This window comes from Passer domesticus, chromosome 1 (assembly GCF_036417665.1).
Source record: "Passer domesticus isolate bPasDom1 chromosome 1, bPasDom1.hap1, whole genome shotgun sequence".
In the NCBI taxonomy this organism is placed as follows: domain Eukaryota; kingdom Metazoa; phylum Chordata; class Aves; order Passeriformes; family Passeridae; genus Passer; species Passer domesticus.
In genome coordinates, this window is record NC_087474.1 from 88,269,072 (window position 1) to 89,362,106 (window position 1,093,035).

Below are 1,093,035 nucleotides of genomic sequence, written 5' to 3' on the forward strand. Positions count from 1 at the left end.
ATTAAGAATCTGCAGCTTTTCATTAACTATTTTTCAGAAGCTTCTTTTTTTTTCCATGGGCATAATTAATTAAGATAATCTAAAGAAAACCTATATCTAAGCTTTGTTTTCCAAGCCAGATGAATGTGACTTGAAATCTGCCTCATCTAAAATATTTGTTAGAAGAAAATAATGCAAATAAAACAAATCTATTAAAAGTTTTCAAATAACTTATGCCTGAGAGTTAGCAATTAATTTTACCACTGAAGTCCTCCTAAATTAACTACTTTAAAAACAAATGAAATAAAATTTATTTGCAAAACCTAAAACCACAGAACTTTTTATTTCCTAACTTCATCATTTACAATAGTTTCAAAGCTTCCTTTAAATAGATGAACAGCCCTTTAGAAATACAACTTTTAACATTTTAATAGATTTAGTCCCTTATAACCACTAAATTAGGTATCCACCCAGATTTGATCTGGAACTAACCTTGCAATTCTCTTATTTTCTATATTATTGATTGTGATTAGGCAGTCATCAGCATGATCTTTCAGAAATTATTTACTAGACTTAGGTTTTCCTGATAAATAAGTTCCTGATAGCTAAGTATTCTGTGTATGTCTTAAGTTTGCCCTCACTGATGTAAAATGCAAGTTACTATGGCAGGCATAGTACTTACCAAGAGTACAACAACACAGCTCTGACAACCAAAATTTTGTGAATCCCCTTTGACTGAGATATGCCTGAGTGAATAGCTGATATTTCTGACTGCTCAAAAAAATACCTAATTAGCCTAGATATGGAAGTGCGATGCAGAAGAGTAATGCAAAATATTTCCCAATTTAGACCAATTTCAAAATATACTTACTTTGGTTTGAAAGGAGAATTATTTAAAAAATGAATGTAATTTTTCAACATTATTAAATTAAGCATATTCAAGTGTTTATTTTCAGATTAGTTAGGATATTATTTATCTGATATTAGAGTAGTTATAGCAGGAAAACAGATTAGAACTGAAAGCTAGGATTTCAAAAGGGTAAGGTTAGGTATATAGGAGATTTTTTAGCAACATTTTTTAATCCATATAATTATTTTCTGATTTTTTAATACTTTTTATATTTGCTATTTCTTATAATTAGTTTTACTGTCTTTTATAACAATGAGATTTTTGTTTTCACTCTGTTCCTCCAGAAAAATAGGCTGGGGCTTAACAAGTGGAGGCATGAGAGGAGGCACAGCCAGGACAGCTGACCACAAATGAGCAAAGGAATATCCAATCCCATCTGACATCATGCTCAGCAACTGAAGTTTGGGAAAGAAAAATAAAGCAGAAGGACGACTGCTGGTATTTGTCTTCTGGTGTTTTTATTCCATCACCATTACAAATGATGCTTTGTTTTATTGCATGTGTATATTTAACTTCACTACTAAACCTTCCTTATTGCAACTCATGATTTTTCTCATTCTTCGTCTTCCAATGAGCAAGTGGCTGCATGGTGCTTGTTGGCTGCCAGAGCTAAACCACAACCATGGTCCAATTGAACTACAGAGAAGAAGAAAAAATAAATACTTCAGGTTTTTACAAATGTGTTTGGCAAAGTCATTTACACAACCGTTCTAGCTATTCTTGATTCCTGTATAGCTGGCTATTTCTCACTAGTTATCAGATAACTTTTTTTTTTTCAATGTTTTAATATTTAGGTGGTATTTAATATTGTTTAATATTTATGGGTGATTATTATGAAATATAGAATTAACAGGACCAAAAATAATATTTAAAGAAATTTTAGAGAAATGTAAATTATAAGAATAAAATTTTGGTGTAAATATTTACAAATGTGTGTGTGTGTCTGCAGCTGTGGGCACAAACCTCAGTAGCTTGGGATGTGGTTAAAAATTACTTGTTCTATTTATTCACTATTTAAATCTTTCAGAAGAAAATTAAACTCAACCTTAAGCGAACTTCCATATTCTCATGAGCTGGTCTTCTTTGGGATTTATTCTAATTGCTTTTTATCAATACATTTTTCTTTCATTTTGTTATTCCTTTTATAATTCACAAAGGATATCCTGCTCATTAATGAGAATTAGTAAGTCGTTATTAAGATCAAATGCTCTTTTTCTTTTTTGCCCTTTTACTCAAGGGCAACTACTGCAGATCATTCTGATATCCTGGATAGGAGTGAAAGTAATTTAGTTCACACCAAGTTATTCCACAGTGCCAGAATTCCAGTGCCATATGGGGCACTCAGTAACAATCCTGTTCAGAATATTACCAGGAACACTCTTTTACTGAAGGATTTCTCTCCTGAAGGTTGAAATGTTTCACTGCTGGAAGCAGCAGTACAGCTGGTCTATGAGATGAGAGAGATAACCCTGCCCTCTGTCCTAAGGTTAATTAAATACAGCCCCGAAGGGCAGAGCTAACTGAAAGTGGGTTTTATTTTGTATGTACAATTTCTGTCAAAACCAACAGGTGTAAACTCTGTTACCAAGGGCAGTACTTGGAATGTAGCTTAGTGCGTTAAATCTACTACTACTTTCAAGGTACAATGAGGATTTCACAGGGATTTTTTATGACCCTAGCTAGACTCTACTTTCATTTGTGCACACTAAAAAAAAGTATTCAGGACTAAAAATAGAAAGAGTTATTGCTTTAGATGTGAATTAAAATGGAAAGAAATTATTTGGATTCACAAATCCAGTCCTTGTTTCTAGATATTGATTTTGTTGATACTAAAAAGTTATAAGATACTGCTCAATACAATCAGTTTTGTCTTAATAGCTTCCCAAGAAATTTAACTGTGGAGCTTCCTTTTTTCAGGGTTTGTTTTTTGGGGAGTTTATGCTTTTAGTCCATCTAGCCATTTTCCCAGCGGTTGTCTGGTGCCCACCCTCCTAAGGGGCTGAACTCACCTGGCTTTCTGCTAACTGTGCGAACATCTGCAATCTGCAGCCATGTCCTCTAGGTTTGTTCCAGTACAACTTAAATGACAGTCCCCCAAGCAGGTTGGTGTAGCAGGCACAGGGCCTGCAAGGCCCTGGAGGTCAGAGGCCTGAGCTAGGAAATACCAAAGTCAGCATGACTAAGGGTTTAGAAGCCCCCCTCTTCCGCCTTCGGACCCTGTTATCTCTCTGTAGATCCATAGGCCACTTTTTCCCCTGACCCTTACTATTGGACAGTTTTCAATCCCCCTATAAGGTATAAAAACCCCTAACTCTGCCCGGTTCGGCAGAGGAGAGCTGTCCCTGGAACCTTCGCGGGGACCCCAATAAAGAACCCTGCGGAACCCATACAGCGCTGCTCCTCTCTCTCTCTGCGTCTGCTGCGGCTATACCCAGGGTGACGGCCCCAGGCATGCTGAAAGAGCTGAAATCACTAAAGAGCTGAGCTGCAAATCACTATAGCTGCCTGGGCTGCCTGAACCCCCGCTGGGCGATCCTGGACCCCTCGTTGAGCTATCCTGGACAACCGGCCTCCCCGCTGGGCTTCTGCCCCGGGGGGCCATAGCTGGCGCCCCGAACAGAGCCGACGCCCGAACAGCGGGGGGCCCCTGGGCCGACATCTGAACCGCCGTGATAGCCTGGCCGCGGAACTGAATGCCGGACCTGGCATTTCAGAGGAGCAGCATTTCTTCGTGAAATTGTCACTGCCTCCGCTCGCCAGAGATCCTGGAAGGAGAAGCTCTTCGTTTTAGAAGGACTCTTCTGGACAGGACGTCAGCCGACCCGCAACAACGACATCTGGGCACGCGAGTGTCCGTGGAGGCTGATGAGCAGACGACCCCCAGCAGAACTTTGACCCACAACAGGCTGAAAAGTGTAAGTTTAACACAGCCTTTCTTGCGCGCAAAAATATTTTTTTCTCGGGTCCTTTTTTTTTTTGGGTTTTTTCTTTTTTTTCTCTTTTTTCTGCTGGCGGGAACTGAAAAATGGGATCAAAGCTTAGTAAACGATCCCAGAACGAGAGAGATTTATATTCCCTAATCCTAGAAATCCTATCTTCTAACAACTTTTCTTTTTCTAAAGGTAACCTTTCAAAAACTAACCTGAAACGTTTTATAAAATGGATTCTCTGCCACTTCCCAGATACTAATACACAGACTATTACCCTAGACTCCTTTTGGGATACAATTGGGACCACGATATATAAGTTTCAAACTAACCAAGACTTTTCTGTAACTCGGTTTTTACCTATGTTCCACGCTATAACTAAAGCTGTAGAAAAAACTAACAAAAAGATTTTAATCTCAGGGCTAACTTCTGTCGAACGAAACGAAAAGTTCTTATCTCACTTAACAGAAGCGCCTATTTCAAATGCTAATGGAGGAGATAACAGCCCCTCCACCCTGGAATCCAGCACTCCGCTGGGTCCTAGGGTCCCGTCATCTGCGCCGCAACCACCCGACCCCAGGGCGCCCACGGCCCCTGCCCACCCCCTCCTCCCCCCCGCCTTCCCCTCGGGAGCCACACCCTGCGCGCCTCCCTGCTCTGCGTTATCTCCGAGAGCATCTGCGCCAGTTCCCGCCGGGACCGACCCAAACCCCACCCCTCCCCCTGCTCCCCCCGACCCTACTGGGGCCACCCCCACCCCCCTTGCCGTCCCTCCTGTCCCTGCCGCGCCCGCCCCCACTCCCTCCCCCGCCCTCGCCCCCCCCGCTACCATCGCGTCTTTCCCTGCCCCCGGCATCATCCCTGCTGCGGCACCGGACCAGCCCGCCTGCGCACCCGTGCCCCCCCCCCACCACCGCGCTTTTGCCTGCCGCCGGAATCGTGCCCGCCGCACCCTCCCTCAGTCCCGCCGCCCCTTCCATCCCGCACCCCCCCTGCCCCCATACCCTCGCTGCGCAACCCCATACCCACGCTCCGCAGCCCCCGGTCGGGACCCCCCAGACTTCCCTCAGTTCTGCCCCCCCTCCCCACGCCCCCCAGTCCTGTGCCTGCTGTATCACGCATTGCACGGCCACCCCGCCATGTGCCACGTGTAGCCACGTCCTGCCATGTGCTGCCTTATACCCTGCCCAGCCACAGGCACCTCTGCCAAATGCAGCTCCAGCCAGCCATAAGAAACATAAGGCAAGGCCTGATAGCTCTCACTTCTCGTCATCTGATGACAGCAGTGACAGCGATTCTGATTTGGAAATAGAATATGTTGATCCTTGGGCAAAAATAAAAATGGAAGCCACACAGGCAGGGGACTGGCAATTAGCTCAGAGAATTACTGCCTTTCCAGTAGAATATAAGAAGGGAAAAAAAGGAGGTGCCACTAATAGAAAGACATGGGAACCTATTACAAATAAAGAACTTGTGCAATTAAGAAATACAGCCACAGAACATGGTAGAAGTTCACATATTTTTAGAAATTTCCTAGAAGCTACGTTCTCAGCACATGTTCTGGTACCCCACGATATTAAAAATATTGCCCAGTGCCTCCTTTCTCCCGCCGAGTACATGCTTTGGGAAAGGCATTGGAAAAAGCAATTAAAAACATTATCAGATAACTATGCTGCAGATGCTGATAAGCCAAATTTTACACTCGAACAGCTGGCTGGTGAAGAGGATTTGCAGAAACCCTCTGACCAAGCTGATACTTTACCTAAGGCAACATTACAAGACGTGGCTATAGCAGCAAAAACCTCTTTATTTCTCACCCCAGATGATTCTACCCCTACCCACCATTTTTCTACTATCAAACAAGGAATAGATGAAAGCTTTATCAAATTTGTGGATAGAATTAAGGATGCTCTGGAAAAACAGATAGAGAGCACAGAGGCAAGAAAAGAACTGTTGTGTAAACTTGCCATGAGTAATGCGAATGAAAAATGTAAAACAATTCTGAGAGCCTTACCCATGGACATAGAACCTACCATAGAGCAAATGCTGGAAAGCTGCACACGCCACCTGTCCACTGAAGATACAGTGGCCCAAGCAGTTACTAAGGGTGTTGCAGAAGGAGTTTCTAGTGCATATGCAGTAATAGCTTCTAAAGATCAGGTCCGCTGCTACCACTGCGGAGATTTTGGACATTTTATAAAGGACTGTCCAGAGAGGTCACCTCCCAGGTACCCTCGCAATTTCCACCAAAGGCCCCAGAATCAGCAGTACTATCAGCCGCGTCCGGGAAACTTCCATCGGAGCGTGGTGGGGCCCCACGCAAGGACATCAAATCAAAGGCCATCCAGACCCAGTCACGCACCATCCCAGGAGATTCCAGACCACATGAGGAGGATCCAACACACGGAGCAATACCAAAGGGAACGCGCCGTCAGCTGGTAACTGCACTGTCCATTGACTTTAAAAATAACAATGTTTATCGTGTTCCCACAGGCAAACGTGGGCCAAAAGGAGGTCCTTCTAACATCCTAATTCTAGGTGATTCTCTCCATACCCCAAAGGAAATATTTGTTGTTCCAGAAGTACAAACAGTGCACCCGGGACAAGAAATCTTTGTCCAGGTGTACTGCACAGACTTACCATATTTTCTTCCAAAGGGTACCTCATTTGCACAGGCCTTTCTACTCCCTAAGAATCACAGGGAACAGCTTCCTCTCAACCCCACAGCAATGTGGATACAAGTTGTGGGACCGAGTAAGCCTGTCATCGAGTGCGGTCTTACCTGCAGAGGAGAGAAGTTCCACCTACCAGGGATGCTGGACACCGGTGCAGACGTGACCATCATCGCCCGCTCTGAATGGCCAGCTCACTGGGAGCTACAACCTGTGGCAGGCATGATCACAGGGATCGGTGGAGCTACAGTTTCCATGCGGAGCAAGAACAACATCCTCGTCGAAGGGCCTGAAGGCAAGTTGGCTACCATCCGCCCATTTGTGGTAAGGGCCCCCATCACCTTGTATGGACGGGACATTTTATGTCAGTGGGGAGCCTCCCTACGTATTCCCAGTCCGGATTTCTAATTGGGGCCACTGAGGAGCGCGCACTGCCAGACACTCCTCGTCTCACCTGGAAATGCCATGACCCGATCTGGATCGAGCAGTGGCCCCTCTCTAAAGTCAAACTGCGCGCACTACATGCCCTTGTGGATGAACAGCTCGCCAAAGGCCACATCGTAGAGACCACCAGCCCTTGGAATTCTCCAGTCTTCGTACTACAAAAGCCTGGAACGGACAGGTGGAGGCTCCTCCACGATCTTCGCAAAATCAACGAGGTCATCGAGGACATGGGTCCCCTCCAGCCTGGCCTGCCCTCACCATCGATGCTGCCTAGAGACTGGACACTTGCTATCATTGACATTAAAGACTGCTTCTTCAGCATCCCGCTGCATCCCCAGGACGCTCCACGGTTTGCCTTCTCCGTCCCCTCTCTTAACAGAGAGGCTCCACTCAAGAGATATCATTGGCGTTTTCTTCCTCAAGGACTTAGATGCAATCCCAGTCTATGCCAGTGGTATGTTGCTCACATCCTGTCTCCTGTTCGGAACCTATTCCCAAATGCGATCATCCATCACTATATGGACGATATCCTGGTCTGTGCACCAGAAAAAACGTACTTGGACAAAGCAGTTAAAAAGACTATTGAAACCATAGAACAGGCAGGATTCGAGATCCGTGAGGACAAAATACAGTACACCAATCCATGGACTTACCTTGGACTCCAGATCCGGGAACGGACCATCGTACCCCAGCAGCTCACCATCCGAGACGACCCAAAAACCCTGAGAGACTTGCACAGTCTGTGCGGATCCATCAACTGGGTACGTCCACTGCTAGGAATTACAACAGAGGACCTCGCTCCACTGTTCAGCCTTCTCCGGGGCAAGGAGAATCTGGACTCTCCATGCACTCTAACACCAGAGGCCCGAGATGCCATCACCAAGGTCCAGGAAGCCCTGTCTTCACGCAAAGCCCATCGCTTTGAGCCCAGCCTGCCTTTCCAGTTCGTCATTCTGGGAAAAGCACCTAGGTTCTATGGACTGATTTTCCAATGGGACACTCAACTTCGAGACCCTTTACTAATCCTGGAGTGGATCTTTACAAATAACCAACCCACAAAAACCATTACCACCTTCCAAGAAATTATGGCACATTTAATAAAAAAGGCTAGAACTCGCCTCCGTTCCCTTGCAGGGTGTGAGTTCACATGCATTTATTTGCCAATGACCACTGGGGATCTGGAACATTTGCTCCAGACCAATGAGAGTCTCCAGTATGCCTTAGATAGCTATACAGGCCAAATTTCAGTGCATATCCCAAAACATAAGCTTTTTAATCGTGATGTGACATTTCATCTGACTCCAAAATTAGTCCAAAGTAGGACACCTCTCAAAGCTCTAACTGCCTTTACAGATGGCTCAGGGTCATCCCACAAGTCGGTAATGACATGGAGGGACCCTAAGACCCAAAATTGGGAATCTGACATAAAAATAGTGGAGGGATCTCCACAGATTGCGGAGTTAGCAGCTGTTGTCAGAGCCTTTGAGAAATTCAAAGACGAACCTTTTAATCTGGTCACAGATTCAGCTTATGTTGCTGGCATAGCTATGAGAGCAGAACATGCTCTTCTCAAAGAGGTTTCCAATCCAAAGTTATACCAATTGATTTCTACATTAACACGCTTAATTTCCCACAGAAAACAACCTTACTATATAATGCATGTGAGGTCACACACTGACCTCCCAGGTTTCATTGCAGAAGGGAACAGGAAAGCAGACACCTTAGCCATGGCAATAGAGACTGCTAATGTCCCTAACATCTTTGCCCAGGCAAAGTTGTCACACTCATTTTTTCATCAAAATGTGCCTGCCCTTATCAGAATGTTCAAGCTTTCAAAAGATCAGGCAAAAGCTATTGTTGCCACATGCCCGAACTGTCAAAACTACCAGATACCATCTATGGGGACGGGAGTCAATCCCCGAGGTTTAAACAGCTGCCAGCTGTGGCAGACAGATGTAACCCACTTTGCACCTTTTGGGAGGTCAAAGTACGTGCATGTATCGGTTGATACATTCTCAGGAGCAGTATTTGCATCAACACATACAGGAGAAACTGCGCAGCACACCATAAAACATTTTCTCCTCGCATTTGCCACCCTGGGAGTACCAAAGGAGATCAAAACAGACAATGGACCTGCCTATACCTCTCGTAAGCTAAAAGAGTTCTTCAGTGAGTGGGGAATACAACACAAGACAGGTATACCTGCAAACCCCACAGGACAATCCATCGTGGAAAGGACACATCAAACTCTCAAAAGAGTCCTCAATCAGCAACAGAGAGGAACAAAAATCACCTCTCCAGTTGAAAGACTTTGCAAGGCTCTCTATGTCATCAACTTCCTGAACTGTACAACATCAGAGCCTGATCCACCAATACTTCGCCACTTTGCAAATACCACCCAAGCAAAGCTCACAGAGAAACCACCTGTGCTGGTGAAGGACCCAGAAACACATAAAGTCTCTGGACCTTTCGAACTCATCACGTGGGGAAGAGGATATGCGTGTGTTCTGCTACCATCTGGTCCAAGATGGTACCCAGGGAAAAACATAAAACCATACCTAGGCACTGCAAATACCACTTCCACAAGCAGTGACAAGAATCCTCCTGAGTCAAACACAAGACCTCCTCAAAACCAGACCAGCTCGGCCTGGAGACGAAGACGTCGCCAAACATCCACAAGTGGAGGAGACGACTGTCCCATCACACAGCAGCAGACAAACCAGAAAGCTGAACAACATTCTGTGGCATCAAGCCCTAGACCAGGCACAGCCTGAAAACAAAACTGTTCTTTGAATTAGATGTTATTACCCTTTTTACCCTAAAAAACCCTATTATCCCTTTTATCTACCCTTACCAAAAGCCTCTAACTTTTACCCACTCCCCCACCCTTAGCACCATAGAAAAAAACAAAAACAAAAAACAGTAAAAAACTAAAAATAAAGGGGGGAGGTGGAAGGAACAGAGGAAAGGAACAAGAAAGGAACCCTAACCCTCCCCTTCTACCATAAAAAATAACAAGTTTTGCTTATATTCCCTATCAGAAGCCCCATTCCTGCCCAAAGATGAAAAATATCTCCGTTGGCGCTGTCCTCACTGCTGCCTGGATGTTCCTCACCGTGCCATGTGCCGTCGGTTGGATCGGCCCACAGCCGAGCCATAATGTCTGGGTAACCTTAGCAAGAACATTAAAACAGGATAACATGTGCTTATCCATGGGGAGCGTTGATAACCCACTTTCCACATGTCTAGTAGGAATTCCTTTTGTAGCCGATGATTGGCCAACCTATAATTCAGAGCTTCTCCGCACCACAGGTAAGAGACCCCACCAGGTAGAAACTTGGGACCAGTGGACAAAAATACTGCCCAATGCTCTTGAGGAACCTCAAGAATTGGATCTATTGGGATCCTCTAAGGCCACATTCTGTGTCAAATTTTACTTTAGACGTCCAAAGAATAATTTGCCTGAAATTGATCTGAACAAAAACACATACCGAAAAGACATATCACCAATTAACAAAGCCTACAACCCTCACGATTGGTGTAATTACACTGCTCGTGTGATCTCTGTGTCCTCTCTCCATCCCAAAATTCTACCCAAGGGAACGTTTCTCATCTGTGGTGACAGAGTATGGGCTGGGATCCCCTCCCGACTCCAGGGAGGTCCCTGTACCCTAGGAAAGCTGTCTACCCTTACTCCAAATATCACCTTGTTGCACAATTGGAAAAAAGAGAGCGAGTTAAAACGCCACAAAAGGTCCTACACAGCATTTGATGAAAATTGCGATCCCAAATTATACGATTGGAACAAACCTAAAAAGATAGCGGTCTCTATATTCCTACCATGGGTAGCTGCAGCTAAGACCCTGGGTGACATAAATCACCTTGGGTGCTGGCTCAGTAAGCAAGCTAACGCTACTTCTGCTGCCCTGAGCGATCTCTTAAAGGAAGAAGAAACCACAAGACACGCCTCACTCCAAAATCGAGCAGCGATTGACTTCCTGCTGCTTGCCCACGGACATGGCTGCGAGGACTTCGAAGGGATGTGCTGCTTCAATCTTTCTTCACGCTCAGAATCCATCCACGCCAACATCCAGAAACTGAAGGGACTTGTGAAGGACTTAAAAGTAGAACAGACCCCAGACTGGGTCAATGATCTCTTCGGTCAATGGGGATTAACGGGATGGGTTGCATCTTTGGTTAAGGGAATGTTGTGGATTTTTCTTGTAATTGTCATCGTGTTACTTATGTTCTCATGCCTTGTCCACTGTTTTAAAAGAACCATAGGGAACGCCTTTTTTCTAAATACAGAAAGTGGAGTTGTAGCAGGCACAGGGCCTGCAAGGCCCTGGAGGTCAGAGGCCTGAGCTAGGAAATACCAAAGTCAGCATGACTAAGGGTTTAGAAGCCCCCCTCTTCCGCCTTCGGACCCTGTTATCTCTCTGTAGATCCATAGGCCACTTTTTCCCCTGACCCTTACTATTGGACAGTTTTCAATCCCCCTATAAGGTATAAAAACCCCTAACTCTGCCCGGTTCGGCAGAGGAGAGCTGTCCCTGGAACCTTCGCGGGGACCCCAATAAAGAACCCTGCGGAACCCATACAGCGCTGCTCCTCTCTCTCTCTGCGTCTGCTGCGGCTATACCCAGGGTGACGGCCCCAGGCATGCTGAAAGAGCTGAAATCACTAAAGAGCTGAGCTGCAAATCACTATAGCTGCCTGGGCTGCCTGAACCCCCGCTGGGCGATCCTGGACCCCTCGTTGAGCTATCCTGGACAACCGGCCTCCCCGCTGGGCTTCTGCCCCGGGGGGCCATAGGTTGGGACTCACTTTTTCTGTACATTGACCATCCCAACAACACTTTAATTAAGAGCACAACTTATTCTGAAGATGTCTTTTATGTACTTTAATTTTCCTCTAGTCAAATGTAAGGAAGGCACCATGCATTTATTTTTCCATCTGACAGCACTTCACTTAGATCAGCTGTTTTTGAATTTTTCTTTTCTGTGGATCATTGAATTCCATCTGCCAGTAAGTTGTCATCACCTCACCTGTTGGTAATTAAAAATGACTGGCTTATATGGCTTAATTTTTAATATGCACAGTGAATTTTCATTAATTAGACTGGCCTTACTGGTGAGGATCTAGGTATGCAGGATTAAAGTGGCCAGATGAGTCAGTAAAAAATTAGAACATGGAAATTTGTATTCAGACTTTTTACATGCCCACACAACTGGATTCTTAAAAAGACCTTCTTATCTCAAAGCTGGAAATATTTTGAAAGAGTGAAATTGTGAGTGTCATGCAAATGGAAGAGGAGTCAAAGTGATTTAGATAAATCATCTGTAGGCTGTAAAAGAGTTTGTTGGTGTTTCTAATTACATCTCCCACCACATCACATTTAGTTAAAACAGCAAAAAAAAAAGATATCAGGGATGTAATACAGATGATATAGTGCTCCCTCAGAAGTTCAGGATTTTTTCAGTCTAGGAGATCTGAAAAAAAAGGCAAAGAGAAGCAGTAAACAATACTGTCACAAGAAAAGAAAATTTTATTTGATAGTAATAAAATATTTTGGATTATGCTGAAAGATACAGAAAGAAAGCAGTATCTCAAACATGAGGATATTAGCTTTTTAAACAATATGGTTGCTTAGTCTTCTGTCTTGTTTCCAAGGGGAATCAAAATGACTAGCAGCCAAAAACTGAATTTTATTGGATGTTTGTTGTCCTTTCATATCACTAATTCCCAAGAGTTTTTTGTTGTTTTATGTAGAAACCTTCAGTTAATTAAATACATTTATGAAACACTGCTTTCCAACAGATGACTGAAAAGTCTGGGCAATCCTATTTAATTCCTGCTGCTCTTCTGCAAACTCTTATCTAATGTCATCAAATGTGCTCCCTTTTTCAGCAAATGCAGTATCCCCCGAGGCTGCCCATTTTCTCCATTGCTAAAAATACTTCCTTCTGTCTCAATATGAGCATCCTATTGGACAGGACAAAGGGTCCTTGTCTCCCACAACAGATTTTTGGTATCCCGAGTTCATGATATGCAAACTGTTATTTTAGGACAGTAAATGTTTTTGAGGGAACTCAAATTATGATGATGCTCCAATCAGGTAACACAGAAATACAAGGTTACAATATCCAAAAGATCTTCTGGACATATTTTAGTGTAATAGGCAATAACAATCAGTAAATCATATGATGAGGATCCCACTTAGTTCCCACTGTTGAATTAGGTTTCCATTTACATCCTTGTCACCTCAAAGAGTTGAGCTGTCTAATAAAAGAGACATTGCCCTACCCTTACCTTGGACTCAGTAAGTTTTTTGTCCTTAGACTTGCAGCTTCTCTTTAATGTTTATATCAAAATATTTGAACTAAGGTTTGGTTTGGTTTCAGAAGTAAGGAAAAATTGATACCTAAATTGACACTTTTGTCAATGTAACTAAATCTTATTTGCTGTTAAACCCTGTCTGCTAGAAATGACAACCATTTCACATTTTAAAAAATGTTTATTTCTTATAAATAATATGTGCGTTATTTCTTGTTTAAAAATGTACAATATTGAATTCTCTGGCTGTAAATTATAAAAGAGAATGCAGGTATTTCTATCATGAGAGGCTACAACAAGTATTGTATTATGTGGTGCAATGTCCAGTGTAAAAGTCAACTTTGAAATTTTGAAGCTGAATGCCTCTTTGACCAACCTAACTATAACCTCTGCTGAAAATAAAAAAAAGAAGAGAAAAAAATTCTTCCCTATCCTTAAAACAAAGTATTTCACTGTACACAGAACCTTAGAAATCATGCTTCTTATGATAAAGGAATTTGAAGGATATACAAAAAGTAAAGCAATTGCTTAGTAAGATTAATCAGTATGTCTTCTGATCTAATAAATAGACAGTGCCAAATTAGAATAGCAGCAAGAAGTTTGAATAAAGCTAGAGGTCGCTTTTCCTAAAATGGGACACTTAAACAGCAGAATTATGTCACCTGGATATTTGAGATACTAAAATCAGCTGGACAGATGATTCAAGGAAGAGAAATATATCAAGCACTAATTATAAAAAAAATTAGCCTTGACTGATCTGTCCTTCCCTTTCTTAAATTCTTATTTCCCTTTCAAATAATTATCTCCATTAATATATATTTATGGTTTGAGGACTAGTGTTTCTGTCTTGGCTGTTTAATTGTCAGTAGGGATGATTTCAAATATATGCCTTCCTGATATCAGAAGGTGCTGTGGAAACTTTATAGTACTTTCCATCATTCACTCAGTGTGCCTATCAGCAATAAAATAACATGTGCTAGCAGGAACTTAGGAATTGTACTAAAGCCATGAGTATAACCTTTAAGATATTCTTTCCCCTCATTAAAAATTACTCTGCAGTAGCCTAGAGTAACATGTGCTTATGCTACTTCAGTCATGTACCAGGATTAGCTACATCATCATTACAACATACCTGGATTATTATGTTCTTCTCTATTAAAGCAAAATCAGACTTCTTTAGTAGAACCATTGATAAAGAAGATACACAGAAAGGTCTTTTGACTTTGTCAGCTGGGAAGAAATGAGAAATCTGCATAATTTTCACTATTTCCAATAAGAAAATGTAGTTCCAGTTCTCAAGTTGTGTTAGTGAGCATCTGTCAGGGTTTGAGAACACCAGTTGTCACAGAGCAATGAGTCATATGGTTCATAAGACAGTGTGTTGATGTGCTGTGAAGAGCATCCTCTTGGGCACAGGAATTAATGTGTCCCATCCTCATTTAGTGCAGCTGTTAATTGCAGTCATGGATGGGAAGCAAGGGCACTGGCAGACAGCTCTGTTTAGATGTTTATGTGACTCTCACTGTGGTTCCTTGGGATAATACAGAAATTGCCAAAAACAGAATAGTCCAGCAATAAAATCATATATAGTACATTGGGATCATATTGGTGTTAAAATTATATAAATTTCATTTGATAAACATTTCCTGATAATGTGAAAAAAGCTGATGACCTTTAGATATGAGTATGAAAGGCATGAGAAAACAGACTATGAAGGAAGTCACAAGAAAAGAAAATGCAGAAACAATCAAACTCTGGGTGACACAGTTGCTTGGTTTCTGTATCAAAGGCTCGCTGGTAATATGGATATCTAACATCCTTCTGAATGCGTAGGAGGTTTACATATGCTAAATCTCTGACCAAGCATATAATTTTGTATAGCTATAGACAACCTTTACTCTGGGTGTTAAACTTGTGTATCAGTACTTTCTGCTGTACTGACATTGAAACATAAGGTTAATTGCAACAGAACCCCACTGTCAGGCCCACACAACCTGGCATCTTCCCAGGGCAGTCACCAAAGCTATCAAATGAGATAAGGCATTCCGTAACAGAAAAGTTTTCTTTTAACACTATAAGATGTGTCTAGATGTGTCACATATATTTATTTATAAAATACACAAAAGTTAATTAATATAGAAAACAACAACTATTTTTTGCTTATTTAGTCTGTAGCAATTCTTCCACATAAGATGTTCAACTTCCTATTTGCATTTGTGCTGTTCTGATCTCTGCATAACACCTTAGCATAGCTAGATTCCAAATATCCACCTAAATTGTATTGGTAGAGGAAGGATTTAGCTAACTGTGGACATTCCACTTCTGATGAAGTTCTGCATGGTATTTGCAGGAAAATAAGAGAATAAAAGAGAGGTCTCTCAAACTCCTTCAACAGGTGCTTGCTCTAGGGAGTCAGTTCCTCATTCTTCCACTTGTGTTATTAACTTCCAATTTCCTGACGGTCATTCTCCAGAGCGTGGCTACAAATTGCCTGCTTTCTAGACATGGATGCACTTATTTTTTTCTTTCCCAGCTTGGCAGAGATGCATAGGCTTTTCTTACGTTATCTGGTGCTGAAATCTCTTATGTGATTCTGGCCACTGTCTGATATCTTGTAATGGGTTCTGTCAAAGTTCTCTAGCTGTCTAACTGAGTCATTAATTGAATATAAGTAAGAAATTAATCAAATTATTCTTCTTGAATATGTGACTCTAATAAACTTGTTCTTTATAATACTGTTATATTTCTGTTGAGGTGTTATAATCTTTAATCTTATTATTTCATACTTCTTTTATTTTAAAAAATGTATTAGCATTTTTAGTTTCACATAACTTCTGAATCTTATTATATATTGAAATTCTCTTTCTCAAAGAGTGTTTTTGCTTCTATATATGTGTCATTTGCTTGAACAATTTCAAGACATTGCAACTAGGTCTGTTGTTCCAGCTACGTGGGAATTCCATTTCCTCCCCCTGCCCCTCTGGGGCAGTAAGAAAAAAATATTTGCCTTTTCATAATCACATTTTCTGGTAATATTAGTAAGTCGTATTGAATCCTTGAAGAAAAATTCAACTAAATGCAAATGTGGAATTTCCTGCAAAAGCTAAAATTTCATTGCAGACAGGCTTGTAGGTGCTCAATGGATTCATCTTCACAATTTCATGTGCAGTGTAAGGTAATATATGTAATCTCCCCATTATTTTATTGTTATGCAATTTATGCCCAGCAGTATATTCTTTAGTCTTGACCTCCACAGTCAGTGGGAAGCTGGCTGGAAATGAGTTGTCCAGTTGCTGTATGCATAAACACCAAACTGAAAAGTGATTGCTGCAGTGACCAAGGCATTTATTTCTTGTAGGTAAATATGATTCTGCAGCACACCACAGTCTTCCAGTACACAGAATACTGCTGGACTTTTGTAGTTGTACAGACTGTCTGTGACAGCACATGGTCTACCTAGTGCGAAGTTAAGGTTATGACCACATTTGATTTTTCCCAGGGCAAAGAGATTAACACAACATAGTGCATAAACATGGCACTGAAAAAGATATTAATAATCTAATTATTACAAGTCATATAAAACATTGCAATTTTAATTGTGTACATTTACTTAGCAGTAGCTAAATCATTAAATACCTTCTTTGTTTCCCACAGAGAAGTTTGAAGCTTAGCAGTGTTCAGAAAAAAGTATGAACCCTTTCAGTATATTATCTGTCCATCTATATCCATAATTTTTGTCTCAAGTAAGTATAGACTGCCTTCACACAGAGTCTTACAGCTCCTGGACAAAATGGATTTATAATATGAGCACCATTAAAAATATTTAGCTATCCCTTTTCACTGTTTGGATGTTTTCCAGAGCTGCTTATGCAGAGCTGCTGTTTCTGTCAGATGAAATATTAAGGCATGTTACCTTGTCTGACAGAAACAGTAAGCATCAAGGATTTCCTGGAAAGAAACATCAATATGCAGCATGTTAAATTTAATATTTCACAACCTTACTAATTACATTATCACCTCAACATCAGCTTCTAACAATAGCTATAACTAAAATGTGTACAGCTGTTTATCTTCTTTAAAGATAATCCATCTGACAGACTGCACAGCTCTTTTATCTCCCCCATTGTCTTAAAGTGACTCAGTACCTATTCCAGATGACTTAATGGCAATAATCCAGCTTAATTCAACAGTGGGAGGTTAGAACCACAGTGACAGGAAAAATGTCTTCCTTAGACATGTAGTATGATGTGAGGAGATATTTGTATTTTTATGTTATGCTCTTGGTTTGTTGGGCTTTTTGGATTTTTGGGAGTTTTTTGTTTCCTTTTTTTTTTGGTTTGTTTGTTTGTTCTTTGATTCTTTCTTTCTTTTTTCTATTTTTCTATTTTTTCATTTTTAAATTAGGTATGACATGCAACCTGACTACAAAGATAAGTAGGGCAGCTGGCAGGAAAAGTGAAATTTATGGCACTGAAAAGATTTCATGTTAAACATAATCTTACCTATCTATTCAGGTCATTTTTTCAAACATTGCAGCTGATATATGCCTTGTTTGTTTCTTGGAAGGGAAAGTAGGGGCAGAGGGCAGAAATACATGCTAAACAAAAAAGAGAAACCATTTTGGAGATGAATATGAAACAGAGAAAATGTGTTATACTTACAAAGGTGCTATGCATATATGTGAGTGTTATATACATGTATGTTCTTCAAGATATATAATTAATTCAGGAAATCACAAAAGGAACAAATGCAACTACATGCAGCAAAGTTTTTCTAGGATACTTGGAAGATAACCAAACATTCATGAAGTAGATATACACAGTGGTTCAAACAAGTGGCAAGAGTGTTCAATAAACAACCTGAATGAAGTAATCAGTGCTGAAAATTCTAGATAAGATACAAAAAAAATTGCCAGTAGGAATAAATACAAAATGATGGATGCTGGGCCCATTGAGGAAAAACAATAACTAATACTAACTTGCCTATAATTTTAAAAATACCTTTTCACAGTTGGATAAGCGGAGACGTAAATTTATAGCAAATACAAAGATTTCTTTAAAAATATCAGTTAAAATATCTAAGAGAAGTCAGAATCCAACTGAAAATTTAGTAGGGCAAAAGCTTATTAAGGTTAAGGGTTACACTGAAACAGACCTTAGTCATTGAAAGCACGGCAGCAGAGAGACTTCTGCACAAGTGGGGCAGAGAGAACTAAACATAAATAAAACTTTGGGGTCTTGCTGGAAGGATATGACAAGACCTACTGAAGTAAGGCTGAGGTAACAGGAAAACCACTGGAGCACAAAACCCTGAAAACCCGAGGAAGTAATAGATAAGTCATAAATAATTTACAGTCAGAAAACACTTCAGTGATCAAAGGGGGAGGAGAGAAGAGAGAATATCTTTGAGTATAGCCAGCTGCAGTTTATTAGCAAACTTTTAAAAAAGTAGTTCAGAAGAATTTAAGAGGGTGAAAACAACAGACTGCTTATTTTCTCTGCTATTATTGAGAATTAAAATGAAGAATATGAATTTAGAGCTTGGATGACAACTGTCAAGTACATACAAACCAGAACTGTAATAAAGCTTCTGAATTCAGTTAGCAGTCAATCATGTTTGGAAAGCTCTTAAACCTTGAAAATCTGCACCAGATGCAGAATAAAAGAAAGCAATTTCTGATGCAATTCTTCACCTTTGACTTTTTCTTAGTACCAACAGAATTGATAACAAACTCTCAATGCCTCTCAATGATCACTTCATATCACAGCTTTTCCTACTTCACCTATAGAAATCTTGTTAAATAACAAGTTGTGACCCAGTAAGTTCTTTGTGTTAAGAAATCATTATTTATTTTGTTCTAATGCTGCACAGTGTGTCATTTGCAAACTCTATGAGACTGTCAACAGAAGTTATAATAAAGGCAAAGGTATGCAGCAGTCATGTTTCCCACCTCTTTCTGAATGAGTATTTATGATGTTGAACAGGTCAATGTCTTTCAGCATAACAATTACTTTAAAGCTCTGCTGCCCCCAGTTTCTTCCATATTTGGTATAATTGCCTAACAACAGCGATTACACATCCTGTAATACATAATATGTATTTTCTTGACAAAATTCATATAGAATTTATTTAAATAGGCATGCCAGATATCACTGTATAACACAAAACAAGGGAAAGATTAGAAATGCAGCAAAATTTCAGGGATACTCTTGAGAGGTAGAGAAGCTGAAATTACCATACTGTGATGCAGAAGTCTACTACCATAGTGACTTTTGTAGCTTTCTCATAAAAAGGCCAGCATTGGAGTTCATCAAATATGGCATAGACTTAAAAGCATTTTGAGCTTGTCCACATTTGTAATACTGCTCTTCATAACAATTATACAGTAAATGCTACAATGCTTAAGCTGCACTAGGATTTCAGGGAGGTTATTAAGATTTATTACTACTGTTGGAATATAAACAATCTGAAACACTATCTTGAAATTGCTGGTTAACCACCCTTTCATAATAATTAAGGGTAGCATAAATATACTAATAGACTATATATAAATATATGTGTATATATATATTTATATATACGCATACTGTTGTCTGCTTACTGTTTAACAAATTAACTAACTAAATGTAGTTGGAAGGATTGACACTAATTCAGTTTTTCAAAACAGCCAAAAACCCCCATTATAATAAAGGTTATCAAGACATTTGGAAAAGAAGCAGGAGCTTCTTTAGTGACAATTTTTTGGTTTTGGATTATGTTCTCTGTTTTGTGTGTGCCTTTTTAGATTCTGTTGCCTTTTTTTTCCTTCCCTGAAACAAAACTGTATGTTTCTGATCTAGAATGAAATAAAAGAGGTTTAACTGATCAGAAGCCCTAACAGTAATTGGACAGAATTACTATTTTTGAGGTATAAGAGGTATAAGCAGAACAGTGAAGGTAAGCCTCTTGAAATATTCTGTAAAAAAAAAAAAAGGAAAAATAATATTGGACTCATTATAATAAAAAATTTCATTGAGGAGAATTGACTTTAGCTGACTTGCATTTTCAGAGGAATACAAAACAAGATTTACATATTTCGGTTTGGCAGAACACCAAGTTGCTTAAAGTATCAAAGCAAATAAATGGAGTATATTAATTTCTATTATTTTATATTACCCTTAAGACTTATTTCTGTATTGTCTGTTATATTCCAATGATTTTAATGAAGACTAAGTCAAGTCTTTCAGTTTTGGTCACTCAAAATTTGGTGTTGTGCCAGGTAGTATAATGGAGGGTAAAAATAAATTCTATGCTCTATTACCAGCCAACACTTTTTTTTTTTTTTTTTTTACCCCATGTATCAGACTACCTTCTGCCTTTTTCTTACTTGGCTATTAGAAAGTGTGAGATGTGAGAATAAGCAGCCTCCCACAGGATAAATTAGGGATATAGGGGTATGTTGAAAAGCCTTTCATTGTTGTAGATTACTGGAACTTGGATGAGATTGTGTTCAAAGTCTGGTCAGCTTCAGCATTTGTTCTGTCTAAGTCTTAAATGCTTGAATTAGCCCTTAGGTTTCCAAAGCCAAATCTACTGAGCCAAACCAACATGGTTGAATGGCATATATTTATATAACCTGTGGCTGAATGATAATAATAAAATTATTGCCTAGCTGTGGTTAGTACAACCTTCATGAAAGCGCATAATGTTAGTTGCAATCACTGTGTAGAATATATTCTGCTTACAAGTTGCACAACGACATTGCAGCCAGCTTCAGTTGGTTAATGGGTCACCTAAATGAAATGACAGGGAAGATTACAGCTGAACTCCCGTTTGACAAATGTCTTAATCATAAAACGTAATAAACATTGTCGCTTCCTCCTGTGCTGCCATTACTTGGAGAGTGGTGGCCTTGTCACATCAAGGTTAAATTGCATAGGTAAGCAGGAAAGAAATTAGTGGTGACTTACAGACACCTACCATAATCATCATTGCCACTTGTGGACTCACAGTTTCTGATTGTAGCAGTGCTTTTTCATAGCATTGAAATTCAGTCTACACTGTACTGCGAATAAACTTATGTCAAATACATCAGTAGTGTCTGATACACAGGGAAATTTTTTGAGGTATTCCCACAGACTTGGTGAAAATATTAATGTTGCATTTCTTAAGTTGCTGTGGAGAAGTTAAAAAGTTGAAGTGTGAAACAAAAAGGGGAAAGAAGAAACTAAAATATTCAACATCAAATCCAATAAAAGACAGCTTTTTGTAAGTTATCTTAAAATTATGGTAAAATTTAACACTTTTAAGGAATCTGGATTTTCAGTTATATAACTTAATGGAATTTGAATTTTCCTCATTGATGAAACTAAATTGCTTGAATTTGCACATATATTTATGTAAATATACTAAAAGATACTGAAGTCCTGTCAGTTTCTAAAATGATATACTGAAAGTAAAAAGTCTTGATGTGAAAATTTGCTAATGTTATCTTTTCATTTTTCACACATAGCCATCAAGGTTTGCTTATGAGAGACGTTGCTGAAGATAACTTCCTACCCCATGGCATGATAAAAACTGGGAAAATGGCATGTGAAACTAATTCTTCTCTAGTGGTCATATATTACAGCTGTTTACTATAGATGCCTCTGGAAAGCGGCAGCTTCAGCTATTGCCTCACACTGTTTTAGTGTCATGACAGAAACAAATACATATTTAACACTTTGAATGCATGATATCAGTGCAACCTTTTGGTTACAGAGATAAGGAAAATGGTAGCATCTTTAAGAACTAAAACAAATGTACTTTTAAATATCTATTATGTACTTTGTCTTGTCAAGAATATAATTAAGATGAAAGACTAAGGTTTATTCTGTTTCTGAAAAAAGCATTAAATGATCCTCAGCAAAACCCAAGAACCTACACAGTTCCATCTAGCATGAACTATATAGTCAAGATGCATTGCATTTTCAGGAGTAGTCGGAGATGTTGTTTATCCTTTCAATAGATAACAACCAGATAACTTCTCATAATTTAGTCTTTTCTAAATAGGCTCACATTTTGAAAAAGAATGAGTTTTTAAGTCTGAAAATACTCCTGAAACTGCCTTTCATTTGGAAAAACAGGGCTTTATTATGAATGGTCTTTAAAGGAAATCAAGTTTTCATGTTAAAAATGAAGATATGATTTTTTTTTTTCCTCTTTCACATCCTTCATTCCTACAAGCTATGTTTTATCCATGTAACTTAAGAAAGACTTCATATTTTTTTTCATGTTTTTTGAGCAAAAAGCTAATTGCATCACCGCCCAATTCCAGTAGATTTGCAGTCAATTTTCAGAAATCTGAAGATCAACTGGGGCAAACCAGAAGAAAAGAGAAGAAATAAACTCAATTATATGGGATATAAGCTTTCACAAAAAGAAGGAAATTGCAGAACATTAGTAGTGACAATAACCATATTTTATTTTGACATAAAAAAAGAACAGGAATTATTTTTAAATTATGATGGTCACACCAGGTGCAACTGTTGCCTTTTTCATTCCTTCTAACTATTGCTGTTCCACTCACAAAGAAATATTAAAGAGGAGATTAATGATGAGACTAGGAAGGTGCTGTTAAAACTTAAATTTTAATATAAGTTTTATACTCTTTGTGTTGGCTTTTTTGTGGGTTTTTTTGTTGTTTTTATTGTTTGTTTGTTTTGTTTGTTTTGATTGGGATATATTTTTGTAATATGGTTTTTATTTCCACCATTTGCATTTTCAAACATAGTAAAGTTCTAGGTCTTAACAAGACAACTTCCTCATAAAGAAAATTGCTCATATAAGATGCAAAAATATTTTATCTTATATGCAACAATTTTGAGAATGATGATCAATCAAATATTAATTAATTGCCTCGTCCTTTTTGTTCCTCATTTAAATGTCAGTGCAGATGTCCTGTGTGAAAAAGCAAAAGTCATCTCAGGAAAGACAAGACAAACTTCTGAAAATATTTCTTTTACTTCTTCAAAGTTTTATTTCTCTGTAAGGGCTTCTCAGTCATTCTGCATGGAAGTTATATATTTCCTAATTGCAGGAGCCTCCATGAAAAAAAGCAGTTGCCAAAGATGGAGAACTACATGGCTTTGGAAACTATGTAGAGTAATTAAGGTTTTGTAAAAATATTTAAGTGTTTCAAACAATGCAGTTCAGAAGCTGGAGAGTTTTCCCAACTTCTGTAGGGAGAGAGAATTTGTTAGTAAGTCTATCACTGATATTTACAGCTGCAAGTTTATTCATTCTGTATGATTCTAAGTGGCTCTTGCAGATAACTCCACTCTCCAGCCAAAGACTGAATAATAGAGAAAAAGGAGAACATGCAAGCCTGATTTTTTTATTCATGTTTTTAGTTCTAAGTAATTAGAAAAACTATTGCAACCAAAATATTCCAAATATAATTGAGAAAACAGGAAATAAATTGTTCTGTGAAAACTGTGATTCTGTGATCATCCTTCCTGAATGGTCTCAGAAACTTCGAAACACCAGAATAAAAAAATTATTTTCTTGATGTTATGTTGTAAGTTTAACTTATGTAGATTCAAGAAACAGATAAAATTATTCTTGAAGGCTAATCCTGATTTCAAGTATTGATTTTCTTACACTTCAACATTGCTGGATGTTGTTGGGTATTTAAGTAAACATTGCCCTGAAAAGTCTCTTAAACTGCTTTTTTCTCCTACTTGAAGTCAGGGATGTTTTTAGCTTTTTTTTACTCAAAATATGTCTCAATTTTTAATACTAAGTGTAATAAAATAAGAAACTGCAGAGGATATTAGTATACTAAATCAGAGATATTTTACCTTTCAATCTAGCAATGCCAACCAAAAAATCCCAACAAACACCTTTTGAAATTCCATCTAAAAACTCAATGCAAGAATAATTAGAAGTTATTTTATTATCTCTTGTTATCTTAGACTTTTAAAAATTAAAGAAAAATCTTCTTTTGTACACACAGAATTTGTACTCTGGAAAGGCTAGTCAAGGAACCTGACCAACCTTGGCATTTTCTGATCTTCCCAACCAAGTTGATAGTATTGCAGCTTGCAGAACAAGACTTTAGATTGATTCCTAAATTCTGGGAACAAGATAGTTTATTATTTCAGTTTTCTGGACTGGTCCGCACAACTACAGTGAAAATCTAATTAATCACTATGTCACTACCAAGTTATGCCTGTTTAGCTTCAGCAGTTCCATTGAGTTACTTTGATAAATCAGGACTCTGAAGAGTGTAAGCTGCTATAAAGGTCCATCTGTTGGACCAATCACATCCTCTGCAAAGCAAGAACCGCTGCTGACTGCAGAAAATTAATTTCAAATGTTTTGGCACTGTACTGGATTGAGTCCTGTTAAGATGTATAGCAAAGAAAATCAAGAACTTACAAGGGTGACTTTCTTTACTACTGCATTATTGTGTAATTGAAAAAACATAACAGAACCTCTGAAGAAATGAAGAAATGAAGAGGTTTGAGCATCCTGTCCTGAGAAATCACTAGCACTGATACTGCTTGAGAGAAAAGCACAGTTAAAAAAAGAAATTAATTCTTTACTGTCCTAGATGATCTTTAAAGCTCTTTCAAGATGGATTCTTCTATGATTCTGTAAGCAGAATAAAATGACTATGCATCAGCTTCTTGTTTTTTGGAAGTGCGTAACAAGATATAGAATAAATCAAAATAAATTAGAAATGTAACAAACATAAAAAGTTATGTTATTATACAGAGTTATATGAGAAACATACATGTGCTAATCTTATGTTTATGTATGAAATAGGGCATAGGAATCTTCAAAGCAAATTCAAGGTATTATGAGAAATATTTGTTTACAGAGTAATCTCTTGAAATAGCCATGAATAGAAATGGGCTCATTTTAGTTTGAAAAATTTTGGTGGCAAGAAAGTCAAACATAATCACCAAAAAGAGTAAAAGTCTTTTAGAGCACTAAATTCCACTAAAACGTTAAAGTCTAATAAGCTATATATAAATATATATATATATATATAAAATATATATAACAGAAGTCATTGTTTCCTTGTGTCCCTATGTGATACCAATCTTTCAGTGAGGCATATAACAATTTTTAACAGGCACAAGTCATTAAACTTCTATATTAATTTGGGATTTTTATAATACTTGCAAGTACACCAAATCTTGCTTTAGTTAAGAATGGTCACAAACCATAAACCAACATAACATCTTATTAGGTATTAATAGGATTTCTGCAATAGCCATTCTGCCATCCTTATTGTGAGGCAAAATAAGCCTACCTTATTAAAATTTCAATTTAATTACAGCACTATTTATATCTTTAAGTAAAATCTACAAAAAATTTGAAATTACCTTAGGAAAAAAAATGCAATAACAACTGTGTGTTTTTCATCTCTTTCTCAGCATTTTCATTTCAATTCCCTCTGATATCTCTCACCAATGTAGTGAAGGAGTGCAGAAAAAAAACATTTCTGCCAGAGGACCCTATTAAAAATCTGGCGCAAAGAACTATGGATATGTTGAATATTACAATATGTAGACCTCATATCAGATCTGCAACAGAAGCACCATGAAAAACCAGCAGCACATACATGGTTCATCTATGACATCAAACACACAGAGAAAACCTAATCTAGTCTTTTTGACTAACAACAGAGTTACAAATTCAACATAAACACAAGTCCTGAAAGCAATAACTTTACAGCAGAAGTTAATAAAATCAGAAATATTTGTCAGGACCTACTGTAATAATCTCCAGTCTTCAAGTTTATTGAGCTTTGTCATAATCTGCACCCTGTATTTTGTGAGAAAGAAGTGTGAGAAAAAAATAAATCAACGAAGAATTTTTGATAGTTAAAGTGGCACATTCCCAATGGTGCCATCAGAAATGCAGCCTTTGTGAAACCAAAGGTCAGGCTGATAGCTGGTAGGAAGAGAATCGCATGGCTGGAAATGCATGACAAGAGTGTCATCAGGGCTGCAAAACAGAAGGCTACAACATTTCCTCCTTTAGCCCTCTATTTACTGTTCAGTGTTCAGATGAAAATATCCTTGGGCTTTGCCTTGCTTTCCAGGGATTTACTGTGATCTTTCATGGACCACAGGAGAATTCTTAGTCTATCATCTTAGTCTATCATAAGGATACTTCCCTGGAAGTATCTGAGGCCAGGTTGGATGAGGCCCTGGGCAGCCTGATCCAGTGGGTGGCATCCCTGCCCATGGCATGGGGGTTGAAACTAGATGATATTTAAGGTCCTTTCCAACCCAAGCTTTTATATTTTATATGATTCCATGATAATTCTTATCATACTGCTAACCACAGCATGAAATATATTCTGTCAACCATCATTTTGCTTCTTTGCTTCAAAGCAGTTTGTACAATTGGAGAAGGAAACTGGAAGTATATGTCTGTGGTTCTGCTGTGTCTGTCAGATTAGATTGCTCTTAAAGTACTCGATACATATAAAAAGAATAGGCTGTCCTGTATATTTGTGATGAAATGTAAAATTTGCAAAGAGGAAATCACATGCAGGTGATTTTTCTACATCTGAAACAACTATATTTATGTGAAGAAGATGAAAAATTAGCAAGCTGCTATACATGACTCACCAACAGAACAAAAGCAAAATAATAAAATAAACCCCCAACAAGCAGGTTAGTCATCTGTGCATTGTCCATCTGGGTTCAGTTATTCTGAATTGTCAGTCATGAAGGGAAAGAATTCCACTTCCTTAGGATACCTGAGCTTCGAGTGATTTTTGTTTAAGTTTGTGAGGATTCAACAGTCAAGAAAATTAGTTAATTGTCCTTCTCCAAAAAATGTTTGCAGTGAATGGAGGAGATTTGAAAGACATTATGTGACTTGTCTTGGGTTCCAGTTTCTCACCTAACATAAATTTACCAAAAGTGCCTCAGTATGTAAGACACCCTCCTTAAAAGTTCATTGGAATGCAAGACTAAGGAGGATGTTTCCAGCAGTCCAAATCTGGAATAAAATGTTGTTCGGAGCCCTCAACTACTACCATCATCTTTCTACTTATTTTATGCACCAGGTTAGTGGCTATTTTGGACAGCTGGTGTCTGCATGAGCCTCTCTCCTACTGCTTCTTCATTCCCAAAATTTCAGGGGATTTCTACCCACCATTATGTGGAATAAGAGAGGTTCTTCAGAATTTCTTATATGATTCTCTTTAAAACAAAAACCTCATAAAAATACTATTCAAGAGCTCTGTTTCAATTTCTGCTATTTTTTGAAGTCTTATCCTCTTACCTGTTTTATTGTGGTTTTATTTTGGATTTTGCACAGTTTTGTTTAAAGCAAAGGCTTACACAATGGTATGGTGGCTGTCCGGCTGCATGTGCTGCAATAAAGGACTGATGAGTCATATCTAGTGATTTTCTCTTTTTAGAGCACAAACAATTAGCCTTCAAACCTCCAAATATATGTGTGCAATTTCCATGGCACTGCCAGTATAAAGTAAAATGGCACTCTCCTATAAACTAAAATGGTTTATTCAGGAAAATACAACAGTTGGTGCATGTGCTGTCCCACATTTGCTAATGTAAATAGAAGTGATTAATAGTCTCAAAACCTAAAACAGAGAAGGAAAAACTTTTATTTTCTCCACTAGAGCAACACTGTTACTATACCATTCTTTTAACTGTGCTGTTAACAGCAAGAATTACAGGTCCTATAGCTGAGTCGGGGTGAAATGCATCAATGTAACAAGAGGGAAAAGTTGAGCTCAGGCTATAACAGGTTTCCTGCTCTTTGCAGGATGCTAGAGACATTTCTCTTCCTTTATTTAAGTAAATAAATTTATAAATAAAAATTTGTACTTTGATTCTGAATGATTTTCAATTATAGCTGTTCCCACTATCTGCTATCAGCTATATCCCAGAAGAAAACTCTATTCACCCTGTTATGTCATCAATTGTTATTACATTTACTGATCCTGTGAATTTATTTGCATTGAAATATTGTATCCCTGTGTAGAAAAGATGACATTTTTGTGAAACACCAATGTTACCTTTTTATTGTTGCTCTGAAATCTCTTTTTGGTTACTCTGAAAATTATATGGTGTTAGTTTTCTGTGGAGCATTTAGTTTGTATTAAACTTCCAGAAAGAACTACAACAACATCTGAACTCAAACAGAGCATTAATTTAAAAATTTTAATTTTTTGAGTAATTTTTTTGGTTATAATTTTCATGCATCACAGCTTTGAATTGTGCAACATGATACTTTTTTATCCTAATTTTGTTTTTTTCATTAGCAGTTGGGGCTAAAAAAAAGAATAAGAAAAGGATTAGCTGAAAAGTGATGGTTAGAAAGAACAATTGAACTCACGAATGTGGAAACACACAAGCAAAAGTGGGATTTTTCTCCCCAGCAAAGTGGTATTGCAGGACTGACTTTGTTTTTTATTTTCTCAAGGCAAGAATCAGATGTATGAGAAGAACAGCAATAGTCTTAGTAAAATATATACTTTATTGACCGAAAATTACTGTAAAATCTGTCTTGCAGTAATTATGTTGCAAAATCAAAGAAAGTAGATTAAATATCAAGAAAAAACAACAATTAATATAACTAGTTCAGTGAAATATAAAAATGATAATATGTTTTACTGATGTCTATTAGGTTTATACTATCTCAGTTTATAAATGCTTGGCTAAGTCACTTTATTTTCAAGAGAATTAGTGGGAAAAAATTGAAATGATTACTTGCAAATTAATGGCATTTTTGCTGGTTTTAGACATATTTTTAGGAAGTCATTATCTACATAGTATATTAAAATTATGAGTATGAGAATTCTTTTAAATAACAGGTTTTTTTATTAAATTAATGTAATCAATGGAATAGCACATCATGAATAGCAATTCAAAATAGAAAATAGCAAATATTCTATAGTGAAAATTTCCATGGTGGAAAATGAACCAGTATTTAAAACTTGTTGTAAAATTCCACTAAAATTGCAAAGGAAAGAATGCCTATCTACAAATAATTTATAAGCAAAGGAAAAGATTTCATTTTGAAATGATCACATCTATGTATATTTGAATAGTTATGCTCATGTATGGTTTATGAATACCTCTGTTCTGTAACAATTCCAAATCTACTATGATAGTGTTAATGCCTCATTGGGACTTCCACTGAAACCAGCTAGCATCTCCTGGGATGAACTCTACATAGATTTTTTTTTTTTCTTTTAGTTGAATGAAATGCATTTGTATGTCTATGGGTAATAAATCTGGTGAAGGATTTAAAGAACAAGTCCTCCTGTGAGGAGCAGCTGAGGGAGCTGGGTTTGTTTAGCCTCGAGAAAAGGAGGTTCAAGGGTGTCCCTATTTCTTTTCACATCTACCTGACAGGAGGCTGTGTCCAGGTGGGGATTGGTCTCTTCTCCTGGGTAACCAGAGATAGGACAAGATGAAACAGCCTCAAGTTGTGCCAGGGCAGTTTTAGATTGGATATTGGGAAAACTGTTTTCACCCAAAGGGTCATTAAGCCCTGGAACAGGCTGCTTGGGGAAGTAGTGGAGTCACCATCCCTGGAGCTATCCAAAGGGCTTGTAGGTGTGTGCTTAGAGATGTGGTTTATTGTTGTGCGTGGCCATGCTGGGATAATGGTTGGACTTGATCTTTAGGTTCTTTTCCAACCTAAAATGATTCTCTCTTTCCCAAATTCTATGATGGTCCTAATGACCTTTTCCAACATATACAATTCTACAATTTTATGTATAATGCCAAAAATGAACGTGAGTTTTTTAAGAATGATGATATAACACATGCCAGCAATGTCCCTGTTTTCTTTTGAAGTTAATAAAAAACTTAATTATCTAGGAATTTGTGAAGGTAAAACAGCCTTCAGATGTCTTGTTTAACATTTTAAAGCAATGTATTGCAAGAATATATAAATATGAAATATTTATTTTTGTGGATTTTTATGCAAAAGATGTTTCCTTTTCTGTAAGGAACAGCGTTACAAAATAGACCTCTTAATCCTGATGTGCAGTATCTATATCCAAAGTGAAAATGTCAGAAACACACTGAAGTCACAAGATAAAAGCTGAAACTTTCAGAAGAAATGGGAGTTACACACACTACTGAGCACAGTAAATCAAGAATATGAAAATTGTCCAGTATAAAAATAAACTCTTTTCCAAAAGCCCTTAATGCAAAAAAGGTATATAATCTATAACAGTTAAATAATTGGATTTCACTACAATACAATTTGAAAAAAATGTTTCAAATTCTTAAGAGTGATGTTATCCATCCACCATAAGTCTTGGAAATGAGGACACAGCTGGATTTCCAAATACCAGCTGAAAAGAAAGAAGAGCAATATGAACAACATAGTGTAAAAGAAAGCTGCCTTCTATTTTCTTTTTTAACTATTCATTTTCTTGAAGGCAGTCAGGAGACTGTCATAGCCAGTAGAGAAGGGAGGAAGTAAGGGTGTAAGGACAGACATACTACATGGAAGCAAGAAGTTTGCCTAGCCCACTATTTTGTGGACACATTTAGAAGCATGAAGATGAAAAAAGAGTATACACATAGAGAAATGCATCTTCAAGGTTTACCAAGCTGAAAAGAGAAAATATTTGTAGATTCCATATGTAAGAAATTACATCTTTGGTATTATTTGTATAAAATTATTGAGTTGTACGGTGCACTCTTGGTTCATCAGTTTATCTAATTGACTGGTAAACTCATAGCATCTTGCAGAAAAGAATTCCTCAGCTTAATTACAGTATGCCATAGGAAGTTCCTCCATCTGACTGCTTTGAACCCCTCACTTTCTAGCTTTAACTGATGTTATCATTACCTGTACTGGAGGATAACGAAACATTTCCTAATTGTTTTTCCTATGCTGCTCACAATTTTGCAAGTCTTCATTCTCTTCCTCTTTTCAGTCTTATTTTTGTCTACTTTAAGATTTAGAAGCAAACAAGCAAATGAACATAACACTTATATAGAGAAGTAGTGCTGATACGGAACATATTCTAGATCTTTGATCATCCTTGGCACCCTTCTCTGAGCCATTTCAGTATTATCTGTGTCCTGACGAGAAAAGACAAGAATGATCTTCAGGACAAAGAAAGACAGGGGTATACAAAATGGCAAAGTAATGAAATTTTCTCTCCTAATAAGGTTCTTGACTCTATGTAACAATAAGCATTCATGATAAACTATTCTGTAGCTCATTATGTTTTCCAAGGAACTTCTTGTGTCTGGTTTTAAATAAGCCTATCACATTGAGGTGCTAATTATAAATTTTTGGTAGAAGTAGAAACTTGTTCAATTTGTCTCTCTACATAGTGACAAATCATGTTTCTCTGATTGAAAATTTGAGTCATATTCACTTCAAATGTAAAATGTCTTGACAAAATTGTAGCTCTGAAAGCTTCCCAGTGTAGCAGTTTATCCTCAGACCACTTTATAGCCATAATTTCAGGTGATGATGATATTTCATACTCTCAAAGCACGGCTGGTGACATCAGGGCAAGTTGCACTTGGAAATAGCTGGTACAAAATGGTTTCAAAAGAGACTAGCTGTACACCAAGGGAATAGTCATGATTTCAGAAATAGCTGAATACACTAAGGTGATTTCTTTGGTAATTACCCATGATCCTCCATTAAAATGTCAGTGCCTTTCCCACAGGTATTCAAATAAGACAAGGTTAGTGTTAATGACTCTACTTTGTCAAAACCAGCAAGTTTGGGAGCTTTGAAACTGGGCTACTTTTGGCACAGTTGCACTAGAACGATACGTAGCCTTTCTCCAAGGGGTGGTGCACAGCCATCTTGCAGTTGTGCAGCAGTACAATGTGAGCAAAATGCTACCTGTGACTACAGACATATTTCGTAAGAAGAGTTAGCTCTGTTCGAACGACACATTGTACTGTATGAGACATAAATGAATGAAGAGGACATCTCATCTAAGTATGTAAAACAGGCATAAGGATCAGAGAAATTAAGGAAAACTTCTCTGCCTGAGAACATAAATGCCTGAGATCTTAGCTGTGCCAGGTTTGATGTGGCTTAAATCAATTCAGTAATGAGCTTTCTTACACACACTTTCACACACAAATAAACCTGTACTGATTATTTTCAGTTGCTAAACACATCCAAGCTCAGAATCCTAGAATCATCAAGGTTGAACGAGACCTTCAAGATCCTTTAGTCCAACCATTCATCCAGCACTACCTTTGCAACCCCTAAGCTACCAAACCACAGCACTCAGCACCAGATCTAGACACCTCTCGAACATCTCCAGGGATGGTGACTCCACCACCTGTCTGGTAGGGAATAGGAAACCTATTCCAGTGCCTGATTACCTTAACAGTAAAAAAAAAATTTAAAAAAAATTGTGTCTAATCTGAATCTCCTTTGTCTGTTTATGGTCATTTCCTCTGGTCCTCTCTCTGCAGGCACAGAAGAAGAGGTTAGACCCCATGTCATTATAACATTCTTTCAGTTGTAGAGAGCGATGAGGTACCCACTGAGCCTCCTCTTCTCAAGACCAAACAAACCCAGCTCCCTCAGCCATTCCCATAAGACAGGTTTTCTAAACCCTTCATAAACCTTGTTGCCCCTGTCTGGACATGCTCCAGCACCACAATGTCCTTTTGAAGCAAAGGGCCCAAAACTGAATGCAGTACTCAAGGTGTGGCCCCATCAGTGCTGAGTACAGTGGGGAAATCATTACCCCAGTCCTCCTGGCCTCACTATTCTTGATACAGACCACAATGTCATGGGCCTTCTTGGCCACCTGGGCACTCACTGGCTCATGTTCAGCCAGCTGCCAGCCAGCACCCCCAGGCTCCTTTTTTCTGAGCACTTTTCTAGCCACTGCTCTCCAATCCTTACTACACTGGATTGCTGCAACCTGCCTGGATGTGTTCCTGTGTCACCTGCTCGAGGTGACCCTACCTTGGCGAGGCGCTTGGACTAAATGATATCCAGAGGTCACTTCAAGTAACAATTCTGTGATTCTTTGACCCTGGCATAGGAGCCAGGGGCCTTGCCTCACTGAACTTCATGCTGTTGTACTTACTCCAGTGATCAAATCTGTTCAGGTCTCTCTGTAGACCCTTTCTACCCGTGATGAGATCAACAGTGCCACCCAACTTGACATCATCTGCAAATTTACTGAGGGTGCTCTCGATCACCACATCCGGATCATCAATAAAGATAGTAAACAGGACCAGCTCCTAAACTGAGCCCTGGGGATCACCACTAGTGACTGGTGACTGCTAACAGGATTTAACTCCATTCACTACAAGTCTCTGGGGTTGCCCATCCAGCCAGTTTTCTATTCACCACAGTCATCCATCCAAGCTGTGAAGTGCCATTTTTTCCAGGAGCCTGCTGTGGGTGATTGCACCAAGTGCTTTACTGAAAGCACTGTTGTCAGGAGAGACAACATCCACATCTTTTCCCTCATCTAGTAGCAGGTCATCTTGACCTTGAAGAAGATGAGGTTTGTTAAGAACAACTTTCCTTTCATAAATTCATGTGGGCAAGATCTCATGTTTGCGTTTGCCTTGTAATGTCACTCAGGTTCATCTCTTCCATAACCTTGCCCTGAACTGAGGTAAGCCTTTTTTTTCCCAAGAAACACAGCATTGCTACTCCTATGTTACTTTTTAAAAAGTTTGTAGTGGTTGTTTTTCTAGTGACAGAAAATAAACTGACATTTCACTTAGCACTTACTAAATCATACATTATTTAATTTTGTATGAGATTTTTTTCTAATTTTTTAGATTACCAGGTTTATTTGTATTTAATCAATTCATATTTAAATCCTTTAAGCCTGCTGCGTCAATTAGGATTAATCTTCTTGCTCTTTCTCATAAAACCACAACCAAAAATGAACTGTTCTTAGGAGAAGGTGATGGAGTGGTTCCATGGACAATAATTTACTACATCCATTATTTATATCTGAGTCACTGTAGGTATCTCAAGGTGCCCTGACCGATGCACTGAGGCCTAGGTCACCAGCTTCAGTTTTGCTTCCTGTGCGTGTTGTTCTTAAACCATAATGAAGTATTTCAATCCCTTACTGTTCATGACATTCTGTGGTACAGACCAGTCTTGTTCTCATTCACATCTCACTAGGCTTGGTTTCTGAATGTACTTTAAGTTGCAAAAGTGATTATTTTCTTCCTACACGGAGAGACTTTCTGTAGGTCCTGAGAGCAGCTGTATCTTCTATACCAATGCATCGTTTATAATCTTATTATGTTGTTGTTTGTAAATAGTAATAGAGGGTGTGGCCCCTCTCATCTAAAATTTAACATTTATTTAGGTTTGTTTTCAACAGAGCTTTATTGCTTTATTGCTGCAAGACAGAAGACATTTTTTAATTTTTGTTTTAGAGCCAAAAAGAGAAGCTTTTTTAAATGAAGCACTTTTCTAGCATCAGCCATCATGCCTCCTCCAGTTCTCCTCTGTCCTTTCTTTTCTGCCCTTCATTCCATGGAAGAGAAGCCCTTTCCCAAAGTTCAATTTCACAGTCCCAGACATGTCACATTCTATTCACAAGGTCAGATATTTCAGAAGAAGACAGAAAAGTCCAAATCTTTGCTAGTGCAGCCGGTGTTGGTCGCCCAACACCAAAGCCAGTTTAAGGAAATCCACATTTCAGATAAGTTTTCAATCTTGAAGCCACACCTAAAGTAATTAATACGAGCCATTAAATGAGCCATCTTGTAAGAGACTCAGAAATTAACTTGAGCAGAAGGAAGGATCGGTATCTAAAGAACAAGTTCTTAAGCAGTGTGACCGTTCAGATTGCTAGGTGACACTAGATGTAAAAATTCAACACTAATAGAAAATATTGACTTAAGAGAAAAATTGAAAAATTTAGCAATCCTTTATGGGCATATTAGAAATTGGTTTTGTTGCTGATGCTTTTTTTAATGGCCTAGAAAGCAATGGATTTTCAATTCTTTTATTTTTAAATCATGATCTTTTTATGGATTATGACCTACTTCAGGTCATAATAAATCAACATGTTTCATCAGACAAAGATTAAGAGAATGTTTTAAAGCATAATATTGACATGGTTAATAACAAAATCTTGATTGTAACAGCCAATGACAGCTCTAAATAAAACTAGAAAAATATATATACTGAATTGATATTTGATATATTAATATATCATATTTGACGTATTAATTTGAAAAACTGCTTCGCAAAGGAATAGTATTACAATTTGGGAAGTCTTTCTTTTTGGAGTTTTCTATCAGTCAGTGCTGGTTCTGCTTCCAATCTTAACAAGTAACATATGTCAAAAAATTTTACCACCATGAGTTTCCAACTTTTAGCACATTTGCACTTTGCTTAAAATTAGCTGTGGTGAAAAGAGGAAGAACAAGACAAGCTGAATGAAAAGGTTGCAATTTTCTTCATCCTACAGCTTAGTTCTTTGCCTTGTGAGTTCGTTGCACTTCATACAGTTTAGACTGCATAAGAGCCTCTAAAGAGAGGCTTGTTTGCAGTTATTTGTCCTCTGCTTTCTTTTTCCGTCTGTTTCCGTCAGCGTGAACTGAAGGCATCAGTCTACAAGACTACAGATAATATTTCAGTTTTTGAATGGAAGTTTAAGTGTATCAATTTAAATTAAAAGTGCCTGTAGAAATCAATTTATTAGCCCAAAAGTGTTGCTGATATCAACCGGTACCCAAAAGCAGATGACAATGCTAATGAAATTCTCTCTCTCCTAATTTTTTATTCCTCTTTTTCATGTAAGTCTTTGATTATCAGTGTGCTTCTTCTAAACATGAGTTTTGCTCACAAAGAAACCAGGGTTCACAGAAGTAAGAAAGTGAAGTGTCCTTCTTGATATTATTGACATGAAGGTTTAACCCCCCCTTAAATTTTGATACAGAGTCAGATTGAAACTTTAAGGATGCCCAACTATATTTCTTTTTTTCTTCTCCTTCAGCCTTCCAATATATAATTTGTCCACCCATGCAAGTTGGATAAGGTAAAAAAAAAAAAATTAATTATTTAATTTCTGTAAGCTTTATGCACCGGAAAATATTGTTTTTGAAATCTCAGTTCTATACTGCAGTGGTTACATTGTAAGTTGACTTTTCTTGCAAATTCAGTGTTCAGTTTTCAGTGTTCTTGTCTCTCAGTGTTTTCCTATTTCAGTGTTTAGATTGTGCTGAAGATTTAAAAAATCCATAAGTATTGTGGTGTCTAGAAAATTGTAACTCTTAAATTCACTAAGCCTTTGAATAGCACCTACCTTTTGAAAGTCAATCAATTTTTGCATCTTTTCCTCTTAAAAATATATTTTAAAAGCTACTTCTATGTTTATCCTGTCTTTCAAATTAATATATTTTTATCTAGTAAATCAAAGATGACACAGAATTCATAGTGAATTAGTGAAAAAAATATTAACAGTGCCCTTTCTAGAGCAATAGTAGCATAAAATAGCAATTAGTATGCAAAATAAAGCCAGCCAAATAATCCTGGTGCATAAACAGTCAATGGGAAAGATTTAACTAAACATTTGCAAAGTCATAGCAGATTGACTTGAAAACTCTCAAATGGAAGGTTTCCAACTATAAATATTTTCTTATAGAATCTGTCATTCTTGACTTTCTAATATATTATCCTTTTTGCATATTTTATTTTATTTGTGGCCTTATTAAGACATAATTATCTCTTACATTCATTATATCATTGTTAAAATTGACTTAATATTTCTGTTTCTTTCTCTTCAGTGTTACAAAGATGATCCAGGAATGTTTGTACAGATAATGAATGACAAACGGTCTTGAATTTCTCTCTGTTGTCACAGGTAAACAGATTTCCACTCTAAATGAAAATAAATATAATAACTAAGATCTAGAAAGTAGAAATTGGTATTGGCCATCAGCTTTAATTTTCAGCACATTCCTGATCCCATCTGGACACTGAATGCCTCAATAAAGCTGACATATTTACTGAGCACATCAGTAAAAATGAAAATAAACTGCAGAGCTAGTGGATAGATACAGCATACCAGACAAGTTAAAATACAGCCAACTAGCTGATAATAAATAGTTCAACTTCATGTAGAAACCAGTCGTAGTGAAGTCATGCTGGAGGATTGATACAGATATCCCTAAGTTATGACAGTCTGTGGAATATGAATATAGAAAAACTGATCACTTCTGTTCCAAGAAAATAAATTGATTTTACTAACACAGAGTTCAACTGTAGAACACTTTACCACAGCTCAGTAGGGTTATGAGAAGTGCACATGGCAGATAGAAGGCCAGTATGGGTGTCTGTGTAAAAGTGATTTAATGAAAAGGAGTCAAGAGAGAGAAAGAATGTTCTAATGGTTATGGGGCAATACACTTTACAGCCTTTCTTGTACCTCCATAAAGTCTTTTGGGCTAGTAAAAAGAGAAGCAAAAATCTTTTCATTATTTAATTACTGATAGTTTTGCCACTGTTTATACTGTGCATGATCAAATAATGCAATTTAGGTAAAACAATATGTTTGCATAGTGTTAGTACCTAAATGACTCCCAGTACATACTTTTTCAATTTCTGTAAATTTTACGTGTTGCACTTATTCATTTCTAAGTGTGTAATCTCTTGTGGCATTGTACCTTTGGTGGCTTGTTGACTGCTGTTAATGGAAAATGATCTGCTACAGAAATGGATATTTCCAGAAATGCTGGATGTTTCATCTCTGTAACACTGCAATACCTTCAATTTCTACAATTTGATGCTTGCTGTAATTTATTATCTCTAGACTCTTTGGGTTACCTAAACATTTTCTCTGTTTTCCTCTTTCATGTACAAGTAACACTTAAGATTTTGCTTATTTAACAACTTGAAGGAATTTATTTTTGATTGTTATTGCTCTAGATACATTGTATTAGATCAAATAACTGTATCAGACAAGTTACTGATATAACTGCTGAGTAATTTCTCTGTTCCAAATGCAAATCTATGGAAAGCTTTTTATAGCTTTCAGTATAATGATTGTATACTGATCAATCATTATACATATACAATCATATGTATAATGATTGATCAGTACTTCATTTAGGTTATGCTTTTAAATTTATAACATCCACAACACAAATTCCTGCAGTCCTAGGGTATTAATGATTCAGAAGATAACGCTTTGAAAAACAGCTGTATGGTTACTGACTTTGATGTGAACAGTCATTATGTAAATTTTTTCCTTTAGCAAACAAAAGTTTAGGAAGTGACATAATTGTGATATATCTGCAGTTGTGGGTCAGTAACTGTACATCGCTTTGTCAGCTTGATGAGATGTATCCAATGTGCTTAAGTATAACCTGGAACAAATTTGTTTCTATTCAACTCATCATTGTCCTTTTCAATATTCTACTCAAAACTATGACGAAAATTTTTGAGGATGAGAAGAAGGAGTAAATAGACAAGTATTTCTGTTGTTGATCCAGGACATATCTTGGCTGTACTGTTTGATATAACTAACCTTTTTGATAGGCTTTGGACAGTCAGTTGACCTTTTTCTCCTAATACCTCCCAGCATTCATGCACTTCAGAAATGATGGCTTTTGCTTGCTTTAGCCATACTTTTTCTTATGAACACAGTGTTCATTATTCTTCGCACTATAATGTCAGATTGAAAGGCAAACATTTGCTCTGCTATTGCCTTCTTCTTTCAATATATCAATGGCTTAAGCTATGAACCCTGTATATACTTAACGCTCCCAAGCACATCAAGGGAAACTGGATATCACTGTCCTTTGTCAAGCTAATACCAGCCAGAAAGTGGTCAACAAGTTACTTCAGGTAAGATCAGTATCAATTGCTCTCTCTTTATTGCTTTGGGGTTACTCAATGAGGCAACTAAGGGAAAAAGTTGGAGTTGACCAGTGCTGTTATAACTTGTGAAACATGAAAAGTGCTGTGGATCATGAGTAAAGCAATAAAAGTTCTAACTAGAAATGGAAATTTGATTCTCGACTTACAGTTAATGAGACCATTACCATGTTCTTCATAGTTCTAAACACTTAGAGGCTGTTGTTATGCAATCTAACAGATTTGTATAATTATGTTCTGTAAATGATGAAAATTAGCATAAATCGCCTGAAATGTGCCATTTGAAATGCAGTGCAGAGTGATGTTGAGGATATTGTCTTTCCACTTTGTAAAGCATTAGTTTATAATGACTTTGTATCCCTTGTGCTAATATTGCATGTATGTAAATGTTAAATGCTGCCAACAACAATTAAAAAGTAGAAAAGTTTGTTTGCTTTATTCCATATTCATCCTGATAATGAGAGATGAATTGTGCTGGGCATCCAGAAACACTGCTGGTGAAACAGGCGAAAACTTAATGAATACAAAGTGTAATTCATATAGTTCCATATCCCTCTGTGTAGGGAATTTAATGGTAGCGTATTTTCCTAAGAAGTGATGCTTGTGATGATGAGGAATTTGTTGCCAACATTTTCCTTTCAGTCTTTGGGATTAATACAAGGGACCATAAGTTTACACACTCTTCTTTATGGCTGACTGCTTCTTGCAAAATTTTCCTTGGAAAATATCTGCAGAAAAAAAAAAAGAAGGCATCACATTTGCTACATGTTCAGATGCATTGTGTCCTTTTAATGAAACTGGGGAAGTATTTTGAATATCAAGTTTAGGCTTGAACAATTTCCCTCAAATATTTATCTTCTGTTAGGCGGTATTAAATGCCAGGTGTTGCTATTACTTTTAACGTCTTGTCCAGTTGAAGTGGAAGGGACCTTCAAAAGGGACAAAACCATGTACTTCTTCTCAACCTAGGTAGTGTATCACGCTGCTCAAGAATGAGTGAGGATTTACACACTCATTCCCCACGCACAGGGTGGGGGAAGTGATCTGGCAATCATGGCTTTTTGCAAGGTGAAGGAGGAGAGAGATTTTTTTTCAGTTACAAAAAATCCACACAGAAAGTAAGCAAAAAGTCAAGAATGCAATTGTAAGAGCAGGGAAATTAGCTAATAGTACCTGTGCCTCCATACTAATTGGAAAAATGTTTCTAATTGCAAGTAAAGATGGTGTCCTTGCTGACAGCTTCCTACTGTGTTCATAGAAGTAGAACTTGTTACATCCTTAATCCATAAACAGGACTGCCTTGAATCTACTTTCTATTTATCGTTTCCTAATGCTTGGCTGCCTCCAAATTTGTAATTGACTCAGAGGTTAATAACTTAACTTGTTGATTAATAACCCAATAATAGTGTTCTGTGAAATAAACTTTATAATTTTATCAGACTCTTCTTTTTGATTCTCTTCTTTTTAGCATTCAGGTGGAGGATTTTTTTGGTTCTATTTTTAGCAGTGATTTTGAACATCATTACTAAACTAAGGAACTTATTTTCCTGGTGGTTCTTATTAAGCCATTCCTTTAAAACTTTAGGAATTGTCGTTTAATGGCAGTGGAAGCTGTAAGAAGTCAGGTTTACAGTTTCTTCTAGTATTTTATAGGATCACATTTTATTTGTGATAATCAAAATGTGTGTTTACATTGAGACCTCAACATTCTGTGAGAGAGGGATACATATCACACACAATAAAGCTCAAAATTAAGGATGTGTTTTTGCAAGTTCTTATCATGCTGTACACTAACATTCATTAAAGAACATGACAGTCTGGTTGTCTCTAAAGGTATTCAGTCTTTTTTGCATGTTTGCATGCACTGCACACCTTCCCAGAGGACATTAATATAAAATATTCCGTTCTCCTCTGTATTTTCCAAACCATTAACAATTTCCCAATTTTTCAAAGGGAGACTAAAAAACTAGAGAGCAAGTATGTTTTCCTATTTTAATGGAAATATTTTTACATTGATTTGTTTTTATTTAGTTTGGATTTTCTTCTCATAGTCACAGATTATCTTAAGAAATATCTGCTCGTCTGGTTGAGCCTTGCTCCCAGTATGCAACTAAGACTTCAGAATGGCTTCAGAGACCAAAGGAGTGACTGACCCAAGTAAACTCCATTTTCTTCAAAAAATATTCAGAGAGAAATCCTTATTGAAAAATAAAACACTAAGGACATATAGTTTTCCTTGTTATCTTCGAAGAATAAGAATAAGCTTAAAAAATACCTCCTTAATACCTCCAAAATGATGCATTTGAAAGTTCAGTTTCCACATTAAGCATTTGGCTTTATTCATTTTGCTGACATACAACCACTCCTCCCCACAAAAAACCCGATATCGAAACCAAACAAAACAACAAAACAACAACATCAACAATAAACCTTAAATCTAATACTTACGGATACTTATAGACAATTGAATGCAAGACTTAATTGTTCTTTGAGTTTCTCTTTTCTTTAAAAATATATATAGGGCATTATAAAATACATAGGGAAAAAATGGTGCTGGTTTCCTTGCTGGTTTGGTTTTGTGTTTGTTTAAGGGAAAAATTTCTCATCATAACGTTTTCTGGTTTTTAAAACATATATATTCCCCAAAAGCAAGAATGATTTCAGATGTTTATCTTGAAGGACTACTCCAGAATATCTGAGATAAAAGTATCTGAGGATCATGAGATAAAATACCAGCATTTCCACTGTCCTAGTGCATGTCCATGTTTATTTACATATGGTAACATTTGTAGCAACTGAGGTAAAAGTCAATTGTACTTGAAAAGAGAGGATAGATCAAAGAAATATCTTCTCAAAGTACTGAAAATATTGATAGAAGACCAAGAATTTTTCCACACAGTCAAGAAACTACCCTGGAGAAACCTGACATGCACTGCTAGCAATGAAAGGTGACACATTGGCACTTTGGGAACTACAACACAGAAAAGACATTAAGCTACCGGAGAGAATTCAAAGGAGGGCCAAGAGGATGGCAAACAGTTTGGAGGGGAAACCTTATGAAAACTGGGTGAGGACACTTGGCCTGTTCAGCCTGGAGGAGACTGAGAGGAGACTTCATAGTGCTCTTCAGCATCCTTGCAAGGGGAAGACAAGGAGCAGGCTCTGATCTCTTCACTTTCATGACCATGGACAGGACTTGAGGAAACAATATGAATCCAAGGCAGGGGAAATTTGGGTTGGATGTCAGATACAGGTTCTTCATCCACTTCAGCAATATATCCAATGAGAGGTACAAAATCTTAGCCCCAGTGACTTCAGTCAGGAACATTACAAGGTGGCCAATGTCACCTTTCCTAGCTGGCCATCTGTCTCATTTACAGAAGGTCTTGACCTCATTTACTTACACTGAAGAAAAAAACTGAAAGCTGTGAAAGAGAACCACATGTCTTTTAAAGAACTGAAATGATGGCATAAACAGAGAAAATGCAGGTAGTTGTAGGGCAGACATATTAGGCAGTTCAATTTCAGGTTTCAAACACTAAGTCAGACTGGGTCTGGTGGCACATCTCCAGCTGAGAATCATCATGAGGATAGGACACTCCCTTTCACAGAATGAGTCCACTTCCCTTCTCTCCACTCACAGCAAGGGATTTGTCACAAAAAGAAAATTATTAACCTTCAGCAATTGCCTCAACATGTTTGGTAAGCAGCTATTGCTTCATTATAGCTACACTGCTCCACAACTGTACAGCCCTATGCAGTCCCCTGATACACAGTCACAAACTTGTCTTTTTGTAATCTGAGTGATTCAGAAATAAGAATCCCTCAGATTACAAATCCCTTTTTTTTTTTTTTTTTTTTTTTTTTTAGAATAATTTGGATGTCAGGGGACCTTAAAGTTCATGTTTATCTCATTCCAACACTCCTGCCATGGACAGGGATACTACCTTCTAGACAAGATTGCTCAAAGCCTTATCCAACCTGGCTTTGATCACCTGTTTTATAATAAGAAATGTCAATAAAAATGTTATTTTATAAGAAATACATGTGTTTTGAAGTGAGATTAAATAAATATATTTGGACAATCAAGTCTATATGCATAGATATTTTTATTATAATTAATATTTCTTGTTTCTATCAGTCTGTGTCCACACTCAGATATAGAATGAGTTTCGTTTGAGCATTTTCCAGAAATTGCATTCAATAAGACAATTTTTCTGTAGTTTTTTCTTCTTATTCCATTAGGTCTTTTTTACTAATGTTTTGAAAGTGAAGTCAAAATAACAGTAACAATGCATAGAGGAAAATTTCATTGAACCATAGATCAAGTTGTTGTCAAAAATATTTATTAATTTATATTCTGTAAACAAAAGAGGTTTTTTAAGTTGAGTATGAAGTAGATTATATTTTTGTACATTTGTTTTCTTTGTTTTATGCTTCTATTGCTTTCATTTCAGAACAAATATAATAAACAAAGACTGTTGCTTAGCAACTTCAAATATTTACTTTTTAAATTCGATGCTCATATTTTGCATTGTAATGTGAGTTCAGTTTATACTGTGTGATGAGCTATTGGAAAATAATTAACTTCTTTCTTGGACTAATTTATCAAAAATTTACTTTATCTATTATTTGTCTAGAGAGAAGGAATTTTTCTAAATCATATTCATCTGCAGAGATTTTGTTAAAAAAGCAATTTATTATTTTACATACTGAAGAATTAATTTTTCAGTAATTACCATTTAAGTAGAATTTATTTTCTTTGGTGTACATAGAACAATCTTAAACCAGTAGACTTCTAGATTTTAAATGTACCCCAAGTATATGGCTTTTATATCTCTAATGAGTACCCAGTGATGCAACCTCTTCATGCTGTACAGTTACACTTTGAAATATTTGTATTTTGTGTGTGAAACAACAGGCTCGACTTTTATCTATTTATCAGTTCAGTGATATAGAAGTAAGAAGCCATTCATCTTTTTCTAGTACAAGGTGCCCCAACAGTGTTTGACTTCTAATAAAATCAGCTTGTTATTAGTGTGGATTATGTGGCCATTGGATTATGGCCATTATGTGGCCATTAATACAAGTAGGGTTATATGGTTATTATTTTTATCATCTATTGTATTTGCAAGTTTGTATTTTCCTCTTCAATACATTATGAAATCATTTATTGTAAAATACTATACATATATTTTTCCCCAGGAATTAGAAGCCATGAATTCATTTAATTGATATTTTTTATGTTGATTAAAACTTGAAATTGACTGATCCTTTTATACATTTTCTAATTGCTCCTGGTAACAGATTTAGGTAGTAAGATTCTAAAATACAAAACAGCAGACAAAAAATTTCCCTGCTCACTAGTGAGTCACATTTACAATTTGGGGGTTTTTTGGGTGTTGTTGTTTTAGGGTTTTTAAAGTGTTTTTCATTCCATGTTTGGAATGAAAGATTTCTGCATTTTAGTGGATTAATTATTGTGTATAGAACTGACATTTTGATCAGAAGACGAAATTTATGGAAGATTGTTGAATTGTGACAAAAAGGGTTTTCAATATAGCAAAGTGAGAATGGATGAAAAAAAACATAGAAATGTTTATTTAGTTGGAGCTCATATTAACTTTGGATGCTGTCATAACACAGTATCAATACTAAAGAAAGGGAAAGGACAGGAGTTCCTTATTACATAATAGTAGGCTTCTGCTGTTTAAATGTTATTTACCCTATTTGGGGCATTTAAAACAAACACAGTATTTCCCAATAGCAAGAAGCTGGCAGAAACGTAACAGGCAAATATTACCATATTTTCTTACACTTTATTAATTTAGGTGATTTAGGTAGACTGCATTGATGGTTTGTTTTTTTCCCTGAACTTTTCTTTGAAGAAAAGCAGATCTCGAGTTAACTCTCTGGTAGAAGGGCAACATTTGCTAGATTATGTTTGCTAAACACCAGCATTTTAATGTGCCATGTGCATCATGACACAGAGCAGTATGGAATATCATATTCACAGGGAGTGAATCAGTGAATATGTTTTCCCAAATAGCTTTTTTCTTTTTTTTTTTGAGCAAAGAGAAAGATAATGGTTAACTTTTTAATATGAATGGGTAATATGTTATTGCTTTAATTACCTTTTGACTTCAAAGTGTAGACAAATTTCTAAATAAATTAAGATATAAGCAAAAATGTTCTTAGTACTTTCTTTAAGCAGAAATTGCAGCTGTCAATTACATTCTCTTTTTAGTCATGTTTACCACTTGAAATTTAGTGACAAATACTGCCTGTATTACAAATTTGTGTAGTCATCCACTTCTGTTAAGGGGAATAAACTCATGCAAGCTGGCATTCTTGATTTAGAAAATGGACTATCAAATTGCAGAGGGATGAGTTGCAATATTCTCCATGCCATGATAAGTTGTTGAACATAAAAAATGTTAAACAGAAGCCCATTTAGGGAAAAAGAAAGCCAGCAACCACCCAAAAAGTTTTTGGTTTTTTTTTTTTTTTAACTTATACAGTTAGTCACAAGCATGAACATGAAAAGATTTCAAATCACAGTGATTTCTGAGTTGGTTAACAGCTACATTTGACAAAATATGAAAAACACAGCAAAATACTATTATCAGTTATTCAGTGATAGTAGCTGGGATCAAAATTTCCAGAGTTTTAAACACACTCTAGAAACATTTTGTAGCTCAGGATATTCTTCCTTGCCAAGTCCTTTAATAACTTTTTCAAAACCAGTTTTTCTGTTTTTTCTTTCATTTTCTTTTTCTTTTTTTTTTTTCTTCTTTTTTTTTGGTGGTGGGGGTTGGTTTGGTTTGTTGGTTGGTTTTGGTTTGGTTTGGTTTTGTTTTCTTCTTTGGTTTCTTTTCTGTTTCTGAAAAGACCGTATAAAATGAACAGATTATCTGCTGTGGTTTTTTCACACCAAACTCTACAGTCTAATATCTGATTGCAATATAAATTTTTATGGCTTGTTATTAACTCTGTAGGTATTTTGCATATTTCAGGAAAAGGCAGGTATCTAAGAAACAAAGGTAGCTTGTGATTCAGGAGAAGATCTCAAAAATTGCCAAAAGCTATAATAAGACTTAATCTTGCAGTTTCTCTTTAGTGATATATATAATAAGCATCATAATTCACCATTTAGCTCAGATTTCATAGCATCAGTCCTTGAAATTCCTGTGGTTCTGCTTCCCACTTTTCATGAGTTTGAACTGGTTGCTGATTGCACACCTGCTTGCACCTTTTTTCACCTTGCTGCATTTTGTTCATGTCAGGTGTTCTCCACAGAGAATTTTTATAGCCCTCCTAGAGAATATGCATTCTTATTCTTTGGCTTAGCTGCATTAATTTATTTTTTTTTTTGCCTTGTACCTGAAAGAAAAAAAACAAACCAGGGAATGCTAAAATACTTTTCTGTATAGGTTATTATTCTCACAGTGAGAGAACATAAAATATTATGCTAATGTTGTTTCTTGAGAAATGCAGAATGAGATAGAAATTTGGTATTACAAACATATGTGGGAAAGAAAGGGAAAGGATAGCTTCTACAGCTTTTGTTGAGGGAGAAGACATGCAAGATGACGATATATTCATACCAAAACTTACTGATTTAGGGACTTCTATAAGTGAACAGTTTTTAAGACCTAAGTTTGTAATATGATTATCTGAAATAAGGCAATCTTATTAGTGTGTTTAACATTGTAGAGAAGATGAATTCTGGTTTTAGAGGTTCTCTGCCTATATCTACCTACAGTATCTCTACTTTTTTCCTGTAAGTGTCTACTTGCATCTCTCTGGTAGAGTCCACATTTTGGGGGTTTCCTTTCTCTCTCCTCTCTTATTCCTTTCAAAATGTTGTTAATAATTTTCCTATGGAGCACTTTACATTCCTTTGAATTCTGAAAAGATAAACATGTAACAATTCTGCTTCAAATTTATATTTGATTTTTTTTCAGTCGGTACTCTAATCTGTGGAACGTTATATGTCAAAACAGATAAGCTGGGTTGAAAATTGAATTTTTTCTTATCCATATATTTATCTTATAACATTTCCTTTTTTCATTTGACCTGCAAAAACATACATTTAATTCTTCTCTTTCATTAATCAGTATTAGTTCATCATTCAGATGAATCAGAAGACTGTTTCTAGAAAGAAAATGTGCATGTCCTATATTTTATGAAAAAATAATCTCTTTTAGTATTGATCCTTTTTATTGCAATTGAAGAGAAAGATGTTTGTTCTGAGTAAAAAGGAAAAATAATGACTAAATCTTTAAGAGAAAATGAAACACCTACTGGGAATTAAATGTAAGTCAGTCAAAAGGCTTCTTCTGTGAAGCTGTTGTATCACCTCCCAAGAGACTGAAATCATCTTATTTGGCTTCCAGGAGGTACCACACAGAATTATTTCTGCCCTAAGAGAAAAATTCCCATTAATTCAAAATGATTTAATGTTGAATTTTTCATACCCTCAATGATAAAAGCTATAACGATTTTCCCTGCAGGCTAGAAAAATATGCAAGTATCATTTCTATGTGGTTTCAAAATGCATGAGTCTGTGTGTGTGTGTTTCTGTATGTGTTTGTATGGTATATGCACAGAAAAAAAGCCACAATAATCTGGAGATTCAGATTTTTAAATCTTTTGTCTTTTAAATTTTTTAAAACTTTTTGTCTGTTATCATCTATAGGTGTTAATTATTGGAAAACCTGAGCTGGTATTTTAAGATAATCTCACCCACACTAACTAAGAAAATCAGAAAAATTTCTACTTAAGAGAATTATGAAAAAATAATTGTTGCTGAATATCATGTTTTTAAGGTACTACAGTGAAAAACAACTGAGAGCCCTGCATGCTCTGCTCCTATGTTATCTAGCAATTATGTGACTTTCACTTTCTCTAAGATATGAAAAGGCCACTTTGATTTCCAACAGAAAGCCATAGAGAGGCATTTTATATTCTACAGACCCTTCCTCTGAATGTCCTTTTTTTGATACTGTGAACAGTATGGATTATGGCTCTAGACACCTGATCTTATCTGTCTTTCTGTACCAACATTCCAGTTAGGACAGATAATGGCTGAGTAATATTTATGACATAAGAACAAAAAAAAAGGCAAAAGATGCATTGTAGGTAATCCATATGCATTACAGTAATAGGACAGAACTTAATTTCTCAGATTAAATTACTCACTATTAGTCGAGCTACTACAAGAAGCGATGTGATTTGTATGTCTGACTTAGCAAGTTTACAAGCTGTTTGGCTAGTTTGGTGTTTACCTCCAATTTGTCACCAGTGAATCTTGCTGTAATTGTCTTTTTTCAGTAGTTGCCAATTTGGTTTCATTAAACTGACAACTGTACACAATTTCTAATAATCAAAGAACAAGTTAATAGTGTTTGCTGCAGACTGCAACTTGACCCATCTATGGTTCAAAATCTAAAAAATCAAGAAGAATAAATGTACTCCTTCTTCTCCTATCACATGAAGAGGGGAGATTTTCTTGACTCTTATTCTGTCAGGAAAGCTGATACCCTTGTGCTCAACCAGTCTGTCAGCATCCTATTATGGGGATTCTTCACTGAGCAGCTCACTGGAATGGAGAGTGGTTTGGCTGACTTGTTCAGGGACACACACCAACAGCATAAAGGAGATCCCTCAGCAGGCCTTCCCACTTTGTGACTCTTAAGTGTGTCTCCCCTTTAATTGAGTGTATAACTTTCCACATCCTCTCTCAGATTTAGTTACTACCTCACATAGTTTCAAGAATACTCTGTATTGTGATTTGCAGGTCTATGCAACATTCCAAAGAAATTAACTGGATTTGTAGTCAGAATTATTTGATTCTTACTGTTGTTGCCTTTTTCCCAGCCTGGAAATGAAACTCAAGATAATTTCAGTGAGGCGGTAATATAAAAGGAAATCTTTATTTGAAGGCCTTCAGAGGCAGTTATGGAAAGATGTCCACAAAAGTCCACCCCTACAGCGATGAGTACACATTTATAGGTTTCAGAAAATTAGTATAATTGGTAAAAAGCACCAGTTAGGAGGATAAGTGGTGATGTAATTCTCCCCCAGGTAAAGTCCCTTCTCTGGAGTTCCCACCTTGATGTTAGCTGTACTTTGTCCATGAAAATGTGTCTCGAAGAGTTGCTCTTGGCCTTGGTTCCCAGAAGAACAAAGACAGCACTGAGGCCTTGCACCCCCTGGGGCTTGGAGCTCTGGAGGTTGTTCTTTCTTTCTGCCTAGGGAAAGGCCATGGAAAATTACTGGGAAAACTAGCCACCAATACAATTGGCTACAGAGCTACAAATATATGTGTGAAGAATGTAGAGAACATATAAAAGAAAAAAAAGCAAAACCTGAACAGCATCATTGTGGCAACATAAGCCATATGGATTTTTTTCCGGCTTACTTGATTGGGTGACAGCAACTTAAATTCTATCTGTGAAAATGTTGTATTTAACTTGCAGAATTACTTTTTATTCCTTCTTTTTAATGTTTGCAATTTAGGAACATTTTTCTTACTAAGTTCATTTAAAGGACAATTCTAGAAAATAAAAAAAAATAATGGAAACAACAAAACTATTGGAAATTTCTCTCTGAAATAACATGAAAGAAAAACATTTCAGACAAAATTTCCCAAGAGTAAAATATACACTGTATATCAAATATTAAGGAAATTATTAAATTTATTCTCCAAAAATCTGCATGCGTATATATGTGCAAGTTTGTATGTTTGTGTAGGCATATATTTACAAAATAGTTGAAAAATATCTGAAGAATAGACAGAGAATACATAGTAATTATTCTTTGTGTATCACTGTAGATCTGTGTGTGATTGATTAATGTGGTTTTGCTGTTTTTCTTTGAGAAGAGCCAATCTGTCCTTAACATGAGATTCAGGAATGATTTCTTACATATGAATACACAACTAATAGGTATGTTATTTGGAATTACAGTCAGATCTCTGATCTAGTCTACAAAGTCTTTACTTTTTTAACCCTTTTGCTTATCACAGCATAAATTCCCTATCTATAAGGATTCGAGAGATTTTTACATCTGAGAAACACAGAATAATTTTTTGTTTCCACTATGGTCCGCAAGTAACTTCCATGCTGCCTGAGAAGACTTTCACTTCCTATCATTTTCTTCTACCTTTTTTCCAAGAAATTTGTTCATTTCTATGTTTCTCACCTTTTAAATTGACTGCAGCTCTAGTGAATGTCTGCTTTTGTTGCTACAGAAAACGGCTACAGAAATGCTGAAGGTTCTAGTGGAAGCCATTTGAAGCTGGCTCTTGTCCAGCCAGGAGAAGAGGACACTGAGAAGAGATCTCATGGTGGTCCACCACTTATTCACATGGGAAAGCAGAAGGGCAGGCTGTAATCTCTTCTTTCTGGTGATCGGTGGCAGGACTGAGAGAATGGCCTGAGTCTGTGTCAGGAGAGGCTTAGTTTAGATATTGTGAAAAGCTTCTTCACCCAGACAGTGGTTGGGAACCAGAAAAACTCCCCAAGGATGTAGTCATGGCACAAAACAGCCGGAGTTCAAGAAGCACTTGGACAATGCTCTCAGGAACACAGTGTCGCTCTTGGGGATGTCCTGTGCAGGGTGATTTCTGTCTCCTAGATGATTTTTGTCTCTTCCAAATAAGGACACTCTGTGATTTTATAAATACTGAATTACAAAAATCAGTCACTGTAATTGAATTGGCCTCAAGCATCAGCATTTAGAATCACATCCATTGTGCTGGTGAGGATCAAATAAAAAATTACCCTGCCTGTTATGAGAACTTCTGTGATCTTTCCCTGGTTTAAATAAGGTAAGTAAAGTTTGCCATTTCTCTTGAATGCCCTAATCTCAAAGCCAATGCTATAAAAGCCCACCCATACTACATCTGATACTTAATTCAGTTAACTTGAAACCCATCTTCTTGAAATATTTCTTAGTGCTCATTTTACCTATTTCAAATGACAAGGTATTACTCCAGGTAGCCCAAGGTATCCAGCTGATATGGCTGACATTCCTTACTAAATTTCTGTCCCAAGTTACAAAAGGTCTTTTAGACTTCAGTCTCCTGTTGTTGCTTCATTTACTCCACGTTAAAAATACCTTTACAGTTTATTTAGCTACAGATTTTGTTTATTGTTGATCTTCATGTGACAAAGATGGTTTCGGTGTGCTTCAAAGGTATCCATACATATGTCATAAATATTCATGCCAACAAATGTGACCAATGTGTGGTTGTGTCTACACATTAGCCAGATTCTTTCTTGACTGCTTTGCCCACTCCTACAACATTGTGGATTTTTAAGATCTTAGAAATTCCTCAGCGTTCCTTAGCAACAGGGTCAAGTCCTCAGGTACAGTGATGATTATAATTCTCAAGGTTTACAACTTGCTTCTTCATCTGCTCTGTACAGGGCAGGGGCATTCTCTGTGCAAACTCTCCTCAGCTAAGTTTATATTAAAAATTTTGGTAGAGTTTTAGTCTGGCATCTTATATCTTTATAGAGTGATTTGGCTAGAAAGTCAGATAATTTAATTTGCTAGCTCAACACTTTTCAGACTAGATTTGATTATTTTTTGATGAAGGAAGCTTTAAAGTTATTAATGAGAATGTGAACTACCATTTTGTTCCTGCCTTCACTTTGCAAGGAAACATATTTTCTAAAGTGAACCAAAAAGTATCCTAAGAAAATATTGGGACAACTCTTTGGGCAGAAAGCCCTATTTTCCCACAGCTGCAGTTAGATAATAGAATAAGATGAACCATATTTGTTTAGAACAACCATGGACTATGAGCAATAAAGCAGAACAATTTGTCTGATCTCTGTCTTCCCTCACCTGCCTCAGAAACTATGATTTCTGATCTGCTGTCATCCCAAAGGTACTTAACTGAAGTACTTTCACAAGGATTGTGTCAAGTCAGTCTAGCCAGCTAGATGAACTGAGTCATTTGTCTTGGGGATTCTTCGCCTTTGACACAAGATGAAAACTAAGTAAATATTCTCACTGGATGAGGTGATGACAGGAGAATTCCTAATTTTTAATATTCTAGATGCCTAACATGTGCCTTAGGTCTGTGTTCTGCTCAGTCAGCCACAAGCACTCAAAGACCAATTCACCTGAATATTTAAATATACAAGAAAAAGTTATTAAAGCCTCTAACCAAAGCAAATCTTCAACACTCACGAAATCCTTCTTCTAAGGATTCTGCACAAACTGGACATACATAGCTATCTAATTTAAAGCACACATTACCCTTGCCTCATGACAGCAAGGTCACATGGTTGTACTCCTGAGAATGTATTTTCTTTTTTCTCACCTGTGATTTTCTGTGCTACTTTCTTCATTACAGTCTTAATAATTTTATTTTTAACACTGTAATAAATCTGTCATATAACATGTATAACAATTTTTATTCAAAGAGAAAAGCATGCACATTCAGTGTTCTCAAGACCCACCAAAAAGGACAGAACCAATATTTTTGTGGCACTTGGTGGACAATAGAAAATTACTAGGACTTTTAATACCCTCAAAATATCATAGAATCATAGAATCATAGAAATATAGAATCATTGAATAGTTTCGTTGGAAGGTACCTTAAACATCCCCTAGTTCCAACCCCCACATTTGTTGGCAGGGACGTTTTCCACTAGATCAAGTTGCTTACAGCCCCATCCAATCTGGTCATTCCTTCCAGGAATGGGATATTCATAGCTTCTCTCATCAGTCGGAGTTTACTTGAATTTACAGAATCAGGATTGGTGAATTTGGAATGGACCAATGAGACTGTGAAATCTTCACCTTTCAACTACTAAACACTAAGTAAGTCAAGAGTCTGATAAAAACTGATCAGCTTATTCATTATATATGTCTAGAAACTTTGTGTATACTTTACTTTTATTGGACAAATTAATTGCAATTTTGATGATGACATGAAAGTTTTATACTCCTTTGGACCCTACTACTTTCATGGTTTTTTACTTTTATGAAAATATATTTTGCAAAATAAACCACATTTATTGTTGCAAGAGAGAATTCATATTGATTCTAGAAAAACTGCTACAAACCCAGTTTATTTTTATATTTTCATTGCAGCAATTTCTTGTCAACCAAAAATTTTAATATTTTCATGTTAACCTAAAGAAAATACATATTTTTAGTGATTTAGTGTTTTAAAGAATTTCAGATTTCAGGATAACTGCTCAAGGAAGAGAAAGCTAAAATCTTCATTGATTGAGGCAGTCTCCAAATAAAGGAACAGAGTCTGTTTCTTAATCAAGTACTGTTTCAGATTTTCAGAGCCTGCAGACTAAACCAATAATCAAATTAAGGGAGCATATTTTGCCTATTTGCATGAGAAAATTTCCAGAGAACTTAAAAAACCCTATTGAAGTGCAGAAATGTGGATCCCAAATATTTTTTTAGGTTCAATCGCTAAACCTTCTCCATCTCTATGGATTGTTTGTATTCATATTGTGAATACATTACACTTGGAGCAGTATTGACCCCACATTTGTCTCAATTGTTCACATTCCAGATTCAGATGTTATGGTATATGTACATTTTATGAATACAAATATTTTTAAATTAAGTTCCTTCATACTTTCATTTCAGCAGTTGTATGGTTAGAGTTTTTATTCATCACGTTCAACCACATTATATTTTCATATAGTAGTGTTTGTGAAATTGAGCTTTACTTTAAAGTATGGATTTATTTAAAGTTACATGGTAACACAATTTGCTTTACAGGTTAAGTATCAGTTACAAGGTACCAAGTCTAATGTCAAATACTCCTATCTCACCACAATCAGATAATAGATTGGGTTGGAAGGAACCTTTTAAGTTCATACAGTTCCAAACATCTTTGGGCAGGAACACCTTTCATTAGACCTGTTTGCTTAGAGTTTCATCCAACCTGGCCTTGAATACTTCCAGAAATGGGGCAGCCTCACCACTGTCTCAGTAAAAAAAAAGGTAAAGAAAGTAGGTTTAGATTAGATATTAGGAAGAGAATCTTTACATGTGCTTCCTCCTTGTCCTGTCACTACTTGCCCTTGCAAAAAGTCATTCTCCATGTTTCCTTTCAGGTACTTGAAAGCCATAATTACATCCCCTGCAAAGGTCACAGACTTTTCCAGACTGAGCAATCACAGTTCTCTGATTTTTCTCAAAGGAGAGGTGCCCCATCTCTCTGATCAACTTGTTGGCTTTCTCTGGAGTGTGGGAATCCATAAAATCAGAGTGTTTTGGGAAAGCTGTGAAAGGCGGGCCTCAGAGACAGCAGAACTAAGATTAGAGCTAAGCAGTAGCCATAAAATAAGTCAGCAGAAAAAATTATGTAAAAAGTAGAAAAGTAAGGACAAATGGAATAATGATCTGTGTATTAACGCTTGTCTAGAATAACTCCCTAAGCTGCAGAAAAGTATATCTAGCAAGATATTAGGAAATTCTAAGCTTAATAATGGAGATCTGTGCATTGTGTTTTAAGGCTTACAAACAGGTATTGTATTTGAAATAAGCAAGCATTGCTTTAACCAAAGGTACGTGTGCTTATAGCAATTGTATGGAACTACTGTCAGTATACTTTTGCTTTGTGTGATTGGTCAAAAAACTTATAAAGTAAGTTATACCATTAAGTTCTTGGTCTGCTGCCTGGGATGTGAGCTGCTGGCATCTTCCATCGTCCTAACCGTGTGTAATGAGACTGACGCTGGAAAATAAAATGGCTCAAGGCATGTTCCTAGCAGTCCTGTCCCATTAGTGATTTGTACATAGCCCCCGAGCAGTGATATGGACTTGCTCCAATGAGTCTTGTCCTTCCTGTGCTGGGACCCCAGAGCTGGAGGAAGCACTGTAGGTGGGGTCTTAGGTGAGCAGAGCAGAGGGGCAGAATCCCCTCCCTCCCTCCCTTGCTGTCCGCATTGCTTTGGAGACAGCCCATGATACATTTGGTTTCTGGGCTGTGAGCGCGCATGGCTGGGTCGTGTCCAACCTCTCATTCTCCAGCACCCCCAAGTCCATCTCAGCAGAGCTGCTCCTATCTGTTCATCCCCTAGCCTGTGCTGACAGCAGGGGTTACCCCAACCCAGGTGTAGCTTTGTCTTGTTAAACCTCATGAGATTCCCATGGGCCCCCTCTAGAAGTGTCTACATCTTGTCCGGCTCCCTCTGGGTATCATCCAATCCTTCAGATGGCTCAACCACACCGCTCAGCTTAAAGTAATTTGCAAATTTGCTGAGGGTGCAGCCACCAGTGGCTTACCCACCTTCTATCTGTCACCAACTCAGGTGGTTTGGTTTTTTTTTTGTTTTTGTTTTTGTTTTTTTTAATAAATTGCAGATTATTTCTGAACAGTGTTTCATTAATACTCTGATCAATGTTGCCCTGTGGACAACTGATATGTGGACTATCACGTCTGTGGAATACCAGGCTTGGGGTTTTTTATATGAATCAGGAAATTTTGCAATAAAAGGAAGGGAACAGAGAAGCTGGGGAATGGAAATAACTATCTTTTTGAGTTTAATGCAGGAATATCTTCATTAAATGGAAGTACCATCAGCCCTAGAGCTAAAACTCCTTAATAATCAAAAGTTCAAATATGATTCTCTTAATAGCAAAATCTCTGAAAAGAGGAACCACAGTTCTGAGCTAAAAAAACTAGAAATCTGTTCATTTGAGTAGTGAAATGAAAGTTTTAATGTGGAGATCAATCCTTGATCATGTAATATAAAATGAATCCTAAAACTATAAGTAGTGCAGACAGCAGGACCAAGAAAGTTTGGGAGAAGATGTAATAGATAACATTCCCGAGTCATGAAACAGAGGAAATCTAGCACCACTGAAACCTCCTTTCTTGGTCTTTGCTAGAAATAAATGTAGTAAGGTCTCTCAATATTTATTTAAATATTTAAATCATTTATTAATAAACATCTAATCTGGAGAAAAACACTTGCAAAAATGTACCTTGTACATTTTTGTATGAAGAACTGGCCTTTAGAAAGTCTCAGATTCTTGTGAAATTCTCATGCCTTGTCGTACTATCACAGGGAATGTCTTTTACAGTAACACACAATGATAATAGAGATTTCTAGAACAGTGCAAATCATTTAACTGTTAAGCAAGTATTTTCTTTGGATGTGTTTAAAGAAGTCCTCATAGATCAGCGTTGCTGAAGAAGCTTCACGGAACTTACTTTTATCTTCAGATTAGGAAAGGAATTTGTGTTTCTGTCTTTTGGGAGAGATCATTAAAGAATCACTGAAATATGCCAGAAAAGGAATGGGAAAACTTTTGCATCCACAGCCATAAATGAAAATGCTGAGGCACAACAGAGACAGCTCTGAGATAGGAAGACGATCTTGTCAAAAATGAAAGAAATTAGAGTCTAAGCACTAAGGAGGAAGTACTGGCAGAAGAAAATATTGTGAGAAATAATGAAAGTTTAAAGAGCTCTTCAGTTTAGCCAGCAGGAAATCTCTTTTCACCAAAAGAGTAATTCAGTACCAAGAGAGGCTATCCAGAGAGGCTGCAGATTCTCTGTCCAGGGTGATTTTTAAGACTCAGTTAAATAAAGCCATAACTGCCTTGATGAAATGTTGGCGTAGTGCTTGCTTAAATTGGAGAATGGACATCATGAACTCCAAAATTTGCTTTAAGCTAATACTTCTGTAACTTTAGGGGAAAAAAAAAAGATAGGTGGATAACTTGAAAAGAGAGCAGGTATTAGAAGATGGAAGATTGTGAATGATAAAATATTATGTTTTGTGAGGATGCATGGCATTGCAAGATTAGTAGGGTACACCAGAGATTTAATATTTGCCTTCTTATTTCTTAAGTGTTCACCTGATGCCATGTACGGCTAAAATTCTTTCATTCTTTTTGCAAGTAGATGAAAGCAGCTTGTAAAATCAATTTAACAAATGGACTAGGAACAATAAAAAATTTCAGGGAAAAATAGTCTAAAGACCATAAAATATTCTTGGATAAGAATAGAAAATGGCAGTACATGCTCCAATTTCTGCATATTCCTGTGTACGCACACTCACTAAGATGCTACAGACAGCTTGGGGAAAGGAAAATGTCACAATGAGATGTCTCAGGAGGGTTTTTCAGAACAAATCAGATTAATATCTGTTAAGTGCATCTCAGCTCATTGTATATTTGGTTGGGATACCCTTTAAGATTAAATAAAAGTCAGATTTTGCATGAACAAAACATGAATTATTTCTAAGCATAATAACTACTATTCAGATATTTAGATTTGTAGTAGTATTTGTTTTGTTTTTTAAGCTGGTTGCTCTGTCTGTGTCTTCAGTATACTGAAGCCTCAAGGGCTAGTGGTTTAAAGAAATTTGCATTTAGGCTTTTGCAAAAAACTTCATGAAACAGATATTAAAAACATAATGATGAAAAGTAACTGACTTCTCCAGTTGCTCAACATGCTCTTGAAATCTGAGCGGACGAGGGTGAACGTGTGTGTTTGACTGAAATTTCATTGCTGTGTGGGTTGTACTTTCTAACTGAGAAAATTGCAATCAAAACAATTGGCAAACTTCATGCTTGGCCTTTTTTGTGCTACAGAATTTTTCTTAAATGCTCTGAAAATGGCACTTGTCAGCGTAATTTTTCACACTTTTCTTCTCATTTTATGCATCTAAATAATGCTAGTCATTAAGCTCGGTTCTTGAGTGGCATACTTGAAATTGTGACTTCCACAAATTAAATGGGGATATTGGATGTGAATTGAATAGAGCGAAAGTATGAGAGCTATTCATTTTAATGAAGAATTTTTAAAGTCCCATGGATGACTTACCTTATTAACATCCTACCCAGGCTTAAACTTTTACTAAAATATGGGTTTTTTTATATTGATGCTAGCAGTAGACAGCATTAAAATGAATAGAAAACACTTTCTCCTCACTGTACCATTCACTTTACAAGTACTTAATTTGTGCTCTACTAATCATTTCTCTAATTATTAAATGACACTGTGCCTTCAAATTATAAACCAGTGTAAAACAATACTATTCACACTCTGCTATTTGGCTCTTCTATTATTGAATCCCCATGGGACAATTAAGTTTCTGCATGTATATGATGAATTATACGATTATAGAGAATTAAGATAAAGAGCTGAACATAAAAAGGTATTTATATATTTGATCATGAATGAAGTGTGCACAAACACCCTTAAAAATATGTATATTTAGCCTAGTTATAGTAAAACTTCAAATTCCCTTTTCTTAATAGCAAAATTCAGTTTGAGACCCTTGTTAAGTGGCATTGGAATCTGACAAAAAGAATCCAAATTTTCAAATACTCATAACTGTATTAAACATGTATATATCACACTCACAACTAGTATTTTAATTTTTCTTCAGTCTATGGAACCTCATTTAAGAAATGAAGAGTTGATTTTCCAATTGAGACATCAGTTTTGATCAAGAACAGGGCTGCTTCAAAATACTTACAGTAGAAAGCATAGAAATCAAATTCTTCTTTTTACATCCTTGTGGAGTGATGTTTGAAATTCAAATTAAACGGATGCATCAGGTTTAACAACCATGACAGTAATACCTGGCCTAAACAAAAAAAAACTCAAACCAAACAAATAAATAAACAAAAAGCAGCTGCAGAGTTTTCTCTAGTTTATTTGTACCACATAAAACAGAAGCAGCTGACTTTTACACAAAGCCATTCTTAGGGTAGACTTCAACATGTATTGGCTTTGGTGCTAAGTCTAGAAAACAAAATGTTACAACTTTTTTAATATTAAGCCACTAACTTATTAAAGTGATTTATAATTTTTAATACCAGGTATTTAGTTCAAATTGAAGCATATGAGAATATTTACTTCAAAGTGAATTATATGGTAAATCAATTGTGTAGGTCTGTAGAATCTGTCTTCCTCTTTAACAAGAACTGGATGCCTTGGTAAACGCTACATAATCTTGAGTATAAATGAATTAATTTTAACCTAAATGAGATACTCAGTCTTCTGACGAATTTTTTTCTCTTAATATACTCTTTATTTAGAAACAATTTAGCTAGCCCATTTTGGGAAAAATATTTTTATTAGCAGAAAGCAAATATTTCTCAAAATTCATGAAGTTCAGAATTCTGTCAGATTAGTGCAACTTTGCAAAAAAATCAGTAATTTTCAACCATGCTTTTCTTCAGCCGTAGAAACAGGGCAAGACACAAAGTAGTCTTGACAAGAAAATGGTCGTAGCTATGTTGTTCACATAGAATTATAAGAACACAAGTAATCAAAACAGGTATTTTCACAATCTTCAAAACTGTAGAATGTAGAAAGAAAGACTACTTCTTGTAGAAGACACATTTCCCGTAAACAAATAAAAAATAAAGGAGTCAAAATGCATCTTATGAAAACATACTTTTAAGAGATTTCTGTAAATTTCAGGTACTAGACCATCATAATCTTAGCAGTTAGGGCATGGTTTTCTCATTTTCTGAAGAAAAATGCTTAGATGTTTTGGGATATCCCTTGTGAGATGTGGAAAGGAGTACATACTGTGTTAAATGGTAAAAATTTTACAGCAGACTATAATTACTCTTTCAAGTAACTATATCTACGCTAAGCATATATTCTCATTGGTTAATCATTGCACTCCAGTATGACAACACATCTGTAATTTTTCAGTTCATTTCTTCCTGTTGCTGATCTACATAGTTTTTACATGGAATTGAGGAACAATCAGACTTTTGTGGAACAGAATTTTAAATTGATATAAAGTTAGTGTCATTTTCCAAAAATATTTGAATTAATTTTCTTACCCAATGGAGAATTTTAAATTATTAAAGATATATTTGCCTCTAGGTAGCTCAGGCCTCCATTCTGATACACTGTGTGAAGTACTACTTGGTGACTATATAGCTAATTAAACTGAGGTGGAAGTTACGTTCCTGATTTTGAACTAATATCCAGTAGTTATAAAAACATCTGCTAGTATGTATTCCTGTGATCGGAGATGTTCCCATGATTGTAAACTACAATTTTATTTCCATAAATGTGAGTTTCCAAAAGCAGATTCAGTTACCTAAACAAAGTGTACAAGATATAATATATACATATATATATATATATATAAAATATGCTCACAATCTGACAAGAGAAATACCTTGACTAGTTGACAAGTGCTCTCTGTAAATAGACCAAGACAACAGCAATATATTAATGAACATAATGACTCGTTAGGGGGATGTGCAGCCCAGTAAGCTTGAGAGCAACCTCGTAGTGATGTGACATGATCAGCAGCAGAACAGTACTTGTCCAAGGATTATGGGGTGAATTGCTATTACTGGGTCAACCCAGAAACCAGTTGCACCCCTGGAGTAGCATGCTTTCATCCCCAGTTTCCTTGTGAAGCTTCCAGCCAATTGCTAGTCATTGATAGTGTATAAAATTGCTGTCTCTGCAGTAGAGCCTTATAAGACATTTTTCTAGTTTAAATGGAGTCAAGATTACCATGCCTGTTGTATTTCTTGCCTCTAAATTCTATAAACAGATCACAACCAGTGTCACCACCACGTGTTATCAGAAAGTCACATCAAAAAAGTATATTCTTCCTATCTGAGACTGGAAATTTCAATCTATTTGGATTCTGTTACCTTCTGGGGCAAACAGTATTTCATATATATTTCAGTATTAATCCTGTACGTTGTGTAACCCAGTTACAGTCTCCCAGTGATTAGATGAATTTTCAGCATTCTATTATATGTCTTCATTTAGTGCTGGACTAGGATCATCCACACTATTCTTTGCACGTCCTTGTTCTGGCCAGGACAGGATTAATATTTGCAGTAACCAGGAGGTGTATGGACACTGCGGACCCTGAATTTATTCTATACCACATCACATCATGTGCAGGCGTTGGGGGAAAAGGGTCCCTGTGGTTGGGTAGCGTGGTGGAGCAGTCAGGTATTCATGATTCCCATGTTGTGAGTGCTTGCATGCGAATCATTCACCTCTTGTACACACATTGTAGCTGTTGCTGTTCATTTCTAATTTCATTCCTGTTTCTAGTAAATTGTTCTTATCTCAACACATGATCTTCACCTTTTGTTCCTCCAATTCTCCTCTCCAGCCAGCTGCAAAAAGGGTCAGGGGAAGTGATTGAGTGGCAAGAGGTTTGGAATATTTCACTTAATTGTGGACTGCCATTCTCAAACCATGTCATCATCCTGTATGAAGGGAACCTAACAATTCCTAATTCCTCTGTTTGAGTGTGCATGCCCTCTTCCATAACTTAACTATTGCTATTTATTTCAAACATGAGAAACCTAGTTCTATTATTGAGTTAAAATCCATTTCTTCTTAGTAGATGCTCTTTAATCCACTGTGGTTGGATGAATCCTATTAGTTTCTGATGAATCCAAGTTCTTACTCCTCGCACTTTCTTCAGATTCTTCAACTTCTTTGGAACTTTTCACTGGCACAGCTGTGTTTACTATCATCTTCTGAATTATCTGAATTTGCTTTCAGATCCTTTCTCTTGCTCCTCTCTGTCAGCAGCATCCATACAAAATGGGATTCTTGGCTTTTCACCAGATCTTTCTAGGATGGGTCCATACTCCCTAGGAGATCAGGCTTTTCTATAACCAACAGACAAATTACTATACAGTATTCTCTGGAAGAAGGAGAAGAGGTTGTCGATTGGATTGAAATAGCATCTTCTGCCACTGAAGTACTGCTTTAGAGCTTGGGTTTCTGATTCCAAAGAGATTTGCTCCATGCAAGAGGTTAAATGGCCATCTTTTTTTTTTTTATTTTATCTCTGATATCAGATTTTTTTTTTTATCTCTGATATATCTTTTATCACTGATATCTGCCCTTTCTTTCAGTTTGGTGTCCTCCTAGAAACCAAGACTGCTGTTTAGACTTTCATTCTGCTGTATGATATGATAGTCTTAAAGATCTCTACGAAGCTCTGCCGCCTTTCTCAGCACAGAGGATTGTTTGCTTTTTAAGAATAATCTGCCCAAGGTTGTTCTTAAATTTAGTGAGTGAAACTCTTCAGCTACTCTGCTCTCAAGAGATAAAATGTCCTCTGATGCTATAAGTGGTCTGTATTATGCACAGATGTATGCTATCTTTTCAGAAAGGTCCTAGCTATAAAATTCCTCCCCACTTTATTTTGCTGCAGTTCTTTCTCCATTTCTTCTTTCAGAGCAGAGAAAACAGAAGCAGATTGAAGTTGATTTTGTGTCTAGATGAGTTTGCATACTCCAGTACCCTGTATCAAGCTGGATATCATTTAGCTGCAGCACCAAATATACAATAATACACTATATTATATATACACACTGATTATTTTCTAATTGAAATTAGAAATTTAATTACATAGATGTAATTAAATTGTGCACTTTCATTTGCAGCACATTCATTTGTACTGATTAATATATATATATATAGGATACATTGGTCAAATGATCTATTGTTTCTTTACATCAAATATGACTTGTAAATAATATTCACAATTAAAGCGGGGTTTTTTACTCTCCAGAAGTCCAGTAGGTTTTGTTTGAATTAAAAAGATTGCTTTTCAATTTTTCATAATTGACACCACTATTAACTTTTTCAGCATTAATTTGCTTTTATGCCAATAATTTAGAACTATGGATTGAAAAAATGCATCTCTTCATTTTTAACTACGATATCTGTTATCTGTTAACTCCTAGTTTGGTAAATATGTATGCATGTATTCCATATAGGAATCCTTAGGTTTTCTCATGGGCCAAATGAAGTCCCCAGAAAGGCAAGAGATTTTTTCCCTTTCTATCTCATCTCTACATACTTTGTTTTCATTTGTTGAAGGCCCTAAATGTTATCTGCCATTATCCAATGTATATATTTAGTTCTAGCTTGTTCACAGCAGTCAGTAGAGGACTCATAATTTTGTAGAATTTCACTCACCCTGGAGAGGAATGATAGGTTGCCTGGCAGCAATTCTCATTCAAGATGATATCAGGCCCATCCAAGCCTCCTTGTCAAGGTCAGTTCTCAATAAATAACAAAGGGTAGAATCAGCCTGCAGAAAAAATACTTTCCTGCACAGGATGCAAATCAAAGCTAAAGTAGTTTTGTGTTAAATCATATAAATGTTAACATAAACATACAATTAAAATGTATTGAAGAGAATTTGCAGAAGGCAAACAACTGAAAAATGATACCTATTATGATGAGTTCACCTCTTAACATAATTTATTAGCTTTGAAGGAAGACTGTTTTGCAACTAGAGAAAACAATTTCAGTCTACAGTAGAAATCCTCCAATAAAATGAACAGATTAAAACACCAATCTGGCTATTGCTTCCCAACAAAATTTATTTGTAGTAAAATAAATGTATTTGTAGATTCTAGACTCTCTTACAATGGTTTCATGAAGGCTTATGGTGTGAAGAAACAAATAGACAGAAAAATCAGGTATCCTGCTCTACTGTGAAATTTCTGGTGAAGGAAGAGATAAAACAAACTTAGAAAAAGTGTATTGTTCTTTTCACATAAAAAGACTCTTAGGAAATAACCACTGAATATATATATTTTTACTAGAAAAATAGCCTCCATTAAAATTTGGCTGTATATATAAATGCAACCATATGCTTGTCTTAGGCTTTATACACCAGCTTTGGAAATAACCTCACTAGATGCTGCTGTTTTTTCTAAATTTCCATCACTGTGTTCACAGAGTTGATTCATCATCCCATCACTGAACCCTAGTTTAGGAGACAACCAAACTGCTGGTTTTCCTGATGGTATCTCTACTATATATTCTAATTAAGTCTGGAATACCCCCCAGAAGTCAAACTGAAACTTTTTCCTGAATGCCATAGAGATTTCTGCATTATAACACTCATGAATCAAACAAAATATCATCTATCAATCTCAATTTACGGGCTGAGAGGTGATGAGCAACAAATGAAATTCCTCTTGACTGTAAGTGATCCTATCAGGCTACTGCTTCTCTTCTAGTACAAAATCAAACAGAATATTTAAAAAAACACAGTATAGGTGAACTCATTTGAGTTTGTGAGGAAAAGAGTAGGAGTACAGACACCACTAGCTGGAGATGACAGAGATTGTTGTAAAATGTAACCACTCCATTTCAATGCAAAGTCCAATAGGCAGCCAATTTTATTTCACTGGCAATATTAATAGAAAAAGCTTTGCTTTCCCGTGGACAAGAATATTTTAGCTGCATGATGTTGTATTGCACTAACTTGTTTATTTAGTTCTTGTTTTGCATTCGGTGATTTCAGATTTGCACTGAGTAGTCTTTATATTGCACTGAATACTTTATGTTCTATCACATGGTTTCTTATCTCCCTCTCCTATTACATGCTCTTACCCTCATCCACCCCAGTACCCCCTGGTGGACTCTCCCCTGGTTTGCCACTCCCCTCGTTCCTCCTCACTGGTATCCCATTGGCTGTGGACCTCTACCACCGGCCCCCACTCCCCAGGAAAAAAAACTCTCCAGACATGAGGGAACAGCTACGGACTTCTGCAGGGCCCTTGCAAAAATCCAAGCAGATGGAGGATCCATCCTTCATTCAAATAGCCAGCTTCTGCCAACTCCGTAACACACACCCTCACAATCTTAACGTTCGTATAGAAACAAGGCACATAAAGACAGATCTTCAAATACCATTACAGACCTCACAATTTCCAGGTGACACATTTGTAGCAGAATGACACCTTCATGTCTAGCCAAATAACTTTCTCCCACACAGAATCAGAGACCAAGTCATCTGCCTAGTCACCACTTAGTACCAAGTAGCATCCACTTAATTTTGCAACTGGTTGCTGCTATCATAATGGGCAACCATCTAGTCACTCAAAGTGTGGACTTCAGCTACTAACTCAATCCCTATGCAAAGGCAACACTTCTCCCTTAGGTACATCAAATTCCCCTATTTTGGGACTGTCGGTGCCCTGCAACAGGAAATGGTACAAGACACATTTCTCAGTACTCCCAACCTCTCTGTAAGAGAATGCAAAGAAAAGAAGCAAAAGTAACATCTACTAACTTAAAATTTGAATTTTCAGCATAAGCCTATAACTCCCTTTACTCTGTCTCAAATTACCATCTTTACCACACATTCTTTGAGGGTCCATGCTTCCATCTACCTAATAACCAATGCAATTACCTACTCATTTTTAGAACCACCCATCCTGTTCTTTTCTGTGTGCTCCAAATAGGGTTTAACACAATGGGCAGAGACCCAATGAGGGCCATTTTCTGTTAAAACACATGCATATCCTCTTGCCCATGTTATTAATTCCACTGGGCCAATCCACTTTCTCGTGATTAAATCTTTTACCCATACCTTAATACCTTTCTGAAACTTTGGTTGTTTTGAATTCAACGATGAAAAATGATAGAATATAGGAGACAATTGCACATCAGGTAAAGGATGTAAAAAGTTTAAGACATAGACGACTTTGTCCAATGAGACGACTTGAGACGACTTGGACTTGAGACGACTCCCTCTGCATTCTCCCTTTTTGTTTTTGTACCTGCCGCATCAACACACCATGGACACGTTCAATAATTGCTTGGCCTGTCGAAGCATGAGGGATACCAGTAGAACCAACATCCCAAGCATGAAAAAACACCTGCAATTTCTTTGAAATATATGCCAGGCCATTATCCATCTTCACATGTGATGGAACGCCTAAGATGGAAAAGGCGTGGCAAAAATGACGAATAACATCCCGAGCTATTTCACTTGCCAATGCCGAGGCAACCATGGCATGAGAAAAGGTGTCAATTGTAACATGGACATACTTTAGATGGCCAAATTCAGGCATTTTTGTAACATCTGTTTGCCATTCTTGCAAAGGGAGTAAGCCTCTAGGATTAGTACCATAATATTGTGAAACGTGAGACATATGACAATGAGGGCATCACAGCATTTATCCACCGCAAATTGTGCAAAAGTCTCCATTTACCCGATTTCTTATTTTAATTCCAAACACAGGTGTATTCCATAGACTAAATGATTTTTCAACATGTCCAGCTTGTAATTGTTCTGTCACTAAGCCTTGCAGGGCAAGAAGCTTTTCAGTAGGCAGGGGCCACTGATCAATCCAGACAGGCTTATCTGTCAGCCATGTCAAGGACACAACCAGACATTTAAGGGCCTGCATCCCAGTGGCCCCCACTAAAAATCCGTTGTAATTTTAACACTCCATTGGGTTAAGCAATCACATCCCCATAAGTTAGGTTGAGCATTAGCAACATAAGGTAGGATGTTAGCTTGTTGGCCTTCTGGATGTGTTACAGTAATCGCAAGAGCAGATAAAGCACCAGCAGTTGACCCACCTAACCCAAGAACACCAAAGGTTGATTGAGCGAGGGGCCATGTTGGAGGCCAAACAAACTGTGAAATTATAGTTACATCTGCTCCTGTGTCAAGTAAACCTGATATTGTTGTAATTTCTGGGTGATATCCCTTAGCAGTGACCAAACATTGTATTGCCGGACGCTCATCTGTCACCTTTTGAGTCCAGAGAACCTGAGGTGGTCCTGTATATCCAAAACTTCCAGCATCATGACTCTGGTCCACTACAGTTGGAACACAACTCATACAAGGAACAAGTTGAGCAATACAAGTCCCTTTTTGAATGACAACAGGAGGTTCACTAACAGACACCATAGCCTGAATTTGTCCCACATAATCAGAATCAATAAGACCTAAATGGACATTAATACCTTGAATAGTGCTACTAGATCTTCCCATCAGAAAAGCACTCAAACATTGGCCTATAGGACCATAGGCATCAAGAGGCACTTTACATATACCTCTTGTCAAAATAGTCACCGTGTCAGCGACTGGTATATCAATCCCTGCCGAGCCTCTTGTGACCCCTGTGTATCGGTCACAAATGGAGAATATTCCAGTGCTGGCAGAACTCGTGATTGTTGTCGGGGTATTTGTGTCTCCACGTGCCCCTTCGCGTTCCTCTTGCAGTTTCCCTGCACTTGTCGAACACCTGAAAAAGATCTTAACTTACAAAATTTAGCAATATGACCAAAATTACCACAACGATAACAAAGCAGTTTACCAGTCCAAATTACCCTAGAGTGTACACATCGTCCAGCAGTTTGAGGGCATTGTGTCTTCCCATGCGCTGATTCTTCACAAGCAGAACATCTGGGCGAGGACTTCATGACTCTTGCCAAGGCAGCCATTTTGTGCTCAACAGAGCCAACCTTTGAGCAAGCAACTACAAGATCAGACAGCGAGGGATATCCTGCAATCTTCATTTGCATTGTCCCAAGCTAGCTGCCTGCATAAAGTTTGCCTCAACTTATCATCTTCTACTTGCTTCTCAAGGGCTGCAGCAACCCTCTCCACAAACTGCAGAAAACGTCCCTTCATCCCTTGCCAGATGGTAATATACCTTGGTTTAGGAGCTGCCATCTCCATTGTTTTAAGTAAGGCAGTCATACCCAGCTGCTGGGCCTGTGCAAGAACCAGCGGGTCCCATCTTGCCTGCAAATCCGGATTAGAGAACATTGCCCAGCAAGGCATCAGCTCTCACAGCATGACATGGATCCTGCTGAGGTAACTGCATATTGTCCAATGCTATTCTTTCAACCATTTGTTTCCAGGTAGCTTGAAACACAGCATACTGCACTTACTGAAACAGAGTCATAGCAAGGTGAACAATATCATAAGGTGCAAATACATCAGCATTTACAACACAAATCACTTGCATCACCTGTGAAGAGTTAACACCATACTGATCTACTTTTGACCGAAGATCCTGCACAACCCTCCATGCAAAAACCTGATGGCTGTCTTGTCGTCCCGAATTAGGAGCAGCTTTGAAAACAGGAAAAGCCACAGGCCCACCAGAAGCAGCAGCAGCCATCTCCATCCTTTTAGGTGGACCTATTTTCTCTAACAAATTCCAGTCTCCCACTTCAGCTGCTTTCAATCTCACATGCTCCCAAAATTGCAAAGGGTGTCGAGGAGTCACAGCCACCTGGCAGGGAAGCAGGGTCCAAAAAACAGCAGGCCTGGATGTGCTACAAGGTCTTAGAGAAACAGATCCCTGTGTCTTTTTAGATGTAGTTATAACCGGCAGTTCATCGTCAGAACTATCACTAGACAAAGAAGGACTTAATGGTAAAGATTGCATTTGTTCAACCAGTTCAGAAGGGAGAGCGGGAGGGGGCAGACGGCTCAGCCGGGGGTGGAGTGGAAGTTGACGACTCGAAGGGAGGCAGGAAGGGGGCGGATGGCTCAAGGGAACGCAGAGAGGAGGCAGAGGACTCGAAGGAGGGCAGAGGAGGGGCGAAAGGCTCAAGGGAAAGCAGGGCGAGAGCAGCCAAACCATGGGAGAGCGGGAGAGGAGCAGCTGACGGAGGGATGGGTAAGGGAGGGGCAGCCGATCCAGGGGAGGGTGGGGGGAGAAAACGGCCCAGAGAGAGAGAAGGGCGGATGACCCAGCCTGTTTTTCACTTCACTTCTGTAACTTCATTTTTATTAATTGCTGTGCAGGCGTAATACACTTTGATTTAGTACTCAGTTCAACTAACTGCTGAGCAGGCAAAGTATACACAGGTTTAACATAGTCTTTTGGAGATAAATACCGAGGAACAGTCTTAGCCTGCCGTTTGATTACCACGAGAGCAAACCCTGGGGGAAACTCCACAGCAACTGCAGCAGATTCTTCCGGGGGAGATACATCGACAGGCTCAGCCTCATCTTCCTCCTGTTCGTCTACTTCAGTTTCTTACTCTAATTCCTGTTCCTCCAATTCCTCCCCTCTGTCTTGTTCTGCTTTCCATTCCTTCAATGCCTCATACAACGGTCTCCAGGTAGTAGCCAAATTAACAACCATCTTATCCCCTTTAGATATCACTTCCCATAGTCTTTTCTTAACCTTTTTCCATGCCCAGACACTGAAGGCAGTGTCGGCATCAGCTTCAAAGTCCTGTGATTTACACCATATCAGTAAACTACGAAGAGCATAATAAGAAGCTTGAACGTTTTTCCTTTTCAGTAAAGTTTTCCACGTGGACAAGACAGTCTTTTCCTCGTTTGATAAATTTCCCATTACTTTCCCAATCACTCACCTCGAATCAGATGTCTGAATTAGGTCCAGATCTTTGCAGTGTCCTTGCTGCCTTCACTCATTTTTAGGGTACTCTTCAACTTTTTCTCTCTCTTTTTTTTTTTTTTTTTTTTTTTTTTTTTTTCTTTTTTTCTTTTTTTACAGTCCAGTTGCAATCACTGCAGGCGGCCAGAAGATGTCGCTATAGAGTGCGACACGGCACAAAGCGCCCAGACCCCATCGGAAGGGTGCATGGGAGAGATTTATTACAGCAACATGTTGCTTTTACAGTTTTTCAAGATATTTACATTTACTTAACAGAAACATACATTGCCCATTGGTAATAAGAAAGAAACAAAGTTCCTAATAGGTAACCAGTGAGCCCCGTCATTTTGTGAGCCAGCTATGCATCCGTACCTTTTAAGTTTCCCTCTTCTATAATGTTGACATAGTGATAGCCTTGATGTGTTCCTTGAGAAAGATACGGGGCTTTCCTTATCTCCAGGAAGCCTTCACTGGCTCACAAGAACAGCACAAAATGTCTTACCCACACAGACTGAAAAAAAAGAAAAAATCTTCACCAAAGTCAAAGCCATGCAAAGGCATGGGATGCCGTGAAGTGCAGTGATGTGGACCAAAGCTTGCCAAAACTGATGCCACTGACATCTTGGAAACACAAAAGAAGGACATTCAGATGCTCTGGAATGGAGACGTGATCAAAGCAAATGCAATTGAAGAAAAAAAAAAAAATTGGGACATTAAAGACTAGAAGAAATTGGACCAGGAATACAGGTGCAGTGCAAAGTACAAAAATATGCCAAAACAAACCTCACAGATGTTGTAAAATCAGGAGAAAAAATCAAGGAGGCAGACAGAACTTTGAGGTGAGAATAGGAGTGAGATGGCATGTATACTGGAAAAAAAAAAATCTTTGCCATAGTCAAAGTCATCCAAAGGCATGGGATGCTGTGGAGTGTAGGGACATGGACCAAAGATTGCCCAAATGATGACCATTGAAACTGCAAGATTTTGTTTCCTTTTGGGAAGGGAAATGAAATCTTGCGACCCAGAAAAGACTTACAAACTCTCTTGAAAGGAGATACGATCAAATTACATGCACCCGAAAAAAACCTCAACAATTTGGAACATTTAGTGACTACAATAAAATAGTTTCAGAGGAAATGAGGTGCAGTGCAAAGGACCAAAAAATGACAAAACTAACCTCAGAGGTGCTGCAAAAGCAGGGGGAAAAAATCAAAGAGGAAAACAACCACTTTGAGGGGAAGATATGAGAGGCATGGCATGCATTGTGGGAAAAAACCCAAAAAACTTCTCCAAAGTCAAAGTGTTCACAAGTCATGGGATGCCGTGAAGTGCAGGGACATGGACCAGAACTTGCCAAAATTGATGCCCATTAAAGTCTTGGAAACAGAAGTGAAGGACTTTTAAGCACGCTGGAATGGAATTACAATCAAAGGAAACGGATTTGAAGAAATAAAAAATATTATTGGGGACTTTAGTGACTACAGAAAAATGAACTGGGATTACATGAAGTGGAGTGCAAAATTCTAAAAGATGCCTTTTGCATTGCACTGAATTTTTTATTTTGTTGTTTTTTTGCTCTGCTTTTTTTGACATTTGCACTGAGTAGTTTTTATATTGTTCTGTATATTTTATGTTCTGTCATGTGGTTTGTTATCAGCCTCTCCCATCACATGGTCATTCTTTCACCCACTCCAGTACACCCTGGTGGTCTCTTCCATGGTTTACCCCACTCCCCTCCCCGCCTCACTGGTATCCTGTTGGTGCGGACTGCTTTTTCCACCCCCCATTTCCCCGGACATAAAAGACTCCCACCATGAAGCAACAGCCTCTTTCCTTCTTTGGAAATAAAGATAGCACATTGGACTGATGTGGAGAAGAACACTTCTTGTCTTTTGCTCTCGTCCATGTAAGATCCTGTGGGCTAGGGTCCACAGCTAGCCAGAGTGGACCCAAACAGCCCGTCCAGACACGACCTTACAGAATAAGAAATTTTTTTTGTTTGTTTTGAGCTATGTCTGTACTTGAACAAGGTGCCAGGAAGGCACAGCTAGTTACCCAAAAATAAATACAGGTAAAGGGGGGTTTAGGGCCTTAGGTGTCGTTAATAATCAAAGATATTCCCACAGAGATGAAGCAATTGGATAAACACCAGCCCAAGAGAAATGAAGGGATAACTTCCAAAAAAAAATTTTCATTAGATTTCATTTCTCTTTTGTGCCATTTCAGATTCAAAAGTGTGAATACATGGCTGACTTGTAGGTAATGTACAAGCTCACTTCTAAATACAGATGAAACTCATTATTTAATATTTTGCCCTTTCAGAAGGAGAAAGACAGCTTGTCATGAAAAATAAAGAGTTGCCATTCTTCCTTTGACAGTGGAGAAAAGCATACAATCTTTATTTTATTATAATTTTAATCAAGCTAGCAGCTGCTTACTGTTGCAATGGAATGAAAGGAAGCTTATATAAAAAATAAACCATTGGTCAAGCCTGGTAGCAAAATTTCTTGGCTTTTTTACTTTTTGTACTATAGCTGTGATTGTGCCATTTTTTAATTCCTTGGCATTTTACCCATTAAAGCTCAAGTGAGTGCATCTGGAGGTGGTGTTTTGTTCTGGGTTTTTTTTTGTTGGTTGGGGTTTTTTTGTTTTGTTTTGTTTGTTTGTTTGTTTGTTTTAGGTTTTTGTGGGGGTTTTTTGGGGGGGAGGTGTTTCTGGGCTTCATTTGTTTGTTAGTTTTGTATTTCTATCAACAGTTGTTACTCAAAGCTACTCAGATCTTATTCCTGATAGAGGTAAGGAGTGCACAACCACAAAGCAGTCAGAACACTGTTTTTTACTAATATCACAAGAAATTTCCAGATTAATTTTAATTAAAACCACATTTTCTTGTGAAGAAAAATTCAAGCCTCATTCCAGGTAGGTTTTTAGTTGGTTTTTCAAATGGTAAGAGACAGCACCTGGTTGTTCACCTGATGGTGCTACACATTTCTGGTACATTGTACTATCTATTGCTAGTTTTTCAAATTTTTCTAAAGAAACACAACTATCTTGGCCTAAATATTACGTGTTTATGCAAGCAACTGAAAAGAAATGTGAATTTCTTTAGGGTCTTTAAAACATGAGAATCTCTTGGCTTGATTCATATCTTGGGGGCTCAGGTTTGGCCATTTAGCCTGAGAGAGTATATCAGACAGATGATTCCATAGCTTAGTCGCTAATGATTATACTCCATGATCTATCATCTCAGGCTACTTTCTGTTCTTTGACATTGATGATATCTGGTTATTACTAGACACTTTGATATACAAAAATTATACAACATCAGTATTCACCTTCTACCAGTAACTTGTCTGCAGTTGACAGAGACTGAGGGTCACCTTTTAAAGTATGCTAAAAATTTGACGTTATTCAGGAAAGGAATCTAGAATGCCTTAACTGAACATTTTTTAATAGATTATGTGTTTAGAGACATCACCCTGCAGGTTAGAAAATACTTTCTAGAACAAGTAAGGCTTCTAGGTTCTAAGAACCTCCAATACCACATGTAAGTTTTTAACCAAGATACATATATAAACAACAGATATTTCATGATCTCTTACAGGAGCAAATAGAATGCAGCACAATAAAATAGTGAAATTTAAGTTCTCCGAATTTGCAATCATCAGAAGACAGGATTTAATATCAATATTATGAAATTCAAATAAAAATATTTCCTTGGTTTATGGCAAAAAACCAAGTTCCATTAATTTGAATTAGAATGCCAGATTACAGAAGACAGTTAACTAGAGAGCAGGGATTTCTGTTCTCTCTCCCAGAGCAGGCTGGATTTTTTTAATGTTTTATTTAAATAAAAGTAAAAGAAGGCCAGAAGCTTACCTTTAGCAGCAGCAGGAGGTTTTGGAATAAGGACAAAAATGTTGGGAATTATGAAAATGATAATAACATGTATATACTTCTAAAGAAAAATAGTTTCTCATCCTCTTAACAAAGCCAGAAGTATCTATTCACAATACACTCACAGACACATAGCCCTTGTTTTTATACCTTGAATCAATCTTTCAGGTAATTGTTCATAAATATGCAATGACCACATCCTATGTTCAAACATACACTATATTTCAAAAAATGAAGGTTTAGTGCTTTTGTTCTAAATGCTTTGCAGTTCTTGAGCCATTTGGTGTGGGAAATGCAGTGGAGATTTCCTGTCTGAGTTTTCTGCTGCTGTAGCTCAATTGCTTTCTGAAAATTAGCTTTTCTATCCTATATAACAAAAAGCTTTTTTTTCCCCTGGAAAGACATTTACTTTAAGATAAACCTTCCTCTGTTGAGGAAGAGTTCTTAAAGTTATCAAGAGTCTATTAATTATTGTTTGTTTTCCAATTTAGTCTTCTCTGAAAGTTTTTTGAAGAGATGGTGCTTTCTTATGTACAGCCATTAATTTTGCATAAAACATGTTTTAATTCTTTCTTTGGAGATGATACTTATTTGGAGAAGGGTATTTTTCCTGGATAATTTTTCAATGAAAGTTGAAATACTGTAGTTTACTATCAACCCTTCTAATACTGTGCTAATATTATAGGAATAGGGAGTTTTTTTTGCCTGAAACTTCTGGTGTATGTAGAGAAAACAGTTTTTCTTTACTTTTTTTTTGCTTGAATCCTTCTATCTTTTCTATATTTGTATCATATGTCTATATCTATATCATATATCTATAACTATATCTATATCATCTCTCTCTGTATCTCTGTCTCTTTCTATATCATCTATATCTATATACATATGCATATTTATTTATTTGTATTTACATATTTACATAGGTACCTATACGTAGTATCTGAAAATATCCATGCTTCTGTTTCTTCCCAATTTTCTCATCGTGATAGTTGAAGTTATAAATCTATCGGTCAGGACTTTAAAGCTTTAAAGTATAATATTTTATATTGTATTTTATATATATATATATATATATATATAAATTATATTTAATATAATACTTTAAAGTATAATGACATGGTGAAATGCTCATTAATGTTGTGGCCTAACCCTGTAGGCAGCTAAGCCCCACACAAGGTCCCAAAATCCAAAACACAACATCATGCAAGGTACTATAAGGAAAATTAATAACATGATATTCAGACATAGTAAAAGCTGGTTTTGGTGTTCTTATAACATAGGAGCAAAGCTGTCAGAGAAGTTAGCTAGACCACCTGTTCCAGAGTACAGAGTGTTGTGAAAACGATGTTGGGACAGGTTCAAATGCACAAAAATTTAATACAGCAGTCTGCAGCTGATGGCAAACAGCCATTCTATTGTGACAGATAGAGCTTTGGGGCATAAAGAAAAAAATATGAACCAAGAGTGAAAGAGGAGGGAAAGAGAGAGGAAAGGGAAAACTGTTCCTAGTCTCCAGTTCTTAAAGAAAGCACAATAATTCCTAGACAAGCACCTTCCCTGTATGTTTTCTCTGATGCATCTGGTTGTTTTTCCCTGTAGTACTTTACCTTTAGCAACTAAACAGTTTCCACCAGGAATTGCTCAGCCTCCCAGCTGGTTGTTCCTGCTGGTGCTGCCTCAGTTGCTGAGGACATCAGGGCAGGTACTGCACACTGCCTGGCTGCTGACCTTTCTGGATGCACATTATTGTCCCCACTAGCACAACCAGGCTTATATTGGGCAGCAAGTAGAACAACGGCAAAGAAGGGTCTTTCTTACTCTAATGGCAGCTGCTTCTCAGAAGTAACTAAAGTAGCAACATCATGGAGCCTGTGGCAGCCCGACCATGGGAATTATAGCAGCAAAACAACAGCATGAGAAAAATGTCGGGAAAACAATTTCACAGCAGATCACGTGAAGAGGTACAAAGCTTAAAGGAGTAGGAAAACTGAAGATCCTTAGTAATATAAAAAGGCTAAGACACCTGAGGAACTGTGGAAAAAAAAAAAAACAGGTTGGTACCACCTGAAGAATGAAATCCGCTTTCTTAGGTGGGAAGAGAGGGTGAGAAAGAAAAGAGAGGTGAGATCTCATGCTGATCTACAGTGTAAATGGTGGACTTTTGTTTTGAGGTTTTTTCCTCTACCTGTTGGAAAATATGGGATTGTTTAGAAGCACTGTATATTTTAAACCCAAAATAATAGAAATATAAATTCCTACCTAGTTTGTACAAAGGCTGAGGTTTGTTTTTTGGAACAAAATATGAAATACTTATTTTGAAATGTGGAGACATTTTTATAGAGGTTTTGACATCAAATTGCATCTGCTTAGAGTGCTTCAGGCAATTATGATTCATTCAGCTAATATTATCTTTCTTCTTGAGGACAGTATCTTCTATAATCTTCCAAGCAGAAAGTAAAACAGTGTGTTATAATAATCTATGTAGTTAAAAAGAGAAAATAAGATACAAACGGTATGAACTGATAACAACTGGAATAAATGCAGTTTATATTTATTGTTTATATTTAATTTTATACCATAAACATTGTGTTTTTGATATGTGATAAATATTTTAATATTATTGTGACACAAGTAATGCATTTTCTCTTGAAAAATCATAGTAGAAATCTTATCCTGTATATGGATAAGATTAATCTTATAAATTATTACGAATCTAATATTTTTGCTTAGAAAACATAATCCAGACTTTACAGTTCCTCAGGCATCAAGAGATTTTCTGGAATGAGGAATTATTAGTTCATTTTGGTTTCTTGATTAATTGAAATGTAACTCTCTTTGGTTGGTACCAATGAGCTCTATTTACTGAGAAGTCATGATATTTGCTTATACTTAGATTGTTAGACTGCAAAATATTTAACCTGATTGGCAGCTCTTCTTCTGCAGATATGTGCATAATATCCTGAGGTCGCTGCCTCTCTGTCATCAAAAATGGAAATTTTATTAATAAGATGCTTACCTCACAAAACTGTTGCTCTTTGAAATACATTGTCAGTATACATGACATAGGGGAATCTTTGATTTTACACTTTAAGCCAAAAACAACACCCAGATACAATCCTGTGTTTTTTTGAGTGGCAGCTGGGAGAGCACTCAGAGGGTTGTTGAAATGTGAGTTGGAACAAACATACAAGCAAAGTTTCTTTAAGGTATGAGGAGTCAAAGTTCCAATAAAAGATTACACTGAGTATTGGTTTTGGAGGCATGTACATTCATACAGAAGGAGGAAGAAGAGTAGGACTCTAGCGAGTTTCAGCAGTCAGTGCCTGAGGATAATGTTGCTATGTTCTTACTGGTTTAACTGGGATTTAACTCCTAGTTCTAGCAGGTAATGCTCTCTTCCACATCCTTTGTAATGATGAAAAAAGTTCTTGCTACCTTGTCTTCTGTGATCCCACATGAAGAAGAAGCAGCCTGGATATAAGCAGGACAGGAACATTCCTTTAACAACCCTTTTAGGAAGTAAACAACACAATTGTCAGCTGCCACAGATAGCAAAGCATGTCGTGGCAGAGATTGCAAACACATTCCAAGACTTGTGCAATCACAGCATAGCTCAAGTTTGGAAGGGATCTCAGGAGGTCATCCTGTCTTAGCTCTTACTAGAAACGGGGTCAGTTATGAGGTGACGCCTAGTTGCTCAGAGATTTACCCAGTCATGTCTTTAAACCTCCTGGAGACTCCACCACTGCTCTGTGCATCCAAGTTTGAGTGTTTGCCTGTCATCAGAGCAATGACAAACAAGTCTCTCACTATTTCAGATATAAAAATAAATTGAAAGCAGTGCAATGAGTTTATGCCAAAACCACTAACATGGTCTACATTTTCTTCTGAGCCATAATGAAATACACTGCATTTTACTAGACTACTTGTAAGAAGTTCTTGCTTTCTTACAGTGAAAAAAAGAAAATAAAACACCCCCAAGCCCTCAAAGAAGCAACCAAAACTCCTGTATAAATTAATTCCCCATATTTACTGAAAGATGCATTCATTCTTCTTATTTTTCAGTTGGAAAAGTTAAGAGCTTTTTCTTGCTTTCTAATTTTTCCAGAAATAGAAAATTACAGAGAACTACAACCACCCCATTCGCATTTCATATCATGTGTTATGCCTTTCAAGCTATATTCTTAGCACCACTCACAAATACTCATCTGAAAATAATTTCTGGCTACCAGAATAATGCAGCTAGGAAAAAAAAAATCACTTTTAAAGATGTGTATTTTAATCATCAATTGTAACATGTTATAGGTAATACTGGCTTGCAGCTCTGTCTAGTTGGTATCAAAAACTTCTCATGGCTAGACCACAAGAAATAGTTCTTTTTACTTCTGTAATTTAAGGAAACCACAAAAGTGAATTTTTAATCTAAAAATTTTTGTCTGTCTCTACTTCCTTTTTCCCAAGAAACCCTGCAACATATGTTACCTCAGGTGATGTATTTAATGCCTAATTCACACTAATAAATTTGCCCTGCAGATTTGGAAAGGTTGTGTAGGCCAAACTACACAATACGATTGGTTATCACCTTAGATGGATACAAGGAGTCAGTGATATACTAGATTTAATATCCTATTATTATTAATTAGGTTTGCTTCACTTGCTTCGTTCTCTTTTGAATCCTTGTCCTATAAACTGTCTTGTCCTTGATAGATGGACAAGGTGTCTAAAGACAAAATATGGTCATTGCCAGATGCATTCCTGCTTTCATCAAGTGAAAGCTATTTAAATGTTTTACAGCTCATTCTTCCCCTCCTCTGCTGTACTACAGGCTGCCATGTTAAATGATAAAGTAAGGACAATACCTGTTTAGGTATGCCATGTTATAGATCAGCTTAGTAACTCCTTTGCCATCAAATAGTGCTTATCTAGGACCATAGAAATAGACATTTTATTTTCATCTGCAAGTCTATGACCTCTCCAGCAATTATCCCAGGCTCAAGATCACCCAGGCAGGAAGAGGAACAGCGTGAGACAATGGCTCAGTGCTGAACAGAAGCCTAAACATTTCCCAAAAAACAACAAGCTTCATCTTTACCAGGCAGGGGGTCAGTATCATCAGCAAAGGATGAATGGTTACTTACTGCAGGATAGCCAGAATTTCAGAAGCATCTAAAGCTTTTCTGTTGCTCCGAAATCTTACCACTGTTTAACAGCTGTCACAAGAAGGCTAATGACCACAGGGAATGTGTCACAGATCCCATCTCTGAGACAGTAATGTATCGTATCTCACATTCTATATATAGATTGAAAGAGATGCAAATTCACTAGTGGATTTTTGCTCTGCTATTATTCACTGATGTCAGGATTAAAAATAGGAAAAAGAGGAGACACGTTTCAATCAGTGGGATTCGAGAGACAAGATGCACAAGGTTAATGAATTTCAGAGATTCAAGACCTAAATAAAATTTTACATGTAAATTAGATAGATTGAATGTTCCATGAAGAAGACAAAATACAAAAAATAGGGTTCACTAAAGTCATTGAAAATCAGAGTATAAATACAATTATATTGTATTAGTGTAAATGATAAAACAAATTTGTGTCATAGTTTTTGATAATGATGTCCATAAAGCTTGTGCAGGTCTAGTCATGGGCAAACACAAATGGTGAATCAAGTGACAATGGGGTTCAAACTGGAAATATTTCAGATTAACTTCAGATTAACTTCTACTACATAGATATAGAAACCAGGAAAATTCACTCTTATAAAAGTTATTTTTCAGTCTGCTATTGTAGTATGTAAATAAGGTTGTAGATGGTACCTTTTTAGAAATAATTTAGAAAAAGATTGAGCTTACTGACAAACAGGAAGCTTTTTTTCTGAGATTGGGTGCGGGTTATTATATATTTAGAGTGTTTCTTAGTATTGCTCTTGGGTTTCTAAAGTGTGTTTGGAACATGGGACACTTCAGTAACATCTTCTATATTTGTGTATATGGGACTGTGCATTCTGGGTTGCCTTTTGCCTGTAGTTGTTCATGCCTTACTGTCAGGGTTTTGGATGGAGTTATTTTTCTTCATAGAACCATAGAATGGCTTTGGTTAAAAGGGACCTTGAAGGGACCTAGTTTCAATCCCTTTGCCATGGGCAGGAACACCTTTCACTAGATCAGGTTGCTCAACGCTCCAACCAACTTTCCCTTGAGCATTTCTAGGGATGGGACATCCACAGCTTCTCTGGGAAACCTGGTCAAGCACCTCACATTCTTCAAGAGTGTTTTAATAATGTTTGTCATTAAATTCTTCCCCTGTTTTATGAAAAGTTTCACAAGACTTAAAAATTTTCACATTTTAGACTCTTGTTGGTCTATAATTGTTTTACTGGTTTCGTTTTCCTTTGAATCAATTATTATGTGTTCATGGTAGCTGTCTGAATTCAAAGTATTTTAAAACTTCTGTCACATTCTATTGTCTTTCCATAATAAAATGGGTAGTTAGCACATGATAGATGTGGAAGAGAAAGGCAAAGGTGAATAACTTCTAGCTCCTTTAACATATTCTTTTCTTTAGGAAAATGTCTTGCTACTGTTATGATTAAATGAGGTCATGTTTGAATAAAGAAATGGTATTTTGCTTGCAGACTGAGGGCATAAGAAAGACATTGAATCTTTAAGCATGGCTCAGTAAAACCTGACCCTAAATTATTATTTTTCACTGATGTGATTGTTTCTTGACCACCATGGAGCAGGCTGTGGTGATGAGATTTAAAGTAGCTTCTTGTTTTCTCATGCCAAAAAATGAAGCTGTCTGTGTACAGATGTGGCACGTTAAGGACTGTGATGATCTTTCCCTTTTAGCAAAGCAGAGTACTCACTGGTTCAAGTTTATAGTCTGGGGATAGTCATAACTGAGTTTGTTACTGAGAAAAAGAAAAGATTACCACGTACAAAGGACTTGATCCAAGTTCTTGATGTACATTTGATGCCTTCCAATTTCCTTAAATAAGCTTTTGATTGCACTCAAAGTTCTCTGGTTGGAATTCTCAAGCCAGTTAAAGGAAAATAATAGGTAATCCAGGTAATTCTGTGTTTGTAAGGAGATGGAAGATGAATTTTGTTAGCTTCCCTTCCCACTTTGTGCATGGACTAAATATTGGAATATTGGAATTTTCAAACACTTGGTCAATACATGATGGAGAACATGCTGGAGTTGAGAATGGAAGGGGGGAAGTAAATGGAGGAATGGGAGGAGAAATCCTGCATGCCAACAGTCATGTTTGTATGATGAATGATGATTAGTCACACGAAGAGCAGTTAATAGAACTACTCCTAAATCATTAAGAGTCATATAAATCTCTCTGTAGGGGAAAGGAGGTGTTGAAATTTAGATCAAAATTTAACTACAACTTCATTACTTTAAAAAAAGGCAAAAAACTTGTTTTGCTGCCTGAATGGAGCTACTAAACCATGGTAGATGTGACTATGTGTATCAACTAATGTAAAATAAACTATGCCAGATAAAAATCAGAAAGGTCTGATTCTCGGGTGTAGGTCAAGCAAATTGGATATATTAAAGATGTTTAATATGGTAGTTTTGAGTTTGAACAGAATTTTATTACTTGCTTAATTCATCTTCATGTTTAGTGTGAAAACAACTGCAAGGAATGAAATATTGCTTAAAATATTCAGGGCAGCAACATATGCCTCAAGAGATAGGAGTTTCACAGTTAGTTTAATTAAGAGAAAAAAAAAGCACAAGCTTCAAGTGTTATTTACAGGTTCTTGACATATTCACTAATGAATCATAGGATGCTGTAAAGGTTATTCTGCCTATTACAAAAGAAGAACACAATAATTGTTTCTTAACCAACTTATTTTCTTTGCACTTTTAGTCTGTTCATAGTAGATCAATGTGCTTGAAATTGGAAACAAAGATTAATTGTTTTCACTGTGTCAGCAAGCTGGTGAGATACCTTCATATGTGAGATAGAATACACTGGGACAATGTACATTGTTGTACATTAAGGAGTTGAGCATACTAGCAGCAGAGTTTTCCCTACTCTGTATTTTCCAGGAGGCTTAATTTGATTTTAGGAACAGCAGAAATGTTTGGCGATATTGTCAGCATACTAGACAACAACGGATTTTCAAACACAGTGCATTCTTTTCTTTTGTGCAATCAATCTTTATTCTTTCTGTATGCACACTTACCAACAGGATTGGTAATTTTTGTTTCTATTTCTTTTTTAATTCTCTCTAATGCAGACACAGACACTATTTCTTGAGAAATTATTTGTTACATTAGAAAATCTCTCAGCTAAAACAAATCAAGAAACAACTCTTCTTTTCCAAATGAGTGGCCTTCTGGTTGATGGAGATGATAGTGCATCCTACCTCAGATATAAGGAGTGCTAGACAATGTGTAGCAGCATCCATATTACTATTATGCTAGATTTTTAATAGCGCTAAGTACAGCATGTCTTACATACTAATGTGTTGCTCATCTTCAGTCTTCTAAAGAATAGGCATCAGCTTACTTCAGCTGTGGCTAACTACAGAAAGACAGATTATGAAATACAGCATTTATAGTTCTTGGGTTTGAATGCTATCTAGATTAGAGAGCCAGTATTGGAGAGTTACTGATTTGTGCCTGTGAGAAAATAACTATGTGCACCAGAAGACAAAAAAACCCCATATTTTCATTGTTTGAAACATCTATGTTATTTCTTCTTTACTAAATGTGACAACTAATTTTATAATAAAAGATAGTTTAAATAATGCTTTTATGATTCATATAAAAATTTTTAAAAGTGAAATCTTGCCTCTTTTCACATTACCAGGATTTGAAGGTTTAGACTTTTTCTGAAAAAAAACTGATTTCCTATACTTGGCATTGAAGGAAGGAATAGGACTCTATTATAGCTAGTCTGAGGAAAGGAAGAACACCTAACATCCCAAACCTTCTTCAAAGGTGACGGTGAGCAGCAAATTAGATACAGCTAGTGGTAAAGCATGGCTGCAAGAAGGCCATAACTTGCCCTGCTGAAGAGCTAGATACATTTCCCTGTCTGCTTTAGTTTCCCTGCATTTTGTGCTCAGATGCCGATTTATCAGTCTCCAGCAAGGGTATAGAAAAAAACCTGGAGGAAATTACATTTCCCCCAACCGCAGGTGGTTTCCCTCTAATGAGATTTTCTGAGGACCTTAAATGGGCCCATTTAATTTCTGCTTATGTTCTAAGAGCTGTTTTGTAGGCGACTGTCTTTAACTCAGACACTATACCAATGCATTTATGTCAGGTTATGCCCTGGAAGATTCAGTTACAAAATGAGTGGATTTTGTTCTCTCTGTCACACAGCCTCTTCCACCAGCTGTAAACTTGTCCACATTAGGAACTTTACCACATCTACAAGTCCCTTTCTTCCTTTCAGTGGAGACAGGGCAGTGAAGAATTATCACAAGCCAGAAAGAGAAACAAGAGGAGAAAAAAAAAAAAAAACAAACAAACCAAACAAAAAAAACCCCAGTCATTTGATGTCTCTGTTATTCAGATCCCACTGTCAGTTGTTTATAAATAATTGCAATCACATCTGAGACACTTGACTTCATCACTAAATTGGGCTTCTAACTGAAATAAAATACAAAACTCAACATTTTTAAGATTTAAAAGCAAAACCTATGGCTATCTAAATTGAAAATGAGGGTGGGGGGTGGGTTAGGTGTTTGAAACAAACAAACAAACCCAAGATTTTTCTCATACATCCTACTCTTTCACACAGACATATTTTTTGACATCTTTGCATAGTCCTGTTGATGGTTTTCACATCCTTCTCTCCTTTTGACAAAGAAACAAATGCACTCTGAAATTCCACAGTAAATTAATAAAAAAAGCAAAAATAAGCCAAATGGAGGATGTAAAACTCCTTTCTTATACAACATATTTTAATATCTATTTATTGGTTTTCTTGGTCATGGAAAAAGTAGGTATGAAACAGCAGTTTGAATACTGCATAGGACTTCCTTAATAGAAACATTTCTCAATAGAAAGCTGTGACTCTTATTGTAGATTTGGAAGTTTCTCCATCCATTCGAATGAAAGAAACAATCCTCCACCAGGATTTAAAGTGAAAACTGAAGTGGAGCAACTATTGTTTTCTGAGCCCCAAAAGAGCAAAGTGAACTAATATACAGTCTGAAATCTGAATACCTTGCCAGATTGGTGAAACATGCTTTGAATTGTTCCAAAATGTTATTACAAGTATTTAAATTGAAGTCCAGGAAAGAAACTTAAATGCCAATAGCAGAGTTCTCAGAATGGTAACAGACACATAGTATACTAAAAGTTTTCTTATTATGTTGATAGTTAAAACAGGCTTTGGAAGTGTAGATCTGATCAGGAGAATCTATTTGAAGCAAAGATAATCTTTATTTATCTGCTCTTTTGTGCTTCTAATATTAGCAGATATTTCCCATAATTGAAAAATAAGAAAGAATTCCTCTATCAAGAGACAACAACAGAAAAATTTGAAGACTTTTGACATTATTATCATAGAAATCGACCAAGAAGCCTTTGCTTTTTAAATCAATTTTTCAGCAACTAATTTGAAGAAGCGACATTGCCATTTCTTCTGAAAGAAGTTTTCTCCATATTTCAGAGTCCAAATAAATACAGAGAAACAATATGGAGAAAAAGCAATAAAGAAGAATAAAGTGTGATTATTCAATATTGTTATAGAGGTTCCCATATAAATAAGCATTCTATTTTTACTCCAAATGCCCAAAATCCCCTAACATGGTACTACTTAACAATGTACTGTACAAAACCCAAGGAAATATAACAGCATCTAGCTGTGAATTTTTTTCATTGAAGAGTCAAATCTACATATCTCACCTGTATGGAAGGGATATCAAATGACCCAGAAGAAAAAGAAATGGAAGTTCAAAGTCTCATGGTTTCCTGTCAAATGACACTTACTATTCTCTGCTGTAGCAGGTAACAGTTTCTCCCCGCCTCAGGGTTAATGCAACCTGTTATTTAGTAAAAGTTGATTTTATTTTGTAAAAGTAGTATGTGGAGGACCCTACATGAAGAAAATACGTCCATGTGGCCAAAGGCTGAAAGATATTTTTTTACCTTAAGGTACAAACAAACCCAGATATCCAGTAGGATGAGAGCTATGGAGGTCACATTCATAAAAAGCATTTTTTCAATTTTTTGTGGCATGGATACCTTTTTCACAGTAGCTATTCACTGTAACATGGATCATCAAGATAATACTCTTTAAAAAGAAATTATACTGCAATATGAGGTACAGACTTAGACAGTTGGTACTGGATAATTTCAAAAGTTTTAGAGAAACAGAGGGGAATACTTTTAAACTGAAATGCTACTGCAGAGAAAACTGTTGTTTCCGGAAATCTTTTATATTTTATTGGAATTTCCTTCGGTGACAACCACACTGCCATGCCCTCATAAGATTTGATTGTATCTGAATCTTTTCTTTTGGAGTCTTAAAATTGTATGACATATTTTAGAGGTTATTGTCATTTCTGCACTTCTGTTCCCTATCAGACACCAGACACACCCAAAAGGTTAGCATGGCCAAGAAATTAGGAGGGAATGTAGCCAGGACATTTGACCCAAATTGACCAAAGGGTTCGTCCATCACTTATGAGATTGTGTTCGGCAATAAAAGCTAAGAGAAAGGAGGGAGGGGTAAGAAATTCCTTATTAAAGTGTTTGTCTTCCAAAACAAATACTAGTCATAGTGATGTTCTACTTTCCAGAAAGTGGCTGGGCATCATGTGCTGGTGGGAAGGAGAGAATTAATCATATCTCCTGATCTGTTGTAGGAGGTGGAGTAGGATAACTACATAGCTAAGTTGTGAATGCAGCTTGCAGCAGAAGGGCCTTGCATTCTGAAGACTTCCAAGATTATCTTGGAAAACATTCAGCATGTCATGAGGCAAAGGTATATGCCAGCTCCATCAATAGATACCATCCAGACATACCAGTCTGAGGCTTCACACAGGCCATCTAGGTTCTCAGAATTTTGAAGACATCATAGTACATTAAAAAAACATGGTGGCATTTATTCTGGACTCCCACTAGGCCGTGAAGAAAAAAAAAAAAATCTATTAGTCTGTGACTTCCAAGTGCATGGAGAATTTGTAGATGCCATACCTAATGATCCATGTTGGATTGCAGTTTTGCAAAGATCTTAGGTCTGAGAGTGCATTTTACAAAAGAGTGTGATACATCCCTTTCCTATTTCAAATATTGTCATTTGTCTTCATGACACAAGAGAGACGCATCACTTTGACTTAGAAAATTGAACTTACATGTAGAACTAATATTCCTATTACACTTGACTGAAGTTCTGCCACTCAGTGACATGGGAATAGAACAAGTACTTGCAGACTGTATGTTTGTCTAACTTCATTCAGAGGCGTGATTCAGTTTCCCTTAGACTGGAAATAAGAACAATTAAAATTACATACATTCTGGTCCTAAATTACTGTAGCTATTTAAAAGTTTGTCATTGTTTAAGTGATTTAGAAGTTAAACCAAGTAATTTCTTTTTTCAGTGTCTTTACCTAGGTAAGGCTTAAATAATTATTTTTGGCAAGCATGTCGTCACAGGATAAAACTCATGCTGTGATTGCAGTGGATGTAAGCATTTATCTTCTGCTGACAGCTTCAGAAAAAAGGAAGTTAAGTGATGCTTTTGTAACAGTAAAGTGACCTTTCTGCTATAAGGATATTGACAGCCACCGTCTCACTTCTGTGCAGTATGTTTTCCACCATGAAAACTACGTTTTTGCTTGTCTATTGTTGGCTTTTATACTTACAGTGCTCTCTCTGCAAATGTTTGTAGATTTTTTTCTGTTTTCCTCAAGATAACATTTAGTATGTACCTGACAAAATGTCAGCAAATAGTAGTACATGTTTTCTTAACAGGACTCTTGCTTTTTTCATGTTGATATCAAATCATAATTTCGCTGAACTGAAAAATAAAAAGCTATTCCTTTTTCAGTTTTAAGAACCATTTTTTTCATGCACATCCCTTTGGGTTCCCCCTGGTTAGAATGCAGAAGAGTAGACCAACTGCAAAGATGTGTGTGTCAAATAAGAAGGCATAAAATTAACTGTTGAATAAAAGAAAATGAAGCTGGATTTGCAACTCAGTTTTCAACAAAACTCTTAAAAATTCAGGCAGCTATATGGGGGAAACACTTATTTAGTGATTTTTAAAATAAAGCTAATGTTAGTGCAAGTGAGACAACTTGGTACTGTTCATTTTAACAGTGACAAAGTGACCAAAAGAGCTAGAGGGTAAGGAGTAGACTTGAATTTGATTTGGCAATCAGTCAGGTAACTACAAAAACCCTATTACATTTTAATTGTTCAAGTACACATTAATAAATTTGGATTTCTGTCTGCTACTCACATTTATGATTGGATCTCTGTCAGGGCACTGGCACTGAGCATAGTTATGGCTTAACTTTCCCTCTTCTTGGTCAATACCACTGATTAAATACATGGATTATCCTGATTTAGAGAAATTGTACGCTATCTGAAATTTACCATTCTTCTTCTCTCAGGGAAAGGAAGAATTTTGACTTAACAGTCTGACTTAAGTCATAAACTAGATCTTAGAGAACTCCTCTTTGACAATGCCACCCTGTGGTAGCCAAGTGGATTCACTGCTCCCCTGAAACATCTCAGCAAATAATTCATAGGTCTTTTCCCTCAGCTTTCACAATAAATGTGGCTAGTCTGCTGTTTCCCAGCATTAGTGCACTATTTGTGTGTTTGACAACTATCTTTCAAGTCACTGCTATTTGGATTATTCCTGTAGATTTTTTGTGATCATGACTTGTGCATAGATATTCCGTGCATGAGAAGAAATGTTATAATGGGGTGATGATTTGCCTCAGTTGTATTATTAGAACACCACTACTTGAATGTTATCATTCTAATTTAATAATGTATACTTATCATGTCACATTAGGTCATTTTAATCCTTTTTATTTCTTCCTATTCTCTTGTGAGTAAAGTTAATATAAGAGCAGAGGTTATCAAAAGCACACACACCTCATTCAAAATACATTGAAATTCAGAGAAGGAACTTGGAGTCAAGGCAAGCTCTTCCACATTCGTACTTTAACTTTTATCTTTAGATACTGTCCATTTGACAGGATTCATGTTAGAATCTAATTTTTAAAAATAGTTTAAGGAAGCATTCCAAAATGCATCTTCAGAAAAATTCTCCTGAAGTTACTCTAACAGCTTCTGGCCTTCCAAGTCAACTACAGATGTGGAAAAATATTTGCCTCTTTAGAACAATATATTATATAAAATGGCTTACATTCTGCAGTTCATGATGAAGAAAACATCTTATGTGCAAAAATGGCACTGATAGTAAAATGTAATGAAAAACAGTTTTTCCTTATTTCTTCATAAAATATCCCTATTTAGGTCTGATATACCATGGGAAAACTGTTGTTTACAACAATCTCCCTTTTATAAGTCCCAGTAATGTGACATTTATTGTCTTAACAATTGGTAATAATTGATCAATCCTTTGCATCAAATGTGTAGGTTTTATTTTTGTACATGTAGACTTCAAAATTTTTTATTTCTTCAATAATTTTATTTCTCTTTATATACTTTCAGTATTTTATGTGTTCTGTTCTTAAAAGGCCATCAGTAATATTTGACAGTAGGGGAAGGTTACTTTTTTTATTAATATGATAGTATTGTGTGCTAAAAATGATGGGCCTAGGGCTCGATGAGGACCCTGTGCCAAGACACTCTCTACCCAAAATCATCATTCTGTTCCTGCAGAAGAACCTCTCAGAACCACTGCAAGACCCCAGATTGTGTGAATCATACATTGCCAGCGGCTGTTACTTAATTTGCCTTAAGAAGGAGCTGTCTTCTGTCAATGAGAGTGCTTGCCAAGGAAAGAAAGGACCAGATATATAGAAAAATTAATTCCTTTACTTTCAGATCCCTAAAGGGATCTCTGCAATTGGAATTTTGACTGAACTCTCTACCTGTGGAGAGTCACTTAGGTGCTTACAGATCATTTTTATGGTGATGTTCAGGTTTTGATCTGTTACTCATTTTTTATTATTTGACTCATCTACACAGACTTTACTGTTATGGAGGCAGGGAGACAAAAAATATAGCTAGATATAAAATCTTTATGGACAGCACAGATCATATAGGGAAAACTTTATTAAATAATATATTCCTTACCTGGAAATATTGATGATCATCCCAAATACTTTGTCTATGAAATATAGGAAAGGAAAATAAAATTGATTAATTTGATCTTGCACTGTCAATTTACACCTTTAAGTACTGCCTGTAGTTAAAAGTGAAGCAGTTTATGCATAATATTATAAAAGATCATGGCACGTGTTTTGATGTTTACATTTGTTACATGCAATTGTTCTAAGAGCTTGTCATTACTTAGGGTAATTTCTCTATTCTTATGGTCTTAAAAAGTGAGAAGAATAAAAAGAGAAGTATATAAGTTGCATTAAAGTGTTATCCAACTTCTTTTTGATTGATATTTTTGAGCTGTCAGTGCCAAAAGCTATGATATAATGTACAACAGGAATGCTAAATTATCCATGTAGAAAACATTAAAAAAAATTGAGTCTAAAGGTGAACTTCAGAGTAGTTACTTATTCTAGAGAGCAGTGTCTATAAAAGGCTTTTTCCCCCGATGCCAGTAATTTTAACAATAAATGTGAAAGGATAACAAACTTGTCTTTAAAAGTGACAATGCAGTGATTGAAATGAGTGATGTTCCTACACATATAAAGCAGCTAGAGCCTTTCCTCTGTTTTTAGTGGTACATAAATCAATCAGTCTTGTAGACCCAAATACAGAAATCTTTTTTCATGACTAGTTGTTTTATACATAAACAGAATCCTGTAAAAATAAAAGACTTTCAACTGACTAATGTTTTAGCACAGCCACAACTGCAGTCTCTGTTCTATTTAGATGATGAAGTCATTCCTTGTTATTAAAAAAATACTCCTTCAAGAATGCAAAAAAGAAGACAATATATTAAACTGCTTTTAAACTACGCTCTTGCGACTCCATAATTTTGGGAGGAGTTCAACGAAACACTTCTAAAAAATTTTCTTACTTGTAGAGCAATCAGATTTGATGATATCCATGCATTCTACAAGATCTCTGTGGATTTTTCTGATGCAGTGGAATAGCTGCTAATAGCAGTCTACATTAATAAATTGAATCTATAAGGAAATTGTCTGGATTTTTCCCTCTCAGCAGTCATCTTTGCAAAATGATATTGTTAAAATGGAAACTGTGCCTTATTGATGAAATTTCTTCTAGTGCATTTTTTAAAAACATTGCATTAGGAGAAAAATCCAGATATTTTTTAGTCCCGGAGCAGAATTAGATTTTATGGTCCATTCACCACCAAAACTATTTCCCTGAAGGTTTTAATTCCAGGAACATTTATTCAGTTTTGATGGGCATGTTGATAAGAAAAAGAGGGAAAGAATTTCACTGATATATCAGTATAGGTAGGCAACCTTTAATTTACAAAATAAATTTTAGAAATGTAACGAGATAACTATGTCCCACCAAGGGCACGTAAGCCATACCACTGAAGCTTATTAGAGAAATACCTGCTGGAACTAAAAGCCTCTATATTCAGAATGATAAAGATATTTTAGAAGAAAACAGGAAATTTCAGGGATAGAATCTGAAAAGCAAACCCTTTTGGGGCAGGAAAAATAAAGGTTAGCTCCAACCAATTTTCAGTAGCAAGCAGTTCTTGAATTTTTCACATATCTTACTTTGGAGTATCATTCTCTTTTTCAGATGCAAATGACAAGGTAACCACCATTTGTACTTTTATACTTGAGACCTATGATACAGAAAGATTCTTCTGCTTATCTTGCATGACCTTTGTAACATTCTGATTGCACTGACATTACAAAGCATTGCTCAGAATCCTGAAGCAAGTATTAAAAAAATGCCTAGTGTTTTCTCCTTAAATTCTATTTTATTTTGGCTTATCAGTTCACCTCACGTTCTTTACATTCCAATGATACTGTCCAGAGGCTTTCCAGAAGTCTCAGTGGTTTAAAGATGTGGGAGTTAATGCTGTACAGGCCTACAGTTTGGCTCTCCATATTTACTATATATTCCCATAGTCCCTGGTGCAAGACTGATTTTTTTCTTCCAGTGCATACAATTTCTTAACTACTAGATCTAGTCATATTATCTCCTTTACTGTTGTTCTAGCTGATAAAATGTAACAGTGATACAAAAATAATGTTTCTGCTTCAGCCAATCTTCTCTTTTTCATTGACTTGTTCACTTAGAGACTTCACATCTTTTCAATGGGGATTAGCTGTAACTGAGAATTTGCTTATATGGTGCTGTAAGACAACAGAAGGTCAAAGACAAGAAAGAGAAAAAATTCACAAGAAAGAAGGGTAGGAAAACTTGCTATAAGGGCTTGTGGCCTGTCTGTGTAAAGATGTTTTCCCTTATACTGAACAGGGCAATTTCTTTCCTTAATTGCTTATTTCATTTTACTTTTGTGTCTTTATCCTGACCCAAACTTTCATCTCTATTTTCCAAAAAGTCCATTACTTAATCTTCTAATTTCTCCATTAATCTTTTGGCTCCAGCAACATCCAGTATTGCCAGGAATTTAAACCTTTTCTTGTGCTGGCTATGATTCTTAGCACTGTGGACGGGTCTAATCTATAGCCTCCTGCAGTCTATATAAAGATGAGAAGTGTAATGATGCTTGAAAAGCAATGTGATCTGGAGACTGAGTTTGTTGAATTTGGATTTTAACACAAAACTTCTCTTTCTCTCATGTAAAGACAAATGAGCAGAGCAGTGATTATGCAAGACAAAGCATCTTCAGCTCAAGAATATATCTGATGTATCTGCTCTTACAACCAGAAGACATGCACATGCTCTTGAGTGGGTGAGAGCATAATCTCAATTTGACTTTATGCTAAAACTGGATTGCATTTTGAAAACATGAAGGGGAAACACAGTAGCATAATTCCTTAAGGAGTAATGGTAGTCTTGTTTCTAAGAATTCTTAAGAAAGGGCTGAGTCTTGTGGGTCTGCAACTCTGCCTTTGTTTCCTTGTGCCTGTCCAGTTGTTACAAAACAGATAAAAGACTGTACAATCTAAGCACTATCTAAGCAAACTGGGTGATCGGATTGTTCCCAATATTTGACACTTGCAGTTGTGCTCACTAAAAAAACCCCAAAAAATCCCCAAACAAACAAACAACCCCATTAAAAAATATATAAAAAAAAATTAAAATAAAAACCAACCAAAGCCAAACTCACCACTGAGTACTGTGCTCTTAAGTGCATACAGAATTTACGTCCAGAAAATCTGCTACCTTTGAAATGTGAATATTAGTACTGGGGCATAATGCTTGGTGCATGTAGCAAGTAACTACCTACTTCTGTACTGGTGAATTCCAGCACCCACAGAAATGGTTTTGGACATGAATTTGGCCTGTGCTAACTACTGTCTTACCAAAAAAATCCCAAGCACATTTTGATAATGAAAATGTTATCACAGGATAAGATCAGAGAATCATTCATGTTGGAAGGTGTCACAGAGGCAGACTATTAATTTTTCACAGTTTAAACCAAGAGCAGGTCTGAAGGAGTTTATTAGTTTACTAACAACTCGTAATTAACCAGCAATCAATAATCTATACATGCACGTTAAATATTGCTAATCCTGCAGTTAAAACTAAAATGTTAATAAATGCATACAAGATTCTAAATATATCTCCATAACTAATCCCAAGTAGTTCTAATCAGAAACACAAATGGTGGCACAAACACACCCCACCCTCTAACAGCACTTGTGCATTACAAGTACCCCCTGCCCTGTCTGGGGCTACAAGTTCCCTTACTTGTACACTCATCCTTCAAGAGTTGTGGGTGCTCTCATCTTGTGGGACTCGTTGATGCTCTCTGCATCTGATGAGATGACACCCATGATCTCACATGCATCCTGCGAGGTGTGGGGGTCTCCTTGCAGTAATCCATGCTGGTACCGTTGATCAGAGAGAAACAGCTTATGGTATCTGACCAGACTGCTTTGCCTGGCCATGGAAGAAGTGTGAAGCCAGTGCAATGACTTCTAGCAGTGTCAAAACAGGATTTTGCTACTGCTGTGTCTACTCCAAGGTCTCTATTCACATCTTCCAACTTGGCAGTCTCCTTTCATGCTTTTTCTTACTCTGACTCCTTCTTAATTTCAAAAAGTCCTTTGTAATTCCTTGTGCAATTCCTTGGTTATTCATTTCAAGACGATTTATGTATTTCTCTTTTACATTTGGGAATTCATAGTTGTCTTTCAATTTAATACAATGTTTTGTGAGCAAACGTTTTCCAGTTTGGCATACTCAGCCCAATATATGCATTAAATAGTTTAGTGTTCTTACCCACAGCAGATGCTGTTATCCAGGCCATTTGCCAAGGGTAGACTGTGAAAATACCCAACAAAAGAGATCTTGTGAAGTAATTTAGTTCAACCTCCTGCTCAAAACAAGTTCAACACATAACTCTGACCAGAGTGCTTAGGGTTTTTGTCCAGTTGGCAGAGCTGGAGAGTGTACAAACTCTTGGGGTAACAGGCTCTAGTTCTTAATTATACTGACCATACTTTTCCCTATATCTGGTTGGAAGAGGGAAGGTAGGAACAGGCTTCTTCTTAAAAAAGAAGAAGGTGTGATAACAGCAAATAATGGCAGAACATGGCAGGCATGTTGCACCAGACGATCGTAGTTCTGAACCTTCTCTGAAACCTGTGGAATAAGTTCTGTGTTAGAATCTGTGTCAGCTAGTTTTCAATCTGATCAAAGCTGATTTGTTTTATGATACAGGAAGTTATAATCTTTAGAAAAGACTTTTCCATGCTGGTGGCATCAGTGACAGAGGCTTAATTTACTATTGCAAATATAATCCACACGCCTTCTCTTTCCTACTTTTACTTGCTTGCAACCACATTGTACTGTAGCTCAAGACATTTCCTCAAACATTCTCCTAAATTGTTTGTCAATGGAGACAGACTAAATTCTGACCTACGTGTATAGCAAACCTTTGGGATTCAGTGGAAAATTACATGGAAATATAAAATTACAAATTTTTTTTGAAATAATTATAATATATGCCAACTATATCTGGGCTGCAGCACAAGAAGTGTGGCCAGCAGGTTGAGCGATGTGGTTCTCCACTTTTACTCCACTTTCATGAGACCCCACCTGGTGTGCTGCATCCATCTTCGGACCACCTAACATAAGATAGAAGTGGGTCTGCTGGAGCAAGTCCAGAGCAGAGCCACCAAGATAATGAGTGTCCTGAAGCACCTTTCCTGTGAAGATGGGCTGAGAGAATTGGGATTGTTTAGCCTGAAGACAAAACTCCAAGGAAGCCTACCAGAGAGCTTGAGATGGACTTTTTAGAAGGGTACAGAGTGACAGGACAAGGGGGAAAAGTTTCAAACTGAAAGACAGTAGGCTGGGATTAGATATTAGGAAGAAATTCTTTACTGTGCAGGTACTGAGGCACTGGAAGAGCTTGCCCAGAGAAGCTGTGGATGCCTCATCCCTGGAAGTATTCAAGGCCAGGCTGAATGGGGCTTTAAACAGCCTGCTCTAGTGGAAGATCTCCCTGCTCATGGCAGGGGACTGGAAGTAGATGATCTTTAAGATCCTTTCCAACCCAAATCACTCTATAATTCTGTGATAGTTCCTTCTGCAGTGTAGATAATATAGCAGCAAGATTATTTCCTAAAAATACTTTGTTTATGTATTATTAGTAACTGAGTTCAGCAAAAAGAAAATACAGCTTTCTTTCAAAGAATGACAGTTCCATAAAGTCTGGTGATCAAACATTCCTGAGGGGAAAGAGGTTTTTTTTTTTCCCTTTGTGTGGAAAAATGAGAAAAAGCGTAAGACATACATCACCCACTCACACCTCCTCTAGGGATATTTGGAGAGGCATTCTAGCAATCAGAGCTGACGAGCAGTGGATTTTTCACTTCACAGAAGCAGCCAAAGTTTTACATTCTATTATGTTTTGATATCAAAACTAGAAGTGTAGCCATATTTTCCATCTGAAAATTTCCAGCAGCTCTAATAACTGCATATGAACTTAGACACCAGCAAGGTAATGGATGTGCAGAAAGGCTCAGTGAAGGAAACATCTCTTACTCAAGAGCTCAGGTTTGGCAGCCAGACTTCTATTTAAAAGGACTACAATCTCATGACTGCTCTCCCATGAGGCATGTCGTGTGACACATTGCACATATGACAGTAAACAGTGCTGACTGAGACCACTTTTCTAGACGACATGACACAGAGGACACAACATAAGATTATGAGAAAAAAAAAAAAAAACTTAAAAAAAACCTACACAGCTAATCAATTTACTGTGAATTTAACAGAGCTGGCCTTACAGCAAAAATGGGGAGCTTCAATACAGGGCCAGAACCAGAGGTAAACAATCTCTGGTTAGCCTTTCTATGTCCCTCAGTGCACCTTTAAAGTATATTTTATGATCATTCCTTGTGGCAGACCAGAGAATCTGGAACGCTGCAATCTGGTTCAGGCTGCATCTAACTATGTGCCTGTAAGACTCTTAATCAACACTGATTAAGCAAGTCTTTCTTGCTTGATTGTCCTTATTTTGTACAGTATCTCCTGCATTAACTGGAATGACCAATATTGTAAAGAGCTGGGTAAAAGAAGAAAGTCTAATTTCTAGTAACCGTCTCTACTACTCAGAAAAGATTTTGCTACTGCTCAGAAGGCTTGACTATATTAAGATGAAATATGCTAGTACATGTGCCTTTGTGTAGAGGGAATAGTCTAGATGCATGTAATGTCTTGTTATTTTATGTTAGTGGAAACTTAGTAAGAATGAGACATTAATAAGGCACAGACATAACTGACACATTATAAGATAGCACCAAGAAATTTTAGTTATTGTAGTCATTTCCAGAGAAGACCTGCTCATGCCTGCAGTCCGCTCTCCAGAACTTTCTGCCATGTGTTAAAATCCATTACCCACTTCAGCTGGAGCCTCTGACCTTTTCTGTCAAGGTCTTCATTATACAAAACAGACAGTTTGATAAATTAGATAATGTAATGTATGGGCTGTTTCGGGGGATAAATGTACTTTCCTTCCTTTGAAGTCTGATAGAAGAAACCAGTGCCTGAAACAGGAAAAAAAAAGAGGTTGCTAAAAAAAGCAATTAATTTTATGCCTTTCTCCACGTGATGTTTATGAGTGTCATTGTGCACATGTTAATCAGAGCAAGTGATGCCTCTCTCAAACCAGTGAGCCTTGTCATCAAAGGTCAAACAGAAACTTGAAGCTGGGAAGGGTCAAGCTAGTGAATGAGAAGGAAAAGCTTGCTGTGACCATAATCCCTTCAATCATGTCAAAACAGATTTGAGCTATTGTTCAGCCTGTGGAACCTCTATTACCTTTAGAAGTCATTCTCTTTGAAAGCATTCAGGAGGCTGTGGATAGGAAACTTGAAATGAGCACAGTTTAAAAGAATTCACCTTTGTCACTTCAAGGAGAGAACAGCCTGTGCCCTACAGATATGAGCATAAAACACAGGCACAGTGAAAGTCCACTGGTTTATGAGTTTTGGTGTTAGAATGATTACAGTCATTTGGTTCTGAATATTTTTTAAATAATTTTTATAATTTAAAGTATTAACAAAGGTATTTGCATTAATCTTGGTCTGAAGGGTAAAATACCTTTAGATATTGATGGAAGCAATACTTGTAAAAGATATAAGCTGTCAGGCATAGCTATAATGCGCAGCTGAAAAGCTCTGCTAAGACAAGAAACTCAGTGGAAAATCTGAGTCCTTTGCAGAGTGAGTAAAGACTATAAATGTATTTTTAAAAAGACAAATGGTTGTAGAGCATCATTATAGTCTGAATAGGGCTCAACATTTATGTGGAAGTAAGAAGGTATGGAATTGGTGAAATAGATACTAAGGCAGATCATGCCTGTGCTCATGACTTCTGGGAAGCTAAATATTAACTTTGTAAATAGAGATAGAGAAGAAGAGTATTGGGCATGGGAATTTAGAGCCCAATCCATCTTCTTTGATCTGAAGGCCAGTAAGACCTAAGCAGGCTTTCCATATTCTTTGAGATCTTTTGCTAAAATCATCAGCACATAGTCAATATAAATTACGAGCAAGAACATGAACATTGAGCAACATATTGAAAGTAAAAACTGATGTTGTGATTTGCTAGAAATCACTAAATCACTAGGTGTATTTGTGATACAATAAAGGCGTATATGTGATTTTTCAAGGAATGCGAAGTAATGGTTTGTTTGAGTTTACAAGAAAATTAGGCACATATGCCAGGTCTCAGACCAGAGCCATAATCCTCAGCTGCCTGATTTAAACAAAATTCTCTGCAGAAGAAGAGTGCATAAGTGGTTTTATTCTTTGGTGGGAAGGATCCTAGGAGACTTGATCTGATAGAAGTTGATAGAGAAACAGAAAAGAACGGGACATATTATTGCTTTTGTTCTTAAGTGTGATGAATTGCCACTATTTTCAGCTTGTTAGTAGAAGAAACAAAAAAGAAGGAAAAAGAGGGAATTTATCAAGAGATTTTGACTGTAACACCGACTGTTTGGCTGGAAATTCTTTTACACACTCTCTCTTTATCCTCCCCATCCCAAGAGACCCTATAACACCTTACAGAAAGAACAAAGCTAAAATCTAATTCCAATGCTAAAATGATCTTAAAAAGAAATTTATTAGATCTGGACAACCACAGAAATTCCTAAACTCTGTAAGAGCTTCAAGTAGGATTACCAGGTTCCAAAGAAAAGATTGTAGAAAATAGTACAAAAGCAACCAGAAAAACCTAAAATAGAAGAAGGATCCACTAGGAAAAAAAGCCGATTTTACATTTTCAGTATACCAGCAGTAAGACAAGGTTCATCTTCCTGATCATTTCACTGCTATTACTACATTATTCCATGCATGCATTACCATTATTGTGATATATTTTTGAAGACAAATCAGGGCACCTGCCAATATGTACAGATCAATTTTGATAGATTTGGACTTAATTGTAGAAGCCTCTTATAAGCCACTGAAGTCTGCAGAGGGTCTTGTTCAACATAGGAACTACTTATGCTGGCTTTTACAAGAGATACTTAAAAACTGCTATTGTCAGAGTAATCTTCAGTGTAGGGAAAATTGACATGTACCTCAACACAAATGCCTGAATTCCTTCTTCTACCATGATCTTGCAAGGCTGATGTTGGGATTGTATTTTGTAAGTCACCACACTGTCACTCGTGTTTCCCACAATGCTATCTTCAGAAACTAATATTGAAAAAAATGGCTTCCTTTGTGTAGGAAACATTTCTTATGAAAAAGATGTGTTTAAATCTGACCTTCCTTGAATCAGTGCAGATGTAACAGAGGGGCTGATAGAATTGGATACACATGGCATAAACCCGCTTTTTAGTAACACATTCCTGATGTGGAGTTACATTTTGATAGCTGGTCTAGCTTATGCAATTAAAGGATGAAGAAGAATAAGAGAGAAACCCCAAATGCTGCATGGAAGAAATAAATAAAATGCCTTAGTTTTAATCATGGAAACTTTCATAGACTACATTTATTACAGAAGTTTTGAAGGAAAGAGAGAGGTAGGGGAGAGAAATTGTAATGTGAAATAAAACCATTTCAATTGTTCCACTTGGTGTGGACATACTGGTAATATCCCTCAGTGTGTTGCAAAATCTAAAGACAGGAAGGATCAAAGCTACCTTTTGAAACTTCAAATTTCAAAGGACACCTTAGCCTTATGACTTCAGATTAAACTAAATAGCTGCCTGCCAGATGTAAAAGAAGTTAACTTCTACTAGTAGTAGTCGCAAGTTTCATGGAATGATGTGAGACTCAACTTGAGAAAACTGACAGTCTTAAATCCTGTCAAGTAAATGCCCAATAAAAACACTTTTCACCACTAAAAACACTTGATACTTGCTGGCACATATATATTCTGAGAATCAGGTAAAGGATTCATTTTCAAATTAGATTAATGCAACTGAGCTGGTCATTATATGGAATGAAACAATAATTCTGAATATTTAACCAGTCTATCACTGTTAGGGAGGTGGAAGTTCAGGCAGGTATAAAAAGAATTTGGCCCTTGTTATGACATGGGTTGAGAACTACCAGAAATTCTAATAGCTGTCAAAGAAGTTGTAATCTTCTAATTGAAGACATTTTTTTATTCTAATGAAAAAAGTAAAATTTCTGCAATCAGTTACCTTAGTGTGGTGAAGAAAGGTAAACAGCAATATCAACTACTTGATTTTTTAAAAGGATCAGCTTTTTAAAGTAAGCAAAGGGGCAACTCAGTGTTTGGTTATGAGAACAGATATTTTTAAGGAAACAAAACCATAGTGATGGACTAAATTTGAAGAGACAACCCAAGTAATGGTAAAAATATTAGGGAAAAAAAAAATCACCTGTTCTTGCACTATGCAGAAAAACCCTGTGTTAAAACAGACATTTGGCTCTCCTCTAAATGGTCCATATATTCACTTGAGAAATACAATGCAGTATTGGAGAAGTAGACCCCTTAGTGTCAAAAAGCCTTCTTTAGAACCACATGAAAATGTTGGTTTTCTACCATAATGCAATGTATAGTGAGCCACAAATTCATAAATATCTACAGAGTGATGCTGTTTATGGTGGAATAAATCTACAGTCCTGTTTTCGTACTCCTTGGTCAAAGACATGTAATGTGTGTTATTTTAGTATTTTCATTAAGGGCACTGAGTTAACACATGGTTATATCACCCTGAGACAGCACTTCTTGACATTTTATCTTCTTCTCTAAAGTCCATTTGCTGTGATAAGAAAGATCATAAGGGAATATTTAACAAATCAACACAGCCCAGACACCAGCTATTTTACTCTATTTTACTGCACATATTTTCTTCTCTACCTCATGATGACAGACTGTCATTCATTAGATTAGGTTTAGAGAACAATGAGAGACTTATTTTTATTTATCTGATAATGATACATTGTTTTGATAGCATTACTTTTATTTTAGAAGGATATTATCTCAGCCTACGAGACTGACAGCATACTTCTAGTTTAATTCATGAGGCCTAAGATTTTTCATGGCCTTGGCCTCTGTCTTCTTGTGAAAGACAACTGTATATCTAATAGGAAAACAATAGTGCAAGTTAATTGTTTCAATAAACTCCCTCAGGAGTAAGAAAGACTTAACATCAGTGTTTTAAGCACATTCATTTTGAGAGTGGAGGGATGGAGAGGAAGTCTCTGAAGCTTCATTGTAACAAAAATCACATGACCTATAGAGACCTTGAGTATGTGCTACCCTGAGCTCTGCTACAAGACTGGAAACCAGAAAAATCAGTTATAAAAAATAAAAATAATCTACAGAGAGAAAATACTCATGTTGCTTTCTGTGATGGCTGAGATTAACTGATGGTTGCAACTTTTTCTTTCACTAAGCATATGTGGTTAGGAAAGCAAAGAAAAATGCCTGAAATTCACATTTGCACATTTCTACCCATCTGCCATGTTGGTAGCCATGTTTTTAACCTGTGTGATAGAAAGATGTTGACATCACGATATAACTTCAGTAAGAAAAACTGGTTGTAAACCCTGAACTACAACTTGCAGGCTCTTTGGGCAATTAAAGCAATCTTAGTCACCTGAAGTTCACAATGGCTGGCTACAACAGCACTACAATATTACAAAAGGAAGGAAATAAAAGCAAGCATCCAAAAGCATTTCTGCACCTGTTTCTTTATGAAAACTGAACAACATCATGGTGCTTTCAAAGCCTGGAGCCAATCTTATAAAAATTCAAGTGAAGTGTGTTGGAGATTCATTGCTGCTACAATTCAGGGGCATTTTTAACTTATTGCTGAAGCTGAAAAATTGGCTTTTCAAGCATGCTGAAGTTACAGAGGCATGCAAGCTGTTGCATACAAGCATAAGTATCTTTTCAATTTTCAGTGGTATCTTCATTATTAAAAAAAAAAAAAGAAGAGGAAATCAAAGTGACTCTTATGCTGTTTGCACAGTATCTGTGATTTCATACTGGATGCTGTTTGGAAATAAGCCAACAAAAGTCTTATTTTTTATCCACAGTTCATTTTTACAGTCAAGTCAAGTTTGTATCCTAGCTTATTTTTTACCATTCACATACCACCTAAACCACAAAACAGTAGGCAAATATTTAACCTTAAGGCTATACCAAGATTATGTGTAAGGCAGGAGGAACCATTTTTCCCCACTTTATGGTAAAGGTTGGAAACAAGTACATGGATATTCTATTTTATATCACTCCAGTTGTGCTATATCAGACGATAAGGAGACAGCTTGATAACAGAGAAGATCCTTGGTTTCCACCTGTCCATTCACTTCTGCCTATCTGAAATCTCATGGAATAACAGAAATGTTAGAAATGGCTGCAATAGATGCAATATAAAGTGCTTTACTGAGTTTCTAAAAGTATGTAGACTCTCAACAGCACTTGGAGCAGATTTTTAATTGTTTCATCAGCATTCTAGTTTTTCTGTCTCATTCAGTGACAAGCCAGTAGCCATATATTTTGTTCTGTGCTAGAGATACCACTGAAATATGTTCACTTATTCCAAACAAGATTGCCTGATCTGGAAGTCAGGAAAATTAAACCAGAGGAGGCAGAGCAGAGAAACAAGGTAGGAAATAAAGCATAGTTAATCTGAAAACTTTTAAAGTATCTCAAAGTGAAGACAGAGGAAATTTGTGATGTTTCTGAGAGAACATAGCAGCCAATTCCCAATTTTCAACATGACTGAAATAGTTTGAACAAGAAACACTGTGAGTCAGTCACTGCCTGGTCTGCTATGCCCAGGTAGTCACTTAGGTAAGCTAAAACAAATTTCAGACAGAACTCAGTTCCTGACTTCTTTTATGTAACTTTTCACTCACTTTAAATAGCACACAGTGTGCGATTTAAACAGCTGCATGATAAATATACAGACTATTCCCAACTAGCAGGGAAATGTGAGGGTCCCTGTAACAGGTCATAGCAACACTAAGCATTAGCATAACGACTTAGAAGTGGATTCTGCTTAGCCACCATGCAAATTTTCTTATGGGGGCAGTAGAGAAGACATAGGACATATGCACTCAAAAAAAACCAAACCAACAAACCAGAGAACTTAGCTTTGTGCCAGGCCTGTCTTCACCTAAAGATCTTCCTGTTAGCCAGACAGTGACATGAAAGACATAATACAGCAGGGTTAGCACAAGTATTCAGAAATCATTTTGCCTGCCCCACACATCAAGCCATAGCATCAGCTAAAATAAGTTAAAAAAAATTCAATGTAATGAAGTTGTATTCAAAATCTTTTTTCATTTTGAACCTTCAGAATTAATATACTTTTGTAAATCTTTTGTGACTCTGAAACTTGCCCAGCATTCAGTTTAGAACTAATCTTCATTAAAAAGTAAAATCATGTCATTGGTCATAATGTGTAAGTTCACATAGTAAATGTTGTTTTACTGATCACAAGAGAATTTGAGCTTGGTGACCCAAAGAGAGAATATAATGTCAGTTTGTTCTCGATCTCCTTTGTGAATAGTTGTCACTCAGTATTATTCATTTATGTTTTTCCAAGTTTGTTCAGGTTAAAGAGCAAAGACAGTATAAAAGGATTCATCCTATACTTGAATCCAGATTGTAATAAAATGTTCCAAATGTTGACTGACACACTAAACACATCGTCTTTTGTCAGATTTTCCCTGAGGAGCTGAGGAGAAGCTGCTCTTGTTTTGACTTTTTTTCTGATGCCTTCACAGGGCCTAGGGTTACGATTGTAATCATAGGGTAAGAGCAAGATAGAGAGAAACAAATGCCTTCCTGTATATGCACACAGAAAATCCCTGCGGAATGCAAGCCACTGTTGCTGTCTATGTCAAGTGTGGAGCATCCTGAGCTACACAACATACTCCTTTCATTGACTACTTTACAACATAGTTCTTTTCTTCACTGTGTATCTCCAAAATTCAATGAATGAGTGTCTTGCTCCTCCAGAGCCAATGCGAGAGCAGGAAGAATAGTACACAAATCAGTTGTTATCATGACAATCTGAAAGTTCTTTACATGTAAAAGTTAGTAAGCAAAGGAGATCCTAGAGTTCATTTTTTTATTCATCCAGTGATGAATAAAAATCCATCAAATTTCACAGAACTATATAGCATCATTCTAAATTGAGACTAAGTATTACCAAAAAGTATACAGATTATAACCTATCTTCGAAAGAAAATTCATATGGCTGTTTCTGTCAGGACTTTATACCTGGCTATAAGATCTGTGAGACTAATGTCATAAATCAATATTCCTGAGTATAATATCTTTCTCATTATAAATATACAGACCAAAGAGTACTTTCATGAGCTATGTAAGAAAAGTCATTCATACTCCTAACAGCAGCAAACACCATGGATACTGTTCAAATCCTTTATGAGGAGATATTTTTCATTTTAGTGATATGGTATATGCTCTGAACCAGGTGGTTTGTAAGGTTTTTTTTGTTTGTTTTTTTGTTTTTTTTTTTTAACTTCATCTCTGTACTTTCCAGCATTTCAAAACTCCAGGCCTGGTCTTGTTCTCTTAAAGGACATGCTCCCATTTCTTTAGTCTTGGGAAATTAATTTTTCCTTTTCAATTCTTAGGTAATTTTGCTTCTTTTTTGTTTACTCATGCCTCAGCCTTCTTAATCTCCTGTTCATGATTTCTTTTTTTTCAGTGTCTCCTGTATAAAAATGTATCATTAATTTTATTTATAATTATTTTATTGACATCTATGATCAATTATTTATATTATTCTAGGTTTCATTTCTATTTTTAATAATTGTTTTATTGTGAGATCATTTTTCTTGTCTCGGACGATCTCTGCCCTGAACAATGATAATGCAAACTCCTTTGACAACTTTCTATTTGTATCCAGAAGTTAGAGAATACAGTTCAAAAATTTTCTCTGAAAATGTATTTTTTAAATTAATATTTCTGTTTTAAACTTTCATTGTTGTGTGGAAAAATAGTGTTTTCCTGGTTTCTTTTTCTTAAAATGCACCTTCACATTTTAGAACTAGCAAGGGCAAGTAAGAAGCCAGGTAAGAAGGGTCTTAATAAAAAATTATACAGAAGCAAAGAATGGGGGTATGAATTTTATATATGTTGTAAGAAAAATTGTTTGTTTTTAAAAACAAATAATGCTTCTGTGATCCTTTATCATTGCTGTAGATGAAACTTTTTTTAACTGTTTCAGAATAATTTACTGAGGTGGAATTTTGGAAAAAATAATTAGCACTGTGAGGTAATTCACAGTTCAGTGATTAAGGTTGCCTCCTCTTGCCCTTTCTGTTTGCATTTGGATTTGGTTTTTCTTTGTGAATGAGCACAAAGGAGTTTTTTCTCTTTTTTTTTTTTTCCTTTGTTTTCTATATTTCTCATTCAGCTGTCTTTCCTCCCAATGGGAGTTAGAAAGAAAAACAATTTTAAAAGTGAAAAGGGAAGGAAAAGCACAAACAAGAAAACTTTTTTTTCAGCTTTTTCTTCTCTACTAATATAAATTCAGCATGTTTGAATATGGAACAAAACTTTGAACATATTGAATAATGACTTTTTGAACCAAGAAGGACATTTTCATAAATAATTGGCTTCCTCATTGAGATACAGAATTGACCTTTATCATGGATATTTCCTGGATTTAAAAAAAAAATTGAATCTTTTAACTGTTCATTTAAAGTTTTATTTATAACAGAAGTCAATATAAGAAAATAAGGTTTTAAGTGGCATTATTTTCTATATTAGTTCAGCTATTTCACAGGCCCAGGAAACAAAGAAAGATATTTTCATGGAAACATAAAATTTAAGCTCTTTATTGTTGTTTCTGATACTGCACACTACATATTGATAGAAATTCACAGTATCTGATCTGTGAAGGACCAAATATACATTGACTACATTGACTGTATTCTAACTTTTCTTGTGCTATGTCACATGCTGAATTACATAATCTAAATATATTCAAATGGTTTCTAAAAATAAGAAGAGATTTCAAGCACCTTATAAATATTTTTATTTTAAAGGTATTAAAGTAGTTATGTAAGTTTTAAAACATTAGGTTTCTTTTTATTTCAGCTCTGTTTGGTTGAGATACTTGGCACTAAGCACTGCAAATACTTACTAGCACCACAAAGATACAACCAGGCTGGGAGGTGTTTGATGATTGCACTTAACATTGATGGACTTAATATTGATACATTAAGTTTCACCTTAAGCAGTCTATTTGGAGGTAATGGGCCAAATAGCACATTGTTGCTCTAGATAAGATTCTGGCATGATGTGAAAAATTAATTTCTTGAAGCCCTTAATAAATCAGTGGTAGATTAGACTACAACCTACCATTTCCTGGTAGTTCATCCCACACCCATCCCATTAACCTGACTGCAATTATACAGGGAATACTTTTTTTTAATGATGTTAACAAAGCTCTGAACATGTGAAAACTTACACTGTAATCTTACAAAATTGTTCAATTTTACTAGCTTTTATGCTTCTATTAACATTTGAATGATGCTACTGAATAATTTTTCCAGTACTTCTGTTGGAGCATCATACTGATGACTATTAAGATAAACCCCTGAGTTCAAAAAACCAAAGTACAAATGTTCAGGAGTCAATAGATGAAATGCACATTTTTGCAGTGATCCAAGTAATCTTATAGTGACTACATAAAGAAAAACAAGTGTCTATTAATAAAATTAATATTAATGAATGTTTTTAAAAGGTAGTAATGTCATATGCCATTTTAAGTTTGCATTGCCAATTCAAGAGTACCTTTGGATAACAATCTGATGTTAAAATAAATTACAGGCTTTACAGAGAGAAAAGTTTTGAAGGACTTTTCAACATCTCTGTTTGCATCTGACCTATACTTACCCTCTTTTCCACCTCTCTTCTATTGCTTTCACTTTTCACTTTTTAGTCTCTAGCAAGAAAGTGAATTATATGCTCAGTTGGCTCAAATCACTATAGTCATTACAGAAATATTCAACACCAGGGAACAAATAGTATTTCATTACAATTAGGATTTGTCAATACTGCAAGCATGAACTGTATAGAATTTGATTAAAGTGCTGCTGTGTCCTGACCTGGTTGTGAAGTGATTCTAATTTGCAGTGTAGACAGTTGGCTATTTGTTATAGTTTTCCCTTTATAACCTTCTCTTCTCCCTTAATGATAATAGGATCTGATTCTTTCCATTTTATTTTCGCGAGAAGGTTGGAGATGAGCACCATGGAGAGCTGCTGGATTTCTGTCACATGACCAAAAAAGTCAGCAAGAACATAGTAAAGCAAATTTCATTTTCAACATTTAATTTTAATCCATAATGTTATACTATATGGCCAGATAAATAGCTTGTTTAATATTAGCTTTATTCTCTTTTTATAAAAGTTTCTTATCCTGTTTGATCTCTGTGCTAGGAAATTCAGTTGCTTCAATTGTTTCTTAGCGATTCCTGTGAGGTGCTTTCCAGATTTGCTTATCTCTATTCTTCCATTTCCATCACCTTATGGTACTTCATTTCTAAATAGCATTTTGCCATATTTATTATAGGAAAAAATAAACAGAAAAACAGACCTGAAGAAAACATGGAAGTGTTTTATGTCCCAGAACACACAAAAGAATATGGCATCTATAAATTAAAAACAAACAAACAAACTACCAAAAAAATAAACAAAAACCCCAACCAACCAATCATAAAACAACAAGAACAACAAACCCTTTAAAATACTCTTAAAAGCAGGGCCAGTTCCTGGCCTGATGGGACTATGGATACCCATAAATGTGGGAAGTAGTTAAAGTAAATCACTGTCTCTGGTTATCTCAGTAATTATGGATACTCAGTTCACAAATCTTGAGCACACTAGCAGTTGCAGCAGTTTACATAACAGCATATGATGTCAAGACCACCTAGAAAATGTGAGAATCATATGAAACATCTTTTTAACACTTTACTTTGTTAGCTTTCACTGTTCAGAATGAAAGTCCTTTCTAAGTGGTGTCCCTCAAGGGTGGGTGGAGGGACCAGTCATCAGTTACAGAGACTGCAGGATTGAGTAAAACCCCAGCAACTTTGCATGCTACGCCAAGCTGAGTGCTGAACCTGATATGCCTGAAGGAAAGATCCATGAAAACCTCATGAAATTCAACAAGTCCACATGCAAGGCCTTGAACCTGGGACAGAATAATCCCAACATTGGTATTGACTGAGGAATGAAGGGATTCTGAGCAGCTCTTTGGCAAATGACTTGAGGGGTGCTGCTGGATGAAAAACTGGACATGAGCCAACAATATGCACTCACAGCCCAGAAAGCCAACTTCATCCTTTACTGCCTAAACAAGAACATGTCCTGCAGGTCAAGGGAGTTGGTTCTGTGCCTCTGCTTCACTATTGTAAGACCCCACCTGGAGTGATACATCCAGCTCTGAACTCCCTGGACCAAGACATAGACCTCTTGGAACAGCTCCAGAGGAGGGCTGCAAAAATGATCAGAAGGCTGGAACATTTTGGCTCCTTGGGAAGAGTGAGAGAGTTGGGAGTTTTTGACCTGAAGAAACGGAGGCTCTTGGGAGACCTTATAGCACCTGTCCATATCTAAAGGAAGCTTATATGATAGAGAAACACTTCTGGCCAAGACTAATAGGACAATAGTTTCAAACAGACAGAAAGGCAGATTTATATCACATTTTAATCTGAAAAAGAGTACTTTTATGTAAGAGAGAAGGAAGAAAGGTGAGGATAGTGAGTCACTGGAAGAGGTTGCCCAGAGAAGTTGTGGACACTGGAAGTATTCAAAATAGGGTTGGAGGAGCTTTAAGCAACCTGGTCTAGTGTAAGCTGTCCCTGCCAATACAAACCATTCTATTATTTTATGAAATAACTGAAAATCCACAAGTAGGAAAATTCCAGACCAATTCTGGGAATAAATGACTAAATACTGAATAAAAACCAAGAGTAAAGCTGTTGAAAATAAAGATAGAAAAATATTGTCAAAAACTCTTAAGCTTTTGGAAAAAATGTGCTGGGTCTTACCTGAAATAAAACTAGAGACACAGTGCAATTCAGTTTAAGCAGAAGTTCATTTACATGTAATCCCATGAAATATTTTAATCTAGACTGCAGAAATCATTAAATCTTTGGGCTCATGCTATGGTTTAGCCTCAGTCTGCCACAAAGCCCTGTAGAGCTGTTTGCTCACTGCCCCTTTGTGGGATGGGGGAAGAGAATCAGAAAAGTAAAAACATGGATTGAATAAAGACACTTAATTGGGGCAAATAAAAGCTCTGCACACAAAATATCAGAACAAGAAATTAATTAATTAATTCATTCATTCATTCATTCATTTGTTCCCATGTGCAGACCATCCTCAGGAAAGCAGGGCTCCATCACTTGTAAAAGTGACTTGGGAAGACAAACACCATCACAATGAATGCCATGCTCCACTTCCTTCTTCTCCGCCCAACCTTCTATACTGAGCATAACATAACATGGATTTTCCCTTTAGTCAGATGAGGTCAGCTATCCCAGCTTTGCCCTTTCCAAGTATTTCTGCACTACAGTACCATTGCTGGTGTGGTGGGGTGAGGAGTAAAAAAAGTCCTTGGCTTTGTTTCAGTGCCACTCAGCACTAACAAATAAATCTCTGAGTCATCAATGTTGTTTTCAGCACAAATACAGAGCATAGTCCATACCAGCTATTGTACCAGCCAAAACAATATGATAAGAATGTACATGCTACATTCTTTGTCCCATCAAGTTCAAGAAGGTGAAAAATATATTATAAAGGAGGTACTTAAAAAGCAAGTACCATTTTCAAATCAAATTGGAAGCCTCAGGTAAATAGATTGTAATTTTTATCCTTGTTTTTGCTACAAGTGTAGACTGAGGTCATAATACAAGCAAAAAATAAATGCAATGCAAGCCTATTAACTTTCATGAGAACTTCTTCAATACATATAAGAGGGACTTTAGGACCCATTTGTGATCTTTAGAAACTCATTTGAATTCTGTGGACGAAATCATGGCCTCATTCATTGAGGTCAAAATATTGTTTCAGAGACCAACTTCATCTGCATTCAGGAGATAAAACTAATTCTACATTGTTAATTTATTAAATTTATGACAGCTGGTGGTAACTGTTCACACAAGGTATAGCATGCAGTTGCAAAAATTAACATTTGTAATTATGTGTCAGAGTCCTGAGTTTTTTCCGGCTTCCCCTCTGGGGTTTGACTGTGCTCAAAACCAGCTCTGATGTGTTGCAGCTGTGGAAATGAGGGTTAGAGTGCTGGGAAAACAGCTTGGACAGAAAAGGTTGTGAGAAACCATTTTAGCATCCCGTTCCTCTTTGTACAAGAAATGTTTTTAGGCAAAGATGCTTAGACTTGTTTTTGCCAGAGCTATATTACAGCTTTGCCTGTGCCTGTGGTCACCTGAGTATCTCACTGTTCTTGACCTGTGGATTTGACTTCTGTGGCTTTCCAGCTTGGTCTTGGAGCTGCCTTCTGGCTGTAAGTTGGCCTGGTGATCTGAACTGTCCACTGAACCAAATCACTGGAGCTGCTCTTCTCCCTTGTGTACCATGGGACTATGTCCTTTATCTTTGGGGGTGCTGCCCCTCCTGCTCTGCTCTCTCTCAACAACTGGTTTTCCCTCTCCCCTGGACTATCTGCTGCTGGGTTCCTGCTGCCCTCCACCTCTGTGTGGAAACATGTCACAGCACATGCCATGGACTCCTCATCCTTGCCTCTGAAAATAAGCACAGATTCATCATGTGCAGTCATAAATGAAGAAAGGAGGAAACAACTTACTAAATAAATAATCAATCTCTGTGTAGTGGGTTTGGTGCTTAAAGTCTATGCCTTAAGTAAAAACCAAACTATGTCAAACCATGGCATCCTAATGCTGATATCTTAGTGTGTTTTGCTTTGAATGCTTTGAAAGATAAAGCTTAAACCAGCCCTTAAATGCAGGGAAACACGAACTTAGTGAAAACTTGTCACTCAACCTTGCTTATTTTTAGAGAGTATTATTAGTTTCATAGCTATAGTGTGCAAAAGGTACATCCACTTAACTTCAATAAACTGTTGTTTTTGAAAAGATACTTTGCTTACCCACAATGCACCAAATAATTTTGTGATTTTAAGAAATCCTTATTTTGTGTAATTTGTTCAGTCAATACAATGGAGAGACAGATTACAAGAGCTAAAGAGAATTTAACACTTTGAAATATATGCCAAATTATCTGTCAAGGTGTTTTCTGTGCATGGAGATGGAAAAATAAGGAATTGCCCAGATGGATCAGAACAGAAAGGAAAAGAGAAACAACTTTGCTAGTACACTTGTTGTGGTGAATTTTCAGAAACTTCTTCATTTGGACTCCATTCATCTGGAATTCTACAACTTTGTGATTCAAGCAAGAGTTGCAGTGTCAGTGCAATATAATATATATCCATGATATTAAGAGGACCAGATCTTGTAACATCCATCCAAGGTTTTCTGCTTCTGTCTTTGAGGACTGAACAGCTGGAAACCTATTTTCCAGAAACACCCAACAGAGATACAATTCTGCAGTGACTGATCTGGGAATAGATGGCCTTTAAGAAGTAATGAAATTCAGGAGTAATATAATATAACATAAAGGTGGAACCCAAACTGTTACCAGAAGAGAGTAAGGTAGGTGAAAATAAATTCACCTGTTCATCATGTAGTCCAGATGAGCAGATGATACTTTTCTTCCTGATAATAGCAAAGTCCTTTGTGTATGAACTGGAATTCAGACATCTTCCTGCTAAATTCACCAGGACAGAAGAAGACTAAGACATCAAAATGTTTCATTACAGATTGATCACCAATTTATAGTTCTGCTTTGTTTCAGCTGTCCAACTGTGCTGCAGCCCAAAGAAAGAATGTTTTGAAGATTCTTCTATTAGGAATACCAGCAAGTAGGTGTCAAAGTGTATTAAGTAACTTATTCCTTTCTCCAGTGATAGAAAACTTGCCAGATCAAATCAGATTATTAAAATTCTGCATCTCTCTTGAAGCAGTGACTACAACAGGAAATACAGCAAACATTCATGCTTGCTAGCTCTTATGTGAACATGCTAGCTGTAGCATAATTTTATCTCAACGACAATCCATTATTCATGTTTCATATTTCCTAGAAAGTTTACAACAGAGTGGAGTTCAACCACTAAAACATAACAGATATTAAGATTTTTTTTATCACAATCCTTACCAGTTAAACTGCATGAAGGTTGTGCATCTCTTAAGGCAGAGTCTTTTGTATTGTCCCTCACTTTGTCACTGACTTGAAGATGCAGCAGCAGCTGCCAACCACAAGCTTCCTGTAGAATATGTCAAAGAATCGATTTAAGAAATTCATTATCTCACTGGAGAGGCACAATATTTTAATGGGATAATTGAAGGGTTCCATGTGTATTCAAAGTACCTTGAGTTTGTATCTCACCTAATAAATGGTCAAAGCACAAGAAACTAAAGGTGTTTTTATTTAACAGAAAAAAATACAGTGTAGTGATAATTTAACCAGAAAGCCTGAGTGAAATTCTTTTTTTTTTATTTGCTTGATTTTGATTATCAATTTGTTGAACAGGTTTTGAAAGAAATCATTGCAGGTGAAAATTTCCAGAATGTTAACATACACTAGATTTCAGCTGAGTTATTTATGCTCTAATGTCACACACACAGCAGATTTAAGGTAGTTTGTACTTAGCTACCATGGCTTTTTCTTCTAACCCCTCCAACCATAATCATTCTAGATACTGAGCCCCTTCTGAAGATCCAGGATTTCCTTGGTCATTTAGACTTTAGATCTCAGATTTTCTGGGAGAACATGACATTTTACAAAGATCAGTTCCGTGTGGATTTTTTATAGATCGTGCACTAACTGGTCCTCTCTCTTAACTAAAATACAGAAGCATGGAACATTTCTTTCTTGTTTTGCAGCTAAATCTCTCAATTCTCAGTTAGATTTTTACTTTGCAACCTGGAAATTATTTTTGTCTCTCTATACCTTAGGTGAACCACTTTCCCAAGTATTACAACAAATCATTTAAAATGGGAGTGTTTATGGAGAGAAACACTTATTAGCAGCCAGAGGAGCTGCAATGACTGATCTTCTTACAGGAAGCAGGAGTTTTGGTTTTGTGCTATTTGCAGCAGGTTGGACTGCAAATGATGAGCTGATGAACAATGTGATTTTTTTAAAAATCTTTTGTTCTTCAATTCCATTTATTCAAGTCATGTTACAATATCAACCCTACATAGCTAGCTGTGCCACCTTCAAGGGTTTCTCTCTGCTGAACTTGTCAGTGAAACTTGTAAATCTTTTTCACTGAAACTGTCATCTCATGGCTTAAACACAAGAGATGCCAGTGTTATTACAAATGAGTGTGAGCTTTTTCTTTTAATTTCAGTGACAAGAGGAGGACTTTTTAAAATCTTAGTGTTTTCTACGTTTTACAGAACTCTAAATGCCATGCCTCATATTCAGCTTAACTGATGATTTCTCTATTGACAATTCATACAGACAGGCTGGGTGAATGATAAGGGATTTTTCTGAGCTGAACAAGTAATGAGAAAATATTCTGGCAAAAAGTTGAGTGCTTCATAATCCATTAGAGAAGATAGAAAAATACTTCTGTCAGTTTCACATGCTGTGCAATACATATCATGCAGGTTTCAAGATTATTATTTCTCATTCAGAAATTTGAAAATCGAGTTACAGAGCACACCCTTCCCACTCCCCAGTTATTGAAAATTTAGTTCCATAAAATTATTTAAATGGCACATCATGTTGTGGAGAAAAATTGTTCCAATTAAGTAATTTTCAGTGTCATGAAGTTATATCTACAGACATTGTTTTTATTAAATAAATTTCCAGAATACACAATACTGTAAGTATCATCCAAACCATTTGAATGTTAAAAGAATATTCTTATTTGAAAATTACTATATGAAAGCTTTAATATAAATAAAAAAATTTTAAGCCATGCAGAGGAATGGATGCATCATGAGAAAAGATAAATTCTTGTTGTTAAGTTTACCAATACATGTGGGAATGAGGTCAAATTTTGTCATTCACCTCATTCCATATATATAGCAATAATCTTCATTCTCATAGGTAATATATAAAGACTTATCAAACCAGGTGTGCCATGCTAATACAAAGGACCAATACTTTTATAAAAGAACTGTGTTGTTATTCATATTAGGTTAAAACAGTGATCCACTATAAGCAAATCATCCACACCATAAATACTCTCACAGGAGGGAATAACTTCTCAAACTGCAAATATTACCAGTGCTCAAGTCATAGCTGACTCCTGTTTCAGGAATTAAATCTTAGCAAGCAAATGGGAGCTTTGTGCAGTAGTGGACAGATCTTCTGTCAGGTTTTGCAGTTTCTAACCTGAAGACGTGAAGTAGATTTTGACGAGGGATCAAAACTAAATATAGTTGTAAAAGATAAGCTTGCATAATAAATTTAACATAAAACACATGTGGACCTTATTTTAATCACTGAACCAAAATGATTTTTCTTTAAAAGCAGAACCACTAAAAACTACCAATAAAGATTTAACCCTACTGTGAATCCCATATATGTATGTATAAAATTGGTAACCAAGTGTGAAAAGAGCTATATGGCCCTTTTCATTTTTCACTTTAAATTTATGGCACAACCTTGTGTCATACATGTTATGCCACTTTAAAATAAGTTCTTTTTACAAGAGTGCATACTCCCTTGTTTGCCCAAAAACTTTTGTTAAAATACCGTGTACATTATTGAAGGGATGTATAGAACACTCTTTGTACTTCAGAAAGAAGTTGTTTTGCTGGAAACAAAATACATTACTTTAAGGGTTGTACAAATACTGTAAAATTTCATACAGTTTAAATCTGTCACAACAAATTTCTATAAAAGTTTGGATTATTTGATGTGCACTGAAATTTTTATTATAAATTGAGTGATGGGTACATGAAAAGGAATATAACACTCTACAGCTCTTTCCAATGACTGACAAAAAATTAAAGTAAAATGAAATACACAAATAGCATACATGGTTAATGGAGAAAATAAATCTTTGAAGATCTGCAGTGCTCTAGTTGTATTTTTAATGTTGCCAATTTTTGTTTAGTTGGTTTTTTATACTAACATTTGTGCTATGAAGAGGTGGTCCATGGAGAATAAGAATACTCTTATTCAAGGTCTCAACTGTAGTCCAGAAATAGTACTTCAAAAATGGGTTTTCCATTAACCTTTGCAAAACACACATACCAAGACTTTTAAGATCTGGAACTTCATGCAAACTATCTTCATGAACACATGGTTCAGTGGAGATGCATTTCATCCGTGGCTATTATTTTCTGCCTTGGTAGGAGTTTGAAATTAGAATTTTTCTCAACTAGAGCAAGTAATTTTCTGTTCTGTCAAGAATCTTCTCTTAAACAGTGTAAGAACCAAGGTCATATTTTTGCCTCTCCTCCTGTTTTTTTCACTACAAGGAAAGTAGGTGTTACATCTCTGCTATTTCCCAAAATACAAGTTAGTAATAGGTGAGTATATTGCTAGCATGAGAAGTAATGCTAGCTGACTCTAAAGGTGGTATATTTTTTATTTTTTTCATGGATTTCTTTGTTTGTACCTTTTTTCTAGAATACCTTGTTAACCTCCAGTCCAGACATTTGTCAGGTAAAGGAACAACAAGGGGATTGTGTGTGTGATTTTCTTGTTTTAGAGGCAGAGAAAATCCAGAATTTCATTAGTTTTCTGTGAGAAAGAGATGTTATTCAGATATGAGCCCAAGCCCCATGTCAAACTAGTACTTAACCTCTGCTGCTAGTCAGATGAGGTGGAGTATCCAGGCAAACAAGGTGAGTTCATGTGGCCTGCGTGCTTGCTACAGAGAGAGAATAATGTACGTAAACATCTTAGGTCAAAATAACGACAGCAGGAAGAAGAAAGAGAATGCATGGTGGGAGTGCTAAGGCTAGACTACATCCAGACTGTCCAATCAAAGATGTCTTAACACATAACACGGACCTCATTTATGCTCACTTATTGCTTCTTACTAGTAGCAAGTATGTGGCTAGAACCAGCCACAGATGTACTGGACCTAAATAAGCAAAATATATTGAAGGGAACAAGGAAAATAAGAGAAGTCAATGTCTAAATAACAGAAATCACAGCACCTCAGCTACAGTTTGTAAAGCAGAATTTTGAAGTAACCAATTCTCTGGAAAGTGAAATTCTGGAGGGCTTTAATATACATAGTTGTAAATGTTTATTCAGGAAGAATTTAAGGGAATAACAAGGCTACTAGAGCTTCCCACAGGATCTAGCTAACTGAATTTAGTCAAATTTAGATAAAATGCTTTTGTTTTGGTGTTTAGGATTGATTTGCTTGGTAGTACTTCCAATGGTGTTGGCCTCTTTGCCTGAGATTCTGTCGAGCTGTAGCTCTTTCATTTGAAAGTAGTGACAGAGACACATTCTCTTGTTACTTGAAGAATTATCAAGAATTGAGTCATAGATGTACATTTTCACCTGTACTTGGCACTGATGAGGCTGCACCTTGAGCGCTGTTCTGGGCCGCTCACTTTAGGAAGGACACATCCAGAGGAGGGCAACAAGGCTGGTGAAGGACTTCGAACACAAGCCGTATGAAGAATGGCTGAGGGAGCTGGGGTTTTTTAGACTGGAGAAAAAGAGATTCAGAGGTAACCTTATTACTCCCTACAACCTCCTGAAAGGTGATTGCAGCCAGGTGGGGTTTAGTCTCTTCTTCCAGGCAACTACTGACAGGAAGAGAAGATGCAGTCTTAAGCTGCACCAGGAATAGTTTAGGCTAGAAATTACCAAAAAGTACTTCACTGAAAGAGTGATTGGGCACTGGAATGGAATGCCCAGTGAGGTGGTGGAGTCACTGTCCCTGGAGGTGTTTAAAAACAAACCTGGATGTGCACTCGGTGCCATGGTTTATGTCATAAGGTGGTGTTAGGTTGACTTGATAATCTCAAAGGTATTTTCCAACCTAGTTAATTCTGTGAGTCTGTGATCCTGATACTATCATTTTATTGTTACAATGTTCTGTCACTTTGAAGATCAGTGGAGGAGTCTGAAAAGAAGGAAGTGACTGTTGATGTGGGAAGATGAACGGAAGAAGCATTAAGGGACCAGACAGTCTGACAGAAGAAACTAGGTGAGGTAGAGGAACATCATTGGAAATATCTCTTCAGTCTTGAAGATTTGGGAAGGGGAAAGATGAGGTGTTAAAATTAAGAAGTACTTTGGGAAGTGTGAAAGGAAAAGGAATAGAAAGGAAAAAATAGAAATGGTTCTAAGACGCCAGGTTGAAGAAGGGTATAGAAGAGGAAAAATGCAATAAATATTGCCAGAAAAAGAAACATGTCTTAGAAGAAGAAGAAGCAAAGAAACATGGCTAGCATCACTGATGTTTTGTGCTTTTTTTTTTCTCAGCTGGGAGTTTCTGTAATACTGGCTCAGACAGGTACAGGGACACTGCTTGCAACCGAGTTTGTTCATAGGGTGTAAAATGTTTAGGGCCTTCAGCAGGGAAAGAAGAGGAGATCCTCCTCACAAGAGCATCAAGTACCTTTGGAGATGACTGGAGGGCTTGTCTGGAACATGCTGAGTTTGTTACAGTTTGGTAAATTGCCTAAACCACACCTGGAAACAAAGGCATGGAGATCAGGATTAGCTGTAAACTCTTCTTTATTTCTGTTCAATCTGACCTAATTTGAACTTTTCCTACTTTAAAAGTTAATTACTCTTCTATAACAAAATCTGATTTTTCTGAGTTTAACCTCTCTAGTCTTCACTGGGAGCTCCCTACAGGGTATCCACATTAAAGTTTTGGTGACTCAGGTTACACTATCTTTTTAAAAGGCACTGCATTTACAGGAAAGGAAGACAATTGTCTGTGGAAAGAGAGGCGATAGGTAGGAATAGAAAAGACAAAATAGAGAATATATTTTTTGCTGAGCTATGATCTCACCTGGATACTCTGCTTTAGATTGTACATTGAATTTAAATAGCATGGATCTTTATGCACAATGACTTTGATTAAAACCTCGGTTGGATTATTCTGGATTTGAAATATTTTAACTTATTCTCACCTATTACTATGCTGAATGGATGGGAACACACTTTTCTTTTAGCGGGACCTATAAAATCTCGTTTAAGAGAAAGCTGTTCACCGTACATTAGAGTTTGATCCCCTGGGCCATCGGTCAGCAGTATGCATTTCTGGCACAGCAGTAGATAGCTATATATCACAGTGCCATCTCAGCTTTTTACCTCTCCTTATTCTCAGGGTTATTGTTGTAACACTTCAGATAATTCTTTATGTGATAGTTTGCTTTTAAAAAATGATGGCTATTAGAACAGAGAAACATTCATCCTAACATGTTTCCTCTGTTCACACTTTTTTTCTGTCCAATGTAGCACAGAGTAAAATAATGTTTTTCTAACTATGGATTTATGAGCAAAATCTTTACAATATTTATTGAAAGCATGAGCATAAATTTCTTTGCGAACTGATGGCATTGTATTTCCTGGAATGTATGTGCATTGCATGTCTTTGATGCTTGGCTTTGCTAGAATCCTCCCAGCCATTTCTTCAAACCTCTTAAATGCAAGCCATTAAGGTACCTTTACATGCACAGACATTTCTGAAAAACTTTCACATAGTTACTGTTGCTAGGTAAATCACTCCCTTGACATTCATGTATTTAGATATGTTTCTTACTTTCTTTGTCTTAGATCTGACACAGTGACATGAATTTGGGCGTGGGGATAAGGAAAGATGTATGCAACCAAAGCAACTGCTGAACTGTGAGAATAAAGGAAATGAAGTTTATATCTTTTAGGTATTTAAAATGTGTTTTAATATATCTGGATGGAACTCATACATTGGATGGATATTTATCAAGCTGAGGGTAAAGAATAGCAGAAAGATATTCTAGCATAGGTCATCTTTGACAGTACACAACTTGGTAAATTAAACTCCCCAGACCGAGCCTTTCTTTAGGATTTTCACTGCTATTGTATTTCTGTCTGTACTTACATGTGTATTTTGCACCTGTGTTACTGCACATCTGTATTTAGATCAGTTTTGGATGATGTAAACAATTCACAAATTACTTGTCCATGTCCTGAACAGCAAAGATTCAGTTTCAAAACTGAGATATGACTGTTGATTGCTGACTTTTAGGATTTGTCAGATGGGTGCATAAGCTAGACTAAAGAACAAAAAAACCCAAAGATTTTTTAAGAAAATCTGTAGATGGTGAACAAGAGAAAGGTAAACTCATCTTCATGAAAGGAATACTAGATTGAGTTGAGCTTTAATATTCTGCAAGTGTTCTAGACATTATCCTCAGAATCTTGGAATTGAACAGTAGCACAGTAGTTCTAATACTTCTAATATCCTTCTGCAAAAGGGCAAAATCTACCTGTTGTCAATGCTCAGTAGACTGTCAACGGTACTGATGATGTTTCTAATGGGTGTTACCATTCACTAGATGCAACATGTGACTCACAGCTTTTATAGAAGTTTCTTAACCAACTATTTTCAAAAAGTACATGACAACCTTAGGATTTGGCTCTTCGTAACACAATTGTTACATAAACAGTAGTAGAAAAATCATTTTCTGGAACTAACAGATAAAATAAATGTAAAGTTCTGAATCAGCTTATCATTTAAGTATAATTTCATGAATGCATAACAAGGCAGTTCATGTGATGTAGATCTTTCATCAAAGCCTTTCTGGTTTTTACCTTTAATCATTTGATTAACTTCTTTGAAAGCCAAAAAATAACTAATTTAGAAGCCACAATACGTGTTGAGATACTTGGGATGTTTGATTTGCAGAGTTGTAAGTGTTACTAGTAAATAATATCTTTTAAGTCACTGAGCCACTAACCAATAATACCCTACAATGGAAGAAAGCTCAGAGGAGATTGGTTAGAAGGCCCAGGAAGCCCAGGGAGCACTGCAGGGTGTGAGTGAGGACAGCTGGTGCACAGAGGCTGTCTGTATCTTGACACAGTGGGGACCAGTGGAAGTTTTAGATAAACAGCTGCTAACAGTTCAGTGCATCAACATGAAGTATAAATGTTTCTCCTCCAAGTTCCTTAAATGACCCTGAAAGTCTCCCTGTGTTAGCCAGACCAGGATGAGGAAAGTAAATACATGGCCCAGCACAACTTAGAGGTGAAAGCTGAACAATTAACAAAGATATTTCAAAGAAAGCAATGAGCATGAGCTGTTTTTAACCCAAGTTCTCCTTCCTAGCAACTGGGGACACCCAGAATTGTGAGTGTGTTGCAGAACCTGATAATTGGGACCTCATTGGTGTTGTGATTGAACCCTGTACTGCAATTGGGTTTTTTTGTGTTAACTTTAATTTGTGTCATATGTTTCAGTATATTTTATATTACTCTGCTAAATGAGAAATTCCATTTGACATCAACTATCTCATGCAAGTAAATGTGATGCTAAACATTACATCTTCCATTCTGAGAATGTCCAAAAGAACTTGGCCAGAAAGGATGAGACTCTGGGACACCAATTTCCTTATAAAGCATTTGACTTCTCTCTTTTAATGTTCCATTCACAAAAAAAAAAAATAATTATTTATATCAGTAAATCATAATTAGTAATATAACTATGCACACACACATATATGTGCTAAATAGAGAAAAATGTGAATTAAAAATGTTAATTTAAAAAGTCCTATACCTTAGTATTTTTCTTCATGATTTCTCAAGATGACTTTTCTAGGGAATGAGAGCGCTACTGTCAGAATTGTTTTTTCTGCTTTTTCAGTGTCTACATTTTTCTTTGCAAGTTTTCCATTTGCAACAAAAAAAAAAAAAGTAAGTTTTCAATATTCAACGTCACCTGAATCATTATTTTTCCTTCTCCAGGTTTAATTTCTCTGCTCAGTTTGGGGGATACCAATTTTTTTTCAAGCTGTACTGATTAAAGACATTATACCTTGTCCAATCTGAATCTTTTAATTCAGAGGATTTATTCCTTGCCAAAAAAAGAACCAAACACAAGTTAATTTAAAATTGGTTTGAAAAGTGTTACTTACTAAGCTACATGGGACATAAAGTATTTATTGATATTTAAAAATAACTAGAAGGGAAGAAGATTATTTACATTAACCCTTCAGCGTTTTCTGAAACACATAGTTTATTACAAACAAGAAAATATTCTTCTGGATAAAAATAGAAAAGCAGAAAAATAAATATCTTCTTATGGTACCATCTAAGGCTTGTACCCAGTCTCTATTTAGTTGCTCTAAATTGATTCTAACCTAATTTTCTTATGTATGTTTCATCTGTGCAATAAGTGTTAGAGTGAACATTGGCATCAAACTCTGTTAAAGTCTCACAAGTTCTTAATAGAATCTGCTTTTTGCCAATACATTTGAAGGTGGTTCTTTAAAGTGGACAAAACCACCTCTTCCTGATCATGATTTAAAGCAATTTAAGAAAAACACGATATTTCTCGGGTCCAGCAACCCTATAAACCAACGAATGTTATAACTTTTTCCAATGAGGAATAAGAAGTTAGTCTTCACCCTAGGCAAAGAAGGATCTTCAAGAGAGTTCTCCAGCATTTAAAAATCCTGTATTATAATTTATACAAGAATGTTGACAATCTTTACAACAGAACTTAGTTCAGAAGACAGGACCCCAGAGTACTTAATTCCTTTGATGAATACTTTCTGGTATGCTTAATGTACAGGCTAGAAATACAGTAGTATTATACAAATTATCCCCTTAGTATTTGTGACTACTTAACTGACTTCATTAGAAGCACAAAGAATTTCTTCATATTGTAATAAGCACAGTTCAGTTTGTACAACAATAATCGGAAAAGGAAATAGAATGGAATAGAAAATAAATTCATGTTTGCAGAGAGGGAGAATTCTATATCATTCAAGATCTTTATGATGAGGTTTTATAGTGGTATCTGTAGGTACAGCTGACTCTGCTTTAGAGTAAGGAAATGAAATGACCTGATTTACACATTTAGACTTACACAACAAGCAGCTCTCACGAACTGTAATACAGATTTTCCAACAGACCAGAAGCAAAATGAAAACCTAAAAGCTGGGTTAATATAAATTACATATGCCAAGAGACAAGAAGTAAGAGCATTTGGCTTTTAAAAACTAGTGTGGTATTGGACACAACACTTCATAATACTTTTTAATTTATGTAGCACCTTTCATCTCAGATAATTTTGCACATTATTTAATTCAGAAAAAAAATATTTCCTTCTGATTGGCCTATAGCAAGGATAGCAAAATAAAGTATATTCAAGTGAAACTCTGAGCATTTTTAAATTATTATTATTTTAGAACCTTCCAACATGTGCTGACCTTGGAAACAAAAATATCTGTTTACGGACATGAAATAAACCAATTCTGCTTGCATATTGATATGTGGATTCAAGGATCATATTTAATTTTTTTTTCTGCTGTAGAAGTCCTCATCATAAGTTGTTTGCAGCAATGGTAGACATTAAAAAAATTGTTTTTTCCTTTACTTTAAACAATGTTATAAACAATATGTTATAAAACCAGAAAACATAAGGAAATAAAGGCATTCATAAATTCTCTCAGAATGAGACACCAGCTGTGTACCTCTGTGGAGAATTTCTACAGCAAAACTGAGTTTTCAGAAGGGTTTTCACTGGGGTTTCCAAATTGGTTGCCCATTTATTTATGATTTTAGAAAGAGCTTGCCACAAAGAAAGGAAGAGAATATCAACAAAACCAAGGTTATTTCTTAGAAAGAAAATTTCTGTAAAGTTTCTGCAGTGCTGAAATGGGAGGAAAAATCAACATCCTAGTAGGGTGCAAGAAATACTGGTAGATTATGCTGTGTAAGTTTGACACATTTGACAATACCAGTCCTTATGATTCTATTTGAACAGGATAATTTTTATTGCAGATAAAAGGGAATTTCTTGAGAACTGAAAAAGAAGATGGCAGCACATAAACCATGAAAATCTTCTCCACAAAATCATTTTGGGAATAAAGAATCAAGTTTGAATATTAAATTCATTTGAATAGAAGGAAGATATTCCATTAGAAGTCTTATTCTCAGGGTGCACACTTTCACTTTAGCACTGTCACTTACCTTGGATGTTAAGTCCAGTTCAGAAAGTTTTACTTTGGGATGTTGTTTTTTTCCTGTAAGGTATTATGCACATGATTATTTTTGTAGTCTGCTCTTGTGAAGGATCTATCTTGCATATTTTCTTCTTCTTTCAGTTTATTTCTCCCAGAAAATTTCTTAATTTTTTTTCAGCCTGTAGGGTTTCAGTCTTGATTGTGTTCTGAGCAATGTGAAATTTGACTACAGAAAGGAATAACAATTCTTACTATGTATAACAGCTCTGTCATTATACATGCAGGAAAATAAAAATATAATATTTGTGGAATGCTTTATTTTCTTAACATCCCCAAATTCCTCAAACTCTTCCTTTCTCTTCAGCTCCACATTTTCTTAGAAGATGCTGAATGTGTATTTGACTGCCTAGTGAAAAGGCTCTATGCTCTTTTGTGGGTTTGGAGTTTTTCAGGGGAAAATTCCATGGGCAATGAACTAAAATCACCTGTTTCTTTCACTGTTTACTTGCCTATTTTTACATTTTCAAAGAACTGTAGTGCTCAATTGATAGGTATCTTCACTTTTGATGGAAAAGCTATTATCTGTTATTCCAGCATTACAGGATCAAAAGGAAATGGTGACTAATCAGTTAGATTTACTCTATTGAAGCTTATGTGTCTTTCTGTGCCTAATTACAGGAATTGTGAGTTTGATTCTCTTCTAAAGACCCATTTTAGTTAAAATAAACCTAACCTAGGATGAATAAAAGAACTCTTGTATACCTCAGTTGATTTTGTCATCTGACTGAGCTAATTAAAGAAAATCTAGCATATTTCCATATTGGTGCCCTTAACCCTCTGACTGAAATGGCAACACAAACAGCAGATAATTTACAATGTATCTGGAAATAAAGACCATAGTCATTTACACTCTCTGGGAAGGTTTGATTTTGGATTAGCAATATGGTTTTATAATCCTGTTTCATTAAAATGATAATAACATTTTATTGCAGTACTTTCTGAGGATATTTCTTCAGTTTTCGCCAGCCTTGTATTTAGTATGTTTGTGATTATGTTTCAGGCTAATTTGTTTTTCTAAAATGTCTCATATTGTGGATTTGTTTCGGTTTTTTTTTATTCTTAATTTTTCCCACCAACATTACATTCATCCCTTAGTCTGCACCTATACTTATCTTTTAATAAGTCCTCTTTAAAGAATGTCATAATAGGTGCCACAGCTAAATTTTCACAGAATATATGCATTTTTTTCTTATAAAGTCAGCTAAGTTCCTTGGAAGATTTTTTTGTACTCTTTTCATTACTCACTAGGATTTGGTTTTTTTTAATTATTCTTTTGTGGCATTTTCTTGATTAAGACAATTTCAAGATCACTTATAAAGCACTTTGAAACCTTGGTAAACTTATCTTCAGTGTCTGTGATGCTCTGAGTTAAAAAATATCAATAAGCAATCACCCCTTGAGTATTTAATAATAGTAATCACAAGAAATGTTACCTTTCCACTAACTGTTTGGGTTTGTATCTTGTTGCCTTGCAATGTATAAAATGCATATTCCAGATGTCTCTTGGGAAAGCTGAGGCATTTCTAAAAGAGTATTCAACATTATTCAAACAGTATTGGACATATCACATGACCTGACCTTCCCTACCCTGAGAAATAAAGAATAGACCATAGTGGAGCCTTTAAAATTTATTAGATATTGCTTTTTTCCATGCCAAGTTCAAGTGAGCTAGATATTCTTCAAGGATATTTGAAAATTACAGAATTGTGAACACATTTCACTACTGTATCACCCCATATTCTAGTCACTACTTTGATCAAAGCTACGTAAGCTTTGAGTGAATAAGGGTTGTAGGGTGAAGCCTGTAGTACTAAAAAAAAAAATTGAAAAGAAAAGAATGAAAATACTTAATGGCACAAACACTTCTTGAAGCTCTGTCATCTTCGGGCTCTTGAGCAAAAAATATTCTCAACCAGCTCTTGGGTTTTTTGTAAGTGTCCATGAACTGGGAAAGGCCAAAGACTGACCTTGATTTGTTTACTTCCAGGTGCAGTATGGCCAAAGTCAGGCCAGAGTCTGTCCTTTAGCAATATGCTAGATTTAGAACAATTTAGGTTGAGAAAGAGCTTTAAGATCATCAAATCCAACCATTAACTCAGCACTGCCAAATCTGCCACTAAACTGTGTCCCCAGATGTCACATCTATACTGTTTTTAAATATCTTCAGGGGTAGTGACTTCACCAGTTCCATGGGTGGTTTACTCCAATGCTTGATGACCTTCAAGTCAAGAAGTTTTTCCTGATATCTAAACTGATATCCTCTGGCACAGTTGGAAGCCTTTTCCTCTTGTTGTGTCACTTGTTACCTAGGAAAATGACCCTCACCTGGCTGTAGCCTCCTTTCAGATATTTGTAGCACAATAAGATCCCTTTCATCCTCTTTTGCTCCAGGTTAAACAACCCCAGCTCCCTCAGCTGGTCCTCATCAGACTTGTGCTTCAGATCCTGTCTCAGTTTTGTTACTCTTTTCAGTTCAGCACCTCATTGTTCTTGTAATAAGGGGCCAAAAATTGAACACAGGTTCAGGCGTGGCCTCACCACCCCTGAGTACAGGGGAAAAATCACTGTTCTGGTCCTGCTGAACACGCTATTGCTGATGGAAGACAGGATGCTGCTGGCCTTCTTGCATGCCTGGGCACACTGCTGCTTAATCAGCTGTCTGTCTAACCTGGGGATAGAGAAGCTGAGCCATTAATAACTGATCTTTCAAAACTATCAGTTAACCAAAGATAGAAACATATGTATGTTTTCTGAAGTCTACAATTTAAGTCAAATCTGGCTAACCATGAATTAAATCAAGGCAAAATTCCTAAAATTATTTTATCTTCCTGACTATTAGTAATTAATTTGAGTATGGAGATTGCAGTCCTGACATGGAGAAGCATACTGGAGCTACTGTATTTTAATTGTTCAAAGATCAGATCAATTCACGACACAAGCTTTGTTTTGAGAGGGAAAGAAAATAGTTTGAAGGCTGGGATAAAATAGGTGTTCCTACTGTATGCATCCTTGTCATAGCTTGGGAAATTCAGCTTCCAGAAAACAGATAAAGTTTTGTCAGTTTTAATAATGTTCATGCTATTGAAGCTATGCCCTCTGAAATGTTTTACTGTGCTGTGGATCAGTTGTACCAAACACAGTAGTTTCTGTCTATCTAAATTAATCCACCTGCCTTAGCATTTAAAGCAGAATAGTATAAGCATGATCATAAAAGTGCAGGCTTGCTCTAGAGGCATTTATTGCTGTCTCATAAATTTTCTCTTAACTGGCTGTACTTTCTGAAATGTATTCTCTGCAATGATCTTGTTACTGCCAAAATATAATTTTAGTTTTAAGTTGATGCATATTTTAAAAATGGCACTATTATGTCTCATAATATTGACAAAACAACTTATTCCTCTGCATTGTTCCATGCCTGCCATGCAAAGCCAGGAGTGGGCACAGATCACTCAGTTCAGTTTGGTTCATTCAATGAAAGACCATTAAATAGGTTCTCTGGGAGGAGCAGGTTCCCCACATCATGCACAAAGGCTGAACTTCTTATCAGGCTTTCTAGGGATACTGGATATCTTTCCTGGCTATATCCTGATCTACATATCCAAAGCAGGTATACGAGCTATTTTTGGGGTAGACAGTTTTTCTAATTATATAATTCATTTGATTGAAGTCAAAGCCTCAGAGGTTTGGCTTTTTATGAAACTTTGTGCTTCAAGAGCTTCCATTAACTTGTTAAATTGTTTTGCTTTCTGTGATTTTCAAGATCTGCTTGTTTAATATTTCAGCAATTGGGAAGAAAACCATCAAAGCCAAAGTATTAACTGTAAATAAACTTAAAAAAAGAAAGCCTGAACTTCTTGTATTGGAAGAAATGCTATTTAAAATTTTAAGATTTCATAAGGATGAAGTAGTCTTCCTAACACTGAAAAATATATAAAATCCTGAATTTAGCATTTCAGGATGTTGTGTTCTCTCATCTTTTTGTGATATTAGAAAACTTTAAAATTAGTGTCACTGTTTCAAATATTCATAGGGTAAAATGTTTTGCAGTTGATTTATTATATGTTTTCAAGTTACATCGGAGGAAATTGTACTGGTGCTTTTAATATTAGGACTGAATTACTGGCTGATGAGAAACCCTTCTTTAATAGAAACCTCAGTGGAGTTCAATAGACAGCTTTTCTTTATTTCATATGGAACTAGCTGTGACAAAGGTCTTTCCATAAAGCGTGATGTAATCTGACTGCAGTACATTTTCCTTCAATCATAACACTTTGCTAATTACTTGTATCTTTCCACAATTTTCTTGCAGAGCTGTATTCCATAAAGTACACATTTGGTGCTATAATTTTTTAGAAACATTTTCCTACTCTCTCCTCAAAATTTTAATATTTTGGCAAGCATGCTTTGACAGTTGTGACAGTTTTGAGAATGGCATCTGTTGAAGAGGTGTACTACTGATTACAAAACAATTACTCCAATTACACCAACAATGTGTAAAATCCATAGATTTAACTAGATAACTGTTTATATTGACTTCTTTTGGCCTAATCAGTACATGTACTTGGAATATTTGCTAGTCTGTCACTCAATCAAATTGTTGAAAAATACAAGAATCTCTTAAAAAAGGTCTATATTTAGGTTAGAAATTGCTAATATGTTTCTTGTTCTTTTCCCTTTTTGTACAGAGATTTCTTGGTTTCCTGTTAGAAGTGTTAAATGAGTCTTAATGTTTCTGTCACAAAGACTACTACAGCCTACCTGACCCAGTCATATTCCCCAGCTACTAGTTACAAAAAAAAAAAAAAAAAAAGACAAACATCAGAGAATTTAAAATTAAAAAATGAAAAAATAACAAGACTGAAACCAAAACCAACAACCATAAAACACCAAACTTATCATTTGACAGGGATTTTTCACTGCTGGGTTTGTTTGATCATCAAAATATCTGAAGTATTATGAAAGGCCTGGAAGATTTTAGTTTTACAAATATCCTTTTTTGGAGTTGAACAATAAATCTTGCTAGGCATAGTAATAAATGAAAACTGTACAAAATAAAAATACTCTTGTAAATTTTAGAAAGCAAACAAATCCTGAGCTGTAATATTATACCTCTTAGTAAGTTAGTTCTATTTATTTTGAATTATTTAGAACTGCTGGGTCTTTGCACAGGAAGCTGACATTGAAAATTATTCTTACTACACTTGTTGCTAAGTGTAGTAAACCTTCTCTGGATAAGTCTGGTGGGCTAATTAATGAAACAGCTTTTGACTCATTTGATAGACACTTAAAAAATTATTGGTATTATGTTACATAACCTATGAACTATTCTCTACTTAATCCTAATCTTTTTACATTTCTTATATTTAAGGAAATCTGAAGGCATTTAATCAATATGGATTTATTTTCAGCTTACTAACTGTCCTTATTCTAGACAATAGAGGTAAAATACTTCTTTATTTAGGAGTTTATTATTTTACATCAATATCCTATAAAAATATGCGTGTATCTTTACCTTGAAAAAATGGCTTTTGTAGAAAGACCTCTGAAATAATCCCATTGAGATCAAGAATATTAGGAAGCCTAAAAGATAAAGAACTACTCAGATATACATGATTTTGGCTTACACTTAAAACCTATCATATTAGTTAACTGTGTGTTTGCCCTTTCTTACTGTTCTCAAACATATAAACATATTTTTTAGCTCAGTACCTCTTGTGAATCAAAACATGAATTCATGCATAGCAACTTTTAATCACATACACTGTACATGAACTTCAAGTTGTGTGCAGTGTGTGCAGAGATCTTAAGCATATTTATTTCTATGTATTCATCACATACAGTTCATCTCACACCTGTGAACTCTTATGACACCAAATTAACCCCTTACTTTGTGTAAAGAAGCAAATTAATTTTCTGGGAAGGCTACTATTGCCCTAATTTTGTCACAATACCATAAATAGGGATTCACACTAAGGCATCATTCCAAAATTCATCAGGCATTCAGGTTTTTGCAATAATGGTTGTTTGAACATGCCTTATCCTGTAATAGTTGACAAAAGTGGAAAATGGTCCAAATAGGTGAAGGTGAGAAAGGCAGTCTGAGGAGGAATAGTATTCTTGGACCTTATTGTATTTGTTGCTGGCTGCTAAAAGAATGTGTTGCAGGGAAGAAAGCATACTAATTTTTAATGATAGTGAAAGCACAGCCAAAACAAGCATAGCAATCAGCATTTACTTTTTCTATCAACCAAAAAAGTGGAAGTGTAAAGTGTACACAAAATCTTGACTGATTTTAAAGTTTGTGAAAATTTGTGAAAAACTGTTCATTAGACTAGATCCATAAATAGAGATAAGCAGCACATTGAAAAAAGAACTACTCAAATTGTCTTCTTCCCTGCCTCTAATTTCCCTAGAAAATCAGGAGCGTGTTTGTATTGTACAGCATGATCTAGATCAAAGATCCTGAGGCAAACACCAAAAGCTTATATTTGGGGCTGCAAGCAGTACAGCTTCATAAGCTGGGACCAAAATGATTTAGTTATTTTCCTTATGGATCTGAACTCCTTTCCATGTGCAACCCTGCACTGTGTAAGTAAATCAGGATGTTTTACGATACTGGACTGCACTGCAGAAACATGAAGCATCATCAGAAAAGTTTCTTTAGAGGTGCTGTGCATTTGTATGACTGGGCACATTCATAACCTGCCTTGATAACACCAAGAAGCTGCCACTTCACCTCTGCCAGGTACTTCACATGCTGAGCCATGCAGCCTCTAATGTCCAGCCCCATGGTATTTCGCTTAAGCGCTCCCTGTGAAGTTATGCAACAGTAACGAAGTCATCACTTCTGTTCTAAGTAGCTTAAGCATCTCTGTCTTAAGAAACACACAGTGTTTTGTGCATAGAAAGAATGATGGACTATCTGCCCAATTTTCTGTTCCTCTGCCTAAGTCTGAATGTGTTCAACCCCATCATGTCATGTCTACATGACAACCCCATGTTGTCATGTAGACAACAAGGCAGTTTTGTTTATATTTCTAATACTCTATAGCCAACTGTTACATTGAAATCTTCATTGCATCTCAGCTTAGACTTTCACATTGATGTCATGTCATTTCATTATTTTTTTAACAGCCTAAGTGAAATTTCCTTATAGTAAGTCTACAACTTTGAGCTGTTTGACCTAATTGAGACACAGAAGTACATTAAGTTGTTTTCATTTGAATTATCTCTTTTTTTGAATTTTCTCCAATTATCTGTTTGAGTCAGTGCCAGTTATCTCAATTTACCACTTCGGCCTGTATCTTTTTTCTCTCCTTCTCCATCCTTCTCCTGCTGCAGGCCTGGAAATGCAGCCCATCTGTTATTTGCTATCATAGCATTGCAATTTTCAATTGAACCTAAACCTGGTTGATTTGTTGGTTGGTTTGTTTCTCCCTGATGCCAGCATTTAACATTTAACATTTGGGGCCATGAAAGAGTTTGAATTCAATCATTGCTACTTGCAGTGTTTAATGTTTGAATATTTCAACTAATCTAACAGGGAAAACACCCAATCTAATTTGCGTGCTTAATTACAGTATAAATAGAATTTTAACAGCCATAACCAGAAACAGCATTCTTATTTTAAGATCATGAGGTAACATCAACTAAAATCCCATGTAATGCTGGACATACTGCCCTCCACAGTCTTAAAGCAGGCCTAAAAGCATTAACTATTGGGCATTTTTCAGACTAGAAATATAATGAATTCCCTAGGCATCAGTTAACATTTAAGGGCTGCATAATTTCTTTGTGTTTCTTAATCGCTGCATAAACACATCATCTTCCCTTGATTTCCAGAGTTTTTACTCTATCCAATTCAATTTTTTGTTCTCTGGGAAATTTAGGGGAGGGTAGTTACCACCTCTAAACCCAACCTAAATAAGATCTCAGTCAGTTCCATCAGCAGGCAAAGATAATAAGATAATTTACCTTAAATTAGATTTTATTACTTCTAGTCTTATATTCTGAAATTACTTCTAAATTATTGTGGCAGGGAACTAACTTAAATAATTGTATAAAAACTATTTATTGAATCAGAAAAAAAGTTGATCATGAAAGCAGGTGTCTGGAGTTCAGCCTGAGATGTCCCCTGCTACCACATATATTTTCTTGCTTGAAGGACAAAACACATTCTTTTATTGTGTCTATTAGGCAAGTTGCAAATCTCTTGGTACAGTATTTCAGGATTTATTTTGTTGTAAATAACTGATAACATGACTTAACAGAGGAGTAAGAAGTTAAATTATTTGCTCACATCCTAAATAATATTACATTTGCCCCAAACAAAAACATTTCGTAAAATTTACTCTTTCCCATATGCATCTATTTTTTTATTGTGAGAAAGTCAGTGCATTAATTTCTTGATAAGAGGCTATACAATGCAACAGTCAATCATATAGTACTGTTTGAGATAAAAATACGTTTTCTGTTGCAATCATCTGATTATCTTACATATTCCAACACATTAAATATGTTGCTTTGAGTGTCAGCTTTAGTAATCTTTTCATTGAGAACTGTAATAGAAAGTTACTAAGGTAACAGAAGCATACAGAGTAATATTTTTCTATTCATCTTCTATATTATGATAAAACAAAAACTTAATTTATAACTGAATAAGATGCTCAAAGTCCAGATGCCTTGTTCTTCAGTTGGCTACCCACCTGTTCTTTGTCAATGTACAAGCTTTATATTGGACATATTATTGTAATCGGGATTGGATTTTGCTGGAGAAATTTATTCATATCCATGAATATGCAAGTATCTTTATGCTTTGTCTTGTCATTATTTGTTTACTTCAGGGTCTTACTTCAGGTCATTTTTCTCAAGCTTTTCAACCAGGGATATTTAAGGGTAGTTAGGTTCTTAATTGCTAGAGATCTGTTAAATACTCATGTAAGATATATTAAATAAAGTCTTTCTGAGTCTGGGATTTTTCAGCATTGACTTCTTCTGCAGAGAAAAGTGAGGAGTCTGGGTCAGATTACTAGATACATTTCTACACAAGACTTCAAGGAAAGATGCTATGTCACCTAAAGACACAGAAATCCCTCCCTTCTATCATGCTCAGGATCACAGGGAAACTTATGAGATTTTCTTTTCTTCCTTTTTAGAAAAGCAGCTGTAAAGTTTGATTTTCTTTTGCTATTTAATGGCTATGCAAGACATGTGATTGTACAAGCACTGTACATTTTTAGGAAAGAAAAGAACATTTTGGTTTTATAGTCTGTCTTTTACACTTGGAAATGGTGAGTTGTCCCTTACTGACTTCTGCCTTTGATTATAACTCATCCCAATGCACAGACAACCTGTTGGAATTGTGCATTAATAATAGAGCATGTAAAAAAGAGATGTCCCAAGGGTTTTCACACATAATAAGCTTTTTTTAAAAATATGCCTGATTTCTAATATAAAACTGAAAAGATATTAATGACCTTGCTCCTAACCTAGCATAAAGTGAGACATTCATTTGCTGCAAATTGGTACAGCTTCTATGACTGTTTGGCACCAAGCGGATTTACACATAAAAAGAGTCTAGTCCAGTGATGGTGAATGTATTTCCTGCACCTTTTTTGCTGTTTGTTCTTGTTTCATCCCTAATCCTGAGTTTGGATGACATGAATAAGGAATTCAGAAATATGTGCACACATGACTTGGAGAAGATTTGTTTACCTCAGCTTTCAGATTCCCTCCTCTCCCATGGGGGAATTATAGCTCCCACTGAATTTTAACTCCCACTAAAGTCTTTGAAAAGAAGGGCAGGATATTTCTCAGAATTTAGCTTGCAAGTTAATGGCAGGGTTGGTTGCTGGCAAAGGAATAATAACATAGCTAATTCTCAGGACATGCATTCTGTATTAGTTTACATACTGTTATCTACCCACACACCAAGAAATTTTCAATAGATTCTTGCTCGCCATATATGCAGGCAGAAGTCTGAAGCCTGAGTATTTTGGTGTAATGGGCAAATACCAAGTATCTCGCTCCATGCAGGGAGGATCTGTGTGCCTGTACTATAAAGGAAGTGTAATTTATTATGGTAACAGGGTTACTCTTCATTTGTACCACAAAATGCCACAAAAAAAAAAAAAAAAAAAGGCTGGTTCATGTTTCTTTAAACATTTCCCTATATTTACAAGGCATTCTACACTGCAGCTGGCTAGCACCAGTGAGCACTTACTGGTAAGGGCAGTGGCCTTGTAAAAAATTGGTGTTGCTGTGAGGATGGCCACAGTCTCATATCATATCAATGCCTGGGAAAGTCATTGAGGAAATTATTTTGGGAGGTATTGAAAATTACCTGAAAAGGAACGCAGTCATTGGTCACAGCCAGCACAGCTGCATGAGAGGAAAGTCCTGCTTATCAAACCTGATTTCCTTTTACAACATGGTAACTCCCCTAGTTGATCAAGGGAAGCCAGTTGATGTAATCTTTTGGGATTTCAGTAAAGCTTTCTATACTGTCTCAGAACAGATCCTTCTGGACACAATGCGCAGCATTCAGTTGCACACACACATCATGCAATGGGTAAGCAACTGGCTCATGGGTCAGGCACAGAGGGTTACAGTGAATGGGGTGACATCAGACTGGGAATCTGCCACTAGTGAGGTTCCACAAGGCCCCATCCTCAGCTCTGAGCTCTTCAACATCTTCATTAATGACTTGGATGGAGGGCTGGGAGGAATGTTAAGCAAGTTCACAGATGGTGCAAATCTGGGAGGAGATGTTGACTCCCTTGAGAGCAGAGAGGCCCAGCAGAGAGACCTAGAAAAATTAGAGGGCTGGGAAGTCAGCAGCCACCTGAAGTTCAGCAACAGATCCTGCACCTGGAATGGGGTGTCCCTGGATGTACAGACAGACTGGGGAACGAGAAGCTGGAAAGCAGTGCCACAGAAAGGGACCTGGGGGTCCTGGTCAACAGAAAGTTGAACATGAGCCAGCAGTGCCGTGGCAGCCAGCGGGCAAAGAGTGTCCTGGGGGGCAGCAGGCACAGCACCAGGGAGGGGATTGTCCTGCTCTGCTCTGCACTGGGGTGACCTCACCTGAAATGCTGGGGGCAGTTTTGAGTTCCACTGATGCCTAGTTCCACTGGGTACCTAGAACAGAGGCTAGACAAAATTAGAGAATAAAGTGGGTATTTATTAAAGGCTTTCAATAGATACACCTTGGGCAGTGCAAAAGCCTCACAGTGGCTACAACCAACATGGATGATGGTCATGAGTTTTTCAGATATATATAAGTTTGGTCTATTTGCATATCAGAGGGTAATTGTCCTATTACAGATTCAGGTATGTCATATACCCTCTGTTTGCTTCCTCTCCCCAATTCACTTTTGTTTGTACTTTTCAGGGCCTGAAGCCGAGGTTGTCCTTGGTTATCAGGCTTATAAGGATTATTTTGTCAAAATGTGACGAGAATTTACTAATACTCTATATGGAGATCAGCGTTATACACTAAGGCAGTACAAGATCAGAAAAATATAAAAGCTAAAACTTAAGGCATCACTGCAGTATAAGAAAGATATTAAGTTTTTAGAGAGCATCCAAAGGATGGCAGCAAAGATGGTGAAGAGCCTTGAGTGAGGGGAAGCCATATGAGGAACAGCTGAGGTCACTTGTTCTGTTCAGCCCAGAGAAGAAGAGACTGAGGAGAGACCTCACTGCAGTTACAGCTTTCTCCTGAGGGGAAGAGGAGGAACAAACACTGATCTCTTCTCTGTGGTTACCAGTGACAGGACCTGAGGGAAGGTGGTTTAGTTTGGATATTAGAAAAGACTTCTTCACCCAGAAACCTTTGGATAATACTCTTGGGCACATGGTGTGATTCTTGGAGCATTCTGTGCAGGCCCAGGACTTGGACTTGGTGATCCTTGTTTATAGAACTCAGCGTGTTCTATAATTCTGTGAAGACCTAGAACCTCCATGGTGGTTGTAGTCTCCAGTTTGAAGACTTTTCTGCTTGGTTAAATTCACTTAATTCTAAATTGCAAAGGGTAACAGTGAAAGAGATTAAATATGGGTTAACTGACCCAACAATGTAGTAGCCATTTTACTGCTTTCAGTCAAAGTATTTACTAAAATGTTTGTTAGAACTAAATTAGGGTGCAGGAGGATACTAAATTAATTTGGATCATTTTGAGTGTTAAACGTTGTCAATGAAATTGAAAATTAATAGGACGTATTGTCATGTCAGCAATTAGAAAGATTAGAAAGTTTTGTTACATGTCTAGAATGTCTGGAAAATTGCATTTATAGGTCATAGGATATCATTTGTCATGCTTAGCGGATGCCAAAATGGATTTCAGTGGGAATACTGATTTTGTGTTTTGACATTTGTTTTGGAAGAGGGAAAGGGAAGAGATCACTTGTTTGATGTTATTTATTTGCAGCCACCCAAACAGACTGATCAAACTTGGCTCTGTTGCAGAGTAACTTTCACTGCTGTCTATGTGTGACAGGACCCAGAGCTGACCTGAGTTTCAGATGGGTATGAGTAGACTTTTATATTTAGACCAAAACCTGTAAAATCAATTTGTATTTTAACATGAAGTAAATCTCCTGAAGGTTTGCAAATAGACTAAACAGAATGAATTGGAACATGAGTAAGGCCAGTTCTTTTCTTTCAAGCTTGCTCTTAGTCAAGAACATCTACATATTTTTCTTTTTGTTTTGGGTTACAGCAAACTCTTTAAAACCTTCTTTAAGTCTCCAGATAATTATAGATTACCTCTATAATTTGGATTTGTTTCTACTGTCTGCTTGTCTCAGCCATCCCTGCTGCCCTCCAGATGCAGTGCTTGATGAACACTCAATCCTGGTCTCCCTTACCCTGCACCTAGGGAAGTATATTTTATCTTTTGTGTGAACCTGCTCATTTGCAGTAGTAGGTACAGTCTCCCAGGATGAGATGCACATTTTCCACATTTTTATCTGTCACTTTGCTCCTGCCTCTCGTTAAATACCCCTAGAATTTTACTGTAATTTAGGAACCTGCATTCTCTCTATAGCAAATTATTTTTGTAGATAACAGACCCCACTGACCAAAAATTAGATTCCTACAAAAAACCTTTGGCTTTCAAAATAAGACATCGCATTGTTTAAGGTTTATTTTCTTGTAAATGTCAGTAAATATTAGTCATAATTTTTGGTTTCCTATGTAAATTGCATGTCTTGACATTCGTTTTTATATAATTATTAGATTAAAAATTCAATAAGATAAAAAATAAGGACCATTTCCTTAAATGAGGTGAGGTGGTAGGGAATAACCTCAGGGTCCTGGCCATGCCCCTTCTGGCCACTGCAAAAATTAACCCGGTCCTTGCTGGAACCAGGACATATACCAGGATAATATAGCCCACAGTGGTACATTATTAGGAAAGCCTAAACACTGACCTCTGGAAGAATAGGTCTGTAGTTTTGCCTATGGCAAAAAATGAAATGGTAGATGAATGGGAATTATAAGGTCTATTCCTAGACCCATATTTCCTGTGTTCGTTAGCTTTGCTTCCTGATATGATATTCCACATATGCGATTTCCAGACAGAAACAGAGAAAACAAAAAGCTTATAATTTCATAAAATAGCACATAAAACAGTGTCATCTTGTTGGATGATCTGTTTATATTTAAATAGCTAATCTGTGTTTGTACGTACTAACTATAACTTTTTGAAGCATGTTGCTATCTTTGGCTAGTTGTGCTTAATTAGTGCTTCCAGTAAAACGCTCCTTCAGGAGTAGGTTACTGTCACCAAACATAACTCACACTATTGGAGGCAGGAAGGTATTTTTATGACCGCTTTGTATTGGATTCTATGGAACATATGGCTCTTAAATAAGACAGGAAAAATCACAGAAGGTGGATTAACATCTACTTGTTTTTCAAAGAAATCAATGTTCATTTGAATTAATTGATGTTTAGGCAGGCAGATGAGGAAATATTAAGTTAAAAATTAGTAGGAAGCCATTTTACCACAATGGTAAAAATTGATTCCGTTTTCTCTGTAATAACTCATCAAACAGGATTTTGAAGCTAAGAGCTGAACACTTGGTACTGATTTTGATCAGGCAAGTTTGAGAACAGTTATTCCTTTCTTATTCTAAATCAGTTTTGGAAAGATTTCATAAGCCTGAAAAGCCATTCTTTGTCTAGTGAAACACATCAATCTTCTATATACTGTTAAGTTTCTTATAGTCTTAACCTATAACAAAAATTAAGGCAGCTTGCACCTGCAGATGTGAATGTGGACACTCCATTAGATAAACTAATGGCCCTATTCACTAAGTACATTTCATTACACTAAAAATCCACTTCCAACAGACTGGGGTTAAATTAGTCATGAGCTGGTATGAGATACAGGGTAGGTTAAAACATAATACATTTTATATAGGAAGCTAGCTCTCCGGTGGTATTTTGTCCCTTTTTAAAGTGCAAACCTTCAGCCACAATGACACAGTTCCCAGCTGTTTGGTGTTATACAGAAACTTAGCTCTTTCATTTTGTAAGATGCACCTAATTCTGTACATAGGGCTTAACCTTGACCTGTGAGTGAATATCCAGTGGGTGTCAGTGTCAAGGTGATTCACCCAGGCAAGAAACATTCTTGCTGATACTGTGGTCCTCCTGCTTCTCCCATTTCCTTCTGCAGAAAGGGAAGAAGAAGAAAAGTCTCACCATCATTTGGAGCTACCCAGAAGTCCAAACCGTCTGGAGTACTTAAAAACAGTGGTACCCTGTCTGAAGTTGGGCTATGGAACTGAAATCATCTCTCAGAGTGCCCTCTGCAGCTCTGTCCTCACACTCTTTCTGTGGCATGATATTATATGTACAGAACCTGCAAAACTTTGTTATGCCATGCCAAAAGCTTTGATGTGGCTATTGTACATCTCTTACCTGACACATCCAATAAGGAAATTAGCAGTTAGGACTGTTTTTAATACATCAATCAAATAAATCTGTGCTTTCAGATTACTGGGCATTGTTATTTATAACTTGTACAGGGGTTGTATCCACAGGTACCTGTCAGAATCTCATTTTCTTGGCCATTGTACAGACCTACCATAGGAGAAAACCCCTCTCAAAATGAGTGAGTACAAAATGTGAAAACACAGCATGGGTTGGCAAAAATGAGGCAGCAGCAAAAGGAAGCAAATTGTTGTGCCATTACTGAAGGCTCCACTTACTCTGCTTACAGTCTGCAGCACACTGTGTCCTTGCTGTGTGCTACTACACAGAGAAATTTGTAAGTACAAATATCACTCCTGTTCTTAATGGACACAAGATTTTGAAACCCTTTTGAAGAGGATTAAACCTTTAGTTTTAGCATAAGCATAACAGGAAAATAAGTTCACTTCTGTGGGGCAGGGAGAATATTTTGCTTCTATTTGGAGTTTTTTGTGATTTGAAATACGAAGAATTCTACATTAGATGCAGATATGGTTATTTAAAGTCTCTAAGGAGATCTAAATTTATCTAAGAAATAATTGCATCCACACCACTAAGGAAACCCTGTCAGAGACACCAGAGGTACTACACCTATGCATATTCTTCAAAAGTAATCAGCCTACTTCTAGAAACGACTTCTAAGATCTCCCTATGACTAAAATAATGCTTTTTTTTTTCCCCCCCTCTGGAATCCCCTTATGGGAAGCAAGTGCAGCTTCAACTTTATAGGTATTAAGTTTTCACTGTATTGGTATCAAGCAGAAGTGTTCTAACCAAGCGTTGCTTGACCAAGGTCAGTCCTGATCACTTCTTGTGATCAGTCTCTTGTGTGGGTAGTGACCATGACTGAATACATTTGTGATCTCAGCTCAGTTACCAGTGAAGTATTTCCTTTTGACATGAAGAAAACCAAACAATAGTATAATCACGTCTCCAGGTAGCTGCCTTACAGAGATGAAGTTCTGAATGAAGTTGTCAGGTGGAACTTTGTCCTTCTGAGTGTTTTGATAACTTAGATCTGTCTTGTTCCCCACAAATCATTTTTACACACAGCCTTATTAAAGCATTTCTGTTGGAAACATAATTAAGTGCCAGCTCCCAATATTTTCTGTCTATAAAAATGTTTCTTAGATAAGAATGGTTTTGCTACTGATTTAAACAGATGAAATATTTTTTCTCTATGCCTTGTAATATGGATAAAACATTGACATATATGCTTGAGCCCTGGCAGAAACTTCAACACAAGATTTACAGTGTCATCCCACAAACATCTGACTGATGTCAAATGGTTGCAGGCATTAGTCTTAAATCATTAAAAAGGCACAGTTGTAATGCAATTACTGCATCATCTTATCTTTGTAAGTGTATTAAATTGTAGTCTACTGAGTAATCTCTGTTCTTTAGGATAATCCACATTACTCCTAAAACTAGCTGTGCCAGATTAATGATCAAACTATGCTTTCCATTCTGAGAAGTCAGAAAATAGATATTTTCTTCTTCCTTTATGTTCATGATGAATTTATTTCTATAAATTCATCATTAAATACCTGTCTCTTTAGAAATCTTTTTATAAAACTTTATGAGCACATTTGAAGATAGGAGCCTCCTCTGGTTACTTACCAGTCTAATCTTATGATTAAAAATCTGTTTTCAAAATTCCTCTAGGATTTGGTACACCATGGGTTTAATGATGCTTAAATTTGTTACAGTTCTTCTGAATTAGGAGAATCGCTGTTTTGACTTAAAATTTAAGACTAATTTGGCTCAAATATTATTAATATGATTAATATGAAATAAACTAAAGAAAACAAACAAACAAATAGGTGGTTGGGTTTTTTCCTAGATAAGATCTCCCAAAGATTTTAGGAGCTTTCTCATTGCTTGTTTGACCCAAATATCCTAACCTCGACATATTTTCATATTAAAAAATTCACATTGGATTGGCTGGTTTATCTCAGCAATCTCAGTTGTCGTTTGGACCACAGAAGACAATTTTATAAACCTTCAAGACATATAGGACATTTGAAAAGCAATTTTAAAAGCTGAACAGCAGGGAACCAATAGTGGGGAATCAAGACATTTTACAACAGAGTTACCTCTTTGCCTTTTGCATTCTAGTTGATAATTAAATATCTCTTAGGTGAAAGAATGAAACCAGTCAGCTTAAGAGTGGTTGGAATTCTTTTATGTACTCAGGGTTTTAGTTTAAAAATATTTTCATGATAGCCAAATAGAATTAACTAACTTTATGGAGACTATTGTTCTTCCTGAAACACTGTGGTGTGACAAACCTCGAAGGAAAACAATATGGTATTCAAGTTGCATTAGTTAAAATCCAGTATTTTTCTGTTTTTCAGTTTTATAAAAAGGACGCTATTTTTAAGGGCCCCCATCAGTAAATCAGGATATTTAAAAAAATAATTTATTAAAAAAAAAAGATAAAAAAATAATACTCACAAGTAGGCCCCACAGAGCTGCTTGCTCACTCCCCACCAACATGATGGGAGAGAGAACTGGAAGAGTAAAAGTGAGAAAACTTGTGGGATGAGATTAAGACAGTTCAATATGGGAAGCAAAAGTCAGCACACAAACAAAGCAGGACAAGGATTTTATTCACCACTTCCCATGGGGAGGCAGTTGCTCAGAACTGATCCTCTATAAAGGCAATTTCCTTGTAGGGATCTTTCAAAATACAAGGATTTTTAGCCACTTACTTTAATAATTGCAGCTTTGTTTTTTATGGAAACACAACATTTTGTAAAAACAAAACAAATAAAATGAAATTTCTTTATACTTGAATGTATTTATTTCAATTTATTTTGCTTTAGAAATCAGAGCACATAAAGACTACAGCAAAATGACAGCGCACTACTGTAACCTGATAAACAAACATTGTTTACATTCATTTCAGTGAAGCTCGGCCCCGTGCAGGCATCGCTGCGAGCACTGTGGAGGTATGGACTGAATGTTCAGGAGCTGCCCTTTTGAAGTTTCCCTAGAGCTGGGATGCATTCCCTCTGACTAAGTGCTAACCATGTGAGCTGTGACATTATTCAGTAGGGCTATTTGTGGCAAGATTAGTATGTGCACAGCACTTTGAGAGAGCTTCTGTGGAGTTCTAGGGTCTACCAGAACAGCAGTAAAAGAGTAACCTCCTCTCTCCTGTAGCATTAATAATTTCTTCTGGATAAGAACCTTGCTACTGTTGACAGACTAATTAAAGTCCATTGTTATGGGTTGTGCTAATGTCTGTTTGGTACTTATGTATTTGTACATAACTAATCATTTGAGGTTTCCTTTTTAAGGTTTCTTAGAAATGTTGCCTATAGCTTACTAACACACGCATAGAGACAGAAACTGCTCTAAAGTAGCAACAAAATCCTTCCTGCTGGCATACAGTAATGGAATAATCAGAACAAAAACCAATGAAATAAATTATTTTGCTCTAGAGCAAACAACTTTTTTTTTTCTCCCTTAAAATAAATACAATAGGTCTCCATGAGCATCTGTTGTGATGATGGTTTTTGAGATGGTTTTGGGATATAATTTGTAGCATATTTTTGTACTTTCATCTTTTGTGTTTCTTCAGTTTGTAAAGAACTTGCCTCTGAAATTAAAGAGGGGACACATCGAGAAGAGTTTGCACATGCCAATTGAATTAAAAAGGCTTTATCACCTCCATAAAAAATGTCTGATACATGAACTAAACTGTATTTAATTCATTCGTTTTGAGAGTGCCTGAAGTGGAAGCACAATATCAGTCTTAAATTAAAGTACTATTAAAAGAAATTAAATTATATTATTTGTGACTATTTATAATACATAAATATTTTCAGGCTTGATTCGTCGTGAAAAGAAAATTTATATCCTAACTATTTTAAAAATAACTGGAACTTTTATTTTTTAAGAGGAGACCAAGTTACTCCATCTCTAATTCCACAGAGTTATTTCTTCTAAAATTATGGAACTTCACCTTTCTATGTAAAGAAGAATGTCATCGTATTAGTATACCATTACATTCTTACATTGTCAGCCTGATGTAAACCCACTCCCTCAGTAATGCTAATCCTGCTTCCCTATAGAAGCCTAATTTAAAAGGTGGACCATTAGTTCTGCATTTTTACACCTTGGGAATAATATGTTCTCTGATTTTTCAGCATGATTAGTACTCTTTTTGTAGCAGTGATTAAAAAAAAATAAAATTAGATCAGATATATCTAAGTAAGTATTAAAAAAAAAAGCAACTTATGAACCTGTTGAAAAAGTTTCTTTACTAAGTGCCACAACTGACATATTTTGAAATTTTTGTATACCCACAACTAAGGAATAAATTCTGTTATTCATATAAGTATCAAGCACTTTTATAAAAAACTCTTGTTCACCTATTTTCTTTTATATTTCTTTTTCTTTTAATAATTTCTGCCATGGCTTAATTGCACTCCTATATTTTGTATTGTGCATTATGGAAGATGTAGAAGCAATCATTACATTGAAAATAATATATGGCTAAATTCAAGTAAATTTCTATGAGACAGTATTCACCTTCATGAACTAATCCTACTTCATTCTCCACAGAATTCTTGCTACTGAAGGTAATTTTTTCTTATTCATTATCCATTTTTTGTTTCATGGACTTATTCTTTTCCTTTCAGCTCTTCTTTTTATTGATAATTGGTCAGTTATTTTGTGCAATTTGTGCAAGATCATGCAGAAATATAACATCAAACAGCAATGTAAAATTCTATCAGTAAATGAAAAAAGCTATCAAGAAGTAATCTGTAACAAAATATCTGGTTCAGGAAACAAACTTGAAAATAAGAATCTACTTAAATTATTACATAAGCTTACTTACATAATTTAGCCTTACAGAACAGCAGAAAAATACCAGTAACCTGGGAAATCTGAGGTTGGATCAGTTCATAAGTTGGGTGTTTTGCATATTCTGAAGGTCAAAGTACTCCCTTTTTTTTAAGAAGGTACAAAACAATTAGAAATCCATGAAAATACTTAGACTTCAATGATGTTAAGTTCCATAAGAACATCGTTCTTTGGATTGCAGCAAGCTGTCATGCCAGCTGACTCTCACAGTCTCATTAGCAGTGTTTTGGTTCCAATTCCCCACAACATTTATTTACTTGTTCTTTATTCACTGAAGATATGTCTTCCCCTGTAAGAGTGTTACTCATACCTCTTTTTTTCTCATCCCAAATGTAAAACAAACATGAAAAGTGTTTGCTCTTTTCTTAACTTCCCTGGAGATCTTGTTTTACAGATTGTCCCATATCACATTACTGAAAAATATCAGAGAAAACTAAAGATGTTCAACACAAATGCAATTTCCATGGTAAAACAGTGCGGTTACAATGAAGTCTGTTTGTTCACTGGAAATTTGTTCGCATGTGCCTCTTGCGCTCTTTTTTCCTGCTTCCTTTACCCTTTGGTTTGTGTCACATTGCAGGTATCTCAATGCATATACTCAAATTTTTTCCTTCCAGAAATTGTTTAGTATCTGTCTGCCCTTGTTGCTTATCCCCCCTTGATTTCGGTGACGTCATGAAACACCATCTGTTGCCATGGCAACGATCAGCGGTGTGTGGCGTGATCTGCGATGATTACAGGTCTGCACTGCTCCACTGTTTTTTCCAGTCAGTTCACAGAGACAGCTTTTGTTTTGCAGTGTATTTCAAGTTGTGTTATTAACATGCTTAACCAATTTTGTGCTTATATAAATGCCTATCACTGTAGAAAATACATTTCCCGAAGGGCTTTCCATGCGCCCTTTTGTGTACGTGCAGCCACACTTCTTCATTTATGCCTTTGAGTGGCATTACCTCACTTGTGTGGAGAAGAGCATATGGAAGGGCTAATTTCTAGTCTGCAATAGCACTTAATTCTTCTTGCTAGACCTAGAGGCAAGCAGGCCCAGAAAGGGGCAAGTTGTGAGTAGTTATTAAATGAGGAGGAGATTGCTGTACAGGGGGCTTTTCTTTAACAATACTGTCACAGAAATCCTCCCCTTTTTTATGTAATTTCTTTTCTTTTTAAAAACAAAGATTGAGATGTGATTTACAACTCAGATCCATGTTCTGAAAAGGGAGAATTTCCTGATGACATATCTGCCTATGGAAGAACTTTGATTCAGCTATTACAGACAGCCATTCTCATATGGCATGCAGTAAACATTTCTTTTTAAGTTTATTTAGTTGCACTTTGCAACTGGAGGAAAGGTGGATGGAAAATCTCATTCTGCTTAATTTTGAGACCTTCAATGTCTCATACTAAGAACGTCCTGGGGTGACTTTATGATGCTTGTATCCCGAGTCATCTGTTCTGTTTATGCTGGATATTAAATTCTGCACCTTTAAGACTGATTCTGAGAGTGAAGGGGAAGAGAAGAAGCACAGAGTTCGTTATCAGAAACTGCACTTGCTCCCCCACATCCTGCTCCTAGACTGTGTTGTCTGTGGAATGGAGAGTAAGAGAGAGCTCTCCTTTGCTTTTAGTTAGTTTTTTTTTTTTTGCTGGCTGAGACAGTGAAGTTCCCTAGACTGTGGTTTTTCTTTTTCTTGGAACTGTTTGAACCTGCTCTCCACTGAAAACCCAGAAGAGCACCAGGAGCTCACGCTTGTGGCCCACCAGGGCCTGGGACACTGCACTCCAGCATGTAGCTGTGAGTTGCTCAGACACAATTTATTAACATGAATAAGCTCAGCTAGCATCTTGCTGCACTTTTGCATTGGGCTACAAAATTCTGGTGTCAAATTGTTCCCAAATGTTTTCCAAGCGCATTAAAAAATGCAAACATATTCTGCTTGAGAAGAATGTACCTAAGTCTCCCTCTTCAAACGTTATAATGATTTTATTGTATGTAACATCTTTAGGGAATTTAAGGGGAAAAATATTATAAATATTCTAACCATTCATTAAGTCCATAGTTGAATCTTCTTTTCCATCCTCAAACCAGAAAAAAATCTTCATGAAAACTGTTGGATAAAACCTGAAGTGGTGAGAAACAAGACAAGTGAAAAGAGTTCTGCTACACCGCGCAGATGAGCCACAGTCCTGTGACTGGGAAACTGTCATGGAAAGGACTGCTTATGACTTTTTGACTTTCAGAATCATAGGACTCTCAAATTTTGTTTAGTTTAACAAATCATGTGGTGCGAAAGAATAGGTGCTTACAGCAAAAGAGTTGGTGTGCTCCTGGAGCATGCTCCTATTTTTGTTGCAAGACAAATATTGCAAAAAGTGAGAGTTTGCTTACTTGAAACCAAAGCAGAGCAAACAGGAATAACGTGATTTACTTCAGAAATGCTTTTCACATCTGAATTGTAGCTTGACCCTGCATTGAAAGCTGCCCAGGGATGTTACAGCACTTGTTGCAGGTACCCTTCTTTAAAGAAAAGTTGGTTTGTTTGTTGTTCTTAATTTTTAAAAAAAGTGGTATGTGCTCATATTCTTTGGATAACACTTGAACGGCCCTGAACTGTTCTTCATCATATATTTTTCTTCCGTATTTAGATTACAGGCTACCTAGGAAACTTCCAATATTTCATGGATTTTCTCTGTTTCCAAAAACAAAGTTTAAATATATTTGAAAAAATGAATTTAAATAATATATTTAATGCTGTATAAACATTTTTAGCATGGTATCTTGAAATACTAACTAAACAAAATGCCTTGCATTTTTTTGTTTGGTCTCAAAATTAAAGCCTTAAGGAAAGAAACCTTCCTTTTTTAAAAAACAACTCAGCCAAAAAATTCCTCTATATGCTGTTTCCCCTTTGAAGAAACAAAAGAAGAGGACGTAAATATGTAATGAAATCTGTAAATTAATTTGGACAAGTTTGCATTCCTGCTTTAAAAATCAGTGACAAAAGGAAGGAATTTTTCTCCCTTTGCTGGAATCAGAAATACTCTTTGATAAGCAGGAACATTTTTTTATACCTTTATATTTTTGAGAAAACATTTTACTTTGAGATCACTGTACATTTTAAATTCTGTAATGGAGGGGCGTATATATACCTATGTGTCTATATCTATATCTATACCTAATCTATCTGTATCTATATCATATATATATAAATGTAATTCCTAAATTAATCACTGACTTTCATTTTCTTCTCCTGTCTTTTGCTCCTTGACTGCAAAGAGATCAACTAATACAAAAATTAGAAATTTGCAAATAATTTTGTAATATAGAAAATACATTAATTTTTCAAGCACAGGTTTTATTCTTCTTTGATAGGGAAGGTGGACTGGTTTGCTTATTTCCACTAATTCCTTATACTTCAGGGCGTGGACAAATGCTATCTGCTCCTGGACTGCAGGCAAAAACTTTCAGTCATTCACTTCTGTCTTCTCTGTCTGTTGCTTTTCTAAAGCTGGAAATTAGGAAGGAAGACTGAAGAACATCCTTATATATTCTATGGTGGTCTGTCCTCTTTCTTCTAAATTTCTATTTCTCCTGAGTCTTGACAGCATATCAATATGAATCGTGTGCTTACATAGAGAAAGAACAACAGCTTTTGTGGATGGGTACTAGTCACGAATTCATTTGGGATTTTGACATAAAATTATAACTAGTCATGTGTCTAAGAATGTTGATGCCTTAATATGACAATTAATTATACAATGGAATTAAATCATAGAACCATCACTGATTATTTTCCTGTCTGGCATTTAATCAAAGAAATGAGACTATACCCAAACCCAGATATGGATGTAAATTAGCCTGGTTCCTTTCACTGAAGACACAGTTTTGGGTTGTGCTTCTCTTTGTAATTTCCAGCACATGTCCTGTGGATGCAAAGCAGTTAGTGTAAATCAATCAGTTATCAGTTAGCTAGCTTTATTAGTTAGATCTTTATTAGTTAGATCTTTATTAGTTAGACCTTTGTTAGTTAGACCTTTGCAGGCCTCACTAGACAAAAAACATTTGCAGCCAATGGTCTGTCAGTCAGCACAATCTGTCAAAGGAGTGAATTATTAGTAAAAGAATGTCCTGTATGGAGTCTCAGTATCTGAAAGACTTTGATGTCTGGTGTTATTTACCATATCCTGTGTGTCTGACCCAGTTTTGAAGAAGAATGTCTTGTGTAACCTAAAGGTATGCAAGTTCTGTCACTGCTCCATGCAGGCAGAGCTGGCCCTGGCAGAGCCTGGATCTGCTGTCCCGGGCTCTCTCCCTCAGGTACAGAAATAAATTGCTTTTTTGATCTAACTGCATGTCAAATTCCATTTATTTCTGCAATAGATCCTTACACTTAGGAACCAAGAGTAGTTAGTTCAAAATACTAATTGTCTGAGCATAGGATGATATTAAGTCAAGCGTAGCTTCTGAGGAGGGGTAACATCTCCTTACTTAGGCCACTGATGTGAGGAGGGGGTAATAGTGCAAAAAGGGTACAGAAATTTGGAAGAAAATAAACCCCCTTGCTTTCCAGATGGGCCTCAGGGATTAAAGGGACTGAATGTGTCTGGATTAATTTCTGATTAGAACCAATTCAACACTGGAAGTCTGGTCACCCATGTTCAACAATAATTTTCACGCATGCAGATTCACAAATAGCACAGTTTACCAATCCAATACCATGAGCCTGGCTGAGTTCTGTAAGAACTCTCACAATCCAAATTCACTATTGAAACAACAGGGCAGAAGTTCAGAATTGCCAGCGACAAATTCACTAATTAGTGACTGTTAATATGTACCACTACAGAAGGTACAGCAACAGAGATTTATTAGTACTGTATACATATATCTACAGAGTCTGTCTGCTGATCTCAAGCAAACATAGGTGCTTCCCCTTTTTCTCTTCCCTTTTTTTTTTCTGGAACTCACATTCTCTTAAGACTATAATTTTTGGCTCTTCCCAAAGGAGTGGAACAATTGTGTTTCTTATAGGTGGGGCTTTGGAAACTGGTCATACATGCAATGCATATTCTCTTTCTTTTCATTTCCATCCTTATGGGTAAGAAAGTTAACAAAGAAATGGGGATCATGACGATCTTGGTTACTTTCAGTCAGACTTTACAGTTGATTCAAAAGATAAAATAAAGGCTTAGTTCTGCCTCCACCTGTTTTGGTGGCAGTAAAGACTGTCTGACCCCAGAGGGTCTTTGAGCTTATCCTTATCTTCTTAATGGACCAGATTTACAGCAAGGCTTGGTATGCACGGTAAAGGGGGACTGAGACTAATGGCTTTTGTCTCTTGCTGAAACAACATCAGGCCATGAGTCCTCTGTTTCATTGCAAACATTTTTCAGTCGTTAGGTCCGGCTTGAGGCAGGCACAGGATGATGGACCCAGTTCATGTTTTTCTCAAACAGCCTCATCAATTCTTCTCTGACTTAAACCTTAGATTTAGAGCTCTGACTGTAGCAAGTCTGACCATTTGCCACAGATAAACACCTGATGATGATCATGAACCTGTAGTGGAACAAGGTTGCTCAAAAGAGCAGAGAAGGCATTCATTAAGCATGTGCTCTTTTTCCTCATTCTCTTTAATATCCTTTCAAGAAATTGATCCTGCACTGGAAAAGGAGCATCTAGGAAATTTTCCATGTGTGATGTGGTGGTGATTAGCTGGAATTCTTAGTGAGGATTAAATTTCTGTACCCTATTATGATCATTCATAAGCAAACAATAATAAATATTTTGCAGTTTAACAGAAATGTTCTAAAATAGGATAAACAAACCAATACATAGCTATTGTTAAAATTGAGGCTGTCTCAGTAATAGTTGTGACAAGACAGTTTTGCTCTTTGTACTCTGCTTAAGAGAAAGTACTCTGTGTTGCCGTGGAGTATTTTATTAGGTAAATATTGCAGTACTCCTAGTCTATTAAATTTAACTACAGACTTCCTGACAGTCTGCTGGCCTATATGATAGCATCATTAAAGCTTCTAAACATTATTGGCATACCAGCTACTTGCTTTTGGGAGGGGAAGATATTATGCTGAAGACTTAAAAGTTTTTTTTCCATGTCAGAACTAGCTGAATCCACAGGAGAGAAACATTTGAAATGTATCATCTGTTCCTCTTATAATGGTGCTTTATTTCTTTCAAATGAGGAAAATGTTTAATGCAAATGGCTGTCTTCATGGAACGTACTATTATAAGGCACACTTGGGATTTCCTCAGACACCTGTATACTCTAACTAGGTGCCTCAAGTGGTATTAACTTTTTGACTAAAGTATTACAATTTTCTCCTGAAGAACAAGGAGTACTGTTTCAACATATTTTTATATTTTACAGGGGTGAGGGGGGAGGGGAGGGCTTTTTGCATTGATTTTTTGTTTCTGTTTTGCATTTTCTTAATTCTAGTTTTCTTGTCCTGTCTAAAACACCTGTCTGCCTTTCCTATAACTCAAATAACTGACTGTGAATAAAAATTTCCCCTACAAAGAAGTAATTAAATAACCTGTATTTTGGCTAAATTGACAGAGGTAAAATAAATAAAAATATTACTCATTTCTACTTTCAGATATTTTATCTTTTTTTCCCTAGGACTTCTTTAATGTACTCCAGAGTTATAGACATAATATATCCTGAAGACACATACCAATTATATCTCATGCAAAATGGCAATTATGATGCATCATAAACAATTTTATTACAATACCAGGATATTCTATCTGTACTTGGATTCAAGGCCCCTTCCAACTTTCTGTTTCTCACGTTCATCAAAGTAATTCCACTGACTCTATGAAAAAATAGATATATACTGCAAGTTACACTAATATCCAGATAGCAAACAGTTCTAGCTCTCCTTGTTTTGAAATCTGTTCAGTAGATTCCTCTCTGCTGTAAAAGTATCAAGAAAAAGAAGGTGTTTTTCTCTTAATTATTATGTCATTCAGGAAGCAACGGTTTGGTTTTTATCAGTAGAATGCACATGCTTGTATAATACTTTATGTGGTTACTCCAACATCAGGTATTAAGCAGCTTTAGATCCTAATGCAAACATAAATTTCAGACGCATGTTAAAAAATAGACTGTTTTCTGTAGCTAAAAAAAGTCAGCCAGCTTTGTGAGGATAAGGCAGAAATATGAAGTAAATTAATTGTCTTAATGTGAAAAGGATATTTTCATACTATTAAAAAAAAGTAATCAATTAAAATTCATATTGACTGAAAATTTTGTTCTGGTATGATTTTACATAGATAATTGGAATTTGGTAATATAAAGCCTTTATTTAAGGAAAAATAATTTTTTAAAAGTTGAAATAAATAGTTCAATAGTAGGATTTGAACAAAAGGTGCATGAAATAAAATACTTGAGTAATCAAATTAATTCATGAAAGCTATGAGCACTCAGATGACATCTATGCTTGGCTCCTCATGCCTTCCTAAGAATATATGATTTAGGTATGAGGGACAGTTAGGAACACTGTGTTCTTGAAATCCATACCATGACTGAAAAATGAAGTTGAAACAAGATAATTGAATTTCTCTGTTATCTCCTTCAGGTCCACACTCCTGAATACAGTACTGAAATTTACTGAAATTTCTCATTAGTGAATATCATTTTGAAACAAACAAAAAAAAAAAGGCAAAACAAGACTGCTCCAGCCTCTGTATTTGGCTTAAGCTCTCCCACTAACAAATAGAAATAAAAGCAGTCCAAGAAATAAAGCAAATTAAGATCAAGAAATGGTCCAATGGAAGAGCTCTCTGATTTTTATACGTGACAATTTTCACTAGCTTCTTTTTTTCAGATGGACTATAAGATTAAAAATACTTTTAAATAAATTAAAGAGTGAGTTTAGCCTAGTTACAATAATTTAGGATAGGGAGAGGAATAATAGATAATTCCACAATTAAGCAAAAGTAAACAGATAAAAATCTGGGCTGTAAAGATGTCCAGGTACTTATATTCTAACATTCTGTAAACTTGGAAACATAAAATTACATTAGTTGTTTTTAAAGTCTTTTAGAAATAAATTTGAAAATTTAAGGGTCAGGGGAAAACAATCTAAAAAAACACACAAGCAAAATGAACCCTCAAAACCCCCTAAACAAAATCTAAACTATTAATGTGTTTAAGATGTACTATGGTTATTTTTTATCCACAAGCTAAACATACTTTGCTGTGTTTGTTTCCCTCATTACAGCCACAAAAATGATCATGAGTGCTGGAGAAACTCTTCTTTGAAGACAGGCTGAGAGAGTTCTGGATTCTTCACTCTGGAGAAGAGAAGGCTACCGCGAGACCTTATTTCAGCCTTTCAATATATTTTCAAAGAGCAGGTCTATAAGAAAGGTGTAGAGAGGCTTCACCACAGCAGGTAGTGACAGGATAAAGGCAGTGGTTTTAAACTGAAAGAGGGCAGATTTAGATGAGACTTCTGAAAGAATTTTTTTTACAATGAGTGATAAAACAGTGGAAGAGGTTGCAGCCATCACCTCTGCAAGTGTTCAAGGTCAGGGCTTTGAGCAACCTGATCTTAGAGAAGGTGACCCTAACTATGACAGGGAAGTTCTTCTAGATGATCTTTAAAAATCCTTTCCAACTCAAACCATTCCACAAGTCTATGATTTTATGACATTAAATTTTTTCCACTGAAGCTTGAGTACAAGAGACAGAGCAATTCCAATAAATGCAAACTTTTTAACCTTCCTTGTAAACACTGGCTGTTATAGATAAAAAATATAGTCCCTAAAATGCACAATGAATGATTACTGGAAGACACCGGATTTATGGTTTTCAACTTTTTGTTTTCTTGGTTGAGGTTTATTAAAGGAACTTCCATTTAGCCTCCTGTACCTTCCATTTTTGCACACACAGATTTCTATAGAATTGTATTATTGTACAGTCCAAGTAAATACAAGTTTTCTGGGTTCTGAGAGAAAAGCAAATTAACAGTCAGTGTCTGGTGTCTGAATTAGCAGCATGTCACTCAGACTAAAAGAAGTAAACTAGAACTAGGTTTTGTTTTGAGTTTATATTGAAAGGATTCAGTGTGGCATAGGGGTATGCAGGTTTTTATCAGAAGAGACTGGGAGCTGTCCTTTAGTCAGAAACACCAATTCCAGCTGGTTCCAAACCAGACCCACCACCAGCCGAAATCTGAGCTCACCCGTAACTCCAGCGTAGCCTCTGTGATAATGTATTTAGGAAAGAGTAAAAAATGCTACAAAGCTGCTGTGACAGAGAGAGGAATAAGGAAAAAGGAAAATGAAGCAGCCTTGCAGACATCAAGGTGAGAGAAGGAAGACAGAGCGAGAGGAAGTGCTCCAGGCAACTGAGCAGACATTTCCTGATAACTTCTGAAGCTGTGGAGGAGAAGGTACTTCCCAGTAGTTCACAGAGAGACCTACTGAAGAACATACCACACTGCATCCAGTGGAGAGACCATGCTGGAGCAGGTGGATATGCCCTGAAAGAAGCTGCAGGCCATGGAGATCCCATGCAGGAGCAAACTACTGGCAGGAACTGCAGTCAATGGAGCAGAGCCCATACAGAGCTTTTCTGGCACACTCTGAGGCATGTGGGGAACCAGCGCTGCAGCCATTCTTGGAGGACTGTACTACATGGAAAGGACTTGATTTTTAATTAGAAATAAATTAATCCAAATAAATTAATTCCCCAAGTCCAACCAATATGTTTTGCTCATGACAGTAATTGTTGAAAGATTTCTCTGTCCTTATCTTAAAACATAATCTTCTTCATTTATTTTCTTTCAAGTTTTCTGCTGAGGAAGGAGGTGAGGCAACAGCTTGGTGAGCATCTGGCAGATAGTGAAGGTTAACTGATCAAAGGTTAATATGGAAGAAGAAAAGGGAACAATTATTTCCTACATAAAATATATGTTAGATTTGTATTTCGCATTTGCTGTGTTCATGTTAGCACTTTTTTTTGAATATATAGTTGTGTTGTAAATGGATAATGTTGCATCTTTACAGTCTTTTACATTACTTTTTTCATATTTCTTTTAGTATTGGTTTGTTTCATTCACAAACCCTTACTCTTTCTATTAGAACTTCATAAATTATTTTCATTAATCACACCTTTATAAGTTTCAATAATGCGATAGGTATGACAGAAGCCCCTTCTTAATCAATGAAAAATTAATCTCTTGATCACTAGATTGGAATACCGCAAATTCTTTGGTAGATTACGTTCTGGGTTTCAGTCTTCCTCATTTTTCTTTCTGTACTCTCCATTCTCACCCAGATATAATGTGTTTCATATTCATTATTATTTCCATCTTGCCTAAGGAGTTGAAACATCAGTTCTACAACAGCTCATTCCCACAACAATCTATTCTCTGATGAAGAATTTTTTCTGTTGCCTCATACCCACCTCCTGGGTTTCATCCCACATCTGCTCTGCAGTCCTGACTTGATACATTCTGCCTCTCCTGGCTTTTTTCACTCTTACAATATTCTCCACACACTTCTGGAGGCACCAGAAGGACTCCCCTCCTCCCAAGACTCTGCGCTGAAGGGAGAGCAGGGGAAGCATCTCCTCACAGTGACAGCGCATTGATAGATCAGGAGAGCTGCTGGACTCATCACAATCCCCTTTCTTCAGTTTACAAGAGCTGCCCTAGGCTAGTAAGCTGAAGTTTATTCTGCTTGCCAAAAAACCTAATCAGATGCCTCCACCTTGAAAGGCAGTAAATGGAATGGAGAGATAACCTGAGAAGTAGCCTTTCTCCTTCCCAGCAGCTATAAAAGATTTATTCAAATTTTCCACAGAAATGCAGATTCTCTTTTCAAAATTTGTTTGCATTAACAGAAGGTAGCTTATATTAGACATAAGTGAAAACTGCACTGTTTTTTAGGTGATAAAGCCTTTTAAGGAATGTTTTATCCTAACAGAGTGGTGTTTAAAGTAAATACCGGTTGCCTATTAAGATACAAAATCACAGCAAGTAAGTACAACTTTGGCTTTAATATTTGGTGCTGGCTGCACCACTCTTATAAATCTGTTTAAATATTCAGTCACATTACATAAGAAGTGATCCCTAGGGCAGACAAGGAAATGTTGTCTGTTAAAGTACTGGACTGTCAGCGTTGTTGTCAATGTTTTTCACTCTTGATTAGTGCCCACCACAACTGAAACGATTGTAGAAGGGTAGAGTTATAGGCCAGTTCTGCTACAGCCATTTCTACTCCTGCTTACATCCAGCCTTTTGCTATCAAAAGCTAGATGTTGCAAATGCATTATCTTAAGGTCAGATCTTGGGGAAATATATTTGAAATTTAATAGCAGTCATGAGGTTGATATACTGAAAAGGGACTTTGGGATGCTTGGAAGCAATAACAAAGGGCAAGTAAATTCTAAAAGCTAACTATTACAATGTGTTCATGGGGAAAAGAAATTTAGTTGGAGGAGCCATTTTTAATAAAAATATTGCTTGCAGGAAAGAGAATTATATGAATTAATGGAAACTCAGTATGAACTTAACCCTTAAACTCAAAGGATGAAAAAAATAAGAACAGTTAGCTTGTCATATTAGAAGAGACAGTTAATATGGCCATTGTGGAGGCATATCCACATCGTGCTAATCATTGGCTGTTTGTCAGAACAAAGACTTGCATATGCTTTTTATAAAGTAGTGTCACGCTCTCTCCAAGGATTTCAAAGTTATTGTGAGAAAATCTGAATTCCTAGAACTTAATGTATTAAAACTAGCAAAGCTGATTGAGGATTTATGGAAAAAAAGCAAACAAGTAATAAAATTTATTTAAAAATTAATAAATATTCCAACCACAAGTACTGACATATCTTTTGAGATTACATATGAGTTATCTGCTGCTTTTCTTGATTTTTTCATCTCTATCTCATGACTTGAAGTGCTAGAAATGTAGTATAAATTGGACAGTTGGATGGTGGCCTAGGACCTTAGATGAATGTCTCTCAAGTATTTTTTAATGTCTCTTGCTGAAAAGGTCAGGGTCCCATCAACTCTGCATGTTACCTTCCTGTATGGAAGGTTGATGATCACCAGAAGATACATCTGATTTCTATGACATCAAATCATCCTAGACCATAGTTTTTCCTCATATTCATGGAAATTCACCATGGGATTTCTAAGGCTGTTCAAATACCTCATGTTCACTTTACATATCCATTTGCGACAAATGGCTGGATATTAAACAGAAAATCCTCTTTAAGTAAAATGAAATAAGGTAAAATATAAGTGTAGATGTAATCGAAAACCTCCACAACAATAATCAAATTTAGAAATCTACATCAAGGAAAAAAAATGAGATAATTAAAGGGAAAAAAAAGTGAGACACCTTGCTATTCAGTTTAAGACAAAATTATGCTTAGGATGTCTGTGTTTTGATTCACAATGATTTTCACAAATGCCTGGCACTGCAGGTTGTGCACCTCAGATAATAGCATTCATTACTGAAGCATACTGATTTTACAAACTGTTTTTGGTTTCTTTTCAAGGTCACCCAGAGGGTCTACTCAAATTTTGTGTTTCACCATCAAAACGTATTCCAACCACCCTTCAGTGGCTTCTCTGCTGACAGAGACCAGAGTTTCATATAATCTTTCACCAACATGCTGTCCAGTTCCTGTAATCCAGCTCCTTGTGGCATCATCTCTGATTTTTCCTTCGTCTTGGTGGTTGAGCTTTATGTGAACTGAACTTCTACACCATTGTCGCTTGCAAAAATTGAGAGTGGATTAAGCAATCCAGGAGTTTCATTCCCTTTCCAAAATTAAATTACTGTAGTTGAGGTTTGTAAGTGAAAATCTTTCCAGGACAGATGGACAGCAGCTGTCATTAACGCTAGGAGTTTGTTTACGTCTGGAGCATAAGGTATCATTTGTGTTGATGGGTAATATTTACCTTGGCATTATAGACTGAAAGTATATTTTGTGTACAATACTCAACTTGAAAGGGCACATTTGGAAACATTGTTTGAGAAGTATGATGAGTATGAAGCAAATATAAACAAAAGAGGAGAGGAAAACATTCAGATTGCTTTATTTTGGACCTCGTATTTGTTTTGGAAAAATGGGACAGTGATGGGAAAAAAATTGTTTTACTTTGCATATCATGTTTTGCAGTTATTGAGGGTCATATATTCACAGTTATTACATTAATTCAAAGAGATTATATAAAAGTCTCTGAAGAAGAACATTAAAAATGGAAGAAAACTGCAGTATGACCTATCACTACAATATTGCAATATAATATTGCAGTGATAAATATTAACTCATTGCTGCAGAATTATTAAGTGTTCTGATTTATTTTGGCTCAAGGGTTTCGCAAATATTTAAACATTTACATCCATGCACATTGGTTTGAACAGCAAATTACAACTATGGCATCTAAGTACTCCTTTATATTGAATTTATAGTTTCACAACATCTGCAATAAAGCTGGGAAGAAAATGAGACTGAGAAAGAGGAATCATATGTGTGGAAGAGTGTGGTAGAGGAAAACGGGTGGGTGATGATGTGGGAGATAAGGAGGCAGGCAGGAAAGGAAAGCTTACATTTGCTGTACAGGGTGAGAAGATACAAGAATCTGGCCTAGGTTCTGTTTAGTAATAAGTCCACATGTGAAAATGTCAGTGTATTTAAGAAACAACATGAAATATATGGAAAAATTGCAACTGAGCTGAACAGACTATTATGTTTCTTGATTTTTCAGTTCTGCCCTTTGCTACCTCAGACACACCCAAAAATCTGAGAAAAGGAATGTGAAGCATTTCTTTCTAGCCTGGTGGCAGTGCCAATAACATGCTGAGAAAGTCAAAGAGGCAAATGAAAACAGGAAGCACAGTATCCATTGAGAACTTAACTTACCTCGCTACAAATTAGAGGAGAGTGAGGCTGAAGCATGAAGATAGGGCTGAAGTTGTAAATGCACATCACAGCTTCTTCATTATGTTAACAAAAAGAGAAATACAAGAGAGCTGTACACAGTTTTTCAAAGGGGATCTACAAGAAAAACAGAAAGTTAGCAGGAGTAGAAAAAAGAAAAATTTGAGAGGCAGCATAGGAATCATATTGGATGATTGTCCTGAAAAGCATGACACCTACCAGTAAAGACTTGAGAAGTGATAAAGAGAAATAGGTAAACAGCAATGTAGAGGAAGCTAAGAAATTGAGAAGGCACTTAAAAAGAATATATATATTTTTTTTTTGTGCACAATAGAAAGCAGCAGCTTTCCAGAGAATCTTAAGAGCTAATAGAATAACTAAAATATAGAAAGAATACCCTAAGTAAATAATGGTTATAACATTGATTTTTTCCCATCTGTGTTAACTATGGAGGAGTTTGAAGTATAGAAACAAGGACCTTTCTTTACAGAGTGTGTGTCAGAGGTTTTGTTTAAAATTGAAGTATTGGCAGAAAAGGTGAATGGATCAAGGAGATGATGTGAGAAATAAGAAATCACCAGGAGCAGGTGGTTTCTGCCTCAGAGCTGTAAAGGAATTCGAGTGTGAAATAGCCAAACTAAAAAATGTGGTGTGTAAAAAACTGAGTCCTTGTTAAAGGACAGGAAAGTGGCTCAAACAATGTCAGTTTTTTAAAAAGGACTCCAGTGGAACAACAGATGGATAAAAACTGGAATTAAGGAACATATAGATGCATATGAGAAGTCACAAAACTAGAAGGGTTCTTTGAAAATATTAACAGGCATTTAGATAAAGGAGGTCTGAATACCATTCTTGTGAATTTGCAGGGTGCTTTCATTTATGTACCTAACCAAAGGTTTTCCAGAAAACTAAACAAAAACACTCTTAAGGGTAAAGGCTAATAAAATCTTAGGAAACAGGACAGGAATAAATTCACAACTACACTTGCAGTGAAAGACAATTCAGTGCAGAAAGTCCATAGGTATCTATGCTGTGTTCCTTGGAGCTCATCATACTCACATGCATTCTGGAAAAGGGAAATGACAAAGTTGCTGATTCTGTTAAGCTATTCAGGATTGTAAAGACGATTTCCAGCTGTAAAACCTGCAAAACGAAATTACTGGGAGCTGAAGTGAAGCTGAAAACCAGTGTAGACAACTGCAAGTCAAAATCCCTGTCTGAACTACCTTCCTTCAAATATCCAAATCCTATCCTTCAGAGGGAATAATGCAGCATGGATTAGAAAATCACTTCCCTGATAATCTACCTTCCATATTCTCAAATTCTGAACCCCATACCTCTGCTATAGCTTTATTGGCTGTAAAATGAATTCACTCAAGGATCAGAGTGCTGAAGGACTTCTATGATGAAGAAAGGCTAAGTGTTGGGTTTGTCCAGGCTGGAGAAGAGAAAGCTCTTAAGAGACTTAGTAAGGCCTTTCAATACTTAACAGGGACCTAAAGAAATAACTATTTACAGGGTCATGTAGTGATGGAACAAGTGGTAATGGCTTTAACTGAAAGATAATAGATACTGTGAGGGTAGAGTGGCACTGGAACAGACAGTCCAGAGAAACTTTGGTTGCCTATTCCTAGAAGCATTCAAGGCCAGTCTAAATGGGGCTTCTGATGTGCCCCTGTCCATGGCACAGGGAGTGAAACTAGGTGATTTTTAAAGTGCCTTCAAGCGTAAACCATTCTATGAGTCTATGATTCTCTGACCTGATCCCTATTCATGTGGTAGAAAACACATAAACCTTAAAGGAGGAACAAGCCCTTAAACCAAATCTTGCCTATGAAAGCATAAGAATTATTTGATCTATTCCTCCCATCCCTCACTCATATCAGCTGCAAATGTGACTCACTTTATTGTGACTGTGCTAGTATCTAACCATTATCATAATAAGTTTTGATGGCAAAAATGCAAATCTCTGGGAGATTTTTCCTGTTTTTTTGTTCTTTAAGTAGAGAGAATGCACTGGCAAATTACTTCAGTTTATTGATTGGACCCAAATTCTGTGAAAAAACTGCAGAATCAAAATTACATTGGAGAGATGGACACAGGAATGACCATCACATATAGATAGTATTACAGTGGAAAAGTTATACATTGACTTTTAAAGCAACATGGAAACTGATGGTGTAAGATATTGATAACAAATGGACTGCTCAGGTGAAAACAAAACAACCTGATAATTTAATTGTAGTTGCCATGCACTTTAAAAAGCATTAGAATGTGAAATAGTCACTTGTTTTCTGACATGATCTTTTGCCTGATTAAGTCTAAAATGAGAGGAGTCCCTTATGTACAAGTGTATAGGTAGAGGGAGTTAAAAATCAAGTCCTTGCTCAGAATCTCTTTCATCTATGTTTTCATTTTGTGCTATTCTTAAGCTCCATGAGCTCCACATTTAAGTGTCTGTTCTAAAATTGGAAGAGTTTCTGTTGGCTGTTGGCAGAAGACAACATAAATAAGAATATCAGTCAAACAGATTATAATGTGTGTGTGCATGAAGATATGTAGGTGTGACTAAAGAAAGTATTTAATACATGCCAAGCACATCTTAGTTTCCACTTCTGACTGAATTTTATGTGTATTAATATATCATTTAGTTTAGGAAAGTTCAGTGGCTGATATAAAACAGTTTTCAAGAGAGAGGACTAAGTATGCATAAACCTTATTTCTTAAATACCAAATTCAGCCAATGGATTACTTGGTTCAATATGCAGTTAAAGACCTTTTGTTGGGCTGTGGAGAGGGTGGTGAAACTGCCCATCATGTTAAGTTGCCCAATTTCTATTACTCGTTTAGAAGCAATTTGATGGAAGATAAAGGTACAAATAAATCTCCTAACGCTCCTATTCCTATGGTATCAGAGCAACCTTAAACTCATTTGGATTATGAGGATCTATTTATTGTGGAGAAAATATTCTAAATATTCTGATCTTTTCTATTTCTCCAAGTTCTTATTTATACAACTCATTAGTTGTAAGACTCGACATGCTATTTCAACAGGTACATCTGCATTGCTGCAGTGTGTGAAGGTTCATAATGGTCTATGCAAATTATGACTGTAATCAAGCCAGGAGGTCAAGTGCCATATACAGTAAGCAAATATGCCCAGCGTGATTCAGTCATATATTGTGATTTAGTCCTGTGTCAACAGGAACTTAAGTTGGAAATTAGTTTTAAAGATGAAATGAAAATTTGTCCTTTTGTTCTAACTATGGCATAGTTGCATCAGTGTTGTGCTTATCTTCACCTGTAGTGCACTAAAGTAATTAACTTCTTGTGTTAGTAACTTCGTAGTTATTCATGTGCATAAATGAGGCAATGGAGTAATTTGCACAGTGGACTAAAATCAGACCAAGTGATTGAACCCCTAGCCACCTCCATAATTATGTACTTCAGCAGTTGCTACAATTTCTCTGACTGCCCTGGAGATCCATCTCATGCAGCTCCTGCTGTACCTAAACCAATGGACACATTTCAGTGCATAAATTAACATCCTAGGTGGAGAATCTGGCCATCCCAGAGACGCACATCCCACCCAGAGATTCACAGTTTCTGATCTGGCTATTGGGACCATACATAGGTCAGAGACTTATAAAGATTCAGAAATAATGCTCTACCAGTACAAATAAATATTCTCTGTGCAGCTAAGTAGTTAGGAGATGTTTTGTACATTGTTAAAGTAAATTATTAACAATAAATAATGCATGTTGAGAAGTCTCACAGAATTGTGGGATAGAGTGGATAGGAGTTCAAGGAATCTCACTGATCCAGCTAAAGCACCATGAATTTTCTCACATGTTTTTCCCACAATAAGTTCATGTCCTGTTTTTTTTTTTTTTCTAGAAACAAAACAATTGCAATAAAAGAATGTCAGTTGTTGTTCCTTTCCTAAACAAAAAAGTTTTTACTTCTTTAATGATAATTACTTGCATTCTGTATTATGAAGTACATTTTAAACGGTAGTGCCACAGCTTCCACAATAACCAAGTCTAGATACCACAAATTTAAAAACGAAGTTTAGTAATAAATTTAAATAAAAATATCATTACTATTATAATTTAATAGTTTCCACATTTTAAAGTATCAGTAACACGTTTCAATCAAGAAGTAACACATGCTTTCTTTTGCAGTTCAACATAATGAAATCTCTTTCAAAGACATTAACCTGAAAGTGTATAATAGATGAGCATTGTACAAGTAAATGTGCAAGACAAAAAAAGCAGTGCACCAACCCATATCACTCCTACTGATAATTGGTCTAGAAATAATCCTGAACAGAACAAATATAGCTTTTCCTTGATTGATTTTTGGTATTTTTGATTAACTCTAAATTGGCTTTTCTTTTATGCCAGTCTAGCACCATGAAGCAGAGGTGTAAACAGGCAATGTAAGATATTCAGAATTGAAATGTTGTTCACTGAAAAGCAAGAATCAAGTTCAGAAGATAAAGCAAGATATTGTTATGATTATTAAACTAGTGCAAACTAAAACTTATCTTGCTGGTAAAGAAACCTGTGATAAAGATTTCACTTTTAGAGAAGAGCTGAAAGTAATAGCATAAGGATCATAAGGATGCTTTCTGCTGTTACTTATCCTTTCAAATCCAATTAATAGAGCCATTAGGAGTCAAGTCAAAACAAGGAAGGAGGTGAGTCTTCATGCAACATTTAGCAACCTTTGCGAAGGCTGCTGTGAAAATAAGAAGATTACATTCATTCTAAACAGTCATTCGCAGGAAGAAAAATCCTATCAGGGCTCTGAGTTCATGGCACTTGAAAGGCTGGAAGGTATTAAGAAGAAACATCTTGTACTCTTGCCCAGTTTTTATTCTTTCTGAATCATTAGCACATAGCTATTCTGCCTTTTAGTTTTCTTTTGCACATTGAAAGAACCTAAATCTCTAATATGTGCTTAAAGCCCTCCCTGAAAATGAGGTTACTAAAAGATATTGGAAGGGTGGGGAGAAGAAGACCGCAAAGTGGGTGGGAGTGGGCAAGAGAATGAACTGAAAGTCAAAGGCTCAGAAGTGGAGAAATGAGGAACCCAGAAGATAACCTGAAAAACAGGGACACCCCCAGCAGCACCTCTACTCCCTGGAAATAGCCTGAGGAGCTGGCTGATGGACATAGCTGGAAGGAAGGTTCTGAGGTGGAGGAATCCTTGATCTGACCCATTCCTGAGTAACTTGCTAAAGTGTCTTATGAGTTTATATTGTTGAGCACTGTCTGTTTTCTGTGTACAACTCAGAACAGTTCCCAGTGGGAGAGCACTTACATTGGCAAAACCGTGTGTGTTGACACATTCGACAGTGGGCCTGCAGGCTGAATGGACTGTGACGAGAAAGGTGATTTTAGTTGTCTGCACCAAAACAGGATCTTTTGTCTTAGAAAAGGGAATAAGGAGCAGAACTCTGAAGCTAAGTAAGGCAGATGTGTAAATGTTTTCCCTGGTTATGCAGGTACCTGTTACAAGTGGTTGATATGCCTAGCCACATATCTTCAGGCCTTTTTTGATTGATTGGGTTTTTTACAGACCAGTAAGTAAAAATTGTTTAGTGACTCAGAGAGGTCAGTTCATTTTAATGTACTTCTATGGAAAATGTGTGAAATAGCCAAGATAGTAAAAAATATGTACCTGGATATTCCACTGGTGTTAATAAACCTCACTTTAATTTACAACATTGATATGGATCCTAGAATATCATTAGGTCACTACAAACTGCCCTTTTTTAAGATGACACTTTTTAATATTGCAACATTCAGACAATAAAAATACTCTTATGGATTTTCTTACTTGTTGAACAGACATGCAGTAATGAAGTTTGTCACAAATCAGATATATTCTATTTGACATTACTTTTCCTGGTGTCTCGTTTTCCTTTTTTTCTTTCTTGATTCATACTAGAAAGCTTAAGAGTTGCAATAGACTGTAATAATGACACACTTAGGATTGAAAGCATTGAAAGCTCAGTTGCTTTACTAGTAGAGTAAGAAAGATTTGTGGTACACGATCTTCAAATTTAATTTATTTTAAGTAGTCATTTTATTATTTTTCTTAATTTCTGTTTATTGTATTGTCAGCCACAAAAACGCCAAACCTACTCACAGCAACACAGGAACATGCTGCTGCTTATATGGAGGTGTAAATGCTAGGATATCTTATTTAATTCTGGAGCAAGGTCCAAGCACCATTCTTCTGTGATTCAAGTGAAATAGGACATCCATTTAGATAAAGCAAATAATTAAGCTTGTTGTTGTCATTGTTGTGATATTGATCGTCGCATTTTTTTGACATTGGAATCAAATGAACATGGTATTGTAGAATTGAAAGATTTTCCAAAGAACTACACTGAAACATATTACTGTGCAATAATTAGGTGTGCAAAATAAAACCTCAACTGACACGTTCTTCAAAAAATCAGAGTTAATAGTAATACCAAAATTTTTGTCTGGAAATTTTCAAAAAATTGATGGAGAAATTATATTTAAACAGTCTTGTAAAACTCTGTTGTTGGCCCAGTTTTTATGCATTTCTAGCAAAAATAATTTTTTTTGGTGGGGTTATTTTGTTTTGTTGGGGTTTTTGGGAGATTTAACACTTGTTTATCGAATATTGGAAATTTTCTGAAAAGTGTTCATGAAAATGTCATAGAGAACATTTTGTCATTGACTCCCTGCAACCTGGTTTTCATTCAGCAATACCTTTGTCTTGTCCTTTTTTCCCATTGTAAGATTACACTACACAATATTTTCCTATGCATAAGCCTTGCTTAAGTATCTCCAAGTATCATCCTATAGTCTGACAGAAAAAGCTATGATAAGGATTTTTTTTTTAGTTTAAAAGTCTAGTTAATAATAGTTTGCATTTGGACTAGGCAATTCAGGAATTATGTGATTCACAATATTTTTTTAAGTAACAACAATATTTAAAAATGCAATACTTCATTCTGTTTCATTTTTATTAGTCTCCATTTTGAAGGGAATTACAGATAAGTTAAAATCAGCCCACTTGAACAAGTTCATAAGTAAGGTTGACAGCTGCAATTATAAATCAGAGACCTGGGCTCTTGATTCTGTACTGCTGGAACCACTGACCATTTGGCTTTTGATCAAGCACCAGATTTATATTGGCTGTCAAGCAGCCCAATGCAGAGAGAGTTTACTGGAAAAATTTAAAATATAATTCAAAAGTAGGGTTAATTTACCCTTAATGTACTAAATCTAAAAACCCTCAATATGTATTCAAACTTTGCACCACAATCAGTGCAGATTTCTTCTTCCTACTATGTATAGGAAGAATGAACATCCCTCTGCTGCAGATTTTAATTCAGCTTTCATGGTGCTAGAGATTTTCCATCATTTAATTGTCCCAAAATAAACATACATAAGAACAAATTTGGATATTACCTGTTGATTTCCATTTTCTCTTTTTTTTTTTTCCATTTTCTGCAGCCCTCCTATTATTCACAGTAAACTGCTGACAGATTTCACTTTAAATATACATTGGACTATACTCCCTGGTCATTGCTTCCCTCTTGTTGTGTTCTCCAGTCACTATATCCCATAAAAAGCATGTTTCCTTTTCTTTCTCCTTGTGGCTAGTTCTCTTGGTTTATTAATTTTAACCATAATGCAAATCTTTCTGGATCCTATTATCTTTTATTTATTGTATAAATCAAGAACAAAAAACTAAGCTGTTCAGGCTCTGTTAGAAGTTCTTGCATTTCTGTCCATTGTTTTATATCATTACACTTCATATTGAAGTGTTAACAAGATTTGTGTTCTTTCATAATGTACGGATACATTGATGCAATGACACAAGTGACAATGAAAATGGTGAGGTGATATTCCCTAATATTTCAATAAAATTTGACTAGTCTGATGCATTTCCTTGATTCAGTACTGTTTTCTGTAGTGTGTTAAAGGAAAAATTATTTGCCCACAAAACTGTGCAGTTACCTACTTTGTGTTGAATTTCTTCCTTCTGTCCTGATTCTTTCAAATTAACTATACCTAAATTTATCATTATGAGCATTTTCATAAGAAGCTTTTTAATTGTAATATCATAATAAAATTATCAGAAATCTGAATATTTCAGAAGGACATATTAACCATTAAAAGTAGTCTTTCATTTTTAAATGACTGATGTGGCAGTTGCTTTCCTCTCTCAATTTGTCTCCAGTCTGGAGAATTTTTTTCCTCTGTCATCATTATTGTTATATAGCCCATTTGTTTGGCATTTTAATAAAACCATAATCCTTGTCCTATTTTAATAGTATTGTTTTCTAGGCATTTCTTCTGCAATTTGCATGTAGTTATGTTTTTCTATCATGATGTAATTTTAATTTGTGTCTTTTTTGTCCATTTTATTAAGATGAGTCATTTCAGTACTGTTTCTTTTCCATGGATTTTAATGGATATGTATGTACTTTAAAATTTTAATATAGTTCAATGTGAATTTTATTATTTTTAATTGATTTAAAAAATATATAGTGTAATAATTTATGTACTTTCAAAGGAAATACCTTCTATTCCTATGATTTCTTATAATAAAATTGATCAACTGAAACCTCTTTTGGCTTTTCAATATATTCTTATCAACCTAAAGTAATTTGCAGTATATTTCTGAGAACTGTACTTTCCACAGAGGCGACGTATCCAACATAATGTCTTGGAACAGACTGAATTGGCTCCATAAAAATTCATTCTATGCTTTCTAAATGTTTTTGTTTAAACCACATTTGAATTTCACATATGGAGGATCATCGTGTTAGATCTATTGGGGAAAATAAAACTGTTAAACTGGAAAGTCTGGTTTTATGATGAAAAGATGGAATCTGAGATATAATGAGGGAAAGATGTCTGCAAAAAATGTACTTTGTTTACTGAGTCAATATAGCAACAGGGTGAGAATGAGTTTATTTCAATGTCATTTTCATTTAATTGTTCTTTTCAGTGGAATCAAATTCCTGAAATAATAGGATGCATCTGTGAAGAAGGCAAATCCAATTCTAAGTTGCTCCAGGGCAAACATTTCCAAGAGAAGTAAGGAAGTTTTTGTGCCATTGTACAAGGTCCCACACCAAACTCATCTGGAAAACTGTTCTAGTCAGCCATATTCAATAAAAGAAACTGAAATGAGAAGATCTACATATAAGAGGACAAGGAACATCAGGAGAATGAGCAGTTCGTACTTGGAGAAGATTCTCGTAGAACAGCTTGTTTGTATGAGCAAAACGAAGATTTACAAGGGGTATGATTACTGTCTTGGAATATGTTGTAAGGGAAGCTCTTAGGAAAGAAGCTGTTAAAGCTAAATATCAATGCTGGCAAAAACATAAGTGGGAATGAACCAGCTATAATTAAACAGAGCACAGCTATCGCAAAATGCCTGACTATCAAAATAAAAAACTTCTGAAAAAACTCTCAGATCAGAAGAACAGGGTCAAAATCTTGGCCAAAATTTTTGCTAAATAGGCTTCAAGATTCACCTATCACACAAAAAACCTAAAATGTCACAATAGTGTTCAGTTTCATTGTTATGTTTTGAGTGATTCTTTTTGAGCTGCTCTGATTTGTAATGGTTCTTTTTTATTTACAATGCCTATATTTTGTGCTGCTTTGATTCTTAAGAAATTTAAGAATACCTTTAACTTGCTTTCAATGGTCAACTTTTTTTTAACTCTCACTTCACTTGTACTTTATAATATACGCTAGTTTGCACTTTTTCCTGAAGGCTTTTGTTCCCTTCTGCCCACATGCTGAACTAAGAGAAAGAACATAAAATTTCAGAAAAGTTGTGGAACTTTCTCAGGTGGACACACCATTTTTGAAAAACAATTCTCTGATCAATTTTAATCTCAAATTCATTACATATGGAAATCCAGAAGATGCATAACCAAATAGCAACCAAAGGTCAGGATTATGAAAAATTAATATATTTCTGATAGTGACAAGTAAACATCATTTTACACTGAAATCATTATATTTTGTACTGAGTGGCTGATGGTTTAATTCTGCATGCTAAAGGACAAACCATGTGCAGCTTGGTATGTACTTGCACAGTTTTCTCTACTGACAATAATTTTCAATTGCATAATCAAGTTGTCAGCAAAATGACACGTGAATGACTAGGAAGGATCCACATATTTAGCAAATAATATTAAGATTTTTGGTTTTTATTAATTTCCAGTGCTCTTTGTTCATCAGCTAATCAAAAATACTTTTGGAAAAGAAACATAGATAAATTCACTCAGATTTGAAGCGAATATAATAATCCACACTGTGATTATCTTCTGAATTGTTTAGAGACTTGGATTAACAAATACACTGAATGTATGTTGTTTAAATTGAGTATCCTAGATCTTTCACATACAGGTCACCAGAACAGGAGGTCAGCCTCCAGGTGTGTCTTTCTTGCTGTTCAGTATGCTGAAAGATACCAAGGAAACAGAGATTCAAGACACCAAACATCCTGTTGATGTACATATCAGATATGAAGACAAAATCTGTCAGATATATTTTCAGCTCTTCCATAGACCTCAGTGCCTGAACTCAGTCAAATGTCATAGGAATGTTTCATCTCTCAAGATCTTACTTCTGTAAAGTAGTTGAGGCAAGTTCTGAAACTTCAACAGAGGGAATACAGAAAACTGACAGAATGCAATACCATAAACATCTTCTGAGAAGTGCAAAGGCACAGGATAGGTAAGAGCCCTTTGAAAGTTCCCCAAGAAAAAGTATACTATATAATACTTCCAAGAAACTGCCTTTTTTACAGTAGCAGTTCTGATTGGACAGAAGACAGAGTAAACATATGCCACACTACAGGAATCTGCTGCTCTGAACTACTTTAACTGCCATTAGATCTTCCAGCACTGCTTAATTTCTTTAAATTTTATTTTAATTAAAAATAATGTCTCTAATGCGTTACTACCTCTGAGCTACTCTGAATTTCTGAACACCAGTAGTGCTACAGTGACACTTGCCACTTGACAGTATTGGCAGTCTCATTGCAGCTGGACCCTTAGGCTTCTGTCAGGTAGTTTATTTTTCACAATAGAATGATTTCTGTCTGCCCTATTTAAATGCTTCCAATTTATGTCTCTAAAGCACCATGCCTTGAAACTAGTTCATTAACTTTATGTGCAGCAGTCACACAGATGTGATAGCAGCACTTGTGATGAATGCTCAAAACATGACTGAAAAAATGCTATTTCTATTAAGACGAATAAGATTATTAAATAGTTGGTGCCTGTCTCTCATATATCATAGCTGAGATTTAAGTTTGCAATCAAAACTTACACATTTCTAAAATTATCAAGCACACTAACTGAAAACGGAATGACATGAAGACATGTAGACATGTATATATGTGTATCTATATATATGCGTATAAAATGTGAGTTTCAAACAGCAGTTCTAAAAATTGTATAATTTAAGTTCCTTAGGAACAGTGCCACTGTCTTTCTGATTTTTTTTTTTTGGCGCTTTTTTTTGTTTTGTTTTTTAGTTTTGCAAGGAGCTACTTCTTGAAAGCAACTGTGAGGGATTCAGGGTTTTTTTGAAGACTTTAAGGACAGATATTAGCTCAGAATAGTCTCTGGAGATACTAATTTATGAAATGCTGACCATGGCTAGTAAAGCAGAGTAGTGCTTAAAGCAGTAATACATTCAAGCATGTTGTATCCAGTCATACCATAAAAATGCGGGTGGAGGTTCATGTACTCTTTGAGAAGAAAAACAAAAAAAGATTTAACATTTAAAAAAAATTTATTTTGTCAGCTATTGATTGGAATATATGTCAGCTATTGTTTGTATTGTTTGGAATATTTTGTCAAATGTGTTTGAATGTTTGTTTACAAAAATGTGAGAATGAAATCAGATTTCCATGGGCAGAGTAGATTTGCAGAGTTCAGGAATAAATTACAGCATACCATAATCACTCCTCTCTTATTCCTCTCTGTTTCAGGTTAAAGTTCTTACAGGCCATTTTTCCTACCTTATTTTTAACTTGATATTTCTACTATCCACATCTTGCCATTCAGTGCTGATACTTTTGCTTCTTTCACCCACATCACCCTACTGCAGATCACACTTCTATCTGTGACACTTCATTTCTTTTTTACAGATTCCCATTTTATCAAGCCAGTTGCTTTCCCAACCTCTTCATCCTGCTAATAACCTTTCTTTTCCTCTCAAAGATATTATCTTCTTAATTCTTCTCTCAAGATTTTTTTTCCTACGCCTCCTGAATTTATGCTTCTGCACAAAAAAGAAATTGATTAGTTAAGGTCAAAGTTTTTTAATCAAAGAACTTCAATGTATATCTAAATGCAAATTTTGAAAGCTATACTTGTGCACTAGACAGATTTAAGAGAGTTATAAATCTGTATGTGTTCCTGTAAAATCCCTCTATTTTTTTAGTTAATCTCTCTTCAACATTCTTAGTAGCAGTAATGCTCCAAAATAAAACTTCACATATATATCATATCTTTATTGGTCGGGGGAGGAGAGACGTTTACCTATTAAGTGGGGTGTAATTTTTAGATGAATCAAAATGATGTATCAGAACAGAAAAGAGAGCACAATTACAGATATGATGTAAAGCCACATCTAAAACGATCATATAAGATCAGACTTCAGGATACTTCAAAATTTGAGCATAGTCTGAGGATAGGTGAAATTAATTTTAAAATTATATTGCAGTAAAGTCACTCCAATTTTAACTTTTTCAAAATCTTCCTTGAATCACCCCCACTCAAAAGATGTTTGCCACAGATCTTAGTGACAACTCACTTCGTTATGCAACATGAAAAATTAATGAAGGGTATGGTGTAATGTTGTGGGTTTGATCCTGATCTTTTCCTAAGAAAGTTGGCTGTTCTCTTACAGATGTATGGGGTGAGTCTAAATGTTACCAGGCAGCTTTCCAGTCCAGCACCTTGTCTACATTACTGCTTCACAGGAACATCTAGAAACTTCACTCAAAATTATTATGCAGTAAACTTTCATGAGAGAGAAAATTATTAATTTTCTACTGCTTTTTAATTCTGTGAAAGACTTAAGGAAAACATTGCTAGAAAATTTTGTGTGGCTTCTTGCAGTGAGTTGTATCACAGATTATTTCTCAACAAAATAGCTGTTCAGCAATGCCAACTGATGTTAAACATCTCTTTTTTAATATCATCTTATGTCTCAGATGACAAAATATTCTTAATGTGTGAGCATTTAGAAATCTGGACTTGTTGAAATAAGAATATTTTTCCTTTAAGCTGCATGAAAATGTCACTTCACTCCTCTCAGCATGCTGGACACCTGTAATGTAAGGTGGAAATTAGATCTGGGCCCTAAAAACGATTATGTATCTACAAGATTCTCAAAAACTGAAATACCTGGCAAGTACCTTGATGACAGGTAGCAGGAAAAAGCAGAGGTCTTTGAAAGAAAATATAATCTGAAAAAGGTAAAACTAAAAAAGGCAGCATAAATTTGAAATGCAAGTGACATACAGTAGATTGTTTTCCTAATAAATAAGAAGGGTCTTTTTTAGGCAGTCTAGAAAATTATAAACTTTTTTTTCTCAATAGTTTTTTAAACAAGATTCCTAAACAATCTTTGTGACTCACTCTCTGGGAAAGAATAACACATACGAAGGTCAATGGCAAAGTTCAACTCACTTTAATAGCTTAAGAATTAAGTTCTTTCAGAGCTGACATTTCTCTGACAGTATACTCTGTCTTGAAATATTTCTATGAAGTAACACTAAAGTAAAATTACAAATTTTTTAGTATATGGAAAAACACAAATCTTAATACACCTTCAAAATCTTAAACATCCTAATCATTCAATGATAGAATATTTTTGCTAACATAATTTCATTATAATTGCTAAACCTGAAAAATATCTGCATTGTCTGTCATTACCTTAAGAATGACATCTCTTTCCACCTAACTTTCCAGCTCTTCAACCTATCTCCAAGAAATTGCACTGTACTGCAGTCTAAGAATGAGTTGCATCATAATCAATTAAAAATAAGCTCCTACTGCAATGGTACACCAAAACTTTATGTGTGCTCTTATTACAATAAAAAATATTCTGGTTTAGCTATTACTGAATTAAAATAGGTTTTTTGCAACTTTCCAGTGTTCACGTCATAGTAATTGTGCTGTGTGAGGATAGCAGTACATCATGGTATTTACTGAAAATTTTGGAAACCCCATATGGTCAATCAGAGAAAAATTATATCAGTCTTTACGTTTTGGGTTTTTTTGTTTGTTTGTTTGTTTTTTTAATTAAAGCCAGAATCTCTAACTTACAATGTGCTAAGAAGCCGTCCAGAATGTTCAAGAATTTTAAAAAAAGGGGGGGTTTTAAAATTCTATTTTCTTTATGATTTTTTTTCCTAGGCAAGTTTTCAGAGATTTTTTCCTCTGGATATTCCCAAGAGAAGCAAACCCCTTTCTATCACTATGAAATTTATTTAACCATAAATCCAGAAACAGACTCCTTTGATTTTTTTTTCTTAACCTTGTAGAAAATGGAAATCTGATACCCCATTTGGTATCTGGCTATTCTTTTCTATGTAGTGATCAAGTCTGGCCATGGCCAAACTGAGCAATGGTTCATACTTTAAAAAATCACAACTGACGTCTCAGCCACACTGTCAAAGACCATGCAAAGATGAAATTTCAATGACATTCATCTGCTTTGTATTTGCACTCCAGCTGATGCAGTTATCATGACAGATGTATTTTTTCAGGTCAGACTTACATTTCAGTTCAGCTCTGAAGTACACAACTGCCCTAATTTAAAAGCATATATAAATTTTTCCTTATAAGCTGAGAAATGTGGAAGGGTGGATAAGAGCTGACAGACTGACATCTGTTTATACTGAAATTAAAGTATTGAAGTTCATCACATTTGAAGTGAAACATAAATCCATTCGTTTCATCAGCCTACATGTTTTTTAACCTATATAGGAAGAATTTAAAGAGTGAGCTGTTACTAAGATCATGAAATATGTTACCATGATCAAATAGAATAAGAGAATACTCTTTGTCATGTCATTTTCTGACTGCAATCTCTGTTTAGCTCTTGTTGGGATGACAAGGTGCTGCTGCTTTTGCTGGTTCTGCAATTAAGAATTGCTATTACCATCTGAGTTGTGTTTCTGGGAACTATGTTTAATTCAAGTCAATTTTCCACTGGCTGGAAAACTTTTACTCCACAGAGTGTCCATCCCTTGGAACAGGCTGCCTAGGGAAGTAGTTGAGTGATCATCCCTGGAGTTATTTAAAAGACATGCAGATGTGGTACTTGGAGACATGGTGTTGTGGGCTTGGAAGTGTGCTGTGTTAATGGTTGGACTCAGCGATCTTGGAGGCTATTTTCCACAAAGATTACTCTATGATTCTGTGATTCTCTAAGGATGAATATGCAGAAGAAATAAATATATACTTCACTTTCTGTAACTGGGTTTGGTGGCATGGATAGGGCCAGCTGTAGCTCAGTACTGCTGAGAGACAATGCACTGCTTGTTGGCACCTGTCACCTGTCCTTAGCCCTAACATCTTGCAGTGTCATGCCTGCACTAAGCCAGATGGAGAAGCCTGCAGGACTTGCCCCACGCCAGTGTACTAAAAAAGGGTTTTATCCTTTAAGAACTTGTGCAAGGTGCTGCTTCAGTTTTCCCTGCAGGAGTTGGTTCCCTGGCTAAGGCCGCACTCTCACATCCACCCACAGCTCACAGCATGAACCATGCCCAGGTCAGCACAGACATCTCAATCAGTGAAATAGCTGAGCTGTCTGGTAAAAAAAAACCCAAACTAATAAACAAGAAACAAATCCCAAACAACAACAAAAAATCCAATCAACAAATAAATCTGCTTTACTTCCAACTTTTCTCTCCTTGCTTGGAAAGCATATTACCCTGCTACTTAGTCTTTTCCCTCCAGGCTTCTGACAGACCACATGCCTTTGTTTTCACACCTAGTGTTTACCTTTTAAAAGCACTCCTCTCAATGTCATGCTGTTTTCTCTATTTTGTCCTTTATCACAGTGTATGTACTCTGCAGAGGCCAGGAGCTTGGAAAAAGTCATGAATTCTTTTCCTAACTAGAACTGTCAAAGCTGTTGCACATACATCTTTTCACATATAATTTTGTAGTTGGGATTCAGCCCTGACTGCCTTCTCAACTCAAAATATTAGCACTGGAATTGATGAACTGCACAAACATATGCCGAGTTTGATGGAATATTCACACATTTTAGATTCCACTTCCTAAAATAAAAGGCTCAGGGACAAGACAACAGTTTTTTCTTATAAAATTATTTAAATAATAATTTTTTTTTTAATCATAAACAAAGGTGCAACCACCAATTTTCCAGACCCTGGCCATATTTCTGATCTTAGTCAAAGTGACTGTAGCACTGTAGCACTGAGGTAAGAACCAATACAGCCTTGTCAGAACTCCAGGATAGTAACCTTTATCACTAGTCATGCAGGAGGAGGTTCTTGATGATTGTGGGCACATTACCACCACAAGTGTGGCAAATGCAGAAGGTTCTGCAAAAGGATCATGGGACAAACACCTTCCACAGATGATGTCAGTCCCAAATTCCTTCTTGCTTCAAGAACAGTTATAGTAGAAAAATCCTACCCTTCTATTCAGTTCCTGCATAGGCTCCTCACAATGGACTTCGTCTTAGTATATGAACTCCACTCTCCTGTAAAAGTTTCTCCTCCTTTCTCCTTTCCAACCCACAGGATGTTACACAAGTACAGATTTTTTTTAGTCTGAAAGGGGATGGCCCTGTTAGCTTTTCTTGGAATATATTTTGGGTGAGACATAAAAGGTGTTTGTACTTCCTGAGCAATAGCTGGAAACAGAAGAGTGCATATAGAATGCAGAAGTGTATCCCTTATCTGCCTTTACCTCAGTTCCTTGCATTGCAAAGCCAAAGCTCACAGTCTGTGTATGAAGAGATTTGGACTCTTGCACTCTTTATCTTGCATTTTTGTGTCCCAGTGAATCATAAAATTGTTTAGGCTGGAAAAAAGTTCAGATCATCAAGTTCAACCATTAACCTAGCACTTCCTAGTCCACCACTAAACATTTGTTTTTAGTATATATATAAGGTGTGTGATGGCTTCCTGTTCAGAAAAATATGACTGTGTGAGAGTCTGATGCTATGTCAAATACTAAAGACAACTAGAGTTGATGTTGTGTTCCCACTACAATGCAGAATCATTTATTGGGAATACACCTATTTGCTGAAGAGCAGCTGTTGTGTTTTGCCAGTGCAGCACTGACAAAGATTTGGTTCTGAAGACCTGTATTTCACCATTCTGAGTAGTTTATATCAGTAATTGTGAAGATTTTCTGTATTTGCTAGGCTTTTATCAGTCTCCAGCTCAGCAGCTAATTTGGGTGCCTCTCCAGAGAACCGCAGAAAAGAGACCTGGGTGAGCTTGGGTTGCCTTGGGCATCTGGACATTGTCTGGTCCCTCTCGTCACTCAGAGGACAGCTTAGACCCAGTGCCCAAAGGCATTGGAGTGCTGTGACCTGCCTAGTTTGCCATTCTCCCGAAATGAAGAGTCCAGCATTCAGACTCACTGATGGGGGAGAGTCTCATCACAAATAGTAGGTCAGAGCTTTTCTGTAATAGTTTTTTCCAAGTTTTCACTGAAATGTTCTGTGCAGGAAGTCTGAATAATTAGTGGGGTTACATCTCTTTAGACAACTACTCACTTATTCCACACATAGGAGAGGAATAAATTCTAAGTACAAGAAAACAAGCCACCAGACAGCACAGCAATGAGAACATAAATTGTAATATTAGCTTTCAATTAATGTTTAAATTTGTTTTAATAGCTATTTTTATGATTACCGATATAAGTGCTGGTTAAAAGCTCAAGTTCTAGTTGTGAATAATTGTACATGAACCAATATAGATGTCTTTTAGGAGAACAAAAAATCAAGCATGCTATTGTATGAGTAACAAAGGGAAAGAAACAGGATTGGAAAACATATAAATCATATACAAGTTGTTAAAAGTGTGTATTTTTCATTGTATAAAGAACTTGAAATTCTGATTTTTAAAATTAATTACAAAAGCATTTTTACAATTAAAACTTTATGAATACTGTATGTATTATGTGTAATATAATTAAAAATTATATATGCATGTGATATATATGTGCAAATGAACAGTATACATCTCATTTATATGCTTTGGATATAACTTACCTGTTTATACAAACACATATTTTCTGTGCTTATGTTTAAATATGAGAGTCCTGTAAATTAGAACTTTTTACTTAAAACATTTTTTAAACAGCCATATGATGAACAAAATTCAAGAAATTATCATGCATTTTTGTTGCTAAACCCTTGAGAGAAATTTATTTCTAGTTAATTGATGTTACCTGTAAAATTGAAATGAAAGTGTCTTCCCAGTCTATCAGATAATCATTATTACAGCAATTTCTAAAGTAATCTCATATCCACAGAGGACTGGAGAAACAGATATTGTCTTGAATACCAAATACATTTATATTTTAAAATTATCATCTAGGTTATTATGCAATATGTTCTCATAATTGTCTTTGTGCCTCAGACTATTTAGGGCATGTAGTTGAATCCATGCAAATTCTCAGTTCACATTAGTCAATTAAAGAAATTATTAATAGAGAAAATCTGAGGAGGTTTTATTTTTTTCCTACAATATAACTATTCAGAATGTGGCAGCAAAAACAGTCAACAACACAATTTTGAGATCGGGACACCTGCAACACAAAAAGAAAAAAATTAGTTAAACTTCACAGTGTAATTTTCTTCTACTTTGTTTCTTACATGGATCCTTCTATTCAGAAGAAAAAGCAAACAAAACCAATAAATATTTAAATTCCAGTAGCTAGAACTCTTACCTTCATAAGATGATCAGGGAAAAGATACAAGGTTTTCAAGAAATGAAGGCAAAGAATTGTTGAACACGGGGTACATATAATGATAAAATATTTAACCAAGTCAGGATTGCAAGACAATGGACGGGGAGAGAGAACATGAGCTACTCAGCAGTTTCACAATATACGCAATTTTACTGAGCCATTAATAATATTTACCTCTTCTATTTCTTCCTCTTCAGCCACATTTTTCATCATTACCATCACTTCTTCATTTTACAGAGACAATATGGATGCAACAGGTGAGAACCAGTAAAACAGAAAGGGTTTTAATGCTAATTGGTCAAAAATTAAATATGCAAATCACCATAACTTCTCTTCTTTCCAGGATAGAGCAGAACATAAGTTACCCGTTTTCCAATTTTGTATGCCATAAGCTGCTCTTTTGCTTCAGTCAATTTATGATTTGTTCCTTGATTATGAACCTTTGAGAATGGCTATGAATTGGTGTGAAACAAATGGATTATCCTGGAAAGAAAGATGCATTCTGCTTTGAATAAGAAAAACTCAGAAAGTTAAAAACCTAAAAAGCTGTGTTGAGCAAGCTCTACAATAATTTGACATTCCAGGATAGGCATCTGGGTACCACGCGTAGAATAAACCCCCTGCACAAATACATCATGCCCAACACTTCCCACTCTCCCTTGCTTGCTGTTTGGCTTTGACACAGATGAGAAAACCTATTACACTCGTGACTGTGCCACTGTGGAGACTTAGTGGTGGGATTTCCCCTCAGCCCCTTGTTTGTCACCATTTTCCACATTGCATTCCCAGACTTATCCAAAAGCTGGGAGTTAGGAAGCTAACTTGTAAGGTTTATTAGACAGCTTTCTCCCTTCCTCCTCTTCTCTCTATTACACCACTCTCTTCCCCATACACACTCCCCCATCTGAGTAGGAATGATCCCTTTATAACGGGATGAACTTCCAGCTCCCATGTGTAAAATCAGTGGCTTGGTTTTTCCTTTGCTAAATGGTCATAAATGTGCAACTCTCTTCCATTTTCTTCAGTTTCTTCACCCATTTTCTACCTTTTAGCTGAGGCTTCTGAGCATCCTGTGGCATCCTTCTCCAGACATTTCTGTTGTTGAGAGCAGGACTGGCTCTTTGCTAACAAGCCAGTGCTTCCCAATGAGCCTGCAAGTGGCTAATGCCCATTGCAGTGCTGTTACCAGCACATTGTGTAAGTGCCATTCAGCTCTGACCTTTCTGGTCACCTTAAACTGGGAACTACAAAGGTAGTTCTGCTAGGAAACTCTTAAATCCCTGCAAAACTTTCAAGCTTTTACTGGAAATGTTCAGTTTCTCGAGCCTGCCCACACAGCAACATTGTGTTCAAAATAAAGCCATTAACAGAACCGCAAACAATTTAAAAGTCAAAGAAGTTACTTTGAATAAGACTCACTCTTATTTTGTGGTACTTCAGGATTTAATCAAAAGTATTTTCTGACTAAGTAAAATCAGCAGAAAATAAACCCATCAGGATTAGCTGCTGTGAAAAAATCTATTAACCTATGTTTAAAAGCATGCTGATTTAGGTCGCAAAGTGGTACACAGGAGTTACAAGTGATTGCTATGGGTAATAAAGAGTGGAAGTTTAGCAGTCATTCTCTATATTTAGAACAAATGTTTTCTGTTTTAAGTTAATTCAGCAGTTGTGGAAGCAGATACTGAAGCTTTAGTGGCATTGAAATGATTGAAACTATGAAATCTACATTTCTTTTATTTTGGAGCTGGAAAGAAAATGTTATGGAACTGAATTATTGCATTTCAAAAAATATTTTATTTGCTTTTGGACATGTCAGTTTAGGGTGCTGTAATTTTTTGCCAGTATTTGTGATTAAATGATCTCAAATGTTAGACATTAACAGCTGAAATATATTTCTCTGAACATGTTACACATGAGCACTCCATGTAAACTTTGGAGCCATAAACCAATGGCTTAGTGTTTGACTTACTTTTTACATGGGTTTTTTTGTTTTTTGTTTTGGTTCGGTTTTTTGGTGGGTTTTTTTGTTTGTTTGGTTTTGTTTGGTTTGGTTTTTTGTTGCTTGTTTGCTTTGTTTATTTTTTGGGGTTTGTTTTTTTGGGGAGGGGTGGGGGGGTTGTTTGGTTCTGGGTTTTAGGTTTTTTTAATGAATCTGTGTCAACAGTTCTGGTCTGTTAAGTCCTATCATTGCTATTTTCATTATGTGCTTTCATGACTATTAGGAACGAGAGAATGTCAAGTCTCTACTTATTTGTAAGCTTTTACTACCCCAATTTTTTTAGTTGCTAAATTAGTTGTGAAATAAACTTACATCATTAATTCTTAGGAGAAACAAAGTAGATTATATTGTTTGTGTTTGGATGGCTTTTCCAGAAGGACATTGAATATCCTGGAAAAAAACATGTCTGTTGTCATTCCAGTGGAAAAAAAATGCTAATAGGAAATAGTTAATCTGTACAGACAAAGACACCTGATGAGATTTTAGAAAAGTATTGCTTTGCTCACCAGTACAAACAGCAGAGCATTTTGACAACAAAGTTTGTCCTGGAGTGACTAAACCAGTGCTATGAGTTGCTTCACTGTAAATCATAGACACTGAGAAATCATTACACACTCTGTGTAGTAATTTATTTAGCATTTACTAATGACCTTGGCTTAAGCAATGTAGACTTCTTTGGATGAAAGTTTAAATTTATTGAGAGCAGATCATCAAAACTAGAGTGATTATCCCAACTGATTGCTGTCATAGATGTCATTCCCCAAATTTACTGTTTATGAGAGTGCCCAATGATGCAGGTTATATTTTATCACCAGCAGTTTCAATTTTTACCTTCAGAACCCCATTTACAGATGTCATATAATATCATTGTTACTTTTTTCCCACTGAAATAGCAATTGCTCCTTCTTCCAAGCAGACTTTGGAGAATTGTGAAGAACTTTTATTCAAAAGAGATTAAATGAAAGGTACTGATATTTCTGAAGTGATTGTGATCCAGGACTCAGAATCCTGTTTACAGGAAGGAAGAGACAATTTTGTCCTGGAGAAGAGAACGTTTAAGAAAGGTGTCACCCAGGCATTATTGCATTGAGGAGATTAATCAGAAAACACTCAGATTTCTTTTGAAGCAGTAAGTTTGTCAAATTATCAAACTTTTCTAAGAAAATTCCAATGTCTTCTGTGTCTTCAAGCAACATTTTCAGTTTATGTTAAAAAAATTGCTCATTTTTCACGGTTTCACAAAATATCCACTCCAGTTTAAGAATCTTTAAGAATAGATATACATTCCCCCTTATTCTCTTAGTACACAGATGAATATATCTGTAAATCTTTTTTCACTAGCGACAATTAATACTGAGTCATTTGCATGATGGGCATATGTTCTTGTGGTCAAAAAAGGGCAGATTGACTAATTTCATCATCATTTCATATGACAGTGCTACAGTACCTGAGGTCATATGACTAACTGTCTGTCCAGAAAGCAGACAACCAAAAAGAATGGATTAACCTCCCTACTGAATTTTAGGAGGTGATTAGCTCAGGTGATTAACTCAAGTGGAAAGGAATTGCACCATTCCTGGAGATTTCAAAGAGAATATTTATTTCATGATGGATTTTTTTTTTAATTTCTCCATCAGTATTTTAAAATGGATACATTTGGATGAAAAATTTAGAAATTTGTTTTTATTTTCATGCTAGTATTCTGCCCCTAGGGTAGGATATACACTGCATTTTTTTTTAACATGATACTAATATGAGGGGGTAATTCAACAATTTGGACTTCGGACTGTGATTCAATAAAGCTCTAAAAATACCCCTGAACATATTTCACTAAATCATATACATATTCAGTTATGCCTGTTAGTCCCAGTCCTCTGTTAGGTGTGAATGAATATCTTTCGATTGGGAAAAATATCTTTAAAACTAAAACTATATTATAGGATTTCTTTTGGAAATAACATTGACTCTGACAGCTAGGTCCTAAATCAGGAATTGTAAAAATAATGTAGATTTAGAACACTAAGCTCTAACCGTTGATGTTGATTCTCTGACACACAGAAAGGCTCTTGAGATGAATAATCTACTGTAAAATATCAAAGTGGAATTTTTGTTTCATTCAATCCTTAAACTACTGGGTTTAAAGACATTGTAACTAATCAGGTGGGGTTTTAATCTACCTAGATGGTTCCATATAGTATTCTTCTGTTATTTTTTGTATATTATAATATATAGTATTTCTTCTGTTATTTTTATCTATTTTTTTTTTTATTTTGTTATATAATAAAATTATAAAGCTTGTCTTTAGAAATTATCTTTTAAATACTTTCTCTTTAAAATTACTGAAATCTCCTTGTTTTGATTAACAGCTCAAACCTATGGATTCTCACCAGGAACCAAATTTTCACAACAGCATTATCCCCTTGTAGCATGATTCACCAAACATGTGCCGTTCAGGTGGAGTCCAAATTATTCTGTCAAGCATTCAATTTTGAAGGTATTCAAATTCTTCCTAGGTGTTCCCTCAGACTTTTTAATTGATTTAGTTATAGAGTAATAGTGCATAAATTATTAATACATTAGTTTTCCCACAGAAATTCAGAAAAAGGGCATACTAGAAAAGATAAAAAGAATATCTGGGTTTAGGATTGGCAAGGATAATGGAAATCTTGCATAAAACACTGATCGAAATTATGTGCAACATAGGTAAATGTCATGATCTAGAATCACCCTGGATGTGAAAGATTTCTTAATCTTTGAAAAGCCTTGTTTTCTTCAAAGTAATTCTGCTTTGCTGTAGGATAAACATTTCATTTTGTGATCAAATGTATCTCTGGGATGAAGGAGAGTAGGGAAAGAAAAAGTGAAATATTTTTTGTGTCCTTCACTGAATGTTACTGCATCGAATCTAGAGATAGAGCACAATGTTATTTGGAATGGCATGATATATTAATAAGCTTTTAAAGTAGCTCAGAATATGCCGTTATTCATATTTTGGGTGATTTTTTTAATTAATGTAGAGCTTTTCTGCTGTATAAAGAGATTCTGCAGTATAAACAGATTCTTCTTGCAACTCCTTGGTTCTACCTGGAAAAGAAATGTAGCAATCTCCTGGGATTTTCTTTGAATTTAAAGAAAGCCATAAGGTTTCCTTTGAAGGGAGATTCCTGGAAACTGGCTGCTATTAGTGAATTTCAGAGTGCAGGGTTTAAACTGACAATCTTGTAAGAAGGGGAGCTGCTAAGTCTCATCCTTTCTCTGCATAGATCATAGTCCAATAGATGAGTAATTGAATGTTTTTACTTTAGATATTTCTTATATTGTAATTGTATTAAGTCTGGCAGGTTTAGTTTTCCAGTGCCATCTCTAAAGCATTTCCTTAATTGCCACACATGTTTAAGTTATGTATTTTAATTCTATTCGCTGTTATTCTAGTTGTACTTTACTTAAGAATCCCTCTAAGACATGAGTAAAAAATGCTGTTATATTTCTCTTGATGGTTATTTGTATCACCATTTTATTCAAACAGTGAAATATTATCTCTACTTTTCTGAGTATGAATAAAGAGCAGATTCTGATAATGTTTAATTGTTTCATAAAAATGCTATACCTTGCATATTTGGAATACTGATGTGTGTAGAACTTCTTACAGTCTTAAAGTGCAGGACAACATCCATACTCTTTTCACTGTCTGTGAAATATCACTGACAGTGAAAATATCAGTGATGTGAGTGATAGTTCACTGTCTTATGAGAGTGCGTCAGAGCAATTAATTCACACTTTTCCAGAAATAATCCAGTGTGCCCTCTACAGAGCAGTAAATATTTACTTTTTTCTTTAGGCCCTATGTTGCACTGCTTAAGCTGGAACGGTTGACTCATGGAGGAACAAAGACGGTGAGGGAAAATAAGGCAATTTTGCAGTCAATATACTCACCAGTTCTTGAAAAAGAGGGTAAATAACAAAGTTATGGAGTTTGAAGTGAATAAAAATCAACCTTGTGTGAGTCCAAACTAAAACTCTCTGGAGAACTGCATCAGGATCTCACAATGCTGAATAAAAATTGCAAATAAAATTTCATATCCACATGAGAAAAATAAAACATGGGAGCATAGACAACACCATACACAGACTATTATGCTTCAGAAGTAGCTGCCACTGCTTAAAATATTGTAATCATTGTAGTTATCACCTCCCTCTTTACAGAATGCTCAAATAATTGCAGAGGAAATAACAGAAAGAATGATATCCCACTAAGTAAATTCGTTGCTGTCACAACTTGTGTACTGCTTACACTTCTAGATTGCCTATTTTCCCCTTTGATCAGGGCTACATACAAGATAACAGGGTCAGAAGTGCTTTCTGCAGAAGACAAGAAACCAAGTGCAGTACTTCTCTTTAAAAAGCTGAAAACAGATGGCTGTAATGAAATCATGAATATAGAGAAAGTGTGTAAGGAATGATTTCTCATTTTCTGCAAAGCTACTGCAGTCATACCAAAAGGATGACTGAGTTATATTCTTCCTCTCTTAAACACTGGTAACATCACGATGTGCTATTTAGACCTTTGATGTGAGAATCAAGATACTTTTCATCGGCTGCAATCTTTAAGGATAAACCTGAAAGTTTAGTAAATCCTCCACTAAGATCCATGGAAAGTTTAGTAAGTCCTCCAGCATGGACTCCATGAGCAGTGCTCATTCAGGGAACATCCACCCACAGAGTGGAGTTCTCCAGGCACTGCAGTGTGGATCATGGGGCTCTCCAGGAGCTGCAGACACCATCTCCTCCAGCAGAGACTCCGTGTGAGCCACAAGGACCTATCTGCTAAGACTCCCACAGCACCTCCTCTGCTCCTACTGCTTTCCCCTCAGGCCTCAAAGGGCCATTTATCACATTTCTTTTCTCAACCCTCACTGTCCCCCACCATTGATAGTACCCCTGAAGCCACTCTCTGCTACTAAAACCTTGACACCTGCACTCAACAAAATTATTTGCTTTTGAAGTACCTGAGGTCAAAACTGTTTAAAAACATACTTTACAGTCTTTGTGTTGGATTATGTTACTGAAAACTTCATATCTCAGGAGTTTCAAATAATGTAAGTCAATATAGTAGTCTAGTAGCTTGCTTTTTGCAAGCCATAAGTACTTCGTGCCTTTTAAAAAATACCATCATAGTATTGTTCTCTCCTCCCTTTGGCTGTACCTTCCCTTCTTTGACTGTGTTTTTTGTTACTTTTCTTTGTAATTGTGTTAGCACAAAACTTTTAGCTTTTTGGCAACATGGAACATTCTTTTCAAATATTCCCTCCCATCAGTATGATGAAGTAAAATCTCATGTTTTATTGAGCAATTATGTCATGGAGTAACAATTGCACTGAGTTAATTCGCTAAAAGATATTCAGATATCATTTGTCAACCTTTTTCCTCAGTATTGATGACATTATATTCTTTGCCTGACACTGTAAAATGTATTAAATCTTTACAATTTTTTTCAATTTTAAAAATGCCAGAGTGCTGGCTTATGCTGAATCCATGATTCTTTTTTTACAGTCTTCCCTTAAGACATAATTTTCATCTATGAAAATGGTACTCAATTTTTTCTGAACTTAATCATAAAAATGTATATTCACACAGAAGACTTCGTTGGCCTTTCTTCTCTTCAATGTTTCCTTAATTCTTTCAGAGCAGATATGTCTGAAGACTGACTAAATACTCAATGACTAGTCACAAGTCAGAAGAAAATCTAAGCCCTATCTCTAATTACAAATGTCGGTGATATGAAGATCACAGTGGCCTATAATTCATAAAAAGTCTCTGGTTATTTCAAAGTTATAAGCCAATTAATACACTCAGATTATTAATGAATAATGTATTAGGAAAAAAGAGAAAACATTGCTGTCTTTGAAGAGCTTGCTTGCTTCAGTCAGAGATATTTTTTAAAGATCACTCATTGTACATCAATAGTCTTTTAGATGAAATACCACCATCAGCTACATGAAGCTCTCCAGTAACAACCATAGCTTGTAAATTACAACTCTGAACAGCCTGATCAAGATCTGTTTGATGGAAAGTCAACATCTTCCTGATGTTGTGCAACACTGAATTAAAGAAGAACCCTTGCTGAAAATATAAATTTGAACTCCAATACTGATGTAAATCGGAGGGGGTTTTTAGTTGTGCCCTTTGTGCTTTCCTTCTCAGAGTCTTAGGTGGCTGTTGGATGATGAGGAGCAGCCCAGTGGGGCTTTTCTTGCATCTTGCCAGTAGTAAGTGAGCCTTTTATTTATCCTATTCCAGGAAAGAGCAACATGCTGTGATTTCTTGTTTTATCATAATGTGCAGCATATCCCCTTTTTTTCTTCAAGCTTCCTTTATTGGCAGTTTTAATTTCAGCACATTTCTTGCTCAAATTAAAGAAATATTTTATATTCACTATATGCTAGAACAGAGACAATTTAGAGGTCCAAAAGAAACATCAGGTAAATAAAGAGAAGATAAACTTAGAAACTTGTATTACCCCTACATGGCAAGAAAGTAACACGCACAGAAGCTATCTAGTAAAGACACAGATTTTCCATCTGAAAAGAACATACCATAAGATAACAGCTTTTATCCATCTCACAGATGCCAACATTTGTTACATAGGAGGGACTGACTTTTTTCTATGCAATCATTCTTGATTTCTCCAACTTTCCCTTGGAGAGATAACAATGAATAGTTGTCTCTTTTTCACTGCTCTGACTTTTGTGTTTCTTCGATAATTTTGGGAAGAAAAAGTTTTGATACTCCTATACCAGGTTCATACCAGGTTCATCCTCAAGTTCTGCGAAAGTTCTACTATTTTCTCTCTCTTTTACAAAAGTTTAACAAAAATGCAGCTATGAACTGTGCAACTTCAAGTACCAATCCTCTCTAGCTTTTAACTAGGATAGAGTTTCTGTATCAGAAAAATCCCCAGTGCTTGAGATTTTTCCTAAGATTTTTTGTTGATTCAGTTAAGTCACAGTTATGTGTTTATTCTTTTAGCATATGAGGTCTCCAACTGGAGCTGGAACATCCGAACTTTTCTGAATCGGCATCTTCTCAAAGGTGAAGATTGAAAACACAGAATAATGCGATCTGGAAGGGACTTCAGGTCATATATGCTTCTACCCACTGCTCATTAAATCATAGAGTAAGACTGAAAACTAAATATTTGTGAGGAAGCCATACAAAGAATGGCTGAGGTCACCTGATTTATCCAGCCTGGAGAAGAGAAGACTGAGGGAAGATGCCATGGCAGTTTACAGCTTTTTTACAAGGGGAGGTGAAGGGGCAAGTACTTATCTTTTCTTTCTAGTCACCAGTGACAGAGCCTGAGCTTGTGCCAGGGGTGGATTAGGTTGGAAATTAGAGGGTGATTGAGCATTGGAACAGTCTCCCCATGGAAGTGGTCACAGCACAAGCCTGACAGAGTTCTAGAAGCATTTGGACAACACCCTCAGGCAGCTGTTGTGATTCTTGGGGTGTCCTGTGCAGGGATAGGAGTTGGAGGCTCAATGATCCTTGTGGGTCCCTTCCTCAGGATATTCTATGATTTTTTAGTTAGACTTCCTGTATTCTGAGGACTGTCTGAGATAAATCCTGTGTTTTGGTTTTTGGTGAGTTCTATACCCATTCCAGGAGAATTCAAAAGTTGAAGTTGAAGTTCTTCAATTTCTTTTCTTCAATACTGTCTAAACTGTTACCATGTTTAGTGACAATCCTTTTAAGTACAGAATCAGCTGTTTATTTCTTGTTATAGAAAACCGTAGGATGTTCAAAAATTGCTCTCTTTTGGGAAATATCTCAGGTTCCTAGGTTTTTGTTTGGTGAAACCCGATGCTTATTCATTAGATGGAAAATGAGAATGTCACTATATGACTCTGTTTACATGCCCACTTTCTTCAATGAAATTTCTGTTCTGCCATGAAAATTCTTCTAACTGATAAATTTTAAAGGTCCTTTGGATAAAGGAAGAACTTGGTTTGAACTACAAAATTCTTTTTAATTCCTACAAATATTATGAACAATGCACTTAGCAAAAAAAGCCTTGGAATTTTATACATTAAAGATAAACGAGATAAGAGTAACACAGAAAATAATTCCTATCTCTACCAGGCACATATCTGCACAAATACTTTCCTAAAGCAGAGTCAAATATTTCAGAGCCTAATGAAAGTCAAAATTAATTTATATGTATACAAAATGTAGTGGAAATTAAATATTTTTTTAAATATTCATTTCATAATCAGGCATACACATTCATAAACAGGTTCTCATTTACTAATATATTGTATAGTCTTCAAATGTGTGATGGAGAGCTGTTCCATCTGGAGAAATTACTCCATCTGGAGTAATTTCCAGAGCTTCTATGACTTTTTTCACAGGCTTGGTCCTTTCAGATAGACTATAAAATAAACCTTCCCTTTTAATTCATCCTAAAGTCCAGCAGGATCACTAGGAGTTTCTGGGGGAAAAAAAAAGAAAATAAAAAAAGCTAAATTTCATCATAGTGCCTAGACTACAAAAGCTAAAAACCTCCTCAAACTCTCATGAGAAAGGGTACATTGTCAAGTTAAATACTGGAAAGCTTCCAGAGGGAGACAGTGGGAACAGTGCAAGAATTTACTTAAAGGAGGGACTGAAAGCATAGAAGATTGAAAGCATAGAAGAGAAGATAATTAAAAATCTCAGATCTAACCTATTTCGATAACTCTTCTATTGTGCTCTCTGTGGATCATCTATATAAAGGCTGAGATAAGCACTTGATGGATCTGTGGGTTTGACAGCAGAATGACAGCAAGAAAAAAAAAGGATTGATGAACTATGGGACTTTTTTTTTTTTATTAAATTGCAGGATGGGTAAAGAGAGATTGTGGAAATGGAGTGTTGAGCTATGAGAATATTAGTGACCAAACAGTGGACTTGCACACCCTTAGGCTCCCTATGATTTTAGTCACACTGAAGCTCCCTGCAAAGCCCATTGTTTTGCAGCAAGGATATATAGCAGCGGAACACTTCTCAGAGCTCAGTGATGCACTGACACAGAATAATGTTCCAAACCAGCAAAACTTTGCACTGCTGCTCTTCTTTTGGGAAGACAAAAGCATTTCCACTTCTAATTCAGTAGAGAGTTTCTCTATTTTAATTCAGTAGTGTTCAGTAATGTTTCTATATTCCACTAAATTTTAACATTTCTAGATGTGTTAAAGAGAAGCAGTGATTTAGACATCAAATTAAAGATTAACCGGTTCTTCCATGATGGTTGTTCTGACTCCATCACGCAACCTATAGTGTCATAAAATAAAGGTTTTATTTTCCTATTAATCAATGTCCAGCAAAATCCTGTGGTGCTCTGGTGGATGGCAGAGTCTAAGCTATTTAAAGGTGTTTTGCTTTTTCAAGGATTTTCAGTGAACCACAGGGAACAGCTGTGTCTCTAATGCCACTCCAGATCTGTAATGTTCTCACTCCCCAAGGACTCTTCGCTTCTGTTCCAGTGATATGGCTAGACCCATGGAAAGTCAGAGATGGAGAAAGGTTGTCCCAAGGACAGCAGGTCCTGGGCAAGGCAAGGCCCAGAGAGATTAAGCATGTGAGGTAGTGGTGATTAGCAGAAAAATATTCCTTTCACGGTGCAATAAAATAAATAGTAAGAAATATTTTGGCTTTAAGTATTTCTCCCCACTCCACCTTGAGCTAATCTGAAGTACCTGCTAGGTTTCCAATGGTACATATAATAGGAATATGTTCCTGTACAACCAAGAGAAAATCCCTTTTTGGAATTCCAAATGGGAATATATTTGAAAGATTAAGTGTATCCTGGGTGATTTCTTTATTTATTTGTTTATTTTTTGAAAAATTTGTGAAAGAGGAATATATAATGTGAATTGTGTGAAATGCGTTCTTATAGGGAGTATTTCAATAAATGCCCAAAAGTGAGGAAATTAACTGAAATTCTAAACAATTTTTTCCCTGACCTTTGCCTTGGAGCCAAAGTTGCTTATAAGACCTTTTGAAGTTGTTAAATGTTGCTGGAAGTTAGGATGAGAAATAGACTAGCTGTTTATACTTCATTTTTTCCTTGTGTTTTAAAGCAACACAGTGGACTGAATCGGTGGATTGGGTGTGCAGCCATGCTTTAATACCAGAGGGTGGCTACCCAGGTGGCTATCCAGGTGGCCTCTATGAGAAGCTGTCAGAAGCTTTCCCCGTGTCCAGAAGCCCATGGGAATGCAGAGATCCACCTGCCCATGAAGGACCCCAAGCCAGAGCAGGTGGATGCCTAAATGGAGGCTGTGACCCCATGGAAGGCCTGTGTTGGAACAGAGTTCTGGCAGGGACCCGAAGACTGATGGAGAGAGGAGCCCACACTGGAGCAGATTTCCTGGCAGGACTTGCGGCCCTGTGTGGCATCCACTCTGAAGCAGATTGTTCTTGAAGGACTGACCCCATGGAAGAGTGACCCATGTTACAATAGTTCATGGAGAGCTGTTGCCCTTGGGATGACTCACACTGGAGAAGTTCATGGAGGGCTGTCTGTCATGGGAGGGACACCATGAGCAGGGAAAGGGCTCCTCTCCCTGAGAAGTGTCAGGAAAAACATTTCATGAACTGATGATAACCCCCATTTCCCATCTCCCTGTGCTACTGCAGCAGAGGAGATAGAGTTTAGGAAGAAGGAGCAATGGGGAAAAGGTGTTTTTAAGATTTATTTTCTTCTCATTATCCTGCTCTGATCTTGTCAGGAATAAATTCAGTTAATATCCTCAGGTTGAGTCTGTTATGCCCATGATGGTATCTGGTTAGTGATCTCTCCTAGTCCTTATCTCAAACCATGAATCTTTTGCTATTTTTTCTTTTCTTTGTCTGTCTGAGAAGGGGAGTGATAGAGGAGTTCTGGTGAGTATCTGGTGTCTAGCCAGTGACAAACCCTTACAATTGATCATTGCTAAACTGCTTACATTTCCAAACATGTTAATTAAGTTTGCCCTTGCAATCACATAATGGAAGTCTCTTTACTGTACTACAATTGCCAGTTTACATACCTTGTTATGTCATTACAGAATTATATATAAATAAAAGTGGTACTCTGGAAATGTAATCTTAGTCCTGCTGCCATATCTTCTGAGATAATTTACTCTATTTCATCTTATGCCACTACTTCTGTTCTTGCTGTGTAAAGAGAAGCCTGGGAATGAGCATCCCATTGCTATCATGGCTGCCAGTCAGATGTTTGCTGGCTTACAGAATATTATCCAGGTGGACAGCTGGTATGCCCTACACAGTTTTAGATCCATGGTTTGGATTGTGGCTGAGACATATCACTGCATGTTGAAATAGAATTTCTACAGAGAGATTAGTTTTGACAATATCATTGCTCTCTGTAAAGTGTGAGAGATGTGGGATCTGTCAGTTTGGCATGTCACTTCCTCACTCTCTGCGGCACCACCTTGCACTTTACATGGCTTTTTTGATTCTAGTACTATGGGGTCTGTAAGATACTGGCAAGGGTAAGAGAGCTGTACACAAACAGACTGGGCACATGTTTCTTGTAGGGGCCATTTATTATTCATTTTCTCCAGAAGCAGTCACAGACTATTTTTGCCAGGTTTCCTCTGAGCTGCTAAGGACAAGTTGTGATAAGTCACTTTGACAAACACTGTCAAGAAGCCAGAGAAGGGAGGTGCAAAAATTTAAGGCACTGTCATTAGAATGGGGTTCCCTGTTCACTTCATTGTGTTCAGATCCAGATTCTGCTGTTGACCTAGAGTGCAGACTGTCTACACTTGCTTCACAATACCTAGTGTATTTGTGAACATTTCTGAACATTGATGTCTTTTCAGATGAAGTTTGGGTAACACTACAGTAGGAGTACAGAGCATATTAGACAAATATTTCCTGGTTAGTGGTTTTTGTCCTTGACCTTCATTCCACCAGCTTTCCTTTCCCTGAAACAATACTAATCTATGTTCCTGCCAAAAGTTATTCAACCGTGTTTCTCCAGGTGTTCCTACTGGGAAATTCTCCAGGCAACATCCCTTCTTCCAGTATAATCAGATCAAAAATTCAGTTTACTCCATTCCCCAGGTTATCCTTCTGTGATCCTAGGACTGGGAGTACATCTTCTTTCTCTTCTGTAGCATCTGTAAGAAGTAACAAAATGCTCTGCAGAAGACTATTGTTTGCTAGCATGAGAGATGTGATTTTATAGCTTTTTTGAAGTCATGGGATCATTAGGTTATAGGGAGTTTTGGAAGAAAATGTTGTAGGAGTCAGGCAGGAAAGGAAGACTGAAGTTTGCAGGTTGTTGTTTCATTATACTCTGGATAAACCAGCTTTTCCTCTCCTACGTGATTTTGGGGGTTGTGACTAGAAATGTGACCAGAAACTTTCTTCTCTAGCATGTGACTCATGCAATACAGATAATAGGTAAAAAGATACTTTAAGTAGCCCAAGTACCTTTGTTCAGTATATTTCCTAATGTGCCAGCTGAAGTTGCAAAATGTTAATCCATATGACTGAGATTGTAAAATCACACAAATGACACAGAGAAATCAAGTATATGAAATAAATATATAAAAAATTAAACAAACTCTGAAGCAGATAATTTTAATAAATGAAGATACATTCCTTGGATATAAAGAGATTTTAAACTAGAAGCCATTAGGATTTCTCAAAAATTTAAAAGAACTATTACAATAAAACTTGAAACTTCACTGGTGGAAAATGAGCCATTTTGTCCTGCAATTTACAGTGAATTTAAGTTTTTTTGTACCATGACATACAGAAATAATATTGGGGGTTTTTATAAAATAATAAAATCAGGAAGCACAATTGGCTAAAAGGATTATCTAAACAAAATTGCATATAGAGATGGAAAGCATTCACTGAGATCTTAATGTAAAAGATTTAGGCACAATGACTGATATTAAATGTCTGTTTCAAAGAATGACTCATGCAGTAGACTGTGGAGACAGTATGGTGAGGCATAGCTTTTCTGCAACTTTTCAATGACACAGGTAATTGACAACATGGTGGAGACACTGATGTGTGGCTGACAGTGAGTTTAAGTTTGACTGGGTGATGTATGATGTCTTCCTGAAATCAAACTCAGCAAATGTCTAATGGTGACACACAAAATGATGACCCCTGAGAGAGTTGCAAGCTGGGCATGTTCTTGGGGCTTATACAACATACAGGAGTGTAAGGGCTGAAATGGTTTAAAAATAAAATAATAAAATAATTTTTTAAAAATGTCTCCATGTTTTTTGTGCTATTTTTATTTAGCTGAACAGAGCCTTTGGTATGCACAGTTGTTACAAGGGACCAGCTACTATATAAAACTCAAGAAGCTGTTTGAAGCTATCACACCCTCTAAGCTGAAGTGTTTCAAAACTGTTCAGAAAAAGGAAATATTGTAGCTGATTTCAAACCTTGTTCTAAAGAGGTCAGAGCAGAGAAAGATACTGAAAGTGCTAGTGCTGGCAGGAGGCTCTGGAAGCACCAACAAGACGATTTGGCAGTACCTGTTTTGACGATATTCAGTCTTCTGCAGGCTTTCTGTCCATATCAATGTGTGAAGAAGTGCCCCTTCAAAGAGTCACAACTCCCCTGAGTCTCCCACATTCCCTGAGCACTCCCATCTGAACCACTTCATATATATAAGGCAAAGATGCAACTTTCTTTCAGATAAGAGAGGAAATGTATTTGAAATCCTGGAAAGCGAGCTGTATCAACCTGGTTCAGACACTATCCCAGCTGTCAAGCCAAAACAATGTAGAATTTCAGAGTTTTGATACTCATCCAAAAACCGTGGTAGCTGGGTTATCAGTAAAACACAGTGGCACAACTACCTATTGTAGTACTCAGCTGATGTAAGGCCCTGAATATTTGTTATGAGACAAACCCAGGATGTTGCCAGTAGCAAATATCTGCTTTGAAGTTTCTGGAAAAGTAGAGACTTAGTCTGACAATGGTTGGCAAGGGGCTGTGTTATCTCACAATGCCTGCAATTAAAGCTAAGAGGATTGCAGTTTTGGTGGCATAGTAGATGTTTTTGTATCAGAAGGATGACAATAGACTTCAGAAAACTCTTCTAACATAAGTGACAGTGGAAATGCTGTGAAATCAAGAATACTTTAACACTTAAGTGGAAATTTTTTAGGTAAATTCATGTAAAATCCATGTTTCCTTCATATCACACAGTAGATGTGTTTAGGACAAAAGTGCTAAGATTTAGTACATAAACCAGTGAAAAAGCAAAATAAAATGTCTTCTGTTGTGTAATTTTTTTTTTAAACTCTGAAGCAAGAAAGATTCATTAAGAGCCACAAATTCTGAATTTTTCACAGACCCAAACTTAGTACTTCTGAATTAATGAGTCTTTGTCAGAAGAGCAGCCATAAGATCTTCTATCAAATGAGGACATTTTCCCAGTAGTTTTGCAGTTCTGAAATGCAACAAAGCCACCCACAACACTGCAGACCATTGTCTGAATACCCCTCAGGTTTCCCTCTACAGCCATTGACGTTGCACTAGATGGCTTTGTGGATTTCCATCATGGGCACATTTTATCAGTGTCGTTTGTTGCAAGAAGTAGGAGTCATTATAAGTGAATAACCAGTTATGCAGGGAAAAACATAACATAATATAGAAATGCCAATATTCAAAATCTATGATTTGTGTGTATTTACCATTTGGGTGAAATTCTTCATCCTGCCTCGATCTTTGCATTTCAAATTTGTTTCAATTAATGGTTATAAGAAGTTTTTCTAGTGGGCAGAAATATTAATCACACTTGCAAAACATGAAAGGCAGTTGGAATGTGACATAAATGAAGATGATTTTAAATTCAATGCACCTTTAAAAACATTAATTGCATAGATTTCCATAACATTAGAGACCTCAGATTGTGGTTGTTTAAGAGCCTGATCATTTGAATTCTGCAAGTGTTGCTGAATAGAATAGTTCATTTTAAGTATAATAATCAGAAGAGTGTCATAAATACATATATGTATCTTTTGAAATAAAAAAATTAAATGTGAGTGTTTCTTCATTGCAACAATGTACTTTCCTCAGTATAGTTGGGCACAACAAAATTTGTGGAGAAAAGTTATACCTTTTATTAGCTCAGCTGATGTTACTGGGAAAGACAGATATATTATGTTATTAGACATACCAGTCTGAAACACCAGACATGCCACTAGTTTTCAGAGAAAGTCATTAGGCAAATTACAGTAGCAAAAATATGAAGACTGGTTGAGGCACTTTCTTTATCAGAGTGTCTATTTAATTAATTTCACCCTTTGAATATGAAATTAATAAATGAACTATGGCATAAAGAAGATGAGTACCATCTTGTCTCATGGCTTTGCATAGTTTATTTTGATACAAAAGGACTGGAAAAAGGCAGTAAGGTCAAAAGCATGGAAAACATTCTAAACTTATGAAGCAGAAATGTGAGCCAAGAATTAACTTGTTGCTTTACATGGGGAATTCAGGACGAGGTGAGTAATCCAACTGAACTGTGCCAAAATAAGTACAGAAGATGGGTGAAGATGATACTTCAATAAAGGCCTGCCAATCTATTTTACATCTTCCCTTCAGATGAAATTTCTTGAATTTCAAAAGAAAAATGAGGAACAAATTCCAACAGTGATGAAATAAAATTTAATATTATTAGTATTCAGATTTTTAACTTTTTTATATTTATTTATGAGATATATAATAAAATAATTTGCTTAGTTTTCTAATTGATTTATTTTTTCATGAAAAAATTTGAGTGCAAAATCCAACAACGAAATAAAAGAACGTTGTCCTTATGTTTAATTCACTAGATTATAAGAAAGTTATTTTCAGATTCTCATAACATGGGATTTTTTTATTGGTAAGTGGATACTTTACGAGTATTATTTGGGTATTCCTGTTATAAGAAATTATAAAAGCAAAACACAATGAATAACTAAGAAAAATATTTCTGTGTTTTGCTGTGTAAAGCATTGCATAAGAATGAGGTTTGTAATTTTTTCTGATTTCCCAGATTTTAAATGCAACAAATTTATATGCCCTACTCCTTTTATAAAAAAAAAGAATTTAAAAAACCCACAAAAAGCCACTCTTACAAAAAAGCAAGATGTCATTTTTAGCTAGCACATAAGAAGTTAACTAAAGTTTTGCAGACAGGAGAGAAACATTTTCTTTCAGTCAAAAAAACTTCCACTGAAAAATAAAGATTCAAGTCAGTCAAACTTGTCACAGGTTCTTTTTGAACAGATTTGGCAGGAAAGTCAATTAATAAAAAGTAAGAACCTGTTCAGAAATTATTTAAAATTTTATCATGAACTGCTTATTATGCCATTCTAATTAGCTAAGTTGTTTAGAAAAGTTACTAGCCTTTCACTGCATTTTAGCATATGATTATGTATTAACTTATGTCTTTATTCAAAGTTATCATAGCTATTCAGAAAAATGTAACAAAAAATGGTGGAAAAACCCCAATCATTTTCAGAATCCTTTCTTAGCAGCAAAATAAATATTTTTTAGAAATTAGTGTGCCCCAATAAAATATTTGTTCTCTTCCTTATTTCCCTTTATTTTTTTTAAATTTGCTTAATTGCACTGTGCTCTATACCAAGTTTACCTGTCTCTGGCAGTCGATTATCATCATTCACCAAAAAGCCTTCTAACAATGGGCTATATTTCTTAAGGCATCTAATTAAAATATTTTGATAGTCACTGAGAAATTAGAATTAATCTCAATACAGTAAGTGTTTCACAAATAGACAGTGAGAAATTTAGAGAAAATATTCTGTCATGGAATTCAAATATGAAATACAAATTTCAGCTTTGACTACAGAACCAGCAATATCTTTTTAGGACATATTGATCATGTATGGCCCTTTGTAATACCTATTAGAAGAACTGAATATTCTTAAAGCTGCCTTTTCCCTTTAGTTGTGTTTTAAGTCACAGCAAGCTGTATTAAGGTCCTCTCAATTGTGTATTTCAGGGATGCTTTTCAACCAAAGTATTTCTTTTCAACATACTGTAATAGCCTTTCTGAAAGCTTAGCTTTGAACACTTGCAACAGAGAATTGGAAAGGCCTCTCTGTCAGGCTTTTGCTCAGGAGATTTTGCATACATTTTAGATGAATTTGCAGTCTGACAGAGCATGCTGTAGCAGCACCTGATCATGTGAAATGCTTTCCTAGTTGTTTAAAAGTACAAGCATCTGCCCTGCCTGCCATAATTGCTCCCTTCCCAAGGTTCCTGCATAGATCCTTAAAGAACAAATTACAAATGGACAATTAAAAAAACAAAAACAAAAACAAAAACAAATTAAATTAACCCACAAAACAAACATAAATGCCACCAGAAAAGTAAACTAAGAAAAGCAATTTCTTTGTCTCAGATAAATTAATTCTTAAGAAGACACAAAGCTTTATCAGACTGCTTCTGTAAGAAGAGGCCCAGTTACTGCATCTCCAGAGGAAATAAATTCACTGACTTAGCTGTAAAATAATATTTTGCTTTGAGAGATCTCATTCTTCTTTGATCCCTAATATGCCCATTCCAAAAAAAAATGAATGTCTATATTCTAAACTACAGATCATGTCAATCTAAAGGTGCTATGAAAATTAGTGTGTGAAATATATCACTCTGACAATCCAGTACATCTTGTTACTATTCACAGGTTGCAGCTTTAGAGGTTGCAGATTTGCACCACACTTTCCATGTGATTAAAAAATATTGTGACATACGGAGAAATTCTAAAATGTTATATAATCGTAAGTATTCTCCAAATGAAAAATGCAGGCTCCAGGTAACTAAGAATGAGAAATCTGTTCAGACTGTTCCTTCATCATATAACCTATATTCTACAAGTTGCAATATGCATGTATGCTATAGGCCTGTAAAGATATTTTAATATTTTTGCTGATGAAAATGCCGTCTTTGCAAGTTATAAATATTAGATTAGATTTTAGCATCAGAGTAAGAGTGTTTATTCAAATATAATGACATCCCTTACTGAAAAGTATATTACAATGCTTGTATCACCGTGTTCTTTAAGAAATCTAATATTAAAATGCCAAAATTCATATTATTACAGGAATTTTTTTTCTTTTAAGTTAGTGACATATTTGTGTTAGTGTTACATGTCATGCATGGAATTTTTGTGCAAGATTGTAGGTGATACGGAAACACTTAATAGAAAGATTAGAGATCTTTCTGTCTTCATTGATGGATGAGTTGTGCTTTACCTTTGGTGGATCATAAATAAGTTTATTTTCTTTACTGTCTGTAAGATTATTATACATGTGCAATGCGGTACATTAATTGCAAATATTTTTACAAAGTCCACAATCAAAAACTCCAGAATCAGAGTCCAGAAATAAAGTATATTTGGCTTTGATCTTGAGTGAAAGCTTAAAACACTTCACTGAGAGAAAACTTGTTCACCTGGATGTCAGTGGGCATTATGCTTTATAAAGATCTAATCTGTAAGAAGGGAAATACTAGATTGCTGTGTGTCAGCACTGATCTTTCCTTTCACTTGGAGAAATTCTGGGTCAGGTGAAACTGTAATTTTGTATACTTACTTGATGCCAGTCCATATTCCAACTTGAAACACGACCTGAATGCAAATTCAACATATGCCACATAAACATTATGATACAGAGCGATGATGACAGAATTAGAGGCACTTGCTAGAAGGAAAATAATAAAATTTTGAGAAACTCTCTTGCTTTGGGATACTCTATTAGTCTCAAATACATTATGCCAGATGATAAACGAATTGATTTCTAGGGGATTGAAGCTACCCTTGTTGTTCATCCCTGAATTTGAAAGATACAGCAGTGGGTAGAGGGAGATATACTGCCAACTAGGTCAAATTATGTATATTATGTATATTATGTATATTGTGTATATTGTGTTATGTATATTGTGTTTTACATGAAATAAATAATATACTAGTGCTTTGGAAGTTAAAAAGAATTAAATATATGTCAAAACTGAAAAGCTAGCAAACAAAACCACTTCACTTGGGGAAAAAAAGGAAGAAAAAACAACAAGGAATACGTGTTACTTGAAGAACTGGTTTTTGACTAGGGAAGGAATGTGAAAAGCTTAGCTGACCTGATGACAAAGACTCAAACCTTTAAATCCATGTTGACATACTGCACAACAGTTGTGTGCACTTGAAGTCAGCACATGTCAGTGCTGAGCTAACAGAAGTCAGTTTACTTTTGTCTCTCCTCACTTCCCTTTCATTCCATTTCAACAGCATGCCTTGCCCCTCTCTTTTGCTGGTGGAGGGAGTGTCTGAGGTGCAACATGTCCCAGGGAATCCCTCTGCTCCTGCTAAAGCTCTGCCATTCCACAGTAAAGAATCTCACTGAGCAGGTCAGACAGGGACACAAAGTTCATGCTCATGAAATCTAAAACCCTACATTATCGTATTTACTTATTAACCTCCTCACGTGGAGAGAGAGCCTTGCTCCCTAGTCCCAAGCATATTTGGTAATTGATCCAGTGAGTGATTTAAGTTAGTGCTTGCCATGGGCCTTCCTGTGAAATTACTTGGGCCTAAGTGAGTTCTTTTCATAAAGTGATTTGCTATAGAAGAAGAACAGTAGTGGTCACTTGGTTTTATCATCACCTGAGCCATCGGAATTTTGTTTCCAATATAAATCCAAACTGTGATGTCTGGGACCTTTGATGTGCATTGAGCCAGACTAAGAACAATGTGAACTGTGCAGGGCTTGGACTTTGATCTGCAACACAATATTTCTAGTAAAAAAACACAAATTGCATTTTCTTCTGTTATTTCATTAACACTTTATCCCAAATATGTTTTTTATTTTAAAATAAATTTCTCTTTTATGTGAAACAAATTTTGTTTATCTCTGTATGTTTGAGATCAATGTATCTCCCTTTGTTATTGATTGCAGAAATAGAAAAGAAATGTAATTTTTAAATGTGCAAAAATTACAAGTTCCCGATTTGACTGCAGCAGAACCTGAGATAAATATATTTGAGTATTTGTAACTGAAAATCTTTTTTGGTAAACAGAATGAATGTTTCTGAACTGTCCATCTGCTTCAACTAAGATTATTTGTACTGCATGTGTTTAACTACAGAAGAAGGTTAATTCTGGTAGTATCCCTGAGTAATGACTTCCTTTTTTTAATTGCAATTAGAGAATGAGGTATTCAATTTAGTCATTTATTCATTAGTAGAGTATAATAGATGAATGAACAACACAAATTAATGTCTTCAGTGTTATGTAAATAATGAAAAGTCTCTTTCCCTGCTGTAGTTAGACTTTTGATGAGTAGACTAAGATAGTTCTCATCACATGAATATTATATTGTGCTGCTTGACAGAAAGGATTAATCACATTTTTTGTGGAAGAAAACATTGTGTTTATTTCAATGAAACTGAAAAAAGTGATAGGAAGATCTAATTTTGTTTCACCTCAGTATTGCCTTTGCAGTGACAAATGTAGTGCAGAAAGCAAAGCTGGCTATTGTGCCAGGTTTGCAAGCACTGCATAAAAAAATTGTTGTCCTGTTCCATCAGTTTTCACTCTGGGCTAAATTGTTCTTGCCAAACACTATATGTTATAGTTGAGTAGGTAAAAAGAGGATGTTAAAGAGGAAAGTTTGAAGTTATTTGTTTGCTTTGTTGTAGAACTGCAGCGATCCTGTGGAGCATAGCAGTCTCACTGAAATGACAGAGTACACAATTAAGCAGATTAGCAGAGAAAGTGTACTGGGTCTGTGTCATAATTTCCCTTTGGGGTTTTCTGAAAGGGATCACAACACGAGGAAAGGCTAAGGCACTTTCTTTACAAAACTCTTCTCACATCTCAAACTTGTGTTTAACCTGTTATAGTAGGATACAGCACAACCCATCTAAAAAGAAATTTGGATCTTTTGCCAAGTCTCACAGATTTTAGTTCTGTTTCTTATCCCTGATAAAACAAGGATAGGTCCCCTGAGCACTGTAGAAGGAACTCTCCACAGTTCATATGACCGCAGAGGTGAACCTGGGTTTCTTTCCATTCTTGGTGTATTCCAAACAGGTCTGAATACCATTTCTGGGCCCTGATACAATACAACCATCCTTTCATTCTACCCACTCCACGACTGCCTTCACACTCAGGCTCTATGGTATGTAACTAGGGAGCATCTGGTTATTGAGAATTTTATGGATGTTTCTCCTTGTTGACTCTTTTCCCCTGAAATAACTGGGGAATGTTCTGTTTGTTTGGAAAAAAGTCAGTGTGTGTTGTCCTTATCCCATCTTTTCTTGCCAACCCAGCGTGGGATATGAGATTTGTAATGCAATATGGCACCTGTTGACTTCAACGTGACCTCATTTGTATGAAGGTTATTTATCTGAAATGCTTATTTCAAGAAACTTTTTCCGGAGACTAAAAGAAATTATATTGTCCAAATCTTGTTTTACAGATGAAGGTTAAGGATATTTTTGATCCAAATTTTCATTTTTAAAGCATTATCCTACTAATCGCTCTGATTTTTCAGTACTTTGGTGTTAACCTTTGCAAGTTGCTGACCCCTGCTAAATGATATATGTTCTACACAATAAAAAATTGCTAATGTATCCTTTCCATGCCATTTCCATAATTTTTCCTGTACAGAGAGAGCTAAAAGCAGAAAAAGAACCCTGAGATAACTCTGTAATGCCTGACTAACTCCCAGATTTCATATTATCAATTTATATTATTTTCTTACAGGACAGTGAAAGCAGTAATAGCATTTATTTCATTCAGATTAATGCTAATTTAGTTTGGATTTGCTATTAATTTCTTCTGGCTCTCCTTGCATAGAGACAGACAAAACAGGAAAAAAAGCAATACCAAAAATGAAGACTGAATTGCTTGTATATGTAGCATGGCTTTTCAGACAACAGGTTCTCTATTTTAGTCTAAATACTGAAAGGGATGAGGACCAGAGGTAGATGAAAGGAGAAGATGAGTGAATAGTCACCTGCAGTCTCGCTCTACAGGCACCAATGTTCAGATTTCCAAGCCAGTTTTTAACTGAATTAAAACAGAATTTAAAACAGTGTCTACAACAACCTCAGGGAAGGTTAATTCTTCTTTCTGGGGAGATTCACATTCACTTTCCCACTTTAACACAGAAAGTGAGTCAGGGTTTGTGGATTGATCCCAGACTGAGTACTTTGTTGACATTCCCTTGGTTTGCTTTTTAAAAAATGTCACTTGGGACTGGTTTTAAAAGGAGCCTTCTCCGAGACATTCATTTTCTCCCAAGGTAAAATTTCTGTTGAGATTAACTGGGTAAAGTCCAAATACATGCTTTTGGGTTATGATAAAATGCACACACATGATCAATAGCTCCACAACAGCTTGTTCTTTGGGCAGCCTGTGTGTCAGGATCAAGGGGTGGGGGGTTGTCATGAGAAAGCTGCACTTGAAAACATAAGTAGTATTTACAGAAAGGACTTGTTTCCTTGTTCTTGCTGAGTAACCATTTATAAAACAGGCTCAAACTTTCATTAAATTTGTAGTTTTTGCTGAGTCCTTGCTTAGGACAGCCTACATTATTCACTTCAATTTAACAACTCAGAACAGGTCAGGAGGAAATACATCTAGACTGAGAAATTACTAACTGCATTTCTTCTTCTCTGGTAGCAAAACATATACTTTGTGAACTAGCAAAGCACAGTTTCTCTGGAGTGACAGTTAAGAGAAATATAACTGAAGTAGATCCAGAGGACACTTGCCAAAAAAATATCACATCCTTCCTGGTTTGTAAATTTTGAGCACCTTAAGTACTTGGCAAAAGGTTTTTAAGCTACAGCAGGCAAAATTCCAGCTGTAAAATCAGAACTTTAAAGAGGTTTGATTAATTTGCCATTCACGCTTGTACTATTATAATTATGTTTTCTCTTGGCTGTTTGATTAAAGAAATAAGTAAACCACTTCTGCATTATTGGCATTAATATCGAACGTGCTGATCCTGGTGGGAACTTAATACTTCCTTCTATAGAGACAATGATACAATCACTTAGCAGATGGGAAATGGCATCTTTTTCTTCAGATGTCACAATGTAAGTAATGACAGGAGAAGCAAAGCTGTTCTGCCATGGCAAGCTCACTGTGAAAAAGAGGCTGAGTCATCTCTGCAGACAGTAAGAATAGATGGTTTTTTCCATAAGAGTTGTCTTGGTCTGAAAGGTTTGTGCCACATATTTTTCAGAGTAGAATGAAAAAAAAAAAAAAAACACCAACCAGCTGACAATAAATAAATCAAGACAAATATGATTTTAACCAATGCAGAGGCCTGTGACACCAATGAACTACAAATGGACTAATGAAGATATAATCAACATTAACTACACTATGAAATATGAACCTATTAAAGGCTATAATTAACAGTAGTATGTATTTATAACACTGTGACAGCATAGACAGACAGAACTTTGCTTAAATATTTGAGTAATGCATTCACCAAATAGTCAAAAAAGCTAGGCCTGGTTGCTTATAGAAAGCATCCTGACAACTAAAGCTGCCAGAGTGAGAACCAAATAAGCATAAGGGACATCCTTCCAAATACTCACAGATGACTGGCAAGATAAAAGTTATGGGATAAAACTGCCTTTCCTCTTGTGATAGGACAGCACTAGCACAAGCACATGGAGCATGAGTAGAACTGGAGAATGGGAGAAAGTAAAGGAAGACAAGCTCATTTAATTTCTGACTTCTCTTTTTGAATAATTTCCAAGCCTGATCAATGGGATCTCTGCAATTAAAATCCACCAAGGGCTCCACCCACTGATAGTAGCTATATGGTATGTGCTCCATGGTATTATGTACTGGCAGCTAATTTAGATTGGGACTCTCAAAAGATGAAGGGTTTTGTGCATATACTGTTGATGATGACTGACCATTAACAAATCTACTACTAATGAAAAACTCTAAAGCTGGTTTGGTTTGTCAGCTACATCATGATGGTTCTCTGGCTGATATATATATATATATGACTAATACTTACATACAGATATGTTCAGTAGGAATAAGGATAAGGTATTGCATCATTTTTCCATATTGAGATAATTTACACATAATATGCAGAACTGGGTGGTAGCATTTGAAATTAACATAACATCATTGACAGAGAAGGACTTCTACATCCTTGCAAGCTAGCAGCCACAATACATTGCTCTTAAATCCTAGGGAAGAATTTAAACTACAATAGCATTCAACTTCTAACCTGGAAAATATATCTGAATTGTATTAATGTTTTTTCTTCTTTAAGAGCATAAAAAAAGACCTAATTGCCTCTGCCTATCCTTTGTACCATGTTGGAAGCAAGCTCTCTTCTCACCAAGAATTCAAAGCAGATGTAACTTAGGAGCATCCTCTATTTTAACTTCATTTTATTCACTAACTACTTAATGCAAATTGCAATAGTGAGTTCCTTCATTACCAGATTATAGATGCAGGCTCTCATGGCCATTATTCTGTTTGATGCCATGAATCTTGAAAACTCCCTGTTCCCCATAGTAGCACAGCTGCTGCTGTGAAGCAGACTGAACATTCTGAGCTTTCCAGAAACAGTGGCATTTGTCTTCAGAAGAGTGAGCTCATACTTGTTCCAACTCAGGTGAGCATTATCCCTTGGACAAATGCTAAAGCCACAATGTTTGGTTTGCTGTGTTTTTTTCCCAGAAATTTAAAGAGTTGTTATATTTAACATTAGTGGGAAATCTTGTGAGTTCACAAAATCTGCTTTGACTCTGTTAGTGGTCCAGGGCTTTGGTTAATCTCTATCTGCTTTCCTGTGTGACTGAGAAAAGAAGAGGATGTGGCAAAAAATTTTAAGCAGGCAGCTTGCAGAATGAAAGACACCAATAGTGCAAAATGTCAATGCGAGAAGAGGCACACCTGTGAAGTGGTGGTATTTGGTATAATATCCAAATTAGAGATTATACCTGGATTTCTTAGCTCAATCACAGATTTTTTTTTAAAATTGCTCGTGTTGTAGACAAAAAGAAATGCATGTCTTTGCCACAGGGTAGGCTAGGATTTACATGTAATTTTATCAATCCTTGACCTTGCACAAACACAAAATCTTAAGTGCCATTTACACTGAAAGAAAGTGGCATCTGAAAATAATCAGTTTGACGTTAATGAGGTAATTTATAGAGGTAGATTCATCTTATAAGATTTTTTTGTAAAAGTATGAAAGCTAGAAAAGTAGAATGATATGAAAACAACTCATTAGTCAGAGCTATCATAAAACTAAACCTCTGTCTTACACAGCTCTTAAATGAAACTGCATTCCCTAACTACTGTTTTCTAACATACCCATAGATTTTATATGTATTTTAGTATAAATATTTAAACAACTTGATGGATACCTCCATCTGTTTGAAGCAAGCTAGATTTTCTGTTTCTATTCCGGCACCAAAGATTGCCACTGAAATGTTTTAAGCTGCATTGCATTTAGGCCTAAAATTTATATAATTTCATTTAGATTTATGTCATGAAATATGTTACAAAAATTTTAGAGGTCAATATATATCTTAAAATTGCTCCGTACAGTACAGAGAATTCCAAATTAGGGTCCAGGTTTACATAATGATGGCACAACTCCCTGATCTGTAATAAACTTGAAACAAGTGTAACACTAGCATCACAGTTGCAGGTTTAGGCATTTAAAACCAAAGCTTCACCTGTGGTGGTTGAAATTCTGGTACCAAATCTTCAGAAGTCAGAGAGCTGTAAATCATATTTTGAGTTTCCATGGAGTTGTGACCACAGACATGTATCACAAGTCTTCAGTTTCAATTCTACATCAAAGTCACAGAATGGCTTGTGTTGGAAGGCATCTTAAAGAGCATCTAGTTCTAAACCTCTGCCATGGGCAGAGGTACCTTTCACTGGACCACATTGCTCAGGGATACATCCAGTCTGGCCTTGATCACTACAAAATGTAGGGCAACCACAGCTTCTCTAGGCAGCTGTTCCCATACCTCATCACCATCAGAGTAAAGAATTTTTTTCCTATTATCTAATCTAAACCTGTTTTCTTTCTGTTTGAATCCATTCCCCAGTCCCACTAATACATGCTTTTGGAAAAAGTTCCTTCTCCATTTTTCTTGTAGCTTACCTTCAGCTACTGGAAGGCCACAATTAGGTTACCCAAAGCCTTCTCTTTTCTGCATGGGACCAATCCAAATTGTCTCAGCCTTTCCTTATAGGAGAGATGCTCATCCCTCAAATCACCCTGCTGGCCCCCTCTGGACTTGCTCCAACAGTTCATGTCCTCTCTGTGCTGGGGCCCCCAGAGCTGGCTGCAGCACTGCAGGTGGGGTCTCAGCAGAGCAGAGGGACAGAATCCCCTCCCTGGCTCTGCTGCCCACGCTGCTTTGGCTGCAACCCAGGACACATTTGGCTTTCTGGGCTGTGAGTGGCCGTGGCTGGGTCATGTCCAACCTCTCCAGCACCCCCAAGTCCTTCTTGGCAGGGCTGCTTGCTTATAATTTAATCTTCCAGCAGAAATTGTCGATACTGATCAGCAGCACATTTCACTTGTTCTTGTTACACCTCATGAGATTCCCATGGGCTACTTCTAGAGCTTGTCCAGGTCCCACTGGATGCCATCCTTTCTTCAGGTGTGTCAACTGCATCACTCAGTTTGGTGTCATCTGCGAGTATGCTGAGTGACTTGATCCTTCTATGCCATTAATGAATATTTTAAATATCACAGGTCTCAGTATAGACTCCTGAGGGACCCCACTTTTCTCTGATAGCTGTCAGGACTCTTGATCACTCTCCTACTAAATAACTCACATGTTATAAAATCTAGAAGATGTAGTAAAATCTCTCACAGAAAACATTGTCTATGAAACAAACAAAACAAAGGATTAAATATCTGATATAATAAAATATTTGGCATCCTTACCATTCATCATTTTAGTGAGAGACTTAAGGACACTCATTACTTCATGATGCTTCCAGAGACTTGTCATGGATGTGGATTTGTATCTTTAAGGTGTGGCTTTCACATGCGTGTACAGACACCAGACTGGGATCCATGATTATAAACACCTACAGTCAATGAAAGCATCAAAATTACTTTCACTATAGAACACTTCACATGCAGAATTTATTTTGAAGCACACTCTTCTCTGATATGATGACCTAGGAATTGTCTGTATAACTATCAGAAGAAACTCAAAACAGCAGAGAAACTGTAGAGAAAACATCTGAAATATTGCTTTATAACCACAAAAACTTGGTTAATCAACATCACAGAAAACAAATTAGTAGAATTGCAAGTCTAGTAAAGCAGAAACAGTTTATTCAGGAAGCATGAACAGGAGAAAAGGAGACCAATATTATACTGTACATCAAGAATGCTTTGAAGTCACTCTCTGAAGCTGAGAATAAGGTGAGAGGCAAATTTGTTGCATTTCTCTAGGTGAAGATAAAAGGAAAAAGAATAAAACAAAAGGTCCTATCAAAAAAAAAGCCACAGATGAAATTTTTGATCAGGCAACAACAGCAACCAAAGGAAGAAAGCAATGTGGGACTGAGTACTTAATTATTTATTGGAAAAGAGTATGTAGGGCACAGTTCTACAAAATGTGTGGAACAGAACTTTGCATAGGGTATGTTAGAGAGGTTCAAATGTTCAGAGAATGATAAAATTCTTTCTGGAGTGCCTCAAAAGTAATAGAGACCATATCACAGTTATTCTTGAAGAAATAGGTTTTCTACATCAGAAAACTTACCCTCCAAAGGAAACTGTATTAATGGAAAAAAGGTATAATTCATAATATTGCTTCAACTTGCCTACTGAATTCATTGAGCTATCAATTTGTAAGCAACTGAATGACAACAGCAAAAAACATGTACTGTTTTTGATCATTGCCATTACTTTTTGGCAATATAAGTGGCATAGAAGATAAGGATGATGTAATACTTGAAATATATTATTACCTTAATAATCTTTCTTGCCCTAGTCACATGACATTTTGAAAATAATGATGGCCAGGTTATATACTATGGGCATGAGCCAAATTACCAAGTCAGTGAGTTCTCTTAGAGTGGAAAATGACGGTTTGCTGATAAGCTGAGGAGATTTCTTAGATGGATGCATGTAGGGTTCTTGCTTGGGCCAAGTTCTAAATGATGTGTTCATTAATGGCTTTAAATAAAGAAATAATCAAGGTTATGTTTGTAAGACATGCACAAAGTGCTAGTCTAAGAGGAATTTCTAGTTCAAAGAACAAAATGATAATTCATAATGTATCTGATAGTCACAAGATCAAAATAAATTAAAGCAACCAGTACTTTGCTAAAAAGGAGGCATCAGACAATCTATCTGAGACAAGAGTCTGATCTCCAGCAGGCACTGAGTTCTGTGGATTTCTGCTGATGGAGAGCCCTGTGAATGCAAACAGCAGGAAGGCTTTCCTGTCAACGAGGGGGACAGCCCTTCAATGACCCTGGTGCCAACCCCAAGTGCAGTGAGGGTGACTTGTTTAGAAAAGTCAAAGAGAGGAATGCTAAATTAAAATCTTCCTTGATTCTTATTAATAAAGTATCAGAGGCTCCCATCTCCACTACAATGGACACTAAGTCCATTGTCTCCTTCTATGTCTTTCTGAGTTGCAAAAGCTCACTCTGTTTTTCCAGGGTTGGATCCAGCAAGAAATCTGTCTTAGATTCTATTAGAGTTTCTTCTCCTCCTCTGAAAAGGCAAGGTTTATTTGTTCTTATTGTTTGAAACTTTGAAGAAGGCAGATCTCAAGGCAAAATGTTATTCAGCTCAGATGTCAAAAAATAATCTTACGCTATCTCAACAGAAGCATCTTGGGCATCTCAGTCCAACTGCTGAATGAAAGCTAGAAACACATGAATGCTATTTCTTAGTTTTTGTCAAGCTTCTATATATTTTCCATAGAAAGGAATTGTTTTATTTTCTTTATACCACACAGGTTGCTCAGGGTTGCAAATTCAGTGCCTCTTGTCTGGAAAAAAACCCTCCCAAGTTTTGCAAAATTAATTGAAGACAGCTCCAACATTAGAATAGAGAGTAAGTTATAAAGCCAATCCACTCACATGGCTATCCTTCAGTTTTTTACTGGAGATAAAATAATCCTTTTTTTTATTTTAAAAAAAGAGGTTACGAATCTAGCATATCCAGACTCCTGGAACAATGGGAAGAACAATAAGAAGGTTTAGTCCTTTTGCAGGCACAATCTATGTTTCTTTTTATGCCTGACCTTTACCACTTTCTTAATGGCATGGGTGAATGAAGTATCCACAGGGCAGTAGGAGGATGGGAAAAGGCCCCAGAAGGCAAAGTTTTCTGAGTATGCAACCAATCTCTTCTTAACCACTGCAAAGTTAGGTCCAAGTTAGTGGTTATAAATATTGTAGTGAGATGATTCTATGCATGCTCCTATTTGGTTTTATTATTTGCTCTTGCTGAAGAAAGAACTCTGTAAGGTTCTTTCATGAGCCATGAGTTGTCTCTGTCTCTCTGAAAAGATGTTGGGGATTTTTCCATTGTGAGGATTTTGGTTGCTAGAGAAAAGGATCAATTTGGCTCAGGAATGGAGCAGTGTAATTGCAAATTTGATTCAGTTCCTCCCTTGGTTTTCGATAACACACCACGACCATTTCCAGAGGTTCTGCCTGTGGTACCATAAAAGGAGCCACAATACCAATCTAGATCTTATAAATCCCAAGCACAATAGCTATCTCCTGGACCAGCTATGGGGAAGATCACCACCACTGATTTCATTAATACCTGGTAGCTGGTATAGCCATCTAATTGACACAGACACTACCTTCAAGAGCTAAAATTGAGTTCAGGTGAGAAGTACAAATTCTGTGTCGGCCATTTCCTTTTCCTTTCTTTCCTCATTTCATTCCAATATTATTCTCACTGGATTTTTATAGATTTGTGAATCTAATTCTGCTAACCAGAAATCTTATTTCTGCACAGAATGCAGTTATACAGTTTATACAGTTGCAAATTGCTCTTTACCCTTTCTGTCTGTGAGGACAGCTTTTCTTGAAGATATTTCTACTGCTAGGAAGCAGGAGATCTTTGTGGTGGTAATCACTCTTGTATTATTTCTTTGATGAATGAGACCTCTGTCACAACTTATCTAAGGTTCTACATAAGGTGAAAAAGTGACTTGGTACTAACATGATTGAAACAATTTATTTTCCTTAGTTTTATATTTATGAGCTCAAGGGTTGTTTTTCCTGCATAGACTCAGTCTTATGTGTCAAAACAACAAATTTCCGCCCTCTTTCTTGAGTGGCTGATAGTGAAAAAGGTTGTACCAAAATTGTACTTGTGAGAAATAGAAAGCAACAAGACACAATCTTAAAAAAAAAACAACAAACTGAAATAAGACACTGAGATTTTTCTCATGCTGTTTGGACTGAGTGAATAGAGTACACCCAATTTCCAATAGTATATTTCTTTAATTTAGTAGTAAAGGTCAATAGGGCAGACCATATCTTGCTAAGGAGGATCAATGTATTTACCTGCCAGGTAAAAAATTTTCTAATTAAGAAGCATGACAAAAAGATTTGTCTGAAATGCAGCAAGAAGAGGCGGTAAGAAATTAATTCCGTAAAGCCCAACCCTCCAAAGATGAGTTAGCTGTCTGATGTAAACATCAGCTGATTGATGAGCTACAGCCAGTTGAATAGAGAGTTCCTGTATTATTTTTTAAATAAAACATTTGCAAGTCTGTAGTCTGCTCTTCCACTGCCAACAAAGAAATACCTGCCTGATTACAGGTATTAGAGGCAAGAATTATCTCCTATTGCAAAGGTCCTGACTGTTCTGAAAAACCTCAGTGGCTGTTTGGATCAATAGTTAGAAATCTCTGCCCAAAGAGAATCTGGATGAGGGGCTTTGTTAAAATATCTAAGACCCAAGTAAATCTGCCTTAATTGATCAAAGTATATTCTGACAAAGCCAATATTATTGCAGGTGCCTTGATGAGTGATATCTCTATTAGCATATTTTCCATAGAAAAGAAAAAGAAAAAGAAAAAGAAAAAGAAAAAGAAAAAGAAAAAGAAAAAGAAAAAGAAAAAGAAAAAGAAAAAGAAAAAGAAAAAGAAAAAGAAAAAGAAAAAGAAAAAGAAAAAGAAAAAGAAAAAGAAAAAAGAAAAAGAAAAAAAGAAAAAACCACTACAGTGTGAATCCATACACAGACAAGCATGCAAAGCAGAAAAGTAACTGGGAAATTTAAACATATTTTATCCACGCACATATTGTTTATTCCTGTCCACATCTTCTTCAAGTTCTTAGGCACTTGGGACATAGCAGGTTGAAATTGGGGAATGTGCATACTGCACTGCCCCATATACTCAAGTATTAGATGAATGAGAAGAGGGAGAAAAAAAACACCTGGACTTTCAAAAAGTATATATATATATATATATAATTGTTACAGCATGGAGAGTTTGTTTCCTCTATTTTTCAATGGTGACAGCTTGCCAAAATATCATGTATAGGTTGGTAAAAATATAGACTGACAGAAAAGAGAATGAAAAAATAGCATAAGCAGCAAAGTAAAATATTTGCTACACTGTCTTGTAAAAACTGAGTCAAAAGGTAAATTCTACTACATTAAAAAAAAAAGAGAGAGAAGAAAAGATTACTGAAAATGATCAGTCAATTTTTCCCTGTTTTTGGTTGTTTGCTTTGTTTAGAGAGAGGGATGGAAATAGATATTTATCAAAGGTGATCAGTTATTAAGAGAAGTTTTCATGGAATCCTAGAATGTTAAGGGCTGCAAGGGACTTTTAGGACCCTCTAGTTCCAACCTCCCTGCTGTGGGCAGGGGCATCTCTCACTAGACCAGGTTGCTCAAGACCTTATCCAACAGATCTTTAAACACTTCCAGGGATGCAGGATCCACGGGCAAGATCCATGGACAACATGCATATAACCTTCAAGGCTAACTATAAACAGGAAAAAAGTTTTCTTGGTGAGTTTATAAGATCCTTTTCACTGCAGATTTTTCTGAGAGGGAAGTAGCCAACCACCTTGCTAGACAGGGTTTCAAGTATTATTTTCCTTCACATAGGACAGACTGAGTAGACTTTCTAAAGGACTTTGAGACAAACGTGTTTGAAATTCTTCTAGATTTTTCTCTTTTTTCTCAGCCTGTGTGAAAATTCCATGAAAATTCCACACCCAGATCATAATAAATGACTTGTTTTAAAGTCAAATCTTAGGACTCTCTTGTACTTCAGAAGCAGTACAATCTTGATTTATAATCCACATTCAGAGATATTTTAGGATTGTTTTCAAGGCAAAAAATTATCCTCAAACAAAACAGTTCTTAATAGTTTTTCAAAGTTGTTCCCTGAATTTATTACTCCCAAAACAACAGTAATATAGATTCTGTCTTTCTTTTAATATGAGGAAACTGGATTCTTTTCATTTCCCTTTATTTAAGGTCATTTCAAAGGTACTCAGCATGTTATTTCCTTTGAATAGATCACAGTGTATCAGGCATCAATTTCAAACAAGTAACCCTTGAGGTGAATTTTTGTTACTGCTGTATCTTTCCAATCTTTCTATTTAAATGGAGAGTCAATAGTAAAGACAGTAATTTCTTTCCTTTTTATTATTCTAGGAGTCTCCTAAAACATCATATCTATCGAAACAATTGCTGAGATTCTATCTAATCTATTGCTGAGATTAAAATATTTCTCTATACAGGATCAGAACTGATGCTAATTTCTAGCAGCCACAAGCCATGTTTAAACCTCAAAAATAGTAAATAATTTAAACCACTAATATATAGGCCATTCCTTGTCATTTTCTAGTGATTTTAAACTTTCAGTTTGTATTTTTTGCACACAGGCAATTTTTGTACACTTTTGTTGCTGAAGTGAAAACTTTAAACTAGAGTTGTGTTTTCCTGAAAGGTCATCACCTTCACCCAGAGGAAGCAACTGCACTGGGCTAAAGATTTGGATATTTCTGTCTCAATATTGCTTCTGATAATGAAACCCTTGTTGTTGAGGACTTCCCCCCCGCCCCACTGTTCCAAACTGCTTTGAAAAAATTAAAGTTTGCACTATTAATGTATTCCATCATAAACTTCAATACTTCAATATGAAAATGCATTGGATAGGATTTTAAAACTGGGATGTGAAAAAAACATTGGAAATTTGAAGAGATAGCAGATTTTTACTTGCTAAAGATATCTTTTTCTCATAATTTGTGCAATATGCAATATGTATGACATGCAGTTGTATTTGTTGTGTTTTGGTTATTATATAAAACTAGCTTCAGAACTTTGGAAACTATTTCAAAGACCTTTTGATGTCAGTGTATTGAGATAAAACTCTGGTAGGGGATGTGCTTCAAGATTCCATTGTCATCAAGCAGATGAAGGTAGCATCTCCAAAATTTTTGAAAATACATTTAGAATTTGGTGGAAGAAAAGAAATAACAGAAAAATCCTCAACTTCCAACTCTTTCTATGGATCATTGCATGAATGTCTGAATGTTAACTTGTCTGGAGTTTGTTTACCTATTTTTCACCTAAAAAGAGAGTTGGAATAAATGGTTGATTTCCCTTTTCAGGTATTCATTACAGACCCCTCTGAAAGGTAACTTCAAATTACTATCAGATAAAAACAGAGTATCAAGCTTCAAATAACTTCAATCTGGCATTTATTTTTGTTGATTTTGTTGTTACGAATTCTTAATGGAATTTAACTTCTGTCCATAAAACAATCAAAAGGGAAATAATTAATTCTTTTTTCTAGAAGTTCAGCAGTGAGCAAACATCAGAAATGCAACAATATTTCTGTGGATTGTGGCAACAGTTGCCATGGAAAAACCATGCCAAGCGGGGGAACAACTGGGGAGCACAATAACTGGGGAATAAAAAGCTCCAGAGTCATTAGAAGCTGTTCCGCAGTTGACTTCATGATATCTTTCGTTGCCATTTTGAAAATTAACCATAAGCAATGGAGAAATATCCTCTGTCTAAATGACAAACTTTCTGTAACCATTACCTCTAAAAAATCATGAAAACATCTCAATACACTCTTATATGATCAGTTATTCTCTCTGCTCACCATCAGCTGTGTTTTGGGATATGGTACCCTACACTCAATGCCCTGCAAAATCCATATTTACCCCACCATGGAGTATGCCAATATCTACTCCACCTAGCAGGAAATTAAGAATATCTAAATAATGTCACCATTGAGCCAGAAATGACACAAATTCACTTAAAGGCTGGTTTGCAGAAGTGCATTTAATATGAAAAATCCTCACATTCTACTTGATTGGCTAACTAACAAAAACATCTTTCTCACAAACAGTCCTTGAGAAGAACAGAAAAAGAGAGTAGGAAAATACCACCTGCAGGTTGTTTATACTAACAAGCTATCATTGTTTTTCTACAAATTCCTAAAAGTCTTACAAGTCTATTGTAAGAAAATGAAGCCCATTTTCTTGCTTTCAGACCAGGCTGTTGCATCCACAAAATAAAACCCGTTTTGAATATATACAATCATAATTTTGAAGACCAGACCTAGTCTGGAAATAAATTTTCATTTTAGTGGCGAAAGAATGGCTTCTTGCTGAGTTATACAAAGCATGAAGTGTCCACTCATATTTTCTGAGTTACAATCAGGTATCTTATCTTCAGTGTTCTTATAACCACTTCCAGATACTTAAGAAAGTGAGTATTTTTTAATAATACACAGAGAAGGGTTGGTTGTTTGGATTGGGGTGGTTTTTTTGTTGTTGTTTGGTTGGTTTTTTATTTTGTTTTGTTTTGGGTGGGTATTTTGTTTTGTTTTGTTTTGTGGTTTTTGTTTGTTTGTTTGTTTGTTTTGTTGTTGTTGTTGATGTTTGGGTTTTTTGTTCCGTTCAGAGAGCTCTTGGGTTTATCAATTGTTGGGGTTCATTATATGTTAAATGAAAGACAAGAAGAAGACAACTTTTAGCCATCAATTGTTAAATGTTGAAGTCAGGCTGCAGTTAGAGGTCTAATCATAATAATTATGGAGTGGCATAGCTTTGAACTCCTCAAGATTTACTGTGATAGGTACAGTTTAATTTGGTAATAAACTTCTACCAAAATGAATTCTATAAAAATAAGAGATGGTGCTTGACAGCCTAAAGTGTTCTTTAGTCTTTTAAATATAACTACATTTTTTAAAACCTTAATATTTTATGTAGATGCATTTGAATTAAATATTAGATTTTTTGATAGACTTAAAATGAGTTTATAACTGGAAACTTGTTCTGTTTGCCTGAGACAAAGGCTGTCAAAACTTCCTTCTGAGCATGCACCTTAAAAATCTGGAAATCATAGCTGCTGAAAATATATATATTTCAGTATAGTTTAGCTACTACATGTTTCACATAATATGTGCAAGTTAGACCCTATTTACAGTTTATGCCTCTCTGAGTTCATTATTTTTGTGGAAATCTATTTGATTTCATAGCAAAGAACAGTTTTCTCACTACTGAAGATGCAATACATCAAGATAATGGCAGGTACAAGCAGAAGCCATCACATTCTCTCAGCACGTAATACATCCATCAGAATGTCATTTTTATCACGTGATTTTACAGTTCTTCATTTCTTCTCTAGAAGATACAAGACACAAACTACCTTCAGCAAGCGCTAATGAAGAAGTCAAGGTGTGGGAGAAGCAAGTCTTGATATGAAATAGTCTTGCTGTTTTCTCTTTGCATTTAAATAATTAAATCAGATTTAATCTTTGGGGTTTTTTCTTCGAGTTGGCTACAGCTTAACTGTAGGGATATTTGGTTTTTGCTGATTTTCTGTCTGCTTTCATTTACTCAGTGAGTTGACTGCTTCTCCATTTCTCATAAAATTTTCTTTCTTTTACTTCCTTGCTTTGTTTTCAAACTCTCTAAAGAATGCATTTCATATTCTCTTATTATTTTTTATTTGCCAGAAAATTTAAGAAATATGAGGCTGCAGATAAAAATCCTTCTACAAGCAGTCAACCTAATGTTGTAATGAAATAGAGCAACTTCAACTGATTTCATTTGGAGTGAAATAATTCATTCTGATACCTTGAAAATCCTCAGTGTCTCACTTTTTTCTTTCTTAAAGTAGAGAGGACATTCTTCAGTTTTCCCAGCTGCTGTAAATGCATTATTACTTTCCATCAAATTTCATTTTTACAAGAGTGCACATTTACCTTTTGCTTGTATTCATACATTAGATTTTTATTGTCCCATATTAAAATTTACAGCTCATAGATTTGCTATTCGTCTCTGCATTATCCTCTTTGAATTAATAGGTGATTATCCTGACTTCCTTTGCTGTCTGTGGTCAAAAAACCAAAAATTATGCATTTGTTATGTTAGGGTATATGATGAAGTTTTAAGGATCAAAATTGATATTTGATTATGCCATATTCATCTATTTCAATAGGATTCTACACATTCATGAATGCCAGAATCCCCCATGCTTCCATATTTTACATACTTTTTTTCCCAGCATAAAACCATTTGACAACTTTACTATTCTCTGGGACAAAATTTCAAAGGAAGAATGTCCTATGCCTTAGAGACATCTGGATGCTTCAAGTTTGCCTTTAACTATATGTTAAGAGGGAAATGGGCTTCATATCCACATCTGAGAAAAAAAGGAAAAAAACAACACCTCCTCTCAGATGTGAAAGACCTTTAAAACACATGCATTTAATACATAAAAATACACCATAAACTCAGAATTTAAATCCAATAAGGCCTGTGTTGTCTGCCAACTGTTAAAACTCCCCAGATAACTGAGCTTCCTTAGCCACTTAAGCTGTGCAGCCACTAGCTCAAAACTTACATAGTTAGAACTGCAGGAACCAGGAACCAGGAACCAGTCCTGGAGTGTGAAGTGTCTCCCTTGATCTTCCAGCACATTCATTTCATAAAGCATCAGCCACAGGAAAGTTGCCACAGAGCAGTGTTTTGCTGTTTAAAATGAGGATGTGGCACATTTGGAGAGAAGAAACATTCTGAATGACATTAGCACTGGTCTGTAATTCTGTGTGAGCCTTTGGAAACAGAAAGCACTGACAAATTAATAAGGTAAACTTTGCATTTATATTTCCCTGACTCAGGCTGTTGTGCAATGTTGAGGTAAATGTTTGTCCCAGAAAAGGCAAAGTAGGTATATCAGAATTTTTCTTTTTTTTTTTTCCTTTTTTTTTTAGCATTTGAAATATATTGTATAGAGACAGAAATTATATAACACAATACAGAATAATCACCAGTGTACAAGCTGTATCTCTCTGTTATTGCAATGACTGACATTTTCTACACCAATTAGGTGTTTTGCAAAGCAAAGTGAAAAGAAAATCAAGTGTGGAGTATATCTTTCCTTATTTTCCTGCTTGAAAAACTGTGAATTCTTTATAACTCAGCTACCAAAGATTCTTAACAGCTGAATGCCACTGCTTACTAAAGCAAACCTGTAAGAATATTGAAACAAAATATATTTTTCAGCTGTGCTATCTGAACTCTTTTACACCATGCAGTAAAACATTAACATTAACCCTTCCAGTAATAAAGCAAGGAGCCTGTTAAGATTATTGCGGACAGAAGCTTTTTGTTACCATAGGAGTGGAGAGCTAATGAGCTAAAATGGCAGGGAGTACCTCTGACATCCTGCCCTGCCAGGTCTCACCTGTGCCTACCACCAAGGGAAGCAGGGCCAAGTCCTACACATGTGGACCAGTCAGCTCTGGTTTGTTGCAGACAGGCTTCAGAGCCAGTTTTCAGTGCACCACGGCAGCATCCTGTGAGCTCTGCCTGGCCTTTGCCTCCCAACAGCCCCCACAGCCCAACAGCACTGAGAATCTCAGGGGATGCAAGGAAATGGGTCTGTTGGGAAATAGGACCTGCAGCCACCCACAGGGCTGGCATTCCGTAATTTAAACAGGAACCCAGGTAAGGTTCTTCAGCAGGTTCTGCCTAGTACCTTCAATTTTAATTCAGAAAAATCACTGGCACAGGTGTACTTGTCAAAGCACTGTCCTTCATGGTGTCCCTTAAAAGAAGATAGATTAGTCTAGATGCAAGAAATAAAGCACTTCATCATAATAAGTGTCCCATAATTCAGTGACTGGGATGAGAAAGAACATATTGTTAAACATTTAAAAATACCAGATGGGAAGTTTAACTTACTCATTCCTGTCTCAGTCTACCTAACTCTCTCACTCTTTTGCCAAATGCACATATTAATATTTCTCCTTAAACCATCTGAGACTGAGAATATGTTACTTTTAAAAAATTAACAGAATTAAGTAGAATGATTTTGATAGATGATTTGTGTGAAAGCTGGGTGCCAGGAAAATTTCTGGGAGTTTCCGTACTTATTCTACAAGTATAAAAGCTGTGAATGTGGTGGATTTAACCTAGCTAACAATCAAACACCCACCCACTAAGTTGCTTGTTCACCTGAAGTGGGATAAGGAAAGAAAACAGGAAGAATAGGCATGAGAAAGGTCACAGGTCAAGATTAAGACTGTAAAACAGCTTATGAAATGCCAATGTGGGAAAAACACTCTCAAATTAATATAACTTGTTGCCAACTAAACTAAATATTATTAACTTGAAAGTGAGAAACAAAAAGACAAACAAACACCTTTCCTGCCCCATTCCCAAGCCTCAACTTTACTCCTTCATCCTCAATTCCTCTAATTCCACCCTTGTTGGTGCCACAGCTTCAGCCCCTTTGGCAAGGATATGGACAGAGTAAATGTAAGGATAGGGACTTAGGGTCAGCACATGATTTTTTTTCTCCTTAAAGTGCTCAGCTGTGACAGTTTCTGAGTCTTTATGCAATGGTCTTTGTAAATCAAGTCTATGTGAGGTTTGTCTGCTCATATATATATATGTATTTCTTCTCTTATATATGTCTGAAAGTTTGATAATTTAAAATTATTAAATGACAACTACTTATTTTGTCTTCCAGAAGCTTAATTCTTCACACCCAGAATCTCAGTGGTCAGTCCTCATAGCTGATCTTACCAAGCCTGTAGTGGTGTGTTAGCTCTGCACGGATATGAGCTGTAGGCCAGACAGTGTGATTTGAGCATTCATACTACTTGTAAGGTTGAAGTTTTGAGTTCAGACAGTTGTCAGCCTGCCAAATTTTTCCTGGCTTGAAGACTGAGTTTTCTTAATCCCTAAGGAAAAGAATTACTTCTCTGCTTAGTTCATAGAGGTCAAGGTATTTTATAAAAAACATACATTTCCTACCCACACAGGATCTGCTCAAAATGCTTATTCCAAAAGGTCATTAGTGAAATACTTAAACAAATACTTAAACAAATGGATATATCCGCCATACACATCAGCTCTTGAATTAAGGATCTTGCTATCCCCTTAGAAAAGTTAGATGCAGTAAATTTATCTCTCTCAGCTACCATATTTAGATCCTCTAAAAACTAAACTCAACAATGAAGTGAGAGGTGCATTTAATTGGCATAAAAAGAGCTTAGAATAAACTGACACAAATTCTGTGCTTATGCCAAAGAAAAGTATGCATGGGTTATGTGCAAATCCTGTTCTGCATCTTGCAGATGAAATTCAAGCTTTTTCTCTGGCTTGATTTTTTATCTAGATGAATGCTCTATGTACTAGGAGTTAGCAAAAGCTTTGGAAATGACACCTCTTGCACCTCACAAATTCAAATGTTTTAAAAGAAGTTTAACAGTTCCTAGCTATCAGCATCTCTTGCTAACTTCCTGTTAGAGCAGTATTTATAATATTTTTTATCTTTGTCTTAATATATTTATTTGCCCATCTTTTTTCTTTTTAGCAGTCTCTTTTTTGATCCTCTTTTTGTTTTCCTGCATCAGTGACCTTTTCTTATCTGGTGCTTTCTCTTCATGGCCTGGCATGCAGCTCTCTTTTGTTCACAACATCTGTATTTTTTTCCTCAAACTTCTACCATCATCGAATTTCTAATTTCCTCTAAATGTTAAAATCAGTTGCTAAACAGCATGTAGGAATCACTTCTGAATGTGTGTATGTGGCATTTTAGGAGGCCCTTCAGGAGGCAAAATGTCACCAGCACAGCCATTTGGTTAGAATGAGGAAAATAGTAATAAATTATTTATGTCTGGTATTTTGTAAGAACAGCTTCCTTTAATAGCGTTGTATTGCATTTGGACCTAACCCAGATAAACCTACTTATAGAATCACTTAGTATAACAAAAAACTAATATAGCATATTATTATTATAGATGGAGAGGCATTTTTTTTGAAATCTATATGTACTACAAGTCCCTAGTGCCCACCAGGTCTACACACTTGAAATGCAAGAACATTCTAAAAAAATCTGAAGGCTCAAAAAGTAACAACCATGGTTACTGTAATAACGCAAAATATTGCGTTATGACTAAATCACAAGTAATGCAAGGAAAATTTTGCGTGTTCTGGACAATTGGTTGGAGAAAAGTAAAAGGAATTGTTCAGGGAAAGCAATTCAGTGATGTTTGGATGAAAAACTAAAATGTGGATTTAGGAGATATTAGATGTTGATGTTTCATTATTCAACTAGGTAGTGCTGAGATCTGATTTGGATCCCATTAAGCCTCAGAACCAAGAACAGGCGTCACCAATGCTATAATATAGTCTATATTACAGCAAAAACAATAGCAGTACCAAAATATACAACATAACATAGTGATTAACGTTTCTTGGATGAGGTCTCTCTTAAGCTTAGGTTCTCTGTAACTGCATAAGTTGGGGCTGCTTGGACATAGAGACCTTAACTAGCTGCAGGATCTTTGCCATGGCAGGAATATCTGACTGCTTTTGTAATCAGAAAAATTCTTTCTAAGTTTGCAGCAAAAGTCAAAAGTGCATAAATCCAAAGCCTTCTCTCAGAAAAAAAAAGAACAAACAAGCAAGCCAACAAACAAATGCACTTGTTTCATTTCTTCAAACGAAGCTCCACATGTTAAAACACAGGCTTTGGGGTGCAGATGCAAAGCTGGGATGCCCTGCAAGGTTCTATGGAGTCTGACAGTCAGAAGGGCTGAGGACTATATATGGTACCCTCATCAAAGGGCAGAAAGGCACAGAGCATTACAATGCAGTATCATAGATATAGGGGAAAAAAAAGTTTTTAATAAATTTCATGATTCTGAGATAGAGTTGTATTTTGCGGTGTAGCTGGGGTCAGCCTTTTGGAAAGAAAATTAAATTGCACAATTTAATTTTCTCTTGCAATATGCTGCAATCATCTCAACAAATCTAAATTCACATTGGTACTTGCACTTTTCCTTTGTGAGAACACTGATAAGTTCAGTTAATGATCACCCAGCTCTCCCCAAGAAAAGCACTGTTTACTCAGGACAGCAGCATTACAATGGAAATGAAAATGAGATGTAAGTGCCTGTCTTGCTTAGGAGTAGTCTATTAATATTCCTAAAGAAATATAAATCTAAATCTCTTCCCTCTGACTGTTCTCTCAGCTCCAGCCCAGTTTTGGCCTAGTACTCAGCTCACAGTAAGACCTGATGTGTGCTGGGAGCAGGATCATTAGGTCAGCAAGAGAGCCACATGTAGGCAGGACAGGATAGATAGGACAGCACAAAGGTCATCTTGCAGCTGTCATCACCTGCTGCTGGCTGTCTCCTCCAGCCATTGTGTCTTCCCTCCTCGCATATTAATTGCCTGAAGTTTCTTCTGTGTCCATTAATTTATGGAAATGACACAGGCCAAATTTCCAAGCCTGAGGTAATAAATGCATCATCTTACCTAAGCGGGTTTTGAAGCAGATCTCATAGCAGCCAGACTGCTGAGGCTTTCATTCTTTCCTGTGTGACACAGAGGACAATTGTGCTGTGAGGGAGGAGGGAGAATGAGCACTCCCACCCTTTCCAAGGTAAGGGGTTTGGTCATTGACGTGTGAGTAAAAGTTAAGGAACTTGTGAGTCATGAATCACTGAAGTGAATTCATGTTAGGCTAGCCTGTACAAGCAAGGTTGAGTGTTTGTTTTCTTTCCTCAAAAAGTAGAGTTTAATTTACAGAGTATATTTTCCTTTAAATTTAAGAGGTTCAAATAGACCATGACACCACTTCAAGTGCTTGTTATACCTGCTACCGTCCCAAATCATTAATTTGCAAACAGTATCTATGTTTTCAGCTGGGACTGCCAATTTTCTAATTTTAAAGTCTGATTTTCTTTTCTGCCTCTCTGGTTAGGTCAATTATTTCAAGTATTCCTTGGTGGGGAAAGAAAATTTGGCCAGTAACATTTTAAAAGGCTTTTCACTTGCATTTTTTCCCTATAACAATTTGGTCGTATAGGCTCCTAACATTTTCTAGACTCTTAGGACCATCCTTTAGTTCACCATCTTCTTTTTGGTCTTACTGCTGACTGAATTCCTGGCTTCTTGTATATCATTTATAGTCCTAACATGGTAGCCTTCTGCTGTTCTGTGGTAGTGCAGGATTTTTCAGATGGGATATTGATCACTCAAAACTAAGAATATTGAAAACCAAGAATTTATTGCTTTCTGTAAGCTGTAACTCTTCAATAATGCTGCATTTAAATAACTCAAGAGTAAATAGGGCTTCTGTATTACAGAATGCCATCCACTCCATCTTAAAATTTCATTTTCATAGCTTTTTCCTAATGTCAACTTTCTAAATTCTTCTATTTATAACTGACATCATCCCTTGAAATTCAACAGAAGAAACCAATGCTTCTTGTAATAGTAATTTCTGAACAAGCATTTCCTTTCTGTTCTCTCTACGGAGATTGGAGTTTTATTTAGGCAATGAGTGTAAATCTCAGCTAAAACTAGAAAATGTAGCTGTCAAATGCTTATTCAATGCTATTTCAGTACTGGAATAACAAATTAAAAATTATAATATCACATATTGCATCTTACTGAGGATGCCTAAGAGATCTAAAAATTGCTGTGGGTTCAGCTGCAAGAATCCCGTAGGTATTGCAGGACAGAAATCCGCAATGCCATATGGCAAACTGAAGTCAGGTCCAAATAGAATAATTGTTTTGTGGCTGAGGAATAAGTTTTCTTTCATTGTATAAAATAGATATTCATCTAATTTTCACTCGATTGTGCTTTCATAATTTAAGACTTTTTTTTTTTTCTGGTACTACTGCTGTGAATAATGTTTCGACAAACAGGATCACATACTTAGTTGGACCTGAACAGATGATTATTCTATTAATTTCTTCTTTCAAACCACACAACTGTATAATTTCATGTTCATTTAACTAGGTAATATCCCTTTTTTTTTTTTAGGTTTTTATCTTTAGAGGAATAATGGAAAGGCCTTTCACATAGTGAGGTATCAAAACCTTGTCAAACCCCCAGATTTTATTAGTTCAGTTTACAGAAGCATTACGTGAACATGAAGGAAGTATACTAGAAAGCTGTCTTAAAATAGCCCTTTTTTTTCTATCCAGGAAATACTAGATACAATTTAATTTTGGGCATTATACTTAACAGAAAATAGTCCCAATTTTATATTTTTAAGTTATTAATAAATTTGGGTTGTCTTGTAGGTTTAGTTTTATCTCAGTTAAGGAAGAAAATATGACAGTGTAATGAAGTTTTGAGTAGGCCATGTGAGACATGAAAACTACCGGTAGTAGCTGGCATGGTAAAAAATTTTACTTTTGTGTTTATTTCAAAAATATTCCTACTTCTTATCTTTAAACAGCATTTTATTACCATCACAGAGCATCTGAAATTTTAGTTCAAGACTACCTTTTAGCAGACAGTTTCTGCCCACTCATCACTCCTATACCTGAGGTGAATGTTATATTTTTCTTTTCAAATGAGGTAGAAATTCCATTGTTCTTTATCAAGAATGTATTTTTTTTTCCTCCATTGAGAAATAACATAAATGAACGTAAAGAATATTTACTTTATCTGAGAAAAATAATCAGCTGATAGAAGTTTGTGACTGTGCTATAGCTCTGCAAAATGTGGTAGATGTAGTGGATAATCTCATTCAGGAAGAATACGTACAACTACTAAGCAAACACCCATGCAAAGACAATTCTTGGTAGACCTTGTAGGATTTATTTTTTTTTAACAAAAGGAAAAGTTTATCCTGTGTTTACAGAACTCAGATAAAAAGACCAAATCACTTGTTCAGCCCCTTCTTCCTAAAAAGTGTCTTTTAAAATAAATATTAACTTTCTTCAGTGAAAGCCAGGAAGTTTAAATAATCCTTGTCAGCAATATAAGGCAAAAGGGCATGGAGCAGCCTCCCACTAAAGATGAGTTGCAGAAAAATTTAACTGCTGACAGGTAGGTTCATTTAAGTGTGAGGAAACCTAGTCTTGCAAGAGTTTTACAACTTGACAGAAAAGTCCTAACATTACAGGGAGGACCATGGAACCTAAGAAAAACATTCAGTGTGGTAGCAGAACAGCTGAGGATAAGATACTTTTCCTCTCAGAAATGACTGCTATAGAATGGCATATGGTCCTGCTTTCCTTAACTGCAGAAATCTCACCAATTAAATTAAGGCAAATGGAAATGAAAGGCAGACGGAAGAACAGAAAACAAAAAATTAACTCCAAAACCTTGAATTCAGTCAAGTTGTAGCCTACTGCAAATGGTTGCTTATCAGGAAAACACTTAGGTGGTGTTATCACCTACACTTACAATAGTATTCTCTGATATAAGACATTTCTTGAACTCTGGTTGAAAAAAAGTCTAGCAGATAACCTTGTGAATGTATGTTTCTTAGCTGGACATTTTACACTTGTTGTTCTTTTTTTTTTTTTTTTTTTTTAAATAATTTAGTGAGAGTGATATTATGTACTTTTTTTTTCCTTCACACCTGGAATTTCAATGATCAGCCCTCATATCTGGTGTTTCCCAAGCCTGCAGTGGATTTTTAGCTCTGCACTGCTATGGGTTGTAGGCCAGACGGTGTGAGCTGAACATTCGTACTGATCCTAAGGTTCAAATTTTGAGTTCAGACCAGTTGTCAGCCAACAAATTTTTAACTTGATCAGAGACTGACATTTCTCAAGTTGCTGAAAAACCCCCAAAGAAAGCACTGATAATTTATCCGAACTAAATTCAACAAATGTAAGTCAACATAGTCAAAAGACTGAACTAAATAAAGTAAACAGTCCAATGAAGTGTTACTGAAAGGGTTACATCATATAGACATAAAGAAATTGAGGAAATTTTGATTATTTAATAGGGATGAGAAAAGTTGTGGAGATGTAACTGCAGCAGTTCGTTGCACTGAGGTTGGATTGTGCAAAAGAGGGACAAAAAATAATCACTGAGCTGCCCAATGAAAAGATAAGCCATAATCATAGGCTGCAGCAAAGAAATTCTAGATAGATTTAAGGAAAATATCTTCACAAACAAATGCAGTGGCCAAGGACTTAGACAGGTGGACTGCAGAAGTTGTGAAATCTTTATCCTCAGAGGTTTTTGAAATGAGATTGTCCTGAGCAAACTAATCATTCTTTGAAGCTAGTCCTACATTACATGCTTGAATGTTCCTTTCCAAATTAATTTTTCGTCTGATTTCCATGAAGTATACTTGAACAGCAATATGGTCAGTTCTGGGTTTTCCAGTATAAAAGAGATAAGGAGTCACTGAGGAGAGATCAGTAAATGGCCACAAAGATAATGAAGGGGCTGCAGCCTCTCTCCTGCATGGAAAGGGGGGGGGAACAGGAACTGTTCAGACTGGAGAAGAGAAGGCTTTGGGTGATGTCATCGTTGTATATAAGTATCTGAAGGAAGATACAAAGAAGTTAGAACCTCTTTCTTTCTAGTGGTACCCAGTGAGAGGACCAGAGGTAATAGACACAAACTGGAACACAACATGTTCTCTCAAAACTTCAGGACACGCTTTTTGACCACTTCAGCTGGACCAGAGAGATCGTGACATCACCATCCTTGGAGACACTAAAAAGATGTCATAGTGCTGGGCAGTGAGGTCTTGGTAGCCCTCCTTGAGCAAGGGAATTGGACCACGTAACTTCCAGAGGTCACTTCCTACCTCAACCCTTCCATGATTCTGCTATACATGTTAAGTTAAAAAACAATTTTGGGGCTATGTTGACAGTACAGATAAATCCTATGAGTTTCTCCTTTTTTCCCCATGGTAACAGCTCTAAATGGCCTAAATGTCAGTGGTATCCAATAGTCAGTGATAAGTTTTGTCCAATTATTAAAACATGGAAGTTTTATTATATAGATATTGCTAATTATTGAAAAATAATTGTCTAAATTACAATGAAAATTGAGTTTACAAGTTTTCATAACAATCATCAGATTTAATAGGATTAATTTTAAAAATGACATTTGTTTTAGTCATAATAAGGCATTAACCAAGATTATGGTTGAAATGTCTTTCTAGGTCCCTGAAAATATTATATAGCCAAACTCCCAAAGTAAATTGAAAAGCTGCTCCTTCCCTCTCTTCATCACAGCTAACTTTTCTCTGGTACTCACAGAAAGTCCAAGAAAAAAAAAAGATCTGAGCTTCAAACTGAGATTCAAATTGAATATACTTGGCAATCAAAATGTATTCCCAGTTTGAACTCTAAAACACAGAGTTCTTTCAAGGTTAGGTAATAACTTTATGAAAGAAAAAATTATGATATCTCCTGGTGCCTGCACCTGTATCAGCAATTCAATTAAATAATTGAACTGTTCTACCTTATTCTGGAAGCAACAATTTCCCTGGAGTAATTAATGTTCAAATGGAAGCAAAACCAAACGCAAACCAAGCAAATCTATGTGACGTTATTAAGACACTCTCAGGTTTATTTCTCTAACAGTGTTTTCTATATAAAGCAGAAGCTCAGGTGAACATCTAGGTCTCCTATCTGACAAGACTCTAAACTGCAGTAGCTGTCTGGCATCTTTGCTATCTGAAAAAATTGAAACTTTTTATAAGTTTTATCTTTGTTTCATGGGTGTTTGTTTTCCTCTTTTAAGAATTCTAGCGAGGTAAACCAGAGGAATAAACAGAGTATTTCTGAGGAATCTATAAGTAATTTACCAAGGTTCATAATCTAAGAAATGAATTATGCAAACAGGTTGGCTGAAAAGGACTTTTTAAGCCCATTAGAAATTTTTAATAGACTTACTTTAGAATTTTAAAATCATGTTCACTTATGTCTAAATTATTTCTTAGAGATCTTTTGCTACAAATGGAATTGAAGGATAAAGTACTTTCACATGCATCATATTTATTACTATAGTGGCATGTTACAGCCCAGACCAGTGCACAGATTTCTGTTCTGTCCACATCGCTGCCAGAAGAAGATGGGAAAGGAATTAACTTTTTTTGGGGGGGTGGTTTTGGTTGGGATTTTCTTGTGACAAATAAAAAAAAATTCTCTGTTTTATTTAAGAAATAGAATAAAGTAGAGAATGGCAGTTCAACAAGGACCTGGGTAAGTACACAAGGAGCATCACCAGCTGAGAACATTAGCACAGAGTAAAACTCTCTATGGTTATTGGGATCAAAAAACAATTTAGATATTCAAATTGCTAAAACGCAACTCCAAAATCTGGAGTTTTTCAAGCCCCTGTTGAATTGTTGCAAACAAATAACAGGGAATTTCTTCATGGATGTCCACCTGAATTCACAACTACCAGGTTTGTTTGAAAGTTCTGAAACCTCTTCTCACAGTTAGGCTTCATATTTTATAAACTTTACTTCATGTGTACTGAAACACCTCAGGAAGACATGGCTGGAAAACTCACCATTCATTCATATAAGTATGAATGTTTAATGAAGCGTAAAAGGGTAAAAAGGTAAAAGATTAACTTCCTGAATCAGAAAACAGTATCAATAATTTCCTTTTCTAAAACATTTGGTTTAACTTTCCATTTGTGATTGGTCTCTGCCCCAATAAATCTTGGATTATCTACACAAATGTCAAATTACCCACAAGATTGCTGGAAAATATCTCCAGAACCTGACAACCAGAATATTATTTACTTAGAGCATTCTTGTAGAAAATTTGATGTGTAGACTTGTATTTTTTTACTTAAGGAAAAGAACCAGCTAATTGATCTGCAGTTGCATGAGTAACATCAGGAGAACTAGAGGGCATTAATAACAGTAGTGTAACACAGACCTGCTTTGCTCTTTGAAATCAAGGTCATGTTGTGAATCTACCTTGATAAGAAGTCCTTGTCTCTGTTCTTCTCAGCTGGGACAACTCTAGATCTTTCAAAATCTCATGCGTCCTCCTCCATCTATATTTACACCAGAAATTGCCAGGGGAAAAGTGAAAGAATGGCATGAAATAACCTTCACCATTTAATTTCTAGCACATTCCTTGACACAGTTTTGGCCTGTGCCAGCTAGCATTGTCTATGTCAATACCCAGTTCACAGCATGGTATGAACCAAGAACTCTTCCCAGTTCACATTTTGTGTACGGCTTCCCAGGAAGCACACCAGTGTGGACTTCCCTATTGATTCCAGAGCCCAAGAACTGTCCCTGCCCTATTTAAAAGCCTTCGTTCTGAGTTCCAGACTTCAAAGTTTGTAACTGACTGTGTTTCTTCCACTCATACATTCCGTATCTCAATTCATGGTGCTGGATATGCCTAGAGTTACCATCTACTAACAGAAGTGAGAAGAAAGGTTCCAGCTGTGTTATTCCCATGTGGTACAAGGCATAATACCAGCCCATCAGAATATGCCTATTTTAGAGTAAGCAGCAGCCTTCCACAGTTTTGACACCCACTACTGCAGTTTTAGCCATGATTCAAATTAAACTTCTCTGTCAGTAAATTTGAACACTGAAGTGCTTCAGGCAGGTAAAATAAAAGTTGAGTTTTCAGGTTTCAAAAATTTTGAAATACTAACTATGACAGTCATAGGAAAGGACCATCTCTGGATATGTACATGAAGATAATCAGGACATGACCCAAGAACATTTCTATTTACAAGAAAAAAAACTTATGCTTACACAGTCAGGCTGCTTCATAACTTGCTGCCAGCTCAGCAGTAAGAATGGAAGCAGATGTAGTCTTTCCCTAATTTTTGTTGTTTTACAATTGTCAAGTAATTCCAACCCCAATTTCTTGGCTAGAGCTAGGATTTTTAACAGCCTAGATGGGACGACTAGTACAAGATGTCCAGCATAACTGTGGGTGTGAGAGTGATAACTCTTTATCTACACATTTTTATTGTTTAGGAAACTATTTACCTTCCTGAGGAAAAGAGCTGAATTTAGCATTCATTCCCTAGTTACTTCCATTTCTCTTTTATTTATTTGTGACTGGGGCATAAAAGCACTGAATGGATTCTTCATTTTATTTTTTATATGAGAACATAAATACACACTACAGTTGTGTCCCATGGATTCACAGTTGACTGAAACACTAAAGTGCTGTCTTTTTTATGTGACACTCAATTTTGTAAGCTAAGCAGCAGTGTAAAGTAGTCTGAAGATCCGCTTGACTTGAAAGATAATTGCAAATACTTATGAGACTCTTAACAATTGTGATTTATTACCAAGTAGTTTATATTCAAAAGCATTAATAATATTCTGAAGTAATGCAAACTGTTGACTGTGACAAAAGGATTCATAAAGACAGTTAGTGTTTCATGAAATGATGAAATGACGGCTTTCACTTCAGTGTATGTAAATTGCTAAAAATATGGTGTGAAACCTTTGCTTTGCTGTCAAAGATTTTCCATCTGAATATATGCTTAGTCTTCCCTACTGCTTGATAAGAGAAATAGAATATTTTGGTTTCTGAGGAAAGCAATAAGGAACTACCATCTCAGTTTGCCCCTTTAAACACCTTTCTTTTGGTCCACTGACGTCAGTACATATGGAAAGAAGCCAGCAGTCATGGTGGAGAATACAGAATGCTAAAGTGTTTGCAGAGGGTATCCAGAGTAGGCAACGTAAGAGTGGTTAGATTGCTCTAAAACTGAGCAGGGTGGAATCTAATTTAGGAATGGCTTGAGATTAATTAGATACAAAATGACTAAGCAGATAAAGGGACTAATTGAGCTGAAAATGGCTGGGGAAATGTGGAGTCCATATGGTTCACATGCACCTCCCTTTCTTTGTACAAGCATTCAGAAAGAGACTGTTAAAAAGTGTGGGAGAAGCCAAAAGTCTTGGGAACACCACAGCCTCATTCCAAGTTTCAGGGAAGACTTCAGCGCTTTGTCTCTGATTGTGTTAAGCCTCTCTCCAGGTGCATGGATCTGAATCTAGTTTCATCCACCTTTCTAATCAATCATGCCAGGAAAGTAGAATAGCATCTGCAAGCGAATTTTTTATAAAAAGATCTGAATTTTTCCTGTATATAGATGCTGAGCAGCTAATTAATTATGAGGAAGATAATGTCTGACACTCTTATGAGCGTATACATTAAATTGAGAGAAGCACATATAATGTGATGGGTAGAAAAGTGGGAAATTCCTTCACACACACCAGTCACTGGTATTAAGACATAATCCGTGTTTACTTTTAGCTTTAACCTCTATTCCCTTCAAATTGTGCAGTAGTTTTCTCCAAGCACAGGTCATGAAATGGTTCTACACCATAACAGGAGCACGCTGGGAGAGTTTCATGAGCATGGTGAGGGAACGGTGGAGGGCACTGCAGGCAGCTCTAGTTCCATGTACTGAGTCCCTCTCTGGGGACAAGTTGGGAGCATATAAGAAGTTGAATGAGTCTGGAAATGCTCTCACCAGTGAGTTGATCAGGAAGGGGACAGGCCTCAGCTCCATTACCTCTGAGCTGGCCCTGAGCTCCAGCAGCCAAGGCCACAGGAGGGAGGATGAATCCAGGGCTCTCACTTTTACTTGATAGATTCTCTTTGTTTGCTAGTCTTTACAAAGAATTTTTGACCTTCTGTCTAGAAATTGTATATGCTAATGAATGTCTTTCATTTCCTTGGAATGTTTTCAAATATTATTTTTATAATCCTTAATGTTGAGCTTGGTTCTGTTATACTAGTAAATCAGAAATAAAAGAAAGTCTGGTATGGTTGATATATTTTTACAATCCTGAGAATATTTAAATCATTAGTGTGTATAAAAGAATGATATTGACAGGCAGAACATGGAGAAAGCTAGAATTCCAATTGTATTGTAACAATCCTCTTTTATCTTTCAGAGGTATTTTTTCCTTTAACAGATTGGGGTTTTTACATAATATTTTTTCTCTTAGCGAGGTGTATTTCTGTCCTCTGCCAAAATAGCCACAAAATCATTAGAATATGAGGAATTAGGTTCTCCTGTCTCAAGATTAGTATTACTGACTGAGTTGAAAGAATTTTAACAATTATGAAGGTCAGTAACAAGGACAGAGATGCAATAAACTGTAATTTGTGGTTATAGTAACAGCAATTTCATTATAAAATTAAGCTCGACTAATTACTGTGACTTTGGTGGTTCTGGTGGATAAAGTTTTTTCTTCTTTAGATTCAGATGATTTTGCTTTTCATCATTCAATTAGGTTTTCACTTTTAAGTGTAATACCACTCAAATGATCTGGTAAACAACAGACAAAAAATTTCAGATACAATGATGAAGGGATCATCTTTTTTCAAGTCAGAATTGGGTTTTTAGGGTTTTCTACTTGGAAACCTGTTAAATAAAACTATAGAAAAAAAAAAAGATGGGAGAATTCTTTCAGTTAGTCTGGAACTATAACTATACAATAATACTAATATTCTTCCTTATCTATGACCTAGATGGTAAGGCAGCCATCAGTGTTAAATAATCTTTTTCATATAAGTAATTAATTATTGAATACTTAAGTATTTGTACATTATACTTCTATCTAAACATTCTCTTAAATTGTTTTGGCTTTGTCAGGAAAAATGGGTTATAAAATTATTTACTGTCTGTTTTATGTAAAAAGATAAAAAGTAGTTTTTTTCTTTGAATCTATTACCCTCTTCTTGGCCTGATAAACTTTCTTTATGGTAAAAACAGGCATCTTTCCTGAAATTCCAGGCAAGATTTTAAACTTAGCTCCTGGTGTCTCTTTTAGCTGCTTCTTCCATTGTTAAAAAACATTTGAAGGGATTTAATCTTAGGTTTGTGGCACGGATTTAATTTCTTATTCACTTTTTTGCACATGGTGCTGCCACGCCCTTTGCAGAGAAGCTGGCTACCTGCTAACAGGTATATGTTGCAAAGAGACTGATTACTTACAAAGAAAGCCTCTGTCACCAGTGTCCTTGAAGACAGCTTAGCAAGAAGAGGAATAGAAGGTGTAAAAGGGGCTACATATGTGTAGCTGTATAATTAAGAAGTCATATAGGAGATTAGAAACTGATTGGAAAAGGCAAGGGATAACACAGAGAAGTACAGTCTGGGTAAAACTTATTGTCTAGCTATTCCCCTCCTCATACATATCCAAGAAACAAAGACCCAGAGAAAATACTATGTCCTCCATGGTCTGTTAACACTTTCCTGTATTACCAATGAAAAGGTAATAACTTTCCTCTAACACCTGGGGAGAATTAAGTTTCAGTGTGTGATAGCAACTATTTTTACGCATGAGTATAGATACACTCACATAGATTCATATATTAGGGTGTGTATTAGTAAAGCATAACACCAGCTATACTACTAGCATGATATTTCTGTATTATTGTGTGGATATACACACATACATGCACACCTGCAAACTAAAATAAATATATTACATATGACATGTCTTTACATATAGGTAAAGAAATAGGCACATTTTTGCCTTTGAAAGGCAAAAATGTGCCTATTTTTTGCTAGCAACAGTTAGTTCGAATTTCCAGGTATCAGAAAGGCTAAGGACATGCCTGTCCAAAAATCTTATCTAATTAAAATTTTGTGCATGATCTACACCAGCAGCTTGTTGTTGAAACAGAAGTGACTAAATATTAATGTAGATGGGGAAGAGAGAAAATAACATCTTTCAAAAATTCCTTTTCTCCAAGTGCTATACCGTCCTTGCAGTACCAATTTAGAGATTTCCATTTGTTTTAACTGATTTTTCAGTGTGAAGATTAAAATTTCTACTGCTCATTATTTGGAATTTAGGAATTATAGACCTATCCAGGATACTATATAAACAAGATACCTGCTATTTAAAGTAAAGTTCAATAATTCTTTCATATATTTAATTTTCAGGGTTGGTATTTAGACTTACTCATCCTTCTGTAGCCAGGTAAATTTTCTAGAACAGTTTTTAGTCAAATGATTCCTGACAAACATTTGAAAATTAATTTGTCTTGAATAAGCAATGGACTTCAGATAAAGGAGTTTCCTCAAGGGAAAGCATTCTACAAGATCCCCTGTTGCACCTTGTACATACAAATGCACATAGAAGTGTAAATATAGACATTTCTGAATTAAAAATTATCCCTCTGTAAAAAAAAAGCTAAAAAGTAGAACTTTCACATTTGTCAAAGTCTCTCATTTCTGCTAGGAAAGTCCTTAACATACTAAGCACTTTTTCGCCAGCCTGCTAGTGACTACCCTGTCTCCTTGAGCTCCTTGAATTGCTTCTCAGAAATCAGGAATAATGGCAAGGATACCCTGCAGAGGAATACAAAGGGATCTGTGCAGGATGGGCTATAGGACTTGAAAAAATGAAAAAAGTGGAATTTCACACTGCTTCTTGTAGTCAGGCAGCTATAGCACATGGAGCTGGTTACAAAAAATAAATGTCAGATTTGGGCATGGAATGGGCAGGGTGTTGGTTGAATTTTGAGAGGAATAAGGGCTGAGTGAAATACAAAGTGCTCAATAACTGTGCACTCATGGAGAAAGTGATAATGGAAAACCTTTCTTCTGAGGAGAAATTTTTTTAGCAAACTAAGGATGTTGTATTGGCTGGAGGGAGGACTTGAGAGAACCAATGAATTGCTAAATGTTCCCCACTCCCCACATGACAGGCTGGAAGACTCAAACACAACCTTGACTGCAAAAATGCTGACAAAATAAGAAGGGTGTCTTTGACACTTAATAATATATAGGTAATCAAACCTGATTTTCACATAAAGTTGTTTCTTTCATTCAGTTTGAAGCTGTCCATGTCTTTAGTTGGATGCGAAGGGATTGTGTAAGTGTGTGGGCAATATTATACATGTATGTGGACCTGAAAGACACAAGAAAGTAATTTGGATGATACATTTGAGGCTTTCAGAAACATGAACATCTTACCTGTTTCCCAACTACTGTGTAATGTATGGCAGAAGTGGGACACTCTTCCTTTTGAGTTTATAAACAATGTGAGTTTTTTAGCTATCTGTAAAACCAGAATTTCTGGAACAGAAACTCTTACATTTTGGAGGAATAACACCCTTGGGAGCCATTAGAATGAAATCTGGAATGTCATAGAATAACCAAACATCATAATGAAGCATGATGCAGGTGCTCCTTTTCAGAAGAAAATACTTTCAGCTGAATTTTCATCACCACTTTCCTACACATCCTGCATGCTCTCTTTGGTCTCTGGTTCGATCCACATTCTCCAGAACAGCTCAGCCTGGGGACCTTGGAGCTGGTGTGATTACAGTGAGGTGGTTAAGCCAATTGAAGCAAATGAAGATTTACACAATTTGTCTTGTTTAAATAAATCTTAATTTCATTAAAGAAGCGGATGACCAGGATTTACGGGGAAAGTTGGGAAGGCAGAGAAGGAAGATGAATAAGAATAGATTTAGTTGTAACTGTCAAGCTTTGAAGACCTCATTTGCAAGTCATCTGCTGGCTCTGTACTTCAGATGCAAAGAAAGGATTTACAAATCTACTCATTTTAATTTAGGATTTATTGGGATGATTTGTAAATTAATCATAGGAATTACATACAGTAAGTAGGATTTATAAGCCTAGGGGAGGATTATAAAATGTGATGTAGGATTAGTAAATCTATTGTATGTATATAAATATATTTCCAGATATCTAAAGCTATAACATACAATAGTTACATCATATTTTTAAATTAATGGTGTGCAAATCAAAACTGAGTAAAATACTTTTTTTTTAACCTAGTAGCAACATATGACACGTTGGTACAAAATCTTAAAAAAGTCTCATAAACACATACAATTTGTAGAACAAAGTCAGTACAGAGTACATATTACCAATGTAAATGTATGTTAAGAAGAAGAAGAAGAAGAGAAGGATATACTGGAAAAGTGACTTTCCCTAACTAGATTTGTTGTAGAAACCTGTCCAGTTGGAGCAAAGTAGCAGTCTAAAACAATCCTTTCAGTGATCATATATACGATGGCAAGGGGAAGTGAAGACACTGGAACTGAATAGAACCAGGGAAGATCGCTTGTATCATGTTGATTAAGTCGATTAGAACACACAAATCCAGTGACAGTGCAGTTATTAGAAATGACAGGGAAGTTACACTACAAGTCTGGGAAAAAAAAAACAAACTTGCAATCCACAATAACTCTGGGATCTCTTCCCTTTATATTCCTTCTCCTTAAGTCCTAGGTCAAGGGAAGACTGGCTTGGTGAGCCACTGGCAGAAGTCTAACAGACTAATTCCATTTTCAGATGGACAAAATAACCTGTAGAGATAGCATGAGTAATTTTTAGTAGTACAGCTTTCCAGAACAAAAACTTCACATAACGACAAAAAATTAAAGCCTTCTGGTAACCTGTAATCATTCAGCTGAAGGCACCACAAAGAAACTGACTTAGAATGCAAGAGAAAAACAACTGTCAGTGTTATCAGAACAATCTGAGGATTTGACTCACACTGTGAGCATGTTTGAAATTTTTCTTGGCTGGCACTCAGATTGCATTTGCCAGCTTGTAGCAAGTTGCTCAGATTTGCTCTGTGTTTGTAAACACCCTGCAGAATTCATTTTTATTCCATAAAAAAATCTATTTTTATTCTGTTTCTAGATAACCACAGTATATGAGAAGAGAAGTCAAAGCAAAACTAACCAAAGATATTCAAAGCAAGAAGGCAAATGAGAAAGAGACCTTCATTATGTAGAAAGTTTATTGGTAGAAAAGTCACAATTCTCTATTACTAAAAGACAGAGATTGCCTGCTTGGGCTCCTACATGCAAGTAAGTATCATCAAATTTTTAGCTCTAAAAATTCTAGTCAAGTGTTCAGCTTCATCCATATTCCATTAATAATTCAACAAAAACATCTCAGGAATAAGGAATAAGTTTCCTTTTTATTAATGGTGACTTTTACACAAGTTCTAATTTTTCTTAATTACTTAATCACTTCTTCTGCAAATGCATTCAATGGTCACAGAGTAAACAGAACAAGAGCTTCTCCTTTAAATCAAAGTTTAATATTCAAGGAAAGTTAGAGCTTGACTTTGAGGTTCCAAAATAAACTTTCAGAGCAGAAGTTAAGGAAAAGATGCTATTCCTTACTAAGGAAAAAAGTTCTGACTCCAGATAATTGAAACTTAAGACTGACAATGCCACTTTATTTCTTCTTGAAAACACAAATGTATGAGGTAAAATGTAAGTGAAGCAAAAAGAATGTAGCAGCAAAAATTGCTTGAAGCTGAAAGCCAAGTCAGGATAGCATTTAAGCATAAACACAGATGAAAATTTAGAGTTGTGACAACTGACAGGTATTTACTTTCTCTCATTTTACCTCATTGAAGTTGTATTTAAGAAATACCATGTTATCTCCTCCCAGTTATCTACAATGTTAAATCCTGCTTCATACTGCCCTTTGGAAAAAAAAATACAAACCAGCCTGTGGCCTAAACATTTTCTTGTAGCACCAAGTACCTCAAATTGTTTCTACCATGTGTATAAGTAGGAACTGCAAAGTACGGAAGGACCATTAGTTAACAACTCACCACTGGTACAAGGCAGCCACCACTGGTAACCTATTTCTCCTAAGTTGCCCTGTTCTCATCTTTTTGTGCTTGCTACTTCATCTTCTACAAAAGTCAACTGAAGAGTGTTTCTTGGTTGTGTCTCCTTTTAATAGGACTGTAGAGCTGTAGAATCATGCAATTGTCTAGATTGGAAGGGAGCCTCATTCAGCTCTCATTCATCTCACTGCTCAAAGTCTCATTAGATCATGTTGCTCAGGGCAGTGTCTAGTCAAGTCTTGAACAATTCCAAGGACAGTTTCTGGACAACCTCTTCTTTCATTTTATCTCACTTTGTGGAAAAAAAAAACCTTGTATCTAGTCAGAACTTTCCATGTTCCAACTTGTTCCTCATTCATCCTCACTTCTCACTCTCTGAGAAGAGTCTTACTTTTTTCTTTGTATACTCACAAGTAACTCTGAACAGCAATAAGCTCTCGCCTTAGCCTTCTCTTCTGCAGACTGAACAATATTTTCTCAGTCTGTCCTAGTTCACCATATGCCCCAAGACCCAGTCTTGGTGGACCCCACTGGATTTACTTTATGATGTCAGTATCTTCCTCATACTGGTGAGCCCAAAACTGGACACAGAACTCCAAATATAGTTTGGTAAGTGCTGAATAAGTTGGAAGGATCACTTCCTTGAAACACCTGGCTACACTCTTACTAATACAGTCCAGGATGCAGCTGGTCTTTTTGCTGCAAGGGTTCACTGCAGACTGATGCTCAACTTGTTAACCAACACAGATAAGTTGAGCATGTCATTTTCTTCAGTCCTCCTTGCTAGTCAGTTCCCACTTTGTTCTGTTGCATAGGATTATCCCACTCTGAATATAAGACTGCATTTTCTTTCACTGAACTTAATGACATTCTATCAGACCATTCCTCCAATCTGCTCAGGTGCCCATGTGCTCTAACATACTGATCACTTTCCACATTTGGCACCATTCACAAATTCATTTGAGAGTGCACCCTGTCCCATTCTTCAGGCTTTAACAGAGACATTAAACAATGCTGGTTGCAGTATTGATTCCTGATGGCCACTAGCTACTGACTTTCAGATGGATTAGGCAATGATCACAACTCTTTGAGACTTGCAGTCCAGCTGATTTTCAACCCACCTTGAGAACCAGGCCACGTTTTACCGATGTGGTGGCAAGAAAGGACAGTACCAGAAGCTTTATTAAATAAAGTCAAAATATAAAGCATTCACTACCATCCTTTAGGGAGTCACACTAGGCATCTTATCATAAAAAACTTGAGATTGTTCAGGCATGGCTTTCCCTTTGTAAATCTCAACTTGCTGTTGCTAGTCACTCTCTTGTTCTTCACATATTTAGGAGTGGTTTCTAAGAAGACTTGGTCCAAAATCTTTCATGAGACTGATGTGAGGCTGATCAGCTTTCTAACTGAATCTCTCTTCTGTCCCATCTTTAAGATGGGTATGACACTTGTTTTTTTCCAGTCATTAAGAACTTTTCCCAGCTCTAATGACCATTAGGAAATGACGGAGAGCACCCCTAAAGTGCCATCAGCCATCTCCATCAGCGCTGGAGGAGGCATTCCATCTGGTTCCAAGGTCTGTTCAATTTTTATCTGGCTTAAGTGATTCCAGACTCTCCCTCTACTGTGAGTAGAGCTTCACTTTTATAGACTCTGCTAGTGGGCTCAGGGACCTGGGATGCCTGAGTAAATATGATAAATATTTCACTAGTAAATATTACCAGTGAAAGCTGAGGCAAAGCAAATGTATTCCACATCCCTAGTCGTTAAGTGCCCTGCTCCACTGAACAGTGGACCCATTTCCTAGCTTTTATTTAAACTGTCAACATATTTACAAAATCCTTTCTTGTTTTCTGTTCCCTCCCTCTCTGTATTCAACACCAGCTAACCTTTAGCTTTCTTAGCTAAATTGCTACACACAAAGGCAATACCTTTATATTCCTTTTGAGCAGACTGTTTCCACCTTCTGTGTATTTCCTTTTTTTATCAGACAGAATTTTCATGGTCATCCACACTGGGCTTCTGCTGTGATTGCTCAACTTTCTATGTGTTGGAATAGACCATTCTTTCCCTTTAAGTAAGCTGTCACTGGAGCCTCCCCAGAGGAGTCTGTACATTTTTCTTGGGCTCTTTAAACTCCAGGCAAGATTCCTGGGGAATCTTGCCAAACAGGTCCATGAAGAAGTGAACATCTGCTCTTTCAAGTCCAAGGCTGAAATTCAGATAGATACATGTCTTGCTCACTTCTCTCAGGATTTTAAAATTCATAGCCTCACAGTCACTTCAGCCAAGGTTGTCCTTAACCTTAATATCTTAATCCAGTTTTTAATTCCTCAGGAAGAAATAACTGGTCCAAGAAAGCATTTGAATTGGTTCACTGATTACTTACATTTAAAAAGTCTTCTGTACATTTTAGAAATCTCCTAGCTCTCTTGTACCTCACTTTAGTGCTCTTCCAGAAAATATATTAGGAGTTTAAATAGCACATGAGCATTGTGACCCATAATTCTGAGGCTTTCTCCACCTACTTTAAAAAGTCTTCTAAAGTTAAGTGAAGCAAGTGAAGCAGGAACCAGAACTCATAAACTTCCAGCTTTCTCCATATCGGGAGCGGATCTCCACTGCTTGTTTGACCATGGCCTCAGATTGTTTCTCCTGTGCTGCTTTGTATGGGTCATGCTGCTGTCTCTGCCGATTTTCAGTGAAGACTCACTCAACCACTTTTTATTTTCCCTGTACACAATCTGCACACCTCTCCTTTCAGCTCCTCCACTGAGTGACTCAGTGCCTCCAGTTAAGCACACGTCAAACTTGGGAGCTCTCTTGGACCAGGCATCCCCAGGGCTCTGCAGCTGAACATGGATATAATTCCCATGGAGCTCTGTTAGGAAAAAGGTCTCCAAAGCATCAATGGCAATTGTACCAGACAATACCAAAGAATGTACCCTCAGCATGCTGAAACCATTATCAAATAGTTTTCAAGCAGCCTCACAGAGTCTTGAGTGGTTTTTTTCTGTGTCCTTCTGTGCCCCTGCCATGCCATGATATCTGCTATGCCTCTGGTGTGCTCAAAAATCTGGAAAAATAGCAATTGTTTCCTCTTCTCTCCTGCTCGGTATTCTGTTTTTCCTTTGCTTCTCAGATAGTTGAACCTGGCAGCAAAAAGAAAACATATGCCAAGACCTTGAGTTAAAGAAGAGGATTTAAACACAGAAGAGAAATTAGAAAGGTGATAAGTTATAATCCATTACTACCACTCAGTAATTCCAGCTAAGATTTTTAACCTTGTACCCAAAAAATATACCATATGCACTGCACTACCCATTACAGATAACATCACTATTTTAGCAGGTTCTATTTTGATGTAAAATACCTTATGAACATTCATAGAACTGACCAATTTACCTAGCCAAGTCATTGCTATGCTCAACTTTACATCTGTCAGCACAGCTCTAAAAAACAGACTAAAGAAACAAGGTTCCAGACCTTAATTACTCACAATTGTATTTGTATTGATTTATTGAATGCCTTGTTCATGAGCTCTCATTGCAAGGATTACACTGTTTGTGATCTTTTTACCTTTTCCTGCCACTTGTAAATCAAACACGCATTTGAAAGTCAAGAAAGCATGTTTACATTACTGCTGTAATTGACAAAGCCCACCTGTTATCCTTCAATGCATAAATTAAACCTATGATAGACCTTGGAAACAAAGCATGAAAGGGAAATGATAGTTATTTCAAGTAACATGGAACATGAAATGGAGGAATGAAAGCCTGAAAGCAAATGACATGAAATACAGCATATGAACATGTGTCAAACTTATGCAGTTTTGTGCTTGCATAAGTTATTTTACTTTTTAAGTAGGTACTTCAAAGATAGTGGAAAGCTTTTTGTGTGTGTATGTTTTGGTTTTTACTTCCTGACAATGACAGTTCTTTTATCTGAACTGTAGGGGAAAACAGTCATGTAGGGCATCAGTAGTAAAATCACAAACCATAACAAAAGTGAAATTAAGAGTTTAGAGGAAAGAGCAAATGACTTAGGACAAGCACAATCATACCCATCTCTATTTAGCACATGGTTGATAAGGTTTCTTAAAAATTCCCAGTGGTAGTCACTCCACCATTCCTTATGTTTAGAGAAATCCCATTTTATCCTGCAATTAAATGTCCAAATTATTTTCCATATTTTCTTCATGGTGAGACTGGGGAACAGTTTATTTCCTTCTTCTCTGTGGCAACAAACATTCAAAAAACATCACAGTGTGCAGAACCAGAAAAGAAACAGACTAGAATTTCATTCTTAGGTCACTTTGTTACCTTCCAAACTGCAACACATAGCAGTTTGTTCAATGGTACTTTTCTCATTCCATTTATTTTTTAAAATTCTTAGGGGAGACATCTTAACTGGTTAGTTAATTTTGTTTGTTTTATATTATCTTTAGTAAAAGTATCTTTTAAGAATAGACTTCTGCTCTTTTGTTGTTGTTGTTGTTGTTTTGTTTTGTACTCCTTGTTTTTACTGACTTTACTAGGTCAGGTTGGGACAGAGTTGATTTCACTCATTCACAGCCTGTGTCATTCTGTGTTTTGGATTTGTAACTAAATCAGTGTTGAAAACACAACAGTGTTTTGCCTATTGCTGAGCAACATTTACACAGCAACAAGGCTTTATCTTTTTCCCATTCTCTCCCCTTCATGAGTGGGATGGGCGTGTGCATAAAACTGGGAGGAAACCTGGCTGGGACAGCTGACCCAAACTTACCAGAGGGGTACTCCATACCACATGACATCACGATCAGCCATAACACCTGGTTGAAATGGACTTCTAATGGGAAGTAATGAAAAAGTTCCTTATTTTGCTTTGCTTCTGTGTGAGTTTTGTTTTACCTATGAAAGTCTTTTTATCTTGATCCTCAAATTTTCTTGGCTTTATTCTTCCAATTCTCTTTCCCATCCCAATGAGTTGGAAATAAGCCAACAACTGACTTGCTCAGCTGCTAGCCAGGGTCAACCCAACATCCTAGCTGTAAATATGAGAAGAGATACTGCCAATCTCAAAAATTTCTATGTTTTTATGCCATAGGAACTTTAGATTCTTAGTAACTTTCAGTGGCATTTTCTTATTTTCCTTTGTTCTTTATTCTTTTCTCTCTACTTCAAGTGATATTATTTGTCACTTAAGGAGCAAAATAAATTACTTAATCTACTTCATCTGGTTTGTTGAGTACTTTCATAGTAGCTTGAAAAACTGGTCAAATGACAAGTACCTGACTGAAGCCGTAGAATTACTCATGAACATATGCATTGTGGAAACACTTCCCCTAAAGCAACCACCCCACTGACTCTTCAGCATGGCCATTCTGGCAGAGTCTAAGAGTTCACCTCCTTGGAAGTAGACTCTCCAAGGTCATTCTCCAGGGTTCTCAATGCTAAAACTTCACTGAGGCTATGCCTTTGCCTTGGGAGGGAGGCATATGGCCATTCAGTGAGCCATCAGCATAAGCCCAGTGTTTTGGTTTCCCAGTTACGCTTTCCTACCACCTTCCTCATGTGCTTTCCTTTACATTCATTCACACTGAGATTCAGCTGACATTCTATTGCCTCTCAATTTGCCTCCTGCAATTTTACAAGCAGCCCTTACTTTTCATGTTCTGAGTAACCTGGTATATTAGCAGATTTTTGTCTTTCACTGCTTAATCTCTTCAGGAGTATCTGAGATTAAACTAACTAATACAGTTCCCTGCAGAACCCAACTGCTAGCCAGCCTCCACTCTGAGGGCTGAATACTTAATCTCATTTCCTGAGGCTTGCCCTGCAAATTTTTGGACACACTAGAACTTTTACTCCTCCTCCTATTTGTTGGGGTTTTTTTAAGGTTTATGAAAAATGTTGCCAATGCCTTTTTTTAAAAGTCCTTTGAATCAATACTCAAGAACTATCTGAATTATAAGCACCTAACATGGAATGTCCTACAGTTAGTACTTACACTGCAGGAAGGGCAAATAGCCCGAGGTTTAAGAGCAGCACCAATAAGTAATTTAGAAATATCAGTAATTAAGAGCATATATTTGGCAGCCTTCTGCTGCACAAACTTTTTCCTTAAGTACTATGATTCACAGTCTAAAACTAGAGACCACAAAGACCAAAAACTACTTGTGTCTCTCCTTGTTTTAGGAGGTTGGTACTTTCTCAGCTCTCAGAAACTGATCTTTTTGAGAATTAGAAGTCACTACCCTCATCCCAAATATTTTTCCATTTCTTTGGTAGCAGCGGCACTATCTTTCAGGAACAGTATGACTGATACGTATCTAATTAAATTCCCATTGGTTCTTCCAAATCTGTTTTCAGACTTTTCCCCTCTGTTCATTGATCTGAAGGATTTGTTTGCCTGAAACCTTTTCTGTTTTTTTCTATCTATGGCAGTGGATGTAACAAAAGAGGTGTGTCGCAATACAACACGAAATGAATGACGCACACATGCTGTGATGTCCAAGGCCAAAAAGAGCACATTTATTTCCCAACCTTGATATTTATAGAATTCCAAAAGTGACCATGGATTGAAGGATGAAATTGCCACCTCTCCAACCACACTGGTCAAACCAACAGTCCATCAATTCTCTCCTCTTCCAGAAAGGAATGCAAAACAATCATTATTTACATGAAAAGTGTATGAGAAACTCCATTACAAAAATGTAAATATCAGAAGGCTTAGAAGAACTTTAGAAGAACAGGGTGACAGAGGTGTTAATGCCACTTGTAAACTTTGTCTTGCCTGTATCCCTAAACTGTCATTGCAGAAGCAATGACATTAAAAAGAGGTTATTGGTGTAAATTCACTCAGTCAGAAGAAAATAGGGCCACCTTGTTTCTCCTTCTTTAACTCAGAGATTACACAAAGGATTATACATCATAAAATTTCCTTCTTAACCTCATCAATTCTGGAGAACACTTTGTGAAGAAATTTGCTGTTTTATCTTTAATTTCCTTTCTTTCTAGGCAGATTTTTAGTCACGAGGTTAGGCTTATGCTTCTGTTTTGCATAATAAAAGAATAATGAGTTAAGAAATATTTTTAAAAATTGTTTGTATGAACCTCTAATTAAAAACTTATTTTCTAACATATTTTAAGAGTAAATATCAATATTTTACCATATATTGCCTTTGATATGTCAGCAGAATAAAAATATAATAACATTAAAATTTGGATAATGACTGATTCATTTTGCAAACATAAAATTCTCTGTGAAACCAGGATAAGGTTTGGATAGCCAGAAACTATAGCAATGATCAGAATTCAGTGTTATCAGAGATTCTAGGTTCTCTTAGTCTTTGGTGATACTAGTAAGAGGGTCACAGTTTTGCCTTGCGTTATGACCATTATTTTCAATATCCTAAGTTTTCACTTTTTTTAAGGAAAAAAAGCAATGTTACTCTAGCCATGCCTTACACTGTATTTATCACATCTTCCACATATTTAAAAGTGAATAAAATTCTCTTTTACTCCTGAACATAACACTAAGGTATGAGGTGGACTCTGAATTAAAAATAAGTTCCTGTAAGGTTTTTAAATGCTTGATTTTCACATTTATTTGTATTTCACTTTTATTGTGCAGTAAGATATTTTCTTTAGAAATTTTTATTTCCTCTATGGAAGTTACTAAATAGAATTCGATTTTCATTTGTATTTTAAAACGTTATTTAAAGAGGTGTAAATAATTTATTTTTTGCCATAAAAGAATTACCAGCTACATAGAATCCAATACTTATCTAGTTTCCCATTAACATGGTATTCATCAGAAATCAGCAGGTGAAATCCATCTCCAGGAGCTGCAGCAGAAGTATTGAATCTAATTACTACATGTAGCACACTGCATGTCAGCTTCTAGACAGCACACTCAGCTAACTCTCGGAGTAAAAGAGGCATGGCATAAAAAAAAAAGGATAGCTCATATATTGGTGCTTAATTCTTTATGTACGCAAGTATTTTTTCATAGGAAGAAGTAGGTGTGAACAGCAGATGCTTTTAAACACACATTTGTTGTACTATTAATTCTATGATGAAGTGCAGTGTGAATCAAGCAGTACTTTGTTTCCGGAGTGCCGAAGATTCACAGATGAAGCAGATTTTCAAAAAGCACAGCAAAGCTTTCAGGCAATTAAATACCATCATCTTTTCCTCATACTTGGTACCACTAAGACCATCATGGCAGATTTTTAAATAACTTAGCATATGATGAACTAGTCTATTCTGAAATATAACCATTTGTTTGGATATGTAAATAAGACCACAACCATCAAAAAGTTCTGCCCCTTCACATATGCAAGTTCTTTCCCTTTGGATTCAGAAATAACCTAGGCCAGACTTTGAATTTTACTCTAGTGAAACAAAATCTAAGTTTGTTCTGAATTAAGGGAATTCAGTTCCAGCACTTGAGAGTTAACATCAGATTTTCTTTCTATTCGCAGAGACAGGACTAATCTTTTCCAGTTTCCCTGTCCTCTGAGCAATCAAGAGACACTAATTTTAGCTGACATTGGATTCCTATTCACTTCTCTCATTCTGGAGAGTGTTAAGACATTACTGACAATGAAGAATTGCTTGTCTGCATAGCATGTTGTGTATTGCAGCAATCACTACATGCAGGAAACTTTGAAGAGTGACAATGATGGCTTGATGTGCACAAAATTATTGATGTCACATGAAGAATATCAGTTTTTATATCAAGTTTTAATTGTCATTCATCTTGTTATCAAATGTTTCATGTTCTTGAACAGAATTAAAAACAGTGTATTTGTCATATTAATCCATATTTCTATTGATACTTGCAAAATTATTTCACAAACATGAAACCATTCAAGCAAGGCTGACAATTTTTAAATGCCACCTATATATTGCTCATGCCTGCACTGAATCTGCAGTAAAAGATTTTATGTTTTGTATTCTGTACTTATACTCTACACAAAGAACCATAAAATCATAACTACGCCTCCATTTAAAATAGGATACAAAAAGGTATGATCAGAAAGCCATAAATGGAATTTAACGTGTTCAATCTTCTTTATGGTTACCATGTGTTTTTCTTAGGTTTCTACTTGTTTGAAGGTTTTATGAGGTAAGAAGCCTTGAAATATTAATATAGTTATAATTACAAACTTTTAATAATCTAACAGGATGTAAGATAAAAGCCACTTGAAGCTCTTTATAGCCTGAGGGACTATGTTGATTCCTTTCTGCACTCATTTCTTAAAGTATTAAAAATGCATTATTGGAAGTGCTCTGATAACTGCTCAGATGTCTATTTATTCAACTCTGCAATTGTTTATGTTAGAATTATAGACTTGGTTTTCTATTCAGACAGTTGTTTAGTTTAGTTGCTTGCTGAGTCTTGAATCTATTTTAGTTCAAATTATATTAGAGCATCACATACAAAAGAATTCTTTGTTCACAGCCTATCCAACAAAATAGAGAAGACTTCAGAGGCATCTATAGCTCCAGGGCCCACTAAATTAGGTCTTGACTAGAAAAATGAAAGGAATAAAAATTGCCATATGTAAGAGGGTGGATTGGATGTGCTGTCTTCCACTAAGAAAAAGGAAACTGCACTCTCTTATAAATTGAGTGTGTTTATTTTACAAACTTTTTCAAAAACTCACATATTCTGAGATAACAGGATCTACTCTAAGATAAAGAAACACTGCATTTTATATTCTTTCTGTGGCCTAGATGACGTTTTTCTATGATAAAAAAGAGAAGGAAGTCAGATAACAAATCTCTATGGAATTTACATTGTCTTGGCAACTACCCATCTTTACACCAGCCAGGAAAGCTGTGGAAGTGCATGGCTCCAGGGAATCTAGTTTTTGCCACACCCTTATTGTTGTACAACATCACAGTCTGAAAGCGGGAAGTATTTGTAGAAGCTGTTTTGAAATAGAATGTTTTTCTTCTCTTCTTTCTCTGCTACTGCCCTTTTTCAAAAGGTTGAAAATCAATTTACAATGTATTCTACTGAAGCAGACACTGAAAGATATCTTGGGAAGGCTAAGACATGAAAACTCTGGTATCATCAAAATATTGGGTTTTTCCCCTTATTCTTTTAATGATAATATTTTGAGATAATATTTTGAAGTAGGTATCCTTTTAAATACCTTTCACAGAGAAGAACCCGTTTGTTTCCTTTCCTGTAGATATCTTATAAGCTATGTTATTTGCCTTCACATTTTTATTTACATAGCTGAAGCATAGAATTAGGTGGAAACTGATAAAATTAGCTTTATGTACATTTAGATAGCTATTTTTGCATTGAAAATTATTGTCCTGTATTAATACGAGCTGTAGAAGGAGGATTATTGTTAATTAGATTGATTAATCCTTAATATTTTAGTGAGAAAGAGTGTTGTTTTAGTCATGTCTAGGTAAGGCCATTTGCAAAATCTTCTACATTGTTTTTGAAAAATCTTATTCTGTATTGCATTTTGCATTTTTTCAGTATTAACTCACATGAATATTATACATATGCTTTTAGTACTAGTTAATAATATTAGGATACAACTTTATTTTTATTTCAGAGCTCATTAAAAGGACATTTTATTTTGATCTTTTTGTCTTTCTTTATAAGATCAGGTCCCTGCATACCATTCGTATATTTTGAAAAAAAATTAACAAAACAGAACAAAACAACATAATAACAATAACCAAAAAAAAAAAAAAAGTGGGAATAATTATGTCTTACTGGAAATAATGAAAAATTAATAGTGTATTTTAAATATGCCAGGTACTATTTTTGATTCATCTGTATTATAACCCTGCATCTTTAAACAAGTATATGTTGCTTAGTTAAAATTTTATATACCTCTTGAATTCATTAATGCAGTAAGCTAAAAGCTCATTCTTTAGTGCTTCATGTGTTACTTTAGACCAGGATTCTAATCTAAGAACCTTTTTCAGAAACTATCAATCAGAATTGTAGGTAGCTTTTCATTATAGCAATGAGATATTGATTTTTTTTTCCTGTAATGACATGGGCCAATGCTTTTTTTTCTTAAGAATTGTAATGTCTCTTTTTTTTTGTTTCAATGTTCAGCTAAAGAAGGATATTCACAACCCAACCTTTTAACCTATCAGTAGTGACAATGACATGAAACAGTGACAAAATATGGAAAGAATAGATTGATAAGATGCTACATAAATCAATCACATTTCAGGGTTGACAATAAGGCGTTTAAGGGTCAACCAAAGAAATGGTCATGCTGCTTAACTTTGCGAGTTACAGGATGATGACCCTGGTCTTGGAGGTGTGGGAGCTGTAGCACAACACCTATATTGCAAGCAGGGGAAATAAAAATGAAAATATGAGGCTATTTAGCCTGGAAAGATTTTAGCACTACTTAAGTAATTGGGGTGTGCATACGTAAATTCAAGAGTGTAACAAATGTCAGATATTAATTTGCTATCACTCATAGCAAAGGACACTCAGTGTCCTTTATTACCAGAACAGGGATTAATGAATGGAAGATACAGCAAATATGATACAACTTTATTTCAGCAATATTTTGATTGCACCATATGGCTTGAAATCCATATAACCAACTAGAAAAATATTTTTTTAGAATGCCTTTATGAACTATTACTAACAAAAATTGCAAATTAATTATCAAACTTTCACAGCAGTATTGAAAACATGCCAAAGCTAAATGTACTAGGAGTTCTAAATACTCAGAAGATCCAAATTGGATGTCATAGTGAAATCCAGAAATTAGATGAGGGTCTGATCTACTGGATAGGGTCAAGAAAAGCAAGTTCTTCATTGGATCCAGTGAACAGTGTCCCTCTCCTTCCAAATGAAAGAATTACCTTAATCTCTGCTACCTCTGGCTTGGCACAACATTTCTTGCAAACATATAAATCTCAGAGGAAAAAAAAGAAAAAATTGAAGTCATTGCAGATCAACAACTTGAACAGCTTCAGAACATTATCTGTGTCTTTTAATCAAGTCCTCTACAAATAAAAAAATTGAAATTAATACAGATTTAATATACTGCTTACTAAAGTTAGTGAATTTTAGAAAGTAAAATAACTTAGCTTTTTACTTTTTTAGCCATGAGCAACCTGCAATTCCTCTTCTGAGATACGCAAAAAATATATATATAAAGACCTCTTAAAAGAACTGCTTTTGTGCAGAAGTTTTGTTTGTACATGTGAATAATGGTTTCTCAGGACTAAGAAAGCAATTTCAAAGTGAGTACAGAATACAAGGAAACAGAAAATGTCTTTTAGCCAACATACAGCATGGAAGCATCACAGATCTTTTTCTGGCAATGTAACATTTTCTGCTTCTGAGAGTCAGACACTTTACAGTGGTGTGTGATAGGAGAACACAAGACCACAGACAAAGCCAGGAACTAGAGAGGCTCCAGCCTGATATATGAAAAAATTCAAGGACTGGAACAGGTTGCCCAGAGACTGTATGCAACCTCCATTGCTGAATACCTTCAAAAGCATAGAAAAAATGGTGAGTCCTCTGGTCTGATATCACAGCCAACCCTGCTTTAGCAGGGATTTTGACCAGAAACTTTCTGAGATTCTTTCCAACATGAGTTATCCTATAAACATAGAACCAGCAGCTTTTCATATCATTAGCTAGCAGGGTTTTCCTCATACCTCTCTCTGGTCTGTTTTTCAGTGTACTCGTAATAATCAGGCGTGAATTACAGCCTTACAGTTGTAGTGATCTGCAAGTTTCCAACTTTTTACAGATTGTGAGGGGGAAATTCTAAGCACCCATACCATTTTGGACTTAAACCAGACTCACTAAGTGAAACAGCACTCATCTCACTTTGTATTCTAAATGGCACTTTTTTGTGTCCAATTTAGTGCTTGCTGATGCCTGAATTGTATGTGTTGGTCTGCTTCTTTCTGGCTCTCAAGGCATTGAGTACCTGCCTTACAGTCCACCACAGAGGGAATAACTTTTATTTTAAAAAAACAGGGAAGTAAATATGGTCTTTTCTGTTTGGCCTTTCTCATTCCTAGCTGTGTTTGCTTTACTACCCTTTCATTCTTTCCTTTTACTCACTGCTGCTAAGAAACAATTTGTACATCAGCAGAAAAAATAGACAATCTTTTTTGTGTGTCTTCTTACTTTCCCAAAGCTTCTTTTGACCTAAAAGGAATTTTTTGAGGGGACATGAGGGGTGTGGAAATTCATATATATATATATAATATATTTCCTGTCTGGGCAGAGGGAGAAATAGGTTTGATGGGAGAGAAAAACAAGTTTCTTTGTTCTCAGTAAGACAGATCTTACTAATATGATGTCAGAGACAATTATCAGGGTTAAATTAAATAATATCAAACTTAATTTATATTAATACCTTAAAGATTAGAAGATGCTCTGAGGTTACTATGAATGGGGTTCCATCATTTGAGAGGTCTGCAGAGTTTTCCTTGAAGCATCAAGAACAGAGAACATATATGGACTATTTTCAGTGACTGTAATGAGTTAATTTCTTATCCGTTTTTCTAAAGGACAGTTCTGAGGTCTCTGAGATTTCTTGTTTCTCCAGGTCTGCTTCTTCAAAATGTCAGTGATTTGAATGAAAAGGATCTAGAAAGAACAAGTTGCACTATTTTCACATTCTTTCTATTTTTGTTGAAAGTTTGATCAAACCTGCCAAAAAAATTAATCTTGTCATGGAGATGTCTGGGTTGTTTATGTTCTAAACAAAACCACTCAGAGCTGGCCAGCTCTATTACTGAAATGAAACTGTCTCATCTGAACCGAGAGAAGAGATGCTTTAGCAATGTACCTCCTTTTAAAAAAAATATAAATATTCACTGACCAAATATTTTGTTGAATCTTTTGAGGTTTTTGGACTTTTTTAGGTTTTTTTTTCCCTGCATAAATCTCATCTTTCAAAAGAAATAAGTAATAGCTCATTATCTATACTAACTATATTTACAAAAGCATTCCCTACATATATCTGTAGGTGTTCCTAAAACATAAAGGGCATCATGTTCTTGGAAAGCATATCTCAAAAGATGGATAAAACTAAATAGTCCTCTGTAATCTAAAGGTTTGTACTGCATGTGCTGGCAGCCGCAAGCTAACCTTTAATGCAGTCATAATGTGCAGGAAGTCTTCACTATCCAATTTCTGGCCCTTGTGAACATTTCTCACTGCTTTCTAGAATTTCCAGTCAGCACTATCATTTTCCAGTATTTTCAGTATGACTATGAATAAACAACCTCTAATCTGGTGTCACTTTTCTTAGAGCATCATGCTTAAAGCATGACTCTTTATGTACAAGAAACTTTGTCATGGCTGCAAGATAAGTATTATGATATAGAGAACACAGACACTTCTGAGTGTAAGGTTTGGTGACTTTCCCATGCTTTCATTATTAAATATTTGGAAGAAATTTATTGTACAAGATGGATGGTTTTTTGTCATGTTTCTAAAGCTACAGAAGCAATGCATGTGACCTTCAGATTCACAATTAAGACTTCTTTAGCTTATCCTTCAGGTTTTTTCTTTGGAAATTTAACCATTGGGATTGCAGTTATTTGAACCCACCTTTTGGGCAGAGAGGAAACCTGTACAATTTGAATTCTCCTTGTTTTAATTCTGAAGATATTTTGGAAAAAAGCCCTGTGATTGGAGACCTGGATATATCTTAGGAACTCACAGAATCCAAGCATCTAATATTTCCCTTCCTAAAGTTGACTGATACATCTACATTTCAAGCTAAAGTGATAACGACTAAGAAACCCTGCAAGTAATTATCTAAAATATCATCATATTTTTCATTATAGATTCTGTCATTCTTAAATGAGTTATTTAAAACTTTTCAACTAAAATAGCAAAAGAAACATTGAAAGCTTATTATGAAACACAAAAATCTGCAGTACAAACTCAAATAACAGATACTCCTCAGCTGGTTCTACGTCTAAGTAAATATTTGCGAAATAAGTTTAAACAATGGTGACAGCAATTGAAGATTATTTGTATGACAAAACTGGGAGTTGAATAATTTTCCACACAAAATATATTTAAGTGAAAACTCTTCAGAGTAATTGAAATGTACAATTAAAGTGAGATATGGCAAGACAGTATTTGAAATGCCCAGACAAAGATCCACTTGAACAAACCTTAAACATTACACAGCAGAAATTACCATTATACGTTAATATAACATGATTCTTATGGTTAATATTCATTATCTATGTAATTCAAAAAATATTAAGAAACTGCATTGCTTTAAAATATTGAAAATTTCCTGATCCTAACATTCCCCTAGAGGAATCATATTTCTCTTGATAACAGAAATATCTGCTATATATAAATATTTGTAAAGATTTTTCATTATTTCAAAAAACATCATGGAAAACAACAAGTTATGTTTAATTACTTATGTTAATTTATTTACAATTAATTTATGAGTTTTGCATTTAAATATTAAATAGGTTGTATTAATTAAATTAATTAATTAAATTAATTAATTAAATTAATTAATTAAATAAATACAACCTATAGCAAAGAAACTGCTTTATAAACCTGAATTGACATGTGCATGAAAGCATCATTGAAATCAAATTTAAACAGAAAATGTTTTTTAGAAAGTTATATCCTTCTCTTGCTCTTCATATGATGTTACCATTTACCGTTCTCCCCTACATCCTTGACATACTGAAACAAATATAACTGTAAGCAAAATTACAACATAATTGTTACTTACAGTAAAAATTAAGAAAAGGTCCAAAAAATTTAGGAAAACGTATATATTATTTTTATCATTTCACTAGTGGCTATATTGTATATCACTGTAAATAACAAAGTGCTGGATTTCTTTTGAAAATTCAAATATATTGTCAAAAAAAGCTTGCAATATTTAAAGCTTCCCTACAAAAAATAGAATTTCTAAAATAATGTTTACCTTTATAAGTATACCCTTATAGAGGCTTTATCAGTCTAATATCTTTCAACGCATCAAATTTCATAAGTTTTAAGAAAAACTAAAATCTAAAGGAAACAGTAAAATGATCATGCAGTGAATTTAAAAGGAAAGAAAATGCAAGTTAAAAATCCTCATATCATTTTATTTCTGCTCTTTCATGTACATACTGTAATTTTCCATAGTATTATTGAGCCATCTCTATGTACTCAACTACATGGATATAAAATTGATAGAAAAACTCACCATTCTGATGATGGTGGTATTTTTTGCTGCTGTGTTACCCAAGTTATTTTTACCTTCCTCTGTATCACCATCTGTCATCTGTTTCTAGGCTCATCAGAGCACATTCACCTAAAAAAGTTACCTGGCATTCTATCGACATGGGGATCGCTGATACACTGGATTGTTCCTGTCTTCCTTCTATTTTAGTGATCTTTTACACTAAAGTTCTTCATTTCCAAGGCGCTGAAGTGCTTTGTGATTCAGGGTGTGTCAGTATGGTCCCTTCTAGATTAGATATTTGTTAAATGGATGGCTGTAATTCACAGCTGGGTATATTTGATGGGTCAGAAGGTTCTCTTGAGTGTTATAGTCCTAAAACTAAATGTGATTACATAAGGTGGGAAGTAGTAGAGATATTTAATTACTAAATCACACAGGCTATTATTTGTGAAGGCAGTGATGCATCATGAATAAGGCAAATGAAGCACATTGCTTTTATCCTCTCTTTTCTGTAAGCAAGGACACCTGCATCATTCCTCCGTCTGCTGTTTATTCTGTCAGTGGGGATTGTTCTCGTGAGCATAGTACAAATTAGATTCTTCCTTCTAAACAAGACAGGGATCTAAAATGCATTGCCATGCTTGTTAAAACAGATATTAGCATCCCTAAGTAATTTTTCTGAAACTCATTTTGATATTCCGTGTATGTTTTTTGAAAAGATTGTCTTCTGCTGATTTGTTTTTGTCATTCAAGCTATCCCCACTTTCCTGGGACTGCAAGGCGATGGTTGACCTACCTACATGAATGGGCATGGTAAACTACTAGACAAGAGAAACTCCTGGACATGATGAGATGGATTTATGGGAATCAAACAACAGTAACAGAAGTGCCATGAGAGGATGGTTGGATTTCACTGACAGCTCAAGAGTAGGTATGCAAGAAACAGGCAAACTTGATGGGAGGTGAAAAGGACCTTTGGGAAAGGGAATCTTGCAAGTCCCAAGATAGTGAGAAAATCATATCAGCAGTAGCACATGGCTGAGAACCCTCCATAACAGTAGCAGAAATACCAGATTAGAGTACAGATAGATGTACCAGAACATGTTATGAAAAGTAATTAGGGACATATTGTTTATTTTGTAGGAAACAGTAGTAAAAAGGGAAAACCTGAGAGAGAAAAAAGGTAAAAGAAAGCAGCAGCTAAGGATGAGTTGGAGCTATATAGATGGAGCAGCTAGTGGTCTTGGTGCCTGATTACTACCCCTGGTAGCACAGCAGAACAGAACTGTTATTCTGCCCATAAATAATGAGGTGAATGTGCTTCTACTCCTAGGTGGACCAAGGTCATCCTGACACCTTCATATGCTTGGTGGAGAATGTCCAGTCCTGCTACTGCCACCCTTTCAGTACCCTTTCTGGGTCTCATGACACCACAACCTTCCACATAGCTACCCAGCACACTTCTAGTCTGACTATAGGAAACACATGATTAAAAACCCAGAACAGCCCAGGACTTGAGGCTGTTTCAGATGCACTGTTGTAGGTAAAAATTTGATTAACACTGCATCATCCCATAGAAAGCTGAGAATAGGTGAACGGGAAAATTGCATAAAATTATACATAATTTTATGTATAATAAAAAACAGTCTTCTAGTTCTGTTCTGTTACTTTGCAGTTTGAGAGCAATGAACAATTAAAACTTTTCAGACTTCACAGAGTAACTTTGAAAACCTTCCAGACCCTTTGGTCTACAATAATACACTGAAGATTCAGAGAGTCATAGAAAAACTGAGTTGGAAGGCACCCAGAAGGACCATTGAGTCCAACTCCTGGGCCTGCACAGGAGCCTCCCCAAGGGACACACCACATGCCCAGCTGTACTGTCCAAACCCTTGCCAAATTCTGTCAGGATTTGTGTTTTGACTACTTCCCTGGGAAGCCTGTTCCAGAGCTCAAACACCCTCTCGTTGAAGAACCTTTTCCTAATATCTAACCTAAACTTCCCCTGACACAACTGCAGGCCCTTCCCTTCAGGCCTGCCACTGGAAACCACAGAGAAGAGATCGGTGTCTGTCCCTCCACTTTCTCTCATGAGGAAGTTGTGACTGCAATGAGAACTCCCCTCAGGCTCCTCCAGGCTGAACAGACAAGTGACCTCAGCTGCTCCTCGTACATCTTCCCCTCCAGACCCCTCACCATTGTTGCCCTCCTCTGGATGCTCTCTCTAAGAAGCCTTGTTCCCTTCTTATATTGTGGCACCCAAAACTTCCCCCAGCACTTCAGGTGAGGCCACCCCAGTGCAGAGTGAAGTGGGACAATCCCCTCTCTTGCCTGGCTGGCGATGCTGTGCCTGATACCCCCAGGACACGCTTGGCTCTGCCAGGGCACTGCTGACTCGTGTTCAACTTGATACCAACTGGGACCCTCAGTCAGTCTGTCCATATATCCAGTTTTGCCCTGTCACAGGTGTAGAATCCAACCTTCCCTTAGTGAACTTCATCTGGTTGTTGATTGTCCACCCCTCTCATTTGTTGAGGTCTCTCTGCAGGGCCTCTCTTCCTTGGAGGAAGTTAGCAGCTCCTCCCAGATTTGTATCATCCCTTCCAGTCCTGCATCCAAGTCATTTATGAAGATGTTGAAGAGCACAAGGCTGAGGATGGGGCACTCTGGAACCCCACTAGTGACAGATTGCCAATCTGATGTCAGTCACACCATTCACTGTAACCCTTTGTGCCGACCTGTGAACCAGTTGCTCATGTATCACATGAAGTGTTTACCCAACTGAATGGTGGGCATTTTTTCCAGCACCACTTTAAGATTGCTATGGTTTTATATTCTTTGCCAGGCATCCTCTACAAACCTCTGCCCAAAAAAATGTCAGGTTGCCTTTTGGTCTGGTCTGAACAGCTAGTAGTAAGTGCAAGGGAAGCTCTCTCCGGACATTTGCATTGATGCCTGACTTTGAGGAAGGCCCCTTGGAAGCACTGGTCAATATTATAGTGGTCTACACAAATGTATGGATTTGAAGATGAAATCTAATATTTCATATTCCATGCAGTCTCCTCCTCTTCTGCCAAAAGGAAGAATTAAGAAGAAACATTTTGAAGCATTTCTCCCATGATAGTCTGCTAAACATTCTCCCAAATGTCAAGCTGGTCTGCGTGACCAGAGAAGACATGATAAAACCAAAAAAGGCATTTCAGAGAGGAAAAAGGCATTAAAATAGTTTAACCATAAATCTGAAGATAAAACAAACAAGAACTAGTCTTATAGAAGTGTGTTGAAAACACAAGCTTACAAACACTAAATGTGTAAAAATTTCAGTCCTCAAAAGTACAATCTAGGCAAACACTTGTAAAATAATTTTGCCTTTCTTGACCATTAATGAAAGAAAATATCAAGATAAATTAGATTTTTGTCTGCGTTTTTCCAGCATAATGGCCAAATGCAACTTGGCTTATTTTAATCTGACTACTTTGAAACCACTGTAAATAGCACAGTTAGACAGAAGGAGGACTAATGTAGCCAATGTCTAGACTGAGGTCAGCAAAGCATGGCTGTCCTTCTCCAGGGCCAGATGTCAAAACAACAAAACATTTTGTGAACAGGTGAAGGTAAAATCCAATAATCTGTTCTCAGGGTTGAAACATCAGGGGCAGGGACATGACATGATTTCTAAAATGGGAAATATTTTTACTTAAAAATAATACCATAGCTTTCAGTGCTGACACTAAGTACCTTTTTCACAGAGTCTTTTATGATTGCCTGCATAGGAATTAATACATGAAATTTTCAGCAGCATCATTCAGTCTCATGGTGATCTGGATAACACACTACCAATTAATTAAGTTCAGAAATAAGGTGTAATTAATTCTATGAGAATTTATTTAATTTCTGTCCAAGCAAACTAATTCTACCTAAAAATGTGCATGTTTTTCTGTGGTTAGCTGTGCTTCAAAGAAAGACTATTCAAATATAGCCCACATGTTTTTTTCTTCCCCCACCTCCCATGTACTAAGAGTTTAAATATAATTGAATTTATCATCACAGAACACATCCAGTAGAATGTGCATGAATAGGCAACATAAACAATGCACACATTATACAGACAATTCTGTCAAATATTGATTGATGCCTTTGCTGCATATGCTGGAGAAGGCTATTATAGAGATTCAGTTAATATGTGAAAACGTTTATTTTCACCTATTCTTTTACATTTAGTTTTCACCCTTACACATTTACTTAAGACTTATCATGAGAAGCTTAGAAACTATTTGATGTTCCTATGCATCTGGTATATTTGAACAGGGTTTCACTGGAACTGCATCAAATAAAAAAGCAAAACTTACTGAAACCAATTGTGCTACTCCCGCCATATGCAAAAGCTAAATATTTACAAATGCATTAACTCCATGACTGAGGGATGTGCATATATTTTCAGTGTTGCCTGAACCAGAATGCAATCATGCATAGTAGTGATCAATCTGCTTCAACACTCCCTCATGTTTCTAGGCTTTTGTCATAATAACTCTTTTTATAATACAATAAAATGTAAATCATATAGGAAAGCAACATGTGATTTCTGTATCTCTCATTTTTAAATACTTTCTTTGCTTGGAATACAGTTGCAAAATACCCACATATCAGTCCTTAGAGCTAGATAAAATGTTCCACTGTGCTTATCATGTTTTAGTTGGTTTCATTTGACTTTTGCTGGAAGAATGGATTGCCTTTTTAATTTTTTTGCTTAGCTGCCTTTTTTTTTTTTTTTTTAAGGAGCATATTTATGTCATATTTTCAAAGGATGAAATTACGTCAGACACTCTTCCAGGACTGATGTGCCAATTATTCTTCTTCTTGTGCTGGAAAACTAAATATATATGTGTGTAAATCTGTTTTTTCAAGTGTTCTTTGGCTGTCTCAAAGAACAAACTGTAAAATACACTTTTATCTTCTTCTTCCAGATCCATTCCTAAATGTTATCTCATTTTCCAGTCTTTAAAAAAAATTACAGGGAAAATATATTCTATCAGCAGAATTAACAAGGACTATAACAAAAACATTCTTCTTAATGGAAGTCTATAAGGTAAACTAGCACAGTATAAGGTTAGAGAGTGTATTAGTTTCTTTTCACTAAAGTGAACATAAGACTGCAATCAACAGGCATAATTTTCACTGGGGATTGCTTGCAAGAGAGATAGAATTTCAAGATATTTCATTTTATTGCTGATTTTTTGGTGTGTTTGGTACTCTCCTACAAGTAAATAGTGTCCAGATGTTAATATTTCCTAACCAGGATGTTTTAGAATTGTCTAAATCAAATATGTGCCTTGTTGGACTCAAGCCTTGTTGCTGTTGCCAATTAACATTTCCATTCTTTTTCACTATTGTCAATAGGTTTTTCAAGCCTATTGTCATTAAGTTTTCAAAAGTATTATACAACTAGAATATAAATTTCTCCAAAATTTTCATTATTCTTCTGGTCTAATCCCTTTAATTATTGTTTCATGTCTTTTCAATTCTTCATTTATTGCTATAAAGTTTTCTGATGAACTATGTCAATATTTTAGTTTCCACATTTTACTTTCTTCTCTTTGATAAATCATGTAAGTTCTGAGCATATATATTATGAAGCATAATGTCCAAACTGGTGACACTAGCTAACATCTCAGAACTTCCAGGTTCTGTTTTAAGAATCCTGAAACATTCTTGGTTTTGACATCAGAAATAATGTTCACATAAAACAATTCTAGAAAAAAAAACAAAAACCAAAAACAACAACAACAACAACAACAACAACAAAAAAAAAACCAAAAACAAAACCCAAAAAAACCCCCCAAAACAAAAAAAAACCACCAAGAAAGTAAAGGACAGCCAAGGAAAACAATAGTCTTTCAGAAATTAAGTTCTAAACACTTTTAGCATTTAGCATCTAACTTTTCAAATTTGAGAAAAGTCAGACTGACTTTTTACTGGTTATAACTAAGATAGAAAACACAGAGAAAGGTGTAAGTTTATCATTAGTTGCATCTTTATTCACAAGTTTTAAACTTGAACATCCACAGGCATTTTTGAAGTCCTAGATGCTCTTTAAGGAAGTTTTTGTTTAAAGCAAATAAAAGTTTCTAAAGAGTACAGTACACGATTGAGAATAGAAAATCTATTAGTAAACATAGAATTTGTTGTTGGTAAATGGTTATAAATTCAGAAATATGTATAAAGAGTGAAGGGAGAGAGAAGGGCGACATGGGAGGAATCTCAATTGACACAAAAAGATGAGCAATTGTACATAAATCTATGAATGTAATTTCTTTGGCTGTATTTATGCTAAATTTAAGTGTAAATGTAGTTTTGTTTTAACCTAATTGAAAAGGGCAACTGAGAAAAAAGCTTTCATCCTAATATTACATAAAAACACTGTAGCTTTGACAACTTCCTCCAGTCTAAGCCACTAGCATGGAAAACTGACATGCAAGAGCTAATGATGATCTAATGTAAATTTTAATATTTATATAAGCTATGTTAATATAATCACTTAACATTTGGGATTATTATTCTCATATAGGATCCTACTGGGATCCTGTGTTCCTCTGCCCTCAAATATAGCAATTACCCTCATTTTTACTTTGTGATAATTTAACAGATGGAAAAAGTGAATATTTGTTTGCATGTCATTAGCTGTGGATCATAGAACAGAAGTCCAATTTCAAGGAGGTAGATGTCTGCTAACATTATCATTTAGAAGTCAAAGGATGCAGCACTGTGAAAAATGAGGATATTTATCAATGAGATGAAAAATTTTTGAGGCTGGATATTCCTTAACTTCATATATCAGATCTAAGCTACTTTAGAGAGAAATTAATCATTCTTTGAAAGGTCCTATCTCTTCCCATGAGATGTAAAGGTAGTCTAAAGATCCACAAATATTTGGTGCTGAAGTAAGGGTCAGCAAGATGTATCCAATTCTAAATTAGTGAATGTAAGCCACTGATTCTATGCTCTTTACTTGGCTTCATCTCATTTTAAGTTTCCAAAACGAACAGTGTTTGTATACCACATTACAATGTTCTGATCATTATGGTTGCTATGGAAACTTAGCTCAAGTTTTATCAATATAAACTCAAATAATTGAATTGTGATTAAGCACAGTAGGAGAAAGAAGAACTCACACAACATCCTTGTACTTCAAAGCAAATTACAAGGTCATGAGTCCAGGCATGCAGGAACAAGATCTCCAGGGTAATTCCATTGCTCCCACCAAGGTGCATCTGAACAGGAGTAAAGGCTACAAAGACAGAGGCTATGACTCCCTCTTGGTACCTGCTGTGAGTAAAGTACTGAGGTAACTACTTCTGCCTGCCAGGCCTCATTGCAGGATGGAAATGAAACTTCTGGAGCCTTGCAATGGCAGTGAAGGCAAAAAACAAAGCCAAGTGCAAGGTTCTACACCTGGCTTGTGGCAATCCCAGGAATACCTGCAGGCTGGAAGGAGAAAGGATTGAGAGCAGCCCTGTGAAGAAGGCCTTAGGGATGCCAGTTGGTGAAAAACTCAACCTGAGCCAGCAGTGAGCACACACAGCCCAGAAAGCCAAAGGAATCCTGGGCTACCTCCAAAGGGGCTTGGCCTGCAGGTCAAGGAAGGTGATTCTGCCCCTCTACTCTACTCTGTGAGATCCCACCTGTAGTACTGCATCCAATTCTGGTGTCCCAAACATAAGAAGGACATGGAACTGTTGGAGCAAGTCCAGAGGAGGGTCATGAAGTCAATGAGTGGACTAGAGCAAGTTGTGGTTGAGAATATTGTGACTGTTCATCCTGGAGGAGATTGTGTAGAAATCTCATAGCAAACTTCATAGTATCAGAAGGGAGCCTCCAGGGAAGCTGGAGAGGGACTCTTCTTCAGCAGCTTTAGGGACAGGACAAGGGACAATGGGTACAAACTGAAAGGGGAAATTTCGGTTAAATATTAGGAAGAAATTCTTTACTGTGAGAGTGGTGAGACATTGGAAGAGGTTGCCCAGGAAGGCTGTGGATGCACCAACCCTGGCAGTGTTCAAAGCCGGGCTGGATAAGATCTCAAACCACCTGGTCTGCTGGGAGGTGTCCCTTCCCATGTCAGGGGGTTAGAACTTTAAGGTCCATTCCAATGCCTTAACTTTTGTTTCTGTGAAGGCCTGGATACAGCTGAAGAGTAATCCAGTCTCAACTCACACCTATCAGCCTTGCCCTTATATGTAAAGTTGATTTAATGTCACTTTCTAATAACTAATATACATAATTAGCATTAATTATCAGATAATTGTGTACACAAATTCCAGTGTGGGAAAAAAAGAAGTTAAACATTTGTAGTATGTCCCTGGAAAGACACAAATTTTCCAGCCAACACCAGAATAACACAGGGCAGTAATTAGTGATGTAGAATAGAGTATAATTAGGAAAAAAAGTAACTTCTCACATGATTAAAAAGGGTTTGGGCCTGCAGCAGCAGAATGCATTCTAAAGGTTTTTAGGGCAGCTATGTAAACACCAGATATTATGCAGTATTGTTCATGCAAAAATAGAGTCAGCAAGCACAAAGCTATGCAAGGGTTACAATGAACTGCTTGTGAACACTGTGGGGTAGATACAATTACTCAACCACAGCTATGTAGGGAAAGGAATTGGGTACCAGCTGCACAGCTCAACTGCAGTACAGTTTTCAGTTTTGGTCATCTTAATTAGAAAGGGAAAGAGCACATAAGGATCAGGCTTAGTAAGAGTCAGTGTGAATCAGCAGAAGAAGTGAAAAAGTCATAAAGAAGTTTTTCTGAAATATCTAAGTTTATCTTAGAGAATAATAGAAATGCCTTTTGGTATAAAAAGAACACAATGAATTCCAGAGGGGAAAAATGGCAGAAAACAGTAAATCCCTTTGCCATTTCTTTTAGGAGACAAAAAAGGGTAGCTAATCTGGTACTACTGTGTTTCATTCAGTGAAAGAACTCGTTGCCACAAATTAGCACCAGGAGAAAGTTTTAAGTTGAAAGGGGAAGGGAGTTTGATGCTGACATGGTTGGTGAGTACTTCTGTAGTTAAATCCTAGGGGAATTTTAGAGAAGCAAGGTTTGTAAACTGACATTGCAGAACAAAATGTCAAAGGTGCTTGTATTGTGCCAGTTTTTCTAGATTCAGCTTTCTGGACTATTTCACACTGTCAAATATCAAACATAGAATTATTGGACTATGGTTAGCATTATAGTTCATTAATAATTGTCTCCCAACCATTTTTCTAATTTCTGAACTCCTCTATTTCTGTGATGATCTCAGATCTTTTGTACCAGAATTACATTGAAATTAATCTGCAGCAAGTGAAAAGATAATTCCATGAGTTATAGTTGTAGGTCAGGTTTCAGCATGGGAAAAAAAAGTTAATTTATTTCAAAATAGGGAATATGCTGATATAAATGACACGCTAGAGCTATTGACTGACAGAAATTCTTAATTCTTTGTTAGAATCAAGAATGACAAAAGCAGGGAAGCATCTCTTTATCTCACTGAAATAACTTGATGTGGCCAGCAAGTGCAGTAACAGCCATTTCATAGGATTTGAATGAAGATGTTAATGGGCCAGTTGCCAGACAGACTTCTTGTACTGAATTGTGATCTTTCACTCAAGGGGCTAATAATATGAACCTTCCAGTTCTATGCGATAGTTTACTTTTATGAAGCTTGTGGTAACTTAAAAGCTTTGAGTCCTCAGCTGTGCTTTCACATTTTTTTGAAATTGGATATCTTGTTTGAAAATGGTTGGGTAGACTGACAGACTGACAGACAGATAAATGGCCATGGACAACATGATTGCATAAAACTTTTCTGTTTAGGAAACCAGGATAAAAATAAACTCCCTTTATTATAACACTCAGTAGACTTCTGGAATCACTAAGAAAGCTTCCATAATTACAGTACTATACTTCTAAGGCTGTTCGAAGGTATATAATGGTTATAACTGTTATTCTTGTCTGACTACCTGTAAAATTGCTGCATGCCATTCATTCCTAATGTTTAACAATTTTTATTGTTGAATACGTGCTACCAACTGACTGTAGCTGGAAGAAGCAAATAACACGACAAAAAAAAATCTCAATATTCATTTAGAGTTGTCTCCACTGAGGTCTGTAAACAAAAGCTATTAATTCAACTGGAAGCATGATAAGTGATGCTGAATAGTTCAATCCAAGAGAACTAAACCCTTTAGAATGGTTTCGGTTGGAAAAGACCTTTAAGGTTATTGAGTACAACTGTTAATCCAGCACTGACACGGCCACGTTTAAACCATTTCCCCAGCATCACATCTACACATATTTTAAATACCTCCAGGGATAGTGACTCCACCACTTCCATGGGCAGCCTGTTCAAATGCTTGACAGCTCTTTTGGTGGAGAATATTTTCTCTAATATCCAGATTAACCCTTCTCTGGCACAACTTAAGGCTGTTCTCTTTTGAATGGTCACTTGTTTATTGGGAAAAGAGACTGACACCTACCTTTCAAGTAGATGTAGAGAGCAAAAAGGTCCCCTCTGAGCCTTCTTTTCTCCAGGCTAAGCAACCCCAGCTCCCTCTGCCACTCTTACAGGACTTGTTCTCTAGACACTTCACCAGCCTTGTTGCTCTTCACTTACAAGTCACTCGCAATTATTTTATTATGCCACTTTTTGAGAATCAAGTGAATACTTGATTCTGAAGTACATCAGAAAAGCTTGAGGTCCTTTTGGTCATTTAATGGAACACAAAAAGCTATTAAAGTAAACTGTGCTCCTCAAATGGATATTTATTCAGATCATGAAGTGGTTTACTTCAACCACTTCAATTTTTAAAATCCATCCTTGCTGCATTCCAATTGTTATTTTCAGTAAACAGATAGACATTTATCTAGAGACAGAGGAATATTTGCCTGTAAAAATAACCCATTCTGATGAAATTATGACGATTATAATGTATGCAGCATTCAACAAAAGCAAGTTACCTTTCTGGAAACTTACAGATACTTGGTCTGATTAGATTATTTACTGTTCTAAAAGAAAGGCCTGTGACTACTTACTGGATTTGCCCAGTGTTTGGATTTTTCAGGGAGATGAAGACCCTGCTGGAAGTTTGACACAAAACTAAGAGTCCATTGCTGGCATTGAAATTACAATCTGGGTACAATTTGGACCAACATCACCACAGTTTAACATCAAATTAATGTTTTTGATTAAATACTAAGTAATGATTTTTTGAGTTCTCATCTCATTTTTCAGTAACATAGACATAAGCTAGAAAAGGGGTCCAGTCTTGTTCTTCTTTACTTTTATGGTAAGATATCTATTCTCATCAAGAGAAGTCATACATACTTGAGTTTTTTGATCTGTTTTCCCTTCTCTTGTAATTGTGAAGCACAGAACAGCTGAGCTGGGAGGAGAATTGTGGTGAAAAAAAGGAAATAGATTTGTTAATCATGCTCTTCATTTAGTTAAAATGGTGTTGGCCATTCTTACTTATTATCACTTATTATTCCTACTTTTTTGTGATTTATTTTTCATGTCTTTATTACTAATGCATGTCCATTAGCTCCAAAGATTTTTTTTTTTAATTTGCTGATGAATAACCCCATACAATGGCTTGGCAACAGTCCCCTAGAATAATGTGGGATTCAAATGTTCTGCCCTTGTCACCTTGTGCTGGTCTAGTCTCTCTCATAACAAACAGAAAGATGGAATACTGAACAAAGAGGTTTTTACATCATTGGAGAAGGCTTATTACACCATAATGATCCTTTCTGGGCAAAATCTAAAAATAACACTCTATAGGTGAGCTGACCTTATATCTAAAGCCAACCCTCACTACATTGGCTTTCTTGATTGCAGAGTTATGATATGCAGTCCTGCATCTAACACTGCTCATCTAAAGTTTTGGGATGATTTTGCTACTAAGTGCAAATAAGAGGCAAGATGCCAAATTTGAGGTAGAGACAGTTTTCACTGTTGGACTAGGTAGAAGAGTTATGTGTCTTTTTTTTTAAATATCTATTTCATCTCTTACTTGTATGCATCCATTTGCTCCAATGGCACCTCAGTGTTTTGTTTCCCTTAAAAGACCTCGGATGTGAGATTTTCTTTTTGATGAAGGGCTATTCAGGGCTTAGTGTTTTCATATCTTAAACCTTTCCATGCTGAAAATATATATCCTTTCCATCACATACCAGAAAGAAGACAATAAAACTGCCATAGCAGAATAGACTGCAAGGTAAGTAACTGTTTCTAGTTTTTAAAGACAACTTGTAAAAAGAAAATAGGCAATTTTTTACAACCATATTCGAAAGAATTGATGTATTTATCTTGAAACCTGGAAGAATTTTTATACCATCAGTAAGTTTTGACCTATTGATCTGCCTTCCATCTGGTGACACCATTTATACTCATGCAGAGCACAATCAATAGTATAGAAAAACCATATTTCTCCTGTATTACTGGGATATTTTAAGTGACAGTATGATCAAGGGAGAAGGCTTCAATAATAATAAAAAAATATTAAAATAAGAAATATAGTTTGGGATTTAATAGCTTGCCCATATTGATTTTTACCAGGGTCACTTGCCATATTTTACCATCAGGAGGAGCTGTCATCTCTGCAAAAGCCATTTATTTTCCAATTAATTATTTCAGCTTGAGAAAGTAAATAAGAATACCTAGGGATTATTGTTTCCCAAAAAAGTAAGCCAAGCTTTCTTGCCCCAGGGTTCTAGCCACTTTCTGCACCATTTCCTCTGGCTCTTTGGGATCTTTTAAGCTTAATATTTTTCAAAAATATGAAATGATCCCAGTTCATCCTTGAGTCTCAGCAGTGCAGACTATCATGCCACAAACAAGAGAGGTTTCCAGTGGCCCTGTTAGGAGGAGGGAAAGCAAGAGCACACCCTTGGCTTATGCTCCAGCAGAACTCATTTAGAAAAACATAGGCTTTCTTTGACAGACTTAGGCAACAGCCACTGCTCAATACCACAGAGGAACATAAACAGAAGCCCAAAGTCTCAGTCAGTCTGACTGGGAAGAAAAGTCTTTCCTCACTTCAAAGCCAGCAAGTATTGTTTCACAGAGTCTGTCTTATGGGGGATGAAGCTTACCTGAAAGCACTGCTCACGTAAACGAGATCCTGTTTATATCTTCACAGCCCCTACTGACTGTATCAATCCACTATAGACACTAGAAAATGAAAAAGGCTCCATAAACTTGAAATTGCTGCTGCCAAATTCACACCCTTTTAACATTTTGTGAGGCAAGAGGCCTGAGCATCATAAAAATCAAGACAAAAAATGTTAAAAGGCCTTCAATATAAAGAAACTCATGGAAATTGATTTGGGCTACATGATTAGCAGCTTATCAAACCTATTTTAGAAAACACTAAATGGTGGAGACAATTCTGGGGAGACAAGGGGAACTCTAACACAGACACTGTGAAGACTGAGTCCAAGGTGAAACCAGGGGTCAGGCCACCTGCCACATGTTGAGAAATTAGACCAGGGTCATGCTGCCCCAGATCTGTGGTGCTTGTCAGACCTGCACTGCAGGGCCTCAATTATGTGAGAATTACTTGAGTGCTGTGGAACAGAAATCTTAGAATAGAACTTATTACTCACCTTTTTTAACCTTATTACATAAATTTAACTGTGTGTCACTGAGTGGTGTGGTTCTGTTCTCATATCCATCTGATTCAGATTCTCTCCAGGACAGCATAAGAACAAGAATAGCACAGCTGACATTTTGGGTCATTGCTTTTACTGATGCCATCTGAACGCTAATGCTGTCTTCTCTGGGGTTTCCCACATTCACAGGCAGCCAGTATCAATGCTTCAAAAGAAAAGGAAGGAAAAATTAAATATAATGAAAGGAAAAAAAATCTTTCTTTTCTCTTCAGTGAATTTATTCTTTTACAGACCCTCCCATCAAAATCTTTGGTGTTTTTCCCCTACAAAAGAACTGGCCTTCTAAACAAATATCAAGAAATAATGATAAGCATTGTCTGCATGAAATGTCTGTGGAGATGACAAGAATTTATCATTCTACCAAACATAGTCCAGAGTCTACATATGTGGTTTTAACCATTTATTGAGTTTGCATCTCTCTGGTGGGGCTCTGTGACTTTGTGCAACTCCAGAGAGGCTGTGCTTGTCAATGCAACACACTGTCTTAGTCATAATTTTCTTTAAGAGAGAAGAAACTTCCAAGGAATTAATTTAACACAAAGCAGCTTAGCTCTCTCTGGGCCCTGAAGCAGTCAGCAACAAGTAGTGAAATCCACACACACTCCCCCAAAACAAACAAACAAACAAAAAAAAAAAAAAAAAAAACCTCTAACCAAACAAAAAACCAAAAAACCCAAACAAACAAACAAAAAAAAACCACAAAAAAAACCCAAACTAACAAAAGAACCCCTACCTTTAAAGTTAGTGAGAAAATAAGTGTAATAGTATATCTCATATTGTTCTTACAGCCATCCTTTGGGAATTGTAAACTCCCTGGAAATTTCACAGAAACTTCAGCTGAAAGATTATTCATTTGAAACCAGTGAATGAAGAAAGACACAGCTGGAAGGATAAAAAAGAGAAGTGTTTGCTCTGCAGCAGCAATTAATTTATTAACTCTTCAAGGGAAAGATAAGAGATGCTATGAATTATATCTCTTTTATATCTCTTGTGCACTGTACAGCAAAAGTAGGGGAAGTGTTGCAGCTGCAAGTTTTGCAGGGACTAAATTATTAAGCACAAATAGTTTTAATATGATGGAAACCTAAGGTTTAAGACATTGGGAACATTTCCTGTAAAACTCCCCCCTGATTCCAAGATTAGTCATTTCTGTTTTGTTCTATTAGGCTTTTGTAGACTTTTTGTTATTAAAGAGGAGATGAATCAACATGGGCAACTGAAAAAAAAAACCCAACCAAACAAAACACCCCCAAACCAACAACAACCGTAGCCTCCCCCCCCCCCCCCCCCCCCCCGGAAAAAACCTAAGTCAGTTTTGTCTCAACAAAAGGAAATCTCAGGTTTAAGGGTAATTTTATGTGAAAGATGGATAAAGGTGAAGCTTTCTAGGGAATCTGTAGCACACAGAAATGAATCAAAGAATGAAAAGAGCCTGCAGAGGAAAGGAGGCTACAACAGAGAAGAAAAATTACTTGTTTATACCCCTGCCTAACTTGGGTAATTTCAGGGAGATTTCTGAGCTAAACCATGTTTTTTAGCTATAGACTCATTAAAGAATACTCTCAACTGTCAGCAGAAGATATTGAAGTAATAGAATTAAGAATAAAAAATCTGCAAGTCTGATTGGTATTTCTCTGTAGGCTCTAGGGAGGCTTAAAGATGAAACACAGGAATCTCAAGCCGCTGTCTCAAATACAGCATGGTGGCACATGTGACATCAATTATTTCAGTAAGCTGCAGGGGAACCCAAAGACTGACCAGTAGCTCAATGCATCCACCATGTTAATTAGTTGAAACTGCCTGAAAAATGAAAATAATATGCATCTGAATAAATATGAACAATTATGGTTCATAAATATGAATAATTAGGGAATAGCAATATGGCTTTTGCAAATTAATAATGGTTTTTACAAATGTACAGCTCTCTAAGGTAATCAGCACACTTCCAGACTGGTGCAAGAAGGCCGATAAAGTGCACCTTGACCTTGAAAAGGTGTTGAACAAGGTCTTCCAACAAAGACTTAAAGAGATGAAGATAACTGTGGAGAAAGGACTAAAGTGAATAAATAAATTCCTTATTAAAAGGTAGAAAACAAGTGGCAAAAATAGTTAGATTTCACCAGGGAGGAAGATTAGCAGAGATATTCCTTAGTGATTTGCACTTGACTCCATAATTCTTAATTTAGTCTTTAATGATCTTGAAAAGATGCTGAGCAGTGAGGTGGAAAAGTCTGTCAAAGTTAATAAGTTATTTGGTACAATATATATGACCTGTGGCTGTGAAAAACGCAAAAGCGCTTCCTAGTAGTGACTGACTGGGTGACAGAATGGCGGATGAATGTAAAGGAGAGAGCAGAAGCCCACTTTATTACCTTTAGTGTGCTTTTATTAATCTTTTGATAAATGAAATTTGCAGAAGGTAAATAGAAAGTCATCAACCCATTTCAGAAAGAATATAGTATCCTTAGAAAACTCTCCAAAATACTATTTCAGTTCAAAATCAGAATTTATAAATTACATCTTTGAGTTTGTGGATATTGTTTCCTTGGTTTTCAAGTTTCAGACAAAATGGAAGAGAATGAAACATCTAATTTATGTTCTATTAAATAAAATCCATCTATGAAAACTTCTGATGCAATATTATGATTTAATTTTATTTGACAAGCAGATAAACCATTTGATATCTGTTTCCAGTGTAAAGATCCAGAAATAATGTGTCAATTACCATTAAGCTACTGCAACTTCTAATGATCTTTTAAAATAAATATATTACAACTGCTTTTTAAAGCCAGGCCAAGAGTTAGAGAACCTAATGCATATCATAAAGTAATGAACACAACCTAAAGCAAAAGTCTTCCAAAGACAAACCTGGGAAATTTTTCTACATATTCTTCCGCGGGGCACTTTGGTCAATATGTCTTCATAGAAACTGTTTTTCATGCATATTTTTCTGTCCATTGTCTTGTTTTTCTGGGACTGATAGAAGAAGCAGATTCTTTTTCTTATACTGAGAAATTTTGCATTTTCTATTTTGTATGTCCTTTCAATTTTGTCTGCATTATGCATGTGATTGGTTGCAGGTGTTTTTCCTGTTTCAGGTAGCAAAGTAGCAGTAGCATAATGATTTTTTGGTGCTCTCTACTTTTTTTCTAAACTTACCTCTCTCTCATCAGAGATGCAGATAAAATTCAAACAATTCTTAATTAACTCCTCTTTCAGATTTTTTAGGTGTAAGAATCCACTGATTCCCCATCTGTAGCAGAGATACACAGTACTTTCATTTATTTCAAAATGATAAACACTAAAATCATCAAGATTTGTAGAATCATAGAATCCCTTAGGTTGGAAAAGACCTTTAAGGTCATTGAGTCAAACCATATGTGAAGAAATAATTTCTGTAGCTCTTGAGAAAAAAAAAGTAAACAGATCAAAAAACTGAATCATCCATTTTAAAAAAATAAATAATTTTAAATAATTTTAAAAAAAGTTAGCAAGACCACTGAATTCAGTCTTGAGGTTTTGACAATCTCACTATAATTGATGATGCAATTAATTGTATCTCTTGAAGGTTTTTGCAACCCTAAGAGGTTTTGACCATCATGTCAGTACTCCAGGTACCTTATCAAGCTTCTATCACAGAGTTTTAGGGTATAGCAACCTTAAAAATGGCTGGTTGTCTTGCATTTAATATGATAAAAGTCTTCAACTTTTCTTTGGTCTTATCAATTTGTATAATTTTGTTTGCAGCTTTTATAAAATTTATAGTTATTAAAGGTGACACACATGAAGTTGATTTAAGATGACAAAGTAAATATACGCCACAAATAAAATGAAAATAATAGTTTTATCAGTTATCTCTTCATCTCTCTGTCCCTTCTTCTCTCTTTTTCTTCACTGAAAAATGTATAAATTATAGTTTAGCAAAACTTGAATTAAACTATCAGTATCTAATTTAGAGACATTTCCTGAAACATAATGTAAAATAGTAGAGGCCATCATCCCAAAATAATCAGCTTACTTTTAAAATGTCTTTCAGTTTGATGAGTTTGTCAATGTCATGAGCAATAGTTCCTCCACTCAGACAATCTGTCAAATCCAGCAGACACCAAAAAAACCCACCTTATCTAGGGAAAATACTGGAAATTTTAATAGAGGAGTTTAAACTGTAGAACTGCAATACTGTTCATTTTGAGTCATCTAATTTCATTTTCTCCAAATAAAGTAGTAAATATTGGACAACATTTTGAAGGATCTCAGATATCAAAGAAAAATATTAACCTGCTCAATATTTTTAAAATAAAGGGTGCACTATTTCAAAATGGAATGTCAAATATTAATTATTCTAACTTGTATAAGCTGTTAGTTTAATTGGCTACTGTTATTGGCAAAAGCTTCTGAGTGTATGATATTATTTTAGATGTTCAGAGATTCTAGAAGCTTTTTTTTTTTGTGATGTCTCATGATTGTTTTAGGTATTGGGAGTAACAAACATATCTGAATATAGTTTAACTAATTAGAGAGGTCAAGAGTGGTGTCAGCAAACTTTCAGCGGTTTAAGGAGTTAGTGGATGTGGCCTCCTGGAAAATGCCCTCAGGGATAAAGGATTGAACAGAGCTTAGAGAATATTTTTCTCACAGCACAAGAACTTTCAATTTCCCTTTTTAAGAAATCAAGCACAGAAGGCAAGGAGATAAGCGTGGCTGAGCAAGGAGCTCCTGATCAAATTAAGTATAAGAAATGCACAAGCAGTGGAACCAAGGACAGGTTTCCTGATTATAATATAGCAAGTTGCCTAGATATGTAGGGATGGGATCAGGAAATACATGGTTCAGTTAGAACTTAATTAAGCAAGGAATGCAAAGAATAATAAGGATATCTATATGCATGTTGATATGAAAAGGAAGATAAAAAGAAAAGTACCTGCCCTGATAAGTAAGAGAGAGGAACTGATGGCAACAAACAGGAAGAAGACTTGAGATAGTTAATTTTTTTTTTCTTCAATTATCAGTTTTAATCTCTCCTCCCACACCTCTCAAATCCCTAAACCTCAAGAGAGGGGATGAGGGAGTGATCTCTTTGGCTCTAGAAGATCATTTTCAAGACCACCTGAGAAACCTGAATGTACATAAGTCCATGTGACCTGATGAGATGCATCTCAGGGTCTTGAGGCAATTAGCTGCCTAAGATAGTGACCTCTTATGATGGAGTGACTACATCAGTGGACAAGGGAAGAACCATGGGTATCATCAGTCTGGGCTTCTGTAAGGCCTTTGACATGTTCCCCCACCCGATATTCTACTTGATAAATCGGAGAGATATGGGTTTGATGAATGCACTTTTAGATGGATAAGGACTTTGCTGGATGACTGCGTCTGAAGTTCAGTCACAGCTATCAACTCAATAGACAAGTGGAAAATAGAAATGAGTGTTGTCCTTAAAGGGTCCATGCTGGAACAACACTATTTAATATCTTCACCAGTTACATAGACCCAGAGAGGGTTTGAGTACACTCTCACTATGGTTGCAGATAACACCGAGCTCAGTGATGAGGAGCTTGGTGTTATCTGCTGATGCGCTTTAGGGAAGTGATGCCAACCAGAGGGACCTTGACAGGCTTGAGAAATGAGCATATGTGAACTTCATTAAATCCTATAAGCCCAAGTGCAAGATCCTGCACCTGTGTCAGGGCAATCCTAAGCACAAATACAGGCTGGGTAGAGAATAGATAGAGAGCATCCCTGCATTGAAAGACTTCAGAATACTGATTGTATATAAGCCAGCAATGTGCACTTGCAGCCCAGAAAACCAGCTGTAACCAGGGCTGCATCCAAAGCAGCCAGGGCAGCAGAGTGAGGAATGGGATTCTGCCTCTCTGGTCTTGTGAGACCCCACTTGCAGGTCTGGGGTTCAGCAAACACACGGACATGTTAGAACTGACCCAGAGGAGGGCCACACCAATGACCTGAGGGGTGGAGAACCTCTCCTATGAAGAAAGACTGAGAGAGTTGTTGCAGCTGGATTTGTTCAGCCTGGAGAAGGGAAGACTCATGGAGGATCTTATTGCAGCCTTTCAGTGTGTAAAATGGGGTTACAACAAAGATGGAGGGACACTTTTTATGAAGATCTGTACTAATTGGACAGGGGTAATGATTTTAAGTTGAAAGAGGATATAAGAAAGACGTTCTTTACAATGTGAACAAAGACAGGAAGAGTTGTGTATGTTCCATTTTTGAAAGTGTTCGAGGTTGGGTTGCACAGAACTTTGAGTAATCTCATCAGACAGATGTCCTGGCCCACGGCAGGGTATCTAGACCAGATGATCTGTGGAGATGCTTTTCATAAACATCCCATGGTTCTTTTATTAAATGACCTATAAAGTGGCAAATACAGTGAAGCAAGAACTCTGGTTCTTTGGGATGAGACACACAGAAGATTTGTAAATAATAAGATTTCCCAAGATGCTCACTTTTGTACCACTTCTTTCAGATTTACCACTTACTAACTTAGATTGAGCATTTTTAGAAATCTGTTTGTCATATTTTATTTCAGCTAAAAATGAAGAAAAATTAGATAGTTAAACACAGAGTAAACAATAAGAGGACAACTGGATTAAGTGGAGAAAAAAGCACTAGCTATAAAATTATGCTTTGAAAAAATAAGACTGCTAAAAATACATTTAAATAGCAAAGATGAATAACAGTATGTAGCACATGTAAATATTATTGGCACATTCTAATCTTGAGCCTGTATATTCTACCATGTAAATAATATACCTGCTTCTTCTTCTTCCCTAAGTTGATGTTCTCTCAAAAAAAATAGTTTTGTTTATAAGTGCTTGAAAAGTAAACCAATTTACAGAAATCTACTGCAGAATGTAATTGCCATCTAGTACTCCAGGCAGCATTGCCCATAAATGGAGGAGAAAGTAATAGATAAGGGGGAAACATAAAAGACAAACAATGAGAAAGAAGTGGAATTTTAGACTGCTGAGAAGAACTACTGCTATCACTCCTGCCAGTTCATGAGAAACTGATCTGCAATTCATGAGTGCGACAAAACACATTTTCCTTACAAAACAAAAATAAGGGAGGTAAATAGAGCAAAAGGTGCCTTATCCCACTGCAGAATGGTGAATATTATTTCCACTTAGGTAGACCCTTTGTGTATTTACAAAACAAGAGCCCAAAGAATGAAGAAATTAGAAAAAAAATCACATTTTTTACAGTTTAAAAAATTAGGCTCACAAAAATGAAGTCACTGTAAAGTTTTGAACATGTATATAACCTCTGGTAACACAGGAATCCTCAAAGCCTTGCATTTGAGAAGCTGTTAGGAAAAGCTGCTTACTTTTTTTCTTCTAATTTAGCTTTCTTTCTAGCTAACAGACGCTGAGATCCTTTTAGGTGTTTTTTACTGTTGTTTTCCTTTTTTATATAACAGTAGAGCTCCTTTGTCTATGACTTTTTTGTCTGTTTACTCCACAGTAACCACATGCTTTCTTTTTCTTTCCTGTATTCCCATGTTTTTAAAGGCACTGTATGGGAAATTGCTTTTTCTTTCTCTGTTGGAAAAGCAGGACTGCTGTTTTGCTTCTGGAAGAAAAGAAAGGTGACTTTATGGATCAGACCCAGTAGATTTCTTTTTTTTTTTTAATCAAGTCAAATAATCAAAAAAATCAAAGTACATGCTACTGATTATGCATTCAAATGCAGATGTTGTACGTTTAAATATTAGTTCTAACCCTATCAGTTTCGGTCTTTAAGCTTTTTTTTTTACATTCTTTTTCCTCCATGAGATTCTTGATTCATTTTAAAATTCACTTGTAGGACTTCTAACCCTAGCAACATTGTGGGCTTTCCAATTGACATAAGGAAGCAGGAGAATCTCTGATGGAAATGATCTTAAATCAGATGGCCACCCCACAAGGCATTGTAGAAAACCTTATTGCAACATATGTATCTACACAATAAAATTTTTGTCAGGCATGACAGCACCACAGTTCCAGGGCAATGTGTCTGTGTGTTCTTGGGCATTAACATTTCCATCACAAGTCCTTTTCATCTTCATCTTTTCTCAAGTAACAAATGCCTTCTCCTTCTTATATCTGTATGCAGAACAAATAAGGGTAATATCTCAAAAGAATTACAGTAACAGATTAAAAGTAATGTGCAGGATCACAATTATGTTGTACATGTCCAAAATGAATAAAATAGAATTAATTTCAGATTTATAATCACAAGAAATGAGGTTAATGAACAGCACTAATTACATCCCTGTAACATGATAAGCATAAAATAATTAAGTATGGATAATGTATTATATGATTTCAACAGAGATCAGGATCATAGGTTTTCAGGAGAAGTTCTAGGCAGTGGAGAAGATTCTAAACCTTTAAAATTAGCAAAGATCTCTGGAATATGAGATTTTCCTTTAGGTGTCTGTAATAACACTTTTTAAACCTGCATTGTATATAACTTAAATATGAACTGCAAAACTGCAGCTTATATTTAAGGCCAGGAAGACATAACTGTCTAACTTCCATTTCTGACTGTTCTTTAGAGCATCTTTATTGTGATAACTTTGATGCCTTTTAGATCACATTATGTTAATTCTTTATGAGCCCTTATAAATTATTATTTTCTTAGGAATTCCTCCAAGTATGATTGAATTTGTATATCTTAGCTTTCTCTGGAAAAGTAGATTTTCATTTGTACAAATAACATTACAACAATAATAAAAAATATTAGGTGTCCACACTGGAAATAGAAACACAAAATTAGACAAAGGTATGGAAAACTAGTTCCTTGGGCCTGATCAGAACTAAAAACTAGTATGGAAAACACCTCAAAATTATAATATTTAGTGTTTAAATAGCAAACAAAAGCATTCAAAGAAATATTGGGGAAATTATGCAAATCACAATCTAAATTATCAGCGAGCAGAAGAGGAATATTGGTTTATTCTCTAACAATTATTTCTGAAATGGGATTTCTGAATGGTACCATGTTAAGGAGTTTTCCTCTTTCAATTTTTGATTCATACCTTAATACTTCTACGGTTTCTTACAAAAATATTTCTGAAATCAAATATTTTTCTTTAACAGCCCTTCAGATTTGAAACAAACTTTCCAATACTTTCTACCCTTTTACATGGAGTATTCTTATGAACCAGCAGATGCAAAGATGAGCAGGAGGGTTTTCAGTCACATGCTGTGGACTGCTTATCTTTAAAAATGCTTCATGAAAAGCACATTCTCAATGGCAGGCATGCCGCCTAATATGGAAGGAAAGGCCTTTTAAAAACTACATGCTTTCAAGTTGTTTTACCAATACTTCATTAGCTTTATTTTACAATCAGAAGATTGAGTTCTTCCTCTTTTTCTTTTTTCTTTCTTTCTTTTTTTCTTTTTTTTTTTTTTACTAAAGTAAAACTAGAGCTGGTAGGACTTGGCGGGGCAGGGAGGGTGTATGTGGAAGGGAAGCAGCAGCACTTCTGTTTGTGTTTCATTCTCTGTAAAGCCACAGAGTCTCGAAACCCACATGCAGCTGTGTCAGGCTTTAGTAAGTCTGCAGAATTGTGATGGGATAGGAAAGGGCTGAAGCTGAAAGATGAGCTGCTGTACAATACATCTTCGGTTAAAACTTCCCTGCGTGTAAATAACATCTCAGAGCATGATTAACACTTTTAAAACTTCTGTCGAGCACTGAGCAGAAACCATGTTTGTGTATGTAGCTCCCAAATGAAAACCAGCTTTGTTACGTGACCAGAAGTGGAGACCAGCTAAATGTATTTGGACTGTCATGCAGCAAAGCACAGAAGCATGGCCTTATTCTCCATATAGCCCAACCACATGGGCAAAAAAACATGTTCCTTGGGCCTGATCAGAATGAAGCTTGTACTAGAGTGATTTGATAAAACTGATGCTTCTGGGTCCATTGAAAGCTCACTAAGCAAATGAAAAATGTTGCATTAGCATTAATAAGCTTCAGAAACTAAAATCCTATGATCTGCAGAGCATGAGGCTGATTTCACAGTAAATCGCCTCATTGCAGCTTTTGAACTGAACAAATGTAATGAGATTAGAAGGACCCTCTCATGGATATTTCTCATTTTATAGTATAAATGAGCATGTATTGCCTATAGATATGTTTTTGTCTGTTACTTATCACCAACTAGTAGTTCCAAAAATTTTTCTTCTCTGATAATGTTGAAACTTGTTGGACTCAACTAAGTATTATGACTTGGAATAGGTGACAACTTTGAGTCAGAACTTACAAGAAAAAAGTCAAAAATTGACATTTTTATTGCTTCTGCACAGCAAATACCCAGATTAGAATGTGACTTTCTGAATGAAGAAATGATGGAATCTTTGTAAGGAAGTGTTGGCATGACTAAGTTTTGTTGAATTATTTAATTGATCAGTGTCTTGAAAGACAAATTTAGTGTCATTTTTTGAATAAAGCATAGAGATTCAGAAAACACAACACTACAAGGGGAAAGCTTCCATTTGTGACCAGGAAAAGACATTAATGAGAAAGAAAATCACAGTCTTCAAATAAAATCCTTGTTAAGAACGGAAAACTGTCAGCAAAAAGAAATTGTAAGCCAGGTTGTTCATCTTATCCATGTTGTGTCTTTTGCTGGAACAGAGCATGCCCTAAACAGTCAAAAAAAAAGTGTGGATATGTGCTCTGTATCACTTTGGACTCACCCAGCAGAGGAAGGAAGCCAAGGTTGAACAGATGTCCACTTCCAGCCTCACACTGCACCATATGGCAGAGACATACAGACAGTGCCCAAAGGAGAGAGACAAAAGGTTTGTTTAATTCCAAAACCCCTAAAGTGTTATGGATGGGTGTTATAACAATAAAAAAGTGGGAAAAGCAGCCTGCAGCTCCTGGTACTGGGCAAGTATCTCCCGTCCCATCTTATCTGCTGATAAACCAGTTGTAGTATATTATTTTGCACCAGCAGAGCATGCAGAGGTCTCCCACTGGAGCAGTAAATCTAACCCAGCATACTTCATAATGGAGGGAACTGCTGAGGCTGACATTTACGTGACCTGTAAATGATATTGGACTCCTTTATTTCACAGTAGACTAACCATGTGGATGTCACTTCAGGGTGAAATGGGCATGCCTTCGTATTCTTATACATACAGGTTTGTGAAGGAACTGCAGTACCACATATTTTGGTTTTCTCGTAGTAACTCTGATTCTCCAAAAAACAAAATTAATATTAAAAAAATCCACAATTTGCTTGATGAGGGACTTGACAAATGATCTTGGCCTATCCTGGAGATGAGGAGCTATTTTTGTACTGGAGGTGTAGCCCCTTTAATATGACATGGTGCATCTGAGAAATGTAGATGAGACACAAAGGGGTAAGCACAGGGCCTTTTTTTTCTTCTGGAGTGACAGCTGGAAGCTAAACAACATACCCTGTACTAAAATGACACAGGAACCCACCTTCAGGTACCTGAATAACCAACTCCTTAATTTTTTTGTGGGAAAACAAGAACAAAAAATTCAGTTCAACAAACCCAAATAGATAAACTACCAGTTATAAAATTTTTGGCTGTGAGCACTAGCACAGATCACATGCCAAAGTATTATTCTGAATCTTTAAAAATAAAGTCACTAAAAATTTAAGTGTCACCAGTGCTGATATTATAAAACATATGTAGCCCTCCTTGCTTCACAGCAAAGCCAGCAGTGTGGGCCCAGAAATGCACAACATGTGCCTTCCTTCGACCAGGGTTGTCTGGGTGTGAGGGATTGGGGAGGGAGCGTGTGCTGCCCAATTGCTCCAGGGGGAAGTGGCCTGCCAGCAATTTTCCTTCCATCATACCCACATCTCTCTAGCTTGTTCATCTGACTGTCAGCCTCAGCTCCTTCCTGCCCCATTTCCTTCCATCCTCCTCACTGTGGGGATATAACAAGGATTCTGGTCTCAAGGTCCAACAAAAATCTTTCTTGGAGCAGAGAGACTATCTTGTAATTTGCAATTTTGTCTGAAAGAATGCTCCATATTTCAACAGGTTAGCCTCTCCTGTCACATGAGATGGTTGGACATCACCTGCACAAGATAACAGATTCTTTCTAAGCTGCTCATGGGTTATTTACCACCGGTGGTGCACAACGATTAACCACATTTTTTTCATTTTGCATCACCCAGACTGTTTTAACTTAATTTTTCACCTATTTTTATCTGACCTTCTCATTCTTCCTTCTGTTATTATCCTACACTACATCAGGCTCCCCTTTCCCCCTTTCCTTTTTTTGCTTTGAAAAAAGGAAAACAAAAGGATTTGTTATTTCATTCTTTAAATGGGCTCTATTCCTCAGTGTTCTAAGGAAGAGTATTGTGAAAAAACTAGAGGCTGCAGACACAGCAAGCAGGCAAGAGCCACAAGTTTCAGCACTGAGCAATTTTCCTTTTTTTTTTTGTTTGTTTGTTTGTTTGAATGTATTTGACAAGGATTAGACAAATATATACTGAATTAAAGGCTTCAGATTGTTAAGTTCAATGGGAAGGTTGGTATTCTCATTTACAAAGCTGTCTTAAGCAAGCTGGTAGTTGAGCATCTACGGTGAGATATATGTGATTTATGGCAATCCCAGATGAATGGTGGTAGAATCCATAACAAAATTATTTTTACAAAAGATAAGAAAAAGCAAACTTACTCCATTCCCAAATGTGAAAAAAAGAATATTTTTAATTCATACTACTATTTTTAATAGTAGTATTAATTAAAAATTTAAAATTCATACTTCTATTTTTAATTCATATTACTTTTCACATACTGGAACTATCCAGGAATAACTATGGAGTTATTGGCAAATTACTTCAAATATATATATATATATTGTAATCAAGGAAGGCAGGAATGATGAGGAGGATTGCATGTTCTCAGAAGGCTAATTTATTACTTTATAATACTATATTATATTAAAGAATACTGCAGTATGCTATACTAAAGAATAGAGAAAAGATACTTACTGAATGCTAAAAAGATAATCATGAAAACTCATTAGTCTTTCCAGAGTCCCAACCCAGCTTGGCACTGATTGGCCAATGAGCCAAAACAACTCACACCAGAATCCAATGAGGCAATCACCTGAGGATAAACAAACTCCAAACACATTCCACACGAGCACAACACAGGAGAAGCAAATGAGATAAGAAATGTTTTCCTTTTCTCTGAGGCCTCTCTCACTGCCTTTCAGCTTCCCAGGACAAAAGCCCTGGGCAAAGGAATTTTTCAGAGAATGTGAATGCCACATATATGTATATGATATTATGCAGCCATGCATACATAGAATACAGTATTTGAAGGAGATAAATATGGTTTATCATGTTAGCTGCATTAAGCTTAAGTATATGAAATTATCTTTGACAAATTCAACTGATTTGAACACTGTGTTTTGAAAGTTGAAAAGCAACTGAAAACTCAAAAAGCTGAAAAAAAAAGAAACAATTCTTTTATCTCTGGTTCATACACCAAGCAGGTAAAGCAAATTATTTCCCACCTCATCTCTTCTCTTAATCATATGATCAGTTTCAGTCCCTCTTTCATATTAGCCCTATGTAAAATCATTCTATTAGGTCCTCGTTTTCACTCTATGCATTATATGTGCTTTGGGTTTCATGTACATTTTACTTAGAATAATAGAATACACAATGCATTATAATCTTCTGTATTCTACTGTATCTTTACTTAGTCATACACATATTTAATTCTCATAAATTACTATGTGGTGGTAGACTTTTTTCAGTTGAACTTTCACCGACTCTCCATTAGAGGAAAGATATTGCTTGTAAAAAAAAGCTGTAATGAATTACATAACATTTCCTTTTATATTCTTCAGTTCTAAGAATATTGTTCAGGTTGCTGGATAATTAGCTTTTACCCCTCCTTAGATACAGGCTTGAGTTCTCAAGGACCCCCAAGACAAATGTATCATAGAACTGTTAATCCTGAAGGAAAATTCTATCAGGGCTCAACCCCTCCTACTTCAGACAAGTCAATTATAAAGTGTCAGTGACAGCAACAGTGCCAGAGTTTTTCACTTTAAGAGAGGCAAAATGACAAAATGTTCCTTCCTTCTTAATTCTTTCAGATAAGGAAATTTAAAGAACAAAGCTCTACCAAAGGAAATTAAAATTAAAGAGAGAAAGAGACCTGAGTAAAGCATCAGGTTTGACTGACTCGGTAGATTAATGAGATCATACTGAGTTTAACTAATGTTATTTCCAGTAGTTAAAATCAGGGATCTTTGACCATTGCAAAACCAGGATTTTGTGAGTATTAGTTTTAATAAATGTAATAATTAAATTGTGTTAATAATTTTAACATTTAATAATATTAAATAATTGTTATTAATTGTTTAATTAATATAAATATTACGTTAGAATTTAATAATACATTATTATTAAAATAATTTAATAATTTTACATAAACATAGAGGCAACAGCCTCAACTAATTAAAAAAAATAAAAAGAAAATAGGGAAAGAAGAATTTAATTTGTAATATTTTATTTAAACTTTATTTTTAGCCCAAGTTCTCAGTATATACTGGGCAGTCTATCTCGTGCTCTTGGACATCACAGTACAATGCACGTCAATGTCCTAAATGCTGCAAAGTGTCCTAAATAAATAACATTGGCATATAAAAATAGTTCTTTGCCAGCCAAGACAAAAAGCAGGTATATGATCTGTATAACACAAACCTGTGTCTGCATCAACTTTATGGAAAGACAGAAATGGAAATGGAGTCAAAGGGATGTTTTGTGTAAATTATTGATTGCTTTGAATTTAAGGCTTCTACAAAATTAGTAACTTTTGATAAGAAATGGCAAAAATCTCCCACAAGTTAGTGTTTGCTATAGAGAACTGAGTCTTGAGCGAGAAATGTTTATAAAATTAGAAGACAAAACAGTAAAATGGTAGGCTAATAGGTAATTTTAATTTTCTAAACCTACTTCTCGAAAATTAATGCCAGGATGTCAGCAGTTATCTTATTCCTTGGTAGATAAAAAAACCCCCAAAACATATTTCTTTGTGAAACAGTTAAGACATAAGAAAAACATATGATACTAGTTTTATTTTTAGTGAGATAAATCTTACCAAAGCAATAGGAAACTTTAGTTTATAATTTGAGTCAGTGAACTCAATTAAAATTTCAGAAGAACAAACTTTGAAGAATACAGGAAATTTTCTATCACGTTTGCCTAGAATGGTGAGTTGAAGAACCTCTGAACCTCTGAAACTGAAGAGGATGCAGAAACCTGTTGTGTCCAATGTATTAGCTTGGTACTTGAAGTTCAGGAGGAAAAATCCATTACAAACCAGAACGTTGAGAGGGTTATAGACTTCCTGGGATGACTAAGCAGCTCCTACAGAGCTGAGGAGTAAAAATAGAGCATGCAAATATGGAAATTGGAATGTAGCACTTTTCTACATCTTGGGAATTTAGAGATTTACAAAAGGCCAACAGCCTACTCTGGACTTAGATCTTGCAAAGAAAATGAAAGTATGACACTAATGCTCTCCTTAGCCATAAAGCAAGAAGTAAACAGAAACTGTAAAACCAGTGTACTGCAGACTGAGAACACAAGACTAAAGCCAAAAATAATGAAGCACACCCAAATATTAAAACATTATACTAGACCCAAGGAAGAAAAGAGAGGGTAAGATAATGGAAAAACAATATACATCATGGAAAATTATCCAGATTGTTCAAGATAACAAAAGGAGGGGCTGAAAAATCAACATGTGAAACACAGCTACAAATATCCAAACACTACAGAATAGGGGAAAGAATTTAAAATGCCACAACCACGTTTTTGTGAAAGTATGAGTTTATCCTAGATATTGCTCCCATTTTTCACTTTTTTGACTTGATTATTTTGCTCTATTAGTGTACTTTGCACTAGAGAAATTTTTACACATTTTACAATAAAGGCAGGTCATACTCATATGATATTACAAAATTTCAGTACTGGAAACCTGGAGCCTCATTTTTCTTACAAGATATTGAGAATCCAATTAAAAGAAATATTTGTGTGATTTCTGATGATTCTCCACTGCTGACAATGAAATATTTATAAGAGCTGCAGTTCTTCTGCTATTATAAAATAACACTATGCTATTTTACATGTGTGACTCATGAAATACAACAAATTTGTGGCGTGTCTAAAACTTTGGTGCCTACCTAGACTCTGCCTGAGATTTCAAGCAGAATTGGAGAAAATCACTTCTGTCATCAGTTCCACTCTAGTACCATAGCAGCTGAGCAATGAAACGGTTGATTTCAGAAAGCTTCACAGGAAACAGTAATCCACAGAAACCTACAAAGAATCAAATAATCTCAATCTCAATAATCAAGAGCCATAACTATAATGACTACTACAGGGAAAAAAAAAAAAAGAAATAATTTCAAACTAAACAAAAAAAAGGAAAACACAACACTGTACAAAAGAAAGGGGGAAAAAGAAAAAAAAAATGTTCTCTATGGTTTGACATGCAAGAAAAGTCTTCCTGATTTTCAGTATGGTCTCCACTTCAACCCTGAGCATGCGAGCAGGGCTCAAAAACACAGTACCTGATAAATTGATGGTACTGAAGGTACTAGTGAGCACTAATCTCCAGTCTGCCACTGTGTTCAACTAAGAAAATACCTTAGGGAGAAAAAACAAAACAAAACAAAACAAAACAAAAAAAAAAAACCAAAAAAAAAAACAACCAAACAAAAAAAAAAGGAACAAAACACAAACACAAAATCACCCCACATTATTCATGGAATAAAAAACTGAGCTGGTCTGATTTGACAAAAGACAAAATTTCTGAAGCATATTAATATTACTATCCATTTATAGCATATAAAAAGAACAATCACTCTTCTAAAATATCGATATATCAGACAGGCAGAGATTCTGCTTCACTCTTCAAATATTCTGTCATCTTTTCTATGAACTTGACATGTTCTGATGATTCTTCATTGTTATGCTGTTTTGGAAGGTTTTTTTGAGCATAAACCCATAAAAAAAAAGAAAGGAGAAGAAAGAAAAGAAAGAAGAAAAGAAAGAAAAGAAAGAAGGAAAGAAGGAAAGAAGGAAGGAAAGGAAGAAAGGGAGAAAGGGAGAAAGAGAGAAAGAAAGAAAGAAAGAGAGAAAGAAAGAGAGAAAGAGAGAAAGAAAGAAAGAAGAGAGAAAGAAAGAAAGAAAGAAAGAGAGAAAGAAAGAAAGAAAGAAGAGAGAAAGAAAGAAAGAAAGAAAGAAAGAAAGAAAGAAAGAAAGAAAGAAAGAAAGAAAGAAAGAAAGAAAGAAAGAAAGAAAGAAAGAAAGAAAGAAAGAAAGAAAGAAAGAAAGAAAGAAAGAAAGAAAGAAAGAAAGAAAGAAAGGAGAAAGAAAGAAACGGTGATGATGACAATGATGATGCTGACGATTGAGTTTATTTTTGTATTTCTGTGGCTATTTTCCGCTCCTGAAATTTACTTGTTTATTTTAATAAGTGGCCAACATCCCCCTCAGACTCTGTTCCACTAATCAGAACAAGTCAACTACTTTTAATTCCAGTTCTTTAGAATAATATTCTCCTTTGATTAATATAGTAAACCACAGGCTGCTTTCAGATAAGAATTTTGTTACTTGAAAAAGGCTAATCTAAGCGTTATATGTTATTTCAGAGGAAGTCCTGACATGGTCTCAAATAAGAATTCTGATAACTCTATATCCCCATCAGATGACAGTTTTCTCTCCAAACTCACTGCTGTCCTGCTTTGCCAAACTTATCTTAAAGCATCAGCACTTCTCACACACGACTCAGGGGGATGGCTCAGATGCCTTCTCCAGACAACTATGCACACAGATTCCCCTTGTCATCTCTTGTCTCCTTTTGGACAAGTGATCAAACTACTGCAGATCTTTGTGGCTGCCTCTGTGCCTGAGTTTTCATTTTTTAATAAGATTCTGTTCCTATGTCTCCACAATAGTGACAATCCTCTCCAGCTTTCTTGTTTCCCTGATGAAATGAACCTGTGCCAGCCCTTACCTGGGGGCCACTACTGCATCTATTCAACAGGATCCCATTCCCTGGTGTCACCAAAAAGTGATCCCTGTCCTTTCTGACAACTGTTAAACTGTCCCTTTTCCTCCATCTTTTTTAATCTACCTCACAATTCACTAGCAATCTCTGTCATCCACACCTCCCTTTTTAACGTACAGAGGTCACATACAGATGCTAAACCTAGACATTCTCTGGATTAGATCCCTTCTCTGAGAAATTGGAAATATTAAAAAACCTCAAAAGGTGGAATAGCATTTTGCTCTTGTCAATTTTCAGACTCTCCTTCAAGATCTTTTCTAAGACAATATCCAGTACTTAGGTCTACTATCAAGAAGTTTGTTGATGGGTAATTTTCAAAATTTTCTGGAATATATGTTGATAAACTTCAACAAGTTCTGAAATAGATTTTCCTCCATGAGAAAAAAACAAAAACCACACCAACTTACTAACCAAGACAGGTTTTGTCATTCTTTAATCCACTTGATAAAAAGAGCTCAAGAAAACACTGAACTTACAGAAATGGTATTTATTACGGAACACCTTATATATTTTACAGAACAGTGATATAGTCTACATGTTCAAGGACTGAAAGTTTTATTACTTCTTGGTTCCTGCATGTTTTTAGATTATCCAAATTTAAAACTAATGTACATACAAATTTTTTTGGGAAATGCATGAGGATTCATCTAACATTGTTTTTTAGTATATGGACTACATATACATAAGAAGAGTACACCTGAATATAAAATAAAATTGTGCTTCTTGAAAGACCTTTTCTTAAAAAGAAATAGAAGTTTGGTAAAAGAGCTGCTGCATTGTCAAGGATATTCAGGGATGTGCAAGGAAGAGGAACCAAGAACAACTAAAAAAGTCAGAGAAAAATAGCCTTACTTTTTCAGGAAAATTCACATTCAAAAAAAGAGCGAAAATAAAAATTCATTACTCTTTATTACTCTTTTCACAAACCATCATTTGTTGCCTGCAGGTACTTTTATCTACTGAAAATAGTGGCTAAATGTGTGTTTATGTTAACAGAAACAGAATTTCAAAGACCTTTTGAAAAAATTTTGCTGGATAGTTAAGCCAATTGTATCCATTTGATAGCCTGGACACAAAAAAAAAAAAAAAAAAAAAAAAAAAAAACAAAAAAACAAAAAAAAAAACAAAAAAAAAACAACACCCCCCCCCCTCCAAAAAAAAAAAACACACCACACACAACAACAACAAATAAATAAATGAATAAATAAAACCTAAAAAACTACAACAACCAAAAAACCCCAAATATTAAAATTTAAAAAATGCACCAGAACTTTGACTTCGTTGCACCTATCAAATGTCACATTCTAAGATATCATGAAATACAGACACAGACACCAAAATTATTGGAGCTAACTGGAATTAACACAGGAAAATCAGAGCAGGACTTTCACTGAGATAATTTGCCCTTCATTATCCACTACTGAGAAATTTAGGTGCCACCACTCTGTTGAAGTGTGCTTTTCCTTTTCTTTCTGAAGTTCTCTACATCATCCTCATGAAACTACATATGATATCTTAGTCATTACAGGGAATCTTGGTTCTCAGCTACTGTTTGCCTTGGAAGATCTCCCTTTATGAAGCATCCGCTAAAACAGATGTCTTCCAGCTTAGACTGAGAGATCAGAAATGAAGTAATAGCTTGAAAATCACAGTATCCTCATGAAACCTGGCAATGCAGACAGCAACAGAAGACTGGAAACAGGGTGAGAACTCAGCTAACCATCTGATTTCCAAGCAGATACTCTGTTATATGCTGCATACAGCAGGTACAGGCTGAAAATGCATTCATGTTAGCAAAAAGCATATAGTAGATGTGCTGAAAGGAACCCAAAGTTTTCTAAGCATTACAAGCGTCCATGCCATGTCCATGCCATATCAGGGACGAGCTGCAGATAAACTAGAGCACATTTTTGTAGATATCAGTCTTTTCTTTCTTTTTTTTCAGCAATACACATTGCTATCTAATGAAAAATCAAAAAGTGTCAAAAAGAATAAGAATTATTCAACAATACAAAACCCCAGCTTTTAAGGCCACAGTTTTTTCAAAGTAGTACACTTTTCTAAACTGCGTTGTATGAAGATGCTTTGGGTGTTGAATGTGTCTAATATTTATCACACATGCAACAGAAACTAAAAAGATTGCCCCAGGTTGCCTGAAACTTACAACAGATTCTTTAGTATTTAAGCATATAGCAAGTCTACCCTGATTCTGTGAATCACCAAAACTTCACTATCTCTGAAAGATTTCACACAGATCTGGCATGAACTAGATCCTCCTCCTGCTACAAACTTAGACAAGCAGACTGCAAATATTAAAATTAAATTACTTTGATGCAACCTTATGCACAAGCATTTCACTCAGTGATTGCACATACACTGAAAATAGAGCCCATGATCTCTAAATTCAGACTCAGATACTTTGAGAACTAGAACAAGCACTTGTTTGTGTATGAGAGCTTTGTCATGGACCTTAATTACTGCATTGCAGAACACAAGTATAATGACCATCATACACTTAGAAAGAAATTTCTTGAACATCCCTATTTTATATATTAGGGTCAATGACAGAATTAATGAACTATCTATCATGTGATTGTCTAAAATAAAAAGATGAAGTCTCATTAACAGAATACGACTGAATACAGAGCAGACTACTTTCTGTAGTTTACTCAGTAATACGATGACATAAAACATGGAATGGTCTCTAAAGATAACAATAAATCAAGTGTAATGTTATGAGTTTGGCTTATTTTTTCCTTAGTTTACATTCATCCTACTCTTTTCAATTCTAAAATATAAGCTAGTTTCAACCAAAATCAGGCCTGGGACCTCAAGGACTGCAAAAATATTGTATGCTTCATCATTCTGTGCCTATGAATGATCGTCTACACCTGAAATCCCAAAATTCATGGAAGCAAAGAGCAGTAAAAAACCCCATCAGAATGCACACATCGTCTTGGTTATCTAACCTTGAAATTTATGGAACCAAGGGAGTGTACTAACTTCTCAATGTAAGTGTGATGAACAATATGAGCCCCTGCCCTGAATTGCAAGAATTTTATTTTGGACAAGGTCCATTTAAATTATTTTTCCTCATGAGTGACCTGTCAGTATAAAACAATTGTTACATACATAATTTTACTGCAGTTGGCATTTTCAAATGCTCCTGAGTTTGTAACATCAAAGTTGGAATGCTTTCCAGGGTATCATGATTCAGAGTGTCATGTTATCTACTCTCAATTTACATCAAAACTGAAATTCCAATTATTCCTACCTTTGATTTCTAGTTCAAATTCTGGTTTCTACTTTGCTATGTGTTATTTCCCACTGCATGCTCCACTTAATGAATATAAATGGTGAGTTTTGGATTGGACAATCTTTTCCTTCTTAGTATCATACTGGTTTTAAACAATAGGCACTCTGTAACTGAACAAAGTAGGGAGAGCTCACAATCTGTATAAATCTGGACCAGATACAATGTGATTGTCCAGGGAAAAGGGGGGACATTAAAGATTGTATATGGACAGCTGATCATGACCAGATGGAGTATCTAGCTGTGCTTAGCAGCAGATAAAATATTTTGGAGGACCCATAAAAATCCCAGCAAAACAGTAAAATTTCAGATTAAATATATATATGTGAACTTTTCTTAATTCTTTTTTTTTTTTTTTCAGTAGATAGTAATTTAAAGTTGCTAACAAAAGAAAGAAAGTTTAATTTCTAAGTAGTTTCCCTAAAAGTAAGTTCCACATGAAGTAAAATACATATTACAATATGAATATTTTAAGGACTATAGAAATTCAGAGTACCACTTGAGGGTGAAAAATAGACAAAGCTTAATTTCCTGCTGAACAGAAGATGCCTTGCTTTGGTGAAGAGCTGGAATCAGTCATGGTTCTTGACAATTTGCCAGGCTACAAAATGCAAAGCAGAATTAAGGAAAACCTAGTTATTTATGATTTAATTATTTCAGGTTGATAAAATGTAGTGCTGATTTAGCAAACTACATTTTAAGTGCTTTACAAACATTATCTAATTTGTTTATAAATATGTCTCTCTATTTTGCGTTTTTATTTGTGCCACTCTTTGTTTTGGATAAATGTGTTAAATTAAAATTAGCCACCCCAATAAGAGATGCCGTAGAAAAAGAGATCCAGTAAAATGTAAGATGGTTCAATGCAGCACAGAGCAGATTCTAATATTAACAACTATTATGTCAAAATTCAGGTTTTGAAGGCTGCAGCACTGCACGGCAGACTATATCATTAAGGCACATCTGTGGAGGTGGCAGAGAGACACTACTGAAAGCATGAAAAATAGCTTTTTCCCTAAAAGAGGTGTAACACACATATCTTAGCCAGCCACTGAAGTCAGGTAGGGATAGAGTCACTAAAAACACACATGTACAAAAAAAAAATCTAGGGCCTGAGCAATACAAAAGCTGCTGTACTTTATATAGTTGCTACAAAGGCTTCTGCCTTATTAGAACAGAGCATTTTTTGCCTGCATCTCTACACTAAATACCACGAGGTTTCTAATCTGTCATCTTGAAAGACTTTAAAGTTTTCATGAAGTTGGTCTTTCCATGAATTGATATGTCAGAACAACTACAGAGAGGAGGTTCAACATATCCCATGTTAAAAACACAGTGTAAGTCTCTGCTGACATAAATTCTTTCAGATCTAAAAGTGTATCTACCCCTGAGACTGGTTTTGTTTCAATAAACAGTTGTGATATTTCTTAGTAAGTATACTAAATTAATAATATTTTATGAGGAAAAATATATAAAAATTATTCAAAGAACAGTACATTTGTTTTTCAGAAGTTTACTTTTAGTTTCTACTAATTTTCAATTATTTTTGCCTTATTTTTCTTTAGAGTTTATTTCACTCACCAGGAAGAGAAATAAAATGCTAGATTTCTGTAATAAATTCCTTGTGATGGATGCAAATTAACTACAAGTTAAAAGGGGGGAAAGGTATATATTTGCACTCATTTTTAAGCAGTATTCTTTTTCATAATGCAGTTCAGATGTTAATTTAGCCTTGTAAGTGCCTGCAACCACAGTAGGCAGATTTTTACACCCATGTGACCAGATAGCTTTTGGGGCAGGCAAAGCTTGCTGGAGCTTTCTTTCTGTTTGTTTTCAACTTGAAAGTTCTCAAAAAAAATATATATACCTAATCTTGTCTGGCTAAACATTTGAGTTTTGACTCAGTTCTTGATCTGAGCAAACAAGAACTCAGAAAGGAAGAAATGGCTTGTAAGGCTTCTGGAGGTCTGCTTAAAAAGCAGCCAGTGCTTCCCAATGTGTTTAGATGCCTAGGATGCTGCTGCAAGTGAAGAGCTGGCTGCTTCAGACCCTGGGTACCACCAATACTGCCTGAAAGCACTTTCTGAGTGAACATTTTGGTGGTTTGGAGCACCTTCAAACAGTTCTCCACCTCTGGCTGAATGACATATCTGGTGTCTGTATGTGTACAAGTATCCGCAGGTGCACTGTCTGTACATATTTATATATGAGGACATATAAAAATACTGTGTGTGCATTTATCTGCTCCCCACTGAGCCAGGGATACTGCTCCAGGAGCCCACTTGCTGAGCACACAGCCACTGACCTGTTAGTGTTGGACTCTTTACAGACCTGGCCACATAAGGAGCTGTGAGGGCCAAGGCAAAGCCCAGCCACCAGAAGCAGAAGCCCAAGTGCTTGGCTGTCAAAAGAAAAAATGAAAGACAGACTGCATCTAAAATGCTTCTCTCCACCATGTGTACATGCTACAATAAGAAGTGCATTATGTCAAGCTTGGCTTCTGAACTCATTTCCACTATTTGATAGCAAGCAATATCATCAGGATTTGTTGGAATGACTGAAAGTGCCTTCTGGGGAATGGAAGATGTTAAGCACAGCTATAGCATACTCCATTTCATTTTTTGAGCAAGAAATGCATCTTTCTTATGCTCACCATTGACACAAATGTCAGTCTTTATTGCTGCTTAGGAAAAACGCTTTGTAAGAATCTCGTTGCCACCTGGACACTTCTTCCTATGACTGTCAGGATGTTCATGATAAATGTGTGACTTCAGCAAAATAATTTTCCTAGATGCATATATTAATCAGTATATACTTATCTAAGTATATAGTAATCATTTTAATAAACATATATTCTGGATATGTTTTGCTATTTATTTCTTTTCATTAATTGATGACCTATGAGAATTAAACTTTTTCTATACTTAATTAATTAATAAATATAGCACACTAATTACTCTTTTGTACAATAAAAAACAGGTCATAAAAACATCACAAGGAAATTATCATGAATCTTCAACTATGCCAAGCAGCTAGATTTAATTGTGTCATAAAATAACCAAATCTATCTTACTACTGTTTCATTTTCTCACCCCACTTCTTACTGGAAAGATGGTTCAAAGTCTCATTTTGTTAAAGAACGTATTGCTAAATCTAATCTAAACTTGTGCACAGCATAGAGCTTTTTTACTTTTCCTGTATCAATATTTTCTTCAGGCTTAACAAACTCCTTCACATTTTTTCGTCTAGAAAGTAGATAGGGAAGTGAAGGTCTCTCACAGAGGGATCAAGTGTGTGTCATTCAGCCTTTGTTTAGTGAGATTATTAAACCAAATTCTGTTAGTCACTGTTTGCAGGAAGTTTTGCCCTTTCGCTGAGCAGTCTCTGTACTTCTTCTAATGCAAATTTCTTTTTCCTGAATGTGGATGATCACAATGTATGTAGGACTCTCCATGATAATTTTCTTCTAGGACTTTATTAATATTTCTTAGTCTCCTGCCAATTCTTCTGATATGTTTAATTATATTTCCTTTCTCTGGACCATATCATACTGATAACTTATGACTCATCTTGATGAACTCAAACTTTTCTTTTCCATTGTCACTAGTTCATTTCCTTTTCATGAACCTTCCATTTATAGAAGAAAATTCTTTTATCAATTCATAGTAACAAGACCTTCTTGTTCTTGCATTTTATACCAATTCCTATTTGCCTTTCTAGTCTTAATTGCTTTTTCTTTGACAATATATTCCAAGTCTTGCACACTGTAGAGGTCAAAGTCATCTATTTGCAGCTGCCTAGATAACTTATTCCTTTTGAAAAGTTACTGCTTCAAGAACTATTTCTGACACCTTAAAAAATCGAGGTTTTAGTAAAAATCATTGCTACTAGACTCACTTTCACACTTTACTACGTTTCTATACTTGGAAATCTAAAAATTGGAGGTAAGCCATCCTAACAGGTAGGCCACTCCTCCTCCTCCACTGAGGAGGTACCCATGAGGAGGAGCTGACCTCCTTAATTTCTCCTGGCATTTTCTATGTCTCAATTTCCACTTCCATACAACCCTTCTCACAGCTGTCTTACTCCTGCTATATATTTAACAATGTTGTCCCATCTTCTGCAAAGAGAAGCAGAATGCTGTTTTAACTTAGCCACCCCTGTAATTATTTTGACCCTTCATCACAGATCAGGATGAGCTCAACTTTATTTAATAATTTTTTTTTCTTAATGTTCTGGTTGTCCTGATAAGATTTCTTGATGATCAATATTTTATCAGAATTTTTTTCATCCAAGTTTCTAAGTTTTTATTACCATTCTGTTTCAGCTGTCTAGGTATTCAACTAAATCTAGAGCCCTTTGTGCTTGAGAACAAAATCCAGGTACTGTAAATGTTTCCTTCATATCCTTCCAGAGCCTTGGAGACATGAATCCCCTCAGTTTGGTCTCTGAATTCCTTTGTAGAACTCAAATCTGTGATTTCAAACTAGTAAGAATTATGTAGTAGCCTGGATTTTTAAACTTCCTTTTTATTTAAGCTGAACAACTGTAAGATACTGGTTTGTGTATTTAGCACTTACAAGGCTTCCAGAATAACTTTATTTCTTGACATTGTATCACTCTTGGATGACAAAATCTTTTAGCTTTTGCAAACAGAAATGACATTGGTATTCTTCGTAATAATTTTTTGTGTTATCCATATCTAGGAAATTTAAAGTCTGGTAAGCACAGAAATATAAATATTTGTAGTATTTACAAGATAAAGAACCACAGATTAAAGTTCTTGGAATCTTTAGAATATTTTTATGTTGTTGCAGTGGTACTAATTTGTTGCAATCCTTTCCCAAATTTGACTACTATATTATTTCAGTGCCTCTGCTCTTCCTCTCCTCCTCCACATGTAGCTCAGTTATGATTGGGCCATTTCAGTGGGAATATTTTACCTCAAGAATAGTAATTTGTATATTTTCTTGGTTTCTATCAGAATTTCTTTTTTTTTACCTTACATCTACTTTTCTTATTCTGTATGACACACAATTGTTTTTTTCATTCTCTGGTTCTTCTTTGGATTTAGGACTGGCAGTTCCTTAACAGCAGTCCCCACTAGAAAAATTCAAACAGACTTGTGATATTTGTACCAGGCCCTATACTTTACTTTACTTTTTTTAGTTTTCTCTTACAGTCTCTTTGGCATCATTCACCTTTTGGGGGCATTACTGCCCCTATCCACTCCCATTTTCTTTGCTCTGATGGAAAAAATCTCTCCTTGTCCTTGTCACCCTGTCTCTTACCTGATTCCCTTTTCACTTCCCCACCACAGCTAAACTTGTTCTTCAGGGGACAAAAAGATGTGTTTATCTTGGGAATTAGCCAAGCCAGACAGGATATGGGTTTGAGTCTGCATTCAACAGTGAAGAGAGGGAAATATGGGAAATTGTTGCTGGAGTGGGATGAAGACTACATGTGGCAGAATCCCAAAAAGCAGCTGCTCTTTACTTCTCCTTAGCTCCTGTCAGTCAGTTCTCATTAGTTGTCTTATTTAATTAACATTTATGCAATTACAGGCCTAAGACTGCAGGCTTTAGTCAGGCAAGACGCCTGCTGAGTTTTCAAAGTGACTTTTCTACAAGTTTTCCCTTTCTAGAGCTCAAGATGAAGTACAAGAGAAGCAATAGCTGAGTTTCATCACTTTTGTATCTGGACTGATTCCCGCACCATCTGCAATAAGCATTCTTAAACAACAACAACATGTTAATTCTCTAGGGTTCCTTACAGAAGAAACATGATGGCTACGTTACTGCATCAGCTCTGTTTCAGAAAGAGACGAGGGCATTACCTTGCTAAGTCACAGCAAAATTCCAGTGCCAGGCACTACTCCAGAGTTTCAGCAAAGTCTTATTTCTAACTCAAGAGTTTAGTCATCAGCAAACACAGCTTGCATTCATGAGATATAATATTGAATTTTATAGTTATGCAATACCACAGAGAAAACCATCAATATTTACTTTATATTAGAAGCTTCTTTTGGTCCAGCTTTGACCCTTATTCACTTTATGTAGTCCCCTGCAAAATGGTGTAATTTCATGAAAAACTTCCCAGAGCCTGGGTCTTTGAGCGACTGTGGAAATGACAAGGGAAACACTAAGATTATTTAGAAATGTCAAGCCCAGTGATGCAGCAGTGAGTACTTTCATTTTTTTCAATTTTGTTAACTGTAGTTTTGAATCAGCTTTACACTGAGAAAATAATGGATCTATTTCTGCCGACTGTAATAACTGTGGTTCATGAGGTCTGTTCTGGCTGTGAACTGAAGGGTTGCAAAGTCAATAGAAGTTTATAAAATGTTTTGATAGCTGTTAATAACATAAACTGAGGGGTAAAAGTTACCAAAGAGAGAGAAAAAAGAGGGAAAAAAAAGAAAAAATTACAAATTATATCTGTCTGTGGATATGAAAAAAGGACTGCACTGAAACCATATTTAGCCAGAAAAAGAAAGCAGCATAGAAATGAAAGAAGGCAAACTGGTGTGTTGGAAACACAGTCTGTTCAACATCTGCCCTTAATCACTGCCTTTTTAATGGTCTTTAAAAAGACACTTTGAAAGGAACAGGTGGACACAAAACCGAACCATCAAGTAGGGAAATAACTGTTTTTTTCACTCCAGGGACTTCAGCCTTTGATTTTGATCCCTGAACTCATCTCCCTAAGGGTGTTTCCAGATTAGCTCATTATAAAATTAACAAAATCCCCTTTCTGATTAATGTGAAGCCTTCCTTCTCTGTTATCTGCCCAGGACTCAGGGGAATGAATTTGGTGATAATACTTATGGTGATTGAGCTTTAGCCTTGGACACTAAAAAGAACTAAAAAAATGCGGGGGGAAAATAAGAACAGAGCTCTTCTCTGTTACCAGGTATCACTTTCCCGTTAAAAAATAATACGAAAACTACCATCTTTCAAAGAACAGAAAGACAGACATAGCCTTCTCTCCATTAAATATGTCCCTACAGCAACAAATTACTTTTTCTGCTAGATCCTGACATTTTAAAAAGGCTCTTTGGGGATCTTTTACCATAGTTTTCAGTTTTGTAATCAGGTGTGTTTCTTTTGCTTTTTTTTCCTTGTAAATAATTATTTCCTATTTTAACATATATTTTCTATATTCTTTGAAACAGTAAATAAGTACCTCTACTTAAAACCTGTTTACCATTTGACACACTGTAACAATGGAGTTTTCATATGAATATTGATAATTCATTCTGCTTATTTACCCGTTTTGAGTAAAGGCAGTTGTGCTGAAGCTTAAGTATAACTGAGCAATCCCTAGTGACTCCAGATCTGCTCAATCACACCATCAAAACAAACTCCCTTTCGTGGGCTGTGGCAGAAGGGCTGAGAAGCTGAGGCTCAGCTGAGAAGTAAGAGGACATCAGACCACAGAAACAAAGAGCACTGTTCACACTGCAGCTGCTGTTGTCCAATCCACATTCATCCATTCCTGGAAAAGTTTTTGCCCTTGCTTTCCTTGCCAGAATACAGCTGCTGCTGACTAAAGAATGCTGCTCAGAATAACCACATTTTGCTGAAAGTGAACCACAGACCACTGTGGTCCCCCCATGACTACTGATAGAGAAGGTATTTGAAGTACAAGCTCTCTTTAAATAGCCCAATGTAGCTTCAAATGTAGTCTAATTTGATAAACAGGTGGGGAGGCTTATGGACAACTATGTGTTTTATATCTGCTATTAAATGAATACTGCAAAATCTAAGGGTCTTCCTGATCATGCCTCAACAGTAATTTCCATGGGTAAAGAAGTCCAACTTTGCAGTGTGAAATGTTATCACAGAATATGAAGAATTCCTCTTTTTTTCATATGTAGTGGGACTGCATTACCAGCACAACCCAAAATGAAATAATTCTGAAATCATATGATCTTGTTAACACTTAGGAAATTTGTCCATGAATTATTTACAGCTTGCTGTTACTTAGACATGTTCTCTACTGCCTACATGATTCAGATTATTTCACCTTCCTTTTGCACTATCATGCTCTTCCCACAGTCTTGCCACAGTCTTATTTCTTACCTCATTCAAACTTTTATTATGTTTCATTTTAGACAGAATTCATTCCAGGGCATATGACTCAACTCAAGACTTTAATTATATTTCAGCAGGTAAAGTTTAAGAGTTTTGAGTCAGATGCATCACTAGGTAATTTTTATATCACCCAGTATAATATCACATACTGTTTATATTAATACAGGTTTCTCTTCATTATAGTAATACATGGCTTGTCTCCTCCTTAGATGACACAACTATTTAAATCCTGAGTTAAAAAGTAAAGGCATCTGCTTTCTGATAACTTGCTATGTGGTTGAAGAGAGTTCCATTGGCTGGCTGTTCATCCAGTGAAATATCATAGATATTAATTATTAAACCTTCCATCAGCTGGATATAAATTATTTCCTTGCCAACTGGAACTATAATATATTTAGTTACTATTATATTTGTATATTGAAACTAAGGTGATTTGGTTTCATATGTCTGAAGGTATGTAATACTGTTAAATGCAAGTGTAAGCCAGCTGTGAATTATTTTGTAATGTTTTTTAATCACTGCAAAAGTTTTTGCACTGAAATTATTCCATATTCCTTTTTAGCCTCTAATGATCAAAATAAATTATATTCTAAAGAACTAAACTCCTTACTAAATGCTTTATATTGGTTCTAAGTTTTTATTTTAAACCTGTTTTTCTTCAGTACACTGCACTTGTGAGATATGGTGGAGTCAAATTAATTTGAAAATAAGTGAAAATAAGGAAAAATCATTCTTTGCAGAATGACCAGCCGCACTCATATCTGGAGTTTATCTACAATAATTTCTTCTATATATAAAATTCTACAGATTTTTGTTCCCAACAGAGCTTGCCAATTTAAATTAATTTTTCATTATATTCTGAAAAAAATAGTTGTGTAAAGTAATCTCCAGAGACCTTTGAGGTTTACATAAATGGACTCTAAGGTGGTATCTCAGATCAAATGAAACAACATATTGATTCTCGTTAAGAATTCTGATCATTGATTCAGCAATGCACTCAAATGATGGTGCTGTAGGTAAACATTCATGGACAGGGATCCTCAGACTTACATCCATCTGGCCAAAATGGATATTGTAATGGACAAAGCATCATGTGTAAGAAAAAAAGGTGAAGCAGCAACCAGCTGCTTAAAGCGGATTTATGCAGTTTTTTGTAACACAATCCAGACTGTGCTGCAGGCTATCTGAATCTGAAAAAAAAGTACAGAGGGAGTAGAAAGAAACCATTCACATAGAAAAACTTTTCTGTGATTGTTACTGGTTTTAGTCTCAGTCTTTTGTTTTGTTTGTTTGTTTTAAAAACAAGAAAGAGATTAGCAACTACCAGGAGATTACTGTCTTTTTGCAGATCGGGATTCTACACAAAAAATAGCATTCATTAAAATAAAAAGGGGGACCTCTTTATTTTTGCTCAGGAAAATTGTTGATGTTTCTGTTTCCTCCATTTTCAAGAACTTTAATGTGCTGCTGGTCCCATGAGAATGGGAGCTCCCCTTTCTTTGCTCCTCTAACACAGAGACATATGTATGCATGCATAAACACTCACACATCTGTTCTTGCTGGTCCATTTACGAATAATTCCAGATTGATTTCAGGTAAATCAGGAATACTCATATTCTAAGCACTCTTGGGAATGGTAGTGCAAACAGAGACCCTCTGACCAATCTTGGAATTAGTGATTAAAAGAAAATGGGAGAAAAGGACTGGAGAGTCTCTTTTCTTAGTCTGAAGAAGTCTAAAGAAAATAAGCAGAGTTACCCTGTGCCATCTGTTGGGAAAGGATTGGGAGGAAGAATACAGGCGTGAAGTCTTTCCAAAGAGTCATGGAATATGAGATTCATAGAGATGAGAAGGAAATAAATAACAGTAATGAGTGGATTGGAGAGCAAAGTCCACTTGAGAGCCCTGTACTAACACATGATGGTAAAAGTGTCAAGGATCATAGAAGTAGGGACCCTTTGGTGTGCTGTCACATGCATTTACCCTCACTAAGAGCCTGTCCAGACAACATAAGAAGTTTTTCTCTGCCTTTTATTTTTTTTTTTTTTTTTGGGAGTAGTATTCAGGTGGATGATGGACAAAGTGCATATGAATTGTCATTGTCTTGTGGAGAAAGGCTCTTGTTACCAAGAGAATTCCTTGTGGCTTTATAAAAGTGCTAGCACACACCAGTTACTCCACAAGAAAAATACAGTTTGATCAATGCCAGTCTATGTATGGAAAAAGGATGGGAACTTCAGCAGCAAAATACTATCTGAGGCTTTAGCACATCACCTCATTAAGTACCCCTGAATTTTAAGTTCCCCCTTTTTCAAGCCTGCTCCCCAGAGCCTACATTTTTTAAATTGCAATCAAAATTGTGCATGAAAAGAAAAATATGAGTTTGAACAATATTTTTGTCTGTGTTATAGTAACACATTGTTCCACATTTTTTTCAACCATCATTTTCCTGCAAAATTTTTGTCCTAGCAGATAGAGAAGATATGCAGATCTAGAATTTAAAGAAAATTTAATGTAATGAAGTTTCTAAGATAGAATGACAATATTGAAATTTATTTAAAGTCATTAAAATATTAAAGATTTTCAACAATCATAGTATAGTAGAACATGAAAATGAAATTTGACCTAGGAGAACATATGGAAACATATACAATATAAGTGAAATATCACTTCAGAACAAAAGACTTTTGAGTACATCATATTAAAATATAAAAAAGAGAGACAAAAGAGACAGTCTGCTATACAGCAGAAAGATAGATCAAATATGTGTGGAGGTATTTGGTTGTTTAATTGGCATTGATTTCTTTGAACAATTGTTACTCGCTCTTCTGTAGGTGCCCAGCAATCAGTCACAATATCACATCTGGTCCAGAAGTCACGTTTTAAACTATGCTGACAAAAATGAATAAGTAAATGCCGCAGGCTCCTAAAACTAATTTTAATTCATAAGTAATGGAATACTTATCACACATTAGCTTAGTTTGTCATAAATAGACATTTCAAAAATCACACTGAGGTCGCTGATAAGTTTATGCATTTAGGAAAGGACCTTAGGAGATCACTTATTCCCAACTCAATTATTAAAGCACAGTCAGTGTTCAACACACACCAGGCTGCTTTGTCCAACCAGTTCTTGAAAACCTCCTTAAAGCTATTTGAGACATCTGTGATATAGTAAAAGTCCTGCGAAAGCTCCTTGGCCACTTCCTTCTGTTTTGATTCAGAGATTCAGAAAAAGACTACCTCAGAGATACTTCACCAATAAAGTTCCTCAGGAATTTTCCAAAGGATATAATTGCAACAGAACTGCAATGATATTGTCCCAGTCTAGGAAATGAAAATATATTAAAAATATATTGTTTTTTCCTGACTGTATTTGGTTTTCAATCAGTGTTAAACAGCTGATTTGGTGGGAGAAACATTCTGTTAGATGCCTGTTTTTGTGGGGGTTTTTTTGTTTGGTTGGTTTTTCTTTGTTGGTTTTTTTTGGTTTTTTTTGTTGTTGTTGTTGTTTGGTTGGTTGGTTGGTTTTGGGGGTTTTTTTGTTTTGTTTTGTTTTGGTTTGGTTTGGTTTGGTTTGGTTTGGTTTGGTTTGGTTTGGTTTGGTTTGGTTTGGTTTGGTTTGGTTTGGTTTGGTTTTTTTAATCTCTTGAGTCTTTAATAGGGCTCCTTTTGAAATTACAAAAATTCTCACAACTTCTATTTTATCAAAATGTGATTCCTGCACTGACATCAACTCATAGTCCGCTGGTAGAGTATTTTCTTAAGATGTTTTATTGGTACAACCATGGGCTAATATTTTAGTGAAGCAGTTCTTCCTTAAGGAAATTAACAAATATAAGATTGCTTGACTTTTATTCATAAGCAGCAGGCAGATGTTTGTTTGTTTGTTTTGGTCCTACTTGGTTTTGAGGCTCTTAAGAAGTGTTGTGTTACATTGTGAAAACTTAGGAAATAATTTGATTATATGAAAAGGACTTTGTAATATATTTATTCTACAGATAGATTTAACTTCTTACATTATCTTCTATTATTTCTCCTTAAAACACATTTGCCTTTGCTTGTGTATGTTAGAATTAAGTTCTACCAAAAATTAAAATTAGTAAAAATTTTTTCTTTACAACACATATGGCATCACCTATAAAAGCACAGCAAAGAACAATCATTTAAGTATTTTCACATCTCTCTGGTACTTGAGAATACATCTTCATGAAGAAGAAATTTTGACTTAGGCTAAGGCCATTATAATATCACTAAATGGTTTCTCATAGCACAATATGTACAAGTTTTGATTATAATTTTTTCAGTTTTATATCATCTTTCAAAATAGAAAAATATCACTTTTAGCAAATGAAAGAAAATAATTACTTGTATTAAACAAAACACAGGAGGAAAGGGTTGAATTTTTCCAAGGATTTCACTGGGTTTTATGAAAACTCCTGAGAGACATGTTTAATTGTCAGTCTATTGCCTCACACATTAAAATATATAGTTTTAATTTTTTTTCTTATGTATGAATCTTAAATCTATTTCACCTACATTACACTCACTGAGAGCACAAAACTGTAGCCTGTTTGTCGTTACAGGAAAGCAGCAAGTCATATGTGGGAGACAAGAAAGAATCTGCTCATTTTCAGCCTATTTATTCATAATTCCTGATTTTTGGGGGATGCTTATGTTTTGTTTCTTAGTGTTGGTGATGGGATTTTTTTAAGCTTGGGAATTCTTGATTTTAGCTTGAACTCCAGGACAGCATTATAAAATATAGTTGCAGTGTCAGAGAGTCTACATATAGAGACAGAACTACCAATTTAGGTACTCACTTTTAATTTCCTGGATGTAATTTGAGTAAAAGAAGGTTGAACTGGTGATAAGAAAATTCTTTTGATCAAGATCTGCACTTCCCATGCTTTTGCTACTGACATGGATGTTCAACAAACTGCATCAAGAAAACCTATCCTGATACTTTATGCTTGAAACAAGAAAATGGTAATTCTTTTTTCAGCTCAAGTGTATCTTTATAACTGCATAAAACTCTCTTCAAGAATTTCTCAATCTTTTTTACTCCTACATCTCAGTACATGTAGTCACACTTTCCATGACCCCACAGTCAACGCTTTGCAGCAGCTCATCCTCAGATTCAGAAGCGCTCCAAGATATTTTCTGTGAGTTTTCCAGAGACACAAAAGTAACACCTATGACCCCAACAAAAACAGTGTTCTCTGATTTGGTCATAGGACTAAGCAACTGAGAAGTTGCTGCAAAAAATTGGCAGACTAGATGAGTTAGAGGAAATGCTGAAATACTTCAAGACTTTATCTCTTTAAAAAGCAGAGGGAGAAGTGTGAAGATCAAACAGATGGAGGTTGTCAAAAGCCTTTATTAATGTTTGATTTTATGTATCACACTATATGAGACACTTATACACTCAATCTTTTTACTGCTCCAGATATACATTAGATAGGATCTGTGTTGTCTGGAATGGCTGATAAAAATAAAACACCTTTTGTAATTGCAAGAAAAGAAGCAGTAAGAGTTATTACACAGGAAGAAGATTTATAATGCTGCCACAGGGCACATTACAAACAACCAGAAAACAAATGCACATTAAAGGCCAGAGGATGATGACTTTATTGTTCTTCTAGATCTGCCCTCACCATATGGCCTACAACCTCTGATTGTTTTTACCTTTCCCAATGTTTTATTATCCCTTTGTGTTACACACATAAAATGTTAGGAAAATTAACCACTGGCACATTCTGATAAGATGGTTTTCAAACATAAAATGAAAAACCTTTCAGCATTTTTTGCCTTTGAAAATAATGCTAGCTTCATTTTTGTGTCCAGGTTGAGAATCCTTATTTGTTTTCTAGGAGCTGCCTAATGGTGTCTAAAATGATACCTGAGTGTATCTTGCAACACAAAAATGTCTGTTCTAATGCAATCAGAGCCAAGTCTTCCCACTACATCAAAAATTAGGCAGACAAGAGGGGAAAAGGCCTTACAATAAGGGTGAAAGCAGCTTGTGTGTATGCTGCATACTCCTCACCATCTGACTATATCCAGATCATGTGCTACCAATTTTTCCATCCCAGCCCTTCTGGTGCCCACTCATTGCTCATTTATCTTTTTTGCAGTTACAGCCAGAGTCCCCATGTGACATGGGAGGTCCAGGTCTCCCAGAGGTGGAGGTTGCTTGAAGTGCTGAGCATTCCCTAGTTTTCCTGGGGTGCTCAGTGTTGCCTTTTTGAGCCCTTCTCACAGCTTCCTTCATCACCAGTAGGGCAGAAGAGGTCAACTGATGGACATTTCCAGCCTTCCTTGGCTCACCTTTTTCCTCTGCCCTGTGATAGCAATAGTTTCTGACAGAAGCAGGCAACATAGGTGCTACAAGCAGCATCTTGGGGCACCACCTCTGCTCTGAGTCCCAAAAGCAAAGCAGGGACTAGCTAGTGACTAGCTTCCCCTGCATATCCTTTGAGTATGTAAGTAAGAAAGACTAGAAGTTAAACCTGGCCCATTTTTCCTCTCAGTCAATGCCTGTGGGAGTATTATGCTCTATAAAGATAAGCTCTGTGAATTTGAAACACATATTTGACCTTCAGTATTATAAAGGTTCTTTATGTTCTTCTCAGCATGGGAAAAGCTCCATGAGGTATGAGCTGGAGTGTGGGAGAGAACTGTTTTGGGCATGTTGTCCTGAAATGGTAAAGAATTTCTCTGTACAAGAACAACTGCACCTCTTGAATCAAGCACATCAGAGGTGAATCCAATAGAAAAAGAAAGATATAAAAGGTGCTGAGTCTAAAGATAGAGCAAAACAAATTGTTGGCTACAAGGAGGTGCTATAGTGCTATGGGAGTTTCACTGTGGATATCAGGACATACAGGTTTCATGAGTTCTCTCTTCTGATAACATCACAAAAGAAGAATGGGAGGTCAAATGGACCCTAAAAGCCTTTCTCAAAAAAAAAAAAAAAAAGTGGCAATATTTCACAGCCTGAGGTGTGTAATCCAGACATTCCATCGTTCGTCGCTGATTTGCATGTATGATAGTACAAACATAAGATCTTTTATTTATTTTCACATTAGTTGTTTGACCATTTCTTTTTATAGAGAGGTCAATATTTTCTCCAGAATTAATATATAATATTATTAATATTACATAATATACTATGTATTACATCTATAATTAGTATTTTTAATAAATGTCATTTATTATGTAAACAGTGACATAATTTAATGCTTTCTGTATAAGGGCATCTACCCTTGTCCAGAGATACTGAATTCTGCAATGTGAATTATAATAATTCTTACAGGCTCTAGTGACAGCTTTTAACAAAGGAACAGCTGATCTGCGGTAGATGCATCAGCTGCCAGACTGAGTCAACTGTGAGGCCACAATGAGCTGATGAGCCCCGCTTATGTGCATGTGTGTGTAAGTAATCAAAACAAAATCAGTCAGAAACACCTATAAATAGAAGTAGTAGCATTGTTCATAGCTGTAAATTCCTGCTCGTGTAGTGACTCAGTTGGTAATTTGTTAGGTGTTTGTAGGTCTTGTCAAATGCCAGCTAGTATAATTGACTGGTATTAGCATTGTTTGCAAAACAGACTTGTAGGATTATAAAACAGGCTTTATAAAAACAGGTGAAAACCAAAAAAGGCATTCATGCTGTCCTAGACAATATGTTCATATTAATCTTAAAATACATAACTGATAAAATAAAACAATTCCAATTCCTGTGTGTGCTATGTAAATTAAATGTATGTCTGATTTGAAAAAGCTAATTCACTCTTTATTAGCTGTATATATCCCTCTGATAATTTTTTATCCATCACATTCACTTCTGAGTAGGCATCACCTCTTCTGAAGAATGTAATGTCACACATGACTTTTAAGCTGTAGTCATATTTTCACACAATTTTGTAGTGCAGTGAAGGGGAAGGATAAGAAGCGATCGATGTAACTAATGACTTCTTCACTTACTTCAAGCAAAAGATGAATCCAGGAAGTGAAGACAAAATCAGGTTGCTAAAGATTAATGCAAAACAATGTAGGTGAGATATATGGAAACAACAGACCAAAGTATAAACCCCATGAAACTGACAAGACATATCCCCATAACATATGCACAGCTTGCTAGCAAAAGAGTAGGAAAAAAATCCCTGCTCCTTACTCAATAGTGAAGAAAACCCATTAATTTCATGCCCTTTTTGAAACTTGCCTTTCCAGAATTTCCCATCAATTATCACTGGCTTTCATAACTGATTACTTCACACCAGTGAGATCCTAGCCTAGAACAAGGGAAAAAGAGGTGTGAATACATTTAGGTAAGATAATTGTTTGGAAGTCAGCTGGACCTGATATATTTAATTCTACAGTATCAAAATGGCTGAAATAAACACATTTATTAGCAGTTATTTTTGAAAATGTACAGGGACAAAAGGTGGCCTAAATGCCCTAAGAACAGTTAAAAGAAGTGAACTGGACAATTTCATGGGGATTTTGCAGATTTTTCAGTTTCATCGTGGACCCTGAACAGCCTTGATGCAAGCAACTAAACCACTTCCAAGCAGACAAGACTGCAAGATTACAGGATTAATAGCAGCTAATGTGGATTTGTAAAAAAATAAAATATGTCAATTACAATATAAGTTTATCCTACAGTGGGGTGATGAAACCTGTGGATAGAATGGAAACACAGGAACATGGATATATGTTTCATATCAGAAGAATAAAAAAAACTTTTAATGGTGCCCTACCTGATACTCTATAAGCAGGTTAGGGAGATGTGATGTAGATAAAATTTTTTACAGGACGATCTGGATAAATGAGCTAGAGTGTGGGTGTAAATCTTTTTGGAAACCTGCAATCAGAAGGGTATCTGTCAATGAATTGCCGCCCACAGTAGAAGAGGTCTGCTCAGAATCTGTTTTTACTTAAATCTTGTCATGGATGAATTTGAGATTAAAGTAAAAACAAGCTTATTAAATGCACAGATGATGGAAATCCAGGTGAGACTGCGAGCATGTTGAAACATAAACTTAGATTCAAAATTACTTTGATAAATTGAAGAGATGTTCCTACAATTTAAGAAAAAGTTTTTAATGGTTAGAAATGCGGTGTGCAGTTGTGCATGTGAAAGGTGAAAAGCAACCTGTTAGAAGTCAGTCCTGTGGGAAGAAATAAACTATGTAAGCATGAAAAGGTAACTCTCAGAAGATCAGTTTTGAAAGACAGCACAGTTTTAAGACATCCATGTGTCCACACTGTGCACCTGTTACTCTAGTCCTGTTGTCCATATACCAAGAATAAAGGAGAAAATTCATTATCATCTATGTACACTGAATATTTTAGGTAAGGTAAGATCTAATTTGTGGAATTTAATGGTTTTAAATACACTTCAGAAGAGGATGATATCCACTCTATAGATAAACCATGCCAGAAAACTCTAGTTATCTAGACAATAATTCTTATTTACTATTGCCTCCAGAAGCACCCATTCCTTCCCTGAGGTTTTGAAATGTATCTGCAGTAGACATGATGGATATTTGATCTGTAGATTAGCTGGCTGACTCAGCATGTAAGGACCAAATTTAGAGGCAAATTACCTCAATCTGTGAATTCATAGGAATCTGCAATAAATAAAATCATAACCAGTTTCTAGGAAGATGTTCTTTTTTGTAATTATACTATGCAATATGTAATATCAATTATTTTCTCAGGATTTTTAAAGGTTTGTAGGCTGTAAAAGCCAATGCCATGTCATTCAGAAATTATTTTTATTAATCCATGTATTTTCCTACATCTAGGATGTAGGATGCTTTCCTGACATAATTCTTGGAAAGGCCAAAATCACTTTAATTTCCACCTCCCCACTCTTTTACTATCTAGAGCTCTAGATCAAAGAAGTCTATCAAATCTCTGGCTCGTTCAAAAGTCTGAATGCTGGTGTTCAGTTAAGGTGTTCAGTTTTTCTATTGTGCTTAAGGTGGGTACAACTCTGGTTTGTGTCACTTGGGGACACAACAAGAAAGGATAAACTGCCTCTGGGAAGGGGTTGAGGTACATGGAATATCTTGGCAGGCTGTCTACAATAGGTGAAAATATTTTAATCAATCAAAATTGAGATGAATTTGTCCAGTTCCTTTGTTGTTTTTTTTTTTCCCTTCATGTAATGGTTTATGTTCTTCAAGGATTCTCTTTCAGTACGAAAAGATAATTATTGAAAACTGAGTTTTTTCAATAATTTCTGATTCACAGCTAAAAAACATCAAGTGAAATGAAGTCACATGAGCAAGTTCTCACATAATGCACTAGAACAGGGAAATTACCTAGAAAGAGCTCAGGAAGATACCCTGGGAAAAGTAGAGGGTTGCAGCTAAAATATTTTTGCTTATCAGCTTTTGCTGAATACTGGCAATTCAGTGCATAATATGCAGACTGTCTCAGCTGCTGTTGTAAAAAATCTGTCAAAGCAGCACTAAAAGATCTGAAGATTATTGGTTATTTTAAAAGCTCACAGGACTGGAGTTGTTTTTGAGTCTTCGTGTTAAATTATTACATAATCCAAGTGGCTAGTTATTTGTTGTTACCAGGGGTGTTTTTCTTTTAATATCAGTGCACTTTTTCTACCAGGAAAATACTTTACAAAAATCAAAGTTATTTTATGTAGCTGTTGCTCTCTTCAAAGTCTGCAAAAAACACATTGTATTGCTTGAAAGAGCACCAGGTGATGTTACCTTCAGAATACCCTTAACAAATGACTCGAACAAAAAGAACTGGCTTAGTTTTTTTCATCTAGATTTATTCTCCTAAGAAGATGAGCTCCAGTTGCTCAAACATTGTGTTAATATTGATAAGCACTGTAAGGATAGGTGGAAGGTAAAAACAGTGTGAAATATAAAGGCCATCTGACATTGGTGATGTAAGGACATTTTTTGAGAATAGTATTGAAAAAAAAAATAAAGAGAAGACCAGAAAAAATAATAAACCCCATCTCGATACACGGATCCTCTGGAAAACGAGATAACAGAGACAATATCTATGACCAGATCTCTCAGCTCACAGATTGAGGGAACACAACTGAACAAATCACTCAAGGCCTTGGAGAGGTTCCATCAGCTTTCTGTAACTGATAAGAAGGAGTGCAAAGAGGGGGAAAGAGTCTCACAGGTCTCTCAGAGAAGAACAAACATTTTCAGAATCTTTAAGCGGCTTTAAGGCAATGGATGAAACTGACTATAGCATGTTATGTGATTCAAAACAAAGGTTGACAGAGTTGGCTGACATAGACAATGACATTGAAGTGAAATCAGGTGATCATAGATCTACAGAGACAAGAAATTAAGAGCAAAGGAGACACTTTTGATATATAAGAGGAATAGCCTTCCCCCTTGCTCTGGAAGGATGATGAACACCCACTGCTTGTCCGAGCTGAAAGAGCAGTGAGGACTTTTACTAAAATTGTCAGGAGTAGCTAGTTTGTGTCATTCTTCATAAAAAAAATATTAATCTGCAGCATCTGGTGGGAAACTTCACCTCTTCCAGTGACATCATATTTATTTGCCTGTTACTTATAAGGGGGAAAACTGAGGCCTCCTGACAAACCAGTGGGAGAGGAGAAGCCTGTGAAACAGTCACAGTCAGGACAGTCTGCCTTTCACAGATGTTCATTTTGTGGTGGCTTTTTATACTTACCCATTCTGGAGTACACTGCTTATATTGGGGGAGTTCTTCTATCATGCTTATATGTTGTTCCTTATCCAAAAACCTCAGTCTAATCTAACAAGTTTGATACCGCCATTCAATAAGTGAAACAGTTGAAATCTGTTGTGTGGAAGCTACAGACATATCCTGCCTCAGTGAGGCATCCTGACCTCAGCCCTCTGATTTACTGAGCAGCTCATGTATACATTAAACACACAAATTGTCTGCTATCCCTGTGACTGCGATCATCTTGAGATTGTTATTAGATCTGTAAAAATTCCAGATCACATTTTTCATAATAGACTAATGTAATAGTATATCTGAAGAACAAGTTGCTAAATAACGACTAATGCAATATCCTTTACAGATAAAAGTATTTTTCTTCGCTGTAATCCACTGACTTCCACACATGAAACCTAAGTGAAGGATGAAATTTACAAATTGTTGAAATGAATGCTTGCCATTATAAGCCCACAGTGCATTCTATAAAGAGGCAAGGAGTACAAAATGAGTACAAAATGAAAGAGGAAATTTAGACTAGATGTTAGGTAGAAATTCTTTACTGTGAGGTGATGGGGTACGGGAGCAGGTTGCCCAGAGAAACTTTGAGTGCACCATCCCTGGAAGTGATGATGCCTTGGCCTCAAGCAACCTGGTCTATTGGGAGGTGAATGGAAGAGGAGTTGAGACTAGATGATCTTTAAGGTACCTTCCACTCCTTAACAGTCTGTGATTCTATGATTCTTCTTTTTTTTGAGCTCTGTGTATGAAAACAAAAACTGTAGCTTTTGAAACATGAGGGGGGTTAGCCACTATGTACTACTAAAATAACAGCATATTAACATCTCTTATGTTTTGTTTTGTGGTTTGATAATTTTTTTACAAGAAGCAGCTACCTTGACAAAGTGCAAGTACAGTCTAGCCATAAATTTCATGCAAAATATATGAAGATCAAAGCCTACTGTGTGTCACACAACTGCTTGATACAGTATTAGGTTAAACTGGCAACTACATTGTCAATCACTCATTAGAATAAACAACAGGAGATGGATTATTGCTCACCTCTATTTTTCTACAGAATATGTTCAAACTTCCAAAACCACAGTACCATTCTCAGCTGCTTTATAACAGCTGAAAAATCTCACAGGCATCACAAATAACATAAATACAACCAAAGGTCAGTGAATCTAATACAAATTTATAAATTGATATCCTAGAGTGAAAAGGGAGAAGATTTACCATCTGAACTGTGTATGTGACAAAAGTAACTAACTTTAGGGATAGAGTTGACATGGGAAATGTCAAAGATTTTTTGTAACTCAGTTAAAAGCCTTTAACCCTTTAAATGGATTCTTGCTGTTGAGCTCACCAGAGCTGTCCCAGCATGCTTTCACAGTCTCTCCAAAAGGACAGATGCTGGGACTGACTATGTTACCTGTGAACAGCTACAGTTGTTTTCATAATGTATAGCCACAGTAGAAGTTGTGGAAATTAAAAAAATTAGCAAAAATTACTGACAACATGAATTTATATAAATGCATTTTAATAAGTCCTTGATAAATAATAATAGTGATAATAAAATTTTTACATTAGGATCATAAAACATCTTATTTCTCTCTTAGAATTTGGTGCTACTTTACAGCTTATTACTTTCATTTATTTCTTCTGTCATAAAAGGTAAGAAAATACTAAACACAGTTATCTTCACCTTTGTAATTTTAGCAGGTGGTGCTGATAAAACATATCTTTCTGTTTTCCACTAAGTTAAAAATACCACAAGGGAGGTCAGGTGTGCTGTAACACAGAGATTTACGTAACAGGATTACATGAAAATAAGCAGTTAGTTTTTCTGCTGAAAAAGCACAGGATAAGAAACTCAAGTTTTCCTTCAAAATCTGTTACCCTGAAATTGAAAGGGCAGGGGTAGAATGGGAAATGAGGAAAAACACATTCTGCCCCTCGTACAACACATATTTTCTTGATGCACTTAAAAGATGTGCTGAGAACTGTCACAAAGAACATGAGACAGCAACAGACTTTAAGAATGATACCAAGCTGAACAATTTATGATTATTTAAATGTTGTATCACAGATTTTTTTCACTATTTACATTTCTAAAACATCATTGTGAAAATCTAGTTTCCCAGATAGAAAACCATGATGTTGTAAACTTTCATAGGAAAAATTCAGTATTGTATTTGTCCATTGCACAGTAAGCCCTTCAACTCTTATGTGAATTTAAACTGCATTTAAACTGCACCAACTGGTTGCTGAAATTTATTCTTTGTAAACAACTTAGTTTGTAGAAGTAAGCTTGCTACTGAAAACCCTACAGGATGATGACAAACACACATCTTTACAAACCAAGTATAGGACCAGAAATAGGCAATTATGCAAGACAGCCTGTAGCAAAAAGTGGTAAAACTGGGTAGCAGGCATGAATCAGATGATCTGACACAGTCCAACCTTTTTTGAGGTGTACTGAGGCTTGACAGAGAAAATTATCAGGTCAAAGTGTAAGGAAATCTGCTTCACAGCTATGAGGTGCAGAACAGCTCAGCTGAGAAACAAAATGAAATGAAGTATTTTGGGCCTCACAAGGTACAGGATATGCTAGAGGGCCTTGTGTCCACACTGCCATCAGTGCTCTCCAGACAGCCCCCACTGAGACTTCAGCCTTGGTGCCACTGGTGGGGCAAGCATTTTAATGCTCCAGTGGCATACCCAAGAAGCTTCAGGTATTGGGAATATTACAAGGTGTCTTTCTGTACACTGAAACACCCATGTGCATGCCTCATAAGAAGACAATTCTTGTAAGTTGTCCTTGCTAACAGTTGTATACCCATGGAGCTTCAGAGGTGTGGGTTTTCATAAGAGTTGTTAGTGAAACTATCAAATTAAATTTAGAGTAAGGTTCTGAAAAAGTGTCAGAAGCTCTTCCAAGCACTGGAAAACCACACCAAGACTCTCCAGGAAATTAAAATCACACTCATTGGAAAAGGTGTGTCACTTTTGGAACATGGCGTTCATGGAGTATAACAGTGAAGTAAAACTAGCTTCATCTTTCCTGATACTTACGAATTATAATAGTGCCCAGATCAGAAAATGATCCAGCATTCCATAATTCCATAATGCCAAGTCATTAATTTTGACTTCAGGGTAAGTAATATCTCAGTCTTATGTAATATGAGGTCTAACTAGATAATCAATCTACTGGTTCCTTGAACTCTGACAGTCTTTTACACCGTGGAAAGATACAAAGTAAAACCCAGACATGAATGGACTAAATAAAAGGATAATCATTGTAACAAGTTTTCACTAACTTTTATTCAAACAGCATCATTTTCTGAATCTGTGTCAAGATTTCTGCTTGACTTTTTGCAAAGTGGTCTTTTTTGTTGAGATTCACTTATTCAATATACAAATACAGTAAAGAGAAAAAACAATCCAAAAGTACAATATAGTTTTGTAAGTGTTATACCTTAATCTTAAATGCTTTTGTAGCTGTAAATGTATTAAAGGATGTATCCTGAGAATGGCTTGTCATTTCAGTTGACAATAATAGAGATAAACTTGTTTTGAACATTCAAAGATATCCAATCCATAGATTACAATTTGCAGCCAAGTTGACATTGTACTGCTAGTAGTACTGGGTGACGTGAAGACAGAATGAAATTACTTTCTTTCATGGGGTTAATGTTTACAAATTATTTCAGAATAATCAGCTCTTTGTATAACCTATACATGTACAGGGTATATGAATTTATAACAGCAAACTTTGTTTTACTGGATGCTGAAAAGGACAGTTTTTACAGTACACGCATTTTCATTTCAACTTCTGGCCTTCCATCTTCCAAATAACAATATACCAAAAAACAACAAAAACCCCACAAACTAAAAAACCCAAGCCCTCTTTAAATCAGATCTCTTTATTTGATAGGAAAAAGCACATAGCTTGTTACCCTCTTAACATTTTCATTATGTTTTTCTGTGAAGTTAAGTAAAACTCCAATCAGCTCCTTAATCAGTAACACTTAAATGAACTTTCATTATTCATAAATGTAGCTCCCTTACTATACCTTGAATAGGAACTCTGTGTGACTGACACACACAATTGAATTCAATTGAATTTTTAACCTTTTGTATAATTTCATGTGAAAATTTGACATGCTCAAAATGCCAAATTGTTTAGGAAACCAATGGCAGTTATTCACTAAACAATAATTTTACAATTATTTTTTAAAGTAAGGTACGTTCAAAAATATTTTAATACATCTGTTTCAGAGAGATTTTGTTCATTACTGCCTATTTGGTCATCAATGGATGAAGTTGGGAATAAGAAAATTTCAGTCAGGTCCTAGGGATGTGAGTTGTCTTCAGTACATAAAAACCAACTCTCCCAATGCAAATACAGATTCATTTACAAAATCTGCAGGTACTACAAATTCAATTGTATCTTCCTATTGCCAGTCGAGCTTAGCACTTCAACAATAATTTACTCATAATCAGACTGAGTCAAAGCCAGCTGTGCCTCAGAATTGAAAATACCTTATATTTCTTTAGGAGACTTCTGTTTAAAAAATATTTTCATGAGATCAGAATGAAAGCTTTTGCGAATACAATCATGCAAACCTTTTCTTGTCGTGTCATCATTGCAGCATAGAAAATCATCCTCATCCCAGGATTTATGGGTACTTTGTTTTTATACAATATTGTGCAACAATTTAGGAGAAATGGAAAATACATATAGTATTACTATAATTCAAGGATGATTTGACATTTTAAAAATAACATCAAAGTCAAATAAAAGAGAGCAAATTTGGACCAATTATTTTAATTCATTGCTAGCTTAGTTTCATTAAGACATACTGTGTGACTCAAGAAACGTTCTTTCTTATCTGAAATGTATTTTGGTGGATGTTGTTAATGACTTTCAATAATTTCACCTTGAAATAATTCTTAGAAAGGCATAAGACAGTAATTTCAAGAACTTCTTTGAAATACTGCTCTAAACTTAAAAACTATTCATGCTTGACTGATTTTTCAGTTTATTAAAAAGGGCAAAAACAAGTTTTCCCAATTTTATCCTAGATTTGCCAAAGATTGTCTGAAACATAGAACTATAGCTATTTTCACTTCAGTTACATTTTTAGTATAGAAAGTTCCCATTGACTTCAGCATGAAAAAAGAAGTTGCTGGACCTGGACATGACAGAGGATCTCAACAATCTTCATATCAAGTATACATTTAAATTTAAACATAATCTTAAAGTCAAAACAGAAATGTTTTCCTTTCTGTCCAAAAATTCAAACTTCCAAACTCTGTTCCAAGAAGGATCAAACAAAAATTAAATATTAATTGAGACAGAACATGCAGACACAACTAATATCTAGGTATCCCATATTTTAGATTATCCATTCTGGCTGTTGACTCAGCTGTTGACCAATGGACTTTTCCTTGGGTTCCTCCACTCCTATCTTCATCCTTTACCTCATGAAGAAATTGTTCCAAAGAAAAATAAGTATTTTTGGTAAGCAGGATGGGAAAATGATCACTGGTAACCAGCTATTCCAAGATGGAACCCTTGAGCCTAAACTTGAAAAATTTGTTACTGCTTTTTTTTTAATAATACAGTCATTTGGAGGATTAATTATCTGAAATTTCTATTACTGCATTTAACTACTTGTTGCTACTTTTTTTTTCTGTTTTCTAAAATTTTACTTGCTGTTTCTTTGACCAAATAGAAATTGGTGGCTCAAGAACCTTTGTAAATCTAACAGGTAAATATAAATGGCAAAGATGGTTTTACAGTTCCCACACTAGAAAATATCTGCATTGGTATGATAATTTCCTTTCCTTTTGCCCTCTTTTTCAAGGAAAAAATAAACTCTAACTTGAACAAACCCTCAGGGAAGCTAACCAAAGATCAGGATAGATACACCACTTCTAGGCACAGACCTGAGAAGCCTGAGAAAAAAGACTGTCTATATTCAAGAATCTGAGACTGACCAAAAAAAGTGAACAGCTTCCACCTACATATGCTTTTGGCTTGTCAGAAGAGGTTTAGTCACTGAGAATAAAGTTGGCAGACCTCTTCCAGAAGCTGTGTGGAATGCAGCCTCTTCCAAAGTTGATCTTGCTACTTTTCACATTCTTAACCCTCACTGATCTCCCTTACTCTTCCTCTGTGATAGCAACAACAGCAGTAAAAAAGTCATATGGAAATTCTGATTTAATTAATTTGTTATATTTCTCCATATCCATAAACAGGGCTTGGTCCTGGCCCCTTCTTTGACCTCACGTGGTATCAGGGAACATTGAAAATGTGATGCATCGGGGAGAATCAAGGAGGAATGTGACAGGAAAAGGAGAAGCTTTTTGAATCTTGCAGCATCTTGAGATGAAATCCCTCTCATGCAGAACTGTGATGTGAAAGGAGGAAACTTTGTGAGAGAAAAATAGATTTCAGACACCTCCCAGATTCTTCCAAAACCCTTCTGTCTCCAGACCTCACTTTTCCTACAGAGAGTCTACATTATTATATATCTTTATTGTTATTATATTTAACTTCCAGGCTAACAGCTTCCATACTAACTACTCAGATCAGTGTAGCCAGCTGGGTAACCTTTGCAGTGTGGGGAGAATCAGATGTCTTAAGTTCATTCTTCACTAGCACACACTGCTTATCCTACAATTAGGTCAGATGTGTACTGTCCCCAGGGCCATGAAATGTCCCTATTACATGGGAATATTTGAGGGGGAATGGAAGGAGGACACAGCCTACTTCTAGTCTTTTAATCTCCTTTACCTTTATTGACAGAAACACCTTTCAACTCTGAAAAAGAGGCTGGGCTGCAGAAGGTGGATCACATGATGCTATGGCATATCTATGATACTGTAGTACCCAGTAATTTTATCATCAAATACATCTTGAAGTTTAACTGTAAGACAGTGACTCCAGGTAACTCTTGAGAGATCCACTACTTTCAGTTCAGAGTTAGAGGTCTGTCTCAGGCTGGGAATCACAAACCCAGGGTCTTGCACTTAGCAGAAAAAATGAATTTTTGGTCCAACCAAAAGTTCAGACAATGGGCTAGTTGGTCACTTCTCTACTTGAGTCAAGACTAGATTGGCCACTGTGTTCTGCCACCAGCAAGCTCCTCTCTGTAGCTGCAACTCAGTAGGCATCAAGACATGCCAGACCAGAACCCGACAATGAGGTTTTGGCTTCACTCTAGACTTGAGCCCAGAGATGCTCTTCTCACAAGTCCTAGTAGTTGGGCAAAATCTGGATTGGCATTGAGGGGTGCTGCCACGCTGAATCACCCTCAGCTGTAACTTACCGATTTTGCCACAGGTGGATGGGCAACCTTCACCTAACCCACGGAAATGACGCATACTAGTCATACATATGGTCCAATCAATAGGGAAATAAACCCCTCTTGCCCCCCCAAAAAACCTCACGCCTAAACCAAGGCATTCTGGCAGCGGGAAGATGTAGCCTCCGGCTTTCCCGTGACATTAAGGGAGGGGTAGCCACCGCAACCATCCCTCGGTGAGAAACGGGATCTTCAGCCAGGTGCATCTCCTGCTCGCAGCAGTTTGGGGAAGCTGCGAGAACGCCAGGCGAGAGGTGGCAGCAGCGAGTCGCCGTGCAGCCCGGTGGCGGCGGTCGGCCCGCGCCGCTGCCGCCTCGGCTCAGCCGGGCCGCCGGCACCGCTGCCCGGCCCGGCCCGGCTTATCCGGCACGGCTTGTCCGGAGCGGCGCTGCGGGGCCGGAGGGGCGCGGGGAGGATGGCTGGGAGTGCCGTGTCCCGCGGGAGAGGCCCGCCTGGCCCCTGGCGCCCGGGGACACGCGGGTCGCTCCCTGCGGGGCAGGTGCTGGGACCGCGATTTTGGGCAGCAGATGTCCGGCTGCAGGCGGGGGCCGGGCGCCTCGGCCGCGCCTGGGGCTGCCCCCAGTGCCGCGCTGATGCTCAGCCCGCTGCGAGCGTGAATTAGCAGAGATTACCCCGGGCAGCAACCCCAAAAAATTGGGTGGTATTGTTCAGGTTCCAAAACTCCGAGCAGCGAGTTGAAAGGAGCCGTGGAGTGGCAACTTTCAGGTGAGTGCTGCAATTGCATTCCACACAAGTTTCTGAACGAAGGGTTAAGCGTGCGCAGGAGTAAAACATGACTTCCATATTCCTTACCCTATTTGCTCTCCAGAAGACTTCTGAGAACACGGTAGGATTTCCACCTAGGTTTCCCAAGCATGGGAAGAGAGACCCGAGGTAGACACGAGCCGGGGTGCGAGCTCTGGCTTCCCTGTTGCTGTCACCGTTTTGGCTGGCCGACCTCAAGTTCCCAACCCATGACAGCAGGAGCGGCGGTCACTGCCGAGGGGCTGCTCCCCACCGAGGACCCCCGCCCCAGGGTGCGCTCCAACACCTGCGCCCTCTTCCCTACCTCCCTTTCCCCAGGAAATCGGAGAGCCCCCGGCCGCGGGGGTCTGAGGGAACACGGGGACGCCCCCCTCTGCGGCGAGGCTGGGGGACCCGGCCCGGCCCTACCTCAGCCCCGCCCGGCACAGGCGGCAGCGCCTCATCGGCAGCGGGGCCGCCCGCCCCCCTCTGTCCCCCCCAGCGCCGGCTGCTCGGCCGCGGCGGGCGCGCTCCTGCTGGGGAGGGGACGGGCAGGGAGGGGCGGAGGCAGGCGGGAGGGAGGGAGGGAGGGAGGGAGGGAGGCAGGGCGGGCGGGAGCGCGGCGGCGGCAGATGCTGCGGCGGCGGCTGTGCCTCCTTCGGCCACATCCCGCGGCCGGTGCGCCCGCCCGGCGCGCTGCGCTACGGCGCCGCCGCGCAGCCTGCCCCAGCCGCCGCCGCCGCAGCGGCCCCGCGCCTCGCCCCAGCGGCGGGGCGGTGGATGCCGAGCCCTCCTCGCCCCGGCAGCCAGCGGGCAGCTGTCCTGCGGCCGAGCCCCTCGGAGCCGGATCGGCGCGCTCGCACGGACACGGGGACACACGGGCGCACACGCACGCCCTGGGGGGGGGCAAGCCGAGGATGCTGCAGCTGGGCAAGGTCAGGACCTTGCGGTGAAGCCCGGAGCCGTCGCTCGCCCCCCCCCCCCCGCTCCCCCGCTTCATTCTCGCTTAGCGGACTGAGGATTTGCTGTTGGGTTTTGGTATATGTTTGGGAGCAAGCAGGCTGAATCGGCGCCGATCGGTGAGTACGACAGGCACCGTAATGGTGCCAGGTCCGTCCCCCTCCCCCCCACACACCCTTCCCGCCTGCGTGATATTTCTTCTTGATGCGGGGTCCTGCTCTGCTCCCCTCGGCGAGGCAGCCGGGCTGGGTTGGGCTGCAAGGAGCGGTGTTTATGCCCTCAGCCGAAAGGTAACAAAGTGCGTTATTTCCTCATGGCTCTTTCTCCCGGGCCTCCCCCTCCATCGCTTTCCTCCCTTTCTTGCTACGTTAGTCGTTGCTTATGTAGGGCATCCGCGGCACAGTGTCTCCCGACGCCCTGCACTAATGTGCTCGTTACGGCGGTGAAGTCATGGGCCAGGGAGAAGGGGGAGGAAGAAGAGGAGAAAGAAGATGAAGGGGCCCGGGGACCCGCGGGCGGGGGCAGCGCCCGGCCCTGCGCGGAGCCCGCGCCCTGGGGCGGCTCCGAGCGACGGCTGCTGCGTGTTTCTGTGTGTCTGTGCTGCGTGTCTGTGTGTCTGTGTGTGCGCGGAGGGGTGTGTGGGGTGTGTGCTCTTCCTTTGAAGCCACCGTCTGCGAAATGCTGCGCTCGAGGAGCGGGCGGAGGGGGTGGGGAGGGGAGCCGCGATGTGCGCTGTGATGTTTCGTTGATCTATATTTAATGGCTGAAAGAAGAGATGCTTTTCTTTCCTTTACCCTTACCTTACTCTTATTCTGATGTGTAATGTGCTTGCATCGATCGGTCAAATCGTAGCTTCAGCTGAATCAAGTCACCACAGAGGAAGGAGGTGCAGCGGCACAGGCAGTACATGTAATACACAAATTCATCTGGCCAGGGATCTTGGAGAAAAATGAAAAACCCGTTAGAGAGATAATTTTAGAAATCATCTTAAATTTCCCCTGGTGGGACTGGAAGGATGAATACACGGAAGAGTGCAATACAATGTCTTGTGCTGTTACATTTTCTTATACTTTGTTAGGGTGTGCTTTGTTTGGATTCAGGGTGTCACGATTAACCCTATGCTTTACAGAAAAGAAAAATCCAAAACTTGGAAGAAATACTTAGAAATTAATAGTCTCCTTTATTGAACACACAGCTCTTAAATTTAGTGCCTGTAGTAACTGATATCCGTGCCCCTTAAAAAATGTATGCCTTTTTATTGGCAATACCAAGGTAAAGTAAAAACTTCACATTGCAGGTTTATTTTCGAAGTCTTTATAGGTAGCCTATATGTAAAGTGAAAACAGTGAGTCAGGCTGAGCTGTGCTTTGTAGCAAACCTTTCCATAGGGTACGTCAAGTCTTACGTACCTCAAGACAGAGCGAGGACAACCCAGAATTATATGGAGTTTATGTAAGTCTGTTGTGTCTCTTGCAAAATCAAGAGAGGGAAAAAAATCTTTAATCATTCTGTACTTCAGGATCTATTCATCCTGTCTTAAAAAATAAACTGATTATGTAACTCATGTAGGCTGGGTTTATCTTTTTCAGACAGCCTAGTTAGTTGGCAGTGTATAAATGATATGGCATGAAGGGGTTAAGGGCAGGTCTCCAGAGAAAGCTCCTGTATATCCTGCTTGTGGGCCTCTGAGACTCAAGTGGCTTTAGGGCTTTTGATGCCTTTACACAGGTTATCTGAGGAAGAGCCCTAACACTAAACCCAAACCAAGTGGAATGACTGTGATATTTAAGCAAAACATTATACAATGATCAAATACCCTTGTAAGACTAATTTCAGAGCTGAGTTGGTGAAGCTGTCTCATTCAGTCTGTGAATGACATGATCCTTTGGGAGCCTTGACTGACTATCAGCTGCAAAACAGCGGAGAACTTGCGATCGATCATCGTCATTAGTAAGAAGTTGATTAATAGCTCAGAACTGGGTTGAATGTGATTATGTTGAATGTTGTAGTTCCAAAAGAGGAGATCACATCTTGATCACGTTGTTCAGAGATGGTTTTTGCAGTCTGTTATATAAGAGAGGCTTGGAGAAAAAAAAAAAGGAGTAGCGGGCTGTGCTGTGTATACCTACTGAGGGAAATACACCCCAAAGCTGCTAGTAGGAAGCTAAGTATTTATTTCCAAATGCCAGTTACATGACTTTTTGTGGATTGGAAGAAACATGCTTTTAGGACAGGATTCCATCTACAATTCTCAAGTTCTGTTTGTCAGGTGCCTTAGTATGTTAAAGGCAATAAATAGCTCATCAGTGACACAAGCCTCCGACTTTTGCTGTGGGGTTTTTTGATAACAATACCAAGATAATTTCATCCTCACATAATGAACTCTTAACAGACAATTGCACAAAACAGAAATAGTAGCAACTAAAAAAAAGATTTTTGCATAATTCTTATTTGTATCATTTACCTCTGCTAATGGATGGTAGCAATTTAATGACTATGGTTTGGTGTTGAGTATTTGTTGCTTAAGACACGTGTAAAATCAACTTATGCTACAAAAGTGGTGCTGGAGTTGTTTATGTTAAGCATTTTAAGAGAAGCCTTTTTAGGTAGGGGTGTAGATTGGCATGCAAATGGAGCAGATAACAGAATCAGCGGAACTCATGAGTGTTAAATTTTGCACTAAATTTCAGGTACATTTTCTATTTCATGGTTCAGTATGATATGATTTTTAGAGCTGATCACTTGTGGAAATTCCAGCATATCTATGTTAGGATTTCAAGCATATGTATCTATCCTAGAAGCAGCTGTTTTCAGGAGTATCAGCAAGATAAGGAAAATGCATTATTACAGTACTCTGCACTTAAATAAGGACCTGTGGTTTTGATGCTCATTGATTGTGCCTGTAAGTTATGAGGGGTTTTATATTTGAAGTTACAGCTGAGGTTTGACAAAAATGATAGTGATTGTTTTTTCTCTTTGAAGTTCTCAGTAAGAGCCTATTGGAGGATGAATTTTGGATGCTTATTTACCTGTGCAATATTAAGTTTAGTAGTAGAAATAACATACAAGTAAAAAACATACCTTAGGCAGCAGTTTTAAATATGGAAAATTTATTTCATAAGTGACAAAATGACTCTCAAATAGGACCAAATCACATTTTCTCTTAGAGAAGAGATTATTTGTGTCATGACAGAAGATATTATACCAGGAAAAACATTGTATTTTTGGCCTTTGTTAATGGGGGTATGTTGGGAAATGTATTTTCTCTCATATGAATAGGAAGTCTCTGTGCAGGACAAGTAAGTAGTCCTCTGCTCACACTCTGCAGAACCACACAACTCTTTGGCTGAATGGCTCCTTGGTAGTTAGGCTCACCTGGAAAGAAATCTGAATGCAGCATGACACACTGAAACAATTTCTTCTATCCCCTTGGGATGTGCTAACTTTGTAGTGAATGAGTTGTAAAAGCAGATTGCCTGACCAGATTGTCTGGCATTATGCTGGACAAAATTTAAATTCAATAGTATTGAAAAGGAAATATGCTATTTGTTTCTATGTAAACCAATTGCCATGTTAATAGATTTTTTTATTTCCTATATAAACTGCCAGTTTAGTCTAGAACTACGAAACAGAGAAACATTTCATTATCTATGGGAGCAAGCATTTAATATTTGTTTAAATTGCTCTTGGCATGGTAACTTCTAGTGCATCCTACCAGCTCTTAATCTGCCTATTCTACTTTACAAAATTCTATTATAATAATAAGCAATAACTTCAAGACACATAAACATGGAACAGAATGTACTGTCTTGTCCTTTTGGTTGCTGCCTATTCTATTGAAGCTTCTGAAAAAAAAAAAAAAAACAAAAAAACCCACCAAAGCAAAAAACCACCCAACCTAAACTCCCTCAAGAAACCCCCCAAGCTTCTAATGAAACTTTTAATTTTGTATTCTCAGAGCTGCCAAGATGGTGTTAACTTTCTAAAACTCATATATAAAATAACCATGTTTGATGTTACATTTTGCTTTGCTTTATTATGTTAATCATAATAATTCTACTATATAATGAACTATTATTTTCCACTTGTTTTAATTCCACTTTAAGAAGCCACAAATATGTAGAGTTTGACTTGTAGCATCCAAAATAAAGAATATCTGAGACTCAGAGGCTATATATAAAACATTCTGTAGAGGAGGATTTTTGCATTTTCCCCTCCTATGTTTTTGATATTTTTGTCTTCCACTCTTTTTTCCTTGCCAAATTTACAATTGATTTCTTCATCTCCCAAAAATCTTCACAGTACAGCAACTTACTTTTGGTCAAGATAATTACTTTTACTGACAGTGTAACTTAAATTTGCCTGCTCAATGTAACATAAACATCTTTTTTCAGTCATGGGTACATTCTCCAGTTCAAATACTGTCAGGTGTTATTCAATTTAGTACCCAAGATATCCCTTTAAGTGTGAATTTTTGAAGGGAGCCAAAGAAAATAAACAGCTAGTGTAAATATATATTCTGATGGGATTCTTGATTATTTAAAACCCACTGAATAAGACTTAACCCTTACACATTCATTTATATCAGATTTCTATTAGATAGTTTCATTCAAATTACTAAGATGCTTATTATGGGAAAATAATTAAGTTTCAGTCTGGTGGTAGAAAATTACTGTACTTTTTAGCTCCACTAGGATGACTGTAGGTTATAATCTTCATCCTGTAAAAGCATGTGCTTTCCATCAGAACCAGCAAGCAGTTTGGAAGGGTGACTGGCAAGGATGGTCTGAGAGGTAACTAAGGGCTCCAGACAATGACTTCCAAGGTATTTTAATTCCTGCTTCCCAAGAGAGTTCTGCAATTTTGAAGCTGGGTTATCTGAAAGGCAAGAAAACATGCACTGGATGTTATAAACAGAACATGTGAACTTTTTCATTTTTCTTAACAGTTTAGTTTTTCTTAACATTTCTTAATACCTAAATGCTGGAATTAAAAAATTTGTGTATTTCTAATATGCTAGTTGATCTATAAGTGGCTGTAGTTTTTTGTTTGTCTGCTTGGGGTGTCTTTTTGGGGTGGTTTTTGTTCGTTTTGTTTTGGGTTTTTGTTTTTTTTTTAATGTATACATTGTTTAAATGTATACATTGTAGATTTTATGTGAGCAAAGAGTGTAACTTTTCTGAAGATGGCATAAATGAATCAAATCCTGGCATGTTGGCTGGGTAATAATCAGGTTTCTTTGAAAGCAAGTTGTTGTTATCCTCAGTCAAATTTACTTGCTCAAAAAAAAAATTGTTCTTGACAGGAGGTTGACTGTTGCTTTACCTGTTTTGCATATGGGAAGGCAAAAGCTTTTTCATGCTCTTTTTTTTTGTTTGAAAAATGTCGTGACATTAGATATGGATGTTCATATTCAGTTAAAGCAGAGTGAGAAGGCAGAAGGCTAGGTGGGGCAATGATTATCTAAGGAAACAACAACTTAAAGGTTTTCAGCAATGGAAATGCCTCAAGATTAAACATGTAAATCCTGCCTGTACAAACTTTGTTGCTGTTTTGTATGCCAGGATTTATAGAGTCAGTTCTTTAAATAAGCAGGTACTTGGAGACTTTTGTTACACCATCACTTTCTCATATTTCTTATGCCAACCAAACTTCAGGACAACTTTTGAACGTGCCTAATGGCATCACCTAATTTGGGCATGGTGCGATGCCATAGTAGGTGAGATTCTGTGTGATTGAGCAAATTGAAATCTCCTGGAAAATTGGAGTTAGGGCTGCTAAAAAATGTAGGTACTAAATTCAGAGTGGTACATCTAGTGAATTCTTTCAAATCAAAATGTAGGTTAGTCTGTGAGCATTTTGAAAAATTTTAACAAAATGATTAGTCATATTTGATACTTTCTGAGTGCTTCTGATAAAACTCCTGTATCCTTGATCACCACATGATGGTAACCTAACCTTCAGTTCAGTGCCTAACCTTGTCTGACCTAGTGTGCTTAGAAATGTAGTGACTAGAACAAAAAAGTTCTGGATATTTTAAAAAGTTTGTGTTTTAATGAAGGAGGTTGACAGTAATTGATGAGTTGTAGAATTTTTGCTGCAAATGGTTTTGAAGCCTGAGTTACAAGAATAATGTGATTTTACGTGTGGATTTCCACTGCAGTGCTGATGTATGTCATCTGATGGTACAAAGGGCAAGACTTGGAAGTGTGATAGTACATCTTTATCATCGCAGTGGGCCCCCAGCCAGGTAATAGCTTACATAGACTCCATGTGTTACAGAAGGCTGGTTAATCTCTTTGTTATATTAAGAAACCCATTGTTCTTTTATATCTTAGTTCACGACAGGTGTACTTGATTGGTCCTTTAATTATGGCACCACCACTGCTGGCTAATTGAGAAACCACCCTTTGGTAAACAAATTTCCATAACATATTCCACATGTCCACATGTTCTTATGTTAACTTGCTTGGGTGCAGCAAGTTAAGAATTGTTTCTCATTCTTTTCTCCGATCTTCTCACAGTCTTTTCCCAGAATGATACCTAGGGGAGTTGTGTTTCTCTCTGTGGTCAGAGAGCTGCTGCCACACATCTCTTCTTTATAAGTGTCAAAAATATAGAATGCATTCCAAAAATTTTCATTACGATTAAAACAACAGAAGACTGTTGCTTCTGTTTTCTTTACTTCTGACATTTGATTGTGTTAACCTTCCCAATAGAACGATTTTGGGTAACAGGTTTGGAAGTCCTGTCCTGCTTATGGCTCACCAGGTTAATTCCAGATCCTTCTCAGCTATGTCTGTGTGATTTTCAGATGATAAAGTTTGGCCCATTCTGGGGAAAATAAAGGGGTTGCAGTCTGCCACAGACCTCAAGGGTTAACTACTACACATACATAGGCAACACCAATGCCTCTTTTTCTGCCATAATAAAGATGATAGTCCCTTACAGATTTTATAGATTCAGTAGTATGTGTTTTTGGTTGAAAATGTTTCTGACAAGCTTGGCGGTTTATTGCACTTATTTTTCACTTCTGACTTCTATTGCCTTTACCAAGAACAAGTAAATTATTTCACAGAGCCTCAGGAGTCTTGGGGGACTCTGACTTTAATCTCTTCAAAGAAGAATGGACAGGTTGAGCTTAATTAGAAGCATGCATGTCTAATCAAAGGGTAAATTTAGAATCACAAGTTTTAAGAACTGGCATTAAGAGCAGACTCATGATACCAAAAAATCTTTGTCATCATGAAACCATGGTATATTTGTGAAGCATAATGCAGTATTCTGATAAGCAATTGTTTAATACTCTCAGGTACATAGGCCTTCCTAATATTTGTCGTTACATAGTTTTTTCAATAAAAAGAATTCCAAAGCATGCAATTCTGGTCAAACTGTGGAAGTTCGTTAGCCCCTGAGTGTTTCCACTGGGATCCTCTGCACTTAATTCTCAATGCAGACTCTCATAATGAGCACCCAAAGGATGGCTAATATGCCTAATTTCAGAAAGGAAGAAACATTTCCTTACATTCCATGTATCTTATGTAGCATAGATCTGTTCAGCAAGTACTGTATGTGGATGAAGTGGAAAGCTATGGTGTAAAATGTAACCTTTACATTTTTTTTTGCTTTTCTCGAGGTTGAGTTTTGATTAGTTGGCTTACATGTTCCATCTCTATAAATACCTTATACATAAAAGTAACCAAGAGTAATCTGTTTATTAATTCTTACTTTTCTATCCCTAAGTCTTGGAGATACAGTGCATGTATAGGTCTTGCTGTTCTATTTTTTTGTTTTGTTTTGTTTTGTTGTAGGTTTTTCTCCAGTCAGTAAGAGATGTGATTTTTTTGTAGTGAGTAATAAATATTTCTTATATTTCATGTGTATTAGAAAAGCAGTAATTGAAATCAGCAGAGGAGACATCTGGTTTTGTATGCTAAAAAAAATTTCCAGATTTTGATCATGTTTAATGCCTTCAATTTAGCTTAGAGTGGATAAAATTTTACAGAGATATATAAAGTAATTTAGTTTGATTTCTAGAATAAAATTTATGTACTTAATTTTTTTAAATTTTTTTGTGTGTGAGCAAGTGCAACACTGGTATATGAGGAATATGCTATACCTGACAGGGACAGTTAAGTGCAACATAAACTTGACCTGCTCTTAGGATTTTGGGATCTTGGATTTTTGAGACCTGGCATTTCTGACTCCTGGACATGCTGGTGTCATTTCATTGGAAAGCTGGCTGAACAAAGCCACTTCAAAGACTTGATTTTCCTGTTTGTGTGTGAATTCCCTATATCTAGTTACTCAGAGGGGAGCCTGGCCAGTGAGGGGGAGCAGGTTTTCCTTCACAGCTGTGTTCTGCCCACCGGAGTCCTCAGGCTGACATTGCTGATGGATTGCTCTCCCTGAGACTGTCTTCCCTCTAAAAATATCCAGGGAGGAACTACTTGGCTTTTGATCAGTGGTGATGGAAATATTTCAGGTCCCCAAATGACAGATTGTTGGTGATCTATTGACAGAACAGACTTGGAGCAATGATGTTTGTCAAGGAGCCAAAGAGTCTGCAATATAAATTGCTTTTACATTTTGAGGTTTGTTTCATTTTGCTTTCATTTGGGTTTTTTTTTGTTTGTTTTTACTGCACATAGTGTCCAAAGCAAATAAGGAGATCTGAGATACTGCTTATAGCAGACCAAAAAAAGGCTGGATGGGAATATGGAGACAGGGAGGCAGGCTGGAAGGCATAACTGCTGTGTTGTCATGTTGTCAATGAAGAAGAAAGATGCTAATTCAATCTCTTACAACAGGTAGTTAATCCAGTATGATGATTTCTAGCAAATAGTTTTAGAAATACATTTTTGGGAGTGTTTTATTTACTAAAGTGCAGCAGTTCTAACAGAACACCTTGCACAAATAAGCAGAATAGAGTTTGAACATGTTTAAGAAATGCATGCATGCATATATTCTATTTTTGTGCATTAAACACATATGGAATTAGTTGCACCTCTGTCAAATGTAAAAATTCCTCTCTTGCATGCACATTACATAACTTGCATATTAATCTCAAAAGTAATGTAATGTCATCTCCCTCAGGCAAAACCCAGGTGTACTCTTGTTGAATTTGGCAATAGAAATCCAACTGATTCCATAGGACCCCTCCCCTGTGTTTTACTAGATGTCCCTTAGTAAAAATATTTTTTTCTATTTAATCCGCCTTCTTTCACTTGACTCTTTAGTAATTCCACAAGATAATGTTTGTCGTGAAACAGTTGGGGTGAGCTTTTTGAGTGGCTTTTGTTTTGTGGTGTTTGGTTTGGTTTTTTGGTTGGTTGGTTTTTTGGTTGAGCTTTTTTTTTTTTTTTGTTTGGTGGAGGTTTCTGTTGGGTTTTTTTGTTTTTTTGTTGTTTGTTTTTTTAAAGAAAATTGCAGTTATTATACTGTTATCATAAAATAGCAGGATAAGTAAATTCAGTAGCAGTTAATTGTTTTTGTATTATTTGGTCAATATATGAGTTACGGCTGGCGATAAAAATGGTGGAGAAATGGGAAAGAGAAGAAAAGATCACAATATAAGCTGGTTTAGCTAACTTATCTTACTGAAAGATTCTTCCTGACCTGTAGAACAGTATAGTTCTGGGAGTATAAGGTTTGTTTACCTGATAGTTTAGTATGCTAGTCATCAAATGGAATTGCTCTCTAGGAAGTTGTACAGATCTCCTAAAACAAGTGACTGAGTTTATGGAAATACACATTCTTGGGAATAGAGCAATTTATTCTTCCCCTTCTGCTGTTTTTAAATTCACTTTTTCATAAGGTATTTAGCATGCCTCCAGTAAAATACTGTAATGAAGAAGCAAGGACTCCTGATTTTTGAAGGGCTTAATATTCTCATAATAACGTTCAACTATCCATGTTTTTCAAACACTTTTCTAATAAATCTTTACTTAAATGTGGTATTTTGGTTCCACTTTGGGTTTAATAACTAAATAGTATTGGCAGATGGCCAAAAATAAGGGATTTTTTTTTGTCATATGGTTTTGTTTAGGAGTGTCTAATTTGTATACTATGCAATGCATTAATGTTTTTGCTAAACAAAAGAGAATGAGTGGTGGGTATTAAAAATACTAGTTGACCAGGAGGAATGGGATAAATGGAAAAGTGACGCAGTTTTCAAAAGTTGATGTTTAGCTGTGCTTCAGAAATAAATGTTGTGTCTAAAACCTAGTATCCTGAATTACGAGTTTCTCACGTAAGTTGCACATTTAAGGGAATAGGATGCAGAAATAAAATTATTTTAGCCATCTTCAAACTCCATGGAAACAGCAGAAGATTTATTGCAGTGATACTGCTTCCATTAGCTGGCCCAAAACACATCTCAAGTCATATCATTCCAACATGGAAGGTTCTCAATGAATTTTACAGGCAAGCTGAGGTGCTGTCACTACCGCTTACTGCTAAGGCTGATTTTTGTCCAAATGGGAACTGAAAACTTGTACCACTTCTATGTAGGCTTTTCTACCTTTAAGTATGTTCCTGCACCTTGATACAGACCATCATGGATGCCTGTCTCTCTTGTACCATCTACTTAAGTTGGTTGTACAATAACTATTATGAACTACTGTATTTTTTTTTCACTGTAAGAAAACAAACATTTTTGCTTAAAAAACAGTAAAGAACTTCCTCTAATCTGAGTTTCCAGTGGCTACCACACTTCCTAACAACATGATGGGAAATTTATGTAGTACAAATTCTCCCTCATTTTTATTTTAAAACTTTTATTTGAACAGCAGTAACCCACAAATAACTATATGTGCATTCAAGAAGCATGGAGAAGAGTGGCTATGTCTGATTGTGTTATCAGTATCCAAAGCTTGCACTTCTGTCCATAGACTGTGAAAGGAAAGGGTTAGAGACTTGTGATTGATTTCACAATACCAGTTTTTAGATACAAAGTGTATTTCAGAGGCACAGCTATACATCTGCATTTCACAGGAACAGTTGAAGAAAGGAAGGCCAGCACAAAGCTTTTTCCTTTTTTTGCAGATGAATCCTTCTGAAACTCCTTCAAAAAGGTGACTTACCTCGCTGAATGAATTTATAGAACATTGTTCAATGTTTCTGATGTTTTAATCTTCACATTTTTCATACATGTGTAGAAGAGAAGAATAAAAGGAACTTGCAGTTTAAAGTCTGAGCATTTATACATCCAAAACTTCTGAAGTTTGAAGATGTATGCAGAGCTTTTAATAGTACCTACATATGACATTCAAATATTACCCAAAGTGTAACAGGCATATAAAGCAATACTTTCTATCTCTTTATTATTTATTTCTGCCAGGCAGGCTTCCTTCTTTTGAACAGAATTTTTATTTGGTTGTCTTTAAACACTCATTAATGGGTTAAATAGAATATAATGGAATTGCTGTGGCCTTGTGAATTCTGTTCTTACCTTTTATTTTTTTTTACTATTTTGATAAGCTCTGCAGTTTATGATACTACTTTATCCCTGAAATAATTTTAGGGTCCAAAAAGATAATGTGAAGGGCCCAAAGCTCTTAATTCTAGATGTTGTGAAGGGCCCGAAACTGTTAATTCTAGATGCAGGCTAGCTCACAGTGGAAGCCCCAAGAGGCTCCTTCGGTATTCCTGTTTGCAGCTGTTGTTTCAAACTTTCTTACTAATCTGCCTACAGGAAATCAAACTTGTCAGTGTTTGAGTGGAAATGTATTTGCTTCATATTGATACTGAATTTCAGTTGGCTGATTTTATTGTGGAGCTGGATCTTAGAACCGCATTAGAACAAGGCCTTGAAGCTAGCTGTAAATACCCCAGTGTTTCCCACACTGAAATACAGAGTGAGCTCAGCATTAATGAGTCTATCTGTGACTCTTCACAGTAACAAACAGAGCCATAGGCTGGACCGTGCCCCAGCACTCTCTCCCTCTGCAGGGGGGTGTGTGACCAATCCCCTCCCGGGGCGCGCGTAGAAAATTGCGTGCTGCAGCTTCATTAACTGCCCCATGTATGAGAGACCATATGCAAGAATGCAGATGGAGGAACAGACTGGACTCATCTAGGCAATCAAACATAGTGGTGGCTCTTTATTTTGTATTACATCAGTGTTTTGACAACCATCCTTAGATCACAGCCCCGTTGAACCTGTGCTGTCCAAAACATACTCACAGATGGTCCTTGTGCTGAAAAGTTCAAAAACCTATCTAATGAGACTGCTGAAGGGAAAACAAGTCAAGAGAGGCTGAAAATAGGTCAGAAGCAAGCATGAAAATAGGATCTTGGTTGCTTATGTACTCTGTCTCCTAGAGCATGTAGCCCTTTCCATGTTGCTTAAGCAAAAAGCTCTTGCTACACTGCTCTCAGTGCATGGGTGGCATGAAAGTTCTTTTGTTTGACTTCAGCTGTTTTTTTCCAAAACAAGTAACAACATATTTTATGTGATGTAAGAGGCTTTTTTTTTCCAAAACAGAAAATTTCATTAGTGAGCTTTTTCTGCATCTTTAAGAAAATGAAAATAAGTGAAAAAGACAGTAATTTGGAGGGGTGTAAACAAGGCAGGGGCTGGGGGCGGGGTGGGGGGTGGATAAGTAAGCTGTACTAGATCTCTTCTCTGTGAGAATTTTAAAGAACAAAACTAGAACTTGCGTTGGCAAGAATAATGAAGCCCTAGAAAGCATCAGCAAATACCCTGATGCTGGTCCCTTACTATACTGTTACTTCTACTGTATTATCATAGAGTGTGTAAGGAATGGCATTATACTCATTTATAGGCAAAGGTTGCTATTGTTTCATTATGTACTAAGAGAAGAGTGGACAGATAACTTCTGCTCAAGCCTTGTTGTGGTACCAATAGTAGTCTTTTCAGTCCTTTGATGTTTCAAGCAAAAAGAAGCCATTTCAGAGCAGGAAGATGAGAAACAAATGCTTGAATTCCCTACATCTGTAGGTTTTCTTCTTTTAATAAGGGTCAAGATGGTGTTGGAGTAATTAGAGATTGTTCAAATACTCAAGGGCTTACCTATGCTAGTTATTTAGCTGAAACAATCTTTCAGCATTTTTTTTTCACTTCCACAAAATTAATACTACTCTAATATTTGTCTGAAAATACCTCAGTGCGTTTAAGATGGTTTCTCGCAAGTGTCTTTTCTGACATAGTATTTCTTGGTGTTCATTTTGTAAGGAGAAATAAGCAAACAAAATACAAAAGAAACAAGAAGGAAAGAGAAGTGGAAGGGACTAAGGTGGCTGAGCACCCTAGGCTTTGGCTCAGTGGATCAGAAGGTAACCATAGATTTTTCTTTGTAGTTGGTTTATTCGGTAAAAGTTGCTTTTATCACTTCATGAGTTTTAAATAAAGTAAAATATCTCAACAAATATAGGTAATGATTTTGATGGCAAGAATATATAATATTTTTGGACATACTGTAGATTGTGTTTATTGTTCTGGAATAATTTGCAGGTAGCAATATAATACATTCTCAAAACCATAATTAATGCAGTATTAATTTGAAAAAAGAAAATGTGTTAAATCTAACAAATTCCATGAAACTTTGGTTGTAGCTTTTGTAGCTGCTGCTCTTTCAGTCAAAGTAATAATTAAAGAAGGTTTGCTGAGCAAAATTAATTTAATTTACTGAAGAAATCTAATTTACTCAACTCTGATCCATTTATATACTTGTAGTCAGCCTTGATAGCATGGTCTATTGAAATTCACAGTGAATTTTAGAACATCTGCCTTCTAATTATTCTAAATATCACTATCCTAAAAGCATGTACATAAAGCAATTACTCCTTATGGTTTTATACATTTCTATTTTCAGAGCTGCTCAAAGCATGTCTTTGTTTTTCTTATTCATTGTTCCTCTAGGTTGTCAGATTACAATCAACAAGGCTTGTGCAGTTAACAAACCACTTACACCTCAAAAGGGTAGCTACAGCACGAATGACAGTGGTGTTTCCTACAGATATAATCTAAAGAGAAAGTTCAGGTTAAACCCCATATTTTCTAGGACATAAGTTTTTTTAGCCGTGTGTCTGAATGTAGTACATTGCCTCCTTTCTTCAGGACATAGGTGTTTTTTGTCTACTCAGAGAATGGTTAGACCACAGATCTTCCTTTTTTTTTTTTTTTTCTACTTCCAATAGACTGTTCCACAGTTGAGCATCTTTCCATGACATTACTTAATCTTCTCTCATAAGCTTTGCTCTAGGCTTTATTTCCTGTGTTTTCGGCTACTAGCTAGCTTGTTTTGGATTCTGCTTTTCCTGACTTAGGGCACTGGCTGCTGTTAGTGCAGAAAACCTGGGCTCACTCATCATGTCTGTGGTAACATGAAATTCTTCAGCATCTCATTATTGGTCTGTGATTATCAAACTGTCTCAGGATGTTTCAGGTAGTGCTTTTCCTTTTATTCTGATGTGGACTCTGTTACAGATGCAAGAACATATCTGATCAAATGCTAATAAACAGCTGATTTGGGCTTCAGAATTATCTTCTAGACAATAGTTTCCTCCAGCAACAGAAAGTGATATCTCTCTCTTTCTCATGCATTTCTGCCATATTTGCTCACTGAAGAATGGAGGAGTTTATTCCAATCCTCTTTATCATGGCATCTGCCCATCATCTACTTTAAAAATTATAATTATATGAGATTTAAAATCTCTAATAATTATCTTTGAAAGGTCATGGTTATCATGGGAGTTTCCTGAGGACTGGAGGAAAGCAGACATCATCCCTGCTGTTGAGAGGATGATCTGGAGAACTACAGTCAAGTCAGCCTTACCTCTGTCCTTGGGAAGGTGATGGAGAAAATCCTCCCGGAAACACTTTCCAAACATATGAAGGACAAGAAGGTGATTGGGAGTAGTCGTAATTGATTTATGAAGGAGAAGACAAACTTTGCCAGCCTGATGGCCTTCTATGGTGAGATATGATGACCATGGGGGGATGAAGGAAGAGCAACAATTGTAATTTATTTTGACTTTATGGGAGATTTTTGACAGTATTCCATAATATTTTCATACTCAATCTTTAAAAGTATGGAAGGAAGAAATAAATGAACACTGACATGGGATGAAAACTGCCAGATCTGCTGGGTCTAAGGATTGTTGTCAGCAACATGACATCCAGCTGGAGGCCAGGCACTAACAGTATGCACCAAAGGTTTCTGTTGTGTCCTGCATTGTTGAACATCTTTGTTCCTGATCTCAGTGATGGGACACTGAGCTGCACTCAGCAGCTGATAGAAAACTCAGAGGATATACCAGATTTTTAAGATGGTGTGTCTGGATGATACACCAGAGGATTGTGCTGCTGTTCGAAACATGTTACCAGGTTGGAGAAGAAGGAAATCTTGTGAAGTTCAGTGAAGCCAAAATGCCAAATTTTGCTCCTGGGTTGGAATAACCTCTTGTGCCAGCTATAGTGCTGGGGCTGGCTGGCTAGAAAGCAGCTTTGCAGAGAAGGATCTGAAAGTTCCTGGTGGATGGCAGCAGTGTGCTCTCATGGCAGAAAAGACCCAACAACTTCCTGGGCTTCGGAGGGAAGTGACTTTTTCATTCTATGCATTACTGATGAAGCCATGTCTGGACAACTGTGCACAGTTCTGCTGTATTTCATAATTCACGTTCTTTGACTTAAGCGTTGACATCTCCACTGTCTCAAAGAAATTCAGATATTAATGGACTGGAGTATCAATTCAACTGTTATTTAATATTGATCGAAGAACAAGGCTTTAAATCAGGAATGGAAGCTTTTTAGGACCTTAGAAGAATTTTGGGTGTGGGCCTGATGTGTTTCCATTGATGCTTGCTTTTAACAGAGTAGACAACTCGTTTCTCTGCAAGTGGGAATCTGTGTGGTTTTCAGATTGTTCACTGAATGTGGTGGAAATCCCAAGGATATCTCTTGCATTAATTACCATGGCTTGTTTGTTGACAGGCAGATGGAAAGGAAATACTCCAATGCTGCCTGAAGACTTAGATATTTCAGGATGTAAAGGAGCTTTGCATGATTTCCAGCAGAGCCCAAAAGACTGCAGTGAGTGTGCCTGTGCAGAACCATTGAGCCTTGTCTGAGACTGCCTTTTCTACATTCAAGAGCTAGTCTCCTGAAATTCAGAATTCACAATAGCTAGAGCTGCGTCCCTTAGGAGCCATCATCAGGATGTTTCAAGAGTCTCATTACAGTTTTCTCTGAAGCAGATGCTGTATGATTTTTGTTAACAATTGGTCTTCATTTAATTTCACCAGTCACTGATATGGCAGTCTAATTCAAATAAAGTCATGAGTATGTCTCAAATTAGTCTGATACTGGAACTGGAGAATTATATGTATAGAATCATAGAAAATGCATATGCTACATTGGAAGGAACCTGTCAGGATCATAGAATTCAACTCCTGGCCCTGTGCAGGACACCACAAGAATCACACTGTTTTCCTGAGAGTATTTCCCTTGTGCTTCTTGAACTCAGACTGGGACCACTTCCCTGGGAAGCCTTTTCCAGTGCCCAACCAATATCTGGGTGAAAAACTTTCTCCTGATATCCATCCTAAATCTCTCTGCAGGGCTTCTCTGTCACCAAGGGAGTCAAGATCTCCTTGCCATTTAGTGTCATCAGCAAGCTAATTTAGTATTCTTTTGAGTCCTGTGTCCAGATGCTTTTCATTATGTTGAAAAGAACTGGGCCAAGTATATAGCAGTCCTTCTTTTTTCTTTTACTCCTGCGATACCCTGGATTCCCTAATCTGTGCGTTCTGGGATTTTTAAAATTTGCTTTCTTAAGAAAATCAAGGTGAGATGTTTGCAGTGAAAGACCAGTGGTTAGGAAGCTCTGGATTAATGCCTTGCAATTTCAAACAATTCTAAAAATAAACACTTCACAGTCAGAATTTCTGTGATATAATTGATGATGACAAATGCTTCTTCAATATTCAGATTGCAGAATGTTTTGTTGGGATTTTTTCTTTCATAATGAAGCATCTAAAATGAGCAAATGCGTTCTGCTTTGTTTTAGGAAGTTGTATAAATCTGCTTGAAATACCCTTTATTTTTAGATATAAAGTGATGATAGCAGAAAATTAATGCTTTATTCCTGATAATATTTGTGTTGGACCTGAAGAGCATGGTCTACTGATATCTGAAGAGCTAGTTATATAGTATAAAAAATAGCATCCTAACACTAATTTGGTCCAAAAGTCAGAAGGCAGTTTTGCAATAGAAAGCTCTTTTCCCTTCATATTTTGTATGTACAGGATTTTGTGGGAAGGTGTCTGGAAAAATGGATTATTAATTCTGCTTTTATTTGGAGAACATGAACAAAATTTAACTTCCACTTTATAAAAATATATCCACATGACAGTAGCGGTTTGGAATATTATTTTACAGTGCTGCATAGATGGGTGACTTGTTATTTTGCTAGCTGTCTTCCAGGTTGGTTAATTTTCTCGTAAACTAAGTGAAACATTATTTTTTATAAAGACACAGTTATTTGGTGATTCCCTATGTTTTAACAGGGGAGAATTAATTGTCGTCTGTTTTTCTGGTTGTTCTTACAAATACAAAAGTCATGGGCTGCTAGACTGAGTTGAACAATCTGATCACAAAGAATGAAACCAGAACTGATTTTCTGATGTATTAACTTTGCATTCTTGCATAAACCTTTATGTAGAAAGCTTTACTGGTTCAAGGCTTGGGTTCTGGGTTGTAAGCTCTTCTAAATTTTGTTATAAGTATCTATCTTCTGAATTGTTTCTTTGTGGGAGCAAAACCTCTAGAGGGTGCCAAAAACTGGTTTTGGTTAAAGAAGCGGTTGGGTCCTGCATGACTAATGTCAGAAGTGGAGAAGTGCAGGTCACAGATCAGGCCCTGAAAGCTCTTCCTGCTCCCAGTAATTCAAGTACCTTTAAAATCCCTGTTCCTTTAAATTTGATTCCAAAGCCTTTCTACTCTGTGATAATAATCTTTTTTGTAGGCTTTTTTTTTCTTAATACTAGGCACTAACTGTATGATTGACAGGACTGGCATTGGAATTCTTTTTTTAGAAAAACTTGGTTAATCTTTGTTTATAATCTCTCCAAATGGAAATAATTCATCATGTTTCCAATGTCACACAGTGCATACACTAAGATAAATACTGTTTATTTGACCAAGGCTTCTTGTACCAGCAGGCTCTAGATGTCTACAAACTGTAGATTTTCCCATTCCTTTGTAACTCTTAAACTTGCCCTTCACCATTGCCAGGTTTTAAAAAGGTCCAGCTAGCATTAAAGTCCACTGCATTTTAAAGGGAAGCAAAACAAAACCAAAACCAACCTAACCTCTCCCTCACTCCAAAACTGAACAGGGAGGAAGTGGAAGAGTTCAGTAGCGGAGATTGGTGCAGAGTGGAAGCTCCAGGAACAGATTCTCTTAGTGGTAACTTCTAATTGACTTCTTGTCATGTAGCTACAATTTAAGAATAACTAGATCAGTTGTTTTATTTTCCTAAAAACCCTGTTTTCTTGCAGTTAAACATGTACATGACAAAGTATTGCCAAGTGAACAATGTATCAAGCTGCATCAATGCCAATCATCTGCAGCTAGGGGCGACGAGGACACTATCAGAAGCAATTGGCTTGTAATTGCTCCTGCTGCACCTTGTAAGAGACATGACATACGCTTTGTTTCCTATCTCTCTCTGTGTAGGTGTGCCAAAAATACCTGGGTGTGCTCACGTATTTTAGGTTGAAATATTGCTGTGAATTCTTCTCAATGGCAGCCTTGCACACACCTCAACAGTTGTAGAGATTATAGACAGTAATGATGTGCCTTTAAACATAAAGTGCTATATCAAATTTTCAACCATCAGCACAAATTAAAAGTTGGGGAAGAATGTTCTCAATAGTTTTGTAGGGATTTGGAAGCTTCTGCTGTACGATATGATTATTTAGAGGATTTGTATATGACCTAGGACCATTGCTCCCACTTTTTAAGGTACAGAAGATCTTTGTATTTTGGTCAACATAATCAAGTCTTGTTCATAATTGCTCTCAAAATTCTGTTGACATCAGTGGAACTCTTTACACGAGTGAAACCAGTGGGATTTGCCCCAAATTATAAAATCTCCAAAGGAATTTAATAATTTGCATGTATTAACAACATTTACAGTTCTTGATCAAAATCAATATTTAGTCCACAGAAATTGTGCTGCAAGTAAATCAATTACATGACCTTCCTAAAGAGGACCTTAGGAACACTGCAGACTTAGGAGCCTGAAAAAACTTCTCTTAAAAAAAAGGGTAGCATATATTCTTGACTGGATACGCTCACTTTCAATAGGGTGCTGAAAAAACATGATGAAAAGACTATCTAAAAATAAAGATTGTCCCAGTAAAATATTGACTTGTTAGAATGGCAAGGCTAATGGGCACAATTGACAAAATCAATTGGTTTTAACGAAAAGGATTTTTTATGAAGCTAATCATGCAAGTGCAGGAAAATCTGATGTCATTTCTAGGGAAGAGCAAAACTTGGAGATTAAGAAAAAAGGAGTGATGAGTCTGCCCCAGACAAAATCACATACTGTTTATTAGATTAAAGATTAGTTGAACAATCTAAAAAAAACCCCAAAACCCACACAACAGCAAAAGTTTAAAGATTCTCGCCCTTCAGTGCAGTCAGCTGAGACACTCTTGCAGGTGTATTGACAGGGTCTTTCTGAAGTGAATCATGATCTAGAAAGCACACCTGCAGAAGATGATAAATAAGCTCAAGCTGTTTTCCTTTACCAGATGAATCAAATTATTGCAGACTGTTAATACCTCCCGGGAAAGTGGTTTCTGTTGGATGGCTTTTTGATTTTGTAGCAAATAAAACAATGAGATTTGGAGTTGGTGGCTAATATGAACAAATTGATTTTAGAAATGGATTTAGACTTACAATACTTCTTGTAGTTCATCATGGAAATGAACTACATCAAATCACAATTTTCTGGATATATTTCTTGAATGCTATATATATTTTTAAAATACATAAATAGTCTGATATGTAAACTATTCTGTTGTGGATATCAAATGATAGTATATTCTGACCTCACAACTGAATTCATTACTGAGCTCATGCACTTCAGAAGCTATTCTTTAAATTGTTCTCAGTTGCTCACTAGTTCAGTTTGCTGGTTGCATACTCCATCCCTCCTTTTGAAAGAACACTTAAGGGTCATTTATTTCTACTTAAATCACCAAAGGTAATATTACTGCTTAAAATTTTGATATTTATTGCTTCTATTACCGTTGGTTCTGGGATGATTCCAAGAGAACCATACATTTATAGGTAGAGTAAACCTTGGTTTAATGTGTTTTCATTTCATGATGGTGGAACCATACAAATTTAAAACCATGAACAAAATCTCATGTGCAGTTCTAAGGACCTACTTCTTTCACAATCTGAAGTTCATGAACTATCGGGTTTCCATCTCTCTATTGAAATATTCCACAAAACTAGCACCAGAAGGCAAATCATAGCATTTGATTGCATTTTCTTGGTGTTTTTAGGTTTTTACTTCTATATACTTCTCAAAAGCACAGGGGAGATTTTGGCTTCAATAGGATCCTTGTTAATATACAGTAAAACATACTGGATGTAGGCAATTGATAATTCTCTGTCTTGGTCTTTAGTTTATCTGTCTGTTTGGTTTGAACTTTGTCTTAGAATAGTAAGGGTCATAAATGTCTGTTCCAAATTTTGGCTAATTGACTTTATGCATAATGAATGTGGGTTTTTTAGAAAGCAAACTAAAAAAGTGTTAACTGGTAACAGAATGTGCAGAAGATGGAGTTGATTTTGTCTCGACTGCAGTTGTTTGCTAAGCTACAGAAGGGAACTTCTTCATAGGTGCATGATGTCACCAAATATGACTGAGGAACACAGGAAGACAGAGTCAAATTCTGCAGGGTTATTTTTGTAATAAATGTTTATGATAATTTTCAAAACCAAACTGCTTTGGTGAGGTAGCCTTAGAATGGTGACATTCTGTTTAGAAAGAAATGCAAGTACCTCTGCATTTTGCATAAGGATTGCTCTGTATAGTGCATTTCTGTTACAGAATCATGGAATCATTCAGGTTGGAAAAGACCTTTAAGATTGTTGAGTCCAACCGTCAGCCCAGCACTGTCAAGCCCACCACTATTCCATGTCCTCATCGGACAGCAGCACATCTAGGCGTCCTCTAAATACCTCCAGGGATGGTGACTCCACCACTTCCCTGCGCAGCCCGTTCTGATGCTTGACAAGTCTTTCTGTGAAGACTTTTTTCTTAATATCCAGTCAAAAATCCCCTGGTGCAGCTTGAAGCCATTTGCTCTTGTTCTCTTTTTTGTTACTTAGGACAAGAGGCAGACCTCCACCTGGCTACAGACTCCTTTCAGGTGGTTGTAGAGAGTGATAAGGTCTCCCTTGAGTCTCCTTTCCTCCAGACTAAACAACCTCAGTTCTCTCACCAGCCTTCACCAGCCTGCTTGCCCTTCTCTGGATACACTCCAGCATCTCAGTGTCTTTCTTGCAGGGAGGGACCCAAAACTGAACACAGGATTTGAGTTGTGCCCTCACAAGGGCTGAGTACAGAGGGTCAGTCACTTACCCTTTTGGTAACCTTCTCTGTCATAACTCCAGAACTTGTTTCTAAACACGACTCTACAATCAAGGCTTACTGAGTATTTTGGTACTTGGCAATATCTGAATATCCAAATACTTGAAAAGGTATGTGCCACTTAGTTTCTTAATATTATAAAGAACTAGAGTTATGAAGCTTACACTCTTCCATGTGTGTAGAACACAAGTTTCCAGTGCCCTTGAAGTGTGGTGGTGCTTGAGGTTGTAATTTGAGAGTAAGCATGTTTCTCCTGCAGCTGACTTCTTACCTGACCACTTCTGAAATTTAATTTAGGCTTCACAGGTGTGCTAATTGAACTTTATTAATTTTAAATGCCTTAACTGTGTTATGAAGAGCAAGAGAGCATTTGTTTATATTTTAAAGAGAGAAGGAAAAAAAGGGATTGATATTTCTAGCTTGTTCTTCTCCAAATTTCTTGCATAAGAAATAAAGATCTCTTCTTAAGATTGCAGTAAGAACTACAGATAACCTTTATAAAATCTAGCTGACTACTGAGTAGCTTTTTGTTTTAACAATGTAGACACCTACATGTTCAGTTTTAAGATTCCACTTTTCCGAACCTTAATGTATTATGTAGTATACCACTGTTTTTTGTTCTTAATGATAGATAATTAAGGGTAATTTGTATCAATTTTTACTCACAGAGCTAGACTTATTAGCAACAGAAAGTGATGCTCTTTCTCATGCATTTCTGTCATATCAGTCTACTGTTAAAGCCATGTATCCTGGCATGCATCCCAGTGTATTTCCCAGCCTTCTACTCTCAGTAGTGCTAATTAATATGTACAGTTTTGTACATACCTTCTTGTCCATTTCCCAGTATTTATATTGAGCAGAGGTTATTTTGTTACCTGCTAAGTGTGAGACCTGTTACTTTTCTGGGCATTTAGTATAATTGTGTTAGGAATGTTTATTGGGAAATTATAGTAGCCATTATTAGAAATTGAGAGTTTGCCAAACAATTTATTTTTTGTAACATGTTGCATTTTACTGCTTCCTAAATAAAGGAAACATGTGGGCTCCATGTGTACCTGTCCAGCTGATTCCAAGACAGCATGCATATGTCTTTTAAATCCTGGTTTCTCTCAAAATATAATGGCAATTTGTGATGATGATTTTTCTGAAGAGTAATAACTGAAGAGGGATAACCTAGGCAACTTCAAATGGTTTAGAAATTCTTTGTTATATGATGATACATAGTTCAGAACAAGGTAATTCTTGTAAGAGTTTAATGATGAAAACTGTCACTTTTTAAAAAATCATTTCCACTCATAAATTGAAATGCATCAGATGATAATGAGACTTCTTTCTGTTTTCCCTCAATTATAGTAGTAACAGATCTTTAGTGAACTTAGGCGTTCAGAAATAGAGCATCTCATAACTAATTGACAGAGAAATGCACGTGCAAGTAGAAAATTATTCTTGTGCTTATTTTTATCCTCAGAGTTTTAACAGCTGCATATTTCAATTATGTGTGGCTAATTAGAAGCCTGGCTTAAAGGCACTACTGCTCTTGGGGTTTTAAAAAATACATTGGGCTCTTTATCACAAGAATTAAATACTGAGTCTGTTTTCACTTTGGACTACTTCTTCCATGTTTCACTGCTTCTTTTTTGCCTGGAGACATGAGGCATTGCCTTCAGTTGTATTAGGTTACTCAAGCTTGTTACTCAAGCGGCCTTTGTTCATAGGATCCTTTTTTTCAGAGGATGCTAACACTCTCCTGTAATCACTTTATTTGGATTGTCAGACTGTTGGCCTCTTAAAATCCAAAGATTTTTTTCTAGTATTAGAATTTGTATTTTTTCTAGTATTAGTATTTGTTTCAGAGAGTTTGGAGGAAATTACGATAATGGTCTCCTAGTGCCTCAAAGCAGAGGTGAAGTTTTGAAATCTTGCATAAATACCACTGTTTACTGGTGGACCTTGAGCAGCCACCTGCTTGTCTGAAAGTCAAGCTTTGTTCTCTCTGATGCCTCATACAGTGTTCTCTGAGGGCTTTGGCTAAAGCATCAAAGGTTCTCTCCTAAGCAGTGGATAAATTGTGAAATCACTCAAACGGTGTGTAGCTTTCCTTGAGCCTTTCCTTTGGGCTTTGTCAAGAGAGACATGGGTTTTATGCTGCTGTTGGGCTGTGTGTTCTGAATGAATTGATTCTTTGGACAGCTGCAGGGACCAGCTTTGCACCATGATCTGGGCCCAGAACTGTCACTCTGAAGCAGGGGGTGGAACTGCTGTGTTGAAGATAAGGCTTTCAGAAAGGAGAACTCAAGATGCTTTCTCGATTTATATAAATCATGCTTGAAAGAGCAATTGCAATGTCAGGTGAAATAAAAGAGCATTATGTAATGGGTCTTGAAACATCTCCAAGCTGAAGTAATCAGGACAAGATTCAGTCCAGTTTGCTGACACTTTGCTTTCTGCACCCTTCCTTATGGTAAATGCATTAAATTTCACTCATTTTTTAACAGAAGAGGGAGTGGACTTAGTGATTAGCAGCTAATGTGATAGCACCAGCCTTACTTCAGAGTGAAATGGTGTGTGTAACAATGTGAGAGTATGATTTCTTTTTTTTGTTCCTGAAACTGGTGGTATATATTGACTTATAGAACACACTAAGCAGGATTTTGTCAGCATTTGTAGATACAGTAGAAAATTCAGCAATGAGAACGTTATACGCTATAAAAAGAATATGAATTCTTTTCAAGGCTGTTTAAGGAACCGAATTGCTAGTTCTAAATAAAAACCCATAAATGTAATACATTTAACTATTAGTGGAGTTCAGACTACTTCAGAAAGGCATTTTAACTTGACTAGGATGGGAGTGTAGGGGTGGGTTTTGTGTGGGTGTGTTTGCTTTGGTTTTGGTGGTGTTGACTTTTTTTTTTAGCTTACTTTAAGAAAAACAGCTTCTGGCCTCAAAACAGTAATGTTTATGTTCTTGGTGACCAAAACCACGTAATTCCGCATTGGCACTTGATCTGTGCAGTTGGAAAGTGTCATTGAATTTTGTGGGTTTTTTTTTATTTTTTAAGACATTTTAAGACCATCTCTTTTTTGAATGGACTAAAAACAGCCAAATAACTCACAAAAAGGATACAGAAGTGCTCAAGCAAAGAACAAAAGAACAAATCCAGATTCAAACCATTCAAGCCATGATTTGAAATGACATTGGTAGAACTTTATTTTCACTTTTAGAATCTGGCTTAAAAAAATGTGCTCTCTCCTGTGCACAGATAACCATTGACTTCAAGAGAAAACCTGATAAACATGGACAGAATCAGGTCCACAAGCACTAACACCCTTTTTTACTAAGTACAAAATACATGTGTAAGCATTTTCCAGATGTTTCAAATGTTTTCATTGCCATCTTCTGAACCTGGATTTGATGTGGATAATTAAAAGAGTCATTGCTTACATAGCAAATAGGGAGGAATAAATGTTTTACAGTGTGTTTATTGTGCATGACCAGATGTCTTGTTATCACGCTGCATTATTTTTCTTTGAGATTAATACTGCTTTGTCTGTCTCCCAGATGTATGCGACACCTGCTAGTTTAATATCTGTCTAGGTCATTGTTACAGAAAGTCTCTCCACTCTATCCCTGCTGTAAGGATAGATCCTGTATAATGACTTTGCTCTAGTTTGTGCTGCTTGTTTTTCATCATTTAGAGGATACATGCATTGATCCGTGGAGCTGTAGGACAAGTCCTCAGCTTCCTTCTCTCTCTTCTGGCGCTGAGAGTGTTTTCAAGCCCGGTTTTAGAGTGGATGTGAGAGCCGAAGCTGTTTCCTGCTTTGGCCAAAACCTCCGTGCCAATGCAGACATCAGGATAGAGAGAAACAGATCTGTCTCTTCCACCTACTGGTTCTGCCAGACAAAAAGAGAGGTGCAAATTTCTTTTGCTATCCCTTTATCCTCTTTGTGGTGTTTCTGGCATCCATTTAGCTCATGAATAACTGCACCACTTGTTTCAGATGCTCTTCACAGGGTCTTGCCAACAGCAGTGCTGTGAAATAAGCGTGGTTCATGTGAGGTGTCGTGGCTCCCCACTGGGCTCTCAGTGGCAGCGCTGAGCGATAATAACATGGTCTTTTTGTTTTCACTCTGCTGCGGTTTAACAAGCCCATGTGTAACAGCAGAGATTAATTCAGCTTTCCGTCTGCTGGCTTGGGACAGCATTACAGCACTTTGCATTACAAAGTTTAGCTTTACTATTATATAATGTAGTAGGACTTACTATTATTATTATTATTATTATTATTATTATTATTATTGTTTATTATGATTATTGTTGTTGTTGTTGTTATTATTGTTATTATTATTACTATTACCATTATTATTATTATTGTTATTATGGAATAATATTAAACAGGAAAGCTTCCGGCCTGTTTGGCTTGTTTGGGAGGTTTTACCTCTTGATAATTAGCAAAGTAATAGATAAATTTTAGAATCTTTTCATGCTGTGTAGTCTGATCTGTGTAAGTGTTTTATCTGATTCCTACCAGGATAACAGGGTTTAGGGTGGTGATGCTAGTGGTAATCCCAGATAGAGTAGGGCTTGAGTCAAGAAAAAGCTCCTCTTGCATCTGAACCACATTAGTTTATTTAAACATTCCTAAGGATGTTTCTTTTTTTAAGCAGTGAGAGTATATGTGCTGTTGCTGGTCCATGGTAAAGGAAAACTTGTAGTGGTCCTTCTCAAGTCCATCCCTGAGAATGGGGGCTGCCTTTGCTGTCCCTTTGTAGCAGCACTGGCTTCTCTGCTCTTCTCTGTATGGGATCCTCAGAACTGCTGCTGATGCCTTAGAAAAGGTCTTCCTTTTCCAGATTATCTCACTCTCAGGTTTCAGGACTTCCTGCATTCATGTCCTGGCCTCTTGGGTTTTTCTTGCCCCATATTTCCCTTCTCAGTGGGAGGAAGGGTAGAAAAGAAAAAGTCAGCAGAATTTTCGGGAATGTCTCACTGTGCAGTGGTTGCCTCATTTTTAATGTGCTTTTGGAGCATTCTGTGCTGATTGACCGAAAAACATCATTTTTGGGTATTTCAAGGTGTAATGAGTTCCAGACCCACTAGACAAGATTTTAATTTTTTATTCCTCATGAAACAGTATCTGTTCAACCCTATTCTTCTCAAGTCCCTCCACTACTGAGGCAAACAAGTCATACGCAAAGGATTTGTTTTGCACCGTGGCTTGCTTTGTACTGCTAATGCTGCTGCTACAGCACTGTTACTTCACTCTTCTGCTCTATTGTGGGGTCTCAATCACAGTGTGCTCTCTTGTAATGAATACAGAAAATTCTCCTGCCTAGCATGAGGTTTCGAAGACAGTGCATAAATCTCCCTTGTGCAGCACTGCACAGAGGTGGAATCTTATTTTCAGTATTTTGGCATCTGCTGAATTGCAATGCTTCTCCTGCAATAATTAATTCTGTTTTATTTTAATACCGTGGTGTAATGCACACAGTTCAGATTACCTGCCTTTGCAATGAATTGAAAAAGATGGGGTGAGAGATCCATATGAAGGTCTGAGATGGACAGGCCTGGTCACCTCTGCCATAAAATTCCTCAAAATTGCTGTAGAAATGCAGTGTAAGAGTTAGATATTTGCTCTTGCTGATGAAGCTGGCATCTGTATTTGCTATAGTGTAGTTTAGTGGGTTTGTTAATTAGTTTTAATATGTGGTTGAGGCTGCTTCTGCTATCTACAAGTAGATAGGGACTAAAGTTGCCAAAAATGAGTTGTCATTGCAGCTGCTTCCACTCTGTGAAGAGATGGAGTGTATTTTTTCAGGCTCAGATGAGTATATCTTTGATGCAGGAACAACACTTGCCGATAAACGCCAACTATTTGTCATTTGCATCCAGTTCAGACATCATTCAGAAGTCAGTTAAAATTAGTCAAAATTTGCTCCTAAATGTTATATTAAAATGTGTCCTTTCATTTAATGTCATATTTATCTTGAAGTTTGAGGAAGAACATGAAGTTGCACGTTTACTACAGGGCTTTAATAAGCTTCTACAGCTAATTTTGTGAAATTAGAAATTACTCCATCTGCTTGCTGTTATTTAGAAATGTGTGATTTCTCAGGTGTCTAGGTAGAAGAGCCAAGCTATTTCGGTGTGCACAGAATAAACTCACGTTCAAATGTCAATGTAAATTTTCAAGTATACCTTTAAATAAATTCACTCATTCGCAACCTTCAACATTTTGTAAATTGAAATGATCTTTACCAGATATTAACTTGTTATATTTTAGTAAGCTTAAGTATCACAACTGATGAAAAGGAATAAAATTTATATTAGGGGCAAACTTTTGAGATGTGGAGTTGCTTAAATTTTGATAAAGTAGAAAATTTAAGTTAAATGAAACATTTTGTTTCAATTGCAGATGCATTGCATTTTATATATTGGATAAATTTTAATGTGGTGAAAAAAATCCTATTGAAACATTGTTCTATTCTGTGCTTCTCTCTTTGGTGTGATATTTCACCATTATCTAGATTTTTCCCCATTCAAAATACTATATTCAGCTTCAGTGTTTTAGAAAACTTTGGCCAAGGAGAGGCAGTGTGCTGCAAATAACTTCCTATGGTATTTTTGGAAGCTGTCTGAGAAGGTGAAGAAAAGGTCTGTAAGGGTGAATATTCATCAAAGCATCAAGCCTATTACATGGTCCATCAATGCAACCAGGCATCTTTGCTTGCTGACTCCAGCTAAGGCCAGCTCTGCCTTTCTGTGTTTTGCTGGGCTTTCTTGCTGATGTAAGGAGCTTGGGTTTCTGCTGTAGCTGTGAAATATGCCTTTTTCATACGTTCAGCAGAAAGTGTATGGATCGTATGGATCCTAACTTGCTAATATTTTTTAGGCTTCACAAGGGCTGATGTGAAGTACCAGCTCTCTACTGAGCCTGTTGGTTCAGCTGTGTTTCACTTTGAGTGTGAAAGGTGCCTTCATATTAGTAATGTAGTTTTTCCAGATCATGTTGGAGGGTGTATATAATTGGTGTAAACAAGAGTCTTTGCATTTTTAAATATTGCAAACAAAATTCACCCCTGTCAGGGCAATCCCAAGAACAAATATGGGCTGGGTGGAGAATGATTTGAGAGCCGCCCTGTGGAGACAGCCTTGGGGGCGTTGGGGGACAAAACCTGACATGAGCCAGCAATGTGCAGTCACAACCCAGAAGGCCAAACGTGTCCTGGGCTGCATCCAAAGCAGCGTGGGCAGCAGGGTGAGAGAGGGGATTCTGCCCCTCTGCTCTGGTCTGGTGAGACCCCACCTGCAGTGCTGCATCTAACTCTGGGGGCCCCAACATAAGGAGGGCATGGACCTGTTGGAACAAGTCCAAAGGAGGACCACAAAGATGGTCACAGGGATGGAGTACCTCTCCTATGACAACAGGCTGAGAGAACTGAGATTGTTCTGCCTGGAGAAGAGAAGGTTCCAGGCAGATACTATCACAGCATTCCATAATAATGGGGGCCTACAAGAAAGATGGAGGGGGACTTTTTCTAAGGTCCTGTAGTGACAGGACAAGGGATTATGTTTTTGAATTGAAAGAGGGTAGGTTTAGGTTAGGAATTAGGAATTAGATATTAGGAAGAAATTCTTTACAATGTGGGTCGTGAGGCGCTGGAGCAGATTGCTGAAGGAAACCCTGGAAGCCTTCATGGCTGGGTTACATAGAGCTCTGAGCAGCCTGGTCTGTTGGAAGGTATCTCTGCCCATGGTGGAGAGGCTGGAACTAGATGGTCTTTAACATTCCTTCCAACCTAAACCATTCTATGGAAATATTGTGTTGTAGCTAAAAAGAATGTGCTGGTTGTCATCCTCTTGCAGTAGGTTCTGGTGGTATGGGCTCACTTCAGGACTGGTGGTCTTATCTATGAATTACCCATCTGTTCTACTAGATTACTGCCAGGTTTTGGACATTCTCTGGCTTCTGTGTCCAGCTTTCAAATTCCATGTCTTGTTCCACTGCAGGCAGTGCTCAGGTATGAGATGGAATCATTTTGCTTGCTGGGGGAATCCCTGACTGTTGCTGATGGTGGAAGGGGTTTCTGTTTGTCTCCTTGCAATTCTGGCACCTCCAAGGCAGGCATGATCTTCTGTGAGCATGCTTCTACCTACAGTGAATCCAGGACCATTTGCGTAGCTGTTTGTGCTTGTGGGATGAAAGCAGTGAGGAAAACACATGGAGTTGAATAAAAGTGCCTGCTCTGACCATGTTGCTCTGAGTGACAAGAGGTTCTGACACACAGCTCCCCTCTCAGGAGGTCCCCAGAGAAGCCTGAATGATTTTTACATTAAGAAAGCATCAGGTTTTACCAGGGGGGAAGATACTTCCTTCATTATAAAAACCCTAAGTGATGGGTGGGAGACAGGAATGTAAGGGGAGGACTGTGAGTAACTTTTGTTCAAGTGTGCCCTGGCAGGGAGAGCCCTTGTGGCTGGGCATAGCTGTCATGGCAGCAAACTGCATAGATCCATTTGATTTGGGGAGGATTTTTCCATTCTACAATCCTGGAAGAAATAGCATTTGTCATAAGGATCTTCAGGATCGGATAGTAATGCCTGATAGGTCATTACTAAATGTCTGAGCACGGGATTAGATCAGACAAGATGTTATGAGGCTAAGTAAGGAACCAGCTTTTTAATCTATGGTAAAATTACATGTTTAATTTTGTTCCTACTAGATGTATTAGTAGCATGCTGTGGGGTTTTCTGTTTGGTTGGATATGAGGGTTTTGTTGTTGTGCTGGAGTCTTCTAATTTTTTTTTTTCTTTACTGCATTCTTTCCAGTTATTTTTAGTGTTTTATCTTTCTTTCTCTCTTTCTTCTGTTTGCAATTGTACAGTTATTTTTATGGTGCCACTTTTTAGTAAGTAAAGTGTCTACTGCTGATTTTTAGCATCTGTAAATAACTTCCATTGTTATTTACTTAAAGAGAGAGCTAATGAAGGAGTGACTGTGTATATCCTGCCTAATGATCTCAGGCAATTCAGTTTAATCACGGGTGTTGCTATTTACTCTGCAAATGTTTTTTAAAAATCAAAAAAAAACCCTACATAATACATTATGGAGGAAAAACTGCATATTGAGATGACCATGCAATGTTCATATATATAAAAACTAGCACAAAAATACTAAAATATTACTTGCAATAGCTGGTTGAATAGCCAGGCTTCATCACTTATTATGTGCATTGATTTTATTCTGTTCCCATTGTGAACTTCAGAAAAATATAATGCTTATTTGTCAGTGATTTCAGTGTCCAGTGGGAACCTGTGAAACACTCTGGTATGGAGGTCATCAAGATTCTTAATTTTCTTGCTAAGTACTTAACCTTGCTGTGCAGTTCTTAAATTCAATTTTACACAGTGCTGACTAAAGGAACACCACAATATAAATAGCAAAACATCTTAGTGTAATGTTTATTTAAGAGTAATTTTACAATGAACATAAGTCCCATAAGATGTGGGCAAGTAGGAAATCCTGTGAATTATTTGGTATATTACATGATCTGTGTAAAAAAATGTTTTCTTTATTAATTAAAAAATAAAAAGGAAAGGACCTTTTATATATGGTTTTAACTTTTAGTAAAGGATTGTGTCTATTTTAATTTTATTAAGACATTAGTCTTTATATTAAATATATCTTTAATTTTATTGAGGCATTAGTGAGAAGATGAAACAGTCTGGCAGCCTTCTTCCTCCCCCTTAAAAGAGAGTTCAATGTCAGAACATTAGAAAGCTTTCCCCCCACTCCAAAGCCCCTGCTACTCCTAAACTCACCAAATTCATACTGCTGCAATGACCATATAACCTGAACTTTGCTGAAAAATACTCCATAAACTTCTGTATGAGGCAAAGGAGATGGTAGAGAAGGTCATATAGATGAGGATTCTTTTTATTTAGTGTAGAGGACAAGCCCCACTATGCATGAAAGATATTTGGTTGAAAATTTTAGAGGTGTTTCAGCTTGATAAGAATACTTGTCACTGTTTATGTTGTATTGGAAGATTAAATTAAAATTTTATAGGACTAATGAATTCAGACTATTGCTTCCAATTATATTTTGACATGGTTTGTGTGACCTCCTTTCCTCTGTATGAGTTATGAGCAAAATTATGGGAGATCACAGAGAATGAATAAACTTTAGAACTAAAATGCAAGTAGTTTATTTCTCTAAATTTAAGTTAATAGAAGTCTATGCAGTTTTATGGGAGTGTTTGAATAGAACATGCCACACGTATTTCAGCTCATTTATGTTCCAATATGCACACATCTAGGGAAAAATAAGGAACTTGCTTATCCTGCCTATTGAGATTGTAGATTGTACATGTTTCTTAAAAAAGAGAGGGGAGAAGACACCCCACGTCCCCATCCCCATTTTATTTGCTTTCTGTAATAAACTACGGTGTTTCTTGAGCATGTTGGGCTTTACTTTGTATATTATTCATGCTGTCACTGTGCCTAGGGCTTTACCAAAGCTAATGAATAAATGCATCAGTTATAGCTGCACAAGAAACCAGTTCAGCTGGAAGGCTGATTCTGAATTATATCAAGGAATGCTTGGAAAAGAATCAAGTAAGCCAAAATACATACGTAGCTAGGAATTGCAAATTTGCAGATTGTGATAAAGCTTTCAATATAAAGCTGCTGCTTCTTCCAGTATAATGCACTGTCCTGCATTTGGACCTCTGCTCCCCTAATGTGCAGTAAGTAGGCTGCAAGCAGTGAATACAGTGGGAGTCAGGTTTGTGTGCATGGGACTGGGGAAGTCGCTATGCTCTTATGCCTGGCTGATATCTTTCTGGAAAAAAAATAATGGCCCATACAATGTTAAGTCCTACCTCATATAAGAAAAGGCTGATTAACTTATTTATTTGAGGATTAAGTAACTGGCTATAAACTTCTGCCAAAAAAAAAAATAGATTTCGAGAGTAAAAACATTACCAGGCCTTAAAAACTTGTAAGTACACAAAAATGTTTCCTTATATGGGATTAAGACAGAAAATTAAGACCTTATACTTTAGGGTGTCTGCTAAGTACAAAGGGATTAGGAGGACAATTCTGTGACAGGCTACCTTTTGCATGCTGGCCCAGATTGGATTTTGTTTTTCTGAAAATATCCTCCCATAGTCTCCTGTACTAGCCATGGACTGAGCTCAGTGTGGCTGGAAAAATCAGTGAGGTCTGATCCCTCTTATTGCATGTGCAGAGGATTCCAGCAGTATTGTTAAAGATGATCTGGTTAGGAATGTATAGGCATGAAAGCACCAAGAGCAATAAATTGCAGGAAAGGGGCTATAGAAAGGGGGAAGTCTAAATGCAGATTTTCCTGAGCCCTGGGTTAAGGGGCAGTGATTAGGCCCTGGTGGCTCTCAGGATGGAAAGACTGATCTCTGGCAGCTCCTGAAGGCTAGGAGAAGCCACACATGGCTGCCTATGGCTGCCATCTGACAGGAAAAGGACTCATCCTGCGAGCACCTTGGCTCCCAGATCATCCTGGGAGGCCATGGGTGGATGCCAGTGACACTCTGACCCTGCAGCCTCACCACTGGGCAGGCTGCTCAGAGCAGTGAGTTTTGGTGCTGGTGAATATTTGGGTATGAAAGCAACGATGTGAGTGAGCAAAGGCAGCTTTGTTTAAAAGCAAACCCGCCTTATTTGCCGGTAAGTTTTGCTACAGGAACACCGCGATAATGGAGCAGCGCTCCCTACATAGCAGCCGGTGAAATAAATGGGCAGGAGATCTTTCTCCTTTTTAATGCCTTTATTAAGAAGAATCAGCTCAGGTGGGAAGAAATCGACGGGTTGCGCCCTCGCCGCCGCTGCTCCCAGGCGTGGCACGAAGCAGGAGGATGATGCAGTTCTGTCCGCTGGTCTGCAGACAGAGCTGGGGACTCTGTCCTCACGGGAGAGTCGTTGAGTCCTTAGTTTGTTGGTTTAGAAACCCGGGGGGGTCTCTTTAATCAGTTTCTTTTCAAGTTAGAGTGAGAAATAAAAAGGTTTAAGCAGGTACGGGACAATGCTCCCATCCTTAGACGTCACTTTAAGTCACTTATGGCTCGTGATTTTAGGGGTTTTTCTTATAAAAACTGTAAAACTGTAACAATCCAGGGTGCACTGCGTTTCTCATTTGCATGTTGTCTCTGGTGTCACTGGAGGGTTGTCTCTTTACCCTGGAGGGTTTCTCTTGGTATCTTCTTGGTATGCAGCTAGCATCAGGGAAACAATCGGTTAATCACCCACCATCAACGAGTGATTAAGGGCTTTTCTTCGCAGGGAACCTAAAGAAGTCTGACTCGGTCTGGCTTGGTTTTTTTAACTCTGAAACTTAAAAAAAATTACAACTTTCTATTCATAACAGCCGGCATCTGCTCACCAGTGAACCATTGCATGCATTTCTCCTGACGTAACTAAAGATTATGGCAGTCTTGTGGGGGCTCAGTAGGGTGTTGCATATGTTTTTCGCAAATATCCCATCTGTGAGCAGTTAAGTACTGGAAAAACACTTAGAAACACAAATGAAAGCAGAAAAACACACACAGAGAAACTCAATCACCAAGATGTTGTTATGCTTCTTCAGTGCATTGGTCCTGGAGCGCTGCTTGTGTCAGTGGTGCTGCCTGGTGGGTGTGAGTGGGCTGTGAGGAGGGAGGGGGGTTTATTGGTTTGTGTCTTCCTGCAGGAGACCCTTATGCCACAGGTATCAAGTCAAAACAGTAACAAAAGTTACTCTCGGTTTTGTTTTAAATGAAAAGAAAGGCAGAACCTTTGCTTCATCTTCCTCAAATGTTTGGGAAAAAAAAAAAAGCTGTGGGGTTTTCAAGATTCCAATCTTTTTGTTTGAATAGGTACACGGTACTTGAAAAGTTAAGTCTGGAAAGAAATGATAAACGCTCATGTATTTCACAGCCATCACTGGTCTAATCAGTGTGTAACTGTTAATTTCTTGCTTTGTTTTTTCCACCCCTTGCCATGAGTCTGGTGAATTAATAGGAAAAAGAAATCAGTGGTTTGACTTGTACCTCCATTCAATAACATCTGTAAAACAAGCTGCTCTTCATGCATGAAGAATCCTTTCCTTTCATTTGTGTTAGGCTATGGGAAATCTTTCTAAATTTTGGGGTTTCTCAGTTATTCTTTAACTTCGTCTCTCACAAGGTTCTCTCATTGGCATGCAGATGCTTTGTTCTGCCAACACGAGATGTAGTTTGTAGTTTATAATATGGATGCATGGTAGCAGAGGTTTCCCAGGTCTGTTCAGGGGTCACAACAAGGCCCTGGTTCTATCTGAGCCAGCATGCTGATTATTCATTTACCTTGTGATCTTTACATCTTCATAATAAATGCAGTTGTGAGGTAAAAGGTGTGGTGTGCACACTGTTCCCCCAAAGCAGCTGAAGTGTGTACTGGGGATCTACTTGCTGGTCTAGGGAAGAAATCTGGGAGACTGGAGACAGTAACACAGCAATAGTATTAGAAAAGTTCATTCAGTGGGATGTCTGTGTAAGCTATACTGTACCTAGGCAGAAAAATGTTTGGCATCATACATCAGTCTGGAGGAGTAGACTTTACTGAAGCGCATAGTGGGAAAAAAAAGTATGTTGTTTACATGAATTGATTTTGATTTGCTGTAACGAAATTAACTTGAAATTCAATTCCTAAAAGTGTTAAATGTATTTTCACCAGCAGTAAACTGATAATTTATTAGTCTGAGTCTAGTCATCTGTTCTTTTAGCTGCAAGGATGTGGGCTGAAAATTTTCTCGAGTAGGAGAGAGATCTTTTTAAGTCATTCTATTGGAAGTACATCCTACTCATGGTGAACAAATTCAGTTGTCTGAAAGATACTATGGATAATCCATCCAATACTGCATTTATTATGAAGACATAAAGATTACAAGGTAAATTAATAATTAGCATGCTGACAACCTTATGAAGTCTCAGGCTTATTGGCTTTCTAATTTTTTCAGGTATTTCTAATTTTTTGCCACAAATTAATGTATTTATTTAAATTCCTTTGAAATACTATTTCCTACAACATCAAAGAAATTTTCTCCATCAGGATTACTATTTGTTATTCACCAGGATTCTGAAAGAAGCATTGTGTTACTCAATTTAGATCCTGGAGGAGGGTGAGGAGAGATGAAGCAGAACTGGTGTTAAGGCAATGTATCATTTTTTTATTTGAATAGAGAAGTTCATTGTTCAGCTGGCTTCCTGCCAGATGTTCCTATGCTAAGAGGACTCTCACCATACAGTTAAGATAACTTGAATTTCATAATGAAGATCCAAACCAGTGACTAGGAGACTAGTAAAAGAATATGGGAGTCCTGTGTTGCTTTGTGAGCACAGCTTTTCTCCTGAAATGCTTACATAGTGGTGTAAGATGTAAAATGCTTACACATTTAACAGGCTAGTCTTGCAATAAGTATAGAAATAACTATGAAACATGCCCATAAAATAATTATAAAATATGGCTGTTAATAGCAAAAGCATTTAACATGCATACAACATTGAAACAATATTGATTTATGCTTTATAACCCACAGTTACTGATATAGTGTTATATTTCCTCCACATTTTAACAGTGAGAAAAGCTTGCTTTCTCACAGGGTTAGAAAACAAGTCAAGTTTTTACTCAGAAAATAAAATTTATTGCTTTTTAATTTTAAGTAGCTGAGAAACTTTACCATTTAGGTAAAACTAAATCATTACCCAATGAAGTGCTTACACAAGTGCTTTATTTTCCTTCAGAAAACTGTGTGTTACAGAACTTAGTTTAGAAAGTTATTGACTCCAGGCTTTGACAATAGTGCTTGCTCCCACTGATAGAGGAGAGTGTAAGCCTCTGGACTGTGGTTAATTTATTGCAACTAAACTTGACTAACTTCAGGGTCCCAGTCTGTAGGGATGGTGTGGTATTATTTTACCTGAGGGAGAGAAGGTGTGGTGGACACCAATGGCCTTGGGCAGGAAAATATGGAACTGTGTTTAATACAGAATGAAGAAACTTCTCCTTAAGTAAATGTCTGACTCTTTGCACTGAGTGATACTGAGCAAAAGCTGAAGATGAGAAAAATTGCTTACTCTGTAGTGATGCTTATCAAATGATGTGCAAAATGAGTTCCAGATATGGTGGAAAACATCCTGTGCAGCCAGACTTTTGATATGCTTTACTCCATTCACTTTTGAATTAATTAATCTCGTTTAATTCAACTGTGTTTTTTATTGTGTTTACTTTTGCTAAAGGTGTAAGTTGTAAGCCTAGATACATCACAGTGGGGAGAAAAATAAAATAATTTTGGATTTTAGAGAAGATTTCTCCACAAATGTAATTCTTGGCCTTGCTTTGTGAAGAAAAGAACATCTTTGGTCTCATTAATTGGGAAAGAGTTTTATATGAAATACTACTTAAAATCAATCCTATCTTTTTGATTCTTAGGACGTCTCTCTAGGACAGTCATGTGTTTGTGTGGACAGACGTATTAACATCCTTAATTCTTGCTCTTGCTTGTAATTCTGCCATGCTTTATATTCTTTAGTTTTCTTGGTCTGGGGGACTGAACAGTGACTGTATATTGCACAGATACTGCCTTGCTAGTGCAGTTTTCTGGATCTGGAGGTTTTTTTTATGTGCTGGACTCCTGGCTGCTGAGCTTGGATGTACCAAGTGGCTGTGGGAGTTGAGCTGTTCTCACAGTTTATGTGAAACTCATCAGTATTTCTTTGTTAGTGTTTTGCCTCTCTTAAGGGCTACCTGTTTTGCTAAGTAGTGCTATGAAGCTCTGAGTATATAATGTGTTTTCAGAATTAGAAAGCTGTAATGGTGTCTTTGTTACTGTGTGGTATCAATTTTTTATTCCCATTTGTTCTTTAATGCTGTGTTGCGAAACATTGAGCTGTGTTTGGACTCTTTTAATGCTGTGACTGTTACGGGCTTTAATAATAATTTTTCAAACCTTTTTTTGCACATAATTGTTTTTCCTGGCAGTGGAAATCTGGCAAATGTTAGGTCATTTCATTTTAAAATAATCCTAATGTTTGTAAATTGCCTGAAACACAGTTGGTATTAAAAAAAAAAAAAAAAAAACAAAAAAAAAACAAAAAAAAACCCCCAAAACAACAAAAACCACAAGCAATTATCTTTGCCTTTTGCTATCCAAAATAAACAACAAATGCTAAGAATCCTTTTATTCTAATTACTCCATTTGCCTGTTTTGAAATAATTGATGAAACATCATTTATATTTCTACAAAATCCTTAAATTAAAAAATGGTGTGATACCTTTGAATGGAAAGGCATGGCAGTTTCTGTGAATGATGTGTGTTACCTAAAGCAGTGTAACTTTCATGCTATTCAGCACTGCTGACTTATTTCATACGGACTAATTAGAGCCATGGAGGCTGGCTTCAATGGGGCTTTGAACTTTGGCTCTTACCTGGGCAGAGTATCTCAATTACAGAAATGCTGAAGGTGTGATACATCAACATGGTTTATTAAATAATGTACTTGCCTAGTGTTGAATAAACAGAGTCCCATCAAAAATATATCCTATACAGTAGTCCCATTACAGTAATATTTCTTGTGGGGTAGCTGTTTGAAACTTATTTTCCTCTTGAATTCCCCTCTGATCAATTATGGAGCCTGTATCCAAGATAGAGAATCTGAGAGATCAAGGCACAAGGGATTTATGCAGACGTGGCTGTATGCTAAATAACAGAATGTAAATCCATGGATCAGTCAGTCCTGCTCAAGTGAAGTAGTTGCAAGAGTTTTGGTAGATCCCTACTTGAACAACTTAGAAGTTCAAAACCAAAACAAAACAACCCAGCCACTGTCCTCGCTAAAAAAAACTCCCAAACTACAAACTCAAGAAAACCCACCAACACCTCACAACAACAACAAAAAAACTACAATCAAAACCAATTCTGGGCAAAGCATGTATTTGTCCTGCACAAGGGACATGCTAGGAGCTGTTCTGCCTCAGACGTCAAATATCTTCTTGAGCTTCATGGATGCTAACTGGGAGGGAGTCTGCTGTTATCATACCCAGGCTGCTAAAAAATTGTTGCTCTTTTTTGGGATGGAGCATGCATGGTAACAATTTCAGACAACATTTTACTGGTGTTGTGTTGCTTCAAATACAGGCTTTTTAAAAGGGTGGATACACCACTGACATGTTAAGCATGCCTGTCCCCCTGTGGCAGTCAACCCTAATCGTAGAGAACAGCACTGACTAACTGCACGTGCAATAAACACTTTCCTTAGTGAAAACCAAGGCTGACAGAAATTTCTTAGCCTTGGCAGACTAGAGTAGCTGGCTGAGAAAAAGCATATCTGGGCTGAATCTTAGATAGAAACATTGCTTTCATATTTCTACTGCGGAAGCCTATAAATAATAAGAGGATTCTTGTGCTGGGGGCAGGGGAAGTTCACAAAATTTAAGTATGGTATTTCTAATTTCTTTGAAAATAAGTGACCACAAAAAAATTGACATTTTAACAAAAAAGAAATAGTGTACATTTAATTGAGAGTATTAAGTCTTTGGTTTGTAAAGTTGTGTTTGTCAATGGAAAAGCATTTGGTTTGTATTTCTCCCAGTTTACATTTCAGGGAACTTTACTATCATAATCAGAAATAAATTTAGTTTTACAACATGTTCAATTAATATTTCTTTAGAATGGACATAGCTTTTGTCTTTGGGGTGCTGGTTGTATTAATAATTGTTTAATTAGGTTTCTTACAGCAGTCTCAAATACAGTGCTGTATTTCTACATACTTCTTAAAAAGCCCTGAAAGGCGTTAGGTCACATTGCTGAAAGTGTGTGTGGGGGGATTATTTTCTTTTGATTTGCAGTCTTAGTGTTCAGGACATGAAACCATTGCTGCCCACCTGCCCTTCCAGAGGCAGACTAGTTTTTTCAGGCTTGTGCCTCTCTAGTTCAGAGGTTCTCTCATGTAGGTGAAAGAACAACTGGATTTTCATAATTTGCTTGTAAACCAGAGCATTGAGAATGTCATGGGTAGTAGGCTGAATTCCCAGCCTGATCAGAGAGCCCTGTATGAAGCAGCTGTCTGCACATAACTCTAGAAATGCTGCTCTCTGGTTTTGTAGCACGGTTTTGTGAAACATTTGCAAGCTTGGCAACACGTGGGCTAGCCCAGTTGTTCAACCTTACGTGTCAGGGCACAGAGATAAATGTTGTCACAATATAATATGTGTGTATGTCTTCAAGTATGTGAGACTTGCTAATTCTTTTACAAGCTTCTGTAGCAGCTGTGTAGCAACTACCTCCAGAAAAGGGAAAATAATGAAACAGATCTCTGTGTGTTCTCTCTTCTGAAAAATCATGAACAGAATAGGTCCTGTTTACATCTCCACTAGAAAACATGATTTGTTGGTTTTGATACTGTTATCTGGAAATATTCTTCTAAAGAAAATGTAGAGCTAGACAACCATTATACTCAATAATTGTATCACACAGGTGAGCTTGCTCAACATTTCAGACCAATTCCTGCAGACCAGCCTGAAATGGGTGGTCGTGGAGATTTTTTATGGAAGAGTACATTGATAAGATGGTATTTTCTTGATTTGGCCTCAGGAATTTAGTTCCCTGTTAATGGAAGTTGCCTTTTCTGAGGACATGATCCTGGAAGGAAAGGTCAGGTGTGTTTCTGCTGCAGTATTGAGGGGCAGGGGAAATTAATAGCATTAATGAATTTGCAGTAATTCATAATAGCTCATTAGTAGCAGCCTCATGAAGTAAGCTGTATGTAAAACTTTTTTTCTATGATAAAGATGATCCTTTTACAATACTTAGATACCATTTCATTATAATGACAAGTAGTAATGCTTAATTGGTACTTTATAAAGAATAAATTACAGAAGTATGACCTGTACCAGGCTTTAGAATGTCATCACTACAATTTCTTAAATAAACTTTTTTTAAGATACAGGTGGCATGATGTCAGTAGTTCTGTGCAAAATTCTTCAATTACTTTTTTTTTAAATTTAATGGTTTAAAAATGACACTGTTTTTAAAGATGGAAATAACTTCAGAGGATAAAAAATTAGCAACTTTTTAATGATAAATTTTAACTTTAAAAGAAATGTAGGAATTGTATGCAAATGTTTACTATAAGCTACTTTTACTGGAAGATCTATTGCGTTAAAAAAAAAAAAGATATATGGAAGAATTTCATTGGGTTTTTTCACTGGGTCCTCAATTGTTCTTAAGAGAAGTAAAGCCTTTCACTTTTGCTTGCATTCTCTGCTTTTACAAAATTCCTGTTCCTTTTCTGTTATCTCTCCATTTCCTTTATCTGCTAAACATTGGGTTGCTTTTGAGCCTTTGTGTTTGGATAAATACCTGGGGTTTCTTTGTAAATGGTAGAGAGACTGATAGTCGGTGTAGCCTATTTGTTCTTCTGAAAGAGAAGGATGGTATTTTGCAGTTGGTTATGTCTGTGTTCCACTTCTCCTGCGCTAAGCAGAAATGAGATTTTTTAATTTTTTTTTTGGCCAGAGCTCTCTTTATGTCGATTTATTGATTACTCATTGGAGAAATAGATTTAGTTTAGCTGTTACTCAAAAGTACTACACAAAGACTCATTCTCCTCCATTCCTTTCCCCTTTTTCTGGCACTTTTGATATTTTGGTAAAATACTGAGATATTTTACCCATTCATTTTGAAGGAAAAGTACACTCTTGCTGGCTTTTAGAAGCAGACAGAAGTGCAGGTGGAGACTTTGCAGAACTAAAATTCTGTTACGCAAAGAATAGGCAGCATGTGCTCGTGTGTCCTTAATGGATCTGGGAAGCAGGTCTCCATTGAGACAGAGACATCTGCTTGGCTAACCTCCATGTCTCCGCAGCTTTGCCCAAAGATGTTTTTTCAACTTTTCATCAGTCACTTTTTTCATCACAACTTAACAGTTTGTGAGACTGTTAAGTAGACAAGTGCACACTCTGTTAATGAACATGAACTGGGCATCCAGACTACTTTGTGATTCAAAGCTCCCCCCTCCAATTCACATTGGGATGCTCAGTCCTTCTGTGAAGTGTAAGACATGGTTGTCTTGTTTGACACGGGGCTCTCCTGAAATTGCAGATCTGTTGGTTGAGTGTGCCCTGAGAAAGCTGAGGTTCCACTTGCTTCATGACCAACACAAGCTGTGTTGCATGCCAATACAGTTCAAAGGTCCCTTCCTTTGGAAATAGTGGCGTTGTTGGCCAGTTAATTGTACTGAGGTACGATGACATTGCTAGATCCCAAAATAAAAGTGAGTGGTCTGTAATTCAGTTGTTCTAACTTAGCATTTGCAGCTGTGGCATGGCAAATGAGCAGAAGGGATGAATGCTTTGAGTTAGTATGTGGATGAGACAACCTTTGTTGCCTTCTCTTTGAGGAACTTCCTCACAATTCAGTTTCCATTACTTTTAGCTTCTTGAGTATTTTCTTTTTGCTAGCCATAAATGGTAATTTGTGTACAGAAAAGATCCTGCTGACTGCAACTGCTTTGTACTTTTGCTGAGACCTTGCTGGAGTTTAGAGTCAGCATTTTTTCTATAGTAAAATTAATGTTTTATTGTTGCTTAATGTACAGCATGTAAATCTTGTGGCACAGTTGCTTGTTACTTGCCACTTCTTAAAATCAATTTTTTCTTTGTCTCGCTCTGTCATTCTCTGTAGAGAATGGTGCTTGTTCTCTGCAGTTGTAAGTGAATTGTGAGACTCTGCACCCTGAGCCATATTTCCTTCACATTTGTTTTGCAGCAAATGTTTTAGATTGCCTGGCATCTTCCCCAAACCAATTAACATTAAAATCTGTCAAGAACAGTTCAAGCAAAAGAACTTAGCCTCTAACGTGTCAGACTACAGTGAGCAATTGCATTTTCAACTAAAAATTCAGACAAGCATTTCTGCTGTTTAAATTATTATTTTATTTAGCTGTGATTTTCTTCTTCTGTAGTGTTTACTGTCTGGCGAACGTATTCCCTAAACATAGGCAATGCTGAAGTACAATCTCTATTCCAAACATTTTAGAGCCTATAATCTCCCCAATCAAATACCTGTCAGAGCCAGAATCAAATTTCTACAATCTCATTTTTCTCAGTCTCATGAACAGTAGAATTACTTCTCCACCACTGTAGGGAAAACAAGTAGGATTGCTCTTGTGGTAAGGGAGGGTTTTTTTTAAAGCCTGTGAGTTCTCCCTCTCCTCTTAATGCTCAAGTTGAGTCATTCTCCAGCACTTCAGATGTGGTTGTGGAAGCTGAACTGAGAAAGTTTCTTACATGTTTCCATGCTGTATTTAAACGCTGTTAAGCCATAAAGTAAGGAGAAATTTTAATTCATTTTTTGCAATAGAAATTGGTTTTGTGTTGGCACCTAGTCAAGTTCAGGACAGTGTTACAAACACATAAGAAAGAGAGAAGCTTCACCATGGAGCTGCAACACATGTGTCATCAGAGATGGGCAAGGGATGAGCAAATTTGTTTAAAGTTCAGTAGGCAAATGTGGTGTCTTGCAGTGTCCCCTGGCAGCAGTGAAAGCTGACAACGTCCTGGACTATGTTAGACAATACTGATGGAAGTGTTCCATTCCCCTTTCTGTCAGCACTTGTCAGAACCCACCTGGAATACTGTGTTCAGATTTCAACACCACCTCCCCTCTTTCTGCCTGCCCAGCTCAAGACAGACATGGAATGACTGGAATATATTCAATGGAGGGTGACCAAAACAGTTGGAAACTGAAGCGTACATCCTTTGTGAAGATGAGGGAATGGAGCTTGTTCATCCTGGAGGAGGTACTCCAAGGGGAGGATAACCTAATGGCAGAATTCCATGACAGATAAGGAGGCAATCAAGTGAGTAGAGCTGGGCTCTTCACTGAGGCGCTTGGCCAGAAAATGAGATGCCGTGTACGTAAATCAAGACATAAGAGGCTCAGTCTTAAGGAGAAATATCCATTCACTGTGAGGATAATTAAGCATTGAGAGAGGCTGCCTAGCAAGGCTGTGGAATCTCTGTCCTTGAGATTTTTCAAGTCCTGCCTGACAAAGCCCTGAGCAACCTGATCTGAATTCAGAATTGACTCTGCTTTCTGCTTTAGATTGGAGTAGAGGACCACCTTCCTTTCCAACATGACTTATAATTTGATTCTATGAACCAAGGAAGATCACCAAGGAAGATCCTGGGAAGAAGAATATTTGCTGTCAAAGATAATGGTTTATAGAAGATAGGCCTACTTCCTTGTAGCTGATCAAGAAAAAGATTTCAAATAGTTTTCAAGAGGCCACATTTCAGGTTTTTGAGAGACTCATCCCTCTGAACCACAGAATTATGCAGTGTTCCAAAAGTATAGCAGTGATCAAGAAAGTACAGAAAGCTGAAATAATTATCAGAGTAGGGCACAACTTCCCTGAAAGGGGTGGTGTATATTTGGGATCTACAGGCTAGAGAATGGATAACTGAACAAGTGTAATGTAAATCACAGGAAATATGCAGGCTATGAACTTGGAGCTCTTGTCTTTTTTTCCATGACAAACGTGGTCATGACATACAGCAAACAAGAAACAGGTCCAAAATACAAGCCAGTGGTTCGCACCTAGCAAAGGCAGTTGGCTGGGACTGCCTGCTGCAGCCATTAAATAAGTCAATAAATAAATAACCCATATGTTTTTAAAAAAGTGAAGAAATAATAGAAGATTAAAAAATCAGTTACAGGTGGTAATGTCATAGACTTGACAAGAGTATGTGAGAGAAAAAACCTAGTTTTGGTGAACACTGGAGACAGAAGAGAACTCTGTACCTGACTATTAGTACTGCTGTGCTCTGATTAAAGGAATAGTCTGTTACCTAAGTGTGAATTGTATCAGCTTGAAATTTCCCATATTTGCATATTCCTGTGTTCCCTTAAAATGACATGGTGTCACAATCTGACAACTGATCAATGATTGATTAATACCAGTGATCTGAGAACCTGGAATGGTCATAAAGGCATGAAATTAAAAGGATGTATTTACTGGAAGAGGATACAGAGAGAGTTTCCTCTTTGCTGCTGGTTTCGTTGACATTCAGGAACTGTTCATCATTCAGTCTGAGAAAAAGTATTTTATCACTGGATCTTTTCCACAGAGTTTTCATCCTCTTGTAAGCTGATTTTCCTCTGGTTAAGAAAAAAAACCCATCCTTTGAAGATGTCAATAGGCATATCATATATGTAGAAGTATTTAGAGCAGTAACTTTATGATACTTTGATGTAATAAGGTCAGAAGGAAACTATTTCAGACAGCAAAAGATTTGTACTTGGACTACTTTGTCCTTTGGGCAACACATCAAGCAGGAGTGGAATGTGTGCATACACATACAAAGTATCCAATATTTAATCACATTCAATAATACTCAAAATCCTGACTTCACAATCCGCGTAGGCAACTGAAGTCCAAATGCAATGAAAGGGAGCTTTTTAAATTAGCAAAATTTGACCAGTGTAGTTGGTGGGCAGGATGCAATAGTCTATAGAAAATACCCAGTATAGAGTCAAAAGTGTGTAATTTAACATAGTGTGCTTTGGGCACTTCAGATGAGCATAGGGCATGAGGGTATTGCAACAAATTTATGCACTGTAAATTTTTCTCAATGCATGTGGGATTTTTAATCATCACAACATGTTTCAAGAACTGAAGATAGAGAATTGCTGTAACAGCTTCCTCATATTTGAATAAATTTATGTTAATAGCAAATATGTGATGACTGCTTCAGAAGTAGGAACAGAACTCCAGAAATACTAATGAACTTCCAGAGCTTTATGTACTCTTTTTCACTTCAGATTTGATATATATTGAATCTATTTTGTGGGTACAGCATCCAGCCTTGGAGAAGTGTGTGGGTGGGATGCAGAGGACAGTGAAAGGGAAGTATGTCCCTGACTACATCTGCCAGGAACATGTTTTAAAAAACAAAAACTTGGAACAGGGATTATATTCCATATGAACCTTTCCAAGTGAGGATAGGCTGTGTCTTGGCATGCTCTTTGTTGGTGTTTGACACACAGTTCTCATCTTCCCTTCAGTGCAGAAACAAATGTTAGTAGTCACCACAGTGTGCCTGTAGTTGGGAGATGATTGTTTCCCACGTGCTGCATTCTTTGCACTGAGCTACATCTGGAGATGCCAGAAAGTATTTTTGTATCTGCAAGTTTTAAACTGTCCTCAAAGCTACTGTTAGAACAGTCTTTACATGGCATGGCAAAAAGCAATGGTATATTCTATTTTAAGCAGGAGAGACAACACTTGGAAGAAACAAGTACCTATGTGTGAATACTATAAAAGCAAAAATGTGATGCCATTAAGCAAATACATTATTTTTGTTCAGCTGGTTTTGGTCTTACATACTTAATCATCCATTTAAAAATCCAGAGACCTAGTCAGCACAATGGATTATGTCTATTACTTGATCACAGAAGTTCATAACAATAAAAGTTTTGGTTTTATATATAATTAAGAGCACCTAAATACAGTTAGTCCATTTTGTTTACTTTATGCAAGTTGAAAACACTCACAGTGGAACAAAATATTCAATGTGCATTGTACCATCTTTTACTTAAAGCAACAAAAAAAATTGTATAAAAAGATTATTTCCTAAAGCTGTAAGCTCAGATGCTTGTGTTCAGCTGTGAATAATCAACTGGCAAACACTCTACTCATTTCTAATTTTGGCATCCTTTATGCAGCTGTGTTATAAAAGAGTGTGTTAAAGATTTTGGATTACTTTTATCTGTCTCTATATTGGTGGTCCCTAACCTCCACATGTAATGATAAATGTTTCAACTCAGATGGTCCTATTTTATTTGTTTGCATCAATTAGAATTGCTTTTATTAAAAAGACCAAACAAACAGAAGACCCCCACCAAACAAACACAAAAAAAAAAAAAAAAAAAAAAAAAGCACAAGCCAAAACAGCACAAAGAAGAATTTAATAAGTAGCCTGAATTGTGTAATGGGAATTTGTGGTAATACTCTGAAACCATTTAGAGAAAGAAAATTAAGTATTCTGAACAATGTCATGTTTCACATATGCAGTCTGTTAATGTTGAATGATCAAATGCTTGTTTTGAAACATTTCTGGGGATAATGAAATATTATCAGAATGGAGTTGATGAAATGTTTGTGACAGAGAGGTAATGTCAGATGTGCTTAGTGACTACTTCTTCTGAACCAGTTCATATTTTGTACATTTGCTAAATGGCAAAATAGCTACCAAACTCCTGAGTGTTGCTGGTACGTTAACAGGTTGATTTAGACAACAGGAGATGTTTGAATATATCTATCTGACACAAAAATATTGTTATTGTAATTTATTAGCATGGATCAAAAATGACATCACTGTGTGCAGGAAGATGACTTCTAACTGAAGCAAATGTAGTTTGTTGTCAGGACCTATACATATCTGTTAAAGTAGTCCTAAATAATGCAAGTGCTGCTCTGGAATACAGGGGAAGGCATGGTGAAGCAATTGCTTAACGATGATGTTAATCAGTCAGTGCGGTGATTCTGTATTTACTGATTGTCAGATAAAGGGCCAGTTTCAATAACATGGCCAAAGTCGTTGTTATGCTGGAGGAAGATTGTCATTTCTGGATGTCCATGGCAGTTTGGAGTTTTTTAACACCCGTTTCTGGAAAAGGGTCAATGAGTGAAGATAAACAGTAGAGACTGGGGCACTCAATAAATATGTTTTGGGTTGCATTGAGAAATTAGTTGCTAGAGGACTCTGAGAAATTCTATTTGTGTTCCAATCTTCTTTCCTAATTAGCAAAATGATCATAATACTTGCAGCTGATTGGCTGTGTCCATTTTACAGGAGTCTGTGATTATAATTGTGAGAACTGAGAACTGCGTCTCTGAGACCACCCAGGTCAAGGCAAAAGCTGGCATGTTTTGAAGTCCTTTGGTGGCATGGGTTGAATTTTTGTGTTACAGTGAATACGTCAGTCACAAGGAGAGGAGGACTGTGTGTGGGACTCATATGCCTCCATCAGAACTTCTGTCTTCTGCTGGATTTGTTTAGAGGTGTTTCAGAATATGAACCCTAAAAGGTTTGAAATTGAAGATGCTGGAGGTAGAACATCCTTCCTAGATCAGATTATTCAATTTTTTGTCATTTCAAAAGCTGTTTAGGATATGTACCACCATCAGCTAAAAAAAAAAAAAAAATTAAAAATACATTCACTATTAAACATGGTCATATCTTGTTTCATAATTTTATGAAACTTCAAAGCCATGCACATGAGACTATTCATAGCTGACTTCATATAGAAGCTGCTGTTGTATCAGGGTTTCAGCTTCTTTTTCAGCTCCCTCCTTGATGTCAAATATGACTCTGAAAATTGACTTATTGCAGAAATATGGTTAAAGGAATACTTCAAGATTTCAATGCAAGATCTTCAATATGTAACAGGAAAACTGGAAATTATTCTCTTTTCTTGTAATTCCTTCAATCTTGACAGCAACTTTTTTGTTTTAGTGGAAAGATACGTTCTGATGGCATAAACATAGTTCTTTAGCTATACCACACAAGAATCTTTTGTTTCTCATATCAAGGATTAATATATTTGTTTAAATTTCTTCGGTCCTCTCTTACCTCTTATGTAGTTTGCATACAATGCGTTTCCGTTTTCCGGTCTTTGTTTCTCTTTGTGGGTTTTTGTCTGATGTTTCTTTGCTTCCTACTTTTTTAAAGTTTGAGGAATTGGTTTCATTAACTGAGGCATTAAAAAGAAACAGTGGGGTTGCTGACATGAGAATGACCTGCAGAAACAGACCCTTCAAATAATACAATAGAGAAAAATCTTAGAAATTTATATTCAGAAACTAATTAACTTTCCTCTTTTGCCTGCTTTTCCTCACTAAAGATTTGACAAAATTCTTGTTCTTTTGTTAACAATCACACCTTTAAGTGTTTTTGTTCCTCATCATTAGATAATCATGTCTTGCATTTGTATATATGTAGCCCATACCACTGTAGGACTTTTGTATTAACCAGAAATGTCTTGACTTAAGTTGTCAGTTACTTCACAGGTATGACAAAAACCGTCCAGTTGTTTAGTGGAATTTTTTACTGTTTGACAGATGGCATAGAGAGACAAAGAGCAGGTGAAGAGATTGTATACTTGGCTGAAAGGCTACACCTTTCTAAGCAAACACCTAGTTTCGGGATTGCTTCAGTAATTAGTGTTTTGTTCTGTCCTTTTTTACCTGACTCAGACTTCCTAGTGCCCATGGAAAGATGCACGACTGTGAAACTTGCTTTTCTTTTATAAAAACCATTACAGAGGCATTTATTGTAGTACTAACAGTTTGTAAAATAGTTTAAAAATGTTTTATACACCTGGAAAAGGGAACATTTGTCTGTGAAATAATGGAAGAGCTTAAATTTCATAGTGGCAATGGGAATATATAATTAATATTTCTTCATTGCTACTATAATAGAAATTAAATGGTGAAACAAAGCATTTTCTCTGTGAAATATAATTGTAGAGAAAAAACAGTTCTGCACAATTGGCAGGTTGAGCATCTATGAGAAATTTCCATTTAATTTAGTAGCCTACTTCATGAACAAGGAGATATTGCAAATAAGGATGCCGATGAGAAAAAAATCCCAAAGTATAAATTATCAAATATTTTAGTCAACTAAAATTGAGTTTCGTGAATCTCTTACTTTTTTTCTCAGCCTAAAGTAGATCACACTTTTTAGAAAATGCAAATATTCCTGACTTTTGTCTAAGTGGTGGAGAAATTCACCAAGAACGTCATGTTCTTCTGTGTTCCTTGCTTCTGGAAGATATTCCTCTTCAAAAGAGACTGCTTGTGTTTTTTAATGAGCTGGACAATTGGAGTGGTGCTTGAGGTGTTTCTTCTGACTGGTAGCATGTGCTGAGGATGGGGGTAGGAGTTGCCACAGGCCATTGGACAGAAGTGGAAAGCTGAAGGAGTAACCATTTGGTTTGAGAATAAGTTTGGTAGTTTTATGCACGGAGTCATATCAAAGCTAAGAAACACTGGGCTGATCTGACATGAAGAGTAAACAGATTGTACTTCTCTAGTTACATCTATTCGAAAACAGATACACAGTGCTGAAATTGCTCAGCTTCATGTGAAGACTGTGGAATCTGAATGTGAACTTCAGAGTTTTAAACAAATGTGTCTACTCTCTCTGTAGGAAAATTGAAGGATTGTCTTCTATATGAACAAAAAAACATATAGCATAGCATACCATAGAATTGTTCCACATGCCAGGGACTTGTAATGATCATCTGGTCCAACTACCTAATCACTCTATAGCTGACCAAAGTTCAGTGACTGGACACTGGAACAGGTTTCCTAGAGTGGTGATTGGTGAGCCATGTCTGTCAGTGCCTAAAAATAAAGATATATTTGGCATTTGGTTATGCCTTTGATAGTGGGATTCACTTCTTGGTCAGCCCTGATGTGGTCAGGCAGTTGGATTAGATCACTGTAGGTCCCTGCAAAATGAACTGTATCCTCCCTTCCCTTCCTCTCCCCTTCCCTGTCCTCTCCTTTCCTCTCTTTTTGGTGGAGAAGGTGATGAGGTCATTACTCAACATACTTTGTTCTCCAGCTCTTTCTCCTGCCTCTTTCTGTTCTGGGAATTGTCTTGATTATTGAGACTTGATGTAGGTGTGTTTGTGGTCTTTATTTTCTAAAGCATTTTCTATATGCTTCAGGATTTTTTTTGGTACCCTTTCATAAGTTTGTACTTAAAATATTTTGTAGACATACAAATTATTAACTTGGGAAGGTGAAATTTAATGTAGTATACTTTCAGACATTGACGTGCATGTGTGAACAGGTTTAGTAAGCAGAAAGAAATTTAACCTAATTCAGTGGTATTGTTTGGTAATGGATACATACATTGTGTATAAAATAATGTTGTTATACATTAAGTAGTCAAAAAGAAAAGTAAATTGTTAGGTTACACAGAGAAGAGTCATACGAATTCAATCTGTGATATAAAGCTCAAAAATGTTAATTATTTCTGCGGGTGGGAGATTTGGTAGAGATTAAAAACTACTTCTGTCTCAGGCTGATAGACTAACGTTACTGATCTCCTATGATACATGAAGAATAGTGTTCCTATGCTAACACATTTTACTTAATCTCTCAGATTTGTAATTCTGAAAAGGAAGCTCTAAAGAATGCAGCATTCTGCATAAAGTTCCCAATATTGATGTGAAGGTGATTCCCGAAAGTTAATTTTCTATGCACTGTTAGTATTCCGTCTCCATTTTGGCATTCATTCATTGACTTATTCATTCATTCATTCATTCATTCATTCATTCATTCATTCATTCATTCATAATTACGAGAACTCACGGTATGGAGTTAGCATATCCAGAGCAGGCAAGCACATATTGTTTTCCATGCAGTGAAACATCAATAAAGCATCTCTGATGTTAACACATGCTGCACCCCTGTGTTACATTTGACTGCACTAATGCAGTGTGCACCCATCCCTTCTTCCCCGGTAAAGTTTTGTTGGACAGCACCTTGGGATCAGTGCTTGTGCTAGCTGTGGATGGAAAAATGCATGGTCATGGAGGAGATGTGTGGTTTTTGTTTTAGTTGGTTGATTTTTCTGGGCAACAGATAGAGAGGAGGCACAGGGAAGACACTATGGCTACTGTGCCAGTTCTTCTGATGCCTTGGACTGGCTACCTAGAACAGAGGCTAGGCAGAGTTAAGAGAGTAATGTGGGTATTTATTAAAGGCCTTCAATAGATACACCTTGGGCAGTCAAAAGCCTTGCAGAGGCTATACCCACGGTGGGCGATGGTCGTGAGGTTTTCAGGCATAAGCCAGGTTTTCAGATATAAGACTGGTTTATTTGCATATCAGGTGTTAATTCTCCAATTACAGCTTCAGGTAATGAAGTCATATACCCTCCAGTTTGCTCCCGCCTCTTCCAATTCACTTTTGTTTCTACTTTTCAGGGCCTGATGCTGTGGTATGTCTTTGGATTACAGGCCTGGAGGGATTGTTTGGTCTAACCAAAAGGCAAAGACAGTTAACTGATCATTATATGGAGTTTAGAACTATGCACTAATGCAGTACAGGATTTGAAACTTATAAAAGCTAAAATCTTAGGGCATCCATTCTATCACTATGAAGGGAGAACAGGGAAGAGGAAAGAACAGGGCTTTTGCTCTTTGTGAACACAGAAAGCAAAAGTAAGCAACCATGCTTAGAAGTGTACAGTATTGCACAACACCTGATATATTTTTGTAGGTCAAAAAGCACACCTTACACACAAAGACAAGAATTTATTGTTAGTCTAATTGAAATTGTAGCTCAGTCTAGTCAAGAAGTGTAATTTTAATTGGACTAATAATACCAGGTTATCTTGGACTCAAAAAAACTCATTAACATTATGTTTAAAGTTGTTCATAAATGTCCTTGAATTTACTTTTGTGTCACGCTCATGTAACATCGCCTGGGTCCTGAGGTCAGTGGCATTGAGGACAGGGGGGCAGGGCAGCACTGGTGTTGTTGGCACTGATGTTCTCTGGGAGTGGTGAGATAATGCCTGCATGAGGGGAAAGCTTCCCCCTTGGTTTTGGGTCTGTTTAGGTCTGGCTTTACCTATTTGAGTCTGTTCATACAGTCTCTTTTCTAAATGACTTGAAGGGTGGATACACAAGGATTCACTCAGACCATTATCACAGCAAAGTTAAAGCACATCATGGCAGCTGGCATGAAGCAGTAGCACAGGAATCTTCTGTCAAGCTCTAGAAAATAGGTCTTTGTAGAGTCACAGAATCATGGAATGGTTTGGGTTGGAAGACACCTTAAAAATAAGATAGTTCCAATCTCCCTGATGTGGGCAGGGGCACCTTCCAATAGATCAGGTTGCTCAGAGCCCCATCCAAACTGGTCTTCACATTTTAAAGTTAATGCCAGGGATGGGGCATCCATAGCCTTCTCTGGGAAACCAGATCCAGTGTCTCACCAACCTCATTATAAATGATTTTTTCGTAATATCTAATCTAAACCTACCCACCTTCAACTTAGGGCCATTACCCCATGTCCTATCCCTACATGTCCTGGTGTAAAAAGTTCCTGTCCAGCTTTCTCCGTCAGGTGCTGGAATGCTGCTGCACGTTCGCCCTGGAACCTTCTCTTCTTCAGGCTGAAGAACCCCCGAACCCTTCAGCCTGCCTGCCAAGGAGAAGTTCTCCATGCCTCTGATCATCTTTGTGGCCTCCTCTGGACTTGCTTCAGCAATTCCACATCCTACTTATGCTGGGGCCTCCAGAGCTGGATGCAGCACCGCAGGTGGGGTCTCACCAGAGCAGAGCAGAGCAGAGTGGCAGAATCCCCTCCCTCACCCTGCTGGCCATGCTTCTTTGTATGGAATCTAGGATACTCTTGGTCTTCTGGCTCCCAAGTGCACATTGCTGGTTCATATCCTGGCTCATGTCATGGCTCATTGCTGGCTTTTTGTCCACCAAGACCTCCGAGACTTTCTCCTCAGGACTGCTCTTAATATCCAGAGTCACTGTCCAGTTCTAGGAAATAATCTTCCCATCCTTTCCTGACCCTTATCAATATTTGCAGTTACAGCTAAAGCAGACCCATAACCATTTAAAGCATTCTCTGGTCAAGCCCCAGGGCCAGTGTGTGAAGCTGCTGGTGGGCTCTGATGTCTCTTGCTGGTGCTGCAGGTGCAGGGGAGAAGAGCACTGTGGGGTGGGGCATGAAGGCCATGTGAGCTGAGGAGAGGAGATGCCCAGGGAGAGGATTCTGAGGGTGGATGCAAAAGAAGTACAGCTTCACATCAGCCATGGACTGTCTAACAGAAGACGTTACCCAGCACTTCACACGTGGGTCTATGGAGACCTTTCTTTACCCTATGTCAGATAGTGGCAGTTCAAACAGTCACTTTATTTGCCTTAAGCTTATGAACTGACCAAGCCAATTTGAGCACACAAGAAAAAATCAGAGTTTGAGCATGTTTCCATTTTTGGCATTTTAAATCTTTGATTGTTCTTTAAGCCTTTAACTTTAAAATGTCATTGATTTTCATTAGAAGGCTTTGTAATCTATTTCAGAACTGCTCTTAAGAAAAAAAAATCTATGTTGTTAGGGAGTTACACCGATTTTCTGTGTTGGCCTCCTTCCACTTTTATAAATTGAGACTTAATCAGGGCTACTGAACTGAAATTGATTTTATAGAAAGTAACAACCCATTAATAAGATCTTTTACTTTAAATAAGTCTTTAATTGGAGCTCTGTACAAATGTGATAGAGGAAAAATGTTTGTTAGTGCCATGACTTAATATTGACTAATATTTGTTCTTTGAGAAATATATTCTACCTTCTGTATTTTTAGAGAGTGCAACCAAATCTGGGTCTAAGCTTTATTTCCCTAACCAAATGCATTTGAGGCATTAATGGATTTTTTTTTCAAATGTCTGTCAACTTAATCTTGTGTAGCCATCTTGATTCAGCAGTTTAAAGGTCTAAATTGTTACAATAGTCTACTTTAATGAATTTCCAAACCTTGGAAAACCCTGTTAAATCTTTTTGTCCTCTCCCCCTCAGATCCACTACTGAGGGAAAAAAAATTCTATGGAGCTGAAGTATGAAAATAAGATGGTATCCCTAATGAAATGTGTCTTAAATTAAAGTTAATATGAGTCAACTGTATTGATCACCCCCTCCCTGATCTTCTTTCTTTCAGTCTCCATACCTCATTGAATTACCTTATACCATTTTTTGCCTGTTAATTATTAAATAAGCTGTCTTTTAAAAACCTGAATAAGTATCTGTATCAGCTGTATTCTGTTAATTTTAAGATTTTATTTTAAAAGGGCCCAGTTGAAAGCATTTGCCCTCTCCCTTTTAACAGGGCTATGAAAATAAGAGATTGAGAGGTAGGTGTCAGGACGTTGCTGGAGAGCAGCCCAGTGCAGTGGTGCATCTCTGGCTGATTAATGTAAGCACTACTCAATGATGTGTAATCTCTAATCCTTGTATAATGAGCCAGTTGAGTTGCTATTGCTCTTCTTCTCAGTCTTCCCTGCAAAACTATCCTATTTCTTAATTTAGAGTTTTCAAGCAGATGACCTTGTTATTTCATTGGGACAGGAGTTATCTCTTCTCAGGTGTAGACAAAGGAGCCTTTCTGGTCAGGGTTCTCACAAGTAGTTATCAGACTGTACTGCTGGTTCCAGGTGTTCCAGAGACATATGGAGTGGTGTGCCATTTTTAACCCATTTCAGCTGCCTTTACAAATGCTTTTGAAAGATAAGCTCAGTTCTGTCATGGGCATACAGTTGATGTGATGTTTTCTCAAGGAAATGCATCGTTTTATTGATAACAAGCTGTTTTTTTCTATTGATGTGTCACTTGGTCAGCACTGCAGTGACATGGCTTTCAGTGATAGGTTTTGTCTGTGAAGTCAGATACATTTCAGGACATCTCAGTGTGTGTTGACACTTACAGGGAGAAATTAGAGAAGGAGATCACTTAAGCCTCTGTCAATAATAGCTACACTTCCAGCCAATAGCAGGATCTCCTGAGTCTTGTGGATCTGACCAAGTGGTGCTCCAGGCATGTATTGCAGCAGTTATGGAGTTGTTAGTCAGAAGGGACCAATACAAACTTTTCTACATCTTGGAAAGCTTTAAATGTTGTTGAAGGTTAAATACAGAAATTCCTGCATGCAGTTTGTACTGCTTCAGCTGTTCATTCTGACTAGGCAGTACATTTCTGGGTATCTTTCCCCATGCAACTGTACAATAATTAAAGTGTAAAAAAGCTCAAAGATGTTCCTGCAGACATTTGAAACATACGGCCTGTAGCTATCTGCCTGATTTTCTGACCAGGAAAACAGCTGGACTTTTTCCTTCAGAAGTCACTTAAGCATTATTAAGATGCTGAACCTCATTAGTTCCCATCCCAGATTGCTTTAACATTCTGACTTGGAAGTACTGCTCTTTGAAAAGATAGTCCAGGATCTTTATTTAATTGGCTCATCATTTAACCACAAATTAGCCAGTAAATTTGTAAATTAGTAACTTTCAAGTTTATGCTCCAAATTAGACTTATCTAAGGAGTATTTGCATTACTTTATGCAGGTGGAATAATTATCTTAGCTTACTAGCACTCAACAGCTTTTCAACTTACATTCAGCTTAGATTGTATTTGTTTAAACAAACACAATAAGCAGATATTCTTTAAATATCAAAATGTCATTGAAAGTAATTGAAGTCCCCAAAATTCTTTATATCTACTCCCCATCCCCCAGATATGCAAAGATGGCCCTATATAGTATATAGTATGCAGACAGAATAAAGTCCATTTCCCCCTTCTTTGTCAGGAACCTTGGAAAACTGACATTACCCTAACTATTCCAAGGGAATCTGTATCTTCCCAATCAGTTTGCTCTAATACCATACCTTTGCAAAGCTGTTAATTTTATTTTTTTTAAGTCATTTTGCTATGTCATTAGGATTTTATGGTGATGCATATGAGTGTAGGTGTGGAATGTATATTTGCAACCAGTCAAAGGAAAGAAAAATTAAGGGACAACAATAGAAGACTCGAAATTATAAGTATTTTTCAGAGGTTGAAACCCAGAACTGATTAAGATAATGAAAAATACTGGGAGTGGGCAGAATCACTGATGCTTAAATGCTTCAATTAACAGACGAAAAACCAAACCCAACTTCAGAATGAAGTGTTAATTGTGATGGTTAATGAACATCTCTAAATAAGCTGGAAAATAATTTCCCACCCAGAATCTCACACTTGTTACCAGAAGGATTCTTTTAAATGCCTTTGAAGTATGGTATTGAGAAATTCTGAGTCTTTGCCTATTTTGCACATGCCTTTATTATGCATAAACCTTATTCTTGACAGATGAGTGTTAATGTGAATAATTCTTTTTACCTTATTTCAGAATATCATCACACTTCCCAGAATTCCAAAATCAGAACTGAATATAAGAATTATCATGTCTAAATTATTGGTGTTACGTGTTCAGTCTACTTTTCAGTCTCCTTCCTTTCCTTCCTCCTCCAAACTTCCCCATCACATCCCAAGCAAGAGGCTGGAACATGTTAACGCCATCAAGTGAAACATTTCTGCTAAATTGTTTTTGTTGCTTCCAAATTAACTTAAATGAGACACAAGTAACATCAAATAAACCCCAACCAGTCACCTCCCAAAAAACCCCACCTGCAAAGAAAGCCTTCCCAAAACAATTGGGTTTCAAAAGTCAGTGCCCTTATCTTGGGATAAAGAAAGGAGAAAATTTCTAAGGGGCTTGGGTATGACTACCAAATATGTTATGATTTTTGAGATAAAAAGTCTCCTAAGGATATGTCTAAGCTGAGGAAGCTTTGTGACATGACTCTAGCAGTGGAACATATCTGGCAAGTCTACTGTAGGCTGAAGTTTTATTTCATATTCCTTTGTGGAATAAGCAACGCTGTCAAACCCACAACTCTGCCTGTGTTAACTGCTGCTACAGTGGCAGCAGTTTGTTGTTCAGGTCTGTCAGCTAGTGGAAATAACCTGTGGTGGTGAAAGGTGTTAGTGTGAACGTGCCTCTGATTCGATTTAAGAGGTGTCCACATATGTCATGGCAGTGCAAAAGGAATTCATTTGGGGTAAAGGACTTACTGAATATGGTCTGCTACAATGACTTGTATCTGTCAGCTGAGGTTAATGTGGTACCTTGTGGTAGAACATTGACCTGTTCATGTATACCTTCATGGAGACTTGGGCTATTTGAGGTTTTTTTTACCCAAAAAGAATAAATGAAAAATTAATTACCCAAAAATGATAACATTTTTCCCTGTTACAGTTTGGCTACTGGGCTCTATTCCATGTATAGTAGCATTGATGTCAAATTTCACATTTTGGTGCCATCAGTACTGACATGGGAACCACCTCTAAAAAACTATATAAGACAGTGCATATACGATGAGGAAAAAGGATTCTTTTCTGCTACCACCCAGAGGAGAACTCCAGGTTATCTGTAGCAAGTTTATCAAAGAGATCAAGAAAGCTTATGAGTTTGGAATTTAATGGTGACATTTTTTCGAAGTGTTGATAATCTGAAATCATAAATTACTTGGCACTGATACTGCCTTTAAATAGGAAATGTTATGTAACACTTGTCAGAAGAGGTATTTAATCCTAAATTAGCTTTTTAAGGAGCTGTTGAATTGCTGAATAACCATGATATGGAAAACTACAAATCCTTCTATAATAAGAAAATATGCAAGAGGAATATAACAGGGTGGGAACTTGAAAGTGAAAGGTGAAGGTCAAGTCTGACAGTTTTAACTATGTATAGCAGAATTAAGAACCAGTTGTCTGAGAAGCTGCCTGTGTATGGTGTGAAATCGTGATCACTCAAAACATATCCCATAGTAACTTTTGCAGCCCAATGGGAGGAGAGGAAGACTGGGTCTCACTTATCCTGAACATGAGTGCCTCCAAGGCTGAGAACTCCAGAATGGTGATGAAGAACAATAGGGAAAGTACTGCATGGTTTTGTTACTCATCTGTATCACAGACCTCTTCAGTCCTTGTCTCAATTTAGAGTGGCCTTGCAGCTCCTGCTGCTTGTGTCACGGTGACAGTTCCTTGATAGCTGTGCAGTTGCAGAGGTGCTCGAGTATGGCATGTTCATCTCTTCTGTTGGCAGGAGCACTTAGGATGGATACCATTTTAGGATGTTTTTTTTTGATCCCTGTCAGTATACTTTGTCCTTATATATGAATATGACAAGATATGTAACTAGAAAGTAAAAAAACTTCCTGAATCCTGTGTAGGAGTCTGTGCAATTTTAGTTATGTAGTACAGTAGAAGGGAGAAAACAGTAGATACATTAAAAAGGATTATCTTGTCATCATCTTTTGTATAACCATTATCAGATTTTTCCTTGCCCTTTGCCTGTCTCCAGGTTAAGAAATGCAGTGGGGATTTTTCACTGGATTTCATGTTTCCAAATTTTTATTGTAAGGTGTCATGATGAATGACACTTTGCTGCAAAATGTGGTGCTGTGTTTTTGTGCTGCAGCCTTAACATAAATAGCATAGTCCCACTGGAACTAGTTCAGGTTTGTTGTGTAAAAGAGGGGTCAGTCTTGGACCAGTCACCTGGCTGCTGGAATCAAGCCTGTAAACAACACTTCTGACAGTGTTTGATGCTCTCCATCCCCTGCCCCACTAAAATGTTAATTAGCCTCAGGATTTAAGTAGCTCTTTAATCTGAAAAGTGAGCACCTTTTGAAAAGTATTGTACCTCGGTAATTTTCCACTGCAGAGGCACAATAGATGTGGCTTCCCATCTGGTTAGCAGTGCTGATCTTACTTGAGATCAAGTTGTGCCACAAAATTGTGATCTCCTCGCACTTCTGAACAAGGATTACTTGAAGTCTGAGACACTAGAGCTTCAGAGGCAATTTTTGAATGTTTACCTTCAGGATTCTGTTTCCTGCAATATAAGTGTCACGCAGTTTTCCTTTTCTTACAGTATTCCATCCTGTAACATTGTATTTTTCACCATTCTTGAATGCACCCATTTCTAGGATATCTGACATGATCAGTGCTGACAGCCAAACTGACAACACCAGTTTAAGGACATGGGTATGGCCATAAAGGAAAATAGCAGGAGCAGTGATGGTGGGGAATGGAGTTTGCTGGAAATGTTGAAATGTGGTTGTCTTTCTTTCTGCAGGTCAGAAGGAATGTAGGAGAAGGGGAAATTCAGCAATGTAGAGCTGTAATTTGCCTGATCCTGTTGAAGACAGACTGAGCCATATTGAGCACTGTATTGAAACACCACTGTTTTGGAATGTTTGATTGTCAGTCTAACTACAGTGGTGTGTTATAGACTCCTGAGAGATAAAGTCCATACATTTCTACCTGATGACACAAGATCATGCCAGACTTGTGGGTTTTAGACAGGCATAAGAACATCTCACATCACCTGATAATATCTGAGCTCTCTCAGGGGAGGCTCAGATTGGACATTAGGAAAAGGCTCTTCACTGAGAGGGTGGTCAGCCCCTGGAGCAGGCTTCCCAGGAAAGAAGCTAGAGCACCAAGCCTGACAGAGTTCAATGAGATTCTGGACTCCAGGATCCTTATTGTTTCTTTCCAACTTGAGATTCTCGATGATTCCATGATTTTCATAAGCCAAAAAACATGTATTTCCAATGCAAATAGACATTTAGACATTAGGCTATACTACTGAATTTTTATTCTTGTACATTTAAACACGTTCAAGTTATGTTGGGTGGACATCATCTTAGAAAGGCTAGTTAGTTATCTTGGCTTGTACAGCATTGCTACTCACCAGTTTATTAAGGTGAAGAGTACAGACTGCATGATTTCTGCAAACAAGTCTTGACATCTGTGAAGATGTGAGGATTAATATTTATCAATTTTATTGTGACTTCTCCTTAGTTTGGTTTAATTTTTACATGTAGCTCATATTTCACTAAATGTAGTGAATATGAAACTTTTGAAATTCTTCACTTTGAGGTTAAAAAAACGCAGAGCCAAAGGTGTTTGAGGTTTTCATAATGTTCTGTTTTGTCTAAGTACCATATCCTCCTTTCAAATTCCCTGTTTTGCAGGGGATGTGTGAGAGGTTCCTGGAAACTTCTTCAGTTTTCCTCTGTGTATTCAAGTATTTTGTTGTCTCTTAGTGCAACACTTACTAGATAAAAGCATTTACAAATGAGAGCTTTTGTATATAAAATAGGTAGCTCTTGTTTCTGTAATGGGCTGAATACAAAGTCCTTTGTTGGTTGCAAACATCTAAAAGGGTTGGACAATGTGTGATTGCTACATAACTAATACAATATAAACATAAATGGCTTTTTCACAAACATGATGGAAAAAAATAAGCAAGTAGTTTGACAACTAAGACAATGTTACCAGCAATGAGAATAAAACCACCAATGCCAAATAGTAATCCCTTTTATATCTGGACACATATTATCTGCCACTTCCTTGCTGGGGAAAATCATAGTGTGATAACATCACCCTAAGTTAGTAGGCATTCTCAGTCTTTTCCATGCCAGTAGCCTCTTCTGATGCCAATATCAGAAAACTAAAACCAGTCCATAGAATTTAAAAAACTTGAAATTTGCATCCTGAGTCTAAGGATCTCAGCTTAAGTGGTCCACCTCAAGTGGATTTTTGTATACTAAGGGGCTAATGGTGAGAGGAAACAAGTAGTGGGATTGACCTGGAAAAAAAAATGCTAAATTTAATTCATTTTTTGGGCTTCAAATTTATTTATTGTCCATTTAAAACTTACCAAAGCTAGTCCTATAAAAAGAAACAAAACCAAGCAGCCTTCCAAGACCAATGTCATATCTGTACAAAAGTGTTTGAAAGACTTGAGAAAAGAAGGCTAAAGTCCATCTTGTTTATCTCAAATGGTGAGAAAACCAATTGCACTATACCCTACTCTGCCAACAAAAGTAGTTTGACTAAATTGAAGATGGTCATAAACTGTGAGGAATGTGACAGATTGATGAGTAGGTTGAAAATGTTTATCCTGTAGAATATGGAGGCTTAGGGATGAAGACCATCATCAATCTGTAAAGCAAATGAGATAACTTGAGAAAAATGTGAGTTGAATGTGGCATAATTTAGTCATAAGAAGTAATTTATGAAGGGTTCTCATTTTTTTTCCATGAAACCATTATGTTGGTGTTGGGTTGAATAAATGACTTTCATATCATGTTGTCAAAGATAGTTGTTGTAACCATTCACTAAAAAAATGTGGCTCCTCTGTCCTCATTGTTTCTTATCATTGCCTGAATATTATTTCAGGATGCAATGAGTGATATTTTCTGTGGAAATTTATCTGTTCAGAGTTTTCTCTGGTAGACCCAGAAACAGCAGATAAGAAGGACTGGGGGCAAGGTGGGGATGGAGGGGGAAGAAAGGGAAACAATAAACAGGTGAGATAAATTTTGCACCACCAGATATGATAACCCTTAATGAATTTTTGTTATGGTTGTTATTTTCTGCAGTCTTATTCATGGATTTTTTTTTTTTTTTTTTTTTTTTTTTTTTTTTTTTTTTTTAGTTTTGGAATTACTCTAACCTCCTTACTGTTGAGGGCAATAATTTTATACTAACCCAGATCCCAATTTTAGCAGTTCTGAGTGCCTGTGGAATGCACTTTTCCCTTTGTCTGTGTGGAAAAGAAACATGAAACAAATTCCCGAGCATTACCTGTTCATGTAGTGACTGGGAATGTCACATTAGTAAGTTAGCTTTTATGGGAGACAGAGCTATATTATTTGTAGCTACTTGAACATTTATCTAAATTGGCTCTATCAAATAAATGCAAGAAGCTAATTCTAATTGACTGCATTTAATGCAGTGTCACCTGAAAGTGTCTATATTGCTAAATTTAAACATGAGCAGAATGACATTGCCCAAGAGGAAGTTCAGGGCGTTTGGGTTTTTTTCTGCTCCGCTTAGCAATTAAAGAGCAAATCTCTCAAGATTAGCCAGGTGCAATATGCTGCTACTCACTTTTCTGTGTAGCATCAGGTATTGGCCAGTGCTGGAGGCAGCACACTGGATTTTGCAGAGCAGCAATGTGATCTGCTATGACAAATCCTGTGAGTTGTTTTGGGGAAGTGGAAAGCTGCTCTGCTTTGAACACTGATGCATTCTCCACAGATTGTGCTTGTGGGTTTAGTGGCATTTTTCTTTTTTTCTACTTCCTGCTTCATAGTAGTAACATTTCCCTCTCCAACTGAAAAGTTATTCTAAACTGAATAACTTTTCAGCTGGAGAGGGAAATGTTAGGGAGGACAAGATGTTTACATTACTTTATGTGCCAGCATGAATGCAGTTGAAAGTGTGGAAGTATTTAGAAGGAAAGCATCAAGGGCAAGTAGAAAGAGAGATACAAACCAATGAGGAATGCATAGCTAGGGCTACCTGTTGCATGGCTGTAGGCACCCTGTTTATTAGGTGAAAATGAAGTAGGACTTGCTAAATTATAACAGAAGCTGAGATGTTAAGCAAGAACAATGCACTTAATCCCTGGCTCATCACTCCACAGTTACTGCCTGAAGACCATTCCAGTTAGCTTGAGCCATGTTTTGAGCAGACTGTGGTGTGACTTCACAAATGTCTCCTGGCTAAGTAACTCACAGGAAAGGCAACCATAAGCACCAGTACATGCTGGGGAACACCCAGCTGAAAACCAGTTTTTCTGGAAAGGACGTGGGGTTCCAGTGGACACTATGGTGACCATGAGCAAATAAATCAAGGGTAAAGGGAGACAACATGTAGGAATAGCAGTCAAATTGATAATGAAAAACAAAAGGGGTAAGAAGAGGATGCCAGATAATGCGTTATTGAAGACTTTCTAGCTCTAAAAAAAGAAGTAATAGGGATTCCATTTTTAAAAGGATGACTTTGCAAATCTTTCCCTAGGATGGTTTTCAGGACAATGCTTCAATGTTTTCAGAACTGTTGTTGGAGGAGGGAGCAAAGGATGTCAGAAGAATTGGGCATAGGGGTGATGGAGATAATTTCATTCTTTATTTCTATCTAATGTCAGTTCAAGGAACTTGGATGCATAAAAGCAGCTCGAAGGCTAATTACAAGATGACAGGAATGAGTCTGTATTAAAGATAAAACTTTCCAGACTTTGCTTTTATGTGAGGAAGATTCAAATTCAAAGTGAAGGTTGCTGATATAGTGAACATCATCTTGTCTAATTTTCTTCTCTTCTTATTTCTTCTCCTGTTGCAGCATGGACTTAGTTTCAAAACTTTACTCTCCTTCCCTGTTGCTGACAAGTTTCAGAAAAATGAGTACCAAATACAGATATCTTTTATGAGGAAACAGCACTCTACAGCATGTCTTGAATCAGTGCTTTCATCAATTTTGTGTGATGGTGGGCTGAATAATATTCGTGCTCAGTTGAGTTTAAATTTCAGGATAATATTCTCAAACATTAATATGGAAATAGGTTGATTTTTTTCCCTTTCCTCCTTGATTCACCCCCAAATGAAAACAATTGTGTTTCTGCTCTAAAAACACAGAAGAATTTTAAGTTTAAAAATTATTCATTCTTGTTATGAGTATGTGCACAAAAATGTCAGAATGTATTTTAGGGAGTATCTGTGTTTTCACTGTTTCAGCAGCCTTATGGTCTATAAAAAATCATAGTTGTTATTCCAAATTCCTAAACTGTGGTTGTGTGGGTTTTTTGTTTTTCTTTTCAAGACTGGGTGCACTGAATGTGGAAAATCAAAGATAGCAGTGAGATGATGATACAGAATGCATTAAGCATCAGAACAAAGCATCTGGAATTATGCTATCCTTACCTGAGACTGAACACAAGATGAAAACATCACAGTTGTATTAGCTGGCGTTTACAGAGAAAGAAAAAAGCAAAACAGTATGAAGAGATCTTTGAAAATTGAGTGATGGGGATTCTGGTTTGTCTTCTTGCGTGTTAAGCAGTTTATGAAAGATCTCAGTTGTCTTATGTGATGGCTTCAGGCATATACCCTTGCTCTGAGAGAAACATGAAGTTAAGTGTTCTTGACTATGCCCTAGGAATTTTATGATTATTGGTTAAATAAGGAACAGACTAGACCAGAAACATAGATACCTTGACCAGGATGTGATCTGTTCTAAAAGTTCAGAATAGCCTGTGACTCAACAGCTACAAGAAAGATACAATGATTTGTACTTCAGAGGATTTCTTGGAATGCTGCCTGGCACCTTACAGATGGTTTCACTTAGAATTTATGGTTGGAAGAAACAAAAGTGTTGCTAGGTATCCCTTTTTTCCTTAAATCAACCAACCAACAAACCAGTTTTTTCTCTAGTCTTTCTGAGATAAACATGTCTTGTTTGTTGTTGCACTAGATGAACTTGAATCCAGCTAAATAGAGTAAATCACTGTGATATCTCAGAAAAAAATAAATAAAATGCAAACTATATTATTGAAACAGTGAATTGAAATGCATAAATATCTGAAACACCGGCACTGAATCAGTGACCTCTGCGTAATAAAGACCCAATAGAATTTGCACAAATTTCTTTTTGTTCAGTGGTAGAATATAACGGTTTTCCATAATCTGCTTTCTGTGGTGCAAAAATAATTTTAATGTATGTTTGCATTAGTAATAATCCTAAAAATACTTGGTTTTGGGATAATGGATTGTTCTGTTCCTTCATGTGGTAGGTATAGATTAAACAAGTGTGGTATAGCTGTATGATCCATGCTTGCTTTAAAAACCAAACAAATAAGCTCAATAGCAGGAACGAAAAAACCCAGGAACCACACCTCAAAAGAGCCTACATTTTATCCTTCTTTTTATCCTTGATCTCGTTTAATCAGTAGCTCAGATCTCTTCCAAGAATAGGGGATTGCACACCACATTAGAAATGCAGAGAGAGAATGAAATAGACTTAAATGTAATCATTTTACTTTCTTGGCTCTTGTTGATTTTTTAAGGCTGTGTGAATGATATTTTAACTTTTATTGGTAAGCCCTACCTAAAATCAGCTGAAATATTATAATTACAAAAGAGGGAACTTTGTTTGCTATGCTTTTTATTAAAGCAAAGACTATTTGATGTACCTTGAGGGGGAAATATTTTGAGCTTGAGTAATCGTGTAATCCTTCATTAAAATGCATTTATTTTGCCAAGGACTTGAGTGTCCTGCTCACAAAGACTTTGATACTTATGTATTCCTCCAAGGGCACTGCACACACCCATGTTTTTGTAGCTGTAGGCATAGTCTCACTTGGTCCTTAATTTTTTTTGTTTGAGGTTTTTTGTTGTTCGTTTTGTTTGTTTTGGGTATTTGTGGTTTTTTTCTTTATGTTTGAGGTTTTTTATTTCTTGACAGAATATAAATTTTTCTAAAATTCTTTAAATAAAACAAAGGTCTGGGACATTCTGTAGTCTAGATTTTTTTTCCTTAATTTTTTCTTATTTATTAATTTAAACTACCCTTCTTATTTTGAAATACAGCAGTAGAGTAGGAGAACTGGAAAAATCTTTTGTGGGAAATAGCTTCAGGAAATAAATTCAATCCAGGGAAGGAAAACTAAGTTCACTTGTCTTTCACTAAAACTGTTCTTTTCCCTGAAAAAAAAATCTGAAAATTTTCATTTTCAGAAAACTTATTTAGACAGTATTTTACCTGTAAAACAAGATGTCCACTGTGAATAAACATCCTTGCTAAACTGCTGCTGTGGATGATTAGCTTTTTCATTAAAGGCTTGAAATGCATTCAGAATATCAATGTAGCAGTCCTTGAGATCCACCTCTTGGTCTAGCACATAAAGGTAATATTTCTCTCTAGTTTATATCTTCCCATATGTTTACGGAAATCAAGGTTTTTCTGTAACCTACCAGGTTGTTGATAATTGATTTTAAACATAAGGGGTTTTTTTCAGTATAGAAGTGTTGTCATGGTTGTCTTTCAGTGCACATTTTTTGTACTATGGATGTCAGAACTTAACACACTTATGTGTTTGTCTTTGGATTAACTGTCTTTCCACTGCCATTTCAGTCATGGGTATCATCTGTGTTCTTTCCCACTGAACAGAAAATTTTACATCTTTATATACCTGTATATATCAATTCAGTGTGTACCATGGGGATCCATTTTGGGAATGTTTAAATGTACATAAAGACATGCCCTAAGAGAAGAACACTAACATTACTACTGCTTTCAGCAGAGAAAAATTGTCCTTCTGTATTCTGTTCCTTATTTAATATAAAATGTTATCTTGATAGACACATAATTGCTTTAATTATTTTATCAATGGAACATTTACAGGGGGTATTCTTTTTATTCAGCCTACTTAATATTTTAAGAACACTCCTTGGTAATTTCACTTGCAAAGTAAAATTTAATCTGCTATCAGGGAAGAAGCCTAAGTGGCATTTTAACTTGTGCATATCAACTTACCCGGCTATTCTTGTTTTTTTATTGATTGATCTGTTCTATGGAACAGGTATGCTGCCCTGAGGTTGCTCTGCATTGCAACCTCAGGTAGGGATTTGGGTCTGTGTTCAGGGTTACCTCAGGGTGTGAAGACAGGCAGCCTTTACTATGGGAGTATGTGAGGTGACCTGTCCTGGCTTTGAGGTGCTTAAAATTCTTCCCATGCTAGTAATTAAGGTATGTAAGTACTTCTGTAAATCTAGCATGGTCCCCCTTGCCCGTAATGTACCTCAGTCCTGCACATATTTAAGCTGACTGCTTACATCTGTAAGGTTTCAATCAATATGGTTTGCAGTAAAAGTAATAACATGCAAGTTTTGTACAGTGTTTCATTCGTTAACTGAGACTGCTAATTATGGTTATGACTACTCACATTGCTGGTCACATTTGTAAGTATGAAAAGTAATCCTCTCTTTGCAAGGGGTTAAGGACTTAAGTATAATTAAATTGTTTTTAAATACCTATGTACCAGAATTCTCGAGGACATTCAAATGAAAAGATACTGAAATCACTGAAATCAAATTGTGGGTGTAAATCTTATTCCAGTAATTTGAACTGAGAGAGTTCCAAATCCATATCCTAAATGGGACCCTGATTGTGTGCAATCTATATTCTGAATAGCTATGGGAAAAAAAAAAAGGCAAAAAATGTGCCATTTAAGGCTATATTTCTCATTTTATTTAGTTATAAATGAGACAAAAAATAGTCATTATATAATTCTGAAGAAAAATCTGTTTCCATAGATCAGGACATATACCTATTCATAACTGTATGCATAATGTGATTTATAATATTTTTTTTCTTCAGAGCATATGTGGATTCTTAGATATGTATGTTCTCATTCCAGGTTATAAATTTTGAATAATTTTTCTGGATGTATCTTAGCTTTCCTAAACCACCTTTTTAAATTAAAGAAATCCTCATTTTGACAAATATTCATAGCACAAAGAGATGGTCTTGAGGTCTCTGAAAATTTTACTCCATATTCTGTTTAAAAGGCTAGCCAAAGCTACAGCTGAAGCATATATTTTGACCATATATATTCCTGCCCACTTTATGGGAGGGGGGTGGGGGGAAATGGTGACACTATGTATTCTTCTAACCTTAGTCCCTTAAATTTTTTTATTGAAACCAGAGATGATTTTTAATCATTCTGTGGCTGATTTGTAGTCTACAGTGAAATCTCTGAATCCTCCAAACAACACATAGGTGCCTTTTTTCGTTCACTTTTTTCTTACTTAATGAATGAGTGATTTTTTTTTTCAGGTTTTGGTCATTCACTGACCTTTTTTTGTTATGACAAAATGAGTATGAGTAGAAACCTTCTCAGCAATTAATTAGTATGAAGAGATCACTACCACAAATGTCACAGTGTAGTGACATTTGACCTTGCCACAAATAAATGAGGGTAGAGAGTAACAGATGCAGCTGCAAATATTTTCACAGTGATGGGATTTAATTTTTTTTTAATTCTAGTCTTTTTTGCAGACAGGTGCTTTTTCTGTCCTTGTGAATAAATTACTCAAAATAAATTATATATTTTCTGATTATTTTTTACTAGTTACAATAGATAACCTAGCAAAAACTTTTTATTAAATAGAAGGATTTGCTCTTCAAATGTCTTCTTATATTTTGTTTGCTGCATTTTTTATTCAGGTGCACAGTCTAGTGGTTAGCACTGAAATGATGTATTTTTAGCAACGTAGATGAGATACTGCATTTTGGATTATTCAGATTCTGTTTGATTCTGGTTTTGCATTTGGCTGGCAGCAATGAAGAATTCAGATAAACTTGTGGAATGACAAACCTGTTTTTCAAAGGGCTGTCCTGTTCTCAAGCTGCATACATAACTTTTGCAATGCTTCCTTTCTCCTGTGGGAGATTTCTGCTATCAGTCCAGATGGTTACAAGCATGAGACCCAACCTTTAAAACCGATCTTTTCCAAGTGTTTCCCCTGCCTCCACAGCTGCAGAAATTTCATTTTTTACTGTTCCTTTCCAAACTTTGGTTGGTTTAGGCTGTTCTTGGAGGTTGTTCCTGAGCTGTTTTCAAGCTCATTTGAGTGATGGTAGCTGGCAGAGAGGAATATGTGTGCTAAAGCATTACTAAGATATCTCTTTGTCTTCCAACTTATCTTACATTTGGACATTTTTTTCATAAAATCATCCTGTGATAATGCTAGATTTGTTTTCTCAACAAGAGCTTCTAAACAAGGTATTGTTTTCGGTCACCTAAAGATGAGTGGCTTAAATAACAAAGTTTAAAAATAATACTCTTTGAAATCAGATAAAAGAAAATTATCTCAATTAACTGTTATATAAAAACCTTACTGATTTCACACTGAAAAGTAATTATCATTATACACTGTGACCACAAATATTAAATCCAGCATTATTTACATAGTTTAGGAAAATTTTATTTCTAGTGAAAAAGAAATTGACCATGAGAACAGTAAGGAGGTGGATCAGGTTGCCCAGAGAGGTTCGGCAGCCTCCTAACCCTGGGGGTATTCCAGACCCAGATGGATGGAGCCATAAGTAATTTGGTCAGATTTCATGGCTGACACTGCTTTGAGGAGAAGCTTTGCTTGGATGATTTTCTGAGACACTCTCCAACCTGATTCAAAATTTCATAGAATTTTGGTCCTATGAAAATGAGTTGAAGTCACGTGCTGCTACTGCAAGTGAAGAAGTTGCATTGTAGCACTTATAGGTCTCTACTAATCAGTCATACCTTGTTTAAAGATAGTGAAAGAAACAAGATTTAATGTTTAGTGCAGGAAAACATTAATCCCTGAATATTTAGATTTTTCCCATTGCCTTTTGATATCAAGAAAGTTTGACAGCCCCAAAATGTTGCAGTATATCAGGCAAATACATGAAGTTTATAGATTCCCACTTTCTGAAAGGATACCTGATCACAGGAGGTCATGGTTTGTCTTTGCAGATATGTAGTGAAAAAATGTGTTCTGTACTTGAAACAAATAGGAAGTGAGATCTAGCTGGAGGAAAGTAATGAATTTCTATATATTAAGAAGAGATGTACTGAACTCAAAGAGCTTGCTGCAGAATAATGTCCAGAAAAGGCCTGAAAAATCACTTGATTATTTGATATGAATGGAGTTACTTTTTGAGATCATTAAATACTGGTTTTAGCAATTCCTGTTTAGTTTTTCTTGTGTTCAGTGTTTACAGGTTACTTTTACTGGCCCTGCAGTCTAGCACCAAGCCTTTCTCTTATAAACAGCAAAGCAGTTGGATCTTGGGCTATAGAATATTTGGAATAGTGTATAACTTTACTTAATTTTCCTTGGCACGAATGGCAATATCCATAATAGGCCTTTAAAACAAATGACTTCACATTCTTTTATTTAAACATCTAAGGCCATCTGCAGAGGCAATGAAGAGTTTCCAGGGATTTGATTGTGTTTTGTGTGTTTTTGCTTTTTGCTTTTGTTGATCATGATTACCTTTGTTTTTAGAACAATCATTGCTACTCTTAGTATAGAGTTTGTGGTAGCCTTGGTCTGGTAGGGTGTAGAGTGACAGGAGGAAAACAGTACATACTGTTTTTTTTTATTTCTCCACACTCTTCCCTTCACCCTGCCCCCCAACAACTATTGGGACACTGGAAGAATTTTGTGAGTAGGAAGGGTGATAAGAAATCCCCATAGCCCAAAAGCTGTCCTATTTTCTTTTCCCCTGGTAGTCTGGGAGGTGCCAGCTGCTGCTGTGCACAGAGTGGTACATATCCCCTTGTCTTGCTCTATCCCATAACTCTGGTGCTTGTGTGCTTTGGGAATGTGAAGGTACTTTTGTGTTTGCCAGCAAACTGCTGTGTATTTCTGAGCAAATTACCATAGAAATTCTAAGTTCTCAGAGGATAAATCTTCATGTCTAGTCTCAGTCTTTGCTCAGGCTTTACTTTTGACACTTCCTATCAATCTGAGTGTATACTTCTTAAGGGCCTTTATATTTATTGCACAATATAGAACCACCAAAGGATTTTCAGAATATTTTGCTACCTGAAGTAGTGAGATCAATCAAGTAGGATAAGATAATCTAAGAACTGTGTACTTCATTTAGCTTCTCAAGGTAACAAGCTGTCTAGCCTATTTGCTAGAAATGCCTGGTGTGATTCCTAACATGCTCTCCTTTGTCAGAGAAGAGAAAACAGCATCTTCACATTTACAATTTGGATTAAGTTTTTTCATTGCTCAGATGACAAAATATTTGATAGTTTTTTGTTGCATATTAAAAAGAGTAAAATGCCACTAGTTAGGAAGAAAAGGTTTTTACCTTTGTTCTAAAACCTTTTTATTTCTATATAGTGCCATGCTTCTCAGAAGCCTTAGCTGGATTTCCCTAGCAGTTGTGCAAAAGGACTTTCAAGCCTCTTGTAAAACAACACAGTGATATTTTCATTTTTGTTTTTAATTTAGAGCACATTAATGAGAGACATTTATGTCTTTCAGTTGGTAGAATTCCATGTCAAGTAATAAAAGTTATCTTTGGTGGATTGAGAAGAATTTTAACTTTTTAAACACTTAGGTGTTTAAAACTGAGTGGCCAGAATACTTGAGTCTAAGTACTAGAGGAGAGGAAGTCTGTGTGTGGGAATTAACTGTTTGTTTCTGTGGCTGAGTCTTGGATAGTGACAAAAAAATTCTCTGAGCATTCTTCATTCCATTACAATTCCTTGTGGGAAGTGAATTCAGCCCTGACATGAAAATGTGGGAGGCTACAACTTAGCAGCTATCTTACATTTCTATCTCCATTCCCATTTGTCATTGAAAATATTACAGACCTACGCTTTAGCACCAGAAAAACTGAGCAAATAAAGGTTCTGCTGGAGTAACACATGTCTCTGGGCACAGATCTTTCCCTTTCCTAAACAAAATAAAACTAACAAATCAAACAAAAAAAAAATAGATAAAAACCAAGAATATGTGACCAGCCAATACCTTAGTCTGGAATGGGGTGGGCTGAGAACTGATGAAGAGGGGGAAGAAATACCTTTGGTTTCTAGCAAATCTGAGCGTGAAAACTATGAAAACTGTCAGTAGACTGACTTGCTAGAAGAAAAAACGGATTAGGTATTTATAAACTTTTAAATCCAGAATAAAGTGCAACTGTGTTTTTTATCACATCCTTGGTTCTAGATATTTGATCCTTCATACAAGTAAGGACATACAAGACTTGTTATTCCATGCTTCACTTTTTCATACACATTCTTACAGTTGTTTATCTGATTACTTCCTTTCAAATATTAAAAAATACACATTTTCACGTGCATGAAGAGAGATGTGATGGCAGGTGGGAAACCCTAATGCTTCAGCCTAATGACTTAGGGTTGACACACATTTCTTTAAGCACCCATTGCAGCGTCTGTGTGCACTCACTGCCCAAGGGTATGGGGCAAATCATGGGATGCAATGGAAGGGCATCTTAAGATTTCTCCAGCTGGTTGAGGTTGAGGACTTTGGTGTGCTGAGCATCAGGAGTTGGCTGGTGGAGTGACCAGAGGGTCCAGGGGAACTCCCAGAGAGACAGTGGGGGGTGGCAGTGGCTGTGCATGAGGCCACGAGATACAGAGCAGGCTGAAAATGTCAGGTCAGTTACTAGAGAGTTGCACAGCATGGTTTTCCCGCTAGTGGGCCTTCATTCTGTGGTGAACAGGGTGAAGCTGCTGGCAATGTTTATGTATCCAGCTGAAAATTTACCGCTGTGAGAAGCAAGTGAGGTAGCTGTGCTGCTGCCTGTACACGTCAGCATGATGCTTTCATAACCATGTGAATGAATTTCATGGAATCATTTAGGTTGGAAAAGACCTCTAAGATCATCAAGTCCAACACTTAACCCATCCACCAAATTCACCACTAAACCATGTCTCTCAGTGCCACATCAACACATCTGTTAAATACCTCCAAGGATGGTGGCCCCACCACTTCCCTGAGAAGCCTGTGCCAATTCTTAACATCCCTTTCAGTGAAGAAATTTTTCCACTATCCAAACTAAACTTCCCTGGTACAACTTAAGGCCATTTCCTCTTGCCCCGTTCCTTGTGACATGGGAGAAGAGATTAACACCTGAACCAAGCAGAGTTTCTCTTGGCAGCTACTTGACCTTTCTTTGCAGGGCTGATTTCTCTTCTGCTGTTTCTTTCTCATTTTTGTGTAATTAGTTTTCTAGCTGGAATCTGACAGTTGTCTGCATGGGATCTGGTCACATCCCATTTTTTTCTCCCTATTCCACACTCAATTCTAACTCCATTTTTGTTGTGAGGGAAGAGTAAAATACCTGTTTGGTTTGCCCTATCTTCTCTGATGTACAATATTGCCGCTTGAGGTCTCTAGCTCATTGAGTGTGTTCAAGTACATGGTTTTGTCTCTAGTCCTGTCCTTTGGAATGGCTGAGCAGAATTTACAGCAAAGCTACCAATTCATATGAAAATGAGTTCATCCAAACTGTCTGTCAAGTAAAAGATTTTTTTTTTAAAATGCAATAGAATCAGAAATGCATTTGTTGCTTGCCCATTACATGGAACATTAGAATCAAAGTTCCTGGTTATCACATTGCAGATATCCAAAACAGTAAAGCTGATTGTAATTGAAAACATATTTATATTAGGCAGCAAATATACTCATTTTTAATATAAAAAAAGTGTTCATTAGAAAAAAGGAGTTCATTTCTTTTGAACAGAATGAAATGTAAGTTTAATTTTCAGAACATTGCTTGGGGCAGTGGTTTGACATTTTCTTGAAACCAATCTGATTAATTCTCAGAATTATGCTGAGAAATGTCACTAACTGTAGAAAATACCTTTCTAAGAAGTGAACCTCAGAAAAGAAAAAATATTTTTTTCTTTTTCTTTACAAATTACTGTGTGCATTTTAGTTGCAAGGGCAACAGTTCTACTTGTGTATTGAACTTGGTTTTATATGATTATGGAATCAATTCAGAATCTTAACGGGAAAATGATATGGATTGAACCAAGCCCATTGTGCTATTTTTGTGAAGGTGACCTTATGGAGAAGGTCTAAAGGCTTTCCAGTTTGAAATTTCAATAGTCTTCTGCTGTATTTTTTATAACATGAAGTTAAGAGTTGCTTGTGCAAAATCTCCCTTAAATGAAACAGACTTATTCATATGAATTGGTGGAAAAGATACATTGCATTGCTCAGACATGACTTTTGAACGAGTGAATAAATATAATAAGGTTGCACACTATCATTTACAGGATATGCTAATACAAGTATTTAGCTTATATAGTCATCCAGGACTATGAAGATTTCAATAGACTTACTAGATGCTACTGGACAGTGAAATGATATTTTAAATTGAATATTGAAACTAGTGTGGTTAAATAGTTGGTATGATTTCCAGAGTCAAAAGCCAGACATTGATGATCAGATTTCATCTAGTGCAAAGTTTAAGGTTTCTGACAAGGGTACGGTTCATATCTGAATCACAATTTGTGATTGTGTATAGGGCGAGGCCAGCAGAATGGACTGTCTGGGGGAAATATATTTTTCAGCACTGTAGAAGGTTTTAATAACTAGGCTTCTTCATTAACTATATATATATATATATATATATATATGTATGTATATATATATATAAAATAAAGATTGTAAATATTTTTAAAACTTGATAGTGTTTTTGATGCTTGTTATTTAAATTCCACCCTGTGTGATTTCTTAAATTTAAAAAACCAGTGGGGATTTGGACCTCCTCACTAGTTGACTCAGTACTATAGTTTACTGTCTACTTTAATACAACTTACTTTCTAATTATAGAACTTTTTACATGGCAATGAAGTTGACCTATCTGTATGTTTGTGCAGTGGTTAATGCAATTGTAAAAAAATTATATTTTCAGGGCAGTATATTCTATCCATTAAGAAGAGAATACAAAGCCAGTTGTTTTATTCCCAGTTCTGGAAAACGTAAATTTTACCTCCAATTTAAAAAACAGTAATTATTATTGAAGACAGAGAAAAGAAGATGGATTTGTGTGGTATGCAACATGCAGTTTACAGCACGGAACATGAAAGTAAAGGGAAGGCCTCCAAAATGGTCTGAATGGCTTTAAGCTTACATTGAAGGGAACTCAACCTTGCACTATGCTTATTGATAACATTGATTTAAATGTTCATATGTTAATGCATATGTTAGTAGTTGGATATACAAGCTGATGTATCTAAAATCCATTCTGACCCCTGTTATGTGAAATGTCCATGTATTTACCATTTTTTTTTTTTTATTGTTCAAAACCTTTGTAACAGTGGCCAGTATCTTTTTTTTTTCTTCCTTCTCTTCAATTCCCAGGTTTACAGACAGGGAAATGGATAAGAGAAAAGAAAATGCTATTCACTCAAGGTGGATTAAGGTGGTCAGTGAAAGGACCCAAGTGTCTGTACTCCCAGCCATATGACCTTCCTTATTCTTAATCAAATTCTCTTTCAAGCAATGCTTGTTTTAATTAAATAGAACTAGTCCTATCTCTAAGCTTCATTAAGGTATCATTAAGAAACTAGGGAGATGAGAAAAGGATGCCAGAGTTCCTTCAGCAGGACCTTAAATTCTGTTTCTAAACCATAATGCAATTTCATATTCCAGTTTATTTAATCATTAAGGACACTGGTTTCTGTTGAACTCTTCTGGAATACAAAAATGCTGGTTGTATTCTAAAGGAGCCTTCCAAATTATAAAAAAAAAATTGTCTCTACATTCATCTCACCTTAAACATTTTTGGGGTCTGGAGATAACAAAATTGCCTTAATTGTGGGGGGGAAATTGCTTAATTTAACACTCAATACCTGGGAAAAAAACCACACAAGTTGTGACTGAAGTGTCTCTAGTTGGAAGTTGGCATCGTGGGAATCTCATGATGTCCAACAAGACCAAGTGCAAGGTGCTGCACCTGGGTCAGGGCAACCTCTGGTGCCAACACAGACTGGGAATGAACAGATCAGAGCAGCCCTGCCCAGAAGGACTTGGGGGTGCTGGTGCATGAGAGGCTGGACATGACCCAGCCATGGGCACTCACAGCCCAGAGAGCCAAACGTGTCCTGGGCTGCATCCAAAGCAGCGTGGGCAGCAGGGCAAGGGAGGGAATTCTTCTCCCCTTCCTCTGGTCTGGTGAGACCCCACCTGCAGTGCTGCATCCAGCTCTGGGGGCCCAGCAGAGGAAGGACAGGGAACTGTTGGAGTGAGTGCAGAGGAGGCCAGTGAGAAGGTCAGAGATGGAGCACCTCTCCTGTGAAGAAAGGCTGAGAATTAGGGCTGTTTGTTCTGGAGGAGAAGGCTCTGGGAAAACCTTATAGAAGACTTCCAGTACCTAAAGGAGGGTTACAAGAAAGCCATAGAAGGACTTTTTACAAGGACATGTGCTGATGGAACAAGGGTGAATGGCATCAAGCTGGAGGAGGGTAGATTTAAATTAGATACTAGAAAGAAATTCTTTGTAAGAAGGGTGGTGAAACACTGGAATGCGATGTTAAGAGAAGCTTTGAATTTCCCATCCCTCACATGTTCAAGGCCAAATTAGATGGGACTTTGAGCAAACTAGTCTAATAGTAGATGTCTCAGACCACAGCAGAAGGGTTGGAATTAAATTAATTTTAACTTCCCTTCCAACTGAAACCATACTATAGTTCCATGATTTGGGACAACTAGAAAATAGTAATTTTTCAGATGCTCTCTTTTTATGCTAAAATATTGTTACTGTCATCCTGAAATCAAGTTTGTCTTCATGCCTCCTATATGCATGGGGCTTAAGCATAATAAAGTTCAGAGTTTTAGGTTTTCCTCCTGTATTAGGGATTTGTAGACAGGTCAGAGAATTACATGACTGTGGAAACACATTTCTTCAAGAAGGAAGAGGTTGTATTAGTGTTGTAATAATGTTTAAAATTTTCTAAGAAGCTGAAAACTGTTTACTTTTCCTTAGAGGTGAGCTGCAGCACCATATGTGAGTAATTTAAAGCAGTCTCTTTAATTACACAGTGTTTTGAAATTCGCAGCATATGCTTGTGTGTTGGGATGACTAATTGATGTCCACTCAGTTTTCACAACACTCTCAAGAGCAGAAACTGCATTCCAACATGGTAACTTCTTTTTTTGAAGTAATGGTAACAGGACATGGTGCAGGTGCTAGGAGGAAATGGCAAGGTGGGCACTGAGCAGGCATTTTGCCCTGAGTTCGTATATTTAAAATTGCTTGCAGTCTCTGTGAAATTTAAAAAGTTAAAGCTGTCTCCTTAATTTCTTTTCAATTTGTTTTTCCAGCTGACTTTAATCATCTGAGAGGTAGAGGACAGAGGATGTGTCCTGAAAGAACGTTGCTTTGTTTATTTGGTTTGCACTGTTTTTCTCTGGAGACAGAGCACAGCCAGTGTTATCTTTGTTCAGCAGTCTCACCAATATGCCTTATTCCTGGCCAGTTCCTTCCCTCTTCCTAAAGGGGATAAAACAGCTTTCATCCTCTTCAGCTCACTGCTTGCACTATCTGCAGAGCTCTTGTTTTGAGGCATTTCTTTTATGTCTTTGGTAATCTGGGGCCTAAGGAATTGGCCTTGTTGCTTTCCAGCACCAATGAATTGAGCCAGGGACTAAGGAAGGACTTGCAGTTCAAATACAAGAATGGTTGTGGTAAATTGTACATTGATTAAAACAAACAAACAAACAAACAAAACAAACAAACAAAAAAACCCCAAACAAACAAAACAAAAAAAAACACATACAAAAAAAAACCACTTTTTTTTTTTTTAGCATTTCCTCTCAGCACTATGCTTTAAGAAGAAATGACTCAATGAACTGTATCTTCTTTTCTTCCCCTTTGCTTTTCTTTGTTGTCCTGGCATTTTCCCTTTCTTATTTCTGAATCTGCAAGTTGGCTGCATTTAAGCACATTTAAGCAATCCTTTCCCCTCTTTATTTTGTTACTCACTCTAAAGATAGGATATACATTTGTTACATGTACCAGAAAAACCTCCTGAAGTGACATGGAGCGATTTAACTCCCACCAAGAGTGACACTTGCACACAACTTGTGCTCTATTTGCCTTGCAAGCACGAGCTGTGTTCTGAGCAGCCTTCAGCTGTGTTTAAAGTACACACTGCACTGTGATTTCTGGGTGCAGCCACACACTCTTTTTCTAGTCATGAGACGTGCAAAAATTAGAAATATGTGTACTTCAAAAATTATTTTGGACTCTCTCCATGTGTTTTGGAATTGAGGCTCGTTTGGACTCAGCATTCAAAATGAATCAGATTCACATCAACAGATTCCCTATAGCCTGACTATGGGGAGCTACTAATGCAGGCAGAGAGTGAGCTCTTACTTAGGCTTTCATTTAGTTTCACTTGATCTGATCCCTTCAGGAAGACATTTCATCAGCTTCATTGCTCTCTAGGTAGAAACATGAAGTCCTCAGTGGTAGGCTGAAAACTGGGCTACAGTATGATGAGAAAATGAGGTGGAAACTTACAGTGATCCAGTCTACCATAGGATATTCATAATATGAATGCCTGGGATGTCAGCTCTTTTATGTCTGGAAAGTTTCTTCCAAAGAACATGTAGATCATTCATCCAGGTGAGTTTAGAACCTGGCATGACACAGAAGAAAGCCTTAGTAGGCATGGGTCTTACCTCTTAAATTCACTAATGATTTGCTACTGAAAGTCATTTGCTTTCCATTGTTGTAGTGAGAAAAACACACTTGCAGTGTTCTCCCCATCTTTCTGGTCCTAGAAGAGCACATATGCCCCAATGCCTTTTCAAAACTTGCACAGCAGTTATTTTGAGACCAGTATCCCTAAGGTTCTCATAGTATTTAGTTCCTGAAAGTAGATGTAGGAAAGTAAATCTGCCAGCATATTATTTAAAGGAGCAATGTAGCCTCTGATAACCATTCCCTCACAGTTTTCCCAGTGACCTGCTTTTCTTACTGAGGAATTCAAGTGTGGTCCTACAGCTTCTGAAGAGCAAAGTTCTGCCTGTCAACACATCTGCGAGATTTGGGACACCAATACTGCAATTTTCCAAACCACTATCTTCTTAACCCATAGTTGCCCAGATGAGATGTCTCACTGATTTGTAAGTGAGGGAGACTGCTTCCTCACAGCAGTTCTTTCTCACAGTGTCCTTTTTTCTGTGGAACAGTGAAATTCAAAGATCTTTGTACTAAATAATATGTACCTGTTTGAATTTGTCCACTGCACAGAAAGAAGCAGCCTGCAATGAAGGGCTCCCATGAATTTATGTCACATAAGGGTGACAGGATGTGGATTACTATGTAATGAGTGCTTTAAAGTAAATGTGCAGGCATGTATGCATGTGTATGTGTACATAAACATGGCTTTAATATGTAGGGTGTGCTTACAGATATGTACTTGCAGGTTTTTTAAACTGAAATCCCTCTTGCATGATGAACACACAGTCGTGCCCCTCCTTAGACATCTTTTTTTTTCTCTTCGTTATTGTATTTTTACACTTGCTAGTATTTGTCTCTTAGTTACTGTATTTTTATACTTGCTAGTATTTCCAGAAACAAGCTCAGCACCCACACCTGCGTACTGTGTTCAGTTTTGATTTCTGCTCTACAAAAAAAGTGTGCACAAGCTGGAGAGGATCCACAGAAGGACCAAAAATATGATCAAAGGACTGGGAAGTGTGCCATGTGAGGAAAGGCCGAGAGAACTGGGTTTGTTCAGCCTGGAGAAAAGAAGGCTTATCACTGTGTTCCAGTATTTAAAGGCTGGCTAAAAAGAACATGGAGAGTCCATTTTTACAAGGAATCACATGGAAAAGATGAGGGGTAATGAATCCAAGTTTCTCCATGGAGGTTCCGGTTGAACATAAGAGGAAACTTTATCACAATGAAAACAATTACCCATTGGAATAATCTCCCTCGGGAAGTGGTGGATTCCCCAATGTCAAACACTTATAAGAGCCAGCTGGACCGGGTGCTGGGCCATCTTGACTAGACTGTGCTTTTGCCAGGAAAGGTTGGGCCAGATTATCCTTGAGGTCTCTTCCAACCTGGTATTTTAATATTCTAACTACAAAGCTGAAGTGATGAAAAAAGAAGGAATATTTCTCATTTAGTTGTTCCATCTTTTAACAGATAAAAGTGATGCTTTCATAGTTTTCTTCTAAAGCATTAGCTGTACATTTCCCTTAGGATTTTCTACCATCAGAAATTCAAAGGTAACACTGACAGCTGTGACAGCAAGACTGAGGTGTTGATCTGCAGATGTATGGTATCTTATTTATTTCCAGTCTAACTCTTAAAAAAGGTTAGAGAAAGTAGTATTGGACATATACATTTACATAATAGTTATGAAAAAATGTTCTTAATCTCTGATTGAGGTTTTGCTTTCTGTCTTACAGTATTTCCATTTCTGATGGGAAACTTTGTAAAAGATAAGAAACTTAGGGGAAGTTTTAAGATTTCTTAATGCTTTAGCAGTGAACAAAGACTTGTTATCACATGTCTTCCACTGCTGCAACAGCTTTGAAAAAAAAATTAGTATTTAATGTATTTCTTAAAATATTAAATAGTCATAGTTAGTGTTTGACCTTATGCAAAAGTATAAAAAATTATAATGAAGGATCTACTTTAGCAAACTGATTATGCTACTCTCATTCATGCATGGGGTTTGACTTCACCAGTGCTTCTCATCGAAGTCTACTTCAACTTTAGCTGAACAGTACCAAATGGATGGTATTATTAATTTTAAATAATTTTCCTGCATGTGTTACTTATAAACAAACAAAAAAAGACAATGAAACCACCCAAATTCCACTTAGTTTTCCTTTACCTTTATTTAAAGCTTCCGTATTTTCACTGAAGTAATCATAGTTCCTGAAAAGCATAAACAGAAAAAGAAAGTAATATAAAGGCATTTCATCAGTGGGGTGTTAGCTGTTCAAGATGGATTTGAAAACTTCTCTCTTGGGATCTATGCAAGAAACCGTTGCTATGTTATATATATATATACCATATTTTTATTGTGTATTTCTCTATAATTAATTTTTAAAAAGGGAAGCTAATTTTGTTTCAGATCTAATTTTACATAATAAATTTATCAAACTACTTGGTTAGTGAGTAGAAGCATCCCATCTTATTTAATCATCTAAATGTGTGTATTTATTGTTGTTGAAATACAGTTACTGGAATTCTTTATATGCATGTACTTAAATTAAAAAGCCATGTGCTACAATTTGTTGGTGGTAGGAACTGGAAAAAAAGAGATGTCCTTAGGTTTCTAAAACCTGACTTATGAATGTAGTGATCATCTCAAGGAGTTCTATATAAAATTGCTTGGTCTTTTTGTCATGCATTTTCCGTTTAAGTCAGGGGAAGTTGTATAGCTAAAATCACACTGAATTCATTGCAAATCTAGGGCATGCTTAAAGGGCACTTCATCTGAGCAAAGAAATCATTGCTTTGACTGTGGCTATGTTAAGTGAGAGATGGAAGTGAATAGCTTTTAGTTTATTGCTCATTTGAAAGCTAGAGGGAAAAATGGCCTTTGTCTACCTGCCAAGCTCTTCCCCTCCCCTGCCCAGACATCCTAAAAATGCTTATTTGAAATCTGGCAGCAGTTACCTTTCATTTCTTTTAGGAGCTTTTTCTTTTCTTTTCTTTCTTCTTTTTTTTTAACAGCATTTTTGTTTCTTTCTTTCCTGTAATAAATTTTATCTATTTTTAAAATGTAATAAGTGAAAAGCTAATGTGGCTTGAAAGCAAGCCCCAAAGAAAGTCACTTATTGATAATGTGATACTTAATTCAAAATCTAATCACTAATTTGTACTCTTCAGTTGTTCAGTTTTTCTCTGTACAATGATAAATGAACCTGTTATGTTTCCTTAGGAAAATTTTAAAAGTCCTACCTCTATGTAAATACTATAATGACATCTTATTGCAGATGCAATAAAATTGTGTCATAATGTAGAAATCCAATAATTGCAGCTTGTAGCAAATTTGTCTTCTGCATACATGTGGACATGACACCTTATTGTTGTGTAATTTAAAAAGGAAAATGAAATTATGAAGTATTTTGTTACCTTAAACAATAGTGTATTTAATGCATTAATTTGGCTGTGTTTGCTCTGAGAAAAGCAAAAGAACAGCAAATATCTGTCGTTTTAATGGTAGATCATTAAATAACACAAGCTTTTCTTAATAGAAGTGATCATGAACTTATTGTGATTTTGCATTTTTTCTGCTTTTTATCTTCTCCTTTATTTGGGAATATTTCAATGGGCAGTTCTTGGAGATTTTCATGAGACGTTTGTTTTTATGGAGGAGAAAAAAAAAAAGTTTGATTTTTTTTCCTTCAAAGCTGTGTCATGATAAAGCAGTTTCTATACTCAGGGGTTCCACTTAAGGGTATAGCTAAATAAACCTGAAATCTTGCCAAGTCCTGCAACTCATTGCAAGAACAAATGAAAACAGTTCCTGAACAGTGTGTCTTTCTAGGTGATGTTGTGAACATGTCCATTTTTACTTTGCCCTTGTAAGACAGTGTTACTTCCTTAGAGTTTTAAATAGCTTTTATGTTTGCTTTAGAGTGACTGCTGATGCCAGAAACAAAGTCAAGAAATAGTTTCCCAAGAAGAGAAAAATAAGTCAGTTTAGAAAAATTCAGTATCTGTTTGCACTGGATTCAGATTTTATTGTGGGTGTGAAACTGAAGAGGAGGTACTCATGATGATATTAATAAGCATGAGCTGAAGGGAACAAACTCCGCAGAAGTTAAACTTTGGGGAGGGTTTAGTACTGAGTTCCCAAGCGATGCTTCCTCTTTACTGCATTGTGTTTGCTGGATTGTAAGAAAAACAAGTGATTAAGTAATTCAGCATTCGTGCTACTTGAAACCCTTTCCTAAGTTAAACACGGCCCTATTATTGGTCTTAAGTTAGCCAAGCCCAGACTTTTCTCTATTTATAGCACCTCTTCTCTCAATATTTTTACTTTGAGCATCCTCTCACTAAACTCTGATGTAATTTTATTTATCATAGTCTTTTATTCTTCTCCATCTAAATTAAAACAATCCCTAAATAAACCCCTTAATAAACACTTAAATTCCAAGGATTAAAATTAGCAGGCTGTACTCTTTGTGATGACTATTACAAAAAAAGCTGACCAGCAAAAAAAATGTTGTAGCAACATGATTCCTGCTTGATAAAGATGCTACTATAGATAATAATGCTGCCAGATAAATGTCATTACAGTATGAGACATTTATCAAAAACAAATATCAGGCCTCAGCTGATGTGCATGTTGATCCAAAAAATTATTTCATCAGGAGCACGGAAGGTGTTTAGTTTTGCATCAAGGTTAAGCATATTAGGATAATGATTCCTTAAGCACCTGAAGAAGATATTTAGGAGAGGTACTTTCTCTTTTTGCCTTCATGATTAAAGAGGCTGAAATTATTTTCTGAAGTTGTGTGGTTGCCAGACCCAGGGGAGACCATTGGTTTCTCCGGGCAGTGCAGCCTGGTGTTGGCAGTACAAACGTGATGGGAGAACTTTGAACCTTGTCTAGACTCTGAAACATGCTTAAAGTACAGTGTACATATGGCAAAAGACTTGCCTATCATAAAAGTATGGGTCTTCCATAAAAAACTGCATCCTCTGCTGGCTGCCAAAATGGGAGGAAAATGAGGTGGTAATGCAGGTTTGGGAGTTTTCATGAAAGTCAAAGGTCTGATTGAAAGCTGGAAGCTTATGGCTTATAAACCACTGTGACAATATTTAATCATTAATAGGCATTACAAAGTACAGTTTGAAGCAATAGTGATATTCTTGGTTGAAAATAATTATTGGATTATTCCTGGTAATTTCACAATCTGATCAATTGGATTTTAGTGAGAAAGAGCTTTCTTCATAATGTGACTTAAATACCTTTAACATGTCTGTGTTACAGAAAAGACATTTTTAGGGAATGACTGTCTTAGCAAAACAGCTTTGTTTCCTATTAGTTTACTTAAGTGCTTTCAGAGATATCCTTCCTGTAGTTCAAGGTGAACTTAAAAAAATAGAATGTTAAGAGTTTTACAGACCATTATGTAAGAATACTGTCTGTAAGAATTACTTCACAAGATCCAGTTTGCAGCATCATTTCTCTCTGTTTCAAAAGAATTATAATTGACAATTACTCTATAAGTTTGATTTTAGTGAGGGTTTTGTTGGAAAATATTGCCATATAAAATTAAGTTTTGAACATAATTTTTTGAATATTTTTATCTCTTTTTTTAAACATAAGTCAGAAATAACTAATTGTTCTGCCTTATACAAAACAGGAAAAAATAAATCTTGTTTAGCATGTTTATCTATTTTAATCTTTAGTGTGGTTTATGGAGGATGGAGGTTTTTGGTTTTGATTTTTTTGTTTGTGCTTGGTTCAGGATTTTTTTGTGTGCTTTCCTTTTGGTGTTTGGTTTTGTGCTGGTTTTGTTTGTGGTTTCTTTTCCAAATAGTGCAATTGTTTTGCAAAGCATTTATGTTTTTCCTTGGAGGCAGTATTTCATTTAGATGAAGTACCTTTCTGGAAGTAACCATGCTTCTCCCCTATCTCAATCTGTGATGTAAAATATAAGTAGATAATTGGATCTTTGGGAGACATTTCATAAGGGTTAATGTCTCATAAAGCAATGTGTGCTGGATATGTTTAGAAAATTACAGACACCACACTGTTTGTGTAAACCTCTCAGTGTTACACTTTTGAGGTGTTAATACTTCCTGTAAAAAGAGAAAAATGAAGATACTGCCCACATTGCCTGCAGCTTGAAGTACGGGGACATGAGTAGCATCTGTTCAGTGCATGTAGCTTCAGGATGTCATGGCCTCTAGTCAGAAGGAAACCCAGGGAAGAGAAATCTTGTGATTCATTCTGATTATAGCCAAATTTGCTCTTGATTTAATTTCTGCCAGTAGCAAACCCCAGAGACAGATATCATCTGCCAAGAATTTCCTCCTTCTGAGTGCATAAAACCAAAATGCTTGGAACCCATCAAACTTTGTGTGGTTGGGTTAGAGAAGGGTAGAACATGAGTCTTCAAAAAGACATTGCATCCAGAGAATCGCCAGTTAAAGTGACTGCCCAGCACTGCTCATTTCACACAGAATATTGCCAGCTGCCACAGAGCAGCAGCACAGCCTAAAACATGTATTGTGCTTTCACTTCCCATGCAATACCATATTATGGAAAGCATAATACAGGTTTTTACAGCAAAGTCATAGTCTAGAATGTTGGAACATTTCACTGACTTCTGTGGGCACCAAAAATACAAACAAACAACAAAGATATATCTATATATAATATAGATCTAGGCTGGACAAATTCAGTTTCCTGTCAGTATTTTCTCACTCAAAACAACAAACTTTTGTCAGACACTCTTCTCAAATGTATGAGAAATTTTTGAAATTCCAGGCCCTTGAAGAGTAATCACCAAGGATGGAGTGATGCTTGATTTTTCATCCACTGCCTTCTTTCCCAAGGTAGAGGAGACAGATTTGGCTTTAGCGAGCAGAGAAAAAAATATCAGATATAAAAGCAGTACATGAAAGCTTTTAAGAGCAGTGAATCAATATCCTGATATTTCCAAAGTTTTTGTTATGTTTGGGCAATGATTTTTGTTGTAAATTTGACTGTATTTTATTAGCATTCAAAGTGCCTTATAAAACATTTCTAAATTTAAACTTTTGTTCTTAATGTTATATGTGGGTATAACATATACCCACATATAACACGTTTGGACTACCTTTTCTTCCCTCTGTAGTAACAAAATTGGTAGTCTATTTGGCAGTGATAACTGCTTTACGAAGTTGACTTGAAATAATATTTCTATTTCTTCATTTGCCATAGAAATGTTATCTTTCCAAATAGCACCTGAAATATTTCTAAAATGGCAGATACAATTGAGTTTAAAAGCCACAGGGTCTGATGCTCCTGTAGTTAAGGAGATTGTCAGTAGTGCATGATAAGCAGAACTTAAATTCCTTGACATTTAATATTTAAAAAATGGAGATATCATTTTCAGTGTTGTGCCCTTTCAGTAAGCAGGACAGACTGGAACTTGGTATCTACACTTTATCCTATGATCAGCTTAGACAAGCTTCTAAATTTTTTGGTTGTTGTTATACTGTGTCCTACCCTTCTTTTGGGAAAACTTTCAAACTTCTCCTTCTGTTGATGATTAGTGCTTTCTGTGGGAAGCTTGGTAGGTCCTCAGCAGAGTTACTGCAGTTAGAAGAAGAAAAGCTTTTCCTTCTGCAGAGCCCAGGAGATTGGGTCCCACAGAATATGGGAAGCTGCCTTGCAGCAAGTTGGTGAGCTCATAAGAAGAAAACAGCCTTCCCTAGGCCCTGTAAGAAAAAAAAAGGTACAATGTGAGTTTTCTTTCTTTGAAATTTGGCTCAGACAAGTGACAGTAAGTTGCTTTCTTTTGTCTTGTCTGCTTGTTTTCTTTGCTCCTCAAGATTACCTGGCAGAACATCTCTCACCAAGGGACTGCTGGCAACTCCTGGACCATTTTCCAAAACCCCGTGTCTTGCTTTTACTACTCTTTCTTGTGCCTTCAAAATCTTCATTCACTGTGTTCCCATTCCTCTAAGTCACAGTCTAGCACATAATCTCTGTGTACTTTGGCAGGGCTGCTGTGGTATCAGCTGCTGTTGTCTTGTAGAGGAAGATACCAAAAATGTAAAGTCATTAAGTTATGCAAGCAAGATTTTGAATAAATGAATGTATGCAAAGTGGGTTGAATGACTGTTGATTTAGTGTTACAATGTGGATTTTTTGTGGTCAAGGTCTTGACTTTCTTTTATTGATCATACACTTTTGGGACAAGGGTAGTCACTGAGCAAAGAATATATTTGAACAACCTTTGCATGTGATTAATGTGTGCTTGGAATAATTTGCAATGAAGTGCTTCAGTATGTATCCATACCAAGTGTTATTTTTAGACCCTATGTTAAAATGGTCTTAAGCTTGCTGATATATAAATTGGAAGGAAATAGTGAAAAAGAAGATAAAACAATGAAAATTAGCTGATCTTGAGTAAGTACTATATAATATCCAGTTCACTTGTGGTGAACATTGTTTTCAGAATCATCATGGAAGTCTGAATGATATAGATGTTAGAATTACAATGTCCATAACAGCATGGTCAGCCCAGCTTCCCCCCATAACTCTTACCTACTGAATGAATTAGTGTGATATAAAGCAACAGTCAGGATGGCTTGTTGGAGTTGGACTTGATGATCCCTGTGGGTCCTTTCCAATGGAGCTCATTCTGTGATTCTATAATTCTGTGAAAAGTAGGGGACTTCTGAGTACAGGAGTGGCAAGTGTAGAAAGGCATCTAGAATACTGAATATTTTCAGTATGCCTCAAACCTAGGGAAAAGCTTTTCCTTAAACAGGGAGAAGCCAAAAGTTTGAGCTTTAGGTGGAAACATAAGTGAGACTTCTTATGTTATTTTTGGAGTTAGGTTCAAATTTCTGTAATTCTTCTATTACAAGAATGTCTGTTTACACATTTTTCATCAGTAAAATCTGTTTTTAGAGAGATTCCGATCTGCTGTAAGACTTTTTTACAACTTTACCTTTACATGGAAATTATTAATAACTTTATTACTGAATTTACTTTTAAGAGCATCACTGATAAAACTACTTGTAACAACTTTCTTCCTCATAAGATATTGAAATATTATTGAGCATAATCAAATGGCATCTTATATTTTAGCAGTTCATTTAATGTTTATATATGTGAGAATATATATAATGTGCATCTAAAGCACTCAGCAGTCTCATTTATTGAGAGCATTTGTTTCAAGACAGGAAAAAGAATTATACTTTTCCCAATAGGGAAAGATCCTTCACTCTTAATTTATTATCTTGAAAAAGTGTGGCAAAATTTTGTGTTCTTCTGCATGAATTTCAGCTCTTAGTGTCTTCCCTTTCCTCTGATATAAGCTGAACAGACATACTACAGTACATTTTTAAGCATAATCCTGTTGTGATTTCTTAGCTGGTGAACTATGGCTAACAATCTTTCCTGTTTCTCTTCTGTGTCTGCATTGTATTCACCCTCATATAGAGTAACTCAGAAGGAAAACCATTCTTGCTGCCAGATATTTCTTGTGGTTGATACTGCATACTCCTTTTTGTGTTCTTATTCTCTATAATTCTTCTGACTCTCCAGAGAGTTCTTTGAAGCAACTTACTTAATGTATGTCTTGCTGTTATGGATTGATTACTTTTTTTAAAATTTTGTTTACTTATCATTTTCATCAGCAGTGTCTCCAAAAGTTCTCATGCTAAAACTGGTAAAGGATTTGTGGCAGAATGTGAAGTGTTGTGCTGGGCTGGTGAAGAGTATTCCTTCAGTCCTTTGTTAATGTTTTTTGTCTCCCACCCTTTAGTAATTGTCTCATACTTGAGAGTTATTTCAGCATTTCACTGCATTCCCTGTCATGCAGGGAGAATGAGGTTTGAAATGCTGCTGTTGTCATCATCCATATCTGTTTCACAGGATGTAGCAAGGTGGGTTGTCCTGGAGAATCCCATGTCACTAGGCTGACTGTGTTTTAGACTGTCCAGGGGAGAAACACTAGACCTTGTGGGGAATCTGCTCCCTGAAAACCACATAAATAAAACTCATAAATTCGCAATTTCAAATACTTGAAGCAGGCTTTTCTCACATGCCCCCAGGCTTAAGAAAAAGAGCATTATAAGAAATCCTGAGCAGTCCCTCTAGATATACCATCTCCTTTTGTCTCCTTTGTCTTTCAGAAAGCAATACATTTTCACCTTCTGTTTCCTTTTCTTTTGTTCCTTTATCTTTTGGAAAACAATACATTTTCACCTTCTGTTTCCTTTTCTTTTGTTACCTATCTTTTTTCTTTTTCCTTGGTAATTCAAGAGCTTGGATATGCATCAAATTAGAAAATGCTGGTTTTCTCTTGGTGCTTTCTTAGTGCTGCTCTGTGACCATGAAGCTTGGTATGGCATTCATTTGGTATTTGGTTTAAAATGTAGCTAGCCCTAAAAGAGTGCATTCTAGATTCAGCTTGTTCAGCATATAAAGTACTTCCACTGGAGTATTGGAATGACCAGATAATCAAAGGTGGCAGAGAGCCATCAGTAGCAATGATTAGCTTTGTATGGTGATAAAATTCTTATATGCCAAGAGGAGTGGAAACAGCTGCTTTTTTTCCATTCTTTGTTCTCAACTAAAACACAGGAACTGGAATGAGAGAGCTAGTTCCTGAAACTAAAGCATAGGCTGTTCAATTTTCAATTTTAAGAAAAAAAATTGCTAGAGAGGGCAAAGTTTGGAGTGCTTGTCTGCTGCCTGAAGGTATGAATATAATTCAAAAATTGTTGTGTGCTGAGAGGTATATGTTCAGGATAAATGCTAGGAAAACTACTTGCCCTTGTGGAAAGCTGTAAGTCCATAATTTGGGTTTTTGGGGTTTTTTTTGTATGGCAGAGGTAACAGTTCAGAGAAGGAACAGGGTCACATTGTCATAGAGATGGTTTGGGTTGAAAGAACCTAAAACATCATCCAGTTCCAATCCCCTGCCAGGGGCAGGGACATCTTGGTCAGAGATTCATCCAGCTTGGCCTTGAACACATAGAGGGAAAGGGCATCCACAGCTTCTCTGGACAACCTGTTCCAGTGCCTCACCACCCTCACAGTAAAGAATTTCTTCCTAATATCTAATCTAAATCTGCCCTCTTTCCTTTTAAAACTGTTGCCTTTTTTCAATTCCTACAGATATTACTGTAAGGCTCTTTATTATAAGCCATTCAATAATGGATGGCTGCAGTAAGGCTTTCCTTGAGCCTTCTCTTGTCTGGGCTGAACCACACCAATTCTCTCAGCACTTCTTCATAGCAAAAGTGTTCATTATCGCAGTATTTGACAAATTTTGGATGATAATGATTTTGGAATTTTTTTTTAATTCAAATAGTGAATGAAATAGGCTGAACAACTGTACTAATTTCCTTTTTACAATTATTATAGCAACAAAATCTATAATCACACACAATTTAAATATACATTTATTTAAATTAAAGCATTTTTAAAATAAATATACACTTGACAAGCAATAAATTCAAGTAATATCAATGGGAGATCTTATTTTAGAAAACTAATTATCTAGAGTACATATTTGTAAAGAACTGCAGAGCTAATTTTACTTTTTAATTTATATTGTTAAAATTAAAAACTGGAAGGAGAAAGCAAAGGCTTAATAGTATACTGTAAATGTGTATATTTTTTGAAGTGTATAAGCCTGTGACTTTTAATTTATTCATGATATTAAGCATAGTAGCTATGGACATGATCAGAAGAAAATCTGATTATGTGAAAACATTCTGCTCTAAGTCATACTAAAATCTTTCCCTCTTAGCAAGCCATCCTTGTGCTGTTGCTGAATGTTGCCATGGAGTTTGGTAGTTGAAGAAGCAGACAAAGTAATGTAAGAAAAGAACAGACAGCCAAATGAAGCCCGAACATTATGTGAAACCTGTTGCACACTGTGGATGGTGACCATGCTGAGCTTCCCAATAGAGTCCTGCTGTACCAGCATTTATGTGGCTGAGAAATTCTCTCTCTGGTCAAAACAGGAGAAAAAAGGGGTGGCTGAGTTTTCCTCCCCCAGTGGTCTTTTACTGTAACTTCCCTGACTTTCAAAATATTTTTTTCTCAAAGTTATTCAAACTCTGTGGAAGTAATTGAAAAGAGGGGCATCTGTTTCTTGGCAGAATGACATGGTTGTTTGAAATACTGCAAATTTACTGCATAACTGAAGTAGAACTGGGGAGGGAATCCCTGCCAAATTGTAATCAGGCTGGGACCATCAACTGCTTTGAAACAATTTCCCTCCTTTTTCCACTTCTCTTTTTTTTTCATTGATGCTTTATGAATTAATGGTGCATGTGTGATGCTTTTATCCTATTAGTACTGCATATGCATACTGCAAATGTCAGCTTAGGTGGCAAGGCCAGAGGAACAGTATGCTTTAGTTCACTGTTTTTTGATACAATATCCTGTGTAAAGGGGGCAACAGAATCTGCATCCGCCCAATTTGTTTCTGTTTTTATATTCTGTAAATATATGCCAGATGAAAAACTGAAATTGTGGTTCTCATTCAAAATAATTGCCTTGGAGAGGCAGTTTTATTTTGTGCTAAAATGTGCATCCTACAACAGATATTCTTTTTGTGGAACCCTCAAAATAACATGATGACATTTAAACCAATAGAATATATAAAATTGAAAGAATGTTACTCTTAATATTCCTTTTTTTCTTCCCCTCATCCCCCTTTGAAATGAATGAGTGTGACTGTGCCCTTCTGTACACACATCTGGTTCAGGATTGATCTTGTCAGTTCCAAATTTGAATTTTAAACGCTATTCTTCTGCCTTCAGAAGTGCTGTTGTAAACCTGCAGTTTCTTCATTAGGATTGACTCTGACATCTGTCAGAGTACTGTGCTTTTTTTTACTATCAGTCAGAAATTGATGCAAAGTAACCATATCAGTTAGGGTACTTACTAAGTCACCTACACAGAGTTTAAAAAATGCTGCTAACAAAATCTTCCATTTATCACTTTTATTTAAGTAATAGTTGTGTTTTCCCTTCTCCATCCTCCTAGAACATCCTACATCACTCTTTCTTCTTTACTTAATCATAGATATTAGTTTCTTCCTCTGTTTTGGGCTTCTCATCTGAAAGAAAATTCAAAATTCATTCAAAATTCATTCAAAAATGAACTGCAGGTAAACTTCCAGTATATTCACTGGAATTTTAATGTTATGACAATGAGATGCCTTTGTAACACTGTCCATCTAGTCCAGTTACCATCTGGCACAGTGATAGAGAACATAAAAATTGCTTTTGTAATAAGGGAAACCTGATTGCTGGGAAATTTTTCATTTTGCTTTTGAAATTTCCTGTGATACTAGTTTCTATTATTGATAAATTTCCTAGGAGAGAATTTGGCTGTGTCTTGCGTGTTTGTGTAGTATTCAAGTGAGAGGCAGTTTAAAGATCCCAGTTTGGCTACTCTTGTGATAGGAACAATTTTGTTCAGCATTTGTAGCTACATCTCTCCTCGCACTGGTGCAGAAGTATCCACAAAGCAAATTATTCTTAAGATATGTTAAAAATCTGATGATATTTGCTTTTTGTTTGTTAGAATTCTGTGCCAGACTTTAAGGTGTACTTTTGATTTGCAGAAAAGAGACTTGTGCTAATTCATGAATAATTGTGAGTTCATAATTTATTGCAGTGGATGCAATACATATGACCAAGCTTTTGAAGTTCCAATATTATTTTTGCTTTGTTTGTGGCCTGTCCCTCTATGTCCATGTGTCATGCCAGTCCCCACCAATTTTCACTTGAGATTTATTCATTTTGGTCACTGGGCTTTCAGTGCCTTATTTTGAACTTAGGGTGGGAGTATTCAAGAATATTTTTCATTACTTTTGTCTCAAAGTGTAGATCTAGGCTTTCTTGTTTTTACATTATTTTTACTTCCACCAGGAACTATTGCAGAAAAAAATGTGGTAAAGTTTATTCTGCATGTGAACGGTAAAAATCAGTGCCTAGTGTAAGTGCTGTTTTCACTGCAGCTAAAGAAAATTATTACTTTATCTGCCTGAAGTGTCATAACCTCCTGTTGTTTAGAGGTGATTCTCACCATGGCCTTGTAGACGTAAAAGCTTAACCAGCGCTCAAGTAATTCTCTCAATGTCAACATACTTCAGCTTGTCAGCTGCCTGCCTCACTGTGCTTTGAGTTACAGCATTGTAATCATTACTGCATTAAATCAGAGCTCCGAGCCACCCTTGCAAATGGAGGTTGATAGGTACCTTCTCTGTTGTGAGTGAGAACGTGTGCCTTCAGCAGCAGGCAGCAAGAGAGCAGGGAATTTAAAATTGGGAGAAGGAAAGATGATGTGGAAATGCAAAAGGAGAACAGAAGAGAAGGTTGTTTAGCCTTCAGCAGTTATTAGTGAGTTATAATTTTAATTTGTAAAAAAAATTAAATTGTTTGGGTGTTGTGTCCTGCAGACCTGCAGTTCAAATTGCTTTGTCAGAGTCTTAAATTCAGCATTATTAAGAAAGCAACTTTGAGTGTAACATTATCATGTGCTCACATATTTTCTTTTACCTGTAATTTCATAAGAATTTTATTCCCTACAGAACCAGTGTGGGATGTTATGCACTGAGCAGATGATTTCTAATCTCATGGAATAAATTCATAGATGGTTTTGGAAAAGGCTGAAATACAAATTTATTCAAATTAGCTTAGTGAAGCAAATTTTAGGGGTTTGCTGGAAAGAGAACATCATGTACATCAGAGAAGCAAATTATGTATCTGATTATTTGAGAATTTGCATAGAAATAGGAAATTATGCAGAAATCAAAACTTAATGTTCACTGGAGTTTGGACAAGGGCAGTAAAGAGACTTGGAGTTACACAAAGTAGAAAATGAAGGCAAAATCTCTGATATTCTCTACTTCAATTGAGATTATGTCCAAAGAAAGATTTTTTTTTTTCTTTTCTTTCCTTGTCCCCTTTTGCATATGCCTCTGGAAGGGATCATTGCTATCCATTGTATGTGAGACACTGCCCTTTAAATATGTTTGATAATACTGTGTGTATTAAGATCCATAACACTGATTGATTTTGAAGTTAGTTTTTTAATGCAGTGCCTTCCTGAAATATTTGTTTATGCTTGCACCAATAAGCAAGGCTCATGTAGATTTTAACATAAGTAGGACATCATGTTAGATTTTCTTGATCCACAGCTCATGGATAAAATTTATGCTAAGGGTAATACAGTTGTTAGCCTATAAAAAGTATCTATAGTTATATAAGACACGGATATCATGTATTCTCTTACCCACTTGTAGTCAGAAAATAAGAGAGAAGTGCCAAAGTAATTTTAAAGCCACCCACCTGCAAAGAACCATCATACTACTGCATATAATACCAGTGAAATGTTTTGGAGAATGTTTTGGAGAAAGTGAAATGTTTTGGAGTCAAACCAGAAATTATTTTCTACCTTGCTTATGCCATTCCATATTAAATTAATGGTACAGTTCTTGCCTTTGAGTTTCACAAGAGAAAAATTAAATAGGCTCTGAACAAATTTTAATCAGGCTGAAATTTATTTCTTGGGATAAGTACAAATTGTATTAATACTTCTCTTTTTTTAGAAACCACTTCATCTCTTGTCACTAGATGTGCCTTTACTTAAAGATGTAAGGTGATATTACAGATGTTAGATAAGCTTATGCATAAAGAGAACTGATGTAGAAGAAGATGCAAAAGTGAAGGGAGAGGCATTAGCTGCTGAAATATTGAGGAGAATTCTGTGGAAAGGTTTATAGGAAAGGCAAATGCACATGGGCCTTTGAAGAAGGTAAACAAAATATTTGAATTAGAGAGAGGCATAATGAAGTAACAAGGCATTTAGAAAAGCAATGCATGTCCTCAATACTTCAGAATCATTCTGAAATGAATGTAGGAGAATTACAAAGGTAAACAACACAGCTGGAAAAAAAAACAAAAAACAAAACAAAACAAAAAAAAAAAAAACCCAAAAAAACCCACCAAAGAAGGCATGATAGCCAGGTCTATGTTTAAGTAATCTTGTTGAAATGAAAAGCAAATGACATTGTAGTGATGCTGTGAAGCAGATCTAAAAGGCAGCCCTGAATCTCCAAACTGCAGGGACTTGGAACATTGTGGATCAGCTTTTTGTGGTGAAGATATAAATAGGCTTGGTCATCCCCAGTGGTGAAAACCTTACAAAGAAATTTTATCTGAAAGCCTTTGAGGATCTTTCTTGTCTCTGTGAAGCATCTGACAAATGACTCATTAAAACAAATCAAATTAAACCTTTGTGTTAAGGATAACTTTAAAATGTTTTTGTCATCTTGGGAGTGAAGAAAAATTCATCAGATTTGAGGACTAGGCACAATTCACAAACTGAGAACCAGGGCAAGAGAGATAGTAAAAGGGCATTGTGCAACTGATTAGGGACTATTTGCCTACAACACAGTAATGGACTTCTTCATGAAGCAAATTGTTGACATTGATGCAGCTAAATCATGAAAAAGTAAAAAATATGACCGCAGTTCACAAGCACAGATTTATAGCAGACAGAACATGGGATAGCCAGGGAATAAGGAATTGTCAATTAAAGTTCAAAAGCAGAAAGGATTGCATTTATGCCCAGACAAGGAGGAAGGGGAAATAAAACAAAGAAGCTAAAAAACCCAAACAAGTTCTATACATACAATGAAGTAATAATAGAGAAACTTTTCTGAAACCAGAAATTATTTCTTGTAAAGAGTAAAATAAATAATTAGTGAATTTCATTTCTTTCCATCTACGGGACAGAAGTATAATTTTGTGGTAATTAAAATCCCAAAAAGTAGAAAATATTTCTTTCTCAGCCAAGCTTCTTTCCATGTAAGGTATGTACTAGGCACCTTGGAAAATGGATTTTTGTGCAAATTACGTGACTCATCTATATCCCCAGGGAGTGAAAGAAGGTGGAGAAAGAAAATTATTTCTTTTTATCAGTCTTAGTGATAGAGGAAAGGGAAGGGAAATACTAGCATTCCGCTAAGCAAGCTAGAAAAGTGATTCCTTGTAGCCAGCTGAAATAGCATTACTGTACACTGCATTTCACCAGATCTGCCTTGCAACTGTGTGTAAGTGCTAAATGTTTCAAAAAGGTTAAATCAAAGCACTAGACTTTGCAGTTGTTAATTATTTCCATTGAGAAGATACTTAGAGATGAAATATTCCTTGAAGATGAATACATGAAAACTAGCATGCTTTTAGTAAATGTAAATGGGGTTCTCACTGCATAGTGAATTGAAATGGGGCCTGTCTACCAAACATATCAGAGCTCAGCATTTCCTTGAGAAAATATTTAGCATATTGAACATTTTGGAATTGAAATAGGTCTCAAAGCTTTTGTGAAAGTGTATCTTATTCACTGTTGGAGGCACAGAGACAAATCCTTACTCTTCAGTGATTTTCTCCAACTTCAGTGTCTGTGGATCCTTTGTAGTGAAAGGATATGAGTCAATACGACAAAGTCATCTTCTATGGCTTCTATTCCTTCTCTGATTTGTCTTTCAATCTCTGGTTAACAGTCTATGAATTGAATTCAGATGCTGCATTTCTCAACAGCATCCTGCTTCAGCTCTGTCCTCAGTAGAGAGGCACTTTTCTGTATCTCTGTGTGTCAGCTCTGGTGGAAATCTTGCCTTGTTTATTGACTTAATCAGTCCTGCTCTCTGCCTGGTCTTGTTAGCATTGTTCAAAAAGACTGGCTGCTGTCACTAGTAATTTCATTACTTGTCTGTGTCTTGTGACAATCTGTTGACCACACTAGTCACCTCACAGCAGTAATAAGTACTGCATTACTCCAGTAAATGGTTTATTTGGCATATGGTTTCCAACTGGACAAGACAAACTACCCAAGTGGACTCCTTTACAGTTCTGCAATCTCTGGACTGCTAGATTTTCACCCAAAATTTACTCAGTAAGCACCTCCTTTAAATTATTAAAGTACAATTTCAGATACAGAAGGATGTGCATTTCTATCCAGAAATGTTTTTATCTTCATATCTTTTGAAGAAATTGAGATTATAAGTGTTGAAATACTAGACTTCATTAATATTCTCCTGATCTTTGCCAATACATATTAGTTAGTTGTTTTCAAGTGAGCTATGTATTGTTTTTCTTGAGCTCTAATAACACTGATTTCCATGAGATCCAGTTGCTGTTATTCATGTTGGACCTAAGCTTTACTCTTACAGCCATGTACAACAATATTTTTGTGATCATTATGTGCTATAAATATAATGCACAGTTTAGAATTACTGCAGAAATATGTGGCTGAAGTTCAGATAATATTTGTAGGAATTTTAACTCTGCACATAACAATACCTGACTCTGTTGGAGAAAAACTGGAAATTGTCTGAAAAAACTGCTGCTCCCTACAGGCGCACATTTTCAGACAAAGGGCATTTAAAAAAATATACATTATATGAAGGATTTCTAAACTTGTGTGGTATTTTGTCAGTTCACAGAATCACAGAATTCTCTATTTAAAATAAAATATATAGTAAGTTTTACAGTAAAATCTAATTATCTGTGGAAGAATTTCTTCAGAAGGCTTTTGCACAATTTGCAGTACATTGTGGTATTTCTGTTTTTCTAAAATAGCTGCTTTGTGTTGCTTTTGAAGGTCAGTGTCAAAGAAGATATTTAAAAATCACTCCTTCTTCCAGTATAGCAATTTTTGTATGGACTTTGCTGAAATTCTCTTTTCTATTTAAGGTAGGCTGCCTATCCAGCTGATCTCAAGGCTTGTGGTTGTAAAGGATAAGGAAGCACTTATAAACAAGCGATAAGCATGGCAAAATATCTGTGTTTTATCTTTTCCTTAACCAAGTCACAATAAAAAGAGGAAAGTGTTTTGAAGCAGAGCAGTGTGGTGTTGCACTGCAAATTGTGTTCGGTTAAGAAAAATAATGGTACTGCAAGTAAATGCTTTGCAAAAGATATACACAGAAATTTGTCAAGCCTAGATTTTTGATAAAACTTCATTGCATCTACTCATCTTTGTTGAGCATCATCTTGGGTACGTGTCTTTCAATGTACCTGATTTCATACTTTAAACTGTTCCATAAGAGATAATTCATACGATATAAATTCCATAGCTGTGAAAATCATTGCAGTATCACTTCAATAAATGATTTATTTTTTATTTATACTGAGATATCTGCTGTGGGCAAGAGGAGAGTTCCATTGTAAACAGAATCATTCGAAGTGCTGATAATGGTGCTGAAATGGTGTTTTATTTTCAGTCCAGCAGTTTAGATCTAGCTGACCATCATTTATCAGTTGGCAGGTGTTGATGAATGCATGTGTAAGACAGTACAGAGCAGGAAGCAGATTGTGCACCACTGTTGGTCCTGATGCACCTCTCTTACAATCTTGTTCAAGAGGCCACAGGTTCACTGGCAGTAGACAGCACAATTTTCACACCCAGCGAATACTGTGCCTTCCTTTGTACTGGATGTGGCCTATCTCAGATAGCCAGAAGCTTGGTAATACAGCTGGAGTTTTAAAGAGAAACTAAGAAGAGTCTGGTTTTCTACAATCTGTCATGTAATTTATGTGGGCCTCATTGCTTTCTTGCCCAGAGAATTATTATTTTCAGTAAAAAAATTCTTCATGCAAATAGTCAGGCAAAACCTCACTTCTGAGGAAACCTTTGGTATTACAACTACCAATTGGAATCTGTATTCTCAATAACATAGTGTAGTCAGTTTGCTACCTTGCACTCTGTACATATAACTTATCCTAAATATGCAATGTAAAAGTAGGATTTTAGGTATTATGAGTATTAATTACGTTTGTTTTCCTGCAGATTTCTTGGTTTGGACCTCAGTCTCTAGGTGTACCCTCCTAATTTCAAATGTTATCCTAATTTTTATTTTTTAAAAATTATATACATCATCCTTCTATATGTGACTCAAAAGCAGTTATATCTGAACACAAAAATAAAATACGGAACTCAAAAGTTGTATCAAGGATTTTTTTGTACAGAAAGAGTACAGTTCACATCCACCAGCTCAAACAGAGCTTAATATTGTGTGGTTGTTGCAGTCAGAGAGCTTGTCTAATGTGACAGACTAATGGCACTTTGCCTTGTCACTCCTGAACACCAGCCCATCTGAAAGAAGCAACTTGGGTTCACTCAGCGAGTGTTCTGGCCACATTCCACTGCTACCTGCCAGAAATTCTGAGTGATTTGCTGGCCACTTCTTAGATTCTTGGGTCACAGAGTGTTTGGGAATATTTTTTGCTTCCTCTTGGTGTACTTGCAACAACCAGCATTTGTTGGTAGGTCATGGATCTTCTATGCTGGCTATTATTGCGTGCCTAAATAGGAAAGTGAAAAATAATTTGTTTTAACAAAATGATAGATCTTCTGATCTTTAAAATTAGATCTTTTTAAGTGACAAAGGTTTAGTTAAATTACCTAGGAAGCAAAAGAAATAGTATTTTTCTAAGTATACTTAAATTTACAGAGACTCTTATTATGTTTAAGCAACATGTTTTCCATAAAAAGCAATTCTAAATAAATAATCTGGCTAACATTATCACTGTGTGGGATCTTTCCAAAACTATATTCAAATCCCCTGTCAGACCCTTTAAAAAAGGAGGGATAGAAGCCTGAATTTTATTTCATATAAATTGTTTTGTCTCCTTGCTTACAATAGGCTAATTTATCACTGGCATAATCCTGATGTTAAATTAAGTTGTTTGCCATTATCAAGGTTACTTTTTCTATTTTACCATATCCATATTGTTCAATTTTACTTTTGTTGCATGAGCTCATGTGGCTGTTTTATCACGTTCGGTTAATAAGGTTTTATTTTGAGCCTTTGCAGCTTTTCATAATTCAGTGCTTAAATTTCATGTAACTTGCAACTGCTGAGAGGTTGCAGTGCTGCTTTGGTTATGCATTAAAGCTGTTCCACAGCTCCACAGCATGGAGTAAAAACAAATGTCTTGTTTCTGTAGCAAGCTCTGGTTTCTCTGAATCATGCGTGCACTGCAAAAACAATGGCTTTCCATGAAATGCATAAATTTTTCCCACATTAAGCTCTTTATGTGGTGTTTTTCTCTTGTTTCACTGTGTTCTAGAAATGAAGGGATCAATTCAGCTACCTCAACATAGATGGTTAGTGCCATTTGAGACAGCCCAAGTTTTTGCGGTTCCAGTATAGCAAATACAATACAGGATCTACAAGAGACTCCGGAGTGCCACCTGGACTCCAGGCAGGAGAGAGAAAGACCCAAAGGCCACCTGTTGTTGGTTACCTTTAATGTAGTTAATGTAATTACTCAATTTTTAAATTGGGTATTGTGATGAGAACAGCTCTATGGGATCTGACTGTCCTGGCCCAAAAATTGCCAAATATAAACGATGAGAGAAAAAGCTCTGAACGTGGCAAGTGTGCATTACCTATATTTTTAGCACAGTGCCAGCCTCAGGCACTTTCCAGAAAAAGTGTGGTTTGGTGTGTTTATTTAGTAATCTTGGTGCATTTTTCTGACCTGAAGCCATGTATGTGTTTAGCAACTGCAGGAGCATTTCACAAGGACTCCAACAGCTCAGCAATGTACAAAGAGCCTCTTCCTTTCATCTATGTGGAATTTACCACTCACTCACTTCATCTGCTGTCCCTGTTTGTTCCTAATCTACCCTTCCTGTTCTACCCAGACTTTCAGATTTTTCTCATTCTTCTTCTCAACCCTGTTTTCTCTGAACCAAGGAGTTCTGAAATGCATACTTATTCTTGATGTGGGGGCCATTCCTTGCCTCTGTTTGTCTCCGTCTCCCTTCTCTGGCTTTCCAGTTCTGCTAAATCCTTTTAACAAAGGGGAGCCGCACCTGCCCACGGTATTCAAGATGCAAGTTGCTGTTTATTGACCAGTCATTTAGTCTTGCAAGGGTCTTTGCTGTTCTCCTGAATTGACCATTTTCTGTAATATTTCAATTTCATATCACTAGCAATTTTCATTAACACCTGTAATCCAAAAAAAGGAATGAGTGGTATGAACATGTATGAAAACCTAGCTTGCAACCCAGCTATTTCCTGGAATTTGTCTGTGGTGTCTGCTGAAAGAGCTTGCTCTCTCTGCTTTTGTTTGTCCTCATGAAATTAGTCACTCTTGAAGGAACTTTCTATCCTCTGTAATATCTCTACAGTTTTCCCAAAAACTTTCAGTGAAGGACTTAAGAAAGGCTTTGGCACAGGCTGACATAGCATTGTTTTATCCAGCTTGGCATGTTACAGCCCAAGTGAGTGGTTGTACTAGATGGATGTAAAACTGTGTGGAACATCCGACCCAAGGTATATCTTGACTTTTTTCATTCTTCATCAGTGACATGAATGCGGCGATGCAAGGCATTGTTGACAAGTTTGTGGATCACAACAAATGGTGAGGTGCACTCAAAGCACTTGGAGGCCTGGCTGCCATTCAGAGAAGCCTGCACGGTCTTGATGAGGGAGCTGGCAGAGACCTTGTGAAATGAGGCAGATAACTTAGCCTTGAGCCTCAGATGGACAAACTCCGGCCATTGGTACATCCTGGGCAGTCACTGGCAAGCAGCTCTACTGGAACAGACCTGTAGGCCATGGTAGCCCGCAGCCTGAGCGGGAGCTGGCAGGATGCCTTGGCAGCCAAATGCGTTCTGAACTTTGTTAGCAGCAGCACAGCCAGGAGACTGAGGGAGAAGTTTGTCTGCTTTTAGTCAGCAGTCATTAGACTGTACCGAAAATGCCAAGTACAGGTGTGGGGGACAGCCAGCACAGGAAGGACACTGATACACTGGGGCGAGTTCAGCTGAGGCCTCCACGATGGCCAGGGCGGGAACACTTGCTCTGTGTGAAGAGGCTCAGATGTGGGACTTGTTAAGGCTGGGAAAGAGACAGCTGTGGGAAAACCTAGCAGCCACCTTCTTGTATCTATGAGGAAGTTATGGAGAAGACTGAGGCAGGCTCTTCTGCTGAGATGTATGGCTGGAGGCTGACTTATTAATTGAGAGAGATATTTTGGCTTGACTTACAGGAAAGAAAAGTTCACCGTAAGTGTAATTAAGCAGTTGAAGAGATTGCCTGGAGAAGCTAAAGGATCTTCATTCCTGGAAGTTTCAAGAGCCAGCTGAACAAAGTAACCTGGTCTTGAATGTTGATCACCTGGCTAAAGCAGATTTTCCTGATCTGCTTGAACTGGGATGTTGGATTCAAGAGCCTTTTGAGATCCCTTCTGACCTGAATAATTAATGTTGTATGATCATTGCTAATTTTAAACTTGCTTCTTTCTTAATAATCACCTTCTTACCTGCATGCTTATTTAAATCCAGCTTCTTAGCTAAAAGCAAAGTAATGTTTTTAAAAAATGGTTATACTTTGGAAAACAGATATGTTCATATTGTCATTCAGCATTCACATGACTGAGTTCTTACATTTCAATACACAGACATAACTTAAAAATGTGCAAAAATAATATCATTTCTGTAAGGGATTTTAGTTTGAAATAAATCCTCCTCCTCTGCACTGGAGGAGTATTATATCATCCCTTTTCCAAAGGAAAAAAAATCCCAACAATTAACTCTATCATAAATGCTGCATACTTAGCATAATTATTTTTGTAGTGAATCTGCATGTGCATATATTTCTGCTGAAAATATTGTACTAAAAAATCGCAGATGATGCCTAATTCTGTGTGTGAAAAAAAAAAAAATATATATACAGGCAAGCTTGGGCTTGGATGTTTTCATGTCAGGGACAATTTCTAAGTCCTGGATAATTATACTCATCTTTCCAGAATAAGTTTTGAATAACCTTTTGATTATATAGCATTTCTCTGATGAGCTTGTTTGTTGGTATATTTATTATGCATCTCAGATGCAATTCGTCTACCTAATTTTAGCTACCTGGAAAGGTAGCACTGAGTTTAAAATAGTTGCCTAGGCACCCGCTACAGGTAATGGAGATGATTCTTCCTATCCCCAAACATGAGTCATGCTGTCTGCCTTAGAGGCTTGACTTGTGATAAAATTAATCACTCTGCAAAGCATCTGTTTTACCCTATTAACTAGACGGGGACTTTAGGTACCTTCGCTCTTCCAGGAGACCTAGTTTAATATGCTTATGTTTTAAATCTCTACATTCAGACTCATCCTGTGTCACTTTTTGTTTCTCAAATATCATAGAAATACTTGGGAGAAACAGAAGTGAACCCAACTAAAAAAAAAAAAAAAGTTTTAAGATATCCTTAGATATGGTAGCTGATACAAATGTCTATTTCAGCATAAAATTTTGTAATATAACTCAGCTGAAGCCCATATCTGGAGCAGATACATACCTGGTGTGACGACTCATTGGAAATATGAAGTCAGCACCATCTGTGCTACAGAGTGGGTTGTTTGCAGGACATGATGGAGTGGGGATGTTTGGTTTGGGGGTTATTTGTTTGGGTTTTTGGATTTGGTTTAGGTTGTAGTTTTTTTGTTGTGGGGTTTTGTGCATGTAGGTGTGCGTGTGCGTGTGCATTTTTTCATTTTCCTCATCTCTGGATATCTCACAGGAGACATTGGTGGCTGGAAAGGTGTTGATAACACACCAGTGTTTTGGGTACTGCTGAGCAGCACTGGCACAGCATCAGCTCTGTCTCTCAGTATTCCCCACATCAAGGCACTGGGCGTGAGCAAGATCCTGGGAGGGGATGCAGCCAGGCCAGGTGACCCAAATATCCAAAGGGATGAAATCTGCTCAGATATAAAAGCTAAGGAAAGGAGGAGGAAGGTGTGGCATTTATTATTTGTGATGTTTGTCTTCTGGAGCAACTACAATGTGTGCTGAAGCCCTGCTTCCTGGGAAGTGGCTGAACATCGCCTGCTAAAGGGAAGTAGAGAATAATTTTTGTTTTGTCTTTACTTGTGCTCATGAAAACTTTTGCTTTAGTAAACTGAGTTCTCCATCTTATTTTTTCTCCCCTGTCCGTCTGGGAAAGGGAGTGGTAGAGCAGCTTGGGGGTCACCTGGCATCCAGCCAAGGTCAACCCACCACAGTAGCATTGGGAGACTATAAGTGATGTCAGTGCAATAAGACTCCAAAGCTATACTGGAATTTCCTATTCTTATGCTTCTTTTTCTTGATTGCTAGCTAGACTTAAAAGCGGATTGATGTTGGATCCATACCTCTTTTCTTCTCCCTTAGCAATACGTGAATCCTCTTCAAGACAAGTCAGACATGAGTTTGTATCTACTTCAGATTAATCCAGATGAAATCTGAAGTATTACTTCTTTCTTTTCTTTTGGAAAGTAATTGAAAGCAAGTTCATTCTTCTAGCAGCAGAATTGTGTGTACTTCATAGAAAACTCATGTAATTGATAAGCATTTCTAAAAGCCCAACTTGAACTCCTGGGCTAAAGGTGATAGCAATAATGCTTAGCATTCAAAGACTGCCTGCAACTGAACAATGAAAGCAATGCCAAATCAGCTCAAAATATAGAATTTATCTGAGGGTTTAAGGTGCAGGACAGGAAACAGGTGTCTGTGTTGTTAAGACTTCTCTTTTCGGGGCAACACTGTAATAAGTGTTAAGTCTAGTGGATTAATTAGAATGACTGTTCTTTTGGGGTTGTACATTCAAACATCTCTGGCAAATTCTAACACCCCTATGAAAAGAAATGGGTAATCATGAATACAGCCAGTGAAGTGCTATTTCTAACCTTGTACTGTCACTATGTTTAGTATTTTCATTCAGTAAATCTTGCATGTGTTTGCTGGTCATAAATTAATTATTTTCTATATACTTAAAATGTTTTAGAATGCTTCTTTAATTATTTCAGAGAGATCATGAAGTTCTAAGTACCTCAGCTTTGAGTCATTTTTAATCTCTCGATTTCTCATAGCTGGCTTTACCGCAGACAGGTAAACTTCCAGTGGATTTTCTTTTCCTGTGCATGTCTGGTCTAACAAGCCCCAAGCATCTTATCAAATAACAGTATCAAATAACTTATGAATAATCCTTGTGAATAATTTATTTTTAGTCAGAAAATAGCTGCATATGTTAAATTCTATGCTTGACTGACAATATTGAATTCAGTAGAGATGTGCATATTATGCTTTTATGATATTTTTTTCTAGTCTTTTTGTAATTTGTATAGTCCTCAGGCCAATGGATCTTCATTTGCAGTTGAAGGCTCTAGATATTCCTATAGTACAAATAATTATTTTGCTGCCATACCCTGTAAGAACAGAAACATTTCCATAGATTCCACTTTCTTGACAGATTTTTTTATAATGCAAACAGAAAAAGATACTCTCCAGAAACACAAGTCTTGGAAATGCCCGAACAGTTAAAGGCGGGAGGAGCGTGTGTGTGTGAGCTTAATTACTAGACAGCTGCTTGGATAGAGTATTTCAGCCCAAACAGTGAGCTTGTGAAAAGTGTAAGTAGCTCAAAATAGGATCTTAAAATGAGAAGTGCTAAACACTGCTAACTCTGTCTGCAACCAGAAAGAAAATTGTGAAACTTCCTTACCAGATATACAACATGGAATTCCACCAGAACTGCTTTTAAAAATTGCTCCCAGCAAATTTGACTTCCTGGTGTTGCCGACTGCTTTCCTAGAAGCTGTGATGTCTTAGGTCTGCATTGCTCACCTTCCCCCTCTTCACCAGCTTTATTTCAGGAAGCAACTCTTCTCATCTTAGTTGACGAAGGGGAAAGGAAGAAGAGGCACAGGGAGGAGTGGCACCTTCTTTCTTGGCTTCCTGCCCACATCCTTGGCCTCCTCCCCAGTATCATGGGATGTATCTTTGGCAGTATATTCCTGAAGATAACGTTTGTTTAACTTGTGCAAATGTTTTTTATGGTAAAGAAATTTAATTTTCTGTTATGATGTGTAATTTGACAGGATGATCGTGTAATTAGAATCACAAAAACAACTGAGATTCTGTGGATATAAGTAGATTAAAGATTGCTGTATATACATTCAAATATGTATGTAGGAAGTTAAAAATAGGGAATGTAAACAGCCAAAATCGGCATTGGAAAATGTGCATAACTTAAAACAATGTGTGTATGAGTTTCCATGTGAGTTCAACTCTATCTGCTTTGAGCGGTTGTTGCTGCCATTCCAGCCAGTGCAAAAGAATTCAGTGCTGTCTTAAATCAACCTCACAATGAAAATGGGAGACAACAATTATTACACAGCTCCAGTTTAACCCAGAAAGGCAATTTTAAGGATTTACATATTGCAGTAATTTAGCTTTAATTCTGTTGAAGACTTGGACAATATTGTGGGTTTGAGAATAGTGTTCTTAAAAGAAAGAATGATTAAAAGAAGTCAATCTGCATGAAGACTAGGATGCATTCTCTATCCATGAGAGTGTTTAAGGAAAAAAAAAGGAGTAGTGTATCTTTGTAAGGCTACACAAATGGAACAAATAGATGCTGGGGGATATGTACTGAATTGAATATATTGATTTCTTTTCTGTTACTGCTAATAACTTTGATTTAGAAAAACAAAGTTACACAGTGTATAATAAAATTCAAGTACACAAAAGTCACAGGTGATTTTAAGTTCTGTGCAGCTAGCTGATTTAAACCCAAGTCATTGAGGTAAGAGCTGATTTTCTTCCTATGCTTAACCGCCACTACAACTTTGTTTCTGATATTTTAGCATAGACTTTAATAATGGGCCCATTTTTTAGTAACCAAATTTCGTACTGTTATATGTTCTTGACAGTCTTGTGAAAGTAGACAGGCCCCCAGTAAAAGACAGTGATATGATGTTGTAAAAGAAGGTCATAGCTTTAGGCTTGCAAAGAAAATTATTGCAAGTTCTCTTGCCCAGCATACTTGTAGGTGCAATAAAAATGTAATCATAATTAAAGGTCAATTTATGTTGCTATGTTAGTTTAGCTAATTATCCTCACTGATAAAATGGTCTAGTATCTCTGTTCTGGGAGAGTTTGTGGTTCTTCAAGCAACACATCCCTTGCATTGAAATAAGGAATTTGATTAAGTTTCTGATGGTACTGTAGGACCATTCCTTTGGATGAGTTATGGTGACACTTCACTGTTTTATGAATGATTAGTCAGTTGATGCCATGTGAGGTTGCTTTTCACTTGTGGCCTTGTAGGCAAAATGGCCATGGATAAGCCAGACATGATGTATATTCTTCCCATGTACAGTTCAAACCCTCAGGCTGAGCCTTCTTCCTGCTTAAGTTCAGTCAGCCTGTGTTTGGACAGAATTTCTTCTTAAGCAACAGCAAGCCCTTATTTGCTTACCATCTTTTATCACTTAGCAACAAAAATATTTGAATGAACTAGTTCTGCACTTAGAATCACAGAATGTTGAGGGCTGGAATGGACCTTAAAGATCATCTAGTCCCAATTCCCCTGCCATAGGCAGGGTCATCTCCCACTGGACCAAGATGCTGAAGGCCTTATCCAACCTGCCTTTGTACACTGCCTGGGTTGAGGTATCCACAATCTTCTTGGGCAACCTCTTCCAGTGTCTCACCACCATCACAGTAAAGAATTTCTTTCTAATGTCTAACCTAAATTTCCCCTCTTTCAGTTTGAACTCATTACCCTTTGTCCTGCTACAGGCAGATCTCACAACAGCAGAGTAGAGGAAGAATCACTTTCCCTGACCTGCTGGCCAAGCTCCTTTTGATGGAACCCAGGATTCCATTGGCTTTCTGGGCTGTGTGTGCACACTACTGGATCATGTTGAGTTTTTCATCAACCATCCCCCCCCTGCACCTTCTCCACAGGGCTGCTCTCAACCACTTCTTTGCCCAGCCTGTTGGTGTGCCTGGGATTGCCATGACCTGGGTGTAAGGAACTTGCACTTGGCTTTTTGATCCTTACAAGGTTTTCATTGGGCCATCTTTCCAGCCTGTCAAAGTTTCTCTGGATGGCTTCCCTTCCCTCCCTGTGTCTAATACACCACACAGCCTGGTGTTGTACTTGCTGAGGGTACACTCAATCCTACTGTCCGTGTCACCGACAAAGGTACTGAACAGTATCAGCCCCAGTACCAACCCCTGAGGGACACCATTTGTCACTTGTCTCCACTTGTACAATGAGACAGATCACAAGCCTTTGCCATCCAGACAGTTCATTGTCCACCAAGTGGTTCATCCATCAAATCCATGCCTCTCCAATTTTAGCACAAGAATGTCAGGCAGGACAGTGTCAAGAACTTCAAGTAAGTCCAGGGAGACAATGTTGGTTGCTCTGCTCCATAAAACAAATGTAAAACAATTGGCTCTGAGAGAGTTATATAAAGGTTTAGGTTCATTCATGCTTTTCCCCTAGCAATTTTTACTACTACTTAAAAGATTATCTGACTCAATGTATAGAAAACAGGAAGAAAGCAGACTTAACATAGCCAGTCTATTATAAGCCTTGCAAATAATGTGTTTTTCACTGATATATATTAACTATGCTCTCAACATATGCGTATGATGATAACACTGTAAATTGATACCCCTTTAGTGTGACAGAGTGAAGCCTGAAACTGTTAGACTAATTACAGTCTTACACAACTTAAACATACATATTTTTATTCTTTTCTGTCAATAAGCTATCTCCTGGATAGCGTAATTTTTGGCTAGAAAGAAAGTCAAACAAAAGATACATACTGTGAAGGGACACTGGGTTCAGTTTAACTGTGAGGGGGTTAGTAATTTCCAAACTTTCAGACAAACTGTGAAGAAAGTGCAGTTGTCATCACATTCTTGTAAAGATTGTCATTGTTGATTTAAGTTATATTAAGTTATATTTCAGTTAAATCCATACTTTCAAACTTGGTTTGGGTGTGTAAAGTATACTTGGCAGAAAATGATCCATTCATGCAAGGACTTCTGCCTCTGCTTTCTGGCAGGCAGAGATCCAGAAACGGTTTTCTACTCTATTGAATTTTTTTATGACTATGTTTCTAATGGACTTTATTAGATGATGTTTCAGCAGAAATTTCTGTCAGTCTTTATTTCTATGAAAATCCAGATTTCATGCTTGGAAGTACATAAGATATTCCTCAGTATAGAGTTTAGAAAAATGGCTAGGATTGCACTGATAGGTTTGTTTTCTCCATTAAATTGTACATACTGTCATAGAGATCAAAGAAGTTGGACTCTTGGAAGAGCTGAATTCAATTCTGATGTCCTTTAGATTTCTGCTGTTGTCTTATGTGAGATATTTTGCCTCTTTGTGACTCTATAGACATGTATGCAGTTATAAGTGTCGCATGATTTTGATATCCCATCAGAGAGATTATTTGGTCCAGGAGAAAATCTGGGCAGGTTAGTGCAATGGTTGCTTCACACATCTTCTCTTTTCTGCAGAGTGACAGTGAAGTCAAGGAAAGAATGCAGGTGGGTCAGCACAGTGTTTCAAGCTGGACTGTGTGCAGTCCTGGTGTGGAGTCATGGGGTCCCCCAGAGCACACGCTGGTGCTCTTGGGTCCTCTGCATGGTGGTGAAGTGGTCCCTAATCTTGCTGCAGAGTCACGAGGTTCTCACCTCTCACTTTTATACTCTGGTATCCTGCAATATTAAATATCCTTTGTTATAGGATTAGGCAGGGAATATCACATTGGTAATGAGTCCTTTCAGGTCTTGATCTTTCCCAATTTGCATTTGCTGCTCTTGCTGCTGAGCCTTTGAACTTTGTGATGATCATCAGGAAGTTTGCATAGTTTGGCTACCTGTTTTCTTCAGCACACAAACCCAATTCTCTTTTTCAGGACAACTGGCTGACTGTATTTCATTGGCTTTTGCCACAGTAAAGAGCTGTTTACCATTTACTGGCTTATGCTAACAGCTATCCTGTCTGGACATAAATCATGCTAATTGCTACAGAGAGTGAAGAAAAAACCCTAAGTTCTGGGGTTTTTTTTGTTTTTTTTTTTTTTTTTTTTTTTTTTTTTTTTTTTTTGTTTTTTTTTTTTTTTGTCCCAACTTTCTTGGTCATAAAGTCTGTTTAGGGAGCTTCCCATTCTGCAGTGTTATTTGTGGAGATTCTCTAGACTCTTTAAATACTTTCAAGAGCTTATGAAGCCAAAAAATCAAGATAATGGATGACAGAACATTTATGTGGATAAACTTGAAATGATGCATACACGGAGAACAAGAGTAATACGACATCCCAGCTTCATACAGGAATCTGATTTGGGATTTGGTACTTTTTGTGGGGCTTGGGCTGTGAGCATAAGCCCATATAAAAAGGAATGAGGAGACAAGAACCTACAGTTCCCATTAGGAGTACAGCACTCTTCAGGAAAACACTCAGGAAATGTTTGATTGTCATGCTCATCTTTGTCTGGTGCATCCAAATATGTAAAAAGCAGATGTCCATACCTCAGCAGAGGTATGTGTCCCTCCCTACCCTAGTTCAGCATGCTGTGAACAAGTGAGGAGATGCTGTACTCATCTGCTAACCCCTTATTTAAGGGGTACAGCCATAGAAAGAACCCCCCAGTTTTTGCTGCCTTGCTCCCCAATGTGGCCTTACCTGCCAGACATTGTGTCTCTGAAGATCAGTCTGGAGGTAGGTTGCAGAGTGTTGTATGGGGCTTGGAAATATGCATCTGCTGTCTGGCTCTAATAAAAGGGAGAGATGTGAGGCAAAGAGGATTGTGCAATTCAGTATGATATATATAAGTAAGCTCCTTAACTGCAGGAATTAGTGAGGAAGTAGATTAGTCCTGAGATTACACCAATACCAGAACTGTCTATCCTCCTTCAGGTTCAGAGCCATGGGAGACATGAACAGTAGTCAGCATGAATCAGCCTGCAATTTAAATTTAAAGCAGTAGTAATAAAGAGTCTAATTTGGCAAGAACTTTAGTGGATTATTTGCCTCAGACTCATAGGGCTGTGCTTTTGCCTTGCTATTTCTGTTTTTTGTAATGAACATGTGCCCTCAGGTGTTTCTGCCATTGACTCTAACTCTTTCATTACAAACTTCTTTTTCCTCTAATTACTGGTGGTGGTGTTTGGAGGAATTAGTTGTGAGGTGGTTGGGGTTTGACTCTGGCCAGCAGCTAAGCCTTCACCCACTTGCTTGGTAACCCACTACAGCAGGATGGGGGAGAGAACTGGACTGGCACAAGTGAGGAAAAGACCTCTAGTGAGTCAAGATAAAGACAGTACGTGAAAGGGAAAAAAAAAGTAACAAACGATGCAAAAGCACTCACCACCATCAGACTGATGCCCAGCCAGTCCCCAAGCAAAAGCTACTTTGAGAAACTGCCCCCAGCTTATATGCTAATCATGGCATTGTATGGTATGGAGTATGCCTTTGATCTCTTGGGGTCAGCTGTCCTGGCTGTGTCCCTCCCTACCCTGCTGAGAGGCAGAGTGAGAAACAGGCAAGGCTCGATTCTGTGCAAGCCCCACTCAGCAGTAGCTGAAACAGTTTTTTAATCACAGTGTTACCACATGAGCTTCTACTGAGAAAATAACTCCATTCTACCATGAACAAAACGTAATGCCACTTTCTTTTTCAATTCACGCCAAGGCAATAAATGACCAAATGATGAAAAAAACCCAACAAAATATTACATTAGTATCATCTACTCATATGGTGTCTACATAATACAAGATTTTAAGAATTCATTTTAAGGACTGTTTCAAGCTTTTTTTTTTTTTTTTTGTAGATGTGCATTTTGCTTTCTGTGCTTGAGGATATTGGCATTTCACTGAAGTAAGAACTCCTGTTCCCTCAGTAACAGCAGCAAACAATATTTGCTCATTGGATTCCATGAATGAAACAATTTTGCTTGATTTATGAATAGATTTTTCAGCAAAACTGAAATCGATTTTTGTAAATCCTCATGCTGAGGTCTCCAAAATATGGAGAGGAGGATGAATTTTTATGCTGGTTTCTCTATATGATTGTGTTACTAACTCCAAATGAAATATTTTCCTAAGAATTTGAGGAGATTGATCAGTTCTCAGATGGTTATGCTAACTGGTGAGGGTAAATCCTTATGGATTAGGATGGTGGTTTCAGGACCAATGAGGCAGGAAGAACCACCATGTGGTTTATCTGTTCTGATTAATCACTTATTCAGTTGCTACAATAAATTGACATGGAAAGGGGCTGGGGGTAGTGAACTGACACTGGTCTGGCTTTGTGATTTGTCGGATCTTTAAATCTTCATGCACTGGTCAGCAGTCATTTGGGCTCTGGTTTGAGAGAGAAAAGCAACAAAGAATGTACAATTATACTGTGTTTGCCTTTTTTTCAAGGTCCTTTGGGCCAAATGCTGTACCTTTTTTCTCATAAGCACTTCTGAGTTATCCTGCTAAAATAACTGGGAATGGTTTAGAATTTTGGTTTAATTTTAAGGAGGCTGGCTGTATAAGTAATTCAAAATATTTCAAACTGTAAACATTACAGCAAAAAGCAAAACTTCCATGCTTTATGACATATTAGTTGAGAAAAAATATTGAGCAGGATCATATTGAATTAAAAAGTCTGGAATCATTGCAGATGGCTTAAGCACTAGTCAAGACTTCAGGTTTCATATAGTTTCCAGTGTTACACTGGTTGATGTAGACAGTGGAAGGAAAATATTTGATACAGCCTGTGGAGGCCTCAGGCTGTTGTGTACATGAGACCCTTCATTTTGCTTCCTATATGCAGAGCAGGAAAATAGAGGTATTTTAATCAAGACTCAGTGCAGAAGTGGAGAGTTCCTGAGGAAGAAACTTTTTTGTCTTGAGCTATAGTCTTTGGAATGTTTCAGGAAATGCCTTTTTGAGTCAGGCATCTGTGGAAGATAAGGAAATTTTAGGTCTTTCATATTTATCTATCAGACTTCAGAAAAATTTAAGTCAATGAAAATATTGGAGGAAGTTTTCCAGTATAGCTTCTCTACTGTCAGGTTTTAGAATATAGTTGTCTTTATCCTTTACTTTAGTAGGGATCTTTTATGTCTTCTACCACACTTCTGTAAAGAGCAGGAGGGTAGAAAAATAAATTTTACGATCTAAAAACCCTGAACCTCAACTTTGTCTAAATTTTAAACCAGAGAATTCTTTTTCACACCCTTAGAGGCCCTAAATACTTAAACAGTATGGTTGAAATGAGTGCAACAAGCTGAAGTCACAAAAGAAGACAAAAGCCAAGCTCATCTGTCTTAATGAGCAGGAAGATGGATGAGTCTGTGAACAAAGAACAATCCCAGAAAGAAAACAGCCCTTGCTCTTTGGAAAGCCCTCCTGATGCATTAGCTAGAATAAGAGGAGTGTTGACTGATCCACATATCCCTGATCCTTAATTGAGCCTAAGCCTTTCCAAAGGTCTTTAAGATATCACGTCTCCTTTAATTAATCTGTTTTCCTGCCTCAGTAATTTCAACATAGGAGATATATGCTTTAGGATGTTGTGATAACTACTTAGGCAATCAGAAGACATTTTCGCCTTCAAGGTATTTGGCAGGTTCTGGCAGTTTTTCTTATCTTACTGTTGACTCAAGAGATTATCAACCTATTTTTAAGAACACTTATCCAGACACAAATTGAACCAGGCTTGTCAGCTAAGATAGGACAGTAACAGGAATCTGTGATTTCAAAGGGTTTTTGTGCAGGAGGAGGGAGGGCCCATGTTTACAGACTCTCTACCCTGTTTCACTGTCACACAGCTGCAGGATTCAGATTCATTGCAGAAAAAATTAATGCAGCATTAGTAGGTATGTGTCCTGCTGTCTAGAGCCAATGCTATCTCAGCCATCAGTCACCTCAGTAGTTTGAGATTAGTGAAAGAATAATGGGTCATCTCTCTAGTGGGAGCAATAATTTGCATATCTAAATTCTCAAGCAGTGCCAATTTCTACTTCTTCCAGTTGGAATCTTATTCCAATAGTCTAATGTAAACATATTTGTTAGTCTACCAGTCGTATCTGATAATATTTGAATTACAATATGTAATAGTGAGAATTACAATTCTGGGTATATCTGTACCTAATATGACTTGTGATATATATAATAATTTGCAAGAATGACCAGGCTTATTTAATTCTGTGTCGTTCTGACTCATCATTTATATGCACTGAATTCTCAGCTTATCAGAATGACTCAGTGAACAGGTAGAAAGAGGATCAACATTAGCCCTTCTGACATCATGATATTAGTTTAGATATCATAAACAGTAAATTTAAGTGTAGGAATAGTTTTAGGTAAAAAAAAAAAGATAAATTAAATTATTTTTGCTTTACAGTAAGTCCTCATATATTTGAAACAATAGAAAAAGATAAGAGCAATTCTAATAGAAACAATAGAAATAACTATTGTAAATTCTAGTCATACAACAATCTCTATACAGTATGTGTAAGGTGGAGAAAAGGAAGAAAAAAGTTTTCTTGATGCATGATTGCATATTGGATTATTTTAAGTGACTGATTCTTATCAAAGACTACTTCAGTATAATTTGTGGCTTTCCAGATGAGCTCAGTAACATGCCAGATTTGATTACTGTGCAGTAAGACAGCATGACTTACACTTTTATAATGAATGCACTCACTGATTAATGGTTCATTGTACAGGAAGAGCTCACTGCTGTGTACGTGTTTCTTACTGCAATATCTTTTTATTAAAGGAAGATATTTGGATTTTCTGATTTCCATGATTTGATGCAGTTGCTAGTGTAGTGGCTGACTTGGCTTTTGCAATGGATTCTCAGACATTGTGGAGCTGATTGGTTTGAGTTTTTTTGACCTATATGTACTTGAAAGAGTGATAAACATTAGATTACATAAACATCATTAACAAAGTTGCTTTTAGAGGAACTTCAATCTCATACTTAAACCTGAAAATCTGCCTCTTCAAGCAACATTCCTTCTTTAAGCATTGATGCTGTGGCTTCTTAAGTTCTAGATTTTTTTTCTGTGAATGAAGCTTGTTTTTTTTCTGATATGGAGAAGGAGAATAATATCAGTGAAAGGCAAACGTATCTACCCCATCTGAGAAAGAGCAGAAAGTCTGGCAACGTGTAATTGGAGACCCATGCAACCAAACTGCTTCCACCTATGACATCTTCACTTCTATACTCCTTTAGTTCCCTATGTAGTAAATCTCTGCCCATAACCTATGTCGAGTGCAAAATTAAAATTTTAAGTGAAACCTCAACATCTGACATTGCCATTTTCATATGCATTTTTAAATACTATAAATATTTTGTTTTATCTCAGGATTTATTTATGGTGTAGAATGGACCTCTGTGCCTGAGTGCAGCCTCAACAGAATTTTGCAATTTGACCTTGGAACTAGCTACATTAGATATGTTACCTCAGACGAGGAATGAAATCCTCCTACAAGGAAGGGTGTCTGCCATCCAGCATCCACTGCCATCCCAAGGGTCACAGAAGGAATGTGGTCTTGCCATCTTTTATTCTCTCGTTCTGAATGTCATGCTATTACTGTTGCCAGATATTTGTGTGATCTAGTCATAAAGATTTGGATCACAGAGGTACAAACTGATGGTCCTCTGAGATCATCGAGTCCAAGCATTAATCTAGCACTGTGAGTCTGCCATGAAACAAGGTCCTTAAGCACCACATCTACACGTGTTTTAAACACTTCCAGGGATGATGATTACACCAGTTCCCTGGGCAACCTGTTCTAATGTTCTAATGACGACCCTTTTGGTGGAGATTTTTTTCTAATATCCAGTCTAAACCTCTCCTGGCAGAACCTGGGGCTGTTTCCTCTCGTTGTATCATGTGGTGCTAGGAAGGAGAGGCCAACCCTAAGCTCCTTTCAGGTGACTGTAGAGAATGATAAGGTCTCACCTCAGCCTCCTTTTCTCCAGGCTAAACAACCCCAGCTCCCTCAGCTCCTCTGGACTTGCTCCAGCACTTCAATGTCCTTCTTGCTGTGAGGGGCCCAGAACTGGACATAGGATTCGTGGTGCCTGCACTGGTGCCAAGTACAGGGTGGCAATCACATCCCAGGTCCTGCTGGCCGCACTATTGCTGATACAGCCAGGATGCCATTGGCCTTCTTGGACACCTGGGCACATGTGGATGGCTTCCAGGTCTTTTTCTGCCAGGCAGCTTTCTACTGGGCTTCCATCTCACATTATCCCTGTTCCAACGTGGGGCCTTCCCACGGTCCGCAGGGAAAGCACAGCCGGGCCGGGCTCTGTGCCAGGCCGCAGGGCCATCCCTGCCGGGCCTCTCCTGCCCCGGCCCTGCTCCCGCTGTCCCCTCGGGGCTCGCAGGGCTGTTTCTCGCTCGTTTCCCCTGGCTCAGCCCTGGCTGCCGGGCAGCGTTTTGCCCTCCCTTGGCCAGGCTTTCCCTGGGGCTGAGGGGCTCAGCCGTGCCCTGCGCTGGGGCCGGCCCGGGCAGCGCCGGGACACCTGCACCCAGTTGGGGAGAGGACGGTCTCGTCCGGATTGACAGGGTTGTTGGGTTTTTTTCATTACATTGGGATAAAGTTTTTAGATGGTCTTAGAAGGACAGGAGAAAAAAAAATAAATTAAAGGGTCAAACTCTAGACAGAATTTTGCCAGAGCTTTGGAATACGGGAAGCCATGAATTATTTATGTCTGACTTCCCAGTATGTTCCCTAAAGGCTGGTAGTATTTTCCCTGTTCATCTGTCTATGATAGCCTCAGATTTTAATTTGGTTCTCTCAGGAGCATGTTTATGCTCTGACTTACAGAATTTCATCTGTGTTTTTGTGGCACAGATAGGAAATAGTGTTGCTGTTGTAAAAATTAAATGTAGCCAAGTTACTTCTAGTAGTTCGCAGCTATGTTGAGCTCTCTTAAGATGCTTAGATTTTCTTCTTGTACTCCCTCTACCTTTCCCTTTGTTTTTGGTGCCAAGTTCCCAGAAGTGTGGGTTAAAAGACTACCAGCCAATTTATTTTATGATAAAAAATGAAAAGCATTGGGGTGGCTTTTTAGAGAAGGGAAACCAGAGGAGAAGGGAAGGTACCATGGTCATTATCATTATGTGGGAAAATGCTTTTTTGAAGACAACTGGTGGAATTGTTAGGTTTTTTGTGCCCATGCTGAACAGTGGAGTAAACAGGGAGATTAAATGTATTATATTAAACAGCAAAGCAAATTTCCTACTGATAAGGCCTGTGGTGCCTGGAGCAGAGGGAGGTGGCTAAGAGAGGCTGCAGTGCAGGACTGGTTCTGTGTGTTAAATATGTGAAATGCCAGGAAAAAAATCTGCCTTGTCTAGAGATGTGGTAGTGGGCTAGGGGTGCAGAGGTTCATTTCAACCATAATTTTTTGTAATTTTATAGTACTAGCAGTTTTAGGTCCCACTGAAACTGAGAATGTAAAATTTCTTATGCTGAAGAGTAAGCTAAATTAAAAGTTAATTTTGAACAGATGTGCAAATGGGAGCCCTTGCTATGTTGATGTTTGCTGTGGAAACACTGTTTTATGTTGCTGAGTCATGCTTTTTTAAAAATCTACTGTACCTTCAGTACAGTAGTGTCTCTGTTGCTTGTAAAAATTCATTCTGTGTTTGCCTTCTGTATGGTATTTCTCATACAAATTTATGTAATGAAAAAATAACTGTTAAAGTCTATAATGTTAACAGTTCAGCTGGATATCACACAGCTGTGGATCCAGGGACACTGGGCTACTAAGTGCTATTGGCTGCAACCTTTCCCCTTGAAGAACTGTAGTAATAAATGAACTCATGTGATAGATGTTTGAAATTACATTCTCTGTCCAGAAGAAATATTTTAATAGGGGCACAAAACATTCCTTTTAATGTCAGAGACATTTATTTTGATTTCTCTGTTTCTAGATGAAGAGGACCTGTGCAGCATGCCTTTTTAAAAAAATCTTTTTCTTCCCCCCTCTTTTAATATCTATATTAAAAAACAAGACAAAACAAAACAAAAATCATGGAAACATGCAGTGGTTGCAGAATGTTAGCTGCTGTCCAGATATCGAACCTATTTGAAGCAAGTACAACTAGTGACAGTAGTTGATTGTGTAATCAGATTTTTTTCCCATTTAAACTAATGCTTACAAATGTAGATTATTAAAGCAGTTTTGAAGTGTTCTTTGGTGAAAACAAAGAGTTTAAAAAAACTTACAGCCTAAAAATTAAAATTTACTGAAATTGAATATAGCCCTAAAAGAAGTTAACAATGGCAGCAGGCTGTTGCTGCCTGTGCCTCATGGATGTAAATGTTTTGAACTCACATAAACTGTTGTTGTTGTACCAGCAGCATCTTTTTAGTCACAGAGCAGCTTCCCCTTTGGCCACGCAGCCCTGCAGTCCTTCCCGAACACACTTTAAATATTCTGGAGCGCTTGTGCTAGTGCAAACATTTTGTGTAGTCCTGTCCTCTCAGTCTCGTTTACATCTCTGGGTTTCACCTCCTCGGGCGAGTGTTGTTTTTGTGAAAGAGCCGATTCAGCAGAGCCTCCCGGCCGGGGCTCGGGCGGCGTGGGATGAGCCGACGGACCGAGGGGCTTTTCCCAGAGAGCTCCTCAGCCCTGCACCGACAGCGGCAGCCGGCACAGGGGCTGCTCCCAGCCAGGGAGCCTGAAAACAATTCACCAGGCGCCTCATTCACAGCTCTGGGGCTCCTTCCCAGCCCAGCGCAGTCTCGGGATGCAGTTCTTTGAGCCTCTGGAGCCTCGGAGTTCTTTGCAGTTCTTTGCTGCTGCTGAAGTTGCTCGCGTGTCCGCGGTGAGCTGCCCCGAGCAGGGAGCACGGCTTCCCTGCGCCTGGAGCGAGCGTGTGCGAGGCCGGTGGGACTGCTGCACTTGTCCTTGCTCGTGTGCGTGGATCCCCTGGGCTCCTTTGGACTCCACAGGCTACGGAGCTGATAGCAGGGAGCATTGCATTACAGTGATTTCTGCAAATATCACTCTGCAAAATCAACTGTCAGGCAACAAAGTCAACTATTAGGCCATTTGTAATTTTTTTATTTATATGTAAATAGCCACACCAAAAAGAAAACTACTTTTGTTTCTATCATGATAATGTAATTATTAATTTACTAAGAAAATACAATAACTAGATTGTTTGAAAGCAAGGTAATGGAATAAACATTTATATGTGTGTGCCTGCATGTTTTTTCTCTGATACTTTACAAGACAGCAGCAAGTTTAATTGCATGTCACAAACTAGTTAAATTCCTATAACAGAAGCTGGTACTTTTGTTTAAAACAAAACAAAACAAAACAAAAACCAAAACAACCAAAAAACAACAACAAAAAAAAAAAAAAACCCACAAAAAACCACAAACAAACAAACAAACAAAAAAAACCAACCCCCCCCCCAAAAAAAAAAAAAAAGAAAGAAAATGTAATTCAAAAAGTCCTTTTAGAGTGAGGTAATGGATTTGTTAAGAAGTTTTGTTCGGTCTGCTTGTACTTGTGATAGAATAAGGCAGGTATGTCCCCCAAGTTTTTGTAGTTTAACTTCAAATAGTGTTTGTGTCTGGAGCAAGGGGATTACCAGAGCCAAAGATTTGGTATTTACCATTGTCAGTGAGATTTCCTTACAAAAAGTAAATTAATTAAAATCATATATAATCACATTCTTCAATATACAAACTAACCTAGCCTGAGATTTATGGATATTTTTCTTCTAAAAAATAGCTGAATTTTTATGAATAACCTGTGTTTTCATGTTTTTGTCTTGCATATGTATGTCAGTGTCTTGAGCTTCAGGAAGTTTTGGAAAAATGCTACCCAACTGGGCTAGCTTTGTCTTCTTGGGCAGCACTGTGGCTTCAGAGACAAAGCTTTATAGAATGTTATTTTCCCTTCTTTTAGAGCTCTAATTTGCATGGCAGATTGATGCAGGAATGCCTGGTATGGGTATTGAATTCTATTTTTGTTTTTACCAACTATCCTTTCCTACTGCTTTCAGCCTTCTCACTTCTTTCAGAAAAAGCTGCATTATATATTTTAGCAGAAAAGAGCCAAGGCAGGACTTTTGCTTCTTATGCAGGTGGTGACTGTTCTGAATATCCCCACTGCTCTTTATGAGGCCCATCCAGCTGGCAGCCTGTGGGCCACTTCTCTTGCACAGAATAATTCTGGCCAGCTCCCACATGAACATGATTTTATCCTGTCATGTCTGTGCATAACCATGGAAGCTGCCTCTCTGCTCCTTTACTTCTGGAATGTGGCACAATGTGTCTGCCTCTGGAGATGTGCCTATAGTGACATTTAAAGAGAGATACTGCACTATAGCTTAGCCTTCAGAAAGATAAATCATTCCACAGCCACACGACTGTTTTGCCCTCTGAAAAGAAATGCTAGAAACGCCTTCAAATGCCAAGACTTTTTTTTTCCTCTTTTTTTTCTTTTTTATTGGTAAGAGATCTTAAAAATGGCTTAAGAACTGGTTGGTGTGCTGTTTTTCATAAAAATAGATAAAATGTTGTCAGAATCATCTTCTACACTAGAAGAAAGGGTATGAACGTTACCTAGGCTTAAAATATAATACATGTTAAATAAACGTGTGTTAGCAAGTAAACATTAGATAGCTTATATTTCTCTCATGTGTCCTTTGCTGGGTTTCTGTTTGCAAAGCATTTCATGATTCATTATTTTCATGATACTGTAATTTTATGCTGTAAGCTGCCACTGGAATACTATACAAAAATCACAGCTATAAATTATTTGAATCCTCCCAAGTGTACTGATGGTAACTATTTCAGAGTAGGACTGAGAGATATTTTTTTTTAAATTCAGAAACTGTTTGTTTTAAATGACTGTTCTACAGTTCAGAACAGAAGCATATTCTTTAATTTTTACCTTAAATGAGTGTTACTATTCTTATATTTATATGAGACTGATAATTATCAGGTTTATGATAACAAATCCATTGTTTTATTTTTCCATGAACTGCAGAAACTATGCCTGTTCCAGACCAGCCCTCGTCTTCTGACAAGACAAGTTCCCTTAGTCCTGTGTTGAACACATCCAATGGTGATGGCTCTGAAACTGAGACAACCTCTGCCATTCTAGCTTCAGTCAAAGAACAGGTAGGCGAGTGATGCATCTGTAGGCTGGAAAACAATTGTATGATTTACTGGGGTTTTTTTTAAATAAATGTTTCATAGCTGGTATCTGAATAATTTAGTTCACAAATGCATATTCTAAAGAATGTTAACCATTTCTTTATGCCTTAGTATACTTCTGTAAGCTTTCCTACAGTAAATTTAGTATAATTTTAATTGAATTGCTCATTTTATTCTCCACTTTCACACTTTACTGTGTATGGTGGTTTTCTGATGTCTCTCCTTTTATTGTTGGCAGTCTGCATGTGGAGTTACAGTATACTGGCATGTAAGAGTTATAGACAAATGAATTGTGGACAAGATGTGTTATTGTAGAATTTTTGAAAGATTAGTAAGAACCTTAGGATTTTAAAATTTATATTCATGTTTTTGGGGGTTTTGTGTAAAACCTGATGTGAAATTATTTCAGGGCAAAACTGGCTATAGAAAGAGACACTCAGTTTTGAATGATTAAAACAAAAATATTGTAAGTTTTCAAGGAAAAGGTCTTCAGTGTGATGGTCTGCTTGATGCTAATAAGACAGGTTTGGACATTTTAATATAAATTTTTGTGGGCTGAATGTCAGAGATTTTGCTTTCAATGCCTTTTTGTACTTTAGGAGATGATTAATATTTCAGTTAATGCAAACAACTGGTCTCTGTCACTACCTCCTTTGGGTTTGACAGCATCAACCGGAATTCCAAGGAGAGACATTAAATCAGCTGCTTTTAGGCAGCTTTCTCCTTGCTGAAGGTGTTTAAATTGGCTCTTCCTTTATCAAGTACTGATCTTTCCTTGCCAAAAGACATTCACTGTTTTTTTTATTTAAATTAATGCATGAATTCAGCTTATGATATCTCTCAGCACTGGAGTAACAGTTCTTGAGTCTTAGAGGTTTTATAAAAATTATAACATCTCTCTTCTTTGGTTTTTTTTAGTATATGCCAGTTCTCTCTTTTGGGTGGTAGAGGTTAGTCATATTTTCTGTTCTGAACAGAGAAGTGGAAAAATGAAATGTTATAATGTGGAGTTTTGTCTTGAGATTTATGGCACATCATTGGAATTGAAAATTGTCCATGGTTTAGATGTTTGTATTCTCTTCCATGTCAATGATATTTCTTGGGTGTGTACCAGTGTTTCAGCCTGTGTCACTGCATTATTTTGTAGAAAAATACCTGCCTTCCTTTCTGACTCTTTGATAGTGAAAAAGTGTACAGGGAGATTACATAGATAGAAGCTATATCTGTGTGTTGGAATGGGAATCACAGTATGGAATAGTGACAAGAACTTCTCTGTTGTTTGGTGCGATTTTCACTAGTTTATACCTGGTTATGTTTTTTACAAATGAACCTCCCACCCATATAAATCAATTGAGTACCAGAGGAAATTGCTGCTGAATCCACTGGATGAAAAGTATTTCAGGTGGTAATATATTAGCAAAGTTATTTCTGATTCCTATGAACCACAGCAGAAAGGAGAGTGTAATAAAGTAGTACTGCATTCACTTATCACCAAGAACAGCCTAGCCAGCTAACCTAAGGTACTGCTGATTAATAAGATAATGTCTTGAACTGTTGTGATACAAAGTACCAAAGTGTAATGTATTTCTTCTCTTAAGGAAATTTGGTCTTCTCTTAAGGAAATTTGCTTCTTGGCAGGTATCTCTAGTCACACCTATCTTGAAGCTGGAAGACTGTACTAATCTCAAAAACAAGCCATAATAATAATACTAATAATAACAATCATAACAACAACAACAACAACAACAACAATAATAATAATAATATTAAAGCAACCCCCCCCACCCCCCGCAAACAGCCAAGGCTTTCAGCCTTTTTCCCCCCCAATATTTTGTGTTTTGACACACTTCCATTATTTAATATTCTGTTGGAAAAATTTTAGGTAATGCCACAATGCTAGTCTTCAGATAGCTGAAATACATTACACTGATTCTCCATTATTGGAGTAAATGAACTTAAATTTCTAACTGACTGTTGAAAGCCACCTGCTTTTTAGAAGAAGGAAAGAGTTACTTTACTGTCTGGTATGTGATTTTGCTCTGCATGCTCTTTGACTGTAGCCAGAAATATAACTAGAGTTATACAGATACAATTATTCAAAAGTACTGTCAATATTGAGAAATTAAGGTGTTTTTCAATATATCAGTCCTAATTAGGATGTTTTTCAACTAATCAAGTATGTTACATTTTCTTTTTCTCTGCCGATGCTTAGCTTTAAAAGGTTTCCTTGCATTTTTTCTCTTGGAACACTTGGGGTAACTTCATGTTACTTCTCATAAAATAAATAGAACATTGTCACTGACTGATGGCAATAGAGTGAACTGTGGTATCTATGATACGGAAAAAAATTAAAAGGTGTTTGCAATCTTTGAAGAGGGTAGGATACATGAAAGGCACAGAGAAGTGGTAATAAATGTATTTGTTTGTTTTTATTTAATCTCCTATGTGAAACTTAAATGATATATTCAGATATAAGTTTTGCTGTGCTTAGTTTGAAAAACATGTATCCCTGTGCTATCACATTTTGAGGAACTGATTTATTTGGTCTAAAAAGTTTATTGGGGCAAAAAATTGTGCTTGACATGTCAAATGTAAAGTGACACGCATGATTTTCATGACTTGATAAGAAGATTTAGCCACGTGCTTTTCAAGCTGAGGGTATCTGTCAAAAGAGAAGTTTTGCTGTTGAGGAGTTAGGTTGAGTTTGGGAAATGCAAAACTTGCTTTGAAATACAGGCCATTTCATTTGCGCTTTACCTCTGGACAAGTGTGGTCATTCATGTTTGGGTTTCAGACTTCAGAGATGCTATTCAGAACTGATAGATGTGGAACTTGAATCCATTCTTTATCCCTTGCTGTGAACTTTCTTAACGTTAGACAGCACTGCTGGAGGCAAGGTCAGAATCATTCACCATGTGTCTAAGAAACCATGAGATGCCAGGCAAGTGACCTATGGCTTAGCTGTTTTTGAGCAGTCCTTATGAAGAGAAATAGTAAATAACTTCTGTGAAAATGAAAGTTGTTGTTTTGGGCTTTTTTGTGTGGTTTTTATTTTTTTTTTTATTTTTGACAGTATCAAGTTCTTTAAAGAGCAATCAACCAATAAGACATAATTTCAGTTTTCCATGAAATGTATGAAGAACGAGTCTTTTTCTTATATATACTGGGAAAAATCTTTGGCCCAATGCTTCATAGGTTTTAGAAAACATTAGGCCACTTCTTTTTGCATTTTGTCATCTGGTTTTGTATCTGTAAATATGGGAAAATTTCTGCAACCAAAAAGCAAGATATCAGGACTCTTAATTAGTGAGAATATATGTGATACATGCAACTATTTCTGTAAAAATATGATGTGCTTCTGATTGGGAATTTCCACCTGCAAAAGAGACTTCTGAGCTCACTTGTTAAAAAACATCCTGGGAAGAGAGCTATTGTGGATGCTCTTTTGAAAGTGGAAATAGCTGCTGGGGAGCCTTTTGAGTAAATATGTAATGAAGCTGATGCTTTTCCTGGAAGTCTCCAGGCATATGTGGTTCACAGTACTTGGTTCTTGGCATACAAAAAATTGCTCCCTTGGAAGCTGAGCAGGATTGTAGTGACCTAGCAGAGGCTTGTTTTGGCAGATTTTATTTTTATAGGAACATTTGGAAAAGATGAGATAAATTAATATCCTAGGAGTAAGAGCCATCTTGAAGTATGGACAGCTATTTTCAATTCAGAAATAGTATCATGATCTTTTTATTTTCTTTGTGTCTCTAGATTCCTGTAGCATCTTAGGCTGTTTCAGAAAACAGCTTTCACTTTCAGAAAACTTATGCAAAGAACAAGTTGTGCCAGTGTTAATATTTCTTTTTAATCTTTTTTATACGTACCTATTTTGAATAAAGGTACTTGTTTCCAGTTGCACCCTTTCAAGAAAAACATTTAGACTAAGCCTTTTGAAATATTTCTCACACGGTTCAAATAAGTTCAAATAAATATTGATTGATATGTTCTTTAAATCATATTGCTGATTCCTGACAATACAGAAGTTTGACTTCTATGGTTGCTGGTGGATTTTGGTTTTGGTTTTTTGGGTTGCGTTGTTTGGTTGTTTTGTTTTTTTTTTCTTTGTAAGATGCATTTTGTTCCTAAAATGGCTTATGTTTCTTTTAGTATTTACTGTGTTTTCCCACTAGAAAGCTACTTGTTTGCCAAGAAATTATGATTTGAAACTATATTAAAATCACATACAGGGCAACAATTGCTAAGTGTTATTATTCATGTCAGTATTAAATAAGGGAAATATATCTGACTTAGTTATACTTTTACATTTGGTGTTAGTACACTTTGGAAACAGGGTTATGTGTGCCATGTACATCTTATTTAGGTACATGTAAGTAAAACTGCAGTAAATTTTTTTTCTTTGCTCTGCCAGGTTGTGTTTCTCGTGTCTTTATATCATGATTGAAGTTTTAGGAAAAAAATCACATATGTAGATGGATGATTCAATTCAGACTAATTTTTTTTTGAGGTCTTAAGTCCTGAACAGATATAAAATCATCTAGTCTGACCAGCAGGTCATAACATTTCATAGAGTCATCTGAGTTGTGGGCCCCCAAATCTGATTACTGAATGGCATATGCACTGTTTTCCTTAATATAATGCATGCCATATTGTAATATGTAATATTCACCAAATAAAACTCCAATTTTTGCCAGTAATTACTCTAGCAGTATCAAGTCTTCAGCAGGTTTTTTAAATATGTTCAATTATGATATATTCATGTCTTGCTTCCCCTCAAACAGCAGGCTCTGTTTCTGCCTTTAAAAGTTCTAGGAACTCTATTTCAAGCCAATGCTAATTATATTCGATCAATAGATATTTCTTTCATAATTTCCCTTAAGTAGCATGTCAATATATTCATTTCCTTACTTATAGATGTCCCTGGTTTCCCGTTGTGTTTTAAATTATTCCAGAGAGATATTCCTCTTCTATTTTCATTAATATATTGATTTAAGACAAAAACTGGACCCCTCTGTATTATATGCTCTAGAATAGCACAGGTCTGTACAGCGTATACCACGCTCCTAAGTTGCTGAATGGACCAACACATTATTGAAATATGAAGCTTTGGAGTACAGCTGCTGCTTTCCAGATACATCTTCAGGTTGGTGGGAATTGCTTTTGAGATGTACAACTCCTCTACTGGAAATGGCAAGGTGAGTGGAGAAGTTTTGAAGAACAGCATCACATTGAAGAAGAAAATTGTGGAAGGGGCTCACAGCTGGTCTGTGAGTCAGAAAGAGTTAGTTGAAGAAGAGAAGCTGATAAGAGTCGCCTTTTCCCCTGAAAGGAGTTCTGTCAACACCATCAGTGTGGAAAGAGAGGAGAAGAAATAAACGAGGGGCCTGCCATTAGATTTTGGCAGAAAACAGCGGTGGAGACCGCCTTACACCAATGAACATTATGTTGATTTATTGTGGCCAATGAATGGGCATAAACTTTGTGAGAAGGTATAAAAGACAGCATGCTGCAAAATAAGAGGGAGAAGCCTTCTCAAATACATGGTGTTGTTCTGTTTGTTACAACTGTGTCAAAATGACAGGAAATCATGTAATATAGCCTGCTCCACAAGATTCTCAGGCTCTTAATTTAGTCTGGGACTGCTTTCACACAGCTCTTTGGAGCAACCATGAGTGCATTTGTGTTGTTCTTCTCAGGAAACAGAAGTTAACAGGACTGGAGAACTCAACAAGCAACAGTTATCTATGGTCAGAACCCTGTAGCTCTCACATTGTGCCAAAGGCACAGTAGCTATAGGAGGTGCAGTATGAAGAAACCAAAAATTGCTTCACTGATAAAAGATTGCAATGATAATCCAAAAACATTTTTGAGATAGTTTGAAATGATCTAGAAGTGGAAAGGTTTCTGCATAGATTTAGTGTGATCAAAGAGTATTGAGGCAATATATCTTCCCAGCAAAACCATCTTTGAAGAGGGAAGAAAATGCTAATTATCAGAATAAAATTAGAGTTAAATATGATTCTATTTTGACTTGAAGTAATGTTGAAAAATTAATATTTCAAAGCCAGGAATTTCAGAGAAGCTGGATAGAAAGCCACTTAGCCACAGCTCAGTCTAATGCTAATTTAAAGCATTAATAAAAGCCATCATGAAGAAAGGCAAAGTATCCTTTCTTATCAGGCAGCCAGTATATGAACATGCTTTTGGTAATCCAAAAGCATTTCTGCCTTAGCTTATTTTTTTGCCAGAAGTGCAATAATTTCAAACTTGGAATAAAGATAGCCTATGAAAGTAATAATATTGATCTCAATGCCAACATAATTTAAATTTTAGTATATTGCATTTTTAACATTTTAACATATTACATTTATAATTTTTTAAGATCATTGATTGCTTTCTCTCTGGTATCATTCATTAGGGCTTCTTTAAACATAAAATATACTCCTAAACCTTACTTTTTTAAGTGTAGTAGAAGAGAGTCTTTATTTCACCTCAAAGTCGCTTGAGAGGCAGATCTGAGCTTAAAATACTTACAAGAAGGAAGTCAAGTTGTGCCTTTTCCTGTTCTGATGCATCTCCCTCTGTTGTACTGGCAAACAGGTACTTCTGCAGCCACGTGGGGAATGCTGCTGGGGAGCTGAGTGGGTTGCAAATATGAGAAAATGAGATGGCAGATTTGGGTTATTGGAGGTCAAGTGTCTTGCTTTCCCTTTTGATGAAGGGCAGTTGGGTCAATGTGTCAGCTTGTTTGCAAGTATTGAACTTTTTTAGGATGGCTGTTGTGAACATATACTTCAGGCCATGAGTTTAATCAACTTTGCTGTAATATTTAGAATTATTCAGAAAGTCCAACATAATAGGCCTATATAATTGTTCAGGGGGACAGAAGTTTTTGGTGTGTCTCCCACAAATCTATCCCACTTCTTTCTCTAAAAGCAAATTACAGTCTTTATGAGACATAGCTATCTAAACTGTTTTCAGAATTTTTCTCTTTCTACACTTGAATTAGGCAATATCCATCAACAGTAATTTTCATTTGCATAGAGAGGCTTGAGTTCCATGGCTTTCAAAACCATCATACCTCTTCTGCAAAGAAAATTAGGTCCTTTTGAAAGGCAAAACTCTGAAGGCTTCAGTTAGTCGTTGCTTTTATTTCTTCTGTCTTCTTGGGAAATGAAAAAAACTACTAAAGAGCACTTTCCAGATTCCACAGTGACCCATTTCCTTTAAGTTGTCTTGCAGTATTTTTCATGTGGCTTGCTCTTAAAACTTAAATTTTAAATGGGATTTTTGAAGGAGATTTGATTTTTGTAATTATTTTAGCAATTTTTGTTCCTCTTATGTAATTTTGAAACTTCTATTGTGTTTCCCCATCTGTTTCTATGTGTTCTCTCACATGGTATTATTTTCTACTCCTGATGCATTTACTGCAAAATGAAACTATATCTTCATGTGGTAGTTTAAATCTTTTGTATTTCTAGGTAGAACTACTTTAGGGGTAGGCTGAATTCTATTAATGGTATGTTTGATAAAATAAGCTACAATTTAGTTTATCCCCATACATGAAAACTAGAATCCAGGAAATGCTAAACTGAGTTTAAACTTAAGTCTACCCCAGAGTTAAGGTACTTTACTACCAAAATAACCTTAACCTAGGCTGTGAGTTACAGAGTTATTATAAGAATAAACCAGTTTAGAATAACATAATAAATCAATTTCAACGTGTGGAGCATGTATTTCTCTTTTACCTCCTCTGAGTTGGAAATATGTTTATCTCTAAAATTTCTGGTGAATTCTAGTTGCTTCTGATGAGGATCTTTCCAGTGTAAAGGGGTAAAAGGCGAGCAAAGGACATTGTTCTTTAAAAAAATACTTTGAAGATTCATAGTAAAGTTCTAGACAAATTAATTGCTTAATTCATAGTTCTTTTCCTCAGCGTTAACATTGCATTTTAGGTAAAACTTCACTCACTTTGTTTTGGAGGAAGGTGTATAACCTATAACATGCTTAATAGTGGAGTCAGACTTTTTTGTGGGGGTTCCTTGCTACTTTTTATGAATGAGTTTTCTTTTTCTATGCTGAGCAAATCTAACTCCTGAGGCCCAAAGGCGTTTTTCTCCTTTTTATTTTCTAAGAGGTTTCATTGTATTATTTTTAAGGGGTAGATATGAGATGACAGCAGCTTAAACTTTTTTTCTTATTGAGACCTTGTCGTAATGCAATCCTTTTTGACCCTGTTCTTTTAGATGCATGTACATGACTCCTAATACATAATAAAAAGTTTAAAAAATTTCACATTACTTGCAGTTACAGGGGATTTTGATTTGAAAGTGATACAACAATTCACTCAAATCACAGTTGAGTTGGTGAAGTGCAGCAATTGCACCATACAATTGATACACTATAAATGGAATTTAATTCTTTAGAACAAGCTCAGCATCATGGTGCTGAGCATCTCCCGGTCCCCAGAAGGGAATGTGTGTGTTGAAGTCAGCTGAAGACCTCAGCTCTGTTCAGAAAGGAGTTACTTGGTTCATTAGGAGTTCCATATAATTCACATAGGGCTATCCAGCAAGCTCCCCAGTGGGGACCATATTCCTTCCATCCATCACCCTCTAAGTCCAATAGCATGAGCTGTCCTGCATGCCTGGAGCTCAAGGCTGGCAGCCACAGGGCAGTGAGGCAGGTCTCCCAGGAGGTGTGTCCCAGCTCAGCTCACTTGCCTGGAGTCTGCTCTTGCACTGGGACTTCAGTCGCTCACTGTAGGTGGAATCACAGCAGACAAGGAATGAGGGCATGACTGGCCTCTGCAGAAAAGCATAAAACAATAATCTAAACACCTGTCATAGTTTTATGAGTAAAGATACACTTGATTAGTGTTATAGGATGATAATTTATAAGCAGATCCGTTACATACAGAAGTTACATTGTTTCAACCAGAAGCTAAAGCTAGCTGAAACTAACTTAACCCCTGAAATTAGTTTTGTTTTGCTCTGAGTCTACATTCCTTTCATTCAGGAACAGGCTCTTAGGCAAACAGTCAAAATACTTTGCTGATACAGTCAGTTTGTCTAAAACAAAGGCACCCTTGGGTTTCCCTTGGCAGAAAGATGAGTCTGGCTTCCTTTTCAAGGTTTGTGATCAATCATGCCATTATTCTCCCCTGAGCCTTCAGGTCATGTAGGCTCTATTTATCTCTTCAGAGCATTCCTTCATTGTGGGTGTATAAGCTGTGAGTGTGTAGGGGACTGTGTGGGGAGGGGGTGTCTTTGATCCGTTAAAGCTCTTTGGCCCCTTATTTTACAATACATGATTGGAAAATCTTGTTTTCCCCTGTGCAGAAATTTACCTTTTTAGGTAATAATAATTTGTGGCACCAAATTTTTGTAAGCAGAAACCTGCCACTGGTTATCTTCTTGACAGCACACAGAGTAAAACTTCTGTTTTTATTAGTATTCCCTCAGTTTCTTCAGTCTGGATTGTAACACAACAGATAGCTGCTTGTAGTCTATTTCCTTAGTTGCTTCAAAATGTGAGCTGTACTTCTCAAATTTCATCTCTGTTCCTTTAGTTGCCACATTTGTTTTTCCTGGATTTCTCAAAAAGCATTATGTTTTACATTTTTCAGACAGTCCCATGTCTTATGCATTACTAGCTCCTGTCTGTGTTGATCTTTCCTTGCTTGGATTTCTAGTGCCCTTCAACATAACGATCTGAGTAATCTGGAATGACATTTTGCTGCTTAGTGTGGTATTCCATCACTCTAACCTGCAATTCATGTTGCATGGATGTCCCTTGGTCATTATTATCCATCTACCCCAACAGTAACACAGTGCAGTTATGTGCCTGACTGTATATAAGATTTAAATTGAGCCATTTCTATACCATTACCAGCCCCTTTGTCCAGGAAAAACTAGTTTGTGTTCACATAGCTAGGCAATTTTCAACAGATTTTTTTCAGTGAAAAATGAAAAAAAAAAAAAAAAAAAGCTCAGAATGGGAAAATTTTCCCACTTTATCTGTTCATTTCTACATATTTCATAATCTTCAGAGTCTTGATGTGAATAAGTAGGTTTAAGAATTGTACTGTATATTGTGTTGAAAGCAGTAAATATTTTGTTCACCCCCTGTCTGAATCCAGCAGAGTAACACATCTTGGTAAAATCCTGTTTATATTTTTAGTGTATTGTTATTTTCTGAAGTAGCTCAGTGCTTTAGGTTTTACAGCGGGTACTCCTGGAAAATATTGTTTTCATGTTTCAAAGTAGTTGCAGATTTTTTATCCCTCCTTTTTTATTTTTTGTGTGCATAGTTAGATCTGTCTTTGTTCAGCTCATTGTCAATCTAGGTCATTATTTGAAGCTTTTGTTGACAGACCTCTTGAGGGTAAGTACATTTGATGCTATAAATAGGGCTGATTCTTCATAATAAGTCAGCAGATTCACTTGGAAATTCTTGGCTTTGTAGTAGGTTTGATGAAATGGAAGATCTACTGCATTTTTCTGTCACCCAGTAACATAATCATGTTCAATTAATTAATATCTTCAAAACTGTGACATTCCAGAATTTACTAATTTTGTATTAATACAGGATTACTAATTTTGTTTAGAAGGGTGAAATGGACTCCTTAAATTATCTCTTTTTAAATTATGTTTTTTAAAACTTCTATTTTTTATTTCACAAAGCAGTGCTTGCACAAGTAAATTTGTTCCAACACATTTATGCTGTTCTGTTTGTTCCAGATCCTAGAAAATAGAGGGTATTATTTCTCTTACTTATGTTTTCAGTATCCTGTACTGTGAAAATAAATGATTCTTTGGATTAGTTTTTTGTTTGTTAGTTTAGCACAAATTGTGTCAGGGACCAAAGGACAGTATTCATTCTTGCCACAAAGTAAGGTAGCTGCATGGTACAGCTCCAAGATGCTGTTCTACTAGCTAAAAATATTCAGGCATGTTAAAACTTGGGATAGGTTGTGTTTTCTGTATGGCTACAATCACAGGAATGGAGTTAGGAGCAGCTCTGTCTGCAATATGTGCATGGACACCATTTTGAAACCTTTGACCATTGTGTGTGGTGTTGGAGCTTTGAAAATCTGAAAATTACGTAGTTTTCACATCCTGTACTAGTCCTTAAAGGCTTATATAAGCAGTGAATAAATTCTTGAGATTAAATTAGCAATGTATTTTCATCCTATGGGCACAACAAATGTATTATGGAGCCGGGTACAACACTAGGTAATGCCTCTATCTGCCAAAGTACGACTGTGTGTCCCACTGTGGTGCACATGGGGTTGAGAAGCGGTGCAGGTAGAGATACAGACCACAGGCTGTAGGGATTTAACAAAGTGCTCCCCACAGCTGGAAGGCAGCACCAGCATCCACCGTGGAGCTTTGTCACACTGAGACTGCATGAGGGACTGAACAGTTGGAACCTGAACAGTTGTCCATGATAAATCTGATAGTCATGAAAACTGAGTTTTGAACCAATGCCTATTGGCTGATTCTGAATTCACATTGCTGCTGGTGCTGTGCTTTACCTGCCAGACACTGTCAGACACAGAAATATAAATTAATGGATGGCATGTGCCACAGTGATTCCTATCTAAATGCAGAAGAGCTAAGTTAATAACTAAAATAAATTACTTATTTATTTAGTAATACATCAATATTTAAAGGCTGATGAGAAGTCCACTAAGTGCTTTCCATTTAATTTTAGAAAGTGAACTACAGCTTATTCCACAATTTTTAAAAATAAAAACAAGTTAAAATGTACTTTCTGCACAAGTTGCGTGTCAGTGATATGCAGCTGTATTTCCATGTTTAGCACGAGAAATTGTCCAAGACTTATAGTCTTTGCTAGTTGTTTTTGTGTGAGAGAGAGAACCTTTACACTGTCACTAGTTTTAGTGCACTTTGGTTTGCAAAGGCCGTACTTAATTGTGTTTCCTTTATGCATTGGGAATGAAAGGATTTAAAGAAATCTGGTTGTCGTAAGTTTAGTCAGAACAGAAACAAGTGTGTTGCCTCCTCTTTTAATCTTTTTTGTCTATGGTAAGATTCATGTGAAGCTTATTCTCAGTTTCTCCCACCGCATAAGAAGTTTTGCTTCATATTTTCTTGCGTTGACAACTTTGTCTACTCCTCTCAATCTGTGTTTATGCAAAGAGTTGCCTTATGGCTTCTTACACTAAGTTTGAATGGTACATAGAGTCCCTTGATTTTTTGGTTGTTGTTGCTTTTTATTTAATAAGGTAGATTGTGAATCTGTAGCAATAATGCAAGATTTATAACAACTTTTATGAGGCCACCTGCACCCCTTCCTGTGATCTAACTTATGCACCTCAATATTTCCCTTTTTTTTTAATACAGTCAATGGTTCCTTTTAGTGTAGCAATGCATGCAGAAAAGTAAAGTCTTTTAAAATAAGAATATTAATTTGTGTCTGTTCTGTTCAGTATTTTAGATATTTGTGAAGATTTCCACATTGTGAAACTTAAGTTTGATTTTTTTTAAAATTGACTTATTTGATGTGTAATCTGCATTAATAATCTTCATTACTTGGAAATGGGGAAATAGGCAGAGAGGTTGTTTAAACTCTGATCAATTATTGTGGTGAGAGATGAATGGACACACTAAAGAAAAGTGAAAATCTTCAGGTTAACATTGAAAAGGATTGTATTAATATTGACAAAGATGCATAAATGACTCAAAATAATTCTGATTTTAATTTGAATATTCTTGATATAGACCTTCCTAGTTGGGTGTGTTTATTTTTAGGATTTGTTTTCTATATATGTACTTGAAAGAGTCATCAAATGGTGGCATCAGTGTGTCCTTGCAGTTGTGGTCTAATATTGCCTTTTTTCCCTAGAGTTCAAGATTAATTGGTTTAGATAAAAAATTGCAGTGCAAATTTTAAAATGTTTCTATTCATTACCAAAATGCCCAATATGGGAAAGATTACTTCAATTCCATTCACTTTAATAGGTAAATGAAAAAGGTTATCACCAGCTGTATGCTTTTCTTTCCTCCCGCCCCCCCACCCAATGTCAGACTAGTTGATTCATAGCAAGAAAAACTAATTTATTTTCTTTTGTTTTCTGCAATGATCCTTGAGACTGCTAAGAAATTTTTCACCTGCATTACCTACTGGAAAGAAGTTTCTATGTGTGATGCCTTATGTCACTGAAGAAAAAGCCTACACCATTCCAGAATTTGTTCCTAACCTTATTAGGATCTTTAAGTTGAATTCAAGTTTGCTGTAGTGCTAGTGCTTCATACAATGCCTTTAATTTCTCCTTCATTATTTCTGAAGGAAAGAAATTGAAACCAGAAAGGCCAAAGCCTACCTGGAGCTGAATGTGAATGCATAGAATAACGAGAAGGATTCTTCAAATATTTTCCAGAGGAAAGTCAGGAAATTTGCAGGTCCATGGTTGAATGTTGGAGGCAATCTAATGGTGGACATAGAAACATAGAAAAACCAGAATTTTTCTTTGTTTTTTCAGTGGTTTCCAGACAAGAGACAGTACCATGACAGAGACACAGGTTCAGGACTGTTTAGTAGAAAATGAATGTATTCAGCTTCTTGGAGATCTGTGCCTGGACTGACAAGAGCTCATTTAAGTTATAGTACTGCAAGGCAGCTGTCATCCAAGAGGAAACATGGTCAGTGAGGAAAGTCCTGAGAATTAGGAGACTAATCTTACAACAGCCTTTAAAAAAGTAAGGAGAATAGCCTTTACAAAAGTAAGGAGAATGGCACTGGTACACACAGGCTGTGTCAGGTCAGTGTCAGTCTCCAGGAGGATCATGGAGATCATCATGCTCTTGTTTCTAGACATGAAAAGGGCAAGTGTGCCTAGAAAGAGTCAGAACAGATTTCTGCAGTACACTCAGTGTTTTATTTGATTGTGAATGAGGGGAGCACATGTGGTGTAGTGTAAACTGTAACTTTATTAAGGCTTCTGATTCCTTCTCCCACACTGTTGTCAGTAGTAAGCTGAGGAAACATGGGCTTGCCTGTTGAGTGGGCTGAATATTGACTGGACTACTGTACTGAAAGATTATTGTAGTAATCAATATTACCAACTAACCAATTGACCAACTATCAGACACTAAGAAGTGAAAATACCTCAGGGGTTGATTCTGGCAGTCCTACAACTCAATTCTGCAGTGACTTGGATGACAGAACTGAACAGAATGCACCCTCAGCAAATTTATGAATGATACTAAATTAGGGTGATGCTTGGAAAGCCAGATTGAGCTTCAGTCTTAAATCATTCTGAGACCTTGAATGAACTGAGGACTTAGCCAATAGGAAACCCATGTGTTTAAAAAAGAACAGATTGAAATTCTGCATCTGAGGTAGAACAACATCATGGCTGGGAAGCACCTGTCTGAGTCACAGCCCTGCTGAAAAGGACCTGTAATAGCCTGTAATCACTAAGAATGTCAAGCTGAATAGGAGCCAGCACTGCAGACAAAACTCTGTGTGTACTGAGCTGCATTAGAAGGAAGGAGGAACATGACTGGCAGACTGAAGGAAATTGTTACCATCCCTACTTGGAGCTGCTTCTTGCACAACAGTATGTGTTTTGGTAACCCCCAATACAGACAGGATGTTGAGAAATCTTGAGTCCAAGATGTTAAACTGGTTGGAGGCATAGACAACATGATGTAATGGGAGCGGTTAAGGAGCTGTGATTTTCAGGGAGCTGGGCCAGGTGAAGCAGAGGCTAAGGGTGTGAGTTTAGGTTATCTCACAATATCATCAAAAGGAGGGACAAAGATGATGGCACCAAACTTTTTTTCAGTAGTGGTATAAATTTAGCAGGGGGCAATACCATAAATTACAGCTTTACTCTGGGGAGTTCAGACTGGAAAATTTTCTTCATGAAGTTACTGTAGTAAATGGAAGAGGTGACTAGAAAGGCTGTGAGTTTGATCTTTTCCAGTCGACTACATAAATCCTGATCTGGTGTTGGAAATTATCATGTTTTTAGTGGGAGGTGAGACCAAGTGACTTCCAGCCAAAATTTCTGTGATTCTATATTGATTCTTTGATAATGTACAATTTTACTGAAATTATGATTTAAATATTTTTTATGTAGACCATGGAAAATAGAATGTGAGGGAGGGCAGTGTAGCTTAACATTTCCCCCATTGTGATTGCTTAGCTTTTAATGCTTTAAAAATAGGATAGAAACTGAGGATAGCGGATTATTGAAGTATAATCTCAATACTTTTCACTGTTTATATTAAGTGGCAAGAAATGAATTAGCTCAACCAATAGAACTGGTGGATAAAGAGGAAAATTAGCTAACAGAGAGTGGAATACTGGAAGATTTTGATAATATTTAGGTTTTTTTCCACCCTGGAGATGTCATCTATCTTTTTAGATAGGTTTTAGGTACCAAGTTATTAATTCTCAAACTCTACCAGAACTTAGTATTTGCAAGAGATAAACATGTGGAAATAAATAAACAGTGTTTTCTTGGTGTTATAATACAAAAGTGTAAAAGTAACCTCACATTCAGATTTTATATCCTTTCTGTCAAACTTTGTATGACTGATACAGTCTTTTCACAATGCCTTAGCTTTTTATTTTCTTTTTTTTTTTTAATTTGGAAAAGTAGCATTTACCTTTTCTTTTTCAGACAGCTTGCGTGTATATGTACAAGAAGAAAGACAGCATAGGTCCCTTAAGGGAGATAGGGCACTTTTCTCTCAGTTGCTTATGTCAGGTTGAATATGTGGAGAAGAGCAAAACAGGTATGAAGACGATGTTACACACTTTAATATGGCAAAGATTCCTATCTCATGAGGGCTGAACCTTCCCTTCAGAGGATTCAGAGCTAATTCATAGAGACTTTGGATCTCCCCATGTGACTTGGACCTCAGGTCACAGAAAATAAGTCCAGGCAAGTCAGTTAGGCCTTCAGCAGGGAAATTAATCACCTCATAGGCTGTGTGTAGCATATAAATAATTAGGCTGGAAACCAGAGCAAGATATTGCTAATAAAAGGAAACTGAGTGATTTCATGTTGCTGCAATAAACTCTGTGTCTGTGACTGCATGATCTCAGTGGTACAGAGAACAGTCAACACTTTTTGAATGCATGATCAGTTCTACAGGAGACTATTTTTTGTGTTAATCCTCACATTCAGGTATTTCCTGGTGTTTGTTCAGCTCTCCCTGGAGCTGAGGGAGAAATACAATGTAATTGTTGTAACGATGGATTTTAGGATATAGTATGTTGATTGTTATCTTTCTAATACTGAACTGGTTGGCATGAAAATACATGACTGTTTCACATCAGACAGAGTTCTTGTGAAGAAGTTCCAGTGTCAGCATGCCAGATGAGCATTTCAGCAACAGAAGTGTGATTGTGACCTGTTTCTGCCTAATTTATCAGACTATTTATACAGCAGACATATAGCAATACCTGTTCCTGCCCTCATTCCTAAATCCTAAGAAACACTTGGTGCTTTAAAGAAAATCTGTACTTTAAGGGCTTTTGTGAGCATCTTGTAGTGTACTGAGATGCTATTCAACAGTGCTGGTTTACTTTTTATGCTACTCTTAATAAGTTTTGTTGTTCAGTTCTGGGCCATACCCTATAATCCAATGTATTTGAGCAGTGCCCAGAAGGGGGATGTAATAATAATAAAAATTTCTGCAGAATCTGCTGCAGCTAATGTGCATTGTCTAATGTGCAAGCATTTTCTACAGCAGTCTGTTCACAATTAAAGTTTACTTTCTCCAATTCCTTCTGTTGCATCACTATCAGTAAAACTGATGTTCTGCATTTTTATATACTTGTGGAGCCTTATTGTCCACAGCAAGTTTCTGTGATTTTGGCCATTTAAAGTAATTTTGCTATAGTGCACTTGATTATTGCATGAATCAAGATGCTTTCTGACTAAGATACTGCCTAGCTTTCGATTACAGATATCATCTGTGGTTGGGTTATTTTTCAGTAGGTTTTGCATTTCGGGTAGTTATCTTTAGCCCTAGGGAAGTTGTTCGGCAGCACAAGAATTCCTACGCAGTTATCATGTTCATATCTCAATTTTTTTTTCTTTAGTGTGACGTATTTTATTGAAAGAGGGACTTGCATAGTGCATAAAAACTTACTTTTTCCATTCGCATTTTATTCCCAATACAGTAAAATGCTTTCCTATTGCTAGGACTTATGGATGCTGTTATGCATTTTTTGAATTCGAATAGCTTAATCTTCAGTATCTTTGACACTTTCATAGTAAGTTAGGACAATCTCCAGGATCATGTTTTTGTAAACATGACTTTTTTATCTGCATACTTGTGTAATGGAACAACATAAATAATACTGGTGTAGCTCTCTCTCAGTGGCTTCACAGACAGTCATTATCTAGGAGGGCTAGTACTGCATTTTTTAATATGCTGAGGAAGACCTGAGGTGGCTTTGTGTGATCCGAATTCCCCATGGTTTTGAGCACTTGTAGTCTCAAAATGAAATAAATGAATTGCTTCTAGATCCCAGCATGTGTCAAATGGCTTACAGAGGCTTGGTGCTCTACCTGTCTCTTCTTGACCTCTCATCTCTCCACAATTCCCTAGGTGCAAGACTTTGTCTTGTTATGTTCTTCTGGATTGTTATATTGTTATATCTTCTGGATTCTATTCTCTGAACTTCACTTTCTCCATGCTCCAAAGTTGCCTTTCTTAGATCAAGCTGTGTTCAGTCTTCTGAGCTATGAAAGTTATTAAAGGTATCCACCTACAGGTCTGCTAGAAAATGAAATGGTAGAAAAAGAAATTATACAAAAGGAGATCATAAAGCACATCTATTTGTCTGAATATGGTAAATATGAAATTATCTTACTTCTTGGGCAGGAAAGAGTTACTCAGTTTTTCATGTGACCTCCCTCTCATGCTTTTGCTGTACTTAGGCATCTGGGAAGTCCTTTGTCCTGTCTTGATGTAGCTCTATTCATAGGAATAGCTAGAAGTTAAATTTTCAAGCAATTTCTGTGTAAATATTATAGTGAAAGGGGAATAATCCTGCAGATCCTGGAGCATAACTGTGCTCACCTGAACATCATAATACAGCTGGTGAGGTTACTTGTATGAATTGCTTGCCAGTCAGAGGGCTTAGAGATTTGAGAAGAATCATGATTTTAATTTTGAAGAGATGGCTTTGAAGACTGGGATTCAAATGATGTTTAAGTTAATTCATGAAAATAAATCCTTACATGGAAGTACAAAAGCAATTTTAGCATATAAATTTCCAAATGTAAGTGATATAATATCCAATTCCTGACTTTTTACAGCAGCTTTCTTTTTTTCTTTTTTTTTTTACTTTTGGAACTTACTTTCCTGTTTTAAAAGGAAGCAGGATATATTTGCATAATATTACATAAATTTTAAATACATCAAATAACCTGTATATGAATATTTTATACTAACAACTTATAGTATGTAACAAGTTATTTGGCTTTCAGAAAGGTTTGTCTAATTTTTCCTAAATTTCGAACTTGAGATGGGTTTCAAATTTAAGACATCTGTATCTGATATACGTATTTATACAAGAATTTGGAAATTTCCTTTATATTTTAAAATACTAAAAGCCAATAGAAAGTTAAAAGTCCAGTCTGGTGCTGAAAAAGTCTAATTTGATAAACTGGATCCGCATTAGAGTTTTGAGAAGGAACACTTGTTATTTCTGTCTTAGTAAAAAACACATTTGCTTTCATGTGTACCAAGGTATTCTGTATGGTTGGTTGGTTGGGTGGTGGGTTTTTTTCACTGACTAGAAAGTAATACCTTCAACTGGAGAGAAATATTTGAAAGCAAATGATTAGTTGATATAACCTGAATATAGCCTTAATAATAACCTTTAGGGGGTTATTAATAAAAACAACTTTATCAGTAAAAAGATAATGTACAATTGAGGACCTGGAGACTTTGGTGTGATGTGTAGGTGTGGCTCATGTTTTGAGGATTACTTATTAAATGAGTTAACAAGGTTAGTTTTCCTGTCTTTTTATATACTACAATAGAACTACACCCTGCACATTCTTGTTCTTTCTATTGCAGGGTCCCAAAAAAGAATGTTTCAGCAGAATGTTTTAAAGGGAATCTAATGGAAAATACAGCTCAAACTTTAATATTGCCTAATCAGTGTGCAAATCAATTCTGGACCACTTGCACAACCCAATTACAATGTGACAAGCAGTGAAGATTATAAATATAGCCAACCTACTGATACAAATTAATTTACATTTGTTTATTTAACATGAAGAGGAAACAATTTTTAAAGATCATAGTCATTAAATGTACAAAATCTGATGCGTTTAGTGAAAACTGCAAGGCTATTTTATTTCTGCTGGTATAGTAGAGTTGTGAGAGCAAACCATTTTGTTCTCATGCATCTACTGTCTTTTTTTCTCTGAGCTCTGAATGTTTGCATTCTGTCTTCATTTACTCCTTTGCAAGCTCATTGAATTTTATTAGTTATCACTGCAAACTAAATGAAATACAAGTAGTTGCACAGCTGCAGCGATATGAGTTTGAACTGCCTCATCATCCTTACTTGCAGATATGAGAACAGGACAAAATGAGCTTGATTATAGATCTCAGGAACTTTGCCAGAACCAATATACAAGTGATTCTCTCAAAGTGGAATCATTTTGCACTGGGAATCTTGGGGAAAAAAAAAATCAACAAAACCTGGAGGGAAAAAAGAAAAAGAGGGGAAAAAAAACCAATAACAAAACAAACAAAAAAAGCCAAACAAACAAACAAAAAAAATCCATCCAAAATACAAAGAAAGAAAATATAGTCTCTCTAATTCTCAGATGCTTAGCATTCTTTGTCTTTTCAAGTCAGTGAGAAGTGTGGGCTCCCACTGTCTTCTAAAAGTTTGGCCAATATGGAAAAATTTTTGCTCATATTTAAGTTATCTTAGTGTAACAGAAGTGTATCCTAATGCACTCAAGTTGAGTGTGTGTAATTGTGGCAGAAATAGCTGTGCCTGAATATTGATCTTGGCTATCAAAATAAAACCATTTATTTTGTGTACATAGAAGTATGTATTTTAAGCTTCCAGAATGAGCACTTTTGTACTCTGCAGTTAGGTAATTTCACAGTATTACAGCAGGCACAAAGATTGGAGTGAGGGAACATCTCTCTAGTGGGGTTGTACCTGTTGAACTGCGGCTTGTAATTCATATTTAGTGCAGTGTGTGTTTGTTTTGTAAATATTGTTTTCTGCTGTTCCTACTCTGTAGGTTCACAAAAACTGTGCCTTGAAGATTTCAAGCTGATTTGTCCTGAGATTTTTCCCAGTGGTGCAGGTTAGCCTAAGAAGCTCAGATCAAGGACAGGGAGTTGCAATCTGTCTCCTGAGACTGGAGTTAGGGAGTTCTTGTGCCTGACTCCAGAGGCAGCGTGTGCTTTCACACGTGCCGTGTGTCTGTCCTGGCTTTGCACCAGCCTGTGACTCCTAGGGTCACAAAGGCACAGTGCAGGTTAGGCTTTGCAGGGAGCTGATAGAAACATGAAATGGCGAGTGTACAAAGGGAAGCCGTGGGACTGGCTGTGTGTCATGAGCACAGTTACTTTCAGCTGACATGGGCAGGAAGGGCTGCATGGTCTGGATAGACACAAAAGGATATAAGATGCTTTTAGTGTAAAGCCAGCCTCACTTGAACCTAATGAAAAGCTGCTGAAGGGCTGTGCTGTTCAGAACTGTAGTACCGTGCCTTCATTCCAAGATAGTTTTAATGTTTTATGATCAGCTTTTATCAGTCATATAGACAGTGTGGAGTCTTTAAAATATAGGTTTAAAAGTAGTTTTTTAACATATATTTTGGATTTCTGCATTAGACCCCCCAGAATGCTATTAAGGATCAAATCTAACAGATTGTTAATGAATTTATTTGTAAAGAAATTCTTACATTCAGTACAAGTTTCTTACTTGCTTTTTGGTTTTAATTTCCAAGGTAAATAAATTACTAGTAAATGAATATTTTTTTTCTTTAGTACTTTAAGAAACAATTAATTGAGAAGCTGTTTATTCTTCCCTCCTTGAAGTTCTGTTATTGGCAGGTTTTGAAACTGAAAAGGAGGATTGAAGGAACAAATATGCCATCCAAATATTTTCAGTATTTTTAATGGGTTTTTTGGTTTTGTATGTATTTATACTTCCACTGCTTAGTCTCAGTTTCAGTGAAACAAATAAATATAATAATAATAATAATAATAATAGTCATTTTGCAATACCATCTAAATATTTTATCTTTGCTCTTAGTAAAACAGGAAAGTTCAAATTATATTTTCTGATCTGATTGCAGTCAATTATGTTCTTGCTTGAGGTGCCTGTGTTCCCTCCACTTAAATCTGGCAACAGTTTTTAAAAAATCTTTCCTTTTACCTGTCAGATTTTATAAAGGTGAAAGCTCTCAGTTGCTAAAATAAATTTTTGGTTTTTTGGGTTTTTTTATTAGAATAAGAAAATATTCCACTGTAGGAAAAAAGTTGTTGTATTCCGTTGCTTGGAGAGCGAGGAAAATATATTCATATATGAGTATATAAATAAAAATTGAAGTTTGCATAGATGATGTGCTTTAGTTTCAAGAGGGGAAAAATATTGTTGTGCCTTTTTAAAAATTTATTTTAAATTTGGAATTTTATTCTTTGCTTCAAGTCTTGGAGTAAGGCATGATTGGTGCTTCAAGTCCTGTGGGAATACATGCTACAGTGCTCAACTCTGCTTGCTAAATCCATTACCTGTGCATGCTGCTGACACACTGTATGACAGTGAACTGAGAAGAAGAAGTCACAGTGGCAAGTGCTGGTGACTTGGGTTGCACTTCCTTGTTTTCCAACATAACCTATAGCACTGTCTCTTCTTTGGCCAGCCTGGAAGGAGCAGCCCTTCTGTACCCAGAGAGATCAATATGCTGCTGGCTGTCTGCAGGATAAGGAGCACTGAAATGTTTTGACTTGGAAGTTGTTAGTCCTAGTAAGTTTTAAAATATGCCTAAGGAATTGGCATGGTTTGGTTCATCATTCACGCGTAGTAGTTTTCGGCATATGCTGAAACAAGTATATTTTGCATCATGGTTCACATGTGGAAACGCCTAATTCAACCTTTGTTGCAATAAATACTTTTATATCTCTCTTCTATTACATCAAGCAGAATGCTGGGGAGACAATGCAAAAATTTGAGCTTCAAAGTACTTCTTTAAACTTATTTCAAAAAGTGAACATGTTTTCAGTGGCACTGATAGGATACTATTATATCTTGTAATGAGGGAAACTTCTGACTCCTACAAGGCTATTAATTGTAGGAAAGGGAAGTTGGATGGACTCTTGCATTTTGCCACTCAGGTGGTACCTGCAGAAACAAGACTGTAAAGATTTTTTTTTCTGCATCATAATGGAGAGCATCAGCTTCCTTAGTCATGATTTTAGTACCAAACATGTGACTAGACAGGCCCAGAAAAGTTCTTTTATTTTATTTTGATTTGCTTTTGTTGAGTCTTTCAGACTTTGAACATAGGAATTCACTTACTTTTGTGCTTTCGCATAAATATAGGCTCTTTTTTTTTGGATGATAATTAGATTTTCTTGCTGACTACCAGAGAGTAAAGAAGCCAGAAGTTTCAGGAAATATGACAACAAATGACTGAAGGCTTCATTTATTACCTACCTTTTGTAGTTGGTAGGGACAAAGTATGAGAAAAATTTGCTGCATCCCTTCAGGAAAAATAACAGTAGGATTTCTTCTTATTCTTGAGAGTTTTTCAGAGAGAATTCTGAATTTCAGGGAAAACAACTTTTCCTTACAGGATCTTAAGCTGAGAAATAGCCTCTAAAGTTGTCTGAACTTAGCTACTGTTTCCCAAGTACTGGAATTCCTAGAATAACTGTCTCCATTTATGATGATTGACGTACCAAATAAGCAGGTATGATATAGTCAATCCGCTAATGTGTGTGTTAAAATTATTTCATTGAAGTAGAAGTTGAGCATTGTTGAGCTATAAGTAAACCACTCTTGGGTTCATTTGAGAGTCACAATACTAATAGATTGTACAAGTGTAAACACACAGAAAAGTTTCATTTCTCTACATTAAACACAAAGGATAAAATTAACATTTACTTCAGTTTAAAGTATGAGGAGTAAATGACAAAGTATTGCTAAATCTTTGTCAGAAGTAATACTTATTTTTTCATAGTTTTACAATAAAATAATTAAGCTCATAATAAGAAGTAATTCCTAGTTTGATTTCAAACAAGTCTACCCAAACCCTTAGCTCAGTTAAAGTACTTTTATGGATACTACATATTTGTTGCATTACTATAATTTCAATGGAAAAATAATATAAGGGAAACTTACTGTGATTGCTTGTTGAAGTTTCTCAGAATGTTGACAACAAATAAGATAAAACAGCCACTGAAGCCGCTGGTACTTTAAGCTGTTTTCAAGTCACTCCATTACTTTTTGGTGCTTTTTATAAACATGGTCTTCAGTGTAGTAGGTGGAAGAATACTCTTCTCAGCCCCTCTCCCCACATTTTTATCACTGATCTAAATATTGTATCAGCAGAACACTGGCAATTACACCATTGCTTTAAAAACACAGTAGATAACTCTTCAGATGCCAGGTAGTCAAAGTGATATCATGTTCTTGTAAATCCTTGAAGTGCAGAATCCATGATGCAGAAATTTGGACCTAGAAGCGGTGAGCAATGGTGTGTACTTGAAATATGGTTTTGGCTTCTGGGAAAGATAAGAATGAGGCCTTATTGCTTCCATTCCTTTATTATAGAGTCGTTTGGAACAAGTTGTATATCTGTGTGTTGTTGTTTTGATTTTGGCTTTGGTTTTTGTTTTAATCTTGATATTGGCCTACCAAATTCATATTTGTGTGGGTAAATAAATGACCTAATATTCAGTAGTGGGAGATATTGAAACCAGCTGTTTTGAGCATCAATCAGTCATGTGTGAATATAGTCTTTTTTTATATTTGTAGTAGCCGTATGTAGCAACAGGGACTGGAACTATTGAGGAATTTTTATTTTTTTTTACAATTTCCAAGGACCCATGTAAAATAAAATATAAAGGCAATCCCCCAAATACTCCTGATCAATCTCTTCGTCTTCAATAGTGGTTTAAATAATTCAAAAGATAATTCTGGTCTTCAGCTTCATGGCCTATGAGTCTCTAAAAGATTTTAACTTACTATTTTTATAATGCCCATAATTTCTATATCTACAAAAGACTTTTTGTTTTCATTCACTCTGTTACACTTTTTTTTTCAGTTACAATTACAAGAGGAGTAACAAACATTCACTGCCCCTACCTGAAAATTTGATTTAAAGTGTAATTTCAAATTAAACTAATACTTAATTTGCTGTCAAAGTTGCATTTAAATAACAACCTTCTTAGAATTGCTGGCAGGCCAGCACAAGTACAGTTTTTAATCTATTATTCTGGCTACCATTGTATTTGTGCAGAAATCTCAAAACCTGAGTAAAATGGCAGAACTTTATGTGGGCAGAAAATCAAAATACCTGACACATGTTCAGCATAGACTAGAAAATAATTAAACAAGCTGAAAATGAGTACAGGTAGTTTTGGCCATTTTGCTAATGGTTTATGGGGAATGATAGACCTCAGCCTGTCCAGCTTTCAGAATCGCAATTAGGAGCAGGTCACTTTTTGAGTGTCACCAGAATGAGAGTATATAAATTCTTGTTCAAGTCAAAGTCAGTTTGATCTCTCTTAAAAGCAATTTGTGTTGTCTTGCGTGGTGTTTTACCCCAGTGAGCCAGCACATGTAAGGGTGGTGCTTGGTAGGAGTAGCAGGAGGCTGTAAGATTCTCACTGACTCAGGAGAGTGTTCAAGTGATACTGGATATTCCAGTTATTTTTGAACACATCCCAGCTCTAGACCCTAGTCCTGCACTAAGTTGCATTAAAAGCTGAGTAGATACCTACTTTCTTCTGAACTTATACATATGAAAATGTATGTAAACATCAAGGAGCCTTGATGATGCAGTAGAATAGCCCAGGACTTGATTTGTCATGTCATCACAGTCACTAGGACTTAAACTGAGATTATAAAGACTTTCCTTGTTTAAAGTGATTACAAAAACAACAGACTGCAACATTTCTGGGTGAGAGAGGAGAAAAACATTAGTGAAAATGGGGGTGCAAAATGTGGTGTTCCTAATTGTAAAAAATGTCATAGTAAATTATTTTGGTATGGGGTAAATGCACCGATATGCATAGGAGTGTCTCAAATTCCTTTCAGCAAGAGAATGAACAGTGTAATAAATACTATGGTTTTGCCACATAGTATTTCTGATGACAGGATAAGGAGTAAAGTGAAAACTACTTCCAGCTGAAGTCTGTGGTCTTGTCATAGTTAGAAGTGATTATTAAAGAGTAATTTTCTTGAAATACAACGCAAATTATACAACCAAGCTGATATTTTATTTTGATGAATGATTCAGTTTGCAATTTTTGTTTACCCAGTCACAGCCAGCTCTGCAGGTAGCTGAGACTAAGAGGATGTGAAATTCTCACTGTCACCTCATTCTTAATTAGTGCATTGATCCCGTGTGATCCCTGTAGAGTAAACACTGAGATTTCACAACAGTTTTTCACTTAATTCATTTCTGCCTGAAAATCCATTTCACCTAATATTTAAAATAAAATGTGTGTCAGATATTCATTTTATAGTCCACTTAATATATGGGCAAGCTTCACATTTTTCATGTGTTCTTATTCACCAGAACCTTTTCAAATGACTGCATTACCTCAAGAACATAGTAAATACAAAAACCAGATCAGTATCTGCTGTCACCTCTGGTTGTTCCCTCTTACTGTAACCCATTAAAAAACCCCAGCTCTTTACTCTGCCAGTAATGACATATATTTGAACCTAGGTACATTATCTACTTTTTTCTTTTATAGTCTTCTTCAGTAAATATTTTGGAGCATGCAGCTTTCTGTAATAGAGTCAGCTTCCTGTTACCTGTGATGCAATGGGAACACCCTGTGTCACAGTACCCTTGGAAAGGCAGCTGTGCCCCGGAACACTTGTAGAAATATATATCAGGAATCTTAATCACACACATGTCCTGGTGGCTGCCCAGGAGTAGGGTCACCCATATCCAAAATGGTGTGTGTTAAACAAGACACAAAAATGGGTTGACTAATTCTGAGGTAACTCCTACATTTGTGTGTAAAGCTCTACACACAAGTGGTCTGTGAACCAGAAGAGTCTATTTGCACAGAAGAGTCTATATGGTTTTTCAAATTCAATGGCTCCCTGTACATGCAACAAGACTGTTCTGGTAAATCTCTGTGGACATGAGCTTTGGGTTCATCTTTCAAGTACCTAACTTGCTAATTAAGACTCAGCTTGGGGATAAGTCACTTTGTTGGCTCTGTTTCAGTGCTGGCCACCCTGGAGCAGGGCTAACCTTTGTAGGGGCTCCTAAAGAAAGTCAACACCTTCTTCTTGGTTCTCATGGATCTGTACTAAGAGCTGCTTATCTTAGTGCTGTGTGCCAGTAGACACAGCTAAACCTGCCATGGATCCTGGGATTACTCAGTAAGGTGCTTCCTATCTTAACAGTTTTAAAAATTTTAACCTGTCCATATCTCCATAAAGAATACAGCTACAAATCTCAACTGTGTGTCTAGTTGTTCATGATGCTTTGCTGGGAATCAGAAGGTTTGCATTTCTGTAGCTTACAGCTACAAAGCTCAGACACTGCTTAAATGGTTTTTGAAAGTCTGGAAGACAGTGCTAATAAGCAAATGTCATGTTGAAATGCAGTTTTCATTACCTAACCCATAGATTTTTAAATGCTTGTAATTTCAAGTGCTTTTCAGGGGCTGAAATTATTCCAGGCTCTGTTTCAACTTGAGATCGTTAATTTTTAATTTTAAAAACCCATATTTTTTTTTTATTTTTGAAAAGGAAAGGAACACCAAACTTCTTTATTTCTAATTAAGAAGATTTTTTTTTTACTACAGTACTAAAAAGATAAAACTTTTGTTTCAACCTTCCATACTTCACAGACTGTGTAAACCTTTAAACACTAATCTTCTCATAAAGAAAATTGGTGCAATAACTCTGGGCCTTTCCCTGTAAAACTCTGTACTTTATGAGATATTAACTCTATACCTATTACATTGATTTGTAAGCAAAGGGAACATTGCTAAAATATTTTTTGTGGAAAGGAGTTGAACCTAAAATACCAGTACAAAATTGAACTGTGAGTGGTAGCTCCATAAAATTTGAACTGTTTCATTAAAAAGTAATTTTTTTGTAAAAGTTAGACTCAAATAGTTATACTTGTAATGGATATAATTTACTCATTGAGACTCAGTTTTCTAGGAAGGAGTGGTAGCAATGCAAAATCTATGATTATTAGTAAAGTTATATTCATTGAATATTTACAAAGTTGTTCCTTCTAGCCTGTTGACAGTTTGCTATGTAAAATTTTCTCATCATAATTACATGTCATCCTAGATATCAGGTCCTCTGAATGAAATAAAGTCATCTCAGCATTTATCTCTTTCAAGGATTTAAAACATAACCCATAGACTCTCACATTTTCAGATAAATCTAGAAGAGTTTGGCTTGCTGAGGTTTAATTCACTTTTAAACAATGTTTTAATACTTTTTATCTTTGTTTGTTTTGAGAATACCATGTGGATATACCTCTATTTGTGCTGGTCAGAATAAAGCAAAAAAAAAACAAGCAAATGTACATGGAGGTTTTCTCTCTTTTTTTTAAAATATATTTTACAATTCAGACATAGGTGTCCTTTTCCTTAGAGATCCTTAGCAGTGAAGTGAAAGTTTAATGAGGTTTTTAAGTGAAATGCTAGCCAAGTATAAATAGTGTGGTGGTGGAGGGCATCTTGTGTATGATGGGAGGGATTGCATAGGCTGGAAACAGTGGAAGCATAAGCAGATTATTTTCTTTATATAGAGTAAACTGGGCATTTCAGTCATTATTTCAGTGCAGCTTTCTAGTAAAATTGTAAGTTTGGAAGCAGTCACTGGAGGAGGGGAACAGTGCTGGCTATCAGACATGTATCTCAAATGCTAGATTTCTGAGTATTCAAGTAATTGAATTTGGATTGCAAAGACAATTGATAGCACTGACAAATTCAAGTATGCTTGTATTTAACAATGTATCTTGTAATTAATCAAAGTGTAGTGCAAGTATTTCATTCAGGAGGCCATGAGCACACAAGGCAGATGTGAGGATTGCAGCCAGCGGTCGTGGCACTGCTCTCACCATGACTTACAAGGATAATGCACAATTACAAAGGGCTTCTCCCCACTTTTCTGCACTGTTGTGGGAGTGGCTGAAGCTGGATTTTTTTCAGCTTAACTTCTTAATGAGACTGGTGAATGAAGTCACAGTTTTCATTTCAGCCTTAACAGCTTAAGGCATCTGTGGGGAAAAAGTAATTTTAAGCATCTAACTCTTAAGTTTAAGCTGATTAACTGTGCTGCTCCACTCCCTAATCGCTCATCCCTTTCAACATACAGGCTATCACTTTTACCTTTTCCCTTACTCACAATGTTTTAAAGTAATTTTAGAAGCCGATACTACTCAAATATTGCCATTTTCTATTTTGTGCTTCTTTAGTCCTCTGTGAGTATGTCAAACAGTGTGTCAGTAGACAACAAAAAGTAGTTTGTCATTCAGCCCAGATTATGTATTAACTTGTGCTCTCCTATTTTAACCTGTCTCCAGTTGTTCATTCACAACCAAAATTTAGGATTTGTTAATTTCTCTGACCATTTCCTTCACTTCAGTAAATCTGCAGAGGATTGTGATTGTCATATGGCAACAGAGTTAAGAAAGGCAGAGGGACAGACTAAAGTCTTAGTGAAGAAAACAGGGAGTAGAGCTTAAATACAAATCTGCATATAGCTACATCCCACTGGTTTGTAAGCCATGTTTCTTTGCTGAATGCTTATTCCTTATAGTACCTGTATCATATTAGTGTCTAAAATATGTACCTAATGATTAGAAGATTATGAGAGCCTTTGATTAAGCCTTCAAGTAAAATAAAACAACACACACCTTCAAATCCACTAAACAAGTAAAAAAAACAAACCCAAAGAAAATTGATTTTTTAAAGTCTCTGTTCCTCTTTTCCCTCATGTTGCCTCCTTCCTTCCCCTCCTTCACCATCCCACTCCCAAATTTGGATCTGACATCCAAACTGACTGATACAACCCTTTTGAATTTTAGTAAGCATGCAATTTTTAGATTTATAAATCCTCCTTAAATATACTGATTCTACTAAAGGCAGAGGCACAAAACTTTCTCAGATGGATGAGAGTATGTTATCAGATATGTAGAAAATAAGAAGGCTTGTTTAGCTCTGTGGTTGTACATCACCTGTCCCAGTGGCGGGGAGACCTGTCTCAGGCACGAGCCATGCCCATTTTCCATGTTCCATCCCAGTTGCCAACCAGAGTGCCACTCAGTAGGTATCATGCTCTGCTCAGAGGAGCATGGCTGGATCTCAGAAATGATCACATCCACAGTGCAACAAGGCTGTGCTCCATCAAATATGCAAAGACAAGGTGAGGAGCTTGCCTTTCCAGTACACTAACAAGGAACCTATGGCTTTGGAAGATAGAGGTATCAGATCCAAGTCCCCTGAAGCAGAAATGAAAAGGCTTCTGAGACAGGTGTGAGGCACTCCTTTCCCCCACCCTGTGATGAACACAAAGACAAGAATTGTATCCACCCTGTATCCTTCCCAATAATCTGTGGTCCACTGTCCAGCTGTCCTTCTGGATCTGAGCATCAGACAGCTCTCAGCATGCTCGGGTGAAGCCAGTCATGTCCAACCTGTGGGTCAAGATCTCTCAGGTAATCATTGACCGGATGCTCCTTCATGCCTAGTAATTCTCCTTTCCTATCTTTTCCTATGGAAATAGAGAACTGGGAGACCTTGTTGTTTCATTTTCAGAAGGAGGCAGAGGAGGCATCAATTATTTCAATGTGTATCTATCTGTCTGCTGTCATTTAAATCATCCACCCTATTCAACCAGAGTCCCACGTTTTCCTTGTTTCACTTTTACCACTAATTTAATGATCTCTTTGTTGCACTCAATTCCTTTTGCAAGTCTTACTGTAGTTCAGCTTTGGCCTTTCCTAACACCATCTCCTGCATGCCTAGGCAGTGTTTTCAAACTCCTCCTTTATAGTTTGTCTCTGCTTCCATCTTCTGACGGAGGAAGAGTTTTATTCAATATATATTTAGTTTACGTGAATGTATGCTCTCTGGTTGTGTGAGAAAACTGGGAAACTGCATATAAATAGAAGCAGTTGAAGCTTGCACATTAAGAGGTACACAGGAGACTTCTACGTGGGCTTTCTCTCATCCGTTTGTACATAGCAGTCACTTGGTGGAAAAACATTATTAAATGCTTCTGTAGGAATTATGTGATATACACAATGTGTTAGATTTCTGTTATAATTCATCCTCAGCACCACTGGAGTGACTGTAATTTGGCCCAGTTTATTAATAGATGCAGTACAAAAAAGTTGCATTTGACTAGTGCTTTTAGCAGTAAGAAAAATATCCAGAATCCTTGTTCTATTCCTTTTGGAACTCTCTACTGGTAACTATCTTGGAGAAAAAGATGTCTTTCTCTGGATTCTATTTTCAAAACTTCTATATGTATGTTTTGTATTAATGGGCAGGGAAATTGAGGACTTGAGATCACATTAATTTTTTTAATATGATTTCTCCAGTTAATGCTTTAGGTATTGATATTTATTTGGAAATTTTACATAAAATAAAGAGATTTCAGAAGGAGAGATAAATAAGAAAACCTGTATGGAAAATATTATTTTTCTAAACAATTCTTAACTAAGCCTCAAGTCTTTTATATATTATATGATTACTGAATTTTAAATATAGACTATACTAAAAAGGAAAAAAAATCATTGAAAACTATCAGTTCTGGGCATCTGTAGTTGTTTTGCATAGTTACTTATCTAGTGTGTCTCTGCCTACCACTGTAGTAACACATTTATCTGAAAGAATCAGCAGTTATTCTGTTCCAAATGATTATTATAATAATCTAAGCAATGTTCAACTACTGTCTTGTGATATTCAATATGATTACAGTTATAATCCACATGATGATCGAATGTTTTCTTTTGATAATGTCTTGTTACTACCCATTCACAACAGAGACAGTATGTTGTTTATCTGTTATGAAATAGAGAGGACCATAAGTGTTACTGAATATTCCAAAATTCATTGTTTAAGGGGAGTTATGAAGTAAGGTAGTAATTTAGAAGAGTTATTCAGTGAATCAGATCAAGCCCATTACATATGGCAAGGTACAAACCTTATTTAGATACATGAAGTTTCAGCTATTTATGTTTTTTCTAAAATTAGGTGAGCTATATTGTGATATGGAAATGTACACTTAGGGCACTCATGTAACTTTAACAGCCCTATCACCAATGCCCACACAACCTTAAGTGCTTTATCACAGCTGCTTTCCAAAGGCACACTTCAATTTCACTGAAATCTTCAGGGCAGAATATATTTGAACACAGAAATACTATTTTTGCATAGCAAAGCTTATGTCAGACTTAGAAGTTACTTGTTACATAACTGAAAACATTTTTGTAAGTCATTGACATCCATACTACTTAAAAGGTATCCTGCTTTTATGCTTTTAAATACAGGTTTGGAAGCCTGATTGCAGTTTCAACCTGCAGCTATCAGAGCTAGGTGTTGCACAGTTTGGTGCACGTGACTGGAGTACTGCAGTAATGAAAGGGCAAAGAACTTGTTGGGGTGTGCCTCTCAAATGTCACACAGGTGTTAGGTTGAGGAAATGGATGACCTGAAGAGTGGCAGCATGACACCAAATGGTTCCAGAATCCTGAGCGTTCCTGCTGATCGCCTTGAGCAGCTACACTGCTGAGCAGACAAGTGGATGTCACAGCCTATTTTTACAAATATTAATTGCAGGAGTGGGCCTGAAAGCAAGGAAGTGTGTAGGTAGATCCTTGCTATTCCCTTTGGAGTTATTTGCAGTAATTTTAGAGCTGCACTGCATATGCCAATATTCTTGAAGTGTGAGTATCTGTGCATGTCAGCTGTAGAATACCTTAAATCCAGATGATAATTGATTTATTTGAACTCTGTCATATCATGAAGAAACAAGACCATTTCTGTGCTGTCAAGCTCTGTATCATTAAAAAGCCTGAGGAAATAATTCTTATTTTTGAAATACAGAAGAAGCCAGATTTATTGTCCTGATATTTTTAAAGTTTATTCATGACTATTTGTAATTGAAATATTGTGAGAATATAGAGCGCAGGTCTACCCACACAAGATTCCCTTTCAAATTCCCAATACATGAAGTATAATGTAAACTGGTAATTTCTCTCTTAGCACATCCAAATTCATATTTTATATATGTTTTTATATATTTCTGCTAAAACTTGCTGTCTGGTCTACACACAGATGAAGCTTGCATGATGGATGAGGAAACACAACTGTTATCCATAATAGTCAGAAGTAGCCTGGATATTCAAAGTAACATAATTACACGAATAAAAGCAAAATAAAATATTCATGTAAATGAGAACATACAGTTTTGCAAAAACTGAAGGAAAACAGGGAATTTCAAAACTTGGTTTCTAAAGCCCTAAGCCTCTGTGTACACATTTGGTATTTGCATCAAGAAAGGGGTGTATTAGTTTTAGTTAGTGAACACTCTAAAGTTATTGATGTTGGTGCATACAGCAAGTGCTCCACATTTTAAAAGCAACTATGCACTTGATGAATGAAAAAACATCTACAAGCCTAAATTCAGACATCAAGCTCTGAAAATTCTGGATGAAGATAATATTGATTCTTTTCATATCTTGTGGTCTTTGTGTACCTACAGGCACATTCTGATAAAACATACTCTTCAAATCCCACACTGATGCCTGCTCCTTTCAGATTCACCAGACAAACAAATAGCTCTTGTAGAGGTATTTCCTGGCTTTTCTTCCGGTTTCTGAGTCCCTGCCCTGTCACTGAGTCTTCTGATAGGGCAAAGTCTTCTGATCAGCTGAGAAAGGCTCCATTTGTGCTTTATATATTGATTTTGTAGTTAACTTACTAAAGGATGGTAAAAACCAAAGAAAAACATTTGTTTGTTTGTTCATTTTTTTTTAAAATGAACATGCAATTTGTTATTTTGACAGTAATTATATACAGGTTGCTGTTTCCAACAGACATTTTTGAAAGTATTCACAGAGCAATTAGGCTTGTTATTAAGAAGATGTAACATAAAATTTTGTTTTTCAAGGTTTTCATTCATGTATTGATCCATGTCATTTAAATCTGGCAAAGAACACTCTCTTTACCCATCTGTGGAAGATGGAGTACAGTCATTCTGGAGGATGCTAAGTAAATGCTTCTGCAGTCTTATTGTGGATAGCAGCTTGAGCTTGGATCTCAGCAAGCATGTTTCTACCCTCTTTGAGAGAAGGGAGTGTATGAAATACGTGCCCCAGAGTGGCATTGAGTAATTGTTTGGAGTAAAATGGGATTAAAGAGTAAATCCTACCTCTATAGCACTGACTGACAAATTTCATAGTGTGAAGAAACAAGATAAGCAGTAATGAAGAAGAAGTGTTAATCTGGTGTATTGTGTTTTTCCTCAGTGGTCATGATTTTTGATTTTTTATTTTAATATGGTTTAATTTACCTCATCACTTAACTCCTTCTACTAAGGAATATTTTGTTTTGTGGCCAAAAAGGAGACCAGTGTTCTCAGCTGTAAAGTTTAAGTGGCCTTTGCTTCTATGTTGCTCCTAAAACATATAATCTTTAAAGGTTGAGACATCAGTTCCTGATGATGCTGAGAGGCAGAATGCTTATTCTGTTCCTTTGTTTGAATGTGATATGAGGTTATTTGAGGTAAACAGTGGATATAATATATGTGCAGCTATAATAGTATGTCCAGTGATGATGATACTGGATGTTTCTGTAGGGGTTGCTTTTAAGCGAGTTGTCTTACCTGTCTGTGTTAAAAACTTAAAATAGTTTCATATTATCTGGTTTCTCCTAGTTTTTGTATTCATCTTGGCAGTAATGAAAACATGTGGGTAATTTAGGATTTTTTGTTTATGAAAGTCATGTGTTCAACTGAACCAGGAAATGACATAATATATCTATATTGTCCTGTTTGTATTTTGTTAAGGCGTATAATCTTCTTTCTTTGTTAATGAATTTGTTTCGAAGCCTCACTGAATACCCACTCAATATTATTTAGATTTCATTTTATGAACTAACAGCAGTAATGCTGTACTTAAGACCACATTAGAGTTGATAGTACATCAGGTTTTGTCATCACAATATCTAGCAATATAAACTTTATTATAGCTGAACTGTGTTTTGTTTTTCTGCCTATGAATGATTTCTAGATTATTTGAACATCTTAGATTGGTCCAAAATTGTTTTGGTCTGTTTTCTCTAGATAAATTAATAGCCTTAATATTTTACTAAACATTCTGAATTTCTGCCAGTAAGCTGTAATACAATTAGTATTGAAAAAGTAATTTCCATTGCCTTGTTCACTTATCTTAGAAATTGTTTCTCAGTGTTCTAGGTTTGAAAAGATGCAATTCTTTCTGAAAACTTTGAAAATTTACACAGGAGTGCCTTTTTTAATTTTTCTGGTTTTATCTGTTGTGGGTTTAGTTGCTGTCACTGTTTGCCTGTAATGATGTAATCATGATGAATACTATTTTCCTGAGGGGCTTTCTGATTTAAGGAAGAATGCCAGACATTTCAACTTTTTAGAAACAGATTCAGAAAATACCTCAATAATTTCAGAAAATTCTTGCCTCATTATTTTGATAGCTTTTGATGAAGAAGATTATGACATATTTATGTATAAGATAACATAATTTTATAAGTAATGGCTGGGGGTTTGAGGTCCATGAGCACAGCATGACAGGTGCGAGACAGACACAGGTTTACCACACAGGCTACAGTGCCTTTGCCTTACAGTGCCTTTGCCTTTTTTGGCACTGTTTGGTATGGCAGATACTCTTGCGTCATCTGGTAGAGTCTCATGTGGATAGATAGAAGGCAGGAGACTAGAGATAGTGGTGAAAGTAATCTCACCCCTAAAGAGTTACAGCTGTGCTAATTATCAAGGATTAAGAACAAGCCTGCTCTTAATAGGCCACAGCTGGATCCAGTTAAGAGGGGTATTATAAAAGAGCAGGTTGGCTGGTTGAGGGATGAGATGGAGTTTGTTGCCTGTGCTGAGAAGAAGGAGTCAGTGCTGTGAGGAGCTGCTCATGAAAATCATCTAGAAGGTACGAAACCTTTCCAATAGGACAGTGACAGTCTTATCTCTGTGCAACTGTCCCATCCTAGAAATTGAGGCTGCATCTTTCCATGTGAGATGCTAGTTGGGAATGAAGATATTTTTTTTCAGTTCCTTTGATACATCAGTTTGAATCCTATGAAGCAGAGTTTATTACCTGTCAGTGGTTTGTCTTTCATCTCCTTCTGCTCAGGATTGTTACAAAGTACTACTCCACATCTGAAGCAGCAAGAGGCCTTTTTTTCACCATGTAAACTATGAACATTACAAAATCTTTCAATAATCTGGAAAAGTTTTTCCTTTTGCTGTCGGGCATCCTAAAAGTTTGTGTATGGTCTGAATCTTCTCTTAAATAAGAAAGAGTAAAAGGCAGTGGAAAGGAAGGATGGCTTTGTCCTAAAAGCTTTCTGAATGTTCTTTGTTACAGGTCCCCTTTTTTGTGTACCAGCAAGAGGTGTGCACACTAGAAGCAAGTGTTTCAACATATGTAGTACAGTGACTGAATTATAACACTAATTTACATGCTGGAATATGAGTCATGTTTATTTCTGCTGCTACACAATTCAAATATGTGTCTAGAGCAGTTAATCATAAAAGAGCTCAAAGTTAGGGGAGAATGTAACAAGATTATGTTGGTTACTTACCATCCAAAAAAATAAAGAAGAATCTAATTATCACTTGAACTCTGTCTTTGTCAAATAGCTGTGAATTAAAAAGGCCAGTTATCTATTATGCTATCCTATGACATAGCATAATAAATAAAATAAACTTTGACACACTTGTTTTAGGAAGGAAACATGATTTTCTTTCTACTTGATTAACAAAAAAGACATGATGTATATCCCTATGTTTTGGATGTCTTCTCCACTAATGAACCAATTTAAGCTAAGTGTTAATTCTCATTGTCAAAGTTTAAGCCTAATATACCAACTCTTTTTATTCTCACTTGATGATATTAAATTAATGAAGAAAAATGGATCTGGAAAAAACAAACAATAGGCACAACCTGTAGGACTCTTGTCAGGTTTTGATTCACTTTAAGGGATTCCTTGTGTGTGATACAGACATCTGGATAGTCTAAAGTACTCTCTTTATTTACGGGATTGTACAGGAGAGAGTGCATTTCTAAAAAATAAATCCCTCCCTCCCCAAACCTCTTTTCAGTTACAGTCTTTAAACTTGTCACAACAAGAATAGGTCAAAGTCATTGAAGTAGACAGTTTTTTCAAGTTACAAATGCAGTGCATAAGCATCTTGTTCATGACTGATTTTAATGAGATTTCTTCATGATCTCTCTGTTGGTTGTCACTTCTATAGTAATACTCCAAATAGCTTGGATTTTTTACTGGCACTATTTTTGCTTCCAGAACTAGTTAAAAAGGAGGATCCCATTCTCACTGCATAGTTGCTTCCCACAGAAAAACTTCCCTTTTATCTGACCATGCTGTAAGGGAGCTGGCAAGCTTCAAACAGAAGTTCAGAAGGAGCTTCTGGAGACGGGGACACTTTGTTGGGATGCCATGTTCAGTGCAGCCACGTCATAGCTCTCCACCCTACAAGAAGGGATTGCTCTTGGCTATTCTGTGTCTTAAAAAAGGCCACCCAGTGAACAACCAAACAAAAATTGCTCTAACAGCCTATGGAGAGAACCCTTGATTGTGTAGGGCTCTGTATTTTGTCAGTATTTTGCCCTGTAGCAGTCCAGTGAAACACCTTGGGAAAGTAAGAGATACATTTAACTCCTATAACAAACTAAAAGGTCTGTTGAACATACCTGAAGTCTTCAAACGGAATTAGATTGCTGCAGTCCTATTTTGTAGCCCACACAGGTGGCATTGTGCTGGGGAATTATGGAACATAGATTGATTTTGTTTGTAATGAAAGGTAAAGGAGAATAGAAACCTAAGTGCCAGTAATTATCCATAGAATTTGGAGCAAACAAAATAGCAAATGATAAGGAAAAATACAAAATTTGTATCTGCATTAAGCTTTTTTTTTTAATAGGTAAAGAATTTACATAACTGTAGTGCTGGTACCTGGAAAACTATGGAAAAAACAGCAGTGAAAAATCTACTTCACCTGTTCCATTTAAATTAAAATACTAGTGTGAAGAAACAGTGAGGGATGTTTTTAGGGATGATTGGGGGTTTTTTGCCCCTTTTCTTTTGAAAGATGTGCTTTAATTTTAACACTCCAATGATCTGATACACATCAACATGTTTTTCTCAGAGAGACCATAGCATTCTGTTCTCAGAAGTACAAAGCGCTATGTTTTTAGGTGGTCTGTGATTTATTTTTTCTCCCCCAAACATCATGTAGGTAGAATTTGCTGATAGTTCTTTAAAAAAAAAAAAGGAAAAAAAATTTTATTTTGCTAAAGGTTTTCCTTATTTTGCATCTTCATTAGGTAGCTTTCTGTTGCATTTTTGGTTTTTTTGTTCTGCTTTTCATAACCTTTGGTTCTCTTTTGGTCTTTCTATTAGCATCAACCAGATTAGGTCTTGGAGATGTCTGATAGATTATATTGTCCAGTCTAGGTCTGCTGTTCATTATTTTCTTCCATTTTTCCACTTCTGATCAGGTGACTTAATATTCTTTGAACTTGGCTTAGATACCTCATACTGTATATATTTGACTTACACATTTTGCATAGCTCAGCCTCAGCATATCTTCCAAAATCTCACTCCATACAACTTCCTTCTTAAATATTTCTGAGCATCAGTTGACACAAATGTTCAAGGTGTTGTGATGCCTGTTCTCAGGATAGGCTTACATAATTTGCCAGAGGCAATTGTCCTAGGTACTAATTATATTCCTAAACACATAGAAATTACTTAATATATAGCTTCCCTTGCAAGTATAAGTGCTTCAGATAAAATACAGATTATAAATGCAGAAGTCAACATTTGACCTATGAATAACAATGGGAATCATAAATAGGGACATTGTGAGAAGTTACCAAAGCCTTTTATGTATGAAAATTATTGGAAAAACCTGACATAGTAGTAAGGTGAGAAATCGAGTGTGTTGATTTTAATAAAGATACAAGGAACATGTCATCGAAGAATGTTAACACATTCAGGAGAGAGCTGAATACAATTGCAAATGATAAAGTAGACTGATAGAACAAGGTAATAAAAAGGCTTCAGAATAGAGAAAATCATACCTTTTCAGATCATCTCTTAGAAAAATGTCAAATCAAAGTGGGAGGTAAAATATCTCAGAACTGCAGATTTATTAAAATCTACTTATATTATGCAATCTTGAAAATCTTAATTCTCTAAATATGCAAATAAAAAGATTTTGTGGGTGACTTCATAGGTGGCTTAAATTTCAGCTTTAGAAGAGAAGGTCTTGATAAAATGACTTTAAAAAAAAAAAAAGAAGACCTGGGTTTAAGCCTCATATATGTAATCATAAAATAGGTTGGATGTGGTAACACTTATTAAACCTTTTAGAAATTCTGCATTAAATTAACTGTAATTTTTTTTGTGTCATCTTAGCAGGGCTTTGAGAAACTTCTACTATTTGAGACCCATATTTAAGAAAAGAGGAGGAGTAGCTGATTTGTATATTCACTCTGCCAAATTAAAAGCAAAATATTTCAGGTTGCACCCTGCATGTTGTTGAGTGATAAATCTGCTGGGGGTGGGGGTCTTTTTGTTAAAAAAAACCAAAAAAAAAACCCCAAAACAACACTTTTTAAAACTTTGCAAAAATTTTGGGAAACTACTTTTCCTTTCATAACTCAATCCAATATAAGTCAGTAGGGATAAGAGTGATCTTTTAATTCCTTATTTCATAATGAGAAGAAGCAGTAGATTCAAGAGTCTGTATCTTAATTCTGTGGCCAAATTGCATAAGAAAACAGCTTTATTTCTATACTGATGCAAAGGTCTTTTAATCTGGTGGGGAAAAAACCCTTGATTTTTAAGTCTCAAGTAATGTGACTCAATACCAATTTTAAAAAGTGCCATTTAAAAAGTATGAAGATTAGAAGTGATGGGTAAGCTAGCTCAAGTATGCCTACAGCTGCTCTTGCTGCACTGTTTGCTGTTCTGTTCCTTCAAGTGCCTGATGTGCCTAGTATGACTCCAGGGAAAGTATGTGCTGCAGAAGCTTGAGACAGAGAAGGTACCAGTTTGCCATCTAATTCTGTGGCAGCTTCTAACAGAGGCAGGGAGGTTCAGTGCTGGTACTGAGAGTGACACTGAGCTGCATCCCACCAGGGATATCTGGCCTTGGTGGAATACCAGGTGATGGCTACTTCAGGGAGATTCACTTTTTCCACTTTTTGATGGGCCTGAGCCCTGTCTCTGGGAGTCACTGTCACCCATGTCCTTCTGCTGGCCTCCTCTGCAGAAGGATAAGGCACACAGTGGGAAAGCTGCTGGAGCTGGAGGTGAATCTGAACAGCTTTTGTCTTCATTGGCTTCCACCAGCTGAAGACTATTTTGAATCTGAGCAGCTGCTGAACACACTTTCTACTCGTGGAAACTTCAGTGTCTCAGTAAGTGGTCAGTGTGGCCTCCACAAGAAGGCTTGAAGCTACATTATTTCCTGGTATCGCTTGGACTTCTCCAGACCTTGGTGTCCTTTTGGTTACTGCTTCTGTTTCAGGAGTTTCTCTGCAGTGTTATTACCCCTATACAGCCTTCACTTCCCCTTTGATTGTTTGCTGTTACCTGTTATCACCTCTAAAAATTACAAAAAAGCTGATATTTTCTGGAGGAGAAGGCACTAATGCTTTGTTGTACTCCATGTGTGTTCCCTGGGGTTTTTACACTTGCATCTGTTCCCTAGCCAGTGAATCCTGGAAAGTTTTAGGTTACTTTTTCGAGGTTTCCAATGAATGTCAGGAGGCCTTTAGTTCTTGGAAGTCAAGAAAAACAGCTGAGGCAGACAAAAGTGCTTTCTCCTGCTGATCCCTACAACATGTGAAACAGCATAGGAAGCACAAGAGATACATGGAATACAAGGGTGACTTTTCAAAGTAATTCACAGCATCCAGACTTCTTTAGATTTCCTAAATCACACAGGAATTGTGACCCTGGGAAGGGTCAGAATGATATAACAAAAGTTAAGGAAAGAGGAGGTGTGTGCTCTATGTGAGTACAAAGTTGCTCCTGGAGTTCGGCAAGGTAGAGTAGGATACAAATGGAATATTTTCAGCCTCTAGCAAAATAGTCCTTTCTCTTACTCTCTTCCCACATTATATTCCACAGATGTTGCTTCTCCAAAGTATTGTGGTTCCATTGGACTTTGGTGCTTCCTTGGTATAACAATATGTATTATCATTAAGGGAAAAGCATTTATGCTCTTATTATTCTTCAGATTTTAATGTATTTTTGAGGACTGCTAAAAAAGAACAACCAAACTCTCCAAGCAGCCTAAAGCAAAAAGAAAACCCCAACCAATCCCAAACAAAAAAAACCATCTCAAAACAGTTTTAAGATATGCATATGCCTGAAAGCTTGTCTTTGTAGATTAAAAACAGGGAGGAAATTAATTAAATACTCTAACCTTAGCCTTATTCATCTCTGGTTGATGGACGTTTCTGAGGTTAAAGTTTGGGGTTTTTTCTTAGCATTTGCTGAGGAATTTATATATATGTTGTGTGTGTGTGTATGTTTATGTGTATATGTAAGTATTTCAACTATTGGCTGTTCCCTCAACTTAAACAATTCTCTGAAGGAAAGAAATGCCTAAAAGGAAAGAACAGAGGACAAGATTATCATGTTACACAAAGGCATACTGTGGCAGGACGGTAGCTGAGTTGAGCAGAAAATAGGACTATAAAACTTGGATGAAATAAGAATAGAAATCAAAATCCCAAGCAGAATTTGAAAACAAGCTGTAGGCCTGAAAAATTCAGTTTTTTGTAGTATGTTTACATTTTCTTAAGGATGTTACCAAGTTTTAGAAAAAGACTGTTAAAAATCTTGTTTCTAATAGCCTAAGCTTGTGAAAGCAACTTCTGTATTCTCCATTTTATTTGTTGTTGTGGGGCCTTTTTTCCCTACGTTTTCCTTTCACCTTTTGCCCCAGAGATGGTACCTAACGAAAAAAATACACTGTTCTGGTGCTTTTGCCTTCACGCTTTACGATTGGCATCTGATATAGATACCAGGGCAAGGGCTGCTTTGAGAACTTAACTGGCTGTCTGCTTGGTGTTTTGTATTTCCCTTGCAAGGACATCTCTGAAGTTCCTGGTGATGTAGGGGAAGTGCAATATCATCTCATTGCCATCCGTTTTATTAATAGCAAGTAGTGCATATGGCTATGTAGAAGCATTCTCTCTTGAGCTGTACTTCTACTAAATGGATTTGCTTTGATTATTTTATAAATCCTCCTTTAGGAGCATAAGGAACAGCTACTCAGATACCCAGCCAGCTTTCTTAAATATTTTGCTTATAATATTTGTATCACATCTACTAAGTAGTATGAAGATAATTCAAAAAATGTATTAAGATGCAAGAGGATTCGCTAGCAGTGAGCTGCAGATGGTCTATTATTGAATTAGTAAGTAACAGTGGGAAGGCCAGGACAATAATTATGGCATTTACCTGCACAGGGGCCAGCAAGCTGTTCAGACCTAGCTGTCTGAGAGGCAGCCTTGCTGTTTTGCACACTAAACATAATTTTTTGTTCACTTATTCATTTTCAGGAGGCAACTGAGAAAAAGAAACGCTTTGCACACTGGTTTAGAATAAAATAAGTCTGTTAAGGGAATTTTCCAAATTTCTACTTTAATACCAAGAATTCCAGACAGTATATAAATAGTTACAGTCAAAATTAACATTATACATGGGAGATCATAGCCATGTATGTAGCACCTCACCACAAGAATGTGACCAGTTTCTTGCAGGAAAAAAAAAAAGAGCAGGCTTTGCAAGAATTTAGCTCGAGTTTCTAACAGACTAAATACATTTTTGTCCTTCTTATCATCTTTGTTGCATTCTCATATTGTATGCTTTTCTATTTATAATCTCACTGCCATATAGATAAGCACTTCACATATAAATTCATCAGAAGAAGGATCAAAGGAGTATGAAGCAATCTACATTTACTATAGGAGAGACTTTAATTATCCATACCAAATTTATAATTGAGTAAGAGAGCAGTGGATTTTTTAAATAAAATATAACACCTAGGCAATTATCTGGGAAGATTACATCATTTCAAATGTATTTGGATGACTGTGTCTTTTAATTTTAATCCATTTTATCTCAACATTTAGGTAGAAATGAGTTACACAAACTCATTTTCTTTTTAACAGTTCAACTACCTGTTTGTAAAATGTCTATGAGAGAACAAACTCCCCAAGGTGCATTTCAGGATGTTTTTCATGATAGAAAATTGCAGAAAGCCTGATCACTCACTAGTTTTATTGACTTTCTGTGCAGTTCTGTCTCTCCTGGTGAATGTTTTTTGTCTCAGATTCGCTCAAGTTCGTTCAAGTAGCAGAATTACACAGTTCTGTTCAATGTCAACAGGTGCACCCAAATTTTATCACTTTAAATAATTCATTGTTGTTTGAAACTCTTTTTGTAAACAACATCTGACAGTAGAAGACTGCTCATATTCTTCTTATTCTTTACTCAGAAATGTCACACATTTGATTACATAGTTTAAGTATGAATTTATTATTAAGCACATGTCCCAAATTCCTCATTCTGCATAATACATTGAGCCAAACAGATGCATATAGTAATTGTTCATGCATTTTATTTTACTGGAATAAAAGTAACTAATGTTTTACTGTAGATTAAAGCCTTTTATTTTACTTTATTGTCTTGAAAATCACAATTTAAGGCATAAAGACTGAGAGAGGATGATCAGTTGGATGCCTTGTTAGCTGTGGCTAATGACTTTAAATGGAAGAAGCTTTTCCAAATGGTGGAAAATGATTGATTTAAAACAAAGCTTATTCTTCTCACTTTTTTCCCCCCATAGTCAAAATGCTTCCCCCAAACTGCTGCAGATGGTCACAGTCTTTTATCAAAATTTTGTCTTGCATTTCTACAGCATTAGGCTTGATTATTTCTGTTGGATTGCTTTAGGGAACCCAACGTCAACACTCATTTGCAATATCCAAGTAAGATGATGCAGTATGATAGCTTCTTCTCAAAAGAAGGTCATTAGTGTTCCTTTAACCCTTCCTACAGATATGCTATAGCCAGACCTATTATCAGAAATCCCAATAGCTCCTTTTACTAAGGGAGGCTGCTGTTGGCGAAGGTTTATTATAAGCTTTCACAGTGTATTTAGTTTGTATGTCTTTTTGTGCATTAACATAATTCCATGCAGTATTGGATAGAGTTTATACTGTCCATCGAAAGATTAGTACAATCTGTCCTTTCACATTGTTTCATTTGGTTTATTTCATGGAATCATTAAAAATTTAAGCTAGAGAAGACCAATGAGGTCATCTCATTCATCCCTAGAGTCCAAAGGTGGAAGTAACTCTACCACCAAATTATTATTGCCATTAAGTAAAATGTCATTTTTCAGTTCAAACTTTCCCTGCTCCAAATGTTTGATTAACTTAATCATAAGCAGTTTGCATGTTCTTTCTCACATGTAAAAGTGTCAGCAGTACTGCAGTTTTAGATTATTCTGCCTCAACTGTGTTTTTATCTAGCACACTGAATGATATAATTTTACTCTCTATCTTCCAATAAATTATTAGGGGAACACAGAATTCATCTGGTGTTCATATTTTTAATGCTTGGCCAAACCTAAGCTCTTCTGTTCTGCTCTTTTAATAATAATACTAATGTTAATGCTAATACTACTAAAAACATAGTAATTAAGTAGTCAGGGCTTCTTAAGTAGTCAGTGGCACGCTGTTCCCAACCCTTCATAAAATACTAAGAAAACCCCATACCTTGATGTCTCCCCAAATGTTGTAAATTTACTCAAGTCAAACAAAACAATTCTGAATTTAGCAAATGAAGAAAAGGGAAAAAGGAAGATATTGTTGCCAAGGAGAAAAAGGTAGTATTTTTAACATAAGGTATTTCAAAAAACCCAATAACTGGTTTCAGAAAGGGAGTATGAGAGGCATGATAATACATAGAAGAAAAACCTGAAACAAAATTAAAAACTCAAACCTCCCAAATCCTACTGAAAGCCCCCAAAAACTCAAGAGGGGAAATATGTTAAGTATACATGGAAAAATATATGGCATGAGAGACTGTCAAATGAGAAATGAAGAAATATTTTGACATATTGAAGTTTTTATATTTTTGAAAGAGTTGTTAGTATAAGAAGCTCTTGAATAGGGCTGCTAAATGAAGCATATATGCTGCTGAAGCAGAGAGCTTTATGTGTTGATTCAAGGAGGAATCTCCCTCAAAAATAGAGCAGTTTTTGTCTTGTCTTAGGTCATGATATCACAGGGAACCTAAAAGATGAAGTAGCTCTGTTGGTGAAAGGACAAGGAATAAGCCAAAATTTCTTTTTCAGTTTTATCTTCATGTAATTCCGCTTCAAGTACTGTGTGGAAGTGATAATGAGAAGCCTACTAATATGCAGGATGTTATTGTTTTGGTTATCATAAAAAGGGGTTTGACATTTACTGGAATTGTCCCCCCCTGCCTATTTCTCCTTCCTTCATTATTTTTGTTCCACATTTTGTGTCAGACATCCAGAGTCAGTGGTGCAAATTGTGGTTCTAGAGACTGCTGTCACTGTATTCCAGCTGCCTGTACAACATTAGAAGTGGCATTCTGTCATATCACAGTCTCCAGGAGCCCGAAGGTGTCTTGATATTAGCTTTATACAAGTGCTCAGTGTTCCTTTGCTACTGTCATCTGGTTCATCTGGTCTCACCTATACAGAATTTTCAGTGCTTTTAATTTCTATTAATGAAAATTTCAACTCAAACAGGTTTATTTTTGCTTATGAGGAACAATATCTGATATTTGTAAGGTAGAATAACTATAACTATGAGTTATAACTATAACTAGCTATAACTCATGGGGGTCTTTTTAAATTTTAAGCTTTTACATTACTTGGCAATACATACATATTACCTGCCAACATCATACATGCAGATGTGCTCTTTCTAGTTGTGATTTGGTTTATGCACATTGCTAATAAGATTGCAGAAAATGACCTTATACTTGGAATATTTTTTATCAATTATAGTCATCAGTGCACTCCATATATCTTATGTATTTAAATCTTTTCCATAATGTTAGGTCATGCTTCCATTCTCTGGACACTTGCTCCAGTGCCTTTTTATTTTCCTATATAGGAAACACTGTCAGTGGCATAAATCTCTGTAAATTTTCCAGATGATATTCAGGCTGAAAGGCACCTCAGCATGAATTTATGCCAGCCTCCTACTGAAATAGGTCTTTGTCCTTCACGTCCCAGAAACTTGCTCCAAGAGAACTTGCTCTGTGATTTTTCCCTTGGGTTGAAGTAGGGTTGGCTGTCTTTCTTAACACTTCAGCCAGCTCTGCAGCAGCCTTGGATGATGAGGTGCAGCAGATCCTACAGACCTGATGAGCTCCCACGGATAATTCCTTACCTGATGGCAGTTTCTTGCCTCCTTGAACCCTACCTCTTACTGCAGAAGTCCTGAAGCCTCAGCAGTATCCAGTGGCACAGTCCCACAGTTTCTGTGTATCAGTAGCTGGTTTCTGAGGATCTAGGTAGCTGATTGCTAGCTCAGAGCTCTGCAACAAGGAAAGGAGGTGGGAGTGCAAAGTGAACTAAGGAACTATGGGAGCAGCAGTCCCTGTTCAGGAGCAAGGGAGAGAGGCTTTGCTTGTCAGCAATGGTGCTGCATGTAGGTGCTGTGAGACAGAATGGAAGGGGGACTTGAGAAGGGTGTGAATGTAGTGTCCGTGGCTTGGGAGAGAGGGCAGCTTCTTGGTGAGCGTTAAACCAAGGGCAGAAGTAGTTAATTGTGCCTGTGGAAGACAGCCCTCTCGATAAGGAAGTCTTGTTGCCTCTTTTTGCCCAGAGAGAAGAGCCATCTTATTTTCCACACTATATTCAACTCTCACGAGATATCACCTCTCTCTGCTGTGAGTGGATATAGGTCCACCCTTAGGATGGATAATCACCATGCAAAAGGTCATACTTCTCACACAGAAATCCTTTTTATTTTCCAAAGTCTGTTCTGCACAAGAAGCAGTAAGTGACCAAGTGCCCTGGTGTACCTACCACCAGGTTAAAGGTAGCAATTCACTGAGTCTCCTTGCACTCCCCAAATCATTATGATCCATTGACACATCTGGGTCTATGATTCCTGTGTCACCCACATTGTCCCCACACCCCCAAGGATAAACATGTAAGGAATGCATGTAGGAGTAATACTTCAGTAATGGATGGTGTGGTCTTTTCAGGTGCTCCCTCATGGCCAGGTTGGAAGTTTGGGTACAAACAACCTGCAGAGATCAGCTCATCCCTTATAAGCTGAGGGGTTCAGTGATGTGGTCCTGTCTGAACACCCTTTTTAGTAGATTAATGTCTTACTTAAAGTAGTTTTACTTGTATTATGATTATTATTCCTTGTTTTCAAGAAAAGGTGGCATCACCTTTTTTGGTTCAATGGAATATTCCTCTCACACTGGACTGCAGCTGTAAGTTACAAACTTGCTGATGCTGTCATCAAGCTGAACCACTGCCCAAGACACTTGTAGTTCTCTTTTAGAGGTTCAGATACATAAGGCAATGTCACATTCATGAAGTCATTTCTCTTTTTCCAAGAGTGGCAAGAGGTAGCCATTGACTGATAAGACAGAAGATATTTAAATATAGAAAACTGTAACAGGTAATAGTACCAAAAATTAGTTGAACCAGGGATGAGTGCAGTAGAAGAAAGTGCAGGTAAGGAAAAGAAAGGCTTTCAGAGCAGAAAATGTGTGTGACTGAAGAAGGAGCAGCAGAAATGAAGAATAGTTCGAGAACTTTCAGTCACTTGATACAGTGAAGGAGCCTCCTCATATTTGCTGTGCTTGACAAACTTTTAGGTGCTGAAAGTTGCATGTGGCAGTGTCAGCTCTGTAGGAGTTTGGACCTAATTATCCCCATCAGAGTTGTAGAGCACTTCGGTGCAGTACTTCTAGTTGATTTTTCTAAAATCTAATTTGTTCTCAAAACTGCTCTGAGAACTGAGCAAGCACACAGGAAACGCAGTGAAGCGAACCAGAGAATTTGGTTTCAGAGTGTTTATCTAAATGGGATTGCTAATGTACTCAGAGCCTCTCTGAAAAAAGGGGAAAAACTTGCAAAACAAGCATATTCCTCTTTTATGCTTGTATTCTGCCAAAAGAATAGAGAAATTACCATTTCCTGTTAAAAAAAAAACAACAACAAAACACCAAATAAACCAAAAAAACCCCATAAAAAACCCAAACACCCAACAAGCACAAATCTCTGTTTAATTAGGTTTTCCAGATACCATTTTTCTGAAATACATGTTCAAGCATTGGACTTCCAACACCCTTGCTTTTACTTCCTTTACACTTGCATTCAGTGTATTGTTTCCAGCAATCTAAGCTGTTTAATGGGTTTACGCAGCTTCCAATTACATTTGAATCACAGGCTCAGATCATATTATGCTTGACTAAAAATCTACATTTGCATAAATTTGTCTTTTTTATCTTAACAGTTTATTTTACAAACATGAAGTATTTCTTTGCAAGCTTAACAGGTTACTTCATTTATATGTGACATCTTTGTTCTGACACTTGAATATCTCAATTTTTTTAATAAAACAGTATCACCTGTAAGCTAGCAGTCAAGAGACAAAAAGTGTTTTAAAATGAGATAGTAGTTCAAACCTGTTGAGCCATAGTAAATTCTCCTTGTCTTCTTAACTCCCTATTCTAAGGTAACTTGTTTTGTAATACAATAGAATGAATTCTGCTCAAAACAAAGACAAAAGGAAAGGCGGAATTAAATCAACTTTCTGGCCTTCTTAACCTTGTTCTCTCCCAGTCAGTGTAATTTGTTCTTTGTATAGACTTAATTGTTTGCAAAGTACTTTGGTAAGTGTTAAATAAATAGTTTATATTAATATTACAAGTATATTTCTTTGCAACTCATTCATTTAATTGACCTCTATTTTACTACAGCTTATAATGATAATCAATTAAATCTTTTTTCAGCCTTCACTGATCTTCTTTCATCCCACATTGTGTTTTCTAACTGGTTTTCATCTCAAATCCCTTTAGAAGATAGGAATAAATGTAAAATTACTTAAATTTATTTTAGCTTCCCCCTCCTCTTCTCAAGATACCCACAGATTTGGAAGATTTTTATAGTATTTCAGCTACAAAAATGCAAAACAAGCATACTCATTAAGCTAATTAAATTATGATGATGAACTGAAATTAAATACAACAATTGCAATAGTTTATCAGTATATTTGAGAGGAGTGCAAAAAACACCTCAGGTGTTTTGTTCTTTTCAGTGGTAAAAGGGAAGTGAAACAGTCCTAATCCTTTTTATTTGTCATATGGAGAATAACTGGTCAGTTCTATATTTGGAATGCAACACTCTACAGCAGAAATAAATTTCTAATAAATATTTCCATCTTTTTTGTCATATTTTTTTTTTGCTTTTCTTGTTGCAGTATTCCTTAACATGTTGGCTTAATAATATCCATCATGGTGACCTTAGCAACATTCTTTACCTGTTTATTACTATTTATTTATTAAATAAAAAATTTAACTCTGTTTCATGAGGTTCTTTTTCATAGATTTATAGACGTGCCATTGACTGTGACTTTTTTAAAAATCTCTGTGATACATCTTCCATATTTAGGCTTTAGACAGACCTATTTCCAAGATGTGTTCTACATTTGGCGTTTCTAACTCATCATATTCCTTGTGAAAGTAATTCACGAGGAGCTGGGTTTGTTTTAATGGTAGATTCCCCGGAATGGGGTAGCATTTTATATCAACTGTGTGTACTAGAATGGAAATTCCCAGTGATGCCATCCTGGTTCTTACTCTTGTAACCTTTTGTAACTTGCTTACATGAAAACTTACTGGTCTATGGGGTGTAATACATCAGAATTCCATGTCAAAAAATAAGAGCAGCATTTTGTGATACTGGCTAAGAGCAAAAATGAGAGACTAATTAAGAACACAGAAGAAACACAAAGACTTGGAATATCAGTGAGTGAGACGTATTTTAAAGTTTCTTTCATCTGTGGTCATATTCTAGAGTTGGAAGTAGCTCAGAAAATCACAACTGAAAAAAACCCACTCTACTACTGCAAATCATGACTGGCAAAAGGACGCGAGAGTATTCTTAAAGTTCTCAGATCATAAGTGTGGAGAGGTTCCTTGTTAAGCTTCGTTAATAATTGAAAGATCCTTTTTGCATCTGACCTGTTAAATAAAGGTTAATGAAATAACCTCTATAAAATATCAGATTTTTATTTATTACATTGAAATGGATTAAAATCTAAGTTAACAGGAATTATCGGTGCTGTTTCTAAATAGCTGATTTTATAATGGTTTTCACCATTATAAGGCATATCATGTGGAAGGAAGTATTTAAGAAAGAAGAAATATTTGGAAACCAATTAATTTTCAGGAAACTAGAACATAATGCCACTTAGAAATAAACTGGGATAGAAAAGAGCATCATGGAGAAAAATGCAATCTAAGTCAGTTTAAAAATATCTATATATTCATGTGTGTATACATACAAATAGATTAAAAGTGCAAGCCATTGGATGTAAACACAACCTGATGGAATCTGAAACATTTAGAAAATAGCTGGTGAGAACTATAAACCGAAGTATAATAAGGAAAGTTGAGGCAACAAAATAGTGGTTTTTGAAATATGACAGTTGATATTGCACAGCATACTAGCAGTCAAAAAGTTTCTTTAATTAATGGGGGATTTATTGTTTTTACTAGTATTAGTACTACAGTGTTCAAAGAGGAAACAGAACCATTGCTGTTTAATTAAGAACTGAAGAAACAAGATGATTATGCTTTTTCTTAATTAAATTCAAATTGAATAAATAAACATGACAGAAATAGTAGAATAGGCTTTCCTAATACACTTGAATTAATATTACCTCTGTCCTAAGAAATTAAAATAGCATGCATTAAATAACTATAAAAACCAGGGTTTTGGTGAATTTCAGACGTATCAGGAAAAAGCCTTCAAATTCAGCTATGTGTGGTCAACAGCAAAAAAATTTCTACTTTTTCATTTTTTGTAGTGTCCCAGATGACAAAATAATATTGTTGCTTACCTGCTTGATATTGCATGTGTCTTAAGGATGAATGCTATGATTAGAAAAGGCTTATTGTTGGTAAAGGAGCAGATCATGGCTAGCAAATTTACAGACAGGTTAATCAGTATCGTCACAGAAGGGTCAAAGAAGATGTCATGCAAGATATATGTCATTATGGAGAGATATATTTGTATCTGGCATACACAAAGATTTCAGACCATACTTAGAGTAGTCACCTTTGTTGGGCAAATGATTGGAAGCCAGGATGGATCAGTTCCAATTGTGACTTTAAAGCCAAGCATGTTATTTAGTTGTAGTGGAATGATTATTTTCAGAGTATCTTTAAGTCCTACAGGAGTTAACTAGTTCTTATTTGTCAATAGTTCAAGAAAGATGCTGATAAATTTAAGAGTATTTACGGAATGAGAGTGATTAAAGACCAAGAAAACTTCCTCTTTCTTCTGTGAAAGATTCACAGAACTTGATCTGATTAGTTTATCAAGGGGATGATAAAAGGTACCTGCCTAGAAAAAAAGATATCTGATAACAGGGTTAACCTGTAGTCCACCAGAAGTAAATCATCCAAACTCTGGAAATTGAAGATGTGAAAATTCAGACTCAGGTAATAAATTGTTAATAATAAAAGTAAATAAGATTAGATAAGCTGTTATAAGAATTATCACATATATACCATCAAGATTTTTGTGTTGCATGTATTGTGTTTTAAAATGAATGCTTAGTTCAGAGAAACTTTGTAAATTCTTTTTGTTGTGGAAGCCAAAGTGGATATAGTTACTACAGAATATTTTCACCAGCCCTTGAGAAGTAATATATTAATAACATCTCAGATTTCACTGTTCAAAACAATTGTATTACTCAGCAATCCTTTATAATACAAAAGGATTAGGTTCACTGATTTATAGCACTTCAATTTGTACTTGACATAATCAATGTTACACCAAGCCAGTGCAAAGATCCACCCACCTGAGTGCCCTGTCTTCAGTCATAAGAATGTGTGTAGAAAAAGGAATAGAAGAGAGTTCTTACATACTGATGCAGAGATCTGTGGCTAATGAGCCACATATTGACTCTAATGGTGAATTACTTTTAGGGGAAATGGAAAAAGAAGAGGAGAGGAATGAGAAAGGATAAACTCCCCCTGTAAGCAGGAGGAGGAGAAGTGCTGGGGGGACCCCACACTGTTAAGCTCTCTGCATGCATATATTGATTGCCCGAATGTAAATCAAGAGCTACAATGAAAAGAGGGGAAGGAAGAAGTGACCAGTGATAATTCCTTCCCTTGACAACCACTACAAGAACACTGTTGGAGTCTGCAGCAGGCAAAAGGCCGTAGGAATAGCACCACAAAGGCAACTGCATAGGAACAGCAGAGAAAATGGTGCCTTTGAGGCTCTAGAAAGCACTCCCCTCACAGCTTGAGCAAAGGGATCCAGACACACAGCTGAAGGGCTCTTAGACCATTCAGAAAGGAAGACATCAAAAGCACAAAATACCTCTTGGTCTGTGTCATGAACACAAGTGTTTTATGTATCTCTAGTCATATATAAGATGTTTTTCCCTTTCTGAAAGTCAGTTATGAGGTTTTACACTCAATGCACTGGCTGCTATTCATGATTATTAATATTATACTAGCTGCATTAGAATTCAGTCATTAAATTTTACCATGTCTTGGTTTGAATGTGATAAGCTCCATGATTTTTTCTTCAATACTTTTTCCAATTTGGACATTGCTATTTGTTTACATTCCACTTGCAATTCCCCTTTAATCTTTCTTAAACAGTGTTCCTTTCTAAAAATTGAGTGAATTGTTCATTTACTTCTTGAGCCATGCATTGATAGCCTTTAATTTTGTCCCCAACCTCACTAAGGCCTTCCTTGTTCACTTCTGTAGTTAGCAGTTGTATCCATATTCAGCCATTTAAAAATGAAACTAATTATGTCTTAATGATTACTGACTGAAGGAAGTAAATTTTTTTGAAGGATAGAAAAAAAATTTTAAAAATACTTTTAAAACTTAGTGACTTAATTTCATTTTGATTTAAATTAAAGAACCATGAACAAGAACAAAAAACAACTTTATATACTACAACCAATATTTATGCAAGAAGGTGTTTAAAAGATGTGGAATGCCTAAGAGGGAACATTAAAAGGGCAGTTTAAATAATTCTTTAGAACTTCAAATAAACATGAGTTTGTTTTTAGATTTTATAAGCTGAATTGGTAATCTTGGCTGAGACAGCAGTGAACATTTTATCTTTTTATTTCACAGCAAATGGAAGAGAAGTGATAAGCCTGGTGTGTAGGGTTTTTTATTTTGTTGGTGGGTTTTTTTGTGTGTGTATGTATGTGTAGATGCTCACTGAGTATAGGATGTTTTTTTGCTTTTTACATGCATGATTCAGAAACTGCTGCAGGTATTCAATGAAATCCAAACAAGCCTGTACAAGAAAATTAATTAAATAACCACTGTTGGGTTTTGAGCTAGTGAGTGCATTAGGAATTTTATATTTGAATGTGATAAATTATGAGAGAAACAATAAATCTTATTAAAAATGACACTTAACTGTTATTTTTACACAGAATTATCTGACTGCCAGAGTGTTTATCACCATAAAAAATACTATAAATCTTTAGAAAGGAGGAAAATCCTTTTAAAAATATTTGCTATATTTTACAATCTTAGCTCTCATATGATTACCAAACAGTAAATTCTAATAGACTCTGCACAAGATTTTTTTTAGTGTTAGGGTTTGGGGTGGTGTTTTTTTTTTGTTTGTTTTTGTGTTTTTTTTTTTTTTTTGTTTTTTTTTTTTTTTTTTTTTTTTGTTGGTTTTTTTTTTCTTTTTGGTTTGTTGGTTTGTTGGTAGTTGGATGGCTTTTGTTTTCTGTTTACTGCTTTGTTGGTTTTTTCCTAATTTGGGAGTTTGGATATCTCAAATTCCTCAATAAAAACAAAAATATGACAAGGAAAGGAATTTAATCTACACTTATAGTAGGGAGCTTGCTTTTTAACACTTCTGACTTCTATGGAACTTAGGACTGATGCTTGCCATTGAAATCAGAGTATGATTGCTCCTTTAATCAGGCTGAACCCAGTGGCAATCCAATTTCAGGTTTTGCCCTAGAACATAAATTCAGTTAGTTCAGCTGTTTATTCGCAGCATACCATCCCAGAAATACAAACAAAAAGGAACTGATTGAAGAAAACACTATGCTGGTGGTATGAAACCTGTGTCACCTGTATAAATACAGCAAAGAAGCTGTATTTAGGGGGCTGGGAGCGTGGTGAGGTAGGACAGTGTCATTACCTATAAATGTATGAGCTTGTGCCTGACAAAGGCAAGAAATGAAGGAATGCATTACTGTTATAGCTTTTTGCCAAACAGAGGGATAGAGAATAATACCAACAGGCCTAATTTGCCTGCAAGTAAAACACTTCATTATATTAAGGTTAGTTGCCCAGATTAATTTGATTTAGGTAAAGTTGATTGGAAAATAGTATAATACTTACATTCTCCAGTATTGGATACCATTATGAGGTTCCTATAGTTCTTTCTTTTTTCATGTTATGAAACATAAGTATAATCATCAACAAATGCAACTACTTGTATTATAAAATCTAGCTTTAACCCACATCTTTGGACTGTGTAATGACTTACTCATTTAAACCAGTCCATTTTACATTGGTAGTAAAAAAATTCATTCAAGTAGGTAATTATAAGGGTAATAGAAAAATCTGGCAGGAAGCAAAAGCAGAAAAAAGAACAATGGTTTCAAACACTGAACAGTTGGCACAAAAAAAGGTTATTGGTGAAAGCTAAATACAGAATAGGGACAAAGACAAGCAACTCTTGTTCACTGTGTTCCCACAAATGATCTCACAAGCACAACAGCTTAGCAGGAGCTTCTCAGTACACACAGCAGGATCTAGCTGGTACCACGAATATGCTGCCCAAGGGTTCTGCGAGGGCATTGTCAGCCTCCTCCGCTTCCCTGTGAGATGTCCTGAGTGAACCCCAAGGTGGGACACTGAGTTAAAGCTTATGGCAGTGTTGGATGCTGGATAGCATCCTCGTCCAACAGAATGAAAGAGCTGGAAAGAGTGTTTCCTTAGTTTTAAATAGAAAGGAAGTAGGAAGTTAAGAGACAGGAGCACGCAAAGGAACAGTGCAATGAAAAGAAAGTGAGAGGATTGAGAGAGAGATGGGAGAGAATAACATGAAGGGAGAATAAACAGCTTTGCCATTTGGTTTGGAGCTCAACTCCAGCTATGCCAATGAATGTCCTTTCCTGACTCTGTGCTAATCAAAGCTGGCAGAATTCTCTGGCAGTCAGATACTGGAGAGCACAAAAGGCCAGAAGCGCTTCCTCTTATGTAGGGAAATTCCCTCTCAGAAATGGGAACCAGACATCTTGACAGTATAACCTAAGCTGCAAATGCAATTTCAGTCAAATGCAGAACACTGAGCAATCAATATAGTCAAAAGCTATACTGGACATGGAAAATTACTGGCTATGAGTCAAGTATGATGAATGCATTCATCTGGGAGAGCACCTAGAATTTACTATGCCAAAAATCGGTTCTGCAAGCAGTAGTAGGAAAATACTTGACTTCTGTAAAATGGACTCTGAGGGAGAATAGAATGATTTGAGGAAAACTCCGTAACATCTGAAAGGTCTGTACTGGAAAGTAAAGAGATATGTGTGGAGTAACCCATACCCAAAAGTCATACTGAAAACCTAAAATATGTGAGAAAGGAACATAAGCAATTGTAGCTTATTATAATTAAGAACATACTGAGAATATTTAAAATGCAAAGTCAAGAAAGTGGCTGAACATTATTATTTGGTAGTAATGCTGTAGAATTAGCATAAAGAATGAAATAGAGAGAACCAGTAAACTGGTGACAGCAACCAGGAAAAGAAGAATTTCTAATTGGAAGGAGAAGCAAAGAAAAACAGAAACTAACCACCAGAGAAAAAGGCCTAAATGTATTATGGCTGAAAATAAGGTGTGAGGTGCTTGTTCCTTATAGAAGATAAATATAAGTGGGAGGGGTTTTGAGAGGCAAGAGGCTAAATTATTTAAGAAAAAGTCACACAATGAAAGAAAACTAGAACTATAGTTGTTTATAATACAAACCACATCTGTTGCTGTGGTTTGACTTTCTTCTGGAACACTCTCTCTTCTCTGTAAGATCAGAGGTCTTGCTTCTTTTCATTGTCTGTGCTCCTGCTTATCCTACCTTCTCTGTTTGTGTGCAGTTGTGTGCTAATATGCTTCTCCATCTGGTGGGAGGTATGTAAAGGAAGTTTTCCTGCCCTGAAATTATTGCTAGAAATAGCTAAGAATATTTATCAGTCTGGTATAACTGTAATGAAATGCAGTTCAGGAGCAGAGTTTCAAAAAAGTCTCAGGTACTATGAGATGGTCTGAGTATGGATCTTTTCCATTCTAACACTAACTCAAATAGCCTTGGCTGCTTAAAAAGTGCATGTGGAGAAATTCTGTCTCAGAGGGCTTGGATATTTATCAAAAACATGGGCCACCTTCCTTACTACCTGAAACTAGATGGTGCTGGCAAAACAACCAAGAAACAGGTACAGAAATTCTGTGCTGAAACCTGACATATAGTACAGTGAGAATAGATGTAGTCTTTATTAAATATATGCATTATCTGCAAAGTATCTAATGTTAAAAAAAACCCAAGCTCAACTCTCACTTGCTGTTATGAAAATTAATTAAATATTCGATACAATGCTTGAGATTTCTTACATGGCACAATAGTTCTCTGAAGGGAGAGTAAAATGAAAAAACAATATCCCAAAGCCCCTATTTTGAGAAAGATGTGTCAGAATAACACCTAGTAAAACAGTTTGATAAAGGATATCCAGTGTGAATTCAAGCAGAAGAGGTCATGCCGAGCTAATCTGTTTGAGTTCTTTGAAGATACTAGTGGTAAGAAAGATAAGGAAAATTTAGAGGATGTAGCATCCTTACATTTCAAAAAGAGTTTGACAGGCTTTTACATCAGAGATAAATGCCTACAGAAAAAAACTCTGGAGGAGGAAATAAATGAAGATGCTGCTAAAAAATTATTTGAAAGTGGGGAAATGCTTTGTGAATTTCCGAGAAGTTGAATGACATTCTCCTGGTCATTCTGTTTTATGAAACTTAGACAATAGGAGCAAATATTATATTGTTGATTTTTAAAATGGTTGCAGAAAGACAGCAGAAGTGATTTAGGGTTATTAAACTTAAGTTTAATAACCAGTTGCTCAAAACCCAAATCATTGGGATTAAGATTTGTGAGGAAACTATTTATGTTCACACTCAGAAAATCTCCTATTACATGATCACAATACAATTTTCCACAGCATTTGCTTTCTTTACTGTATAAAGGGTTTAGTATTCACTTGGCTATTTAGTGATTTGTTTTACTTTCATTCAGCCTCAGGTCCTTTTAATTATTACCACTTGCCTTGTGATTTAAGATAGATTTTTTTAAATTCCTCATTGACTTTTCTATGACAGTTTCTAATAGCACAGACTTTACTTACAGAGGAAGAATACAGATTCCATCTTTCAGTGATGGGGAACTGAGGCACTGAGCAATTACAAAGGTGTCCTTACTTTGCATTCTGAGGTTCCATTTCTGTCATTCTGAGGTTCCTGCAATATGACCTTTTATTATACTTAATTTATACAGCATTCTGTTTCAAAGGATAATATGATACAGCTTTGAAGTGCATAGTATTAAAATTCTAAAGTTAGAAAGAGCCATAAAATCACTGCTGATAGCAAGCTTTTTGCATGTTGAGGAGAGAGGAAATAGAAACGTTGGGTTTTATAAAGTCAATGACACATTTGCTGATTACTGTTTCTCCTGTTATTCCTGCACTCTTTGCATAAGTGGTCCCATGGTAATGGGATGGAATCACTTTCAGTTTCTATAATAAGGGTGTGCTACTGTTTCTTATTTCCAAAGAAAAGCTTATTGGATATGACACCATCATCCTCTCTGAAGTTTGAGTCGTCAGGAAGAGCACAGTATTTTTAGCATTATTATGTTGGTTAAAATCTTTCTGCTTAACTTGATTGAAATCTTGTATCTTTCTTGTGATTGTCCCTTCCAATAACTCTATAGACTGTGTCTGATTAGAGTGCAACATTTGGAAGAAAAAAGAATCTCATGTCTTTAAAGTGAATCTGGTAAACCCGAACTGTGATTTTAATTGAAGGCCCTTGGAACTCATAGAATAAAAGTGTTGTGTCACACTGCTGTTGTTAGGTCAGCACAGGATGAGCAGGAAATATAAACATGTAAACCAAAGTGGAGATTTTAGTTCTTTAGAAACTTCATTTCATGTGATTGTAGCTTGTGATTAAAATTGAATTTGGTAGTATAAACAACGAGATCACTTCTCCTTCAAGCTTCAGAGATTAAGTCATGAGTACTTATTCCTTTACTGTCACTTAATTTATGTCTTTTGTTGTAAAATCTTTATCTGTCCAATTTAAATTGTTCTTTGTCTCTGTATTGAGTGAGTTCTGTCATGAGAGAGATTGTTTCCTGCTAAATATCATTTTACTGCAATATATAACAGGCTAAACAAGGCGTGACTTTTTTTTCATTTATGTGTCATATATATCACCTGACTTATTTAATGCAGGAACTGAATTAATATATAAACAAAGGAATCAAAAGCCATAAAGCATTATTTTCTGGAAAAAAAATCTGTAGTATACAAACAACTACTCAGATATATGTTAGAATTATGACTGCTTATATTTACTGTATTCCCTTGCTTTGAGGCACATTTGCTATGGATTTTTCCCTGGGGCAATCAAACAGTCTTAACATTACAAATTGGCAACAATGAACCAACAGAAAGCAATGTGTATTTCTGAAATAGACATAAATCAGAGGTGTCAATTGTAGGTATTTGAAAAAAAAGAAAAACAGATGTAGGGTCATATTGTGAGAAAGAAATAGCAACCTGAAAGCAGCTTGAAAGATGGTGTCATATCCAACATGCTGTAGTTACTGAATTTACAAAATGTATTGTTTTTACTTCTTTATATGAATCTCAAAACCTTAAGGTGACAATCATGCTTGGGTTCTTGAAGCTGAGTCATCAAGAGATCATCTTGGGGGCTTGGAAAATTTGACTGTTTCTATGGTTTTTTTTTTTAATATTGAGTTCTGTGCTATCACATAAGCAATGCTAGTATTTTAGAGTCATAAACTCCATGAATGAAAATTGTCAGTCAGATCATCATTTTGATGATCAGGCTTGACTGAAGCTTTTTTCAATCAAAAGATGGTGCTGTTAAATAAGCATTTGTGTTGTAATCCTCCAGCTTGAGTCATTACAAGGCTATTTCAGGAATTAGCTTAGTAACAAGTTTTAGGTATGGATTTTGGGATTTGGTTTGGCTTTGTTGGTTTTGTTTGTCACAAATTGGACAAGGAAGTAAAAGGGAGGGAAGGAGGAAAAGAGGGAAAAAGAGAATGGAACAAAGAAAGGGAAAGAGAAAAGAAGGGGGGGAGAGACAGAGAGAGAGAGAGAGAAAGGAACTGGAATAATCAGAAACCTTGGGTCAGACACTGGTCCTCAATTTCAGTTTTGGAGTGCTTTCATTCAGATGTATTTCATTTACTCTTTCACACTTTCTTTACATCTTTAAAAAATTATTTTGCCTTACTGAGAAAGATGTATATAAAAAGCAATCATTTCCCTTCATTGTCATTTTTCCTCTGTAAAAACAAGAGGATATTTTTGCAGATTTCAGACAGCACCTCTGTGCACTGACTCATGTGAAATGAATGTTATATCCTATATTCATTCTGGTTTGTACTTCACAATTTATTCAGGTTGTTAAAGTACTGGAATTCATTGCTAGGCTTCTGGGTCTTCATATTATCACAGGACAAAAGGAATGACCTCTATGGGTGAATTCATTTTATTGTTGTTTTCTACATGGGTTGATGATGGCAGCCGATGGGGATGAGACACTAAAGCTTAAACAGTAAAGCTCTCTTCAAGGATGAAGCAGTAAAAAGTGAAGGTGTTTCTCCTTTCTTTATAAATAAGAAAAATGGTTATACCTGATGAGTTTTAGCAGTGAAATTGGTGAGCTGGAAAACTTCAGTCGGGTGAAAGGGCCTCTTCTCCAGTCAATTTTTGGAGACTACTTGATGGAATACGTCCATTTGAATAGAAACTTAGAGTGTAGAAGGAAGATTTTATTGAGAATGTAATCTTTGCGTTATGAAAGAAACTCTTGAAATTTAGAAGACAATTTGCCTTTAGGGAGCCTTTGGAAAATAAGAGGATTTTTATTTTTTAATAGAGGAAGTATTTAGGAATATTAGAAAGGAAGATGACTTTTTTTGTCAGTACCATTTTTGAGTTTAGAAATTATTATCTCTTGCCTGAGGAAAGAAACCAAATTATTTTGCTGTATTTCAGAAAAAAATGTAATTACAGTATTTATTTCCAAATATGTTTTTTAGGGAAGAATTTGATTGAACTTTATTACTATTACTGCCAAGGGAGAACCAAAACTAAGATTGGTGTGAATAAGTGTAGCTGATACTGACCCCTTGTTAAAGAACCTGAAGAAATAAAAAGGCTGATGAGTAGACAACAACACAGTTGGCTTCAGCATCATTCCAGGGTACACACGCAGAAAAGGGACTGACCAGGTCTAAAAGACAGTTAAAACCTACCACAACAGTAATTAACTGGACATACGTACTTTATTTTTTTTCATTTTGAGGCCAAAATTTTTGTCCTTCTTTAGCTAATAAATGTGTTGTTAAAAACCTTAATCTGTGAAGGACCTACAGTCATATATTCCTTGGAGACAGAAGTGAAATTTTAGAATCATAGTTTCATTTCAGTTGGAAGAGACCTCTAAAGATCACACAAATTCCAAGACCTCTGCCATGTGCAGGGACGTGTTTCAATGAACCATTTTGCTCAAAGCCCCATCCAGCCTGGCCTTGAACTTCCAGGGACAGGATATCTACAGCCTCTCTGGACAACCTATTCCACATAACATATTTTATGTTCTCATTACAAAAAACAAAACAAAACAAGGTTTCTTTTACCTCATCTAAATTTACCCTCATTCAGTTTAAAACCTTTGCCCCTTATCGTGTCAGTACAGGCCTAGGTAAAAAGCTTCTCCCCATCTTGTTTATAAGCCTCTTTTATATAGTGAAGTGGACCTCTGGAGCAAGTACAAGGCAGTAGGATGACAATGGCTTAGAAAAATGGAGCCATCTTGGATATGAGTGGTTGCTAAAGTTAGCAGACATTGATGCACAGACCAAATGTGCAGGAGGTCATTCAGAAGTAACAAGCAGGACCAGTATGACAAGCTTGCAAGCCCTTGGTGGTCAACTGAATAGAAGTTGCAAATGTGTATTGCTTGAGCTGAGCTAAAGACTCTGGCTTGTAATGACACACCAGTGCTCTAGCAGAGGCTCCAGCAGAGGCCCTGCTCAGCTTCCCCAACAGATAAGTCCTCTTGAGTTCCATGTCATTGCAACCCATTGTTGTCTGAGCACTGAGGATGTTCAATGAAATTATATCCATACAACTTTCTTTTCAAAACTTCTACTCTTTGTTGGAAATGCGTTGTGCAAGAGCACTGCCAGCATTTAAATAATGAAAGTTTTCTGTTTATTTCAGCCTCAGTGTAGATACTTAAGTAACTGAATTTTAGTTACATGGAAAACTTTGGCAGCTGCTGAATATCAAGATGGCTGAAACCAGGGGTTTTTTGTCAGTAGTCAGGAAGAAATAGCTTGTTGCAATAATTTTCTGTGCACAGAGTGGTTCTTGCACTAACGCCAGTATTTCAAGAATTTGTCAAAATTTACCTCACTGCTTGCCTTGTCATAGAGCTTTTGTGATGGGAATCAGTTTAGCGTGTTTTATTTTAGTTGATCTATTTTTATCTGGTTTTTCAAATGTATGGGAGTTTATTGGCAAAAAGTGAGAAATGTACCAGCAATCCAGGGAACTTGAGAGTTTTCCTGCTGAGCTTAATATAAGAGCAGTTCTCACTCCACAGGGGCACTCTATTTTCTGCTAGCTAATGTCCACATGGTGGGTTTTTTTTCATTTAGTAAAGATGATGTTTTTGAAATCTGCTTCAGAACACATTAACAATTGCAGGAATACTTTGGAGCTTGAACCACATGTAAAATATTTACTTAAGTGCTTTTTGGAATCTGAGCATTACATGCCATCCCTGAAAATCTGGATTCTAAGTTTACACCTGCAGGTGTTACAACTGGAGGTTTCAATAATATCTAAAAATAACTTAATGTTATTATAAACCAGTCACACCTGTTACAGGAGCAAGGAGCAAAGACAGGGCTGCTTTGGACCATCCACTGCAATACTGGGTAATCTTTCATGAGGAGGCACAGCACTGGTCTTAGAATTTAGCAGTTTCAGACTGTAATGTAGCACTGCTGTGACAGGTCTTAGGTTAATTAACAGCCTGACCACTTCAGTAAGACATCAGTTACCTGTCAGTCACAAAGACTTTATGGAAAGTGAGAAATAATTTCAAATGTTATGTATTTGTATTCTTGGGGAATTTGTTTAATTGGAGTATCCTGTGAAAATGAAACAGAGAATTTCCTCCTTGAATGCCTCTTATAAACACCTTTAGTATTATATAATAGTGATTTTGAGTTTCATACTGTTAGTTGGCCTTGAGCTATAGATTTCACTAGTCCTCACCTGAAATAGTATTCCCTCATGGTCATATTTTGATTTCTTTAAATTAAAAAAGAAAAAAAATTTCTTTCTGTTTCCATAAAAAGGATTCAGCATAGGTTGTGAGGGTTCACCTTCCTGGTGGGAAAAAGCTGAAAGATGTAGAGTCACTACATACCTTTGTTTAATTAGTCTTTCCCAAATCCCTTTCTGTTGGAATTATCTAGCTGCTGCTTGTAATTATAAAATACATATTTTTCAAATACAAATCTAGTGATTTCTCTCTTATACAAGACCACATAAATTACCAGAGCATGGCAGTAATTAACTTGGAGGGGGATAAAATTAGTGAATAGTGTTTTCAACAACATATTTTCTAATTTGATTTAAAAAGTAATTGTATCATAAAAGGCATTTCAAAAGCCTGTGGAACTAGTGCCATGTTAGTTGCATTCTTGGTACATATGATCGACCTCTAAAGTGATGGGATTACAAATGTCGTGCTTGTGATGTCTTCCAATGTGTTGAGAAGCAGATTCTCACCTTATGACAGGCCACTCCATTGTCTAAAACTCATTTGGGTTCCCAGTAATGGCAACAGACAATATTCTTGGTGTATTAATCATTGAGATGCCAAGTCAGAATACAATTAGAAGTAGTTTAACATACCCTTAAATCCCAATAAAGCAAATTGAAACTATGTGCTCAAATTCTTTCCTGCAATGAAGACTAAAGGAATAGAGGCAGACTGGATGCTTGAAAGTTTCTCTGGTCTGAACAAAACAAAAGTAACTTAAATTCTTCCATTCTCTGCAGTTCAGCTATGAGGCTCAGCAATACAAACTGAAGTCCAAAAGCAGCCAGCATTTATATATCTTTATTTCCCTAGGAGTGGAGACTCATGGAAAGTGGTTTCCTGCCTAGCAAGTTGTGTTTTCACTCTAGTAATTATATACTGTACCTCTTGCCATCTTACAGCAAGGATAACTGATAACATTACCTGTGTAAGAAGTGGTCAAAGTGTTCTGAGAAAGTAATTTCAAGAGAGATAATGCATCTGTACAGTCTGTTGTCTTTCTCAATTTTTGTAGGGCTGTTCAGATGCACTTGCTAAGTAAACTGACTACAGCAAGAGGGAATAAATCTATGTGTAGTGATTCTTACAGCAGGTGTTCATAAATTGCTGTACTTCAGTTGTGACAGCTGACATGTTGAACTCATTTTTGTACTTGTGTAACATACACATACATATGTGAAATAACACACAACCTAATGTGTAATCTGGAAAGCTCATACACCAGGTTAGGATTAGGCATTTTCTGAATTATTTAGGGCTTCTTACCTAGCAAGAGAATGGCAAAAATAATACTCTCTCACCTAATATTTGGTGTAGTGACTTAAGAGTTTCAATATTCCAAGATGCAACCTAACACTGAATGACAAGACTTTTAAGCAGAACTTCTTATATATTGATTGTACATTAGAAGTAGTGAATACCAACCATCTTTTCTAAAAGAGAATGAAGTAGATACTTCAGTGAAAAATACTTTGCAAGTGCTGAAACAGAAAGAAGATTCCTACTTCTCCCTCTCAGCTTTGAAGATAATGTTCAAAGTACAGTAATTATTTCTGATTATGCCTTTTTGGTTGCCCCCTAAGTTGCAGTCTGTATCTTGGGCTCCAGTTGGAAGTCCCTACTCCAGAAGCTTCCCACATCTATAAGCCTAGGGATGCCAGTTTCTGAGTGGCTGATAGGGGTTAATCTGAGCTAATGTATTTTATACATTTTAAGAATATCTGGTCTGTTTGAAATGTGGCACAAGTGAAACTTCTTTGCTTTCTGATCACTTGCTAATTGAGTGTCCTTGCAGTTATCTACCTGAGTGCTTCAAATGTAATGAATGAATATTAATGAAAACCTATAATGACTTTAGATTATGGAATGTGTTTGATCATTAGATTATATCTTTGAAAAACTTCAGTTAGAAGAATAAGAAAGAATTCTGTGCTGAAACTTGATTCCAAATTTATACATATTAAGTTTGCTTCTTATTATGCTAGAAGGTCATTAGGTTTCACAGAACATGTATTCTGCAGTAAAACTGTGTTTTTGTGAAGATTTTACTTAAAAGTGTCAATGAAGTTCTTTTCCACTTAAAATTAGCTTTATTGCAGTCGTTACTGTTCAGCTGCAATTGATTTTTAAAGAAAAAATTAACCGATGAATTTCTAAGTGTATTAAAAAAGTGGTTGATAATTTATATGGTAAACGAACTGGCTCTGCACAAAAGGAAATGAAAATGCTGACTTTGTGCCAATTCCTACCATCTTTATTCACAGTGTCTTATACTTTATTCCACATGAAAGCCCTAGCTGAGAGAGTTGGACTACTTGCCTAGAAAAGCAATTACCTTGATAAATGAAGATGACAGAGTCTTTTCTTAAATAAACATGAATAATCCTTCCACCCATTCAGAAAGCTGAACATACAGGTGCCATCTTATCCTGGCATAACAGTTCGTTAAAAAACCCCAACCTTTTCATTCACCATTTCAAAGGGATGGATTAAGCTAGAGTTATTTCCATATTTCTTGCTCTTTATTCCTGGTTTTGATTCAGAGGTAAGTAATAGTTATTACAACAATTCAGGATGAACTTTCTAATTTCTGCATAAATGGATCAGTAAAATAATCTTTTCAAATATGATAAGCCTTTGCAAATACTGTTCCAATTAAAGTTTCATGAAATCAGCAGGACTTTTTTTGGATAATCTCACTGCAGACATTTTGTTCCAAAAAAAAAACAACTCGTATTTTATACAGGGAAAGAAACTAAGTAAAACCAAAATTGGTTACATTGTAGGTGAAGTGGTACTTTATGTGTATCCTGTTTCTGTTTTTTTAAAATCTGACTTCCATATTCTATTAATCAGGTTATTTCTACTGTCGTTCATTGATCCATCTCTTGATTTAATTATTAATTAAGGTTTTCCTATTACAGAGAAGAGCATCCAAAGCACTTATTCTTCCAACTCTATGGCATTTTTTACTTCTGGTTTTCTCCTAGAGGAAGGAGAAAGATTCAATGGCAAGATTTAACCACTCATATGTTTGTATATGACAAAAGAAAGAAGCCAAATTTTTCACAGTTTCCAAATTATTTTTTCTTTTCTCCATATAGTAATATACTGTCTTTGGATAACAGGAATGCCTTGCCAAAATCTGCTTGGCAGAATCATACTGAGTTAAAAAAAAAAAAAAAAAAAAAAAGCAAAAGAAACCAAACAAAAACGAAACAAAAAAAAATCCTAAAAACCCCTGACAATTTGTTCTGACCCATACAGATCCCAAAAATGCAGAATGGGTGTCCAGTTTCTGTCACTGTTGGCCAGCCTTTGTGCAATCTGGCATGATAGAGTATGTTCTTTGTGATTCTTGTCATCTGCCAGGGCCTTGGTGGCCTCTACGTGCTGAACCCTCCCCTGTAGCAGCTACAGTCTCCATCTAATAATGTGTTGTTCGTTCCAGTGAGAAGGAATGTTGACAGAGATGCCACTGAAGAGTTGTCCGTGCAGAAATGAGCCTTCTAGTCTTATGCCTCTGGCTAGGAAAAAACCAGCCAAGTACCTACCTTGTTATTTGCACTCAGTTCTAGATTTTTTCCAAGTCTCATTAGGCAGGCTTCCTAGGAAGTCCTTTAAGTGTCTCCTCCAGAAAAATATTCCCCTTCAGAGTCTGTAGTCAGCTGATGTAGTCCTTGCCCCTATTAAGAACTTAGCTCAACAGCCAAGGTGCTGTGGCAGCAGACTTTCTGCCAGGCATTCTCTTCAAATTAAAACCACTAATCAGACTAATGTTTTTTTTCTGTTTTGCACGGGATTTCAAGTATTGGTTTGGCTAAATAGACCAAAAGCAGATGTTACAAGAGCTGGTGCTGAATTCTCCATCATCCCTCCCATTCCGAAATCCGTTAAAGATACTTTTGGCTTTGACATTAGGAGGTCACAGGCGTGGTGCAGTCCTGATGGTGTCTCAGAATATGGCCTTGCCTTGGAGAGAGCTGGGTTTAGCAGGGGCAGCAGCTGTCTGGTGGCCACATGCCTGTAGCTCTCCTACCTTGGCCTCTTTAGACTTTTATACCACAAAATAGACTAACAACATGTTGAATGTAACTCCTGCACTGTAGCATGACCAGCAGTTAGGGACATGGATGGTGGCTGAGATAAAGAAGGGTTGCCACTAGAGCAGATTCTTAGTGCAACCTGTGTCTGCCTGTCAGGACCTGTCTCCACTGGAAAGTGATAAACTTGCAGCTTGTTCAATATCCCCTACTCCTCCCAGTTGTATTGAATCAAATACTGCAACCTGCCTTTCAGGTGTGGCATTTTTGCCTTGGCACTTTGGTCTGCCTTTTTTTGGATATGTTAAGAGATTCAAAACTCTCTGCAATATTCTGGAGGGCAGCATCCAAGCTGTATTTAGATGGTAACAAAAAAAATGCCATGACAGATTTTAAACAATATGGCAATCTGTGATCTGTAACAAAATAGATTTTAAATGTACCACAAAATGGCTCCAAAAATTTTTTCTCAGAGAGCTGATGTGATCTGCCATGTATCTCTTCTCCTTGCTTTAGCCTACAAAATAGCCCCAAATTCTTGCTGTTTAAAGTTTGTCTGAGCATTTACTTAGATGAGCATTTGGAACTAGTTAGTGAAGTAGTTTCCTCATAGCTATCATGATACTACCATGACTAAAATATTGTGTCCTCTTTCTTCCTTCCTCTTACTTCTATGTCCTTTATTGTGTTGAAGCTACATTTCAGTGAAGAGTAGCTATAGTTTTTCTAAATTAAAGCAGTTCCAGCAGAAATATGATCTGTGTGCCAGCATTCCTGTAGTAGTTTATTTTCTTTCCTCAAAATACGATTTCAAATGACCTGCACATAGGTTGGTTAGAGTGATGTTTTGGTTTGACACTGGCCAAGTGCCAGACATCCAGAGAAGTTGCTCACCCACCCTCCCCTACCACAGCTGGGCAGTGGGTGAGAAAAAAAGTTAACAAAGGAGATAAGGATTGGGATAAAATATTTCAAGGGCAAAGCAGGCTCAACTTAAAGGTACAAAGTGAATTTATTGCCAACTAAATCAGAGCAGGATAATGACAAGTAAAATATACCCTTAAAATACCTTTTCCCCCCAACCTCTCCCCCCTTCCCACTGATAGTGCAGGGAAACAGGGCATGGGGGTTTTGGTCAGTTCATCACCTGAGGTTTTCTTTCACTGCCCAGGGAGAGGAGTCATTCCCGTGTGAGGCTGTGGGGTCCCTCCCACAGTAGACAGTTGTCCGTGAACTTCTCCTGTGTGGGTCCAATCTCATGAGCAGCAGTCCTCCCAAAACTGCTGTGATGTGGCTCTCTTTCTATGGGGTGCAGTCCTCCAAGGACAGGCTGCTCCAGCCTGGAAGCAGGGCCCTCTCTCCACCGGGTCTCCCACTGGATCACAGCCGCCTCCTGACATCCACCCACTCCAGCCTTGGCACCTCCCCACAGGCTGCAGGTGGATCTCTGCATCCTCCATGGATCCCCATGGCTGCAGGGGCACATCTGCTTCACCACGGTCTCACCATGGCCTGCAGAGGAACCTCAGCACCTCCTGCCCCTCCTTCCCCACTGACCTTGTTGTCTCCATGTTGTTTCTCTCACATGTTCTCACCTCCTCTTCATCTCTGGCTAGGAAAAAGCTGTGTGTGCGTTTATTTTTATTTTCTTCCTTTGTATGTTATCACAGAGGCTTTACCATCATCTCTAACTGGCCCAGCTTTGGCCAGCAGCATTTCCATCTTCAGAGCCATCAGGGATTGGCTCTGCCAGACATGGTGGAAGCTTCCAGCAACTTCTCACTGAAGGCACCTCTGTGACTCCCTGCTACCAAAAACCAGGCTGAGCAAAGCCAAACAAACCAAAACAGGTGACATGACATGCCATCTATTTAGGAGGAAAGTGTGCTTCATTTTAAGCTAGCATCTTTGTTGATTATGAACTCAATTTACAGTATTAGTAATTATTTTCCAAGAGCTACTTTACCGTTGCTTGGAATTTTCCTGAATTAATTTGAAAAATGTTGTTCTTCTTGCTTTAACAATTTAATGATCTATGCAATAAATCCACTTTAGCAGTTCATTCAAATTTATAGTTACTACCACTTCAACCAATACTATCTATTTTGTGCATTTACAGTGAGGAAATGCCATAGGTACTGCTAATAGTGTTAACCCTTATAGCATGTTTGAACTGTAATCAACTACAGATGAAAAGTTATTGGTTAGAATACTTTAACTAGGGTCATCCACTGGGATGCAACATTTCTCCTTGGTACATGTTAAATATGATAAAAATAATCCATAATACTTCCAAAGCTAATTTTCTTGTCAAAAATTTAATTGACTTCAATTAATTTCATTCCTTTCTGAAGTAGGATGAGAACTTGGATAAGAGCAGTCTGTCCTACTTGTTGCTGATGTATTTGTCCATTATATGTCCCTATATATATATATATATATAAAATCTGGTGTGGTTTCCACCTTAGCAAAATAGCTGAGAGAACAGTCAGTTTCAGGATTTAGGGGTTTTTTTTATGTTTGTTTTCTTGTTTGTTATGTTGGACTTCTCTCTACACTCACGCAAGACTTCTGTCTAAAAATCAGTCTTAGAGTTTAGCTTTATAACCAGATATTATTTGTCCTTCAATATTCCACTGTTGGGAAGTATGATACACATTATCCTTTATAGTGATATAAAAAGGGAATTTCTTCTATGTAAAACTCTCAAAATACAAAGGTAGGTTAGTGTATGCTTCAATAGCAAGTATTTCAGCCAAGGAATAAGAAATAATAATAAAAATGTAAACCTTAATGTTGGTAGCATGACCCCCTAATACAGGGATAAGATAATCAGCAGGGGTTTTGAACATGATGCTTTCTGTAAAGTTAGATGATTTCAGTAGGAAATAGATTATTATGTTAATAATTATAAACAACTTTACTCTCAGCTTCTGTTCACATAGCACTGATTCTCTGAAATTCTGCCTTGCTAGAAGACAAATAAAGAATTGGTCCTTACCAGGAGAAAAATCAGATAAAGTGCATTATCCTTCCATCCTTCCATTTCCTAGCAACCATGTCTTCAAGCTATATTTTGTCCATAAAAAGCAAGTAAAGTAAGCTTCACTCTTGTCCTAGCCTAATTCAGTTGCTTCCTTCCTTCCTGCCTTCCTGCCTTCCTTCCTTTTGACATGTTCAGTAGATACTGTTATGAAACTCTGTCCTGATGAGTTTAACTTTGACAAAAGATTTGGAGCAAATTTTATGATAGAGAAAAACAATCATGCTATTTTAAATGTGCTGGAGCTTATATTTCCCCCTAATTTTTACTTTAACAGTGAAATGCTAGGAGTTTTCAACAGGATTTTCAACCCTATCTTCACTGTACAATACAGCTTAGCTTTTGTTTCTCACTAAATTTTTTTATATATACAGTGGATCATTACTGCAAACACCTCACAGATCAAATCTGGATCATTTCCAACACTTTATAATGTGCTGAGTTCCTATAAGGATAAGGGTCTATTCACTTAAGATAATTTAATATGGGAAAAAATACTATTTTTTACTATTTTTCCTCTAAAAAAGTTGAAGGAAACTGAATAGTAGTATGTTTGTAGGAAATCTTTGTGGAAAGAGAGTAAGATACAAGAGTGAGATGTAGAGTAAGATCTAAGAAGTCTAAAAGGCAAGCTGGCTTGCTGTACACCATTTTTTGAAAAGGTCTTGGTTGCAAAAGGGAGCAGCTATACTTAGAAGCATTTAATCTTGTGCATAATTGATGGGTAGGCAGGTGTGCTTTATAAGGAGAATGCCTATAACGAGAATGTGTTGATCTGTACGTGTGGATAGAGTGAGGAGAGAGACCCTAAAAATACAAAGCACTGGTCTAAAAGGTGTTTTAAATTTTTGGTTTGAATTATTGTAAACACTGGCTTTCACACCCTTTCACTGTTATAAGGACTAAATATTTCATTTTTAAGATCTGAGACAAAAATTGGCTAAATATTTTCAAAAGGTTTTTATTAACAGATAGTAGTACAATTTTGGTGCAGTGGGATCTTCAAAATGGTGCCTCATGGGCATGGCTGCTGGATGCATTGCTTAACACAGGAAGGACTTAGCTTTGTACTCTTGCTTTCAAATCCAAAATAAAACTAGGGAATTAGATAGTGAATTATTGCTTAACAGTCATAAGTATAAGGGAAGAAACTTTTTTTTTTTTTTAAAGTCAAAATCTGCTATGGGCGAGGTTTCCTAAGCTTCAAGAAAAAACGTTACTGCTTGATATATATGCATGCATCAACCTCTGTTCATGCTGCATTCACTTGGAGTGTATACACTTGAAAATGCTACTTTTGTTTACTGGTGCTTGCTGAAGTATTACATGATGGAGGCTGGAGCTCAAGGGAATCTCATCCATGTATGTAAATACCTAAAGGGAGGATGCAAGAAGTAGGGAGCCGAGCTCTTTTCCTTGATGGCCATGACAGGATCAGAGACCATGGGCACAAACTGAAACATTGAAGGCTCCCTGTTAACATCAGGAAACCCTTTTTCACTGTGAGGGTGGCTATGCAGTGGCACAGAGTGCCCAGAGAGGCTGCAGAGTCTCCCTCTTTGGAGGTATGCAAAAGCCACCTGGACACAGTCCTGAACAGCCTGATTTATTTATGTGTCCCAGCTTGAGCAGGCGGGTTAGAGCAGATGAGCTCCAGAGGCCCCTGCCAATCTCAAGCATTCTGCCATCCAGTGGAGATGCCTGCTGTACATGGTTAGAGCCACTGTATCCAGGCAGCTTAACTTCTTGTGCTGGAATAATATTTACTCCTTTTTTTTACCAAAAGCAGCTGGCATTGTAGGCCCATGAGCAGAAGCCTCAACCTACTGTGAACTAACAAACAGTCATGATCTGTCATGAAATCCCAACAGCAGAAAAGGGCTGACTGATGAAATTATTTGAAGCCAGCCCTTTCATTGGCCCGCCTGTTCTGGTAGTATCCCATCACTGGAGGGAGAGAGTAATTTTCTTGTTACAAAGGGAATTACTACAAGACCTCAAAAGGTGTGCTGCAAGATAGCATGCTGTCTCAAGACAGCTATTTCAGTCACTTGACAAAGTGGTGTAATCAAAAGATTATGCAGTAACAGCAAGACTGTTGATGCATGTGCACCGCCACCACTTACTTTGTGGTCTTGATAAATGATTGAGCCCGACAGCCTATGGGGTCAGTGTGCACAGTACAGCAGGATGCCCAGATCTAGTAATGGGGATTGAGGACAGAACTTTTGAGCTTTCCTACCTGCTGTTACATGCTTCTTTTGGAAGGTGTGGTTCTTGCTTCTCTTCTCCCAGTTGTAAAATGCAGCATTTTCTTGCCACTGTGTTTTAAGGATTAATTAGTTGGCATTTACAGAGAGTTTCAAAGAGGAGTTAATAGGACAATGTTAAATCTAAGACACAAGAGAGTACAATCTATTTGGTTTTTATCTGAGCAATCTCATTTATGTCAGAGAGCCAAGTTCCTTTTCTAATCTAGGAAGCAAAATCCTGGGAGGTGAAAAACCTCTGCAGCTTGCATTTGAAAATTTGATTTAAAATCTTTTTGACCCTATTTTCTGAACTGTGGAATGATGAATTAAATCAAAGTAAAGAAGCTGAAAATGTGACTTTATTTTCAGTTCTGAGCACTCAGAGTCTCTTAGTAAAGTTAAGAGGAAACGTGCAAAATTTTTGGGTTTTTTTCTCTTTTTTTTAATGAGGTCACTTAAACAGCTGCTTCAAGTATGGAATTACGAAGCTAACTTTGGTTATCTTGTCTTCTCAGAATACTAAAAAATTTAAGAAGGGCTTTCATTATATAGGGAAATCATAATGTGCCTTCTCTGAAGACTTCATCCATAAATAAATTCTTGTAAGCAGGGTTTAATATCAAATGAATAGAGTCTGCAGCTACAGCAGGTGTTCGAAAGTCAAAGAGTGGCACTAATAGGCATAATTTAAAGTTCATTAACATTAGTAGAAGAAAAAAAATATATTTTTGTTAAGTTATTTTAACGAAAGCTTTACAAGGGCATATATGCATCGGTAATTTTAAAATTATATCTTTTAACAGCAGTGTTAAAGTGCTTTTTCTTCATGACAATATTGTTTTGAAAATTCAGGTTTAAAAATAAAGTATAGATGAAAAGAGGACTTCATTAAAACAATTAAATAGCCCTTACTGCAGGGCTTAGCTTTGGTATCTCTGCAGGGCTTGTGCAAATAACAAGAATCCCAGGGGTGGGCTCTTAAACACCCCAAAAGACATTTTGTCTTCAAAGCCCATCAGCAGAAACCCTTGGATGCAGAAGCTGCCTGTTCAATGGCCAGGGCTCATGTGACTAAGGAAGTAACACTCTGGGGGTGTGTGTCCTGCTGGGATTGCACAGAAAGTGCAGCCTTATGTGCCACTCTCCCAGCCCTTGGGGAGGAAGTGGGGAGAGAGGAAGCTGTCCTTCTGACTGCCAGTCCCCCCCCCATTAATCTCCAGACTGTTTTGTTGCAGCTGTGCTGAAATGTATTCCATACACCAGCTGTCAGCCTAATGTGACTTGAAATGGGCTGCTGTAATAAACCATTATCAGAGCACTTGAGGAGAATGTGAGCCTTGACCTTATCTGGATAATTATCTAATAGAGTGCACAGAGTGATCCCTTTAATTGCTGTTGTCATCCTTTGCAGCCATGGCAGAATGTGCTGGCTTGGACAGTTACTGATTCCTAGGGTGTCTTTACACTTTTTCTATCAACATCCCCCTTGCAGGTCTGTAGACTTTGCTATGGATGAGAATCACACTGAACTTAAAAATGAATTTTATTTGGATCATTTAAGAAATTCTGTTATTTAAATAGCTTGCTAAATTAACTCTAGCTAGCTCTTGACAATTACTAATGTTTTAGACTCTGTTATATAAGAAATCCCTGAACAATATAACGAGCTTAGGTTATGGTCAGCAGACTGTCAAAACGCAGGTCTGCCTGGCCAAGACAAGTTTTCACCCCTTCCTGACTCACTGTCAAGCAGGCAAGATGCTCAGCTCTTCCAGAATGCAAATTTACACATTTTTCTTACTCCAGAAAAACAATGCATTTTGGCAAAGGATGGTTGAATAGGATTCAGCAGTGCATCTTTAGCAGTTTGTTTCTCTGGTGGTGAATGGGAGCCAAGCAGAGGACCCAAACAAGTTCTACTTGTATTACTTTATTTAGAAGCTTTCAAAAACATTGGTTTTTTTTATATGCAAAGAAGGCATTTTGCGAGAATCTATATGTGTAGGTGGGAGGGTAGTTTTTAAGTCATTCTTGTCTTTTGTCTCTCATCTGCTTTCTCCTGCAAGTTCATCTAGAGGTAAAAATGGTGTCATTCCTTTTTAAGTAGCAAAATACACTATCAGTTCCCATTACAGGTCCATTTTTTGGACCCTGAAAAAATTCTGCCAGTGTACATGTGTTAGTAATATAAATACACTTAATTGTGACTTGGGTGTGATATAACTGACATTTAATCCCAAATCCAGTTTATCATCTTTGAAAGTCTCTCATAATCTGTATTGTTGTCATGTTTCTAGTCCATATTTTATCCTGAAAGGTCAGATTCTGGAAAGCAAGATCCCTTACTTTTTAAAAATATATTGGATAATTTTTTACTGAATAATTATGGTATTGGAATGCTATTTTATTTTTTACCTTACCAAGAAGTCCTGCTCTAGTCTATACTCTTGGACTTTTGGCCTTGTATCTCTCTCAGAATTAGATGGCCAGAAGAAAACACGTAAGTATTCTCATTAAAGATGTTTATGCTTTATTTTTTCATGCTTTAGGCATTTTTTCCTTTATGTTATGAAAAAACTCTGATCATCCCTTTATGTTGGCAAGTTTATGCCATTACTTTTGCTTGGTTTCTGTGTTTTCCTAATGAATACTTTATTAATACACTATAACATTATTGATTTTTCACTTACAACCAATGAGAGATTTCAGATGTGAATAGCAACTCATATTTCAGACTCTGAGAAGACTGGAAATGGAACGCACTGAAATTTTTTTTAAATGTTTGTAGATAACAAAGGCCTTTGAATTTTTTTTTTTGCATGCATATATAAATGAAAATACAATGCAAAGCTTGTTGTTATTTAACAAAACAAAGATTTAAAATACAACAAACAAACCCTTTTTTCCAATGCTATGAAAATAAAGTAACTGTGTGAGTGAGTAGTGATGTAGGTCAATTCAGCTGCTTCTCATACTCATTGTGACAGTTATTGGAATAGCTGGAGGCGGAGTGATTACTGATACACTATCCTGTATTTAGAGTTTGAGATGCTATGGTATCAACAGCAAGACCAATGGGAGCACTTAAAAGGATATGGTGATACAGAGGTTGAATTTCATCCTGAGAGGCGGTAATGATTCTCATGGATTTTGGTGGTGAGACACAATTGACAGGACAATAGGTGCCAGATGCTTACATTTTTTCCCCTCTTGTTATTGTTTTTATGATGCTAAATTTTTTGTTCCCCAGTTCTCCACATTTCCCTACTCAATGTTGTACATTAGGAGAAAAAGATTAAAAAGGGTTAGATATCAGATATTACTGTAACAGAAATAATTTACCTCCACAGAAATCATAATCCCTCACTTCCTAGTTACACTGACTAAGCAATCAAGGCTGAACACAGTCATTCTAGGTACTGGGCAAACAGAAAATTGTAGCATTTCCATCTTATCCTGAAGAGTTTAGTGGACGCATACTGCATATGTAGCATGAGGGGTACACCAAACAAGAATGATAGAAGAAATATTGTGGAAATTCTGTGATGATGTGGAAAAGGCAGTGGAATGGAGGCAAACATTGAGAGGGAGAGAGATAATGGTAGACAGGGAAAAGCATAGGGTGATAAAAGTGGTACAGTGGTACAGTGAAGGATCAGGGTTCAGGGAAGGTTTGATTTTGCTAGTACTGCATGTACCATTTTTTAATACAGCACTAACACAAGAACAAATTAATTTGAGAAGTGGACTGTTTGTGGTTTTTTTAGCACAGGCCACAATTTCAGGAGTATTAAGTAATATATGCCATTACCAACACAATTGGCATATTCTGAGAACTACTTCTTGTGTGGAAATAAATATTGTAACTTAGAAACATGTATTATATGGACTCCTAAAATGAGTGCAGATCTTTTCACTTCACATTGACTCTGATGCCTAGGCAGACAAATGTTGCATCACTACAGATCTGTATCTCCTTGATAAGTAGTCGGGTAAGATTGGAAGGTTGCTTTGGAATATTGTAAATAAAGGGCACATAGCAAGACCTTTCAGCTGATATGCGCAGCTAAAGGTGAGAAAAGGGTAGGTTTCATGATGATTGATGAAGTTCAGAGGTGCACTATGCCTGCAACTTAATAGCAGTTATCAGTAGTCAAGAGAGATTGTGAATAGTCTGTTCTATAAATACTACTTTGTAATGCTGTGTTCTTGACTGTAACCCTTTCTTTACAACTGTTTGTCTGAGATTTGCCTTCATTTTTATGCAAGTGAGGAAAACCATTTCATCTGTACTGTCATGGTACAAGCATGGGTTACCACTTAACTGAGATCTGTACTTCACGATCATGGCTCTCACCCCAGCCTAGGCAGACGTGCTGATAAGAGCTTGAAATTTTAGGACAAGGTGCGAGACCAATTCCATGCTGCACACAGAGTGCTCTACTCCAAAAGTAAAGCCAAGTGAGTTAGCTTTCAGTTATTAGTTATGCTGCCTTAATCTTGCAGCTCTTTGGATCTTCATGAGCCTTCTTTTGCAGGATAAAAGCAAGATTTAATTTGACATTGACTTGACTTTCAGATAATTCAGTTTTTAGCAGCAAGTAGGTAAGATTTTTTAATGCACTTGAATAAAATTGGTACTATGTGCTGATTCTCATTAAAGGATTAAACTATAAGCATTTTATTAAGTTATTCTTTATAAAGCTATTTTTATCAAGTTATTTTTAATTGACAGAAGAAAAAAAAATAGAGGAACTCAAAGTAGAGGGAAGTGCCATTATTCAGAACCTTCCAACCAGGAAATTATTTGTCTACTTTGAATATAAAAAAAACCCAAGTACTCTATATTATACAGAGATCATGCTGGGCAAACTTTATTCAATTTCTTTTTTTTTCCTGGGCCCTCTAATAAAAAATTCACCTAGAACATACTTCAATTTCTTGGGTCATTATTCCCTATATGAGGACTTGGAGTGTGAAGACTGAAGGAGTTATATTTTCTTCCTCCTCTTTTTCTTTACCGCTTCATCTGAGAAAACTGACAGAATTCAGTGTTGATTTGGGTTTATTCCATAAGTGGGTGAAAACCTACCTATGTGCAGCAGGGCAGTGAAAGGGCTGTTGAAGAACAAGCAAGCAAAAGCCTTGTGATTTTAAGCTAACTTTTCCCCTGAAAAAGGCCATGGTTTTTCACACGTATCCTTGGCAAAGGTAGCCAGATTTTCGTAGTGGTTTTCTCTCTGTTGTATGGAGTTGCGTAAGCTGCTTTGATCTTACCTTTTGCCCTGCTGTGATAAAAATCACCTCCCTTCCAGCTCTCATTTAGTCTAGTCCAAGTGGTCCTTGTACTGTCCTGGGAGGATGAAAAAGAAATAGCTTCCTCTCTGAAAGAGCAGGATGACCTGACTAGCCTCAGGTGGCTAAGGATAAGGGAAAGGAATAGTTCAGGAAGCAGAATTGCGGGGACAAGGGTGAAGCTAGAAAGCTCTCTTAGTCTTGTCATGAGGTGAAAAGAAGCCGTGCTGGAGCTCAAAAAGCAATTGGTGATGTTGGGAAAAGCCTAGGAAAGATACTGGTTTACCAGGTCAGGGAAACATCTTCAAATCGTTAAATGTTGAATTGGAATGATTTTGTGCTTATTTATGTTCTGTTAAAGAAAACCTGACTTGTTATATTCTAATAATAGTAGATGGCAGCACCAGTCAAATGTTCTATTTAGAAAGCAGCAATCACCTTATGGAAAATGCATATATATGTACAAGTATTAAAAACTGGCCCCAGTGAGTGAGATAATTGTGAGCTAGTTTAAATGTGATACAAAATAATAAAAGCTGTAATTAATAATAACTATTTCTTGCTATATAGTTATTTCCCATTTGAAGCATATGGTATATGACTTTTTTCACTTCAGGCTTCTTTTGTATTCAAGCTTCATATACTGTTAATAGGTCATAAATCCATCGAATTAAAAGATATTGTGTACAACAATTTGCTTTAATTACAAAGTATCATGTGTTCTGTTTAACTGTGAGTTTAATGAATGGCTATTTAATTAAGGGTTCTAACTCAGGTAATCAGTTTGCATCACTGGGCAACAAATAATCAGTTTATAACATGCAGTTGAACAGTCAAAGCATCAGCAAACCTTTTCCTGATAGCATTTATTGGCTAATTAAATGATCTGGACTCCAGGGTAAGTATAAAACAGGAAATAGATGGTAGGTGGAAAGGATGTCAGAGGAGGGTACTTGACAGAGCTTGTTGAAGCCATGTAAATGTTGGTAGAGGCTTGTCATTCACTGTGTAAATATATCAATTCACTGCAGACACTATCACATGTAGAAAAAGAATGTCTTATACTTTTGTCTGTCTTCTGCAAATATATTACAACTCTAATAATGAAATACTGAAGTTGTTTATTGTTGGCTATGCTATAAAAGAACACATCCATTCAGATTTTTTTGGGTGGTAATATTAAAATCCTTTATTTTCCCTTTATTTTCTTTTTAGGTTTGTTTTCTCTTTCCACTTCTACCACATCTTGAATTATTTCTATTTGAATTAAATTGATTATGCATTTACATTAAAAAACTACAGTTTACATCAATACATTTTAAAGCACATGCAATAGTTGACTATATTCATATTCTGTGGCTGATATACCTTCTAAAGGCATAATGTGACCTTAAAAAGTCTTGTATTTATGATTATGAGCAATGTCTTCATTTGATATCTCTGCTGTCATCCATTCAGATTTTTATTTCAGGCATTGTAAGGATAAAGGGGGACATTCTGATAGTCCATGATATATTTTGTAGGCCATAAAATTTCAGCCAACAGTCCTAGTATTTGTTTCAAAAGCCGTGGCTAATCTATTGTAGTGTTTTAGAAAGACAGAGTATAAAAAGAGGAAGTGATGCATAATCCAGTACAATGATGGAAAGTTACTCCAAAATTCTATTTCCTTTATTGTTTAAGCTTTCTGCCTTATTTATCAATTTCTTTTACTTCTCTTCACCTACTACTTGAACTGTCAACTAAAGAGCTTTTCTTTCTCATGTAGATCCTTTTCATATACCATAGCTAAAGCTTTTCAGATTATTTCTTCCTGCTAATAATTTAAATGAGGCAATTCCTAAAGGTTACAATTCAAAATAATTGCTTTGGTGATGCTCATGGTTTGTATAAAGTATTCTAGTTCAACTGAGAGACCAAAACCAAGCCTGATCCTGAACTGAAAATGCTAAAGTACCATGGATTTAATTATTAGTTTTATCTTTAAGACTTTTACATTTAATAAAACAAATTGAAGTCTGCTACACACCACATACATATGAACCATAATTTTTTTGGTTTAGGTTATGGCAAATATAGGTTTTGCATTTAGACTACAGGAATAGATTTCTCCTCTCCTGCATAACAAAAGAGCTAAGTCATCATGATAGTACATGTGTGCAAGACAAGAAAAAGATACTGCATCTTAAATTAGTGCAATAATATTGCATATATTAAAGTTCTTTTCCTAGGTTCCTTTCTTCATGGCCTATTAATAAAGCATTTTTTTCCCTTTTCATTTTGGTGGGTCAAAATGAGGAAGATGACATTTTTTTTCTGTGTAAGACTTTAGGAAGGGAATATTAGAAGGTTTTCTTTTCCTGTTCTAGGTATAACTCCAAAATAGTTGTCTTCATATCAACCTAACAATGTTTGCACAAAATCCTACATCTGCATGGTATGCTGACCAAAGAAATTGTTGTTAACTTTTATACCTAATTTAGACTGAGATTTCTGTCTTGACTTTCTGCTCATATCACATGAAAATTTCAATTTTCAGACATTCAGTGGCTCTTTCAGTGAATTCTAAAAATGCAAATCAATGAAGATGAGTTGGAGTCCTAAGTTTAGATTAATCTTGCTTAGATGTAATTTAAAAGCAAATGAAATTTTAATTGTTCTTACTAAGGGCCCAACAGCTTCTGCAGTAGAAAAAAATGTATTGGTGATCATAACATATTTCACTGTCTTAGTGGACTAATGTTTTTCAGTGAGGGCTACCTATAGATGGCACCAGGAGTAAATACTAGAGGGGCTATACAGAAAAAGTTTTTTGAATCCAGTGTACTCATGCTTCTGAAGAAGCAGTACTCAATGACTTTCTGATTATTATCACAATGTTACAGTACTTTTATTAATTCTCATGGACAATAATTGAAATCCTTCTTCTGACCTAAACTGAATATAGAAAATGGGGACTGGATTCAGGAGATATTAGCTTAAATGGCCTTTGCCTTAAAGTCTGTCTTTCTAGCCTATTTTAGGTCTGGTGACAGTTCTGAAGATTGTCTCACAGCACTGAACAGCAGCATCACAAGGCTCTCTACTCCTGTGTGTGCTGCTGAAGAAGATGGAGGGCTAGAACACTGTCTCAGATGGTTTTTCTTTCCCCCAGCTTCATCCTGGTTTTCCTAAAACACAAGCAAAACCATTCTGAGGGAAAACAAAGGGGTGCTGAATTACATCAGGAATGCTCCCAGTGCTGTACTATTTCTTTATGTGACCCTGTGCAGCGAAATGTTCTGAGACATGCTGGGAAGTAAAATTAGCCTTTGAGACAGTGCGGCCCTTGGTTTCTGTGATTACTACATGCATCACTGCCTTTCTGCTATCAATCTCTTTGTCCAAATTGGCTCAGCATCCCAAGTCATAAAGCTTGCAATGCCAATTGGAAGCATCATCAACATTAATAATGTGTTACTCTCCATCTTCAACTGCAAATATAATAACCAAGCAAAAAAAAGTCAGAAGAAGCTGCACAAAGAGTCGGTCCCATTGTTATTCACCTTTGTAAGCAAAGCACCAATACATTAAAGTACAGAGAAGTCAGGCTGACACTAGAGCAGGACTCTGGAGATTAGTAGAGATAAAAAGTCCATATTACATGTTTTCCCATTCTGTCTTAGATAGGGCAAAAAACAGCACTAATAAAGCAAAATAACGTATGAGATACAAAGAAAGAAAATGTTGCAAGGTAACTAGTAACTATTTTAATTTCTAAATTTATATGCAAACCTGAAATTAGATTGTTAATAATGGCTTTCTTGTTATGTGAGTTCATAAAGGCCAGAGGCCCTTAAGACTTGGACTTATCATTCTCTTGAAAAAGCTTTTTATTTATGAAATTCACAGAACTTAGATTTTTCCAGTTTCCTTAATCTTTGCTACGATCTCAGTCTTTCATTTCTAACTTGAACAGTTATCATCTTGAGTGCTGTCACATGGCACCTACAGGGTGGCTGGGGGGTCACGCCCAGCCAGCATGGATTTAGGAGGGGCAGGTCCTGCCTGACCAACCTGATCTCCCTTTATGACCAGGTGAGATGTCTGGTGGGTGAAGGACGCGCTGTGAGTGTTGTCTACCTGGATGTCAGCAAAGCCACTGACACTGTCTCCCACAGCATACTCCTGGAAAAGCTGGCAGCCTGCAATGTGGGCAGGAGCACTCCTGGCTGGATGGCCAGGCCCAGAGAGCCATGAATGGGCTGCATCTGGCTGGTGGCCGGTCACTAGCAGTGTCCTGCAGGGATCTGGGTTGGGCCCAGTCCTGTTTAATACTTTTACTGATGATCTGGATGAGGGGATTGAGTCTACCATTAGAAATTTGCAGATGACACCAGGTAGGGGGGAGTGTCTATCTGCTGGAGGATACGAGGACTCTGCAGAGGGACCCGGACAGGCTGGATTGATGGGCCACATCCAACAATATGAGGGTCAACAAGACCAAGTGCCAGGTCCAGCACTTTGGCCACAACAACTCCCTGCAGTGCTAGAGGCTGGATGGAGACTGGCTGGCAAACTGCCCAGTACCTAGGGCTGCTTTTTGAGTCAGCTGAACATGAGCCAATGTGTGCCCACAAGGCAAGAAGGCTAATGGCATCCTGGCCTGTGTCAGCAATAGTGTGGCCAGCAGGAGCAGGGCAGTGATTGCCACCTTGTACTCAGCACTGGTGAGGCCACACCTTGAGTGCTGGGTCCAGTTCTGTGCCCCCCAGCTTAGGAAGAATGTTGAAATGCTTGAACGTTTCCAGAGAAGGATAACAAGGCTAGTGAAGGGTCTGGAACACAAATCCTGTGGGGAGTGGCTGGGGGAACTGGGTCTGTTTAGCCTGGGGAAAATGAGGCTCAGGGGAGACCTTACCACTCTCCGAAAGTAGGACGTAGCCAGGTGAAGGACAACCTCCCAGGCAACTGGCAGTAGGATAAGAGGACAGAGTCTTGAGGTGTGCCAGGGGAGACTTAAGTAGGAAGAAGTTCTTCACAGAAAGGATGATTTGATACTGAAAGGGGCTGTCCGGGGAAGTGGTAGTGTCACTATCCCAGCGGTGTTTAAGGAAAGACTAGATGTGCCATTTTGTACCATGGTCTGGTTGACATGGTGGTGCTAGTTCATAGGTTGGACTTCATGATCTCAAAGATCTTTCCCAACATAGTTCATTCTATGAGTCTGTGATTCTGTAAAACATTGTGCAAATGAGGTGAATGGCTATGTCCTATCACCCTTCTGGAGTTTACCTTCTCAGACAGATTTGTGTATATAGATTGCACAGCAGAGGTTCAAAGACCTCCCCCCAAGGAAAAAAAAAAGAGATTGGGTACAAACATTTAAATGTATCTTGTGCAGGATAAATTTTTGACATTGCTTATCAACTGTAGTTTTTCCAAGAACTTCATCTTTTATAGCAGCACTGATCCTGTAAATATGAAGAAAGAGTGTTGTAGTGTTCGTTTTTGAGAGAGTGAGAGTTCAAGGCTGTTGAAGTCAGTTTGTGAGAGGAAAAGAAGAGAAAAAAGGAAAGACTCGATTTTTAGGAAATGATTGCCTCAGAGTACACTTTTCTTTTGATGTTGGCTTGAATACTGTTTCCACCATACAAATAAATTTTCCTTTCTTTCTATTAATTTCATATCATTGGATTTCAGGCAACAAATTTTCTATGCAAGAAATACATACACAAGGAGGTTTTAATTCTTTGCTCTCCTTTCCAAGAGCAAGTCTCAAATACTTACAGTTTGGGGGGGGGGTTAATACTCTAGTAAAGCTTTATTCCTTTATCAAAGGATATATGATATCCTTTGTTTGTTGGTTTCAAAAACCTTCCACAAAATAGGTTTCAAATACAATGCATGGCAGTGCCATTTTGGTTGAGTCCTGATGCAAAACATACAATCTATAAGGCTACTATACTGCTAAAGCCACATAAACTTCTTTTTAAAATTAAACATTTTGTTTCCTAACAGACAAAACCTGACATGGCATGTGTCATATTCTCATAGTACTATGGTAGTATATCTCAGCCATTTTAAAAATAACACATGTACTGTGCTGTAATTATTTTGAAGTGTTATAAAGTTGAAAACATTGTGTGCTATTTAAGGGTATTATTGCCTTTATTCTTCTTAACTGGCATTTTGTTGTTTCATTCCAAGTTCCTTCTCACTGAAAGAATTAAAGTTTTAATTGTTTTAATGTAAAAACAAGGAGATGTGTAACTCTTCCTAGCTATGATATCTAACTATTGAACTGTACAAATACATGTAAGTAGCACTAGTGATAACAACTGAAACCATGAAATTATGTTAGTATCTACTAGTGCCTATAGTTACACCAAGCCACCATGGACATTTTGTGTTTGGGGAGTGAATTACTTTGGGTAACAGAAGAAAAAGTGAATACTCCTTAACTTCTACACAGCCATTTAGTCCTAACTTCTCTCTCAATGATGCAATTTTACATAAAGTATTACATACTGTGTGTCTGTTTTTCACACATTTGGTTATGGATATATAAAATCATGGTGGAATGGAAACGAAGTGTTATTGCTTGTACTTTAAAATTTCTTATGTAAATTTCATGTATTCCTTTTTTATTATGCTCCAAGCTGATATGCAGTTCTTGTTATTGTTGCCTTTATCTTCACATAATTTTATATTTTTATATTCCAATTTTTCCTTTAGCCTATAAGGATGACTCTGACTTGTTTCAGTCTTCAATGACAAAGTATTAATTCTTAATCTATAGGGTTGCTCTGGACTTATGAACTTATTCCCATTTCTAAAATGTGTTTTTCTAGAAAAGTGTCAGTGTATTTTGATCTGATAAATAACATGCATACATTTTCTCTAAGTCTACAAGTCAAACATATTATAAGACCATGTAATAATCTCAATATTCAAACAATTCCTTAGTGACCTTTAATTGCTTGATACAGCCAGCATCTACTTTAAGAGATTGGTCATGGTAAGTTTATCAAATTAAAAACATCTTCACATTAAGAAAGATATGACACATTTGGCACATGGTACTTTCTATGTTTTGGGGGTTTATTTTACCTTGGATATTTTACTTAGCTAGATCAAAGCATCTTTGTTATAGGAGAAATTCTGAATGTACTTGTTGCTCTCCAGTGATAGAGCAGCAGATGACAAAATGACTGGTCACAGAGAGTTTTTCATGTCTTCTAGGCCATCAATTTTTCCGTAATTAAACACTCAGTAGGAGGCTTGCAGTTTCTCTGTTTTATGCAAATCCTAAGCTGAAAAATTACCTGCCATTTTTAGGTGAAATAGAATTTAGTAGATTTGTGAAGTAGTTATCTTAATTAAAAGGAAAAATACTGTGTGGTAACTCGGTAATTTTCCATGTGAACTTCATACAATTTTAAATTTAAGGGAAGGAAAAGTATAGTTGCCCTTACTTTAGCATGGAGGAAAAGAATTAGAGAGACACTCCAATAAAAACAGCGAAATCTGTGAGGGATGGAGAAAAGAAACTGGAAAAGGCAGAATAAGAAAAATAGCTTCAAAATGTTAGGTCGCAGAGAGTCGAGAAAAACCAAGCAAGTAAACACTTTCTGCAACAAGCCTTGTGTTCAGTGCTAAATGCTTCCTACCTCTTCACCGCCTCCTGCTTCATTAACAGTACCAGCTGTCAACAAGAGACAAACACCCCAGAAAAGGCCTTGCCCTTCTGAATGACTGAGATTTACTCACTTATGCTTTCCCCCAGGATGTTCCACAGTCTTTCTTATCAAGGTCCCAAAATGTTTCAAAGCCCATGATGTACCCCAAATAGAGAATGTTTTGTGTGAGTTGGTGGATGGTATAAGGAATACAGCTGACTTCTAGCATGGTGTTTCCAAGCCATCATCCTGTTCACTGGAAGACTACCCATGAGCACAGAGCCACAGGCTCTAGTTCATGATTTCCTGCTGTAATGCTAAAAGTGAATATCCCCCCAGGCTGTGAGAGCAGGGGAAATTGCCTCACTGGGCTCTACTCTCTCCTTACTCATGGCTTTCAATTGCCTTCCCACAGTCTAAATAATTTGGTTTAGGCTTATGAAGTAGTGTGAATTAATCTCCAGACTGACTTTATTTCACCACTTAGTGCTAAGCAGCTAGCAAAAGAATTGTTTTTTTTTACTGAAGCATATCTCATTTTCTCATTGTCTTCAGTAAAAGGAAGGAGCAGAAAGGTGGACATGATTATCCATTATGATTATCACTTATTTACATCTGCTTGAAATTCTAGATGTTTGATAAGTCTACTTGTTTTATTGAATATGAGAACAACATTTTTTCATTAAAAGCCAAAATTTTTGATTATTATTTTGGTACATCTTGCTCTATTAATGCAGTCTTTAAGAACATGGTGGTTGTCACATATTACCTGCTAGAAGGCTGTACTACCTTCTAAGTAATATAATATTCTGTAAGTTCTAAGCAGATTAACCTCTGGATACCCTTTGCATAAAGATTTCAAGTACGCAAAAGCTTATTTAAATGGGTGCAACACTTTCTGCTCATATATTTACTTGTGGGATGCATATGGCAGCAATGTTGCAGCTATATGCAACACATTCCAGTGTTGCATAAACATTTACCTGTTTCAGACCTTTCAACATGAGCAATTGTAACTTCCTTCCTGATTCGGCATTTATTTGCAATTATTTTTATTGTTAGAATAAGTAAAGGCAATATTGGATGCTGTCTAAGCCATGCAGGTCTATTAGAATCAGTTCTTTTGTTCTCCAAAACAGTTCCAGCTGACATTTATGGGGTATGTCTGCATGTGGGTGAGCAGAGCTGCTCTGCCTAGGTCACAGGGAGCACAACCCAGTCTGTAAATGGAAGAAATCCAGCATGTGCCTGTGCAGTTAGGTGCTTTTAGTTTAGAAAAGTGCAGTAGGCATCACTTCCTTCATCATGAAGGAAATTTCAATTATAATTTACACAAATGCCTGCAGAATAGGTCTCAAGATTCTTTTAGGCAGATACAATTGCTTGTATTCATGCAGAAAATCCCTGTTCTCTGTCATGCCCTTGGTTTTAATCTCCATAACATCCTAGCTGGGAGAAATTCTGTCTGTAACTAGCAAAGCATAAAGGCAACTTCATTTACAGTAACTAGGCCCTATCCAGCAGTTATTGAACACACCCAAAAGAGAACCCTTTTACTCTGGAGGCCAAGGGAAGGAGACAATCTTCCCTGAGACATGGTATTGTCAGCTATTTCAAAGTCGTTTCAGGAGGCATGAGTTAGGGAAGACTTTAGCTGTTCTTCTTATAAAGGTAGATAGAATGAAAAAAGGTTCTCATTAGAAGGGTTAAATTCCTTACTCAACTAAGATATCCTGGGAAATGTACTGCTACCTTTCTGTGCCCACTCCCAGCAAACATTTTGAATGTAGGGAGTTTGAGTTCTTATGTAGGTCAACACAATGTAGCTTTTCAGTTTCCAGTTTATAGAGATAATGTTGTCTCATAAATATAAGTTCTTAGACTGAACACTAACTTGGTAGTTTCCACTAATGTTTTCTACCCAGTGTATCAGCTTGGTTTACTGATAGTTTTTATATCACATGAGGGCAGCTACTCAAAAAGCTTAGAAACAGATTTTGAATTTAACACTTGTGGGCAAGGTGTAAAGGCTGACAGACAGCTCAGCATGGGCCAAGACACAAGCAGAAATTCTTGTACAATGTGTTGCCATGAAAAGAAAGGAGACAATAAATTTGAATCACAGCATGGGAAGATGCAATGACCAAAATCTCTTGGCATCTGTCAAGATGGAGAAGAAAATATTGTGGTGGGGCACCCTGTGCACAGAAAAAATAATAATCCACTAGGTCAAAGTTACTTGTGGTTTACTGGGCACATAAAGGTGGGGTGAAAGATATGGTAGGTAGTTATGTGTACTGTCACACTTGAATAAAACTGGTGCTGTAGGACAGCACCCTGCCTGGGGAGGACACTGCCCTGCCCATGGTAGAGGCATGCCTCTTCCTGCTCCAGTGCAGCTCAGCACTGCTGCTCCCTGATGGTCACTGGAGCCAGCACCTGGTGCTCAAAGCAGAGCTGGAATCCAGCCCCTTCACGTGTGTGCCCCTGGTGGGCAGTGAAGGTCTGGCACTGCAGCTTGTGGGTGTTGCACAGGAAATGGTGGGTCTGGCTTCCAGGCTGAATTGAAATCATTGTTTTTGGGGCACTGAGGTTTTTGGGGTGCTAATAACGTCCTGCTATATTCTGAAGTGGAAAGAGGCAATCTGAAGGCATGTTGGATTTAAAAAATATACTACTGCGGTTCGTGCTTACTGCAGTATAAGTAACTAGCAACACAGTCTCCAAGAGTGTGTGCAGAAAGGGCTGTAGGTGTTACTTCTTCACAAAATATTGTTTCATTTGTTTGAGGACACAGGCAGAGAGATAACATGCCAACCGAGGGAAGGAATTGTTTGCTTGAGTGTTGCTGGGATTTTTTTTTGTTTTTCCTTAAGGGAACTGGATTTACTGTAAGGAGAGCAAAGTGGCAGGAAAGAATAAGGGAGTGACTGAGAAGAGAAGAAGAAACATACGGAGCTGCAGAGTGAAGGCAAAGTGTGAAAAGGGTGTTATTTAAATGTAACATTGTTAAGTTATTAGAGTGAATGCCTTATTGACTGGAGAATGTTAGCAGAAGTTTAAATAATTAATTGGTCTGTTAATCATTGTCCAAGTTGCTTTCTCTCGGGTGTAAGTAACATTGTTTCTTGGTTTTTGCCACAAATATTCAACAGGTAGAAGTGAGGCCTTTAGTATTTGCTATGGTAGTATGTGAGTATACTTCATAACTTTCTGTTCTACAAAATCATTGTCTGTAATAAAACTTATGGAACTGATGCACTGTGTGCTTTTAGGAGGGAAAAAACCAAACACCAAAACCACACCAAACCAAAACTACACCTCTGTCCTTATCCGATTAAAAACCTAAACTGAAACTCCAGTAGACGAGCAGTCATGATTGTCCAAAAGAATTCCCTGAAACTGATTTAATTTTTACCTGATGTGACTGCTGTAGCAAGGAAAGGTTAGTATGGCTGTCACCTCAAAAGGAATGGTGGGTGCAGTCATTAACAGGTGCCTCTCTCTCTTTCCTGGTAGTATCAGTATCTCATGCACCATTCTGAACATCAGATTAATCCCCAGCTTTTTATCTGTTCTCTTTTTATCCCTCATCCCCCACAACTCCCTTCTCATCAGGTTAACTTGTTTTCATTTGTGACAATCATTCATCAGTTTATTCTGAGTACTTCTACAGCCAAAACAGAAATCCATTACATCTATATAGCAGTTTAATCTCAACCAATAATTGCTCATTAATCTTGCTGGAAATACACATTTTCTTCAGCCCATTGCCAAGGCACAAGCTTGAGGAAAAAAAAAGCAAAGTATTTAATCAGTTTTTTAAAGTTTGTTAATGACAAATTCTGGCTGACAGATTAAAAAATTTGGTCCGCTGCATTGGGGTGCATTCAGTTTTTAAAAAGTGATTAACTATATGCCAAGCTGTCAAAGAAATTTTGCATGAAAAAAGAGGAGTTGTTAACATTATTATGTCTCTGCCCAATGATTTTATAATGTCCATTTTAAATATACATGGAAAAAAATAAGTCAGCATCATACAGTAATTTTCAAAGAGTGGAGTATTTATCTGTGAAAAGAGAAGCCTGAAACACCTTTTATGCTCACTCATACCCTCCGCCGATTTTTTAATCCCATTGGTTTGACTTTAAAAACACTTCTGTCTTTCCCTCTAAAATTTTAGTTGTATCTGCTGGTTAACTGAATTGAACAGATTTTGGCTTTTCTGTCCTGAAGAACTTCTCCTCATTCTTGCTCTCCCATCAAACCATGGCTGCATCCTGGGAGACTCAGTTTTCCAGTGCAGTTGGATTTGCTGACACAGGTAGGTCATGGCCTGGGTTGATTTAGAAGGCCCACACTTGCTAAATAATTCAACCTATTTTATGGCCACTTGCTTAATACCCAGTTTCTGTGGAGTTGGTAAAGTGTCTGACAAAAGGTCAAATTGATTGCACTACTTTTCTCTGTTGAACTTTTGCTGCTTCTTCATGCTGCTGTTAGTATATCTTCACTTCTGATTGATTTTCTTAATTCAAAAATTGATGCAAAAAAAGGTTTTTTTCTAATGAAAAAGCATGTTTGTCAATATTCTCCACTCCCTTTATGGATTTCTGTTGCGTTGTTACTTTGATTACCAGCTCCTGACCTGTTTATAGTCTGGTTTGCTTGAAAACCAAATCTTCGTTCTCCAAATGTGTAGTTTCATTTTAAAGATCTTTTTGAGAGCAGAAAGCAGCCTCATGCTTCCTGACCCATTCTGTATTTTTATATTCAGAAAGAGAAGGAAAACAACCTGTTGTGAGCAGCAAGTCTTTATTTCTGGTCAGAGATGAATTCCCAGATAAAAGGATACATTTCTTCTTTGCCTTGTGACATAAAGTCAGACTTCAAAAGCCTTTTACTTGTTCAAAGTGACTTGGAGGCTGAAGAAGTGACACTGTGAAAGACTGTATATGACACACACCACTGCTGTGCACTTGTTCTGTGCAAACTATTGAGTCTTGAACTCATTTTAGTTTGATAGAAAACCCATCATAATGTTTGACTATTACAAAGCTTCAGCATCACAGATGTTGAACTTTTCTTGATGCTTGTATACATCATACAAGGGTGAAGCAAGTGAAGCTGTGTTACAGACATTGTTTTGTGTTGTGATGATGAATTGTTTCTGCCACTGATCACCACACCAGCAATGGAGTACATGCCTGTAATAACACATTTTCACATTCTATTTGTTAGTTCCTTTCCAATGCAGCCTTAGACTTTATTTGCGGTTAAATACAGCAACTTTTGAGGATTTCTCTATTCAAACAGTAAATACTAACTAAAATAGATCCTATCATTCAAGTCCTCCAAGATTTTATACAGTTGAGCACATCCTCTCATTAATTTGGTTTTCCAGGATTCTGTGTTGTTGAAGTGAACTTTAATAAGAATACACATGTAACTGAAGCACCTTCCCTCCCTACATTTGTTAAAGTTGTCCTAGAAGGATGTGAACACAAACTCTGAACTGGCATCAAATTTTACAAATCAAATTTTGATCAGGAAATCTTTACTACCAACTTGTGTGAGGGAAGTGAATTGGTAGTCCAAGTGGAGACTGATGACAAGTGGTGTTCCTCGTTGATTGGTGTCAGGACTGGTGGTGTTCAGCATCTGTGTTGGCAATATGGACACTGGGACAGAGTTCACTCTTAGCAGGTTTGCTGATGACACCAAGCTAAGTGATGTGATCAATACAACAGAAGGAAGGGATACCATCCAGCAGGACCTGGACAAACTTGAGTGGTGGACCTTTGCCATCTTCATGAAGTTCAGCAAGACCAAGCACAAGGTGCTGCATCCGGGTCAGGGCAATCCCAAGCACTATAGGCTGTGTGGAGAATGGATTGAGAGGAGCCCTGTGGAGAAAGACTTGGAGGCATTGCTGGACATGAAGCTTGATGTGAATTAACAATACACACTTGTATCCCAGAAGGCCAACTGTACCCTGAGAAGCATCAATGAAGCAGGACCAGCAGATCAGTGGAGGTGATTCTGCCTGGCTGGTCTGCTCTTGTGAGACTCCACCTGGAGTGCTGCATCCAGCTGTGGAGTCCCAAATGGAAAGAAAGACAAGGACCTGTTGGATTGACTCAAGAGGAAGGCCCTGAAGATGCTCAGAAGCCTGGAACACCTCTCCAATGAAGACAGACTGAGAGACTGGGGCTATTCAGCCTGCAGAAGAGAAGGCTGCAGGGAAACCTTATAGCATCTTCCAGTGCCTAAAGGAAGCCTACAGGAAAGCAAGAGAGGGACTTGTTACAAGGGTGTGTAGTGACAGGACAAGGGGGAATGGCCCTAAGCTGAAGGATGGCAGGTTCAGTTTAGATATTAGGAAGAAATTCTTTACAATGTGCGTGGTAAAGCACTGCAACAGGATGCCCAGAGATTGTGGATGCCCTATCTCTGGAAGCATTCAAAGTCCAACATGGATGGATGGGGCACTGAGCAACCTGGTCTAGTGCAAAGTGTCCCTGTCCATGGAGGGAGGGTTGAAACTACATGCTCTCTAAGGTCCTTTACAACCAAAACTATTCTACAAATCTGTGATTCTTTCTTCTTATCTTAATGCACTGTATTCTGCATTGCTGGGCATCTAGTAGATTTTTCTCATGTTGTGAACAGGCAATGAAGCTATTCTGGATGACTTACCTAGCAGTAATGCCTACCAGTGCACTAATTTTCTTCTGTTTTAACTATAGATATTCAAGATGAAATATTATAAACAAATTGCAGGCTACAAACTAGTCTCATCTGTGCTCATTGCAATATAGCATAAATGCACATAGACGGTAGAAACAGAATATTCTTTTGAGGGAGAATTTCTTCAATTTCTCCTATATTCTCTGCATAAGTCAACAACCAAATATTGAAAACAAGGGGAAAAAATGCCCAGCGTCATGGCTTCTGGGTCCTCTTTTTATGCTTGCATTTAATCTTTATGACAGCGAGCAGTACTAAGTAGCACAGAATAGTACTGACCATTCAGCACTGCCTATGAGAGGTGGGTGGTGTGGGTTTCTTGAGAGACAGGTTATCCATCAGATCCCATGGTTCTGATGGTGATTAAATCATCAACAGAAAAAAACCATTCAGATTACACTGTGGAATAACCTACCTCTCTTTTGCCCTTTTTTGTCCCATCCCACTTCTCTAATGCAAAGCTCAGTGCAGCTTTCTGTAACAAGGCCCAGGTGATTCATGTTCTCTCCAAGAAACAGGGATTATCTTCAGCATGCCTTCTGAAATTGTTTTGCTTTCTACTCTATGACTTAAAAGTGGCTCACATTCTGCGAAGCTCTTCCTGAGTGTTAAAAACATTTAGCAATAATGCTTTCCTCAAAGCTGCTACAACGTAGTAAGAAATTCTTAGTAGTTCTTTTAACAAAGCTGGCTAGCAAATGGGCATGTTCTCTTCTTGCTTTCTGTTAGTGAACTGGTTATTCCCCCAAACAGGAAAATGGAGTAAGTCTTAAAGACTCTGTGGCCTGTAATACAATTTTAAAATAATTTTACTATTCATTGGTGTTACAGAACATAAAGAGCAAAAGTTGGTGGAAATAACTGCTCTCTCCTACTGTCAATTCAGACCCTGAAAAAAGGCTTTCTTCATTTATTATACAAGAACAAAATTTCCTGTTTATTCAATTTGCCTGAGCTTAGTATTTTCTCATGGAAGAAAAATTGTAGGGATCTGCAGGGCCACCGTGCCCAGTATCACAAAAACCTCTTGCTTATTCTTAGAGTGGTTGTCCCCATAGGGTTATCAAATCAAGAGACAAACATGAGTAAAATATAGTAAGACATTCTGACAGAGGCCTGAGATGTTCTGAAAAACATCTGAAGTTTTGCAGTATTTGAGGACTATTTCACGGTAACTTAGTGTCCCAGACCAGAAAATGTTAGTAGAGAAAAAGAAAAAATTCTGGAGTAATCTCTGTCTGCATATGCATAGATTGTCAAGCAGAAGAGCAGCAAAGAGTCCCCCTAGAAAGGGTTTAGGAGGGAAAAAACCCTACCACAACTCAGTACAGAAACTACCTCAGTAAATATCTTTATTTACTTTATTTCATTTAAATGAAATAAATGAAATAGTTTATTTCTAGCAGGTACAGCAGCTTATCCTGTGCATGACTGTTGGCTCACTAAACACATGAAGGATAGCACAAGATAACCTTAACTCTGGCCTTGGAACAACTGCATTGAAATGTTCACAGATGTATCTTTTCTGAAAACATAGATTTCGGTATTGATGTTTTTCAGTCAAATTGAATGAATCCACCTAGCTGCTACACTCTTGATGTTTGGAGATGTTTCAAATTATTCTTGATGAGCCAACATGAAAAAAGGGAATGGGCACTTGTGTGGATTAAAATGAGGTGTGGATGTTTGCATAAAAACACTTAATTGTGGTTCAGAGATAACTGTTCATGGGTTGCATGAATGAAAGAAAAATCGTACACCTGATCTCCTTTCTCAGCATTCCAACTAAAACACGGTTTTCCTTTTATTCCAGTAGCTCAGGAATAAATTGTACAGTTTCTTTCCGTTTCTCTCTGTTCAAAGTTTGCAAAGCTTCAGCATACAATGGGTCAAATATCAACAGAGCACTTAAGGAGTTGATCAGTTTTGTGTGTAGGAGTTTCTGTGATTCAGTTCTGTGATTCAGATACAGTAGGTATTCTACCCATATACAGTAACAGTATATGGGTTTGAAATGGGAATAGTTTTCCCCCACTTTCATCAATCATTTTTATGAGATAGAATCCCTTTATATAAAGATAGCAATCTGCACAAATGTCAAATGATTGAACAACTCTTTCAAGAATATGTGGCAATCCATTTTAATACCAATCATTGATTTTGGCAATGAGAGTGAAATCCCTTCAATTGTATTGATAGGTTAAATTTCCCTATTGAATATACTGCAAAATGGCCTGAATGTTGTGCAGTGCTGCAATAGATGCAATAGCTTTATAGTATCTGTTTTCTTATTTTTTTAACAGAGCTTTTCTGAGGTGGTGATGCATATTAGCTCATTGAAATGAAACAGGATGGCCCTTCACAGTATTTTAATAAAAGAGAACATACTCAGGCTGCTATGTTATTAAGTGTGCCTTTGAGATATTCTTGCGTGTAGAGTAGATTTTTTTTCCTATTAAATTGCCAGTTATTTGTGACCTTTAATGTATCACAAACAGTCTTCTTTCTACATCCTAAGCAGTGCTGGAGAACAACAATAAACTGTTGTATTGCTCTCCTTAAATGACACTTACAGCTTGGCAGTGTTACAAGGAAGCTGGTAGGTTTGCCATTCAGGAGCTAAAATAAAGGACTTATCCGTTGCTCCCAGCAACATTTTACTTCCTTGAAATTTTAGAGATACAATTAACTGTTGGATTTTCCCCTTCCAAAACTTTCAGCGATAAATAGCTGATTGTTTCCAATACTACTACTACTACTATTACTATTATTATTATTATTATTATTATTATTATTATTATTATTATTATTATTATTATTGTAGTTGGCCTCGGCAGATTTTTAAAAGAAGTTTCTGATGCGAAACCTGTGAACCTTCTTTGGTGCTATCTGTTTCTTCCCTCCCTTTTGGGAGGATGCTGAGGACAAGCCCTGCACCTATGTCTGCCCCAGGTAGCACACACAAACCCAGGCAAGATTGGTAGAAGCCAAATCAGCTACTTTTTTGTCCTTTCAGACCCTGAAATGCTGCTTTTCCTCCCTCAACGTGTATGCCATGTCCTGTCAAATCAAGCAAAAGTGACCTCAGCTTCATTGTGACATTTTGAGAGAAGGCTAGTGAAGTGTGCGGTGAAATTTTATGATTCCTAATCAAAAGTGGTAAATATTAATGATAGGGGATGTTAAGTACCTGGTCACTGGGGTTCAGAGAAAGGGATGGCCCTATGTAAGTAGAAAGGAGCTGGTTTTTTTTCAGATCTGTACTGAATATGGAATTTTAAGAAAAGGCTAAAATGCAAGCCTCTAGTCCAGTCCTGCAGCCTTTTACCTAATCATTGGCAGCAAGTAACAAAGGCTGTGTGCAAGGAATTCTTTTAAAATTAAAATGAGTATAAAAATGACATTAAAAACCTTGGGAAGGGCTCATTTTGCAGTCTAAGCTGACAGTTTATTCACACAAAGTATTTGAGTATGAAACTTAATATTTATGTGAAAAGGAAGGCTATTTTGCCTGAGAGGATCTTTATATACAAAATAATGGAACAGTTGTTTTCTACCAGCATTCAGATCACAGAGGTGTTGACCAATGGAAATCAGTGTACTGAATAAGGCAGTTTAGCAAGAAATTTTAGGAACAAGTTAAATCCTTTTGACTTCAGCAGAATAATTGAACCACTTTACATTTGCACCATGCCAAAACCACCACCAATCTTTTATGGGCATAATTACACCTATGGGGGGGTCTCGCCTGGGGTTGTAGAAATTTGCCATGAATATTGAATTTCATTTCCACCTTTGGCATCTTGATCCTTGACCCACAAGCTCTCAGACTTCAGGGTGCACACAAAGTCTTGCTGCATTCAGTGGCAAGTAATGCTGTACATGGATTTGTTCCTAGCAATGTGGTTTGGAGCCTCAGAGTTGTTCCCATTGGAGGCTGGGCCAGGCACTTGTCCCTTAGATTGTGACCTTGTCACCTGTTGCTGTGCACACATCTAAAAATTCAAGAGTAAGTTTTATTTTCTAGATGACTGCATATTTTAAAGTTTCACAGCTTCAGGTCATACAGTCTGCAAAGCAGACATTTAAAAGAAAAGTTAAAGAAAGAACATATGCCCCAAAATGTAATGTTTTGCATTGTAAGAGACTAATAAGACCTGTCAGACTCTGATGTGGAGTTAAATCCATTCAGTGTGAAGTTATGCTATGCATAGAATCATAGAATATCTGAGTTGGAGAGGACCTACAAGGAACATCAACCCCTGGCCCTGCACAGGACAGCCCCAAGACATCACACCATGTGCCTGAGAACATTGTCTGAACACTTCTTGAACTCTGTCAAGCTTGGTGCTATGAACACTTCCCTGAGGAGCCTTCCAGTGCCCAAGAATGCTCTGTGTGAAAAACCTTATTCTAATATCCAACCTAAACCCCTAACACTTGAATGACTTCAAGTCATTCCTTTGGGTCCTGTCACTGGTCACCACAGAGAAGATATCACTGTTTGCTTCTCTGCTTCCCCTCACAAGGAAGTTGTGATGCAATGAGAACTCTCCTCAGTCTCCTCCAGGCTGAACAGACCAAGTGCCCTCAGCTGCTCATCATACAGCTTTCCCAAAAGTCCTTTCACCATACTTGTGGATCTCTTTTGGATACTCTCTAGTAGTTTAATGGGGCTTTTAATATTGTGGCGCCCAGAACTGTCCTCAGCACTCGAGATGAGGCTGCCCCAGTGCAGATCAGAGCAGGACAATCCCCTCCCTTGCCGGGCTGGCCATGCTGTGCCTGATGTCCCCAGGACAGGGCTGGCCCTCCTGGCTGCCAGGGCACTGCTGGCTCAGATTCAAGTTGCCATCGACCAGGATCCCCAGGTGCCTTTCCCTGGCGCTGATTCCAGCCTCTGGTTCCCCAGTCTGTCCACACACCCAGGACTGCCCCGTGCCAGCTGCAGAACCCGGCACTTCCCTTGCTGAACTTCGAAGGGTTGGTGACTGCCCAGCCCTCTAATTTGTCCACCAGTAGCCTATCGACTTCCCTCAATTAGAAAGCCTAAATGCCTATACCTGTGTGTGAAGACTGATCTGCACTCTGGTGGGGAAAAGAAAAATAAAATAAAAATTGCTGCAGACGTGTGGCAGGGCCGGGGGCTGCAGCCCCTGCCCGGCTCCCGGCCCGCTGTCGCCGAGGGCGGCTTCCCCGAGCCGCTGTCGCGATCGGTGCTGCGGGGGGCGGCGTGGGCGGGTCCGGCGGTGCCGGGGGCGCGGGGGGCTCGCCCCGCCGTTGCCATGGAGCCCTTTGTGCCCGCGGAGCGCCTCCCCCGGCCCGGCCGCGCTGCCCCGGCCCGGCAGCTGCCGCCGCTGCCCGCGGCCCGGCCCCGCCCGCCTCAGCGCACGGCGGCGCGGGCTGCTGCTGTTGTCGGCCCCGCGCTCCGCCCGCCCCGGCCGCCGCTGCCCCCAAGTTTCTTTTTGTAAGTGTTAAAAGGAGAGGGGGAGGACATTAAAAGGAAGAGTAGAGCTCCGGAGCTTTCTCCCTCCGGAGCGGAGGGAAAGTCGGCTCGGCGGTGAGGAGGCTTCCCAGGGCGCAGCGAACTGATTCAGGAGATTAATTTACAAGTGGGCGACAAAAGGTAAAGCTTGAAAGATGGATCGCTTGTGTGAGATGGAATGGGAGCTGTCGTGGAAAGGTTTATGACTTGTCTTAAAACGTCACTTTTGAATGTCTTTCGGATGATTTTCGACTTCAAAATGCTGTAATGTAATCTCTTACCATAGGTAGCATAATTAGTCACATTTTGGAGTTCGCGGGAAAGGCAAGAAAGTAAATGTTACTCTTCAGTATGTTATTTCCCCCAAATGCCTCGTGTTCTTATTCAGCAGCACTTGATTTGGCCGCGGTTATTTCTTGGTGCGACCCGTCTAAAACAAAGCTTTAAGTAATTCCACTGAGTTATAATAATTCAACCAGCCGATCGTCCTTGTGCAAAAATGCCTTTCTGTACATGCATGCTTTTGAGTTGGCAGACCTGTTGCTTTGTACTTTCACCCTAGAAAATGCTCTCAGTAGAATACCATATACCCATCTCTCTTTTCAAATTATAGTCTTATGTAGGTGAGAATGGGATTTGCATTTTTTATAATTATATTTAGCCTTTCAATCTTTGCTGGAGGCTTTTCAGGTAGATTTTTTTTTTTTAGATGCAGCAGCTAATTTGAAATTCATTAGAGATAGTAAAAATAATGCATGGTTGTGACTTGTTAGTTTCATCTGATGCTGCCCAAGTCCCAGGGAAATGTGACTGACTGTTCAAGGGATTAAATGAATGAATTTCATGTGGAAGTCAGTTGTGTGGAAAAAGTCCTGACAGCCTTCTTTTACACAGCTCTGTATTGTTGTTAAGGTAACAGTTCAATAGTTTTATCTTTTGGCTGAATAAATGAAATACATAAAATGTAAAAATAAACCACCCTTCCTTATGTCTAGTACTCTCCACTAACAATAAGTAAAGAGGTTTTAGAATGTGTTGTTTTTATGTATTTTTCCTGAATCAAACTTGCACTGCAAGAACGTCTTAATGTGGAGTAATACTGTTTAGTAGGTGACTGTAATTAAAGGAGTAAACATGTATTCTCCCAAAGTCCATAAGGACTGAAATACGTGACTTTGGGGAATTTTTTTTCTGATAGAGTTAGTTTGTATCAGTTGAATAGGAAACAAAAAGTTTTCTAAACCAAAGTGGTATAATTACTCAATGTTATGGTAAGTGCTGGGGTGTTTTGTAGTGTGCGTTTGGTTTGTTTGTTTTTCTTTTTTTTTTTTCTTCTGCTAATCTAGGGTATTCATCTTTCTTTAGGTGTTCCCATCTTTATTAGACCAATAGAACTCCAGTACTTATTTCAAGACCAAATTTTATTTCAAAAAATGTTTTGTAAAACAAATGTAACATTTGACTAGTACTCAGTAGTTTAAGTGCTGTGTGCGATTGATCCAAGCTTTTTCTCACTTGATCCAATTAGTCATTTAAACTGTTTATACCAGTAGATTGATTTTAGTAAGACTGCTTATCTTGTTCTGTGGTATTTTTCACTTGATTGTGGCATCTTAAACCATGGATTCTTTCAGTAGCTTTCTAATTGCAGACAGTTTAGTTTTAGTGGCTTCTGAAGTTGTGTGCAGAAACTGGGTACCTTCTTCCTCTCCCTCCTAAGATGTGCTGCATAAAGGCCCCAGTTGGTCTGAGCGGAGGGAAGAACATTAAAGTGACTTAGAAACACTCATGAAGTGCTTGTGAAACCTGTAGTGTCAGAGCAGTACCTGAAGTTGTTACAGCGGTTAATTCCAGTCTCCTTTTCTAAAGTGCTCTGAGTCAGGTGTAGAAATAAAAATTCAGTGAAGTTCCTAATACAGTGTGCTCTCAGTGGAACCTCCTGCGGTTGATAAATATTTCAAGAAGCTGAAAGTTAGTGATACATTTTAAATGCACTGCTAAGCTGAGATACTTCATGGTCCTTTGCATACACATTTGCATTATTCATTTGTGCTGTGCAGGTAGATAATGGGCCAAATCTATCTTTGGTATTACTCCACTGATTTCTGAGTAACTGAGCTAATTCAACCATATGTGTACATCTTGCTTTTTGGAAGTCCAAGGCAAAGTCAGAATTACATTGGTGATTTTATTATACAGGTAAGAATTGTTTGTACCCTAACTATTAATGTTTGGTAGGTTAAGCATTTCTTCATTAGGGTAATTGTAAGCAGAAGGTATAATTTAGTTTTTCTTCATTTTTTTTTTTCTGAAAAAAAAAACCCCATGGTTAATGTTTAGTTGCAGAAGTGACTGAGAGATGTGATAAACCAGCTTTCTGTCATTGGTAAAATTTCATCCTAATAACCTACTAACTTAATGGGTTAGCCTTGACACACTTCTTTGTATCATGATACACACTCTCTACGTGTTTTAAGCAGCCTTTCAAGCCTGGGTCCATGATACTGATGTGCTGCAATTGTGTTTATGTGTGTATACAACCTGTACATATATCTCTATTTTAAATAACTAGGTACTTGCTTTAACATACAATGAGAGGCAGAGGTAACAGAAAATGGAAAGCCTTGATCCATTTGCATGGACTAGATTTTAAATGCTGACTCTGAGCAGGCCATTCAATGGCAGAGTATGTAATGCATTTGATGGAAGCTACTATCCTTACATTTAAATCTGTATATGAAAGAGGTTATTTTTTGTGGGGGAGCTTTCTTCCTTTATTTCCTTCTTTTAGGAGATAATGATGTTGTAGAAACTTTAATGTCAAATTTAACTGTTTAATTTTAAGAACCAGAGAGATCCTATCAGAAGACCCTTAGCATGGGGCTCATGCTATTATGAATAGTTTCTGCCAGAGATCAAAACCTTTGTATGGCATTCTCAGAATGCTCATTCCAGTAAGTGGCTTTTGAAAAAGCTAACCTGAAAATTTAAGCAGCAACTTTGTCCTGCCAGCTGTGAACACATGAAAAACATCTCTGTCAGTGTTGAGTGCTACAAAAATGTGCATTTTTAGGGGTCTGGAAGAAAAAGTAGGTGGAAACACAACTTTCATTTCACTCAGTTGAAGGAAGGCTCTACTTAATACACCCTATGTCTAACATTTTCTAATGACAGTGTGCACAGCCATCTTATTCCGCAGAAGTCCTTCCTTAGTGAAGCAAATCAGAACTTGGGAGTCAATAAGAAAATCACTTATACGTTCAGGATATTGCCAAGGAATTATCACCATTGTCTGTAATTCCTGTTAAGACCAGTTTTAAAATTTTATTCTCGGTGGAATGAAACATGTTGCAATTAAATAACTTTTGCAGCTTTAGTAGTTGTCAGAGAAACTAAGTCTTGGGACACCTCTCTCTTCTGTGCCAAGAAATTCTGTAGAAGTCTATTGAGAATGCAATAAGTAAGCATTTATTGACAATTTTTTATCCAAAACTACAGGCAGAGAAATATTATTTTTTTGAACTGTTGAGCAGTTACATTAAATTGTTTAGTGATCAGCAGGCACTCAGATGTCATCACATTTTTGGGGATTCTGGCATCGGTTTTCCTGGTAGTGATGAATACTGATTTTTTTGGTTTTTTTTTAAGAAAACTTGACTTCTTTTAAATAATATTACCATTGAGCAGGTGTCTAAGATATTTTGATTGTGTAATAAATTAATTAATACTGATTATTGCAATTCTCTTAGCTTTTTACGAGTGTTTTGTAAGGATATCTACATGTGGAGTGGTACTAAGCAGTCAGTTTGCAAACTGAGGGCAGAAGATGCCTTTGCTTTCTAGTATCTTGTTCTGGCATGTACTCAGGGCTATTTCACCTGGCACAGGTGATTCCTTGTGATGTTTGCATGCATGGTGGCTCGAAGATAATGTTGGTTGCCATGGTGGGAAAAGGGCAGTCTGCTTGTCCAACCTACTGGATGGCCCAGCAGACTATAAATAAGTAACAACATTTCTTCTGCAGCCTTGCTTGTGCAGTTGCTCATTTCTATTTTGTGAACCCATTGCACAGTTGGAATTTGTAGTAAATCTGAACTCTAATAAGTTTGCTTTTCTGTGTTTCCAACTCTTTCAACTTTCTTAACTGGCAGAGTTCATGAATGTGTAAAAGAGATATGCCTGACACAAATCTCTTGCACAGAGGATTAAAATGACTGCATCCTAAATAATGTCAGAGGGGTGTTGTTAACTAAAATGTAGAAAACAATATAAAAGTGTACAGGAAATATTACACACTTGTAGAGTTTTTTTGCAGTTAATGGCCATCGTCAGAAGAGTCAGTATTTTATTGCTGAGTCCAGCCTAGCATGAACTTTCTAATCATGATTTTATCTTTTAAAATCTTGAAACCCTTAGTTGTCACAAGATGGCCTTTAAGCAATAGAAAAATCAGCCTGTTGCTGGAAACTAACTTAGAAAACCTAAAACATTCTTCTAATGCAAGAGATGGTTAATTGACAATAGATAAAGACAAAGAATTAAAATAGAAGGATAGCAAAGATTTTAAGCAAACAAACAAAACCCTCCAAATCCCTATAAACAGCTCTGCAATTTTTTTTAAAGGTTACAGTGCTGCCTGACTGCCCTGCCCTGATTTTGGGATAGTTTTCTTTTGGCTCCCCAGTTGACACCCTCAATTGGCTTTTTATGTAATAAAAATTGAATAGTCTAATTTCAAATTGAGAGTCAAGCGTGCAAATGGCTCCATGACAGCTTTCTGTGAGGAGCGGGTTCTCATCTTTGTCCTTGGTCTGTGCTCCTTTTCTCCACCTCAGTCTGCACAGTGGCTCTGTTGTTTTTCATTGTCTTTCTGTGGCATTCAAAGCCATTATGTATTCACAGCTCTATACTGCTGAGCTATGACTCTTTTTAAATAATTCCCACCTAATTGATACTCGGGCACATGGGTAAAGTCCTTCAAAAACGCTCCTGTCAGCCTAGTCCCTGCCATTAGCTGGGGAGGGAGATACTCCTCAGTTCTCATGTGAAATTTAGAGCCATTAGGGAGGGAAGTTCATGGCTGCTGAATCAGAGGAAATATTTTTAGTGATCTGTCTCTAGTACTTTCTTTTTTTTTTTTTTTCCTAATGAACTTGATGATATTCAGTCAAAGCCACAAGTTCTCAGATGGTTTAAAATGAGGTATCAAGATCTGCTGAAATTAGAGGAATTTTGCTTACTTACCAGGAGGTGGATCTGTATTTGGTTGCCTTATGTTGCCCTTGTAGTTATGGAAGACTTGCCTGACCTGATAGAATCTGTATGTTTTGTTGTGCTCTTGCTGAAACTGCTACACAACTGCTTTAAGTAACTTCAACCATAGTAAACTGCAGCACATCTTGGCATATCCTGTGGAGGAGGTGAAATGTCACCAGTTTTATCTGCATAAACTGTATTTGAAATTATGTGTTCAGAAGGATGTAATTAAAAGAGGAAAGAAAATAATATATAAACTGCAAAAGCCCTTGGGCTTTCCTAAATAACTTTACAGCATCCTCACCACATTTGTTCCCCTCTAAACAGTCATAAGGGTAGACATTGCACTGGGAGGGTATGTGCTTGACATTCATAAAGTTTCAAACACTGATGTATTTTGGGTTTAATTTTAACCAAGCACAGATGCCTAAAAAGTCATTTCCAGTAAATGATTTGCTGGTGCTGGATCTGATGAATAACTTGTGTTCCCTAATCTATTAATTGAAAAAACACATAGAAAAGAATTTAGAGCAATTTTATTTTAATATGATTGTTCCTGTGTGAGATTAATACCACATATGAGTATTGAGTAACCCCATCATTAATCATATTTCCTCTTCATAATTCTTTTTCTCAGCCTCAGTTCACTGTAAGGCTATATATGCTCTTGTCCAGCAATGATTTGTGATTTTCCTCACAAATAACAGAGACTGTCTATTCAGTACCAAAATATTAAATGTATTGAAATTGTAGTTACAGAGATGGAGAATTTTCCTTCAGCAGTAGCATAATGGAGTGTATAGATTTCTCGGACATTTTTGTCATGTGAGTTATTTGTATCCATTTTTGAGGAGGTCATGTTATACCTCTATTCTCCCATTACTGCTCTTGTAATGCGCTGGCAATCCATGGTTTTGGTTTGGTTTGAGTTTTGTTTGTTTGTTTTGGGGTTTTGCTTGTTTGTTGGTGTTTTTTGGGTTGTTTTGTTTGTTTGTTGTTGTTTTGTTGTGTTTTTTTTTTTTGTCTGTGTTTTTATGATTATTGCTTAAATTTTGTTTCATAGATGAAATAACTACTTTGTTCACTTTTGAACTGTAATGTAGTTACTGCTGTGGGTACCCTATGTACTTTGTTTCTAATAAGTATCTACCACCAAAAAATTATTTAACTATTTTTTAATATACCTATAGTAGGATTTTTCAAGTGTCATTGCCCCTTTTCAATAAGCTTCTGCAGTACACATACAGTGCTGGATTATATGAAGAATGATATTAAGATTAGCCATGTCCAAATTAGCTCTGCATTTAAATAGGAACTTTACCTAGAATGTGCATCTATATACTCCCTCAGTGCTCTTTGCACAAGTTGTCTGTCTTTGTAGAGTGGCATTTCACACAACATTAGTGCTAACAAATTATTATTTTCACAGTATCTTTTAGTTTGACAATATTTTATTTTCACTGTGTTTAATGGTAGTTTAAAGTATATTTTTTAATTAGTGTTAAATTATTATAATGAACATGTGCAGTACATCATAAATAAGTTATTTCTAACATCGTATGAGCTCTCTGGTTTATACTGTAAATTTTGTACAATGAGAACTTGCTGTAAACCAGACACATGCTCCTTGATTCAATTGATGGAGTAGGTCAGAACTTCATTTGCTTGGTAGCTGTAGTTCTGTGCTGAAGAGCTAACACAAGGTCACAGCTTCAGGGAGGTGGGGAAAGGGGAAACAAAAAGTAAAGTCTTAAAAGGTGGTGATGTTTTTCATTTGGACATCTAGCTGACATATTGGTCCTTCCAACTAAAGAAAAAGGCTACTGTTATTTTAACAGCGCAGTAAAAATGTATAGACATTTTCAAGGAAAGATTAAAGCAGAAGGGTTTATAGATCCATCACATATTGAATGAGACCCAAAGCACATTTGCAATGTCCCTGTAGGCATCTAGGGACTGGGTTATGCTCAAATGGAATGGGCTAAGTTCATCTTTTTCCTGTGGACTATGGCAATACACTATCTGCTGCATTACCTGAAAGCATTCCTTAAAAGTTACAGGATTTCCTTTAATGGATAAACTCTTGTGATAACAGCTTCTTGACATTTGTATCTTTAGACTCTCTTCTTTAGGCTGTCATGACAGATTTTTTTTTTTTAAATGTTGCCAGTTTGTTTATGTGTTGATGATGACTTGCACACAGACACAAAAGCATTGCTTCAGAGCACGGGCATTTCACATGTGCATTTATCTCTTTGCAGAAAATGATACCTGAACTAATATTCTGGAAATACCAGGAGTCTACTTCAAGTATATGAAATTTTATTTATAGTCTTGCCATCTGGAAAGACACGAGGCATCTCAGCCTTGTGAACGTGCTTGGTGATATTTGAGGAAAAATAGAGGGAATAAATTTGGCTGTGGCTCCTTTGTCATCCGTGTTCCTGCACTGCTAACATGAAGACAGAAGTGGAGGTGTTTTGTAGGACAAGATGATCACTGTTTTAAATAATAGCAAAATTCTACATACTTTGGAGTGTAAGTCTTTGCTATGATGTGTAGACAAGTAAGTTAAAAAGCAGCCACCCATCATTTTCAAGTGCTCACAAGTGGAGGGCAAGGCCCTTGCATTGCAACTTGAGGCCATTTCTGTTACAATCTGGATGGTCAGGTTCCAGGCTAGTAAGCTGGCAGCATCTGAGCTGAAAAATCTTGATATTCCCTGACTGGAGTTTGCACCTCTGTGCTTTTCTAGAGAGTAAAATCCAGAAGCAACTTGACAAGTTTGGTTAGTGTGCTAAGCAGCCAGTGTTTCTGGGAGCCAGGTGATGCTAAAATCAGATTTGGGTTAAGTGTTTATGTGCTTAAAAGTGTTTCCCTGGTTGATCTCAGCCTGTTGAGGAAGTCTTGAGCAGCTGGGAGGGTGTCTGTTCTGGCAGGCTCCAGGATGGCCTTATTTCCATTGGGTCTCCTGCTCTGAGAGTTGTCTCCTGTGGCTTATGCAGAGAGTTTTCTCTGTCATTACTTTCTCTTGGCTTTTTTCCCCAGGAATAATTGTAGCATTGGGAGTAAACAAGTACAGCAGTGATTCTAGCATTGCTGCACTGCTTCCTTTCTTCTCCCAAACTTTCGTTCTGTGTTGACTCGTGCCATTCCATTACTGATGTGTTATGAATGGGTCTTGCTATGTTCTTGGAGTTCTCTGAGTTAGGGGTGTAATTTTCCTGTCTGATATTATATATTGAACTATTTTTTGGTTTTCATTAGGAATTGTGTGTCTGAAATTATTTTATAATGAAATTCTGAGTTCTTTCTGAGTTATTGAAATGGTTAGAAATTGCATATATGGCTGTGGTAAATGCAGCATTAGATGTAAGTGGACTCATTTCCTCCTAAACAGGAATGCATGTTCAAATAGTAACTGTATCCATCTGAATAAGGCTTTATTTTGTCTATATATACATGAAGATTAAAGTAGTTTTGCATATTTCTGATTTTCTTTTTCCAAACAAAGTGTGATTTATTTGCCATTTTGTTTATTTTAAGATTTTGGGTATTATTGAATCATATTATTAGTTAGTGCCCTGCTAATAGTTTTGCATAATACTTGAAATCTATATTATTTGACTGTCAGTATCTCATTACTGCTTCCTTCTGTAGTGTGTTCAGGGGCTTCAACTTAGAAAGTCTGGCAGCAATAATCTCAACTGTTGTCCTGTTCTTATTTTTAGTTCTTTGGCATCAGTGTTATAATGCCTTAAAATGAAAATAAGCTTGGATAAATGTAGAGGCAGTGCCCGGACACTTGTCACTAACTGCCTTGGGTTAGGAAGTTGTACAGATAGGGGTGGCTGTGGCATAGCTGCAGGATGGAGCAGATAAAGAAACTGCCTGCTTGGCTGTAACCTCCAGATAGACTCTGGATATCTGTTTAGACAAACTCTAAAATGCCTTATGATTAGGTTTTTATTGCACATGGGCCTCCTAATGTAATCTTTTAACATTTTTAAGACAGGAAAGAGACAGAACCTAAGTTTTAATTAGTCCTGGCTCTTGTAAAACAGCTGTCCATAAAATCAGTGAAATTCCTATTTGGACAGAGGTGCATTTTCCAAGCTCTTGCACAACCTCCTTGTGTGGGTGGCTCCCTTTCCTTCCTTTAAACTTTTATTGTTAATATTCATGGAATGCTTTAAAAGCATAATTAGCCATTTTGTTATTTGGAGGGAGAAGTCACATGCAGATTTGAGATAGTCAGCATTTGGACTTGGCATTTTATGACTGATTTTTATGAATGGCAGAGTAGGTTTATTAAAAAATCTCACACACTCTTCCATCTAAAAATCAGTACATTTGAAAGGGAATTTGGGAAAAAAATCTCTACAAGCACTGTGAACAGATTGAAAGTTTTTCTGGGAATGGGAGGTCCAGTCATTACTGTTTGGCAGCACTGTATTGTTTCAGAATATCCTTGTGCATGACTATTTTTTATATATAAAGGAATTAATTTTCATTATGATTTTTGTCATTCACTTCATACAGATTTTAGTTGAAGTTTTGAATCATGCACCACTAAGGCACAATATAACTTTGAAAAACAGTATTAAAAGAAAAAATAGTTTGAAAACTAATTTAAAAAAAAACATTTACAAACAAAATCTATTTGGCTCAGTTCACCAAAACATGAGCAGGATTCAGAAACAGCTTGCTGGCTGAGCTCATCAGCAGGAGAAGCTGTAGTCGATCAGTTCTGCCCTCTTCAGCAGGTGTAATACCATTTGATGGAAATTGCAATACATGGTTTCAGGGGACATGTGGATAATGTGTCCAGATGATAGCAACATCAACAAAGTATAGAAAAAAACATGGGCAGATGTTTGGCTTATTCTGTCTACATGGTTACACGTACTTAAATTCACTGTAATGGAGTTTATCTACTGTCGTGTTGTGGTTTGCTCTCTTACAAAGAAGGATTTTATGGCAGGCTGCTAATCTTGCAAAACAGTTCACCTGTTGCAGCAGCCATATTTTGCAGCCTTAGCTGCAGGATTTTTTTACCTTTTTTAACCTTTTTTTTTCCCCCTAAACTTTCTTTCCAAATATATTGAAGTCCTAGGTTTGACTACAGTGGGATGAATTGCTTTATGGTTTTGACATAGAACAGGGTATTCTTGCAGTGTGACTGGATACTTCAGACCTTCCCAGGCAGAAGAAAATAAATTGAACACTTTTCAAATATCATCCTTAGGAAAAAAAAAGCCTCTAGGTTTATCTAACTGAAAAACTTTTGATTTTTATATTCTGCTCTCTGTGTTCCAGAAGTATGTCTGCTCCTAAAATTACTGAAATAGAATGTTGACTCAACTTGATCTATGGAATATAACATGTATCAATAATTACTGAAAATATTTAGACAGATGTTTCACTTAAGAGTCATTGTTCTTCAGATCCATTTATGTAGAATTGAAAGTGGTGGTGTATCCAGCTGTTCTATCATCAGGAGGTCCTGTTGGCATGGGTAGGGCATCCTAGCTCTATTATCTGCTCCTGTCTCTTTTCATTCCCACTACTAGAACTCCTTAAAATTCTAGATCAACACAGCTTGCAAATTTAAATTCAGTGCTTTGTAAGATTAATTCAAAAAATGTATAAAACTATAATTTTGAAGCTGATGCGAACATTTAAAGGAAAGGGGGTTTATCTGCTATTCATTTAATGCAGCACAAAATTAACATCTGAATCAAACAGCAAAATTTTAGTAAATAAGATGCAGCATTTATTATGAAGCCTCATTATTCCATATGCATAGTAATACTTTCAAAGTGTAATTTTTTCTTCTTCCTAAGCTGCTCAAAATGTTTCCCCCTGTTTTTCAACAAGGCATTGTCTGTTGATATTTGTAATTAGATCATTTGCATACAGTCATTGTCATTAGAAAGTTAGCATTTTCAGTGGTTGTAGTTGTCTGAGTTATCCAAAGCTTTCTCATTTAGAAATATTTGAAATTATAATTTAGGTCACATAGTTTTTATGCTAACCATTATTTGGAGTGTTATTTCTCACATGACTGCTTCTCAAGCTTAAGCTTGTTTCACTGTAAATAATTTTGTAGTTTCCATTTTAGTGGAATTCTAACTGTAGAGTATTTTCTTTGAGGGAGCACATAGTTGCAAGTTATTTATGTGAGGTACTGTATCCAGAGCCATGTGTACTCCGTTGCTACGGAGATACCTGTCATCCTGTCTTCCTAGGAAAGTGATAGTCCAGCGTGGCACCAAACATGCCCAAAGCAGTGGTGTGCAGAAAATTTGCTAGCAGGTACAAAACCTGTGTCACTGGCTTGAGTGATGTGTTCTGTAAATTCAGGAAAGGAAGGTAAAATCCTAAAATAACTGAACCCTATGCACTTTGGCTTGCCTCCAGGAGGTTATGTTCTCCTCTGTCCCCAGTCCTGGCAATAATCCAGTTGCCAAACTTCAATTAGGATTGTCTGTAGAGACTGTACCCTATGCAAGTACTGGGTCCAAAAGGGCTCCTTGCCTGTCTCCTGTATCAAACATGAGCTGGAGGAACAAAAGATAGAAACGGTCTGCAGTGTTTGTAAAACTGCTTAAAAGGAAGAAACTGATTTATAAGGCTTTAATTTTCAAAGTCCTCCTCTTTAAGTGGTATTACACTGTTGGAAGATTTTGCTCTTCCAAAAAAAGACATGAAAAGTGGCTAGAGGCACTTTATATTCCAATGATGCTGTCAAAGACATCCCAAACATTGTTGCAAGGTCTCTGCCCACTTTTCATGAATGTATTCAAGGGAGGGTGTGCTGTATTTCTCTCTCTCTGTTTCTCTCTTTCTGGCTTCTCTCTGCAATGGACATGAGCCAGAGAAATGTCTTTCCTGGTCAATGCAGTCTCTTGTTTGAGGAAATGAAGTAAAGTGCATCCCATTAAATTATTTCTTTCATTCTAATTTCAGTGACTTTGCTTTTGGAAAGGATACACACTTTGCCAGCCATGTAATAAGAAAAACTAGTCTGTACTAAATAGGAATCAAGCTTTAGGGATGGGAAAGTACCACAATATTAGGAGAGCTTCAGCAGAGGTGAAATTTGGTTCAAAATCCTGATTTTCATACACTAAATATATACTTTCCCTTTTTAAGACAGAGAGGAACTTGCTCTATAAATTTTTAGCCCTTGAGAAATCAGTTTGATGTCACATTTTGCTTGTCACATGATTGGATAATGTAAAATACACAAGGAATAGACAACAGAACAGGTCCAGAAAATTAAGTAGCTTTTCTTTTATTCTTACAGTTTAGCATTGCAAATGTTTCTGGTACTTGTGTATTCCAGTCTGGTGAGACTCTCCTCGAAAGGATCTGAATCCAAGGAGCCAGACTTACTGAGCAAAGAGGCTTCTCAGGACTGTATCCAGTGCAGCTGTCAGACTAGGGACAGTTAGTGTTTTGCATGGTGCAGGCTATTTAAATGAGAGTGTCTGTGAGATGAGAGGAATAAACTTTGTAAGGTAAGACAAGTTGAACCATCTATGATCAATTCAGTAAATAAAACAATATTCTCCTATATTGATGTAATCTGATATCTTACCCATTCTAACCCTCAGGTGCGCTAGGAAGAAGCTACACCTCTCACTCTGATTAGACAGAGAAAAATTCTAGAAAATCTCTCTTTTACTACAGAAGTGATCTGAGAAGGAGAGTAATTATGATGACACAAAAAAGTTACCTAGTACAGTGTGCCTGACGACTGTCTGGTCAAATTTTGCTGCTTCTGAGATGGTGTGTTTGCCTCAGTAACCTTGGTAAGGTTTGTTTCAGACAGAGCTAAGCCCAGTAACTCCATGCACCAGTACACACTGGGAGCCACCCGGCTGGCAAGTAGCTTTGCCAAAAAAGGCCCCACAGGGGTCCTAGTGGACACCAAGTTGAGCATGAGACCGAAATGTGCCCTTGTGGCAAAGAAGGTAACCAGAGTCCTTGGCTGCCTTAGGAGGATGAGTGTTGCCAGCAGGTCAAGGTGATCTTTCTCCTCTTCTCAGCACTAGTAAGGCCACAGCTCTAGCACTGGGTCCAGTTCTGGGCCAAAGTCAAGGTGATCTTTCTCCTCTTCTCAGCACTAGTAAGGCCACAGCTCTAGCACTGGGTCCAGTTCTGGGCTTCTTAGTTCAAGACAGATACAGACATATTGGAGGGGGTCTAGCAAAGAGCCACTAAGATGATGAAGAGAACATCTCTCCTTTGAGGAAAGGCTGAGAGCTGAGACTGTTCAGCCTGGAGTAGAGAAGGCTTGAGGAAGGAAGTCATCAATATGTACAAACACCAGAACAGAGGGTGCAAAGAAGAGGGAGTCAGATTCTTTTCAGTGGTGCCCAGGGACAGGACCAGAGCCAGGGGACACAAACTGAAACACAGAAGGTGCTGTGTGAACACCAGGAGACGCACCATTACTGGGAGAGTGACTGAACACTGGAACAAGTTGCCCAGAGAGATTGTAGATTCTTCCTCCTTAGAGATATTCAAAAGCTACCTGGCATGGTCCTGGACAGCTTGCTCAGCGTGGCCCTCTGTGAATTGGACAAGGTGGCCTCCAGAGGCCCGTGCATACCTCCACACTTCTGTGATCCTTTAAAGGTACCTGCCATGCATGCTCAGGGCATGTGTCTACTGCTGATGCATTACATCCTGTTTTATGAGCAGGTTGGGGATTGGAAACAGGCAGAGTAATCTTGCATCTTAGTTATGTTGTGTAAGCAGAGATTGCAATTCCAGATTCTCATTATTTCAGACTAGTGAAGATCATTCAGAAGTGTCACATCACATCTCGTTTCTGTCTTTGAGATGTTTGGCTGTGCAAATCATATGGCTTTGACAAGTAATCCCAACACATTCACAGTTCTGAGATGCTGAAAAATACAGCTAAAACTTTGGTACCACAGGTTTGGTATTTCTGATTTGTGAAGTAAAAACAAGGTCCTCATGCTGCTTTAGCAGGTACATATGTCTACTTCCCCTCAGCCATGGAATGGCCAGAAATCCATCTGCCGTACAGGAGACCCAAATGCTTTCTGGCCGTCCCAGATCTGCTCCCACATACCAGCAAAACTGGGCACTCCATCCACCACATCACATGGGTTTGAACCTCAGCAACTCTCACCAGGCACAAAGAGAGGTTTTCAGACTGCATGGTGCTGCTGGGCCCTCAGTCCCCCCCAGGCTGTGCAATCAGCTTCTCTCTTGTCCCTGGTTTCTCAGAATGCCTTGTCCAGGGAGGTGAGAGGGAGCTCTGCTGGAAGGGTGATTCTCACTCCCTCCCTCCCAGACCAGTTTGGAATGGCTTTCCTGTTGCTGTCATGGAAACCATGCTTGGAGTTATAGGAGAGGGAATATGCGTGGCATTCAGCTGCTGCCAGGTGTGGAGAGGAGAGAGGCCTCATTTTACCCAGTCCAAATTCCCACTGGGGGAAGAGATGTCAGATTTAAGATGGGGAGGCAGGGTAAAGAACAGCATGGCTCTGAACTGCAGCCTAGAAACCATGTCTGGAAATTAATTTGAATTGCCTCTCTGCCATTAAATTCACTTAAAACACTGAGTTTAAAATTCTGCATGCATGGCTTGTTTCCATTTACTTTGCCTTTCCTTTTCAATACTGTGACATCATGAACCTTTTTTTTTCCTGAAAAAAAGAGAGAGCTGCAACATCTCCCTGCTTGTTCTGCATTTGGAAACAGGGGCTTTAGTAATATGCATTGTTTGAAACAGGTCTTGGACCTGTTATCACTGCTGCTAGAAGGTTCCTAGCAGGAAGCCAGTTCCACAGGGATAGATGCAGTTTTGATGACTGTGTTTTGCTGTAATAAAGACTTAAATTTCAGGTGACTTTCACAATACTATCAATGAAATATTCTGATTGAAGTCATACAACAAATTTATTCATTCATTATTTCTACTCACTGTCTCTTCCTTTTTTTCTTTCCCCTGAATCAATGAAAGTAACAATGATTCCTATGGCTCTCTTCTTTTATAATTGTATCATAGCAGTAATTTTGATATTCCTTCTGTAAGGAGCATCCCTGTAGAGATGCTTCTCTCCGTTTTAGTCTACTGACAGTTTCCTCGACATCATTTTGGTGGCAACTGAGCAGTCTTTGAACTGAAATCTGTGCTGTAATTGTGGAAGCAGCACAATTGTCTTAGTGAGGCATGGTCATTCTGGAGTGCAGCAAGTGTTGCTTGTGTGTTTGAACTCCCAGAGGCATAACCACAAATCCAGTCCAGTGTATTTAACTATTCTTGTTCTATTGAACTATATAATTCTATTCTTTGCTTTACTTACAATGAGTAGTACAAATCTGGAATCTTTCTGACTGATTGTTTGAGAACTCAGTAGTTCTCAAACTACTGTAAAATCTAGTAAAATATATTTTGTTTTTTATTGAAAGAATAGCCTGGATTCCCAATCTGGATGTTTTAAGGATAAAATCTATTCTTCTGTAGAAAAACCTGATACATTATATTTTCTGGTGTCTGTTTGGTGGCCATAAGTGTATGTTTCACTAGCAAGAACAGCCATTGTTGGTCGGATGAACTGTCTTCACTGATGACATCAAGTACATGCTGACTAAAGAGTAAGTGCAGGGCCATAATATGTGATACTGTCTTCTACTACTCAAAAGCCACCTGTTTTCAGGTTTCCATGACCCACTGAAGTTATGATGTACTTAGTAACCATCAAAAGCATGCCTGTTACATAAAGAGTAATCTTCTTTCATCTATTTTCAAGCCAGTAGAGTGTTTCTGGGTCAAAATCAGAGCTACTGAGAGAAATGTCATGGTGTCTGCTATGGACCTAGGTGAGGAAGAAGATGTGGATTGAACCTTTGCTTCCAAGACGCCTCAGGCTCTGGTTCTCATGAGGGAATTCAACCATTCTGGGAAAACAGCACAGTGGTGCATAACAATCTGGGACATTTCCAGGATGTGTTGGGAACAACTTCTTCATGTGGTTGTAGATGGACCAATTAGGAGCAGTGCTCTCCTAGACTGAATGTTTACCAGTAAAGACCTGTTGGAAGATAAAAATGTCAACAGCAGCTGCAGAGACAGTAAGAGCATAGAGGCCAAAGACTTGAGGAGGACAAGCGATCAAATAAAGACCTGAACTTCAGAAAAGCAGATTTCAACTCAGTCAGGGAACTTCTAGGAAGGATCCAATGGGAACCTGTCTTGGATGGCAAAGAAGCTCAGGAATGTTGGGAGATTTCCCAGTGCAGCTGCTTCTTGAAGTACAAAAGAGCAGTCTATCCCCCTAAGCAGGAAAAGCAGCAGACATAAAAAGAAATCAGTTGGAAAGGCACCAAGCTACCAAAAGAGCTCAAATGAGAAAAGGAGCACTGGAGCAGTGCAAAAGGGGACAAGCTTCCAAAGACGACTAGAGAGGTACTGCTTCAGTGTGCAGAGATGCAATTAGGAAGGCAAAAGCTCAGCTGGAACTCAAAATAGCAAGAGATAATAAGAATAATGTAAGACTTTCTGCAAGTATGTTAGCAAGTAGAAGTACAAGAAAGATATAGCTCTGTTGCTGCTAAGGGCCAGTGAGTTCATAAAAAATGGCACAGAAAAAGCTGAGGCACTCAACCTCTCTTCTTGGATAATGTCAGGCCCCAAAACTGTGTCAAAAAGAAACAACAAAGTGAATGATAATACAGAAGGGTCAAGTGTTGTTGCTGTTCAGCCCTACTGTCCTCCGTAACTTTTTATTGTTGCCTAACTTTGTTGACCTGTTGCTCATTCCATGTTTCAAGTCATTCTATATGTATTAAACAGTGTGGAACATGGCACCAGAACTTCACTGGTGGGCACCTTCAGCTGGGAGAATTTACCCTTTATTTCCTGAATTGACTTCCTATTTAAGAAAGACCTTATCCATGCAGAAGCCTTCTAGATAACTTGTTCATATTTATGTTAGAGGCCATGAATTCTGTTCTGTGTTACAGACTCTGATAATTTGCCCAGTAAGACTATCTGGCTTGCTGGTCTTTAGTCTTCTAAATCTCCCTTAAACTGGGATTGCATTCAGTGTCTTACAGATTTAAGCTGTGTATTTCTTAGTTTCTTAGAACTATTGAGTAAATACCATCTGATCTTCAATTTGCTACAGGTTGTTTTGTCTGTTTGTTTCATGACCTATTCACTTCAATTTCAGGCAGATCTGCTGATAAGACTCCCTCAGTGATTTCTTAGCATGAGAATTTTCCATGAGGGATTCATTTGGTTTCTCTTCAGTGAACCCTTTTATATTCTTACCAGTGATTTTACAGACTCTCCAGGCATATTCTTGCTCCTGATGCATTTGGAGAAATATTTGTTGTTTGCTTTGATGCTTTTGGCTATTTGTCCTTTAAAATCATATTGTGTTGTCTTGTCTTTTTATGTTTAACATGTCAACATTTATGCTATTGTATTTTCTTTACTTGAAGATGATTTCAACCTTCAGAAAAAGGTGTTTTTTTCAGTAACAGCTTCCTTTGCCCTAACTTTCTGTATCTTGACCTTTTCTTGATACACTGACTTGATTCTGTATATTCATCATACACTTCCAACAATCAGTTTCCCTACTGTCTATAAATACTTTACTTCTAGCTTTAAGCAATTTTTAAAATATTTTTTCTTAAAATTTTCTCTTTTTATGTGGCTCCTAACTGGCAGATGCTCTGCTTTCTATGGGGATGTTGGATTCAAGGACAGAATGATCACTTAGGGTCACTTCTCAACCACAAAATATGAAACTGTCTTGCTTGACCAAGTCAAGAATTTAATTTTTTCCTGTGCATCCCAAGCATCTATATATGATGATATCCAAAATTCACCTTATGTGCCACGTTGTCGTGTTACTTTATTTCTTTTTTTGTACCAAGTGTTGGGGTAATTGAAGACTCCCAGAACTGTTGCATTTTGTAACCATCTTTCAGACTACATCTCTGCCAACTCAATACTGCATCAACCCATATGTCAATTGAAAAAACGAATTTTTATTCAGTGAGGTTGTTTGTTTTACAGATTCTAAGCTCTTTCCCTACCTGTCTTTGTCCATATGACAAATATTACCCTGAAGTACATGTTCCTTACTTATTTGTTTTCAAACAGGTGATTTTTAGACTATAATTTCATTATGAAAACGTTTTTACTTTGTTCAAAAGATGAGCTATTCATACTAGAAATCAGGAGAATAAGATCATAATGATACTTCTTAAAACTAACATTTTCATTACTAATTGCTCTTTTCTTTCATAAGAAACAATATGAATCTGTTGGGAATTTCCTGAAACTGTGGTATTTCCATAGGGTAGCCAGAAAAGGAATAAATTGCCTAATTATTTTACTAGTTCTCTTCTTTGTAATAAAAGATATAATAAAAGAGGAAATATTCAAAAGCTATTAAAGTTAACTGCTACTGCCATAGAATTGTCTGTGAGAGAAAATGTGCAAATCTCAAGGGTTTGCAGTCCTTGAGTTCAAATTTTTTTTAGCCCATGCTGGGAATTTTTTTCTTTAGCACTTAATAGTACTTAGTAGCAGAAATAAATTAATTATTTGACTAATCAATATACTGTCAGCTAGAATACTAGAATATTTGTTTATGAACATCTCTGTTTTTGAGCTGAATTTACAATTTTGATGTAATCCTTTATTTATTTGAAAGTCCATCCACATTCACTTAGTGTAGCAACTCCATGTCTCAAGTGTGCAGAAAATCAAGCTTCTAAGCTGTTAGTCTCAAGACAAGGAAAAAAATCCTATAGATATTAATTTGCACGTGCTAGGTTGTCTTAAAAAAAAAACAAACCCATCTTACTTTGTTAGATAACTTTTGAATCTCTCAGTAACTTGCTAATGACCAGCTTTTTAATAGCTTCTCATGGCAATATTCAGATCTAGTATCCTAATTAATTCAGAAATTCAGGGATTATTGCAAATTATAGAGTGTGTTCTGGGATATGCTGTACTTACAGTCTATGTCTGTGTTGCAAATTAAGTCTTTCTTATAAGATGAGGAAAATCAAAAGAAAAAAAATATTCACCAGAATAATTTCCTCAATTCCAGTAGGAGAAGAGAAAAGGAATAGTTGGCTGCTCATTTAGACCATTTTGGACAAGTGTAAAGCTAATGATTTATCGTGCTGGTTCTCCATCTGTTCCCACTGCCTAGGATGATGTGTATTCTCTGGGAGGGAGAACTAGTTTAGAGGCATATAGATAGGGAACTGGAGATCTCCATGAATAAAATGCTGGAGAGGGCTTCAGATCTCTAAGCATGTAGACAGACTGGTCAAGAAGTTGTGTGTGTCACTGGTGTGCACGTGTTGGTGTGTGCTCTGACAGCTCTGCAGCTATTGCTGGCATCTTGGCACATTGCCCAACAGAGCACAGATGTAATCAGATAAGAAAGGGAAACTAGAACCTGAGGATGTTGTCAGAACCAAAAAGACTTAGTGCTTCAATGACTAGGACATTTTTAGAAATTTCACATGTTGTGACCATGTTGTTCAACTTCCTTTGCTTTTCACATGTCTTTGAATTATACAAATGTATGTATAATAAAGCATCTTCCATCTTCAAGAAAATTGTTCTGTAGATATGTACTGGAAAATTGAGGTAAAAAACCATCAGTCCACAGTTTTGTCTGGTATATTAAATTTGCTGAAAATGTAAAGTCAGGCTTCAAGAGCTGCTACTATAAATGGAATTGCCCTTTTCCACTTAGACATATGCTTGGAGAGCTGAGAAGTAAATGAGAATTACAAGCTCAGGCCAGTGTAAGACTGAAGAGTCAGAGTCTGTTACTAAACTCCAGCTCTACTTCTCTTGCTCTCCTTGGAGAAGGCCTACCACTTTGACAATTTGTTTTGCTCTCATACTGAGCTTTGCAAATAATAACAGTAAGCCCTAAAGCAGGTCAAAGTAAGGTAGAAAGTCAGTTTAATCTTACGTTCTCCTTAAATTGCTGCTGCAGAGGGTGGAGAAGCACAGCACTTACATTGGAAAGCTCATAGTAGTCCTAATCCTATCCTAACACCCTATAAAGTTTTTACTTACAGTTTATTGCTTTATGGACAGTTTGCATGGGAGGAAGTGGAATAGCGCAGCAGTCGTGGTGGGTGATGAACCATTGGGAGTGTTGGCAAGGGATGTAAAAACTAATGAGAAGAAGAAAAGAGCTTAAAGACTGAAGCTGAACCTAAAAAAGAGAAGAAAAAATGGGATAAAAAAAGACAATTTGAAATTTAAAAAACTTTGGTGATTCTGTTGGAAAAGAAATAATGCAATTTCCCTAGGAACAGAAGTCCAGGCGGTTGGGCAATGTGCCTTCAGAGAGCAAGGCTTGCCTGCAGTTCACAGAGGAACAGGGCAGTATGCCTAGAGAGCTAAAACAATCCTGTGGAATGCAATTGTTATCATATTTGTATCAGGATCCTAAGCACAGAAAATAAAATAGGGCCTTATTTCTATAAAAGTTGTTAAAGATATAAAAGGGACTTCTTTGAAGTAATCTTACATGAAAATGCAGGAATAGTTTATTTTTAAACACTGTAATCAGCCAAACTAGTTCTTTATACCATAAATGATCTATATGCATAATAGCCTAGATGCCATGCTAGTCTCTTGTAAAGAAGCATTGGATTGCTAAAACAGTCAAATCAGGTGAAGGAATTAGCCAGAGAAATTCAGGCTGATAAAATACAAGCATTTACATCAAGTGAAATATGTCTTCATGTAATCATCATGATCAGAGAGTTTAGTAGCCTCTGATCTAATCAATAACGTTTGTATAAAGACTCGAAAAAAATATTCAGAGCTCATCAGTTTTAGGATCATGGAGGAAATAGGTTAAAAGAGACTCTGGAGGTCTGCTCCAAGCAAGTCTGGCTTCAGGGTTAGATCAGATGTGAAGATGACTTTTGAAATCTCAAAGAATGGAGATTCTACGTGTATAACCTGTTCCAGTGTTTCGCTACCTTTGATGTATTGTTTGGTTTTGGAGTCTTTTTTTAAATTACTGTTTTTGTTTGTGTTTATTCTTTACCTCTTGTTCAGTTTGAATTTACTTCATTGCAGCTTGTCGCTGTTGCCTGTGTCTGCTTGCTGCATATGTCTGGCAAGAGCCTGGTGATGTGTTCACTATAACTGCCTTAAAGTGGAAGTCTGCGACAACCAAGCTACAGGCTGGGGGCAGAGCGTCTGGAAAGCTGCCCAGCAGAAAAGGACCTGGGGGTGTTGATTGACAGCAGCTGAACACAAGCCAGCATGTGTCCAGGTGGTCAAGAAGGCCAATGGCATCCTGGTCTGGACCAGCAATAGTTGTGGCCAGCAGGAGCAGGGCAGTGATTGTCCCCCTGTACTCGCCACTGGTGAGGCCACACCTCAAATCCTGGGTTCAGTTCTGGGTCACTCCCTGCAAGAATGACATTGAGGGGCTGTAGTGTGTCCAAGGAGGGCAGCAGAACTGGTGAAGGGTCTGGAGGGTCAGTTATATGAGGAGTGGCTGGGATTATTTAGCCTGGAGAAAAGGAGACACAGGGGTGACCTTGTTGCTCTCTACAGTTGCCTGACGGGAGGGTATTGCAAGGTGAGGATTAGTCTCTTCCAGGCAGCCAGTGGGAGGACAAGGGTACAACAGTCTCAAACTGTGCCAGGGCAGGTTTAGGTTGGGCATCAGAAAGAATTTTTTCACTGGCACGGTTGTTAAAAATTGGAACAGAGTCATCCCTGGAAGTGTTCAAGAAATGACTGGATGTGTCACTTAGTTCTGTGGTCTAGTTGACATGGCAGTATTTGGTCAAAGGTTGGACTTTTATTCTTAGAGGTCTTTTCCAGCCTTGGAGATTCTATAAAAGACATCCTCCCTAGATGGTCTCTTCTCCATGCTAAACAAACCAAATTCCTCCACCTTCTGCTTGTATAATGTGTGCTTTAATCTTCTGGCTATTTTTGTGGCCCTCTCATGATTTTTCTTCAAAATCTCATCATGTCTTGTCCTGGTGGCCCAAAGCCAACCACTGTACTTGCAATGCAGCATAAGGAGTAGCAAATAAAAGGGAATAGTTGTTTCAATTGTTTCCTAGTTCTGCTAGTGGCTGTCTTGTTAGTGCAGTGAAATGAGTGGTTGGTCATTGTCACCACAGGAATGCATGGTTAAGTCATAACTTTGTGTCCACCACACCCCCAGGTCCTTCCTGGGGAGATGCTCTACTGTTACATGGCATTCCATCCTCTGTGCAGGGCTGATTTTCTTTTATGAGCTTCATGACACTCTTGCTGGCCTATTCTTCCAGCTTGTCAAAATTCCTCTGAATGGTAGTTCTGCCCTCCGGTGTATGAATTGCTTCCTTCAGGTTGGTTACGTGGAAACTTGGACTTGCTTATAGGTGCAGTCATCTCTCCATTAAGATTCTGCAAAAACATACATACCCACCACTGAGTTTCTGAATCTGCCACCTCTCTGCTTACGTAATTACCTTTCTGTGAGCTTTCTCCCTCACCCCTCATATGTAAATTATGTTATTCAGTATAATGGAAGCATGAAACAATCTAGTGAAAAAGGATAAGAACAGAACAAATGAAAACACAGTCCTACAATGGAGAGTGTAGAGAATGTGAAAGGTATTGATTGGTACATTCTAAAGCCCAGTTTTGAAGCTTTTAGAACAACATTTATTGTCAGATGTTTAGGGGCATTGCTAGTGGTGTTTTTTTCCTGTTTTCAAAGCATGAAGATATTCTGTTTTCCTTCTATTTACAGGATGGGTTGTCAGGTCTGGTTTATGTCTGATGATATCTGTCTCTATATTTCTGCCAAGTTAGACTTTCCTAGGTTTTGCCGTTTTCCTTAGGAAGTAAGTGCTCCAGTTTTTGCTACTCATGTGTGTTTGGTACTGTAGGTTAAAAATAGTTTGTTGCCAACATGACTCTTAAGTAGTGGTGTGCAGTGGAGTGTACAGATGTATATGGAATTGTGCATGATGTTGTGGGATGTGCCTAGAAATAAACACATACTTGTGATGTTGATTGAGGTAAGTTTTTTCTTGTTTAATAGGTTACAAAAAGGTAGAGCCAATGCTGTACACTTCTACAACCTGTGTACTTTTTGAAGTTTTGTGGTTTCTAACATATTCCTCTGAAAGACTTCAATCCCAGAGACAATTTATTTATTTGTGTAGCTGTAATCTGGTTTACTGTATTCATCTCACCAGGGATTCCCAACCTGGATTATCAGTGCTGTTATTTGTTTGTATTTGAAAATTCAAGATTCAAATGATCACCAGTGCCCCAATCAGGTTTTGTATAATGTATTTGCAATCAAAAGCTAGACACTTCTCCTTTTTTAATGTCACGACCTAAAGATTCTTAGGAACCCAATAATTTTGCAAGTCTCTTGTGCCTAAATTTAGATTTTTTTTCAAGTTTTTTTTTAAATTGATTTTTACTGTCACTACTGATTTTGCTATGTCTTTTGCTTAGCATTGACACACATCTTCTTGTGAAAGGATTGAAGGATTACTTTAAGATTGTAAAGGACAAAGTAAAATGAGATCAACTCCAAATACCAGCCAAATTTCTTTTGCCCTATTTTACCCTTCTCAACATTCAAATGGGTCAATACAGTAGATGGCCCATCAGCTGTAAAGCAGAAAAAATAATGAAATACCCTCTGGTTTGGTGTGCCCTGAGCTCAGGAGTTCCTAACTTGTCCAAAGGCTGTGAAGATTTCCATCTTGCTTATTTGGTGTCTGGACCATTGTGAAATGTTGTGACCTGACTCAAGTCTTATATTGTGCTTGAAACTTTGGTGGCTGCAGAGGATAGATAAAATACAAAACTCATGCTGATAATGAATATACATTGAATTGCCATCTCTGGAATAATGAAATAGCTTTACAAAATGAACCCCACCATGGTTGTGGACAAGTACCTTTTTTAAAACATAAATTACTTCAGGCCCTAGCAGATAAATACTTTGTATCACTTCAAAACAATTTGATAAGGTTATCATGAAGTTCCTCCCTTTTCAAGTTGTGCTCTTGAGTGATTTCTTTGGATTACTGTCATCATTATCTCTGATCTCTGGTGGCTTCCCACTCCCACACCCCCTCCTGGAGCCAAGTGCTAAGGACTGCCATGCTGGTCACTGCACTTTGTAGTGCCTTTGTGTGGGCACTTGCTTTGGCATTATTGTCCTTTGCAGCACAGTCCTTGAGGCTGCTCTTGACATGTTATTATGTAAATTAATTTTGATGTTGCATTGTAGTTTCTGCTGTTCTTCATTCTTGAATTGTCTTGACAACAGATTTGCATAATCAGTGAGTAGGAATTTGTTTTTAATTTTGATGTTCTGATTAGCTTGATTCAGATAAATAATAGAAAGTTGTGAAGATAACAAAACGTGGCATGAACTGGTGAGAATGATTGTAAACACAACAAATAATACAAATGATGGAGTCAGGTTCAGTGATTATTTTTGTAAAATGTAAGCAAACGCTATTTCTGGTTTCTGTCTTCTTGCACTATGACAGCTGCTTGAAATCTAAACATATGGATTTATTCAAATATTAGTCACTCTCACTGCTTCCCAGACAAAGAGAAAGAAGCTTATTAATTTGTTTCTTGCCAGGTTTTCTTGGTATGGAGGGAAAACAGATTCACAAATCTTACTTGAATTCTTCTTCCCTTTTTTCAGTCCAAAGGCAACCCTGTGGACCTGCATCTTTTTCATGGGCATGAGGAAATACCAAAGGAAACTGCTTATTAAATTTAATGTAGAGGATAATTCTTGAAGTTATAATTGTTTAGCTCTGCACATATCCCACCTCCCCACCTTTTGTTTCCTTTCTTTCATTTCTGACTTCTGGTAGCACTGGACAGAAGATAATTAAGTAAGAAATAGTAGCAATTAAAAAGGTAGTAGTGAAGAAGTTCCTTCCTGTTCATCTTTTCTAGCCGTTTTCATGTATTAGAAACCCAAGGTTATTTCTTGCCTAAGTGATCAAGTAGATCTCTGCTTCCTGGTTGAGGAGTAACGTAGATACAACTGCCCTTTTCTAGTCATCTCTGCAGGGCGGGACTTAAATAATGTGGGCAGTGAAACCAGAAAACATCAATTTGAACATCTTAAGAACAGAAGAGTTTCCTCAAGGAACCAGGGTGAGAGAATGACAGAAACTCCTTAAATCAATCAGTTTAGGGCATTTGTTGGAGTAGCACTTTGTGTAATAGGACTGAAAGAGACTTAGTGGAGGATGAATCATGAAATGCACTAGGAAATGAAAGAAAGATGGAAGGCAAAAGAGAGCACAAAGCAGTAAGTAGGAAAGAAAAATAAATGACAGAGTGAAGAGTAGAAAAGTATATTTTGGAGATTAGAATAATGAGAAAAAAATGTTCAGGGGAAAAAATAATCATAGCAAAAAGGTATTTGTTGTGGAAATGCAGAAGTTTCTGGAAAAGTTGTCAACCAATGTGATTAACTGAAGAAATAGAAAGTATAGAAAAAATATGGGAAGACATACAATCCAGACAGGTGAAGAAAGAAAAAAAAAAACCCAGCAAAATAATATTTACTTTTGACGTATTTCAGTAAAATAGGATTGAGGCATTTCCATATTTATTTGGCTTGGGATAGCATGGACAAAAGGAGAAGCTAGAGAGCCATTGTTTGCAGCCCTGCTAGACTTAAAGAACTCAAGGAGCTGTGCTTTTTTGTCTAGGAGAAGGCAAGTGGACAACATAAAGAGTTGTTGGAGCATTTGTTCCTGAGTTCTTGGTGCTTAATATTCTCTTAGCAGCATTGAGGGGACATCTGCACCTTCTCACTGGGCAGGTAAGGCAAGTGCCCGTGCTGAGCCATGGCAAAGAGCACTTCTGACCTGCCTCACCTGGGATGGTGAGCGCTGAACTGACTGGGTGAAAATCTATCCTCAACGCATAAATTTGTATCGTTGTGATAGAATCAACTGTCTTAAAAAATGCAGTGGCACAGAATAGGTATTAAAGTTCTGCTTGTATTTGGAAAGTAAACATAATGCTCAGTTAGATTTTCTTGGTTATTTTGTACTATCAAAATTTCTCCAGGCTTGCACACTTTGATTTAAGCACACTGGCATGGCAATTACTGTACTACTTTGATTTTTCATTCATCAACAATTTAGTAATATTTCTATTACAATCCTTTCTGCATTAAGGGTTTTATTTTATGCAAACAAGACCCGGATTTGAATAATAACTCTTGGAAAGCCGATAAACTGTCTCTTCAGCTTTTCAGGCAATTGATTCTTTTAGGTGAGAGAAATGCTCTCTGTGAAGAAGGCATATATGAAATAGATGATTATTGTCAGGCGATTTTTGTTAATCGTATTTTCAGACAACAGTGAAAAAGTTGTTTCTGCACACTACAAAAATGTACAGAGAATATTATTAACTCTTGATTACTACAGCAGTGTTGACATTTAATGAACAGTGGTGTTTTGGTCTTTACACCAATCTGACTTTCAGTGGTATTCTTGTACTCTGTATAGATTTGTTTGGAATAATAAATTCACAGTTAAGCAGGCTTTTTCACATAGTCAGTGGCCATTTAAGTATTCACTGGCTATTTCATGCTGAATATAACTTATGTAGATGTCTCCCTTTACTCATAGTGCAGGGCAGAAATTATTTCATGAAAATAGCAAGAGAAACAAAGGGGAATGATCCAGCTAGATTAAGCAGAATGATGACCAGCCAGTTCCTTCTTACATTTCAGTTATCATTTCCCTCATTTCAGAGACTTGAAAAATTTAATGCCTTTATTTACCCTTGATTACTTGATCAGAGGTTTTAGGTGGGATTTAGAATAAACACTTAAAAATCCTACTCTACTTCCACCATTTCTTCCTTTCAAAAACTAAGTCCTTCAATGTCAGTTGGTGGGTATAAGTCATGACTCCAGTAAGCTCCAGTGCTGTTCTGCCCAGCAGGACTTTGCTGGGGAGTTATTCAAGGGACTCCCTCCCATACCTCTGCATTACAGGGAGGCTGGTTTAGGAAAAAAAAAGTGGGAGAAAGAGATAATGGGTTCATTTGTGTGGATAAGGGAATTATTTAAGAAATGGATTCAAGATATTTCTCCTTGAGCCTTCAACAAACCTTAATAAAAGGGGCAGGAGAGATGTTTTTGTTTACCTGTGAAAATGATGCAGTTACTGAGCAAAATGAAAGGGCAGCAACACTCAACACCTTTACAATAACCATAACTCCCTAAAGGTATTTAATTTTTTTGTTTCATAAAACTAGTGCTACAATATGTGAGGAATGTAGCCCTTTGAGAAATGGTGGGGATTTTAATGATATTGGTTTTCCTTTTTTTTTTTTAAATTAAAAAAAACCAACTTAAAAAAAGACTTTATAAGCTCTGTGGATAAATCTTATCTGGTAGGACTAGTTTGGTTTCCTTGATAGAATAAAAGAAAGTAAATTAAATTAGTGGTAGGAATTTAAGCACAACTTTTTTCCAAAACTACTTGAGGTTCTCTTCTGCACATCATTAGCTGCAGAAATTAAGCTGTGCCTAGCCTGTATCAACATACCTTCTAGTTTATTTCACTAGTGTATACTGTGATAGTTATCTTTTTAAGTGCAGGAATTTAAATTAGTTTATCCACAGAATTTAGCATCTTTTTTTTCAGTAACACAAATTGTACTTATTTGTGATCACACTTAGGTCAGTTTGCTAAGACCTCTATGTTACTGAGAGAGCTCCATGAACTCTCTAGGCTAAATTATTTAATATATTTAGAATTTCCTTTCCTGATATGCAGTCTTATTCTGTGACATACATCATTATAATAAAGGAAAGAACAAGTAGGTGTGAACTTTGAATATTAAAACTTAACTTTAACTTAAAAAAATAAAAAAAGAAAACTTTGTTATAGATATTAAGCTAATAATTCTTGCATAAATTTCATTTTTATGTGCTGAAATCCCTTCTTAATCTCAAGAGAAGTCAAAGCAAATTGTTTAACTTACTTTTTTCAGGAACTGCAGTTTGAGAGACTGACTCGAGAACTTGAGGCTGAACGTCAGATTGTGGCGAGCCAGCTGGAGAGATGTAAGCTTGGATCAGAAACTGGAAGCATGAGCAGCATTAGGTAATGTACAAATTGTTGAGATCTTTATAATTACTAAATTTTGTTGCTGTTATGAATTATCACCAAGAACAAGTTTGATTTTTTTTTTTTTTTGGTAAAAATAATATACACTAGGGAGAGTGAGATTTTAGTAGAGTTTGAAAATTTGCATTATGACCTGCTTTCTAAAAAGAAAATGTCTTGCAATTTTGTATCTTCTTTGTTCAGTAACAAAATAGTAGTCACATTTGGAATTCATTGATTTGCTGGAGCTTGAATGGATTATCAGCAACTTGTTTCCACCACCAATACAGCTGTAATTTCCAGCTGAAGATTTTTAGCTTCCTAATTGTAGAGATGTGTTGATAAGTTTTGTGAACCTGTTTAACCATAATTTTATCATTCAAGGTACTAAAATGTTTAGAATTAATTATGTAAAGCTGCTGACCTGCCTTCAAATGTCAGGTATATCTTCATGAGGAGATATAAGTCCCTTTCTTTGTGTAAACATTGGTTTACTTTAAGAAATTTTTCTGGTACGTTTTTTAGAGGATAACAAGTCTATTTAAGAAATTGTAACAAAAGAAAACTGATCTCTTGGTTAATTTAGTGGAAGTGAAGACTCTGCATTTTTTAGCTGCTTGGTAAGTGTGTATCTTTGTTTTCTCAGTGAACCTAATAAATGGAAGATGATGGTACTTGAGTTTCAAGAATTGAGAAAAAAATAAGTTGTATAGGCATGTGTTCTTTTTTATCAGTGGAAATATGAATAGATAATATTAAGTATAGCATGCCAAGCTTAGTGCAAAGTTTTATGTGATCATAGTGGCAAAAATACAAAAAGCATCAATCACTTCCTTAGTTTATACAATTCAAACTACCCTTCAATCAAGTGAATGATTTTTCCATAAGTAAGAAATAATTATTCAGTAGAACGCCAAAGATGTAACAAAAATATGGAATTCAAGTTCAATTAAAAATGGCAGTAGTCAGAAAAATCTTTCACTAATTCGACAGAAGCTGTACATGAAGTTGACTTAAATGTAAGCATTCTTAATAAATCAGGTGAGAATTAACTCCTTAAGATAAACTCTTACTTTGTATAAAGTCACCATCTAGACTTGTTAACATTAGAGAAAGTTACTTATAAGTATTGAAGCACAGCCTATATTGGCATGTCAAGTGTACTTCTCTAGCACTTTAAATTTTACATATAGTATGACTGCATTTCAAGAACATTATCTGAAATATGTTTGAGTAATACTCAGGTATTTTTAAATAATGCTGTTATTTTAGGATTATTCCAGTCAGTGGTATGAAGGGTGGGAAATTTGTAGTTGTGCAGGTAATGTTTCCTTGGTGAACTTTTTTCTTATTGATAAGTTTATACTATTGAGTTATCAGTGATATCAAGGTCAGGTGACTTGGAATGAGTTCTGAGACTCCAGTTATTCAAGAAGTTTAATAATTGGACTGCTAATCTGTGAGTAACAGAAGAATAATGGAATCAAATAACAGAACAGATTTTATGCAAATTTTTGCAATTGCATTACAATTTGCAATTTTGTACAAATTTTCTGTAATTTGCCCTTGTAATATTTTACATATGCAATTTCTAGCATTTAAGCTAAAAGCATTTCAAGAAATAGCTGAAATACTGTTTTGCAGAAGATAACATTGAAAGCTTACTGTTAGATAACTGTCCTTAGATTTAGCAAGTGACACAAAGAGGAAATAAATAATAATCTAATATTGTTTTTGTTGGGTTGTTGTTATCCCATATGAATTAAATGAGTAATCTTCTGTCCAAAAAAATTCTAAATCCTCATTAGAGAGACTTAGAAATAACACAAATGCAAAATGAAGTCAAGTATCTTTCTGACTGCTGTGCTGACTTTTCAGTGGTCATCCAGATTTGAGAAAGTTTCTTTAGCATTGTATTCTTGATCTGCAATTATATATACTTGATCTGTAGTTATTTTTTGGGTATTGGGGACTGTATTCAATAGGAATTTTGCCAAAAAGGCCTTGCGTACATTATTTTCAGGAACAGGTACTTGGATGTGAACCAAAGGCAGAATAAGTCGCTTCTGATAAAACTGAAGAAAATGCTTAGACCATGAGTTAGGACAAAACTCGTGAACTCTTCCTTTCCCCAGTTTCCCTGTTGGCAAACTTTGAACTGTTCGTTACTCAGCCTGCTGAGTATTAAAATTTCATTATACATTCCATAAGGAGGCAAGTCATGTTCTATGCTGCTCCATTCCTCTGGCTGAAGTGCTTATTCCTTCTGGGCCAGATCTATCAGTCTGTCACTTCCTTTGGTGTGGGGGGGTGTCAGAGTTCTTCAGCCTCTGATAATTTTAAGCACATACTAAATAAATGTACTGTTAGCAAATCCTTAAACCTTTAAATTTCTGTTTCATAGACTTTGTCACTGGTTTTGAGCAGTTTCTTTGGTTTTTTGTTGTTTTGGGGTTTTTTTGAAAAAGCCTTAGTATTCAAATTGAGAAGCGTACCTCAAGCCTAGCCTACTTTTCTTCTTTGAACACAGTGTTTGCAAATTGGTCAGGCAACAGACTTTTTCTCAACTGAATTTCTACCTGCTACTGAAATTGGTAGAAGTGATGTGACATTTGGTATTGAAAGTCTCTTGGATAGACTGGCATTTGTGCCTGAGTGCCTGAGGCAATATGCTGAAGTTTCTGTATCTTACAAGTAGCAAAAATACAGTCTAATAAACTGAATAACGTGGAAAACACACCTGCTTTGTAAATGTGGTTTTTTTTCAGTCAAGTTATATCTCTCAGAAATGCATATACTGTTCGCACTTTATTACCAGGAAAATTGTTTTCCTTAAGTAGATACAATTTTTGCAAATTCACTGAAAATAGAAGTACAGCAAGGCTAATTGATAAACCTATAAGATCCTTCATTTCAAGAACATTGAAGAAATATCTGGGATGCCTTGTGACATAGATAGACAGCTGCTGCTGTGTTGGTCAAATAAATAAAACTTCAATTACAGTTTTCCTGTACAGATGTCATTGTTTGATCTAATTTAGGCTACTTATTGTGAAAGGATATATAGTAGTCTTTGTAGATTTTAATTTTAAGGATTGTCAAATGCAGTAACCTCATAAGAGGTGAGGCTGCTGTAACCTAGACCAGCACAGACTAGAGAAAAGGGCTGAATGGAACCTTATCAAGTTGAAATTCATAAATAATTTGCAAATGCATCTGGGATGGAGTACCCCCTTGTTAAAACACAGGCAGGGATAGAAAACAGCCTTGCAGGAAAAGACCTTCAGGACCTTGGAGGTCTTTTCCAACCTAAGTGATTTTCTGAATTACTGTGATACTTACTCAGTGATTCTCTGAGCCAGCAGTGTGTCCTTGCAGCAAAGGCCAGCTGCACCTTGGGCTGCAGCAACGAAAGTGTAGCCAGCAGATCAGGACAAGTGATTCATCCCTTCTGTTTGAAGCTCTTGGGGATACACCTTGAGGGCCCTATCCAGTTTTGGGCATCCCACTATAGGAAAGACAGGAGCATGCTGGAGCAGGTTCTGTGCAGGGCTGCCAGGAAGGCTGGTGGCTAGAGAGCACCTGGGGTGTGACAAGAGGCTGAGGAAACAAGGGGTTTTAACTACAACAAGAGAGGGTCAGGAGGGGCAGCTTCTGATTGCAACTAGGTAAAGGAAAAACGTACAGAAGACAGGGCACGTGTTCTCAGACGTGCATTGGGGTGGAATGATAGGTGACAGATGGAAATTGTAACACAGAGTGTTTTAATTAGGTGTAAGGTGTTTTAGGTGTTTTTCAGAATGAATTTGGTTAAACATTGTCACAGGTTACATTGATAGATTCTAGAGTTTCCATCTGTAGAAATAATAAGGACATTCTGTTCCCACATACATTTTTCTGTGTTTTTTATTACTATTTCTTCATAAATCCTGGGAATAGAATTGTATTAGTATTCTTTTTTTTTTTTATTTTTTCCCATAAAGTTAAAGGCTCCCCGGGGAAGTGGGCATAGCATCAAGGCTGCCAGGATGAAAGAAGGATTTAGATAAAGCAGGCACATGGTTGGATTCTTGGGACTGTCCTGTACAGTGCCAAGTGTTGATGATCTTTGTGGGTCCCTTTTGACTCAGGATATTCTATGATTCTATTCAAGTATTTCAGAAAAAATCCCTCTCTTGCCTGAAGTGGTGAATGTGTTTGCTTTTGCCTGTGAATGTAGTGTTAAAATTAGAATATAGGTACTAAAACAAAGTTGAAAAATACATGGTTAGTATGGATTCTGAAGCCAAATATGAGCCAAAAGACAAGAATATGTTTGTCATATTGTGAGAACAGAACAGGGTTTTTTTAATGCATAGAGTTTGATCAACAATCCTGTGTAAAAAAACCAACTGCAGCTTTCAAGTAAAATTTATACACCGTCATACATATTGAATATACATTTCAATACATATTAGAAAATAGTTTAGCCTGCATTGTGGTTCTTTGTCAACTCAGGATTTATCAGTTAAAATGTGTTAAATTTTTTCACATTGGTTTCCTTACGGTAATACCTCCAAATGCTACTGGGAAACTTCTAACTTGAAAACAAAAATTAAAAAATCTTTTTAATTAAATGTAAATTAGAAAGCTAACTTTTAAAAAGAAAAAAAGAAGTCAACAATTATTGCAGAGCAGAATGAGAAAGGATCAGTACTTTATCATTACCTATGAAAATGCCAATTATAATGATTGTACTTATTTTTTTAAAAACAAGCCAATAGCATGGCTATTTTTAAAAGGATTTTTAAAAGTGATGTTCTTTAAAGAGATGGCATTTCACCAGTGGGAGGAGAAGACTTTACTAAACTTTTGTCAGCAAATGCTGTAGCTCAAAATTAATCTCATTCTGCAATGTGTGTTTGCTTAGTAGCTCAGAAGCTGAATAAGCTTTAAGTTTCTTCACACACTGTTGTTCATCATTGTGAATTGTGTAAAGCTTAACAATTCATACTTGGATGAACTTTTGTCAACTGAATTAATAAAAAAGTTTATTTGAAATAAAATTTAAAATGGCAAAGAAGCATTTAGGTTTTTGAAAATGTAAGATTATAAAAATATTCATCACAAATTCTACAAGTCAGAATTAATTAGCTGTGATAAGATAACATTTTGTAGGGGGTTTTCTGTTGTGTCTTCTCTGCCTTTATTTCACAATGATTTTATGTTGCTATAAGTGACCAGGTCAGGTCAGAACCTTTCAAAAAGATACAGATTGCTCTGCTCCTGAGAGTTTTGTCAATGTTAAGCAGAGTACTATCAGATATATTTCTAGATCTTGTGCAAAGCTTATCATGTGTGGGCTTGTGATAAAGCAGAACATCCTAGTAAAAATATTTTGTGGGTTTCAAGGTAGAAGAGATTAATAACATCCTACCATTCTTTGCTAGGAAACCTAGTTTTGGTTATAATGCTGTTAAGCCAGAATGAAGATGAAATTAGCTGGAAGGAAGCATTCAGTTGGAACAAAACAATGGGAAAATGTGAAAGAGTTTGGTGTACCAGAAGGTTTTCTTTCATTGAAGTGTTTGCATTATTTGTGTTCTTTGCTATCTCTGGAAGGCATGAATCCAAAAAAAAAAAACCTTTAAGAAACATCACCACTGCCAAAAAAAACCAAAGCAAAACAACAAAACACAGAGATTTTCTTTTAAAAAGTTGAAAAGATGGTATTTTTGTTGCATTCAGAATCCGTAAGGAGTTCATTTGTATCATCTCAGAAGAAAAGAAACTGAAGCAGTCTGTGTCAGACCATAATTAAGAAGGAACAATGTGGGTTTAATGCTCACCACTTTTTAAAAGGTTGGTTTGATTTGTTTTGTTGTTCTGATTTTGTTTGGGGTTTTTTTCCCCATGTCAGTTTTCAGCCTATGGCTTAACTAAGTCATTGAGGGATTCCTCCCCAACCATTCATCTTTTCCGATAATCGACTGAGCTACCACAAAAAATGTTTGTGACTTTGTTGGCTTGCCAGGATTGCTAGCTGATGGCTGATAGTCACTGTGCTAATGTGTGCCCAGCCAGGTAATAGCTGGAATCCTTCTGAAAATAGGTGGGAGCACTTCTAAAAATTGGGCTACTGATTTCCATGCCCACAGTCACAACATTTAGGCATTTCTCATGACGGGAAGGTGGAGGAGCAGGTGCTGATCTCTTCGCTCTTGTGAGCAGTGATAGGACTCAAAACAACAGGAAGCTGAGCCAGGGGATGTTTAAGTTGGATATCAGGAAAAGTTTTTTCACCTGGAGGGGTGGTCTCAGGCACATAGTGTGACTCTTGGGGTGTCCTGCTCTGGACCAGGAAACGAGAGACTTGATGATCCTTGTGAGTTGCTTCCAACTCAGCATATTCTATGTTTCTCTGATTCTGAAATCTTGGAAATTTTGTGGAATACAGTAAGTTGTCCAGAAGTAGAATGGGCAGATTCTGCATGTTGTAACTGTTACAGTATACATAATTTCCTGTTTGACATCAATAGTTGATGTTCCTGGTGTTGTGTGTACCACCACATGTAAGAGAGTTTGAGTCAGAGAAAAGGTTTTAGAACCCGGGGAAATACTGAGGATAATATTTTCAATACTTCAGTATCACTTTGTACTTGGTATCTTTTGATCGTTTGATTGTGAGACCTAGAGACCTGAAATGTGGTGAACTCTGTATACTATTAGACTTTGTCAACAAATTAGTTTGAATTCACCAATAGAAGAAGATTTTAAGAAAATGGCACTCTAGGAAATAAATTATGGCTGGAACAGTTGGCACAATTAATATTAGTAATGCACCTACTTAATTATATTCTGAAGAATGACATTTTACTGGATTAAAGTATCAGACTTGTGATCTGATCATTCCAAACAAGCTGATCTCAGATTAAGTTTGAGCTTATTTGTACTCAGTTTATTGTATGTCCAGCATTGAGGGAAATGATTTATAAAATGCTACGGTAAGAAATTGGTACAAGAACAGAAAAATGAGGTGAAGTCAAAGGTTGTACATTTTTTTTTTAATTTCCATTACTAGAATATTTGTAGATTCTTTGTGCTGGTTCTCCATAATAAGATATATCAAGAGAACATTTATTAGATTAGTCCTGTTATCCTCTGCCAAAAACTAGCTGGTTTCATAGTTTTTTAACAGATAAGCTTCTGTTGCTGAAAGACAAGTTTCCAGAATATGTCCAAACAATCAGGTTTGGTGCAATTTTGTTTTATACAATACATCCATATCTTTTACAGCAGTAGTATGGATCATATAATTCCCAGATAGATATGTCTCTGAAGGCACAAACTCCAACAGGACTTTTACAACACCCCTTCTACAGACACTCTCCCTCTTTTTCTGCTTGCTGAATACGCTCCAGGTATATACTCATCTCCATGAGAGGAGTAACCCAGTGATATTCCGTCAAACTCATTACACTGGTGCGTTAATGAAATCAAACATCAGATTTTCATTTAATCTCAATAAAAGGAAGCTATGTCAGTAAGGATATGGACATTTTTCTGCCTTAAGAAAGGGTCTTAAAGTCTGAAAGCCTTATATGGGGCTGCCAATTGTCACTTATATTCTCTCTCAAGTTTTTTCTTGATGTCTTCTGTTTTATTAATACAGAACATATAGGAATAATACAGGAAAAAGGACATAAGCAAAACCACAAAAAAGCAGAATGACAGCAGAAAAAGGTGATACTTTACATATCAACTTTCACTGATATGTGAGCCAATGAAGACTATACTTAAAATAAGTAAATAATCTACCTTAGTGCACTTTAGGCATACTACTAACTTTCTTGAAAACTGTTTCCAAATTTTACATTCACAATTTAAATGTGTGTTTGAAAGCCTGACACTTGGGTATGGCTAATTTGAAATATGCATGGAATTGCTGATCTTAAGAAATACATTGTTAATGTAAAACTTGTTTATGTCTTACAAAATACGGTTGTGTTGAGCCTACTGTTCACAAGCTGTTTGAAAAATCAGGACACTTCAGTTTATCATAAATGGTTGATAAGCACAGTAGTAGTTTGCCCAAGGACACAATAATAAAAACTATAATTTGAAACTTAAGGACATGTAGAATATCTATCAAGAATGGGGCATGAGTGACAAGTCTATTTCTCTACAGCCCTTCTAGCTCTCCTTGCTGGGCACTGCTTTAATAATTTGGCATTCTTTTTGTCCCTGTCCTTCCTTATCATGTGTCAAACTGTTTTTGGATAGGTTAGGAGGAAGACAAAGTTGAGTATATATTGAGGAAATTGCCTTATTATTAAAAAGTTCATGAATTTAGAGTGTTTGCAGGCAAGTTTGATAAAACTTCTCCAGGAAAGCTCATTTTTAGTGCTTACTGCTTGTGAGTCTAAGGAACTAGATAGTGATTTTGTGATATCTTAGATGTAGAATACAGCTGAAAACATGGTGCTAGTAAAAAATGGCCATGGACAATCAACATCAAACATTGAAACAGAAGTAAGGTATCCAAGGTGCTTTAAGGAGTCAGTTCTGAGAAACTGGACAGAGACCAAAGTGCTATCTGTCATCAAAATTGCCTGCTGCTTTATATAGAACCAGGATTTCAGTTGTTCCTTATTTTGATAAGCTGCACCTTCCAGGTTGCATATTTCCTTTTCAAAATGCACATACTGAGGCTTTAAAGGGAATTTCAGCTAAGTACCTTTCTTGCTGTTTTTATAAATTTGCACCAAAAGACTTGTCAGAGGAAGTAAACATACCTTTGCACAGAGTTATGGAGATAATTCCCTATTTTCCTATAGTGCTTTTTGCCTTCTTCCTAATGTGGTGTATGATGGGGCAGAATACTGGAGCTTGGAGGGAAGTCTCTTCAGTGTTATTCCATTCTTCCTTGCATGCTGCCAGGGTAAGGAGGTATCCTTTGAGTCCAGTGGCAAGCGGTTAAGAAGCAGATTTCCAGCTGCATTTAACATCCCAGTTAATGCTTGTATGGGGGAAAGTTAGAGGGGAGGAACCTTTGTTCAAAATGTGGATGAAGCATCTGGTAGAATGCAGATTCAGTCTATAAAGTGTAGATTGGTCAAAATGCAAGACTTGAGAAGTGAAGAGCACGTTGAAGAAGGATGAGGAAAAAACGGTAGCAGAGAAAAGCAGAAGACGTGGCTAAGGCAGAGGAGTCAGGGTGCTATATTCTTTCCTTACAGCTGGAGGATCAAAGAGTAAAGTTGAAAAAAGCCCTTTTATCCTGGCTACTCAGTCTGAGAAATCTCAGAGTAATTACTGAAGAGATCTTACTGTCTTCATTTGCTGCTATAAGCAGTCATCACATCTGTGTATCGGTTCCTGATCTGGTTATTAGGATCCCTGGATGTCTGGAAGGCTGTACAGAGAAGTAAGAAGCAAAGAATACCTGTCAGGGATTCAAATGAATCTTTACAGTAGCAGCATTAGGCAGCAGAGCAATTCCACAGGTACAATTCCACTGCATTGCCTTCAGCTGTTACAAGCAGATAGATAGTTCTTTTCCTAATGCACATTTTGCAAGTTTTGAAATCTATTGGTCCTGTAAACAACAGTTGTCCCTCCAGACAAACATGACTTATCCCTTGAGCAGTTTAAAAATGAAGTGGTCATGAAACAGAAGTTGTGTAATAATGCATTTGTATAAAGACTAAGTCAAAATGCAACCAGCTGAATGTGTCCCAGAATTCCAGATAGAACTTTTCTTCATGTGTGTGTTTCACCTGTGAAAACAAAGCCTATCTTATTGCTTTCTTGAGGAAAAAAAAACAAACCAAAACAAAAAAAGTCTGATGTTGAGTTTCAAAGAACTATTTCAAAGAACTTTTGCAGTAGGCATGGTAATTTCTCTCCCTTTACCACCCCTACCTTCTGCTTTTCACCATCTGACCTTGTGTAAACAACCTTGAATTATGTCTTGAGCATCTACTCTTCTGATATCTTTCTTCTGCAACCCTGCCTAAATTTAAATTCCACCTAAATCACTAGACACTGTAATTTGACAAAATAAAGCTCTGCTATCAGTACTGCTTTGCTTTGGCAAGTCCTGCTCACCTTTCAGTGCAAATACAGGAACAGTTACTAAAGGTCCCAGCCAAACCCTCATCCTGGCTACTTTACCTGTCCCTAGCAAATGATGAAGTTATTTATCTATTAAGGTGGCTTTTTTGGGTTCTTGATTTTAATAAAAGCATAGTTGTTTTCCAATGCAATCTTGAGAAACTGAATAGAAATGTGTTGATGGAAGTTACAGACTTCCCAGTAGTCACAGCTTTCAAAGATATACTACTCCTTTTGACAGTAGTAATTTCTGCAGTCAGAGCAAAAGTGGATCCTGTATCTTGCCATGATTTGTCTTGATAAAAAAAAGATGAATTTTGTTCTACTTAGCTGTAGTGTTTGATACAGCAAATTTAAAACTTACCAATTCACTTAGAAAACAATTTGGGAGTGGGTTTTTTTTCCTGTCTTATTATCCTAACTTTAGAAATTGACTGTTCTATTGCTCTTAATTTTTTGGTATTCTCTCCTTGCTCTCCTATATGTGATAATTGGTCCCAATTATCCTTTGTGTTGTCCGTATACTTTTCTGTTGGATTGACATGAACTTCTTAATGGTGCTGCTACAACTGTGACTGTTCTGTGGTGGAAACTGAACTATGCATTCTTTGATACTCACTTATTTCAACTACCAGAAGTGCTCAGGAAGTATTACTAGTATATTTAGTTGAATTCCACGGAAGGCATGAATGGACACAGTTCTATTCCACTGGCATCTCAGAACTGGATAGCAGTGTACTTTGAATGGCTAATTTTAGATGCTTTCTAGGCATGTTGCCACTTGAGCAGTTAAGGAATATTTTATAGGCTTTAATACGTTAAACTTAGAGGGGCTTTTAAATCCCTCATGCTTTCAGCTCATAGATGTACTCTCAGCTATTGCTAATTGTGAATAAACACTGTGCCTCCTGCTGGCTTTCCTTTACTCCTTCTATTGTTACCTTGTTCTCTACCCTGCTTGTTTGTACAAAGAAACGATGAAAAAACCCAAAGACTAAAACCAACCAACCAAACGAAAAACCAAAACCAAGCAAAACCCCAAAACTTTTGCATCAACTCACAGCTTCTTCACTCGCTACAGAGCAATATACCCTAACTCCCCAGGTACAGAGAAGGAAAATTTGGTAGAAATGTTTTATTTATGTATGTTCTATTATCTTAACTAGATCAAGATTATATAGTTGTATTTTCTTTTCATTTAAATCTACTTTCTGAATTTTTTCTTGAAAGTCTTCAACATAAATGTTATCACAAAGATGGCTGTGAGTGCAGCTGCAATAGAATTCATATCAAACTGAGTACAGTCTGAAGTTTGCCTAATTTCAAATATCCTATGAAAGTTACCTTAAATGTTCCCAATATACCTAGTGACTTTTTTGACTGTATTCATGCATGGCTAGCAGGAGCCAGTGGCTAACCTGAAAGGAATGTCTTTAGCTTAAATAAGAACACTTTCTTCAAAGCTTACCAGAAAAAGCATTAAAAAAATTATAGGGCAGCAGTAGCCGATAGGAAAGTTTTAGCTTCAGGGGAAGTTCAACAAGCTTCACAGCAATGGCATTTCTCTCCCCACCAGTGAATCCACAGTTTCAAAAGGATTAACTTGGTAGTAGATTCTATGAATTCTGGCCAGTATTTCCAGCCTCCCTTCTGGGTTTGAGCAGTGCTCTCCAAACTTTTTTGTTCATGAGCCCCTATCAGTGAAACATTTTGAGCATACACCCACAATATATGGTTATTTATTTATCAATTACATTTGGGTACTACTATATTAATATATTATGAACCTTATAAACCGTAAACCCGACAGAAATTAAAGTATGAGATAAAAATGAAGTAAACACAATTTAAAAAAAAATTATATTTCTTTTATGTATTAATGGTACAAAAAGAATTTTTTTCCTGCACTCCAGCAACTCGTCTCATGGAATGCCTGGAGTATCTGCACCCCGCTTTGGAGAGTGCTGGGATGGAGGACTAGTCTCACAGTGGTACTAACTTTTCTGCTGAGGAGTCTGACTGAGGCTTTTTAGAAGCAGTCCTGATTTAGGTCCGGCTCTGCAAGAAAGGAGTACAAGACAGTGGTGTTTGGCAAGATAAGCAAGGGAGCTGTAGATGGGAGTTTCCCCCTCTCCTAAATCATCTGAGAGCTGCAGTCCTCCTTTCACAGTATTGGGCACTGTGTAAGGAATCCAGCAGCAGCCACATCAAAGTGGTAGTTTTCTTCTTCCCCTTCTTTTACTGCCTTTTCCCCCCATTCTCACAGTGTGAAAGTGATTTCTTTAATATCTTAATTTTTGGCCTAGGTTTATGGATTTACTGAATAATATGTACAGTTATCTTTACAGTAGGTTCATGCCACACTTTGCATGTAGGTTCCAGTACTTAAGGGTTCTTGTCCATAGAGGCATGTATTGCCTGTATTGGGATTAGCTCCCTTCTGTAAGCTGGGGCATGTATAGTTGGGGTGCTATTATGCCATTTCTTTTCACTTTTGTATCACTCATGAAGAAATTTGTTTATTCTAAAAACCAGTTGTAAGTAGTATTTAAATCTAGACCCATTTCAACCACTTTAAGCTAACACAAAAACAGCATATCAGCAACATCGATCTGACTGTGTCAGTCTATATGGAGCCACTTTTAATCAGAACGCCAGGCTAGTAGATAGAGAGCATTACAAGAATTTTCTTTATTACACTCATAGGACCTATTCAGTTATAATCAGTGCTTTGTAGTTCAACTATCCAGTTTTCCTGTTCTTGATTCACTGAAAGCTCTAGCAGGTCTTTAGAAGCTCATGGCCAAATAATTTGTCAATGAAATGTGTTGTATGTAAATTGGTAAATGTAGCTGTTAGGTGGAAATAATCACTGCAAATTCCTGATGAGGACAGAGGACCCTATTAATAATTTGAAACAATCATCATCTCCACTTTCTTTCTTAGTCTGCTAAATATATTGCATCAATATATTACATGTTGCTTCCTAGGGATATGTAAGCATAAGGGCATAAGGAACTCTGTATATTTATGAAAGGCTTTTGCAAAAAGCTTTCTGATTTCCTCCATCCAGTCCATGTTAATCATGTTGAAGAAATGAGCCAGAGATGTAGTTTATCCATACGTAATGGCGTTTATAAATCTGCTCTTGAAAAGAGGAGTGTACTTTATGCAGTGGATTCTAGAAGTAAATCTGAAACAACTTCTCAGCATTTATGTTTCCCAGCTTTTGTTTACGATTTAAAAAATACCTCCATTCAGACGTCAGAAGATTAGTACTTTTATTATTGGGTATTCTCTCATGCACCTCTTCTCCTTTCCTTTCTCCCCAACTTAGATCCTCATAGTGTTCTCAATTAGTGCCATAATTAAGAAGGCACTGTATTTATATTTGAAGAGAAAGACTTTAAGACTTTAACCTTCCTTGAGTCTTTCTTTTTTGGCACTAATCTGAAGAGGACATTGTGTGCTACCCTCCTTACCACTGTAAGAATCTAATTGTACTGCAACTCACTTTGTTCTGATTTTGAAATGTTTTTTAAATCCATGTAAATCTTTCTATAGCCAATTCTACTAATAAAACCTAAAAATGGACTTATTTTAGTGGCTTTTGAATAAACAACTGTTTCAATATTAATCTCTGTTTCTGCAGTGAGACACTATGTTGCTTTACTCCTTTGCATGAATTTAGATGACAGTTTATATTCAGCTTAGAAGAAAGACCCCAACAACAAAAAAGGGCTATTGATATAATTAGAATAAATGTCCTTTTTCATGCTATTAAAATAATCTGTGACAGGAACCGCCTAACATCAAGGATATTTCAATAAGCATGATTTTTATCCCTTGATGAATAAAACTTAAAGAAGGCCCTGTTACCATGCATAATGTAACTCTTGTCAGGTTTTGATTATTTAAAGCATTTTTGATTATTTAAAGCATTTACTGAAAATGTAGGTTATGAATTACTTCTATTTTGTTCAAAATAATGCAGGATACACATAGTGAAGAGATACAATTGTGGCTAGTCATTTCGAAAGATATTATGGTTAATGTACAGCTTTGTGCATTAATGATGACTTTAGTGAAAAACAGTACTGCCTTTACTGAATGTTTTGATAGTAGCACATCATAGTGAAGAATGTAGCCAGCCTGGGATACAATTTTTTGGATCTTTTTTTTTTACTCTAGCCTGTTATGATTTAAAGCTATATTAAGTTATGCTAAGCCATAATAATGCTAAATATTTTTAATCTAATCCAATTATCAAGGTAGGATTTTAAGGGTTTTTTTTTTTACTTTTTTTTTTTTAAATATACACAGGAATAAGTTATTTTGATGTTACTATTGCTGTTCAGAGTTCAACTGGCTTGAGTTAGCTTGTGAGGTACAGCAGATCTCATGAAAGAAACTACTGAAATCTCATATTTTCAATCACTTCTGTATTTTTCTTAACATTTCAGTTCTGCTTCATATTTTTGTCATATTTACAGCAGTTTCTTCTCTTTCTCCTTTTCTCTTTTATTGATATTGTAAGGGTGTAGACCTTTTGATGAGCAGTGATCTGTTCTGTATGATTCAATGGTTTTGCCACCCTAGAATGTCTGATGAGGTAAATAATTTATTTTACTGGTGTGGTGTCATTTTCGTGAGTTTCAAGACCCAAGGGCCCTGAAGTCTTAATGACTGCAAATCCTTAACAATTAACAGACTCTGAAAAACAAGGTGTGTCTAGAAAGACAGAATTTTTTTCTCTGTTGATCATCTCTAGTTCTCAGCTAATCTAGGAGATAAAGGATTTTCCAATCTACTTTCTTTAGAATTTCCATACCACTTTCTCTTTTGGCTTTGGAAGTATCTCGTCTTTTGCTTCTGCAAGAACAATCAATTGCTTTGTCCTCTTAGCTTTTCCATCACTTCATGATGATGATAGGTCTCTCTATGTTCTGCTAACGTATTCCATTCAATAATGGTTCCTGGGTCAGAATCAGGGGACACAAGACAAGAGGTAGTGTAGCTTGGAAAAAATGGTAATTCTTCCATTGATACTGGCAGTCTGACTGAAAAAAGTACTTCCATGAAGGTCTTTCAGAAATACGACATGCTGCATTTCTTGATAGCCACTATAAATAGAATATTATATGCCAACACGTATACTTACTGCAACTAAACTTTTTATGACTTTCAAGGAAATGTGCTTGCCTTCCTGCCTTGGGTTCCTTTGAACTGCTCAGTCAAAAAGCCTTCCACTAATGTTGCTGAAGTTTGCAAGTAATCTATTAAAATTAATCCATTAAATCCATTTTGACTGATGTTTAATTTTACTGCAGACAAATCTCAAAGAGGGACACCATGCAATGTGACTTGTAGGCAGACAGCAAACCTTTTAGTGGAAGATAGATATATTGCAGCCAGTCTTCAATTCACTGACTGCTCATTAATTTCAATGGTATTGCTTGGGTAAAGAAGTTAGAAAATGACCTTTGATATTGCCTGTTGAAATTTTGCATCATTCTTACTGAAAAGAACTGTGGAAGTAGAACAAAAAGTAGTAAATGCATAATTGAAAGTACATTCTGTATATTTGCCTCTGTGTTTACTTTATTTTGTCGTGGTTAAGGGTTAATTTCAAAGAAAAACAAAACAGAAAAAAACAAACAAAACCCCCACCTTACAGCGTTTGGTTGACATTGGTCCTTCTCACAAGATGGAATTGCAAGAGAAAGCAGAGGCTTCAAAACAAGCTATACAGTCACAGTTAAATTTAAACAATATATATTAAATTACAAGTTCCCTTTTGTGGAACTTGAGACCCCTGAATGTCTGTAGGAATAAAATTATAAAGAACATCAGGGCAGAAATTCAAGGTTATTTTGTAATGGACCATTTTTATGGTCCAAGGTGAAATCTTAATTGATTTTTATAACACAGTTTGAACAGAGATAAATATTGAAATTTTACTTCTCTGCTGAATTGTTATGCTTCATTTTAAAATGAAGAGACCTAGGTGTTGTACCCTGTGGAGACATGTTGATTTCCTTCTTTTAGTTCTTTTGTTCCCATGTGCAGGGGAATGGAAAAAAGAAAAAGGAAAAGAAGAAGAAATAAATTAAAAAAAAAAAAGACAGTAAAAAAAGAGCTTTATTTGCATGGAGGAAGGGCAGGAGTTGAATAAAGCATTCAGTTCTGCCAAGGCAGCCATTCTCTTCTGTGACATCAGTACTCTGCCAAGATTGTCACACTGTGATACCTCCTTTATTTTAAATTGGAGACTTTCTAAAACTAGGATGTTTTAGGTCTGTGGTTTTGCAGTGTGATAGCATGAAGCCTGATGGGAAGGATTCACCATGAACTCCTGCCTGGAAAAGCTTGGCCAATTCTCCTTGAGCAGCAAGCTTGCAGTGAAAGAAATGGTAACAGAGGGGAGAAGCAATGAATGTGGTATAAAGTTACTTTACTTTTTTGATAGGACACTAAGCACAGTTAGTGTGACTTTTCTTATCTTTTCTACTGTCATCTTGATGGCCTTTAGGTAGCATCAGGGGGCAAAGCTATTAACATTAAGAAAAAAAGATTCAAATACATGAGGACACAGAGCCTCTTATGGGAAATACAGCATCTAAAATGGCATTGCTTACTTCCTGAATGCGATTCAAAATGCCTTCAAATGCCAGTTTTGACTGCATTGGGTGTTCCAGCTAGTGTGATTATTTTCCCAAAATATCTTTTTTTAAATAAGTTTAAACAAGCTCATTACATTATTAGAAGTTATGGCAACCATAGGGATTTTCGACTGTTACTATAAGAAAAGAAATGCCTTACTGCTCAGACTAATTTTTTTTCAATGTTGCAGTATATGATTATTTTCATATTTCATCTAAATTCATGAGCTATAGAATAATTACTACAGGAAATATATTTTATGTAAATAGCTGTTTTGTTTTTTTTTCTCAGAATCAAAATTATGTTTTCAGTTAATGAAAATAATATTAGGCAATTCTTTGAACGTCTATTGTGAGTCCTTCGCTGGTTTCCAGATTTTCTCTGAGATTTTAATCGTGTTGTAAGTAAAAAAGCTCAAATGCTCCAAATAGTTTATAACTATTAAATATAGTACTCAATTACATTCAAAATAGTGATGTTTTGGGTACTATGAGTTGTTCCACTGGTACTTAGGGAGTAAAGGCAACTTTAAGGTTTCTGTAGTGACTGGCTCTATGTGCCTTGCAATCTCATTGCACTTGGCCACCAGTTGTCCAGACATGGAGTTCTGGATGTCTGGTTCTAGCTGCATCACTCTCTGTTAGCCAAATTCTTTTCAAGTGGAAGCCAACTGTGCCTTTTGGTTCTTACTTCATTTATAAATTTTTCACTGTTTTAATCTGTTTTGCACTTGAAACTTAAAATTTATGCTTGCTCTTGTATCATGGCAATGATATACCAGGGACAGTTGATCTGCTGTAGCAAGGCACCTGCCATTGCTTGCTCGTACACAGGATAACTGTGTAATAAAATGTAAGTGGTGTTAAGGAACAATCCCATTTCAGTGAAAGCTATAAAATAAATATATACATAAGGCTTTCACAGACATTTTTAGAGAGTATCTGTAAAGGAAAAAAGCTGCATCAAATGAAAAGAGGCCAGGAATTACTTAATGGGGACTATCTGAACTAATTATATCTGAAAATCCTTTTTGAATGTATTCCAGTGCTTCACCTGCAGAAAATGTATACTGCTTCTCTGATTGATAGTGTTGTCAGTTTTACCAAGAGTTGCAGCCAAGTGGCAATATATTTGTTCTCTCAGAGATATGTACAAGATGACTGCACTTGCAGACTGGCTGTGAGAGTGACAGTGACACAGAACTTGCTTTTCAGTTTGCTTATGTTACTCTGTAAACATATAGGTAGGTCATGCTTGAAATGAATGTGTCACCATTACTTTGCTATACACTGGTATCTTTAATGTCATTTCCATTTCATTACCCTACCCAGAGCAATTTAAGCTATCTGTGATAACATTCTTTGTCTGCTGTCAACATAGTATTGGTAAGGCATTCAGGGGCCAATGGAAAATAAATGAAGAGTGTGGGTATCCTTGCCCCCCGACAAGATAAATTTACAGAATGGTGCACCAATAATGTTCATGTTTTTAGAAAACTTTCGATGTCTGTCCTGTGGACTAGCTTTCAGCCAGAAAATGTATGACACTGAAACCAAATGTCACTGTCCTAGAGGTACAGAGCCAGTTTGTAGGTGCTCCTTTTCCAGTCCCATTTCCTTGAGGAGCCCTGAGTGTATGTTGTAGGTAGCCATGTCTTCAGCCTTGTGCATTGCTGTGTCACCTGGGGTAACCTTGAATATATATTATGGGTAACTTCTCTCCTGGATGGACCTCTTGGACGTGCACTACAGCTTGTATTCAGGTCTGTTCCCAGCCGTATCTCCAGACGCTCCTGATGTGACTCAAGTCCCTGGATGGATTCTAGACCCGATCAGTTACTTCACTGTTTTGGGAACTGTAGGTAGACGGATGCCACCACCCTGTCTGCTCAATTCCTTGGCAGGAGTGAGGAAGTTATCCACAGCACAGTGCGGGGCACTGAGCACACCAAAGATGTGTCCCTGGATGTTTCTTCAAAAGGGTCTTCTGTCCCTGGGGGCTTGATATTGATGCAGGACAACGCCCAGCCAGGGAATAACATGCAGTGACTCCAGGATTCAGAAGGCTGAACAATTGCTTTATTAAGCGGTATTATATTATATTACATCATATACTATACTATACTGAACTCTACTATACTAGTAATGAAAAACCTGTGACCCTTTCAGACACACATGACACAGCTTTTTCCTAATTGGTCAATCAATCCAAACAACCATCACCAGAGTCCAATTAACAAATCACTCTCCAGTAATTAATTTCCATAACACATTCCACATGTGCCAAACAACAGGAACAGCAAATAGAGATAAGAATTGTTTTCTCTTTGCTCGCTGAGCTTTCTCACTGTCTTCCCCAGGAAAAATCCTGGGAGGGAGAATTATGTTTCTCTCTGTTCAGAGAATGTGCATACCACAGCATGAAGATTTCTCTACCCTGAAGGATTTTCCTGTGAGATGATCCTGGTTCTGTGGGTGGAAGTATCCAAATGAGTGCAAAGCTCAAGTGCTGTGTTTCCATGTGAAAGTGAGCTTGAGATCTCTGTAACAGAGATGTGTCTGTTTTGCTACTGTCAAAGTCTGGTTGTGTTTTAGGGTCTTCCAAGACAAAGGTTTTCATCTTCATGAAGACAATGCAGCACCTGGTCAGCTCGCACATTGCAGTGTAGTATAAGCACTAGAGAGTAGCTCTGAGCCTCTAAGCCTTTCAAGAGCCTTTTGGATGACATATGAATGTTTAGTGAGTATTTGGTATACCTCTGGAACAATGTTTTCAGCTAAATTTCCTCCTAAAAGGATCTAGTTATCATGCACTGTACCAGTTCTGCAAACTGAACTGGCATTCCAAAGGGTCTTTACTTCATGTATTTGCTTCAAAATGATTCTACTGCTTAAGACTGAAAAGAGTACCATAGATGGAGCCTTAGGCCGTGGGTTCATCTTATGATGACTGCCTGCCGCTGAAAGGAGCAATAGTTGTCTCATGCTCACATCACTTTGTGTGTGCTCCTTCTGCTTCCTCTTCTGAGTTCTGCTTGTCACACTAAACGTTCCCTGCTTGGAGGGAAAGCTAACTCATGAAAACCTCCGAGTTTTCCCTCAGATCAGCAAGCTGAGGAGAGCCACTAGAGAGTTACACAATTACTAAATTTAACTCAAGGGAAGAGTCAGAAAAGCAGGGAGAAAGCGGGTCTACCCCCTCTGGCCTCTGCCTGATGTTAGATTGAATTAAGTCAAATATGAAAATATACCCTGAAGGAGAAGCATGTGAGTTTATTTGGAGAAGATTATCACTGTTGCTGCTGGTTGAGAATTCACACAGCTGAAGATTCACTGTTTAAAAAATGTGGGGGAATTCCCCAAATCCCTGAGATTTTTTTTTTAGCAGATAATAAATATTTTCATGTGTCTTGTGGAAGTCTTTCTTGACAAATGAAAAAACAATAGATATGTGTTTGGTTTTCTTCTTTTATTCTAACCTTCTCAGAAGGATGAAAAAAAATCAGAAAGTAATAGCAAACTGTTATAATCAGTATGATATTCATAGGCAGATACAGTAACTAATGCACCACTAAGATCATTCTTCTTTTATTCATCTTTCCAAAATGTTTCAATATGAAGTCTGTATTTTTCCAAATTTTAATATGGTTTTGTGTATCTGTACTTGGATGATGATAAAAATAAAAATTTTATATTGTATTTTTATACCTATAACTTAAAAAACTCATATTATCTGCCTTCTTTCCAATCTATTTATCTTTTTCTAAGAAAAAAACCACCACCAACAACCCTCCTTAAAATGCCATATTAACACACCACTCAGGCTGGGATTGAATTTTGAGCCTCCTGCTGAAACTACTTTCAGCTCACTTTGAATTAAACTGAACGGAAACAGTGGGCGAGTATTCTATTCCCTAAATATACATTTTGTTAGAAATAAGGTTATCTAATTAGAGCATATTAGTTGTGAAAATTGGGAAGTCTCAGTGCTGATGTATAGGCAGATTAAGGTGGAAGTTCTGAAATAAATAAAATCTGACTTTTGTATTCTTGCACTGTGAATTATTTCGTGCTGCTGTTGTACACTAGCAGCTTTCAGAGATTTTTCCGGATTGAATATGTACCATACATTTCCTCCTAGGCTCTTAAGGGTCTGGGCTTTTTTCCCCAGAGATTGCTCTGCAGTATGGCTGAGGTCTGCTTTCTGCTCTGGGCAGAGCCTCTCCCTTCTGGGCATTTCTGCCTTTCAGCCTCATCCTGGAAGCTTTTCTTCTTCCCTCTGGATAATTGTTCTGAATGCAGCAGCCAGGAAAGATAGCTGACCACACACACTTTTAGCAATAATAGCAGATAATGTTTGTGCATCACATTCAACAGCACAATTTGCCCAACACACTGTTAAATTATGAAGACAGAAGCAGATACCCAGGAAGATCCCTTGGCCTTAGTTAAATCCTGCAGTTGCTGTGAGCCTGTAGCTAGGACAGTCCAGATTTAGCACTAGGTGTGTGTCAAATGACTACAACTGAATGGTTGAACAATTTAAGGAGTCTGGTGTTTATTATATCCATTACATTAAGCATGCTTTGGGAAAGTGAAGTGTGATTAAACAAATCTAGCTTCAGAGACCTTGGCTGAACTGGCAATTCCATGGTTACTGTTCATGAAACCAAAATGATTTTTCTGCTGTGAAAAATACACATGTGAGTATGTCCAGAAAGGTTGTGATGGGATATATTGAATTATGTAAGTTTGTGTGTTGGAGATTTAGACAGAAATTACCAAGGCTTTGCTTCTGGAGAGTGCTTAAGGATTGTGCTAGAACAAGCTTTAGAGTCATTATTTACAGAGAATTTGCATACATGGCATTTTATCACAAATTTTGCTGACCTCAAGGAGGACCCACATCTATTTGTCACAGGTACTCCCTGCTCCTAACCCCTAGTACATTCATCATTCTGCCTACAGTCCCCAAGGAACCCGTCTTTCCCCATAATGTTGGGTGAAACTTTTGTGTCTCTTGTGGTTGAACTTCTGAGTTTCATCCAACTGGAAAAGCAGCATAAGGAAGTCAAGAATAGTCCAAGACAGGAACTAATCTAAGGCATAACCATATGAAGTTTAATACTGGCAGGTGCTAGATTCTGCACCTGGGATGGGACAGCCATGGGTGTTCAGACAGACTGGGGAATGAGAAGCTGGAAAGTGGTACTAGGGAAAGAAACCTGGGGGTTCTGATTGATTGCAAGTTGAATCTCAGTCAACTCTGCCCTGGCAGCCAGGAGGGCCAGCCCTGTCCTGGGGGCATCAGGCACAGCATGGCCTGCTGGGCAAGGGGATTGTCCTGCTCTGCTCTGCACTGGGGCAGCCTCACCTCGAGTGCTGGGGGCAGTTCTGAGGCCACAATATAAAACAGACCATTAAGGTCTTAGAGACCATCCAAAGGAGAGCCGTGGGGATGGTGAAAGGCCTTGAGGGGAAGCTTCATGAGAGGTGTATGAGGTTACTTGGTGTGTTCAGCCTGGAGGAGACTGAGGGGAGTTCTCATTGCATCACAACTTCCTTATGAGATGAAGAGGAGGAACAAACACTGATCCCTTCTCTGTGGTGACTAGTGACAGGACCCAAGGGAATGTCCTGAATTGTGTCATGGGAGGTTTCAGCTGGATGTTAGAATAAGGTTCTTCACCTAGACGCTGATTTGGCATGGAACAGGCTCCCCAGGGAAGTGGTCACAGCACTAAAATCAGAAGAATTCAAGAGGCATTTTGGATAATGCTCTCAGGCACATGGTGTGATTCTGGGGAGTTATTGTGCAGGCTAAGAATTGGACTCCATGATCCTTGTGAGTCCCTTCCAACTCAGAATATTCCATGAATCTGTAAATTTCATCTTTTTAAAAGTTGTGAGGCAGAATTGGTGAATTCCTTGTTCCTAAGTCCTTTGTACATCTCACCTAAGCAAACAAGTCAATCTCTGTTTTCCCTCAGCTCTTGAACCTCCACATGAATAGCGATGGCTTATTGAAAGAAGCTGGCAAATGTGCCTTCTCTCTGCACGTCCTTGATGAATGTGAAGAGGGTGGATACAGCCCCTAACTCTTCTGGCTTTCAGAAGGGTCCACTCTGTGCAGAGCATAAGCCTCCAGACCTCTCCCTTTTTTTTTCATAAGGTTCTCCTTGTGTTACTATTTTATGAGAAAGGGGGAAAGTAGAAACAGAACAGAGCAAAACCTAAAAAAAAAATGAGGAGCTGGCAGAGAAATTTAAATGGATGTGTAATGGTGAGAGGCTCAGGAATTTAGTAGCAAGGCAAGGAGAGTAAGTTAGCAGCAGGAGAGGGTGAGTGGCAAGCTGAGACTGGATGACCAAACACAGGAAGGCAGTGGTGTACCATAACTTGAGAAAAGAGTAACATGAGATTATAAAAGGAACTAGGCTAGGTCGATGGGAGCCAAAGGAAGTGGGTAGGCAGTTTAAAGATAAGGAAGACCTGTTTCAGCACAAAATGATGATTGCTAGAATCAAAATCTTATTATCAACAAAAGGGTACACACCATGTAGATATATAAAGAGGAACTCTTCAATGCAAATAAACACTTAAATTGTCAAAAAGTTAAAATTATTTTTAAAAAAACTAAAACATCATTGGAAATAGCTTTTAAATTTTAAATACAAGAGACACTTTCAAGTAGCTGCCCCTTCACCCTGCTGCTGTGTGCATGCTTTCAGTGTTCCTCTGGGTTCTGAAGCTGAAAATGTCAGTGTTTTTGAAGGGGAAAGGGGGCAATTAGAACAAGTTTTCAACAGTGTGAGGGCTTTGCTGAGCAAGGTTCATGGTGGCAGTCCCTTTCTCCTCAGTCTTGGCTCTCTTTTGGGCATATTTTTATGAAATATCTTGCCACAGTCTGTCTTCCCTCTACTTTCTAAGTTGGGGAGCAGCACATTGTCACCTCTAGTCCCATTACCCTGGAGGGGCTGTTTACCACACAGTGATTACGCAGCAGTGCCAGCCCTGTGCCCTGGGTGCTCCCAATCCAAAGCCATTGTAGGGAAGCACAGGCATGTGGCCATCACACAACTGCTGCCACAGCTAAAAGCAGTTTCCACTGAGGCAGAGCCAGACACATCTGGAGATCCCGTGCTGCTGACTGAACAACAAGCCTCTGACCTTGTGCTAGTGACAGTCAAAACTGTATGTACTTAGCTAAGGGAGAAGGGCTGATGGAAAAGACAAAGATGCTGGAGTTATAATCAAACTGGAAAAAGTGAACCTACATATTGCTGTACAGGGAGATGGAGTCTGGCTCCCTCCAACCCAAGAAAGAGATGCCAGAGTTGTTTCTGGAGTACTTGTGGATACAGGACTTGGCAAAACAGCTTGGCACTATAAAGCAGAGGAGGTCAAGCTTGGAGAAAAGGTAACCTTATGGAGTAAGAACTAATGTCCTCCAGGAAAGTGGGTTTGAGTTCAGAATTGATCCTGCATGTTCCCATTGGGAAGTGTCTATTGGGAAGCATGTCCAGTCTTGTTACAGGCAAAGTGTGCCAGCCTTCAAATCTGCCAACTACTCTTTTAATACAGAATGCAAAATCAATTCAAAACCAAGTCTCGTCATACTATTGATCTGTATGGATCTCAGCGTGATGCCGTACTTATGGAGAAAAGTGTGCAACAGGTTGTATCTTTGTTGAAGATTTTCAAGATTAATAGTATTTTATACATTTTTAGTTACAATGCTTAAGAGGGTGATCAGGGGTATTTTTCTACAATCATTTGTGTCATTCTGCAAACAGGATGGATCAGCTCTCAGAATAGTTCATCATTATTATGCAGTTTGAGGTATTAAAAAATTAAAGATAAAAGTATTTAAATGGGTTGTATTATGCTCAGTATTCTCAAAAAATAAGTTCCTAATAATATTTTTATGTATCTTTATTTATTTATTTATATGTCTATATATTTACACACACACATAATATATATCTCTGAAAGCATGCAGACTTCTCCACGCCTGTTCACTTGCAGTAATAGTTTTGTTGTATAGTGTCAAGGTGCTAGTTACACTCTAATGGAAAGATATATTTAATCAGTGCTTTTATTATATTTTGGATATACTTAAGAGAAAACAGTTGAATTGGATATTCAGTTTTTGACAATAGACTGCTTTTTCCTTTCTAGAAACAGAAGAATTAATCAACAAAATAGTAGATGAGGATGAAGCCAAAACATATATTTATAATGAGACAGTCAAGTTGTGTGTTGAGGCTATAGTGCAGGGAATTTTATTCCACTGTATTAAATGGCAAGCAAAAGCAATAACAATTTTTTTTTTTATATTGGTACAGTAAAGCGCTCAGCTTAGATGTATTTTGATTATCTTTCAGAAATGATTAATTTTTCAACCTAGTCATCAATCTAATTTATTGGTAAATTGAGCTCAAAAAGTATGACTCAGTACCTACATATATTTTAGGTTCTCTTGAACATACCAAGAAATGTGTCACTGATGGGGAGGCTTTGTTAATTTTTGATTTTTATTTTTTGGAAAAAGGTCAGTGCTGTGTCATTTGGGAAGAAAGCCTGGTGCATACACAGTTTTCTTTTGATGGTTTGATTAATCTCAAGGATTCTTATTGTGGCATAGTAAGTGATTCAGGGATCACTGCTCAAACTCAATACTTAACTCCAAAGAGGTCATGTACATTGCACATACTGGCTCATCCCGTCTAGGTCTTTTTGCTCTGGGCATGGAAGGTACAGACAGACTAATTCAGATCTGGAATTGCAGGGAAAAAAAAGTTCCTATTGAGCTGCAATTGAAATGCCAAGATTGGGGGAAGGAGAAAGTTTAAATTATAACTCAAAATCTATTGTGGCAGTGTTTGCAGACATTCCTTTTTGCTGACCTGCTGTGCAAGAACTTGAATTGCTTGTGTTTTGGGGGCCGAGGGGCCACCTTACCCAGGGGGCTACCGTGCCTTTTGTGTGAGCTAGCTGGGCTTTCTCATGTCCTTCCTGGCCATAGAGACACTCAGGGAGGTTGGATTTCTCCGTGCTGTGTTTTGCTGTACTTGCAGTTGTGTGCAGCACTAGAGGAGAAGTCACAGACTGTTGTGGCAGGGCAGGGCTAGAAGCAGGTTACACCATCAGTTCAGCAACAACTGTCTGCAGGGCTCTGCACCTGTGGCTCTGACTCGTTTCATGTAGCCAGAGTGGTTTAAGTGATGTATTTAATGAGCTATGTGTTGCAGTGGAAAAGTATGAAGGACAATTAGTTGGCCTCTATTTTCCTCAATTTTCCCCTTCTTTTGTCAGGCCATGGTTCGTAGAATTTGGTGCATCACTTGTGGGAAATGCAAGTTTTGATGGCTGAATCAAGTATCAGGATTTGATGGATGATATTATTTTGAGTTATGAACTAACAGAAGGAAGAAAATGTATTCTATTATCTTTCAGAAAAGGGACAACTGTATGTATGCATGGGACAACTTTAAAATTGGTAAATCAGGATCAGACAATCCAAATTTATAAAGTTGCTCACTTGTCAAATATTAGTGTCAAGATATAGGTTATAATCTATAATAAATGTTAGATACAGCATAGCACTGAGTGTTCTCAGTTGATGCTCAGGATCATGCTGCCTCTAGATGACTGTATCTGAAAAAACTGTTAAGAACTCACAGTGCTCAGAATATGTTGATTGAATGGAAGATTCGAGCATTTTGGAGATTGTCTTCATCTCTGTATATGTATTACAGTGTACCACTTGTCAAAATTAGTGTATTTTATCATTAATGTTAAACTTCAGTCACAGTGCCCGAAATCTTGTATTTTTCTTGTATATGTGACTTTGCTTTTAATATCACTACAGGGTGATATTGTAATTTACTGCTTATGTTCAATTGCTGTTTAACTGGCCCAGCACTAAACTTTGATGGCCAGAAGACTTCCTTTGTGATCAGACTAGTCAGAACATTGGCAGTCTGTTCCTGTTGTGTGGGATCATCCCACACCACAAACTGTTGCGGGGAGCTGAGGTTCTCTTTTACCCAATGTCAGGCTGAAGGAGTATAAATTCTGCTTTTGGAATGACTGTTTGAGAGGTTTTACTTTGCTTCTGTGCCAGCATCCCTCACAAGGGCTACAGTGTTCAAGTACAAAATAGTATTTCTTACCACTTAACAGGATGCTCTTGGATTCTTTTTCCAACTCAGCAGGGCTCTAACACGGTGCCAGACCTTTATTTTTTGGGCATCCGGTCTGTACTCCCAGTTCCAGTGTGACCGTCAGCCCCAGCAAGGGATGGTTGGCCATCAGCCCCGGGGAGTCAGGGCAGAGCATGCTAACAAGCCTGGCAGCATGGGGGGCTCACCAGCCTGGACCACATCCCTCAGGATCCAAGCAGGGCGGGTCTGGGGACAGGAACAAGGTTCTGAGAAGAATGGAGCTTGCCCAGGTTCACTGAAGAAGTCAGACAAGTTTGTGGTGATGAGGCAGGGCTGAAGTGAAGCCCATAACACCAGTCAGTGACTCTTGCTTAAGGCAGGCCCAGAGCCAGTAGCTGGGTCTGAGCAGAGGTCTGGTAGAGGTCTGGGCAGAGGTCTGGTAGAGTGCAGAGGTCACCAGGCGAGATCCCAGGGATGAGGCAGTTCCTGTGTCAGACTGGGAAGTCAGTCTGGGTCTGGGTCAATGGGGTCAGTGGCCGGGCACAGGCACCTGCAGTGTGGTGACAGCACAGCTCAGGTGGTCTGTGGTCAAGTGTGGCAGCCTCAGCTCTGCAGCCATTCCTACACAAGGGGTAGGGCAGCCACCAAACCTTCTTCCAGCTTCCTCCTGAAAAGCTCTTTCAGGCTTGCCAGGATGTCTCAGCACTGGCCTTTGCCACACAAAGCTGGGCTGGAGCGTGTTGCTGTCTAGACAATCACTGGGAAGTCTCTGTCTCCTGTATAACAGTGATATGAAAATACTCTCTTTTGATCAATGTTTAACAAAATAAGAACATTTCTGATACATATCCAAGGACAGCCTACTGGGATATCTTCCGTAGCACATTGAATGGTCAAGAATTATAAAAAAAATTTAAAAAACAATATAGGACTGCTTGTTCATACTGTTTATCCACAGATCTATGACATTTAATCTCTGTTCTGCACAATGTTGGAGGCAGACAGTACATGTCAGCTAGTGATGAGGCAGACATGAAAGTTTGCTTTCAGAGACTGACTCTTTCAAGTACCTCTAGGCAGAGTAGCTTACTCCTGCCACAGAGTGAATCTAAGGGAAATAATTTTAAGATCTGCAGCCCCCTGGATGTGCTTTTTATCAGCAAAAGAGTATCTAATTTTCTTACAGAAAGTCACATCCACAGACTATTCCTTCCTCTTCTACCATGAGGAAAGTAGTGGGTGGGGAATGAGGCAAGCTAGGTGGTCTCTGTGAGGTTCTCTGTTCATCACTTACCTGACTCATGGAGGTCATGTCAACCCAGGAAAGCTCAGCTTAGGGAGGGACTCCTCTCCTTATTTACATTCCACATACTTCCAACAAAAAAGTTTCTGTAAATCATTAACAGGAGCTCAAATACTGAATTTACTTTGCCTGGCACAGATGCTAACCTTATGGTCAACATAAGTGACAGCATCATTCATGTGGTCTTAAACAATATAACAAAAGGATAAATGAAGGCTCCCTCCATTTTCTTTATTTTAGGACTAGCCCCTCACATCCAACATTGTAGTATCAAATTTTGTGAAGCAGCAAAAGCTGCAGGAAGTATTTTTTAGCAAGTGTCTCATGGCTATTTAGAGCAAGGCAAGGTAGCTGTGATGCCTTGCAGTTTTGTGAGCAAGCTGTGCCTTCTGTGCAATTTCTTCTGCTCACTACCATTGAGAAGGGCTCCCCTTTTCCATAACTGTGAAGCATGGGGTATTTTTTCCCTGCTGGAGCGGGCTTACCTGTCCCTGTGAACTTATGCTCTTAGCTCTCCTCGCTGAAGATTTATGGGATCCTGGGCACAATTTAGTGGGCAGACCTTAGGAAGTGGAAAGCTATCTCTCTTCTGGCACTTGCTGACAACTGTGACCTGCCTGCAGAATATACCGGAATAGATATTTAGTGTTATGGTTTTGTGGACCTCATTATTTGAATCAAGGCAGTGTTTTACGTAAAGCCTAAGCAAATCTTTCAGTGCATGATGGGGGCATTCGGCAGGGAATCTGCGAGGAACTGCTGAGGGTTTTCTCTGCTTCAAAGTTTCTTTGGCATTCACCCCAGCTAAAGGCACCAGCTGCTATTAAGGCTTGTTGTTTTTTTGGTTTTTTTTTCTTACCTTCTCTGCTTTCGTTTCTCTGCAATTAAATAATTAACTTAATGAGAGATTTCTGGTTGTTCTGATAATGTTCTGGAACATTGTTGAACTTCTGTGATCAACGGGAACTCTGACAGGTGTCAGGTTCTATTTTCTGTCGTGTAGAAAGGTAGTGAGAAGCAGCCAAAAGCAGCATAGGGCAGTGACACAGCAAAAAGCAATTCAGGACAAACACAAAGTCCCTTAAATCAAAACTGTCTGTATGTTTAGGGAAGACTACATTTGATGGCTCAGTAATTTTTGTTTACTAATTTTTTTAAATTTTTTTTTCTGACTAGATTAATGGTACACTGGAAAGGAGTGAGTAGGAAAACTGGAGGTTTTGTAGTAAAGAGAATAATTTCAAGGTGCATATAGAGTAAAATTTACTTTGCTACTTAAGTTAATACATACTTGTCAGGAATAAAAGTTGGAAGACTTTTTTTCCCCAGATGTAAAAAAAAATCATGAGGAAAACTTATTGTGCCTGTAAAATTGTTGTGTAAGTTCTTATTCTGAATGGTACATAGTTTGTATGCAAAATTAAAATATTTTTGCTATGTGTGACTTTTTAACTGTTCAACTTAAGTATACTTGGAAAAGTTTTATTTTCACATGGTGAGTGCATTCAAGCAATGCTGCCAAATTCCTGGATTAGTACAGTTAATAAAGAACATTGTGTTGAATTTAATTTGTGAAAAGGGATATGCAGCCTCAATTATCTTTGGGAAAAATGCTACAAAATCTGAAAGTATTAGAACACCCAAATGATTTATAGACATAGTAGTTTATTGTCAAGGATAATTGATCTGAAATACATATACAATATATAGTCTTTCTGACAATGAGATCATACCACTCCAGTATTCCAACTTCTGTTTCAGAAGAACCCTTCACCCTATCTTTGTATTTGTGGCTTCTTAGAGGAAAAGGTAGTAAGGCAAAAATCATGTGGTAGCTGGTTTGAAAACCATTCCTCAGACCAGAGTCTTACTGAAGTTACCTTGTGACTAGATGTAGGAGGTTGTGACAAGATCTCAAGTGAGATGAGCAAGCCTAATCTTCCTCATAAAAATAAGCTCCCCAAAGAAGATAAAAAGGGTTCCTAAGTGCAGAAGGGGCAGGGGGAAGAAGGTGGAAAACTTATCTTTTAAATACAGAAAAATTCCAAATGACTAAGAAAACAGCACAGAGATGAAAGTGGTTCCTACTGTGTCATGGTACAGTGATTTAGTCCTTCTGGGTTTGTTTTATGCCAGATAGTGACCTTGAGTTGCAAACTGTGAACATTTTCTCCCCCTCCTCCTTCCCCTGCCATGGTTTGCTGCATTTCCTCTCTGCTTACCCCTGATCTCCATCTGCTCCAGAGTTCCTCTGGCTTCTCTACTTCCCCCTACACCTCACATGCCTCTGTGGCCACCTGCCCCAGTAGGCAATCTGCTTTTTCATGGCATCTCTGGGCATTGCAGTGGGGAAGCAGAACCTCCATCCTGATCCCTTCAGGGAGCGGAGCGTACCTCTGAGAGCCCAGGCCTCGACGAGGTGGATGATGAGAGCTTTCCCCAACAGACACTGAATTACTCAGCATGCAGCTGCTTGCTGCTTTCCAGCAATTGCTAAATCACAGTTCAGGCAGAGGCAAAACAAAGCTGCCCTTGACTTAAGGCATAACAGGCTGCAGCCTTAATTATTCTGGAATTTAAAGACTTACTGTTAGCACTAGACAATCAAAGAGAAGAGTGCTTTAATACTGCTAGAGATACAGGTTTGCTGGTAACCCAGCAAACTTAATAAAGATGATATTTCTTCATTTGAGCAACCTTCTCTAGTTTCTGTGTAATTTTGTGCTGCCTCTCTGGAGACAATATACGAGTGAGGAAAATTCCTAATTCCAAACACAGGATTAGAGGAAGTTTTCCTTACCATCTCAAAGTTATTCTGGCATCTTTTCTCAGTCCTCTTTGTGGTGTTATACCACACCTGCTAATAAGGGTCTGTGTGATATGAAAATGGGCAAGTGCAGGGAAACAAGAAAAGGTAACCTTTACTAAATGGTTGCTGGAGTGGCTTTTCCAAGTGTCACACCAGAGCAGGCAGAAACATTGAATGGCTGTCAGGACTGCAGCTTGATGGGTTTTTCACTAAAAAGCTGACACTGACATTATGTTTTGAATCTTTTGTACTTCTTCACAAGTTGAGGAAGATGAATTTGTCAAATATCTATCCAGTAAATTATGTGTAGAAATCCTCCAAGTGACATGTCTTTTAGCTTGTCTGGGTTTTTTGCCCTTCTATTGGTTTACAGTTGCCTGTGAGCAAAGAGACTGTTACTACCCACATTTTGTCTGCACATTTTCAAGTTGTTGGTTTGACAGTGTTCTTTTAACTTTAGAAATCTTATTACGTATTGATAAAAACCTTCATATTTGAATATGCTTTTAAAAAATAAAACAGAAGCCTACGTTTTTTAGCATTATCCTGTTCTTTGCCTATGCCCTCCACCCCCAAAATGTTTGGAAAACAGAACCCTAAAACAAGTGCTAAAAAGATCCTTTTAAATTCTGACACATTACACTGTTAAATGATATTGTATATCCAAAGAATTTAGCCTTGGTAAACTGTTGAAGGAAAAATTTAGTTATTTGCCACAGTATAATTTTAGATATCTGTTTCTAAAGCTGCACTGTACACCTGAGCTCCCTGCTTGCTTCCTTCATTCTGTTCTCACTTACAGACTGTGTGTGCAATACTGATGGTAACTGAGCCATATGATTGGTTTAGTATATATTCTGAACAAAAAATTAGTTATTCAAACTAGTATGTGATTCAGTGTCCTATTTAAGATAGATTTTTCTTTACTTTTGGCAAAATATTTTGGGATTCCCATTGCCAAGGTTTAAAGGATAAAATCATAAAAAGACGTTTCAGCTGATCTCTTTTAAGTGCAGAAGAATGGGCAAAGAAAGGGGAACAAAGCTAAGCAGAAAACTGTAAGGAAAATATGCCAAAATGTTTTTTGTTTAAATTTTTGTAACTTTTTTACTTTCTTCTGCTAAAATACAATTTTTACATGCATAAAATCTTGAGCAAAAGAGAGGACTACAAAAGCAGATTAAAACCAATGGCCTCTTTTTACATTTAGTTTATAATGCCATGCTCAATATAAGGTAATTCCAGCTTATTTAAAAACAAGATCCATGAGAATGGATTTCTTGAGTCCAAGAGACATTATATATAGCTACATAATTGGAACAAGTGATCGATTGAAAGGTTTTTCTGTTGTTTGGTTTTTTTAGCAGCTATTTGATATTGTTTATAGCTAGAAATTTAAAGAAGTATCCAGGTATTTGTAAGTAGCCAAATGGAAACTAAGACACCTATTCTGTGAAGGCAACAGTTGTGCTTTAAAACATTATAGCTCAGATTTTCTGAGGTGATTTCTGAAACTAGACCAGGAAAAAATGGAATACAAAATATACAGAAGAAATTAACCTTTCCCCACTGTACAGATCAGCTCTGAGCCCTTGGGCTTTGTGCTTAATAGCATGGGTTACTAGGCCACTTCTACCTAGTTTTGGGGTTTTTTTCCCCTTGTCCTGCTTTATTACCAAAGCAATCTTTGCTTTTTTCAAAAATTTTGTCTTCTGAGATGACAGCATCCTTGGAAGAGATTAAATCCATTGGCAAATAGTTGCTGATTGGAGTGTTTGCATTTTAGTCACCAATTTGGAAAGGTGCAACAAGTTTATTTGGTGCCACTTTTATTTGAACAAATGGTTATCCATGGTGTAATAACAATTACATAATTAATAATTAAATATTCACTGTAACCCTGTAGTAGGTTCAGGACTGGCTTAAGATTCAAATATATTAAAATCCAATATGTAAATTAAAGCAAAGATGAAGGCATACTGCAAAGGCAGAAGAAGTTTTACCGAGTATTTCAGTGATAGGTTTGAAGCATTTAAATTTGCTACTTTTTGCACCTTTTTAATCTTCATTATTTTTGCATACTCTCTTTAACTTAACGAATAAATAGAGTTCTGCATTTATTTGGAAAAGATAATGCTGTTGCTTACAGAATACACATTTCATGGTTTTTTGTGCTTCAGTGACTGAGCCTGTGTTTAGTTAGCACTGTTGTCTTTTCATCAGAGGAGGTCACACAAGGCATCTATCCCAAATACATGAAGCTTAGTCTACACTCTACACTTGTGTAGTGGGGCCCAATCTTTTCAAAAGAGCCCTGAACAGGTTAAGCTCTTTGGATTTTTAAGCAAACACCTACTGTAATCATCCGGGAAATCAGATTCGTCATCTTAAACTGAAATTCTGAACCTTTTTTCAGAGAAAAACATCAGTGCTTACAGACATGTAGAAAAAAAAGAATCCTGTTAGAAGTAACTAATGTGTGTCACCCCATGACAGTAGTTCAGAAGGTTTGACTTGCCATTTTAATTCCAGTGCTGATGTTTTCTTCCATGCCTGTAGAGGTTCAGGGAGGCTCTCTGTATATAATCTGCAGCATTTCACCTTTATGAAGAGTGGTGATTTTTTTTAATCAGGTTGCCTTCTGTTTGAAAATACCTGCACAAGACAAGACGACCACTTCATCTGATCATGTATGTCAATAAACCTCATTATTTAACAGCATTAGAACTTATATATGCATTAAAAAAAAACAAGCAAGAAGACAAGAAGTGAAGGAAGTAGAGGAGGAAAAATACGTAGATAAAGATATGAACAAGCAAAACTGAAGGGAAAATTTGATAAAAGATGGCCAGTATTTAAAGAATTCTTATTTTGGAAATATTGCTAATTTTGATTTTTTTTTTTCTTTTAAATCTCTGCAAATATCCAGGTATGTAATTTTGACAATAGTAGTTGTCATCAGTTTGGACATCTAGTCCATCTCATTGTCACATAATTGAAACTAGAAGATTTTTAAAGGTGCCTTCCAATGCAAATGATTTTATGACATGAGGAAGCTATCTTTGACTGAAAATCATCTTGACACGTGACAAGGGTTGCGATTACCTAATTTGTAGATTATGCTTGCTCTTTTTAATATTTTTTTCTGACTTGAGAGAAAAAAAACATTCATTAAAATGTCTAGTTCAAAAGAACAAGTGTTGGGATAATAGTGCATGTTTATATTTCATGTTCAAACACATAGCTCTAGTATTTATAGATGACTACTCCAATTATATGTTAGGAGGACAAAAAACTGAAAATGGCTACAGTATAACATCAGATAAAACCCCAAAGTTATGCTTCCTATATCTGTCTGTTTTTTCAATGTGTGACATTGATACTATATCAAATTGAGTAACTTCATAAGTCACACAACTTGAGGCGCTTCCACAAAGAAGGAAGAGAAGGAGAAATTAGTATTTATGGAGAATGTCTTTAGTTTTTTTACAAACTTTCCTTTCTTTAAAGATCAACTACTGCTCGTTTTTCTTTTGTAACTAGTAACTGACAATAAACATTCCAGGACTGTAGATCCAGGAAAAGGACTTGCATTTAACCTCTCCGTAATTCAGGAGTAAAACAGTAAGGCCTCTATTCAAGATAAGAGCTAGTAACATTTGTTTCAAGCTAAGTGTATTTTTCACTGCATTTCTGCACTGGAACTTTCCTGGTTTAACCCTGCAATTACAATCAAACAAAAGTTGAAACTCTGTCAATAACAAATCCTGAGGCTACAGATGACAAGTCAAAGTCGTGGTCTTCAGCTCATGTGCCTTGAGTGGAATGGACAATTTATTTGCTAGCAGTGACTTCCAGAACTGCCAAACATTTAAGAATAAGGATTTTTAGATCTCCTCATTCTTTGTTTTAATCCATAAACTAATTAAAGACATATTCTGACTGGCTTCTCAGGAGAGGGCAGGTGTAAGGTGTGAGCATGGACTGTAGTGGAAGCAATGCATTTGTGCTAAGAAGAAAGAGGAACACCTTCAATTTCTGAGAAATCAGCTATAGTAAAATTTCACACATGACTGTTTGGCTTCCATTTGTCACTGTTCTCTGTGCACAGAGGTTCCACCATGCTGTAGGTTAAGAAAGAAGTGAGTTTTTTGAGAGGTTGTGGTCAAACCAATCAGTGCTTGGATTTGAATATTCGCACCTGGTTTGGCCACTGAAGGTATGGAGCGCCTCTGAGAACACAGGGGGTTAAAAGCAAGAGCTCCCAGGAGAGCTCTCTCTTGGTTCTGGTCTGTGAAGGAGCTCAGAGCTCCCCTGCCCAGCTGGGGCTGGCTGGGGGAGGGAAGCCGTGGGCCGGGTGAGGTAGGCTGGAGCCTCGGGCAGAGGAGGGGGTGAAGGCCTTGCAGGATGGAAGGGTAGAAGAGCCCTGAGAAGCATCGGGCCCCTACCCCCCAGGAGAGAGAGAGAGAGCGCCAGTGCCTGTGCTGCCTTGAAATTTGATATCGTGCTGGCAGCACGGCCAGAAGCGGGGGATGCAGTGAGAGAAGGTGCCCGGCCGCTGTGGAAATTCTGGGCAGACAGAGGCGAAGATTTTAACCCTTTTCTAGAATAATAGAAACCTTATAAATACAGATCCTCCTGAATCAGAATGAAGAGAGAGATGAAGCAGGGGGAAATGAGCAAGTGTGATGAAAGTTGATGCACATGAGAGATGTCAGAAGAGGTGAGAAGAATCCTAGGTGGGAAGAGATGATGGAGTGGCCTTAGGCTGGACTCTTTCTTGTATAGCCATGGACAGATCCATGTTTTTCCTGTGACACAGAGACTGCATTTAGGAGGAGGCAATGCTTTGGAGTCAAGAGTGAAGCAGTGGCGTGAACAGAGATGGCTGAGGAGGATGTGATGATCCCTCTGTCTCCGCGGAGAGGAAGATCTCTGTTCACGAGGCCCCTCGGCCCCAGGGGGTGAAATTTGGGGGAGACTGGTGTCCCAAAGTTGAGAGACTGCTGCTTTTGTTAGAACTGGGGGGAGCATCCTTACACGGGGAGCCCTAAAAGCAGTCCTGGCCCATGTGCACTGGTGAGAGAACTGGACATGGGGGGAAGAAGTCACGAGGGCCGGTGTTCTCCGGGCAGAGCCACGAGTGACACGGAAACACAAGAGGTTTCAATTGTGTTTCCGAGGGAAGCCTATGGTGCAAGGGGAGACTCCTCTCTCCCTGATGGACTTGAGAGTTGATTATTTGAGAGGTGATGATGGACTCAAAAGTTGATTATCTGAGAGATGGTGACGGTGTGGAAATCTATGGTGTTATTTCATGCTGTGGAGGAAATGGGGGGGAGGAGGAGGAATGTATTTGGAGGATTTTCATTCTTAATTCTGTGTCTGTTCCTTTTTAGATGTTGTAGTTAATAAAGTTTGTTTCCTTTATTCCTAAGCTGGAGCCTGCTTTGCTCTGTTCCTGATCACATCTCACAGGAGCCACTAGGGAAAGTGTATTTTCATGGAGGCACTGGCATTGTGCCAGCCTCAACTCATGACACACTGCCATGAGCAATATTTAGTTTTTGTGATGTTATTTACTCTGTAATCTCACTTTGTGGTTTTGCTGGCACATAAATGCCATTAATGATGGACATTGCAAAACTCAGTCCTGTTTCAACAGTCACCTCCTCTTTTTAGGTAACAAATTAACCACTGAAAACTGAATGGAAGTCTCAGGATTTCATTTGACCACAGTGAATTTGGGAACCTGTTCCAAAACATTGAAATATTGACATTAAATGTGTTGACGGTCATTGAGTCTATAGACTTCAAGTAAATTCATCAGACAGGGAGAGTTATTTTGACCTACTTAGGGGCCCTTTTCTGGATCAGTTAATCAAAACTTCAGCACTGGTGTGTATGTGCTCAGCATGAATTCCCAGACTGCCAGGATTTTTATTTGAAAATCATAACTTTACAGGTAACAAACATTCATTTTGAGAATCTGAAGGATTGTCGTAGAAAACTGTCGTAATCCACTGTGGACTCTTAAGTTATCTCAAATTTCTAAAGGCTGTAAAGAGCACATGGAGAAAGTGAGACTGTTTATTATCCTGTTACTTCATTATTTTCTCCTTTCCATTGCTTTGTCATATCTGCATCTCTTTTAAAATGTTGCTCTTCTTCTAGAGGATGTACACTACTAAAACAGAAGTTAACTGTACATATCTATTTTACATCTCAGTTTAAATTCTGAAATACTATATCAGGAAGTATGGGAAGACGTGACAAGAAAAATTACAAATTTTTTTTCAAGAACTTTTAAATTCTTGGAAACTTAAGCTCGTATTCATGATTTCTGTTTATCTGAGAGAATGTTGTATTCCATATATCTGCTGTTGAGTATGCTACATTGAAACTGTCTCAATCAGATTACTGTTAAGAACTATGTGGGACACTTCATTTCTACCACATTTTTGTTGGCTTGAGTATACGTATATTCCCTTTCTCCAAAAGTGATTTTCATATTCCTAACGGTTTGTGTTTCCTGAAAATTGCTCCTTGTTTCCCAGTAAAACAGTAGTTTGTGTGCAGATGCTGTGCTGCAGGGCACGCAAAGATCAGAATATGCACTGGTTGATTGATTCCTTCTAATAAAATGAGAATTTTATGCCACTCTAAAAATTTGATTTAGTAACATTTCCTACATTCCAGAATGTCACATTTTATCCTGTTCCATCAATGTATTTAGTTATTGTTGTGTACAGTACTTGTATTTGAAAGCAAAAAGATGAGCTACTGCAGTCTTAAGGTTGCCTATCTAAAATTGCTTAAAAAATAAAAAAGGTCAATGAGCAATACTAATGTGTTGTCTTACCACCTGCAGACTTATGCTCCGTCATAGAGGTCAGAGGGAGGAGATTGAATTAATTCAAAGAGCTCCTGGAGTGTAGGGACTAATCCTATTTAAACCTATGAGTTAATGAAATGGTAGGTGTGGAATCTTCAGCAGAAGAAGGCAACCTTTTTCTCATAACAGAGTTATGTGTAATTGTGTTGCCTGTCAGGTCAGATAAACAGCGATGGATGACTACATCTGTATTTTGCTAAAAGCCCAGGGTTTTGACAGAATACATGGAGACTTTTTAGATTGAATTTTTGAAATAGTTCAAATGTTGCATGGCAATATTTTCACCAAAATAAGGAGCTATTATTGCTGCATTGTTTCAGACTTATTTTGCATGGTCTGTAGTGTATTGTCAGTAGTTTACCTTACAGATAAAATTTTCTGTTACATGTACATACAGTAACATGTACTAAACTGTGGGTATTGCCTGTCATCTTTATTTAACATCAGGCTAAAGGGATACAAAAAATTTCCAATAGAAAAAAATCTCTGACTTCACCAATTAGTAAAATTGAGTGCATTGGTGGTAAAATGCAAGCAAGAATATATGAACTAGCAAGATAGATGTCTAAAGGGTGAAAGGACTGAGTGTGGGACTGAAGAAAATACCCTGGATTGCTTCACTGGTTTCACAAGATGGAATTAACTTTGCAATTTGACTTCAGGTTTGCAGTGCCAAGTCTGTAACTCACTGTGGGCCTGGGTTAGTACTTCCCTTTGTTTTGTTCTTTCTTTTCTTTGCAGGGTGTCTGTGGATGAAACATTTTCATTACAGCAATAAGTTTTCTGTCCTTTCATTGCTTGCAAGAGGTAGAAGGGTAGAGACTTAGATTGTGATTTCATTTTGTGTGGAGCTGAGAGCACTGAGCCAAAGAATGCTTCTCTCAGTTATCCTAAAAGGCATGAGCATATTCTGTGCCTCACACAGGCACACACATGTGCTGCATACACAAGTCATAGATACACTTGCCCTTATGTCTTGGGCCTAAGTGAAATACGAACGTAGCAAATATATGATAGCACAAAGATAAAATTATGTAAAATAGAAACAAAGAGTTGTAAAAACATGGGGCAAAAAGATTATGGCTAATGTGAACAAGAACTTAAAATTTGTCTTCATTTACCTAACATACCTTGTATATACAAGGTACATTATGTAAATAAAGAAAAAATTAAAAATTAGTAAGTTGATCTTCTGATTAAGATTTTCAAAGAAGCCTTGATAAAGTTATCAATTCCTGTTGGTTTTAAGGAAAAGTTGCAGGCCTAATTACTTTAAACCTCTTTCAAAGCTGAAGAATTTGATTTATCATTTTAGATGCAAATGATTCTCTTGTGTGAAAAAAATCAAAATGCTTGTACAAATATTAAGTTCTTAATGTAAAATATGAATGTCTGAGAGTGCAAATAGAATTATAAATAAAATTGGGTTGTAGGATGAAAGAGTATAAAATAGAAGTCAAATATTTCACTTCTGAGGAAAAATCTAGTAATTTGGAGATAGAAGTCTGAGAAAACCAGTATGTTGTTTGCTAGCAAAATTGTTGAATATACAGTCCAACACATACATACTTTTTTTATCCTCTCTTGATGGACACACATTAATTAGCCTAATTGTGTCTTGCAAAGTTTTACATTTGGCTGTTGATTTGTGCAATAGCACTGTTGCTGCATAAAGTATTGGGTTTAGTAACAGAGTAGGTAATACTGAGAAAAAGTTTCATGTTGTAATAAAATTGTGATGTGTGCCTGTATTTTCAGACACGTTTTGAGAAAATTTCTTGAATTTCACGAGTCACATCCAGCTGTTAGTTTTCTTTGTTATGGAATTATAGAATAGATATATTTCCTTTGTTATGGAAATGCGGAATTTGTGTTGGAAGGGACCTTTAAAGATCATCTAGTCCAAACCCCAAGCAAAGAGCAGGGACAACTTCATCTCGGTCAGGTTTCTCATAGGCCCACCCAGCCTGACCATGAATATTTCCAGGGGCATCTGCCAGCTCTTTGTGCAAATTTCTCTGATGTTTCACCAGCCTCATAATTAAAAATGTTGTCCTTACGTCTAATTTAAATCTACTCTCTTTCACTTTGAAACCTTTACCTCCTGTCCTATCACAACAGGCTCTACTAAAAGGTCTGTCCTTGTCTTTGTTAGAAGCACCTTCTAAGTATGGAAAGGACATGTGGTCTCCTTGGACCCTTTCCTCTCCAGTCTGGACAAACCCAACTCTCTCACCCTCTCCTGTAATCATCTTTTTGACTGTCTTGTGAACCCATTTCATGTCTTTCCTGTGCTGAGGATGCCAGAGCTCGATGGAGTACTCGAAGCAGAGTCTCACCTGTGTGGAGCAGAGGGGCAGAACCTGCTGCCCGTATTTGTTTGGATGCAGCCCAGGATACAGTTGGCTTTCTGGGCTGCAAGTACACATTGTTGGCTCATGTCCAGCTTTTCATTCACCAGCAGCCCCAAGTCCTTCTTGGCAGGACTGCTTTCAAGTCCCTTCATCTCCCAGCCACTCTTGATACCAGGGGTTAGCCTGACTCAGGCACACAACCTTGTATTCGGCATTGCTGAACCTCATGAGATTCCCATGCATCCACTTCTCAGGTTTGTGCTGGTCCCTCTGGATGGCATCCCATTCCTCAGGCATGTCAGTTGCACCCTGCAACTTGGTGTCACCTGCAGGCTTGCTGGGTGTGCACTCAATCCCTCTGTGTTGTTGATGGAGATGTTAAACAGTTCTGGCCCCAGTACAAACCCCTGAGGGAGGGACACCACTCATCACTGATCTCTGTTCAGATATTGAGCCATTGACCATTACTCTCTGGATATGACGATCTGAGCAATTCCTTATCCACTGAACAGTCCATCCATCACTGTTATGGTAAAACATATTTGAGTCTCTTACAGTGTATTTACTGTCAACAGTGATTTACTTCCACTTTTTCTATCTTTTGTATATAACCAAAGCATTAGTATAAGAGAAAATTGCATATAACTGTCACTACAGTGGAACATGCTATAGTATATGATGGAATTGTAAATTAGTGAACCCTGCGGAAGAAACACTCTGCAACCTCCCTCTTCTGTTGCTGTTTCCTGTGGAAAGTCCTGCAGGAAGTTGCTGTTGCATTTTTTAAATAGCTGCTGTAAAACACGTGTGATGATAATACAAGATGCTTCAGCTGATGTAAATACAAGTCCTTCAGTGAAGTTGCACATTATGTGTGTCAGCATGGAATTTATCTAAATGTCTTTATCTACCATGCCTTACCAAATCTCTCAAAAGATGAGCTGCTGCCTTGTTAATCAATTGAGATTTAAGCAGGGATGGTTAATGTTCCATAGTCACATGGTTTAAGAAGTTAACATAACTTGAAAGTGAATGATTAGTGTTTGATTCAGAGTACACAGAATTATAGGTACAGACTTAAGAAATCATATAAACTCAGTGTACATTCCTAGAAATGTATCAGAACTAAATGCTTAATTAAATGACTTGTAACGTGGTTTATGTTATGCTTGCCAAGTATTCTTCATCTCAGCTTGTCTTCTTAGGAGATCTACACCACTTTTTTAAAACCTTTGTAGTAAGAAGGTCATATGGTGATTTTAAAGTCAAAGAGATGGTGCATAGCTCATTAACAGTATCTTAGATTGTCATTTTGTGAACGTTTTACTATCGGGGTACCCTACATCCATTTTGTTACAATTTTTTGAGGAAGGACATTGGTGAAACAAAGGGTATCTGGTAAAACTAAACAAAGGAGATGACTCTTTTCAAAGTCTGCCCAATACCTATCATTAATAGCTAGGTAATTTAGCAAATGAATGTGGATTATTTCAGTCTTCCATGCTTATTCTCTTGATGAGGGCAGAGCAGGAATGGATGTAAGGGATGGAAAAAATTTCTGTGTTGTGCATATCAATTGGCAACCATTTTTAGTGACTTCTCCTACTGAAAGGGTGGACTTGGAATGCAAATAAGGTTTGCAATCCTCTGATCTAGGAGGTTGTAGGTTATATTAAAATACTCCATCAAAGAATTAATATAGCTTTAAATACTGCATAATTACTCACCAGTGTCCATTTGTGCTATACAAGTACTTGATCTTTATTGAAGAAATACATCCCCAAAATATATGTAGTAAGCCTAGAGGAAGTGAATTTTTGCAGCTATAATTTATATTTGTCAGTGTGGCATCTGCAAAGAAGTCAAGACATTGAACCATCATTAAAAATGCAAATGAATTCTTATCTTTTCCAAGCACTTGATAGTGGATGAGCTGTGATAAGGCTGGCTCTTTGCTACACAGTGCATAAATCTGCAAGCTGTGTCAATGTGAGATGGTTGTTGTAGGATCATTTAGGCTGATGCAAGTGGTAATGCAATTCCCAAAGCCTGGACCTCTATTAAACTGTATACTCGCTCATCAGAACTGTCTAAGTCTTTCACATATAGCTAAACATAATTTCATTCACTGAATTTTTTTCTGAGGTGGATGTTATGCCAAGGTCAATTGATGTCTAATAAGCAGTAGAAGCATCTCACATGATCCAGGATCATGGGTAAGTATTAAAGCATGAAATAAGAATGGTTTATTAGAAATTGAAATAGAAGTGTTCTTTAAAGAATGTTGTTTCATTATAGGTTCACTACAGATAATTATAAACACGCCCTTTAGAATTTTAGAAATAGAATGAAGACTTCTATGACAACAGTACCTATTAAAGACATGCAAGATATAATAGCTGCTGGCACAGTGAAGGATGCCACAAATGAGGATCTCTTAGGCACTAACCTATACAAAGGTGTGGGTTAGTGCCTAATAATGCTGCAAACACAAGCTGCAAGTAGGAAGGTCTACCAGTCCAGATGTTTTTTAACCTCTTCACATTAATGGTTATGTCATGGTTTTATTTCTCCACTGATTATGTGGCTATTTCAGTGGCAGATATCACTTGTCAGACAGCCTTAGTTCAACTCCTTCTGGACAAAATGTGTAAACAGTATTTGTTGTGTCTTGGGTAACATATTGGTTTAGGTTTCATTTTTCGCCTAGTATTGGCTTGACTGATCAATCTTTTTTAAGGAAATTACAGGCTAAGACTCCTCAAGTAGCTCTTTAGCTTCTGTGTGGATAGCTGCTTGCTATGGGATTTTTGTATCTGAAGTGTACCTGAAGTGACCAGCTCACATTCCAGTTCCTCACTGAAGAACAATTGTTCCTGGCTCTACCTTGACTCCCAATTTACATTTATGGATGTGAGTCTGCACTGGACTTGGGGAGACTTGAAGTCTTAGATAAACACATGTTTTAAGCAGTACTGGGATTTTCTCAAAATCAAACTTAATGTGATTGTGCTGTGCTCTTTTATTGACCAATTTCCTTTTGATTAATGAAAAAGTCCCCACCATGTGATGCTTTGAAGTTCTCCCTGGATAATCAGAGAGCTCTCTCAGCAATACCCTGGGCAGTCTTTTCATCTGAGAAATATTTTTTTCTGTACTGGGTGTAAGCAGTAAGGGACAAACCATTGGTTCCACATGGTAATATATCTCTGTTAATTAATCTTAATTGTATTCTGCTCTTCAGGAAAGGTGAGGTAGAGGCAGGGAGAATAGCCTTTATCAATTTTCACCCTAACTGAGAAACATTTCTCCTTGATTCCAGAGTGTCTGATCATCTGGATATATTCATTGCACAGAACATGTACTCACTGACAGGCTGTTTGTTGAAAAACAGCCTGTGTGGAGATCACTTAGTCCAGTGGCTCAGATCAGTCCAGGGTGTCACTTGTGGTCACCCAAGCATAGCAGGTCTTGGTCTGCCCAGAGAACTGATGGCTGAAATCCTGGATGTGCACACAGATAAATCCCTGATACCCAAGCATGACTGATTTATGATTTTGTCTTTGATTCACAGTTACAATTTAAGTTTCATAGATCTGGACACATATACCTTCCTGAAAATGCACATCCTACATTGGCATTGTAGAGAAGTAGGATAGGACAGATGTAAGGGAGAAGAAAAGCATTGAAAATGCATTGATATGTTGAAATCAATGCCACATCCATGGCAAACATTTCTCTCTACCCTGGAGGATGAAGGAGGCACATGTTACTATAAAATGGGCTTCATTCACCCTCCCAAAAATGTTTTCAGTTCCCTCCTTGTAGGTTTTCTTCTGCTTCCAGGTAACAATCTTGTCTGAGGCAGGCTCAGATCTTTTTTCAAATGAGGCCCTAGGAGAAAATCTGCCATTGGGCCACTATCAAAGACCAGTACCTGGCTGTTAGAAAGTTTGCTTTTATCCTTATCACAGCTGTGGATAACATGAACTCTTAAGCTTGTGGCTCATCCTTAAAGGTGGTGAGCCTGTGGAAACTTGTCCGTAAAAGGTTTCTAACTGTGGAATGTGCTTCACAGATATTCTAGGAAAGTGAATTGACCTCACATAGTACATTGCAGTAGGTTAACATTGGAAACTGAAGAAAGTTTCATTACAAACTCCTTGATCTTGGAATTTCTAGGAGCACTTTTTTTTTTTTTCTTCATTATAGCTAGGGAGCTCTTTTGTGAAAAGTTCATAGAAGGGGATAGAGATAAATAGTACAGAATGTACCACTGTCTATTATCTTTATACTGGCAATATGAAAGAAGAAGACAAATTTGAGATGAATTTTTCCTTTCTATAGCTGTCTCCACACCAACTGATTTCTTTTTAAGGCAAGTCTTGTGGTTAACAGACAGTTAGGAAGATCTGATAGTACCTGGATTCCTGTGGGACATGACACTGGAGGATGCAGAGGTTTCAGAGGCTGCATGTGGATGTACAGTTTATAGAGTAGCTGAGAGCTGTGTTGAGTGCTGGAAGTCATGCTGGGTTTCTGAAATAGGACGTTTTGTGAATTTAAGGTGAGAAATGGGCTGCACTGAGGAATTTTTTCATGAAGATAACATTCTGTCTCTTCTCTCATATGCGTTAATAATTTCAATAACTAACCCACTATTGTTTGCCACTTTGTGAATGATTAAAGTGCTGCTGTCTTTAAGCCTTTAAACTCACTGCTATTGACATATTTCTTTAGGAAGAGCAATATTCTCTGAGCTTATATGAGACAAAACCATCATTAATTAAACTTTATATGTTGTGCAAGGCAGTTTGAGTTCAAGTAGATAAGAAAACCATGCATGTATATTAGCAAAGAGCACTGAGGTAGTACGTGTTGTAAACAAAACAGCAATAAAAGAGTTTCATTTCATTCTCAACAGTTCTGCCCCAGCCTGTACTATCATTTGTCTTACATAAATAAATCTGCTTATTTAGTTTCTAAAAATGTCCCTTGAGTTATGGTCTGTCCTCATTTTTGTAATTTTTCTAATTTAAGTAGGAAATAATATCAGTAAGATTCCTAAGAAAATACCTAACAAGAAACAGGATTCAGTGAAAATAGTAATTAATACTAACTAATGAGCATTCTTATATTGCAGTCTGGAAAATCCATAGGAATGATACTGAAAAAGAGTTACAGGTGATTATGGCATTAGCCTCTGTTCCACTGTCCCACCCATAAAATTCTATATAATGTCCATCAGTCACAATAACAACAGTACATTGCTGCACTGATGAGAGTAGAGGTGTCTCATGAAAAAGTAGATAACTTGGTTTCAGATTATTGTTGGATTCATCAGATAAACTACCAGGGTTAGATACTGCAAGTAAAGAAGTGATAAATAAAAGCCTTGTCAGAGACTGATACTGTTATAAAAATTCATGGTTATGTAGATTATATACTTGTAGAAGGTCAATAGTACATAAAACACCATAGTAATTACCATTCTTGTTAATATAGTATGTGTCTGTAGAAAAGTGGTTAATTTATGACCCAAATGCTATTGGAAGTAATAAACATAATGCCCTGGAAAACTACATGAGCAACTGTCTTTCAGAACATGTCTTTCAGAAATGATGCTTTAGACCTTGGAGAATGTCTTCAAATATTTTGATAGCTATATATTGTCATGAGCTCCTACAGTTGGTGCAGGATGATTGCTTTTGGTACTGTGACAGCAATGCCATATTATGTGCTGGTTATTCTCACGCCTACTTGGTCCCATGGAAGGCTTGGTGTTGGAAGGAGCCTCTCAAGCAGAACCACCTAGATCTACTTGTCCATAACCTTGTCCATGCAACTCTTGAATGTCTTCAGGGATGGAGAATGCTACAACCTCTGTGGGCAAGCTGTGTCACTACATGGCCAGTACAAAAGTGTCTCCTGATGTTCATTCACTACTGTCTGTGTTTTACCTTGTGTCCATTGGCTCTTGTTCTGTCCCTGGTCACCACTTGCAAACAGTCTGGCTCCATCTTCTTTGTGCCTCCCTTCAGTCATTTATAGCCATTAATAAGATCCCCCTGAGCCTTCTCTTCCCCAGGCTGAGCAGTCCCAGCTCTTACATCTGATGACTACAAGGTGCCCTTTGGATGCCCCTAGTTAATTTGAAACAGTGTTTGCAAGGCAAATGATGCTTGAATTATATGGTAAAATACTGCAACAGGCATATAATATTTTAAAAAGCATTATTTGTGGTTTCTTTAGAAATTATTTTAAACAATATTAGCTGGCATTATTTGAGGACAAATGGTGATTCTGTATTCTTCTTGATGTCACTGAGAGGTAAAATTTGTTTGTAGCATAACATAATATTACATGTCCCACACCTTGTCTGTTTCTTGTCAGGTTCATAACTAATCAATGTAATCTGTTGAAAATTCGGTTCAGTAATATAAGGAAAGAAGGTTCAGAATGGTATATCCTAGTGGTTCTTGGTTTTTATTGCAACTTTTACAATTTTAAATAATCAAGCACACTTTGGAATTAAGGATTCTTTTTTATTTTGGACACATCAGGTCAAAACTGCAGCTAAATAGGTGGGGATATCCATTCAGACTTAATTATAAGTTTCTTCATGTAAAGGTTATTTTTGCTTATATCCCCTTAGGAAAAAAAAACAAAAACTGGGGTATTGAAAGAATAAATATAAATGTCTGAGTGCACCATTTGAATTGCTCGAGTGTATCAATATTGATATATAATGCAAGATTTCCTGATACCAACATAATTTTAATCAGTTAAGTTTGTACAGTGTACTGAAGGTTTTTGTTTTGTTTCCATGCAGCTCTGTACCAGAGCATTTCTCTTCTTCTCTTGTGTTACCTGACATATTAATTACTAGCATACTTTTGCTGCTCTAGGCAGAATGTCTTAGTTTGATCTATGGCAGATTTTAAATTCTATTTATCATGGTTAGGTTTTTTTCATTTCTGTGTTTTGGCTTCTCATTTTTCTTCTTTTCTTCCCATACTACTTACAGAGGGGCCCCAATACCACAGAGTGCTTACCTGCATCCAAATCTAAAGGCAGCTGAATTGTCATGAGTTATCCAAGCAGAAGCAAAGCAGCAGGAAGCTGTGTGTGACAGAGTTATATTATAAATTGCAATTCACTACTTGGCTGTCCTGCTACATCAGATAATTGATAATCTGATGCCTTTCCCATCCTGCACCTGTACCCTGGTGACAAAGAAATTAGCTGCCAAATAGCTGCTGTAATGCAAAACAAAACAAAACAAAACAAAAACAAAACAAACAGAAAACAATCAAAAAATCGCAAAACAAAACTAACCTTGGAGGTGGGTACTCATGGAAAAGAATATTTTTCAGTGTTATCTTTTCACCTTCTACTTCATTTAATCACTCGTGACAATTGTCTCAACTCTCCCTCCATTTTACACACAATTTAAGTTCTGCATCTGAAATGTAATATCCCCATCCAAAAGCAGGGCTGAGGCTGCCTGGGTGGAAAGCAGCTCAGGGGCCCTGGTGTACAGTAGACATGAACCAACACTGACAGAGTGAAAGGCAGCAGTCACAAACTGCAGCATGGCCAATTCTGATTAAATATTGTGGATTCTTTTATTTTCACCATGAGAGCAGTCAGGTTTGGGAACAGGTGCGCAATTTGGTGGTGGAATTTCATCCTGACATATATTGAATCCTCACACAAATACAACCTTGAAAACCTGATTTACTTGGAACTGCTCTGGGCAGAGAATTGGGCTAAATGGTCTTCAGAGTTCCTTTGTGACCTTAATTTCTCTATAGTTTCATGAGAAGCCAGGATGAGCCCTGCAAGGGTAACAAAAAGTACCTAATGAATCAACTTCGTTGTTGAATTTGGAATACAAATGATGGGTTTTTTCTTCTTTCATGTATATAATTTTCAATCTAAACTAAGAAATCAAACTTGAGATACATTTTTCAGAAAGTGCTTTTGAATTTCATTAGACATAGTGACTTTCACTATGTCTAATGAATTTACTCTGGACAAAATTTTAACCTGTTTTTTACGATAGCTAGTGACTGACTCAAGTTTTAGATTTTCAGCTGAGGACTTATGAAAGGCTGGAGTTGTAGGGATGAAATATTCCACACCAGTATTATATATACACAAGTTCTTTTCATTGGAGTGTCTTAAAAAGTAGGTTAGACAGGACTATTTTCAGGGTCTCAAAAATTGATATCCAAGCAAAACTTAGGTGAATAGGGCCATGGCAATAAGCATCTGTTTTAAGAATATTAGGAGTGTTAACTCATAAGAGAGACAGGATGTAGATTTCTCTTGTGCCATGATTGATTGTATTTTTCTATATGGAAAGAAATACAATACAACCCTTGTTTACAAATCAAGAGAGCTGAAATGTAGAAAGAAAAAGAATACAGGGCTATGATTCTGATGTTTCACTGGGAATTTCTGCCTTTGGGTTCTGCCTGAAGGACAAGACCAAAAATCTGTGCAGTGTTGATAAATGGATTTTTGTTCCTCCAAGGTTACAGGGCCACTGTATTGCTTATACATTCTTGTATATATGCAGAAACTTATATGTATACATATAAAAACATAGAAATGTAGAACATATTCATTGAGTGAAACAATGAAACCCAGCAGAAATCTTCCCTGCAGGACTCGTACACTTATAGGCTTAGGATTTAGCAGATAACATCCTAAATATTCCCTGAGATATTTTGTTTCTGTCTAAACCAAATATGATCTTGTCTTAGGAAGTAAAATTACCCAAAAGTCAAAAAGAGAAAGGGGGAAAACATCCACCACTGTATATATGTCTCCTGTGTGGCAAATAAGGAGGCACAAACTTAATCTGTAGGGATAGCCCCATTTATTGAAATATTTGAATGTCACCCTTTCATGTCCTGTTGTTTGGACATTGCTTAGCAGCGTTGCCTCATGGCATTCATTTTTGCAGTTTCATTGTTTGTTTTGTTCTTATGTGGCCAATACAGTATTTACTGCAGCCAAAAGCAACCAAGAGATGGCAGCACTGCTTTTAGTATTCTGTGTGCACCATCTGCACTAAGTGGTACATCTGTCAGTAATACTTTGGAAAACTTTTGCCTTTGTACCTGGCACATGCTTTCACCACTCAGTGAGTAGGTCTTTCTTTACAGAAGACCTGTTAAAATTAGCGGCCTTACTGCTAATGGAAATTGCCTTTTCCCACTGCAAATTTGCATAATGCTGTCTCATCTCTTCAGCAGGAAAAGCCTAACAGACACAGGAACTCCAGGGAATATTTAAGCGCCACAGGGCTTTGGTCAGTGTGACTGAGCAATCTTGCATTTTCTTTTTTTCCTCGCAATGATTTCTGTTTCATTTTTTTATTCCAGAAAACAATTGTTTTTTTCATCAGACAAGATGTTTTGGAATATAGGATACTGAACTAACTCCCCATGTTTAGTGGTTTCTTTCTACCAGTATGCTTAAATACCTTCTACCTTTCTGAAGTGAACATCAATCACTTCAGTTTAATCCAAAGAAAGCCCCAAGGGGACACAGTCATCAAAGAATTATTAACACTGTCAGGAGATTATTAGCATCTCAGTAATTGTTCATAGGCTGTATAGAGTCATTTTGTTTCTTGCACTGTAATGGTCACGTTATGTCACTACGTATATACAAAGACTCAAACATTTGAATTAACTAATTCTGTTTTTGTGCTGTATTTTCAAAGATTTTTTTTATCAACTAGACATCTGCAAAAGATGACAATATAAATGAGGTGATTGAAGCTACAAATTAAGTATTTGAATATTAAGTGAAATAGGTTGTGATACAGTGTGAGGTTTGATACACTGCATATAAACGTGAGCATTTTTAATTTTGTACTTAAAGAAGTAAATAACATGTATATAGCTGCAGTGTCAAAATGATTTGGTCATGTTGAAAAACAAGAAAATTTAGTTTGATTCTCCTAGAATCAACATTTTTTTCTAGCAAACTGACTTTCAGATCACCTCTTACTGTGACTTGGTAATGTGCTGCTTGATTTTTGAGTTTTGTGGGATGTGATTAGCATTTTAAAACATTCAGTCTTGCCAAGAAAGACTCATAACATGTAGACTACATACATATTCCAGCCCAAAACCATTAAATGATTCAGAGTGATCTAGAATTGCTTATCCATGTGTGTCTAAACATTCAGAAAAAAAGGCACAAGCTGATGGGTCTGAATTTCATGGGTTTTTTTACAATATTTGACAAAATTGCTTGCCATATTTTGCTAAGAAATCAGTCTTGTCATGAGAAAATGAGTCTATTTCTGGCATTGCTGATCTTCCAGTACTCACCTGGGTTGGTCTTACAGCAGCTCTGCTGAATGGAATAGACCATAATTATTTTTAAATTAGCACTTTGTTTTTTTCTTATACAGAAAGTTTATAACCCAAATGATTGTCTGTATTCAGAATTAGAGTTGTGTTATTTCAGCATTTCTCTTTGCAACTGCTCTGGAAGTGGCCATCACCAAGAGCCTTCAACCATCAAATTTGTCAAACTGCACGTGGGTAATTTTAAATGATCTGTTGTAAGCCTTTTCTTTGGAAGCAGAAATAGTGATGCCAGGAGGTAAGACAGGTGGGAGACGTGGTGCCCGTGTGATGGTGCAGGGACAGACAGGTGGTGGGAATCCAGCAGAAGTCTGGAGATCTCACCCAAGTTGGGCAGCCACTGCTGCAGGGGTGCACACTGAGGCCACTGCTGCCACGCAAGACAGCAGCTGGCCATGCTCTGTGTGAAATCTCTGTATGTCTGGGAGTGTTACCCAAGGCAAAGCATATAAATTAGCAAGTTTTGGGTTGTTTTTTTCAATAACTGTTTGCCATTGTCTGTGGCTTGCTGCATTATGGGTATTTCCATTGGCACAAACTGCAAGGAGGAGCACAGTGCCCATGAGCTGCTTGTGGCAGGCTTGGATCTGTGCTGGCAGCAAAAAAGGCAATGGTTTAGGGCTGGTGTTGAACTTAGAAGTTGTCAGATCAAGCAGGGCAGCTGAGGGAGGCACTGGGGAAGCTCCAGCCCTGTCACTGGGCACCTCCCTGGGGATGGCATAAGATCAGGCTGGAACTTGGGCCCATCCTTGGGCTGGGCAAGGCTATGGAGAGCTGGAGACCAGCCCTGCTGTAGCATCACTGGGGTGACAGCCCTGGGGGACTGACATAGGGTCCTGGGCTGTGACTAGGTTTGGGGAGCACCAAGGGAGATTGGGCAGGGACTGCCTGGCCTCTTGTGTTCCTGACATGTCTGGGCAGCTCATGGATTGACCACTCATGATAACAGGAGTCTTTATTGGCAGCATCTTGTAGGGGGAAAAAAAATGACAGACCCCAAACAGCTGCAAGTGGATGTTACAGGCATTTCAATAAAATGTTTGTACACCTTTAGACATACCTTCAAAAGCTACAGGAGAAAATGAAGCAAAAAGCTTCATTTGTTATGCAATCAGTATTGGTAAGTGGCAACACTCAAGGAAGGTCATGGTGGCTTAGCATTTCTATGGGTATGTGTAGAGTCCAGTGGAGTAAATCACAGTGATGGCATTAGGGCAGCCAGCTGAAGTGAAAAACTCTGGTTTCCTTATTGACCCGTATTTTCTTTTTCAAAATGGCTGTAGTTTTCAAAAAACAATTGTTTGCAGTGGGGCTGGAGAGATGCTGTCTTTGCCTTCGCTTTGTTCTTGAAGTCTCCCTTTTCTTTTCTGCGACTAGGAGGGTTCTGTCATTAATGAAGTAGAAGCCTTGGCAGAAATCAAACCTTTTGAAGGACTTCACACTCCAGTAGACTTTGACAAATGAAGACAAGTGGGAGCGCCCTGGAAGGTGTTTATCTGAATGATGGTCAACAGGTCTGTCTGTAGGCTGGGCCAGGGACAGAGACATGTTATGTCAGTAGCTCTGTTTGAAATGTATCCAAACTATACAGTAAAAGAGCTTTGTAAGAGTAATACTGGATTTTAAATTCCTCATGAAGCCTAAAAGGTTTTCGAACTTCACTAACTTGAAAGTGTCATCTCAGTTTCTTCATTGCCTTCAAAAGATTCCACTGTGAATAATATGAACGTTGATATAATCCCAATCAGAGAAAATGACAATAATAGTTAATACCTCAGTCATTGTTTTAATTAATTATTTGTAATAGATTCATCCACCATTGCTAACTAAGTAGAATATGCAGCCACTATTAATAAATAAGGTATTTGAGCAACTTTATTGGCAAGTGACTTGAAAAAAACCTTGAAAGCATAAAATTGATCAAATTAAGATTGGTGAAAGGTGCTACAAAACAGTTTGTGTTCACTGGTGGGAAAATAACTAGTGAAACAAAATCCTGAGTAATCTTTAATAGGACTTGAGGTATATCCAACAAACCAATAAAGTTCTTCATAACAGAGATATGCAGTCATGCAGTAAAAGAATTTAGATAGCATTGCAAAAAGCATTCCAAGTGTAATACTAAAAGTTACATCAAGAATTTAACTCAGATTTGGATTAACAAGAAAGCATTCTTTTAACAGAAAATCTGAAAACTTAGTTGAAGATGAAGAAAAAGAAATCCTAATAATGAAATTCATTTTGTGTATTCTACTGTGTAAAGATTTTTGTCTTTTAGGCTTTATAGCTACTCAGATTCAGCTCTAATATTTATACTTCTTCACTCTAGAAAATTATAAACTCTTATTATATTTGAGCAAAATATCTGCCTTTTTGATTTTCCTCTGTCTGATCCAAAGTGATAAAGGAATGTCAAATACTGCACATGAAAGCACTTACTCAGAGAAATTTAAAGTGAAAACTCTCCAGCCATGAAAACCAAGTGTTTTTCTTTTTCCTAAGCATTCAGAGAAGTAGTTTGCAAATAAATTACAAAAGATCAGTACAGTTTGAAAGAAGCTCAGTACCTTTCTGCATGTAAACAACAAGCTGAGTGTAGAAGAAGATACTGGATATAGTGGCAGCCTTAGAGTCTTGAACAGTTGGAAACACATGCTGCAAAGAACCTTTGTATGGAGAATATTTTCAAGAAATGAAACAATAGATTCAATAGATTTTGCCTAAAAAAGTCTTTGAGACAGCAAAATGTTTCATGAGCATGCTTAAGGAAATGTCTTGTAAGAGAGAATGGGTCTTACTTTACTTGCAGAATTACAACAGGCTGGGTCACCAGCAGTTGGTGCAACACTGATTGAAAAAGCCCTGTCTCTGTAATGCTATTAGTGCCTGAAGGTGTTTTTTTCTGACACCAGAGAATTTCTTGCTGAAGACACCTATGCAGGGGAGACAGAATGAGGGAGGGTTGAGAAACCTATCAATGTCCCACTGTATGACCTTCCCAAATAGGATAAAATTGAATTTTGGATGCCAACTGCTCACAGTTCACTGGCAGGCTGCACAGTTACATCAAGCAGTAGACTTTAGGCCAGGTAAAATAACTTAAAGGATTAAGCATTGGCAGCTATGTGTTTGATATATATTTACTGATCTATATTTGAATTTGATTTTTTAATGTAGGTGGGAATATTGTAGGGTCGGAGTTGAGAAAAGAATCTTAGAAGGGATTAAGAGCAGCTAATACAGAAGTAGAGCTAAACAGTGCACTGTTTAGTTGCCTTGCATTAAGAGAAAAGTCCAGGTCTTTGACTTGTAGGTAGACCTTCAACATTTGTCCACTTTTGGTGACATAGAAATCAAGTTTAGGTGCATTTCACAATCAAATGTAAGACCCAAGTATAGACTTCAACAAGGTCTGCTTTTTTGAATGGAAAATGAAATCCTCTCCAAGAAGCATGCCTTCATCTAAGCAAGCATAATAAAACTTCAGTGAAATTGGTAAGGCAGACCTTTCATGTGCAAGTAAAACAAATTGAATTCTAAATGAATGACTCTTTCTCAGTGGTTTGAATCATGGCATGATGTTAATGCACAAGAAAAGCTGCTATATTCAAATACTAGACCATACAACAAATCCATGTTGTTTCGTTTCCATCGTAGAAAGCATATTTACCCAGATTATGTGGGCTGCATGCAAAAAATAGTTTTGCTGTGGGTAACAAAGATCCTCCTTTAGGTTTTTGTATGTCAGTAACTATAGCCTCAGGATTGTAGTTGCCTAAATGGCCACCTTAGTAATTTTTTATTTAGATTCTCTGGTTTTCTATGGCTGGCTTAGCAGATGACCTCAGATTTAAATTCCCTGGAGTAGGGACCATGCATTTATATGGGCATGAACAGTGAGGGTTTGATCTTGGCTGGAGCTGCAGGCTGTGACTGCGATGTAAATGTCAAGTCATAATAGAGTAAGCTCAGGCAATTTCTCTTAGAAATAAAACTTGCTGTTTTCAAATGTCACTAGGCTAAAGAAATTTCAGCATAAACTAATGCTGAAGTCAGTGGGAAATATATTTATCCACAGTGTAGCTTCAATATAAGTTATTTAATTGTAAGATATATTAAAATTTTATTAATCCAGTCAGGCTGTATTGTTCACTCTAGCAGAACTATGCCATTTGAGAGGAAAAAGCTTATTGGATGTCTTTGAAATTGCCACACTTCCTTCTGTCTCCCAGGCACTCCTTGCAATTTTTGGCAGTCTAAAAATAAATAATGATAATTAAAACAAAAATATAGTAACACCTCTAAACATAATCTTATGTGTTAAATTAGCCACAATGCAAATGCTTTTTAGGGAAGTCAAGTTCTCAAGTTTCTCTTTACCAACTGTGTGATTTCCAATTCATATTTTCTCACTGCAAGTCCAGAAAATTGTATGTCACCTTTATGAGGAACAGTGATAAGTTGGAATGATTTCCTCCACTTTTTTATATTTTTATGGCTACTAACCCAGAATGTCTAATAGGATTTATCTGCAGAGCATAAATTTTAGTAGTGCAGTCTCAGTGAATGGAAAGAACTCTATATGTACATATGTATGATCTTGGACTTTTCTTACAAGCAGCCTTTTATTCCTGGCGTATACCTTTTGTTTTCAGGCACTCAATTTGTTGTATTTGGAAGAAGTCACCATTCCTCTCTCTTGCAGCTCTAGGGCTTCTTTGCAGAACTTACTTAAGAATTCACATATGGATTATACCTGAACTGTGAAGAGAAAAATTTCTGTGATGAAAGGTACAGAAGTAAATATTTGAGTTGATACATGTGAATTTCTTGTATTTCTGAAATACATATACAGTCACTCTCCTCAGTGGTGTTGCAAAAATAGTAAATGTTTGAATTTCATGGCAGATAGCTACATGGAAATTAAATACTGCTGATTTGGAGTCACAAAGTCCATTTATCTTAAGTAAATAGCTGCCATGATTGAAGGGAAATAATTGTGAGAAAAATATGGTAAATTGCAAAATCTTACAGAATACAAAAATGTGCTGTGATCTCTTTATCTTTAGACAGACTTGCACATTATGAAATGGTTTGTTATTGGCACCATTAAAAATAATAATTGAAGCATCTTGAATTGGGTTGATGCAGGTCAGGTTCAGGGAATGATGTCTGTCATCATGAAAGGTGTCTTTAGGGTCCTGGCCTCACACCTGTTTTTCATGATCATAAAGTAGGTAAAGTTGATTGGGTGCACACTATTTTGGATTGCCTAGTAGCAATCCTTCAGTAGGCATTGCTGTTGTTCCCTGCAGCTGCAAGCTCTGACTTTGCAGGGACAGGATGGATGCTAAGGCAGGACTCAGTGGGTGTGCCTGCCTCCTTGGTTTGTTCCCTACACCTTTGTGAGGAATGGGAAAAGCTAACAGCAGGAAACACGTCTCCAAATTAAGGCTTTTATGTAGGTCTGTCTACTTCTTCCTGGCTTATAAAAGTCTTTGTTTAAGTAGCTTTGAATTAGATCTGTGTGATGTCTTGCATCTATGGTAACTCAGCTGTGAAGCCGTAACAAAGAATGAAATTAATTGAATGTAGGTTCTTGGTGTTTTGTGGAGCAGTGTTTGCTTGACATATTTTTCACTGTAGAATCGGGACAGGCCTTGAAAACATGCAGTTACACACTCTCATGGACATGTATTGCTAAGAGGGAGCAATCAGCATCAAGTTATGTAGATACCAGTTGTATGACATGAAAGACATGCTTATATATAGATACAATTCATCTCCTCATTGCAAAAAAATATATAGACAACAGTAAGAAATTAATCTAAAAAAAGTTACTGCATTACTTTTTAACCTGAAATTCCTAAGCTATTTTTTCTCCTCATTTGGCTTTCAAGTTGACATAGCAACTGCCATGGGTTCTACTGTATTGCATTCATCTTCCAGTTTCAGTGGGGGATGCAGGAAGTGCTGACCTGCATAAGGATGTGTTGATACAATAAGTTATCCTTGTGTTTTGGTGTAGCAGGAAGGTTCTGAGGGGAGAGCCTGGAACGGGGATGCAAGTCAAGGTAGAAATTAAGAGTCTTACAGGAGAAAGTGATAAGCTGCAGATTTGTTTGTAACACAGTATGTCCACAAAGAGATGTAAGGTATGTGTAGGGCAGATAGAATATGAATACTGAAATGCTACCATCCATCCAGGGAAAGGGCTGGTCAAAGATTTGAGGCCTTAGGCTAACGTGAAGTCCTCTGCACATTTCCCTAAAGCATTGGAGGTGGCAGCCTGTAACACTTTCCTCAGAGAGCTTCCTGGAGCCATCTGACCAAAGGAAATGTCTTGCTGGTGCAGGTAGAAGTTTGTCTTGCTACACAGTTTCCATTCTGCTTCTGCTCTGAAAAAAGGATAGAAAGCAGAAAAACACTGTGGTATCCACATTCCCTCTGAACAGAAAGATAGATAATTCTCTCTCTGACTTTTTTTTCTGGAGAAGCACAGAGGTAAAACAATTTTTATCTCTGCTTGCTGCTCCTGTTGTTTTGCACGTGTGGAATGTGCTGGAAGATTATTTATGTGAAAGAATTTGGTAATTGGATTCTACTGAGGATTGTTTTTATTTCCTTAGCCAGTCACTCAAAGCTGTGTCCTGGCTGTCTCAAGACAGTCACGAGTTTTCTTTAACATTTTTTAATATTCTTTGTAGTATAGCATTTCTTTAGTATAGTATAATGTAATATAGTATAGTTTTAATAAAACTAGTGTTCAACATTCCAAAGCCTTGAAGTCAGATGCCAATCATTTCCCAGATGTTGGGATCACCTGCAATTACTATAACAAACAGCCAAACAAACCTCACATTGCTTTAGTCTCTCAAAAGGAAATTTCTTTAGTCCTGTATTGCTTTAGGTGACAAATTGTCTGATGGTGTAATTTCCACTTTTAATTTGGCCTAATTGAACTGGAGGAGTGGGGCTCAGGGAAGCATTGCTGTTCTGTTCACTATGGAAATAAAATGGGCTAGTCCTGAAGGAGATTAGATAATCCATAATCCAATTTACCTTTCCTAATGAAAGTTCATCATTGACTGTCTAAAGGACAGTGTCCTTAACTAAGGACACTGGCTTTAAATCCTGTAACTGGCCACAGGTGTGGATGCTACCTGACAGACTAATCAATCCAAGGGTTAGTAAGTTGGTAAAATAATGGGAAAAAATAATTTGAGAATAAGGAATTTATGAAAAATTAAGATAGAGGAAACATTAAGTTTACATAGAAGTGTTTTAAAATGAGTGAAAAAACTGTAGTTTTAAAATCCGTGAAAAAAACTGAAGCAAGTAATTAAGTAGACTATAGAAAATCAGTAACATTGTATCTGCATTAAAACTGTCAAGATATTCTACAACTTTTAATATGCAGAAATTGCTAGAGTAAAAACATCTGTTCTCTTTCTTGTAATTTATATGCAAACAGTGAAAGAAACATTTTAAAATAATTATTTTAATGGTCTGGGAGATCCTATTGACTGTAATAATTGCTCATACAACTAATACAACAGGTCAATGTGAGTGAAGTAATTATTACCCTTAATCAATTTAGTAGTAGTGAATTTGCTTACTAAATGATCTGATACTGTTATGACTACTCATCACTTCCTCAGAGTATTGTGTTCCAGTGTCTCAGATTTATTAGTAAACTGAGCAACAAATCCTCCTTCTCTTTCTGTTCAGCCATAGATAAAACATCATATGTGGACTTTCTATTCAAATATTTTTTTTATCTTTTAGCAAATACATCACCATTTATAATAGTTGCAGTCATGATCGATCACAGATGATCAGTGGTTGTAATCATGGTTAGTGATGCACTCAGTTCCCAAAGTGAAATGTACTGTGTTAAAAATTAGAGAAGTATTCTTATTTCAATAAACAACTGGAGTGCATTTACCCCTCACCAGCTTCCCTCAAGATACTGCATTTCATCCTTACACTACTGAAAAATTGTTCTGAAATTTGAACATTGATCACCAGTAAGGAAGTTGCTGGGTTTTTCATTGGCTTTTATACATCAGTGTGATTTAGTCTTAAGTCTTGAGTTGCTGATTAATATTAGTACGTCTTCAAAGTCAATTGGCATGGAAATTCAAGCATTCCTAATCTTTATTTATTTAAAAACAATTTTCTGTCCAGTCTAAAAAAGCTGATGGAAGACTTGGGACTTTCCCAAAATTATTTTCCTTAGAATTTTACTTTTTAAATCCAATTTTAAGAGCTGAAATGTCAAATAATGTGAAGACCATCTAAGATCTCCTGTATACTTCTGTTCTGATCTGAAAGTTCTGTCAGTGAAATTATCCAGTTCACAACTGAAGTTCTGTTGGCAATTTTAACCCTTTTTAACTGGTAATGCTATCAGGAACATGATAGGTTCTTTGAAGAAAAAAGAAAAAGGTTGTGGTAGTGGAGGATTTGAAGAGGGGCTTGTGTGCCATCTGCAATAGCTGTCCTGATAAATTGCCTCTCCTCTCAAAGCATGCCTTGCTTCAGTGCAGAAATCCAGGCATTGTAGGATCTGAATGGCTTAGAGGATGAAATGTACGTCAAAAATTGACACAAAAGCTGGTGTCCTTATGTCTTCCATGGGAGTCTTCTCATCTCTTACCCTAAAGATGATTGTATAGTCACTCACTTTGGATATGATTTCTGAAGCTTCCTGAGCTACTACTGCTTTCCATTCATACTTTCCATTCGTACTTAGTAGATTTTACTTAGGCAGGTACATCACTTGGTACATAACAGTGAGATAATCCATGAATCATTTTCTTCTTCAAGCTTAGCCATACAGTTAGCAGGGTTGTTGTGTCTCAGAATACAGTATTTGTCAGAGTAATGACTTAAAAATGCTGTAGAACCTCAATACTGCATTTTCTCTCCCTCTGCCATTATGAACATGCATTTCAAATTGATGCCACTTTGTTTGAAGCTTAAACATTATCTCAATTTCACTAATTGTCTGACCCTTGTGACCTCATATTTCATCCATGTACTTGCAACATTTATTCTCCAGGCCACACTTCTTGTGGCTTTTTTGCATTGTCAGCTTTTGTTCTTTTTGTTACTTTTTTTCCCCTGGGGTGCAGCTCATGTTTATCCTGTGATGGCAGTGTCAGGCTGATTATGTGCGAGACCAAGAAATAGTTTTAAAAAGGGGAGGGGAAAATAGTTGCACCACAAAAAAAACCTAAACCCCTGTAGGGTTTGCCAGCTCTACTTTGCTTCAGTGTGTCACTTTTACACTTTCTGAGGCAAGCACTGATGTGTGTTAGGAAAATACATGAAGGAAAGAAGTTATGGTTTCTCGTTTTCCCTTCTACAGACAGTAGTTTGTTTACAATTGGGATAAGAATCTGTATTTCTTAAAGTATAAAAATGGTTGAGATTGAGCACTGCATATTCATGGTCATGCCTGTAGATGTCCCTTGAGTTAATAGAAGAGACCACAGCATAGCAAGCAGTACAAAATCTGTGATGCCAAATGCTTTTTGGTTGGAAATTACTTTGCTTCTCTAATGAAAAATGTTGCACTGGGTTTAAGGTACAGTTATCACCTCTTTTTATTCTTTGAATAAGCCAAGAAATGATAAACTGTGTTCTGCTGTGTCTGAATGCTGTCCCTTTAAAGCCAAAGAAGATGTGCTCTCAGATCTGATTTTCTATTTGTTAAGTCCAAGGAATGGCAGTTGATGGTTGAGTAAATGCTTGAAGTATTTTGGGAAGAATAGAGACTTTCCAGGAGAAGATATAAGAATGCTAGGCCACTGTTTAATTAGAAGGGACAGAAACAAAAACCTTGCTGATACTTATCAATCAAGCTTTCTATCTGTGGTCTTCTTTCTGTGTGAGAAATATTAGCTATGAACATTTTTTTAAACCTTTCTCTTTTGTAGTGTGGCAAGATGGTAACTACTTTAGGGAGGTGGATTGGGTTGGCATTATTTGACTGTTATTGCAAGCCAGTTTCAACAATCCTGCTCCATGGTTCTATAAATACGTCTATCTAAGACACAAAAACCAGTACATGAAAAAAAGCTTAATTCTCAATTCAATATAGTATCTTATTTTTAATTTTAAGCATTTTCTTATTAATTTATTAGATAGAAAGGTGCATTTTTCACATGTTGAAAATTATGGAAGTCCTATCTTCAATATACTTTACCATATTGGATGATTCTCTTCACTCTGTGTTGTACATTTGTGAGAAGCAGAAAGGTACAATTATATTCCATTACAATGAAAATATTTACATATGAAGAAAATTAGTAAAATGGCTATATTGATATTTTTTGTCTTAATCCTCAAAAGATTTGGTACAACAGTTCTAAATTAACTGTAAATGTTGGGATAAGATGGAATCTAAGACTTGTAACATGGGGAAGGATACAAGAAAGTTTGTTGAAAGTGAACTCTCAAGTTCAGCTAAATATAGAGGGCAATATGTGTATGGGTATTTTTTGCTCTTTATATTAAAGGTCCAGTGTTTTTCCTCTAGAACTTACGTACAAAGAGACAAAAAATGGATTCTTTGAGGTGAGGTTGTTGTTGTTTGCATTTAGCTAAAGTACGCGAGTGACTTTTTTTGACCAAAGCAAAGAAAAAAAAAAAAGAAAAAAAAACCACCAAAAAACAACAACCAAAAAACCACAAAAAACCCGAAAACCACCAAAAAAAAATCCTGTGCCAAATCCCTTAGAAGTTATCAGTTCAAATCCATTTTTTCTTCTCTCTTTAAAAAGAAAAATCATCTTTAACCAGAGCAAAGTCTTAGTTATAATTTCATTTTAATATTAGGTAAGTACTAGTTCCTAATATTAACTTTCCTACATGTTTACCTAAGAGAACAGATGTATAGCAACTTTTAATTTTTTTAGCAAACACAGAAGTGACAGCAGCATTTGTAATTGCTTTACGATTTCTCTTACTTCATTTTGGGGACGATATTATAAAGCATCATTTTGGCAGAAATAAAATAACTGAGCATCAGGTGAATGCCTAGTGTAAAGCATTTAATAGGAATCAAATGTTCATTATCTACATTCAACCAGCTGTAATCAACAGGAGATTTGAAATTCATAGCACTTTTTAACACCATTTCAAGTGCAGGACCTTTGGATATTTGTGTGCTGAAGACTAAAATCACTGTGTGTGATATTAATGCATTTATGTTTCAGAGAGAAAAAAGTTCATTAGTCTAGCAGCCAAAGCTGCTACAGATTTAAATCTAAATAGCATTGCTACCACATTAGAAAATCAAGTGAAAGTGGTAGAGTCTCCACCAGTAAAGGAATTTTAGATAGAAAAGGAATGTGTTATCCAAAATATATATAATAATACCAAAATACTGGTTTGGAACAATGAAATCAAATCCACTGACTCTTCCCAGCATTTCCTTTATCATAAATTGAATGACCAGTCTATTCTGGTATCTAAATACTGCTTTGACACTGAAAGTTAAAAACAATGAGCAGCAGGTGCAGGAACTGTCATACCAATAGAGCACACAAGTTTGAGACAAAATGTATGGTTCCTAATTGTATAATGCTCATAAAGTGTAAGGTTTAATAACTTGTAGGATAAAGCAAAATAAAAGTTTTGTTCTTTCTTTTTCCATTTTGGTTCTTGAAATACTTTCAAGGAACAATCTGTGTATTTGGTCCTGCCTAGCCATCATGGGCATACCTGTCTTCTTTCCTGTGTTAAAAATTTTTGCACATATCTCTTCTGACATCTGTTATCTCACGGTCAAATCCTACAGCTTTGATAAAATCTTTGGGGATAACTGGAATTTTAGCTCTGTAAAAATGGAGTTTTGGCTTCAAGATTTATTGTGAACTGCTTGAAGGACATTAAAACAAATTCCTTTGTGAGTCTCAGTGTCCAGAAAAATAGTGTAATTCAAAATAAGGCTGAGTAGTTATCATTTGGCCTGTAGTCAAATATTTTTAAGGTCAACATAGTAATAATCATAACTTATCTTTTGGATAATCCTGGAAAGGTACATAACTTTTAGTGTGGTTACATTTGATTGTAGTTCATGTTTACATTGTTACCTTCAATTTCATGTGTGTAAGGCTCTGTGAGCTCATCTCTGGCATTTGTGGTTTGGACAGGTAGATGCATAGAGCAGTGAAGTTATTGCTCTCCCAGACAATTTGCTGAGTGTCCTTTGGTATGCCTGGGGTTTTTCTCAAGTGCACTGTGCACCAAAGAGTTTAAATACTGGCTACATTAGACTTAACTTGCCTTTAATTTACTGTTACTGTGAGCTAAACCACATGAGGTTAAGAGCTTGTCAGTGTGGTGTGGAACAGCCAGCATACTGCATGTGGCACCACCTGAATCAACAGCATATTAGAACACAGCTGTACACATCTAGTCACATTTTCAGTCCATCACTGCAAGCTTCACGAGGTCAGCTCTGTCCAGCTAAGGCATGATGGCCTAAATCTTTTCTGGTATATACAAAAATGTACCAGGTGTCTTCCACTCATCTCCAAAAGGCCACCAGAAAAGGTGTTCAATGCTCTAGGCATGAAATGTATGAAAACTAAGTTCAATTCATTTCCCTAACCAACACGGAGAAATTTCTAATGACAAGAAATATAAATTATTTTGGCTGAGATTTATTTTTATACTTCCTATGATGGCTGTTGTACTATGCACAGAACTGAAGATTCATTAGAGTGGAAAGAGGTCAAGGAACATTATTCTGACAGCTGGGGAGGTACCTGCATTTCCATCTGTGCTTCCAGAACTGTTTCTGCACTGTGGTTTCATGGACTGAAATATTAGCCTTTAAAACGTAAAGCTTTTATTTTTATTTTTTCCTTTTATCAGCAAAACATGCCACATTTGCTAAGAGTGATTTTTATTTTTTTTTGAGGTAAACAAATGCAATGCCATAAATGGAAAGATGTCATTTCTCTGCTTGTTGGTGTTAAAAAAAGCAGTGGGGTCTTTTGTTATGAGAAAGTGAGAATACAGTTTGTGTAACTGAAATTGTTGAAGGTTGTTCAATAAGAATGGCACAGGGAGGTGCCAAATTTGGTGGGCTTTTTATAAAGTTATGGGCTTTCTGTTCAAAAAGTTTGTGTTGTTTTTTTGGTTTTTTTTAATCAGCACCCATGGAGCTGTGGGTATGGTCTTTCTTATACATCGCTGCTACTGTGCTGTTGGCAACACACACAAACGTCATATTGAGTACTACTCATTTGAGAATATCCCAGTGGTATTGTGAACCTTAGGGAGAAAAAAAAAAAAAGAGAACCGTAACTTAGACAATCACATCTTCTATTGAAATCCAGGACAAGAGCTGTTCTCATTACCTGCAAATATACCTAGCTCTGTGTTTGTTGTAAATATAAATTAACTAAGAAATTATTTTAGTTAAGAGAGCAGAAGGCTGATGAGAAGAAATGGTAATTTTCTTCTCCCACCAGCTTTTTCTACATTGAGAAGAGGTATAACCACAAAGTTAGTAGTAGATCTCACAGAAAGAACATCAAAGTTCAATTCATTGCTTGTGTGACTGCACACAAATCTGTAGCATGAACAAAGAGAAACAAAGCTTGTAAAATATTAAGCCTTAGCATTTGAGCCAGATGTCATAAGATTAATTATCCTTATGAATCCTGTTTCTAAGTTTTTACAAGCTAAGTGTACAGTTTTTTTTGTACAGTTAACAGTTCTAATTCAGTGCACACAGTCCAGTGGTTACATAGGGTTAGCCTGATCCTGCTGAAGACAATCACACATTCCAAATAAAAGATCAAATGCCTTGAAGTAGATCACTTGGAGATAAACAGTATTAAAATGGAAGCACATCTGCCAAGTATCAGCTGTCAAAGCCCTGCAGCTATCTGAAACCAATCAAGTGTTAGAATAATCTGTTGTAGTGCACTTCATCTTTATGTCTTTGTAATCATCCAGGCAATTTCATGAGCAACATGAAAAAGCATACGTGTGTGTTTGTGATTATACTAATGCTTTAGGTGAAATCAGAAATAAAGAATAAACACTTAATCTGCCGCTATGAATTTCAGCACCTCATTTGTTCATTATTTCCTGATTTCCCATCAATTCATGATTGCCTATGGCAGTTGAAAACATTTATTCATTCTATATCTCGCTGTGGATTAAGAAAACTTGATGTAAATAGTCTGAACCTGAACCTCTTAAGCAATTGCATACAAGGCCTAAATGATTCCGACACACGCATTGTTGCACTTTCATCCTTTAAAAATGTTTGTGTGAGACTCTTGCAGAGGAATAGGACAAGCTGATTGCTAAGATCCAAAATCAATTTTTAGCTCACCTAGTTGTTGGGTCAGATAACTTCTGTGTTTGTAAGGCGGGCTGCAAAAGTTAGGTATATACTCTGTCACAGTCACTGAATAAAACTGAAAGCATTCTCTGATGGTTACAGAGCAGGTTGATATTGAGAACTGGAAGGCTGTCAGAACTGGAAGACAGCCCATGTGATATAAGAAAGGCCACTTTGGGGCACCACCCATTTTTTCTTCTACCTCTTAACCTTTTCTTCTACCTCTTTACCCATCATCATATTATTTGGATGCTTTATAGTTTAGAAACTGGCTTTTCATAAAAACTATGTCTAGCTTGTTTTGGCATTCATAGAGCACTTGGGAACTATGCTGTACAGAATAATTGCTTTTCTTATGCAGTTGGTTGGTTCTAAAGACAGAGTTTTGTGCTCTTGGTTTTTCAAGTGGAGCAGAATTTTGATGGGTTAGAGGAGCTACTGGAGAAAAGTTGAATGTGAAGTCTAGGCCATCGCCATCAGGACATTATAGATGCCACTGGAGTTCAAGAATCTACTTACTAAATATCAGTAGTTGAAACTATGTCTGACTTTTGCCATTGGTTTTATGGTTTTCAGCATAATCACTAACTTCTGTGTATGGATTTGACTACTTTCCCCATTATGGAGATAAAAAATGGGTGCAGTCTTTAAAAGTATCATGGACAGAAATGACCCTGGGAGTGTTCAGATCTGACCTCTCATTCACCTTAAGCCATTTCATTTCAGCCAGCTTATACGTACTTGAATAACATGTGTTTACCTCACATAATTTTCAGATAAATGTAAACTCTTGGCTTACAGGCATTAAGGAATGGAGAGTCTATAAGTGCCCTTGGTAGTTTGCAGCTCTAGTGGTTACATAGCTTCATGAATATTTATATCAGATTACTCAAAGGAAGAGTTTGCTATTGTAATGTTCTCCTGTTCTATTTTCTGTACCAGGAGAAAACCCTAATGCTTTGACTGGGAGACAGTTTCATATATTGCAATCAGAAACCCTCTCAATCTTCTTGATTAACTGATCAAAAGAAGCCTTCTAATCACACAGGTCATACAGAGGCATTTTCATTAGTTTAATTTGTTTTATTCCTCACTTTTTTCTCCAGTTCTTTCAATAACCCCTTTTGAATTTTATCTCTCTAAGCAATATTTGAATATCAAGAATATTTCTGGAAGCCTTTAACCAAAATAGAATTTTCTCCACTATTTTTATGCTCTTTTTACATCCAAGGTTTTTAAATTTGCTCTTCCTGTCACGGCATATTGCTTAACTAAATAGATATTTAACCATGACACCAAAAATCATCTTTAACTGTTTTTCCAAGATACATACTCCATTTTTTCAGGAAAAAACAGAATTCCTTATTGTTTAATGAATTACTCTTCTTTTCACTGTAATAAAACACACTTATAGCTAGGAAAGTCACACATTTTTCTTTCCACTTGTTTCCTTCACATCTAATAATTTTGCCAATTCCAGTCATCAGCAAGCTTTATAAAGTCATTGTTATACTTTCTTCCAGCTCATCGGTGAAAGTAGTGTTAGCTGTCCTGCATACTGTCCCATTTGCTACAGAAGATGTCAGCCATTTCTCTACATGTGCTTTGATTCGGCCCAGTCCTATTTTCTATCTGAAAATATTATGCAGAATGGCATTGTGTAAACTGTATCTACCATTCATTTAAAAAAGTGAAACTTTAAGTCTAATTAACGCAATCAAATTGTTTTGATAATAACAATTCTTGGTAAACTGTTATTAAATTACATTTGGGACCAGCTCTTGGTCACTGCAAAGTAAAATACCTTAATAGTCCCACCAATTGATTCAACAAGTGGAAGAATAATAAGGTAGACTAAAGCAAAAATTGTCAAAAAACTTTCATAAAGTTGTTTCTCCTCACTCTTGCCATAGAACCACTCAAAAGAATTTCAGTTTTCGTGGTTGTTACTCAGGCATGATTCATTGACAAATTTATGTTTAGAATAATATGCTTTTTTTTTTTGTTGACCAGAGTTCTCTAAAACAACTTGCAGTTTGAACCAACATATAGTCTGATAACTGGCTCACAAGTGATGTGAACAAAGTAGCTATATAGTCTAGTAATCAGACTATTCTTGAAATAAGCAAGAGTACCTAATAGTACCTGAATGTTCATGCATGGTCCAGCCAGTCAGTATGTTTACAATTCATTGTCTTACAGGCTTAAATATAAGTTATTAACTAGACTTAAATTTTATTGTGAATCTTGTAATTTTTTTAAATGTAAATTGTGCAAGAGGTTAACCTTGACCTTTTTTAAATTCATTGAAAGAGAAGGGTTTTGGAATCAGCATTTGAGATCATGGGCAAGAGAACCAGTATTGGAATTGTTGTAACTGCCCTTCACATGCTCGGTAAGGTGTTGCATTTGCTATCTGTTGTAAATAATTCACCATTTTTTTATAAGATCTGGGAATAAATTAACCTATTAACTCAATGTAGGGTTTTCTGTATTAAATTTTTGTTTCCATTAAAAACCCACAATCTTCTCTTTTCCATTATTCAGACTGTTAAGTAGTTTGGACTGTATAATATATTAGATTCTCACATTTGAATCACAGCAGTGTCAAGATTACTTTTCAGTTGAGACAAATCTGTTTCTGTAGCTTTTAATATGCCTGCAGGTGTGCAGAATGTTCAAAATGTTTGTGACAGTACCCAGTTCTGAGGGGGAAGGGGGGCAGCTTGCCTTTTGCCTTTTTTTTTTTTTTTTTTTTTTTTTTTAACCATCAGAAATAGTATCAGACCATACTTTCTACACCAGGCTTGACAGAGAGACAGCAGTGAGTTCAGCAGCTGCTACCACCTGTAGCAGTGTTCACTGGTGGCTGAGATACTCTTCAGAGTCAGTTGTGAAGGGCTCACAGACCTAAGCAGCCTTGCCTCACTTGACTGTCCCGCTCAGGGGTTCAGCTGAGGAGATGGAGGTAGGAGCCATATGGCCTGGATTACCACACAGTGTAAGATCTGGAGATGAAAGGTTACAGGGACTGCTCTGGGAGCCTGCTGATAGGGTGGATGATCCCCTCAAACAGTAAATACAAAGATTTGCATGTCTTTGCCAAGTCTGGTGAGTGATGTTGCATTTGACATTAGCAGTTGTTACAGTCATTTATAATAAAGCTAAGACCTTTTTCTTCTCTTTTTCAATTAAATTCTTTTGTCCAGCATAAAAAAAAATAGCATCACAATTTTGTCAATTTTGCAGGATGAGGTGCCATTCTTATTTTTATGTGAAATTGTCCAAAACACTTGAGGAAACAGGAGCATGTAGATAATGCATGTCAATGTTATAGTTCTAGCAAAAATACAATATGAAAATTAAAGTATTTATGCTTGCATATAGTTCACATTGCTGGGAGCTCTACATGTAATCACTTTCATTTTTCCTGGCAAATGTGCTCATAAGAAAGAACAATACAGCATCACAGCACTTTGCAACACTTGTTGGTGATTAGCTTGATTAAGTTATATGGTGCTCACAATGAGTAATTCAAAAGTATGTAATATTGAGAGATAGGAGCAGGAGAGAAAACAGCTCCCTTCCTTCAGTATGTGCTTACTGTTAACTGTCCAGTGAATGACCTTTTGCCTTTGTCAAACAACTTGTAGTTTCTTTTAGGTGTCAATTTTGTGACTTTTGTGAATGTGCCATACAGTGAGAATATATCTCACTGTTCTGTAGTTTTAAGGAAACACTTCTAATCACTTGCAAACTTTGGCTTCTTCCCTGCAAAATTTCGATCTGCTTCATGCATCTTCTAGGAGTTTGTTCTCTCTAGCTCATTGGGAAGTACAAGATTCATACTCTGTTCACAGTTGCCTATTGAAACATTTATTTCCAATACAAATTTTTTAGCTTAATCTTTTACTCCAGGAAATGACAACCAAAGACATGAATTCTGTAGAGCAAGTAAAATGCAATAGCTTCAGCTATTAAATAAAAATGTTACAGATTTTTGCAGCTGGAGCTTAAGAAATATTGGGTAGTGAGTAATGTTATTCAAAATGTATTCCCATGATGTTTCCATTTAGAAATATTCCTTCAATCTATGTATATTATTCTCCACTTGATTATGCAGTTTGAATTTTTTTTAGCCAAAATTCTCTTTGGCTTTCTCATAATGATTACACTATAAAATGTCTTCAAATATTTTAAAAATAAAATAGCTTTCAGTAACCAGTTATATTATTTACTATCTATAGATCTCTTCAGAAGAAGCTTTTTTTTTCTGTCAAGTTGACTCTGGAGCCATTTCTTCTATCCTTATTCTTTCATTTCTTGCAAGGATACCATCATCATTACTAAACATTTATGTACAGCTGTGCATGCACTGTCATAATGATTTGACAATATTTTGCAAGTGAGAGAAAGTCAGTATTTGCATCTTCAGTAGCTTTATCCAGACTTCTTAGAGATGCCTTTCTAGCAGCAGTACTTACTGTGTACTGCTCAGATTTTGCCCTTTCTTATTTGATACAGCTACAAACTCAGAATTTTGCATAGATGGTACTTATTGTAAGTGCCTCTGATTTCTCTTAATGCATTACAAATATCCAGAAACAAGCAAAATATATTGACTTCATAAAGAGGATATTAAGTACAGGAAAAGCTAAAATTCTCTGAATATTCAGGTACTAATTTTTAGGCCTATTTTCAAGAATATATATTGGGATATCACATTATATAGTGATCGTCTCCAGGCCTGTCTCATACTGCGCTAAGACTGATAACCAAGCTGTCTTTCTTCAGTTATTATTGGTTTTGTCTGTGGAAAAATTGAACTGAAACTACCCACTCAGTTTTAATCCACAGACCACCAGCTAGCTGAGGACACAATATTTCCAATTTGGATTCCAATTTAGACAATAAAAAGAGATCCTTATCCTGACATCTGCCTGTTTAAAATTCAGACAGTTTAGAGGTGTAGTCATGGTAGATTTTTATTCAGTTCTGAGATTTAGAACACAATAATGGAATATTTGGATTCTTTTGAATGATAAGCTAGTTTGTCTCAGAGTGGTAATTTTTTTTCTATACTGATATAACTCATATACAAAAGATGCTATTTAGTAGCAACCCCTGTTCTAATTAGGAGTATTGGTGTCACATTTTTCATGAAAGAAAAGACTCCTTATAGTTCAAGTGTCAAGTAATGATAATTTAACTGAAATCAACATTGGCAGAAAATATGAACAAGACATTCATTTTCCATGTCTATCTGATTTGAACAGATTATTTTTTAATACATTACAAAAATCTGGAATTTAAAAATAGTTTGCTATGCAGGGATTAGAATGATCATATTTTTTTTTTAACAGAGTAAGTGGAGACCATCTGTCTATTAATTTTTTTCCCCAAGTTCTAACTGTAATTATTTTGTAGTATCACATACCTTCATATCTAATCATTCCACTTGTATGAAAAGTTATATTTTTGACTCATCTTAAGGGTATCCAAAAACATGGCTTAAATGTTTTTTCTTGCTTGGTCAGAGTGCATTCTCAGTTCAAAAGACCCTATCTGTTTTCTGTACACATCTCAATTTAAATATTTGCAGAATGCAGTTAGCACAAAATTGACATTTATCATGAGACTGTTCTTGAAATATAAGATTTACTGAGCAATTTAGATGTGGGAGGAACCCAGCTTTCATCCTGGATGCATGATGTTCTGAAAATAGAAGTGGTATTTCCGATGCTTGCTTATGATCCAGCTAAGTTGATATGTGCTGGCAAGGGGTTTTGGGAGCTGCAAACATTTCTTATTTTCAGGATGTCTTTTCAGTTTTAAATCAAATCTCAGTTTCTTCTATCTGACCATTAGATGCTGGGACAATAATCCTTTCTGGTTCTGAAAATTAAAATAACCTGAGTTCCAGGACAGTAGACTTCTGCTAAATTTCTTCTAAAAAATTTCTTTGTAGTTGTATTTTCTTTTGCAAATATGAACATCACTTTCTGTCTTCTGAAATATGTGTCTATGCTGTCTTCAAAATACTTTAATTTAAAAATAATGATACAGAGTCTTCTTAATTAGGTCTCTGATTGTGATGGCAAGCAGCAGGGGAGGAGCATACAAGGATAACTTACATGACATTTTCTCCCATGTATGCATCCTCAAGACTAGATCAAAATGAAGCCATATGTTGTTAAGCAGTCAGACAGTGCTGTACCTGCTGGTATCATCCTTCTATTCCAAAAGCAGGTGCATTTTATTTTCATTAACTCCTTCTGATGTACAGCCAGGTACACGTTGGGTGGGACAGACAGCACTTGAGCCAGGGGAACCACTGTGGTTAAGGGCTGAGAGCTGAACTTCAAGTTCACACTTTACTTTTCTCAGCAGAGAAAGTTCACTTTCTCTGTGGCAGCAAAGTTGCATGTAAAAGTTGAAGACAATGATCTTTTAGCATTTTTGTTAATTTATTTATTTTGCAATTTTCAGCATGCCTGGGTTTAAATTCTGGTTTATAATTTATTTGATCTTGGTAACATTGTTTTAGGGTAATCTAGAAATTGATTTAGTTTTCTCCCTGTTCCTTTACAAAACACGAGTCTTTAAAATCACATTGAGATCCCAATATGCTCCATCTTTTTGACATTCTGATGTAAAACCAGTAAACAGTCAAGATTGCAAGGCACCTGTGGAAGTGTTTGGTGCCAGCTCAAAGCAAGTTCAGCTAGAGCAGGTTTCTCAAGATTGCATCTAGTAGGGTTTGGCTCCAGAACTCTCTGACCAACCCGCTCTAGTTACTAACTGTAAAACAATTTTCTTCATGTTTAAGTGGATTTTCTTCAGTCTTAATTTGGGCTCACTGCCACTTGTCCTCTCACTCACTACCACTGAGAGGTCTGGCTCTTCTTTGCTCCCTTCCATCAGGTTCTTACACAAATCGATAAGATCCCTCCAAGCCTGTCCTTCTTGAAGCCTTCGCAGCTCTCTGAGCTTTTCCTTGCATGGCAGAGATTCAAGTGCAGTTGTCATCTTTGTGGCCCCTCACTGGACTCTCAGTTTCTCTGTACCTTACATCCTGGGGAGCCCATAGAGCTATCCACTGTGCACAATGTGTAGCCTCACCCATGCTGAGTAGAGGGAAAGGATCACCTCCCTCTGCTCACAGGCAATGATTTTCTTAATACACCTCTGGGTCCTGTTGGCCACCTTTTACTGCAAGGTCACGCTATTGGTTTATGTGCAATTTATTACCCAAAAGGACTTCTCTGCAAAGATTCTTTCTAGCTGGTGAGATCCCAGCCTGCACTGGTGGGATTGTTCCTCCTTAACCCCTTGTTGAACTTTGTGAGGTTTCTGTCAGCCCATTTCTTCAGTCTGTTGAGATCTCTCTGAATGGCAACACAATCCCCTGGTTTCTCAAACACTTCTCACAATTTTTTGTAATCTATAAACTTGCTGAGGCTGCACTCTGTGCTGTTATCTACACAGTTAAATTATGTGCTCATCTCCACACTGACATAATTCATGTGGTATTTTCACCCAGCTGCCTTTCCCTTGAATTGATGAAGAGAGGCAGTATATGTTAGGGAATAGATGCACTGTATACAAACAACAAAAGACCACTTCTTAATTTCCTGTAGCCTCACAAGGGCCTACAGAACAACAGTTCAGATGTAAAGGATAGTGGACTTGGAAACTTAGGTGAGTCTAGTTACAAATACTATAGAAATGCAGCATTTTCAGATGCCAGGCCTCATTTTGACTTCATTTTGAGCACCAAATGTATTAATTTTGGGTCTGGCTCACTGAAAGGGAAATAACCTCTAGCACGTGTTTCTGATTTTCACTATAGTCTTCTACCTTACACATGTAACAGCTCCTAAATTTAGGGTTATCTGTATTCAGTCCTTAAGTACATATCTTGTATCTCATGTTTAAATGTCTCTTTATATATTGCTTTATCAAATTCTAAGGAGATAATAACATCATAAAATTACTGCTGCAGTACCTAATCTGTATTCTACATATGTCTATACATACTAGTTCACAATTTCAAAGTTTATACTTAATGGACAATAAAAACATATTTAGTAACTGTCTCCCTGGAAATATGTTATTTTTACCAGGAATATTGGTTTATTGGTTATTCATTTAAGTAGGTTTTATTTAAATGTTTCTGTAGTTTTGTTTGGGCTACAAAGTTCTTGGCCATAATTGTACTGACAGCTGTGGATCCACTAATCCATTTGTATAAAAATCAAAGTATTACTCACAACATTAAAGCTGAAAATTGATAAAATGGTGGAATATAATTTAAACATGGAAGTCAGAGAAGGATAGAAAAATGTTTATGACTGGAATATTTATAAGGTTAAATTAATTTTAAATGTGATTCACACTGTGATGTGAGAAGTGAGTATAGCTTCATTATTAAATAAATAAATAAAACAAAAATAAACCTCTTAGCTACTGATTGGGCCATATTCTAGTCTTACAGAATTATTCAAATATTTTTGCTGCTGTAAGTATGTCTAGAACTTGCTACATAGACGTGGCCAGTTTGTAGGGGAAGTAGTTGTCTGACAGATCTAGCAGCCTGTGACTTCCATAGCCAAAGGGTGTGGCTGTCAAGTGGATCACATGCTGGTACACATGTCATGAGTGGGACCAACAAGTTGTGCTGGCCCGGGCTAGTCTGTTTGCCTGAGAAGCTGAGAGTGAACTACATGAACCACGTTCAGTTTGTCACTGAGCAGGAAGGAAATGGAAATGCTCTTGAAGTCAGTGTGATAGACTCAGAAAGGTACAGTGGCAATAGTGGAGTGTCTGAGCTGTGGTCACCCTTGGTTGATGGCTCTGATCCAGTAAGTTAGACACAGGTAACATACATTTCAGTGGAGCAATATGGAATCTGACTGTTGGAGATTCCTGCTGGGGCATTTAAGATGTAACATAGAACTGGGGCATTGGGGGATATGGAGAAAGAAGGCTGGATTCAGGGCAGTTATGGACTCATTCAGGTGGTCAAGGCTTTCATAAAATAATGGGGCTGATGTTACAAATTTGTTTGAATTAACATAAAAGCTTGAGCCTTGTGGAAGAAAGTGAAAACTACAGAATAATTGTGCGGTCAGCTGCTCCCGTAAAGCTGAATTTGCCACACATAGTAATTATGTCAAATGTCCTGAGCTAGTTATACATTGACAAGGAATTAATTTTTAATTTTTTTTTTTCCCAGAAGTAAGGGTTTGTTTTTTGCTCAAATGCACACTTACAAAGGGCTTGAAGGAGAAAGGGGAAGGTGCCCATCTTATATCAGATAGCCCTTCACTTAGTTGATGCCATCCTTTTGCTTAGCAGATTGTTCTGCAGCTGTGAGAAAGGCAGCCCTATCTGTCACATGCATATCTTGTGTCAGCGCTCTAAAGAGTGAATTTCCATGAAGGGAGGCTTCTGGTCACAAGTTTCAGTTGGTTTTCAGGTGATGCCACATATGTCTCGTTGCCCTCAGCTGAAGAAGTTGTTGAAAGAATCCTTTCCTTTCAGACACATTTCTGAAAATGTAACTCAGCCCTGAGAAGATGGTATCATGGCCTGCTGTTTCTGCTGTCCCAGTGACTCCAGGTTATACTTTCACAGGTTCAAAGCAAACATGAGGATTGCATTCACCTTCTCTTTTCCCTGTCTGCAATGCAATTTGAGACCAGATTTTAAATGCAACCAGACCTTCTTCCATATGATGTCCTGGTTAGGAGGGCACTGACAGTAATACCAAGCACACTGTACAAGCCAGAAAAAATCTCCAGCTTTTTCTAAGCAGCATCTGGGTTTACAGGAGTTAAATCTATGTGTCGAATCTAAGTACTGACATGTGCAAATATACCTGCTTCATGTACTTGGAATCAAGTTGCTTAATATACCGACATTTTTAATCTCACATTTTATGGACAACCTCACTTGCATAGTAATCTACCATCTTCAACTCCTACTAACCTGAGCAAAATCTGAATCTAAAGTCTGCTTAGGAAGAAATAAAAGGATCCATTAATTGTTTGCAATAAGTATATTTATTCACTGGGTAAATAGTATTTGAGATTCCAGTATGCTTGTCTTTTCACAGGTTCCATTAATGCTTATTGTAATACGCAGGAGATGGGAGGAGGAGATAATAATTCTGAAAAAAAGGAAACAGAACAAAATCTAAAAAAACCCCCAAGGAACTCATGTTAAAAGTTTTCAGAAATACAGCTCTTTGAGTACAGGTGCTGGGTAGCAGGAACATTGAAGTTTTGGATTGAAGAGGAATTAACTAGGCAGTCAGGCCATCCACCATGTGCACAAACACCATGTGCCATAGGAGAGTTTTTCCTCACATAGACATACCAGGGAATCCTCGATCCTTTTCTCCCACTACTGGTGATGTGCTCACTCATGCACTTTGGTATTTCTGGATTCCACCCAGCACCAGGTCAGCTCACCCTGGGAGAAGGCAGGTGAGGGTGCTGGCTGTCACACCAAGGTCACCTCTTGTCAGTGTCTCCAGCTCTGTGCTCCGCAGCTGCCTGGAACTGACCTGGCACACAGGGGAGTCACTCGGTGATGGAGTGCAACCTGGATTCTTGTGTAGGTTATTTTAATTATGTATTACTTCTCGAAAGTGCTTCTGCTCTTGTAAAGAGGACTTTGTAGAACATGTCAATCTTGAGAAGGCAGTCTTTGTGTGTAATATGGAAATTTTAAAGCTGTTATGGGCTTACAGTGCTGCAGAACAGATTTTCAAATTTTTCTTTTCTTCAGTGGTGAAAACAATTACTAGACAAATAGGACAAAACTTTTGGCCGCTATTAGTGTGCATCACTGACATTTCACATGCAATTTTTAGTAGTATTTCATTTCAGACAGAGGTCAAGAAGTCCAGTCTTATACCACAGGACTACTTTAATATGTTTCAGGCACTGATCTTGACTCATTTCCAAACCTCCTGAATTTGTCTTGCATACTTCTGTGGAAAAGTGTATTCCCCCAACATTGACTTTTGGGGAATGCGGAGTTGTCTCTCTCTTGCTCAGCTTCAGTTTAACACTGCCAATTGTCTCTTGTCCGGCTCTTTTTATGCACAGTGTTTGAATCTTGTACTGTTTCTCACTTTCTTTTTGAAGCTATTAACTTGGCAATGTCATCTGATAATGGGTTGAATGCCCAGTGGAATTCCAGATGTATTAGATCTACTTTTCCTTTTTTTTTTTCTCTATGAAAGAAATTGTGCTCCTTGAAACCTTAATAAAATCAAGTGCATTTACTTCTTTTCTTTTGACTTACTAGCAAATTCTTAACTTCAGTAGCCAGCCTAGGCTTGAGTTGTTAGTTTTGATTTTTTCCTCCTTCCTTAAATAGGTATGATACTTTGTAATGTCTGTTTAGAAATTGCCACCTCCAGCTTGATGGAATAACAAAATGCGTGATTACATCTGCTTATTTCACTTATGGACTGGACACATTATAGTTCATCATGAGACATAGAGTATGCCATATTATGCAATTTCTGCTTACCGTTATCCCTGAGTAGAATACCATTCTTGTTGAAAACAGGCCAGATAAAATGTTCTTCTCTGTACAGGTCACTTCTATTCCAGTCCATCCTAACAGCAAAGCTGTTTTGTATTGCAGTCTAAACTATCCAGTGGTTGTGCACAGGGTTGTAATGAACTATATTTCTCAACACAAGAAATTGTTGAAATTGACATTCTTAGAATTTTATCAATGGGTCTTTTCATATTTTCTTTATAAACTTTTTGCTTACTCACTGATTTGGTTTTTTTTAAACACAAAACACCCATTAAGACCTGGATACAATTTTTAACAAATGAAGGCTAGGAATGCCTCTCAACCAGCACTCATTGATCTGGCTTTGAGCAGAGGTTTTGCTACTTGATGGGCAGTAAAAATTTGTCGCTGCTCTTGACACTGACAGCCCTGAAGCTAACTTGCAAATACTGTTCTTCCTCAAAATGGCCACAAAATTCATTGCTTTCTTAAGCAAAATTATTGTTTTCAACTCTTAGCTTTAGCATTTCTGTACTGTGAAAAATTAATTTTGTGAAGTCTAGAACAGATTTTTTTTGTGATTCATATTCAGAGAGAAAAAAAAATAAATCAGTTTCCTTACTTTTCATATTAGTTCTGTTTTGCAGTGAGAACAGATTTAGCTTTTTGATTGGACTATTTCCAAGATGCACTGAATAAGTAATATAAAATCTTAATTTTACAATCAGCTTTTAAGCCTAGATTAAGATATTGAAAGAGAAAGAATCTAAGAGAGTTAGCGAATGATGGCATAACTCAGTTGACAACCCCTCAAAGCTTCATTTAGTGTAATTAGAGAAAAGAAAGCTAAAATAAATGCAAAGCTGGTAACTTCTCAGTATATGTAGTATTTCTGAACATGGAACATAGTGATTTAGATGGGCATGAAGAGGAAAATATTATTTAGTGGCATGAGCTTTAGTGAAAACTAACTGGATTCTGGATCTACAAGGCATGGGAAAGAAAGAATTTTAATTGTTTTGAACAAGTGATGTTGAGGCATCCTGGAGAGGGACTTCCATAGGTAGCCAAGAACTCAATTTTCTTATGGTTCAGTAATCTTTTCACCCAAACAAAGGACTTTCAAAGAATTGTATCTGCCAATGTAAAGCTCAGCTAGTTACTTGAGATCTGGGTTTCATTTCCCTTGTCTGCTGTTTCAGCAGAGTCAGCAGAGAAAATCTGTGCTTTTATTTAACTAAATATAGTTTAACATTTTTCTGCGTAATTGTGCAGACTTTACAGAAAGTACTAGATGGTCTCGTGCACAGAATGAGGATCACTGCCCTATCTTAATACTTTAAAGTTTTACAACTTTCAAAATTGAAGTGCTTTGAGAATTACAGTAGGTAGAATTTTGTTTTATCAAACAAGCCATCTCAGTTGAATTCTTTTATGAAAAAGTTCTTAGATATGAACTCAGTGCTACCATAAGTGACACACTAATTGGCCTCTTAAATATTTACAAGTGATAAAAGCATATAGCTAAGCCTCCTGCATTTTTCTTTTTCAATGCACAGTGAGAACCTGTAATATTTGGGAATATAGTCACTTCTTTAGTATTTGCCACATTTGTGTTGGAAAAATTTGCAATAAATAAGAGACGGCTTTCACCACTTGTCCAATTAACACTCTGCCTTGGTCTCCCCATTTTGTGGAGAGAAAGATGATCGTTTTTGCAGCTTAACAGAACAGTAATATGGAATTAAAGGGTATGCTTTTGTTTTTCATGAGTATTGGTAAGATTGCCTAAAACAGGCCACAAGTGTTAGGAAAAAATTTGCAATTCGGCTGTAGCAATATGAGCTGCATGGTAATAGGTGCAGACGAGGAATTTGGTACTTGCTTCAATATGCAGACAGTGAGCAGTAGAGGGGTTATAGAAGAACCAAAAAGAACAAAGAAGTTGCTGTGATGTAGAATTTCCAAAGTTGACTGAGCACTTGTTTTTGGATCTGATCAGAGTTTTAGTCCCACTCTGGCTACTAGAGTACATCCCTTCATGGTTCACCTGGTTGGCAAACCTTCGGGATTGGATCAGGACATAAAGTTTTGTTGCAAAGTAATTGCAACAGAAGTAATTCAGTATTGAAATGTTAGATTATATGTGCAATTAAAAGATTCAATATTTAACTATTTTGTGAGATTTCATGTTCTGGATGTAAAGAATATGTAAGTAGAAAGGTGATTTCATCCTTTTGTTAACAAAATAAAAATTCAAGGGATTGCTTCAGTTGTGTAGTAACTTTCACAACATTTTATATTGTAATATTCTTCTAAGAATAAAGATGATTGAAAATAATATTTGTTTCAGCATCACTAGTATGATATCTGTAAGATATTTTCTTCTTAATTCTAAAAAAAATATCCTTTTACTCTTTAGAAATATTAATTTTAATGCCTGCATATAATTTACTAAAATACAGCATATTTCTTACATCTGTCTTTGCTAAATGTCTGACCTATGAACCTACTTTTACTTGTGTTGTGTCTCCTGTGTTGTATTTATTCTGGTAGGCAATGAATAATGGAAGAAATAGTATTTTCATAGGGAACTGATTCTTGTTTTCCCTTCTGCACCTTAGTGGAGAAAAATACAGAATAAAAAGGCTCTGTGCTTACAGCAATGCTCCCAATCTGTCTAAAGGTTACATTTACTTTTTGTCAGCTTGCATTAATATAATTTTAGTCATTTTCAGTAATAAATGTGTGATTAAAGGTTATCCATATAGCTAAATAGCTGTTATTACCATGTGCCATTTTAGTTACTTGGATAATTTGTCAACTCTATATACAAACAGACAGTTTACAAATAAGAACTTTCACTCCTGTTGTTAAAATTATAAACCAATAGCAATTTTTCATGGGTTGATCCAGCGGCTTATCACCCGCCTTACAGACCCAATTACCTTTACATTCATCTAACATTTTAGGTTAGAAAGTAGTTTTCTGTTGCCTTTATGTTCATGCACTGAAATGTGAACGTAGCATTCATCAGTTCTTACAACATTATTCTTGGTACTGGCGGCTTCTAGAAAACTCTATTGCCTGGTGTTTCTGGTGGTATCAGTTATGTGTGGGTACTGCTCTGTAACAATCATCAGTTTGCCAGCATCACAGATTAAGGTTATTTCAAATAGAGAACTGGAGACACCATCCTGGGCTGTCCTCCAGTTCCTTGAAGCTGGAACTTATATCAGCTCTTTCTAATAAACTTACTAAACAACCTTCTAAGAGCAGAGTGAGTATCGTTTTGACACCTCAACTCCAATTGCATGGGATTTGCTGCTTCCATGATGTTTTAATACCGTTTTCAAAGTTCCATCAAAAATTTCAGTGTCCAGCTTGAACTTGTTTGTCCTTGTCCCATATGTGCTTCCTGACTATTTCTTCTGTTCTTCAGCCTTGCTATATATATTATAAAAACCAGGTGTGCTCCCTTCTCAGACTTCAATTCTTTCATTTAAATTCCCTAATCTTCTGACTTTTATCAGTCTTTATTTTCTCTATTAATAAAAATATAATTAACTGAACAAATGCTGAACAGCAGAATACTGATGGAGTCTCCCACGTGCCTTGCTGCATTATGTCCAGGACAGTACTTTGAAAGTAGCCCAGCTTTAAGTGGGGACTGGACCAAATGTTGCCTTAAAAAAGATCAACAAAATCTTCCCTGCTTCCTGCAGGAAAAATCTTTCCTGCTTCCTGTTTCATGGGAGTGTTTCATGTTCAAACATCTGGTGGAGAACACAGAAACAGAAGACAACCTATAAGGTATAGATGACTGCCATGCAGTCTCTTCAGTGCCAAATGCAGACAATGTATTGACATTGAGACTATTCTTTGTTAGTTACAGGGGCCTTCCGACCACTGTGGAGGCACAGTAGGAACTTGCTTCTTGGCTCCAACAGCCATAAGCTACGGGGAAGGAAGTAGCTAAATACAAAGAAGAAACATCCTGGTTCTGTATTTTCTTCTGTAGAGGGGAAAAGAAATGAAGAGAAAAGGAAAGTAATTGTTTACAACTAAAGAGGTGAAGGTGAGGAATCTGTGAAGGGAGGTTTCGTGGAAGCAGCTGAGTGAAGCTAATGCGAAGAGGCTGTAAGGGAGAAGAATTGGGAAGGGCTGTGATGTGTGATTTCACACAGTGACAGGCTCTGTGTGTGTGTTGGGAATTTCCTGCATGGAATACACTTTCTTCAAGGTAGAGGCCGTCTGGCTTCTGTCTGTTTTATTTCCCTAAGGAAGTGCTGAATTTAAAATGAATCATCCCTTCACAACATTGAGAACATCCCTTTCTATTATTTACCAAGGACAACACAGAACAAATATTGTAGCTGAAATACTCGTATAAAGTGTGACCATACTTTACATAATTTACCTAAAACAATGGTCAGCATGAGGTTCTCGGCTTGAGCTTCATGTTAAGAATTAACTCTTTTGCAGAAGGGGTATCCTTGTGCAATTTGTTGGTATTGAGAAGAAAAGGAGCTTCATGTTACTAGTGCTGTGTCTTTTTTACCTGCTCTAGCAATTAGCTGTCCCTAGGAAAAAAAATATTGCAATATCTTCATTTACAGAAGTGGGTTTCCTTAAAGGAATTTCATTTACATTACAACATGTTTATTAGGAAATGAATGTTATGGTACCACGGACCAGACCCAAAAATACACTGAAAAAATGTGTTGTAATCCTTATTTTTAGGTGACTCTCCACACATCCATGGTTTGAGTTACCACCCAAACCACAGTGCTCATATAATGCATAGGGAACTATATGCCTCAGAAAATAATTGATCTCATATTCACTGAATGTTTCTTATCCAGCATCAAAGATAGGTTGTTTAAGGCACCTGTAAAGAAGAAATTCACCCTCACTCCTTGATCTTTAGTACCTTTTTCTGCTCCACTGGGAAAACACTTTCCTCAGTGCTACTGTCTGCACACTTTCCCTGAAGGCATCTTTCAAAACTTCGTGTGAAGAAAATGTAGCTGTGGTGGTGTCTTTTATAATGGAGTTTCTTAACCAAAATAATGTATTGCTTTCTATACAGAATAGAGGTTTCAATAGGAAAGACAGGGAACAGAGCCCAGTGTTTACATTGAACTTAATCACTGCTTTGATTTATCACAAAATATTATAACTGGTTCCATCACATTGTGCACAAGTGCTTTAATAGCTAAACTTTTGGAATAAGAGGGAGGAGGGAATGAAAAAACTAGACCTCATTTTATCTTTTAGGGCATAGTACTGTTTTTGTTAAAGCATGACAACCTCTATGCTACTTTTTGTACAATGTTGTCAATAAGGCATGCTTGAAGAACACAGTTTTATGGGTACTGATAGGCTGTGGTGTGATTTAGGCACCAGACTGCTCTGTTGCCTTAGGGCAGAGATGATTCTATCTCTCCACTATTGATTTCTCTAATTTGCCATTTCTCATTCTACTTTAGATGCTTGTTGGGTTTGGATCAGATCCAAATACCACCACTGGGACTGAAGGAATATCACAGTACACTGCTGTCTAAACTGCTCTGCTGTGTAGAAGCGGCAAAATTTAAAATTTAAGATGGCTGATCAATGAGCTCATTGCTCACTGAGGAGGTGAAGGAGGGGCAGAAGAGCTAAGCTCTTCTCCTTGGGATCCAGAGACAGAGCACACCTGGGAACAGTTCAAAGTTGTGTCAGGGGATGTTCAGATTGGGCATGAAGGAGCATTTCTTTACCAAGAGGGTGGGCAAACACTGGAGCAGGCTCTTAGAGACGTGGTTGAGGCCCCAAACCTGTCAGTGTTTAAGAAGCTTTTGGACAACGACCTTAATAACCTGCTGTATAACCTTCAGTCAGCCTTGGAAAGATTAGGTATTTAGACTCAATGGTCATTGTAAGTCTGTTGCAACTGAAATATTCTAATTCTCTGCTCTTCTAAATGTGTTCCTGTGTAGCTATGTTCAGTTTGGGAAATGAGCTTTTTTCTCAAATAAAAATAGGTTTGATGCAAACCAGAAGAACTAACAGTATTAGCAGAAATCCAGCCTTCAGCTAATTCATTCTTATTGTGAACCATTATCCTTTTTCTTAATTAATTAATAATGGGAAATTACAAAATTAAGTCATTTGGTTTGATTTTGGCTTTTCTAAATAAGAACAGAAGAGTGGCTGTATTGATTCAAACCCAGGGTCTATGTAGCCCAGTATCCTGTCTGGAATGGGTAAGGGCATGAAAGGGACATCAGGGGAAGAGTGAGAGCAATCACACGGTACTTGTTTCCCTAATGTTGTTATTGTGTCCACGTTTAAAGTTAAATAAATACACAAAGTACCTACTGCCCTCTAAATTATTTTCCTTAGAACAGCAGAGCTTCAAAGGCTTCCACTCTGAAGGAATTCTCTGTGTTCACTGTCATGCCAGTTCTGTCTGCTGAACTGAAACTAAAGGGAGCTGGCTGGTTGCAAGGGAAGTAGCAAGTGTTCTCTCCCTAGGTGACCAAGTTCATTCAAAACTGAAGTAAATGGGTTTTGGGGGTTTGGTCTGTGTGAAATTAATTCAGTAACAAAATAAAATTTACCACAGTTGATGTTCTTGTAGACCATTTCAGGAGTGATGGTCAAAAACTACAGGAAAACAGGCTGTGTTATGCCTTGTCCATTAGATAACAGCCTCTGGCACCTGCTTTACAAGCCCTTTAGCAGTGCACTGTGTGGAATGCAAGGCTACTGCTGCCTTTCTATGCATGCTGTGTACTTGAACAGTGTTCTTAGTGGTGTACCACCTGAACTTCAAATCACTTTTAAATAAGAAACAGAACAGTTTTATTAAGCACAATCAGCGTAGGGATATTGAATATAAATAGGACTAGAGCACTTTAAAGATTGTTTTTTAAAGGAAAATAATGTCAGCAAATTTCTGCAAGTATTAAATGCAGAGGAAAGCATTGATTTTTGAGACCTGTTTGGAAATTTGGCTACAAATATTTCCCTCTGTCATTGAAAAGAAGTACAAAACTTTCACAGCACAGCCACAAAGTTCTGCTATTGATTTCATAAAACCTAGGGAATAACAATCATTTTTCTATGAAAAAAATAGACAGTTTTCTTTCCCTGCAGGAACTTGAAGCTAGGCTGTTCTAATAAAGGTGGGAATTAACCACCTGAATGGTTTCCTGGCATCTACAGCTAAGAACTTTGTCATCATTTTAAAGTCAGTTTGAAATTTCCAAGGTACAAGACAGCAGCCATCAGTTAAATATGTGTGGGTTTGTGGGGGTATTGTTTATTTGTTTTGGTTTGTTGGACTGTTTTTTTACATTTTCCACGATCATTGTAGGGAATTGGATGAGGTTTGTTGGAACATCAAAAAAAGGACTTCTTGATAGGGTAGCCAAGTTGATACCACAGCTGATTAATAGAGTGCCATTCAATATTTCAGAAAGCCTACAGTGTTATATTTATAGAGGTGAAGGGAGTGCCTACCAATGTCATAGATTTTGATGCTATTTTTAATTGGCCTCAAACCCCAAAAGTTGCTCTTGAAGCTTGTTTTTTACTATGGCAATTTATTGAAGGAATGGTACTTTTTTTCAGGATTATTTGATGTAAAATTTATTCTTAGGTTGTTTTTTTCCCCCACCAGACAGTTGATACTAAAAGTTGTTTACTATTTTGCAGATAACCTGAAATGTACTGCTGATTTAAAATCTCCTTCTCTTTTGCTTTAAATTGAATATTAGTTTTTCAGCCTCCTTGCTTTTTGTGAAATGCTTCTGGATCTTTTTTTTTCCACAAAAAACAAAACAAACAAACAAACAAAAAAAAAATCAGTGAGACACTATCTGCCCGTAATTATATACAACAATGTTTGTGTAGCTCCATTGTAGAAATAATTTAAAAGATCATGTGCTGATACAACTCCTTGTAAAATCCTTTCATAGCTTTTCTACAGAAGTGTTATATATAATTTCATTAATTGTTTTAGAAAACAAGAAAAATATTTTGGTGTAGCAGATAGCTATAGCACTTTTTCAAAAAAATGAGTGACAACTGTAAACGGAATGACTTCACACAAAGGAGAGGCACACAAACATTTCTTGGATAATTAGAGGAATACAAAAGTGTGAATTTGTCCTGGCAGCCTGTATGCAGGCTCAGTGATAAACAAGGAGTGTGCCAGAAACAGTGAATGAAAGAAAACCTACCTCCCTTCCCAACAAGAAGTGAGTTTCTTTGCTGTGGTGTTCTTCTGAGGAGAGCAAGGCAATGAATAACCATAACTGCTTTGGCCTGCTGTGCACGTGCACTGACGTATTTTGGTGCATGTGATAAGAACAATGAATTTCTGCAGGCTGCATAGTAAATACTATTGCTGTAGAAGTGTGTGCAGGACAGTGGAGCTCCTACTTGCTGGTTGGTGAACCTCTCAAGGCATTCCTCTGAAGTGAGCCTGGTCTCACATTAGGCCATGTAATGTCTAAAACTAAACCCAAGTGATGCTGCAAGTACTGCTGTGGCCAGGTAGTGTGCAAAACATGTCTTAGCCCAGGGTTTGGTGTAGCTTACCTTTGCCTACCATTGTCCCTGCTGCCAGTGCCACAGGCACACACCCACCTTCCAGGAGTTCAGCTGGGTCCAAGATGCCCTTGCTGCTTCCCAGCACCTACTTTGGAAATGAATCTTTGGGTGTTTGTACAGGCCCTAATAGCAACACAGTCTGAAGATGTCTCAGGTAGCTTTCCTTCTGCCAAAATATTCACCCCACCTCTGGGTTACCTCCCTTGAGGAGTTTGGTTGCTTTTATGGAAATATGGCTGGTGAATGTTGTCCAGGAAAGCATTATTTTGGTGTTATATGGAGCATTCACTGTTACACCACCAAAATGCCTTTTGACTCCTGTAAAGTGCTGGGAGAGGCATTTGATGGTCTTCTGTAATTCACCTTGCTACACAGGTGCTAACTGATCTAATCATGGTGGATTTCTATCAAGTCCATCATGAAGGGGCACCCACTTCTTGTTTAACTTGATTTGAGGCACAGGAAAAAATTAAGGCTCCCTGAGGCCTGGTTTGTTGCTTGTTTATGGACAAACTGTAGGTCAGTCTGGGATTTTTCTATTTGTGTCTGAAAAGGGATAAACTTGATGTACAGTGCTGCTGGTAATACTCAGACATCCTCAGCTGGCTGTAGAAAATCTGTGTTTTTGCAGTGCTCCATGCTGCTGCTGTTCCCTCGCTGTGCAGAGGCAGTAGAGCTCCCCAGGTGATGCTCCCCAAAACGAGCTCCTTACAGCATGCTGAGCTCATTTACCTTTCACCCTGCCCCAAGGGCACACACAGAGGGTTCTCACTGCTTTGGTGCTTTTATGACATTCATGCAGAAATGGGAATGTGTGAGTTCAGCTGGAATCAAGATGACTGTTCTGTGGATATTTCCTTTCCTCATTCTTGCCTAGGGAGGTAAACCAATTTTTACTGGACTATCTCCTTTCCTAGGTAGTTATTAAAGCTAAGGTTTCAAGCACAATGTAGTGCATCCTTACAGAAGATAGGTTCATTAGCTTAAATATTAACATCAAGAACCAAGCATACAACAATATTCTTTTGTTTAGTCAAATGTTTTGTTCATTTTTTTGGTGTTTAGCATTATCTTCTCATTCTTAAGTTATTCAGCTTCCTTGTGATTTTCCTTCAATAAACTGAGTTTTCCAAAGGCAGTATAAGCATAGAAGAATCAAGTTTTGCATAGTTGAATACTGATGGAGGATTCTTTCTATAAGTCAGGTAGAATTAAGTAGAACAGTAGTCTTATTTGTACCTAGAACATTTGAAGTATAAACAGGATGCAATGAATACCAAAAATAAAAGAAGAATAAATAAATTACAATTATTCTTTTGAGTTTAGGTTAAGGGACTTCGTAATTCTAACTGCTTGAGTTCTCAGGTCAGTCATTTTTTATGCTAGAATTTTCTAAGGCTATACTAAGGTAGTTCTGGTTAAAATCCCTTCCTCAAACTCTTAAGGTGGGCTCAGGTTACCATAGTTCAGAACAGCTTGATAAAGAATTGTATTGCTCATCTTCCTCAGTCAAAGTTACTAACATTTGCAAACTTACAATAATGAGACATAGGAACATTCAGAAAAGTGGTTGCTAATGCATTTTTTCTTCATAAAAAAAATATGAAGCAAAAATCCGTTTTGCTGAACATGCTGAAAAAATTTCTTAGGACAATACTTCTGTTAATTATTGGATTTTTGTCTTTTCATGTGTTTGATGTAACTATACAGTCAATTGTACTGATCTCTCTCAGCTGGGAAACACCTGAAAGGAAAGGATAGAAAAGGGTGCCATTACACTCAAGTGGATTTGGCATAGTTGTGTGACAGCCTAAAGGCTTCCTGCACAAACAAGTCAGGTTGCTTCAGTCAGGAATCTTTTTCAGGCCAAAAGCAGGGGAAGTTCAGTAAAAAAAAAAAAAGGAAAAAGGAAAAATAAAGAGTATTTCGATTAAAACTATGGAAAATTCCAATAAAGTTTTCTAGTGAAACCATTTAAATGTTTGTTTGAAAGGCTCTAGTATTGGATTGCAACCAAGAAATGGCAGCTTCAATATCCAAATATACTGGATTGTTAAAAAGCTAAAGAACATGAATTTAACTAAGGAAAATAGGACTCTTTCTATACCAGAATATACTGATATCTTTGTACGAGTAAATACAACTTTAATAGAGAATCATAGAAACTTTTATATTGGAAAATACCTTTGTGACCATCGAGTCCAAGCATTAACCCAACACTGCCAAGTCCACCACTAAACCATGTCCCCAGGTGTCACATCTACACATGTTATAAAATACCTCCAGGGATGGGTACTCACCACTGACCTGCTCAGCCTGGTTCATGTTCCACATGTTGAATGAGAAGGTAGCATTAGGATAAAAATTCTGATGGTGGATCTGCAGTCATTAGTCTAAAAGCTACATTATTTATTGAAAGACCATTACAGTGCTGGTGAGGAAAAGCATGACTAAAATTGGAAAAGACAAAATGTAGTGAAAATTCATTGTGATCCTGAGATTAATATGGATACTGTACAGTGTTTCTGTGGAAGTCAGACAAATTATATTGGGGATTACTATAAATCAACCACAAGAGATTAATTTAACATAATGACCTTTGTTACATTTTGTACAAGTTTGCTACTTAAAAAGGAATAAGCTGGATCTCCTGGAAGTGGTAATTCACTCTTTATGCACGACCTGATTTTCTTTTCTAATTTATTTGGATGAGGTGGCATAGGCTTTTACATCATTGTGTTCTTGCCAGCAACATCTAGTAATTCATTCTGCCAGCAAGAATGCCACCTGAGATATTACCTTTTTTTTTTTTTTTTGGCTGGTGAGGTGATATCTATCACAAAGAAATCTGGATAGTGGAAGAAGGACTTTGGAATGGAAAGTAGTACATTACTTATTATGGACTGTGCTAATTACAGAAAGGAAGATTGCTCTCAAGTCCCAGTGTGTCAAATGAAGCTGCAGTTATTTAGTACATCTGAAAATCAGACAAAAGGAATGTAAAATTTGAAAAAGTGTTATTTCAAAAAGAGTCACTGTCTCTAGTCACCACTAGGACTTCATTTCAAAGGTAATTTAAATTAAAGTAATTTTGCACAGTTCAGCACTTTGCAGTTATTATTGTTTGTCTGAGGACTCTGGAAACACTTATCTTCAATATTGTTAATTTCAGTGGACTTGAACGCAAGAGTTTTAGTTCACTATCTCATCAAAGGCCTGGCTTCTTAATCTATAACATCTCACTACTGTGAGTCAATATAAACCACAGACCATATATATTAGGAAATTTATGATGATGTATAGATTTGAACTTGCCATGTTAACATTTATGATGCCAGGTAGAAATTAAAAGTCCTTTTAGAACTATTTTTATGTAAATTAGACATTACTTTTTTTTTTTAACACTATCAAATCTGGTAAATAATTTGCACAACTTCTTTACTGTAAAAATAGATCTCCACAAGGAAGCATTTAATTTAATTTACATTGCTATTGTTCAGAGTATAGATAGTAGAAGGTATACTAACATATTAATAAATGATCCAGCATCTGCTGGGAAAAGGGAAAACAATTAGAGATTTTAATCCTTTTATTCATTCAAAAGAGCATTTAATCTCAACATCAGAAAATAAATTTAAAAAAAAGTATTATTGTTGGAAAAGTTAAAATAATTTCAGTCTTTGTTGTTTTGGTTTCTTTTTTAACTTATGGATGCAACAGATGTTGTTGTTCTCCCTTATAAGTATCTTACAAAAATGTACAGAAACATCTTTCAGTCATGGGTGTAATAATCAGTTCACTGTTATCAAAAGAATGGCTAGTACTGAGTAACTTCAATCCTTTTTGTATTCTTGGCATATGAGGAAGATCTATATTGAAGCATAAACAGAACATGCCTTGGAGGAAAGTGTAGTCATTGCCTAATTGAATATACAATTTATTTTATCATTCATTTGAATGTATCTTTCATTTTATTGGGAAAAAAAACCACAACCTACCTAACCCATCCTCTGGTGTGCATGCTCATTATTTTAAAATTAAGACCTTCTGTTGCTTAAGTGCTTGTACACAGAAGCACAAACACATCTAAATTTACTCTCCTGTGTAGGCCAATTGAATTAACTTGGCTGCATATTTGAATAATTTAAAAATGCACATAATGATCAGTGGAACCAAGAATCATACTCATAATTTCTTTCAGAAATCACATGTAACTATTCACTTGAGAAAGCAATTTATAATTTTCTTTATAAACATGGAGAATCAGACAAATGGAAGGATCCAAAAAGTTGAAGAATGCTAATGTTTTTCTGAAATAGTGTAGTTTGTATATCAAAATCAAGAAGTCAATTTCTATATGCATGATTCAAATTACTTGATAAAGAAAAAAAGATGCTTCCCTCCAGCTGAGTGAGTGCTGTACAAGTCATTAATTAAATATATATATAAAATATGTATTCTAAATATGTTTTTTATTCTTAAGTGTGTTTTTCTCTTAAATCAGTTCCTTCAGAATAGATTTATATCTGTATATTCATGGCACACTACAAAACAATTTAAATAAAAATGATCACTTTTTTCTTTCTCTTTCTAGTTCAACAGAAGAGCAGTTTCACTGGCAAACACAAGGTAATGTACCTATCTACAAATATGTATTACTTACTTTTTCTCCCAGAAAGATCATTTCTACCTAAAGAAGAGGGAGGGGAAAAGCACATTGATGTATGTGGAGGTTTTTCTTGGGGTTTTTGTGTGTTTTTTTCTCTTTGCTAGTGTGTGAAAATTGTACTTAAAAAGTAACAGGATCTGGCAAAAGTTTTTAGGATTGACAAAAAGTACACTGAAACTAAGTAGAGTTTTAAGAAGAGGCGTTGCTAAATGTGTCTCTGGCTGTTTTTTCTATTGGACCTAAATATTCTCATTTTCCTTTTATTAATCCAAGGCCGTACTGTCAAAGGATGGCACAATTTTCAGTATGGCCAGCATCCTGGGAATGTCTGGCCTGCATTCCTTCATCAGATGTGAATGCTTAGTCACATATAACTGTTTTGGGTTTTTTTGTCTTGTATATGGCTTTACCTTTTTGGCCTTCTTCTGTTTTTATGTTGTTAATTTCATTACAGATGGTCAGAAGGATATAGAAGATGAACTCACCACTGGTCTGGAGCTGGTGGACTCCTGTATTAGATCGCTGCAGGAATCAGGGATACTTGATCCACAGGACTATTCAGCCAGTGAAAGTAAGTTGCTAGAAATATGTTTTCTAGAACCCCAACATTTCTTGCTTTAAAACTGAATGCATGTCTTTAAGTACTGCTAGTTGTTTTGGGGGAAAACAAACACATTAAATATATTTTAAGGCAAATATTTTCTAATTGCAATGTTTCTGTGCTATACTATAAGGTCATGTTTCAAAACTTCAGCATCACCACCATAAAAACAACATGCAAACAGCAATTTTTCACTGTCCAAAGGTAATAATATGAAACATACTGGGTGGCTGTGAGGAAGTCTGATGGTAACAACTTGGCCAGGTAGCTGGTAACTCCTTACAACTAAAATTTTCTTGTGGATACACAGACAGAAATAAGTGAGCTTAAAGATGATGCACAGAACAGCAACTGTAACAAGAAAGGTGAAGTCTTTTCTCCAAGGTTGGCTCACTGGTCGCTTACCAGCCATTCTGTTTGTGGAACTGTGCAGTGAGTGGATGGATTGCTGGCTAGAACCAGCCACTGGGGAAGTGAATCAAGGCTACACAACAGCACAAGTTATCAAGGGACATGCCACTCAATGTGTTTGTAGAGCAGATGTCTACCAAGAGTTGTGCTCATGAGTCACACCGAGACTGTTTTCCAGCATGTTAACTGGTCTCTTATCAGATATAGCACTAGAGAATGAAAAAGCAGGTTAATTCCCTAGTTCCCTTTCTTTTTTCTTAGGCTCCTGTCTCATATTCTGTCCCCATCTGCCACATATAAACCCACATTCACTTCCCTGCCTCTGCAGCTCCTGACACTGGCTTTGCTTTTTTTTTAGTATTCCTCTACATCTCCTTCCCTCTTGCTCAGTTGATCCCTGCTACCCAGTACCTTCTGACTGAGTCACATCTTTGGAGGTGGCTGCCCAAATTCAGCTTTCTTGATATCAAAAGGGAAAATCTCCCCTTCACCTGAAAAGGTTGATGAACTTTGACAGCCACCTTCTTCAAAGCATCTCTAGCAATGACAAGTCATCACCTGCAATATGGTCATCAGGTGACAAAAGGAAGACATTGCGCATTGGGTGCAGAATTTTAATTTGCCAGAACACTTTTCATTATTGTAAAACAAGGTTTGCTGTCAAATTCAAGCTGACAATCCTGGGACAGTAGAAAATTTTTCATTTTTCATGTGCACAGGATTTCTGGGCCAACAGTGTCACTAACACTTTTGTTATGGTTTCGTTTAATCTGAACACAGTCTGTATGATGGACATCTGTTAAAATGTTGCTTGATCTGAACAAAATGGGAAAAACATGATGAAAGAATGTAAGTCCTTGTTTTTTCTTCATTTTGGGGTGAAGAGGAACAAAACAGACTAGCATGATAAGGATTGCCTTCAAGATGATTCTATGATAGAAAAATGAAATGGATAGATGGCAATAGAGGAGACTGAGAGCAGAGTGGGGCCAGCGTGTATGGAGAGCTGCCAAAACCTGGCTTAAGAGATGGAAACTAAGAAAAAAATATTGGAGAAAGATAAAGATAGTACATGGAATGAAGAAAACTAATACTAAAGACATTTCTGAGGAGCATCACAATAAGCTAAAACACAAATAGGAATGCAGGTAGATAGAAGAATAAAGAACATAGGCAAATGGAAAACAGTCATGGAGAAGAGGAACAATAGAGATGGATTTGTAGGGAATCATCAGGAGAGGAACTGAGGTTTGTTGAAGCAGGAGGTCCATACAGAATGTTGAAAGCTGAGTTTGCTTGGCTGGATGATTTGTTTGTGGGAGCAAGAGCTAGGTGCAAAGAAAGGGAACAACAGGATGATGAAAATGACAGCCAAGAAAAGGAAAAGTGGTATTGTTATGGACAGGACAGTTACTGTCCCTAAGAAACATAGGTTTGGAGAGAACAGGCAGGTGCTCACAAGGAAGCAAGCTTCCCCACAGGGCCGCAAGCTTGATTTTCTGCATTGTCAGGAAATATTTATAAAGCCTTTTGTCACAGTGCCCTTATTCCTCTGCTCTGGGCTCAGCTTGTAATAAAACTAGATTGCTATTTGCCATTTATGGTTTAATTAAGAATCAGATCTATATGCCAAAGCTAACAGTTGCAGCTCTGCTAATCACTCATAAATATAATTAGGATGTCATATACTGGATTTTTTTTTTTCTGGTTTGGGGGTCTTTTTTGAATTTGGAGTACAATGTTACAAACACATCAGACAGGTAAAATGTTACTGTGTTTTAAAAGTCAAAAGTACAAAAGTCAAGATTGTCTGCACAGCATAATTTGAATTTTTTATGAATGCATTAGAAAACAATTATTATCATGCCCTTTTTTTTACATTTTCTGTCCATGCCTCATTCGCCCTAAGCTGAAGCTCAAATTGCAACAGCACACTAGAGGGGAGAGTGCTTCTGACTTCTGTAAGCAACAAGTAGAACACACATACACAATGAAAACAAAAGTCTCATATTTACTTAAAATTTTATTGTGTCCCTGCTTTGTGTCCTAAAGCTTTTCTGTTATAGTTGTGCAATCATTCAAAGTATTTTCTGCTGATACATAGTTTTAGGTGTTCCCAGTTAGGTGTGCTGAGAACAAACTCTTGTAACAAAACACTGTGGGAGCACAGTCTCAAATATTTGAAGCATGATATAAAAAGGAAGTTTAAAGCCCACTCTGTAATGTCTCAAACACAGTGTTTGCATTTCCTAGACACTTCAGTTCTTAATTCTTTCAATTTTTAAACAGGAAATGAGATCTATATAAATGTCTCACTTTTCAGGTATTCCAAAAATCACCATTTATGATGTATCTGAAGTAAATATTGAGTGCTGTAGAATTATCCATCAGGGTGCTATTTTTTTTTCTTTGTATTGAACATTTCTCAATGGAGACCTGATGTGATGCAGTAAAAAACACAGAACCATTTTGCATTGTGTGCACTGGCTGTAAGGCAAGGAAGGAGGGGAAGAGTGATGACTCAGAAAAGGAAGCTTAGTCTGGCATTTTCTAACTTTTGAGCTCCCAATTTGACAATTTTACTTATGTTTACTTCTCTGCAGTTTGACTGCAAAACTGTATTTTAAGTAACAAGACTGACTCTGAGGAGAGCATTTCCTGCCTGCCATGCATTTGAAGCAGATTTTGTTAAATCATCACATGAAAGCCTGCTCCGGTGATGTGACCACAGCTTCCTTTTCTGAACTGTGTGCACCTAGTCTAATGACTTAATCTATCAGTAGCCCTGCCTTTGTAGAGGATTAGTGTGTCTCTACTCAGAATCTTTACAATTTGGTTTCACGCACTCTGATTTTCTCAGACTTAGTTTTAAAAGTCGTCACATAGCAGTGAGCTGTTATAATACTCTAAATCCCAAACATCACTTCACATGTGCTATTCCTTTAGCAGAAAATAAAAGCCATGAAAAAAAGGCTAATGGGACAAGTCACATGAAAGGGGCTTACACAGGAGGGGTTCTGTATTGCTAATAAAAGATGCTCACTAATTATCTTTACTGAGTGTGAATCAGTAAATGTAAAAAAACCTTAAGTATATAAAACTTCTTTATTTGGTTTGCAGAGTGATCACTGGTTCTAAAGTAATTATCAGACAGGCAGATTCATAACTGCTGCAAGCTCTCATACAAGCTTCCTCTGGTGGAGCTGACCCTGGGACAAGGTTATATGCAACCAAGGGGAGCTCCTGCACTGTCCCCCACCTCTTTCTTCTGTCCCAACTCAGTGCTAGCTGTCTTCCTCAAACTATGTGCTTCCAGCTACAACCAACAGACAGAGAGTCAGGAAACTTCCAGAATTATGCAAGAAACTGCATCTGACTGGAGCCCTGAGCCTGCAACTCCATGGTCCAGTTCCCCATACGGCAGTGATTTCTCGTTATGTCTGCGTAGCTCTACATCTGACAAGATTATGTCACCCAGTTTACATCAAACATGTCAGAAGTTTGTGGCCTCAGAGGGGCGTTCAGCCTGTCCTGAGTGTTCCTGGGGATCATCAGCAGAACAACAGTGGTCCACACATCCCCTCAGTCCCCAAAGGAGGGCACACACAGGCTCCTGCTAGTGTCAGTAGACATCTGGTACAGAGGGTCCAGGGGTCACCCTGAGCAGTCTCAATCCATCCTCCTCGCTGCTCTACATTGCTGTAACACCCAGCTTGCCTGGCTGCTCCTCTCTGAAAACATTTCTTCCTTCTGCCATTACTACTTTTTCAAAAGTACTGCTTTTGCATAAATGAAGATAAGTAACTGTCACCTTAAATAGGGTCGGGGAAAGATGTGTGAGAGCCAATGTAATCACATATAAGATGCTGGAAACAAGTAATGGAAGAGGGATGGGAATGCACAATAAGTGCAGGACTTGAAATCATGGAGTGAGAAAACATGCAGAGGAATGAAATTTAGTTCAGAACAGAGTTATCTCATTAGGGATGTTTCAGGAGACACAGCAGTACTGAACAGTGAATGTAACTCAGGAATGGTATTTTCATGGCAGAATGGTTTAATCTAGTGAGGAAATACATGTGAAAATAAATTTTGTGAGGGCTGGATATGCACTGTGGAGACAAAAAATTAATATTTCTGACTAAAAATCTTGGGAAAATGCGGGATAAAAGAAGCAAGAAATTATTTCCTCCCCTTCCCATCACTGCAACACTTTCTCAAAACTACTACTTCAGCTCCAGCAACTACTTCAGATCCATTCCTTTTACTGCCTTGTCAATGCACCTCCTTTTTTGGTTTTGTTTTGCTTTGTTTTTCCTTTTTTCCACTCACATTATATGTAAGAACAATTGAAAATATGGAAAGCTGCATTGGAGGAAGGAGAGTAAACACATATATACAGCTGTCTGAGTTAAGAAGATTGGTTGCTGAGGACATTTGTCATTAAGTTTTAATAAGCTTGCGGTCTGGCCTGCAGATGAGTGGGAAAGGTCCTGATGAACTGCCTGAGGCCCCCAGATGTCCATCCTCTCTGACAGAGAAACTGGAGTCCTCTAAGCAGTTGTTAAGACCAAACTACCTTTTCCTGATGATGTTTGTAAATTTGCAGTTTACAGACGGGTAGTGTAAGGTAAAAGTGGAACAAGAGGAAAAGTTGGTTCTATATTTCTTTTCCTTCTATTAGTTTCTCTGTCCCCCTATTCCTGTGGGTCACTAGCATGCCACAGTAGAGGACTGACATGACACTGTCATCAAAACAATTTCTGAGATAATTAGCTGAAGTTCACTGAGTCTTTACAGAATACACTGCGTCCTTGCAATCTACAGTGGTAGAGACAGGCAGTGGTTTTTCCTTCCGTCATGGCATTAGCAAAAGGAGGGTTAGAAGACTTCTAAGATTACTGAGCAAATCCATTGGCACTTTCTTCCTAACTTAAACCACAGTCTTAAATGTCTGCTAATACAGAAGTCTCTAATTTTAAGTTAGCTATTCTTAAATCTTCCACACTTTTTCCTTTGCTTCAGCCTCCACAAAATGACCATAGGACCGGTCTTTAAAGGATTTTGGGGCAGATTCATGAAGCTTTTGGTGTTTGTGTTTCTAACCGAAACAGAATAATTTCATTATTTTTCACGTGCTTCATCACTTCATTTGGCAACCTTCCTTGTTTGCTCTCTAAATCAACAGCACAGACTGTAGGAACAGAGCTCTCGTTGACATGGATCAGAAAACTTTCTTAATAGTTCTCCCAATTGTCTTGATAATTTTTAAATGCTCATTTTTAATTTCAGTTTCTAATTTTTTTTAGAACAAGCAGTTTCTATTAGGATTGCAGTTTTTCCCACACAACACTGCCAGTACTCCAGATGATTTTTCCCCCCCCCACCATTTTCTGGATACATATTTTTATTTATGTCTGTGACCCTGTTGTCCTGGTGTTCAGGATTAATTGCAGAATTCAGAGCACTGATAAGGGAATAAATACAGTGCAGATTTAATAATGCCATCTTCTTGGCTAAGGCCAATTCATAATGCACTTCACAGATGCTACATATTGACAGAAATGCAGGCAATTAAGAGTGTCCAAGTTCTTCTTGGGAAGAAAAATAATGGCTTACCACTCTGATCTCAATTCCACAATATATTAACTCTTTTAGTCATTTGAAACTACTTGCCCCAAATGTAGCACAAATAGGTAGCAGTACCATTTAGATGCTGGGGTTTTTTCCCTCTGAAGAATGAATTATGTTACAAGAACATTTTACCACATGAAATTATATACAGCTGTTTCATTAGACAGATGTGGATTTCACTTAAAACCCCTGTCTAATTATGAGGCTGGAAAGGCAGGCTAAACTCTTACTTTATTCTCTTAATTCACTTTTGTTTCAGCAATTTTTTGTAATAAGAGAGATCCTCTTACCCAGTGGCAAGCAGATGTGCCAGCTTGAAAAAAGCACTCCTTGTTCAACCTGTATGATTTTATCAGCGGATTTCATTATAGATGCTGAAAATGGATTGAAGCAGAAAGGCACTATTTACACAATGAATGTGTAAAAGGATGTCTGTTTATGTGTTTTCCATCCCATAGCTCTTGCTTTGTGAAATTGCCACCTGTCAGATGGCTGGACATGCTCAATAAGATGAAATTTGGCAACAGTGGACATCACAATTTTTGACAGATGAAGTTATTTCCATTTCATTATCTGCTTTGAGAGCCAGGGCTATGCAGTTTAGTTATTCTTTGTGCACACAAAAGAGGTGTTCTTGTGGGATCTCCTGGTAAACATACACACTAACAAAATCATGTGCTCTTTGAGTATGTTTCCAATTTGAAAAACCCCTAGGAAGTGTGCATGCCCCTCCTCCACTTCAGGATCAGAGTCTTTAGAGTAGAAGTGGCATAAGTGCCCAACACAAGGTACACTATTTTTCTGTCTGCTGCATTAATGCAAATCTGACAGTGTCTGACTCAACAGTTCATAGCTCCAGATAAATCTCTCAGAGTATAAAGTCTGATGAAATTGTGATTTATTATGGAAACTTCTGTCAGTATTGTAATATATTTAGGGTAAATATTTATGGTTGGACATTTTGGATGCCTCTCTTTACTCCATTCATCTCTTCTAAAACAAGCCCTTGGCCAATCTCTACTTCAAAACTTTGGGGTTTTAAAGTCATCTTTGCCAATTTCTAATGGAATAAATCTCTGAAAGGGGGACACCATTTTTCAAAGGTGGTTTCACAGTTGTGCATTGTATGTTCTCACAGAGAAAGTTGTAAAGGAATCGTCTCAACTGTGAGTCAAATTCAGTCTTTTAAAGTAGTTATTAAATATGTAGATTTTTTAGAAATGGGGATAAGATGTTGTTTACTTTATCCATCTCCCCTTTTTGGCCCTCGTCACCCTAAGTGCAAGCATGAAATAACTATTAAGTAATTTAACATTGTAATAGCCACTGGCTGATCACAGAGATCTGCTTTCCAGGAGCAATCCTCAGCAGGAGATTAATGTCTTTACAAAACAGCTGACGATGAAAAGCTCCTGTAGATTCATTGCTACACCCCACTAAGACATTGGATTTGATGAAATGAAGCCGGCTCTAGTGCTGCTGAGAGCCAGCTCTTACATCTCAGCATCAGTGTTTACAGCCATTGCTGCCTCAGGAAATGCTCCATCAGCACTAAGCATCCTTAGCTTGGACTCTATTGAATATTTTCATTCTCTGTCACAGGCAGAGCTCAAAGGCATTGAGAATAGCACCAGAAGAAGAAATGTAGCTCAAACACTGTCATGCAGTACTCCATCACCTCTGCCCTTCTGGGTATCAGAATGGTGTAACAGGCACATCTTTGTGACTGACATATCACATCCTGGTAAATTCACTCAGTGTTCTTATTTTAAGAACATGAGTGAAGTTTTCCTTTTTGGCTGCTTCCCTTATGCAGGCAGGAGAACAAACTTAGGAGCAGAGTCACAGTATGGGCTTTGACCACCAGCATTCCTGACAAACTTTGGTATCTACTTCAGGATGGACTCAGGTCCAGCTATCTTGTTACTCTTTGGTTTGCTGCCTGTCTTCAAATTAATGTGTGATTGTTGCAAGCAGGAAACCTGGTGAAGGCTGAATGGACCATCAGTGTTCAGGGAAGCAGTTTATGCTTTCCCTGGTTTCCGCAGAGGTGGCACAGAAGTTGTTGCAGGTACCCTCTTCAATCATCTCAATTCTTCTGTTGCTTTTCTGTAGACTGGTAGGTGCCTGGGTGAGTTTACTGGCTTCCAGGGGGAAAGCACTAGAAGCCACTGGCAGAAGTGCTGTTCAAAACTGGTAGCCCAGTACATGCCCTTATTGTTGGACCTAAACTTCTCCGGGCTGCCTCTTGCAATTTCCTCTCCTCAGGAAATTCTCCAGCTGGAGATACTCACACCATTGTAACATCCACCCTTCTCCCTTCCTATGCTCTCTTGCCTTCTCTTACTGCACCATCTTTCCCTAAACCACCCACATCTGTCTTACCACATCCTTGTCTTTTGCATCCTTTCTTGTTTCCATTCCCATCTTTTCTTTTATCTTCTTCATCTTTTATTTCTTCACATGGCCTGCAATAAAGCTTGTCCTCAAAACAGATGATCATTCATCTCAGAGACAAAAAAAATAAAAAATAAAAAATAAAAAAAAATTAAAAAAAAATCGATCAAAACTCCCCAAAACCCACACACATTTTCTGCATATAAGTGACCTTTCTATCCTGGCTTTTCACATGCTTTCCCATAAACTAGAAGCAAACCCAGATTGTGTATTGCTGTGTCATGTTAGGAGTCCAGAGGTAGCAGTATGAGAACATTGCAACTAATGAATTTCTAATTTCTCTCAATTTCTGCACAGCAGCCTACAGGCTGAATTTTTGTGTCAATGTGCTGTGACCTGTAACATGGATTTTCTTGGAGTTTACTTATATCTGCAAGATGAAATGTGTTTATATATAAGTTCCATACTGATGTTACAATATTACTTCATATCTCTGAACGTGTCCTGTGATGAATCTGATTTTATTACCTGGTGTCACTTAATGCTATGCAACTGACTTAAAGTCCATGACTGAGGAAAACAACCCCTCACAATCTAGCTTTAGTACTGTAGTACAGAATAGGAAACAAAACCCCAAAATCCAACAAAAACCAAGCCAGTAACAGCAGATAAAACGTACGTGGAGGGGAGAAATGGAAAGATGAGAGTCAAGACCAGGACAGCAGGAACAATTAGTGGCAACATCAAAGATGGATAGGAGGTAATGATCAGTTTGTAATGCTTAGTCTGTGTCAAACACAAATCCTTTACAAGCAACCAGGTGTTTCCTCATCCACTGCAGGAAGCAGCTACTGAAACTCGTTAGGAAATGACAGTGACTTATAGCAGCATCTGTAGGAGCAGAACAAAGAAAGGCTTTTGGCATCCGAACCCACAGCGCAAAAGAACATCAGTAAATATTGTGCCTGTGGTATGGGCCAGGAAACAAATGCACCCACATCCCCACGACAGACTGATAAACCACTCACCCTGCTCCTGCCTCAGTGGCAATGCCAGTGCCTGCACACTCGGCTCCGTCTGGAGTGCCAAGAGCCACATAATTCTGGGATCTGCTGATGCCAGCTTGTGAGCATAAGGATTGTGGAGATGCAGCCCTGGAAAAAGAGGTAGTTGGCTTGTTAGCCTATGTAAAATGATGTATGTGGAAGATAAAATTTTGGCAGGTATGGATTTGGGGTTGATTTCTGTTGTGCTACATGCAGTTTACACAGCTCTCAATCAAGCAGGATTTTTGTGACTTCTGTGGTAATGCAGATTAGGGAGCTGCTTCTGTTTTTTCCATTCTGGCCTTATAAATGGAGAAATTTATTTTCTCAGGACAGTGTGAGAGCAGAGAGTGGTGCACATTTGTGTGGACACAGAGAAAGAAAGCAGAAGGGTATACTTTCTGGTTTATGGCAGAGGAGGTTTTGGCAGATGAAAAAGATTGTAATAAAATTTTGACCTTTTTGACTTACTTTTTAATTGACTTCTGCAGCAGAGCTAAACACATTCTGCACTGCCTTACCTCAGAGACCAAATAGTCATTTCCTTTTGTGGACAGAAAAGATTCAGGATTTAAGCCTCTCAAAGGTCTGGAAAAATGGAGTTCTACTTTGCACAAGAAGAGGAAACCTGTTTTGTGCTAGTAGTTAAGTTCATAGAACAACATAATAGCATAATAGATCTGCTGATATCTTTTGTATTAGATCCATATATCTGTGAGGGGTTTTATAGGCTTTTACAATCAGAAGCTGTTGGGCACTTTTTTTTTTTTTTCCAGCAGTCTAATTTAGGTCTATCAGAGGAGATTTGTCTGTTTGTTTTCTTTTCAGATAATGCATTCAGCTTCCATGTGCCTCATGTTTGTGTGATGTCTGCAAACATCTGATTTTATTTCCTAGTAATAAAAAGGGAACACATTAGTTTAGTACTATTGACAGCAATTTTAGGCTGTGCTAGGCACAGAGGGTGACTAGAAACACTTGATGCTCGCAGCTGGTTTTCACAGGTAGAAAACACTTCAAAAATTAGGATTTAATAATGCAAAATACGTTCTTAATGTAGTCGGCCCTTTTTTTCCCCTTTAAACAAAGCCCACACACCATTTTAAATATAGTTATTCCTTTAAAAATGGGAGACTGATACTGAAAACACAGATTAAAAAATGACAATTTTTAACACCAAAACCCAGTGTTTCTCAAATGGAAACATGGCAGTTCTTTCTGAGTTGGAATTTCCTGTTTGTGTTGCAACGTGCAGTGCCTCCTTCTGTACACGTATTTCTTCTTCTGGTCACATTCACAAATTTATCTAATCCCATTAAGGAGCCCCACTCAAGTACTCCTGTGGTTCCACAGTGACATTTTAATAGAGAGCAAGCTTCTGTTACAGTGAAGTGTTCTACCACTCCTAGCGTTGCACAGTGTCACAGAAGCAGCATCAGAAAGGCCTGAGGATACTATTTTTCCTCTTTCTGTTTTCTGTAATACAGAAATGTAATTTAGTTATCATCCTTGCTGCCCATCTTGTTCTTGTATTGTGTCTATCTATTGCTCCAATAAAGCTCATTGTCCTAATGGCCAATGATAAATTATCTTGTTCAGAGACTATCTGATTTTAATATCTGCAGGGTTTAGCAAATAATTTCATAAAATATGATTAATCTTCTACCAAAAAAATTGTTTTAATCTTGGTATCAATAAAAAACTTACATTAGTAGGGTTATCCTTCATTTTAAACTCAGTTGAGGATAAATTTTCTGTTAAAAAACCAAACAGACAGGAGAAAAAGACAAGGCCAGCTTCTGTATTCTGAGCTTAAAAATGTATAAATCTATTCTTGCTCAGTGCATGTATTTTAGTCCTGGTCTGCAGCATCTTCAGGAATTTCTCTCATTAGTAATGGAATTCCAGATTTTTCCTGCTGTCAAACATTACCCAGTATTGCTTATGAAAGAAGATCCGGCTGGTTTTACATTTCATACAAACATCTGGAGTAATGCTATGCATGATATGGAATAAAAAGCAAAATACACTGAAGTTACCCTATTATGTCAGAATTACTTAAGCTTTGCTGTGTTACCTTACTCCATGAGATTTAAAAAATATCTTCTAGGAATCAAAAAATAATTATTTACTGTTGGGATGAAATGCAAACTTTTTTTTTTCTATGTCCTTCAAGTCTGTACTTTTATACTACTTCTTGTGGACATTTATGGTGCTTTGCTAGCCATTAGCATAGAGATTTATTATTTCAAATCCTAGAAAATGCCTCTGTTTTCTTCTTACAGTATTGGCAGAAGTGTTACCTTCTGTAAAAAGCATAAGATAATCAGCATTTAATGAAACTAGTTTCTATTTCCAGTTCACTTACTGTTGAAATAAAGTGGTTTTCATCTTTCTTTCCAATAGTAATTAGGTCAGAAGGAGAGTTAGAAGGGGATATCCTTGTATTGTTCACTTATGTAATGGTATCAGCCTAGTATTTTGCACCATTTCTCCATATATATATATATATATATATATATGTATCAGTTATAGAATTCTTGGATGAAAATTAACTTCTTCCACACTCGTGAATGCATTCCACACAATCCTATTTTCCAGTACATAAGAATACATTCTATGGCAGTACTGAAGACCTTTTCTGTATTTGTAGGTAGAACATAGCCCTCTTAATGCTGGTAGAGCATGGCACTGCATATAAATTACTTTCCCTTTTTGTAAAACAAGTTTGTTTTCAGTATACCCATTTAAGATTTGCTGCCTCTCATCTAAAGAGATGTGTTTGATTCATAACAAGGGAGCTGCTTGTGATTAAGCATTTAAAGTATTACCATTTATTTCTCTGTTTTAAGTATGCAGATGGTGTCCCTCCTCTTGCCTTCCCCCTGCCTTTTTTTTGCCCTTCAACTTTCTTCATTTCTAGGGTATGGAATTCCTTTGCTATATTGCAGCCTTTGCATTTTTTCTTGTAATATAAAGCTACTGATATATTTAATATTTAATATCCTAGAAGGTAGATGTTGAAATATTTTCCTAGACCTATTCTAGTTCTAGTATAAGATTTGGAGGGAGAATGGGTGCCATGTTTATTACTGTTGTAATAGAAGAGCTGCTTGTTATCTTCTGTTTGAGGTGAGACTAACAGGTGCCTTGAAAACCCTTCTTTTCCTACAGAATCTGTTTGACCAGTTGTGTTTCCAACGGCAGATCTTAAGTTTTGTCTTGGTTAAACCTCTCCCTTTTCTAATTAAGAAAATGTCTTATTTTTATGATTGCCACAAAGCTCTGTCATCTAATTCCCAAGGACTTTCCTTATTGCCCTATGCCTCTGCATTTCTCACAACTTTCCTGGAGAATAGAAAATGGAGAAAGTCTGTACCTTTGTGGCATTGTCTCTTCTTTTTGCCACCCTCTCTGGTACCTGCAGGGCCTCCCTTCTGCTCGTGCAATTCCTCTACTTCCAAAACCATCCTGAATCATCTTGGCAAGAGAGAATTTCTTGACAGAATGTTTCAGATGACCTCAAAAACAGGACACAGTGCAGTGGAGGGGATTAAAACAGACAAATAAGAGTTCTTTACCCTTCTGATTTGGAAGGAAAGTTTACTCCTCATTCCAGATGGAGCAGTTTATTTCTGGGAGCGGGACTTAAAAAACAGGATGCCAAAAGATTTAGTATCACCAGGAATAAGTCTGTCCACCTTGTCATTAACTATCATCACCTCTTCTCTGATGTCAGATACTGTGGAAGACACCAACAAGTTAGCATCAGAAACTCTCTCTTGTTATGCTGTTCGTTTTTAATTATCCATTCCTTTGCAAAACTGGGCAACAAATAGAACTCAGCTTTAGGAGGGGTTGGTAACTGCTTAGTCGGAGTACAGACACTTTAATGAACTAACTAAAAAGTAGGTTGGAGGGTAGGAATCGATATTTTCCACTCAAACTAAATGACCTGGGAGGCAGAAGAAACAAGTAAGTGATGACTTTTTGGTATTTGAGATCCTTAATTAGGCATATACTAACAGTTAGGAGGTGGCTCCTCTCAATGGGATGTGAGGCACCTCAACCTATTAACTCTGTAAATGAATGTTTAAAGGACATTAAAGGAGTTTTGCCAGTGTTTTTCATTCAACTGTTATCCAAATGAGCAAAGCAGGTTGAAGAATGTGTGAAGTGATTAATTACACTAATTAAAAACACTTTATTTACACTTACTCTATAATTTATCATTACTACTTTTGTCAGTTGATCGAAGGTGAGTGAAGTGTTGTTTATAATTGGTATGGGAGCTAATTAAATGGTCGTTCAAGCACGTTTTGGTCTATTTCCTTTGTCAATTAGAACTGGCATCGTAATAGATGACTGACCAAATGGAGATGTATAGCACAATAGTAGTGCTACACTTTACTACTTACTTGGAGAAGCAAATGGGAAGCCAACTGACTTTAAATCTCAAGAAGAAAAAACCCTTCTCTTTTCATTTGCCTGCTATTTTTGTTTGTAACTTCATATGAAAAACTCAGGTAACAAACATGCAATTACCTCACAGAGGGTGACTAGGTAGATGTTTCTGTTGTTTGTACTGTAATTATTTTAGCCAATTCAGAGGTAATTATTGCATAGATTTGGAATACTGAATTAATCATACCATTATTTTGCAATAATGTAGCGCTATATGTAACTTGTCATTATCTGATATTTATTTTATAATGGAAAAACTGCCAGATAACATATTATTGAATACTTGTTCCACACTAAATTCTGCTGTGTAGCGTAATACATTAATCCTGATTCATAAATCAGCCTTTTTATTTGTTTTGTTTGTTTGTTTTGGAGAGTTACCATTATCTTGAATTGTTAGATACTGTGAAGCTAAAATGTTTGAAGTATTCCCTAAGATACTGTGGTCTAAGGATTAGGAAACGGGAGCAACTTTTCACATGTTTGACAGGCAGACACTAGGGATAGATATGTCAGTGATATCCCCAAGAGAGGAATTTCTGCTGTTTCTTTTTGGGAGTTCGTCCTTTACAAGAAACCCACATTCATCTGACTATTTAGCTTTGTGACACAGCAATGGTGCTACAATGTGACACAAAAACTATAAAGATCTCTGAGTATGTAATAGAGTTAATCCACACTCCTGCAACTTCAACTTGCTCTCCTGTAGTTTAAATAGTATCACAAATACTGATTGTACTTAAATCTTATCAGACGTTCCCTTGGGAAACTGTCCTTAAGAAAAAAGGGATCCTGCTAGGCTGGACACACTTTAAAAAGGAAATCTTAATGGCACAGGAGTAGGCCATCCTTATATGCCAAAAGATGAGCTGATGGGGAAGCAGACCAGCCTGGCTGAAGAGGGAGGAGTTCTTTTGCAGGAACTCGGGGGGAAAAGGAGAGTTTATGACCTTTGGAAGAAGGGGTAGGCAACTCAGGAAGACTACAAAGATGTCAATTGATCATGCAGAGAGAAAATGAGAAAGGCAAAAGCTCACTAGAACTCAATCTGTTAACTGCTGTGAAAGATAATAAAATGTGTTTCTATAAATACATTAACAACAAAAGGAGGGCCAAGGAAAATCTCTCCATTATTGGATTTGGCAGGAGGGGGAACATTGCCAATGCAATTATTGGATTTGGGCAGGAGGGGGAACACGGCTAAGGTATTTAATGTTTCTTTGCCTGAGTCTTTATCAGAAAGACCTCAGAACAACCAGACCCCTGAGCTGGTAGACAGACATGGGGAGCAGAATAGACCTCCTGTGAGTGATCGATTCTGCCACTTAGACACTCACAAGTCTATATGGGGCAGGATGGGATTCACCAGAGGGTGCTGAGGGAGTTGGCTCACCAAGTCCCTGTCCATCATTTATCATCAGTTATCATGATGGGTGACCAGGGAGGTCCCAGACAACAGAGGCTGGCAGATGTGATGCCTGTCTACAAGAAGTGTTGGAAGGAGGAACTACAGGGCTGTCAGCCCAACCTTGGTGATGGGGAAGATTATGGAACAGATTATCCTGAGTATGATCACATGGCACATACTGGACAATCAGGGGATCAGACCCAGCCACAACAGGTTTAGAAAGGCAAGTCCTCTTCACCAACCTGATCTCCTTCCATGAGCAGGTGACCTGCCTTGATTATGAGGGAAAGACAGTGGATTTAATCTACCTGGACTTCAGTAAAGCTTTTGATACTCTCTCCCACAGCATTCTCCTGGAAAAACTGGCAGACTATGGCTTGGACATGGGTTAAAAATTGGAATGATGGCCAGACCCAAAGAGTGGTGGTGAATGTTGCTGCATTCCATTGGTGGCCAGCCAGTTGTGGCCAGGATTGGAGCCACAACTAATATCCTATTTAATATCTTTATCAACAATCTGGACAAGGGGATGGAGTGCACCCTCAGCAAGTTCATGGTTGTCAACAAGTTGGGCAGGAGTGTCAATCTGCTAGAGGGCAGGCAGGATCAATGGGCCAAGGCCAGCTGCATGAGGTTCAACAAGGTGCAGTGCCAGGTCCTGCACTTTGGCCAAAACAACCTCATGCAGCTCTGCAGGCTGGGGGAAGAGTGGCTGGAAAGCTGCCCAGTGGAAAAGGACATGGCAGGGCTGGTTGACGGCTGGCTGAGCATGATCTAGGAGTGTGTCCAGGTGGCCAAGGGCATCCTGGCCTGGACCAGCAATAGTGTGGCCACCAGGACTAGGGCAGTGATTGTCCCCCTGTACTCAGCACTGGTGAGGGCACACCTCAAATCCTGTGCCCAGTTTTGGATCTCTCAATGCAAGAAAGACATTGAGGTGCTGGAGCATGTCCAGAGAAGGGCAGCAGAGCTGGTGAAGACTCTGGAGCACAAATCTTATGAGGAGCAGCTGAGGGAGCTGGGGTTGTTTAGCCTGGAGGAAGAGAGGCTCAAGGGAGACCTCATTGCTCTCTACAATTGCCAGAAAGCAGACTGTAGCCAGGTGGAGGTTGGCCTCTTCTCCAGGCAGCCACCAACAGGACAGGAGGAAATAGCCTCAAGATGCACCAGATGAGATTCAGGTTGGACATCAGGAAGAATTTTTTTTAACTGAAGGGTTGGTTAAGCACTGGAAGAAGCTTCCCACAGAGGTGGTTCAAGAAATGACTGGAAGTGGCACTTAGTGCTGTGCTTTTGTTGATAAAGTGGTGTTCAAAGATTGGACTCGATGATCCTGAAGGTCTTTTTCAACCTTAACAATTCTATGATTCCATCATGTGTTTGTTTTTAAAACTTCACTCATGAACTGGTAGTATTAGAAATATTACAAATTTAATAGGATGAGCTTCAATGCCCCCCATCTCTAATCAGTATCAGTGTAATGAATCAGTCTCTCAGCACTTAGAAAATTGCTTATCTTCTGACACTGGTAAGCTCTTTGGAGCACAAGTTGCTACTGGCTTTCTTATATGAGATACTCTTCTGCTTATGACCACCATGGGCTATGATTCAGTAGCTCTGCTACTTGTGTGGTCACTAGGTAAGTTCTTACCCTCAGGTGGAAGGGAAGAAAATGTTTAATGACTCACCAGCTCTGACTCCCAAACCACATTCCTGTCTTTTCAACTACTGTTGGTGCTGATGCTTATTTTTTGTGATCTCAAATGAAGCTTCAGTCAGCATTAAGGACTTTTCTTTAAATCAAAATTCAGTGTGTTGATGCACTTTGATCTTTGTTGGTTTTGGTTTGATTTGGTTTTTTTAGCTAGAACTGTACTGGAAAGTATCTTAGTATTTTGTTGTTCTGCCATTTAAAATATTTTTGCTTGTGAACACTTGCCATGCAAGAATAATTTATTAAAAACATAAATTAAAAAATTAAATTTTTATGTTGTGATTTTGTTTCTTTGGTTTGATTTTTGTTGTTTTTTTTTTTAACCCTGAATGACATAATAAGGAAGAGGACATGGTCTGAAGAGAGCAGAAATGACAAGCAAAATATTTTATTTTCAAAGAAAATATTGCTCTTGAAAATTAAAAAGAGAAATGTTTTCATAATTTCATTTTTTTCCTCACTTTTGACCCAGTCATGAATTATAATAGTAGCCTGGATTCTTTGCATCACTTTGCTTCCCGTAATCAACTCCTACTGTGAGGTCCTTGAATTAATAATAGTCTCATCATTTAAGACCACTCACTTCCTTAGTTTGGTTTTTAAATAGCTACACTGCACCTTATTGCAGCATTGTGCATTGTATTTTCAGAAGGAAAAGCAGTGGTCCCTGCAGGAATCCTGCCAGTGCAGATCCCTGTCCCTCATAGGCCAGGGGGCACAGCTCGGCCCCAGCTGCACCATGGGGCTCACCCTGCAATCCTGACCTCCTGCTTCCCCCAGCTGCCCCTTGGCAGAAGCAGGCAGATGCTGTGGAAGCTCTCCTCTGCTGTGGTTGGTCTGGAGCCTGGAGCTCACCAGGTTACACTGATGGCCACATGCAGTGTTCTCAGTGCCAAGAACCAGGCTGGTCAGTGCAATGTCAGACTGTTTTGTCAAATGCAGTGTGGCAGGAGGATGGCAAATGTGGGCTTCAGTGCTGCTCTGTTTAGTAAGAGAGCACTGCCTCTGCTCCTCTTCCCCATTTGGCCTGAAGTGTGCAAGGTACTCTCAGGTCCTCCACATCTCTTAAACTAGTAAGTTTTGAAATACAAAAAATAATAGCTGTATAATAACCAGCATGACTGGCAGGGGTAAGAGGGGTAGGTAATACAAACTAAGGGAGAGGGCTTCACAGAATGCCCCCTCTCCTCACTGCCTGAATGGGGAAGTCATTTTCCTCTAACCCTGTCAATGCCTGCTAGCCCCTGGGCCTCCAAACCACAGAAGAAATTCCTGTGCCCTTTCTCTGATCCTAGAAAAGTCCTCTGCTCTCCATCACCTCTGAAGTTTCTTTGTGGGTTGGCTTACTGATGTAAGCATATCCTCCATCTACATCTGTTCTCTTCTTGCATGGTCTTTGTTCTCCAGCAGCTGTCCCCCACTAATGTGCACTTTGTGTCCCAAGCAAGACACCACCCTCTCCCTCTCCCTCTCCTTCCATCTCCTTTCTGAGCTGGGTTACAGAGGCCAAGGTGAGCAAGGTAGGGAGGCTTGCACACTGCTCTGCTCAAGGATAAGAGGAAGAGGAAGGTATTGTCTGCAGTAGCTGTCCTCCAAGCTGGAGACAAGTTAAAGAGTTGATTGTTCTACCCTGCTCCATCATTTGAAGTCAGTCCACAGAGGTGTCTCTTGCAGTTATGATGGCTCTGAAAATGAAAAGCAGTTTCCTGAATTTTCACTCTTACCTCTACTATTTTAATCAAGGAGGAGAGTGGCACAAACTGAATCAGTGGAAAATTTGTACTGGTACTATCAACCCTGAATAATCCAACATCAATATTCTTTCGCAAGGAATTTTTTTTCATGTGGTGGTGAAAGTGTAAGGGAGAACAGGTATTTATATCTTCCCTATAGCCTCACATAGAAACCAAACAGTACAAAATTTTAAAGCAGTATTACAGATCATCGATATCTGCTACACTAGATCTTATGAAACCCAAAGTGTTTGTTTTAAATTGAACAATTGCAGTAATTATGTCTCATTAAGGGAACAAGTAAGACTGAATTGTGCTAGCAGTTAACTAGTGATTTCCAGTGCATAGCTGAAAACTGAGAATTTCCAGCTGCCTCAACTCTTCCGAAAGCAAATGAAAAACAGTTGGATGAACAGAGTTGAAATTCTAGCCTGGAAGAAATGATAGATTATTGTCAAGAGCCATCAGTGTACAGGACACAAACAAACTTCTCTTCTGAGTGAACTGCAGGCTCTTTAGAAGGTTTGGTTTTACCTTCAGATTAAAATCTCAAGAATGTTAATGAGAAAAGCAATCCATCTTTTCCCTATCAGACAAGGCAGGACTGCTTGTAGTACCTGAAAAACGAACTTGTGTTTTTTCATGGTCACTTTGATTGATCTCAAATGTAGCTTCTAGTTGGTATGCTTGATTTAGGGCTTTGCTATTTACAGGTGAGCAACCACTACTCTATTCTACACTTGCTTGGGCTTTTTTAAAATTCTAGGCTTACTTAAAATATATATCTGTCTCTCTGAAATGACTTTGTAATTATTGAAATGTATGTTCATTTTAATTGTTCATTACTGCTTGTTAAGGTAAAAAATAAAGACTGCTAAATAAAACCAGTATTTTAGTGAACTTCAAACTATGTGTGCCAACTTTTTACATTCTTTTTTTCAAGGGGTTGGATAAGTTTCTTTAAGTGCATGAAAGAGTTTAAACTAAATGGTGCAGGGAACCCATGTATGTGTTTCTAGCTGGCAATGTAAATCCCCTAGTGAACCACAGTAATATGAAAGCAGCACTTGAAAGCCAGATGCAATGAAAATTTAAACATATTGCATTCATAGCATGTGATAGTTTAATCATTATTTAAGCTTTAGAAATGTCACAGCATAATTACTTTCAGAATGAGTACAAACACTTTCATGCACAAAAATTGCTTTATTCTTGCAACTTTTTCTTCTCATGGGAAACTTATGCCTTTGTGAAATTTCTGAACTTGATCTTGTTCATCACTTGATCACAGAAAAATTCTCAGTGAAAATTCAAAATCCAAAAGATTGAAATAAACCCTACAGATCTTTTTAGAACTAAGAACGTATTTTCTTTATGCTCTTAAAATAAAAAAAAATCTGTGAAAATATTGCTTTCATTAAAGAATAAATTTTGCAACAAAACCAGTTAAATGGAAAATGCTAAATAAACCCTATTTGCAGACCCCGGGAATGGAAAGTACCAAAGGCTGGATTTATAAACACCCATAGAGGATTAAATTCAGCACTCCTGTGGATGTGATACATTTTTGCTGCCCTCACAGCATACACAGAGCTCTACCTTCTTCTGGACTTGTAAGAAAAATACACGGACCAGAACTTATGTTCTAAATTTGTCCTGTATCTCAAATGTTCTGATGAATGCCATTGATTTTGCAGTATAAATTGTGTTGATATGTAAAATAGTGTCAAAATCCCAGTCCACATTTAGATGCAAACACTTCCTCTTTACATAGCCTACTACGATTTGTTTATAATACGAGCAGTTCAGGTTGGATTTGGAAAATAGCAGTTATAATGGTTCTGCCATTTCTGAGAAATCGGCTAGAGGAAAAATTACTCTCTGTGTAATTCGGGGGTGGGGTTGTTTGCACATTTCTTAAGTGGAAATCTTTTTGGAACAGCTTTACATCCTCATAGCAAAGATTTAAAGGTCATAAAAACTGCCTTTGTATCAGGAATGTACTGAAAGTTATTTCTGGTAAATTCCTTGGAATTTTTCCATTGTGAGTCTGTTTAAAACTGAACTTACCACATGTTCTGTAGGAGCAAAATCACTGTAATCATTTCACATCTCTTAAGGCTTATGTCACCTTCTGTGCTCTCATGAGCTTGTTAGTGCTAACCAGAAGATGAACCTGTCATCCCTGTGGAGCCACTGAGTGTGCTACACATGACAGCTGCTGGGTTGAAGGTAACCTATGCAATGGCCAAGGTATAACTCTTTTTCCTCCTCTTGTATTTCACTTCCTGGGCCCAGACACTGAAAGAGACTAATATCAGTGAAGAGAGAGAGGATTAAGTGTGTATCCTTTAATGTAGCTCTCTGTATCATAGAATCATAGAATGACAGAATGGCTTGGGTCAGAAAGAATCTTTAGGATCATCTAGTTCCAAGCTGTGGATTGGGTATCTTCGTGTACACTGGGTTGCTCAGGGCTCCATCCCATGTGGTCTTGAACATTTCCAGGGATGGGTTATCCACATCTTCTTTGGACAACTTGTGCCATTGCCTTACCACCACAGGGAATAATTTGTTCCTAACAGCTAATCTAAAGCTGCTCTGTCTCTGTGAAGCCATTGTGATGCCATTACATTCCCTTATAAAAAGTCTGTCTCTGTCTTTCTTGTACGTTCCCTTCAGGTGCTGGAAGGCCACAGTTAGGTCACCCTAAAGCCTTTACTTTTCCAGACTGAACAATCCCAGTTCTCTTAGCCTTCCATCATAGGAGAAGTCTCCATCTAACTTAGTGGCCCTCCTCTGGACTTGCTTCAACAGATGATCTTCCTGTACAGGGACTCAGAGCTGGATGCAGCACTGCAAGTGGGGGTCTAAGCAGAGTGGAGCAGAGGGACAAAATCCCCTCCCTCCCCTGCTGCCCACGCTGCTTTGGATGCAGCCCAGGACACGTTTGGCTCTCTGGGCTGTGAGTGCCCATGGCTGGGTCATGTCCAGCCTCTCATGCACCAGCACCCCCAAGTCCTTCTGGGCAGGGCTGCTCTGGATCTGTTCATCCCCCAGCCTGGGTTGATATCAGGGTTTACCCCAACTCAGGTGCAGCACCTTGCACTTGGTCTTGTTAAACCTCGTGAGATTCCCATGCACCCACTTCTCAAGCTTGTCCAGGTCCCTCTGGATGCCATCCCATCCTTCAGGTGTGGCAACTGCACCACTCAGCTTGGTGTCATCTGCAAATCTGCTGCAAGTGCACTTGATTCCCTTTGTGGAAAACTTGGGAAATTTGCTATGTGCATGTGGTAAACTAAATGACTCGTACATGAACCTAATGAAGATTAGAACATGTTTTAGTTTCACAGAACTACTAAATAACTGTGGAAAGTGTTCATGGTCCTGACATGCCCTTCATTCTGGCAGCCCCATTTCAGGCTCGCTGCCTGTACTTGGCTCTCCTGTTATGCAGTGCTGTAGTGGGGAAGATAAGACAGCTGAAAAACAGTTGTCAAAGATTCACTGAGATCAGGGTGTGTCCTGCATGATGAGAAGAGCAATTAATATTTTAAAGGCTGCCATCCATCCCTACAGGCACCAAAGTATTACATCACTCTGTACAGGACAGTGGCAGTAATCAATAGATCTAATGTGCTGGGGGCTCAGGGAGGGACAAGTTAGCATTTCCCAGGCAGAATGACTGGATATAATTAAGAGAAATAAACAAGGCTTTTCCTTAGGGGGAAAAAACCCTCATCAACTATTCTGAGTTGAAAAGCAGGAGTTCTCTACGAAATAGTATTGTTGGATTTGTTCAGGCATAGAATTTCTTCACCAGTCAAAATGATACATTTCTTGCAAAGAAAGCAATGTGGTCTGCTGCTTGAACATGATGACTGAGTGGTAAGGAAACAAAGTAATGCATGTATATTACTGAAAAGTCAAATTCTGAAAATCTGAAGGAGATACATCTGAAAATTTCAAGACTCACTTGACAGATAATGCAGGTATGCTCTTTTACTGAGGCTTTCTAACTGCTCTAAAATCCTGTCCCCACAGGGCCCAGCCTTCTCTCCCAGAGTGCACTCCAGCTCAATTCCAAACCTGAAGGATCCTTCCAGTACTCAGCCAGCTACCACAGCAACCAGACCCTCGCCCTGGGCGAAACAGCATCCGCCCAGCTCCCGTCCCGCAGCAGTCAGGCCAGAGGTGCCATCCAGAGCTACAGCCAGGTATGTGTCCTAAGCAATCGTGGTCTCTCACACCTGAAATTGTGTGGAGCTGCCAGGAAAGAGCTGTTCAGTGCTTCCCACACCTGAATTTCTGCTTTACTTTCTGTCTCATTCAACACACCTGCAGCAGGGTGGAGTTACCATCTTGATTTTTCTAAATCTCCGGTGGGTTGACTTGCATAGTAATAAAGTAATCCTGATTATCAAAGAGATCTGCATACCAGATTAACTTACTTGCTTGCATATATATTTTGGTAATAGCATGTTCAAGCATTTAGTTTTCAAAGCAAATTTCTGTCCCTGTGCTGATTAGGAGTCCATCCTAAAGTCTAGGACCTGCCAGCATTGCCACATTACTGAAAGCAGTACGTGCCAGGAAACAGAAACAAAGCCAGGCTGACACCAGATGTGAAACCTGCCTGGGACACCAGGCATCACATGGTGCTATGGCCTCATCTCAAGTGTAAGAAACATTTTTATCACCACATATAGTAGGACTGTCACCTCTACATTTGAAACATTTTGAAAGATTGTCTCAGATACTCATGAACACTTTGTAAATCCCTCTAGCTGTCGAAACCATCTCTCCTGGTCTCACCTTCTGTGATTTTCACTGTGATATCAAAGCCTCTCAGGGGAAAGTTAAGCTTCACTTTAGACAAAACCTGTTCATGCCTCTGTACCTAAACAAAGTCTGAGTGGCTTGTGTCGGTCAGCACTGGTTATTTTCTCTGTTTAGATGTTAACCATCCTAGCAAAGCAGATCATCTCAATGTGATACCAGGACATTTTGCAGTTCAGGATTCTGTACAAGAGAGTAGTTATTTGAATTTCAAAGCCTTAAATTGCTAAGAGATTTCAAGTATTAGAGTCATTGCACAGTTTGTGAGATACTGAGACAAATACAATATTCTATGCTCTCAATTTTCTCAGAAAAGTTCCCTATTCTAGAAGACTGAAAAATGAAATAAACCAGAGTTAAATTAAATTTCAAATTTTGTAGGTAAGAACAGAGTCCAGATATTAAGCACTGGCTATCAGTGAATCATATCCCCAAGTGCCACATCTGCATGTCTTCTAAATACCCTCAGGGATGGTGAATTGACAACCCTTTCAGTGAAAAAAATTCTTCCTGATGTCCAACCTGAATCTCATCTGGTGCATCTTGAGGCTATTTCCTCCTGTCCTGTTGGTGGCTGCCTGGAGAAGAGGCCAACCTCCACCTGGCTACAGTCTGCTTTCTGGCAATTGTAGAGAGCAATGAGGTCTCCCTTGAGCCTCTCTTCCTCCAGGCTAAACAACCCCAGCTCCCTCAGCTGCTCCTCATAAGATTTGTGCTCCAGACTCTTCACCAGCTCTGCTGCCCTTCTCTGGACATGCTCCAGCACCTCAATGTCTTTCTTGCATTGAGAGATCCAAAACTGGGATTTGAGGTGTGCCCTCACCAGTGCTGAGTACAGGGGGACAATCACTGCCCTGCTCCTGCTGGCCACACTATTGCTGATCCAGGCCAGGATGCCCTTGGCCTTCTTGACCACCTGGGCACAAGCTGGCTCATGTTCAGTTACCTGTATCAGCACCCCCATGTCCTTTTCCACTGGGCAGCTTTCCAGCCACTCTTCCCCCAGCCTGCAGAGCTGCATGAAGCTGTTGTGGCCAAAGTGCAGGACCTGGCACTGCACCTTGTTGAACCTCATGCAGCTGGCCCATTGATGCTGCCTGCCCAGATCCCTCTGCAGAGCCTGCCTACCCTCTAGCAGATTAACACTCCCAGCCAGCTTGTTTTGTTTTTCTGCAAACTGATTGAGGGTGCACTCCATCCCCTTGTCCAGGTCATTTTAAAGATATTAAACAACACAGATCCCTGGGGAATTCCATTTGTGGCAGGCCACCCACTTGATGCAACCTTTCACCACCACTCCCTAGGCCCTGTCACCCAGCCAGTTTTTTACCTAGTGATGAGTGCACCCAGCCATGCCATGGGCTGCCAGTTTCTGCAGGTGAATCTTGTGGAAAATCGCATCATCTGGAGCTGTGCTTTTTGAAAAGCATCATACCCTGGGGGTTAGCCTGAAAGACTGTAATGCAGTCATTAAGGAGGCTGGAAAAATCAGATCATGGAAATGGAGCAGGTTATGGGAGCAACAGAAACAAAGTGGAAGTGAGAGAGGAAAGAGAAAGAATATTTTTTAAAAAAAGGCAGGAAGGAAAATAATCCAGATTTGTAAAGGTTAGAAATAGATATATTCTTAATATAAATTCTATTATACTCATTGATAGAAAAAAAAGAATTTATGGAGGGGGAAAAATAATTACTTAGATTTTTTAAATTGAAATTACACTGATCAGATATTGCTTAGATCTGAGAAGCTCTCATGAACCATCAACTTCAGAGAGAACTGGTTTCCTTCAGAAAGGTAATTAGTAAGTTAGAAAGGCAACATTTCCTATCCTTTGTTTTTCTCGGTATGAGAGGACAGAAAATAGATTTTCTTTTTACTTTCATACACACTGTAGGATAGATATTCCTGCAAGAAAATATTTCAGAGAACTTAATAATTTTTCACACCATGATGCTGCAAAAGATGCCTGACAACTTCAGATGAATTAAAATATATTTTGAAAATACTAACAAACTGCCATATAAACTATTAATTAATACCATTAAAAGTATATAAAAGGGGTTTTAAAAGAGGTAAACAGAAAGAGGAAAATTCAAAAGTCAAAATTAAAAAATTCTGAATATGACCATTGCTGATCCTGCAATAACAGGGAAAAAAAGTCAACCCTAAGAATTGTTTTGTTTTCTTACTATAATTAAAATAAGCCTCAGGAGCTGAAGCGTCTCAGATTGTGATAATTTCCTTTGGTATTTGTGTGCAAGGAATATAGCTATCTCTCAACATGAATGATAGTCCAAATGCTTGCAAAAAAAAAAAAAGTAAATAGTCCCAAGGCCAGCTGTGACAGCAAGAACAATTTGTGAAAATGCAATTGTATAAAAAAAGAGAAACTAATTAGTCTTGAGACTTCCTGTACAGTGTTGCAAAGTGCAATCTAACATTTTTGTCAATTTGGTGGAGTTCATTATAGCTCATAGAGTTTTTCCAGTGCTTTGCCTACTTCAGAACACAAAACTTTTATCTTCCAAATACCACTGGGATAGGATTTCTTAGCAAAAACTGCTCCTCTGGCAGGGAATTATTCTGCTTCCCAACGGAAAACTGCTTTTTAAACTCAGTGTCCAACCAGGTTTAGTGCAACCTTAAGAATTATCATCTAATGATGCAGAGATATCAAAGGAGTATAAAGTACAGCATGTACTAAGAAGAGTGGTTTTCTGCATGCTCTGCCATGTGTTTGCAAGGGGACAGGAAAGGAAGTTTACATTCTGGGTGAGGACTTGTTTAGATGTTGGTAATGTTGGTCTTTTCAGAGGCTGTGGCAGCAACACAGATAAATCCCTACTGTGTATTATACAAAAGCATCTGATATTTTTGGACTGAATAAGCTGGCACAGAATTGGAAAACTTTATAAACAAAAAAGTATATGGAAATTAAAGGTGATTAAAAAGTCTTGAAAATCCATTTTACAGTTAGTGTTCTAACTTGTCTCCTTTTCCTTATAAACAAGTTTGTCAGACCACCACAAGTCACTAGCAAATGAGTGCTAGAATGCATTAAGCTTTTAAGCAGAAACAGGCTGCTTGATAACATACCCAAACAAAAGATAAAGATTTTCCTTCTTGTAGGTATGGTCAATGACGATGTGTTTAATACCAAATTCCAAATATAAACATAAGATTTTTTTTTTGTCATAAAGGAAACAAGATGAAATCCTAAGACAGATTACTCTTATTACAGCACTTGGAGAACACTTCATTAGTAGAGGTTATGGCAGTGGAAATCTGCAAGGCTGCTTTGATTCTACCATAGGTAATGACTGTCGCATTCACTGCTGCTTTAAAACCAGAGATGGACCATCTCTGGACACTCTGAAAAGATCTCACACAATTCTATTTGTGGATGTAGAAGACTGCAATTACCTACCTTCATCTATATGTATGACCTTTGAGAGCAGGATCAGGTAGGCTGACAAATTTTCCTAACAGTGTCGGAATTTTAGAATGGAACAATGGAATAAAATCAGGAGAAAGAGATAGAATAGGACATATTTGAGGGATCCAGAGGTATAGTCTGGCATCTGTTATTATATAAAAGCATTTGAACATACGTAGGTAGCATCTTTCTAGTCAGGTTAGGAACTTACACATTACATTAAAGCAGTCTTGCAGAAGAAAGGCCCTTCTATAGGTCCTGCCCAAAGACTGAAGGGTGCATTCCAAAACTAGAGAATGTCATGCAATTTCCATGCCCTCTACTACCCTTTGTAAGAGTGTTGACTGCATTGGACCACAGCAGAATGATGCCTTGAGTGAAGCCTTATGGAAGGTTCTTTGGACTTACAGGAAAAAAGTAGCCCTCAAGAGACTGGCAAGTCTAGCAGTCTCTGAAAAAGCTCTGAGCATCACTGAGACTCTGAAACGGAGCTGCACCCATGGAATGTCTCTAGAAAACCCTAGTCAGGATGAATAAGTTTTCTGCCTAAAGCTACCAACACACACCAGTAGTTAAAAGCCAAAGGGGCCTGGAGGGAGGTTTTCTGCACAACTTGGAAAATCCTTCCTAAAATCAAAAGAAAGGGTCTCCTCATGGACCACAGTGTATATGACTATGTCAGTATTCATCAGATGTGACTTGTTTGAGATTATGAAGGCAAAGAGATCCAGAAAGCAAAATGAGCTGAAAACTGACACTAGCGTTTACTGCTAAAGTTCATCCAGACCTAAGATGGGCATGGAGACTTAAACTTTTGGGAGCAATCTCCAAGAATCAATATAGTGATTCATAATTAGCAGCCGACCCCAAGGTTTCACTTAAAGTTGTCTAGCCATTTTGTAATTTCTTATCCATGAAAAATTTTCTGCAGAATAAATAAGTCAACACAGTTATTTGGCCCTCTCAATTCTACTCTATAGAACAGAAATCTTATATTGCAGTCTTTTATTTACTTTCCTTGGTTAAAGTTCCAATTTAAATGATCAATGGATTGTAAAAAAAACCAACCAAACAAAAGCAAACAAAAAACCCAAAAAAACCCCAAACCCAAATAACAACAAAAAAATCCCCACACAAGAACAACCAAAAAACCCACAGAAAAACCCAACCCCCAAAAAACTAATTTCCTCGAACTCTGGGCATTAAATGCTTGAATGAACAGGCAAACAACAGTTGGACTGTTCTCTAGTCTCCTATAACCTAACTGGATACCCCAAAGAATTTTCTATATGAAGCTCTAAAGATACTGTTTTGAATCAGTAGAAAATTATCTTAGTAACATTAAATGGGAAAGAAAATATTTTTATAACTGTGCTAATGTTCTCATGTTTTTTTCACACATTCCTGTTTCTAAAAAGGATATACCAGAATCCATATATTGAATCCAAATAAGCAAGGCTACTTTTTGTTGGAATGCCAGGGAAATTAAACCCCTGTGTCTTGGAAGAGATATTCATAGGGCTGTAGTAAGAAAGTCCTTGATTTTTATTCACATCTATAAAATAGGATGATGATAGAGAATATAATTACTGAGAAGCAAATTTGCTCTTAGTTTATTAGCTTAAACACAGTTTTGTTATCAGGTTGACAAAAATAATGGATAAATAGAAAAATATAAGGGAAAATACCATTGTATTTTATTCTTCCATGTGGAGTATGTCACATTGCAGGGTGAACAATGATGTGTCTTTATGTCTGCCTTAAGCCACAGACAGGGAGAAACACAATGAAAAACTAAGCCACATTTTGTCTCTGAAAAGATGTGTGGAGAATGTTACTGCACACTTGGCCCTTTGAAAAAACCTAAGAACCTCACGGTACATTTAAGACAGGTCTGAGATTAGTCACATCCTAAAAAATACTGCATGATAGTGTTTTCATTGCAATCTGTTCATCCATAAGTTCTCTCCTTCACATAGAGCTTTTTAGGAAGAGCTATATGCTGCATTTTTAATTAAGCATTTAATTATTGTGTCCCACCACTACACCTTGTTCCCTACAACAAATCATCATGAAATGGGATTTTTTTGGGTTTTTTTGAATTACTGCTTGCAGAATGCCCGCAGCTTTACAAAAGTTTATTAGGAATATGGGATAATACTGGTTTACTCGAAATTAATTACTCTAAATCCTTGACACATTAAGCAGTGTAGAAGTAGATTAGAAAAAGAAATTTTGTATACATGATGACAGTGCTTGCCTAAAACCCTTAGGATGAACAGCAAACTGTTAAAGTTACCCATTACCAGTGCGTTGAAGAAGTAAGTGGTGCACTGGTAACATTGCAGTAGACTGTATTTTGGAACACTGTTTATTAAAAAATTATTAGTAGTATGCCACTTAACAGTCCAAAAAGTAAAATTTATTAATAAATATCAATTGATAATGTAGCTAGTTTGAATGACATTTTGTTAAGTGCAAAATTTGCTCTGCCCATGTTGTCTTAAATCATGCCAACCTTTTTTTTGTTTAATGGAAGTTGTTACCATATAGTCTAAACCTGGAAAATGAAAACTGTACTCCTGTCAAATACATTATTGGACAGTCAGCTGAAGATTAGCCCTTCTTTCCAGTTTAAAGCATATACGGTAAGTAGCTCAGCGTGAAAGTAGCTTTTAAAAGTTTGCTGATGTTCCCACAGTTTTCCTTCACAGTTTTACTTAGGAGCCTTTCAAATGAACAACTTGAGATTGTTGATCATTTTTGAGACTGTCATGACTTGTACTTGAAGCTGTGGTGTTTGCTGGTCGCTGCTGCAATCCGAACAGTCCAGCTCAAAAGAGAGCAGCTACTTCCATCTGTGAGCCCCTGGCAGTCACCCTACAGAGCACCTGGAGTGGAACGGTTTACATTTCATTATGTGTAAATCCATTGCTCTGGGAGGTGCAAAGCCTCAAAGCCAGGGAGGTTTGGGTCTGGCAGTGCGCTCTTAAGAAGCCTGAACAATGCCAGTGCTGGTAGCTTCTTCCATGCTACTAACAACTGGGAGCAAAGCTCCAGGAGGAGCTTCTCCAAAGCCTTGTTTCTTGTCTCTCTCTAGGAAAATACATATTCTTCCTCCAGACACAAAGCTTTTAGGATGAGGGGCAGGCTCTAAAAGTAAAAAAAAAAGACAGAAACATTTCCAGTGGGTGTACATAGGAAGAAGTACAGATTGCCAGCATTTTGAATCTTGTTTATTTTCTGCTCCGATTAGTTATGTTGTCCTCACTTCCTGACCAAATCCTTTAGTGAGTGCAAATAAACCAAATTTCATATCAGGAACATGGTGCTTTTGCACACTTGTTTTTTTGTAGGATGCTACTGGAAAACCGCATTGCTATTCAATGTATAACAATGCTGCTGTTGGCATTCACAACACCTCTTTGAATTGAGTCACAAAATTCATTATTCACATTTTAAAGCTTCTTCTGGCTAAGGAAATCAGTAGCTGAGAGGCATGTGCGTGTGTTGGGCAAAGCACCTCAGACCGATTCAAACTATGCTGTCAACTCCGAGGATCCAGAGCACTTTCTGAGGTTTCCTGAGTAAATCCCCTGCCTAACCAGAAAAAAAAAAATAGTATCTGAATCTAACAGCGCATCTTCCAACAGAGCGCTGAGCTCTCACTCACTGCGGGGTGCAGTTATGAGAGGCTTTTAATGTTACCAGACTCACAGATGATCTCTTGAGCCGAAGATCCCCGATAAAAAAAAAAAAGGGGTGGGGGGGGACGGGGACCGCCTGTGTGTGAGGGCGAGCTCCATCCTCTGCAGCTTCAGAAGCGGCTCAGGCACAGAACCGATATTTCTCATAGGCAGTATCTCCCGAGGATTTTCTCTCGCTCCCTCTCCCCAGCTCCCCTCAATTACTGGTCTCAGAGGGAGCCCAGCGCTGCCTTGCCCGCGGGTCGGTGCAGGGAGCTCTCTCCCTCCTTCTCCGTCCAGATTCCCCGCTGGATGCGGCCCAGGGCAGCGCCCGGCCCCGGCAGCTCCTCCCGTCCCCCCCGCCCCCTTCGTGCGCCGTAACCGAGTGCGAGGCGGGCGCTTGCCGTGCGGCCAGGGGGGCTCGGCGGGCACCGGCCGGGCTTCCCTCCCTCCGCCCCTTCGCCCAGGTCGGGGCCGCAGGGGGCAGCCAGCCTCTGGCGCGGTGCCTCTCCTCGCAGGACACAGATTGCTGGAAACCGAGGAAAGTTACTCGATTAAAGGCTATTCCGAGGCTTCGGCCGCTCTTCTCTAATGTATGCAGAATAAAGGGGCGCGGGTGTATTTATGTGTGTATATGTTCGTACGTAAGTATTTGAGCCGGGGCTAACCCTGCCTGCTTTAGGAGCTGGCCGGCGAGCGCGTTCCGGAACCGGCGCCCCGGAGCGCTGTGCCCCACGGCCGGGTGCCGGCTTCAGCCGTCGGGAGGACTTTCGACGCCTCTCGGGCCGAGCCGGCCGCTGTTTTTTCCCTGAAAGGCCGGGAATGCTTTAGCAGATTACCGACTCCCGTAATCCCGCGGGCGCCGGGTGCCGGCCTGGTTCGAGGTCAGAGAGGGGGCTGCTCCGGCCGGGCGGGCCCGCACCGCCCCGCGCAGGGCCGGGGGAGCCGGGCGCCCGCCGCCGCTGACGCCTCTGCCTTTCCTTCCCGCAGCAGGGCCCGGGGGGCCGCGGCGCCCACCCGGGCGGCCCGGAGCCGCCGCCGCCGCCCGCCGCCCCGCAGCCGCGGGAGCCCTTCGCGCCCAGCCACGGCAGCGCCTTCCACCTGCCCGAGCCCCAGCACGCCGCCGCGCTCTACTACGCCAGCTCCACGCTGCCGGCGCAGCGGGTGAGCTCCCCGCTGCCCGCCCAGCCCGGCGGCTCCCCCACCAAGCTGCCGCGGGCCGGCTCCGCCGCCGAGGGCGCCGCCTACGCCACCGCGCAGCGCCTCTCCTCCCCGAAGCAGTCCCCCAGCCGCCTGGCCAAGTCCTACAGCACCAGCTCGCCCATCAACATCGTCGTCTCCTCGGCGGGACTGTCGCCGTCCCCCATCCGAGTGACCTCCCCGCCCACCGTCCAGTCTAACATTTCCTCCTCTCCTATCCACCAGTTAAGCTCCACCATCGGCACTTACGCCACCCTGTCGCCTACCAAGCGGCTTGTTCACGCTGCCGATCAGTACAGCAAGCACTCCCAGGAGCTGTACGCCACCGCCACCCTGCAGAGACCCGGCTCCCTCGCAGGTAAAACCGCGGCCGGCGGCGCCTCGGGTCCGCGGCGGGGACGGGGCTGCGCGGTGCCGCCGGGGGAGGCGGCGGGGGCGAGGGACGGCGAGAGGCGGGGGCAGGGCCGCCGGCCGAGGGTGGCAGGGAGGGGAGGACTGGGGGGCGTTTGGCAGAGGAGCGGTACTTGGGGGAATTGCGGGTGGGTTTCACCGCGGGTCGTGCTCGGAGAGGCTGCTTGGCGCTGCTGGAGCAAAGTACCTGAGTTCTCCCGGCTCGTCCCGCCTTCCCGGCGCCGGGCAGGTGTGCGTGCTGCCGGGGGGTGCGGGGCTCGCCGCTGTGACCCGCGGTGCGGGTGGGGGGTTTGTTACTATGGCGAATCTCTTCTCTGCCGCCATCAGAACCTCTGAGCCTTTTGCAGGGAATCGCTTTTCCCCGGATTTACAGGCGGCTCAGGCGTACTTGACAAGTTAGGGGTTACTTAGCAGGAACTCCCGGTGTACCGAGTCGTGCCGAGTAAGAGGTAGCGGTAATTTGGCTCCGAGTGCTCTTTGGGGAACAGGCTGTTACAGCTGATTTAATGTCTCTGTAAACGCAGACTTTGAGCAGATCCAAGAAGTGAGGTGCTGGTGCGCTGTTCTCTAAACCATCTCTTTGCTAAACTGAGCATCCTTCAGGGGTGGGTTTTTTGTGTTCTCAAAATTTTCAGTTTCATTGCTATAGTAACAGCTGCTATGCTCATATGTTCTCTTGTGTGACATAAATAGATTTGAAGATAAATAGGATACATAAAGAAGTTAGGCTGAGTTTATCAGTCAGGTACACAAGTCTTACTGGAGTGAAGACCTCACCCCCCTTTCTCCTCTCACCCACCTCCCCTCCCCCACTCCAGCTGTTGTCAGCATCCTATGTAATTCCTGTGTGTCTAAACACACAGATGGAATTAACTAATAATAAAATATTGTTTTGATCTAGCTCCTTGTAAGAACTGTTTGCTGGATTTTTTCCATATTTAAAGAGCAGGAATTTTAAAACTTTTAAATAACACCTCATTTTTATTTCAGAATGAATAAGGTGACAATATCGTTAAATTAAGGTGAAATTCAAGCTCTCAGGATGTTTATATCAAACCTGTTGTCAAATACTGAGTCTCAGAATATTAAGTGGTTTATTTACCATTTATATTAATACAACTTTTTCCTGCTGTAGTCCAACACTGTTGGCCTCAGGTATTAAATACTGCCTTTGTACAGTGGAAATTTAGGATTGCCACAGACTTTGTATTTTAGGGAGTTTTCTAACTTCATTGTATAGCAAGAGTTCGAGTCTAAAAAGGCATGGATGGAACTGTCAGCATCAAGGGAATGGAAAAAAAAAATCGATTTAAAACTTATATACCTGTGGCTATGAGCTACTAGTATTTGCCTGATTTTTCTTACCTTTATTCTAGGATAGAAGTATTTGCTTTGTGAAGTTTCTAACAGGCACTTTTTTGCTTTTTTTTTTGCTTTTTTGTTTTGTTTTTTTTTTTAAGAAGACATCTTTGTGTCATTGCAGCATCAAATCTGTGATGCTAGCTTCATCCAACACTTTTTTATTTAGGGGTTAAGGTCCAGCGTAATGACTCTAAAGTGCTACAGAAGCTGTTTGTCCTGAGCTAGATCCAAGTTGAAATGTGGATTTAGGCTCTTTTGGCCTTCTTGGCCAATAATGTTTCTGTAGACATTCCTAACAGAATTTTCTACTTTGTTTTGAATAAAAGTTAGGGAACTGACATTCGTTTTCTTGGATTGCTTTTAACTAAAAGCTTTTGATAAGACTTCAGCATCTTGCATAACCTGCATCTTTTTAAAGCCTACTGCAGGGCGTTGCCTGATTTACTGATTTATGGCTTTGGTGAAATAAAAAGCATATAGATGATACATGCGTTTAGGAAATGGCTTGTGTATTTTTGTGTGGATTTTCCTATAGGAGGGAAGTAGTGATTTACCATTTGAGTTTGCTGTTGAGTTTGTAAAAACTGATAAAGCAACAATAACCTTGCCAAGTGCTGGGCTGATCAGAGCAAACATAACAATTTACTGGGTCACTCATCCCTTAGGGATTTGATTTTAAGATACGTAAAAACCCTCGTTGTTTTATTTTATAACAAATGGAAAGTCGTGTAACTTGAATAAGTATTAGGTGGCAGACCTGGAGAGAGAAAGTATTGCGACTTCAAAGACTCAGTGTAAGCAACAGTATGTTAGTAAATACCTTTTCTTTTTTTTTCCCCACAGTGGTGACATGCCTTTCAAGTAGTCCTTGAAAGGAGCTCTATCACATGATCCATTCTTTTTGCAAAGGTTTCCTATTGTGTGCTCCTACCCCTTATTTTCCACTGCCATTCTTATGCTTGTTCCTCTTGGCCTCACTGCCATCCCAGAGTTACACATTTGCTAGCAGTGTTAAGTGCCTGACTAATCTTCCAGACTTTCACTGGATTCACTGAAGCCAATGGACTACTCAGAGGCTTAAAATTAGCATATGCTTTAGAGTTAGCCGGGATCAGATGTTACAGATACTACTAAGGTAATCTTAATTTCTTCCTTTTTTCTGTAAGTATTTTTGCTCAGAATAAGTTTTGAATTTGAGCTCTAAGTATATTATATTTTTGCAGGAGTTTTTCAGCATTGTGTTAGAAATCAAACCCACTGAGAAGGAGAGCAAGCAATAGTATTTTGAAAAGCTAATGTTCAATAAATAGTGGTTTTGCTTCTTGTTCGAAACATTTAAAGATGAATTGAAGTTTTTTGGGGTTTTTAAGAGCGAGAGAGGAGGAGGAAGAATGGAGAACAGTTGTCACATTGCACTGATTGATGGTTTGCCTGCTGTGATTAATGTGAAGTCGCATTGGCATGTATGTGTCATCACAGGGATGATGTTATGCTAAGTAATCTTTTTTTTATATCTGGCAATAAAAAAATAAGTATTTGTAGTAATTACTAGAAACACAAATGATGCATTTGTTTTAATTATTTTTGCATTATACTAGAAATTTGTCCTGGAGCTATCTAGTTCATGAATACTACTGGGTTTCAGTGTGCTAAACAAGCCAAACTGTACCAGTGCCAGACTCAGATATTTAAAAGGGAAAACATTCAGATAAGATCCATTAAAAAAAAAAATCAAGCAAAAAGTTACATAGATGACCCAAAACATAATCTCTGTGGGACTTAACTGAGGAGATGGCATTATTTATATTAATTTCTTACAAATTTGATTATGAAACAACTTGGAATTTTAAAAATGGCAATTCTTAGACTTCATCCTGAATTTCAGATGAGACATGCAACAGCGTGCAATGACTCAGTTTTAACCGAGTAACCTTAGAAACGTCTTCAGAAATGGCTTTTAGTCTAGTTATATTTGAGCTGCTGCCACTGCCAAGTGTGTGTGTGTATGGGTGTGTGTGTACATGTGTATATAGTGGCTCTGGTGAGTGTACATTTGCTGTGTTTATTCTTAGTCTAGCTGCTTCATTGCTATGATCTGCAATTACAGTTTTAGAAGTAGTTTTCTGCTCTGCACTGCTCCCAAGCACATTCGACCGTCTGTTCAAGCAGCAATCCAAATCCAGAAAGCACAGTTTGTAAATACCTTCTTGCAGCTTCCACACCTGGACTAAGCTTTGGATTGCTGCTGGGAGCCAAACTCACCAAAGCAGCCCATTTTCCCTGGAAGAAGGAGTGTTTAGGACAGCAAGCAGCAGAAATATGGGAAAACTTTCAGGAAGCAGGTCATGGCACAGGTGCCCACTCTTCATGCTCCTCTGAAGCATCTTCTCGTGGGCAGAATCAGACAGACAGTGCTAGAGGAGTACTGAGTTTATTTAGGAGCCAAGGGGAAGGAGGCAGTCAAAGTGTGTTGTTCATGTAGTTTGTGGCTCAGGTTATGTGGCTGGGAGCAGCCCCAGTGTTACAAAGCCACTCCTGCCTCTTCATCCATGAGACATGTAATGCAATGGAAAGTAGTTTTATGCATTGCCTTATTACAAAAAACTCAAAGGATAATAATCCTGCTTGAAGACTGCACGATGTTTCATAAGCTGTACTTAAAAGGTTAAGTTTAAGAAATGAGTGTTGGTGTGAATCACTTGATGTAATGTTAGATGGAAAGAATATTACACAGCTATCTTTCATGTAGTGGTGACACATTTCACTGAAACAAGAACTGCAGCATCCCTCTAGACAGCTCTGCTGCTACCAGTGTTGAAAACTTCAGTGCTCAGCCTGATGTTTACAATCTTCTTTCAAGTAAAATTGAAATGGGAAAGAATTTTTCTTTTTTGAGTAGGACTATTTGTATCCAAGTGTAGTACTAACATTAAAATAACACCAGTTTATAAAAATGTGGCATGGGTTAATACATAAAATATGCTTTCCACTCCTTATTGAGCAAAGAGTTCTAAATTTATCAGGCTCTTAATTGGTTCCTTCTGCTTCTTCATATGTTTTGCCTCACTCATCTCTCTTTGCTGAGGACCTTCCTTTACCCCTTCTCCTTCTGTAAGCTTTTCACTGCATATGACATGTTGAACCCTGGGTTCCTGTTGGGGCTTACGGCAGGACTTCTATTTGATGGTGAGTGTTGACATGTTAATGTCAGTGTGCAATCATAGGGGCACAGAACAGCTTAAGCAACTTTCTGTGGGATACCTGATGTACATTACTGCTAGCATGGATTGACGTTTCCTTTTGATTGCATGAAGATATTGGATCATCTATATATCACTAGTTCATTGCAATCTTTAAAAATATTATCTTATTAGAGGTCTTCAGTAAATCAGAAGTCTTCAGTAAATCACACTGTACTTGTTTTTGTGCTAGAAGAGCTGCATTACTGTTAACTTACAGCCAAAGTGAATCTAAATCACCTCAGAATTAAAAGTTCCCTGTGCCTTTAAATCCCCACCTGAGACACAGGGCTGAGCTAATAAAATAGTCTAGGTGTGATGTGCCATTGTACTTTATTGGACAGGCAAGGAAAAAAAAAATTGATTTTTTTTATTTTTTGGCTTTAACATAAGCTCTTGGACCATCTATATGTTTGATTATAACATAAAGGACACTCAGTTGTTTCCCGCAACTATTCTGTATTTTTACAGAATCCTGTATCTCCTTTATAGAGAGAACCAAATTGCTTCATTAATTTTAACCAAAGTAGTTTAAAGTAGTTTTCCATAGATTTTTTCTGGGTTTTTTTTGGTTTTTTTTTTGGTTTTTTTTTTTTGTTTTTTGTTTTTTTGTTTTTTTGGTTTTTTTTTTTTTTTTAGTTGGAAAATTCCTTTATCTGCTGCCAGAGTCTTTACACATGAGAACACTGTTAATGCTCTTTTGTTCTGGGACAGACACTGCAGTCTTAGGGGTTTTTTCTTCTCCTTTTACTCTTATTTGTTTGGAGACTCTTTCTTTTAGATAAGAAAACAAAGTGGAAGATTTTGAGTAATATCCAGCAATATTTCAGATATTAATCAGAACATGGAATTTGTTGTCTTTCTGATACAAAATTACTTGCTTCCACGTGGCAGCCTTGAGGTTAGATATGCTGGTGTTGCTTTAGTTGATACAAATACACAACTCAATGTTCACTTTGATTTTCTTTGTCTCTTATTCTACCTATTTCTTTAGCAGTAGTTATGTTTCTAATTGTTACAACTGAAACCTTTACAACAGTCCTCAGTTCCAGTTTGGAAAAGGTATCCACAATGGACAGTGTACAGCAAGAAAGCAGAAGGAATAAGGTGGATGACTTTGAAATATGTTATTATTGCCATGATTTTTGCTCCTGAATCTTTCAGATTTAGATCACCTGAAATTAATTTGCTCATAGGAGAGGAATAATTGACAAGAGCCAAATACAGAAGCCCCATGTGCATCTTTGAGCTAATGAATTTGATGTTGGCTCCCAATGTGAGCAAACACAAGAAATGTGTGTAAACTTGGATCCTGTTCTTTCACTGATTACCACCTTTCCCTTTGCTTCCCATTCTTGATGAGGGACATTATTTGGCTGATACTCCTAATGATCTTTCAGAGGGGTGTTCAGTCAAATAATATTGCAGACTAACAAGCTTTTTGGGCAAAGAGCACCAGTGTGCACTACTGCTGAAAATGGGTTCAACTTGTGTAAAGCTGCAAGTATTTTAACCAAATGACTGGGAAACTGTATGGCAGTGGCTGTTTCTGAGATTTTGGGTAAATGTAACATCAGACATGCTTCTGGGACTACTGAGGCCTGTGCTGTTGCTTGGTAACCACAAATGTGGTTTCTGGACTCTGGTCCTGAACTTTAGCAGTGTAAGAAGGCCAGGATTCAAACTGAAGTATGCAAATCATTAGAAGAAATTTCTTAAGCATCAGAGCAGAATTTGAAATGTCTCTGCTTATATACCCGTTGATCAGGAGGACAAGAAGGAGGTGAAGTTGACAAAAAGGTAACAGAGAAGAGTCTCTGTCCTGAGCAGAATGATGGTTAAATCAAGGAGCTGGAATTTGCCAGCTTTTCTTGGCTGCTGAAATCCCATGGAATGATGAAGTCAAAGAGCAGCGTTTTGGGAACCTGACTTCATGGAACTTAGGTTAGAGCAATGGAAATAACCAGTGCTGGCACTACAGTTCTTATGCTTGTCTTGCGTATGTTGATCTGTGTTCTGTTTAGTGTGAGATTGCAGGAAGATAATAGGGCCTCATAAACAATTATGCATCCAGACTTTTGGGTCTTAAGGATGTGCTAGTGAGGCTAAGCCTCATTCTTGCCTATAATAACTCATTTTTGCCTTCGGGTCTCGATGGTGTCCTCATGTACCTATTCTCCTCTTCAGTTGCCAGGAGCATGATTCTGTGTTATAGGTCTTTGGCCTCAAACTCACTCCTTAGAACAGAGGAGAGTGCTGTTGTATGAGATAGGGAGTATAAGCAAAGGCAAGGTCCCCTTCTATCAAATTTCTGACACTCAGTCTTTTATAGCATCAGTGAAAATATTTATTAGTGCTGTACAGTCTAAAATGGGATGATTGTGTTTGTCTTGCTTATGCACTGGGCAGAGAAGGCACATGTGAAAGCTGCAGCTTCCTCAGTCTCAATCCCTGTTGCAAGGCGTTATCCAGTAGCCTGGAAATGTTTGTTGCAAAAATATTGATAAAAAATGACAGAAATCTTATGTTCATCGTGGTTTTTGGGTATTTAAGGGATGTGAGAACATCCTTCATTTTTACTGTAGTGGAAAACATCATCCTTTCCAGTTGCTGTGGCACAGAAACTTTTAGTAATAGATGGAGTAGCTCAGATTTAGCAAGTCGGTATGCAGCTCCTCAGTAACATAAGCATATCTAATGGCTTTTGGGTTGTTGTGTGCACGCTCTCTTTAAAGCAGTGCAGAATAATTAATTATGGCAGAAAGAAGAAGGAAAAATGGGCAGTTGTGGAAGGCCCCTTTATTTAAGGCCAAAGCTTGTGTGGGGAGGTTGCCCATGTCTGCCTGTGCTACATGCAGAGTGCTCATGGGTGAAACACAGTACTTGTCAGTGGTAACAGCTGCCAGAAGCTACACTGGGCCAAATTTGCTCTGCAAACAATCATGGGAGATAAATGAGGCAATTTTTCAGTAATCATAGGGTCAAATTTGAAGATCACATAGATGTGGACCCAGAACAGAATACCTTTTGGTTTTATAGAAGTGATACTGGAGAGGACAGAGAGATATTGTCTAATGATAATGAATCCATGGAATTGTACATGGTCATATGCAGTTAGAAGCAAAAGTCACAATTTAATACGCTGAAATGAGAAGGACCAAGTGATGACTAATCTTACAATTATAAGGCATGGCATATGAAACCACCAGTTGGATCACATAGATTTCTAATAAGTACATCAAGTTGCAACTTACAGTGTGTTAATGAAGAAGTGTCCTGCCTTTGACAGGGTTGAAACTAATCTTCAAGATCCCTTCCAACCCAAACTATTCTGCGATGCTGTAATAGAAAATGCTATATTGAATACAAGTGGTTTGAAATCACATGCAGTCCTCCCTTTACTGAGGAGATTTTTGCATATGCTTTTCTATATTTACTTCCTCCACAATGTATGTCTATGTCTAGCCTTATGGCCCTTTATCCTCTCAGTCCAATCCAGGTGCAAAGCATCCCTTTTATCAGCTAGCCAGCTGTGCTGCTCTCAGGCAGTAAAAGCTTTTGATCATCCAGCTAAAGCTGTCCCTGGGTTTAAACAGTGTTGTCTGGGAGGAGAATAAGGGTGGAGAAGGAGCTGTGACCCTCTGATACTAGGGCAGATTTCCTGTCACTGGAGAGCAAAATGACACCTCTCCATGGGGTCTTTCCCCCACCCCACTACTTAACTGAGCATCCTGGTTCAGTGGGAATGCAGTCATATTTACATTTGATCACCAAAAGGTGTCATAAGCTCTTCAATCCTGGGAGCATGGCCTGTACAAGAGGATGATTTGGACTCTTTCAGATATTTGTGGGGGAGAAGAAGGTGGAGAGGGAGAAGATCAGTCCTTTGTGTATTTGGGGCTAATATACCATGGAGCAAGGGAGGACTGAGTGAAAGAAAAATTACAGATCTGCTAATCATAGTGTTCTTTGGACATTACAACATAAGCTGATAGAAAGAATAATAAAAGACATGAAGGTAGTACATGGTTAATGGGATAATTTGCAACTGGAGTTCTCCAAAAACAGATTGTGCTGGAATGACCTGCTTACTGATCTTTTCTTGAATGATATTTGATGTCTTTCTATTTCCTGTCAGGGCTCTGAGCATGGGTTTTCTATAGTGCCACTTGGGAAATGTTTAGATAAGCTAGAGAAGATGGATATTCTTGCAAAAGTGTAGTTGGGCAGGGACCTGGGTAAAGGAACATTTTCAGTTTGTCATTTTGAAGTAGTGGAAAGGAAGGGTACTCCTAATAAAGTTCCACAAGGAGAACTCTTTTTGGCTACTTGAAAAATACTTTTTCATTTTATTATCTTGGCACAAAACTATGAAATAAGCCAAGGAAACTTCTTGATAGTGGTATATTAGGAGGCATTTTCTGAAGAGAGGAAGATGAATCTTGTGTGGAAAGATGGAGGGGGAAGAACAGGATTGGAGCTGAGGTAATAATACACTTAATAGCTAGTTACATGTTCAGCATCTTTGGCTGAAAAGAAGAGTAGGAAAATACCTATGTGACCTGGTTGAGTACAGCATATCTCAGCCACCTGTATTAGGAACATAATATAATATTTCATTGCCTCACATAACAAGCAAAACTGGGAGGGTTAGGACTTCATCTGGAGAACTGTACACAGCTGTGACCCTCTGTAGGCAAGAGACGCTTTCTAGCCTTCATTTCTTCTGAACTGTCCTGCATGGATTATCAAGAAATAAAGAAGCTTGTTGTACACAGACCTGACTTAGTGTGTTTTCTCCATTTCTTAACAGAGGAGAGGCTGCTAGATTTCATAGCTTCTCACAGTAAATAGAGATTATTGTTATTCTGGTAAGAATAATTAATTTGATGAAGGGTTTACTTTTTTTGAAAAAAGACAGGATTAGTTGAGTCCCTGGCAGCTTTTAGGATAGTTCGTCTTTGCCCATGTTGAGGGGTGTTTAAAGCTAGATGATTTTTAAGGTTCCTTCCAACCCAAGACTTTCTGTATTTCTGTAATTCATCTGACCAAGGAGGGAGTGAGAGCTAAAGGTATCTTCTGAGTGGCTTTTTACCATCAGCCTTTTATTTTCGGGCTTTAACTAACCAGCCATGATGTGTTTGATTGGAGCATCTTTGTCAGCTAGTGCTTCTCCATTTTCCCTCAAAAGATTTGAACCCAATAGCCCTAGTGAATACAGTGACCTTCTGGAGCCATGATTGCACTTTGTCTGGTCTCTGACCAAACTTCAAAGTTTTCAAGGTTTATTCGTTGAAATTTTGTGTTTCTTTCTGTCTGAAGTTGTAGTTCCTGTGTAGCTCATGCCATCCTTGTTTGTGTTGCATCTTGAGACGCCTTTGGCAAGAATCAGCTAATGCTGAACATAACTGAGTAACTCCTCCAAAGTGATCTAGTTTGTGTCCTGCCATGCTTGAGATCCTATCTTGTGAATCCAGAAATTCAAGAATTAACTGTCTTAGCTGAAAAAACTCTTTTTCTCTGAAGTTTATCAAGGTTGTGATTGCATGTCACTACTTTTTTCAGTCGGCAGTAGAGTTTGGACCACTTTCGTAAAATCAGGCAAAACTTGATGCACGTGTCTTCAGCCAGCCATATGGCCATGGAAGTGTTGGCTTCACGGGCAGGGAAGCCATTTGACATGCAAATACTCTCAATTTGCATTTATGAATCGCCAGTAACTAATGGTGTGACACTTCAGGATGCCTCAAGTGCTTGTCACCTTTGGACCACATGAATCACATTCTTCTAATTGAAATTACTGTTTAAGCCATTCTTGAAGCTGAACGCTTCCAGTAGTTTATTGCAAACTGCTGTGAACACATTTCTTATGTTCCTTATCTTAGATCTACTTTCCTTTTGCCAGTGACCTTCTTTCACCATTTGTCTCCTGCAGCATTTGTCATGGCCATTTCATTTTAGCATGGACTCTCTGCTGGAATGACAGCACTCTTTCAGCCTAAGGTCCTTTTCTGGCCATGCTTTTCAACAATAATCTGAATTTGTGAGGTTAATTGTAAAGTCTGTTTTGCTGTGTTTGTTTCTTTTCTTCTCTGCTTGCTTTTTTTTCTTTTTTTGTTTCCTCTTACAATAAGTTCCTGCTAAAAAGAATCTGTAGCCATCCATTTCCTCCTTTGCTTGTTGCTTATTGTGGAAGGTTTTACTTAAAGTATTTTTGAGTCTTTGGAAATTGGATACTAAATATCAAATATATTCAAATGCTATTGAATGATTGCTATATTTGTAAGAATAATGAATTAAAGGAGAACTTTATGGGATTATTTCAGCAATTATTTCAGCATAAATTTTCAGTCCTTGAGCTACTCATGTGTTGGTGTTAACAGTATTTCTTTTCTTTGTCTCTGCATTCAGCATTTCTTTTATTTAGAGCATCCCTGTTAGAATTGCTTTAGACTTTAGTAATATGAGACTATTTTAAGTTTTCTAGCAGAGGTCTCAATAGGTACATAATGGAAACAACCTAAAACCAGCTTGAATAATCATACAGTAATCTTTTGAGCATAATTCTAAAAGTGGGTAATTGTTGGTCTAAACTTCTTTACAGGCAGAACTAAATTCTTTAGTTAGATTGTATTCAAATTGATTTTGTATACATTTAATAAAACGTCCATGTTTTAACTCCCGTATTTTAAATACAATGAGTCTCAAATGGATAGTGAAAACTTGATGAGTAATAGAGTGTCACAGAATATCCAGAGATATCTTCCCTTTCTTGAATTTGGCATTGAGAAAAAGACAATGATAATGAACTCCATTTTTTTCTCCTGGAATATCACATACTTAGACCTCATGTCTTGGTGAAGTCTAGAAACCAGGGACTGCAAGTAAATCTAGATTGAGGAGGAGAAAGCCTCTGAGAGGAGAAAGTGTATAAAATTCTATCAAAGATGACCTTACGTGAAAGAACAAATACTATCAATGCTTTTCTCTATTCTCTTAATGGAAGACAAGTTTGAATACAAAGAGTTACAGATAAAATTTCCAAATTTAGAATTGTTCAGACCTCTAATAATGTGCAGTCTTTTTGTAAAAGAATTACAAAAGATAAGTTGCCAACACTTTCCTGTGAGCAAACCCTCTCTGAGATTTCAGCTGTGTCTGTCAGAAACTGGTTCACAGGTTTTCAAAACAAGAATATTCATAATAAGTTAATACTTTTGAAAAGGTGCATGTGTGGTTGAGATTCGTTAGAATTATGTTTGCCTTTTTGCTGTTAGCAAGAAAATCACCTCTTGGAATGTTGAACTTCTAGGAAGGACATTACAATTAGGTAAAGAATTCAGGTTGCCCAGCAAAAGCCAGTTGAGGAATACTGTAGTTGGGCAGACTTGACACTTCTTTACCCAATTGAGTTTTGTTTTCTGTTGTTACCTTTTCCAGAGTGTTGCACAGTGACTGGTGTTTTTGTTTGGGAACCACTGTTCCACAAACTCCTTCCTTAACAAATTCTCTGAAAATCTTGAGAATTTCACTTCTAGTTGGATTTAAGCTCTATATATTCTTTCGTTTCCTTGTGCAGAGAGGAGTTGATATGGAAAGGTTTTCCCCTTCCCCCTGCACCAGAGCTGCTGTGAGAATTTGCTCCGTTTAAGGTTGACTGAGCTGATGCTCAGTTTGGGGGAAGGCTTCCGAATTGCTGGGGTTTTAGCTGCTGTGCTTTTCCACAGTGTTAAACATGATCAGAAAGTTAAATTTTCACCAGCAGGCATTAGTGCAGTAGTGCCTGATTTGTTTAGCTGGAGGCAGCAGTGCTTTTTAGCAAATCACTCATGCTGCTGGAAGTGGTCTCTAGCCCTCGAAAGACCTTTAGGGTTTTGGATGTTTAGCCTATACTGCTGCTTAACCAGCAGAAATTGGGTCTCCAAGTTTGCTTAGGTACGGCCTTGTGAAAGAAAGAAGACAGCCTTGGGGAATTAAGGATGCACTGTTACTTCCCTTTGGTTTGCAGTCCTTGTCAGTGAAGCATTCACCGTGGGGCTTCACAGACTATCGCACAGAGGGTTTTTTTCTGGATATTTGCTTTTGAGGCCTGTCTCATCAAGTACACCAGTATTTCATTCCTTTACTTGCTGCGTTGAATGCATTGCCACAACCCTTGCGTCAGCATAGAGCCCATGGTGTAACACAAACTATTAGCGTTCAGAATTAGAAATAATAAGTTTTTGTCTTTTCTAAGATCAAGATAAGCAAAACATCAAAGATCTCTGCTGCTACAAAAGCCTAGTATTGTTTTCAGTAGTGGTGTAGCTGTGGTGAACTATCCAAACAGCTTCTGCAGAGCTGCTTGGCCGTGTTGCTTAGTAACATCATTCTGTTGCTGAGGCACTCGGCCCTCACTCAAAGTGGGTAGTGAGCAGGAAAGTTAGGAACAGTGATTTGTATAACCAGATAGCAGCATCTGTTCCCGTTTGTGCATGGGACTTCTCTTCCCTTTTCTTGTGAAATTGGCAGGGTTGAGAGGCATGGAAGAGGCAGAGCTTAAGAGAAGGGAGAGAAAAAACACCAAACAAACGCAAAGTAACACCCAGGATGATAATTTGCTAAATGGTTTAAAAAAAATAAAATCTTTTACTTCCTTCCTGGCTGAAGGCAAAATGTTGATGCATGGTAGTAGTTGCTTTGGGGCAATTTCTGTTTTTAGTTTTTTCTTCATTGACAGTACCCTAGATGAGAAATGAAATAGGAATTATCTCCCTGAACTTGTCTGTCACATTTAATCTTCTATTTCTTCCTGGCTATATTTGCCTCTTATATCTTTGCTCCCAGTCAAACTTTTCTTTTCCACTAGCAATTTATTTTTGATAAAATGTTGTAAGCAGGTGAGTGCTTTTCAACAGAATGAGGGCAGTAGCAGTAAGAAGAAAATGCCTAGGATGAGGTACAAATTTATAGTATGGTCCCTCTGTTTTCCCTAGATTCTTAGAATTATAATAACTTATAATAATACAATACTTTATAGTGAAGTTAGATTGCATGGCTAAAATCACGGACTATTTAAAAATATTTCTACCTTTATTTTTCTTTTAAATGTGCTGAGAAATGTAATGGATGCCAACATTTGGTTAAAAACTTACTAACTTAATACTTGGTTAGTTTAAATGGGATAAAAATTATGTAGTTACTTCTTAAAAGACACAATAAACTTTATGGAATGATTTTTAAAGTTTATTTGGGGCCTGTTTATTACACTTACAAAAGTGTAATCCCTTTTTTTCCTCCTTCCTTTCTCTATTTTTAGCACTAATGTGAAAACTGCTGGCCTTAGTTCAGATGTTTGTTTTGCGGTGTCCCTTAAGCAGCCAAAGCCAATCTGTTTTGAGGAGACTTTTCTAAGATACTTAATCTGGTTAATGGACAAATTATGTCTGGGAAATTCCACAGTGTGAGCTGAACGTGGCAGTATCCTGACGGTGACACTGCTAATAGGTTTGACAGTGCAGTGAGAGTTTGCAAGCAACACTCCAGACCATGCATCGTATTGCACTTCAATCTTTTAAGAAGAAAACCTGAGGAAAGGCAATCTAAGATACTGACAGGTGAGGCAAGGCTGTTCTTTTAGTTCTGGGGACTTGAATATTGGGGCAGACATTTTGTTTGGTGGTGAGCTCCTATTGTTTGGGCTGATGATGCCAAAGTAGCATATCCGTAGGGCTTTTTTCAGGCATCCAGAGTTTGATATCAGTTGAAAGATGTCATGTGTAATTATTCAATTCACTGAAGGCATTATTTCTTTCTGTATCTCTACAAATAGTCCTGAGTCAGAGAGAATAATGTAGTAAGAATGGAAAAAGTGTGAAAACAGAAATGAGTTTTAATTCTGAGCTTTCATTAGTTAATCTTTCATTCTAGTATTTCGGGAAAGAAAAAATGGATGCATTTGTGTTTGTGTGTATGTAAAATATATACAGGTGAGAATCCTGTGTTTAGAAAAACCCTAAACCCAGTTAAAAAGAATTCACTGGAGACTGTGTCCTGATGCTAGTGACTGCAGGTCTTTGGTGTGCTAGGGGCCCAAGCTGATGTACCAAGGTGTGCATTAGCTGGAGCTGCCATATGGCCTGTCATGTCTTACTGGTTAATTTAACCATCTGTCATGTCTTAACAACTTGTATTCACTTTCAGTCGTCAGGTTAGAAGGGTTTTCTTCTCTTTGGTACAGTAATTTTCATCATACAGTGCTGTTACATTTCCTTTATCTGAGTTCTATTAGTTTTATTTATAGTCATATTACTTGTTGATCATACTTTCCTTTTCCAATGTTATGATTTGAAGATGCCTACATTCAGGCAGGCATTTTGGAGATGTTTCTGCTTAAATTTCTGGCACAAAACAAAGTCAGTATCAAAACTTGAGCTGTGAATGTTTGACTCCACTTCTCCTCCTGTTCACTTCTAATTCTGCACTTGTGTTCACATCAATTTCTTTACTATGTAAATTAAGATAAGTTAGTGTCTGTAAAACAGGTTTCATAACATATGAGTTCAGAGTAAAAATCCCACTGTTCATATGCTCTTTGTCACATGTTGCATTTTCAGAATTGCAGTGAAGCTATGACCTGATCTACTGTATATATATATTTATTTAATAAGTAGCATTATTATTATTATGCTACTGTATATTTAATAGTAGCATTTCAGGACAAGCATCTAAGAGAAACTTACATCAAAAAGGGTTTTCAGTCATGATGTGCTATTTAAATCAAAAAGTTCTTTCAGTCCTCTGAAAAGCATGCAACATATCAAAGCCACAAAATTCCTATGATTCTCTTTCAGATTCTGTGCCTGCAGGCTCTTATCTCAATGATGAGCTTATTGAAATGTTACCATAGTCTGGGGTTGGTTGTTGTTTATTTGTAGGGTTTTTTTAAACTTGTAGTGTAAGCAACATTGTCATTATATTTAAAGTTAAGAATTTATGCACCCAGCTCTGGATCTTTAATCTTCCTTGTCGGAAAGATGCATCTTCTTAAGTGCAAAGTGTTGTAGTGTGTTCAGTCTGATTTTGGTATTTAGAGCCTCAAGTAGCCAGAGGTCTGCTGTGTGTTGGAAGGTGTGGGCTTGCAACAATGTTTAATTAATTTAATTAAGTTGTTAACATGTAACTGATAAGGGGTAATACAATGGTTATTGATCTTCAGCTCCTGTGTGACTAATGATGTTCCTGTGTCATATACATAAGGAAATTGTTTAACAGGACTCTTGATCAATGTGTTTAATGATCAAGGATTTTTGAATGAGGGCTGATTGGTATATCTGGTCAAATCTGAATGGGTTTTTTTAACATCGAGATTATTACTTGCATATTTTGCGTTTCCAGGGAGCTCTTAAATCCTGGACTGGAGGACAGTACTGTATGCTCTTACTATCAGAGATGTTTAGAGAGTATCATGACTTTGTAGGGCTTCTTCTTAAAGCTGGAGCAAGGCAGGATGTCAGGTTATAAAGCCTTTCAAAAGGAGCACAAATAAAAACTGTCCAAGATTTATTAGAGCTTATGCGATGCCCATGATCCATTAATTTCAGTAATTTTAGCGTCTTTAGTTTCTTGCAATGGCAAATGCCAATATATTGGTTTCCTTTATTGACCTAAACTGTCAGATCAGCAGTGTCACTCAAACGTGTCTGTTGTATTTATTTTCTTGACAGCCTGCACCAGCTATGAAGAGCAATTAGGGATTATTTGGTGTATTTCTCTCATGTTACACTTGTCTGATTACAGTATTTATCTTCCTGTGGGAAGTGAGACTTTGTCAAAAAAGAGCATTTCCTAGGAAACAACTATTTCCCTATGCTGCTGAGGAATGTATCTAACAAACGTGGAAAAATTTAGCTAGTAGGGTGGGCATTTTTCAAGTGTAAAGAGTGGAGATCAACTTTTTTATCCAATTCGGTAGGACTGCACTTTTCATGTGTTCTTTCTGTTGCCCTTCTTGAATGTGGGAAGAGAGGAAATGTACACATGTAGGAATGTATATTTTCATCTGGAGAGTTCTAGGTTATCCTCGTTGCCCTAATCCAGTTCACCTGGCTGGGGGCTCATGTGATACCCCGATGGAACTTGGCCACAGATGACTTCTAAAAGCTCCACAGTGATGCAGAAGATAGGATGTTCCACTTGCTTTCAGGTTTCAGTCTTGGGGGCTTCAGAAGACAGAGAAGACTCTCCTTACTGTATGCTTTTGTTCATATGGTTATTCAGTTTCTGTTCTAAAAAAATACTTAACTTTCTTTTTTCTTAATTTGGTGCCTTTCGCAGCTATTTTATAGTCTTCTATTTATCTTCTGCTGTGATGCATCTCTGGCAATGCAATCAAATAATTTCTCAGTCTTCTGTGAAACAAGATTGGACTATTAGAATAATTGATTAATAGATGGTTTCTTGAACCCCTAAATAATGGTTTAGTTCTTCTCAGTGGTTTTGGATTGGTTTGGTTGCTTTGGGCTTTTTAAATTAATCTACTACCCCACTTTTTGACCACCATGATCATGAGAGTTCTGGCTATGCTCTGGTGCTGAATACATATCAGTAAATAAAGACGAGCAGGACCAAAAGTTTAATAATGAGTTTTCTTTGAACTTGAGCACAGACCTGTCTGTGAATAGGCTTGATGCCTGATTAGCTCTCTGACAGAAAAATAGCTTTGCTGTTAGGGTGGGCTGACCAGGGAGTAGTAGGGCTGAGTCCATTTTCAGAATATGTAGGAGAAAGGCATGTGGCTTTGATACACATCACTGCCTTGATTTCAGGCAACACAGAGAGGTGCAGTGTTAGTGGGGTGAAGGGCTGGCAGCTGGGTAAGAAGGTTTGGTGAGTGCAGTCCGGGGGGAGCCATGCATTCAAGATGCCTCCACGTTTAGGGAAATCACTTTTGATGGCACTGAGCTTCCTTCATGCGAGACTGCTCATGGGCCTTGCTGATCTTATCTTCTGTTGCTTCCTAGTAATATATTGGTTGCTGCATGTTCATTCTGACCTGGTTGCTTTTCCAGCCTCTGTGAGTTCAAACTGCTTTAATGCAAGAGTTTTTGAAGGCAGTGATACAGATCAGCTTGCAGCTTTGAATAGGAGAGGATGTAGCTGTTGGCTGCTAACCCAGGATACAGGCAGGAGACCCATTACCCCTCTCCTTCTCAGTGATATCAGTTCTTTGAGTTCATGCTCTTTGTTTTGATCAGTTATCTCAGCTGTCTCTCCAGTGCCTTCCAAAGCAGCAGAATGTGGTGGAGGGTTGAGTGTGTAAATGAGGAGGGATTCAGTTGTCTGAAATCCCCAAGTTATCTGTGTGACCTTTCCTGGATATAACTCTTGGTTTAACAACTAATAATTTGTTTATTTTAATATTTAAATGAAATATGCAATAAAAAACTGTTGCACCTCAGTTGAGACTAGAATAAATGAACACATAGAAAAACTTCTAGGAGCAACTGAAAAGAATTTTTAACTTAAATCAGCTTGCTGTTCTAGTTTTTTAAATACCAACTTAATAGAAACATTAAAAAGTATGATAGCATTACATCTTTTTATAAATATTTTGATTTATTGTCTTTTTAGCTAGATTTAAGAACCTTGAAGGGTAATAGTATTTTGTGTTTAAATATTGACACCTGATAATTTGGAAATAGTGTAGTAAAATTCCATATAGAACAGTATCATTTTTGCTTAAAACTTAAGGTGTTTAAGAGACATGATCTTAAAATTACCTAATTTCTGAGGTTTGAGAGTAGTTTAATTTCTAAAATGAAAATATTTTAATTACCTGTTGAAATCTTAATTTTCTTGAAATGTTAGAAGGATAGTAACAGTTAGTCCCTGATAGGGTTTTAACTCTTGAACTTCTTGAGGGAGATGTTCAGTCATAATGCTCTTACTCGGATGCGTTGAAGTTGTCTTTAGATTGCCACTTAACTGTTTTCAGCCAAATCAGGTTGGTTAAATGTTTTGGTCAAGAAGTTTCTCTGGTTATACATGTGCTTACTGTTTGGTACAGTAGTGTTAAAGTCTTAATTACATGTATAATTTGGCAGTAAATCTCTGTTCAATATTAGCATAATAAACTAATGTTAAGCTTCTATTTAGACTAGTATCAGCACTTGCAAATGCAGAAGTATTGGTAGAGTATGAAGGATGTTAATTAAGCCCACCTCACCAAAAGATTACAGTTACAGATAACAGTTTGGAAACATGCTGATACCTGAATTATACTGCTACTGAGTTCAGTGGGAAAAGTCTTTTGGCTTACAGGAAGCTGAGTTAGGAAGAAAATCTGTGGTTTGAAAACCACTGTTAACTTGTATGTGGGCAAAAGAATTGTAGTGCTTCTAAAATATGTTATAATTCTTTATTCTGTAGCAAGTCTGATTTGTTAATACACTGTTAAATGTCTGAAATGTTCTCCAAAATTTTTCTGTATTTTTCCCTCTGATACAGAATGAGCCAAATATGCATTGAAATTTGGACATAATCACAACAGGCAGTTTTTCAGGCCACTCTGAAGGATACTAGACCTTGGTGGGAGCAGTTCAGCTGTTCTGAAAATCAGTCTCGAGGGTGCAGGGCTAAAGAGCACTTTGAAAATGTAGACCATGAAGAATTTAATTCTCTAATAGTAATATCTACTTTCTGGATAATTGCTGTTGTTAGAGATAAAATATTTGGGATTCTTGGCAGACTTTCTAGTAAGGGGAGCAACAGAATTACTTTCAGCAGTGTGCTAATGGCAAGTCAGACTGAAAAATGTTTGAAGGGAAAAAATATGCAAATAGGGCATTCCACTAAAAACATGCACAAAAGTTGAAAAATTCAGAAGAAAACACATATATGGCAAAAGCTGATTAGAAGAAGGAAAGGGAAAAAATTACTCTTTTCTCCAGACAATTTGTATTAAAGTTTAAGTAATGTTGTGTCAGTGTATATTCCTATGCTGTGTTCCAATTGCACCTTACTTTATATCTATTCTTTGCATTTGAAAAGTATTTAGTGTCTGTTTATGCAACAAAACTACTGCAAACACAATGATTGTGGCAGAGGCTCTCAGCAGGAATGGCTACACCCATGGTCTGAGCAGTACAAGCTCAGCCAGTGGAACATCACCTACATCCAGGATTTCAACCTCACAGAACTAGCAGCAAGGATCAGAATAATTGTATCTTTGATTCCTTTTCTAAACACTTAAAAGTAGCATGTTAGCACTTTGTGTATATATCTGGCATTTGCAAAGTGTCACTTGCATACTTATTGCCTTCTTTACTTTATTCTTACCTTCAAAATGTGTAGTGTTTGTGTGGCATCCCCATGACTCTTCTTGCCAATCTTGATAACAGACCACAGAGCTGAAGTATATGAGTGGCAAAAGGATTGAAGTGACAACTTCTATCACAGCTGGAAATATACAAGTCTTATTTTTAAATGTTCTAATATAATCTGTTTTTAATAGTAGAAAAAGAAGATGTTTTAATAAAATTGTGTTTGACCTTGTTATTTACAAAAAAAAAAAAATAAGCTGTGTCCTTAAAATGTTTTTTTTTCAGGAGGCGTGTTTAATTTATTCATTCTCAGAGGATATTTAAGTTTTAGAGTCTTAGCAACTTGATTTTTTTTCAAAGTGTTGAAGACAAAATGTTGATAAGGCGCAACCATTCTATTGCAATTTTGGGAAGCATTTGAAAGATCAGCCTTCATGTAAATCTACATCCATTCATCAGCTACAGCGTATTTCATTTGTAGATCTTCAGATATAGGCAAAACATGTGAAACTTGTTCTGACTGCTGCTGCTTTTTTCTCCCCAACCCTCCTACCTCCCCCAGTCCTGGACCCGTTTAGTTGAGGATATTCCTGGGTTGTACAGCTTTTGCCTTTTCTTGTTTGTTTGGTTTTGTTTTTTTGGGGGGGGGAGAGTTCGTGTTTGGGACTTTTTTTATTTGCGGGGGGGGAGTTGGGGTTTTGTGGTTTTTTTGTTTGCTTTTTGGGGGTTTTTTGGGTTTTTTGAGAGGAGGTGGTGAGTTCTTTGATCTCTGTTTAAGAAGACATGATAATCATGATATCTATCTCACCAAAATATGTAGTTTCCTTGGAAGAAATGGGATTTTTTTGTGTAGATGCAGGCAGCTGGATGATGCAGCTAAAGGGGTTAAGTGGAGCTGTAGCTGCCCTTGTTTGCAATTTTATTTACATGTTGAAAATACTTACTACTTAGTTTTGTTTGGAGGTTATTTTTTTGTGTGTTTAAGTGGTATTTTCAAGTAAAATTTTAATAGTCAGATCCACTGTCTGTCTCTTGTTTTCTCCCTCTTAAACATCTCTTATAAATCTGTTTGCAGCTGGGTCTCGGGCATCTTACAGCAGCCAGCACAGCCACCTTGGCTCCGAGTTAAGGGCACTGCAGTCTCCAGAACACCATATAGATCCTATTTACGAAGACAGAGTTTATCAGAAGCCCCCTATGAGGAGTCTCAGCCAGAGTCAGGGGGACCCTCTGCAACCAGCACACACAGGCACATATCGCACTAGTACAGGTAGGTGGGTGTAACCTGCATGATTGTCTTTCTATGAGATGTGTAACTTACTCTCTGCTACTAACTCTTCTTTTCTTCCTGATGTGCTTAACCAAAATTAACCAAATGTATTCTGTGCATGCCAGTCAGATAAAATACCTTTTGCAGATGGCAGCTATCAATAGAACCCCAGATACGTGCACAAAAGGGAGAAATACTTAATGTTGTGCTACACGTACAGGAGGTTAAGCTAATTTGGGGAGGGAGCTTACTCATAAAGAGAGAGAAAATACTTCTGCTAATCTAGTGTATTGTCTTGGAGACAGATCTGTTGTCTCTGAAGAAATTGCTAGGATTTTTTTTTTTTGCTTGCAAAGGTATTTTTTGTGTTGCAAATGGACTTCAAAGTTCCTGCCACATAACGCTAAGTGATTGTTCACTTGCTTTCAAAGTAAATCATAAGTAAATTTTCTTCCTCTGTCCCACAGAGGTATGCTTTGTTGTAGGTACACAGACATAAAAGTGAACAGTAACATAGGGAAAAGCTGTTAGCATCACTGGTTTATTCATAAATAATAATGATTTTCCCTAAAATGCATTGGTGTACAAGTCCTACTTGCAGAATGTCCTCTCAACCAAATGAAATACAGCTGTATGTTGGAACCCACAAATAGATGAAAAATCAACAGGGATATTTATGGTATTTAATGCACAAAATAATTAGAGTATATAAATGCTACAGCCAAAATAGCCTAAAGCAGATGTAGAAGAAACTTGCCTTAGGAATTGTAAGTATTTCTGGTGTTTCATCTTTGCTATGTTGATGAAAGAGGGAAGATTATGTCCATTTTCAGATCACTCCTATTTTCATCAAGGAAAAGTTAAGTGCACTTTTCAGAGCAAGATACTTTGCTTTCTTTTTAAAACGATTTTTTAAAACTTATTTAAAAAACCCATTTTTCCAAGGGAAAAGCTGCCAGTTTTTGCGTGTCCTACCTCCTTATGCAAGTTTGGGTGTTCAGAGTACATGAGGAAATCTTAAAAAGGAAATTTAGCCAGAGAATTATCTAGTAAAATACCTGTAATGGCTTTAGGCTTTTTTGAAGAGCACTGTTGCACCATTTCCCTCCTGTTAAAGAAACTATCACAGTCTCATGTTTTGTATGGAGTCACACATGGATATGAGGAAAAATTACTATTCTTTGCATGAAAGGGAGAAAAACGTCTGCTTACATTAGTGAGGTGTGGAGGCAGTGGTAGTGATTGAAACCACTATTTCTATTGAACTTTAAGCCTTCTGTTCCACCTGTGGCTGCCTCATATTGCCTATGTGATGCTCTCTTTCCCAGACATGGCCTGAAGAGAGTTTCTTGTTTTGCTTGCAAAATATCCCTTTGGTTGTCTGTGTTGAAGTAGCAGGCTGTCCTCTGTCTGTACTGTTCACAGCACCTTGGTAAGGAGGGAAACATAGTCAACACAGATAACAATAACAGTGAATTAAACTGGGACACGAGATGTTGGTTACACATGGAGATGGGTTTTCAAAAGGAAAGAATAAAAAAAACCCAAAAACCCACAGTCATATGGGTAGCAGAAAGATGCCCTGTGAAGGTGAGTTTTGTTTTGCCACTTGGGATGTGGATCTGAGCATTGCTTCAGGCTCACTCTGAAGAAAGACCCCATCAGTCCAGCTTTGTGTTGGGTTGATCCTCCCATGCCTCCCACCCTGCACCCCTATCATCAGGGTCAGGGGAAATGAAAGCAGATGGATGTGTGCCAGTCTGATCTGATCACTCTCTTGCTCTGTTGGTAGCTGTCAGCCTTTCACACAGCCATGCTGAAGAGCTGTCAGTGCTCAGAGGGAATTTTGAGCTGGATTGGATCAGCTCTTAGACTCCTGCCTCTAGCACAAATACCAATAGGAATATATCCTTTCTGATGGAGACCATACATTTTTTTTTTTTCAAATTAACAGAAAGGAGGGAAAGCAGTTCAAGTTTGCAAGTATTTTTTTCCTTTTATTGGGTTTTATTAAGTGTTGATTTTTCCTTTTTAATTTTAGGACTAGATTCCTCTTTGGTGTAGGATATGAGGGATGTAGGGTGTACTCCATGAAGATACGTGCCAAGGATTCATGGCCTGTATATTCTGTGTGTGTGAGTCATGGCAGAGTGGGGAGCTTTAAGACTTCAGAACCCTCCTTCGTACGCCATAGTTCGCACCCTTTGTGTATGACAAAAAATAGCTTTAATCATGAAAATAATGCATGCTTTTCCACATCTGACCGAAAGAAAAGTGAAGACAAACTTAAAGATGTTGTCCAAAGGATTCTTTTCTCTGCAGCTGACACTGCCCATTGGAAATAAAAATTAAGTTAGTTATACTTGCAAGCCATTTAATTGTTTTTTTTGGTGGGGTTTCTTTTTTGGTTGGTTTTGGTTTGTTGGTTTTTTTTTTAGTTTTGTTGTACTTTGTGGGATTTGAGGGGATTTTCATGGGGTTTTTGTTTGGTTTGTTTGTTTGATTTTAAAGAACATAATTCCTGAATTTTAAAATTTCACTTACTTTCTAAAAGTAACCAAGAATGGTTACGTACTATAGACATCACCTCTTTCTATTTTATGAGCCCTTAAATACATATTACATTCAAGAATGTTTGCACAACTGAGGATAAAGCCCTCTCAAGAATTTTTTGTCTTCTAGGTGAATGAATATTCAGTAAGCAAAATTCAATAAGCTAAAATTTCTCTATGGGGTGAACTAAATCAAGTTTGTTCTATATACTCATTGTTTTTTGGGTGATGTTTTGGTTCTTAACTTTAGTATTTTCTTTGTATTTCACTTGAGAATGAAATGCATGGTGATAGTTCTGCACTACATACTGCAGAAGGTACAAAACATGTCTGAACATCTCTCCTAATAGCTTTAAAGAGGATTAATTCTTTATAGATATAATCACTGAAGGGTTTGTATAGGAAGGGAACTTAAATATCATCACATTCTGTCTTCCCTGTCACTAGTGAAACCTTTCACTTGATCAGGTTGTTCAGAGCTTCATCCAGCCTGGTCTTGAGCATTTCCAGGGATGGGAGTCCACAGTTTCTGTGGGCAACCTGTTCCAGTGCCTCACCACCCTCACAGTAAAGAGTTTCTTCCTTACTTACCCTCCTTTAGTTTATAGTCTATTCCCCCTTGTCCTATCACTTAGTGCTCTTGTGAAAAGCCACTCTCCAACTCTTGTAGGCCCTTTTCAGATACTGAAGGAGGCTCTAAAGTGTCCCTGGAGCCTTCTCTTCTCCAGGCTGGACAGCCCCAACTCTCTCAGCCTGTCCTCTCTGGAGAGGTGCTCCAGCCCTCTGATCGTCTTGGTGGCCTCCTCTGGACTCACTCCAACAGGTCCCTGTCCTTCCTGTGCTGGGACCCCAGAGCTGGCTGCAGCACTGCAGGTAGGGTCTCACCAGAGGACAGGGGCAGAATCTCCTCCCTGGTCTTCCTCGCCACACTGCTTTGGATGCTACCCTGGCCATGGTTGGATTTCTGGACTGCAAGCACAAATTGCCACATCATGTTGAGCTTTTCATCCACAAACACTCCCAGGTCTGTCTCCCCAGGTCTAGTCTTGTTCCATTCTCCAGCCAGCCTGTACCTGTGGTGTAAATTATAACTGGGTGTGTTACTGTCATGCTGTCTAAGCTAAAAATAATGTTTCAAATTTGACAGCAGTAGCTGTAAAAGCTCTTTTGGTTGTTTAGCTTTTACTTAACAATCCCTTTTGCTCTTCAAAGGGTAATGCCTTCTCTCATATAAAAAGTACCAGCCCAAACTTTTGCACTAAAAGCAATAAGTGTGAAATTTTCCTTTTGAAATGGGAAGCCTCAAAGGATGTGCTTGGAGGGAGTACTCAGACACAATACAAAAAGCAAATTAATTTATTTACTGAATAGCAACCTATAGCTTGAATTTGTAACTCAACTAAATAACACTAATAATTTTTGTTCAGGCAGGTTCGTTACTGATTTTCCTCATAAACCTAAAGGTTTTGAATTATTCATATAGTAGAGATAAGCTTATTTGATGGGATGTTTACGTGAACGCTGATGGAATTTGAAGAGGGCTGTTAATTAAGAGGGAGGAAGGGTTGCCTTTCAGCCAGAGTGGCATGTGGAATCAGTGATTGTTTGCTTATTTGCAGAATTAGAATTTTGAACTAGAGGTTTATTCTGTAGTTATTGACATGTAATCCACGTCAAACATGAAATCAGGCAAAACAGGCAAAATCACACTATTTTGCAAGCCTGGGATTTCTGTAGCTGCCTTGAGGACAAAGCATCCTTACTGTTCTGGTTGTGGGCTGTCAGTGCTTTGCTGCAGCTCAGGAGCACAGCTTTGGCAGATCTCGGGACTGTGTGAACAGTTGTCGTCACTCTCCAGAGGCTGGCATCACTGTCTGGAAGCTCATGCTTCTGTTGTGGTCCCTCAGAGAAACAGTTGAGCCCTTTTCTGTATAAAGGATGCAATTTCCAGATAAAGTTTGTAAGAGCCTTGAAAGAGTACTATCCCCCTTGGTCTGGGAGGGAGGGATGAGGAATGGGAGAGCTGTGCTTGTTCTGAACTCTCTACAAAGAGCGACTTTATCAGATGAAGTAAGTGTAGCTGTGTAAGAGCCCTAGTGTTGCTGGTGAACTGTGAGCATTTAGATCTTAAAACCTGCAGAGATCTTAAACCATGCTTTAAGAGCACTCACTGGTTTCAGGGGCTGCAGGCAAATACTTTTGACCCCAACCTTACAAAAGTGACAAGGATGCACTGGAGGAGTGAACCTGTACTCCTCAGCTCTGTGTAGGGTGTGTGCATCTCGCTGGCATCAGGACAATCCTGGCAGCCTGGATGAAAGCTTAGGGATGGTCTCGGGATGCACAGCCTGAGAATGGTGTCTGTCTCAGTCACCAGAAGGTCACCATGGGGAAGGTGTTGTGACACAGTTCAGTCATAGTTGAATGGACTTCTAAGTCCAGCAGCTTCGTGTGGTTACACGACCACTTGGTGCTCATTGGAGTGCTGGGTGCACAGAGCTGAGCTGCCTCCTTGATGAAGACAGGGCATGCAAGGTACTGCACAGACCATTCTGAGAGCATTAGGAGAATGAGGAGTCTGTGACTGATCTGCTGAAACTGAAGAGAAGCCTGAAAGGAAGGATTTATTGAGAGGAGGTTGGCTTCTAGAAGGGTAAGCAGTAAAAGTTTGCGTTGTCTCTGAAGAGTCGCTTAGGGTGGGATCTGCAGGGCTCGTCAGGCACGCGCCTGCAATGGGTTACCTATTGGGGACTGTGTTTGTGGCAGGTGCACACTGCAGCACTTCTGTGCTACCCTCAGAGCTGCCCAATGTCCCTGTGTGTGCAGGCAGTTGCCAGGCTGCCCTCAGGCTTCTCTGATGGCCTCCATTCCTTCAGGCCAGGCCAGGAGATTCCTCCCACTGAGGCTTGAGTGCTTCCACCAGTGTACCAGCACCTCTGAAGATGTCTGTTTCGCAAAGCTGTGCTGCCACGGGCTGCACCACTTCCTGGGCATCATGGCACAGAGTACCAATCCAAAAGAAGAGGCCTGTGGAATTTGTGATGGCAGGTGCAAAGCAGAAATATGTCTGTTTGCAAGCTGGGTTTCTGTGTGGAGGAAGAATGCTGACTGGAGAGCGGTTATCAGCCAAGGCAGCTGCTTTTCAAAGGAAAGAGTTATCTGTTGCACCTGGCCATTTGCCAGTGGCAGGGAAAAACACAATATTTCATTGTCCTGTGATGCAGCTCCGGAAAAACTGCCGAAGGTGAGAATTGCCATTGTGTATCTGGACAGATGCTCTTGTCCTCTTCTCTGCCTTCCATTCCACTCCTGCCTCGTACTTCATTTGGTGAAGGAAGTGTCTGCACCAAGGGATGCTTTAGCTCAAGTGCTGCTTGTAGTAATTTTGCATTTCCCCTGTAAAAGTGTGATTTAGTAGGGTAGAAGCAGTGTTTGTTTCTGGAGTCCAATCTTTCTTCATGGACTAGATACTGCTGGAGGTATGGGAAGAGGAGCCAAGTGGCAGTGGCAGCATTTGCTGCTTCCTGCCTGCTGCGCTTGGCCTGGGCTTCTGTTGTTCTGAATTTTAAGCAGTGTCCAAGAAGAAGGTGTACAAGAACACCTAGTCCTTCTTTTGTCACTGGGCTGATGGCTTTCTTACAGCATGACTGAGCTGCCTCCTTGTTCTGTCTGATGAGGTGTCTGTGGTGAGGATCATGTCTCTATTCATGACCTGAAAAAGTAGAGAGGGAGAAGCCAAATGCCCATTTTTTTTCTGCCCCGGGAACAGCCCATACAAAACAAATTTTACTCTTTGATTTGTTTTTGGGTTTTTTTGTAGGTAGGGGACATTGCTAGTTTTGGTTCTTGGCGGTGTTCAAATGGCTCTGACCTCCTCCTCTTTGCACAAGTGGGGCAGTCCAGGTTCTCAGAGCCAGGTTCATGTGTCATTTCCTCCTGCTCCCTGTATCAAAGGCCTGACCTCTTCAAACTTCCATCTCACTGACCTGGTAGACAGAAGTCTGGCACTGTGGAGTGGCTTCTGGAAAGCTGCACTGGCCACCAACTCCTCTGCCCTGCCCTCCCTCTGCAGCTGGCCTGGTGGGGCAGAGACCTTGCCTTGTCCTGGGAGGGAGTGACTCTGCTGCCCGATGGCCCTGCCTTGCCAGCAAGGGAGCCAGAGGTCTGTGGGAGCAGTAATTGCCGAGTAGGTCCAAGGAATTTTTTTTAACAGATTTTTACAGCAAGGATGGAGGAGGGTGTTGCATGGGCTTGTTAATGCTCCTTTGATATACCCAAGGGGTTCAATTGCTGCATGTTTTTTATGCTGGTCCAGCTTAGCCTTTCTTTGGTTCTCAACATTTTGTCATGTCTCTTACCTCCTTTGTTGTCCTGTACAAAAGGAGAATGAGGCTACAAAGGATGCATGACATGAGCCAAAGTACATCATCTTCACAAGACCATAAATATTTGACTTGGTATGTAATAAACTAGTGAATGTCTTTGAAATTTTTAGAAGTCATTATTTCAATGTGTATTTTCTACATATTATGAAGCAATTTTCCAATACTCAAAAAATTGACATATGAAAAAATTAGATGTCTGAATCCTTTGGAGTGATTTACTCTTCTTTCAGGAACAGTTAAGCTACTTTATTGTAGTTATGTTTTATCACAAACGGATTGTGCTTTTCTGTGCACTTTTCGAGATAAATTGTTCTTGAACCATTTTTAAGGTTTTGAAATTTGTTGGGATTTTTTAATGGTTATGAAATAGTTTAAAACAGAATGATAGAGCAATGTAGTTCTTTTGGAGGGGGGCACCCCAGGGTGTCTCCGGAGGGCCCCCTAGGCTGAGTTGGGTCATGTGCAGCCTCTCATCCACCCCCAGGTCCTTCTGGGCAGGGCTGCTCCTAATCCTTTCATCCCCCAGCCTGTATTGATACCACAGGTTTTCTGCACCTTTCAGATGATATGTGAAACAAATACGAGGGGGGTTTTTTAAACTTACTTGGAGATATATATTTTTGATGGTCCCTTGATAACTTACTTGTTATTAGCTGTTTCAAATCACTGAAGCTGTCTTATGATTTAAACATGCTGAAGAAAATTTTAAAAATTAACACAGCATGAAATAAAATGAGACTATGTAAAATGACACTGAGGGATTGCAATTTTAATGTCATGATGAATTACATACAGAGGGCTTAGTTCAGCTTTCTGCACCTGTAAGGTGTGCAAACATAACTTCAGCTTTGGGAATCAGAAGTCTGACCCTTGCATATCACCAGTGGCAGTTTTCAAAGGGCATTTTATATCCCAGTTAATGGACAGTTATCCTTTCTTGGGTTAAGTATTGCTTTTCAGCAGGTAACTGGAATTTAGTTAACCAGATGTATCACTCCTAATTCCATAGACTTCAGATTAATGAGTGAAAGGAATCTAAAGGGCTTAGAGGAGAAAAGAAATAGTGTATACAAGCAGTTAGATATTGTCAGGTTCTTACAGGGAGCACCAGCGAGTACATTGGTATAGTAATTCCAGAATGTCATCTGGCTGCTAATGAAAAGTTACCTGTTACATGCTCTTTCCTGTATTACAAATACTTGATTTAAAAGATAAAGGGAACTTTGGTTTCAAATATATATTTTTCTTTATTTGTCTCTAAAATTATCAGTTCAGGGAAAAAGGAGGAGCAACAGAAATATCAGCTTTCACTTGCCCTTTTAGATTCAACCCTTTGTTCTTCATGCTGCTTCTCAGATCTGTATTTAATTTTTCATTCTTCCTGATCTAAAAGAGTTAGACTATAAATACCAAATATTGCTTCTTTCTGCTTAGGTGGTGGCTTTTTTTCTGGCTGGGGGACAGGTTGTTTTGTTGTGTCGTAAGCTGCTGTACATGGATGTGCTGTGATGGCACAGCTGCAGATTAATTGAGGATCATGCTGATAAATCACACAGCATGGAGTTCTGGCTATAGGACATAATGTTTTCAGAGAAATTAAAAAGAAAAATTATTCCTACAACTGCATCTCTTTCAGTTTGGTAATGTTGTGATAATAGACCTATACTCCTAACTGACATCCACTTGATAACATTGTTTTGGGAGAGAGAATTATAGGAAGCAAGCAGGGAACAAATCTTCAGTGCAAAGTAAATTGAGCAGAAAATACCTTAGTAATCTGCATAAAGAATAACAAATCACCTCAAAGCAATACAAAGTCATAATCCCATTTCATTTGTCAGATCCAGGTTTGCTCGTATAGTCTTACCTGTGTTATAGTCTTGCATGTGTGTTTTTAGGTGATTTTTTTTCTTCTGTTTCTTCTATTTTATTTCCTTCCTATTAAAATTTGGCAGAGGAATAACAAAATGCACTGTTTTCAACTTCTGCAGTATCCTGTGGACAGGAATGGAGAGGAAGGGGCCAGAAATTGAAACCCTTCAGAATCACCTTTGTAATCGGAAAGCAATAACCCCCTTATAGTGCAGAAGCATTTCTCCAAATAAAATAGTTGTAGTTTGGAAGTACTGAGCCCATGATTGGGTTCCATAGAGGAATTGCACCCATATGAATATAGACAAGCTTTTACCACTCAGAAGAGAAACCTTTTAGAATGGTTAGTATCCATGACTTCTTTCCTGTGTCCCATGAGGAGGATACCTCCAGAGGCTTGTATTTTATTCCACATATTTTCTAATTCTTCTGTTCTCCTTTTTTTAGTAGAAGAATGACTTGTAACATGTCTGAGCATTTCTCAGGTGCACCTTGACTTTTGCCACCTTTTGAGGCAGAGTTGTGATTGTAAAATATTGCTCAGGGGAGTACATACTCTGTAAATCTCATCTGCCGCTACTGAGAAAATAGTGTTTGTGCCAGAAACTGTAGGTGTATTTGTCATCTATTTACTGTACAGGTGTAGTCCCTGTTTAAAGATTCATCACATTAGATTTAAATGATGCAGGACATCCATTCTCATTTATATACTTCAGTGTTGCATAGAAATGCAAGGTTGTCATTCATGAAATAAAAATTCAATTCAAACACCTTTCATAAATCTTGTTCTTGTAAATCTTTGCTGAATGAAAACACTGCTGTGCCTCAGGTAACTACCCAGTCATATCTTTAAGATGACTAAAATCTTTCGTTAGAGGATCATTCCTTCTGCAGTATTACATTTAAAGGCACTTGTAAAAATCACCAGCCCATTATTTTTTATTTTTTACTCAGACTGTACTATTTTTTCTTAGTATAGGACTGGCTACTTTTAGAACCATCCCTTTGTCATAATTTCAGAAGTTCACCTGTAGTTTTTATGAGTACAAGTATACAAATAGAGTAGTTTTTACTTAAATGTGTCCAACAGTTTTCAAGCTATCATTTGCAGAACTTAGGTTAATGTTTAAGGTGAACATACTATGGTCTGGCACTGGAACAAAATGTGATTAATAACAAAACAACTGTTTTGTTTTGTTTGTTGTTTTCCAGAGTATAAACTACTAATTAAAATAGCTGAAGTTTATTAGGGTGTTGTAAGAAATACCATTTAGTAGCCACTTTACTACTTTGGATTATAGTGCCCTAAGGAAGAGTCAAAATCTGAAGGAGAAGATGTCCATGTGCTTGATGACTAGCATGATGCAGTGCAGTCTGTAAATTTGTTATTGTCTAATACTATTAACATATCTTTTTATATATTAACTGTGACTTTTGTCCATGTGTTCAGCCTTATGCTGGCCAGATGGACAGGAAACTTCAGAAATTTCAAGAGAAGGTTGTTTTAGGAGTGAAAGCAGAGATTTAGTTGCAGTAGGCTGATTTATGTGCAGCAGTGTGGTCTGTGTGGATTTGCTGTGATTGGGTCATTTCATCCCACGCACAGAATGTGAAATCATGCATTACTGCAAAGAGGAGGAAAGTGATGTATATGTCTTCTATATTGTGCCATTGCTCAGGGTTGAATTTTATCTCTAGTGAGGAAATTCCCATGATGAATTTTAGTATGTCAAATTCTAGAAGGGCAGTTGTTGATTTCTCTGTCTACATGCTCATGTAACTAATGAATTAAACTGCATGTTCTTCCTAAACTGAGGGATGGAGCTCAGAGAGAGAAGACACAATCTGAGAAACGATCTTGGCAATAATGTTTTCAGCAGCCAAAGTTGGCATCTGATTATCACATTATGTGTACGCACCATTTTTTACGTGCAGAGCAGCATCACTGAAACACGGTAGAAGCTGAGCGTGAGAATGAAAGTTGCATATATTAGTGAGATTAAAATCTGGCAGATTTAAAAGGCAGTCAGTTCCTAGAGGTGGAAAGGAGTGTTATATTTCTTAATACTGAGAACATGAAAAATTAGGCCTCTCCTCTCTTTGGTTGTAAACGAGGAAGTCATTCCAGCCTTGAGTTGGAAATCTGAAATAATTGAAAGTGTATAGTTGAAATTTTAATATCTACGTAAAACCCTGGTGTCCACTTGGACTAGATATATTTTTAAATTATACTTTAGCTATATGTGCTTTTGGGATACAGGCCTTTGAGATGCAGGCTGTGTTACAGTGTTGGACACCCTGTAACTCTGGAACCTCGTGGTGGTAAATGAGTGGGGGGAAGTATGTAGAATTGGGGAAGGTTGTGGGTGTGGGGATGTGAGATTGGGCACAGCAGTGAAGTCTGTGACAAACCCAGCTGTGGAAGATGCTGCATTCAGGTTGGGACTTCAGGCTTCACTGAAGACTCATTAAGTAAGCACTGTTGCAAAATTAGCTTGGATAGGAACTCACTCATCTCAGCCATTATACCTGTTGAACTGAAATACAGGTTTCTAAAATACAAATTCTGTCACCGTTGCTGCTCACTGAATTACTTCATCTACCTCTTTCTGCATTAACATTTGCTTAGAAGTACAAAAATCTCTATAGATGACTTCATTCATAAAGTCATTTGCTTCCGTTACCAGCCCTGGTGGCACCAGGTGATTTCAGATTGACACCAGCTAATCGCCTAATGAACCCATAAGTAAAATAATTAGTAGTAAAGAAATGCCAAGTCTAAATCGGTGATGAAGAAAATCATTCCACAATTTTCCATGCTGAGGATTAGGCAGTGGCAGTTATACAACTTCCCCCAATAGAAAAAAAAATATGACTAAGACACAATGAAAGAGTGGGAAAACTGAAGTGGAACAAGATAGACAAAAGCCTTCAAAGTGACCAGGTAACAGCTGTAATGTAAAGAGAGGAATAGCACAGAAACCAAGGAAGCAGTATTTTCTTAGACTGACTCTTTCTGCATTACAGAAAAAACATCAGTTTCTAAGGAAAGGAATTTTCAGCCTCACTGTTACAATTAGTGTTAGATCAAAGAACACTTAGAAAATGGAACTGAAAGGACACCCCAGTGCAGTAGCAAGTTCAGTTCTTCAGTCTTCAATGACTGTCCATTTCTGTATTGAACACAATATGCAGAGCACAAGTGATGTTTTCTTGGTGTCTCTGAAATAAGAGATTCTTCTGCAAAAGAATGGCATGTAGATATTGCAATGGTAAGGAGATGATTGGTTGGAGTGTACACTCACTTTGAATATGTTTATGACCTTCATCAGGATTAGTACTTTACAGCTGCCAGCAATGGCAATGAGACTATTAAATAATTCAGAGAGGCCCTGAGTATTTCCCATAGCAATGGGAACGTAGCAGCTGAACAGCCACCTGTGGTTTTGAAGATGGGATGGAAAAGTGAGAAAAATACAAATCTCCTGTGATGGTATCTGGTAGACAGGGATGTTGCTTTGATAAAAAGGCTTCCTCCTCACCATGTCATGAAAACATCTGATGATTAAAATATTACTGAATACCTACTTGCACCAGCTTGTAGACATGCTAATTACAAGTAGGTGTGACAGCTAGGTATAACCAGTACTTGAGGAAATTATGACTAACATGTTTGTGGGTGGAAAAGAGGCCTTTTTTGCTATGCACCATCCTGTTCTGTATTATTTTTTTTTAGTTTGCTTGCATTTCCCCCTTTACATTGTGCTGTGTTCCCCTAAAAGATATCCCTGTGCAGCAGGGAGACCTGTTTGCCATGACCTGCTACTTAAAGCACAGAGCTAAGCATGGGGAAGCTGACTGGAGGGAAGGAGGTTGTATTTCCCCTGATTTATACAAAATAGGAACATCTGGAGACAGCTGGAGCCCACAGAAAGCATTAGGCAGAACAATCCTGGAAGCCCTAAAGGGTTGATGTGTTTGAAATCAAAGGCTGGCTGGCTGGCTGGTGAAGAGCCCATCTCATGAGGATGCAAAGGAAGATTTGCTGTAAAGTCCTTTTCATTTGTCTGTGGCTGAGAATTAGGAGACTGGAATTTTGATTGCAAGAAAAACTAGATAGGACAAAATAAAGAGTGCAGAAAAGTGAAGGAGGAGCAAATGGAAAACAAGAGAAATAGAAAGCTGTAGTAGTTTCCACAGTGTTTTTTTCTGGTTTGAGTATGAGAAGTGACATAGCAAAGATGTCAACCTCCAGAGAACTCCTGTGGTAGTGGTATTTGCAGAAGGTCATAACTATTTTAAATCTAAACTGTAGCCTTGTATCTTGAAATCCTGTAGTGTTTGCTTTTTTGTTGGTGGTGGGGGTTTTTGGGTATTTTTTTGTTTTGTTCTCACTTTGCATGTGTGAAGTACAAAATTCCTTGTGCATGTGTATGAGGAGCAGAGGACATGATAGTGCCTTTATCGAATCTTGACAGCATTAGAGGTATTTGCTAATACCAATTACAGGGAGGGACCTTCCCCCTCTATAGTAAATATTTTCAGTTTCCCTCAACCACGTATTTCTCTAAAATTTTATACTTCCCATGCTTCTAAATGCTTCTAAAAGTAACATCTAAGCAAATTATTATTAGTAGTATTTATTATTTTTATATGTAATACCATGCATCTTGAACAGGTTTAAAATTGACTGTTTGTGCTTGTTGCTTTGGATTGCCATTCACTACCAGCTTAATTAACATCTATTTTCTTAAACTTCAATGGCAAAAAGACTGGCACATGCCTCAAAACTCAGCATTTTGAGTTAAAGTGTTTGTATGTCCCAAGCTTGATGAGTTTTTTTCTTAATTGACAGGGAAAGCACTGTGTTATTTTTATGGTATATTAGGTGGGAAAAGGATCTGCTTTATAAATCTTCCTATAAATTTGGTACCAACAGAATGCACCGCATTTATATCAATTACGAACTCATGGTGGGATGGTGGACATACTTTGCACTGAAAAGATATCTACTGGCATCCAATTTTCAACTCTCATGAGAGGGTATAAATCAACTGCAAGTGCAAATCAGTGAAGAAAACAAATAAGAGGAGAAAACAAAGAAAATAATTTTGAAATCTCCATGAAAGGAACTAGGAGAAGGTTAGCACAGGAACCGAATGTCTAATATCAAATAATAAGAGGAAAATTTTACAAGGCAGTACCTGCAAATCAAACAGCAGCATCAGTGAGGTAATTTTCAGCAAGCAGGTGTAGCAAGATAATTCTCATTAATGAGTTTATAATTTCTGAAGGTCTGATCTTTCTTATGTTAACTTGGCAAAATGTCCTCTGGCTTCTAGAAAGTCTGAACTTTATAGCAGTTCATATGCAAACTTGATCTCCCTAAGACACTCGGGTATGGTGCAATAGTATCCCTGCCTAGGTTAAGGCATTCTTGCTTTTTACATTAGTGGTTCCTAACATCTGTCACAGATGTGAGAAGAACATTCAAAAGCTGAAAGTCAGCTTCTGAGTATCATTTTGTGAGCATATTTAGTGATACACCTAAATTATCAGCATTAGTATAAAAGCTTTGGTATCTTTGTTAATACTATGTATTAACAAAGAAAATTATAAAGACTGGCCTGAGCTGAAGCCATGGACCCTGCAAGCCCTTCCTGCGTGTCTGGAGTGCGGCACTTGGGAGGGGAGATCGTGTCCCAGTCACCTTCTCCTTGTGTCTCTGCAAGGCCATTGTGCTGAGCAGGGGATGTGGGAAGGCCAACCAGGGCAAAAGGAGCAAGCAGAGCTTCAGAAACTTACCTGACATTCAGAATCCACTGAATTTCCAGGTAAATTCCTAAAAAGTGAGGAGAGCAGTCACGATTGAAAGCAGTGTTTTCATGGGTGGTCACTTAGGTAAGACACAAATCAGGATAAATAACGTTTTGAGTCCTTCTGCTTATTTGATTTTAATCTTGATCTTGTGAATTTTGGGACTTTGAAGACCAGAGGAAGGTCCAGTTTTGTGGATACCTTTACCTTCAAACTTCACAAAACTAAACCTGCTTCACAGTGTGGTTATAAGTTTTAATTTTACTTTTATGTAGAGGCAGAATAGGGTCAGCGGTAGACCCAGGGAAACAACATGACTTGACCGTGATTCTGCTTCAACCAGGCCAGATCTCAGGCTGGTGGGAGAGGGAAAGACAGCCCATTTCTCCAGAAACAGTTCTGTTGCAATTCCTTTTTGTTCCTCTCTTCCCTTGCTGGGGCAAACCCCCTATCCTTGTCACTTCAGTTAAACTGACCTGGTTCTGGTCAAAGTGTAGCTGGCTTGGATTTGACAGGACAGTCGAATGCAAAAGTTAGAGAAAGGGCTAAGTGTCTTCAATTGAAAAACAGGTTAAAAGGTTGCATGACCCTCTGCAAATGTACCTGGTGTGTGAATGCTTTCTGGTTCACTCCAGGTGTATGCCTTCTGGATGCCCTGTGCTCAGAGAAGATTACTATGCTGGGTGAGGAAATGAACTTCTAAATCTGTTTCATTAGACATAATCACACTGGCTTTGCTGTTTGAATAGCTAAATAGAAGGGAGATCTCAATAGTTTGCCATAGCCTAAAAAAGCCACAGTTCACTCAGTAGGTTTGGCTGCCAAAGGGTTTTATTTAGACAAGGGAAGTGTATTGGTAGGAGATTACTTTTCTTTAGTTTTACATACACATATTTTTGTAAAAATCTCTGCTAGAGCCTAACCCATTTACAGTGACAGTGGATGTAGTCAAGTTAGATGAAGAAGTTTTTCTAATGTGTAGTTGTTTGTTTTTCTTTTAATTGATCTGGGTGACGCAGTCCAAATAAACATGATTGTGAATATTTAAGTCATAGATTAGTGTTATTCTCATATTCTGAATATGGCATTTCTGTATTCATTGTGATAAAATTCAAAAGGAAGTAACAGTCTGCTAGGAAGGTAATTTGAGAAATGAATCAGAGTGACTTGATAAGCTTGTAGGTGTTAGGATGACAGCCAGTTTCAGTTTATATAAATACCTATTTTGATAACAAGACAAAGGAGAAAATACAAAGAAAACTTTTCAAATAATTTAGAAACAAACATGATTTTCATTGAACTGTCTTGCAAAGAAGATGAAAGAAATACAGTGGAATATCTTGCAAAGCAATAAACATTATGATTAAGTTCTTGTTTTCAGCAGTATTGGTATTGTAGAGTTTTTTGCAATTCCCCATAAGCAGTATTGGTATTGTAGAGTTTTTTGCAATTCCCCATACAATTTGTGAGAAGGTAGTAGCATATTCTGTGGAATGACAGTGCTTAAGAGTATGCTATGTCAGTATACAATTGCATTTTCTCTTTTTCACTTGAAAATATTTCTAGTATTTTCTCTAACTTGTTTTACTACTCTTTTTCTCACAAGGCAGTTGATTTTGGTTTTGAACTCTGTATTTTCTGTTAAAATGTGATGTTTGTCTTTCTTTCTAACACTGAATTTTGCATGATTTGTGCATGGGATGTATAAATATGCTGATACTGTTAATGTATTTGAACTAATGCAGTTTTATGAAAAGGTCTGTGTGTCTTAATTACTCATTTCTTAAGGAGGTATGTATATATATATATATATACACACACACACTAGTAATTGAACCAAAACAATACATGTAAAATGTTACTATATATGTGAGTAAATGTGATTGTAGAATCACAGAGTGGTTTGGGTTGGAAGGGACCTTTAGGTTCATCCAGTTTCAGCCCGCTGCAGTGAGCAGGGACCCTTTCAACTAGATCAGGTAGCTCAAACTCTATCCAACCTGACCTTGGGCGCTTCCAGGGATGGGGTAACAGATAAGTGGGTGATCCCACTTTCTTATGTTTGGAATGAAGTTATGATAACTTGCTGTTGTAAAATTAAATGCATTAGAACCATAAGAAAAAAAAATTAAAATAGGTCAAAAAATTCAATATAAATTTAAAATTTTCAGGTGATGTAATTTTGATAAGTAAAAGGTCATACAGAACCATGGTAATAGAATTTAAAGCTCATTGTATTTCATTTGCTGACACTTTGAGATAAAATGCTTAAAATCTCTTTCATGAACCTATAATGCATTAAATATTTATTTTTAAATGTGCATGCCAATGAAAAATTATTGGGAAATCTGTTATTAAAACCTCTCTCTTCAGTATGTGGTTTTGTCTGCAGTATAGCATATGAATTTGACCCAGCTAAAAATAGCCCTGGACTCGGGCCACTCCTTTTGGCAAAAGGATTCTTGTTGTCTTGGGACAGGAAGAAATGGCAACCACCATGCGTTCATGTGCCACTTCAAACAGTCCAAATTTTTCTTCTGAGCAGAGCCAGCATTTAATTTGTATCTGTCTCCAGGCCAGAGATCGTGTGGGTATTGGTCCTCTTGCCCTTACAGTGATAATCCATTTGCCATTAACTGGACTTTGGTTCAAAAATACTGTATGTTTAATCCTGTGGACTAGATCTCCACTACCCAGTGCTGTAACAGAAAGATAATGGACTACAAGAGAGATTAATAAGATTTTTGAGTCGCAAAAGCATTAAGCCAGTTTAAAGCTATTGGTTAAGCTGCTCAGAACTGGTAATGCATTAATCTTGAGCTGTGGTGTGTGAGCGCAGCCGCTGCTGGTGTGCATTAAGACATCTACATGGTCACCTTGTACTTAGCTCTTTTTCAGACTGAGTTAGCAGTAACACTCTCCTAAGTCCTAAGGTGAATTTCCAGGAGATGGGTAACAAAGCATATGCAGTGACTCTCAGTAGCAGGTGTCTGGTTTTACCTGCTTTAGGCATACCAGGGCTACAAATCTGGAATGGCTGGGTATTTCTTCTGCTGGAGAGCCATCTGTCTCAGTTTGGCCTCTTGAGCCTGCTTTGATCCTCCTTCTATTGGTGGATCTGACTGACTTCCACCCCTGTAAGGACTGCAAAAGCCTCACTTCGTGATGGTTGTGAATTTTAGCTTGAATATTCCCATGCTGCTTCTGCACTTCATTTCATGTTAGTGCAGTTAGAACCCTGGGTGAAAATACCTCTCCAATATGTTTAATTGGAGTTAAGGTCTTCTAGTCCAGAACTGGCATGTCATTTAGAAATTTGTTTGATGGTTACTTCCTTCTAAGGTTTGCAAAATGACAATGTTGCTTGTTTCTTTTTGTTTGTTTTTTTTCTCATTCTTTTTGAACCCTCGTTTTATATGTGTGTGTTTTTTTTTTTCCTCTGCCTAGACCTGGTTAACCATTTCTGTGAACAGGTCCTCAATTTTTTACTTTGTCCCTACTTTCCTGTCGTAGCCCCATCTTCCCCTGGTGTCGACTCCGTACCCTTACAGCGCACAGGCAGTCAACACGGCACACAGAACGCAACCGCGACCTTCCAGAGGGCCAGCTATGCGGCCGGCCCAGCCTCCAATTACGCAGACCCCTACCGACAGCTGCAGTATTGTCCTTCTGTTGAATCACCATACAGCAAATCTGGGCCAGCCATCCCACCCGAAGGGACCTTGGCTAGGTCACCTTCCATTGATAGCATTCAGAAAGACCCCAGGTGGGTGAAACCTTCTTCATTGTCTTTTATTTCCTGCTCGCGCTGAGGTTTGTAATTGCGGTTTGCTTTGCGTGTTTCTGCTGTTGGATATAAAAAAAACCACCTGTGGTGGTACATGAAAGACTTTGTTTGCATGACAGCATTGTCCTAATGCTTCACCTTGAAAAGCTCTCATGAGCTGTTTTGTGCAATGAAATGATAGGTGTGGTCTTGAGTGTGTGTGTTTAGCCTGCTTTCAGTAGTGCCACCTCTCAAAAGCTTAAGAAAAGTCATTTTCTCTGGAAATGGGAGGAATGGAGTGACTGTTGACTCTGTAGCCATTGTGGATTGAATTTTCAAGTTGCTTCTTGGGCAGAAGTTGTTGCAGTTAATGTCTACATGTAATGTTTATAAATGCTGCAGAAAATGATATTTTGGTGTTGTGCAATGAGAGTGAGCAATGGGAAAGCAACGTGTAACCGGGGTTGTGTTTCATCCCACGTGTTTTACAGGCTTGCAGGGCCACCTGTGTAAAAGAATGTATGATTACAGCTTTGCAGAAATGGTTATTACTGTGCATGCTTTTCAAATATTTAGCACAATTTTTAATGTTGCTGGTGACCATCCTGATCTACTTAGGGAAGGTGCAAGGAGGAAACTTTATAGCCCAAGCAGGCACATAGATTAGAGAGAGAATTTTCTGGGAGATGATTTGACTTCCATGATAACAGCGACAGAAATGCTAGCTGGAATCCTCAATGCACTTTGTGGTTTTGTTCAGTTTTCTGAGGGAAAAGAAAGCAATTCCCTTTGGCAACTTGAGTTTAAACCTGTTGAAAGTGTTAGTTTATACCAATGTTTTTCTTTGGCAGATGGTGTGATTTATTTATTTATTTGTTTGTTGTAATGTGCAATTTAATGATAGGAGAGTCCAAAAATTTGCCTGCAACAAAAATGCTGGAGGTTTTTAAGTAACAATTTGAAGAAACTTCTTTGCCAAGGTTTAGAATTTGTTTAGCATTATAGTTCTTTCTCTCTCCACCCAGGAACAGAACAGCAGATAACATTTAACAGCACATCAGAAACATCACTGCTTGCAGGGTTTTGTTGAGAACACTTCTGTCTTCAACCTTTTTTTTTCCCCCCCTTAGCTTTGACTGGAGAAAATTGAAAAAAAAATTTGTATTTAATTGCTCCCTTTCTTCCCCTTGTGCCAAAGCAAATGTTAGTGAGAGGGAAAAGTATTTTTCTGCAATGGTGATATTATATTTCTATTCCAGAATATAGGAGCCCATGTATAAAAAAGAGCTTTGCTTTGTAATTGTGTTATGTTGAAAGTTAAAGAAACCTACATTAGGAGTGTGCTAGACCAGATGAGAAATGACTGTAATCTATTTGAAATGTTCTTAGGAGAAGCACGATGGTGTGCTATTCCCTATAAACAGGAAAGACATTCTTGCTGTATCTCTGCAGGTCTGAGACATAATATCTATTTAAAAAAAGGTTATTTCTGTTCAATTCCTTTGCTCTCACTTTGCAACTGTTAATGTACAGGATATGTGCTAGTATTTTTAATTTGCTTCTTTTTTGGTTCTTCCTTGTTGTGCCGTTTGTACATTCATGAGTATTGATTTCTGTAGGTAAAATAGGAGCGAGGAGGCATCTAGGTATAGAATGAATTTCATAAACCCTTTAGAGGGGATCATTAAATATTATTACTGATTACTGTGAGATAGATTGGAAATTCATACAAAACTTTTGTAAATAGGTTTGCCTTGCTCTTGATTTATTTGATCCATAGGGTGTGTGTGATATATATTAGTATTTCTGCTCTTGAATGTTGCTTTGAATAGTTCTGATAAAGAAATGTCAGAAACACACTTGATTATGTTATGCTTTAATCCCCAGAAACCATACTCCACCAAGGCAGACTGAGTCGTGAAACTGTCTGTGGCCTACAGCAGTTGCTGATCATTCAGCTATTGGAAAGACATTGAACATTTGAAAGGAGTTTGGAGAAAAGTAACAAAAGCAATCAGAATGCTTCTAACATGTTGATTTATATGAACAGATTACAAAAATACCAATATATTACAAGTGTGGAAGTGATAAAATGAAAGACTTTCCAGATACTTCAAAAAATAGTTTGGAAGGATTGAAATTAATTTGGGTAGAATGTGGGAGATAGAATCAAGAAAAGGAAAATGACCCAAATGCAATACAGCTTTCAGTGGCTGTTTGAGTTGTGCCGTATGCCCCAGAGGGTTACCAGTGATATCTTACACAGCAAGAAAAAACTACACAGGTTGTCAGCAGCTGCACTTTGTCAACTGATAAGTCACAAGTGTCCTTACAGACATGTTGCTGCTTTTGTTGGCTGGTGGTCAGAGTGTTTTATGACTGTCACAAATTGTAGAAGGCAATAGTAGGCGTCATTTTCAGACAACAAACCTACCTGTCCAACCACAGGACCAAAAAAGTGCTCGGTGGCAGAGGAAAATCTGCAAGACAAAAGCACACTATTTGTAGGCTTTTGATTAGCCTATGTATCATTCAGCTCAAGATGAAAAAGTAGATATCCAGAAGAGATTGTACTTGCCCTTATAAGCAATTAGCATTCCTAAAATTGAATATAATTTTCTGGAATCTTCAATTCAGACAGACTTTCTGTCTGGAGGCCCAGAAAAATGGTTGGCAGATTCAGATGTAGTTGACATTTTTTTCCATTGTTTTCACCATGTAGTTTGTCTTACTGATACTCCTAATTTTAAATACGTGTTCTGAGCTGACATTTGGCAAATGAAATTTTAGCTCAACATCTGTTCTGCATCATCCAGCTGTCATAAAATGCAGTGCAATGTTCATTAACTTAAAGTTTAGGACAAAAATGTCAAAAAAAAAGAGTATTAAGGTGTTTACAATCAAGTTTGTGGCAGGGGATCATTTTTAATTTATGCAGGTAGACTGTTAGCTCATAGGTGTTTATAGACAGGTAGTAAAAACTTTACACAGCTATACTGTTCAGGAGTGAGGCTTTGTTGTTTGAAAAGGAAATAAGTCCCATATCCCTGTCAGAAATAATACTGAAGTTCTACGTATGGGAAATGAAAAAGTTCTTATCATTGCAGACTGATTTTTCAGAGCATTCTTTTATGTTTCCTTCATATTAAAAAAGGAAAAGAAATAGTGCTAGGTCTGTGAAATCAACTGTTTCATGCCATAATTTCTTATATGAAGATGTGGTATAAGAAGGGAAATAACACAATATTTATTTTATAATTGGTTTCTTCTGAACTGTGATTGAGAGAAGTATTGAGTGTTTTAAGGTGTCAGAAATCCATGTTAATGTGGTATTTTCCAGCCTACTTTCATGAGGGAAGATTAATCTGCCTCTTGGCACCAGCAAGTTATCTGTGGCTGGTGTATACTTATTATTATTGTTATTATTTTATTATTTTATTTTTCAGTTTTATTTTGTCTGTTTCTAAATTTTAGAAAAACTGGGGAATCCTAGAAATGTTGGGGTCCAGTTGTCAGTATATGTGCCTTCCAGATTTAATTCCAAATTCCAAACTTGCCAAATGTGTATAAGTTATTTAATTTTTGAATTTTTAACCTAGTAAGAAACCATCTACATGTACCACTGCAGCTAAGTTACACTTGTTACACAACAGATGAAAATAGAACATTTTCATATCCTTCATTTAAATACATACCAATGAGGTTTTGTGGTTGCAGTGTTTTTGGTGGTTTATGAACTCAAACTGTGTGGTTTGGTGTGTGCAGTCACCAGGTGTTGAAGTCATTGTTGTGTGACTTCCCACCTGTTTTTATTCATACACGCATACACAGGTCATCTCCTGCAAAGAAGCTGGCAAAAAGCTGAGGTAACAACAAGAATTATGTGGAATACACTCCACTGTGGCTACCAAAGTGATTTTCAGCTCATTGTCCCTTTTCATATTGCCTTGAATTATACTGATCTACACTTAAAACTTTCCGTTATGGCTTCACTTTCCATGTGTTTCAGAACCTTTAGAACTATTTATTCAGAAAAAGTGGGATAATTTGGTGAATGAAATTGTAAAAGCTCTGTTATTCATTATAGAACAGACTGTAATAATGATTGGGCTCTTGTTTAAAAAGAAAAAAATAACATTATCATTAGAGAATCATTTTGCAACTTCGCAAGAAAAAAATAAACCTGAGTTACCTTGTAGCAGTTCTCACCTTTAGAACTGTCTGGGTGTAAGCCAGCACAAAAGTTTTCCAGGAGATGCATGATTTAGCTGTAATACCCTGAAAAGTTTCTTACCGGTTTTGCATTTTCCGAGTCAACTTCTTGTCTCATTACCTCTGCTGACCTTAATTTCCTCCTAAGCAGAAAACAACAGTGCTGTTATCTTCTAAACTTCTAAACTAGCTTTCTTTTCACTTATGGAAAGATATAAATTAGATCAGAACATTTTGTGTGAACTATAAGTTTCAAAACTCTTCTTTTTTCTCTTCTTTTTCTTCTAGAAATATATTTCCTCTGCAAAATACAAGCTAGAAAACATTCTTTTTCTGTAGGAAAAATGACAGAAGTAAAATAAACTCTAGTTTAATTTCTGTGCTCCCATAAAACTGCTTATGAGATTAGCACACAGAATTTGGAGCATGGCCTGTTAAATGTTTCTACAGGAACCTTCTCCAAATACTTAGTCTCACTTTGTTACAAGGATTGTCTCGGTATTAATAGTGTTAGTCTTCTGTAAGCCAGACACTCTGACAGTCTAAAGAATTAAGAACATACCAGTGTAATCCTGCACGGGTGGGATGTTGGCAATCTTGGTGGGAACGTTTCTCGTAGGTTTTTTGGGAAGGGTTGTCACTTTCAGAAAGAAACTTCTGGTGAGATGGAAGACATTGCTGTGACTGTGGCATAGCTGTGATACTGCTGCTTTGAGGCCTGAGGCATTGACTGGGATTTTCAGAATCCCGAGGGACTGGTGGTGGCATCAGTGGGTTTCTGGCCCAACTCTCTAGTGCAAGGTGTAGAAATTGAAGTTCACATTCCCAGTCTGGATGAGACAGAACAGGACTTGCAGATACTCTTCCTGCTTTTATGTGACACAAGGCATGATAGGCAGCGCTCCTTTTCTCTTAATTGGTCCCTCTTACCCTTACCTGAAATTAAGGGTAAAGGGGAAGATTTCTCCAGAGGTGGTGGTGGTAGGACAGCCATGGGAAAAACACTTTTGAATCAGATAATGTAAATTTTGGCAGTGTAGGCTTATCTCCAGAAACAAATGTTTCAACTTTCTTGGTCCTGTAAACACCCTAAGTTTCTGGGGATTTTTTTGCACCTGACTTAGTCAGGCCAGGCCCCTTGTATTGGTAGAACCAACCAGACAGTGTTTGAGAGTGCTCATTTCGTAGGTCTGTGTTTAAGTATTTCCTTCATACAGGAAGGACAGACCAGGTTTACTTTTCCTGCACAGAAATCATAGTCTCTCAGGATTTAAACCATCCTCCTCCTCAGTATGAAAAACTGACCCCAGAAGAATAAATTTGAAGAGTCTAAACAGCACAAAGATACACCCAATTCAAGTATAGTAAGTCTGGAGCACATTGCAATTTTTTATACAGATGTCTTCTACATGGAAGGTGGGAATTTTTACTTAGTGCACAAGTTAGTTTTTAAAAAGCATAGCAGCTATGGTAGAATAAACAGCAATCTGTTTTCTTTTCCTGATGAAGATAATTAAGGATGAATCTTGCTTCCTTAAAATAGATGGGGATGGAATCCATAGACTCTCCTACAGTCTGTTAATTTGGGATTTTGGGACCTAGCTGGAAACCTTGTCTGGAAAAGATTTTCCCAGTGAGTATTTAGTTCCAGCTTGAGCATGGCAAAATAAACAAGCATCTAACTTGTCCTTGCAAGTGTCAACTTATGGTGAGATAAAGAATTGATATCCAGAACATGTAAAACTTATTTTTGTGTGTATTTGAGCACATTGTGGTATGTGCCAACAGTTCTGTCTTTCCACTGTTTACATTGAGGCGGTTTATAAATGGCTGGGGAGGCGTTGGGCACAGGTGGAGCCATCTCACAGCAAATGCAAATGTACAGCACAGCAAATACAATTCTGTATGTACAGAATTATCCACCTGTATTTGCTATTTTTTCTCACTGGAATTTGCCCTATATTATTTAGCAACCTTCTTTCTCTAGGATAAGTGCATGGTAGTAAAAAAAAAAAACCAAACCAACCAAACTGAACTAAAGAAACAGAAAATTTTAAAAAATCTATCTAGATCTCTAATCTACAGGAATTAAGTGACTCTGCATTTAGCTCATTAAGTACTTACTACCCTCTTTCTCTCCTTTTTGACTGGTACCATTTTACTGACAGTGCAGGAGGCCACTAAGTAATGTTGCCATCCTGTCGTTCAAGAAATCCGATCCTATCATTAGAAAATCTGCACTGTTGTGCTCACGGAACATCACACTTTCAGGATATTGCAGTAAGATGGATGGTACTGGTCCATGAATTTTGAATAATGAGTATGTCCAAGAGAGCTTACAGTTCCTAACCTGTGAGCAGAATAGAAGAGGTTATGTGTAGCCATTTTATTTGTCAGGTTATTCATCAGCACGGTATAATTTTGAGAAAGATGATACCTTGTCTCTTGTTTTGATCTGCAAGTTTAGCTCTTCCAGCCCTCTCCCTCTACCAGAAAGTAATTCCTTTCCGTTTTGCTGAAGGGAGGGAAGCACAAGGCTCCTTAGGTACTTGTGACTGAGGCAGGGTATTCCGGCTGGCAGGAGAGCCAGGTATTGTGGTAAATGCACTTCTAATAGCTCAGGGGAGATAAGACTGATGTTTCCTTTTTGAAGTTTTGTTATTTCTAACCTCCCTTCCTCCCCAGTGCTGGTCTGCCACTTGAAGAACAGCAACAAAGCACTTCCCTTCCCTCTCTTTCTTTCTTCATCTGTTGTGTATTTTAATGGCCTTATTCATCCAAGAAGAAACGAGTCGACATTGTACTTCATACTGTCCATAGCTCATTTCTGGTTTTTACATGGGATTACTAAGTTTCTAATGGCAAATATATGTTTCAGTACAGTTTTTGCCTTTGTTTGCCACACATTTTGCTCAGCATCTTATGGCTCATTTGCAAACTTTGACAGATCAAAATCGGTGTGGTGCCTTTCTGTGATGGCAGACTGTAAGAGCCAGGAAATGTTGTAAGTATATTTTCCAACCAGACATTAAAAAACAAGGAGAAGAATCATGCTTTCAGGCTTTACTGGGCTCTTGTAAGCTGTTATGAACTTCTGGCAAGATAAACCACATAAGAAGCTTCTCAGTAATAGCTCTTGGACATCTCATCAGCCAGATGGATAATAATGATCTTAGTTTTTACAGGGACATTGAGAATAAGTTAAATTTTTAAGGTACATTGAAGTTCAAAGGATAATCTTGCTTTTACTTTCATGGGAAATACAATGGGAGCAAGAAGAGAGAAATAGATGGAGAAACTGAATGGGGGAAAATTTAAAGAAGTGATATAAGATCAGGACGCATAGTCTCAATTTTTTTTTCATTAAAAAAAGCAACCGAAAGTCGTCCTTGATCGTGTGATAAATTGCCATGCAGATTTCCGAACCTGGACCTCAGTGTCATATACTATAGCTATTTTATAAGCAGGAAACAAGAGCTAACATTGAGAGTACAGAACATTCTGCAAGTTAATAATATCAAGTGTTTGCTAAAAAAATATCTCTAGTGTAGTGCAGAGCTAAAATGTTTGAAGGGAAGGAATGGTCAACAACTTTTATTAGTTTCTAGCATAACTTTTTAGCTGTTATAAATTAAAAACTTGAATTTAAGAACTTCAGCTCTATGTAGATTTAGAATGTTAGATGGTAATAGACTTATCTCTGCTAGCTCACTCAAGATCACAAAAACTCAGAATATTCTGAGTCAGAAGGGCCCATAAGGATCATCAAATAATCATAAAATGGTCCCTTCAGAGGACACACCAGGAGTCACACCCTGTGCCTGAAAGCATTGTCCAAATGCTTCTTGAACTCTGTCAGGCTTGGTGCTGTGACCTGTGGAGGTCCCTGTGGAGCCTGTTCCAGTGCCCAGCCTCTGGATGAAGAACCTTTTCCTGATCTCAAAACTAAAGCTTCTCTGACAGAACTCAGGCTATTCCCTAGGGTCCTGTCCCTGGTCACCACAGAGTAGAGATCAGTGTCTGCCCCTCTTCTTCCTGTCGTGAAGTTGTAACTGCAGTGAGGTCTCAGCTCAGTCTTTTCTTCTCCACGCTGAAGAGACCAAGTGACCTCAGCCACTCCTCAAACAGCTTCCCCTCAAGGCCCTTCACCACCTTCCTAGCCCTCTTTTGAGATGAGAGCCTGATGTGAAGTCCAGACTCCAGCTTGTATTTCTCTGGTGCACCACTGTTTCTCTGGTGATCTCCACCAGCTTCACTTAGATTGTTCTTTCTCAGCCCACTCCACTGCCCCACTCCAGGAAGTCAATGAACAAGTGGGGTTCACAGATTCACCTCAGTTCTTAGCATTGAGCAAGCAGTTTCCTAGGAAGCAAAAGATACCACTGATCCCATAGAAAACTGCAGCCATTGTTGCCAGGGAAACTCCTAGTCTCTAGACTTACTGTGAAATATTTGGGGTTGTTTGGTTTTGGTTGGTTAGTTTCTGTAAGCCACTGCAGCATCAGTGGGACCACTTGCTGCTTAGCTTGCCATTTACCATTAATAATTTGAGGGTCATGTTTGTCTTCACTGTTCAATGAAGTGGATATCTGAATAGCTTCTGGATAGCTGAAGACCTGGAAAGAAATGGATGGGTTTTCTTAGTCCAAAGGAGGGCTGAGTGAGATATCTAGGTTTTCTGAACATACCAAAGGTAAAAATGAGGAGAAGGAAGAGCTATGTAAACTCTGTGCTAAGACAAATAATTTATGTCAGGAAATGACCAAAAGCTACACAGGTTTAAGGAAAGTACATTAATATAGTTTTTTACTCTTTAGAAATCGTTTGAAGTTAGCTTAATAATATTTTCATTCCTTGTGAGGACCTGATGTATTTATTTCATGGATTTCTTTTTGAAGAGTAGGGCTGATTTTTGGTTTTATTCTGTTTGATGCTAAGTTTTTCTTTCTGAAAATAATTTCTTTCTGAACCTACCTGAATTTGAGCATCTTGAGTGTGAAAACTTAGTTTGGGCCTAAAAGCTGCAGTTTAAGAAAAGTGGTCATGTGTGTGTTGGTGAGAGGAATGAGTACGGACAGCGCAGGCGTGACAGGTTTCTTAGCAAAAGCAACTTCATTGCTTTCCCATTAGCAGGGCTGCATAACATTTCATTGCGACTCTCTCTCAGAATCTGTGCTGATCCGTCAGCCTCACTTACTCCAGCTCTTGTTGCTAGCGTAAAGAGTAGTCCCTTTTCTTGACCAGATGGCTGCTAGGAGTCTAGGCAAAGCTGAGCCTGGAGCAACCTAGCAGCAGTGTTTGTTTTTCAGAGGTATTGGTACTTTCCTGTTAGCTGGTGATGTTGCTGCTGTGCCCGTTCCAGTTCAGCACCTGGAGCTGTGGATCTGAAGCTGAGTTCCCTGCTTGCAGAGAGCCAGGGTGGTCGGGCCCACTCTCAACAGGGGCTTTGCTGCCAGTGAAGTTTACTGCAACTTAAGGCACAAAATATTTGAACTGTTTTAATCAGTTGTAATTCATGTCCAATGATTCACAGAGAGAAACAGCCTCTGTTTTTTGGTGAAATGATCCTGTAATTACATAGATAGTATGAATTACATTACACCATAGCTAGATTTATGGCCGTAAAATAAAAGGAATTTGTTTTCATCCTGCAAGAAATTGGCCTTTAAGGGCTTACCCTTTTTACGCCTTACTAGGTTCTGTATAGTTCTGATTCTGTCCAATACCTTTTTATGGAGAAAGCTTGACATTTTTCTGCATGAGAATAGCTGTCAAATGTCTTGTAAAGCTCTGGCTGCACACAAATGGGCACACAGGGGGATCTTTTAGACATTTTGCTATTAGCTTTTTCAGGAAAAAATGGGAGTAAGGCATTTCATTTCTCCTGTGCCTTTACCTGAGTTTGCCATGATTGGCCAAATGGCAGAACCTCTGTTTCAGCAAGGCATTTCCTCTCTCATGCATTTAGAAATTCTTTTAAATACATGAAATCATCTTTGTAGGATGAAATCTTCTTTGCATAGTCTTCTCCAGTGGATGTTTTTTCATTTGTCAGCAGCCACATTTTTTTAAATGAAATTTTATCCTAAACTGTCAAGGTTTTATCTGCAGCTGTGAAGGGATAACAGATCCTGTCAGCCACTGCTTTTTCTGTGGCATGGCTCCAGCAACCATCTGTTACCTTTCTGCTTCTGCATGATTTACACACCAGAATCTCCCCTCCTAAAAAAAACCGAAAACAAAACTAGAAAAACAAAACCGTAGAGAAGTGTTGTACAAAAGCTTCGTTTGAAGTATGTAAGATATGTAAGATTATATAAATTATTTCAGTAAATGTGGGGGACCAGTTCTTGAGTCTGATAAGAGAGACTTTAGGGCAATTTAGTTATGCTTCACAGGAGGAACGGGCTGCTTTTTCACAGGGGGAAATGGCCCGAATGAAATTTTCTCATTCAAAAGTGTGTGTGCATGACTTTCACAGAGAAATTCAGGAGAAATGCACACTGAACACCTCTCCACCTTTTTATTTCCAGTTATGAGTTCAAGCTGATCAATTTTCAAGTCAGCTAAAGTGGAAATACTTTTATTGAGAAGCCTGTTTATCACCTCCTATATGCCTGTAATCATTTCAGTTGTACACATGGGTGCAGTGAAACTGAGCCTAATAGTTCCTAATCCACAGTAGGTTTATTACTAAGCCAGATTTGCCTCATAATAATAATGCAGACAGCTTCTCCGAATAACTTAATAACTGCAGTGTGAATGCAGAATCCTTATTCCTGTTTCATTTCATATTCATCAACATAAAACTGTCTGATACCAAACTTACATCTTCTTTGCTTTTGTTGTTCTAAAATAAAATCAGATTTTGGTTTAGATTTTATTATTTATTAATATTAAACATGACTAAGTTTCATTCTGTTTCAGTGTCTCTATTGTGGACTTTTTTTGTTAATTTTTTTTGTAATTAGCACTTAATTAGCATTAAAATTGGGGTAGGAGTCATTATCATTAGCTTCTCAACTGTTTTCCAAGAACATGTGATGAGAAACAGTGTACACTTCATTGCTAAAAGGAAAAAGGTTTTTTGGAAGGGTGAAGGGAAGAACTGATGGAGCTGTTCTCCTTCAAAAGAGAGTTTGTCAGGAAAAAATGTATCAATCTCACTAAAATTTATTTCAGAGCACTATTTATTTTGCCTCTCTACAGTTAAGAATAGAATGAATGGCAGAGAAATGATAGAGCTGGTAGGTGACAGCTGAGACATAGAGAATAGTGAAAGTAGCCTGTTACACTTGTATTGAGAACTTCCGCACAGCCTGAAGGATAATTAAATGCACAAAGTAGTTTTCAGAAACATTTTAAAGAAAAACTATGAGTTCACGTCTCTAACATTTTAAACTTCTTTGGAAAATGCAATTCTCTGCATGTGGTGTTGATTTATTTCCTTGCTGTTGCAGGCTTCTTGGAAAGGCTAAACTTACGGTGCTCCCAGTTGTGCTGAATATAAGCAATATAAGCTAAATCCTGCAGTCTTTTCAAAGAGGAAATTTCATCTACTTTGTAGCATGTCTCTGAATGGAGTATGTGCAACAATTCAAAGAAACTTCTATTCTACTGGAATATTGACCATGACTTTTGATTATCAGTGGTTAAGAGGCATTTTTTTAGTTTTGGATTAAAAAAATAAGAGGATAAAACTGTCATGTGACATTTTCTTAGATTACAATGTAAACTAGTGAGGTTCAAGAATTTGGTGATGATAGTTTGAAGTCCAGCGTTTGTTCACAGTACAAGTAGAGTCTGGAGTTTTATCAGTATATTATTCTCCACTTCATGAATCTTGTATGTGGGGGAGAAAATTTTTAAAAGGCACTGTTGTCAAGTTCACAAAATATGTGCAATGAGAAATATGTGGAGAAAACGTTTTTATCCAGTTTCCTTTAAAATGGTCATGTAGTTTCCCTCTACCTCTCTTATATGCAACAGCTGAGTCTCTCAGCAAGTTCACAACAGCTAGAAGCAGTTCAGGGATGGGGTTTTTTCATGCTTTCAGACGAATAAAGCTGCTTGATTTAAACAAGAAAATAACATTTCTTGGATAATAACTGTCTAATAACTTATCACTCAAATTGTAAGATGTCAGTGTAACAAGAGAAGTATTTTTTACTGGCAACATCTCTCTAGAGTAAGAATTTTGTTTCAGTTGGGTTGTCATGCAGCCTGCTTGAAAATTTTTAAACTTCTGGAGAGACGTGTTTTAGATTTTCTTGTAAGACATAAAGATTGAACTCTTAGTGGTAAAAAAGTAAAGCCAATAAACTTATAATAGAGCAAGTAAGATTTTCATATGCTGGCATTTGGTTTTGTTTAGAAAATTCAGAAAAAAATAACGCTCTTTTGAAATAAAAGCCAGGAAAAAAGAATAAAAGCTAAAATTAATAAATGTAGCTTTTATGTTTTCTGGGAATTTAAAGACTGATTGAGTGTTTAGAAAGTTCAGAGGGAAGAGAGATGGCTGCTTTTACATGAGTCTTGTAATATTTTAAAAAATATGATCTCTGCCTTTGTTTCTTTTACCATGGGGAAAGAACATTCTGGCAGAGAACATTTTCTTCCTCATTCTCCCCACACCCATGTAAAATTTAGGCTTTGTAATACTGAATTCTCTTAGGATCCCATTGAAAAGGAGACTGGTGTGAGGATTTATGTATCTCTCTCAATATGTGCCAGTGATAGTGATGCAACTCTCTTGAGAAGATGCAAGTTGGAATGGAGGCTGTGAAAAGTGCCTGGAGAATTACTGGCCAGCATCCCCTTTTAATATGCAAACCAAAAGTAAAAATATGGATTGATGCCACTGTTTCTGCACATCTTGCTAGCATTTAAATGGTCCAGTGGTTTCATTTTGCTGTACATGTTCAGTTCCAAAAAGCTCATGTTCAATTTGAAATGAGATGTGAAAAGCTGGACTGATGAAGAATAAGAGAAAGAAAGGCAGGATTAAAAACAAGAGCAGTTAAATTGTTTGGTTATGCCAAGGATTAAGAAGCGGTAGCTTCTTTCTGGACAGGTCTGCTGTGAAAGCCTGTAGGAAGGATGCCATGTGAAAATTCAAAAATCTTTTTGGAAAATGTGGGCAAATATATACTCAAGGTTGTTGTTAAAGGAGCTTTTCAAAGACTGCAGAGAAGGGCAGAACTCTGAAGGACCTTGGACATCTATGGAAACTATGTGGAAAATGTACCCAACTAAATTCAATAGTCTCATGATACCATCTTGTAAAAATCAAAATTGCTTTGAAAGCCTGATTGCTGGAATGAAAAGCTCACATCTTTGAAGTAGAGTAGCAATTTAACTGCATGACTATTAAATCTGGTTAACTAACCTGGAAAAAGAAATCTGTTTTCTTTACTACTCCACACATGGCATTTGCTAATGTTAGCTTATTATATATACATGTATTTTTGTGTATATATCTATGTATTTAGTATTAAGTAGGGCTTTTAGCTTGAGCCTGTGCTGGCCATGGAATGTCTTGAAAAGAGAAAGCACAGAGCACAGGCTTTTTAGCAATGACAGGACAGTGAAAGACCTCTGTGGAAACTTCAGTCTTTCTGTATATAGAATAAATACAATTTATATATGTAGTATGTATGCACGTATAGAAACCATAATCCATGTTTGCCTGGCTTAAATCTGTATGCTGACAGCGTGTGTGTGTGTAGGTGGAGAGAAGGAGCACAGGAGTAGGGTGTGATTTTTATTCAAAGACATGTGAGATTACTTTGGTTTATAACAGACAGTAGGATCAGAACAGCGTGAGTGGAATCTCCTTGGCTGCTGCTGAAATTCCTTGTGTAAAGCAAACTGAAAGAGAGTACATGTAGCTTAGATATTAGGAAGAAATTATTCATTGTGAGGGTAGTGAGGCACTGAAGCAGGTTGCCAGCAGAAGCTGGGGATGCCCCAGCCCTGAAAGTGTTCCAGGCTGGATGGGATGGGGCTTTGAGATACATGGTCTAGTGAAAGATCGCAGCCCATGGTCATGGGGGGGGTGGAACTGGAAGATCTGTTCCAACCCAAACCATTCAGATGCTGGTAAGCACATGGCTTGTTGTAGACCCCACCCTCTCCAGCACTCTTCACATAGAAGCCTCAGGTTGAAAGGACATCTTGTGTCCTGTGTCACCTTCAAAAAAGATACGCGTTCGTTGTGTCCTCTGCTTAAGGTAGAATCATTGCCCATATCCTTTATGGTCTTCATGCTGGTCTGTCCAAAGTATCTTCTCTGTTGTCTGAAACTACAAGCTCAGGGGGTGCAAATTTTACGTATGCAAATTCAATTGCAGCAGCTAGTTTTATTTATGCCCTTGGGATTTCCTTGATTATAAAGTGGCAACTGCAGTATCATTTTATTTCATGTATTTGTGATGGTTTTCACTGACAGCTCAAGGAACAGTCATGGTCACTTTCAGTGTTTGAGTTATTACAGGCAAGTTACAGAGAATCTCTTTTATTTCCATGGTTTCTAATACAGAGTTAATATGGATGCTTTGTCAAAATAAATGAAAATAATTTGAGTATTCTAAAAAGAGCAATATATTGCCTGGGTTTCAAATTAATGAGTTGCTGTAGATTAAAACTTTACCTTGGATAGTAACACAAATCCAGTTCAGTGATTAACTAAACTGACACATGCTGCACCAAATAACATCCACAGGCATATTATATGAAGAACCAAAATATGTGACAAGGTAGTGCAATCCTGAAGTGACAAGGGTTCTTGACTTGGTTTGCATCAGCTGGTATGTCTAGGAAAGGCTGGTGTCTTACTAGGCTGTGATATTTGGAAGCGCTCCCGCAGCAGAGCCGACCTGTGAGGCTGAAGTTCTCGATCTTTGTTTCATCACTAAGTTTATGATGGAAATAAGCTTTCAAATTCAAAAAAGGTAGAGGAATAAGAAGGATTTGTTAAAGTCCTACCTAATTTGCTTGCTAGAAGATGTTGCTCTTCCTGGAAGATGCACGACTAGAGACTTGGATTTGCCTAAGCTTTGAAGAATGCTAATACTTTTTAAGGGTATTAGTTTTTACAGAGTAACAATAATCTTCATATTGAATAAATATATGTATTTATTGCATATTTCACATATATGTGACCAAATTCTTTGTTGAAAAAGATAAGTTTGCCATTTAAGACAACAATGTTGTTTGTTTTAAAATGAGATTTAATTATTGGCTGATGTGATACTGTTTATTTGTTTGTTTGTTTGCTTTTTATTAAAAATGTTATAATTACATTTATCCCTGAATAGTGTTTTAATTTTAATTTTTAGACTCAAAATTGCATTTGCTGAGGATCTGTAAGTTAATTTAAAAGGATTGTCTGTTACATTAAATAAGATGATGCTTCCTTCTTTGGGTAGGAAGCAGATTCTCTATGTGCTTAATAGAGATTTATGTTTTATAGCCTATTACATGAGACTGCTTTCTGTGGAACCTCAGGAAATTAGGGAAAGTAACACAATTTCTGCTTTTTTTTCTTCATGGTGTTGTTTTTTGGGTTTTGTTTGTTTGTTTTTGGTGGTTTTGTTTGGGTTGTTTGTGTTGTTTGGTTTATTTGGGTTTTTGGGTTTTTTTTGTTTTTTTGGGTTTTTTTTATCACTGGGGAATCTCAGAAACATTTCAGGAATGCAAACCTAGTAAGAGTCAAGTGAAAAATCCCCCTCATATGTTGCCTCACTTCCAAACCAAAGACTCGAGTCTCTGAAGTCTTTAGAATAGGTGCTTTATTCCTTTCCTGTTTTCTCATTCGTCACTTCAGCTAGACAGAGCTGAGTGATTTTTCAACAAGTAGCTAAAAATATGTAGGAGAGTGGCAGATATAAAACTAGTATGAATTAAAATGGTCAGAAGATTGACATGGATGTGTTTCTTCTAAATTTGTCAAAGGGTGAAGCAGAAAAACTTTTTAAGACCTACAGTAAAGTAGACTTGCTTGTGAACTCCAAGAGCAATATCCTACTTGCAAATTTGTCTTCTCCTTTTTTTTATCCTAGGAGACATTTCTGGCTCTTAGCCTTCTGAACCTTCAAATTTGAAGTATGAAGTTAGACATAATTCAGGATTTCCTCTTTTAATATTTTTGGGAACTGTAGCATGCATGTGTCCTGTCAAATAACACTCCCTTGTAATGGCAGTTGGTCTCTTCCTTTATTTCTCCTTTTTTAAAAATACTTTTTAGACCCTCTAGTGATGTGCTGTGTGCCAGGGTGTGCAGCCATCTCATCTCATGTGGGTTTTGACTCTAAAGTGGTCCCTGATGCAAATGGGAGTTCTGTTTCATGCACACACCTTTTGTTTTCTTCTCACAGAGCAGGATGCTGGCCAATTTTTTATTGGGATAACTACTAACTTCTCTGCTGAAAGAGGTAGAATTCAGAGCAGAATTTTTTAATGGTTACAGAAAGTGTTGTGAGTAGCTGAGAGAGTGAAGCTGAGCTCTTATTTGTTTACATGCTAGAAATGGTAGAAGAGACAGTGTGGTGATATTTCAGCTGTGAAGTGTAAGGCTTTAATGCCTCATCATTCAGAATAGCTCATAGGGCAAATTACAACTTAAATTTGGTGGTGGAAGAGACACATACTCGCTGAGGGGCTTATTCCTTGCTGTACTGTACACATATCACTTTGACTTATTATTGTTTAGTATTTGGATTGTCATTATTGGCAGTTCTCTAGCTGGTGGTGTCTGATGTTTTTAAGAACAGGTCTAATAAGCACAGCCATGTTGGTTGGAGCTGGTAGAAGAAGCTCTGAGGGATGATAGAAAGCTGCTGATGAGAAATTATGAATTAATTAGTTAATGGTAGGAGCCTTTTGTGTATATCAGACTTCCAGAAACAACACTGGAAACCAGGTGTGGATTTCATTTTTCAAAGTTACTGGACGTGTATTGTATAATTGAAGAACTTATCTCTTGGTTTTCAAGCTGGTTGGAGGCACTTAGAGGAGGGTGCCTTTTTTGCCTTCCTCCATGCCCTTGTCTCCTCCACAAGTTGTAGTTAGACTGCAGCAGTGCAATTTATGGCGTGCCATATGGAATGCCATATGAGGGGGGAAGCAAGGATCAAGAATCTTCTGTTATGGATAGCCAATGAATACTTCCAGAATTAAGGCTGACCTGAAAGCTGTGACTTGTTGCTGTTACTTGCAGGTTATATCAATGGCCGCAGTAATTCTGCAGCAAGGAACAAGAACAAGGGGTGAACTCTGCCTTTGCCCACAGAAAAGGCTCAGGGGTCTGAGGGTTCTCATTCCGAGAGATTAGTAAAGTTGAAGATGATGTGAAGCTGTGAAGTACTAAAATGTGGCATTATTAAGTGTTTGCTGGTTAAAGTTGTTTTTATGTGAATTGTCTTTGTGTCTTCATTCTGAATTTACAAAACAGTTTAAATATTCTAAATTATTTCAGACAAAATCCAATTTTTTCCTTATTATTTTTATGTGGTTGAAGAAGTATGTAGATGCCTTCAGAAAGGAAAGTGTCTTTCATGAGCTTTTCCTCAATAAAGGAGGCATAAAATTAGTCTTTGCATTTTAAGATACAAAGTTATGCTTTCAAGTACATGAATTAAGTGTTTGTTTAATAGAAATTGAGTGGAGGGAGTATCAGAGGAGTATCTGGAATATAAAATACTGAGGAGGAAATTTTTCAATGCACTCACATGAAACAGCTTTCTTCATTTTATTTACAAAATTTATCTTTTTTTTTGGACACTTGGTCTTAACTAAACTCTAACAGAAGGTATAGTATCTGATTCACAATAAATGTTCTAAAATATACTGTTTGCAACCCCTCCTCAAGTTCTTAGTGTTGAAGCCTTGTCTCTAAAGGTGTATGTACAGTACTGTTAGTTTTACACAGGGAGAATAAATTACATATTGGGAACCTGAGCCAGGCTGCCTGGGTGTTGATAACAATGTGCAGAACCAAGGTCGCTCTGCAAGGCAATCCAAAAAATGAGGCTATCAGTTGCTATCTCAATGGGTAGGTGAGGCAGCTATAACTGAAAGCTAGTTTGAATTGTCAGCATAAACTCTGTCTAGCTTGTATATACATTGAAATTCCTGAATTCTCCAACAAAAATTGTCACAGGTTGTCAAGAAAATCTGTTTGTTGATGTGAATGAAAGATACCCGTCTCTCGAACTTCCAGAGGACAGTATTTGAATGCATGACAGTATTTACAGAGTACATTATTTCTAGCTTAGGTTGGTTCTGAGTCTGCAAGTTTTACCCACCTTTCTGTCCACTGTCATCTTCAGCAGAAGGCAGATTGTCCTAAGGGAGGTGATACATGTGTATCTGCTTGTGTATCACAGAAACAGGCTTAATCTCTTAAAGTCCAATGAAAGGTGTGATGGACAGTAGTTACAGAAAAGGAAAAGTGGGAATAAAAAGCCATGTGACATCCCTTGTCTTTCATTTACACTGTCTAGTACAGAACTCAGCCTGTGTATGTCACAGGATGGCTGTCACAGTGGCTGTGCAGCTCTAGCATATATTGGTCCGGTTTGGCTTGTGGAAACAGTCATGATTTAGCATGTAATAGTTTTTGTTCAGGTATTTTCCTGTTTCAGTCTTTCCCTGAAGCAAAATACCATTTTTCTCAGTTATAAACACTATTTTTGGACACAGATTGTAGTTGTGTTTTCCACTACTTGAGAGAAGTCAGGTTTTTTACATGATCCCTTTCATGTGTTTTTGGTATTTGTTCTACAGTCATGAATGCAAAGCTGTGATCCACATTTATTGTATTGCCACCAGTTGCTTTAGGCCCAGAGTATTTACCTACTCTCCTTAATCCCCTTATCTGCTAATTGAAATAATCCTTGGAAATTTCTTGAGATACTATTATCCTAATTCGTTTTATAAGGTAGTAAATAATATTATTTCATACTTCTGGTTCATGTACAGAACTTTAACTGGAGAGTGAAAGACAAACTCATCCTGTAGCTCTGTGTATAGTGTTTAGAGAAGTGGGATAAGGGGTTGACCTGGAGTATTTTGTTTGGGGTTTATTTTCAATGGCTGAACGTGCCTTCTTAAAAGTTTTTTCTTAGGGGATTTTTGTGTTTGGTTGGTTTTTTGAAGTTTTCTAGATTACTTGACAGAGTTTGATTATCAGCTGTGTCTGCTTTGCTTTATGGTGACTGAATACCTGCTTTATGTCTCCATAAAGGTTTGGGAGTAAGAATGCTGTCATTTTTACAAATGAGTAGCCTTCCAAATTGTAGTTGCATTGTTCAGCCATGTATGATTATAGGATCATCTGGTAAAAAAGCAGTGTAATGCATATGAAATCTTGTTGCCCTGCTCCCACAAAAACCCTCTTGGGTTCATTATATACCTCTCATTTTGGCCACAGGCTAAAAGTAGACATGCAGGTACTATATTACTACTTTAAAAAATTCTAAACGTAAAAAGGCTGAACACTGTGATTTGAACTTAAAAGAAATAAAAACAAACCACAACCTAAACTAACAGTTCTAGTTGGTTTCCTTTAGCATGCTTGAGAACATTTTCTATACAGCAGGGAAATATCATCTCATTTGAAAAGTCAACATCACGACACTTACAGGTTTGTCATATAGCACATTGGAAATTATCCATGAGAGCTGTACTGTGCTAGTTTTTACTGCTGCCCATATCTCTCCATACATTAAAAAAGATTAACTAGACTTGAGATGAAAAAAAGTGTTGCCATACTTTTTCAGATGCATAATTGACTTCATCTTATTAAACTGGAAATCCTCTGGGATGCTAGACCTTATCTTGAATAACAGCTCCTTGGTGGCCATCTGGGCTTTTAGATGATAAAACAATGTACTCATTTTTCTTAACACTGTGATATTCTAGAGTACAGTGCAAGATCTGTATTGAAATCAACTTCCCTGGGGGGGCTTCCCCATCATGTTTTTTTACACCCTCCTACTACAATATTTTTTTTGTCCTCTGCTTACAGACTTCACTTACATAAAATCCCAAAGGGAGACAGCTTGTGTCGATTCTGAGCATTTCTTACCTTATATAGGTTAAAGTAGTTTATAAACTTCAAAAACATCAGTTATTTTTATCACACTGTACAACCTGGATAGTGGTTTTTAGATTGATATTGCTTATGAAGCTTGTTAGCTATGTGGCCTCTCTTCTTCTTACAAGATGTTGCTGGAAAATCCTTTTAAAGTTACTTCAGTTTTTCTAATATGTCATTTATTTCTAGACTGCCTATCTTGATTTCATCATTCAATAGCAATGAAAACCATACTCTTTAGGCCAAACATTCTTGAGGATGTTTTTACCTCTAAAATTGTAACTATCTTCCTTTAGTTATATTTAGCCAGGTAAAATATGAGTAGAATAATGGCATAACATACTTTGTTCAAAGTCCAAAACACTTCTTGTCCTAGGGAGCTCAGCTGCAGCCAAAAATGCTACTGCCACTTAAGAAAAAAGTCTGGTCAGGAAATGCCTGATGGTGCAACTTGTTGAATCCTAGGTTTGTTAAATATTAATAAAAATGAAGAAAAATTAAAGAAATTAGTGCTTCAAAGCGTTTTCTTTGTGCCTGTTGTTTCTTTCAGTTCAGGGAAACAGATAGTTGAACTAGATACTAGTTTTTATACAAAGGCAAATACAGCTGTACTTTTGTAGCTGAGTGAAGGAAGGATATTACTTATTAAAAAGAAAATTGTGTAGCAATACAGGAGATGAGCCTGTCCTTGCAGGCTGATAGTCTGTCTGAAGCAAGGTGGTCACATCATCAGCTACTTTAAGGTGGGTAAATGCCCCCCTTAACTTATGGGGTAACTGTTCTTCAAAGGAGACTCCTTAATGGAGGTGTGTTAGCTGATTTTCTGCTCTGAAGTCACCATGCTTTTTTATTTATTAATACCACTATTAAGCATGCGAGGGACATATGTATATATATTTTCCCTCTCATCTCAAATTCCTGTTGACTTCAGTCTGAGATTTTAAGTGAGGTCTGTACACTCGTAGCATTCTGGAAGAGCAAGCAATGAAACTAGAGATTTGTGATTCTAAGTTACCTTAAATACCTTTTGAGTCCTATATCCCTTCTGACAGAGGCAAGTGCCCCGGGAAGAGGACAGAACAAGCCTGCTGTTATTATGCAAAATATTTTTGCATCCATATTGTGTTCAAGGAATTTTTCAACTTACATGCACCTTCTTTGAAGATCTCTTGGGAAACTTGCATTTGATATTTTAGTTCGATGTCTATCAATTCTGTACTGAACACAGCTTTTAAAAGGAGATCCATATTCCTCTTCTCCATGGCAGTCGTAATTGTGTAGATCTCTACCACACATCCTGTAACTCATTTGTTTTATAGGTTGAAGCATTCTCTGTATATTTAGAAGTATATGTTATCAAAGCTGCTCATTAACTATTAGGGTTCCCTTATAGTCTTCTCTATTTTCATTAAGGTTTACTTAAATATTTTTGCAAGAGGGAGGTTAGAACCAGGCATTCAAGGTGTGTACCATAGATATGCAAGTAAAGATAATGACAATGGTCTTTGTCTTAATTGTTTTCCTAATCACATATTGATTTCACAGATGTTTCACAGTATGAAGCTTATGCTTTCCTAGATCTGTAAGAATCCAAGGGTTTTTTTCATTTTTTGAAAAACAATGCACTCCGTGCATTGTGAAGCACAATGCTTCTTCACAAGCTTCCAGTGGCTCATGTGGCTGCATGTGCTCATTAATTCTGTTTTAAAAAATAGTTTCTAAAACTTTGACCAGGTTTTTACAGGCCTGTGGATCCCAAATATTCCCTGCAGCTTTCATCTTTTTTAATTAGCATTCCTCTATCTGAACTCCCCATTACTTAATAGACATATAATTTTAAGCAGGAGGTTGCACAGTTCAGCTAGAGGTTCTCTTATTTCTTTCTTGCATGTCTTTCATTGTGCATGCCATCATAGAACAGTTTGAGTTAGAAGGGACCTTTAAAGGCCATCTAGTCTACCTCCCCTGAAATGGGCAGGGATCTTCAACTAGAACAGGTTGCTTAGAGGCGCATCCAACTTGACTTGAATGTTTCCAGGGATGAGGCATCTACTTGGGCAGGCAGTTCCAGTGTTTCTCCATCCTGATCTGAAAGACATCTAAAGAATGTCTTCCCTTGATCTTGTCTCAGACTACCCTCCTTCAGTTAAAAACAATTCCCCTTGTTCTGTTGCCACAGAGGCTGCTAAAAACTTTGTCCCCAGCTTTCTAAGACACTCCCTTTAAGTACAAAAAGACCACAATAAGAGGTCCTCAACTCCAGCTCTCTCAGCATTTCTGCATAGAAGTGATCCAGTCCTCTAATAATTATTGTGTGCCTTGTCTGGACTCATTCCATCAGTTCCACATCCTTTCTGTCCTTTGGGACCCCCAGAGCTGGATGCACCACTGCAGCTGGGGTCTCACCAGAGCATAGCAGAGAAGCAGAATCCCCTCCCTCACCCTGCTGGCCACTCTGCTTTGGATGGAGCCCAGGATATAATTGGCTTTCTGGGCTGGGAGTGCACGTTGCTGACTCCTGTCCAGCCTTTTATCCAGCAGGATCCCCAAGTCTGTCTTGGCAGGGCTACTCTCAATCTGTTCATCCTCTAGTCTGTATCAATGCTGGGGATTACCCCAAATCAGGGTCAGCACCTCTTGCACTTCAGCACATTGTTAAACCTCATGAGGTTCCCATGGGAATACTATTCAAGGCTGTCTAGGTCCCTCTGGATGGCATTCCATCCTTCAGGAGTGGCTGCTGTACCACTGAGCTTGGTGTCATCTGCAAACTTGCTGAAGGCACAGTTGATTCCACTGCCTGTGTCATTCATGAAGATATTAATCGGGATTGGTCTCAAGATGGACCCTCTGAAGGACACCACTCATCATCAATCTCCATTTGAACAGCGGGCTCTTGACTGCTGCCATATGGAGGCAACCTGCCAGCCAGTTCTTCATCCACATCCACTGTTTGATCAACGGACTTCTTCATCCATTGATCAAATACATATCTCTAACTTAGAGAAAAGGATGTTGTGGGGGACCATGTCAAAAGCCTTAAAGCAGTCCAGATAAATGACATCTGGAACCCTTCCCTTGTCTATTAATGTAGTTGCTCCATCATAAAAGGCCATTAGATTGGTCAGGTAGGTCTTGCTCTTGGCGAAGCCATGCTGGTTTTATCAAATCACCTCTCTGTCTTCAATTTGCCTTAGCATAGCTTCTAGGAGGTTCTGTTCCATGATTTTTCTAGACACAGAAGTGCAACTGACAGTTCAGTAGTTCCCAAAGGTCTCCTTTCTACTCTTTTTTTTTTTTTTATGGTGTAATGTTTCCCTTTTTCCAGTCAGCTGGCACTTCATCTGACTGCCATGACTCTTCAAACATCATGGAGACTGGCTGTGAAACATCAGGCAATTCCTTCACATACTTCTCAGAGGTGTTTCCAAATTTTGATATATGCTTGAAAAAAACATTTAGCATTGGATTTTATATATGTGAAGGTACTTCTTTACCTACTGATTTGGCCATTCCTTTCACCTACCTAATTTTAAACATTTCACCTGTTATTTTATGTGTCGTGTGCCAAGGGGAGATATTCTCAAGCCCTTTGTGTTTGATCAGTCTGTCAGCACCCCAGGAAAGCCAAGATCCTTGTGCCTAACCCATCTGTCAGTATGGCATTATGGGGAACACTGAACAGTCCCACTGGATCAGAGGGTGGGTTAAATGTCTTGTTCAGGGACACGCATCAACAGCATGAAAGAAACCTTTTGCCAGGTCTCCACAGTTGAGTATCTTGCCCGTTACTGGCCACTGCTGGCATCCTTGAAGGAGTCACACTAACAGTTTACAGAATATCACTCTGTATAATAGAAAATTGTGACAGCTTAAGGTTTGAAGATTGACGGTGGTAATACCAGGCTGCAAAAACTTACTCAAAGCAATATACAGAGAGGCTCTAATTCTTAAAAAAAACTATCTCGATATAATCAATCAATGCACATAAACTGCTGGCTCTTATCCAGTAGATGTTTGTATGGAAAAGAAGACAGGTTCAGCCCAGAAGTTAGAATGGAGTCTTCCCTAACTTCTCCCCATTCTCAAATTACTTTTCTACTATTACTTTGCATTTTAGGTGGAGCTTGAGTGACTCTAGTCATATGTAATTTTGTCACTGATTAGTGTAAATTTTACTAAGGCATAGTCAATGAAATATAGAACACGTGCTCTGTGAGGGATGGTGGTACTTTGGAGGCAGATAGCTTGGGATGGGTTATTGCATTTGGGGTCAGGTCATGGTTGCTGTTTCAACAGCAGTACATCTTTTTGCTTCCATGCTTGACAGCTGTTATATGAATTATCAGCTACAAGGTACCACCAAGATCCCTCCATTGCAAGGATTTTGACAGAGCCTGGCCACGGTGTCTCTGCTCCCCTCCACCCTTCATTTTGTTCCCTGTGGCATGTACTGTGTGCAGGAAGTCAGGCATGCTGACTGCATCCCATCCAGAGAGTAGAAACTGCATTTCACCCTGTAATGTCTGTATTGTTATAACCTCTGTTAGAATGTGAATATAACTTCCCAATTTTTTTCTAATTTACCCTGAGGCATTTTCCCATATCATGATGCTTTAGTTTCCTCATTTAAGCACAATCCCAAGTTTTCTGGAAACTTTTTTCTTAATCTTCAGTTATGCCCTTTTTGCTGCTCTTTAGCCATGGTAACTTCTTTTTAGGGTTTATTCATTTTTCTGAGATTTAAGTGTAGTGTACTAAATATTGCTAAATCTTCAGTGATGATAGAGAGACCATTTAGCTGCTCTTCCTAATTTCCTTTTAGCAAGCTGCTCCATTCTAATGTGATTTCTCTCCTTGAAATCAAAGGCAACTGTAGTGCTTTCTTTGGGATTTTGCTCCAAAAAAGATGTTTTATCTGTGTATTCTTTATGTTGTCTTGGACTGGTTTATTTACTGCAATATTTGGGAACTAGACCTTTGCACAAGTGAGGACCAACACAGGCATTACATTCCTTGCATGGATTAGCAAAGATTAGAGCTCTTCCATGTAATAGCTGTGCCACTGTCTAAAAACTAATTAGTAACAGTGGATTTATTTGGCATGAGTGCTCACCACAGAATATCCAGTGACATCAGAAATAATAATTTCTTTTTATTTTTAAGATTAGACATTTTTAAAATTAATGTACCCTTGGAGTTAATTAAATGGAACTGTAAAGTGAACGTCTGGTGTAGTGAGTTATTCTGGTATAAGTTAATGGGCATGTGAAAGAAAAGATGATTGGAAGCAGTTGCTGTAGATTCACTTAGGGGGAATTATGCCTGACCAGCCCAGTTGGCTTCTCTTATAAACTGACTAGATTTCAGGATGGGAGAATAGTAGCTCCTGTAATTGACTTTAGCAAGACTTTACTCCACAGTATTCTTTAGCCCACATTACAATATTATGGTTTTAATGGGACAAGAGCTCAATGTGTGGAAAGGTGGGTTTATGATCACACTCTGAGGCTGATTGAAGGACATCCTATACCTGAAGGCCAATAGCAGTTGAAATATCCTGGGACCTGTCCTGCTTAATTTCTTTATCAATAACCTGCTAGAAATAATAAAGAACACTGTATTCAAATTTCTAGATGACGCCAGGTTAGGGTGTTGATACCCTTGACACTAGTTGATACCCTTGAGGCAAGGCCAAGGCCACCATCCAGAGAGACCTAGAGAGGCTGTGGAAATGGATTAGCAGAAGAACCTTAGGAAATTTCAGGTGGACAGGTGCCAAGTCCTGCATCTCACAAGGAACAAGGACATGCAGTGACTCAGGCTGGTGCCTGACTGCTTGAGGGCAGCTCTGCAGCAAGAGACGTGGAACCTTGGCAGGCACAAGCTGGGCAGGAGCCAGCACTGTGCCCTGACTTCAGGACCCCGGGCTGTGTCAACAGGGGCACAGCCAGCACAGCAGGGGAAGTAATGATCTGTCTCTGGATAGTCCTTGTTGAACCACATTTAAGTTACTGTGCACAGCCCCCCCACATGATACAGGAGAGACGTCAGCAAACCAAAGCAGCTTTAGTGAAGGGGACCCCAAAGATGAGCAGGCAGCTAAATGTAAGTCCCATGAGGAGAGCCTGAGAGAATGGAGCTTATGGCAAAGACTTTGGTGATGTCTTTTCTGATGCCTAGGAGGATGTTACTGAGAAGTGTTTTCATGGTGTTGTGTGGTAGAAGGACGGGAGGAAGGCAAAGGCTGAACCAGGAGAGATGTAGATCTCATGCAGAAAACCTTTATTACCACATGGAAGCTCAAGATGGGAAGAGGTTGCTCTCAGAGGTGCTGTGGTTTTTATCCTTGAGATTTTCAAGACATGAAACCTGTCAAGTTTAAACCTTGGGCTCTGAACAGGAGGTGGGAGGAGGTGATCTTCAGTTGTTGCTTCCAATCTAAACTTTCTGAGTTTTTTACGAATGTATCCAAGGATGACTATTCATTCTTTCCAGCTGTTTGACTAGACCTTCAGAAAAAAAATTACGAGTTTGTGTGTGTGTGTGTGTGTGTGTGTGTATGTGCATACACATACATACATGAAGAATTTGAGATTAATTAATGTTTTTTTAGAGTTTAGAAGTGAAAGTAGTGTGGATGACGTGAAATAGACCAGTTTGTTGTGGGTATTGCAATCTGTTGCTAAAGAGTGGGTATTGAGTTACTGTTCCATGACCAATGGTGTTTTTGCTGTGTTCTGTGTTCTTACATGGAGTACTCAAAGGCAGGGTAGATTTTCTTAAAAAGAACAAGATGGAAAGCTTGGGAGTAACAAGGAGTGCGCAAACATACCAAGAATTCACTTTGAACATCAGTAGCTGTCGTTTAGTCCCTACAGAGTTACTGGTTCTGTCATAATTCTTTGTGAAAACTCTCTGTTCCCCACTGGATCATCATTTTTCAACACTTAAAATACTATCTGAATTCCCTATTTATATCCATTGGGTTTTTTTCTAATTAGCTGGAAGTTAAAGCAGTTTAAATTTCAGGTGACTTTGAATGCACCTTGCTGCAATCTGAGCCCAACTCATTGTTAGGAAGACTGGCACAGGAAGACAAATAGTCCCTGAGGCAGAATCAGATCTGATACTTTACAAAGCTTCCCCTGGAAGAAAATGTTGCTCAAAGCTACTGAGGTTTTGATGGAATTTGTTATGATTTACTAGGTTTAAAACTCAATTCAGGTGTATAGAATTCCTAATACACCTGCTAAGAAATCAAGTAAGCCTAACACAAATGTTGGTGTATATGAATGGCACTTTTTTGTTCTGCTTGCCTTAAGGTTGTTGAGCACTTTTTCTCTAATGTGTGTTTCATTTAGGCTGGGCTGCTTGTGTTTCTCCCAAGGAATCCGTGTTGAATACATCCATTGGTGTAACAACTCAGTTTAAAAATATTGCTAGAACACAGCACTGAAAATTAAATTACAGATATTACAACTATAACTTGGACTTAAAGAAACTCTTACTTCATGAAACATTTCAGAATTAAAAATATTATTTAAATTGTGTACACTTTCACAATGACAGATAAAATAAAAACTTCCATTTTTAAACTACACTGAAGATTATTAACCAAACTGAGCTGCAGTCCTCTTATAGGTACATGAATGAGCATTGCATAATCTTGTTTCAGGACACCATTTGGACCTAGGGTGTATGTGCTGTTTCTCTTTTTTACATGTGACTGGTGCTGTGTGTCCATGCTACAAAGAAGAGGTGTAGGTAGTAGCTGACTTTGAGGACAGAAAGGAGCATATTTACAGCCTCCGTCCTGTGTGTGTTTCCTGTTAACATGCACATTCCTTTTATCTTGAGGAAAAGAGCATGAATCCTGGGATTACAACCACAATATATGAGGCAGTTAGATATTCAGTTTTCTGAAAGCTAAGAACAGACTCAAGCTCTCAAAATAGAAAGGTACTTTACTCATGGTCACCACCTAGAAATGCTCCTTGTAGGTAACAAAAGATCAATTTTTTTTCCTCTAAAAGATAGCCTTAGATATCTTAGCCTTAAAATTAGCCTTAGATATTCTTTTTTTAAAGAGAAAAAGTGAAAATAAGAGCTTTAATAGTTTATCATAACTAACCAGAAACTGTCCACTAAGATGGGGCATCAGGAGGGTGGGGAGCAGTGATACCAAAATGAGGAGACAGGGAGACAGGTGCCCTTCTGCCACCCTTATCCATGGCAACAGACTTGTCTCAGTGACCTGAGGCTCCAGTTCCATGGCCCTTTGAGAAGCTGGGCAACACCCTACCAGACACTATTGCACAAGGAGGCAATATTAAGGCAAGATCGCATAGAAACCTTGCCTTACCTCTACAGTGAATTTTGCTTGAGCTCCTATTTTGTCCAGTCTTTTCCAAGTTCAGGCAGTAGCTAAGGGAAACCCTTTTCCATACCTTTCCATACCTTGCATACCTGTTCTGCATTCCTCCTTCTGGAGGAATAATAAAGGGAGCAAGGAAAAACTCCAGTTGGCAAAGCGTTGAACTAGAAGCAGGGAGTCTGTAGTTACTTTTATAGAGAGGTTAAGGGGGCTACACGCTGTGAATTGTGAAGGTGCGACAAGAGATCTCACAACTGATATATTTAGGAGCAGTTTAGTTATCTGTAAAATTTGTTTACAGTTGCCATCTGAACCATCTGTTGCCTTTCCTAGCGTTGTAGTCAGTTGGGGTAGATGATATTCTGTAATAGATGAAAGGTTTTTTAAAAGTATAGTTTATGTCTCTACATATACATTTATAGAGTGCATCTCCTAACGAGGCCTAGATCCCATCGGTGCTATTTGGGGATGCCACTGTAGTAACAATGATATATTACACGCTGTTAATGCTGTGTTTGCAAAGCATTTCCAATTAAAGTCGTTATGCAAATGAAAGTTGCCTCCTTTCTCCATCTGGTTGTTTGCATACAGGCTGTGGCATGCTTTTCACTGAAATAGTTTTTGGTGTTATATTTCTTAAAGTTTATCTTTAATGTTGTCAAGGGTAGGGGAGGACTTCCCTCATACAGAGTCAGTGTCCCATGACAGGAGTTGCCACCAGTGCTTGGACTTGTTGGATGTACAGCTCTTGTACATCCAGATGTGTTTGAGCATTTGGGCTGATGGGGGATTGGCCACAGCACTGTTATGTTCTACCCTCTCCTGGTGGTGAGGGCATGGAGGCTACTGCACAATGTCAGGAATCACAGCTGCTTTCCAAGGGGTTGAAGTAATGTTAGGAGCCTAGAATAGGTGTTCAGTTCCAGACACAATGTTGCAGTGTTCTGCAGGGTAATGGACAGGAAAACATACAAGAAATGACTGGATCTGGTTTCTGAACTGCCCACTGAGCCATAGATTTGGTTCCTCCTGATCATGTTTGGAAGACCAGAGACAGCTTTTTCCCCTGCATCTTAGTGAGAATGTCACCATTCAGGCTTGTCACTCAGACATTTGTCACAGGGACTACAGATTAACCAAAAAAGCTGGGAATCAGAATGTGCTGACATTAACATCAATTGAAAAAGCAAAATCTCAATTAGGACTCCACAGAACTAAGATTAACTGAGATCTAATGCACCATTTACAGATGTCTTTATTCCACTGCAATTTTTGTCACGATTTGTCAGTCTCATATGTAGTCATGACCAATCTATTTGAGAGCCCATCCCAAGTATATATCTAATAGTTTGTATGGTAGTTATTTCATAACATAGTATTCACTTCAGAGAAATTGCACCTTCTATTTTAACTTTAACAAAGTATTAGGAATTTAATATCTGTGAAGGAATGTATGGATATGTGGATCAATATGTGGATCAAAGTTTTCCTTTAATAGAAAGAACATGACTATGAATCAAATAATGCTGAATCAGAGGTTAGGTGGACCCTTCTGAAAAAAAAAAAGAAAAAAACATTTCTGACAGCATTAATAACTATTTGCTGTAGCATTTAGTCTTGTAGAAGATAACCCAATTTTCGTTGTCCAACCTAAATGACTCTTGTGTGTTCAATGCAAGACAAGTCTCAGCAGCTGTGATCAACACTTCAAAGAAAGATACAATAAACCTTTCTGCTGTTTCAGCTAAAGGTGTATTACCTTCCTCCAGGATCACAACATATGGTTTTCCTTAGAAATGGGACTTTTAATTCAGTGCAAGCTTAATCTGATTGTGTGGCCAAATCATAACAATTTTCAAAATCTGGTGTGTGCTCTGGACTCAGTATCAAAATGTACTTCTTTCCTCAGAGAGGGCTTGGGGTTTTTTTGCCCTGTACTTGTGGACTGTGGCAGATAACAATCACCTGTTAAAAATCTTGTATTTACAAAAACTCCACAAAATAGTGCGTAAATCCTAATGGCATGTGAAAGGGATCAATCGAGCAATCTAATTTTTGCATATTAAAAGAGTAAACAGATGTGTAAATACCACAGGGTGTGATGACTCTGCTCCTCTTAATACAAAGTACTGCAAGAAGTTATGTATATTTTTGTATGTGTATACATACATGCATTTATTAGCTTATAGTTGAATACATATATTTTGATATACATACAGTTATTTATTTATATACATAATGTATAATGAGGATATATGTTTTTATCTGTGAAGTCAGTATTCACATTTGGCAAAGAACTCAAGGAATGGGTACTGCTATCCTTTCATTGATGTTTGCTTTACCATTTCTGGATGTTTATTCTGAAATACTAAGTGTTTTAGGGATTAAAGGAATGAAGAGAGACAAATTTCTTTAAAGTAAACTTTTAGCAACTAAATGCAGTGCTGCTGAAAGGGCCCTGGGTGTCCTGGTCGATGGCAAATTGAACATGAGTCAGAGGTGCCTTGGCAGCCAGCCCTGCCCTGGGGGGCATCAGGCACAGCATTGCAGCTGAGCAAGGGAGGGGATGGTCCTGCTTTGGTCTCCACTGGTGCAGCCTCATCTCGAGCCCTGCGTGTAGGTTTGGGTGCCACAATATAAAAATGACATTAAACTACCAGAGAGTGCTCAAAGGAGGGTCACAAGGATGGTGAAGGGTCTGGAGGGGAACACATATGAGGAGCAGCTGAGATCACTTGGTCTGTTCAGCCTGGAGGGGACTGAAGGGAGATCTCATTGCAGTTACAGCTTCCTCATGATGGGAAGTGGAAGGGCAGGCACTGATATTTTCACTCTCATGGCTAGTGAGAGGACTTGAGGAAATAACATGAAGCTGAGTCAGGACAGGTTTAGGATGAGTATCAGGAGAAAGTTCTTCACCCGGAGGGTGGTTGGGCGCTGGAACAGGCTCCCCTGGGAAGTGGTCACAGCACCAAGCCTGACAGAGTTCAAAAGCGTTTGGACAATGCTCTCAGGCACATGGTGTGACTCTTGGGGTGTCCTGCATAGCACCAGGATGGGCCTCAATGAACCTTGTAGTCTTTTCCAATGTAGCACATTCTGTGGTTCTGTAAATCTACAGGACTGCAAATCCTTGATAATCTTTTTAACTCTAGGGAGCAAACTAAGGAAAACATGTAAGGCACATAGGACAATGTAGTTGTTTCTGTAGCTAGCTGACAGCCCCAGACCTGTTTGTCAGATGGTAGCATTTCATAATTCACATCCTGTTCCTTCATCATCCATAAATGATGAAGTTGGTCACAAAGTTTTGACATAAAAATTTGTACACTATTTAGAAAACTATATTGGGTTCTTTCCTATTGCAGCAATGTGGGACAGATGCTAGAGAGAAGTCAAAATTAAGTTGAAGAATACTATTGTAATATTTTATCATAGTTTGCATGCCAAAGCACTTTGGTAACTTCTATTATTGTATAAATGTCTAACATAAAGTTTCTCAGTATTTCATAAGGGATTTAGTAGTTTAATGGTAAATATCATAAAAATAATCAAGAGTTCACTGTTTAAAAAGTAATTTTAAGGACAAACACTATGAAATAGAAATTTTAAATTGGAGTATTTTGTATCTCTATCTCTACAACCCAAGTTTTAGCCTCAGGAGCTGAAAACCTGTAGCTATGTTGTGTAAAACCTCTGAGTAACCTTCTGTTTGCATGAAAAAAAAGATAAATAGTAATCAGTGTGCATTGTTTATTTGAGTTAATATTTAATGTGCATTATGAGTTTCTAAAATAAACTGCTTACAATAATTCATAATGGAACGATAATTGGTTTATAATTTTATTGTGTCCTGTATGTTCATGCTGGCACTAATCAAAGAAAAAATCATAACAGGAATTTTGCCCTCATTAGAAACAAACTTTTCACATTGCTGTTTTTTCCCCTCAAACATCATAAACACAGGTTGTTTTATTAATACTTCAGTACTTAAATATTCCTAAAGAAAAACTTAATAATCTTATAAATCTTGTTTTCTTTCCTATTTATATGAGAATAGGCAAGTATTAATCACTGCTGAATTTTTTTTTAGGAGGTGAGAGAATCCTTTAGATAGGAGTAATTATTACACCACACAGGTTTTTAAACTACTTTATGTTTTCATTTGCCCCTCTAATCCCCTTAAACAGGTCACTTAAGAGGGATGAATAATTGTAATTGCAGTTTCCTAGTAGCTTTATGATTTAAGTTGGTTAGATTGTTAAAATAATTTTTAGTATGAAGAAACAGTTTGTATTGCTTAGCCTGTAGCTTAACTATAAAAGAGAAATTCAAATTACGTCTTTTCCTGTTCAGTTATCATATAAAGACACAATAAACATACTTACTAAGGTATAATATTTGAGATGGGAAGTATTTGGTGTTCCTTTCTCATGTGAATAGTCCTTTCTTACACAACTAGTCATTATCAGTTCAAGAGATTTGCTTCTACTAAGGCTCATTAATATTGGAGATGGTGCACATACTTCTCTGAAATTAAGGATAAGTAAAACACATTTAATGAGTTTTATATCTGTAACAGTGCTGGCCAAGAAACTAGAGGCAACATTGTGATATGGTTGCACAGACCATCTGCAGTAAGAAAATCTTCTGTTATCTCGCACGAAAAAAACAAAAACATTGTTTTGTATCTGTCTTACTGAGCAGAAAAAATGGCATTATTCCCACTGTGTTTACATCTAAAAAGGTGAGGAGTTGAATTTCCTACTTGCATGTTGCTGTAGAAATTATGCACCATCATAGAAAGAAGTAAATGTTTTCTATGTCATGAAGTAAACATTATTAAATTCTTGAATCATTGAAGTGGAAACAACTTACTATTGTTTTGAAAAATCTGCAATGTATGAACACTGAAACTGTTTGTAAATCCAGTGTTAATTCTGACAAGCTAGGAAAACATTATGTAAGCTAAATAGAAGGTTGCTATACTCCTGGTGGTGATTTTTTAAATTTTTGTGGTTTGCTTTGTTTTGGTTTGGAATGGTTTGATTTGCATTGGATTGGATTGGATTGGTTTGGTTTACTTTGGTTTGTGGGGGAAGTGGTGTTTTTTTCTTTGTTTTTAGTTGCCAGGTTAGTGTTTTCCTGAAAAGAGCTAGTTAGATTGTACTCACCCTGTAACCTCTTGGGAAGTTCTGATCCAGTGGTCTTCTCAGTAAAAAGTCAACACCAAATTTAGACCAGAATGCTGAAGGCTTTGTCTAGGTGTTCCTCGAGAACAAAGATTATGCTGCCTCCCTAGGCAATGTTTAATGTGCTTAATTCTCCTGATTTTGAACATTCCTTTATTTATGCCAAGGCAGAGCCTCCCTCATTTTAATTTTTGACCATGGTCTTTTATGCTTCAGCCACGGATCTCAGTAAAGAGCCAAGGTCAATCTTTGGTATAACCTTCTCTTACATAAAGGAAGGTTGCTGTTGGGTCCTGCTCCCCAGACAGTTATTTCCCACCCTGTACCATTGCTGGTGTTTATTCCTAGAAGCAGAATTTTGCATTTGTCCCATTTTGTATGTCATGAGGTTCCTGCTGGTCTGTTCCTCCAGTCTGACCCCATGTTTGTCTGCACAGCTCTCAGAGTTGTCCCCAGATAGGATAAGAGGCAGCAGACACAAGTTGGAACAGAGGAATTTTGGATGAAGTGCAAAGATTTATGTTTCTGATCTGTGTGCCTAGAAGTGGGTTTCAAGACAACTTCCTCCATGATTTTTCCAGGTGCCAAAGAAAGACTTACTATCCTATCACCTTGCCATTTTTTAAATAGTTGTAGTTGGTTTTTCTTCCTCTGTTACGGAGGACCTTTGCCAATCTTCATCCATGCCAAATGGCAGACTTTCAGGGTCACCAGCAGGCTCTTGGCACCATCACATGCATGAGATTTGTCAAGTCTTTTGCTATTTGCAAACTATTCTGTGTCGGTGTCTCTCCTCCTTGAACTCTTTAGACATAAAACCCTGGGAGACTTTGCTGGGGAAGACTAACACAGAAGGTATCAGGTATCTTGATCTTCTCCATGAGTGTGATTACTGGTTTAGCAATGAATTTGTGATTTCATTGTTCATCTTCTGATGTTAATGTTGCAATAAAAGCTGTTTTCATTGCCTTTGACATTGCTTGCACATCTCAATTCAAGCTCATTTTTAGCTTTCTTAACAGCATCCATGCATGTTCAGGCAGTATTTCTGCTTTCCTCTTTCTACATCCTGTCCTCACTTGCATCCCATATACCTGTCCTTGCTACACTGGAGCTCAGTGATGAGTTCCTCAGACTTTTTACTTAGTACACTAACATAAATAATCTTGGCTTGTGGTCTGTTCAGTATTAAAACTTGAGGGGTTTGATTCTGATTGATGCGAACTTTGTCCTGTGACAAAAGCTGAGAATAAAATGCTAAAAAAAAATCAGTTAATTAGCCTTAATTTTCTTCATTTGAATTGGTTTTACAAATAAATCAGTATTTAGAACACACGTCTGGAATTTTCTGAGAAGCTTCAGCTAGGTTTCCAGTGATAACTGAAACTCATCCATGCTTTGTGTAAAGTTCATGCAAGTAACATTAATTTACTGTAAAATTGAAGACTATCAATGTAGTCTTTAATCCCGAGAAAAATTAGAAAAATATGTCCTATCTGGAAGAAATTGGATAGAGGAGATGTAGCCTTTGTGTGTCTGTGTAACAGTTGATACTGCCTGTCATGAATTCAAATCAGCTGAAGTAAAAGCTGGATCTCATAAGGAAAAATAAGCTAAACACTGTTTAGAAGGTAAGACAGCGATGTATGGATAGACAGCAAGGCATATGGTGCCAGGAGCTTGATGCTGGGAACAGTCCCACTCTAACTTCATTATTAATTTGGAAAGAATGCAAACATATGTTAAGTTTTATTTTATATTTTTCTTTGCATAAATGGAACCTTATGAATTGAAGAATCTTGTGCTTTACCAGTCAGGACAGAGCATAATCTGATTTGGCATGATTTTTTTTTTTTAATTGGAAAAAAAAAAGGCAGAATAGTATTTGACTTGGAAATTACAAACTAATGTAATTAAGGGGAAATGTGGCCAATTTATTTATTTAAAGACAGAGACACTCATGTAGGAAATAATGGTACTACAAGAGACCCTTGGCATTCCTTCTCCCTGGCAGCAGGGTCGGAGTGCAGAGAGCTGTATTACAAGGGCCTCCACTTATGGATGAGGGGAGAAGGAGCTGCCCTTTCCTGCAAAGATGTGTTGCTATTTGGCAGAGAGAAGAAAAAAGGTTGAATTGGGATTTAAGGAAAACTACTAGAATCTGTGACAATGTTGAGCAAGTGTGGACCTTTTGCCTTTATTCATTTGTACTCAGTAAACTGAGTAATCAGTTCTGCACTTAAATCAGAGGTTGAGGGCTGAGTTAAAACTTCACAGGGATAAAAAGAAAACTGGCATATGGCTTAAACTGTCACTAGGATGTTCTGGAAAGCTTGGGAGCATGGTTGAAGTATTATGGATCCTTAAGCAGAACAGTGGCTACAGGCAGCCATTGAATTTGGCCATTTTGCAGTGTGAAAATGCCATCTGAATACATTCAAAAACATAAGCAGTTATCAGGAAAAGAGAAAAATCTGTCATATAGAGGTTCATCAGCACAAGCACAGGAACAGCAAAACTGGAGTTGTTTTACAGCAGCTCAGAATGCCAAGTGTGTTTCTTGCACTGATACTCCTTCAGACAGCAAGTACTTACTTGCTTGCCAGCACTGTGGTGAATGAAACTGGGGGATAGAAATCAGCATTTCTCTTACATCTGCTGTCTGGAAGCATAATTTATGTTAGCAACAGGTATCTTTGTGCCTGACTTTCTTCCTTATTGCTTTTCATTCATTCCACTGTGTGGAACAGTGGTTTGGGTTTTATCCTTTAATAACAATTAAAAAATAGTAGAATAATTTCAAAGCTGAAGCACTGAGATTTACTTTCTTCACCTGCGTTTTTATGTATTTCTTCTAAAATTTCTGTTCAACCAGTCTCCAAAAAGTAGAGAATATTTAAGTAATGTCCTCTGCTGCATATGGGATTATGCATGACATTTGCTTGATATTTGCTAGTATATCTTGCTGGTTTTAGTCTCTACAGCATATTAAAACTTTGCTTCTGTAATAAATATTGAATAAGTACTTCTCAGCATTTAGCAAGTAATGCTAGCTTTATATTTTATAAATATGAATTCACTAAGTGTTAAATTAATGGTAATAAATAGGAAATTCAGAAAATGAGGATACAATGCCATTGTTTATACCCAATTGTTTTTATTATTTCTAGTGAATCCTGCAGGAAAATTCCACAGTCATTACAGTGTTCCTGTTTCAGTTTCTTCTGAAGATTGTTTTTCAAGAAAGAGTGACTGCATAGTAAGCTGGACAGATGTTTACACAGTATACGTACCATAGCATTTATGTGAGTCACTTCATAGAGAGATTGCTCTGGAATAATAACAATTCTCTTTAAAAATTAATTCACAATATATACAGTTACATGTTCAGGAGTGTATGTTTGGGAAAACACATTTAAATTATAGATTTAATAATAAATTTCTGATGTGATTTCATTTTCACTGCATGCAGTCTTGCAATGCTTGAAATCATGAAGCTGCTCTTTGAGGAGTTGCTGCTTGGCATCTTAAAACATTTTGCTGTGTTTTTATCTAAGTGGGGATAATACATGAACAAGTTGGAAAATGTACATAAAAATCTAGGACTGTAGTAAATAAGTGAAAGGAATTGATCAGCTGCAATAACAATAGACAAATAATTATTGGAAAGACAAGCTTTGTATGCATTGATTAAATGAAGATAATCATATTTATTTTAAAACCTTATCCAGATAATCTTGAGATTGCTCTTTGTTAGTTTTACAGTTTTTGAAGTCAGCTTTAAAATATTGTTTTCTCCAGTCAGATTAAGAAACTTGCTTGATAAAATGCTTGTTTTCAGTCTCTTAGTTTGACTTTTTCTGTAATCTCTTTAATTGTCTCTCAAAATACTTCAAGCCAGTACTCCTTGTCACTATGAAAATGTTAAAGTATCAGTAAGATTTTTACCCCTCAGGATGAGATTATCCAGGCAGTTCAAAGAATAGCAGGGACCCAGTGTTCTCTCTAGTATTGTTACGGGTGAATTTTTGTAACGCAAGATTTTCTCTGGAGTCACCAAGAATCTCCTCTCCATATTTTCTGTGGCTGGACATCAGATCACACCGTTTTGATTCAACAGGAAAGAAATAATAACAGTCCAAGCAATGACCCAGGTTAGAATTACTTCTCTGATATCTATGTGTTGTGATTTACTTGGGGTAAGAATAAAAATGTACTAAGATGTGGTTTCACCCAGGCTGGCAACCAAGCTTCATGCAGCCATGATACTTCTGTGCAATAGAAAGTCTTGAAAATTTAGCTTGGATTTAGTTGCTTTCGTATGTGTAGTTATTTTCCACATACTTCACTAAAGTAGACCAAAATACAGAAGGTTAAGTGCTGTACCAAAAAGGTCAAAGTCTTTTGTATCAATATGGTTTTTTTACTCTGGAAATGTGTGCCAGCTCAGTACTGAGGGTTCCAGGTATTGCCTGAGTTAACTCAGCTGCAGTACAAGAGATGGCACTCATGTTTCAAGATCACATATAATGATCTTGATGTCTTTTGTCTGGCTTTGAATTGATGTTAGTGAACATCAACTTGACGGACGTGTTATCAGTGCTGGAAATCCACAAAAATGACTCAGTAATTTGTCTGGAAGCATATGTTTGAGTTTCACAAAGTATATGGGTATGATTTCAATAAAAATTAGTTATTAGAGGGTTGAAAAATTAGCTAAAATACTATTGCTGTTAGTCATTGATGATGGTCAGTAGACATGTGTTTCAGCCTTTTTCTAAGTTCTATTCACTAAATCACATATGCCACTGATCTCATTTTACTAAACACAGTCACTAGTTATAATAAACTCAACTGGCGTTTTTAAGTGTTTCAAGCTATTTTTTAACAGATTTAGATAAATTTAGGTACTGGTTCTTGGCTCTGATGCTCTTGAGGAGCAAGAGACATTTTGTCTAATGAACTGTCTAGTTCAGTAGTCTAATGATCATGCAAGTCATATAAAATCTCGAAAGGGAAGGGATCCAGAGGCTAAATTCCCTAGCTGACTTACTACTTTAGAGTTTCTTGCTATTCTTTTAACTTCCTATATTTGTCCCTTTCCCCTTGTTTTTTTCACAGTACTTTCTTTTAAAGGTTTCATAATAGTCATAATAGTCAGCTTTTGAAAATAATTTGTTTGTAAAGATTTCACAATTCTTGTTTTGGTAGCAAATAGCAAGCATTCATTAATCACTGTCCAGAGAGTTGTTCTCTATATATCCTTATGCAGCAAAGATTAAAAGATAATGATTAGTTCAGCAAAGAGTTCTAAATGTGTCTCTCATCTTAAATTGTAGGATAGCTTCTTCCTCCTCCCAGCTTGTGCTTCCATCTCTTCAGATTTTATCACTTTTGCAGGCGTGTGCCAGAAGCACATTCAAGTACGCTCTTCGAACGATGCTGGGAAGGCAGCAGGTCAGGGTAGCTTTGCCTTTTGGGACAGCTTCGGAGCTCAGAGTGATGGTAGGGGAGTGCCAGCAAAAAGAGAGAATATCCAAAGGCCTGACTCCTTCCTCATTGGCAGAATCTAGTTTTATTTGCTCCTTCAGTGAGATAATTAGCTAGTTCCTGTTCTAGCCTTACAGTGAAATAATGATACGCTCTTTCTGAGCATTTGGAATCTGTGTGCAGTAGCTGTTAAGTCCCAGTTCAGGTGTGACTTCATTCTTAAACCAGACATTTTATCCATCCCAGTAAATTGATTTTCATCTTCGTCTCTTAGGATGAAAGGAGAACAGCACAAACATTGTTCAGATTCTCTATCATTGGTTCTTTTTGACTTGGCACATCACAAAACAGCTTAAATACTACATTGCTGTTATCCTTGACCTCTATGCAAATGCTTCTTCCATTACTGACACATCTCATGGGTGTGATGCAGTCAATGTAGATAGAGCAGCATCATTTCCCGATGCCTGTAGTGAGCTGAAGACTTAAGCCTGCTCTTGATTCAGCTTCATTCTTCAACTTCACTGGTTTGTGTTTTCAAAGACCTCAGAAGCACATCTTATAAATGAACTTTCCTCATCTTTTTTGCTCATTTGTCCCTTTTGTCAGGCTCCTTTTGATAGGTGATTCAGCTACAATTGTCCTTTTCTTAGGGTGTTGTAGGGGAGCATTGATACTGCATTAAGTATCGTCACTACCCCTTTTATGAAGACAGTCTTTTCTTTCTTCCGTAGCTCTCTTCTCTGAAGTTCAGTGAGACTGGAGGATATTGTGGTCTTCATGTTTCACATTGGGATGTTGATCCAAAGGACATTCTAGTCACTTGAGGAATGTGTCTTCAGTTGCAAGTGCTCGAGCAAGAGCTTACGCATCATCAGAGGCAAGAGTTGCACTTTCTCTAATGGACTCCTTAAGCAGGAGTTTTAGTGTTTATCTTCATCAGTAGAAGACCCACCCTAGACCATGTGCTATTCTGTACCCTCCATTTTTTACCCCTCCTGCCTCCAGTCCCCACTAGTCAGTAAGAAGCTTATTCATGACCTTCTGGTTTTGAAATGCTAACAGGTTCATTCCCTTAAGATTTAAATGAGCTTCTTATGTCTAGCTTCAAATGTCTCATACAAAGGAGTCTCCACTACATAATGAATAGGAAACCTTACTTTTTAGCCAAGCATTCTTGCACGTTTGTCCATTTGCAGTCCTCTATGGTATGCAAGTGCATAATTACTTGGAAGACCTTGATTCCACCTTCCCTTGTAGGGTCCTAGATGTTCTCTCTAAAATCTTTCTGTTGCCTTTTCCCTGTGCTACTGGCAGCCATGGAAAGCAGACATGCAGGCTTCTCAGACCTAATGCTTCTTCCCTGATGATCCACAACCTTTGTGCCCCTCATATGACCTTTGCCTTCATTCTTAGACAAGACATACGCAAGTAAGTGACTGTGTGGTGCTATCTGGTCTTGAAAACCGCTAGTTCCTCAGTACCAATCCCACTTTTCCCTTCATCATAGGTCGCTGGTTTCAGGACAGAAGGATACTTGGTACTCGGCATGGCCGTCAGTGGTCTATTGCCATGTCCTCCTACCATGTGGTGGCACTGCACTTGGATCTTGTTTCCTGAACTTCCTGAAAGTGTTCCGTCCAGGCTGATCATCCTCTTTCTCAGAGGACTTGGTTTCTGTGTTTGGAGAGCATATTGTTCACCAGTGTCTCCGTAAACACTGCCTCTAACATACGGATTTTGTTTCTCTTGAGTTTCTTTGGTCCAGCCCCCTCAGAAAAGCTCCCAGAGATACTGTCTTCATCATGGCACATCAAGGCTCCTTTCCTACCATTCAGGTGTTTGTACATGAGATATTCAACAGATATCTGCTTGCTGGAGCTCCATCTTTATTTTTCGTTCTGGATCAGTAACAGCAGTTCTTTAAGATTGTTTCTGTATTATAGTGATTCCCCTAACTGGCAGATTCCCAGATGTTGCTGAATTGCCCCTGGATCCAAAAGTCCATTTATCTTCTCAGCTCACTTCCTCTGATATTTCCAGCAGCTCTGCTCACTCTACACTTAGGACTCATGTTACCTTCAGCAAGGGCCCCATTTCTAAATTCAGATTTTTAGCTGCATCTTCCTTGTCTTTCTTCTGCCACACGCAGTGCATTACTGAGTAAATATCTGTTCTTGATCTTACAAAAATTTCACTGATTTCTTATTAATGCAAGAGGGACAAAGCAAAAACATGTAAATATTTCTGCACAAAGCAATATATTCACATAACATATTTTAAATTACTGGAATCAAACTAGATCCTGTATTCTGTGTTTGAAAAATAGGAAGAGCATTAAACAATATGCCATGGTCAAAACAGAATTTCTGATAGTTTTTATTTCAATTTAAATGAGCAGTTTATTGGGGAGAATTGTATTAGGGACTTGTCTTTGAGTATCAATTATAAAATACACAAAATGGTAAAATATGGAAATTTTTCCATATATCATCCATTTTCTATAGGTAAATAGACCATGACTTTCCTAGTTTAGGGAAATTAGACCAAAACTAGCTACATTCTCTGATCAGGAATCAATCACACTCGAGGGAAAGCTAGGTCACAGCTTGAGGTTACCTTGCCACCCTTATCCTTAACGTGCATATTGCTACATGGTCACCCCGCTTTTTGAGGGCTTTCTTGGATTTGGCAAGGCTTGGGTGTGTCCACCTTCTTTGGGGTATCTCCAGATTTGATCCCTAGCCATTTCCCATCATTTTATCTGAACTGACACCAGGATTCTTAAAAAAGATGTTAGCAAGAGCATCATGTTGTTGACTGGACCAATGCCAACAAAAATCCAAACAAAATGTCCCTCTATTAGCTCTGTATGTGGACAGCAAATTGGTCCCAGAAATGGTGAGCTGAGTCTCACTGGGCTGAATAGCTTTAACCACTTAGGACCACTGGAGCAGAAATTCATCATCCTCAACAAAAATAAGCAAAGTGAACGCACACTCCATTATTCCAAGAAATTCCCTGTTTAACTAAGGGCAGTTCTGTGAGTTCAATCTGCATTTGACTTGAAGCATCCTAATCTGTAAGTAGCTATTGTGATCTTTCAGGTATTTCACACAAACGGTTCCTGATCTTACATCGTCATGTTTTGTTTCCCATTACTGTGACTGCATTCCTGTGTTTGGTTGCAATATGAAAATACATTATTCTGTTTCCATTTGTGCAGGACAGATGACTTGTGTTGTCAGAGGTACTTCGTGTCAGAATGAGTTTTGCGTAAGGGAGGATACATAGCTGCTGAACACTGAATGATTCAGCAGTGTTCCAAGGGAACAGACTTTGACATATAGATGTGTAAATGACATGAGCTTTTGCAGTAGACAAGGCTTACAGCATAGATTAGTTTACTTATCCCTGTTTTCTCTTGCTGTATTTATTCTTTTGTAGCCTGGATGTTTTCCTAAAGGACTGTTTCGGACTTCAATTATAAATTTCCAGCAGTCATAAATCTTCTATGACCATTGATTATGATTGTCCTGTTGTTTTGTTGGGTTTTTTTGTACTACAGAAAACTGAATGGACATCTGTAATTTTGGTGGGTTTTACAATTTTAATTAGTATTTTGGGGAGTTTATATGAAATGTATTGGGGTTTAGGTTTGCATTTTATGTTGTGTCACATGAAATATGTCTCAAATTAATATACATATTTTCAGTTTGAATGTTGTCATCTATTCCAAGAGCTTGTTAAAGGCTTTAGATTAGTCATGATTATTAAATCTTTTGGCTTAGGTTGTGGAAAAATGTATATTTTTTGAAATAATATCAGTGCCTGATCATTCTAAATGAGCTGTCTATATTAAAAAAGCCAAAGAGGGAGTGAGGAAGCATAACAATTAAAGCCATAAGCAGTTCTTCTTTGGAAGCCTGCCTTACAGTATCTCAGAAAAACAAGGAAACGTGAAAGACCTAGAAGAGTCAGTAGGTAAAATCCTTGTATTTACATTCGAACTGATGTCGTATTTGAAAAAGATTATTAATAAAAAAATTATGAAGAATTTCATAATTTCCAGTGTAAATTCCAGAATTTCCAGTGGATGGCAAATCACATATTTTAGAGGTATGATGTTTGAGATACAATAGCTTCCAAGACTCTTCTATGGTTAAGTCAAAGAATTTTATGACTTGAAAGCTAACCAGGATAATATGCAGGAAGTGTTCTTCAGAATCAGTCAGAAGATGGACAGGCACCTGTGTTAAATTTAACACAGGAAAGAAAAAGCTAATTAAAATGTTCTGTATGGGTTGCTGTTTCCAAGAATTTTGCTATTCCCTTGGGTATGCAGAGTGTAATTGTTTTCTAGTTCATCTGAGAAGCATTTGCTGAAAAAATGTAAATAATTGTGTTTATCTAAATCAAATTTTACTCTTCATTGGAGAAGCAAATTGCAAAATCTGAAAATAATAAAGAAGCAGATCACATAACTTTTACTGCTGTGAAAAAGAAATTTATGATGTTTCTCATTTACGCATTAATATTTTAACATAAACATAAAATTAATATTAAAATATGTAATTGGAATTACTTTTGTAATTTACCTTGTCACAATCCAGTTTATGACATATTTTCAATGAAACAACAAAAGCAGGAAAAACAAAGCCAAAGTTCAATATATTAAAGTCAATACTACTCAATAGAGATGATCAATACATTTAAAGGGAATTGCATTCCAGAAGTGCCACATGCTTGCACAGCTCAATACTGGGACTATAGCTCCTCTGAAAATCAGGTTTCTTTAATTTTTCTTTCAATATGTTGTTCCAGAAACTACCAAAATGTTTAGTCTTGTATGTGTGTTCTCTTAGCTAGTTTGTTTTGGGTTTTTTTCCATCTTGCGGTTAATTCAAATTATACCTGCTGTCAGGAAAGAATCTGCTTCTTATTAATACACCAAAGTTTGCCAAGAATTACATGCTGAATTTGATCTGTGTCTACATAATTCCTTGAGGAGAAAGAAGAACGTGAAAAGCTGAGAGTGCCTCAACCCTACTTGCACGTTTTTTCCTCCTCCCTGTAACTATTACAAATTTTACGTGAAGAAGCACAATAAGTAAGAAGGTTGGTATGGAGTTCTGGCTTAGTAAGTTCTGATTCATAGTGCTGAGAATTTAAAGTTTCACTATCTGACAATTAACCATAAATTTTGTCTAAATTTTTCATTTAAAATGTTGATAAATTTTATTTTTGAGACACTGCATTAAATTTGATTTTTTTCTCTGATACACCCTGTGCCATGAATGAAATTGCTGTCCTTAAATAAGGGATTGTCCAAAACCTCATGTGCTAAACCTGCTGGATTCAGTGAGTCTGGTGTGGGCTTTTACATCCTACCATCCCTAATGCAGTATAGAAATTTCCAAGCCTACTCATCTGCCAATCTCATTTTATTCCTTTTCTCGTGATGAAGACTGACAGGGTAATCTTGGTCTGTAAGACTTCCAGGTTTCCCCTTCTCTCATACTCTGTGGTTTGCCAAGAAAATCTCTGGATTTCCTCTGCTGCATAAGAGATGATGAGACATTTGGTTATGCAGGTTTGAGACAGATCTTTACGTGCTACCTGCTGACCTACTGGCCCCTTAACCCACACTGCCTCCGATTCCATTCTCACAGTTTTTAAGGGTATAGATGTATATGCCCATTCCCAGTTGATGGCCAGCTTTTAACCTGGAAAACTGCCCCATGTCATCATGTAAAATGATGTTCTGTTCTGGAGTCAGATGTTCTGAGGTCAAGGTAGGCAGAGCATAGAAGTGCCAAGAGCTTGCTTGCATGAAGACAAGAAGAATGTCATGAAACAGTTCCGTGGAAATGCCCTCAGTGTCAGATTGCTCATGCAGCCTTTGCCAGTAGTTAGTTCAGCCTGTGAATCACAGTGTTTGTTACACTAGAGGAACATTTATTTCTTCCTGAATTTTCCTGCCAGCACTTGCTCACTGAAGAGCAAGTGAAAAGCTTTGGCTTTCTCTCCTTCTGAGAAGCATTTCTGAGAGAAGAGAAAAAGAACTTAGCATAGGAAGTATCTCAAAATGTATCAGTGGCAAAATTGGGGAACAAACACTAAATTAGGAATAACAGATTGCCAGGACTAGATAATGTTCATCCAAGAGTAGCAAGAACACTCAGAAACAAAAGAGCTAAACTGAAGGCTATAGTGTTTGTCTTTTATCCCCCACAAAATGTCTCATGGGACGCCTGTGTTCCAGATGGGCTTCCAAGTAGGTCTAGGCACCTCAGATCTGTATCACATTTGCATCAGACTAATAGAAGAGGCAATCGAGAGCAGAACTGATTAGCTCACATACTAATACAATGTGGTGTGAGAGAAAAAACATGGAGTTTGTAAGAAAGAAATTGTGATGCCACACTGAAATCAGTTAAAGTTGATTTTGGGTAAATATGAAATTATGTATATGGAAAAGTCATGACTTCACATAGACATGTGATGCATTGTAAGCCAGTATGAGGCATGAAGAGGATCATGTAGTGATAACAGGATCATCCCACTAAAATGGTTGTTTAGTGGTCAGTAACAAGATGCTGAGAAGTGCCTGAGGTTACCTGGTAGCTCAACGCAGAATGGCTTTTCCTACTTTGTATCATATAACTCAAAGTGGCATTTTTGGCAACTTTGGTTTAGCTTTGCAAGTTCCTTACTATTTGGGATAGGCAGTTCTGAACTGCTTCCCAAATTTTCTAGTAGTATCTGCCTCTTTCAGATCTGTTTATCTTCATCAGAACTTCCTGCTGAGAACTTTCAAATTATAAGCAGTCAGAGATCTTGGTTTTGATGAAATAACAAAATTCTTCAGGTCAAAAACCCAGATGACAACCATTTAACCATCCAAAACATAATATGGGTTGATATTACCATTTTTACGTAGCATAAGCAGAGATTTACTTTATGCATTCTATACTATTTTTTAGGTACAAATGAAAAATGTTGTTTTCACATCATCAGAGAGAGCTCATTCTTCTGCTACACTTGTTGTCAGAACTACTATAAACCTTAATTTCTGCTGGAGTAAAAGGTTTTAGTCCACATGCAATTCTTCACAGTCTTCTTAAAATCTACTCCACCAGTGAAATACATTTTTTTTATTAAAGTATCTTTCCTCCAACTCATAAAATTAGACCTTTTTTATTAAGTGTAATTATCAAGATTTACCACATGCTGTCCTTTCTTCTGTGGAAGTGCTAGCCCTACATCACTCATCTTTTGCTTTGTGAGTCATAAAAGATGTTGAGAAGTGTGTCCCAAATAGACTTTTAAATCACTTCTGTGGGTCTCCACAGCCACCTGCCATTTTCTGTTCCATCCCAACGGTGCCAGTCTAATTTAAAACATGCCATTTATTAACAAATGTAGTGACTCAACTACATGATCCAAAGCACTGTTCACAAATTAAAACTGTGCAGAAAACTGAATATTTTGGAAAAAAAATGTATGTTTGTACCCCATGCCCCCCCCCAAACAGCAAAACAAAAAAAACAAACAAAAAAAAAAAAAAAACCACCAACAAAAAACCAACAAACCTACTAGAAAATCTAAGTACTCATTCATGCTGTTTGTGGTAGAGATATATTTTAATGTCTTCACACTCCAGAGCAGCAAAAAAATCCATTAGCACACAGATTCTCACAGTCATTGACTGTGTGGGAAGATACAGATGGGTTTTTTTTCTTCATTGCAACAATATCACTAACAGCAGGAGCTGAAACATACTATGTCATGTCAACCTGAAACAAATTAGGATTTAAGAATCTAATAACGTTGGGATTGCTCAGTGGTGCAGTTTGCTGACAGAATGTCATTGTGCACGAATGGCGTGTGCTCAGAGTTGAGTCGCTCTGGCAGTTAAAATACCCATGTTTCCCTATTAAGCCAGAATGCCAGCAGCTACCCCACTGGGGGCTTCAGTGAAATATAATACACTCATCCCAAATTTTCTGTGGCACTGGGTGGTCAGAGAGCTGTATGGCCAAACAACTGAACTGAAGAAAATGAAGAAAAATACCTGGTAACCTGTCAGAAGCTTAATATCTGTAAAGTTCAGTGGCTGCCTCACTGTGGCCAGTTGATGCTATCTCACAGATTCCAATAAATATGTTGCTTTATTCTATACTATGCTTAATGGCAATGTTTTTAAAAACCTTAAAAGTTTAGTGTTTTTTTGCTAAAGAACTAAATTACTAATTGTGTCAGTTTTCTATATTATTTCTGTTACAGTGAGAAGGAAAGCAGAAATTTCATGGGCAGACTTTTCATTTTATTATAAAGAACTGCAAGTATTTGCAGGGTTTTTTCTTCATATATAGTCAGAGCTAAGAAACATTTTAGAGCTAGATAGCTCTAAATAGTGCATGTTTCTTAGACCTGATTTGAATTTATGGTCACAGGAATGTATGTACAATCTAAAAGAAAAGTTTTCATATAGAAATGTTAATTGCATACACTGTCCATCTTGTTTTACCTGTGATAAAAGAAAACTCACATAAGCACGTGTTGTACCAACAATGGGCAGTTGATATAGTCCAAATTCAGAATACTCTCTAATAGATAGTGCAAATACAAGGCTGTGCTATCCTTCTAAAAATTGCCTGTTCTTAGCTCACTTGTTTTGTGAAGCAGGACACAGCTCACTTGTTCCCAGATGTCAACAGCCTATGTTAGAAGGCTTTGTATGGACACGGCTCTTCAGTGCAGTGGCAGTGTCAGCTTGACCTCCTTCCTGTTGCAAAGATATTTTTTAAATGGCCGGGTTTGAAAATGTAAAGACCGTCGTATGTATTAGCTGCCAGTTTTTCAACCACTTCAGAGAATTCTCTATTCTTGAGTTCGCTTAAAAATATGCAAAGAATTTGGAAATCAGTATCATATACAAACTAAATGAAATGTTTTAATTTTTTTTTCTGCTAAAATAGAAAAGGTATGTTAAATATATTCTAGAAGAACATATGATTTTCATGGTCCAGTTGAATGGTGCAGAAGACACCTTCTGGTTTTACACTTCTTTTGCTTAACCCCCAGTGTACATACTTGTGCTTTTCTGAAGCTAATAGATGCTAAAGCTTGTGATACTGTATTTTTTCCCCTTATTCTGTGTCTGGACAGCTGGACCTCGTTATATTCTAGTGCATTCCACAAGATCTAGCACTGTTAATTGTCAGTTTTTATGTGCATGGAAAAATTTTAGGAAGGGAAAAGTGTCTGTAACTTTTAAGGATTTCTGTATGTATACCTAGGATCTATCACTATTTAAAAGAGGAGAAAACTCGTCCCTGCTGCTTTCACATCTTTTACTGAAATAGTAGCAGATCTTCTATATGGAGAGTGAATGTTCTGTTTAAAAACTAAAAGCTGCAGTAGAAGGTCATAGGGAGATGCAGAAATCCTAGTGATTAAGTGAACAAACCTTTGAGCAGCATACATTTTCAGCTTGACTGCACATTTCAGTGCTCCTTGTGGGTGTTTTATGGCACCACTTTCTTCTGTCTTAGGAGCTGCTGGTACAGCCTTGGCATCCTGTGCCTGCGTGTGTGCATCCTCAGCTTAGAAAGCTGTCCCCTGACTGCAGTGTTCCACATCTAATTGCTGCTTCTCTCACTGGATCTTGCTGAGTTTAAATCTGGTAACTCCCTGCTCTGCACTGATGGATTGTTATCTTCTCCATGTCCTTTTATCTACCAGTGGTAGGACAACATTCTTTGAGGAGATAGTTTTATAAGGGTTTTGCTTTCTCTTAGGGCAGAGAGAATAGCTGGGAGTTCTTTACTATGTCTATGCACACCTTTGAAATGGAAATTAAGATATCAGCAGATACTTGAAGGCCAGTTTGCTCTGAATGTACCTTAAACCAAGCCTTTGCAAAAGCTAGTCATTATTTAGTTTTTCTGTGTATTCCTTTGGCTAGTCCTTAACTTCCAGCACTGTCAAATGAATCTCATAGAGAACCATAAGATTTTTTTAAACTGTATCACTGTCCTTGTCACTGAGCTATGTGCTGGATGATCTTATTTCTGACATCCCATCTGAATTTCAGCAATAGTGTGAGCCTTAGAACATCATTATGCATTATTGTTCAAAATTGTTTCATGGATCACATGAAGATATTGATAATTATTGCTTTTTGCCTCCATTGCTGCTCTAGGAAGTGTTTGAATTATCACAGACTTTTAACTTCTGGATTTCATTACAAACATTAAAAATGCATTGCTTTTTTAAAATCCATGAGCTGTTACCTCTACAAAGTGGGATTTGCTGAAACAGTTCTGGTCATCTCAGCAGCTACTTCAGTCAGTGCATCTCCAAGGGCTGGACACCCTGATCCAGTCACAGTCCAGGTGGACAGATTCACGTTCCTTCCAAAGGAATGCTGAGCAGCTGGGACAGGCTCCTGGCTGAGCAGTCCTTTTCTCTGGGGCTCATATGACAAGTGGTTGTCACGGAGGGTTATTTATCTTGCTGTTGTCTGCTCATGAGTTTAAACAGAGCTTTGGAGTTTTTAGATTATGCCAAATCATCCCAATGAAGTGTGATATACTTCTTTGATTTAACACTTGGATGTGTAAGAAACTGCCTGTCAGTCAGTCCAGTTACCCCTGGAGATCCTGAGCAGTTGTCTGCCTACCAAAGAAACAGCAAGTGGGGATGTTTTACATGGGCAAGGCTTATGACTTCACCTCACAACAGGCATTTTACGGCACGTTTTCTTTTAAAGTCCTTATTTTGAAATGTGTAGAAGTCAAACAGAAAGTAGGTCTGCAGTCTGTCAATAAACTCTTAGAGAAAGATTTGGCTCATGAGTTTTACCATGCACCAAAGATAGTCTTGGAAGGACTTAGAAGGTTTAATGTAGTAATAAATGTGTTCTTAATGATCGCTCAACAGGGCTGTGAATAAAAGGTTGCAATGCCTTGATTGGTTCAGTTACCTATTTCCTGGGTGAGTGTTACCTCTCGATTGATACCTCATGGCACTTGTACAAAACTTTTGTCCTCCTTCCAGGATTAGTTAATTACTCATTAAATAGTCACACAGCTTATTTGATTTCCAACTCTCAAAAGTTTTCTCCAGGATAATGGAAAATTGCTTGTCATGTTCCTGGTTCTCTCTTATTCACATTTGACTTTCCTCATGAAGCAGCCCCCTGAGAGTCTGATGCTGTGCTTTGTATGGTTGTAGATCCCATTTATGAGAAAAAGAACATTGGATAAAATGCAATGTCAAACTATTAATCCATAAATTGCAATTGATAAAATACACAGCAGTGAATTTCAGTTAACAAAGAAACTATTTGATGCTTTAATTTTGCTATCACTTAGAATGAAATAAAAGATGCCATCTAAGTATGTGGCTACAATATAAAAATCAAAATGTCTGAAAAGAAAGTGTAGTGCTGAGAAATCATGTTGATAAGTAAAATTTTGACTCTTAAAAATGTTATCCCTTATTGATGTAGAAGGAGATCAGTTCTAAGGCCAGCAGCATTCTCTAGAAATGTAAAATTATTACTTGGTTGTAGTGGATGATGAAAGTATTTTTAAGGAAGATGGTGGGAGTAGTATTTAGATGCTTCCCAGCTGGTAAACAGTTGAGACTGCTGAACAGATGCCAGAAAAGTATGATAGGTATTGGTGAGTCTGGTGACGGGTATCACATGAATACTCAGCTATACTGTGTGTACATCCCAGGTCTGTTCAAGATTTGTCATTAAATTGTTCTTGAGTGTATGTAAAGCAAAATCCAAGTTTTCAGCCTCTGTATTGCTGCGTAATTCCATTACCATGGGAAAAATCAAGAGCCAGTCTAACTTGCTCAAGCAGTCATGAAACCACCCAGTTTCAGTTGTTCAGCTGTGAGTGTCATTCATGTATTTTGTCAGCAATGTATTAACAGATCAGGTAAAATGCTGACCTAAGGTATCATTTTATTAAGGGCTGTCCTCAGTGAGTATTTGTATTTTACCATTGTGTAGCTGCATACACTGGGATTATTTTTAATAAGGTGAGGAATTTTTTCTTAAGCCTCTCTTTAGATACATGTGGTGCCTATATTCTCCAGTCAGCATCAGTTCTCAAAACTGGGATGTTAGGATTCTCTTCCAAGGAAATTTGAGTTTTAGGGCAAAATACCTGACAACATAATTGAGAAACAGAGCTTCTTTAGGCATGTGAAACAAGTTGCATTTTACTAAGCTTTTCATTTTCTTTTTTGCACAGTGCTTGCTTAACAAATGGTACTCAATAATTTGCCTCCTGATGGGTTTTTTTGTCTTAGATCTTCACCCTCTTTAAAACCATTTTGGTCTCGGTGACTACTCTGCACTTCCGTGGCAGCACTGATAATAACATTTTGCCCTGGAGTCAGTGATTTTTATAGCAAGGTTTCAAAAATCTTTCAGAAGGGCTATTTTTAATAGGTAGCAAACCAGATGTATAGAGATATGAAATGACATGGAAAAAATAACAATATATTTATGCCTCCCATTTCCTTGTCTCTTGCTGTGCTTACTCTGCATGATCTCTGCCTGACCTACAGGGGTTTTTTTCTTAGTTTAATTCATGGAGTTTGTGGCTGTGAGTATATTGCTTTGCTTTTATCTCATGTCTTCAAGCCATAACTCTTTATCTCCTGACTCAAAGCTGCGGGACTGAAGGCGAAGCTGATTTGCTTTCTTCTTTTCTCAGTGCTCTGATGTTCTGCGAGGAAAATTTGGCAGAGGTAAATAACTGTCAAAGAGAAAGAACAAGACAAACCTAGCAGATCAAGGTTTTCAAAATTGGCTAGTAATTTTAGGTGCATTCATTTTGGATGTGCAGTTGACAAACAAAGACTCACAGCCAGGCCCTTGTAGTTTGGCAGCCAAAACCGTTAGCATCTTTTAATAAACTTGGCTACCATGCTATCTTTATAGATAACCTGATTTTAAACAGCTTGCTGAAGTAAAATTTCATTACCAAAGGTAATTGAGTCTGTTGAAAAATATTACTATTTTTATTGTTCATATGTTCTAATCTTAATTATAGCAAGCAAAGTTTACCTTGAAAAAAAGGGTAATACTTGTCTTCTGACAAGCCAGCTTTTAATTTCTGCTCTGTGGAACTCCGGTTCAAAGGGAATAGAACAGAAGGCTCAGCTGTTGTTGGCTCTGCAGTGCAGACTGATGGGAGCTGCACAGCTGCAGCTGTAAGCAAACCTGGCTGCTGCTGGGTTGGACCCAACCTGCCTGTCCCAGGAGCATCCTCCTAAGCAGCCCTGGGCCTGAAGGTCAGGCAGATTTTGCAGGTGCAGAACTAGTTAGCTATGGTTTCCTGCCCTCCCTCCTTGCTTCTGTCAAAGCAGGGCCTCCCTCAGTATTGGGTTGCATCACTTCTAAGATGGGGCAGTGGAGCAGCTTCACGAGGCATCTTCACTTTTCTGTACGCTTTTGAAACCTGTTGAACGGGCTGTGTTTGTGTAGTGTTGAGACAGTAGCTGATGCATCATTTATATGTCTGAATAAAAATTCTTTTAGGACCTAATTTAGGATGTATTTCCTTATCTTAAATTCTAATCAGGCAGAACTTGCCTAGTTGTATGTATTCTGAAGAAAGCAGTTAGTTGAAATACGTATTGCCGACTTTTTTTTCTCCAAGACCTGTTTTATCAGTTGCTCTGAATTTTTGTTGACTTTTTAGGACATCTCTTCCTATGTTAGCAGCAGCAGTTCATGACTGATTAGTATGCAGAGATCATATTGATCCTGGTCTTGCCTAATAATACTAACCTCAAAATAAGAAGTTAATTAGAGCAAGTGAAGTTACTAAAAGTGCCTGTGTGATTTAAAAGCTGAAGTCTACATTTTTTTCAGGAGAGTCTTAGGCATTTTGGAAACTAGATTAAATTAAAATCCTTTATAAGGTTACGTGAAAATATAACTTTGGCTTTAAATCACCTTGCTGATTTTGATGATCTTAGAGTCTTTCATCATCTTGCACAATAAATGGTAATCCTTCACAGGTGAAATTCACCACTCATAGCTGTGGAGGAGTACAAGGACATCCTCACCAACAGCATTTATTCACTCAAAATTTTTCACAGAACCCAATTTCTGATAACAATTCATTTTAAATGACCATTATTTAGAAACAGTTAGGTGAAGACACATGAAAGTTTCTTTGTTTGGGTTTTAAAAAATATTTAGTTCTTTACTGTTAGGAGAGACTTCATGACTGTTTGTGCTATGGTTGAGATTACATTTTGTAGCCCAGATATATAAATCTGATACACTCTGACAACCAGCACATTGTGGGCTTTGCCAGAAGAACAAGTTGAATCAGTGGGTTGCTAGGGGAGGCAGAGCCTCTCCTCCAAACTCAGTGTTAATAACAAGCACAGCAGTACTCAGGTGCTATTGTCCACATTGGCTATAGAAAACTTGTTTGGTGTGGTAGTACCAGGGAAATAGGTATCCATAAGAGTCCCAATTGCTAAATCCTTACTGGCAAACTAAAGACAAAATAAGCCTAGAGACTGATTTGTGTTTTCACCTACAGTGACTCTCTTCAGTGGAAATTGACTGCCTGTGCTTAAATTAGTGTAAGAAATGCAAGACTATGTGTTTTCTTTCTGAAGAAAACTAATACATAGAGTGGGAGAATGAATAATCTGCAGGCTGCCCTTGGTGAGGGGGATGAGATGCAGTGATGGGAGAGGAAGGAACTGTGAAGGATATGGAACCACTTCTAGTGGAGTGGACAAGAGACATCTCAAATCCTTCAAGTATTTTGCTTATCTTTAGTGAAAGCACTTGAGATGCTTGTGCTGGTACAGATAGTATTAAATTCATACTCTTGTTTTATGTGTACTATCTTGGTAACATAATAGGTGTTTAATGCAGCTCTGCCTGTCTCCCTTTTTTTACTTGTCTAGAATATCCTTGGTGTTTTAGAACAACCCTTATGTCAGCTTCTTTATTAAAGAATGTGCTGCGGAAATTATGCTAATTAAGCTGGAGTGTAATTATGGGCTAGAAAGATTATTTCACAGTCAGAATCGAATTGTTGTAGATAAATGTGCATTAACTTAATAGTGTGCAGCTAATTAGTTTTGCTATTTACTCGTAAAAATTTTAGAAAAAGATATAATCAGTTATACTAAAGCTTGAGAAATGAATATATTGCAAAGCCAGTGGGGAGTGCATTCTGAATCTCTCTTTAATTATTGTTTTGCCGGAATTTTTTCTTAGTTTTCATATTCTGAACTTGTAATGGACACAAGTAGCTAATTAACAAACTTTATTTCTACTTAAAAGATATATTATGCAAGTAAAATGTGGTTGCCAGTTTGACAGTTATATCTGTAATTCATGCTAAAGCAGTTACAGCATCAGTGTCTTGTACTCTCCACAAAAGTTAAATTGCTTTGGATCTCATTGTGTAGCAAATTAAGATAGAGACTTTATTTTCTGTGTATATCTAACTTTAATTTTTGTATTTGTCAGCCAGCTGGCATTAGTCCTTACCATGGCTTTAGGAAGAAAAGAATGAATTACTGTCATGCTCAGATACATCCACTAAATATCTCTTAGAGTACTGCAGTGTGTAGTCATGGTACAGTCCTGAAAACCAGAGAACACAGAATTACTTGACCCCCATCTAACGACTGAAAGCCTTGAGGTGTTTGCAAACAAACATGTAATTTTATGTGTTCCAAAAATACCCTTTATAGCTGTGTGTCTCAGGTGTTCACAAGTTTGAAAGGAAGGCTGCAGAACATTCTCCTTAATGTATATTAGTATCAGCTTCTGGGAAAATCTAATACAGTAATTTGATTTGTGCATATAAATTCATATATAGAAATTTTTCTAAGCCACCCCTGAGCATAATATGTCTTCCATTGACTTCAGAGTGAAAGAGACTCCAGTATAAATTAAAGTAGTGATTAAAAAGTGCAGTCTCAAACTGAAGTCTGGTGTGCTCTGAACTTCATGTGCAGCATTGCCTACAGGGCTTTACTGTATGATCATCTTTCTTTATGCTGAAATGAAAAATCATAGAAGAGGGACATATTTTTATGAAACAGAGAAAAATAATTTCAATACCTATATAGTGATTTCTCCCCTAATAAATAAATAATGCCAGATATAATATCCTCTGTTGCAGAACAGTTCCATGGCTTTTCCACAGTGAGGTTTAATGAAATTGGATATCAGTTTCATTTTTATCAAGTTATATCAAGAACACTAGCTCCTGTGTGAATTTGTATTTGCCATTAGAACAAAACTTATGAACAGCAAGTATTGACACAAACCTAAATAATCTCAGACTTTTCCCACTTCCAGTCTCCCTCATGCAAACAACACAGCTGAAAATCTGTGAACTTTGAAATTGGTTTGGAATTTGCAACAAGAATTTGCAATATGAATTTCCAAATGATACATATTTTTCCTAACATGACCAAAAATGTAAAATTAAGGATGTGTAAAAAACATTAATTCTTTTTCTGCTTTGAAGGATTTTATAGCTGTAGTTGATGCTATCAGTTGAGCACAGAGAGAAGAGTTTAAAAGTTTGAGGGAGTGGTGTTGTCCTTTCAGTTCAAATAAGGAAATATGGAGGAAAAGATTAGCAAAGTCTGACAGAAATCAGCTCTGAAGTGAAAAGGGAAAGGTACGATTCACAGTCTGTACTTCTTGCTGCTGGCAAAATATATTGTAGGGTGTCGCTTGCCAACTAAATTGTTGGATCAGTGAAAGTAATGGGCACTGGAATTTAGTATATCAGACTAAAAATCCACCCAGAACATGTTGCATGGAAATAACTACCATACAAGGAGCAACTGAGTAAAATACAAGTCACTCATTCTTTTTCTGTCAATAGCTGTACTTCCATTGGCTGAGGAAAGATTTTTGATAGATTGAGGCTCATATTTTCCTTTAATATATTCAAGTTTCAAAGGCCTCTTTAAGATATTGATTCTGATTTCCAAATGACAGATCCATGGCAGTATATCTGTCATTCATTAATAAGGGCAATTGCCCTGAGTCAGTACCATGATTATTGTCTCCAGTGGATTTATTAGATACATGCAGTGTTTCACAGTTCAGCTGGAAACATTTCTGTAGAAATGCTGTACAGCACATTCTGCAGCCTCATTCTTTTACTCAAGAGTAGAAGAGTTACGTCCCCATTGTATCCTGACAGGATGGCAATTAAGGGAGGAGCTAGTTTACCTCATTCAAAGGGTGTTTTTCTGTGAGCTGGATTTTACTCCGTTAAAACTATCAAATATATATGTGAGATGTTTATGTTAGCTTCTTTTAAAAGATACAGCCTAATTCTGCACTAAATATCATATTCATATCTAAATATCATATCTGAATATCATCCGTGTAAATTATTTTTTTTCCTGATTCACATTTTGCATTCATTTTAACAAGACACTTCCTGGTTTCAGCTTGGATTCACTGTTCTTGGTCTGCTTTTGTTGCTGATACATCAGTTCAGGGTTGTGGATTTCTCTGGTGCTGACAAGCACTTGGTAGTACTTTATCCATTGACAAACTCATCATTCTTCTGCTGGCTTTTGAGTCATTGTGAAGACTCTGGGTTATACTGTAGCCCAAATAGAGATCAGAGACATTACAACAACACTAAATAGCCAGCTAAAAATCATCCTTTCTCCATTTACTTCCCCATTTAAGTGCTGAAGTACAGCCTTGCTTTCTTAGTGTTCAGAAAAGTGGGACACATATTATGTTTATTGATGCTTTGCATAGAAGAGGATGAAATCGAAATACCCAGTTAGCAATAGCAATACCAATAACAAAAAAGCACTTTTTCTGAAAGAATGTGTGACAGATCTTCTTTTATTATTGTTATTATTTTTAAACTGAAACTGTTGTTAGTTTATATCAACAGAATCCGAAATTGATTTAAATTCAAGCTAATTGATATAAGAATTGAATTCAAGATGCCATCTTTAACTTAAGCAATGGATACGAGAGCAGCCATGCCAAAGAGCAGCAGGGTCACAGTCAGAGAGGTTGGCTTTGGTAGCCCAGATGGTCTCCTCTTACCCTGCACTCCCCTGAAGTGCTGTCCAGATACTCTGCATTTTTTATATACTTGAAAACCTTTTGCAGTCAGCTAACAGTGTGTCAGTCTCTCTGGGTTCTGGGACTGAGGATTTAATAGCAGCCCTTTTAGCTTTTGCCAATTTTTTTCCCCTCTATCAGAGAGTCATGTAAGCACTTCTCTCTTTACCTATGCTTGGCATGAAGATGATGATATCTATGTACTGCATTAGGAGAGTTTCCTAGAATTTCTACAAAGCTTTGAAGAAGATGAAAAGCATGTGATGGGAAGTAGCAATAGTATTTGAGTATCACTACTCATTGCTGTTAGATATGTTTTCTTCAATCCAACAGCTTTTATTTGAGCCATTTTCAACAGTTTAACTCCCCTGTTACTGACTCCACGAACTTTCTGTCTCATGAGTGTCAAGTATGTCTTGCGTTATTGCATTGTTTTGGTGGTTGTACATTGAGGTACATCAAGCTAGCATGCAGGAAATCAGTTTTTCCATACTTAATGAAAACTGAAATAAAAGCAGCACAGGAAAACCATTAGTCTGTATTTCCCTTTGACAAGAAAAGCAATTTCAAGTGCATTTATGGTGTTGTACGGCTTGCAACTTTAGTGAACAAAATTAATTGCTCAGTTTTTCCAAAAGACTAAATAGGAGTTTAGTTGTAAGAAAATAAAATGAATACTCTTTGTTGCTTCTCTTTCTTAAAATTCAGTATTAGAAATTTATGTAAGCTTTTTCTTGGCTTTCCAGAGTTGGTGTTTCAGGACAAATTCTGGACTTACCGATTCATATTGTTTTTATCAATATCTTGAGTCACTCTTAAGTTTTACTGTTTAATATTCATTATTAAGTATCAAATGAATGCCTGTTACCAAGAGTTTGCTGTGCTCAGGAAAACAGGGAGTGCTGGAAAATGTTGCATAGATAAGAATGATGTATGTATGTGTGGATGAGAATGGTTTGAATTTCTGCTGTACAGCAAAAAATCAAGGCAATAGTACACTTAGTGAGTAATCATTTAAGGACTGAGATAACACAAGATATTTAGGATTAAGACTTCCTGTTAGTTTAGATTAATGCCTTTTCGTGGTGCCCCACCCCAACTGTAAAAAATATTTCTTCAGCTTGTGCTAAACTGTGTGCTCTGTTGGAATTTCCTATTTTCTGCTATTTGCACACATAGAAATCATCCAGTTTCTAGTGTTGGTGGTCGCTGCTTTCCTGTAGCAGTCTCCAGGTTACCCAGGCAGTGGTAGGTCCAAACTTTACATTTGTGAACATGACAGAAACATCCAGTTTCATTGTTTTTTGGTTTGCCTAAACCTTAAAAAGTTTGACTTTGTCATCCCTACTGGAAAAGGGTAGAAGCAGTTTTCCTGTCACTGCCATCGAACTTGGGATCTGGAGCCAGAAGCTTGATCAGGCAAAGAGAGCAGCAGGGAGAGACAAACCATGTGTTGTCACGTCCCTTGTTGTGAAACTCTTGCTGCTTAATTGCACAACATTGAAAAACTTTGACTGGAGAGAGGTGCAATGCCTCAAAACGTTTTGGGAACTTTTCGTGGTTCTGGTTATTAAAAAAATAATGTGGATGCTTTGAGCCTTTCAGGGAACATTGTGTGTGCCAGCTTCCCCTCCTGCAGATGAATGTGATTTCAGTCATTAGCATTGGTGCTGTTAGGCTAATGTTTGAATACTCCTGCTGCTTTTTTTTTTCCCACTTTCTTTTTTTATAGCTGCAATGTTTAAGTGTTATCATACATGTAGGGAAATAAAATAAATATCTTCCTCTCTAAAATGCTTCTCCCACTTTCCTAGGGAAATCAAGGGTTTGTGGAGTAACATTTGTTCTTTAGAAAAGATACATTTATATATGGCCATATAGGGACAGAGCCTCAAAAGCCTTTTTTTCCCCTGTTATTGAAATACAGAATGGTTTAGGAGCCTCTTAGAGGGAACAGTAGTTCTAGAAAAGGAGACATCTTTGATTTATGGGTCTGTGGAGGTGGAAAACCTCTCAAACCTCAGAGAAAGGCATTAAAATAAATAATTCTGTCTGACAGTGAAGTCAATGACAGAGTCAAGGCTGGAATCCCCTAGGTCTGTGTACTGTTCTGATTTCCTGCCTACGTTTCCACCTTTCTGATCTATGAGGAAAACATATTTGCATCTGTAACAGCAGTGCTGCCAGTGAATAACATTTTACAATCTCCTGGAATCTGCCCTGTGAGGTGTGAACTCCTGTAGATGGAGGGAGGCCAACGTAAGCTGGTATCCCAGGGAAGGGTTAACTTGGCATATTTTCACAGCTGCAATGTATTAAGCTACTGTAAGGCCCTTTGGTAGTTGGAGGTCAGAAAAATGTTATTCATCACAGGGAAAAATAAGATAAATTAGGCAGTTTAAAGACATCTTGATAGCTTAGCTAATTTGTTTCTAACTTGCTTTTTCAGAGGCAGTCCCTGTATATGCAAATACCTGCTGAGGAACAGATAAAACAAGTTTTTCAAGACTTTCAGCTCAACAGCCCCAAAAGACAAATACTGCTTTCTAACTAAAACAAACTAAACAAACCAAGTAATACAAATGGGAAAGTAATAGATAGTCTAAAGCACTGAAGTCCCTGCTCCAAACACAGTCTAGAGGAGAGATAACATTGTACCAGGTACTGAGGGTATGGTTACCTTACAGTACAGGCAACTTTTCTCATAAGAATAAGAAATGCGAGCTCCATCACAAGGTGTGAGAGAATTAATATATAGGTCAGTACCAATACAGAATAAAAAAATATTTCATAAATTTTCATAAAAACATTTTCATTAAAAAGACATTTGTAAATGAAATGAGGGTAACCTTGAGTAGATGATACTTATACCTCTGAATATAATCATGTTGTATTGAAGGCAGTAACCTGGGACTGTAAATAGTAACACATGGTCCAGTGTCATTAGATAATCTTTACTCAACTGAATCATCTTTAAAATCCTTTCCTCTTGAATGAAATGTTCACAAAATCTAAAGATGGTTCAGCTCCAGGCCATTTTTGAAGCATTGAAGTAGATTTTTTAATTCTGAAGTCTAAATAGCAGAAGAGTGATGCCTTATCAGAGAAAATGTGAAGGATACAAAGGCAGAACTGCAGGAGGGTATATTTGCCATTGTACAAGCCAGTTTTAGCTCTTTGCCGTATTCAAGATGTAAATTTTATAAGTGCTGGATTAACCCTGAGAGCCCAGGTTGTGTTAAGAGCCTGGGACATGCTGAGCACCTCCATCACTGCTTGGAAGAGCTGGAAAAGAATCCTGTGCATCTGGTACATCACATCCTTCTCTGCACCTCATTAGCAGACAGAAATATATTGTAAAAACCACATTGTGCTGAATCTCCGTAAGCACTACTCCATGGCAGTTTTAGTTTAGGCCACATGAAAGCATAAATTGAGGAAAATGTCATAACCCAAGAACAACATCCAAGTTTTTGCCATGAGTGCCACATACTTTTTCAGCTGTTTTATATACAGTCGTGTTAAATTTGAAATTTAAAAAGAGCAACTTTTCAGAAAGTGTAAAGAGCTCTTTTAGAGGAAGAAATGGTGAAGATTTGCAAGATTCTGGATCACAGGTTTGGTGAGATGTTCACATTCAGTCTGTGTGATGGTGGATTACCTGTGCCCAGTCTTAAGGAGCACCCCACACAGGCTACAGTTTTCAGGTTGGAATAAACAATAACATATTTTTTTTGTTTCATAAGAGCTTAACATTTTTATTAGTAGAAGAGACATATTCAGTGCCCTTTCTCTGTTGTCCTTCTGGTGCTTCCAAATTTAGACTGAACTATGTCAGATTATTTTGTTCCTTATTTTTTTAGTAAGGTTTGACTTATCTAATTTGAAAGGACGAAAAGAGAAGCATAGGGAGCTGTCTGCTGATAAGGGTTCATTTCTGTTCTGTGAGGTTTGCAATAGGCCCAAGCAGGCTATTACTACATCTTGTGGTTGGTTATATGGTGTTTGTGTCACCATGGGTCTGAGGATGATGATCAGTTGCTTGTTATGGTACAATCCTTTGACCAAGTTTGACTGCGGGATTATACTGAAGGGTTTTGAGGATTTTCCAAACTGAGAGGAACAGAGATTGACATATCTATTTTGTTTCCTAAAATTGAGTGCTGAAGTTACCCAGTATTCATGTGTTCCATTTTCAAAGCAAGTGTAGTGGTTCTGCCTCCTCTTAAACTATAGGAGATCATTCAGAGCAGGCTGGCAATCTCTGTGTATATGTGTGTGTATATATGGAGAAGTGTGTTTGAAAAAGAGAAAGTACTTCAAGGAAGCACTTCAAATTTAACTCACAAAAAATTAAGTGTAGTAAGTCTGTGTTCTCTTCTGTTTGACCGACTGTCAGAGAACCACAGAAAAAATATAAGGAAATGAGCTGTTGGCTCCTTCCTCTTTATATCACATTAATTTTTTGTGGATTATGTTTAGGTATTCTTGATTTCTATTTCTATTTGGGTGTAACATCCTATCTTGGTTTTTTTTTAATGTACCAAGTCCTTAGAGAGAGATTCTTACAGTATTGGTATATTGCCTTCCAAATATTTTAATAGAAGTTAATTTCTCCCTTTAAACACAGAAGCTAGTCCTTTGATCTTCTCTTGGCTTTTGATTAGTTCTCCTTGTTTGATCCTGAGCTACATGTAGTTTGTTTTCTTTTAGCACTACCAGAAAACCATTTTCACAGCTCTCCTTTCTGAAATGAAGGAAAAGAGATTTTCAGACTTTATTTATTGAATTGAGGGAGGAAGCAAACAGAAGGGTCTATGTCTGTAGGCATAAATTCAACAGAAAGTCTTTTAGACTGGCATTAGCAATGCCACAATGTATATGAGGTAAAAATTGAGGAAATAATCTTAGCTTGGATTGAATTGCCTTTGCCTTTGAGCACCACTTCATATATGAAAACCTTTCCTTCACCAGTTTAAGACTGTTTCACATGCATATTAAGACAGCCAGGAACACACAGGCGAGTTTGGTTTAAACAGTCTTGTAATAAAAAATTGTGCATTCTCTTTCTTTGATAAATTCTTGGTGGTAGCTCAGCCTTTGTCAAGCATATGGTTCTTTATAGCGGGAGTCTTTGCGGCACTGCCTTTGGGGAATGCTGCGGAGACAGGAATAGCTCTGGGTGTCAGTGCTTGCCTGTGCCAACTGCCTGATCAGATGGGAATGTTCTGCTCTAATAATGTAAATCAGAAATGTAAATCAGAAATAAGAACCCAATCTCTCTTGAGATTCACTGTGACCAATGGCTGGACAGTAGACAGAGCCATCACACCATTGCAATGCTTTGTAGAAGCAATCAGTATCCTTAGTTACCAGCTGGAGATGTGTGCTTTTAAAACTCATTTAGTAGCCTTTTTAAAATCAGTGCAGATATATATGTAACAGGATTTTTGGTTTTGCTTTTCTGTGTACCATCAGCATTTTTAGTAGCTGAAAAAGAGAATTTGGCATAATTTAAGCAAATATTCAGATGCAGTACATCTTTTGTGTTCAGCAGCACCTCTGAGTGAACCCACAGAGCCAGTGCACCTAGCTGTATTGCAAACAATCTCTTTTAAGTTTGCATCTCTTTTACTTCTTGGCACAGGTATGTGATATGATAGCAGGAGCAGGACCTGTTTTCAGTGAATTACTTGCAATACCCAAGTCAGCCTGGATTTCTCGGTGCTACTGCTTCTGTGTCAGAGCTGTGTCTCATGTAGAACTCCTTGATTCTCTTCAGTTGTTCATAATATGACAAGCTTTTTGTGATAACTCTAAGCATATGTATTGCCAGTTTACATAGAGCTTGGTTTTCCCCATTGGTTCCTCTTCTACTGCAGGAGCAGTAGTCTGGTGTAATCCATGGAACATCCGCCTTAGTCACCACTTCAAGCTAAAACCTTCTGCAGGATTCCAAATTAGATCAATCCTACAATCCTAGAGCACAATTTTCTTTAAAAAAAAGAAGATTGGAACACTTTGGTGTGTTCCAGTCAGTCTCCTCAGATGAGGATGCTTCCTAGAAAAAAATGCACTTTTACAACCTGCCAAAATACTTGAAGTCCACAGCAAATGCTGCTTGCCAGGAAAACTGTGAAGTTCTTGCACAGCTGGGATTCTCTTGTGGACAAACTTACACTGCCAGCAGAAGCCTTTGGCTGACCTAAATTGATTAGTGCCCTTACTCCGAGGAAATCATAGGCAAGTGGTAGATTAGCAAAGATCTTGTGTGTACAGCTACTACCTTACTCTTCATTTTTGGATCAACCACACAGATACTTTGTTAGCATTCTCAAAATGCCACGCACTGCCTCAGATTTACTCCAGCCTTACAGCTTGTTTCACCATCTGTGTGGATTGCCTCGCTCAGATTTTGTAAGCATGGTGATGTTTTAATAAGGGACACAGGCTTCGATAGTGTTTGTTTAGGATGTTCACTGTGATTTCAAATTCTCCTTCATTCTACTTTATAATTTTACTAAATGCAAGTTTTGTCAATTTGCATGTGGCACAGTATCAGCTGTTTCATAGAAATCAAGGTATATTGGATTTTCATTAACCTTCTACTGTCCTTTAACCTTATCTCTGTCAAATACTGAGCCTACTGCTTTTTGTTGGTAGAGAGTAAAAGATCACTTATTTCCAGCTCTTTCCTACTAGTTGTTACTTTTTGTTTGGCTCTCTATTTTAATACATATTTTTTGTCATTTAGGTAAGTGTGCTTGAAGGCATGGCCTTGATTTTCCCCCACATCTATGTAAATTGTTCCACATACATTTTGTGCCTTTGTCTTTGAGGAATACCAGTCCTCCTTCCTTCTCCAGGCATCTGCCAGATGACTTCATTAAGTAGCCTTTCTAACCTTTCATAATAAGGCTAAATTTAAAAAAAATAATAATAAATGTTAATAGAACTGCAAACTTGCTGGTCTTAAAAAAAAAAAATCCTCTTTCTCATTGTCACTTTTTTCCACCTATAAAACACTTATATAAAACAAATGAAACATTTAAACTCCTATAAACTACTTGTTCTTGCCCTGAAGGTGGCTAAAATTATCACAATTATCCAGGCAGCCCTAACTGTTGACAGAAGTTTTTGTTTGTTTTATGTAGCTACTGTATTTCATTTAGAAACTACTAAAAATAAAATCATCTTAGAGACCATCTGCTTAAAATGACAGTGCATACTAGGGCTAAATTTTTAAACTTCTTTTCCTGCTTTGTTCATTATCTCTCCAAAAACTGGTTACTTAACAAACTCAGTATTCAGTGCTAAGGGCATCTTTTCTGAATTGATTTTCTACTTACAGCCAATGTGTACACATCCATTTGCAACAAGTAGTCATACTTCACTCATATGCTGACTGCTTTGGGAGATCAAAGGGTGAAAGGAGGGAAAGCCTTGTTTTCATGCTTGAGTACCATATAGAGGCTTCAGGTTCCTCAGAACAATTAACTGTTCCTTTGGTGAAGGGACCTTTTTCCTTTTCCCCCCTCACTGCCTGCTCTGTTCTGGATTCCAGGACATGAGGAAGAAAAACGTGAGCAGATGGTTAGAGCCCACTGTGTATTACAGCACATAAAGCGCCTTTTGTTTAGTTTGGTTTTGGTTGGTTTGTTTCTTGGTTGGATTAAGTAATACACGTGTTGAGAAGGAGGAAATTTCCTTTTCGAGAGAATTTCGTGGTAGAAGTTCCCACACTTCAACATGTAGTGTAGTCTTGTCATTCGAACTGTTTTCTACTGGTATTTTGTGATCTCCAAAATACCCACACCTGCATTTGGCATCTAGGATTGAAAATAAGAATAAATTAGAAATGGAGGTAGGCTAATTAATTTGTCTTCAGTTCTTTTATTGGATTTTGCCTTCATTTCTTATTTTTGTTGAATCAAGAAGTCTGGAAGATGTCTTTGGTTTGCTTAGAGCTGTTTCTATAGAATGCGGGTCTAATAGGTTTGAAGAACCTGTTAGGAAGTGTTAATATTGTTAATTGAAAGAAAGCAGATGAAAGAGGAAGCTACCCTGTCAGATAACATTGTTTCTATGATCTCTAGCAATTCAAACATAAAAAACGTGCGCCCAGTGAATCCCTTCCTTTCCACATGTTGACAGAGACATGGTAAGCTGAAAATGTGATGGTCGCAATCTTCAGCCACTGAAGTTTGTAGCCTTCCCTGATACCTTTTACAATGTTCTCTGGCTTTTCAAAATATCAGTTAATTATTAAAATCGTTTGGAACCTATGTAGATGTCTCTTGCAGAGATTTCCAACAGTCTGTATCCTCTAAAAATGCATTGGAATAGTCTATATGTGATTTATTACTACATCTTTATGGTTTCTTCATATTAAATGTTTAATGTGAATTCTGATATTCATGAGTTAACTTAAGTTTTGGCAAAGGAGAAATAACCAATGAAATTCTGAGTGGTTTTTTACATCTCATATCCATATTCTGAATCTCCATAAAGACACAACTGTAGTGACAACTGTCAATCTGACAAATATCACATATGAGAAAAGAACAGACAATCCCTCTTCCTGTAGCAATTTATTATTATTGTAAAATAAGTCTTCCTTCCCTGAAATGTCATGGAGAATTTTTGTATATAAAGTGTGCTTGGGACAGATTGGAGAGATGCTGTGAATTCCCCATGTGATGTAAACTTGCCCTCAGTGCAGAAAAATCTTCATAATTTAGGAAGGAGACTGCTGATCAGTGTTATTTTGGCTTAATACTATAGCTGGAGTCTGCAACAGGTCTACCAGGGGTTTTTTTGGCAATAAGGTCCCAGATGATCATGGTAACTGCAACAGAGAACTTTTTTGTAAGTTACCTATTTTTCCTAGTTTCCCTAATTTCCGTTTTAGCTTAAAAATGTATCGCTAGAAGATGGTCAAAATGTTCATATGGCACAAAAAATAATCTCTTGGGGAAAAGGCATATGATAACTGAGTATACCATGCAGAGAGGCTGTGTGTATTTCTGGTTTTAGGGACACAAAGTCCAAAACCATTTCATGAATGATTTTACCTGTAAACCCAGAGTGGAGAACTTCACCTGAAGTGATATGATAGATTGATTTTAAGTTCAGGTCGGAAGCTTCGTTATACATGCTGGGACTTGTTCAGCATGCTTGAATTCCGTTCTTTTATGTGATGCCAATGGCGTTTCATGTTTTGTAGGATTAAAGTGAAGTGCAAAGACTTGAGTGCTCAAGTAGGGTCAGAAATGTGTAAAAGTTTTACATTGGTCATTGCTTTCTGTATAAGATAGCGATTGGTATTGCATAGAAACAGCAATAAGTAAAAAGGACTTTTTTGAAAATCAGTATTTCATAGCAAACCATTTGTGGTGATGTGAGCATGCATTTTCATTCTTTTCATATATTAAGATTTCATGGAGCCTTTTTATTTAGAAAACTTAATCAGTTAGACAACTAATTCCACAAAGTTACTTCCTCTAGTTGTACTTTGTATAGTTCTTTTCCAGAGAAATACAGCTTAAAATGACAAATAGCTTCATATTTTATTTTAATGTTTGCCTTGATAACAGTGAAGGCAAAAAAGATTTTATTTAGACATTTCTATCTTCTTTGCTGGCCTAACTGTTGGCACATTTATCCACTAATAGCAGAATTTTTGATGAATCTTATGTATTTGCTTTCACACAGAGAGTTTGGATGGCGGGATCCAGAGCTTCCAGAAGTTATACAGATGTTACAGCATCAATTTCCCTCAGTACAGTCAAATGCTGCAGCCTACTTACAACACCTCTGTTTCGGAGACAATAAAATAAAAGCAGAGGTAAGATTTATAAACTCTTTTTTTCAGCAGTGTTGCTGTATGCTATTTATCATCAACAATTATTTATGTGTGCTTTGAAAAACTTAAAAGAGACATCACTGATATATGCCTAGACCCATTTTACTAAAGCTTTCTCTTAAGTCGTTTGTTACTGTTACAAAATGAAAAAAAAAAATTGCATAAAATACTGTTGCAACTCATTTTTTTATTTTCTTGGGAATAGTTTGATTGATTGCATACCATTTAAAGACTGTCATAGTTGTTCAGTAATCAGCTAGTGGTGTAGTCTTGATCTCTCTGAAACATATGGGCATTTCCTTAGGGCTCTCTGAGAGGCATCTAGACACTAAATACAAACACAGAATATGAAAAATTAGCAAGAAATTTCTAAATCAAAGCGTCCTGTAATGCATAATTGTGTGAATAGGTTTAATTTGTCTGTGTTTGCGGCTTGAATGGCGCTCATTGGTCTATGATCTTGGAATTCATTGCACATTGTGTCTAAAATGTAATTCAGACATCAGTATAGAGCTTGTTCTGTACCTGTAGCTGACAGGTACTTCTTTCTTGTTTGTTCCCTGTGGTTAATGGGACCAGCACAGCTTTTGGCACAAGTTAAACAGAAGGAAGGCAGCTCTGAGGGATCTGACAAACACACAGCAGTCAATTAAAATTGAATGAGTGAAGCTGTTACCAGCCCCAGCTGCTTCCCCTGGCCCTCTCAGAGACACTGCTAATCAGGGACATGTGGTGTGCACATAAATCTGTGCCTATACTGGCACCTTTTAGCCTGGCATGTAAAGGTAAACTGAGATCAAGATCTGGTACTGCTTGTTTGTCAGAGCTGTGTAGTGATGCTGACTTGCCAATGCTTCATCTTCCTCACCCTCAGCACAGCCCACTCCATGGATCTATCCCACTATAGAACCTTCCCTTGCAGGTTTTTTATGCTCAGGAAATTACTTAGTGAGTAAGCATGTAGTCTGCTGGTGTTGGCAGAACAGGTTGCAAACATCACCTCAAACATCTTAGATATAGAAATAAAAAAAAAAAAATTGCATGGATGTAAAGTGAGGAATGTTTGTGCACTGGAGAACTCTGGCACAGATATCACTGAAAATTTTAATTGCATGCTCCCTGTGTACTTGACTCTCATCCTTATTCAGAAATAAGTTTTTAAGTAAAAGAACTGATAAAACTGAGAAAGGCAGTTAAATTATTAGAGCAATTTACTCATTGCACAATCTCTGCTGGTTCCTGTTAGCCATAGATTGAGACCCCTCAAGTAGCTGTCCCATTTGAGGGAGGCAGATGGTTTAATTTCTGTTGCTAACCATTTAGGAAAAAAGGGGTCTGATCATTGTTGATCTCACCCCATCCCAGCAACCTTTGGACTTCAGCCTTTGTAAGCTTAAGGCTCATGAGCTGGAAGGGTGAAGGTAGATAAATACAACAGTAGAGCACTAGGCAGCATTCTGAGCTTCTTCTGTGAGAAAGAATAGCAGACAAAACAAGGATTCCCCCATTTCATTTGTTATTATTCAGGACTTTTATATACCCGTCACTATGTAATAACATAAACCACTATAGAAACAAACCAAAGTGCCTTTCTTAAAACAGTTTATCTAAGAATATGCTTTCAAACTTCTAACTTTGGATTTTTGTTAGAGGGCAAAATAATAGGATGTATTGTAATATTTCCTAATGCTTTGTGGAGCTTTTCAGCCTAAAGCACCCAACATTATCAAACTATTTTATCTCTGTCTGTATCTATCTATGTACCAACCTCTGTTGTTTAATGGCAAGTCCTGTTGTGTTTAGGTCATGCCTCAGCAGAGCTCTTTGAACAGTTTCTGTGTTTGCCTGTTGGGATCAGGGTCTACCCAAATGGCTCAGTAGTGTGCCTGGGGCCTGCTCAACCTCCCACTGAATCATTTCTCAAGGAGCCTTTTTTGTGAGAGTTCAAAATCCTGTTGATAAGGAGATACCACAACAGATATCCCAGATTCTTCGTATGTGTATACCTAGCCATGGAACTTGAGCAGTCCTGTTAAACCTGCCCGGGACAACTCATGTGATAACTGTTGAGGATGTGTCTGAATAATGAGTTTAATTAATACCTAAATAATAGAAACTGATACCAAAATTCTCTTTTCCGCAAAGTTGTGTGTTGTGGCCAGTTCTCTTCTTCACATTTAAGACTGAATTCCTTCTTCATGGTAGCAGCATTCCAGTCTTGCTGCACATGGTTGCAGGGAATCTTGCCAGCTCTGACACAAGGTAAAAAAAACACCAGGATACAGCATATTTTCCTTACAATCTCTTATTGAGATTACAGAACAAAAAAAAAATAAAATCTTTAGAAGCAGAGAAAACTGCTCTTTGATGAAATACCTAGCTTGCTTTGATGAAATACCTAGAAAAGGACTTAGGCTAAAGATAAGAAACTGTCTTGGTGGTCTTTCAAATCCTAGAGAAAGGACAAACATAAATATGTGTAAGAAAAGAATAGCTGCTGCTATTTTCTGTGCCTGACAGCCACTGAGGAAAAGGCAAATGGAATTCACTAAATAATTTTTAAGTATTAATCTTTAATGTACACTTCATCATGCATGCACCGAAAGAATAATATTATACAACAATTTAGTTTGTTTACCTCGTTTTATTGAATTAGAGATGCAGTTGTTAAAGTTTTAGCTCTGGAGTTACCTGACAGGGAAAAAACATTCTCTTACCTTTGTCACTACTGAGCATTGAATTCTCTCACTGCAATTAATGGCTATTTCATCCAGAGTTTCTGAAGATAACTGTTCTGAAATACTTTTGCAATTATTATTTTTTGAAACATGATTTATACTCTATCACCTCTCCAAAAAGATGATTAATGATCTTTCCTCTGAACCTGACCATTCTTTCAGTCTTGTTTTTGTATAGTGGCAGACTTGTCCTACTCTCATAAATTAGTGGGATATGTATAAAATTTCTCTGCATGTACTTGGTAGGACAAAGGCCCACCTTATATTCCTTTTGTGGAAAAGTGTCACCTAAAATTTAGACAGAAATAGAAAATAGCAGCTGTGACTATGATGACTAATCTGCATTTCTGAGATTCCTAGCATCTTTTATGGTTTTACCATTACATTTTTATCTTCTAAAATATTTCAATTTCTGTGGCTGAAATGTGGAACACTACCCCTTGCTTCTTCTGAAGCTTCCCCTCAAGGAAAGGAAGTGGAATTGCCCTCCAGTAAACATCTGAGAAAAAGATGCTCAATCAAAAATGTTGGATGCATGGCTAGGGAAACTAGAGCTATTTTTCCCTTCCTGACCATGTTGTTTATGGTAGGTATTATTTCTAGAGCACATTGATCACAGATGTGCTTATGAATTTGGTGATGTCACTGGAAACATGCTTTCATTGCTGCATCAGCGTAAATGTCCTGCTCAGTCTTACATAGCAATGAGGTTTGCAAACCCCCTTCTCTATCTTAAAGTGCTTCAAACAAAGTTGGTAGCTGTTTATGTGAAGATGTCCCAGACTGAATGCTAAGGTTATCAGAAGCAATTTTCTTTCTCACAGAATAAACCCAGCTTCTGGAATGAATTAGGTTTTGTATTTCTGGAAGAATTTCTATTTTTCCCGTGTCAGCCCTGATCACAGCAGAAGAGCAGTAGGTAAATGCAATAAACACTGGCCATTGATAAAGACAGTGGTGTTACTTCTTGCAGGTGCTGCCACTTCTATGCTGCTCAAAACCATTCAGTGCAAGTCTTTATTTCAAAGTACAGTTGTAACTGCTGCTCTAATCTGAAAGTTTTTCACAAATGCTACTCCTGAGTATCCTTGCGTTGCTGACTGCAAGGCAGGTGCTATACGTGTTCTCAGTAGTGCTTCTCATTCTGTGCCTTTATTTTTATTCCCTGTGCTGGGTTCTTATGTGGTGCAGTAGACATTAGAATGGAGTTGAAGAAATTGGATTGTTTTTGCTATTGTTTGATAGTAGATTTTTCATCTTCCTTTGAGTAGTGACCAATCATCACTGAAGGTCTCACATAAGTAGAAGGGGACATAGGGAGGCAGAAGTCATAATACAAAGATTACAAAAATTGCCAGGCAGCCCATTACAGTTAGGCATAATAATTCCAAAATTGAGAATCGCAGAATTCTTCAGTAAATTAGTATATAAATTATTCTTTCACTGGTAATAGTGAAGAATGTAACTTAAGGCAAAAGGCAAGGAGGGAAGAAGTTTTGATCAGATATTTGAAAGCAAATGAAAAGCCTATCAGGCAGAAGAGCACAAGAAGACCCTTTCAGATGGCATTTTTCTTCTCAGGAGAGGCTCTTACACCAACAATGGTAAGATTGTGAGCAGGGCCAGAGTAGCTGCTCCTGGATGCCAAGAAGGAACAGACAGGGGATATAGGAAAAGAGAAGCGTTTTAAAATACTCTGCAGAGAACATTTCTTTAAAAGAGCACATTCTATTAAACACAGGGTTCATTCTTCCACAGCATTCTTTTCTTCCTATAATGACATTTTCCTCCTTTGTATGAGGTCACCATGTAAAAGGATTGAATTGTGCAGTTTCACACGCCAACACCATTTTGCCCCCATGGAAAATGGCAGCCTGCCATCAGCTGCAGAGGTGTAACAGTTCACTCAGGGGTTTTGGCACCAATGATTCCTTTCCTCAAGCTAGGAAATTAATTTTTGCCAGCAAAGTCACAACACTTGAGATTCTCATCTCAGGAAAATAATTCAAAGATGATAAATAAAAGAACAGCAACTGCTGAACTGTCCTGCCTGAAGCCTTCCCTTGCACCCTGAATAAGTACTGCTGAATTGGACAGTATCTTCTTTATCTTGGAGAGCATTTCCATAAACTCCCTTCAGAAGAAAAGTATCAGTCCAGACACTATCACATGGAGTTGTAACAACTGAGTGACTGCACGCTGAAAGCATCTATTTGTCCAACTCATTGAAGGCCATCATTCACTGTCATTTTGTCATTAAACTAAAGGTATTTCTACATCTTCTTCTGTGAATTCATTAGACTGTGCCCAGCACCTTTTCATCACAGTACCCTGCTTGTGCACCTGTCAGGCAGTGGACATGAACTCCACTAGCCCCTTGTTTATCTTCTTTATAATACACATAGTTGCATTGTTGTAGTAACTTCGATGTTGTTCATTGCACTGCTGGATTCCTGGTGATCAAGGATAAGTACATACCTGTTTCTAGCAGAGTTTTCTCTTAGGGAATACTTGCACTTAGTATGGGGTGATGAAGAAACAGTCCACAATGTTGCTTTTAGACATGCTGACTGACAGAAATCTTCATAGTATTTCAAGGATCCAGAAGGAAGATTGGAAGTGCTCACATCCTCCTAAAAGGGTATCTTGATTTGAAAACTACAGTGTTCTTCAAGATTCCCCTCTGTTTCCATAAGGATAGTCAGAGAAAACAGATTATCTTACCATGCTGCCCAGCAGGAAAGAATTTCTACCTGGTGCTGGTCGAGAGCCAGCTGAACAGGAGCCAGTGTGTGCCCAGGTGGCCAAGAAGGTCAATGGCATCCTGGCCTGTACCAGCAATGGTGTGGCCAGCAGACCAGGGCATTGACTGTCCCCTGTGCTTGGCACTGGTGAGGCTGCACCTTGAGTGCCGAGTCCAGTTCTGGGCCCCTCGCTACCAGAAGGACATGGAAGTGCCAGAGTGTGTCTACAGGAGAGCAGCAGAGCTGGTGCAGGGGCTGGTCGTGTAGATGTGGCACTTAGGGAACATATTTTGGTGGTGGACTTGGCAGTGCTGGGTTAGTGGTTGGACTTGATGATCTTAAAGGTCTTTCCTGACCCAAATGACTTTATGTTCTTTTTCTCCTCTATGTGTTTGAATAAGAATTATAGTTCTGGATTCACTTTCCCATACATAGCCTTGCTCTTCTCCTATTACTTCTAAAATGTCTTCAGTTAAAGGCTGCAATGTGGCTTGTACACTGGTGATCCTGTCAGTTTTCCATTAAAGACATTATGAGAACTCCTTTAATCTCTGCAAACAAGAAGATACAGGCATAGTATTTAATTTAAATGAAAGAAGTATCCTACAGGTGATACTGAAAAGTATTGTAGTAATTGCAAAGAGACTCTACAGCATTTGTTGGGAGTGCATTTTAGTGCAGACAACACCTGTATACCTTTGGAGAAATTATACTTCCCTGTTGGGTCATAAACATTTTGTTAGTACTTTGATAACCATAATTTTCATATGTTAAAATAACTCTATGGGTAAAGTAATTTGAGAAATTACTTCCCTCAATGGCTTCACAAGGAACTTCCTATTTTAGTGATGAATTTTTATATTAAAAGGTGCTTGCCTGTACCGGATTACTAAAATGAACACTAAGATGTTCATGCTTTTGTTTACCTGTATTTGGATGACTGCAGTACAGTTTGGGTCTATGCCCCACCCCCCCGGGCAGCTGTATTCATCTCTGCAGGCAGACGTCAAGCAATCCATTTTCAATACACTTTCTGTGGAGTTTTTACTGGTAGAAATTACTTAAATGAAGTAAAGCAGCACCCAGTGGCATACCCAGAAACAGCCTTTGAATTTTTTTTTTTTTTTAATTTTCTAAAGTCTCAAAGACTTACCTTACAGGTTCTTACTGATCTCTGGTTTGTTTTCCAAGAAGTCAATCAACAGATGGTATATAGTTTTGCAGTAAAGGTTGGGAGATTTTATTGATGGGTTATTTACTGTCAAATATTCAAAGACAAAGTGCTGCTTGTTTTTATACTTTACACTCAAAGCATTTTTGGAAATGATCCTTTGATTTGTTCTTTTGTAAATTGTCTTAGTTTGCACTGTTGAAATAGTTTCTGCAACAAGTCTTTACCCTCTTAGCATCTTCTAATTCAAGGATATGATTTTACACTGAGAGAAAGGTAGGTGTAACTTCTACTCAGAACCATCAACAGCACCAGGGAGTCTCACTCTTCACAGTAAGACAAGGAAGATGAGGTATACAAATAGATACACGATTACTTCTTGTCCCACTGTGTTCAAGGATTTTGTTCTTTAGAATGAGGAATGACATTTTTCGTTCTACCTCAAAATTTATTTATATTTTAATGTTAGTTTTCAAAGAGCTTTTGAGCTACTACTGCATTTCAGACAAGAGAGGCTGCACTGTTACAGTATTTCTGGTGTACTGCATATACCTTACATGAGAAGTAACTTCAAGTGCAAAGTAACTGGCCTGTAATTACTAAATGACATTTGGTCAGCTGGGCAGTTGATAATTACAAAACCAAACTGTGACAGGAACAATTAATTTGATCAATTTGAGTATCCATTGCTGTAGCTTTCTCTAGTGTACCTATGGCTCAAATACACTCCTATCATGCTGTGACATGAAAAAAAAAACCCACATAATTATGTTTCATTATCATCAGACAGAGAAGAGAAAGGGGTGAATATGTGAGAGTGTCACAAATAATGAACATGTTAAGTAAAAGCTGTACACATGAATGTACTTGAAATAAAAAGGGTTTATAGTGAAAGCATCTAAGTTTCAAAAGCGTGGCCCATTTTTAGCCCTGCGTGATGATGGGAACTCTTGTAAATGGGGATGTTAAATAATTACTATTATTATTATTATTATTATTTCTTTTTATTCTTCTTAAGGGTTCTAAGTTGGCAGCAACCTGTCAATATCAACTCCTACATGGCTTCAGGATGAAAACATTTGTGAGGACTGTTCCTCTATCATGGTTTAACCCCAACCAGCAGCTAAACCCCACGCAGGCACTCGCTCACTTCTCCACAGTGGGATGGAGGAGTGAAAAATGTGAAAAGTAAAAGTGAAAAAACTCAAGAGATGCAATAAAGACAGTTTAATAAGGAGAGCAAAAGCCACACACACTAGGAAAGCAAACCAAGGAACTAATTTGTCACAGCAAAACAAGGAATTTCCTATTCCATCACTTTGCCTGGCATTGTGCATCTTGCGGTATTCTTGCAGATCCACTAATTTGAAGTGAGATAAAGGGGCTGAAGATCTCTTTTCCCCTGTCCTATTCGAAGATCTCTTAAACACCTGGGACAGCTGAAAGATGAGTCCACTTTTTGTTTGAATTAGATACTATGTCCTTTTATTCTCACATGATCAAAATCCCATCACTTGGATACGCTAACTATGGCTTGTCCCAGCTTTTTCCCACAGAAATTTTTTAGAAAATTTAGTAGTAGACTAGCCCTTGTTTTCTACTACTGCTACTTGGTTTTGATTTTCTCCTTCTTTTTTTTTTGATCTCATCTTCTGCACTGTGTAACCACTGGTGATTACTCTGCTCCCTTCCATTTTATTCATTCCAGCAGTCAGTAGCTTGAATTCTCTTTCTCTGTTAAGACAGGGAGATATAAATGGTTTGTTTCTCCTGAGCAAAGCAATGATATCTGTGCTGCAAGCTCTTCTCTACTGACAGGTGCACAAGAGAGTTTATATGACAGCATTTCAGTAACTACAGTGCCAGTCTGAAGTCTCATATGTCTGCTCTGGATGTCCCTTTATGCCATCTCCATGATACCCTCTCTCCTCTTTCAGCTGTGCATATAGTACAAGCCTGTGGCTGAAAATTTTTCCTCTTTACTATTAACTAGAACAGTTGAGGTAGAAATGGCTACATTGGTCTTGGCACGGTAGTCTATGTTAACACTGTTAAGACCATCTGAGTCGTCTTAATTACAATGCTAATAAAAACCCAGTTTCGCTCACTTCACATAAAATATTGTAATTATGTTTCTAGGTCTAGAGACAAACACAGAGCTACTAAGTAATATTTAGGAAAGTATATCACTTTGTTTTCTTCTTGCTAATATATTGTCTTTATTTTGCTAGAAACTTCAAAAAAAATTATGAAGTGGTAGGCCTTTTTACTTTTTCACAGGAAAAAAGCATAAAAGTGTACCTTCTATCTGGTATTTAAATCCTACACTGACAGAATTGCTTTGAAAAGCAATTCTGAATGCATTTCTGTGTTTAGTTTTGCCATTTTATTGTATTTCTCTTTTCTGATGAGAGATAATACTTCTCTTTTTATCTCTGTTTTGTGCACAGTCTTTACACTGATTAAGACTGAGTACTAATGGCTGTCACTGAGTGCTGTGCTGTATCCCCATATTATGTGCTTTCTGTAGCACTAAAGTGGCATTTTACACTCCGGGGTCCCTCTGGGAACATTAAACCATGGTTGTTCTTGATTTCATCATCAAGATACTGTGCCTGAATTATAATACTGAATTACTGTGTACCTGGCATATATTTCACTTGACTTAAGATTAAGAAAGTGTTCTGTTTGTTCAATAATGATGACAAGCACTGGAGGAGTAGCATTTCTTAAGGGGTAAAGGCAGAGTTAGGGTGTTAAGTTGGAATGTTAACTGAAGACTGCACAACAAAGTAGTGGCAGATTTCTGGGGCCAGTTCTTGTCTTCTCATCCCCTGCTCTGCTAAGGATCTTGATGAATGCTTTGGGTTTATGGCATTCACATTTCAAAATTATTTCTGTTGGAAAAAGGCTTTAGTCATGTAAAGTGGCATGATTTTAAAAAAAAAGTAACTAAGGGTGTATTATTGCATAAATTTAATGGAACTCTAGTTGTGGTTGGGTTTTTTTGAGTTAATGTTAGATAAGCAAAAATTATAAATTTTTATTGCCTTCCTGTTTCCAGCTGTTTTGTGTAACATACTATTCTTTCTCATCTTGAAAAGAGACTGAATCAAACAAATTTACAAGGTGACTTAAAATATTATTTTACAAAATTGTGGGCTTAATATTGAAAACGTATGTTGGTGTTTTCATCTCAACTCTGCTTTATACTGCTTTTGTGTTTCTCCCCTTCCACTGGCCAGCTGTTCCCTCTCCAGGGAATAACCAAAAGGACAGTATTTTTCCCACTCTTCCAAGAAGTTTCTCTCTAAGGTTTTTCTATGATAGTAATAGTCAGCAACAATTATTTAAGTGAAAGTGAGCTAAAATTTTACATATATTTAAGTAGTAGTAGTAGTGGTTAAAAAATGTCTATGTTTTATTTGGATAATTGCAACTTTGCTCTTTGGACTCTGCTGTTAATTCACTACAGTGGAAGCTGGTAGCAGCTGTTCACAAACAACTTTGGGATGCAGAATTTGACCTCTGTTCTGCTGCTGTTTAGGGTCCTGGTTCTGGTCTTCTTGAAGGCTGAAGGGAGTGAGTCTAGATGAGAACCTGTCTGTACTCCCTGTTTATCTGGGTTTCACATTCACTCCTACAGTGTCTGCCTCACTGGAGATGGGAATACTAGCTAAAGGTTTCTGTCTTTTTCATTTCTGGGCAGCCAGAATAAGCACCTAGAAAATAATTTCAGGCAATGAATTTGATAAGCAAAAAAATTCAGATGTGAATATCTGGTGAAAATGCTTTTTATGAAGTTAGAAGAGGAAAAAAAACCCAGTATTATGTGTGCAAGATGAATGCCTTTGTGCTACTTTCTGAGGTATGCAGCAGTCACAGAAAGAGCATTGCTCTGTACAGTTCCTCTCTCCACTGGTCTGGGGAAAACATGTTGTAGTTGTATCAAAACATTTGCAAAAGCTTTCTATTTTGTATTTGAAAATATTCAGTAGTAGGGAAAGAAGGGTAATTCACTGAAAGACTGTGTCATTTGACATAGGTAGTATGACATTTTGAATGAGTAATAAATATATTTGCAGCTTTTTCAAGCAGTGTAGTGCTCTACTGTATATGCCATGGATTTCTTTCTATTCATAACTCTCTTGCCAATTGCTCCTCTGATTTATTAGACTGATGTGTGAATGCAGAGGATCACTTTTCTATTGTAGAACATATTTTTTATTACTGTTCTCATCATCCAGCAAGCCATGGTAAGCCTTTACACACTATATATAGAAATAAAATAACCTAGATTGATATCAATATCTGTAATTTGGTGCTTTCTCAACATATCTCTACTAAAAAGGTTGGCAGCAAAATGATTTCAATAAGGAAAATCATAGTCCTGATAAAAAGGATCTGCCAAATGAAACTTTTAAGGTAAAGACCATCAGTTGATCTTCAAAATGTGTTTAAAAATACAAAGAGATGGCTGTTACTAAGCTACTGAGAATGGTAGCAGCAGAAGGCACAGGTTTGTAGAGACATAACACCTAAGGCTCTAAAACAGAAACGCCCATCTTGAAAACAGTACATATGTGTGTGTGTATATATATATATGTATTTATACACACACACACACACACACACACACACACACACACACACTCATTTATTATATAATACCTACTTTTATATATATATTTAAAATTTTGCATATTGATCTGTGCGTAACACAAAGTGTATTAGCTGTGAGGCAGGTGTTTACTTGTGCTGCCTTCTACTTCATTTATAAAACTCACGTAAATGGAGAGATTGAGGAAAGATTCTGCAGTCCAGCTTTCTGCTTCACTGAAATTCTTAAACTGCAGGTCGTGGCCTGCCTTTATGAACTTAGACAAAAATTAAAATTTCATGTGCCTGGGGTTCTGTTAGCAAAACTTGCTACCAAGGAGGGATGTTGTTAGAATGCGTTCATTAGCTCTTGAGGGAGTAGCTTGCTCCCAAAACACTTCAGGACAGAAAATTCTCATGTGACTGAGAGATTCTTTGAAGGATAATACCTCATTTCTGAGAAGAGAACACCTCACATTCAAATCACAGTATAGAATGTCCTGTGACCAGAGGTCATCAGGTGATCATGATGTTCAACATAATAAATTGTAAATGTATTTTTAATCTGAGAAGAGGCCTTTTGTTTATTCTGTGAGGCAAACTGAGGTAACTACAGCAAACATCAATAAAAAGGAACTTCTTGAATTTCCAATTAGAGCTGAAATGTCAGATAGAGTTGTTTTCTTGTTTGGGCTTAAATGACTGGAAAAAAAAATTTCTTTGGTCTTGTTTGTGTTCAAATTGACTAAATCCCATTTATGATACCCTTAATTGAAGAGAGTGAACTACAGCTTCAGAAATGTTCATATATCACTGAGGTGATGTCCTCTGTTGCTGTTAAATTATTTGTAAAAGTGACATACTGCTATCTCTAAAAAACTTACTTTTGCTTTACATTAAAAAAATTGAATTTTCTTTACTTTGTTAAACTTCACTAGGTATCTGGTTATAGGAATACCAGGATGTTTTAAGTTGAAGTATATATGTCAGTTCTTTTCACCAATAATAAATATAAACCTTCATTCTCAAATAGATACTTAATCATTTTTAAATACCAGAAAGTAAATGATCCGAACCGTTGGTGTTAATCATAATTTTTCATTTAATGTCAGACAGTACTAAATCAGTTGACTGGCTGAGTAATGCCAATGTCTTTGCATCCTAAATTAATATTGGTATCACACTGTCTATGAAGTGCACACTGCTGAACCTTCCATAGCATTGTGCATTTTTTGGAAAACAAAGACCCTGAATCAATATCAAGTAGTTAAGTACCTACTGAGGGCTTTAGCATGTGTGTATTTTATCATATTTATATGTGTTCCTCAGTTTATAATGTAGGTCAGTGCCAATATCTTCATTTTAGGAGATACTGCTTTCAACAGTGGGATTGAAAATTATCTTTCTGATGCCTTCTCAGTCAGACACGCACTAAAGGTCAGCTCGGTGCTTGCAGTTAGAAGTGTTATTTGGAAGATCCCACTAGTCCTTCATGATTACAGTAGCATACTTGTGTTGTCCTTCAAATGTAATGTTTTTTGAAAGTATTAGACTAAAGTGCTTTACAATTATAGGTAACTCATGTCTACCCAGGGATTTTTATTTTTGTAAAATCTCAAATCACATGAAAACTTTGATTTATAATAGGTATGGTCTTCCTACCAAGCATGAAAAACAAAATGTGTCACAGAGCAGAATACATTAGGGCTTACTGACTGAGAAAGCAACACATTTATTCATACCTTCTCAGGGCAATTTTAGAACATGATTTTGAGTCTCCTCCTGTTCAGAAAATGGTTTTGACCCTCTGTCAACCCCAGACATAGATCCCAAGATCTAAAGTGGTCACTTAAGAGACACTGGGGGGAAAAAAACCATCTGTACTCAGTAACACAAATAAGATACCCACTCCCGAAGAAAAAAGCTCTTGAGTATTGATCCCATGCTTTGCATTCTCATGTCACACGACCTTTCCACCAAACACCCATCTGGTTTCTATAGACACGGAAAAAAAGATCCCCATCCTTCTCCACACAGTGCAGTTTAACACAGAGGGAACGATTCTTGTTTCATTTTAAGCAGAACATTGTATATATACTGGTAGTTGAATTTATTTACATATGCCTGTTCACAGCTTTATGTTACCTTTGTATCTGATCTAAAAAGTCCTAATGAGAAAGCCATTCTTAAATGGGACCTACATCCAAACCCTGATTTAGATTCCTTAAACAAATTAGACTTTGGAGTTAATGCAGCAATTTGCATAACATTCTGCTCTATTTTCAGCTAAAATTGCTCAGCACTTTTTTAAACCTGTAGCAAATTACTTCACTAATGAGGCTAAATTACCCTGTGATGTTACAGGTAAATTTGTCTGTAATAAATCTCGTGCATTTGGAATGTACAGATTTTGCATTGTCTACCCACTGTTCCGTAGTCGTATCAGAAGAAATAATAGAGAGGACTTAAAGTTTGAACCAGTATATTTGTCTTAAGAGATGGGCAGCACTAAATATTATTCCCATATTCTGTTCTGATGAGTTGTTTTCTCCTCTCCACAGCCATTTCAAGTTTTAGGAGTCAGCCCTCTGAAACTAGCTAGCAGTGGGGCTGCTTGTCTTCCAAACCCTTCTCCAAAAAATAGTGCAGTTCTTTCGCTCTTAGATGGAAGTCATTTTAGTGATGTAAACAAGGCAAAGATAAATAACTGAGAGAATTTCTAACTGCAGTAAAAACATGAAGAAATAGAATCATTTCATGGATACTGTGGATAAACAGTCAGTGCAGGCAAGTTGCTGTGCGGCCGTCTTGGCCTCTGCTGCAGTGCCCTGGTCCGTGTGGCCAAACCAGTCAGCTCACACAGCGAGCATGAGAAGAACACAGTGGCTGCAGTCAGAGTGTCTCACTACACAGCCTGCTACCATTTAAAAACTCTTGGGAATTTGGTTTGGATCTTGCAGCTTCTCCTTCCAGCGCTGGTGGAATGGAGTTGCTCAAAATCCATTGACATGAGAAGTAGTTAGCGCTTGCCCTGCTGGTGGGAAAACCAGCGTCTAACAACATTGAAACCAATTCTTACTAATTGTTTCCAGAAGCAGACTTAAACTGAATTGTCCTTTAATTTGGTGTTTATTGGATACATAACATCACCTGTGCTAGCAGACAGTTATTTTTTAGTTCTGTTCTATATGTAACAGAGTGGCATTAAAAATAATTCCATGTATTTAAATACATGTATTTTGATATATTAAAACATGCTTTCTTAATAGCAGAAATATCATGGAATAAGTGGCAGATGATGCAGTATGTTACATCAATTAAACTGGCAATTAATATCTATGATGTGTAGAAAGGATTGATTGTTGCTAGATTTCCTTCACCTCCTCTGGATGAAGAGTTACTCAATAGTGATTATTAAGAAAAATGTGGAAAGTAAGCATGTAACCATGAATTAATCTTTGAATTAGGAATGTGGAGCTGTTAATAGTGGAACACTTAATGTCTTACTGGGAAGAGGAGATTGTGTTATTTTATCAGCACACTTTATCACTCTGTCAGTCTAACAGATTTTTTTTACCTATTCCTACTTCTCTTCTTTTTCCATTATATTTTACTTTGTCAGGCAGGGTACTGAGAATTAAATGCAGAAAAGGCTGTTTCAGTTATACCTACTGGCAAAATTTGAACAATATCTCAGATACCCACTTGCTGAGTATAAATAGAACAGGAAGGGTGCTTTGGTTTCTGTCACAGAAGTATTTTTAGGCTGTTTTGGAGCACTTCATTATCTAACAGTCTTTGGCTAAACTGTTTAAAACTTGAAGCTTCACTTTTCTTTCTTTTTGTATCTCTAGGTCTAATTTTTGTAGCATCCAAGGGATGCAAGAGGCAATTTCCATTATGCAGTGAAAGAAAGGGTTTTGCTTCTTTTCTTTGCTGTTGGGAGGAATAGAATAATTTTCACTCCACAGATTTCAAAGAATATATTTAAAAATTGGGTTCAAAACCTTAGTGCGAGTCAAAGCAGATAATATCTATTTGCTTTAACTTTGCTTCTGCTATTGCAAAGCCATAAGCAATAGCCAGGTTCCAGGGCCAGATTTCTCATAGTTTGATATGAAGAGGTCACTCACCTACATTTTGTTCACTCTGGTCTCTATCCTTGAGATCCACAGTGTCTCTGGTAGCTCTTTCCCACATCTCCTGTTCTTCTCAGCTATTCCAGCTAAAGGTTCACTAGTGTTATACCACTGTTAGAAATTAGGATTAATAAGAAGGTAAAACAGGATGAAGGCATCAAATGAGGGGTGTGGCCAGACGTGCATGCTGAAGCACAACTTATTTACAGATGACCAATCCCTTTCATCATGCCCTTCTCTATTTCCTCATGTAGTTCCTCCCCCATGCATTTGGAATGACTCTTTTCCTATCTTTGCCATTCTGCTAAACATCCTGTGAGTCTGGCACGCTGCCACTATCCCATCAGCATGCTCTTTATCATAGGACCTTTCCATTCGTTCCTCCCTGTGTGCCCACTTTACCAATTAACAAAGCTCAGGCTGCACCTCTCCAAGCCTTGGAGTGGTTCCTTCAGCAGCCCATTGAGCAGTGACCTCCTAGTCCTGGTCTTTGATATTGTCCCTTGCTCTGCAGGGTTTGTGTATGTCAGTGTGGTTTATTACTTTTTCTGTCTTGTCTCCGTTTATACGCTGGACAGCCATTGAGCAGATGTCCTCACAGAACAGGTGCCTGTACATTCCAAGTATCTGCATACCCTTCACATCCTACATTTCATTTCCTTCCACACATTCAGACAATCTGTTGTATTGAATTGGGAAAGCAAGCTATCAAGAACTCGTATGCTAAAATCCTACAGTAATCAAGCATATAGATATATGTATAGATATACTTTCAGACATATTGTCGATGTCTTATTGACTTGTTTTTATCAGCACATATGCTTCAGGCTGGTCATGTGTAGCTCATGGTAGATTAGGTGTCTAACAGACCGCTTTGGGATAAATACCACTGAGTCAAAGATAAGTCTTGAAACAGATAAATTAATTTCTCATAGGCTCTTGGCATGGGGTATAGAAGCTGTCCTTACTAGGAGCATAGTCGACATCTTCACTGCCTCCAGTAGCAGTCTGAACCCCTTCTTGAATTTGTATTTTATTTTTGTAGTGTGGATACGAATACATATTCTCATATGTAAAGCAAAAAAACTTCATATTATGCCAGAGGAGAAGACTTTGTCACCAAGCTGACATGAGTGCACTTTTATCAATATGTGTACTAGAGAGTCTGGCACCTCTTCCTGCCATGGCTGCCTGTGTTTTGGCATCAGTTGGGCCAGTCAAGTGCTTGTGGCCAGCAAGTAGACAGTGACATTAATGGCAGAGAGCCAACTTTAAAGGAAAGTTTGAAAATACCCTGGTAAAAGAAAACACATGGTTCCTCAGATGAAAGAAGGAAGATGCATTCTTCCACAGAAATAGTTCTTTTCCCAAAATTTATGTAATCTCTGTTCTTTCAGTTTTCACTTTGATTGGCATAGATTCCTAATCACAGCTCTGTATTTAACAGCTTGCTAACAGTGTCTTACAAAGACATACACAAAATATTTTCAGTGAGAAAAAAGAAGGAAGATAACTTTCAGAAATTACTGGTATCCATGGATTAAGAGAGTAATGAGAAACAACACAGAACAGATTCACCCAGCCTTGTTAATATTGTTAATCCTTCTCCTCTGATCCTCTTTTTTTATTTTTGAGAAAAGATGGTGTAAAAAGGGGACAATGCATTTGAGACATGGGTAGCTGCAACTGGGCATACTCAGTTGCTGGAGAGTTGAAGATCATTCTTTTGAGAGTAAAGTGGCTACTTTGGGGCTGGTCTGTGTGAGAATAAAGTTGGTCCTCTGTATCTCCTGACAAGTTGGTACTCCACAGTTTGTTTTTATTAGGCAAACAGACTCTGACATATTCTATTTTCCTCCTAGATGTAACAAGGTAGCAGCCACTGATATGTCAGTAAATATTATATTAAGAAATGTTTTCTTCATCTTAAATTAGGAAAGAGATAGAAGTATCAAATTGGGATTTGGGATTTGGGATTTGATGCCCCATTGGTGCAAATTGCTGCTTATCCATCCATCCAGGCATTTTTGGCATAGACATTTGGCAGTAGCATTGCTGAATTCACTGGAGCTGTGACTAACTTAGCTGAGATCTGTCTCGGGAGACTAGGCCAGAATTGTCCTCCAGGCTATGGCTCTTAGCTCCCTAAAGGACTTGAACAAATAATTTCATTTACTTTGCCTCATTTTCCATGCATTTAAATAGATTCTGCTAACATCCATCACAGTCTCACAATTTGTCGGGCACACTTAAACCTGCTGGAGAGTATAGTTTTAAACATCTGTATGGATATTTGATGAAAGCAGGAAGATGGGGTGAGACTTGTGGTGATTAAAGGCCTGTTGTAAAAAAACCAAAACAGCCAGAGCAAGAGATGAGTCCAGATAAAAAAAAGCCTAAGAAACTGGGCTCCTGGTTGTGAACAATCAGCTCCATCTCTCCTTGCATGACACAGTTACTCTGCCAAATACCTCAGCTTGGAAATTCAAAGAAAGTTTGTAAAATAAATCTTCTATTTTCTAGGTAAGAATAGATTCTTTCTTCAGAAAAATTTAAGAAATTTTGTCAAGTTGTGTAAAGTGTTATGTAACAACTGTTTCATTTCTGTTTTATTACCCTTTTTTTTTCCTGACAGAAATGCATTTTAGATTAATATTTAATGCCTTTGCTTTTAAGAAACTATCTTTGAATCACTTCAGTCTGCTGCTAGCTTCAGGTTCCTGGGAGAAGAGGAGTCGCATGAACTGAACACTAGTGTGCTGTCAGCTACCATAACTGGAAAGGGAAGGTGCAGCTCAGGAATACTGTCTCAGTGTAGCAGAACCACATATTTCCCTTTAGAAATGAGCAGAAGATAGCAAAACCTATCACCTGAGAGCATCCACAGGATAAACTGTTGAGAAGCATGAGGTGCCACTTGGTTGTGTACAAGGGAAAGAGTGGGGAAAACAGCACAGGCACAGAGTCCTTCTGAATGGAGACAGAGTCCTCTGAGCCTTTAGCTAAATTGTAGCACACAGAATGATTTTTTTCTACAAAGTAATACTTTTTCTCATTCTTACTCTTTTTTTTTTTAGCAGCAAAGCAATTAAAATATTCATTCAACATATTGTGGTTTAAAAATATAATTCACAAAGATCAGCAGGCATGTTTTCATTCTGTCGTTCCTGATATTACTCATCAGACCAGGCAACTCATATATTTTTTAACTGTATTCTTTCTTCCATCAGATCTTGTTTCTTTTCCGAGGTTGAAGTGTGAAGCTCTGTGGTTGATTCACCTTTTGTAGAACTGATGCATAAATTTTTGTTCCCAGTCTTTTTAGTAAATGTCATCTGTTTTGTCATGTAGGTGGCTCTTCATGTAGCATGCTTGGTTTTTAAAATCTGGTTAGTAGGGGAAGCAAATATATTTTTATATGAAGGCTAAATGGTAATGGATTGTAAACCCAAGCAAACAAAACAAGCAAGATTCACCCCGCCACCTCCCCCAGATTAATTTGGTAATTTTTTTTCTGGCTCAGAAATGAGCTAATTATTTAATTGCAAGTCATCCTGTTATTAAGGAAAATATTTGACTAGTGATACATTTTGCAGCACCTTTTCTCTTTGACCTGCTTTTCTCATTTCTAAACTGAAAGAGGTCATGGTTTCTCTAAGCAGCAGAAGCATAAATTCTCAAAAAGACTGGTGAACTTTTCTACCTGAAATTGATATATTTTACCAATGTCCATTCTTATCTCTTCATGCATCATATAGTGCCAGCTGCTGTAGTCTTTGAGGTGACCTGCATATTGCTCAGAAAGTTGCACATTAGTACTGGTATAATGCCTATTTAAGGAAAAATATCCTCATTTATCTTTAAACACTATCACTTTGGCATTTAGATCAAAGCTGTGTGGTAACTGTATAGACATTACAACATCTTAATTTAACACTGTAACATCATGGTATATATGCTTTTTGATAACACAGCTGTTCTATTTTTTGGTTTTGCTGTTACTAAAAAAGTAAGAATATGCCAGATAAACTTAAAGAAGAAAGGGAGAACTTCTGGTTTAGCAGTAAGTCATTGCATATAGCTCAGTTTTGGAACCCTAAAGCCTGAATCGCTTTTCAGTCTTTTCTGAGGTGAATCATAGATTCACATAATCATTTAGGTTAAAAACAATCAAGATCATCTAGTCCAACCATTAACTCAGCACTGCAAATTCCACCAGTAAGTGCTGCATCTGCACACCTTTTAAATACCTTCAGGGATGGTGACTCCACCAATTCCCTGGCAACCCATTCCAGTGCTTGATAACCTTTTCGGTGAAGAGTTTTTTCATAATATCTAACCTAAACCTCCCCTGACATAACATGAGGCCATTTCCACCCGTTCTACCACTTGTTACTTGGGACAAGAGACCAACTCTCACCTGGCTACAGATGTCTTTTAGGCAGTTGTAGAGAGTGATACGGTCACCCCTGAGCCTCCTTTCCTCCAGGCTAAACCCCAGCTACTTCAGCTGCTCCTCTCAGGACTTGTACTCCAGACCCTTCCCCAGTCCATTGCCCTTCTCTGGCCTTGCTCCAGCACCTCAATGTCCTTCTTGTAGTGAGGGACCCAGAACTGAGCAGAGGATCTGAGTACTCACCATTGCCAAGCAGAGGGGGAAGATCACTGCCCTGGTCCTGCTGGCCACACTGTTGCTGATACAGGCCAGGATGCCACTGGCCTTCTTGGCTACCTGGGCACACGCTGGCTCATGTTCAGCTGGCTGTAGACAATTGCTTTTCCAATAGCCAGCTTTCCAGCCACTCTTCCCCAGGCCTGTAGCATTGCACGGACTTGTTGTGACAGTAACACAGGACCCAGCACTTGACCTTGCTTAAGCTTGTGTTAGATCTATGAAATGGTATAAATTGGTTCTACATAAAGATTTTAAGTTAGTAAAAGATGTCCACATTCCTAATAGATTTTATTGTACTTTGTTTCCTTCTTCCAAGACTTCCCCCTGCAGAGCCCCAAGAACATGTGGCCGTGCAAAAACTCCTTCACAAATATTTCAAATTTTTTGTTGTCCTAAATGTGAAATGGCCAGCTGAAATGCCTAGCTTGTTTTGGGCCTTAGCCAACTACACACATGGGGAAACTTCTTGACCTTTTCAGCGTTGTCTGTGTAATTTTCTTGAAGCTAAAACATTGTACTCTTCAGATGTTAGTTATGAACCTGTGTGGTTTCTTAAAATTAGATCCAAGAATGATTACTCTTTGAGGAACAGATAGTGCCACAGAACAATAAAGAAGTATTTGTTTGAAATGGTTTCATAATAAATTATACTTAGTATTCCTGACCTTCTTGATCAAATATTTTTGTCTCAAATATTTTTGTGCTTTTTTTAGAATGATTTTTACATGAGATACCACATTAGAAATTTTTGTTTTAGGCTACCTTGGGTACACATAACACTTCTGTTCCTGCATCACTTAAGAGTCTTCCTCAATATTGTTAGAACAAGCTTACCATGATTTATTTCATATTCTTATCTTTATGTTTGTGGTGATTCCTCCTTTTCCTGTCTTCATTTCTCATCCCAATTTAGTTGATATAATGTCCTTACTGAGACTACAGTAGTTGTTCCCATTCCCAGTAATTAAATGTAAAGGCAGGACGCCTAAAAACTTTATCATGCTATGTGCTTTTTTTTGTTTGCTGTAGCCTTGTTTTTTTCTCTAGCTTGTTACTCTCATGTGTTACACTCTGAAGGAGATGAGGTTTCTCCAGCACAGAAGAAACTCTTGCCAAGGCAAACCTTGACAAACGATGAGAAACCTTGATGAGGCAACACTTGACTAATTTTGGCTGCTTTTACAGAAGTTCTGATTTGTCAGTGTACAGTTATGTTGCCACTGAAAGAATAATACTAGGAATCAAGGCAGTGAAATATAGCAGCTCTGTGGTGTTACCAGCACACCTTTGCTGGCCTGCAGCCTGCATAAAACACATAATTACATTGGACAGCATTAATTCATACTGGTGTTCATTACCTAACTGCATGATTGTCACTTTGGCCTCTTTCAGATAAGAAGACAAGGCGGAATACAATTACTGGTGGACCTATTGGACCATCGGATGACAGAAGTCCACCGTAGTGCCTGTGGAGCTTTGAGGAACTTGGTATACGGGAAAGCAAATGATGACAACAAAATAGCTCTGAAAAACTGTGGTGGTATCCCAGCATTAGTACGGTTACTCCGCAAGACTACAGATTTGGAAATCAGAGAACTGGTCACAGGTTTGAATTTTTCAATACTTTTTGTTCAAACTCTCTGTCAGTCTTGCAAGCACAGTTCTGTGCCACATGCCACTTGCTCCATCAGTAACCATTGTTTGCCATAACAAAAAGCTTTCAAGCCCTTTGGGTTTATGTAGTGTATGAATGGCTTTCAGTATCATGCAGTTTACAGATATAGGTATGGTTTATGCCTTTCGTTGCTGGTTCACTTTGTTCTTGGTTAGCCATGAGTGCTCTTGGGGGAGATGTGTTCCACACATGGATATGTTGTGGTGACAATCCTCTGCTCTCCCTCCTGTCTGGTGTAGGGCTGGCCAGGCAAGAGTCATATTTTGCTGAATTTACTTAGAAACTGTTACTCATTGCTTTTATATCCTATGTAGTGATGTTGTGAGAGGGAGGATTTGTTCAGGGTATTTCTAGCTTTCTTGGGGTTCTTACAGGAAAGTGGAAAAGTGTGTTGGAGAGGTGGACATCATCTTCTGAAGCCTTTTGTCTGAAATTTGATAGCATGCTATGTGATGTGTTGCGCACAGAGCATGCAGGTAGTGGTGGTTTATTTCTTTCTTGATGTAGGAGGATCTGGTCTTTTTAAGACTGTGTGAATTTTTTCCTTTCTGAAATTCAAGGGATAGGGAAGGGGTGGTGGTGTTCAGGAATACAGGAATGGTGTCAAGCAGGACTGATATGAAATGCTTGGAGTTGTTTTTTTACCTTGCCCTTAAGCTAGCGTATTTAATATGTAAAACAGAAGCAAGGTAGAGGGTTTTTTTTCACTTTGTGATTTCATTCTATTTGGTGATTATTTAACATTATAAATCAAAAATATTTTCATTATCCTGTTTCCAGTTTTCAATTGTATTTTCATTATGACTTTCCTACTAAAATATATAAGAAAATTTGTCATTTCTGTCACGAATCATCAGAGTACACGTTATCATCTATGTTTGTGCAGAAATTACTTACCCTTGTACATCAGGCCTCATTTAGGATACATGGATAAGATTATCATCTTTTGGTTGAGTCCAGGTTTCTTCCTTGAGGGTGTTTGAATAAACTGCATGGTGTTTATTAAATGTAGGTTTTTTTATATTAAATTTTGTTTCTTAGTTACAACAGTTATCACCTCCTACTTGTTAGTCAGGATTAATGGGGCAGAGATACAGGTTACATGAGCTGGGATCGTGCCTCCTGTGGAGTGACAGAATTACTGACAGATCTAATAAAGTGTAACCACTGCTTCATATTCAGCAGACTTGTTTGTCTCTTGGTTGTGTTGTCAGTGTCCTGGCTCCAGGGAACATTCTGCCTATTTATTCTGAGGTGTAAGTGGCAAACTGCTAATACACCTCAGCAGTCACTGTGGCACTTCCCATGCCATCTGTAGATGGAACACATAATGTCATTAGGTCATTTAAAATATATATACTGGGCTACAGTTTACAGTACCATTGCACAGTATGCTGTTAAATATTCCCAAATTCCTACTGAAAGAAAGGATGTTTCTTTTCTAGTATGCCCTCACAGTGTTATTACCAAGAGAAGTAGGTATTGACCATCAGTGGTGGGCAGTAACCTGCCTTTGTACAGGTAGATGCAGCTCCCAGGGATGGTGAGCATCAGGAGTGCTGGATGTGTATGAAAGAGGAGAAGACCAAGATGGTGACCCTGAGGAATGGAATCAAAGTCAGTGGTATTTCAAGATTTTATTCCTCAGCCTGTTTTTGTATTGGAGTTTTTTGTTTGTTTTTAATAGCCAGTACATCCCAGAAGGCCACTGCTTGCCCTGGCACACAGTGCCCCGTTTTCTGAAAAGCAGATGTTTTGTGCCTTTCAGGATGCAGATCACTGGCCCTTGCTTTCAAAATGCAGATGTGTTTGTAGTAGTGTACTGCAAAGCTTCCTTCCAAAGCAAGGGTCATAGCTGCAGTTCTCATCTTGCATCTCTTAGGAAATAGGCTGAAGTCATGTATCTGAATCAGTTCTCCTTTCCTTTTTATTTTCGTGAAGTTTTGTAGTGTGACAGCTGAATTCCTTCTTTCTGTCCTTTCTGGGGAATGAAAGGTAGCTCCTGCAGCAGCTCCCTTGGTAATAAAAAGATTTGACTTGGTGGCAGGCATAAGGAAAAACAAAAAGTTCCTCGTGCTTTCCATCAGCCTTCCTGAGCTGAGGTGGCAGGAAGGTAATTATTTCAGTAGGGGCTCCACAGCCTGGAGGAGATGTAGAGAAAATAATAACAAATGTCTGTTTTGGAAATAAACATAATACCTTGAGCCTTTCCATCTCATGTTCATTGTGCATCCTGTCTGTATAAAGGCTGCTCTTGTTTGTTAGTTTTAGAGAGGACACAAAGTTCATGCCTTAGGAATTCATACAGGCTCTGACATGGCTGCCCTTAAATAGTCATCCACATTTGTCGGCAGAGCACTTGTCTTAGGTGGGGAAGTATTGTTATCTCTGTCTTACAGATGGGGAACTGAGCCTATCAAGTGTAAATGACCTGTCCAGAAGTCTGGCAAGATGAGGGTGTGAGGGAAGCTGTAAGGGAAGAAATACGGCCTGGAGAGGTTTCTGAGCAGCTCAATTTGTCTGGCAGTAGTGAAGCATTCATTGCCTGCCCCAAGTACCGTGAAGCACTTGCCCAGCAGAGCAAAAGTTCTGATATTAGTTTCTTCCTCAAACATGCACTTGCTCTTCCTTCTTGTTGCTCTTCTCTAAGTAGATTATAACTTCAATTTCTGTCAATCTCAAGACTGGTTTTGGAAGGGTATTTAAACCTGCAGACCAGCTTTTTAGCCCCCATAGTTCCTTGATTGTCAGGATTGCCTTCAGCACCATTTGTGGCTTGTCCTCTTTTCTAGAGATTTCTTTCTGCCATAGTCTCTCCAAAACAGAATTTTTTGCTTTTTCCTTTATCTTGTCTTTCTCATCCTCAGCACCAGAGCTCATGAGCTAATACTGGAAAACCTTACCATGCTCAAATTTTTGGATTGCACAAACTTAACCTTAGAGCAAAGTGTTAGAGTTTCAAGGCTGCCTTATTTCAAGGAAATGGTTTCAGTGCAGGCTCCCATGTAGAAGCTCTGAGGGAAATGTGCTGCCTGGCTGTTATGAAATTAAATGGTGTTAATGCCCATGAAATATTTCCTAAGATATGGAAAGATTATTCATACAGAAACACTTGCACAGTTACAGGTTTTTACTAGAAGAACATGGATAAAAATTAGGTATGCCCATGAATATACACATTTGGGCAAAAGTGAAATACTCTGATAGAAATAGAGATGCTGGCATGGCCTTCAGCCTCTGGTAGTTTCCAGAGACTCAAGGAGAGCCTGAATCACAATGTAAGTCTGTAAATTAAAAGAACTAAGTGTAAGCTGAATGCAACACACTTAATCTAGCCATTTTTTACCCCAGCACTGTGCTGCCAGTTTCCACAGTAGCACCTGTTAATGGGAAAAAATAAAAGCCTTCTATTTTAAAATAATTAAATGTTAACACTTTTCTAATAAATACAAATAGAGAGGAGCACAGTACAAAATTAGCACAGATCCTGCAGATGGTAGAAAGAAATGTTTTCACTTGGTAATAATGACAATGAGTAACTGATTTCTGATTCTCTTCCCTTTAACAAGTTAATTATGAACCCTTCCACATTATAAAATTCTATTTTATAATGTTTTCTATTTGTTTTACTGTCAGGGAAAAAAAAAACATGGAAAAATCTGACATTTTAGCAAGGATAACAGAGGAATCCCATGGATGCCTTGTGCAGAAGGTGAGGTCAAGCAGCTGTTGCTAGATCCTTTCCAACTCAGGCTGTTCTGTGATTCAGCTTATGCTTGCTCCTTTTTCCATCAGCTTGATTGGTTAACTGGTTACCTGTCTGAGATAAAATCGTTTAAACTGCTATTCTTTTCAGTTTTGACAAACAAGATCCTTCACAGCTAGAATGACAGTTTCTGCCTATAAACAATGAGGTAGCTGGATTTAAGTAACTGCTTATAAAGAGGGCCCTTGTATGACTGCATCACCTGTTTAAAATCTGTAAATACCATTTCTGATTGAAAGGTAAAAGTGGATAATCCACTTTTAGAAAGTACATGATGATAAAGAGCTGCAGCTCTAAATAATGTTGGAGAAACTGTTTTTTCCTGTGGTAGCAGCCAGTCTCCTGCTTATTTTGGTTGACAGTAAAGTGTCAGAGATTTAACTATTGTCTACTGTAAATATATAAATTATAAAAATTAGCACATAAAAAAATTATAAAGCAGAAACTAACACTGTACATATATACTAAATATAGATAGGTAGATACTGACTCCATGTACTTCATTCCCATTTTGATTCACTGAATTAAATGGCATATATTCCATTCCTGCAAAATACTACAAGATACTGTGTACAAAATGTTTCTTACAAAGAAGCACTAATTCTCCAAGTGTCCTTAGCCCACAGTCAAGCTGGAGAGGGAAAAATTTCATTTGCTTCCCAGACTTGGGATTCCAGCATCCATTAGTCTTGTGTTTAATTTCAGCTGTGGCCAGTTCGTGTTTTGGCCTGGTTGGTCCCCTGTTTTCACCCCATGTTATGCAATATTATTACAGAGTCCTGTTGCAGTTTTAGTAGCTGCCATATGTTTATAAGGAGGGGTTTATAACCTTATGGATAATCTCTCAGTGTCACTGAAAGCAATTACATCTTAGTTCACCTTAGATCTATCTGGCCTGAGTTCAGGTGAAAGTTCCTTTGGATTGCATGCTGCTTCTTAGCATGTGCATAAATTATTGGCAGATTGGTCAAGTCACTCCAGAAGGCCCCTTTGAGCTCTGTATCTGCCTTTGCTAATCTGTGTAGCTGTAAGTTAGTGAGCCTGCAATGATATATAAAGCATGTTTAAGGGAGTATTCTGTTTAAATGGACCTTTTAGCTCACTTCAGTGGAAGACCTAATTGGATTTCATTTTTTTAAAGTAATTCTGGCCAATTATTTAGGATTTTTTACTTCCTAGTCCAATGGCAGTTCTTCTGTTGGGGGTTCCCAAAGTCAAAATCACATGCCTGGAATTGTTTTCTATTTGTAATGTTATTTTCTAATTGGACTTTGTAAGGTATTACACTTGTGATTTTTTTATATACATGTTATTTAACAATATTATGGCAAAGGGTTGACTGTTTAGTACTTAGGATCGTGAAGCAGTTTAATTCAATAATTTAATAGTTTTCTGCAAAAGTGCCCTTGACATACCTTAGTTACTGGAGTGTGTAAACACAGATGTGAGATTTTATTATGATATAAACATTCATTTGGAGGTGGCACCTATTTGTAACCTTATTCCTCTCTGGAAATTTGATTTGAAAATGAATAAAGACTCTTTTATCCCATTCTGAGAAGACTTTCCCACAGCCTTAAGTAAAAAAGAACCAAACTCTTCTATGAGTTCTGTATTCTCATAGTATTTCACCTTGATGTAATTCCTTAAATCTCTATTATATCCCTTTTCCTTTGCAGGTTTATATTAGGTGTTGCTCCAGTATTGCTCATATTAAGTATCCCATTTCTTAACTGTATTCAAGCTTTGTAATGGAGCAACGTAAGTATAAGGAAGCCTCACCAGAGAAAGGCCTAATTGATTAGTAGCTTTTGATATGTAATGTAAAAAGATAGATAGGAAGATAAATGTACAAAGTGGCTTGCTCTTGGAACCAAAGAGATTGTTTCAGCATTACACAAACTGAAAATCAGATTATAAAAATACATGTTTAAGGTTCAGATACATATCCTGCCTATCACAAGCTTTTCAAACAGACAACATGAAAAGCCATATATGTGTGTTTAAATTGTCACAATGGCATAATCATGCTCTAAGACTGCTGCTACAAGATTGACATAGCTTTGGTTCAATATATATGTCTAGCTAAGAGAATAAGACTGCCAAATATCCTTTGGGGCCCATAACTATATAGTAAAACAAAATAGAGATGTGCAGCTCCTCTGCCTCCAGTATCTGATTACTGTGTCCTGTCAAGTCAAGGAAATTAGAAAGGTTAAAGCATGGAGTTAGATAACTGCAAGCACAGAACTCTGCTTTCAGAAGTGATGATTTTGATTTTGACAGGGAAATAGGTTCATTCATTTCTTACTGAGTGTCTGCTCTGCACATAAGCGAATTCTCTTTAGTAACTTCAAACAAGTGTTGTGAGGAACTCTGCCAAGCACAGAGGCAGGTGCCTTACAGACTTGAATTATTTTTTCACCAACAGATTTAGGATAAGATTAACAAATTTCAAATTACTTGCCTGGGCACTAAAGTTTGCTTGTATTTTTTAAATGATTTTTATTCAAAATGGGGATTTAAAGGGTATTAGCTCTAATAAACCTTTCCTACTCCTTCATTAAATGGATGTAATTGCAAGTACAATATCCTACCACAATCAATTTTAAAAGTTGATTAAAGCTTATGAAGTAATTTACTTCTAATTAGGTGTTTTAAATAAAAGTTGTTTTCAACATTAACAAGATTATTTGTGTGATGAAAATTCCTATCTATTTACTCTGGATCGAAGCCAGTGGCTGAATAAGGAATTACATATTGTAATTTCTTCAATATTAATTTCTTCCAGGATAAGAGCCTTTTCAGTTCCCAGAGGTTACCTTGTAATTTGACTCCCTCCTTTTGCTTGAGATACTTCTAAGCAAACCTCCTCACTTCAACCTCTACCCTGAGTTCTGTGGACCACTGAGAATTTAAAAAAAAATGTACAACTCTATCTAATCCCCTCCAAGTCTCAGCTTGCTTTTGAAACAATGTGTTTCATCTCACAGCCAAAACTTTGCACAGGCTGGCTTATCATTTTATACTGTTACATCTAAAATCTTCTGGGGGGGACAAAAGGAATCCAAGGGTTTGTTTAACTCAGAAAGACTACTTGTTACTGCTACCTTCATAAAATTGGGCATAATCCAGACCATTATCAAAACTGAGCAAAAGCAAAATAAATGAAGGCATGTGGTCTGCAGAAGCAGCTCCTCAAGTTAATCTCACTGAAGGTCCAAGTGCCACAACACAACTTCAAGCAACTCCACCAAGGAAGTAAAAACCCCGTGGCAGGGTCAGTGGGCTGCATGGCAACTCTGTTTTTCCACCCCAGCATCAGTTATTTTGAGGTTTTACAGACAGTCTCCAAAAAGTCATTATTACATCATGATAATTTTCATAAAGTACTTAAATGTTATATTTTGTACTGTTTGTACAGACTAATACGCTGTCCTTTCATAGTCAGTGGATGTGCCAGGCCAGGCACTGCTGTGTGTTGTACTTTACAGTATGATTCTACAGTGTGGCAGAGTTTAAATTTTAGATTTTAACTTCACCTACAGAAAATACTGCCATCATTTCCAGGAGCGTAGAAGTGATTTTCAAACAAATTCAGAGCAGGAATTAATTGGCATTTTATACAGTTTTCATATGAACCCAGTGTGGAACCACTCACCAAAATGCCAAATCTTTGTAGTCATTTTCCTTGCAAAACAGGAAGGTAAAAGGTTCTACAGCTTACACTCATGTGATGTTGGAAAACTGTTTTCCAGCCTCTAGGCTGTGACATCTTCAAGAAATTCCAGAGTCATTCAAAACACATCCAATTTATAGTTCATATGTACCAGCAAATCTAGAAGTAATTTAATAAATTGTGTAATATTTCTTCAGAAATGATGCTGTCTTATCAAATAACACTTAGGCAAACAATGTTGACAGTTTTACTGGATCATTTTATACCATATCTATTACAATTTTACTGCCTAATTATAAAACAATCTTTGCCCCCTTTCTCAATATGTTGTCACTATTTTGGCTCTGAAAATGGGAAAACCCACTGATGGAATCTGTAGCCTTCATGAAGAGTTATTCTCAACTTTTTCTGAATCATCAGATTAACTTCTTCACCCCCTGCTGCTCCCAGTTAAATAAGAAGATGTGTTAAAATAGATAACTTTCTCAAATCTTACGCCCTGATTTCTTAGCAACAGGCTGGGGTACTGATTTATGCTGCAAGGTGTTAAATCCAAAAGATTTTTAGAGGTAGAAGGGAATGTACTGTTACACAGCAATACAAAACCTTCCCCAGGCTTGCAGTGCCTCTTTCCCAGGAGGTGAATGTGGCAGAGGAGAACAAGTCACTGGGTGCTGAAGTCTCTGCTGGGCACAGTGCAATGCTCCTGGTAGGGCAGTCTCTCTCCTCTCGCTTAGGGATCTTCTTGGGGGTGGTTTAACCTGTTTTCTCATCACAGCCTGCTTCTTTCTCCCTATTTCCCAGGCAAATTCACATTCACTTGTCCTGCACCTTCAGTACCAACACAAAACCCAAGGTAGTTCCTTGTTGCTCTCCTTTTCTCTCTAAGCGGGGAGTAACTCTTTTTCTCTGGTACAGTGAGATGCATCTTCTATAGAAAATCCATTCAAGTTTTGCTCATGTTTCAATTCATGGATCAGTGAAACTGATTTCATAATTTGCTTGTTAATATACTACATAAAAATTTTCTTTTTTCTTTTTTTACTTCAGTCATATTTTAAGTTTAAGAGGATATATCAAACATGGTAATCTGGAGTGATAAATAGAGGGCATCTGTTGCAGCATATGGCTTGACATAGGAGCTGCATTGAACTTTTTTAGCAAGTAGTAATTCTTTGGAAAAAGTCAGCTGGACATACAGTTTTGATGGGCCTGCCTCAATGATGGAGTATTAAAATGCTTGCAGTTTAAAACCACTTTGTAGTTTGAAACGTTTGAGATTTGCCACACCAAGTACTTAAATTTTATTTTGAACATGGTTTTTTTGTTTAGAAAAAGATTGGAATAGTTCCCTTGTCATTTACAAAATGAAAGTTTGAGGTTATGGTGAAACATGTTCATTCTGTGGTCAAATTACTGTTTTCACTATGCCCAGGAATTTTATTTTTATTTTTTTTAAATTTTGTTGTTTGTAAGTTCAAAGGTCGACTTCCCTTCTTCTCTCCCAAATGTTATTTACATTTAATGTTATTTACAGTGCTCTCTTTTTCTTAGGCAACAATTTGGTTAGTAAATGTTTCCTTCTTTTTTCTTTTTTAGTAACTATATACCAAGCCTTTCATTTTGCACATAGATGCAATTTTATAGATAGGACTAACTTTCTAAATGTTTCTTTTTAGAAAGGAGTTTTGCATTTAGAGATGTAACTTAAGGTTCAGCTTTAGTTGTAACATTTTTATTCTCTGTATTAGGGTCTGTTATCAAACATATGTTTTGATTTTGGGTACTAATACAGGTGTAAGCACTGAAAAACATCTTGCCATTCATATATATCCATCCTTGTTAGATTCCCATCTTTTCTAATAAAGTACTTAATTTGGAATGGCATTGCCATTAGTCATGTGTTAGGATAAAACTTTTTTGGAAAGCAGTTGATATATTTTTTCTGTATTTCTGTCACTTAGAATGAATTGGTTTTAGTTTGGCTTCAGTGTTTAACAGGACTCAATTGAATTTCATCAGCCAGGAAAGGAAGTGAAGCAGGAACCACTGATCTTTCTGCAGTAACCTTGGTCAACTCTCCTAGTATTTCCTCTGCTGTTTAACATGAAGGCTAATAACTCTCTAACGTTCTTGGCTGACACGTCTTCCCTTCCACAGTTATGTGTTAATTTTCAGTGTACAGCAGAAAAAGACGAGCAACCTTAAGTCAAAATTCAGTCCCATTAGAGAAATACAATACTGCAGTAGCATTTGGGTGGAACTTGGTCTTAATCAATACTAAAATTGGCCCCTCCTTTTTGTTTTAACAAAATCCAATATGTAATTTTCGGATGAAAAGAGAAGCAATTGAGGAAAAAAAGGGCTAGTTTTTCAGAGGAATTATTTCTATTTTTTTATACTCTATGCAGTCTTGTATTTTTTTGTAGTCAAGATCAGCTGTATTTTTTGTAAGAAAACAAAAAACCCTACACCATAATAATCGTTCTCCTCTCTGGAAGCTTTTCCCTTGTAAGGCTATGAGTGGATGCGAAGGCAAAAAAATTATTGCTGCAACTTTGCTTAGCCTTCCATAAGCTCCTACCTGCTCATGGCTTTTATTGAAACTAAGTATTTCTCAATGTGGACTTTTCCTACATCAGCTTATGCACAGATAGCAAACCACCTCTGTGCATGTCAACCAGTGAATTACAGCAAGGTATGCATAGGTACTCATTCACAAACCAGATAAATATTACAAGAACATTGGTGAAAGTTCCTCATCTGTTACGCCAATTTTTACCTTACTTTCACAGTGTGCTTTTAAGGAGATTCCCTCTGAGCTGTGTGTTGTTCAGGTGCCAGAACTTTTCAAATCAGCCACTTTTTCTTTCCTACAGAAAGTCTGTTACTGAGCCAGTTTCTCACGGTTGAGCTGGTTGTGAAGTCTTACTGCACTTTGTATTAAGAAATGTTGTGGTTGGTATTCAGCATCTCTGCAGCAGAACTGCTGTAATCTATCGAGAGCCCACATCTGCTGCCAGGGAGCAGATCCAGCTCTGCAGAGCAGCCTTGCAATTACAGCACGGCCTCCAAGCAGCAGCCAGCAAATGACTTTCCTAGCACTTGGGAGCTTGGGGTAGAAGTTGTTTTTCCTAAGGATTCCAGCAAAAGATCCCTTGTGCTTGGCTTCTGTGCAGGGTATTTAGCACTCAGATTTCAATCTTAATTGTCATGTTCATAAGGGGAACTCCCAGTAGTATTTCTGTGCCTTCAGCATATAAAGAAAAATGCCTGCCAATGCTTTGGTGTCTATTTGTGGGATGCAGTCTCTCTGCACTATGAAATGGGTTTCTGCATCACTCCATGACCAAACTATTAAGTTATCATGGAAAAGGAGAACCCGGATGTATTAGAATACTTTCATATTTTTATTTTTACAGAGAATGTGAAAAAAGCAATATTTTAATATAATTGAAAGTTGGCTTAAACATCTCTTATTGAGAAGAATCAAAGTTTCGTTTCTCCAAACAGTATTTGTTTATTTATAATCTTTTTACCATATAATTTATTTTTAAAAACATAGTGGCAGGGGCAATGCTTTTTGGAAAAGATTACTTTTCCAGTTTAATGGTTTCCATTTATATTTGCAGTCTAAGTTGTTCTGAGAGGTTTGTTTTTTATATATAAGTCATAATTTGAGGTCGCATTAAATTATGAGCTAAATAGTTGTTTAGACTTGCCTGGTTTTGCATATGTTCTCTTGCTATGATGGTATTTTTTGCATAGATGTATGTGATCTCTACTTTCTTAGCTTTGAATGGAATAAGGATAGCATGTGGCTTATCAGGTCTTGATAAGTTATGTCTGACTATAGACATACATATACCAGTTCTAACTAAAACACCAGCACAAAAATGCACTGAAGTCTTTAATCAGCACAAGTTTGAGCTCCAGCCTGATTGAGAGATTATGAGGTTTTCACTCTGACTGCTCCAATAAATTGAGCAACCCATTGACCATAGCAGTTGTATGGCCTCTGATAAACTGCTCCAGAAGATGCACCTTGATGACGTAAGATCTCCAGAATAAACATTCTTGTAGTCTTCTCTAAGAATCCTTCATCTGATGTCTGCAGACTGATACTCAGACCCAAAATTCATCTTCTAACTGGAATCAACTGAATATTTTCAATACCTGTCTATCCTTAGTTTTAAACTTAAAATGTGATTGCAAGATACTTTTTTACTGTATTTCCATTTTTTATATGTAAGAGTGAAAAACCTCAACCTGCAAAAAAGAATTATTCAGTCTGCTGCAGCTCTTTTTGTCTTTCTACAATCTTCCAATATAACCAAAAAAATGACCTGAAAATGGGGACACAAAATGCTTAATCTGAATGCCTCACAGCTTTAAAAGCAAGAAGAAGATAAGATATGAATGACAGTGATTTAAGAGATGTTCAGCACTGATTAGTTCTTTATTTCATACCTCTCACAAGAGTCAGTGTACAGATGGTAAACAGTTGAGTTGGACTGTTGGGTTGTTAGGTGGATCCCACTCTTTGTCATTGGTCACTGGTGAGTCCAGTCCCTAACCTTCCTGTGGGCAGCTGATGACAATGCAAATTCTCCAGAGGTCAGTCAAGGCACCTCTGAGGCTATTGCAGAGTTGCTTCTTGTGCTCAGAAACCCACTTCAGGCAGGGCTTTCAGAGTATTCTGAAAGCTTCTTACAGTAGCCCTAAAGGGCATGTCATGAATGCACGCTTGGAAAATAATGTTCAGAATCACGTGGTGAAAAGGTGGCTCTGTAATGGAAGGTGTGTCAGGTAAAGGATTTATTTTACTGTCATTCTCCCTTGCAAAGTTAAGGCAATGGATCATCTTCTCAGATCCCACATAAATCTAGCTCCAGGTTATCCTCAGCAAAAACAGTGAGAAGTGAATTGCCAGTGCCCTTTCATAATTGCAAATTCTTAATTAAGAAGGTTACAAGGAGATGTGTAGAATGCCAACATCAGCACGTAGCAGACTGCACTGCTTGGGAGAATAAATTTTAACGTGTCAGTAGAAAATTTTTGGTTCATGTGGTTGGTAGTATTCAGTCTCACAATTAGATAAAACGCATTGTTCTGGGGTGTAAGAGGATTATCTCACTCTCTAGAACTGTGAGGAGTAAAAACTTGGACGAAGGCATCAGGCTTACTGGGCAATGCTTCTGCCTTGACTTAAATTTGCTCGCTTCTGCCTTGACTTAAAATGATTTTAGGAGAAAGTGTAATAGCAATTTTAGCTTGGTGCTCTTATTCTAAAGATTTCATTTTCCAGTTAGAGAAATCAGAGAGAAAGAGGGCTTAAATAATATTTCTAGGCTCAACTGTTGCTGAATACCATGATGTTTATGTGAGTTTACTTTAAATTAGCAAGAACCTGAAGTGAATAGAAAATAGTTTTGACATACATGTTCTTAAGCATTTTGCTAGATGGGGTTCTTATGTTTGCTTCTTTTGTATTCTTTTCTGCTTTTGCAGTTCATAACTACTTCTTGAAACCCAAAGTATTGTTTTGTTGCCATCAAAACACTCTCTTCTGCTTCAGTTTTGAAGTAGGACTTCTTCACAAAGTTACAGCGCATTGTCTTGCATAAGAACTAAATTGAACCTCAAAGGGGGAAAGATTTGCATTCTGATTCTCTGCTTTTATACCATTTACATCTATCTAGCTAAATGTAAAAAAAAAAAAAGGCAACCATATTGTTGTTTTTTACTGACGAGACCCAGCAAAATGCTAGGTATTTCAAGAATACTAGACATGCCATTAAAGCTTTCCAAGAGCAAGAACACATAGAAAAGCAAGTATAGTATAAATATCTTTATGAAAGTCTTTATTCCTTTAAATATGGAATTCCTTTTCATAAAGACATTCAGAACAGAATTCAAACAAAGACTCTTTTCCCTTTAAAGTAGCAATCCTTAGTGAAAAAAGAGCATTATTAAAATGAACATTTTTCTTATTTCTGGGGTTTTTTGTCTACAGCTAAAGTTGGTCTGCCTCATGCAGATCATGTTAATGGGTATTTTTTACTAGTTTACTGATCAAAATTTTATATTAAACTGTGTAACTACCATTGCAGACAGTCACACAAAATAATTGAAACATGAAATGGTGTAACCGAAACAGTCTCCCCATAGAGGTAATTAATTTTAAAGGGAAATCCAAAAATGTTAAGTTGATTCCTGTTAATTATACTGCTCTGTTAAAGCACAGAATGCTAAGGAAAATCTTGAACAAGTAGTGTTCTTGCTGCTTGTATTTATAAATAACTGAGTCTGTGTTCCTAAGGCCTTCCTTCAGCATTTTCCTCCCACAACACTGACTTGGATTTTTTGCAGTGTTTGTAGTTGTATCCTATATACAATGCGGATGATGATGGTAGTAATTCTTCTCTTTTGGTTGAAAACTTTGATAGATGAAAAACCAAAACTCAATTTTGCCACTCAAGGTTAGGTGTGAGGCCAGGCTACTGTCCTTTGGGAAGGCGAGTAGGGAGGAGTAGGATTGGATTCTACAGAAAAAAGGATTCATGTTGGCAAGGGGAGGTGCATGATGAGCCAGGCTTCCTTTTCCAGCTACTCCTGGGAGGGTCCTGAGCTAAAAGATCACTGGTTCTTCAGAACAGCAAATTGTCCTCTAGCTTCCCCCAGCAATAAGATCTGCTCAGCAGCCACAGGCACTTGGCGCAGCTCAAAAGTCACACGTGCTTTTCCAGCAAATACACAAACACGTAAATATGGGAATAGAAAGCAGTGTGTCTTTTGCTCCTAACAGTTTTCTGCCTGCCTTCTGTGTGGCACAATTGCAGTGACCTTGAGCTTTGCAGATGCACTTAGAAAACTTCGGCTCTCGATTTCTCTTCTTTTTCTTTGGCGCATTACGAGTTGCAATGGAAGAGATTTTGGTTTTCTTAAAATCAGAATTTTGTAAACAAAAAATTACAGTATTCTCTAACTTTGCGTAGCTAAATATTTACAACATATTATATTACTTGCTGAAAGTATTACTGTATCAGGTTGTGGAGGAAGTACTTTTGCTTGTAGTACCAACAAGCCTAGACAGTTACTTCCATTGCAGTGAAGATCACAGGGCTGGAGTTTTGTTCTCTCAATGTATGTCTACCAACAGTGAAAATTCTAGTGTAAATCAGAACCTGTTTTCTGCTACTGGTTTTTATTAATTTTACTTGGAAGGAAGATATCTGAAGACCAAACCCTAAAAATTTCCTTGTAATAGTCCTTCATTCCATGTGTGCTTCACAGCCTGTGTACACCTAGATCCTAACCAGCTGCTCAGATTTTAGGCAGAGCACAGAAATTTCCAGTGTTGCTGTGAATACTTGTTTGGCATTTAAAGCTGTATTCCCACTGCAGAAATTTACAGGTGTCATTCAGCCCCATCTACAGTGTGGTCTGTTTTATCTTTTGGCAGAAACAGCTAAATTAAACACACCAATGCTGTGAAATATATTGGTTTGTATTGGGTTTTAAAAAAAAAAAAAAAAAAATTCAAACTTTTTTTGGAGAAGTGTTAATTATTAGTAATTTTTCTTTTTGTAGGAGTTCTCTGGAATCTATCCTCCTGTGATGCACTGAAAATGCCAATCATCCAGGATGCCCTTGCAGTGTTGACCAATGCAGTGATCATCCCTCACTCTGGATGGGAAAACTCTCCACTCCAGGATGATCATAAAATACAGCTCCATTCATCACAGGTGCTGCGCAATGCCACTGGGTGCCTAAGGTGGGTACCTCAAAACCTTTACTTTAATCATCTTGCTTTTGTTTGAATTCGTATTCCTCATTCTTAGTCATCTATAAACTAAACAATTGGCTGGTCCATCAAGAAAATGATGACTTTCAGTGGTGTAAACCTAAAGTTGGAAATTAATTAGAAGGCAAGCTTCAGGTCATTAAAAAACAATCTTTAGAAGGGGTGTTGGTGGTTTTCTGTTTTTCTTTTCTTAGCTGTTTTCATTCAAGCTTATATATGACATATATTTTCTCTCTTGTAGATTTGTGGTTTTTCCCCATTTGCTAAAATAAAGTCAGTATGTTCTCACTATTACATCAGATTTAATCAGTACAAAAAATAATGAAGATATTCACAAAAAGTAACATGTCTTTATGATTCCAGATGCCATTGCTGGAGTTATGATAAATTTTTAAAGTAGATTTTTAATGCTCTGGCAAGAAGAGTATTTCAGTGAGAGACCAATCAATTTAACATTTTTCAACCAAAGGACTTAAATAAATCATTAAAAAATATGATAACTATTTATGTTTGTGTTTCTATGCCAAACTTGTATATGCAATGCAAAGGTGCATTTATATAAATATGTGCAATTTGATCTGCCCATTCCTAAAAGTCACTGTAGATGTGAAAATGAAAGTAGAATGAGTAAGAAGAGTTTCACTTCTGACAAAATCTTACTAAAGGATAGAGTCATAGCAATTTCTGAATTCCAATGCATATCATTTTTGTGAAATGTTTTAAGATAATAGGCAGGTTCTTTTTAAGTGTAGCTTTTTTTTTCTCCAGATATATTGGAGAAAATAATCTGTAATCTATCCCAGAGATATGAAAATAGGTTAGTTAATATTTTTACATCACAGAAAATAACATAATGAATAGTAAGTGTTTGGAAGGCAATCAGTGTTGTATGCTGCATCCAAAGAAGATATATATTAAACAGCTAAATGAAAAAGTGATAGGAGGCAAAGTAGAATAGCAATATTTTTTATGCATCTGTAGCAAGCAGTTTTTGTCTTTGTGCTCTTTCATCAAATGAAATGTCTCCCTTTCCAAAGTTATATTTGAAAAGTTTAAGGGGAAAAAGTAATAAATATTATTGACAGTTTATATGCAATCAGAAGAGAATGAAAGATAGAAGATAATAGCTTCCATAATGCAAATATGGAATTAAATGCAGTATTGCAGTATTGGATCCAATCCAGGTGTGATTGTGTGAATACCAGCTATCTTAGGGTATGTGACTGAAGCCAGGTGTTTGTACCTGAATTGTTTAGACTTTTTTTGAAAAGAGTTTATGCTATAATTGTGTTGCATTGCATTCAAATCACTACCAAAAAAAAGTTGCTAGGAGGTGACAGAAGGTGTTACATGAAGACCTTTACTACATTAAAAGTCTCACATTTCCAGTATTTCATGTGTCTCAGTTAAAGAGCTACCTCTGAAAGAAACTTCTGGTAAAAATTTGGGGCTTCACAGTGTCCCCTCTCTCAGTGAGCATATCCAGTGTTGATCTCCCCTCACCATAAGCTCCATCTTCCTGTTAATTTTTCTCAACTGCTTCTCAGGGACCAATGCTCATCCCAGATCCTGCAGACTTCAGTTTTTCCTACCTCTTAGTTGATGGATTCATTGCACATGGGTCTTGAAATCTTTCTTCTTTCTTTTTTTTTCCTTGTGAGTGTGTGTGCACGCCCATTTGCAAACTGATGTGAGCTTACTGTAGCCTGCACTCTGGGTCAGCCTGAGGACTGGGGCCACGTGAGAAGGGTACGTTGCCTGATGGGATACACACTGCTTTGCAGCAAGGCTTACTACCAAGCGCTTGATGGGATGCTGGCATAGCAGAATGGCTTCTGGTCAGCTCGTGCAAAATAAGCTCATATCTGCCTGCAAAAGACTGTGCATATTATAACTCCTGAATCCTTCCCTGGTAGCTGTAGCAGCAGCTCAAACTGCTGTCCTGAGCAGCTTGGTCTTCCTTCTAAGCCCTTCAGTCATAGTACAGCTTTTTAATATCTTTCTGATATCAAACCCTCACTATTTCCCAAATGCATCTTTCTATCCTCCCTAGTGGCTTCAGATATTTTTTTGGCCTCCATCCATCTTCTTTAGATAGTCCCATCCCACTGAGTCTCTGTGGATGCTCTTTGGCAGAGCAAGAACATTTGGAGAGGGTTGAAACTTACTTCTGCTTCACACCAGTGGTAACTTATCTTGCTTACTTTTCCCCACTGTTGAAAATATCTCTCTCTATGCAAAATGTCAAATATGAAATTGTGCAAGAGAGAAAAGTGCAAGCTCACCTCTGAGAAGGTAACTGGTTTCTTCTGTTCAATTCATGTAATACACTGGGACCATAGACTGGAGGAAAGAGCAGGTGTCAGAATGGAAAGAAAATTATGTGAAGGTGGTTGGAGTCTTGCTCTGTTCAGGTGAAATACCCACCACCCTCAATAAACTGAACAGCTTTCACACTTTCCACTTGGATCTAGTTACAAGACCTGTATTTCTGTTTCAAGATCTCAGTGGACAAGGGAGGTAAATCAAGAAGATCTAATGTGGTTGCTAGCTGAGGTTGTGCTGTGCTTATTTGCTAAATGGAAAGTCCATTGTCATCTTCCATGGGAGAATTTATTCTAAGACTCTGGTTTGGTTGTCCTCTGCTGGGTTTTTTTCCTGTTTTTGCTAGAGCTCATTTTGAGGTGATGCAGTTAAAATTCACTTGCATTGGGATTACCAGTGACAGTGCTGAGTATCAGAGGAAGCATAGTGGTGTTCAGGATACTTGACAAATTATGAATATCTAACGTTGGCAGATTTTAGAGACTTCAGGTTGTCTTACATATACATATTACATACATTTTAATGCTAACAAATATGCCAGAAGGATTTGGGTTTGAGGGTTTTTCAGTCTTCTGTGACTCTGGTTGTCTGGTGTATTCACTGCTGAAAAGGTTAAATAATATCTGAGAGGTGATGTAATATAATCCACCCCATAGACAATGCTAGTAAGTAGTTTACAATGACCATTACACAGGAATAGTCAGATCTTTGGTTTGTGTTTTGTCACAATAGTATACGAATTATTATTCCTTCTGCTGATCTTTGTTTTCTCAGTTTCTTGATGAGAATTTCTTATGATTTTTCAATTTAAAAGTTGGTTATTATCTACAATTTTTAGTACTCATGCTTACCCATTATCTTTCTTAACCACATTCTTATGTCTGTAACTCCAGTCATCCATTAATGCATCTGAAATCACATAAAAAGCAGCAGCAATACCTTCTTCTCCTGGTATTTACTCTTTTCCTTAAAGATGTTATTTACAAATTGCACTTTGCATACTTTTCTGATTTGAAAAAAGAAAGTATTTTAATACAATATTGTGCAAATTAATTTTGAAAATAATTAATAACTGTAACACTTTGAAATTGTTTAGATAATTCAAAGATCTAGATACAGAATTATGGCTATCACTTGCAAATTTAATCTAAATAGTCAGTTTTCATAAATTGCCAGACCTCAGTGTGACATGTTGGAATAATCACCCAATTTAGTTGCCTCCCCAGTGAGATACTAGTACCTTACCTCATTAAGCTCTGGTAAAGTTAGACTTCTTTTTTTTTCCTTTTGTATTTTAGCTGTGACTCTTTTACTTGTGTTAGGGAAATACTGTATCTTTGATTTATAATTTCTGATTCACTTAAACAAATTAGGGATAATCAGGTGAAAACTTAATGTGTAATCCCAGTTGTTAGTGCAAGGGGGTTTGCAATCCTCAGTCTTAAATTTAAAAAACAGCAGGAGAGACATTGAATAATGTTGTCTTAACCTGAAACGTCAAGGTTACTTATTACAAAACTATAAATCTCTATCCAGAGATTTATTTGAAAAAATTGCAGACAAAAAAATTTTCAAAAGTGTTTTCCTCATGTAGAGTCTGGAACCTTGTTCCAGAACCTATTAATTTAAAATGAATTTAAGTTAAATGAATACAATCTGAGGGCTTTAAAGAATTTTAAGACTTCACTGTTTTAAATTCTAATGCGGGTTTAGACACAGAACTCTTAAATTATTTTTGTTTCCTCCTTTTGTTGTATCTAATTCTTAATTATTCACTGAAAGTACAGGGACAACTGTGAAAATCAAAGACCTGTTAAAATATTTTGCTTTGCACCATTAATCTATTAGAAATTGTATGGGCATATTATTCAAGAAGTTTTTTATTTAGAAAGCTCCATATCTTCCCAAGTTGCATACTTCATACTTTTTACTTGTAAAACCTTTAACAAAATACCTTATTATTTTCAATTCTTTTTCTACTGAATAAATATGTAACAAGCTCTCAAAGTAGAAGAGCAAAGGGGAAAAGTGCTTTTAAAACGTGCCTTGCATAACTGACCCAGTAGTATTTTCTGGATAGATCAGCTTTTGGAAGGAATAAATTGCCTTGTTGAAACAACTTTTGTTAGCTGTGAAACCTGAATATCAAATGTTTTCAACTGGTTTGCGGGTGAGTGATGTATCTCACAGAGATTTACATCCAATGCATTTGTCTCATTATCTTATATCTTCTCCAGTTCTTTTCTAAACATCCAAAGTCTATTGACTCCTGTCCTTAGGAACTTCTGTTTTCAATAGAACATTCTGCTGCATACGGACAAAATAAGACATGGGAACAGCATCAAATAAATTACTCAGACTGTATTTGTCATCTGTTCAGTTTCTAGAGAAATATACGTGTACACACGTGTATGTGAGACATGTTTGAGACCAAACTGATTCATGTATGTATGTGCATAGGTGTAGGTGCGTTTGTGTTGTATACATTCAGATATAGGAAGGATGATTATGGAAGCCATGACACCGTTCTGTCTTCACTGGCTGCTGTAAGCTCTGAATATCTGCTGTTGAGTGTAAATGCAGCTGGCTTATTACAGTAGGACCAGAACCGCTGTTGCTGATTTTGTGATTCTCCTGTTAACAGTGCAGTCATGTTTTGTCCGTCTCTGTTGATGCTGTGGTGGATATAGAGATTTTGGATTTACCAACCCACCTCAGCTCTTTCCATGCTTTTCTAGAACCTAGGAGCTCTTCTCAGGCTCTGACCATGCATTGTTGTCCATCAGAAAGCCCACATTTTCTCTCAGAAAAAAACCTGTCAGAATGCAAAGTTAGGACAAAACTCAAATGAATTGTGTATTTCCACAGACAGCCTCCTCAAGGGAGGGACTTCAGGATTGAAGTTACTACAAGCAGTTCCCACAAGCCAAAATGGGTAAAAACACAGGAAATATAAAAGTCAGTCTGCAGGAAAATGTGTATTTCACCTTTTCAAGAATCTAAGTTCCAGCCTAGAAAAGACTCACAAACCAAGTGAGAGGCCACAAAAATTGCATTCCAGTTAAGCCTAAAGTTTTGAAGGTGAATTTCTGCAAGATATTAAAGAGATTGTTCCTTCCTGAATGCTGCAATTTTTCAGAAATGTAGCTGAAATAAAAGTCTAATGTTAAGACTCAGGGGGAGAGAGAGATTTTAGTAGGAATAGATCAGTGTCCCCTGATTACTGCTGTAATATTTTTATTCAGAAGATACTCAAGGGAAAAGTACCAACAGAATTAAATGTGTAGTTGTGTCAGATATTTAAGCACCCCACTTTTTCTTCACAGTGTAGTTATTCCTAATTTGCATATTCATGAACTAATTTATAAGGTTTATACAAGGTCATACTGTATTAATTATAGCAGTGGCATTCAAATAGCACTCTCAAGTATAGTGCTTTTAATGCTTCTTCAGCATTCCTGTTAAAAGCATTATTTCAACATATCAAATTGATGCCTCAAATTCTGTATAGCTCTGGAAGTTTATTCTGGCTCAAGCTAATAAAAATCTTAAACAGAAATTTTGATTTTAAACTGATATTATGGAATGCTCTTTGTATTCTTTTTTTGGTCTGAAAAATAATACAACATAATTCCAGCCACTTTTTACTTTTCTGTACTTGAAAACATAGAAGCTTTGGTGGCATACCTCCTTCCTGCATCATTTTATCTGATAAAAGACATGCTGGACTGCTCTGCAAAAATCTCCCTTCAAACACAGAACAAACTCCCAATGTATTGATTTTGCACAAAGTTAGCCAAAATGTGATCTGTCAACATACATCTTCAAAATACTATATAAGTGCTTCCTGGGCAAACAAGGAAACTCACTCATGAGTGTTCAGTGGGGCTTCATGTTTGGATACCAAATAGAAATACTGGACCTGTATGTTGAGAGTTGTGGACCTAGCTGAAATTTAGTTTCTATTCTTCAATTAATGTGTTTTATTCTCTTTAACATGAATGCATCTGGATTATTTCAGGAAAAAAGTCCACAGCTTAAGTGGGTGTCATACAATTAGTAGTATTTACTTATTGCTATGGCAGGAGTGTGTTCTTCCTGTATTTAAGTAATTTACTGTTTCTGGAAATTATAGACCTACATGTGAAAAGAATGAATATGCTTTTTGCATGTTATGATATTCTTAGGCTCAGCAACAGTGACAAAATTATAAAGTGTTGCTTCTAAGGCTGAATGGCTTATGATGTACCCTAGCCTTAAATGTGGGGGGTGTTGAATAGCTCAAGTATATTTTGAAGGACTGACTGTTTTTCCAGATTTTGATGATTTTAATTCCTTTCAGGTTGAATGCCTGCTGTTAAGTAGTGCCTAATGTGAAAATTAAATGTCCACTCTTATTTGCATAGTTAGGTAGTGTTAATTTACATTTCCTTCTGCCAGAGGTTTAAGCCCTGTGGATATGAATGCTTTGAAGAAAGTAAATAGTTTCTTTTGTGAAATGGCTTCAACTTTATTGTTTGGGCTTTTTGTCATTTCAAAACAGTTTCTATTTATGCAGTAACAAGTGTTAGCTTGGCAGACACTGTAATAAAGTATGATTTAAGTCTTAGTGTCCTGCTGGCTTGATTTTAGCTGACTATTAAGCACAGCTGACGACGACAGGTCTCCTCACTGGCCAGCTGCAGAGCTGAGTATCACAGTGCCACAGATGTTTTCTTTTACGGAAGAGCCCCCTTAGCCTGTGTGGTACCACATGTATTTCAGAGCTCATCCATGCAGTCACTGTGTGGGAAGATAAAGAGGTGGAGCCAGTTTTTTCTTGGCTGTCTGGGCCCATTAAGAATAACCACAAGCGTCACTGGGAATCAAGGTGTACCTCTGTTGTGGCTTTGCTGACCATCAAAAATCCTAAATAGTCCTTTCTGAATGAGTGTTTGACAAACTCATATAGTCTGGCTCCACAGAAAATACTATTTGTCTCGGCATGAGAGAAAAGCTGATTGTGACAATTCTGTGGCACCACTCATGGTCACGGTGATTGATGATAGAGGATATGTTTTATTTACCCAAGAAAGATGAGAAACACAGTCATTCAGACTTTGTATGCCCACTCAATTTCACCAGAGATAATAAAATAACACTCAATAAGTTTGGGTTCTTTGGTGTTTGTCACGTGGTTTCTATATTGACTAGATTTTCTCTTCCTAAAACTGTTTGCATTACTAAGCAGTATGAAAAAGGAACATGTGAAAACACATGGCGGCTCTGAATAGTGAAGGAAATCAGGGTGTTCTTCTGTAACTTTCCCTCTGTGTCCCTTGATAAATGGCTTCAAATCTGAAGAAATTTTGCCTAGGAATGGAGGATCATTTGGTCTCTGCTCAGTCTGTGGATTTGCAGTAGAGAGATGTATTTAAAGTAATCTGAGCTTGCTTCAGCCTTCTGGATAAGCCAGCCAACATCACAGAGTAAACATTTTATCACCTCCTTTCAGAATGTTGTGGGCATGTGAACTGTTTGGCTTCAGGCACAGGAGTAATTAATGCCAGAAACTCAGAAGTTGAGGCAGTGCTCAAATCTTTTCCTGAGAGATGCTTTGATGGCATTCCACATGTTTGCAAGTTGGTAAGCTACTGAGAGCTGGTGAGAAATGCTCTCCAGGAGGAAGTGTAGCACTGAAGCCCCAAGAGCTGCAGTCCCTACTAATCATATTCACAAACTGTGCAACTTCTTTTCTGTTTGGGAAGTATTCTCCCAAGAAATCTCCTGATGAAATAAGTAAATAAATAAAAATACAACTCCTGAGGGGTTTGATGAAACAGGCTGCAGACTGCCCCGCCCACTTAGTTTGCAGTCCTGAACCCTTCGTTTGAACCCTGAAAAGCAGAATGTCTGAGCTGAACCCTGAAAAGCAGAGGATCATTTCAGAATATCATATTTGTGAAACTTTGCCTAGTGAGTGTGGAGATTATGTTCTTGTTATCATAACTGCAAATCTCCATAGTGGAGTTTTAGCACTTTGGAAGAATTTTTGTTGGTCTCTTTTGATGAAGAAAGGGCAGTCTGGTAAGAGCACGTTGAGAAAAGAAGACCACTACTTGCAATAAAATGGATTCCCCCCTTTCGGAGGGGATTAATAAAGTGGACAGTTAATTTGATGGTAAATTGATGCTTTTATATGAACAAGTAAAAAGCAAGTGATGCTTTTCACTAATTCAATTCAATTTCATTGATTTTATCCAATTTGAATTTCTGGTCATACTACAAACTAACACACAAGTGAAGCAGCATGATGTAAAGCTTGGGCAAGGTGGTGCTGATTTCCAGCTACAGCTTACTGAGACACACACAGCCTTGCAGACACTGCCTCAGAAAGGCAACAGCAGCACAAAAGGAGAGGATTTTTGTGTGTTCTGCTGGCAAAGTCTGTGCTGGTTTTGTCTAATACAGAAAACAGGGTGGCACACTGCCCTCTTCAGAAATCATTTAGAGATACTGGGGGTTTGTATTTCAGGTGTTTATTTCCTACTCTCTTCTCTAAATTAGCTTCGTATACAGTATTTTCAACATCTTTGTTACTGGTGGGAGAGTTTTCTTGGGAAAGAAAGAGTACATTCAGTAAAAAAAATTAAGAATCCAGTATTTTAAATACATAAGCCTGTACTATGAAAAAAATTAACATCTGCCTGGAAGATGTCCTTTTACCACAGCATATAGTGACAAGGAGGAATGGTTTCAAACTGAGAGTAGGTTTAGATTATATGTTAGAAGGAAATTCTTTACTGTGAGGTTGGTAAGGCACTGGAACCTATTGTCCAGAGAAGTTGTGTATGCCCCATCCCTGGAAGTGTTCAAGGCCAGGCTAGATGGGGATTTGAGCAACCTGGGATACTGGAAAGTGTCCCTGCCCACAGCAGGGAGGCTGCAGCCAGATGATCTATAAGACCCTTCCAACCCAGACCATTTTATGATACTATAATAGTATTTTTATCTAGGATTGCACACTCCTTGCAGACAATTTCTGTGACAAAGTACTTCTGAAATATTTGTCCTAGTGTAGCTTTTTTACATTCACACCTCATTTCTTTTTGTCAAGTAGTCATTTATTACAGTTAGTTGGTTCCAGCTTCAGCATTTCCTCTTGAAGGACAGTAGTATTGTGAAACACCTCCTCTTCTCCCCCTGCTGTCATTCATCCATCTTTGCATTGGATTTACTTTTTACAAAAGAACAACATTTGGAAAGTGTTTCAAAAAAGATGGTCATGAGAGGGCACAATATAGGGTGAAATGAGGGGTTTTTTAATTCCCTAATGAAGTAAAAATACCCACCAGAATGAATAATAAAAATACTTGTTTACAAAAAACTTACTTCATTCCCTGTATTCGCTTTATATAGTTGATTTGTGCTGAGGAAGTTTTGTAGTCGACTAGTCAAATTGACTGACTTTGGTTGATTTTGGCACCTGCTGTGTTTGCTTGCCAGACTTCATGTTAAGAAGGAGTGTCTTCTAATCAGTGCAAATATGAGAAAATGCAGAGTGTTGTTTGCACTCATGGTAGTTACTTGGGCTTTAGAGTCAGCTGCCTGTGCTCATGGTCTGATTGCACAGGTGGGCACTTGCAGTCGGTGAGGAGAGAGACTTACAGCTGCCTGCCCTTGGGCACGGCTTATGACCTCAGAAATATTTAAGTTTCATAAGCCTACAGGAATAAGGACAGTCTTATTTTTATTTAACAAACACACTGGGAGGCCATCCTTTTTATAGCCCATGTGGTAAAGGGGAGCAAAGCAGAGAGTAGTGTTTCCATTTGCATCTACCATAACCAAATATTCATACTAACTCACAAATGTTTGTGAGTCAGTATGAATATTTGCTATATTTGCTGTGCACAACAGAAGGATCAGCTGGGACACATTTAAGAGAAGAACCAACAGAGACAAGTTCAAGAAGGAGGGTCCAGCTTTATTCATTTAACATCAAGGACGGTGATGTGATAGGGTGGTATCTTCTGTGCTGGATATCAGTCTGTTTTGGAAACAGTGCAGTCCTCCTTAGCCCACTCTTAGATGGAATTGTGTCACCCTTCCCTGTCACTAGCTTGCAGAGGTTACTGAGGACACCTGGTCCACACACAAGGCATAGGATCCACCAGCAAAATCAGCAGGAGTGTGGCTGCCACTGGAATCACCAGCACTGAAACAGGGAAGAGGGAAATTCACATGAATGATACCATTTTCAGAACTGAAATTTTATACAGAAATGACATGGGAGTTTTCAATTGTTTTTACAAGAACAATGTGTTTGGTTTTTTTGTTTCCTTTACCTTTTAGAGAATTGGTAGTTTTGGTTTTGCCTTCACGTAGGTTATAGAAGACTCAGCTAAAAGAGTCCTTGGGTACTGAATTCCTCAAAGATTTCCAAGATTGTTTTTATTATTATTATTATTATTATTATTATTATTATTATTATTATTATTATTATTATTATTATTATTATTCTATTTTTTTAATAATAAAAAAAACTGGAGTACATAAATAGGCAGTGTTTCCACCTTGAAGAATTTCAGGAAAAAATTGTCTTCCTTTGGTTATAAAAGCAATTTATTACTTGTTTTAGGTGTCTTATTTAACTAGACACCTTAATAAGGTACTGGTTGTTTAGAGGCATACTAGTGCTGTATGCATGTCACATTTGTGTATACAAAGATGATCTGTAAATAATCAGTTTGTTTTACAATATTTTCCCCTGAATATATAGGTACTTTAAGCACTTTGCTAGTATTATTATCTGTAATGAAAATGCATAATTACTTGCTAATGTGCATCTCTAGAGGGGATTGTATGTATTTATATTTCTTTTTCTTTTTTTTTTTTTTGTACTCTTTGGTCTAAATAATGGGGTTGATAGAATTTGTTTTAAGGCAGTGGGAAGTGATTGCATTAGCACAAATATTTTATTTGAGAATCATGGCTCCACATATCATGAAACACCATGGAAAGCATTAACTGATTAATTATCCCCCATAATTCTCCAGCATATCTCTGTCTAGATTATAATGCTTACAGTGTCGCTTCTGCTGGGGTTACATTTTGCCTGACCTTATAGCAGACATGCAGTGTAATTACTAAATAGGGGCTAATTTATGTAAACAAATGTTAGTTTTTCATAGCATGAGCCCTATCATTATGTTTTATTGCTGGTGGATGTGTTATGTAGTCAGCCATTCTTCAACAGTTTGGGTAGACCATTATAGTAAATTATCTTTATACTATAAACTAAAAAGATTAGAGTTTACAAAATGGAAGTAGCATAATCCTTGGATACTATTCATATTTCCTCCCCTATAAATATGTGAGAGCTTCAACTGATCATACTTTAGCAAAGTAAATACATTTTACTTTGTAAGAGGGTGCTTCAGGTATTTTCCATTTAGTACAGTTTAGGGGATTCTAATGCAAACCACAGCTTGTATCAGATGTAATAGATTTTAAAAAATATGCAGGAACTGGAGTTTATTTAGTACTGTGGTAACTGTCAAGTACTCGCCTTCATCTATCAAAAACTTCTGAGGTAGCTGCCATACAGTAAAAGTAATTGATTTCAACTGTTCCTTATAATCTGAATTAGCCTGATAGCCCCCATTCTTAAATCAAGTGCAGGAGTGCGTTATGAGGGTAACAGTGAAACTACCCACCCATTTTCTTCTTGGTTTCCAATAGTACTAACATTTCCTTCCTTCTTTCCTTACTTCTTAGATAAGGAAAGAAAGGAGATTGATCATGTTTATAGTGACATCTGAATACCTGGAGTTTTCACTGCTGCAGACATGCAGTAGTATTGGGAATGGGTCTCTTGGCAGGCGTCCAAGCTTATTCATGCATTTTCTGTTTAATCATTTGACATTTACTCCTCTCTGCTGGAGGTCTGTCCTTGTGCTGTTCATTCTTTCAAGTTCAGGTATTCACTGAGAAACAAATTATTAATCTATTCTATTAATAATAAATATTTGTTCATGTTTAGAATCAGCAATGAGAAATAGAATGGTTTCCAGCAGATGCCATTTGGGAGTTTGCTCTGCTTTTTTCACAGTTAGTGTGAAATGAAGTTAGGGGCCTCAGCACAGTGGCTGCTACTGTCTCACCTGAAGCAGTACTGCTGTTGCAGTCCTTGATACCCAGGCAGGAAATAGGAATGATGTTGGCAGTGCAAGTGGAAGGTAACTCGGAGCACTGGGTGTATGTGCCCTGCCGCAGGTTCACATCATCACATTCAGCAGGGAGCACAGACTATTTCATCTGATAGCAACTTCCTATGGTTGTTTACTATATATTTAGGTTGTTATTGTCAAGTCTAGTGGCATTCTTCCAAGTTTAAGTTTGGTTGTTAAACATTCCTGCCTAGGTATTTGATCATTCCTCCTGACCGCAGCATCAAACTATCCATGGCAGTCACACACTCAGTGGATTCTGAGTCATTTGTGAATCCATTTCAGAGGAGAAAGGTGTGCACAAATTAAAAAAAAAAAAAACAAAAAAAACAAAAACAAGCAAAAAAATCCCCAAAACCAACCAAACCACCAAACAAAAAGCAATCAGCTTGCTGGGAACTTGGGAGCAAATCATGCTGCTCTACAGGAAGACTGGAGATTATGGCAGAACACTCACGTGGGGAAACAGAAAGTCTCCTGAAGCACAAGAAGAAACCAGAATGGAAACCAGAACAACAAATGCAGCTTTTCATATTCCTTTAAAGGAATATGAAAAGCTGCATTTGGAGATAAAATGAGGGAGATCAAAGACCAGCAGGTGGTAACTTGGGATATAAAGGGTCACAGCAGGGGATTTTACAGGCATATGTATCCTAAAAGGAGAAAGAAGTTGAGAAAGTGTAAGTCCATTAATGCATGGGGAAGACAAATTAGTGATGGATAAAAGCAAAAAGACTGAAGAACACAACACCTGTTGTGCCACAGTTTTATCAGGCAAATCCTGCTCCTGGACTCCTGTACATTTCAGTGTGTTTTAAGAAAAGCAAGATGAAGCAGGCATGGGCATCAACAGGATAAGGACTATTTGGAGAATATACATATTTATGTATGTATTTGGGTCCATGACATTGGATGGAATTTACCCAAGGTTACTGCAAAAAAAGCTGATTGGTGCAGTTGTGAGGCATCTATCACTCTGATGTTTCGGGAAGGTGGCTGACAACTAGAAAAAGGCTAAAAATTAAACTGGCTTTGAGGAGAACAGAAATAGTTCTCAAACCTCAGAAAAAACACAGACTATGACTTTTTAAAATCCATTTAAAAGCATATGATGGAGGAACAGTCATCATGGATTTACCACTTGCAAATCATATTTAGTGAGCGTGATTGCCTTGTGTGATAAAATGCTTGTCCACATGGATGAAAGGAGAGTGCTGATGGAATATACTACTCCTTTATTGTTTTATTAGCACAGGCTGTAACTCCTGACTAAAGTAGCACACTTTTGAAAAGCAGCTGGGGTTTGTAGAGGACACCAATCCAAATAGGAGCCAACAATGTCTTTTCCTCCTGTATATGATAGGCTGGGATACATCTGTGACCAGCAGGTGCATGGAAGATTATCTCCCTTTTCTTGGTACTGCTATGGATACCTGGGCAAAACTTTCCATCTTTGGGCCTACTCCGTTCAATAAGAATTCTCAGAATCTGGAGAGGGTGCAGGGAAGAGGTCACAAGTTTCAGCTTGGGAAGTTCAGATTGAACTTTGCACTTTACCAGGTAGGCAGTGCTACAGTGGAACAGAGAGGAGGTGGAATGTCATCCTTTGATCACTTCAAGTCTCTCCAACAAAACTGCTGACCTTATCTGATCTTGATAATCATTCCATAGGCAGCAGGCTGGACTCTGATGGCTTCATCCAACCAACAATTCAAAGATTACCTGAGTGACTCCAGAGTTTCAAGTCATGCCCCTGGAAAACAGGGAATACAGAAAGTACAAGCTCTGAGACAAAATCTGAAATCCCTTACCTTCTTTTTCATGTCAGGGCCATTATTCGTCTTCCCTTGCATTGATCATGGAGCACTTGCTGACAGAGGTGAGGAGGCTAATGGAAAACAAACCAAACAAACCCTTCTAAGCGAAACTGTCATTCACATCAAATAAATCCATTGTGTGTGGTGGATTCCCACACACAGTGAGTCCTACAGGAGTGAAAAGTGACAGTGTAGACAACATATCACAACCATTCTGTAAAAGGGGGTTGAATGAAGGGTGCAGAGGCCAACTTAATTTAGGTATTATATCAGTTTTCAGTGCTTGACTTTCTAACTGTACTGTTCTGTAAAGAATGTTACAACAATGAACTGATTATCAATTGCAAGTATGATTACTTTCAAATGTCAGCCAAACAGCTTGAGAAAGATTTGTATTTGAAAATCTTTTTTCAATTATGGTCACATAGGCTAATAAGTGTTAATTTGGGTTCTCTTAATAAGTAAGTAAATAAGTGGCATTTTGATGGTACTTTAAATTTATATGTGCATTTGCAATATTGGACATTTTTAATTAATGTTTATTTAAATAGACACTTTCAGAATTGCAGTTGCAAACTGCTTTTCGTATTCTTTACATCAAGGTGAAATTGCAGGGAAAAAGTATTGACCATTACATTCACAGTGTCTTGCCATTTGTAAGTGTCTAAATTCACTTAAATCCCCTTTAAATTGCAATCAAACTTTAAAATTCTATGCAAAATATTAGTACTACAATTTTTGAAGAACTGGGCATAGGAGAAGCACGGTAGATTTTTTTTGTTAATCAGTTCACATAACTAATACAACTTTGGGATGTTTGGGCCTTATTTTACAATCCCATTTATATTTCCATATATTTCTGGAGTTCTCTGATCTTGTATACTGAAGTATTTTCAGAACTCTCTGCTGTTTGTTCAGAGTGACTTCACCATTGGTCTAAATAAAAAAAAGATGGTTGCACTTAATCTTTAAAGTAAACTTTGAGAGTTTATGCTTGTTACTGCTGTTCTTTCTGGTGTTACAGTAGTGATCAACTTCTCTGGCATTGCTATTTTTTTTAGCTGTCATGTTTTGTTCGGTTAACAGGGCAGATTTGTAAATCAAGTTTACAGCCTAGCAGACTGCCTGAATCTTCTGAGGCAGGTTATAGTGCCAGTTTTCAAGTGGACTTTGGGTTATAAATGCTTGAATTGAAGACCTAAGTGGTATAACTTTTATCTGAGGAAAAAGGGCAGGAGGCATATTTGATAGTCATGACGTGATTCCTGTAAGAGGCTATAATGGATAGCAGAGACAGTGTATGAGGTTTTCCTGCCTGAATTAGGAATGTTTAACAGCTCAGTTTAATTAGGCATGGTTTGAGACAATATTTCATGGTGTGGATTGAATTTCAGGCATTCACCTACATGCGAGTGGCTTTGGCTGCAACCATCACAGCAGTACCACTGCCTGGCACATGTAGTATTTGGAGAAGCCCAGCACATGCCCAAAAATGTGGGAAAACACTCAAGTTCTGTTTCCATCTGCCAGGGTTCTGCTTTCCATGGACATTCTCAAGAGAACAGGACATGGATGACAGTGGTGTTGTGTGGCTTAATACCATGATGCTGAAGGGAACATTTTAGGTTAAAGGGTGAGGCAAGAGTGGAGATGTATTTGGTGAGAAGTAGGCCTATTGAGCAGATAAAATTGGAGCTGGGTATGGATTACTACCTGTCTGTTATAACCAAGAGTTTTATCTTAGGGACTTCACTACACTGTGGAATAGCATAAAGCAAAGAACTGCAGAATAGTTGTTTCTCAGTAATTCTTCCAGTGAATACTCTCAGGGTAGACCCTGTGTCTCCAGAGGAAGTTAGTGCAGGATAAATTCTGCATATGAAATACAGATAACGTTTTCAAAGCTTCCTCCAATAGAAGAGTTCATACAGTGCCTGAAGTGTTCAGTGGCACCCATTGGTGCCAGTGGGTATTTCTGGAGGGCAGGTGTGCTGTTCTTTCCTTCCTCTAAACTCTCTTGTGGTTTTATACAGCCAAGTTCCCAGAGCTGTGATCAGAGACACACCAGCTGCCAGAGCCCAGGGATACAGGGAGTGGTACTTGTGCCCAGCAAAGCCCAATCACTGATTCTGATTGCAGTAGGGAAGAGAGGGTGAGCCCCAGCTGAGGCCACTCCAACACCTCTACCTCACATGGTGGATAAGTAATTGGCTGGATGGACGCAGACAGAGAGTTCTGTCAATGGCTCTATTTTTAGGGGGAGCCTGGTGGTGAGTGGTGCCCCTCAAGGCTCTGTCTTGAGGCCGGTGCTCCTCAATATCAGTGATCAAGTGCACCCTCAGTAAATTTGCAGATGGTATGAAGCTGAGCAGTGCAGTTGACAGAACAGAAGGAAAGGGTCTTATTCAGGGAGACCTGGACAAACTTGAGAAGTGGGCCCATGAGAACCTCATGAAGTTCAACAAGTCAAACTGCAAGGTGCCACACCTGGGTCAGGGCAATCACAGAGGTGAGTGCAGACTGGGAGAAACCACTGAGAGCAGCCCTGCCAAGAAACACTTGGGAATCCTGGTGGATGAAAAGCTGGACATGAGCCAAGGGTGTGTGCTTGCAGCCCAGTGGTGTCCTGGGCCGCATCAAAAGAAGCGTAGCCAGGAGGTCGAGGGAGGTGGCTCCCCTGCACTACTCTGCTCTCCTGAGAGAGCAGCTGGAGTGCTGCATCACACTCTGGGGCCCCCAAAATCAGAAGGTCACGGACCTGTTGGAGCAATTCCAGAGGAGGGACATGGAGACAATCTGCTCTGGGCAGAAAGATAACTCAAGGACAAGGAACTGGAACATTGCAGTACTCGATTCATACACTTGCTGTCTTGATGGGGTGTCATTTTACCAGAGCTACCTGCTAAGAAAGGAAGAAAAAATGGTCTCGTATTCGGTACTAACATATTTATTTCAGCAAGGTTTTGGCAATGGAAATCTTCTCTGAGCTGGGAAATAAGTACTAAGCTTCCTAAAGTTCTATTAAATAATTTGCAGTCTTTATACCTAATACAGAAAATTTTACTGTAATTCAGGGAATTGTGTTTGCACAGTTTCAGAGGAAGCTATGTTTTCGAGTAACTGACAATTAACTGAGAATGGTAAAATAATAATTACAAAATTAGAATGAGTGTTTATTCATAAAAGAACAGGCACCTTTATAAGCTGCAATTATCTTTTTGCTAATTTGGTCTGACTGGCAAATGAAGCATACAGAGGATGATTCTTTTCCCGCACATGGCACCACTGCAGTCAGAGCACTGTTAGAGGTGAGGTTCATTGTAAAAGCAGGTCACATGGCAGCAAGTACTGATGGTGCCCACTATCTCTTGCACAGGGAATTCTTATCTGTCAACTGAAGAGTAAAAACAACTGCAGAAATTCCTAAGTGTAGGAATAATTAACTAGAGACTCAGGCTGAAGTTTGTCACAGCACTTGAAACCAGCTCTCAACTTTTTCTGCTTACTCAGTTTGCATAATTTGTCTCCCAGTCTTTTTTTTTATTGTTGGTGAATTGTGGGTTCCTAGAGCACAATACACTCTCTTGGCCCAAGAGACATGTACCTATGTACATGTCCTCCTGTGTAAGGTGAAACTTGATGGTAATAGGATGCGCAAAGGTGCATCATGAGAGAAAGAAGACAGTGAGTCTGCAGAACATTTTACTCAATCGGATACACACAGCTCCTGCAAACTATATTTTTGTGGGAGAGGAAGGGTTGAGGGTGAAATGTCCTTTTTTTTCACAGCATACAAGTGTTTTGGTGCAATTTATAGGAAGACTCAGGATGAAGCAAGTACAGTAACGTGTTAAATGCATGTCTTTGCAGAAGGGAGGGTAAAATGTCTGAAGCATAATAGTATATATTTCATGTCCTAGCAAGTAACAAAGTAGAGAGTCTGCTACACATGCAAGAATTTTACGAGCATCTTAAGGCACCAATGCAAAGTTTGAATTTGGCATTTAGTGTAACAGGAATGAGGAAGTTGATTCAAAGGGTATGTGTTAAAATGCAAAGGGAAAAATTAAATCTCTGACAATAAGTAATATCTGCCTCCTGAGCAGGTCCTGTGGTATACAAGAGAGCTAGGCATGAAAACAGGGCAATGCAGGGTCTTGTGAGAAGTTTGTTCTGGCAGAAGATCCAGGTTGTCAGATGCCATCCCTGGGATACCAGCTGAAGGGATCGAGAGCATCAACAGTAACGCTTACAGCAGAGTTTGGCCATTGCCCTGTATGGCATGGACTGGGAGGGGGTAGTGGAGTTGTGCTAGAGTGATCCCCTTCTTTTTGTACAGGTTGACCCTGACATCAGCTCAGTTGGTTAGAGCATGGTGCTAAGCAGCAGTGATGCACAGGGACTCATTAGGCTGAAGGGCACGCTGGAGGGTCAGTTCTTTCACCATCCCTCAGTGTGCACATAAAGCCATTTGGAGATGGGATGATGTGACATAATTTGAGATAGGATGCTCACTGGCAATTTCAGGTGAACTGTCATGAAAATAGGACACAAACTTACATACATATTTATTTCTTATGCTAGGCACATTTGGACAAAGCGTAAGAATTGTAATTTATTATGCATCACATATTTTTTTTTTTTACAATTAGGCAATTTATGATAATGAGATTTTTTTTTACAGGTATTTAGCTCAAGAATTCATAACACCCTGAGATGCTATTACTGGGAAGCAGCATAGATACCTTGATGTCTTTAATGGAGTTAAAGCATAAAGAAAAGAAAATTGAAGGTAGAGATTGTTCTAGAAATAAGAAAATGCAATTTCACAGGAACAATATCATTTAATTATGTGACTAGAAAGAAATAGTATGAGCAAATAATAAATTAATTTTGAGATGCCTAACTGAAAATTCGGAAGAAGGAGCTGGTAACAGCATTTATGACAGGATTATGACAGTAAAAGAACTTACATACTGCAAACTAGTTTAGACAAAGAACAGGGAGAAATGGCAAATAAGCAGCATTTCTAAAGATTTTTAGTTTGGTAGGGGAGAAAGACGCCTCTCAGATTTGGAGAGAGACTCCAGCTGGAGAAATGTCCATAGCAGTCAATTCACGGAGAACTTGGGTGATCACACAGATGAAAAGCATGTCTTTTACTTTGCTGTGCTGTGCTCTAACTTAATTTGTTTCAGAGCAGCATTTCATACTTCTGATACTCTAATAAGTGTTCTGCTTTGTGACTTCTTATCCTCTGTATTAAAATTTCTAAGTAGCTGATCAAAAAGAGATGAAGCTAATAATCTAATGAACTGATTGGTGTTGTAATTAATTGTGCTCATCTGATTAGTCAACAACCAAAGCTGGTTTACCCTCCTTTCTTCTCAAGGCACTGCATTGATAATGGCTTTTCAAGACTGCAAAATAGATGCAGGAAGGCACTTGAAACTCAGATGTGAGAGGGAGATTGCTTTGTAGGTTAAGGGAATCATCTTACTTGAGCAATCATGATCCTATTTGTTTGTTCCTCTGGGTTGATAGGATTGCATATTGCTTGTGTTTTTTCTGGAACCTAATATTTATTCATAGCATTTTAGAGTGGTAACTTTGTTAAATATAGCTATTTACATTGTTTCTGGTCTTATTTTTGCAATTGTCTTTTTCACTGTGTTCCAAAACCAAAGCAAGAGAGCAGCGTAACTTTCCAATACTTTGATTTATAAGACCTGAGAAGAACTGCATTCCTGATAATGCTTTTAAATGTTTCAAACTTAAGGGCAGAGGCAAACAGACTTACTGAGTTTAAGTGTCTACCAAAGTATATAAAAAGAATATTCACTGTGTTGTAATATCTCATCCAAAACTTTTAGATTTGTTTTAGTAACAGCAGTGTCAACTTCAAAACCAGCATACCCAATGGAAAAGTGAAAATCAGAGCCTAAAAAGTAGAATCTTATGTCAAAATGGAATCCAAAATTCATCTCTAATGCCATTATTTATTCTTATATTTATACAACTAGAAAGTCACATCTGAACTGTTATCTAGCCCAAGCAGAATGCTTATTTTAATAGAGTGAGAAACCAAAATTACAGTGTCATGATATCCCATCCCAGGGTTTAAAGTAGTTTTCCCTCATAGAGATGCTCCCCTGAGTTTCTGTCTGAAATAAGCTCTATATATTTTTAATTTTTTTAAATTTTTTTTCAAGATGTAGCTTTCATGTTTGCCTAGAAACATATTCACATCCCTTTATGATCAAACTAGGAGAACTCATTTCAGCTTCCCGTCATTTCAAAGTGTCTGTTTATTTAGAAATGTAAAATTACTGAGTTTATACCTGAATCACAGATTTCTCTTCTTGCATCATGTAGTAGAAGGAGTTTGAGAGCTGCGGTACTTTGCTTTTTACTACATGTATTTGGTTGCTCTTAAACTGAATTTGTATGGCCAGTGCATCTGTGTGGCATATGGACTGTTTTCCATGTAACAGGCATTCACTGGATATTTAAATGGGCTGGTCTTTCTGGCAAACTAACTGACTTCTTACTGTTCCATTTGTTTGTATGAGCCACAAAGGAGACCAAGACAGGGACCTATAATTTATGCATCAAACCACTTTCTTCTTTTATAATTGTCAGTTAATTTAGGGGCAGCAGGACTCATTGGATGCAAGACACTCAAATGACTGAGAAAGTTTTAATGCAGAGACTTTGGGCTTCAAATCACTTCCTTTTTTGCTTCTGTGAGGTAGTGCAATGACATTCTTTGCACAAAGACTTTTGAGGTTGCTGGGGACCCAGTTCTAAGTGCCTTATTAGAATGGAGCAGAGGATGGCTCCAGAGGGTACCAAATCTCTAGTACTGAGTTCATCATTACTTTAGAAAGGGGAGAAAGGATGCACAAATTATTCTTTTGAGACTGCAAGATATTTAATAAATAAATCACCCAAAGTCTGTTTTTCATAGGTTTTGCCCTTAGATTTTGAGGGTTTTTTTCTGATTAGAGAAATTATATTGTGAAACTTTTTTGTAGTTTTTGTAGTTGTTGTTGTTTTTTAGGAGTTTCATTAAATAAGTGGTCTGTTAGAAAAAACATAATGCTTATATTTTTAATTAACTATTAATTTTATGTGATTGGTCCTTTTCTATTACTATAGTCAAATATTTCTCTGTAGGTAGAACATTTCCCCTAGTACTGACCAGTTTCAGGTAAAACCTGTCAGCAGGTCAGGAATGTATTTTGGCCCCGTGTTGGATTCTGAAGTTGCCCTTTTATCATGACCAACTCGGGCATTGAAATATTTCTGAGTGCATGGAAAAGAGGCTTGCATGTATTCCTGAAAATCACAAGAGCTACAGTGGGATTAAGTCAAGGGGAAAGAGCTGTCAAAACTAAGACTTTTCTTTCTGTTTGTTAGTACTAGTTGTTTGTAAGATTTAAAAAAAAAAGGGCAAATACAACAAAGGATAGCAAGAAGTTTCACACATTGTGAGAATTTGGCTAAATTCCTTTTCCAAGTTTCAGGTACAAATGAAAATCCTTTCTCCAGCTGTTGTGTATGTTACAATTTTGACTGAAGGAGAGTGAATTTTATTTACAGCTAAAATTATATTAGAGAAATAACATTCAAACAATTTTATAAAGAGATCTCAGCAGTGTAAGGCATGCTGCTGCACTCAGAATAATATTTTAGACACAGTAAATTACTGCCTTTTACAGATAGTGTATTTCTTTGATGCTCAACTCCAGACTCTAAAGCATTTTGTCTGCTTTTTTTCCAATTGTTCTTAAGAATGCAGTTGTATATACCAAGTTTTTCCTGAGACTATAGCCTACAAAAAATAAAAGAGGGGATATTTTTATTCTTGCACAAGTATTTTTGCTAGGGGAGTTCATGCAAGTCAAAGACTTTCCCACAGGTCAGCTTGTGGAAGTATTTTTGCTAGGGCAGCTGATGCAAGTCAAAGACTTTCCCTATAAACAGGACAAATAGAGGCTTCATCTTTTAGTGAAGAAAAGTAGACATAGAAATGATGCACAAATAATCTGAATTACAATATTTTAGAGATTGCTTGAATGGTTAATATAGAGAAAGGCAATTAAGAACATCAGAACACACCAATATACAAACATTTGAAGAAAATAACCTAATAAACAATAGGTAGAATGAGGTTAATAGAAAACCATTTATGTCTGATCAGTTTTGTTCTGAATAAGATAACAAGCTGAACAGAAAAAAAATGGACTACTTTCCAATGCTGAAGCATCTGACAGAGTAATTTTGAGTTTTCACAGTGATCAGAATAGGTAGCCGGGGAAGAAATGTGGAATGAGACCAGTAGTACTTCCTCAGGGCGTGATCCCACTAGCCACGTAGGTGTTTCACTGAGTGCTGGTGGTGGGGAGTGATACCTGCATTTGGCAGCCTCAGTGCCATCCTTCTCCACGAATTTGTCCTGTTACTCTTCAGTCCATGCAAGGAGTAAGAGCTGCAGAGTCCTCTGGACAGTGGCTCTGTAGGACAGAAGGGCCTGAGCTAATGCTGGTCATCAGGCTGGGTCATCAAAAGCTGATGCTGTTGTGTTTATATTCTTGCAGTCTTCAACACATCTAGAGCTCCGTTTAGCAACATGACAATTGTAAATGGAGAAAAGTGTCTTGACACTGACATGTTTAAACTATTCCCATTTTGACCTTCAGAGTCTGTACCACAGCAAGTCTTGCCAAGGGCAGTAAGTGACTGAATATTTCAGCTCTTTCTGAATGAACAGTTAGTGTATTAAAAGCTGTATAAACAGATGAGCATTAATGAGTGCAGTGATTTTTATGAAACCAAATACTACATATCAGAGAAATTAAATATCAAAACAGAAATTTTATGTAGGTAGGATTTTTTATAACATAATTTAAAAGTTTACCTCAATATACTATGTCTAATTCTGTGCATTGTAGTTAAATAGAATTGCACATAAATGAAAACACAGCAAAAGAGGAGAGGGGTAGTTGGATTTTTTTTTTCTTTCAGATGAAGCTATGGTTGATTATAGCATGAAATCCTAACAAAATTGTTCATGCCAGAAAATGTGGGGTGGTTTGGCATTTGTTTTACAGAGACAGTTTCTTTTAAGGTGTTTATTGCAGTTCATGTACTGTCCCATTGTGTATCTTTCAAAACTATCAAATTAGCAAAAATTATGTTAGGAGTCAACTGCTTCACAAATCACACAGAACAGTCTTTAAAAACAATGCATTTAGCCTCAGGATTGGACATGCAGAAGCACAGCAGTAAAAGACACCTGTTGAGTGCTTGACTTGGTAGGCTAATTGCTCTGATGTTTTGAAAACAACAGGTATCACTGAAAAACCAAAGGTAAATAACATTGTCATACCATTTGATAGAAAGGTTAATAACCAAGACTGTATGCACATTAGACTGTCAGATGTTTCTCTAATTGCAAAGTATTCTTTTAAAGTGAAAGTGATACCTAAGAGAGAAAGATCTCATTTAGGCCAAATTCCATGTTGATGTAAAATAGATCTTCTTTAACTACAGTTGAGCTATTTTAATTAATACAAGACAAGTTTTCCCCCAAACTTATGTTATACTTAATCCACATGCAGGATTGCTAAATTCTGACAGTCAGTTTATAGATAAAGAAAGCTGTAAGTGGTGCTAAGAATACTTAGGAAGGAGAAATCTTGCTGATTTTAGTGATACTGCACTGAACTGTCATTCAAATCAGGAAAAGTTAAAGGGATATCTGTGGCAGTGACTAAAAATCTATTTTAATTTATTTTTACTTCCAAACTGTAAGCTGATTTTATAGTCACTGAAAATCCAACACTTAGAAACTCTAATAATGAAGAATGAACCATCTTGTGTTTTCTTAGGTTTTGTCTCACTGCTTTGTTTAAATTTCTGTTTTGTCTGAGGAATAGCTAGTCTTATCACCTGGTTAGTTTTCAGCAATAAGAGATGATTTTAAAAAGTCTTACTCTACAAATGATTAAAACATCAGAGTTTGTGTAAAACTTAGAATAGAAACCAGAACTACTATGGCTAACCTGTCTATTCCATGTCCAAAGGCTGCACTGAGTGCTTACAGATAAGCCAGTGTGACTCCAGGTCTACTCCACTATAAAAAGCCCCTCGAATGTTATGGCTGCACAGGGTCTGCTGACAACACTGGGCACACTTGATGGATACATGCATGGTGTTAATTGTTTCATTTTGCTGCCTGTGTCATTGTATTAAACCCTTGCAGCAAAGAGCCTGAATGCTGACAGAAACAGCTGGGAGTGTACAGAAAAAGCAATAGCTCTTAGGGGATCATGTGTTACATGGCAGGCCAGCTCAGGATCATCACCCCAGCACCCTCTGATGGGACTGGGGATGCCAGCTTGCTCACGAGACAAGGCTTAGTCCCCGAAGGAGAAATGCTCAGTCAATCAGACAGAAATGGAAACAGGCTGCATATAAAAGAACACATCCAAACAAGGCCAGTTTCATGGTGGGGTTTTGTTTGTTTGGGTTTTTAATTGAAAGGAAATTATTTTGTGTGCCAGTTGTAACTCAGTTACTCAATATTCTGAGGGCTTTTCCCTTGCTAGGTATCCTCAGGCAAACATAATTACAGTTGCTGTAATATTAATGGGGTTGGTGTAGTTCTTGATTTATGTAAACCTTTCCCCCTTGCTGTGAAAAATCTTTTTTGGTAGCTTTCATAACACATAGAAAGATGAAAAAGATTGAGGCTTTTATGATTAGTGCCTCTTACACAAAACTTCTTGGAATAATTATATACTTGGAAGGCCCCTGAAGTTTCATGCCAAAGATAACTTGTGCTTTCCAGCTGATTTAGGAGATTATCCTTCCTGTGTCTGTCCTCTCTTATTCAGTCCATGACAAAAATATTGTATATACTAGATATTAAACATACTTTCTCTTTTTATTCTGGGCTTTGACTAATACCTTTCTCAATTTCACCTTTGCTAACTGCAGATTATTTGTTTTCAACCATTATCTGGCATGACTACAATGAAATCTGCATGCCAACAATGAGATCTGCAAGCTGAAGACTGGTAGCTGCTACAGGGAAGGTCCTACTACTTCCCTACCTGAGCATGCTTAGGGAAGGCAGCTGCAGATGCTTTAATTCTGTCTTTGAGATGGATAAAACTGCCCTGGGAGTGGTGTAAACAGCTAGCTAAATATTCCCATATCCAGAGGTCATGTCTCAGCATGCTGGCTTGCCTTCTGTATGATCTTTCCATAGAAATCCGTGGCCCTCCCCTGTATAAGGCAGATGATTTTAGTTATCCTAGAATCATAAGGAAATTGCTCTGAACCTCCCAGAGTTTGTATGAGTGTATGGAAAATTATCCTAAAGCAGAAAGAAATTGCCTGGCACCACCAGTCTTCCCCTATCTCAAAGCCTGACAGTGGTATTGAATAACTAATGCAAGTGCCAGGGTTGACAGGGGCCAGGTGAGTTCTACCCAGTGCACTCCTTTATACCACACCCTTCGTATCCCAAGAGCCTTGGATTGACATGCCCTAGGTATGTAGGATCATGTCTGCTGATAGCTTTCAGTTGTTGATAAGACAGTTGGCACATTTTCCCATGAAACTGGAGCGGGATTATTTTAGTTCTCTTTCCATTCCTAAGAAATTAGCAAAGTCAATCTGCCATTTGTTCAGAAGAGCAGTTTGATGAGCCATGGCTCTGAGCTCTTGCTCTTCTTATCTGTTCTTAGTCTTCCTCTCATGAGAAAAAGCTGTTTACATTAGGAGGGTTTTAGAGGTCTAATGGGAACCTTCTGACTAAACTGAGTGTTATTCTTCAGCTCTCTGTATTCTTGGTATTCCTGAGTGACTGGATTCTATTTGAAATTCATTTTACTGGTTTATGGCAGGCTGAAGGACTCCTTGCCCTGTTAGATTCAAAAATGACAGCCTATGGCTCACATATACCATGAGCAGAATTTGCACAAAGAATCAAAGTATACAGGGTGATCAAGCTGGGCTGCATTTAGAATGGAGAAGTATCTTTTCCCTGAAAACTTGTGCATCATATTTCCACATCCTGTAAGACATCCAGAAAACATTGCTTCACCTGTTTGAAAAATGACAGTGGAAAATTATACACTGACTTAGTGGGACATCTTACCAACAGTAGATACTACTAATGTTCCAATTTAACATCTGCACAGTGACCTGTAAATTCACAAATGACAAATCATGTCGTATTCCCAGTCACACTGACAGCTACAGCATGTCCAAGTTCAAAATGAGAAATAAAATTAAGACAACAGCGTGTTTTCTTTGACCGCTCATGTAATTTGTAACTTGTTTCTCTTTTGCAGAACTACATAGCCTGAACATGGTGATATTAGACACCCTCTATGAATGATCTCAGTTAAATCAGAGTGATTACTTCAGTAGAGGTGACATGAGACTAGCTAGATATTGGGATGTATTTATTTTGAAACAATCAACTAATTATTTCTGCCAAAATGCTGATGCAAGGTTTGGATTTGTGTTGTTTTTTAGCTGTTTCCTGTGTAAATAAATGCACCATGTCTTGGTGAGGGCTGTGGTAGCTACGAGCCAGTGCAGAAAGTAAACAGTGACTTTTGTAGGAAGAGGAAAGTCATGGGAGTTCAGAATATCCATCTCTTGATTACAGGAGCAACTGGAGCATAATGGGGAAGGATGATAAACAGAAGAACCCGACTTGACAGCTCCTCCATACAGAGTCAGGAAATGCATTGTCTGTGCAAGATGTGCCCCTGGTGTGTCTGTATTGCTTTGTGCAAAGGCCTCATATTCTTTGTTTGCTGGAAGTGAACGAGGCAGATAGCTCGCAGCTCAGGGACTATAATGTTGTCTACATTGCTGTCTTGGTGAGGAGGAGTTTCTGGTGAACTTGGAGAGGAACTGAGAGGCTGACAGTCTGCAGGCTCTGGACAGTGAAGGTGATGTGCAGTTGGCTGTGATAAGAGAGAAGGAAAAATCACCTCAATTAGAAGATCAGGGAGACTGTATCTCTCCGTTTCCAGTGGTGTCTAAATCAGTCTATTTTGAAAGCTTGCACTCAGTACATAAAGAAGCCTGGACTTGATCTATCTGTATTTAAAAGGATTCAGGAATATTTCAGCTTTTTTCTTCCTAGTGGTGCAAAGAAAGGCGCAGAGCCATGCTGAGAACTCTTCCTCAGCGTCCTCCTACTATAATTTGTGCAGTTGCTCTTATAGGGCTGGATACAACTTTCTTCATCATAGAGTCATAGGATCATAAAATGGTTTAGGTTGGAAGGCATCTTAAAGACTATTGAATTTTATCACCTTACCACGGACAGTAACATTTTCCACTAGACCAGATTGCTCAAAGCCTCATCCAGCCTGGCCTTGAACACTAGCAGGGAATGGGACATCCACAACTTCTTTGGGTAACCTGCACCAGTGCCTCAATGCCTTCTCTCCATCTATATTTATTTACCTACCACTGTCTTTATCTGCCCAGAGGGTAAGAGAATGAAACTTCAGAAAGAAGTCAAATAATCCTTCTTGTCCTCACTATATGCCCTACAATGATCTTCTCCAGTCCATGATTCTGCTTTTCCTACATGTGCTGTCCTTTCGGAATATCAGTGGAGCTCTTGCCTTTAAGAGGGGGTGGTCTACTGTACTTTAGGTGGAGTCCCCAGCCCTGCAAATAATAGGGCACAGGCACTGTTTGGGGATAACCATGCTCTATATTTTTACCTTCTTATTTCTGCCACACAAAGGTAAGTCAGAAGTTTCCATCACTTCTAAGGGAGAGAGTGTTTCCAATTGATGTTGTTCAGACCCTACTTCCTAGATCACAGGTGAAAGTTTCCCCATCAACTGGAGGAAAACTCCTCACCTGCTGATGTTATAGCAGCAGAGGGATAGAGGAAGGAGGCATTGGAGTTCAGGGACCAGAGGAACCAGACAACACAAAACTTGCAAGCTGTTATGAAGGGCCGATGTCTGATGTGTAATGTGGCAAAAAATGAGGGGTTTCAAGGAGAGTGAATTTGTTTGCTAGAGAGATACAGGAATTTATTCCAGTGCTCCAGGACTATGTGTTTTCTGTCAAACTGTCTGCTGAGCTGAAGGGAACAGTATTGAATTAATTGGGCCAGTTTGTGTGTGGGAGAGCAGGACAAATTAGGACTGTGTGGGGAGGCAAGTATAGATGGTAAATCATATATGTTTAGGGGGCAGAGTCAATTAGGAGCCTGCATTGGAACTGGGGGATTGTCCAGTTATAAGACTTTTGGTTGCTTTGGGGAAATGAAAATTCTTTTTTCTTTTTTTCTTTTTTAGATAATAAGGAGGCAGAACAGGATGAAGTAGATAGAGCAGAAAAAGAATTGAAAGGAAACCTGGCCCTAAGTTCACTCATCTTCCTCCATCTGAAATTCTTTCCCCCTTCCCAGGATTTCTGTGCTTTTTCTACCTTTAATTCAAAGGTCATTGAAAATGGTATAAAAGATAGAAAGTGCCTTGCCTTCTTCCCAGATTCAAGGGCCAATGTCCTCCCTTCCATTTCCATGCATTAGCATTAACTGCATAGGTCTGGTGTGTGTGCTTTTTATGTTCTTTCTTTGTATAAGCTTTAGTAGTGGGTTGAGAAGAGCCGCATCAGCAAAGAGTTATCTTCCCCTACTGAAGGAGACTCTGGAAAGTTTTATCCCATTCTTGAGATTGCTAATTCACCCATTTCCAAATCAAACCTGCTTGCAAATTTGCATGCAGTTTTTATCTGGGAGATATGATGTTAGCAAATATAGATTCTGTTTGTAAATGCTCATTCATACATATTTGTTTCATTGTGTCTCAGTACTTTGAGCTTTATGACACAACATGTTTTGCAGTGAATTTTGTTTTAATTGGATTTGGATAAATATATTCAGAAGGCCATGTGGCCCCATCTAAGGAATACAAGAATTACGATATTACAATAAGGAACACAAGAATTACAAATAGTACATTATTATTATTATTATTATCATCATTATCATTATTATTATTAATCTGAGGCTTTAAGTTTTGCTATGTGAAACAAACTACATAAAGAGAAGACTGAGGCATTAATGTTCTCTCAAAATGAAAGAGAAAAGGAAACACTCATGTAAAATGAGAAGCAAGCAACAGCAGGTGTTTTATATTATGCTCTGATAATGTTTTTCTCTCAGGTTAAGAACCCTAACTACTGGGCTCTTCAATTCCTAGGAGATGTATTTGGCAAAACCTCTAGACTTTTTAAATCTGATTTATATGTACATATGCATATTTTAAAAAGAGAGGGAGGGAGGGAGGGAGGGAGGGAGGAAGGGAGGGAGGGAGGGAGGGAGGGAGGGAGGGAGGAAGGAAGGAAGGAAGGAAGGAAGGAAGGAAGGAAGGAAGGAAGGAAGGAAGGAAGGAAGGAAGGAAGGAAGGAAGGAAGGAAGGAAGGAAGGAAGGAAGGAAGGAAGGAAGGAAGGAAGGAAGGAAGGAAGGAAGGAAGGAAATTATCAGCCCTTCTCCAAATTTAGTGGGCCATGAGTCTCCCCATGCAGGTGGGCGCATGCTGCTTGGCCACTCAGCCCCATCCTGTGGAGGACCTGATGTCTTCCATTTGTTCCCCTCTGCGTTACATTTCCTGAGCTCATTCACAGCTGTCTCCATTATTCACAGCTCTGAACTGATGAGAGGAAGAAAGAAAACGTGTGTTTTATCTGTATGTGAACTGTGAGAAGGTTTCAGGCGAGGCGGTGGGCAGGGAGCCGTGGAGATAGTGACCCTTGCTGTTGCCTTGCAGGAATGTCAGCTCTGCTGGAGAGGAGGCCCGCAGAAGAATGAGGGAGTGTGATGGCCTGACAGATGCATTGCTGTACGTGATCCAGTCTGCTCTGGGGAGCAGTGAAATTGATAGTAAGGTTTGTCGTCTTTGTCTTTTCAGCAGCAAATACAGGTATTCAGGGTACATGGGGACTATAAAGAGACAATTTTTTCATGATATTCTTTTTTTATTGCGTTGTGAGGAATGTCTTAGCAAAGCATCATTTAGCCCCTTTTCCTTTTTTTTTCTGCTGAGCTGTTTATTTTCATGTGCTAAGCATTGTATCTGTACCTGTGTAGTGTGCACAGGTAAGCATGTCTTCCTCTCTATTGAATTATTGAAGTAGAAAATACGATACTGGTTTAAGGAGAGCAAATATATCATATTCCACGTAAAGTTCCTTACATTATTCTGCCAGTTTTACCTTAAAATTGATTTTTAGTACCCAGTATGAGAGCTAATGAGAGTGAGGTAGGCTTAGAAGGAAAACAAGCAAAAAAAAAAATTGGGCAATTAATAGGCAGTTTTGCAGTAAAACCAACATTATTTCTTCTTTGAAGAGGATCAATGAATGCTTTCAATAACAACTGTGTTAAGATGCCTCATTATGTCAACTTTACTTCTCTTAAAATGCTAGGATATGAACAAGCTTCTCCAGAGGTGAAAGGCACTCTCTAATTAAAAAGACTCCAAGCATTTACAAATTGAAGATTTGTAATGCATTAAAGTATTCCAGAGAAGAAGAAAAAGGCCAGTTTCTTTTGCTTTCAGTATATGGTGCTAAATTAATTACAGTTGCTGCTCTAGGGCAACCTTGGTCCATTTGCAAACCCCTAGGAATTGCAGGAGAGCAGCCTTTTATGCAGCAAGGTTTTAAAGCCCATTGGGCTTGTATTTCCAAATAATATTTCATAGAGTTGTCTGTGGACCCCCATGGATTTATAGATGTGAGAGGAATAATCTCTAGGAGTCTCTGGCTACCATCTGAATCAAATGAAGGAATGTGAATTTGCCTGTGAATTCAGGGGACAGGGAGAGGAATTAAGAGAGGTTCATAGCATGAGGTGCTGGGCTAACAGCATGGCTTTTTTTTTTTTTTTAAAAGAAAAGAAAAAACCCTCAAACACCCAAAAAATATCACAACCCATTAGCCTGTAATCAATTTTCCATTAATACAAGTTTAGTAGAAGGATGCTCAAAGGACACAAACCCACGAGGCAGGCACAACACCTGGCAGCAGGGTTTGGGGCAAACTTGGCTGTTGCCAGCCCCCACTACCCCGCTCAGACACTTCCTGCAGAGCAGCCCCCAAACACAGGGGTGTTTTTAACTTCATTAGCTAAAGAGTAGCTTAAAAGTAGCTAGAGTCGAAAAACTAGTGAGTTTGTATTTAGCCCCCTTATGATGAAACTGAAAACAAAATAAGGAATTCAAGTATCCTTGAAAATCAAGGAGGAGTGAAGTGTGTCCAGCTGTGTGGTTAGAACCATCTTTCTTGGCTTGTAGGAGTTCACCTTAATAGAGAAGGTGTTGATTGCATTTGAGCCTTGGAAGTCTGCTTATCAGTTTTGAGTTTAAGCTAACGTTGTCCTCGTGATGGTTTAGCTTATGTTTTCCACAAAGTTAGACTTTTAAATGCAAAACCTGTGATTTATTAAAAGAAAAATTAAAGTTTAGTATTCTAATCAACAAATGCAAAGCTTCAACATACCATATCAAAAGTTAATAAAATTAATTTAAAAAAAAAAGAGGTTGCAAACTTTGAAAAATTATTATGATCACTGTAATGTTTGCAAAGCTTTCAGCTATGAAAGGTGCACTAAGAACACTTTCTAGACACAGACACACACACGCATACATATTTCTACATGTGTTTAGATATTTGGCAGAAATTTCAAATCAAAATTGTGACATTTCATCTGTGTTAAAAAACAGATATATAAGTATTCCTATATAGATGAATCTGAATTAGATGTCACCTCTGGAGATGCGTGTCGTCACAAAAAAGGTGTGCTGAGTGCATACCTGGCAGAAGCTCGTGCCATACATGAAAGGAAAGAAAGCCCCATCTGTTTGCCTCACTGGTGAATATGGCAGAATATGGTAGAGCTGAAAGCCATTCCATTCTTGGTTAATGGAGCAGAAGAGCTGGGATGTAGTGGCTATTGCTTTTTATCTCCATCCAGCATTAGGAACAGTTGAAATAAATATAAATAGAAAGAAAATGGCTTTTTTAACCACGCTTTCCTTGTGTGCAGAAAACTAAGCTCATATCCTTGTTATTAGGGATAATCAAACCAAATTGAACCAACTAAATTAGTAGGTTTCATGTCTAAACTGAAGTTCTTTTAGATTTGGAGAAATTAGGTTGAATTACAAGTGAATTTTCCTCCACTGGGTCTCATCCTTTTATGGATTCCTGCTTGCATCTTCGACAGAAGGCACAACCTATGAGAGGGATAAATGGATGAAAGGGAAAGGCTACACACAAGTATCTGTTTGCAGCCTGGCTAGAAGCAGTAAAAGCAGAAAGACAGATTTCTAGTCCTACTTCTGGGACTGGAGAAACAGCATCTGTTCATGCTACAAGTACTTGTGAAATGGAACTCAGATCCCAATTTTATGGCAATTTACATAGAATTTTTTGCCAGAAAAAAATGGTTATTTCTGGTTTTAAAAGGACAAAACCCAGGATCTATTGTCACTTTCTATTTGTAGCATTTTCTGTTCACTGAGGTGGGAGTTATCTGACATTCAGAGTCTTCAGGTTCTCTTAATCACTTTTTACCTTGGCATCTGTTTCACATGGGGCTCCAGTGTGAAATTCAGAACAACAACAAAAAAAACTCCTAGAAAAGTATTGTCCAGACTACTGATTAGTTACCATAAAAATTTCTGAATCTCTTAACCTGTGATTAACTGGAGAGCATTCAGAAATGTGAACATAAGAATTGTGCTGGGAAAATGCATGTGCAAAGATAGATGGCATTCCTTCTGCTTCATATTCAAGAGTGAGCAAGGGGAGGATTTTAATATTTTTCTGGTTTTGTTTTCTGTATTTTTCTTTTTGTCATACCTTTCAGACCGTTGAAAACTGTGTGTGCATTTTGAGGAACCTCTCATACAGGCTAGCTGCAGAAACATCTCAGGGACAGCAGATGGGAACAGATGAACTTGATGGATTACTCTGTGGTGATGCCAATGGAAAAGATGCAGAGAGTTCAGGGTGCTGGGGGAAGAAGAAGAAGAAAAAGAAATCACAAGATCAGGTAACGAAAGTTATTTGCAGCTGTGTTGTGAGTAGTTGAAGTGCTCATCATTTAAAATATAAATAATGAATGCACTGTATTAGAAATTAAATGTATGATGCATAATATACAAAACTGTTGTCCTTGTTAATTAGTTGAGAGCTTGAAGTAGAATATGGCTCTGAATGTTTGCTTGAGAAATTGTACATTATGTGGTGCACCTGGAAACTGTAGTCATGGGTGCACTGTGAATGCCATAAATACTGTAAAATGCTCTTTGAAAGGAAGCCATTTCTAATGAAAAGTGTAATCTGCATATACTTTACATTGTACTTCCACAGAGCCACGTGTGTGTAGAAAGACTTTAATGCAAGCAAACATCAGGCTTGTATATATACATTCACCTCCTTCAAAGTTAGTCTTGTGCCATGCCTCTACACATTGAAAGATGTGTACAGGACTGAATTGAGTAATATGAGTAAATGTTAAAAAAGCATTCATATTTTGATATATTTGATGTTGTTACCAAAGAAAAATTGAAAAGCAAAGTCTTGATTGCTTCCTCAAGTTATTTGACAGGTTATAATTTTGGGTGGGTTGATTTTTAAAGTGTATTTTTCTCCTTTTTAATCCCATCAAGAACTTATAATTTTGGGAATACTGACAATTATATTGCAGAGAAAGAAACTGTTGTATCTGTACACATAGCAAATAGTAGTAAGAATGGCTACTGATTTATGGGCTTTTTCAGACAGCCTGTGCTGGCAGTAAGTTTTCCACCTCTTCCTACACTTACTCACTTACTCACCTTTTTGCATTGTAGTTTATTTGTGTTTCAGATTCCTCAAAGAAAATATTTATTTGAGTAAGCAATTAAGTGCACAGGGTAATAAATTATGTCAACGAGTACTGAAAATATTCCTGAGTTCCTAAAGCCAAATGGTGTTGATGTGGAAAGGTTCTAGCAACATTACTAAGCTACAACTTGGATACTGAAAAATTCAGCACTCATTACTAGTAAGACTTTATTTTCATCTACTCTTGTGGTTAAACACCCTATCATCAGATAACTTGAATTTATTATGGCCTTTTGTTGGGATTCCTGTGTTAGGCTACAGTGAGATTAGAAGTGTCGAAGCAAACTAATTTTACCCCATGAAGCAGTCATCATCCCTGTTACTGAATTAACAGTTCTCACACACTGTGCTTGCAGTTATTCAAAGTGCAGGAGCAAAAAATAGCGTGTCTGGGTATGAATGTGTCACACTGCAACTTGGCTTGCTCTTTGATGCTCTGTTTACTAACACATGCACACACACTCGCTATCTAAAGGCTTTTTTAAGTCTTCCTCTTCTATTTCTTCTGTGACTTTTGGATGTCCCAGTCATACTTTTAACTCTGTACTGTTGACTCTTTCAATATTCCCACAGGGCCTCTCTGTACTGTAATGGTTCCCTTAAAAACATTTTTTGCTCCTGCAGGCCAAAGAGCTGAGCTCTTTTGGCCGATTACCTTTACAATGTGCATGCTTTTGCCTGCTCTTAGATATTTTTTGTCTGTTTCTATGAGTGCTCTTTATCAGCACGTTGCGTGGCAAAGCTCTCTTCAGAGCTGTTAGTGTTGGCCTCGTGGAAGTTTTATATAATTTTTAAAGTACAAAGAATAATAAAAGTAAACACATATTTTCAGGTTTATGATCACTAGGCTTTTCTGTGGCAAGGACATAAATTTACACTTTCCAGAACTGATTCTGTTATGCATAGGACTGCTTTGTATTACAAGTATTAGAAACATTTTTCTGATAGGGTTTTCTTCTTTCAACTAATTTCCTTTAAATCCAGATATCCTACTTCATCCTGCCATATTACAGGTCTCACATGTGTATATTATTCAGGTCAGGAATTTTAAGGGGGCCTTGCGAGCCTTCTGCAGGTTATTTTCACCCCATAATCCTCAACTGTTGTTGAACATTCCAAATTATTTGAAGTATATTATCAAGTTCACTAGAGTGCCACTAAAAACAATAGCAGCAAGATCACTGTGTCAGAAACAGTTCTCCCAGCTTACCCTCAAAAATGGAAAAGAAAAGCAATATTTTGCATATAACTACATTTATATTAGTAGCATAAAATAGCTCAAACTGTGATAAGGGTAAATGTAACTTTTTTGTCCATTTATTTTGCAAAAATAAGTACAGAAGTATGTTCAGAGGTGCTTGTCCAGTGTGGACACAATTGTCAATTGTATAAAAAGACCTGTTCTTTCTGCTTCTTTGTCTTTGTGGTTCCTTTAATACTTGAGAGTTTTGTCTTTTCAGGCAAAGCCCAGGGCACAGGCACATCTCTGTCAGTTGTGACACCTCAGTACAGGGGAGTCATATCCAGTCTATGGTTGCTACATTTTACATCCCCAGAAGATGTATTCAGGGTGTAGGTTTTTTCCTTTTTTTTGGCAGCCCATGGGGTTTTTGAAAAACAAAATTATTGTTTCAGTCCTTCTCAGAATATAAGATGTACCAAACAGTGTGGAGGAAAATTGTTCAGATTTTAGTGAATGCAGTTTTGAAATTTTCCTATTACACTATCACTGTAACTTAGTTTCTTCATTTTTATGTGTATTTTCTTGAACTCAATTTGTGCATTTATGAGGTAGTCTTTAATTTTTGGATAAAAGGTTAGTAAAAAAATAGTAGCAAAACTGTTGTAGTTGCAAAAGAATAACAGATGTATCATTTTAGACAGAGAATGTGAATGAACGATGAAAGTACAAGTTAATTTCATTGTTTTATTATTTACGGAGCAAGTATCCCAATTTTTCTAAGTCATGTTTCAGGTGTAGTCACGTGTAAATTACTTGAAGGAAAGAACATAATTGAGTGGTAGTAAAAAATTTGGCTTCTTTTAAAGGCCTTTCAAGAACAAACTGGAATTTATTTTTTATTAATGACATCAGTTGTCTATCAGTTATCTATAATGGCAACTTCTGTACGTCTTGGAATCAAGTAAGAGATGTGTCTTTGTTCAGATCATAGGTCAAATGACACCTTTCAAATTACTTTACTTAAGGAGTTCCCTCAGGATCACAGGAAATAAGTGTCCTCCACATTTCAGAATAAAGGTGGGTGGTGTTAAAAGAGCCCGCAGTCATTTTACCAGAGCTGAGAGAGGTTCCTGAGGCATCTGCTTTGTTGCACAAATTCAATTTTAGCAGAGGCCCAGACCTTCTGAAGGTTTGTGATAAAATCTAGGTATAGCACTGGTTTTATCACAACACAGAAAGCAAAACACAGAAAGCAAAACTTGTGTTAAGGCCTCAAAAAAAAAAGTGAAACTCACTTGGCTTCTGTCTCAAACCTCTAGGACTGTAATTCTCTGCTGTTTTGTTAGTTTTTCTCTGCTGCTTACCTGTGATCAGCTGGTACTGAACCCTCACCCCAAAAGCCTTCCAGCCTCAGACCCCTTCATCTCTGACTAGGACCTTGTAGACACCAACCTCTCTGCCTTGTATTGTGTCAGTGTTCAGATGGAAACTGATTCTTGCACTGCTGAAAATGCTGTTCATGCAGCTGGCATGCTCACTGCTGCCAACAGGTTTATTCTTTGAGCTGTATGAAAAACAAGGATTATGACAAAAAGCAGTTAGGGCAAATCAGGTGTATGGTCCAACTTCAGTAAAAAAAAAAACCACCAGGGAGTTGTCATTAATCCTTATTTATTTCTTGTTACACAGCCCATTATGTATACATGTGGAGCAATTTCATTTCTTTTTCCTTTCTTCTCTAAGAGAAACAAGTTGACTTCTTGGCTTCATGCTCATCTCAAGTTCCCCATCTGTGATCATTCTTGTCAAACCAGAATCTAGACTAAAGTCTGTTTTTTTCATTGGAAGTGACACTTCTCAAATGAGCCTGACCTTCTTTTTCACCTTCTGTCAGGAGCCTTAAGCTATAACAGCAACATTTCAAGTTTTATATCATTAAGAACTGACTGGCACACCTCTTTAGCATGCTTGATAAATGGCCTATAAATTCTTCTATCTATGTGAAATAGAAGGTTTAAGGCAATAATATGTCAAAAAGCATAAAAAATAAACCTGCCAGATATGTCTTTTCATGTGGTGAGACCACTGTTTTAGCAAGTATACTTCATACTCTACCAAGCCATACCAAGCTAATAAGCCCAGAAACAGAGACATGGTGACAGGTCCTGGGTTTAATGTGAACAAACTGTGATAAGGGATGAAAGGCTGTGTTGCCAATACATTCTTGCTCAGAAGGAATATTATTTCCACTTATTGCTTCCTCATCTTGCACAAGGTGGTGATGTCAAATGTTGAGTAGCAAGAATCAACTGTCTTGAGCGATTCCTTACAGAGCATTTTGAAAACCATTTCTGCTTTCTTGCTTGCCTAGATACTCTGTGAGCTTCTCAGTGTCATGTATGGCCAATTTGTTTTCAAAGTCAAAACTGCAGGGTTATTAAATATAATTTGTATTTGTCATTTTGTGGAATATACTGCAAAGCCAATTAAGATTCAGCTTTCTGTGGAGAGGAGAAGGGCATGCAGCTTTAACTCCATCCCCTTTCATTTGGGAAGGGTCTGTTTTTAAGCAAAGAGAAAATGTACAAACTGAATTAATATTTTTTTCTTAGCTAATATTAAGCATAATATTCAAAGGTTGAATAAAGGCATTGACAATTATTTTAAGAGTGTAATGTACAATGTAAAGTACAATTTAGATTTATTAATGTCTGAATTAATTATAATGAGTCAGTGCACTGAAATGTTTTGAAAGCATTTCAAACACCTTTCCTATAATTGTAAATGTTGTTACATCAAACTGGAAAGGGTACCTTTATTTATGTAATGAGCTCTGCTTTCTCCCACCGTGCTCCTGTAGTCTCTGTGTCAGTTAACACCTGCACTTATGTTCACTACCTTTATTTAGGCCTGGATATCTAAACTGAAGTTTGACTTGATGTAAACAGTGGTATTCCTGCCTGCTTAATGTCAGCTGCATGCATTCTGAATCAAGCTCTGTGACTTGGTTGTATTTTTGTTGCTGAATTTCTGATTTCTGCTCTTTTTTCAGCATTGACCTCTTGGACAAAGCTGTCCAAATGAGGTTATTGGATGACCTGTCTAGGGAGAGCTGGCAGAGATTGTCACAGCCACTCAGACGTGCAGGATGAGATATCATTGTCTTCTTAGGGGGCCTGTTAATTTAAAAGTCTTTGTTATTTCAGAAAAGGTTTTAGTAAACACTATGAAATTACTCATTTGAATTTTGTCACTGCTGCTTCAAAAAACATATCTACAGTGTTATCATACTGTCCCAGATGTCTGGGATCATTGGAGAGAGGTCTAGATGGTTTTAGACATTGCTGGGGTTTGTTTTAATTTTTTCCTCGATTTTTTTAGTAGTGGTATTTTGTACAGACTGGGGTAAAGGAAGTATTCATATGTAATAGATTGAAATCAAACAGTTTGTTATGACAGGAAAACCTATGGTCATGTGCTACCTATTTAAAAGCAAACCCCACCAATTTGAGGTTGTTAGTACAAACCCTAAAATCTACGGAGTATACTTCTGTTACTGAGTTGAAGCCTTCCCAGATATTTAGTACAATTGCACTATATGGATTTACTTTCATTAAAATGAGAAAGGTGGTGGCAGATAATCTATTGTGCAGCACAGGAAAGCATGTCGATGAGTGATCTTTTTCTCCTCTCAAAGTTCCTTACAATTATGAAAATTTGGAAATTTTATTGGAGTACTCTTACTATCAAAAGTCTGTTGTTCTTAAAAGGTCTTGGTACTTGGCTTTTTATTTTTCTAGACTTCCATCCTTTTTTTGCACCAGTCTCAGGAAATGAGAGATTTGTATCTCACCCACATAACAAGCAGTTTGTCAGCTTCAACCACAATATATGTGGGTAATTTCAGATGAAGGAGGGAAGCCTGGAAGGAATATTTGTTTATTACTTTTTTTTTTCCTTAGTATAAGCTAGGAAGAGTAATTGCATGTTTCCTCTTTTTTGGAGGCTCCTACTGCAGCCTCAGTCTCTTTCAAATAGACCTTCCTGATCATTCCTGATGGGCTGCAGCAGTACAGTAACTCTTCCAGTAATTTACTGGGTAGAGGTGTTTACTGGGTTAAGATGCTACCTCAGCTCATCAATATTTAGCAATGCAAACTGCAAAGCAACTTCTGCCATGCCTTACCACTATTTTAGATATTGACTCTAATACCACTTGGGGAATTATTATTTTTTTTTTGCTCAGGCAATTGATGTTTATGAAATACAAAATAAATGAAAGAAGGTCAGGCAAATCTCCTTTGCAATAGCTTCTTTGCTTAGCCGGGTCAGTTCTGCGTGCCCTGCAGCAGTTGGGCTGCACAGCTTCAGGCGCTGCTCTCAGCTACACAAAAGACACCAGAAGCCACTGAGCCCTACAGTGAAGAGGCTGCCACAGACACAGCAGGTGTCGTGGTTTAACCCCAGCCAGCACCCAAACCCACACAGCCCTCACCCAGTGGGGCGGGGGAGAAGAAGAGTGAAAGTGAGAAGACGTGTGGGTTGAGGTAAAAGCAGTTTAATGGGGAAAGCAAAAGCCCCACATACAAGCAAATCAAAGAAAGAAATTCATTCACCACTTCCCATGGGCAGGCATAAACACTTCCCGTCTTCAGCCATCTCCAGGAAAGCAGGCCCAAACAGTGATTTGGGTAAATAAACCCATCCTTCCTAATGTCCTCCCTTCCTTCTTCTTCCCCATAGCTTTATATTCTGAGCATGTCACCATGGGCTGTGGTGGAGCCAGCTGTCCTGACTGTATTCTCTCCCAGCTCTGTGCATCCCCATTCTCCTCGCTGGTGGGGTGGGATAAGGAGCAGAAAAGGCTGTGTCAGTGTTACTCAGCTGTGACTAAAACATCCCTGGGTTATCAAGGCTGTTTCCAGCACAAATTGAAAACATGGCCCCATACCAACTACTGTGAAGGTAATTACCCCAGCCAAAACCAGCACAGCGTGGTGAACAGTGACACCCTCCCTTGTGCAGCCTCAGCTGCTCTGGGCACACACACCACATGTGAAGAGCACTGCAGGACATTTTCCAGGGTCACTGAATTTCCTGTGCTTTTACTGCACATGCATGTGTCGTACCAAAGATTTTCATCATTATTACATAGACTTAAGGCATCACAGCATCTTGGGAGAAAGGTTTTCCCTCACAGTTGGTGATAAATTAATGCAATCATGCTGAAAGTGAGTTGCAAGAAGGGCAGGGAAATGCAGTAATTTGTCTCTCTTTTTTTTTTTTTTTAATGTTTTCTCATTACTGGGCAGAATGGCAAAACAGCATTAAATATTAATTTATCTGCTAGATCATTCCTAGTGCTTTATATGTACCAGCACAGCATGAACATGTATATAGAGCTCTACTTACATCAGCTGATTTTCAGTACTCCTTGGGATCATACGAGTGTAAATAGCTGAGCATAAAAAAAAAAAAAATCATACCCCCACATAGTCATATACCACCTCATATGAGTAGATACATTTGATGCATTTCATGTGCTTTGTCCTTGATATAATATACCCTGTGGAAACACTCTTTAGTTGTATAATGCATAATTCGTGCAAGTTGGAATGGCACAAGTGAAGACTTGAACTGGTGCCCTTGGACATCACAAGTCATTCATTAGTGGACTTACTAAGGTGCAAAACCTAAACTTGGTGTGAAGTCAGATTTGACCTGTAAGATATGTCTCTCATTTGTTTTCAAAAAAAAATTTGACAGTGTGAATGATTGAATTCTGAGAGTTAAAATAAGAAGCAGGCTTTAATGTATTTTTTATGAGCTGAAAAGATCTCATTTCTAGCAAGGCTGATGATTTATAAGGAGGAAAAAGAACTGAGTCCCATGCACTGAAAACAATCTGTTGGTTTAAAGGCAGAAATGCATTAAAAATTTCAAAGACACAGCCCCATAATGGTGTCATTTGAAGGCATTGTTTCTCCAGAAGGCATTTGTCCTCTACTTTCTCAACCACCACTGGGCATCGGTATGCCAGTTCTTTTAATCTATGATAACATTTGTCCAGCGTAGTGAATTTCACATCTGAGCTGCTTTCTGGTAACTGCTCATGTGTATGAAATGGTTTCTCTAGCTTTCCACTTTGGTGCTTGTTCTGATTTAATTTAGAAAAGAATAGCGGGTTTAATTCCTAAAGGTATTAATCACACAAAACCTTGTTGAAATTGGGGTAGTTGTTATTAGGGAAGACTTGATTGATTGTCCCTTAAAATATATGTATTTATTTTTAAAGTTAATGTAAATAAAATTGTCGTTGATACTTTGTGAAGACAGGAGGTTCTGGGTCTTTCCCAGTGCAAGTATTATTGTACACTCATAACTAGTTAAATTAACTGTTGCAGATTTAACCAGGAGTTTATTTGACTTATGCTATCAGTTTAGTAGATGTTTAATGTTATGGTACAGATTTTTTGTTTATATAGGCACAGTAACCTCTCACCCAAGGTACTAAAAGGTTTACTTTTTATTGTATTACACAATGTGGACATATCAGAAGTCTTAGAAAAGATATTTTATTAAAAAGTTAAGGCTTATTCCTAACAGTTGCACTAGTGTAATGAATTATTAAAATCTCTTTATCTGCACAAAACAAAACAAAATATACAATAAATATACAAGTAGATTTCCATTTAAAATTTTATTGAAAGTGCATTCCACATTTTACTTTTGTTTAAAAGGCAAAAAGAAAGTCTGTGTATTTTCCTTTGTGATGTTTCGTACGTAGGTGCAAGTGTTGTATGCTCCACTGGAGAGGAGAATCCCCGTCCTCCTGGAATAAAGTATTGGTAGGAGTGGGTTTTGTGCAGTAACCTACCAGTAGTTCAGGTTTAAATATTGCACATTTTGGATATCAGACGTGGGTTGCTTTTCATGGCAAAACTCTCTGTGTGATGGGAGGAACAGCGTGTTTTGTGAGGGCTGGTTCTACCAATTGCACTGGAGTCTCAGACCACACAGCTGGCTGGCTGAATAACTCGTGCACGCTCATTGTGAGAAGCCGGAAGTTGTGCCACTGAAGAAGACTTGTCACACTTGTGCCTTTCATGGGATGGAGGGCTCATGGCCTTGAATTATTTCGTTTTCCATAGTAGCATTTTGTGTTGTTTTTCCTCTCATGGGAAGAGAGAGAATGTGGAGAACTGAGAAGGATGTGAAAAGAAAATCTCTTCTTCCCATGCAAGTTCTAGATTTGCCTCTTAATATAACGTTCATTGGGCTTTTGTTCCCACACCAAAAAAAATACATACTGTGAAATGTGTTTTTATGATGTCAGCTGGCTAAAACATTGGGATTTCTGCCGATCTTATAGCTCGTCTATGTGGAATGCTGAGTAGGAAATTTGGTCCCTCCATGAAGAATCACATGATGTGCAAAAATTGAGAACATGTGTTTATGGGCAGATGCCTTCACAGATGTTATAGTTTCAACTGAGGCAATTCTCACATGTATTCCGCTGTTCCTTGCTGACAATCTGATTTGTGCTTTCCAACAGTGGGATGGCGTAGGACCTCTCCCAGACTGTGCAGAACCACCCAAAGGAATCCAGATGCTGTGGCACCCTTCAATAGTCAAACCCTACCTCACACTTCTTTCTGAGTGCTCAAATCCAGACACGCTGGAGGGGGCAGCAGGGGCACTGCAGAACTTGGCTGCTGGGAGTTGGAAGGTAGGAACATTAACCCAATACATATTTCCTCTTCAGTTCTGAAAGTACCCTACAGATGACAGCAGGTTGGTGATATAAATGTATCTAATTGCTTCTGGTAGTGGAATAACCTTCTGTTCTCATAGAACTATCTGAAGTTAAATCTGAGATAGTATTTCAAGTCCTAGGTAGTCTTGTCATAGCAAATGTCAGCATACAGCAGCAAAGATCACATCGGTCAAGTCAAGTATGAAAAATTGCTACTGAAAACCAATATCCAAATATAGAGAATGAGAAGAAGCAGTTCTTTATGAACTTGGGTTGACAGAGCCATGAAAAATGAGCCAAAAATGCCACCAGTGGCAATCAAATGAAACCATGTTGTTTTGTCACTGCAGAATCTGGTTGACACTCTGTCCCTTGGGAGAAAGCAGGGCACGGCAGAGCAGGATATAAATGATATGACACCAGTGCAAGTAATCTTAGCATCTACTTTTTTTTAAAATAAGGCATTATTAAAATACATTCATAATATGATTAATTATATACAATGAGTGAGGAAATGTGCAATCAAGGCACTCTACTCCAGCTAATCTTAATTTTCAATTATATTCAAAAGCACCATTTTTCTTTTACATATTATTTGCAATATGTCAAGTAAAAAATTTAAGAAAATGCTTGCAAATTTAGAACAGCTCAGTAAAATTCAACATTGAACTTTGTTTACTTTTTAAGACAACTTTCCTGGTGGTAAACTGGTTTAATTGGTGAAAGTACTAACTGCGTAATCCTATGGTGTAACTATAATGCATTGATTTTAAATTAACTCTCAGCAGGCATTTTTATCATTTACAATGAAAACAGTCATGTACAGGGAAAGGCACTGATCAAAGTTATGTCTCAGAAGGTGTCCTGTTGGGTTTTAAGCAGTTGGGCATTCGTATGTGATACGTAAATACCAATTTAATTAGGTATTCATTTTGGAATATTAGCACTGACACTAAGAAATTGTTTTCTTTTTCACATAAAGTTTTATTGGAAGTTGGGTTGGCACACTCACTAGCTCTTCCAAGGCATATTGTGTTTTTGGGTTTTTTTTAATAATGGTGTTCCAACAGACTTATAATATGTGGTTGACTGTTGCATTCAGTGGCATGTAAATGATTTAACAAAGTGATTTAACTGTTCAGTGATTTTTGTCCTATGTAGCACTGTGCCTGAAAATCATTATGGTTTTATTATTCTCATGTTGTAGACTGCTTCAGATGGTGTAATGCTGGCAGCAAAATGCAATAAATGTGTTCTATCCATCTGGGAATGGGTGTAGCCATGGTCCAAATGAGAAAACAATGCATGCATGTTTGCCAGGCCTAATAGAAGTGCTAAAATCCAAGTGGTGTCCCTTCTCCCAGTTCTAATAAATCTGTATACCTGTCATCCTTTACTTGGCAGAAGTGTACAGTGAGAGGAAGGGAGGGTCTGCAGAGCTCTTTGGCAAGTGCTGGCTTAGAAAAACTGGTTTTGGACTTTAATACTATCTGTGCTGATACCATGGGAAAAGCTTGGTTGTTCTCATATTGCTCTATTTTTCTAAAGATTCACCAATTCTATTACAAGGGATGTGCAGACACAGAATGAATATCCTTAATTTCACATGTCATACTAGCCATTTTTGTGAGGGGAGTAATCCTCTTTGGGGATTACATAAGCATTGATGTTTCCACCTTTTGACCTCTCCTTTCCGCTGCTGCAGTCCAGACATAAAATGACTGAAATAAAAGATAGAAAACTCTTAAAAGAAAAAGTTATTCCTAAGGGAGATTTAAATATTTTAGTTCCTCCAAGAAATGGTAATTGTATAAAGAATGGAATTATTTTTTTTTACTTGAATTCTTTCAAGAACTTTATGATTACTGAAACTTATAACTGAAAGAGAGAAGAGCAAACTGTATGAAGATAAACGATGTTGCTATTAATATTAATAGCAATAGCAGTTGTGGGCTTTTTCCAATTAGCATTATTTTAATACCAGGAGAATCACAGACTATATGAAGTACCCAGCCTAGCAGGTGTGGTCACACACTACTGAAGATACAGTCTCTTCTAGAAAAAAATACAATGCAGTTGATACAATTGCACAATTTTTTCTTAGCTGTTTCACCCTTTTGGTTCCTCTGGTACAAAGCTGTCTAATCCTCTTGGGTGGCCAAGAAGTAATATTTTTAACACAGGCAGTGCTTAACCAGTGCTATTACAGAGAGAAAGTGAGCAGATAAAAGGAAGCCTGAGTAATTTTTTAAAAAATTAAAAGTTTTGTAGGGGATTTAGATAAATGTCTACCACTAGAATTAACAGACGATATGTGTCTAAATCCCCTAGACTGCTTTGGAGAATTTCAGGCACAAAAAGAAAGCAGCAGTATGTAGCTTTAAGGATTAGATCAGAAAGGCTGTAAGTTTTCATTATTTCAGGGAGTATAGTTTCTCAGGGATACATACACATAAAATCAACACATGCACATGGTGAAACGTAATCTGTAGGACAATTTTAGTACTGCTTCAGTTGCAAGAATTCCTTCCAAAGCCAAATACTAACATAAAAAAAAAAGTGGGACATAATTATATTTACAGACAATTTTTCTATGTCAAAATGAAACACTTAGGACTAAAGTCTTGACATATATTACTCATCTGCAGAGTAAAACTTGGGAGTTTTTTATAATGACTAATGAAATATTTGGTCAGTGCAGTTGTTGTTACAGCAAGCACAGTCTGTACCAGAAAAAGGAGCATCTTAGTGGCAAATGCATTAAGAGATCTAAATGAAGGTTTATCAGTAAATCAGGATACTGATTTTGAGGAATGAGGAAGAATATTTTCAATGTGAAAATTTAACCTGGCATAATTTATGACTGCGTATCTTGACTTCAGTGTATATTCTGGTTTTGAGAAAGATTGACAGCTTATATACAAAGCAGAACTCATTTTGGAAGAGATTGCTTCAGATAAACACAGACATTTGTTCATCCCACTGTTCTGCATCAAGATGTCATCAGTTAAGGAGGACACTGGTATTGGAATCTGAAGAAGAAGAACCATCTTTGTCATAGAAAATTACATGCATATCCGCACAGAGATATCTTTTTTGTTCAAGTGCTTGCTTGATGCATCTATGAAAGACAGGATTGGCCCTCCTGGAGTAACAATATCTGTGGGGACAGCCAATATATAAGTCTTTTAGAAAGACTGGACAAATTAACATTTTCCACATAGCTGCCAGGCTATCACACTGCCTAAGGTCCAGCTGCTGCCTTGCACAGCGATGTGTGACACCAGCCAGGGGTCACTGCATGTCCCCCTCCTGGCTAGTAATACACACTCCAAGCACAGTGCACACCTGACAGCGCTGGGGCAGTTTGGCAGCCCTGGATCTGCACCCACCCACCGCCTTCTGCTGAGCTCAGCTGCTACATGGGACTGGAAGGGTTGCTGTTTTAGAGAAGTCATTGCTTCCCAAAGCATTTTATCCCATCAGGTCATAACCAGGCAGTTCCATGATATCCTGAACATCCCGCAGGCACAAGGAGAAACACGTGAAAAGCGTGACCATTGGGTTAGGCTTTGCTCCCTCTTATTGCCTCTCTAAATTTTTTTTTTCCAAAGAATAGGCTTTTTTTAATTATACTTGATGTGAACTTGAATATTAAAGCTGCTTAGAAATATGAAATAATAAAAGTAGGGAAACACTTTCCTCATCAATCTTAGCTGGAGTTTTCCCTGAACAAATAAGATTTGAGACATGCCTTTGGAAGCTGTGCAACTCTTTATTTCCCATTAGGTATTAACTTTCACTGGGAGCTCTGTTATTTTTCTTTGCCACTTAATTTGTGTTTAACCAAATTTGTGCAAAAATGTAGAATAAGTAAAAAGACTTTCTGACTCTCTCAGTTCTATTCTGAAGACAATCGCCTGCTTATTAAGAAATCTCTCCTATTATAACTCTTCAAACCAGAAGTTCTTTCTGCAACCTCATATAATTTTTTTTTAATGCCTTGGATTGAAAAAATTACATGGTTTAAAATTACAAGAGTGATCCTGTAAAAGATTATCTTTTTATGTGTAGTCTGGCATTAGTACTTCTCCTCAGATGGTAAAAATAAAAGTGTTCTTTTTAGTTTTCACCTTGGTCAACTGGCTATTAACACATCATATCTCCTGAGCCTGTAAAAAGTTATATGCAAAATGTCCTCGAGTTAACAGTGTCAAGCATCCAAGGTTATGTCCCTTCTGAATAAAATTACCCTCCCAGGAAGAAAGGAAATATTAGGATTACTGTGTCTGTGTGTATCTGACAGCTGAATAGGTTGATGTCAGTTTATCTGCCAGACATTCTGCAATATTACAAGACCTGTTGCTCTGAACTCATAGAATCACAAAAGAGCTCAGGTTGGCAGGGAGCTCTGAAGGTTATCTGGTCCAGCCCCCTGCTTAAGCAAGGCCACCAAGAGGCAGTTGCCTGGGACCGTGTCCAGATGTTTTTCTGAATGTCTTCAAGACTGGAGACTTTACAACCTCTCTGGGCAACCTGTGCTAGTGTTCAGTCCCCCTCACAAGTGAAGAAGCAACTCCTGCTGTTCTGCAAAAGTCCTGTGTTTCAGTTGTTGCCTGTTGCCTCTGGTCCTACATTACCTTTGCTGTTATGTGCAGTTGGTAATGCAGTGTTGTCACCACAAGTGGCTTTTCCTTAGTTTTGCCAAACCCTTAAAAATAAATTTTTCATTCATATGATCCTTTAAAAAAATATTATCATTACTTACATAGGCAATACCTATCTTTTAAAACCAGGAAACAAGATTTACTTCATTTTTTCTGGCAACACAATGGCTTACATTGGAACAGATTGCACACCTGCTGTGGGTCTTGCACCAGAGTCTTCTGTCTTGCACCTGGTCTTCTGTCTCAGTTCCTTTACAGGCTTTATGAACTCCCTCATCTGCTTTAATGAGAGGATGGCCAACTTCCTTTTCCACACTGTTGCTGGTACAGGCCGGAATGCTCTTGGCCTTCTTGGCCACCTGGACACACACTGGATCATGTTCAGCCACTGCCAAGAAGCACCCCCAGGTTCTTTTTTACTGGGCCACTTTCCAGCCTCTCTGTCCCCAGCCTGTGGCACTGCCTGGGGTTGTGATCCAAGGACAAGATGCATTAGGTACCTCAGCCTTCTCCTCATCCACTATCACTGTGTTTCTCCCTGCATCCAATAAAGGATTGAGAGTCTCCTTAGCCTTCTTTTTGTTGGTGCTGTATTTATAGAAACATTTTTGTTCTCTTTTACAGCAGTAGCCAGACTAAATTCTAGCTGGACTTTGGCCCTTCTGATTTTCTCCTTGACATCTCAGAACATCCATGTAGTCTTCCTGTGCTCTCTTCTTCTGAAGGAGAGGGGAAAACTCTGTTCAATTTTTCCTGAGCTCCAGTTTTGTTCAGCCAGGCTGCTGCTTTTTCCCACCGGCTCATCTTTTAACCTACAGGGATGACTTGTTCCTCTCAGCAACTGGAACAAGCTTTTAAGATTTCCTACTTGAACAATGTCTAGCCTTCCTGGAGTTTTTTGCCCTTCAGTACTGTCTCCCAAGGTACCCTGTGAAACAATCTCCCTTACAGCCCAGAGTTTGTCCTCTGCAAGTCCAAGGTAGCAGTTCTGCTGAGCCTCCTCCTTTCTTATCCTTTGTAACATGAGGAGCAAGTGCTGCTCTGTTGAGGTCAGTGGCAGTCTCATGAAATTATCGCATTTGGCTTGTTCTTTCTATCACCTCTCCTTTCTGTTCCATGTTTGATCATGCTCAGCAGGGAATGAGGAGCTCTTTGGTTAGACTGCTGAATGTCCCTGCCTGTGATCCCTAATATACAGGTACAATACCCATGTGAATGGTGTTTATGGGTCATTGGACTGATCTCTTGAGATAGGCTAGATGCTATCTCAGTCTTTGTTCCTTAGACAAGCAACTGCATTTATTTTTTTCATTCCATGCAAGGGAAATCTGACTCTCATAGGAGCAAGAGCTCCATTAAGTAAATTATTAGATAAGGAAACTGAAAACATAAAAGGGACCATTTTAGATACAAGGTCAGTGCAGCTGCTTCAAAGAGTAGTATGAGAAAGAGTTTCAAGCTCCTTACAATCCAGACTCTTGAAGATAATGAGTAATTATTTTTTAAAGCAGCAGACATCTAGGTTATCAGTCTTCTTTTATCAGGCAAGGACATATTGTGGGTTCCTTGCCAAACTTTTTTGATGACTCTAGTTATTTATGTATTAACCCTTTGAAGTTTCATCAGGCTGTTTCAGGAGAAAGTTTTCTTGGATTACAGTGAAAAGGCTTTCATTTTCTCCAAAATATAGTAGTATTATGAATCTTTATGTGATAGGATGCAGAAGACCACTTATAACTTATAAGAAGAACACTTATACTATGTAATCAACAAAGTTAATTTTTTTAATAACCAGTGCTTTATTCTGTCAGGAATTCCAATACTTTGTTCTGTCAAGAATTGTTACCTGGGTAGAAGCACCTCATAAATGAGGCAGCATCAATTGTTAAAGGGAGATGTACTGGCTCTAGAGGACAGAAGATAAAATTGAATGGAGAGGACGGTATTTAAAAAGCAAAACCTGCTGCTGCAAGCACTTGTAACACAGACATCAGGAGGAAATTAGCATGGCCATCTCTGTGTGGAATGGGAGCACAGTAGTTCATAGTGTTTACATGTTCAAGGTAATCCCTTAAAATAAGCAGTTTTCTTCCCATGAGATGTGTCACTTTTGTCCCAAATCTTTTCTTTTTTAATTATATTGGTTACAGTTTTTGGAAAACTGATAGTAAAAGTTCTCAGATCATTTTGGAAATACAATACCTACTTGTACTGGAGAACCAAGAATGATGAGGTTCAAAGGCAGTTCCTTATCAATTTTGCCTTCCTGTTTAAGATAACTTCTGTTAACACTGTTTTATTACCTTTGTATCTTTACCCACTGGATATTTTTCTTTTCTCTTTAAGCTTGACTAAGGTTTTGGAGCAAGAGAAGAGTAACCAGTTAATACTTTTCTCTTGTCCCAGCACAAAGATATAGAGGACTTGCTAGTAGTATACTAGATAGGATAATTTCTGAGAACAGAACACTGCAATCAGGGGGCAGAAAGTCCTTGGGAAGTCTCTTTCTGCTCTCTTCAGAAACTGCAGAAAGTTAAACAAGATTTCAGAGCTTTGCTCTCTGTCAGGTCATGTGACTTCTTAGGGATCCCAATAGAGTTATTTGGTTAAAGTAGATCTGTAATTTTCAAATTTAAAAATATTTTCTTTTTTTCTGAGAAGTATATTGCATTAAGTCTGATCAGACAGAGAGGAACATTAATTATTCATTGATCTTTGACTATTCAACATGCAGTTCTCTTTCATGGTCTGCTATTTTACTGTTGTTAGCATGGACTCTTTCTAGGCCTTTCCTAGCAGATCTCAAGTCTCTCTAATCTTCCTGGTACTCTGGTTTGCTGAGTAATTTAGTTTGCTTTGTCATGCCTGCTCCCCTGATTTAGCTTTCATGTTGTAGTTTACGTCTGAGTAGTTCTCTTTAGTATTCAGTAACTCAGTAGTCTTTGGGTCACAGTGTTGAACTGTACCAGTACAATCCAAATTCTAGTCAAAGCTGAAGTATGGGATGAAATATTCTGCAGATGCTTCAGGAGCACTGGTGTCAATGGCAGGAAAGTGAATCTGTTCAAAATGTCAAGTGTATACAGTTGTTGGTATTTCTTGCATTTTGTGGGGGGAATTTATTTTGGTAGTTTTCTTTCTCATTTTGTGATGGAAATTTCTTCATTGTTCAGTTTGGTCTCCTCTGTTGCTGCTTCATAGGGAAATAAAGAAAACCATATGAAACACCAAAAGGAGTTAAGCGAATAAGTGGTTTCAATTTTTATGAAAAATATAAATTAGTTTTACCTAGAGTAATTACTCTTTTCTTAAGTTTCAGCCTAATATAATCTTAAATCCCTAGAGGCATTCACTTGTGCAGACGGTATCTGACAAACAAAAAAATAATTTGCAGGTTTGCTCTATTTTTCTACCCAATTACTGTGATGAAAATAAAAACGGAGCTACTAATGAAAGCGGACATAGAGCTCTACTGTGTACTTTCAAAGTGATGTGTAGTAGTTATGCCCCCCAAATTCTATTATTGGTAGAGTGTATTCACGCACAGACTAGGGCTCCTGTGCCTGTCTCTGATAATTTAGCCTCAGTCTGATGCAACAACAATGATTTTATTTTATTTTCTAGCTGCTTGTTCCCACTAAAGTGTTTGCTGTTCCCACAGGAATGCTTTTGCTTTACAAACTGAACAGCTATTTGATCATTGACACTGCCACTGATTTGTGCAGTAACAGCATGATTAAGCATATTAGCAGAGTGCCTCATTTACTTACTGATAGGCAACAAACCCTTTGTCCTTTTTCTTTTTTATGATTTTTCATCTCTTCACTTTTATACTTCACTGAGCTCGTATCAGCAGTTGACCCCCAATGTGGAAATGGAGGCACCACACGATGGCTTTAGGCAAATGGAAGGATCATCAGTGTACACTGATGGCTGAATCAATTTCTCCATTCTCTGCAAGAATGAAATAGCTTTTTGAGGCACCTCAATTTGAGCTTTCCTGAAATCCGCATAGCGCAGCGTAATTGCTTGCAAAGACTGTCCTAATTGGCAGCTTAAGGAAAGAGAACCAGACAGTTCATACCACTTTCCACATGGAAAGTTCTCCAGAGACCCTTGAAACAATTAAAAGCATTTCTCTCTTTCTGCCTAAGGTTCATGATTTGAAACAGCAGATAAAATGATAGCAAATCACACATTGAGGAGTCCGTGAACTCATCCCAAAGTGGATGACATCCTCTGGAAAAAGACAGCTTGGGAAGGAGAGGAGTACACAGGGGAGAGGAGAGGTTTCATACATAACTTTTCTGTAGTCCTCCTCCCATTGATTTATGTATGTATGTGTGCATATATGCATCTGCAAAACATTATATCTGGATCTTTCCCCTGTGAAAGCTTTGGAGCTCTGTTTTTTACTGTTGTAATCAAATTAACTGGTTCATTACAGATCCTGAAGTGTTGTATGTCATTTATTTGGTAAGGAGGTTTATATTTTCTCTTTTTTTCATACTGAGTTATTTCAGTGTTTCTCCTACAATGTCTCCTACTCTCCCTAGGCTTAAAAGCAAAACATTCCCTAATTTGTTCCTCTTAAACGTTTGGGTTGGAATGGGTAATGAAAATACTACATCCCAAGAAGTCTGTTGTAAACCTGACTTTATGAAACAAGTGCTTATGTTTTCTCTTGTTAGGTGGCTAAAAAAAATCAAAGAAAACTGTTTACTGAGGTTTTCATATGGAGGGTTTTTAAATATAGCGAATAATCTAAAGGATTATTTTTTATTCTCCTTGGTAATGAATAGACATAGATAATTTTTTTTTGTCTCAAAACAAACACCCCCACTGGTTCCCTGTGTAGCCCATCCTGGAAATGCTACATCTGTGGTGTACTTCTGCAATGAACAACAGCATCTTTCAGAATACTCTCAGCTAGCCTGAACTCTCACCTCAACCAGACAGGCTCACTTCTTTCTCAAAATATTCTCACTGCTATCTTGAACTCTCACGCTGGCAGTCACCTTGTAATCACAGCAGACACAACAGATGCTTCCCCTGGGAGAGATGTACAAAATACAGCATTTTTTAAGTGCAGGGAGGTGTTGCTCATTTCCCAGCTGCAGGTGAGAATGAATCTACCTGGCAGGTAAATACATATTTATTAAGCCAGGAAGGTTAGAAATATCAGTTTGTTATTTCCGTAGCATCCTTTATATTTAATATCCCATTAAAATTAATGTATGGGAAAGAAACTTTTTCACAAAATACTTCCTGTTAAAACTAGTTGATCCTTAAGAACTGTTTTAGTTTTTTATCTGATGATCATCCTGTACACTGGTTCTAGAGAAGAGACTGGAGGAGAGAACATAGAATAAGATTAATGAAGATTCCTGCTATCATTTATCTCCCCTAAGCTGTTTGCTTTGCAGCACAAAATGTCAGCACATTTATGTTTTAGATACATTATTATGCCCAAGGATGCTCAGAACCCCTTGTCCAACTTAACTGACTAGATAGCTTATCATAACCATTACCACTTTCATCTTCAGCAAGTCCAGCCAACTAGCTTTTGTTATGCACAGTTACTATAGAGAAAAATTAATTAAAAAAATACACTTTAAATTCTGGTTTGTTTTCCTTTTTTCCAATTTCCCCTGAATCATATCACCTGGGATGAATTTGTACTACAGACATTGCAGCACTGTAGTTTTTTTCTATCTCCACATCTACCGGTTTTATCATAAATATATATTCTGGTTTTTGCTATTCAGGGCATATATCTTCTATAAATAGATGCTTTTAAAGTGAGCTCTTCAGCTGTGGTAAGTAGAGGCCATATGCAGGGGTTAAGCATGGTCTGCTGACAGTGAATGTGCTAACCTTTTTTTTTTTACTGTGCCTGGCTATGGAGTAATGCTATTGCAATATAATTATTCTTTGCAGTGGGATGTCTTTGTCAAAAGAGAAGAGCCATCTGTATCTTTCACCCCTTTATGTGGTGGGAGCCCCAAGTTGTGCAGCTCTGGATGGATCTCCTACTCACAGCACACTTCACAGATCCATTGTTCACTGGCATGATAACCTTTAGAGCTCCTAAAGGTTTTTTAGAAGTAAACAACTCCATTCATCATTTCTGCTGTCAAATGAAAAGGATGTTTGCATGAGAACATACTGCTCGCTTTGATACAAAGACAAGGCCATGCCAGTGGTGCCATGACCAGCTGTCAAGTGGGAAATGCCTACAGGCTTCTCTGATAGAATTAGCCGCTGGTTTTATCCGGCAGCCTCGTGATACCTGCAACCAGGCACAGCACAGGCACACACTGCCCTCGGGTCAGCTCTTGAAGGAATGACTAACACTTCAATGTACAATAGTATTCCAGTTAGGATCAATACAGCTGCCAAAACCAGGAATGTAGTTGTCCTCAGTTTTCCTTCTGAACGAGTTAACAATCACAAAAGAAATTATAATTGTGTTTTCATGTTTTTAGACTGAATCATTCTTATGGTAACAAAGAATACTCAGACCTCTTGAACTTGCATTGCAATACAAATACATATTTTGTAAAATAAATATTGTTAGTTTAGCAGTAAACAAGCATTGTTAGATGTTGCATACAAAACACTGGTGAAAAGTAAGTTTTCTGCAGACTTGGACCATGAAAATGTAACCAGGTGTGCTGGGAGAAACTTCAATTCATCATTTAATTTCTCTGTCCCCATAAAAAAATGAGTGCTGATTGCTAAATCAAGTGGTTGCCTAGCATCATTAATGCAATTATTTCCACTCCTTTAAAATTTACATCCAGATAGCCCTTACTGTTAGCCCTTACTCTGTTGTGAGGTCAGATGCCTCACTGCCTGTGGTGGATTCCTCACTTTGCTCCCTCTCTCTCCCATGTGTTCGCAGTGGTCAGTGTACATCCGCGCTGCCGTCCGCAAAGAGAAAGGATTGCCCATCCTGGTGGAGCTGCTCCGGATAGACAATGACCGGGTGGTGTGTGCAGTTGCTACAGCTTTACGAAACATGGCCTTAGATGTCAGAAATAAAGAGTTAATAGGTATGTTCTTTCCAAACAATCTATATATACTGTGGGTTTGGGGATTTCTTTTTTTCCAGTTTGTAGCAGAATGAGCGCAATGAAAATTATTCTCACATTTCTAGAACAATTTCTTTAATTTTTTCTCTAGTGTGTCATATTCAGATTTTATGGGACAGCTTGCTAATATATATCAAGGAATTGTTAAATTAATTAAACATTATGCAATGTTTCTTGATCTCTCAGGCTGTAATCTCTGTAAGAAAAGCAATGACTTTGTTCTACTTAGCATTTCATTCTTAGGCTGGCAGTAGCACTTCCATCTTCCACATCAAGGATCCAAGCAGAGCATCCCCTCCTGATTCTCAGATTACCTATTGCAAGTAATTTTGGAGTCATGGAGAAACAAGTCATAAAAATTTTAAGAAGGTTACAGGAATTACTGAGCAGATTAGTAGCTCCAGCAAGAGAAGTGGGAGACTCTTGCTTCACAAATACACTGTTAAGGAAAAGGACAAGAATTTATTTAAATCAATATTGCCTCTGAATTCTGATCATACAGGAAGCACACATCTGGGGGTTTTATTAGTACAGGTTTTTGTTGGGGTTGTTTAGCTGAAATTCATCCAAACACTGTGGGTCACTGAGCTTTTATTTTCATATTCTGTCTTTGAAAAATAATCACTTCCTTGATTTTTAACTATTTCAACAATCATAACCAAATTATTTCTACTTCTGTACATTAAGAGCTTATTTTCTGTTAATTTTCCTAACTTGTTGATTTGTTATCATTACAGCATATTTCTTCTCTGCTTTTAATTACAGAATTATATAAATCGATACTATGATCATAATGTTGATTATTTGCATCCAGTGCTATCTTAGGGTTAATGTGTTTTTTACAGCAGTGCTCTGCAAGTTGTTAAAACATGGCCGTCACTCCTCTTATATTGAGAGGAATGTCTTATTGTAATAATGTTCCCGGATCTGCAAATTTCATTTAGGAATGTAACACTATACATTTAAAATTGAGCTGTTTTACTCTGATGTGCCATTCAAAATACTGGTAAAATTATGGATAGTAAATTTGCACAACCTCAACATTTTAGTATTTTATGAAATTCTTAAATAACACATCTTAAAAGCAAATATAAAAATAGATAAAAGGTAAAAAATGTGGGAAGAGTCTGTTGAATATAATGACCTAATATATTTATTTACGTAGCCAGCCAATAATAACTGTGGAGTGCTGCTCCTCTTTATGTTATTTGTAGGGTTATTCTGAGATATTGTACTTCATAATTGCAATAGTAATTTGCTGCAGCTTAAAAACAGTCCAAACATGCCAATATGACAGGGGAGTTATGATTATAATTCTGGAACCATTTCAGCTGTGATCTTTGTATGTTCATTTCTTTGGCTTTCATCATTGAACTTCAAAGAAGCAGTAATAGCGGTCATTACTGCTCTTGTTCTCTAGTATTTCTTAGCAAATAGGGCCTATCATAGGGCTGATTTTTAGAAATGCTAAACATCAGCAGTGGTCAAGGATTTCAACTCATGTTGTAGTCCATCCATTTTTGTGATATTGCATTTCTGTGGATTGTATATGTATTGCAGGATGCCTTAGCTGTTGTTATGCAAAGGAAGCCTCAAAAGGAGCTTGTGCTTTATCAGGGTAATTCCTCAAGCACCCTCCTGCCTAGGCAAAATCAACATGCTATTTGTCTTTTCTCTTTCTGATTTTTGTTAGTGCATCAGAATTTTCCCCATAAAATAACCTTTCCTGAAGGAGAATTTTTCAACTGTATATATAGTAAAGTTACATAGCTAGAAATGAGTTGGTTGGGGGGTTTTTAATGCCTTTATAAAGCTTTCTTTTCAGTGGTGCTGTCATTCCATTCCCAGCTGACATTTTTTTACTGAAATGTGCCAGAGAATGATATATTTAATTCTGTTGCCAAGCAGCCCATAAATCAGTATTGGGGAACGTGGAAAATATATTAGAAAGCTTGCTAAAATCCAGACTCACCTGTACTGTGCTACAAAACAAACAGAAAGACCCTTTTCTCAGTGGCTAGAAGTTTCATACTAGACTTTATTGAATTGACCAATCTGTTTTGTTTTTCACACACATCTATCAGCTATGATGTTATATTGCTACAGGTTGGTGAGAGGCTTCTCTTATAATTTAGGTGAGCCATCCCCATAGCAATATTTTCTTTATTTATTGTGAGATTTTCTTCCTGGGTTCCATTTCAGGCATGCTCCATGTCTTTAAAAGGACCTTCTCTTTTCTCCTTCTTTGTTGCTTTTGAATTGTGCCACATGAACCTTGGCCGAGACAGCAGGCATATTCATCCTCCTCCTTCCCAAAATTCATCTGCACTCAAAAACATGATAAATCTGGCCTACTTAGTACTGGAACAGATAATGCAACACCCTGTTTTCTCTCCTTGAACACCCTGCTCAGGTGCATTCCTGGTCACAGGTTAGACTACATTAATTTTCTCTTGACTTCCAGGACCCTTGTTTGCATAAAGTAGTACACAGTCTTTGTTGCTTCCCGAGAGGGTGCCCAAGGGTGTTTCTTAGCCTTTTCTCTCTCCCAGCTGAGGGAAAGATCCACTACTGGTATTGCCTGTTTTGTTCTTCCTTAGTTTCACTAATCTAGGCTGCACAGCATTCCTGTGTCCCTCTGGTACCGCATTTTTCCACTTCTATTCATGTGCTCAGTGTTTTGGAAGGCTTCTTTTCCTTCCTTGAAGCAGATTCTGTCTCTACTAAACTTCTCCATGGGTCCATTAGCTTCTCCCCCCACCCCCAGTAGATGTCACTGAGCTGACAAAAATCACTTTTATTTGCTTTTGACTGTTCACTCAGGCAAAAGAAAATCACTTTTATCCCACAATCCTCTAAAAGCTGTGATGGTGACCTTTGTGCAGTTATGTCATTCCTATGTTCTTTCCCTCTTCTTCATCTGTCCCTTTCTCTCAAAAAAAAAAAAAAGGTGAGTAAGGGAAAGTATAATAACAAACCCACCATTCTGTGTTCTTCAGAACTATACTGGTGCCTTAGTTTGAGGATATGACATTATTCTCTTTCTGCTGGGAATGCAGTTTTTAACTTGAGGATTACCTGCAGACCTCTTGCTTCTGGTGGTGCCAGTCAGGCCAGCACCTCACACCAAAGCTGTCCCACTGTCTCCCCTAAAGTGAGTGCACCTACAAACTTCCATTCTCTGAAGCCACATTTTGTTGGCATGGTATCAGAAATTGCTAACTCAAATATAGTTTCTTTTCTTTAATTAGAAGAAACTTGGATCAGCTGGATGGGGCAGAAAGGCTTGAAAGTAAAACCGTCTCCTATAAACAGCATCTTTACAGGATGAATTGTTTCCTTGCAGTCTGCCCCAGCAACCTTCAATGGCTTTCTGCTTCAAACACCTTCCACAGAGTCCTCTAGACTTTTCGAGAACTCTCTGTGGGTTACCTGAGCCTGCCCTGTACACTTGTGTCCTCAGGAGTCTCCCAGCCAGCGCTGGTGCAGCAGCCTCCCTTCTCTACCCACTCTACATGTGAGAAGGTTTCCAAATCAGGATTCCCCATTCAGTCCTGGGAAACAAGCCAGCTTCATCTTTCTTCTATCTGAAAGACAGACAGCATTTTCCTCTGCTGCTATCCCAACCTCTTTAACAAAAGAGATTATGCATTGAACAGTTAATTGAAAAATGATGTGACTTGTTAGTCTACCTATAGGTACAGACTATCCCTGTCTGAAATTTTTGGAGGATGACTAACTCTAAAATTTGAGTTTTCCTTGTTCCTGTGTATGCACGGCATTTACATTTTATTTTAAATGGAAATTAACTGTGGTATTTTAAAGTGCAATAGGTGGTCTTTCAAACAAGTTAAGCTGATTTTTCTAGCTGCCCCAGATGAGAAATTTGTCACTATTCATGTACTGCAAAATATGTACAATATAGGATTTTTCCTCTTGAAGGAAAATTTGGAATTTGTATTATTACTGTTCACTGTTAAGTCCACAGAGTACGGGCTTTGGAGAGAAAGGAAGTAAAGTGTATAAAACTTCAATGCATAGTTTTGTTCTTTAAGTCTTTCTGCAACTTTCATTTTATCCTGGAAGTGGTTTCTAATGCCATTCTGGGTCAGTGATGATTAAGAGGAATATTGTAATAATAATTGAAAAGAACCATTCTTTCTCTTGCCCTCTTGGTCTGCACTTTTGCAGTTAAATAGAAGATTTTTTTTTTCCTTTTTTAGAGACTGGTAGTATTTTAATCCCTTGGGGAAAAAAGAGGACAGCTCTGCTTAAAAGTTTTTGTTGACTTCTTGTACTGTGTAGAAAACAAATCCTTGCATATCTATGCCCTTAAAATGTTTAGAGAATCCAGGTGTCTGTTCAGGGCTCTAGATTCTATGGAGTTTGATGGGATAAGTTGAAGTGTTGTAATAATTAAAACTTTCTTGTTGTGGCGTCATTGTAAAAGCTTGATTCAGATAAGTAAAGTTAGTGGTATGATTTCTTCTGCCTTCACAAGGTTTTGAATTAGGTTTCTAAACAGGGCCTGTAGCAGGGGTCATTTTTAAATAATCATTCCTGAGTTGGGGGCTGTGTGTCAGTACTGAATTATCCTCTTTACGCTGTTTGTCTGTCAGTAATGCAGTTATACATGCAAAATTCAACAATAGCACATCAATTAAATTATTACCTAATGGGTGCTGGAAACTGCTTACTTTTGCTAGGTGTCTGGAAGTTCATTGTCCAAGATAAGATACCTGTATTGGATGCCCTTATAGGTGACTGAGAGACTCACAGAAAGTGACTTATTTTGTCTAAAATGTGTTAAGATGGAAGTTATCCTGCATTACCATATCACTGTTGTTTAGTGATCAAAACCATCTAAGTGTGTAAATTGTCAGTGTATGTCTTTTGATCTCATGGCAATGTGAGTCTGTTTGGGTGCCTGGTGTTTGTTTCAAAGTTCTACTGCTAAACTTGAGAAAGTTTAACTGAATGATATATCAGGAGTTCACAACTCTAATGAATTGTTAGATTTGCAGAATAACTCATGTTGAAAGAAACCTCAAGTGTCACCTTGTGTAGTTTTGCACTCAAAGAAAGGTCAGGTATGTTACTTAAAGTGTGATATCAAAGTTTGGAAAGATTGCTTTTCAGCTGTGAGGCTGAAGATTCATCAGAATCAAGTATTTGCATTCTCAAAGCAGAACATGGCTCTTCCGGTGTGTTAACAGCTACATGGAGTCCTCCTATCTTAAAGCATGGTTGCATTCTGTTTCAGAATTAGTAATAAATCCAACTGAAAAGAATTTTGTAATTACAAGAACAACAGCCAGTCCTAGTAATGTACATTGATGGGGAATGTGGGGATGTGTTGGGAGATTATTAAATCAAATATGCAACTTTCATCCCCCTTAAGAGTGCCTACATGCAGCTTTCTCTTATTTTTAGATGTGAGCATTTCTGAATTTCTCATACATGCATCTGCTGACTGTGAGAGACACTGATTTTTTATTGAATTTTTAATTGACATATAAAGTATCTTAGTCACTGGAATGTTAAATTAACATAAATTCACAATGCAGAAGATTCTAGAAAGCACTAATCAGGCATTTTTTCAGAAGAAGGTGAAGACATAATATATCCTGCAATTTTTAAATTTGTGTCAGTTTTTACTGCACTTCATTTTTAGTGTTTGATAGTTGAGCTGGGCAAAACAATAAACAGATACCTGAATGAGAACAGGCTGTCATCAAGAAGTTAAGGAAGTTGATTTACAAAATTAAACATATTGTCATACATTAATAACTGTTGCTCCTTACCCTTCATCAGTGAAGAGAAAGATACTATTTAAGTTAGTAAAGGAGTAATTAAACTATGATGTTTTATAGCACCTGTATAGCAACATCTGGATTTCCTAGTTTCTGGTGTTGTATAAATAAGTTAGCTGAGAATTTAACCTGATAAATGTTTAAATGGTAGGTACTTTTTCCATTGGTGTAAAAATTTCCATTCCAAGGTGTAAAAGCCTTGTGTCAAGGAGATGTTGACTCTTCATGTGCCTTAGCTACTTGCATGTTGCTTTTTGCTCTATGTTTCCTCAAATACATTTGTGACAAGCAGACCTGTTAGTTACAGAGGTTAGAAAAGATTTTCAACCTCAGTCATTTCTTATTAAATAACACTCTTGTGTGAAGACATTTAGGAGAAAAACTAGCATTGGTAAAACTGAATTCTTTTTTTTAGTATCAAATTCAAGATCAAGCACTTTCAGAATTAGATCAACTCTTCTACATCTGAACTTTCGTATTGCCTAAATACACCTGTCTGGATTTGGAGGGATTTTTCTCTTCCATGAAATATCTGAAAAAATGGTATTTCAAGTAGTCAGCTAGGCTTCTGAACAGTAGAAAGAAAATGGCATGAACACTTCTAGGTGTTCATCCCACTTACCTCTATCACATAAAATGTTTGATCTTACAGTCTAATGAGTCCTGTGTGAGAACCTAGAGAAATGGCCCGAGACTCAGTGGCCAACTTCTGTGTAAGAGAAGATGGGGAAGTAGTATCCCTTCAGAAGCTGTTCTTGTAATACAGACTAAGCACTGTCCTGCTCCCCTTTAATTAGGTCAACAATTAAAGGCAAGGGCAATTAATGAGAAAGCTCTACAATTTTTCATTGTCACCCAAAACAGCAGAAGTAACTGCATGCAGGTTCAAATCTGGGATAATGGGGGATACTCCTTCCACAGATCTGTTTTTTTCTCCTAATGCTAAGTCAGAGAATCATTTCATCTCTGTCATAGTAAGGTCAAGATTCACAAATTGTAACCACAACCTAGCCATAGGTCAGCTGTTCCTTCTAGTAGAATGAACTGTGGGGAAATGCCTGTAAAATGCCTGTATTTCTGTTTTAAATGCTGTAATCAAGAGAATCATCTTCCGTATTGCACCATGACAGCTTCTCTAGATGATGATGGTAATGTTAAATTATGCCATATAGTGCTTTAAGGTTTATACACCTTGAAGTCTTAATTATAGGTTTTACCATTTTGTATTCACATTTGGTATTACTTAAGATTGAATTCTGTGTGCAAGTCATAAAAGTTGCAAAATCTGGTAGAAGTGGCCCAAGAAAGCAGAGATTAATTGTGACTGCCAGAAACACCACCACCTCCAAAAACAGCTGAGGGATGTGCCTTTTCACTTCACTGATGTGCATTTCACACGTAAGAAAGTGACCTGACCCGCACCTTACATTTTGTTTGAGATAAACAATTTCTGTTCATTTCTGTTCTCCTGCACAAGGTAGCAAGCAATTAAACTGTAACTGCATCTGCTTTTCTCACTCAGAAGATTGACATTTCAAACAATTTAATATTAATTTTCATCTCTGTTTCTCAGTATGTTCATGCTGAGAAGTGCCACTTACCTTTTGAAAATTTGGAGTTCTGATGTAAAAAATGCATATAATTTAGTCACTTGAAATATACAAAGGTAGAAATGCAAATTTCAGAAACTGCCAAAGTAATTTTAAAAGCACTTTTAAATCCATGAGAATGGAAAAGCAGTTTTGAAAATCCAAGTTTCATGACAGCCTTGCAGTAACAGATAAATGTATCAAAACATGTTTCCAGCCTATTCTGTATGAACTTCAATTGATGAAACAGCAAGCTACTTTTATTCTCTGTAAGATTCAAAATAGTGTTTCCCCCTAAAATACATATCACCCTAAGTAACTTCTAAATTATAGAAGTGACGTACATGGCATTTTTTACTAAAAGCACTTTTCTTTGAAGAAATTCAAATTCTCATTCATGACACATGTCAATGCAAGAGAATAGAACATGGCAGAAATTAGCATTTGATAAAGGAATGTCGTTTTCTTCTCATGTATGAAGAGCCTGAAAATGGGTCTGGGGCACTGTAGTTTCAAAAGATGTTGAAGGTGGATCTGATAAATTTAAACCAGTAAGAATAGCAAGAATGAATATGTACTGATTAAACTTAAACTTCCTATGATGGCTTTCAGGCCTATTAACAGTAATTTTCTCTGTGCATCTACATCCTTGCGCTCTCTAAATCAGTGCAGTTGTTCCTGTAAGATCTCATTCAATGCTGGTTCCCAAGTTGGATGTTGACAGGTGAAGTGGGCAGTACACAATGTCCCTCTCACCTCATGTGGCTTTTGAGAGATTCTTCCACTTCTATTTTTGTGTCTTCTAAACAACTTCTAAGTTGTTTTCTTCATGTTTTAGAGTGCTTGAAAAGGAAAACTGTTAAGGACAAAACCTGAACGCCATTCACAAAAGTAACACTGGTAGAAAATTCTGATTGCAGGGACCTAAGCTATGTCCTTGCACAGGAGGACTAATTGTAGGCCAACACAGAAATATGCAACCCATGTGTTTGTCATCATCTATTAGATGAAAAAATGCACCATAGAAAGTCTCATTTTCACTGGATAAAAATGTGACTGTCAGGGTTTAGAAATGGTATTCCTTAATGTAGTGCTCCCACTAAAGTGGAAAAGCACAAGCTGCTTCCCTGTCCCCATCCCCTCCAGTGAGAGACAAATGGCAGACATACCAAGCTGAGATAAGAACAATTTACTGGAAACTACTATAAGATAGGAAGACAGACAGTAACAGGAACAGCAACAAAGTTGATAACAAAAAGATACAGAATTGATACAAAAAGAGGATGTCTTACAGGCAAAAATTGCTCACCAGCCAGGACAGTGAACAACACAGTGGACAGACTGTGCATGTCCATGCTTTCTTTTTCCCTCAAGCCTAAGACAGTGGTAGTGTGCAATAGCACCATATCCTGGCCACAGCCACATAGCTCCTGCCTCTGCCCCATCACAGCCACTGCAGAAAATTAGCTCTGTCCTTGACTGAAACAAGGACAACAGCAAAGGTAGAAGATACCAGAGAGTTAGTGTTCAAAGAATGCAGGATTAGGAAAGATTGTGAATGTCTGGGTTCTTACAACTGGCATTTTAACTAAATCTCAGTGCAGTTAATTTGAATTTAGTTATTCTTTCTGTTCCTGACCATTAGGTGCTTACACAATATTCTTGGTTCTTAGCACTTGCCCAGTAGGAACAGAAGGTGATGGTAGTTTTTTGTTGGGTTGTATGCACTCTGTGCCAAAATAGCTGTGAACATGTGTTGGTTTAGTCTTTGATGGATATAAAAAAGGCAGTCAGTCTGTGACTTGTTGGTTTCTGCATGTCATCTTCAGAGGCTTTGGTTTTCTGACAGTTTAATTCATCTTCATTAAGTACTTCCATGTAGGATTTTTTCGCTTGTAAGAGCCAAGTCATACCCTGGTTGTTTCCATCATTCATTATGGGGTTTAGTGTTAAAGGCCCTTGTTTCAGGTAACACTAATAAAACTTCAAATATCTTCTTAAATACAGAAAGCAGAATAATGGTCTTCGGCTGCAGGCTTTGCAAATGAATGCTTGTGTTTCCTATGGATATTGTACCTTTATGCACATGTAGTACATCTCAAAAGGCACTGTCTGGGACTGGCTGGTAACACTGTCACTATATCTTAGGTTTCTGGTCATTTATGGGCTCTTATTTTTTTTTTTTTAATTGGTTAAATAAGTCTTTCAAAAAACCCACTTCCACCCCTACTTAACAAGCACTGTTTTACAAAATCAAAATCTGCTGTTTTATGCTTGTAACTGGTGGGATTGAACAGCAGCAGTTTTGTAATACACAGTTACAAAATATTAAAAGGGTAAAAAATTCTCATCATTTGAGATAAGTGAGGGAATAATCAATTTGCTGAGGGGCCTTATTATCATAATTCCATAAGGTAAGACTGTGATTCTTCTACTTAATATCTCGATGGGCTCAATTAAACAAAAGTAAAGAAATGCAGTTTTGCTCCCAAGGAAAGCCTAGAGAACCCTCAGAATGAGCTTCAAAGCCCCATTGATCTCTCCATGGTATCTCTATAAAATTACTTGAAATCTGGTATTACTGATACAATCTTCAGTGTTATTATGTTTTCCATTTTCCTTTTGCTTCCTCTTGTGGCTGTGTTATACAAGAGGTTGTGTGAACATGAAAAAGATTCAATGACTACCCCCGAGAGTTAGCAATTTTATATATGTATAATGTATGATATTTTATAATGATAGATTGGAGTTCAGGAATTGACCTAAGAAAGTATTAAGATGCATTAATGCTTAAATCCATGCTTTGTGTATAGATGTTTAATATGAGTAGTGCAGTTTGAAAGACCAGGTTAAGACAAAAGAAAACAGCATGTTGTTAGCACTTAAAATGTAAGGTCTTTATTTCCAAAAAAAAAGATGAACTAAATAATTGATGCAATCACTCCAATATTCCAGAATCAAGAGAGACACCTTTAGAGAGATGGTTTTGAGAATTGTCAGTAGATTGACAAGCCCTACCTTGAAAAAGAAATGGAAATAAACCCTACCATTTTGCTGATGCTTTATAAACCTTGATCAATGTGCAGGCAAGGAAACAACAGTGAATTTCAAACTTGCATGTGGTCTCTGTGGTCTCAGCTGTTAAGTAATTGCTAACAGTCTGGGATGCATATACTGTGAAATTCCTTTGGTCACTAGATGATATTGTGCCAGTTTACTTCCTTTAGTCCATATGAGAAAATTAACTGGGTAACTTTGGAAAATACACTTAAAAATAAAGTAACTTTTTCAGATTGTAGGGAAGGCTTCAGTCTGCAAGTGCAATAAAGACAAAATTTGGTATTACTGGATCTGTTTGGCTTGGAAGGGACCTCCAGAGGTCCAAGCTGGTCCAGTAACAGAGGGTTGCTTAGGACTTTATACAGCTGATGGGATGGAGATTCATCAACCTCCCTGGGCAACGTGTTCTGTTGTTTGACCACCACCATAGCAAAATTAGTGCTCCTTCTATCCTTTGGAATTTCCTGTGTTCCATCATGTCTTTAGCTACTTTTTCTTAGACTGTGGAGCTCTTTAAGCTGATCCTGACCCCATCTTCTCCACACCATTCCATTAAGAAGTAGTAAACAGTAGCAAGTTCTCTCCATAACCTTCCTTTAAGGTCCAGATGATGCAGTTCTTGTCTGCCATGTGTTCCAGTCCCCAGCTGTCTTTGTGGTGCTCCACTGAACTGGTTCCAGTATTTTGCAATGCCTTTTTGTCCTGGGCAGAAAAAAACCTGCATGTGTCACTCTAGGTGTAGTGTAAATGCAGAATTGTTTGAGAGGAAGAACATATTTTCATTGGGTTGGCTAGACTCCATGTGATAAAGCTCAGTCACTGGGCCTTCATGTCATTGGCCTTCTGCGCTGCAAGGGCACATTCTGGACTCGTGCTCAGCTTGTATACCATCACTTCTAGGTTTCAGAGTTGTTGTTTTTTTTAAACTTGCTTTCTAACCAGTTAACACCTGTCTGTGTGCTGGTACAGGGGCTTATTTAATCTTGAGTGCATTTGCCTTTGTTGAACTTCGAGTTTGCTCTTCAGCTGTTCATCTGAATAGCAGTCCTGCCCTGCAGCACATTGACTACTCCTCTCAGCACCACACTGCCCACAGTCTTTGTTTCTGTCCTGTCCTTCAGGCTGTTAATGAAGATGTGAAACCGTCTTGCCCCCACTACCACCACCTATGGGGCACCTCTAAGTAACCATCTGGCAGCTGGATTTCATACGGGCAATGAAGCCCTTTTGTCTGGCCAGTTTTCTGCTCACCATATCATCTACTTATCTGGTCAAAATCTCAGTAAGGACCCTATATGGAGTAAGGGTTAAGTGGCACATTTGTTATTTTAAGCAGTGTCGAGTAAACTCTGTCATTCCTCAATTAGAAGTGTAAAAACACAATTTAAATGTCTTTGACCTCAGTGACATGATTGCAGATACTTAAGTTACTTCAGGACAAGGTTCACCAAATTTTAAACCACAGTTTCAGTGTGATAATGTATAAGCTTCAGAGAATAACCATCTTATTGTGGAATCAGGGCCATAATAGGATAATTGTAACTAAATGCACTTAAACACGGAAGTTTGCTTTATTTACAGCTTCATTTGTTGCATTTTTAGCAAGGCGCTGTACTTGCAGATTTTAAAAAGGAATACTGTGGAATGTCATAGGTTTCTTCTAACTCATATCCTGAGTTAGAAGAGACCTGCAAGGATCATCAAGTTCAACTTCTGGCCCTGAACAGGATGATTCCTATGAGACACCCTGTGCCTGAGAGTATTGTACAAACGCTTCTTGAACTCTGTCAAGCTTGGTATTGTGACCACTTCCCAGGGGAACCAGTGCCCAACCACCCTCTGGGAGAAAAACCTTTTCCTAACATTTAAGTTTGGCTTTGGAATTGATTACTTTTAAATCAGTGGAAATAAGTGAAATTTCTGTAGTAGTCAACAGTGATGTCTATTATTAAACTAATCACATGTAGGCTAATAGATTCTGATCTGGTACATAATTAAATTGTTTAGCAATAACATGATTTTTTAATTATTTCAGAAACATAGAAAAAATAGTTGCAAGAAATATAATCAGAACACTCTTATGTACAAAGGCATTTTTATTCTGTCTTTTAAAATAACTTACTTCAAATTCACCTCTGAATATCACCTGCCAAAATATCTGCATATTAAATTGATGTAGAGTGCCTTTAACCTAATATTTATTTATATTATTATATACACACCACAGCACTATATATGTGTGTAGTAGTGTGTGTTCATGTGTATTTAGGTAGGTTTTATTCCAGCCTTTAACCTGCACCAAAGAGGAAGAGAAGCTGTACTGAGGGGTACACGTGCATATGGAAAATTACTCCCTTCATGTAAAACACACATTGTATTATGGCATACAATTGCAGCAGCTAGAAGAAAATCTTGTTGCTGTCAGCTTAATCATCTCATGGGAGCTAGAAGGAATTTTCCATCATGTTCCTGAGAAGCAGGATTCAACTCAGAGTAACAAAGCAGCGTTATTAAGATAGACTGAGTAGGCTGCATGTGTACTAATCACCATACAATGCCAAACAATGGTAAAGTCTACTTTAAATCAATTAATTAAATAGGAGAGTTAAATGAAAGTACAAGTGATTCTTACTATGTTAATAACATCTGGGTAAAATTCTTAGGTGCCTGATGGTAAATTAAGAACTGAATTTCTGTTTTCAGTCACAACATAGGCATTAAATGGACTGTTTTAAAGGACTAATAGTTTATTATAAAGAGTTGCATGCCCGTTAATTCACTGTGATCCTTTGAAAATGTTGTACTTACCACGTTAAGTATATTTAATAGAAATAAATTCATGTTAAATATATTATATAATACAGTTAATTCTTTAATACTGGAATTTTCACTCTGAAAATTATAAGTTCTCAGCCAAGTGAGTTTTAGCATATTTAAGAAACTACAGTTCCCTAACCTGGTAATTCACCATGACCCAGTCAGTGACACAATATCCTCCTGCTTCTATTCTATTCAGCCCCTCATTAACACGTCACATCTACGTTGAATCAACACTGCCTGACTAATCTGTCAAAATGAACTGGGGGAGCAAAAAGATTATGTTTCCTTTTACAGACAAATTTCATTAAACACAACAAACTCAGATGAATCACATGAGTAGCTGACCTGAGATACGAAAAACTCTGACTTGCCCCAGTAGTGCTTATGAGGCTCAAAATGATAATTTTCATGCTTGCATACTGGAGGTCTGCCCACAGCCTGAAAGATGTGTTATTTTGTTAGAATCCAGCCACCATGAAGCCTATCTTAATATTATTGCACTACTGTAAACTGTTGCCTTAGTAAAAACCTGCCTTCCCACTTCTTCCCTCCCTCCCTCCTTCCCTCCCTCCCAAAACAAAACGAAAAAAAACAGAACAATGAGTTTTGGGAATTCCTTCATGTCTTACTGGAAAATTAGAATAGGAAAACAGAGAAGCTCTGTTCCTTGGACAGACAAAAGCAGGGTCCTTTGGAATATAATGGTGTCAGATAGGCTGGCAAGCTGGCATGTATAATTTCTCTACATTGGTGTTAAATCTTCAGCAGCTAAAGGTGTTATCCTCTGCTGTACATGTCTGTACCACAATGTCTAAATCAAGCCCCAAAGAAAAGGCCATGTCTCCTACTCTCTTGTGAGCCACTAACAATCTGAAATACCAAGTACATCACAAGCAAAGCCTTTGAGACGGGGTTCTGAGGATGGATTTTTGTGCATTATCCACTGTAGTTAAATCCATTCTTCTGCCTTGGGATTGAATATGTATATGCCTTATACTGAAAGGCTCAGCTTCTTCCTAGGGAGACTGAAATTCATCTCGTTCAGTTGTAGCCCTGTTCAAGCATCTTTCATTCACTAGGACTTTTCTGATAAGCTGTGCTCAGCTTACAGAAACTTCAAAGCTGAGGAAAAGTTATTAAAACAGAGAGAAAAGAACTGCACCTCTAGTTCAATCTTCAAACAATACAAAAATCGATTAAGAGTCAGAGATCAGCTTCACTGTAACCCTTCCCACATTCTCATGAAAATTAAATGTTGTCTCTTTCCTTCCCCATTTTATTCTAAAATCTACTTAAAACTTAAGAGATCAGTAACTCTTAGTCTGGCAATATTAATAACAAGCCGCACTTTGGAGCCCTATGACTAGAGATTAGTTGTAGAGTTGCCACTAAAGTAAGAGAATGAAATTATTTACAAAGCAAATACTATAAAACCTCATCTTGAAGCTGGAAGAATTCATTTGCTTCAATCATTCCTGAGGAAAAGAACACTAAGTCTTAGGTGGCTTCTTGAGTTGGACATTGGCCTATCTTGCCTTGGTTTCTGTAACTGTGAGTGAATAATCATGTGTGGCTTTGTCATTGTGAGAGACAATTGGTGTGTGAAAAATGTCTAGACATCACCCAGTAAAAGGAATTCTAAAAAGCATACCATTATTACAAAACTGTTGGAAGTACTTCAAGAAGCAGTGGTTCTAATTTGAAAGTTAGGATGGCATGGGCTTTTTAACCATTCCTGGGGTACAGCCTTGATTAGATTGCAGTGGGAACCCAGGAGAAAGCATCCAAGGTGAGCTGTTAACACATAATCTTCCTGGAAAGAGCAGGATGCTTTTGAGTATTGGCCCATCAGTGTGTGCATAACTCTTGCAGGGTGGGTGAGCCAGAGTAGGCACTTGGCCATCTGGCCATGGCAGCAGCTGACCCAGGAGCCAAGTCACTTGAAGGCTGTGAACAAAGAGAAGGAATATTCCCTGGATTATGAAGAGGCGTGGAGAAGATAGGATGTCTCAGCTTTCTGCTTTGCCTGATTCTGAAAGAAAAGGAGCAGACAAAAGCAAGCAAGAAAAGGATGGTGGTCAATATACCCAAGGAATTGTGCAATTAGAAAATGGAAGGAAAATACTCAGAGACCTGGATCTGGGGATTCATATTGTGAATCTGCCATTTTTCAACTAGGTTTTTGCCTTGGATTTCTTTTTTTCCCTTTCTTCCAAATACCAGGAAGGTAAGCAGTTCCTTCCTTTTGCAAGATCATATTATCATCAACAAGTATTGCATTCATTCACAAGCTAAAAGGGTATTTTATCTGAAGGAGTATGTTTACAGGGGTGTGAACCACAGAGACTTCAAGCAAAAGTTTCAAGCCATTATGATCCTGAAGAAGATGCAGAGTATTATCAAAAGCAGCTATCATATTTTGACTGCAGGAGTTTTGAAAATAAGCTCTGTGTGTAGATTCCTGCCAGCCATCATTCTGAGCCCACTAAACCAATTCATTTGCAGAATCAGCTGAGATTCACCAGTTATTCTATAGGGAAACCAAGTGATGCTGAATCAATTGATAGAAAGCATTATGAGCCAATCCATCAAGCTGCAGTTCCACCTCCTACTCTTTCAAAATACAGCATACACAAACAACCCAGTCAATTGATAGTCCCGTCCTGTCTCTCCCAGCACATTACAAGCTTCCACTTTCTGAAGTTAACTCTGTGCCTGACCCACCTCCACCTCAGAATAAGCCAGCAATTTTCAGATCCTCTAGAGAGGACATGGTGTGGTTCACTTTTTATCCTCAGAAAAGCTTCCGTGACAAAGGCCCTGTTAAAGGAACTAACAGATTCAGAAAACACTTGCTCCTTCTTACAACTGCTTTGCAATAAAACCTTGCCTAGTGCTACAAGGTCCTTTGAGCACAAATTTAGAAGTCCTAAACCCAAATGCAATCTCTTGACAAATGAAGTTCAACATAAATCACAGTCACCATTAAAATTTCCCAGTTCTCACCAAACCAATTCTCACTAATCTGTTTCAAAAGTACACAGCTTATTGCAGCTTCCCAAGTTTGACAGTGAAATGGCTACAAAACCTTCAGTGAACAGGTTCAACAGTCCTGAATATCAACCCAGTAATGTTAATGCTGTTCCTAAAGCCATTCCTATAAGCCCTTCAGCACTCAAGGATGAGAAGGAGGACCACAGACACACTGTTACAGCCACAGCAAGAGGTGTATTTAACAGCTACGGTGGTGTGTTCAGCTCCATAGGGTCTGGAGGTAGTAGTTTTGTGCCACAGGGTATATTCCAGGTGGACTAGATCAAGAAATCTGTTTCAAAGTCTGCAAAAAACAACTCTTCCACTCTTGGTCAAAGAGAAAAGTAAAATGCTTCTTAGTCCCTCAGTAATGTCAGAGCCTCATGGATTAACATTCCTGAAATGAGTGGAGCTGTGCCTGATGTACAGTGACCCCAAAACCCGTCAGAACAGGTCCCTTCCTGGGGATCCAGACTATCTCATTGGAGGAAACTGTTTCTCAATCCTAACTGACCCTTTATAAATATGAAGTTAGCTCAGTGAATAAAAAATGGGAAACTGATATAGACCTCACATATAAGGTGAACCACTTTATTTCAAGACCAGTAAGAGTAGCTTGCAGGCATAAATTATAAACAATAAAATTTACCATATGAACCAGTTCCTTCTTCCCATTTTGGACACTTGACTTGCAATTTTCTTTGTTCCAGTTCTTTAAGTGGATCATATGAGGACCTCATCCTAAACATGCAGTGGGGCCATATGTCCACGGAGTCTGCTTTTTCTGCTATCTCTTGGTGACCTGCAGTCTCCAGTAGCAGCCTTCTCTTCTATGTGTGCTGTGCATGAAGACCCTGAGTAAGAATGGTGCCCCTGCAGTACATTAGCATAAAGAACACAGCATTGTTCCTTGTTTGGAGGTTGAAGGGGCATAGTAGCTGAATACATAGTTAAAGCTGAGATGGCAGTCAGTTCAGTCTGTCTTCCTAGCTATTCTTGTTGCTTTCATTTGGACTCATTCTGGTTGGTCATTGTGTTTCCTGAAGTCTGCCATTCAGACTAGTTGTGGTATTTCTCAATAAGCTCTGCACAGAGGAACATATCATCTGCATGTTCTGCCAGGGACAGTTGTTAATATACTCCTGAATAGCTGTCTTTGTCACAGCAACCCATCTTGTAACCCGTGCCTATCTTATGATCTTCTCTGGCTTCCTGATCCTTTCTTCCGGAATTGCTACTCAGTAAATTGTTCTTCATTCTGTATTTCTGCAGATAATCATCTACTGCTTCTGTGTAATAATATTATCCATTTGACTTTAATTAATTCCATCTTCCAAAATCAAGATAACTGAAATCTAAACTAGTCCTCAAAATACTTTTCACCCTCTGTCCTTGTTTCTATCCATACAACAGACTGTCACACAGGACGGACATAGATCCAGGATAAAAGTTTCTCTACAGAAATTAATTCATATATTTTCTACCGAATTATTTTGATTAATGCTTATATTTCAATGATGAACCATTAGTACCCGTTCTGAGTAGCACCATGCAAACATTTTTTCATTCTGTTTGCACCAGTTCCATACATATTTTCTCCTCTGTATTAGTTAATCTTTCTTCTTGCATACTCTTGCTGCCTTCATATCCCGGAATATATTCATGTCAAAAAGAATGCAGTCCATTGTCATCTTTATGTAGTTAAAATTGTGGTTAAAATTTGTAAGGGGAGAAGAGACTAAACAAATGTGCACACATGAAGACACATATTCATCACATTTAAATGTTTCTTCCACTATGAATAATAATCGTTTTGACAGGAGAGCAGAAAGGGGCTATATGTGCCATCTACTGTGCTATGTCAACTATATGAAGTATAATACATGTATTTTTTAACAGTGTTCTATTGATCCGCAGTTGCCTCATGATGGTTTTGTATTGCATTGCTTTTACATTTGTTGTGGGCAGGGAGGTTAGGTTAGACAAACTCTCGATGTCCTTTCCAGTCTCAGTTATTCTGGTTCTACATGTAATTTTTAAATTTACTTGATATAAATAAAAGCATTTTTTTCATGTGTATCTGCATAAAGTAAAATACTTCTATGAATTATAAGGACAGCATTATCAGACTCTGTCTCTGTAAGGAGAAGTAATTCCAGGATAAAGAGAACTGGAACATAAATGACGGATCTATCTACTTTAATTTGTTTTCAGAAGAGTATTTTGTAGCTCGAAAGTGGGCCAGGTTCCAAGATATTCTTCAGTATATTTACTTTTAATTTTTGAAATAAATATGTACTAAGGATATATTTCAGACATTTTCAAAGATAAGAATATGTGTGTCAATAAAGCTGGAAGCTATGAGCTACCCAATAGAATATCTCATAATTGGTAAGAGAGTGCTTTATATTAATGATCTATAAAGAATCTTTTCAGCATGGTTTGTCTGCAATATATTTGATACAACATGACTGCAAATGTGCTTTGTATTGCTGTTTATATTAAATAAGGAGCTCATGTTTAAATGAATGTGTAGCTGCACAATATTGCTGTTAACCATGTCTCACTCAAAAGCTGATATGCCAATACTGATATTCTTCTTCCCTCCTGTTTTTTCACAAAACTTTCATTTATCTGAGTGGATTTTTTTGGGAGTAGCACTATGATATTTAAGATCCATTTAGCTTAATGGTACCATTTAAATGGACTATTTAGCGTAATTGTTAAAGGGAAGACCACTGCCACTTGCTAGTGCATTGTATCGTATTTGATTCATAGGCAGGAATTTTAACTGGGTGTTTCTGCTAAATCAAGCTGGGAACCAGCTTGAGCTGCAGGAAAAGCAGGGCTAACAGGAGTAAAATCTTGAATTGTCTCACATAGTGAAGACTAATATTTGCTTGAGACAGTGATAAATGAAGCCTTTCCTCATTGCTGCTGCTCAGCTTTATAAGAGCAGGACCATGCCAAAAAAACTGGTTTCTTTTTTGACAATTATAAACATTTGTGTCATCTTATTTTCTACTGTTACCATTTTACTTGGTCTTGGGTTTTGTTATAGATTCAGAAATCATTTGTGCTGCTGGGGTCAAGGATTACAGTTTGGGATTGGGGTAGGAGGTGGGGGAGCGGTGGGAGCTAGGAGTCAGGCTTGGGGTTAGTGGTCAGAGTTAGTGTAAAGGTTTAATAAGCATGGTCTAACACCCAAAGTTCACTTACAGCCACAAAAACAACTCTTCCTTGCTGGCCCAGCTCTCACACCCTTTGTTTGAACTAAACATGGCAGCCTCCAGGTCCTGCCCATTGAACTGCTGAGGCATGAGGACCCCCAGGGATCCAGCTGAAGCATTCTGTCCTCCTTGACCTCTGTCCATCTCCCATGTCCTGGGCACAGGCACCCGAGAGAGGGGTCAGAAGAGAGGCTGAATGTGCAGGGTCAAGAAGGAGGGCTTAGGCTTTGGGAATCTGTGTAGGTCTAGAGCTGGGGGTTAAACCTTCCTTTTGGGGAGAGGGATGAGCCTTTAGAGTTACAGAAGGGCTTTGGGTCAGGGTTTGGAGTTCCATTAAGAGTTTTTGGTAAGGAGTTGGGGTGTAAGTTGGAGGTGGGGGTCACAGTGAAGACTAGGATTAGGGTTAGGGATGGCAGGTTAGGGCTGCCATCAGAACAAGGATTTGGGGTAGGGATAAGATAAAGGGTTTCAGGTTTAGTTTTTGGCCTTTGCAATAGACCTTGGGGTTAGGGTTTAGTGAAGGGTTAGTGAAGTTGAAGGTTTAGGGATCAGGTTACATGGGCTTTGTGTTAGTGGCCAGAGTTGGGTAAGGGTTTAAACAGTGTGCTGCTCTTGCACTTGCTGTACCCACTACTTTGCCATCACTTTCATTGTCAAGACAAATCTAAAAAAATCCTGGAGTCGGCAGGATGCCCCAGCAGCAAAGTGGGCCAGCAGCCTCCTGGGCTGTCAGGAGTGTTAGCAGCAGGTCACTGAAGGAGATCATGCTACTCAACTCAGCACTGGTGATGCCACACACAGAGCACCCGGTCCAGTTCTGGGGCTCACCAGTGCAGGAGAGACACAGACGTACTAGAGCAAGTTCAGTAACGAGCCCTAAGAATAATTATGGACCTGGAGCATCTCTCCTGTGAGGAGAGACTCAAGGAGCAAAGACTGTTCAGCCCAGAGAAGAGGAGGCTCAGTGAGATCTTACACATTGTTTCAATGCCTGATGGACAGGTGAAAAGAGGACAGAGCCAGACTCTGCTTGGTGGTGCCCAGTGTCAGGACAAGAGTTCATGAGTATAAACTGAAATACAGGAAATTCCAGCTGAGTATAAGAGAACACTGAGCTGAACCTACATTGAAGAGAGGGGTTAAATTAGGTTATCTCTAGAGAACCCTGGCAACCTCAGCTGTTCTATAATTTATAAGGAAATTATCTGCATAAATTTTTATTTAATTTTTTGCTAGAAATATCAAGGTGCACAATCAAGCATGACTATGCTAGAGGCCTCTTTCATTCGTGGTTGCATTTCAGTTTTACACACTTAGTCCTTTGGGGAATACAGAGATGGGCTAATCTTTCTGACATAGCTTAGTCAATTAATTAATCAGTGAGTGACCCTGCTGTTTTATGGCTGTTCTTGTATTTTATTCAAGGTACAGGCTGTAACGTTTTCTTCTGAGTTCTCTGCAACCTTAAGAAAGATAAAAATGCTCCTAGTCCAAATTTACAGATTTTGCAGCATAGGCTCTGTGTACCAAAAGAATGTGCCATGGTGGTGTTCAGAGTTCACCTGCTGTTTGGTGGATCTAATGTGCAATATGAGAAAAATAAATGGTCTCATTACTTACCCTCTCAGGAGAAAAGTTACAGGATCGCTTAGATTGTGTGCTACTCAGGGTGCTCTTAATATGTTTTATATATTATTTGGATTTCATAACTCAGGATTATTTTAGCAAATCATCAGTGCTAATTTTAATTAGAGGAAAATGCTTCTATTAGCATGAGAATATGCAAAGTCATGTATTTGTGTGTAAAGTTTTTCAAGGTGACACTGACAACAAAGGTTGCTCTCACAAAGGGAACATGGCATTCTGCAGATTTATGGTTTTCAGAGGAGCAGTCTATCAAAAAATATTTTACCTTTGGTAATATTGTCCTCTGAATCTCCTGTGATTAGGAGGTCAGCATTGTATCTGACCTGTAACCTGTTTCATTTAGCTGAGAGCATCTCTTGTTTTTCTGTTGTTGTTATGTCAAATCTTTTCCAGCACTCCAAGCCTGATCTCCCATCCCTCCCCTGCAATGCACAGTGTAGTTTATATTCTGCCACATCTCAGGGAAGTAGCAAGGCTGCTGAGTACAAGTAAAATTTTCACTCTGACTCCTCCCTAGTCTTTCAGAGCACTCTGATCATTTAGAGTAAGGCACTGGAGCCTGGGAGCTAGCTGCTATCTGCCAAATTTGTCTTTTCCATAAATCTGGAGGGGAAGAAAACTTATGCGATATTTGCCCAATTCTCTTCCTCTCTTTGGAAGTGAGTGAGGTCAGCCAATCTTGCAGAAGTCAGTGAACTTGAAGGATCTAGGAGGTTTTGGGCTTTGCCTTAAACTGGTCTCTTCTGTCCAGCCTATCTCTAAGAAGGAGATGAAGTCCAGCATAACAGGTTTAACATATGGACTCTGACTCTTGCCGTGTGACCAACTGCATCTCCATGGAGGTAAGAGAAGGAAACTGAGTAGGTGCACAGTCCTGAGAATCCTCCTGCCATGTGTTACTGAGTTGTGGGTGAGCAGCTGTGGCTTGGGTTGAAAAAGAAACAGTTCAATGACACTGAGCAACCTCAAATGAGTGTCTGGAGGCTAGGTTTCTTTGAGGGCCACTAGAGAGAAGACTTGATCGGCTCCTAGCCTGAAGGTGACGCCTGGAGCTGTTACTTTGAAAGGATCAGCAGCAGCACAACCCAAAACCAAGTCACGTTATGAACTGTTTGACTCCCACCTCCTGAGGAAGCACAAACAGAACTGTGCTCCAGTAGATCTGTACTCTGCTGGATCAGTTGGGACTAGGATTCATTTGACACAATTTCTTTAAACACAACTAATAATGAGCTGTATGCCTTAGAAGAGCTGGGAAACCTTTATATGAAAAATGTAAGAGCTGGTATTGTTGTAGTCAAAACAAAAATATACTACTCGTTTGTTAAAGAAGGTTATTAAATGCATTTTTGCCCTTCCTATGAGAACACAGAACCTACTCTGTCTCTGCATCATACATATCCTTCTCACATACTTACTGTATTCAGGTCGTATATTGTGGTAGCTTTAGGTGATTTAAAATACACAACTACAATATAGTTTGCTCTTTTCCAGTGCTGTGTTGCTAAGACAAAACACTGTAGGGAACAGGAATTTAACTGAGTCAGAACATTAGTAATATTTGCAAAATTAATTGACCTCTAAAAAATACCTGTAGAACCAACTACATGTCCACTTCCTACATAACCAGTGTGAGAGGCCCTGTTTCTAATAAATGTACTTATAGCTTCATTACCACAGCAGACCTTTGGATGGTCTGGTTTAGTTATAGTGATACATTAGTAGTTCAACAGATGAACACTGTTTCCATGAAATTTTTGCGAACAATTGCAAATTGCAGGATAAAAAATCAAATACTGTATTATATTCTTACCCATTCGTGGATTGTCTTTAAAGTTTTGAAAAATAATTTTTTTAAACACCCATCACTTTTTCTCATGCTGTTCTTTAACTTGTTCTTGTTCCTTTCCCTTATGTCCTTCTCCCAACTGCTGAAATCTGTAAAGTTAGTGTGTGGTTTCACGGAGCCTTAGAAACTAACCAGTATTTTGTAACTGAAATATAAATTGTTTTATGATGCACAATAAAGCAATGTGAAATGCTGATCCTCACTATTGTTATGCCATCATGCAAGATTAATTATCTTAACTATTCAATGTAGCTTTTTCATGGTGATGACTTAAGAAACATTTGAACACTGAAGTAATTAGAGAATAGATGAACATTGCAGTATGACTTGAAGTGGTTTTGATATTTGTTGGAAGTGTTGTTTTCAAAAGACACTACCACTTTACCAAGATTTTTATTTATTGAACTAATACATTTACATCTGTGCTTTATAGTTAACCTTTAATAATCATGAGGATCTATTTTATTTCTCTTAATATGAAAGAAAAGAATCTTCATGTTTTCACCATAGTGTTGTATATAAAAGCATGCGAAAACAATCAGTCTTTCAGACCATACCATGGGGACAAATTTCTTCTTGAGTTTCAGGCAAAACTCTAGCACAAGTAAAGAAGCAGAAGAGAATAGCAAATAAATTGCAATTCCTTCATGGACACTTAAAACAAGATAATGTCTAGTTGCAATTTCCCCTGACTACCCCTGTCAGAATCTTGCTCTGTTTTGGACACAAAATAAAAACCAAAGTGGAAAAGAAAAGCTGCTTTTTTCTGCATCTGATTTTATACCTTTTAACATTGGTAGACAGGCTCATTAATTTCAGTGGGTGTTGGATCAAGCTATAGATCTGGAAGCCTAAACTTACTTTTCCAAAAATAGATAGCATTTTTATTTCTTCATTATGCCCTAATTTGAAGTCTCTTGAATCAGACTATTAACAAAATATTATCCTATCTCACAAAATAATGCAGATAAAACTAAAATTCTACTCAACACTCACATAGTACTTTTCCTCTTCAAAGCATTTTAGCACCACTGATTAATCATAACATTAATTAAACGACTATATTGTTAAAAAATTTCAGCCTTCCAAAAGCTCTGTTCTCTGCAGGGAGCAGGGAAGAGCATAGCAAGGGAATAAAACCAGCTCCAGTAATCAGAAAATTTAGCCTGCAGCAATTAAACTGAGGAATCACTTCCCTAGCAGAATCTTTTTTACCTTGGGCTAGTGGAAAGATGAAAGGAAAGATGACAGTGCAGTCTAAACAAGAAATAGATCTGTTGGCGTGTAAAGGGGCTGGTTAATTGGATATATTTGCACTATTTAAATCAATAGGTAGGCTCACAACTCCTTTCGATGCATTTTCTAGTTTGTATACCTGGCAGGAAATGCAATCAAAATTAATTAGAAAGGAAGTTATTTGAGTTATTGCACACATGGACTCCATCCATTCTGGATATAAAACCCAAACATGCAAAAATAAATTCCTTGGATACAACAACAGTTAAGCCTGAGGTTGTCATTTTTGTTCTCAGACAACCCTCCAGAGCTAAGTCTGCAAGGGAGACAGCCAAAGCCACCATTCAAATCCTTTTTTCTGGCCAAGAGAGCAGAAGCAGCAGAACAGTAGCAATACCTCTTATTGCCTTAAAAAATGCTGCTTTCTTCACTGCTGAGGGTGACAAATAGAATCTTATTAGTGGAGATTTTTCTCCTTCTGTGGACCCAGCAGTTGTTTGGCATACCAGGTCAGCAGATAATTAGGCACGTCAAGCTGAACTTGAACTGACTCATTTTTATAGTCCCAGCATGGGTGAGACAGTCAACAAATTAATGCTTGCAACTCTTCCCAAATTCATCTTCATAAACCAGATTGCAAGTCAGAGAGCACACCCTTGAGTTGGGTTGTGTTTGATGGTTGCTTCGCTTCTCCAGCATGAGAGAGGGAGGATTGCTGATACATGGATGACCATTCAAAGCAGAAGTCATCCACTGTGCTGGGTGAGAGGTGTTTTTATGAAACAGAAAATCCATTTGGCCATGGTACACATAAATCCATTTCAGTATTAGTCTTCTGACTGTTTTGCTGCAAACGTGTACACCCCTGAAGGACATCTAGTTTCTCAGAAATCCACATGGCAGGCAGCATCCATCCCATGAAAACTGCCAAAAGGACAGCAGCAAAGATGGAAGAGGGAGAGATGTTCAGCAGGGTCTCAATGCAATGCTCTACCTTTGGCATTACCTCTGACAGAGCCAGCTGAAGTGCTTCTGCATGCAAAGTGCAGACATGCATCTAGGCTTTAAAGCACATGTTAGAACATGAATCAGCAGGTGTAAAGTCTGAATATCTCTAGTCTCACTGTGTGAGAGACAACCAGAATGTGGAGTGCCATTGAGAAAGGAGTAAAATCAGTATTAGAAGTGACAGCAGATTCCACAGCTGCCTGTGGAATTGAGATACACAGGAGAGGCAACAAGAGTAGTACAAGAGCAATAGCGTTTAAACACTCTTTGAGTGTACTTTTGAGTCTAAAATCTGTGCTTGCAAGCTAGATAAAATGTCTTTTAGTTCAGAACATTAAAAAGCATGAGTCTGTGGTGGGTAGGCATGGGACTGGGAATGCAGGGGTGTGACAAAAGCAGCATCTAGCTGACCATCCAAGTGTAGGTGTTTAAACCAAAATGAGGAGAGATTGGAAAAGCTTGGCAAACAAGTCAGATGCAGAGATTTACAAGACGTGGCAAAGGATGATGAAAACTTCACAGTTAAAACCCAAAGGTTTGAGCGGATGCAGCTCAAGGAAGAAAAATGATTAGTCATGTAGTAGAGGGGAGAGGGGGTAGCCCTGAGAAGATGAGTTGGACATAAGAAAAGTAATCAGCCAGAGGGAGGCAGGAAACATAGGAAATTGAAAAGTTATGTTTCTGGAAGCAGAAAGAGAAGCTTCAGAGAGGCTGAAGGAGGAGAGTAACTGGGTTAAAATGCTCTTACAGGAAAGAAAATCTGTGAAGGGTCTGAGAATGCATATTGCTGAAAAGCAGTGATTGCATTGCACCCAGTTGTGATTTCCCATGGCATGTTCAGGTGCAAAATACCAAAATGCTTCCTTTTGTCTTTCTGCAGTGCTAATAGTTTCTATACATGCTGCTCCTTCATCCTTGTTATGGATGTGCCCTTTGTCATTGCTTGTTCTCCTCATACATTTTGCAAAGTATAGAACCAAGATCTTTAATCTTTTTGAAAAGATAAAAGCTTCTATATTGGTTACCCTTTTAGATATTTGATTCTTTTACAAGCAAATCTCAACTGACATTGCCACACAGTTATTGGTGTTCTACATGCTTTCATCACTCTGTGGTAGTTGGAGGGTTTCTTCCCTAAAACTGTAAAAGATTACTATTCCTGCTCCCTGTAGGGCTTTATATGCTACACTGCTGATGGCTGAATTTATTCTTGATAAAAAAGATTTTTTAAAAGAAAACCAATGACTGACACATCACATATAATACATCTGGGAAGATACAGTTCCTCTTTGTTGTGGTCCATACCAAATAACAATCTTATGTCTGGAAATCTTGCTGCCTGTCATCAGAGAAAAAAAAAATGAAAAGTGAAAAACTGAAAGTGTGTATCATTTATCTGAAGTGAAGAGGGAATCTGAGACCTCCACCTGGTTCTTTGTTCAGTCTCAGCAGCCATCTGCAAAGTGCACCTGGATCCTTGGGGGCACAGGAGGGCATGTGCGTGTAATGGATTTTATTCTTTCTTTATTCTCAAAAAGTAATTTATCTCTACAGACTCTTAAAATTTAAATTTTAAAAAAACTGCAAGGAAATTATGTCTGGTATCATTCTCTAGCTCAAAGTACTCATCATCCCAACTTAACTGGCAAGTTAAGCTTAATGTAAAACAGCTAAAACAGTGGTTTCCAGCCCATAAGTCTTAAGCTGCTTACTAAAACCAGTTTAAGTTAACTCATCACTCTTTCCCTTATAAATTATTGAGCTGAAGTGATAGTTCTTTTGGATAGAGATAATTGCAGTACTATAGTCAATTCCCATTATGTAGTGCAATGTGTATTTGTTTTGAAGTGCCAGAGGTTACAAATGTTTGTGCATGTCACTAACATAAGAAGTAAAAGGACCTGGGTACCTAATCAACATTTTTGGCCAAACATTGAGAATGATGTCTAGGTGCCTAGAGATAAGCATTAAACTTTAAGGACCAAGGGATATCCAATTTTGTTTACATCTGCTTTTCCAGAAGCCTGTGTGTCTTCCACAGGTCTACTAACCATGCAGGTATCTCAAGTATCCAAGGGCATTTGAAACCACATTGCCCCCATCTATTTGGACACATAAATTTCCCCCTATTTACCTGAAAATTGTTGGATTTTTTTTTTTTTAACACTTCTATCCCAAAGTGATCCAGAATTATTCATTCTCTGACACTTGCTAGAAGTGGTGGGGCTTACGCTATTTGGGGCATGCTTTTCTGTCCTACTGCTCCAGGGTTTTCCACTTTCTTCCTCCAGTAATAATTCATGCACAGTGGTCTTAGGAATAAGAAACAGATGTGTTATGATGAGTAGCATCACAGACCATGAGCCAGCACAGGCCAGGCCCTGGGGGGTTGACAGTAGACCCTGCCTTGGAATATCATAAACCTGCTCTGTCCACAGCTGAAGTCATGTCAAATGAGGGGCCCCAGGGAGAGGGAAGAGAGTATTGCTGTATGCAGACTGTGGCACTTGCAGTCCCTCACATGCAAGGCACCCTGCAGCAGGCACTGCTACAGACTCTGTCTTACGGAGTCACATGGAGAGCAAAGTCACTGGCTCAGTGGTTGCAGTGGAAGGCCTGTCTGGAGACAGTCATGTCATTTAGTGGTGAGCAAGAGGGCACTAAACTCTGTGCTGGCTGATGACCCTTATTTCAGGTTGTGCTGCTCTGTCTTCTTTTATAAACCTTCTTTCAAAAGGTTACAAACCTTTATAAACTAACATTGCCTCATAAGGTGGATTTTTTCTTACTCTTCACTCACCTTTCCTGCTGCTCCCCAAAGTCTGAGGAGTAATCATTTACTCAGTGGGTCAAGTGTCTCTCAACCTCAGTACTGCAGTCTTTTTTGCTTTCAAAGATATGGGTTTGTGTCTCCTTCCATCTGCTGCCTTTACTCCTGGCTCAGCAGCTCTAGCATTACCCTGCTTCATCTTTTTGGGCTTGCTTCCAACTCTTGCCCCACAAAAAAACACGTGCCTGGCTCTAAGACCCAGCATGACAGCATTTCTTATCTCTTAGCCTATTTTGTCTTTGAAATTGAGCGTGGTTTTCTCCCTTGAGTCTTTCGCTGGTGATAGAAAATCTCCTTATGCAAACTAACACACCTTTACCCTCTGAAATGTCATGAGGTTGACTGTTCTGATGCCTACAGTATAACTTGTATTGTGCAAGTCCAGAGTCTGCTACATATCGCAGTAAGCATAATCACTCTTTTTTATGGGTTCTTACACTCTGTCTTGCACCTCAGCATGTACTAGAAAACTTCCAGTGTTCAGAGTAAGCACAGAGCTCCTCTGGAACACCAACAGCTGGACTCTGAGGGGTTACAGGTGCCAGTAGTGGTAATATATTGCAGCTTAGAACAGTGGTATCTGACAGGGAAAGCGTGGTGTAGGAATGAATCATCAAATATAGCTGTGTTTCTGCCACTGCTGTCGTGATGAATACACTCTAATTTATTAGGCTACCAGTTGAATAACAAACTGACTAAAGACCAAAATCTGTTCCATAAAAATTAAGTAGACAGTTTTGGCGCATTTCTTAAGTAATGATTGAAAGTAATCATAAAAGCTCTCCTAGTCATATTCTTTCCATAATCCTGTGAAACACTGAAGTTGAGTAGTATTAAAAACACAGGGGTGGTGAAAGTGCCCAAAACCACGTAGAGTGCACATGTTAGCACAAAGAGAAGAAAGTTCAGATATATTCTGACATACAGGCACCAGTAGTTCTGGAATAGGATATCTGCATCTTTACAACAAAGTATGGTGGCATTTCACCATTTTTATATTACCTAGCTACATTATATGAATTAATGGGTATCTTTGGAGGGGGGGAATAGTGTACAATTATTTTTATAGAAAAATATATATTTCTAGACAGGGGTCTTTTTCAGAATTAATATCTGTTTGGGGTGTCTTGTTTCTTTAATAGGTCAATTTTCCTAATCTTGCACCCTCAAAGTAGGAACCATGTCACAACTATTTAATAAATTTGCCAATGTGTCAAAGGCATTATTCAGAGATCAGTGAAAATGGAAGTGGTTTTAACAATGTTACAACAGCAGCGAATTTGTCTCAAGGCAATAGTAGGGAAGTATTTCCACAAGTAGAACCTTATCTGTGATGATTTTGCTCTGGTTTAATCTACCAGAAGAATAGTTTGCTGTGCTGTTTGGCTCTGAAGGCAGAATCATTCTTAGGACAGTTATTTCATCCTCTGATATGAAAATTTTCCTGAATTAAGCAATGGAGGCAGATATTAAGGTGCTGAGGCTTTTATCATGCAAAGGAAAAGACATTAAATCTTCATTGTTGAAATAATAAGCAGATGCTATCCTCTTAGCACAGTCAAAGACTGAGTGCATAGCATTAGATGAATCACCTTCTTAATATGAAAATGATGGATGTCTTATCTTAGAAATATAACTTTTAAATGTATAGTATCAGAAAAATGTTCTTCCAAGCACCCACAAAATAACCCCTTTCCTGTTATGTCTATTTTATATCTTCCTTCCTTTAAAATTGGACAAATAAATATGTTTTCTTTTTTCCTTGTCAAGCTGTTGGCTGTGTTTAATCATATTATGTAAATCCTCTTTAAAAGCTTCAAATCAGTTTTGGCTCTTACAATGTGTAATGTTGTTCAAATACAAAAAAAAATTTAAAAAATCAATTTGTTTGTAGATGAAAGTAATTCTACGTGGACCTTAATGAAAATTAACAAGGCTGTTTATTTTTAATATAATCGTCACACACATCCGCCTCTCTTCCCAGCATCCTCACCAGTTCTCACTTCTTCCATTCAGGGAGGCTTCTTGTATTACCAGCTGAATTGCCCAGCTCTCCTGCTAGTGGTGGTAGATAATAGCAGTGCTAGATAACATTTTGCTGACATTCCAACACTGGTTTCCATTGCACATTTCAGTCTGCTTTCAGGAGAGGCTCTTAACACGGACAAACAAAATTCTAAGTGTGGAATGTAACACACACCAGTGAGAAGTCAAGGATCTCAGTTGTGTTGGGCTGGTGCAAAAGTACCTGTGGGAGGACTTCACATTCACACCACTGTAGAGCAAGGTTTCTTCTATAGCTCCTGCTGGAAAACATGACTCTTCTTCGTATCTGTAGTAAAGCAGGAGTATAACTGAGATAAGTGAAGTTAACCAGTAACTAATGGGTTTGGTTTTTTTTGTGAATGTCCTACAGTGATTTATTAACTAACTATATGTATAGTTTTAGGAAATCATCTTGCAGTATAAAGAAGATACTTTATATATATTTGACTTTGAACTTCCATGGCTAAATTCTATATTAAAGCAAATTCCCTGCTTTTTCAATAAATTTTCACATAGCTAACACAGTGTTTGAAGTACTTCAACCACAGAAAATGTGCTATCAGTTACACTCGTTAATAGGTTTTAAGACCCACGTAAACAGTGACTTGGATCAGCTCTGTAGCTCAGCTTCTTCTTCCAGCTGGTGTGCCACCTGTGTTTGGTGAACCTCTGGAAGGACATTTTGATGATGATCAAAATGACCATGATGCCTGTTGGATTGTGGTCAGTGGCTTTACCTACATGGGTGAGCAGCTTTGTTGGAAGCAGCAGTTCTGCCTTTTGCTACCTCCTGGGGACAGGGCAGGGAGAGGGAGGCCTGTATCCCCAACAGGTAGCTTCTGGCAGGGGGGACTGGCATTGACATTACAGGTTCTGGTAGGGAGCTCTCCAAACTGGACAACAGCTTGCACAACTGCCACAGATGAAATACAGTGACTGGATTTTACATCTACAAAATGTGAGTCTTCTGGTACTTGCTATCCAAAGGCTAAATTTGATGCAGTTCTTGGGGGAGAAAGAAGGGGAAAGCAATTTAAAAACCCTGCCAATCCCACTCGGAATATATTTTACTTGAAATGTGCTTCTGATGAAGAATTGAATGGTAATGTTGGCTGGAATTACAACTGCTCAGAATAAGGAATGCTGTACTATCCCATTGTTACACATTATGTATAAAAAGCCTGTTTTGTTGTTTTGAAGTATTTAATACTGACTTGATCATCTTATGCCTTACTGAAGGGTGTGCACAGCAGAAATGTTAGAACTGCTGAGCATTGGCATTTCCAGAATGCTTATAACCTGCTTGATTGTGTCTGGTTTAGTTTTCCGACTGAGCTTTCCCTGATAGCTCCAAAGCCTTTATTTATTGTAAGAAGCATTTTGTGTGTCTAGGCGTGTGTACTGGTGTGAATACTACTGCCTGGAATACCAGACCAGCTCCAGGAAAGAAATCTGCTTGGGGCAGCCATCCAGATTTCCTTACACTCAGTGTTCTGGGAGGTAATCTTTGGCTGCTGATAAAATTATCATCATGAACTGATAACACCAGAGGACTGAGGTGCTGAGATGCTCTGTTGCAATTGAAGTGAGGTCCAAAAAGAAAAAGGAATATTGGTCTGTTCTGGATGTGTGCACAGAGTAAAGCAGAAAGTCTCACTGATCTGATTTATCTACTTATACTTACTTCCAGCCAGTGGCAGACACTGCACTAGAGGAGTAAAAGCTACATCAAATCATGGTTTATTTTTTGAAACACCAGCTTAATTTGATATGTGTTGCAAACTGAAGTACTCACTGTAAGTGATATATAGCTATTAATGTGTTCATGTTGCACAGAACAGACAGATACAGGTGAAAATAGCATTTCAGACTTTTCTGCAACAGTCTTTTCTGCATTAATGTGTGGGGAAAAAGATTTTCAGTTTGCTCAAACAAATCATTTCTGGAAGAGAAAGGTGCTAACAATTGTTCTACATCTTATATTAATAATATTGCTTAAAATCATTACAGTGCAAGTAAATTAAATATTAAGTTCAAAGAAATAAAAATGTTTGAGGACAGGATTTGTATTTGTATTGTAGCATACTGGAATGATTCAAATCCTACTGTACACATTTTGTACACAGTTGAATGCTTTTTGTAATCAGGAATGTCTTCACATAATATAGAATATTTTCTAACACTTCACATTACCACAAAATCTATTTGACAATCTTTAACAGTTCAGTACAGAGATTTTAGTTTTTATCTGTATTATGAATATTCTGTTCAAATGACTGACTGTAGTTCCACCACATCAGGCAAAACTGTGAGAAATAAAAATTATTCAATGTCTGCTAGTTAAAAGATGTGATTTTCCTCTTGCCTCTGCTTTCAGATATGGATACAAACAACTGAATTTATGCATTCAGAAATAAGATTTTTAATAAGTATGCATAAACACTATGCGTAAACATTTTTAAGTTATCAAAAAAATCTGATTAAATAACCATATTATATACAATAATCATACCTGATCATACAAAATGTAATGTAGATTAGATTACTAATTATGTTTATATTTCCCAATTTTCCTGTCCTTTTCATCCTGCATAATACACTTATGGTGATTGCTAGATGCAAATTCCTAGCACATCTGCACTGAAGGTGATTCAGAGTTGTTTCACTGACCTCAGTAATAACTCCATCAGGCCTTCAACTTCTCTGATCTTCTCTTTATCACACTGAAGGGTTGAGCAGCCATTGACCATAACAGCAATCCTCTAGAACTGACGTGAGGCTTCTTGTGCATCTGTGCTGGTGCTAATCTGCCATATATATATTCTCAGAAGCTGCTTTTTTATTATTTTTACAAGCAATGCATTACTTATAAGTGCAATTTTGAAAAAGAAATCTGTTTATTTAAGCATGAAAAAATTACAGTAATCTTAGAATCAGTTAGATTGAAAAAGAATCAAGCTGAAACATAATATACAGAATTTCTTTTTATTTAAATGATGTGACCATTTTAAAAAATCCTTTAATTTTAGGAGATTTTTAAGTTCTGGAGGTTAGTGTTTTATTCAGTAAATCCTTGCACAATGCCAGATTGGAAGAGATGTCAGAAAGGCTCTTTTTGTGGTCAGTACCATGCATACAACTAAAGATGTGTGAAAAAGGAGGCATCCTGTTGAGCAATACAGTCCAAGAAGCACTACTAAACTCATTTAAATTGCTTCATGTCAAGCAGAATTAACCTTGTACAGGGAAGAAGTCTTCAGAGAAGACCTTCTCACAAATAACATCATTTGGTTTGCGTTCACTGCTGTGGTTTTAACAACTGATGTGCGTTCAATTTATGGTAACAGGCTGTGAGTTGTTTGGTGGGAGATGAGGACTTGCCAAGTTCTGTGAATTGTGATATTCAGGTTATCTTTGTGCCTATACTTGGCCTTTCCCATCACAGTTCCCTTGTTTTACGGGTGTGATGTGGCCATATCAGAAGTCTCTGACTGATGCCGTGTGGAAGTATTAACAGGGTCCATAATGTGTCAAATGCTTGAACATGCAATCATGTAAATATGGCTTGCTCCAAATTGATATCAATATCCAATTAAATTACCTGCAATGATGCAAATGGTGCTATTAGCCTTGCGTGTTTTCCCTGTACTTCTCCGTCACCCTTTATTGCTGTATCTTCTGAATTCTCCCTTCATTTTCTTTCAACAAAGGCAAGTATGCCATGAGGGATCTGGTCCACCGACTGCCAGGCGCTAACAACAGCAACAGCTCAGCGAGCAAGGCCATGTCTGATGACACCGTTACTGCCATTTGCTGCACTCTGCATGAAGTCATCACTAAAAACATGGAGAATGCCAAGGCCTTACGAGACGCAGGCGGCATTGAGAAACTGGTTGGCATATCTAAGAGTAAAGGAGACAAGTATGTTTTGCAAATCACCTTGCACCTTTTTAACCTCTCCAGTAGTTATTACTAGTCCTGAATGTGTTTGCCTTCTCTGTGCAATTGCGAGTTGAATCCTTCCGTTTCCACAGAAATCACATGCCCAGTGTGAAGGGTGACAAGAAACAGACAATGTCAATACCAAAAGTCTCACTCTGCTTTGGTTTATTTTTCATGTGCCATCCACAGTGCAGGGAGTGCACTCCGTGTGCATTTTAAGGAAGAGTAATTATCTACAGTAACCCCTACCTCTAAGCAATTGCAGAAGATCCCAATAAACATTAGAGTGGTTGGATTGCATTCTGCACAAGGCGTGACATGCAGGTGGAGAGGTCCTTTGAAAGAAAGGACCTCACCACAGTTCTGGTACTACTTCTCTTGATCTAGGAGTGAAGAATGTAAAGTCACTGTCCCTCTTCACAGCACCCTTTTCCCTGCCACCAGCTTAGTAGTAGATCCATGGATTTTCTGACTGGTTGCTTCTGAGAGAGCCTTTAGGCTGCTTTGTGAGGCAAAAAAATGTCTTGCACACAACTGTGACATTTTCAGAACAGCTATGGTTTCATCTTGTCTGTTTGGCTATGTACACACTCTTCATGAAGAGTTCACTCTTTATCCTTCTTTTGCCTAAAACAGATAGCCTGGTTCTCATATTTGTCAGCCTGATGAAGTATAGTGCAATGGGACTCTGGCAGTTTGAAAACAAAAAGCCTTCACTGTAGTGTACAAAACCCATCAGTCCACCTACTCGGAGCTGTCATCACACAGCCTACTGCAGCATCAGAGCTCTTAAAGAGCCCCACAAAGCCAGGCCACAACCTGAAGGAAAGATTTATGCACCCTACATTTGGTATGAGAACTTATGCTCGCCTATGTGATCGGAGCATTGCCAATATAATTTAATCACATTTCTTTTCCTCTATTGTCACCCTTTTCCTTTCATACCAAATTCATTATTGAAACATTCTTGCATTCAGATTGTAAAAGGTAAAAAGTAGTGTGACCAAGTATGTGATTCCAGCTGTGGGTGCTTCCCATGCTCTGCCAATTTATTTATATTTGCAATTTATAGTTATTGAAATTACCTAAATTTTTTATTTATATTTTCTAGATCAAATGTACTGACATTGCAAGCAGGTTCATATAATTTCTCTTAAGTTGAAAATGTATTTCCTCAGAATAATGCATTTGTCTACCTGTTCATTATCTGGTAAAGAATACTAATACCTGTTGAGTCTGGAAATTTTGAAGTATCGTGGGCAGTTTTAGGAGGATCCAAGGGCATAATTCCCTGTCTGAATATACGTCATAACTGTGAAAGACATCTATTTCTAATTAATCTAGAGCAGAGTAATTCCAAAATGCTCTTCCAAGTCATGATATGTATCCTTCCTCTCAAGTACTTTGACCTGCAGTCCCGTATTGTTATTTTTACAGGTTACACAGTTCTAGAACAAGAAAACCTGTCAACACACAGTGCTGCAAATGCCCATCTTAAGTAAAAGTTCCATTTTTCAGCTTTCAGAAATGTCAGTACTGTGTGCTGCTGGCTTGGTTTGGTTTCTTACAGGTAATTCATTGTTTGAAAATCGAAATTGCTGGTTCTTGGACTGATAGAAAATTCTGACATGCTCACTTTAATACAGTAAATCACTTCTGTATAAAGTAATTTTGTCCAATATGAAGCAACTGCTTCTGAATGTGCAGGATACTGAACTAGCCATGCATGCTGGTATGTATCAGTGCCAGTAGTGTGGGGCTGGCCCTGATAGCCTTTGGAATATGCCCAGGGCTTGAACAGTCTCCCTGTATGACACATGAGAGAACTGGTGTTCATAAGGTTATTTATACTGGCCAAGCTCATATCAGTTTCACTTAGCTCCTGCCTCTCCTCTGTATTCATGGAGTGGTTGGCACAGTTGTTTTCCTGGTTACTCCATGCTTACCAGCACCCCACTAGCCACTACAGCTGGAGGTATAATAAAAACAATTATGCTTGAAAGGGCTTATCAAAACCCTGTTTACTCACCAATTACCCACCTACTGCTCTACTCTGGGTGAGAAATGGAATAGAAGTGGAAAAAAAAGCACCAAATAAATTACTAGGGAAATGTTGTATTAATAAATCAGTTCTGTCATAACAGTGCTTTACCAGCTTGCATGTCAGCCTTCCAGTGATTCTTCTCAAAAGTCACAGAATGAACCAAAGCCTGGCCCCTGCCCAAGGAAGCAACTTAGGGTTGTTGCTGATTTTCTGGTTTCTCTGTGATCTTTCAAACCATATGCCTCTTCTGAGTAAAACATAAATCACCTCAATGACTGCCCCAAATTCTGTTAGTTCTGACTCTGGACTTCGGCCTTTGCAAGGTTTTCTAGCGTTCTACTCCTTTATATGTATTTTTGATCCTGCACCGTGTATGCTTCCTTAATGGCCTGGGTTATCTTCCTGGTCCTTTTCTATTTGACTTCTTTTTTTTTCCAAGATTTTTTTAATTACCTATTCCAACAGGATTATATGACACCAGCTGATTGCAACAATAGTTTAAATCTTCTTTCAAAACTTGTCTGAAGACTAATACCATGTGAAGTTACATGGTTTTCAACACCACATTGTATTCTTGTCATTAAAGATAATGGTGTGAGCAAAATCCCAGTCCACATTTGGATTCCTAATGAAATTTATCATAACTTTCTGTAATCAGTTGTATTTCTGCATCTTGGCTCTGCATTTCAAAACCAGTGCTCATCACCCATCTAGAATTTCTTTTGGCCATTGCTGAGAGGAGCTTAATAAGCTGAGCACACTGTCATGAGCTGGAGTTCAGCAGCTTGCAGAGAAAGAAATTCTGCTCTGTCTCCTTGTCCTTTATGTCAAAAGTTGTAGCATATCTTAGACGTACATAATGCCAGCTGGGTCCTCAACAATTTTGGCAATTCCTGCCTCCTATTCCCCTTACTCTGCTCTCAGCAGAAATTCCCGTGTGTACTGAGATGCACAAGGTTTTCCCCTCACTGATTGATTAGTACTGTAGAAATAAGATACATTGCTCTTCCCTAAAAACACCTTGGTGTCCATGATGCCAAGCAAAGATGTTACGGTATATTTGAAACACACTTCATTTGTGGGTTTAAATCCATAGCAATGCATTTGAAAATTGGAATGAATGGTGTCCTTTATTTAACAGTCTCTTTCTCACTCTTTTTTTCTCTCTCTCTCCCTTTTTAATGTATGTGTGTAACAGGCATTCGCCCAAAGTGGTGAAAGCAGCATCTCAGGTCCTCAATAGTATGTGGCAGTACAGAGACCTGAGAAGTCTCTACAAGAAGGTAAGGCTTGGGTTTTTTCTAGATTTTTTCAGATCTTTCATACTGTTATCCAAATTTGGGGGCTGAGAGACTTTAGACCAAAATATTTGTTTATGTGACTGGAAATTCACTTGGAGTTCTTTTTTTTTCCTTAATTTCTACTTTTAACATAAAAATGCCCTTTGAAAATATGTGTGGTGGTGAAAAGGGGGTGTGAATTTGATTTTGAAATAAATTCATACAAAGGGTGCTGGATCTGACAGCCCTGGAGAGTGAAATTCTCTGTTTGTTGAACAAATGTATGTAAGATCTCCTACTGGAACGGTCTTTCTTACACCTCCTCACATTTCTGAGGAGATTACCAGATTTCCAGCCCTTCAGCTCCCAAATTTCCTCATGAGATTGTAAACAAGAGTATCTGAAGGAGAGGTGCTCAGGGACCAGCTACATATGAGGTAGGCAGAAACCTGTAGCTTTGTTTCTAATCAGCCAGCAGACAGTGGCATCGTGTTCTTGGTTTTCAGTCTGTTGAGTCCATAGTAGTACCATGCCATTCCCACAAGCCTGCTAGCCTCTTGAAAATGAATTGTAGTAGAGTAATATAACACTGTGAAACAACATTCTATACGGCTTTTTTAACTTAAGTTCTACTTGGTAAATGAAAATATTTACAGTAATTCTTGCTGAATATTTCCAAACTGAATTATGTTCCATGTGAGTACCAGCCTGCAGATTTAGTTCTTCAATGTCTTCTTGCTTAGAATGTCCCATCTTAAGTGATACTTGTGTTTGGAATCTCATCAGAGAAAGCTAAGACTTCATGTGGCATCTTCAGTTCAGGCCCTATTTGAGGCTGAGGTATTAGGATTGTGAAGTAGGGAGGGTTCACAGTGGTGTGGTCTGTGTTGTATGTATTCTGCAAAAGAAAATAGCTTAGTTACATGAAATGTGTGCACCAAGTCTCAAGCTGGCAGAAGCTGACCTTCTGTGTGAAATGCTGTTCTTTTGCATGCCTCAGCCCTGCTTGTGTCAAGTCTGAGGAGTGAGGAAGATGATTGTTGAGTCTCTCCCATTGTTCACTTCCAGTATTTTCAGTCATCCTTGGCAGCCCTAGGGATACCATATGTGAAGACGTTCCAAGTAACAAGCTGGTCCTCAACTGTCCCCTTAAGAGGTGGGAACAAACATGAGCAGGCTTTTCTTGATCCAAGGCAGTAACACACTGAAGTGTGCGTAGCCTGACTTCTGTGCATGTGGGTGGCTGCACTGTAGAGGCTGAGCTGTTCTGCACTCTAATCTCTTAGAGGTTCTTACAATATCTGGCTCATGTCCAACCTTCTGTCTGTATATATATGCTATGATGGAAAAGCAGTTTCTGGGGTTGCTCCGTGCAGGAGGTAATAATGTTTGTGATGTGTGGCTGCTGAGTTTACTGCTGCCTAAGGGATGCTGTTGGCTGCTGGTGTGACTGCTGGTGATGGACTTACATACTAAGCATGCTCAGGTACTAAGTACCTTGCATGCTTACAACAGCATTTTCCATGGCCACGAACACATACTTGTCATATGGAAAATAGGACAGGCTAGCTTTAGAGGCAGCTTCCTGGACACTCATAGCAGACAGATCATCTATATTATCAGGAAGAGAATTGTAATAATGTCTATATTACTTAATTTCTACAAAAAATCTTAAAATGAAGATCGATCTCTGCTACATATTTGTATATTAATTACATACCATTATATGTGCTGTTAAGCCTTGTATAAATATGGTTTCTTTTAATAAAAATTGTTCAGATAGTTAATTTTAAATAATCCTTTTTGTTGAAATACATTCAGTAATCTTTATAAAATTATAATATTTTTTAAACTTGCCTGTAATAGGCTGGCTCTTATGCTCTTATGGCCGTCTGAGTTTTACCACTGTCTGGATGGCAATGGCAATGGTTTTATGGTAGGAATATTAGAGAAATTTGCATTGTAGTAATAGTCAGCTACTTATGTAATATAAAGGTGCTGGATTAATGCAATCTTTGTTTTGTCCCATTAAAATACATATGCACCAGTAAAAATGAGTGAACGTAGAGTGTAATGTGATCAGCACTTTGCAGTATCTTGCACTTGCACAGCCTTTTTTTGAAGTGCAGGTAAATCCCATTGCATAACCATCAGCAATTTGCTCCCATATACCAAAATATCAATACAATTGCTTTCAAAGACTTGGCCAACAGAAACACAATTTTGTATTGTAATACAAGGAAATTGCAAGCATCCCATTATAGTTAAGCGAAAGCAGCAACACTTATCTTCTGTTTGAGAAACAATATAACCAAATAGTTTGAATTGTGGTATATTTTAGAGCTACACATTCACAATAAAGTAAGAAGTTGTAAAATGAAGAGAAGTATTATTCTTTGTATTAATGGGCAAAGAAGGCAATACATGTTTACTGCTAATACAGTAACAGTCTGTATATTTAGTCCAAGTATGACTGGATCAGCAAAAACACCAAAACCTCTTTCATTTTTCTAATTTTGCTCAACATTGCCAGGAACATCCTACAGCCAGCAAAAGATGAACTGCACTGACAGAAATCCAGAATTGGGGATTGGTGTGGATGCTCTTTAAGTCCACAATATCTTATGCACTGTGTTTGCAGAGCCATGCCACAGCCTGTACCCTCCACTGGCAGGTTCTATCCAGTGTCTGGGGATTTCCAGGTCATGGGAGCTGTGTTGTGGCTTTACTGGGACACACAGACTCTTTAGGCTGGGCTGGTGTGGAAAAGACATAGAAAGTAAACAGCCTTCAGATCTATGAGTAAGGCAGTATGTTAGATATTCCTCTGTAGGCTTGTGCTTTGAGGGAAGTCAATTTTGCTCCCTGGTGTGGTTACGTTGGCACTATCCTAACACAGTCCAACAAGGAAAAGTTACAAAATGCATAAATATTTGTAGTCCTAAAACTGTAGGGAAAAAAAAAGAAGGCTTGACAGACAAAGAGGAAGCAATTAATTTAGTCTTGAAATGAAGGATTTGCCAGCCACCCCAAAAGTTGCAAGAGCTCATTGGAAAGACTGCTTAATTTGCAAGCAATCTAGTACAGAAAATCTAGACTGAAAAAGTCCACCAAGAGGAAAACAATGTTCAGGTTTGGTCACATATAGACAGTGATTAGATTATTTAGTGTGATTAATTTCTAGAAAGGAGGTGATGACATTTTTTATTGGTAGAGGTAATATGGCCTCCCAAAGACAATATCATCATTTTCAAACTTCTTTATTTTCTACAAGCAAGACATATATTCATAAATGATCATTTATCTGTCTCTGTTTTCATGAGTCTGATCTAAATTACTTTAAATTGATTTTCAACCATCCTTTATGGTCTCATGGCCCAAAGCCCCATGGGTGGGTCAGTGGCTCAACACATCGGAAAAACAAGGTAGTTCCTATTCTACAAACTCCTGGTATACCCCTCCTCTTCAAGTGTCTTGGCAACCTGTATTATAGAGTTAACGGGAGAAATAAGTGTTGCTTGAAGCACTTAGAAAGAGAGATCCTTCCCCATTTATGCTTAGCCTCTAAAGAGCTGTTACATGGCTTCTTTAAGGCACCTTTGTTTGACTCAGTACCACTGGCCCCGCTCCAGTCTCTAGGGTGTTCACTGGTTGAATGTTTGGGGACACCTGAGAAAATACTGAGAATGTGACTGACTATAAAAGAGTAAATTTCCATTAGCTGGTAAACTCTAGGTCAATATTCAAGAAAATAACCAACTACTCTTAAATACAGATAGCTTGTTAAATTACATGAGGAAATTTGAGCAAAAGGGTTGTGCTAAATGAGCTTAACATGAAAGAAAATTTATTAGCTAAAAACAAGCTTCAATTAGCATTAAATGTGTATAGTATTAAAGAGCTGGAGGAACTGTCAAGAAGAATATGTTTTCTGTTAATTGGTTTACTTTGCCTAGGCACTTAGGCTCCAGCAAAATATGTTTGCATTCTATCATTATGTTTACACTTACTCTGTCTTCCAGTGTGTAAGTAGAGGTCATGATGAATTTGTGGAAAATATTTTTCTTTCCCATTTATTGTGGTAGGTTTCTGTTCTGCACGGAATACTAGAAATGTCTGTCCCATTCACCTGCCACCTGAACAAAAATACCACCCAGCACTGGAAACCAGGGAGGCTGTTCAGGGCAGTCGTCCTTGAGCTTGTATTGTGCCATTTACAGCAGGGATACTTTTGTGATAGGCATTTAATGGAGTCACTCTGAAGATGGCCTCATCTGTCATTGGTTAGAAAAAATACATAGAATTGTCTGAAGTCTTCTGAGCAGTTAAGGCCATGTGGATATAGAAAAAGACTTGCTTTTCATGTGATTTTCAGAATAATAAGAAAATGGCTTTATGAGAAGTCCTTTATGACTAAATGCTCCATGAAAATTGACAGCATTAAAATTCAAAACCTTAGTCTCAAGGACTTTTAGAATCTAAAGTCTTTTCTTAAATAAAATATACCTACTCACCTTTTAAAAATGTTAATTACAAGGTTCGATCATGTAAACTTGGGACACATCATTTGGATTTTCTTCTGGTAAGGTTATTATTATCAGTTAGACATCCCTCAGAAAGAAGCTGGTTTAGGTTAAATTTATCTAGTGAAAAGGTCTGTGCAGAACTTAAACCCTACATTAAAGATCTAAATTCTAAATCCAGAGCATAATAATTCCTCAAAAATAGTGGCTTGACTTGAAGGAACTATTCATGCCTTCAGATTATTCATGAGCATATGTACTTTGCAGTGCTGATCTTTCAGCGGGGCTTAATTTATTTCTGTACAATTGGCAAAAGCTTTTTCAGATTAATATGTCACCCTCTTAGAAAAAGGATGAATTAATTTAAGATAAACTTCCTTCTGTAATATGAAGTTAAAGTATCATTATAGAGAAGGCATTGTCTAGAGCCCATTTTTATATTAACTATGAAAATGCAAGTACCTGATTAATAAATGATTGACTGATTGATTGATTTATGGCAGTGGGCGTCCCCAAGCTTCAGTGTGACTGATGACAGAGGATTTTCACCAACCCACGACTCTGGGTCATGGCACGCTCAGCATACTCTCTCCCAGAGCCAAGAAAACAGAATCTATTCCCCAACCCAGGTATTCTGGCTGTCAGCTGACCAGTCTTGAATTGTTGTGTTTCATGCATACTGAGATTTGTACCCAAAGCAGTTCTTCAGGAGACCTTTGAATCAAAAGTAACAAAGCCTAACTGGAGAATATGTTCTTAAGTTGCACAGTTTAATTCACTGAACCCTGTAGGTTCTAGATGGAAAGTGCCTCACTTCACTTAGGAGAGTACCTGCAAGGAAGGTGTGCAGAGTTCTGCTCTCTCTGAGGAGAGCACATAGCAGTGAGAGGGACAAGTGCTTTACATTCAGTTCCCTGACACTCCTTCTAGTATTTCTCTGATCTCTTTCCTGATTGTCTCAACCTTTCAAAGAGAAAGGAGACTGCTGATAAGCACTACATTGCAACAGCATTTTAAATTTATCAAGCACATTGCTTTGTTTTCTGGCACAGCAGAATCTCTTAAGAAAAAAAGCAATTGCTGGACATTTCAATAAGAGGATCCCAGGTAAACTGCTAAACTGGCACATCTATAGAAAAATCAGTGTGTCCAAGAGTCAATTAAATTCTTAAAATGCTAATTTTCAAAATCTCTGTTAAGAGCGATAATGTACATTTCCTTCAGATGGAATTATAGAGGGGAATTCCCTTTTTTCTTTTTTTTTTTTAACATATTTTTTTCCATAATAAAATATTACTTTGTGGCATTATGGCAAAACCAAAATACCTTCTACATTTGTACAACATCCTAGTAAGTCCATGGAGTGATTGTGTTTATGTCTATGCATTATGTGTGTGTGTGTATATATTTTATATATATATATATATATATATATATATATATATATATTATATTATTATATATACACACAGAGACATATATAGACGATCATACATATATGTCTGTATATTATCTCTGATAAAATATTTAGAGGAAATTGGAATTTATGTGTTTTCCTGGCCCCACAGAACATAGCAGCTATGCTATTTCTTTCATCTTTTTGGTTTTTTGCACTAATTTTGCCTGTAAAAGAGAAGACATAAGAGAAGACATCAGAGAAGACCTCATTTAAATACTCCAGACATAAATGTCTTTCAAGGTTAGGGTAAATCCTTTTCATCTTTAGCTAACAGGAATATAGTTAAAACACACAGCATTTCATCATCTGATATATTACATTGCTTTCTTTTGTTAATTAGGAAGTAGGCAAAGTCCTAATTTGACTTTAAATAAAGGAAATGTGGAATTTTTTTGCTGAAGTAAAATACTCTCAAGCCTTTTTAAAGCATCATCTGATTAATTTTAGTAGAAAGAGATTCTATAACCAATATAGCAAAAGAGTTCTAGTCTACAAGTGTATACTTTCATTTTTTTCTTTCTTAAGGAACGTGTGATTTGTCTTTAGTTGAGCATTTTAAATGTGGCTTCTTATCAATTGGCAATCTTGCAAAATACTGAATCCTGAAATTGTCATTAGATTCATTACTAGAGAAAAAGTTGTCATCACTGAATTGTGTGTGTGTGCATTCTTAATTCTGAATTTTATGCTGAATATTACTTTCTAGTGTTCATATCAGATAGGTTTGCCTATCCCAATGCACACAAAAATATGAAGAATTTTCATCATTAAAGCAAAGGCGCATTTTGTATTCTGCAGCAAATAACAGGTAGTTGCTGCAGAGCAAAGAATATTATGATAATCTTTTCACATTATTTCTTATAGACACGAGAACCTCTTCAGTGAGCAATGATATGAGCGTCTGGAACTGCATTTTTACCTTGATGTTGCTTTTTCAACATAATTTTCCCTAGGCAGCATCACCATATAAACTTACCATTTAAATTACTTCCTCTTTTGATTGCATAAACCTTCACAGGGATTGTTTTTTTAAGAATCATTCAGACCTTTGGCAAGAAAATTTTAACATTTCTGGCTTTTTGATTGCCAATTGCCTGCTTGAATAACACCCTATTTGTCTATACAATGGGAATTTACATATCATGAGAAAAATCATGAATCCTAAAGGGGAAATTGTGCAAATAAATTGAACTGACATATAGAGGCAAACTCTTTGGCTTATGCAGAAGTAGTCAGGAGTATTCACACAGGGGAAAAAAGTGATGTAAAAACCACTCCTGAATTTTTAAAAATAGCGAGAGAAAAATCTCATCATTTGTCAAAACACATATTGTTTTTACCTAGATGCACTACTATTCGAAATCTTTTGGCTATTTTTTTAAGAACAATTTTAAAAAAGACAAAAATATTACAAAATGCTAAGTCAAACTGAATGTTATTTTGATTTCCTTTTAATGCCCATAATTATCATTTCACTTGTGGCATCAAGTGAATATGTTCTGATTTCCTTGGCTTTTTCATCATCCCAAGTAATTTTTTTTTAAATCCTTCTAATTTTCAGTTTATTAACAATCTCAAACAATACTGGAAAGATAATAATATTATATATATATATTACTATATATATATATTATAAAAATATACTTTGCATGGCCTAAAGAGGGTAGAAAACATTTTATAATGTAAAATATTCATGTTCTTACCTATATCACAATGGCAACACATAGAGGAGTATCAAATCATGTGTTTCAACATCAGTTATTGGAAGGAGATGTTCTCAAATGTTTTATCATTATGGATTCTGTAATTTACTATATATTAATCAGCATTGTTTATTTTAATAATTTTAAATTTTACATAGTTAAAATCTTTGTGCTGCCCTCAACAAAGATTTTTATACTATGCAGTATCACCTACCATTCCTTTAGTTATGTTTCAGTATTTACATGTTTCTCTCTAAAACATTTGCCATGTCTATGATGATATTGAAAATATTAATAGCAATCTAAGATAGTTTGGCCTGAACTGAATACTCAATACCAATGATCATTTTTCATGAAAACAAACATACCTTTACTTTTACTAATTCAATAATGAATGAGATTTTTGAAAATCAGGTATGATAACTGAACAGAATTAGAGCAAAACTAAAGGTGATTTTGGGGTTTTTTTTGCAAATACTTGTGTGTCTGTTGGACAACATACCTTTGTGTTTGGTGGTAAATACTTTTGTGTACGTGTATATACACAAATGGGCTGTGTTTATGTAAAACTTGAACACAGCCACAGAGTAGATGTAGAGGAACTGCCTTTAATTATGGTGCCCACAATACCTGTAGGTTGGATATTGTGTAAAGTTCTTCACCCGGAAGGTGTTTGGGCGCTGGAACAGGCTCCTCAGGGAGGTGGTCACAGCACCAAGCCTAAGAAAGTTCAAGAAGGGTTTGGACAATGCTCTCAGGTACATGGTGTGACCTTTGGGGTGTCCTGTGCAGGAGCAAGAGTTGGACTTGATGATTCTGACAGGTCCCTTCTAAATCAAGAGATTCTGTGATTCTGTGTCCAAACAAAGTGACCTTGGGAATGTGTAAAGAAATAAACCTTAATGGTTTTAATTGTGTGCTTAGAAAGTATATACAGCTGTAGTTGACTGTTGCTTTTCCCCTGAGGGCGCTAAGGGCATGATAGTACTTCCCTCTAGCATTGAGCATTGTGGCATTGAAATAATTCAACAACCAAATTTAGTAGTAATTTTTCCACATAGTCACTAAGGAGTGCATGGAAGCTGGCACCATTCTCATCCAAAATCTACTAGATTCAAGACTTGGTAAACAAATGAGTAAAGAATCAAAGTTTATCCAAACAATTCCCTAGGATGCACCATATATATGTGACACTAAAACATCCTCAGCATTGATGCTGGGTCTCATGGTAAGTTCTAGCTCCTTCATAAGGGAATGATGAGGTATTGTTTACTTAAAAACTCAAGTCCACTCTAAGGTTGCTAAGTACAGATTTAGCAGAGAGAAATTTAATCTCATACTTGTATAAAGTCTGTCCCCAAAGTACTCCACCCTTTGAACTTTTCTGGAGAAAAGAAAATTTAAAATGCAGCCCAGGAGTCTGTATCTTTAACTTAAAGCCTTCTTTCTGAAGGAAATTGTATAACTGAAGTTTCTGAAATATCCTTAGGGTACAGCTATGAAGAGGCATCCAGAATCCAGAAGGTTACACATAGGTCACAACTACAGATGTTTTTTCGAAAGTATGGTACCTCAGAATAAAATTGGATTTTAATATTTGAATAGAATACAGTGACCTAAGAAAATTAACTACATATCTTTTGGTACTGGGAGCATTTTTAGTCCATTTAAATAATGTATTAAATGTTTTAAAACTAATTTCCATTAGTTAATGGCAAACAGTGCTTAGTTGGATTCATACAGTACAATACTGAAAAAAATGTAGACATCTTCCTAAAGACTTTCAAAGGTGTTTTAAAGATACAAGCAAAGAGAAGCTGTTTTTAATTGATGTCAGTATTTTTCTCCAAAATTCATTCAAGGAATATGATTTCTACCATTCTGAACAAAATGTCATATTTAATTAACTTGTATGCTTAATATTTGCATATCTAGGTTCAGGCACAGATCAGAGTAGATGTGCAGTTAAGAGTATGGCTGAGAAACTCTGTTCCTCTCAGCAGACTTGAGCAGGATTGTTGGATGGCTGCTTATAGTTTTGCAAATGAATCAGAGCAGCAGAACTCTTAACAGCACACTCATGGAGCGCAAAGGGGAGGGAAATCAGTGAATTCCTGTGTCAGTCACAGCATGTTTGTGTCTCAGAGGTAAAGAGTTGAGCTGGGATAGTCAGTGCATAACAGTGGGTGTCTTTGTGTTGCCCTACTTGCACTATCACCATCCTCGTTCTTCTGGGTTCTACAAGGAGGTCAAAAGTGTGTGTTCAGTATGGCTGGTACATGTTAGTTCAGTCAAAGGTCAATGAAATATTAAGCTGCTGCATCAACATTCTACTTTCATGTTTTTGATGTTCTACATGATCTAATAATGGGTGGGGGAAAAATACTAGGAAGTCCTTCTCATTTCTTCCTTCTTTTCTTCCTAAAACTGCTAACAGAATTCAAAAATGCCCTAAATATGTCTGCCATTTCAGACTTTAAAAAAGAAGGAAAGAAAAAAGAAAGAAACCTTATATTTTGAAAGGAGTCTCTTTTGTAGTATGTGTGCTTTGTTCTGAGTGTTTTACTTCCTTACTTGCTGATACAGTTTGTCTTGATGAAAGAGCTGTAACTACTTCTTCCTGCAAAAAGTAGAAATGAGAAGTTTCACTGGAAGTTTCTGAATTGGTTTATTACTTTTAATTGAACAGAATGCTTTTAGAGAAAGTTGAGGATCCTCTAAATTTAGAGTTGTAATCTCTGGTCCAACAGTATGTTTCTCTTTCAGTTAACAATACTTACTTTGTGAATTGGAAACTGTTAAAGGTGTGTCAGTAAAAAACAATGTGCATTTCTCATTATTAATGTCCATGTGTACTGGTGAGCTACATGTTCAGAGCAGAATATCCTTAAACTCACACAGGTTAGCAGTAATCACTCAGATCTCTAACTCTCTGATTCAGGTGTATTATGCACAAACTTTTGGCCTAAAACCAAGGACAGCATGAGTTCCTCCAGTGAGTTTTCTGAAGGGTCACTAATTCCTGTTGTGTCAGACAGCTCAACTTTTGAATAAAATTATTGTCTGTTTTCAGCTGCACTGCTGCTGTTTGGGAAGCACAAACTTCTAATGACTCTGATCACAGTCAGTATCATCAGTATACCATGTTCTTTTCCATATGGGAGAATGGTGCAAATTTCACTCAGCTCATGATTTTTTTCATGTTTTACAGTCATAGGTGTAATAGAAGAGTTGCATCTTGTTGATTTTATGGTTTTAATGCATAAAAAGTAAGAATAGGAGGTAGATTGGTTTTTAGCCTTTGGAAGGACAGTAGATTTAAGAAACTGAACATGAACATAAAGTAGTACTTGTCTCTCTCCTGAAATTCTGTGGCCAGGAGCCACAGTTCGCATTTCTAGATCATATACATGTTAAGATAGGTGGAATTGCATTACTGGAATGAAAATTACAATACAAATCAAAAATCATTGTACACATTTTTTGTGCATACAAGATACAAGCAAGAATAGTTGTTCTGTGATTCTAACAATTTAGATTATAGCTTATATACATTATGCAGGAGGAAATAGAAGAACAGAAATTCTAGCTGAAGGGCCAAGTACTGCCTTCATTTCCTCTAAAATATATTAAGCCAATTTTTTTCTGTATAAGAGGCAAAGTGATGCTTTGAGAAATGAATTTATTTCATTTTCTTGCAGTGTTTTGAAAGTTGTTTTTTTTTTGGCTGCATATAACCTTAGCAAAATGAATAATGAACTCTGCCATATCTGAAGTCTTGTCCTTCATGCTTTGCCTCACATACAATTCTCTTTTCTTGCAGCTATTTTATTTATCAGATTAGGTCTTGTCATCTTTGCAATTCACACAACATGAAATCAATAATTAATTATGGATAGGTAAAGCAATGCCTCACTGATTGCCTAAAACATCCAAGACTTGCACTTTATAAAACCACTGGGGATAGTTTCCTTGCTGTTTCTCACTGGAATAGATTTGGCAAGTAATTAGCACTTATCTCTCCCTCATCGTGTGTCCCTTCATAGCTGAAATCAAGGGATGAGGTGTAAAATTAAGGTACAAGATCTGTGATTAGAAGATGATAACAATGCACATCAAAAAGTGCATTTGAAAAAAGAGAAAAGTCACCAAGGCCATCTGTGGTATTTTGAAAGAAAAAATATGGATGATACAGTCAGAAGAATATAGTACCCCTTGTACTGCAATGGAAGAGAAAAACGGGGGGAGAGAAAATATTGTAGATTATTTTGAGGTGGAAGGCTGACAGTGGGAGAGTAATGCCGTTGCTTCCAGAGAGGCTGAGATGGAGGCTGGAGGTATATATCTCATTTCGAAAAAAATTAGTTTAACCACCGATTCTGAAAATGTCACTTCAAAGAGCCTACAGAAAACTTAATAATCCTCAGCCAGTGCCAGACAGTTTTGCTGCAGTTAATGACTGTCTGACTAGGAGCCCTTCTTTAAGCCTCATGCTGCCCTAAATACGTATTTCAATATCTGTTTGTCTTTCTGCTTCTTAAGCAGTTGAGCTTCTGCTGTGTCTGGGGTGCAGAAATGGTCACTTTTAAGTAAAAGGCATTTGTACACTGAAATTCAGAGTAAGAAGACGAGAAGCCCTGAGGTCGAGCCCGCTGCACCGGGTAGGAGACAGAAGCCCTGCATGTGTCACACAGCTGCACCAGCTGTGGAGCAGCCCCAGCATGTGGCACTGGGATGGGGCACTGAGGGTCCCTGGGAGAGGTGGCTGCTCCAGTGGAGCTCTGCCACCTGCCTAGCCTGGTCCTTCCCTGCCTGGCCCTGCTGCTGCTGCTGCTCTTTGCCTTGGCTCAAGTGATGGCACTGCTTCCATGGGGCTCTCAGCAGAGTCTCCATCCTCTCCCCCAGTTAGGTCTGTGCAGAGGAGGAGGAGTGTCCTTCCTCAGAGGCTCACACAGGGTGGTACCCCCAGCATGACCTTTAACCAGCAAACAACTGGCTTCATTGTCATCATGAAAGGCATGGGAAGGCTGTGCTTTCCTTGGCTAACTTCTCATCCAGTCACCAACTCCTGCTCTTTTATCCACATCAATGTAATATTTTTAAAGCCCTGAAACTTGATTAATTTCTCTTTTAAAAATAATCTTCTGGCTTCTCTAAGATGTGGAAATGAGACTATAAGCACAAATAGTAAAATCTTCCAATTAAGATGAGCTTCAGTGATGCATGTCTTCACTTTGGATCTGTTGATTTTGGGTGCTTGGACTCTTTGGGAGAGGAGGGAATACACAACACTTGGAGTCAGCAGCCCTTCTGAAGCCATTGCAATTGCTCCAGAATGAAAGATTTAAACCAAATGGACATGTAAGCTAGGAGAACACCGGCATCTTCCAGGCTCAATCCCTCTCTTCTCTTGAGCAGAATATCCTGATTTACCTCTTTGCAAGCAAAAGATAAAATCCTATGAATAAAAATGTTAATACTTATTAGAATTGTAAAGTAACTGATGGCAGTAAAATGATGTTTGTAAGTAATACATTGTAAAAGAGATCAATGCCCAGAAATTCTTTTCTGGTTTTGAGTTTTTCTGGAAACAACACAAGCAAATCCAGAAAGAACAATACTTCAGGAGTCATTTACTGTTAATAGGATTTGACAGTCTAAATTCAATTTGAATTTGCAAAATCAAATTAAAAATTAAAAAAACACCATTGGGTTTAAATTAGATAATTTATATAAAACTAGTTGCTTTTTAATTTCAGGAGTGTTTCTGGAGTTTTTGAATCTGTAAGAATGTAGTTGAAATCTCTCTTCCAAAGTAAATATTTTTCAAGCACAAAGGCAGGAACTTTTTTTAGAGAACAGTTGTCTCACCATCTCTTCCTCAGCAGCTCACATTTCCTTGTCACCCCCTCCAGTGGTGCACAGGTTCTCTTGATGGGATCTAGTTAGCTTCTGCCCTTGGTGCCATGGGGCTGGCTTGGTGTCTTTTTTGAGAAACCTTGGGAAATGTATTTATTCTTTCTCATAAATAAGGGTGGTTGTTGGTGATCATAAAAAATTTCTGAAATCCCATGTAAGAGCTCCATGAGATATTTATGTGGATCACCCCAACTTTGTGACCATTTCAGATTTCTCACCACAGTCAAGTCATACAGATAATTTTCATATGGCAATGCATGTAGATTATTTGATCCAGTTGTAATTTCTGCTTTGTCCTATTAGAGTTGTGACAGCAAATTCCCACTGAAGAATTGCCCAGACCTATGTAAGTCTGATGAGCCTTGACTTAATTCACATCAGATTTATGTTTCACTGTAGACGGCGTCACGCTGGTGCACACCAGTGGGGATGTTTCATTTAACCTGACAGTGCTTGCTTTGCCTTGTGAAGGAAGCAGCACTCAGAGCAGTGTCTGGCTGAGTTTCAAAGCGAGTAGATCCTACATTACATACTTACAGGCACTCTGCCTTGTTGCTGTGTCACCTACTTCTAATGCCACTGTGGGTCTAGTTACTGATCCCTGCAAGAGGTTATCTATCAAAACTTTGCTTTTCTACAGCTTATAGTCAGTTATTACTTCAGTTAATATCCTGGAACCAGTAAAAAGCTGGCTTATGGATAAGGAAGTGGGATGACAAAGCAAGTCTGGGCCTGTGTGCTTCAAGTTGTCTGTAAATCATCTGTTAAATTAGGTTACAAGAGGATCAGACCTGAAGCAAGAAGTAGCATGCTGGAAAGGTTGTAAATTTCAGGAAGGCAGAACACAACATTTTCTATAGTTTTTCAGGCTTTACCTGTTTTTTAACTGGATTTTTTGCATTATTTTAATTTTTTCTCTCTAGTAGGAATTTTCCATTTACAGAAATTGCTCTACTCTCTTCCTGACAATGTTCAAACACCTGTGGCCAGGAGTCAGAGCAGACTGTGTCCTTCAACACTGAAAGATACTGAGCCATCACACAGCCATCATACATTGTACACTTTTTCTAGAGCACTCAGTGCTTTTCAAGTCAGTGTCTTCTTATAGAAGTTGATCAGTCAGAGGATCGGCCTTGTTTTCACTTTTGCTGCATGGCTATTAGCACACGGACTGTTGTGGGATTTCTTTCTGAGTGGATGCTGTGAGGTATCCAGGTTAGGCACCATACCCTTCCTGACCCTGGACATTCCTTGTTCCTGTTGGGAGCTGTTGGGTCAACATGTTGTCAGTTCCCAGCAGGACTTAATTTAATTCAGTCTTCACAATGTTATTGTACTACAAGAGAGAAAATTGTGTGTCTGATATCATCCACCTCCACAAATCTTCTCCTCAAATCAAAGATTCCACTACCAGTGACTTCTGAAAACTTGAAATTCTTGCAAACACAATAGAAATCTGATTCCCATTTCTCCCTTGCACTTTAAACACAAAGAGAATAGCAATAAAAGAAAGAAAAAACAAATTATATTTTCATGAGACACATGCAATAGGTATTTGGCACAATAAGATTAGTCACCCTGACAAAATAATTATTTTCACATGGGCCTGATGAAAATGATTTATTTTCAAAATGACTGAAAGTTGAGCAGGGAGATAAAGAACCTGTTCACCCCTTAAGCCCAGCAAAGTGTTCAGAGAGACTACAATATCACTTTCATTTTCTATAGTGAACATCCATCTCCCATCCCAATTTTAATCCTGCAGCTTTTTCAAGAGGATGTTGTCAGAAACACATCACTGCCAATCAAGCTTTAGCATTTGGACTTTATAATGTATAATTTATATAATAGTATAATGGGTATATTCAGTATAGTCAAAATATATACGAATGCCCAGTGGAAGATGTGTTGGAAGGATGTATAATGGTATTTCTGTACTCCAGTTGTTCTCCCTCATCCTGTAGTGTGCAGTTGCCACCTATTAATTAATTTAACATTACATTTAAAAAATACATACATTCTGTAACAGAATTCCATTGAATTGCTTTCCAGTTTGTCAAATCCTTTTGTCTTACTCTTCTTTTCCTAGATCACATTTGTGACTAGTAAACTTAAACTTAAACTAGTTTCTTAAATTCAGCCTCACATACTTTGGTCTTGAGTTAACTTGCTTCTCTGCAGGACACTTCTGTATACTGTACCTTTAAGTACCCAAGTCAATTAAATTAAATTTCATTACAGGCAGTAGACCTGAAACAAACTAATGAAAGCAGCCATCATGTCAGGTGGTATTTATCTAGCCATTAAATTGAAAATACCCCCTTTAGGCTCTTGAAAATTAGTTTCAATATTTAATACTAATAGCTTTTGGAATTGTTAATGGGTAGAGTTTTAATAAATTTGTTACAAACTGTTTACCTTTTCAAGGAAAGAAGCTTGTTGCTTGCACCAGAAGACAGCTAAAGATAAATAACTTGAAAGTATTACAGTTTTGAAATACTGTGAGGTCTGGGAGCTGCCCACAGTCTGTGGAAAAACCATGAAAGTTGTCATACAGTGGTAGGAGTATGCCTTGTTTAGTCAAAGGCAAAGTACAAAACTTGTCTTAGAGTTTATTGTTTGCCTCGTGTGTCTTATTGAGCTGATTTGGCTTGCCAGCTTGAGAATTTGTAGCAGAGTTTATTTAAAGACCTCATTATAAGCACTATTGTCACCAGAGAGAAAAATGAAAATTTGCAGGGAAGAGAAGAAGGGAAAACCTCTGCTGCAGAAAAGACTGCTGGTGCCAGCATCCACAGCAGCTCTCCTTGCTGCTCAGGCACCTCACAGTGCTGTGTCTCAGGGAGCCACTTTGACAAGGTACCTGTTGATATCCTGCACAGCAAAACTGGTGCCATGTCTATTCCTGTAGAGTCCATGGGACAATGCAGGTGTCAGGGATTTATTTCATTTGCTTCCCATCAGAACCAGGCTCCAGGTATTAATGTATGCAATACCAATGGAATAGGCAACAGGAAGAAAGGGAAAGACTCTTGTCACTTTTTTTCTGAATGATACACCAGGGTTTTACTTGAGGGAAACGAGAGTGCAAAAGGAGAGTATACTTGACCATGAATGTATCCAGATCCACAAAACTGGAAACATTTCTACCTTGCTCTGTGTAAGCATGGTTGATGTCTCTTCTTTTGCAGGCAGAGAGCAATGAATAGTACATCCCTTTTCTTCTTGTCACATCTAAAGTCTGTCCTCTTCATAGTTTCCCCTTCTTCCATCTGTTTAAAAGAAAGTTTATTTTTAACAGAAATAAATTCTGTTGTAGAAAACGACAACAGCATGAGATAGTCACCTTTCTTGTACAAAATTCTTACTGCAGAGAAGGAGAAAGAAGAGCCATTTTTCTTCATCAGGATAAAGGCATGGGCTTTTCACATGTTTGCTCCTTCAGTTTTATAACAGAGAAATGAATGCACACGTTATTGTCAATCAGAAACAAAAAATTAAGGCTGTATGTGTTACTTGTAGTCTTGGATAAGATTATTGGACTTAAGCTGCTCATTCTAACCCTAACTATAATCTATTATGTCTTCTTTAAAATACATGTATTTTTTATATATGTACATATCATGTATATTAATTTCCAATTTGATTTAAGCAGTTAGGGCTTCACAGATTTTTTTCTTCCATTATCATGAACTCTCCCTCTAGCTTGGAGAATGTGGTTTGTGTAGAAACTTCTTTTTGGAAACGGGATATAGATTTATATATAGAAAATTTTGGTTTAAGAAAGTGGTATTGAAGATCAAGTATTTATTTTTCAAGTTACTCTTACTATTTTTTATTAATTAGAAAGATTTCTCCCTTTTATTTTCTTATATTTCTTTGATTAAATATAAGGTGCAGTTCAGTGAATTGTACTAAACATGAGTGATAGAGGACAAACTGCTGACTCTAGGGAAAGTCCTGACTGCACTGTAAAAGCCATAGCCCAGATTTCACTCCTCCTCATTTTTGTCTTTGAAATTGCAGCTGAGATACACCCCTGTTTGTACAAATACATTACATGAGGAGTACAGTCATTCAGCACCCAGTTAGTTAGGTGTCACCTCTGGCTGTCCTAATTTGTTTATAAAATTTCACTGTACAAGAAGGGTGAGTATCTTCTTTCCTCCTGCCATGTCACAGTCTTTCTGAGTTCTTTTTTCTAAGAGTCTCATGGAAATGGGATTTTCAACCCATCTTCTCATCTTAGAGCCAGGTGCCCATGGTTTCAATGAGTGGAACAAAGTCAGACAGATACCTTGAGCAAAGGCAGAGCATGGCAAGGTGTGGGATTCATTCCTGGATGTGTGGAATAGCTTAGTTAGGGCGTGAGAATAGTCTTTACTACCCAAACCATGAATTATTTTTCTGTGAGCAAGAGGAAAATTCCAACTAGTTTTTGGTAATGTTTTATTGTGTTTATTTTTTTCAGCATTTCATTGGAAAACTTTTGTTTAGTACCATGCCTGGTACTCAACTAGATTTCCACTAAGCCCAACAGAAAGTGGGCATTTTTAAAACTGTGTGAGACTGGAAATCTCAATATCACTCATTTAGATTGAACATTGAGAACTAATAAGGACAGTTGCAATCTATCACTACTGAAGGCAGTTGAAACACTATCATTTAATAAGAACACTACCAGGAGTCAGTTTATGCTGTCATGATATTTTCAGACTATATGTAATACATTTTTAAAAATGTGAAGTACATTATTTTGGTTTATTGCATTACGTTGTGGTGCAGGAATAAAACATTAATTATTTAAACTTTCCTTTTTTATTTTTGAACTAGCTGTTTCTAGTGTTTGTATTACTTTGTAATACGGTTTTTAATACGTCGCCATGAACACGTTTTTAAATAGAAGGAATAGAATTTCCTTCTGTATGCCTTGAAGAAAACTGGAACAAAATGCATTGATTCTTTTTCTCTCGTGTGTGAGCAAAAGGGCAGTTAGTATAATGAAGCTGAATTGATGTGCAGTCTGGTAATCCTGGAACTTCCCAATCTACTTATTCCAAAACTCCATATAAAATGGAAAATATTTCAAGCCCGAATGCTGTTTGCAATGTGGAAATTGAGGTGTGGAAAAAAAGGCAGAGCTATTAAACAAATAGCCTAAAACAGTATTAATAATTTGAGTCTTTCTGAGATGTGTTATTTTATAGAACTTTCTACATTTATTTTTAATCTTGCTGTGTCAGTACAGTCAGCACATCCTGTCCTGTACCACTAACTACATTTACCACCCAGTGGCAGGAAGAAGACAGCAGCCTACTGGTGTATCTGTAGTGAAAACACCAGAGAAAAACACTCTGATTAAAGCGGGGAGCCAGGTGGCATTTTCACTGACCATTGTCACCATTCTTGGTGTTGCAGGATGGATGGTCACAGTATCACTTTGTAGCCTCATCTTCAACAATAGAAAGGGATCGGCAAAGACCGTACTCCTCATCCCGCACGCCCTCCATCTCTCCCGTGCGCATGTCTCCCAACAACCGCTCAGGTAAGCCCAGAGGTAAAAAACTCATCGCCCTCATTTCCCCTGACATCTGGATTTGTTGACGCTCTGGTGGAAGGGCACAAAGTGTGTTCTTTACTGTCACCAAATTACTTGTTCAAAACAGGATTTAATTTTTTTTTTTTTTCATTAGCACCTGGTAAAGTTTTACAGCAGAAAGATTATTCCGTAACATTTTGTCATAAATTCTCCCAAAATGTTTTCTTAATGGGAATTATCTGACTAGATCTTAGGGCAATGGCATCCATTGTTACCACTAGGAAATTCTGTTGCTCACTTTGCTAGTCATGAAAGCTACTATGTGGTATATGACCATTTTGCACACTTAGCAGAAGTTTAAAGACCCACATTACTTTTTTTGTCAGCTTTTATTCTGGGTATGTATATATACATATGCAAATGTAAGTTTCAGAGATTTGTCTACACATCTTCCTAACACTGATAGCATATTTACACCAGCTATTATCAATTCTATATGATCTGCACAATGAACTAATGCAAGTATCTCAACTAATGCCATAGTGCAAATTAATTTTTCTATCTAGAAATTGGGTAATCTTTCCCTCACTTTACTCTGAGGTAAAACATACCTGCATTAGCTAAAACCTTTTCCAGTAAAAAAAATTCAAGATAAACAGAGTCCACTGACAGTTTTCAGTGGCCTTTCTGCTGCTTTGCAATGAAATGCTGTCATTCCATAGGCACACCAAGAGTTTAGGATTAAAATTGCCAAACTTATCATTACCATTATGCCATAGTTTGTTTTTTTAAAAAAATTGTTTTTTTAATTATCTAGAAGCTGCATCTTAGTCCTGTAGAGCAACAATTGAGGAGATGTGAAAATGTAGCCAGAAGTACAGTGAGAGCTGCTATTCTGTTTTTAAAATCTGCCATTACACAAGTCCATAAAGGGCTCTTGTTCCTTTTTTTCTTCTCTAAAATGTCATCTTGACTGTAAGTGCAAGGTACTTGAAATGTCTGGCCCTGAGATCTTAGTTCTGTCTCTCGCCAGAACCATCTTCTTACTTATGTTACTCTAAATTTTGGATGAAATTTTACTGCTGTTCTCAGTTATCATAAGACTGGAAAACACAAATAATGGTGGCTGTTTCTGGTAGAAGAAGAGCCCATGTCGTTACATGCCAGTCAGCTCAATGTCAGTCTAAAAAATTGCTGGAACAAATAATCAGAACCTGAACAGCTCGAAGGTAGTAGGAACATTAGATATTACTTAGGAGTATCTATTTCCACATAATAATGTAAGTTGCTGTGTGTCTAGTAGTATCCATATCAAATGCAAGTATTGATTCAATACCAATTGCTCTTATTAAATCCATCTGAATTTCTGCTACAAAAATGTGCAGAAAGAAAATTCAGTAAGTACAATATCCCATGATCAGTAAGACTCTTTCACACAACATTTTTATGGAAGAGCCTAAGGCAAAGCTAGCCAACAGTTCAGAAAACATCCAAAATGGCAGAATGCTGTGCTTAGAGCCTAGCTTGCATGAAGTACTCTTCAGTGGTTTTAGCAATGACCCAGAAAATATGCAAAAGTTGCCTATTACCTTTGTGGGTGACATAAACCTAGGAGAAACTCATGTTCTTTGACAAGCATTATTGAAATTCAAAGTGATTCTGAGAAATTGGAGGTAATGTTCAAAAAGAAAAAACTAACCAATCCTTTAAAAATAAGTTATAAGGAGAATGTCTGACTAGGTGACATTTCCTAATTTCTAAAGTTCTTTAGAAATTATCTGGGGATTTTTGTCAGTTGCACACATGAATTGGAAGGGGGAAAATTAGGATATGAGAATATACTGAATGGACAGTAATTGTTTAACTTCAGTAAAAGAGACATGAGGTGGAGACAGTGGGAAGAGGTACACACCAAGTCTTCAAGCATGTAACAGCCAGCTGTGAAGAGGAATGGTGTGAACTTTTTCTGCTTTCATAGCAGACAAATGGAAACAATGAAAAGTGAGAAGTCAGGCTATACATTTCCTAGCAGTGGGAAAGAAAGCACTGGAACAGACTACTTGGAGAAGTTATGTGATCTCTGTCATTAGAGATCTTTAGTTCCAGATTAAAATCTGTCAAGAATTATGTTGGTATAGTGGATCCTACCTTGGGGTAAACAGTTGAAGTAAAGGAACTCACACCATCCCATCCATCCCTAGGACTGCGTGATAACAGGCTTTTCTGTGTCCTTTAAGAATTAGAGCAGAAAAACATTATATCAATTTTCAGTCTAATATCAACCAAAGTCGTCTTCTTGGCTTCCAGTAAAAACTCTGAAAGAGGGTGCTTCTGCATTTTAATGCTTCCAAGAAAGTAGTTTTCCTCTCATGGGAAGAGCGAGGGAATTCCCACAGGGAACAAAGAGAGATGATTTTATCTGTATCAGTCAATTTTGTTCAAAACACCAGAGTGTTTATAGCCATTACCAGAGTATGTGAAATAAAATGTGTCTCTCTGCTAGCAGCTTTTTCAAGGTTTGCATTCTGGCCTGCTCCCCATTATACTCAAGCTGCCATTAGCTGATTTGGTAGTTTAACGTCATGTTTCTTTATATCTGCCGGATTATCAGCTTTAGATTTACATCACTATTGGCAAACAGTTCAAAAGCAATCCCCAGTTCTAATGGCTTCATAAGAAAGAACATCTGTCCCGCATTTGCTCTGTAAATTCAGAGGCCAGGGCCAGCAAAATCAAAGAATTCATCACTTGTGCTTCCCTACTCCATAGTTGAGTGCAAGTACTTCACTGTTGCTCAACTAAAAAATGTAACATAGTTGAGAGATGCTCGAAGACGTGCCTCAAGGTCAGGCTTCACAAAGAATTTGTATTACATTTTATTTTTTTTTCCTGTTCCTTGTTTTTGGACCAAGGCATTGTTACTGGTTTTGAGCTTCTTTTTGCATTTCAAATACCTGGGTGGAGGCAGGGAAGTGGGTGGGGGTAAGCAGCAGCACTTTAGTAATGTTTATATCATTGTGCCCTTATGAGGCTCTGGGGAGCTCTGCCAATCATGCTGTGCTCCTCCTGCCCTCCACAGCAGGGAAAGTGAACTTTATTTACCAATACCTAAATATATTGAAGGCAGTTTACTTTAAAGCCATTATTTTTTTCCTTTGCTTTTCTCCTTTTCCTAAGCATTGCAAGCTCTAAGGCTTCATGATCAGTGCCAGTGATCACCTCCACATTCTCCAGTGTGTGAGAATCAAGTATAAAAGCCAGTTCTCTTTTTTGTTACCTGTGCTTTCCTCCTTTTAGCTGTACTATGAGTATAGGTAATGAAGGACATAGTTTTAATAAAAATAGCTTAAAGTCACAGTTGTTGCTTTAATGGCAATTATTCACACATATAAATATTTAAAGACAGAGAAATTATTTGAGTTACCTTTAATTGTTTGGCATTCTTTGATACATGTTTTCTATGGGGAAAAAAAGGCTTTATTTTCTTCCCTTTTCCATCAGAATAATTTAATTGGTTTATTTTGAAGACAAAAGCGAAGAAAATAATTTTATAAGGGTTTTTCCCACACAGTTGAAAGTTCTTTTGAATGGAAATAAAGTAACATTTTGAGGAAAAGATGCAAGTGCCCATACCAGAAAGTTTTGACAAGTTAAAGAAACTGAAAATCGAAAGGAGAAAAAAAAAAAAAACGGTTGTACTTTTTTTTTACTAGAGATCATCTTAGATGTTGGATGAAAGTTAAAAGAAATATAACATTCAGAAATAAAATTGTGTTTGCAGTTGTTTGTCCAATGAATGCATGTGCCTTGCCCTTGAAATAACAGCATCTCTTCTTTTCCTCCATAATGTGGTAGTGTTTCTTCAATCAGCTTCATGTTAGAAAAGTAACAGATACAAACTTTACCGGAATGCTTACTCAAGAGTTAAAACCTACTTTCAGTCATGTATGATTAAAAAAAGAAAAAATGCATTTTTGTTATCTAGCAAGTGCCCCAGCCTCACCTCGGGAAATGATCAGCCTAAAAGAAAGAAAAACAGACTATGAATCAACTGGAACTAACGCCACTTACCATGGAAGTAAGGGAGAACACACTTCTAGGAAAGACACCATGACAGGTGAGATTTTGCTTGCATAGCACATATAAAATCAGCTGTGATAGAACCTGATTTGATAGGATTGTCTGGGCTTGCTGCACTGTAGAAAAGAGTCAACCTGCTTTGTTTAATCCAAGTTTTAGTTACCTTGAGAAATACAACTGAAGATGTATTTGAATGAATAGAACACTATGAGAAAATTATTTGTAAACACCATGGTTCTTCACAGAAGAAAGGCTCTAAATCCAATTTTGCATGTCTTTTTCAATTTTACATTTGTTTTCATTTCAGAAGGAAGTTTGAATTAATTTATATATTGGAGCATGTGCAGTGATCCCTAACATCTGTCTTTTGCAGGGAAGGCTCTCCAGGATGAGTTACCTTATTTTGTATGTCAGTTTTCATAGGAAGTTTGTGGCTCTTTGTAAAGTTTATCCATATTACTTTCTTAGCGGGGCTGATTTAAATGAAGTAATTTTCTGTGTATGTTGTAGCATGTGTTGCAGGTTTCTCTGAAGGCCTCTCTTCCCCAGTGAGTTCATTAATCTCTTAGCATTTCAGTAATTAGGAAATTTTGAGTGCTTTTCCCAGTGCTATACCTCTTAATGAATTCTCTTGCAAAATGCATGTAGGTCTCCATCACCATTGTACAGGCTGATATAACCATTCTTGAACTTTTTGTCACATTTATACAGTACCAAGCATCACTGTCTTCTCCAAATGCACCTCAGAGCAGGCAAAAAATCCCAGTGAGAAGTCTGAATGCCTGTTGCCTTCTCCCATGACCTCTGTAGAGGTCTTGCTCAGAGGCAGAATGGGTTGTCACCAGGAACATGGTGACTCAGCATCAATCCATCCATAAGATCCATCTTTTAAGGCTGTATTCAGGATATGAAGATACTCGCACTGTATCTACTATATTAAATGTGATTATGTAATCAAAACCTAAAGAGCAGCCTTGGAACTTGTGTGAAAATGCAACATGGAATGTTAATTAGCCTGAAGGTGAAAATCTGAAGAGAAGAATGACAGCCAAGAACGTTTGGACACCACAGAAATTCAGTGTCCTTCTGTGGGGTACTACGGGAAAGTGCAGAAGATTCAGTCAAGGTACTGCATTTTATGTGTCTGTAATGTTTTGAGTGTTTCATAGTCACTGCACGAGGTAGTTTTCTGTAATAGTTCAGTGGCCCTTACTTGGCTGATTGTGAAGGACAGCACTGATGTTTTTCTATCCGTTTGTCAAGGACCCATAAAGGGTGAATCTCAGGAATAAGAGCATCAGGCTGAAAAGTAAAAGGCAGAAACAGTGGTGTTTTGTTCCAGCTGTATCTGTAAATTCAGATTAGCAAATTATATCAGAAAGTTCACCAAAATACAGTGTCTCCATGCTGAAAATTTAGGTTTCTTTGCATAGTCTTGCCTCTCTCCACACATTAAAAAAAATGACTTTTCTTTTTTCACACCCCTTTTCACTTTCTTTTTTAGTGTGGTGCTTTTCTTCTTCAATTTCCTATTTCCCTTTTTTCCTTTCTCTCGCAGTATAATTTTCAGATTGTGAGGTTTGTATTGCCTCAGCAACCTTTACTCCACTTTGATTTTTCCATTGTGTTTTCCTCTAATATTGTCTTGTATGTTGTCTATTTCTGCTGATTATTTGGGTGGACTTTTAGTAAGGAAACTTGAAACTCTTAGCAACATGCTCAGCTATCAACTGTCCTTCCAGCTCCTGAGCTCAGTGAGGGAAAGAAAATCAAACTAGTTCAAATCAAAAAATGCAGTATTTCACAATCTTACATGACCAATGTACAAATAAATATGGAATTAACAAGTAACTTTCTCTCTTTCAGATCACCAAATCTCTGTGCATTTGGTCAAAGCTCAAATGAAGCACCATCATAAGAAAAAAGGAAATTACAGAAGGAGTTTTGCTCGTCAACATTCAACATGGAATTTGTGCAACATAATTGTAGTTCATTAAATAATAAATATTTGATTTAAAAAAACATATAAAGTCAGTATTTGTGATTTTGTGAGACATTTTGACTTTGAGTGGCCTAATACAAGTTCATACAGCAAGTTTCTTGCAATGCCTGTTTCATTTTGTGCATCAGACAGTGCATTGCAGCCAATACATCCACGTGAATGGGACTTAGATGGATGTTTTCTCAGGTTCCACCTGGCACACATATATTTTGATCTGCTCTTCTACTTTTGTGCCAAGCTGATGTATTACACAAAGCTTTCTTTGACTTAACACATTTTACACAGAGCGTAGAGCCACAGCTGTAGTCACAGTTTATCCATGACTGTCTCCATGCTCTTCTCCAAAGCTCTTCTCAGTTTATAGCTGAGAAATTTTATGACCTTTGGGCTGGGACTGAACTGAAGGTTTTTTGATGGATTTTTGAAGTAGGAATGTTGGCTTCCTGCCATCCTGAGGATTTGTCAGGAAACCTCTGGGGAAAATGGATAATCTATGAAGTAAACAGTTTGGCTGAAGATGATAACTTACAATGATTTCAAGAGGATAGATTAAAAAAAAAGAGGCACAGTATCAAAGTTTTCATTGCCCTCTTCACAGGTTTATGATGCCTTTTATATGTACTGTCCATTTTCTTCTCGCTGTAGAAAATAACAACCAATTATAAAATTTTGTCACCTAAAGTATATTTTTGAGACAAAAACTGTTATATTCCATTTAGGAAAAAGGAAACTGTAAGTGCACGTGATAATGTTATTTATGCCATGGTGTTTTCCTTCGGAACAGGGAAGATAAGGTTCCTGTGTACCATCATGGGACTCCTTCTTTGAGGTTTACTTTTTTAGTTCCCTCACTGAACTAATATGTACATCATAGCCTACACGCTGTGTCTTCTCTTCCAGCAGCAGAAAAAACTTCTGATTAATTTATTTTTCCTTTGGTTGTAAAGAATCAAACATGAATACTTTTGTAATTTAAACTTACTGGCAGGTCCATGCATATTTGGAACACAAAAAAACACCATCAGGTTTTACAGGTGGTCAGGATTGTCATTATTATTATTAGTAGTAGTACTTTCAGAAACAATAATGCACTGTAATCTTTTCTCATGCCCTTACCTCATTTTTCACTGTGCAGGAAGGTGGCAGTTGTAGTGACAGGTAATGATCTGTGTTTCCTAAGATTTATGAGGTACAGAAGCATTTTCCTTTACTGTGTTGAACTAATTTCTTTTAAATGGAGACCTGCTGCTAACAGCAGAAAAAGCAGGTTGTGTGATACCAGATGAGGATGACTACCTGTCCAGCTGAGCTGTCCTTTCTTACTATCTGTTTGAGTTCCTGAGGGCATCTTGTTAATCCAAAGTGTCTGTAAATGTGTTCAGAATAAGCACTTCCAAGATCTGAAAGCCGAGTGGGATAAATGGGCATGAATTTGGTCAATGACATCTTTGTCATGTAAACCACTGAGTAACATAATTTTCAATTTTTGTCATCTTTAAAGAAAACTGCTATAGGGAACTATGTGACTTTTTTTTTTAACCAGTATCACCTAGAAGACTGAACAGAGGGGAGAAAGAAAGGTGTTTTTCTATAATGTCCTGTATGCAATCAAACCATAAAGTACTGCAGGTTGATCATAGTATTCATTCTAGAATGCTCACAATTTTGCCTAACAGAATGTGCCTTTTCAGTATTATCACGTACTGATGTTTAGAGACTGCATAAAATATGCACATAAACACACACACTGATGATCACTACTCTATTAATTTAATTTTCAGCTAGTTCTCACATCTCTGTGAAGAAATGTGGCTGCAAAAGTATCTGTTTCTTACTCCTTTCACTCCTTTCCCTTGTCTTGCCATTTTTATTTTTTAAAAATAGTTCATTGACTTCTCTTTCTGTTTGTTTTACAATTTTATTATGATGGTAAATATACAATATTATCAAGAAAAATCAGATATTAACCACACAGTATCTGTCCATTCATCTAGCTCATTCTCTACTTTCTTGTATATTTGTCCACTGCTTTTGGATAGCGAGAGTCAACTGCTCACTTTAACATGGCAGAGTGGGAATGGAGTTCCCAGGGATTCCACCTGCATGTTCAGAAGCAGGTACTGGAGCAGGGCTGCATTCACTGCTAGCAGCTACATTGCTTGACTTACACTTCCTCCAGAATCAGAATTACCTCAACCTCCAAGCTAGCCTGAGCCAAGATTTCTTATTCTTGAACTTCTGGCATTTATTTTCAAGCATTTTATGTCTCATTGTTTTTATTGCTTTAAGAAAAGATTACTAAGGGTTCGAGGTATTTTTTTTCATTTTAAACTTTTGAATTTCTATTCCCATTAGTGCAGTGAAATCAGTAACACAGAGGTTGTAATTATTTTCATAAGCTGAAATGATCCATTTTCCATTGCAGAATATGTGATCCAAGAGACCGTAAAATTTCAGTCTGGTATGTGACGTTTGTGAGCACATCAGTGCAAATGTCACAGTAGTGCACTGGACAGCTACACACCAACTCAGAACTATTTCTAGGTTTATAATAGTCATGGCTAATAGCAGCACGTATGTACCACATGTCTTTTTATATCTCAGTATGGAAAGGTCATGACCTCCCTCCTAATGTCTGATTGCCTGAAGGAACAACATACAAATTAGCATGTGTTCAGTTTGTTATTTTTCATCAAATTCTTCAAAATGCCCTCAGATTACAGTTGCACCTTGTACCAGTCTTTTGCACTTGACATTGAACAACCCTGAACAGCATTGATGTCTCTGAACTCAGTATGTCCAGTCATGTCTGACTAGAAACTCACATGCCACTTATCTTGGCATTTACATTGGCACATAAAAGCAAAATGGTTGCAAGAAGCTCTTCCTCCATCTATGACAGTCTGATACATTGAATGTCGCTTAAATGCTTTTTTGAAGAACTAGGGCTTCACAAAATGGATATCTGAAACACTTGAGTATCTTTAGATCTTGAGAAGACGAATTTGTATAACAGAACAACTTCTGGCATTTTGTTTGACAAGCAAGAAAATCAGAAAAACGGCATTTAAAAGATGATATCAAGGAAAGATCTGGCAGTTGTACTACTGAGAATCATGTTGTCATGAGATGCACCATAAAGAGCAATGTTGATGCAAACTTCTCTAATACTAAAGATCATCAGGAGGGGTATTTTCAACCACAGCAGAGGCTGCAGCTGGAATATAAAGAAACCCACTGAAATAACAGTCAAGTCTCAAAATTCCTTAAGTGACAAAATGTAACCTGAACAGTGACAACCTCTGCAGATCAACTTTGGTGCTAATGTTGACAGCCAAAGAAAACTACTCAAGCACTACTTTCTATCACTTCACTTGTTTCTATCAGGTATTTGTATATCAGCCTATTGGTATACAGGTGGAATTAAGAGTATCTATCACTGGAGGAGCCCAACCAGCATCTGTCACTAGAGTTCATATTCTTGCCACCTTAAAAAAAAGGGTCATGTTGCACTTGGAGACCTCCAGGGCTCTTCTCCAGTTCCTACACAGGACTCTGCACTTCTTAGTTATTGCATCCAGCTCTTCAAGGAACAAGAGGGGTTTTCACCCCCATCAGTTAATGGTTATGAAGTGAAAAGTCTCTTTTTCCAGCTGTTAGAGCTCATCAACCTACCGTATAAGCCATGTCTTTATCCTGTTTTCACAAACATAGTGCAGATCTTTAAGAAAAATCATCTGAGATCTGTAAAGCAGCAACATGGAGCAGTGCATCAAACTGACAAAAATTATACCCTCAGCATGGAACCCATGGCAGATGGGAAGATCAGAATTTATGTATTCCAGTCAGCTTTTGCTGAAGGCCATGCCATTCCTTTCTCCAGAAGGGGGTGGGAGGAAAGGTAGAGGAAGTTTTATGTGCAGATGTCCAATGCTTGCACATTGCCAAAAGAAGAAAGAGTGCTTACATCTTTGGTAATGTCATTATTCCTAGTGATGTGACTAGTGTGGGTTCCATGTCCAGCTTTCAGCTCTGATGCTCAGCACTTGCCATCACAAGTTTGGAACTATGAAAATATTAAAGGCCACTCTTGGTGCCTCCAGGTTTTATGCCATTGCACAGAGACCTGAGAGTAGTCACAAGCCACATGTTTCAGTTCCACTCGTGACTCTGATTCACAGGTACTCCATTTTTACTTTCAGAGCCTGTTCTTTTATAGTAAGAGTCCTCATAACAGCATTCAGTCATTGGTTAGAATGTCTGGAAAGTTAATAATGCATGAAAAATGTGCAGCAGCCGCACAAAATGCTACATTCATAATCTTTCAAACATGAGAAGTAACCAGAGTCTTTCAAGTCCTACCAGCATACTAAGCTTCAGCTGCATTGCCAAATCAGAGGGATCAGTGGAGTCAGCTTGGCAAGGAAAATCCTTTGCTTTTCATTTGGGGTTTTTTGGGATGGGGTCAGAAATAAATTTTTGCAAGACTGTATATTATCCTCCTTCTCTTTAGAAACACATTCCATTTCAAACTCGTAGCTCAGTTTTGTCTGTGCATTTGAGTAGTAGGACACTTGAGAAGAAAGTGACAGCAGTGACTGTGGCAGGCATGTATTTGAGACTGTCTTGGCCAGACCTCTCCAGTATAACTACATATTACTTTTTGCATAACTTGTCACTTATATTTAATCACTTTATGCTTGAATAATTTCATGACTGTAGGATTAATAACCCACATTGCCCAACTGAAGGGAAAGAACTTAAATGTTTCTTAATCTCAATATTTACAGCTAATGTTTGTTGCATGTGTTATATAAGCCCATCTATAGCCTGAAATGTATTATTGAATGCTAGCTTTATATGAATTATTTTGTTGATGCATATAAGAAGTGCACAAGATTGTTATGAACATGATGTGGAGCCTGTTGCCATTAATAAATTAATACCAAAGAGATGTATTTACACCAAAGCAAAGATGATGACCGTTCAGTGGGCAGAAAAGCCTGCAGATGCTTTTAAAGACTTTGGTGTGTGGGAAACAGGCTTTGTATGATGTATTTAATGAAGAATTCACTTTGAGACCAAAGAGGTATGTTTGGTAAATTGGCTTTTTCTCTCTCTGCAGCTCAGAACACTGGAATCTCAACTTTGTACAGGAATTCATATGGTGCACCTGCTGAAGATATCAAACATAACCAGGTAAGTACAGAGACTAAAATGTTACTGTTCCAGATGGCAAAAGACTGGAGCACATTCTATATGGAAATGGAAAAAAAATACCAGAAATTTAAAACATCACAAATAAACAGATTGCTCCATGTAAAATTTTACTCCTATGTCCAAATCAAACACCTGTGTTCAAATATGGGAAATGAAGTGAGGTCCTGAAAGTCAGTTCCACCTTGATAACAGTTCTGGAAATAGAAGCTAGAAACTAGAGTAGTTACACTCCTTTGTGCAGTTGTAATATCAGGCCAAAACTTCTAAGATCACTTGTGGAGCTGCTAAAAGTAGTGAACTTAGGTAACCTTTCTCAATCCCTGCATAGAGTCCAATACAGATATTTGTTTTGAACAAATATCATGGAGTTTGGGCCACAGCAAACTGTTCCTGCCATCTTGAGGGAACATTACTAACATGTGCAGAGCTGCAGGATCCACAAAGTTCTCACATCGGTGTCTGAGCATCAGTATTCCCAGTGATAACCATCTGAGGAATGACAGGCTACATCATTCTGCAGTCACAAAGTCTGCCCAAACTTACAGAGGTGGCCTGAAGCAGAAGATAGTCCTCTAGGATAGTCAGCATGTGTTTATACATGTCAGATTTCAATAAAGTCCCAACTATAAAATCAGAGATTCGCTAGGGATGTCTGGAAAAAAAGTGTGGCAACCTTAGGTTAGAGGACCATCTGAGATTTATTTTTCTGCTTCTCAGAAGCATTCCAGTCACAAGGTACCAACAACACAACATTGTCAATAGGAAGTGTTGAGGAGGTGTTAAGAAGATGCTTCTGCTTAACAGTAGTGGAAAAACCCATTTCAGGGCACTTTTCTCATGTCAGTGCCCTGAACACTGTAAATGGTTTTTAAGGATATGGTGTCACCTCTTCCCCTAAATCTCACTTGAGTCAAAGGCAGCTGCAAATTAATTACATTCAAATTCTTCAAGGCTGAGTTTTGGCCATCAATATTTGCATTATACGGCTCCAATTTACACACAGAATGTAGTTACAAAATGAAGTATCAGCTATGCTGCATGAACTACTTTGACATAAACCAGTATCTTTTGCAGCAATAATATCAAATAATAAATATATTTGATAATAACAATGCTATTAAATAAATGTAAATAAATAAAATGAAGGCAGAACTGTGGAATTAATTCACTATTAAAGAAGTGCTTTGAGCAGAAGTTAAGATAATGCACAGCTTTGTATTTTTAGCATGAGAAACATGAGATTTACTCCTTCCATCCTGTTGCTTACAACTAGTTGTATCTAACAAGCTGTGGGTGTTGGTGTCTTTCAGGTTTCAACACAGCCAGTTCCACAGGAGCCCAGCAGAAAAGATTATGAACCATATCAGTCATTTCAGAATTCAACAAGAAACTATGACGAGTCCTTCTTTGAGGACCAAGTGCATCATCGTCCACCTGCAAGCGAATACAACATGCACCTGGGACTAAAGTCAACTGGCAACTACGTCGACTTCTACTCAGCTGCTCGTCCCTATAGTGAACTTAACTATGAAACAAGCCACTATCCAGCCTCTCCCGACTCCTGGGTTTGAGACTTGGGCAGATACAAAAGCTCCAGGAACTGTGCATGTGCATGCATACCACGAGACATTTTTTTTCCTGCAAATTTAGTTTGTTAAAGCCTGTTCCATAGGAAGGCACAGATAACCAGTATGGAAAAAATTAAGAGATTTTTTTAGAAGGCTATAAGATATGAAAGCTAAACCTGGGAGTAATTAGAAAGAAATATATATATACTTATATATATTTTACAGTGTGGGGCAACTTTACTGTTGGCCTGTAGAGTCTAAAGTTCAGTGCTGTATATTGAACGTGGCTGAAGGAAGGAGGAAGAACATGACAGTGGATCTGGGTCAAGAGTTAAGCACAAGTTACTGAGCAGCGTACATACTTTATGGGGAACAGCTTCTCACACCTTGTTTAATATCCTCATTCATTGTGAATCTAGGCTTCAAGTTGCATTTGGGGTTTCCTCTGTACAGCAAGATGTTTCTTGCCTTTTGTTAATGCATTGTTGTAAAGTATTTGATGTACATTACAGATAAAAAAGAAAAGGTGCATTGTGTATATTACACCAATGCCACAGTGTTTCTTCATCTATGGTTCTAAATATTGCTTCAATTTCAAATTTTGAAAGATGTATGAATTTCCAGTTTTTTGTTTTCTTTTCCCCGGTGCGTTTTAACAAAAAAAAAAATCAAAAAAATCAAAAAAACAAAAAGGAATATTTAGCAGTATTGTTTGTTCTGATATGTGACTTTGTTTGTGGCAACTCAAAAAAAGGCATTCAGCAGTTTCTGACAATTAACATTCATCATTCCACACTCCTTGTCAACAAAGTGCTTTTTCACTGCCTAAAATTTTAGATGTAGATATTTGAAATAGATTTTTTTCATTTATACCAGTTTTCTTTATGATGATACAGTGTTAAAAGAAAATAAATTACAATTGATCTGTCATCCATATTTGCTAAGAATGTCTATTTCCAAGAACCTACCATACAAATACACATTCTTACTCGTGTGTGTCCACGTATGCATAGTATTCCGTGTGCGTGTGTTTGAGCGTGTGTGTTTGTGTGGTGTAAGACTTCTTTTCATCCAGTGTTCTCCTTGTTAAGCTTCAATTTTTGTTTGATTTTCAGTTCTTTTAAACAGTGGAAACTCCAGTATGTGCTTTCTCTTACTCACTTCCGTAACCATCAATAGCAATTCAACATTGCTAGGCCACATGCTCACAAAAGAAGGGGTAGCTGATTTTTTATCACCAACTCCATCACCCTTAGGTGCCATTTCCTTTAAAATAACATCTTTTGATCTCCTCTTGAGGAAATTTCATTACTCTCCAGCCACCAACCAGTAAGTGCTCAAGGAAGGCAGAGTTTGATCTTGCCATCTCCCTGAGGGAATGAAAAACTAAGACCCATCAAACTTTAATCTGGACTCTCCAAACTCTTTAGACTACAGAAGGGTCCAATTCTTAAACCATTAGGACAATCATTTATTTTAACCCATACCAAAAACAAAACCCAACACTCAGAACACATTCCTCAAATATGATAATAAAGACCATTTCTGTGCATTTAAAGTGAAATTCTAAAAAATGTAAGGGACAGAGAATTCTTTTTTCTTATTTATTTTAAAAGTAAACAACAGCTACACAAGCTAGGAGGCCAGAAGAGCTGGCATATTCTTCTTAGCTTTTGTAATGCTGGAAGGAAAAAAAAAGAAGCATTTCTTCATTTCCGTAATTCAGGCAACAAACAGTTCAGCATACAGTTTTCAGAGCATAAGACCCACCACTAATGGAGTAGTTGTAAATTGCTTAAATTGCCAATAAGGAATTTGTTTTAGGTTGCAAACATTTCTGTGGTTAGTCACTGTAATAGTTTTAACATCACCTGGCACACTTCTGGCTGTGCGCAGGGGGAGAAGTCTCTCACAAGTCATCACCTGCTCTATAGGATGCAGCCCAAGTAGTTCATGCAGGCGGGTATTGTGACGTAGAATTGGTTTATTGGTAATCTAGAACTATAGTTTAATCTTTTGGGCAGCTTTTCCCAGTGTACGATATGTAACCTTTGCTCTTTGTAGTAAACAAGGGGGAAAAAATAGCATGCAAAAAAATTTTTAAAAAATTTCAGAAAGGGTGGGTGGGAGGGGCACAGTGGGCCAGATGTATAGTGAGGTAGATTAAAATACTATTCATAGTTTTGGACACAGGTTGTTTATATTTTATTTATTACATTGATTTTAATAAGTGACATTTGCAGTGCTCTTTTGAACAAAGCACATTTTCAGTATAAAAACTTTTTTTTAATAAAGAATGTCACTCGCAACTGGAAGTTCTTCTTGACTGCCTGACAAACAGCAGGCTGGTGCAGCTCTCCAGGCACTGGGTTGCCAACAGGCCGAGGGGATGCATCATTCTGTTTGAAGTTCTTAGGACAGGAGATTATTGTAAGCTGGATATATTTCCATTCTTCAAACTACTGAAATGCCCACATTGCCCTCTTTCAGCTCCTCTTAGGAATTACTTGGAGTCAAATGTTGACCATTGCTCAAGTGAGAGATTCTGGATTGATGACGTGGCATAAAATACCTTTTGTCTATACTTTGTGTTGGTTTGTTTCCATTTTTCTGTAGTGGCAAGTGCTCCGACTGGTAACGTTCACTCTTGCTGTACTGGGTTTTGAGAAGGTGTTGAATTACCTGGCTCCTTTTCCAGGGGTGGAAATACAACACTGCCGCCATACTGAGCAAGATATATATGATGCATTCTTTTTAATACTGAGGAAAGTATCATTACCTATTGCTGTTCCCTTCATTCTTGTACTAGATCACACACAGAAATAGAGAAGAAACAAAACTGTTCAAAAAAAATGTATAAAATGCAATTGATGTACTGTAAAATGTCGATTTTTTTTTTTTTTTTAACAAGCTTCCTATTAGAATCTTGTTCAGCTGTGTAGAGCTCTATAAATCTCACTGTTTTATTAAATGCTGTTTATGGTCTGGAAGGAATGGTTAACCTATCTCAAGATTTAACAAATTTGCACTAACATGAGCAATATTGATTTGAAAAAAAAATATTAATTCAATATTTGAAAGATAAACTATGATTTTAAAGGTATATTAACACTGAAAGTACATTTTGACAAATAACATATTTAAGCCCAAAATATAAATGGTTATGTCAGATAACACAAAAGAACTATAACAATATAGATTGAGAAAAAAAAGTGTTTCACTGTACATGTTGCTGACATGTACAAAGACAAACTCATACTGACGTATTTTCTATTAATAAATCCTACTGTATTGTGGAGAATCGCTGGTCATAGTGCAGTATGTTTAAACTCAGAGGTTGACTCCATAGAAGCTGCCCAGCTTCACACAGCAAAGAGATCCTTGTGATTTAAGTATTTTAAATATTAATCGGATACCTAACTTTCCGCTCTGAAGTCAGTCACTGCCCCCCACCCCCTCCACAAGGTTGATGAGCACAACCTGCTCTACATCAACCAGCCAAGGGGAAAGGTATTTTTGAGAGCACCCAGCTCACCCCTAATTATGTCAGCGAGGGCTCAGCTGCCACCACTAGAGAGAGTTTATCTACACCCCCTAGAAAAAACCTGAAAACCTCAAGGCTGGTGCCACTGGATAGGAGCATGCTGTAAAATATATGATCTTGGCCACAGGTTACGTCAACCACAGCCAAGAAACAAAGAGCAAAACATTAATTTACTTGTGCATTGCTGGAAGACCCAGCACACAGTGCATGTAAAGGCTCGGGAATAATTGTTTCCCGGGTTCCATGAGCTTGCAGAAGTGTCTCGCCAGGAGACTTGCAACTCAAATCAGAAATGCTGACTTTTTTTTGTACCTTGGCACAGCACAGGCTGCGCACGCCAGTGCATGGCAAGGGAGGCTTTCTCATCTCCTCTGTCACTGTTACTCATCTTCTCCTGCCAGCAGACAGAAAGAGCCCTGAGTTTAGAGTTATTGCTTGTATCGTGAGTGGGAGAGATGGAGACAGCAGTCTGAACCAGGGGGAGGAAACAGAAAGGTCTAAAAATACACTTCAGAGTGTGTGCATGAAGACAGATCCTCACCCATAATTACTAACAGTGGAACTGACCCAGCAAGAGATGTTATGTAGCAAGATCTTCAAATATTACCTTCAAGTTAATGAACATTTAACAGTAGCAGTGTGATGAACACAAAGCTTTATGCTAGAAAAGTGGGCGGAAGTGACAGAGAGAAGTCACAGGTCACCAGTGGGGACTTCCAGCTTCAGCCAGCAGATGTTGGGCATGTGGGCAGAGACTGCTTACTGCTGTGAAGGAGAGGGGAGAGGGATGACTCTTGAGGAGAAACTTCAGGTCCAAGCCTTTCAGATTCAGTCAAAACAACATTAGCTAAAACAGAGGCCTCTTTTTGCAAACCTGCCCCTTGCCCCACCGTCCTCAGTGGCAGAGTGAGGTTCCCCCTAGCAGACACCTGGTGCACTTGGGGGGCAATCCTATCAAGGGCCTGGCTTGCAAAGGCTCTTTTCCCTCAGCTGGAAAATACCTGGTGCAGGTGTGTGTGTCTGAAAGCTGCCAGGGCCAGGGCTGAGCTTGTCAAGCAGCTGCATCCACTTTCAGTTTGAAGTCCAGCATTTTCCCTGGAGGACAGATGGGCACCAACATCTGCCAAAGAGCTGTGCAATCCTGGCTCTTTCCCAGGGACTGAACAGTTTCTAAACAGTGGCCTAAAGCCAGTTTCAGACATTTAGGCTGAAAGGGAGAGATTTGAGTTTCATCCCTAGGCAAGGGGGCTGAAGCCTGTGGTTGATACCCCTGTCAGGAGAGGGGCATCCCCAACTTCCAGGCTGTTCTGAAACACAAGAAGGTAAGAGAGAAGAGAAGAGAAGAGAAGAGAAGAGAAGAGAAGAGAAGAGAAGAGAAGAGAAGAGAAGAGAAGAGAAGAGAAGAGAAGAGAAGAGAAGAGAAGAGAAGAGAAGAGAAGAGAAGAGAAGAGAAGAGAAGAGAAGAGAAGAGAAGAGAAGAGAAGAGAAGAGAAGAGAAGAGAAGAGAAGAGAAGAGAAGAGAAGAGAAGAGAAGAGAAAGAAGAAGACAAGAGAAAAGAGAAGAGAGAAAGAAGAGAGAAGAGAGAAAGAGAGAGAAGAGCTGTACTGGCTATCACGCACCTTTTGACAACCTGTGTTTGGAGCACTTGCTTCTAACTCACACTCTGTTCTTCTGAGGGCCAAACAAAACAGCTCCATATAACACAAACATTTCTACTTCTTCCTTCCCACAGCTCCCTCTGGGTTTTGCACTATCTCAACTGGGACACATCAGTCAAAAGAGCAGCACACCACAGCCCTCTGCAAGTCAAGAAGGCACGTGCATGCGTACTGGTGCTAGTCAGGTGCACTGATCTAGCAGGACACCATGCCAATTCTTAAACTTAATTCTCAATCAAACTTGCTGTAGTATTTTTAATGCAATTTCAAAAGCAGTTTCCTTCCTCTGTGAGCATCGGTACAGCTTTGCCAGAAGAAAGCACATGCTAACCTCTTGTAACTTATAAATGTTTCACTTACACTCAATTTCAGTGCCCATGAAAGTCCCTGGAAATATTTCTATCAGCTTCAACAGGCCCAAGTGAGAACAGGTGAAGAATTGGTACAACCTTCTCAAAGGTGTACCTCCTCATCAAGGTCACTCTTGCCAGCATACCAAAGGGTGCAACCTTCTAATAGCTAACAGGAGGAAAAAGTTATTTGCTAGTACCCATCTGTCAAAATTTACTCTAGAGCCTTTGCCTTTCTGCACTTTTACTTTCACTGCTTTCAGAGAGTGACAGAAATAAAAAGTACTCACAGTGACTGATAGTTGCAGTTAATTTCAGTAGCTGGATGAATAGTTTCACATGCTGAAGTACCTTTACTTTTCCAATCAGGTAAAGTCTGAAACTTGCCACTAAACCTAGGAAAGCAAAATGGCAGTGGTTTGCTGATTCATTTTTCTTTTCACAAACATAATTAAAATAATAACTCAGGCTTTGGGGGCTGATTTTTACAAAATTTATTTATTTTACATTAATGTTACATAGGCAGAAAATGTTGATGACTAAACATCAAGAGAGTAACTTGTTTAAAAACATCCAGTCTGAAGAGAAAATTTGTGGCATGGAATTCAGGCTCCTCTGTGCAGACACTGTCAATTATTACCTCTGTCATCAAGGTCTGGGAGAGAGAAAAAAAGCCTCTACCACCATTTGAAGCCAAACATCTTTAGCAAATATAAGTCCATTTTGAAAAAGACTTCTACTCTTTCAGAAAAACAGCACCAAAAACAAACAAAAAAACACTACCCCAAAACCTCTCAACCTTTTCCTTAAGCTACCCTGGGTTTGAGTTTTTTATTGGTGTGTCAGGAAAGGAGGAGAATTTGCACTATATGCAATATTTGAACAATACGTTGTGTTGCTTTTGTTTCTGCCTAAGGTCTGTGGATGTGGGCAAGAGCACCACCCACTGTAGTGCTGGAGCAGCATTAAGCAAATCAAAATATGCCAAATAGCAGCTGCACTGCCAAATGTGACAGCCACCACTTCCAATACCCTGGCTACCACTGCAGGCTTGCCATTATGGGGAAGAAACAAGAGCGTGCTGGCCTCCTGTTTCAGAGGCGCGGCAGCGGGCAGCCGAGCGAAAGGAGCGAGCTGCGCGGAAGGCGCTGGCAGCAGAGGGGCTGCCCGTGGGCTGACCCTGCCACAGGGCTCGTGGGACAAGCTGGGCCAGCGTGTGGGGCAGCCCACAGCCTGGGGGAGCACCCCGGGCAGGAGGATGTGGGGCTCAGGGGTGGGCACAATGGGCAAAATTGGGTAGAAGCGTCTTAGAGCGCGACAGGGCACATGTGCTGGGGCCGAGGAGCTGGTGCTGGCCAGAGGGTGCTGAGGGTGCTGCAGCTTCAGGAGACTCAGAGCTGACCAGGCACTGCTGCCTCACTCTGCTCCTGCAGCTCAACCAGGGACCTTCCTGTCCAAATTTTTGCTTTGCTTTCAGTTAGAATGGTTTAAGAGGTGACATGTTTTTGGGTTTTTTTCTTCTGGTTCTTTTTCTAGTAATGCAACACTTCATAAAATCATGGAATGGTTGAAGGGACCTTAAAGATAATGTAGTCCAAATTCCCTCTCTTGGACAGGGATGCCTTCCACTAGACCAGGTTTCGCAGAGCCCCATTCAGCCTGGCGTTAAACACTTCCAGGGATGGGACATCCACAATTTCTCTGGGCAACCTGTTCCAGTGTCTCACCAGCCTCACAGTGAAGCATTTCTTCCTAACACCTAATCTAAATCTCCTGTCTTTCAGTTTAATACCACTCCATTTGTCCCATCACTACCTGCCTTTAGTTAGAATGGTTTAAGAGTTTACCTTTTGGGTTTGTTTTGTTGTCTTCCATTTCTTTGTAATAATGCAGCAATTGTTACAGTCCACTCCAATTACCAAACCCAGGTACACAGCCAAGGCTTGCATGTCAGCAGCTCAGTCTGCTCTTGCACTCACAGTTTATCTGTAATGTAGTGAAAAAAAAAATCTCAGTTCCTAGATGATATGTTCTGAACAAACGAAAGGGGTGTTTGAGTATGCATGGCTTGCTGGTGCACTAAAGGCTGGGCACAGCTCCCAGCCCTGAGCGGCGCTGGCTGGGCACAGCAGGAGGATGTTTGGGCAGGCAGCTGCAGGCTGCCCAAAGTGGGGACACCCTGGGCCCAGTGGGGACACCCTGACCATGCTTACTCCACAGTCCCCACTGAGGAGAAAAGCATCTGGACATCTGTAGTGGTTTTTTAAGTTATCAAGAGGGAAATGTAAAGTTGGGAGCCAGAGATCAGGAGATTTAACACCACTGTTGTTTACATAGTAAAGTGTGAGCTATCCGTCCCACTGCTGAGGTCTGTAGTTTGGGGGTTTTGGCTTTTTTTGGTGTTTTTTTTCTTTGCTTTTATTAATATGGTTTAGGGCAATAACATTTTTGATGCAGCCATCTTTGGAATATGCTTTGAATAAGCAAAAAGAAAAGTGACATTAATAAATAGAACTGGGGAAAAAACCCATCTGGAGACAACTTGGTTTGATTTCTTAAAATTTGATGTATATGTGTAGTTTAAGATAATGATTTGGTTCAACAACACTGTGATGTAAGTGCAAATTATGTACTCTAATAGACTGTGAAATTCCAGATCTATCAGCAGTGTATCCTATACATAGTTAATTAATGACTGCTCAAATCAGCAAAATTAAGGTTAAAATGTTAAAAGACTGGAAGATTGTGTAGCTGCTTCATAAAGTGACAGATGATGGCTGTCATGCATCTTGTCTCTGACATGCCACAGTTTAAGTATGATGTTTGTCTTCTGTATTAACTTTGATTTTAAAAATAAAACTAGTTTTATAAACCAGAACACCTTCGGTCACAACTAAGCCTGACCTGCTGGACTGAGGGATATAAAAAGTGGGAAATGAACTATGTAGTCTTTTATTGTGTTTCCAATACCATGTCCAGAGATTTTGAATTATTCCAGAAAAACTGGGACTCTTTTTCTTCCAGGAATTTACTCTGTTCCTTGCTGATAGCACTTACTGCCTCTCACAAGACCATCTGTCAAGGCACTGTTGGAACCCCAGTGAAAGGCCAACAATATTTTCCTGAAATCTCAGCAGAGCAGTAGGTGCTTGGGAAGAAAATCAGCAGATTTGCTTCTTGTCTCAACTGAATTCCTGATCCCTGATCCAAGGCCTTTGTCCACCCCACACAGAAGAGTAGAAAGAAGATGTGACTCCCCCAACCTATTTGAAATAAATCACCACATGGCACTAGGAGCATCTAAAACTGTCTGATGGCCCCATAGCTCTTTTTCTTTTTTTTGGTGTGGGTTACTCCAATGGCAAAGGGAGAAATTCAGCTTATGGCATGCAGAAAAACTTTAAGCCTAATTTTCTTCCCCTCAGCACCTCTAAGGGTGCTGAAGTCAATGTTTTATTAGCAACCTCCTTAAATGTACCCACTGCTCCCCTTGCTGCCACCCACATCCTTGCAGCCTTGCCTAGTTCCTGTCCCCGGTTCAATAGCAAGGTATGAAATAGTGCCACTGGGAAGTGAAGTGAACTGAGGCTCGAAAGGTCAAAGCAGTTTGATGCAATGGAGGAGACTTGCAAGATCCTGAGATGGTTTAAAGTGTCCCCTGAAAAAAGAGGTCCCTCTGTCACAGAAAGGGATGAAAGGAGCGTGCCTGCAGAGGAGGCAGAGGGGCACTGAGTCTGCCAGGTCCTCGCTCAGCTGCCTGCCAAGCTGGACACAGTTTGCTGGACATGAATTTCAGTGCCTCTGCTCAGGACAGGAGCCACCAGCCACTCTTCCCCAGAGGAGATGGCACTGCCAAGGGTTTTGCAGCAGCTGGTCCTCTGGCACAGTTTGAGTGGCCACAGCGTGACAGCAGCAGAGCTTGTGCCATGCATGGGTGGCACTGGCAGAGGTACAAGAGCTAAGGAGAGCCATGGGGAACCAAGGCTTCACTGAACTCAGACAATGAGACACGCCAGGGTCTGCAAGGTTGTCAAACAAAAATTATATTAATGGCAATCATGCATTTGTACAGTTACAGTAAATTCTGATCTTTATAACAATAACAGAATTTTTTAAACCTTGTCTGGATTTGTCTGGGTTTTAACTCATTTTAGCAGTATATGGAAAAATTATCCTAGAAACTTTTGTAGCAGCAGCTCTGCTGTCCATCTTTCTTTGGCTGTCTCAGTATTTATATGTCTTAGCTGAGGTTTTGCTTAGCCTTGCACAATTGTGTGGTGTCAGCAGTCAGCATGAGCAAAAATACTGATCCAAATACCAGAGGGATAAAATATTACAATTAAACAGTTGCAGATTAAGGCATGAACAGCATGTGATGAGGAAGGAAAGGAGGACATGAGCTGCATCCAAGGCCAAGCTAATACCATTTAAAGAGCATGGGTGTGCCCACAAAGCAAGCAACCTAACAGGAGCTGAATGTTAACTGGTTAGCAGCAGATATGTAAAGGAGATGCTGCAATTTCCCCTCAGTACAGGGGCACCAGAAGAGGACGCTCTGGGCAGAAGGAGCTCTGACATTTCTCAAGCCTGGAAAGCCTAGGCGGGGAAAATGAGTTTAGGTCTGAATGTGAGTCTGTTCTTCACATGTGTGAGATCATGCTAAAACTACATCAGAAATCAGGAAGTGTTGCCAAGTTGTTGGTGTGCAGCACCAAGTATCCAAGACCTGTAAATCAGTGTAGCATCCATGTCTGTCCCAGCATAAAAACCAGAAGGGGAGTTACTTTTTCCTAGCACATTTACAACTGTGAATTTATAGGTGAGGACCTCAACATTATTTTAATAAGGTACTGCTTCAGTCAGTTCTCAGCTGTCAAAGTCACAGAACTGCTCAATTTTGGTTTTGTTTCATTTTGCTGGAAAAGAAAAATTCCCTTGGGCAAATCAAAAAATCAAAAGCTTTCAGGAGAGGAAAATGCCTCATGGCATTCCTGCCTGCTGGAATATGGTGGGAAAGGACTCAGTAGCGTGTGGAACAAAAGTCCTGTTGAGGTCTGTTGAAGACTAATTACAGCAGAGGAGATCTCCACAAGACAATTAAAATGTTATACTTGATCAGGTGATGATTTTGCTATATCCAGACTTTCTTTTTGAGCTCAGTTTTCTAAAGGCAGAATGGAATATCCTTTTCCTATGGCCTGATGAAGCTGACTCTGATTAGGACAAACGGCTTAAAATACAGACAGAACTCAGTGTAGATAGAAGAAATCGAATACTGTTGTTCTCATCTGTGTTCTTTGTGCTGTTATTGTCTCCTGAAAGGATGATGAATGTTCTTTTTATGTGCTTGATAATTGATTTGCATTGTTATTGAATTTCCTTAATGTTGATAGAGCTAAGTAGAATAATATGGATTATATTGATCTTTCTGGAAACAGACTATTTATCTGCAATTTCTATTAATTCACTGAAGCTTTACAGTGATAATCAAATCATGAATAACTGGCTTTCCACTGCTTCCAGGAGGTATCAAGAACGAAGAGTGATCAAGTCATTAAGTTCAATGGGCATTGGAGTTTTGTTCTTTATAAAACTGTCTGAAGGGTCTTCCTAAAAGCAAAAATGAGATCCTAATGCTGGATTTACACCAGAGGGTACCTAGAGCTTTTCGTCCTTAGTCAAGTTTAGTTCCAGAATTCCCTCACTCATCCAATCAAAGTCAATAAACATGTTATTTTGCAGAGAACATCTCTTGTTTTGGACTTCACAATGTGATGTAGGCTAGAGGAAAGAAGTTCTGAATAAGGACAAAATACATTTTAGCTGAGCTTTTAATCTAGATATGTGCTTTCTGAAAAACACATGCACAGGGACTTGTTAAAGAGGGTTTCACACATTTCAGTAAGTCAATATTACTTTTCAGTCCTGAAGGGAAACTGCCCTCATTACAAAAACCTTCCTTGCCTGGGTTTGCATAGCAAACTATGAAGAATTTGTATGACCATGTTGCATGACAGGCTTCAAATCTTATGGCTCACAATCATTTTATAGTGATGTAACCAAATTAAATTGTATTTGCCTAATCCAACACCTATCAGCATAAGAAGACTTCTTTTGTCAAGATATTTTCCAGCTGGATTCCTTAAATGTTTGTATAAGGGCAGGTTGTTTTAGGATGTTGACTAGAGCTTGAATGTCCATTATGTCCAATAAAATAAGAAAGGGAAGCCTGCAGCATTTGTCAAAATGACAGTTCAGTTTCCTCGTATCATCCCTTCCACTAATTAGCTCCCATTTTTTGTTTATATCTTACATAAGAATAATTTCTTTTTCATGAGGAAACAATTTTCCCCTTATCTGTTCTAAAGGGTTAAGTAGCTTTTTCATCACTCTTAGGTACATAACTGCAACCTTGAGTCTTCCATGAAAGCCTTTTTTTCCTTCAAGGGCATGCTGACTACACTCATCTAATTTTGCTGCTCTGATTTGCATATTAAAGAATTGTTTCTTCTTGCAGAAAAACAGTGTGAGCAAAATCCATGGCTTTTGATGCCAACTGTAGGCTAGATTAATGTTAGAGAAATAATTACAGAATCCAAAATAATATATAACGTACTAGAGAACTAACAAGACGGTAGCTAGTCACAGGGTTAACAGCTTGAAGAGAGAGCTCTGCTTCTAAAGGCTTTTATCTGCCAACAGATGTCTGTAAAAGAAAATCATCACGAGAATACCACGCCGTCTCTGTCGAGCAGAGCTGGGAAGGCGTGGATTACCCACACACAAAACCACATCCCAAAACAAACAAGAATCCCAAAGCAAATACTTGGTGGCAGTATGCAGAACAAATAGAGGATTTTGTAAGTGCTGTGGACTCTTCATTTGAAAAGTCCAGCTTTCACAACCATCTTGCAGCCCCTTTTGTCCAGTCATAAAAGTGCTAAATTAGGCAATACAATGTCAGTCTTAAGAAGAATTTAACATGCAGCCTGACTGATGGCCTGACTGATAATTAGATCTATGTGATCATAGCTTGGGCACCAAAGGTTTTGGAACAAAGTTTTTTGATGGCTTCCAAAGGCTGGTGGGAGAGCCAGACACCAACACCCTACCGTCTGTCTAGACACATTCTTCACATATGTGGAGACTGCATTTGTCCTGTGAGAAGAAGAGAAAACTGAACATGTCTATAATACAGGTTATTTGCCTGTGTTTGAGAAGCCAAATACATCTCCCCTGTGTTCTCTATTCCCAATAAAGCTTTTTTGGATGATGACAGATTTTTAGAATAGAGGCAAAATTCCTAACTGTTCTTCTGTCGTACAATTCTCCTTGGTTGAAGTCAGCAACATTTGCATGATTCTTTACCATGCCTGTAACCAACTATCTGTTAAAAGTTTCCTTGCTTCTAAATCCTGTCTGAATGTGAAGCCTCTGTCCCAATTGTCTCTTTGTCTGTTATTTTAGGACTGTCCTATTAATGCAGTCCTGAGGTGCATATATACAACCCAGATGAAACTGTGCCTTTTTTTCTTTTAATCCCCCTGCTTGTCTGGAGATGAACTAAAGTTTTTTATTTCTTTTTTTTTTTCCATTCCACGGAGCAGCCAAGCATTTGATCAACTGTATGGCATAATTTCCAGAAATTAAAGCACACTGATTTTCTACACAGTCTTTAAAGAATAGAGCAAATCTGAGCTACAGTTGCACCACAGAGCTAAAGTGCACTGAAAAAGTGATCAGAAAAACATATTAGAACTGCATCCTCTAAAGTCTTGTCCTTTGCTGTCATTTGTGCAGGATGCTTTTCAGTTCCTGCCAAGGCTTCAGTCTTGCCAAAGATCACCCTAACTCACACCTAAGTAAGAAAGTGTTGCCGTAGTTAACATTTAGCTGAAATGCCATCACAAGATTTTGCATCTCATTATGTGATAGCATGTTCTGTGGTAGTCCCCCTCATATTTTGTCTCTTTTGAGCACCTTTTCTGGTGAAGGTGACACATACAAAATTCTCCAAACCAGCTTGCTTGTTCTCGTTCTCCTACATGTACCTTTTCCATTTCTACAAGAATAATTTTGGTAGCTGTCTTTTTTCTTTGCATTTTCAAGAAAATAAATACAGCAAGTTTTCCACTCTCTCCTGTCATGAAATTGTCTAACACATCTAAATTTCAGTCTCTCTACAGATGCTTCCAGTAATCCATGCCAAGTCTTCATATTCTGCAGCACTGTTTCACTTGAATAATTTGTGCTGAGCTTAACACTTTTCCACATTTAAACAGATACTTTGCAAAGGTTTTACAGCATTGGTTTAGTACTTTCTTAGACTTAGGAAAACAATCAAACATATCTTCCTTAACAAGTCACCCCAGAAAATGTATTGGCACTTCATCAAGAGACTTTCCTCACTTTGATATTCCTGCCTGGTTTTATTACTTGCTCCTTCTAAATGCAGCCTATCTCATCCCAATTGGATTTATATTATTTATTTCCTCTCTTGCATTTTCTTCACGTGGTACTCTTGCAAAATAATTGCTCCAAGCATTGCTAATTAATTCAGTATTCATTTCCAATATTCCTTATTTACCTCTTATATAAGCAAGTGTGTTTGTATCCTTTATCATTTGTTCTCCTACCTCAATGAGCTTGCAAATTTTTTTTCTATGTCTTGGGTCTTCCCCATCCCTGGAGAGCTATTAAATTCAGTGATAACTCTACTTTTAGCTGACACTGCTGCTTCAGCTTCCTTTTTTCTTGTCATATTTTCACTAATTTAAGTGATTGTTCCAATCTGTCCAATTTTCCATTTCAACAGGATCTTTTACTTGAGTTTTTCACAAACAATCTACTTTATTATCCAGTTCAGTTCTGATATTAGTGCTGGGGACTTTCTGAAGAAAACCTACCTATAGTTCCAACTCTGCCCCATTTATGGTGATTTAATTTAACAGATCACAGACATCAGAGATGGAAAATGGGGATTAGGTGTATGCAGTAGGATGCCCTCTTGCAATGGGCTTGTCTCAGTGATTTTTCTAAGGTGGTGATGGTGTTCCAGACAGCAATCAATTCCTTTATCCCAAATGTGTGTAAGAGGCAAAGCACTGTTACATGGATGAAGAATCGAGGTAATGCAAAGCATACAGATAAACCTAACAAGAATAAAAAATATTATAAAATGCTCAGCACTTTAAAGCTTCAGACATAATTTTCATGGACAGATATTTTTTCAGAAGATCTCATTAGCAAACATGAGTTCCTTTTAAAAACATTCTCCCTGACCCTTTTTCATAAAATACATCTTCTACCAAACAGCTGATGGGCTGCACAGTATGTTTGCAATAATGCCAGCAAGAATAGGCACCATATCCTCACTCTTTATGTTGTGTTTTTGCAGCCCAAAATCCTTCCACTGTGCAACCCTTGTTTTGTCTGACTGCTGTGCATAAAATTCAACAAGAAAGCAGAGAGAAAACAGAAGTTGGCTTTCTGAAGAAGAAAGATTAATCATCTCTGCAATATCTCAGTGGTGCAACTAAAATACAGTATCAGTGGGGCAGCAGAAAGCTGTATGCAACAGCTCCTTGCAGCCAAGAAGAGAGAAATGGGATAACCTCTAACCAGAACATCTAAAGCTCTGTCATGTCACTTGAGTGTTAATTTAATTTTTTGACAAGGTTACTTTAATTAGTTGGCAGATGATAGAAAGAAACCTGACAGGTAAGCATAACCTGACAGGTCCCGAATCCCTGCTGTCCCTCTGCTTTTTCATTTTGAGTTGAAATTTGGGCTAAAGTTTGCATTGCCATGAGGTTAAATGTTGGCGTGGAAGTTTCTGCACCAGATGTTTGTTTCACCTCTAGGAGATTTTGGATGTATACCTACAATATTTTAACAACAGCAACAATAGAAATGGACAAGAGTTTAAATTTTAAAGAACCCAAGCCAAGCCTGACCTTTTCCAGTTTTTGTCAGCAAGAAAGGACTGTCCAAGTCTTTTCAAACACAATTTGAAAACATGCATTATTCTCTGAAAGAGAGTGACTATAATAAAATACAAAAATTAAATATTTTTCAAGGTCAGTGAGGAAAAAAAATAAGATGTATTTCAGGGGCAGAGGGGAAGCTGTATAAATTTGGTTTTATTTTCATTATGATTTAAAAATTTTTACAATATTTAAGATCACATTCACTGTACAATTAGGACAGCAGGCCTTCTCATTTTAAGTCTTCTGGTGGTCAGAACTGGGCCTGAGAAATGGGAATTACAAATCTGGGACTGCATCTGGGACTGCCACGTATCATTTGGGCCTGATGCTGCAGATATTTCTGCATGTGAGTACCACTGCCTTCATGAACAGACCCCAAGTTTTACCAGACCATTTGTAGGTGTTAAGCTGCACAGGACTGTGCACTATTTTCAGGATCAGAGTCCTAACTTCCCACTTGGGCTTTGAAGTGCAAAATGTGCCTCCATGCCCTCAGGGTGAACAGGGACCTCAGTTTCCTCTGTCACTTCCAGGTAAATCAGAGGAATTTCTGCTTAAAACTATTTTATTTTTCCTTAAGTTGATCTGATTTTGTACACTCCCTGGAGCCCAAATGCCAGATATTATATTTAAGACCTGAAAAACTTTTGTATGACAATCCTGTTTTGTAATGTTGTTCTGACTAATAGCAAGCATGAGCATGAGCATGAGCAGGAGATAGACAACAAAAATCCAGCTTGGAATAATTCAGGGCACCACAGCTCAGCTGAGTGCATATGGATGCAGTGGAGGTTTCCTGTGTTGCTTCTCTGTTACCTTAGTTCTAATATTGGAGATTGTTCCATAAAGCAGCTTGTCATTTTTCTGTTGAGACTTTTATGGCTTTCAGACTCAAAAAGCAGGCCCTTCTCTGACATCTGATGTACATTATACTGAAACAGATAACATCCTCTTGGCACAAGTACTAGTCAAAAATTTTAACTTCTCACATATTTTGACCACAGGATGGGATTTTATTTTATACAGAGCTCAAGAAAATATTTTGCTCCAAATTGTTCACAGTTTGTGAGACTCATCTGGTATGGGTCTGCTGACATTTCTGTTTTCTGTGTATTATAGAAATGACTTTGCTCAGCTCTAGGTATGGGTTTGCTGACTTTTCCACTAGAAGCTGCTGTCAGCCACCTGAATCAGAGCCATAAGGAATATTCAGGGAGGGAATCTGATTCTGCCCAGTCAGCCAGAGATGGTTGGCAGAGATGATCTTTCCTGATAAGATTTGGGTAAGAATTGTGCAATTAGCACCACTCAGTAAGCCCCATTAAAGGATCTCTGCCTCAGCAAAGAGGTTGTTGTGGTCTGGTCTCTTGTGCAGTTGGAGGGTTCTTTGCCAGCTTCATGCCTGACTGGGCAACAATCATTTCAGAGCTTCTTAAGAAATAATGATGTCTTAAACCTAATGCTCTTTGTTTATAAAAAACCCACAAACATCAGAAATACTGACTTTTCATTATCAGGGGATTATATTTCAAAAAAACTAATCAAGTTCCTCATAAAGCCAGTCCTAACTTAACTATATAACCAACATACAAATACATAACTTTGCTTACTATTACTCAAAAAAAAATTTAAATAGTTAAAAGATTTAGTTCTAGTTCTCCAGGAACAGTTTCTGGTCTCTCAAATTTTATTTCCATTCTATATCATCATCTTGATGTCTATTTGCAGCACCTGGCTTGGAATCTATAAAAAATAAACTCACTTTCAAGGCAGAAGTTCTTTTCTAAAGGAAAAAAAAGGCAGAAAAAAATCTAACCCCCAAACCCAACTCTGTTAATATTGCAATAAAGTTGTAGGGTTTTTTTGAAATAAGAAAAGGCAAAACATTGAAATCAAAAGTTAAATCTGGCATGCAGAGGTAAAGTGAAAATAAAATTAACAGAATGTTGTAAGAGTGCTATTAAAGCATTGTGCACTGTCATTTGTATATATTATATATATATTCATGGTTTGTGTGTGTGTGTGTAAGCATATTTGGTACATGAATGTTTATTTCAGCATCTGGCTTAGGACAGTTCTGATATTGCTAATGAACCAATCCAATTTGATCGTAAAGAATGTTATCTACAGATTCATGATAACATCACAGATCGAAATTTGGACCATAAAGATTTGAAAGATCAATTCTAGAACAAGAAAATAATGGACACAGCACTTAATATAACCTACAAACCTTCTGCTGTGCCCCAGTTCTGCTGGCCTGGGTCACATTCCTGCTCACAGCATGAAGATGCTTCAACATCCTGGTGTGTCCCATCCTGGTGTCCCTTCCAAACAAGGACCACGCGACGGCAGGGGAAATCCACCGCCAGTTTCTGAACAACCTCTGATGTGAGCAACAAAAAGAGGTAGGAGGCAGGCACCAGAAAGGGCCTTTGCTTGACAAAGGACACAGCCTCAGTTTATCTTGCTCATTTATTCCCCATAACTTAAAATTGCTGGTTATTGCAAGGTATCACATGCAAAACAGGGCAATTATCATCTCTGGTTTCTACCCTACACTCAAAACTGTTGAAACATTTCTTGACAGTAATTAAGTAAATGAAGTTCTAGAGGCTCTGATATAATTGTGAAAAGACAGAGTTCTTAGATTTCTTTTGTAATTAAATATTTTTTCACTACTTTGCGAAAGTCTCACATCTCACATCATTTGCACAGAAATAGATTATAGTAACTGCTCTGAATGCACACTTTGAAAAATTAACTACTGGGTAAAAGATAATAATTTTGATTTTTAGAAAAAAACCCTACATGTTTTTTAACTGAAAGATCCATCTGAGCAGGCTGCCAGTTTGCTGTCTCTCTTGGTACAGTCATGTGGGACAACTGGGAGAAGTCACTCACTTCCTACTCTCAGTGAATTGTCTCTGACCACTTCAAACAGATGAGGTTTTTCCTTTTCTTTTTGGTGAAGGGAAGAGTTTGGGTATTGCTAATTGCTCTATGCATGAGCTCAAACACTGCTGACTAAATTAAGTTCAAGAGTGCAGTTGTGTTTTTCCTTATTAACTTGTACCTGTAGTGAAATAAATGGGAGGCCACTGTTACAGGCAAGCTTTTCCTCAGATTTTACAACCAATTCCTCCAGGACACATTTCCTACACATACAACAATGCATAAAATATGGCCCAAATGTTCCCTGGTTCTGTTGGAAAGCGGATGAAAGACATCCCTCCAAGACATTTTACTTTATTGGAAGGAGGAGCATCAATGGGATTTCTAGCAGAGCTAATTAACTAAATTATCTTGCAAACACCCTTCCAGTTGCACAGGTCAATAAAAAGCTTTTGAGATGCTGTCTCAAGGCCAACTGCCCCAGTGCAAAATATGAAATAGACGTGGCTTCACAGGTGGCTTTATAGCAGTGCCAAACAGATATGGCAGTGATAAACTGACAGTGGAATAACTGAGAAATCCAAACCATTACAAGCTATTTTTCAAATCTACTACTAGGCTGCATGGGAATTGGCAAGTCCAAGCCTGAGGAAGGCATGATTTGAAGTCTGTGTACACACTGCTAAAAGGCAGGTGCAATTGCACCTCTCCATCACCGCTCTTAATAAATACCTAACTTAGTTTTATGAATTGACTCTGTGAGTACATCGTTAACCAGCACCGGGTAAATTCATCATGGTGAGCAAGATAAACACAGAGATCCACCGTGGGGAAGAGAATGTGACTAATGGGTGTGGAGGGTGGAGAAGAATTTCAAACTACAATGCAGCTACAGTACAGGGTGTTGGGCTGCCAGGAATGCTGTATTTCAAAGAGAAAAAAAAATCAGTTAAGAGCAGACAGCTGTCAGAGCCCTGTGATTTTGGAGAAGGAGTCAGAGGTGCTTCTTTGAGAAAGAACATGAAATGGAAAATAAAGAGGAGAAATTGTGTTGTCTGGGAAGATAATGTGAGTGGGGGAGGTTTAGACAGGAAAATACTTCTTTATTTTCAAAACAAAAAAACCCACATGGAAATATTAGCAGCGAAATCAGAGAAAAACTCTTAAGCAGAATGTGTTAGCTGATTAATTTGTGGGTTTATTTTGAAAATCTAGAATATGCATGTATATTTGCTCATGCATGCATTTGTACACAGGTGCATATATATGAATGCACATTTTTATACATATGTGTGTATATTTAGGTATTTATGTATATACAGACACACACCCCCCCCTTCATTTCCACGCACAGCAGATGTCTGATTGCCATTTCCAGACCTACTGCATACTTTGAGTACCATTTGCCACCTGCTTTAAGAATAAAGTGGGTTATTGAGCAGGAATTTAAGCAATGTGTTCCATTAATCCAAGTAAAAAGCAAATCAAGATAAACAATTAGTAAAGCCATGCCTATTGCCCCTTTTTTATCTTCAGAGTATGGCAAGGAACATGATAGTGATTTCTTCTTTCACCAAACAGCCAGCAAAGTGGGCAAAAGACAAAAAATAACACAGCAACAGTAATGCAGCTGGTTTCCACCCAAAATGTTCTATTTTAGAAATATCTCATACAGAGCAATTATGAAAAGAGAAACATGCCATTCCAGTTGCATGATAGATTTCTCAAATTTCAAACACTAAATATAATCCAAGATTGAAAAATTTTACTGTTCCTTTGTTTTTATTCTGTTCTCAGGTTTTATTCTACTCAAACAATCAGAGAAACTGTAAACTGGAAAATAGCTCTGGAATGAATCACTGCAGAGAGGTTCACAATATGTTGCCTCAGAATTTTATCAAAGAAACTTCACTAGCCCTTGACAGCACCTATGGATTGCTTGTACTATCTTTTTATCAACACGTTTTTCAGTTTAAAAATATTTTTTAAAAGATTACCATAAGACTGAGCCTCTGCATGTCATTTTCAATTTATAGTCAGAAGAAAAGTGCCACAATTACCCCACAATTTCTTTGTGGGCCTGGGAGACGTAAAAAAAAAATGTGATGGCAGCCAAAAAAATATTCCACCCAAATACTCTTTCAGTTATTTTTTCTTTTGTTTTAAACTATAAAATGAAATATGTAAGAATGAGATAGAAGTGAATGGAAAACTGAAAAGTTCTCATTTCCATTAGAAAATCAACTTCTTTTCTGTCAGAAAATTGGATAGTTAAAATAATCAGCATTAAACATAGCCAACAAATAATCCTCATTATGCTATATTATCTTGAAATCTATTTTGCTAACCTTGCCTTTAAGAGCCTTAGATGAAAACTTGTATATTACATAAGCATAACACTTGCCACAGCCATGCCTATAGGCACCACAAGATGGTTTACAAAATCTTAAATTATGTATATTGTAGATTATTCACTCCATGAATAAACTATTAAATCAGTAGTTCAAACTTCAGCAGTTATGCAAATCTGTGACTGCAGTCTGTGCTGTAGCACTGAGGTGGCAAGTTGAGGATGATGGGTTCATGAAGCTTTGTCAAAAGCCAAACATCAAATGCACTAACACAAATACTTTTGAGAGTGTCTGGATGAAAAACTTTCTCAGTGCTGCAATGCTCTTGGTAGACTTCAGACCAAAGATGTATTTAAAAATTACATGTATTCAATGAATTATTTGCTTGTGTGATTGTTGCCAAATCAGTAGAGAGAAACATCATTGCAAACTTGAATGAATATTCATATGGCACAAATAAACAATGAATACTCATCATGGCAAGCTGACAAAAATTATGCTAAAATTATGTTGAAATTGGTTTGGGAACAAATTCAAATTCATAGCCTGTTGGCAAATGCTTTGCTGAAAGAAAAAGAGCTGCAATTGTAATAAAACCATTTGCATACTTCAAATGTTGCACTGAGTTATTTTATTTAGCCATAAGGACTCTAAGACTTTCAAGTCTGAAATCTATTCACATGGGAAATAAACAGGTTTTAGAAGATGCACTGATTAATTGCCTTTGGTTCCCAACATTAACCCTCTTAGCAAGACAGATGAACAAGCTGGCTCTACAGATTCTCTTATTTAAACACCATAACATTTCCTTGGATAGCATTACTGGGAATTACAAGATATTAATTTTCAATTCCTGTTCCAGTATGGAGCCTGAGCTGAACTTTCATTTTCTTTCCACATCAGCAAATCGTTAAGGTGGAAGTTTAGCAGGCACCATCCTTATCCTGGCCTGACTTTTTCATACCTTTCAGTTCAAAAGCCCCTTCAGCCACTGGAGCCCATTAACACCTGCTGTGCCTCTCAGCCAGACTCTGACTCACTCAGCTCTTGTTTGGCTTTTCCATCAGCTGGCTGTTATTGCAAACATACCCAATTTTTCTTTGGTTTCATTGTGCCCCTTCCTTTATTATCTATTCTATCAAATCATTTCACTTTAAACAGTGTACGAAGACAGCTCCATTGTCAGATGCCCAGTCTGCCTTGGAGGGATTTTTCTTCCTGAGATAGAACTTTTTGTAGAAGGAGCTGAAAATGTAATTTCTATAGGCCTGCAAGTTTGTACTTTATTAATAACACTGAATTTCTTCAGTTTTCAAATACACCACTTGCCTTACACTTCCAGAATCACTACTTAATCAACTAGGGAAGGCAAATAATTTTTTTTGTCTGTGTGTCTTTAGACTAAAGGCAATTTTGAACCCACAAAAAGTGGTAACAAGATGCAAATATATGTGTTTAGCCACTGTTGGGCCTGATAACTAATGACAGTGTTGCTTTATTATGTAAGCTGAATGGCACCCACTTGTCACCATATCCCTGGAAGTCCTACCCACAACATCACTGTGACCCTTAAATAAGGGATTCTACTCTACACTTAAATAAGAGATCATTTTGGAGACAAATTTTCAAGTATCCACAGCCATCACACAGTCAAAATCTGTTTCTTTTATCAAGCAAATAATTTTGCAAATAAAAGCAAGAGGCCAAAACACTGAGCTCTATTATAATGACTTCACTTTACAAGATTTCCATAAACTCAGCAAAGCTCCAGCTAATTACCACAGTGTTACAATGTGGAGATGAAGGCTGCTTGGGGGAAGAGCTTGTTAGAAAGGCAGCATAGAATGAAGGCAGGAGTTGAAAACCAGTCATGAGGCCAAGATTTCAAGACTAATTAAAGCAAGAAAATTTTGTCTATAAAAAATCAACTCCACTACTGATACATTGAGAAGTAGCTGGGGGAATATTCCAACTCGATTATGACAGCTAAAATCTTATAGGTATTTGAAAACACAGCACAAATTTGATTGAATACTCACTAATCCTGCCAGGACTTTACCCTTCTCTATCTTCTTGGCTCTGCAATCTCTGGGATTGCAGCCCTATCTGTAGCTTTCTGCTCCATTCACAAACGTGAGCAGTGGAGTATTGTAATGAACCTGGGCTTTTCTGAGTTTAAAAGCTGCTTGGGGAATTCACTGCAGGAAAAGGTCCAGGCAAATCCTCTTCACATTTGTGCACCATCTGGAGACCTGTCACATGCGTTTTTGAGCATAAGGTGGTAAATGCTGAAGGGCCTTTGTCCCATTAGATTTCAATTTACATGTCCTTGCTCTGTGTCTCTGGGCAGCATTGCTTCCAAGAAACATATCTGGAGGTCTCCAGCCTTTCTCTCAGGCACATTCATCCCACTGCCTCCCCCCAGCCTTGCACTCTCATTGAAGGATAATTAAGGAGTGTACTCTCTCTCTTCCAGAGCATTGCACCCAGATCATGAATGGACCCACAACTCAGTGACCTATTCCAACCATGTCACGACAAGACCTTCTCATTTTTTCTCTGAAACAAATCCAACAGAAGCATTTAAAATAAAAAAAAAAAAAACTGTCACACACTGTAAAATTGAAGTCCTTACATATTTGCATTACCTAGAGTCTAATGGCTAATCTGTGCAGTGCCTGTTGTGAACTTCATGGTCTCTGCTTTGACATCAGTAGACTCTGGATTTCTAATTTCAAAACAACAGCCGTTGCTAAAATCCCATCAGGCAAAACCTTTACCTCCCCCTCTCTCAGGAATTTGGAGGTGACATTGTTTGTGACATTGTGAAATGGATTTGTCTGATGTGATTCTCTCACCTGCATGTGGGCTGAACCCTTGCAGTGTTTGTGCTCCTCGTATGCTCTGTTGCTTTCCTTGGCTGATGGCAGTAACTGGGATGCCAAGGTAAACTTCTTTTTTTTGCTATTTGGTATTGTTGCCAACATTGCAGAATATGTCCCTTAGCCTTAAGCCAGTTGCAAATTATTTGTTTTCATCTCCTTTGGTACTCCCTGTAAACGCGACAATACCAGTCCCATGTCAGTAAAACAAATACCTAGTGAGCTGAAAAGCAGTAAAACCATCAGAATTAAAAACTGAAGGTACCCTCTGTGTCATTCCTGTTGGCAGGTGCTGCTTGCAGACCCTGAGCAAGGGGCTGCTTTCAGTCTCCCAGATGTCCTCCTGGCCTCTGGAGGGATTCAGTTTTCCTTAGATTTTAAGTGCTTCCTCATGCTTTCCAGGTGAGCTTTTTTTTTTTTTTTGGTGGTGTAGTTTTGGGGTTTTTCCCCCTAGTCACACTCTAGGTTCAGTGATGGCTGGAAAGATCTGACAGAGGTAAGCTGCCTGAAATGTTTCAGTTGTACCTGAGCATTACACAGAGGAGCCATCCATCATTACCAGGCCAGGCATGTTTACCACTTGCTCCCTTGCTGATGGGACCACAGTTATGATGGATACTTTTTTTTCTGTTGCAAATACACTGAATGATTTGCAGGAAAGTTTTCTGTCTCCCTTTTTTCCAGTGGGATAAAGTTAGCAGTATGACACTCATAAAATCCCATTTATTTCCATTCAAAGAACGTGCTACCACTCTTTTGTCCTTACATTTGCAGCTACAGTCCCCTTTCTTGTCAATGCAGACAGATTCTGTGCACAGGAGCTTGAAGTTGGTGATGTCTTGAAAGGTAGACAGCCTCTCCTCTTGACATCTGATGGAAAGAAGAGATTAATAAAACAGATCCATGGAGCATGGCTTGTATAAGTATATCTGTGGGTATATTCTTCATTTTCTTCCTTTATACTCTGCTCTTTTATAAAGCAAATTCATTCACAAATGAGAAAGATTTGGTCACTGAGGAACTGAAAGTTTAATTTAATTTCCCCCAGTTTCCGGACAGGAATGAAAGCCAGTGTTTTATTACTAACACTGAAATTTGAACTTACTGCTGACCCTTACTGCTGTCAGTCAGATCCTGAGACATGGGTTGAACACAGACAGCACAAAACAAGGATGTTTTAGATGCAGCTAATCCTGTAATCCAAGGCACCTGCATCTACAAAGGCCTGCAAGGATGTGTGAACTGTCTTGTTGCATGATTTAGGCGTGACCTGACACAAAAGCATGTCAGATTCCCAAGAATTTTGGATGCTGACTGGGTAGGAGAGTAGGTTTATAGCACAAAGTTCTATCAAAACTTTTCTTATAGTTGTGACTTCATGTGGAAGTAATATGTTAAGTTAGTTTTCAGTCACTCCCTTTTAATGTGGAGTTTCAGCACTAGAAATAGCTATCAGCAGCATTGCTGTGCAATAACCTCTAAAGCCCACATCAAGAACTTCTCATAGTACAGTATCCATGTTTAATAGGAGGGAGACAGGGAGAGGAGGAAAATAAGAACAGCAAAACATGTATAAATCTTCAAGACTTTATTAAATTAGAAATTCAAAGAAAAGAAAAGAAAAGAAAAGAAAAGAAAAGAAAAGAAAAGAAAAGAAAAGAAAAGAAAAGAAAAGAAAAGAAAAGAAAAGAAAAGAAAAGAAAAGAAAAGAAAAGAAAAGAAAAGAAAAGAAACCCAAACTCAACCTCAATACCTCTCTTTCATTCAGTGGCTTGAATTGCCGTTTTTAACTTACCCTGTTAAATGTGACATCTAGAATCATAAGGAAAATAGCAATAAATCCCTATAACTCCTAACAATTTGGCTATGGAAAGCCTGGTTTTCTACCAGGGTAAAAAGTTGGAAAATTTAGTGTATTCATACAAAGCCATATATACTGTCACATCCTGGAGTTTCATTCCTGTTTTGTAATTATAAAATATTTTACAATTATTAGATTGAGGACTTCACATGAGCTACTGGAGACTTCACTGGTCATGGTTCATTGTCTCTCTGCAGCGTGGAGCTCAGCTCTGTGTCCTCAAGCTGGTCTAATGTAGAAGCAAAAGAAAAATTACTCCCTACAGTGCCAGGCAATAACAAGAAGGAGTAATAGTTGGCAGACATGACCAGCAGAGAGACAGACTTAAGAAAGCATTTACATGCAGGAAGTTCACTAATATACCTGCTTTCTTTTGTGAGCCAAAATCTGTGTATTGAAGGAGCTGAACACACCAGCCTTTCCTGAGTTCTTAATTGCCATGGGTATGGAAGCAGAAGTAAAAGCACTTGCATTTATGGAAGTTACCTGCTGCTGCCCCCCCTTTAAAGTCTTTGCCCTTGTAGAAAGTGACAGAAATACACAGTGAATTAATTCCCTTCTTCTACTTGGTCAAGAGAAACACTGCCAGAAAACAAGCAAACCAATACAAGTCATACTGTGATTAACAAATTACATACAGAATGAATCTCTTCCTGTCCTCAAGGACTAGCTGACAATTATTCCCCTTGATGTTACCCTAATTGGTGGATAGACTCATGTCTGAGCTGGATGACCCACTTAACTCTGTGTCACTCAATGATTTCCATGAATTCGGAGTATTCGAGACAATTCCTATTTTTTTGTTTACACTTTGTTGAATATGCAATAAATGAAGTGTCTATTTGCCTACAATTTATACATTGGTGGTACTGAGATCTCCCAATTACCTTTACTACATTATGTATTAATAATATATAAAATGCCTGATGGATGCAGATTAACAACCTCACAGCGGTGGGATATGACTGCCACTATCTACAGCCCACCCTCCTCATGCCCCTCCATCAATGAGAACAGTGTGAGAGATGCCAGAGGGTGTGCAGCCCTGCTTGCTCTCTTTGACATGTTGTGTGCACCTGCAGACCCTGAATTTGACTACTGCCCTTCCCTCTGCACCTGCTGGCCGTGCCTGCCTCCACAAGATCCCACAGCAAGGACCACCATGTGCTCACCACCCACAGCCCAGAAAGGTGCTTTCATTTCTCCATTTTAATTCAGTCTCCTACCAGTGTCCTTGAGCACACCCAGTGCCAGTACTCCATGGGATCCAGTTAACAGCCCAGTTACATATTCAGTTCATCTTCTGCCTCTGTGATTTGTAACCTCAGTCTTATGCCCCATCCATCTCCTCCTCTAATCATGCAAGAGCCACAGAGCCACAGCCTCTTTAGTCATTCCTTATGAAGAAACCCCTACATCCTTTTGATTGCTGCAGATTTTTTCTCTGTACCTTCTCTAACACCATGCTCTTCTGAAGATGTGGCATTCCCAGTACTTTTCCTGATGATGTCCCGAGCCTCACTGACTTTTCTGGTTGCTGTTTCACAAGAGATCAGCAAGTTTAGAAGTCAGCAATGGCTCCAATATATCTTTCCTGGGTTGTAGCTGTCTGTCCTGAGTTGCAACAGTATTTTAGGTTCCCTTATCATATCTTCTCTTAATACTATTTCCAGTAATAGCCATGATCATTTGCAACTCCCTTCACAAAGGCAGCAGCTCCAACTCTCTGATTATCTGCTGCCCTTCCCAAGCCAACTGCTCCTGCTTCAGTCATGTCCCTTTTGAAATGAAGTAATGAAGTCTGATTGGGCTATCCAAGGCAAGAAGAGCAAGATATGGAATGTCTGAAATAATTTCTATGTTGCACTGTGGCATTTCTGAAATATTTTTTTATTGCACTTTTTATTTTCCTTTGTGTACTCTAACTTCCCAATCTGAAATTTTATTTGGCATTAAAACTATGCATTGTTTGACATACAAAATATAGCCTAAGCAGCTTCTTCACTTTATAGCTCAAAATAATTCCTATTTTTAAAGAAATTTCAGCATATCCAGAAAATATGGAGTATTGTCATATTTAGGTGTCACCAAATGATAACTTTTTTATAGAGTTTGACATTCTTCACAAGTATTTCTAAAGTATGGAATAACATGCTGTGCTCTTTTACCATTCACACCCCTTTTCCAAGCCAATCAAGACCTCAAGCAGATCTATCAGGACGAGCTGCACACATGTCCATGTATTTCTACCTTGTTCTTTACCTGTAGAAGTGGTTTTGTAGATGGTAGGGCTTCTCACAAACACTACACCACTTATCACAGCATGTATCTCTTGAAATAATTATGTGCTGGAACAAGGACATGAAATTTATGAGTAGCTTTCAATAAATACTGCCTCAAGAAGCTCCAGCCTGGCCCAGCTACAACATGTATACCAAGACAGAGTAGGAATATGCTAAAGTATTTTTAAAAAGGAAAGTGTGCTTACCAGCACCTTTTTTATTTAAGAAAGTAAGGAACATTTTTAAGGGCTAGAGACCCATATAAATTTTTGGAAGATGGAATTACAAACACAGAATAATGTCAGGAGAATGAGAGAGAGGAGAATTTATCTGAGTCTTAGAAATCATGGTCTGTAGTGAACTTTAGCTGTTGCTTTCCAAGGAAGTTTGAAAGCAATAAAAGCACGGATAAATGCTAACCTGAAAAGCAGAAAAGTATGTCAAAGGTGTCTGGGGTTTTGCTGGAGTCTTTTTGGTGGGTTGGTTGGCTGATTGGTTGGTTGGTTTGGAGGTTTTTTTTTTGTTCTTCTGTCAAGCTTTGTAATTTCTTATTATTATATATGGTATATCACATATTTGTGAACTGTATATTGTTTATTAACAACTACATATATTGTTTATTATTTATTAACATAAATTAATCTCAGCATCCATATTTTTAATTAGATATTCAAAATCTAAATTTCGTAAAAAACTAAGAAATATATGCCAAATCATTATTTAGGCAGCAGTTTTGCAAGAGGTACTGAGCAAGAGAGATTTTTTATCTGCTCCAGGAGCAAAACGATCACATGGCATCACAGTGTTTTTCTCCTAATTGACATCCACTCATCTGCTGCTCCTTTGTTTGAAGGAGTCTCTGAGTGAATGCAATACTGATAGCCTTCTTCTAACTAAATAACAATGGCCAAAACCAGAAGAAACCTCTAAAATTAGTTGCAAGACCAGTTAGTTGGACTTTTATTTTTTATTTTGAGACTGCTCTTTGATAAGCAGCTGGCTTTCCTTCCCTAGCTTGCCTGTGGCATTTTAAAACATCTGCTGCATTAAAGAAGTCACATCATGGAGCACGTTGGGGATTGGCTTTAAGCCCCACAATCTCTTAAAGAATGGGCTATCCTGTTACAGGGACAAAGGTTTTTTATTGATATTTTAGACTATTTTATGAAGGTTTAGTGGTTTTTAATCAGTTTTCTGTGGAAGAACCAAAGAATTATGTGTATTTCTGTCAAGTATGGCCCTTTTAACCATGGACTAAACAGACACACAAATCAATGCCCTTGGCAGCTCTGTGAATGTTTGGAACCACATCTATCCACTTCCAAGGAAGCTACTTGTCTAAACTTTCATTCAGTGCCTTGAAAAAGCAAGGCAAATGGCACTGCTGCGTCTCACAGATCTTCTGCTCATTTATCATTATCTTCATTCTTAGAGAATAGACCAAGGCATGACATATGATGTTTGTTGAGATTGCAGCAGCTCCAGTACCATTAAGTGCTTTCTAATGGTGTGTCTAGGGTAGCTCCTGGGCTGTGTGCCTTCCATCATCCCTCTGGCAACTGGCTGGCTTTGAAGGAAGGCTTGCAAATTTTAAGACCTCTGACTACCACTCCACATTTTCCCTTCAGCTGGAGCAGCAGAACAGCTCTGGTAGGTAGGATCATTTGGCTGCCACTGATGAGGAAGGCAATTGTGGGCACTGGTGCAAATATTTCAGGAGGCAGAGCTCAGACCCAGCTGTGATGGATGCCTCAGAGTACAAACTGTTTTGCTGTCTCCTGAAAACTTCTCTGCTGTAGATTTGGACATATGGAACAACAGACTGGTCGACAGGGAAACTGGTTAAGTCAGTCTGTAAATTTACTCACAGTAAGTCCAGTCAATCTTCCTGAATAATGATTAACATACTTACAGTTGAAAGGTCTACTTTCAAGTGAAATGTCACTGTTTGGTGGCCTTTGGACAGATTGTTATACGGGAATGTTCCTGCAGGCTGCTAGTAACCTACTGTCATTACTGCTAAGCATTCTGCCTAGGTGATGTATAGCATATTTTCTCTTTAAAGTGCTCTGTGGTTGTAGGCCTACTTGTTAAAAGATGCCACCTTTCTTGAGAAAACCAAATGAACAAAAAGTAGAAATAAAAAGTGGCTTTCAGCACTGCAAAAACTTTTTAGCTTCATAATGCTATGAAGAAGACCAAAGCCCAGAACAGGATTTGCTGATATAGTTTCCAGAACACTAAGATGTGACTAATACATCTCTCAAACATGCCCCCTCTTACCTCTTAATGTTGCAACTATGTCTAGACCATTCTTCAGAGGAAATTTTAGGACCATGTATCAAGCAATAATCATCCAGCTCTTAATAGTATCAAATATACATTTAAAGCAAATTAGTAACATCAAACTCTTTCCAAGTTTAGGAGTTAAAAAAGTCTAACATGAAAATACCTCTCTTTGCCACTAATGCAAAGCCAAAATGAACAGAGCACAGATTTTGATTAATAAATAAATAATAAATCTCTCAGGATTCCTTTTATAATTTTTTGTCTTCCATATCTACTTGTAGCATTATCACCTTGTTTGGAAATTGAAATTCAAAACAATAAACATATACCATTCTAGAGCTGCAACGACCAAGCAAGTAGCCTGGCTAATGAGAAAGGCAAATTAGATGTGGTCTAAAAGGTGCTGCAATGAACTGTCTCATGTGCATCTGTGCCACGGAGCCACAAGTTATGTGCTGCTGTAAATTTAAAGGTCATTTCTCTTATGGTAGCACAGCCATGTGCCTTTGATAAAGAGCACCTGTCTCTGCTTCCCACTGCTGTTGTGAACTCGCTTTCACATGAAGCAGCATCAGGCACAAAGCCTTATATATTTAATATTTTTAAATATATTTAATATTTATTTTAATATATTCTAATCTTCGTACATTTATGACTCTTAATATCATGCTGGGTTGGTGCCCACCAAACAATGCATGGACTTTTTCCGATTAGACTGAATTACTAGGAGCTGGGTAAAATACGACATGTAAAGTGTAGGTTAAAAGGAGTGAGGAAAAAAGTGAATAAATACTTTTTTATGTATTTATGCATTTATGCAATTCGGTGCATGTTTGCTGTCATACCAGATGGATAAGGATACACTTTTCATATGTACTACAGTAGACAAAATACAAATGGTCTGGTACATTTATAAAGCCAACCTATAATACTGATTTTCTTTCATCTCAAATCATGCTTCCTGACTTTTTAAAAATCAAGGATCTGGGCTCTTACTGAAAAATTCAAACCTGTCATTGAATATGGTACCTTGGAAAACAGAGAACCATGTAGGGTCACAGCTCCTTCCCAACATGACTGTGTATTTGAAGTTGTTATGAAACATATTTGCAGATGCAGAGGAGCATAACTGCAGGGTGTTTGAAAATAATAGAAGTCTTCAAAATAATGATCAGAGGAATTAGATATAATTATACCTGAAGAGCATCCAGAGATATGGAAACCTTGTTAACTGTCTAGCTCAACTCATACATATGAAGCAGCCTACCCAGGTCCTGGATGGATCTCCTGAGAGGCAGAAAGCAAGAGAACATCCCTCAGAACACACAGCCACTGCAACATCTGAAGATTTGGTTCTCTGTATGCAGCCTACAGGCTGCTGACAGAGACCTTCTTAAACTACACAGGACAGGAAAGAAGTGCCTGGAGTCAGGAATTCTCCACTGATATACAAAGCAGAGAGAACGTGGATAGCATGATATCCAGCAGCAACTAGAATATCTTTTTTATTGAAGATGGAAGCTGCTGTTGGAATAATGTGTTTCAAAATTGAAACTGCCTGATTATATAATGAATAGGCCCCATGCTGCCTACCATTTGGTTATCTATACATATGGTTTTTTACAATGAAATAGTCAGTCTTGGAAAGATTATGCTGCACTTTGAGCAGTTTACCTTTCAGCAGAGATTACAGAAAATAATTTGTGGAGTCCACAGTCACTGTGTATTACACAGTGAATAAGACAAAAAAAATGTATATCATTTAAATCAACAAAGGAAAATGTAGAGAGCTGATCTGGAGCTAACAAGAGGTTTTTTTTTTACAGTATCTATTCCAAATTGAAGAAAAGGGAAGAAGCAAAGTGATAATTTTGAGGTATTAAAAGAGTGATGTGTGAAATAGACTAAAACCCCTTCTAAATCTAAACTTTTAGTATTACTTGTAAGCCTCCAGTGTGCTAATCTGTGTATCTGTGTGAAGAATACAGAGCAAGTGTAGATACTAACACCACTTCCTAGGAATACTAGTGGTGTGGAAGGAAAACAGGAGGCACAAGATGATGGAGAGATTGCCCTTCCCTGAGGGGGGACAATGAGGTGCATGATGTGGCTGGAGGGAGCCTGTGCAAGGTTGTCCTTTCAGATATCCTGACAGCAGAGCTGTAGGACAGAACAATAAGACCATAGTGGCCTTTCACAGCAAGCAAGTTTTCAGATAACTTCTCTGGAGTATTTGCAAGGATTCAAGCTCACATACCCAAGAGCCAGCTGAGAAGTGTATTGTGAGATTCTTCCTTTTTTTTTTTTTTTGAACATAAGGATCTTCTCCTGAGGGTCCAGGAGAAAACTTTGTAAAAAATAGCTAGATACCACCTTAAGTTTCCCTACAGAAGAGCTTGTCCTTTGTTCTCAGAAGTGACTGCTTACCTCAGCAGTGTACAAGCTGGGGGCATTTAAATCACACAGTAGAACTCAGGGAACAAACTGCCTTTTGTGCCCCGATCATTTAGATTGTGACAATTAGAATCACTTCTGGGAACCAAGGCTTCCTCTTTGTATGTAAAGCCTGGCTTCCAGACCTAGGTTTTAATCATAAGCACTAAATAAGCCTGAAAATAATTAATTGGACATTTTGCAGTTGCAAGCTGCAGTTCCAGATAAAAGTGATAAATCACTTGGAGATCAAATATAAATGTGAAGTTGGCTTGAATGACTTCATCTTGTGCACTGGTGTGTTGAGACTACAGCCATCAATGACTACAGAATGCCCAGAAATTAGAAACTCAACTAAATATTGTCTCAAAGTAGGGAAACTTCAGAATAAAATAGGTCTAACCTCCTGATGCTACTGGTGGTTCACTGGCAGGACTATGTATGTTAGTTTTTTTTTGTTTACGTTGGCATTTTAAGAACTACAGGCAGTTGTACACAAAATGCCTTCACAGGAAAGGTGTTATTGCAGCTATAAGGTCATGGCAGTCTAAGCCAACCACAGCCAGAATGCCCTGTCACCTTAGCTTGTACCACTGTGTGAGTGTGCTGGTCCACGTGTGCAACTGCCTGGGAACCTGATTTTCCACTAAGTGGGAAATAGCACAATTTTACAGGAAAAAAAAAAAAACAAAACCTACTGGACAGAAAACAACCACAGAAGTTAATCTCTGTAGAACAGAGTGGGAGGTTATGAGTATTTGATCAGAATGAAGGGAGCTCGCAGGACTGTCCATGGTTTTATGGTTTCCAGGCTTTATATCTTCATATCCATATTCTGGGTTGTGATACCCTGCCTTGAAAGTTTGTTCATGGTGCCTGTGATGGAAAGAGACAAGAAGAACTAAAAAGAGGGGTGCAAAGGACAGAAAACACTCCAGACAGCAGCACCTGTGCTAGGCTGAAATTCATTAACTCCTCCCTCCTTTACAAAGTGGGACTGTCATAACACTTTGCTGTCACCACAGGGCAAGGGTAAAAAGCCAAATGAAGAGGTCAAGCACTGTATCTGCTCACATTAACAACCAGAGCATGTAGATGGTCTCCTTCCCTTGTCAGATACCAGGCAAGAAATGAAATTTCAAGGGTCTGATGTGCAAAAATTCCAAGGTCGCTCAACCCGAGGAGGATAAATGATAATAAGATTCGCTATAAATAGCAACCTCAGTGACCTGTTGTTGCAGTTCTGGGTGAGTTATCAGCGATGCATTTTCAAGTATTCGCCATAAAGAATAATATGCATCATATTGAATGTCGGACTGTAGAGGTTGTAGCTCTTTTCCTTCTTTAGACAAAGGGATGAGACACATCCCATCAAGCTGCAGCCACTACAAGGCATCTAGTTTAAGGCAGTTATTTAAGTTTCCCAGGTATTGTATATTTTTATAAGAGAGATTCATCTTGGTATCAAATTAATTGACTTCTGGAGGTGCCTATTTTCTTTCCAGTTAACTATGAAGGGAGCTTAAACAGCTGTCCTTAAACCAAGGATCTGTATTTTAGAATGGTAAAGTGTGAATTCTATGACTGTGTTTAGTGATATCCAGTGTCAGTGTAGTCAGTAGGCATGAGGTTTTATCTTACCCTACAGGGTTAATAAGATGAAAGGTGATACTTGTCCCAGATAGAGACATCTAAAAAACAAATGTTATTAAATTACTGTAGGGAGAAAAGGAAAAAATTATGGCAAGCACCAGGCAAACACAAAGACGTCCAAGTGAGCATGGAAAGCACCACTGAGTGTCACTGTCACAAGTATGGGCCCTCTTCTTCTACTGATTACAAATTTTCTATCTCAGCAATAACAATTATTTCAGTGTAAATATTCCTAACTTTTTACAGTACAGACAAGAAGAAGCTAATAAACGTGATTATTAATTCTTTGTCAGTCTATTCTTTGTCAGTGTAAATGAACTATTCAAGTAAGGCATATTTTCTATTGGGTTTTCAGTGATACTGGAGGAACATGAACCTGCATTGTTTAATATCAATTTACTGCTAAACATAGTCTCTTCTGACTTCAGTGTGGCTCATGAATAGCAAATTAATCAAATTTGGAACGGTTTGTTTGGTCTTTAAAATGATTTAATCAGACATACTTCATTTAGAAAGTAATTTAATAAGAGAGGTAAAGTAACAGTTAACACTGCTTCCATGTTGAAGCAGATTGTTCAGATGAACAGGTTTATGAATCCAATATGCAGTATATAAAAATGCAGACCTATCACCCTGCTCTTTTTGGATCAATAACCTCAACAAGTTCCTAATAAAATGTTTCATATAAAGCATTCAGACATATGTTTCTTATAATTCTGTTTTGTGAAAATAAATGTTCACATTCAATACACAATTTTAATATACAATGTATCAAAAAGTCAGTATGGGTCAGATTAATACAAATTCACAAAATCTGTATCATTGATCTCACAGAAGCTACTCCAGCTCATTCTTGTGATGGATTCATCCCCAGACAATGCATTGTAGAAGAGGAAAAAATGCAACATGAAAATCATTCTCTGCGGAGAAATAACTAGATTAGCAAAAGAATGAGTAATAACTTGTCAGCACTTACTCCATAAAGAAGTTTACTCCTGTTTATGGAGCAGGACAAAAATGCCTGGCCACTCTGGTAATGTTGTCACACAAGAGAGATGCTAAGAAGATTCAGGTTTCGGAACAAGAGTTGTTATCACCTTCTAAAATGTATGCTTTAAAAAGTGCATTACAACTACAACAGCAAAGGTGTAAATAATGAATAAAAACCATTACCTGTACCATTGAAATTATTTATTGCTCCTAAGCAAAAACCTTCATGTTTCAGCAGGCACCAAGAAAGGACTCAGATGGGACATAATGCAGTCTCTTTTTTTCAGCTGATAATTTTATTAGATAATTTAGGATTGCATTTATCTGTCTTCAGCTGAGACATGTAAACCCTTGTTGGGTACCCAAACAGGAATACTATGAGGAGTCAATCAGGCATACAATGAAGACTTTACTTAAATGTTTAATGGGTCTCTTCTTGATATCAGATGATGCTTGCATGAGGAATCACCACACTCTCAGCTCTTCCATATTTCCTACCAGTACTCTTGTGCTAACCTCACCTTCCCTGGCCTCTCTTCACGTGTGCAGTATCATATCATGCTCCTCACCCTGTCAAAACTGCACACAGCTCTGCAAACTCTCTCTCACATCTCACTGATTCTGCCCTTCTTCCTTCAGATCTACCAGTGTCCTGTGTTCTGTCAGAGTCTCATACTCAAGGAAGCACAAACTACAATGCATTTCCTGCTAAAGATGTACTTTTTAGGTGGTGTTTTTAAAAATTCAGAAGGCTAAGAGGCACTGCCATTATGTACATCTAGCAGGATACTGGCTCTTGGCTCCACCTGTGTTTACAGAGACATAAAGAGGGCTGCAGTGGGGCAAGCCAAGCATCTGTCTACTCTGGGCCCTCAGTTCAGCAGCAGACAACAGCAAACATAACATGGAAGAGGCTATAAGGTAAGATAACATACAACAATGACAGTATTTTCTTAAAATTTTCTCACAGTTTTAACCCTGTAAATAAGATTTTTTTGACACTAAGAAGTAAAAGGATACAGACTGGGGGCCGTGTGCCTGTTGCCTCCCTACATTTTCTTTGCTCTGGGTGTGCCCAGGGCAGGATGTGGGACAAAGAGCTTCTCCAGATTTTGTCTGGGAAACAGGGAGAAGAAGGCAAGCTGTGATAAAACTTTATATAAAAATATCTACAAAGAGAACCAAGGCTAAAGAGAAGGAGATCCCTGGTCATTCTCACACTGCTCACACAAATACTTCAGGACACTGATTATTTGTTGCAGTCCCACTCCACCTTTTATGAGGGAAACTCAGCTCCTTGACCTTGGACCTGAGAGAGGCCTTGGAAGGCTCTTCAGAGCATCAGAGAAAAGATGGTGATATCAATAAATCTTCTTGTAAACAATTTAAACTGTATTACTCATGGGGTTTCTCTATATTAAATTTGGACTTAGAATGCATGGTACTGTAAATGCACTAGTAATTTGGACTATTAGGCTGTTAAAATATTAGTAGGGCTGATGTTATGTTCCTTTATGCCAATAACAAGTCTTGGAGTGTAAATAGATTCTGAGTGTAAGCACATCCAACTAAATTTTATCTCTCTAGGGACTTCCTGAACCACAGCAGGTGTTTCTGGAGTTAGTAGCCATGAATATCTTGTTTCTACCATGACTTTTTACAATCACTTTTTTTACAGACCAATGCAGATCACTTGTCTTGCCAAGCTGGACATACATTATATGTTATCTCATGGGAACTGGCAAGCTGAAGAAGGGTTTTGGGGCACATGTATTTTGTAAAATGTATTTTGCTCTGCTTCATATTATAGACAAGCAGAAATTCCTATATTTTCATTAAATTTTGCAGAAATTTCTCCACAGTTGTGAAGATGTGTGAGAATATCTGACTGTACGTGTTATTACAGCATCCATACCATCATCTTCCTAATGCCCAAAACTCTTTGTGCTGTTCTTCATCTGTGTGGGATGGTTTTGTAATGCACCTACCACTGGTAGCTGAAGTGCTCTTCTGTGCCTTGTAGGCAGTACTTTGGCTCAACATGCAGAAGTGAAGAGGTCAGCTTTGAACACAATCTGGAATTCCTAAAGGAGGAAACAATATTTGAGATGTCTGGCCTTGATGTGCACCCTTGGCTGACAGGAGCTACAGAAGAGCACACAAATAATCTGTTAGATCAGCTAAATCCAAGAAACAAACCAGTTCAGGACTCACGGGGGACTCTTTCCTGTATTTGTACGCTGCAAGACAGCTTTACATCCACAGGTTTGTTTGCTTGTGATATAATTTCTCCCTCCACTTATAAATGAGTCAGGCATGACTCTGCTGTTAGAAAATCCAAACATGAATTCCGACTTCAGTAATTTGCTACTGAGTTGTGCCTCTGCCCTGAGCAATATGTATATACTCTCAAAGGCAGTGAATGAAATAAAACTGCCACAAAAACTTGTCTGCAGTTCTTTCTGAAAGAAGAACTGGCAACTTCTCTGCCTGTGCAGCAAGCAGCAGGGGCAGAGACACAGGACACTTCATCAAAAGCATTATGAAAGTGTCTAGTTCCCCTGGGAGGCAGAAGAACGTGATTTTCTGAAAACTCCACTCTGCTCATTAGTGGAAAAAACAAAACCAGCACTAGCTTTAACAATTATTGAAAGATGTTTGTGTTCTGGTAGTACTGACTTAGACCTTAGAGGAACATTATTTATCAAATAGCTCATCTTTCCCCATCCTCTGCAATGTTTGGTGAATCATGGCTTATGTCCCTTCCTCTGTTTTCCACTGTATATACTCCCTTTCTTCCATTATTTGCCCTAGGCTGCCCATTCATTACGGCAATGATTCGCTCTTACTATGGGTAGCAACAGACACAGTGGTGAAAAATGTTTTGGCACTGCTAGATGTTATCATTATGCAAAAAAACAACAGTGCTTAGTTAATCTTGCTCAATATAACAACATCAACAGAAGGCCAGTATTAACTTTTCTGTTTCGGGAAGGCAGAAATGTTATTATGTATGTCCTTATTTCGGGAAAACACCCTTATTCTGGACATCTTGTGCCCAAAGTGTCTAAAGTGGAAGGTAAAATTGAAAAATGAACTGTTGGAACTGTTTCTTAACAGGAAAAATGTAATATAGTTCTTCTGGGAAATTAATATTGAGCTTGTACCTCCTGTGGATAGGTGATCTAGAATGGCTTTACAATTGCTAATAGTACAAAAATTCTCATTTGCACTACAGGTTGGTAAGCAATCAAAGTATCATGGTCATGTTGCCAGGAAGGGACCTCTAAAAATTATTTAGTCCACTATATCATTCAAAGCACAAGTATCAGCAGCTCATTTTCAGGTCAGCTATGGCTTTGCTAGGACACTTCTTGAAAATCTTCAAGGTTTCCCATGTTCCCAGGCAAGGAGCTCCTGTGCTGCACTGACCTCTCAGGGGAAAAGCTTTTCCTCAAATTCCACCTGAAGTCACCAAGACACAACTGGTGCCCTGCTGTATCATCTGTGACTGCTATGCAGAATTTGTCTCCTCATCTTTGTGAATTTCCCTGAAGTACTCTTGGCAGCTACTACATGGCTCCTTATTTTCTTCCTCTGCAGACTACAAAAGCTCAACTCCTTCTAACTGCAGACCCTTTACCAGCCCAGATAGTGAAAGGCTGTCAGCACCATTGCTTTGTTTGGTTCTCCTAAATGAATGAAATTACCTTCTAGTGAAACATAGGGGAGAAAAACAACAACAACAAAAAAAACAAACAGAAATTCCCACCCAACCAGAAAGCAAAACTTTAAAATATTTTTAATCTCTCACACAAAATTTTCTTGTTTTCACATAAAAACCATGTTATATTGAACTTTTAGCCATCTCTGCACAAACAAGAACCTTCACAGTACTATCTCCTGTGATAACTGAAACTGCAGTTTGCATTTTAATGGTTTTTAGTAGTATTGAAATAGTGCATCAAATGCTTTTGTCATATTAAGTGCATCCAGCAAATCTCTGTCCAGCACAGCAGTGCAGCTACATAATATATAGAGGATTCAGCATCTACTTGATATGTAACAAAAGACAACACAGGCAACCAACCATGTAATACAGGTTAAAAAGTTATAAACTCCAAAAGAACTGTGGGATAACAGATTCAAATATGCACAGAAATGGCTGACTCAATTCCAGCACTGGCTTAGTGATCTGAAGCCATCCTGATACGCCTTTTTTGCTCTCTAAAGAGAACACATAGAGTGCAAGCTGGCCTACTGCTCCAAGACAGTACACGAGCAGTCCATACCTCCGCACTTCAGAAAGCTCTTTTGCACTAGCTGCAAGAGTGCAATTCCAAACACCCTGATCCAGTCACAGAACTCCAGGCCCCAGTGTGCACTGCAGGGACAGCGAAGCCATACTGAGGGCTCATCCTTGTCACCAGCTTTCAGAACACCCAGGAGAAATGGTGGAGCTCAAGGACGCTGTTTACACAGGGAAACCTCTGGCAGGACCAAGACAAACAAGAGGGCAGAACTCGAGATCGCTTCATCCATCCCCTACTTTTCTCTTCCTAATTGCATGTAGAAGCACTGCACTCTCTTGTCCAGTGCCACTGTCCAGTCTTGCAATGCTGCTCAGCTTCCCATCCTTTAAGTAGCCAGTTATTCAGGATGGCCTTAGCCATCCTTCCAAGAATTTTGTTGCTGCTTACTGTTATTTCACATTTATTTCCTCAAGAGCAATCTTCCCTATAAAAATCTGTCTGATTACATGAAAAGCAGTGTGTTGAGGTATTTCAAAATCTGCTCTTTCCACCTATGTGCAATGAGCCTTGAGTAATTTGGTTTTGTCCAGTCATGGAGTACAGTTCTCTGTTGCAGGGAAGGGTAGAAGACGTAGCTTGTTTTTTAAGGATTTCTGAATCTGCATAAAGTAAACACAAATCATCATTTAGATATAAGGAAAAAAAAGTTAGCATTGGATAATGCATCAATTAATGATTCTGTTGAAATCAAGACACTTTTTTTTTTCTCTCTGGAGACTGCCTACTTTCTGATATGAAGGAAATACCCTGGGACATCCAACAAACAATTTCTAGAACTTTCATCTGTTTTGAAAATTCCTTCTGAAAAAGTGAAGGAGGACTGTGAGCTGAGATTTCAGAATCCCTGTGTGAGGAAACCCTATCAAAATAGTGTTTGTTCTTTATGAGAGACATGAAAGCAGAGAGAACCTTCTGAATTAAGTGAAAGCAGGAGCATAGATTTATACTGTAAGACTTTTGAAATTTGTTTTCAAATTCTGAATTTTTTCTGTTGTTCAAAACAAGAAAATAATTTCCTCTTGTCTCAGTGGAATCCAGAAATAATGGCCACCTGCTGCCTGCTGCTGCTTTGCATCAATGGCATCTTCTAACAGCAGCTTCACTTCAGGAAAACTATCTTTTATGTCTGAGTGAGGGAGAAAATAAGTTCATTAGAACATTTTCTTTGTACACTAGGGATGCTCTTCTGTATCAGTCCAGGATATGGTGAGAGGCACGGTTCTGGGGACCTAAGGGTTGGTCACTTTAATTTTCTCTTCCCTTGTGATTAGGAAATAATTTTAAAAGTGACGATATAGCAGACCAAAAAGGGCAGAAATGTCAGAAGTGGAGCTTTGTGTTCAGACTTGGAGAACATCATTGCACACAAGATTTGGAGATTACTTGTTTGCTATTAGTTTGACCTTTTTACCTTATTTGGTGTTTGTTCATGACTTTCTCTTCAGCTTGACAGACCTTAGTGTCATCAGGATTTCTTTTCCTATGAATATTGCTACCAAAATAAACAACCTACATTTACAAAGTATACTAATCCTAATTATAACCCAGTTAGAAAACATTCCCTAAAGGAAAAAAAAAACGCATGATGAAGGCTTGATGAAAACTAGAGCCTTCTGAGTTTTTCATGCATAACTTTTTTACTAAGATGGTGAAAAACACTGGCTTACAGCAACTCTCCCACCTCCCAAGAACTGCAGCAGGTCTGTGACTTGTTTAAATTGGTGTCACAGCCATCTTACCCTTTTCTCAGGCAGTTAAACACCAGAGTGTTCAGTTCCTTTTCTCACAGAAGAATTTGTTGGGGGGTCTTTCTAATTTCATAAAGTTGCACTAGTCTGGCTGTAATTCAATGAATTATTGGCTAGGGGAAAATTATTGAAGCTCATCATGACAACATTTTTCATCAAATTAAGCAGTGTTGCTGAGAGGGGAAAAAGTTGTACTTCCAAGACAAAGCACCTGCAGAGAATTAGGTGATAAATGATTTACAGACATGTGGCTGAAAACATTAATGGGGAAACACATTTTTTTAAATGAACTTGGGTTTTTTTCCAACTCTAAATGCCTCCTCTGTGTGATCTGAAATATTTGGCTGTTCAAAGATGCAACACTATACTTTGTGCCATGGGAAGCAAATTGCTCAGACATTTTTCCCCTCTTGCGTGCTGTTTGATGGTTCTCCTCACTGTTATTTTGTCAGTGACACTAGCATTCACAAATAAATCATGATGGCTAGTGATTCCCTCCCATTGCCACAGAAAAAGTGGGAGAATATAACTACTTGCCCAAAAGGGGCAACCATCTCTGCGCTGGGTATACATCCTTACTTCAAGTAGTGTTAGCTATACTCTGTAGGTCTATGATGATTATTTTATATTTATACTACAGGAACAGTAAAAGCTACCAGCATGTTACTGCCTCAGAAGTATTATTTGGATGTCTAACTCCTGGGCTTTGGTTGCTGCGCAGCGTCTGAAGGCTGCAGATGGAAGAGGTAGTCAAGCATCAAATTACATCGTGTCCTACAGCTCCCTTGATTCCCATGTTGCAGCTTTTGGGAAGTATGGGGTGAGTAAAGAAGGAGCCTGCAGGAATAAAAAGAAGGTATGAGCCAGCAGAATGGTGCCATGGAGAAATGTACTTTATCCCCCAGTCTCCTGCTGGAGAATTCCTACATGATGCTCATAACTAAACTTTCCGAAGTAACTGGTTCCTGGTACCCAAATTCAAGCACAGAAAGAGCTGGGTTTGCCGAAGTATTAGACTCTGAGAACACTGACTGAGAAATCTAGGTGCTGTGCAATGACCTGCTGCGAGAAAACTAGGAAGAAGAAAGTGATGAAACTGCCAGGTGGTTTTACAAGTCATTCCTGAGCACAGAAGAAAGCAAACAGAGAGCTTTGTGGAAGTGTTTGGAAAGCACAGTTATCCAGAAAAATCTGGGAGGCAATAATTATTTTGACCACTTTTCTATGTTTCTACCCCAGACCTCTAAATGGATCCATCTAGGACTGAATCTTCTGTGGAAGATTCTCTCTTTCTCACCCCTATCCTCACCTTTTTATCTTCTCCATGCATCCTTACTTTCCCCTCACCACTTATTTCCCTTTGCTTTCTTTCACCTACTTCCTCCTAATTCTCCTCTTTAATCTTTCTTCTGCAATGTTATTTACACTGTACTCTTCATCTTTCCTCTCTCCACATCACAGCTTGGGGTAGCATCAAATTCAGTAATCATCGGGGAAGTTTTGATCATTCCCTGAGTCCCTATTATGTGCAGTCACCTTGCTGAGAAAAATCAAGCTCCATTGACTTAAATTTTCTTCTTTCAGTGGGAACATGTAGTATGCCTGAAATCCAGATGTGGACCTGAATCTTTCCTCCTGAGTTTAAACCTATTACTTTATCCCCCTGCGTATTACAGACATAGAGAAGAGCTTATTCGCTTGCTTTTAGCAGCAATGTCTTTCAACATCCGAAGACTGTTATTACGTCTCTCCTTGACATTTTCCTCTCCAGATTAAATACCCTCAGTTGACTTAACTTTTCCCTGTAGGTGATATTTTATAGTGCCCTCATTGTTCTCTCTGCAATGGCTTTTTGCTCAGCCTTTTTGAAGCATGTCATCAAAAGTGGACATAGATGTCCTGCTGAGATCCTGGCAATGCTGACTGCAGTGGAATTCAGTCTTTTAAGATATAATCCCTTCTTTCTCTACCCATATATAGAGATATAAAAATATAAATTATCTTTCAGTATAGAGGGTTTAGGGCTGCTTTTTTTTTTTAAGCAATAACATGACATTGCTGACTTATATTCTTTGCTATAATTCTTTTCCCACAGAAGGATTTCTTGCCAATTCTTACTCTTGCTATGTCAACATAAAGGACTGTTCCTGACTAAGTATATTGCTTCTTATTCCTAATGGCAAGCAGCCTTCTTTGAAGAATATTCATCCAATTCAACAAAATTATCCAGAATCCTAAGCTTGCACTCTGAGGTCCTTCCTAGTCTGACATCATCTGCAGATTCAGTAGTCATACTTTTCCTTCTGTTACTTCCACTGTCCCACTTTCTGTCCCCAAACTTCCTGACTCAGGTTAATCATGAAAATTTTATGAAACACTGTACACAGATCAACCCTTACTGCAATGCTGTTTCGCATGTTTCCCATTCTGACAGTGTCTTATTTTCTAGACAGTTTTTCCCCTGCATAAAATTAATTAATGTAGTAGTCCATGTTTCTTTAATCTAATTATAGACTAATGGAAGGCAATGCCTATGGAAACATAAGATATATGAACCCTGATGCTTCCTCCATATACACAGATTTGTAATTCTGGATGAATTCATGTCACCATCATATCTTCTGGAAAAATCCCTTGCCCAGGATTTCTCTCCTGGGAAGCTGAGAAGCCTCCGAGAAAAAGGAAAACAATAATTATGTCATTTGCTTTTCCTGTGATTTGCTGCTTTGGAATGTGGTTTGGAGATTGTTTATCCAACAGGTGGTTTCATGTGAATTGTTTTTACTTATTGGCCAACCACAGCTAGCTGTGTCGAGAGAGAAAGTCGTGAGTTTTTCATTAGTATTCTTTCTAGTTTTCTGTCTGTATCCTTTTGTATTCTTTAGTACAGTTTAGTATAATATTCTTTAATATAATATAGCTCATAAAGTAATAAATTAGCCTTCTAAGAACATGGAGTCAGATTCATCATTTTCCTCACCTTCATCAGGAGTCTCAGGAAATACAAGAGATTAAGAAGTCTATTTTGAATGTGTCACTTCGTTATCTTCTAGATGCTTATGTACAGTTTGCTTGCTCATTTGCTCCTCTCTTTTTCTGTGAGTGAAGTCTGTTGCAGCTGTGTTAGCATAGGTGTCCTTTGTTCATAGAATCAGTATTTCTAACAGACACTGTTAGTATTTATTAGTACTGGATCATACCACCCAAGGAAGTGGTGGCCACCATCCCTGGAGGCATTTAAAAGATGTTTTGATGTGACACTTGGTGGTCTGGTTTAATGGTGGACTTGGCTGTGCCAAAATATTGTTTTGACTTAACCATTTCAGAGGTCTTTTCCAACCTAAAAGATTCTATGTGTCTATTAACAAATGCCATTTCTTGTGCAAAGACCCACAAAACCAACAGAGAAAGTTAAGGAAGTGAGCAGCTTTGGCCGTTGACATCTGCTGTGTTTGTGGTTTACTGCATAATGTGCCTTATATTACCCCACAGCCTTGCCCTGGCTGCTGCAGGCTGAGTCAGAACAAATCTCTGGAGGGAGGAATAACTTGTTCTTTCCCTGGAAGCCATTGAGCAAGGCCAGAGGAAGTGTAATGGGTCAAGGGTGGCAAAGGGAGTGGTTGGGTACCACAGTTTCCAAACAACTGTGTCTTTATAATTTGCCTATCCTGTACATTTTGTTATCAATGTTCTAGCTGATACCTTTTGCTTTCTTATCTCATGCTATTTCCAATAAATTGTTCTTACATCAACTTCTGATCTTTACCTTTTTTGCCTCTAATTCTCCTCTCCGTCCTGCCTCAGTGGGAAGGAGAATAGGGTGGGGCAAGGGGAAGTGAGTAAGCAGTGCATGGTTTGGAGTGTTTTGGTGGGAATATTAAATTGGGGAATACCATTCCTAAACTACAGAAGAAATATTGACACAAACCAAAAAAGAGAAAGGGGAGGGGGAGTTTTCTAGCTAAAGGGATAAAAATATTTCCTTTCCTTACAATGGGTTTGTCTGATTTGATATGCACATTCTCTTAGGTTTATTCTCTTAGGTTTTTATTTCTCTTTAGGTTTCTCTTAGTTTTACTCTTAGGTTACTTTGAGACCTTCATATTGTCTACTAAATAAAACTGTCGGCACAAGGACATAAATTCACAGTTAAAGTGCAACAAGGGTCTGATGGCTTTTTGCTAGCTAGGTCTTTTCTCCAAAGAATTCCCCAGAGTCTGTGAGAAAAGATTTGTGTAGCAAGACAAACTCCAGGCAAATCAAAGAGTGCTAAAAATGTGGCCCCTAAGCAATGAGCACAAAAATAAATCCTCAGTACCTTAGCAAAGAACATGAGATTTTCCTGATATCATTTGCACTGCCGTTAAAATCTTTCTGATCAGTCACAGATCAGGAAAACCTCAGTCTTACAAACTGGTGTTCTTGAAAGACCCTGCGCCATAGCTGAACTTCCTCAAATACTCTAGCTTCTGGAATCACAAGACAATTCCTCACTTATGACGAGGTAGAATGTACTGTGTAAGAAGGCATTTTTAAACATAATCATAGAATGATTTGGGTTGGAAGGGACCTTAAAAGAACATTTAGTTTGAGCTCTACTGCCATGGGCAGTGAATCTACCACTAGACCACGTTACTAGAGTCCCAACCAACCTGCCTTTAAATACCTCTGGGGATGGGACATCCACACCTTCTCTGGCCACTTCTTTCAGTGCCTCACCACCCTTATGGTAAAAAAATTCTCCCCAATGTCTAATCTAATCTAAACCAGCACTCTTTCAGTTTAAAGCCATTGCCTCTTGTCCTGTCACTACATGCTGTAAGAGACTTAAAGATCACAATTGCCTTTAAACATTATCAAGTCTGCAGAAGGAATTTGCTGTAGGATAAACCACCACAGCAGGAACTTCAGGTAAGCACAGAGGAGAGGAATGTGCAACAGGAAGGCAATGATTCCAGGCCTAGCAGAGGTGAGCTTTCCTTATCACCTCCTAGTTAATGCATCCAGAAAAAATTCTCACTGTGACAGACTGTGGGAAAGGAAGCAACTGCTTTTATACATGCCATGCCAAGTTATGGGCACAGCATCTATACCCTCTGGATACCGAACTTGGACTGTATGAAGGTGATATCCCAGAAGAATGACTTAGGGACCCCCACCACCAAGAAGGGCAGAAGAAGAAAGACCAACAGGATATCGCCTGAATCCATGGGATGGTGATACCTTTCTGCTTATTCTCTATCTCTGACTCTTTTTCTCTCCCAACCTCCATTTCCTATATCTTTCCATCTCTCTTCACATTCACTGTTGAATAGAATCCATATTATTGACTTTGACATATGATCTTGTTTGTACTTTAACTTTGCAGAGGCATCTCTTAATAAATGGATCATAAAAATTGCCCTCATGAAATGTCCCTCTCCAGCTTCCTTGTAGGCTCTTTTAGGTACTGGAAGGTGCTCAAAGTTGTCTCGGGAACTTCTCTTCTCCATATAGAATAACCCCAACTCTCTCAGCCTGTCTTCACAGGAGAGGTGCTCCAGCCCTCTGATCATCTTTGTGGCCTTCCTTTAGACCTGCTCCATCAAGTCCATGTCCTTACACTGGGCAGCCAGGGCTGGATGTAGCACTCCAGGTGGGGTCTCAAAAGAGCAGAGTAGAATTTCCATTTTGAAACCTCTGAAAACTACAGCAAATAGATCAGCTCAATGGGAAATCTTCAGTTTCTAAGTTTTACATTTAATAAGACCCACTCATTGATATCCTTGAATATATTACTTACAGGGTCATAGCAGCTGAGACCATCTGTCACTTTGACTTACAGCTCTGATGATTACTTCATTATAGAGGCTTCAGTGTTTCAAAAGGAAGGAATTAATTCTTTCAAGAGAAAATATCCCTCCAAGAAGAAAGTCCAGCAAGTCTCTAAATTCTCATTACAGGATTCTCTGCAGAAGAGAGTTTTGCACATTGGCCTGAAGCTGCCTCAGCTGTGCACGTCTGGTCCCTAGCACTCTCTATCAGGAACAGGGCATCTGAGAGTGAAAATGATGATCCCATTCTGGTTGCAGATTAGCTTGAAACAAGATTTCACTAAGTCATGAGTGCTAGAGGGTTTCTCTGGGTTATTGCAGTCACGACTTGTGTGTGTACTGCAGGATGTAGATTGTTCTACACAGGCTCCCAGGCATTAGCTAGGCTATAGAAAGTAATCTTTTTGGCAGAAGCAGCCTTTGTTGATTGCAAAAACTGTAAATGCCAGGGGCTACTCCAGCTAAACAGCATATTTCATCCTTTCAAGTCCTGAGAGTGCAGGCAGGCTTGGTCAGACCTCAGTGACTTATTCTGTCTGAAATAAGGAAGCAGTCAGCACAGTGCTGTTGAAGTGGCCAGAGTCTCCTATGACAAACTATTCCCTCAAAAGAATTATTATCAGAAAAGAAGACTTTGTCACTACAGTATAATATTTTTATCTTTGAAGTGTTACTTTAGCTATAAAATAATTTATTTTAGCTTACATAGTACTTCAACTTTGCCTTTTTATTATTTTGATGCATGGGAGTGATCCTAGAAAGTGTTAATATCTGTTTTGTTCTTCTAGCATATACATGTCTGCCTTCAACCTCATATATGTACAACATATTAAATATCCAACTAATGATACATTACAAAATAATTTAATTTAAATATTAATGAATTATCAAATATATACTTGATTTTTCTTAATAACTGATCAAGGCTGAAAACAAAAACCATTTAGATGCTGGAGGTAGAACTAGTGAGTAATTACTTTGTGATCCTTCCTTCTCTGGCAAGACACTTTTCCTATTTTTTTTTTTCTTTGCTTTTTTTACACCAATTGTGGATATCACCAGGATATTATGTATTTAGTGTCACAATTTTGTTATACTGTGGGCTTTGCTATCCTGGATGAGCCATATCAATCTGTTCTATTATTCTTTGTTTTATATGCCTAGCCTGAAAATACTATGCCAAATACATAAGGAAATAATTGAAGCTTCAAGCTCAAAAAGTGGCTTAGCCTTGTTTCTTCAACACATCAACACACTGAGATTTTTCACTACATTTCACAAACTGCAATTAATATTAAGATAGTAATTACTGATTAACTAGAAATATGCCATCATATTTACTCTACTAAATGGTTTAGGAACAGACTGGGTAGTCATTGCCCATCATTAAGTCAATGAAGGAAAAGGAGAATTTCACAACTGTTCTGTTCCATCCATTCATTTTTCATCAGTTCTTTCTTAGCCTGCGCTAATTCAGAAACCTGTTTCATGAATCAGGTCCTCAGCTAAATAGAGCTGTTTGTAAGCTCCTTAAAATCACTCACTCACTCACTCACTCACTCACTCACTCACTCACTCACTCACTCACTCACTCGAAGAGCAGGGCAGAAGGTTGAATAACTGCAAAACCAGAATAATTATTTCCCAGTCCTTATTAATATAAGTGTCATATCATTCTCATTTTGGCCTTTGCATGTCAGGGGAAATTACATGAAACTCAAGCCAGACTACTGTACCAACTTTCCATATACAAAAACCAGATCATGCAGCAATGATGAGAGCTCAGTACAAACACATGCAGAAGGTGAAGAGGATTCTGAGGGAACTGTGTTTTCACATGATAATTGTTCATGTCTCTTGAGCAACTATATACACCTTCCACTGCTAAGATGTTCGACAGCTGGGCAGATCCATCTAAAGAATGTCTGCTTACCAGGGAATGTCTGTCTCTGTCTATATATCCATATACATATAGATATATATTCATACCCTATTTACCTTAGTGGCAGAAATTGGTACACTTCAAAAGCCTTTACCTGTAGCACAAATAGATTAGAACTTGCTTCTTTTTCAGAAGCCTTAATTTGTTGGTACATCCTGACATCAATTAATCTAATAATGGGGTGTGGTAATAGCACAAACAGGAACAGCTCTCAAATTCCCGCTTGACTTGGACAGTAAAAGCAGAACTAATTCTGAAATATACATGTGCAGCTACTGCCTATGTCCTTACAATCCAACATTTAGAAGACTGACTTAACTGTAAGGACACAATTGGAAGTTTTAAGTATGTGTATAAGCGTCAAACACATGTGAAATATCATATAGTAAAATCCTTTGCATTTAATTTGCAATGTTGTCATGCATATCTCAGGCATAATGAATCAATTCCTGTTTGTCCTTTTATGAAGCAAGGTCTTTTTTTACTTTTGGCAGCAGTCTGGCTATTCACTATATTTTTTTCATTGAAGTCCTAAAACTGGGGAGAGAAAATAATCTATTAATTAACCGCAGTAGTTACACTGCAGTGGGAGTCTCAGATCACAGTCTAGATGAGCAGTAGTAGCTGGAGAGAGGTTACATCAGGTCAGTCATTTGGGCTCTTTGCTCAAAGTGTTGGGCTAAACAGCTGTTCATGGGATTACTCACAAACAAGACTGTAAAAAGAAGACACTTAAAAGGTAATCTGCATTCTATTTTAGAAACAAAACTAAATCCCCCAATTCTGAATAATCTGCACAGCTTGTTACGAAGCCTTTGCTCTGGCAGTAGTCTCAAAGTTAATTACCTTTTTTTATTCCAGTTTTTCACACATCATTTCAACAATAGTGTTAGTAATTTTATCTTTGATGCTCATTTTAGCTGCTCACCAGTTCCTGCAGCCATCTTCTGGGAATTGTGAGATCTGGCTGGAAATGATAACTCTACAGGCTGACTGCTCAGAAAGAAAACATGGTCAAAGAATGCAACATTAGACTGTGGTTTTGGCGTGGATTTTTCAATAGGTTTTGACTCAGGTTGGACTAAATATTTTATTCCCTTTCCTTGATTGGAGCCAACATTTTTAAGATTAGATGCCTTAAGTAACTGTGCTATGCTGAAAAAATAAAAAAAATGTGTGGTTCTTTGCTAAGCAGAAAAGAAAATAAGCCCATCAGGATGGTTGAGACTCATTAATAGTTCTACTTTTCAATTTTTTATAACTTTGCTGTGTGCTTTGGAAAAATGGGACATGGGGGGAAAAAAGCATCAAGGCATAGCTAATGTTACTGTATTCAGGGTCTTCTTTTTAGATAAACAAGGTTTTTTTGTGACAAAAAAAATGAAAAGTTTATATGGAGATCATAACATCTTGGCCTCTAGTCATCTGAGCACTGATGCACTAAAAATCATGCACTGAATTTACAATATATATATATATATAAATATATAATATATTATATATTATATATAATATATAAAAAATAGAAGGGATTGCAAAATAGAATAAATATTTATTCTGCACAATAAACTCAACTGGACTATAAGATTTCCAGGTAGATTTATGTAAGCAAGGAAAACCAAAGCTTTATATAATTCCTACCATGAATATCTAGAAATTTTTTAACTAGGCTACATTTTTGTCATCGGAGGACTTTCCAGCACAGCCTGAGGCAATTTCACTAACATCTGCCTGTCACAACTTTTTTCTCATCCTCTTAAATCTTGCACACTTGTGTCATGAAGCCATCAACGAGGCAGAATACGGAAGTTTTTTTCAGGCTTGGTTTCCCTGTATAAATCATGGAGACAGAGAGACACATGCCTAAAGAATCAACACAAGACAGCAGGCTGCCTCTGCCAGGCAGAGAGCTTACCTAACCAAAAAGGAAAGGGGGAAAAAATGGGGAAAAAAAAGGGATCTTCCGGTTCAGCTTTCTCTTGATATACCTATTATGAAGGAAAATGTTTCCACCATCTGGCTCCAGAAATCCCAAAAGAAGTACAAGCCTTACCAAAACAACGTGGAGATGAGGGCTGTGTAAAAGAATATATTTGCTGCAGCAATGTTTTTGCACCTTTTTCTTAGGAAGAAGATGGAGCATTCATGGTTTTTGAGCATACCACAATCTGAAAGACACCAGGCTGCAGCATTCTGGTTTACAATAATGTGAAGCAGATTCTGTTTCTTCTGTTACAGTAGCTCTACTTCATGTGAAACTACTGGAGAGAGAATAAACATGCTAATTTGAATACCTGCTTGGGCAGAAAAACATGCAGGTCACTATCCAGATTGTGCTGGGATGCAGTTGAAGCTAAGTCTTTTGAACCCTGGTCAAGTGCTCCAGAAAACATATCTCCTACATGTCCAATATTTTAAGTAGTTCTTTTTCCCTCCTGATAATGTATGCTGAACCCTGAAGTCTTTAGACAACATTCATACTCTGTTTCCTAAGAAGGGTCTGAATAATCTTCTCTCCTTTTACCATAATTCTAATAGACCTCCTCTCCAGAATCAGTTCCAGACCGAATTCAATTTTCTCTACCCCAGGCAGTTACCAAAAGCGAGACATTATCAACACAAGTGTTTTCTCCTTATTTGAATCTATTCTTTAGATGGAGAATCAGCACCTTGTTTACTTCCAGTTGGGCTGCCTCAAATATTGGAACGTGCTGCAGTCATTGAATTGGCTGCCTTTTAGCTGGGGCATCTCCAATGTCATCTGCTTTGCAAGAGGTTTCCTGAATGGATAAAGTTTCAGTGTGGCTGTGATTTGCTTTGTGTACCTGCCAGGAATCTAGAAAATAAAAAGTAAAATATGAATTACATTAGAGGAAAGACAGATATTTGTAACAACTCTTGATAAAACTCAAAGCAGAAATATGCCTTTCATTAATAATGTTTTATTTTTCCTTGTTGTAGCATTTTCTGTAAGTTATATTTGGTATTTTTCAATTAAAATGAAAATAAACCCCAGTCATTTTACTTTTCACAGATGTTTTCTTTTACCACATGCTTACAGTTTTGTTCTGCCTGTCTTCCCCACCTCTTTGTTGATCACTATGGGGTTTTTTTGGCTTTTATCTTAGCTTTGTCCAGTCCTACAAGAACTCTCCCATCTGCTTGATATCAGGACCCTCCTAGAGTAGAAATATAAACTTCAATGAGGCTAAAGCATTAGACTAGAAATATTTTTAGGATATAGGATTTATTTCTGATTCCTAAGCCTTCCATTAAAGTGGAGCCGCACTCTAACTTGAGTGCCTGCATGTGAGTAAAAAATAAATTGTTTTTTAAATAACTTCAAAAGAAGAAAGAATTCTTGCCTGCTTCCTGATATAGGAACTGCTCTTCTTCGTTACCAAGCAGAGTGTCCAATAAAAGTAGCTGGCTCTCACCATGTTGAATGGAAAAGCAGGAAATTTCACAAATTAGACTTGCTTTAAAAAGGTTTTATCTAGATGCATTGGAAATGAGGAAGAGATTTTAAACATTAATGTTTTTACAAACATCAAATAACTATGGGAAAACTTTAAAATGCTTTCAAAAAAATAAAAATGTATATGGCTTTTGATGCCTCAGGTTTTAGCTTTTATATTTTTCAGATTCTGTGCTGGTTTTGTGTGTAATTCTGAGCTTCATATTAGGGGATAGTAAGGTCTCTTCACAGAGTGGCAGGCAAAACAATTCCTTCTCTAGCTGGGGACCAAGGACAAATGATCCAAACCTCAGGCCCAAGAGCATAAACATCAGTGGACTAAAGAGAGAAAAACAAGAAGGATGGGGCTTCATAACCTAAAGCTGTAATTGGATAATTAGCTCCAATACGCAAATGGAGCAGAACCTACAAAATTTTGAGACCCCATGACCAGTTGTCCATTTTGTGACCATTTTTGGTTCATCTTGGGTGTACTCTGGTTCATCCTGGCTGGACTCTTGTGCTGCCCAAGGTGTATCCATTGAGACTTTCTAATAAATACCTACTTTATTCTTTAACTCCATCTAGCCTCTCTTCTAGATCAGCCTCCACAAGGCATCACTTTCAGCAAACATAAAGATCATGCATCTGTGTTTGCTGCTTCAAAACATTTAGGAAGATGTTGATTCCAGAGATGCATTAACCACCTTTTTAACTTAACCGCTACTCTCCATTGCAAAACCATCCCCCATGGGGAGTATGGATTATTATTTTCATTTGTCAACAGTTAAAACACTTGAATAGTGGGAGCGATAGTAATTGTAGCATTCCCATGTCTTTTAGTTAGCAAAATGCAGGACTTGTTGGAATATTATTGTGCAAAATTTACATATTAACTGCAAGAAAAAATCTAAAGATCACTTCAAATTCTACTTTAATTTCTCTACACCCTTTGTAGACTGGCAAATTGTCTAGACACAACAAAAGAGTTTTGTCCTTATGGAAGTTCACTCCTGAGCTTTTCTCAGTACTGTTAAATATAGGGTAGAATTTTAATTACTAAAGCAAAATCCTGTCCTTTCTGCCAGCTGCACCTGTGCCCTGAGCCTTTCTTCTGCCCACACTGTGTGTTGAAAATGAAATGTATTTGTTGGCTGATAAAAATAAAACAAAACAAAACAAAAAAAAAGGAAAGAGAAATTTTCTGCTGTGAGAAGTCAAGATCACTTAAATGCATAATAGTGGCTTCTACCTTTAAAATCAGAATCTGTTTACACTGGGATAAAAAGGGTGCTGCAGTTAAGATAGAGCTCTGGGAAATATTTCAACTCTATAAATAAGCACTTTGTCACTTTGTGGACTTTTTAGTATCTTCAGAGTCTTCTATGCAGTCTATCTCTTGTGACACCTCTATATAGGGTAATAGAGAAAAATGGTCATTCTACAAATAAAGTTGGTCTACACCAACTTTTATTTTATTTCCCCTCAGTCAAGAATAAACCTTCACTTGAAGTTGTCAGATGTGATTATTGATCTGAGTCTGACAGCATAACTCTAGACAACAGTACAGGAATAACTAAAAAGCTGAGCTAGTCTTTTCCCTCGCTTTTAATTTAAATTTGATTTTAAACAAGAATAGCAAAGATTGGAGAAAAATGTCGCAAACTACTGAAGTTAAAGCATAGTATCAAAGCAGCATTATGTTGTTTATGGCTTTGAATCCTGAGAGGCCTGCAGGAACAGTAGTGGACACGTGGCTATAGATCTCTCTGCACCTAGAAGATTCAACATACTGTGCTGATTGAATAAAAACCAAACGACAAAAGACACTAAACAGGAGCAAAGTTGGAGCACTGACAATTTTGAACGAGGTCTGGCAGAAGCATCTTTCACCATGATCTGGTGACTTGTCCTGCACATTGGAGGAGGCCAATGCCCCTTCCCTACTTTCTCTAATTTCTCGCACTAGTAAAATTTTATGTTCTGAAAGTTTTACTCATGAAGTGGTTTGGCAGGCTGTAGTCTTTTTTGACATATGCCCCTCTGTACCATAGAAAAGATTTCTGCAAGTTTAGAATAGTAAGGAAAGACACATCTTTGTTGAAAGCACTGTGGATGGCCTGGATGCTTATTTAGTAACCAAAAATTTTATTGTTACTATTGCAAATTCCAAAGCTTTCAATCCATTGATTTCTAAGGGAATTTTCTTGAGTAGAAAAAATTATGGCTGTTGACTAGAGATAATGTGGATCCCACACTTCTAACCTGAGGCAGAGCTGGCTTGAAGCTTTGCAGAAATAGTCATAAAATCATGGAATATTTTAGGCTGGAAAAAGGCCTTATAGATCATTGAATCCAATGAACCCAGCACTGCTAAGACTACCACAAAACCATGTCTCTAAAAGCCACATAGACATGTCTTTTAAATACCTCCAGGAATGGTGACTCCAGCACTTCCCTGGGCAGCCTTTTCCATTACCCGACATGTTTTCAGTGAATAAATTTTTCCTAACATGCAATCTAAACCTTCCCTGGTGCAACTTGAGGCAGTTTCCTTTCATCCTGTCACTCGTTACTTGTGAGAAGAGACCAAGCCCAACCTCATATACCCTCCTTTCAGGGAGTTGTAAAGAACAAGATCACCCCTGAGCCTCCTTTTGTCCAGGCTAAACAACCCCAGCTCCCTCACCACCCTTCATCAGATTGTGCTCCAGAACCTTCACCAGCCTTAGTGCCCTTCTGTGGACACCCTCCAGCAAATTAACACGCCAACCCAGTTTGGTGTCATCTGAGAACTGATGGATGGTCCACTGAATCCCCTCATCCAGATCATTTGTAAGGATATTCAATAGGTCTGGCCCTAACCACAGCCCTGGGGAACACCACTAGTTCCCATCAGGGACAACCTGATTTAACTCCATTCACCACCACTCTCTAGTGGCCATCCAGCCAATTTTTTACACAGTGAAGGGTGAACATCCAAGCCATGAGCAGCCAGTTGCTCCAGGAAAATTATGTGGGAAGTGGTGTCAAAGAACCAATGTGCAGGCAGAAAACAGCCACAGCTTTTCCCTCATCCATTAAGCAGGCTACCCTGCCATAGAAGGAGATCACATTGGTCAAGCAGGACCTGCCTTTCCTAAACCCATGCTGGCTGGGCCTGATCCCCTGGCTGTCCTGTATGTGCCATGTGATGGCACTCAAGATGACATGCTCCATGACATTTCCCTGCACCAAGGTCAGGCTGACAGGTCTGTAGTTCCCCAGATCCTCCTCCTGGCACTTCTTGTAGATGGGTGTCACATTTTCGAACCTCCAGTCACCTGGGTCCTTCCCACTTAGCCAGGAGTCCTGGTAAATCATGGAATGTGTCGTGGTGAGCTCCCTCAGTACTCTTAAGAGGATCCCATCTGGCCCTACAGACCTGTGTATTTCTTAGCAGCGCAGCAGAACACTGATTATTTCCCCTTGGATTATGGAGCCTTAAACTTATAACTATAGACATACTTAAACTTTTCTGGGCAATGAGGAAGTGAAAACTTATTCTGCTGTCATTCTGAGGAAATAAAATAATTTTTAATAGAAAAATTACCTTTTTTGGGGGAGACTAGCAGAGACTCAAGTGACTGGAAGTTATCTGTAAAATATCTGTTGACTAGGGATGGAGAAACAAAAGGATCTGGTGTGAATTTTCTGGACCTGATTGCTTCTTCATGACTCCTTCCTTTAGATATTCATCCCTAAGTTGAAGGAGTCTTGCACTGGCAAGTAAAAGCAGCTGTACTAGGTTGTTCCATAAGTCCAACTATCTGTGTCTTACTTGTGACAATGACCAAAACTGGGAAAAACTGATCAAAACAGGATGACCATATTGTGACTCAGTAAATTTTGGGTTTGCCATCAAATAAATGGCCAGAGGCTTGTGTTTTAAAGATGGCAGTGCAGGGTCCCAGGATGTGTGTGTCCTGCCTTGGCATGAGCTGTTCTTAATGGTGACAGCAATCATTCAATGCCACATCCCTGTGGCCTCCCCTGCTCTGATTTCAGTCTGAGAGCCCCCAGCACAGGAGGCTGGCACCCCTACCTAGTCACAGTGGGACAAGTAGGACCTGTGGGGCAATGGGGAGGGGGAGGGCACATTGTGTGGCTGGGAAGCAGAAAGAAGGAGGCAGGTTGTGACAGGAAAACTGCAGGAGTGAAAGAGGGGCACCCCCATACCCAACTGAGAGCTGAGAACGCTGATGATTTGTTCTGACTCACCATTCATCTTGAGGAAGAATCAAATCTTAATTTTGACACTTAGAGGGACACTAGAAAGATGAACACAACACCAGAAAAAATGCACAGCTATCAATAATTTTCTTGCATAACAATTTTAAGGCAGTGCCTGTGACAAGGTCCCTCTGGCAAAGTAGGTGGCCAAGTACCTGTCTCGTGGCTGCTACCCGAGACTGTGCATGAGTAGGTTTGGAGAGGCTTTGCCCTGAAATGACTCAGACTCTTATAAGTTTGTTCATAAGCACAAATATACCAGTAATATATTAAAAAAAAAAAAAGGTAATTTTATAATGTTGGTCTTAGATATCTAAATCCTTTCTAAACATTTATGTGGGCCTGTATGTTAACGTCTTTTTCCAGCTTTATAGAAGGGTAGAAAAAAAGAACAAATCATAACTTGTGCAATAATGAACACTAATTATATATATTTTATAGAACTGAAAAAAGAAGATTCACTTTTTAAAGACACAAAGATTTCAGGAGAGTGCATTGTGCCAATTAGATTTAGTAGTACCATTAGGAAATAAAATTGTGTTATTCAATTATCAGTCACATTTGCAGACATTAGTTCCCCTGGAAACTTGTCAAAGCTTTAGAGTACAGCTGTCAAGGCAAAAAACACAGAAAAAGAATACAAACAATTTGCAAATGACCTTTAAATGTTATTTTCATCAATGAAACTAAATATTTGGAAAATTTCTCAGAATAATCTCCTATGCCTGACTAAAATGATATAATATTTTTCTTGTGTATTACTTGATATATCTAAATATATATACATACACAAACACATTTAACTGATATGTGTACCTGATATGTGAACATGTGTTATATGTATATACTACATCAGATAATTTTTTTACCTGCAGTAGCTTTCCAAAAATTCCTTTTGGACAAAAATAGGATACAAATGTTAGGAACAGAAGCACTTATGTCACTTGCTTTATGTCTAATAATGATCTTAGCAAGATTAAAGATGAAATTTCTACCCTAGGTGTTTAGTAGTACACAACCAGATTTTGGGTTGTTTGTTTGCTTGTCCCATCTGATGCACCAAATGCTGGCCACTGGCAGAGTTTCCAACTTGAATTGAAATATATTTAATATAAGCTTGCAACTCTATGGTTCCAGTGCAGCAAAAACACAGAGAGACTGAATAAATAATTTAATCTGAGGTTTTACTCCTAAATGAGAGTTTCATGCAGGGAGAAAAGACTGTCTCCCCAGTGTATTTCTTAGGATATACACAAGACATGAAAAGCATGGATATATTTTTATAAAAGAGACGTGCAATTTACAACTTTTTTTTCTACTTCAGAAAGCAAAACAAATTTTGCAGGTATTGACTGCTAAATAAAACAGTTTCGTACATAATACTAGAGATTATTATGACATTACAGGAGAAAACATTCAACAAGAACTGCTATTTTATAATATAAACAGTTTCAGTATTGTAAAGAAATCTGTTGTGTCCTTAATTTTGTTCTTCTTTTTTCTACTTTTACTCAGGACTTCTCTTTTCCATACCTGTCTTGTTTCTCTTCCTTGTATCAGAAAAAAATTAACATAACTTTTCTAATTATATCTTTACAGAAAAACTAGGAATAAAGGTTTGGTGCTTAGTATTTTAGGGTAATAAAAGTTAGGTGCTTACTATTTTACAGTAATAATCTGAATTACCTGTTAGAGAGTTTCTTCCTGTTAGGTTTAAAATGCAGCCATGACTTGCTAGTTAAACAAAGAAAAAAAGGCTTATAACACTCTCTCAAATACAGAACACTGATTGCATTTTTTATAGTATCATCATTTGCTATTGATTATTCCCAAGGAACATCAGTCTAATAGAGTGGCAGAGTTCTAACTTCTGTGTATGGGGGGCTTGGGTGCTACAGGAATATGCTGTGGGGAACATGATGATACAAGAGGAACACACTGCAATGAACACTGGTTCTTCAACTCCACTGATCAATGTGACAAAAAATATTTTACAATTTATGTTCCAAAAACATCTAATAAAAGGTAATAAAAGAAAAAAGTAAGGGTGATAAAAGTGTAGGCACATGATGTTACCAGTTTAATGACGTTTCTTCTTTTTATTAGTAGCAATCCCACAGATGCCTGAGGAAGCACATTTGCCTTTGTTAAAACAAATCCATTCTAGAAACTGTTCTGACATCCATCATTAAAGCATTTTATGTGAGTAGTCTTTCTTACTGTATTATTAAACCATTCATTAACATGATAGATAAAAACTCCATTCCACTGAGAATCTGCCTTGGCATTACATAAATGTACCAAAATGCCTGGCAACGATTAAATATGCCATGACAGGAAAACAATGGAACAATGTATCCTAACATTAGGCTTTTCCAGATGTGGAATATTTCCATTGTGCTATTTACCATTCACACCAAAGTCAATTTCCTCCTACAATAAATAAATGAATAAATAAATTCCCTTTGTACCAGAACTGAATCTAGGCAGTACAGCCTGCAATATGATTGCTAAAACAAGAAAAAAACAAAGATGGAAAACCCTTAGTTACAGCATGACTCATTTTAAGTTCCTGATACAGCTCTTAAATGTGCCTGGGAAGCTGGAACTGCATCTCTGTAATTGAGCAAATAGCAAATGACTGTACTTAAAACACCTGAAACTGCACAGGCTTTAGAGAGCAATGTATTTAGGCATGAAGACATCATCAGCCTTTCTTTAGTATTCTCCAGGGAAAACTATATTTTCTAAACTTGACTTTATAGGTAATTTTTCCACACTATTATTGAAGTATTTAAGCACTTCACAGCCTTTATCATCTCTTGTAGTGTCCCTATTATATCTCGGAAACAGATATAACAGAATCACAGCATAACTGAAACTGGAAGGACCTCTGAAGACTCTCAGTCCAAACCCTCAGCTCAAAACAAAGTCACCTACAGCAAGTCACTCAGGGTCATGTGCAGATATCTCACTGGATGGACACTCCACAATCTTTCTGGACTGACCATTCCAGTGCTCACTTGGCTTCACAGTAAAAGTGTTCTTCACAGGTTTAAGTAGAATTTCCTGTGTGTCCATTTCTGCCCATTGCTTCTTGTCCTGTCCCTGGGTACTACTGAGAAAAATCTGGCTCCATTTAATCTACATCCTCTTTGAGCCCTGTCTTGTTCAGGTTGAACAGTACCAGTTCTCTCACCCTCTCACTGGAGTGACACACACTCCAGTCCCTTCATCATCTTTGTGGCTCTTCACCCCTGCCCCAGTATGCCAGTGTCTTGTACTGGGAAACCCAGCACTCCAGACCCAGCCTCACTAGTGCTGAGCAGTGGGAAACCTGCTGGAAATGTTCTTCCTAACAGGCCCAGGGTGCTCAGGGAACAGGATAGAGTACTCTTACAAATGAAATAAACTGTACAACACCTTGGAAATGAGCTTCCCGCTCTAAAAACCAGAGCTCCCATTTCCCTGCAACCCTGTCCACTGACCCCAGATCCAACATGGAAGTTATTAACCCTTAATAATCTGGGTTGGAAGGGACCAGTAAAGGTCATCTCATCCCCCCTGCAATGAGGAGGGACTTCTTTAAATAGATCAGGTTGCTCAGAGCCCTGTCCAACCTGGCCTTGAATATTTCCGAAGACAAGACACCTACCACTTCTCCGGTCAACCTGCTCCCCTGTTTTATTCCTCCTCATTGTAAAAAATGTTTTCCTCACATCTAGTTTAGGCCAAACCCCCAATCACAACAGGCCTTACTAAATTTTTTTCCCCATCTTTCTTACAGGCCCTTTAAGTACTGGAAGGTGCTCCCTGGAGCTTTCTCTTCTCCAGGCTGAGCAGACCTGGATCTCTCAGCCTATCCTCATAGGAAAGGGGTTTCCATGCTACATGCTTGGGCAAAAGACCCAGTTCTTCTACAGTGTGTCCTTCACAGGGAATGGTGGTTGGAAGCAGTAACAGATTACACAAACTGCACCAAAGCATGTGGTAGAAGGGATTCATAAAACAAAGAAGATTTCAAGGTACTGCAAAAGCAACACTAAAGGACATCTAAAATATTTTCTCTGATCTACAAGGGGAAAAAAAACTAATTGGGATTTCTGATGCCAAATGCTGGCATCAGAGAGATTTCTACGCAGCATACAACAGCATGAACTAAGCCTAGCCTGGGAAGGACACACGACTTTGCAATGAATCTCCAGTTTTTGGAGAGTGAACAGGGTTCTTCATCACAGTGCTGTCATGAAGCTTATAGCATGGAACAGAAACAGCCCAACCCACCTGGGATTTCAGTGCACCTTGGAGGCTGACCTGCTGTACTTTAAGCACTTTGGTGAGTGTCGCAGGAGATTCACATGAAAAGGAGTGCAAGAATAATATTATATATCAACTTTTGGTATCCTCATTAGCAGTGTGGATCAGAGGAACCTGGCTTAAGCACATACTACTGCCTCAGTATTTATTCAAATGGATACAGAGGTACCTGGAATTGGAAAATTTCAACACAATACTATGGCAAATTTAAAATTGTGCAGTTAATTGCAGTTGACAGAGTTGAGAGAATCTTCAACACTGAAGGAGATTACTGCAGTCAAACTGTGTTTCATGGCCAAACTGCCCAAAGTCCTTGTTTAGCCCTCATTTTTCTTTTATTTGAATCCTCTAAAATCATTGTATTATTCATCCTCACAACACTGAGCAGAAGGGCATGTGATTACCCTCACTGCTGATATGCTGAGGTACACAAAGGCCAGAAAACAATTCAAGCACCTCATTCTTAAAAGCTCCTTTTTATTCCATTGAGCATTTTTGTTTCCAGCAGTCAAGCTACTTAGATGCTTGAAATTTTGCTCCTGTTCATGGACTAATCTTTTTTTGACTGTACTTGTGCACCTTACTACAACAAGGTTTGGAGGCACGTTCAAGAATGCTCTGTGCCCACCTGACTCTGTGCCCCATTGCTCAGCACGGTCCCTAACACAAGCTTGCCCACAGCCTTTGTGACAGCTGAACCAAAGACCAAGAACACCAGGCAGCATGGACAAGACTGTACCACACTTGTTTGACCTTCAGTGCACTTGCAGGGGACTGTGCAATCAAAACCATTTTTATACACTGTCATGTCCCATCACAATGCATGCAACACATGGCTTCTGTTTCAGCAATAGCCAGCTGCCTTTCAGCACTCTCATTGCCTTGGACACTATGAAGAAAAAAGTAGGCAGAAACCTGGTATGTCCATCCTGGAGTCACAGAAACACCCCACAGAGGAGACTTAAGGCTGGTTGCTTATGTCATGAATACACACAGGTCAAGCCAGCCATGCCAGATGTACAAAGCTCATGGCCACAGAAGACTCTTTAGTGCTGTTTAATGTATTGGTAGACACACAGTTGCAGGTGAACAATTGTGTCTAAATATAACACGGACCCTTAGGTTAAGTGTGCTCCAGCCAGTATAGCATGTCCCAGCAGTCTCTCCTACTCCCTTTCACTGGGATAATGACCTGTTCATTGTTGAGAATGTTTTCCTAGAAAACCACTGGTGTGGATATGAATCTTCCAATTGGTTTTTTTTCTGTGGAAATGGGATCTTTGATTTCTGTTACCTAGCAAAAGCTTCCACTCGGGTAAATACATCAAACTGCATAAGTCAGACATCAGAGCTGCGACATTAGGCATTATGGTTCATCTGATTCTCTCCAAATTATTATTTTTAAGTGACTTGTTTAGGGCCACCTCTGATGTCAAGGTACAGAGAACCAGACTTGTAGGCACATCTGCCATCCACACAGCTGCTCTAACCTCTAACCTCTCTAACCTCTCCTGCTTCTGACCAGGAAGCATGGCTCTTGTTTGGCCTGACCAGCCATGGTTCTAGAGTCACTGCGAGAAATGTACCTGTTACAGGCATCTCTGCTTAGTCTTTTGTAGGCTCAGATGGAGGAAAACACAAAGGCCAGTGAGGCTGGGAGTCCACAGGACACACATCAGTGAATGCTAATTAGAGCCTCTCCTTTGCAGCGACAACCCACATATTTGGAAAATGGCTTTGTCATACCAGCTTAAGCACCTGGTTTTCAGACATGACAGATGCTTAGGTATTACATCTCAGGTAATTGCTTTTCAGGTCCTCTCCTTGGAAAGCCTGCTACCAATACCCCCACGCATCTTTGATGCACTTGCGGATTTTCTCTGACTTAGAACTGAATAGGTGCATTTAAATTTATTTAAATATTTAATATCCGTCTTTCTCAGAGTGAATAGCAATGCTCTCTAAACTTTCTTAGTTATGTACCCATAGGAGTGCTTTTTCAGTCTTCCCTGTTGCTGTCGGCTAAATGTGAAAAAAGTGGATTATTGCTAGCAAGTATGTGTGCTCTTCCTTCTGATTTGTGAAGTTCCAGACACAATTCTTTGGTGTATACTGCTCTGCCTGACCTCCTCTTTCTTCTAAATAACATTGAAACTACTATCACTGGCTCAGTCTCCCCTCCCTATTGTTCCTTTCTTCACAAGCTCTTTTTCCCCCGGCAATTCAATTTTCTGAGTTTCTGTGGTGCAATTTTAATCTTTTCTATGGTTTTCTAGGATTTTTTTCAAAGGCCATAAGGTCTTCTTTGACAGGTCCTTCCCGCTGCTGTCTCCTGTTCTTCAGGCTTAATGTGGCTTGTGTAAATTTGTAGCAATTTAGTCAAAATGAATGAAAATTTGGGCTAAATTACCAGAGCTCAAGGGCTTACACTTCCTCTTTATTTGGGTAATTGAGAGAGCTTAAAGAAGTACCATAAATACCTCAGAGTTGCTCACCACGCAGGAGTATTTTAATCTTCAGACTTAAATCTATTCACAACATGTCTTTTGCATTTTCTTTCTGCTTTTATCCAGCAGCCTCAAAGCATTTTGCAAAAAACCAAAAAAAACCCCCATGTACTAGTTTTGTGTCAGGGTGTTTTAAGAGACAAATAAAGTGAAAAGTGCATGCAGTAAAGCTGATTTACCTGTGGTGCAGTGATGAACAGTGAAGTAGCTCTCTGAGAGACTCACGCTAAATGTCGCAGTCACCCTGCTCAGAGAAACACAGTACCCTGTACCTCTTATAATTCCTCCAGAGAAGGGTACCACGTGTCCTTCCTCAGCTGCAGAGAATGATGTGCCAGCCATCTGGCCCAAAGGCTGCCTGGTGTCTCTGAGTGGCAAATCTGTCTGAATTGTGGGAAATGATGGACACTAACTGGCAAGGCAGATTTCCTCCCTGGCATATATCAGCCATCTCCTACTATTTTGAGAACTAAGTAAGACTCCACTGTGTAGTTTATGCAGCTGGAGACAGAGTTTTTATACTTTATGCTTTCCCTCTGACCAATACAAAATTTGCTGGGACTCAAAATAACTTTCCAGGAACCATTTAATAAAATCAGAGCAGTCAGGAGTAACAGCTGTGAGTTTCAGTTGCCACTAGCTGTATTATCATTATATGAAAAACAGATACAAAAGATAGATAGGTCTGGGCTTTTCTTTTTCTCCTTTTTAATCTGGAATGTATTCAGACCTCTGAGGAATTGTTAAGTTTGATATCAGCTGTTTCCCCAGCTGTTTCTACTTGGAAAAATAAAACTAAGTTCAGTTTCAAGCAAGAAGCTTTACTCAGTGGCAGACTAAAAAAACCTATCTCACTAGTTAAGATCGGCCTCCTTTTTTCACCCAATCACCACCCTCTATTTTGTTTTGTCGGGAAAAAAGAACTAGTAAATTTAATTAAAAGAGCTGCTAAAGCAGAAAAGAATACTTTAGTCATATGATCTTCTGAGTTCTCTCCAACATCATCTTAGGTAATGGCTTATCACGTAACATGTGCTTTATTTTCTCTTTAGCAGTAAGATATTTCCAAACTTGTGCATCCCATCTGTATCCATTTTCACAATGACTGAACAAATGCAATTAGTCTGCAGTCAGCCATGTAATGGTCTCCTACTACTACCACTAGGTATTTTTAGTCCGTGGATTCTCTTTTTTCTCAGCTATGCCTTCTTTCTTTCCCTAGCTTACATTTATTACCAGAATTGCTTTTCTCCCTTCACTGCCATTCTGTGTTATTGAAAGAATCTCATATACTTTATCTTTTCATAATTCTCTCATGGTCACCTCATTGCAACATACAGATGGTTTTAAAAGTAGGAAATTTTTCATTAAAAATATTGCAAAATTTGTCATTTATGTCTTCTCAAATTCTGTATTTTGCTTTATTTCTTAGATCTGAGCAGTCTGTCTTCTACCCACATTCCCTTTTACTGCTTACTATGCTTTCACAAAGATATATGAACCACTGGAGAAGAGAAAATCTCCATATCAACCTTTTGAGAAAGGAGCTCAGTTTCCTTCTCTCATAACAGATTTCCTATGGTCCACCCACCTCGCAGCAGAATGCAACACTGATCTTTTTTAAGTCTAGATTGCAGTTCTCTTATGTGCTGAACAGAGCAAGGATGAACATGACTTTGCGTGTGCCCTTTGCCTATGACGTGCAAACACAGCAGCCTTTCTGACTTGGCTTCAACCTGTTAAAAACAAAGACATGTCACTAGCTCTTCTTTCACCCTTCTGAGAGTTAAACATGACATGCTTTGAATTCTCTGAATTTGTCAGCTGGTTCCTTCACCAGGCTAAATGTGATGCTCCTCCAACTCTATGAATGCTCCTGCTTTTCTTAAAGCTGTTTGGTGAACAAGCCCTTCTGTCTTTCAATATATTTTAGTTCTGATTTTGTCATTCAGTTTTGTGCTGTATATGGAATTTCCTGTTTGTTTGAGGTGCTGGTATTTCACTTTTTTTTCTTGCCATTGTTTTTATGAGACAGACAAATTTTATTATTTCCAGCTTTTTTTCAAAATACTTCTCTGAAAAATGGTGAATCCTCAGTTGCCTCTCAACAGATGTGAAATATTTGTATCAGGTTGGTCTCTGATGGGGACAATAGACATGCAGGAAGCCTTCCTCACAACAGAAAAATACATTATTTCCATTTAAACCAGGTTTTAAACCAACCTTGTTTAACAAATGTAGGTTCTTGTGTAGATCTTGATACTCTATATAGCTTATGCAAGTTTTTCATTGTCCTAAATTAAAGAAAGAAGAAATGGTTTCAGCTTAATTAGGAATGTCTATCATATTTAACCGCACATCTAAACAGACTGGTGCAACTTTCTCATGGAGAAAAGGCTTTAAAATATACACAGCAATATGAGAAAAAAGTATATACAATCCCCTAGAGTATTCTTCCCACTATACTCTTGAGTTCCCCACCATCCTTTCCACACTTCTGATTAGAAGCTCAGTTTTTCACTTGTTTCATAAAATAGAAACTTACATAAATTTCACTGCAGCTTCTGGGGACCTCAACAATCTGAAGAAATGTTCTTGTGGTTATACTTCCTGTTCACCAGCTCCTGTTTCCTTTATTACACTTCTTTTTCCACACTTTCTCTGTGAATTGTACTGGCTCTAAAACAATTTCGAACATTTGGACTACAGCATTGCCTTTCAAAATTTAACCAAGCTTCTACAAATATCTTCAGAATACTCTCCCACCATCCCCCCAACACATTCTTACCTTTTAATAGAGAAAGAGCCATTAAAAAGAAATATTCTGTCAGTGAATAGAAAATGAAATGGATTTATACCTCTAGATTTGGTTAAGTTACATTCAGAGGCAGGATATACTGAAGAAGTTACAGAAATACAGGCAGGCTGAATCTTTCATTACCTTAGAGAATAGGCAAGCTTAGGAGCAGTGATTTCATCTCTAAGTCCAAAATCTTCAGCTGAAAATACTTTCCTTGCTTTCTTTTGAACAGGCTCAGAAACCTTTTCTTCCTTCATCTCACTTTTCTTCCCAGCAAAAGAAATTATTCTGGTTTTTCAGTCAGCCTATTTTCACTAAGCATTTCAGTTTGCACCCTCAGCTCAGGTTTATGTGTGTGAATCACTTAAGCAGAGCTGATAAAATATTGCTATTTCCTTTTTTCCCCCTTACACATAGGCCTATTTGCTATTACATTTCCTTCCCTTTGATATCAGATTAGTGAGGCTACATTAATTATTCATTTCCCTAGGTGACAAACACTCTGTGTTCAATAGTTGATTGACCTGGTTCTTTAAGCTGAATAGAGATGTTAGTTTTAGCTGTACCAGGGAGGACAAAGGAGAAAAGATACCTCAGCAAGAGTTCAAATATTTATAACAGACCATTTTCCTACTGCTTCTCCCAGTGCTGCATGCCTTTCACTTTATGAAACTCAAAATTTTAAAAAATCTTTTCATTCAGTATTAGGAAATGCTTTGACACTGAAACTGGAAGAATTCTTAGCTTAAATATTCTCCTCCACTATTCTGGTGCTTTTCTGACTAGCTCAAGTCACCAGACAATGCTTCTTCCACTTAAATCCCTGTCTGACAAGCTCTAAAATGAAAAGAAAAAAAAAAAAAAAAAGAAAAAAAAAGTACAGGCTGCTGAGTATTGCAAGTATTACACTAACCTGGTTCTAAGGTTAGCTGCACCTATGGGTTTAAGCCATTAGCTATTTACCTTGGAATCATCCTTAATTGAAGCCTAAACTAAAAGGCAAAAAAATGTATGTTTACAGAATTTAAAATAGGTTCTTGCAGAATTTTCTGATGCCTAAGTGCTAAAAGGAAACAGAAAATGCATGCAGATCTTTAGTCATTATTTATGTTGGCTCTAAAGTTTCTTCTCACCCATTATGAGGCAGCTGAGACTAGAAATTCACATCCTCTTGACAGACGATTCAGTCTTGAAAAACCTGAAAACATCCTCAGGATGAGGTCATGGAAGGGGATCTTGGCTTGGGAAAGAATGTTTACCTTTCAGAACATGTTGATTTAAACACATTTTAAGGATGAAATTTCTTTTCTATCAGATGAAAAAAAGAGATTTACCAAACCCTTTGTGTTTGATTTGTCAAGGAAAGCCAAGACACAGAAATGTTTGTGCCCAACCAGCCTGTCAGCATCCCCTTAGGGGTACCCTTCAGTGATCAGTTCACTAGATCAGACACGGACTTGTTCAGGGTCACACACCAAACAGAGAGACCCCTCATGGGTGTCCGCACCTTTACCCACTGCCAGTGACTGCCAGCACCCGTGAAATACTTACATTAACAGTTTACAGAATAGCACTCTTCATAAATGAAATTGTGAGAATTTAAGGTTCTAAAATTGCTGGTGATAATATCTGACTGCAAATATACACCCAAAGTTATGTAGTAATTCAAACCAATATACTAAGAAGCTCTAACCCCCAGTAAAACCTGGCTCAAGATGATAATTCAGCATGCAAAGAACATAGTTCTTTACCAGAAACACATCCCTGTGGGGGAGAAGACAGGTTCAGCCCATCAACTGATCACAGCTGGAGTCTTCTCCTACTTCCCTCATTATCTTTTACATGATTTCTTTCCATTTAGGTGGAGCTTGGGTGACTTTCGTCATACATCTTACTAGTGAGTGGTGTTCATATCTTGGGGCTGAATATCTCAGGATAGTACCTGAGATAACCTTGGGAGGGAGGCGTGGGTCAGCCCAAGATTTTGTCACTGTTGCTGATGCAACAGCAGGACATCTTCCTTTATCTCCCTTGGTTTTCAGCTGCTGTGTGGTTTATCAGCTGGAAAGCACCACTGAGTTCTCTCCTCTGCAAGGGTTTTGGCAGAGCCTGGTCATGGTGGCTCCACTCTGCTCCATCATCTGTTTAGTCCCCTTAGGATTGTGTTGTGTGGGGGAGGTCAGACATGCTGACCACATTCCATACAGGGAGCAGCAATTGCACGTTTCTCTAGAACTTCCATGCCATTATCTTTTTAACCTCAGTGATTTTCTCACCTCTTCCCACAAAATTTTTAACTTTCACTTCTTAAATGAAAAGTGATCCTTCACTTTGGTCCTTTCTCTTGAGTATTAATTTCCCATGCCCCTATGAAAATGCTGCTTTGTTTCTGGCAAAACAGACATAGTCGTCTCACTGGCTTGAGTATTAGCAAACTGTTAATGAGTTTATCACCAGCTGATGCACTTCTCTTCCTACCCGATCAAAACTGAAAATACTTCTGGAAGTCAGTGTATATTATCATTTTAATAAGAAAATTTCATTTCACCTAAGGCTTCACCCATGTTTTATAAAAACATAACAATGGACTATGCCACATCTCTCTGTCAGATATAATCCCTGACACAACTGAGCTCAGGGAAGTCACAAAATAAGTCAGGCATGGGATGTCTGAAGAGTTTCCCCAGCTGACACATATTTGTAGCACAGGGTTTGATTCATTTCAGATCCATGCTGCAGCTAATTGTGGTCAGTGCAGCATGCAGGCTCTCACACAGCACTTCTGAGACATTGCCACAGCACTCCAAAGCCACTGCAGGAACAGATGAAGCCTCCCCAGGCACAGGTTACCTTTGCTGGCTTCTCAGCATTTGCAAAGCTGAAGGGACAGCAGAAATGCCCTTGTGGAACAAGGAGTATGAGCAACAGGCCATAAAAACCACTCCAAGAGACAGAGTGCAAGCATTTGGGGATTGTGTGAGATTTTTTGTTTGGTATTTTTACTATTGGGTTTTTATTTTTCCTTACAGACTTGGGAGTCATGAGATATGATAAATGCCCATGAGACTAAAAAGCAGCTGTATTGTTATCATATATATTTCATTTGCTGAGAGTGAGTTTGATGCAGCAGAGCTTTATTCCAGGATTGTCTCCAAAATCCAGGGTTATGTGAACAGAAGCAAGCAAAGCAACCAGCATTTAAATGACATATGGGCTTGAGAAGAGCAAAAAAACAGGGCATTTCTTCCTGAACAACCTGTTGGTGAAGGGATTTTCATCAGGTGTTTGAAACTAGTAGCAACACGGAGGACTGGCTAATCTTCTGTAAAGACATTTGAAAGAGGACTACATGGAGCTATTTTCATTGTTGCACTGGAAACCGCAACAGAGCAGAGAAAGGAGAGGCCAGAGGCAACAACAAGCATTATAGAAGCAGAGGCATGCTTAGTAGATGGCTTTGAAGGATGCATTTTTAATCTGCAATTGAATTTAAACAGAAATTAACTGTTGTACAAGGGACAGTAGCCTGAACGTGACTTATGGCTGCTGCTAATGATGGTGGAAGTGCAGTTTAGTTCCAGTGCAGAGCACTGTCCTTTTAGGGTTATAAACTCCCAAACTGTTGTGTTAGACACAGGTCTGTAAATGAAGATAAGTTTGTGCCATGGAAGAGGGCAATTAGGATAATAAGAAGTAGATGATAAGGGCAAGGAAGAAGCACTAACCTTTGAACAAAAGGATGAGGTAGTTTGGGGAGGCAGAACTTTCCCAGGTAATCTGTACAAACTTGAGGCTGTTTCAGGATGACCCTAAGCGACAATATTTCTAGCAGACTTGTCCTTCCGGGGGAACCAAGAATACTGTAACAGCCGAGAACTTATAATCAGTAGAATTGGAAAGAAATGGCCCATAAAAAATAATAAATGAGGTCTCTGAAAAGAGGACTATGGGACCCTTTAGTCCTCTAGCACAGATATTGACAACAGACTGTGATGAATTCAGAATGATCCATTCATCCAACATCTTACCCTTGCACAGTGTCCATAAATGATGGTGGTGACCCTCAATGTGCTTGTTGATACACATTTTCCTTGACCTGGCAGTATCAGACATTTTTCCCCACGGCCTTGTAACATGGCTTGCAAATTGTTACACCAAATTGGTAGTTCAGCTATTACCAGACCAACATCATGATTCCAATTTTGCTGGGATTCAAGACCCAGGGACAGTATTTCTTCAAGAAAGCAATTGTCAGTGTGTTGCCTGGTGGCTGGTACTGCCTCTGGTAATTCATCACAGTGCACTACAGGCACTGAAATGGGAAGTGGAAAGCTTCTGGCATCTTATTGTCCTCAGGTTTTAGCTGGAAAGTGAGGGAAGAAAGAACAGTACTACACAAAAATATGGTGGCCGGCACTGACAAAGGCTATAGAAAAGGCGAGGTACTTAATGCTCTTTTTGTCTCAGTTTTTACTGGCATGTTCTTCTCTCAGGTATGCCAGGAACTTAATAATGGTCAGTGCAACTGAAGCATTACTCATGGTAAAGGGTAACAAGCAGAGCTAGGAATCACTTAAGCCATCGTATGAGACTTGATGGGGTGAATTCAATAGTACTGGGACAGCTCTCTGCTGTCATTGCAAGTTCTTTATCACTTTTGAAAGGGCGTGGCAATCACAAACAGGTTTCTGAAGACAGAAGAAAGTAAATTTCACACTCCTCTTCAAAAGAGGGACAAGAAGGAAGATCCAGAGAAAACAGGCCACTCATCCCTGTACAGAGAAGTTGGGGAACAAATTTTCCTGGAAGCCACTTAGGACTGTAGGTTTGACTGCTACAGGTGCTGAAGAGCTGCCATGAGCACAGGCTCATCACAGGTCAGCACCTTTCAGTACCTGGCAGGGCAATCATCTTTGGCACAAGCAGCCAGCCACTCCACTCCACTCCACTCCACTCCACTCCACTCCACTCCACTCCACTCCACTCCACTCCACTCCACTCCACTCCAGTGAAGCTGGCACTCAGCTTCCCACAGTCTGCACTCCGGTGGGATGAGCTGGGCCAACAGCCAGGCACCCACACACACACTCACATCCCCTTCTCCCTCTTACTGAGGGCACAGAGCGCGAAATACAGAAAGCCTCAATGCTGTACAAGTACTGCTCAGCAACAGCCTAAACACTGCTCACTCTGCTTTGCTCACAAATCCAAAACACAGGGCCATAAGGGCAGCTATGATGAGAATTACTGCCATCCCAGACTGATACAGCACAAGCATGAAAAACATTCTAATGATATTTTGATAAATTCTTAACAGAGGTTAATTGGTGAACGTAAAGACTAGACTTCTGTGGAAAGTATAAAAAATTGTAATACTAGCAAAAACAAAAAAAAAGAAAAATAAAGAAAAATTTAAATTATGTAATCTGGACAGCAGGAAAAAATGAAAACTGCTAAACAAACTGAATCTTTGTTCAAAGAAAAAATAAAATATAGATCTATACTCTAAAAACATCTATAACCTTTATCTCTCAGCCAGCAAGCACTTTGAAAATATACTCATTAAAATTGACATAATTCTGGGATACAACTGAAAAGCAAAACAGCACTTCACCGTTGTTCAAATGCTGCAGCTTCCTAAGGAGAGGTCATAAAATTTCCCAAACTTAAAGAATGCTGATACTTTGCATTCTTTTCATGTAAGAAGAAAGAGGACTGGCGAGATAACAGGAGAAAAAATGTGTTAGCCTTATACCCTTGAGCTGTGATGAAATACCAGTCTACTTACATTTAATTATGTTCAGTTTATAACAAAGCATTCAGCAGAAAACATCAATAAGAATGTTGACACACTGAGACTCCTTCTAATAAGAGTGAAGAATTATAGCTGGAAATCTGGCATCTAGAATTCAACTGAAAAGGGATTTTGCTGTTTAGCAATTAGTTCTCTCTGAAACATAAAGCAGTGTTTCTAAAGGAAAATTATTGGGTAGACTTACAATTGAGGTATGTGTTCAGATCAGTTCAGATTAAAAAATTACTACATTACTCTAGACAAAGACACATTTGGACAAAATATACACCACAATATATAATTTCTTGTTGCATATTACTTAACATTTTCTGGAAGGAACATAAATAAATAATGCAGAGTGGAAAGAACTTTGCAATTGATATGTTTGCTGCAAAGTTAACAGAAATCTTAGGTCTGAAACCAACGCACTAAGGCTCTTTCAGAAGAAAAAATGTCTTTTAGAATAGGTCTGGATGTATCAGAAGGATAAAGCAGAGCCAGGCAAAACCAATACCTGTGTCAGGTATTGGTGATGTGGGAAGCTGAGTACCACTGCTGCCTTAGGAGTGGCTGCTTGTATCTAAGCTAAAAGACACCACACTGTCAGGTACTGAAAGGTGCTGACCTATGATGAGGTTGTGCTAACGGCAGCTCTTTAGCACCTGCAGCAGTCAAACCTACAGTCTTGAGAAGTTATTTCCTAGAAGCTAGAGGCAACTTACTTGTGTACATACAAAACTCCTTTTGAAGCCAACAAAGCTTTTGTGAAAGATTAGAAAGAACCTGAAGATACTGAAATCAATGAAGTTTGATGCTACATACCATGGTATCTGACTTTAAATATGAAATATGGACACTAAGCAACCATCAGTTCTGTACTAAGTGCTTACTGCAAGGCTTGCTGTTAGCCAGGTTCTTAGTTTCCATCACAACCACAAAACCCCCACATTGATGATAACTGTTTTCAGAAACAAAATGTAGAACCCCCCCCACCAAATCCAATGTGTTTGTAAACATTAAGAAGTTAAATCAGCTTGACTTTTTTCATTTTCACCTTTGAACCAACATCAATTCCTTCCTTTTTTGAAAAAGCACAGCTCGCACAGGTACAAATCAATAAGACAGAATGGGGTGGGACAGAAAGGAATAGAGGAGTGGGTAAGACCCACTTGCTGAGTGCAACACCTAATTCTCTTGAGCCTCATTTGGTATGAACACCAGTAACTCCTAGGAGCAATCACAGTCCCCACTCACACTGATCCAGAGGCTGTGATGAAAGTCCAAAACCGCAAGAGGCTCTGCACATTTATCTCAAGTGGAGAGAAGCCTCGTTGTCTACAGAGCTATAAGAACAAGACCCTCTCTAAGCGGGCATCACTGATGTGCCCATTTTCTATCATGATAAAATACACAGTTTCTTTAGTAAACCCCAGATTAATGAGACAACAGAGAGAGAACTGTGCCCCAAGAGGCACTGGCAGTGCTTTCTGTTTTCATCTCTGCCACTAGTTCTGTCTTGGCAACTTAATTTTCTGTACTTCTGCTTACCCATTCTAAGGCAGGGGATAATGAAAACTATGGCCTTTACGCAGAACATTGGTCTTTTTGGATAAAAAGCCTCCAAAAGATGAAATCTACTTTCTCTGTTGAAGCAGACATATTCCTCCCTACTTTCCTTCTTTTATTCTCTTCCCTGCCCTCTTTCTTCTTCCCACTTCCTCCTCCCTGCTTTCTACCTTTCTTCCATTGAATCTATAAATTGTTTTGGGAAACTTCCGTATCAGAATACTTCTGTGGTAGTATCACCATGAGTAGCATTTTAAAGCAGAACTGCAGTGCACTGCCTTGGAGGAAGAATTAATATTTTGCAAGGCAAAGCCTCTGGAAACTCACACACATTTTCTTTATTTTCCTTTTAGTATATAGTGGTAAAACCATTTTTATATAATTTTATTTTAATTTAATGAAAAGCAATAAATTGTAGCTTAATTTGAGGATGTATTGTGATAGCAGCTTCCATCTGGGTTTTCCTTAAAGGCAGAATTCTCATGTGAACTCAATATAAATTTTTACTTCAACTGTATGGCAAACAGCAACCTGTTCTTGAAAGAAACCTACAACAAATTATGTCACTCTAGCATGCACCATGTCTAAAACTTAACAGCTAAAATAATATTGTAGAGTGGAGAGGAGCAAATGCAAAAAGCAGTCATAGCTAAGGTAGATATTAACAGAGTAACAGACCACTTTTGTGAAAAGGCATACAGAACAATTTCTTAATTTGCTACGAGCCTCCTGAATATGATTCATATCTCAGTAGTAATCCATCACACTGAGAAATTGCTTTTCATGCTGATTTAATATTTGATAACAGCTTAGAAGTCTGAACTTCATGACAATATAATATAAGAGTGGCAATGTAACATTGCAACATTTCTTTCTGAAAACATCATCATTCTACCTTTCTCATGAGAAAGATCTGTAGCATACTTTTTTATCAGAAATATGTCCAAGGAAATCTAGTACAACACTAAGAAAAAGAGCAATGGAGTCTCACAATTACATTGTGATTCAATTCAGAAACTATTAACAATCAACAAATTTATGTTTGACCCAATGGAAACTTATTCAAACTCTAAAGAAAAAAAAAATAATTATATAGATTTTCCTGGAAAACTGAATTAGTAAATCAAGAAAGTAAATAAATTTGAGTCCCTTGTCAGAATAAGTGTACAGTTAGAGTAACAAAATGGAATTAATCAGATCATCAAGATACAGAGAAACCAGCAAACACTGCAACCCAAGTAACTTTAATGAGTCAGTGCAATGACAATTGGTAAGGGAAGGGTAGAAAATCATTACTAAAGCAAATTACTCCTTGCCCCAAATTTATTTGCTTGTTAACTTACACAAACTATTTTTCCAAGTCTGCACATTAAAATAAAACCACCTTTTTGGGTGGCATCTTGCACAATCTCTGAAAATTTCCTAACAAAGCACAATGCTAAACCCCACACCCTTTTCTCAGTCTGGCATAAAAGTGAGACAGAACTAAAATTACATTATTTGACTTTTGCTAAAAGCTTTACATATTTCCACATAAGTAAAAAAGCAAGGAATTTTCCCAACTGGCTGCATCAGACTAAGCCCATTCTTTTAAGTAGTGGGTGGCAACATATACAAATAAAGATCTGCAAACTCAAAAAGTCAAAGTGAAGGATCAAATTCCTAAGTAAACCCTTTGGTTTGTTTTATCATTTCTCAGAAATTAAGGCACCCTAAAAATGTCACAAAGAGTTAGAACTATACAGATAACTGATATTTTTATTAACTGGCAGGGAAAAAAAAAAAGAAAAGAAGACAAAAAGAGAAAATTATTTTATTTCCCCATGGATTTCAGGTTTAAAAATAGCAAAATTTTAAAACACATTGTTGAAATAAAACAATCAAAATTTCAAAACAACTACCTGCTTTGAGGCAAAACTATTTTAGATTCATTATCAAAATCAGCTGGTAGTTTCCATTGACTTGATGCCTGTCTATAAATTGGACAAAATGCTGTTCACTGAAAGAGTTTTGCCTACCCTGTAGCTAAACAGAGCAGATTATTGTACTTCCCAGGATTTACAGCATGTATGCGCATATGGGTGCTGGAAATGACAGCAGAAGTCGTGTGGCAAAGCAGTTAGCTGCCTTTTAAATGCTGAGTGACCCTAGGTTGCACTATTATAATTTACCATTGACTTGAACCCAAAAATTGCTTTTCTATGCGTGGCAGTGTTTTCAGAAAGAACACAAAATTCTGCTGCAGGCCCCAAGTGAAAGCACCAAAAACTACAGCCATCTGTTTAGTACTGGGGAGCACTTTCAAAACTGACAAAAAATGGTGTCCTAATCATAGTTCAACAGACTGTTTATTTTTAAAAAAAGACTACTTACTGAACATACTTTGGGCTATAAAGGACAAAAAATAAGAACCTGGTATTACTGTCAAAAGTGCTGTGAATGTCCAACTGTCACTGAAAATAGCTGTTATATGCATGCTTTTGCCTACTTTCCTAACAATTATCTTCAGGTTGTTTTTTTAACTTAGCCTTTGGGATTTGTAAAGCGCTTTTTGGCTGGCTTTATTTTTCCCTGCACCATCACCACAAAAGACATAGCTTCTGTCTGCTTGCTATTTTAGCTAAAATTTGTAGTAGCTGGAGAGTTCTCTTTCTTGATTGTGCTGGATAATGTCACGGAGACTTAAGATGTCTATTACCAGCTCTTACCCATGCACTGAAGAGGTATGTGGCAGAACCCTCCACAAAAATACTTCTATTCTAAAACATCCAGCAGTCTTCAAAACACGTTACAACATGAAATACCCTAAACAACATGTTTTATTTACTCTTCCTTCAGTGTGCTGCAACATTTCAGTGCCCTGTGATGCTGTCATTCACTTGTTTTCCAGTAGGGACTTGACTTTGCTACAGTCTCTGGGGAAAGTGTGTCAGCACCAGGTGTGGCTGAATTGGCAAAGGAAGTGACTCCACAGCCAACTTCTTGTAAAAACTCTGCCTGTTTTCCGATGAAGTTTCCCAATGTTGCCATTTGTGTGTGCTGGTACAAACAATTCGGCCTGCTGGAAATGACTAAGTGACTGAAAAATCCCGGCATTTTACTGCCAGTCACTAAAAATGCCTCCCTGTTTCTTGTACATTGGCATAATTGAGCAGGGCATTGTTCAGCCTGGGGAAAAGGAGGCAGACCTTACTGCTCTCTACAAGTCCCTGTGAAAGGAGGCTGTAGCCAGGTGGTGCCAGTCTCTTCTCCCAGTAACAAGTAACTGGATTAGAGGAAATAGCCTCAAGTTTTACTGGGAGTGGGGGTGGTGTTTACACTGGATATTAGGAAAAATGTCTTCATGGAAGGGGTTGTAAAAGATTGGCACAGATTGCCCAGGGCAAACTATAAAACCATGTCCTCAAGTACCGTATCCACACATTTTTGAACACTTCCATAGGCAGTGCTAAGCTGACGGACGGACTTGATGATCATAAGGGTCTTTTCCATCCTTAGACTCCCTGAGCTGTGATTGCTACTAATTATCATGGCACTGCCACTAGCTAGAAGAATGCATGTTGCCTTACATTTATTTGCCAAAGAAACCATCACACTGTTTCACAAAACTGAAGTACCACTTACAAACTTTATGGCATCTCCTCATTAAGGTGCTTGACTCTACAAATGTTAATTTATTTACTTATGTATGTATTTTAATTTTGGATTTTTGTCTTCCTTTTGCTTTTGTTGCAACAATTAAAAAACAATATCTGAAAATTAAATTCTATCCTATGGTATCATACTGACACCTCTATAATTCTTCTGCAAGCGTAGAAACTTACCATTGGCACAGACCCCTGCCTCTTGAGGAAAGCAGTAATTATGTGCACTGACAACTATAGAGAGGTCGGTCTGAGGAGCTCCAGACCATGGAAAGCAAGAAAGATCCTCCCTTCTCCCTCCCACAAGCCTGATGCTCTGCTTGCTCCTGCCTGACCTACCTTCAGTCCGCTCTCCCTTCTCCCTGGGGTCCTCATCCTCATCTCACTCAACCAGTTCTGGCTGCTACTTCATTGAGGAAAAACATTTCTTTCCTTCTGCCATGGTGTTTGCCCTGCTTCACAATTCTCATGTTACCTCTCCACCACCCCCTACTCAACTTTTTGACCTTGTCTCCTGGTCCGCTAATGCCAAGTCCTCCTGTTCCTCGTTTCATTCTCTTCCAATCTGTCTTCATCTCTTCCAGTTCTTGCTCCTTCTGCACTAGTATGGTTTGCCTTGAGATCCCAGCTTCCAAACATGATGCACAGCTGCACTTTCAGGAAATTTCAGCCCTGTGTCTCTGAGAAATACTCAGGGTGGGTGTTGTATTTTAGCTGTGAAGCCACAGCAAGCCTTCATACAAATACTTGTGTTAATGGCAACGTGAATTCTCATAACACAAAGAAATGTTGCTGGCTGTAGCAAGAACAGCCAAAGCACATCTTTGGTGTAATACTTCCTCCCAGTGCACCTTCATGTACTAAAACTTTGTGCTTAAATAGGAAATTATTAAATTAAACAGTTTCTTAGAGAAAAATCATTAACTTGCAGGTGTTTTAATGTAATATAGCACATTTTTCTTTAATTTCATTTCTATAACAGCTGGTTTAGATTAAACCTGCAACAGCAAAAATTTCTATCAACTTCGGTAATCAGCACAGGAAAATCCAAAGCAAACAAACCTGGGTAAACCAAAAAAAGTGAAAATTAATTCAAATTCAGAGGATGATAGACAAAAAAGCATTAAAATCTCATACTACTACTCTAGAAAAAAAATGTAATCTGGATAGACTTTGACAGAGACCAGAAAGGGAATTGGAGTAATTTGTGTAAGACTGCACGGAAGGTGACAGAGCTGAAAATACAATCTAAGACTTTAACATGCTGCATGTGTAAGACATTGATATAACCCAGCAGCAAAATGTAAGAACTTAGTTACAGTATTTTTACAACATTTATTCATTTAAGCTGTTAAGGATCCCATGACGTGAATATATTTTGGACTGTTGCAAAGAACCCCAAAGTGTGTATTTACACATCACATATATTTTTGCAATGATAACTGTCACATGGAGTGATAGCAAATAAATAAAATATTATTACATTAATTTCCCTATAACAAAGGTGTGATGAAATATTTCTATATCACTTCGGAGGCAGGGTCAACTTTCAAATATCATACGCTCATCTTTTGGGGTACTTGCTTTCTTATTTCAAACTATAAAAGAAAACTAGAATGGCCGGCATGGTTTACACCTTACTGCTAATATAATTAATTCAGATATTACGTGCGGTGCCTTTCCACCTAACTCTGAAAAGGTAACTCAAGTGTTTGGAAATGTTCTTAAAACTGTGTGAATCAAGTCTGTAATTTCAAACAGCAAGGCAATGAGGTCTGAAGCAAAGGCAAGGCGGGCACTTATTGACCCGAGCCATCAACAGGGTCTCCAGCACAATTCCTAACCACGGCCCATACCACTACCGCGAAGAAAACTACCTCTACCTCAGCCAAAAATCTGCACCGCTCTTTATGCCGCTCACACACACGCGGCTTGGCAGAACACAACAAAGCGCAAGGCGTAATTAGTCACTAATTACGAGTATTATCTGAAGTGCAGACGATTCAAAACCTCGCTGTTAACTGCCCGCGCCGCTCTCCCTCCCCACACAAAACCACCAGGGCGGACCAGGCCGCAGCAGCCGCCCGCGCTGCCCTCACGGCCCGGCAGACGCCGCCTGCCGCGGGCGCCGCGTCCCCGCCCGGCCGGGGCAGGGCCCGGCGGCACCGCCCCCCCGGCGGCCACGTTGACAGGGCGGGCGTGGGCCGTGCTCGCCGGGCCCGGGTGGCGGGGTGCGGGTGCGTGGTCGCTGCCACAGTAAAAATGTCTTCGCCTCCCAAAGAGAAAGCAGAGACGCGGGCCGGACACCCTCCTGCTGGTACGGCCGCCGGTTCCCGTCTCTCCGCTCTTTCTCTTGCCACGCCGGGGGACGGGACGGGGGGGCCGGGGCGGCCGCGGGCCGGCGGGGCGGGCGCCGGTTCCCCGCCAGGTCCCCTCCTGTGCGCGCCGGGGCTGAGGAGGGCCAGGGCGGCCTCGGGCGGGTCCCGCCGCTGCCGGGGATGCGAGCCCCGGGGTGTGAGCCCCGGTAGGTTCGAGCCCCCGAGGATGCGAGCCCCGGCGGGTCTCCTCGCTCTCCACTGCCCGGGCGCGATGCGGCGCTCCGGCCGCGGGAGGTGCGCTGGGATCCCCGCCTGAGCCGCGGGCGCCCTCCGGCGCTCTCTGCCCTCCGGCAGCCTCTCCCGGTGGCGGGGCGACGCCCCCTGCCCTGCCTCGCCCCGAGGAGAGCTCCGGCTGGGGCCAAGCCCTCATCGGGTGTGTGTGCAGCTTGGCATCTCCAGGCTCCCACCCGGCAGGCAGACTGCGTTGTCTTCTCCGGCATCCCGCCCTCGCAAGGCGGCGGAGGCCTCCGGAACCCCGCCTGGGGCTGGTGGTGGCGGCGGCAAGGGGCGCAGAGCGGTCTCGGCCCCACGCAGCCTCGGGGCTGTTCCTGTAGAGTGTGAACAGACACTGCAAACCAGGAGCGCTCTGTGCATCCACTTGGCCTGTGGGCATCACGGTGTGAGTGCCAGAGCATCCTGCGCGCTCCTGGCTGCGATTCTGGAGCCTGGCAGGGTAGGAAGCAGGTGAAGCTGTTGAGAAGTGCCCAGCAAAGGAGCTCCATCGCCTTCCGTCCTGCTGCTGTGTGCGAGTGGATGGCCAGGGTGGGGGCTGTGTGTCACCTCCAGTGGGACACTCATCTGCCAGGGTCCATAGGCGGTAACTCCTCTCTATACACAGGTGGGGCTCAATTCCTCGCAGTATCAAAGTTGTGCCCCTTCACGTACTGTTAGTTTTGCTTCTTACAGTTTTCTTAAAAAGGGGAACTTACGGTCCCTGCGTCAGCAGCTTTACATATGTTGTCTAATGTTTCCCTGTGGAGTAGTTGGCGAGCTTTTTTTTAAGTGTTTCAGTAAAAAATCCCAAGGTTGCTAGTTTTATATTCAGATCAGTTGATGGGATTTAAAGCTAAATTTGTAAACAGCTGTTGAACCGTAATTGAATTCTGTGCTTTTTATAATGAGGACCTGAAATTTCTCTAAGAGAAGTGAGAAATAATGGCTTTGCGTGGCAGATACACTAAAGCAGTGCAGGTAAGTCAGTCTCTTGGCTGAGCAGTCATTCCAGTCCTGCAGCCTCCCTTGTCATGGCATTTGCTTCTTGCTGAGCTGCTTCAGGGAACAAACCAAAGCATTTTCCAGTGCTGACAGCTTTTGTTGCCCTAGCTCCTCTAGCTGGCTTGTCTTGAGGTACATGTCAGCTTCAGAGTGGAGGGATCATTAAGATCTTACATTGGTTTAGCTCTGTCTTCTGCCTGCACTATTGATGAAACAAATGTGCTTTGTAACTGTATTTTCTGATGTTCCATGTTTGAGGGTTTTGCTTCAAAACCTGTCTTTTGAAACTGGTGAAAAATTTTTAAAGACCTGAAGAGAGCCTCTCTAAGCCATATGAGAAACTAGCAATGTACAGTGTAAAATCTCAACTGGAGTACAGTACAGGTTTCCTTTGCCATCAGAATATTTCAGTTTGAGTTTTTTACTTTTTAAAACATGGGCCCACATATGAGTTGAAGAACACCTTCACCTATGTGCCATTTAAGGCATACCTGTTTTGGTTTTTCTTTCTATTTTTTGTGAACATGCACACACAATTTATCTTTGGAAGAAGTGTAATCACTCAGCCTGTCTTTGAGACAAAAAAAACCCCAATGCTTTACCATATCTTCAAGTCCCTTTGGGAAGAAGACTTTTCTAAACTGTTTGGCCCTTTGGGCTTTTACCACCTGGAAAACCCACAAGAAGTGTTATGACTAGCAAGAGTATATATTTAGTCTAGTGGTTGAAGATAGGTTTTAATTCTAAATCTCAAGCTTGTTTAGATCCCTGAATATTAGAATAAAGCAATATCTTGCTTTATCAGTCTGCAAACATGTTTTAATAAAAATGAAAGTAAGAAATTCTTTTTAAAAATTAATACAGGTGGAATTTTATTCATAAATAACAAGGCAAATTTCTATCCAAGAAAAAGTTGGAATCTCTTTTGATAAACGGCCTAAAAGCCCAGGTTTTTAGGGGCATCCCTAAAAAAATTTTTTTCTGCATCCAGTTCCATAAAGAGCACTGCCTGTAATTACAGATGTGTCTTACCCTACTGAGTATGTTGGACATGTAAGTTTAGAAGGATTTGGGTCATCAAATTCAAAGCAAAATTGACAAATCTGTTGTTTTTCAAGTGCACCGTTGGCCCTTGCTTACTGATTGCACTGTATTCATCTCTGCATTGATCTTTCACATAGAGGGAAAGGAAAAGGCACTTGAAAAGACAAAGGGTAATGAAATGGAAAGAAACCTCAAGACCTCAGTGCAGGAAGCGACTTTGACCTCCCCTCTGAAATTTAAGAGGGCCCTAACTTAATCTTTATTAAATATCTGCTTGTCAGTGAGATCAAGTGTGCCCATAATACATTGCTGAGTAGGTTTGTGCAGTTCCTCTGAAGAGATCTGTGTAATTATCCTTTAGCTGTTCATCTGATATATGCTGTGGAAGGTGATTGTGTTAATAGTGTATTTATGAAGTTTTATGATTTGTGAAAATAGTTACATGCTTTTTTGTATATTAAAAAAAATAGCTCTGAGTTGAGATTTCTGGGAAATGAAGGCATATAATAACTTCTTTTCTTACTTTGTTGAACACTAACATATACTCCCTTAATCTTGTACAGCAGTGTATTTTGTGTTTCCCTTTTCATACATCTTATCATTGTAATGGAATCTGTTATTACACACTACATAAGAAATAAATGTTTATGGTAACATTGAATGCATGCTCAAGGAAAAGGAAAGCTGCTAAGACCCTTGGTGTACTCTGGATTTGTTAAAGTTCCTGTCTGGTTGCCGTGACCAGTGGGTGGTTTGTGCTGAGCTGGAAGGTTTCCCTGGGAAGGACTGCCTCAGGTCTGCCCCTGAGCGAGCTGGGGCCAGCCCTGTCCCTGACCTGTGGTGCTTCTCTAGGCAGTTGGTACTCGCTCCAACTCAGTGGGGATTATTTCAGAATCCAGTCTCAGAAACAGAGAGGAGTCCAGCAGTGGGGGTAGGGAGGAAAAAGTAGAATGCTTCCTGACTCCAAATCAGCTTGAGTGGTAATTGATTAACACAGTTATTTAATACATTTCCAGAAGGAGTAGTCATACCCTGATGAGGAACACAGGCTGGCATTCACAGGTCTGACAAGGTAGTCCTGTCTGCCTCTCAAGAGGGGGAAAACATGACATATGATAATTAAAATCCAAAACTTGTATTTAGTAGTGAAGCAGATAGACTTGCTCTTCTGAGTGTGCTGGCAAATGATCCCTTCTTTATTTCATGCTTTAGTAAAGGCTTAGGGCCACTTGGCTGTCACCACTCCAGGGATCCATTTCCTGTCCTCTCCTGCCTTAGCACCTGAGCTCTGCATTTGCTCTTCAGCACAGGAGCTGTTTTCTTCCTAATCCCAGCATGGTCGTTGACACAATCCACTTCTGGACACTGCTGCCTGACAGTGTTCTGGAAGGTGGTTTATCAGTTTTTTAAATCCTTTGTTTGCAGGATAAGGAAATCTGAGCTCTTTTAAGTATGATTTTTAAGTGAAAAAATCACCATGGTAAGCATCAGTCAAATTATGTAGTAAATGCCAGCTAAGTAGGAAATAGATGATTCCTCATAACTCCTGAGAGAAATCTCACAAGTGTTGAGTGAGTTTTTCATTAGCTTTGTGGATGTAATCAGTTCTTCTTTTGTCACACCTGAGGTAATGTAGCTTGGCTGATACCTTTTGAAAAGGAAGGTGAATTATGCTGTAAGAGTAATTTATCGTCTTAAGCTAAATCTTCTGAAGCTGGATTGGGTATAAGCATGCTGTGTCATGGGTGGCAGATATGTACAGAATGCTATCTAATTATTTCACTTCTGGTCTCACAAATACACATGATTATTGCAGCTGTTTGCTGGTTCCTTCTGCACAGTAACCCTGGATTGCTAAATATAATTCAATAATGCACCAAAGGACTTTAAGCTGTATATACTATGCCTGACAATATTAGTTCAAAAATCACATTTAAAATTCTAAGTTGCTGCATTAGTCACTATTATGTCATTTAGTTGTCTGGTTATTTGCTTTTTAATCCCTGCTTTCTAATTCTGCATACAGGCAAATCTGAATGTGTTAGCTGTGTATTTTTTCCAGTGGCAGATAAAGAGAAACAGAGTGGCTTGTGGCCTGATGATGCACAGTGTGAGAGGAGAGACATTTTAGATCTAAATTAGCACTAAATCTTCAGGTATCATTTTCTCTAGTTTTCTGTTAGATGTTGAAGGACGTGGAAGTGTATGTATTGTTCAGAATTGTTGTTTTTAACCCTGGCAAATGTTGCTGTGGAGACAGCATCTTCCATGAAAAGTCATTTGAAACAAATAAGTAAAAGGCCCTGACTGTGCAGTGATGTTAAATTTAGAATTAATTAAAATAAATTAATAATTTATAAATAAATGTAAATAAAGCTTAGCAGTACTTTGATTAACTGAGATGTTAAAAGAAGGCTGCACTTGACAAAACTCAGTGTTTGCTTTTGCAAACAAACTTAAATTTCTAAGGAGCTTGAATCAAGAAAAATTAATTGGAATTTTAATTTTTGCTTCACTTCAGGCAACAAAGAAATGTAATTTTCTACAAAGAAATGTAGTCTTTCTTTCCTTGTCCCATGTGAAACATTTCTCCAATTAAAGTTTTCCGCTGGACAAGGAACACAAAATGGTTAGTGATTTGGGATTGGGGTTTTTAGTGCATGATAAGAGGACACAATTTTGATAGTTTTTAAAAGATATTTCTTTGAGTTTGTCTATAGTTAATGACCTTTATTGAATTAGAACTTTATAATTCAAATATCACTCGGAACTTAAAATCTGTTTTTAAAAGACAGGGCCAAAGAGCTTTCACTTTCTCCTGGAGCACGTAATTTTCTCTTTCCTGCTTTCCTTCACCCAGGCTGTAAAATTTGTGCACAGCAGTGGCCTTTCCATTGCTGTCCTGGTTAAGAATTGGGAATTAGACCTGCATCTAGGTTTCTGGGGTAGCACTGAAGAGCTTTGGGAGGCCCTGCTCCCTCTGTGGCAGGACAGAGTAGGGCTGTCAGAAGCGCAGCTGCCCTGTCCCTGCCAGCTTCAGCTTCTCCGAGTGCTGCTCTGGCATCCTGCTTGCTCCAGCTGTGACACCTCTGTGAGCCTCACCACAGACACTGTGGCAAGGCACTGTGAAACATGAACCAGTGTGTCTCTAAGTGGTTTTATTGACTTCTGGCCACTGTAGTGGTTTTTTGATGTGGTTGCTGATGGTAGTGTAACCTCTCCAATTAAGCTAACGAGATGCATCGTCTTATCCTGTGCTGTCCTGTAAGCATGTTGAATTGTTGAAGAAAAAGAAAAGTACACTATTGAACCAGAAAGCAGATCAAGCGCAACCTGTCTGTTGCTCTGCTTAGTAGTTGCAGTGCTAAGCCTGGCTTGGTTCCTGTTTTAGATTGCACTTTGGAGTGGATAAGTGATGCACGTAAGTGGATTTGCTTTCACTTCTTGTTTTGTGTTTCAAAGGGCTGCTTTCATGTCTGCATAATTTCTAAAACTTAAATGATGCAAGGATTGAAAATGTAAAAGCTCATATGTTTTGCAAACCAAAAAACTCTGTTCTAAAAGCAAGTTAACAATTTTCCTAAATTCTAATTTTTATTACGCTATTTGTGAAGTACTTCTTTGTATAAATACACTTATTATAGACATAGTTTCTAACATGAAATGACAAATCAGTTTTGTTGGTTTTAGCCTTTCATGTAGTGTTTTGCAAGTAATTGCCTCAGTTTCTTGTGACTGCTGCAAGTTAGTATGGGGTGGAGGGGGAATTAAAACAGAACTGAGTTTTCTAAAATGTCATTGGAAGCAGGTGGTAAAATGAGCTGCAGCTTCTCAGGATAAGCAGCTTCTCATGTGGAGGAGAATGGCAGATGTGGTCCTGAAGTAGCTGTTCTTTAGGCTTGCCATTTTTTAACACTTTGTGCCTCTTTTTCACACTGTGGTTACTATTAAATTACTATGCAAAGTATCAGGAGGAAGCAGGGTGGGTCTTCACTTACATTCTTCACTTGACGCTGATTTGACTGAGGTTTGTTGTTATCTATTTAATTTCCATTCCAGTGAAAGCTGGCGGGATGCGGATTGTGCAGAAACACCCACACAATTCAGATGCCAAAGAAGAAAAAGATAAGGATGACCAAGACTGGGAAACCAGCAGGTGAGCACTTTGATTTGGTGCATGTGCTACAGTGAATTTCCATGACCTTGAACCTTATCACCAGTTTATTTTCCTTGTGACTAGCAGATCAGAGGTGCAGTTGTTTTTGTGTCATAAAGCACTAGCAAGTTAGACACTCCTTCAAGAGAATTGGGGAATTTGGGAATTTTCGTATTGCTGAGCCTTCTTTAGATGATCCTGCCATGTACGAGAAGGCTGAAGAAAAAAGTACAATAGAAGTAAAACCTCAGCTTGCCTAAAATGTTTCAATTCAGACTGGGCAGAAGCATAGAGGCTAGGCATATTTGGACACAGGTGTTAGGCTGGCAGTCCGTATATGCGCTCCTCTTTCTGTGTGCTGGGTGTTTCCTTTCACCCTTTGGCCCCTAATCCTGTGTCTGTGTGGTCTTTGATAATATGGTACTTTTTAAAAGACAAGGAAAAATATATGGTACTGCTTTTCTTTCTAGATGGGAATCTTTCAGTTTTGGTGGTGGAGGATACTAAGACTTCAGTTATTTAGCACTTTTAACTAGATTTGTTGGATTACTGCTGTTTAGAAATGAAAGCAGGGAGGTTTGATGGACTGTAGCTGTTTCACTGTTCTTAAAAAAGCCACCTGGTTTTGTGCTGCTTTCCTCAGCTAGCTGTTATTCTTTCCAGCCAAGACTATATTTACCTGAAATGTTTATCTACTAACTTAGGGCATGGGTTTGTCCTTGCTATTTGCTCAAGTTAAAAAAACAAACTCGAGAACCATTCCTGTGTTTTGGTAAGTAGACTGATTTAGATAATATTTATTTTACATATAAAATAATGGTAATAAATAAGCATTGTGAAAATGTCTAGAAATAAACCCAAATGTGTTTATTTGCGTGAATAAGAAACACCCTTCTGAGAAGGTAAAAGTAATTTTAATTAATAAATTCAAATACCAGGCAGGAGAATTAAAATTTGTGTCCTTTCTTCATCAACCAAGTTGGTCATCTTGTAATTCTGCACTGTGATACATCAGTTGAAAGTGTCTGTATTGCAGTCAAGTTTTGTCTGAAGTAAGAAATTTTATCTTGGGTTCAATTTAAACTTTGTGTGGGGATGCATCCTTTTATTTAAGGTATTTGACCTTGACTGGACAGCCAGTGTCTACCAAGCTGCTCTTTTACTCCCTACTCAGCAGGGTAAGGAGGGAGAAACTAAGATGAAAAACCACGTGTCAAGATAAGGGCAGTTTAATAAAGCAAAAGCAAAGGCCATGCATGGGAGCAAAGGAAAATAAAATATGTATCCGCTATGTCCCATGAGTGGATGATGTCCATCATTTCCTGGGAAGTAGGGCTTCAGTATATGTTAGTGATTGCTCTGGAAGACAAACATCATAGTATTGAATTCTCCCTGCCTCCTCTTCCTTTCTCCTGGTTTTTATTGCTGGGCAGATGGTATGGAATATTCCCTTGGTCACTTGGGGTCAGCTGTCCTGGCTGTGTCCCCTCCCAAGATCTGGTCTACCCACTGCCTGCAGGTGAGAGGATAATGTTGGAGGAGCAGCTTAGGTTCTGTGGAAGTGTTGCTGAGCAGTAGTGAAAACCGGTATGTTTTATGTTACATGGTGTTTCTAGCTACCAGTGCAAAGCACAGCCCTGTGAGGGCTGCTGTGGGGAGAATTTACCACCTCAGCCAGACCCAGCACAGTGTTATATGCCTGCTTATCTTTCCCTGGCACGCCAGCCTCATGGCAAGGAGCCTCATCAGGATCCAAATGACAAGACTTCTTGTGCCTGTTCGCATATCTAAGCCTCTCTTACAACACAGCACCTGCTTCATTCCCTTCTTCAAATAAGATTATGTTTTCCCTGTTTCACTCAAATAGTGCAAGGAAAAGTTAAAATTTAGCCTTGATTTTTGTGGCTGTGTCTGCTGTAGCAGGTGCTGTGACACAGTTGAAGCACATCTGTAGGGGTAGGCAGCGGGTGCTGAGGACTTCATGTTCACACTGTGTGTGTTTTAGAGATTAATTAGTTTGGTCATCTGGACTGAAGGGCCAGTCCTAGCTGGCATGTGTTAGGTGCCTCCTTGAAATGTGTGTGTCAGTTTAGCATCACCTCAGGGAGTCTAGGTGAGGTGTCCTGAGACCAATCCCCAGTGTGAAACAAAGCCTAGGCAGCTAGGCTGGAATGATTGGGAGAGAGGTGAATTCTTGATCTGTAGATGCTAACAAAAATAAACTGTATTTTAATACTGTGAGCAAAGGTTATACTTTTAAGACAGAGGAGAAGGTTTAAAGACTTCTAGAGCTACCTTATTAACTAGCTGTGGAGCTTCAAAATCCATTCCTTCATCCACCTGACCTGTTGATTATCAAAATAAACACTTTGAGTGTGCCCTTTGCTTTGGTTTTCATGTAGACGATACATTATTGGTTTGTATCAGGCACTTGTACATACAGTTATTCTCAGTCTGTGTATCAGACTCAGCATTGAGCTGAACTATTTTATTTCTTTGATCTAATCATCTTGAGAAAGAAAGCAGCAGGAGGACATAAGCATAGTTAGGTGGGAATTAATATGAATTATGATACAAGTTTGTTTACAAGTCAAGAGAAGTTGAGAGCCTTTTGTGTATGTAAGGGAAAGGGTTTCATATGTCTGTTGCAGGCTCCTTTGGGAATACTTGCACAGCTCTGGTGGCAGTACAAGCTATGTGAGCAAGAAGGTATTTAGCCATAGACAGAATAAGCTAGTCAAAGTTGAATTAGGTTTTCAGCTCATCGTCTGCCTTTGTGCTGGAAGGTGCAGTCCCCCAGAGTTTGTGTCTGCTCCAGATGATTCATGGTGCTGTTTGAAAACCCTTGGATTTCTGATGTGTGTGAGGTGTGGTTTATCAGGAAACGCATTTGTCAGGAGGGGTGAAGTACATTGCTGCTTACTCCAGCACCAATATACACATACTTTTGGGGCTTAGTTAGCTGGTGTTTTATGTCTCTTTGTTAGGCAGATGTAGAAACATCTGTGTTTTTAACTTTGTACTAGTCGTGGTTTTAGTCTTTACCATTTTAAGGTGGTATTGTTGATATGATGCAATCTCTACTCCCATTGCATCGGAAGTCATAAGAAGCAAACAGGCCTTCAGGAAATCTCTGTCAGCTGATATGGGCAGCTGACAACGGGGTGAGAAAATAAGAAAATAGAGAAGAGTAATTTGTTTGTGAAGAGGGAGTTTATTAGGATGAGTTTATTATTTTAATCTCATTGTAAACTTACCTGAAAACAGATTAGTGGAACTGGCAGTAAATGGAAGCAGAAGAATTCAGTCTTTCCCAGAGTTCTCTGGGAACTCTGAGAGCACATGGCCTCCCATAATGGCACAGATCTGAGCAGTTGCTGAGCAAGAAAGCTTTCGGCTTCAGTTCATAGAACTATTTGTGGCTTTGGAGACAGCTGGCCTTGTTTTTGCAGCTTGCAGGAAAAGACTTGGATCAGTGTTTCTAGTCTTAATGTAAACGAAGCTGACATAGGTAAACACCCCTGACACAGCTAACTGTGCTGTGATAAAGGTGACTTTAACATTCACCAGGTAGGTCTTTGATGTTTCTTTTTCTCAGTTGTTTAGCAACTTGAAGTCAGTTACTGTAACTTACTCTTCAAAGTATTTTACTCAATTCTGTTTCCTAAAATAAAATTGTTATGGCAACATCCCATTTCATGAAATTGTAGGGTGACTTGTCAGGGTGGTGATTTGCAATCCCTTAAAACAATATGTGATAAGAATGTTTTGCACAAATTTAAACTTCTCCTGCAGAGCAGGTCTCAGCCTTGAGTTGTAGCAAAAATAATTTTATGTGTCTAATATAAATATAGTTTTACATAAAAAAAGGAATGTCTGGATATGATGATATGGTAGAGAAGGCTCAGTGAAAGAAAGTTGCACAGTTTGGTTTAGGTGAACTAAAGATATGTGTGGTATCAAAGCCAGTGGCACCCCCATGGTCAGGGTGTGCATGTTAAACTGTGCTGTGTGGTAGGATCCTCAGCCCACTTTCTTTTCAAGATGAGTGATTTTGATCAACCTGTTTAGAGCTAGGATGCTGGCTGGCTGAACTTCTGTACTGATGAATTACTGATTTTTCTCAGGGTTTTGTAATTTCTTAACACTTGTGTTGGTTTGGTTTTTTGGATACGGTTGCAGTTTTTATTGATTGACAGTCATACGGATTGCTGCTGGAAGCTTTTTTTGTGATGCTAGAGGAGGGTGAAACATATAAATAGAAGTATGGTTATGAATCAAAACCATAATTTTTCAGGACTGTATGTTGTCATAGAAATGATTTGGAATAAATAGGCTACTCACAGTCCTAGGCTTTATTAAAAGCCCATTAATGCCTGTTTGACTGAGATTTGCAGTATCATGTGCATTCCTGTGCCAGCAGCTGACTCTAGGCATAATAAATAAAATACTCTTGAAAGACAGATAATTTGAATTGAGAGCTTCATGTTCAGTTTTGCACAAGAGATTCATTAATTGTCACTCTGGGATCTCAAGAAAAAGAAACTGTAATTATCTATCAGGATCTGGATTTCAAAATATATTTAAAGTATCTGGCTTGTTTTTAACAAACAGGCAAACTGCAAAGGCTTTTATGTTTTAAAGACTCTTGTCTTCTCTTTTGTTATATTTCTGAAACAAAGTGGGTAATTACCATGATTTAATTACTTAAGTGCAGTAGTGTAGTTTAGATATGTGTAAATTGTATGTGGTTTGTATCTTAAGCCTACTTGGAGATTGTGAACCCAACATTATTGACTTTTACAGTGTGGATGTTCGCCTTTCATCCATTGGATGAAAGGAAGAAAACCAAGAGAGTAATTTAGAATGTTGACTGAAAAGCAAAATTATGGTAATGAAGCATATGGGTGTTTGTATGCCAAAGACTACTCTCAATATTTAGTTACATGGTGAGAGAGGAGTTGTCAAAGGCCCCTGTTATCCTTCAGTGTTACTTGTTAAGTCTGAATATGCAAGTTGATCTAAAACTGTTTTTTTCTTTCAGAAGTGCAGTGAAAATCTCAAAAACTTGGCTGTGGGTATATGCTTTCATTCAAGAGTAAATTTGTTTTTCCTTTCTCTCACTTTGCTCTGCTGCAACTGACAGGAAATAAGTCACAGGCATTATTTCCATTTTTTATTTGCTGCTGAAGATTCTCTTGTCATTAAAATATTCTTAGTTTTTACCTTGTCATGACCCATGTTGACCAAACTTCTGACAGAATTTTAAATATATAAATTGGTTATATATTTAAGCCGTTAGAGAAGGTTTGTATGTCTGTTTACATCCTGAATATGGAAGTGTTTGGAACCATTTCCATTCTTTGTATTTTATTGTTTTGGTTGTTTTAGCTAGGGTAGAAAGTGTCAAAGCTCTGACCCTTTAGCTTGGGAAGAACTGCTCTTCAGGACAGCTAAGACCTGGGAAATTGTGTTGTGTTCAGTTCACTTGCATGCACATCCTTTAGGAGGTAGTTTCCATCATGTATGAAGATGTTCCAGTCCTGGTGGTTCTGATGTAGTTTGTTGTAGAGTCAACAGGTGTTTGACAGAGGAAAATCTTGAGATTTCTATGTGTAAACAAAAAAAAAAAAAAAAACAAAACAAAAAAAAAAAAACCAAAACAAACAAACAAAAAAAAAAACCACCAAAACCTTGCAGCCTGTTGAACATGGAAACCAAACCGATATAAATGTGAGCAGGTAGCAATGAACTTCCATAAATACTTGGAGTGAATAACCCATTAGTGTTCCTCCCATGAAGTTCACTGACATAAAGCTGAAAAAGACCTTGGTACCTGTGTTCATGTATCTGTAAAACCAAAGTACTGGAAATGTAAGCAGACATTGACACAGTGTGATGAATATTTAAGGTTAAAGGAAAGAGACAGGTCAGGAGAGACAGACTGCTACACCTTATGCATAAGTTTCTGGAGAGGAAATGTGCAGCTTTGGTGGGTAGAGAACTGACTAAGTCCCGTTTTGCTTCAAAAGTCCCTTGGGCTGCTGTGTGGATGGAGGCAGCCCTGAAGGAGTGAACTGGTACTCTGTAAAAGCATCTGTCATCCTCTTCTTGGACAGAAGTCAAATTTCTTCCACCATATTTCCAACCTCCTCTTTTTTTCCCCTCTTTGTGGCCTGATTGTGCTACCTCCATGAACTGATATGGTTGCACAAAAGAGGTTATGTTCATAGATTTCATTGTCATTTTACATTTGACCACATAAAAAATGAAGTTTGATTAAATGTATTGGTATAATGGATATGACTCCGAGGTTTTTATTCCTGTCTTTGGCCTTTGAACTCTTGTTACTCAGATATGGAGCTTTAGAAGCAACTGGCTTTAAAAATGAAATTTCTGGTGAAAATGCAATGGAAAAGCAACCTGGCTGTGAATATTATGCTTGTGGTTTCTGGGAAAGATGCAAATTGAAGCAAATATTGGGTGTTACCCCATGGTCATCTTAGAGCTATGTGTGACTAACTTTTTCTTTACTTGGCTAAATATTCCAAAGGTTAAAAGAAGGTTCTGCTGGAAAAAGGCTGTCAACGAATTGCAACTATAATTTTGTAATATTAATAAGCATAATAATAATCATTATTAAGCAACATAGTGCAGTTAGGGAAATATCTTCCTACCTTCTCCTAAATATCTTTATTTCCAAAAAAGATTCTGTGCTTAGTGCTTGGGGGTTTTTTTAATACATTCCTCCTTCTTATCTTTATTATTTTGGACTTCAATTTACTTCACAGTTAAGGGAATAGGTTCTTAATAGTGTTACACTATTCTCCTTTACGTAAGTGGCACTGCCTTCAATGCATTTTTCTACTTTGTTATTCATCTTTGTGTCCCAATCTTTTGCCTAGGGTTTTTATGATTAGCAGATGCTCAAGTCAGCTAAAGTTTATACATACATAATTTGATTAGCTATAAAACCTGAAAACAATATTAGCTGTGTTCATGTGATTTTTCCGAACAATACCTTCTGCAGATGACCAGTTACTTTGAGAAGGAGCAAAGTAATTGCTATGACCTCTGTTGAACTCTATCAAATGCCTATGCAGTAACAGACTTAAGTGTATGTACAGAGAATAGAATGTGTAATACTGGTTTTTAAATGCAGAGCTGTTGTAAAGCAAGAAGATAGGCTGTGAATATCTCCATTTAAGAACTGAAAATATCTGTGAATGTAGGGAATGGAGAAAAAGCTAGGCAAGATTATGAATGAAGCGTTCTCATACAGGAAGATGAGAGTCTTCCGAAAGACTATTTTATGCTTCCAGTATTTCTTGATGATTGAAGCAGTAAGTTGATAAATCCATCACTGTAAGTGCCAGTTATGACATTATATGGATAGTTCTTTTCACATTTCTGAAGTACTGTGTGCATGTGTGAAAGAACTAAAAAAGATCTGATATTTCTCCTCCTCAAAGTGAATAGAAGATAACGCCATCCAGCTCGGCGAGAGCCAGGTTCTGTCCTGAAAAAACATATGCTGTCTTATGAAATTAGCTGGAAAGCTGAGTTGAATTGTCAGCCAAGCTGGTGTAAGAAAAAAGATTTTAAAAGAATGAAAGTCTTTAATTTGTATTCTGTGTGAAGAGGAAGGTAAGAACAGCTTAGTCATATATGAGAGGAAAATGGATGGGAAGCAGTGTCTTTACCGTGGCGCAGCTTAGTTAGCACAGCATTCCATGTTCTTGAACTAATAGATTGTTTTTGTGGTATTTTTCCTAGTTCTTTTCTTTTGATATCTTTCTGAAGTATTGGAATGCATGGGATGAAGATGACTAGGCCAGTCTATAAGCACAGGCATTATAAAACACAAAAATTGTCAAACACACAAGTACAGGCAAATCCATTTCACTATGCTAAGTGAGCCCAAATCTCTATTATTTAAGTGTTCAACAACACTGAGAGTATTTCTAAAGCCAAAGGTATGAATTTCTCCTAGAAGAAGCTTGCAGAGGACCAGATGCTACTCATTTATTTAGCATCAAAACCCTGTGTTTGAAGTGAAGTCACCAAGAGCTGAAAATGAGTAGGAGGTGCGTGCGATTGACGCTGTGTGCCAAGGAGGGGGATCTTTTTCCAGTAGCACCTTTCTCTCCTTTAAGTTTCTTCTGCCTCAGCTGCATCAGGCACCAAACTTTGAAGTAGCTAAATATTAAAATAAACTTTGAATTATCATTTCTTAACTGTCACTGTGCCAAACAGGAGGGAATTTATTTCACTCCCAGCTGCTCCCAGAACACTGGTACTAGAAGCAAGAGATACATGGGAGATAGAGAAGAACAACACTGAAAGCATTTGTTACATTGTCATCATTAGAGTTTTATTTAGTCTGCATGGCATTTCACAGTCCTGTTCACTGCCGTACATTGCTTGTTGGGGGAGTGTTCACTGCAATAGGCCTGCTGCCTTCTGATATTACTGTAACATTTTAATGACCTCATCTTGGTCACAGACATCATGTTAAATAGATGGCAGTTAGTAAAAATACTTCAGCAACATTCACACAAATCTTAGTTCTGGTAAATTTCGGTTTCTCTGGGACTTATTCCTTAGAATATATGTAGTGCCTGGAGCTAGGATTGTATTCAAAGGGCAGCTGGCTTTGTTGGTGCTGGGTACAACCAAAGTGTTTAGTTATTTTCCCTAATAATCTTGAAATTTAACTTCTTTCTTCTACCCCCCCCCCCCCCCCCCAGCTTGTTAGAGCTGTAATTAATTACTGCACTAGCTCTCAGTTATGTCTGGCTTCATCTAGCACCTCACACGGCAGTACTGAATCAAGCAGTGTTTGACATCCAGGTACTTTTGAGTGCTTGCCCATTGCTTTCCAAACCCTATTCTAAAGCCTTTTTTACTTTAAATAAATAAATCAGAGCTCTGGGTGTTACAGTGGAAGAACTAGGCTGGATTTTTTGCTAGAACAGTTTAAGTCGAAATGTCTCTTATGAAGAGTATTTGGAACTACCAAAAATGTGCAAAATAATTCAGTAAGCAAAATCTCATTACTCACTGTGTGCATCCTTGCACATCTTGAATGTTGCTATTAAGCTTGACTGCATTCCAGTGTTGTTGGTCACTTTCCTGAGACTGCAACCTCATATGAGTGTTTAGAACATGTAAACTGTGTTTACTGATTAGTGGTTATCAGGATGATCAAGAGTACTTTGCATTATGCTACTTACAAAATTTGCTATTGCTAGATTTTTATTTTTGTTTAAATCTTTTATTTTTCTGTACAGCTTATTACCATATGTGTTCATGTGCAACATGTTATTGTTGCTAATAAGCAATTTTTTGTGTGTGTAATGTATTAATGTTTTGACTTTGTGGAGCGCTAAGGAATTAATCAACCAGTTAAGGGACAGCCCCATTTGGCTTGTTTGTTAAAATGTTGCTTTTGTATGGGAGGTGATGGAATGAAATTTTAGTAAATTAAACTGAGTATTTTTCACTTCTGTGATTTTTTTTTATTTCTGTATCATGCTACCCACTGATTCTAGAGGAAGAGTGTATTTAGCCATGTGTATGCTGTTTTATATCAACAGTGACACTAATAGCATTACCACAAATTCTTCCACATAAGGCTATTTAGAAGGCTTTAGACTAAATGAAATTTAGCATTCTTATTTTTTGCTTTGAAAACTGCTATAGAATTAATTTCCTGTTTTCAGAGATTACATGATTCTGTTTCTGCTGGTGTTTGAAAGATTTTCTTCTTCTTCCAGTTTACAATAGGGAAAAAAAGGCCAGAACAAAAAACATCTGAAGAGTGGAGCTTTGTGTTCTGCTGTTTTCTCCAAGCATAGGCTTTCTGGCTGATAACACTGGTTGGCTTGGTTCCTTCCCTGTATTGGGATGGTTTGAATTACCTCTGTATGGCTTTGAAGTTCAATATTACATTTTTCCTTCATGTCTTATAAACAATCACTGTTAGAGAAAATTTGAATTCCTGCTGATAATGTATTATTTATTCCTTCTGCTGTTCTTCAGAAGATCTCTCTTCATGACACCTTGTTTCCTAGTTCAGATTCTTATTTGTGTTGTGTCCAACCCTTGAAATTATTTCTTTATTAGTTAGTGATCACCATTTATTCTCATCCTGTTGCATTTTCCTAAATCACCTTTTTTTTAACTCCTGAGAAAAGTTAATGTTGAGAGACCTGTATACCTTTCTTCCTCCTATGCAGAGCTAACAGATTAGCTGGTCCTGATTAGATGATCAGGACTTGGCTCTTCTATAAAAATTTTCTGTGTCAGACTGAGAAATAAATAAATCTGCTGCTTAGGAGCTGTGTAGTTCTAACAGGAATAGGTAGGTAATAATCATATGTTTAAGGCCATTTATGTGTCATTTCTGTATTTGACTATTGCCGTTTCTCTCTGCTTTATCCCATGCTAACTCAGTTTAATGAGATGTCTTACTGGCACTTTTGGAAATCTCTGCATACCAAGTAGACTAGAAGATTTTTGGGTGGTTTTTTTTGCTTTGATAATTCCCCTCAGGTTTTAATACCTTTTACTGGGAAGAGAAAATTACCAAATTAATGCACATTGTTGTCCTCTGCTGTGGGAGGAGAAAAGGGAAGATTACTGCTCACAGTTAATGCACCAGATTTTGTCTTTCTTTCTACCTTTTTAAAAATTTTTGTAGGTTTATTACATAATGGCTTAAGACACTAGATGTTTCATATGTCTCCCTGCCTGTTCCCATGTCTTCTAAAACAATAAATAAGTAGCAATGCAGTGGAGGAAAGTGGGAGTTATAACCTTGTTATAATCTCTGTCTTTCTCTTCTATGGATGTCTCTGCAGGGCCAGCCCAAAACTCTGCCTGTGCAGCACTCCCCAGCAGATGGTCCTTTGGGGCAGTGTACAAGAAGAATTTGTGTACAATGAGCCTGATAAATTCCTTCAGCATCTAGCAATCCAAATTATTCCTTAGGAACTTGCTAATCAAATTACTGCATTCAACCTAGTTCCTATTTCTCTATCCCTCTTTTGACCATTGGACTTTTCTCACCTTGATGATCCCCTTTCTGAAAAGGCAGCATTACAGTCCAAGTAGTGTGTGCTGCAAAAAGTTTTTCTGTTTGCATGCCTGGTAACTTTTTCCTGTGTCCCTCAAGTATTACATACTAAGAAATACTGAATAATTTACATTCTCCTCTCTATTGTATATTTTTCTTGAGTTCTCTTTTATCTTTTTGTTTGGTTTTTTTGGGGTCATAACTACAATTGCAGTGTGGAGGGTAAAAGCCTCCCCCAGACATATGCGCTGACGTAGTTCTATTTTTCTGCTTCATTTCCTTCTCTTAATTGTTCTTGTGTTCAGTTGTCTTTTTAACTGCCTTTTAGGTATTAAGCTGCTGATTTGAAAAATCTTTTCCCAGTGATTGTAACATTTGTTATTAATACCTGTGGTAGAGGCCATCAACATGTAGGTTCAGTTAGGATTGTTTTTCTCGATGTGTGTTTTCTGCATTTATCATGGTGCCATCTTTCTTCTTTCCCTTTATTGTTCTGTCATTCCTCTGAGATCTCTTGTAACTGTTTACATTCAGGCTTTTTTTGTCTTGAATAATTCATTAACATTAGCATATATTGTCATCTATTTAGACCTGTTTTCAAGTTTCTTGCAGGATCCCACTGTTAACCTCCATCATTATGATATTTGATTTATTCCTCTGCTCTATTTTCAGTTTGTGATTCTCAAGAGTGTCTTCTGCCATATCCCATGATAACCCAGTTTATCTACTAAGGAGCCTTGTTTGCATTTTTTGGAATTGTGTGCATACCAAATAGACAGACTTTTTTTTCCACTTGATCATTGTTTCAGATTTTCATACCAATCCTATTAAATATTTAGCCAACAAATATAACCTCTATTTTGGGGTATTTTACAGTAACTTTACCTTAAATACTCATTCTCTTGCTAGAAAATCCTCAGCTAAGATTTTCTAATACTACTACACTTGTTAGATAGCATGCAAAAATATGCAAACAAAGATATTAAGTAATAGATTCATCTGCTGAATCTAAAATAGCATTCATATTGCTGAAAAAAAATGAAATCTTTATTTGCTTCTTTTTAGTATTTCCTTTTCTAAGCTATCTCTATGTACATACTTGAGAGAAACCTTGGCAAATAAATAGCTTCTGTGACATAAGTGGCATTCATTTGTTTTTATTTGAACTTAATTATGTTACTACAAAACGTGGTGAAAAATATTATCATCAGACAGGACAACGTGTCTATGCAAAGAACCTAGCAGCAAAATTTCCATCAGACATCGCCTTGGGTTTCCACAGCCTTTTTAGTGATGTTTGCTAACACTGGAGTTGCTGAATCCTCACAGTTGATGTTTAGTCTGCCATAATTTCAGCAAGTGTTTACAGCTATGAGATTCCATAGTGTGCTGCACCTTTCGGTAGAGAAGGCAGTGCTGAGCCAAGCTTCTGGGCAAACAGTCATGCCTTAGGATTTGAATGAATAAACAGAAGCTGTGTTTATAGGAATGGTGGACATATTACTTGATCTATGCAACAGTAGCAGGGTTGATTGTTGTCAGTGACCTTGGAAGTAAACAGTGAATCTTCAAGTGTGCTGATGGTAAATAGCTGTTTGGCTTAGTTAAATGCCACACCAATGGTGAGGAACTCCAGAAGTGCATCAGTAAAGCCTGCAAAAAAAAGTTTTGGATTAGAAAATTAATGGAATGCGGTTGGTACTCTAGGACAATTGGTATTGGTTGGTCACAGAGGTAACCCGGTACTGCTGCATTAGACTGCAAAACGTTTCCGCTGGATTTTTACGGACTTGAAAAATAAGAAACACCTTCTAAGAAGGCATTTTAAAACCGATTCTCAGTTATTCTAATAACCTGCTGTTTTTCTTAGCCCTGCTGGAAATAGGATAAATAGGATAGAGTCTCAGGCAGTGACAGGCCTGCCTCCACAGCCTTACTTGAGGATTGGGTCTCTGTATCCTGTGTTGTGTGCACTGTCTGTAGGCTCTATAGCAAATTCATGGGACTACTCAAAAGCAGTTATTCTTTGGATTCTCTTTTATTGCTCTCTGGATTCACCACTGCTGCACATATTATTAATACTTTTAATCTCGCAAGATTCCATAGGCGAAAAGGGCTAGAAAAAAAATGTAAATCTTAATTTCTCAGACATAACACTGGTACTGTTTACAGTACCTCAGAAAATGTCTCCTGGCTAGATTCTGAGAATTAGTTTGGGGGAGGGTGAATTCAAGGCATACATATGTTTGTTTGGTTTGGGGGTTTTTTTAAGATTTCATTGCTAAGAAGTGCTTCCAGAAGTTCAGTTTTGGCATAGCAGTGTATGAATTAGCACCTTGATTTTCCTAGGTTTTCCTTAGATTTCTATCTGTTATCTTTAATATGTGGCATAAATTCAATATGTGTAATTCTTCTCTGGTCTTCAGACTACAGTCATGGATGTAAATATGCACTGAGCTTTTCTAGCAGATACAAGAAAAGAATGAAAAGCGAAGAGAGGAAATGAGCCTCAATTTATACATTTTTCAGTTTGATTGTTTTTCTTTTATAAGATGAAGGAAGGTAAGAGTTGCAGTGTTAGTTGGTGATTCATATCTGCCAAAATAAGCTTGACTAAAAGAGGAGGGGAAAAAACCCCACCTAAAAGTCATGTTTTAGCTTTCGCAATATGGGAAAGGAAGGAAATGTAAGTGTTCTCAGAAAAAAACATAAACTTGGCATAGATTTTTGTGGAGAAATGTGTGTGTTTTTCCAGATGAAAATTGAGAAAACAACCTGGTAAATATAGATGAAAAATTTAAGTACCACGTGTTAGTCTTACTAGCATGGTCTCTGCAAAGTCAATCTTTGGATGAATATCAAGATATGGATGGTTTTGATGTAAAAGTTTAATTTGATTCTCTGTATACATCTTTTACTTTTGCTTCCCTAAAATAAATCACTGGAAGATATGAATTATTGCTTTATGGAAAGAAGCCTGGAAAATCTTTATACAGAGCTAAGTTGCTTTAATTCAGTGTGTGGTATTTGGTGTTCATGACTTTTCATATTCAATAATAAAATTCTCTTCACCCACCTGCCCCTGCAGCCCTGGTGCTTTTCATTTAGGATGCAAGTCTGTGGTCCATCTGCTGCTAGGCATCTTGAAATATTTCATTTGGAGGAGATGTTCTTTTAGATATAATGTCCTGGAAGAGTTCACATTTGGTGGGAGTGGTATTGGCAGCATATATATTGACTTCTGTGGTAGCACTCATCAGCTGGTAATTACAGGCAAGCCAGAGATGATCAGAACTGACGTCTGTCACGTGCCCACGCGGTAGCTGGGACCAGAGACACTTCTTCGGCAGCGTTCAAAAGTAAATCTCTTTAAACTGGAACAACAGCAGCATTTCCTGAGGCAAGAGGAGTCTTCTGAAAGCATGAAGCCTCTTCTATTCCTGTATACAGCAGCCTTCAACCAACCATTTTCTCTTAATTTTTCAGTGGCCTTTGTAATCCAAACCTTTTTGCAGAGTTTGATGCCATTCCAGAATTTCTCTCTGCTGGTAGGGCATTTAACTGAAGGGCTGTCAGCTGGGCTGGTGAGTGGCATTGGTGCCTGGGCTGTGGGTGCTACTGTGTTTGGGAATAAGGTCACAAGCACCTGCTGTAAGCCCAGCTTGAAGCTGGAAGGTCGGTCTGAGCTCAAGAAGGACCTGTCCTTCCTGTTCAGTTCCATTCTTGGACCACCCTGGTTTGGAGCTCTTTCCTATAAGGTTTGTGATAAGCAAGAACCTGCATTATTTTGGTTTTGCTAATCTCCCCCAGTCTTAACCCAGGAGTTATGGATAGGGAGGGTTTTTTATGATCAAATACCACAACAACATGAGAAACAGAAGATGAAAATCCCTTCAGTTGCACTGTTGTCCCTGCTTTGCCTTGCAGATTGAAACACTTTCAGGCTGCTGGCAGTCTTGTTACTGTCTGAAATATTCATGTGGCACCTTTGCATTTTGACTAGATTCCTGTCTCTGGCATGGTGGTAGGGAGAGACAGAAGGGTGGAGGTGGGGACAGCATGCTGTCAGTGAGGTCATACAGTAAAACAGTTAAACATCTCTGCAGTGGGAGCTGTGCTGCTGTTGGAACCCCTGGCCATGCAAAAAACAACCAGTTTTGTGCTGGTTAACAAATAAAACTACTGAAGTCTAGGCTGCAGCCAGAGTGAAAAATAACCTACTTCCCCTACTTCCACCAGCTAGGAGGAGTAATCCGTTGCCTGAAGTTATCTACAGAGCATTTGAGCTCTGTGCTTACTTTTCAGCTCAGCCAGGAACAAGCTTGTAGTAGTTTTGGGTTTGCAGACTATACTGCTGACCCCCTAACTCCAATTTGAAATACCTTCATGAGGAGAAAAGAAATTTGTGAGGAGACAAAGTTGACTACTTCTTCTCTCACGTTTCTGTAGAGGTGAATGATTTGCTTTATATGAGCCCAATGTGAGTTAGAAACTACAAACTGTAAATTTATGATCTTGTCATAGTAAAAAAATGAAGCAGCATAAGTGTTCATTTCTGTAAGCAATCTCTGAGAAAAAAAAAATGGTTGTGAAAACTGTTGGATTGTGTTCCCACCTGTCTGTGATCAACCAGAAGAAATTGCAGGCAACTGGGTATTTGCCCTACAGGCCACTTGAGCTGTTATGTGTGGGTATCTGTTTCCTGCTCCAGATAATATATGGAAAAATTCTTCAGGGCCTGAGGCACATTTTAAAGACTGCAAGCTGGATTGTACTCAGGCCAGCTGAGATGATACAAGATATTGAGCCATGCAAGGCAGTCAGGTTGGTGTTACACTCCTAGGATAAGCAAAGGTGTGGAGGCACCAGCTTTAAAGACTTCTGGTTTTTTACCTGCCTTTAAACATAGGATCTTTGACCCCTCGTGCAGGTGGTGCTGTGTGCTCTGTCGGCACCCACTGGGAAGCAGTATCCAGTGCACAGTTCCTTAAAATATTTATAAAGTAATCTTCTGCATCTGTGCCACTGCTCTGTTGAGATCTCTGCTGGTTCTTATTGAAGTTCATTTATCAGTTGTGAAGTTTTGGTTTTAAATGCAAGTCCTTCATAGTTTTGTTCTTCATTACCTGGCATGCAAAAAACACAGCTGCTGAACTTGAGTTTCCTCAGCAAAACATGCTGCAAGAGTGTTGTGAATAGGTTAAGAAAATCTGACATACTCCAAAAAAAGTCTCTTAAAAAGGAATCAGCTTTGCCAGATAATTTGGCACTTCCTGCCTGAGTGAGCAGGAGGACTGAGTCGAGGCTGATTGGCAGGCTTGACAGGCTGGAGAGGGGAGCCAGTGTGAACATGGTGAAGTGCAGCATGGTCAAGTGCAAAGTCCTGCACCTAGGTTGGGACAATTGCCATCACACAGGCTGTGTGATCAATGGATTGAGAGCAGCTTTGCAGAGAAAAACTTGTGGGGATTCTGGTGCATGAGAGGCTGAACATGTGCATGTGCAGCCCAGAAGGTAAGTTGTACCTTGGTCTGCACCCACCTGGAATACTGTGTCCAGCTCTGAGGACTCCCAAGATTAAAAGGATGTGGACCCGTTGGAGTTGGTCTAGGGGAAGGCCATAAAAATGGATAGAGGGTTGGAGCACCTCTTCTATGAGGAAAGGCTGAGAGAGTTGTGGTTTTTAAGCCTGGAGAAGAACAGGCTCCCAGGTTACCTCTTTGTGGCTTTTCATCTTCTAAAGGGATCTTACAAGGGAGATGGGGACAGACTTTTTAATAGGACCAGTTACCACAAGGGGCAGTAGTTTAAGCTGAAAGAAGGTAGATTTAGATTAGATATTAAGAAAAAAATTCTTTACTGTGAGGGTCATGAGGCGCTGGAAGAGGTTGCCCAGAGAAGTAGTGGATGCTCCATTGTTGGAAGTACTCAAAATCAGGTTGGATGGGAACTTGAGGAGACTGCTCAAGGCAACCTTAAAGATGTCCCTGCCCAATGTCCCTGCCCACGGCAGAGAAAGTCTGACTAGATCATGTTTAAACAACTCTTACAACCCAAACCATTTGGTGGTTCTGTGTCTACAGGTAGTGCCTATGTTGTTTTATATTTTGAGAGGAGGGAATTTCAGACCCTTGACTAGCTTATGACTGTATTTTTAAAAGTCCAAGCAAAAAAAGAATGTTTAGCTGAAGCACATTTGATGTAGAAATTTGGTGTTATTGCAAACAAGAGCTGTGGAAGGTTTGAAAATAAAGACTTAGAGTAGCAATGTTTATGGTCTCATTTATGTGTAAACCATTTTTGTTAAAAAAATACCATCTTCCATATGATACGGTAGAAAGAAGTTTCCTTATAAGCAGATTCTGGTACAGTTTGCTTGCTGTTGTATGTCTGACACCTCTTCCTGAGGCAAGATGAGGCTGTGAAGGAGAGGGAACACTGACTGATACTGAATTAAAAATACCAAGTCTTCAAGGCTGATTTTCCTGGCATTTCTTTGAGTATTTCTTTTCATTTGATATGGGAAGACAGCTGTCCTTCAGTGTCCTTTGTTTTCTGGTAGCTAAACATCAAATGTTCCCATTGCGTGACTTTGGCTATTGTTCCTCAGTCTTGGAGGCACTTTGTAGACCTCAGCTGCAAAAGCGTAAAGCCATGGGTAGATGAAGGATCTGTCTGAGGAAAAGCAATGAAGTGTAGAGGGTAGTTTGCTTATTGAATGTCAGTTCCTCAGAGGGGTTGCCATCCTTGTTTAACAGGAGAAGTTGTCTTGTTTCCTGTTCATTATTAGCAGGGTCACTAGTGTATGATGGTGACACCTAAGTCTGGATTTCATGTCTGCTTCTTTAGGGAGCAGAGAAAGCCCTTGTTTTGTTTACCACTTAAGGGTAACTAAGAGGTTTGCTGTATTCGCTGTAAGAATTTGTGGGATGACAGGAAGAGGAGTCCTACCTAGCAGGAGGAGTATCAAGAAAGCTGTGTGCTTGATGGAAGCAGTATTTTGAAAGAGAAGAGGTATGTGTTTTAGCTAAATTAGTGTGTGTTCTGTCACCAAGGGATTGCCTGTCAGGTCTAATTTGAAATGAAACTAATTGTTAGTCTGACAGCTTGATGTGCTGGGAAACGTGATAAATACATTGGTACCAAAAATCGTTTTCAGCTCTATTATCTAACTGTTGTTTGACTTAATGAGAAAGGAAGAGCTGAAACATGCATGTTCTTAGGAGCAGCTGCCTATAAGTTTTGCTTATGTAGAAATAATGCAAGATTTTGTTCTCTTTTCATCAAATGTTTTTAAAAACTGTTGTACTCTTGTTTTATAATCTTTGCTAATTAACATAGGCATAAAAATATTGCTAGCTCTGGTAATGTTAGTATGTTTATCCTGTTTTTCTTCCCTACTCAAGCATATCCAGGATAGAGAGCAATCCGAATTCCCTAAACTACTGAGATGTAGAACTAAAGAATTAATTTGCATTTTTGGTCATAAGAGATTTCATTAGAATCACTTGAACTTTAAAGAAGTAATTGCAAGTTTATTTTACAGCTGGTATTAAAAGGACAGCAAGGTCACTTTCTCTGATCAAAGTGAAGACTGAAAATAACTGCCTGGCAAATCACATAGATAAACTTGGAACCAATTGTATGAATCATCAAAGTTTTATTGTTATGGCTTCAGACTGGTGTAATTAGGCATTACCTTTTGGGCAGACACAGAATGTAGTCTCTCTCTCAAAAATTAAAAGCAGCTTGCTGTGAGACTGGCTTTGAAATAGAAAATGCAGTGGTTTGTCCGGAAGGTAGGACTTCAGGCATGAATCTGGGCTAAGTACTGTCGTTGTAGGCAGCTGTCTTTACTGCTGCCACCAGTTTCTTCTCTTAGCTTTGTTCCAGCAGTTGTTTTGATTTTCTGAAAAGTCACTTAACATTTATTGGCTCTTGCCTTGTGACAGCAGCCAAAACTGCAACAGTACCAGAAAGATTTTCAGTGAAGCTTTCAAGTTGCGTTGACTCCTAAATATGTGTAAGCATTTGTTTCTTTCTTAAGGAATTGGTTTTTTTTCCTCTCCTTTTGCAATCTGCTGTCATCTCTGGAGGGGTACTGGTTAGTGGCAGCAGGGAAATGTTCTGTTTTCTGAAGTTCCTTTTTGATCCTGCAACAAGAAGTAAATCAGCAGAGGATCCTTGCTGTAGAAATATCCAGGGACTAAAGTCTCCAAACAGTAATTTATCAGAGCTAGATAATAATGAAAAGGAATTAAAGATCCTGAGGGGATGAATATCTTTCTAGAACAAAGAAGGGAGGGTCAAGGAATAGAAGACTCTTGGGAGAAAAGATTACTATTTTCTGAAAAGATAATGGGAAGGTGATTGTCTTGAGTTTGAGAGAGACTCCCTGAACTGTACTAGATAGGGCAGAAAATTGAGTGATAGGCCTACTGAAATTAATAAAGAGCTGGATAGAAAGAGGGAGAAGAAGGAAGAGATCAAAATCAAGATTTACTAGAATGGCAGAAGGGATTAAACTTGCGAAACAGAAGGGAGTGCAAGAAAATGTATTTCTCTTGATACAGCTCCTTCTCCTTTGTGGCCAGGAACTAGATACAGCTCCTTCTCCTTTGTGGCCAGGAACTAGACACAGCAGTGTCCTTGCCTCATGCAGTGCTAGCCAGTACAGATGGCTCATTACTATTATCACTTACCCTTGTGGCTTAAGTAGCTAACTTTTGTCTGTGTGATGATTAGTATGATGAACTCTGTTTTCCAACTTCACTTGTTACAGGCAAACTTGGAGATTTAGTCCCATGCAGGTTTACCATCTAATGAGCTGTGTGCAGTCCTGCGCCCCTTGTGAAAGCGATCTTCAGAAGAGCAAAAAAAAGCTTTCTCCTTTTTCCATACCCAGCCTAAATGATATTACTACAGTAGGCTAAGCTAAGCTTAAAAAAAGAAATCAACTTGACTTTCACTGACCTTTGTTTCGGTGTTTTCTTTTAAATGCAATGGGGGCTGCAGAAAACCTGTCAGTTCTTTCAGACTTGAGAATTCAATAACAACTGTTTCAGATTTAACTTCTCTTAATTATTAGACCATCACACTGAAATGATACCAATCAGAAGCTCCATATGTGCAATAGTTGTCTTAAAATAACATTATGACTTCATTCAAGCAAACAAATCCCCTCAAACCTAAGGATTTGGGTCAAATCTGTTCCATCTATATATTCACTGATAAACTTCAGTTGCCTGATCAACTCTCCAGGTTTTCTTCAGAACTTGCTTTATTCCACAGAATTTATGCCATTAAGAAGGTGCTTGCCCAACTTTTTATAATACCCATTGAATTTCCCATGGCTCTAGTTCCTATTTATTACACTTTAAAAATCTTTTTTCACAGCAGTCTCTGAATAATTTCCTTATGGCTTTTTGATGGTGCTTGTAAGTGGTGCTTTCTGAATCAGTTTATTTTTAAAATGTTCTTCAGGTATAAAGAAGCCAAGTTTGAAGTTAAAGTATAATTAATGGGCTAGCCAGCTTGACCCTAAGGTGCAGTCATAATAGAATACTTAGTTTGCATGTAGCATTTGGTATTTTCCAGCTATAGTTGCTGTTGCCTTTATTTGCATTGGCCTTTCCTGCATTGAATTGAACATCTCAAGTTGGACACTATAGAAAAAAAAAGAAGAAAGTTTAATCTGTGAAAAGTTTGATTATGTGATTTACTAAGTGTAGCTTTGGGATATTTTCTGGGAAATTACTAGACTCCTTTAGTTCTAGATGTCTTCTTTCTTGAGCATTCCCTGGCTTTTTTGCTAGATCCTTTCCAGCTGTTCCAGGAAGGGCACCTCTTTTGTAATCCTCATTGATAACCAGAGGTCTGTTCTGTTTGCTGAAGAAAGACAGGGTTTATGTGAGGGTAACATAAGAGAAATTAGTTGAGCATTCAGTGCAATTTGTGCATTCTGTTTATTAGCAGACAAACTGAGTAGAATCATCTAAATTCCAGTAAATAACATCTTGTTCATCCACAACTTCATGCTACTTGTCTTTCAGTTTCTCAGCCTCTTCCATTTTAAAACAATTTACATATCATTAGCAGAATTTTGTTTTCTACTGGTTACCTGCTAGATGGGAGCGTACATTAATTGAAGGTGCTTTCAGATGCATGCTGACCAAAGCAGATTTCAGATGCGTGCATCAAAGACCATGGTGAGACTTCGGAAATCTCTCATCCAATTGCCAAAATGGATAGGAACAGATTAAGACAAAGAGCTGTTGATGACCTGGATAGCAGGGAAATTATCACTTTGAACTTAGTCATTAGCACTTTTGCTGAACTTTTGCAGTTGGTCACTATTAGAAACCAATTGCTAGATGCAGATTGCCTGGTTTAAAGGTCTAAGCCACTTACAAACCATAGCATCTAAGGACACAGTCCAGGCTCTGGATCATGAGATAACTCAGGTCAGAGATGGCTTGAGAGATCTCTAGTATAGGCTCAAAGCAGGGATAAGCTGAGCTCAGACCAGAATGAATACTCATTACTTTATTCAACCAGGTCTTGTAAATCTCCAGAGTTAGAGGCTGTGCAATCCCTACAAGCAACCTGTTCTTCTGCTCCACTGTCCTCATGGCAAGTTTTTCCACACAAAACCTCCCTTTTTTCAGCTTATCCCTGCTGTCTCATCCTACAGCGATGCACCACTGTTTAAAGCCTGGCTCTGTCTTCTTAGTAACATCCATGCAGGCATTGGCAAACTGCTGGTAGGTTTTCCCAAAGCCTTTGTTCCTGCAGGTTTAACAAACCCAGTTCCCTGAGCCTTTCCTCAGAGGAAACATGGTCCAACACCAGGAGCATCCTGATGGTCCTTCCCAAGATGACACTACTTTATTGATGTTTTGGTGGCCCAGAACTGAACACATTATTCCAAATGTGGTCTAGTGTCAGCAGAGCAGGTTAATCTACAGCACAAAATAAAGCCAGCTTTATAGGCTACTAGAAAATGCTGCTGGCTCATGTTCAGCTTGCTGTTCACCAGGAATACAGGAGAGAAATTAGTTATATTAGTTGTTAAATTTAGTCTGATCTCTTCATCCGCCGCATCATCTATAGCCTAAATTTCATAACTTATCACTCTATGTCAGGTTTCTCTCCAGTTTAGTTTTAGGTGTCTTTACCTCTTTTTTCACAAATCCCAGTCTTTCGTCTTTTTTGTCTGCCTCTGTGCCTACCTGGCCTGTGAAGTTCATATTTTCTGCCCCTGGATCTCCTGAGATTTTCCTTTGTAATAGTGTATAGTTGGGACAACAAATAGAAGCAGTGGTGATAAAGAATAGCTGTTGTTTTATATGTTGTTTTTGGGGATATTGCTGTCTGCCAAAATTGCAGGACAGTCTTATTTGGCTCATGAAGCTTTGAGAAATCTTGTGCAGGTGAAGCTGTATTTACTTTGCCTTAGCCATGCAGAGCAGATACCTGTGAGCAGAAATGCTTTATCTGCAAGCACAGATGGTGTATCTCATTAGAGCTCCTAGCAGAGCTAAAAATTTAGATGACCTCTTGGTCTTGTGAACCTTTATATATTTGAAATACTCAGAATTCTGTTTCGTGCCTGGAGATTCCTGCACATCTTGCTTTGCTTGTGTCCCATCATTGGAACAATGTGTTCCCATTATTGGGACTGTCACCTCAACACCTCATTTTTTTGCCACATGCACAAATGCCACAGAGAATGTTCTTGACAAACAAGTGGCAATTGAGAGTCCCTGATAAGCTGTGGCATTGCCACATCTTCTTAAAGTTGCTTTCACACTCAGTATGGCAGAGCAGATGATCTTTCCTTTAAGATAGTTTTTCAAAGACTTAAGCTACATCCCTGTTTTCCACAAGATCTGCACTTTATGGAGTAGATACCTGCAGAGGGTAGACAGCCTTGTTGCTGTGGAAGAAGTCAAGTCCTGGTTGGAATTGTTCCAGTTCAGCTATTTATCACACAGGAATATTTCAAGAAGTATCAGGATGAATTTCTGTTAAGCTAAGAGGTAATATGTTTTGAATTACATATAGGTGTTCAAATAAGTAATGTCATGTAAGTCTCACCTTGTGACTTCTGCTGTGCATCTCTTCAAGATCTTTATTTGCATTTATATTCCCTTAGCTGAATTGCAAGAACCAGTTGATCCCAGAAAACAATCCTTACCTAATCAGTTTGCTGGTCTTAAGGTATCCTGGGAGAAACAGAGGTAATTTTGCTGTTTTTTTTTTTTTTTTTTTTTTTTTAATTCAAAGCATGATGATATAGAACATGTGAGATTATCATCAGTCTGCTGCAACCAAACAGCTCAGAATCTTGGAGAGCACTTCTTGCTGCGCATAAGGGGTTAATTCTTACTGAGACAGACATTATATTGGATGAAGCTCTCAAAGTTGAAATTGTATGCAATGAATGAAGTAATGCTGTCAAATTACAGCACAGGAAAAGCCATCTAGATATGCACTGGATTTTTTTTTTATTAGATTAATAGACCTGAGCACATAGACAAGTAGAAAGCCTGAGGTCTAGATATCCTGTATCATTGTAAAAATGGAAAGAAATGTTTGTTACAGGCTTTGTGTTTTCAATAGGAAAAATATTTGCCCTGTGTCTTAGAGTAAGATAAACTTGTTAATTGAAGTTTTGATATCAGCCTTATATATGAAGTGTGCATTTCTTCTTGGCTGTGGAATTCATGTCAGCCAAAGGAAACTGTGATGTAAAGGGTATTTAGGTATTCCTTTTAAAGGGGATATTGCAGGTTCCTGTGTCCAAGCTTGGATAGTATGAAGCATCTCCAGCCCACTAAAATAAAAGGCAGTTCCTAGGATCTAATTTGTTTGCCTTGTTTACATATTGCAGTTGCAGAATTATTTTTGGGGTGTCACTTTTATCACTGGTTCCCTATTCTCTGCTCTCAGAACTGGATTTTTAAAGTCATTTTACTTGCATTTTACTGTGGTAACTCTGACAGAGACTTTGCTTCTCCTATCATGATTGGTCTCCCACAAAAGGTGATTAAACAGCAACCAGCCAACCTTTGGACAGCTTTATTTTAGGATAAAAAGGCTAATGGGGAAAAAAAGGCATTTACAAGTTAACTTTCATGGGATTTGACTAAGTTGCTGCTGAGTCAGAAGTTCACCAGTCTTCTGTAAAGTTTTTAATGTCTCTTAATCCACACATTTTCTGTGAAGATGAACCGTGTTGACTGCAGAGGCCCATTGTTTTCCAGTTTGTCTGTGTTCTAGAAATTTTACATTAGTCTTCCATTTTTAGGAGCTCAAGATTTGTCTAGACTTTGTATCACTGGTACAGTACATTTTTAGTATTACATGTGCTGTTTAATTCAAATATGTCTCCATGTAATAATTCCTGAAGTTTCCTTACCCAGAAGTCTCTCAGCTGTTAGATGAGAATTGTATTGGAATGGTTGAATTGTTTTATGCAGAAGTTGACTTCATAAATGCAGGGAAGGAGGAAATCAAATTCTACTGTGTAATAGCACTACATAAAAACTATTTTGGTGGATAATAATTTTTAAGACTGTATCTATAGCAAAATGTAATACTCCTGAAATTCACTGTTTTCTGTATTTTCTAGAGGAATGTACATGGTTAATTCTAAACCATGAAATGCAAATGTGTGTTTCTTGATCACTTCATGAGTTCATAATTTTGTAATTATCTTTGGTATTTATTTCAGAATAATCACTGCATAATCTCATGTCTATGTCTCAAAAAGTTTTGAATGCTTTATATGGAGCTATATTTGACAGTTAAAAGATTCAGCTAAGTTAAAATCTTTAGAAGAACGAAATAGCTTATTCATAATTTCGGCTTTTCAGTCCCACCCTTGCAATAGCTTTTTTGTTTTCTTGAAGCACCTAAGAGAAACTCTTGGAATAATAATAAGAAAGTTCCCAGTGTTTATGAGCACTTTAGAAAAAGCAGTCAGGAAGACCCAGGAGCTACAGACTGGTCAGCCTTACCTCACTTCCTGACAGAGCAGATAATTGCGGAAACTATTTCAAGTACCAGAAGGACATGAAAGTGATGGAAAAGTCAACATGAATTCATCAAAGGGAGTCATACTTGATAAACTTAATAAACTTCTGCAATGAAAATATCAGCTTGATAGACAATGGATGTTTTCTACCTAGGCTTCAAAAAGGCCTTCAATGCTGTCTGCTGAAAGATCTCCCTAGAGAGGATCTGATGAAGCATGGGCTCGATGAGCAGAGAGAGGTCAGTTGAAAACTGCTTGGATAGCCGGGCCCAGAGAGAACAGATCAGTTGAAGGAAGTCTAGTTAGAGGCCAGTTTTCAGCACTGAATCCCTGAGGTCAGTACTGGATCTGGTCCAGTCCTCTTCAGCATCTTCATTAATGATCCATGTGATGGGGCAGGCAGACCATGCCCACAGCAAATTTGCATATGACACAAAACTAGGAGGAAGGGCTGATATGCCAGAGGATTGTGTTCAGTTCTGGTCTCCTTGTTACAAGAGGAAGTTTGAGCTACTGAAGAGGGTCAACTCAGTGAAGGGCCACAAAAACGATGAAGAAATTGTAGCACCTTTGCTGTGAAGAGGGGTTCCAAGAGGCAGGGAGAGTTCTTCAATATATATAAATACCTGCAAGTAGAGCACAGAGGAAAGGGAGACAGTGGTTTTCAGTGGTGCCTTGTGACAGGACCAGAGAAAATGGGCACAAACTGAAATACAGGAGGTTCTCTTTGGACATCAGTCAAAAAAAAAAAAAAAAGAGGTGTTTCCCATGAGAGTGACTGAGCACTGGCACAGATTTCACAAAGAGATTTTTGAGTCTTCATCCTTGGAGATAATAGAAAGCTGCCTGGACATTGTTTTGGGCAGTCTGTTCTAGATTGCCCAGCTTGAGCAGGGGCTGGAATCAGATGATCTCCAGAGGTCACTGCCATCCTCAACCCTTCCATGGTTCTGTTGTGGAGTGTTCTGTAACTACAGTTCTGTAATTTATTTTACTATTTTTTTTTCAGTGTTGTTTGTCTTTTAGATTTTTAGACTGTCTAGACTAGACTCTCTTACTTCTCAAATCACTGAAGGCAATTTTGGTTTATGAACTCTGTAAATAGTATGTCCAGAGAATAAGTTAGGAATTAGTGTTTCCAAGACTCTCTTAGGTTGAAGAAGTGATAGAATCTAAGATTGATTTTCAATTTATATCTGAAGTATAGTGGCAGACCTCTACTAAGAGGGATCTTACAGGAAGCACTTGTCCTTTGTGCTGCTGTCCAGGAGGAGCTACCCAAGTAGCACATACAGGAGACTGAATGATCCAGGACAGCCATCTAGCCTTTTCAGAGTGTGTACTGCCATCCCCACAGCTTATAAATGGTCTGATGGGACAATGTGGAACCTGCTCTTGGTTGTCTGTATAGCTGTGTTGGTCCAAATTGACCAGAGTTCTGATCAGTAGGCTGCCAGTGTCAGATGAGTGCAAAAAAAATTATACAATCACAATGAAATGCTCCATGAAGGAGGAAAAAGCTGGTGATCTGCAGAGCGAAACAGCTGCCATGGGCATGTGAAGCTCCAGAGAGACAGCCTGCTCTGAGCACTGACCCAGCACAGGCTGCAGTGATGGGACTCTTATCTGTGGCTTGGCATCTGTTTATGGGCACTGCTAACTGAGCCTGAGCTGCAGCCAGATGGACCACTAGGGAAGGCACTGAAGGGCAGGTCCGGGGACAAGGTCACATTAGCAACCATGTTTGAGTTGGCCTCTGCTTGCATTGCCTGTTCTGTGCTTAAAAGGATTATGAACTTCTGGCCTGTCAAGTCCACATTTTGCACAATACTATGTTTCCTTGTCATTACAAGCAAATTGTTAATAGTAAAAAAGCATGTGTGAGAAGGTGGATGACCAGCTCTTTTGCACTATCCTGTTTGAGCATAAGCTCAAAGAATTTGTGCTCAAATTCTTTCCATATTTTCCCTGAGGATTATATCAGATATTTCCCTTTTCTCATGCTTCTGTGACAGAGGTTCTGCAGGCCCAGTCACCCATTCTACTGAAAATTCAGAAATGGTTTCTCAAGTGCAACTACCCTTCTTAATAATCTTCACTCAATTTTCAGAGGTACAGGTGTTCCTGTTTAAATCAGTCACATTTGAAAAATGCAGCAGGGTATATTAATGAAAATAGCCAGAGTTCAAGTTTACAAACTGCATTTGAAACTGTTGTGTTATGTGCACAATAGCTGAGATGCTCAATAGGTTTCCTTAGTTTTTCCAAGGACATTAACATCATCAAATTACACTTTCCCATTGCTATATTAAAATTTTAATTTGATCTAAAACATGACCTACCTGAAATAATTACCAGCCTTCCTGAAGTTCTAAATACACATTTGCATTAAAAAACTGCTGCTGAAGTCACACCTGTCAGTCTGGTTTAAGTTTTTAATTCATTTGTTCCTCAAGATTACTATACCTAAAAGGAATGGTAACAGATGATGAAATTGCTTCATATGCCAAGAGTGACAGTGAGATAACATGTGGTGAAATAAAAAATTAAACTTTCTGAGCACTGAGTGGTTTATGAGAAAGTTATGAGGGGCTGCTTGCCAGTCTGTGATACCTAGAGAAAGTCAGGAATTACTTCAGGCTGGACTTTTGTATAGTAGTGAATTGGCTTAGCTTGTGTTTTCTGGAGTGTTTCCATTCGTTGTTAACACCCTACTGTTACTTGAAGCTCTGCAAAGTGAATGCAGGCTAAAATCAGCATGACTTTGCCACTTCCAAGGGTGATCATAGCTCTCCCTTTGACATAATGCTAGGTAGCTGCTTTCTGTCACACAGTGTGGTCTGTCATGCCAGCACAGGCAGATACAGAGAGTGGGAAATTCTCCATTCATTTTTCTTCTGTTGTGGAGGGTTGTGGCCTTCCTCTTTCACATGCCAAAGCCGTAACGTTTTAATTCACAAAAGATTGAGGATCTCCAGTGGTCTGTATGGAAACTGGGCTTCAGGAAATAGCAGAGGTACCAAAATTAACCCATAAATGTCTGGTAGTTCATTACTCCTGATAGTTTATTGGTGCTTTTCATATGAGTTGCAAATCTGTCTTTTGGTGGTCTTTCAAAAGAATGGCAGTGTTCCTCATCTCTGCATAGGCTACAAAACACTTGGATAGTTTCTCCCTGTCACTAAAATTGGGGGGAAGGGAATTGGATGGAAATTACATACATGTGATTATACTTAGCCCACCCACACAGAAAAGGGGGAGAAGAAAAAATATTTGTGCACCAGTGTTGTGTCCTTTTGTATGCTTAACAAGGTCATGGCTGAGCCCTTTGTCTGCATAAGGTGAGAAGTCCATGGCAACATGTCACTGATACCCTGGAGTACCTACATCAAAGCACTTCATAGGCAGATCAGTGGCATCCTTGCATTGTCTTTTCACAGCCTTTCTCTAGCCTTACTATTGTCTACAAAACAAGATAGCTTGTGCTTGACATGGAGCGTATCCCTGGATATCTCTGCTGCCCTGTTATTGGGGCCTGGAATAGGAACTTACACTTCCACTGTGTTTTAGGGAAATTTTTCCTGATGCATATTCAGTAGTACTGCCAATGGAGAGGATGTTCTTTTTTCATTCCTTTTTTCCCTTCCCCTCCCCCTTTCCCTTTCTTTTCTCTCTCCTTGCAGTTTTCTTTCCTACTGTATCTCTTCTCAGTACTCACAAACTCCTGAACCTAGGGTGAATGGGCCCTACGCTTCATATTTCTATTCACAGATCAAATAACATGATTGTATAGTGTTTTTTCTGAGCTCTGGGTTGTGCTACTATCCCCTCTGTGCTGCATCTGGAAGTGCTGATGTTCTCTGTAACAGAGCTTCACAATAAAACTTGATATTCTCCCTTAAAGCTCCTGCACACTTTACTTTCTACTCCTTTTGATGTGCTACAGTTATGAATGAGGATTGTTGCTGTAAAAGTCATGGATGTTTCTTCACAACTGGAAGTAGCTGGAAGAGATCCCTCTGATAGGCAAAAATGAAATTAAACTTCAGTTTGCAGCTGGCCATTATGTAGCAGCAATAGCATTGCTGTCATCTGGGTGCCTAGGGTATGTCTCTGTGGGCTTCTTCTGTATGAAGATTTTAAATAAATATGACAGGAGCCCAATACCCTTCTGTCAATTTTAATGTCATAGCAGCAAGTACTCAGAGCAAGAATACACAAGAGAATCTGTCTCCTCTCTTGACAGTGCAGGTTAATAATAGGAATGCCATGTTGGTTAATGGAAACTTTTTCCATAAATATGGAGGATGAAAATTAGAAAATTATTTGTCCTTTGGATAAATTAAGGACATTCACTTCACACCTGCTCTTTTTGCCTTTTTTTTGTAGTCATGGAATGAATGGGTAGGCATTTGATGTGAAAGGAGTGTGCAAACTTGTTTGTTGGTCAAAAATTTACATGTATCAGTTTATAAAATGTTATCTCAGAATATAATGTAAAAGGATTATAAGTGGATATAAGTACAAGCAGTAAATATCTCAGACTTTAATTTGGTTTCTTGTGCTCTTATTTTGAAGTTTCTTGTGTTCTTATTTTGAGCTTTTTGAGGTCACGGCTATCTGGTTGTTACCAGAAACCTGTAGTAATGCAGTTGTTTGGGGTTTTTTCAGCCCCTCTTCAGAGAACAGACTTTCACTGAACCACAGCTCTTTGTGTCCGAGCAGCCTCAAACACAGTCTGGCCTCATGACTTATTTGCACCTGCCATGAGTAGGTGCTCTGGGAGTCACTTGGAGACTGAGAAGTGACAACAGATAGACACCAAAAATGCATTATTGCTGCTTGTAGAGTTGTTGCATTCTGCTGCTTTGCTATTCTATGTTTTGCAACTCTCTTCTGAATACAATATTCAAATAATACCTCTACTTTTCAGTTAAATGAAAACTAGGATTTTTTTTGGGGGGGGGCTCAGTTTTTTAAGATTATCTCTATTGTGAGATATCAAACCAGAATGTAGAGCCTTAATGGAAACTGAGGCCTTTCTCAGATACATACATTTCTGTCAGTATGATTTCTACTGTGTCTCACACTCATTCAGGAGTCGTTTTTCTGATGAAAGCGGGATAACCATCTGAATCCTTTCCTATGTTCTTTGATTTAGCAATCCCAGGGCAGTATATTTTCTGTCTTCTTCCTGAGTCTTTGATTTTAAAAAAGAGAAAGAACTATAAGATCTAAATTGGTGCTGTTGTTACTCTAAAGTATTTTTAAAACTTGTCATTGCAAAGGTTTTCAACTGTGTCTAGGATCATGTGAATTCAGAAGAGTTCAGCTGAGTCAGGCAGTGCATCATCTTACACTCCAGCCTGTAGCAAAATTTGGTTGCTACAACTTCCAGATTCCTGATGTATTTACATGTGAAGTGATGATGCTGCAAGTCACAGAGACGCTTTCTCAGGAAAGCACTGACTTTGGAAATGTATTATCCAAAGTCATCACATCATAGCAAATAAAGAGTTTGGTGATTAACTTGCCACTGTTGCATAGTTAATGTCTTGCAATTAAAAACAACTACAAAAAGCTACTGGTTTGGGATCAAGTCCTTGGGGGCTAAAAGGCTGTTAGAGAAGGACAGGATCATTACCTCCCCTGTACCCTCTGCCAAAAAAGTACCATTGAAAAATGTCCTCTGGTGCTTGCTCCTGCAGATCTTGAGCTCCCTCTAACCACTTGCTTTTGTAATGAACACTCAGCACGGATGTGTTTTATGCTGCACTCTTAAAATAGTCAGCATTCCACACATGTTTAGCTCTGTGTCCCAGCATATTGAGGAGTCTTAAAGGTGGGAGGGGAAATAAGGAAATGTTATGGAATCAAGAGAAAAATAATAGCAAATACATTTTTGTAGTAGAAATAGCTCCTATTTACAAAATGGTTCTTCCAAATAGGAAAATTTGAAATGAATAAGCTGTGAGTCACATCACATTATGAAAAGTTATGAAAAGTAGTGTTTACAAATTGGTTGTGTGTAGTTATTATGACAGTTGCTATTTTCACTTTTTAATTATTTGAAAATCTGATTGTGGTGGTGTATGTTTTCATTATTCTTCACACTGATGTACTGGGTCTCTACATAAAAGTGAAAATTACCTGAATCATGAGAAATCTCTGCATTTGCATGTCAATAGACTTTTACATAGCATGTCCCAATTCATTAGTAAATAAAAAGCCATTAATTAAAATGCTTCTGTGTCCAAATATACAGAGAATGACAGAAACAGGCTTTTGAAGCATACAGAGGAATGGTATTGTTATTTTTGCTAATCCAACATAAGCTGATGCTTAAATAGGTACACTTTTCAAAGATGAGTAGGGTAATGATTTCTTAAGTCAGTTCCCATTGTTATATTGTCACTTGTTAAAACATCCAGACAGTGGCCAAAGGTACTGCCATCAGGCAGTTATTTTGGAAAAATTGTGTTCTTGCTGGGGACATCCTTCAGCTGGAAGAAGAGAAATGTAGCTTTAGACAGTACTCTAGCCAGAGGTGTCCCACCAGGTTGTGGATAAAGTAAAGTGAGTAACTTTTAGTGCATCTTTGTTCTTTTCTGTTGTGCTGTGCATGGAAATGACCCGTATAAAATACTAGTACTAACTCGCAGCATGAAGTACCACTAGCACTGCTGTGGCTTAATAAATGTAAGCTCAGCTGACACTGTGCATGCATGTTTTATTTTCATTCCTCAGAGAGGCTGATCTGTTTGTCCCGTAGAAACAAAGTGAAGAAGCAAAGATCTGCATCACAAACAGAAAAAATGTAGTCTAACCCTGCTCTGTATGGTAGAAGGTAAAGCTGCCAGGTACTCAGCTGCCATCCTGCAGGTTCTGTGGTGCTTCTGTAAGGAAATGAACTGCTTTCGCTGTTACTAAAGCCATTCAAACAAACAGAACACTAGCAAGTGGCAGATCTAAGAGATTGAACTAGAAAAGTAGCAGTCATTCTTCTTTGATTAACAGAAAAATCACTAGTGGTATTGACATTCAGGAGTTTGTAGCTGCTTTAAGATTTCTACATCCCATTGAAATGAATGGGTACAACTTTAGTACTATATTCAGATTTAACAGCACATTGATCTGTTATCCATTTGAATTGTCATGGCTTCTATTATCACTTTACAAAGCTAGACATTTATTTCACACGGAGTGAAAGCTTAGTGTCTAAGAACTCCTCTTGACATCCTTCAGATTACAATGCTTTGAATCCCATTGCTATTGATTTCCTGAAGGTTATTTTCTGTGTATTTTCATAGCACCAAGTCCCAGTCCCATTGACAGTGGAAGTTTTGCAGATGATTGTAGTAATATCTGATATTGACCTTCCAGATTAAACCCATCAGATTAATATGGAAGGAAAAAACAGCCTGTTCTGATAGTGTTCAGGGGACTGGATGTTTCTAGATGGAAAATGATTCTGCCTTTCCAACCACCACCTCTCAGCACATGCATAGTTACGGTGGTAGAAGAATCGAGTGGTTGCTTCCTCTCAGGTCAATGGAGGTCAGCTTCTCTGTGGAGAAATTATACTTCAACAACTTCATTTGAGCAAAGATGCACCCGTGTCTGAATCCCTTTTAGAGGACTTTGTTTCTTGTCTTGTGTCGCAGTGAAAACCTATCTGGGCTAAGTGTATTAGGGACTAGGGGGTTTCTTGCTATTAAAAGTAAGCTGTTAAGTTAAAAACATTTCTTAATTCTGTCTTCTGTTGCTCCTATGTGAGCTCTGAATATAAAATTGCATACTAAAATAATGTTTTCTATGTCTGGATGACATGATTTATGGCTCCACTTGCCACTGGAGAATAGGGAAAATTGTGTCGATAACTTTGGCAAGGTTTGAACTAAAGCGAGTTTTTGGCCAGGAACAGTCAGTTTACACAATCTTCAGCTGTGATCTGATACTATCCATGACCTTCCAACAACATCCTTTATCATGTTCAGACCTTCCCCAGGAGTGGCCTGTTGGAATGGTCAAGAACATCTTCATGGTCCCTTGTGCTATGGGCAGAGACATTTGCTCTGGGGGGCTTCACATAACAGTAGAGTGCGACTGTAGAGTGGAAACCATTCAGAATGCACAGTGTAAAATTGGATTGAGAAGGCTCCTCACCACAGTTGCATGGCTGTGGAAGGTGATGTAGTATTTATGCATGTGCAGATGCCTGCATATTTGACTTCATGTCTGCGCTGGTTTTGGGGATAAAAACAAATTATACTGTACTTGCTCAAAGCAGTAGGAGAGTGAAAGGTACACATCTACTGAATGATTAATACTGTAAAACATTTGAAAGCCAGATTCTGGTTATGAACTCTTAACAGGAAAGGTTGGCAAATTTCAGGCCACTGCTGTGTGGCTCTGAGACAAACACAGCCTCACCTGGGCAGAAATGATAAGACTTTCACCTTCTCAGCTTCCATCTTCTTGTGTTTTTCTCACTACATATACATCCTGTATTCCTAGTACAGCATCAAGCTGTTCTTCCACTTGCGCTCCATCTTTCATCTGCTGAGAGATGGAGGAGTACAACAGTGCCACAACTGGCTCCTACATCTCTGTAGCCAAGACACTGCAGTGCAGGCCCATGGTCATGATATTTTCAGCATGGAAGTGCATTGCTGTCATGGAAACATGCACGGGAATGCGCTTCAGCACCTGACAAACACGTGGAAGATTTGGTCTTCTCTCCCTTTTGAACCACAGTCTTTGGTAATTTTGCAAATGCTTAAAGTCTCCCTTATTTCATTCCTTATTTTAGAGTTTCTTGGGAGTTACATCACCATTTAAGCACTACTTACTTCATGTCAGTTTTCATTCCTCTTTTTTCTTTTTTAAGTAGTTACAGGTTATTAAGTGAGCTGATGCTGCAGTAGCTGTATGTGAAAAGTTGGTCATTGGTGTTCACTAAGAGGTAATGGAGATACTGCAATAACAGGATGGAACCTCTATAAATCAACCAGCAGTTGGAGAATTGCAGACTATTTCTAAATCCTCCGAGTCTATGGAAAAGGTGAAATACTTAAATCTTCATTTTGTGATCAGAAGGCAGCATAAAAGAGAAATTTATTCTCTGATAGCAATATCATGTACAACAATATAGATAAGAGATGGTGGATCTCTTTCTTAAATAATTTCCTTTCATGGGTTATACATTAACTAAAACAAAAGATGAATGAGAGGCTGGTGAGATTAATCAGGCCATATGCTGCAATGCCTTAATAGTGAATGTAAGAATAATGGATGTCAATCAGTTGCTATAAAATGTAATGGCCAGTCATTTGCCACCTCATTAAAAGATCAGGACACCCAATTTGCTTGTATGTGAACAGCAAAACAAATAGTAATTAAAATTTTCTGATAGGGCATTGCATTCTGTTGGGGTGTATCAGGGCACAGCCTAAGACACGCAGACAGGAAAGTTGTATCATGAAGTAGCATCTGTAGGTATGTGTAAGAATTTTGTGTGTATTTGTGTATGTACTGTGTTTCGTCAAGATTTGCCATCAAGGGGAAATGCTGCTTTTTACTTGGTTTAGTATTTGCTGCAGCACCTGGATGTTTTTGAGAGTGTTCCCTACTTCCATCTGCAGGAGACTCTGAGGTTCAACAGTGCCATCCTGTGGATGATCTTAAAGATCTGAAAGCTCTGGCAGATAAATGACCACAACACAATAAATTATCATAGAATATCAGATACTGCATGTCCCCATGCAATCAGTTAAAACATTTCCCTCTGGTAGTCAGTCAGACTAATTATTACTTTTCTATCCAGAAAATTAATAACCTAAACGTATTATAAGCAATGGGAAATTATTTCAAGCAGGCTGATGAGCAGGGTGCTTGTTAGTTTTATTCTGTTGCTGAGAAGTATGATTTTAATCATCTCAGTGTGGTTTTAATCATCTTGGAATTTATTTTTGCAGACAATGCCAAAATCAAAGGCAACTCTGTAAATTCAAATAATCACCCCTGTAATATCTGGACATCTTTAGAGAAAGCATTAGATGGAAACTAAGAGTAGTTCACATTTCATAACCAGAAGATACAAATTCCCAAACAACTTTGAAGATTAAGGTGAATTATTTGAACAACTGGGCACAATACTTTCAATTGCAGAAATAGAAGGGCAGGATTCAAGTATGAAATTTTGTTGACTGAAAAGGAAATTCTGCTCAGAATACTTGGGGAACCTGTTCATGAAGTGAATATCATGCCAGGAAAAAGTAAAAACCCACAAAACTTGTTCTCATTAGGGAGCAGTTGGGGGATCAATGAGTAACTGCAGATCATAATATTTTGTATATGGTTTTCATTTTGCTTGCCTAAGTTAATTGTGAGGAAAAGGAATGGTGTTTATCCAGAAGTGAGCAGGGAAATAGAGGTCAAGCTGATCAGTGGAAGGTTCTGTTCACTTTCCAAGTCCTTGCTGTTCTGGGGTGTTGGAGGGGCAAGGGTATGCTGTCTGTGTGCTGCCTCTGCCTGGAGGGTCAGGGAGCTGGGTGCAGCTCCAGGTGCTGTGCTGTAATCTCTTGGATTTGTAGGAATTTCTCCTTTGCTTTCTCCGTGCCTGTCACAGAAATTGCTCTTTGCTTTCCACAGCTATAGGCCAACTATGAGTCGCAGTACATGCCAGTGGATGGTTTGATTAAAACAAGGAAGCATCAAGTCACAAACTCCAGCATTATTCTTGGATTGCTAAAAATGATGATGTAATTTGTGGTTCCAAAGTCTTTGAAAAACACGTATTTATAGATTCCATATATCTGTTTGTCAGGTTTACTTAAAAAAGATGATCGCCAGTGATAAATCATACCATTAATTTCCATGAATATGAATATGAAAAGTCATTCCCATTCTTTAATCATAAATATGAATCATTACATCTAGAAGATTAGTATAATGCAGTTTTAATGATTTAACTTCAATCTAACATATTTTGACAAAAAAAAATCCAGTCTAACCAAAGCCTTGCATCTATATAGTTTTGTCATTTTTAAAGTAGGCTAACCTATTTTGAATGTTGGCGTAGTAGAAATTTTGAGATTGATGCCTTATTTTGAGGAGGTTCTACATTTAGTTCTATTTTAAAGGTATCTGCTATTAATAATTTTAAATTTAGTTTTCTGTAAGTGTCACTTTCTACTTACACTGTAACAAAGGTAGGTGAGAGCAATATTACCTACTCCTTTGTATACTGTATGCTAAGAGTTCTTAGCTGTCTCCTTATGTGGGTTCTTTGTGCTCTCTCAGCTATTTTTTGTATACATATTTTTTGCTCTTTTTCTTTACATATGGTGTTCCTGGTCTGAATACCATATTTTAGTAGAGGTATACTGTGAGCTACTATTTTTACTATTACTTTTTCTCATTCTTTCTTTGTCTTGGTCATTTTGATTTTTCTGATCACCAGTGTGCATGGGCACTCACCTTCCGCACTGTCTGGCTGCAGTGAGACCCACTTCCCATTTTAGGAGCTTTTATGTTTGTGTGGACAGCAACAATGCTTGGGGGTGTTTCCTGGTTTTGTCAACTCCGAATGGAGCCCTTTGGTTTGGACTGCACTGTGAGTAGTGCTCACAGTCCTTCCTCCAGACTGGATCTGCTGTTCAAACTTCTGCTGGAAGCCAGCATTGTGTCCAATCCAAGGTAAGGGATGCAGTAGGCAATTTGGGTGCACCAAACAGCAGAGTGGCTGGAGGTGTTCATTCCCCCCACAGCAATGTGCTCACTCTGAAACAGCTGTGAATTTGTGTCATCTCTGTGTGCATACATGCACAGCCTCTGCACCTATGTGCACACATTCACTGCATTTATAGACAGAGATACAATTATAATTGTAAATTGTATAACTGTAAATTTCCCTGTTAAATTAGAAACTGATTTAGTCAGGTTCTCTGTTTTAATGGAGTTGGATAAACACTCATTTGCCCTATGTGTGTTCTGTAGCCTCTAGGAGATTTCACAGAAACTCCTGTGTCACTGTGTTTGTCTTTATAGTATGTCTGTCATACTTCAGTTCAACCAATCCCTCTAAGGTGAAGGCATAAGATTTTAGTATTGTTAATGCCTCGTTTCATCTAGTTGATCTTGGCAAGTTTTTTCATCAAATGATCTTTGCAAGTTATTTCATCTTCTTTGTGATTTACCTTCCATGTCAGCTAAAGATCTTATGTAAGCTAAGTATTATGGAATAATAGAAATATATTCTATTTGAACAGTCAGGACAAATGAATCCAGTAGAGAATCTGATGTTAAACAGGTGCAGCATCACACATGTAAAATCAGGGTAAGTTCTCTGAACACTTAGATCTTAACAGATGTGTTCTTTTTCTCCATATGTTATAACAAAATAAGGATTTGCTCTGAAAGTATTGACACAAACACTAACCAGTTTTGGCAAACACAAAACTGTTGCTTACACAGTATCAGCTGTGACTATTCATTAACTTTAAATAAATGTGTGCATTAAATAGCTGTAAAGTACATATATGTATAAACTAAATCAGTTTTTGTCAGAAAATATTTTTTTCTTTCTGGTTTACTGATGCCTAGACAAAGGAATGCTGCATCTTCAAAACAACATCTGTCAAACCGATTTTCATCAGATTAAGTATATCCTCAGAACAACCATCACAGCTTACAAAGCACTGGAAATGTAGGTTGTGCTTTGTGTAAAACACCAATGGAATTCAAAGCACTTAAAAGTGTTTTATAAATGTAGCAATGATAGTCTGTGCCTGTTATCCATTTTTGTTTCTATTTTCAGGAAGTTCTTGGGAAAGATAATGAGTGATGTTGCAGCACTGCATTCCCAGTAGATGTCTCAGAGTGCAATTACAGAGTTATGGTCCTGGCAGCTAATCTGGTTCCAACAGAAGCCCGTGGTTTGGGAGTCTGGCTGTAGAGGTTGAATTTATTATGACAAAGTTCGTCTGTGGAAAGATTTCTCTCATTAGAAATGAAATTAAAGCATGAATCAATGACTGATTATCCAGGCCTTTCTCTGATCTGTTGAATTCTTCATTAGTATAGATGTGTGATTACGTGTGCTCTGGCTGGTTCTGGTTCTATAGATCATCAAAGATAATGAATAATATTACTTTTTTAAAGTTTTTTTTCTGAAACAATGTAATCTGGTAAAAATATAAGGAAAGCCAGTGGCTTAACATAGGACATAAATAGTGACACACTCAATCATGCTAATTTCTGGCCAGCTTTCAGTCTTTTTCCCTGCTACAGGATAATTAATACATGGAAATGAGCTTCCTATTAAGCTGGTGTGTCTTCTGTAGGAGTGAAGCATTTTTCCAGTGTAACAAGTTAAATAGAGAGGTAAAGCCTCATTACCGTGTGCACCTGCAGCTGATCATGGAAACCTGGGACAGCCAGAAACAAATGCCAGAGGTTCTGCAAGATCTTTGTGGATGGAGGGTAGAGGCACTTGAGCTGGAAGCTGGGTTGGCATTCCCATTAGTTCTTCCATTTAAAAGCTGGAAATCTAGTATGGAGCAGGGAGGGTCGAGTCAAAAATCCATGCAGATGACAAACAAGGTGGAAAGTCAAGGAGAAAACTGTTCCAGCTGTATCTGGGAGTAGATACCTTTTGCAACTCTGATTTCCTGTTAGGTTGCTCTGTGTGTGTCAGCACTATCCTAGAATGTGCCACATGAACCCTAAGTGAGGTGTTTTGGTGCCTACCACACACCTGTGAGAGGCAGGGTAACTAAAGACAGTCACAGAACGCATTGCATACAAACAAGGCTGAATGTGTTGTGTCCTGATAGTGTCCAAGATAAATGCTTTGTGTCTGAAAAATACAGTTTTTACTAGGAAAAGGGTACTGCTGACTTTCATCTTCTTTATAAAGGTATGCTGACTGCTTCTGAAGTACTACTTGAAGCATAAACATCAGATTGGATTTTACCTTACCAGAAAATGACCATGATCTTTACAGGATCTTCTGCCTAATTCCTGAGACAAAAGAACATACAATAAAATAAGTACAAAAATCTGCCAAATATTCTAACTCTATCCAGCTCTATCATATCCTTGGGAGACTTAACACTTGAAAGTTTGGGCCCTGTGAATATTAATAGCATGACATTTCAACAGGAGACTGGGGTTTCTGAGAAGATTTTTGCAATTTGCAGTGGTAAAAGATGTATTTGAAATGACCATTATGCAAGAGATTCCTTCTGGTTGTCATTTTTGGCCAAACCCATGGAGCACTTGTTTTTAAAGCAAGAATTATGAACCACACAGCAAGAATAATGAACCTGTAAGCAGGTAATACAGTGTGGTAGTTGGTGAACAGCTCGTGGCACATTCAGCAAATACAGGCTTTGTTGGGCAAATGTTGATTTGAATTTCATGCATCATCCAAGCATAATGAACATTGAAAGGTCATGTTAAGAATATTTTTTAAAAATCCATCTGATTTGACTTTTTCACTTTCCAGTATTGTTAATAATACAATGTCAAGCAGTTTCTCTGAGTGTGACTAAAGCCAGATTCCATGTAGCTGAAGAATAAATTGCCATACTTTTTTTTTTATTATTTACTGTTCATTTCCTTTATAATGTCATGGTGTAAGTGTGTGAATTGTACCTTGAGCCACTGCAGTACATCTGTATTTTCTCAGTCAGAGTTATTTCTTTGAGTTTGTTACTCAGCATCCAGTAAGTCTCATGCAGACTGTAACATACTAATTGGCTCAGTATAATTAGAATGAAATGGAAGTGTTTTGCTATTGATCTTTGCTTGTTATTAGCTTGTACTGACAGAGAATTGGATAGAAAAAGTCTAATACAACTATTAAAATGTTATTTCTCATGGCAGGAAATATCACTGTTATTCTTCCATGGAAGTATTTTAGAGCAGAAGTCTCTTCCTTTCTCCTTTTTTTCTAACCTTGTCTTTATCTTTCTGACTTTTTAAAAATGTCTAGGAGGGATGCTGAGCCTTGTTAAATAACCAGGCTGTTCAGAGACTGAGTAGCAATACCATGACTTAAACAGGGCTCAGGCAGTATTTATGAGTTCATTATAACAAGTCTAATACTGTGCTGCTTGTTATCTTAACTTCACACAACATCATGTTAATAAATTTTTACAAGCTGTAGTTGTAAAGTGCATCATAGTAATCACTATCATTCCTCTAATAAGTCATTTGATTTGTGTATGCTTTGTGTTATTCCAGCCTTGTGAGCTGTAACATCTCAGGGTAGAACCCTTCTTGTGGTCCAGGTTAATGGACCTGCTCTGAGTCCCACAGATGTTCTCAGGAGGAGGAACACCTTCAGCTCCCCACTCTGCTTCCCTCTGCAGTGCCTCAGGCTACGTGGTTTTCTTACAGGAGAGTTACCCCTGTTGTGGAGATTTTCTGGAGCTCCAGGTCCCAGCCCTTCTGCAGACTCCAGGCATGTGTGGTTTTACTTGCCCAGAGGCACTGAGGTTGCTGAGTGTCTGTAGTTCAGACACTGGCAGTGCCAGCAGGGCGAGCAGTTGGACATGGCTGTGCTGTGGCTCCAGGTAAAGGTGCTCAGCTCAGGAGAACAGTGACCCAGGGAAACCAATGGCTCATGCTGAGCAAGATACAGAGAGCTCTGGCTGTGGAGAGTCTGTTCCTGTTGTGTGGATGGAGGGTCTGCAAATGAGAAACCAGGAAAGGCTTTGCTTTATGTTTTTTAATGTTTGTTTGATTACAGACATGTTTCTTTTTCTTGTAATAGAGTAGACTACCTGCTTGAAAATCTGTGATTTAAAGTACAGTGTGTTGCTCTTTCTGAGACTCAGCGTCCTCATTCGTTTGATTGACAGATGTAAACTTGAAATTTATTTTATTCTCTAACACAGCAGTGACTTTAGTCCAGCTGCAGTTTTCATTGTGCAATACAAATACACCAAGTCCAAAGTACTGGTGGCAGTTTATATATAAAATTAGAGGATTAAGAAACCAATGCAAACAAAGACTGCTTTAAGAAGCAGTAATGTTGGACTAGCCTCTTACTGCTGTCACAATCAATGTGAAGTAACAGCAGCCAAAACCTACAGGTCTGATTTTGGCTGCAGTAGGTACTGCTAAGGCAATAGTCATTTGAAGAGGAAATTTGTCTTGTCTATTTGAAACATTAATCAGTTTCCAAATATGCCACATTTTTTTTGTGTTGTATATGTGATTTCCTGTTCATTTTTACCTTCTAAATAACTGATACAAATAATCTCTCTTATTTTTTTCAGCCCACCTAAGCCAGCAGTGTTCATCTCTGGTGTCATTGCTAGGGTAAGATTATCAATAAGTTTCTCTCAGTCATAGTGAAATTACTGTAAGCTTTTCAGAATTACCTCCAATCAGAGCAAAATTAATCTTTTTCATACCCTTTCCTCTTTTGTGAGAGGAGGCTTTGTGTTTTCTATATTCGTGTAAGGCCCTTTGAGCATTCTTTCTGGGTTTGCGTGAAATTGAAATTATTCACTGAAATTATTTCCACTGTTTTTCTTTGAATTTTAGCACTTTAAGTTTATTGGATTATCTTTTTATATCTAAGCTAGATATTACTCTATTCATTTCCTTTGGAAGCGGCTGCATATTAAACTGCTGCTGTAGCTTGATCTGTGATGAGGGGCAACCCTCCTGCCTGTAAGGTTACATGCTTGAAGATAGTGTGTTTCAGCTGCCATATGTGCCTTGAGGTGCTTGGGATTTAGGGTGTTATTCCCTGGACTTTAAGAGCAGGCAGGACCTGTAAATCCTTAGTATTAAGTGGCCATTAATCATGTGATCAGTAATTCGTGCCTTGTGGCAGGGTTTTTGTCATGGCTCCATGTGGTGGTTACCTTACATCACTGGGGGTTGTAGTGTGGTTTACTGTAAGATGCTATGCTTGTGTCTGATCCCACAGGAAAGAGTGAGCTGAATGCCATTTTCCTTAGCCCATAAGGAATGAGAATTGGCAACATCAGGGGAGAGAAGACAGAAAATGTTGAGTGTGAGGAGAACAGATCTTTGAACACTGGAAGCAAGTTGGAGTGGAGAAAAAAATAGAAAATGTAACAAGTTAACATCCCGATTAAAACAAAACCAAAACAAAAAGTGTAAGGTTGTTGCCCTGTGAGCCAGTGGATTGCCAGAGTTTCTGGCATATATGTTTGTCCCACTTTCTGAAGGGGGAAGTTGTGGTGCTATTGTTCCCCTGTTGCTGAGCACTTAGTATTATATGATAGTATTTGTTTCCTGTTGCTTTTTGTTGCCTCATGAGACTGACCCTAGAAATGGCAATGGTAAACAGGTGACATAAGGGTTACACCTGGACTGAGACTGCCCAGCAGCAGCACCTGAGAGCTAACACAGCGGAGCATGTTAAACTTAAAAGCCAGCCATCCCTAAGATTTGAGTCATAAGTAGTTTTAGACCCTGCTTTCTTCCTAAAGAACTGGCATTGTTTAGCCTGGAAAAGAGAAGGCTTTGGGGTGACTTAACTGCATCCCTCAGGATAGAGTCCTGAGCAATCTGGTCTAGTGGAGGGTATCCCTGCCCGTGGCATTGGTGTTGGAGCTGGATGATCTTTAGGGCTGCTTCCAAGCCAGGCCATTCTACAACTCTGATTCCTACAGCAGGCTTTTTGTGCAGCTATTTTTCATGCTGCCTTAACTTAGTTTTAAAATAATCTGTTCTTTCTAGTGGCTTCTTGGAAACCAAACACATCTGAAAATAGGAGTATTTTTATTTTTTTCCCTTGGGGTCACATTAAGATACCATATTATTGGATAGTGTGTGTAACTGGAAGAAGTGAAGCTTGCATAAGAAAAATTTTGAAGTTGGCTAATAAGAATAAAAACATAGAATGTGTAGAGGGGGACCCCAAAGTAACATTCAAGACTATTTTTCATCTGATTTTCACATTTTTTAGAATTTACATCTATTTGAACTAGAAAGTACACTTTTAAGATTCCTTAAACTTTTCCTGCTGTGTTCTTCAAACAGGGTGATAAGGACTTCCCTCCAGCTGCAGCTCAGGTGGCTCATCAGAAACCACATCCTTCTGTGGAGAAGCTTCCTCACCCCCAGCACGTCAAACAGCACATCCACCAGCCTCGCAAGTGAGCTCCCCATCAGGATCTTTGCCAGCCTGCTCTCAGTGGATGTTTTCAAGAGAAGACAAAACCCCTTTAGTATTCACACTGTCAAATCTGTAAAATTGACACCTAAAATGATATGCTGTTTCTTTTACTTTAATTCTCAAGGGTTAATAAGAATGAAGACATTATTCAGTTGTTATCCTAGATGGAAAATTCTGTACTGAGTATTTGCTGATCAGGGTGCTTTTTTATAAGATTTTCTTATTGCCAAGATAAAAAAACTTCAGTATGAATAATGATTAATGGGCCTAAAATTTCTACTTTTAGTTGTGGCCTTACATTAGCAGATAGTTTAATTAATGTAGTTTTTATGCTAAGCCAGTAAGGAAGAACAGCCCTTTTGTACTGGTACCTTTACTGTCTGGAGGGAGTTTGTTGGGTGTGTTGAGACAGAAGTCAGTGGTTGTCTGGATTATGTAGAACCCTTGCAGCCTTCAGTATCCTACAGTGTTACACCCCCGTGCCCTCTGGATTCAACCAGGGAGGTGATGATAGGCCCCCATACATTCTCAAGTGGGCAGAGATCCAGCTGAGTCTTCTTTACACCCCTTTGCACTTGCACAGTCTTGCTGAGATTTTTCCCTCTGGTGGTCTGTGGGAATGGAGAGGAGAGAGAAATCAGAATTACAAGAACACTGCTGCTCTAGACAGCTCATTTGTAATCTCATGGATCTCACTCGGGGCTGTATTTTTGAGGTAATGATTTCACATTCCAATAACAAGCTGAAGGAGTACATGACCCTCCGTATTGAACTTAAAATAAGTTGGTCAAAAATCCTCTTTTTTTAATTTAGAATTGGAGATCACCTTTTGAAATTAAGAGGTACCATTAGTAAAGATGTTTATCATCCAATCTCTTTTGCACATCTTTTTTTTTTCCTAATCTTCTTACTCTGAAATACAGTGGTGTTATGAGGGAGTAAAAAGAAAGTTTTTCCAAAGAGAGCAATCATTTTATTTTTACCAGATAATTAAAACATTTGATTTCTCAGTTCAAAATCACTTAGCTCTATCATTTTCCTTCTGTAACTCACGTGAGCTCTGTAAAAACCAGGAAAAAAGTTTTATACATTCTACCTATTTTTAAGTGTCCTTCTGTTTTTAACTGACTATAAATGCACTACAGTCTTTGGTGGCCTCCAGGTTTATAAAGTTTCTAATGATGTCAAAAAAGCGGGAGCTAATGTTTCAGCCATTCACCTGGCAAATTAGTGAAATTTTAAGGTCACTTGGGGCTTTACCAGTTCATTTATGGTTATAAAACAGTGAGGAAAGTTTAGAATTTTTTTTTTAATTCTGCAGATTTAATAATTATTTCCTGAGTAGCTGGTTTAAAACAACAGCAACAAAATAATGGGAAATACATCCCTTTTCACAAGTGGAACAACTCACTTCATGTGGGTGGTAGGGACCTGACATTTCCATCTCTTTGTAGGCTTGAAATGGAAATGATGTTTTACAAATTATATGCATGGACATATTTATTCTAAACCCAAGGAAGGATGTACAATCTACATATGCAGTCCTTATTTTCAATTTGATTACAAACCATACCTGCCTTAAGGAACGAGTGTTGTTTGTGAGAATAATTCTGTGTTAGAGTATGCGTAACTTTTCAGATCTGCTTTCTGTTTCTGACGTCGGTGCAGCAGAGGCCTTGTTTGTAGCTGCTTATGAGTGTACAAGTGATTCACAGCTGAGCAGCTCACTCATAAAGGAAGCTTTGTGAGCCTCCTGGAATAATCTCTGGTGGAGATGATTTGCTGGCAGGAATGTTTGCAGACGCAGGACAGGAGTTGTTTGGTGGTGCAGCCGGAACTGTCCGTGTGCGGTGTCATCGATGGAGCAGATCATCACAGTCACTCCTGGTACCTGCTGGCCTGAGGGGGAGCTGGGTGGGATTCAGCTCTGCCTCCTGCTGTGCCTGTATCTGAAGCAGTGTCTAGTCAGTGTAGTCAGTGGTGGTGCAGTCAGGAGTCAGCAGAGCTCAGGTAGGGCATCACTGACCAAAGGGAAGAGTCTTTCAGGACGAGCTGGGTCACTCGTGGCTCCATTGACTGCAGTGGAAAACTAAACCTCAGTGTGGAGGCACACAGTGAGGTGGGGCTGGGTACCTCTGCTCCCTGTCTTGTAATAGGTAGAAAGAGTTTTGAAAGCCACACCACATCTCCATTCTGACAGTAAAAGTTAGGAGCATGGATGCTTTCCAATTGCAAACTACTGCTCCTGGTTATTAATGCAATATATACAGCATATATAGACAATACCTGATTTTGGTCTTTGATTACTTAGATACATATGCAAGTTTGTACAATGAAGTGTGGCTCTTAAGATAGCTTTAGTGGCTTTTAGAGCGCAGAAATTCATATATGATTAGAAAATGTCTCTGCATGAAAGCTATATATTGTTGGGAGATATCCATGTTTATACAGAGATGTCCTTACCAAAGCATTACCTTTTCCAAAATAATCATAACTGGTGAACTGGATTTCTTACTGATGGTTATTGATACTTTTAAAATATGTTGCAATAGAATACAAGCACAGGAGTTGTTCAGATGTTACCTTGAAATAACTGCAAAAGAAATTTGCTGTAATTGTCAATGTGGCAATAATGCAACAATAAAGCATGAAGTTGTATATTGGGCTCTTTTTTCTCTGTAAGTGCAATGTAAATCAGCAGGGTGCAGCTTTGTGGCATTTATGGGATTTTATTACAGATTGCTGCATGACTAATCAACATTTTATAGATAGTGAAATTTATTATGAAGTTTTATGACACAGTGGATGAGCTATTTTGAATAGTCCAGTCTCATGTAAAATAAAAAGTAGATGCTACCAGCTAGAATGGGAGTTGCTGTTTTCCGCTATGAAATTGGAGATGCTCGCTCAGCCCCTGTGAAGCTAGACAATCTAACCCTGGTAATAAACCAGGATGGTAAAGGAAACTAAATATAACATTTTCCATTGCTTTGCAAGTTCTAGTCTTTCAGAAACAGCAAGTATTGTAATCAGAAGAGGTGGCAAGCTGTTCATAAAGCTGCAGTTTACACAATGCAGGCCGTAACACAAGTGATTTGCTGAAGAATATGGAGAAATTGCTGCAGTGTTTCTGAGCCCTTTCTAATACTTTGGGCATCCCGTGTTTAGTGCATGTGTAGTGTGTGATGCAGCACATGTGTGTGATACAGTGCAGAGGAGATGGCCACTACCCTGGGACTCTGTGCTTACATGATCACAGAAAGGGTTACGTTGGAAAAGATCCTTCAAGTCCAAGCATTAACTCAGCACTGCCAAGTCCACCACTAAGCCATGTTCCTAAGAGCCACAACCATACATCTTTTAAATACCTCTGGGGTGGTGACTTAACCACTTCCCTGGGCAGCCTGTTCTGAAGCTTGACAACCGTTTTGGTGAATAAAGTTTTCCTCGTACCCAATCTAAACCTCCCCTGGCAAAACTTGAGCCCATTTCCTCTTATGTTGTCACTTGTTACCTTGGAGAAGAGGCCAACCCCACCTTGCTACAACCTCCTTAGAGGTAGTTGTGATCAGCTATAGGGTCTCCTCTCAGCCTCCTTTTCGTGCTACATTATTCAAAAGATATTGTTCATTAACATTTTGGGAAAATACATGTGCATGATGTTGGGCATGCTGTTGATTGCATTGTCCATTGTTACGCCAAATTTCATGGCTTTGCTATCAGCGGTACTGCAAATGTTGTTAGTAATTAGAAATTATTTACTTCTATGTCAACAATATGATCTACCCTTTTGTCACTGAATGCCTTGAAACAAAAGTCTTGTACTTCTTTCCAAAGTAGTGTGATCACTGTATGCTCCTGGCTGTTTAATGAAAATACTCCCAGCAGTTTTCCATACAAAGGTGAAGGGAACGAATGGACCTATGTTTGTATCCCTTTGGAATAACTTAACTCTGAGTACTTGCCATCTTCATAGGGGAGGGAGGTGTGGGCTTCATAAGACACTTCTTGTGTCCACTTCAGATTTGGGTATATTAAGTTTAGAATTATATTTAAGTCAACAGGGGGATATGTTGCTGGTCAGAGGCTGCAATGATGTAAAGAATTGAGACAAATCTCTGTTTTAATTTACATTCTTTGCACACAAACCTCTCACAGATAAAGACATTTAAACATAGCAGGTTACAGCTAATGTTACCTGCTATATAAGGGTGCAGAGGGATGCAGGTCTTAATGACTGGCTGGCTCAAGAAGAAACTGAGTCAAGTCTGCAGCAGTAAATCATGGGGTTTCTTCAGCAGATGGGTAAAATAAAACAGCATTGTAGCTGTAACCTTTGGTAAGTGCTGTGCATGATCCTATTATATGAAATTAGTAAAGGTAGTTTCTTAAGAAGGTGGAGGTTTGTATTTTGTTTGTCCCTGTGGTTTTGGGTCTCCTTCAAGAATGTGCCTTTATTGATTTTCTTCATCCCCTATCAGAGAAAAGACTGCAGGTAGTGTATACTATTCCTTGAATCATGAAATGGAAGCACTAGCATTCAGATATGAGGCCTGAGAGGAGAGGTGGAGTGCATTGTATTTGACAAAGCACTCTGTGAACAAAGCAGTAATTTCTATTGCAATGACTGTTTTCCTTCCCTTCAGAATTCTGATCGGAGGTGAGAAAAAGAATATTATATTCCTTTCTGGGAATGTATTTTATGACTGTTTGGAGCTCACAGGCATGCATGGTTGCTGATGATTTTTTGCGAAACACAGAATGCTGTCAATGACAAAACTGAATTTAAGGATACTAAAGCCATGGCATGCATAGATCTTGCAAGTGACCTTGAAAGAAGCCCTGTAACATAATCTCTGCTGTCCAGCTTACATTGGATGTATTTTTAGAAAACGTGAGTGCCTGGCATTCTATAGGTCACTCGTAGCTTTAGGAAAAGAAAAGCATTAGTAATCCACAGTGATTTTAAGGGTTATGAAAATTGGTTAGCTGCTAATGACACTGCAGCTCACATCAGTGTCAGCAAGGTACCACGGTGTTACCTTCAGTATAGTCTCACATTGTTCTGACTAAAGCTGGCTCAGCATAATGGTCTTTATCCTCCCTTCTGGCAGAGAAGCAAGTGGCAGGTTATGCAGGTGTGTGAAATGGGCTCTTAGGAGCCATGTGTGCTAGGTGCTCAGGGGTCAATCTGATAGCAGGTCAAGATGGATAGTGACATCACTTTGTTACACACCGAGGAGTGAGTGAACTGGAGAGCACAGCAATGTTTCCAAGTCACAGAATGCTCTGAGTTGGAAGGGACTCACAAGGATCCAGCGAGTCCAATTAAGTGAATGGCCCCTGGGGGATGGGACCCACAGCCCTGGTGTTAGCACCATGCTCTGGCCAACTGAGTTAATCTCAGGGTCACAACAGAGCCCCAGCTGGCTTCTCTCTTAAGCCAGAAGTGCCTTTTAAAATATAGAACAGTGGAGTTAGTTAAAATGAAAAGCAAGAGTTAGCCACTTATTTCTGTATGCTGACAGCAGCTGAAATGACAAATATCTTCTCATGCTTCAGGTGTGACTGAAACCACATTTTCAATGCCTTTTGGAGTAAACTTGCACCAAGTGTGTCAGTGTTTGAGTCTGAAGGAAGAGAGGCATCACCTTTTTCCTCGTTTTATTCTTACTTGTGAACCTAATGTATTTAACTGAAAACTTCACTTGGTATTTTAAAAAAACCAACTTTTTTCTAAGCCTTATTTCTCAGATGAGATGTGCACCTCATCTTAAGTTATATTTAATTTTTCATATGGTATCTCTGAGGAAGATAAAGGTCATCTGCCTTTGTCTCTTGAAGACCACCAGACTGGGGCACATGCCAGTGAAATGTTGCAGACTTAATTTTACTTTCTGGTGTATTTAAATCAGCGGTGAACAGGAGCTGTGATTAGAGAAGTAAAGCCTTAAATATTAAATGTAGAACAGTAAATGGATCAGCATAGAAGTGGATTCAGTTGTGCTCTGTAAAGCTGTTGTTAGAGGATGATAAGAGAAAAGAAGCAGAGCTGTCATATTGTTCCAGAACTGTACACTGGCCATTTCTTGTGCTGCTCCGTGACCTCAATTCCCCATCCCTAATTACATACTGAGAGGACAATTCTTTGTTTCTTAAATCTACATGTCCTTGAATCTTTTTGCATGGAAGAGGCCTTTGGATGAGGGAAATCTGCAAATTCAAATACATGTTAATAAATTCTGGTTCTTCTAACCTGCAAGGTTAAGCATAAAGAAATATATGTTATCTCTCTTCACTGCAAAAGGCAGCATGTATGTGGATATAGGATGTAGAACTAAGACATAGTCAGTTGAACTGAGACCTAATTAATATTCATGTGTGTGTGTGTGTGTGTGTGTGTGTGTGTCCCTACAATGAGAGAACAGTCAGTTTTAAAAACTAGGATGTAAGATTTCATTCATCCCAAAGGTATTAAACAATGGGAGATCAGATTCTTTGGAACATGCACTTTGGGTGAACACCTTTAACATCCTTTTAGTGTGTAGCTAGTGTTACATCTGAGTTGCTAATAAAAAAGACCCGCATCAGAAGCTAATTCCTTCCCTCTGGACAAGAGATAATGGATAGCAAATGCAAGAATTCTCCTTTTAGGGCCTGATTTATTACCCAGAACATAATAAACATTAGCCTGCTGCTGATGTGACAGTTGTGACAGCTGGAGGGGTTTGGAATGAAAGGCTGAAGCCTTAAATAAGCCTGTCAACTGAGCTTGTTATGAGGATCTTGGTTAAGACTTTGCTTTTTGTGGCCCCAAAGAGTTCCTACAACATCCACACTGAAAACTTCACAGTGTTAGAGCTGTGCTTTGCATGCTGATGACTGGCTCACCACCAGCCAGTAGTGGCTAAGGTAAATACTTAAAGAAAGCAATGAGCTGGATCTGACTATTTATCATGACCCATAATATTCCTCTCCCCTAAATGCACATGTTTAGTTTGTTTATACTCCTGGTTTTGTTCCTGGCTGTCGTGGTATGCTGTGTGTCACTCTCTGATGGCTGGTCCCTAACAATAGGAATGACTTTGTTAGTGGGTGCAGGATAAAAAGGAATCATAAAAGGCAGAATCTGTACATTAAAAAGTATGGAAAATGTTACCAATGTCATCTAAGCAGATCTCCCCTGGGAGATTTAGGATTCCTACAAGTGTAGGTTACTTCAAGACAGATTATTTTCCTATTCCATCTTTTAGATGGAATAGCAGGCCACTCTTCTTTTAGAGGATTTCTACTTTGTGTTTATAGTCCCATTAACTTCAGTGATACTCCCCAAGGAATTAAGGTAAGTTCAGATTTATTTTGCAGGACTGGAGAATCAGACTAGGTATTTTACGTGAGGTGGAGACCTCCAAAGATCCCTCTTTTCAAACACTGTAACTAACACTTTTCTATCAACCTAAAAAGTGCTGGAGAAGACTTGTGGGCAGATCCTTTCCTTTTTGTGAGTTGTATTTGTGAAGTTCTGCAGGGGAATACTGGTGTTACAGGGCTGTGTCCCATCTTCAATTCTGCAGCTTGGTCACTGCTAAGCCACTTTTTAAACATTGATTTCTCAGCTTTTTCCTGATTCACAAATGTGTTGTAAAGCTCTGGCTTCAGAGCATGAAATGAAATTTGTCATGCAAAATATGACCCTAGACTGTCATTGTGTAGGCCCCATGATTTCAAAAATAGGGACTGGAATTCAACAGAGCTCCTTGGAAGAAGGAGCACAGGTCTGTGCAGTGCTCCTTGCTGGAACAGCAAGTTTAGAAGAAAAGATTATATGAGTTCTTTTGAAAACAGTTGAACCAAATGGTTCAGAGTAAATTAGCTTATGAGATAGAAGGGAGGAGGGAATCACTGTTGTAACACACAGGTGTACATGTACAACTAAACATAGACATGTTGTATAATTCAGTATACCTGATTTTAATAACTAAGGGGAAAAGATCCTAATTTTTTGTTTACTAGTAAACAAGTGTACAGTCTGTTTCAGCAGAAACAAGCATAAGCACAACCACAGCCCCTTTTTGAGGAACGATATAAACATTATATGTAAATGTATATTTTAAAAATTATATCCTTTTTTTTATTTATAAATCAGTCCCAGGGTTACTGCTCTGCAGTTTCTCTTTTACTTACCTGTTGCTTTGCCTATAATCAAAAAAGATTGCAAAACAATTGGCAAGATCTCAGCTCAGCCTGCAGGTGCTATTGAAATGCTTTCAATAGTCAGAATCAAACAAGAACTTCACTCTTGATTTATTGTGCTTTATGTTCTGAAAATATAAATATTTCTGTGGCTGAGTGAAAAGATTAAAGCACAGCACTTGAGTCAGAAGAGCTGTACCAATTACCCCGAGAAACAATTCTAAACAGCATTAGTGACCCAGTACGAATACTCTGAAAGGTGGCTGAGTAACGATGGCACCTTCATACTCATCTTGAGCACTCCATTTTGAGAGCTTAGTATTTGTGCTCAAGGTGAAATGCTAGGCCCAATGTAAATGGAGAACATCACTTTGACAGCATTATAGTTCTAATAGGTAATACAAGCTACAAAGAATGAATATGAGCCCTGTATATTTTTTTCAGCCATATTTGCTAGCATTTATAACCATAGAGCTGATGCCTTTTTGCCTTTCATCAGCTGTTCAGCAGAAGCTCTTCAAGTGTAAAAGGAGAGGTGAATTTGTTTTTATTCTGCAAACTTAACAGAAATGTTTCTTAAAGTGAAATCTTCAATCCCTGTGTGCCTGGAGTCACCGAGAGGCAGTGGTGTCATCTGCTGGCCTCTCGCTCCCCGCTGCTGCCACTCTCAAGGACGGGCTGTCACAACACTTCCTGGTCCTGCTCCTGCCTGTGCCTTACAAAGCCACAGATTAACTTTGATGTAACTGGTACTGCTTTGTGGTGCACGAGACTGCTTCGAGGTGGGAACTTCCTCAGGTCTGGGGAGGTGACTCAAAGCAGCGGCTGGGAGAGCATCCAGGGGAGAGAACTCAAGCTGAGCTTGGATCTTCACTCCCTAAAACTGCCAGTGGATGCTGAGCATCAGGTGGGCCTTTTCTGTAGATTCACTGAGGGATGGTTTAGCCAATTAACAGAATTTGGAGAAGATATTAATGAAAAATTATGGTGTGAGGCTACAGCAGCTGAGCTCTTCTAACCTTGATATTTTGAGAGGAAAATGCTAGAGCCTTTTTAGAAATGCACCTTGGAAATGTTGATGCCTTGGAGCATCAACAAAGCCTGAAAGGTGTTACGCAGTATTAGAAAGCATTTTTAAGTGTTCTCAAGATCCTTTTTTATTAGAGGTGAGCCTCCTGGTGTTGTTCTGTCCCTGTCAGTTCTCTGGATGATGCAGTGGACAGCCTTTGGTCTTAGCCAGGGGCTGCCATGGAAGACCAGAGTGTGGTCTCTGTACCCTTCCTTGGTGAGGGTCTCTGAGCTTTACCCCCAAGCATTATTGATGTGGGAGTTTGGAGGCCACTGCCAGGGCCACTTCTCAGGACACTGCCTTGCACGATCTTTGGGGGCCAGGCACCCCAGAGAGTCCCAGCTCATGAGGCATTTCTGGGGACCAGAGGCATCCAGCCACCAGGAGAGTCTGTGGGACCTTCTTGTGCCCTGAGCAGCTGCTGGAAGAGAGGGCAAAAAGAGTGTTTTGTTCTGGACCAGTGGATATGTTTGGAGTTTGCAGCAGGCATAAAGTGTGTGGGGTTACCCCATCACATGGGACTGCATCTGCTGGTGATGCTTAACCTAAGAAAACACACCCTGAGCACGCAATAAGCAGAGTTTACTGCAGTGCCTACAGCCTGGTGCTTATAATACCAACTCAGATTTTAAGGGATTTGGATTTCTAGCCCATTTCAGTGAAAGCTTTTGTTATCTTTCATGGAAATTGATTGCTTACTAGTAAAATCCATGTGGTTTATTGTTACAATTTAATAGGGTTTGCCGGTGAAAACAGATGTGAAAAAGCCCTTAAATAGCTACATACCCTGCCAGCATCCCAGCATTCACTGCTCAACTCAGTAGATATTTTCTCAAATGAAAGATATGGATAAAATTGAAATTAGCAGAAACACTTTGCAAGGAATCCTAGGAAAGGTATGAGTACTCTCAAAATATTTCACAGGTATAGACCTTTTTGCAGTGGAGACCTTCCTGCAGAGGTCTGGGTGTAGCCTGGCAATCAAGAATTCTCATTTCGACTCCTTCCCATCACTGTGGTTGTCTTGACACTACTCTGAAAATGTGAGCAGTGTTGCCTTCTTTGGCTTGAGGGACAGACCTTCAGGCCACAAGGATTTCTTCACTCTTCCATGGGTCTAGGACTCCAAAGGCTCCTTTGGGTGAGTGTAAACCCACAATTCTGTAGGAAGATTCATGTCCATACATTAATGTGATTTTTAAATAAATGTGTGAGGGATGATCACTGTTAAATTAGATCTTGGCTTTGTTTGACTTACTGCTGCTGCTGCTGGGCTGCTGCTGCCACCTCTCCCTCCTTTTTTTCCCCTGCCCTGGGTTCATTTAAATTCCCCCTAAGTGTCATTCTCGGATGTGCCTTCTCAGCTGGCACAAGGCTTTAAGAAAAACCCAGCTAATGGGAGATGGCAACACAGGGATTTTATGGCATTTAAACTGCATGGACCTGACTTTTGCTTTCATAACTTCATAAATCTCTTAAATAGCCCACTGGAATTTTCAAAACTGGAATTCTTCAGCAAAGTAGGACATGATGGTGGTATCTGATGCAAAACTTCCTTAGTCTTGCCTTTTAGGCTAGGCTTTCCTATACAGCCAATACTCATTTACCTAAGGAAATCACTTGGCAAGAAAAACAGGCCAAGGGCACTATAGTTTCCTGTGACTCAGAGGGAAGTATACTTTTTAAATGTGTTTTGAGGGAGGGCTCTTTTAATGTTATATATCTGTACTGTAGGAATGCATGAGCACTCTTGCCCTTCTTTGTCTTCAGAGGCTGTGTGGGCTCAGCCTCTCTGCAGCCATGAGCAGCTGATGATCTGTGCCCTGGATGTGTCCAGCCTCACCATCACCTCGCATCTGAACACCGCCACTGGGATTGCCACAGGCTCCACTCTGGCCACTGCTGTCACAGCTGCCTCTGACATCTCTGAAGAATTTTTGTGGTTTTCCAAAGGCAAGAGATGACACATCCTTGCTTTGCTTGACTGACATAGTTTTTGTTACATGGTTTTGTTTCCGTGGATTTTCCCATCCGTCCTTTTCCCTCACTACCTGATAACCAAGAGCTGACCTTATGGATTAACTTGGTATTGAAGGAAATACCTTCAGTTGAGGGGTAGACTGAGGCACACAGGAAATAAGAAAGTACAAGCCCTGCACTTGATCCAACACATGCCAACACAGGAACAGCTGCATCTTGATGCTTATGGAAATCCCAGATGGTGAGCTTGGCTTTAACTTGTTTTCTTCCCCGTTTTCTTCAGCTATATCCCTTTGTGGTGGTGGATTTCTTTTTCTCATTCAACCTCACATTCTCTCTACTTTGGTCAGATCTGAGCTGACTGGTGTATAACACTCAGCTCTTCAGTATGGCCTCATTTTGTTGCTTTTCCAATTTAACTAATTCTTGCCCTGAGGAAACACCATTCAATGCCCTAAAAGAAGAGTGACCCATCTGACATATATTCTGTGAGAGAAAGAGCCACAGTCATAGTCTATCATATTTGTAGAATCTTCCTATCATATTTATAGCTTTTACACTTTTTTTTTTTTTTAATTTGACACAACCTGAAGCTGGGATTTTTTTCTAGTGACTAAAAATAGCTGCAGTTATGAATGTGATCTGCATCTGGCAATTGAAGAGCATACCTGGAGATAAAGAAGGAAGAGAGGTCTCCAGACAAGCCCCAGGTTTGGAGGCTGGGAGGTGGGCTGATTGTCTGCAGTGGTTAAATCCCACGGCTGGCTGCTGTACAAACTGTGTTTTGTAGGAGGCGGCCTTGGGAGACCTGCAGACAGGGAATTACTGTAATCCAGCCTGAATGTCACGAAAGCATGGATTAATATTTCATCTTCTGACTCTGACTGTTGTCAGGCTCACTTTGTTCCTGAGCAGGGGCTGTGATCCTCAAAAGACAGTGTTGAATTAAAGATTAAGCCAGTGTTTTACTTGATGGGAGGAGAGCAGTTCTCTGAGGAGGATGGTGACAATGCAGCTCTTACCCAGCGCTGCATGTGGGGGTTTAGATTTTCCCAAATCCAAGTGACAGAGCAAAGCTGCAGCGTGCTGCTGGGGATGGTGTGAAGGGAAGGATCCCTGGCAGCTGTGAGCCATGTTAATGAAAGTGACACTGGTAATTAGCTAAAGGTGAGCAAGAGGCACTGAGCGGCTCCAGGAGATGCCATTGGCTGCTGTGTGTGGGAGAGCTCATCAACGATGAGCAAAAGGGCAACAGGTACCTGCTTGGAAAAATGGAATCTGCAAGAAACCAGCACGGTTTGGCAAAGAGCCCAGGTCAAAGCCTTCCCCCAGGTCGAGGATGTGGCAGGGCAGCTCTCTTCTCTGGAAACAACACACCTAAACTGCCGCAGCTCTCTGCACGGAAACTGATTTCAGGATGAATGATTTATATCTCTTTAACCACAAACTGCTTCTGATTGGTTAAGTCAAGTGAATATCAGCCTGATTAAAACCAACCCAAGAGAGTTTGTGCACATTAGTTCAGCTTAACTTTTCAGTTAAAATGGCTCAATTGGGGTTTTTTGTGTTGTTTTTAA

The 1,093,035-nt window shown here is 37.7% G+C and overlaps 2 protein-coding genes and 5 long non-coding RNA genes across 14 annotated transcripts; 3 read left to right on the forward strand and 4 right to left on the reverse strand.

Annotated features, from left to right (window-relative positions):
- Positions 1–61,641: 61,641 nt before the first annotated feature.
- LOC135288672 (uncharacterized) lies at positions 61,642–67,141 on the reverse strand. Its single transcript, XR_010351674.1, has 3 exons — positions 66,871–67,141; positions 63,070–63,155; positions 61,642–61,748 (listed from the first exon to the last, which is right to left on the reverse strand). It is a non-coding gene; the product is annotated as an uncharacterized LOC135288672 (long non-coding RNA).
- A 246,085-nt stretch (positions 67,142–313,226) lies between these two features.
- On the forward strand, positions 313,227–951,781 carry CTNND2 (catenin delta 2). Of its 7 annotated transcripts, none has more exons than XM_064428418.1 (23): positions 313,227–313,693; positions 433,875–434,008; positions 559,405–559,517; positions 649,330–649,364; positions 649,859–649,975; positions 672,860–673,032; positions 681,768–682,335; positions 703,367–703,561; positions 721,701–721,953; positions 789,177–789,309; positions 810,786–810,999; positions 826,107–826,290; positions 856,511–856,628; positions 859,615–859,800; positions 869,375–869,548; positions 881,150–881,300; positions 915,211–915,421; positions 918,685–918,769; positions 923,793–923,918; positions 937,789–937,915; positions 941,895–942,026; positions 949,117–949,190; positions 950,522–951,781. In XM_064428418.1, exons 1-23 carry the CDS (start codon positions 313,657–313,659, stop codon positions 950,780–950,782), a joined length of 3,801 nt encoding a protein of 1,266 aa, XP_064284488.1. In that variant the 5' UTR covers positions 313,227–313,656; the 3' UTR covers positions 950,783–951,781. The 7 variants fall into 7 exon arrangements, with proteins under 7 accessions (XP_064284488.1, XP_064284534.1, XP_064284498.1 ...); XM_064428464.1 differs by having other exon boundaries at positions 313,228–313,693; positions 682,203–682,335; XM_064428428.1 differs by lacking the exon at positions 923,793–923,918 and having other exon boundaries at positions 313,228–313,693.
- LOC135288680 (uncharacterized) lies at positions 339,867–342,654 on the reverse strand. 2 transcript variants are annotated; one of them, XR_010351681.1, is made up of 3 exons: positions 342,578–342,654; positions 340,722–340,821; positions 339,867–340,149 (listed from the first exon to the last, which is right to left on the reverse strand). It is a non-coding gene; the product is annotated as an uncharacterized LOC135288680 (long non-coding RNA). The 2 variants fall into 2 exon arrangements; XR_010351679.1 differs by having other exon boundaries at positions 342,527–342,624.
- LOC135305156 (uncharacterized) lies at positions 524,371–530,758 on the reverse strand. Its single transcript, XR_010366432.1, has 2 exons — positions 530,644–530,758; positions 524,371–529,575 (listed from the first exon to the last, which is right to left on the reverse strand). It is a non-coding gene; the product is annotated as an uncharacterized LOC135305156 (long non-coding RNA).
- Positions 584,275–588,545, reverse strand: LOC135305157 (uncharacterized). The gene is made up of 3 exons (XR_010366433.1): positions 588,235–588,545; positions 587,741–587,835; positions 584,275–587,222 (listed from the first exon to the last, which is right to left on the reverse strand). It is a non-coding gene; the product is annotated as an uncharacterized LOC135305157 (long non-coding RNA).
- On the forward strand, positions 942,033–944,010 carry LOC135305155 (uncharacterized). Its single transcript, XR_010366431.1, has 2 exons — positions 942,033–943,115; positions 943,856–944,010. It is a non-coding gene; the product is annotated as an uncharacterized LOC135305155 (long non-coding RNA).
- A 78,514-nt stretch (positions 951,782–1,030,295) lies between the features above and the next one.
- On the forward strand, positions 1,030,296–1,082,874 carry DAP (death associated protein). Its single transcript, XM_064428521.1, has 4 exons — positions 1,030,296–1,030,447; positions 1,036,827–1,036,923; positions 1,078,337–1,078,379; positions 1,080,081–1,082,874. The coding sequence occupies exons 1-4, from the start codon at positions 1,030,393–1,030,395 to the stop codon at positions 1,080,198–1,080,200; spliced, it is 315 nt and encodes a 104-aa protein (XP_064284591.1). The 5' UTR covers positions 1,030,296–1,030,392; the 3' UTR covers positions 1,080,201–1,082,874.
- The last annotated feature ends 10,161 nt before the right edge of the window (positions 1,082,875–1,093,035 follow it).

What these genes read in the sequence shown, in the direction of transcription:
- DAP (XM_064428521.1), top strand. Translation starts at nt 1,030,393, where the DNA reads ATGTCTTCGCCTCCCAAAGAGAAAGCAGAGACGCGGGCCGGACACCCT. An exon ending in GGCCGGACACCCTCCTGCTG is followed by an intron (nt 1,030,448 to 1,036,826) that starts GTACGGCCGCCG and finishes TTTCCATTCCAG; the next exon opens with TGAAAGCTGGCGGGATGCGG. An exon ending in TCTCTGGTGTCATTGCTAGG is followed by an intron (nt 1,078,380 to 1,080,080) that starts GTAAGATTATCA and finishes TTCTTCAAACAG; the next exon opens with GGTGATAAGGACTTCCCTCC.
- CTNND2 (XM_064428418.1), top strand. Translation starts at nt 313,657, where the DNA reads ATGTTTGGGAGCAAGCAGGCTGAATCGGCGCCGATCG. An exon ending in CCATCCAGAGCTACAGCCAG is followed by an intron (nt 673,033 to 681,767) that starts GTATGTGTCCTA and finishes TCCTTCCCGCAG; the next exon opens with CAGGGCCCGGGGGGCCGCGG. An exon ending in GCAGTGAAATTGATAGTAAG is followed by an intron (nt 856,629 to 859,614) that starts GTTTGTCGTCTT and finishes CATACCTTTCAG; the next exon opens with ACCGTTGAAAACTGTGTGTG.